The 1,075,010-nt window shown below is 35.1% G+C and overlaps 1 long non-coding RNA gene, 1 other non-coding gene and 2 pseudogenes across 2 annotated transcripts; 2 read left to right on the top strand and 2 right to left on the bottom strand.

Annotated features, from left to right (window-relative positions):
- Positions 1-85,587: 85,587 nt before the first annotated feature.
- LOC118522415 (uncharacterized) lies at positions 85,588-915,470 on the bottom strand. The gene is made up of 8 exons (XR_013446163.1): positions 915,213-915,470; positions 913,014-913,122; positions 669,980-670,109; positions 537,634-537,729; positions 426,915-427,098; positions 280,370-280,403; positions 86,206-86,371; positions 85,588-85,751 (listed from the first exon to the last, which is right to left on the bottom strand). It is a non-coding gene; the product is annotated as an uncharacterized LOC118522415 (long non-coding RNA).
- On the bottom strand, positions 270,419-279,699 carry LOC118531781 (10 kDa heat shock protein, mitochondrial pseudogene; annotated as a pseudogene).
- Positions 372,478-372,576, top strand: LOC118531788 (U6 spliceosomal RNA). The gene has a single exon (XR_004915396.1). It is a non-coding gene; the product is annotated as a U6 spliceosomal RNA (small nuclear RNA).
- A 126,958-nt stretch (positions 915,471-1,042,428) lies between the features above and the next one.
- On the top strand, positions 1,042,429-1,043,104 carry LOC118531785 (RNA-binding protein 4 pseudogene; annotated as a pseudogene).
- The last annotated feature ends 31,906 nt before the right edge of the window (positions 1,043,105-1,075,010 follow it).

A 1,075,010-nucleotide genomic window follows, 5' to 3' on the forward strand; every position in this document is an offset into this window, starting at 1 on the left:
CTCTTGAATGTTTTAATTTCTAAATTCTATACCTATAGCTAAAACAAAGGATTTCCAAGTAGAATTTTGACCATACACAAATTTTGTCTATCTCCTGTGGGATTTGATGAGAGATTCTTGCACTATAAGATCTTATTTTCATTCTTGTTTTTTTTTTGTTGTTGCTGTTTTTTTTTTTTTTTTAATATTTATTTATTTATTTGAGAGAGAGAGAGAGACAGAGAGAGAGCAGGGGGAAGGGCAGAGGGAGAGAATCTTCAAGCCAACTCCCTGCTGAGCACAGAGCCCAACTCAAGGGTTGATCTTGCGACCCATGAGATCATGACCTGAGCTGAAACCAAGAATTGAACGCTCAACTGACTGACCTACCTAGGCGCCCCTCATTCTTGTTTTTGATGCTCAATTTCCAAGAGGGAGTAGGAGACTAAAGTTAACTATCCAAGAAACTTAACAGAAGGCTGTTTAAATACTCTCTTTGAAATCACCTCTATGACTAGATCTCTCAGTTTCTTCCTTCATACCATTTCCTGACAATGATGTCTCCCCTGAACACTGAAGTGTTGGCATAAAATTCATGAGTAATTGCCTTCCCCTTCCTATTAGGTAACTCTCAAATGTCTGCCATAAGGTATATTTAGCATTCCCCTTTTCCTATGTCTTATCAGTAGAGAATATTTGAACTATAGAAACACAGGCAGCCCATGGGGTCAACTTTTAAACGTGGCCTCAAGGGAAGGTGCAAGATACCATATGCCCATTATCTAGAATTTGTTTACCCTATATTTAGTTAATTATTAAGGATATAATTTGGCAAATTCTCATGTATTTTGGTTTCTTTCAAGAAATATTGGGCATTGTTGATGCCATGCTCATGTCCCCTCAAAACTCACCATCCTTGTGTATTCTAGTAGCATCATGCTAAAAATACCTGCAAGTCTTCACCCCAGGACTTTCTTTGGCTAATGGGTGATGAATAGGGGAAGTCAGAAATTATGAAGAAGTTAATGGCCCTGAAGCAGCTTCCAGCCAATGAGAATGTGAGTTAAAAGATTAAACTGCCCAACTTTCCCACTGTTTCAAAATAAATACATGCATTTCAAAACCAAACAAAGACTTCTGAGTGAAGACATTTTAAAACTAAGCAAGGAATCCCATTTATGGTAGACTAAATAATGAACCCCAAGATGTTCACATCCTAATCCACAGAAGGTGTGAATATTACCGTATATGACAAAAAGGATTTTACAGATGTGATAAGGTCACTGATATTGAGATAAGGAGATTATCCTGGATCATTTGAGTAGGCCCAGTGTCACCACAAGAGTCTTGAAAAGAGGACCCAGGAAGAGTCTGATTTGGAGGAAAAGGTGATGTGATGATAAAAACAGTCAGGAGCAGTGCACTTTGAAGGAGGAGAAAAGGACCACGAGTCAAGGGATACAAGGTGTGCTAGTCAGGGTTCTCCAGAGAAGAAGAAACAATAGAAATTTACTATATATAGACATTTATAAAAAGACATTTACTATAAAGGATTGGTTTATGCAATTAGAGTCTGAGAAGTTCCATGACCTGCTGTCTATAAGCTAGTGACACAGAAAGCTGGTGATATAGTTCCAGTCCAGCCCAAAGGCCTGAGAACCAGGGAAATGAATTGGTGTTAAGTCCTAGTCTGAGTCCTCAGGTCTGAGAACCAGGAGCACTAATATCTGAGGGCAAGAGAAGATGGATGTCCCAGCTTCAACATAGAGAGCAAATTGGCTCTTCCTCTGCTTTGTTCTATTTGTGCCCTCAATGGATTACATGATGCCCACCCACACTGGTGAGGGCAGTTTTCTTTACTCAGTCTACTGACTCAAATGCTAATCTTTTTAGGAAACACCCTCACAGACAGACTCAGAAATACTGTTTTATGAGCTATCCAGGAATTGCATAGGCCGGTCAGGTTGACACATAAGATTAACCATCACAGGAGGCCACTAGAAGCTGAAAAGGTAAAGAAAAGAGATTCTCCCCTCCCATCCTCCATAAGAACTTGTACTACTGACACCTTGAAACTGTGCAGTAACACTAATTTTGGACTTCTAACTTTAAGAATTCTAAGAGGATAAATTTGTGTTTTTTGAAGCTATGAAATGTATGATAATTTATCGCAGCAGAAAGAGGAAACTAATACATCCTCCAACCGCAGAGTCCAGATAGGTTCTTGAGGATGAAGTTCATAGGAGGGAGGAAGAGGTAAGTCTTTGACTATGTTGATTAGGTGTCAACATCTGGGTATACTGATTAAATAAGGACTAGATTGTGTGGCAGGGGACTGCTATGCTCTTAAGGATCCGGCTGCCTCTGCCACACACAAGGTCCCTGCCTCAGAGTTGCACTGCTCAGAGGAGGTTAATTGGCTACAATAAGACTTCTAATCTCCCTTAGTTGGGGAGACATAACTCTGAGGTATGTTCTACATTTTCTCCCAGAGTTGTTGAAAACAATAATCTGCTCAATAATGCAATATTTATTGGCTTCTTTCTCTTTCCTTTACTTTCTCACTCTTAAACTAGTGTCTGGGATCACTTCACAAATATAACATTTATATTCAAATCCTTGTCTTTAGGTCTACTTTTGGGAAATACAATCTAAGACACCATAATATATCATAATTTAAAAATATTAATGTTCTCTAGATATTTTGTCAGTCATAGTTGTTAGTTTCTAGTAAGATAAACCAACTCTGGCTGACTGAGTTAGAAAAGGAATTTATTGGGGCTCCTGGGTGGCTCAGTTGGTTAAGCTTCCAACTCTTGATTTCAGCTCAGGTCATGATCTCATGGTTCTGAAATTGAGCCCGTGTCAGGTTCTGCACTGAGCGTGGAGCCTGCTTGAGATTCTCTTTCCCTCTACCTCTGTGGCCTCCAACCCTTCTCCTTTAAAAAAAAAAAAAAAAGGAATTTGTTAAATAGATACATAGTAGCTGACAGAATCTTCGGAAGAACTAGAGAAGAAAGATTTCAATTAAACACTCATGAATAATTCCGCCAAACTAATCTATCAAATGGATCTAGTGATAGAACTACTGAAATTACCGCTAGACACCAGTTTAAGTGCTGTCACTTCTGCTCCTTCTCCTGCCCTAGAAATTTAGTTGAACTCTAGTTACTAATGTTGCTGATCTGACTGCAATTTCTGTACAAGGACATCATCTTACCCAAAACTTCTTCAAGCCAACCAAGAGGAAAAACATTCTGCTTCCTGCTTCTTGTGTCTGTAACTCCTGAGTCAAGTATGAAGTGAGTGCATCTGACTTGACAGGACATAGATAACATGTCTACTTTCTGGCTGCAAGGGAGACTGTGAAAGTGAGTGTCTGGAATTCTCAACTCTTTCATCATAAGAGGCAATTTCTACTTCCCACCAAAATTCATAAGGTGAGGAATTCCTCAACTATGAAGAGGGTCCCGATACTGTTTGACCAGAAGGTGTATCAATTGTTAACTACAGTGGGCATTACTATTTTGAAAATGCATATGGCAATTTCTGTCACTCTCAAAGTTGTATAATTCTCTGAAACCAAACTCAAAGTTACCAGAAACAACAGAAATCTTAATCACTTGTTTGACCTGATTAGGGTTGCTCTATCTCCATAAAAATAAATAGCTCCAACTTAATATGGCAGAGTTGGTGGTCCTAACATGTTCCCTACTAATGTCTCCTAAATTTATAAAGTTAATCCAAGAAAAACTTTCAGAGGGAATTGGGCTAGGTTCACTTAATCCTTACCCTTGAACATACATAAACTTTAATTATCTGACCATTAAGTTGACTGCCATAGTTTGATTAATATATGAATTCCTAGTTTGTTAAAAAGCAGAGATATTTAGAGCCCACAACAGATTACATTGCATGTACACTCAGAAAGACCATGCTTTTAGAAACCACAGAGAATTCTGATGGATTTTTGCCAGGGGCACAGTCCCAAAAGACCGTACTTAAGGAAGCTTGGGAATAGTCAGCAGCTCCTAACCTAAGTCTAGACTAAACTGATGCCATGTAAAATTATGATTTACATTTCATAGGAATCTTCAAGGAGGACACAGTTATTTTATTGGTTAATAATTTCTTCTGAGAGCTCTATGGTACCCAATTACAATTCCTTTATTTTCCTTCCAAGTGCGAGAGGTGTTTTGTTTGTTTAGAACAAGAGAAATCCAACATTATTATAGAGATTTGCAAATCAATAAGAAATCCTTTGAATTCAATTATTTTTCAGTTCTTTAATTAATCTTAATTTGTCAGTTTTTTTCTACCTTACTAAGTAAGTCAGAGAAATTGCCTCAAAATCAGATATAATTGTGCACTTAAATGCATCCTGAAAATTCTTCTGGGATTTTTCTCTCTTTTCCATTGACTTCTAGATAATTCCATCTCTAAGTAAGGTTCTCTTATTACTCTGATATCTTTCTGTATATATTTAATTTAAATACATTTTCTGAGCAACCTATTTTAAGAGGCTTTACATGCAACCTGCCTCCTGTAATTTCTTCTCCCTGCTTTGTCCACTTTACAAATACATTCTAATCTATAAGATTCTTTTCCAAAAAGTTAGAACATTCCTGAGTGAGCATGGGTATAAAGCTTTCAAAATAAGCATATTTTTTTCTTCAGATGACTTATAGATGGGCCAAGTATTGTCAACTGGGCAGGCATGAGACATTTTCTGGGCCAACCTGGTTTCTCTTTGCTTTCTTCCGGTATATTTAAAGATTTTTCTAGTCTGATTTACTATTCAAATGGCATAATATTAGAATTGTCTCCCTGAAAATTCTCCCTAGGACTGAGTAGTAGATCCAGCAGGCTTATCTGTGAGGCCTAGGTATGCCTCCAATAGCTGGTCATATTCAAAAATTGTCTTTTTAGTTTTTACTTTATGATGGTAGTTCTTGGTGAAGAGCCGTTCATAATCCTTTCATTCCACTGAGTGCTTTGTGACTTGATCAGTTAGGTTAGAGAAACAAACTGAGAGTTCTAGAGGGATGGGGGGTGGGGGAATGGGTTAGCCTGGTGATGGGTATTAAAGAGGGCACGTACTGCATGGAGCACTGGGTGTTATACGCAAACAATGAATCATGGAACGCTACATCAAAAACTAATGATGTAATGTATGGGGATTAACATAACATAATAAAAAAAAAAAAATAGAGCAGAGCTCCTGCTATTCTCCAGAGATTACCATATAACTATAATGTTTTGCCTCCCAATCCTACATTTTTTTCCCCAATAACTTTTGAGGACTATCACAAGTCCTTATATCCTGATACCTTTCACCTCAATTTCCTTTCACCTCTCCTCCTTACTGGTGACTAGCTCTTCCTCTCTCCAAGAGAACACTGACATATTATCACATTCTAGAGGGAAAAAAATATTGCTCTTATCCCATTTCTTAATCTGAGACTTAAGTAAAAGCCATAAAAACTAGCCTGAATAGAAATCTTAATGATACTTTGTTAAGGGGATGGCATCACTATGACTGTTCATTTTATGTGCTAACTTGACTGCCACGGGATACTCAGATATCTGTTTGAACTTGTATCTGGACATAATCTGTGAGGGTGTTTCCACAGGAGATTACCATTTGAAGTGGTGGACTGAGAAAAGCAGATAGCCTTCCCCAATGTGAATAGTCATCATCCAACCAGTTGAGGGCCCAGATAAAACCAAAAGGCAGAGAAAGGTTGAATTATCTCTCTCTGCCTGAGTGCTTCGACTGAGACATTGGTCTTCTCCTGCCCTTGGACTGAGACTTATACCATTGGTGTTTCTAATTCTCAGGCATATGGACTCAGACTAGAATTTACATCACCAGTCTTCCTGGGTCTCCAGTTTATAGATGGCAGATTGTGAGACTTCTCAGCTTCCAAAATTGCATGAACCAATTCCTTATAATAAATCTCCCTCTCCCCCCTCTCTTTATCTAGATCCAGATTGAGATATTGAAATATCAATATATATATCAATATCAACATCTATCCATCTATCTATCTTCTATTTGCTCTATTTCTCTGGGGAATACTGACTAATAGAGTCACTCCTAGAGTAAGACTGACTAAAAACCTATAAGTGCATAGTATTATTACCTACAAGTACCACAGATTGGGGTTCCCTAGAGGCCTCCAAGCCATATTCACCTTAACAACGCATTAAAAGGAATCACCTTTGCTTGAAGGTCATCATTTCAGTTGTAGCTACAGTTGGAATCATTAGGCAAATCACACACTGTGGGGTGCCATTATCTTTCCAAGAAAAAAAAAAAAAAGAAATTAGATGCCTTTGAAACTTTTAGTCATTCTGATGATGGTTTTATTTTACCATGAATGCTGTCATTCAGAGCAGTAAAATTAACAAAAAACTAATCTTAAAAATCTTGGAACTAATCTACTTAACCCAGATTCTTTTATTCAAAGAAGTGTGGTCTGAGAAACATAAAGTACTCATTAATTCCTGTTCATTGTCTCTTTTTCCTACATTAAGTAACCCTCAAATTATAATGAGTTATCTTTGTGTCCACTCTCTTCTTTTATCTTACTAGTAGAGAAATATTAGAAGTGTTTAGCACAAGTGTTTAGTTAGCATTGGCTTTTGGAATTGGTCTTTCAATAGATATCCAAAGGTAAGTGCTGGCTTTTCCATTTGACTTCTGGCCAGATTGCACTCCAAAATCTAGATGAACAACTTCTTGCTATTCTGCAAATATATGTCATAGTTCCCTGTCTATATGCATTTAGTTACACCATTTCTTTTACCTGTCATTCCATTACTTTCTCTACCTGGGTTGCCCATACTCGAAACCATCTCAAACCTTTCCTACTCCAAGATACTTCTCTTGTCTCTCTCAACCAAATGGAATTCTCCTCTTTTTAGTCATTATAATATTTCATGGGCTTACCACATTCTTCCTTGAATTATGTATGTTTTATGCCTGTTATAGCCTCATTGCTGATTCGTAGGCTATCTGAGACCTAACTCCTTGGGCTTATCTGAGCAGCATATATCAATTGAACTGCACATTCAAAAGGTTTTGGTGAACTGATTTGAACTGTATGGATTCTGAATCAGATAATTTAAAATAATAACTGCATGTCTCAAAAAAGAAGACCCCACTTTCTGTAGGATTCTATGGGGTAGTGGGAAAAAACAAGTACTTTGGAGTGAAGCATGTAAGATTTTAGTTTTGGCTCTAGAACCAACTACCTGTGTGATAAAAGAGCAATCATTAAACTTCACTAAATTTCAGTTACCTAATGTACAAAGTGGAGGTGGTAATAATTGTTTTTTAGGTCTCTTGTCCTCCAAGTGAGGAGCTAGTAGGGGAGAGTATATGTCAATCATCTGTTATTTGGTCTACACAGCTCAGAGATTATAACTATTATATACAGAAACTACAGAAATTATTATATACTAGTATAAATGAAATCCAATGATTATTTGTATAAATTCAGTTCAACTTTTATCTGTATGATTTAGAAAAGTGGAAATACTGAAAATGAAATCAATTACTTGATCTTTCAACATGCATTATACTATTTTTGTTTGAAAATTATACAATGATAGGGGCGCCTGGGTGGCTCAGATGGTTAAGCATCTGCCTTCGGCTCAGGTCATGATCCCAGGGTCCTGGGATCGAGCCCCACATCGGGCTCCCTGCTCAGCGGGGAGTCTGCTTCTCCCTCTCCCTCTGCCTCTCCCCCTGCTCATGCTCTCTCTCTCTCTCTGTATCTCTCTGTCTCAAATGAAAAATAAAAAATCTTTAAAAAAAAATAAAAATAAAAAAATAAAAAAATAAAAGAAAATTATACAATGATAAACACATCATTAAACACATTAAAAAACAATACAAAGGGTAACTAGAACCAATCATTAATTATTAGGTAACCAGAATATATTTGAAATACAGGCAGTTATCTTATTCTTTAAGACAAATGCACAGTCATTAAAGCTATGCATTTATCTTTATTTTGTATGGTAAAGTTGATTAATGAAAGCCAAAAAGCTGAAAAGAAAAATTCTGCATAGGATTCCTAGGAGTATTTTTTCTTTACTTGGCTATTTTATGCTTTTGGAAGGGAAAGGAGTGTGAATATTACACTTCCTTCAAATAGGCAAATGACTGTCCTTAAACATAGAGCAAGTGAAGTTGAAGTAGCCTAATACTTTTGAAGGAAAGCCAAAATTTTAAATCATTCCTGGCACTTAGGATTCTGCTGTTCTCAGATGGATCTATGTGGGGTGATTTGGTAAACCAGCTAAATAGTGGAGGGTACCTCTGTGAATACAAGAAATATCTTGTTTGGTTTTTAGTAATGTATTTCTCAGAGCCCAAAAATGTGTCTTGCACATGGTAGGAGTATGAGAAATATTTGGTGAGTGAATTGCTGAACAATTGCTTTTTTAAATTAAATTAAATTATTTATTTATTTATTTATTTATTTATTTATTTATTTATTTTAGAGAGAGAAAGACAGAGAATCTTAAGCAGGCTGATGTGAGGCTTTATATCAGACCCTGAAATCATGACCTGAGCAGAAATTAAGAGTCAGATGCTTTACCAACTGAGCCACCCAGGTGCCCCATGAACAAATATTTTAAATATAAACTGTATTCATGAAACAAAAGTTACTATAATTAAACTACCACATAGCTATATATATTTAGTCTAGACATTTTGCTAGGGAATAGTAAAAATTAAAAAACAAAATAAATATACAACTGTTTATAGATGATACAATTAAATAATAAATAGGAAAATGTCCTTCTATATATTTGTTTTGCCCTGTGCAGCTATTTTTTGTTTACAATTTGGTGGTATTGACATAGAATGACTCATCAGAAGAAGCTATTAATTATACAGCAGACCATTCTTAAGAAACAGCATATCCTGGAAAATAGTTTGGTTTAGAGCTATGTGAAAGAGGATTTTAATCTGTATTATCTTTTGTGAGTGATCATGGTAACAATTATATTATACACTTACACAATTATTTTATTTCTCAGTGTCTTCATAATTAGTTTTTAACAATTTATGCTCAAATATTTAAACATTCTTTTTCTAAAAAGATTATTTTTTTTCCTTTCTTAAGGAATTAACAAAACAAAACAATTCTCTCAGATAGCCATTAGGATTGGAAAAAAACAAACAAACATATTCTTGCTGCTCTGGTTTTTCAGGATGGATTTTTCTGTCAGCAACAAAAAATTACCAGTGTTGTTTTTATTGTTACAATTCAATAATTTGTGACTTTTGTAAATTTGTGTAAAGGTATTTAGTGAACAGCTATAATCTACTGTCTCTGATAGGTTCAAATTTTTCATCTTTGATCCCTTTCACCTTGATATCCATTGAGCACCACAGGGTTATTTGATATTTGTTATGCAGGTAGTTGTATCCATAAATTATTTATATATACATATTAAAAATATCATGGTCACATTAATCTATCGAGTTATTATGAGTCAAATTGGACTAGTCCTTTGTTTGCAAATGAATACTTAAATTATAATAATTCTTTCTGAGCCTTGGTATATTTCCCAAGGTAGCCTATAACAGTAAAATGTCTATAAGGTGCCTGATACCCAAATTTCCAAATGATAAAAGGTGCATTTATTCAAAGGCAATTGGTGATAGTTAATTCTGCTATGCCCTTATCTTTGATTTCTACCTCATTATTCATGTAAATTACTACCTTCTTAATTTGCTGTTTATTCTCATCTACATTTAAAGTGGACACAGGAGAAATGAGGGCAGTAACATCTGGCTTTAATGAAATAGAAATGGTTATATAACTAAATGTCATGATCAATCAGACTGCATTTTGTTCTATTACACATGCTATTGGAAGCTGTCACACCAGATTTACCAAACAGAAGCAATAACAGTAGAAAACAAATTAGTCCACTCTACAAAGAATTAGAAACAGAAATCCAACTATACTATCATATTCACTTCAGGTACATACTGGATGGTTGAGAATTCAAAATATAAATCTATAATTGTATGAAAGACCTCAATATTTTTTCTTTTTCGTCTTTAAAAATATAGAAATAACACATGTATATGGCAAAAACATAGATCAGACAGTAATAAAGGCTCAAAATGAAAAGTCTCTTCCTCTATCTTAGTCTCTTTTACTAGAAAATACCCCCATCAGTTTCCAGTGTTACTTGGGTTACTTTTAAAACTGGTGTGGTATACATGTATCTTTAAGTATTGATGTATCAATTTTTGATATACCTATTGTTTTTCCATTGTAAAGGATGATAAATTTACCCTTACTATCTCTGCCTCTCTAGCTTGTTCTCTAAGGATCTCATCCTTCTTTGCATGCAATATTTCTCCCTAAATTGTGTTTGGAATGAACAAGTCTATTATCTTACTTTTTAGTGCAATCTAGAAGGTAAGTCTGTAGAAAATTTCCACCAAGGTCTATTGGGTACACTTGATAGAAGAATAATAAAGTCATAAACATATGCCATGTATGAGCTGCTTTCTTCATTTACATATTTTTTCTCTTGGAGATATAGAAGTCGTTAATAAAACACTGAGCAATCTACATGATTAAATGGGTAAACCTTGGATAACAATTTCTTCATATTATAAATGAGGATTATAGATTGAGTGATCTCTAAAATGTCTTATAACTTTTATATTCAGTGTGTGAAAATAAATCCAGATTATAGATTTTGGGTTGTTAGCACTATTTCTAGGAGTAAATACCCTAATCAGTTGATTCTGTAAGTCTGACTGAATTGGAATGGATGTTTCTTCAGTGAAATTAGATCATTCTGGAAATTATAGATCAATGACAGTTGCCAGGTTATCTAAACAACTTCCATTTTTTCCCCCTTTGCTTTGCTTATGAAGTTAAATTCTGTTTACAATTTAGCTTCTCATAAAGGTTTCTCATTGGAAATTGATGCACACTCATACCTGGCAGACCATATTCTTTTCCTTAAATAAAAATAAAGTCAACAAATGTTTTTTTTAGGATCAACATTATCCAAGCACTCTAAAATTAAAAAAAAAAATGCAAAATTGGGGAAAACTAACTTATGCTAAAGAATTATAATACAAAATGACAACAATAATTGAAATATCCAGAGTTCTCTGGGAATGAAGAAAATGGACCTTGATCCAAACAACTGGAACAGAATAAGCAAAGACACATAAAAAGAAATAACATTTTGCATATGCTTTATTGCATGCTATTTGGTGTGACTGAACAGAAGTTTTGACATTAAGGATTTAACACTGGCTAAGGGTATGAGATAGAATTCTGGTGCTTACAAAAAAGTGTAAACTAGGTATAAGTGATCTTCTTATAACTTTTAATTTATAAAAAAATTTGGGAGGCTACATTGAGTTCTCAAAATACACATAAAATATTGTTTTAAATAAGATTTTTATAGTGCTATCATAATGCACGTTTTATATAATTAAAAAAATAAAATAGTAGATGTCAAAAAATGTAACATTTATAAAATGCTGCTGTTGAATAAATTAAAGGACATCCTAGAGAAGATTTTTTTGTCATGAGTGATAAAGTAACTGGTAGAGGACTAGACTCCTCATGATAATCAACTATAATTCTGGGAAAATATACCAAATTATTTTTAGACTTTATGTAATAGGTAGTGAAGAATATGATCCACAATAGAAGGGAATTAAAAGATGTGAGTCCACTCTTACTCTGACTTTCAACCAACTCTTTCTGCATTGTGGCACAGTGAAAGTAAGACTAACTCATAGAAGTCTCATTGAGAAAATGGAGCTCAAGGCTACTGAGGTGACAGAAATTTGCAGGGCAGGAGAAAAGGGGCTTACACAGAAAAGGAAAATCCTAATGGACTTCCCTTGAAATAATATATGAGAGAATAGACTTGAATGGAAAAAATGTTCAAGTTCTAAAAAACAAAAGTGAAGAGACTTTATTGAAGAGCTGAACACTGAGTATAGACTTCAGAAGTTATGACTTTGGACTAGAACTACTCTAACACTAGAATAAAAAGGTGTACAAGGATATCCATAATATATCAAGGATATTCATAATTACTCCAACCAGGAAACATTCAAATTTCCATCAACTGGAGACTGACTAGGCAAATTGTTGTATATCCACATAGTCAAATAACTTGCAAATTAACAGAAAAAGGACTAAGCTATTAATATGCACAAAAATTGATAAGTCTCAGAAACATTAAGCTATTCAGATTATCACAAGAAGCTAGAAACTGTGTATTTATATTTGAAATTCTGTTACAGTCAAAGCAATTTATGTAGAAACAAATCAGAACAGTGGTTGCTTCTTGACAAGTGGAATAAGTAGAGGTGTGGAGTTTGAGAAGAAACATCAGGGATCTTTCTCAAATGATAGAAATATTCTAGTTTGATAGAAGTCTGAGTTACCCTGGTGAAAGAATTTTTCAAAGTGAGTTGAATTATACACTTAAATTTTGTTGATTTCACTGTATGTAAAATACAACTCAATAAAAATTACCCTGAGATATATGTTTAATAACCAGTGCAATTTGGGACATACCACTAAAATATTTTGAAAAGGACTGACCAGTTAATAGGAATTTGGAGGCTTTTAAGCATGGAATTTGAATTTTCACACTTCTTAATAATATATTGGTATTTTGATAGATTAATAAAGAAACTGTGTAGAGGATGAAGTAGAAATGAACAATACTTAACATAGGAATATCAGTTAAAATTAAGAAAATTACCTTTTATTTAAAAAAAATAAACAAAATGGGTGATTTTTCTGGCAAGAATTACAAACCTACACATACTAGCTAACCAGATGTCTAAGGCAACCTCTGACATGTAATGAGAATTCAATAACTTGGTATTCGATATATTCTTGTGAAAAGTCAAATATCCATGACCTAAGGCAGTATTTAGCATTATTATGTAATTCAGAGATTCATACTTCTACATATTACAGCCCTCACCTTTTTCCTAAGGTTTTAGACACATGAATCATCTTTAATACACAACCTCATAACTTGCCTTGGGACTTTGTCATTAATATATTTAACAATATTTATAGTATTATAAATACATAAAGATAAATATGAAAGGTTTCCCTAATTTTACAAATGATACTTGTTTTTGAATGTACTTCATAAAATTATTGAAACATTTACTTGGCTTTAAATGAAAATTTTCAATGACATATTATCATATTTTTGATTTGGAGATTGTGTTTATATGAACTCAAATGCCGTCTCCTCAGTTTGGCTTTTGCTAACAGCTTCAATTAGGGATGTTCTTCATGCCTCATCCCACCTGACCACCTAACATGTACTTTCATGCATTAATTATTCTGTTTCATTTTGTTCACGTTAATTATCCTTATCTGAAATAGTTTTTGCTTACAAGTTATTTTCTGTCTCCACTCACTATTGTATAAATTTTATAAAGGCAAGGTTTTTCTTGTTTATGTATTATGCCCAGTGCCTACGCTATTGGCAGGTTCATATTAAGCACTCTGTAAATATTTGAACAAGTGAATAAAATAATGAATGAATAAACTTTCTAAGGCTATCTAAAATAGCAGACATGTACTGCATTAATTCAATTATTTTTCTTTATACTTCTCTTTCTTAAATGAGAAAGAGATAAAGTTATGTTATCTGTTCATTTTTCTTCTTATTTTTCCTGGCAAATGTTGAAAAGTCAAGGGTGGAAAGAATTTAGAATTGTGGGATTATAAAAATAATTGTCTAACATGATGTTTAAATGATCATAGCCAAACTCTGATTTGTTTCATAGGGGGAATAGCTCTAGTCTCAAGAAGTGGATTAGAAAAATCTCAAACTTCAGTTCTTGCAATTTCACATATAAGTAGATAAGTAGGTTTTAGAAAAGGTCACTGAAATATAATTATAGCCATTTATTAAAGAAAAAAAAAATGATCTGTAGCCAAAGCCCCAAAGCTTTATTATCTTCATGAGTAGAGTAAAAACCGCTAAATCTGGTCTTAATCAGCTTTAGGTCAATGATTATTAGACTCCATCAGCCAGTGATTCTGCCTTCTCTCATCCTGGGCTAAGAAAAAAAATAATAAATCAGAAAAATTATCACTGGACCCTTTAAAGGGAAGTGGTTCAAATCCTGACAGATCTGAAGGAAGGAACATAAATATGACACCTTTTCAGAACTAACAGGAAGAATGATGTGTGTGAAGAAGTCCTGGGTCATTTTCTGTAATCCCTGAATGTTTCCTCATTAATGGTTTATATATCCTCTCTTCATCTACTATCCCCTCTCTATCTAAAGTATCAGTTTAATTGACTATTTTAAACCTGATCAAATTAGGAAATTTAAGATATTTCCTCCTGCTAGATTACAAAACTTTAATTCTGGAACGTTTTCTAATTCCAAAAGGAAATTCACTCACTTTATATTTAATAATAATATTCCCAGGATTCAGATAATGCCTGGATAGTGCAGAGACAAAAGATCCCTTTCAAGATCCTGTTAACATTGACTTCAGCTTCAGCCATGACCTTGCGTGGCCCTCCTCTGCATAACACTTATGTACAATAGAAATCAGATAATAACATGAACGGGTTTACAAAAGCTAGTTAGTAAAAATTATCAGCTTACTGATTCTATTTCTTTTTTTTTTTAAGATTTTACTTATTTATTTGAGAGAGAGAGCAAAGAGAGAGAGCATTAGTGGGGGACGGAGGGGCAAAAGGAGAAGCAGGCTCCCCGCTGAGCAGGGAGCCAGACCTGGGCCTCGATCCCAGGACCCAGGTATCATGACCTGAACCAAAGGCAGACACTTAACCAACTGAGCCACCCAGGTGCCCCTTAACTAATTAATTTCTATTCCTTATTTTTTCACTGGTGTTACCAACCTAGTCTTGATGATCGATCATACTTTAACTGCTTTTGGATTAAATCATTCAAACTTAAACCAATGTGATTTTGAAATTTTTCAATGTCATACATTTATTCACTTTTCATTCACTCATTCACTCATACATTCATTTATTCATTAAAACAACCTTGTTTGGATTCATCAACCTTTTATTGCTTGTCAGTATATAATGTTAGATCCCAATTCCTTATAGGAATGGCAGGAAAACATTCTGAGGAAAGAATATTAACAGCCAAGGTTTAACTAAATAATAGGTAGCAAATACAAAGTTTTAAAAATAAAAGGAAATAATATCAAATATTCCTTTAAGAAATAAAAAGAAAACTTAAATTTTTTTAAAAGATTTTATTTATTTATTTGACAGAGAGAGACACAGTGAAAAGAGGGAACACAAGCAGGGGGAGTGGGAGAGGCAGAAGCAGGCTTCCCGCAGAGCAGGGAACCCAATGCGGGTTCGATCCCAGGACCCTGGGATCATGACTTGAGGTGAAGGCAGACACTTACCGACTAAGCCACCCAGACGCCCAGAAAACTTAATTTTAAAGAGATTATTTTAGGGGCACCTGGGTGGCTCAGATGGTCCAGCCTCTGCCTTCTGCTCAGGTCATTATCTCAGGGATCCAGCCCCGCATCAGGCTCCCTGCTCGGCGGGGAGCCTGCTTCTCCCTCTCCCTCTACTGTTCCCCAGCTTGTGCTCTCTCGTCAAATAAATAAATAAAATCTTTTTTTTTTTAAAGAGATTATTTTAAAATATAATCCCAAAATATTCAGTGTCTTTCTGGTGTTTTGGTGGTCTGAGCTAACTACTTTTTATATTTTCATTTTGTGTTTAATTATGTCACTAGAATCTCTAGATGGGATAATTAACTGATTACATATATTTGGAGGGATAAATCTTGCAAATGTTGTACCATTTTAAAATTTCCTTTGGATAATGTTATACATACTATAATATGAAACATTTTACATTTCATAATTATACTTTCACAGTTTTTAATTCATGGTATATATAAATTAATAATAACAGCATGATATACCCTTAGGTGGAATAGGTTTTCTAAGCATATTTTGAACAGGATCATGAAGGTAGGTAGGGTTACCAGGGAAGATATTTATAATTTTTTTACAATAAATAAATTTCATATTAGTAAATATCCATGATACAGAGCATATTAGTTGGGGTTTAGCCAGGGACATAGAACCAGTAGGAGATGAGTACTAAGAAGTTTATTGCAAGAAATTGGCTTACACCAAATTGCTTCACACCTGCCACCTCCTTCCCTACACAACCTAGAGGGTAATTCCTAATTGTATTAAGGAGAGCACTTGTTATGATGAGCACTGAGTATAAGTTAAGTAAGTAACTAGAATTTAATAAAAATTTGAAAAAAAAAAAAAGCTAATTGTGGTGATTCAAGTGCTGTTGCTACTAATTGTGTTAGGCTTCCGTCTGATACAATCCTGACCAATGAGAGCTGGCTGTGAAGCTTCTTTAAAATATGCACAAAAATGTTTTTATAGTTATAAGTCATGCTTGGGATGCTGCAACTATTTTGCAAACGAGAGAAGAAATATGAGAATATAAAAAAAATATGGGAAGAACTTTGGCCCTTGATAGTATTATTGAACCACCAAAATAACCAACTCTGAAAGCTACCCCATTCTATCATTCATCATTCATTCATTCATTTATTTGATAACACCTTTTCCTTGTTAATTCTGTTTGGATTGGAAATTTCCATTAAATGAAGTTTATAGCTTCTTAACTGATATAAAGGCCAAAAGAAGTTGCTTAGTAAAGCATGGAATTAAAGAAATGGGATTTAAATGATTCAAAAGTTTATTGACGTCAGGGAAAGGTGGTCTAAAACAACATCTCTTCCTCCTTTATGACTTTAGAAACCCAAGTATTTGAACCTAGGAGTCATAGCAATCCTTCCCTTAGTGGTTCTCAGGCTTTAGCATGGATCAGAATACCAAAGTGTTCACTGAGGCATGAGATTCCAGGTTCCTCATCTTGAATGCACCTCCCATTTTCCTCTAAGGCTTTCTTTTAGAGCTACTCTCACTTGCCTTCTTGAGGGGGAAGCAGAGCTTTACTTTCCTCTGTGTTTTCTTCTTGAATTTTGTCAATTAATTCTCTTTCAATAAATATGTAGCTTGTTGGTAAGGGGTACAAGTCATCCTACCTTAGGCTTGATTGAGGGTGGGGGAGAAGAGAAGTTGCTTCTTGTGGTGCCTTCCAATCCCATCTGGGCAGAGCACTCCAAGCCTGAATCTGATCTTGTGTGAACTCTGTCCTCTAGAAGCACAAATTTCAAAATTTTTTATGTTCTCCCTGGTGGTTGGGACTGTCTTGGGCTGCCCTGTCCAGACAGGATGCTGTAAACCATGTCTTTCTCTCCTTAAAGGAACTCTCCAACCCTTTTACCCCATGCATGGGACACACTAAGTGCCCCAAGGATCTCTGACACTCAAGCTGATGGGGTCATCCCAAAGTCTGTGGATGGTCCTTGGTCCAGGAGGGCAGCATGGTAAATGGGTCATATCTAATTACCAAGGTAGAATTTTTTTCATAGGATTGCATGAGATTGGGCTACCAGAATGGTACTGACATGCTGATCTTGGATGACTCTCGTTCACAGCAGACATGGGAAGAATTTTAGACTCTGGTCTACCAGTGTCTCCTACTGATGACCCTTGGGCTAGAGCCATATAAAGTCTGGGCTTAAGTGCTTGGTTAGGTTGTCACTAATCTTACAATGGTGCTGCCTCTGGCCCATAGCACCCAAAGGCAGAGGGGGTGGCAGCAGGTGTCCTTCATCTTGTGCACCTCTAGGCATTGGCACTAACAGTAGTAACTCTGCCAACTCAGATGGTCCTCCAGGGTTAACCCTGCCAATATGCTCTGAGATTTTTTAAGAATGTTGCTCTGCAACATCAGTAGGCACTTATGATTGATATTTCCTCATGCTTTAATTGAAAAATCTCGTTATGAAAACTAGAACTGGACATTGTTTGCATAAATGAAACTTCTGCCACAGAATTCTTGACTCTTCATTCCACTGATGGTACTATGTAGTAGACAGATTTGCAGTTAACATTGAAAGAAATCTCATTTTAGGAATATAAGGACTATGACTTAAAGAGTTCAAGAGAAATAATAACTGAAAGATACATTGTTCTGTTTTTAGCCTATAATACTCCAAATAGTAAATTGAACATGACCAGAAGGTGAGTTATGATTCAAGTTCTCTTGCACACTCTGGTAAAACTTCTATTTGTGGACATCATCAACAAAGCATAATAACAGTCATTAAGAGAGTCAGTGCAAGCAGATAGTCATTGGCTGTTTGAAGGATGATGCATCATCATGAGCAATGAAGTTAAAAGCATTAAAAAAAGATAAATAAAAGTTACTAAGGAATTGCAGAAAAAAGATCTGAAATTGTTTTTATACAAATGGGTTCCAAAAAACCATGGTAGTGTGAATAATAATAGCCTTGCCATTCATGGTAAAGGATATGAAATAAGCCACTAATAATCCATTTGACAATGAAAAGCACAGAGAGATGGTTCTTGAATCAGACTTGGGAGAGATGGTACCTGGACACTATAAGATTCTTCCCATACACTCATTGAACATAAAATATGTAAGTACCTATTTATCTATTGCTCTAAATTATTGATAAATCAATATATTTCACATGGGCTCATATATTTTGTGATACATTTTTAATCATATTGTTTATAGAAAGAGAAGCATTACAGAACATATTTGCCTAGGGTCCTACAAACCCTAAGGCAGATATGCTGGGCACCTTTGGAAACATTAAATTTAGAGCATCTCTTCATTTATCATACAATGTCTTCAACTTTGAGCCCTTTGACAATATGGATGCAACAGAAACAATCCTATTCCACACTTATTGATATATGTATTAACAGAGACACCTTCATACACACATAGTATCAAATACTCACTCTCTGAAAGCTTACAGTATAAATTAAGGAATAAAAAAGACTTGAATATTTAAGAACAAATATATATTTGTATATCTTACTTATACTTCAACCAACATATATTAACACCTAATATATATTATGTATTTACAACATGCCATGGATTATTTTATCCTCTTCCAAATATCAAAATATCTATTCCCTGCAACAGCCAAATGATACAGTTATGCTTATTATCCAAATTTTATAAATAAGAAAACTGAGGAAAAGGGAGAATAAGTAACTGTCAGAGTTTACATATTTGTAAATGCAAAATGAGATTTTAATCCAGAAAGCCAAGTTCTCAGTCACATTCTTTTTTTTTTTTTTTAAAGATTTTATTTATTTATTTGACAGAGAGAGACACAGCGATAGAGGGAACACAAGCAGGGGGAGCGGGAGAGGGAGAAGCAGGCTTCCTGGAGCAGGGAGCCCGATGTAGGGCTGGATCCTAGGACCCTGGGATCAGGACCTGAGCTGAAGGCAGACGCTTAACAACTGAGCCACCCAGGCGCCCCTCTCAGTCACATTCTTATATTAACTCTCATATGAACTTTTAATCTCTTTTGATGTTATATCCATGCACAATTTATCTTAGAATGTATTTTTAAGGAATGTATTATTTGAAACAAAGTGTTTCAAAAAATTCTTGTTGTTATTGATACTTAGCCAGGAGAGGCGAGACTGTGATTGGCCTTTTAAAGACGGGTGTAAGAAATCCAGTAAAGATTTTACTCATTCAAAAAATTCAACAATGCAAAATTTCCGTAAGTTTTGGGTAGATGTTCAAATATGTGAAAATGGAATTATGAGAAAGACATTTAAAAACTTTGGACACACAATAATTGATAAAAAGATAACTGGAGTTGTGCATACCCTTTTGTGAGTCAGCATAACCATTACTTTTCTCCCTGAACTGCAAGCGAGCAGAGTCACACTGACCACCCACAAGTTTGATCAATCTAAGAACCACCTCTAAGTTTTTCCTGGAGTCCATCACTTTTCATTATATACCCCAATCTTAATTTCTTTTCTACAAAGATGGTCATTTCTATTTGGTAGAACATTAAAAATCAGTAAAACGGAAATCACTATGGCCCACTGGATTTAAAGTGGGTTTTAGCTATACTCTAAAATGATAAAAACTATGTTGTTTATTAAAACTATATTTTCCAATTAAGTTCTTTTAAGAAGTTCAGACTGCATGCAGCACTATTGTGCAGGATTATTTAAGAAAAAGCTATAACTCTTTAGAAGCAGTGCATGCTCAATTCCAGACATAAGTATCTATGACAAATTCACATTTTCATTTTATCATGTAGTAAGTAATAACATAAAATCCTCCACAAATAGCCAGAATTAAAGTTATATAATCCTCCAGGTACTCTTAATTTGGAGAAGCATATATTTTGATCATTTTTAGGGAATAAATATATGATTTTTGTGTATTACTTATTAAAATATTTAGAACTAACTAGATATTATATCTAGATCACATTTTTGATGAATGTAATACATATTTAGTTGGTTCTGCCCCACATTTACCTTTTTTTCAGACTGTAATATAAAAGAATCTATTATTCTAAAGATGAATTTGAATTTAGAAATTCTATAATTCAGCCAGATTGAACAATTAATTTTTCTTTTTCAATCTCCATCCATTCTGCAATACACTCTCAATTTTACAATTAACCTCTCAATAACATGAACCAGTATGATCACAGTTTTCCTCTACCCTTCTTTTAAAGCACTTAATTATTATTATTATTATCTAACAATAATCTTTTGGCCCTCTCCTACCTTTCTTAACTGTTTCTCCTCTTGTCTTTTCTTTTTCTATAGAACTCTATGTTGGCATTCTTCAAGACTCAACCCTGGGCCCTGAGTCATCTCATTCTTTTGCACAGCTTTAACTGCCATCTATAGATAGATAGTCTTTCTCTGTGAAGACCTTCCCATGGGCCTCTTCATTGAATTATTCACTTAACTCACAATCTGTCCCCTATCCTGCTGCGAGGTCTTCTTCCACTGTTTACTATCTTAATAAATAGTATCACTATTTAGTCCTCTGCAAGAACAGAATGTAGATATCATTCTTGACACTATTTAAAGTCCACTCCATTAATCCAATCCATCAAAATCCTTTTGTGGTTACTGCTTAGACATCTTCACTCTACTTCTACTGCATATTTGAACATACCAGTTGTAATCATTTCTCTCTTGCATTCCATTACCTTCAGTTGATCTATCTACATATACGCTGTTTCTATATTGCAAATACATTCTCTGCATTTCTGCTGCAACAACATTGTCAAAATATAAACCTGAATCTCCTTCTTTGCTTAAAACCTTCCAATCATTTCTTTCTGTCCTTTTGATAAGAACAGACTCCTTTTGGGGCGCCTGGGTGCTTCAGTCAGTTGAGTGTCTGACTTCAGCTAAGGTCATGATTCCGGGGTCCAGGGTTCAAGCCCTGCATTGGGCTCCCCACTCACTGGGGAGTCTGCTTCTCCTTCTGCCTTTCCCCCTGCTCATGCTCTTTCTCACTCTCTCTCTCAAATAAATAAATAAAATCTTAAAAAAAAAAAAAAAAAGGACAGGTTTCTTTAACATGTCCTAAGGGGCCTCACCTGTTCTGTTCCCTACCTACCATTTTGGCCTCTCCCTTTCTATAGTTCCTCTAATTCATTTCTTATTTCATGACCTTATTTCATTCTTCATGGTCATGCTGTTTACATCAACCATAAATAAACTGAAAATACTTTTTTCTTCTCCTTTTATCAAAATGCTTTGGCTGCAAGTAATGGACAACTCTAAATCTATTGCTTATTCAATGGCAGTTTTTTATATCCTGTAACCAGTCAAGGGACACTCAGGAAGAGTTAATGTCATTCAAGTCCTAGACTTTTCTAGTCTTTCTCCTCTATCATTCTCATCTAATATGCTTCCTCATGTGAAAGATTATCATCTTTCAGGATTTATGGTAGATACACCAACTATGGGAATCATATTCTTTGCATAATATCTAAAGATAGAAGTAGGTTTTATCTTTCTTGGTCTCATTTCAAGATTCAGAAGTCCCTGAAATGTCCTAGATAATTTACCCATATATATAACTGGCTAAAAATTATGTTATATGCCTGTGAGTGAAACATGAATATGGCAATATGGGATATTCCAGGGCTTTCCTTGATATTTCCAATTAAATAAACCTCTATCTATTATAAGTTTTCTGAAGTCTTTTCCTATATATTGTACTTATCGTGGTTTCCATCCTAATTCCCCAGTAAATCAAACAAAACTGATTAAAATTATATAAGAACTATCATTTAAAATCTCTAGAATTGTACTAAAGTTATACATCAAATAAGGTAACAATTATTCAAGAAAATCTACTAAAATTCAGTAAGAACAGCAAGAGTCTGTGACATATGAGCCATGATTCACAACACTTTCTCCCCCTAACTTAACTTGATGGAAGCTATACTCAGGGCATTTGTGGCCAAAAACAGGGTCTCCCTCCCTTAAGCTTTCAACCTTAAGCTTTTTACTTTGTCTTACTGGACAAGGCTGGCTGCCAGCATTTCTCAATCCTTCTAACTTCAATTTAAAGAGGCTAATTTCCTGGTATTTATGACCAAGAGTCCAGGGCCTCCCTTACTCAACCAAGTTCTTACCCATAAGCTGGAGACTTTACTCTATCTACGTATAGGATATAGAGGCTATACCCTATTTATGGAGTCTCTACCTTATGTCCTGTCTATATGCATGACAAGTCAAGGCCCTGCCTAGAGGCATGGCAAAATTTGACCTCAATTGCCTTCACCCCATTTGGCTTGTAGGGTGGAGATTCCAAGCTGGGATATGCAAGCAGTAAAGATTAGAGACTACCATCCACTCCCCCAATGCCCAGAGTAGTTGCTCAGAGATTTTGGCCAAAGATTTTGGCTCAGGGAGAGAGACAGTCCACAAGAAAAGGGACATCAAAGCTCTCCCCAAAGCTGACTTCATGGGAAGTTTATGCTTAAGGATGCTTTCAAAAAAAAAAAAAAAGGTCTTGTTAATTAAGAATAAGGAGTGGGTACCTGGGTGGCTCAGTCGGTTAAGTGTCTGCCTTTGGCTGAGGTCATGATCCCAGGGTCCTGGGTTGAAGTCCCACATCGGGCTCCCTGTTCTGTAGGGAGCCTTCTTCTCCCTCTGCCTCTGCCTCTGCTTCTCTCTCTCTCTCTGTCTCTCATGAATAAATAAATAAAATCTTAAAAATAAAAGAATAAGATGTAATGTATGGTGATTAACATAACAATAAAAAAAAGAATAAGGAGCTTAACTAAGTGGGCCATTGTTCTCACCTCCAGCTCAAAAGAAGCAGCTCAGAGATTTTTCTTAGGGGGAAAAGGCAAGCCATAAGAACATGGAACTCTGAAACTCCCCAAGAAAGAAATGTGCTCTTGAAAATAATGAGAGATTTTGGTTGCAAGCAATTAAGAATACGATGGCAATGTCATGAGATAAGGAAGCTAAACTGTAAGCAGGGCATTTACCAAAGGCAATCTGGGAAACTGACAACTAAGTAGGACCTTTCTGAAGTCAGAAACAAACCTCAGAGGCTACCCTCAAAAACACCTTCTGCAAAGGGGCACAGATTTAACTGAATCAGACTAGGGAGTGATTTATGTTCCAAAGCATTGTCAAAGTCATAAAACGATCAACTAGTAATTAGTGGAGCCGGGTGTAAAGCACATGGGACAGGTAGTTTAACAGAGAGATTAGAGAAAGAGGCAGCAAGAAACAGCCCTGCTAAAACCACTGTCATCCCAGGGTAAATGTGCATATTCTCAAGGCTGCACATTTTGAGGTTCAACACCAAATAATTAACTCAGCTAAGTTAGTTGCAGAAATTGACAACCTGATTCTAAAATTCCTATGGAAATTCAAGAGACCCAGAATAGTCAAAATGATCTTGAAAAGGAAAAGCAAAGTTTGAAGACTTATGCTTTCTGATTTCAAAACTACAGTAATCAAAACAGTGTGGTGCTGGCACAAGGTAAGTCATACGAATCAGTTAAATAGAATTGAGAGTCTAGAAATAAACTATCATAGTTACATAATACATATTCTTCTCAAGTGCACAAGGATAGATCGTATGTTAGACCACAAAACAATTCTTAACAAATTTAAGATTGAAATCATATCAAGTGCTTCTTCTAACCACAGTGGTATAAAGCTAGAAATCAATAACAATAGGAAAATTGGAAAATTCACAAATATGTGAAAATTAAACAACACACTCCTGAGTAACATATGTATCAAAGATGAAATCAAAAGAAAAATCAGAAAGTATCTTGAGACAAATGAAAATGAAAACACAGCATACCAAAACTTATGAGATTAGCAAAAGTGGTTCAAAGAGGGAAGTTTATAGCAACATGCCTACATTAAGAAACAAGAAAGATCTCACACAATTTTATTTTACACCTCAGAATTAGAAAAAGAAGAAAACACTAAGCATCAAAAATAAATAAATAAATAAAATAAATTACCTAAAAGGTGAAAGATCTATATGCTAAAAAATATAAGACTATTGAAATACATTAAAGAACACACACATAAATGGAAAGTATTCCGTGTTCACGGATTAGATAATTCATATTGTTAAAATATCCATACTTCCTAAAGATCTACAAATTTTTCAAAAATGAAAAAAAAAAAAAAAACTAAATTTCATATGGAACCACACAATACTCCAAATAGCCAACATAATCTTGAGCAAGAACAAAGCTAGAGGCATCATACTGCCTGATTTCAAAATGTATTACAAGGCTATACTAATCAAAACAGTATGGGCATAAAAATAGAATCATAACATAGAATAGAGATCCTAGAATAAACACACATGTATACAGTCAACTAATCTTTGACAAAGGTGCCAAGAATTCACAATGGAGAAAACATAGTCTCTTCAGTAAATGATGTTGTGAAAATTGGATATCCATATACAAAGAATGAGAATTGGGTCCTTTTCTTATACCACACACAAAAATCAACTCAAAATGGATTAAAGCCTTAAACATAAGATCTAAAATTGTAAAATTCCTAGAAGAAAATATAGATAATAAGCTCTTTGACATTGGTCTTGGTTATAATTTTTTGGATATGATGCCAAAGTACAAGCAACACAAACAAAAATAAACAAATGGAAATACATCAATCTGAAAAGCTTCTGCTTAGCTAAGAAAACAACAAAATGAAAAGGCAGCCTACAGAGTGAGAGAAAATATTTGCAAACCATCCATCTGATAAGGGGTTATAATCCACAATATATACAACTTGATAGCAGACACACAAATAACCAGTTAAAAAATGGGCAAAGGAATTGACTAATTTTTCCAAAGAAGACATGTAAATGGCTAAAATGTACATGAAAAAGTGCTCAACATCACTAATAATCAAGGAAATACAAATCAAAACCACAATGGATAGTAAGTGTCCATCAACAGACAAGTGGATAAGGAAGATGTGGTATATATACACAATGGAATACTACACAGCTTTAAAAAAGGATGAGATATTGCCATTTGTGACAACATGGATGGACCTAGAGGGTACAATGCTAAATGAAAGAAGCCAGACTCAGAAAGACAAATACCATATGATTTCACTCATATGTGGAATCTAAAAAACAAATGAATAAACAGATAAGAAGCAGAATCAGATCTATAAATACAGAGAATAAACTGATAGTTGCCAGAGGGAAGGGAGTGGGGGGCTGGGAAAAATGGGTGAAGGAGAGTGGAAGATACAAGCTTCCAGTTATGGAATAAATAAGTCATGGGAATAAAAGGCATATCATAGGAAATATAGTCAATGATATTGTAATATATCTTTGTGGTGATAGATGGTAGCTGGACTTGTGGTCTGCACATTATGCTATGTGGTAGCAGAGCGTAACATACAGAGAAGTTGAATCACTATTTTGTACACCTGGAACTAATGTAACATTTTATGTCAACTACACTTAAATAAAAACTTCAAAAAAAAACCCCATGAGATATCACCTCAGTCACATTAACAAGAATAGCTAGTATGAAAAAGATAGGAGATAACAAGTGCTGTCAAGGATGTGAAGAAAAAGGAACCCTTGTACACTTTTGATGGAAATGTAAATTAGTACAGCCATTATGGAAAATAGTATGGCAGTTCCTCAGAAAAATAAAAATAGAACTGCTATATGATCCATCAATCCTATTTCTGAGTATCCTTGTGTGTGTGTATAAATATATTCACATATATGTGTATATAAATATACATACACAAGTATATATGTGAGTATATATGTGAAATTAATATCTTATATACATATGTATATGTGCATGTATGTATATACATGTGTATATATATATATATGTATATACAAATGAAATTATAATCTTAAAGTGATACCTGTCCTCCTATGTTCATTGACCATGATTCACAATAGCTAAGATATGGAACTAAACCAAAGGTCGATGAATGAATAAAGATATTTAGAGATTCAATATAGATATAGATATGGATAAACATACATGTATATTACCTATATATAAAATTATATTAATATAATAATAAATATATGTACATTTATATATGGAATATTATTCAGCCTTTTGGAAAAAAGGAAATCCTACCTTTTGGAATATGTGGATGAACTTGGAGGACAGTATGCAGGTAAAATAAGCCAGCACCGAAAGACAAATATTTCATGCTATAACATATATGTCAAATCTAAAAATGTCAAACTTATAAAATCAAAGTAGAATAGTGGTTGCCACAGGGAAGGTGGGGTGGGGGGAAATGTTGGTTAAAAGGTAAAAACTTTCAGCTATAAGATGAACAAACTTTAGATATATAATATATAACATGGTAATTATATTAATAATACTCTACTATATACTTGAAATTTGCTGAGAATAAATCTTATGGGTCTTCACTGCATACACACACACACACATACACACACACAAACACAATTGGTAACTATGTGAGAAAATGGTATAGCACTGGAATGCAAAATCAGAACTTTTAGAAGTCTGCTCTGGTGAGGGACATCCCTGCCAGAAAGGTGCTCAGGTGCCAAAGCAGGGCATAACCCTCGCTGGGACAGTGTGGTCTCAGGAAGACTGGGGGTGCCTGAGTGTGGCAGAGTTCCCAGGAATCAAGTGGGGAAGCCGGCTGCAATCAGGGAGCCCGGGAGCGGGCTCTCAGGTAGACGTTGCCATAAACCACAAACCAAGGATTGTCCCAGCAACTGCTGTCCAAGCAGGGGCCCAGCAAGTGGCAGAAGTGCTGGGAGAACCCCTACTTCCTCCCCAGAGGAGCAGTGCAGGTGCAAACCAGGAGTTTGCAGGATTTGGAGATTCAAAACTGGGTCATGTGCCTGAGATAGAAACACTCGGTCACAGGCTGGGTGAGCATGAAGTGTGGTTGGAGACCAGGGAGACAGGAGTGACTGACGGCTTTTCTCTGAGGGCTCACTGAGGAGTGGGGCTCTGAGCTCTTGGCTCTGGGGCTGGAGACTGGGAGGCGGCCATTTTCATTCTTATCCTCTAAAGCAGCACAGAAAGCCTTCAGGGAACAAAAGCCACATAGAGCAATCCAGAGCTGCTTACTTAGCCTGGCCCCCTGGCAAGGGCGGGGCAAATCTCCTGGGGCAAAGACACCTGAGAATCAGCACAACAGGCCCCTCTCCAAGAAGATTGCCTCACACCAGTCGGAATGACTAAAATTAACAAGTCAGGAAACAACACATATTAGCGAGGATGCGGAGAAAGGGGAACCGTCCTACACTGTTGGTGGGAATGCAAGCTGGTTGCAGCCACTCTGGAAAACAGTATGGAGGTTCCTCAAAAAGTTGAAAATAGAGCTACCCTATGACCCAGCAATTGTACTACTGGGTATTTACCCCAAAGATACAAATGTAGTGATCCAAAGGGGCACCTGCACCCCAAAGTTTATAGTAGCAAAGTTCACAATAGCCAAACTATGGAAAGAGCCCAGATGTCCATCCATAGATGAATGAATAAAGAAGATGTGGTGTATATTTACAATGCAATACTACTCAGCCATTAAAAAAAATGAAATCTTGCCATTTGCAATGACGTGGAGGAACTAGAGGGTATTATGCTAAGCAAAATAAGTAAGTCAATCAGAGAAAGACAATTATCATATGATCTCACTCATGTAGAATTTAAGAAACAAGACAGAGGATCATAGGGAAGAGAGGAAAAAATAAAACAAGTTGAAATCAGAGAGGGAGACAAACCATAAGAGATTCTTAATCTTAGGAAACAAACTGAGGGTTGCTGGAGTGGAAGGGCAGTGGGGGGATGGGGTAACTGGGTGATGGACCTTAAGGCAGGCACATGATGCAATGAGTACTGGGTATTTTTTTTTTTTTTTTAAGATTTTATTTACTTGACAGAGAGAGAGATATCGAGAGCAGGAACACAAGCAGGGGGAGTGGGGGAGGGAGAAGCAGGCTTCCCGCGGAGGAGGGAGCCCGATGCGGGGCTCGATCCCAGGACTCTGGGATCATGACCGGAGCCGAAGGCAGACACTTAACGACTGAGCCACCCAGGTGCTCCATTACTGGGTATTATATAAGACTGATGAATCACTAACCTCTACCCCTGAAATGAATAACACATTTTATGTTAATTAATTGAATTTAAATTAAAAAAATAAAAGGAAATGTCACCCAGAGGCCAACAGGGTGGACACTGGAGCCAGATTGCCTGTCTTCACAGTGGCAAACTCTAACAGTAGGGAGGTTACTTAATCTTTTTAAGTCTCAAATTTGTCCTTCATAAAATGGAACAATTAATACAAAGATCTCAGGATCTCTTTGAGGATTAAGGTATTAATTTAATAAAGCACACAGAACCATGCCTGGCACGTAGTAAGTACTCTGTATATGTAGCTATTATTATGAAGCAGTTAGAACTGAATACAATGCTTTGTGATTACTGTAAGGGAGCTGTAAGATAGATATTGTTGCCCCAGTTTTGTACACAAGGAAAACTCACACTCTATGAAGTTTGTCTTTGATATGGAATAATAAAGAAATACGTGACTCAAAAAAAAAAAAAAAAAAGAAGAAGAAGAAGAAGAAGAAGAACCAAAATCCCATCTGCCCTTTCTCAGTACTTCCTCTGTGGCTCCTAAAGTAGCTATAGTCAATGGAAAACAAGATTCTGATGACCAAATATCTCTTGTGAGTGTGAGGCCTAAGCTCAAGTTCTTAGTGAGACTTTCCACCCTCTACTAAGCCCAAATTAAAGTCTTACCATGAGTCACCCTCCACAGAGAAGCAAGGATCAGGCTGCAGCTGGGTGTGAGTGGAGGCAAAGAGAAGACCAGATGTCTGGCATTGCCCTTTTGAATTCAGGAACCACACTGAACATTTTAGCACATAGTGATCCCACCCACTAATACATGTACAGTCCCTCCTCTTAGACCAGAGCAAGCAGGGTGGTATAAGATGGGAGTGGAGGCCTCCTCCCTTCTAAAATGAAAATGTGACCTTGTTTTGTAGTGCGAGGCTTGGGGACATCTGGGCCACATAAACAGATACATATTTATTTGTATGCTTTATTTGCTTTTATTGGTTTCTTTTATTCATGTTCACACCCTTTAATTTGGGAACCAGTAAGTACTGTGGTTAACAGTATGTGCTTTAAGAGAGTCCTGAATTCAAATCCTAATGCTCCCACTTATTTGCTCTGTGAGGCTGCTCATGATCTAAACTTCTAAAAGCCACATTTTTTCCTCATCAGTAAAACAGTGCTAATTCTTACTATAATTCTAATGTTGTGATGATTAACTATTATGATATAAAGTGCTTATCACAAAATTTGGCACAAGAGTTCTCAGTACGTTTAACAAATATTCAGAGAGAAATAAAATGAACTCATTGCCACTGTGAACTCACTTCCTTCTAGTAAGACCGACATATAAATTGTTCTAGTGCGAGATGGAGGGCACCACGTGTTACAGAAGACCTTTTCATACGTTTTAAAACAGGACAAAGGAGAGTAATTCTTAAAAGGGAGGAAATGGAGAAGTTGCAAATGTATTTATTTGGGTGAAGTAGCAGGTGCCTGGGGCAAAAGTGGGTAATAGGCTGGAAACTTAGTTTAAAACAAAATTGAACATTATACAAGGAATTTGTATGTTGTTGTTATGGTAAATAGCAATTTGAAGGAACAATGCTCCTGAGATCACATTTTTTATAATATTTAATCCAATAGATATCAGTTCAGTCCCTGCATTAAACTGTTAGTAAAAACATGACTTTAGGAACCTGAGAATATAGTTTCATCTGTCAGTGTACTATATAAAAATATAAAATATATATATAAAATAGCACATGCTCTGCCTATAAACAATACTGTTCTAAGGGACAGGTGACATTATAACCCACAGAATATAAAATGTAATACAGAAGAGACATTTTATGATGATTTGCTTTAATAATAGGAAGATATGCATGATTCTTCCTGCATCTTCCTGCATCTTAAAGGGAAATTTCATTCAAGGTAGATGAGCAAAATTGAGAAGAGAATTAGCTTTTGTCTGTAACAATTCATGTGATGGTATTTCATATTATCTCTATTTTCATTATTGTTGCTATATTCTATGTTTGCAAATTCCAAAGAAAGGCCAGTGAGGGAAGAATGGATGGGAGGTGGTGAAATCTGATCTCATCTGATTTATATTCCAACTCTGGAAGTCAGGTAGGTTCAGTCAGATTGCATATAAACATCTGAACTTGTGACCCTGGTTTAAAGGAATCAAATATTCTATGTTGTAAACATAAGACAGATGCTTATTTTATAACTAAACCAGATGCTTACTGAATAATATTCCCACACTTGCTAATACATTTGATAATTAAGCACTAAATTCTTTCTTCAATTTAAAGATACATAACATGTCCAGTAATAATGAATTAATTTTAACAAAGCCAATGTAAATAATATAGATTTTTAAATGAAATGTATTTCTTTTTGTCTAAAAGATCCCTTTGTACTTAAATAAAATGTATGTTGCCAGTTTTCTCCACTTATATTTTATGTTCATCTAAGAAAAGAGGTAATAAAGAAAACAATAAACAGGACATTTGAATGTGTCCAGCTCACAGTTGTTAACAGGCTAGACAGAAGCAAGTCAACCCTCTAAATGTTCCACGGTATTAATGGAATGTATTTTTTTTTTTAACCGATTCCAGCTGTAATTTTCAGGGCTTAGGTTGAGAAATCCTATGGCATTTTGTATGGCATATATTCATTTAGAGTATCCCCCTTTTCTGCTGCCTTAAGTACAAGATATTTCTTAGACAAATATCAGACTACCTCTTTTTCTGACCCAATCTCATTTAGTGTGGAACACAGGTATTCCTGTGGGCATGTATTCATCTGGAAAAGTAGCCGGAATAAAGCAGAAGGAGAAGCATGATGAAAATTATATTCAATGATTTTCCTACTGTGCTTTTAGATATTAAAAGTGACCATTGTGTTAATCTATAGTTATAAGGAAAGTTGCATATACATAATTTCCCTAGCATAATGACACTTAATATGTTCCCTGGGGTCCACTTCTCATCGCTTATATATACTTATGTATTTTAGGTAGGGATATCTTGTCCACTTTATTTTATGTATATACAAATAAAAATGATATTTGTGCCACAAATGGGACCTATTCTGTTTAGTTTATTCTTGTAAGGAGAGAGAAATTCTATTTTTAAAACTAAGGAAAGCAGTTTATAGAACTGCTAAGAACAAGTAATCTAAATATTACCTTTCATTTAATTTGCTAAGTGGGCTTCTCTTAAGTAAATCCCATATCTATTATTCTTATTCATTTCCATTGCATTCAGTTTTCTAGTTGTATTAAATTTTTAAGGAAGCAATTATGAAAATACTCCATGATTATTACAAGTGATGATCAGCAGTATTAAAGGAAAAACCATTTTTTCATGCATGCATTTCTTCAAAATTGAGTTTTTGTTTCTGTTGTAGTTTGTACCATAGGTAATAGATTCAGAGAAAAAAAAAAAAATTCCCCTTGCCTTCAAGAAACACACTGTCACTTAGGTTAGAGACAAGCAATTAAACAAATTATTAAGATCCAAACTCAGTGGTGCCTGGGTGGCTCAGTCGGTTAAGCATCTGACTCTTGATTTTGGTTCAGGTCATGATCTCAGGATCCAAGCTGAAGGTGGAGCCTGCTTGGGACCCTTTCTCTCCCTTTCTCTCTACCGTTCCCCAAAACGCTTGTTTGCCCTTGCTCTCAAAAAAAAAAAAAAAAAAAAAAAAAAACCTCATTAAATGTAGCTGAACCTTGAGGCAAAGGGTAAGATTAGGGAAACCATCCAGAGGTTCTCACTGCATGGAGGTTTTAAGAAGCAGTTATCCAGGGAATTGCATTAGATCCTTAATGTTAAAGTTGTGACACCACCTTTGTAGTCTCGACCTTAGGTGCCTGAAGAATCACTTGGGGGGCTTAAAACAAAACAAAACAAAACCAAAAGCAAAACCAGAAATAATTTGTGCATGACCCCTAACCCCAAGAGAATCCAGTTGTTCTGGCTAGGGTGGATCCAGGTGTTACAAATTCTTTCAAACGTCTCCAGATGAGTATAATTTGCACTGAGGATTGAGAAGCACTGTCTATCAAATCAAAATAGAAGAAAATTTTTATCTCATTTTTACACTTTTTGACTTATTTTTGAGTTGGTAATATAAAGTATTTTTAGATTCAGATGCTTGTTTATGTTGATTGTAAGAAATTAATTTGTCAACAAAATTATCTAGCTGTTTTTTTTTCTTCAGTTTCTTGTCAAGCTGGATTTGTGTAGAGACAACTAGATCTTATGTCAGCCTCTTGGAAATAATGCTTAGTTATGAGCCAATAAGATAATTCTACTGTTTGGGAAAATGGTATTAGTGCAATTGTTTTTGTTCCTTCAATTTTAATGGTGATTTTTCAAAAGTTTCTTAACTTTTTTTTCAAGCTAACTCAAAATGGAATTTTATTTTAAATGCTTTGAGATTGAAATGATTTGCAGAAAATATGTGCCTTTGTTAAGCCAATATCCAGTGAATGCTACATGCATACAATTTCTACAACCATACATATAGTGACATGCTTAGTAGAAATAATACATTTATATATTTTTATTTTTCTGGGCTTAGAGGGTAAAAACATAAATATCAACTATACCAGTGATTTTCCATCTTGCACATTTTACTTCTCCATAATATTCTATCAAAAAATAAAGATTTCAAATTATTGCAAACACAGTAAATAGCATCATAGATATAACTTTGGTAATTAGTATGTGTTTAAAAATTTTTGGGGGGAATTTAGAAATACCATATATTGATTTCATTTAAATATTCATGAAGCCGCATTTATATTATGATTTATAGTAAAGACAGTTTAACATCACCTGTAACATAGGAGTAAAAGGGGACTTTGATTTGAAACAACTGACCTTTTTGTACCATCAACTCTTAAATTCTTCAGTAAAATAAGGTGGGAAAGAACATTTACAATTAATGTATATTTCTGGGGCACTTGGGTGGCTCAATCAGTTAAGTGGCTGACTCTTGATTTCGGCTTTCAGGGTCCTGTGATTAGGAGCTGTATGGAGGAGCCCTGTAGTGAGCCCTGCATCAGGCTCCATGCTTAGTGGGGAGTCTGCTTGAGGATTCTCTCGCTCCCCCTCCCGCTGCCCCTTCCCCAGCTCATGCTCTCTCTCTCTCTAAAATAAATAAATAAATCTTTAAAAAAAAAAATCAGTGTACATTTCAAATAACCCACATACATGATGATAGTTTTATTTATACATAAATATATATATATATAATTTATACACACTATATACGATATGTATGTTATAACGGAATGGTAGTTTTGGCTTTTGAGTTGTAGAATGTTGAGGTGAAATATTTGAGGGAGATCATTGTATCATCTGGATATAGAAAGGTTTGGAACATGAAAAAGAGTTGGTGATAAGCATATATGAAAAGAGACTCTTGTATTTTCAAACGGGCTATTGGTAACAATAATAATGACACTGCAGGCTGAGAACCTAAAATGCACAGAGAAGGCACAAAACAATTAGTCACACTTGTTGAATACATTGTTTTTACTGCATTTTAAGTCTTTCAAGCTTTGAAAAATGAATTATTATTAGAATTATTATATTTCTACTTATATAACCAATTGTTGTCAAGTCCTTCCAATTTCCTTTGTCTCAGATTCATGCTTTAATTTTTGTTTTATAACATTCTTACCATCTATCTTTACAATGCTGGGTAACCGTAATGAACATAGATGGTATATTGCAACTCCAGCCTTTCTTTCTGTTCCAAAGAGTTCCTCATCCAGGTGTGAAAATTATCTTCCTCAAATACTTGTTCTCCTCATGACCTCTTATGTCAGAATTATCCCCAACCTCCTACTGGAGGATAGTTGTCAAATTATCTAAATCTCATAAACCCCAATTACTCTTGCTGTCTCTGAATAATTATTAACCACTATCTCTTTTACTCTCAAAAGTAGCATAATCAGGGCAAGTAGTTATATGGATTATTTGGTCACTGAGTCAATCCGGTCTTTCTGTCTCGCTTATCTTCACCTACCCACCCCACCCCTTGGCTAAATCTCTCTGTAGTTCTTAAAAAGGAATCCAAATATTTGAGACCAAAGAGAAAGAGGCTTAGAAACAAATTACAGTTTCAGCATTCACAACACTAGCTTATCTTTGGGACACAACTACACCTTTCTTCCTGGGTTTTTCACATTTTATTTCACTTAGATTTGTTCTTTCTAAGAAGGTCCTTCAATGTCATATGGAAAAAGACTTCTGACTGGTCCATCATCTTAGTCATTCCCTAGGTATGTATAAATTACACTCAAGCTGAAACATTGCCCCTACCACCTTCCAAACACCACCCAGCCATTCCTCTATAAACCCAAAACTCATCTAGCTCCAGTGCCAGCACTCCAGCCCATGCATGTCATTGCTCCCTCTGTATTATTTTAGCTCTTCATTTCTTTTTAACTTCCATATGCCATCTCTTCCCAAGCCAAATTAATTTGCTTACTCTATACTCTTTGTTTTTCTAATCAGAGTACATATCCATTAAATCAACTGGTGTCTACTGAGTGTTCAAAATATCAAAAGGACAGGGCTAGATGACATTTCTCAACTCCTTTCCAATTGAACCTCAGTTTTTAAGGACATGAACATCTAATGGTTTGTTACGCTTGACAATGGCTCCCGCCCCAGCTCTTGCATCCCAAATTATGTATCAATTTCACATAACATAACTCACCATAAACACTGACTAGTGAATATTTTTTCAATGTTCTCAATTTTTTCAGATATGATTGTAAGTTATATGAGAAGTATAATATATACAAGTTTATTTGCATTATCTCATAGTGCCAAATACAGTGTTCATCTCAAATACACTTAATAATCATTATTGACAATAGTTCAAATTACATATATTTCAGGTCAGCTAATAGACATATGTACTCCTTTTCTTGAATTTCAATTTAGTCAGCATATTATACCAAAAAGTGCACAAAATATTCGTTAGTGCTATGGCTGGGGCAGGGCATCAGTATTGATGAGCTTGGAACATCTTATAGTGCCAGAAAGCAAGGAAATATTAAAACAAACAAAATAGACACATGCCAATATGTGTCACACCACACACACCATGATGAGTGTATGATAAAGGGACACAGTAGCCAAATAAAAGAGCTCCCAATGGCCAAAGCTAGAACAAGCTGAGAAACCAAATAAAGTGTTATTGGATTAGGAGCTAAAATATAAAATAATATCCATGAGTCCAAACTGATAGACAGACATACCTCATTTTCTTGTGCTTTGCTTTAATGAGCTTCAAAGATACTGCATTTTTACAAATTGAGGCTTATGGAAACCCCGTGTCAAGCCAAGTCTGTCGGTACCATTTTTCTAACAGCTTCTGCTCACTTCCTATCTCTGTGTCACGTGTTGTTATTTCTCACAAAATTTCAAACTTTTCATTATTGTTATATCTTTTATAGTAATCTGTAAACAGGGGGGATTTTATTTTACCATTTTAACAGCTTTGGGATGCCACAAACTGCACCTAAGACAGGGAATTTAATCAAAAACTGTTGTATGTGTTCTGACCGCTCCACCAAACCATCATTTGCCCATCTCTCTCCCTCTCCTCAACACAGTATTGAAATTAGGTCAGTTAATAAGCCTAAAAAGGCCTCTGTATTCAAGTGAAAGGAGGAGTGATCTTTGATGTTACTATTGCAGTTATTTTGGGGGCATCATGACCCACACCCATATACAACGGCAAACTTAATAGATAAATATTGTGTGTGTTCTCAGTACTCCAACCCAACCAACCCATCACTTCCCCATTTCTCTCTGATGTGTTAGGGGCACAACAGTTTTGAAAAATGAAGCCAATTAATAAGCCTACAATGGCTTCTGTATTCAAGTGAAAGGAAGAGTGCCATGTCTCTTCAAATCACAACCTAGCAATGATTATGCTTAGTGAGGAAGGCAGGTCTAAAACTGAGATAGCCCAAAAGCTGGCCTCATGTGCCAAATAGCTAGCCAACATGTGAGTGCAAAGGAAAAGTTCCTGAAGAAAATTAAAGGTGCTACTCAGTGAACACACCAAAGACAAGAAAGCAAAACAGCCTTGTGGCGACATGGAGAGAGTTTTAGCGGTTTGCATGGAAGATCAAACCAGCCACAACATTCCCTTCAGCCAAAGCCTAATCCAGAGCAAGGCCCTCACTCTCTTCATTTCTATAAAGGCTGAGAAAGGTGAAGAAGCTGCAGAAGAAAAGTATGAAGCTAGCAGAGGTTGGTTTATGAGGCTTAAGGAGAAAAGATGTCTCCATAACACAAGAATGCACAGTGAGGCAGCAAATGCTGATGCAGAAGCTGCAGCAAATTATCCAGGAGATCTAGCTAGAAACCTGTTTCATTTACACAGGTTTCTACTGGAAGAAGATACCATCTAAGACTTTCATAGAGGGGCTTCAAAGCTTCAAAGGAGGGCTGACTTTCTTGTTAGGGGTGAATGCAGCTGGTGACAAGAAGTTGAAGCCAGGGCTCATCTACCATGCTGAAAATCCTAGCGCCCTTAAGAACTGTGCTAAATCTAATCTGCCTGTGCTTCATAAATGGCACCACAAAGACTGGATGATGGAATATCTGTTTACAACATGGTTTACAGAATTGGTTAAGCCCACTGTTGAGACCTACTGCTCAGAAAAAACAAAACAAAACAAAAAACAAAACAAAAAACTGTCTTTCAAAATATGACTGCTCATTGACAATCGACCTAGTCACCCAAGAGCTCAGATGGAGATGTGTGTTAATGAGATTAATGTTGTTTCCTGCCTGCTAACACAGCATCCATTCTGTAGCCCATGGATCAAAAGGTAATTTAGACTTTCAATCTTAATATTGAGGAAATACATCTTGTAAGGCTATAGCTGCCAGAGATGGTGATTCCTCTGATGGATCAGGGAAGGGAAATCGAAAACCTTCTGCAAAGGAGTCACCATTCTAGATGCCATTGAGAACATTTGTGATTCATGGGAAGAGGTCAAAGTATCAACATTCACAGGATTTTGGAAGAAGTTGATTCCCACCCTCAGGGATGACTTTGAGGGGTTCAAGACCTCAGTGGAGGAAGGGACTGCAGATGTGGTGGAAATAGCAAGACAACTACATACAAAGTGGAGCCTAGTGATGTGACTGATTTTGCTGCCACCTCATGATAAAACTTGAAAGGATGAGGAGTTGTTTCTTATGGATAAGCAAAGAAAGTGGTTTCTTGAGATGCAATGTACTCCTGGTGCAGATGCTGTGAAGATTCTTGAAATGACCTCAAAGGTTTAGATTATTGCATAAATTTAGTGGTAAAACAGTGGCAGGGCTTGAGAGGATTGACTCTAAGTTTGAACAAAGTTCTTCTGTGGGTAAAACGTTGTCAGATAGCATTGCATGCTACAGAGAAATCATTCATGACGGGAAGAGTTCATCAATGTGGCAAACTTCATTGTTATTTTAAAAAATTGTCACAGCCACCCCACCGTTAGCAACCACCACCCTGATCAGTCAGCAGCCATCCACATCCAGGCAAGACCCTCAGAGCAAAAGATTAGCACTTGCTGAAAGCTCAGATGATGGTCAGCATTTCTGAACAATAAAGTATTTTTTAATTAAAGTATGTACATTGTTTTTTAGACGTAATTCTATTGCACACTTAATAGGCCATAGTATGGTGTAAACATAACTTATAGGCACTGAGAAACCAAAAAACAAGATTTATTTGGCTCATTTTATTGCTCTATTTGCTTTATTGGGGTGGTCTGTTACCAAATCCACAATGTCTGTGAGGTCAGCCTGTACCCAAGAACTACAGATATTAACCACAGTGCAGATGGTGGAGCTAATGGACTCACTGAATTCACTGCAATACAGACTTCGCTCAGGAGTCTATGCATCACTTCACCACTGGATACTTTGTTCTAATAAAGAGGATAAATGGTCTTTTGGTGCCTCCTGCATCAGTTTCAGTTCAGATGATGTGTTCAATAGCCCTTGGGATATGTATATGCCTTTTACCCCTGTGTACATTTACTCAGGTAAATTTCAAGAGCCCTTTGAGAAATGAATTGAGAAAATACGTATTTTATATTCCTTCTATAGAATTTTTGAGTTCTTTCTCAAGTGCTTCATATGTCCACTTCAATCAATAGTCTCTGGATCTGAGAATTGGTTTAGTTCCACGGGCGCCTGGGTGGCTCAGTCATTAAGCGTCTGCCTTCGGCTCAGGTCATGACCCCAGGGTCCTGGGATCGAGCCCCGCATTGGGCTCCCCGCTCCGCGGGAAGCCTGCTTCTCCCTCTCCCACTCCCCCTGCTTGTGTTCCCTCTCTCGCTGTCTCTCTCTCTGTCAAATAAACAAATAAAATCCTTAAAAAAAAAAAAAAATGAAAAAAAAAAAAGAATTGGTTCAGTTCTGGAAAGTTAGTAAGGGATAGTAATTTTTCATTACCATAGCTGATATCACTCTTCTGTTGTCTACATCTTAATCATTTTTTCTTACCTAAGTCAAGCAATAACAGCATTGGCTATTATATCTACCTTTATGAATATCATGATCTGTTAGCTATTGCCAGAGATCATGGAAGATCAAGGTTCCTTAATTCCCATTCTTGTCTCACTGTTCATTATGGTAATTATAAAGCCTTGCCTCTGATGATTAAGTGTTGCCACATGACTTCTGTTTTTTCAAAATCATAGTATTCCTATTGACACTAGGTATTCAAAATCAATAACAGTGTGTCCTACCATTAATTTTGGCCCACAGTGGACTCCTACTCCTGAGTTTCTCAATGATGTCAGTGTCCCCCTTCTCAGAATTTTAGGGAAGGGAGTGTCTTCTGTATTCTCTTAGGAAACATAAATAACTGCCAGTTATCCAGCCTTACGTAATTAGTCATTCTAACATGCCCATGTATCTGAACTTTCTGTATTCCTCTTCAATATTTGGCAAAGCGTTTCAACATTGCTACCTCATTAATTCTATGTCATCTACAAAGTTTAAGAAGTTATTCCTGGAGTGTATTAGGGCTAAATACAGACATTTTTGCCAGGATATCAAATCCAGATTCATGGGAAAGGGCCATCCTGTCAATAAACATTCCCTTATCTGACATCAACTTTTGTCCTTGACCTGATCCAACATTCTAACATTTTACGTCCTTGTGTGTTCTCCCAGTTCCTATTTTCATATATATTAGCTGGGTTCTGCAACTTTTTGGTAAATTATCACATTTTCTCCCAAATAGGAAAAGCACTTCATTTCTCAGCTCATGCTGAGATCTGACTCTCATTATTATTGGAGAAGTGATGAGGGGAGTCAGGGCAGTTCTTAAAGAGGACAAACATTTTCCTATTGTGGATCTACTTTACATGAGTCTTTTGCATAATCTTCAGGAAATAAGAAGCTGGTCTCCACTAGCAAGAGACAGGGAGAACCTAGGGAATCCAGTTTTTTAAGCAAATCCATTCGAATGACACCCTCCCAGCTTTCAGGGTCTCTCTATCCCTGCATGGTCCCTGACCTTAACATAAGAGCTTGCGGAAGCTGTGAATTAATTTTCCTTTGAAAATCCACATTTAGGATCATTCTTATTCCTGAGTTTCAGCACAGTCTGCCTTCTGTATATGAGATGATAATTTCTAAATGTTTCCATGGACACATTCTAGCTTTCCCAGAGTATCTGAGCTGAAGTTAGCTGACTTGAGTGTCTTCCTCTTTCTTAATGGTTTCTATAGCATTTAAAAAAGCCAACCAGCTCTACGATCCCTATAATTGCATTCCTTCAGTAGCTTTCAAGAGCTTGTATTATTACAACCCACCATAGGTGACAATCTAGATATTATTGTGATACTGCAAGAAATCAGAATTATCACTCTCCCACTTTCCATTTAAATGATGATCTTCATAGCAATCTGAGTAACACGCAATGAAATTCCAGAATTCTACTCTAAGGATATAATCTCTAGGTACATTCTGGATGCCAACTGACTTACATTAGGTTACTCCAAAAGCAGAACCTGAAGTCAGAATCCAAGGTAGTTTATTTGGAAGGCAAACTCAGGAAGCACTGTAAGGGAATGGGAAATGGAACACAGGAAGGGAGAAAATCAGAAAAGATGTGTTAGTGGCTGGGTCATATTTATAGATAACTGAAGCTTAATTTCAATAGAGTTCTTCTGGGAGATTTTGTGGAACATGCCTCAGAACTTGCCAACACTTGTCCCCTCTTGATTAAACATTTCTCCAGAGTGAGCCAAGCACATCTTATAGCAAACAGCACCCTTATGCAGAGAGGTGCAGGAAGATTTCCATGACTATAAGAATTGTCTGTAGACTATCTCCATATAGGCCCAGATGGTATAGGTGGGGCACTGGCAGAGTCTACTTCAGTAATTTAGCACTTTTTCTACTTGTTAATTCCAATTTCCTTAATTATAAGTTATTAAAAATATTAGTGACTGCCTCATTAGGATACTGAACAAGAGGTTGAGATATTTCATGGGAGTGCTTTACAAGATTTCTGGGACATAGAATGCATTTAATAAATGCTAACTACCATTACCTTTTGTGTCTCACCTCTGTGCCTTTCCTACAGTGACCAAACTTCATGAATGTGCCCCTATAATTCCACTGTATACCTTTCTCAACCCAGCCTTGAATTTTTGTCCAAGCCTCATCCATTTTTTTAAGGTCTAGCCAAAAGTTCTTCTCTCCACAAAAATTTCTATTTCCTCAATAGATTGTTTTTTTTTTTTCTCTCCACTCTTTAATATTATTACTTTAGACTCTACTTTTCTGCTTATTTTGATTATTTTTAGTCTCTCTCTCTTTTTGTCATCTATCTATCTTCCTATCATCTATCATTATCTATCATCTCTTCTAGATTTTGAAGTTTTTGTAGGCTAAATTTTCTCATTGTTACTACAAAGCTTAATATTCTGACTTTAGTGGAAATTCTATCATTATTAGCTCACCTAATTATCTCTAGCACAACTAAAACCTGGGTTTCTGACTAAATATTGTGCATTTCAGAAGACAGATCATCACCTCTTTGACAGTATTTCAGTTTTAGGTATAGGAAGTAAATATAGTTGATGAAGTTCTATGGATGCCATGTCGTAGCTTATGAATGAAATTTTATCATAATTAAACATAATTAAACATAACAGTGATACATAATGGTAATATTTATGTAGAATCATCTAAGAATAGTTCAAAAGCAGATTGTAAATAAATGAAAGCAAAATCCTGCATAAGATTATTATTGCAATTACTGCTCTTTAATAGTGTTGAAGGACTTAACAAGGAAATACTCTGGACATGGAAATATTTTTTTGACAAAGCAAAGAAGCCATGGAAACATTGGAAAGGTAAATCAAATATAAGGCAGAAAAATGAGGGTCAAGTTAATTGTGTCTCAAATTTCTGTGTATCTTTTAACTATTCCACCTCTAAATCATATTGGAAAAAGTAGAATCTGATCTAACTGCTTTGAAGGATCATAAATTCAATCATAAGCCTTTACATTTTGGGGGATCTCTCTTATTTTTAACCTAAGTTTCAAAAAAATTAAAATATTTATATCTATAAAAGACAAAATGATGACATTTTCAGGAAAACATAAATATTTTAATGTCTTTTATACAAATGTGAGATGTTTGGAATTGTCAAAGATGAATACATTGTCACTATATGTAGGTGATTGTACCTAAAAAATAACTATATCTACCATGGAATATTTTAATTCTTAAATTAAAAAAAATGTCCAATGCAGAAGAGTATACTTAGCTACCATATATTGAAAATTTATTTTTGCCAATCAAATAACACATTTAATTATTGAAATAATTCTATTAAATAGGTATCAGGACCCTTATATTGAAGGTAAGGAATGAAATTCAGAGAAGTTAAATAACATTTTTTAAGTGGTAGGGGCTGGATTGGAACCAAACTTGTCAGAAGTCAAGCAATATGCCTTTAATCTTTAAGTTGCACAAAATCCTAAAAACATCACTATTGACTTTGTGAGTTTAAGCAACTTATTCAATACCATTGTTTTGTGCTTGTTTGTTTGTTTCATTGGTCAATTGTTTTTTGTTCCTTCTCCTATAAAGACAATATAACATAATTATTCAAGCCCAAACTCTGGAAACACACTGCTTGTATCTGCTTCTCAGATATCATGGTTATTATCCGAATGACCTTGTATGAAATATTTAACCTCTAAATTTCTTGGTTTCCTCATTTATAAGATGAAGATAATGATAATACACTACCTTATGGAATTGTGGGAAGATTAAAGATTTAATACTTTAAAAAAACCTTAAAACAGTTTTGGAACATAGTAGGAACACTGGAAGCATGTTATATTGGTTTATAAAATAGAAATCATATGCCTATTTTTACTTAATTCACAGTATTGTGGAGAGAAACGAATGAGTGAGTGGTTGCAAATGTCTGCATATAATATAAAGTATTTTATTAATTTACAATATGAGCATTTGTTGAAAAAGTGCTCAACATCACTCGGCATCAGGGAAATCCAAATCAAAACCTCAATGAGATACCACTCCACAACAGTCAGAAAGGCTAAAATTAACAAGTCAGGAAATGACAGATGTTGGCGAGGATGTGGAGAAAAGGAAACCCTCCTACACTGTTTGTGGGAATGCAAGCTGGTACAGCCACTCTGGAACACCGTATGGCAGTTCCTCAAAAAGTTGAAAATAGAGCTACCTTACAACCCAGCAATTGCACTACTGGGTATTTACCCCAAAGATACAAATGTAGTGATCCGAAGGGGCACCTGCACCCCAATGTTTATAGCAGCAATGTCCACAATAGCCAAACTATGGAAAGAGCCAAGATGTCCATCAACAGATGAATGGATAAAGAAAATGTGGTATATATATACAATGGAATATTATGCAGCCATCAAAAGGCATGAAATCTTGCCATTTGCAATGACGTGGATAGAACTAGAGGGTATTATACTAAGCGAAATAAGTCAATCAGAGAAAGACAAGTATCATATGATCTCACTGATTGAGGAATTCTTAATCTCAGGAAACAAAACTGAGGGTTGCTGGAGGGATGGGGTGGCTGGGTGATAGACATTGGGGAGGGTATGTGCTATGGTGAGCGTTGTGAATTGTGTAAGACTGATGAATCACAGACCTGTACCTCTGAAACAAATAATACATTAGATGTTAAAAAAAAAAAAAAAAAAAAAAAGGATAGTAGGAAGGGAAAAATGAAGGGGGGGAAATTGGAGGGGGAGAAAACCATGAGAGACTATGGACTCTGAGAAACAAACTGAGGGTTTTAGAGGGGAGGGGTTTAGGGGGATGGGTTAGCCTGGTGATGGGTATTAAGGAGGGCACGTATTGAATGGAGCACTGGGTGTTATACACAAACAATGAATCACGGAACACTACATCAAAAACTAATGATGTACTGTATGGTGACTAACATAACATAATAAAATAAAATTTAAAAAAAGGTTCAAAAATAAAGATATGAGCATGTGTGTTCCTTATATTTATATGCCAATGGCAAATGATGTAATTTGGTTAGATACGCATTTAAGTACAGATAGCATATAAGTACTAACTGGCAATGTTCAATATGGGTCTTTAAAAAAATACTTAATAAGTTTTAAAATTGACTGACTTGAAATAAGTCAAGTTGGGTAATACAAAAATTATTTTCTGACTTTGGAAAATAAATTTTTTAAATAAATAATGTTATTAAAACTTCCTGATGCAAAACCAGAAACGAAGATACGAAAATGTAAAGACTTCCACATAAGTTTCCCACCAAATACTTTTATTTATTCCTTCTTAAAAATTTTTTTAGGATTTTTGTACTGCTTAAATGCATTTTAAGATTTTATTTGTACATGTGTGTATACACAAACTTCTCTACTCACACATGATTTCACCATCGGATGGATTGTGGGAATGAGCCACATGGCACACAGTTGAAAATAATGGCCTTTAACAAAAACCATGGGGCATTTAATGGCTTGCAGCATAGGCACTGACTCCAGCTGTATGTGGTGCTTCACACTGACCAGCATGTGAGCAAATAAACTATGTTTAGATTTCCCCAAAGTGAATTATTTGAATTCATGACCATCGATCTGAAAGGTAAGACCACTTCCAGTTTAGACATACACTTAATCTGTGTTTGTTTTTAAATTTATGAGTGTATAGGTATAGTCTAATCAACCCCAAATCCAAAACGTGAGACATGGACTCTCTGAGACAGAGAGGTTGAGAGAAAAATGTGATCATGGGTGTTTGGGTGTGGGGTGCAGGGCAGCACTGTAGGGGAGAATTAAACTGGAGACTGCCTAATTCAGAATTTCCTATACCTGGATCTTTGGTGTCTGTGACCACCAACAGAGTTTCCTCCAACGAAGCAGTCTGGATTAAATGTGTCTGCTGTACATTTTAGCTGACCTGAGAGTTCTGGTAAAGAGATTTATCTGCTAAATGCCATAGAGACTGCCAGATTCAACATACATCAATTTAAGTGTATAGCATCATATGCTGCCAGCAGTAGGTTATTTGATTTCTTTTCCTTTTAGTCTTTTCTTTTGATGATGTTCCAAGAATATTGATTACCTGCATTGAAAATCTGTACTCTCCATGGAGAATTTTATTGCTTCCCTCCCACTAGTGATTATATATGTTTAATGGAGGTCTTTATATAAGTATGTACAGTATTGCTGTAGGATTGAATAAAATCAATTTTCTCAATGAATCAATCACCTATTGTTGTGAAATGAATTGTTGGCATTCTGACTTAAAATAACAATAATAATAAGCCTAACACCTTTCCTTGAAGAGTTCTGAGCAGAGCGAGGAAATTAACATTTTGGAGCTCATATTATATGCAAAACAATTTGTTAGTGACTCTACATATTTATTTTTTAAATTTATTTTCTCTACAGTCTTGTAAAATGAGAAAAATGAAATTATGAGTGTTTACGCTTCCTTGTTTAAAGGTCTGTCTGATGTAAAAATCCATGTACTTTTTGTTTTAAGTTCTTTTTTTTGTAATAAACATTTTATTTTAAAAGACTTTAAGATTATAGGAACTTTGTAAAGAGAGTAGAGAGAATTCCCTTATAACCCACACCCAATTTCTTTTATTAATATATTAAATTATTAGTATGGTATATTTGCCACAACAAATGTATCAATATTGTTAAATTATTCCTAAAAAAGTTCATACTTTATCCATATTTCTTAGTTTTTACCTAATGTCCCTTTTCTGTATCCAAATCCCACCTACAATTCCACAATACATTTAGTCATCGTATCTTTTTACACTACTCTAGATTGTTAGTTTCTAAGATCTTCCCTGTTTTTGATGACTTCAGCAGTTTTAAAGAGTACTGATCAAGTATTTTCTAGAATGCTCATCAATTGGAGTTTGTCTGATGTTTCTCTCTTGACTAACCTGGGGTTTTGAGTTTTGGAGAGGAATTCCACAGAGGAAAGTGACATAGTTATCACATCATATTGACAGTACACGCATCAGCACCACTTACATTGCTAATATTGACCTTGATCACCTGACAGGCAGTGTTTTTCAAGTTTTTCCACTGTAAAGTTATTCTTTCCCCTCTCTTTCCAAACTGTACTCATTGGAAGGAAGTTCCTATGTAGAGCCCAGATTTAAAGGATGGGAAGTTATTCTTGATCTCCTGAGGAGTGTGATGGTTAATTTTATGTGTCAACTTGGAGAGGCTACAGTGCGCAGATATTTGGTCAAATATTACTCTGGATGTTTTTGTGAGTCTCTTTTTGAATGAGATTAACATTTAATTGGTGGACTTTGAGTAAAGCAGATTACCCTCCCATAATGTGGGTGGGCTCATACAATCAGATGTGGACTTCATGAAAAAAAAACTGACATCCTCAAACAAAAAGGAATTCTGCAAGCAGACTCTCTTTGGACTCAAAATGAAACTCTTCTGAGTCTTCAGTCTGTCAGCCTCCCAGGCAAACTATAATTACCAAGCCTTCACAATCACGAGATCATGAGTCAATTCCTTAAAATCTCTCTCTCTCTCTCTGTATATATATCTATCTCTCTATATATATCTATATATAGATATATATAGATGTTTATCCACATTTTATTGGCTTTGTTTCTCTGGAGAACACTAAATAATTCTGGGGAATACTATCTATAAAATTTATTTGCAATATTTCTTTATAGGAAATTTACATTTATTTGTGTCTTGGCATATTGGTTTATTGTATTTGTTATTCAACTATTTACAGGCATACATTAGAGATATTATAGGTTTGGTTCAATGCCACTGCAGTAAAGTGCATATCTCAATAAATGGAATCAAATAATATTTTGGTTTCTCAGTGCCTATAAGTTATGTTTACACCATACTATGGTCTATTAAGTGTGCAATAGAATTACGTCTAAAAAACAATGTACATACTTTAATTAAAAAATACTTTATTGCTCAGAAATGCTGACCATCATCTGAGCTTTCAGCAAGTGCTAATCTTTTGCTGGTGAGGGTCTTGCCTGGATGTGGATGGCTGCTGACTGATCAGGGTGGTGGTTGCTAACGGTGGGGTGGCTGTGACAATTTCTTAAAATAACAATGAAGTTTGCCACATTGATGAACTCTTCCCGTCATGAATGATTTCTCTGTAGCATGCAATGCTGACAACGTTTTACCCACAGAAGAACTTTGTTCAAACTTAGAGTCAATCCTCTCAAGCCCTGCCACTGTTTTACCACTAAATTTATGCAATAATCTAAACCTTTGAGGTCATTTCAAGAATCTTCACAGCATCTGCACCAGGAGTACATTGCATCTCAAGAAACCACTTTCTTTGCTTATCCATAAGAAACAACTCCTCATCCTTTCAAGTTTTATCATGAGGTGGCAGCAAAATCAGTCACATCACTAGGCTCCACTTTGTATGTAGTTGTCTTGCTATTTCCACCACATCTGCAGTCCCTTCCTCCACTGAGGTCTTGAACCCCTCAAAGTCATCCCTGAGGGTGGGAATCAACTTCTTCCAAAATCCTGTGAATGTTGATACTTTGACCTCTTCCCATGAATCACAAATGTTCTCAATGGCATCTAGAATGGTGACTCCTTTGCAGAAGGTTTTCGATTTCCCTTCCCTGATCCATCAGAGGAATCACCATCTCTGGCAGCTATAGCCTTACAAGATGTATTTCCTCAATATTAAGATTGAAAGTCTAAATTACCTTTTGATCCATGGGCTACAGAATGGATGCTGTGTTAGCAGGCAGGAAACAACATTAATCTCATTAATACACATCTCCATCTGAGCTCTTGGGTGACTAGGTCGATTGTCAATGAGCAGTCATATTTTGAAAGGCAGTTTTTTGTTTTGTTTTTTGTTTTGTTTTGTTTTTTCTGAGCAGTAGGTCTCAACAGTGGGCTTAACCAATTCTGTAAACCATGTTGTAAACAGATATTCCATCATCCAGTCTTTGTGGTGCCATTTATGAAGCACAGGCAGATTAGATTTAGCACAGTTCTTAAGGGCGCTAGGATTTTCAGCATGGTAGATGAGCCCTGGCTTCAACTTCTTGTCACCAGCTGCATTCACCCCTAACAAGAAAGTCAGCCCTCCTTCGAAGCTTTGAAGCCCCTCTATGAAAGTCTTAGATGATATCTTCTTCCAGTAGAAACCTGTTTCATCTACATTGAAAATCTGTGATTTAGTATAGCCACCCTCATTGATGATCTGAGCTAGATCTCCTGGATAATTTGCTGTAGCTGCTACATCAGCACTTGCTGCCTCACTGTGCATTCTTGTGTTATGGAGACATCTCTTCTCCTTAAGCCTCGTAAACCAACCTCTGCTAGTTTCATACTTTTCTTCTGCAGCTTCTTCACCTTTCTCAGCCTTTATAGAAATGAAGAGAGTGAGGGCCTTGCTCTGGATTAGGCTTTGGCTGAAGGGAATGTTGTGGCTGGTTTGATCTTCCATGCAAACCGCTAAAACTCTCTCCATGCCGTCACAAGGCTGTTTTGCTTTCTTGTCTTTGGTGTGTTCACTGAGTAGCACTTTTAATTTTCTTCAGGAACTTTTCCTTTGCACTCACATGTTGGCTAGCTATTTGGCACATGAGGCCAGCTTTTGGGCTATCTCAGTTTTTGACCTGCCTTCCTCACTAAGCATAATCATTGCTAGGTTGTGATTTGAAGAGACATAGCACTCTTCCTTTCACTTGAATACAGAAGCCATTGTAGGCTTATTAATTGGCTCCATTTTTCAAAACTGTTGTGCCCCTAACACATCAGAGAGAAATGGGGAAGTGATGGGTTGGTTGGGTTGGAGTACTGAGAATACACACAATATTTATCTATTAAGTTTGCCGTTGTATATGGGTGTGGGTCATGATGCCCCCAAAATAACTGCAATAGTAACATCAAAGATCACTGATCACCATAAAAATATAATGGTGATAAAGTTTGAAATACTGTGATGAGTACCAAAAGTGACACAGAAACATGAACCGAATAAATGTTATTGAAAAAAATGGCACCAACAGACTTGCCTGATGCAGTGCTGCCACGAGCCTTCTCTTGGCAAAAACATAATATCTACAAAGTGCAATAAGGCAAAGCTCAATAAAAGAAGGTATGCCGCTGATAATTTAGATGGACATATTCAACTGTAGATACAACTTTGAAATTTTTACATGACATATGAAAAATGCCCATGAGAGGAAAAACAAAATGTTAGCATTCTGCAACCTGGCAGAGAATTCTCATCAGAATCCAACTATGCCAGCACCCTGACCTCAGGCTTCCAGCTTCCAAAAGTGGTAGAGATAAATTGCTGTTATTTAGCAGCCACCTAGTCTATACTACGGTACCTAGTTACAGCAGCCCTAAATGATTAAGACATCAACCTATCCAGAACTGTCTGCAGGCCTGAACCATGAACCACATGGCCTATCTCTCATTCCACATTTCTGAGAGTCTGAATCAGCTTTATTCCACATCACCTATACCCTTGTTACACAAAGTATAATTCATGGGCCTGAAGGATTTGTATCCTCTGGCAATTTGTTAGAAATGAAGGATCTCAGTGTCCATTCTTGACCGACTAAATCAGAGTCCACATTTGAGCAAGATCCCAGTTGATATTTGTACACTACTGTTTGAGAACACTGACCTAGTTTTTCAAGTGAATAATGAGCAACATGCCAATAGTCAGGTGAGAATGCTTTCATTAGGTGCATGAACCTGGGACATGCTACCATAGAACCTACGCTTTCCAATTTCTAGTCTAACACATTTCTAATCAGTTGCTGCTAAAAGATTTAGGCCCTATGGCAGTTAACTAAATGTTGACTAATTTTAAGGTTTTATTTCCCAGAAGTATATTCAGATGAAAAGTCTCCTTAAGAGTGTGTTAAATTGTTTTAGAGCTCCCCTGTATTTCATTAAGAATGGGGAATGTTTTTTTCAGAAGTCTTCATCACACCAATTACCGTAGAATTGAGACTTCTAGATGGTTAGGATTAGTTGTGCCTTTTGCCAACATATTTTTTTAGTTTCTGATTAATCTTATTTAATAAGATCTATGTTCAAGTAGGGGTGCTTGGATGGCTCAGTGGTTAAGTGCCCAACTCTTGATTTTGGCTCAGGTCATGACCTCAGTTTCGTGAGATGGAGCCCTGCATTGGGCTCTACGCTCAGCATGGAGTCTGCTTGAGATTCTCTCTCCCTCTCCCTCCGCCTCTCCCCCCATTTGTGCTCTCTCTCTCAAATAAATAAATCTTAAAAAAATGATCTGTGTTCAAATATCTCTTCAGATAGTTTTCCTTGATTGTTCTATATAAAATAGAATGCATCTTTTGTCTTCTTGGCTTTATTTTTTTTTAATTTTCTTTATAGAGATAATACTTTTGGACATTATATTACATTTTTTCATTTATTTTATGTCTCTGTGACTAGATTGTAAGCCACATGAGGGCAAGAAGTTGGTTTAATTCACCACTATACTCCAGTGCCTAACTTAATGGGTGGCACATTATTTGTACTTAATACTTATGTGTAGGAATAAGAATCAATGCCATTCAGTAGCCTTCACTACTTAGAAGTGAGGAACCAGGAGGTTATTGGCCTCTCCATGTATAAATAGTCCCCAGCCTGAATGCCAGTTAGATCAAAATAATCAATCCAAGAAATTTGTGAGGCTTAATCTAAGCCTAAGGGGATCTTCTGAAGCATTCTCAAGTGGGTGCAGTTGTTAGAATGGTTAATGTATGTTATGGTACTATTCTGCAGAGTATCATTTGCTGTGTTTTCCCTCATCTGGACTCACTGAATTTCTTCACTCATTTCTTGATAACCTTCATTCTCTTATATCCTTAGGGAGAAATATGCCAATAAGAAACTGAAAATTGACAGTGAAAACATTTGATTATTAATTGTTACATTTACTACTCTAAATGAAAGAGAGAAAAAAAAAACTTAATGCACACCAATGAAGTATTTACATCCTATCCCAGACTCAAAAATTTGAAAAAAGAATTAAAAGTCTAATGAAGGCAGAGAGAAAAGAGTTAAAAGATAGATCAAGAAGCAAGAGCAACCAAGATCAATAAGTGGTAACATGTTAGCTGATATGGATTGTTGTTCACTTGGACAGTCATAAGGAGAACAACTGGGTGCTGATATAGATTCCATTGGACTCTCAGGCAATGATATAAAGAATGATGCCATATGTTTCTTTCTGTCAGTTTTCCTAAAGCATAGCTGCATATTCATGAATTTGTTTTCTATTATTCCATCATTTTAAGTTCTGGGCCTGTTTATGCCTGCTTTTCTCAAATTTATCAACATTTGAGCTAATGTGCAAATGATCTATTGTCTCTTTGTACAGATTCTTGTTTGTATGCTTTCAGAACTAATTAATCAGCACCTGCATAACTATCTTCATATTTGTTCCAGCTCATGAAGTTAAAAGATTCCCAGAGGATCAGATTAATCATAACCAACATCTGTTTACAAGCTACCTTGTTGTGAACTCAAATGCAGATGTATAAAATTAACTGATCAGAACTTGATCTAACATACATTATTGTTCAATCTGCCAAGAGAAATGGCTTTGACATGTTGAACAATATTGTCAATGAATGGGGTTAATTTTAATGTGAGTCTTAAGGCAGTCATTTATAGAGACCAGATTTACTCATTTTTAAAGCACTTGTTAAAATGTAATTTATCAACATATAAAAAGTTAGCTCATATGGTCAGAATTGGTCATGAACACTGTAAGAATAGAGAATGGTCTTCCTTGTGCCATTGCTCACACTCACATCATCAGTACTCTCTCTTATATTGTCTCACTGTGCAAAAACATTAATAAAAGCTTCATGTGTTCCTGACGTGTAAATATTGCTTTATCTAGGATAATAAGCTCTTTCTTCCTGTCAGTTTTAATAGTTAATTCATCTAGTTGTCCATTTACTTCCCTTGAACACATAACTGGAAACAGACCTTTTACCTTTTGTTTATGGAAAGAATTTCAAGGTCTTGGGTTTCTATACAAACCAGTATAATTAATGAGCTGGGATGGAAGGTAGAAAAGCCATCAAGAGAAAATCTTGCCTGATTCAAAGTTCTGCCTAAGATTGGCTCTATTATTTTAATGTAAAAATTGCAATCACAATCTCTTTGTTCTCTAATACGGTTTGAGTGGATAAAACATGTCTCCTCTTTAGACGAGAGACAAACCACATTTCGACCTCAGGAGTATGTAGGATGGTTTGCTAAAATAAAACTTAACAACACTATGGAAATTAACTTATTGGTACTTCTGGGTGGTGAAGTCTCAGTAATTTTCTATATTCAATTTCTTTTTTAACCTTAAGGTCATAGTAATTACTATATCAATTTCAAATCATTTTGACACCTCTTTCAAGCTCCATTTATTAAACAAAAATGCATATATCTATTTGATGGGTTATTTCCATATTGGCTCTGATAGCCAGAATAAATACCATTGAATCAAAGACTTCATCATCTAATATGTTTTTAACTCACCAGAGTGTCCCTAAAGAATTTGAACCATTTCACTTCTATTGGTAGTATTGGTAGTTTTTTTCTTCTATAGATTTATCCAAAATATTCTAACATAAATTCAGATGATCACTGAAGAATTCTTTCTGTATGTTTAGAAATTGCCTCCAGGCACTGGATTAAGTACAGTCTTTGGCATCATGCATTTGATAAGCAAGACATGTGATGAGAAGCAATAGTCTATAAAGATCTAGAGCTACAAATATATATTCTACATAGTTATAAAAATATGTTCTACACAGTTATAAAAACTACATGTCACCTATATTAACTTGTAAGCATCACTGAAAAGAAGGCATGAGGAATCCAAAAAAAAAAAAAAAAAAAATGGAACCATTCAGAATTCTGTAACCACCAAAGGTAGCATAAGTCCCTATAATGAGTGGCATATTCACTGCTACACAATGCCAAAAAGATGCTTAAGATAAGATCCAGTAAACGTCAGTGCTTACTTGAGTGAGGCTACTGTAGCTTTTATCACAACCACTCAAAAATATATTTATTGAAATATCTTCATTTAACCTGATGCCTTAAAGTTCAAATAAAATATCCATTGAAGTGGGTTTAAATCTTAAGTTCTGACCAAATAAAATATTTTATAATATATAGTTTGTTTGAAAATTTTGGTTAAAAATCATTTGAAACTACTGTGGGTCAATCATTTATTACTAGCTGCTGCTCAGTAATTTACTCAAAATCTATTACTGTTGTCTTTGTCTTTAACTTATCATAAAATGTAGACTGTTTTTTTTTTTAAGATTTTATTTGTTTATTTGACACAGAGAGAGACAGCGAGAGAGGGAACACAAGCAGGTGGAGCAGGAGAGGGAGAAGAGACTCCCCGCTGAGCAAGGAGCCGTATGTGGGGCTCTATCCCAGGACCCTGGGATCATGACCTGAGCTGAAGGCAAACACTTAACTTACTGAGCCACCCAGGTGCCCCAAATGTAGACATTTTGTGTTTGCAATACTTGGAAAAGACTTAGACCTTTTTCTTTAAATGTACTACTAAAATACCCTCTAGTACGTGAAGTATTCTTGCAAACCATAATGCAAACAAAGAACGGAACTGTACTTTCTATATTATGCACCCTACCAAAAAAAGTACATAATGACATGAAATAAGAAACACTATGTGTTTAATTAAAACCATTAGCAAAAAATATATAAATAGATAAAAATAAAAAGAGGCATTGAATCTAGTGCATTGTATATAACTTGAATATCCTAACACATTTCAACAAAAATTTAACAAATTATTTCTTTTAAAATTTCGGATATATCTTTAAAGAGAAATATCTACATACACATAAAAAACTTTACAAATAATACAATCGCTAGATTTTAAAGTATAAACCAGTAGATTAATGTTGCCAGACCCATAGAAAATTACATGTTTAACATTTGTTTGACAAATTTTACCGAAGATACAAAAACATTTTGTCTTTAGTTATCCAGGAGATATAAACCCACTTCTGATATTCGGTCTTAAGTAAAATGAATGAGAAAGTCCAATGTGCTATGTTGACCGCCAAGAAATATAATTCAAACATGTAAAATGAAGGAATGCTGTAGTAAGTATCGAAATAAGTCCACTCAAAACTCCCCCCAAAAGAACAATTTGCTGTAAACAAATATAGGTTTCTGCTGTAAGCAATCAGGCGCTGCCAGGAAATACGAAGGAAAAAGCAAGTAATTTTCCTCTTGAGGAAATATTTGACTTCATCATAAAGAGTGTTCAACTTTTGGTGTGAATTTTCTTCTCCAAATGCATTCTATTTTTCCTCTTGGCCCGCGTTACAGATGTCGTTAATAACTCTGGTGATTTCACACTGAACTGTTGAAAGTAGAGAAAATGGTATGAAAAACAGTAATGTGTCTTTTCCTTAAGTAATTTATGAATTACTGATATGCCCTAAAATGTTAATTAAGAGGGACAGTATTTTTTTGATTCCTTGCTCTTACATAAATCATTAATCCCCTCTCAAACATTTCTGAAAATCAGCCATAGGGTATTTCATGTCTCTAACTCATCTTCAGTGTAAGCGTCTCCATTCTTCAAGGGTCTTCATCAATTCTCTCAAAGTCATTCATTCCATCTTTAAAAAATTACCATGGTTAGGAAATCTGTTTTTCTGAAATATTCCACCTTCTGTTGTAACATAACCTAAGGAACATCATAAAGTCTGATCAGAAATCTCTAATGGGACAATCTATAAAAAGTGAGGGTGCCTGGATGGCTCAGGCAGTTAAGCATTTTCCTTCAGCTCAGGTCATGATCCTAGGGTCCTGGGATTGAGCCTCTGGTGCTCCCCCTGCTTGTGTTCTCTCTCTCTGTCAAATAAATAATTAAAATCTTTAAAAAAATAATAAAACAAATAAATAAATAAAAAGTATTTGAAAACTGTCAACATTCTCCCCCTAGCTATGCCCATTGCAAGTGAAAATTAGCCAGTTTATTCAGCAGATTTTTAAAAGTAGACTTTATTTTTTAGAGCAATTTTAGGTTCAAAGCAATAATGAACAGAATATACAGAGATTTCTCATATCCTCTCTACCTAATCCCACACAGTCTCTCCTATTATCAATGCATCCCACTAGAGTGGCACTTTTGTTACAATTGATGAACTTATGCTGACACATCATTATCATCTGAAGTTCATAGTTTACATGAGGGTTTACTTTTTTTTAAGTTTTAATTTATTCTTTTAAGAGAGAGAGACAGAGAGAGCACAAGCGGGGGAGAGGCAGAGGGAGAGGGAGAAGCAGACTCCCCACTGAGCTGGGAGCCCAATGCGGGGCTGGATCCCAGGACCTGGAGATCATGACCTGACCCGAAGGCAGATGCTTAACCATCTGAGAGCCATGCAGGTGCCCTACATGAAGGTTTACTTTGGTGTTGTTCATTCCATGGGTTGGGACAATTTTATAATGACATGTATCCACCATTATAGAATTATACAAATCAATGTCACTGCTCCCCAAATTTTCTGTGCTCCACCTATTTATCTCTCTCTGCTCCCCATTCCTGCTAATCACTGATCTTTCTATTGTCTCTATAGTTTTGCCTTTTCTAAAATGTCATATACTTGGAAACATATTGTATATAGTCTTTTCAGATTTTCTTCTTTCCTTTAGTAATATGCATTTGTTTCCTCCATGTCTTTTCATGACTTTGATAGTTCATTTCCTTTCAGTGTTGAATAATATTTCATTGTCTGGATGTACTGCCATTTAGTTATCCATTCACTAATTGAAAGGCATCTTGGTTGCTTCCCAGTTTTGGCCATTATGAACAAAGCAGCTATAAACATCCATGCGCAGATTTTTGCATGGACATGTTTTCAATGCCTTTGGGTAAATACCAAAAAGCACAATTGCTGGATTGTATGAGAAGGGCATGTTTAGTTTTGTAAGAAACTGTCAAACTTCCAAAGTGACTATACCATTTTGCATTTCCACCACCAATGAATGAGAGTTCTTACTGCTCCACATCCTCATCAGGATTTGTTGTCAGTGTTCTCGATTTTGGCAATTCTAATAGATGTATAGTGATATCTCATTCTTGTATTTCTCTAATGACATATCCTGTGGAGCATCTTTTCATATGCTAATTTTCTATCTGTATATCTCTTTAGGTGAGGTGTCTATTTGGTCTTTGGCCCTTTTAAAAAACCTGGTTGTTTTCTTATTGTTGGATTTTAAGTGTTGTCTTCAGCTGTTTTTCATGTAAAGTTTTACAGATCCTTTGTAAATTTGTATACTCTCTCATACTTAATCCAGTGTGTTAGTGTGATGGTCAAAAATTATTCTTTTGTTAGTTGAGAATTAAAAATTATTAAAATATTTTCTATTGACAGAGTCTGACAAGGGGACAGTTTGAAGTATATTTATATTTTTATTTGTGTAAAAAAAGGATTTATTGGAAAGCAATACCAAAAAACCTGTCTTTGGGAAGCCCCCATAAAGTATGACAATAACTTTTTTTTCTTGAAAGGGCATTATACTATTGGTGTTTTATCTTTTACCATGTAGTCAAGTGAAAACCTATCTTTTAAAAATGGATTTATATTACTCTAGTCCTGTTTCACTCTATTGGAACTTAATGATAAAAATGTATAATATCCCTTTAAATACCTCTAGATTTGCAGTATGCCTTGTAATTTTTTAATGTGAATCTGTAGTAGTAGTTATTATTGATGATCTCACCTTTTTTTTATCACTCCATATATAATAAGTATGATTTTTTGTCTACATTCCAGTTGTTGAAGAACATAGACTGATTATTGTTTTTTGAATGTAGGCTTTCCTGAATAATAGCTGTTTATAATATTTCCACATGTTGACTATTTTCATGGAAGGTCATATAAACAGAAACTGGAGGTAGTAGGAAGAAATGATATCTGTACTAAGTGTATAAAATTTATGAAATACTTTAGTAGAAGTGTATAAAATTTATTAAATATTTAATAGAAGTAAAGCAAGGACAGTTTTACCCATGCCATTTCTTAAATACATACTAACCACTTGCATGAGATCTTTTTTTTCCCAGAATATAAAAATAATTACAGAAGGAAATCTAAATAAGTAATCTGGGAAGTTTAATAAAAAAGGATCACTTTGTTTACAGAATGGGAGAAGATATTTGCAAATGACATTTCTGATAAAGGGTTAGTATCCAAAATATATAATGAACCTATAAAACTCACCACCTAAAAAATGAAAAATCCAATACAGCCAATCTGGAAAATAGTATGGAGTTCCCTCAAGATGTTAAAAATGGAGCTACCTTATGACCCAGCAATTGCACTACTACACCCCAATGTTCATAGCATTGCTATCGATAATAGCCAAACTGTGGAAGGAGCCGAGATGCCTTTCAACAGATGAATGGATAAAGAAGATGTGGTACATATATACAATGGAGTATTACTCAGCCATCAGAAAGGATGAATACCCACCATTTACATTGACATGGATGGAACTGGAGGGGATTATGCTAAGTGAAATAAGTCAAGCAAAGAAAGACAATTACCATATGGTTTCACTCATATGAGGTACATAAGGAATAGCACAAAGGACCACAAGGGAAGGGAGGGAAAACTGAATGGGAAGAAATCAGAGAGGGAGAAAAACCATGAAAGACTCTGGACTCTAGGAAACAAACTGAGGGTTACAGAGGAGAGGGGGGTGAGGGGATGGGGTAACTGGGTGATGGGTATTAAGGAGGGTACATGTTGTGATGAGCCCTGGGTGTTATACACAACTAATGAATTGTTGAACACTACATCAAAAACTAATGATGTACTATATGCTGGCTAACTGAACATAATAAAAATAAATAAATAAAAATGAGCAGAAGACATAATAGACATTTTTCCAAAGAAGACACACAGATGGCCAATAGACATATGAAAAGATGGTCAGCATCACTCATCATCAAGGAAATACAAATCAAAATTACCATGAGATACCACCTCACACCTGTCAGTATAGCTAAAATCAACTACACAAAAAGCAACAGGTGTTGGTGAGGATGTAGAGAAAGGGGAACCCTCTTGCATTGTTTGTGGGAATGCAAACTGGTGTAGCCACTCTGGAAAACAGTATGAACTTCCTCAAAAAGTCAAAAATAGAACTACCCTACAATCAAGCAATTACACTACTAGGTATTTACAGAAAGAATATAAAAATACTAATTCAGAGGGATACATGCCCCTGATGTTTATAGCAGCATTATCTACAATAGCCAAACTATGTACACAGCTCAAGTGTCCATTGACTGATGAATGGATGAAGAATATGTGGAATATATATACAATGGAATATTATTCTGCCATGAAAAGAATGAAATCTTGCCATTTGCAATGATATGGATGGAGCTAGAGAGTATTATGCTAAGCAAAATAAGTCAGTCAGAGAAAGACAAATACCATAATTTCACTCATATGTGGAATTTAATAAAACAAACAAGCAAAGGGAAAAAGAGAGAGAGAGGCAAACCGAGAACCAGACTCTTTTTTTTTTTTTTTAATATTTTATTTATTTGACAGAGAGAGACACAGCAAGAGGGAACACAAGCAGGGGGAGTGGGAGAGGGAGAAGCAGGCTTCCCGCTGAGCAGGGAGCCCAATGTGGGGGCTCGATCCCAGGACCCTGGGATCATGACCTGAGCTGAAGGCAGATGCTTAACGACTGAGCCACCCAGGCGCCCCGAGAAACAGACTCTTAACTATAGAGGGCAAACTGATGGTTATGAGAGGGAAGGTAGGTGGAGGGATGGGTTAAATAAGTGATGGGATTAAGGATGGCACATGTTGTGATGAACATCGGGTATTGTATGGAAGTGTTGAATCACTTTACACCTGAAACTATTATTATGCTGTATGTTAAATAACTGGAATTTAAATAAAAACTTTTAAAAAATTAAATAGTATTTAGAGCTCTCTCCCCCAAAAAGGTCATGTTTGTGGTGCTCAGAATCATTTTTGTCTAGGAGTATCCTGGTGGCTCAGTCGGTTAAGCATTGGACTTTTGATTTTGGCTCAGGTCATGATCTCAGGGTTGTGAGATTGAGCCCTGCATCAGGCTCTGTGCTCAGCAGGGAGTCTGCCTGAGATTCTCTCCACCTCCCAGGGCCTCTCCCCCAACTCTCTGTCTCTCTCTCAAATAAAGAAATATTTAAAAAAAATCATTTTTGTCTAAAGTTGCCCAATCTTAACTGAAGTATGTATAATCTATGAGCATTTGGGGGCGCCTGGGTGGCTCAGTCGTTAAGCGTCTGCCTTTGGCTCAGGTCATGATCCCAGGGTCCTGGGCTCGTGCCCCTCATTGGGGTCCCTGCTCAGTGGAGAGCCTGCTTCTCCCTCTCCCTCTGCCTGCTGCTCTGCCTACTTGTGCTCTCTCTCTATCTCTCTGTCAAATACAAAAATAAACTCTTAAAAAAAAATTGGGCTTTTATTTGCATTTCTAGTCAAGATATAGCAACCAAAAAGGAATTAAAAAATAAACTTAAAAACATATTTTCACGTGGATTTTTATATAAATATTCTTACACAAATAGTAGATATGTGTACTACTAACCAGTTTCAAAATGACAATAATGATAATTTCTGTGTAGTAAAATAGTGATTTTTTTCATTTTCTTTGTATCATATATTTTTCTTTTTCTACAATGAAATTGGATTGCTTATAAAGAGTGTCTTTATTTCCCAAAATATTTCAAGTAAATTATTTTTTTAAAGATTCTATTTATTTATTTGTCAGAGAGAGAGAGAGAGTGCGAGCGCACAAGCAGGGGGAGTGGCAGGCAGAGGGAGAAGCAAGCTCTCGGCTGTGCAGGGAGCCAGATGTGGGATTTGATTCCAGGACCCTGGGATCATGACCTGATCCATAGGCAGATGTTTAACTGACAGAGCCACCCTGGTGTTCTCAAATAAAAATTTTGATCTAAATTTTCCAGCTGTCCTGTTTTTCTTCTTTACTAATGTCATTGATGAAAAATTTTGGCAAATCATTAATGGCAACTTAGCAGTTTATTCACAAGGATTTACCTGTAGATTAAAATAAAATGAAAAAGATAATTAGTATGTTGATCATCCAATACATTAAAATAATACATTAAGTTCAATTATTCAAAAGTAATACTTTCATTTTTCATATTGGTAGTTTAGACTTGGGTCTTATTTTCTTTTCCCCAAGAAGGAAAATCTATGTTTCATTTTCCCCAAAATGGATAGAAAGATAAATTTTTAGACTAACTTACTTTCAATCTGATATAAAAAGGATGGCTAACAAGTATTTCTATTAATCATTTCAAAATATTTTATAAGATTGTATTTCTCTATTTTATACTTAATTATATTTTAATGGTCCATAGCTACATGTGGGATGTATGAAAACCAATCATTAGCTAACAGTACTTGCATAACAGACAGAAAAGAAATCAAACGGGTTACTTCCCTAGCTTGGCCAACAGTGAGAATTTATAAACACTTAAGTAGTATATTCCATTGAGTATGATAAGATTGATCACATAAGTAGAAAGTAATCACACCAAATTTCTTTTAGACATATTGCCATGGTCAAGCTATATTACTCTCCACAACAGACAAAGAAAAGAACAGGTCATAGGAGTTACAAATTGCCATTTTTCTTAGTTAACTCCCTGAATGTATAAATCAAGTTAAAATTATAATTTCTATAAATAAAAATCAAACACTAAAATATATGCACAAAACAAATGAATTCTAATAAAATCTATGCCATTAAAAAATACATCCTCTAAGGCAATGTTGTACTGTTCCTGACATGAAAAAAATCTGTATTTTGAATCATGAACCAACTTCATGCTATTAGAAATAAAAGTGTCCTCCAAACCAATGGAAACTGGCATTCTTGTCTGAACAGCCTGGAAAAAAAATTCTCATTTTATAATCATTTCAGTATATGCATGATGACATTTAGAAACATCTGGTTTTAATGATGTCCAGAGGACATTCCAGAATGGTGGGGTCTAGATGTGCAGATATGTAAAAAAGCACTTATTAATTTTAATAAATGGAATGCATAAAATGGATAAATCATGCTAAAGAAAGATAGGAATCATTATTTTTTGAGGTTCTTTGAAAAGAGAATCATAGAATTAATTTAAATACATGGATTATATACTGTCTGATGAGCAATTGTTTGACTTGCTGATCTGAAATCAAAGTCACAGTTGATTTTTATCCAAGATTCTTGACAAGCTAAAATAAATGGCATCAATTCAAACTATTCTGGCTCAGAATAATTGAGAATCAGTATCCAGAACAATAGCCTGTTAATACAGTATCACATGCGAGAAAAATTAAACTTGGCCTTGCCCCTAATGACCTTAGGATTTTTACTTAAGTCTTAATTTAGTGATCTCAACATCCCAACCTCTTAGTAATTTAGTAAAACAAAATTAATAGTATAATAATTGCCATATAAAAATCAGTGAAATTAATTTATAATTATTTTACACGAGATTATAAACCATAAGGAATTACATGCAAATTTGGTTATGAATGTGTATGTGTGTAGGTAAGCTAGGTTTTACAAAATTCTTTCAGAATGCAGAACTAGTGGAAAGATTTTACCCTAAAGCATATGGAATTCAATCATAGCTTTTCACCTTCCAAAGGAGAAAAGGAAATCTAAAGTTTGATTTTATGGATATTAGATGAAGACAGGCTACTTAAATTTGCTTCACTTTTTAAGATTTTTATCTGAGGGCCACCATAGAGTCTTACCTACGGAGGGTTATTTCATTTTATTACTTTGCTGTGGGATAATATTTTCTTCTCTCTCATATAAAGTACCAACTTATTTGGGGTATATGTAGAAAAAATGAAGACTTCTTTCCTGGGGGTGCGGGAAATATTTAAGTATGTCCATCTGTTGCCTGTATTGGAATAGTATATATCAAAGTGTCACTTGAAAAGAGTAGAAAAGTCTATTTTCAATCTGATGTTTTGCATTTGGGGGGAGGTGGATAAGCTGGTAGGGAGAGGTAGTTTTGAATAACCAACTGCCTGAGATATTATATAAGGAAGTTCATTGAATAGAAGTTATAACAAAAAAATTTTGGAGGGAAATTCCCAAAGATTAGCTATTTAATTGACATATACATATGACTCATTATGTGTCAAGCACTATTCTCTGTGCTTTGAAAATATTAACTTCCTTGGTTTTCATAACAATTCTGGGGTAGGAATCACTATTATTTCTACTTTATAATGAAGAAACTGAAGTAATAGGTAACGACGCAGGTTAGTGAGCTAAAAAGTTGCAGAGCTGCTCTATTGTTCTTTATTTGTTGTTGACCAAGACTGAAGTTAAAATATATTCTATTTTTTAGAGAGACACTGAGAAAGTCCAGGGAATTTCTGAAATGAGCTACCACCAAATTCTTCAATGCAGTGACTAACTCTATGGTTTATTTTAGAAATTTATGAAAAGTGTTATTACAGTAGAAGCAGAAAATAAAAATGGTTGCTTGCATTATCATAGCATCTCAATATGGGAGATACAGTACAGAAAGGAGAGAGATGGTCTTCACAATCACTTCAAATAACTCACAACCAAAAATGGAAATTTTAAGACACTTCTGAGCTTGAGATAACTCAAATACATTCTTCAATACCTGACTTTGCTATAGTTTTCTCAACCATGAAAATATAATAACCTCTCAAAATAGGTTCTTAGAAGCATCCCTGGATTTTTTTTTATCTGTCTTAGAATTCCAAAATGATGTCTAGCCTCCTAAATACTTTAGAAAATACAATTCAATGGAGATTTCTACAATTCTACTCTGTGGCAAGTAGAATCTCTGGATAAAAATAAAGTTTGAAATAGCCCCCTCTTAACACACACATACATTCACATACAAACACATCCTATATATAGTGTACGTTTGTATATGCACATGTAAATATGATGAAAAAGTAGAAAATAGGATCTTTTTATTAATAGAATTTATAATTTGTTTGGGAGCCAAAAATAAACCTATTGAATAATTATTACACAAAAAAAGCCAATTGTGTGATAACCATAATTTTGAAGGTATTTATTTATCTTTTGCCCCCAACTCTTTCTTCAAGTAAATTCTTACTTAGAAACTAAACTTGTCAAACATATAAAACATAGCTCTTGGGGCTACTGGGTGGCACAGTTGGTTAAGTGACCAACTCTTGGTTTCTGCTCAGGTCATGATCTCAGGGTCATGAGATCAAGCCCGGCTTAGTCTGCTTGAAATTCTTTTTCCCTCTCCTGCTTGTGTTCTCTCTCTCTCTCTTGCTCTAAAATAAATAAATAAATCTTAAAAAAAACAAAAAACACAACATAGCTCCTGTGGTTAAAGCACATGTGGAGAAGCAAGGTTCTCTCGTGTGGGCAATGCCATCCCTCAGAAAGCTCCTGAGAAGTTGAACAGGACCACAGATGTAGTAGAGAATGAAAACCACTGATAAGAGATTCAGCTCGGGAACTGTAAAGTAACAGAAAAATCATCTAGTATAAGATATACCAGGCAAAATCCACAGTGGTGAGTTTCAATAAGAACAACAAAGTAAATGCAAAATTTAATTTAGTTAGTTATTCATATATATTTATCTTCATACTAAATGGTTAAAATACTCAACACAAAGTCTTCAATCTGGTAATTATTTTACAATTTCCAAGCCCAAGGCAAAAATGTCAAATATGTCTTTTTTTTTTAAATTAACATTTTACAAATTTATTCATTCTGTTGTGTTCATGATGACAATTTAGTAAATATACTTAAGGAATAATCAGTCTAAACAAATAAAAATATTGTTTTGATATGTTTTTTTTCTCAAAAATAATTGTGTGCATTTCTCATGAAGAAAGAGTTAAAAAAAAAAAACTATGGGAAACAAAACTCTACTGGTATTTTCCATCTTTAAGGTAAAAGCACTGTATGCACAAATATTTAATAATATGACATGGTTTAAATTGAAAACTGGTGAAAATAATTCAAATTATTATCATGAACTAAAATCATTTAATGTAATTAGAATGGGAAAACTTAATCTTTACAATTTGGCATATTCCTTCTAATAACAAAACAACTTTGTTTATGACAAAGATGTTACTCATTTATTTCCAGAGTACATCTTAGAGAAACTACATTGGAAAATATGCTAGAAAGAAATGAAATAAAAAATGTTACATCTTTATAAAAGTTATATTTTTAATTTTCAAAAAGAAAAATAGTAACTAGTGTGTACTGAACTTAGATTACATTTATTTTCATACTAACATTTCTTAAAGTAGAAGCAGCTATTATTAACTGAGAATTTGTAAAGATCTGTTCATTCTGGTTAAGTCTTTGCTAAGCTTGGTTCATAGATTTCATTGGCTTAATTCAATTTTTAAGTCAACATTTTGAAAAACTGAGCCCTAGAGAGATTAAGAAACTTATTCTAATTTACAAAATCAAAAAATGGCAAAAGTAACTACAAATTCAGGTCTCTCTGGCTTTAAATCAAATCACAATTCTGTATTCTGAACTCTTAAAAAGTAATCCAGAAAACATCTTGAAACTACTAATTTCTACTGAATATGATTAATAAATAAATAATAAATAACTTATTCATAGCGTTCATCTATTACCTGCCAATTGAAGAATGACCCTTAAAAGTGATTAAAAACAAAACTGTCACAGCTCTTTACATCCATTAGAATGTTTCTTCCAGATAGGTATGTAGAAAGTGAAATGACATAGAAACAACCACTAATCCAAGATTGAAATTCATGAATTGATTAAAGATTTATGGTGATTGTCACCTGTACATGGTACATACCTGATTAGCTTATATTTGTTTAATAATTATTTTATGTTACATAGAATTTACCTTTTCTTTTCGTCCCATTTATCTTTGAATTCTCATTACAACTCCATGAATAGCTCATTATTATTCTCATTTTAAAGCTATTCCAGCAAGGTCAATTAATTTGACCAATAGCACACAAAGACCAAACAGCAGAAGTACGAAGCAAACAGCCTTTCAATTCCATACCCTCTCATCACAGCTGACTTGCCTGTTTTACCTTTCTAGATCAATTATAATGTGCAGAGCTTAACAATAAATTCACATGTACATTATTTTCACCATTTTTATTTAGAAAATGTTTACCCACAAAAATTAATTATACATTTAATTATAATACAGTTTTGAATAAAATATTTGTATAACTTAATGTCAAATTGCCTATCTAACTTCGTAAGAAATTTCAGCATTTCAGTAGGTAATAAAGATCATAATCAAACTTTATGATTTTGTCTAAACAAATATTTGACTTAAATATTTTTCATACAGCAGTAATTCAATTTAATTCTGTGTATACACTGAGTAATATTAAGAAATTTCTACAGTATCAATTATAGATAATGTTACTAATTCAATGCCTATATGGAAAATGTTCATTAACTCTTGTATGTATTTAGGAAAAAATTCATATTGATATTTACTTGAGAAAACATTGTTATGACTCACAACCACAAAAATTTAAAAGGTCTGTCCATAATGAAACTACCACTTACTGCATGGTCTACCTGTCACTAGCCTACAGTTTATACTGACCACAGTAGAAAATCTTGATATTTGAGTCTTATATTTGTTATATAGCAAGACTCCTCCATAATTCAGTAACTTAAGGAAGAATAGAATTTGATTCTCTTTTATATTTAGTCCTTTCAGTATACAATGGTGCAATAACTCTACTCTAATGGATCATTTAGGGACATCAGCTCCTTTGTTTTGCTCCAACATATGTTAGAGGCATCGTTTTTTTTTTTAATTGTCAAATTCGTATCACTGTCTGACAGGTTCTGTATTCCAAAGGGCAGGGAAGGAAAAGAGCATGACTGAGCATGTGTCTAATGTTTAAACCTAGACCCAAAAAACAGTAGATAACACATCTGCTCACATTTTGCGGGTAAGAACTTAGCCATATGGTTATACCTAGGTGCAAGGGAGGGTACATGGCTGCTAGCTATACTCTATTGCCATGGAACAAGGGGAAATGATTTGGCCTGTGCAACTACTGGTCTGCCTTGACCCCTGTCTTTGGCCACTTAAGCTTCCATGTTCACTGTCCTTCCACATGTAGACACAGACACTCCCTCTACAGGGGAGACAACTCAATAATACATGCAGATACTACCTCTGACTGAAATTTGGGATTTGGAGGTAAAGGACTATATTCCTCATCAGTTACAAATGAGGTTCCTTAGTGACTTACAAACTAAAGTCCATGTTATCTAATTCTTCCCTCCCCCAACACATATTTGCACACCTAATAAAGGCAAGTTTGGCAGCAATAAAATATTCTATTCAGAAACGGAAATAATTAGAAAGACCAAATAGCCACCAGTTTATAAGAATGCTAGAATTCTGCAGGGCTAGAATTCCAAAGATACATCCCCTGCGGTGACTTTGGAGAATTTCTTTGATTCTAGGAAGAGCTACCTTCATTGTTTCAAGATGGAAGAAAATATATATGCCAGTGTGTCTCCAGCCTTGAGATTGAGGACAAGGAAAAGATTAGATAAACAGGAGATGCAGAAAGTCCAACCATAAATAAGTAAGGTGACCATATTTGTCATCAAATAGGGGCACAGTTGATAGTGAAAGGTGTTACTAAAAATGATTAACTGCCCTTAATTGATCTACTAGGAGCACAACCGGGATTTTTCTAGGCAAATTTCAATGCATGGTCATTCTGCTTGAAACTAAGAAAAGAAATGTAATTATGGAAGAAGGCCTGTAGTTATGGAAGAAGTTGTGGGATCATGGTTAGATACGTCCTTCCTTGGAAGGAGGACTATGGATGTAGGAAATAAATACTCTAATACCTAGGCCTCTCTCTCAGTTAGTCCTCCTCTTTGTACTGCCTTCCATTTCAACTCTAGTATTGAAGTGTGTATATATCAGCCCTCCAGAACATGGTTTGAGAAGGGTGGAGAATGAACTGTGGCGTCAGAAGGAGGTTTGGGGGGAGAGACCATGGAGAATTATCCAACACACATCTGTTGAAAACAAAAAAGCTGACAATACTTTGACAGCATTCTTGCATTCATATGCTATGTATCCATTCAAAAAATACAGCATCTATGAGTGCATCCACATTTTGGGGGGCAGAAAATAAATTCTCTAGTTCACAGCAGTTTCCCAGTTTCCACATGGGCCTCCTCACTTATTGAGTTACTTCTCTATAGGGGACTGTATCAGCTTTCATAGACATTTAATTATTGTGACACTGTTATTAAAGCAAAGAATAAGTCAGCAAAGGAGAGTGGCCCACAAAGAAGCGTAAAGATAAAATGGCTTTTAAAACAAAATCCGGCAGCATTTATTCAGCATGTTCTAAAAAAGAGAGTCACCCTAGGAGCAAACTCATATACTTGGCAAGTATATACCTAATAGAGAGATAGGTGCATTGGATAAACTTAGCCTAAAACCAGTAAATATTTTAAATATATAAATATCTTTGCACTGTATGAAGTCACCAAGCAACTTAGTTTCTAAAAGGAAGGTCTGCACTTGTCAAATTCATAAAATTGCCTGGTCTAGCACTGTCCAATAGAAATATAATGTGTAATTTTAAATTTTCTAGGTGCCACTTTGAAAAAAAAAAAGAAAAGGAAACAGGTAAAATTAATTGTAATTATATATTTTATCCCAATATGTAAAAATAATTTTACCATGTAATCAATTAATGATTATATTTGCAGTTTGGTTTTGACTAAATCTTGAAATCCACTGAGTATCTATCACTTACAGCACATCTCAGTTTGGACTAGGCACATTTCAAGTGCTCAGTAGGATTGTGTGGCTAGTGGTTTCTATATTGGATGGGGCAGGTCTAGTCTATTTAAAACCTGTGTTTCTCATTATAAATTTTAACCTGTGTACCTGTCAAAGCCTTTCACATTTAGTTGCTGTTAGTCTCTTTGAGTTTAATGTAACATGGATCACGGATAATATGAAAATTCTTGATCTGTAAAGCTAACAACTAGATCTTCTTACCTACTAACTCCCTCTATGGATCCACCTGAACTACCAAATCATACCCAATATGCTACTACACTCTCATCAGCAATCAATGTATCTTATAACCTAGAATATAGGGATTATCATTGTACATAATCTCTAAATATTTTCTGAAATTATATTTGATCATTATTTTGCTTATTTGAATTATTATTTTATTTTATTTTTTTTAAAGATTTTATTTATTTATTTGAGACAGAGAGAGAGAGCACATGAGATGGGGGAGGGTCAGAGGGAGAAGCAGGCTCCCTGCCGAGCAGGGAGCCAGATGCGGGACTCGATCCAGGGACTCCAGGATCATGACCTGAGCCGAAGGCAGTCGCTTAACCAACTGAGCCACCCAGGCGCCCTTGAATTATTAATCAAATGGAAAACTGCCATTTTCTCTAAATCTTATGAAAAATACTCTAGAATCTTCTTAAAACAGTCTTTCCTTGCCATGATCTATCCTTAAAATGGTTATGGAGTTGTTCCAGCTGTCTCTTTGACCATCACAATTTGTTCTAAAAGTTCAAGACCAATATTTAACTCTCTCCTGCCACTGGGTCCAAAGCATTGCCCATGGTATGGTTTCACGGCTTTCCTGACTTAACATTACCATGAAAGGGAAAAGGGTGCCTCTTCACCAGCCTTCTGCTCCCTGTCTCCAAGTACTTTGCTTTATGTCACTGATCCTCAACACAATTCAGTCTGTTTAAATGAAAACACACACCATTATCTACATTCTTCTGGTGAAGAGCCTGCATTTTACATGCTGAAATGTCATTCATCTTGCCTTATTTACTGCTCGTATAAGTGAACTCGTTTCCAAGATGCTGTTAAAACAAAAACAAAAACAAAAACAAAAAGTTTTATTAGGAAAAGGAGCCCCCTAGCAATTCTTGCTTCACAGTCCATTGCTTCCCACAATCAGTAAACTATGGAGTTCACTAAAAGTAATTTAGACTAATGGTTTGGAAAAGCAATCCAAATAAGGTTCCATTATAGAATAAAGCAAACTGCGTTTATTTCACGGTCAGTCACTGGGAGAAATCTTGCAGAGATCTTGGAAGGAAACCTGTGGATGCCTTTCACAGGCCTTCCTCAGACAGGCAGTGTGTTTGTTGTCTAGGGTGAGGGAACTAGGTTTTTAGAAAATGCCTTTGCTGCACCAAGAGGACTTCCACTTAATAGGATCACCAGATCTGGGGACCCAAAGGGTTTCATAGATTCCACTTTGGGGACTGATGTGGGAAACAAAAGCAAAAAGAAATTACATTTCTTTACTCCTTACAGCCCACTGACAAGTCCTTGAAGCAGGCAGAGTGACAATCCTCTAGGGACTCAGGTGCCTTGATGTTAATACTTTGCTAAAGGCAAAAGGCAATCTTAGCCCGACCCCCAGGATCCTGTAAGTCTACTTTAACATATAAAATTTCTTTTGGAAACTTCCTTGATCTCTAAACCCCCAAGATACATGTTGGCAATCATCCTCCAAGCATATGACCACCAATATACATCTGAGGGTCTCATGACTAAGTTTTTACTGAACAGTAACAAATGACCTTTCCTTAACAGTAGCTAGCTCCCTCAGCATCCTGGAAATCTTGTTTCCAAAATACCTGGGAAGCCTATGCTATCCCTAACCCCCTCCCAACTTGAAAGTATATAAAGGGTGACTCCTCAGGACCCCAGTGCAGCTCTTTTTGCCCACTAGTCCTGTCCCTGTGCTTTAATAAAACCACCTGTTTGCACAAAAGACACCTCAAGAATTCTTTCTTGGCCGTCAACTTCGAACCCTAACATCTTTCCTACATCAGGGACATGGTAAATTATTAATGATAATGCAAGTCAACAGATATGTAAGTATGTAAAAATCTAGGCCAAATCCAGTGTAATATAATATTATTATAAACATGAACCCAGACCACCTGAAATTGTAAAAGTTAATGGAGAGTTAAAGACAAATATCAAGAGCTGAATGCAAAAGTAATACTAAATTGTTCTAGAAGCTGTGGAATTCCAGAAAAAATAAAGACTAAAGAGTAGATCATATAAAGTAAGATTATTTACTAAATTCTAAGGATATATTTATATGTAGTAAATCCATTTTTTTTTTTTTTTTTTTTATCTATTTGCTTTTCACTAATGTGAAATGGATAGCTTCTATCTTCATGATTTAAATGTGATCAGGGTGCCTGGGTGGCTAAATCAGTTGAGCATCTGACTCTTGATTTTGGCTCAGGTCATGAACTCAGGGTCCTGAGATTCAGCCCTGTGTCAGGCTCTGCGCTGGGCACGGAGCTTGGTTAAGATTCTCTCTCTCTCTCTCTCTCTCTCTCCCTCTGCCCCTCCCCCATATGCATGCACATGTTCTCTCTCTTACTCTCTCTCTCTCCCCCAAATAAATTAAATAAATAAACAAACAAACAAATAAATAAATATGATCAGCTATTTATGCAAACAAGGATAAGTACTTTGATATCATCTATGCCATCTAATGATAAAAGAAAAGTTCCTGAAAGTGGTCCTATTCATGTAACACAAAATAAAATTGAATCAAATCAAGTATCAGGAATAACATCCTCTTATCAGAGGAAATTCAATCATTTGTTTGATGAAAATGTAGACAATATTACACTATCATGCTGACATGATTTTTCTCTATCATAAGAATAAAACCTGAATATCAAGTCCATCAGCTTTGGCCTGATAATTAATAGCTTCTACCTGTTGACTGTATCTCCTTCTTTTTGTCTTTTTAGGAGCTCTGATGGGATAGCAGTAGGTTTCTCACTTAATCAGAAATACTGTTTACAGCTCTGGTTGGTTGTTATGTGCTCCTTAGTCTCCTCTCTTTCTTTTGTTCTCTTTCTCTTTCTTTTTTTCCTTTTACTTTTCAAAGTGAAAAAAATGTTTACTCAAGCTACGTGCTGGGGAAGGGAGCACTAATTAAAATTTATCTCCCACATCTGAAGGGTATTTCTGCTCTCAAATATAGCTATCTAGGACTACGGCCCCAGTCACTTCTATTGCTCTCTCTCCAAAGAAAAGAGAAAATTCTTCCTTTTCTACTGTCCCGCTTTTCCAAAGGAGAGTCCACATAAAAGGAACTGGAGTCTCTAGAGACAAAGTTTCATCAGTTTATCATGTACCTGTCTTTTCTAGGTTTGCATAAGAACTCTCATTGATGGGTATCAGGGTGTGAACCAGGGTCAAGGTAGGAGACATTTCCATTTTATACTGAATATGAAATCATTTTCTTTTTAAACTCCTGGGCTTTGGCCTCAGGTCTGCTTCACAGTGCTAAACTTTTCTTTTTCTTTTACATTTTTACAGTGTTTTATATGATTCCTTTTTTTTTTTTCCCAGTATGATATCCAAATTGTGGACACAGTTCTAATTCTTTCTCATGACGGCTCTTATGTGGCTGGACATCTTTTAAATATTCTGCTAGGTTTAGATGTGACATTTACCTGCTGGGTCCATACAGAGTTATTCAAAAAGGACATGAGATCTGACTCAGCCAACACATTTTATGACTTAAATTTGTGGAAACAGAATGTAGACACAAATGTCCATTTTGATAACACACCTTAGTAAAATATTTATCAAAACAAGTCTGTGTATCTTTATCATAATTTAAAATGTTCAGCTATTTTGTGTGTGAAAAAGTACGATTCTGGTTTAATAAAGATATTATAGTCAATAATACACTTTTCATGCCTATTCTCAACAATGATTAAACTTACCAGTTGGTTAGATCTATAGGGGTGAGTGCAGGTAAGTCACAGTAAGGCAACGTGCTTGCTTCACCAGCACGTATACACAGGGAGGCAATAAGTCACTTGGTAGAGAACAGTAGGATCCTTACTGCAATTGCTAGGTAAAAGTCTGATTCATTTGAGGATTGGACAGAAAAATATGCTATCAGAGATTTTACATTAACCATTATGTCAGGTTGAAGGACTGTGGCCTAAAAATTATTGATTTCTGTAAACACACACACATAACTATAATATCTTACTACTTCTGCCGCCAATATGATTAGAATTGGTGATATGAGAACATACCCAGTGACACGGTTCCCTTAGATATAATTATCTCTTGCCTACACTAACAAAGGCATTGTACTAATCAGAAAGCAAGCTGGCTCCTCTGATAACCAGCAGAAAGCAGAACAGTGTTCTTTCACTAGATTTACTTCTGAGCAGCTATTTTTGGCTCTGTATCTGGGCCAGTCACCTAATGTCCTGACATACTCACATTTGCCTTTCTTGTTCTTTGAAATCTGATTAGTTTACCACATTTCCATTCCCAGAACAGTTGCTTATTACAGACAACTATTATGACGTGGCACACAATTTTTCTTGTAACCCTAAATTATCATCCTGTTGAATGATTTCTAAATCTTCTGAGTACAAACTACTCAATGCTACTGACAGATGCTACAGATCTTAATCAGTAGTATAACCAAATTATCTGGGAAACTTCATTAAAAAAAAAAAAAACATAGGTCTGGACCCAACTCAAGGACATATAGTAAAAACTAAAATTTCATCTCTTTTACACGTCCAAAGTCCGTTCTTAATGTCATTTTTGTATATCCTTCCTAGATTATTTTATGAATATCCTAGGATATATTTGCTTTCTTTTCCCCAAAACCGGGGTCACGTTTTGTTCATCAGGATTGTTCTGTTCAGTGCTTTGTTTTTCCCTTTATAATATCTTCTATGGATATTACCACACGAGATCAGATTCATTATTTTTGTAACTGCACATTATTTAGGTTCAAGATATTTAACCTATCGTCTTTTGGTAGAAAATTAAATTGTTCTAATTGGCTATTATAAACACTGCTACAACAAATACCTTTGCCTATCATTACACATTGTGTTAATATTTTCCTAGTGTAAACTCCTAGAAGTGGAATTTCTGGGTCTAAGAGCTTACACAAGTTTATGTTGAGCAGATCCTGCCAAATTTCCTGCCAAAGTCGAAACAACTCTTTCCATTCTGTCAACAATGTATGACACTGTCTGTTGCTCTCTGCCCTGGCCCAAAACAGGCATCATCACACACTTTAAACTTTACTAAACTGATATGGAAGGTAAAGTCTCTAACTGGACTCTTATTTGTAATTCTTCACTTTTGAGTGAGATCGAGAATTTCTGTTTATAGGCATTTTTATGTACTTTGTTATGAAATGTCTGCTCTTATCTTCTGATGATTGATTCTGGAGTCGTAGTCTTTCTCCTTACTGATTTGTAAGGTAATATTGCAGAATCACATTAGTGATTTGTCGTGTTTTGTAGATTTCACTTTTTTCAAAAATTGGATCTATCATTTATTTTTCCATGAATATTTTTCTTTTAATTAAAGTAGCAATTCTGGGACACCTGGGTGGCTCAGTCGGTTAAGCGTCTGTCTTCGGCTCAGGTCATGATCCCAGGGTCCTGGGATCGAGTCCCACATCGGGCTCCTTGCTCAGCAAGGAGCCTGTGCTTCTCTCTCTGCCTGCCTCTGTCTCTCTCTCTCTCTCTGATAAATAAATAAAATCTTAAAAAAAAAAAAAAATTAAAGTAACAATTCTTCAAACCTCTTGTATGGCATCTGTGTTCTGTACCATGCATGAAAAGATCTTATCTTTTTTTTTTGTAATTCATCATCGTTTCTTCTGGTCTTCTATTTTTTTCCCAAATGTTTGCATATTTCATCTAACTAGGTTTTTTTTCTTTTCAGTTTAATAGATGAGGTAGATTTTCTAAACATTTTACTATGAAAATTATCAAACATACAGAAAAGTCTTAAGAATTTTGCAGTGAACATTCACATACTCATCACCAAGCTTCATGATTGCATTTTAACTATTTTAGGTTTATCACACATCATTTTTAATACATATATTTAACTTTACCTTATAAAAATGTAATTTAGACATTATTGTTTCTAGTTTTGTCACCTTATTTTAAGTTACATTTGATATTTTATTATTGTTGTTTGTTTTCTACATTTTGCTGGAAGCTCTGTTTCTTTTGTTAATATCTGGTTTTGGAAGATACACATATTATAGTCTCTATTCTTCACAGCTATCAATTGTATACTTAAAACTTATATTTCCCAGTTTATCCACTTTAGCTAATAAACAACACTTCACTAGGAAAAGAGAAAATTTGAACACCTATATTTTAATCTACCTTTACTTATCATCTTTATTCTGAATTTACCTTTTTCAAAATATTTTTAACATTTTAAAATTATTTTAGTAATTACCTCCGTCGTTGAATCTTTAGTTTAATTAGCTGCATTCTGTGTTTCCCACCTTAAAAAAATTTACTTTTCCATTCCTGAGTTCTTTATTTTTATTCATTTTTCATTGGCTAAATAATTCTTCATTGTTTTAATAGTTTTTCTAATAACTAATTTGTCCAGCTATAATCTATAAGTTCTTACATGTTTGAGGACATAAAACACTTATATTTCTTTTCCCCCAAAACTTAAAGACATAGTTGCACATTCTTCTATCAGTGAACAAAGCTCTGTGAATTCTGAAGTTAGCCTTATTTCCCTCTACCTTAGATGTTTTTACATCTTGAGTGAAGATTTTCTTATTGGTTTTGCCTTACATTCATAATATTTACCAACATACAATGTGTGGGCATTATTTGTTAGTGATGTTTCCCAGTACAAAGTATACATTCTGATTTATACATTCCATTCTTTATTTAAGAAAGCAATTATTTCTATAGCTTGGTTTTTTTTTAAATCTCTGTTCTCTTATTTAGAATGCCAATTATATAGATTAGATTTCCTTTAACTTTTATATCTATCATAATTGTGCTTTTATTTCTTTTTTTGTGTGTGTGCTTTTATTTCTTAAGTTCTTTTCAACAGCACTTAGTGTGACTTTTCTTATCTATGCCCCAACTCATTTTCAACAGAATATTTTTTCCCTTTAAAGTGGCATTATTTTTTGAAATGATTTGATTTTACCATAAATTTTCCCCAAGTTCTGTTCACACATTTTTTAATCCCTTTTGGAGAGAGTATTATCTCTTCTTTCATTAATCATGTCTCACTTTTTGAGCTCTTTAAAATAATTCATATACTGCTTACTTTGAGATCATGGAGAGGTATTTTTTTTCCTGAAATTTTCCAAGGGCAATTCTTCTAATTAAAATACTTCATTTGCTTTGTGGTGTTGTTGTTGTTATGCTTATCTATCTCTCTTATTTTTTCTTAATTTTAATGCTTCAAGAACACTATTTTTTTTTTTTTTTGTAACTACTCTTCTCTAAATTAAGATAATTTTAACAGAGCCAACTGATGCTGAAGAATACAGTGGGGGTAAATTGGGAAGGTGGTGGATTTTGGCAGCAGTTTGCATTTTTTTCATCCCTGTGTTCACCTGCCACACTTTGTCTTCCTTGAAAGTTCAGCTCACATTTAGATAGGAAATTATTCAAAGGCAAAGGTCACTCACATTTATCTTTTTGTATTCCCAAGTTTTAAAACAGTCTCATTAATTATACTTTAAATAAATTGGTCACATTGATAGCCTAGCTCCCAAACCTCATTACTGATTTTCAAACCCACTAAGCCTTTGATCCTCAGCCAGCAATTTCACCTTTTGGCACATTCCTGGCTTTCCTTCAAAACTGGCTCCCCCTAAATCTATCTGGGTTCATTCTTATCCTTATATCTTTGTGACAATGTCAAATAGAAACTCAGGACAATTATAAATGTTAATAAGTGAACATGAATACAACAGATTAAGGTGTAGTATAGTCAATATATTGCATTAAAAAGAATAAAATACCTAGGCTTAAATTTAACCACGGAGGTGAAAGACCTGTGCACTGAACATTATAAGATACTGATGAAAGAAATTGAAGGCGACACAAATAAATGGAAAGATATTCCATGCCCTGTGTTTGGAAAAATTAATATTATGAAAATGACCATAGTAGCCAAAGCAATCTACCTGCAATACCTGTCAAAATTCCAATGATATACTTCACAGATCTAGAACAAATAATTCTAATATTTGTATGGAACCACAAAAGATCCAAAATAGCCAAAGCTGGAGGTATCATGCTCCCTGATTTCAAACTATACTGCAAACTATAGCAAACAATACAGAATGGTATTGCCACAAAAAGAATAGTCCCATAGATCAAAAGAACAGAACTGAAGGCCCAGAAATAAATCCACACATATATAGATAAAATTAATCCATGACAAAGTAGCCAAAAGCATACAATGAGGGAAGATGTTTTTTTCAATAAATGGTGTTAGAGAAATTGGACAGCCACATTCCAAAGAATAAAACTAGACCACTATCTTACATACACAAAAATAAACTCAAAATACTTTAATGTAAGACCTAAAACCATAAAATCCTGAAAGAAAGCATAAGCAGTAAGCTCCTTGACATTGGTTTTAGAGATATGTGTGTGGATTTGACTCCAAAGGCAAGAGGAACAAAAGTAAAAATAAGCAAACAGAACTACATCAAACTAAAAAGCTTCTGCACAGCTAAGGAAACCATCATCAAAATGAAAAGACAACCTACTGAATGAGGGGGAAGGTATTTGCAGACCACATACCCGATAAAGGCTTAATATCCAAAATATATAATGAGGGGCGCCTGGGTGGCTCAGTCGTTAAGCGTCTGCCTTCGGCTCAGGTCGTGATCCCAGGGTCCTGGGATCGAGCCCCACATCGGGCTCCCTGCTCCATGGGAAGCCTGCTTCTCCTTCTCCCACACCCCTTGCTTGTGTTCCCTCTCTCAATGTGTCTCCCTCTGTCAAAAAACAAATAAAATCTTAAAAAAAACCAAAAAAACAAAATATATAATGAAGTCGTGCAACTCAACAACAAAAAGGCAAAAAACTCAATTGAAAATGGGCAGAGTATCTGAACAGGTATTTTTCCAAAGAACACCTACAGATGGTCAAGAGGCAAATGAAAAGATGCTCAACATCACTAATTATTAGGAAAATGCAAATCAAAACCACAATGAGATATCACCTAACACCTGTTAGAAAGGTTATCATCAGAAAGACAAGAAATAACAAGTGTTTCAGGCAATGTGGAAAAGGGAACTTTCTACACTGTTGGTAAGATTGTAAATTGGTACAGCTCTATGGAAAATAGTATGGAGATTCCTCAAAATATTAGGACTAGAACTACCCAGCTATTTCACTTTTGGTTATCTGTCCAAAATATACAAAACAGTATTCAAAAAGACATATGCATCCTTATGTTTACTGCAGCATTATTTACAATAGCTAAGATATGGAAACAATCTAAATGTCCATCAGCAGATAAATGGATGAAGAAAATGTGGTATATTTATACAATGGAATACTACTTAGTTGTAAAAAAAATAAAATCTTACTATTTGCAACAACATCAATGGACCTTGAGGGTATTATCCTAAGCACAGTAAGTCAGGCGGATAAAAACAAACACCACTGATTTCAGTCATATATGGAAATCTAAAACAAAACCAACTCATGGATACAGAGAACGGACTAGTGGTTAGCAGAGGTAAAGCAGTTTGTGGGGTGGGCACAATGGGTGAAGGGAGCCAACTGTATGGTGATTGATGGTAACTAGAACTGTGATAATCATCACTTATGTAATGTATATGGATGGCAAATTATAAAGCTGTGCACCTGAAACTTATATAATAATAATAACAAAAGTATTTTGGGGGTTGCCTACTTAATCTCTAATTGGAATTTTTCACCAAACTTTGGCAGAAAGTAAAAGCTCATAAATTCATGGCCTTTGATGTTATATAATATTTGCACATGGAAATGATCATCTGAAGACTACACCACCCAAGTAGCAGCTATAAAAAATAATGCTTTCAAAAGAAGTTTGAAATTAAAATCAAAATGTGATGCAAAATTAAAAAGTAATACCTAACCCAGTAACAAATTAAAATATATCTAGATTTTTATGTTTTTGAAAATTCAAATTAAAGATATGAGAAAGTTACATGTGATGAACTTGAAGTGTTTACTACAGTGTTTCTAGTGTTTCTTGATATAGAAACACATCAAGTCCAAAAGGACTGTGCGTGAAGTTAGGGTTTACTTGAGCTACTAATTCTGGCTCATCCTCAAAGTTCTTATAGCTTTTAATACTCCAAACCCTGTGTTTTCTTTCATCATTCTCAACAAATCTATGTTTGACAGTGATCTGAATAAAAATGATATATGGAATTCAATTTTATCCATTATTGTGGGTTTTCTATCTGGCAACTTTTTCCTTCAAATTCCTTTTCTTATACTAAAAGTGATCTTTTCTAAGGGCCATCTCTCTCTTCCACATCCCTCTATCATATGCCAGAGTCTACAAGTATAATATAAACCAAAACTAATTTTAACAGTATTGTGATCTGACAACAAAGAGTATACTGTCTTGACCCTCACAGGCAATATATTGATAAGATATTAATATTACTTTCAAAGTCATTTTGAAGCATGTTAACAAATATTCATGAGCTATTAGGTATGTGTCATGTCTTCTACATAACATTATTTCACCATCCAAATTCAGTCCATTTCAAAATTCAAAATAATTTCCCTCCTTCTTAGAACTTCTGTAAGCCATCAGATTAAAACAAATGGTCCACTTTTATGTGTGTACTGTACCCTCTTCTTACTTCTTTATAGTGGATGTGATTCTGTATCTTCAAAATTAACACTTCTAATATAATTTAAATTTAAGGAGCAGGACAAGATGCTAAATATATAGTGTGAACACAGTGGTATGATTGTGCTTTCTATGATAAATTAGCAACCATTTACTGTTTTATATGTTCAACTTTTGTATGGAAATTCTTTTGAATAAAAGAAAACTCATAATGATTTCTTAAAAATACTAATTTTGAGGGGCGCCTGGGTGGCTCAGTCGTTAAGCGTCTGCCTTCGGCTCAGGTCATGATCCCAGGGTCCTGGGATCGAGCCCCGCATCGGGCTCCCTGCTCCGTGGGAAGCCTGCTTCTCCCTCTCCCACTCCCCCTGCTTGTGTTCCTGCTGTCGCTATCTCTCTCTCTGTCAAATAAATAAATTAAAAAAAAAAAAATACTAATTTTGACCCAACTACTGTTTTTGATTGTCAAATAGTCAGATATCTATATAAGGGCCTAAATAATGTTTCAAAACACTTTAAGTATTTATTTAAATAAATAATCTTACACAAAGAAGACAACAAAGATTATTTTTTTCTTAAATAAATTGTTAGTTGCATCATTTCTCATGCCCAGTCTAAAAAAGAAAGTTATTCATAAACCTGAATTGGTAACCAACAGTTTTCTTTTCACAGGCTTTTAGGAATATTTGTTAAATAGGTGATTATGCAGATGGTTATTTAGAAGTTATCCAACAACACATTTTACATTCTTTCATTTTTGTTGCTGCTGTTCTTAGAGTTTTGATAGCATATTTCATTTTTGAGAGAATCAGCATGTAATGGAAATGATCATTAGAATATGTCTGTTTCTATTAGAAATCATCAATCCTTTCAGATGCACACATACTCCAGATATAGAGAAGAAGAGAGGGAGAAAGAGAGGGAGAGACAGAGAGAGAGCAAGAAAAATGTATGAATATATTTGTATTCTATAAAAATGCAGGTGTTATTTGTTGCCAAATCTTACATCACTAGTTGTGGTTATAAGGTACCCAGAATCATGTTATGATTCCTGCATTCTCAGACAGTTAGATATGCTTTAAATAACTTTGAAATTTTCAGACTAGTAAAAGCAAGGACAACTATTGTTTCATGTTTATGTTCTATATTCCAGAACAAAATATTTTCAAATAAATATTCTTTACAACTTTTTAGTACTTTGTAAAGTCAGCAGGGTTTATTTACAACCATGAAATGATTCACAAGTTGTAGTTTTTCCTCACCTTTTTCTACCTAATCAACAAGTTTTAAATCAATCATGCTTTATAAAATGTTGCAATTTTTAGAGGATAACGTATGTACAACAACAAAGCTAATTTCTCTGAAAAGATATTAACCTCATCTAAAGGCGTCTCTAACAAGTTCAAGGTACATGAAAATAAATGAGTATTTTGTTTCATTGTATCTGGATTTTATTTTATCAGAATTTAGTAAAAAAGAGTTGTCTGTTGAATATGAAATACATGGCTATTGATTACTGGATAGACACAAAATTATTCTGATTTCATATACAGCTGGAAATTTTAAAATTTAATAATTTTTCCAAAAATTCATAGGAGTGAAAATTTCATAATATTTCCTCAAGATAATTTGTTTTAATTTCAGTTGATATTTCTCTAGGAATAAATTAGTTACATGTATTCTTTAGTGATTTATCAATGTATCAAAAAATTGATCTCTGTAAATACCATGGAGAAGAAGAAAATAAATTATAAAATATATTTCCATTGATTTTGTAATCAGGTCATTCTTTTGGAAAATTTCCCACATATATATAGTACATTAAAGTAATTTAAGAAATTTTAATTTTAGTGGCTAAATTGCCATTTGTGATATAGCAGAAATATTACTGAATTTGGTGTCATAACTATCCAAATTGATTCCAGTCCTATCACATAATCACTTACTGGTTGTGTTCCTTGGCCTTAGGTAGTCCTTCAGTTTGAAGTAATAATTTTTAGTAAGCTACTAGCATATTCATGACACTGTTTTGCATTGAGTCAACTCTCAGTAAGATGCAAATGAATTAGAGGTGTTACATTTAGATAGTTGGGGAATTGTGTATCTGCACACTTGTACAGATAACAGAGAAAAACACTTCAAAATATTTCTTGGAAGAATTCTTGACCATTTGTGGTGAAACTTTGTTCCTATGTTTTACTTTCCTCAGATTGGTGGATGAGCATAGAGAGAGCTTTCAAAGAAATTATCTATTAATTATCCTCTATTAATTATCATGTATTATACATCTATTGCCTTTTAACAATATTCTCATAGTTGGCTTTGTAGTGATTTCTTTCCTAAAAAAATATTTTTAACATTATTTTTATGTCATTGCATGGATCATTTTTGGCAAGATTTAATGAGCTACCATTGTGAATGTCTGAGTTATTATTAAATATCTTACAACAGAACAGGATAAAGGGAATGAATATGTTAACTACATTTTTTTTTATTTCCTGAGGAACATTCTCCCCTTTTATTCCTCTCTTTTCAATCTCTTAAATTTTATTCAGTTTTCATTCACTGATCTGTGATTTTTTTTTAAAGATTTATTTTTTATTTTAGAGAGAAAGAGAGAGAGAGCAGGGGGAGGGGCAGAGGGAGAGACTCTCAAGAGAATTCCCCACTGAGGGCAGAGCCTGAAGCGGGTCTTGATCTCACGATCCTGAGAATATGACCTGAGAGGAAATCAAGAGTCCATGCTCAACTGACTGAGCCATCCAGGTACCCTCATGATTTTTAAGAAATAGAAATATGATACAATGTTTTGAGATCTGAACTTATAATTTATTTATATCAACATTAAAAAATGGTTTTATTTTTAATGACATGTATAAGAGAACTAAAGAGTACTATTTTATTCTTTGGAGTCTACACCATGCCCTTTAATTGCTTTATTTAATCAACTGAATTATCCAATAACAGGTTTAGTACAACATAGCAGATAAAGTAAAAATACATATGAGATCTTCACAAGTTTTTCCTTGTTTTGCAGGTACGATTGAGAAGGCACAATGCATTTAAATGAGGTATTTTGTGTTATATTTTTGCCCTGGTTTTCCAGAATTTTATTGTTATTCCATTGCAAGATTCCTTTTTACAACCTGATCATCCAGGCCAACACTAATTGGTACATATTATTTGATATCCTATAGATCCTATGTAAAATTATTGTCTTAGGAATTAAATTTGACTTTGAAATAAGTTACTATTGTGACTTTAGTATAAAGTTAACTTTTTTCAGTGTTAATTATTTTCTTTCTTTCAAGTCAGTTTATATTCATTAATGAAGACTTAGAAACGGTGCAAAAAAGTGTGGGTAGACAGAAATAAACAGGAACTTTAAGTTATTCTGCTTGTTTCCCCCTGATAGGGATTATTTCAGTATTTGAGTGCAATTGACTTCTTCCAGCTTTCATAGTCCTGGTCTGCTTGAGGTATTGCTTATGGTTGTCACATCTCCTACTGTGGCTTTAAAAGTGATTTAAAAAGCCTGTTGTTTAAAATTCTCAGGCAGATGTTACTTTTACCACCACAGTCAAGCATGGCTCCTGTGTGTTTGACTTTCAAAATCCCTGCTAAGTTCCTTGCTGAGATCAGAAATGGTTTGTTTATTAAATCTATATCTTTACATAGTGTGGGGGGTCTAGAAAGAAATGCCAGCTCTGTGACACAATCCCAAGGGAACATATACCTACTTAATCTTTCATCCAACACCATTTTTCAGTTGCAAAGATGTATGTCTAGAGTTATGAAATGAACAAATAGTGTTTTGGCTTTCATCAGCATCAAGTTGGTTTATACACTATGAGGAACTTTCAGAGTAGACTTTACAGTTGTTTCGCCTCTGAGGCTACAATATCACAAAAGCCTATTTTTGTGGAATACGTTTGGTGTAGTGTAACTATTGGCTATTGAGTTTCATCACAAATAATTTTCATGTCTCTGAGGAGCATAACTGAAAGATGGGAAATGGTCAATAATGAACTTATGATTTTATTCATTAAATATGCACCATAATTTCAGTATAAATTAATAGTATAGAAAATTAGTATTATTAAGATACTAATTTCCACATTTAAAACTTCATTAATGTCATTCAATTACCTGGCCCTGAGTATAGAGAAAATAAAAACCAAATTCCATGATATGATTTCTGTTGCAATGTGCATTGTAATCAATGGAATCAATATCGAGAAAAAGTCAACTATATCAAGAAATCTACATTCATTGGTAATTGGTAATAGAGGTGCTATGCCTTAATTCATATTTTCTTTAAGAAAGTAGATAGGATATTTTCACCATAAGAAATACTGGAAAAGAGAGATATGTCAAAATTTTGAAAATAAATTATAGATTTTAAATCATTGAAAATTTCACCCCTCGCAAATAACCACACTTTATTTGTTGGTACCCATAATTTTTGGCTTTTAAAAGAAACAAGTTGATGCAAAAATTGATGTAGGTCTCATTTCAATTTATTAGTTGTCAAAATTAGTTATAAAATTTATATTTAGTGTAATGAATACATGATATTATCATTAGTTTAACTTCAAAAGGACACCTTAGTTGTAATTAAAATACAGACTAGACTTTTGCAGAAATGTTTATATTACTGATATTTAATTCCCTCATTTATTAAATGATGATAACATCCATATTGAGAGTGCTTATTCATGATGTATGTGTTGCCTGATGCATAGTGCCTGAAAAATTTTTTTTAAAAGTAATCCAGTATTGTTCACAGAGCATTTTTTAGCTCTACCTTCTGTTTGTAAATCACAAAGCAAAATCAGTAATTTATCTCTGACACTATTGATTACTTTAACTTCTCAAAATGAAAGTCACCATAAAACTTTCTTCTTTATTTAATCAAATGTTATTCCTCCTCTAAAAACAAGATGATAATTTTCTCTTCATAAATTTCTGTTTAACCTCCTATGTATAGGCTTGGTCTTTAATCCCATGTGACTGGAATCTTTGTGAAAAGAAGGGAGAGACACACACAAAGCCCATGGCTATGTGAGGATAGATGCAGAAACTAGTTATTCTGCCACAAGCCAAGGAATGCATGGGGACACCAAAAGCTTACGAGGAAAGGCAAGATAATCTCTGAGAGACTTCAGAAGCAGTACATCCCTGCCAACTCCTGAATTTTAGACTTTTAGCCTACAGAACTGTGAAAGAATAAATTTCTGTTGTTTTAAAGCCACTCAATTAGTAGTACTTTGTTATGACAGTCCTAGGAAATTAATATAATGGTTAATTTAGAAATGAAGATGTTTAATATCAGTCTTCTAATATTTCAATTAAAAAAAACTAGAAAAAAGATACCACTCAAATAATAAGAAACAAAATAAAGATACTAGGATATATCAATGGAATAGGGAAAAAGTTAAAGTCAAAAATTGGTTATTTAAGAATATTTTTAAAAATGAGAAATCACTGGCAGGAATGATAATAAATAAGAGAAAAACACAAATGACCACTATAAGAAAAAAAACAAACAAACAAACATAATGAGACATTACCTCACACCTATCAGAATGGCTAGCACCAAAAAAAAAAAAAAAAAAAAAATAGCAAGTGTTGGTGAAAATGCAGAGAAGAGAGTCCTTGTGTACTATTGGTGGGAAGGGTGCAGTCACTATGGAAAACAATATGGAGGTTCCTCCAAAAGTTAAAAATAGAATCACCATACAACCCAGTAATTGCACTTCTGGGTATTTATCCAAAGACAATGAAAATATTAATTGGAAAAGATATATGCATGCCTATATTCATTTTAGCATTATTTATAATAGCCAAAATATGGAAGTAATCTAAGTGTTCATTGATAGATGAATGGATAAAGAAGATAAATATATACAAAAATAATGGAATATTAACCATAAAAAAGAATAAACCCTTGCCCTTTGCAACAGTGTGAATGCCATAGAGGGAATTATGTAGGTGAAATTAGTCATACAGAGAAAGACAAATACTGTATGATTTCACTTGTATGTAGAATCTAAAAAAAAAAAAACAATGAACAAACAAAATAACACAGAAGCAGACTCATAGATACAGAGAACAATCTGGTAGTTGCAAGAGGGAAGGGGGACAGGTAAAATAGGGAAATGGATTAAAAGGTACAAACTTTCAGTTATAAAAATAAATAAGACATGGGGATGCAATGTATGACATAGGGAATATAGTTTATAATACTGTAAAAAATTTGTATGGTGACAGAGGGTAACTAGATTATGGTGATCACTTCATAATGTATATAAATGTTGAATCTTTATGTTGTACACTTAAAACTAATATAATATTGTATGTTAACTACACTTCTGTAAAAAAGAAAAACACTGAAAGTTACTGCCACAGATATTACAGACATTAAAAGATAAGGGATTTCATAAATAATTTATGCCAATAAATTTGAAATATTAGATAAAATATGGAAATTCTTTGATAAACCCAACTTAGAAACAAGGTGAAATAGAAACCATAAATAACCACATATCTATGTTATATATGCTAAAAAAAACTTTGTCCACAGAGTAACTTTAGACCCATATGATCTACTTGTGGATTTTATCAAGCATATATATAAAAAATGGCTCAGACTTACACAGAATACTTTGGAAAGTAGAAAAGAGGGAAACTCTTTGTAGCATGGTCATATGAGGTGAGCAAAACTCTAACATCAAAATCTGATAAAGATATTAAAGAAAAAAGAAAATTACAGAGCTATAACCCTGATGAATGCATACACAAAAATCTTTGACAAAACACAGAAATCTCTAACAATTAAAGAAAGATGTATAATTAGACATCATCTAAAGGCAATGTTAAAAAAAAATGAAGCAACCCATAAACTAGAAGAAAATAACTGAGGAAAAAATTTATATGCTGATTAAATGCACACATACACACACACACACACACGATTAATAATTTAAAGAGGAACATCCCCATAATGACATGGGAAAGACTGAATCAGTCATTTAACTAGGAATATTTTAAAATATTTTAATGACCAATTAGCATCTGAAAATGGCTATCATTAGTCATCATGGAAATGGAAAAAAATGCATATTTTTTTAATTGTAAGTATGTACTGCTACACATCCCATCTACTAAAATGGAAAAACTAAAATGACTCACAAGACCAAATGGTGGTGAGAATGCTGTAGCAACTTGCTGACAGGAGTGTAACCTGAGACAGGCACTTTGAAGTGAAGAAGAAATGAAAACATCCTCAAATAAATAGCAATTGAAGAAATTTGTCACCAGCAGATTTCCCAGGCAAGAAATATTAAAAGATATCCATCTGAAAGAAGAAAAATGATAATGGGTCAGAAACAGATCTACATAAATTAAAGGAAGAACTTTAGAGAAAAACAAGAAGATAAAATCTTTTATTTTTCTTATTCCTTTTTTTAAGATTTTATTTATTTATTTGACAGAGAGAGACACAGCGAGAGAGGGAACACAAGCAAGGGGAGTGGGAGAGGGAGAAGCAGCCTTCCTGCCGAGCAGGGAACCCAATGCAGGGCTCGATCTCAGGACCCTGGGATCATGACCTGAGCCAAAGGCAGACGCTTAATGACTGAGCCACCCAGGCACCTCTATATTTCTTATTCTTAATTGATATGACAGATAACACTGTTCAAAATGATAATAGCAACAATGTATTTGGTGATTATAGCTCATGGATAAGTAAAATGAATGACAGCAAATTCATAAAGGATGAATGGGAGGAACTGGGAATATTATAACAAGGAACTTATACTACACATGATGTGGTATAGTGTTATTTGAACTAGATATAAAGATAAACTGTAAACTCAATGGAATCACTGAAAATGTAAAAAAAATTAAAAGTGAAATACATAAAAAATGGAACAATTTTAATGACTTTTGCTTTATAATATTTATATCTGAATAAAATAACTACGAGTCTATACTAATAGAGATGAAGAAATAAGTGAAAAAATGAATGCCAGGAAATGGAATGCTCTTTCCTGCAAGTGTGCTCAATAGATCATGAGGATATGATGAAGTTATAAAATCATCAATGGATTTTAAATATGGTTGATGAAAATTTGATTAGGAACAGGAAATTTACATGATCTTAAGATATCTCTCTGATTTAGTTAAATTATTAAATTTGGTTAAATAGTAAATTTAGTTAAATTATTAACTAAAATAAAAAAAATAACGTTATAGCTGTGAGACACCACGATAGCAGAATAATAAAAGTTAAAATCTGCTTTATTGGGATAAACTGACATCATATGCTTCCCAATAATGATGGACCAGGAATAACATACTATCAATTCCGCAATATTTCTGCCAAAAATGTATAACCTGAGTACATTTATGAGATAGCTTCAGACCAACTCAAGTTGAGGGATATTCATTGACAAAAATTCAAATAAAGGCTGAAGAACACTGGACAACTAAATGCAATGTGTGAATGTGAAATCATGAAAGTGGGAAAAAACGAAGCTATAAAAGCTACTTAAAAATAACTATTATTTGCACAGCTAATGAATTTGAATTTGAATTTTGGACTAGATAATATTGTGAAATCTTAGATTTTCAGATTTTGATAATGTAGAGTTAAAATGTATAAGAGAGTGTCTTGGGTCTAAGAAAATACACACAGAAGATTTTAGGAGTAAATAGGCAGAATGTCTTCAACTTACTCTTAAAATATTCAGTAAAAAATAAATAATGATAGAGGGACAGACATAGGCACTGCAAATAGATATATACATAGGTAGGAAGAAAGAATGATAAATGGGAGAAAAGGTAAACAATTGTTGAATCAAGATGAGGTGTATATGGGAGTTCTTTGTATTCTTACTATGATTTTTCTGTAAGTTTGAAGATATGGCAAAATTAAAATCTATGAAAAATTACACTAAGTTGTTTTAAATTTCCAAAAAACTGGAAATACCAAAAATATGCTATAATTTTTGGTGTGTATAACTTAACTGTGCAGAAGAAAATGTAAAATATATCACACTCATGAAGAACTTTAAAGTTTTTCCTAGAAGCAAGATAAATCTATTTCCAAATTTACCACTTGTTTAACAGATTTCTCTGAAAGCATTACTGTAGGAAAAAAAGGGGGGGTTTTGAGGGGAAACACAAAGAAAGAAAGAAGGCTAGGGATAGTATCTGTATTATTACATTTAATCCTCATAAGAATCCTTAGATTATATTTTGTTACCCAATTTTTGGATTAAAAAATGAATTCATAAAGATTGAGTATATTATCCAAAGCCACAGTTTATAAATTAGTTTTTAGTGAGCAAATGAATCCAAGTGCTTCTGACTAAATAATTCATGTTCGGGCGCCTGGGTGGCTCAGATGGTTAAGCGTCTGCCTTCTGCTCAGGTCATGATCCCAGGGTCCTGGGATCGAGTCCCACATCGGGCTCCCTGCTCAGCAGGAAGCCTGCTTCTCCCACTTGCCCTGCTTGTGTTCCTTCTCTCGCTTTGTCTCTCTCTGTCAAATAAATAAAATCTTTAAAAAAAAAAATAATTCATGTTCTATCCAGAATACTTCAAAAAGGCATTTTTTAACTGATAGATGTATATATTTTAATATATTTTACAAACATTTATTATTTGAATGTACAATTCACACTCATGGTTTTTTTTTTTCTTTTTTAAAAATATAAGTCAAAAAGTATAAGAGTATCTAAAATGAAGAGTACATCTGGTCCATATTTCTTTCTTTCTTTCTTTCTTTTTTTTTTCTGGTCCATACTTCTTACTAATTTATATTCCCAGAGATATTCTAACCATATATAAACATGTATGTACATATAATTTTTACTTATTTACATAGAAGGTAAATCATGGTTCTTGATCTCCTCCTTTTTTTCCAACTTAACAATGTATTTTAACATATATTTCAGTAGTACATTCTATAACTATTAATCAATATATATTACATTCCATATTTTAAAATACTAGGTCTCCAGTTGATGTCCATTCAGTTGTTCCCACACTTTTGAAATCAAACAACTACAATGAGAATCTTCATATATATATATATATATATATATATATATATATATATATATTTAATCTTATTTATTTATCCGAGAGAGAGAGAGAGAGAAAGATCATGAGCATGGGGGAGGGGTAGAGGGAGAAGCAGACTTCCCGCTGACCAGGAAGCACCATACGAAACTTGGTCCCAGGACCCTGGGATCATGACCTGAGCCAAAGGCAGATGCTTAACCAACTGAGCCACCCAGGCGCCTTCATATATATTTTTTATATGTGTACACATATAAATACTTCTATAAAATATATTCTACAATTAAAATTTCTTGCTCAAAAAAATATGCCTTTGTAGTTTAATATTGTCAAAATGCCTGCTAAAGACAATGTACTATTTAGTATGTCCAAAAAATATGTTTAAGAATGCCTGTTTCCCCACTCATAAAAATACAATATTACCAAGCTTATTTTCACAAATTGATATGGAAAATTTTTTTCATTGTATTTTTTAAAAGATTTTATATATTTATTTATTTATTTAGAGTGAGTGGGGTGAGGGGCAGATGGAGAGCAAGAGAGAGAATCTCAAGCAGATTCTGTGCTGAGCATGGAGCCAGACTCAGGGTTCAATCTAACAACCCCAAGATCACAACTTGAGCCAAAATCAAGAGTCAGACACGCAACTAACTAAGCCATCCAGGCGCCCCTCATTATATTTTTGCTATTCTTTTTAAGTTCATAAGGCTGACTTTTTGTTCATGAATTTAAAAGCCAGTATTTCTGTTTCCTTTTGGGGGAATCTTTATTCATGCCTTTTGCCCATTTTATATTCTTTGTTAATACATATTTTCTTATTTTCAAATTCTTTATATTTTAAGTATATTTTACTGATATTAGTTTTCCTCAATCTCATACCATAAATATTTTTAACTTGGTCTTTAGGTTTTTCAATGTGTACGTAGTATCTTCCATGGAGAATTTTAAAATATTTATACAATTACATTTATCAATCTTTTTGTTATTAATTTTTAGGTATCATCACTAACAAGGTCATCTTTGCTGTCATTACATGAAATGTAAGTTTTCAGTATTTCCTTTTATTTTTTCTTTACTTACACTAAAATTTTTATTTTTCTAGAATTTCTTTTGTATAAGGAATGAATCAGCTAGCCAAGTGTATTTATTTCCTATGATTATACAGTTGTTCCTTATACTATTTCTGTGCTATTTTGAAGTACCTCTTTTATTTTATGTTTACCCATACATTTGGGTCTATTTCCAGTCTTTGTTCTGTCACTCTATTTCTGTGCCAGGAACAAACAATTTCAATTACTTTTGCTTTATAATATTCATATTGGATAGAATATATTACCACTCTTCACCTTTTATTCTCCTCATCTATTTTTTAGAATTGTTCTGGTTATTCTTATACATTTTTCAAAATAATGTTAGAAGCTTCTCTTCTTCCAAAAGAAATTGTATAAATAATTCTAATATTTCATTAATTTTTTGAGGGGGGAGGGGCAGAGGGAGAGAGATTGTTTTAATTGTTTTATTGTTATGTTAATCACCATACATTACATCATTAGTTTTTGATGTAGTGTTCCATGATTCATTGTGTATAACACCCAGTGCTCCATGCAGAGCGTGCCCTCTTTAATACCCATCACCAGGCTAACCCATCCACCTACCCCCTCCCCTCTAGAACCCTCAGTTTGTTTTTCAGAGTCCATCGTCTCTCATGGTTCGTCTCTCCCTCTGATTCCCCCCCTTCATTTTTCCCCTCCTGCTATCTTCTTCTCCTTCTCCTTCTCCTTCTCCTCCTTTTCCTTCTCCTTCTCCTCCTTTTCCTTCTCCTTCTCCTCCTTTTCCTTCTCCTTCTCCTTCTCCTCCTTTTCCTTCTCCTTCTCCTTCTCCTTCTCCTTCTTCTTCTTCTTCTTCTTCTTCTTCTTCTTCTTCTTCTTCTTCTTCTTCTTCTTCTTCTTCTTTTTAACATATATTGTATTATTTGTTTCAGAGGTACAGGTCTGTGATTCAACAGTCTTGCACAATTCACAGCACTCGAGAGAATCTTAAGCAGACTCCATGCCCAATGCAGAGCCCAACACAGGGCTCAGTCTCACAACCATGAGATCATGACCTAAGCCAAAATCAAGAGTCAGTTGCTTAATCAACTGAACCACCCAGGCACCCCTATTTCATTAACTTTTAAAGTAATTTAGAAAAAAGTGTCATCTGTAAAATTCTAAGTCCTCCATTCCAAGAATAGCATTTATTTTTCAATTTATTCATATCTCTTATACCCATCAGTAACATAATAATCTTATGAAGTTTACATCTGGGCATTTTGCCTTTATTTCTGTTGTATTAATGAGCAGCAGGCTTAGCAATTGCCCCTTATGCTGCTGTCCTGGGGTGTAGGTAGCATTTGGGTAAGTCCTAAATCTCTCTATAGCCATATAAGACACATTAAGAGTAAGAAAGTGTAGAGAGGTGCCTGGGTGACTCAGTTGTTAAGCGTCTGCCTTTGGCTCGGGTCATGATCCCAGGGTCCTGGGATTGAGCCCCGTGTTGGGCTCCCTGCTCTACTGGAAGCCTGCTTCTCCCTCTCCCACTCCCCCTGCTGTGTTCCCTCTCTCACTGTCTCTCTCTGTCAAAAAAAAAAAAAAAAAAAAAGAATAAGAAAGTGCAAATTCAACACTAAATTCTACTCCTGAAACTAATATTACACTATATGTTGACTAACTGGGATTTAAACAAAAACTTGAAATAAAAAAAAAAGTATAGGTTCAAATTATGAGGTGAATGTGATAAGCACAACACTACGGAAATGCTCAGAAAATGTAGGTTTGAACTAAAGACAAGGTATACAAAAGATTCACTCTCAGAGATTGTTTTGTTTTGTTTTTAATGCAACTGACTCCATGTCTAAGAACGAATTAGCAATATGTAAGAGACTCAGACAAAAGTTATGGGCTTGATATCAGGAATTTGGTTCTAGAATCTCCACATATTAGATAGCAATGGGAATGATTTAAAGGGGGTAGCACTTAAAAAGAAGATTTATCAGATAGGCTGATTTCATTAATTACTGTGAAAAAAGCTATAATAAGAAGTCCCATGTCTTGACATTACACAGAAACCGAGCTCATCACTGTATACTAGATGTTGGCTATGGGTCTTGTTGTCCAACAGGGGACAGAAACCTGAGAAATTTCATAGTTGTGGTTGTTATCCACCCACCCACCTACCAGAACACAAAAAAAATCACTGATCTAAAAACAAACCAACAAAATTATCATTTTAAATTCCCCCCACCCTGCAAATACTATCCTAAACACCCCGCCCCCACCCAAATGAGAGAAATTGGAGCTAAAAGTAAGTGAAGATTATTACCATAATTCTTTTAGGGAATATGTTATATTGGCTCGGAAACTGAAACAGGCTAGCACCCATTGATCATGGAATCACATGCTGGGGAACTAGAGAAAGCAGAGGTAAAGAAAATATGCACATAGAACTATAGCTTAGTCTGTGTGCCTTTTTCATTGTGGCTTCCTTAGTAGGCATTCTCTTCTAGGGACTACAGACACTTCCTTTGAAAACATATTCAACTCTGCTCCAGGAGTCTCCATTGTGATGACTCTCATTACAGACCCAAAAGACAAGCCTGAATGTGTTTTGCTTTCATTACAACTGACTCCCATTTAATAGGTCAGAATTCTGACATCCAGACTAAAAGACCAATTTGAGAAATTAGCATTTCTATGTATTTAAATTCCAAAATACAAGCCTATTTGAAAATGTGGTTTGTTTTTTTTTAATTTACAAATATAACATGTTTCATCACATGGAAGTATGATAATGTATGATATCTTTATTTTCAGTTTGATATCTTTATTTTCAGTCTTCCATGGATTTTAGGCATTTTCCATAAATAAGCTTCACGAATGTAGCCATCTGTGTAATGCCAGTAGTCATAAGGCAAAACAGTATCAACAAAGAGCATGGGTCATTCATTTAATAAATATTTATAATTGGTACTCTTCTAGACTCTAGAAATCTAGCATTATACAACCAAATCTTTATAACGTGGAGGTTACATTTGAGTTGGAATAGATACCTAATAATAATTTTTAAAAGATTAAATATATTATTTTCTTTTTTTTAACATCTAATGTATTATTTGTTTCAGAGGTACAGGTCTGTGATTCATCAGTCTTACACAATTCACAGCGCTCACCATAGCACATACCCTCCCCAATGTCTATCACCCAGCCACCCCATCCCTCCCACCCCCCACCACTCCAGCAACCCTCAGTTTGTTTCCTGAGATTAAGAATTCCTCATATCAGTGAGGTCATATGATACATGTCTTTCTCTGATTGACTTATTTCACCCAGCATAATACCCTCTAGTTCCATCCACATAGTTGCAAATGGCAAGATTTTGGGGTTTTTTGACGGCTGCATAATATTCCATTGTTTATATATACCACATCTTCTTTATCCATTCATCTGTTGATGGACATCTTGGCTCTTTCCATAGTTTGGCTATTGTGGACATTGCTGCTATACATTGGGGTGCACATACCCCTTTGGATCACTACATTTGTATATTTGGGGTAAATACCCACTAGTGCAATTGCTGGGTTGTAGGGTAGCTCTATTTTCAACTTTTTGAGGAACCTCCATACTGTTTTCTAGAGTGGCTACACCAGCTTGCATTCCCACCAACAGTGTAGGAGGGTTCCCCTTTCTCTGCATCCTAGCCAACATCTATCTTTCCTGACTTGTTAATTTTAGCCATTCTGACTGGTGTGAGGTGGTATCTCACTGAGGTTTTGATTTGGATTTCCCTGATGCCAAGTGATGTTGAGCACTTTTTCATGTGTCTGTTGGCCATTTGCATGTCTTCTTTGGAAAAATGTCTGTTCATGTCTTCTGCCCATTTCTTGATTGGATTATTTGTTCTTTGGGTGTTGAGTTTGATAAGTTCTCTATAGATTTTGGATACTAGCCCTTTATCTGATATGTCATTTGCAAATATCTTCTCCCACTCTGTCGGTTGTCTTTTGGTTTTGTTGACTGTTTCTATTGCTGTGCAAAAGCTTTTTATCTTGATGAAGTCCCAATAGTTCATTTTTGCCCTTGCTTCCCTTGCCTTTGGCGATGTTTCTAGGAAGAAGTTGCTGAGGCTGAGTTCGAAGAGGTTGCTGCCTGTGTTCTTCTCTAGGATTTTGATGGACTCCTGTCTCACATTTAGGTCTTTCAACCATTTTGAGTCTATTTTTGTGTGTGGTGTAAGGAAATGGTCCAGTTTCATTCTTCTGCATGTGGCTGTCCAGTTTTTCCAACACCATTTGTTGAAGAGACTGTCTTTTTTCCATTGGACATTCTTTCCTGCTTTGTCAAAGATTAGTTGACCATAGAGTTGAGGGTCCATTTCTGGGCTCTCTATTCTGTTCCATTGATCTATGTGTCTGTTTTTGTGTCTGTCTTGATGATTACAGCTTTGTATTAGAGCTTGAAGTCCGGAATTGTGATGCCGCCAGCTTTGCTTTTCTTTTTCAACATTCCTCTGGCTATTTGGGGTCTTTTCTGGTTCCATACACATTTTAGGATTATTTGTTCCATTTCTTTGAAAAAAGTTGATAGTATTTTGATGGGGATTGCATTAAATGTGTAGATTGCTCTAGGTAGCATTGATATCTTCACAATATTTGTTCTTCCAATCCATGAGCATGGAATGTTTTTCCATTTCTTTGTGTCTTCCTCAATTTCTTTCATGAGTATTTTATAGTTTTCTGTGTATAAATTCTTTGCCTCTTTGGTTAGATTTATTCCTAGGTATCTTATCATTTTGGGTGCAATTGTAAATGGGATCTACTCCTTAATTTCTCTTTCTTCTATCTTGTTGTTGGTGTATAGAAATGCCACTGATTTCTGTGCATTGATTTTATATCCTGCCACTTTACTGAATTCCTGTATGAGTTCTAGCAGTTTTGGGGTGGAGGGGAAATTGGAGGTGGAGATGAACCATGAGAGACTATGGACTCTGAGAAACAAACTGAGGGTTCTACAGGGGAGGGGGGTTGGGGGATGGATTAGCCTGGTGATGGGTATTAAAGAGGGCACGCTCTGCATGGAGCACTGGGTGTTATACACAATGAATCATGGAACACTACATAAAAAACTAATGATGTAATGTATGGTGATTAACATAACATAATAAAATAAAATTAGAAAAAAAAAGATTAAATATATTATATGTATGCTACTATGGAGTTAAGAGTAACCAAAAAAGGACTCAGTGGGAAGTTGACATTTTAACAAAATTGTAAGGAGAGGAGAGAGTCAGCCTGCATCTAATGGACCTGTCGTGTCTGTCCAATAGTGAGTCTCCAACATCTGTTCCAGCATTTCAGCATGCCTTTGCTCTGATTGATTGAAGGCCATGAATTAATAGCTGTTAAATACTTGGGATATCATTCCTAAGTAGACATCTATAGTTTTCTTGGCAAATTTCTCACCATCTTTTTTTTTTTTTTTCCTCTGAGACCAGCTATCTTTTTTTTCTGAATCCTAATGCATGTTTCTGAGTCCAAAAATGATGGACCAGGATAAAGGTTCAGCCGAAGCCTGACCAATCACAGACCTTTTCAGAGATTTTAACCATAGATCTAAGGAAAGGTTCTCAGTGTCCTTCTGTCAGCACAATGGTGATACGCAGAACACAACTGTAGCCAAGTTTATATGTATATACATTATATATCATCCTCTTTTTGTGTGCCCTGGTTGAAGCTGAATTTATGGAACTTGTACAAAATAATTTTAAGTAACACAAGCAATTATGTACCAGACACTGTGGTAGGATATATAAAGTAAACACTGTTAAGATGTCTCGAAATTATTCCAGATAAACCTGATTTAATCACAAATCTAAAGCAGAGAGCATTCACTATCACATAAACAACCTCGTTTAATCCTCACAAAACTCAAATGTAACTTACTTTCATTCAGTGACTTCCAAAATCCATACAGACAATTAAGTTGCAGAATCATGATTCAACCTGAGACTCCAAAGCTAAACTATCAAAGTTATAATATTAATGATTCTTAGGTTGCCAAAATTTGGAAGAAAAATTATTGTTTATTCATTTTTTAAATTCTATAAATATTTATGGAGAAGTCAAAGATGAGAAACAGTATTAATAAAGACAGAATGCTGTATTAGTTTAGAAAAAGGGGAAGTTGGCATTTGGGCTACTCTATAAATATTGTAGGAAGAAAGGAAATGGGGATTATATTCTACTTGTTATTGTGTTCTTACTGTACTCTGCATGACTCTTCCCCTTTCCTTCCAACAAGACTTCTATTTTTTAAATCTTAATGCAAATGTAACAGGGAATTTGTTCCCAAAGTTAACTTCTCTCCCCATATAAAATTCGATTGGCATTTACAGTTATACAAAACTTTGGAATGTGACAGGTATTAAAAGGATTGGCAACTTCATCATGTAATGGTATTCTTCTAGTTCAGTAATATGGACAGTTTTCTTAAATTTATAGAAAACAAAGACATTAGTGTCCATGTGTTTAAAAATTGATTACTCAAAGCAATTTAGCTGACAAGTGGCAGAACCAGAACCATAGTCTAAATATTCTAATCCTGAGTGTTATATTCTCTCTACCTAAATACATACAAATGTATTATATTTAAGAGTCTCATGAATTTTTGTTTTTGTTTTCTTTTTTAAAAATCTGCTGTCTCTTAACTGTTTAATTCTTTAGGAATTAATTTTGAGCAATAGGAATAGAAACAATTAGTTCTCTGTTGTTTCAAAAAACAGAAACTAAGACCAACCCAAATGTAGAATTTACTGAAAAGACAATGGGACGTTCACAGGGAGGTTCACAAGAAAGAAGTCTGTGACTGTGGTGATGTAGACCTAGGATTTAATGTGTTATTAGGATGTCAGTTGGTGACTCTGTGTCTGCTCCTTTTCACTTGCCCTCAGAAGAAACACTCTTTCCTACTTGAGTCTCCAATCTGTGGATTTGATTTTTCTATTGATTCATAGTCTTGTGTTTGTCCTTAACTTAGATTTATGAAGGTACTGCTGCAGAACTCAACTCTAAATGAAAATTTAGCTCCACAGCCTACAGTATGTGTCTCTGAGTTCAATTAAAAAACAAACAAAAAGAGGGGCATATGGGTGGCTCAGTCGTTAAGCGTCTGCCTTCGGCTCAGGTCATGATCCCAGGGTTCTGGGATTGAGCCTTACATTGGGGTCCCTACTCGGTGGGAGGCCAGCTTCTCCCTCTCCTACTCCCCCTGCTTGTGTTCCCTCTCTCTCTCTGTGTCTCTCTCTGTCAAATAAATAAATAAAATAAAATAAAACCCCCCAAAACAAAAATAATAGTAATAATAAAAAAGATCAGTCTGCTCTGTAGCTAATTTTTTGACTCTGTTTAGCACAAATACATACTCTGGTCTAACCAAATATGGCCAGAAGGATGGATCCAATAATACAAATATGGGTGTCCCAGCATATTTATTATAAAGAATTTGCTCAGAGACAGTTATATGAAGGATTGTGAAATTTTGCTAGAGTTGAGAAAAAATTTACTTTAGATTTTTATTTTCCCTAAGAGGATACATTATCCACATACCTACTTGATCTCTTCTCTTCACTTTTGCCTCAGTAGACACAAGCAATATTTCAAGGCTTCCAGATGAAGGGGTTCAGAAAACGTTCAGTAAATGTGTTCTTCTGGATAAGGTCAAACTATTTTGCACCTAAGGAATTTCTAATAAAATCAATAGCTAGAATAAAATTTTATAGAAGCAAAACATGTGAACCATGACTGACAAAGCCGTGTGAGGTGTGACTGACAAAAACATTATTCAGGATTTCTTGGGAACAAATCAGCAAGTCTGGGCAAAACTACTATGGTTACGGTAGATTTAAAAGTACGGATCATTCAGAAATGACTAGCAGCTTCTGAATATCATGGATTTTGAGACTGGCTTTCTTTGTATTTTCCTATCATTTCATTTAGAAATAAAAACAGACTTACAGAACATTGCAAAATAGAATTCCTGTATACACTTCACATCCAGGTTCCCCAAATGTGAACAGCTTACCGAATAAAATGTATATAGTCTATGAAACTTTCTGAACCATTTGAAAATAAGTGATGGGCATGACTCTTTCTGCCCCTAAATAATTTCCTAAAAACAAGGACACTCTTACATAATCATATATTATCAAAATCAAGAAGTCACCACTGATACAATAAAATTACCTGATCCCTAGATCTTATGCAAATTTTGATAATTTCTCCGTTAATGTCATTTACCTGGTCAAGGATCCAATCCAATCACATGTTACCTTTAGCTGTGATGCTCTTTAATCTCTTTAATCCGGAATAGGTCTTTACTCTTTCTTTCATGACCTTGACACTTACAAGGCTTATAGAACCTGTCTCAGTTTAGCTTTGTCTGATATTTCCTCATGGTTCTATTCAGATTGTGTATTTTGGTGGAATATCACAAAAGTGATTGTGTATTCTTCTGAGTATATCATATCAGGAACCACATGATGGTGATTTGCCCCATTATAAATGATATGAAATTGATCAGTTGGTGATGGTGGCATCTAGCAAGATTTATCTACTATAAAGTTACTGTATTTCTTTTGTAATCAATAAGTATATTGTGGGGAGATACTTTGAAACAATATCTGGTTTCTTCTTAAGCTTTCATCTCCTAATATCAAACATCCATTAATGTGAATCAGTTGTTGCTCTGATGATCACCAAGAGTGATGTTGCTAATTTTATTAATTAGCAGTTTATTAGTTCAGCCAGAACATGCTTTAAATGTTCTAAACTAGTCCTAAAACCAAGCAGAATGAATATTCCCAATTTAAAGTAATCAATTCAGAATTTTGTTTCTAAGCAAACTGCATTTCTACTTTCTCAGGGATATATACTGCTGAAATAATTACAAGCAAGTTTTCAGGGGAGGGATTAAAATGAGCAGAGGTAATGAAATTTGTATCTGCGGTGCTTTTGCATCCCTCCCGAGTCTATTCAGTAATCTGAAAGATTAACACATTTGCATTTTCTTTAAACTTCATGGTATATATATATTTTTTATTTTGGTTTTGGTTTAATAGTGGGATTTTTTCCTTCATTCGTCTGTTTTCCTCCTACAGTTCTCTTTGTCCAAGAAACAATTCAGGTGTTAGATATCATCCATTTATTCAACCATGCCACACCAAGAAATGCTATAATCACTGATTCTGGATATAGCACAGTTTTTTTTTTTTTTTTTTTTTTCAGTTTGCCTAATCACTTTTCCCTGTAAAACATTGTGTCTTTTACCTCTGTGAGCCCCATCCTTGCCTTTGGTCTGAGATGTCTTCACATGGGCTCCTTTCTCTCATCTATATTTATATATAAGCAAATGCTTTAAACGAACTCCCTGAGTTATTCTTTCACGTTAACCTGAAGTTCTCATTCTCTACAGCATAACTCATCTGTGTTAAACAAATTTCCCCTAATTCAGTAGTAGTAAATTCCTTTTAAACTTATTATGTCTTTGAGTCTTTATATTTCTTTTATCAATAATATGTCAGAATCTGCAAAATTAGATGCAAATAATCTTTTAAAACCAAGATATGGAAACATTTATTTAAAATATTGACTAATCTGAAAATAAAAGTGATGATTTTAAGGAGATGTGCACTATTTTATACTATGTTTCTTTCCATCCCCTAAGCCTATCTCTATAATGCCTGTTTAGAAAGGTCGTCTACAAGATACTAAAAAACATTTGGTAACCTGCTCTGGTCAGCATATTCCTGATTGGTCTAGGCTTGGTATAGGGTAGCAGGGGTTAGGGTGAGGAGTCTCTCAGTCTTGCTGGAGCTCTGAAGGAAGCTTGTTGGTGTTCTTTGTATTAGCCCATAGAAAACTGATACAAAATAAAATATATCAAGTTGAGTATAAGGTAGACTTATTAGTGTTCTTATTTGGCACAACATCTTGTTATCCTTTATTTATGTACTCCATATATTCTTGAAATCCAACTGGTTCATTAAAATCTGAAATGATTAAGATGAGTAACAGAGATACTCTAGTAAAGGAGACTCCTGAAATTTGACTACTTGTGAACCAAATGTGGAGATTTCACTGACTTACATTTTCAGGTATAATGAGAAAAAATGAGTCTTGGAAAAAAAGATGGAAATACACCAGTACCTATCTTATCATGACAAAGCTAAGCAGATTTCTACTTCTCGGGTTTTACTGTTTCCTTGCAAATAAATAGACCCTCACTATTTTAGAAAATCATGTAATGATAATACTTAAAGACTAAAAAATTCTTGATTTTGATATCAAAACATAAAAAATTTCATCTAAGGTGGTCAAATCCTAGAATCATAGGTGCTCAGCACTGAAAGGGACTTTGAAGGCCAGTTTCTTCTACTCCTCTGGCACAGATGTGGTTCAGTGCTACACAACTATATGCACTATTTTCTCAGGGCTTTGTGTGTCCTTTCCTTAGCTCATTCTTCCACATCCAAACCAGAATAATGTTTTCAAGCTTCTAAACAGGTTTTTTGATATAGCGATATTGCTCTGCACTAATATAAAGGAACATTTTGTATTTATTTTCAGTTCATCAGAAGGTCATTAGGGTCTCCTTCGTCCTGGTGAGAGAAACCAAAAGTTTTCCTAGTCTTTGTCGAATAAGCTAGTATTACCACATTCTTGCACTGCTTTTTGTTTGGTCTTTGTAAGTTTGCACATATAAATCCTTAAAAACCAAAGAGAAGAATCAATCCCTAGTGCTTCAGTACTCCAATTATCGTGCATGGATGCATTGTCTTTAAAAGAGCTCCACATTCGGGATGCATAATTTGAATTAGCATTGCATGGAAATATGGTTCAGATAGTCAAAGAAGAATAAAACCAAAATCCAGACTATAAAATTTTATCCTGACACTGTATATTCTAATAACTATAGACCCTGAAATGAGCTTAGATATGAAACCCCACACAATGAGGCTGATATCAAATTGGTGTAGTACGTGTTACAAGATGTGACAACTAATAATAACTTTCTGGTCGTAGTGTCTAAAGAAAATCTTTAGCAAGCACCATCGACTTCCAGACTTTTTAAACATTTCTCAAACTGCTACGTTTGACAAAGCATTACTCTGCTGACCGTGTACAGTAAATAACCAAAAGCATGGAATGTATCATTGGAGAATCTACTGTTGATGAAATCATCGTGATTTTTATAGCTGAGCTCACTTTTACAAGCAGAAGTGCTGCAAGGGTCAAAGCCCTGTTTCATGTCATATGGCAATTGAACAAAGCTGAACACCCACCATGAGACACGGAGGGGGTCAGCTGGCATGGTGGCGGCTCCGCAATATCGTTTTGCCCACCCACACAGTGGGTTTTAAACCAGTAAATAAAGAACACAACAGTAGTTTTACAAATTACCAACTATAAACAATTAACTCATTAGATAAAAGAACTGAGAATTAAAAAAAGAGAAACAAATTGCACATGAATCTTAAATATACTGGAGAAATAAACCCTTTCCAAATGCAATGAACGGGGCAGAAAAAATAATCTCTTAAAATACTCTATGAGACAATATAGTCTGCTACTTTGAAGTGTCAGCCAAGAAACTATAGATCAGAACTAGATTTAACTACTAGTTTTAGCCATAATATTAACATGTAATACACTGTAGGATACATTCAGTACATTTCTTGGCATTCTAAAAGGCAAGCACTCCATGAAGTAGAACAGGCTATATATTAAGTGGTCTGACATAGAACACCTATGTCATACCCCAATTTCAGAATCTCACACAAAAATCTGACAATCTGATAAATGAAAGCTAGTGGGGTAGCTAGAATGATTTAAATAGTTAGGACCATTCTCGTTGACAGTTTTACTTGTTTAAAACAAAATCTTAATTCCAGTTGCAAAAGAGCTTTACTATGTTTTCTAAATTGATTAGCAGATGCGTTAGGAATTCTTTTTATTCTTTAAATAATAATATAACTAAATTTTAAAAAAATTATTTTAACCGAAATAATAAATGTGGATTGAAAGAAAACTTGCTTTGGATTACATCAGGGATGGGCCAAATAGTCCCATAGAGAGGCTATATACTTGTTATGAATAAAGTTTCTAGATAACTTCACAGGTAAGATATAATAAAATATATATATATATATATATTGTTTGTCTTTTCACCTGAAGAATTCTGGTGCTCTACAGCTTTAAGTTTCATTTAATCTATCATTCTTTTTTAGCAGCCTCTGTTTATTTTTCATTTGTGGGGTATCTCATACACATCTCTGCATGATATTTCTGTTGGCTTACTTTGTAAACTATCTGCAAATGTTTTGAAATAACCTAGAAACTGATTCCTATTGAATGCATGTGATTACCAAGATAAAAGATAATAAGAGAAAATATTATTTTAAAATGGGCCAGATTCTGCTAGAAGAATAAATTATTATTGATTCTTTCATCCCTCTGCTTTGAGGTTTTAGAGATAGCCATAGGGTCCAATGAAATTTAAAAGTTTTCAAAGATTCACTTGATGGTGATTTTTTTTTTTTTTTCCTACAGCCTTCGTCAGTCTAGCCCCACTTCCTTCAGGGCCTCAAATAATCATTTTAGATTTTATTAAAGACAATAACAATAACCATGCAAAAATTCAAGCTCTCAGGATTAAAAAAAAAAAGAGGAGGAAGCCAATTTGTCTTCCATTAGTGCATTCTGATTACAATGAGCATGTTAACATGATTTCTTGTGATCAAATTCCCTTCTAACCACACAAAATGCCACCCTTTCCTTCCTGGTATGGCCTAGATTCTGGATTCCCACAGTTAGCATACAACTTTTAATTTGTCTTTGGCTATATAAGGAGAGAAAAGGGAAAAAGGGAAATGGAATTCTAGTTGACATGACTTCAGGAAGCAAAGAATAGATTGAAATGGCTGCTTTGTGAGAAAAGGCACTGGCTGATGAGACATCTAAGTAAGAGGACAAGAAGGTGGCATCTAGAAATTTTTCCTGAGGAAAGGTTCACAGGGAGCTAGAGATTCTGTGGTTTGCTACGGAAGAGTTTATAGAGACTATTCTTGAATATACAAAATTTGGACAGTATTTTAAGTATGAAAGAGGGAAAAACACAAGACTACAACAAGCTGAGATGAAAGGTGGACTTGATATAGAGGAAAAAGTCCTGGTGGTCAGCCCAAGGATGCACTGAACCCCACAGAACTGAGAGCAAACCTAAAGGCCAGACATCTAAGGAAGGTCCAGTATTTGTATAGTGCAACTAAATCCTTTGTTGTCATTTCAATAGTCTTCACTGTATCTGCACCAGGAGTAGATTCCATCTCAAGAAACCCCTTTCTTTGCTCATCTGTCAGAAGCAAACTCCTCATCTGTTCAAGTTTCATCATGAGATTTCAGCAAGTCAGTCACATTTTCAGACTTCATTTCTAATTCTAGTTCTCTTGCTATTTCCACCACATCTGCGGTTACTTCCTTCACTGAGGTCTTGAACCCCTCAAAGTCATTCATGAGGGTTGGAATCAACTTCTTCCAAACTCCTGTGAATGTTGATATTTTGACCTCTTCCCAACTCACAAATGCTCTTAGTGGTATCTGGAATGACAACTCCTTTCCAGAAGATTTTCAATTTACTTTTCCCAGGTCCACCAGAGAATCACTCTATGGCAGCTATAGCCTTACAAAATGTATCTCTTCAATATTAAGATTGAGAGTCTAAATTACCCTTTGATCCATGGGCTGCAGAATGGAAGCTGTGTTCACAGGCATGAAAACATTAATCTCATTATACATCTTCATTAGAGCTCTTGGGTGAATAAGTGCAGTATCAATGAGCAGTCATATTTTGAAATGATTTTTTTTTTTTTTTTTTCTGAGCAGTAGGTCTCGACAGTGGGCTTAACCAATTCTGTAAACCATGTTGTAAAGAAATGTGCAGTCATACAGGTATTGTTGTTCCATTTATAAAGCACATGCAGAGTAGATTTAGCCCAACTCTTAAGGGCGCTAGGATTTTCAGCATGGCAGATGAGCCCTGGCTTCAACTTCTTGTCACCAGCTGCATTCTCCCCTACCAAGAGAGTCAGCCCTCCTCTGAAGCTTTGAAGCCAGGCATTGGCTTCTCCTCTCGAGCCAGGACAGTCCTAGATGGTATCTTCTTGCAATAGAAGGTTACATCTACATTGAAAATCTATTGTTTAGTGTAGCCACCTTCATTAATGATCTTCACTAAATCCCCTAGGTAACTGCTGCAGCTTCTACATCAGCATTTTTTTTCCCCCATCTGCAATCACAGAACTATTGCACTTTTTAAAAAACTGCTATGTGGATAACGCAAACATTTTTAAATGACTTGGGAAACAACCGGCACATCTTTACTAAGGAAGTCCCGCTTTCACTACTTTCTCTGCCCCCACCCTCATTGCTCAGCTGTACAATATTCATTTATCTACCTTGTTTCATATATCTGTCTCACAATCATCTGCCAAAGATTTGTTGCAAAAAAAAAGAAAAACAAAAAAAAAACCTCAACAATTAAACACACAATGGAAAGATGATTAGACATTTATAGGATTTGAAATGTTTAAATATAACACATAATAAAGGGTGATAAGAAGGGTACTTTTATGTTACAGAGACAGCTTCTTTGCTTCTTTCCTTTCCTCTGCTATCTTCATACTTTGTTTCTGTAGCTTCCTCACTTCTCTTGGCCTTCGTAGAAATGAAGAGAGTTTTCTGGATTAGGCTTTGGCTTAAGGAAATGTTGTGGCTGGTTTGATCTTCTATCCAAACCACTAAAACTTTCTCCATATCAGCATAAAGCTGTTTTGCTTTTTTGTTATTCTCGTGTTCACTGGAATAGCACTTTTAATTTCCTTCAGGAACTTCTCCTTTGCATTCACAACTTGACTGTTTGGTGCAAGAGGCCTAGCTTTCAGCCTATCTTGGCTTTCAACATGTTTTCCTCAGTAAGCTTAATCGTTTCTAGCTTTTGATTTAAAGTGAGAGGGGTGAAAATCTTCCTTTTGCTTGAATACTTTAGAGGCCATTGTAGGGTTATTAATTGGCCTAATTTCAAGATTGTTGTGCCTCAGGGAAGAGGGAGGCCCAAAGAGAGGGAGAAAAATGGGGGAACAACCAGCTGGTGGAGCAGTCAGAACACATAAAACATTAGGCTCACAGTCTGATGTATGTGTCATTCATGGCACCCCCAAAATATTACAATAATAACAACTGAAATCACTGATCACTGATCATAATAAATATAATAATAATTAAAAAGTTAGAAATATTGTGAGAATTACCATGCTGTGGTAAAGTGAGCAAGTGTTGTTGGAAAAATGGAGCCAATAGACTGGCTCCATGCAGGGTTGCCACGAACCTTCAATTTATAAAAACATGGTATCTGTAAGTGCAATAAAGTGAAGGTCAATATAACAAGGCATGCCTATACATCAGTGGGATGAGGTATCATCATCTGGAAATATTACATGTAAAGATAAATACTAAGGCATATTAAATTTCTAAATTCAATATCAATAAAATCCTGTGGAGTGAAGAGAGGATCCCTATATGAATATCACCAGCCACAGAATTGCTTAGGTAGATTGAGCATATTGGGCATATTTTGTACATATTTTTCATTTAAGGGACTCAATCAAAGATGCCATAAATTGATTGGATTTAAGAGTATTGTTTTAAAGTTCCCCTTTCCTACTACCCCAATGGAAGCAAAGAGCACATTTTTTAATGTATAACATTTGGAACTGGGCATTTTTTCGTCGTTTTGTGATATGTATCCTTAAGTGGTTTAAAACAATCATTAGTTCTGATTTATGCCTTGTATATATAAAGAGTAAACTATTCTTTCACTGTAGTAGTTTCCAAGATACCATTTTATAAATGACAAAGTATCTAGTTAACAAAAGAAACTGAAGTCATTAATAAGGAAAACTGCTTTTCTGGAAACCCAAACATCTGACCAGCTAAGCTCTGAATAGAAATAAGCAATTTAAAATTTTATGATAAGACAAATATGTTACTAGGGCACCACTGGAAGGACATATGTTGAACTTAATTTTTCCCCTGGGAGAGGGAATCTCCTTGAAGAGGGAATCCATCAATCTGAGACACAGACTGGGGAAGAGGGAAGACAGAAAAAATGTTCTTCCTCATTTAGGGGTGGATGTTGGGAGCGGATCCTATAGCTATTACAGAAAGAGGTTGTCCCTAAATAAAAATTCTGATATTCTGCAATCTATGTTTTCTAAATTCCTTCAGGAGGGTTTTCTTTTCAGGGTATACTTACAGGATTTTTTTGCCAGGGAAGTATACAGGATAATTTTTGCCTTGAAGCATATGGGATAGTTTCACATAGGTGTTTCTAGGTAATTGTGAATGAGCTAATCAAAATCTTAGAAGTACAAAAAAAAAAATCTATAAAAGTAAGGGAAGTTATCTCCTCCTTCATTTACTTCCCACCAGCCCCCAACTATTTATATTGAACTCAAGAGGTGAAAATATTATTGAATAGACTTAAGGATTAATTGCAGAAAAAAATGAACCTGGTATATATAGTCCATAAAGCAACTCATCACAGAGCATATAATTATAAGAACACTGATTATAAAAATATTTTGATTATCTGAAAAACTATAATTGCAACTATATATTGCTCATCTGGTCAACTGACTGAAACAATATGATAAACACCCCATTTACTTGATAATGAGCTTCTGTAAATAGTTTATATTTTCCCACAATTATAAATAAAAAGTATTAACTAAATAAGGAGATATTTAAGAAATATTTTTTTAAAATCTCACATAAGTGATTATAATTCTGTTCTTGTTATCTCTTCATCTTAGCTGTTTAAATTCAGATTTAGAAAATGCTTATACCTCAAACAACATTTTTTTTTTCATATTCTGTTTTAGATGTAGTTAGTTTTCCCCTCTGGCATGACATGGTAGCTACAGAAGCATGTCAGCTACTAAAGGAAATGGCTTCAGGGAATAAAAGTTGTAGATTTTCAAATAAGATAAGAATAGTTAACTATTCAATTTGACAGTTTATTCCTGGACGTCTAACCCTATCGGGCTTTTAGTCACATTTTTTTTTTTTAAGGAAATAAGATTTAATAAACAAATGAGACAATCCAAATGTTTTATATTTTTTAGGAACAACCTCAAAGAAGTAATGAAGTGAAGTTACTTGGAATAATTATTTTTCAAACTAATAATTTTATAAAACTATCACACCATATCTTTCTATTGTTTTGTACCAATGCATCTCTCAAAATTGCCAAAAAATAAGGCCTCTAAAGATGGTAGTGGCAATGATATTTCCATTACTGGTGATAACTAACATGATTTTTCAAGCAATGGAAGTTAAAACATCATTGAAATAATATCAGCATCTTGCTATAGTCTTACCAAGGGACAAAACTCTCAGGAGTCTAAAATACACACACAGTCAAAAATATCATTAAAATTTGGATAATTCAAAGAACATATCAGTGAGCACTTTACATTTTATTTTTCATTATTCAGTATAGAGTCTCATTAAAATGCTCTGGAATGTATATAACAGAGCATCCTGCATTTAGATGACAAGGACAAAACATTCAGCTTTATACCTCCCATTCACTCAGCCATCTGATGAAGATGTGAGCTTCCCTGGGAAGGGAGTGTCCTTAGGATTGGCAGCTGAGACAGATCCTGAGGTTGCTAACAGGTAGAGGCTGTCTGCTGACTATCCTCTTTGTTATCCTCTTTGCCATTCCCTAAAGAGTCCTCCCTAGAACTGAGATTCAGGCAGTAGGTTTGCACTTCTAAAACAAGGGTGGTAGGTAACAATAGAGAGTGTAGGAAGTGGTCAGATTTTGGATACAGTCTGAAGGTAGGGCTGGGAAATTTTCCTAATGGATTAAATGTGTGCAATGAGAAAAGTAGTTGTCAGGCAGATTCCTAGATTATTATTATTATTATTTTTTTTTTTTTTACCAGAGTTAATGCATGAAAAGTGAACTATTTTTCCAAAATAAGAGAGGGGTCAATTGGAAGGTAGAGAAATGAAAGTTTTGTTTGGAGTGAGTTTAGTTTGAGCTATGCATTAAACGCCTCATGTGGATGTCAAGTAGAGACTTAGATGTATGAGGCTAGTGAGGAGATTGGAGGAAGAAATATAAATTTAGACATCCTCACTGTCATAGGATTGGACAGGGATGAGGGTTAAGACAAGACAAGAAAACCAAGGATGAAGCCAACACTTAGGGTTAATCTGACATTTAGATGATGGAATGATGAGAAGGATCCAGAAAGGAGACTAAAAAAACTTTCCAGGGAAATGACAGAGAACAAAAGAGGGAGCCAAATGAAGATGTTTCAGGTTTGGAAGATACAGACAAAGATGTTTCTAAATCATTCAATCTGAATTTTTTCCTGTTATGATGAAAAAACCCCTCTCCTTTGATTAAAAAGGAATACAGTTGATTTTTGAATAGTGCAGTGCTGTTGAAATACAACATGAGATCTCTATAAAAACAAATGACTAAGCAACAGCCATTGGCTCTCACAAAGTTGTATTTAACTATAAAGATCCTTCTGCAAGTGAACTATAAATTAACTTTGACATAGAGGAGAAAGAGTTTAATATGTTTAACTGTAATGATTGCCCAGAAAAACATTCCAAATCCAGTCAAAATGTATTCTCCTAAATACACAAAACTGTGTTCTCTGCATAAGTTTCTGCTTGGTCAGTAGCTAATTTTACAGGCTGTCTTGCTTATGAAGGAATTGTTTTGTATTTGCGTAACAGAAAACTATTGATAACTTAGGTTTTTCTTTTGTGATTTTCTGTTGTGTTAACTGTCTATGTAAAACTGAATCTCAAAACAAAACTTGTAGATATATTTAGAGGATTTTTAAAATAATGAATTATTTTAAACTTTCCTTACATAAAAGTGAAAATTAACATGAAGCCCATTTGAGACACATTAAAAGAAATTAAGCTTTGTAGTAAACATATTAAATAATTGCCCATTCAGCCCTTGGGCAAACGCTGTAATGCCGTTTTATCACATTACAAAATTAGTATTGTCAATTAGTATTGTCTTAGATATATTGAAAATTCAATAGTAGGCTACATTTGGGGCAATAATTTTAAACATGAAACTAATGTGTGATAAAAAGTAATGAAAAATTATTTTGGGCACTTAAAAAAAAAACCTCACCTGTGTTGTGTCTACTGTTCATTGGTTTGTTTTCCTTTAATGACTATCTTCAAGGATATAATTGAAGTTAATATTTTATTCTTTCAGTGCTGATATATGGATTTAATACTCTCAAAATTTACTTTTTAAAATCCCCATATAAAATTAAATTTTCTAATTCTTACTCTTTCAGTAACATAATATTTATTGAAAAGGAGTCTTTGTTATGAGGAACAGCATTATATGTTAATTACTATATGACCACATGGGCCCTGGAAAAAATTTTCAAATTAAAATATTTATTTAAGTAAACCAAAATTATATTTGGGTACATTCAATCAGACTAAAATTTGTTTCTTGGGGAAATACTTGTGTAAGTTTCAATTTGTTAAAGGTTGTTTCAATCACAGTATTGTTTACTTTTAAGACATTGAGGATAGTATGAAATTTTTGTAATTTACAAAGACATATTGCAAGTTAAAAAACAGTTTACCCATGAAATAATTTCGGTATGATTGGAATTTATTTAAATTGTGTAAACGATGAAACCCTGCCATAACTCAGTAAGTAAAGTCCAAAAATTCAACTGTACAAAATGTCGGGTCATGGTACTGCATGGTTAACAAAAAACAATCATATTTTCAGTTGCCCTTCCAGTTACTATGTGGTAAAAGAAATAGGGAAAATCTTGTCATTTATTTGTTTTTATATATTAGGCCAAGTAGGAAAAGGACTGATATTACAATGTATACACCGTACAATGAACTGAGAAGACTGAAATGGTCACCAGACCACCATCTAACACTTCCTTCTACTGCCCCCATCACTACTAAGAAGAAATAGGCTTTCACTCCTCCTGCCCCTTTTTGAGAATTTGGGCTGGCCAGAGAGTTGGATTTATTCACCATTACCACACAATCTGTATTTTGATATGTGGGTGTTTTACTGTAGTTTGAAATACCATCTCCTCAACAGTCTTTATTTGTTGGTACATTCATCATCTTGCTTATTGCCAAGGTTTATGTAGTTGATCGGACTGGCTAGTTGATTATATTATTCTCTTCCTCATTGCCTTTCAGAGTGTTTGTTTAATTAATGAGAATCGTCTTTCCAACAAAAGAATAGCCTTCCCAACAAGAATGTAAATGGAGTAGTTGTACTTCTCTAAGGAAAATTCTAAACACATTGTGTATGTTTTTTAATCATTCGTAGAAACTGTAAAACTCCATTTTATTAAAACTGTGTTTTGTTAAAAAGCAAATGTTGCTATCTATCTATATCTATCTATCTATCTATCTATCTATCTATCTATCATCTATCTATCTAATCTATCATCTATCTCTATAAATTAGAACTCCATCTCAATCCACAATTTATTTCTACATTTACATTTTCTTCAACATATACTGGGCTTATGGTAGCTCATGAAGATACACATATGAATAATCACAGCCTTTTTGCCCAAGCTGCTCCTAGTCTTGTAGAGTGAAAAACAAAGAAAAACTCTAAGAAATGTGATAAAAGTTATAAAGGAATACTCACAGGCCTCAGTTGGTACCACCAAAAAGCAACTAGATTTGAAGGTAGAACAAGCCTAAATATAATGTTTGAAAAAGTTTTCAAAATTAAAACCTGAGATATAATAAAATAGATTTAAGAATTTGGTGTTCTTTTTTAAAGTGACCACTCATGCTAGAACAATTCTTTTCAAAGACTAGTAAAAGGGAATTCTTACTACCTTACTGAAATTATATTAAGGAAGAGAGGGGAAGATATCAGGAACAAAAATATTTCAATTACTTTTCTTTGATATATAGGGCTCTAGAATACTTACACTAGGGATTCATAAGACATACAAACTGCAATGTCATAATGAAAAGATGATTACATTTTATATATTTCTCCCATAGGGAAGAAAAAATATTATTTAAAATGAGGTTAGGCAGCAAATACAACTGTTTAATTTCATCATGGGTTTGGATGCTAGGCAAGGCTTTATTGCCATATTAGCAAGCATTATCTTTGGTGTGTTTTTCTACCAAGTCCTTTTTAACATTTCTTTGGGGAGATAAAAATAGAGATTATCAGAGCTCTTTTAATGCCTTTATCCAAACCAATTCCAAGAAGAAAATGCCAGAGACTTTACAATAAACAGTATTGCAGTGCTCTGATACAGTACACAGTACAAAAGAGAGAACATCACCCTCAAAGTGGCTCCATCTTTTGTTGTTACAATTCTACCAGGTTCTAGAAATTAATACAACAGAGGTGAGTAAGAGTCCAAAGTCCTGAGACTAGAGATAATTCCACTCTATTCAGGATTTCCCCATGTCTCAAAGTTCAAATTTGGGATATATTTATTTGAGGAAAAAATCTTGAGAAAAGCCTTCAACATGCACTCCATTTAAATCGTTTTGAATTCAGTGCTCCTGGATTATCTACATTTATTCCTGTTTAAGAGCTACATTCTTTTTCTAAAAATATTTATTTTATTCTATCTTAATTTGTTCCACTTAAATTATTATTATGACACATAATGTCTCCTAATATTTCAGTAAAGGCTGCTGATAAGGCTTTTAAATCATTAAATGAACAATTCTCAGTTTTCTTGGAAACTTGCCTCCTTATAATACATAACACTTCGTAATTTCTTCTTACAACACTCTTACTAATTTACTAAATTATGTACAATTAACCATCCTCTCTAGGTTCTTCTACCTTCTTGACTGCTCTTTCCCATTGTCTGTTGATTTCCCTCATCTTCTAACCTTATAAATGTTTGCATTCCCTGAAGTTTCATGTTTTGCCCACTACTTGTCTCTATGCTTTCTTCCTTAGCCATTTTGTCTGCTCCTTATATTTTCAATATATTTCAAATATGTCAAGCTATCAAATCTATAACTTAATGAAGCCTTCTCCCCTAAAATCTTCAAGTGTTGTATACCTCAATTGGAGGTTCAAATATTATATCTTATAACATGGTTTGAAAAAACTTTTCTCATTTTTCCAATTTGATTTGCAACTTATTTTGTTTATGTCTTATTTCCACTCTGTATTAGTCGAAACATGTTCTTGAGAGATAGTATTCAGAGTATAGCATGGAAGGAGAAAGATCTTGTTCTAAAGAGAATGTACTTTGTGCACACTTGATTCAAACCCAGCCAAACCTCATTTCTTCTAATCAGTACTCAATAACTGAATTGTCAAAATAATTTTTGGTAGTTATTATCTTTAAAAAGTAATTTTTCCATCGTGTTCTTTATTGTATATTTGAGATATATTACTGATATAAACTCTATATATGTTTATTCTCAGGCTATTATATTATAAAGGAAAGTCTTTAAAATGATACAATAGTTTCATTTTTCCTAATGGATTCTTTTTTTTTTTAAGATTTTATTTATTTATTTGACAGAAAGAGACACAGCGAGAGAGGGAACACAAGCAGGGAGCGTAGGAGAGGAGAAGCAGGCTTCTTGTGGAGCAGGGAGCCTGATGCGGGGCTCAATCCCAGGACCCTGGGATCATGACCCGAGCCAAAGGCAGATGCTTAATGACTGAGCCACCCAGATGCCCCTTTCCTAATGGATTCTTGATGAACTATCATAAGGATAAATGAGGTTAATTCACATATTTAATTTACAACTTGATATTGATGTAAGTTTTCCTAAACATGAGTCTCTTTCACACATAATTGGTAAAGAACAAATTATATATAAAGACACTTTTAGAACTACTTGATTTTATAGTGTATTGTAGGTATTTTTTATAAGCAGATGAACTATCATTGCTCAGTGGAGGACATCCTCTGAATATAGATGCTTACTTACTAAAAATTACTGATGCATTAACCCAGAGCTATGTTATTGAAACATAAATGCTTTTGAAATAGCTGAAGACTTTCTCTAATAGAGAAAGTTGGGAACATTTTGAGCTTCATTGTTTTGGGCCAGTTTTTTTTTTTTTTATGATTATTATTTTGGCTGGCCCAGAATGAGTTTTCAGATTCTTTTAAATATGTTAATTATTTGATTACTGATTCTTCTGTCAAAAAAAATTGTTTGTGTGCTTCTGACTATAAGTCCTTTGGATCAACACTAGAAAATGTATTCTCATGTAGTTGGATCTAGGAAAAAGCATAATCTAATTTCAAATTTTATTTCTTTATGAAAACCAGTTTGTTCCAAAGGCAATTCATCTGGAGATAATAATATGCTATTTTCCTTCTATTAACCTACATCTTTTCCCCTTGAGAATGGATATTCAGAAATGAGCTAATAGTTCTATTTCAGTAAGTAGTGGTAGAATGGGATTGGCATATGATATGTTTATATCATGAGAGTAAAATAATAAATACCACTTAATTCCATATCTACTAAAAGAAGATATATATTTCATTATTAATAATTATTATCAATTTAGAACAAAAGAAATAAGTTGAAAAGGAGATGTTTACAATAGCTCAAAATCTTAAAATAGATACAACCTACATAGACTAAAATACAATAAAGGTTTCATAAAATCTCACTGAGCAAGAAACCAGAAAAGAATGCCCTTCTGTTCTTTAGTTTGTCTATTCTTTTAAAAAATCATTGATGTTTACTATAATATCTTAAAGAGACATTCAGTAATATCCAAAAAAAGATGGAAAGGAAGATACTAAAGGACACTTGTGTCAGTGATCGTCTAGTCAAGAGACATAAATCACAGAAGTTCTTTTATTTTTATTGAAGTATAATTGACCTAAAATATCCTATGAGTTTCAGGTGTACATCATAGTGAGTCAACATGTTTATACCTTACAAAGTGATCCCCACAATAATTCTAGTTACCATCTGTCACCATACCAAATTATTACCATTCCAGTTCTTTTAACAGAGAGAACTTTATATAAAGAATGGTTAAATAGCTATTGAAAAATTTAGACATATTAAAAGAGAAACTAAGGTATTATGTTGGAAACAACTGTAGGAAGCAGATGTCACCCCTAGAGCTAGGACAATGAGGGGAAGAGATTGGGATTACTGAAACCTTTGAAGTTTGAAGAGGGGTCTTCCTAAGCTGAACTCCAATGTCCCAGGGGTGCTATTTGTCTGGTGTTGTATCTCAGAGCTTAGAAAAGGGGCTCTAAGGACTGGAAATCAGACTTCTGAGGAGGGATGCTGGCCACTTCATGCTAGTATAACTAAAAGGTCATAAGTTCAAGTATTGAAAAAATTCCCAACAGTTGCGACTGCAATGAACCTGCCATTGCCGACTCGAAGAACCAAGGCTGTGTGCCGTTTACAGGAATGGAAAGTCTAAAGAAGCAAAGAGAAGGAAATTATTCCTTTCTCTTCCAGCCTCCCAATTTTCCTTCTGTTGGCAGAGCCTAACAGGAAATAAACTGACAAAGCAGAACTGAAGTTTGCAGAGTTCTAGTCCCCATATCACAAATCACTGTATAGAAGGATGGATCACAAGTGAAGAAAACTAGCTTAACAACTTGCACAACTGAACACTAATGATGGCAAAGTTTTGGAAGTGAATTATAAAATTGTGAAATCAAATTGAAATAGCAAGTTTTGCTGACCTGCTCTAAATCTTAAAAAGGACAGAATATGCTGAAATTTGGAGAATATCCAAAGAAGTTGCTGAGTGCTATTCTTAACTAAGTTCTCGTGAAAGATACAATGAATCTGAACCTCAACAAAGGAAAAGAAAATATATTAGCAAAACTAAAAAAGAATAATATTCATACTTGTCTATCCTCCAATACACACATACAAAGTGTGAAGGTCATGTCTACGATAAAAGATGGCCAAATGAGTTAAAGAAAAGGACAACTTTGCAATCTCACCATCAGAAGGACACAAGAATCAGATTTCTCAACAGCTATGTACAATGTATGTTTATAGTCCCTCGGAGAGTATCCTGTGCTTACTTATGTTTACAAAAGAGAAAAATTCTGTTAGATACAACATAAACCAACTATTTATTTCCCCCCCAATTCCTTGAAATCTTATCTAGATTCATCCAAAATATATTTGGTTTTCATAATAAAATTACAACCTAGAAAGGCAGTCATATTTGTTTATAAACTATGAGCTTGTCTTCTACACTTCTCCTTTATTTTTTTAAGAGGTGAACTATCACAGAATTTTTGACCAAAAATTATGGTCTTTAGTTTCAGGTGAAAGAAAACTGGAAGAGAGAAAAGATGAGAGTTCCTGCAGAGAATTTTTTTTTTTCAGAGCTCATCTTTATGCTGAAAAGTTCATAGCTTATTTTAATTTATTCTTTTTTTAGAGAGAGAGAGTATGAGAGAGCAAGGCTAAGTGGAGGGAGGGGCAATGGGAGAGAGAGAATCTCAAGCAGGATCCAGGCCCAGCATGGAACCTGACATGGGGCTGGATCTCACAACCCTAAGATCATGACCTGAGTCAAAACCAAGAGTTGGACACTTAACTGACTAAGCCACTCAGGCACCCTGAAAGGTTCATAGCTTATACTACATTCATCTCTAATGGGAAGTTACCAGTGTAAAAATAAGTAACCATTGCTAGTTTGATCAATTATAACTACAAACACACACACACACACACACAGACGTATATACACACTTAGGAAATATAAATATAAAGGATATACATCCAATTCAATTTATCTCTTATTGGTGTGCAAAATTATAAGTAAATATAGGATACTATCAAATATATATATATATATATATATATATATATATATCCATATATATATAAATTTTGTTGCACGGTAGTATAAATCTAGAAGAGCCATATAAATAGTTATTTGATTATAAGCCTTTAAAAAATGGCTAACATTTATTGAGTGCCTTCTAAGTATCCAGAGCTACTCTAGGTGTTGTAGATACACAGGTGAAGAAACAAATACTAATTCATGCCCTCACGTAGCTTACATTCTAGTGAGGAGAAATAGTCAACAAATACATATAGTATGTTACATGGTAATAAATTATATGATGAGAAATAAAGCAGGGAAGAATTCAGACATTGTTACTAAAGGGGAGAGTTATTATAATGTAGGGTAATAAAGGAAGAAGGACTCACTGAGAAAGTACCTTAGAATATACACAGAAGGGAGAAGGAGATAGTGAACATCAACATTATCTAGGAACACCATTCTGAAAGGGGAGAGAGTTAAGTGCAAAAATCCTAAAACAGGTACAAGCATGGAGTGTTTGAGTAACTGAAAGACTGATGTAACAAGTTAGTAAGAGAAACAAAATAAGAGGTCATATAAATAAGGAGAGTCAGATGATATGGAGACTTGTAGAGACTGGTCTGGCAACCGTAATCCAAGGAAGTCATAGCAACAGCAGTCTTAACACTAGCTGTACATCAGTTTAAAGCCAAACTTCTTCACATTTCACATTTCTTCCACATAACTAACTCCCTTAATTGATTTTTAAAATAAGCATTGAGGTCTTCATATAGCAATTATGGGAGGGAGGACAAATCAAAGCTATTTCTGAGTTTAGCCTGAAATGAAGAGGAATAATAGCTCAGGTTAAATGGCTTTTTAGGTTAAATGGAGTGGAAATCATTGTGACATATGTAAGTTGAGCCAATTGTGTCAAGCAATAAATCATAGAAATACCAGTTAACAATTATCTTCACACTAAATTAATCTACATACTTTCTTCTCTTGATCCTTTCCCCTCCCCCAATTTCCCTTCTAGAAAAGTTCTTTATTTTGTAAAAGTAACAAGCAAGTTTTACCCAACTCAATTTCAGTCAAGGAAAGAATCATCAGTAATACCTGAAAGCTTGAATGTGTAACTTATATAGGAAAACAACCAACATTTGCCCACTTATATTTTTTGAAAAAAGATGTATATAAATTAATTACTGAATAAATAAATAGGGGAGGAAACACAAATCTTCATTACAAGACAAATTTTTTAGAGATAACTTTAAAGCTTTCTTAAAGAACATAGAAGATTTGAATAAATAGAAATACATAATATACTGAGGAATAGGACAATATTATCAATTATTTCAATATTAATATAAAGGCAACAAAATTTTGACTTGGACATTTTGAAAAACTGTATCTTAAAATTTAAAGGAAAGGCTAACAATAGATGGATATCTAAAATTTAGATAAATACCAGAGAAGCTGGAATTGACTTATTATTTATGAAGATATAAATGCTATTATAATAAATCATAAAACACTACAATAGAAGCATAAATATATCAATGGAACAGGTCCAGATTTATATGGAAACGACATAAGAATGTTAATGCTATTAACATAGAAAGGCAAATTAATAATGAAAGGGGAGGATGGGCCAATTGGATGATGGGTATTAAGGATATTAGCACTGGGTGTTATATGTAAGTTAAGAATCACTAAATTCTACTCCTGAAATCAATATTACACTATATGTTAACTAACTGTAATTTAAAGAAATTTAAAGAAAAAATTGAAAAAACAGAATAGTAAATAGAGTTAGGTAAACTAGCTCACACTATAAAAAATGAAATATTTCCTAATACAACATACAAACTAGGAATCATGGCAGGTAAAAGCTTAAATATGAAAAGTAAAGTTTTACAGTATATCTTTTTGAATCAGAGATTGGAAAATATTTCTTTTTAAAAAAATTTCTAGAAGTACACACTAAACAAAGAAAGAAAGAAAAGATGGAATTGATTAATTTGTTTTAATGGACACAAACATTTTATTTTTTAAAAGATTTTATTTACTTGAGAGAGAAAAAGAGCGTGGGGGTGCAGAGGGAGAGGGAGAAGCAAACTCCCACTGAGCAAGGACCCCAACACAGCCAGATCCCAGGACCCTGAGATCATGGCCTGAGCCAAAGGCAGACATTTAACTGACTGAGCCATTCAGGTGCCCCATAGACACAGACATTTTAAAGAATTAAAACCAATTTTATAAAATCTCTGAGAAAAAGAGGAAGAGAATACTTCCTGATTTTTTGATGACAATAGTACTTGATACAAAACCATATAAACAGTACAAAAAACAAGAATAGATTGACATCTCAAGAAAAAAAAAAGAGAGAGAGAGAGAAGAATAGACTGACATCTCTAATAAGCATAGATACAAAAGTCCTCAACAAAGTATTAGCAAATCAAACTCAGCGTTACATAAACAATTATAGATCATGACCAAGTGAGGTTTATTCCAAGTTTAAAAAGCTGGTTCAATATTTGAAAATTAACCAATGTAATTAACAGACTAATATAGAAAAATAATATAATCATACTAATGGATATGGAAAAATATTTGCATAATCCAATATTCATTAATGTCAAAAACTCTTACCAAGTTAAGAATGAAAGTAACTAGAGCATCTACAGAAAACTTATACCTAACTTCATAATGGTGAAAGACAGAATGTGTTCCTTTTAAGATCTGGAATATGTCAAAGATATTTGCTCATACCACTCTTATCTAACCTAGCATCAGAAGTTCTAACCACTACAATAAGAAAAAAATAGAAGGAATACAGATTGGAAAGAAAGATATGAAACAGTCCATAATTGTAGATGATTGTCTATATAGAAAATCCCAATAAATCTACCAAAAAAACTCCTGGAACTAATAAGTTAGTTCAGCAATTTTGCAGGATGCAAGGACACAGATGAATCAATCACATTCCTGCATAGAAACAATTAACATGTGGGAACCAAAATTCAAAGCATAATACTATTTATAATCATGCCAAAGAACCTAAAATACTTAGTTATATACCTAACAAAACATGTATAGAATCTGTACGATGAGTTTTTTTAAAAGGTGATGAAAGAAATCAAAGAAGACCAAAATAAATGGCGAAAAATGTTGGAAGACTCAACTTAGTACAGATGTCACTTCTCCCTCAAATGATTTAAAGCCTTATGCAATTCATATAAAAATCTAGTAAGGCTTTTTTTGTTGACGTAGACAAACTTATTCTAAAATTAATGTGGAAAGACATAGACTCTAGAATAGATTTAAAATCTTGAAGAATAGGGGCGCCTGGGTGGCTCAGTTGGTTAAGCGACTGCCTTCGGCTCGGGTCATGATCCTGGAGTCCTGGGATCGAGTCCTGCATCAGGCTCCCTGATCAGCAGGGAGTCTGCTTCTCCCTCTGACCCTCCCCTCTCATGCTCTCTATCTCATTCTCTCTCTCAAATAAATAAATAAAATCTTTGAAAAAAAATAAAATATAAAATAAAATAAAATCTTGAAGAATAAACTAGGGGGTAGGGAAGACTACTTTACTTGAGATGAGGTCTGCTATCTAGGCACTGTAAACAAGATAAGTGTGGTAGAAAGATATTATGGTAGAGGGATAGACACATAGATCATTGCAACAAAATAGGGAATCCTGAAATAGAGGCACATAAATATGTTCAATTGATTTGTGATAAAGATGTAAAAGCAATCCAATGGAGAAAGGATAGCCTTTTCAACAAACAGTGCTAGAACAACCGGACATCTCTAGCTCTCTCCCACCCTGTGCAAAAAAAACCCCAAAAACCAAAAAAACAGAATCTCGATTCAGATCATGACCTTTATATAAAATATAATTCAAACTACAATAGGTGTGGGCAAGGATGGGGAGAAAGGGAAACCCTCTCACACTGTTGGTGGGAATGCAAACTGAGGCAGCCACTCTGGAAAAGAGTATGGAGTCTCCTCAAAAAGTTAAAATAGAACTACCCTATGATCCAGCAATTTGCGCTACTAGGTACTGACCCAAAGGATACAAAAATACTGATTCAAAGGGATACATGCACCCTGATGTTTATAGCAGCATTATCAATAACAGCCAGCTTATGGAAAGAGCCCAAATGTCCATTGATTGTTGAATGGATAAAGAAGAGGTGGTATATGTATGGAAGAGGTGATACATGTATCATGATATACATATATCATGGAATATTATGCAGCCATAAAAAAAGATTGAAATCTTGCCATTTGCAACAATGTGGATGGAGCTAGAGTGTATTATAGTAAGCAAAATAAGTCAGTCAGAGAAAGACAAATACCATATGGTTTTACTCATATGTGGAATTTCAGAAACAACACAGATAAACATAGAGGGGAAAAGAGAGAGGGGCAAATGATAAAACAGGCTCTTAGCTGTAGAGAACAAACTGAAGGTGGCTGGAAGGGAGGTAGTGGAGGGAAATGGGTTAAATGGATGATGAGTATTAAGGAGAGCACTTGTGGTGAGCATTGGGTGTTATTTGTAAGTGATGAATCACTAAATTCTACTCCTGAAACTAATATTACACCATATGTTAACTAACTGAAATTTAAATAAAAACTTGCGGGAAAACAAAACAAAACAAAAAAATGAATCCAGATTTACTTATTTATTTGTTTGTTTGTTTGTTTATTGACTTGTTTGTTTAAGAGAGAGAAAGCACAAACAGGGTGGGGGGAGGGCAGAGGGGCAGAGGGAGAGGGAGAAGCAGACTCCCCGCTGAGCAAGGAACCCGATGTAGGACTCAATTCCAGAAACCTGAGATCATGACCTGAGCTGAAGTCAGATGCTTAACCCACTGAGTTGCCCAGAGGCCCTGAATCCAGATTTAAATGAAAATATAAATATATAAAATTTTCAGGAAAAAAAATATAAGAAACAACCTTTGAGATCTAAGGCTAGGCAGAGAGTGTGATTCATAATAAGAAAAAATAATAAATTAAAATTGTTTGCTCTGTCATGGACCCTATTTAGAGCATGAAAGCACAAATTTCCAACTTGAAGAAAATATTTGTAAACTTCATATCAGACAAAAAATAGTATCTAGAATGTAAAAATGACTCTCAAAATTCAATAGCTAAAACACACACACACAACCCAACAAAAAACAATGCAATTAGAAAATGTGCAATTAGAAAATGCAATTAGAAAATGTGCAAAAGATAAAAATAGACGTTTCTTCCAAGAGGATATACAGATGGTAAATAAATACATAAAAAAGTGTTCAACATCATTAGCCCTTAAGGAAATGCAAATACTAAGCCACAATAACATATCAGTACACAACTATCAGAATAACTAAAATTAAAACAAAACAAAACAGTGACAACACCATATTCTGGCAAAGGTGGAAAAAAATATATCAATTTAACAATACTGGTGAATACTGGGAATATACAATGACATAGCCACTCTGGGTAACAGACTGTTGTTTTTTTTATAAAACTAAACATATAAATATCATACAATCCAACAATTGCACTCTTGGACTTTTATCCTAAAGAAATGAAAATTTATGTTCACACAAAAACTTGGGCACTAATGTTCATAGAAGATTTGTCTATAACAGCTGAAACTGGAAATAACCCAGATATCCTTTAATGGGTGAATGGTTATACAAACTGTGGTATATCTATATGATGGAACACTACTCTGCAATAAATAGGAACCAACTATGACACATGCAACTGCTTAAATGAGTCTCCTGACAATTATGTCGAGTGACAAAAAGAACCCTATAAGTTTACATTCTGTTGGATTCTATTTATAAAACACTCCTGACAAAAGTATAAAAATAGAAGTAGATTAACTAGTGCCAGGAGTTAAGAATGGAAGGATGGGTGTAGCTATAAAAGGACAACAGAAGAGAGCTTTTTGATGATGTAACCATTATGTATCTTGACTATTTCAGTATCAATAACCTGGTTGTGATTTTGTAGTGGAATTTTGCAAGATGTCATCATTACAGGAAACCAATTATCCTGTATCATTTCTTACTACTACATGTGAATTTGTAATTATCTCAAAATAGTTAAGTTAAAAAATACACATATTTCTTTAATGTGGATATTATAGATGATATTAAGACTCGGTTGACAGGTTGGAAGAAGATGCTTACACCCCCTAAATTTGAGAAGCACTAATATAGAGACTTCAAAAGAAATTATTGCAATAAATAGAAATGAGCAAGCTATAAAATATAGGTAAACTATGAACATATAATTCATATAAAATAATATTCAAATGGATAATAAGGATATAGAAAGATGTAAAAATTCACTGGGAATCAAATACAAGAAGATATTACCACCCACTCACCAGGTCGGCAAAAATTAAAAATTCAAACTCTGTCTACTGTTTAGAGAGAGGTGGGAAAATGTAATTCATGTTGCATTTGCATTTGATGTGAGAAATACTAGTACAGACTTATAGACAACAATCTTATAGTACTTAGTAAAATTCAACATGTATACCTATACATATGCATCACACACATGCATATTCACCACAAAATCTAAGACCTAGCAACCTAGCAATCCTTCTTTGTACATAACCCAGTATAATTCACACAGTATTCCATTAGGGGATATGTACAAAGAAGTTCGTCTCAGTGTAGTGTAGTGTGTAGTAGAGAGAAGTTTAAAACAATTTAGTTATCTAGATATAGACAGAGTAAGGTGGACAAATCTTATTATAGAAACAGAATATTGCAATCAACTTTAATAAAAATTTTGGGAATCTATCTATCAAACAAATCCATGCTACCAATTTACAAGTACATATGCAATTATAATGATATGTATCTAACACATTAAAGGGTTTGACAATCTATGGTGGGGTAGAAATGGGGTTAAAAGGAATAAATAATAAAATAAATGAAAGTGATGTCATTGAAAAATTGAATATTTCATTGATAATGCAGTAGATCATTGTATAGGTCTTTCCCTCCTGTTCTAGAAATGGTGACCAGAGTCCAAAATCAAAAGCAAAGTGATCTTAATTACCTGGTATTTTACAGACTTACCAATAGCCAAGGCCTGGCCCTTCTCAGAGGGCTTATTACATGTTCAGAGATAGCTGCACCAGCTGGACTACCTCTAACCACGACCACAGCAATCACTTATCCCTCAATTCACAGCTTCTAAAATATCCAAAATGACTAGAGTGGTGGGGGAAGTCCTCTACCAAAGAGAGATTGTAGTAATTCTTTCCTGATTTGCCCCATGTGATGAACTATTTCCACCCCATAAGCCAAGTGAATAATGAAAATCTCTAGAGTCACTTATAGAGCTTGAGAGAGCTGAGATATCTACACCATAAATTCTGTAGTATTATTTTACTTTGAGGAATATATTCCAGAGACAGAAAGAATGAAATCCAGGACCAGAGATATCTTTGTGCCCAGTCTGAATCTGCCAGGTTTCTTGGAGAAATAACTCTATGCATTTATGAACAACATACTGTATAAATAAATATAAGGTCTGTGTTGGTGAGGATGTGGAGAAAAGAAAACCCTAGTACACTGTTGGTGGGGATGTAAATTGGTGCAACCACTGTAGAAAACAGTATGGAGGTTTCTCTAAGAGTTAAAAATAGAAATACCATATAATCCAGTAATTTCACTATTTGGTATCTACCCAAAGAAAGTGAAAACAATCATTTGAACAGACATATGCACCCATACATTTATTGCAGCATTATTTACAATGGACAAGGTATAAAAGCCACCTAAGTGACCACTGATAGATGAATGGATAAAGCAGATGTGGTATACATATATACAGTGGGATATTACTCAGCCATAAAAAAAGAATGAGATCTTGCCATTTGGCACAACATGGATGGACCTAGAGAGTATTATGCTAAGTGAAATAAATCAAGCATAGAAAGACAAGTACCATATGATTTCACTTACATGTAGAATCTAAAAAATAGAACAAATGGACAAATAAAAAAGACTCTTAAATATAGAGAACAAACTGGTAGTTGCCAGGGCAAGGTAGATTGGGGAATGGGCAAAATAAAGGGGATTAAGAGGTACAAACTTCCAGTTACAGAATAAGTAAGTCATGGAGATGAAAAGTAGAGCATAGGGAATACAGTCAATAATATTGTAATAATGTTGAATAATGACAGATGGTAACTACACTTATCTTAGTAAGCACTGAGTAGTGTGTTGAATTGTCAAATCAATATGTTGTGAAGCTAAGACTAATATAACATTGTATGCCAATTCTACTCCAATAAAAAAAAGTCTGAGTCACACATTCAGTTATATGAAGTCCAGAAATCTGTAATGCAAGGTCATGTGGATCATGACACTGGTCTGATACTTCTTTTGTTGAAAGAGCCTTATTTGTAATAATTTCATCCAAAAAGGAATATATTTAATGTCAATTTGTCTGGCCATTAAGTTCCTAAAAATGTGCACTCACAATTTAAAACAGACTATAGGCCAAGAAGATTACACTAAAAGACATTTATCATCAATGTTTCAAAAATGATACTCTTTAGAAATTTATAGAAAAAAATTTCAAAATATAAGAATTATGTAAATTAGGGCGCCTGGGTGGCTCAGTCGTTAAGCGTCTGCCTTCGGCTCAGGTCATGATCCCAGGGTCCTGGGATAGAGTCCCACATCGGGCTCCCTGCTCTGCGGGAGGCCTGCTTCTCTCTCTCCCACTCCCCCTGCTTGTGTTCCTGCTCTCGCTATGTCTCTCTCTGTCAAATAAATAAATAAAATCTTTAAAAAAAAAAAAAGAATTATGTAAATTAGAAATCTGCAATCCATCTTTCGTACCCCATTGTCTCTTACCCCTCCTATTTGATCTATCGCCATACCTTAAATATTTTATGGACCGTTTACTGCTTTGAACACATCCACTTTTGGCCATATCAACTGCCATCATCCTAGGCTAAGCTAGCATTATCTCTAAACATCAGTATTCCAATTGCCTCTAGACTTCCATAATTCATGTTGGTTCTTTCCAGTTAGTTTACTACACTGAAGCCAGAGTGCCATTCAAAAATACAGTTTTAATCATACTGTCACCCTAGTGCTACACTCTATCCTCACTTAAAATATTTCATGGGTAGGGGCTCCTGGGTGGCTCAGTTGGTTAAGCAACTGCCTTCAGCTCAGGTCATGATCCTGGAGTTCCAGGATCGAGTCCCACATTGGGCTCCCTGCTCAGTGGAGAGTCTGCTTCTCCCTCTGACTCTCTCCCCTCTCATGCTCTCTCTCACTCTCTCTCTCAAATAAATAAATAAAATCTTTAAAAAAATATTTCATGGGTATTATATAGTATACATGTTAGAATCAAGAAAATAAGGAAAAAACTTCATGTAGCCTTCAAGTCTCTGCATAAGAAGGAGTCAGGATATGTCTATTGGTCAAACAAAATTAAATTCATTAGGTATACCACAATTTGGGGAAATGTCACCTTGACAGAGTCTTCATAGTATCAAAGAAGGCCAGGGGAGAATATTTATGAAGTTTTGAAATCTGGACTCAAGTGGTATAAAGAGAATCTTTCAAGACAGGGAGCTTATTAGGATTGGGCACATTTTGTATCATAATAATAGCTGAAGCTTTAGGGACCCAGCTTAGAAGTTGAGTTTTAAGTAAAGTCTTGTTTGATAAATGAGTTGGTTGTCTAGGACAGCAATGCATTCTTCTGTTCAATGAACTATTTCCCAGATTAGTTTGTTCAGATAGATTGGTCTGTAGGAATTTACCAAAGGAACCAGAGAAGTATTTATTGGTTTACAGCCTATTTTCCAGAACAAGAATTTTTTGAAGGCAATAGGAAAGTCTTGTTGATTCAGGTGGCCTCAGTTCTCAGTCCTTGATAGTTAAACTATGTGGAGGGGGAAGGTACCAGTTCTCATTCTTCAGCTAGAGTTTATACTAATTTTCCTCTTTCTCCACCGGCCACAGTTCTTACATATAATCAGGGACTTGTTTATACCATGGTCCCTCTTTCAGTAGTGTTTTTGCATATGCATTCCTTCTATGTAGAATGCTCCTTCTTTCCCCTTTTCACATCTTAAACTCCTATGTCTTCTTCATAGCTCAGTAATTACTTCTTGAAGTCTTTCCTGACACTTCTGACTTGGTTAAACCAGTCTATTTTGTGCTTTCCTAGTTTCACGAATTTCTCATTTGTAGCACCGGTATAACTTTATTTTGTTTGTTTGTTTCTTTGATTAAAGGATAACTCTTCCACTAGACTAAGATTTAAGAGGTAGGTTTCGTTTTGGCTTGGCTCCCTCATAGACCCTCGGTATCTATTACACTATCGACCACATATTAGTTACTCAAATATTTTGGATGAATGCAAAATATCACCCTACCTAACACTTCTGAATTTACCTTCTACAAAAATTAATATCCAGACCTAAACCCTTGGGCCATGTAATTATCTCCAGGAATCTTGAACTTATCACTGGAAAGAAGATTCTATGGAGTAAAGAAGTAGTTTTTGCAATAAGCAGGGTGGGGACTAAGAATCTAAAATTTAAATGTTTAAAGAGTATGACCTCTTTTAAAATCCAAAATTGCTGAATTGGGACTTATCAGTATGAAAGATGTTAACCAAACTGATTTATGATTAGTAAGATTATTCAAAACACTTTATTATATAAGGAAAAAATATTCAAAACAGGAAAATTTTTCTCACTTTTCTTTTCACAGTATTTTCTCAAAAGGATATTGTGTAACCAAATGTAAATATGGAAATCCAAGTTTAGCATCTGTGAACAATAAGAAAATGCTTTATTCATTATAATCAGAGATGCTGAAAAATTAAATATGAGACCAATAATTTAAAAGCATGTATTTTTTTCCCTCAAATTCAGTTTATTTTATGTCATGGGAGAAACCATCTATTGAGTATACAGGCACACACATACACATACACAAACACACTCTCAAGATATATGAGGGAAAAGAATAAAATATTAAATAATTTAAAGAATAAACCAAATAAACCATTTGTCAGTTTCAGCAGAAGGCCATTGGCTAAACTTTAGTGAACTGAAATTACATAACATTTATTAAGCATCTACCAAGGCCTAGCACTAAACAGCACTGCAGATATAAAAAGAGAGCATGAAGGAGATAAAGTCTCTTTCCCAACTGGTTCTAAACTAGAGAAGATAAATAAATAAACAGCTAAATGGAATATATGTATATATGGCCAAGTGGTAAAGTAAGCATAATACATATAGAGATGACCATGACTGACATACCTATAAAGTAGATTTATGAAAGATTTAGATATTAAGAGAAAATTAGAGAAGATTAAATACAAAAGAGAGCCTTAGAAGATATTACAACACATTTGTTTATGCTCATCTTAAACATTTTCTTTCTAGGTCAACTCATTTGCATGTAGTCTCTTAAGAAAAAAATTCACTCTCAAGTCTTATCATACAGTTTATAGGGATGTGCTGCTTGTAAGGACTTAATTCATATAATTAAAGAAGCAGAGTACACAAAACACAAATAAGGATGTACCAAGAGTGCATTGACATGATAAAGGGGTGAGTATGAATTTCACAACTATGGAAGCTAGGCCCATCAAAAAAACAAGTACCAAAATTGGGAAACATTTTTTCATGGAACCCTGTCATTTCTTCACATTTTATGAGAAGAAGCACTTTTTTTTAGATTATCTTTTCAAGGATATTTGTAAAAGGAACAGCCAATAATAATGTTCCTTCCAGATCAGAGAGCAGGCAGGCTTACTGCTCGTTATAAAAATTAGAGTTCCCTTAACTCAAGGTTCCTCTCCCTTACTACAACCCACTGCACATGCAGACATCCTTCTGGGTTCTTCTGCACTAACCCATGGGATATGAGGGCAAGGAAACTGATGCAAATTTGTAGATGATTATGTTGCTTCTTGTGCTCTGAACCAGAAATCTTGTGTCTTCTAATAGCATTCATGAAACTTGTTAGCTTGCAAGTACAGTATCATCTCAGATCCTTCACAGTCCTTGACAGTTGCTTTAGACAGTTTACACTGCTATAACAAAAATGATGTAAACTGGATGGTTTAAACAACATTTCTTTCTTATAGTCTGGATCCTGGGAAGTCCAAGATCAAAGTGCCAGCAGATCCCTTATCTAGTGAGGACCTGCTTCTTGGTTCACAGACAGCCATCTTCTCTCTGTGTCCTCAAATGGTGAAAGGAGTGAGAGAGCTCTATGGGGTCTCTTTTATAAGGGCACTAATGCCACTCATGAGGGTTTGACCCTTATAACTTAATCACTTCCCAAAGCCCCCTATCACACTGGGGATTAGGATTTCAACTTAAAATTCTGGAGGGACACAGTTAGTCCATAAAAACTGTTATGGCAATGAGAATGGGATGCTGACAGAGACATTGCTTTCTGGAAGAGGAAGGGTAAGTTTGTTACAGACCAATTAACAAGATTTAAAGGATGACCATCAGAATAAATAGCAAGTACGTTGACCATACTATAAGGCCAGTTGGGATATAAGCAGTCCTCTACTTTATTGCCTATTAATGAGGAAGAATTAGGACAGTTGTTATCAGCTGAGTACTGAAAAGTAGTTTCAGAGATAATTTCCTGAACAGTACCTTGTTGCTTATTACCCTTCAAGCAGGGGAATTCCTTGCCAATCTGATGGTCACTCTGCTATAACAATTAATACTAAGATTCATCCTAGATAGCCAGAAGTTTCCTCCCCCTTTCAGACAATAAAGAGGTTAAGTTCCTATGGTAGGTGAATGAGAATGGAGGAAAATTCATGAGTACTATGGACAGAAACCAGACCAATTGTGAGTACTTTGAATCTCTTGGACGACAAGGGAGTGAAGTCTATAATGTTTGTTAAGGAAGATGGCAACAGCTGGACAGCCTTAGATCTTACCTTCTCCTGGTGTCTAATACGCCAACTTGAGATAGATTTAAAGCATGACAATAAAAGATCTCAATGTTTTATTACAGTGAGTTTTAACTCATGTAAGGGAGCTCTTGCTCTCTCTGGGGAATTTCTCTGATCACAACAAAATTGTCCTACCCATTAAGATGAAACCTGGTATAAATTTAAGAGATATTTTCATGGCAATGGGGTAGTTAATACCCTGGATGAAGATGGATTCCTTTAAAAAATGTTGCTATGTGGGTCAGTGAAGGCTGAGTCAGCCAGTCAGTGGGTTCAAAGCCTATGGCTCCAGAGAGAAATGAATGTGACTTCAGATACTGTCAAGTAATCCCCAAAGCTAAAATAAATGGTAATAATGGTCAGTAATAATTACCTTATAACTTGGCATAGGGCATTGGAAGGACCAAAAACATTGAAAGTTTGAGCTGTCAGCAACAACCTTGGAAATAATTCATCTGGCTTATTATTCATTTAACTTATACTGAGACTCATTCACTCCCTCAATAGCCCCAATCTCTACTTATCCTCCACCATGACCTAGTTACTTTAAAAAAAAAAAAAAAAAAAAAAAGACTAGGTGTCACAGCGAGGTCTCCTTCTCTTCAAAGTATACTAAAGTTGATGCATACCCATGGAGTATGCTGAGGACTTTTGGGGAAATGAATAATTTGCATTTTTATGGCTCTGTCCAACATGATCCTATGGGGGAATAGATGCATGATTTTTGCTGATGGGGTTTGGGCAAGACTACTAGTGGGGAAGGGAAGTCAACATGATCATGTAGGTGGGGCCTGATAAGATACTATTGGGCTAATTCAGTGTACTGTTATTTCTTCTACATCAGAATGTACAGTAGGAAATAATGTGCTATATGATTGTACTTCTACATCACATAAATACGAGACAGGATTCTCCTGAGAGAGAAAGTCCAGCAATAGAGAGGTACTAATGGGACATACTCTCCTGCTGTTCACCACCAGTTGGTAGATGAAGATTTAATGTGACTGCTTCTACCCTCTGATGCCTAAAGTTTTCACTATTTAATTTATGTTCTCTCAGCCATCTTCTGAATTGTCTTGGCAAGTCAGAGCCTCAATGATCCTAATCATAAATGTTATCAAATTTCTGCCAGCAGGAATGACAGATAAACACTTACATAATTCAGATGGCTGTTCACCAACTAGTGTTTCTAGGGACTATGTGGACAAATTCATAATGCTTAATTCTGCTGGCAGTCAAGGAAAATCAGTTATTTCTTTGGAAAACTGCCTGACCAAGAAAAATAAAGCTTAGCATCTTTTTGGAGTTCTGGGATATTAGAGATAACATAAGTCTCATTAATGCATTCTTCTTGATCTTTTATATTGGCTGGTCCATAAAGAAACACCCTTTTAGTGGGGCCCAAACTAATATGCTGTTTGGAACTTAAATATCTAGCTGTGGCCTGCCCTCTATCTTTGTGGTGCCCTAACATAAATGATTTTTTGGGATTACAAGTCACTGACTGATAGTCTTGCTGATTGAAATCTCCAAAAAGAAGTTTACTCCCAAAGGTTCTTCCTAGAGTTTTGGACTCGTTGACTTCTTGACATCATTGTCAAGTATACTCCTTTTGAAAGAAGCTATTAGATTGTTACTAGGATCTTGTTAAAACTAAATGCCTGACCAAAGTTGTTTTGTGGCTCTCTTGCCTGATAATTGCCATGATAGAGTAAATCAACTTGTACTCAATAACTAACAAGGTGGAAAGAAACCAAAAGCCTTACTTGTCCATTGAAAATGATATATTAAAAAAATACAACCTGCCCAGTACCAGTGGCATCTTGGTATTATATGAAAAATGGCAGTAATCCTTTCCTCAGCCATCTGGAGTAAAGCTTTACGCTCATTAGGGCCGTCAATTCATTGAGTTTCCCTTAAATGCCTGGGCTAGCTTCAGTGATGATTCAGCTAAGCTAAAATGCACTATTATCACAGTGAGGCTGTTTAGCCTTAAAATCAGCTATGTATAGCTAAAAGCAGACAAGGCTACTCTGTTTAGTGGGCAGAAGGCAAGGCCATTCTCATAGCTGTAGCCAATCTCTTGATGAACGTTGTAATATTTCACTGACCCTTGGGTTGCTGCCAATGGCCTGGAAGTTTCATCTGCCACTTTGAAAATTGCAGACTGGCAGATTAAAGACACCCCTTTTGGGGACGATGAACTCCAGAAAAAAAATTGGGCCACTTATGAAACCATCTAGGTCACTTAGGCAGATGCTCAGAGTAAGGACCTACTTTGTGGTAAGTAAAACTAGAAGTAAGCTGCTGTTTAAGGCTATATCACTCAAATTGTCACCATTACTACCTGAACCCATCATTTAGTGGACATGAAACATATTCAGTATTATATCTGGCTACAATGTGAAGTATTCCATGTTTTTCTTTTGTCTCTGACCCAGGATTTTTGTGTCTTCTACCAGCATCCATGGCCCTTAAGCAGATAACTTGTTCACTTCACAGTAGTATAAAATCTCAGACCCTTCACAACCTTTGATACCTATAGATAAGCATTTTAAAATCCATTATTTGGCATATTTAATAGTTTTCATATATTATGTTTGGATTATGGAATGCATCTGTATGCATGTGCATGTGCATGTCTTAGTGTTTCAGTTAATAAAATATATTTACAAAATTTCATTCTAAGTGTGCATAAAAGTGGGAACTTTTGGACTATTCAGAAGAGCAGTTTCCAAGACCTGCTTTGTAGGCACAATGCTAACTGAAGTGCTAGCTTAAATATTTCCCCAAGCAAAACTCTTGCATAAATAGATACTAAGCCTTTAAGATTACTATTACTTAAGAACAAAAATATTTCACTTACTCAGTATTCGTATCAGCAACAAGTAGTAATAAGTTAAAAGTTGTATTTTCAAATAGGTAGCACCTTGTTATTGCTTTTTTTTTTTTTTTTACATTTCAATCTGTTACTCATTTGCAGGAATTATCAATTTAGTAGTTTTATTATCAACTAAATTAATTTTTCAAAAACATTGAAGTCTCTATGAAATATTATAAGTGAATTAGTGAAAGCAAAATATTGAATTCCAAGAATGGGTGGTAGGATTTGAAAATCTATGATTTAAATTATTATTAATAAGCAAGAGTTTTTTCCCAAAATTGTATTTCTTTTTCCATGAGAAAATAGATTTATTAGATCTACTGCCATGCAAGCTAATGCATTACATTCCACCAGAACAAATGACGACTGTGGGCTGGTTTTCATTGCCACAGAAAGCAGATGAGAATTTCAAAGTTAGTTCTTTTGGATTGTTTCCTACGTATACAGCACCAATGGAAAAAATCACCCCCATTCTTAAGATTGGAAGGTAAACATTCCTTTAACATTTGGGAAACTTCTTTATCAGTAAATAGAGTCATGGGTAAGGAAATAAATGTTTTACAGACACGAGTACTGGTTTCTCCCTGGAAGAGGAAATGAATTGTCCTGCACAATCGTCTGTTCTGAGATCCAATGTCAGACAAAGGATTTGATGGAAAAATTTTACCCAACAGGGTTTTATGAGGAGAGAATATCTTTGACTTTTTCTTTAAATGTTTAGAAATCATTTTATATTTTGGCTTCTTTTCTCTCCTAGGAGTTGGTTACATGGAAAATTATTTTCACACATATAGCAATTCCAGCATTGCTAATTGAAAAGTGTCTTGCCACTGTTGCCTTGTTATTGAGTTCTAGTAACCATCCTGTGAGGTTGGGCAACATAATGAAATTCCTTTTTGAGAAAAAGGCAATAATGGTATAATAAAACTCTATTTCGCTTTTGCATGAGAGAGTAGCAAAGCTGATTTCAATGCAGAGTTTTCTGAAGGCTTTACTTCACTCTTGTCTGTCTACATACAATACACGAAGTAAATGTCAAAACTATCTCTTTCTTTTCATCTATTTGTTAGACAATTTTTAAAAACAAATTGGAGAGTTTAGAAGTCTTACTTTACTGACACAGACATCATGTTTTCAGAAAAACTTGAAAAATTCCTAGTTATTATACCAAGTTCATATAATTAAACCAAATTCATGACTTGCTCCACCTACAATTAACCAAATGGGCATGACACCTTAAGTTATCAGTTGAAGATGCGTAGTTTTAGTTATGACTTATAGACTGTTTCTGAGAGAAGTCATAGAAAGGATTGAAAACATATGACTGTCAAAAAGTTTGACTACTTGTGGGGTGCGTGGGTGGCTCAGTTGGTTAAAGCAGCTGACTTGATTTCTGCTCAGGTCATGATCTCAGGGTTGTGAGATCGAGCCCCGCATCAGGCTCCACTCTGGGTGTAGAGCCTGTAAGATTCTGTCTCTCCCTCCCCCTCTGTCCTTCCTCCTCCACTCGTGCTCTCTCTCTAATAATAATAATAAATTAATTAATTTTAAAAATCATTTGACTACTTGAATTCAGTCTCTATAATCTCTTCAAACTTGAACACAAGATGCATGAAGGTTTGGCTTTCTCTGTTTGTGTAACTGACTATCCAAATCTCCCAGAATAGTATATGGGGTGTAGTAAGTATACAAGTATACAAGCACCCATACTTTGGAGTTTCTAAAGCATTAGTTAAATTGTTATTGCTTTTTCCCATTATAATTAATTCCCACCCAAGGTAAAATAAATGTTGACAAAGTGGAATGTGTTTATCATTTTGAGAAGTCAATATTCTGCTGGAAAAATTGCTATTAAAATATACTGATTCCTTTTTTTTTCAGATGTATTGAAATTACTATGAGGAATATTACTGTGACGTTTACACAATAAGACCTTTAACCTTTATTTTCTAAAGAATATAAGCTTAATAAAGTTCTACAAATGGAGCTCCTCTTTCAGAAATATAGTAAGGTATGAGTTTCACAAAAAAATAAGTAGAATTGTGATTATGCTTCAAGTAAAGAGAACTACTACAATCTGCATAATCAATTAAGACATTCTGATCCTAAAGTAATTGGTTCTACTTCTGAATGTCCAAGTAGCAATAATTGTAACTTTCTCATACTGGTTGTTCTTTTCTAATTCACTTTGGGATCAAAGGGGCTAAAAAAAGAAACAACAACAATACTCCTTTCCCCTGAGTTCTGTATCAATTGAGGATTGACTCTAGATGTGTCTTATCTGTGGGAAAGTAGATTTCCTCACAATTAGGATAACTACATTATTTAGTATCCAAACCAGGACACATCTGAAAGAAAAAGAAAAAAAAAGAGCAGTTAATAATCACAGTAAGCATCAATTGAGACCATCCTGACAAAACAGCACATATGTTTACAGTATTTATAATGAACCACAGACTTCAACAAATTCACCCATCTTCTACCAGACTGTGCTGAATGATCCCAGGCATCTCCTGTGGAAGCAAATCCTTTTTGCTTCATGCTGGAAAGAAGAAAATAGCATATATTCTTAGCAGGCAGATTTTCTCCGGAAAAAGAAAGTTGAGCCAAGCATTGTCAGTTTATTCTCCCCAGATTTGCTGTGCCAAGCCAGCAATGTTGGAGGGGACTACCTGGGAGGGACAGCAAGAAGTCAGGGGTTTCACACCAGTGGCTATCTCTCCACATGGAAGAAAAAATCAGAAGTGAGTCAGAAGTGTTCCCCTCCTTTCCCCCAAAACGTCAGTCCTTCTACATTCGGGATAAGTGCAGTCAGTGCTTCACATAACGTGTATTTTAACAGAACAGCAAATAATTCTTAGCTCTTATTTCCAAAGACTACTCTTGAAAGAAACAATATAAAGTTTATTCTAAGAAGACTTTTAAAAAATCGAAGACCAGTTAGAGACTGTTTTCATAGTCTCTGGCCATGGAGAGGAAAGGAGAACGATCGGTGGAAACAAGAGGGTTAGATGTTGATATGTGAGCTTAAGAAAAGTTTTCCCTTTCTGCCTTACAGAGCATGATCTCGGGATGAAGGTAGAAGGATGAAGCAGGAGAAGAAACCCAAGATAGGTTTATGCATGAGGGCAGATAAGACAGTGACTTACTTCTTGAATGAGGGCTTGGTGAATTCCTGGGCCCAGTAGTTAAATAGAGTAAAAGAACTTCATGTGACATCAATGAAATAGGCCTACTATAGGATGCGAAATGGTGCTTATTTATTTATTTATTTACTTATTTATTTATTTTAAGTTGCAAGGGTAAGTCACAGAGACTCAATGGACCTTTTGCTTGGGAAAATGAAGTGGGGCTAACAGTGGGGAGACCAGATCTGGATGCAGATTAAGGTTCAAAAGTCTTCCATTCCTCCCAAAGTTGCCAACATAATACAGAAATCCCTAGAATTTATAGCAATCACAAAGAGAAGGATATAAATCCTAAACTAAGATAACGATTCTGGCTGTTTTAAAACAAAAGTAGAGCAGGGAGAGATTGAGTCATAGAAAAACAGAATTATGTTCATATTTATGTGTGTATTTATTATGCTGATTTTTTACATTTATGGATGCTTGACATCTTTTGAACATTCTTCCCACAATTGGATAATTTGGGTAATTCTCTCCAAGAAGTAAAATTCGCTTGTCATTTCTCTTTTGCCCGCGCAAAAGGCTTTCATTTAGAAGTGAGCCCTACTGGGAAGTGGCAGCAATGTGAATAGGTATTTTTGATAGGGGGAAGGCAGAAACATACAGCTTTTGAATGGCAATACTATAAGTAATTCTTTTTTTTTTTCAAAGATTTTTTATTTATTTATTTGAGAGAGAGAATGAGAGAGAGAGAGAGCACATGAGAGGGGGGAGGGTCAGAGGGAGAAGCAGACTCCCCGCTGAGCAGGGAGCCAGATGCGGGACTCGATCCCGGGACTCCAGGATCATGACCTGAGCCGAAGGCAGTCGCCTAGCCAACTGAGCCACCCAGGGGCCCACTATAAGTAATTCTATGTTCAGTGTCAGTTGTACTAGTTTGCTAAGGCTTCCATAATACAGTACCCCTAACTAAATGGCTTAAACAACAGAAATTTGTTGTATCACTATTCCAGAAGCTGATAGTCTGAGATCAAGGTGTTGGAAGGGTTGGTTCCTTCTGAGAACCATGATGGAGAGAGACTTTGTTCTATGCCCCTCTCCTAGCTTCTGGTGTTTGCCGGCAATCTTTGGCATTCTGAGGCTTATAGGTATACCATCCCAATTTCTGCCTTCATTGTTTCCATGTGCTTTTTTGTGTCTAAATTTCACCTTTTTATAAGAACACTAGACCTACTGGATTAAGGGCTGACCCTAATCCAGTATGGCTATTACATCTGCACATTACTTTCTGAGGTACTAGGGGTTAGGATTCCAAAATATGAGTTTTGGGACACAATTCAACCCACAACATTAATATACTGATACGTGTTGTGCTGTCTGCGCCACGGGGGTAGCAAAAGTGGTGTTGCTGCTCTTATAACCCCTACAGTGACCTTGAGCTATTATTAATGGCATTATAGCCTCTAGGCCTGATTATCAGTGTTCCTACAGACTCCCAGGCTACTTAAATTCTGTTTATCCGCCTGAATTAGAATCCATCTTATATATTTATAAATATACAAGTAAATATAACTAAAGATGCACAGTGCATACACATAGATGCACACATACCGATTAAACTTTAACATTTTTTAATGAAAATATCCAAGGTTATTTTATTTTTTTAAATTTTTTTTAAGATTTTATTTACTCATTTGAGAGAGAGAGTGCAGGTGAGAGAGCACAAGCTGGGGGAGCAGCAGAGGGAGAGGGAGAAGCAGACTCCCTGCTGAGCAGGGAGCCAGCCAGTGCAGGGTTCCATCCCCGGACCCTGGGATCATGACCTAAGCCAAAGGTGGTTTCTTAACCCACTGAGCCACCCAGGCACCCCTCCAAGGTTAGTTTAATTTTGTATTCTTCTCAATGTATTACCTAGAAGAGCAGCATGCACTTTGTAGGGCTACTCTAAATATTTCTTAATGAATAACTAAATATTTAAAATTTTTGTGTTGGAATTGGTTAATACATGAATAATCCTAAACATCCATCTATCACCTAAGATCTGTGATTAAAGGACCAAGCCATTTGTTTAGACACACCTTCCTTCCAGATGTTTTTCATATCTGCAACCAGACTATGAACTTTCCTTCAGAAGGAAGTCAAAGGATATATAGATAATGTTATTATGGTGCCTATCTTCCTGCTTCCTTTCATCAATTTTTACAGTGTAGTAAACATTTCCAGGTATCTTTTCTGGTTCAGTTTCCCCTGACATTTTAATTTTATTCCTTTTTTGTTTGTTTGTTTGTTTGTTTTTGCTTTATATGAGTAATGCTCTCTTGGTTAAAACCTGGATTGATTTTGCTGATTTCTACCCTAGTCTGGTTTTAAACCTTGTCAACTCAGTTTATTAATTGGATAATTAAAGGTTGTCTCACTTATATAGAAGGAATGGTGTAAAGTATTAGTCCAAGAAATATTTTTCAGTTACATTAAATGATATAAGATGATTAAATAAATAACACATGTGAACTAAAATTGTGTGTAGCTTATATAAAGCATGAATAAACCATATGTTAATGGAGAGTTTGGATTTCCTTTGGAAATATATTAATTTAAAAAGGAGTTCTAACCTAAACACACATTCAATCTATATATCCACCTCACCAGGATATCAATTAACATTATTAAAAGTAATTAAACTGGTATCTGCGACATTATGGAAACAGCATCCTATCTAGGAAAAAGGTATTAGGACTCTTCAAAATCTCATTACTTCATTACATGTATAAAAGTCTCTTCTACTAAAGTAATTTTAGATGTGAAATTTTACATTGAGAAAATAAAGCAGAGAACCATGGTGGCCACACACAAAAAAAAAATTCCCCCCTTTTTGAACATTTGTGTTTAATATTAAATAAGCAAGGAAGGGGGGCGCCTGGGTGGCTCAGTCGTTGGGCGTCTGCCTTCGGCTCAGGTCATGATCCCAGGGTCCTGGGATCGGGCCCTGAATCGGGCTCCCTGCTCAGCGGGGAGCCTGCTTCTCCCTCTCCTACTCCCCCTGCTTGTGTTCCCTCTCTCGCTGTGTCTCTCCCTGTCAAATAAATAAATAAAATCTTAAAAAATAAATAAATAAATAAATAAATAAATAAATAAGCAAGGAAGGAAGACAATTAGAGTGAAAGACAATAAATAAACATAAGGATAAATCATTTCTGAGCTGGATACAGACAGGAGGTTCAAATGTATTATCTCCTTACTTAGATTGCACATAAGTGGCAGATACTGGTAATCTGAAATATAGCATACTTTTACAGTTTTGGTGGTTATATTAATTATCTAGGCTCTGCAAATGAACTGAAAATTTGAAGTATCTTTTACATTTGAAATATCAGTCTCCTGGGGGTGACTGGGTGGCTCAGTCGGTTAAAGCATCCGACTCTTGGTTTCAGCTCAGGTCATGATTTCAGGGTCCTGAGATAGAGCCCAGTGTTGGGCTCTGCACTCAGTGCGGAGTCTGCTTCAGATTCTTTCTCCTTCCTCCTCTGGCCCTCCCCGCTTGTGCTCTTTTCTCTCTCTCTCTCTCAAATAAATAAAATCTTAAAAAAGAAAAGAAAGAAAAGAAATATCAGGCTCCTGAAAATTCCACCAGGGGGCAAAAGTTTTGAAACAGGAAAACCCATTGTCCAGGTTGGGAGTGGGTGAAGTTTAGGAGGCTGGAAGAAATATGATATCCTTCATCTGATGCATGACTAGTACCAAGTCAGGATCTATATTTTGTTCTAAAACATAAAGCTAACTTAAAGATTCTGTTCGAGAACATGCTTTAGACTTAGATTTTTAAAAAGAAAAACTACTACTATAGTAAAAAAAAAAACACAAAAAAACCCAAAAAGAAATGTAATACCTTAGAGTAGAATAGAGCTTCTTAAAATTTAGCATGTATCAGAATCCCTGGAGGGCTTGTTAAAAAACAGATTGTTGAGCAACGCTCCCAGAGTTTCTAATTAGTCCTGGGGCGGGGCTGAGGATTTTCATCCCGACAAGTCTCCAGATTACCGTGATGATGATGCCGGCCTGGGGATCCATTCTGAAAGCCACTGAGATAAAATAATTACTATGCTTCTGTCCTCAGCACCACTTCACATATTCATGTTCCCCATTTGGTTCCTGATGGCATTTGAATTGTCTTCTTACTTGGGTAAAGGAAATAGGATAGAGAAAAATTACTTGGGGTTGAGAGTAGTCATTCTAGGAGAGTAGTCATTCATGTCATAGATACCAGTCATTCTAGAGTAGTCATTGCGAAAAAGAGCAATACATTCTGGGAAATTATTGCAGTCGGTCTGAAGAGAGAGAAGTCACTTTGCACCAGATAGGGGAGGGTTCTTTCCTTTATGGATCAGAAATCAAGACTTGGTCTGAACTAAGGTATGACACAGCAGAGAAGACAGGGCAGAAGATGCTGCGAAATTGCCTGGGTCCTCTACCCACCCACTCAGGGTGGCAACCTGAAGTTGTCCTTGCTGGTCAGAGACAATACCAGACAGGATGAAGGGAAAAGAACCTAGAGTACTTTAGGTACTTCAAAGTCGGTCAGACAAGTCAATCTGTGGTTAAGACTCCAGCTACCTTCAGAGAAAAGAATCTCTATGTAAACTTATCTGTGTCTAGATCCCATATTTTATTTGTCTTCACTTTCTTTTTCTTCATTTTCTCCTTCTTAATGAACTTTGGAATGTTTGTCCACATTAAGCCAAAATGTCTGAGCCTTTAGAGGCTAATTGTGGTACCAGTCATAAAATACATATGTCAAGAACAAAAGGGTGTTGGTAAAGCTGTGGTATTTCACTCCAGTAAAACTCTGGAAACTGATCTATCATGAGCCCCTTTGATAGCTTTTTCCACACATGACAATTCAGAATGAAGATAAACTAAAAAAAAAAAAAAAAATCATAGTTTTCAAAGGCAGGTTCCTAGTATATGTAAGATACCGATGTTACTGTATAGACCCTTGCAAAAGATTGCAAATAATCAAATGTGCCTCTTCTCCATAAAGAATACTACCAAGATTAAAGAATTATTCATGATATAAGGCCTCACATATCAGATACAAGAAAAGACACATGTTTGCATTGTCATATGCATATAAAAGAGGGAGGGAGTCCTTAAGAATTTCTAAAATAATATAGAGGCATTTTTAAGACTTTAGATAATTTGAGGAAGAAAATTCTTCAGAAATAATTTAAGTCATCATTTGAAGAGTCTACAAAATGAGACTTTTGGTAAAAAGGCAAAAAAAGAAAATCATGAAAGATAGCTTTGTTAAATGTCAGTGATATGTGTCTGTTATTCTTCTGCCTTGCAGGCTAGTAAACTGCAAGCCAGTTGCTTTAGAGACAGGGTTGCTATTAGCTCTCTGTAGAAATTAATGCACTGCAGGGACTTTCTACCCCAAGGAAAAAAATGCTCTTAAGAATCTGGAGTCATCCAAGCCACCCAGAGTGAGTGTTTTCTGGCACCTAAGGTGTTATGATTGCTATGGTTCTGTCACATGATGCTATTTTCTCAAGTAAATGTAGTTTTTAAAATGCCATAAAGAACTTTGCCCAAATGCTTCAGCTACAAGCCAAGGCATCCCCCTCCCCCCCAGCTTTAGGAAGACAGCATCTGCCATTAAAAAAATAAAAAAGTAAAATTTTTCTACAACCTCAAAATTCATTAAAAAAAAAAAAAAAGAAGCCAATTACTACCATACAGTAATGTTAAGGGATGTAACAAAAATCACAATTAACCAAACAGGTACTAATGTTTTCTGTAGAGTCAATTTTGCCATTCGGTTGATATTGGTGGGCAGGGGGCAAAAAAGGAGAATCTCCCTCTATCTTCTACCCACTGCTTTCTGGGCTGATATGACAGGGGGGTAGAGAGCTGGTAAAATGAAGAAAGGAAGAGGATTTGGAATGAATTTTTAACGCACTGATTGTTGAGATTGCAGCTCTCTGAAGAATAATGCTTTCTAATTACCTGCCTGACATCGGTTGCAGGCAAGAGGTGCAGATGTTGGGGATATAAAGCGGTAACACTTTAAAAATGTATATAGATGATAGAAAGATAGATGACAGATAGATAGATAGATGATGGATAGATGATAGATTAGATAGATAGATGATAGATATAGATAGATAATAGATGAAAAATAGAGATATAGCTGATATTTGATATATCATATATATATATCAACACCTTATAAATATATAGATATAGGTTATTTTTTTCTAAATGGATATATACAATTTGTTCTTAGAATGCTAAAGGCAGGAGGATTTGACAAATAATGCAGGTCAAAATAGAACAAATGTTTGTTTAAAAACGTCTATCTTTTGATAGGCACTAAAAGATCATAGCGGTGTTCTTAACAATATCTTATTTATATAACATGATTCTCTAAGAGTTCCACAATAGACTATGCAATATCGAAGCACGTGCTCACCATGTTCAAGGCAGAGAAATAGAGGCATAGGTTTGTATGTAATTTTATGTGATTCGGGGTGCTGATTGACTAGAAATAACTTCTATTAGAACAATGTATGACTTATATCAATGTTTTAAATTATCTTGATAAAATATTGTTCTCTGTTAGAATATAATGTTCTAACAAATTTCTAAGCACTCGTGGATTAACTTTACAACTCTGACAATTGTATATAAGGTCATTTAGCCTGGCACATTTTACATCCTGACAGAGAGAAGTCCTGTGTCCCTTGACTGTAAGCATTTGTACTAAACACTTCAGGAGAAGATATATGTTATCTACTTTAGTTGACTAACCTAAGGTGAAACCACTGGAATCAGCCAGCATGGTGTATATGCTTTCGTGAAATGCTTTTGATAACTTCCTCAGCTTTCAAGCTGCTCCTCCATACAGAAATGATGGTTTGTTATAACTCAGGCTGGAGAAGCAATTCCTGTGGCTTCTCAGAAAGCTGATCTTTCTAACTTTAAATTTGGAATAGATGAACATCTCTGACTGCTGTGCAGTACTGGGAGGGAGGCTGCTCAAGATATGAAGACTGCAGCTGTGCTTATTTTGGAAGACACACAGTGCAGAGTCAATTGTTGTGCTTAGATTAAAATGCATGGCTGAGATTTCCAAGTGCACAGTGGATGATGGACCAGAATTGGCTATCTTAAGAGCAGACAGGCATCTGTAAGATGGAATAATTGAAGAGGACGTCCATTAAAACTAAAATCTGTAGCTATGCTTGAATAAGCAACCATATTGTCCTAGGATGTGGGTCCTAGTTGTAATCTTCATCAACTGATTTGCTGGCAAAATAGTTTCTCATTTTTTTTTTTTTCTAAGAGCTTTCCCATTTATTTGCGAAAAACAAAATGAAAAAAGGTAAGTGGAAAAAAGATAATGATCTTTTGGTCACATAGAAATAAAACTTCTTTTATCTCAGCAAGAATAATCTGGTTTCATACAAATTATGATTTTTAAAATGATGCTTATATTTTCAAATCTGGAGAGATTAAATGAGCAATTGTTTGTTTCTGTGCTATATCAGTAAAATCCTAAATGCTGATGATCATTATCACTTTGTGTTAAATTTAGATGAACAATCATATCTTTCTAATCATACTTGTGTAATTTTTATATTACTTTGAAAGGAAATGTTTAATAAAATAAAGACTTTTTGGGAAGAATAGCTTTTGGGCTACTCCATTCGCTATCAGTAATCTGTAATATTTATAATTAGGTACATACTCTGGACTTATTATTCTTTTAAATGGAGTCCCTGCCTAAATATGAACAAATGGAGACAATTTATGTATTGTTCCTCAATATATCCTTTCTCTAATGCTTCAGTAAACCATAAATGTTATGAAACATGTTATTTGAGAATAAGTGGTTTAATATGAAGTTTCTGCCAATTAAAGCAAAAATGAAAACCAAAGAACAAAACAAACTAACAGAGTTCAGAAATAAAGAAAACTTGAGAAACACAAAGCATAAAAGCAGCATGGCTTCCAATTATATTTTTAGCAAGATAGGAAATATAAACTAGTAATTGTAGATTTATGATCTTTATAAGAGTATATAATATTTTCATATTACTTATTTTTGATGATCCAAACTGTTTTAGCCTAATGATTAATGATACATTGCCTAAGATGAAACTGCTTAGGGGGCTAGTTTCCAGGAAAGTGTCCACTAACAGTGGATTGGTTTTGTTTTGTTTTGTTTGGTTTGGTTTGGTTTGGTTTCTTTTTGTTTAGTTTTTTTTTGTTGTTGTTCCTGTAGGAGAAAACTTCAATCCACCAAAGGAGTAGGTATATTCAGAAAGAGGGAGAGAGAGAGATCTATGTATTTAATATTACTATATAGATCCTTGCAAAAAAATTGCAAATATGCCTATTCACCATAAAGAATACTGCCAGGACTACAGAATAACTTGTGATCTAGGGCCTCACAAATTAGATGCAAGAAAGGGAAAGTATTCCCTTCTTGCATTTGAAGGGAGAGATTATCTATGTATCTTTTCTTTTACTTCAGGAAAGTAAAAGTCAAGAAGATTACTTGTGTTTGAAAATTGCTTTAAGATAAATAAAAGAAAGATTTTATATTCTTCCATATTCCAATAGAGGCTAAAAATTTTACTGAAAACTGCTCTCTTGATTTAAAACAAAACAACAAGAAACTTTTGAAGGAAAATAGAAATTGTCTGCTTCTGGTTATTTTGCACTTAAATCATTAAAATGTTGCTTTCTTAGTCTCCATTAGTTATGCAAAATCATTTTCAACAATTTTAATAATATTTTAGCTGCATTTCTCTTAAATGCAGGCCCCTTTTCCAAGGACAAATAAATTTGAACAAAAGATTTGATTTTTGTTAGAAATTTCTCCAGATGTGAATTTTGAAATAAGGCTCATGTTATTATCCTGGTTTGGAATAAAACATGGATTAAAACCAGAGAGAGAGAGAGAGAGGGAGAGGGAGAGAAAAGCTTAGTAAATGAATAGATAATTAAACACTGTTTCCCATTTCATTCACAGATTCTGATGTTTGCCAGAATATAATATTGGCTTGAGAGAGGAGGGGTTGGCTGACTTGAAGGCAAACAATTCAATATTTAGGGAAAAAATAGAAACTGACTTTAGTTGAAAAACAAGTTACTTGTAGACTTGACTTAATTCGTATTGTCACCATTTTGTATTTGTGTATCTTCTAGCTTTGCATGTGTAATAATACTTAGCTGAACTGCATTATTTTGGCTGTATGTCTGTCCCTTGAATAATCTTCAGTCACAGGTCATCAATAAAACTAAATACATCAGTCAAATAGCTCAAATTAAAGTGAATAAAATAATTCATGTTAAAAACACTTTTCATCATTTTATCATTTCATCATGACTTCATATCATCGGAGAGACACAATTTATAAACCAACATTTTGTGTCATCATATTTGAAAATATAGCTAATTTTACAAGACATTTGTTGATGAAATATAAGTATTTAGGTATAAGTAATCAATATTTTATCTATTTATCTTTATCTCTCATGTATTTGGGTGAATAAAATTAAATATTATCTGGATATCGTTGCATCTTTGACATACTTCTGCTCTGGCAATACAGAATTTCATATTACTGTATCACATTGGTATCATTTTCACCCACCAGCCTGGTAAACGATTTAAAGATTTCTAACATTCTTTGAGAAGACAAAGGAGACTAGGTACTCACATATTCACAGTGAGTATAAAATTTGGTAACATTTGGTAACAGTCTTCTGGGGAATAATTTGCCAGTATACATTAAATTTTAATTGTGCACAGGAAGCTGTTTTACAGAAATTACATCACAGTACAGATGTTCACGGAAGCACTGTGCTAGCAATGGACACCACTTACTTTTCCATCAATAAGGGAATAGTTAAAATATGATAGATCCATAAAAGTGAATACAGAGCCGTCATGAAAAAGAAAGAGAATACACACACACACACACACACACACACACACACACACACACACACACGGCTATGAAAAGATATTAAGAGAAAAATGAAATGAAGAATAATATGTATAAGATCATTCTATTTTCCTATAAATAATAATAGCTAAATATATTTATGAATATCAGTAAGAAAGATGCCTGGAAGAATAGCACCAAACTCAGGTGGATGGTTGCACAGGGTTAGACTCCTCGCCTTTTGCATGTATGCCTATATAACTCAGGAGTAAAATTAAGTTTAAAGCATTTTTGGCTCTTTTCTGTTAACATCCGCTCCTGAAATCAGCATGTATTCCACTTGGTCAGCATCTTTCTCTTTTCCTGAAAACTACTTTCTATCCAAAATAAATATTTTTACAGTGCCACAAAACAAATTATTCAGCTTTACAATTACACAGCCTTTGCCATATAGTAAATTCCACTAAGCCATGGCAAAACTCCATCTCCAATTCAGAAAACATTTATGTTTGACCAGTGGGAATGATGATAAATTGTTTACGTTACTTTTTGTCTTCTGGGGAAATGTTTTCATTAAGTCTCAATGCTATCTAATGATTAAGACAGGAAAGTTTGAGAAAAGCTACTACTGTTATTCAATCACTAAATACAGAATACATTAAGATAGAAGGAAACAAAACAAGCAAAAAATAGGGCAATGCTATCTGCTCCTGGGCTTACATGCTACCCAACCTCCCACTGCATAAGGTTCGAATGAAGAATCTTTCTCATTGACAAGTGAATTTTTCTCTCTTAGAGGACAATATGTTAAACTCTATTGTTGAATATGTTCTTAGCTTGATGAGTATTTGGGTCTGTGTATGGGTGTGTGTGTGTGTGTGTGCGCTTGTGTGTTTTAATTCACAAGGAATGGAAAGGATTAAATAGGTCTCTGAGAAATATGTGCTTTTTGCTATTTCTAACGTTGCCCCATCTCAAGGTAATTAAAATAATTTTATTTCTCCAAATAATTCTATGAGTTTCATAACTTGTGTGGCTTCATCATTCTAAGTATATTACCAATATTATGAAACAGATATGCAATTCCATATTCTGCTTCTTGAGTTAACATGTTAATCATTTTCCATGTTACTATATATACATATACATGAATAATACTAAACCAAGAAAATCTCTTATACATTTAATCACAACCAACATGTGATATACTTCAATTTTTGATATTTTCCATGATGTTGTGATAAATTCATTTATTTTTTCTTTATTTATTTTTGTGTGTGTATGAATATATTTATATATCTGAATATTCCCTATTTTGATTTATTGTTTTTGATTGCTTTTGGAGATATTCCTAAAAATAAAATTACTCTATTGAACAATATGATTTGAGATGCATGGCTAAAATGCCTTCAGTTTAACATTTATATATTTAGCAAAATAGTAATAATATTCTCAACCAGGTCTTATTAAATTCCAGAATAATTTAGAATATTTGTAAAAACAATAAAACAAATGGTAAAGTTGAGTAACCAGTCTTAATTGATTTCAATTTGTTTATATCTTTAAGTAAGACATATGTATTTTTCTTTTTTGTCATAACAGCTTTAAGGTCTTTTTTACTTGGCTAATGAAAAATTCAGCTTAGTTTTATTTTGAGGACATCTTCCCTTCTTAGCTCTGTAGTTTTATACAGTGCAGTAATTTGGTATAAATATTGTTGGTCTTTAGTTCACTATGGTCTCCATCGCAATGTCTACTGTCTAAGCCAATGTGACCCTTTCAGATTTGCTAAATTCAGTTCCTTGTACTTCTACCTGAGCTTCTGAGGCTACCACATTTGGGGTTATGCCCCTATAATATATGTACACTTCTCCCAGCTGAGCCCAACCATCTTCTGGAATACTGAATTTTGTTACATTAGTATATCCAATATCCACAAGACCACCTTCAAATTAAATGATTCACTGGAAGGACTCACAGGAGTCAGGAAACTATTATACTTACACTTAGAATTTAATATAGTAAAAGGATGCAGATTGAGATCAGCAAAGGTAAAGGTACATATGGAGGTCCCTAAAGGGACAGGCACAATCATCCTTGAGTCCTTTCCTGGAAGAATCTTAAAGACGGTGCTTAACTTCCCAGCAATGATGTGTGACAACGTGTATGAAGTAATGCCAACCAGAGAAGCTCACTTGAGTTTTGGTGTTGCCAGGTTTTTACTGGGGATGGTCACTTAGCCATGGTGAACACCTGCATGGCTGGCCTTAGTCACTCAATCTCCAGCCCCTACAGAGAACGAACTGATACCATGTAGCCCAAGGCCTCAAGAAAAACAAACAGACAAAACACTCTTAGGGAGGATGGTACAAAAATTTAGAGATTACCTCCTGGAACACTTCAAGGGCCAAGCCTTTTTTTGGCTTGTATAGGGTGTTGATAACCTGGCATCCTGAGTTGATCCTTTACTGTAGTTACTCACTGTACCTGTCCTACTTGGGTTCTTCAATATAGATGTGTCCTATGCTTTCCTTGGTTGTGACCTGCTCCCAACTCCTTAAAAGGCCCTGGAATTTAAAAAGCCAGAGCTTCTCTTTGAAAAATGTAATCCTCTTTATTCTCCATAATGCAAGGAATCTCAGACTTTCAAAAACAAATTATCATATTGACTCCCTATCCTCTTTTAGGGGATCAAGGGAAAAATGCCTCTTCTTCTTCCCAGTTACACTTAGAAAAGTAACAATCTTTCATCAGGTTATTCTGCCACGAATATAATATACTCCTAGACTAGAGTCATCATGGTTGTTTTATGATGCTAAATTACGAGGTTAACTTGTTACACAGCAATAGTGATCAGAAGAGTTAGATTTACACATATAATTTTATGACTGTGCTGGGATATTCCGTTTGGATAGTCAAATTCTGCAATATAAACTAATATTTAAGTTGTTTAGACAATTTTAGAAATAATAAACAACATTGAAACCATATGTACTTAATGCAGATACAATTATGAATTTTCTACCTGATAAATTCTTTTAGGCTTCTTTTTTGTTGTTTTTTACATTTAAATACTGATAAAGTGATTATTAATTTTTAACACAAAGTATATGCAAATATATGGGCACATATGTTCAAGTGTTCTACTTCATGTTCCTCGACCAGAGCTACCTTTGAAAAGCCACAGTTTTTTTTTTTTTTTTAATGTATTCAAGAGGTGATTTATGTACATACTGGCATCTACCCCTATCTATATTGTCTATACAAATTTTGGTAAACTATACACTATGCTGTAACTTGTTTTTTTTCTAAAATAAGCACCTTGGAAATTATACAGCTATTTTACTGAGTCTTGGTGTGTATTTTTATTTTATTTATGGCACTTGAGCCTTACATTTTTTTTCTTTAATGGTTCTGTAGTCAACTGTGTTTCCTTTAATGGAACCTAGAGTTTTTGGTCATATTCTCACAGACATTTCTAACTCTAATATAAAAATATTCTAAATAGAAGAAGAATCAATATTCTTATATTTCAAATTCTCCTTCTTATTTATTCACTAATATTTTAGAATCATTGGTAAGTGAGATACCTCCCAAAGGACTACCAAGTTATCACAACCACACTTATTTAAAAATATAGAACTTCTACCAATTTAAACTAAATTTTTATTATATTTTAAATTACCACATATGCTTATATCTATTTATGAACTTTATAGATAATTTACACTGATATATCTATGTATGTGCCATTACAACTGTTTTGAGTTTTGCATTTTGTCATGTATTTTAATATCTGGTAGAGCTACCCATGACTTTATTTTGATTATCAGAAATTTCTAGACTAGACTGGCTTGTTTATTTTTTTCAATTAAAATACAGCAAAGGGAATATAGCCTACCAAACTTTTAAGTGAATATAATACCAAAAAAGCACAGGTCTGTATGTAAAAGTCTTTTTACAGTTCCAGTCTTAAAATAAACTTCAGGTCTCCAAAGATACACTAACAAAAGTAGTCATGAAAACTCTATAGTCACAGAGGAATGTACACTTCACAAAACTTACTTCAGATGTGTCCGTGACGGTTATGTTAGGAAAAAAAATCTCCCAGAGTATAGACACAAGGGCCATGGAAAACACTGAAAAAGCAAGTTCTTTCCAGAGGGCAGAATTTCAGCTTGGGAGATAGAGATAGTGTCTCCCTCCACAGCAAAAACTAAATTATAATCATATAATATGTTATTACATCATAAGAATACAACAATGTCTTCCACTGGGGCAAAGGTTAGCAAAATTGGTATTAGTGTCATTGTAAGATTGGGAATTTCATAAGCTCAGAATGTCTCATTTGTGATGCAGATTCACTGCAAGAACAGCATCAGCCTGGGACACTCCACAATCATGGGACTTGGTATGTCAATAGAAACTGATGTAAACGTGAAACTCATATTACCTGGTGTGGCATGAGTGACATGGTTCTTTGTCTCTGACCCAGGAGTCTTGTAATTTTTTTCATCATCAATGACACTATAGCAGAATAACTTGTTAAGTTACAAGCAAGGTAAAATCTAAAACCCTAAAGAGTTTTTGATAAGAACTTATTTTCAATATTTTGGTCACTGGAATACTGGAAGCCATATTGGATCTGATACAAAGAACCATACATCAAGTGATGAACCTTAACTTTATGCTAAATGCAGTTACTGATGAGAATTTGCAGTTAAAGTTGTTACTCATGACAAGAAGATGAATATGTTCTATTTGTGTAGTGTTATAGGTTGAAATGTGCCCCTCTCTCAATTCATATATTGAGGTCTTAACCCCTTGTATCTCATAATGTCACATTATTTGACAATAGGATTGTTTCAGATGTAATTAAATTGACAGGAGATTACTAAGGTGGACCCTAAGCTTACAATGGCTGGTGTCTTTATAAAAAGAGGAAATTTGGACACAGAGATACTGACACAGGGAGAATGCCATATGAAGATGAAGGCAAGTAAAGGGATGACACTTTGACAATCCAAGAAATGCCAAAGATTGCCAGCAAATTGTCAGAAGCTAGGAAAGAGTCATAGGACAGATTTTTCTTCACACCCCTTAGAAGCAAGTTATCACACCAACACTTGGTCTCCAACTTCTAGCCTCCAGATTGAGGTAATTTTTTGTTAAGTCACACAGTTTGTGGTACTTCATTATAGCAGCTCTAGCAAACTAATCAATGGAGGAAAAGGGTAAAATGGATGTACGGAAATCAGAAGAGTGGAGATTGTTAACTGAATGCCAAACATGTGCCCTTTGATTTCTAGCATAAGATTTAAACTATACTTCCCTGTCTACCTTATATTCTGGCAGGGCCACGCATCTGAATTCTGGTATTCCAAAGTAAATATAAAGGATATAAAAACAACAGTCCCAAGCCTGGGTCATAAAAGCCTTTGACTCATTAGCCTTCATGACCTTTCATCTTTCAATGGTAATCTCTGGAGCCATGTTTTGAAGATTAAAGGACCAAAACAATTTAAAAAGTGGGTCACTAAGTCAACTCATTTTTGAATTTTATGAGACTGAGAAATGCGTTGGGTCACTGAGCTTTGGGATTTTATCTACTAAAGTAGCTAACATTATCTTGACATTGTTAATGTTGACAATGTACATTGACAATGTACAATGATGACTTCCTTACCAGTAACTGAACACTTTAGACAGATTAATAATTTGAGAACATTTTAGAATGTACAGTGTGCTGGCATGCTGTGTGAGTGCAAGGATACTGCCACTACTCTACTTTCTTAGGTAGGATTCACTATCCAATTTAATAAAACATTTTTTTGGGGGTACTAAATGGACTGAACATGAATGAGTATAACAGAGAACCATACTGTCTGGTAGTTAGATTACCCAGATTTCCATGGATGAAGACTTACTGTGAGCTATGAAAATACTAACCCTAAGCACTGCATAAGCCAACATTTTCTAACATTGAACTTAAATTGGTTTCCTGTAGTATTCTTTTAAAGAAATGTGTGCTTTTTTGAGATATTAATTTTCTGAGCACCAACTATTAGCAGGTACTTTAGAGTTAAAAGAGAAACATGAAGACCCACTTCTAGAATGGAGGCATAAGGAGATCTGCAGACTAGCTCCTCAGCAAAATAACAATTGCTGATGAAAAATTTTTAAAAAGAAAAATTTTAAAGTCTGTGGATATTGCCCTAAAGGCATATGACAAATGAAGAAATGTTTATTCAAGAAAATCTACTTTTTTTTAAGAACAGCAATAATCACTGGCACTTGAGCCATTATCTGCTCCCTTTCCCCCACTCCACAGATTAGTGTGCCAGTGTCTCTAATTTTGGTAGGTATGGTGAAGATAATGGGGCTCCCTCTCCCTTCAGCAACCACAAGTGCAACAGTCTCTCCCTGGGAGAGAGAGGCAAGCAACCAGCATTTATCATTCCCCCAAGATCCATGCTGCAGAGCCTAAATTCCAACTGGTACAGCTGAAGCGGCAGGGCTTCCTTCCTCTATCTTGCTTTCCTTCTTCCACCCAGCTCTTGCTCACAGAGTGGTGGTTCTACCCGAGGAGAGGAAGACTGAGAAAACTGAGACCTCATTTATCCACTAGAACAGAAGTTCTGTGCAGGGAAAGGCAAGCTGAGAAAACCAGAGGCAGCTGGTCTGGATGGTGCCTTGCGCATTAAACCAGAGTATACTCTCTGAAAGAACTGGACCACTCTCCCTGCTCCCAGCTCAGGATCAGTGGCTCAGGGATTTTGTCCAAAGTGTAAAGACAGGACTTAAGAACAGAGTGCCAAAGCTCTCCCCAAGGGAAATAACTGTACTTAGAACAGTGTGGGGGAAACTAAAGCCTAAGGTAATCTGGAAAACAATGGAGATTTTGGTAGTAAGCAATTTTGAGGATGCTGATCATGCCACGAGAACCACAAACTAAACCATCAGAGAGAAGCAGAAAAAGAACAGATAAGAAAGCCACCTTGGGAGCAGAACAAACCTTGAAGATTGACCTCAGAAACCATTTCTGCAGGGTCTCAGACTTAGCTGGATTATGAGCGAGGAGTAATCTACACTTTACAGCAGAGTCAAAATCAACAGAGCCATCAGCACCCCGGTGGATCCTAACTGCTGGGTGTGATACCAACAGAAGCAGCTAGCCCAACAGAGAGAAGAATGAGAAAGAAAGAAAGAAAGAAAAGAAAAGTGCCCTGCTAAAACCACTGGTATGCCAAGGTGTCTGTGCACAAGCTCAAGGTTGGCTACACATGCTGAGGAGTGATAGCAGATGCCTCATGCTACAGAGGAAATAGGGTTTATCAGAACAGTCCAGCCAAGTCTCTAAACAAATATGCAAGCAGGCAAACAAACCCTACAGAAGGAAGATCAGTATCTAGAGTTGCTGCAATATCTTATCAAAAATCCAGTTTCTAGGGGCACCTGGGTGGCTCAGTCATTTAGCGTCTGCCTTCTACTCAGGTCATGATTCCAGGGTCCTGGGATCGAGCCCCGCATTGCGCTCCCTGCTCCGCGGGAAGCCTGCTTCTCCCTCTCCCACTCCCCCTGTTTGTGTTCCCTCTCTCGTGGTGTCTCTCTATCAAATAAATAAATAAAATCTTAAAAAAGAAATCCAGTTTCTAAGAAAAATTTGTAAAACTTAAAAAGAAACAGAAAGACGTGGCCCATACATAGAAAAAAACAGGCAGCAGAAACTTAAGCACATAAAAATGTTCAGTATTATTAAGCATCAGAAAATGCAAATCAAAACCATAATGTAATACTACTTCACACCCACTAAGATGGTTATAATCAGAAAGTTAAGCGTTGACGAGGATGTGGAGAATTTGGAAAACTCATGCATTGCTGTTGGAAATGTAAACGGATGTAGTCACTTTGGAAACAGCATGGCAGTTCCTCAAAAACTTTAAACTAGGAATTATCATATGACCCAGATATTTCATTCTTACATATATAATAAAGAAAACTGAAAACATACATCCACACAAAAACTTGTAAACAGATGATCATAGCCAAATTACAATAACCCGAACGTGGAAATGACCCAAATGCTTATAAACTGATAAATTGAAAAATAAAATGCTGTAAATCCATACAGTGGGAAGCTTTTTTTTTCCACAATAGAAAAGAATGAAATATTGATATATGTTATGACATGAATGAACCTTGAAAAATTATGTGAGGTGGAAGAATCCAATCATAAACCACCACAGTTTTGTTTATTAAAAAATGGCCAGAATAAGCAAATCTAGGAAACAGAAAGTAGATTAGTAATTGCCTAGGACTGACAGCATTGGGGAAGGAATAAGAGAAACTGTTAATTGCTACAAGGCTTGTTTTAGGGTGATGACAACATTCTAAAATTAATTGCAGTGATAGTTGCACAACTCTGAGAATATACTAAAGACTATTGAATTTCATACTTTAAATGTGTGAATTGTGTAGCATGTAAATATGTTAGTCATAATCTCAATAAATATGGTATATTTTTTAAAGGGTAATCATAGCCCTCAGGAGGTTTTCACCTATTAAGAAAATAAATATATTTATAGGACCAATCCAAATTTGGTAAAAGCCATGAAACACTTATGAACTACCACTATTTTGCTAATTTGGTTGTGGAGGTATTTCACTGGGGAGAACCCCATTAGAATTAATATTAAAGGTGGATGTTGGGCTTCAGAGTGACAGACTGCATATCAAATGTACACTGTCAGAAAATAATGAAAAATAGAAAAGGTATAAGATCTTCTGAAATGGAGTAGAATGCATGGTAGAGGACTGGCTTTGAAAAATAACTTCTGTTGAGAGAAGCAAATTAAGTCATGTCTGTTTTTATTCAATACTCTAGCTTAAGAAAAGTTTTTCAAAGGTTTGAGTAAGGTAGTCAAAAATGATTATATCAGGTCATTGTATTTTCTTGGTAATAGAAGTTTTTTAGTTTTCAAAGATGGCTGTTAAGGAACTTTGATCTGTAGAGGTATACACTTTCTCAAGGTTAACTTGGTTATAAGTCTTATATTTGTTTATTCTCAACAAATATTACTTTGAAACATGACAAAGTTGTTCATCCTTCATGGTCAAGGAGAAGAAATTTTATGGGTAGTTTAAATGACAGATAAAAAAGACTGACAGATAATATGCTACTAACATATTTATTTGCATTTTCCATTTGTCTTGGGAAATCTTAATTATCTAGATTAAGTTAAATAAACTAAGTGATGTTAGAGAAAGTTCAGAGACTTTGATCACTTCTTAGACTTTTACTTTTACTAATATCAGTTAAATGCTTTCGGGAAACTAAAAATTCTGCACATTCAAATCAAGAAGCTCGGATTTTTTTTTTTTTCAAAACCGAGGAAATGTCTCCCTAATGCAATATTTTCCTGCCATATCAGCAAGAAAATTCAACCCTAGCAAAATGTGTAATACGAATCTCTCTGATTCAGTGTCACACGTTCTCCATTACGTTAGTCTTATAATTTCAATATTTAGCTTTAACATGTAAACATTACATTTTAATAGTGACATTGTTATTATTTATTATAATTACATGATTTTATTATTTATTTAAACATTTGTATGGCTACGTAGGTGTTTTAAATAAAAATAGCCACAGAACTAAAAGTTATCTTCAAGATGTGATCCACCACACTCGCCCTTGACATTTTATAGATTAAATTGAGTCAAAGAAATGTTCTGAGGGATGTATGGGTTTACTGCAATTTAAACCCAAAGCTGGGATGTGATTCAGACATCTTCATTCCAAGTTCAGTGACTTTCCTTATATACCATCCAGTAGATTAGCTAACGATAGTTTGGATAATCATATGAGAAACCTAATAAAAATATGTGACATGGTAATAAATGATTTCTATTTCTGGCTTGTCAAGGATTTGGACTGTATAGAATATAGCGAGCCCCAAAGCCATTTATTATATTCTGCTCCATGACATCCAGTCACAGGGGCCTGCGCGAGCTCAGATTCTCGTGGATGGCAAGGGGTCAGTGAAGTCAGCTCAGCCGAGCTCTAAGTCCTCATGTTTGGCTGCAGTACTGCTGGCATTTGCCTGCCTTGGGGTGATCACAAAGTCTTAACTGAGTGCTCTCCTATAGCATGAGAGAGAGGATTGGATTTTAACAATCAAGATGCTGTTACCTTCTGCCTTTTCCAGATTTCCTGTGTGACAAACGTCAGAATTAAACTGTTGCAACATTCAGCACATTTTTATCCAGATAAATATTGAAAACATATTTAATGCAATATTGAAGGGATTATAGTATTCAGAAAAGGGAAAGTCTGACTAATGCAGCAGCTGCACCGCATTCCGGTGCACTCAAGCCATTGCCAGCATTTATTAGCCAGTCAAGTCTTTGACAATAAACAATCTGCGGTCCGGCTCATGCTCTCTAGTGCGTAGTTTGTTGGAAGTTTGTTTTCATGATAGTATTAACAGATCTTGTTTCTGCAAGGTTGCCTATTGTTAACTGCTTCACTAACATCAGAAAGCTTTTAACTGAGCTTTAAATGTACTTTTAATTGCATTCTAACGGATGATAGTTTTATGGTAATGATCCACTTTGTAAAACGTAAATAAATTAATCTGTATCAAAAAATCTGAATTTCGACAGAAAATAGGGTATCTGTTAAATGCAGAAACTGAGCTGGTTGTTTCTTAACACTTCATTTCAAAAACCTTGTATCTAAAAGTGAAATGAAACAGTAGGTGCATATCATCTGATTCAGACTTCCACACAGAATGTCACTGCCTACATCTCTTTACAGCTTCTATTACCTCCTGTGGTTAGAAATCAGGCCTGCTTTTCAGCAGGTTTGCATGGAAAGGCCACAGCGGTGGCAGAAACAGTTTTTCCTGATTGGATGGTTTTTGCTTTGAGTGATGCATTCCCAAGACGGACTAGTTCAATGTTTTGAATAGGACTTTTGGATAGGATGGATCATTAATGTAGCCAAAAGAACATCTTTGATAAAGTTGGAAGGTATCTAAATGATATGCCGAAGAATACTTAAAACAAGAAGAACACAGGTTATGCAGGATGGGAAAGAATTCCAGTAACACACTACATATCCTTGGTCTAGTCTCATTTTGATTAATAACAAACATTTATGGAGTATACAGCAAAGGCTGGAGAAAGAGTTTTTGCAGAATAGAGTTAAATGACTCAATCAATTATTAAAAATACATAGGGACACCTGGGTGGCTCAGTCGTTGAGCATCTGCCTTCGGCTGGGGTCCTGGTCCCGGCATCCTGGGATGGAGCCCTGGAGTCCAGGTCGCTGCTCAGCGGGGAGTCTGCTTCTCCCTCTCCCTCTGCTGCTCTCCCTGCTCATGCTTTCTCTCACTCAAATAAATAAATAAAATCTTAAACAGAAATACATTTATATTCAGCTTAAGCTTTCTGGTTGCTTCTTACCAGAAGAGACTGGTGGCTTATAAACGAGGAACATTTATTTCTCATTCTGGGTGCTGGAACATCCAAGATCAAGGTACCAATATGGTGGTGTTCTGATGAGGGCCCATTTCCTTGATCATAGATGGCACTTTCTCACTGTGTCCTCACATGGTGGAGGGCTGAGGGATCTCTGTGAGGAGGCTTCTTTTATAAGAACACTAGCCTCATTCACGAGGGCTCCACCCTTTTGACCTAAGAACCTCCCAAAGGTCCCTCCTCTTACTATCATCATCTTTGGGGCTTAAGATGTCAACATATGAATTTGGGGAGACAAATGTTCAGACCATAGCAATATTATATATGCATATTCCATATTTCGATCAAAGCAACCAGCTCCACAAATGAAAATATCAAAATGAAGTAAAAGGTTTAATGAACATTCTGGATATATGTTTCATTGTATCATCCCAGGAAATAACTTTTTTTTTTACTTTTATGTGTATTATAAAAAGTATATTTGCCTAATACAATGATAAAATAAACATATTTTTCTTAAATTTTTCTGAAAAAGAGCTTTGATATGTAGATGGAAATATAATAGTGCTTGTTTGTTTAAAAGCCTTACCGGTTTGTGTATAACTCTACAGGTATTTATTCAGTTGGGCCATAAAACTGCTAATACTTTATATTGTTTAACAATAAAGTATTTGTAGGAAAACTGTTTTTTTGACCATCTAATAGTTATATTCTAAGAAGACTTCCTCATGTATAAAGAAGTTTGATCCCCCTCTGTAAAGACTTTACCACTCTTTAGTGCCTTATTATTTCTTATTATAGCACCTATACAATTGGTAATACTGGTTTTTTTGTTTAGATTTTCTTCATTCATCTAAACTATAAGCTCTTCAAGGAGAGAACAGACATGGGAAATTACATAATGTCATACTACTAAAAAAGCTTTATAGAAAATAAAATTATAACACATTCCACTGAATCAGTAGGAGATGATCATAAACCATAAGCTTGAGATGGGAGATTCTGTTGGTTTCATTTGCTTCCACATCAGTAGATTAAGTACATGTTGTATATTTAGGTAAGTACCTGTAAAGAAATGGTATTTATGCAAAACAATCACTTACAACTCTCAGATAGGGGCAAACAAAGTATTATGCCTCCTCATTCTTCCAATCTTACAAAAAAATATATTTTTTTCCTGAGGCCTTGTATTATCAAAATAATAGGAACCTTAGAATCTCAATCTACATACAGACTGGACAGTTGTCTTTCTAGAAAAGAAGAAGACTGCTATAAGTTTGAAAGATTCATTTTACAGATTAATATAAATGATTGACTGATAGCAGATAAGCAATAATAGCTAGTTTGACCTTAAGTTTTAGAGTTACTTTGACCTGTGCTTTAAATTTATAAAATTTATAAACTGTTCTATGATACGGTTGAATCAGAATAATTCTGTTAATTGAACACATTCATTTTCATAGAGACTGAAAAAATGTTTTACCCTAATTCTTCATTACCTACATCTCAAAAGTTACCTGCCTGAAAGTTTCATAATCTTTTCACAAATGTGATGTAGAGGACCTTAATAAAGTAATTTAAATTTTAGAGGTTATAATTTATATTATTCAAACTTAATTTGGTGATCCAACTGATAATATTTATATATTGTAAACCCTTGGAGACCAAACACAGTATAAAATATACTAGATTAAGTGTTTGAAGGCTACATTTCTATGTTATGTAAATGTGGATGCTTATATATATGGAATTTCATTTTTATAATGTTCGTACTTATGGAGGCACAAATCATATTGATTATGTCTTTGCTGTTGAAATATTTCACAATACTCTCTAGATAAAATATTGAAGGGAGAAAAGTAAGAGAAATTTTCAATTTTAATAGCAAAGTACATAAACCTCTGTATGCATGTAAATATATAGTATTAATTGCTAACAAAATCCTATATATAAATAACATATTACTGTCTTCATCTTTTACGTTAACTTTTATCTTTACATTAGTAGTTTTACCATTTAAGTCCTAGAGATATTTTTGTTTAATTTCCTGAGTTTGGGTTTCTACTTTTACCTCAAAATATTTATTACATCTTAATCCAAAGGGGAAGATGTTTACCTTTATTTGATTCTTTTATAACTCAAAAAATCTTAACCTTTTTTTTTTACAATTGTTTTTGGAAAATGTATCCTCTTATAGATCAAATCCATGAATAAAATACTTTAGACAGTCAAGTTGTTATATTTAGAAAATTATGCAATTTTTGACTGGAGTTGAGATGGAAATCTGTGTGTTATTTAAGTGATCAAATAGTATTATAATTATGATTTGTGGAAACAAAACATTCCCTAAACTCATAGCACATTTACCTGAGATTCATTACATTTTCTTGTGTTTATGTTCATGAAGAGTCCCAGAAAGTTCTCCAAACAAAACAAAACAAAAAAGGAAACTGTATCACCATAGGATGTCAGCCATTTCAAGAGTTCATTGTTGCCCCTCTGTAAGGACAAAGTCTTGGGCTAAAGAATACCACTCCTTTCTCTAGTATAACCATTCATTAACCCATGTTTCCATAGAACTCCTTTTAATTTATATCAATGTAAATTAGATAGCCTTGCTAATTTTTTCCACTATTTTGGTAAGCTTGAAATCATAAGAGTAAAAATCAAAGTATTTTTTAAAAGGAAAAATAAATGAACCACAGGTGCATGTTTCAGTATGAGTAACTCCTAAAAATTTAATGTTAATGCTGTATATTAACATTTTTAAAACACGCAAAATATTTGTATATATTTGTTTTATAGTATACACATTTAATATAGAAGAAACATGTGCAAAGCAAACCAACTACTTTCATTCTCAAGTTGTGGTGAATATGTGGCTAAAAAGAGGGAGGAGATTTGAAATTTTGCTTTAGAACAATATTTAATGTCCCCATGATTCTCCTCTACTCCCTAAAATTAAGAGACTGACCCTTTCATATGCCAGCAGAAGATTGAAGTTTTACTTCATAGAGAGAATAGAAAAGTATCTCTGGACTTGAGGACAACGGGCAAGTGGAAAATTGAAGTACTACACAGAAAGGTAGGTTTCAGTGAAAGTTTATCTTTTAAATATTGAGATACCATCCTGCCCCCAACGTTTTTCTTGTTCCCAAAATGGAGGCATATCATATCCCATAATCAGGAGATTGCTGGCATGGTGGTGGTGGGGAGAAGGGGCGCTTCTGAATAAAGCAATCAAGACAGATAACTAAGAGAATCTAATAAAGTACTCATCAATAAGGGAGACCCACAGTTCAGACAAAGTTTCAGATCAGACAAAGTTTCAGATCAGACTTAAATTACGATTTTTAAAGGTAAACAGATAACCATAACCAAGAAATATCTGGGGAGGCCTCCAATATGTAATAAATAGATCAAAACAAATAAAGAAGTAAAAAAGGAACTTGTGGGAAATACACTAGACAGGAAGCAAACCTTACCACCATTAATATTCTTAGAGAGATAAAGGAAAGCAATATATGCATGCAAGAAGACCAGGTTGTAAAAAAAAAAAGAAAAGAGAGAGAGATATTCAGGGAACAAAAATGAATTTTTGGAAATATAAAATATATAGTAGAAACAGAAACTCAATATATTGATTGGAAAATTAAATTAAGGAAGCCTTACATAAAATAGACCAAAAATAGACCAAAAAGACACATTTATGGGTAACATGAGAGAAAAGATCAGAAAATCAGAGGGTCAGGTCTGGAGTCTCAACATCTCAATAAAAAGAGTCCTTGCAAGAGATAACAAGCAAAAAAAAAAAAAAAAAAAAAAGAAAGAGAGAGAGAGAGAAAGAACATATATCCATTCAAGAAATTATTTTCAGAATGAAAGGATTTGTTGTTTGAGTAAATAAACCCACCAAGTGCCCAGAACAATGATTGAAAATGGATGGATCTAACTCTGCATATAATCCTACAATTTCTGAACATCATTATCAATGAGAAAACATGATTTTCAGAGAGAAAACTAAATGTTTTTGTACAAGGAATTGCAAATCACGTGTGAAGCTACAGGGCAATGGAGGTATGCCTTAAAATATTGAGGGAATTTATTTTTTTTTTTCTGATCTAGTTTTCTGTTCCTAAAAGAACTATCAATTAAATATGATTGAAGATGTTTTGATATGCAAAGTATTAAAAAACTATTTACCTCCATGCACACATTCTCAAAAAGTTGTTAGTGGATAGGCTTAAAAGAAAATTACTTAATAATTAACTATTTAAAGCAACAGGGGTTAAATACATTAAAAAAAAAAGGAAAAGAAATTTAAAAGGTGATGAAGAAGGAAGATCTAGAGAGCAAACAATCCAGATCAGAGCAAGTCAGAAATCACAGGGAGATATATTTCCAAAAAGATGACTTTTGTAGGACATCTCATGTATTTGAATATATTTAGAGAAATATTTTACTTCTAGAGGTAAACTAGGGATTGATGGTTAGTACATAAAACTGGGGATTAATCCATAGAAAATTTAGCAAATAGAGATAATTTGCAGCTCTAAGGAAAACATTAAGTTTTTCAATAAAAGAAAAAATAACAGTAATATTCTATGTGACTTCGATGTGAATCATGTCTACAGCATCATAACAATATAAATGCAGGCTACTGACCTAACTGTAAGTACATACAGGAATGGAAAGAAGGAAGTGTGTTTTTTGGATGTGGTGGGAAAGAGAGCTAAATCCCCAAAACACAGAGATAAATAACAAATGTAACAGCTAACATAATTAAATATAATTGCCTCTGGGAAGCAATGAAGAATGAGATTTTTTTTTTTTTTTTTTTTTTTTTTTTTTGTGGAGGGGTTAGATTACCCTTTTTCATAAGGAAAGGTTTAACTCTTTAAACAACATTTAAGTTTTTGGGGCACCTGGGTGGCTCAGTTGGTTAAGCGTCTGCCTTTGGCTCAGGTCATGATCCCAGGGTCCTGGGATCCAGCCCCGCATCAGGCTCCCTGCTCAGCGGGGAGTCTGCTTCTCCCTCTCCCTCTGCCTGCCTGCCTGTCTGCCTACTTATGATTTCTCTCTCTCTCTCTGTCAAATAAGTAAATAAAATCTTAAAAAAAAAAAAGTTGGAAAAAACCTTTAAAAAAATAAACAACATTTAAGTTTTTGAGAAAATTAAACATAATTTTGACCAAAACATAATCATTAAAAAAGAGATTATATGAAATAGAGGAATAAAATGCAATTCTGTCTGAGAAAGGAAACACTATTCTTGAATAGATAAGAGATATGGAGAACATACTGACAACAAAAATAATTGGGAAGCACTGAATTGTATTTAATTCTATATGGCCTATACAAGTACATGGCTTCAGTCTTGTTTGTTCCTTGATCCCACTGAGACTTCTTTGCAAATTACTTGCAATTCTCTCTCAATGCTCACCAGATGGAATGTTTATCATATATCCCATTCTTTTCTTTGATCTGATAGATACAGTTTACATTTAAATCTAATCCAATTTTATGAGGAAAATGTCTAATGTTATAAAATCACAAAATGTTAAAAGAACATTTACAGTACAATAAAATGCATGATTATAAACACTGTTACAAGTCACATCACACATAAAACCACTTTAACTTTTAACCAGATTATCATCTGGAAGGCAATGTACACATTCTGAGATCCAGAGCCATTGCTCCAGTGTTTTAAATTAAAATGGAATTGTGCCAGAAAAAAATTGAAAACACAAAAAAACCAAGAGCTTGAGCACAAAGAATAAACAGAATAAACCTAAAAAGCATCAAGACAAATTTAAGAGAGTTGTAATATGAAATCAAGTATCAATGAATTATTTTAAAATCACAGTACTAAATGATCAACACAATTCATTTTGAAGCTTTCCTGCAGAAAGGATCAGATAAGAACTGTATTACAGTGGCCCAGAGAATGACATCACAAATAAGTATATCCATTTTGCAGACTCTTGGCCAAACAATAACATATTTGGCAGCATAAACAAGTAAGAGAAGAGTATGCTTTTTAATCTTCTCCAAAATGCTCTTGTTAAACCCAAACTCATGACTTCAGATTATGTATAGCCCAGTGTTAAAAGGAACACGGATCTAGTTGGACTCAGACTAAATTTGTGTTAAATTGGTGGAAGTAAATGTTATGAGTGCTAATAGTCAACATGACTGATTGTAAAGAAAATTATTTTCCAAAATGCACTATGAATTGTGTTTCTCAAAAAAAATTTATTAATAAGGTGAGAATAGTTCGTTAAACGTGCTGAGTTTATTAATACAAAAATAATCATTAAGCCCAAACTTCCAAACAACTCACTTTATAAAGTAGAATAATGATTCAGGTTTATACTTTCAAAGTTGTGTGTGTGTGTTTTAAGGTGTGGGGGGTGGCATTTTGTTCTTGGAAGTTTTCATAATTTTTCCTCATTCAAATACTATTCTGCTATAAAATGGAGTTCATTTTAAGTTCAGATATAAAAAAAATACAGTGGTATACTACATGCAACTATCACCAAACAAAGAAATTTATTTTGGTTTAGGAGAGATTATCAAATACTTAAAGCTTCTAGAAGTCCAGACACTCCAGTCCATAATCAGCCACAAAAGTCTGTTCCAGTCAACATGTCTACCCAAGAAACCTAGAACAGAAAGACAAGCCTGGACCTGAGTAAACGGATTTCTCATTTCTGAGATCATAAATGTTTTTATATCCTAATACAACCTTTTACAAAATATTCCTCTTTTTGGTCTGTGGTTAAAATTCTCCTGATTTTCTCCTCTCAAAGATCTGGAAGGATATGAAGTGTCTCTAAAGTGATATTCAAAGAACATAAGCTCTAAATTTCACAGTGTCAGAGTAGTAAAATATGTCCACTGTTGAATAAAACTTGGGGAATATGAAAACAAGTGGCTTAAATTCTCCTGACTTCATGCATTGTTACTGTTTTTTGAGATTGCTTTTACCTGAGACAACTTTATGCCCTGTTTTCATCTGCATACCTGTGTGTGTGTGTGCTGTTTAATTCAGATTAATTAAAATTATAATACTGAGTTCAATCACAAAACTCAGTCACCGCTTCCCTATTTTCAGCTTCGCAACTATTTCAACAACCCTTTAGATTCAAAGATTGATCAATTCAAATAGTTGATTAACCTAAAAGCTAAGCAGATTTATTTGATTAATGTAATTCTGTGTGAATAATCAGACTGCTGGCTCCTGATTAGTAAGGTGTATTTTAAAATGCAAAAGCAAAGCATGATGGAAAAAAAACAAAAATCAAAACATAAATCTAGCAATGTTTTTCACGTGTTTTTGAAGGTATAAACTTCGGAGCCAGATAGATCCGTGTTCATTACCAGTTTAGGAAATATGTTGACTCTGCAACCCCCTTATCTGTGAAATGGGATTGATGGTACGTACAGAAGTTTTTCCAAAGTGTTGCCTTCCATAAACCCATCTGTATCAGAACCATCTGAGACTTAGATAAAACTCATATCCTTGGGCCCTACCGGTGAACATAGGAACTGCGTTATTAGCCAGCATCCCAGGTGATTTTTAGCTCCCTAAATTTGAAGTCATGAACTTTGGGATTAGTGTGTAGATTAACATTAACAACCAAAACATATAAGGCTCTGCAAACTGAGCTAATTCTGAATCTGATTTTAATGGGGAAACCATGAATTCTATACATAATATTGCCAAGATTTGTGTTGTGAGGGAGGGGAAGGATTCTAGTGAGGACTGCCCCAGGGTCCCAGGGAGCAGTAGCCCTGTGTGGTGGGACTAGAAAGGGCCTAGGCTTTTATGTGCTGGCACATTATTGCATGAGCTCTAGTGCTGTCATAAAGCCCAGCCCTGAATGCGTGTGGGATGAACTGCCATGAACATAATCATGTGGGCTGTGTGGTTAGGATGAGTGGACATGCAGTAGGGAAGACAAAGGAGGGCCTGGATAGCTGCCTTCCCCCTTGACGTCATTCTTCCTCCTCAGATACTTTAGTACCAATACACATCTAGTAAATGCAGTAGGAAATTTACATTGATTATTTCACAAAAAAGGAAAACAAACGGCAAAACTAAAAAGGGAATCTGATCACTCTAACAACAAAACAATGTATAAATCCTGCTTCTCTTTTCACTGCCTTTGCAACACAGGACAAAGCAATTGATGATAAAGCTGATTCCATTCATATATATGCATAACTAATTGACTGCATTACAATTATATATGCTATCAAGACATATTTAAAGAAATAACCAATAAAATTTAAAGAAATAACACAATAAACAAGGCATTCCATACTAATGTTTCAGGTTTTTCAGCAAGTTTTAGAATTAGAGTCAAAAAGTAGTCTTTTGCCTTGTTCTAAATTAAGAAAAATTCTAGGTAGAAATGCATTTTTCTTAAGTAATCAAAGATGAGAACAATGTGGTCCCAAATTTAAAATCATTGTCTAAGGGACTCTGTAGATTTCATACATAATTTATTTTTTTATTGTTCTTTAGATGCAAAATATGAATGTGTTGTGAAAATCAATTAAAACTCACTATGCAGGAGAGATGCAGGAGAAATGTTCATAGGTGTAAGAATGATTAAAGGAAATATTTATTGGGAGGGAGTGATGTGAAAAGGCTTATCTTTTATTATTCTCTAGATAATACACACCTAGGAATTTATAAATGAAAATTAGATTACATGTGGGAGGTTAGAAAGCACAGACAACTCTCTATTTCTGGCTCACTGTAGATTATAGTAGATAGAACAAGTTCATGGAAAACCTGAGCTACATTTGAAAAAAAAAAAAAAGCCTCATGTATGTTTTGAAGCAGATATAGTAAAAAGCCTATACAGAAGAAACAGAGATATATGGTCCCTTTAAGCAAATCAGTTACATTTAATGGTTTTAAAAAAAAACAACTGGCAGGTAATCTTTACCTCTGGAATGCAGTTCTGCAAGGGAAGAGTGAGTATGGCATTTCTCTTATTGGACTACTAGAATTAAATTTGGAAGGAAAATGGAGAGATGAGTTAAATAAACCCCTTTTGTTAAATAAATAGAATTATTTAAAAATTATTTAAAAATAAGATTAACCATGAAATAATATTAAAAATCAAATCTAGAAAAATTTCAAGGAACTCCCATAATTGTAAAATATGCTTCACCAGAGAGAAGAAAAAGTTAAAGGAAAAAAGAGAAAATAATTTATAGCATATAAGTCATTTTTTCAGCATTACAAAGCTAGAAAAAAATTCTGACAGCAAAGCTCACATACTAAGAGTTCACATATTCTTAGAATATGACTATTTTAAATCTTAAACTCTCTATGGAATATTTGTTTCTAGGACTTTATAGCTACTTGGTTTATGTATGGCAGGAACTGAAGGCTGATATTTATATTAGTTCAATCTGTGAAATACTTTTGATAGGACTATTTATGACTGGTGAGGATTTAGTTCTGCCTACACTCAGGTTTCATGTCAGGTCTGGAAACTTTTTCTTCATGTCACAAAATGTTTTCATTTTGAATACAACAGCCTTACAAAATCATCAGAGGGGGAATGTTCACACACACACACACACACAAACACACATAGTACACACACACACATACACAGACCCATAAAACAAAACAAACAAAACCCCAGGAACCCATGATGCTGTTTCCTTGTACTTTCTCCAAAACTATTGGTGGTGGTCTTTGGTACCTGCGGTCCTGAGGACTATGAGACTGTGCTCCAGAAACACTACACGTAATTTGTGAATTTGTGAATTTGTGAATACACAATCTTGTGAAGTACACTGCAGGAAAATTGGTGAAAGGTTTTCTTTTTTTTTTTTTTTTTAAGATTTATTTTATTTATTTGGGCGGGGGAAGAGTGCATGTGACTGCGCGCACACAGGGGAGAGGGGCAGAGGGACAGAGAGAGAGAAACACAAGCAGACTCTGTGTTGAGTACGGAGCCCAAAGAGGCGCCCAATCTCGCAACTCTGAGATCAGACCTGAGCCAAAACCAAGAGTCAGATGCTCAACAGACTGTGCCACCCAGGCACCCCTAAATGTTGTTTTGTTTTGAGTCATCCTCTTAATCACACACATAAACACAGAAAATCCTTAACTTGTCCTACTTGATGATGAACATAACTCTTAAACTTTATAACACTTAGAATTGACAACCAGAGAGCGCTGTCATAAGACAGGATCAAATTGCTACAGATGTCAACAAGCCATAAAAGATTCTTAGGCAGAAATGAGACTTTAGAAAACTTCCTCTCCCATGTTTCATTTTAGAGTTCAATAAACTGAGGCAAAGAGAACTGAAATATTTATATTCATCTGTCATGCTAGTAGCAAAGCCAGTTCCTAATGCAGGCTACTGTCAGTTTGCTTTCTTTTCACTTTCGACAAAAGGAAGAAAATAATTATGAGAATTTAGCTGTATATAGGTAAGTGAAATAAAAATTCTGATTTCTCAATTCACTGAACTTTGAAAATATTTTTGGCAGATTTGAGTCCCAGGGCAGTCTCATGAATGGAATCAATTTGAATGACTTGATTTTATTTAACCAAGACTGGGAGACATGTGACACACATAGTAAGAACCTAAAATTCAACATTTGCCAAACATTTTCTGAGGCAGCTGGTGTGGGAAATATTGGAAATTGGTAAATGAAAAAGGCATAGCTCCAGTCTAGAGAATAGTACAGTCTCTTGTGGTAGCATATTTCAATTACTAAAGGAGGAACATCCCTAAGAAATATGGTCAATTAATATTTGATAATTACTTTATTTTTAAAAATATTTTACTTATTTATTTGAGAGAGAGAAAGAGACAGCGTGCACACAGAGGGAGAGCGAGAAGCAGATCTCCCACTGAGCAGAGAGCCCGATGCAGGGCTCGATCCCAGGACCCTGAGATCATGACCTGAGCAGAAGGCAGACGCTTAACCAACTGAGCCACCCAGGTACCCCGATAATTACTTTATTTTTATTAGCTAGAGTCTTCAATTTAGTACTTTGTGTATTTTGTACAGTGAAATCAACTTTTATTATTATAAAATTTGGGTGAGTTCATTACTAAGTGCAACAGACTAAAAGTGCTAATACTTAGCCATCAGAAAGGATGAATACCCAACTTTTACATCAACATGGATGGGACTGGAGGAGATTATACTAAGTGAAATAAATCAAGCAGAGAAAGTCAATTATATGGTTTCACTTATTTGTGGAACATAAGGAATAGGATGGAGGACATTAGGAGAAGGAAGGGAAAAATGAAGGGGGGAAATCGGAGGAGGGAGACGAACCATGAGAGACTATGGACTCTGAGAAACAAACTGAGGGTTTTAGAGGGGAGGGGGGTGCAGGGATGGGTTGACCCGATGATGGGTATTAAGGAGGGCACGTACTGCGTGGAGCACTGGGTGTTATACACAAACAATGAATCATGGAACACTACATCAAAAACTAATGATGTATTGTATGATGACTAACATAACATAATAAAATTAAATTAAATTTTAAAAAAAGTGCTAGTGTCTGGACCAACCTCTTTGAAGGTTGTAACAGCTAAATCATTTTGGATCCTCTTACCAGTGTTAGAGTATTATTTTCAAAAAGATAAAATCATGACTCTCAAGCAACTATAAAAAAAAGAACACCCGTTAAAGAGTTTGACTTTAACTCATTAATTAACCAGTGAACTAGTAATATGTTAAAACCAATTCAAAGAACATGTGAGAAACAAATATAAGCAATTGAAAGTATTGTCAGGACAAGATTGCTGGGTTAAATACAAAACCGGTTAATGTCAACAGGGTAATAAATCATAACCTTTCAGGTTATCTTTTCCATAGGACAGAAACGATTTGCTTACCCATCAGAAAAAGAATATGCAGCTTGACCTCTGTCCCTAAAAAGTTGTAAAGTAGTCTAATCCGTGGAAAATTAATAAAAAAAAAAAAAATGCAAGCCCAGCACTGCCCTGAAAGAGCAGTATTCTCTTTTACTTATTTGGAAGCTTTGGAAATCTTTTCTCATACCAGCATGCTTTATATGTTAAGGCACTAAGCTTCTGTTCAAGAACTCTTTTCTACCTTACATATCACTCAAAAGCAGAATCTATTTGACTTGAGCTGGTCTTAAGTAAGCCCATTTGACAGCTGCCAGACTTCGGCGATAGAGAAATTAAAACCAGAAAATTTCTGAGGGGAGGACTCTGCTTTATTTGGAGAACAAAATTTTCTAAACTTCCTACTGTCTAGAATAGGTTCAGTTTAAAGTTTGTTTAGGTGTCTGTTTGAGGTCCAGAAAAATGGAAGTTACTTCCATATTTCAGTGGGTATATGGAAACTGCAAATGTCGCAGTTGGAGTTTAGATACACCGGAAAGGAGGAAGGTAGGGGATCCCTTGATGAAGACGGGATTTCAGTGGATGGAATTTAATATGTCTGTTAAGCCCCTGAAAATCAACACTTTTGGAAATTTCTTTGTTTTACGGCTTTGCCTCAGAAGATCTAATAATTTATTTGTTTTTGTAAGACACGATACAGAGGATTATAGTTGCTGTTATTACATCAATTTCCATTCTCCCTTATCCACTGCTGCTTAAATGACAATGAGAGCAAAGAAGTTATGGGGTACCTGGGTGGCAAAGTCGATTAATGAAATTAAAGAAAATCAAATCTCACAATATTTTTAAATCACTTTAGCATATATGTTTTCATTATTTCCTGATTTTTTTGCATTTTTAAATTTAAGATTTTGTTCAGAAACTCAATATTTCAACGTAATAATTGTTTAAAAAATTCTCTCTGTACATACCATAATATATACTTCATCCAAAACAGTGTTATTCAAAGCCTAATTCCCAACAGAAACAATGCAACACATGGGGGTTATGTTTCTTGAAAAACTAAATGGTTTATTCTACTATGAAATAATGAGAAATGTTAAAGTAAAACTTTGAGGTAAATAAATATTATTCATGAAACCGACTCTCGGTTTCAGCTCCCGTCACGATCTCAGGGTCATGGGGTCGATGGAGCCCTGTGTTGGACTCTTAGCCCAAACGCAGTCTGCTTAAGATTCTCCCTCTCGCTCTGCTCCCCCTACCCCCGTGCTCTCTCTCTCAAAATAAATAAACAAATCTTTTAAATTTTTTTTAAAAAATGAGAGAAAAGAAGTTCTGCCAACCCAGCTGGGAGAAATGGAAAAAAAATGACTTCCAAGTTTGGACAATAGATGAGAAGGAAATCCTAAATTTATGAGGTAAAAGAACTTCAGGCCGCATGACAGAAATTAAAACTCATCATTAAGATAGTAGTACAATTATATAATATAATAACAAACTATAAAGCATGTTTTATATCATGTGATTGGAAAAGAATATATAATTTCTTAAAATCACAAGCTACCCAGTAAGAACCTTAGCTATGTACAAGTTTCTCCTTGATTGTGTTCTTTTATCCACATCAATGTTGAAGTGCCGTCCTAATGAGAAATACTCACTGACACTGAAATGAGGATTACTTCTTCACGGGAAATTGTATTGCAGTATTTCTTTGCACAGACTTTGACTTCTTATATTTTTTAAAAAGTTAACTAGATTTACAGTTCTAATATGGCTGAATTTTAGCAAAGAACAATAATGCCTAGTTGTTGAGCCTAAGCTAAAGATAACATTAACCTCATTAGTTACGGAATAACTTTCATGAATAATATTTATTTACCTCAAAGTTTTACTTTAACATTTCTCATTATTTCATAGTAGAATAAGCCATTTAGTTTTTCGAGAAACATAACCCCCATGTGTTGCATTGTTTCTGTTGGGAATTAAGCTTTGAATAACACTGTTTTGGATGAAGTATATATTATGGTACAGAGAGAATTTTTTAAACAATTATTATGTTGAAATATTGAGTTTCTGAACAAAATCTTAAATTTAAAAATGCAAAAAAATCAGGAAATAATGAAAACATATGCTAAAGTGATTTAAAAATATTGTGAGATTTGATTTTCTTTAATTTCATTTTTGCAAATAATTTAGACTTTTTTAGATTATGGCCAATATTTCTCATTCACCCAAAATATCATTTCATCCCATAGTAGGTTTTCAACTTTACCATAAATCCATTTTTTGGAAAATTTAATTACAGTCTATATGAATAAAATAATTTCAAGTTGCTTACTATAATCAGGATTATTCTTATCTTCTTATCTAAACTAGTATATTTGTTCAATAATGCCAGTACTGTGTTTTGCTCACCACTGTCTGTCCAGGACATAGAAAGAGAGCCTGGTCCATAGTAGGTCCTTTTTGTTGACTGAATGATTTAATGAATGTTTTAATTCGGCAATATTCAATCTGTGTCATTTTAGAATTATTTTAAAACATACAGAATGCATTTTTGTAATATTGTAAGGGTTGTTTTTTTTTTTTTTTTTTTAATATTTTATTTATTTATTTGAGACAGAGAGAATGAGAGAGACAGAGCACATGAGAGGGGGGAGGGTCAGAGGGAGAAGCAGGCTCCCTGCCGAGCAGGGAGCCCGATGCGGGACTCGATCCAGGGACTCCAGGATCATGACCTGAGCTGAAGGCAGTCGCTTAACCAACTGAGCCACCCAGGCGCCCTGTAAGGGTTGTTTTGAAGAATATTTTAAAAACTGGTTAATGATGCTGCCTGGAAAGTTATTCATATTTTGTACAAATTGCGACAAATATAATTAAGGTCAACTATCACCCTAAGAAAATGTCTACTATGTACAATACATCTCATCAATTTCCATACAATTCTTGATCTATAGTAAAAAAAAAAAGTCAATATAACATTACAAATCGCTCACTTCTGATACATAGTCCCTTAAACTTGATATTTTTACATAATTTTGCTCATAAATCTATCTTACCATCTGTCTGGGCAAATCCAACAGCTTCTCTTATTTTGGCAACTCTGAATGAACGCATTTCTACAGGAAGCCTTGACATATTTATTTTATGCTCTTTCATGAGGGTTACAAAATATGTGCTGCATGATCTAGAAAAAAATAAGATCTGCTAGCAACTAAAACCTTAACTGTAAAAAGCTATATATTTTTTTCCTTTGAAATCCCTTGAAAATCTCTTATTTGATTTTCTTAGTACTCTTTTTGATAATATGGAAAGCAAGATAATTCAGCTGTGGAAACAAGCAAAATTTCTTCTAATATAGAACAGCTGAGTGCTTCACTGTCCTTACAAAGAATCCACTCCTGGAACCACAGGTATTTTTTTTTTTTTTTTAAATCAAGTTTATTATGAGCACAGTGCGGTTGAGTAAAGTTCTCCTTTCTTATTGTAGAAAACTTAGAAGAATGAAAAGGCAGAGAGAGCCTAAATTGTTTTAGTTTGTGTTACATTGGCCTTGAAAAGAAATAGAAGAGGATAATTTAGCCAAAAACAACAAACATCCAGTTACCACGAATTTCAAACTTTCAGGGTTAGAGTGAAAGAGACCCATTAATTCAGGGATGTCAAGGCTGCTGGTGAAATTGAATACAAAAAAATACTGTCCTGTGAGTTGCTATAGCTAAGCTTCCTTTCTTTAGTAGATAGTGTTTGGGGGAATACCTACGCCAGCTATTAAAGCCCTTCGTAAAACAATGAACAAGAGTGGAGGGAATAGAATCATGTAGTCTATAGCACGCATCCACTCATTCAGAATCCCACCTCTGGCTGCTAAGAGAAAAATACAAGTAACAGTTTCCTGAGAATTGTTAAGCCAATACACTATTAAATATACCACCTAACATTGTTCTTTTCCTCTCCTTTTTCACTCTTGCAGCTACCACATGTGATGGAAGGAATCCAAGTTAAACACTCTCACCAGAGCATGCTCCAAGACAGATGACTGGGCCTCGGGCTTGGCCAATACAATGCACTTCTATTCTCTATTTATTTTTGTAGTTCAAAGACCTGGCAGTAACCAAGTTGATGCCTGCCATAAGGACCAGTGCACTCCTGATTACTGCCCAGTGACTTTTATAACCGCATGCCAGCCACTCAGATTGACCACGTATAAAGAGTAGGGGGATTTTTTGGAAGGAAAAGAAACCCCAGCTTCCACTTAAGCTTTGAAATTTCAGATGATGTACTGCCAACTTAACAGACCTTGCTTTAATCAGAGCAGCCACATGAAAAGGCTGTTTCTATTTACCCTAGGTCATTTAGGAAACCAGTGATAAGTAGGCCGTGCAAAATTTCAACTTCTCTTAAAGTTGGCGTGTTCTCCTCAACTAGAGTTGAGTCTTGATTCCATTTTCTGAGTAGAAATATTTACAACCCTGTCATACATGAGTTTTAGCCTTCCTTCTGTCTACCAACAAATGGGCTTTTTAAAGAATGCTTAGGGTTAATGTGGAAGTTTTCTAACAGTGGGCCCATGTAGATTTAAATAATGACTAAACTGCTCTACTGGTCTGGTTCAAATTTCATCAGAGACTGACTTTAGCTAGAAAAAAATAACATTCTATTTTAGTTTTAAATTGTGTATTTATGGAATAAAAAAGTAATCTTGCAGAACCTAAAGTAACAACTGTAATATTCAGGAATTCAATCTTAGAAAGGAAAAAGATTTAGGATCCCAATTTATTCTTTGGTATACAATGAATCCTTTGGTTGTTTACAATATTTTCATTATCCTTATCATGAAGAGATTTTGTATAGTCCCTTGATATTGTGATATCCTGGATATTTTATGTTATCAAAATATAAACAGAAGAAGTTCCCTTTCTCCATTATTTAGATTCAATACTGCACCCCTTAACACTGTAAGCTCCCCCCATACGTTATAGTTGTAACAATCTTTTAACAGTAGAATTTCATTTTCGTGCTTCTCATCTTCCCATCTTTTGTGCTACTGTGTCATAGTAAATTTTTAACCCCATCTAACAATGTTAATGTTTTGTTTTAAACAGTTTTCTAAGGAAGTTAGGAGAAAAAAATACTTTTATATTTACCTCTACTACCCTCTCTTTTTTTTTTTTTTTTTTTTACCATTTCTAGTATCTTCATTCTTAATTTTAGAACCAAGTTTTCATCTATCATTTCCCATCAACCCAAAGAGCCTTCTTAGGATTTCTTATTGTACATATCTGCTTGCAATGAATTTTCTTGATTTTTATTTATCTGAAAATGTCTTTATTTCATCCTTGTTTCTGAAGACACTTTAACTGGAAATATAATTTTGAATAGACTGCTTTTTCAGCACTTTAAAGAAGTCTTTCTTGTTCTAGCCTACATATTTTCTGGTGAGAAATCAGCCTTATCTGTATCATTGTTTCCCTGGATGGAATGTCTTTTTTATTGAACTAACTTCTTGATTTTCTTTTTAATTTGATTTTCAGCTAGCCTTGGGTTTTTTGGATCTGTCAGTGGATAGTAGATATTAATTATCAAATTGGGGAAAAATCTGGCCATTATAGCTTCAAATATTTTCCAACAATATTCTCAGTCTTCTCCTTCTCAGACCAATATACATATATCTATATATGTAGTTAGCTTGCTGGATATTGCCCCTCTATTCTCTGAGACTGTGATAATTTTTCTTTCTTTTTTATTGAAGTACAGTTGACACATAATGTTACATTAGTTTCAGGTGTACAACATAGTGATTCAACAAAACTATACACTATGCTATGCTCACCACAAGTATAGCTACATTTGTCGCCCTACCTGCTGTTACCACTGACTATATTTCCTATTCTGTAACTTTGATCCCCATGACTTATTCATCCCCTAACTGGAAGCCTATACCTCCAATTCCCTTTCACCCATTTTGCCCAGCCCCCATCCCCTTCCCTCTGGCAACCACAGGTTTGTTCTCTGTATTGAAGAGTCTGTTTTTTGTTTGTGTGTTTGTTCATTTGGTTTGATTTTTAGATTCTACATATAAGTGAAATCATGTGGTATCTGTCTTTCTCTGACTTATTTCACTTACCATAATACCCTTTAGGTCCATTCATGTTGCCATAAATGACAAGATCTCATTTTTATATGGCTGAGTAATATACATATAATATATATATAATATTACATGTGAGGATTATATATATAGGTGTGTGTGTATAGATAGATAAATAGATAGATAGATCGATCTCCCCATACCTTCTTTATCCATTCATCAATAGACAATGGATGGATACTTGGGTGGCTTCCATGTTTTGGTTATTGTAAATAATGCTGCAATAAATATAGGGGAGCATATATCTTTTCAAATTAATGTTTTCATTTTCTTTGGGTAAATACCCACCTAGTGGAATTACCAGATTGTATGGTACTTCTATTTTTAATTTTTTGAGGAACCTCCATACTGTTTTCCACAGTTGCTGCACCAATTTGCATTCCCACCAACAGTGCAAGAGCATTCCTTTTTTCCACATCCTCATCAACACCTGGTATTTCTTGTCTTTTTGATTCTAACCATTCTGACAAGTGTAAGGTGATATCTCATTGTGGTTTTAATTTGCATTTTCCTGATGATTAGTGATGTTGAACATCTTTTCATGTGTCTGTTGGCCATCTGTATGTCTTCTTTGGGAAAATGTATATTCAGGCCCTCTGCCCATTTTTAATTAGATTATTTCTTGTTTTGGTATTGAGTTGTATAAGTTCTTTATATATTTCGGATATTAACCCCTTTTCAGATATACCACTTGCAAATATCTTCTTCCATTTGGTACGTTGCCTTTTCATTTTGTTGATGGTTTTCTTCACTGTGCAAAAGCTTTTTATTTTGGTGTAGTCCCAATAGTTTATTTTTGCTTTTGTTTCCTTTGTCTGAGGAGACATATCTAGAAAAGTATTTCTACGGCTGATATCAAAGAAATTACTGTCTATGTTTTCTTGTAGCAGTTTTATGGTTTTTGATCTCACTTTTTCTTCAATCTTCTTCTTTCTTGATATTGGCTAATTTCTATTTTTATTCAGTTTTATGGACTCCTTTTTTTTTTTTTCTGTCACCCTCAAGCCCATCAAATAATTTTTCATTTTGGATATTGTAGTTTTCTGTTTTAGAATTTCCTAGTGGTGCTTCTGCTTTTCCACCCCCACAGTTTCTATTCTCTACCAAGATCCCTGTATATGTAGAAATGCCGTATTTTCCTTTAACCCCATGAAAAAATTTATAATAGCTTTCAAAACTCTTGGTCTGCTAAATCCAAAATCCAAGCCATCTTGGGATTAGTTTCTATTCATTGCTTTTTTTCCTTGACTATAGGTCATATTCTACTTTTCAAAAATGCCTAGTAAATTTTGATTTAATATTAAACATTGCATAGGTCATGTTATAAATGTTCCTTATTCTGTTATATTCCTCTGAAGAATATCACTTTGAATTTTAGTGTGTAGTGCAATTACTGACTAATCACCTTGAAATTTTAAAGGCTCAGTTTACACTTTGTTAGGGTTCCTCTGTGGAAAGCTCTGTTTTCCAAACCAGCTTAATTTGGTGGGACTCAGCCTCCACACTCTGAGTTTCCTAAACATATTGTTGAGGCTTTGTAAGTATACATCTAGAGTGGGTTTTACTCTAGGGCATAGTACTTACTTCAAAGCTATGGCCTTTCTGGAGTCTCGGCTGGATGCTTATGGTATTAAGTGGTTTCTTTTCTGTATTTGGGCCACAACTCAAAGAACTCCCAATGTGGCTTTACCTTTAGTTTCTTGAGTTTGCTCCTAAACCCACAGCCTCTCTAGTAAGCCTTGCACGGTCTGTCCTAATACATGTACCACCCAGCCCTCAGCTCAGAACTTGCACTGGGCCCTCAACCAGTCTTCTGTCTTCCGATACAAATGGTTCTGTGTTGTTCAACCTCCCTGTACTTCAATCAAGAAATTGTATCCAAGCAGAGAAATTAGAGCTAAAATCTTCACAGAAAAACACTTTACTACATGAGGTACAGAATGAAATCATATTCCTTTTATTACCAAATGAGGTGCCTTCTCACATATTGTTCACATAATATGGACGCCTTTCTTTCCTACCTGGCGGTTTTCTCTCCTGAGAAAACTCCTGAGAATGCTGGAATTTACTAAGCCCAAGGGATCAAACCTTCCCACTTTCACCTGTAGGAAATAAGAAAGGAATGCTTTCTTCAGCTGTCAAAAATCTCTTATTGCTCTTTCAGTTGGGTCTGTGTGGTGTTCTTGGCCATACTAAAATCAGATGGTATGTTTGTTCGCTGAGGTTCATTTAAGCAGAATGATCTTAGGGGAAAGTAGTTTGGAGGGAAAATGAGGAACTCACATCCTCTCTTTGGAGATGGATCAAACTACTACTGCTTCTAGCCCTGCTGCTGATCCCACCAGTGCAACAGGGCAGAAAAATATTCAGCAGTGCAGTTCATCCTAGACTGCCTCAGACCAGAAGTAGTTCATCCTCATCATCAAGTTGAATTTGCCCTTTATCGACACAGCTTAGACTAGAGCTAAGGCCTGAGGAATTCTTTTTCACCTCTATCTTCACTTATTCTCCCTTTTATTGATATAACATGCCTAATTCCCAGAGTTCTCCCAAATAAGTCATTAAATAAAATAGTCTCATTTTAGTTCACTCCTTAATTTTAGATGCTCAGTTTTCTTCCCAGAGACAACTATAGTCCAGATATTTGGATAATCATCTGCTCTTATCCAACATCCTGACTCTGTGCTGCTCACTTTCTTTGATGAAACTGATGCATGCAAGCTACGCTTGAATTCAACATGATGCTAGTCACCAGTACTGACTCTCTCCAGCACCAGTGTAAATAAGTATCTGAAACCCATGACCACACATTTGAGATGTTACTCTGTCTAACTGCCCTCACTATACAGTCTCCCTCCTGAGCACTTCTTATTCCGTAGTAGATATTTTGATTCCTCTCCCAGGTTTCTCCTTTAGACTGAAGCATTCAATTCCCTAAGTGCTGGAAATATTGCCTCATGATGGTTCACAGCTGAGTCTGTATTAAGAAAAACAGCAGTATTATAGTTAACTGACATGGTGTCTACATTTTTGCTGTCTGATACCTGAATGTCAGGTTATTCAGAGAAACGACCAATGTAGAAAAGAAGAAATTATCAGTTGATGCTCTGGTAAAGCATGCAAATAAACAAACAACAAACCCTGAGATTTTTATAAGTAGCTGTAGTCTAGACACCCTGCTTTCAAGATCAAGGTAAAGATAAGGGTCAGGTAAGCAGCAGGAATCCCTTCTCCTATCTTGATTATGCCTTGCATAACTCTAAGAGGCAAAAACTGCATTGCAGTCTCTCTGAATGGTGTCCCTCAGAATCATGAAGTGAACAAGCTCCACAAATATATGTGTAGCCTTCCAAAGAAGAGCTATTTTTTTCTTCAAAACTACATTATTTGTTCCTTAAACATGATTTCTTTAATGGAAAACTATTTATAACATTAGATGGTATCAATAAATAAGCACGAGAATGTAACTTCAGACCATAATGCCACCATAACTCACAGTTGTAGGTTGGAGTGCTGTAGTAAGAACTTTCTAGCAAGTCTACGATAGACGGATTGTTGAACTTGAAATGGATTTTCCCTTAGAAATTGTACTGTAATAATGACCAGATTTCTTATTTGCCAAGGTCTATTAAATCTATAATTTATCCTAAGTAGAAAAATAATATTTAATAAACTAGTTTTTATTTCATTATGGGGCTTGGTTCATGGTTAGTATATAAGAAATATATGTTGGATAACTAAATACATTAGTAAATACATAAATATGTGACACTGCTTCTATGGAAACACTTAAAATTCTGATTCAGGTCATAGCTACCATTAGACACTAGAGTCCTTTACACATCTTTTCTTCTCCAGCCCAGTTCCAGCAGCTGGATCAGTATTCTAACACATTCCAAGCATCAGTTCAAGGGAAGATAAGGTATAAAGATTTCTAAATACTGTGTTCCTATAGGGACCTGCAGGTACTCACATGCAACAAGCAATATGATGAATGATGGTGTCTTGGGAGAGAGAAGTAGGTTGGGTGAAGCAGTGGAAGAGAAGCAGGAAGTGGTTCTAGACCATGACAGCCAGTGTGGAGCTTACTCTGGGGTGTCTGTGGGAGGGCAATTCCTCCAGCAGCAGCAGTTCCAGTTCACAGTCACTGAGATGCCAAAACATGGGGAGAATGGTCATTTTATTGACCACGGTTATGCCTACTCTTTAAGTGACTTAAAATTGCCATCTTAAGAAGGGATGACATTTTCAAACTGGATCCAGATGAATATTCAAATGAAACAAGTCTTTGGGGACAAATACAACTGCAGGTGGAAACCGGATCTGGCAAGCAGAACACAGTATTTAAAACAAATGGCAGCAGAACATGGCATCAGAGAAATACCAACAAGGGATTTCCACAGCACTGACTGGAAGGCCAGGACTAGGTGATATTATAACTACATGGGCAAGCAGAGAGGGAGACATGAAACAGGCAGGGATCCTACATAAGGAGCCGCTGAGTGGCAGGAGTCAGCCACAGGGGCAGACAAACTCTGCTCCTTGAGCTATAAAAATGACTAAAACCAGGCAGAGAAATAAAGAGTGCCTGCCACTTACTGGGGAAAATACAAGGACTAGGTTTTAGGAATATGGCAGAAGTCCCTGAAGCAGAACGGGGACATGAAATGAGAGTCAGACAGGTTTTGTTCTAGAGATTCTGATAGAGTTTCTTTATTTACTTAATAATACATAAGGTCAAGGTGGGCCCCCTAAACTAGGAAGACAAGTTGTTTTAGATTTGTGGGGGACCAGCAATACCAGCAATCCAGGCCTAACTCTGTCAGCTAGTCCGATCGGCAGGTCTTTACGTTTTCATTTTCATTTTCTTCCTATTTCATCCCACCTTCTTGTTTTATATCAATATATCCTTGTGCTTCAAACCACTCCTAAATTTAATTCATCTATTTGCTGAATTTTTTATGCTCCATTGCAGTGTAAAACAAATGTTTTGATTTCCTTATTTCTGCATCTTCTATAGTTATCTCTTCCTCTACCCCCTTAAATGTTGTCAGTTTCTCTGTTTCTCTCTTTGATTTTTTAGACTTCAGACTGCATTTCTTTTTACATTTGCTGTGCACCTGATGTAGCACTTTGTACCACTAGGCAGAATGTTTTCTGAATACAGTTTCATATTTGTAGTCTCTAAAGAGTCTTTAGTTTAATTCCAAGTGACACCCTGAATAAACCATACAAATTATCAAAGTCCATTTGGAACTGGCAGTAAAAAGCACTTATGAAAAAATCCAAAGTGACTATTTGCACAATTCTTTAATAAAGTCTGGTGATCACACACATGGCATTGAATCTATCAGAGTAGAATTACTAATAAGGAGACCTAAATGATTTTCCAATTTAGTATTTTCACAATTAAACTTTTCATGATTAATAATCTGGAAGTAGAAGAAATCCAAGCTCAGAGATAGACATGAACTATCCTGGACCTTTTCAAAACTTAAGCAATGGCATCTCAGGATTTATATTTGCTTTGAAAAGGAGCTATAAAGAAAACTAAATGACCAACAATCTCAGTTTATCCCTGAGATTCTAGGTGCTTCAACATTCCTCTCTTAGAGTTTTCAGGCATTAAATTAAGGATCAAAGGAATTTTTAAATATATGTATGATATTATAAAGATTTGTTGATAGCTAATAAAGTAAACAAAGGTCAGTTTAAAAAAGCAAATAGGTGGACTTAATATTAAAAGTGTTCCACATCACTTATGTTTAACAATTTCCTAGCAAATTAACATAATTTGGGGCGCCTGGGTGGCTCAGTCATTAAGCGTCTGCCTTCGGCTCAGGTCATGATCCCAGGGTCCTGGGATCAAGCCCCGCATCGGGCTCCCTGCTCGGCGGGAAGCCTGCTTCTCTCTCTCCCACTCCCTCTGCTTGTGTTCCCTCTTTCGCTGTGTCTCTCTCTGTCAAATAAACAAAATCTTAAAAAAAAAAAAAATTAACATAATTTACTACATTTTAGTCAGTTCCAATAAAACAAAACAGAAGCTCTGTACTTTGTTTTTTTTAAGTTATTATTTTTTCAGCAAAAACATATTTTAATTGAAGCTTTGTAGTTTGAATAAGGCAGAAATCAATGGATTCAGTGTAATCTCAGAATAATCTAGGAGGCAAAGTTACATAGGTGGAAGTTTCATTCTAATTTTTTTAACTTCCTCTATTATGTATCTTAGGATGGAATTACAATGCCACCTACAAAGTATTATAAACAAATTCTAAACCAGAATCTGATCAAGCCTCTACATATAACTACCAATTTATAGAGAGCATAACAAACAGAATACAAGCTAAACAATACCAAAGTGATGCAATGAACAAATTTCATACTCCAGAAAATTATACGGTGCAAATCACCTGAACTCTTCTGCAAATAAACTTCTAGGACACACACACACACACACACACACACACACACACAGAAGTTTAGAAAAAGAGGGGCTTGAAGTTATAAGAGAAATCTTATTTAATCCAATTTTAATATATGGATCTTATTTGTATCTCAATTCTAACAAATATTCTATAAAGGAAATTTTGAGACCATCAGAGAATTTGAACACTAGCTGGATATTTCATAATATTAAGAAGTATTCTTAATAATTTGTTATGATAATAGATATATGATTATGTTTCAAAATGAGTGCTTATTATTAACAGACCATACTGAAATATTAAAGGTGAAACAATATGATTCTTGACATTTTTTTCAAAATAAACCAGAAATAGAAGGAATTGGCAAGAGTTATAGAGAAAGCAAGATTTGCCATGAGTTGATAAGAACAAATGGTACATGTTTATTATTATTATTTTCTCTACATATTTATATATTTAAAATTTTCCATAATAAACCTTAAAAATAATCTCAGACATTACCTTTACTAAAAATGTATTGCTCCATATAGAAATAAAGTTGACCTTAACAGCACAGTTTGAACTGCATGGATCCCCTTTTATGCAGTTTTTTTCAATAAATATATTGGAAATATTTTTCTCTAAAAATTTGTGATAATTTGAAAAAACTCACAAACTGCATAGCCTAGAAATATCAAAAAATTAAGGAAAAGATATGTCATGAATGTATAAAATCTATATCGATACTAATCTCTTTTATCATTTACTACCATAGAATATACACAAACCTATTATAAAAAGTTAAAATTTATCAAAACTTACAAGAGCACCTGACTGGCTCAATCAGAAGAGCATGAAATTCTTGATCTCAGGGTCATGGTTTCAAGCCCCCCGTTGGGTGTAGAGATTACTTTAAGATAAAAATCTTAAAAAGAAAAACAAACTTATGCACACAAACACTTACAGACCATATATGGCCCTTGACAGTCAGAATTCTAAACACATATAAAGACATAGTGTTAAATAATAACAGCATAAAATTAACTGTCATACATACTATACCATTGGAATAATTTTGTAGCCACCTCCTGTTGCTATTGCTGAAATCAAGAGTTGGGAGAATCTGCTTTAATTAAAACACCATGGGACACAAATCCTCTCTGCATCAGCAGTTTGTCTCTTCAGTAAATTGTGTACTAAGAAAATCATTGAGGAGAAAGGATATCTGCCAGAACAGGTTTTTAATGCAGACAAAATTGCCCTATTCTGGAAAAAAATGCCACAAAAACATTCATTAGTAAGGAAGAGAAGCAAACAAGGATTTAGGACAGGAAGGGGTAGGCTAAGTCTACTGTTTCATGCAAAGGCAGTCGGGTTTATGATCAGGACTGCCCTTATCTATAAACCCGCTAAGCACCAAAAAGCTAAACAACTGCCAGTCTTTTAGTAATACAACAAGAAGGCCTGGAAAACAAGGACCCTTTTCCTGGCTTGGTTCCAATGATGCTTTGTCCCTGAAGTCAGAAGGTACCTGACCAGTGAAAAACTGCCCTTTAGAAACGGTCAACAAAACCAAAAGACAACTGACAGAATGGGAGAAGATATTTGCAAATGACATATCAGATAAAGGGCTAGTATCCAAAATCTATAAAGAACTTCTCAAACTCAACACCCAAAGAACAAATAATCCAATCAAGAAATGGGCAGATGACATAAACAGACATTTTTCCAAAGAAGACATCCAAATGGCCAACAGACACATGAAAAAGTGCTCAACATCGCTTGGCATCAGGGAAATCGAAATCAAAACCTCAATGAGATCCCACCTCACACCAGTCAGAATGGCTAAAATTAGTAAGTCAGGAAACAACAGATGTTAGCAAGGATGCAGAGAAAGGGAAACCCTCCTACACCGTTGGTGGGAATGCAAGCTGGTGCAGCCAATCTGGAAAACAGTATGGAGGTTCCTCAAAAAGTTGAAAATAGAGCTACCCTACAACCCAGCAATTGCACTACTGAGTATTTACACCAAAGATACAAATGTAGTGATCCGAAGGGGCACCTGCACCCCAATGTATATAGCAACAATGTCCACAATAGTCAAACTATGGAAAGAGCCTAGATTTCCATCAACAGATGAATGGATAAAGAAGATGTGGTATATATATATATATATATATATATATATATATATATATATATATATAAATTATATGTACATATATATGTATATATGTACACATATAATATTATATGTGTGTATATATATATATACACATATATATGATATTAATATAGAGTATATATACCATATATTAATGGTATACCATTAATATATGGTATATATACCATATGTGGCATATATATAATGTATATAATATATATAATATTAATATACATATTAATATATATATTACATTATATATATATTATATATAATGTATATAATATATAATGTATATAATATATATATATAATGAAATATTATGCAGCCATCAAAAAATGAAATCTTGCCATTTGCAATGACATGGATGGAACTAGAGGGTATTATGCTAAGCAAAATAAGTCAATCAGAGAAAGACAATTATCATATGATCTCAATGATATGTGGAATTTGTGAAACAAGGCAGAGGATCATAGGGGAAGGGAGGGAAAAATGAAACAAGATGAAACCAGAGAGGGAGACAAACCATAAGAGACTCTTAATCTCAAGAAACAAACTGAGGGTTGCTGGAGTGGAGGAGGGTGGGAGGGATGGGACAGCTGGGTGACGGACGTTGGGGAGGGTATGTACTATGGTGAGCGCTGTGAATTGTGTAAGACTGATGAATCGCAGACCTGTACCTCTGAAACAAATAATACGTTATATGTTAATAAAAAAAAAAAAAAGGAAAAACTGTCTTTTAAAGTTCTTTTGATATTGGACAATGCTCCTGGCCACCAAGAACCCCACAAATTCAGAAACAAAGGCATTGAAGTGGTCTCCTAGTTCCCAAGCACAATGTCTCTAATTTAGCCTCTAGATCAGGGGGTCATAAGAACCTATAAGGCTCATTACACATGGTACTCTATGGAAAGAATTGTCAACACTATGGAAAAGAACCCTGATAAGAGAGAACACCATGAAAGTCTGGAATGATTACACCACCGAAGATGCCATCATTGTTAATTGAAAAAGCTGTGAAAGCCATCAAGCCCGAGAAACAAATTCCTCCTGGAGAAAACTGTGTCCAGATGTTGTGCATGACTTCACAGGATTTATGACAGCCAATCAAAAAAAAAAAAAAATAAAATCATGAAAGAGAGTGTGGATAGGGCAAAAAAAAAAAAAAAAAAGGTAAAGGGTGAAGGGTTTCAATATACAGATCTTGGAGAAAATCAAGAGCTAATAGACACCACACCAGAGGACTGAACAGAAGATGACTTGACGGAGATGAGTGCTTCTGAACCAGTGCCAGACCCTAAGGAAGAAGACATAGAAGCAGCGCCGGAAAACAAATTGACATTAGACAATCTAGGAGGAGGGTTCAGATATTTTAAGACTTCTTTTGAATTCTTTGATGACAAGGACCCCTCTATAATATGGGCACTGATACTAAAGCAAATGGCAGAAAAATTGGTTCTGGATAGGCACAGTTTTGGAGAAATGAAAAAGCAGAAAACTCAGAAATGATGATGTATTTCCATAGTTACACCAAGTGTGCCTGCTTCTCTTGCTTCCCCTTCCTCCTCCACATCTTCTGCCTCTGCCACCCCTGAGACAGAAAGACCAACCCCTGTTCCTCCTCCTCAGCCTACTCAACATGAAGATGATGGGGATGAAGATCTTTATGAGGACCCACTTCCATTTAATGAATAGTAAATAATCATCATGCCTATAGCTATTAAACTTACCTGTTGTGTATGTGTGTGTCTTCATGTGAAAATCTGATAATTGTACAGCAAGAACTGTGTCATCATCATCATTGTCTACGTATTGATCGTGTAGAACACCATGTGCAAGACTCGTGTGGAAGGGGATAGATAGCCTATCCTTACATAGGCATAAGGTGACATTTATTATAAAATTAATGTGTTTTCTTACTGTTTTATAACTGCTTTCTAATAATTACATTACCATACAGTATGCCTGTCTCTTTCATAATTGGAGAAAATGAATATCAGCTTATCATCACAGGTAAGTGTTTTTTTTAAAATAATGTAACAACATTTCTTTCCAATAGTGTATTATAAATATAATACTGTATGCCCTAAACATTTTATAATGATTCATTCATTAGTGTATAGGCTAGGCTACCATAAAGCAAATATATCACTGCTTTTTCACTATCAGTGCATGAATAATTATACCTTTAAGGAAAGATCAATTTCTTTATCACATTACCTTTACATTTTTTATATATAGCATTAGTAATACCTAGGACATCTACAGGGTTTTGTATCATATAAGAAAATGTTAGGGGCGCCTGTCTGGCTCGGTTGGTAGACATGAGACTATTGATCTTGGGGTCATGAGTTCAAGGCCCACATTGGGCACAGAGCTTCCTGAAAAAAAGGTAAAAGAAAAATTTAAAAAAATAAAATAGGCAGCTGGTTCTTTAAAAAGGAGAGAGACTCATAGCAGCAATGTCCACAATAGCCAAACTGTGGAAAGAGCCAAGATGCCCTTCAACAGATGAATGGATGAAGAAGATGTGGTCCATGTATACAATGGAATATTACTCAGCCATTAGAAAGGATGAATACCCAACTTTTGCATCAACATGGATGGGACTGGAGGAGATTATACTAAGTGAAATAAGTCAAGTAGAGAAAGTCAATTATCATATGGTTTCACTTATTTATGGAACATAAGGAATAGCATGGAGGATATTAGGAGAAGGAAGGGAAAAATGAAGGGAGGGGAATCAGAGGGGGAGACGAACCATGAGAAACTATGGACTCCGAGAAACAAACTGAGGGTTTTAGAGGGGAGGGGGGTGGGGGGATGGGTTGACCCGGTGATGGGTATTAAGGATGGCACGTATTGCATGGAGCACTGGGTGTTATATGCAAACAATGAATCATGGAACACTGTATCAAAAACTAATGATTTACTACATGGTGACTAACATAACATGATAATAAAAAAAAAATAGAGACCAAAATGAGTCATCATGACAACAGCAGAATGAAAGCCCAGAAAATAATTAAAAAAACATTTTTTGCTGAGTTGTTCTAACAACAACAAAAAAACTTTGATGTAGGTACTAATAGATGATTCAACTTGTAAACAGATGACATAATCTTACAGTGTCAATAATACAGTATAATACTGTAAATGTATTTTTCTTCCTTATAATCTTCTTAATAATATTTTCTTTTCTCTGGCTTCCTTTAAGAATACAATATATAATACGTAACAGATAAAATGTGTGTTAATTAACTGTGTATGTTATCAGTAAGACTTCCAGTCAACAGTAGGTTATTAGTAGTTAAGTTTTGGGGAGTTGGAAGTTATGCAGGGATTTCTGACTGCATGGGGGTCTCAGTGCCCCTAACACTTGAATTGTTCAAGGGTCAACTATATAATTAAACTTTTTCTAAATTGATACATTTATATATGTATATAAATATATGTATTGCTACCTTGCTAAATTCACCTATTTAACCTAATAATTTTTACATACATTCTTTTTGGATTTTCTCTAAATACAACATGTCATCATCTCTCTTTTCTCAACTGTTCTCTAACGTGGTGATGTGAGTGATTAAGATGATTGTCAAGTCTTCCTTAGATGGTAATAACCAGGTAAAGTTTAATATAATAGGGTTCCTATTGCTAAAATCAAGGGAATTATTTCAATAGCCATACGTACCCCTCAAATTTGTCCTATTTAGAACAACTTAATGCAACAAGATAAGTTATGCTTATATGTGAATGTACTGAGGACCTTTCCCTTTAATATAATTGTTCCTTAAAAATATTTTATAGGAAAAAAGAATAAGTTATATTTACCCCTGGGAGAGACCTTGTCAGTCATATCTGTATAATTCCTGGTTTGAGCTGTAAGTAAATAATTAACTACAAAATTTTACATATATATTATGAAGTAAATTAAAGTGATATAAAATAAAGCTTTTAAAATTAATGAGACAACCAGCCATATAGAATGTGCCTTAATAAGATACATAGACATCAGAGACCAATAAAGTACAATTTTTTATGAGAAATACTGAACCACAGAAATAGATTTATACCATGCAAGACTCATGAAAGTTCCTCTGAGATTTAGTTTGGTAGTCAATAAACATTTGCCTCTCTCAAAAACTTTTTTCTTTGTACATCTTGGGATAAAATAAAAGGAAATAGTCTTGCACAGTGAGAAAGACAATACAGGGAACTAGTGATGGAGGACAGAGGCTCTGGAGGCATACTACCTGGGTGTTCTTATTAGCGACTGAGGACGAGCTGCTTAACACTCCAGTACCTCAATTACTCAAGTGTAAAATTAAGATCATTAACTCACCAGATTGAATAAATGAGTTATTACCACAAAAGCCCTTAGAGCAGCGCCCATAAAGAAATGCACAATATCATTGGCATTATTATTTTTATTGCTATAGTCATTACTATTAAATATAAGTTATTAGAGACAAGGACATAAAGCTAACACAATAGGGGTCTTTAGCTTTTGTTCTTCATTAACATTTCAAAGGAAGAATGTTAAACATATAGAGATCATTTCTATTTACATATTGATTTAATAAATAATCATTAAATGCTTACTACATGCTAAGCTTTGTACTTTGAGTGTGCAAATATGAGTACAATTTGTTATCCATCCACAAGGTACTTTTAGACATATAAATTGTTAAAGACACCTAAGCATTACAGGAGATATGTAAGATGTTCACAGAGGTTACTGTAGATTACCAGAGGGAAGAGTGGAGGAATCTGACCTGAGCAGGGTGCCAGAGAAGTTCTCAGAAGGAAGATAGTATTCTAAAGATTTTATTTATTTATTTGTTTGTTTGTTTTAGAAAGAGGGAGCAAACGTGTGCTTGCAAGCAGAGGGAGGGGACAAGCGGGAGGGAGAGGGACAAGCAGACTCCAAACTGAGCCCCGAGTCCAGAGTCAGGAGCCCTGAGCCCTGAGCTGACCTGGGGCTCCATCTCACAACCCTGAGGTCACGAACGTATGCCGAAATCAGGAGTGGGATCCTTAATCTGCTGGCCACCCAGACACCCCAGAAGGAAGATAGTATTCTAACTCTCTGGAAAGATTTAGTAGGATTTATTCACCAGATAGCCAGGACCTGGAAGAACATGAACTTTCCCCCAGGCAGTGGGAAAAGCTGGCAAGAGACACAAAGATCTGAGACAGACTGCCAGGCATGCTGCATTCTTTACCTATTTAGCAAGTGGTTTTTGAATGCCAGACCCTGTAGATGCTATCCTGAACAAAACATGCAACATCTCTGTTTTGACAAAACTTACCCAAACCAATCAATAAATGGACTAATAAACATAATATCTCGGGTAGTGAATAATTAAAGAAAAGCAGAGTAAGGGGAATGAGGGGGGTTGGGGAAGTGGTACTTACTGTTTTATAAGGCTAGTCCATTGAGATGATGATATTTGAGTAAAGATCTGAAGGAAGTAAGAGAACAAACAGGATACAATAGCTTTCAAGTTGAAGAAATAGTAAGGACAAGACTGTGAGGCAGGAGTGTGGTTGACGTGTTTAAGAAACAGCAAGGAGGCTAGTGTGGCTAATAGGGAATGAGTGAGCCAGAGAGAGTCAGGACCTGAAAAAGAGAGGAGGAAAGGACGTGGAAAGAACATGAATGGCCTTTTAGGGCATGGGAAGAACTCTGGATTTTATACTGACTGGAGGGTTTTGAATAAAGTTGTGCTTTATCGGATTTAAGTTTTAAAGAACTCTGACCAATGTGTGATTAGATTGTACAAGGCAGGGGTGGAAGCAGAGAAACCAAACGTTTTCCTAATAATCCACATGACAGATACCAGTGCAAAAACCAAAAGAGTAGCACTTCTCTAATGAGAACCAGTCCAATTCAGAATACATTTTGAAGATTTTGTTAACAAGATTGGCTAACAGACATGGAAAATGAGAGGAAGGCAGTGCTCCAATCTGACTCCAAGTTTTAGAGACTGAAACAGTGTTTCCATTTGCTGGGATGATAAGATTAGTGTTGAAAAACCGAGTTTCCTCTAGACATGTTAAATTTGAAATGTCTCTTACACCTTCCACAGAGACCAGTATATTCTTGTACCTGCAAGCTCTTTGGTATAACTGGAGCACAGACTCAGTGGAGACATGTTGATAGCAAATAAGCCTGGGAAGTGAGTAGACCGTATCACACAGGGTCTTGAAAATCAGCATAGTGCAGACTTTATGAATAGTTAAATGGACATGTTAGTTAAAGTATATAGTATGATTAAAACTATAGTTAAATAAACTTAATCCAGCAGCAATATCAAAAATTGGACGTGAAGAAGACCGACACTAGAACTAGAATTAGTATGATTGGCAAAATGATCCTTCTCCAAGTTTTTGATTATTATTTTAATAGCCTACTATCCAATTATGATATTTAACATCTCCCCAGTTGCCAAAGGAAAATTTAGAATCATATTCACATTTTCCTTTCTCCAATCATATACATAATCACCAAGTACTATGTATCTCAGGTTTTTACTGTTTTTATTTAGCTTTCTCTTCATTCTGTTACTTCTCCCTAAGTTCAGGAAATCATTATGTTTTGCCACTACAGATATCTCCCTTCAACCTAGTCATGAAATCATTGCCACCTCCTCCTAGAGTCACAGTGCCCACCGTGGTTGACAGAGACTTTCTTGACAATGTATCTTGACCTAATACCTCAGTGGTAGGCTGAGCTTTGTTCCTGGCAGCGTGTAAATATTAACTCAGCATGTGATTATAGAATGAATAGATGATATACAATTTTGAACTGTGTCATAATTACATTTTTTTTTTTTTTAAAGATTTTATTTATTTATTTGAGAGAGAAAGCACAAGAGGGGGAGAGCGGGAGAGGGAGAAGCAGACTCCCCACTGAGCAGGGAGCCCAACGCGGGACTCGATCTCGGGACTCCAGGATCATGACCTGAGCCGAAGGCAGTCGTTTAACCAACTGAGCCACCCAGGCGCCCCTATAATTACATTTTTGTTTTAAATTTTTCTTCTAGGAATATTTACACTTTAGCATTCCCCTTCCCTCCTGGTGTATACCATCTGCTATTAGTAACTATACATACTAGTTGAAAAGTAAATGTCATAAAAATAATCATTTCTTTCCCTTATACTACTGCGTACCTCTGAATTAGGTAATAGAATTGTTAAATATGTGGTGGGAGTAGGAAAATATGACAAGCATCATTTGAGGCTTAAAGTTTTGTATTCATAAGTGTGTGATTTCTGAGACACAGTAATTGAAATTCCATACTCTGAAACAATCACTGAATTTCCATGCATAAATTTAACTCATGTCATCTATAAATAAAAGCAGTAGCTACAATCTTAAGTAGCATATGAATGAAATATAGTGCAGGGTGAATATACTTTTCCCTAGTTTCAAACTAAAATTACATTATTTCTGAGTTAATCAGTTAGCTGTCATGATAGATGTAGGTTAGGAGTTGTAATTCTCCTTTCAGTAGGGTTTCAAGATTATAAATTAAATTTGTTATTTCTTCTGAGTAAATGACACTACTAAACTTATTAGACTTTTGCTTTGTCCAATTTTTTTAAATAAGAAAAATGAAATAATGTCTGAGAGTATTTGAAAATATCCATTTTCAGTTTTGAGAAATTATAGGGCATCTCTGTTCTAGTGTCCATAAGAGATGCCATGTGTGTATCAAAAAACAAAGGGAAATTAAAAAAAAATCTTTCAACATTTGTAATAGGAAGACTACATTTTTTTTTCATTTTTCTGCTTCTAAGAATAACATAATTGAAAAAAAATGCCTTATTATTTAATTATATCCTATTATTGGGATGAATTTAATAAGACACACCAAAAATTATAATAACATTACATATTTTCCTCATAATTTTTTCTGCATAAAAATAACATTTAGGGCACCTGGGTGGCTCAGTTGGTTAAGCGACTGCCTTCGGCTCAGGTCATGATCCTGGAGTCCCAGGATCGAGTCCCGCATCGGGCTCCCTCCTCAGCAGAGAGTCTGCTTCTCCCTCTGACCCTCCCCCCTCTCATGTGCTCTCTCTCTCTCTCTCTCTCTCATTCTCTCTCTCAAATAAATAAATAAAATCTTTAAAAAAAAAATAACATTTAGGTACAGTTTGTTATTAACTATAGTCATGACAGGGGTTGATGATTTGTGGTAATAAACACATGAAAGACAACTTTAATTTTAAAAGAAGCTTGTTTTAAAAAATCTCAAGATTCTTTCTTTGTAATTATATGTAAATATGAAACATATTTGGTGATTCAAAATTTGAAAAAGATAGTTTTACTGGGAAAAAATTAAAATAAAGTATTCTGTCCCTCTATTTATCCTAATTAGGGAAAATTAAACATTTTATACCTGTCAAACACTGTTATGAATATGTATAGTGAATATGTATAAGTTTTATTAACAATTTTATGTAGATATATATCTTCTTTTTGGATATAGTATTAGTTATAGATTTAAAAAATCTACATGAATAAAAATGGAAAGTGAGTGATCATAGCAAAAAATCTACATCATAAAATATTCAAAACACATTTGAAGTATGATTACTTTTGGAGAAAGTATGTCATATAATCGGAATATATTAATAAACATTAAAAAGGTGATAATGCTCTTTTTTATTTTATTTTTTAATTTAATTTTATTATGTTATGTTAGTCACCATACAATACATCATTAGTTTTTTTTAATGAAATTGGTATATTATCTTTTTTTAAAATTTTTTATTGTTATGTTAATCACCATACATTACATCATTAGATTTTGATGTAGTGTTCCATGATCATTGTTTGTGTATAACACCCAGTGCTCCATGTAGTACGTGCCCTCCTTAATACCCATCACTGGGTTAACCCATTCCCCCCACCCCCTCTCCCCTCTAAAACCCTCAGTTTGTTTCTTGGAGTCCATAGTCTCTCATGGTTCATCTCCCCCTCCGATTTCCCCCTCTTTATTTTTCCCTTCTTTTTCTTAATGTCCTCCATGCTATTATGTTCCACAAATAAGTGAAACCATATGATAATTGACTTTCTCTCCTTGATTTATTTCACTTAGCATAATCTCCCCAGTCCCATCCATGTTGATGTAAAAGTTGGGTATTCATCCTTTCTGATGGCTGAGTAATATTCCATTGTGTGTATGGACCACATCTTCTTTATCCATTCGTCTGTTGAAGGGCATCTTGGCTCTTTCCACAGTTTGGCTATTGCGGACATTGCTGCTATGAACATTGGGGTGCATATGGCCCTTCTTTTTGCTACATCTGTGCTTTGGGGTAAAAAGCCAGTAGGCAATTGCTGGGTAATAGGGTAGTTCTATTTTTAATTTTTTTGAGGCACCTCCACACTGTTTTCCAAAGTGGCTGTACCAACTTGCATTCCCACCAACAGTGTAAGAGGGTTCCCCTTTCTCCACAACCTCTCCAACATTTGTTGTTTCTTGCCTTGTCCATTTTTGCCATTCTAACTGGTGTAAGGTGGTATCTCAGTGTGGTTTTGATTTGAATTTCCCTGATGGCTAGTGATGATGAACATTTTTTCATGTGTCTGTTAGCCATTTGTATGTCTTCTTTGGGGAAGTGTCTGTTCATGTCTTCTGCCCAGTTTTTGACTTGATTATTTGTTTTTTGGGTGTTGAGTTTGAGAAGTTCTTTATAGATCTTGGAAATCAGTGCTTTGTCCGTAGTGTCATTTGCAAATATCTTCTCCCATTCTGTGGGTTGCCTCTTTGTTTTGTTGACTGTCTCCTTTGCTGTGCAGAAGCTTTTGATCTTGATGAAGTCCCAAAAGTTCATTTTTGCTTTTGTTTCACTAGCTTTTGGAGATGTATCTTGAAAGAGTTGCTGTGGCCAATGTCAAAGAGGTTACTGCCTATGTTCTCCTCTAGGATTTTGATGGATTCCTTTCTCACATTGAGGTCTTCCATCAATTTTGAGTTTATCTTTGTGAATGGTGTTAGAGAATGGTCGAGTTTCATTCTTCTGTATGTAGCTGTCCAATTTTACAAACACCATTTATTGAAGAGACTGTCTTTTTTCCATTGCATATTTTTTCCTGCTTTGTCAAAGATTATCTGACCGTAGAGTTAAGGGTCCATATCTGAGCTCTGTATTCTGTTCCATTGGTCTATATGTCTGTTTTTGTGCCAGTACCATGCTGTCTTGGTGATCACTGCTTTGTAATATAGCTTGAAATCAGGCAACGTGATGCACCCAACTTTGTTTTTCTTTTTCAACATTTCCTTGGTGATTCAGGGTCTTTTCTGATTCCATACAAATTTTAGGATTGTTTGTTCCAGCACTTTGAAAAATGTCATTGGAATTTTGACCGGGATGGCATTGAAGGTATAGATTGCTCTGGGTAGCATAGACATTTTAACAATGTTTATTCTTCTGATCCATGAGCATGGAATCATTTTCCATCTTTTTGTGTCTTCTTCAATTTCTTTCATGAGTGTTCTGTAGTTCCTAGAGTACAGATCCTTTACCTCTTTGGTTAGGTTTATTCCAGGGTATCTTATGGTTTTTTGTGCTATTGTAAATGGAATCGTTTCTCTAATTTCTCTTTCTACAGTTGCATTGTTAGTGTATAAGAAAGCAACTGATTTCTGGGCATTGATTTTGTATCCTGCCACATTACTGAATTGCTGTATGAGTTCCAGTAATCTGGGGGTGGAGTCTTTTGGATTTTCCACATAAAGTATCATGTCATCTGCAAAGAGAGAGAGTTTGACTTCTTCTTTGCCAATTTGAATACATTTTATTTCTTTTGTTGTCTGATTGCTGTTGCTAGGACTTCTCGTACTATCTTGAACAACAGTGGCAAGAGTGGGCATCCTTGACGTGTTCCTGATCTTAAGGGAAAAACTCTCATCTTTTCCCCATTGAGGACGATATTTGCTCTGGGTTTTTCATAGATGGATTCTATGAACTTGAGGAATGTTCCCTCTATCCCTATACTCTGAAGAGTTTTAATCAGGAAAGGATGTTGTATTTTGTCAAATGCTTTTTCTACATCTATTGAGAGGACCATATGGTTCTTTTCTTTCCTATTAATGTGTTCTATCACATTGATTGATTTGTGAATGTTGAACCATGCTTGCATCCTGGGGATAAATCCCACTTGGTCGTGGTGGATGATCCTTTTAAAGTATTGTTGGATCCTGTTAGCTAGGATTTTGTTGAATTCTGGAATCCATATTCATCAGGGAATATCAGTCTGAAATTCTCCTTTTTGATGGGGTCTTTGCCTGGTTTGAGGATTAAGGTAATGTTGGCCTCATAGAATGAGCCTGGAAGTTTTTCTTCTGTTTCTATTTTTTGAAACAGCTTCAGTAGAATAGGTATTATTTCTTCTTTGAATGTTTGGTAGAATTCCCCAGGGAATCCATCAGGCCCTGGACTCTTGTTTTTTGGGAGGTTTTTGATCACTGCTTCAATCTTGTTACTGGTTATTGGCCTATTCAGGCTGTCAATTTCTTCCTGTTTCAGTCTTGACAGTTTATAGGTTTCTAGGAAGGCATCCATTTCTTCCAGGTTGCTTAATTTATTGGCATATAGTTGTTGATAATAATTTCTAATAATTGTTTCTATTTCCTTGGTGTTATTCGTGATCTCTCCCCTTTCATTCATAATTTTATTAATTTGGGTCCTTTCTCTTTTCTTTTGGATAAGTCTGGCCAGTGGTTTATTGATCTTATTAATTCTTTCAAAGAACAAGCTTCTAGTTTCATTGATCTGATTTACTGTCTTTCTGATTTCTAATTCATTGATCTCTGCTCTAATCTTAATTAATTCTCTTCTAATGCATGGCTTAGGCATCATTTGTTGCTTTTTCTCTAGTTCTTTAAGGTAAAGTTAATTGGTGAATTCAGGATTTTTCTATTTTTTTGAGTGAGTCTTGGATGGCTATGTATTTCCCCCTTAGGACCGCCTTTGCAGTATCCAATAGGTTTTGGACTGATGTGTTTTTGTTCTCATTGGTTTCCATGAAATGTTTAAGTTCTTTGATTTCCTGGTTGACCCAAACATTCTTGAGCAGAGTGGTCTTTAGCTTCCAAGTGTTTGAATTTCTTCCAAATTTTTTCTTGTGATTGAATTCCAGTTTTAAAGCATTATGGTCTGAGAATATGCAGGGAATAATCTCAATCTTTTGGTATCAGTTGAGACCTGATTTGTGACCCAGTATGTGACCTATTCTGGAGAAAGTTCTGTGTGCACTCGAGAAGAATGAGTATTCTGTTGTTTTAGGGTGGAATGTTCTTTATATATCTATAAGGTCCATCTGGTCCATTGTGCCATTCAAAGCTCTTGTTTCTTTGTTGATTTTCTGCTTAGATGATCTGCCTATTGCTGAGAGTGGAGCATTGAGGTATCCTAAAATTAACGTATTATTATCAATATGACTCTTTATTTTGGTTAACTGTTGGCTTATGTAGATGGCTGCTCCATGTTGGGGGCACAGATATTTACAATTGTTAGATCTTCTTGTTGGATAGACCCTTTAAGAATGATATAGTGTCCTTCTGTGTCTCTAACTACAGTCTTTAGCTTAAAATGTAATTTGTCTGATATAAGAATTGCTACCCCTGCTTTCTTTTGAGGTCCATTGTCACGGAAGATGGATCTCCATCCCTTCACTTTCAGTCTGGATGTCTCTTTAGGTTCAAAATGAGTCTCTTGTAGACAGCATATGGATAGGTCCTGTCTTTTTACCCAATCTGCAGCCCAGTGCCATTTTATGGGAGCATTTAGGCCATTCACTTTGAGAGTGATTACTGAAAGATATGAATTTATTGTCATCATGTTGCCTGTGAAGTCCTTGATTCTATAGATTGTCTCTGTAAATTTCTGTTCTATATCACTCTTGGGGTCTTTCTCCTTTTATAGAACCCCCCTTAATATTTCTTGCAGGGCCGGCTTAGTGGTCACATATTCTTTCAATTTCTGCCGGTCTTGGAAGCTCTGCATCTCTCCGTCCATTCTAAATGACAGCCTTGCCTGATAAAGTATTCTTGGCTGCATGTTCTTCTCGTTTAGTACCCTGAATATGTCTTGCCAGCCCTTTCTGGCTTGCCAGGTCTCTGTGGATAGCTCTGATGCTATTCTGATGTTCCTCCCTCTATATATAAGGAATCTCTTCCCCCTAACTGCCCTTAACATGGTTTCCTTGGTTCTAAGATTTCCGAGTTTTACTATTACATGCCAGACGTTGGCCTGTTTTCCTTGATCTTGGGAAAACATATCTGCCTCTAGGACACAAATGTTTGTTTCATTCCCCAGATTAGGGAAGTTCTCAGCTACGATTTGCTCAAATATATCTTCTAGTCCTCTTTCTCTCTCCAACCCCTCAGGGATCCCAATAATTCTGACATTGGAAAATTCCATGGTGTCACTTATTTCTCTGATTCTCTTTTCATGATTTTGAGTTGTTTCTCCCAGGTCTCCTCTTTATCCTTCTTTTCTGTCAGTTGGTCTTCTAGGTCACTAATTCATTCTTCTGCCTTGCTTACCCTAGCTGTTAGATTATCTAGATTAGATTGGATCTCACTGATAGCATTTTTAAGTTCTGCTAGTTCAGATTTCATTTCTGCCCTTAGAGACTCTATGTTGCCATTAATAGATTTCTCCATTCTACCTATTGTCTTCACAACTGCTACCCTGAATTCCATTTCTGACATCTTGGTTATATCTGTATCCATTTGTAAATCTGTGGCAGAAGTCAATCTCTGAGTCTTTCCAATTTTAGGGATTCCTTCTCCTAGTCATTCTGTTGAGGGGTGGTTGAGGGAATGTACAGAGTCCAAATTATTGACCACAACCCAAGCAAAATGCACTGTTTTCTAGGGACCTTAGGGTTGTTGGCCTCTTGTTCTCCCAGCCTATCTTCTGGGGGGAGGGGCCTTCCATGCTGTTACTCAGGCAACCTTGTTTGGGCAGAGTTGCCCTGCCCTCTGTGGGGGGGGATGGGCTCAGTGAAAACTGTTTTTTGGGGGCTTTTGTTCTCTGGTGGCTTTCTGCATCTCTTCCAAGAGTCAGAGCAGAAGAGATCGTTTCCAACCCTCTGCCTCAGAACAGAGAGATCGCAATCTGTTCTTCAGTGAGCTCTCCAGGCCACACTATCTCTGTTTCTGTCTGTGCTGCTATAAACTGCAGTGTCCTGGGTTGTGCGACCCTCAGCAGGGTTCCTAGTCCCTGCCTCCAGGTCAGGGCACGGGGGCACATCTCTGCCCTTTGTACTTCTAAAACCGCCAGCTGCCCCCAGTTCACATGCACAGCCCCGCTGCTCCAGGTTTCAGTCCGGGGGGCTGCCCTAAAGTCCTTTCTCTGTCGCTATCGTTCTGCAAGTCTGTGCCCCTTCCCCAGCGCGGGAGGCTATTGCTCACTGGTGGTGCAGGATCCCCACAGCTCCCTCCCCCTTCTGTTTATCTTCAGATATCTGCCAGCGGAATCTCAGCTCCCCGCTTCATACCTCAAAACCAACTCCTGCAATATTCTGTTTGTAGAGATCCAGATATATCTTCTTACATCTCAGACTGATTATGTGGGTGTTCAGAGTGGTCTGGTAGATATCCAGCTCAATTCCGGGGACCGATTGGAATAGAGTCTGCTACTCCTCTGCCATCTTTTCTTCCCCCTGATAATGCTCTTTAAAAAGCTTAGGTTTTTAGTGGTTTTCTAAGTATATATTTTATTGTCTTTTGTTGAAGAATTTGCCAGTAGTTATAGTTTATTTTTGACAATTTTTGCTTTGTGTATAGATTTGTATCCAACATGATTCCTAATAATATTAATGATATTAATAAAACCATACTTAAATATTACATTTCTCTAAATGAAATTTTGATGAAAAGGCTAGTAACTTCTCTAGTAGATCTATGTTTGAAAATTAAGCTCAAAATGGGTGTCTTAATTTTTTCCAGGCTACCTGTGAATCAATGTTGGTTTATTGGGAAATAGATTAAAATATATGCTGCAATTTTGAGAATACCATATTGCTTATATTTTAAGAATGTAAACCATAACAGAAAAAAAAGAAAGAAAAAATAAGAAAGAAAAATGAACTTTAATTCTTCTTTCTCACCATGTAAAACATTTTAGAGAAATATATATTTTATTTATTAATATTCCTCATACATATTAAATAGTATTACATTGAGTAATGCAGTGTTATGAGCAAATAAGCAGTCATTTTACTCAACTCTGAAGACAAATATTCTTCTGGGGGTAGACTGCTAACTGTTGGTTAGTACCCATTCTCTCAATTTTCCCCTTTGTAATAAAACTCCCTAATTAATCCAATGAGTGACTACTTTTTAACTGACTTGTAGGCAGGTATGGCCATGTGTATACATTTAGGCTGACTATATGTCAGGAAATACTGTTATGAGCAGCTTTGATGCCATCATTTTGCAGACAAAGACTTTCTCTCCAGGTGCTTGGGGAAGGGCAACATTGGAATTCTAGTAGTAAAGATAGCAGAACTGTTCTGCCAATTTAGACTGTTATATAGGAGGGAATTATTTTTCTCCATATTGGAACACAGTATTTTAGAGTCGTTTTGTAACAGCACTTCAACTTATACTCAACCTAATAGAGTAATCAAGTGCAATTCCTAATGGAAAAAAAAATCTTTATAAATATTTAGTGTACAATACAAATACCTTGAAAGTTACTGAATTCTATGCATATTTGTATAATGCTAAAGCTTTTTCTACATTGCAAATATCAGTTGCCTTTTAATAAATTTAGCCTTCCAAGAATGAAAAGCAAGCAGAGATGGAAATAACAGAGAAGATAAAGAAACAACTTAGAAAGAAAAGAAAGCTGGATGGTATAAAATTTTGAAATTTCAGTAAATAAAGTAAGGCAATCTTAAATATTGTGATGTGAAGATAAACAATGAAAATAAAAATTATTCTAATAAAAAAATTGCATATGCTCCTAAACTCTTCAATCACCTTTTTTTTAAACATAAGCAGAAAAATATCTCCATATAATTCATGGGGAAAAAAGACTGTATTTCATTAGACAATTAAATTAATAGTTATTGAAGATATGTATACTGAGTGTATATGAAGGCAGGCAAAAATCAACTGGCTTTCAAATATAAATTGGTATACACTTATATTGGAAAATATTTTATTAAAATTCAGCTTCATATCAAAATAACATTTTCTTTCTTTGTACTGCATGTTTGAAATACTGATATGTTTGACTAAAAGAATAAACTTCTGTGAGATCTTTGTAGCTTGTCAAATTTTAAGTGAGCTTGAAATTTCCAATTTCATCTGTAAGTAAGGAATTCAAATGAGAAGCCAGTAATAGGTCTTTTAAGTAATAGGATTCCCATTATCCAGCATTGAACTATCACCTTAAAATATGACATAAATATGGGGTCTTTAGACTATCATATCATCTTCTCTGTGCACATATTTAGTGCTAGAGCCAAATTAAAAAAAAAAAAATCCTACTCCTTTTGTTTGAGGCTCAAGTTTCCAACAGATAATTTTTCATGAATAATGGCAAATTTTACAGTTCTGATTTTCTTTTTATTTTTCTTGCGGAAAATTCATAAAATAAAACCACATTGCTTTAAAGCAGAACACATGGTTAGTTTTTAGCAGAGAAGTGAAAAATCTCTAGTTTGTCTACCACTGTAATTATTGGCAGCCATTAAATTCTATACACAACATAAGGCATAAATTAGCTGATCACCAACATGTGTGCAGCCACAAGGTAACAAATATTAAACTTGGGAGAAAAGGAGAAAATGAACTAGGTTAATAGATGATGACAAAGAGATAAGACATTTAGTTATATGTTGATTAGGTTTTGCCACATGTCATTTGTTTTAGTCCTCAATGCGAGTTGTTATTCAACATTTTTATAAAAAGAGGCATTTTATGATCTCAGTTTTCATTTTTAGTGTCTTATTGCGTAAACTGCATTTTGGGCAAGAAAAAAAAAGACAACTAAATGCAAATAGGGCCACATTTTTCTATGAGCATAAAACTAATGTTAAGTCACCCTGTCAACATAGATTCAGAGCCAAAAGGGGGAAAAAATAAAGTGCCACAAGTGATTTGTTCCACTGTCCAATTTTACTGAGGACTCTCATTCTACAATTAGAAGCTGATGACAGCTCACCATATTTAACTTGAATGTGTAGGTTCTTTTTAACAAATTTGTGTGAAAAAAAAAAAAAAACACCGATGAAGATTTTCACATGTTACAAACAACAATGTCTGAGTTCTAAAGTTTCAGAGTTATTAAAGAATAACTTAGATGAAAATATAAAACAAGTAATATGCTATCCTCCATACACAACTATAACGTTAACAGCCCACTTTCAACACAGCATACACCACTGACTTTCTTTCAATCAGTGATGATGGATTTATATTCATTAATTCACAACTACACTTATGGGGAAGCTGCTGACTGACTGGGAACTGTATCAGGGGACACAGGAAAGCTGACTGGAACTCAGGAAACCGAAGTCTATCACCTACTCATTGGCACAGCAAAGCCATCAACCAGACCAGAAAGAAAAATGGGAAAGAAAAGAAGGGAAAAGAAACATTACTGACAAACACCCCAAAAGTTGAATTTTAACTCATAAACACTGACATTTGTTTCATATTTGCAGTTTGCAAATGATTTTTACAACCATTTCCTTATTCAGATCTTAATGCTATTCTTAGGAAGTAGGACTTATAATCGCATCCATGTGATAGATATGAAGAGGAGATAAGTAGTTAAAAGTTGGATTCAGAAGACAGAATCACCTGGTGGTTAAGACCTTGTCTCTTGCCTCAATTCGAGTCCCAGCTCTACCTCATAAGAAGCTTTATGAGCTTATGTAAAGTCAATTATGGTCTCAGCCTCAATACCTTTATCTATAAAATTGGGATAACACTAGCAACTACCTTATGAGGATGTCCAGAAAATTACATAGGATAATCACCTAATGTGCTCAGTATTTTCCCAGGTCTCAATAATGTAACTTAACTATTGCCATTATTTTTGTTATTACTATAATTGCACAAATATCCATGATCATCTTAGTACACCTTGCTTGAAATTGTAATAAGAGCATTTATTTTAAATGAATTTTTATACAAAATAATAGCATAACGTTTCAGGTACAAGAGATTCAATTGTGAATATTCTTATCCTTATAAGTCAAGGCCTGACCTGGTCTTACCACTTTTTAATGTGATGTTAGGTACAACACTTGTTAACTTCTCTGAGTCTCTATTGTAATAAAATCTGCTCTGCCATACTTACTGAGTTATAAAAATCAAATGCAAAAGGACATTGAAAACTGGAAAGTACTGCACATGTGTAAAGTATTATTAGTACTTAGGAAATAATTGTTGGTGAAGTCGAATCTTACCATAGAACTCCAATAGCTTCTCACCAACTGGTATTACCTTACCAATCTTCAACTGAATTGTGCCTTAACACCAATTTCAAAAGAAGGCAAAAGAAAATGCCTTTTTAGTCTTGGTAATCTGTGTTGGCAAACATTTTCCTTTCAAAATAATTTTAACAAAATTAGAGACACTAGAAGGTAACCATCAAGCAAGATACTGCAGTATCTGGTTCATTCATTTCATGTTCAATATGATCATAGAAGTTAAATTGACGAGACAAAATGGGACCTTTTAGCGAGCACGTGTGTTTCATTGTATGTTGAGTTGTAAAATCCTGATCTCCGATTTTTAAAGTAATTTCTCTTTTGACTCTTTTCTTTTTTTTTTTTTTTTTAAGATTTTATTTATTTATTTGACACAGAAAGAAATCGCGAGAGAAGGAACACAAGCAGGGGGAGTGGGAGAGGGAGTAGCAGGCTTCCCGCGGAGCAGGGAGCCCGATGCGGGGCTCGATCCCAGGACCCTGGGATCATGACCTCAGCCGAAGGCAGATGCTTAACGACTGTTCCACCCAGGTGCCCCTCTTTTGACTCTTTTCAACAAGAGTAGTTTTGAACATGTATTAAGATGTAAAACAATACAGCTTTGGAGGCGTTGTGGTTAATTCCAGTCTACTTGTGATTTGTTAACAAATATGTCAGCTCCATTTTGATTTGGATCTTTTCAATTGATATGAGCTAAAAAGAAATGGCTTTGATTTTTAGACCCTGCATAAGAAATCAGAGCTTCAGTGAGGGAAAAAAAAAAAAAATTGACGTTGCCAATAGACTGTGTTTCTTTGGAAGAGACACTCAAGAATATAGAGTTTACAAAGAGAAACAACCCAACACAGCATCACTTGACAAATATTTACTTAACAACTCCTCTGTCCATTTCTAGGCATCATGAATACAGCAGGGAACAAAACAACAAAAATCTGTGTCCTTATCCAGTTTACGCTCCCAATGTATTATGCAAAATAACAGAAAAGACAGAAAAGCATGTTTTTATGGTTGTATGTAAATTTAGCTGAGTACTTTAAATTCACCCCTACATATATGTGTTTGTGAAAGGTGAATGAAAACCTTGGGGTTTATTCAAAGATCACAGAAGGAAATGCTTTTGTCCATGTCTTAGAGCAGATAAAACTAATATGCTTTCAGTAAATTTGAAAGTCAAGAGTATGTCACATGGATGACCCTGAGTTCTCCTGTCTTCTGTGTTATAACCATTACTTTCATATCAGAATTGAGTAGCTGGAGCCTCCACACCACACTCTGCACTGTGTTCAGTGTTTGAACCCTCTGTGCAAAGGCCACTGATGCCTTCATATTAGGGGTTACCCTTAAGTCAGTCTCTGAAACTGCTGAATTCTTGATCCTGACATGATTTCCTTTCCTCTGACCTCCACTTACTGTCCATTTGATCTATTCTGGATAACAGCCAGATTCTTTCATTCATGCATAAAGGGCCCCACTCAACATCTTCCATGTCCCGGATCCCTTAGCTTTCTCCCCAGCATCACTGACTGAAGAGACAAAATTCCTGAAACTTTTTATACAAAACATTTTAATTTTATCCAAAATTTTCCTCTTTAGGCCAAACCAGAGGCCTTACTTTCTTCCAGTATATGAAAATAAATAAATTATTAGAGCAAATCAGGGGGCTCATTTTAAGGAAGACTGAAGATTGTTGCTTTTCCTCCCCCTCCACATCCATTTCCACATGCACACACAGGCATGTGTGTGTATAGTTCTTAGTAGAAAATAAATCCCTTACCATTATGTTCGAATATCATCTACACTTGCATGACGATTACTAGGTCACAGGAGGAGAATGTAGAATACGTTCTGTCTTTACTGCTTATTATTTAGGTGGTACTGGACAAATTAGTTAACCAATATTAACCTTAGTTTAATCAACTAAAAAATCAGGAATACACTCTGTCGGAGGATCATTAGGAGAATTATGTGAGAGAATAAGCATGAAATTTAGATATTGTAAATTACTCCTAATCACTCTTTCCTTGCAGGAGGGTAAATTTGTCTTTCGTGATCTGGAATTTTCACTTCCCTTTAGTCTGTCTTTGGTCCTGCTCTGCCAGGCATCGGATGCTTCACTCTAACTTTAGCTGCCTTAGGTCCTTCTAGCCCTCCTGTCTGGAATAATTTTTGTTTTTATTTTTGCTTTTAATTTAGTAGACATTTTTCGCACAGTTTTAGGTGTACATAAAATTGAACAGACTTCAGAAAGTTCACATATACTCCCTTTTCTTCTCCCTCTCACAGCTCCCCTATTATTAACATCTTGCATTAGTGCTCTATATTTGTTACAACTGATGAACCAGTATTGATACACTGTTATTAACTGAAGCTTATAAATTACATCACTCTTTCTGTTGTACAATTCTATGGGTTTTGACAAATGTATAAGGACACATACCTATCATTATAATATCTTACAGAGTAGTTTCACTGCCCTGAAACCCCTGTGTTCTGCTTCCCCCGTCATCCCTTCCCCATCAACATACCCGGGCAATCACTGTCTCTATAATTTTGCCTTTTCCAAAATGTCATAAACTTGGAATAATACAGTAAGTACCCTTTAAGACATTTTTTTTTACTAAGAAATATGCATTTAAGTTTTCTCCATGTTTTTTGTGGCTTGATAGCTCATTTCTTTTTACCACTGAATAATGTTCCACTGATTGGATGTAGCAGTTTGTTTATCCATTCACCTATGGAAGGATATCTTCATTGTTTCTATTTGGAAACTGGATAAAATTGCTATAAACATTAATATGCAGGTTTTTGTGTTTTCAGCTCATTTGGGTAAATACCTTAGGTCACGAATGTAGGATGGTACCATATGGTGAGACTACACTTAGTTTTGCAAGTGACTGCCAAAATGTCTCTCAAAATGGCTGGAGCATTTTTCATTTCCACCAGGAATAAGAGTTTGACAGGACTTTAGTCATTTCAAAATCACATTGTTGTTTTAATTTGCAATTCTCTAATGACATACTAGGTTGAACATTTCATGTAATTATTTGATATCTGTATATTTTGTTTCATGAGGTGTCTGTTCTGATCTTTCTCCCGTTTTTAAATTGGGTTGTTTCTTTTTTGATTGTTTAATTTTAAGTGTTATTTGTATACTTTGGATAAAAGCCCTTTATCATATATGTTTTGCAAATATTGTATCCCAGGCTTGGGTTTCTCTTTTTATTGTCTTAATAGAGTCACTGACCAAAAGTTCTAAATTTTAATCATATACAAAATATCAAGGTTTTATTTCACAGACTGTGTTTTGGTATTATATCCATAACTCTTTGCCAATTCCAAAGTCACATTTGATTTTTGTCCTATATTTTGTAGTTTTGTGGTTTCTTTCTTTGTCTATATTTTTCACCAATTCCGTAATATCTTGATCACTGTAACTTTATCTTGAGGTCTGTAAAGTCAATCCTTAAGTTTCATTTTTATTCTGTAGGATTATATTGGTTATCCAGGTTCTTTTGTCTTCCCATAGAAACTTGAGAATTAGTTTGTCCATTTTCACTAATTAACTTGGTCAGGCCTTGTTTGGGGTTCAGTTGAATCTATATTTCAAGTGGGAAGAACTGACATCTAAAAAAATACTGCTTTCTCATGTATGAACATAGAATATCTATTTAGATTCTTTGATTTCCTTCATTATAGTTTTATAGTTATCCTCATATAAATACATCTTTGTTAGATTTATATCTGAGTGTTTCATTATTTTTTGGTGTTAATGTCAATTAGTTTGTGGTTTTTATTTTAAATTTTAATTATTAATTGCTGGTACATAAGAGAACAATGGACTTTTGTATATTAACTTTGTATCTTGCAAACTTGCTATAATAATTTATAGAGTGTTTTGGTCAATTATTTGGGATTTAAAAAAAATTAACAGACATACCATTTGTGAATAAGGAGAATTTTATTTTTTTCCATTCCAATATGCATGCCTTTTAGTTACTTACAGTATCTTACTGCATTACTAGGACCACCAGTATGATGTTGACTAGGTGAGGTGAGACAGGTTTTCTTTGCTTCTTTCCTGATCTTAGAAGAAAAGCATTTGGTTATTGGTTATGATGCTACCTGTAGGTTTTTTGGAGATGTTATTTATCAAGTTAAGGAATTTCCCATTATTAGTTTGCTGACGGTTTTATCATGAGTGGATGTTGGATTTTGTCAGTTGCTTTTCCTGAATCTATATGATCATATGATGTATTTTTTAGCCTACTGATGGGGGAATTACATTAATAGATTTTCAAATGTTGAACTAGCCTTGCATACCTGGGATAAATCTCACTCGAGGGAGATTATAATTCTATGTATACATTGGTGGAATCAATTTGCTAATATTTATGTATCTTGTCCATGAGAGATATTCATCTGTAGTTTTTCTTTTTTGTAATGTCTTTGTATTATTTTGGTACTTACTGTAATGTTGGCTTCATAGAATGAGCTAGGAGGTGTTCCCTCTGTTTCTATTTTCTGGAACTGATTATATAGAATTGGTATAATTTCTCCATTAAATGTTTGGCAGAATTCACCAGTGAAATCATTAGACCCTGGTGCTTTCTGCTCTGGATGGTTACGATATTGATTAAATTTCCTGAATAGAGATTGGCGTCTTCAGATTATCTATTTCTCTTTGTTTGAGTTTTGGTCAATTGTGTTTCAAAGAATTGGTCCATTTCATCTAAGTTATTAAATCTGTGAACAGAGACTTGTTGATAATATTCCATTATTGTCTTATTAATGTTCATTCATGGGATCAATAGTGATGGTCTCTCTTTTATTTCTGATATCAGGTTTTTGTTTTTGTTTTTAAAGTCTATTCTCTCTCTCTCTCCATCATCTCTCTTCTTTGTTAACCTGGCTAGCAATTTATCAATTCTATTGATCTTCTCAAGAACTAGCTCTTGGTTTGTTTAATTTTCTGTTTTCCTCTTTTCATTTTCATTAATTTCTGCTCAAATTTCTCAAGTTTCCTAAAATGAAAACTTAGATTATTGATTTTAGATTTCTGGCTTTACTAATATATGTATTCAGTGATATAAATTTCCTCTTAATCCCTGCATTTATTGTATCCCCCACATTTTTATAGGTTGTATTTTATTTTCATTCAGTTCAAAATATTTTAATTTAATTTCTTTTGATATTTCCTCTTTGACCTATGTATTATTTAGAAGCGTGGTGTTTCATCTCCAAATATTTGAGGATTTTCCAGCAATCCTTCTGTCTGTGACTTCCACTTTAATGTCACTGTGGTCCTTGTGAACACACTTTGTATGACTTCTGTTCTTTTAAAATCGTTGGTCCAGAATATGGTCTATCTTGGTGAATGTTCCATATGAAAAAAAAAAATGTATCTTTTACTGTTGTTCCATGTAATATTCTATAAATGTAAGGTAGAGCAATTGATTGATGATGCTGTTCAGTTAAAATATGTCCTTACTGATTCCTGTCTATTATTGATAGAACTCTGTTGAAGTCTCAGAAATAGTGAATTTCTTTATTTCTCATTGCAGTTCTATTACTTTTGTCTCACATAATTTATTTCAATGCTCTGTTATTAGGTACATACACATTACTTCTTGGAGTAGCCCATTTATCATTATGTAATGGCCCTCTTTATTCCCTTATAAATTTCTTTGTTCTGAAGTCAGCTTTGTCTGAAATTAATGTAGGTACTTCAGCTTTCTTTTGATTTGTATTACTGTGCTATATCTTTCTCCATCCCTTTAGTTTTCATTATTCTGTCTCTTTATATATATATATTTTTTTAAGATTTTATTTATTTGACAGAGAGAGAGACAGCGAGAGCAGGAACACAAGCAGAGGGAGTGGGAGAGGAAGAAGCAGGCTTCCCGCGGAGCAGGGAGCCCGATGTGGGACTGGATCCCAGGACCCCGGGACCATGACCTGAGCCGAAGGCAGACGCTTAACGACTGAGCCACCCAGGCGCCCCTGTCTCTTTATATTTAAGGTGGGTTTTTTTGTGGACATTATATAGCTGTGTCGTTTTTTAATCCACATTGTCAGTCTCTGTATTTTATTTGTATATTTAGATATATAAATATCAATATATATCGATAATCACTTTAAATATATTTGAAGTTTTAAAGGGATTACTGCTATATTTGGATTAATATCTAATATATATATATAATATATACGTTGCCTATTCTGTCTTCATTTTTTTAAAGATTTATTTATTTTAGAGAGAGAAAGAGAGAGCATGAGTGGGAGGGGCAGATGGAGGGGGAGAGAGAATCTCAAGGAGACTCTGTGTTGAGTGCAGAGCCCGAGGCGGGGCTCAACCCCATGACTCTGAGATCATGACCTGCACTAAAACCAAGAGTCCAATGCTCAATTGACTGTACCACCCAGGCACCCTGCCTTTCTTCTTTTTTTAAAAAAAGTCTTTCAGTATTTTTCTACCTTCTCTACTTAAACATTTTAAACGATTTAATTTCTCTCCTCTCTTTGCATGCCAATTATACTTTAAAAAAATTTTTAAGTGATTCCCCTAGGGTTTGCAGTATACATTTACAACTAATTCCAAATAACACTATAACTTCACAGATAGTGTGTCTTATAGCAAAGAATTCCCATCTTCTTCCTCCATGCCTTATATTAGTGCTGGCATTCATCTTATCTATTTTACCAAACACACTGCTGTTATTATTATTTTGGAAAGATCTATTAATCAATTAAAAATAAGAAAAATAAAAGGCTTTATTTCACCTTCATTTATTCCTTCTCAAATACTCTTCTTTATGTAGATCCATGTCTCTGACCTATATCATATTCATTCTTTCTGAAAAATTTATTTTAACATTTCTTACAAGGCAAGTCTACTTACATCATGGTCCTTTAAATTTTTGTTTCCCTGAGAAAGTATTTATTTCTCTTTGAATTCTGAAACATAATTTTCCTGGATATAGTATTCTATGTTGATTTTTTTCTTTTAAGATTTAAATATTTCATTCCATTTTGTCCATGCTTGAATAGTCTGTGAAGAGAAGTCTGATGTAATTCTTCTCCCTCCTCTTTAGATAAGTGTCCCCACCATCTCCCCAACCCCACAGCCCAGTTTGTTTCAAAATTTTCTGTCTCTTTTTTTGAAGTTAGGATATGATATGCCTACATGGAGATTTTTGGACTTTATTCTACTTGATGCTCTCTGAGCTTCTTACACTCTGGTTTTGTGTCTGTCATTAATATTGGAAAATGTTCAGTCATTATCATTTCAAATATTTCTTCTGCTCCTTTTTCTTTTTCTTCTCCTTCTGGTATTCCCTTACGTGTATGTGTATGTGTATGTGTATGACACATCTTTCATAATTGTTTTTAATTTTTGTGATTTTTTTCTTTTGTTTTCATTTTATTCTCTTCACATTTTGATTTGAGAGGTTTCAATGGACCTATCTTCAAGCTCACTTATTCTTTTCTCAGTTTGCCTAATCTACTAAATAGTGAGTCCATCAAAGAAAGGCATTCTTCATTTTTGTTAGTGTTTTTAACTTCCAGCATTTTGTTTTGATTCTCAGAATTTCATTCCCTCTTCATGCATTACCCATCTGTTCTTAATTGTTGTCCATTTTTTACATTAGAACCCTTAGCATATTAATCATAGTTATTTTATTTTATTTTTTTAAGATTTTATTTGTTCATGTGAGAGAGAGAGAATGGGAGAGAGAGAGAGAGGGAGAGAACACAAGCGGGGGAAGGAGCAGAGGGAGAGGGAGAAGCAGACTCCCTGCTGAGTAGGGACATCCCCCCCCCAATGTGGGCTTGATCCCGGGACTCAAGGATCATGACCTGAGCTGAAGGCAGACACTTAACTAACTGAACCACCTAGATGCCCCAATCATAGTTATTTTAAATACCCAGTTTGATAATTCCAAATTCTCTGCCATATCTGAGTCTGTCTATAGTGCTTACTTTTGTCTTTTCAGATTATGTTCTCCCCCTCCCCTGCCCTTAGCATGTCCGACAATTGTTTGTTGGAAGCTGGGCATAATGTTTCAGGTAATAGAATCTGACATACATAAGCCTTTAGTGTGAGATTTTTATGTTTATCAGTATATTAGTCTGCTATGGCAGTCATACAAAATACACAGACTAAGAGGCTTAAACAACATTTTAAGGCTTTCACACAGTTCTGGAGGCCAGAAGTCCTAAATCAAGCTGTTCAAAATGTTTGGTTTCTCCTGAGGCCTCTCTCTGTGGCTTGCAGAAGGCTGCCCTCTCCCTGTTCCTTGCATGGTCTCTCTTCTATGTGTGCCTATCCCTGGTGCCTCTTCTTCTTCTGATAAACACCAGTCACATTGAATTAGGGGTCCACCCTTATCATCTCATTACCTTAATTTCCTCTTTAAAGTCCCTATCTCCAAATATAGTCACATTGAGTGTTAGAGCTGCAATGTATAAATTTTGGGGGGAACACAATTCAGTACATATCATCTTGCTAAAAGTTAAACTCTGTTAAATATTTCCTTTATCTGTAGGTGCCAGAGAATTCAATTTCATCTAGTAGCCTTGTTATTGTTTTTGTTGTTGTTTTTTCTCCCCCTTTGTCTTTGGGTTTTCCTAAGAATTCTTTCTCAAAAGAAGTCTGTTTTGCAACACCCTTAGTTGTACACACTGTTATTATCCTGGAGTCCTTTGACATGGTAGCAAGATACCAGATAGAGGAAGTGTTCTATAAACTTATAATTAAGTTTTTGGGTTTTTTTAAATTTTTTGTTTGTTCATTATTTTGGTGGACCAGGGTCCCTGGGCTGTGATATTCTGAAGAATGCCTTGACTTCCTCTATTCTTTTTCTCCTCCCTTTATGTGAGACTGGAAGGCCAAAGGGACTAGAGTTGGCTAATTGCTCTTTCCCATGTCATATAAAGCTTTGATAAAGTAATTTCTGTCATGGGCTGGGCTTTTTTTTTTTTTTTTTTTTTTTTTTTCACAAAACAGAGGTAGAACAGAACACTCTGTCTATGTTTCATAGTGGTTACTTTTCATCTCACTCTGCCAAGAGCATGAGTAAATTTATCTTAGATCTTCACATAGGGTCCCCAATTAAAAATCACTCTCATCCCTGGAGATTTTTTAACTCTCAAGTTAATCCACATTGATCCTCCAGTAATTCATCAATTATGGTTTAGGTGTGCCTACTGGTACTGACTCCAGAGGCAAGCTTCTGCTTCTGGGCTCTGCCCCCTATAGCTCTGATTCTTTGCATCTATCTCTGATTTTTAAAGTTTCCCCTGAACAATATACAGACGTTTATATAGGCTACAAGTTCCACACACACATCAGAATGTTTGAGGATAGGAAGAGAATGTCACTCTCAATGACTATAATTTTTTTGGTTGTGCATTATTTAATGATTCTTTTAGTCCAAGTTTCTTTATTTATAACTAACATTTTTTTTTATTCATACAGAATATTTGAACATTCTAACATTCTTTAATCTTGCACCCAACACTGATCCAAATAGTGCGGTTAGGATATAAGAACTTTAAAAATGTACTATAACTAACAGGTTTAAGAAAATAGAAGAAGAAATGAAGAATATAGATGAAAAGATGAAATCATTCCACAGAGAATGTGAAGGCATGAAAAATAAATAGACATTCTAGGACTAAAACATGCAAGATATGAAATTATTAACTGAAGGAATGAGTTTAACAGTAGATTTATTTTAACAAAGGACAGAGCTAATAATTTGAAAGAAAGTCATTACAGCGTATCTACATTGAAGGAAAAAACAGTGGGAAAACAAAGGGGCCAGGAGACAAGTGGGCTCAAAGGATTTGAAATGCCACATTGGAGATGCCTTATACATTATTCATTAATAACAGCCTCACAGCCAAAACTGTGTTTGTCAGCCACATAATATCCAATATTTCAAATATGTATAATCTATGTATTTGTCTATAGATGTAGCTAAAGCTGCCTTTGGTGGAATAAATTTTGTAGAGATATGATGACACTGACTATAGATATATTTGAAAATATCCTATAAAACCTACTCTCATCCACTGTATGTATATTATTAATGGCAATCATTCAAACCATGTACTTGATGAGATTTACACCAACCTCTTATTAAGCCAAATTGACTCTGCTCTTAAGTTTTACTTTAACTTGCTTCTACTTGAGCCAATAAATTTTACAATGGTATAGTATTGTAAAAATGAACTTTTTGTTTAACAACGTGTTCTTACACTTATTATTTTATTTAATTCATGAATATTTTGACTTACAATTAGTAGTACACACAGTAACATGGAGCATCTGGAGAAGTTTGCACAGAAAATTCCAGGTTAAATCTTATGTACTTGAGTAGCCTTCTTAGCTGTATAAATGGTAGCAAAGAACTACTTGACAAGACATTTCCTTTAGTAGAGCATAGTAGAACATTCCAAGTAAAAGATTTGATCAAAAGTTTCTGCTACTAAGATCAATTATTTTATCAGACATTACCACCTACAACCATATGCAACAATTTAGTCTTTGCCAAAAGGATGTTTATAGTAACTGTGGTGTAAGTTACTATACTACTCTGAAACAATGGGGCTGTTTAAAACCATAAATCAGGGAAAGAAATCAAACAAAGTGTTTTGGAGATATGTAGACATAGCTATGCACATAGCCAAAGAATGAGGTCAATATGTGGTTACATTGCTTTCATGATAAAATATTTAATGTCACTCTATGCAATCTACTTCAAAGAAATATATACTCATGTTTTATGCTAGTTATTAAAACAAACAGTAAATGAGGTTCTAGTTGTTTCTTCTTTCCTAATCTAAAAACAAAGTTTGAATTTCTTCATTTTCATAGCTTGAAAGAAACTTATCTTTGGAAAATTACAACTAGAAATATTTGAAACAAAACCCTGTGGATCAGCGTGGATATGAAACAAAATAAAACGGGAAAAAAAAAAGTACCACTATAATTATACTGTGTAATGTCTTTATTTGATGAGCATATTGTTAATGTGTCTAGAAACAAAAAAGTAAATACAACTGAATCCTTAATGTCATTTAAAAAAAAAAAAACAATTATTTAGAAAGTGCAAAGTGATGTAACATTTAAGTCCAAGTTAAATGGTCTGATCCAGAGAACACTCTCTTCAAAAAGAAATTATTTCTTATAACATAGAAAATACTTTGGTTTCCTTAGGTTATTTTCCATTAAAAAAATCAGAAATTTAAAAAATCAGAAATAAAAAAAAATAGTTCATTTTGCCCTGCAGCTGAGGTTGAAGAGGTTGCTGCCTGTGCTCTCCTTTAGCATTTTGATGGACTCCTGTGTCACATTTAGGCCTTTCAACCATTTTGAGTCTATTTTTTTGTGTGGTGTAAGGAAATGGTCCAGTTTCATTTGCCATTTGCAACGACGTGGATGGAACTGGAAGGTATTATGCTGAGCGAAATAAGTCAATCAGAGAAAGACATGTATCATATGATCTCACTGATATGAGGAATTCTTAATCTCAGGAAATAAACTGAGAGCTGCTGGAGTGGTGGGGGGTGGGAGGGATGGGGTGGCTGGGTGATAGACGTTGGGGAGAGTATGTGCTATGGTGAGTGCTGTGAATTGTGTAAGACTGTTGAATCACAGACCTGTACCTCTGAAACAAATAATACACCATGGAACACTATATCAAAAACTAATGATGTAATGTATGGTGATTAACATAATAAAATAAAAAAAATTAAAATTAAAAAAAATAGACTGCATATCTCCTTGTTAGACTCCAGAGTCACAGACATAAGAAGATAATGTTTATAACTCTTTTCTAATCATCTTATTTCTGAAGAATGATAAATGCATATTTTTTCTCAGCTGAATTATAACTTATCATTGAAAAGTTAGCTTCAAAAATGTTCTTATTAAAGACATATAAATGTTTTGTCTGAATTTGTCTGAAGACAAATTCTTGCATATTCTTGGTAATAACTAACTTCCAATAAGTGATATTTTTCTAGAAACTCCAGTCATAATCAATCCCATCATCTTCAATAGTGAACTATTTAATGATTGAAATAGAAATGCTAATATACTTGATTCCTTGACTGCACTGGTGAGAAAGATAAAGTTTTTGTCCTCATGCTGTGAGAAATTTTGTCACTTATATTACTGGTAAAGAAATCAAGGTGTAACTATATTCTAATTACAGGAAATAATCTTTAGAAAATGACAAGGATTGGGGCGCCTGGGTGGCTCAGTTGTTAATCGTCTCCCTTCGGCTCAGATCATGGTCCCAGGGTCCTGGGATCGAGCCCTGCATCGGGCTCCCTGCATGGCAGAAAGCCTGCTTCTCCCTCTCCCATTCTCCCTGCTTGTGTTCCCTCTCTCGCTGTGTCTCTCTCTGTCAAACAAATAAATAAAATCTTAAAAAAAAAAAAAGAAGAAAATGGCAAGGATTAACACATTAATATGAGATTCTACTACATGTAGTTTATGGTTACATCATTGATTTAAGAATTAGGGCTGATTCTATTAAAAACAACTCTACTTTTTCTGTATGTTTGCCATTGTTATTCAAATTTTAGGAATTTGGATAGTGTTAAAATTAAACATTTAGCCCTCATAAGAACACTTGCTTGAAAGATTCAGCAAGAGTCTAGAGGAAGTAAACTGAGTGGGTGGTATAGCTGAAGAACATTGTGCCAATTATCTCTTCTCTGAAACAACCCCTTGGCTCAGAAATATTAATTCTGAGATTAATCTAGTTAGTTATGTGGATTTTTGGATATGTGTGTTTATGCATTTGCACATGTTACTGTTTATGTTTTTATTTAGTAAATGTTACATGCTCATTGTAGAACATAAGGAAAATATAGAAAAAATAAACACACAAAAATCATTTTATTTCATCTGGTAATGTTTCTTTCCAATTTAATTTAATTTTTATTTTTTTTTCTTAAAAATTATTATTACAAGGTACAGGTAGTTCGATTCCCAGGCCCTCCTTTTTAAAGTTTATTTTGGAATTGATTTAGGTTTACAGAACAGTTCCAAAGGTAGCACAGAGAATCTGTTTTGTAGACCCTTCATCCACCTTCCTCTATTGCTAGGATCTTATCTAACCAAGGAACATTTGTTAAAAGTAACAGATTAACATGATGCAGTACTGTTAACTGAACTACAGACCTCACTCCAATTTCACTAATTTTTCCACCAGTGTCTTCTTGCTGTGCCAGGATCCAGCACAAGATACTACATTGAATTTAACCAGGGTTTTTCTTTTTTTAAGACCTCACACTGGGGCATCTGGGTGGCTCAGTTGTTGGGCGTCTGCCTTCGGCTCAGATCATGATCCCAGGGTCCTGGGATCGAACCCTGCATCGGGCTCCCTGCTTGGCAGGAAGCCTGCTTCTCCCTCTCCCACTCCCCCTGCTTGTGTTCCCTCTCTCACTGTGTCTCTCTCTGTCAAATAAATAAATAAAATCTTAAAAAAAAAAAAAGACCTCACACTATATTGTGTTGGCTTTTATAGATGGCTTTTTATTTTTATTTCTATTTTTTTAAAGATTTTATTTATTTGAGAGAGAAAGAGCACAAGCAGGGGGAGGGGCAGAGGTAGAAGCAGGCTCCCCACTGAGCAAGGAGCACAACAACATGAGGCTCCATCCCAGGACCCTGAGATCATGACCCAAGCGTAAGGGATACGCCCATCAACTGAGCCACCTAGGCACTCCTACCTATTTTTAGTTTTATAAAGATTTATTTATTTATTTATTTATTTACTTATTTATTTATTTATTTTAGAGAGAGAGAGAGAATGAGAGGAGGAGCAGAGGGAGAGAGAGAGAATCTTGAAGTAAACTCCCCACTGAGCGCAGAGCTAGAGGAAGGGCTGGATCACAGGACCCTGAGATTATGACCTGAGCCGAAATCAAGGACGTTTAGCCAACTGAGCCACTGAGGCACCCCTGTAGATGGCTTTTAATTTTTTATTTATTTTATTTTTTTAAGATTTTATTTATCTATTTGAGAGAGAGAGCACAAGCAGGGGGAGTGTCAGGCAGAGGGAGAGGGAGAAGCAGGCTCCCCGCTGATCAGGGAGTGCAACTCAGGGCTCATCCCAGGACCCCAGGATCATGACCTGAGCCAAAGGCACACACCTAACCAACTGAGCCACCCAGGCGCCCCTAGATGGCTTTTTAAAATGAAGACAGCAATGTCTGCCCAGAGGAAGGGGTGCTGATTATAATTAAGAAAGTCTCCTAGGAAAACAACTGTTGTCATAAACAACTTAAAAAAAAAAATATGTGTGAAAAAGCTGGCCTCTGTTACATGGAAGAATTGGATTTAACATTCAAGAAGGAATATACTTCAGTCAATCCAAACAGGACGCAGAAAACTTGATGAGCCTCAAGGGAAAGCTTAGAGAGCACCAGAAATGTTGATATACTATTGGATTGTTGCAAATTAGGCTGTAGATGAAAGAGCAATCTAGTGCCTACCTTGGGATGAGCAGAATGAGGAGGGAAGAGGATGAAGAAAGGAATTTGCATTTTCCATTAAGGAGTTTAGTTTGTCTATACTCACAAGAATTTCACCCACAGACACTTGGAAATGAAGCTAGGAAGTATATTATACTATAACAATGACATTAATTCAGTTTATCTCTAGATGAAATTCTCTTTCAAACCCCATATCAAGGATTCTAAATCTTTTTCCCCAAGTTTATGTTTCATATTCAACTCTGTATTTTCTTTTTTTTTTAAGATTTATTTATTTATTTGAGAGAGAGAGAGTGCAAGCAGGGGGAGGGGGCAGAGGGAGAGAGAGGGAGAGAAGCAGACTCCCCACTGAGACTGGAGCCCAATATAGGGGTCCATCCCAGAATCCCGAGATCATGACCTGAGCCGAAATCAAGAGTCAGAGGCTCAACTGACTGAGCCAGCCAGGTGCCCTAACCTCTGTAATTTCATCAGAATATATTCTTTTGTAATTTATTAAGATTAAGGCAATTGAAAAGGCAAAACCCAGGAAAGAAAATGATTATTTCTCCTAATCAAAGGGGAAAACATAAAATATAACTGCCTGACAGAATTCATGTTCTGTTTAAAGTTCAGGATCCTAATTTTAGAGTAAAATCAGTCAGCATGATTATGTTTAACTGTTTGTTTGGTTGGGTTTTTTTTTACCCTCTTTTTGTAGTGTTTATCACATTGAAAAAACTATGCATATCATGAATGTACAGCTCAATGAATTATCACAAAACAAACACCTTTATAACCAAAACCAGGTCAAAAAACAGACCATTGACCTCATTGTCTGAGCTACATTTATGCTACCTCCTAATCAATAACCTAATTTCTCCCCAAAGTGAATTGCTATCCTAACTATCCTAGTAGGATAATTTGCTTGTTTGGGGAATTAATATAATTGAAGTCATTCAAAATGTGCACTTTAGCGTCTGGATTCTTTCTTTCAATATTATGAATAATATTAATCTATGCTGTTCATATAGCGCAATGAATTCATTTTCATTGCTGTATAGTATCAACATTTTACAAATAGTCCTTTATTTATTTTCCCATTTTTCTAGTATGAATATCTGGATGATTAGATTTTCAGCTATTAAAGTAATACTAGGGGCACCTGGGTGGCTCAATCAGTTAAGCGTCTGCCTTCAGCTCAGGTCATGATCTCAGGGTCTTGGGATCGAGCCCCACTTCAGGCTCCTTGCTCATTGGGGAATTTGCTTCTCCCTCTCCCTCTGCCCCTTCTCCCCTGCTTATGCTCTCACTCTCTCTCAAATAAATAAAAACCTTTATAAAAGTAAAAAAATAATATAAAATAATACTGATGTGAATGTTTTGCATGTGCTTTGGTTTTACATATGTATGCATTTCTGTTAGTATACACTTAGCTGTTGGGATTTCTCATTTTGCGCTGTGACTATGTTCAGCACAACACGTAATGCCAAACACTTTTCTGGAGGGAATATACCAATTTGTTGTCCCACAAGCAGTGTATAAAAATGCCTCTTGTTCCACATTCACACCATCACTGGTATATTTAGTCTTTATAATTTTCTATTCCAGTGGGGCTATAGACATGTTATTGTGTTTTTAATATGCCTTTTTCATGATGAGTAATGATGATGAGCAAATTTTCATCTGTTTAGTTGTCAATTGGATGAGCTTTTGGTGAAATGTTGTACAATAAGTTCTTCAAATATCTTCTACATTCAGGTTCCCTTTTTCTGTTTCTCAACAATGCCTTTTGATGTAGTAAATGTTATCAATCTTTTCCTGTAAGTTAGTTTTTTTCTGTGTCCTCTTTAAAAAATTTTTCTTGATTCTGAGGTCATGAATATATTCTTACACTGTTATTTAGAATCTTTATAATTTTGCTTTCTATATTTAAATGCACAATCCACTTGGAGTTTGTTTGTATGTCTATGTGTGGTGTGAGTTTTTTTCTTTATGTATTCCCAATTGACTCAGCATTATTTCTCAAAAGCACCTTCTTTTCCCTATTGCTCTGCAGTGACATTTGTCATAAATCAATTCTGTGTATACATAGTTTGTTGAAATATTTGAGTATTCTTTGAAAATACTATACTGGCCTAATTTAACATAGATTTATAATATTTTGTGTCGTCTATCACAGCAAATCCTTTCCCTTCACAATTCTTTTTTAGCAGTGTCTGGGCTAATTAGACCTTTGTATGTCCATAGGAATTTAGATACATTTGTCAATTTCCATAAGAGACCTGTTGATATTTTTATTGTAATTACATTGATCTACAAATCAGTTGGGGAAGAACTGTCACCATTATAATAATGAATCATTAAATTCTTTTGTATGAATGGCATATCCCTTGGTTATTTAGATTATTTTTTAAAAACTATTCCTTAATAGCATTTTATAGTATTTTTATTTAGAAGTCTTATTCCTCTATCAGATTTATTAGAGCTAATGAGAGGAATTCTATTATCAAGGACATTGTAGATGGCCTGATTGACATAAGAATGTGTTTCATGATAGTGTCATTATCTGGAAGTCCTTTATTAAGAAAAAAGAAATAAAAATGAGACTTGATAGTCCAGGACAAGTCACATTGATGTATGGAATTAATGAAATATTAAGCCAAGGATTTTTCATAAATTGTTTAGGAACAAATTTACAGAACATAATGTAGAATCAAGTCTTATGTATTGATTATTGAGAATGGAAAAAGAAAGATTTCTAAAGCCACCTATCAAATAGTAAAATAGAGGAAGAATAATAAACCACAATTTTTGGAACAGAGACTAATTTACATGGATTAGTCACCAGTGCAAATGTTTGTACTTATAGACCCAAGCCCTCTGCTATCACTGTGTCTTTCCTCACTTTGAAGTGAAATGAATTGCATGTTTAGAACAGTAGACAGCATCTGAAGTTACCCTCCTTTGTACTCAGTCTTGTTGAATATTGGGGGAATCGACTTTTAAATAACTTTACCTCCTTTCATTCAGATGGTTTCTCATTTAACTGGCAATATCTATTTGTGCTTTGTGTAAAAAGGGACTTCCCTTCTGGCTAAAAATTATTCAGAAAACATTGTTTGTTTATACCTAGAGCCTAAGCTGTCAAAATAAATTTATTAGTTCTATAGAAAGACTATGAAAAATCTGAATAAAGAAAAAAATATAAACCCTGCCACTAAAATAGTTATAGTTTAGTAGGAGATATGACAACACTGAATAATCTCAGAATTACAAAATAAAACACTCATTAATCAGCCAGTATTGAGTATCTCATGGACCTAATCCTCAGAAATTTTATACAAGGTCTGAGACTAAAAACTAAAAGCCACTAGTTTTTTAAAAAAGTTCTTATAGAAAGTGGATTTTCTTTTTGGATTGTTTGTTTATAAAATCATATTCCACAATAATATTGGTAGTTTTCTGTAGCCAATTAACTATTACAGATGCATAGTCAAGAAGTTTTAGACAAGGCTGCCAACTTCTCTAGATACTGGTATCTGTCAGTTTCTGTGCTAGCTACTCTGAAGCCTCGCTGCTACAATCTCTAATATTATGGTAAATTCTAAGGCCTTGTATGTGATTAAGACAATGAACATAAATTCGAAGAAAATTCTACATAAATAGTAGATCACTGTGATGTTGAAATTCATGGGGAATGGAATAAATTGATCTTGCAATTTTTTTAAACAAATGATTAATGGATGTCTACTTTATAACAGGAATTTTATTAAATTGTCAGAGATGAATATACTATGGTTCCTAAACTGCAATAAACAGTGGAGAAAGGATCCATATGTTTAGCGATTATAAACATGTGAAAAATGTGAGCTTAATACATTGAGGAAGAAATAGAATACTTTTAATGAAGTGGAGTACTAACATATGACTGGATCAGTTAAGTTTGGTTTAGCAGTAGTAAGGTAAGACTGACTGAAGGAAGATATTGACTGGTATGCTGAGAAGCCTTGGGTTTAGTTCTTTGTTACCCGTAGCCACCATAAATTCTAAATTAAGGTAGTGCCATAAGTGAGGTTATATTATAAAATATAAGATTTCTTCACTTCTTTTTTTCTAAGTAGTCTTCCTACATTCTTTTGTTTATGGGGGTATAACTGATATACAGAAAACCTGGATATATTTAACGTACTCAATTTGATGAGTTTGGAGATACGTATATATCCACGAAAGCATAACTACAAACAAGGTAATAAGCATACCTATCACTTCCAAAAGTTTTCTCTTGCCCCCTTTTATTTACTCATTGTTGTTTTTGTTTTGTGTGTGGTAAGAACACTTAACATGAGCTCTACCTTCTTAAAATTTTTTTAAGTGCACAACACTAAATTGTCAGCTACAGGCACTGTTTTACCATAGATTCCTAGAACTCGTTCATCTTGCGTAACTGAAACTTTATACCCATTGAACCTAAACCCACTGAACAACTCCCAATTTCCCTCTCCCAATTGGAAACCACCATTTTTTTCTATGTTTCTATGAATTTAACTATTTCAGATACCTCAGATGAGTGGAATTGTGAGGGATTCATCCTTCTGTGACTGGCTTTTTTCAGTTACTATAATGTCTTCTAGGTTCATCCAAGTTGTTGCAAATGACAGGAATTCCTTCTTTTTAAAGAGTGAATAATGTTCCATTTTATGTATATATCACATTTTTATCTATTCATCAGACAATGGACATTTAGGTTTTCTCCATACCTTGGCAATTGTGAACAATGCTGCAATGAACATGGAGTGCAGATACCTCTTCAAGACCTGATTTAAATTCTTTTGGATATTTACCCATAAGTGGGAATGCTGGATCATAAAATAGTTTTATTTTAGATTTTTTTTTTAGAATTCTCCATTCTGTTGTCCGTAGCAGCTGCACTATTTTACATTCTCACCAACAGTATACAAGTGTTTCAATTTTTCTACATCCTCACCAACATTTGTTGTCTTTTTTTTAATAACCATCCTAACTGGTGTGAGGCGATATCTCATTATGTTTTTTTTTTTTAAGATTTTATTTTTTATTTGACAGACAGAGAGCACACACAAGCAGGGGGGAACTGCAGAGGGAGAGGGAGAAGCAGCTCTCTGCTGAGCCGGGAGCCTAATGCGGGGTTCGATCCCAGGACCCTGGGATCATGACCTGAGCCGAAGGCAGACACTTAACCAACTGAGCCACCCAGGCATCCCTCATTTCAGTTTGATTAAAGATGTATCTTATATGGTTTTTATTTTGAATTTGACAATTAGTGATGTTGAGCATCTTTTCATATACCTGTTGGCCATTTGTTTATCTTTGGAGAAATGTTTATTCGAGCCCTTAGCCCATTCGATGATTTTTGTTTGTTTGTTCGCTTTTTGCTATTGAATTGTAGAAGTTCTTTATGTATTTTGTACATTAGCCCCTTAACAGAGTTATGGTTTGCAAATATTTTCTCCCATTCCAGAGGTTGCCTTTATATTCTGTTGGTTATTTTCCTTGCTTTGCAGAAGCTTCTTAGTTTGATGTAGTCACATTTGTCTATTTTTGCTTTTGTTGGCTGTGCTTTTGGTGTCATAGTCAAGAAATCATTGCCAAGGCCAATGTCAAGAAGTTTTTCCTCAGTGTTATCCTTTAGGCATTCTACAGTTTCATATCTTATGTTTAAGTTATTAATACCTTTTAAACTGATTTTGTTGTACGGTGTAAGATAATGGGTCTAGTTTCATCCCTTTCCATGTGGCTATCCAGTTTTTCCAGCACCATTTGTTAAAGAGACTTTTTTTTTTTAAGATTTTATTTATTTATTTGACAGAGAGAGAGAACACAAGCAGGGGGAGTGGGAAAGGGAGAAGCAGGCTCCCCGCTGAGCAAGGAGCCCGATGTGGGGCTCGATCCCAGGACCCTGGGATCATGACCTGAGCTGAAGGCAGACGCTTAACGACTGAGCCACCCAGGCACCCCTGTTAAAGAGACTATCTTTCGTCATTGTATATTCTTGGAATTTTTGTTGAAGATCAGTTGACACTTTATGTGTGGGTTTATTTTTGGACTTTGTATTCCATTCCATGAGTCTAAATGACTCATTATACTAGCATCATACAATTTCAATTAGTATAGTTTTGTAATATTTTTTGAAAACAGAAAATTTCCATGACAATTTTATTGTAGCCTAACAAATTTATCCATGGGTCCCTCAAAGCAATTTCTCATTTATGTCTTTATTTTTGCCGTATTATTGAGAGGAGTAATTTTTACTGGCAAAACTCTGGAGTCATTCAGATCTAAATATAATTTTATAGTTCCTTACTAACTATGTGAAGTTGGAGAAGTAATTAGCATCCCTGTGGTCAGTTTTGTCAAGTAAAAATTATAAAAACTAGTAAATCCTACTCATAGTTTGTACTTGGATATTCATTCTAATGGACACAGTGACCAGTGAGTTTAGAAAGCTCAAATTGTAATAACTGAACTAAATCAACTATGGTACATATACCAAATAATTTCTCCTATTTTAAGAGTGATATTTGATTTTTAAAATAGTCTTCTTTTTATAAATATAGAATTTGATGACTGATAATATGTATATTCAGATGGTATGGTGGATATTGTTAGTATCATACCATATGCATTTCCTATATTTCAAGCAAAATATGATTTTAAACTTGGCACACGGTCTCCCAGAATAAAGACTTCATTTGCCACCTCTCTTGAAGGTAGTTGCTGGCATAGAATAATTTCTGGGCAATGAAATTGGAACAGAAGTCAGAAAGCATCTGTTCAAATTTCAGTCATGGCTTTCAAAGGTAAGAACCTGCCATGCTTTCTCTTATCTCTGGAGTTTCATATATCATACATTGCCCCCAGGAGATAAAGTGACATATGCCCATGGATTGCCTTATGGTTCTGACACAATCATTAGTAATATCTACAGTGTTTCTGTTTCTTAAAAATTAAATAACTTCTGTATTTTTATTTAATTCATGTATTTCTCTCTTGTCTTTTCTTTTTTTTTTTTTTTTTTTTTTAAAGATTTTATTTATTTATTTGAGACAGACAGAATGAGAGAGAGAGAGCACATGAGAGGGGGGAGGGTCAGAGGGAGAAGCAGGCTCCCCGCTGAGCAGGGAGCCCGATACGGGACTCGATCCCAGGACTCCAGGATCATGACCTGAGCCGAAGGCAGTCGCTTAACCAACTGAGCCACCCAGGCGCCCTCTCTCTTGTCTTTTCACTTAGAATCTAGTAGAAAACAGTAATCAAAAGCACGAACCGTTCGAGTTCAAATCCAACCTTCACCACTTACTAGCCTGTGGTCATGGGCAACTCAGTTAATTTCTCTGTTTCAGTTTTATTTCTATAAAATAAGAACAATACTAGCCTCCTTAATTCACAGGGTTGGTGTAAGGATTAAATAAAATGTTTTATATAAAGAATGGTACCTGTCACGTAGCAATCCCTTGCTATCCTCCTCATCAATCATCATCATCATATCCCTTGATCACTTTGAAAAATATCTTGTTATATAAATGTTAAATAAATATCTACTGGTTGGATTATTTAGCATTTTCGGTCAATAACATTGGCCAAAACTGACTAAAAAATGTGTGCCATTTTTAAGGGTATAATTTTGTATCTCACCTCTGCATTGCACTACAGTTTGGATTTAATAGTCAAGTAAAAGCCATATAAATTATCCTCCACCAGACTCCAAGTAATTTGATAGCATGTAAATCCCTGTACTAATTCTTGTTATGCTTAATCTTTCTTGAATATTTCTGTTTTCTGCAATGAAATTGATGGACTAACATGTATACCTCAGCTGCAGTCTAAAAATTAAGATATATAGTTATTAGTTATTAGAAATCCCAAATGTTCCTCTGTTCTCTCTCTTGTAGGATGCAAAGTCTGGAATGGTAAATACAGTTCTATCACATACATCATCTTTTCTTTTTTTAATGTTGTTTTTTTTTAAGATTTTATTTATTTGACAGAGAGAGAGAGACACAGCAAGAGAGGGAACACAAGCAGGGGGAGCGGCAGGCAGAGGGAAAATCAGGCAGAGGGAGAAGCAGACTCCCCGTGGAGCAGGGAGTCCGAAGCGGGACTCGATTCCAGGACTCTGGGATCGTGACCTGAGCTGAAGCCAGACACTTAACGACTGAGCCACCCAGGCACCCCATCACATAAGTCATCTTAACATTTAAATTAGGTATTTTCATTTATTCTACTATTCTTTAAAATTCTCTGCCAGAAAAATATTTTGACAGATGGAATAATAAAAATAATGGGTATAGATGAGAAGTGCATTTCATTTCACTTACAGATATTTATTACCTGACTAGTAAATGTCTCCATCTTGCTAATTTATACCTCCCTGATTTACGAAGTTTGATATAATATCTTAAAATTTGTAGTAATTGATAAAAAATATTTTGAAATTCTGTACTAACAATAGGACTGTTCTTTTAGAACATTTTTAAAAAGATTATTATTTTGTATTAGAGAGAATGAGTGCAGTTTTTATTGAAGCTATTTGTCTTTAACAAAACAATTTTCAATGCAAATTCCATTATTATGTATATATTGCTTTCAAGAAATTTCATTCATCCTGAATAAAATATAACAAGCTTACAATTTCAAAAATGTAATCGAGACTCTTTGGAAATATAAAATTTATTTCTACAATGAGAGACATAAGTTGTGTAGTTTTATTTATTTTATTTTTTTATTTTTAAGATTTTTATTTATTTATCTGACAGAGAGAGACACAGCAAGAGAGGGAACACAAGCAGGGGGAGTGGGAGAGGGAGAAGCAGGCTTCCCGCCGAGCAGGGAGCCTGACGTGGGGCTCGATCCCAGGACCCTGGGACCATGACCTGAGCCGAAGGCAGACACTAAATGACTGAGCCACCCAGGCGCCCCCGTTGTGTAGTTTTATATTAACTAATGCAACCTCAGCAAAAAGTTTTATTAAAATTCATGTAAAAAGGAATTATAATCTATAAATTTTAGGAATAATATCTAACCAGACACACACACACAAACAAACACACACACACACCAGACACACATAAGGAAAAAGTATCCTGAGAAGGCTCATGAATAACTCTCTTACTCCTGGAGTATATCATACAGGATTGAAATAATTGTGAGCTATGAGCTGTGTTTACTCAAACTCTACATGTTCGCAAGGCAGTATAGATTAGAACTATAATGCCTGGGATTAATATTCCAAGTTCAGCACTGTTATGAACTAAATGTTTGCATCCCCCCATCCCTGCCAAGTTCATATGTTACATCCTTAACCCCCATGTGATGGTATTAGAGGTTTCATCTTTGGGGAGGGGTTTAGGTCATGAGGGTGGAGCCCTCATGAATGAGATTAGTGTTCTCAAAGAGAAGATCTCAGAGAGCTTCCTTGCCCCTTTCTACCATATGAGGGCACAGGAAGACAGCTGTCTATGAACCAGGAAGCAGGCCCTCACCAAATCTTTTGGTGCCTTGATCTTGAATTTCCCAATCTCCAAAGCTGAGAATTAAATCTCTAGTGTTTATAAACCACTCAGTCTATGGTATGTGATTTAATCTCTCTGTGCCTCATTTTTTTCCATCTTTAAGTAGGGATAATAATAATAGCAACTTATGTAGTTGTTATGAAAATAAATTATATATTAATGTTCATAAATGGTAGCCATTCTATTTGTTTTTCATTGTCTGTCTATACTGTCCAAGAGGCCTTTCTAGATTACCTCAGCTCACACTAATTTCCCTTTTATTGGCAGTAATATGTATTTATATTAAACATATATCACTCGGTATTTTAACTCAATTCCCCATATGATTGATATAGCATTGGTAATGAAGCCAGAGACCTAATAAGGTATAAACTTCATACCACATACATATGCATTTCTTATCTTTGGCTCAATATATAAAAGATCTCAGTATTTCACTGCTTTTCTTGGATAATACCAAAGTAACTAAAACTCTATGAAGGCTAAATTTACACTGGAAAAATCTCTGAGTCCTTGTCAGAAAATTATACTATGAGGTAAAATGGTGATGAGTAATACTGTCTATACTTGCGTCTTTAGTGTAGTGACATTTATGGGAAAGCCAATCCTTTCACTCTTCTACTCTTTAAATAATAAATGTAGAGTGGTATAAGTGAATCATGTAGTATAAGAAATCAAGTATCATTGGTTCATTATTAATCAATGAACCAGTTCTTTGAATTTTGTACTTATACTTGAACTGAATGCAAAATATAAAAAGGAATTGTATGTACAACAATGAAGATTGTGGTTTCTATAACTACTAATAAAAACTACATAAAAGTATAGATAACATATTATGATCTCATCAAAAAGAAAATGACCTTCTAATATATACACTTACTATTTTTATGTGTTGTCCAATACCTTATATGACAGAAATTTTCTCTCATTAGAACATTACTTTTTGTTTGGTATTGTAACATAAAAAAAAATGACTATTATTTCAAAGGACATCAGAAGCAGACAGTAACCTTGTTCTTAAATTAGATATACATTATTTAGTGATGTTATAGAATAAATGTGCACTTTAACTGAATATAAGAAGAAATAAGAAACTTTTATTAAGCTGTAGGATAATTGTTTCATTCTCTAGCGTTGTTTTCCAATCCATAAACTGTTTAACTACAATCAACTATAGTTTAATATCGCATTGAGTTCTTATTTGTGTGTAAGAGCTAATACTAACCTTTTATGATTTATTTTCCCTTCCTGTGGCAATACTGCAAAGAAAAAGGTGATCTAGCTCTAAATACAATAACTATTTTTATAGTTAATATCCATACATTGCTCAGGTCATTAATTAAAAAATTCCCAATATATTGGCCTTAATAAAATTTCAAAGGTGTATTATGAAGCCCCAACCATTAACTTCTAATCTTTTGCAAAGGTCAGTATAGTGGACTATTTTTTAGAGCACACAGAAGTGACATTGGAGTGCCAGATATGGAACTTTGGAAAATACACTTGCATTTGCAGTTATGACTCTGAAGTGAAACTTTTGTATTTTAACCATGTGAAAATAAGTTTTATAGTAAGCAACATACATAAAATGGTATATTGGAGATGTTTCTCAGAGAAACATCTCCAACTATCTGGCAACTATTGATGACAACAAGAGTTTAAAATACCATATGATATTTTATGATCAAATGAAGAGAGGTGTAAATATCATTAATGTTATAGAGGGCCATCTCATTGTGATTTGTTAAGTCATTTACACAAAAATTCTGGAGAAAATGTATTGTTAGGACAATCAGATTCTGCTTTATGGGAAAAAAAATGCCCATAACTTACATGACCTAATTTGAAATGTTATATATGGCATGCTAAATTCTTATAACATAGGAATCACCAATTCTTCTCACCATTAAAAAAGGAAAACAAAAATACATTTAGCATATCTTGCCATTTCTATAATTAAGTATAGTACGAAATTTGTTAACAAACCACTTCACCGTTATTTTCTTTCTGATTTTTTGAAAATCCTAATATAGTAACATTACTGTAATGAACATTGTTTTCAATGAAACAATGAAAAATAAATTGCATTTTAAGTGGTCCTGACATAAATGACTTCTTCCACCATAAATTGCTATTGATAAGGGTATTCATTTTCATCGCAAATCCTTTCAAGCATATGCTTAGGAAAGAAGCAAAAACAACTTTGTGTAAATTGTGTTTTGTAAGAAAGGATGGGGAACAGGGTATGAATGTATGTAATTTAATGGAAATGCTATCACTAATGGTATAGATTGCCAAATGGAGTTCACTAGTCTCCAGAAGTTGTGTTTACTGCCTTTTTCCAAAGTGACTTAATGGATTTTTAAAACCATGTCTTCAGTTACATTGCTCTTGTTAAATGGAAAGTTTAATTTTAAGCTTCTCCTGATTCTATTTAGTGGAAAATCTCTTTGCATAATTACACAGCTTTTCTTTATTGGAAATATCTTTTGTAAAACTTTGTTATGTCAGTTTCTCTGTATTTAGAGTTGATGGAAGAATTTTAAAAAATGAAAACTCATGTTTTGACCTTAAGGCTTCCACCTTATTAAGGCACATTACTAGAATTACCTCTGTTAAACAGCTCCAGAATTCTCAGACTGCGTAAGATTTAATTAAGGAAAGAGACTGCATTGTGACATAAAGGATTTTTAAAAACACGTCTCAAAATAATGCTTCCATATATTTTTATTTATCCAGTAAGTATTTATTGAGTGCCTGATATCTATTAAGCAAAGGACCAGGATTGGAATTATATAGATAATGATACAAGATTCCTAAACTGTTCTCATTATAGACCATTTTGTGTTACATGATTTGAGAAATTTTGCATTCAGAAGTTACGACTTTGTTTTCTGAGCTGTAGTAATTTTATTATAAATTACCTATTCCTTACAAAACAATGAAAAATCAAAAGTAATCTATGTCAATAAATATAACATAAATGTGCATGATTCAAAACAGTGTGCATACTATCTCTTCTCTCATAACATTCAATTAAAATGATAAACATGAATAAAAATGATAACTATATAAATTAAACACACAACCGGGAAGAATGTGAATGTGAAACATCAGCTGACGGCATTTTTTTTTAATAACATAGAAAAAATAACAGAGACATTTAGAAAGAGAATGGAGGTGTGGCAATTAAAGGAAAGTTTTGCGGAAAACATGATTACAAAGAGGGAGAAGAGATCATAACCTAGAAGTAAAAAATCTGCCCAGAAAATCTCTAATTTTTTTTTTTCCCTTGAATGGACCTTGACTCAGAAATGTTAAATGTGCTGGATGGTAGATGTGGACTAATGGGTCTCAAGGAACAGGGATTAATTCAAGGTTTGTAAATGGAACAGTTGACACTGCTCATTACCCACTCAAACTTAACCATCAGTCTTAACCAGAAACAAGTATCAACTCCCCAAAACCACTCCCCTCAAAAAAATCACAGATTTTCCAGGAGAACGAGGGCTTCTAATGTGGACCCAATGTGCTAGACCAAAGTATCTATGCTTTCTGCTTTGAGTTAAATATGCAAATATCAGCTTCCTTTTCATTTACTCTCAAATGAAGACTTACCAGTCAAGATACTTAACCCACAGAAATAGTTCACAGTCAGCTTTTATGTTGCATTATTTTAAAAATAAAGGCCAAAGAGTGGCTACCGAACTTTTGTAAAAGCTTAAAGATTATGTTGAAAAGCTGCCGAAATATTACTTCAGAGGAAACAGAAGTAATTAAGAAAACAGAAAAAAAAAATAATGCTAGTTGATATCTTCGGAAAAAGTTGGGAAAATATTGCATTTATTACCACCCACACCAAAATAAAAAAATTAAGAGTTAAAAGTAACTCCCTCGGGGCGCCTGGGTGGCTCAGTTGGTTAAGCGACTGCCTTCGGCTCAGGTCATGATCCTGGAGTCCCTGGATCGAGTCCCGCATCGGGCTCCCTGCTCGGCAGGGAGTCTGCTTCTCCCTCTGACCCTCCCCCCTCTCATGTGCTCTCTCTCATTCTCTCTCTCTCAAATAAATAAATAAAATCTTTAAAAAAAAAAAAAAAAGTAACTCCCTCAAGGACTATTACAGGGAATGAGGACAGATGAAAGGGACAGAGACAGTATTCATCTAAGTCTTGTCTGTACTATTTAATTTTATTCATATGCATGTATTAATTTGATTTATGATTAATTAAATTAATTAATTAGATTTAAAAGTGATGAGTTAAGTATTATCCCTTTAATCTACTAGAGCACAAGTTTCAAAAGAAGGGATCATGTAAAATCTGTTCATCACTTCATTCCTAGTTTTTAAAGTATCTTGTTTTTAATAAGTGCTGAAGAAATATTATTGGATAAATTAACTACATACAAGACACTTCATTAAATACTCAAGAAGATACAAAAAACCAACCAGCCATAGTTCCTGCCAGAAATTTTCTCAGTTTATGACATAATAATTTCTCTTTCAAAACTTTGAGATAAGAACCTAAATTTTTATCTTTTTATAGTAAGACATTTTATGCTTTTTCTAGAAAACAATTCATTTCTACTAGGTGTTCAAATTTATCAGTGAGAAATAAGTATACATTAGTTTTCTTTGTTTCCATTATTGTTATTTTCTATCTTTCTTCCTTCTGTTTCTCTCTTTCTCTCTCTCTTAATTTCAGGAGGTAATTATGTAATTTTAGTTAAGAGAATTTTGCTGATTCTATCTATGACCAATTATGTCTTTCATTCTGCATCTTAACTTCAATTCTTTATTTTATTTTTAAATAAAAAATGCATATATATTTAAGATGTATAGCATGATGATTTGATATACATATATATTGTGAAATGATTACTGTAGTCATACTAATTAACATATCTTCTTCTGACATAGGTGCCATTTCTTTGTGTGTAATGCAGAACTAGAAATCTACTCTCTTAACAAATTTCAGTATTCAATAAAGTATTATTAACTACAGTCATCATACTGTACATTAGATCTCCACATTTATTCATCCTACATAATTTCACTACGTAAAGGTCTCTTTTGGGGAAGAGGAATTCTTTATATCAATGTCGACAGATATCAATGTTTTTATTACTTCTAGTGTGTAGTGTCCTATCTAAGAGAGCTGAACAATCCCCAAAACGATGACAATATTTTGTTTTCTTCTAGAAAATTTATTGTATTACCATCTCATTTAGCAATACAGTCTATTTGGTATTTAATATTTTGTTTATGGTGCTAATCATCTTCAAGGTTTATTTTTTTTCCTCACAGGAACTTGTATCTTTTATTGAAAATACTATATTTTATCCAATTTCCTTAAAATGATGATTTTGTTATGAATCATATGACTATAGGTCTGTTTCTGAAAGTTATATTGTCATTGACTATTGGTCAAATGGTCAAAACTTGTGCATTATCATATAGATTTGATTATTGTAGATCTATTTTTTATTTAAATTCAATTAGCCAAGGTATGGTACATCATTAGTTTTTGATATAATGTTCAATGATTCATTAGTTGAGTATTGTAGATTTAAAATAAATTTAAAATCTAGTAGTTTAAGTCTTTTAGCTTTGTTCTTTTTCAAGGTTGCCCTAGGAAATCATAGCGTTTTCTATTTCCACATAAATTTTAGAATAAGCTTGTCAAAATCACAATAAATATGCTGTGATTTTGATTGTGATTACTTTGAATCCACAGATTTACTTAGAGTAAATATACTTTTCTTAGGAATTTGATGTTTGTATATATAAACATACCCACATATATGTGGTTATAATATACTTTTTCTTCATTTCCTACATTTATACAAATATAATTGAATTTTTTAGTTTAATCTGAATTATAGCAACTCATTAAATTTACTTATCAACTCTTGTATTTTTATCAGTATATCCCACTAAATTCTTCCAAGAATACAATCATGTTGTCTATGAAAAATAGGAGACATAGTTCATCCTTTACAACTATATTCATTATGTTGTTTTCTGCCCATTATTATCCTGATTTGAACCTCCAGCAAAAAAAAAATTGATAATGGTATATATCCTTGTTTGTTCTCAGTCTCAGGTTAAAGTTTTTTCAATGTTTTATTATGAAAATTTCCAAATACACAGAGAATTGAAAGAATTGTATATAAAAACCTATATCATACCACATAAACCATACAGTTAATATTTTAATATATTTGCTTATAATTTATACAACTTTGCATCTCTCTATTCATCCAATTCATCTTATTTGTATTGCATTTCAAAGTAAGTTGCGTATCAGTAAACTTTAACCCTCAACATATCAGTATACGTGTCATTAAAGCAGAATTAAATGTTTTATAGGTTGTTTTGAAGTAAAATTTACTTGTACATGGAAATGCACAAGTGTAAGTTTACCACTAGGAGAGTGTTGAGAAGTGCATACATCTGTGTAACACAAATTCCCATCAAAATATAAATCAATACCAACATTTCAGAAAATTTCCTCACACCCCTTTCCTGTCAGTTAGTGCCCTCACTTTCACTCCTCCACAGGCAAATACACTTGATTTTCTTTATCAGAGATTGTAAGTTTATATAAATAAGAAAAACAGTATGTACCCTCTGTCTTCTTTCACTCACCATATGATTTGGGATTACTATATGATGTTGCGTGTTTGAGTACTTCAAAGCTTTTTATTAATGAGTAGTATTCCATTGTATAAACATACCAAACTTTACCCATTTTGCTGTTGGTGAACACCTGATGTAGTTCTATGTTTGGTTATTATGAAGAAAGCTTTTATGAATATTGTTGTACAAGTCATTTTATGGACATATGTTTTATTTCTTTTTGGTAAATAAGTAGGATTGAAATTACTGGACTAATAGGTACATGTATGTTAATGTATACAGAACGTTTTATAGAATAAATGTATGATTTTACACTCCCATGAAAAATGTTTGACAGTTCCAATTGCTCCCCATCCTTGACAATATATAATATTGTTGATCTTCTAAATTTAGTTATTCTGGGGAATATGTAGTGGCATTTTACTATGTTTTTAAAGTGCATTTCTCTGATGATTAATGAGATTAAACACATATAGTTATTATCCTATGTAAAGTAACATCCTTTGTAAAGGACCCATTTAAGTCTTTACTCATTTTTAATTAGGCTGTTTGTATTTTTACTGTTAGAGTTCTTTATATACCCTGGATAGTGGTCCTTTGTCAGATATATGTTTTGTGAATGTTTCCCTGGTATCTTGCCTATTCATTTATTTTTTAAAGTGCTCTTTTTTTTTATGACCAGAAGTTTTTGTGCCCCCCCGCCCCCACCATTGGTGTGGTATCTGATGTAGGAAACAAAGGCAGAAGAAAAATTATTAAATTTCCTTACTACCTATAGCCCATTGACAAGTCCTTGAAATAGGCAGAGTGACATTCCTTTAAGGACTCAACTGCCTGGATGTTGACACTTTGCTAAGGGAGAAAGGCAATCCTAGCCGGAACCTCCTCTCCCCCTCCCCACTTCAGGATCCTGTAAGTCTACTTTAACATATAAAAATTCTTTTGGAAACTTCCTTCATCTCTAAACCCCCCAAGATACATGTTGGCAATCATCCCCCAAGCATATGACCTACCGATATACATCTGAAGAGTCTCATGACTAAGGTTTTATTAGACAGTAATAAATGACCTTTTCCCAACAATAGCTATTCCCCTCAAAGTCCTGGAAACCTTGATTCCAAAATTCCATAGAGACTTATGCTATCCCTAACCCCCCCCCAACTTGAAAGTTTATAATGGGCCACCCCTCCCGACCCCAGTGCAGCTCTTTCTGCCCACGGGTCCTGTCCCTGTGCTTTAATAAAATCACCGTTTTGCACCAAAGACGTCTCAAGGATTCTTTCTTGGTCATTGGCTTCAAACCCTAATGTCTTTCCTACATCAATATCTATCTTTTAAGTATGATGTCTACTTTACCATGTTTGTGGTAATTGCTTAATATTTCCTGTCTTAGAAAAATTTGTCTACTACCAAATCAATCAGATATTCACTTACACTTTCTTCTAGAATATGTATAGTTTTAGCTATTATGTTTAGGTCTGTTGTCCAAATCAAATTATTTTTTGGTAATGATGTGAAAAGTGATTGAGGTACTTCATTGTTTCTATAGAGCATTCAGGGACATTTTGTAAATGTCCTTTATAAATTAGAAACTTTCATTTCATTAGTTTATTGAGAAGTTTTAACATTAGTGGGCATTAAATAGGGGTTTTATAAAATGTTTTATCTGTATCTATTGAAATAATTATATAATTTTTCTCTTACAATCAATTAATAGAAAAATTCAACAGGTCAATTTCTGAATGGTAAACTCACCTAACATTTCTAAAATGGAACCCACTTGGCCATGATGTATTAACTTTCCTTCTATTGCTAGATTATCTCTATTAACATTTTGTTAAGGAATTTTATGCATATTTTCATGAAAACTATTGGTCTGTAATTTTCTTTTTTTGAATGTTTTTGTCACATTTGAATATCATGGTTTCGTTGGCTTTACAAAATGAGTTGGAAAATATTCCCTCTTCTATTTTCTGGAAGTGTTTGTGTAAGATTCCTGTCATTTTTTTTTTTTTTCATTAAAAATTTGGTAGAATTCACCAGTAAAACAATATGAGACCATTTGTGCTTTATTTCTCATATTTTCCCAATTATTATTTCTCAATAAACTTTTTTTTTTAAGATTTTATTTATTTATTTGGCAGAGAGAGAGAGAGCAAACGCAAGCAGGGGAAGCAGAGGGAGAGGGAGAAGCAGACCCTCCAATGAGCAGGGAGCCCCATGCAGGGCTCGATGGGGGACTCGATCCCAGGACACTGGGATCATGACCTGAGTGGAAAGCAGATGTTTAACTGACTGAGCTACCCAGGCACCCCTTTCCCAACAAACTTTTTTAAAAACCTAACAATGTTTTAGCATATGCTTCCCAGAGAACTCAACAGAGCCAGTGATTTAATTTTCAAATGACATAACAATATTCAGATTTTCTATTTATGCTTGTTTTTTAAAGATACAAACTTATAAGATTCATCATTTTAATCTATTTTAATATTTCCTGGCTTAATAATGTTAATATTCATAACAATTCCTTCATAAGATCTGTAGTAAAATGTATTTTTTTCTTGATCTGTTAATCTTTCCAGATGTCTATCAATTTTGTCTTTGTGAATAATCAATTTTTATTTTGCTTATTTCTTCATCATTTTTATTTATCAATGTTTTTGAAGTATACACTTCTTAATTGCTTTTCATGTAATTTCATTGGGTTTAATGCTCTCCTTTTTTTCTTGATTCTATATAATGGATTATCAGCTAATATACAAGTGAGGCTATATCTTTCTCTGTAAGCAGTTTTAGCTTCATACCATAATATGTGCATATGCTTTACTTTTGTTATCACTTGCTTTAAAATATTTTCATACTTATTCTTTTATTCTTTTTTTTTCTATCATTTACTTGGAAGTTTATAAACGTCCAAATATTTGGGCATTTCATAGTTACACTTTTGTTTTACTTTTTATTTTTTAAATTTCTAGCTCAGTTCTACTGTAGTCAGAAAAAAGATTTGAATGATTTCAATCCTAAGAAATTTGTTTAGATTTTCCTTAAGTCAAGGCATATAATCAATTTTGATACGGGTTTCATGTGTAATTGAGAAGGTATGAATTCTGTCAGAGTTGGGTGTAGAGTTATGTCAATTATGTCTGATGTGTTATCTTTGTTTTTTAAACTTTAATACTTGCATAAATTTTTTTTTTTAGATTTTATTTATTTATTTGTCAGAGAGAGAGAGAGAGAGTGAGCACACAAGCAGGGGGAGCAGCAGAGGGAGAAGCAGGCTCCCTGCTGAGCAGGGAGCCCAATGCATGACTCGATCCCAGCACCCTGGGATCACGACCTGAGCCGAAGGCAGACGCTTAGCAACTGAGCCAAGCAGGCATCCCTGCACAAAAAAATCTTTAACCTTTCTTACATTTCAAACTTTCATTGACCTAATATTTAGTGAAGGATTCCTGAATGCAGTATTCAGTTGTGGTTTTTGTAATTTGCTATCACTTGGTTTAAAATTGACAATTTTTGTCTTTGAATGATTTTTGGTTCTGTTTATATTTAGTGTAATTACTGATAATTATTGGTTTATATCTGATATCTTTCTATTTTTGCCAACACAATGATGCATTTAAAATATTTAAACAATATTTTACCCAGGTTCTTTTTACTCAGGTGAGTGGATGAAAAGCATGGAGGACATCAGCAGAAGGAAGGGAAAAATGAGGGGGCGGGGGGATTCAGAGGGAGAGATGAACCATGAGAGACTATGGACTCTGAGAAACAAACAGGGTTTTAGAGGGGAGGGGGGGAGGGGGGATTGGTTAGCCCAGTGATGGGTATTAAGGAGGGCACGTACTGCATGGAGCACTGGGTGTTATATGAAAACAATGGATCGTGGATCACCACATCAAAAACTAATGATGTATTGTATGGTGACTAACATAACATAATAAAATTTAAAAAAAAAATTTCCATTTTACTATGTAGCCAACAACAGTTGTCCTGTTGGTCTCTTTCTGATTGCTATTTTTTTAAATAAAAGACTTTTGGAGGTTTTTGTTTTGTTTTGTTTTTTGTTTTTGTTTTTTTACAAATAATACGTAGACTGGCCATAGAAGTTAGGTGGGAATACAGGAATCTTCAAATCATGTATGGAGTCCTAATCATCTCTTATAGGGTCTTAATCATCTCTTGTATGCAGTTATCCCAATGAGCTTTTCTCCATAACCCCCATGCTTTTGAGTGAGCAGGAAATTAGCTTAACTCACAATTAAAGTCAGTAGCCATTGTGTGTGTGTGTGTGTGTGTGTGTGTGTGTGTGTCTCTCTGTCTGTGAAATAATTTAAAAAATTATGTATTCCCCTTCAGCTACCTGTGATTAGCAGGTAGTTACCATCTACTCTACCTACACTCCACCCCTGTGCCCATTGGTATTCTGTTGCCTCCATAGTTGTTCAGTCTCCTCCCCTACTATATTATATGGTGGCATAAAACCTAGGGGCACTTCTGTTGCTGATACTTATTCCTAGGTTATGGTTCCAAGTAAAATATTTGAGACAACACTGGGGTCACGAAACCTACTTTTGGGAAACTCTTTGTGCTGCCAAAGATCTATTGAGATACATGTGTTCTCTGAATTGTCCTTTCACTGGGTCTACTTTTCATATATTCGGCAGCTCTTCTTTGTAGCTTGTGGCTTGAACTGTAAAAATGTTATTTCTTCTTTTTGACTGGTTTCAGAAAAAAAATGAGGTAAAGGTATTTTTGCTCACCTTCTTTCTTCCACATAAAAATCAAGAACAATTTTAAGCCATGCAATGACATTTTCTCCATGCCTATTTAAAGAGGTAGGTTAACTTCTGTTTTTGGAAGGAAAAAGAGAAAGAGACAGAGAAAAGACAGAGATGCTGCTTTGTCTGGTTATATTCCTTTTTTTTTTTTTTTTAAAGATCTTATCTATTTATTTGGAGAGAGAGAGCAGGAGGAGGGGTAAAGGGAGAGGGAGAGAGAGAATCTCAAGCAGACTCTACAATGCAGAACTTGATCCCAGGACCCTGATACTATGACCTGAGCAGAAATCAAGAGTCAGATGCTGAACCAACTGAGCCACCCAGGCACCCCTGGTTATATTCTTATGCATCAAAAGGGCCTAGAAATGTTTCATTGTGAATTTTAATAACTTAATTATCACTGAAATATTGAAATATATGAGAAAGTTAAACATGAATCAATTTGGTTAATTACTAAAAACATGCAGATTTAAAATAAGTCAATAGATAAGAAAAGGTAGCATACAACTAAAAGTTTTTTACATATTCTGATCCTTTAAAGCATTCCATTCAGTGATGCTTGATGGGTTAAATTCCATAAACAAAGAAAGCCCACCATGTTCTTTCAGAGACTGGCAGACATAGACTCAGACCAAACTGGCATTAAATTAAAACCCACATGAAAGTTCTCCAAACCACTAACCATGTCAAAATTAAATAAATGGATTTTCACAACCTGAACTAACACAGATGGCACATCTGGCACCTTGAGAAGCGCCATCAGTATCACACATGAGCCATTCCAAATGTTAGGCAACAAGATATATTCATTAAGAGTAACCTGGGGAACACCAGCCAGAAGCATATGGGAATTGTCTTTACCATACAAAATTCAGGTTGAGGTATATGCGAGGAATCTAAGACATCCATACAATGGACTGTCTCGGAAATAATTTTTTTCTGGCCACTGTGTTCTTGATTTATTCCAAGGCTCTACTGAAAACTTGGAGGCTCTACAAGGCTCTACGTATAGAAATGTGCTGGGAAACTGCAGAAGAGTTTCACAAGTTTGTCGTAAGGTAATTACCCATTTCTTGATGCTTTTTATTAGATTTTTTAAAACTCTCTGCCTTGTTTTAAAGGACTTCACATGATTTAAAGTGGCTTTCAGATATATGTAATATTTGATATTACAAATCAAAAGTAGGATACAACTAAGAAACAACAAAAATAAAATGAAAAGTGCCAGAGTTTCAAAAGCTAAGATATTGCATGACATAATATCCCATACTTGCATATTATTATGTATTAAGAAGTCTGTAAGTTTAACAGGAATAAGTAGAGGACCAGTTTTTGACTAGCCATACCAATAGATGGCAGGACCTAAAACAAAATCAATATATTTGAGGATGGTACATGATTTAAAGACACCATTTGCCATATAATTCCTTGTCTCTTGCCTTGCCACCAATAACTCCCTAATTTTTAAAATAATAACTGTTATCTCATACAACTCCAAAACCTTTCTCACCATAGAAACTTTATGTTTATTTGTTTGACTCAAATAATGGAACACAATATTCATTAGAATGGAAGTCATGATGCTCTTTGCTCATCTTTACATGCCACATCTACCATTTCTACCTTTGTTAATATATTGTGATGTTTACTTATTTGTTTGTATACTATTATATAATATCTCTGCAGTTTAAGTGTGCAACAGCCATTTCTTCTGTAATATGATACATATATTCCTGAACATTTGGTACTATTGTACGATTGTCAATTAAAATAATACAGCATGTTGCACAGTGTTATGGACAAACCACTTAAAATATACACAACTTTGTAACCTGTTCCAACTAAAAAAACACTACACATAAATATATAATACAACAAATTGTATTTTTAAAAAGGTAAAGGGAGTTTCAGGTAAGGAGATATAAGGAAAGATAGAATCTGTTAATGTAATGAGAAAGCAAACAAAGTATCAAAAGATAAAGGATAAAGGAGCAACATCACTTTCAAAATAGAGGTATGTTCAAACCGAGTCTAAATCTGGCTGGTGCTTTAAGTTGCATAAATAAGCATACTTTGCATTCAGCGGCCATTACTGAAGGCACAGACCACGGGCAAGTAAGAAAAATGGTCCTGTTTGTTGACATACAGGCATGGTCACAGTACCCATATTTTTCCATGATGATAGACTTTATTTTAAGATAGAACACTAGGTGAAGTATTTTCTATAAATAGGGAGACTGATAAAACTCTACATTCATGGGACTACGGCAAAGGGTTTAAGAGAAAAAGTCACTGGATGCTGGTCCAAAATTAGTTACTAGATGCCACTTTAGTGGCAGAAATCAAAGTTGTGGGACCACATAAAATGACAGAATACATCTGGTAGTAAAATATGCCCCAAGGAACATACTAAAAAGAAGCTAAAGAATCCAGATAAGACTAGTAAGGAGAGGGAAGAAGAAACGGACTTTTTATCAGAATCTCATGTCTTAGATATAACAAGTATGATCCAATTATGTTAATTCTAATAAAATGGATACTTCTTTTTTTCTAAATTGTAGGCTATATTATCCTCAACAAATCTTTCAAGTATCTTCCTAAACTCCCTGGGTTTGCTACTACTTCAGTCTTCATTTTTATTATTATTATTACGTTCTGTTAGCCACTGTATAGTACATCATTAGTTTTTTATGTAGTGTTCAATGATTCATTAGTTACATATAACACCCAGTGCACATCACAACACGTGCCCTCCTTAATACCCATCACCCTGTTCCCCCATCCCCCAACCCCCTTCCCTTCTGAGACCCTCAGTTCGTTTCCCGGGGTCCATAGTCTCTCATGGTTCATCTCCCTCTCTGATTCCTCTCCCTTCAGACTTCCCTCCCTTCCCTATGGTCTTCTGTTCTATTGCTTATGTTCCACATATGAGTGAAACCATATGATAGTTGTCTTTCTCTGCTTGACTTACTTCACTTAGCATAATCCCCTCCAGTTCCATCCATGTTGATGCAAACGGAATATTATTCAACCATCAGAAAGGATGAATACCTACTTTAGTCTTCTTGACATGCTTCCTTTCTCCATTTCCCCAGTAACAGTTTGTCACATACGCTTGATCACAGAGGAGGGAATGTGATTCAGGCCTGGCCAATTAGTATCCCTGTCCATTGGATTTCACATAGCAGGGAATGTAACATAATCTTGGCCAACTAGTATTATTTCCAAGATTGTTCTCACTTAACTCAGTGAAGTAAATGCCATTGCTTCTTAAGTCACAGAGCTAGGATGTGAATATAAGGCTACCCCATTTGTGATAAAACCTGTGCAAGAACCTGAGTACAGAAGGAGAGAATTCATCTAGGCAAAGACAAACAGAACTGAGTAACAAATAGATGAGTAACAGACAGAAAGATACACACACACACACACACACACACGCACACACGCACACACACACGGATTCTGGCAACACAAGTTCCCTCTTCCTAAAGTCCCAGAGTTGCCCCAGATCCTACAATTCTTCTCTACCCTATAAACTCTCAGTAGTCTTCCAGTAAATTTTCTTTTTATTCTTAAACTAGTTTAATTTGAATCCAAAAATGTTCGGAATGATCCCAAGTTAAATGAACCCATTTAGTTTTATGCCTGGGTTTTGGATGGTTCAGATGGATGTTGCCTGACAATGTTAGTTATGATTCTGGAGCCTCTATTAGGCACAACAAAGCGAAAGAACACAACAGAGGATCTAATCAGAGGGGAAAAGTTAAGCTATAAGTCTGGACCTCCTAATTGATTTTATGCCTTTCTTTCTACACATGTCTGCCCCTCTTTCTAGACATGCAAATGACATGCTAATTATTAATCTCAAAGACATGCTAATTATTAATCTTGAAGGATGGAAAGCAGGGTAGGCATTTTTTAAAGTTTCCCAAGTAACTTTTATTTCTCATCTGATACTCAGCTCCATCACCTCCCTTGAGAAGAGTTGCATTGTAAAATGTTTCTTTATAAAGATTACTTCCACCTTTTGGTACTTATACTTTCATAATTTACTGTATAATCTATTAAGAGCTATACTGTTTTAAGACTCAACAAATTTCCCCAAAGAACCTAAAAGAAAAAAAAAATAAGTGAAATAGCAAAATAATATAATTGAAAATCAATATTTATGGCTTTGTCTAGATTTTTTTTTTTTTGGTCACAGGCAGAATAAAATAAGAAATAAAGATCTGAAGTGTAGTAGAAAATATTATTGCAAATTGTTCAAGAAGTAGTATGACTTAACAGAACTAAAATGTCACACTGCTGTGCTATGTAAATGTGGAACTGCAATAAAAATTATGTGTGTTTTAATGAAATGTTAGAGTATTTTTTTAAAAGTGCTGCACCCAGAAGGACTCAAAAGCTTAGCTGTAACACCAGCTAAACATGAGCTGCTTGGTTTATGTCCATCAATCAAATCACAGACTCTCAGCTCATTCCAGAGCATTCCTTTTGTTCCATATGGGTTTCCAAACTGCCAGCAAAGGGCAGTTTTTTGCTCTTGTGCTACAAACAATGGGTTTGAATATCTAGTATCACTGACTGCTGGTTACCATGCAGAAAACTGTTTTCTACATGACTTTGCTGTTGGCAAAAGACTATCGTTATATTTCACTGAGTCTCAGATACATATGGTATTATATTTTATCCAAAATTGGGCTGCATCTTAAAATTGCTATTGGCTAGGCAGATTCATGAGTAGTTGATACTGCCTGAGGGTTAAAGAAATTCATCTGTCAAAAAATAACCTCACAGAATAGCGTAGTGATTTGGATATTTTCCTGAAGGCATTACCAGAGGAGTGTAACCCCTGCAGGCTTAGGTAAAACTATTGAAAGAACATTGAGAAAGGACCATGGACCCAAGTTTTTGTTTGAAAACCTTCCGTAGACACCTGCCAGGAGATCCAGAAGGTGTGGGAATCAAATAATTATCAAATTGCAAAACAGTTGTCAGAGAGCTGGAAGAAAACAACAGACAATAGTGTAGCACTCTCTGTAGAACTGCTGGCCGAGAGGAAAATAATATGTGAAAAAAACAGAGACATCAATGATTCAGAGTAAAACATCACTCCAAATAGCCACTTCTGAATGTGAAGAAGTGCCTTATGTATATTCATCAAAATATTCTGTTTATAATTTCCTTTGTATGCATGTGTAATAATGATAGTTGGTCATATAACACTGTATGCTAATTAATTGGAATTAAAATAAAAACTTAAAAAGCCAAAAAAAAAGAAAGAAACAGAGTGAAGGAAAAAAGAGAGAGAGAGAGAGGCAAACCAAGAAACAGAATCTTAACTACAGAGAACAAACTCATGGTCACCAGAGCGGAAGTGGGGTCAGGGGATGGATGAAAACAGGTGATGGGGATTAAGGAGTGCATTTGAGATGAGCACCGGGTGTTGTATGCAAGTGTTGGATCATCATATCATACACTTGAAACTAATATAACACTATATGTTAATTAACTGGAATTTAAATAAAAACTTGAAAAGGAAAAAAAAATCAGTTTAATCTTATAAGCACAGATATGATCATAGAAACTTTTTTTAAAGATTTTATTTATTTATTTGAGAGACAGACAGAGATAGCGAGAAGAGAGAATGAGTGGGGAGGAGAAGGAGAAGCAGAACATGGGGTTGGATCCCAGGACCATGGGATCATGACCTGAGCCAAAGGCAGACACCCAACCGACTGAGCCACCCAGGTGCCCTGATCATAGAAACTTTTAAAAATAGGTGTTTATGGGGTGCCTGGATGGCTCAGTCGGTTAAGTGGCTGCCTTTGGCTCAGGTCATGATCCTGGGATCCTGGAATCGAGCCCAACGTCCGGCTCCCTGCTCAGTGGAGAGCCTGCTTCTCCCTCTCCCTCTGCCTGCCACTCTGCCTACTTGTGCTCTCTCTCTATCTCTGTCAAATAAATAAATGAAATCTTTAAAAAAAAAATAAAATAAAGTGGTAACCCTAGTTTAAAAAAAAAATAGGTGTTTATATAGCACTGACCTTCTAGGTAAGTGTGGGCCATTTTCAGGAACTTTAAGAAAGCATCTATTTTTCCTTTGCTTTCTTGATTTCTTTTTTTTTTAAGATTTTATTTATTTATTTGACAGAGAGAGACACAGCGAGAGAAGGAACACAAGCAGGGGGAGTGGGAGAGGGAGTAGCAGGCTTCCCGCAGAGCAGGGAGCCCAATGCAGGGCTCGATCCCAAGACCCTGGGATCATGACCTGAGCCGAAGGCAGACGCTTAACGACTGAGCCACCCAAGTGCCCCGCTTTCTTGATTTCTTAAATAAAAATAAATCTTAATTCTAAAAATAAAACTTTAAAAAAATAGTTGATAAAAATAAATGTGTTAAGTAAATCTAAATTAACTTTTAGGAAATGTTTATTATAAGAGCCTGCAAACTAGCATGTAAATTCATGTTTTGTACATTTATAAAAATAAATTTTATCAAAAGTTTACAACATGAAGTAAAAAATGGAAAATATTTATGAAAAAAATAGCTGTATATAAAGGTGTATGTACAAGTTGTAAGTCCTAAATACTAGGTAATTATTAGACAGTCCCCAGGGTCATACTTCCAAGCAAAATAATTTCAGTATAAGGAAAAGACATTTTAATGCATTTATTTTAAAATTTTAATTTAATTGTAAATGTTCCCAAGTATATAAAAATAGTAATTTATCTACATTTAATATGAATTTTAAAATGAAATCTGGAAACTCTGACAAAATTTTTAAAAAGCTTATTTCACGGGGCGCCTGGGTGGCTCAGTCGTTAAGCGTCTGCCTTCGGCTCAGGTCATGGTCCCAGGGTCCTGGGATCAAGCCCCGCATCGGGCTCTCTACTCTGTGGGAAGCCTGTTTCTCCCTCTCCCACTCCCCCTGCTTGTGTTCCCTCTCTCGCTATGTCTCTATCTGTCAAATAAATAAATAAAATCTTTAAAAAAAAAAAAAAAAAAAAAAAAAGCTTATTTCACAATGCAAAATACCACTACCCAAGGAGAAAAATGTTAGGAAAAATCTAGGATTCATGTTCTTAGGAACAAATAATAATTTCAGAACTTTTCCTTTTTCTTCTGGAAGGAATTTTCCCCTGGATGTAGAATGCCATTTCCAGATTTATATTTACATTCAAGAATATAAAGGGGGGTTTATATTAAATAATCTACTATGATATTGACTAGCACTTATCCTGACTAATGTTTAAAATATAAAGTGATTACAATAAACCAGAAGAGGCTTGCAGGAGGTTATTTTTACATTCAAAGAAAGAGAAATTTATCTCCACTATTGAATTTGAATTTTCAGATATTCTGAACCACTGCCTAAGAAAATGGGAATGTTCTTTAAAGAATAGTTAGTATGCCCATTATTTATGTAAGTTTCTCTGAATGTAAAGGATAAGAGATTTCAGGAACAAGACTTTCAGAAGGGAGTGATGTAGGTGTGAAAACAGGATACTTCCCATCACCTAACGCATAAGTCTAGCCCTATTCCCACAGTACAATAGTCTTTATTGGTTTTACCTCAATGGGCTAAACTTCCATAACAGCTTTTGAAAATCTGTGGTAAGATGTAACATTGTACAATGAGATTTATTTTGAAATTTAAATGGTCATATTAGCATTTTATTTATTCCCTTGTTTCCTTAAAAAATTCTATCAAAACAAAGTAGTTCTCAACTAAAAAGAAGACCCCACTCTCCATCCATTTATTTTTCATCTTAAATAGTTAAGAATGGTGCTACCTAATGTTGTTAAATTCTTTTAAGCATTAAAGAAAGGAAGGAAAAGGATAACATAAAAGTATGAAGTTGACAATTAGAAGATATTGAATCCTCACATTGAATCCTCTCTTCTGAGGAAAAAGGTAAAAGAGTGGTATAAAGAGTGGGAACCCTCCTGAGAATCTGTGTGTTGTGCTTAGCTTAAGAGATTTGCTGGACCATGACAGGATATAGTATTTCTGAGATAATTAATATCAGAACATGTTTTCTGAAGGTAAATAGATCAAAGGTCAATATGACAATTAATGGGAAGATACCAGATGGAAACTTTTCTATTTAAAAATTGAGACTATCGGGCGCCTGGGTGGCTCAGTCGTTAAGCGTCTGCCTTCGGCTCAGGTCATGATCCCGGGGTCCCGGGATCGAGTCCCACATCGGGCTCCCTGCTCGGCGGGAAGCCTGCTTCTCCCTCTCCCACTCCCCCTGCTTGTGTTCCTGCTCTCGCTATCTCTCTCTCTGTCAAATAAATAAAATCTTTAAAAAAAAAAAAAAAAAAAAATTGAGACTATCAAACTGCACTCAATAAACATTCCTTAAAAAAATATATAAATTTATATAAAAATAAAAGGAAGAAATGTCATGAAAGAATTTTATTAACCCTTCTCTCTAAACAAAATACCAAGGAAGTTCTTTCAAACAATTATGACAATTATTTTGCTACTAAACAGTTTTGTAACACAGACAATTTTAATTTTAACTCCTTTTATCATGCCAGCAGAACTCTAATACACAACTTTGAAGCATATAGCACTACAACAAATAAAGGGTTTTTTAAAAGATTTTATTTATTTATTTATTTATTTAGAGTACACATGAGCAGGGGAGGGGCAGAGGGAGAGGGAGAGAGAGGGAATTTCTAGCAAACTCCCCACTGAGTGTGGAGCCCAACCCGGGGCTCAGTCTCATTACAATGAGATCATGACCTGAGCAGAAATCAAGAATTGGATGCTCAACCAACTAAGCCACACAGGTGCCCCAACAAATAAAGTTTATATTTACTTATTAATAAAAATTAAGCTATGCTAAATAAAACCTTAATTCATAACCCCAAATGCTATTTAACCTGATGCTACAATCAAGAATCATGTATCCTGGGAACACAAAAGAGTTTCATTTTAGAAAATTCTTAACATATCATCAAATTAATACACCAAACAAGAAAAAATATAAATACAAGACAACAGGTGATAAATTAAAATCAAATTTCAAACCATGCTCAATAAAAATCCTTTTTATATTAAAAGATATTTTAATGCTCTATTCTGCTATGTCTATCTATTCAAAGCCTCACATGAGCAGACAATGAACAATAAACAATGAAGCTCCCATTAAAAAACAAGCAAAGGCTGGGGCGCCTGGGTGGCTCAGTTGGTTAAGCGACTGCCTTCAGCTCAGGTCATGATCCTCGAGTCCCTGGATCGAGTCCCACATCGGGCTCCCTGCTCGGCAGGGAGTCTGCTTCTCCCTCTGACCCTAACCCCTCTCTTATGCTCTCTCTCATTCTCTCTCTCTCAAATAAATAAATAAAATCTTCAAAAAAAAAAATATTAAAAAAAAACAAGCAAAGGCAGAAACAGCTTGCAAAATTAGAAATGCAAAGGGACAAATAAACAGAATAATGTTTCTCTCTCTCTCTTTTTGCTATTAAATGGAACATGGGAAAAATGAAATCATCAAAAATACTACAAAAGAACACATAAAATTATACCTAGGAATAAGTTTAACCAAGGAGGTGAAAGACCTGTACTCTGAAAACTACAAGACATTAATGAAAGAAATAAAGGATGACACAAAAATATTTCACACTCATGGATTAGAAGAATAATATTGTTAAAATGACCATACTACCCAATTTACAGATTCAACACAATCCAATCAAAATAACAATAGTACTTTACTCAGAACTAGAACAAAAAATCCTAAAATTTGTATGGAACCACAAAAGATCCCAAATAGCCAAAGCAAGCTTGGAAAAGAATAACAAAGCTGGAGGTACTACAATCCCAGATTTCAAGATATACTACAAAGCTATAGTAGGCAAAACAATACAGTATTGGCACAAAAATACACATAACCAAAAGAATAAAATAGAAAACCCAGAAATAAACCCATGCTTATATGTCAGTAAATCTACGACAAAGGAGGCAAGAATATACAATGTAAAGATAGTCTCTTCAATAAATGGTGTAGGGAAAACTGGACAGCTATAAGCAAAAGAGTTAAACTGGAGCACTTTTTTATACCATACACAAAAATAAACTCAAAATGGATTAAAGACACAAATGTGAGACCTGCGGCCATAAAACTGCTAGAAGAGAACACAGGTAGTAATGTCTTAGACGCTGGCCTTAGAAACATGTATATGGATATGTCTCCTCAGGCAAGAGAAACAAAAGCAAAAATAAACTATTGGGACTACACTAAAATAAAAAGCTTTTGTACGACAAAGGAAACCATGAGCAACACAAAAAGCAACCAACTTATGGGAGAAGATATTTGTAAATGATATACCTGATAAAAGGTTAATATCCAAAGTATATAAAGAACATATACAACTAAATACCAAGAAAAATTAACCCAATTAAACATGGGTAAAGGACTTGAATAGACATTTTTCCAAAGAAGACATCCAGATGGCAGACACCTGAACAAATGCTCCACGTCACTAGCCATCAGGGAAACACAAATCAAACCAACAATAAAATGTCACTTCACACCAGTCATAATGGCTATCAAAAAGACATGAAATAACAAGCTTTGGTTAGGGTGTGGAGAAAAGGGGTGCCTGGGTGGCTCAGTTGGTTAAGCATCTGCCTTCGGCTCAGGTCATGATCCTGGAGTCCCAGGATCAAGTCCCACATCTGGCTCCCTGCTCAGCGGGGAGTCTGCTTCTCCCTCTAGCCCTCCCCCCTCTCATGTACTCTCTCTCTCATTCTCATTCTCGCTCTCTCAAATAAATAAGTAAATAAATAAATCTTTAAAAAAAAAAGGATGTGGAGAAAAGGAAACCCTTGTGCACTTTTGGTGGGAATGTACATTGGTACAACCACTGTGGTAAAGAGTATGGAGATTCCTCAAAAAGTTAGAAATAGAAATTCCATATGATCCAGTAATTCCATTATTGGGTATTTACTAAAGTAAAAAAAAAATAATAATAATAATAAATTTGAAAAAATATATGCACCTTTATGTTTTTTGCAACATTATTTACAATAACCGATATGGAAGCAACATAAGTGTCTATCAGCAGATAAATAAAGATGTGAGATATATATATATATATATATATATATATATATATATATATATATATATAAAATGGAATATTACTTGTCCATAAAAAAGAATGAGATTTTATCACTTGCAACAACATGGATGGACCTAGAGGGTATTATGCTAAGTGAAATTGGTAGGACAAAGAAAGACAAACACCATATGATTTCACTTGGAATCTCAAAAACAAAACAAATGAACAAACAACAAAACAGAAATAGACTCATAAATACAGAGAACAATCCGGTAGTTGCCAGAGGGGAGGGTTTGGGGGTAAAAGTGAAATAAGGGAAGGAATTAAAAGGTACAAATTTCCAGTTATAAAATAAATAAGACATGGAGATACAATGTACATCATTCAGGACTAAAATTTTACCTCCAGGTGGAAGTTGATCTCTAAATAACTTATGTGGATACCAGACCAGAGATAGAAGATGAAAGCAGGGGTTACAAATATTGAAAGGAAGAGTGTTGGAAATACCCAGACTATGGAGGAGCTCAAGGCAAGTTTTCCTCAAATACTGAAAGCAGGTAAACTTCTAGGTGATTCTAGTTTCACTTTATTGAGAGGATTTCATAGTCTCTCCATCCACATTTGCTTAAACTTTAATTTAAATTACCATGTTTTCCTAAACAGTATTTTTAAGGAGTTTTTCTCCAATATGCTTTGCAGTATATCTTGCCCCAGGTACTTATTACATGTTAATAGAAACTTTTTCCATGTGCTCAGTGCTTTGCCTCTCCAAAAACTGAGACTTATATTCTGCTCATTGAAACTTGTTAATCTGTTATTTTGGTTTATCAGTAAAATGCCAGTTGAAGCTCAGCATTTTGCCATATGTTAGTTGCGTCAGATCTCTGCTCCTATTATAATGGGGGGGCTTTATACCCAACTTGTTACAAGGAGAAGAAATTTCTTAGAAAGCCAATTACAAAAGAATCCATTACTAAGTAGAAACAGACACATTAAATGTCACTCTATGGTGACCAATAAATATTTTTTGCATGACATTTGAGTTGCAGAAATAGGTTTTTCTACATCAAATCAAGACTGGCTGAGCCTATACTTACCGGGGTTGGCTGGAAGTCAATTCTGAGTCATTGTAGAGAGCTCCTTTCTCTCTCTTTCAAAAAAAGAAAAAGAACGTTAAGAATCTTGGGGTAAGTCATCAGGACTTTAGCCCACTGCAGTTACCTTGGAATTGCTCACTTTCCAAAATACATTGTTTATTTGAAGCACATTTTGTGTCCTTGGCATCTATTTCCTCTCTGCCAGAATCTCCACAGCTCTTAATTTTTTTTTCTCTGTAGTTTAGTTTCCTATTTTGAAGCAATACACCATTTTGGGAGCAATCAGTTTCTCAGGGACCTTGTGGCAGGACATAGGTGTCCATCCATCTGAAACCTACTATCCCCTGGGTCTCAAAAAATAGAATCATCTAGGACTTCCCTTTTTCTTCAAACACTTATCTTCCCCTTGTTGGACAACCTATCTGCTACTGTGAAGCCAGGTTTTAAAAAAACAAAACACAGAGGCCTATTAATCCTCTCCTAGACAAATAAAGCTCAAGCATTTTCAGCTACTTCCTTAGTGTTCGTTTTTCCAATAGACTGCAAGTTCTTCAAGGGCAGGGCCATAAGTACCTTAATTAGCTACATACAATGGGTTATATAAAATTATCTGATGAATGAATATATATGTGATGAATGACTAATAAGTGAATTAATAAATTAATAAGTATATAACCTCTACTTAGCTTATTTGGTTGTTTGCATTTATTTGATAAATTTTATTGCCAATGACTGGATGTTGTGACCCAGAGTGGAAGATGAGGTGGCTGTAAAGTAGATTAAATTAGTTGGTCAGGTCTCATTTAATCCTTTCTTATATTTTTATTTATTTTATTTATTTTGTTTGTTTTTAAAAAATTTTTTTATTGATTTTATTTATCTGCCAGAGAGAGAGCACAAGCAAGGGGAGCGGCAGGCAGAGGGAGAAGCAGACTTCCAACTGAGCGAGGAGCCCGATGCGGGACTCGATCCCAGGACACTGGGATCATGACCTGAGCCAAAGGCGGGCGCTTAATGGACTGAGCCACTCAGGCGTCCCTAATCCTTTTTTATATTTTTAAACAAGATTTTTTAAATAAAACTTATGCATCAGCATTTTAATCACATTACAGCTTTATTTTATTATTTTTTAGTTTTAAATTTACTATGAATTTATTCTTAAGTGTTCAAGTTTAGTAACTTAGACCCGTGTTTTGAGACTAATTTGTAGCTGATTGTGAAACAATCTAAAACCTTATGTATTGAAAACCTAAATAATTTGCTGGTTCTTAACTGCTGAAAATTTTACTAATTCTGTATTTTTGTTCCTAAAAAGATTCCTGTCTTTTTTCTTAGGAGAAGAAAAATATAAAAATTAGGATGTCAACTTTCTACATTTCCATATCAGCCTTAGATGATAAGTAAATATGAATGAGACTCCCAGTATGAATATGACTGTAAAAGCTGACACATTCTCTCCTTTCATAGAAATCTCTAAATAGAAGAAGGTAAAAACTTGAACTCCATTTTCAGCAAAACTAGAAAATGTGTCTATACTATTTGTAAGGGCTGGTAAAAGCAAGTAAGTTTATATAAACCCCAACTGGTAAGAAATGTTAAGTGGAGGAAAGCAGAGATGAATAGGGGACAGTATTAAAATTCAATATATTTCTGAAGCTGTGCATCACACCCTGAGGAAGCAAAATGGATGAAAACTGAGGCAAATGGGTAATGTCAAGAAACTCCTTGACTTAGTTTTGGAGAAACGGAAGAATCAGAGGTATCAAAAAGAAAAAATCATTCACACAACAGTATTTGCAAGGAAGTATCTTTGTGGCATCTAAGAAGAAATATTTTAAATTAAGGAAAACAATTAACTTGTAATACTACCCTGATCGCTCCCTACAAGAGAAATATTTTTAGATCGCTGGTTTTAAGACACTAAAATATGCTTTAACTAGAAATCAAAAACAAAGCAGTGCAGTGCCTAGAAATACATGCAATAAGACAAAGATAAGGAATTAGGAGAAAAATTTATTATCAAATGAAGAACACTAACTAGAACAATAATACCATTAAATAGATGAAAACAGAGAAAAATAAATGTATTAAAATAATTATGTGGAATCTTATAGGAAGAAAATCCTTAAGACAAAAATAGAAAAACTTAGGGAAGGGACACCTGGCTGGCTCAGTGGTTAAGTGTCTGCCTTCGGCTCAGGTCATGATCCCAGAGTCCTGGGATCGAGCCCCGCATTGGGCTCCCTGCTCTGCAGGGAGCCTACTTCTCCCTCTCCCTCTGCCTGCCGCTCTGCTTACCTGTGCTCTCTCTCTGTCAAATAAATAAATAAAATCTTAAAAAAAAAAAGAAAAACTCAGGGAACTAATAATGAGATATGAGAAGGTGATGAAACATATCAAGTAGAACTCTAAGATTTTTTTTAAATCACAGATTATAAATACAAAAATAGGATAAATATAAAGGTGAAGAGACACTTCAGAAAAAAAAATAAAGGATACAGAAATCACAATTAAGAAAAATAAGGACAACTGAAATAAATTTTTGTAAAAAGCAGTTCACCAATTAATTAGAGAAAAAAGTAGATATTCAAAGCAGGCAAGATGTTCCAGCATATGCATATTTGTAATCCTCAAAAAGAAAACAAAATAATTTTGCAGAACAAATATTTAATTATTTAAATATGAAAAACATTCTAAAAATAAAAGAATGAGTTTATATATAAAATTTGATCCATTATTGTCAACATGAAATTTATATGCCATAAAATTTAATCCATTATTGTCAACATTAAGAAAAATATTGATAAAGTACTAGATTTCAGAACTAAACAAATTACTCTCTCTAGACAGGCTAAAAATAACGTAAATAAGAAAATAAAATGATGATGGCCTTCAATTTGCCTAGCAAAATCCAATGTCTGAAAACAATGAATAAACATCTTAAAGATATTCAAAGAAAGCAAATGTGAAACATTTTAATTCAGAAAAATGCCTTTTAGGTATCAAAACTGAAGACAAATTTGAACATATAGAATATCAGGGAATGTTATTTCCATGAACTTTACTTGAAGAAAAAGAGAAAAAACTTCAGCCAATAAAGAATAACTGAGAAATCATAGTAAAACCCTGGTAGTGAGCTTTGAATATAATTAGTAATAGACCATCAACTGGGGAGATGAGTCACAGAAAACAATGTAAGTAACTTATAACAATGTAGTGTGACACAAATAACAAAAATCATACATAGAAAAGGAATAAAAGCTTGGACAAATAATATTACAAAGTATAGTATAGTTCAATATAGTATATTACATTACAAAGGTAAAATTTGAAATATATTACTTTTGTCTAAATTCTGGTGGGGATAAAAAAGGACAGGAATGAAGGACTGTGATTAATTATGTAATTACACCCATAGAGACCATTTGGTAACAAAAATTGAAACAGAGAAATAAAACATAAACTATTTTGTTACAAATGTAAAAATCAGTATTATCAAAAAATATGAAAGGTCAGAACTCATCTAATAAAAGAAAAAAAGTATTTATAACAATCTGGAAAATATTCATACAAAAAGAAAAGAAAAGGATGAATCAAAGGATGAATCTTTGGGACATTTTTAACTTGCTCTATTCCGACCATCTTCTCCCCCAAACTCCAAGGAAGAATTCCAAAGGCTGCAATCATGTTGAAAATTAGCAGCCTAACAGTCACTAAATGAGTTAAAATAGAATTAGAGTTGTTACAAAGCCGCATTCTCAGAGGACTGCCATAATTTGTCCTGCCAGGAAATTCTGTAGAAAGCCCTATTCTCAAAGCTTGTCTTTATTAGATTTGATCCAAATCTGTTCAGAGAGATCAGTTTTTTCCCTAGGGGTATTAGTCAAAAAGTCTACAGTAAGGGATTTAAAAACTCCAATATATTCCTGGAAATCTAGAAGGCCACACAAGTGCATAGGTCTTCGCTGGTGACCAGGGAAATTGTGAAGCTCTGTGAAAACAGGAAGTGAAGGGTAAGGCAGAGTTGTGTATTACCTGGCTGGGTGGTGAAGATCTGTCTCATCATATACACAGAACCATTTGGCAAAAGCTGGGAGACTGGTGCAGGGGATTCAAGGAAAACACTGTTGAGTCACTAACATCCTAAACAAGCTGGCTGGGAATATTATTAGTAACACATGATAAAGAATCCCCACTTTACAGGATTAGTTCAGGAAAGTTACCAAATAAATGAACAGCAACAATAACAATATCAACTATAAACAGATATAAATCCTGGGAAGGTGAAAAATCTGATTTTCAGAGTTGCCACATTACATTATTTACAATGTCCGCTTTTTACCAAAAAATTACACAATATTGAAATAAACAGTATGACAGACATAGGAAACAAAGAAACAGTTAATAGATACTGTCCCTGAAACTAGAGACAAATACCTGTCAACCAAATATCAACCAATAATCCTATATTCAGCAAAACTATTCTTCAAAATGAAATATAAATTAAGACATTCTCAGATCAACAGAAACGGAAAATTCATCTCTGCCTGACCTTATTTACAAGAAATACTAAAGGGAGTTTTCATTTTCATTTTTGAAATGAAAAGACACTAGAAAATAGCATGAGCCCAAATGAAAAAATAAAGAATATTAGTAAAGATAACTACAAAGGGTAAATATGAAAGGCAGTATTAATGTGTATTTTGTTTATAAAGGTATTTTCTCCCATCTTATTTAAAAGATAACTTCATAAAGCAATAACTATATATATATGCACATATATATCTATGATGATGGACACAGTGTCTGAAGCAATGTATATGCAATGTAAAAAGATGTAATTTGTGTGACAACAACAGAACAAAGAAGCAGGAGGGAGTGGAGTTACACAGGGACAATGTTTTCATACTCTACTGAAATCAGATTGTGATTACTCTAAGCTACATTGTTATAAGTTAAGATGTTAATTATAATTTCCAAGTCAATCACTAAGAAAATAAATCTTGAAATATAGGAGAAGAAATAAAAAAGTGAATTAAAGTGGTAAATTATCTATTTATTATCTAATAGTTATTTAACACAAAAGGTGACAGTAATAGAAGAATAGAGGAACAAAAAAGATACAACAAATACAGAAAACAAATAGCAAAATCACAGACATAAATACTAAATTATCAATAATTACATTAAGTATAAAAGGGAATAAGCATTCCATTCAAAAGGTAGAAACTGATATAAAAGTTAGAAAATAATATGATCCAAATATAGGCTGTCTAAAAGAGATGCAACTTTAAATTCAAAAACACAAATAGGGTGAAATAAATTTTAGAAAATGATATACCTTCTTGACATACAGATGGCTAAAAGACACATGAAAAGATGCTCAATATCACTAATCATTAGGGAAATACAAATCAAAATTTTAATGATATATCACCTCACACCAATCAGAATGACTAAAATTAACAATACAGGAAACAACAAATGTTGGCAAGGATGCAGAGAAAGGGAAACCCTCTTGACCTGTTGGTGGGAATGCAAACTGGTGCAGTCACTCTGGAAAACAGTATGGAGATTACTCAAAAAGTTAAAAATACAACTACCCTACGATCCAGCAATAGCACTACTGGGTATTTACCCAAAGAATACAAAAACACTAATTCAAAGGGATACATGCCCTCTGATGTTTATAGCAGCATTACCAACAATAACCAAGATTTGGAAGCAGCCCAAATGTCCATCAACTGATGAATGCATAAAGAAGAGGTGGTATATTTGTGTGTGTGTGTGTGTATATATATATATATACACACACACACAAACATCTATATATTTATATATATACATATACATATTTATAATATACATATATATATAATGAAATATTACTCAGCCATAAAAAAGAATGAAATCTTACCATTTGCAAGATGGAGGACATGGATGGAGCTAGAGTGTAATATGCTAAGCAAAATAAGTCAGTCAGAGAAAAACAAATACCATATGATTTCACTCATATGTGGAATTTAAGAAATAAAATAGATGAACATAGTGGGGAAAAAAAGAGTGGTAAAACATAAAACAGACTCTTAACTGTAGAGAACAAACTGAGGGTTGCTAGAGGGGAGGTGGGCAGGGGATGGTTTAAAGGGGTAATGGGTATTAAGGAGGGCATTGGTTGTGGTGAGCACTGGGTGTTAAATGTAAGTGATGAATCACTGAATTCTACTCCTGAAACTAACATTACACTGTATGTTAATGAAATGGAATTTAAATAAAAACTTGAATAAAAAAAATTTAAAAAAAGAAATACCTTATTAACATGATTAAATATATCTATTTCTATCCAAACATTGTCATCATGCCTAATGGGGACCAGTAGATACATTTTCAACAAAGTCAGGTATAAGAACATGATACACTCCCATTTACTTAATATTATATTTGAAAGCTAGTCACTGAGACTAAACAAGTTAAAAAAATAAATACCATAAGAAAAATAAATAAATACCATAACATTGGAAAGGAAAAGATATCTATCACTGTTTTCAAATAATATGACTGTATATGTAGAAAATCCAAACATAATAAACAATAACATAACAAAACAGCAAAACAAAAACAATGAAAAAAACATTGGTATAAATTTAATGTGAATAGATTCCATATGCACAACTAATGCAAATTAGAAGATATAATGAAATAGAAGATCCTATTTGTAAATGATATGCAATGTATAATATCTAAAGCATGAATTTAACAAGAAAAAAAATTTGTAATGAAAACTTAAAAACTCCTTGGAATTCACAAAAGACTTAGAAAATGGCAACTATAATCCTGGTTAGAATATTCAATATTGGGGTGCCTGGGTGGATCAGATGGTTAAGCATCTGTCTTTTGCTCAGGTCATGATCTCCAGGTCCTGGGATCCAGCCCCACATCTGGCTCCCTGCTCAGTGGGGAGTCTGTTTCTCCTTCTTCCTCTGCCTCTCCCACTGCTCATCTCTCTCTATCTCAAATAAATAAATAAAATCTTAAAAAAAAGAATATTCAATATCATACTAACAGAAATATTCCCTTCCCAATTTATGTTATAAATTTAATATGATCCCAATAAACATATTAATATATGTTTTTCCTTGAACTAGACAAAGTAATTCTAAAGTTAAATAGAAAACTAAAAATTTAGAAAACAGATTTAAAGGAGTAAGAGAAAATAATAAAGACTAGATATACCACTTACTAGAACATATTATAAAATCTCCATTATTAAAACAATGCTAAATTAGAATATGATTAAGCCAACAAACCAACAGAACAGAGGACAAAATTCAGAAGTAATCTCTATGCAAACAGGACTTTATGATAAAAGCAATCTTTAAAAATAAGAAAAATATTGCCCCTTCAATAACATTGAATAAAAATTGTTAAGACAACTGAAAAACAATCTGTGAGAAAGTAGTTAGATAGATCCATACTTCATACAAGGATGAATTCCAAGGGGACCAGAGATTTTTATGTTTAAAGAAAAAGGCAGGGGGGTGGGGGAAGAAATCATAGATAAATAAGAATAAACCAAGGAGAATATTTTATAACTTTGGAATAGAGAAGCTAATTCTAACTAAAATCCAGCAATCAGAAAAGACAATTTTGATAAAATTAACTATATTAAGAAATAGTTCTTGCATCACAAAATAACAGACGACAGTGAGAAACTTTTAAAAAGACAAAAACAAATGACAAAGTGAGACAAAAATGCATGCCACTCGTGACAAAAGGCTTATTTCCCTGATATACACAGACATGCTACAAATTCATAAAAAATAAAATTTTAAAACCATCAATAACAATAATCCATGGAATGTGAACACAGCACTCAGAATGATCATTTTAAGCATAAATCATGTTACCTTTCTGGTCAATCATCTCCAGTAGCATAAAAACCAAAGTCCTTAAAATGACCTATAGGGCTTTGTATAATTAGAACTGTTCCCTCTGTGCCCTCATCTAATACTTTTGCTTCACTCATTTTTTTTCCTAGACACACCATTCTTTGCAGCTCCTTTAGCACCAAGTGTACTCTACATCAGGTGTTTTGTATTTGCTGTTTCTCTTTTCTGAATATCCACGTGACTTACCACCTCACTTCCTTCTTTCTTCTATGCTTCCAGATTACATTTTATAATTGCAAACCAACTTCATCCTATTAGCTGCACATCTCCCCTTATTTTTCCCTATTGCAGTAATCCCTGTCTCAAATACTTGCATTTTTAAAATCTTTTTCTTATTTTCCTACACCCACTAGAATGGTAATTTTAAATAAGGAAAAGTTTTATTACTTTGTTCATTTCCAATTTCTCTAGCACCTAGAATAATGGCTGCTACATAATAGGTGTTCAAAATTATTCGTTTGAATATAGAAAAGAATGAACAGATAATTCATACAAAAAGACATACATACAAGTCAGGAAAAGATATTTAATTTCATTCATATTAATTAATGAAAATGCAAATTAAAACTCCATTGTAATACAACTTTTAATCTACCTGACTGACATAAAAAGATCAACAATGTTTTAAAGACTATGGTTTTGGTAGGCATTTACATTGGTATATTCCCTATGAAGGGCAATTTGGAAATATTTATCTACATGACACTGAATAGGCTCAGTGTCTAAAATAATAAAGATTATTAATCCTTTATGCTACATAATTATCTCAGGAAACGGCAGGTCACTCTAGATGTCACACAAGGGATGAAATGCATGCTCACTTAGTACTCAGAGGAACAACAGTAATATTGATGAGCAACCCTAGTCACTATCATACTATCGATGTTACATACATATATACTCTTTGAGCAATTTCATATAAAAATTCATCATACAAATATATCAGCAGGTATGTAAGAAGATAAAATGTTTAAAAAGTTATACATTGCAGCAATGTTGTTGCTTTTAAGATTTATTTTATTTGAGAGAGAGAGCACATATGTGAGTGGGGGGTGGGGCAGGAGAAGAGAAGTAGACTCCCCGCTGATCATGGAGCCCCACTTGGGGCTCAGTCCCACAACCCTGAGATCATGACCTAAGCCGAAATCAATCGTAGGACACTTAACTGACTGAGTCATCCAGGCACCCATGTTGTTTTTTAACATACATCAATGGTGATTAAATACATTATGACATATCCATATAGTGGAATAACACATATCTGGAAAACAAAACAAAACAAAAATTGAAGCTCTTTATCCTTAGTTGGGAAATTTCTTCAACATCTTTTGTAGAACAAAACAACCAAAATGCAGAACATGTATATGATATGCTACAATTTTTGTAAAAATGGGGGAAAACAGTATATATCTATGTTGGCTTCCATATGTAAATAAAATTATCTAGAAGATAAATAAGAAATTACTAAAAGTTTATTGCAATGAAGGGGAACAGAGACAGAAAGAGGACTCTTCACTAAATACCTACTGATATCTTTTTTATGTGAGTCACATGAATACATTATCTGCCAATAAATTAAAAAAAAAAAAAACACCTAAGTTCTAGAAGCTTAGCCATAGTCTCACCATCCTGGTTCTCAGTGAGGTAAAATCATTTGTACCCTTCTATCTTTTCATTAGTTTATAAGCTTACTGATTATAGGGGTCATGTCCTATTATCCATCTCAATATTAATGCAATACAATGCCTGGCATAAAATAAGTTTCATATATAAAGTGTTTATTTAAATTTATTGAATTGAATGGAACTGGTTTTCTTCATAAATAGACTTTTCCTAATGCTCTCTGTCCTCATTTTCTCCTACTGCTCTCTCAAAGTAACTCAAAATTTCTCCAAACATGTTACCTCTGAAACTACCATTCCTCCTTTGAACTCAAATATGTGATATGAATAGATCTATAGGTTGCATTATTTTATTCCCTTGATTTACATATATAGATATAAGCCCTCTGTCCTCCCTCTTCTAGTCGTCTAAAATATTATGTATTATAGACTTACGGTTATATTAACGCTTTAGAAAATGTTTAAGAGTGAGCATTTTATTTCTCTTACAACATTTAAATATATAAACATTACAAAACACCACAAAAAATGACCCTAGGAATTCTAATGCAATTGTTCTCTACTTATGGAAATTAGGCTCATATCAAGCTGTTCCTGTATCAGGACTATGCATATACTCTCTTCTTTGTTTGGTCATATTATAAATTCTCAATACATCAAACAAAACCATATTAAACATAAATATATAAAGCATATCATAAAACCAATTTTAAATGAGTTTTATTTATAAAACTTTAGGGATTTATAGAACCACTTATTTCTTTTAATGATTTGGAAGAACTAAGATTTCACTATACTCAAGATAAAAATAAGGGGCAAACCAATCAGATAAGGACAAAATTAGAGGTCTTCTTGAGTTTGTTTCCCAGATTCATGCTGTATAATTCAAACAGATTTAAGAGTCATTTGAACTCAAGTCAAGATGAAAAGTAAAATTTATCAAGTACTGGCCTTCTTACTCTAAGTGCAAAGACCTATCAATGTCTGTCTCTTGGCTACCCTCTTTGTAATAAATGTAGGCTTGATGTATAATGAAAACCAGCTGAGGAGTTTAAGGTACAGATGCCTTCTTTTCTTCTTATTCCAACTAAGATTCGTCTTACTCTTCATAATCTCTCACAGCTGCCAAAAATCCATTTTATCTTTGCATGAGGTGAGGTTTCCATTAACAACTATTAGAGTAGCAGAGGTCAGACGTCCAGTGTCAGATGTGCTACTAAAGAGAAGTACTGCGCAAAAAAAGTGTCTACCAAGAGGGGATAAAAATCATTTCAGAATCTTTGGAACTTTTAAAAGTGCTTTGTTCTTTCTTATTTCCCTTGCCTTTATTGTTGACAAGGTAAGTTTGGAAGAAAAAAGGGAGAATTTATGTGAGAACTCATCAATTATGGTGATTGAACAGAGATTAATTGAGTTAGAGCTTGCTTCACAAAATGTTGCCAATCAGATTGCTGATATCTTCAGGTTACAAGCTGTAATGATGCTCTCTCTGGATGTAAATAGTGTTGTAATTTCAACACCTGGTTATGTTGGAAGATGCTCTGGTTCAATTCATAACACAGACATCAAAGAAGGCAATAACAACCCTCATTTCTATTGAATAAAAAGCTAAACTCTGTGTGGAAAAATGTAACTCTTAGTATATATACCTATATTAAACTACTGTCCATAAGAGTACAAATGCATGTGTACAGATTCTTATTTCATCCACTCATTTATTCTTCCATTCATCTGGTATATTCCATTCCATATATTCATTAATGTTTATTGAATGGTTACTATGTATCAGACTTAACCAAATTAGAATTTCTGGAGAGAGGTCCAAGATTAAATTCTAGAATTAAATTCCAGTTGGTTGTGATTCATGGGCACATTTTATTTTAGTTTTATAAAAGATTTATTTATTTAAGACAGAGGCAGAGAAGGATGGGGGGTGGAGGGGCAGAGGGAAAGAGAGTCTTAAGCAGACTCAGCTGAGCCTGGAGCCCAAGGAGGGACTCAGTCACATGACCATGAGATCAGGGCCTGAGCCAAAACCAAGAGTTGGATGCTTAACTGACTGCGCCACCCAAGAGTCCCCACGGACAGATTTTAAAAGCAATAATCTTGAAAGCATGGTTTAAGCTTTTAACCAGAGCAAGTTAAACATAATGCATTTTATTTTAGGACTGAAGAAATGGAACTAGGAATCTGTAGGCTCTAAAATTGGCAGTGAGGCCCCAAAAATACCCACTATAGGTTCTGCCTGGATGTCTTCTCAAAGATACTTCACATCTGTATCAATTACAATATATTCATAAGTGAACTCTTCATTTTATTTTGCTGAAACTTACTTTTTCATCTATATTTACTATCATGGTAAAGTAGCAAATAATCAATTGTGAATCACTGATTATTGGGGGACTGATTTTTATAGATGAAGAAGAAGAAACATTCCACAGGAATCTCATTAATTACCCTAATAATCACTCTAGAACCTAAAGAATCTAAGCTAGAATTTTGTAGGTTTACTATAGTCTACTTCCAATGCCACTTACTTTTTTACCTTCTGTAAATTCACAAAAATTTCAGATATGTTAAAAGAATCCCTTCTTTACTACATATAAGTCAAGATAAATATATGGGCTCAGTCTGCCATCTTGAAACAGAAGTTTGTATAATCATGTTCTGTTTTCCAACCATTCAAATACAACCAAAAGTATAATCTAATATAACTTAAGTTAAAAATTCAACATGTGCAGTCTTCCTTATTTTATGGTTTTATGGAAAATCTGTGTTGTAGAAAAGTTTCTTTATGACAAATCATTTTTTTTTAATTGCCATTTTGGTATAAAGTTCACCATCTTAGCATGGGGGAATATCGTAGGAAACTGAAAGTGAAATATTTTGTATAGGATAAATATACTGGCTATCTTTATTCTTGCATACATGGAATAAGGATGACTATTAAAATCATTAAAATGCTGTGTAATATTTCATGATAATATTCCATGTTTTAACCATCTTTCTGATCAACATTCAATCGTTGTTTGCCTTTCTCCAGGCCAAATGGGTATTTCTTCCAAAATGAACTCCGTGTTTTCCTGAATGTGAATGCAACTTTGCAATAAGCCATAATGATTGGTACCCTTACTACAATATGAGCAAAGAAAGTGTCCATCAAGAGGGGATAAAATCAGTTCTTACTGATCTTACTAAACAGTAGGTGTCCCACTATATGGTGGGGTATAGATTGAAAGTATGTAAGTGTTGGAGGTAGACAACCCTGGATCATCTTTTGGCTACTGGTATCAAAATCAACATCTTACTTAATTTTTCTGAACTCATTCAGTATATAAATGAAAAATCATTAGTACTTCAAAGGTGGTTATTTTTGTTGCAATGATTATTAGTTTTCTTATTTCCTACAAAATAATATACCCTCAATTGACAATTATCTAAATTAATATATTTGTGTTCTATAAAATTAATTTAATGTTTATATTTAATATTATATATATGACAGATTGAGTTATAAAGCAAATTTACTTTAAGCAATTATTACTATACATGAAATATTGTTTCCTGATTTGCCTTGATTAATTAATAATATGGAAATACATATGGGTGATATTTATTACATATTTAAAATACAAATGAAATGACACAATTTCTTAGGGTTTGGAAAATTATATTTCCTTAGTCATATTACTTTTGATTGCTTTGTGATACTTCATCTTAAACTCATATTTTAGTGAGGTGAGATTATGCAGGATAGCTCAAAGTGAATATTATATGAAAAGCTTGGATTAAGATCATGTTTCCTCAAATATTTATTTGAAACTTCTGTGAAATCTTAATGTATCACACATTTATCAGGTGACTAAGTTTAGTTCTCAACACTTCATACTCTGCCATTTCATCTATATTATTAACTTTTGTTTGTTTTATTTAACATTCAAATAATTGGACTGAATTTAGAGAAAAGGGAAGGTTATCAAAATATTCGAACAGTTCAATCTGTGATTCAAACAGTCAAAGAAAAAAATTTTAAACCCCAAATTAAATGTATTAATTTCATTACTTTGAATAATTTAATAGCATCATTAACAATTAAGATAATTATTGCTGTAAGTAACATAAAATCACATTTCATCCAGAGTGAACAATAAGGACAATTTACCATCTCACATACCAAGAATTCTCAGCATTGGGTGACCCAGAGCGGCTAAGTCAGCAACTTGATATCATCATTAAAAATGCAGTTTTTTTTAATCTATTCACTCTGCCATTCCAAATGTGTGGCTTTGGCCTCAGGCTGGTGTACCTCATCTCAGGGTGACTGTCACCATTCCAGCAGTAACACGAAAGAGGCAAAACCCTCTACCTTATGTAAAAGGACTCCTTCTTCCTGATTAAGAGCATACACTCTTTCTCAGAAACTCCCCAAGAGACATTTTCTCCTATTACCTTGACCTCTAAAGAAATCACTGACATAGAACCTGGAACTGCACAATTGGCTTAGACTGATAGGAATTCAAGTCTAAGTCATGTGGGAGAGGTTGACACCTAAATAAAATGGAAGTGAGCCAAACATGGGTGACGTGGTGAATGGCTCCTGGATAGGCCATAACCAATCCTTACAACCAAGGAAGTTAAATTTCTCCCACACTGCCCTAAATAATAATATAATCTAATTTTTATATAATTTTTAATCATATAATCTAAATTTTAATCTGACACCTCTGATGCTTGACTATTACCTAAAATATTCTAAGAAGTGATCATCGAGGATCTATTGACATCTCCTACATGAAACAGCTTGGATGGCCTGCTTTTCTCTAAATCTAGAAAATGAAGGACTGGGATATTCAATTCCAACAACAGGGCAAAGTTATGTCCCAAATGAAGGGTTCAGGGCAAACAAAAACAGGTAACCACCTTCATCCCTTTATTTGCTCACGTATTCTTTCGTTAATACGTAAGAAGCTTCCCATTTACTATGTGCAGATAATGGATGAAGTGCTAGAGGTAAAAAATAAAACAAAAAAAATCTGAATAAGACAATACTCTGAAAACCACAACAGCCGAGTAAAAATCAAACAAATTATTATACACTGTGATGAGTGTTATGGAAGACGTATGAAAAATGTGCTATAGAGACATATAGGAAAAGCATATAACTTAGAGTAAGCTTCAGAAGTCAAATAGAGCTTTGAAAAGTTGCTGTCTGTGAAGAACAAGGGAGTCTTAAAGCATTAGTTGGCTAAGTGAAATGGCTAGAGAGACAGTGTTCTGGGTAAATTTGCTGTCTGTGAAGAACAAGGGAGTCTTAAAGCATTAGTTGGCTAAGTGAAATGGCTAGAGAGACAGTGTTCTGGGCAAATTAACCCTGGATGTAAAAGTGTACGTGCACATGTGTGTGTGTGTGTGTATGTGTGTGTGTGTGTGGAAGGAGAGAGAGACTGATTTGAAGATTGAAGAGCACAGGACCCTAGATAGCAAAAAGTAGTAAGAAACATGAAGTGGGGAAGTTGGGCCCAAATCACAAAGGGCCTTTTCTACCAGATCAAAGAGTTTGAAATAGAGCCTTGAAGGCATCAGAAAGTCATTAAAGGATTTTGAGTAGGATAATGACACAGTTATATTTGCAATTTAAGGTTCATGCTGTCTCAAATGTAGAAGTTAAATGTGGCTAGGAATAGATTAAAGACAGAGAGAATGATTAAGAGGCTGTTTTGAGTAGCATGGATGAGAAATTAGAATGTCTGAAGCTAGGTAGTGGCAGACAGTGAGGTTAAAAAGGAAGGGAAAATTTTGAGAGATATTTAAAGGTAATATTGCCGGGAGTTGGTGACTGAAGATTTTGTGTCGAAGTAATTCAAAATGAGGAATCAAGGGGGCTTGCTAAATTTCTGACTTGAGAAAATTCCTCAGGGGTGCTGTCATTCATGAGATTAGGATATTCAAGAGGAAGAGGTTTGGTAAATCAAAGATCTGCCATGCACTCAGCACCACAATGTACCAAGCAGATTTACTTGCTTGACGGAACGCTTCCTCTCTATTTTCAATTTGGAATAAAATCATTTCTTTACATATCATCCGATATATACCATGTTAGTGAAAGCATTGCTGAAATCCTCCCACCACATCTTCAGTGTGACTCTTGTCTCTATCCCTGATATGACATACCACACAGCTTATGGCACATGCTTATCTGGACAACCAGTCTATGAGCTGCTTCTAGACATAATGCTCTCATATTCATGTTTGAAACTCCCCAATGCCTAGCCCCCTCAAATACTTGCATATAATAAGCACTCAATAAATGGCTTTTGAATTAAGCCAAAAAATAATATTCTTCATTGAATTCCTTTAAAATGAAAACAATAGATATTTTTTGGTCCTCGTGTTGAGTTGAAGGTAAGGTCATTTCTTGCCAGCAGGCTATGACTGACTTTAATTAAACATTTTATACCATTCATCTGCTGCTGGGTAACATGCCTTTTAAAACACAGGAAACATTAATCTGCAGATGAATAGTATAAAATCTTTTTACAATATTTTCCTCAGTTACAACGAGATTATATACTAACCACAATATTTCTGCTCCGTTCTAGAATCATAGAAGAATGCATACTATCAATAGACACCTACAGTGAGGGTAATAATGTGCATATGGTGTGTTATAACATCCTTATGCTAGTTTCAAAAACTAAGAGAATAAAAAAATAAAAAGTGGAGAATGTTATGACTTAAACAATACAAGCATGTGCATTAAGTCAGGTCTTTAAAGGACAGATTTCACATGTGGGAAACATAAGTGAGCGCATTATGTGTTTCACTGTGTGGTAACCCCTTATCCTCCTTCATTTGGTTGACCTGTATCATTGCACTGTGGGTGTCCAATATTGTTCTCTAGGTGGGAGTGACAGGAAGAAGGTACGGCAGGCAATGTGTTAACCAGACAGCAACCTGTATCAGAGCAGAGGAAACAAGGATGGTGCAGCTCTTACCATGACCTGGAGTGTAAGTATGCATTGCTCAGGTTGATAAAATTGCATAGCAATGTGCAAGAAATAACAGGTTAAAGGTATTAAAAAATTAAAGGCAGAAGTGCTAAACAAGAAAACAAGCTTGAAATGGTTTTAGAGCTGGAGAATGACCAATTGTCTTCAGTTGATTTTCAATCTTTCCTTTGGCAGACAGGAGAGTGGTATGGATATCTTAGGGGTCAAATGTACTCTCTACTCTCACCTTTCTGTTGATGCTCATCTGGGAACAACTTTCCTGTTCTCTATTTTAGTAGGTAAGTTGTTATGTTTGTTTTGTATGATCTAGCTCTGACTTAAGGTTTTGGCTATAATTTCAAGCTTGATGATGCAGAGGTTTCCACATTTAAAGTACTGATGATCACAACTCTCAAGATAACTGAGCCCTCTCTTTTTCTTAAAAGATTCTTCTCTTGTCTTCCAAAATTTGTGAAATTCCTCTTTGTAATCTCCTGGACTCTTTTCTCATTCTACAATATTTGGCCAAGGGATCTTATCCTTGTTCACTCTATACTTTGCTTTGATATTTAGATTTGTATGCGAACTAAATACTTGATCTCTCTACTTACAAATTTCATAGGAACCTCAACCTTAAGTTTTGTTTAACTCAATCTTTTATCTCTCCCCTCCACATCCAGTCGCAATCATAATTTTTCATCTCCCTCATCTAAATCATTTCCAAATTTTTAATACTTAACCTTTAAAACACACCTTGAATTCTTCCATTTCTTCCCATTTGCATTGGGATCAGTCAAATCCAAATCACCATCATTTCTCACCTGGACTATGTAAAAGAGCTTCCGACTGATCTCCAAGCTTCCCCTTTCATGCAAACTTTACCAACCCACCCATTTTTCTCATGGCAACAAAAATGAAACTTTAAAAATGATATATAACATGTTGTCACCCTTCTGTCTAAAATCTTTTAGTTTCTTTACATCTCTACATTTGCAATAATATTAGTTCATTCACCCAGGACCATTCTGCTTGCTCAGTGAATATATATTATATAGGGCTTGTATCAATTCATAGGGTATTCCAAACTTTTTCAGCTTACAAATTTTGAATATGATTTTTGCACATGCCATTTTTCTTCCTTCCTGGAATGTTCTCCCTCCAAACTTTCTTTGCTTACTTCTCTTCATTCTTCACATTGCCATTAAGACACTATTTCCTCATGGACAGATTCTAGACAGTGATCATGTAAAATTAATGCCACTGTCCACCATTATTTCCTCTCAGAAAACTTTTACTTCACATAAATTGTTGTAATATGACTATTTGTGTATATATGTATGTATGTATGTGTGTATGTATTGCCAGTCTCTTTTGCTAAGCTTAGGACTCAAAAATGAAGGGGATGTCTTCTTCTATCTCAGAACTTTCAACAGTGCTTTGAACATTGTAGGAGACCAATAATCACTTGTGGAATAATGAGCTAATATTATGACCTTTTATACGTACAAGCATTCTCAATTTCCTTAATCACTTCATGAAACACTGTAAGATTATAAATCGTAGAACATTGTTTAGAAATTGTTGCAAATCATTTTTTGTTTAATTATTTGTATTTTTCTTTATAGGTTGCTGATTGGTAGAAATAAGGTTTTTTTTTTTCTCTTGTTTAATGTTTAATCTCCATGTGTATTCAGGACAGCATTGCAAATTATACTGTAGGTGTGACCCAGAAAAACATTTTTAGAAGTGTGACATCTATCAGGTTTGTGTTAATTATATAATAATCACTTTAACACTGGATTACTGAGCAGATACAAAAGACTCAAACAGTTTTTACTCCAGGATCTCCTTTGTCAACAGTACAAACATCAACAACAAAGGAAAGGTATGCATTGAAAAGGCTCCAGAGATCTCAGGTGCAGTGGTCTTCCCACAAATGGGCCAGGTCAAAAAAGATGTTTATTGTCATCTGGCCTTGAACCATCAGCAAAAGACCCTGGTACCAGGAAACCCACATTTTGTTTGTGCTGGAGATCTCTATGGTGAGCTGCTTATGTAGACATGTTTGGTTATTCTGTCTATGCCACCAGCCCTAACTGTTGAACTCCCCCTATCCCTAGGCTCCATAAAAACCAGATACCAATCATAAATTTTACTATTACTACTAAACAATGTTGACAGACTAGAAATCATTTGTTCCATAGTTTCATGGTTTGGCCAAGAGTCAAGCATGCAATCAACCCAGGCCAGCTGATACACATACTTTGCAAGTGAGACTAGAACTTAGAACATGCATAATATTTTATAAAATTCTTTTATACATTGGCACATTTAAATTTCACACTGATAAGGGGAAGGTACTATACTTTCTATTATAATATAGAAGGATGTCAAACTCAGAAAAATTATGACTTACTCTGAATCAAATAGCAAACAGGAGCACTGGAAATCAAACATGTACCTTCAGATGTTAAGTCCAAGTTTGTTTTTTTTTTTGTTTTCTGTTTTGCTAAAACTGGTATCCACATTATCTACTTTCTTCAGATTTCTCTGAAATGCCTTTAAAATATCTGATAAAATAGCACAGTTGACTATTACCTACATTTACCTTCCCTATTCATTTTCCTTTTTTCTATCCCCAGTACCTTGTGAAAATTTACCCTGTAAATTCTCAAAATTTTATATATTCCCTATTTCTTTCCTCTTTAAATAAAATGTAAATAATTAATTTCAGGCCATCCATCAATTCATGATCTTTACAACTCCTTAAGACTTACTATATTACTTTTTTGTTGTTGTTGTTATTCCCATGAAGAGCAATTTTGGGGAGTGGAAGGAGTATGAAGTTGCCTTATTAAATAATTTCCATCTCAGAGAATTCATTACATATATACCATGTTGTGGGAACAAAGATTATCCAGATTTAGAAAGCTTTGCAAAAAATACTTGCAGTAAGTGAATGTGTATATGTGTTTTCAATTATTTTATTGATTTCTATTACTGTAGTCTTCTGCTACCAAGCAGGCACTTCTTTGCAAATCTTTACACTTAAACAGCTTCTAGTATGGAGATCTTCATAAGTTCTCTCTCTCATTAATTAGCTTCAAGGAATCAATACTGAATCTTTGGATCTAATTTAATTTAATTTAGCCATTATTTATTTTCCCTCCTTAGGGCTTAGCGAAATGGTAGAACAGAAAGCTATTTTGTTTGGCTATTTGTTTTGAATAAAACATTAAATATCACCAACTTAAAGAAACAGTATAGGATTTAGAATTAGAAACCATGGGTTTCAGTCCTTCCTTTTATTTATTCATCCATTTATTCATTCATTCCCTTATATAAAATGTGCAAAAAGAATGATCCACTTGATGGAATTATTTGAAGGAAGAAATTAGGTTGTGCAAGCAGAATTTTTTTTTTAATTAAATTACACTGCTAACTTTTAGTTGCATTTTTTAGTTACAAATGTTTTTCTTCTTGAACAAAATATAATATCTCCATTTTAAGATGGTAAACATGATAAAATACTCCATTTATCTCCTTCTTTCTGATAACCAATTGAAAAGGTAGTAAAGAAATACAAAAGCCTAATTATATAGAGAATAAGAGAAATGATATCGATAAACGTGAGACTTGCATATATTTCTAGAAAGTATATATCAGATGGAGGGATGGTTAATGGGTGAAATACAGCAGCAGGGGAAAAAAAAGTAGAAAAAGACTATTTTCTCCTTGTCCATAAGACAAAGGAGAAAATAGTCAAATGTGATGTTATCTGCCAAGAGTCTGATAACTCAAAGATGGTGGGGCTGTAATTTGCACATTGAAGGAGAAGTAGAACTGAAAAGGTCTGTAAATGAAAAAGTCTAGCCTAATCATCTTTCTCACCATAATTTCTAATGTCTTCCTACTTATCCAGGAAATATCTTGGCATGTTCTTTTATAAAGAGATTGAATAAATTATCTTGGGATAACAAAGGCAGATTTTGAGGGTGTTAGTACTTCAGAAAAAAAGACTTCTCATTTAGAAATTCCAAAGGCTATTCAACCAGTCCTATCTTCATACATTATTTCCTGGTAGTTTTCTTCTCTTGTTCTTAAAAATGAATAGGAACTGGAGGGTATTATGCTGAGTGAAATAAGTCAATCAGAGAAAGACATGTATCATATGATCTCACTGATATGAGGAATTCTTAATCTCAGGAAACAAACTGAGGGTTGCTGGAGTGGTGGGGCATGGGAAAGATGGGGTGGCTGGGTAATAGACATTGGGGAGGGTATGTGCTATTGTGAGTGCTGTGAATTGTGAGACTGTTGAATCACAGACCTGTACCTCTGAAACAAATAATACATTATATGTTAAAAAAAAGAAGAAGAAGAAGAAGAAGAAGAAGAAGAAGAAGAAGAAGGAGAAGAAGAAGGAGAAGAAGATAGCAGGAAGGGGAAAATGAAGGGGGCGAAATTGGAGGGGGAGACAAACCATGAGAGACTATAGACTCTGAGAAACAAACTGAGGGTTCTAGAGGGGAGGGGGGTGGGGGGATGGGTTAGCCTGGTGATGGGTATTAAAGAGGGCACATACTGAATGGAGCACTGGGTGTTATACGCAAACAATGAATCATGGAACACGACATCAAAAACTAATGATGTAATGTATGGTGATTAACATAACATAATAAAATAATAAAAAAAAATGAATAGGACCCCAGAGATTACCAGGTACTTGGGGAAAAAAAAAGCTGATTACCCATGAGAAAAACAATAGGAAAAAATTTGACACCAGAAGAAATATATAATTCTGGAAAGAGAAGGGAAAAAATGCTCAAGAAGTTACAAAATAGGATTCTTCTTTAAAATTATTGAAGTATAATTACCATACAGTGCTATGTCAGTTTCAGATGTACAATGTAGTGATTCAACAGTTCTGTGCATTACTCAATGATAAGCGTTTCTCAATCCCCTTTATCTATTTCACCCATCTCCTCACCTACTTCCCCTCCGGCAACTACCAGCTTGTTCTCTGTATTTAAGAGTCTGTTTTTCTATTTGTTTCTCTTTTTTCTTTAGTTGTTCTTTTCTTTTCTTTTTCTTTCTTTCTTTCTTTTTTTTTTAGTCCAGATACCATTATTTTAAAAGAGAGACATAGAAATTATTTACATGATGAAAGATTTCACAACTTCACTGGAATGGGCAGCTTCACTTGATGCCATTTCAACAATGATTTATTTCAGTCTACATACTTTCTGTGAATGTCACCATCTCTAAATAAGAAATAATTCTTGTCATCTAGAACTACTTTGGTGCCTCCGTATTCTGGGAGAAGAACTTTATCTCCAACTTTCACACTAACTGGTTGACTCTGTCCACCCTTTCTTCAGAGCTTTTCCTTGAGAGTTTTCTAGAAGCATAATGCCTCCTGTGGTTACAGTTTCTGATGTGCCCTTTCTTTATTTCTTTTTCTTTCTTTCTTTCTTTCTTTTTTAAAAGATTTGTTTATTTATTTATCTATTTATTTATTTATTCATTTGCGAGAGAGAGCAGAGTGAGTGAGAACACAAGTCAGGACCCTTGGATCATGATCTGAGCCAAAGGAGATGCTTAACTGACTGAGCCACCCAGGCACCCCTCAGCTGTGCCCTTTCAACTAAAACTCAGGCAAAGAGAGGAAGAAACTTTTCTAAATGCCTGTCCTGCATGACTCCAGCTTGCTGAAGTTGGTTCTCTGCTCTCAAGCTGCCACAGCCTGTGGCAAGAAGACCTACAGTCTGATACTCAGGAGCATTTCCTTTTTATTCTTTCTTAGAATTTCCATTTGTTTGCTTTTATGACTCATCTGTTTTTGCATGTCACCCACTTTTTCCATAAGAGTTCTTAGCATTCTTAATATTTTAAATTTCTGATCTGATCATCCTAACATCATTGCTGTATATGAGTCTGGTTCTGATGGTTACGTTGTCTCTTCAGACTGTTTTTGTTTTGTTTTGTTTTGTTTTGTTTGTTTGCTTTTTTTTTTTTTAACCATGCCTTGTATCTTTTTGTTGAAAGCCAGACATGATGTATTGGGAATAAGGAACTAAGGAAAACATGCCTATAGTATGAGGTTTTGTGTTTATCTGGCTATAGGAGTTAGGCTATGTTTACTGTTTGCTGTAGCTATAAGGTCAGAGGCTAAAATTTCCTCTTGTATTCGTTTTTGTCTCCCTGTTGTCTTTTGCTTTTCCTACAGACTGCTAAAATAGGGCCTGAAGGTTATAGTAATTTATCTGTAATTTCCCGTTATTATATAGGAGGCTTATTGATGTGAAGAACAAGTATGGGGGAAGCACTCTATATTCTAATGATTAGGTTTTAGTGAGCTTGAGTTGAAAATTTTCCTTCCTTCACATCAAAGGCTAGGGCAGGCTGGAATTCTCCTTTCTCCATGTTGGTTAGGCACTGGTTAAACCTTAGTTGGTTAGGCTCCAGTAAAATAGTCTCTCTTGAGTACAGGACTTATAAAAATGAGGACAGAGAAGCAAGATGGCAGAGGAGTAGGAGATCTAAATTTCGTCTGGTCCCAGGAATTCAGCTAGATAGGTATCAAAACATTGTGAACACCTACGAACTCAACAGGAGATCAAAGAAAAGAATAGCAGCAACTCTCTGAACAGAAAAGTGACCACTTTCTGGAAGGTAGGACGTGCGGAGAAGTGAATCCGAGGCGATATTTGGTAAGATAGATGGCGGGGGGAGGGAGACTCCATCAGCTGCTACTGGAAAGTGATAGAGCCACAGAGCACGAAATCGGAACTTTTAAAAGTCTGCTCCACTGAGGGACATCGCTCCAGTGGCTAAGCCGGGGGGGTGGGGGTGGAGGGGGTGGAACCCTCGCTGGGACAGTGGGGTCTCAGGACCCTCGGGGTCACAGAAAGACCAGGGGTGCCTGAGTGTGGCAGAGCTCCCAGGTATCGGAGCAGGGAAACCGGCTGCAGAGATGGAGCTGAGGAGTGGGCTCTCAGCCAAGGAGTGGGTTCTCATTTTAGACCCAAAGACACCTCCAGATTGAAAGTGAGGGGGTGGAAAACCATTCACCATGCTAACGGACATCAAAAGAAAGCTGGGGTGGCAATCCCTATATCAGACAAATTAGATTTTAAACCAGACTATAATAAGAGATGAGGAAGGACATTATATCATACTTAAAGGGTCTATCCAACAAGAAGATCTAACAATTGTAAATATCTATGCCCCTAACATGGGAGCAGCCAATTATATAAGCCAATTAATAACAAAATCAAAGAAACACATCTACAGCAATACAATAATAGTAGGGGACTTTAACACCCCCTCACTGAAATAGACAGATCATCTAAGCAAAAGATCAACAGGGAAATAAAGGCTTTAAGACACATTGGACCAAATGGACTTCACAGATATATTCAGGACATTCCATCCCAAAGCTACAGAATACACATTCTTCTCTAGTGCCCATGGAACATTCTCTAGAATAGATCACATCCTGGGTCACAAATCAGGTCTCAACCTGTATCAAAAGATTGGGATCATTCCCTGCATATTTTCGGACCACTATGCTTTGAAACTAGAACTCAATCACAAGAGGAAAGTTGGATAGAACTCAAATACATGGAAACTAAAGAGCATCCTACTAAAGAATGAATGGGTCAACCAGGAAATTAAAGAAGATATTAAAAAAATTCATGGAAACAAATGAAAATGAAAACACAACTGTTCAAAATCTTTGGGATGTAGCAAAGGAGGTCCTAAGAGGAAAGTATATAGCAATACAAGCCTTTCTCAAGAAACATGAAAGGTCCCAAATACACAACCTAACCCTACACCTAAGGACCTGGAGAAAGAACAGCAAATAAAGCCTAAACCCAGCAGGAGAAGAGAAATAATAAAGATCAGAGCAGAAATTAATGCAATAGAAACCAAAAGAACAGTAGAACAGATCAACGAAACTAGGAGCTGGCTCTTTGAAAGAATTAATAAGATTGACAAACCCCTGGCCAGACTTATCAAAAAGAAAAGAGAAACAACCCAAATAAATAAAATCATGAATGAAAGAGGAGAGATCACAACCAACACCAAAGAAATGCAAACCATTATAAGAACATATTATGAGCAAATCTATGCCAGCAAATTAGATAACCTGGAAGTAATGGATGCATTCCTAGAGATGTATCAACTACCAAAACTGAACCAGGAAGAAATAGAAAACCTGAACAGACCCATAACCACTAAGGGAATTGAAGCAGTCATCAAAATTCTCCCACCAAACAAGAGCCCAGGACCAGACGGCTTCCCAGGGGAATTCTACCAAACATTTAAAGAAGAATTAATACCTATTCTTCTGAAATTGTTCCAAAAAATAAAATGGAAGGAAAACTACCAAACTCATTTCATAAGGCCAGCATTACCTTGATCCCAAAATCAGACAAAGACCCCATCAAAAAGGAAAATTACAGACCAATATCCCTGATGTACATGGATGCAAAAATTCTCACCAAAATACTAGCCAATAGGATCCAACAGTACATTAAAAGGATTATTCACCACGACCAAGTGGGGTTTATTCCTGAGCTGCAAGGTGGGTTCAACCTCCACAAATCAATCAATGTGATACAATATATCTAATAAAAGAAAGAACAAGAACCATATGATCCTCTCAATAGATGCAGAAAAAGCATTTGAAAAAGTACAGTATCCTTTCTTGATTAAAACTCTTCAGAGTGTAGGGATAGAGGGTACGTACCTCAATCTCATAAAAGCCATCTATGAAAAACCCACAGTGAATATCATTCTCAATGGGGAAAAACTGAGAGCTTTTCCCCTCAGGTCAGGAACACGGCAGGGATGTCCACTATCATCACTGCTATTCAACGTAGTATTAGAAGTCCTAGCCACAGCAATCAGACAACAAAAAGAAATAAAAGGTATCCGAATCAGCAAAGAAGTCAAACTCTCATTCTTTGCAGATGATATGATACTTTATGCAAAAAACCCAGAAGACTCCACCCCAAAACTGCTAGAACTCATATAGGAATTCAGTAAAGTGGCAGGGTATAAAATCAATGCACAGAAAGCAGTTGCATTTCTATACACCAACAACAAGATAGAAGAAAGAGAAATTAAGGAGTTGATCCCATTTACAATTGCACCCAAAACCATAAGATACCTAGGAATAAATCTAACCAAAGAGGCAAAGAATCTGTACTCAGAAAACTATAAAATACTCATGAAAGAAATTGAGAAAGACACAAAGAAATGGAAAAACGTTCCATGCTCATGGATTGGAAGAACAAATATTGTGAAGATGTCAATCCTACCTAGAGCAATCTACACATTTAATGCAATCCCCATCGAAATACCATCCACTTTTTCAAAGAAATGGAACAAATAATCCTAAAATTTGTATGGAACCAGAAAAGACCCTGAATAGCCAGAGGAATGTTGAAAAAAGAAAAGCAAAGCTGGCGGCATCACAATTCCGGACTTCCAGCTCTACTACAAAGCTGTCATCATCAAAACAGTATGGTACTGGCACAAAAACAGATGCATAGATCAATGGAACAGAATAGAGAGCCCAGAAATGGCCCCTCAACTCTATGGTCAACTAATCTTCGACAAAGCAGGAAAGAATGTCCAATGGAAAAAAAACACAGTCTCTTCAACAAATGCTGTTGGGAAAATTGGACAGCTCCATGCAGAAGAATGAAACTGGACCATTTCCTTACACCACACACAAAAATAGACTCAAAATGGTTGAAAGACCTAAATGTGAGACAGGAGTCCATCAAAATCCTAAAGGAGAACACAGGCAGCAACCTCTTCGACCTCAGCCGCAGCAACTTCTTCCTAGAAACATCGCCAAAGGCAAGGGAAGCAAGGGCAAAAATGAACTATTGGGACTTCATCAAGATAAAAAGCTTTTGCACAGCAAAGGAAACAGTCAACAAAACCAAAAGACAACCGACAGAATGGGAGAAGATATTTGCAGATGACATATCAGATAAAGGGCTAGTATCCAAAATCTATAAAGAACTTATCAAACTCAACACCCAAAGAACAAATAAACCAATCAAGAAATGGGCAGAAGACATGAACAGACATTTTTCCAAAGAAGACATCCAAATGGCCAACAGACACATGAAAAAGTGCTCAACATTGCTCGGCATCAGGGAAATCCAAATCAAAACCTCAGTGAGATACCACATCACACCAGTCAGAATGGCTAAAATTAACAAGTCAGGAAATGACAGATGTTGGCGGGGATGCAGAGAAAGGGGAACCCTCCTACACTGTTGGTGGGAATGCCAGCTGGGGCAGCCACTCTGGAAAACAGTATGGAGTTTCCTCAAAAAGTTGAAAATAGAGTTACCATATGACCCAGCAATTGCACTACTGGGTATTTACCCCAAAGATACAAATGTAGTGATCCGAAGGGGTATGTGCACCCCAACATTTATAGCAGCAATGTCCACAATAGCCAAACTATGGAAAGAGCCAAGATGTCCATCAACAGATGAATGGATAAAGAAGATGTGGTATATATATATAATGGAATATTACACAGCCATCAGGAAAAAAATATCTTGCCATTTGCAAAGACGTGGATGGAACTAGAGGAGATTATGCTAAGCGAAATAAGTCAATCAGAGAAAGACATGTATCATATGATCTCACTGATATGAGGAATTCTTAGACTCAGGAAACAAACTGAGGGTTGCTGGAGTGGTGGGGGGTGGGAGGGATGAGGTGGCTGGGTGATAGACATTGGGGAGTATATGTGCTATGGTGAGCACTGTGAATTTTGTAAGACTCATGAATCACAGATCTGTACTTCTGAAACAAATAATACATTATATTTTTAAAAAAAGAAAAAAAAAGAAGATAGTAGGAAGGTAAAAATGAAGGGGGGCGAATCGGAGGGGGAGACGAACCATGAGAGATTATGGACTCTGAGAAACAAACTGAGGGTTCTAGAGGGGAGGGGGAGTGGGGGGGATATGTTAGCCTGGTAATGGGTATTAAAGAAGGCACGTATTGAGTGGAGCACTGGGTGTTATATGCAAACAATGAATCATGGAACACTACATCAAATACTAATGATGTAATGTATGGTAATTAACATAACATAATAAAATAAAATTTAAAAAAAATGAGGACAGAGAGCTCTAGCCTTATTTTGAAATAGTTTCTTTTCTCCACTCCCTACTTTAAGAGCAAAGGGATTTTTTCTCAGATCTTCACATGGAGAAACAGGTAGGCCTCCTAGAAGAAACCCTCAGGAAAGTGTGGAGGTCCCCCAAATTAGGCTCCTCTGAATCTATTCCACAGTAAGCCTCCAGGAATTTGTCAATTACAATGTAATGTGTTGCTGCTGATATTGGCTTTGGCTTTGGTCTTCTGCTCCTGGGTTTTTGCCCCAATAAGCTGTGATTCTCTGTATCTGACTGTCTCTCTAGTTTCTAGGACAGATCTTTACCCTATGAGCTCAATTCTCTGATCTAAGAAGAGTTTTTGATTTTCAGTTTGTTCACATTTTTTCCCATCCAGGTGTGAGGATGGGAACATTGACTTTTAAGTTCTGTCCATGTTGTAGTAAAATCTAAAGCTTCAGGGATTGCATTTTAATTTCAAAATCTCTGCCCACAGCAATTACTCACTAAACTTTACTGTTGCAGACCCTTTGACAAAGTCAAAATAAGGATCTGGAAAATTGGAAAATAAAGCAATGTAAGATCAAGAAAGAAAGAAGCAAAAGATAAATACTTCCTGGCTGATTGAATATTAAACCCTCTGTATATAGTAGTAAATTCATAGAGAGGTCTTAATTTACCTACTTTACTCAAACAATGGTCATTTTTTCCTAGCTTCCATTAGTTTCTTCCTGCAATATGAGTTCTTTTGTTGCCTTTATTTATAGTCATGTTGCCTGCTGTTCTCTTTATGGGCCAATTTACATCTTTTGGGAGTAGACAGGGAAATTTTCAGAATGATTTAGGAACGAGCTGGATACAGTAACTTGCCATGTTTTTTCTCTGCCTATGAAGAGAACATCTGCTAGATATGCTGAGATGGAGCGTGCTTTTGTCTTTAGATTGAATCAGAAATCTTCCTGTATTTCCATTCTAAAAAGAAAATGGTGCAATGGTGCATCTAAATAAAATAAAATAAAAACAACCTGTAGGTAACAATTCACTAAGACACCATGGCAGACTTATGCTGTATTTTAGGGTCTTTAATGGAATGCATAATTACTGTACAAAGAGTATGGAGCAAAGCGAGCTGAGCCCATGCCTGCTATGGCCTTCTTTAGGTTGTTCAATCTCCTGCTAAGAAAACACAGGAAATATTAATAATCTGACTGGAACTGTCAAGACCACATGGTGGTCTTATGCCAAACAGGCTTAGTGATACTTTAAGAAAAATAATCCTAAACAAGCTGGAGAGAAATCTGACCATAAAATTGTTACCATTTTAAGGTCATTCTTTGAAAAATAGTACACCCATTGGCAGCTAAGATAATAATTCCCACTCTTTTGATTATAGTATATTACTGATAAATGACTATCACTAACTTTCTGTTCTGCCAAATGGTATATAAGAGATGGACACATTTAATTATACACATAAATATAACACATATAGAATTCTTACTTAACAAATTTAAAAATAGATCCTGATTGAATTTAGCTTTTGGTAACCACTGTTACTTCTATAGACTCCTTCCCCCAGCCCCCATCATGTATCAGTATCACAAATAGCGAAATACTCCCTGACATTAAAGATATTCTGTTGATGACAATAATCATCATTTATTTTATTTATTTGAGAGAGAGAGAGAGAGAATGCAAGCATGTGGGGAGGAGCAAAAGGTGTGGGAGGGAGAATCCCAAGCAGACTCTGCATTGAGTGTGAGCATGATGTGGAGCTCAATCTCACAACCCTGAGATCATGACCTGAGCAGAATCCAAGAATCATATGCCCCAATAATCATCATTTATACTTTTCTCAAAAGATTTTACTCATTTGAGAGAGAAAGAGAGAGAGAGAGCACAAGCAGGAGGAGCAGCAGAAGGAGAGGGAGAAGCAGGCTCCCTACTGAGCAGGAAGCCTGATGCCGGGCTTGATCCCAGGACCCTTGGGGTTATGACCTGAGCTGAAGGCAGATGCCTAACCCACTGAGCCACCCAGGCGCCCCCATCATTTATGCTTTTAATTCTCTGGTTATTTTCTGGTAGCCTACAGGCTTCCAGTTATGGAATGGATAAATCACAGGAATAATAGGCACAGCATTAGGAATATAGTCAATAATACAGTAATAGTAATGCAATGGAACAAATGATAGCTAAAACTTGTGGTGAACATAGTGTAATGTATAAATTTTTCAAACCACTAAGTTGTATACCTGAAACACAATGTGACATTGTGTGTCAATTATACTCAAAAATAATAAAGTGGGAATCATAAAAAAATATAGAAATTACTTCTTGTCTAATACATAAGTATTCATCCAAAAATATTTTCTCCTCTGAAAGATACTTATATTTCATTCAAGTCTTAATACAATAAAATTATATACAAATCAATTATATGCACTAAATCAATCTTTACTCTCATCTGTCCTACCTGTCCTTACTCCAAGCTACCATCACTCTCTTCTGATTTACTGAAATAGACTTCTAACTGATCTGTCCAAAACCACTCTTGGCCCTCTTTGATCACTTATCCACTTAGCATACTGATTGACCTTTTCAAAAAATATATTTGAACTTAGTGCCATCTGCTTAGAACACACGTTGTCATTCCATCACTCTTCTGATAAAGACCTACAGGGCTCTGCATGCCCTCGCCATTGCCCATTTCTTCAGCTGTCTGTGCTCAATATCACCCAGCTTCTTCACTCTCCCTACACATTAGGCTTACACCACCATAGGGTCTTTTCCACGTTGTTCCCATTGTTTGGAGCCCTCTTTGTCCTTAGTTAACTCCTACATATCCTTTGAGGGAGCATTTCCTGCTCTACTTCCTCCCCTTCAGCATCAGGTAAGATCTCCTTTGAGACACTGTCAACTCATACCTCTTCTTCCACTCAACTTACCACTATTGCCCATCACACCATAACGAGAACATGCAACAAACAGATAAATCTGAGTCTCGCCGGACATTTAATTGAGGAAGGCATGCATATGCTGGAGGTAATGTATTCCTGGTACATTTTTATATGAGTGGACATGCACAGGCAGACATTAAGAGAGAAAGAGAGAGACATTGAGAGAAAGAGAAATGCAGAACTAACACCTTTCTAATTGATGACACATTTCCAAGAACACAAAATACATATTCATGTTTGCATTGAAATGCAGATGGTGTCTACCATTGTATTAATATGAGATACAACACAACAATTATTCATATTGTTTCATATTTGTTTTAAAATTTAATACAGTTGATCCTCATTATTTTCAGAATCTGTATTTGCAAATTCATCTACTTGCTAAAACTTATTTGTAACCCCCAAATCAATACTCACTGCACTTTCATGTCATTTCTGAACATGTGCAGAGCTGCAAAAGAAAAAAAAAAAAATGAGTCACCTAACATGCCCATTCCCACCTGAAGTCAAACAATCCTGCTTGTTTCAGGTCCCATTCAGAAATGACCAGAGGAAGGCAACAGTAGGAGGCAGTGCAGTATAGTGCAAGAAGCTCTTGCTCCTGGACCAGCTGGAGGGCTTTGAATCTCAACTCTGGGACTTGTGAGTTTGGTGGCCTCGGACAAGTAACACTACTGAATCCACTTTTCTCTTTTGTCAAAGAAAGAAAATAGTATCTACCAGAATCACTTGATGATTTGTTATGATTTAATCATTTAAATATTTGCTAATTCAATATTCTTGGCAACACTCTAGAATAAAACTAACATGAATGATAATTGCCTGTATATTAAAAATGAAATGTAAATTAAAATTCATAGACCCTTTGAAACAAGAATTCCATAGATCAAAAACTAAAAATTGATGGTCTTAAAGTCCTTAATTTAAAATGAGAAATTTATACCCACAGAAATTAAAACAATGTTCTAAAGTCATACAGCTGTTCCCTGAGATAAATATATCTAGAATTCAGATGTGCCGGTTCTTTCAGAGTACTACATTTTTCACAAAATTATACAGATTCTATTTTTCTGTATCTCTGTCTCTCTTCAAGAAAGTGACATCTGAAGTAAAAATCGAAGAGAGAAAGGACATTAAATGCAAGAGCTAATATTGGAGGAAAAGCTGTCTGTAGTAGTGGTTTCTTATTCTGTAAAAGTCCTGTTTGTTTTCATACAAGATGGATATATAGCATCTACCCTGAAAGGTTATTATTGTGAGGTTCAAATAAAAGGATGATTTTATAATTTAATCCACATTTCTAAATAACAATGGAGAAAGTTTGAGATTAATTAATCTGCTGAATATGACTCTATTTAAAAAAACATAACAACCTGGGAACAATGTTGGATTTGAACAGAATTTAAAATCTTGCAACTCAACTTGCAAGATTATCAGATCTGGCAAGATTTTCTCATAAAGAAAATGGGTATTATGGGCCAAAATATTAGATTTTAATGTATAGTTATTTTCTTTGTTTTTAACAAGCTGCCTTCAACTAGAAAGTGAATGTTCACTCACTTTTTTCTAATTTGTAGACAGTATTAAGAAAACAACCTTCTAGTAAAATGTTAAAATCATATTTGTCCAATTTCCCTCTATTGTGGGGCTTGACATAAGAAATATTACAGCATAGACTGTTACTTACCTGTCTCCAAACCTATCATCTTTAGCTAAGTACATGGCTACCTGCAATAAAGATCATGTTTCCCAGCCTCCCTTGCAGCTAGTTGTAGCCTCATATTAAAATTCTGGCCACTGGGTTTGAACAGAAGTGTTATGTGGCATCTTCTCAAAGATCTCCAAAAAAAAAAAAGAAAACAAGCAAACAAGCAAGCAAGGGAAAGGAGAGGAGAGGAGAGGAGAGGGGAGGAGAGGAAAGGAAAAACTGGTGAAAGCTGATGCAGGTTCTTCATCCCTTATCTTCTCCTTTGTCCAACCTCCTTGAAAGTGGAATATGGAGACATGATCAGCTCCATGGCCATTTACACAGTGTGATTACATAAGACCTGATGCTCACAAGGGCCCCACACTTGATCAATTGCTCTGTGGTAGCCCTCATAAAATCTTTAATTGTATCTTTGAGCTTATTTTCTGTAAGTGAAGTCCTGTGGGACAATAAAGGATGTGTTTGAACAGAGGAGGTACATACAATATATGTTTCAGATGTTCATTGTTTCCTCATTTATAGCATTCTCAATGACCCTTGAGGTGAGAATTTCAGGAGACAATGTGGAGAAGTTCAGTGAGAGGCAAATTGAGTACAAGGTAAACATGTTACATGTTTGAGTGAACTAGTAGAGAATGCTGTCAGTTCTGAAAGACCATATTTGTATTGAAGAACTCCCTTCAAGTTTAGAAAGAAAACAGTAGCATTCTAAAAAGCATGAAGAACCAGAGAACCCTTTCCTATCCTTTCTTACTTGTCTCACTTCCTTGTGTTCCCCAAACACTTAGGCTGAAAACAATGATTTGGAAGAAAAGGGGAAAGTAAGGCAACCTTTACTTCTTTCTCCTCTCAGTCTTTCCTCAGTTATCAGTAAAGTAAAGAAGGGTACAGGGTTTTGGTAGATTATGTACATATACAAAATGAAACAAAACATCTGAGTTAGTTTTGTGTAATATTTCCACCACTCTGGATGTATGAGGTGTAAAATATGAATTGTGTCTTTTGGTGACTACATATATGAGTTAAATGCTTTTATATTTGCATCTAAAACTAGCACTGCATAATATAAAGGTGACTGGTAACATTCACGCTAATAATTTAAATTTTTTACTTGTCTTTATTTAGAAGAACATTAATAGCAAATAAAAACACACCCTAACAAGCTAGAGAGACACTGCAGAAGAAAGAAGGTGGAAGGAAGGGGCTTTATATTTTATATATTAGTACTTCCACGGCATCATTTTCCTGTTTTCTGAAAAAGGAGCCCCATATTTTCATTTTGCACTGTGCCCCAGAAATTATATAGCTGGCTCCAAATGGGGGTGATGGTAGAAATCGTTCTCAGTCCATGAGATTGGGGGCCAAACACTGGCAGTGGCAGAAGGAAAGCTGGAAGCAGGCTGGGTTCCATATGACTGCCAAGAATTATAAACCAGCCATGAGCTGTTCACATCCAGATTTCCCAGAATGAGAAATAAACTTCTATCATGTTTAACCAACCATTTAGGGGAGGTTCTGTTATTCTGTAACTCATACCAGCACTGAATTGAAGAAAAGGAGTTATAAAAGGAGCAGATATTTTGAACTACAGACACTATCCTATGGTTCAGACAAAAAAGATCTTCTTTAGAAGAAAAATGGCCACAGAGATGAGTGACCAGGTTCACAATGGGATTTAAGTGACTGATTAACTACCCTGAGTCTGTGCATGTTCTGTTGTATGTTCATTTATTTTTACAAAATATAAATGGCCCTAGACAAAATAATTTACTTGGATGTAGATCCTTGAATTCGAGTAAATTACTATCGTCTTCTTTACATCAGAGACATAGATTTTCTGTCCATATTATTTGGATATATTGATAACACAGGGAAAATCACTATGAAAATAAAATGACATCTAAGGCATTGTCCTGGTGCTAAAAAGAAAATCTTCTAATGAGAAACAGGCAGGAAAATATCTGGTGATACTTGCAAAGCAGAATGAAATACTTGTTAGTTTGGGGATACAAGAACATGATACAGGAGTAACTGCTTACAAATAAGGGAATCAGAAAAATCATGTGGGTCAGTAGCATTAGAGCTGCCAATTATAGGATTAATGAGATACTATAGGAGGAGAAAAGGAACAGAATTTCCAGATTAAGTAAAATGAGCGATAGAATGATGTGCAGATATGATCTTCATCAACCAGAGAATGCTTGGTCATGTTTACATAAGTGTACTTGTTCTGACTTAGATATTTAATTTTTTCCTATGACTTCAAGATGGATTACTAGCTCAGAATATGAAGTAGGGGTATGTGGAAACTGGTACATTTAGAAAAGATCAAATGCCTGGGTGGGAATGGAATTTAAAATAATTAACTGAGTATTTGGGATATTATTTTCTTCACAAGGAAATGTTCTCTCATTAAAATACAGCAGACAGAACCACAGAATGAAGTGGAAAGCTGCTGCAGTAGCATATTCCCTTGACCATTTAAAGAAAGAAATGCCATGATCCAATAAAACACTTAGGAATATATCTCTCAAATACTACTGAAAATAGATTAAGGAAAAATGGGAATGCATTAGACCAATTAGGCTTGTATATTCAATAACCTAGATAAAAGATAGGGGCGCCTGGGTGGCTCAGTTGGTTAAGCGACTGCCTTCGGCTCAGGTCATGATCCTGGAGTCCTTGGATCGAGTCCCGCATCGGGCTCCCTGCTCGGCAGGGAGTCTGCTTCTCCCTCTGACCCTTCTCCCTCTCATGCTCTCTGTCTCTCATTCTCTCTCTCGCAAATAAATAAATAAAATCTTTAAAAAAAAAAAAAAAAGATAATAGGGTTGGCTTAGAAGAGTGCAATGGAAATAAAATTGAGGAAATGTAAAGTAACAATAAATTTTAAAAGGAATTTAAGTTTAGGGAAATAAATACATTCATGTATTGATTGCTGTATCCTTTTTCCTGAAAACATATTGTAAATACAACCAGATACTGAGTGATCAAAATTGTTGTGTAAAGAAATAAAATAATAGATAATAAATTAAACAATAAATAAATAAATAGCAGTTCAGCTCTTTAATATCAATTTCTTTTTCCCGAGAATAATTCTTCATAAGTGTTATGTTCCCAGCTAAAAGTGGATTGTCCTGAATGAAATATAGGTATAAGTCCATGTTTGTAAGTCAGGACTTTACTTTTCTATTAAGCTAAAGATAATAATGTTTGTGCTCCATGAATCAATCAAAATACAAATCAAACCACTCCTAATAAAATTAATAGCTAGACTCAATATTAGCTTTTGCAATAATGTGGGGGGGAGGCCAGACAGTGACCTTTGAGTTCCTACTATGTGCCAGGCCTGTGTTTGTGCTTTATATTCATTATCTCTTTTATCCTAACAAAAGCATGGCGAGGGTAAATATGACAGTCATCTTATAGACCAGAAAACAATCTAGCTCAGTGAAATGGGGTTAGTTGCCTAAGGTCACATAACTAGGACATACATTGAAATCTAAGTCTGTCTGTTACAGTAGAAGGAGGAGCTGTGGGAGCACACTGCCGTCCAGGCAGAGTGAGAGGCATTAATCATCTGTGGAAGAGCTTGTGAAGTCTTAAATGGATCAAGTTTGTGAAGAATAAAAAGGTCTTGCTATTTCATCTAAAACTTTAATCAAGTTTCAATATGCACTACCGACCCTAGCAACCAGTGAGTTCCACATGAAGCCAATGGAAAAAGAGATCATGAAGACAGATGGAGCCTTTGGATCCATGCACGATTATTGCCTTATGTTCTTTTATATGATCCCTGTAAAAATAGGTCAGCTTAGCTGTCTTACTCAGATGAAAATGTAATAAATGTTTACACAATTCATCACTTAAAGAACCTAAATTTAATTTCCTACTTGGACTCCCGTCTTTAATAAAAATATGGAAGAAACAGCCTGTGTTATTTACCTCTTGAGAATGACAAGTTATAAAGTGGGATCTTTGAGATAGTAAGCATAGATGTTTCCATAGCTCTTTGTTCAAATCACTGCAGCTGTCACAGTCATCAGTATGGATTGATTTGACTATATGATCGATCTTGCCTATTTATCAGCCAGTTTCATTAGAAAAGGTCATCAAATATCACTCAGTCTGTCATTATAGTGGCTAGGTATAAAACATTCTTATTATCACATTTCATTAAAATGACATTTAAATGACCTTTAAAGGGATAGCAAGTTTTGAAAATTAGTGACTATAATTTCAAATTTTTTTTTAAACAGAAAAGAAAGTTAGAATCAGAGGTTTCATAGTGAATCTTAACTTACTTAAAGCATCATATATTGACAAGTTATGATGAATTTTGAGGGTTTCATACCTTTCAGAGGCCTTTACCTATCTCCTGCTAACTGAAACTTCAATGTTGAAGTTTTATTCTTTTTCTTCACTGTAATTTAACCTTTATCTCTAAAAACAATCCTTGGATATTAAGATATCTATACTCAAATATAACTTACTATGTTAAAAGTCTCCCATTTGAAAGAGTTGAGGACAGAGTGCACTGGTAAGGAATGATTCCATAAAAAGGTAGAAAGAGCATTTAGAACATATGTAGAATACAATAAAAGTAAAGAAGTAACAGATAAAGGATCTCTGAAATAATGTTAATAACAGAATTTGTCTATTCCGTAATTTTTACTAGAGATTCTTTGCCGTCTTTTAATGAAAGAATATAAATCCTTGTAGTTACTCATAGATTTATTTCATTTCATTTTGCTTTGTTTTATTTTAACAAAGATGATGTCTTAAAAGTATAGAATTGACAACTACATGTACAAAATGTGATTATAAGTGAGTATTCCTGAAGAAATATGTTTTCCTTGCGCTTAAACACTTTTTAGGTATAAATAAACATATTAACCAGTTAATTTCACGTGTATGTTTTATGCATTAGCAGAGATTCACTTAAAAAGGGAGAAAAGTAAATGATAGTTACATAATGGACATGAAAGAGAAAAAAATAAAAAACTGTTCTTGGAGTTAGATCCTAAATCATTGCAGCTGAAGAGGGAACAGACAAAATGCCAGTCTCCTAGTCTTTCCCAGAAAGGGCTCTGACTGCAGACTTTACAAGATATTGACTGTAACTTGCTTTTCTTTGTGTGTCACTTGCTCTATTTGGGGGGCTTTCTGACTCTCTTTAAAGGGAATGGTTTCCTCAAATGTTCTGTGACACATTTTTGTCCACAAATCCCATTCATCTTTCCGTCATGTTTATTATCGGCCCCTCTGATACCGACTGAGAAAGAAAAGATTTTTTGCGACAGTGGTTCCAAAGTGTCCCACTGCATCTGGTCTAAGTAGCTACCTAGGACACTGCTTTGCTTCTCTAGCATCCAAATTAAAATTTGAAGTTTCAGTTTTAGCCTAGGAGTCTGTTTAGCCAGTTTTCCAGAGATAGGGGCAGAAGAATGGAGAGAGCCCTAGTTGGTCCAAGGGTCACTCCCAAACTGTCACTGAAGAGTGCCCCAGGGTCCCCTTCTTGTGTTTGCTCCGGGTGAAATTTGAGCTCCTAAGAACCACTCCTACCTGTTCCAACCTGTAATTTGTAATTTGTAATTGACTGTGGTCTTATCTGGGTTTTACTGACCTGCAGACCATATCCTCTCTCTGCCTCTCCCTGTCTCTCTGTTTCTTTTTCCTTCTCAGGAATTATCATACTATCTATGGATAGAGAGTTCCTTCATTTATTCTAGAAAAGTCTTTTCTAAAACGGTCTTTTATATCATTTATTATGCTTCTAAGTAGAAAGGAAAATTGGTATTGGTGCACTTATGTGCAGATCATTAACTCTAGGGTCATTTTAAAATAATAATTAAGTTTGTGAAGGCCACTCAAAGTCTTTTGTAGTACCAGGGGCTCATAGTTCTATTCTCATCCACATTTGGTCTTGTTTAATCTTAATCCCTTTTCCAAATCTTTTCAAATACATTTTAGAGCTAACAAATAGTTAAGGGGAATAAACAAGTCTGAAACATCTTCAACTGTTACTTCTCATATCTTCATATGACATTTTTTCACAACATTTTACCTGGTGAGGGAAAATATTATTTTTAATATATTTAATTATGATATAACCTTGAATATAGATTCTTATCTATAGGATCTTTTTGTAAATTGTAAATAAGATTAATTTTTAACAGCTTAAAACCAGGTAGATATTATATGCTTCCTTAGTTCTAATCTCAAAAGAATGTCTCAGTGGTGCAGTTGGGGCTCTCATAGACTGCCTAAGCCTTAGCAGCTGCTGCCACTCCTGACACCCCTTGTTTTAGATTTGCCCTTAGCTGTTTGTACATTATGTCCATTTCATTCTCGGAATTATCACAGTGTTTTGCAGACAGGAGGCTCCCCGTAAATGTATTAGAAAGGTTAGATGTTATACCAACAACAGAAAGGAAAAGGAAAAGGAAAATACAAAATTTAAAGGCAAACCTCTCATGGAGACATTTTTTTTTAAACACTTCTTTTTTTTTTTTTTTTTTAAGATTTTATTTATTTGACAGACAGAGACACAGCGAGAAAGGGAACACAAGCAGGGGGAGCAGGAGCGGGAGAAGCAGGCTCTCTGCAGAGCAGGGAGCCCAATGCAGGGCTCGATCCCAGGACCCTGGAATCATGACCTGAGCTGAAGGCAGACGCTTAACAACTGAGCCACACAGGTGTCCCTCAGGGAGACATAATTTACCACAGTGATGTTCCTACATTTTCAAATGCCTCATAAAACAAGGAAACCTGCAATTTTCTCATGAACAATTTTGCGTACGGCAACAAATAATCTTAATTATTTTATTTATCAATTGACATGATTGCAGATGCATGAACGCTTATGTCAAAGCTTACTTTCATTAGAGAGAAATAAGTAGAAACAAAGCTGTAACAACATTTATTGTCAAAAGCACTTATTATATACTTGTCTCTCTGTAAGGCACTGGGGAACTGGTTGCTGTGATTCTTGTGCTCAATAAGCCTACAATCTAGTGAATTCAGAGTAAATTTAAAAAATTTGGTGGTTTATTAAGCATCTTTGTAATTCGTATGATAACTTTTTAATTACACAATTTAATAATATGTTTCCCTATTTACTCCAGAATACTAGCATTCCTTTTAAAACAACAATAGTGTCCTTATCCAGACAATGACCATTAGTCATGATAGTGACCCTGAGTATTGGCCAACTAGAGACATTCTTACCTGGCACATTAAACTGAATGAATTAAAGGAAGGACAAGGGAGGTCAAATCAGGCATTACTTTACTTAACTCTTTCTAGCTTAGTCCACACTATATGTGGAGGCTTTCTGTGTTCCTCAGAATGTGTAGATTGTGCAGTTAAAGGATGAAATTGCCACATGTGTATAGTTCCAATGTAAACCTAAGTTTCTCACCAATGGCCTTTGGTTATATCTCAAGTATTTACCAGGTCTGAGTATAAATGAAGGGAAGAGATTTATAAACTAACTTTTTGCCTGATTTTCCTAGTTTCATTATGATTCCCACTGAAACTTAAAGTCTCATTTTATGAATTTGAAAACATTGACTGTCAGTAAAACCAACTGTCAGGTTATAAGAGTGATAGAGAGAAAATTGCATATAAGTTATATAATTTTAAGAAAATGTCATAAAGATATAGTTTTGCTTGGCTTCTAGACCAGTATATATCATACTTTTCCCCTAAAATTAGAAATGGGGGGGGGGGAGAATGCTGTTCTATGCACAAAGCAACTCAATTTTAGCCAGGCAGGGTAGAACTGAATCTAAGTCCTAAGGTTTCATCTATCATGTAGAATTTTGTTTCCTTTCAAAATTTAACTATACAAATGCTGAATTTTTTTTTTTTTTTACATAAGAAGTAATAAATTAAAGTTTCTGAGTGGAGAGCAGGATGGAGGGGAAAAGAGGAAATTTGGGAAAAAAGAGAATTTTTTCTCTTCTCTGCATCCCTCTTGCTTTATCATATTTTATCATACTCTCTAGGCATTAATAGTACACTATCCTCTTTTGTGCTCTTTCATTGGGTTTTTGGTTTTTCTCCCTTTTGCTGCCTATTGTCCCTATACCAGAATATAAGCAAAGTAAAATTCAAATCACTTAAATTCATAGTTTGTTAGCAGTTGTATTAAATGATTTAACACAATATTTGGAAACATTTGGGTAAAATAACGTTAGCCCAGTGTAACATAGAGATTAGTGTTGAGATTAGGAACAGAGGACTGGAGTCAGACTAGAATCTGAGTCCTGACTCTATGACTTCCTGAATTATGTGAACTTGGGGAAATTTGCCTCTCTTCCTCAAAACTCTGTTTCTTCTTTTGGACAGTGAGAGAAACATTTCCTAATTTGTATCATCAGTGTGAGGATCTCAGTAGGTATCATACATAAAGAAAAGAAAGTTCTTAGTGTGTGACCAAATAAAGATCCAGTGGTGCCTGGAAATTTTTATAATTTCGATGATCTATTATTTTATACCATGTCCTACAATGAGTTGAAGGTATTCACATAAATGCACAGATACATGCACACACATTTTGAAGATATTCAAAGGTTTCTCCATGAACACAGTACACTCAATTTAAGCTAGAGTCTTCTGTTATAAATACCAAGAGCCCTGTTTTACACTGAGAAGTTGAGCATACCTTCCAATACAAAGGTTTCACAGATGGAAAAATTAAATATTTCAGAATTTGACCCTCTGCAGTGAACCCAGAGATACTAATTCCCTCTCTCTGATCAGTCATTATTCTGTTTCTTCTGATCCTGTTTCCAGTCTGAGAATTCCAACTAACTTTCTTTTTGTGCTCATTTCAGTCTAACTTTATGTCTACATAATTTTTCCTTTCCTTTTTGATTTGATCTGAGACCCAAGACCCGAACTTAGATTTCTTCCTGGGTATGACCACAGTTCCTTGGTCTACACAAAAATGCTAATTGGGATTTGTTGTCCTACTTTTAACCACATCTGTTAACACCCTGCCTGGTAAATCACCTCAGAATCTGGTCAAAAAAAAAAAAAAAAAAAAGAATCTGGTCAACAGATGGGAGCCTGCTTCTGTCTCATATGAGAACTAATTAGGGCATTTTTCTCTTCTATTCTTCCTAGGGCCTCCTTTCTGTTTTCAGATCAACTGTAACTTCCTTTTTTCATCTTTGTTAATATAGAACCTATGATATTCACAGATACAAGGAGAAGCATAGAAACAGTATTTTAAAGAAGGGCACTACTCTTCCAGATTTGGGCCCAGTTAGTCCAATTTGCTGCAGCCCATGACTTAACATTTAACTTATACATCAGCATATGCACACATTCCACATGCGTGTATGTGTTTAAATCACCACAGATTAAAATGGAACTCTTTAAAATGGAACTCTGTCAAATGACACACTGTGACAATTTACTCCACTATAACTTTCTGGTCCTAATATGGATTTTAAAAGTAAGAATGTCTATCTTCATCAGAATTAATGATGAATAAAACAATTTGAATATGTTCAGGACTATACAATAACCAGTCTAGCATATTGGTAAACTGTTACTATTGAGGAAGTGGAATAGTCTGCTATTTGTTTTATGTCTCTACCATTGAAATTAACTAGCATTCAGACTATCAACAATATATACACTGACATATTTAGCTATAGTTCAGTTTGAACAAAGTACTTTAAAATGGAGATCAATGTTATATAATAAAATCTTAGGCAGGAATTAGGCTAAAGATAATAATTTACAGATGAAGAATCAGAGTCCATAGGTGGATAGCTAATTTTGTCATGACCAATCACATAAGTGTTAAATCATTGTCTCAAACTCAGTCTTCTCAATCCTACTCTGGAAGTCTTTATCTCTCATTGTGCTCACTCCTGTGGAACTGATGAACAATGTCTCTTGTTTTCTGTGATTTTATGATGGAAGCTTAGAAACATTTTTTAATGGGAGACATAAAGTCTAAATTTAAGGGTGGTTTTTTTTGTGTTTTGTTAGAGTTGGTCTATGACAAGAATGGTCCTATTTTGTTTTTAATTGTATAGTGTTAGATACTGTAAACTGTGTATAAATAAATGCCTACAAAATAATTTGAGCTTTAATTTTAAAGAAACTGCAAATGTAACTCAGTGATCTTCTACTAAAAAAAATTTTTTTTTTTTTTTTAGTTTTTGAAAAATATTGCTCACCAGATAGACATACTATGAAATAGTTATTTAGTAACTGTTTCAAAAAAGAATAAAATTAACTAATTTGAAAATATTCAAGATGATTTTGCCTGGAATTGAATGGATTACCTAGCCTTGTCCAGGTCCTTAACTGAACTTTCAAGAAGTCCATGCAATGAGTGGTGTCACCCAGAGTATCCAACTGTCTAATGATAACTAGAAAAGTAAACCAGCTGTGGCACAGGGCCTCACACATCTGTCACTTTGAAATATTCTAGCTGGAATTCATTTCTGGCAGGTTCCTCTTTTTTGCTGTCCCTTAGGTCCTGTTGGCAGCTCACCCCACTAATTGGCATTTACCATGGAGCTGAAATTTCTCTCCTAAGTTTACTTCCCTTAACTCTGGGTTTTGTTTAGGTCAGATTCACCAGTCTGTACACAATGACAGCCTTCCCTTCTTCATGTAGTCATGTAACCAGATGGAATCCATTTTCCAGACATTCTCATTGACCTGGAATTTAAAGAACAGACATTCCCCCAACCCCAACCACACACACACACACACACACACATGTACGCACGCACGCACGCACATGCACACACACACACACACACTGCCCCCTGAGCCCTCACCACCTTCTCTATGCTCTCATAGTCAGCCACTTTGGCTGATGTTTCTGGGATCAGCCCCAGTAAACAGAACCTATTCAAGGCCTCAGAATCTGGTCAAAAAAAAAAAAAAAAAAAAGAATCTGGTCAACAGATGGGAGCCTGCTTCTGTCTCATATGAGAACTAATTAGGGCATTTTTCTCTTCTATTCTTCCTAGGGCCTCCTTTCTGTTTTCAGATCAACTGTAACTTCCTTTTTTCATCTTTGTTAATATAGAACCTATGATATTCACAGATACAAGGAGAAGCATAGAAACAGTATTTTAAAGAAGGGCACTACTCTCTGCCCCAAATCCCACTCTATTTTAAGAGAGGAAAAAACATACCCAGGGAAACACAAGCATAATTGAAAACTTAAAATGTGCCAGGTACTATTTCTGTGCTGCACATTCATTTTACTTAACATTAACTTCATATTGGTTAAGTGTAAGAGACATTTTATTCATTATCTTATTATATCAGTTAACTGAGCTTGAGACAGTTTAAAAGAATTCTATTTACCAAATGTCATTTATATACAAATATGATTGTCACATACAATTTTGACTTCTGTTGCTTTATCATATGTATCTGTCAATATTTTAGAAAAACGTATTATCCATTATTACACAGTGCTCTTCCTCTATAAAAGTAATCATAGTTAAGTTGGTCCAGATATGCATTTAATAAAAGGGTTACTTATCATCTATATGTTTCAAGTTATACCTAAGTATCCCACTGCGAAAGTACTTGCTTCTTCGAATTTACTCTGAGCTATTATTTCTGGGGATAGTGAAATAATATGTCTATTTTCAACTAAGTGTTTATTATCCAAAGAGCCTAAAATTGTAAAGAAAATAATGTGTAATATTGTACAACAATTCAAATACTTGGAACTGTTCCAAATCCAGGTGAACTGCTGTCATTTTTTCCATAATTCAAAACAGATGATTACATTGGGGCATATGAAATATAGTGCATAGTTTAGTGCAAAAGAGGCAAAAGGGCTAAACAAATCATTAAAATTTAATATATGAGACCTTAACAGTATTTTACATATCATTTAGTATTTAAATGTGAAAAACTGTTCTAATATATTATAAAAAATTGAAGGTCACAGAACATAAATAAATGACTAAATAATAAATTCATCTACCTTAAATCTGTTAACCTGGCATTCAGGGAAACACTGACCAGTGAGGAAATTCTTTAAGAAGGAACAATTAAAGCTATTTAAGTACTACAAATGGGAAGAGAGTTTCCTAGTAGTTATGCTAAGTATACTTTATGTTAAGTCAGCATTGAAAACTAACCCTCTGGATAATATAAATTATATCCATAAGTAAGTATAAAATCTTTGGGATGCAGCAAAGGCGGTCCTAAGAGGAAAGTATATAGCAATACAAGCCTTTCTCAAGAAACATGAAAGGTCCCAAATACATAACCTAACCCTACACCTAAGGACCTGGAGAAAGAACAGCAAATAAAGCCTAAACCCAGCAGGAGAAGAGAAATAATAAAGATCAGAGCAGAAATTAATGCAATAGAAACCAAAAGAACAGTAGAACAGATCAACGAAACTAGGAGCTGACTCTTTGAAAGAATTAATAAGATTGATAAACCCCTGGCCAGACTTATCAAAAAGAAAAGAGAAACAACCCAAATAAATAAAATCATGAATGAAAGAGGAAAGATCACAAGCAACCTCAAAGAAATACAATTATAAGAACATATTATGAGCAACTATATGCCAGCAAATTAGATAATCTGGAAGAAATGGATGCATTCCTAGAGATGTATAAACTACCAAAACTGAACCAGGAAGAAATAGAAAACCTGAACAGATCCATAACCACCAAGGAAATTGAAGCAGTCATCAAAAATCTACCAACAAAAAAAAGCCCAGGGCCAGACGGCTTCCCAGGGGAATTCTACCAAACATTTCAAGAAGAGTTAATACCTATTCTTCTGAAACTCTTCCAAAAAATAGAAATGGAAGGAAAACTTCCAAACTCATTTTATGAGGCCACCATTACCTTGATCCCAAAACCAGACAAAGACCCCATCCAAAAGGAAAATTACAGAACAATATCTTTGATGAACATGGATGCAAAAATTCTCACCAAAATACAAGCCAAAAGGATCCCACAGTACATTAAAAGGATTGTTCACCACGACCAAGTGGGATTTATCCCTGGGCTGCAAGGTTGGTTCAACCTCCGCAAATCAATCAATGTGATGCAATATATTAATAAAAGAAAGAACAAGAACCATATGATCCTCTCAATAGATGCAGAAAAAGCATTTGACAAAGTACAGCATCCTTTCTTGATTAAAACTCTTCAGAGTATAGGGATAAAGGGTACATACCTCAATCTCATAAAAGCCATCTATGAAAAACCCACAGTGAATATCATTCTTAATGGGGAAAAACTGAGAGCTTTCCCCCTAAGGTCAGGAACACGGCAGGGATGTCCAGTCTTACCACTGCTATTCCACATAGTATTAGAAGTCCTAGCCACAGCAATCAGAAACAAAAAGAAATCAAAGGCATCCAAATCAGCAAAGAAGAAGTCAAACTCTCACTCTTTGCAGACGATATGATACTTTATGTGGAAAACCCAAAAGACTCCACCCCAAAAACTGCTAGAACTCATACAGGAATTCAGTAAAGTGGCAAGATATAAAATCAATGCACAAAAATCAGTGGCATTCCTATACACTAACAACAAGACAGAAGAAAGAGAAATTAAGGAGTCGATCCCATTTACAATTGCACCCAAAACCATAAGATACCTAGGAATAAATCTAACCAAAGAGGCAAAGAATTTATACTCAGAAAACTATAAAATACTCATGAAAGAAATTGAGGAAGACACAAAGAAATGGAAAAAAGTTCCATGCTCATGGATTAGAAGAATAAATATTGTGAAGATGTCAATGCTACCTAGAGCAATCTACACATTTAATGCAATCCTTATCAAAATACCATCCACTTTTTTCAAAGAAATGGAACAAATAATCTTAAAATTTGTATGGAACCAGAAAAGACCCTGAATAGCCAGAGGAATGTTGAAAAGGAAAAGCAAAGCTGGTGGCATCACAATTCTGGACTTCAAGCTCTATTACAAAGCTGTCATCATCAAGACAGTATGGTACTGGCACAAAAACTAATGCATAGATCAATGGAACAGAATAGAGAGCCCAGAAATGGCCCCTCAACTCTATGGTCAACTAATCTTCGACAAAGCAGGAAAGAATGTCCAATGGAAAAAAGACAGTCTCTTCAACAAATGGTGTTGGGAAAATTGGACAGCCACATGCAGAAGAATGAAACTGGACCATTTCCTTACACCACACAAAAAATAGACTCAAAATGGTTGAAAGACCTAAATGTGAGACAGGAGTCCATCAAAATCCTAAAGGAGAACACAGGCAGCAACCTCTTCGACCTCAGCCGCAGCAACTTCTTCCTAGAAACATCGCCAAAGGCAAGGGAAGCAAGGGCAAAAATGAACTATTGGGACCTCATCAAGATAAAAAGCTTTTGCACAGCAAAAGAAACAGTCAACAAAACCAAAAGACAACCAACAGAATGGGAGAAGATATTTGCAGATGACATATCAGATAAAGGGCTAGTATCTAAAATCTATGAAGAACTTATCAAACTCAACACCCAAAGAGCAAATAATCTAATCAAGAAATGGGCAGAAGACATGAACAGACATTTTTCCAAAGAAGATATCCAAATGGCCAACAGACACATGAAAAAGTGCTCAACATCACTCGGTATCAAGGAAATTTTTTATTTTTTATTATTTTTTAAAGATTTATTTATTTATTTGAGAGACAGCATGCAAGTGGGGAAAGGGGCAGAAGAAGAGGAGAGAAGGACAGACTTAAGCAGACTCCATGCTGAGTGCAGAGCCTGATGAAGGGCTTGATCTCATGACCCTGGGAACATGACCTGAGCCAAAACCAAGAGTCAGACAATTAACTAGTTGCACTACCCAGGTACCCTTCATGCACCCACTTAAAGTTATAGTTATCCAAATGTTTTTAAAATATTGGTCTAAGTCAGAATATGAGGCCAAGGGCTTTGGATGGAATATCTCCTAAAAAGAAAATATATTCTAATATATACTGAAAGAAAATGTATTCATCCTTCACCAAAACCTTATGGCCCATTTCCCCACCCCCAACTTGTTAATTTATATCATTTAAGATTTTGATGTTGAAAATAGAAAATATATAGAGATCATGATCAGGAAGTTAGAAAATTATATTGACCTGTGGAAAAAACAAATCTCTTCTGTCAATAAGGGAAAGAAAAATGATTAGCAACTTTAGCAAATACATAAAGCTATATAAGAAATTCATAGTTCAAAAATGAATTATACTATTTTGGTACTATTTATTTAGCAATTGATGAAATTTAAGAAGGGAGATCTATGTAAACTTAACACTTGGAAAATGTTCCTCTGAGCAGCAGAATATATGTCTTTTCCTGTGGGTTCTTTCACACTACTAGGGTCAGCAATAAATTTTACTATGTAGTCATATTGTAAAAGTTAGTTTTCATTTTTTAGAATCAATCTATGGACAAAATTTTAGATATTAGATATTTATTGATTAGATTTTATTTATTGGAAAGATTTAGATATTTTTTGAACTGAGGGTAAATATTATAAGACTACAATGTAAAAGTAATGACATCACACACAGAATTCAGTACTTTAAATTCCTAATTACAATTGTGGAGATCCATAAGATATTTTCCGAAGTGAATGTATCCCAAAACTGAGGATTAGGTATAATGCTAAAATTTATTACTATAATTAATTTTTAAAAAAATTAATGATATGAATGACAAAACTCAGGTTGATAAGAGAATTGAGGCAGAGGTAGTGATTGGTAGTATATATTAGTTCATTTCTTCATCCTCCACGGAACACAAATAGAGAATATTTACAGTTGATTTACTAAAAAATTGTTTAGAATTAAATCCACAGAAGAAAAAGAATTTAAAAAAATAAGTTATTCTGAAGCTCAAAAAAACAAATAAACCAGTTAAAAACAAAATCCAATCAAAACCAAAAAAATAAATAATCCAGTAAAAAAATGGGCAGAAGACATGAATAGGGGCGCCTGGGTGGCTCAGTTGGTTAAGCGACTGCCTTCGGCTCAGGTCATGATCCTGGAGTCCCAGGATCGAGTCCCGCATCGGGCTCCCTGCTCGGCAGGGAGTCTGCTTCTCCCTCTGACCCTCCCCCCTCTCATGCTCTCTGTCTCTCATTCTCTCTCTCTCAAATAAATAAATAAAATCTTTAAAAAAAAAGAAGACATGAATAGGTGTTTTTCCAAAGAAGACATAAAGATGGCCGACAGAGACATGAAAAGATGCTCAACATCACTCATCATCAGGGAAATACAAATCAAAACTACAAGGAGATATCACCTCACATCTGTCGGAATAGCTAAAATTAACAACACAAGAAACAACAGGTATTGACAAGGATGCAAAGAAAGGGAGTCCTCTTACACTGCTGGTGGAATGCAAACTGATGCAGCCACTGTGGAAAACAGTAGGGAGGTTCCTCAAGAAGTTAAAAATAGAATTACCCTATGATCCAGCACTTGCACAACTAGGTATTTACCCAAAGGATACAAAAATACTGATTTGATTTTATATATATAATGGAATATTACTCAACCATCAAAAAGAATGAAATCTTGCCATTTGCAATGACATGGATGGAGCTAGAGAGTATTATGCTAAGCAAAATAAGCCAGAGAAAGACAAACACCACATGATTTCACTCATATGTGGAATGTAAGAAAGAAAACAAATGAACATAGAGGGGAAAGAAAGAGAGAGAGAACCATAAAATAGACTCTTAACTATGGAGAACAAATTGAGGGTTGCTGGAGAGGAGGCGGGCAGGGGGATAGGCTAATGGGTGATGGGTATTAAGGAGGGTACTTGTGATGAGCACTGGGTTTTATATGTAAGTATGAATCACTAAATTCGACACCTAAAACTAATATTACACCTTGTGTTAACTAACTGGGATTTAAATAAAAACATGAAACCAAGAAAAAGTTACTCTGAAGGAGAATGATAGGGATTGTAGGGTAGAAAACAGGAATTGTTCAATATTTTTCATGCTGAATTGCTGAATGTTTGATATACACTAAATATTTTCATTAAAAAGACACAAAAATAATATACCATCACTATAAATTAGAATTTTACATTCAAATAAAAGTTAATTTCAATTATCCTCGTAACTATAGCAATTGCTCTTCTAGTCAACAACTTGAGGCAATCTTCATGAATTTCAGTATAACAGTCAGTTGGTTATAAAGCTCCATCACATTTGTAGCATACACTCTAGTTATACAATGAGGTTAAGTATTTTTTTAAAAAATTAATAAAAGTTGCTAGAAACAATGTAATATATTATGGTGGGCAATTCAGATTTGGGGGACTTTATTAATCAATCACAAAAATTTAAAAGAATGCTCTGTTCATGAGCACCTGAGTGGTTCAGTTGGTTAAGCATCTGACCCTTGATTTGGTTCAGGTCATGTCAGGGTCCTAGAATCGAGCCCCACATCTGCTTTTATTTTTTTAAATACTCCAAATTAGCATACTTGCCAGGCCCCATCTGAATCTTGGCATCTTCCTCCCAAACTAGAAGGCAGAATCTATATTGTTAACTATTTTATCAATTCCTAAGCACCTTTGCAGTAACATCACTCTTGTTTTGTTACCCACTTCACTGGTCATCCATATTCAAGTATATTTTCCGAGACTATTGTTGACTGTTGACTCTCCCCAAAACATCGAAAAAAACAAAAACAAAAATGCTATTGCTAAGGCAAAACTAAGTTTATTAGACTTGCTAAAGTAAGGTAGAATACTACCTTTACAGATCTTTAAAATGTTTCAAAATGGGGAATTGGGGCAGAATATTTATTGGGATTAGGGTTGTAGGGCCTTGTCTGGAAGGTTTTTAAGGTAAGTTTTGTGAGGCAAGGAACTGATTGGGATTAAGTGGAGTTTATAACACAATAGCTTCAAATTAGGCGTCCCTGTGAGGCAAGGGATTTGAGTTGTTTTTTTTTTTAAATAAACCTACCTTAAATTTAATCATCATTGGAAAAGTAAAATGAAATGTAGTCTGAGGGAAAGTATAATCAAAGTCACATCTAACAAAAATACCATAATGTAGAATATGAAATCATAGAAGATAATAATATAAACCAAAGTGTTACCAGAGCCAGGTATTGGTTTTACCATATAAGACAAGGTTTATAATTTTAGACGTCTGGCTATTAAATGTGAACCTCAAGTAAATCATTTTTGTATTCACTTAATGTGTTATAACTATGTTTTCTATCTCTGTTTGTGAATAAATGGTCTAAAATAATACAGGCTGGGTTTTCTGTGTTTGGAGTTACTTTAAAAACAGTAGATCTGGAACTTTGATACTTGTGTCAAAATAGGCAGTGGAACTCAGGATTTAATTCTGAGGCAAGGCTTAGGAGAGAGGTAACTCGATTGAGATTTAAGGTAACAGATTTAAGGGAGAGGAGAGTAAAATCTGGCTACCGGTTCCATCTTCTTCCATAAAATTTCAAAAATATATATTTTGCAAAATACATATTGCAATAAAAAGAAATTTGGGAAGGCATAACAACTCTGAGAATTTGGTTTTGTTGGTTTTTGCTTTATTTTGTGGCAGCACCTACACTGGATATGTAATGTACTCTTCAGCCTCACTTTAAAACACTTTTAAAAATACCGTTGTGTTTGGACATAAAATGCATCCTCATGTGTTACTGAAAATGCCTAAATCCTAAAAGAAAGAAAAATACCACTTACTCTTTCCAGATTTAGGAACCTGTCTAAATCTAAACAATTTAAGAGTCTCTTGGATAAGTTGTTACTTTTTATTTTTATCTTATAAATTATGTATTATTATAGCTTATGATAATTTGGCATAAGATTGATAATGGATATGAGATCTAGGCTTCCTTAAACCCACTTATTTTGCCACAGTAACCTGCAACATGGAAAATGTAGTATAGATTGCCAATTTCAATTATAAGAAAATTATTTGAAATGTGCTGACCCATAATTGTGAGGGATATTAATTTTTGAAATTGCAAAGAAGGAGACTATTTCAAAATCAGCATATATTATGGGAATTGGATTAATATATCAAAGTGAGGCTTAGAGGGGAATTTATAGGATTGAATGCATATATTAGAAAAGAGGAAAGATCCATTTATTTGTTTATTTTTATTTGAGAGAGAGACCCTGGGGGAGGGCAGAAGGAGAGGGAGAAAGAGAATCTCTAGCAGACTCCACACTGAGACCAGAGTCCAACACCTCACAACCCTGAGATCATGACCTGAGCCAAAAATCAAGAGTTGGTGCTGAACCGACTGAGCCACCCAGGTACCCCAAGAGGAAACACTTAAATCAATAATCTAAGATTCTGTCTTAGGATACTAGAAAAATGTGAGCAAATTAAATCCAAAGGAAGCAAAGAAATAAAAATAAAGAAAAATAAAGAAATAATAAAAATTAGAGCAGAAATCAATGAAATTGAAAACAGGAAATTACTGGATTCAGGCTAAGAAAAAAGAGAGAAGACTCAAATCACCAATATCAGAAGTGAAAGGCGGGACATCACTATATATCGCAGGGACATTAAAAAAACAAAAGAATATGGTTAACAGCTCTGTGCCCACAATGTGATAACCTAAATGAAATCGACCAATTCTTTGAAAGACAACCTGCCAAAACTTACACAAGAATAAATAGACTATCTGAATAGGACTATTAAGGAAATTAAATCGATAATTAGTAAAGTAACTTTTTAAAGCAGAAAGCCCTAGTCCTAGAAGGGTTCACTGGTGAATTCTACCAAACATTTAGGAAAGAAATTTTACCAATTCTCTACAAGCTCTTACAGAAGTAGAAAGGATACTTTCTGACTCATTCTGCATCCAGCATTACTCTAATATCAAGTTCTCACATTGGTGATCAGAGAAAAATTCCCTCAGGTTTGAGAGGCAGGGGGAGAAGAATAACCATTTTGAAATACATCAGAACATTTTATTCATCAGAGCAGTTTCTTTTCTTAACAAAGCTACCCCTGAAGATAAAGTATTTTACAACGCAAAATCTACACACAAAAATTTATTACAGCTTTATTCATAATTGCCAAGATTTGGAAGCAACCAAAATGTCTTTCCATAGGTGAATGGATGAATAAATGAAATATTATTCAGTGCTAAAAACAAATGAACTATTATGCTATTTAAAGACATGCAGGGACCTTAAATGCCTAATGCTAAGTGAAAGAAGCCATACAACATACGATTACAACTATATGACATTCTAGAAAAGGGAAAACTATGAAGATAGTAAAAAAATCAATGACCGTCAGAGGTGGGGGGCAGAAAGGAAAGATGGAGCACAGAAAACCTTTTGGGCACTGAAACTAATCTGTAGGCTACCATAATGATGCATACATGTACCATTATATATTTGTCAAAACCCGTAGAATGTGCAAGACTCAGAATAAACCTTATTGTAATATAGACTTTGTGTGACAATGATACATCAATATAGGCTCATTGTTTGTAATAAATACGGCATTCTGGTGTGTTACGTTGACTGTACAGGAGACTGTTTGTGTAGAGAATTCTCTATTTTCTACACTTACTTTTGTTGTAAACCTACACTGTTCTAAACAGGAACTCTATTGTTAATGAAATTATATTAATAAAAATACACATTTATATTATACATATTTATCTTATAGTCCTACAGTTAAAACCCAACAAATTATTTGTTTAACTCAATATTCCCAAGTGTATTTTACTGCTAGACTCATTTTTTTTTTTAAAGATTTATTTATTTATTTATTTGAGAGAGAGAGAATGAGAGACAGAGAGCATGAGAGGGAGGAGGGTCAGAGGGAGAAGCAGACTCCCTGCAGAGCAGGGAGCCCGATGCGGGACTCGATCCCGGGACTCCAGGATCATGACCTGAGCCGAAGGCAGTCGCCCAACCAACTGAGCCACCCAGGCGCCCTGCTAGACTCATTTTTATATAACTCTCCTTAATATTCATTGGGACTAGGTTTCCATATGTTTATTGTGAAATATTGGGTTTGAATATAATAGTAGTAAATATATGGAAATCTTCTACTGTATATTTTGCTCCCTATATATCGTAAATGTCACATTTTTGTGTGATTAGACAGTGGATATAAAACACTTTTTAAACATATACAAAAGTAAGAAATTGACATACATAAAGTAACAGCAATAAATCAAAAGTATAATGCACTCCTATTTCCTGACTCAGAGTGGCAAGTCAATTTTCCTGTAAAAAGAAGCATCTATAGTTCTCCCATGGAGCTAAACATTTGATTGTGCTTTTCTCTAATCCAGCGCAACACACAAACACACACACACACACACACACAGACTACAATTACCATATTGAATATGAGGGGTGGGGCAGCTGATCTTGATCTCAGATCTTTGGCAGAACCCTATTGTGCTTCTCTGGTGGACCTGCCTGATTTTATAGAAACTTGCTTCCTCTCTGTAACTGTGGGCTGACATATGCCTACTTTTTTTACTTGACCTTCTGCCACTCACTTTCAACTTGGTTTGAATCCTTGGTGCTTAAATTGCTCTGTTTGGTCTTTGTTTTGTATTTCTTCCCACTCTATTTGGAAAGCTTGCAGATGACCTTGACTGTGCACTTGGATTTTATGCCCTGTTTGCTACTTTCCTGTTGCCACGAAATCATTAGACTGGAAGCACGTCATCTCTCTCTGGAGTTACAATATCTGGGCTTTCTAACTTCCTGGGTTTGGGTCTATGCCTGCCAGACATTCACTGTCTTCAAGGTCCTTCCAGCTGGACTCCTGATCTTGGCTTTCACTGGTTGCCCCAGCTGGCTCTGTGACAGTTTCCAATACTTAGCAGACTGAGAGAAGGCCTCCCTTTCCTGTCACAGTGTTTGGTAAGTCAAATATAAAACTTCCTGCGAACTCACAGAGCCTATCTTCGGTGCAATACAGTCCTATTTTCAAATGGCACTTTCTAGAAAAAGTGAGGTCTTCCCTCAACATCTGTTTAAAAGACAAATTTGTCCTCCTCATCACACTTGCTATTCCCTTTCCTTGCTTTATTTTTTTTCTCCATAACATATATAACCTTCTATCATACTATATACTGTATACTTATTTATTTTCATATTGTCTGTCCCCTACACTGGGGCATAAACTCCATGAATGCAGGGCTTTTTCTTACGAATTTATCATAAATATATGTTATGTAAATGGGTAAAAAAATGAATATGAGTGAACACTGATGGGGCAATTTGGGGGTAAGAATGCTTTAATCAACAATTTCCATCATGGAAAGGCACAAAATTTTTACCCATCAACACTCGCCCATTGTGATACTCCTTTTATACTTAGAATGGAATTTGCACTCTGGGCATTCATGTCTGCTGTAATCTTATTGAGAATTTTCTAACAGGAAAATCAAAGTCTAGTTAAGCTTACTGACATAATCTTAAAACAAAACTGAATGTTTTGTTTTTTTTTAATGTGCAGATCTCAATGAAATTATATAAGAAGAAAATTACATTACTCAGTGATTCCAAACCCTAAATCCCTTGAAAAGGGCAATTTTTCATCATTCTTTTATTTTTATGCCCTTTGTAACTATATGTTTTATTCTCAGTGAAAATTTCAAGTTTGGAATCTCCCAGTTGAGAAGAGTGGTCATTTCTGCTCCCATTATATGACATCTGGGTTGTTTCCACTTTTTGGCTATTACAAATAAAGCTACTATGAACATTCATGTCCAGGCATTTGTGTAAACATAAGTATTCAGTTCCTTGGGATAAATGTTTCTCTGCAATGTTACCAACATTTGGTTTGTCACTACTTTTTATTTTAGTCTTTGTAGTAGGTGTGTAAAGATATATCTCATTGTGGCTTTAATTAGTTTTGCCAAATGGATAATGAAGTTGAACATCATTTCCTGTGTTATTTGCCATCTCTCTATGCTCCATAGTGAAATGAAAATTTTGTGAGGTTTGAAAATACTTTATCCCAGTCAGTAACTTGTCTTATCATACTCTTAACAGGGTTTCTTGCAAAGCAAAAATTATTAATTCTGACAAAGCCCAATTTATCAAAATTCCCTTTTATGCATTATGTTTTTTGTATAATGTATAAGAATTCTTCACCTAGCTTCATATCTTGAAATTTTTCTCATATTTTCTCTAAAACATTTATGGTTTTGTGTTTTATTTTTAAGTCTATGGTCCATTTTGCATTAATTTTTATGTAATATGTGAGATTTAGTTCAAGGTCATTTTTTGTTTTTGTTTTTGGTCTGTAGATATCTAATTGAAACAGTACCATTTGCTAAAAAGGCTCCTTTCCTTCCACTGAATTGCTTTTGCATCTCTATCAAATATCAGTTGAAAATATATGTGTGGGCCTATTTCTGGGTTATATGTTCTCTACCCTTAATCTCTGTGTCTGTCCTTCTACCAGTAAGAAATAAACTTGATTAATCTAGTTATATAGTCCAGATTTAGTGTCAGATAGAGTGATTCCTCCTACCTTATTCTTCTTTTTCAAGATTGTTTTTCATTGTTTCATTGTTTTCATATCCTAGGACTTACACATTGGAAGAAGCTTGTCTTTGTCTACAAGAATATTTGCTCAGATGTTAATAGAAATTATATTCACCCTTTATATCAATTTGAGCAGAATTGATATCTTTAGTATATTTAGTCTTCCAATACATGAACACAGTATATCTATTTATTTAGATCTTGATTTCCATCATTAGTAATTTATATTTATCAACATACAGATCTTGTACATATTTTGTTAACTTTATTTCTATGTCTTTTTCTTAGTAGCAACCTTAAGTGATGTTGTGTTTTTAATATTGACTTCCACATGTTCATTGTTAGCATATGCAATTTTGATTCTTTTGCATTGATCTTGTATTTGTCAACTTGTTGAATTCACTTATTATTTTTTGTAGATTTGTTGTAGATCCCTGGGATTTTCTATGTACACATCATGTCATCTGCAAATAGGGAAAATTTTGTTTCTTTCTTTTTAATCCTTAGGAGTTTTTGTTTCTTTTTCTTGCTTTAGTGCATTGTTAGAACTTCTAGTATCATATTAAGTAGAATGGTGAGAATAGTCTTCATTGCCTTATTGCTGACCTTTGGGAAATTAATTTTTTCACCATTAATCTGATGTTAACTGTAAGGTTTTTATAGATGGATTATGTCAAATTGAGGTAGTTCTGTTCTTCAACTTGCTGAGAGTTTAGTTTCTCATGAAATGAAAATGTTAAATTTTTTTAAATGTCTTTTCTGTATCAATTGATATGATTATATTATATTTTTCTTCTTCATCTTGATATGGTGAATTGCATTATTTATATCATCTTGGTTGAGACTTAGTAGTTTGTGTCATTTTAGGAAGTTGTCAAATTTGTAAGCATGTACTTATTGATACTGTTCCCTTACAATTCTTTTAATGGTTGTGAAATCTGTTTCATTCCTCATATTGGTGATTTGTGTCATCTCTCTTTTTATCTTAACAGTCTGGATAGAGGTATACAATTTTTATTGACTTTTTCAAGGTTCTACCAAATGTTTTAAAAGATTTTATTTATTTATTTGACAGAGAGACAGCAAGAGAGGGAATACAAGCAGGGGAAGTGGGAGAGGGAGAAGCAGGCTTCCAGCTGAGCAGGGAACCCAATGCAGGGCTAAATCCAAGGACCCTGGGATCATGACCTGAGCTGAAGGCAGATGCTTAATGGCTAAGCCACCCAGGCGCCCCTCTACCAATTTTTATTTACTATTTTTCTGTTTTCAATTTCATTGATTTCTGCTTTTATTTATATTATTATTATCCTTCCTTCTGCTTACTTTGGGTTCATTTTGTTCTTGTTTTTCTAATTTTGTGTCATAGGAATTTAAATTATCAATTAGAAACTTTTTTTCTTTTCTAATATAAACACTCAGTGCCATAAATTTTCCTCTTAGTACTGCTTTAGTTGCATTCACAAATTTTGATAAAAAATATTTTTATTTCATTTCATATATATATATATCATAATGGGACTTATTCTTTGATTTAGAGTTATTTAGAAGCATGTTGTTTAAATCCTAGGTGTTTAGAATTTTTGTGTTATTTATTTATACTGTTTTCTTATATTTTCTTGTTTTCTTTCTATTATTGATTTCGAGTTTGGTTCCATTTTAGTCAGAGAACACAGTTTGTATGTCATTTTTTATAAATGTGTTGAGATATATATATATATATATATATATAATGAACTGTGATATGGTCTACCATGGTGAATCTGCAAAGAATATGTATTCTGCTTTGGGGGGGGTGAAGAGTTATATAAATGTTAATTCAATTATTTCAGTTGATGGTTTTATTCAGTCATTCTATATCTTTGCTAATTTTATTTCTAGTAATATAATTAAATATGGGGTACTGAGGTCCCCAGTATTATTGTTGATTTGTCTATTTTCCCTTTCACTTATATGACATTTTTTTATTATTATTCATGTGTTTTGAAGCTCTGTTATGTACATACACATTTAGGGTCACTGTGGTATTTTGCTGAACTGAGCCTATTATCATTATTTAATATTCCTCCTTGCCCTTGCTATGTAGTCTACTTTAAATGATATTAATAAAACCATTCCTGTTTATTTTTTGATTGATGTTAAATGATATACATTTTTCTATCTTTTTGCATTAGCTGTGTCTTTGTGTTAATTGAGTTTCTTGTAATCAGCATATAGTTGGATTTTTATAAAAAATCCATTTTGTACATTTCTGTTTTATAGGTGTTGTATTTAAATAATTTACATTCAAAATTCTCATTGATATGTTAGAGCTTATATCTGGCATTTTTATTATTTATTGTCTGTTTCCTCTGTTTCTCATCCCACTGTTTCTCTTTTCTTGTCTTCATATGGGTTACCTCATTATCCTTTTTTTTTTTTTTAGAATTCTATATTGCTTTATTTTTTGACTTTTTTTTAAATTTTATTTTATTTTATTATGTTATGTTAGTCACCATACAGTACATCATTAGTTTTTGATGTAGCATTCCATAATTCATTGTTTTCCTATAGCACCCAGTGCTCCATGCAATATGTGTCCTCCTTAATACCCATCACCAGGCTAACCCATCCCCCCACCCCCCTCCCCTATAAAACCCTCAGTTTGTTTCTCAGAGTCTATAGTCTCTCATGGTTTGTCTCCCCCTCTGATTTCCCCCTCTTTAAATGATTACTTGATAACTTGAGAAAACAGGGAAAAAATATTGAGTTGGTTTTTATTGTGATTAAGGATTGGCTTTGGGATGAAGGTTCCTATCTTTTTTTTTTTTTTTTTTTTTTGGCTTTTATAAAGTCAAGGAAATTTATTTCCTGAGGTCATGACACAGGAAGTAGACTCATCCACAGCTGTGCAGCTCTCATAGTGGAGGCCAGAGCCTTACTGACATGCTGGATGAGCCAGGACGCTTATAGGGAAATGTCCAATTACCTCTGTTAGTGTTCACAACAGTGGAGAGCTGTCCCAGAGCAAAGGTGTCAGGGAGCAGATCCTGAGCGCACGCGGGGTGCTGGCACGCCCGGCTTCACTGCGAGACCTCGGGGAGGGGGAGGCGTCAACAATTTATGGAGGGTCCAGCTGCTGGGTCAGATTGAAACAAACCATGTGTGGTGGGGTTTGGGGCAGCAGGCTGGAGAGGTTTCTGCTTTTTGATCATTATCGTTTGGGGCCCCATGAGAGGGCCTTGGGGGCCACCTGAGCCCCAAAGCTGGGAAATTCTTCAGAGCTGCTCATATCAGGGGCCTTCTCGCTGCTGTTCGCGGTCCAGGGAGCGTCCCGGACCACAAAGCCCTTGGATGGCGCTTTGGACTCCTCGTGGGCTGGCGGCTTCATTTACAGCTGCAGGGCCTCACTGTCGACCACGTCAGCCAGGTATTCCTCCTCTAGGTTGAGGATGTGGTCGATAGCTTCTTCCACATTCTCTGGGAGCCCCGTCACGGTGACGCAGTTGGGGTCTGGGGCTCCACTCTGCGGGAAGCGAATGTCCACCTTGAATTCATCCATTATTTTGCGGATGGCTTTGCCACGGGCGCCAATGATGCCGGCGTGAACACGGTGGTCCAGTGGGACATCCTCAGAAACCATCTGTTCAAGTTCACCCACAGTTTTCAATATGGCGTCCCGGGCAGCTTCTGTATTCTTTTCATACCCTGTGATGGTAATTTGGTCCTGGGGCTGGCTCCCATCGTCCTTATCTGGAAACTGAATGTTCACATCATGTTCCAAGCGGATTTGTGTAATCACTGCCCCCTTCCTCCCAATAATTTTGGGATGTTATTTGGGGTCCACAGTGACGCTCAGCTTAAAGCTCCCTAAAGCCTGGTCCTCCTGCTCAGCCTGCAGCTCCTTCACGCGCTCCAGCAAGCCAGCCTTGGCCCGGTCCAAAGTCACGGCGAGGCCAGTGATGGCGATGATGTCGGACTGCAGTTCCGGCGCCGGCACGTGGATGTTCACCTCAAACTCATCCATCATCTTCCGGATCCCGCTCCCCTTCTGCCCAATGATGTACTGGTGAAGGTCAAAGTTTGAAATTCCCAAAGAAAAATGTAGCACCTGTGCTTTCATTAGCCTCCCCAGATGTGGAGCAGAAGGAGAGAGAGGATTGGGGCTTAAACATTGTTAGCTAACAAACACCAAAAATAGATTCAGATTCTTTATTACATTCACCCTTAATCTTTGATGACTGAAATGTACCATGGTTTATTTGAAGTTATTTCATAGAGCCATTTTGGCACATATTTGTATCTCAAGGCTGGTCAGGAATGTGAAAGAGGAAGGAAATATGGAAGGTGAATTTTCTGTAGAATGTCTTGCTCAAGAGCCCAGGTTTATGTATTTTGTGAAGTAAAATGTTTGCCTTGGTCACTATCAGTAATGTCTGGAACTCTGAAGGGGGCATGTAGTGTCTTGGTGGAGCCTTGTACTGTGACTCTAGTATGTGCAGACATGCATGACCTAGACTTATATTTTGGGTATATATGAGAGAAGTTTCCCAGAGTTCTTTATCCCAAAGGAAGCAATCTTGGATAAGAAATTATTGTTGATGTCATTGACTAGACCAGATTATAAGACCAGTGAAAATCTCCTAAAAGCCTTTAAGAATGTGCCAGTGGGGCTAATTGTTTGCCAGGGCATCCAATGTTAAGAGGATTTCCTAGATTTAGACCAATTGTCCTGACTATTGGGTCTTATCCTTGATTAGGGACATCCTGGTTAAGGGATGAAAACTAGGAGCTCTCCAGCAAGCTCCATCATATGTTATGGATATCATCTATAGTTTACTAATTCCTTTTGCTGTTCACCCACTTGATCCCAAAGAGTTCTTAAGGTATCCAAGAGGTCTGGGACAGGGATGACCTATTCTAGTAGAGTAGCATCTGATAAGCTACTGAAGACAGTGGAGGCCACCCATAGGTAGGGTATACCAGAGGGCTCATATTTAAGTCTATTCTGTAGATACTGTTTTTATTTTAGCAAGTAGGCATTGATGGCTATGCAAAGCTTGCCGAGTGCATCATTCATTACACAAGACAGAATGAACTATTTGGTACACAGTGTCATAGGTTTAGGTTGTGTCAGAGCCTATGTTTCCAGGTGAACCCAGTAGGCAGACAGCATTTGTCTCATAAACGCTATGATACATGGGGCTAAAGAGAGCAGTGTCTTGGGGTTAAGTGTCTGCCTTCGGCTCAGGTCATGATTCCAGGGTCCTGGGATCAAACCCTGCATCGGGCTCTCTGCTCATGGGGAGCCTATTTCTCCCTCTCCCTCTGCCCATCACTCTGCCTACTTGTGCTCTCTCCCTCTCTCTCTGTCAAATAAATAAATAAGATCTTTAGAGAGAGAGAGAGCAGTATCTTGCACCAGAATTCCTTGAGCAACTCATGCCCCTCATGGGTACCAAAACTCTAGGGAGCCATGAGAGGAAGTTGCAAAAGCCTGTATAGTAAAGGATTCTCCAGTGGACACTAATGGGATTGTCAGTTTTATTACAATTTGGGCAGATTCTAGAGATTTTTGTTGTAGGAAATCCCATTCAATGTGGTCTGATTTGTAAAGGCCTAAATGAGCTTAAGTAAATTTTTGGATGAAAGATATGTTGCTACCAGGATCCAAAAAGACATAAAAGATATAGGGTTTGTCTTAACCTTGTGGATGTTGAGAGGGTAAATAGCCATTTTTTTCTTTCTTTTTTTTTTTAAGATTTTATTTATTGATTTGACAGAGACAGAGACAGCGAGAGCAGGAACACAAGCAGGGGGAGTGGGAGAGGGAGAAGCAGGCTTCCCGCTGAGCAGGGAGCCTGATGTGGGACTCGTTCCCAGGACTCTGGGATCATGGCCTGAGCCAAAGGCAGCCGCTTAACGACTAAGCCACCCAGGTGCCCTAAATAGCCATTTCCTGACAGTGTCAGAGATAGAGCAGCCCTTGGCATACCAAAAAAATTCAGGTAGAAACTAAGCTGGCGAGGCTTACATATACATTGTATGTGTGGGGTAATGGCCCATCCCTTTTTGTGAGCTCCTTGCTAGGATTTGGTTATACCGAATGAGTGTATCAAATAAATCTCCTTGGAGGAGGATACCATCAATGAAATATCATACCTGTATTTTGGATAAAATTGGATGTGGTTAAGATACTGACTGCAAAGGCAGTTTGTAAAGGCAGGGTTCCTGCCTGCCTTAGAAAGAAAGCAGTTGTAAAGGCTGTGAAGGCTGTTGAGAGACCTTATGAGTCAGAATCTTTATTACAGGGTCCATTTACTCTTCCCACTTTAAATATAGCTGTCTCAATTTCCTCTGCACATAATGAGTGACAGAATGGGTGTTGTAATTTTTGCTATAATCACCAGAAACAATTTAAGAGACTCATAAGAGGTATAGTCTATTATATTACCTATATTTTCACCCATTCTCTTTCTCTTCATTATTTTCTGAAGTTCTGATCTTTCTTCTGTTATTTTTTTTTTTTTTAAAGATTTTATTTATTTATTTGACAGAGAGAGAGATAGCGAGAGCAGGAACGCAAGCAGGGGGAGTGGGAGAGGGAGAAGCAGGCTCCCCGCCGAGCAGGGAGCCCGATGTGGGACTCGATCCCAGGACCCTGGGATCATGACCCGAGCCGAAGGCAGACGCTTAACGACTGAGCCACCCCGGCGCCCTGATCTTTCTTCTGTTATACTCTTATTTTTTTGGAGAGCTTCAGTTAGCTGTTCTTTAATAGTAGGTCTGTAAGTGGTGAATTTCTTAAATTGAGATATCCTTATTTTACATTAGTCATAAAGAACTTTTCATTCAATATAGAATTCACAGTGGAAAATTATTTTTCTTTCAGGGCTTGAAAAATATTTTTCCACTGATCCTTCTGCCCTCCGTGATTTTTAATGAGAAATTCATTTTCATTTGCTGTGTTCTTTTTGTAGTAATGCATTGTTTCTCTTTAACTGCTTTTGAGATTTTGTCTTTAGTTTTCAGAAACTTAGTTATGATGTGTTTTGGTATGAAGTTGTTTGTATTTATTCTAACTGAAGTTCACCTCTGGAATATATGTTTCCATCTTTCACCAGATTTGGGAAATTTTCAGCCACTGTTACTTTGAATATCTTTCAACCCTACATTCTTGCTCTCTACCTTCTGGAACTCCAAAGATACAAATATTAGATCTTTCTTTATTTTCCCACCAGTCCCTAAGAGTCTGTTTTTTGTGTCTTTTCAGGCTATTTTTTCTATTTTCAAATTGAATACATTTTATTTATCAGTCCTCACCTTTACAGAGTCCACTGTACTATTGATCTCTTCCAATTAGTTTTTAATTTAGTTATTGTGTTTTTTGGTTCAATATTTCCACTTGTTTTTTTTAATAAATTCTATTTCTCTACTAATAATATATTCATAATTACTTATTGAATCTATTTTAAGATTTCAGCTTTAAAATCTTTGTCAGATAGTTCCAATATTTGATTCATCAAAGTATTGGTGTCACTTGATTGTCTTTTGTCATTTAATTTGTGATTTTCTTGGTTCTTGTATGATAAGATATTTTTAATTGTATCACATACAGCTTAAAGATTATGTTAGGAGATGTTTGGTCCTATTTAAAGTTTTCATTTTAGCTGGTAGTTGCCCTGTTTAGATTGAGCATGTCCCTCCTGGAATCCTCTCTGGCTTTGTTGATGTAACCTCTAGGAACTGATCAGATCCAACACTACCAGCAGGTGTGAAGTGGGACAAGAGTCAGCCACTTGAGTTTTATTGTTGCCACTGATGTAGATAAATCAGGCCACACTGTTGGTTGGCATGTGGTGAGAGATGGGTTTTCCTAACTGGGATCTGTTGGTGGCAAAGGCACATTGAATCTGTGGCCAGCAGATCTGAGGCAGATAATCCAGCCATTGGCTTTTGAAAGTCAAGTTGTTATCCTTCAAGGACCAATTACTCTCAAAAGATTTCAATCATCTAAGAAAATTAGCTACTATCACATCTATAATTTCATAATTTTTTGTCAAAATTTTGATATGATATTTTATGTGAGATACTTGTGCTTATACATGTCTTCCTGACAAAAATAATAGCCAATAGATACGTTTGAAATGAATAACTCCAGATTGTAATATTGACTGCAGAACTATTCTCTCCTTGTGCCTTTTGTTCTACCCCGGCCATTATTATTATGTAGTAAATTGAAGTATCTCTACAATAATTGAGCTGTAAAAATTCTGAACCATTTTAAGCCAGAGTTTCTGTTCTAAAGACTTATATCAAACTGTCTACAATCTAATTTCCTCATTTATGAAAAAAGGTGGTATTAATAAAATCTTTCTTTTCAAAGGTTCAAGTTAACATTTTAGAAACCTTAAGACTAACATAAAAACTTCTATATAAATAATAAATCTATGGTCTTGCCTTCCTTTATGTTTATTTTATATTCTAAGAATAGAATAAATTGCATTTTATACACAAAAACATATGTACCATATTTCTCTTTAGTGCAGTTCTGAGTTTTGGTACTTTTCATGACATGAATATAATAAATTTGAAGAAATATGTTTTTATAAAAATAATTCCCCAATGGGCACATGTCTCATCTTTCTTCTTTAAAGGAAGGATCCTATCATATTTATTTTGCATTTCTTTTGTTACTTAACAAAAAAAATCATGGATATATTTATCAAAATATAGCTATTAATTTAATTAGATCCAGTTCATTTTGTATCTCCAATGAGTCCTAAATAATGAAAGAAATTCCACAAACTTTCTCAGTTTTCTCTCAACATTTTTCATCATACTTCATTATCTATGGATAAAATAGACATGTAATGTATGTTCAATGCTATTTTATAACCCATTCATAGTATAAGAGATTTCTAAATCTCAAGATTCTCATTTCAATCACTTCCAAATACAATGAGAAAAAACCCATGGGCCTATCAATAGTTAAGACCTCAGGCCTATGTCCTAGAACACAGAAAAGCTGTGTAAACTCTTCTTTTCTATATTGCTGAAAATTTCAATCTGATAACCCGTTTTTGTAATCATGTTACCATCTATTATCACCTACAGAATTCTTCAAACAGAAGTGTCTGCAGAAGGGAACTCAACCTCATTTGCCACTCCTTTTCTTGCTATGCACTAAGTCAAGCACACGTGTTCTTTTTTCATTGTAATCATTATGGGCTAATTGAAAGGAATGAGATGAAGCATGTAACAAAAATTAGAGTTTTAAAGAAGTTAAATAGTAGTGTTGACTTCCTAAATTTTCTTCTTGTGGGGCAACAAGAATGATTCTCTGAAATTGATTCAGGGGCTTACTTTGGGTGACCTACACAATGTGCTAGCTAGAACAGGAGTCTCTCTCCCTTCTCTTAATGGAAGGATTTGCATTTGAAATTATCTTTACTTAGATTTTTGGTGTCCTTTCTCAGCTGGTGGAGTTGTGCTGGACCCTTCTTCTTTATGGGGCACCTAAGTCCCCAAGTAATGGCAAATTGATTTTTTATACCATGCCTGTCTAGAATCTGCCTGGCATCTCACTAATCATTCACAAATAAGGTTATTTTAAGTATTAAGTTTTTTAAGTATTAAGTATTTTAAGTTTAAGTATTAGAAGTGTGATCAAGGTTGTTTTTGGTGGTGGGTTCTCTTCCCTAGAACTTAAGCCTGCTGACTTTTTATGAAATCACCTGTGTGTTTTTCTGTAATGATGAGCATTTGGGGTTTCCATGCCTTCTCTTAATAATTCTTTATCATGTTTCCCCAACAAATATCATAGTTTTACCTATATTGTATAACATTGTGTCATTTTCTGTAATTCCTGCTATATAATAAGTATCAGCCATATAATGTCTACATCTAGTTTTCTCACATCTTTAAGCACTTTTAGCAAACAAAACAAAACTCTGTATGCCTGATATTAAACTATTAAGAAAACATTGTATTTTTTTTCATTTTTATATATCAAACACTTAGGCTATATTCTCATTAATTTAGATTTCTACCTTTTAACTGACTTTTCTCTGATGTAGCATAAATGAATGAAGGGTAGCATATTTAACATTTTAAAAGTTAATGTTATGATATTCTATTAATTTTTTTCTTAAACATATTGCCCTTAAACTGAACACCAAGCAGGAATAGTAATATCTTTAAGAAATACTCATTCCATATAAATTTTATACACATTAATTTGATTCTAATAGTAACATCTACATGTTCATTAAAACTTAGGAGGTATAGGGACTCCCAGGGAAGATGGCAGAGTTGGAGAACCCTAAGCTCACCTCATCCCAGGGATACACTGAGATAATACCCCTATCAGTGTAAATAACCTAGAAAATGACCCAAAGACTGGCAGAACAGACTCTCCACAGCTAAATGTAGAGCAGAGAGAAGAGACCACATCAAAGAGAGTAGGAATGGTAGAAATGCAGTCAGGAGCCAAACTGGCCCATGGAACTGTCGACTTTAACACCTCACTCACATCAATGGAAAGATCATCCAAACAGAAAATCAATAAACAGTGGCTTTGAATGATACATTGGACCAGACAGATCTATCAAACAATTTCAGAACATTCTACCCTAAAACAGCAGAATATACATTCTTTTCAAGTGCAAATGGAACATTTTCAAGAATAGACCACATGTTAGTTCAGAAAACAACTCTCAACAAACAGAACACATGAGCAATTATTTCTCCAAAGAAGACAGACAGATGGCCAAAAAACATATGAAAAGATGTTCACCATTACTAATCATCAGGTAAATGCAAATCAAAACTACAGAGATGTCACCTCATACCTGTCAGAGAACTAAAAAAAAAACTCAAGAAATAAGTGTTGGCGAGGATGTAGAGAAAAAGGAACCATGGTGCACTGTTGGTTGGAATGCAAGCTAGCATGGTCAGTGTGAAAAACAGTATGGAGGTTCTTCAAAAAATTAAAAATAGAACTATAATATGATTCAGTCATTCCACTATCAGGTATTTACCCAAAGAATACAAAAACACTAATTCAAAGAGATACATGCTCCCCTATGTTCGTTGAAACATTATTTACAATGGCCAAGATATTGGAAACAACCCAAGTATCCCTCCATAGTTGAATGGATAAAGAAGATGTGGGGGATATATATCCACCACATATTTGTGTGTGTGTGTATAATATTACTCAGCCATAAAGAAGAATGAGATTTTGCCATTTGCTATGACATGGATGTATCTACAGGGTAAATGCTAAGTGAAATAAAAGTCAGTCATAGAAAGACAAATATCATGGGAATTTAATTGTATTATGGAATTGTAGTATGGAAACAAAACAAACAAAGGAAAAAAAGAGACCAAAAATACTCTTAAATATAGAGAACAAATTGCTGGTTACCAGCAGGGAGGTAGGGGATGGGCAAAATGGGTGAAGGACATTAGAAGTACATTATCATGGTGAACACTGAGTATAGAATTGTTGAAGCACTATATTGTATACCTGAAACAAATATAACACTGTATGTTCATCATATGGGAATTAAAATTTAAAAAAATAAACAAACTTAGGATGTATAGAAAACCTATCATCTATAATCTCCACAACCAGTGATAGCCACTTTAAAATTTTAGTGTTTATCTTCTCAGTATTTTTATACAGGTATAAACCTTTTGTGTGTGTCTATATATATATTGTGTATATATACATATATATACACACAAATATATATATTTGCATTTATATATATATAAATATATATACACATATATAATACAAAATATATATACAAATATATATATCACATATATATAATGCTTTTAGCTGCTTAAACTTTTTTCCATTTATTTTTCTATATTGCTTCGAAAGTTACACACTCTATTTCCATTATTTAATTACCTTTGAAACTTTATTATAAATATTTAAATTACCAAAGAAATATTTTACTCTTCTGAGCAATACAAGGATTACTAACTGGACTCTGCTTGACTTGCATGGCAATAACACCACTATCATCATCATCTTCATCATGGTCATCATGTCTATTATTCTATGCTGCATACATAAGTTTATAATTTTTGTTCAATATTCCTTTAGCATTTCACATAATCTCCCAAGACCCTTTCATTTGTCCTGAAGTATATTCTCTAAAAATTCCTTTAGTACACATTTCTAGGGAATAAACTTTCAGTTTGTGCTTATTTTTGATAATTTTTCGCCCTCCTTCCTGTCCTTGAAAGACACATTTTTTAGTTCAAAATTTTATATTTGAAATTACTATCAGTACTTTGAAGAAATTATTTCACAATTTTGCAGTTGAGACTTTTTTCTTATATTATTATTGTAATTGCTACTGCTGCTGTTTTAGTATTATTATTATTATTTGTAGGGAGGTAGGGGCTAGATAATCTGTCAATTTTCCGTTTTCCTTTAGAACATTCTTTTTATATTTGATATTCTGCACTTTCACTATGATGTGTCTAGATACAGATTGGCTTTAACTGCCCTGCTTTGGCTTCTGTGGATTGCAGATTTTCAATTTGTTTGAAAATTTTCCCATTGTAATCCCTTCAAATATTGTAAAATAATATATTCCAAATACACATGAAATTAGTATTTAAATCAATTCCCCCAGATGATGTAGCATAACGGTTATAAGAACAGTTGTAAAATGCAAATAGAAAAGATATCTGACACAATTCCACAGACAAATGAAGATCTATGAATTCTTATCTCTCTATGTTTGGATCTATAATCCTCTTTATGCCAATATTTTTCTAATGTAATTCCAAATATTTATATAATCATTTATCACTATCTGTTCTTAAACATATCTGTATATCTTGATATGTGTCAGGCCAAATTTTTGTAAAGATTTATTCATTTATTTGAGAGAGAGAGAGAGAGAGCATGAGTGGGGGGGGAGGGGCAGAGGGAGATGGAGAGGGAGAGAAGCAGATTCCCTGCTGAGTGCGGAGCCCAACATGAGGCTCTATCTCATGACCCTGAGATCATGACCTTAGCTGAAACCAAGAATTTGCTGCCCAACACAATGAGCCCCCCAGGCATGTATAATACCATGATTACTTAAAGCATCTTAAAATAAAATATTAATAATACATATTTTCTAAGATTAAAAACAAAACAAGATAAACTTAAATATGAAAGTGAATGAAATAAAAAAGTGAATGGAACAGAAATTAATCCTGTCTGTATTGCTAATGATAGAATTGGAAAGACAAGAAAAGTTCTGAGTTTTTAAATAATAAGACAAAAATGAGAGAACAGTTAATTTCAGGCATGCTCTGTTTCTATTACCTACTAGATATATTAATTACTTTTTTATTGATTTTTTAAATTATATATGTTGAGGGAAATAAAAAATAAGTAAATGCTTTTTCAAAGGTATATCATTGTAAAATATGGGAATGGGAAATGTATTCTTCTATATTGATATTCTTTATGAGTAGAAATATTTGACTAGGAATGAATAAGGCAAACATCAACCATACATACTAAGCAAGATTTAAGTCATTTTCAAAGAAAGCAATAATTACATATAGTCTCCAAACACTAACAAGGTATGGCAATCTTACAATTTTCTCTCCAAGTTGGATTTTCATTTGTTATCTAATTCATTAAACAGATATATGTTTGAGTATATTTTATTGCTACCATACACAATACTATATCTCACTTTCTAAGTTGGATTGAACATATGTACTCTATAGATTGATTACAGAAAAAAATTAGAATATATTTTGTTTGAAATATCCAGTCACACAGTATATGCACAACTGAAAAAGGGATCAGTAGACCATAAAAAAGAGGGGTAAAATATGTAAAGAGTTAATAAAAATATTTAAAATTTTGCAGGTTAAATATAAGACTCACACATTTTGGCTTTTATCATTGCCTTTTTTCATAAACTAAAAATTAGTTGTCATAAAGTTTGATGTTTTTGAATATCTAGTTTTTTTGGAAGCATATCAATTATTTTAATTTATTCATTTGATTTGTTTATTTGCTTTAAATTCAGAAAAAGAAAATCATTACATTGCTTAAACCACCATGAACTAAAGAAGCAAAGTATACTCTCAGAACATAAAATGGCTGTTTGTTTTCTTACTCTTTCCAACATTATATTATAACTTTAATTTCCCCCTGAAACCAGGAACACATACTGTTCCATGGAACTGTAAGGTTTGAATCATTATTTCTTCCCCTTCTGTTATGTTTTGAGGTTGGGATCCATCATAAATATTAGTATTATCATCTGGATCTGATTAAATGTAATGGATATGCATTTTTGGAAAATAACCCACTTTTTTGCCTATTAGTAAATAATATTGATTCTTCTTTACACAAATCACTAAAATTCTGTAACACCCAGTAAAACAATGGTCTTTAAAAGCTTGCCCAGCCCTGTATATAAAGTTTTATTTTCATAGATTAATTCAGTCTGATTATTTTCATTGTTTTTTACCATAATAACTATGAGATTACCTACTGACATAAAATATTTTAAACATCCATAATTAAAACCTAGGGGGAAAAAGACAATAAAACTTCAAAACTAGTTTAAAGCTTTGCAGTAATATTTTACTGCCAAAGAAAGCAGATAAGACTTTCACACTGTGCTGAAAACTGCAGGTAATTAATTCCCATGGCAGAGAAGTGAAGGGAAAGCACATTCCATATTCTCAGGGCAAAGTGTAAAAGGAATTTGCAGCAGATCCTGTTAGGTTTCAGCATTAATCTGTAAGGGACATTTGGAGTAGACTAGCGTTGGGGGGGAAATCTGTGAAAGTACAAATTATATAATAGGAATGCTTCTGGCAGCAAATCATCCACAACAAGAGCAAAGGCTCTAAGTAATACAACAAAAGGATTTATTAAATGTCTGAGTTCTTTACTAATTTCACTTTAGTCAAAGAATTGGCTTTACTTTCCCTGCCCAGCTTTCCTAACTCAGCCACATTTACCTTCAGATTCAAGAGTGTCCCTGGCTTCCCCTCCTCTATTTTCTGACATTTAAAGACTAGAGCTTTCTTCCCTTCAGGATTTGTTAATTCTGATTTGCCTCCTCCCTTTTAGTCATTGATTTCAAGGAGTAATCTGTAGTTCATCACTAATTCAGGGAAATATGTGTGATCTCATGAATCCTGGAAGTTGTAAAATGAAGTTGGGGGTGGAGTGAGTAGGAGAAGACAGAGGCCTGCATACCATTAATGAGGACAACTTGTAATTACCCTGGATTTTGCCAAGACTTGACTGTTTCAAACTGTCTACAATGTGTTTGATATAACAAGAGGGACTATAGTAACCAATCCACTAGGGGAGCCAGAGCAGATCATAACATTATATACACAGCATTTATAGAATGCAGACTTTCTTCAAATCCTCCACAAGTAGCATTCAGGTGGGCAACGTTTGAATTGGCATTCAAACATGATTATGACCATGTGTAGAACAATGAAAAAATATTTTTACCAGTGAGTACCTACATTTTATTTTATTTTATTTTTTAAAAATTCTTTTTAAAGATTTTATTTATTTTTTTGACAGACAGAGACAGCGAGAGCAGGAATGCAAGCAGGGGGGAGTGGGAGAGGGAGAAGCAGGCTTCCTGCCGGGAACCCGAAGTGGGGCTCGATCCCAGGACCCTGGGATCATGACCTGAGCCGAAGGCAGACGCTTAACGACTGAGCCACCCAGGCGCCCCGAGTACCTACATTTTAAGTCATAGCCCTCAAACACACATTTACCAAAGTGTTTTCTCACATATTTAAAGAGTTAATGAAAGCAGAGGTTGGTTGAAAAATTTACAATATCTTATCCTTCTGGAGGGCAGAATTCACAAAATGGAAGACATCTATGCAAAACTCTCTAAGAATGATAATCTAGGAAAAGACCTAGACGCTATCCCGTAGTTACTCCATTTTTTTTTTCCCTGCACTTCATAAAATTGTAAGTATTCCAGAATTTAAAGCCTATGCCAAATAGGCACAAAGGTCCCACAGCTGCAGGTTTCTTATATACATATCAGATGCCATTGACATTACTGAAAGATTTTGTTCATGTGTTCCAATAGGTTCTTCTGCCATGCCAAATCATTTAGATAGGAGGAAAGAGAAAGAAATGCATGTTATTTTTCTAGGTAGTATTTTTTTTAAAGTAGGCTCCATGCCCAAGAGGGGGCTTGAACTCACAACCTTGAGATCAAGACCTGAGAACAAGAGTCAGACACTAGTGACTGAGCCACCCAAGAATCCCTCTAGGTAGTAAATTCAAAGGGTTCTAGAGATACACAACCCCGGTTATAATGATGAGAGAGGGTTTCTGGAGAGAGAAGTAAGTAATGTTCCGAGTGTTCAAAATAGACTTTAATCAGAGCAGGTTTGCTTTTACCTGCTTTACATTCTGGAAAACTTCTCCCACTTTAACAACTTCTTCACTACAAAGGCTGTTCTGGTATAAGTTAAAAGATCCATACCCCAAATGTACATATGTGAAAAGAATAATAAATTATATGTGTCCTAGTTGTTTTTAACTGATATAATCTTAGAGCTCATATAAGGAATTTGCTGTCATGGTCTTTGTATGCATGCTCAACATAGACTGCGAGGTAAAAAGAAAATTATAATTCATAAAGGCTTTTGTACTCCATTGTATTAATTTTAATTCATCCTTATCACTACAATACAAAACTCATATAAACATAGCGGTAATTTTTTGATGATCAGAAAGACATTCATTAGTTTTCAGAGTTTCAGTTTCAGAATTTTTTTTTGTTTTTCCCATTCAATCTGTATTGACCCCCAAAGTATGTGCGACACACTACACATTATGATAATAAAATATAAGTGACTTTTGCAAAATTTAAATTCTAGAGGGGAGGGGGGTGGGAGGATGGGTTAGCCTGGTGATGGGTATTAAAGAGGGCACGTACTGCATGGAGCACTGGGTGTTATGCACAAACAATGAATCATGGAACACTACATCAAAAACTAATGATGTTATGTATGGTGATTAACATAACAATTAAAATTAAAAATAAATAAATAAATAAATGCTCTGAAGTCTGGATGAATGTTTTTCCCTGAAAAGTTGTTATTAAACCAATGGACTCATTAAAATCTATTTAATATCAGACAATGACTGTGGTTGTTATTGTCAGGTAACTATCTCAGGTGGATTTCTTTAATCTTGAAGCAATTTAATCACATAAATAATAATCCTATGTTAGAACAATGTTTCTTTCCCAATTTTCACAGACTGAGGTGAGAGAGACAGAGAGACAGAGAGAGGGTAATTCAGCTTGATAACTGCCTTCCAAAAGTATAAATTCAAATCTTTTGTCTCAAGCCTTATTACTTCTCCAATTATTCCCAAGTTGCCTTTGAAGTCAGATTTTGACTGTATTAATATATATAAAGGCATGACAACCATTGGATGATTGCTTAATTCCCTCTTTCCTATACACAGAAAGAGAGTAATACACAGTTGGTTAGTTTCTTTGTTTTGTTTTGTTTTGTTTTACTGTGTTCCCTGTGTCCCCTTAGGTTTTGGCTTGAAGTGCAAGTGGTACATGCTGATTCTTCTTCTATCAGGCTGAAGTAGCAACAGGATACATTTCACATTTTGGCTGATGTGATAGCTAGTCACACATCATTCCACAACTCTTGATTGTATGGCACACAAAATATTGCATTCGATGTCTTTGAAAGCCTCGCAAAACTTAGTACAGTTTTCAGAACATTGTAGGCCATATGTCTATCTGTCTACCACATATATGTGCATGAACAGGCACACAAATGAGCAATGCTGACTTCTGAAAGATCTCAGTTTTAGAAAGAGACACATGTTACTGATTTAATTTGTGCTTAGAAAAGGAGATATTTGAGTTATCCTCTCTCACTTGACTCAATTCCTGGCTGATGTATAATAAAACTGCACTTGAAAAATGTGGTCTCTAACACACGTCTTCTTTCTAAAAGATAAAGAAATATCAAAATGTGCAACATTTTCTCCAAAGTAAAATTATTATCAGTGATAAAATCTTAAAAGCAAAGAAACACCACTAGTTTGACTCTCATAAAGTTTTTTGAAAACCTAGAGAGAAAATAACATCTCTTTAAATTTCTTTTTTTAATTTTATTTTATTATGTTAATCACCATACATTACATCATTAGTTTTTGATGTAGTGTTCCATGATTCATTGTTTGCGTATAACACCCAGTGCTCCATGCAGAACGTGCCCTCTTTAATACCCATCACCAAGCTAACCCATCCCCCACCCCCTCCCCTCTAGAACCCTCAGTTTGTTTCTCAGAGTCCATAGTCTCTCATGGTTCTTCTCCCCCTCCAATTTCTCCCCCTTCATTTTTCCCTTCCTACTATCTTCTCTCTTTTTTTTTTTCTTTTAACATCTAATGTATTATTTGTTTCAGAAGTACAGGTCCGTGATTCATCAGTCTTACACAATTCACAGTGCTCACCATAGCACATACCCTCCCCAATGTCTATCGCCCAGCCACCCCATCCCTCCCACCCCCCACCTCAAAGTCTCTTTAAATTTCTAATAGTTCTTACTGCAAAAGCTGACTTGCTTTCTCTTCATTACCCTCCCCCAATCTCCTTATTTAATTCAGATTCCTTTATTTTATTGGCATAGCTATTAAAGCATGACCCAAAAAAAAAAAGTTTCTTGTTTTCCAAAAGTATTTGAGAGTGTTAGGTTCACTTTTGGTTTCATATTAATTTAGGATAATCACATAAGTTGTTGACAAATAAACATTCAAGAAATTTTTATGAAGGATAATCTTGGCAAACCACAATAACCTTTAAACTTTGCTTTAAATTAAAATTCTAGCAGTTTATTATGTTACTTTGTGCCAGGATAAGGCTATAAACTGCTCTCATATTCAAAAGAATGTTTCCATTTAAAATTTACATTTACAAGTCTAATAAGATGTTGGAGCTCATTCTCTTCACAGAGAATCTACTGAGTTGCACAACTTAACTTTATTAGAAAACCAGTTTACATTGTTTCTTGAATCAATTTAAGTTAGTTAATATTTTTTTCATGATGGAATTTTGTAGGTAAATTAGAGATAATGATAGAATCTTAAGAGGAAGTTAATAAATAGTTTAAAATAGGTAAGTTATGTATTATAAAGCATGTTCAATGATTTACTTTTACATCACTTTTGAACTTCATATTAATTTCTGATCAGTTTAAGTAGATTATTTCAAATATTCTGTTATGTGCAGTTTAATTTGAGAATATAATTTATAGAAGGTATTTAGAGAAATATATGAAGTACATTAAAGACATATGGCATGCGCTTTCATCCTCAAGAGCTGCCTCATCAACTCTAAAATATATTATGAGAATAAGTTTATTATTTATTATGCATAGAGGGTACTAAATATAGGTGAGTTCTTTGAGAATATGAATTGCAATTCTTAAAATTCTTGGCGAGTTTCAAAATTCTAAGTTATGAGATAATATTGGTATTTTTTTATGTAAATGCTTGGAAATCATGCTGGGTACTGAGTTTCTTCGTAGGTAGTATCTAACCTGACAAATTTATACTCTGCATTTTTGTGCTTAAATGATTTAAATTCTAGGTACTATTGATAAGTAACTCTCTCAGAAGATATATTTAGTCCCAAACATAAGCATATGTCAGAAATAAAAAGAGAAAAAAATTGATAATTAAATTGACTTCAGAGAAAAAACTTAAACTGGTTTCTGTGAGAACCATAAAGATCTGGATTTTATTTATGACAAGTCATATAAGTGGTTCTTTAAAAAAAGTCTGACCTGAAGGGGAGAGTTTGAACTACTCCAGGGGACCAGAAGTATCTACAATAAAATCTTTAGAGTACTTATCATTCATTGGATAACCTAGGGAGGGGCAAGTGTTTACAAACCCCTTATAGTCTTCTACTGTATTTTCCTTTAAAAAACAGAAGGTGCTTTCCAATTGTGCAGATATGTTTTTATGAACACAAAGAGTACATACACCCACAAAGGCACACAGAGAGGTATACAAAGTGCGTATGTTTTCCCAAGACTGGGAAGTAGCAGAGATATGCTATTGAAATTAAATGAAACAAAGAATGTTTGTTATACCATGGATGATTTAAAATGAAAGGGAGGAGATAAAATATGTTTAAAACTGGCACATACTGGGGTGCCTGGGTGGCTCAGTCGTTAAGCGTCTGCCTTCGGCTCAGGTCATGATCCCAGGGTCCTGGGATCGAGCCCCACATCAGACTCCCTGCTCCATGGAGAGCCTGCTTCTCTCTCTCCCACTCCCCCTGCTTGTGTTCCCTCTCTCCCTGTGTCTCTCTCTGTCAAAATACAATAAAATCTTAAAAAAAACTGGCACATACTGTAACTGCATATGGCCACAATGTTAACTAGACCTATTATGTTGATCACTTGGCAATATAAACAAATAAGGAATCTCTATGTTGTACACCTGAAATTAATAAAGTATGTCAATTACACCTCAATAAATACATATACACAGACATACAGAAGAGAAGAAAAACTGGTACATATACGGGCTATGGAGAGATATAGCACAATCTCTGCTGCTTGCTACCTGTATATATGTACAAATATAATAAAAACTACTACCAATTATTAGTGCATGATGAATAGATACAGGAAAACAATATTTACTCTGTTTTAGCAGATGAACAAACTGTTACTTAAAGACAGTATCTAACTTGCTCATGACCACACAGGTATGTATAAGTGGCAAACTAATGATTTGAATCCAAATCTAATTTCAAGATAGTATCTCCACTGCATTATGGGATAGTTGTGTGAATTACATGTGCTAACATTTGTAAAATACCAAATATAGTGCCTGACAGATAGCAGATATTGAATACTAGCTATAGTTATTAAGTTTTATTAACAATTAATTCTTACTCTTTAGAAGGTTCTGAGCAGTGTAACATGAAATGATTTTGCTTATATAATGTCTACTTCAACTCCAACTTATAGGCTGATTATAATCCTATAGGAAGAGACTTATGAATATAATATATAAAGAGAAAGAGTATAATTATCTGTACCTCTGTTGCATATATTCCAATACCCTGTTTTTGATAGTGACAAGAGTTGCAGTAGAGTTTAGTACTCAATTTCCTACTGCCAACCTCAACAGACTGGAATTTACTTATTGTAATAATCCCAAATCCCATTATTTATTAATTATATTTTCATGAGTTATTAATGCATTTAAATTCTCCCAGAATCTTAGCCAGAGCCTACTAAACATTTCTGGGTGGTCAGGTATGGGTGGAAGGAGGGGAGATCTTAGGAGATCAAATTCTTCCTAGCCATATTGTAAACATCATCCTAACTTTTCTTACACTGTCATAAATATTGTGCAAAACACTGAAGATACAGTAGTATGCAAAGGATCTACTGTCTTCCCAGCATATCATGGAGAGCCTTTACTGAAACTGAGACAATATAAACTTCAAGTACAAGAGTGTGTGGCAAGTGCACTGATAAGAAAAGAATAGAGTACCATGAGATCAAACAGAAGGAAACCTTGCCCATTCTAAGAGAGTCAGAGAAATTTCCCCAGAGAAAATGAGGTTAAAGCTGATAACTGTTACAAATTATAAACTGTGATCTCTGGTTTCAATTTTTCTCAATCATAATAAAAAGTCTTTCTATTCACCAAATCGTACTTGATATAAATTTTATAGACATTGATTATATTCTTATATTTGGACTTTTGGGCCAAAACCAAATGCAACAAATAGTGTTAAGCAATTAAATAAGTTATGAAAAGAGCGGATGTGGCATCTCCCCAAAACTGCATTTTAAATGGATATATATTCAACTGTTCTTTTTATTTTATTTTATTTTATTTTATTATGTTAGTCACCATTCATTACATCATTAGTTTTTGATGTAGTGTTCCATGATTCATTGTTTGCATATAACACCCAGTTCTCCATTCAATACATGCCCTCCTTAATCCCCATCACCGGGCCAACCCATCCCCCCACTCTCCTCCCCTCTAAAACCCTCACTTTGTTTTTCAGAGTCCATAGTCTCTCATGGTTGGTCTCCCCCTCTGGTTTCCTACCTTTCATTTTTCCCTTCCTACTTTCTTCTTCTTTTTTTTTTTTTTTTAACATATAATGTATTATTTGTTTCAGAGGTACAGGTCTGTGATTCATCAGTCTTACACAATTCACAGCGCTCACCATAGCACATACCCTCCCCAATGTCTATCCCCCAGCCACCTCATCCCTCCCACCCCCCACCACTCCAGCAACCCTCAGTTTGTTTCCTGAGTCTAAGAATTCCTCATATCAGTGAGATCATATGATACTTGTCTTTCTCTGATTGACTTATTTCGCTTAGCATAATACCCTCTAGTTCCATCCACGTCGTTATTCAGCTGTTCTTATGCCTAATGCAGGAGGATGGAACTAGACAATGTGACTTGCCTGCCTTGTGAATGAGTGTGTGCATAATTTCACAATCAGCCCAAAGAAGCTTTATATCTGATGACATAATCTATGGCTTCCTGCTTAATATTTCATAGAATGAGACTACACTACAAATATTGAAGTTTGTGATACTCTGAATCTAAGGAGATACAGTAAAACTTCAGAAATCAAATATAAATAACAATAATTACAAAACAGAGAAATATGAATTATATAACATAAAAGATGGATGTACCTAATCATTATGTTGTACACCTGAATCTAATATTAATGTTATATGTCAATTGTACCTCAATAAGTTTTTTAAAAATTTTAAAAATCATCTTCTTGTAAAGAAAGAAATAGGCAGTTCTGTATTCCTGCATAACGGTTTCTGTTTATCTTAGTTATAAATACAGAGATATGGCTGTGATAAGCAATCTACTTATACCATGTGCAACATAGGATACATATCTGGTCACTAACAAAGAATCAAATTGAGCAGCATTTTGGTAAAGGAAAAGTTATATCAATTCTTACATGGAAGAAACAAAAGCAAGAAAACTTTGTCTTTACAATATAAATAATTGAACCTAAGAGGCAAATTTCTCCCAAAGAAAGAAAATAAAATCTAAACTTCAGATAAGTTATACAATGAAAGAAGTATAAATTGAAAATGATAGATATCAGTGATTCTCAAAATTCTGTAAAAAGAATATAGTTACATATAAAGCAAATATTAGCTAATAATTATAGACTGCTTACCATGTGTGAGGCTCTTTTTAAAGGGACTTCCATGTATTTAATATCAAAACAATACTTAGTCATTTTATTATTATTTATCTTCATTTTTACAGATGAAAAAATCAAGGCAAATTGAGCATGGCAATTTTAATATATTTCCACATGCTCTTTGGTACTCCTTCCTTCAAGAGGTAGAGTCCAGTTCCCCCATCTGGAGGGTGGGCCAAACTTAGTGCTTTCCTCAATATAAAGAAAATGTGATTAAAGTGCAGTGTTGATTTATGAGATTCCTTCATGAAAAACATGTCTCTTCCCCTTTAATCTCTCTGTCAGATCACTTGCTCTGAAGGAAGACAATAATTGTGCTGTGTAAACTCTCAAGCAGTCCTGAGAAGAGGCCATTGGTGAGTAACTGAGGCGTCTAGCCAACAGAGACCCAAGAATTGAGGCCTCCTGCCAACATCCATGAGTGGAACATTCATGGACGTGAATCCTCTGGCCCCAGCTAAGCCTTCAGATAAGCACAAACTTAATTGATACCTTGACTGCAATCTTATAAGAAACCCTGAACCAGACCCACCAAAAATGTGAGATAAAAAGTGTTTATTGATTTAAGCCATTAATTTTGGGGGGTAATTTGCTACACAGCAATAGATACATATGTTAATTGACTTGTCTAAGTGGGGCACTTAAGAATTGAACCCAGGAATTATGACTTCAGAGCTCAGGCTCAGAATATACATATATATATTATGGTGATAATATGGCAATCATTTATGATACTCTGCCGTGTACTAAAAACTCTTCTCACACTTACAATAGTACCAATCAGGGGTGCCTGGGTGGCTCAGATGGTTAAGTGTCTGCCTTCAGCTCAGGTCATGATCCCAGAGTCCTGGGATCGAGTCCTGCATCGGGCTCCCTGCTCCGCGGGAAGCCTGCTTCTCCCTCTCCCACTCCCCCTGCTATGTTCCCTCTCTCGCTGTGTCTCTCTCTGTCAAATAAATAAATAAAATCTTAAAAAAAAAAAAAAACAATAGTACCAATCAGTAGATAACTTTTTTTTTTTTTTTTACTCAGGCTTAGATAGGTTACGTTCCTTGTTCAAAGCCACCATGCTACCCAGGTGGAGAAAGTGAAGAATGCTAAGGATTAATTTAGGGCTATACAATTGATTAAAATAAGGGAAAATAGAGATTTGGTACTGACACTTTAATAACTATTTTATATTTATTCTGTCTACCTATAGGAATACTGAATATTATAGTGATACTTGAAATCCCTTTTAACACAATTCTTATAAATATCCTAGATTGAAGATGGTACTACTGTTACAACTACTAAAAATATCTAAATAAACAGATTAGAATAAGAAATTAATGATTACATATATACTAGATTAAAGGGAAATGTGAAATGTCTTCTTATTTGTTGTGGTCTTGTCAGAGATCAGCAAACTTTTTCTATAAAGTGTCAGATTGTAAATATTTTAGGTTTTAAGGGCAATAAGATTTCTGCTATAACTATACAACTCAGATTAGTATTACAAAAGCAGACATAAATAATACATAAATAAATGGTATAGTTTTGTTCTAATAAAACTTTATTTATAAAAAAACAGGTGGTAGACTGCATTTGGTCTATGAGTCATAGTTGCCTGACCCCTTGTCAAATGTAAAGCATTTGATATAAAATAAATAAAAGACATCTCTGCTTTGTTTTAGTTTATAAATTACTTTAGAAAATATTGCCATTCCCAATCTGATGCAATGCTGTTCAGAAATGGTGTGTATTCAGTACCAAAATTAATAAATAGAATTCAGTTATACTCCCTGATCATAAATAAGAAGATAAGGCCAGAACTGAGATTTTTAAAAGTGGATGAGAACAAAGCAGGATAGGTCTGAAGATGAAGATCCCAGAGAAGATTATCATGAAGCAGCAAGTATGGTCAAAGTGCTAGAGATACAGAAGGAAGATTTATCAGCTGTTGTCTTAGTCCATTTGGGTTACACAATGGAATACCATAGGCAGGGTGATTTATACACAATGGATTTATTGCTCACAATTCTGGGGGCAGGGAAGTCCAAAATCAAGGTGCTAACAGATTTAGTGTTTGGTGAGGACTTTCTTCCTGGCTCATAGACAGCCTTCTTCTCTCTGAAGAAGAGGCAAAGAAGTTCTCTTGGTCCTCTTCTTTTTATTTATTTATTTATTTGTTTGTTTATTTATTTATTTATTTATTTAAGAGAGAGAGAGCACAGTCGTGGGGAGAGGCAGAGGGAGATGCAGGCTCCCTGCTGAGCAGGGAGTCCAATGTAGGGCTTGATCCCAGGACCACAAGATAATGACATGAGCTGAAGGCAGATGCTTAACTGACTGAGCCACCCAGGTATTCCTCTTGATGTTCTTCTATAAGGGCACTAATTCCATTCATGAGGGCTCCACCCTCATGACCTAATTAACTCCCAAAGATCCCACTTCCTAATATCATCTCACTGGGAATTAAGTTTTAACATATGAGTTTTGGGGAGACTCAAATATTCATCCTATAATATTCCATCCCTACCCCCTCCAAATCCGTGCCCTGTTCTCATGTAAAATATATTAATTTCATCCCAACGGTCCCCAAAATCTTAACTTTTTCCAGCATCAACTTTAAAAGTCTAAACTCCAAAGTCTCATCTAAACATCATCTAAATCATATATAGATGATATGAGTTATGATTCATCCTGAGGCAAAATTCCTCCCCAGCTGTGAACCTGTGAAACCAAGACTTATGTGCTTCTAAAATGCAATTGTGGGGCAGGGATGGGATAGATATTTCCGTTCCCAAAAGGAAGATATAGGAAAGAAGAAAGGAGTGACAGGTATCAGGCAAATCCCAAATCTAACTGGGCAAATTCCATTAGACCTTAAGACTCAGTAATAATCCTGTTTGGCTCAATGCTCTGTATTTACTGGACCCATTGGGGTATCAATATATCCCCATAGCTTGATGGGGTGCTACCCACACTGTGACTCTCTGCCAGGGCGTCACGCAGTTTTTGGGTCTGCTGACTGTAACCTGTCTCAGTTCTCTTAGGGGGTCCCCACCCCACTCTTGAGACACTAGGCAAGAATTTCCTGACCCACCTGTACCAGAGAGTTGGCCCCATCCTTTGAAATAGTTCTGTCTCCTGGGCTTATGGTGGGTGTGGCAGCCCTGATGACCTCTGAATCATGTTCAGGGGTCTTTCTTCCCTTGTCTTGAAGAATAATTCCTGTCTTCTGTTGAGATGGCTGTTTAAGTCCATAGTTTATACCCACATTAATCTCTTTATCATAGGTCATTTGGCCACACCCTTAGTATTCTCTTCCAAACATGCTTTCTAATTTTTTGCAATATGCATAGGCTGAGAATTTTTCAAAGCTGTAAATTCTGGTTCCTTTTTGCTTAACAATTCTATCTTCAAATCATTTCTCTCTTCTTTCTTTTATAATAAACAGGTAGGAGGAATCAGGACTTTCCTTCAACACTTCACTGAGAATTCTCCTCAGCTAAATATCCAATTGCATTGCTTACAAGGTCTACCTTCCCTAAAAACTAGAACATGAACACAAATCAGCCATATTCTTTACTACTTTATAACAAGGATTATCTTTTCTCCAGTTTCCAATAACTTGTTTTCCTTTCCATCTGAGATCTCATCAGAATGACTCTTACCATCAGTATTTCTACCAACATTCTGTTCATAATTATCTATTTATCCTTTGAGAAGTTTGAGGCTTTCTCTCTAGCTTTCTTTCTGATCTTTCACCAGAATCATCCTTAATGTCTACATTTCTAGCATGCACCTAAAACTCTTCAAGCCTCTGCCTGTTACCCAGTTACAAAGCCACATCAACATTTTTAGGTATGTTACAACAGAACCCCACTTCTAGGTACCAATTTTTGTCTTAGTCTGTTGCGGCTGCTATGACAAAATATATAAACAATATCTGGGTGACTTATAAAGAAAAGATATTTCTAATAGTGCTGGAGGCTGTGAAGTCCAAGATCAAGGTGCTGAAAGATTAAATGTCTAATGAGAACCAGTTTCCTGGTTCATAGATGGCTGTTTTCTCTCTATTTTTCTCACATGGAAGGTGCAGGGGAGTTCTCTGGAGTCTCTTCATATGGGCACTAATCCCATTCATGAGGGCTCCACCCTCATGACCTAATTACCTCCCAAATGTTCTATTTCCAAATATGATCACACTGTGGATTAGGGTTCACCATATGAATTTTAAGGAGACACAAACGTTCAGTCTATAGTAGTGTTTATACTACACTTACAAAGTGGACTATTAGGTGGCCATTAAAAAGAATATACTTGAGGGGCACCTGGGTGGCTCAGTTGGTTAAGCAACTGCCTTCGGCTCAGGTCATGATCCTGGAGTCCTGGGATCGAGTCCCGCATCGGACTCCCTGCTCAGCGGGGAGTCTGCTTCTCCCTCTGATCCTCCCCCTCTCATGCTCTCTGTCTCCCATTCTCTCTCTCAGATAAATTAAAAAAAAAAAAAAAAAAAAGAATATACTTGATTCTCATTATTCACAGGAGTTACATTCTATTAAATTGATTCTGAATTAGCAAATACATAATCATTGATTCTAGGGAAATAACAGGTTTAGGTTTCTTTTAGCCATAATATTTTTGTCAATTGATCAGTAGGTAAGCTTGTTTTATATATGTTTCTGTTTAACAGCATCCTATTTAATACGTATTTCTTATAAATCATTATTTGCATGGTATTGGAATGATTTAAAGTCAGAGGTTTTAGAGACCTTGTGTGTTACGTAGATTTATTTGCCAACATTTTTGTAAAACAAATCAATCCTAAATCCCAATACAGCATTGAAAATGTGCTGTTATATGTAACTCTGTACCTGCATGACACTTAGTAGGTATTTTTTTAAATTCTTCTGTAGGCTCTTGATCTGAGAATCTACCTGCAAGGTTAACATTTTTTAAGCCATATAACCTGTTAAAATATGCAAGTCAGCCAGCACTAGTCAAGAAGGGTTTAATAATTTCATGACCCTAGGTAAAGTGACTGTAAATTTCTTTGGCGGGGCGCCTGGGTGGCTCAGTCGGTTGAGTGTCTGCCTTTGGCTCAGGTCATGATCCCAAGGTCCTGGGATCGAGCCCCACATTGGGCTCCCTGCTCAGCAGGGAGTCTGCTTCTCCCTCTCCCTCTGCCTCTCCCTCCTGCTCGTGCTCTCTCTCACTCGCTCTCAAATAAATAAATAAAATCTTAAAAAAAATAAATAATAAATTTCTTTGGCTTTCAGCCTCACAACAATGCTGTCCAAAACACCTTTATTATCAGCCATCATCTCATGAATCCACAATTTAGCTTCTTTTTCATAACTTCCATAGCTTCACCCCACACTATAGATGTTACTTAGTACTTCTGGAGTAGTCTCACATACAGATATACAAATCTGCTTTTCTTTTTTCTGGATATACCCTATTATTGATTCATTAACATTGAACTTATGGCCAACAGCAGTATAAATAAAGCCGGAATGAAGTTTATCTATCATGTATCTTCTCTGTAAGATACTTCTTGTGCTTTGGAACTCTAGGCAGTACTTCACACTATGCTTGGGGGCCATTTTAAACAGTGAAATCACCAACAAAATACAAATGCAAAAGAAAAAAAAGTGTGCAAGGGCACCTGGGTGGCTCAGTCAGTTAAGCTTGATTTCAGCTCAGGTCATGATCTCAAGATCCTGAGATGGAAACCTGCATTGGACTCTGAGCTCAGAGGGGAGTCTGCTCCAGGATCCTCTCTTCTTCTCCCTCTGCCCTTCTCCCTGCTCACGTGCTCTCTCTCTCAAATAAATAAGTAAATCTAAAAAAAAAAAAAAAGTGTGCTAAATAGACCATGAGAAGAACATTTGTCTAAGTAGAAGAGCTGAAATAACAAGGCAGAGTGTCACTTTGTTTGACCTCCTCTGGGAACGTGCACATTGGATGATGCAAATTTTTCACTGCTCTGTGCATGTTTATGGAATGACCTAGAAATACTGATTTGGGAGTTACAAATAAATGTTACTGAGTAGGCAAATCTGTAAATATAGAATCCATGAATAATGAGGATCAACTCTACATACGTAGAATGATAAATAATATAGTATAATGCATATTTGCTTTGATTCACTTATGAAATATTTTATAAGCATCACCAAGTTTACAAGGATTTATAAGAATCAGTGTGTTAGAAAGTATACATTCATGTATATTCAGTGGAATGAAAAATAGTTGCAGTAAAGAAATTAATTATTGTACACACCTAGTCAATGTTAATAACTTAGTGTGCTTACAAGTTTTAATATATAACATACTTTGCATGATTGATGAGTACAGAAAAGAGCAATAAAGGAGTCATCTGATTCACAATGGAAATTTTGTCTTTTTCTCTTCATCTCTAGTAAGCACCTCTACTCTGACCAATACTCTCCTCATTCCTCCTATATTCTATACCTTTCATACCATTAAATAAAAATGAATAGAGAATAAGAGAATAATATCAATTAAATAAACTTTGTTAATATGCATTACCTGTTTTCCTACAATTTTAATAGTAAGGTAATTAATCCATTAAAACTAAAGGAAGTGGAATAGACCGAAAATTTTAAAAAAGAGAAAATATTATTTCATGTTATTATTACATTTTTTTGTTTGTTTTATTTTCTCAGTATGATACCTTGACAAGTAGCATGCACTGACAAGGTAAACTTACACACAAGTGTTACTTTATCTCTTTTTTTCAATAAAAAGATAGGCCATCACTTAAAATTTGCATATGAACTTTTTCAACGACAGTCTGTATGCTGAAATCATACCAACGTGTGAGGTAACGAGCCCCTTAATGGTAGGGACTGTACTGTACTCGGGTTTGTATTGCCTACTTTCTGCCACAGTTGCCTGTTTAATGGTCAGCTCTCAATAAATGGTCACTTCATTAAATAAATATTAATTGTTGAAAAAGGAAGCATTCCAATTTTTAAAGTTTATTCAGAAATATGTTCCTGACATATTAAAAAAGTCACTGGGTCTGTAGCGGATTAGTGAAATGAAATGTTAACTATAGGTAACAAATGCAAATTAAGAGAACATGCATTCACAATGAAGTGAGGGCTGTCGTGAAAAACAATTTTGCCTTCTGTCCACAAAGTTGGGGCCATCTGTTTGATAATAATTATTTAGAAAATAATGTGATTTCTTTTAGGCTTTGTTGATAAAACTTAAAGATAATGCAAGGCTTTTGGATTTTGAGCAAGAGGATGGTGAGTTCATAGTTCCTTCTTACAACACTGGTGATCTCGCTATGTTAATTTTACATGAAAAATGTGGCCAAATAAAACAATTAGAATAACATAAGAAAAATGGTGTGTTAGTGAAGTGTTAGTATAGACATGCTGTAGAGTTTAGATTAAAAGTAATAGCAATAATTTCACCCATGAGTAGAATAGAGCCAGTGAAGATTATTAAACCTTATCATAATATGTTCCATATGCTTAATACCTATAGACTATGAAATATATTATATATAATATATATATTATATATCTGATTTCATTTTTATTAGGTTTTTACTTCATAGGTCATCAACACACACACACACACACACACACACACACACACACATTCTATACTTCATATACGTGGAATGGATTAATTTTGTCATCATTAGGCTTTATTGAAAGGCACTATAGAACAGAATAATTTCTCAGGTCTAGAGTTTTAAAAGACATGTAAAATTTTAGTCATCAAACTGAAGAATGAAGATAATTATACTGAATCTTTAGTTGCATTACATTATAAATAATAAATCATATTTATTCTTAGTGCAATTCAAAGAGTATATCACTTTTATGTTTATACATTTTCCTAGTGGTTCTAATTTTCATATTCACTTTAAAAAAAGGAAAAAAGAAAGAATAAATTATGTGTACACATAGTGGGATATTACACAGAAATAACAAGGAATGAATTATGCAAGTGAACACAAGGATGAATATCACAGCAATTATGTTTTATGAAAACCTCAGGCATGAAAGCCTACTCACTATACATACTTGGTAATTTTTAAAAAAGAGAAAAAACAACTTGACGGTGATAAAGTCAGAATAGTTAACTCTACTGGGGTGTGTTGGGAGGAGTCAGGGCTTAGGTAAACAGTAACTGGAATAGGATGTGATGGATATTTCTCGAGTATTAGAAATGTTTTATTTCTGATCACACTGTACCTTTAAGACTAATGCAGCTTATTGTGTTATCCTCAATAAAAAAATCTTTTAAAAGTACTTGCCACATACTAAATATTAACAATACTGGATTAATTCATTTTAAATTCAATGGAGAGGGAATACATTGAAACAGTTTCCTAAAAAGATTTTTAAAAAGTGGCTTCTAGCTATTCAAAGCTAAATTTTAAAAATATTAACAATGTTCTAAATTTACTATATCACTTCTATAAATATTTGTGTATATATCATTTAGATAAATAACATTTTGCTCCAAATGTTTCATGTTGTTTGGTTTGATATGCACAAGCTCTTCATATATGTTGAAAGAAAATATTTGATATTGTATCAGATTTTAGTGTATTAAATAGACCAACTTGCATCAACTTAAAGAAAAAAGAATATTGATACATAATGTACTGTGTGTGATATATACAGGAAATCTCTATATAGTTGTCCTGGCTAGACACTGTACAACTTTAAGTGATCCACTCTCATCACAATCTATGTGAATGGGGTCCTCTATAGTGACTCTTGCAACATTCTAGTCATACATACTATATACTTACAATGTTTGCCATAAAAATCTACATAATCAACAAAGTTATCCAAGCATGTTCTGATATTAAGCTCTACTGCCTTCTTCACATTTGATATGACTTCTCTTTTAAAAAATTTTTATCTTATATCTGAAAAAAATCTCAGGAGTTTTATAGAATCAGTTCTTACAAAGAGTTTTCCTGTTATTAAAATCAAAACAAAGAACTATAACCTTTGTACTGGTTTCCTATGCATATTTTAATAAGATTGCAGAACTAATATAAATATGAACCCAATTCTACTAAATCTTAAGTGCTTCCTTAGCATGATAAATACAAAGATAATTATGGTAGTGTTATGTTTATCTAGAACTAGATAATTATAGAGAACTGATGCTGTATATCAGTATATACATTCAATTTTTAGATGAATGTAATAGATACATGGACTCTCATTCAAGAATATTTATTTGAGAATTATTTAAGCAATTAAGAAATGTTAAGGAACATTTATAATATGCATTGAAATGTACCATGTTATTCTAGAACATCAAAAATGCCAGTTACCTACAAGTTAGTGAATAAATTATCATAGTTCAAAGGACAATAATAAATGCAGCATGATGAGGGAAGCTTTATTATGGAGATAGATAGTGATATATCTGAAGTTTGAACAAAGGAGATTACATAAACCGTCAGAAGGAAAATAAATGTGACAAATGACATCAACGGCATGCTTGAAAAACAGTGTGTCAAGAAGAATTGAAAAATAAGTATGGCCAAGAAATAAGTATAGAACCAAAGGTCATTGATTCTCAGCTAAAAAAATCTTACCAGCCTGTAGGCACCACAGAACTATTGATTATGAAGGTCAAGGAAAACAAAATCAAAGCTAGGGTTAAATCTAAAAAAATACATGTGGAAATTTCTAGCATAAGAACAAATTGTTGGTGAGAATCAAGCAATTAACTAATGACTGAAATCTTGTTTTATATATCATACTTGTTTTTTATATCATACTTTAAATATCATTCCAGTAGTCTTTTCATTCAAGAGCAAAAATATATATATACTCTCTAAAAATAGGAGTAAGAAAATTTCCCTAGGGTGACTTTCATTCCAAAAATGTTCTTTCCTGTTCTTATAAAACTTCAAACCATTATATAAACCTTTTATTTTATTTTTTAACTAAAAATTATAGCCACATATTTCCCTATTGGGGATTTTGTTTACTATGTTTACTGAAAAGAAAACTCTACAGAAAATGAACATATTTTCAAGGTGATTTTTCAAGCCTTGTTTGCAATTATATGCAGTTTGATATTGTACATTACGTTTGTGTGAGCTCTATATAAGGTGTGTTTCATCTAAATATATTTTTGTGCTCAAATTTATTATTAATAATAAAAATAGTAAATGGATACAGTTTCACTGCTGAGTCATATATTGGTTTGAAATTTTGGTGAAGTGAAAGCATGGAAGGTATGGAAAGGGTGGATGCATGCAGGACACAGAAGAGGAAGAAAGAATAACAAAAATGTAGATATGTGAATTGGAAATTTATATAAATACAGGGAATCATATTCAGCAATAAACTCAGCAACATGGGCCTAAGGGGGAAAAAGAGAGAATATTAAAAGTAAACATTCATAAAATAGAATTAAAAGCACAAAACAACATGGAAAAAGTCAGCCTTTTCTAAATCACTTAAAGTACATGTGCAAAGTATATATTTTTGGAATGACATAAAATAGACTTTAAGTGTATGTAACTCAAAATATGACACTATTTTAGATTGAAATGATAGACATTAAAACATTTCAAAATATCTTGGTAAGTACTAAAGGGAGAATAAAGATACTGACAGTGTTGTAAGTTTAAAATCAATGGACCCAAGCCAACATTTTTAAGAACTGCCTTTCCTTTGAAATCTGTTCTTTTTCCAGTCCATACTTTGCCACCAACAGTATTAATCCAATGTGGGTTTAATTAGAAACAAAAAAAAATCAATCATTCTTAGATACTACTCTATACTTTGATATTTCCTGACAAGGGCATTAAAGTGAGCCTTCAGGAGAGGGAAACAAAAGACTATAAAGTTTGCATGTAGAATATAAGAAAAACATTAACTAAATTCTATTCATCTTCTACTTATTTTAATATGTTAGGGTGGAAAAGGAGGGCCGGATATGAGGTGCTTTACAAGAGATCTGCAAATCCAAGTTAAAGTGTCCATATTTACCAGTACGTAGTCTGAAGAAACTGATTTGGATCTACTTGAGTGCCTGTGAAAGGGAGGTGTGCGGAGTAAGTGCAAGTCTGCCCACTGAATCTATGACCCCACATTCGGTGTGGTGACCTGGCACTAAGATCCCTGATGGTCACAGGTCAAATGCCTGCTGATCCTCAGCTCTCAGTTCATATTGGAGAGACAGTGAAAAGATAACTTGAAAATCTGCTTGCATAACGAGGTCTCATCCATTAGTTCGCTTCTCTCTGGACTTTCCTTAAAGTTCTTAAACCTTAATAGCTATAATTTGGCAAATATAACAACTTCTCTGATTTCTCTGGGTAGACTCAGAGAGTTTGATTATTTTTAATTTTTAGATTCTTTTCATTAATTATTGTTTCCTATAGGGATGGACTTTCTTTTCGTCTTTTGGGTCCTTTTCTCTGTAGTTGATGGCTTTCTGAATATGTCTGTCAATACTCGGTTGTTTATTCATATTTTAGAATAAAGTCTTAATTAGTTGGCTTGAGTTTCTTCTATGGCTGGGTGATAAGCTTCTTCCATGAGTGGCAACTTGGAACTCTTAAATGTGTGTGTTGGAGCATGGGGGTTCAGGGCAGGGTGGGGGAGGGCTGGCCTACTTCTAGGCTTCCCAAACTGCAAAAATTGATGGAAGTCACCTGTCCACCTGTGGTGTCCCCAGATATTAAAAAAATAATAACTTTATATCAGAGAACACAGAAAACAAGTGTGAACTGGTACTATCCTGAACAAAGCAGGATGTGTTCACCTTCTTTGTAGAGAGCAGATGCTGCACAAAAGCTTTCTGACTTTTCAATATAAATACAAGAGACTTGGTTATTCCAAAAGTTAAAATAGCTCCACTGTCAGCGGGCATACAGATTCTTTCCGCATTTCTACTCAAGTATCCTAATATCAGATTCCATTCTCAAGATCAATTCCTGGCCAAAGACAGCTACTGGAGCTCCAAATTTCACAACTGCATTATAGGCTAACAGACAGGCAGACGGGGCAAAATACTTTATTTGAAGGATTCCTTTCTCATTCTCTCTCTCCCCCCACATACACACACACACATAAATGTTGAATTATATGTGTGGGCATGTGTTTTATTTTTATATTTTTGTTTTTCCCAAAATATTCCTTACCAGACACACACACTTATCCATGTGCATGTGAGCAAAATTTTTTGTAAGAAACATATGGAAAACAGATTTGCTGATATTATATATATACTTTGTTTCCCCCTAAATTGTACTAATTTATACTTCTGGCAAGAATACATGATTATTATCAAATTCTTCAATGTTTACCAATACGATCAGTAAAAAAAAAAAAAACAAACAGTATTCCATTTTTATTTAAATTTGTATTTTGCTAATTACTAATGAAATTGTGTTTCCTTCCATGTGTTATTTGTCCATTTCCATTAGTTTTCTGTGCTATTTACACTTTTTGCCCATTTTCCCATTAAATTGGTTATCTTTTCCTAATGACCACTATAAGCTCATATTATATAGGAACAAATTCTTTGTAATATATATTTTGTTTTTATATCAGCTTGAAATTTGTCCTAATATTTTCTATTCTACATTTTGTCATATAAAAATTTACATATTATGTAATCAATGTCAGTTTATCAAAAACTTTTGAATTTTTCCTCTTCTTTTGAAAGAGTTCTCTCATTACAAAATTATAAAATTAAACTATTCTGTATTTTCTACTTGTATCTTTTGCACTTAGCTCTTTAATCTGTCCAGATTCCATTTTTGCATGGTATATAACATAAATTAATCTTATCGCTATCTTGTTGAAAATGCAGATTAATTATCCTAAAATAATTTATTTATTAAATTGTTCATCTTCCCTCAGTAATTTGAAATGCCTATATGTTATTTTAGAATGTATTTCATATTTATTCATATAAATATATGTTTCCTATATTCTAGAATGTGCATTTTATTCTGATTCATATTTTTAACCAGCTCTAGGCTGGACTTCTGACTGCAATGGGGAGCTTCAACACACAAAATAGCAAGCTGATGATTTTAAATTATTCATTCAAGGCACAGTGAGAGCATTATAAATCTTCTATGACATTTGTAAAATTGTCATGCTGGATCGATGAAGTTGAAAACAAAATAGTGAATTTGATTCAATGGCTTACAGTATTAAGAAGTAAGTTAACATCACAGTCTCAGCAGATTTCTGAAATTCAGTTTGGCAAATTGTTTGGAAAAGAGTGGGAATCTGCACATTGAAATAGGAAGCTACCGTGGATTTGGATGAATCTGAATATGTGGAAATCCTTATCGCTGCTGAGGTTCCCTTGCTGTAGAAGCAATTTCTTACCCCATCTGATGAGTCTAATCCTGCTTTGTATAAAGATCACAGAATGCCAGCTTTGATCATTATCTTTTAGGGAGATGAAAATTTTAATTCATCATCTACTCCTACCAACCCTCATTTCCTTCCAACCTATAATGAGTTTGCAGCAGATTCCAGAAACAAGTACAAAATCTGACCAACCATGTAGTGAATTAAATAGCAAAAGGATGAGAGGTTGTTTTGTTTTGTTTTGTTTTGTTTTGTTTAAATTATTGACAGAGATTGGCAGAATATGTTTTAGAATGAAGTACAAATCTGTTAAACCACATTGGGAAAAACAAAGTATGAGACTGGAACAAATTTATCACTATGGATGCATCTATCAGACTGTAATTTTTTAATTTCATGTGCTAGGTTGAATAGTTGGAAATGGCTCTATTTGCTACACAGGTTTTCGAGAACAGGAAGAAAATTGTCACCTACGTTAAATAAAAATCAGATTCCGAAGTTTTCTTGGTAAAACATAGAGAATACAATTCAAAGAGTTAGTGAGATTACAATGTTAGCGTTCTTATATCAGTTCAAATATCTTATTTGAAATACATTTTGAAATGATATTTTACGCAGTTTATATAACTCAGACATATGCTTTCATTTTGGGTATCTATAAATAAAGACAATGGGTTCTTTTAGTTTCAGAGAGAGAGAGAGAGATAGTATATATAAAGAATACAAATACTAATTAATTTACTATAAGTAATTGGTTCACAAGATTCAAGGTGATTCACAAGATGATTATGGAGACTACATTTTAAGATTTATAATTAGCAAGATGGAGATACAAGAGAGTGGATGGTGTAGTTCCAGTCCAATGGCAGGAAAAAACTATGTCAAAGCCCAAAGGCAGTCAAACAGGAGGAATTCCTTCTTACTCACAGAAGGGTTTGCTGCTTCAGTACTATGGGAATATTTCATCCATAGTGCCACTGGTATTCCTCTGATATGTTCAGGATGATGATGAGAAGAAGGGTAAATCCTTGCCAACATCACGAAGCGCGCGCATACACACACGTATATGCACACTACCCATATGGATCAATGTCTACCATGTGCGTGTGCTCAACATTCTTTATGTGGCAAATACCATGCAGATTACTTGGAAACTTCCAAGGATAAGCTCGTAATACCTATGCTTGCTTCCTGATCTTTTGAAAATTGTGTGTTCTTTGTGGGGTAGGTAAACATATCTATGAAACCTAGGAGACCATGAAATCGTTTTTCTCATATTCAAAATCAGCTGCTATGAATATAGTATTTAGGAGTGGGTTTTGTAGGTAAACTTTGGTTTAAATACTGAATCTGAATTTTCTAGCTGTGTTATCATGAACCACTAACAGAAAGTTTTTAAGCTTTGATGCCTGTGTCTGGAAATGTCTCAAGATAATTATACCAACCTCACAAGATCCTTGGGAGGACTTAAGGAAGTAATGTCTAGAAAGAGATTAACACAATGCCTGACTCATAGTAAGTGATCAATAAACTATTAGTAGTATTATCATTATAAATTATAAATAAAGAAAACAAATTTTAACTCCAAAATAGCTTTACTTTAACACCTAAGGAGAATAATATTTTTGAGCAGAGACTGGGTTTTTTTAATGCTGCATTAGTAAACATATTTTCAAACTGACTCATATTCTTTTTTCCGTCTCCTCTTTTTCCTTCTCTTTCTCATTTCACTGTTACTCAAAGTTGAGATTTTTCTTTAGCTTTATCATGATTCATTTAGTTTTGCCAACAAATTAATTCTTTTAGTATTTTAGCCAACTAGCTCTGAGTTTACTCAGAGTTTCTTAGCTTAGAGTTTACTCAGTGTTTCTTCATATAAAAACATGTTACTCAGCTGTAAGTATGGTTTGCTTGTTTTGGCTGATCTAATTGAGTGCATGACTTATGATGTTTACCTCTCCATGAAATTTTACCTTTTATAATATCATGTGTTGATTGGATACATAGCAAGGATTTATGATGAATAGATTTCAATTAATAGTTTGATTATTTCTAAGGCTCTAATTCAAGACTCTCATGTTTTTTAGATTTACTCAACTATTGCAACCTAAAGATGAACTTATTTACTTTATATAGAAGTACATAAAATGCATGCATACCATAGTTCTCCCATATAGATGATAAAACAAAACAAAAAAAATTACCCAGCACATTGTAAGCAGAATTGGATTTATAATTTATATATCCTTAGTTTCCTGTCTAATGTTGATCTGGGGGATAGTAGAAGCTTAGTCCTACTCATGTTTAATAGATCAATGGAACAGACTAGAAAATCCAGAAATAAACCAAGAACTATATCATAAAGTAATCTTTGACAAAGCAGGAAAGAAAATCCAATGGGAAAAGGACAGTCTCTTCAACAAATGGTGTTGGGAAAACTGGACAGCAACATGCAGAAAATGAAACTGGACTACTTTCTTACACCATACTCAATAATAAATTCAAAATGGATTAAAGATCTAAATATGAGACATGAAACCATAAAAATCCTAGAAAAGAACACAGTGGGTAACATCTTTGAAATTGGCCATAGCAAGTTTTTTTCTGGATATGTCTCTCGAAGCAAGGGAAACAAAAGCAAAAATAAATTATTGGCACTACATCAAAATAAAAAGCTTCTGCAAGCAAAGGAATCAATAAAAAATAAGATAACCTTCACAAGGGGAGAAGATGTTGCAAATGACATATCCGATAAAGGCTTAGAATTCAAAATATGTGAAGAACTTATAAAGCTCAACACCCAAAAAATAAATAATCTAAATAAAAATGGGCAGAAGATATGAATAGACATTTCTCCAAAGATATATAGATGGCTAACAGAAACATGAGAAGATGCTCAACATCACTGATGGTCAGGGAAATGCAAATCAGAACTACAATGAGCTATCACCTTGCGCCTGTCAGAATGGCTAAAATCAACAACACAAGAAACAAAAGGTGTTGGTGAGGATGTGGAAAAAAAAGGAACCCTCTTGCACTGTTAGTGGGAATGCAAACTGGTGCAGCCACTCTGGAAAACAGTATGGAAGTTCCTCAAAAAGCTAAAAGAGGAACCCTGCCCCTCCACCCTGTTTGTGCTTATTCTCTCACTCACTCTCTCTCTCAAATAAATAAATAAAATCTTAAAAAATAAAACAAAACTGCCAAGGTATCAAAAATCTGAAGACAGGATAATTAAATGTTATATGGTAACATGGATAGGATCAGAAAAGATGCCTGGATAGGACTACGGAACGGAAAAGGAATATTAAGTAAAAGCTAAGGAGATATGAAAAAAGTATGGACTTTGATTAACAATGATGAACTAATATTGATTCATTGATTGTGGCAAATGTATCATACAAATGTAAAATGTTAGTAAGAGGGAAGACTGGGTGTGGGGTGTATGGGAACTCTGTAATATTTTCCAATATTTCTAAAATAAAAACTTTAAGATATCTGTTTAACAGGCAGCTTACACATACACCTCCACACTTAGTGATGTAATCAAGAAGGTTTTTTTTTTCCTCACTCCAAAGCAAAATACTTGTTTTTTTGTTTTTGTTTTTGTTTTTTTTTGAGCAGGATTTCGATAGTACATATTTAGAGGTTGTTTTGGAAGTATTGAAATATGTATTTAGAAGTGATTATATATTTTCTAGGAAGAATATATTTATATATTTATATATTTATTTTCAAGTTAAATAAAAATAAAATATAACTTCAAGTTCTAAAGAAATTTGCAATCTACTGAGTGCTTTCATATTGTCTCTCATTTTTTTAAAGGGAGTAGAAAAAATATTGCTAGTCACAATTTTATAATGAGGAAACTAAAGTGCAGGTACGTTAAATGTGGTTTGTAAAAAAAAAAAAAAAAAAAAAAAGACCATCTTCTTTCTGTTTAATCCAGATGCCTTTAATCTCTCTTTCTTTCTCTCCTTTCCTGCCTCTTAGATAGGCTTACATCTTCTTACAGTACAACTTCCTACAACTTCTAGTACTATATTAAACAGAACTGACTATATGGACATCCTTGTTTTATTCCTATTCATAAGTGACTGAAAGTCTTTTCTTTTTCACCAATAAATATGGTTTTAAATGTGTTTTTTTCATAGATGTCCTTTATCAGATTGAGAAAGTTCCTTCGTATTTATAATTTATTGAGGGTTTTTACACAGTTTTGGGTTTTGTCAAGTGATTTTTCTGCAACTGTTGAGATTCCTCTGTGGTTTCATTTTTCCTTTCTTTCTGTTATTATGGCATTTACATAATACATAACCCTTGTAAAATGTTTCTTAAACCCTTGAAAATATTTTGTTAATGATTTACGTTTATGTTCATGAATGATATTAGCCTTTAGTTTCCTTGCAATGTCTTTATCTTGCTTTGATATATAGATAATCATGACCTCATATAATAAGTTTGAAAGTGCTCTGTCTTCTGAAAGAATTTCTGAAGTGTTGGTATTATTTTCTCTTTAAATATTTGAGAGAATTCATTACTAAAGCCATTTGGGTTTTCCTCATGGATACAGTATTAATTACAAATTCAATTTCTTTACTCATTAATGGTCTATTCAAATTTTCATGTTCTTCTTGAGTCAGGTTTGTAGTTTGAGTCTTTCTAGGAATTTTTACATTTTATTAAATTGGCTAATTTGTTGGTATAATGTCATCCATGTAAACCTTTTCTTTTCTGTAGGGTCAGTAGTGACCCCTCTCTCATTCCTGATTTTTGTAATTCATATCATATATCCTTTTTTCTTGGTCTGACTAAAGATTTATCAGTTTTGTTCATTTTTTCAAAAAGCTCACTTTGGTTTCATTGATTTTCTTTTTTTGTTATTTACTATTGCATTAATTACTGCTCTAATCTTTACAAATATTTTTCTGCTTCTTTTGGGTTCAGTTTACTCTTCTTTTTGTAATTTCTTAATATCATGTTTAGATTATATATCTGAAATACTTCTCTTATAATATAGGCATTTAAAGATATATTTTTTCCTGTAAACATTGCTTTAGCTGTATACCAGGCTTCCTTAAAATGTGGTGTTTACATTTTCACTTAAAATATTGTTGAATTTCTCTGCAGATGTCTTCTTTGACTCATGAGTTGCTTAGTGGTAACCTATTTAATTTTCAAATATTTGGGGATTTCCCAGGTTTCTTGCTGTTGCTGATTTCTAATTTGATTTACAGTAAGAAAACATATTTTGTTTGCATAATTTGCTTGTTTTCAAACTTACTGAGACTCATTTTAAAGTTTATGGTCTAAACTTCAGTTTATGGTCTAAACTGAAGAATGTTCCATGTGTGCTATCTTTCAGTTGTTAGTTGTAGATTAGGTTCTCACAGTACAGATTTTTCCTTTTAATAAATAGATTGAATATCTTTGGGTGTGAGTGGTATAAATCTATCTTATAATAGAATTCCCCTTACTAAATAGAAGAATGTAAAACACTGTACTATATGTGAGTCACTATATGTAACATGAATTAGATATTTTTTCTTAGCCCAACTCATGAAGAAATATTCTCATATCTTTGGGAGTATTAACCCTGTTCTTACCACTGTGTCATGAAAATAGTAGGTATATAAAATGCCCTGTTTTAGTTTAATTGTAAAAATTTAATTGTAAAAAATCCTGGAAGATTGGTTCTAGTTGTAGATACATTTCTATAGAGTCAATGATTTTATTTCTCTTGTAACACAAATGATTAAAATACTGAGGAACCATTTGAGTGTTACCTCTTTATTGATGTGTGAAAGCAAGGTTCTAGCATAAATTAACACTAAAGGCTCTAGCATAAATTAACAATAAAATTTTTCATTTTGTTTAGATGCCATAGGTTTCTTATGGGAACAGCAGCATTTGTAGAATTTTTTAGCTTTTATTACATTTGGTTATTTTCTTGTAAAGTCTTTGCTATAAGTACTTTAATTTGTTGACAGCAATTGACTACAGTAATCCCCGTGGTGTTTTCTACTCCTTGGAAATTAAAACTTAGCTTCAGGTATAATTCTGTTGCTGCATATTTGTACATGCTGACATTTTATGTACTTGAAATGAGGAATGAAAAAATAACATGCTTTTCTCTGGCATTTTTCCTTAAATATTTTGACTAATAGAATATTTAAGAAAAATACCCAGACTCAAATCCAACTTTTTATACTTTTACAAAAAAAAAAATAAGTATACCACTTACTTTTAACAGCTTTATTGAGATGTAATTCACATACCATATAATTCATTCCCTAGTACAATTCAATGGTTTTTATTATTTTCACAGAATTTTATGCAAACATCACCACGATTTTAGAACATTTCATAACTCCAAAAATAAACTCTATGCATATTAACAATCATTACTCATTTCCCTCATAAGATCCCATCCCTAGTAAACCACTATTTTACTTTCTGTCTCTTATTCTAGATATTTCATATAAATGTAATCAGATACTATGTAGTCATATGTAACCAGTTTATTTGACTTAACACAATGTTTTCAAGCTTCATTCATGTCGTAGGGTATATAAGTAGTGCATTCACTTAAATTAGTGAATCATATTTCATTGTATGTATATACCACATTTTATCTATCTACTGTTCAGTTGATTGAGATTTGGGTGGTCACCACTTCTAGGCTATTTTTAGGAATAATGCTGCTGTGAACATTGGGGTACAAGTTTTTGCGTGAACATAACTTTCATTTTCTTGGGTATACACCTAGGTATGGAACTGCTGCATCACAAGATAACTCTATGGTTAACATTCTGAGAAACTGCCAAACTGCTCTAGAGTGGCTGCACCTTTCCACCTTCACATCTGCGAAGTATGACAGCTCCAGTTTCTCTAATTCTCACAAACACTTGTTGTTATCTGTCTTTTTGTAATAGCCAACCTAGTGAGTGTAAAATAGTGTCTCATAGTGGGTATGATTTGCATTTCTCAAGTGAGTAAAGGATTTGTGATTCCTTTCACATCCTTGTTAGACATTTGTACATATTCTTTGAAGAAATTCCTTTCCTTTGTACTTTTGAAAATTGGATTATTTTTCTTATTATTGTATTGTAAAAGGTCTTTAAATATTATAAATATAAACATTTTTAAAATATTCTCTTCCAGTCTGAGGATTGTTTTTTCACTTTCTTGCTAGTGTCCTTTAAAGCATAAAAGTTTTAAATTTTGTTGCATTCTGTTTCTCTATTTTTATTTTCTTGCTTATGCTTTAGGTGTTATACCTAACAAAACTCTGCCTAACCCAAGGTCACAAAGATTTACTCATTTTTTTCTCTTAACTGCTTTATAACTTTAGCTCTCACATTTTGGTCTATGATCAATTTGGAGTTAATTTTTGTGAGTACCCAGCTGTCCTAGAATCATTCATGAAAAGATCTATTATTCTTTCCCCATTGAATTGTCTTGGCGTACTTGTTGAAAGCCAATTGTATATCCCTTACTTTGTTTTACAATATCAAGTGGTAACTTTTCAACTAGACCTTATTATTTTAATCTTAATTGAATGCACTGTTAAAAACAAAAAACAAAGGAAAAAAAAAGAGACAAAACAAACAAACAAAAAACTCTTAATGATAGAGAACCAACTGCTGGTTACCAGAGGGGAAGTGGTGGGAAGATGGACGAAATGGGTAAAGGGGATTAAGAGTACACACATCATAATGAACACTGACAGTACTGTATAGAATTGTTGAATCTCTATATTGTACACATGAAATGAATATAACACTGTATGCTAATTATACTGGAATTAAAATTTAAAAATAAATAAATATACTGTTAATATATATCAAGTGGCTCTAATGAATATTTAATTCTTGATTTATTCACCTTATTATTTTATTTCTCAATTTACTATCAGTTGTATGTTAAATTTCAAGTGATGAAATATGTATTTATTGGCTTTCTTGATAAATCAGTCATCAAAGTACTCTGAATTGATAAACTTTGATAATAAAAATGAAAACTGCTACTATAAGTATAAGGTGCACCTCAATCAAATACCTGCGTAAAATCCATCTTACCAAAATAAATACTAGTTGAAAATATTAATATTTTTAGAAAATCAGTTATATTATGAATTAATGCCTAGAGGTGATAAAGTTCAGTATATTGTAGGAACTTAAATGAAGATATAGTTCCTTGAGTAAGGGGTTTTCAGGGAAGAAGAGGAATGCAAGAGAAGATTAGCCATGTCTGGATCATCTGGACCTGGGTAAGACATGTTTAGGTGTTTTGAATTTATTTCAAGAGAATTGGGAAAATATTATAATGTTTTACATAGGACATGTGAACAGATTTGTTTATTTGAAAGAACACTCTACCTAAGATTAAGCATGGATTGAAGAAAAACACAACCTGAGATGAGAATGCCAATTTGAAGCCTATTTTGTATTCAAAGAATACCAAATATTAGCATAGACTGATGACATAATAACAGCTTGGTTCATAGGGAAGGGAGTAAAAACAGAAACAAGTAAATGGATTTGAAAGAGATTTTATCAGTAATTTTAAGGCCTTTTTAGGTGGATTGTGCATGGACAGACTGGAGAAGTAAGAAAATCCATGTACATCTCTAAACATTCTGAGTGGAACTCCCTGTGTTTGGTTGTGCCACTGGTGTTATCTGATCCTGAAAGAAAGAACCAGAATATTAAGAGAAGAAAAATGATGAGATTATACACATTGAACTTGACTTTCCCATACGTTATAAAATAAAAGTATCCTATAGGCAAATAGATAAAATATCAGGAACTCAACAGTGAACTCCAGGCAGAGAATATTGTGGACTTTCAGCATATAGCTGGTAACTGGGGACCTAGAAGTCATTCATCTCATTCAGAGAGGTGTCATAAAACAAAAAGACAAAAGATTTTTGAATAAAACCATGAAGGAATTCAACCTTGGAGATGAAAATTTCAAACTCAAGCTTTATTCTGGGGCCAAGTGGTGTAAATTAATAAAATAGTCTATGTAAAAAATAATAATAATGGCATAAACTGATGATAAGTGGCCACTGACATTGTGATTCAGAGTCAAGTTTCAAAGAAAGTGGTGGAGACAGTGGTGGGCTCTGGAACAAATGCCTTCAAGGGAGTGATGTTAATTCCAATAAATTTTTCCTATTATAAAATTTACCTAGGCTTTTGGCTCAGGTTGTGATCTCAGGGTCATGAGATCCAACCCAGTGTCAGGCTCCATGCTCAGCACAGAGTCTGCCTGAGACTCTCTCTCCCTCTCCCTCTGCTCCTTCCCCCTGTGCACTCTCTCTCTCTCTCTAATAAATAAATAAAAATAAATAAAATTTACCAAGGAAAACTCAAACTCTGGATATTAATGTGATTCTTAAATATTGACAACTATTTATATTTTTAAAAAAGCAAAAACATTGTGAGTACCAAACAAAACATAATGGCGTGTAGACCAGATTCTACATATGACCATCCCATCCTGTTTAAAGAATGAAATGAAAAAAAAAAAAAAAAGAGAAAGAGAGAGAGAGAGAGAACCAACAGAGGAGACTGAGAATGTATGAACAGAGGTGTAAAAATGCAGTGATCTTAAAGAGTTAATAGATATCCTTATCCACAATCAAGTGGTGATAAGCTGTGGGATACTAGATCCTTGTGCTTGGAAAGGACTTCAAATATTAAACAGCTTGTTTTGATATTATTCATAACTGTGCCTTAAAGTCTTCCATTTCCTACTGTTCATGCTCATCACGTAGGTCTTACTGTGTTCCCATGTGTATGAGTTGCATTTCTAGTTGTTCTACTGGTAAATGGAATAAATAGTTCATCTTTTCCAGAAATATCTGTCATTGTGGTTTAACATTTCTTGTACTTCCAAATATTGTTTCAGGAATGTATTCATCCTAATTCTTTTGACTTCAAGATATTTTCTTCTATTTTTCTTTCCTTAAATAGCACAGCAACATATTCTTATTGGATAGTTTTCTTGATAAGATTTTGCAAATGCTCCAACTGGAAAAGAATGTGGTTGCCAGGATCTGTGTAGTTGGAATGACAGAAGTACATTTTTTTTTTTTTTTTTAGGGGTTTATTGGGTAGAAGTCAAACCCTGCATTGACTTGGCTCTAATAAGTTTTCTCTTATGCACCCTATAAGGTATTATACTTTCTTGGCAAATATGAAGTGCTAACTCCTCTCTCCTGGGATGGAGGCATATCTTGCCCAAGCAGAAGGATGAACATGATAGTCTAAGAGGTATTTTTCCAATCATGACTACTGTGATCTAAGTCCAACAGATAGCTAAAAATAATTTCATTGAAATTATTTAAGCATTTCATTGAAAAATAATTACACTTAAATTATCTTAAAATATATCCTATGAAATATATTTTTGCCTTAACATACACTGAAGCATTCTGAGCAATTTCTTCCAGCTTTACTTTGCTTTATCCTAAAGTTTTCAGAAAGAAACTTGGGAAACCCAATATCCTATATATTTTCAAGAGAATGTCAAATCTGAATTCACATTGTGAAGGATGATATTTTCTCAGGAACTGTATCAATGTATTAAACCCCCAATATTCATGTTTTCTCATAATTTATATAATCCCCAAATTTACTAATATCACCCTAATCTGTAACTTTCTTTATAAAATTCAATAAAATATGATGAAAAGACAAGGCTGTGAATGTTTCATTATTTTTAATTTCTACCATTATTTGAGTCATTAAAATAAATCTGAGTATTCAAAACAAGTAAAGTACATAATTTTGTACAAATTTTTACTATATATGAACCTTATTTATGTATCAACATAACTGGGTAATCAGCTATGTTCACCTATTCCTTCACCCTTAGGCATATGAAATTTATATTTGTACTATAAAAAAATCAATATGTATTAGCTTTATGGATTCTCTGGTCTCATATAAAGGAAAAAAGCTAGAGATGTTGAAACCCCGAATGGCAACATTTAAAAAACAAATAGAGTGGTGGGGGGTGGGAGAGATGGGGTGGCTGGGTGATAGACATCGGGGAGGGTATGTGTTATGGTGAGTGCTGTGAATTGTGTAAGACTGTTGAATCACAGATCTGTATCTCTGAAACAAATAATACATTATATGTTAAAAAAAAAAAAAAAGAAGAAGATGGCAGGAAGGGAAAAATAAAGGGGGGGGGAAATCGGAGGGGGAGACGAACCATGAGAGACTATGGACTCTGAGAAACAAACTGAGGGTTCTAGAGGGGAGGGGGGTAGGGGGATGGATTAGCCTGGTGATGGGTATTAAAGAGGGCACGTTCTGCATGGAGCACTGGGTGTTATACGCAAACAATGAATCATGGAACACTACATCAAAAACTAATGATGTAATGTATGGTGATTAACATAACATAATAAAAAATGATTAAAAAAAAAACAAATACAAAGTACAGGTTCGAAATAGTAGAAAAGTTTACACAGTAATTACTGTATTCATCCTCTCCCTTCCTAACAGTCTGTTATGTGGTTATCATGAAGTGCATTTCTCTTCAGCCTCTCTACCAAATGATTCTTCCTTGACTGCTTTTTATTTCTTACTGTCTTTTTGTTTCTTTCTCATTCCATTTTCCTTATTAACCACTTTACTGGGTTATAGTAGACACACAAAATGCTGTGCATATTTAATTTATATAACTTAATGAATTTGAAGGTAAGTATACACCTGAGAAACCATCACCACGACCTATGCCATAAACATACCAATCCCCTCTAAAAGTTTTCTCCTGCCCTCTTTATCATTACTATTACTATTCTTATTATTTATTTGTGTGTGTATGTGTGTATGATAAGAACACTTAAGATTTTACCTCATTAGCAAATCAGGGAGTTATTAGTTAAAGAATATAAAGGTGAAGTTATACAAGATGAGTAAGTCCTAGATACCTTCTGCACAGCATAGTACCCATAGTCTACAATACTGTATTATGTACTCATTATATTTTTTAATCTTTAATTCACCCTCATCTTGAGGAAATAAAGTATGTGTCAGATAAAATGTAGAAAGGAAATAGAAGCAGCAAAGGAGCATTAACTTAGTTTGAGTACTTACGATAAGCAGTTTACGAGCATCTTTTTCAGTATTCACACTAAGCCCCAATACTTCAGTGTATCCCACATTCTTCTACTTTATCACTCTCCATATTTAATCTATTACTTGGCCTAAATACCTCTCATATATTTTATAAATATCTCAGTTATGAAATCACTTCTATCCCTCCTGTCAAGTATAGGCCACTATTACTCTTCAATAAAAATTTATAATTAATTTCTCTGTATAGACTTATTTTATTTGCACTATTGTTCAACACAGTACTAGAAGTCCTAGCTTTGGCAATCAGACAACAAAAAGAAATAAAAGGCATTCAAATTGGCGAAGAAGAAGTCAAACTCTCTCTCTTTGCAAATGACATGATACTTTATGTGGAAAACTCAAAAGATTCCATCCCAAAATTGCTAGAACTCATACAGCGATTCAGGATTGTGGCAGGATACAAAATCAATGTACAGAAATTAGTTGCACTTCTATACACTAACAATGTGTCTGAAGAAAGAGAAATTAAGGAATAGATCCCATTTACAATTGCACCAAAAACCGTAAGATGGCTAGGAATAAACCTCACCAAAGAGGTAAAGGATCTGTGTACTATAAACTACAGAACGCTTATGAAAGAAATTGAATAAGACACAAAGAGATGGATAAACATTGTTAAAATGTCTATGCTGGCCAGAGCAATCTACACACTCAATGCAATCCTTCTCAAAATACTATTGATATTTGCTATGTTTTATTAAAACAATATCAAAGATGCATACTTGTTATGACATTTCAACAGCTTAAAATCCTGCAGTGACTCTTACACAAGACCTATATATTTCCAAATATGTGTCAAATTCCCAAATGATTTGCTCCTGCCCACCCTTCCAAATTTACTCAGTGTCATTTTTTAACATGGTATCTAGAATTATTCAGTTCCTCAAGTATTCAAAACTCCATTTGCCTGTAGGGCATTTTCACATGCCTCTCATCTGCATGGAATGCTTACCAGAATTCCATTGCCACCACCACATGCAAGTTGTCCTTCAGGTCTTTCTCTTTCCATGGCATGGTTTTCACCTAGATTCCATTTGGTTCTCCAGCCTATACTTTGCAAGAACTTAATACTTCTTTTTGACAATTAATTAAATTTGTACTTAATTACATTTTTACATGTGTTTTTCCACTCTGGATTGTAAAACCCAAGTATCTCTAAATGCTTACAGTGTTTAACATATTTTAGAGTTGACAAATATTTGGTAAGGAATAAATAACACAAGAAATAGCCATATATGAATAATTTGAATTATATTTTAGGATATGAAATTCCTAAATGATCTCTCTAAATATGACTCACATAGGTAAGTAGGATGTTTGATCTATATTTAGTGCTCAACTGATATCATTACATTAAAGATGACTTAAGACATGAATTATGAGTCAATTTAAAAATGTTTTCGGTATAAGTAGTATATATCTAATAAAGGAAATCTAACTTTATTTTTTTAAACTATGGACAAATCCAAGTGGAACAAATGGTTTTTTTAATATCTTAAAGGAAATGCCAATACTGTGACTAGAGTAGTTTTCATTATCAAACCATTGTTTCCACTTATCTTTTGATTCTCAGGTAAAAATGTATATTTTGGAATATTTGGAGGATATTTTAAAAATGGAACAAACCATCAAGGTGCTAATGAATAGCTTGAATTTTTAAATTACAATATGGAGGCCTTGGCTTAATTCACTAACAAAACACCACAATTAAATTTAAAAATATTTTCACGCATCCATTGACTACTTATTCCCCCATTTTTTTTTCTATAATCCATGAAATCCTTTCTGTCCATTTTTCCTGCTTTTCTTTAACTTCCCAGGATCATGGGACTTCACCAGAATGTCAGGTCTGCTCACCTTAGTGTAGTTAGAGAAGTAGTACTGTGTTGTGATTAAGAGTGTGGCCTCTAGAGCCAGCCTGCCTGGGTTTCAATACTGATTCTATCACTTATTAACTACAGAAATATTTCCTAAGCATCAAAAATATGGAACAGTTAATTTGATGGCCTTTAGCTCAGAGTGTGAATGCTTATATAAGGTTAATGCTGTGCCAAAAAGCTCTAAATAAATATAAACAATCTGCAACCTCAACATTAACAAAAAATTCTAAGGGAAAATATCCTATGATCCTAGGTTACCTCAACAATTTGAAGACATGCTGCTTACAACATCACTATTACAATCAAAGACTCATTTCCTTCAAGCATTTCACTAAACATAGACCACTGTACACACACACACACACACACACACACACACACACACACTACAATACAATAAGAGAGAATTTGCGCTATGCCAATAGACTGATTGAAGTATTTGGGGCAACTTTTACCAAATGCTTGTATTTTATAATTTTTCCTTAATATGGAAAAATGTTTTTTTTTAACTTAGAAACCTTAGATTTTCAACTGGCAAGGAGTAAGTTTATAATTTCAATTTTTATAGGTACTTTTTCTTGTAACCTTATAGATGACTAAAATAAATTAATAAGTTACACTGGATTGTAATAGCAATAATTGCTTTACTGAATCAATACCATGAATGCACTTCTATTCATTTTTAATTCATTCTTATAACGCAGTGTTGATATCAAATTATTTCATCTTAAATAATCATATTTCATAGATAACTAAATAAAAGGAAATTAATGATTTTTTTTCTTCTTAAGCAACAATAGTTAAGTAAAATATTTGGAACTACACAGTTAATGTAATATTTAGAAGATGCAAATTATATGTAGCAAAAAATAATTTCATTAAATATTTTCCTATAGAATTTGAGCTAGTATTACATAGTCAAAAATGACCTATTGTTGTTTGGGGGCTTAGATATGTTTTTCTTGAAATAAATCCTCATTTAGAAAATTTAGAATGTATTTCTATGTATTTCTTGGCTATCTATGTGCTCTCCCACTTGTACATATAGCACAAAATATTGTTAATGGCATGATGACAGGCCAGTACAAGAGGAATACCTTGGCTAATATATCACAGGTCATCCTAGGCTCAGTTCAGAGAGGCATTCAATATAGGTGCATGTTGGGGCACCTGGGTGGCTCAGTCAGTTAAGCAGCCGACTCTTGGTTTTGACTCAGGGCATGATCTCAGGGTCCTGGAATCAAGCCCGCAGTTGGGCTCCATGCTCAGTGTGGAGCCTGCTTGTCCCTCTCTCTCTGCTCCTCCATGCCCCCATAAATAAATTAAAAAATCTTTAAAAAAAATACAGGTGCATGTTAACCCTGGCTTAATATAAATCAGAAATGATTAAACTAAAGAGGGTAAGGTCCAGGTCAGAGATAGGAGTACTTTGGTTGTCTGTTAAAGAACATAAGTCTCATAACATGAAAGCTAAAGAAGCATAAACAAAGAAGCTTTTATCCTAAGAGCTGCATTGCCATCCAGTGGCTCTTCCCTTTCTCCAACAGTGTAGTTGTAAAGGGCTTTAGAGTTAATATCACAAAAACATTTGAGTTCTAGTGGACTAGAAGTAAAGAAAATCTTTCCAAAATTTAGCAGTACAATTGGCTCCCTTAAAAAACAATGAGATTCTTTAAAAAATGAGGAGTTCAGAGGTCAAACATTACTACAGCTGGGGACATTACAGAAGGCTTTATTGTAATCAAGACTATTTCCCTATATGTTTCACTTGCTTATCCTGATGCTCTCCTTCTATTTTTTTTTTTTTTAAGATTTTATTTATTCATTTGAGACAGAGATACAGAGAGAGAGCGAGAGCATGAGCAGGGGAGAGGCAGAGGGAGAGGGAGAAGCAGGCTCCCCGCCGAGCCAGGAGCCAGACGTGGGGCTCGATCCCAGGACCCTGGGATCATGACCTGAGCCGAAGGCAGACGCTTAACCATCTGAGCCACCCAGGCGCCCCCCTTATGCTCTCCTTCTAATTGCTCCAGACAATAAAGGGAATTAGTGTCATCACTCATCCACATGACAGACCTTCAAATATTTTAAGGCAATTCTTTGGTATCCCACTGTTTTCAGCTGAATTAGGGAAATATACATATTCCCGTACTAAAGGTACCTCTTGATTTCTTGGATAAGAGGCACAATATAGAATTTGGCAACTCCAAGTGTCTGGCAGATAAATGGAAGTTTTCATCATCTTTATCACCAGTGTTCCAACACTGTGGTATTCACTCTTTCCTCAGACAGATACAGGGCTCAGGCTGAGTCTGTTAGAATGACATTGAGGTTTCCCAAGTCACATACGTTCCAGACCAATACATCCTGTATGATAAATAATCAGCTGCTGACTTGAGTCACTTTAAACTAATTTTCTAAAGCCTTCCCTCTGGTATGGCTAAGAATCATGTGTCCAACTCCTTTTGCCTTCTCAAAGTCTGGAACACTCCATGGAAAATCTGGATATTTCACAATGGAAGTCTGGTAAAGTTATTCTCCACTCAAACCAAACAGTGGCAGCTCCACAAGAAGAGTTTATGACTCTTTCTGGAAAAGTGTTATTTGGGGGATAACTCTTTTTAAGTCTGTTGCACTATTGTGGCAAAATCAACCACAAACACTAAAACACAACATACACCTCTCCTCTTATGCCTAATTTTACCCTGAGTTGATCCCTTGGAAAGGAAAGCCTTCTCAAGTTGATTATTTTTGTTAATTCACCTGCTAACCAGAAGTTTTCTAGTTTTTTTTAAATAGGGATATAACTTCCTTTCATAGGACCCAGCAATATTCTCCAAAGGCTCCTGTGAGACACCTAGAATATTATTCAAAATATGTCCCTATTCCAACATCCATGGATTACCAGCATATATTTTTCACTGATACTAAAGTTGGAGGTTATAAAAATACCTTTTTGCAAATCATAGTACACTGCATTCCCCTTCAATCTTCTGTGCTCCAGCTAAAGATTATGAAATATGATATCATTAAGATGCCAGATTTCTACCTTCATGCAGGCATTAAAAATTAAATCTCACATATTTATAGCTATGATATTCATGTATGTTATATTTCCTTGGTTACAAGTGAGAAATAAATTAAATTTCAACTAAACCAAATTTGTGAAGTCAATACTTCTGTATCAGATTCTACACCAAGATGGAAATGAAACAAAAAGAGACCACACTGGGGCGCCTGGGTGGCTCAGTGGTCAAGTGTCTGCCTTCAGCTCAGGTCGTGATAAAAGGGTCCTGAGATCAAGCCCCGCATCAGGCTCCCTGCTCCACGGGAAGTCTGCTTCTCCCTCTCCCACTTCCCTGCTTGTGTTCCCTCTCTTGCTGTGTCTCTCTCTGTTAAATAAATAAATAAATAAATAAATAAATAAATAAACAAACAAATAAATAAATCTTTAAGAAAAAAAAGAGAGACCACGCTAATTTCTGTTTGAGGAAAGTACTACCATTGTTGTTTTGTGCATAATTGCATATCTTCCTCTGGCATTGATTAAATACACATGTTGGCACTTGGAAATTGTGAACAAACAGCTTTTAAAATTTTAAATGAATACATTTTGTGATATGAAAACAATTTATCATACAAACGCAAAAATTTTCAAACCCATCAATATTATTTAGAATATTAAGTAGTCTCATGATCTTTATATGCTCATATTAATGGCTGTTTTCAGTATTAATGTTTGTGAACCCTCATGGAATATTGATATTTCTTCAAACTGTGTTGAATAATTTAAAATATGTAAAGCATTTTTAAAAGTGGCTTGAAATATAGTAAGCATTATATGAATATAGCCTATTATAAATACTGAATTATTATAGGAATATAAATTTAAAATAATCTTAATGTGATACTGATTTCCATTCAGTTGTGAAATATTTATCATGAGGAATCAACGTATTATATCTTCAATGTCACAAAAATAGACAGGTTTTGAATTCATATGTGTTTCAGTCATTCTTTATAAGTCAGTATACTGTATCATATAACATATGGGTTTAATTATTTTGATATATTTAGGAATAGAAATTCATCCTTGGGCAGAAATAAGAAAGAATCTACCTTATAAAACATATCTCTGAACATAAACTGATCTGATGAAAATATATTCATTTTGAAAGCAAAATTTATGTTTTCATATTAGTCTAAAGAAAGAGTCTCAGTGTAATAGTTCTATATAATAAAGAAAGAAAAAGAAAGGAAAGATATTCCCAGAATTGACTGGAAATGTTGACAGGATTTTACACAGGTTGTTATGCAAGCCAATAAAGTGTGACCAAAAAATCATAGCTAGATTCAAGAGGAGGTGTTTGTAGTGTTTTCTGCTATTCATGGTATAGATTTCCCAAGCTCAGCTTGCTGAGTTAGAAGGATACATATGGTATTCCATGTTATGTGTATGTGTATTAATCAAAATCAACATGTTGCTTAAATAACACAGGTGATGAACAACTTCTGATTATTTATTGTATTTTGGGGTATTATGTACATATATAAATTACTGTGCCTTAATTCCTGTGGTTTTTTAAGATAGATTCCTAAGGATTTAAAACTAGAGATATCAGAGAAAAATTACCTTAAATTTAGATCAATTTTAAGAGAACCACTACTGTGTTATTTCATATTTTTTAATTTGAAAAAGTATTACAACTAAAGTTTGCTTGTGTGATATGTAAGGTATTAATACTCCAAGGAATAAAAACTGAACTAAATAACTGTTTTTAATGTCTTTCATGGATACTTGAAGAAGTAAAAAAAAAAAGTCAATACAATGAGATTCACAGAAATGGAAAGGGATTTAGGTGTTTATAACTAATATATGGTCTTCAAAATACATCTATTATATTCTGCCACTTAGACAAACCTAGAAGGAAATCAAAGTATTTGCAACAACAAAAATGACCCAATTTAAAAGTGGGCAAAGAACTTGAATAGACATTTCTCCAAAGATGATACACAAATGACCAACAAGCATATGGAAAGATGCTTACTATCACTAATAATAAGAGAAGCGCAGGTCAAAACCACAATGAGATATCACCCTACTATTAAAAATAACAATAATAATAAATTAAAATAAATTTTAAAAAGTAAAATAGCAAGTGTTGATAAGGATGTGGGGAAATCAGAACTGTTGTCCACTAGGGCACCTGGGTGGCTCAGTTGGTTAAGCGACTGCCTTCGGCTCAGGTCATGATCCCAGGGTCCTGGGATCGAGTCCCACATCGGGCTCCCGGCTCAGCGGGGAGCCTGCTTCTCCCTCTGACCCTCTCCTCTCTCATGCTGTTTCTCTCTCGCTCACTCTCTAATAAATAAATAAATAAAATCTTTAAAAAAAAAAAAAAAAAAAGAACTGTTGTCCACTATTGGTCTTAATGTAGTCCTTGTGAAAAACAATGTGGAGGTTCCTCAAAAAAAAATAATTAGTATACAATATAGCAATTCCTCTTCTGGGTGTATGTATATATACATGTATATATATAAAAGAACTGAAAGCAGGATCCTGAAGAGATATTTGTGCACTCATGTTCATAACAGCTCTACTATGGTAGTCAAGATATGAAAACAACCTCAATGTCCACTGATAGATGAATGGATAAATAAAACGTGGTATATACATGTCACGGAAACCTTAAAAAGGAAGGAAATCCTGTCCACATGCTACAGCATGGATGAACCTCAAGGACATTATGCTAAGTTAAATAAGCCAGTCACAAAAGAACAAATATCACATGATTGTACTTACATGAACTGTCTACAGTAGTTAAATTCACAGAAATAGAAAGTATAATGGTGGTTACCAGGGGCTGGGAGGAGAAGGAAATGGGGAGTTGTTCAATAGGTAGAGCTTTAGTTTTTGCAAGATGAAGTTCTAGAGATTGCTTGCAATACAATGAAAATATACCTAATACTAATGAAATGTTGAAGATGTTAACATGGCAAATTTTATGATTATGCATTTTTTGCCACACTTAAAAAAGATTAAGCAACTCTTAGAATAATTTATAAAAATGTTTGATTAGAAACAGTCACTAGAAAGTGTAACTTCGCTTCTCTCCTTTACGCCTTCAAATAATGATGCTTTTCTTGTTTGTGTTTTCTGTTAGGAGAGAGATCTACAGCACAATCAGCTGGGCAACTCCAGCTCTCTTACTAATACTGTTTGCATGGTATGTATTTTTTCTATCCTTGTACTTTCAACCCATTTGTGTTTTTTGAATATAAGTTGTATCTCTTATAGACAACATATAGGAAGCTTTTGCCTTTGTATTCAGTCTGACAATCTCTGACCTTTGTTTGGAATGTTTACACCATTCACCTTTACCCAAAATTTTCACTGACTATTAGCTGGATTTACATTTACTACTTTGTAGTTTGCTTTCTATATGTCTCTTGTCTTGGTCTTCTCTTCCTCACTTACTGCTCTCCTTTATGTTAAATTATTTTCTTTTGTACCTCTGATTATTGTTATTGTATGTTTTGAGTTACTTTCTTGTAAGATTGCTCTAGGGATTATAATATTTATCTTAACTTTTCACAGTCTACTTCAGATTAATACTAATTTAACTGTGATAAATATAAAAGTTTACTCCAATATAGCTCTCTTCCCTCCTCCCTCTTTTGTGCTCTTATCACTTACATTATATCCATGCATGTTATAAACTCAAGTATAGGGTGTTATAATAATTATTTTTTTAATCTTAGATCTTTAAAGGAGTAAGAGCAAAATTGAGAAAATTATTTATAGTACTTTTATATCTACCCATATATTTACCACTCTTAATGTTCTCCATTGCTTTTTTTAAAAGATTCGTGTTGTCATTTGTTGATATTTCCTAACAACCCAAAGGATTCCTTTAGTATTTCTTATAAGTCAGGTCTGCTAGCAACAAATAATCTTTGTATTTGTTTATCTTGTAATATCTTTATTTCACTTTAACTTTTGAAGAATAGTTTTGCTGGATATTGAATTCTTGATTGAGAGTTCATTTTCTTCAGTGGTTTAAAAATTTCATCTCACTGCCTTTGTCCCCCTTGTTCCAGTAAATCTTTCATTCTCTAGTAATCTATCTGCCAATTTCATATCTCAGCTAATTTATGGGTAGGAGAGTACAAAGTTAAATCTTTTCACAAATCTTCTCTTAACATTCATATATATCATGTAGCAGTGTTAGCTACAGACATCATAATATATATCACATCCTTAATACTTATTTATGTTGTAACTGTAAGTTTGCACCTTTTGACCACCTTCTTCTAATTCCCCCTCTCTTAATATATATCACATACATATTAATATATATCACATCCTTAATACTTATTTATGTTGTAACTGTAAGTTTGTACCTTTTGACCACCTTCTCCTAATTCCCCCTCTCTCCAGCTCCCTTCTCTAGTAACCACATATATCTGATGTCTTTTCCATGAGTTTGGCTATTATTTATTTGTTTTTAGATTCCACATTTAAGTGAGATCATACCTTATTTGTCTTTCTCTGTCTAACTTATTTCACTTAGCATATACCCTCAAGGTCCACCCATGTTGCTGCAAATGTCAGAATTTCCTTGTTTTTATGGTTGAATAACATCCCATTGTGCATATATATATATATATATATATATATATATATATATATATACCACAACTTCTTTATCCATTTATCTGTTGGTAGTTAGGTTGTTTCTGTCTTGGCTATTGTAAATAATGCTGCTATGAAAATGGGGATTTGCAGCTACTTTGATGCTAATCCTTACCACTCATCTATCTCTGGCAAAAACTCCATACTGACTTATCTGGGAGGGGATTGGAATTGGAGTTTGGAGCAGTCCTGGTCAAAAATGGCAAGATTTCTTCTGTTCTTATGTATAATTTAGCATTTTTTAACAAAATGCTTCTCAAGTTATGAGACATATTTTGTCAATTTTCAAAGCTCTGAAATAATTTTGTTAGGTTTTTGTTTGTTTGTTTTTAGTTTTAGAATTTCTTTAGGAAATAAGAGATTTTTACTTCTTCACTCAGTCATATCCAGTAATGGGTGAAGGGGTGAGGAAGATGTAGGCCTCCAGTTATGGAATGAATAAATCATAGGAATGAAAGGCTTAGCATAATGATACAGTCAATGATACTGTAATAGTTATGTAACAAGACAGATGGTAGCTACACTGGTGGTGAACGTAGCACAATGTATAAACTTGTCAAATCACTAAGTTGTACACCTGAACCTAAAGTAACATTGTGTGTCAACTATACTCAAATAAAAAGAAATATAAGTATTTTTGTTAGTACATCTCTGTTTTTTCACAAGTAATGGATATTAATATGAAGACCAATATACATCTTACAAAGTGCATTTCTGAGGATGCTTGCATATATATTTTTTAAAGATTTTATTTATTTATTTATTTATTTATTTGGGAGAGAGGGAGGGGGAGAGCGAGAGAGAGAGAGAGCATGAGCAGGGGTGGGTAGGGGCTGAGGGAAAGGGAGAAGCCGACTCTCCTCCAAACAGAGAGCCCAGCAATTGATCCCAGGACCCTGAGATCATGACCTGAGATGAAGGTAGACGCTTAACTGACTGAGCCACCCAGGTACCCCAAACTTGGTTTTCCACAGTGTAGATTTTTGGTATTCAGGTGGGGATGAGTTTTCCCCAATGGCAATTTTGGCAGTATCTGGAGATATTTTGGGTTGTTGGGACTGGGGACAGAGGAACTATTGGTATCTAGTGAATCACAGACAGAGATGCTGCTTAACACCCTACAATGCACAGGACAGCCCCCACAACAAGAATTATCCAGTCTAAAATGTCCGCAGTGCCACTTTTTTAGAAACCCCAATCTAGATTATCCTTCTTCAGTTGATATGTGTCATTCTTCCAAAACCTATTCACATGCTTTCCACAAAGCCACTCCTAGCACTTTAAGAACCAGAGAGGATTACTCTCACTTTCTGCCCCTTTGAGAACTATAGTTTTTTAATCACATTTTTGTCCCAGGAACAAGCACATGATCTATATAAGAGTAGGCCCTCAATAAATATTTGTTAAATAAATAAATGAAGGATGGAAGGGTTGAAGGAGGGAAGAAAAGGAGTACATTCAATGGGAACTAAAACATTCAAAAAGATGTAGGCTTCTCATGAGAAAACAAAGAGGAATAAGATTTTGAAAGTTTATTTTTTTAAAATACTTCAGCTAAATACAAACCATTGTTTTTGCCTACAAGTTTTCTATTCATTTTATTTTATTTTTTTTTTTAAAGATTTTATTTATTTATTTGACAGAGAGGGATAGTGAGAGCAGGAACACAAGCAGGGGGAGTGGGAGAGGGAGAAGCAGGCTTCCCACTGAGCAGGGAGCCCGACGTGGGGCTCGATCCCAGGACCCTGGAATCATGACCTGAGCCGAAGGCAGACGCCCAACGACTGAGCCACCCAGGCGCCCCTCTATTCATTTTAAATAATACTTATAAAACTATAACCCGCACTGAAAAATTTTGCACAAAGGTAGTTTGAAAGTAAAAATTAAGTTATTAAAATTGATTGATATTTTATGGATATCTGTAACACATAGCTCACCCATAGCTACTTTAAAACTGCATCTTTTGTACATAATCAAAGATGATATGCTGTACAGGATATCATGCATTCCTCCTTCAGAGGCAATTCTCAAAGATGATACGCTGTGCAGGATAGATGCATTCCACCTTCCTCCCAGCTCTTTAAAGTATGCCTTTATTAATCATCCTTCAAATTATACAATTTGAATGAGCTTCCTCTATTTCTAGCTGGGATGTTGGCTGTTACCATATAGAAGTAATTTCTAAGAATATGTTGGATATTATAGATGATGTTACAAAAATAAAAATATTAGTATTTCCTATTTGGCAGACACATGTCTAAACACTATAAACTTCATAAAGGCAAAGGAACTGGAGACATCTTTAAATTCAGTCCCTCTTCTCTATTTCTAATGTCATTGTCCCATTTTAGACTTTCATCATTTATTATGTGCATTGTGATAATTGCCCTGTAGCCCTATTCGCCCTGCTTCCAGTGTTGCTCTCTTTCAATCTATAGTCTAGAAAAAAAATAATCAAATATGCAAATCTAAACAGATTAAATCCCTGCTTAAAACTCAGCAACAATTTATCACTATCAACATCAAATTCTAGCTATATTTTTTTAACTGCTTAGGGTGTTAAAGTACCACCTTTCTAATTACTATAGGAAGTAGGTAACTATTGACTCTGGACAGCTAATAATTATCATATCTTTTCAATGTTTTGAAAAATTAGTAGTTGTTACTAAGAAATTACTAATTCCTAATTGATATAAAATATAAACTATGAGATTTAAAGGATGGAAGAAATATTTGAGAACCACCTGATGGCTACAAGATCAGAAATAAGATTAAGAGGACAACCAAAATCACAAGATGCTCATGTAAATTTTAAACACATATTTTCTGTATAATACCTTTATTTTTAGTATTATGTAAAAGCAAGCATTCAGGCATATAGTCAATTTACATGACAGCTGTTTGTTCACCATTGAAGTATGTAATTGTAAATTCATTCTGTGGTCATCACTCAACATACACACTGTATATGGAATGCATTATGTTGCATAAGCATCTCATCCAAGTTTTTATATGTATTAATTTCAATGGTAACATTACTATATTTTATATTAAATTTATAACTTAATATACAGTCAGAACAATATATTTTAAAATAGCTTAGGGAAATGTAATAAATAATCTTAAAGATTCAAAAAAAATACAAATAAGAAGCAATAAGAGAATAAAAATCACTTTAGTCACAGAGAAAAGTGCTTTCTTTATCTTCCCATCTCCCACTGTCTCTTTCTTTCTCTCTCCACACACACACACACAAACACACTTAGAATAACCTACTTTTTTTAACATTACATTGTGAGCATTTTCCTTTAGCCATAAATCTCCTTTAATTACAATATTGTTATATGAAAATTGCTATAATCTGTATACCTAAACTCTTTTTAAAAATATTTATTTCTACTTTTTTCTTTTTGAACAATGCTATAGTAATGGTCTCTGTGTGTGTGTGTGTGTGTGTACAGCCAAAATAAATACTTAGAAATTATATTTTTGAGCTAAAGTACATGTAGCACTTTAAGAATGTCAATTTGCACTGGCCAGAATGTCCTCAAAAGAGTGGAATTATGTTTTCAATAACTCAAAACTATGTAGTTCTTCATGTAATGTCTTTCAAACACAGAACTAAATAAGTAAAAGGGAAGAAGACAGGCTGACTTATTACCTTATATTTTATTTAACTCTAATTGTATATAATATAAGAAGTAATTTCACAGGGTTCATTTTACAAAAAGTTCACTTATTCTTTCTACCCTCACTCTCTGCTCCCTCCAACCAACACACACACAAATCCCTCCATGGCTTCCAAATGACTTAAAATATTAATGAAAATCAGTTTCATATAATTTTCATAGATACATATTTAACCATTTAAAGCTGCACAATTATAATACAAAATTACAATTCCTCCAAATTTAATCTGTTTTAATCTATTCACTGGTGTTAAAAAAACTTTCATCTTGTAGGACTTAAAAATGAGTGTGGACATTTATTGTCTTTCTTATCAAGAACTGTACTTTGTACCTATTATTATTCCTTTTGTCTCATAAAAAAAAAAAGAACTAGATATAATTAGGTGAGCAAACTGAGGCTTTTGTCAGAGATTTTTGAAGCAATTCCTGAACTTTGTGTCAAGATTAGTCCTGCCATTTTTCATATATATTTCAAATAAGGGTGCATTTCTGTGCATCATCACTAAAATTAATGTTACTAATATAGATACATGAGCAGAAAAATCTAGCCTGATAAGTAGGATCATGGCTCAACACTGAATTGAGCTGAACTAAATACTGTATCAGTCCAGAGTGACTTGATTTAGGGAGTTAGGGAGACCTCTATTTGTAAGATCATTTTAAATGAAAATGGCCAATGGCAGAATTGTCTAAGAGAGATAGGCTTATAGATGTTATGTGTATGGGTGTGTGGGTATATGTATAAACAGCTTTCCCTTCAGTTCTATTATTGCCCATTGACTGTACAATGATCGATTTCGCTAGTGTTTACCCTTCTCAAAGTCACTAGAGAAACTTCAGGAAGTTACTGAATTATGGGTTGGTACTCACATCATATAAGGTGTTGAATTGTGCTGCTTTGGATATTAAAATTTTTAAATCTCCTACATTTTTTTAAGTGAGAACAATTAATGTATATTTTACCCTGTATTTATGACTAAAGTTGAACCACACAACTCTTCCTATAGCATTTACTAGTTTTCTGTTTCCCAAAATATATTTTTATTTATTTTTATTTTATTTTTTTAATTTTTTATTGTTATGTTAATCCCCATACATTACATTATTAGTCTTAGATGTAGTGTTCCATGATTCATTGTTTGTGCATAACACCCAGTGCTCCATGCAGAACGTGCCCTCTTTAATACCCATCACCAGGCTAACCCATCCTCCCCCCTCCCCTTTAGAACCCTCAGTTTGTTTTTCAGAGTCCATTGACTCTCATGATTCATCTCTCCCTCCGATTTCCCCCCCTTCATTCTTCCCCTCCTGCTATCTTCTTCTTTTTTTTTCTTAACATAGATTGCATTATTTGTTTCATAGGTACAGATCTGAGATTCAACAGTCTTGCACAATTCACAGCGCTTACCAGAGCACATACCCTCCCCAGTATCTATCACCCAGTCACCCCATCCCTCCCACCCCACCCCCCACTCCAGCAACCCTCAGTTTGTTTCCTGAGATTAAGAATTCCTCATATCAGTGAGGTCATATGATACATGTCTTTCTCTGACTGACTTAATGCACACAAAAAAAATTCAGCATGGCCATGTATGGGTGTGAAGTAGAAAAGGATAAGTAATAGATAGCAGAAGACAGAACATGTAGGACCACATAAACCTTGTCTTAAACTGCATCCTAGTTTAGAAATAACTTACTAGCTGCAAGACAGAAAATGGGGTTATAAGTGCAAAGACGTGAGAAGAGGAAATTATAGTTACTCAGGTGAGGGATGATGATGGACTATTTAATGATGAGGATATTGAGGAATGAACTGGATCAGAAATGTGTGTTGTAGGTAGAATAGTAAGAACATAATTGATTGAATGTAGGCAGGATATAGGGAGAAATAAAATAATGGTTTCTAGGTTTTGGATTTGACTCCTTGAGTCAGTAATGGTGATATTCACAATGTAAAGTGCATTGGTGAGAAAAGGGAGCTGATATATTCAATTTTTAACATGTTGATTATGTGGTAACAGAGCCAAACACCAAGTAAATATGTCTAATGAATATATAGATACAGAGTGCACAAGAAAGGCACTAACCATATACAGTGATTGCAAATGTAGTAAAGTATAAGTTGATGGTGAGGGTGACAAGTGATGGGATCAACAGAAGAGGAGGGAGATCTTTCAGTGCATGATTCAGGACTGTCTGGAGCTGCCCAAAGATGAGGTATAATTACATATTTGCCTCACTAAATAGTTTATAATTTGAAGGGTTCATTCAGCTTTATCATCTTCATGTCCCTCTTCACCCTTCACCACTTTATCAGTTCCTTGGTGAGGACACTCTATGGCTATACACTCTCTGTGTATAGCTAAGCATTTCCTCTATATAAAGTAGGAAGCTGTAACCTGCTCCTTCTCTGTTTTGGGTCCAAGTTCAAAGCATGGAGAATGCTTACTGAACTTACATTCTTGAAGTCTCAATTCTCTGGCTTCAGTGCCAGGATTGTATTTCCAAGTACTTTCTGCCTCCATTTATGTAGATTTCTAGCAACATTTTATACTTTGGTGACTTACAACAACAAGGTATTATTTTCTTAAAGGTTTTAAATGTTCACTTAAAAAATTATTCCAAACATTGATTCAGTATCTTATTACAATAGAATTCATTTTTTAAGTTTTTATTTAAATTCCAGTTAGTTAATATACACTATTAGTTTCAGGTGTACAATTTAGTGACTCAACATTTCCAGACATCACCCAGTGCTCATCACAAGTACACTCCTTAATTCCCATCACTTATTTAACCCATACACCCACTCCCCTCCCTCTGGTAACCATCAGCTTAATTTTTTGATATTAATATTACATGAAAATTTCTTACCATTTAAATTCATAGAATATTAAATTATGTGACAAATTTCGCTTAAAATCAATCCTGTATTTTAGTTTTGTTGACTATTTCCTTTGCTGTGCAGAAGCTTTTTATCTTGATGAGGTCCCAATAGTTCATTTTTGCTTTTGTTTCCCTTGCCTTTAGAGACGTGTCTTGCAAGAAGTTGCTGAAGGAAAATTGAATGGGAAGAAATCAGAGAGGGAGACAAACCATGAGAGACTCTTGACTCTGGGGAACAAACTGAGGGTTACAGAAGGGGAGGTGGGTGGGGGGTTGGGGTAACTTAGTGATGGGCATTAAGGAGGGCACATGATGTGATGAGCACTGGGTATTATACGCAACTGATGAATTGTTGAACACTACATCAAAAACAAATGATGTACTCTATGTTGGCTAATTTAATTTAAATAAAAAAATTGATTCTGCAAGTAACTCAATAATTCTATAATCTTAGAAAAAATAAAGTTTAGAAATTTTAAAAATATTGTCCAGATGGGCTACTTTTTTTGTTGTGCTTCTTTCCTTGTTTTTAGCATAAAAAAACAAATCTAACCATATTCTGGCCTAAGAAAGCTAACAATTAATTTTACAATCATTTTATTATTATATTTTTGTGAATTAGAAGTCATAGTCAATAGAAAGTAAGATTTTCTTTGCTAGGTGTGTCTCCTTTCTTTATGAACTTTAAAACTCTACAATTATATTCACCAAATTTTAAAATAACATGAAAATTAAAAGATAAGTTAGAGTGAGTGGTATATGTAAATCAGAAAAGCACCTTCTTCATTTAATACTTACTTTATAATGAATTAAGTCAAACTGGTTTATGTAGAGGTCCATTTCAGAAGTATCAAACAGATAGTGTTGCCTTTTAATCAATATCAAATCCTTTTATTATAATCCTCTTTTTTTTGCTTCACATAACATTCTTAAATTTTAACCTACATAGTAGTGTAATATATACCTTCATATATTATACTCTTGACTTACTAATTTATAATTTGAAATGTACAATTGGTTATTATCTTAGCACTATCTAGGATGTACTTAATATTTATTCAATTAATGATATAATCTTAACACATGGAAAAATTAGATGCTCATTAAAACAAGAACTAGTATTCACAAACTGTTTACAATGTGCCAGTTGTTTTAAAAGTCCCCACAACAAACTTAAGATAGACAGACAGATACATCATCGATAGATCTTTCTTCATTTTACAAATAAGGAACATAAATTACCACAAAACTGTTAGTGAAGATTACCCTCTGATCTCTGCTTGCTAAAAGTTTTATTGAAATCTAAAAAAACAGGGCGCCTGGGTGGCTCAGTCGTTAAGCGTCTGCCTTCGGCTCAGGTCATGATCCCAGGGTCCTGGGATCAAGTCCCACATCGGGCTCCCTCCTTGAGGGGAAGCCTCCTTCTCCCTCTCCCACTCCTGCTGCTTGTGTTCCTGCTCTCGCTATCTCTGTCTCTGTCAAATAAATAAATAAAATCTTTTAAAAAAAAATCTAAAAAAACATTCTCTCAAAGGCTAGCACTTTATTGAATATTGTAAACTTATGATACAAATTACAAATTTTCCATTTGAGACTCCTGTATTTTGAGAAGTTATAGCTATAGTCACCTGAATTATAGATTATTTAAATATATTAATCAGCTTATCAAGTAAGTAATCACTTTGACAAAATGTAGAAGAATATATATTAGCAATTTATCCATATTAAGGATAGGTTCCATTCAGGCCCTAAACTTTGAGTAAAAATGGATGTTCATATATGAATTATTAAAGATTTTAAACCAAATAACAAACTATCAAAGTTAGTTCAATAATTTATCATGAAAAATATGCCTTCACAAGAACCTAAAAGACCAGGATGAATTTAAAGTTCCTATACTCCTCAGATGTCTGTGTTTGAATGTGTTGGCCAGAGAGGAGCAAGACCCCAGCCCCATGTCTTCAGCCCACAGTCTTCTCCCATTGTTTTTTTTTTTTTTATGATGTTATGTTAATCCATACATTACATCATTAGTATTTGATGTAGTGTTTCATGATTCTCTTGAATCACAGACCTGTACCTCTGAAACTAATAATACATTATATGTTAAAAAAAAGAAGAAGATAGTAGGAAGGGAAAAATGAAGGGGGGAAATCAGAGGGGGAGACGAACCATGAGAGACTATGGATTCTCCCATTGTCTTCTTTTTTTTTTTTTGGATATCAAAATCCGGATTTATTTTAAAAGAAATAGGTAAGAAGAATGAGTCAAAATAATGAAACCAATTTTATCAGAGATCAAGAAAAAAATCCTATATTTATGATTAAAAATATTAAACATACTTCAACAGCACATATACTGATACTGGAATGATAGAATGTTAGCACAGCTCCTGTGCAAGAATGACACATAAAGTTGTGAGGTGTTCCATGTTTTTTTCTTTTTAAAATTTTTTTCTTCTTTTTTTTTTATTATGTTATATTAATCACCATACATTACATCATTAGTTTTTTTTTTTTTTAAGATTTTATTTATTTGACAGACAGACACAGCGAGAGAGGGGACACAAGTAGGGTGAGTGGGAGAGGGAGAAGCAGGCTTCCTGTGGAGCAGGGAGCCCGATGTGGGGCTCGATCCCAGGACCCTGGGACCATGACCTGAGCCGAAGGCAGACACTTAACGACTGAGCCACCCAGGCGCCCCTACATCCTTAGTTTTTGATGTAGTGTTCCATGATTCATTGTTTGCGTATAACACCCAGTGCTCCATTCAATACGTGCCCTCTTTAATACCCATCACCAGGCTAACCCATCCCCCACCCTCCTCCCCTCTAGAACCCTCAGTTTGTTTCTCAGAGTCCATAGTCTCTCATGGTTCATCTCCCTCTCCAATTTCCACCCCTTCATTCTCCCATTGTCTTCTAATCACTGACCTTTTCTTATTCCTGGAGGAAGCTCATGCTCACAAGTGTGAACACTTCAGCTCTTACTTTCAGGCTCCATCCAAACAGCCTCTCTAAAAAGCCTCCCCTTGGGGGCCTGGGTGGCTCAGTCAGTTAAGCATCTGCCTTTGGCTCAGGTCATGATCTCAGGGTCCTGGGATTGAGCCCCGCATCATGCTCCCTGCTCAGTGTGGAGCCTGCTTCTCCCTCTCCCTCTGCCTGCCTCTCTGCCTACTTTGCTCTCTCTCTCTCTCTGTCGAATAAATAAATAAAATCTTAAAAAAAAAAAAGAATTTATAAAAAAAATAAATAAAAAGCCTCCCCTTGGCTATTCCTTAGACCTAATAGCATGTGCACAACAGAATCCTCCCCTAAGCAGAAGAGACTCAAAGTAGAGACCTATGTAGAAACTGGAAATATGGCTCTGGATCATTTGGGCAAGGCCTTCTAAGGTCCTGAAAACCTAGAACATGGCCCAGAAAAGGAATCTGTGGGCTCTGGTTAGTCATGACTCTTTGGCTCTAAAGCCTCCTCCCAGTGATGGGTATTATGGAGGGCATTTGTTGTGATGAGCACTGGGTGTGATTTATAAGTGATGAATCACTAAATTCTACTTCTGAAACTAATATTACACCATATGTTAACTAACTGGAATTTAAATAAAAACTTGAAGAAAAAAAAATAAAGACTCTTCCCAGGTCATGGCCCCTGTTGCCCTGCTATATAGATGGTAATGTTTATACTACCTATTAAATATAATCATTTTCTTATTCTTTTTGCTGGCATAGCCCTAAATCCCAGCTAACATAAATAAGTGATTAGATAAATGGATCATCATCATCATCATCTTTCTAGTAACTAATTTGCCCTCAGGAACACAAACTCATGTATTGTAGAGAACTAAACTATCCTCCATTTTAGCCATCACTATATAGGAGGAGTTGTTTTGTTTTGTTTGTTTGTTTGTTTGTTGCTACAAGTGTAATGATGGACACATAATCTGTTGCCATAGGATTATTTGTGCCAAAGCTAAGTAAAGAGAATAGGTCTCCTTGTAGTAGAGAAACTTTGAAGTATGAGATAGGAGGGAACTATCTGGGAAGCTACTATTTTCAACCATCTGGGCAAAAATCTAAGAAAATGATGACAGTATGCAGAAGAAAGCAGAGAAGGGAGCTAGTAAGTCCCAAATAATATCCTTGGTCCTGTTAGGACCAAGCCAAGCTTCAACACAGTGCTTTTCTCTAGGGCGTAGGGACCTTATAATTCATTCTCTTTGAGGTTTCAAGACCTAAATTACATGGATATTATCAAAAAGATTGTGAAAACTGCAGGAATAGCCATCAGCTTTTTGGAGAAAGTGTTCCTCTTCACTTTATCTGAGAATATCACTTATTTTACACTAATTTGAGAGCAGCTTGCTTCTTAATCCTGTGACAGATTTTTAATCTCTAACCTGCGAGTGCAGGGGATCCCTGTGAGTGCTAGAGACCATATGGTGCTTCTCTGCAGTCATATGGAAAACCAGCTGGACTGCCTAAAGATTTATGATCAATTATCTATGCTCAAAGGCCATAAACCCATTGAACAATGGCTCTTTCTGAGTTTCTGTGAGAGGGAAATAACCAGCTATTGTAGAGTTGCTTTGTCAATAGAAGAAGTTATTAACTCAAATTATAAAACTTTATACTTCAAATGGGCTCTTTAGTTGATAATGAAATTAATAAGTGTTTTGACAGAAGTTTTAGTCTTCTAATAATAAACCTATCCACAGACACAAACGTGCACAGAAAATATACTCACACTCACATACACAAACACTATCAAACTTGCCAGTATGATTTCAATAAACAGTGCCCTGGGACTTTTATATGAAAATCATGACTTTTTAATTGTTTTCCTCCTATATTTTCATGGATCATGTTATTCTAAGAGGGGCAAGCTTTGAAAATATTTCATGAATCTAATTCCCATTTGTGAGTCTTGTATTAACCCATCATCTATCACCCTTTCTAATTTGGGGGCTAACTGCTTTTGGGAAAGTACTGCATTCTTCTCAGGTTCTCCTTAATGTAAAAATTATTCCATTTATTGGGAATTTTTTTGCATGTTCACTGTGTCTATTGGCATGTGCACATGTTTTATATCCACCTTGTTCAGGAGGAATTTGAGAAAGAATCTCTATAAACTACTTTTACTAGTTTGAGTAGATTCTTATTTATTAGTACTTAATATCCAATATTGGTATGTTAGAAGAGAGATGTCCCTTTATTAGAAAAATGGAATATAGTTATTTCCAACTCAGTTGCCCAGAAGAAAAGAACATAGAATGATGGAAAGACTTAAAAAAAAAAAAAAACTGAGACTGATTAGAAATGGGGCCATTAATTTCTCTAATCCAATTTCTTTAAGGTAAAAAAATCTGAAATTAAGAAAAATTATATTACATTGTATCAAAAGTCACATTTGAATTATTTACCTCCAAAAGCTTTGTATATTAGAATGAATTCTGCTATAAGCTATATTCATGTATCTGATATTTTTATCATGAATTTATGACGGTCATTTAATACAGTAATGTGAATATATTACATAAGCCCCAGGTGATTGTTTTTATATTGTAAATAAGATTTTGCTTTTTAACTTTTTATAATGAATCTGTACAAGAATCTTTAATTATGATTAATTGTAAAAGTACAAATGAATTACAAAATGGATGAGCTTTTTTTAACAAAATCTCAATCAAAAATTATTTATGCTCTGCCGACTTTATCAAAACAGGAATCATATTAATGCTCTCACTTTATTTATCTTTATTTGGTTTTTATATACATGTCTCCATACCACTATAAAGAAAATCAAAAGCTATATTATGAGTAATTTAAAAATCTATTTACTGTCAAAACAAAAATCAATAAACTTGAATCTTGACAATTTCATTTTTTAATTAATAGAAGTTTTTGGTACACATTTGGTACACATCCCAAGGTACACATTCTGAGATTATAAAATTATATTCAATATGTATTATATTCACACACTTCTTATTAGATTGTCATTAATATCCAAAAAATCAAAGACAGCCAAAGCAAATATTATTTTCATTAAATTAGTTTATAAAATTATTAAATTCAGTAGAAGAGTAGCTACTTGTTTTCTAAGATGCAAAAATAGTGAGATAATAGAATTTTCTAAAATATGCACACTGATGTTAAACATTATTACTAATATTAATGTTATCAAGTTCATAAAAGCATTCAGAAATTCAATGAGTTTTTTTAATAAAATTACTTAACATTCTTTTTTTAATTACTTAACATTCTTAAAGATTAGTTTTCCAGTGTTTTTCAGCTTTACATAAGGAAAACATTTGTTTCTAAAAATTTACATTGGGCATGGATTTGACTCAGAAAAAAATTGACACAAAATTGCAGAGGTTTCCCCCCAGTGCTATATGATTTATTTGTTCTCTTATTTTTTGTGGATTGTTACATTGGGGCACATTGTTAAGTCAGAAAGAGAAGAAAAATGTAAATAAAATTTTCAGAAAATTACTGATAGAATTATTAATCTGTAAGGACACATATGCCCTTTATCAAGTCTCTGAGCTTCCCTAACTACATCTGTTACTACAAAAAGAACCGCTTGGCTGTAGAAAGTCTACACCATGTGGAATCATAATGGTAGAATTCTTCTCTCAGAAGACATATGGTCAGTGTGACAAAATAAATTTAGTGAGTAAATAATAAACTTGTTCTCTAGACAAAATTTATCATAATATACCAACGTGTACACGATAATACCATACGCAAGGGGGAATCGTGAACATAGATTAAGGTCTGTAAAATACTTTGGAAATTTTCTCTTTTTGGAATTAATCATTATTTAGACCTTATTTAATTAGAACATGTAATTTCTGTTAGCTTTTAAATGTTAGAGTACTAAAACTATTTTATGTATGCTTGTAAGCCTTAACTTAGAAAAGCTTTAGTGTTCATTCTCACTGCTCTTCAGTCTTTTGCCTTTATTGCCACTGCTAAATCAACGAAACATTTTAAAAAATTAATTCAGACTTTGGGACATAGCAATGTTATAAAAACAATGCCTAAAATTATGATTAAGGATGTCCATTTTTAAAACTCCAAAATATAATTAGGAAAGATGAAGATGATATCTGAAGCTCATATCTGTTTGCACTGCCTCAGTAAAATCAGACATAATGAGCTCCCTGTAGTCATTAAAAAATATGAAAGGTGATTTAATTGTTTTGGGGGCTCCCAACCTGATGCTTAGCCCAGAACTGCAGCTCACACAAAGCATATTTATCATGTACCATAACAAGTGAACCTATAAAATCTATAGAGCAAAGTGTTATAAATCACCAGGCAGTAAATAGTCACTGGACCTCTGGACTTTTAGAATTCCCACTTCTTCAATGAAGCAATATGGACTCTGTAATAATGGTAGAAGAAAATTTTAATGATCTAGAATAGAGATGACAAACTGGTGGATTAAGGGGGTAAATATTTACTGGACTTGTGGGGCTTAAAAAATTCTCATTTCTTTAATGAAGCAAATGGATTTTTTATATGGTTAAAAAATACATAAGGATGATCTATCAAAGAGGTTGCACACCAATGACCTGAGGGATTTAACTTAAGAATGTGTTTCGTTTTCATTGAATGAATAAGCAATGTTGATTCCAAATTTAACTCAGTTATCAACATTTAAAAATCTCTGATTTTCCTATAAAAATCCATTTTCTAATTTACATTAAAACTGAGAGAATCAGGTAGCATGGTCCTTCATTAACACAGTGACAATCCATTAAATCTGTGTAGCAGCTATATTTTAGGGTGACTGTTTTACCTTTAATCAGGATTTGAACCTCTCCTCTGAGTCATGAAGGTTAGATTTGACATGCAACTGCCTGAAAGCCTTCCCTGACAATCCACCCACTTGGCTTAATACCTATCCTGTTTCTCTGCACTATATTCATGGCAATTTCACTATTGGAAATTTCTTCTTTGTTTACTTCTAATGATTAGTCAAACTTTTCTGGAATGTAAATAACCCAAGTTTAGGGATGTTGGCTAATTCCTTAGCTCTTGCCCAGGACCTAGAATACAGACTGGTGTACAAAGGAGTCTATATAATATTTATTAAATAAATGCCAGGTGGCTATCAGTTGTTATTTATTTGCACAATGCTTCTGTTGTTTTGCTCAGGTTAAATAAAAAATATCAAATTCTTCTTGTAGCTAAAACTCCATCACAAGCAGGAATACAAGATTAACAAAAAAGACCATATCTTATTTATATTTTACTTGTTTCATATTTTCTTACCTTCTTTTTGGGAATATTTTCAGTATTATATTTGTTTAAAGTGAAAAATTATACCGCTGCTTTTAATGTGATCTTTCCATTTCTTGTTGATTTGTAAAAATCTGTTTATCATATATTAGTCTTTAGAAAAAATACTGTGTATTCAATGGATTTTCACAATCTTTAAACAGCACTATTTAAATTCATTATAGCTTTATCATGCTGGTTCATATTCACATTATTCTAACCTACAACTTTCTTTTTTCATAGTATCATCTCTTTATCTTGTTACTTTCTCCAAATGAACTCAAAAATGACTGCCAGAATTGCAATACATCTATTCATTTATTGGAGACAACTTGTTCTGTTCATTTTATCATCTCTACTGCTTCATATTATTATATTAGTTTCATCAAATAAATTATACATTGGTTGATAAATGTTACTAATTTTGTTTTATATATTCATTGCCAAATATTTTTAATAGATTTATGCTAATTCCTTTGTATTTCTCTCATTCATGTGACTATTAAATAATAGCATCTCTTGCTTTTCAAAAAATTATGCTATTCCAGAATTCAAGTATAATGTTAACTGTTGATCTAAAGTAGTATCCATCCTCATTTTAGGAAAATATCTTTCCCTTCTTAATCTTTTTTTGTGACTGTTGTAAGAAAGTGCTTAAATAAATTTTTCCAAGGTTAGACCTCTGTACTTATTTATATAAAATAATTAAAAATAATAGACATGGAGACAAAGAGGTGTATGCATGGCATATTTTATATAGGATGATTAAACATAAGAAATCATGTTATTATATTAAAACATCTAGTTTCAGTATATTATTGACTTTTTCTCCAAAACCAAGGTACATGAGCATAATTGAAATGAATCTACACAACAAATTATTTGATATATTGAAAAAAATCTGCAAATGATCTCAAAAGTGTGTTTCTTTCTTGTGTTTTCTATTTTTAATTATGAATAATGTACCAAATAAAAAATGGATAAAAATCCAATTTTAATTTTTAGTTCTGGCCAAGGTGGAATTTCACTCAGGATCTCATTATTACAACTAAAATATCTGGTTTATAACACAATCATAAGAAGTTTAACACAAACCCTGGATTGAAACAAGCATAAGATGATTCTGAAAGGTGAAAAGAAGTAAACTGCCTAGAGACTTCAGGACTTGAGGAACAACACAGCAGTGAGTTCCTTGGGTTTCCTTATTGCTTCCCATATAGCCTGAAAAGGTGCTCCAGAAACCTCCAACCTGGAACCGCCAACACGCACAGATAAAAGCTTTAAGGAAAGCCTGTTTGCCTGGGCAAAGGTCTGGGAAAAGGGTGGTCTGGCAATACTCCACCTCAGCCAAATATGAGTGGGAACCCTTCACACCACCCTGTACCACACCCATGATTTTAATGGTCAGGGAGCAGGGAAAACTGATCTTTCATCCCCCTCCTAGTGGAAGCAGGTCCTGCTCTAGTTATTCCACCAGGCTAATGTCATAAGTGTCTAATGGCAAGGTAAGTCTTGACTTACACCTTGCAGCAAAGACCATGACAGTATAGTTTGAGGTGGGTCTAGATATCATTATGATTCATTGCCCCACCCTTACTCCAAGTGTCAGTGGGGCCTAGGGAGGAGTGGAACCTCTACCCTACCCTGCATTAATGAGACTACATGAGGCATTGTGAATTGAAACTAGGCAATACGCTACTTTCTCCTTACCCTGTTGACAACAGGACCCAACTGGGAACCTAGGAACCTGAATTTTGACATATACCCATCAGTAATGAGACTGAATAAGGTAGGTGCTAGGAAGCAGGGTGAACTGGCACTCTGATACCCTTCACTGCCTCCAGTGTCAGTTGGCCCCAGTAGGACTCTATAAATAAATCAATGTAGAATTAAAAAAAATGTTCAAGTACTCCCAGGAAAACAAGAAAAAATACACAAAGGGACAAGACACTAAGAAAACAAACAAAAAACAAATAATGAAAGGAAATATTAGAGCCATAAAATATCAATAATTACCTTAAATGTAAATGGTGTAAATACACCAGTTGAAAGAGATTGGCAGAATGGACTTTTAAAAATAGAGCTAACTGCATACTGTTTACCAGAAACCCATTGCAAAGTCAATGACAAAGGTAAAATGTAAGTAAAAATACAGGGAAAGAAATATCATGCAAACATTTTTTTTAAAAAAAGCAGGAATGACTATGTTATATTAGATAAAATAAACTTCAGAACAAAGATAATTCTTAGAGATGAAGAGGAATATTACTTAATAATATTAATATTAATCTACCTAAAAGACATAATGAATCTAAATGTTTATGCCCCAAACAATAGAGATTTATTTTTTATTATTATGTTCTGTTAGCCAGAGCTTTAGAATATATAAAGCAAAAATTGGTACAGGAGAAAGGAGAAATAAATAAATGTGTGATAATAGTTGGTGATTTTAATACCCATTCAGCGATTGATAAAACTATTAGACAGAGAATCAGCAAAGATATAGGAAAACTCAGTAATACAGTCAACTAATGCAAACTAATTAATATAGATAAATATCCAACAACAGCAGATTGCACTTGTTTTTTTTTTTAGCACCCATGGAATATTCACCATGATAGGCCATATCCCAGGCCAAAAAACAAACCTCAACAAGTTTAAAATAAGTGAAATCACACAGAGTGTGTTATCTAATATGCCAAAATTAAACTAAAATCAATAAGAGAAAGATGACAGGAAAACCTCTGTATATGTGACAATTAAGCAATATACTCCCAGAAAATCCATGGGACAAAGATGAAATCTAAAAAAAAAGTTAAAAATACATAAAAGCATAGAACTAAGTAAAAATGAAAATAAAATATCAAAGTGTGCAGAATATAGCTAAAATAGTCCTAAGAAGGGAATATATATCACTAAGTGTTTACATTAGAAAAGAGGAAAGATCTCAAATTGAAAATCTAAGTCTTGGGGTGCATGGGTGGCTCAGTCAGTTAAGCAACTGACTCTTGATTTCAGCTCAGGTCATGATCTCAGGGTTGTGAGATCAAGCCCCATTTGGGCTCTGCATTGGGCATGGAGCCTGCTTAAGATTCTCTCTCTCCCTCTCCCTCTGCCCCTCTTCATCCCCCCCCTTCCTAAAAAAAAGAGAAAGAAAGGAAGGAAGGAAGGAAGGAAGGAAGGAAGGAAGGAAGGAAGGAAGGAAGAAAGAAAGAAAAGAAAGAAAGAAAGAAAGAAAGAAAGAAAGAAAGAAGAAAGAAAGAAAGAAAGAAAGAAAAAGAAAAAAGAAAGAAAGAAAGAAAAGAAAAGAAAATCTAAGTTTTTCCCTCAAGAACCAAGGAAAAAAAGAAAAATAAACCCAAAGCAAGCAGAAAGAAAGAAATAATAAAGATGAGAACAGAAATCAATGAACTTGAAAACAGAAAAACAATAGGAAAAACAATCATTGAAACAGAGCTGATTCTTTAAAAAAAAAAAAAATGATAAGCCTCTAGTAAGATTAATAATGATTAAAAGATAGAAGACTACTAAATTCAACCAAGATGAAATGAACAATCTGAATAGTCCTATAAAGTTAAAGAAATTAAACACATTGTTAACAAGAACCCAAAAATAAATCTCCATGCTCTTATGCTTTTTTTTGAAGAATATCACCAAATATTTAAAGAAAATTAACACCACTTTTACAAAATATATTACATAAAATAAAGGAAGAAATACTTTCCAATTCATTTTATAAGGCCAGTCTTACCTATACCAAACCAAAGAACTGGAAAAAAAAATTATTATAGACCCAAATCTTCCATCATCTTACATGCAAAAATCCTCTAGATAGTATCTGCAAATTTAATACAGTTATATATAAAAAGAATTTTAAGTCCCATGTCCCAATGATACCTTTTCTAGGTATGCAAGTTTGGTCCAACATTCAAAGATAAATCAATGAATCCACTATATTACTAATCTGCAAATAAAAATTTTATGATCATATTAACTGACACAGTAAAAGCATTTTTAAAAATCCAATATCTGATTGATAAAATTTTTCAGTAAACTAGAAATATCATTAGAAAATGATAAAGAAAACCTATAACAAACAAAAAAGTTACAGCTAATATCTTTTTTAATGGTGAAGGACTTTTTCCCTAAGATCAGGAACAAGGCAAAAATTTCTGCTCTCACAGAACTATTCAACATAGTTCAACATTTCTTGCCATTGCATATGGCAAGGAAAGGAAATAAAAAGGAGATAAATTGGAAAGGAAGAAATAAAACTTTATTTTTGCAGATGGCATGATTATCTACATAGAAAATCTCAAGGAAGCTACAATAAACAAACTCCTAGAATAAATGAGTTTGGCGAGATAGCAGGATAAAAGATCACAACAAACAATTATATGTCTGTATACTAACAGCAAACATGTGAAAACTAAAATTAAAAACACAACATCATTCAAAGTACAGGCCTTTCACCTCTTTGGTTAAATTTATTTCTAAGCATTTTATTTTAATTTTTTTTTTTTTTGGTGCAATTGTAAAATGGTGTGTGTGTGTGTGTGTTTTAATTTCTCTTTCTGAAACTTTGTTGTTAGTGCACAGAAATACTACTAATTTGTGGGTAGTAATTTTTTAACCTGCCACCTTTCTAAATTGTTTTTTACTTCTAGTGGCTTTTTGGTGGAATCTTTAAGACTTCCTTTGTATAGTATCATGTTGTCTGCAAATAGTGACAATTTAACTTCTTCTTTACCAATATGAACACCTCAATTTTTTTGGCTGATTGCTGTGGCTAGGACTTCTAGTACTATGTTGAATACAAATGGTGAGAGTGGACACCCTTATCTTGTTCCTGACCTTAAAAAGAAAGCTCTCACTTTTTCCTCATTGAGGATGATGTTAGCTGTGGGTTTTTCATGTATGGCCTTTATTATATTGAGGTATGTTCCCTCTAACCCCATTTGTTGAGACTTTTTATCATGAATGGATGTTGTACATTGTCAAGTGCTTTTTCTTCACCTATTGCTGATGTGTATGATGTTAATTGATTTGTAAATATTGAACCATCCTTGTATTCTAGGTATAAATCCCACCTGATTGTAGTGAGTGATATTTTTAATGTATTGTTGTATGTGGTTTGCTAATATTTTGTTGAGGATTTTTACATCTATGTTCATCAGGAATATGGGCCTATAGTTTTCTTTATTTGTTGTGCCTTTGTCTGGTTTCTGTATCAGTGAATTTGGTCTCATAGAATGTATTTGGAAGCTTTCCTTCCTTTTCTAATTTTTGGAATAGTTTGAGGGGAATAGGTATTAGCTCATCTTTAAATATCTGGTAGAATTCACTTGTGAATCTATCTGGTCCTGGATTTTTATATTTTGGTAGTTTTTTTTTTTTTATTACTGATTCAATTTTGTTATTTGTAATTGGTCTGTTCGGATTTTCTATTTCTTCTTAGTTCAGTTTTGGAAGACTGTATATTTCTAGGAATTCATCTTTTTCTTCTAGGTTGTCCAGTTTTTTGGCATATAATTTTTGATACTATTTTCTTATAATCCTTTGTACTTCTCTGATGTCGGTTGTTATTTCTCCTCTCTCATTCTTGATTTTACTTGAGTACTTTCTCTTTTTTCTTGATGAGTCTGGCTAAGAGTTTTCAATTTTGTTTATCTTTTCAAAGAACATGCTCTTGGTTTCATTTTTTTTTTTTCTATTCTTTTGTAGTCATTACATCATTTATTTCTGCCCTGATCTTTATTTCCTTTCTTCCACTCACCTTGACTTTGTTCATTCATTTTTAATTCCTTTAGCCATAAGCTTAGATTGTTTATATGAGGTTTTTTTCTTATTTCTTGAGGTAGGCCAGTATTGCTATATACTTCCCTCTTAGAACTGCTTTTGGTGTATCCCAGAGATTTTGGACCATTGTGTTTTCATTTTCATTTGTCTTCATGCATTTTTTTTTTAATTTCTTCTTTGATTGCTTCATGGAGCCATTTATATTTTAGCCTCCAAGTGGTTGTGTTTTTTTCCAATGGTTTCCTTGTGATTTATTTCTAGTTCCATACCATTGTGATCAGAAAAGATGCATGGTATGATTTCAATCTTCTTAAATTTATTGAGGTTTGTTTTATGGCCTAATATATGATCTATTCTGGACAATGTCCTATGTGCACTTCAAAGAATGTATATTCTGTTGTTTTTGGATAGAATGTTCTGTATATATGTTATGTCCATCTGGTCTAATGTGTCATTCAAAGATATTGTTTCCTTATCAATTTTCTGTCTGGATGATCTATCCATTGATGTAAGGTGAGTATTAAAGTCCCCTACTATTATTATATTACCATCAATTTCTCTTGTTACATCCATTAATATTTCCTTTACTTATTTTGGTGCTCCAAATTTAGGTGCATAGATATTTACAAGTGTTATTTCCTTTTGTTCTATTGATACCATTATCATTATGTAATGTCCTTTTTTGATTCAACGCAATCCTTATCAAAATTCCAATAGCATTTTTCACAAAACTAGAACAAATAGTATTAAAATTTGTATGGAACCATGGAAGACCTCAAACAGCCAAAGCAATCCTGAGAAAGAAGAACAAAGCTGGAGGTAATGCAATTTCTGATTTCAAGATATACTACAAAACCATAGTTATCAAAACAGCATTCCATGTTCATGAATTTTAAGAACAAATATTGTTAAAATATTGTTAAAATATTGTCTATACTACCCAAAGCAATCTACACATTCAGTGTAATCCTTATCAAAATACCAACAGCATTTTTTCACAGAGCTAGAACAAACAATCCTAAAATTTGTTCGGAAGCACAGAAGACCTTGAAATAGCCAAAGAAATCTTGTAAAAGAAAAGCAAAGCTGGAGACATCACAATTCCGGACTTGAAGTTATATTACAAAGCTACAGTAATCAAAACAATATGGCCCTGGCACAAAAATAGACATACAGATCCATAGAACAGAATAGAAAACCCAGAGGGGAAGCCACACTTATATGGTCAATTAATCTTTGACAAAGCAGGAAAGAATATCCAATGAGAAAAAAAAAAGAACAAATGGTGTTGAGAAAACTGGACAGCAACATGCAAAAGAATGAAACTGGACCACTTTCCTACACCAAACACAAAAATAAATTCAAAATGGATGAAAGACCTAAATGTGAGACTTGAAACCATAAAAATTCTAGGGGGTACATAGGCAGTAACCTCTCTGACATCAGCTATAGCAATTTCCTTCTAGCTATGTCTCCTGAGGCAAGGGAAACAGCAAAAATAAACTGCTGGACTACATCAAAACCAAAAGCTTCTGTACAACAAAGGCAACAATCAGCAAAACTAAAAGGCAAGCTACAGGATGGGAGAAGATATAGCAAATGACATATGTGATAAAGGGTGAGTATACAAAATTATAAAGAACTTATAAAACTCAACACACACAAAAAAAATGGATAATCCGATTTAAAAATGGGCAGAAGACATGAATAGACATTTTTCCAAAGCATACATATGGATGACCGACAGACATATGAAAAGAAGCTCAACATCATTCATCCTCAATCACTCATCCTCAGGGAAATACAAATCAAAACTACACTAAGATAACACCTTACAGTTATCACAATAGCTAAAATCAACACCACAATAAATAAAAGGTGTTTGCAAGGATGTGGGGGAAAAGGAACCCTCTTGTACTGTTGATGGGAATGCAAACTGGTACAGCAACTGTGGAAAATAGTATGGAGGTCCCTCAAACAATCAAAAATAGAACTACTCTTCAATCCAGCAATTGTACTACTTGGTATTTTCCCAAAGAATATAAAAATATAAATTCAAAAGGATACATGCATCCCGATGTTTATAGCAGTATTACCTACAATAACCAAATTATGGAAACAGCCCAAGTGTCCATTGACTGATGAATGGATAAAGAAGAGGTGACATATACAATGGAATATTACTCATTATAATAAAGAATGAAATCTTTCCATTTGCAAACAACATGGATGAAGCAAGAGTATTATGCTAAGTGAAATAAATCAGGAGAAAGACAAATACTGTATGATTTCACTCACATGTGGAATTTCAGGAACAAAATAAATGAGCAGAAGGAAGAAAAAAAAGAAAGAGAGCAAGGCAAATCAAGAAATAGACTATTAACTGTAGAGAATAAACTGATGGTTCCCAGGAGGGATGGGTGAAATAGGTGATGGGGATTAAGGAATGTACTTGTGATGAGGATCTGTTGTTGCATGGAAGTGTTGAATCACTATATTGTACACCTGAAACTAATATTACACTGTATGTTAACTAATTTGAATTTAAATAAAAACTTAAAAAATAAAATAAACAATATAGGACTGGCACAAAAACAGACATATAGATCAATAGAACAGAATAGAGAATAGAGACTCAAGAAATAAACCCACATTTACATGGTCAATTAATCTATGACAAAGGAGGCAAGAATATACAATGGGGAAAAGGCAGTCTTTTCAACAATGGTGCTGACAAATCAGACAGCTATGTGTAAAATAATAAAACTGGACTGTTTTTCTAACATCATACACAAAAATAAACTCAAAATGGATTAAAAACCTAAATGTGAGATCTGAAACCATAAAAACCCTAGAAGAGAAAACAGGTAGTAATTTCTCTGACATTGGCAATAGCAGTATTTTTCTAGATCTGTCTCCTAATGCAAGAGAAACAAAAGCAAAAATAAACTATTGGGGCTACATCAAAATAGAAAACATTTGCACAGCAAGAAAAACTATCAACAAAACAAAAAGACAACCTATTGAACAGGAGAAGACATCGCAAATGATATATCTGATAAGGGCTTAATATCCAAAGTATATAAAGAACTCATACAATGCAGTACCAAAACAAACAATACAATTAAAAAATGTGCAGAGGACCTGAATAGACATTTTTTCCAAAGACATAGAGATGGCCAACAGATACATGAAAAGATGTTCAATCAACATCACTTGCCAGGGAAATGCAATTCAAAACCACAGAGAAGGGTGCCTAGGTGGTCCAGTTGGTTGAGCATCCGACTCCTGGTTTCAGCTGGGGTCATGGTCTTGGGGTTGTGGGATCGAGCCCTGCATCAGATTCTGTGCTCAGCGGGGAGTCTGCTTGGGATTCTCTCCCTCTGCCCCTCCCCTGCTTGCTCTCTCTCTCTCTCTCTCTCTCAAATAAATAATTAATCTTAAAAAAAAAAGAACACAGTGAGATACCACCTCACACCTGTTATGGCTAAAATCAAGAAGACAAGAAACAAATGTTGGTTGGCATGGAGGTAAAGAAAAAGGAACCCTTACGCACTGTTGGCAGAAATGTAAATTGGTATAGCCACTGTGGAAAACAGTATGGAGATTATTCAAAAAAATTAAAATAGAAATCCCCTATGATCCAATAATTACCCTTTTAGATATTTATCCAGGGAAAACACTAACTCGAAATGATATATGCGTCCCTATGTTTAATGCAGCATAATTTACAATAGTCAAGACATGGAAGTAACCTGTGTCCACCAATAGACAAATGAATGAAGAAAAGTGGTATGTATGTAAGTGTATGTGTGTGTGCACACATGGGATACTACATACTCATTAAAAATGATGATATGGTGCCATTTGAGAAAATATGGAGGGACCTAGAAGGTATTATGCTAAGTGCAATATATCAGACTTTGAAACACAAATACCATATGATTCCGTTCATAAATGGAATCTAAAACACGAATAAACAAAAAGAAGAATCAAACTATAAATACAGAGAACTGATGGTTGCCAGAGGGTAGAGGGGTGAGGAGTTGGGCAAAAGGGGTGAAGAGGAGAGGAAGATACAGACCTCGAGTATGGAATGAGAAAGTCATAGGAATAAAAAGCAGAGCATAAGGAATACAGTCAGTGATATGGTCATGACAGTGGTATAACGGCACAGATGGCAGCTATGCTTGGTGGACGTAGCTTAATGTATAAACTTGTCAAATCACTAACTTGTATATCTGAAACCAATGTAACATTGCATGTCAACTATACTCAAATAAAACAAAAATTCTAAACTATAATGAATAGTCATAAAATAAATTTTAAAAGACCCAGTAAATTGAAAATCATGTCATGTTCACATATTGGAAGACTCAACATAGTGAAAATGCCAATTTTCCTCAAATTAATACACAGAATTAATGCAGTTTCTACTAAAAAAGCAAGGAAAGATTTTGGTAAACACATATAAGCTTATTCTAAAATTTATATAGAAAGTACAGGTCCTAGAACAACTAAAACTGTCTTGGAAAATAAGAAAGAGGGAGGAAGTACTCTGTCTAATATTAAGTCCTACTATATAGCTATAGTAATCAATGGTCTTAGTGTAACAATAGACACATAGATCAGTGGAGCAGAATAGAGAACCCCAAAATAGACCATACTAATATCCCTAATTAATTTTTTACAAAGGTGCAAAAACAATTTAATGAAGGAAAGTATTTTTAACAAATGGTGTTAGAGCTAGAACTACTGGAAATCCATAGGTAAAACAATAACAACAACAACAAAAAGACAAGAACATCAACCTAAGTTTCACACCCTATAAAAATATTAACTCAATTTGGATCATAGACAATATAAAATGTAAAACTATAAAAACATGTAGAAAAAAGACATTGGAGAAAACTGAGATCTATGGCTAGGCAATGTTCTTAGATGTCATACCAAAAGCATGTCCCATAAATATAAATACTGATAAATTGCACCTCAACAAATTTAAAATTGTTTACTCTACAAAAACTCATTGAAGAAGATGAAAAGATAAGCTATAGTCTGGGAGAAACTATAAACCCCATAGCCAACAGAGAACTTGTATCTGGAATATATAAATAACTCTTCAAGCTCAATTTAAAAAAAAAAATCCAGTTTGGAAATGGATAAAAATCATGAGCAGATATTTCACTGAAAAGTATATACAGATGGCATATAAGGACATGAAAAGGTGTTCAGTATATTTAGCCATTAGAGAAAACAAATTAAAACCACAAGGAGATATCACTATACAGCTATCAGAATGGCTAAAATAAAAAATAGTGAAAACTCAAATGCTAGTGAGGATGCATAAAATGGATGGATATCTCATACATTGCTGGTGAGAATGTAACACAATACATCTGCTGGCAGTTTCTTACAAAACTAAAGTTGCACTTACATATGGACCAACAACTGCACTCTGGGGCATTATCCCAGAAAAATGAGAATTTATATTCACAAAAAAATCTGTACACAAATGTTCATAGAAACTGTTTTCATAATAACCCCAAATTTGAAACAATTCAAATGGCTTCCAATTGGCTAATGGTTGGACAAACAGAGGCATATCCACAGTTGTAGTACTCAGCAAAAGAATACTACTTAATAATAGAAAGGAACAAGCTACTGATAGATGGAGCATGTGGGATGGATCTCAGTAGAATTGTACCAAGGGAAAAGCCAACCCCAAAGGTCACAAGCTGTTTTATTCCATGTATGTAAAATTCTTGAAATGACAAAATTATACAAAAGGAGAATAGTTTAGTGGTTGCCAGGTTTTGTAGGGGACATAGAGGAAGGTTGCTGTGGCTATAAAGGAGGACACAAGGGATCCTTGTGGTGGAAGTATGTTGTATCTTGACTGTGGTGGTGGTCACACAAATTTACAGATGTGATAATATTGCATAGAACTAAATACATATGCATACATGTGTCCTCCCCCCCACACGCACACACACACAAAAATCACTGTAGTAAAATTGGAGGAATCTACATAATGTCCAGGGATTGTATCAATTCAATTTTATGGTTGGGATATTATAGTAGAGTTATTTAAAATGTTACTGTTGGGATTAATTGGGTGAAGGGTACACAGGATATCTCTATATTATTTCTCTCAGTTGTATGTGAATCTGCAATAATTTCAAAATAAAAATGTTAAAAATACATCCAATCCCTGGAAGAATCCTTGTCTCAGTGTAAGAATTCAAATGTCTTTGCTAAATTACTAAATGAATTGATACTTTTTATCTTCTCTTTTTCTTTCTTTTCTCTTTTTTCTTTTTTTTTCTTTTTCTTTTAGAAAGAGAGAATGTGCGAGCGAGAGAGAAAGAAGGAGAGGGGAGGGGCAAAGGGAGAGAGAGAGAATCATAAGCAGACTCTACACTGAGTGGGGAGCCCTATTCAGGGCTTGATCTCACAACTCTGAGATCATAACCTGAGCAGAAATCAAGAGTCGGACACTTATCCAACTGAGCCAATGAGGCACCCCTCTTCTATTTCTTCATTAAAATAAGTCTAAATCTAAAAAGAATTCTGTATATGTTATTTTGATGGATGACAAGAGCAATTTTGTATGGCCCAGTTTTTTGGTAAAACTTTATTTCCCTGGCCTCTATGGTTTCATCTACCATAGTTGCACATGGTCCTGATAAGGTCTCCTTATTTTTCCCCAACATTCCCTGCTTCATTATCATCTGTCTAGGAGACTAATCTCTGAAAGAATGTTTACAGTTAGAATCTTTAAATCATCTCTCCACAAGATTAAAGCAGAAATAATCTAATTAAGACCTGCATCCCTATTTACCTCAGCCAAAATAAGAAGTCAAGACTCACAAACTATCCCTCATACCTAATTCTTTCACAATCCGACTTTCCTCTCTGACCTCAGGAACGCTTTTACTGTGCCCTTGAGAACTCACTACTGATAATCAGAAAAATCCCCTATATAATAATCCCCACTATGAGTGTTCTCTCCACCTTCTTACACAAAGCAGGCTGATTAATGAACATGATCCCACTGTACAGAGATTAGGATCCATAAATTGCAACTCTCTCAAGTGTCTATGTGTGGAAGCTTGTGTGTATGGGGTGGGTGCTCTTCCCCAAACTCTATTACCATAAACCTGGAGGTAAGAGTATATATTCTCCAGGCTCCTCATTGCCACTTGCATACATTTTGTTCTCCATGCCCCTTAAAGTCTCCAACTTTCTGGAATTATAGGTCACTTCTGTATACTATTTGAAGATTTTATCATCTAAATGCACCACCTTTTCTTAAATAATTTGTTATGATTTCAGTCGACATACCAGATCCTTGGAGTATCCTAGTCTTCTATTACTTTGACTTCTTTTCCTGTATTTCATCTCACCTATTCAAATTTATGATGAAATATGAAAAACATATTTCTAGGTAGTGCACCCCCACCATTATCTCTATTTAAACACTCCACTCTGTACCACAGCCATATACCTGTTCAATATTCTCCCTCTGATATCCCCATTCTCATAACTTTTCAAATATAATGGGACCTGCAATTTATTAAAAATTTTCATTTTTCATCCTCAAACTTCAGCTCACTCTTTTCTTATGCGGCTTTTAGAAGTTCTTCCCCAGGACACCTGGGTGGCTTAGTTAAACAACAGACTCTTGATTTTGGCTCAGGTCATGATCTCAGGGTCATGAGATGGAGTCCATATGGGGCTCTGTGCTCAGAGTGGAGTCTGTTTGTCCCTCTCCCTCCCCTCACTCACACTCTTTCTCTAAAATAAATGAATAAATAAAATCTTTAAAGAATAAAAATTTTAAAAAAAAAGAAGTTCTTCCCTATGTACATCTTCAATCACAGTGTGCTGGAACCAGTTCCTATTGCTTCCCAAGAAACATTTGTGTGCTCTTCCCACCTCATATACAATAATGCCAAACTGATAGCTTAAATATTTATACCACATAGTCAGTAAACATTTTCTAGTACACTACTGTCTTCTAATCCCTTATGCTCACACTCATTCACATTTTCCTGACAATAATGTGTCTATGAATGTACATCTGGCTTTATCTTCTCTGCACTTTGATCTCTGTCTCTGTGTCTCTTGTCATTTATACTATGCCTCTTCTTTTCTTTATAATCCCTCTCTCCACATTTCATAATTATTTGTTCAGTTATGTAAAGTCTACTTCCCCCTATGAAAACAACCTCCATAAAAGGAGAGATTTTTTTTTCAGTTTTGTCCCTTCTGCTATATGGAAAATAATTTAGAATAGTTCTTGGCACATTAATATTAATAATAAATATCAACAAATTTTATTGAATTAATTTTGAATAAATGATATGAATAATTTTGAAACAAATTTATTTCTTTTATTATTTAACATATGTGCTATTCCATAATTTTAATGCAATATTTGTAATATATAATCATAAATCATCATAATAAAATCAACTCCCATAAAAAATCTACATTTTAAGAACTAAAATAGTACCAACCCAGTTTTTTCTCATCTATCCCATTCCCCTTGTTCCTCTCAGTGGTAACAATTAAATTAAATAGGGATTTATTATTTCCATGAATTTTTAAAGTAGTTTCATCATAAAAATATAGTTTGGTTTTTAAAATGATATCATACCTTGTGTAGTTTTCAAGAACTAACTTTTTTCATTCTCATATGTGTTTTTTAAATTTAAGATATTTTATATAGTTGTGTGATATTTTTTTTAGTTTTGGTTTATTTTCAACAAGTGAATCCATGTTTTACTTAGTCACTTTAACGTACATTGTTATTTCACATATTTGAAAATATTGTGAAGACTACTATTAAGAAAATTCTCATAAATTCTCATAAATATTGGCTGGTACACAGTTCCAAGATTTACTCTGGAGTAAACTAAACCAATTGTATTTCTATTTACTATCAAGAATGATTTTATTTATTTTTATTTTTTTAAGATTTTATTTATTTATTTGAGAGAGAGAGAGAGACAGAGATAGAGAGAGCATGAGCAGGGACGAGAGGGAGAAGCAGGCTCACCGCTGAGCAGGGAGCCTGACCTGGGGCTCCATCCCAGGACCTGGGATCATGACCTGAGCCCAAGGCAGATGCTTAACTGACTGAGCCACCCAGGTACCCCTATCAAGAATGATTTTAAAAATAAAAATAATAACATTTAAAATAACTTAAGGGGCACCTGGGTGGCTCAGTTAGTTAAGTGTCTGCCTTCTGCTCAGATCATGATCCTAGGGTCCTCGGATGGAGCCCTGCATTGGTCTCCCTGCTCAGTGGGGAGTGTGCTTCTCCCTTTCCACTCCCTCCTCCCCACTCGTGCTCTCTTTCCCATACACTCTCTCTCTGTCATAAACAAATAAATCTTAAAATAAATAAATAAAATAAAATATAAAATGCTTAAGAATTATAAGATGTGAAAAAAAATCTACGCTGCTAAACTATAAAACTGCTGAGAGAAACTAGAAGATTTAACTATGTTGCAAAATATACAATATTCATCTAGTAAGCAATTAGTACCATTAAAATGTTAATTCTCTTTAAGTTTATCTAAAGATGCAATACAATCTCAACCATGATAAACTTTTAACTCAAAAAACTTAGTATTGTATGGTGACTAACATAATATAATAAAATTAAATTAAATTTAAAAAAAACAGTATTTTATAATTCAAAATTTAATACAGGTATTATTTATATTGTTGGAGTATTTGGAGTATTGTGCAAATTCAAGTCACAGTTACTTGTAACAATGTGGAGAATCAAAAGCTTAATCTTACAGTAAGTATTAATGACTCCAAGGAGCTGGGAAGGACCCAGGTGTTCCTTTTTTTTATTATGTTATGTTAATCACCATACATTACATCATTAGTTTTTGATGTAGTGTTCCATGATTCATTGTTTGCGTATAACACCCAGAGCTCTATTCAGTACATGCCCTCTTTAATACGCATCACCAGGATAACCCATGCCCCCACCCCCCTCCCCTCTAGAACCCCCAGTTTGTTTCTCAGAGTCCATAGTCTCTCATGGTTCCTCTCCCCCTCCGATTTCCCCCCCTTCATTTTTCCCTTTTAATCTCAGGAAACAAACTGAGGGTTGCTGGAGTGGTGGGGGGTGGGAGGGATGGGGTGGCTGGGTGATAGACATTGGGGGGGGTATGTGCTATGGTGAGTGCTGTGAATTGTGTAAGACTGCTGAATCACAGACCTGTACCTCTGAAACAAAACATACATTATATGTTAAAAAAAAAAAAAAAAGAAGAAGAAGATACCAGGTGCTCCATTTTTTAAGAAACTTTCAGGTGTTTGTGTTGCATGCCAAAGTTGGGAAGAGAGAATCGTATCTTTGTACTCAATTTTAACTTAAAAGACTTTGATTTCCTGGTGTATTAATTCTGAATAAAATGTGGTCATTGAAGTCTAAGCAATACTGCAAAAGCCACAACTTTAAATTTTTGCATTTTTGCACTTAACAGAATACATCAGTACTTAAAATTAAAAGGGTAAACTTAATTATTTTTGCATGTAAATTTTATAAATAATCATAATTATCTGTTAAAATGATACTGGAAAAGGAAATATTGTTCAATACTTCATAAGATAGCAAAAATTTCATATGCTTTATAAAAGTTATAGAAATATGAATTATAATTAAATTCTATTATTATAAAAACTGAAAATTATCTGTTAGAATTGCAAAAACACAATATATTGAGGGTTATTTGAGTGTTTTATTTTAAAATTGCCATTGCCAAGCATCAAAGAAAAAAGCATAAAACCTTGCTAATGCACCTGATACTACACTACTACACTACAGGATAAATTTTTTCTTCAAACCATCTGGAAAGCAGCTAAAACTCTGAAGCATGAGCACAGATAGCCCTTTTAATTTTTATCCTTGCCAGTGTAGGTCTTTAAAACATTTTATAACTTCTAAATCAGACATGTTAATGTTACCATCAGAATACAAAATGGTAGCATGATCAAAGCTCAAGAGCCCGATATTCAACAAAATTTCTCATGTTCCATATTGCATATTATCTTGGGTTGTAATTTATGTTGAGAATAAAATAAAACAACATGAAACAAAATCAAACTCAGTATATCTTAATAGGATATTTACCTGGAGTATTCCCAGTCCCTATATGTATAAAATGGTGTGTGTGCCAAAAACAAAGAGTCAGACACTTAAGCAACTGAGCCATCCAGGTGCCCCTGAAGTCACCTTTTGAGCCCACATAGCACTTACCAGATACGGAGCTTTAGTCATTGCTTAATATTTTTGCTTTATTTTCCCCATTCTGAGACATAAGTAATTAATATCTAACCAGAAAAATGCATGAAAATAGTGAGGTACATAATAAGCTTTCAGACAAAGAATTCATTTCATTTCTATTACTTAACATATTAATAGTATTACTATTCTACTATTATAGTATACTATAATATAGTCTACTAATATAGTATTACTAATATACTTATATAGTCTACTAATATAGTATTACTAATATATAGTCTACTAATATAGTATTACTAATATACTTATATAGTCTACTAATACAATATTACTAATATACTTATATAGTCTACTAATATAGTATTACTAATACACTTATATAGTCTACTAATATAGTATTACTAATATACTTACATAGTCTACTAATATAGTATTACTAATTCTACCACCAGTGGTGCTGCTACTTGCACTGGACACCTGTTTGAATATCAAAAATCATGGGTTTAATTTATCTATACCAAAACATGTGGGGTTAAATGGCTCAGGGGTTTTGTAATATTTTTCTTCATAGTATTGACTAAAATCTGCCCCCCATTAAGTTTTATCTATTTTTTTAATTTTTTTCTCTTTATGGAAACAGCTTCCCACTTGTAATAACCCTATTTCAGATACCTGAAAAAAAGCGTCATATCTCAAGTCTGTTTATCCCGTTTTCTCAATCATTTCTCATGTAAAGTTGTTTCTATTATCATTATTGTCTTGTCCTCCTTTCTATATGGTTTGGCTTATCAGTGTTCTTTGCAAATGTGGTGTTCTGAATCGAAAGAAGTATTACACAGTCAGAACTTATACAATTAGTGTTATACAGTCAGGAAATATGTTTCTTTTTTACATTTTAATTGGGAAACTTATTGTTAACTTTATTTAGAATTTTGATGTCCTGTTTCCATTAAACTTCCTAGTATTTTGATGACTTTTCCTGGCCCCTTTAATGAAATTAATCATCTAACTGTCATGTTTTCACCTCTTAATTATTTCATTTTAAAAGTACACATCTGTCTCACTATCTATAATATTTTGTATTATCTCTTTGTTTGGCTGTCTCTCTTATGGGACTTGGGGGGTCTTTGTGTATAGGGAAAACCAGATTCATCTTGATATCTCCAGTGTTTTTTATTTTTTTATTTTTTTTTTAAAGATTTTATTTATTTATTTGACAGAGAGAGACACAGCGAGAGAGGGAATACAAGCAGGGGGGGTGGGAGAGGGAGAAGCAGGCTTCCCACCGAGCAGGGAGCCTGATGCGGGGCTCGATCCCAGGACCTGGAATCATGAGCTGAGCCGAAGGCAGACACTTAACGACTGAGCCACCCAGGCGCCCCTCTCCAGTGTTTTTTAAATAAACATATCAGCAAATGACTGGATTGGGGATTCTAATTTAAAAGTCCAAGATCTGGTGTTCACTTTTAAATTAATATTCTTTGTAGTAAAATTTCCAGCCATAAAATTCTTTCCAGTAATTTATTTAAAATGATGAACCAAAAAAAATAAAAATAAAATGATGAACCAAGAGATAAAAAGCATCTACAACTTACCTCTGAAATATATACATTCACTATGTAAAATATGAGCATTTTGTTCCTTTAATGTAAAACACAAAGTCATTTTAAAGGGTCATTTAGATAATGCTATAGTATTATGAGTACTGGCACAAATAATATTAAAAACATATTCTAAAACACAGAAAACATTATATCTATATAATACTACATTAAAAAAATAAGATTTTATCTAGAACCCTTTTCCCTCAGCTCAAATTATTACGTTTAATAAATTAGCTTTTTTAACAAATGTATTTGTCTTAATTTCCAGGCCCAAATCACAAATTACTAATGCAGAAAACTCCCCCTCTAGAAATGTCTCTAAAGAAATAATGATTTTCTTAATAACCCAGGAAACTGAGGTTTTAAAAAATGGATCATAGCATTTACAGATGGTAAAAAATTTAGATTTTCAAGAGCCATCTGTTGATGAAAACTTTAACTGCTATTTGTTGGCACTTGTTTCAGGATAAGTCATTTCAATTTTGTATCTATTTTTAGCAAAGTCATTTCATGAAATTCAACTCATTTAAGATACTGCTATCAAGTGTTAATAGAACAAACATGAGAATGTTATCTTCAGTCATCTTAGAGCTGAAAAGTGTTCTAATGACAGAGTTTCATCTTAAATTTTTAATTTTTAATATGGATATTATAATTAAAAAAATTTCCATGCCAAGCCTGTAACTAATACTAAAGTAACTAAATAATTAATTTGATAAACTCAGAACAATTTAATTGATTTTTTTAAAAATCAGTATTTACCTTTATCTTAAAACAAACAACAAAACAAAACTAAGTGTTCTTTAACCAAAGTTTAAAAATTCTTTTACATCCAACATTAGCTTCTCCAAGGTTTAAGTGTATTGAGTCTACCAGATAATTTAGTTTTTAAGACAACAAATCCTTTTGTGACTATTAATGACTGCTAGCTCAAAAAAGTGATGTTCCACATTGAAAAAACCAAATTACAATGTTTTCCTTCATTTTTATCCTCCTAGATTTACTATCTTTTTTGATATAATTAACTATCAAATGACACTGACATACAAAAAGTCATTGGAAGGCATGTACTAAATTCTTGTCCCAAGTGCTGCATTTTAGCACTGAAAATTTGTTGGACCCTTGAAATATCTTTTATAACCTCTTAGAGCAATACTGGCTTAGAGATGAGTCTCTTTCAATATATGCTATTCTTTATCCCTCCAAATTATTTTCAAAGTCATTATTTCTTAAACAAAAGGAATACGGAAAAAAAATAGGATGAATTATACCTTCTGAACCTTGAGACATGTAGCACTCAGAATGAAATCTATATAAATTTTTTTGAGATATGACTTTAAATATCAGTCATGTAAACACAAGTTTTTATTGGGATTCTATATGAGGTAGCAATTCATTCAATTTTTCTATCCAAAGAAGTATTTTTTTAAGTAAATATTAAGTACTTGTTAAATAATTAATTTATTATTCAAGAGATTAGAAGTAATGAAATCTTTTTCTCAGTTATATATCTTATGTCTTCATAGCAGTGAATTATTTTCTACTTTAAATAAACACTTTTATTACCATTTTTATAAGAGAAGAGATCTCCTTTGCCCCTATGTATTTTCTACTCATTTTGTACCTTCTCCATGAAACCTTATCTGATCATGAACACTTCAACCACACACAACTTTTTCTCCTCAATCCTAACTCATTTCACAACAAAATCTTCATGTCTTTTGAATCATAGATTCCCCTGAACTTATTTCAGAACTGTTGTGCAAAAATTTTATGTGCTTTGTCACCCTATTTTTCTTCTACTATGAAACTGGAAGCTCCTCAAGGCCATAGGCCATGTGGTAAATTTCATCATACTTTGTCACAGCACCAGCACTGAACAATGTACAGAACAAGTAATTAAAAAATACATTCTGAATTAACTTACAGTTTTGCTGCGTGTTTATTGCAACTAATTTTACGTCAGAAGAACAAGTGCATGGGGCAAACAGCATTTAGTCTCTAATAGGCGTTGGCATAAGCGATCGTAACTCTGGCAAACATCATGCTGCCAGTCTAAAAGAAAACAGCTGGCCAAGAACCAACAAACTGAAATTCTCAGTATTTTTTTTCAAGGGTAAACCTAGGGTAAATTAAAGCTCTGAAGTCTACTAAAACAAGAATAACTAAAACATATAATTTATACTTTTTTTTTCTCCCTGTCAACTAAATAGGCATGGTTTCATAAGCATAGTTTAATCCAAAAAGCAGATGTAGTTTTTCCTTATGATACTAAATAGAGCCAACTGGCTTGCGTAGCACTTATTCCCCCTGTGGTTATGGGAAGTGGCAGGTTGAAAGAACCAAGAATTATAATTTCAGGACATGGCAGTAGATGCAAAGAACTGAGTTCCAATCCTTCAGAGGAAATAGAAAAAAAAAAATGGAGAAGGAATAAAAGACATTTAAGGGAAGAGTACTGACATTAAAAAAAAAAAAATGATGTCAACCAGAGATTGCATTATGAAATAAGCAGTGACAATACCAAAAAGCAAGTATTATAAGTCCCTACATAGCTCTTTAACATGTATGTAAAAGGCTCTTATATGTTAAATAGATCAATATCTATTCAACAAATTTGTTTACATTTGCTATCATTTGATTACTCTCCCTGATAATACATAAATCCCTTCCTCGAAGAACCCAAGAGATCACATTATTTTCTGGTATGATGGCGTGGGAGGCTTTAGTTTTTTTAATCTATTGACTCTTTGGATAGGTCTATGGATTCCAGCTCCCATATGGGTCAGATGGCTAACTCATTTCTGCATTCATACCATATAGCTTAGTGCTGCTACTCCTTAGCTACTTTTTGGCATTTTTATATACAGGAATATAATATTCAGATGAGTTGAGTATATACTTTTGTAGTCAGAAAAACCTCATTCTGAGTCCAACTGTGAAACATTCAAGCTGTATGATGTAGTGAACGTGCATAAATTTTAAGGCTTTTTTGTTTTTGAATTTTTTAAATATTTGAATTAAACTTATGTAAAGCACTTCACTGTATACCTGGCATTTATTAAACATTCAATAAATGGAATTGTTATTAGTAATAACAAACAAACCTAAGGGCATTACAGAATTTGATCTTATAGTGAAGACATGTGACATTCCAGTTCTCTTCTGGGTCACAAAAGAAAGGTTTTAAAAGTCCTGGCGCATTGAGTATTCCAAGCTTGCTTTTGCTTTCAAAGTCCTAAGTCCCTAAATAGAACCACACTGTGGCAATCCAGCAGAGTCCTTAATAGGACTATTCACCTTGATTGGTGAAGGAGCTAAACAACTCCTCACAAAGTTGGAATTATCAGCGAAAGTCTTACAGACTTTCAATTCACATCAACAGCTAGCTTTAATACAGAATGAGGCAGTTCAGTTTCAGTTTAGGTATTCAGGATACCAGTAAAGAAAATTAAAATTTGAGCATATATTAAAGACCTTGTGACTGCAGGCAATAAACTGAGAATAAGGTGAAATGATTCATAACTACTTCTCTCCTATGTATTGTGTTATATATCAGGAATTCAACAGTGTTTAACAAGAAACACAGGGCATTTTTGTTGAGATTTGGTTCATTATGTAGCTAAATCTAGTGTGGAATGCATAATTACATTTAAGTGTGAGTGCCAGGAATCACATGTTTTTTGTGCCTTGTAAGCTATACAAATGTGCCAGAAGAGGAAAGTCAAAACTGGGACTCTTATGTGTGTACTACAGGCTTTCAAAAGGCTCAGTAATAACAATGATAACAACAACAATAATTATAAGAGCAACTAAAATGTTGAGTGTTTATCATATATACACTAGGTACTGTTTTGTATTCTTTACCTATATTAACTCATCTATCATCACCAGAACTCTATAAGTCTTATTATTTTCCTTATTACTTAGGGTCCTCCAGAGAAACAGAACCAATAGAATATTTATAGAATATATATACATATAAGAGGAGATTTGTTACAACAATGGAGTCATGTGGTTATGGAGAATGAGAAGTCCTGTGATCTGCCTTCCACAAACTGGAGAACCAGGAAAGCCTGTTGTCTAATTCAGCTCAGGTTCAAAGGCCTGAGAATGGGAAAGAAGAGGGTAGATGTTTTAAGTCCTGGTCTGAGTCTGAAAGCCCAAGAACTAGGAGCACTAAAGTTCAAGGGCAGTAGACAACAGATGGATGAAAGGTGTCCATCAACAGATGAATGGATAAATGAATGGATAAAGATGTGGTATATACGTATACAATGGAATATTACTCAGCAATCAAAAAAATGAAATCTTGCCATTAGCAATGTCTTGGATGGAGCTAGAATGTATTATGTTAAGTGACATAAGTCAGTCAGAGAAAGATACATACCATATGATTTCACTCACATGTGGAATTTAAGAAACAAAATAGGTGAACATAGGGGCAGGGAAATTTAAAAAGAGAGGGAAGCAAACCATAAGAGATTCTTAACTATAGTGAACAAACTGAGGTTTGGTGGAGGGTGGCTGGGGGATAGGCTAAGTGAATGATGGGTATTAAGGAGGGCATTTGTTGTGTTGAGCACTCTGTGTTATATGTAAGTGATGAATCACTAAATTCTACTCTTGAAACCAATATTACACTATATGTTAACTAACTAGAATTTAAATAAAAATTTGAAAAAAAAAGAAGTCGAGAGATTTCTATTGTCACAGGTACTGCTATTAGTTTGGAAGTTAGAGAAAATAGAGATAAATTTGTTTTACCCATAACTGTTCTACCTGCCCCTAGCATTTCACCTGCAAACTCTTTGAGGGTGCTTGCAATTCAGGTTATCAACTCTAGTGTAGAGAAGCAAATAAGAGAACCTAAGAATCTACATATAAAGGGGCCTGAGAATAATTGCTGATAATTGAGAGACAAAAAGTTTTTAGGAACAAGAAAGTCTCTTAAGTAATTTAAATAAGGGAAATGAACACAGTATCTCAAAACCTTAAGGAATTCTGCCCACTATTCATACATAAATGTATAGGTGACTCTTGAACAACATGGATTTGAACTGCATGGGTCCACTTACACACAGATTTTTTTCAATATATATATATCGATACATTGTTTGGAGATTTGCAGCAATTTGAAAAAGCTTGCACATGAACCACATAGCCTAGAAATATCAAAAAAATTAAGAAAAAGTTAGGTATGTCATGAATGCATAAAATATATGTAGATTCTAGTCTATTTTATCATTTGCTACTGTAAAATATACACAAATCTATTATAAAAGTTAAAATTTATCAAAACTTACACACGGAAACACAGACTGTATATGGTGACATTTGCAGTTGAGAGAAATGTAAACAAATGCAAAGATTCAGTATTAAATCATAACTGCATAAAATTAATTGTAGTACACACTTTACTGGAATAATTTCATAGCCGCCTCCAGTTGCTATTGCAGGGAGCTCAAATGTTGCAAGTGTCAGCTTAAAACACCATGTGACACTAATCAGCTCCACGTGAGCAATTCGTCTCTCCAGTAAATTACGTATCACACTAAAAAGTGATTATCTTGTGATTCTTGCTTCTTTTCCATCATGTTTAGTACAATTCCACGAATGTTGAATAACACCATGAGACCCATATGAGGTGCCACTAGGGTTGTTGGAAGTGCTCCCAAGAAGCAGAGAAAAGTCGTAACATTACAAGAAAATGAATTGCTTGGTATGTACCATAGATTAAGGTCTGCAGCTGTGGTTGCTTGTCATTTTTAGATAAAGGAATCCAGTGTAGGGATAATTGTAGAATTAAAAAAAAAAAAAAAAAGGAAATTCATGAAGCCATCCCCATAGCTACTCTAGAAGGTGAGAAAACCTTGTATTTTTGCAAAATACCCTTTTATCTTGAAAATATAGTTTTTATGTGGGTGCAGGATTGCTGTAAGAAAGGGATACCTACAGATTTTAATATGATTTGAGGAAAAACTGGAATGATTGGACAACTTAAAGCAAAAGGAAGGCGAAGGACCTAAAACTGGAGAATTTAATGCCAGCAAAGGATGGTTTGATAATTTTAGAAAGAGGTTTAGCTTATAAAGTGTCAAGATAACAGAAAAAGCAGTTTCTTCTCACCAAGAAGCAGCATGCAAGTTCCCAAATGTCAGTACAAATATCAGTGAGGAGAAAGGATATCTGCCTGAACAGGTCTTTAAGATTTTCTTTATTTATTTGACCGAGAGAGAGAGTGAAAGAGGGAACACAAGCAGGGGGAAGCTGGGGAGGGAGAAGCAGGCACCCCGCTGAGCAGGGATTCCCCACGCGGGGCTCCATCCCAGGACACTGGGATCATGACCTGAGCTGAAGGCAGATGTTTAATGACGGAGCCACCCAGGTGCCCCATGAACAGGTTTTTAATGCAGATGAAATTGTCCTTTTCTGGAGGAAAATGTCACACAGGACAATTGTTAGGAAGAGAAGAAAGCACCAGGGATTAAGGCAGGAAGGGATAGGCTAACTCTACTGTTTTGTGCAAATGCAGTCTAGTTTATGATCAGGACTGCCTTTATCTATAGGCCCCTAAACCCCAAACTTTGAAGGGAAAAGATAAACAGGTGCCGTTCTTCTGGTCATACAACAAGAAGGCCTGGGCATTGACATTTTCTCTGGATTGGTTCTATTGATGCATTGTAGCTGAAGTCAGGCAATACCTTTCTAGTACGGGACTGCATTTTAAAGTTGTTTTGATATTGGAAATGCTTCTGGCCACCCCATGAGTTCAACACTGAAGGTGTCAAAGTCGTCTACTTCTGCTGAAACACAACATTTCTAATTTATCCTCTACATAAGGGGTAACAGTGACCTTTAAGTTTCATGGCATATGATACTCTATGAAAAGGATTGCCAATGTTATGGAAGAGAACCCTAATAGAGAGAACATCATGAAAGCCTGACATTGAAGATGCCATTGTTGTTAAAAAAAAAAACAAAACAAAAACAAACAAAAAACCCACTGTGAAAGCCATCAAGCCCCAAGCAATAAATACTTGCTGGAGAAAACTGTCCAGATGGTGTGCATTACTTCATAGGACTTATGACAGAGCCAATCAAGGCATGAAAGAGAGTGTGGATATGGCAAAAAAAAAAAAAAAAGTTGGAGGGTGAAGGGCTTCAATATATGAATCAGGAGAAATTCAAGAGTTAATGGACACCACACCAGAGGAATTAACAGAAGACAATTTGATGGAGATGAGTGCTTCTGAACCAGTGCCAGACAATGAGGAAAAAGATGTAGAAGAAGCAGCGCCAGAAAACAAATTGTGATTAAACCATCTGGCAGAAGGGTTCTGATTATACAAGACTGCTTTTGACCTCCCTTATGACATGGTACCTTCTATGATTTGGCACTGATACTAAAGCAAATGGTGGAAGAAGGATTGGTTCTGTATAGGCACAGTTTTGGAACAATGACAAAGCAGAAAACTCAGGAAAAAATTGATGTATTTCCATAGTTACACAGAGTGTGCCTACCTCTCCTGCCTCACCTTCAACCACCTCTATATCTCCCGCCTCTGCTGCTCCTCAGACAGCAAGACCAACCCTTCCTCTTCCTCCTTCTCAGCCCATTCAATGTGAAGATGATGAGAATGAAGACCTTTATGATGACCCACTTTCACATAATGAATAGTAAATAATCATCATGACATACAGTTTAAAACTTATCTCTTGTGGGGGCGCCTGGGTGGCTCAGTCGTTAAGTGTCTGCCTTCGGCTCAGGTCACAATCCCAGCATCCTGGGATCAAGCCCCGCATCGGGCTCCCTGCTCCGCGGGAAGCCTGCTTCTCCCTCTCCCACTCCCCCGCTTGTGTTCCCTCTCTCGCTGTGTCTCTCTCTGTCAAATAAATAAATAAAATCTTTAAAAAAAAAAAAAAACTTATCTCTTGTGCACGTGTGTGCTTTCATGTGAAAATTTAATAACTGTACAACAAGAATTGTGTCAGCAGCAGCAGCAGCAGCAGCTAAGTATTCATCACGTAGAGCTTCATGTGCAAGTTTTGTGTGGAAGGAGATAGTCTATCCTTACATAGGCATAAGGTCGGTGATATTTAATATAAAATTAATAATGTATTAATTTTCTTACTGTCTTATAACTTTGCTTTCAAAGAATTACATTACCATACAGTATGCCCCTCTCCCTCATAAATGGAAAAAAACTGTGTATCAGCCTATCATCACAGGTGAGTGTTTTTTTAAAATATGGAACAATCTTTCTAATAATGTATTAATAATATTATTGTAATACCCTATGTCACACAAATTTTATAACCACTTATTCATTAGTGTATAGTCTAGGTTTCCATGAAGCAATCCTATCAATTACACTAGGCTACTATAAATCATCAATCATATTGATGTTTCTTCATTATCAATACATGAATTGTAATACCTGTAAATAAATATGAATTTATTTTTCAAAATAAATTTATAGTATCAATAAATAGAGCATGGTACTGTAAATGTATTTTATCTTGCTTATGATTTTCTTGATAACATTTTCTTTTCTCTAGCTTACTTTATTGTAAGAATACAGTACAAAATATAACATGCAAAATATGTGTTAATTGACTGTTTGTTATTGGTAAGGATTCCAGTCAACCGTAGACTATTAGTAGGTAAGTTTCAGGGGAGTCAAAAGTCATATGTGGATTTTCCACTGCATGATTTGGTGTCCCTAACCCCCACATTGTTGAAGGGTCAACTGTGTTATAGGAGACAGAAATCAAGAAAAATGAGATGTTTTATTTGGAGAGGAAAGACTTGGGACATTATATGCACTTGAAATTAAAACTCCATTGGAAAAAGAAACTCAGTTCCATATGGAAGTTAAGTAAAAAAAAAAAAAAAAGGAAAACAAAAAATTGGTTGAGCCAAACCAATTATATTGAAATATATGGGTCCCCAAAAGAAAGAGATTGAGTTAATCTTTTTTGAATCTCAAAATATAGAATGAATTTAACTGATATTGGAGTAATATAAACTATGTAGTGATGAACATCTTTGCATAAAAGTGTACATCTTTGTGTACATCTGTGTATGATTTCCTGGGATAGATTCCTAAAAGAATTTCTGGTATAGAAATGAGTGTAGAGTATAGAGAACAGAGTATAGAGAAATGAATAGCATTATGATCATAAGTCCACTTGTTGTTAAAGAAATAAGCTTCTAGGTTCTCCTCACCACTGTACCTTCTGGTATCTGCCACTGGATCACCTTTGCTGGTTTCCTTCCTAGAGCAGCCATATCTATTAACATAGCCACCCCACCTGCTACTAAAAGAGTTAAAACCTAGCTGGAACTGAAAAACTAAAAATCAGCTGAGCCTGAAAATTTAAAAAGTAACCTCATTATTAACTACACTGGGAGATCAGACACTTATAATGCCAGCTGCAGAGTTGATAGGCGACACTGTTTCTCCCAAGGTCATGTAGCAGCTATAAAATGGAAGAACAATTGCCTCTAAGTAATTAACTGCTTTATTACCAGTGATGCTCCAAGACTCACTTTATTCTACCCATCTGTCACTGGGGATACCCAGTTGTTAAACTACCCTCCCGTCATGGCAGCAGCCATCTCTCTTTTATCCCCCTTCTACAGATCCTGTCACAGAAACAACTAATGTACACTCCCTTTAGTCTCCTCCCCAGAATCTCTCAGAGGGAATCCGAATAGTACAAAAGATGTTTTCCTTCTTCCTCCATGGTTCCCCTGGAATTCCCTCCTTCACTGCACAGAGTCAGTAAATTTGAGTTTGTCAGAGTACAAGCTTGTGCCTGGTGGGTCTTTGGCATTAGTAGCTCTCTCAGATTATGAGTTGTCATCAAGCACATGAATGCTTCTCACTAACTCAGACAACCACTACTAAGTCATGTAGTTCCTTGCCACAATAGGCTCCTCTATTCCATCACTGCTTCGTCCAGTTTTCATTCTCTAGTACTAACCACTTGTTTCTACTTGTCTCAGACTCCCATGACTGCAGTAGACTATTGAAGGCTGCTTGGCAAAGCCATTGCCTCTACTCACTGATATCATGAGGCTCTTCGGTCTTTTCTTCTGTAAGCCACTTTGAATTTCCTACTTGACATCTCATCCTGAACATCTCAAAAGCACCTAAAACTTAATATGTCAAAATGTAAAGTCTTGAGTTTCCAACTGGAACTTGATGTTTATTCAGTCTTTCCCATTTTATATATTCTATATACTTGGTCAAGCTAAACACTCAATGCTCTCCTACAGCTCACTCTCACTTCACTAGTTCCAAGCCATCAACAAGTTTTGCCAACTCTAGTAGTAAAAAATAGATCTTAAAGCATCTTCTGCCTCCCAACTTCCTTCCATTGTCCAAGCCACCATTTTTTCTCACTTGGTCTTCTATGATAGGTTCTAAATTGTATTTCCAATTTATTTTAGTTATTTTATATACAGATTTTTAATTTAAAAATATACCATTCTTTTTAAATGAAATAAACTGTAAATCTTTTTTCTTTATGTTTCAATTATCATCTCTGTGATAAGTACTTTAACAGATGCTACAGATACATGATGAGGTGGTACACCTTCCCTATCCACAGGATCATGGAGAAATCAAGGATTAGAAAATGAGAAGACAAGGGGAATAACTGAGAAAAATGTGGAAATATATGTGAAAATATAGTAAGAATATTTATAAGGATACTTACAATGAAGCTAATTAAGCTCAAGCTAAAGGACTTCTCATTTACATAAGCCCATTCCAAAGCCCTGAGAGAGGATTCTAGAAATCTGTTTGCATCGTCATATGTTTTTGTAAAATGTGCAGAAGTATGATATTTTAACCACAAACGTAAAGACCACTGTTTTTTCCCAGTCAGACTTCCTTCAGACACACATCCTTTCATCTAAGGTAGCACTGCAGTGGCCATAGACATTTTGGGGAAATCTGGTAATAGGAAGTTGGGTTGGAAATACCTTCAGTTTTGGTTAAATGAGATACACTTTTGTTGTTCACAGTTATTTCAATGTATAGTTATATTCTTGCAAGCCATTACACAACAATAATGACTGCAAAGAATGTACTTCCTCTTCACTGTGCCAGTTCACCCATCATCTTGATATAAAAATCAGGACTATAGATTGTACCATAGATATTCTGAATTTTAGCAACTTAAATTTAAGATAAATTTAATAAAAGTTTTCCCAAATTTGGATCATAAAAATTTCCATGACATTACCAACAACAAATTTTAAAATAGAAAAATTTTCAAAATGCCAATGATAATAATTTTAAAAGAAATTATTTTTCTATTCTTAGAGAAATTTGTTTAAGATTATTGTCATATGAAGAGGCAATCAAAGAGGCTGAAACTTGATTGTTTAAAAAGTATCATAGACTTCCAACAGTTAATTATTTTATTATTTTTACAAATACTATATTTATAGTATTAGCCTTTAAATTTTTGTTTTCATTCCAAATAACTGTGATTATATCTAATGAGACAAGTAACGGAAAAGGGGGCAAGGAATCCAAACCATCACTTCTGGAAGCACTAGACAACTGTCACAGGAAAGAGAGAAAAGAAAGAATCACTTTGCAAGTGACAGAGGAAGATATTGAGGAAGTACTTACTTAATAATCTGAGAGAAATAGATAGCTATTCCTATTCACTAAAAATAGGGGGAGAACTCGCTACATCAAAAACTAATGCACAATGGTGACTAACATAACATAATAAAATAAAATTTTAAAAAAATAGAGGGAGAACAAAAAGAAAAAAATAATGATGTGGCACCATATTGGAATGATAAATGCCTAGAGACTCAGATATATTACCAATCAGGAATGAGAAACCAGATCTTTCCATATTTGCATGATTTTTCTTACGGTTCTTATAAACTGAGGTGTAAGAGCCTATTAGTTGTGGGTTAGAAAGCAAAGAAGGGAAAGTTTGACAGTAGCTAATAGATTGTGAAAATGTGAAAATATTTGAGTCTCAGGGTGGTTAATTGTAGACATTGGGGATATAAGAATGAGTCAATAAAAGGAGAGAAAGTGGTGAAAAATGAAACTGAATAATGAATAAATGAGACAGAATTTTCAGAGTTGGCTAAATTAAAGTTATTGACATGATTGAAGGTGTTCATAAGAATTAAACAATGGCCAAAGGATGTTTAATTCAAGTTTTGGTGGTGGATAATGAAAGGATATACCAAGCAGACAAAAATAGGATGAACAAATGCTATTATATTAAAGAAATTTGTCCCTTCCATTGGTCTTACCTCATTTCCCACTTGGAAAAATTAGATAAACAAAATCATTTAAAAATTTAATTTTTTAGGGGCGCCTGGGTGGCTCAGTCGTTAAGCGTCTGCCTTCGGCTCAGGTCATGATCCCAGGGTCCTGAGATCGAGCCCCGCATCGGGCTCCCTGCTCCATGGGAAGCCTGCTTCTCCCTCTCCCACTCCCCCTGCTTGTGTTCCCTCTCTCGCTGTGTCTCTCTCTGTCAAATAAATAAATAAAATCTTTAAAAAAAAAAAAAAAAAATTTAATTTTTTAATGAACAAAGACTTTAGGCAAATATTTTATTTACTTTTTAGCATGATGAAATTTAAATAGGATGTGATATTATTCTAAGGAATCATAATTTGATTTTTTGTTCCCATTAGCTCTGATCTTTTAATTATTGAATTATTGAAATATTATTTGAGTTTCTATTATATTCACCAAATGTGAAAATTGCCTCTCTGAGGTCTCTGATATTTAAAATTTATCAGGTTTGCCTACTACATGCACAGATTAGACATGTTCAAAGTCAGCCTCCCTAGATCTAGATGTGAGAGTTAGTCCCTAAATATATGTAATAGATATAATCACGTCTGAATAAACAGGAATGCCAAAGGAAATGAGGTAGAAGATGCTATAAGAATTGAAAATTCAAAATTATTGTTTTGTGTGTATTGTTACAATGATTTCCATTAGCATTTATCTTATACTGAGTTTTGTTGTTTCAAAATTTTTATGTTCCTGTAAACAAACTTTTTAATTAGTGAAAATGGTTTTGTCTAGAAAAATTATTCTCAACCTTAAACTCTGATCATAAAAAAAGTTAATATATCTTAAAACTCCTAGATTCTGATCAAGCGGGGAAAAAGATTCTACTGGTGAAAGAATTTAGGGCTGAATAGGTTGGCTGAATGCAAATTAAGAGGAGAAACAGTTTATTCAGCACCTTTGGTTTTAGCTTGAAAGTAATGTTAATGACAAACATAAATCTCTGTGAATTTTCACGTCACATTTTCTGTCAGTTGTCTTAATAAGAGCATCTCCCATAATGTTAACTTTGCCTTTGAAGTATGTCAAATATTAGTTAATTTCCAATATGTTGCTATGGTGAAGAAGCCTTTGCTGTCTGCTCTTTGAAGGTAGTTAAGCTGAAAGTGTTGTGTAGCTTTCTGATTATTCTTGATTTTATTTGCAAGTCTGCAGCTGGGAAGAAAATCTTCCTAAAGAAGTATGATATACAACTTGGTCAGGAATCAAAACACTTTGAAGTGGCTCCTGAGCCAGTGAAAGAAACCATCTGTTTGTGAAATATCTGTGAATGATGTCTGACAGTAAATATCAGGGAAGTGAGTGTTATATGGCAACAGATAGCCACACACAGTTACAGTACACACTAATATTTCCTTCTATATACACATTCATATGGACATCTAATTTTACTGACGAATAGCAGTCATTGCTTGGCAGATCTAACCCATCACCAAATGCTTTTTGGCATCTGGGTTGGGATGTCTGTTATTTAACCTCTTTATAATGATCTAATGGGAGTGGACAAGACGGAATGTGGAGAAATTAAGCCTGCTAGACTAGATTATTGAAGGAATTGTCCAGGTCAATAGCCTCTCAAGAGGTCCATTCCTTTTGATCAATAGATTCCTTTACATAATTCAACCCTTACACTTGGTGATGATCAGGAGTGCTTCTTCATTTCTGGTTTCCTTTAATTAGGTTAGAATTCCTTAGCAATACATTTGGGGAAAAAATCATTATGGTACTTTCAGAGATAAACTCCATTAATATGTTTGTAAAATATCTTCTAGTTTTTAATCTATGTAAATATACATATATATGATATAATACATTTATATAATATGCTTTTCTATAAGTATATTACATTTAAATAAAAAGGCATAAATATGTATGGAACAACTACTTGTAACTTTTTAATATGACAACATTACATGGAATATATCATTGTATTATTTAAAATATAATTTAATGCCTGTAAACCATATATCCAATATTTTACTTAACTATTTTTTCTTTTCCAGTTATTAAATATTATAAGTAATATTTTATCAGATAAACTTTTGCATAATAGTCAAGATTATGAAAAATATTTTGACCACTTTTTCAATTATATCCTTAAAGTAGGATACTAGAAATGAGTAAATTGGTATTTGATATGATTTTTTAAAATTTTAATAAAATTAAATTTCTAATAGTAATATATGAAATATTTTATATCATTATTCCAAGCCTAATTGTATTTTAAATTTCTGCCAAATTATAAAGAAAATATTTATTGATATAATTCTCATTACTATGAATATTTGTGAGGTTGGATAATCTTGGCTCCTTTCATATCTTTTCATGGATATTGTCAAGTCATCATTTATAAGTATGTGTGTCATATTATGCAATATGCAATAGGACACACACATGTATAACTCACACAGCATAGTATTTATTTTCTGGGGGCTATTTTGTTCTGTTTTATTGGTGTACCTTTTAATATTTGTGATGATAATACATCATTTGCCAACTGTATTTACATATTTTAATATTTAGTAATATAAGTATCTCCTCAATATTCTCTTACAAGATTATCTTGGCCAGTTTTGCTCATTATTTCTTTTTTGGATTTCTTTAAAGTTAAATTTCATTTTTTAATCAGAAACTTTCACTCAATCCATTAAAGGACATTTAGGCTATTTCCAGCTTGGGGATATTATGAATAAAGGTGCTATATACATTTATGTATAAGTTTTGTATGAATATAAGTTTTCATTTCTTAGGAATGAATGCCTCAGATTTCAAATATTGGGTCATATGAAGGATGCATGTTTAGGTTCCTTAAAGAAACTGTCAAATAGTTTTCCAGAATGATTGCAATATTTTGTATTTTCACCAGCAATTTTCTCTGCATCCTCACCAGAATTTGGAGTTGTCACTATTTTTAAACTCAGCCATTCTGTTAGGTTTATACAGTAAAGCAGTGATACCTTATGGTGGTTTTAATTTCTCTAATAGCTAATGATGTTGAACAATTAAACAGGTGCTTATTTCCTATCTGTATATCCTCTGCCATGAAAGTTTTCTTCACGTTTTGTCTATTTTCTAATTGGAATATTTGGTCGTTTGAATGCATTTGAGTTTTGAGAGCTGTTTTATATATTCTAGATAATAGTCCTTTGTCAGATATATGATTTGCAAATATTTTCTTCCAGAGCTCCCAGAAAGAGCTCATTTTTTCATCATCTTAGTATCCTTCATAGATCAAAAGATTTTAATTTTGATAAAGCCCAACTTACCATTTATAAACCATGTTTTTAGTGTAAAGTCAAAGGATTGTCCCTAGCCCAAGATTCCAAAGACTTTTCTATGTTTTTCTCCTTAAAAAAAATATAGTTTTTTGTGATGGTACTCATTAACCATAGTAGGTAGGCTTCTACTTTATAACCTTTTATAGTGTTCTCTCTTCTGCCTGGAATGCTTAACCTTTTTGATAGTCACAAGCCTCAGAGGTCCTACAAGTATTTGTTCAACTATCACCTTCTTGGTGAGGTCTTTCCTGTCCACCCATTTATTTTTTTTTTTCATTGTAGTATTTTTTAATTTTATTATTATGTTATGTTAATCACCATACATTACATCATTAGTTTTTGATTTAATGTTCCATGATTCATTGTTTGCGTATAAGACCCAGTGCTCCATGCAGTACGTGCCCTCTTTAATACCCATCACCAGGCTAACCCATCCCCCCACCCCCCTCCCCTCTAGAACCCTCTGAAGGGGGGGAAATCGGAGGGGGAGACGAACTATGAGAGACTATGGACTCAGAAACATACTGTCCACCCATTTAAAATTTAAAATATACTCATATGGCCTCTGACCTTCCTTATTAACCTTTCCTTTTATATTTTTCTTACAGTACTTATAATTTATGAAATATTGTTATTAATTTATTTTGGATACTTTTACACTCTTCTGTGATAATATAAACTCTTATTTACTATTAAATTCCTAGGGCTTAGTACAATGTCTGTTACTTAGTACAATATCAGATATAATAACTAATCTGTTGAATGAATAAATTGATGAAAGGATTTTCACTAGTCCTAATGATAAAAGTTAAGTTGATAGCAGTTTTTTAAAAATTTTCTACATATAAATCTCATAGTCATCTCATAGATGCAGGCCTCTCATCGAAGACTTGAGCATGGCTCTTTTTTTTTTTTTAGCTCATAAACATTTATTTCTTGATTTCTTTTTTTTAAATTTTTTTATTGTTATGTTAATCCCCATACATTACATCATTAGTTTTAGATATAGTGTTCCATGATTCATTGTTTGTGCATAACACCCAGTGCTCCATGCAGAACGTGCCCTCCTCAATACCCATCACCAGGCTAACCCATCCTCCCACCCCCCTCCCCTCTAGAACCCTCAGTTTGTTTTTCAGAGTCCATCGTCTCTCATGGTTCTTCTCCCCCTCCGATTTCCCCCCCTTCATTCTTCCCCTCCTGCTACATTCTTCTTCTTCTTTTTTTCTTTCTTAACATATATTGCATTATTTGTTTCAGAGGTACAGATCTGAGATTCAACAGTCTTGCACAATTCACAGCGCTTACCAGAACACATACCCTCCCCAGTGTCCATCACCCAGTCACCCCATCCCTCCCACCCCACCCCCCACTCCAGCAACCCTCAGTTTGTTTCCTGAGATTAAGAATTCCTCATATCAGTGAGGTCATATGATACATGTCTTTCTCTGTTTGACTTATTTCGCTCAGCATAATACCCTCCAGTTCCATCCACGTCGTTGCAAATGGCAAGATCTCATTCCTTTTGATGGCGAGCATGGCTCTTAAATGCCCTTCCTTCCTTCTTTATTGGAAAGTGCATTATCTCATAAAGATGAGTGCTGGCCTTTTGGTGTGCAATATTGGTTGAATGAATTTAGGAATTCTTAATGGATGATTAAATTACCCTCTTTTTATGAACTGCTGTTATTGTCAGTTCTGCGCGTGGAGAGCAGAGAGAACTATGAAATGACACATTGTCATAAAGGACAGCATATTATATGGTATGGTACATCAAACACTCTTGATGCTTGAATTTAAATGTTCTCTGCTATTTAATTATCTCCAGTTGCTTTGATTATTTTGCAAATATCAGTGAGCTTGCTGGGAAAATATATAATATCTTAAAATGCTAAGATATATATAATTGTTTGCCTTTTTCTTCCAAGGAAATAAACATTTGACAGAGTCCAAAATATAGCAAGTATCATTATGTTTAAATCATGATTTGTCATTGTGTGTGTGTGTGTGTGTGTGTGTGTGTACGCATGAGAGAGAGAAAGAGAAAACCACTGATATATAATCAGCAATGTTCATGCAGTACATGGGAATCTAAGACTTTAATTCAACCAAAGTTATCAAAAAGAACATAATGATTATTTTGCATGTCTATCCTCCATTATTCTGGGATATAGTGTTGTTTTATTTATTTTTTTTATAGCACTGTTTTAAAAGAGGTAAGAGAGTCTCTTTTGCCTTTCATTATGTCAAAAACTAAGTCACATATACAATAAACTAATAGGTTTAATTTTATGCCACACTTTAAACCAAAAATTTTTCCTAAACATTTTTAATTTTGTTTAAATCCTGTAACAACATATGAGGTAGATACTTTACTATTCCTATCAGCAGCACCAAGGTCACCAAGTGTTAAACTCAGGGACATGGGTTAAATCCATGCAGTCTGATCCCAGAGCCCATGCTCTTGTCTACTGTACTGTACTGCCTTTTTATATTCTAAAAAGATATTATCAAATATAAATAGCAAAGATTCTATTTTTGTTTTTATTGATAAAAAATAAGAATAAAATAATTTATTTAAGCTAACTTCATAGCAATAAGCTAAAAAGTCTTTTGTTCTAGTTCAACTGTGGACATTCCAGTCTGGTTCTGTGTGTGTTTGTACATGTGCCCACGTGCCCACACATGCACACGAATGCTTGTGATAAGCCCGAGTTCTACAATGAAGTAAAGGGTGATAAAGACCAGGAAAAAGAGCATAAATAATTTAACCTAATAAGATAAGGGTTCTTTGTAGATTTTCCAAGATGTTTTATATTTATATAAATATAAGAAAAAGATTTCTATAGGTAATCTTCAATCCCTGTTTTATCTTATTAATTATTGTCGTCTACCAGATATTTTATCACGTAAGTAAAGAATTCCGTCTCTATGACAAAAGCAAGGATTCAGTAATATTCATAGGGAAAACTAAATTTTGTTCTAGCATGTGCCTACCATTTTAAGTGTTCTTGAGGTTTCTAAGACAACCAGCTAGCTCTGACAAAACATAATGCTTATATATTTTCATAGCGATCATCTTACATAAGTCTATAAGAAAATCTAGTCGTGGAAATGCATCTATCTCTGTGTGCATTATTGTGCCTTATGTATATCCTATCAAATCCAATCAATATCTTTCATAATCTATCATATATAAAACCGTGTTGTTTCTTTGAAGTTCTTGTTTTGAAACCTCTGATATCAATTGCAAAATTGGCCAGTAAGTCTACCTACCTGATTTTTCTCTACTTATGAGAAAATGGTTTTACTAAAAATTGACAAAATAAGCCAGTGGAAGTTATCCATGCTTTATATGTTTCTGTATCATGTACATTCTGCTTACCTTAGTCTTATATCATTCCAAGAAAGTGTGATTTTGAATATTTGTATGTCACATTTCTTTACTGTTGAGACAAATGCTCAAAGGAAGTATGACATAAATGTAACAAAACTTATGTAACAAAATACATTTATATCAATCCCTTTTCATTAAATTTAACTATTATAAACTGTATAAATTGTTCATCAGTTATATAATCTTAAATTCCAAGTATTGTTACTCAATACTTCTTCTCCAGGTTCTAAAATCTCTGTGGAACACTTCAACTTTATAGGTAATTCAATATAGGTAAAACCCATGACACTAAGAACTTGATACATGTTGCGTATACCATATTGTCTATCTCAGTACTTCACTGTCTCTAACCTTGTTTTACAGAGGGATCTAGGCAGCTTACAAAACACACACACATAAAATAATGACACACTAGAAGGAAACAAAAATTTCAGACCAAATACCAAAATACTGATCCTGAAATAAAGTCAGATTTATTTTTAAAGTTGTGGATGAAGGGCCTCACATGTTATAGTTCTGTTTTATATTCAATTCTGAGTTTCTTGGCAACCAATACAAAATACCATTTATTATATGGAGCCCCACATAGGAGGGCATGACCTGAACAGCGGCCACCTTACAGCAACTGGAAGAATGAATTGAACATCGCTACATTTTAGAGATCTTCAACAGAAAACATACAGTAACAACACCAACTCACAGCACAGTAAGAAGATTATTCAGGAAATAATCAAAAGATGAAGTTAGTTATTGTCATAAAAGTCATTCTCACTGGGGCATTTTTAAATCTGTAGAGGTGAGGGAGACATTTACTGGTGTTTCATAGAAAGAGACAAGGAACAGCAGACATGCTCAAATGCACACAAGTCTTGCACTATAAGGAGTTACCCAGAAAGCTATCTGAGTTACAAATGCATTGCTGGACATTCACCTAGATGGGAAATGTATTTATTGATACATTTAGCTTAGATGTTAAATCTGTTTTACATAAAAATGCAAAGTATTTTTCACAATTTACTCTGCACATATGGTAACTACTATTAAATCAATAGAAAATTTTGTCTGGTTTGAAAATGTATTGAGAATTATTTTCTGAATCCCCAACCTCAAATTTGTATCAGTCTGTTTCTGTATCTGTCCCATTTGCCCTACTTTCTGGCTCAGTGAGAAGATACAAGTGTGTGTCTTCTTCATTATACCTACCAGTGTGATCATGCCTATACATTTCATATGGAAAGTATTAATTTATTATGCATCACTCCCTTTTTTATTTATCCTTTATATTAGCATTACAGCTTTATATAGGGTTTGTTTGTTTTTTGAAGTTTTATGTGAGAGTAAAGTTACACTATCTACTAATTTCAGTAAGGTGTTTGTTACAAAACATTTGATGTGAAAAGGAGGCTTTTTTCTGGTAAGTTTGAGAATCACTGAGTTAAGGTGACTTAGTGATGTTATTCATTTTTATGACACTTAGCTAAATATAAGTGCAGAATATATAATAAAAATGTAGGAAAGTGCACATTATTAAAGTGATTTCCCCAAGGGGTGCCTGGGTAGCTCAGTTAGTTGGGTGTCTGACCCTTGGTTTCGGTTCAGGTCATGATCTCAGGCTCATGGAATCAAGTTCCACATTGGGCTTCACGCTCAAGGGAGATTCTGCTTGAGATTCTCTCTCTCTCTCTGCCCCTTCCCCACCCCTCTAAAAATAAATAAATAAATCTTCAAAAAAAATTTTAAAAATAAAGTGATTTCCCCAAAGTATCACATCTTTCAGTTTTTTAATAAGATTTAGATAATTAATAATTCAAACATTTTCTAATAAGTCTAGAAAGCTATGATGTTGTCTCTTGCTATTGAGGAAAGATTTATGTTTCAATAGTACTGGATTCAGTTCTATGAACGATAATAATCAAAACTACTGAAAAATGACAAATTTGAAAATATGCAAATATGGTTAGCAGAATTAGAATGTGAAGCTTAATGGAGATATTAACCATTGAAGAAGATTCAGTAAAATAAATCATATAATTTGATTCAAATTATTTCTTATCTATATTTCCTTTTCCAGAATTAGTATTTTTTTTTCCATAAGATTATCTGGTACACTAGATATAAAATGACAAATAAAGAATAATGGATAACTGTTAAGTATATTTAGAAGGGGCAAATTTCATTTCTGAAATTTTCAACTCTCTTTATCCAGACACAAATTTAAATCTGGAGAATTTATAATTTCCTAGGAAGTGATCCTAGGAGTGTCTCATCTAAAAGAAAACCATTTTAAAAATTAGATTATAAGAACTGTCACAAATGCAAAACTGCATATCTTCAATGTTCACTCATAATAGCACAAATTTAATTGTTGCTAAAAATAAATGTGCCATGCTTCCTTTTTCAAAATTTTCTCTCAACTGCGGGCAAGTATGGAGTTGCCCACATTCAATTTTAAAGTTCATTGGAATGTTTTGTTAAAAAATGAAAAGAAAGTATAAATCTTTGACATGGACATGCACAGATGTTTTCAATAAGTGTATTGACATTATAAATGATAATTAAATTTTCTTTGGGGGAAAAGTTTCCTGTGCTGCTCTTATTATTGTTATTCCATAACGGTTAAACTTAGGTCCTAGGGTAAGAGCAGGTACCCAGTAGGGCGTTCCAGCAATTGAGCCTTGCAGAAATAACTGGGTTTATTGTTTAATTTAATTATTTTGATTTTGATTTAAAATGTGAAGGCAAAAAATTAAAAATAAAAAAATAATAAATAAATAAAATGTGAAGGCAAATACATATCGTATTCAATCATGTAACAAATGCTACTTTTCATTTTTCAAGAAATAAATGACTCCATTCTTGGATTAAATAATCAAATAACACTTTATGTACAGTAAAAAAAAAAAAAGTTTATATAAACTTAAATTTGGAAATCCCATTCAATCTCCATTCCCTAACTTCTATTCCTCATTTCCATAAGTAAATAAATAAACACATTGTTTACTTTGTTTTATAGCTTCCCAGAACATTCCCTACACATACATACCCCTCACACATGCAAGGGACTGTACTATGTGTGATATGTGAATAATATTTTGTAATGTAAATTTAAATTATGCTCTGAAAATTCCCACATAATATGTATTGATTATATTCAATTAATTGTAAAATTGACTAATAAACTAAAATAATAGTTTAGGGTTTCCAAAATCATTATCATTAGTTTTCCCAAAATTTCTTAAAATGTTAAATACGTATATTCTAGTATATTCTATGGGATACAGCCATTCAAAACTCAGGTATTTACCCAAGAGAAAAGGAAATGTGTGTCTATACAGAAATTTGTACATAAAAACTTAGAGCAAATTTATTTGTAATAATTCACAAGGGGAAACAAGCCAAATATCCATAAACAGGTGAATAAATATGCAAATATGGTTTACCATAAATTAAAAACTACTTAGTAATAAAAGAGAATGGACCATTGATACATACAAGAACAAGAATAAATCTCAAAATAATTATGCTGAGTGAAAAAAGTCAGGTAAAAAATTATATATATAGGGTGGGTGTGGGTCAAGGAAAGAACTGGGAGAACTTCATGATACATATTTTCATGTTTGTAGGAGTGGTTTTATGGTTATACACATAATGTCAAAGCTTATCAAACTATACACTTCAAATGTTAATCTTATCAAAATATACACTTCGAAGTTTATTATATGTCAATTATACCTCAATAAACTATAAAACTATTTGAAGTGTCATCAAAGAGATACCACCACACAATGAAGAAAAATTCTTTAAATTACATATATTGACAATACCAAGTGTTAGTGAAGATCAGAGCAGATAGAACACTTATACATTGCTGGTTGAAATCTTGCATGGTACAAACACTTTGGAAAAGTTTGGTGTTTTTTTAGAAATATAAACATACACTTATTATAGGATCAAGCAATTTCACCCCTAAGTCTTTACACAAGAGAAATGAAACATCTTCTGATAGTTTATCTCATGTGTCAACTTAATTGGGCCAGATATTTGGTCAAACATCATTCCATGTGTGTCTCTGGGGGTGTTTTTTGAATGAGATTACCTTTTGAATCAGTAGACTAAGCAGATTGCCTTCTCTAATGCGGGTAGCATTCATTCAATCAGTTGAAGGTCTAAATAGAATAAAAAGCCTAAGATGGAAATTATATGGCTTGACTGCTGAGCTGGGACATTGATTATGGTGATTAACATAACATAATAAAAAAAATTATTAAAAAAAAGAAGCAAGGAGCTGGATGATTATGTATATAAAACCTTCAAACAAACATTTTTGAAAAATTAATGACTATAACAAGATTAGCTGGTTGTTCCTAATGTCACTGCAAAGTGAGAAAAAGATTAGTTCATGGATTCAAATGTCCAGCCCAAGTGCTGCATAAATGATCTGAAAGCTCTGTATGTGCCCTGAAAGAGACTTCCATCACCTGTAGCCACAGAGCTGAGATCGCTGAAAGTCAAACTCAATCCCATTCTGTGATTATCTGAACTCCCAATCTCATAGGGTATTTAGTGTTAATGTGAGGGCACTGCCTGGGAAGAAATGAGATCCTTAAAGTTGGAACAGGGACATGTGGTGAGATCCTGATGAAGCTAGGGATACTGAGCCCCTAAATTCTGATGAGTCAATTTGGCAGTGGATGAGGCCTCCCTGCCTCACCACCCCTATCTGATGTTATTAACTCTGGATTGTCTAAGAAAACTGTAATGGCCTCCCATGAGGCAGTGCTATTCAAAGTAATGTTGAGTTTCCTTAGGAAACACCCCCACTATCACTTTAGACTTATAACTAGACTCAAGTCCCAACAGACCCCTAAAGATGAGGCATAAAATGTGACCCATCAGAGGTATACTACACTCCAAAAGACTTGGGCACGTACTGCATGGAGCACTGGGTGTTATACACAAACAATGAAGCATGAGACACTACATCAAAAACTAATGATGTAATGTATGGTGATTAACATAACATAATAATAAAAAAAAATTTAAAAAAAGACTTGGAAATGGAAACAGACAGAAATCTGGGGAATGTGTCTGAAAATGAGTATCAACACTATGGGATAATGGTGGAAGAAAATAAAGTAAATAAGGCTGAATTTATTGATATGGGTTTAATAAGTAGAGACTTTGCATTTAATGCTGCAGCTTGGGGAGGAAGTGGAGACTGTAACAATCTAATTTGGTTGCCTGGTTAAGTGCCTGCCACTTTCCTTGCCACCCCAGGATCCAACTACTCCCATTGCATAGAGGTTTCCCAATTCAGTAACTGCAATTCTCACTGTAGGTCAGACTAATGCTTAAACATGAGCCACCAAATTACTGTGATAGATAGATATATATATATCTTATTGGTTCTGTTTCTCTGGAGAACCCTGAACAATACACAAGATATATATTCCAATATTCAAAGCAACACTATTTAAATTAGCTAAAAACTGGAAGCAATCAACCAGTGAATGAATAAACAAATTGCAGTAAGATACTACTCAGCAATTAAAAGGAATGGACTGTGAAAACATGCAACAGTCTTGATGAATCTCAAACGCATTATGTTCAGAGAAATAAGTCAGACACAAAAGATTACATACTGTATGATTTCATTTATATGGCATTCTGGAAAAGGCAAGACTATAATTAGAAATCAGATAAGTGATTGCCATGGGGGTTTAGGGGATGGCCTGACTCTAGGGGGACACAATAGAACTATCACGGAGTGATAAATATGTCCTACGTATTGATTCTGGTAGTAGTTACATAGCTGCATATCCCTGTCAAAACTCTTTGAATCATACATTTAAAATGGTAAATTTTATTGTATGTAGATGGTACTGTAATAAAAGTGAGTTTAAAAACAAACAAAAATGAACTTTAAAGAGTTGTTCCCAAATTTCACATAGAAAAGAACAAGAAAAAGTTCCAGTGTGAACTAGCCAGTTAAAATAAAAAAGATTTTTTTAAAATTAAATTGTTATGGACTTTTAAAATGTTGTCCATAAATTTCATAAGGTAATTTACCAAAAAAAATTCTCCATTTATGTACAGCTGCATTTTCATCATTTTTAAGGATAGTTTTAAAAGTGAAAAAAGATAACTTTTTGAGTAAATGACCAAAAATGAATTAGAAAATCTGAGTAAAAGTAGTTGCAGGAAGTGAAATTGATCAATGTGGTGCTCACTCAGTGTTGGTAATGTCATCTTATGTGCCCCAACTTCCTAACAAAAGTCAAGTTCTGCAGGATGGGCAGAGTCAGTCTAAGGGGGAAAAAAATAAGATTATTTGGTATGTACTTTGGCAGGATGTGAGTAGCCTTCTAGAATAACACTATCTATAAAACTAGTTGGCAGTATTTATAAGGAAAAATGTCTGCCATTTTAAATTATGTTATACATTTCTTTTAAGAATGCCTATAACAGAATATAATACCACTTGCCTTTCAGAAATTGCCCGACAGATGCTTTTTATTTATATTTTGCTCAAGTACAGTATTTCATTCATTCTTAATTAAATGTTTATATGGCTCAAATTTAGGTTAACTTGAAATTATGTGTTTTATTTGAATCCTGAGAGTAGGCAATGCCCCATCCCATCATAGCATAATGTAAAAGGCAAATTACTTCAAAATATTTTCTAGTGAAACAAACCTTTGTGTTCTGCACAGAGCCTTTTATTAGCACTTACTGAGAACACTGCTCAGCAATTAAAATTCTTTATTTTTGTGAGCATATCATAAAGAACTATAGTGATTATTTTAAACCTGTCTTCAACAAAAGGTTACTTTAAAATGTCATTTTTGACACTTAAAAAATAAAAGTTCTAGAACTTTAGACAACATGTGTACACCACAAGGTAGAGTCAAACTGAATTTTCAAATTCAGTTTTTAACTCAGAAGGACTAATTTAGGGAAATTTATGAATACTCATTTTTTTAAAGTTTCATGGCAATGTCATTATATGGTGTTCTTATAAATAATTTTTCCTGAGAATTTCAGATGATTTGGAGGGGAAATAAATAAAAACAAATAATGAAACTAGTCATGAGGGTCCTCATAATAAATCTAGTGAAGAAATTTAGTTTCTTAAAGTGGACTATCAAAGTCTGTCCAGACAGTATACGATACTTTCATTCTAGTAACTTCTCTTGGAAGATATTTCTGTAGACCTTGCTGAGTAACCAGTATATACTATAGTGTTTCAAGGAGAGGAAAAAAGAAAATATATAGTGAGTATTATAATCATCTTCCTGTTAGAAGTGGAAATGTGTTTTCTTTTCTGTTTCAAGTATAAGCAAATCACAGTGAGATGCAATACAAGAATGACAAAGATCAGTGCCATTAAATACATGTGTGTGTAACTGCTCAATCCCACAGCTCAGAGAAGTAATAGGTTTAGCACATCTCCTCCTAATAAGAAAAGACAATTTTTAAATTAACATTTACATGACATTATTATATATTTCTTTTTATGTGAATAGATCTGTCATTACAGTCTTTACTCAGCTTCAGATAAAATATTACTGTAGTTATCTAAAGTAATATTTACAAAATCTTTACATCCTGACCCTGATGTCTTACTGGACAGAGATATTATAACTGATTGGAAACAAAGAAAACAATCTACACTCTCTCTCTTCCTGTCTCCTTTTTTATCTCCCTCTCTTATATATGTGTGTGTCAGTGTATGTGTGCGCTATAGAAACATACAAGCTAGTAACTTGAATGCAAAGAGAGATTTTTCACAAAGGAAGGAAGGGCCCCATTCTAAAGGTATTTATTAAAGGGCAAAACTCCCAAAGTTCTGTGGGGGCAAGGAGTAAGCTACACATGCCGCTGAAGTAGTAAAGCAAAATATAACACAGATCAGAAGGAGTTGATACTAGGCTTAACCTGGGTGATAGCCTATTGTAAACATCACTTGTAGAACTAGGAAAACAGACAAAAACAATGAAAGTAGAATGCATTACTCCCTTGGTAGTCAGAAGATACCAAAATGGATTCATATTGGATTTGGCTATTATTCTCATACAATGAATCTTCAGTCTTTGTTGACAATTTAGAGTCTATCATTCAAAACAAACTAAAACAAACAAAGAACCAAAATGCTATGCTTTTTGTTGTTGTTGTTGTTGTTGTTATCGGTATTAAATAGAAGCACATAAAACTTCTTCCCAATAAAATTGCTTCTTACATTGATACCATGGTTGAAAAATATCAGAGCAAAAAGGACCAGGTAAACTTGTGATAATGTTTCTACTGATTATAAAATTGGTAGCAGTTTAGAGAGAGAGATTGACTGGAGAAACTAGACCTCAAGAAAGTTGAACTTTTGTTATAGCTCTAGATACTTTGCCAAAAATAATTTAACCACTTTTTTTTCCTCCAAGATAATGGCAAAAAAATTTTTTTTTTCTGAGTCATTCTTTTTATTTCTTTTACTATTGATCATTCTGTCATATTATGGGCATATTTTCTCAGCTATTTATAAATACCAGAAATTATTCAACTAATTATTTTTCCTAAACTAATTTTTCTTTAAAATATATGTAATTAATTATTGCCATTTCTTGTTTCCTCTGGGCTTCTGAAAAAGAAAAGGGAAATTTGAGTAATCCAAATATCCTCTAACTAGAGACTGGGAAAGTCTTTCTTCAAGATGGCATGCATTGTCTTTATGGTCTTCTTTTAACATCAGCATTTTCTGATCTTTTTTTCTTAATGAGAAACTTTAATCCCCCTCCCATACATCCCAACTTAAAAACATAGATAATAATTTATAATTATTATAAATTATCTATTTAAAACTATCTCATACTTTCTAGTATCTTATCATTGAAAGAAAAATAAAACATATAAAAAAAAAACATAGCCAAAAAAAAAAAAAAAAAAAGTAGAACAATAGAACAGATCCTGGGATTACCAGAAGGTAACATTTAGGAAAATAATGTTTTCCAGACAGAACAATAGCCTACTGCCATTTGGAAAAGAAGAAAGAAAGGAAAAGCACTTGTAATATATGGCAGTATGTATAAAAACATGAATAGTTGTATCATGTTGGATCATTGTTCTGGTTAGTTATTGTTATACAACGAATGGCTCCAAAATTTTGAGACTTAAAACAATGAACATTCTTTTATTTTCTCTCATGGTTTCTGTAGGATGGGCTTGGCTGCAATCTCTGGCTCGGGGTCTCTCACATGGTAGTTATCAGATGGCATCTGGAGCTGGGACAGTAGAGGGGGATGTGGAGGAACAGGGTCTTCCCAGGCCCCTCATTTTCTTTCAGAGCTCTCAGGATTTCTTTGCAGTCTCTCTCTGTGGGAACTGGTTTGGACTTTTTCACATCGCAACCCTCAGGACCATCACACTCCTCACATGGCAACTCAGGGCTCTAGTGCAAGTATGTTGATGAACAATGTGGTAGATGCATGTTCTTTTACGACTTGAATTCAGAATGCATCTCACATCATTCCCTCTGTACTATAGTGGTGGAAATAGTCACAAAAACCCAACAAGTTCTGCCAACCTTATATAGTAAGAAGAGCATGCGGGATGGCAGATACCACACTATAAGAAGAGCATGTGGGATGGCAAGTTATATTTGGAAAATCCAACTTTATTAAAAATTTGTTCATTTTTTTGTTTTATTAAAAACTGATGTCAATTTATAAAATATTTTATTTTGATCTAAAAGTTATCCAAGAAGAAATGAAAAAAAATCCAAGTAGAAAAAATAATATGTCAAAGAACCACAAATATGTCATGATGAAATTTATGTTTTCAAAAGTCAAGAATACCAACAGACTTCCTGGGCATTAGCATGCCTTGACTAGCAGTTTCATACTTTCATTTGATGCTCCCCCTTCAAAAATTATGATAACTACCAACTGTTGCAGAAACTGTACATTATAGCTATAGGACAAATTGTTACACACATCCTCATTCAGTCTTCACTGCTTCCTTCTGAAATAAGTAATGCCCCAAGGTTTATAAAATAAGAAAAAGAGGGGGGGTGTCAGGTAATTATGAGTCCCTAAAGACACAAAGTTGGAAAATGGCAGAAATTGGATTAAAATTTAGATAGCGCTGACTTTAAAGAGTAACACCTATTCCAGGGTTAGCAAAATGTGATATGGAGAAATGCTTTTAGGTGGTACATAGACACATACTCTAATTACATGGACTCAGAACCTGAAAATGACTTGCTTTTTACTTCTTTTTATATTCTTATTAGTCAAGGAAGAAGCTATAGTATGAAAATACCCTGCATTAGATACCTCTCTAATACTTAATAATTCCCCTTTCTGAGAAAGAAATAGAAGACTTCATGCTAGAGCTTTGGTTAAGCAACAATATCTATAAAACCTTTTATATTTCTTTCATTTCTATTATATTTATTTTTAGCTATATTAGTGGGTATTGGTATTAGTCTTCTTTTTGCCAAGAAAGCATGCATTACAATTTTCAGGTCTCAAACAAGTCAATTTAAGGAAACTAGTAAGTAAGTGGTAGTGAAGGTGGTAGGTGCATGTGTGACAGGAGTAGAGATGAAGCAATCCCCTGACTGCAGATCAGACTAACCTGCTGCTTTACACAGAGAGCAAGGGGGAAAGTAACTATCAGAAAAGAGCCTTAAATTAATTTCCAAACATTCACATTTTCTGTCAAATATCATTTTATAGTTTAACTTAACCCTCTATCCTAGATTGTGTACACTTACCTTAAGCGTTTCCCATTGTCTTCCTTTTTTAACAATGGCAAATGCAGCATCTACCCTGCAGCCAAGAGATGGATGGAATCTTCTTGGACTGCTATACTCATCATGAATAGTGGTCTCTGGAAGGAATGCCAGGAAATACAGAAGTCAAGGACCATGCATATACTTCTCTCATTTGGCAAGCTCCCTGAAGTCAGAGACCATCACCAATTTAGCAGTCATGGAATTAGGGGAAAAAAGGGGAGGAAAAAGGGAGAGAAAAAATGTGATTGTTCCTATGATGACTATTTTATTAAATAACATTGATAATAATAGTAATCATGCATTTAAAAAAATAAATAATTGCTATCGTTCGCTTGCCAAGGAAACAGTTGGCTTGGTTAAAGTGTTGGTTATCCCTTCCTGTGATAATTAATTTCACTTGTACTTTCAGAAAATAATTGCTTGATATATTAACTTTAGGAATCAACAAGGATTACAGTAGTATATGTCTCAAAGCACCATATTTATTTTAAGAATAATTGGCATAAAAAATTGACATATGTTAGTTTTCATTGTAAAGTGTTTAACTGAAATAATCTCTAAATTCCAAAAATGTGAACATCAATTTTGGATATTCACAACCATTAAATGCCCCAAGCTTTCATAATTACCAATACTGTATGGGTGATCTGCTCTTTTCAGAGCACCTCATATTCAGAATATGGGAAGTTGGAAATTACCTGCTTGAGATCAAGGTCAGATTGACAATTTATTGGAATCTTTTGTTGTGTTACAAAGTTAAGCACTGGATCTTAAATTTGCTGTAAATTCTTCCAATTTCACTTTAAAACAACAAAAATGGCAAAATAAGCGTTACAAAAATATAAACCACCTACTTATCTATAAATTTTATGGCTAGTTCTAAGTAAAAGTTCTTCACTATTTGAGTTCACATTGAGCATATTTATACTCTACCCAACTCACGCCCATAGCAGAAAACATATGAGATGTCAACCATCTAATGTGAAAGGAATTTAATTACTCTAAAAATACATAGGTACAAGATATGCTGTACATATTTCACATGGAGCATTTACAGAACACTGTTCATCCCAAAATGTTTATAGGTTATCATTGTAAGACAGTCCTTAATACATAGAACATAGGTGGTCAATAAATTATTTTCCTAAGCTTTGTGAATGACTTAAAGAAAATCCACCGTGAAAGACCAGATGGCTCAGCAGATTGGCAATTTATGAGCTAACTTTAATCTCTCACTGGACAAAATGACTAAAGGTCATTGTCATCTGCCATCTGCCATGTGGCATGTGAATAATGAAGTGGTGGGCTTAGTCTTGTTACCATAGACAGGTGCCTACCATAGAAGATGTGAGCCTCATTCCAATTGGAAATAATTTATTTACATCTCCAAAGAAAAACCTTTGATAAATGGTGAAAGCTGTGTCTCCTGACCAAAGTTGAAAAAATCTCCAAGTTAAATTTATTAGAAAGTGAGGGACCAACAAAAGTGATTCTAAATTTTATATTTCAAGAGAGGATATCTATGTCCCCACATATTTTCAAGACGCTGAATCCATATATCTTCAGAATAAGAAGTTATAACTCACCTTTCAAACTTCTAATTTGGTATAACATTTTGCAAAGTAATTATGTATAGGCACTAGATTTATCTTTAGGAAACATGAGGTATTAATATGTGTGGCATAATATACATTACTTTAAATTTTAAAATTTTATTTCAAATATACATGTATGTAAGTAATTGAGATTTTTAACTATGTATAATTAAGAAGAGCAAAAAATGCATGCTTGAGAAAGAGTGAGAAAGAAGAGAAAAAGAGAAGGAAAAATTTTTGTAAACATATAATCGTTACCCAAACTTGAAAAACCCAAGTATTTAAATGTATTTGCCAACATATGAGTTTTTCATGCTATAGTTAAAGATAATAACCCTAAATATCAACTATTGGAAAGAATCTGGCTAATATTTGAAAAAAAAATGTTGAGTAGAAAATTTGTGGTTAGTATTTCTCTGTTATTCATTTTTCCTTGAACCCAGAGTGATTAAAGTTTACATGCACTGAGGCATCTTTGCTCCATGGATATCCTGCCAAAAGTGGGTTCTGGTGATTCTGGGGAAGATCTTAGGGGATGCAGAATCATTGTACTTAAATAACTTTGAACCACAGAGCTATGAAATTATTTACTTTTAATCCTTCTGATTATATAATGGGAAAACTCATTAGTGGCCCTCTAAGCATGTGCTAATCTCCTCTTTTAACAGAACAGCAGGCTGCAAAAGTTACAATGTTGACAAGAAAATTAACCTAGTTAAAATTTAATGATATTGTGTATTTCTATTTTTATTTCCACAGTTACTTTGTTTTTTGTCTGTTTTGTTTTTTTAATTTTTTTTTAATTTTATTGTGTTATGTTAGTCACCATACATCATTGGTTTTTGATGTGGTGATCCATGATCCATTGTTTTCGTATAACACCCAGTGCTCCATGCAGTACGTGCCCTCCTTAATACCCATCACCAGGCTAACCAATCCCCCTTCCCCCCTTCCCTCTAAAACCCAGTTTGTTTCTCAGAGTCCATAGTCTCTCATGGTTCATCTCTCCCTCCAATTCCCCCCCCCCATTTTTCCCTTCCTTCTCCTAATGTCCTCCATGCTATTCCTTATCTTCCACAAATAAGTGAAACCATATGATAATTGACTTTCTCTGCTTGACTTATTTCACTTAGCATAATCTCCTCCAGTCCCATCCATGTTGATGTAAAAGTTGGGTATTCATCCTCTCTGATGGCTGAGTAATATTCCATTGTATATATGGACCACATCTTCTTTATCCATTCGTCTGTTGAAGGGCATCTCTGCTCTTTCCACAGTTTGGCTATTGCGGACATTGCTGCTATGAACATTGGGGTGCATATGGCCCTTCTTTTCACTACATCTGTGTCTTTGGAGTAAATACCCAGGAGTGCAATTGCTGGGTCATAGGGTAGCTCTATTTTTAAATTTTTGAGGAACCTCCACACTGTTTTGCAAAGTGGCTGTACCATTTGCATTCCCACCAACAGTGTAAGAGGGTTCCCCTTTCTCCACAACCTCTCCAACATTTGTTGTTTCTTGCCTTGTCCATTTTTGCCATTCTAACTGGTGTAAGGTGGTATCTCAATGTGGTTTTGATTTGGATTTCCCTGATGGCTAGTGATGATGAACATTTTTTCATGTGTCTGTTGGCCATTTGTATGTCTTCTTCAGAGAAGTGTCTTTTCCTATCTTCTGCCCACTTTTTGACTTGATTATTTGTTTTTTGGGTGTTGAGTTTGAGAAGTTCTTTATAGATCTTGGATACAAGCCCTTTATCTGTAGTGTCATTTGCAAATATCTTCTCCCATTCTGTGGGTTGCCTCTTTGTTTTGTTGACTGTTTCCTTTGCTGTGCAGAAGCTTTTGATCTTGATGAAGTCCCAAAAGTTCATTTTTGCTTTTGTTTCACTAGCTTTTGGAGATGTATCTTGAAAGAAGTTGCTGTGGGCGATGTCAAAGAGGTTACTGCCTATGTTCTCCTCTAGGACTTTGATGGATTCCTGTCTCATACTGAGGTCTTTCATCCACTTTGAGTTTATCTTTATGAATGGTGTTAGAGAATGGTCGAGTTTCATTCTTCTGCATGTGGCTGTCCAATTTTCCCAGCACCATTTATTGAAGAGACTGTCTTTTTTCCATTGCATGTTTTTTCCTGCTTTGTCAAAGATTATTTGACCATAGAGTTGAGGGTCCATATCTGGGCTCTCTATTCTGTTCCATTGGTCTATACGTCTGCTTTTGTGCCAGTACCATGCTGTCTTGGTGATCACAGCTTTGTAATATAGCTTGAAATCGGGCAACGTGATGCCCCCAGCTTTGTTTTTCTTTTTCAACATTTCCTTGGCGATTCGGGGTCTTTTCTGATTCCATACAAATTTTAGGATTGTTTGTTCCAGCACTTTGAAAAATGTCATTGGACTTTTGATCGGGATGGCATTGAAGGTATATATTGCTCTGGGTAGCATAGACATTTTGACAATGTTTATTCTTCCAATCCATGAGCATGGAATATTTTTCCATCTTTTTGTGTCTTCTTCAATTTCTTTCATGAGTGTTTTGTAGTTCCTAAAGGATAGATCCTTTACCTCTTTGGTTAGGTTTATTCCAAGGTATCTTATGGTTTTTGGTGCTATTGTAAATGGAATCGTTTCTCTAATTTCTCTTTCTACCGTTGCGTTGTTAGTGTATAAGAAAGCAACTGATTTCTGGGCATTGATTTTGTATCCTGCCACATTACTGAATTGCTGGATGAGTTCTAGTAATTTGGGGGTGGAGTCTTTTGGGTTTTCCACATAAAGTATCATGTCATCTGCGAAAAGAGAGAGTTTGACTTCTTCTTTGCCAATTTGAATACCTTTTATTTCTTTTTGTTGTCTGATTGCTGTTGCTAGGACTTCTAATACTATGTTGAACAATAGTGGCGAGAGTGGGCATCCTTGACGTGTTCCTGATCTTAAGGGAAAGGCTCTCAGCTTTTCCCCATTGAGGATGATATTCACTGTGGGTTTTTCATAGATGGATTTTATGAACTTGAGGAATGTTCCCTCTATCCCTATACTCTGAAGAGTTTTAATCAGGAAAGGATGTTGTATTTTGTCAAATGCTTTTTCTGCACCAATTGAGAGGACCATATGGTTCTTCTCCCTCCTCTTATTAATGCGTTCTATCACATTGATTGATTTGCGAATATTGAACCACCCTTGCATCCCGGGGATAAATCCCACTTGGTCGTGGTGGATGATCCTTTTAATGTATTGTTGGATCCTATTAGCTAGGATTTTGTTGAGGATTTTGGAATCCATATCCATCAGGGATATTGGTCTGAAATTCTTTTTGATGGGGTCTTTGCCTGGTTTGGGGATTAAGGTAATGCTGGCCTCACAGAATGAGCCTGGAAGCTTTCCTTCTGTTTCTATTTTTTGAAACAGCGTCAGGAGAATAGGTATTATTTCTTCTTTGAATGTTTGGTAGAATTCCCCAGGGAATCCATCAGGCCCTAGACTCTTGTTTTTTGGGAGGTTTTTGATCACTGCTTCAATCTTGTTACTGGTTATTGGCCTATTCAGGTTGTCAATTTCTTCCTGTTTCAGTCTTGGCAGCTTATAGGTTTCCAGGAAGGCCTCCATTTCATCCAGGTTGCTCAGTTTATTGGCATATAGTTGTTGATAATAATTTCTAATAATTGTTTCTATTTCCTTGGTGTTATTCGTGATCTCTCCCCTTTCATTCATAATTTTATTAATTTGGGTCCTTTCTCTTTTCTTTTGCATAAGTCTGGCCAGTGGTTTATCGATCTTATTAATTCTTTCAAAGAACCAACTTCTAGTTTCGTTGATCTGATCAACTGTGTTTCTGGTTTCTAATCCATTGATTTCTGCTCTAATTTTAATTATTTCTCTTCGAATGCGTGGCTTAGGCATCGTTTGTTGCTTTTTCTCTAGTTCTTTAAGGTGTAGAGTTAGTTGGTGAATTCAGGATTTTTCTATTTTTTTGAGTGAGGCTTGGATGGCTATGTATCTCCCCCTTAGGACCACCTTTGCAGTATCCCATAGGTTTTGGACCGATGTGTTTTCGTTCTCATTGATTTCCATGAATTGTTTAAGTTCTTCTTTGATTTCCTGGTTGACCCAAACATTCTTGAGCAGAGTGGTCTTTAACTTCCAAGTGTTTGAATTTCTGCCAAATTTTTTCTTGTGATTGAGTTCGTTTTAAAGCATTATGGTCTGAGAATATGCAGGGAATAATCTCAATCTTTTGGTATCGGTTGAGACCTGATTTGTGACCCAATATGTGGTCTATTCTGGAGAAAGTTCCATGCACACTCGAGAAGAATGAGTATTCTGTTGTTTTAGGGTGGAATGTTCTGTAAATATCTATGAGGTCCATCTGGTCCAATGTATCATTCAAAGCTCTTGTTTCCTTGTTGATTTTCTGCTTAGATGATCTGTCCATTGCTGAGAGTGGAGTATTGAGGTCTCCTACAATTAATGTATTGTTATCAATATGACTCTTTATTTTGGTTAACAGTTGGCTTATGTAGATGGCTGCTCCCATGTTGGGGGCATAGATATTTACAATTGTTAGATCTTCTTGTTGGATAGACCCTTTAAGAATGATATAGTGTCCTTCTGTGTCTCTAATTACAGATTTTAGTTTAAAATCTAATTTGTCTGATATAAGAATTGCTACCCCAGCTTTCTTTTGAGGTCTGCTGGCATGGAAGATGGATCTCCATCCCTTCACTTTCAGTCTGGATGTCTTTAGGTTCAAAATGAGTCTCTTGTAGACAGCATATGGATGGGTCTGTCTTTTTATCCAATCTGCAACCCTGTGCCATTTTATGGGAGTGTTTAGGCCATTCACATTGAGAGTGATTATTGAAAGATATGAATTGTCATCATGTTGCCTGTGAAGATGTTGTTTTTATAGATTGTCCCTGTAAATTGCTGTTGTATATCACTCTTGGGGTCTTTCTCCTTTTATAGAACCCCCCTTAATATTTCTTGCAGGGCCGACTTAGTGGTCACATATTCTTTCAGTTTCTGTCGGTCGTGGAAGCTCTGCATCTCTCCATCCATTCTAAATGACAGCCTTGCTGGATAAAGTATTCTTGGCTGCATGTTCTTCTCATTTAGTACCCTGAATATGTCTTGCCAGGCCTTTCTGGCTTGCCAGGTCTCTGTGGATAGGTCTGACATTATTCTGATGTTCCTCCCTTTGTACGTAAGGAATCTCTTCCCCCTAACTGCCCTTAAGATGGTTTCCTTGGTTCTAAGATTTGCAAGTTTTTTACATGCCGGGGTGTTGGCCTGTTTTCTTTGATCTTGGGAGGGGTCCTCTCTGCCTCTAGGACGCGAATGTTTGTTTCATTCCCCAGATTAGGGAAGTTCTCAGCTACGATTTGCTCAAATACATCTTCTAGCCCTCTCTCTCTCTCCACTCCCTCCAGGATTCCAATTATTTTGACATTGGAACGCTTCATGGTGTCACTTATTTCTCTGATTCTATTTTCATGGATTCTGAGTTGTTTTTCCCTGGCCTCCTCTTTTCCCTTTTTATCTATTATATTTTCTTCCAGGTCGCTTATTTGCTCTTCTGCCTCAGTTACCTTAACTGTTAGATTATCTAGATTGGATTGGATCTCATTGATAGCATTTTTAAGTTCTGCCAATTCATCTTTCATTTCTGCCCTTAGAGACTCTATGTTGCCATTAATTGATTTCTCCATTCTCGCCATTGTCTTCACAATTGCTAGCCTGAATTCCATCTCCGATATCTTGGTTATATCTGCATCCATTTGTAAATCTGCAGCATAAGTCATAATCTCTGAGTCTTTTCTGTTTTGGGGGCTCCTCCTCCGAGTCATTCTGTTGATGGGTGTTTGAGGGAATGTATAGAATCCAAATTATTGACCAGAACCCAAGCAAGATGCACCTGTTTTCTTGGGACCTTAGGGTTGCTTGCCTCTTGTTTCCCCAGCCTGTCTTCTGCAGGAGGTGCCTGCCGCACTATTACTCAGGCGACCCTGTTTGGGCGGAGTTGCCCTGCCCCCCTGTGCCGTGGGATGGGCTCAGCCGGAATCAGTTTTTGGGGCTTTTGTTCTCTGGCGGCTTTCCCTGGCAGCTTTCCATGTCTCTTCCACTAGTCAGAGCAGAAGAGACCGTTTCCAACCCTCTGCCTCAGAGCAGAGAGATCTCAGTATGTTCTTCAGCAAGCTCTCCAGGCCACATCAACTCCATTTCTGTCCGTGTTGCTATAAACTGCAGCGTCCTGGGTTGTGCGCCCCTCCGCGGGCCTCCCAGTCCTGCCTCCAGGTCGGGGCACATCTCTGCCCTTTGTGCTTCTAAAACCGCCAGCCCTCCCAGTTTGCGCACGCGCAGGCGATCCAACGCTCTGGGTTTCTGCCCCGGGGGCTGCCCTAAAATCCTTTCCCCGCCGCTACTGGTCTGCAAGTCTGTGCCCCGTCCGCAGCGTGTGAGGCTGTCGCTCACCAGCGGTGTAGGAGCCCCACGGCCAGGCACCCTCCTGCTGCCGTTTATCCTCCGATATCTGCCCGCAGAATCAGGGCTCCCTGCTTCGTACCTCAAAACCAATCTCCTGCAATATTCTGCTTGTAGAGATCCAGATCTTCTTACATCTCAGGCTGGTTTCGTGGGTGCTCAGAGTGGTCTGGTAGATATCCAGCTCAATTCCGGGGAGCAGTTGAAATAGGGTCCCCTACTCCTCCACCATCTCTCCCCCCTCCGACAGTGTTTTTTGAATTTTTATTTAAATTCCAGTTAGTTAACATACAGTGTAATCTTAGTTTCAGGTACACAATGTACAGTGTGATTCAACACTTCTATACAATACCCAGTGCTCATGACAACAAGTGCACTCCTTAATCCCCATCATCTACTTAACCCATGCCCTCCCCACCTCCCTTCTGGTAACCATCAGTGTGTTCTCTATAGTTAAGAGTCTGTTTCTTGGTTTGCCTCTTTTTTCTTTCCTTTTGCTTTGTTTTGTTTCTTAAATTCCACATATGAGTGAAATCATATGGTATTTGTCTTTCTATGACTGACTTATTTCGCTTAGCATAATTCTCTCTAGCTCCATCCATGTCATTGCAAATGGCGAAATTTCATTCTTTTATATGGCTGAGTAATATTCCATTATATATATATATATATATATATATATATATATATGTATATACGTATATGTATATGTAATAAATGCAATAAATACTATGCTTAAAAGTACAAAGTGTTTTCTTATTTACTTTATTCATATATATACATACTATATTAAATTTCAAAATGTAGGTACAGATACCTATTTTGAAGACTATAAACTAGAGTAGTGCGATAGCAAGAGAGTGGGAAAATGGGAGAAATTGACTTAACTAGGGTGGTCTTTAACGAAATGATGATTTGGATAATACAGGCATACCTTGTTTTACTGTGCTTTCCTTTACTGCACTCTGCAGATATTGTGTTTTTTAGTAAGTTGAAGGTTTGTGACAACCTTGCATCAAGCATCTCTATCAGCACCACTTTCCAACAGCATGTGCTCACTTCATGTCTCTGTGTCACATTTTAGTAATTCTAGCAATATTTCAAACTTTAAAAATTTTATTATTATTATTCTGTATTTCATCATTATGGCATATATTATATATTTCAATAATATTACATATTATTATATTCATTATTATTATATCTGTGATCAGTGATTATGACTCACTAAAAGCTCAGATGATGGTTATCATTTTTTAGCAATAAGGTATTTTTAAATGAAGGTATGTACATTTTTTTTAGACATAATGCTATTGTACATTTAATAGACTACAATATAGTGTAAATATAACTTTTATATGAACTGGGAAACAAACAAACAAAAAAATCCAATTGACTTGCTTTTTTGCAGTGGTCTGGAACTGAACCCGCAATATCTTTTTCAGACCCTGAAGAATTTCATGGAAAATAGGTTTCATATATATTCAGATGGGTGCTACCAAATTTTTATTGAAGGCAAATAAAGTCACTTGGCATTTTGCCAGATAAAAAGCAAATAAAATGAGGATTCTGTATACCAAATATATGCAATCTAATAGGGTTATCAAGACACATAAGTAGAAAAAGATCAGCATCTTAAAATAATGCCCAACTAGTTATTTATACATATATTCACTTACCCTCAAAAATGCACAACTTAATATAAAAAAAAAGTTAAAAGAAAAGTGGAACAAAAGGCTAAGGTAGTACAGAGCTGGAAGGCACAATAAGAAACTCTTCATGTACAGATTATTTCTAAGTGGCATAAACATAACATCAACAAGGCAAGGATAATGAGAATACGCAGGAGGTAATTACCTAAAGGTGCAGAAAAATAAGTTATAATTTCTGTCCAGAAAGTTTTATGTAAACATTTTGGATAGAAAAAGAAAAAATCAAATGGTAGAATGTGTGAATTAAGCAAAGCAAAGTAGATCTCATATGTTAGTGCTTAGAATGGGTACTGCATAAGTCCACTACATATATATTAATTTTAGATACATATAAAAATGAACACACACTGAGATGATCTGATGATTCAAATTGTTTAGAGACATTTTGTCCATATATAAAGTCTATAAAACATGCATCAAAATACCTAATATCTAATTTTAGAAAATATAAATTAATGTTGTCCCTTATATAAACATATTAAAAGAGAAAGCTAGAGAAATCCTCCTTAGCAAATCAGTGCGCAAATGTAGTTCAGGTGATTAAAAGCCTCCAAGAGTCAATAGTTGCATATCTAAGGTTGTCTTGAATTACTTTTATGTGATTATTTTAAGAAAATAAAAGTTGGAGAATGATATGCAATGGGAAAATGCATTGTTCTTGCCCAAGCCTCAAAATATGGCATTGGAAGATCATAATCAGTTCTTGTTCTAAGATTGTGTGAAGGACTACTGAAAAGGAGGAAAACAGTACCCTTAGGATCGTTTAACAAATATATCCAGGCATTCTGTGACTTTACGAGTTTTCAGGGAAAAGAAATTGTGTTTTTAAGAATAGTAAGACATCATGGTTTAAACCATTAAGTATATATAGAGAACTATTTTTACCTAATGGGTAGTAAAAGGATAAAACTAGACCTATGTTTGAAATATTACAGTTTAATTGAATAGGGACACAAATTAGGACATTTTAATTCTCTGTGGTTTATCTAAATGGGAATATTAATTCTATGGTTCAGATAGTGTTAAAAAAAAAAAAAAGGCAGGAAATTAGAATTATTGAATGTTCCCAGGGTGATATAGCCCATTTCTTTTTTTTTTTTTTTAAGATTTTATTTATTTATTTGAGAGAGAGAGAATGAGAGAGAGCGAGTACATGAGAGGGGGGAGGGTCAGAGGGAGAAGCAGACTCCCTGCCGAGCAGGGAGCCCGATGCAGGACTCGATCCAGGGACTCCAGGATCATGACCTGAGCCGAAGGCAGTCGCTTAACCAACTGAGCCACCCAGGCACCCCATATATAGCCCATTTCTTAAAGAAAGTAAACTATAGTAGCTTTTATTCCTTAAAAACTATATTATTTTCAAGAATTATTTTAACAAATACTAGGATTACCTTAGTTAAAAAATAAGCAGGTAAGGAAGGGCAGGTTTTTTTTAAGGATTTATTATTTTAGAGAGAATGCAGTTGGGAGGGGCAGAGGGAGAGAGAGTCTTAAGCAGACTCCACACCTCATGCAGAGTCCAACACGGGGCTCCATCTCAGGACCCTGAGATCAGGACCTGAGCCTAAACCAAGACTCGGGAGCTTAACAGACTGTGCCACCCAGGCACCCCATTTGGGGTGTGCCTGGGTGGCACAGTCTGTTAAGGCTTTTTTGAGGGGATGGATGAAAAAAAAGCCTGTTAAGGCTTTTTCTCTTTTAAGGGCTTTTTTGAGGGGATGGATGAATAAAAACAACAATCATTACCACTACCATGAAACACTTTTATAAAGCATTCAGACACAAGTCTGTTAAGGCTTTTTTGAGGGGATGGATGAAAAAAAAGCCTGTTAAGGCTTTTTCTCTTTTAAGGGCTTTTTTGAGGGGATGGATGAATAAAAACAACAATCATTACCACTACCATGAAACACTTTTATAAAGCATTCAGACACAACCACCTGCATTTGCAGGTGCTTTACATTTGAAAAAAAAAAATTAAAAATATTTGCATATGCATGCATTTATTCAATAAATATCAAGTACCTACTATATGCCTGGCAGAGTTGTAGGGACTGAAGATTAAATGATAAGAAGACAGCACCCTCTGCAGCTATTATGGGGAGACAGATAAGAAATAAGCACATAAATAATTTCAGTGACATACCTTCTCTGCATACAAGAAAACACATTAAAAAGTAACGATTGGGATAGGGAGAGAAGTACTTCCCTGACTTATAAACTGGTTGCAGAAAGCATTATTGAGGATGTAAATGAATGGAGTTATCAAAGAGAAATTCTGAGAAAAGAAAGTTCTGGGTTAAAAGAAGCACAAGTGCCAAGGTGGGAGTTAGAGATGAGCCTGGAATGTTCAAGAAACACAAAGTATTCCCACATGGCTGAAGCACAGTAAAAAGGCGAAGAATCCTGAGATTGAAAAGGTAGGCAGGTGCCAGATAATCCAGCTGTGTTCCTCACTATGGAATTTAGATTTCATTCTATAGGCTATAAGAAGTTGAGAAGAGACCCCTAATCACCACCTATCTATGTACTTTACACTTCATAGGGAGAGAATACATAAGCACCCAAAGGTTAAGGGGATCAGTCTCTCTGGCAGCTAAATACAGCCCTGAAATAAGTTTGTGCCAATGGGATTATAAACAGATGCATCAACTGGTAGTTTAAGTAACCTTCCTTAAAAAAAAAAAAAAAAAAAATAGATGTCTCTTGTCTCCTGCTCCTTTTCTTCTCAGTTTCTTTTTCTCTCCTGCTGGCTGGAATGTGAATGTGATGACTAGAGCTGAAGAAGCCATCTTTGAGCATGCAGTGATCTGAGATTTGGAAGTCATCTACTTTAAAATAAGACAGAACAAAGGAGGGTCCGGAGGGCCTTGTGAGAGCAGAGTCATGATTTAGCTTGGACCCCCTTACTTTTCTACTATTACCGGAGATAAAAACAAAATTCTCTCTTATTTAGGCTACGGATATCATGAGCATTTTTTACTCACACGCAAACCTAATCTTAAATGATTTCTCTTTCAAGTGTATGCTTTCTGTATCTACCAGCATAGTAAAATGCCATAGTTTGAATGAAGCCTTAAGTCAAGAATGGCATAATGTATCTCCAAGTATCTCCTTCTTAGAAAGTTAGATGCTATTCCACTTATTTGAGACTTGGAAAAAATGATCGAAAACTGTTTACCTCTCAAAGCCAACACACATTTAGAGAAACAAATGGACTGACGTTGAAAAGATAAGAGAGAGAAAGAGTTTCTTTAGATTCTGTGACACTCTGTTGTTAGTTCTTGTTGTTGTTGCTAACTGACTGATGCTTCCATGTGGATGAAAATTGTGCTGTTCAACCACAAACAGTGGGAGCAAAGTATGTGTGATTGTTTCTTGGGAGAATAGCCAGTCTACCACCGTCTCAACATTATTAAGCTGGAGGAGTGATAAGAACCTAACAGGAAGGTACAATCCGTGTGGCCTGAACCACTGTTTGCCCAGATCTTAAGGTTTTTATTCTTGAGGAACTAATGGAAGGAAAAATACAATTACTCATGTCAGAGGAATTATAATCAGACTTTTTCAGTGAGGACATTTCTGAGGAACTTTGAAAGTGCTCTACGAAAGAGTAAGATCTAAATCCTGCAGTGAGAGCAGCTAGAATAGGTTACAATGTTGTCAGCGAAGTCAGGTCTCTCCTACTCATTGCTTCTCTTCCTTTCCTTGATCTAAATCTGGAGGATCCAAAGGCAATCTAGTTGGGGGTTCGGAGAGGAGAGGAACTAGAGCCACAGAAGGCAAGACAGAGAAGATGCCTTCCACGTCCCATGCTGCTGCTTGTCGCATGAAGCAAAGCCAGGGTGAGAGAGAAAAGAGGCTTTTTAAAAATGCTGTTTTGAGTTTTTACTGGCCATTTTGATAGCCACACTTAAGACTTCTTAGGATTAAAACTGACATTCTCTCATCTAAATGTGACCAAAAAATATGAAACCTAATCTAAAATTGATTCAAGATATAGGATGGATCTAATTTGAAGAAGAATTTAAAGAACCAGGTATCTTGGGGCATGCTGTGTGTGTGTTGGGGGGGGGGGGTCTATGTATCCATATGTTTGGAAAGGGGAAAAAACTGTTTATTTGTTTTTTTTTTCACCTGCATCCTATGGACTTCTGCTCTTTCAACGCATAAGTAACCTAATTTTAAAAAGCACATGTTGACTGGTTGGACTGTAGGGTTGCATCAGTAAAAGCTGTGAGACAATTTCAAGCAGTTTGTGAAAGTGACCAGAGTAGTTTGAACTTCAGAGAAGGCAGGCCAAGAGGGAGGGAAGTAAATATTTTGGAGGGGGCACCCAAAAGATTTCTAGGTACAGAGACTTTATAGCAGTCTGTCTCACCATCTCTGGCACAAACAATTTCTCTTAGGGAGACACTCTAACCACCCACCCCCTTTTTCATATTTTCTCAGTCATATTAACATAGAGAGGAATTGCATCTTTACCATTCTGTTATATATTAATTCCTGTGGATCCTAGTACCTTGGTCACATCCCTTTTCCAAAGTGATTCTTGGATGTGCATTTCTTACCATACGTTCAAACAGTAATAGGTAAGTTTTCTTTTAGATGATTTTGAGAAACATTTTCCTAATATTTAAGAAAATCAGTTCATAGATACAACATGAACAATAGAATAAAAAAATTATATATGTATCATATATATACATTGCCTACATTCACTATCATATGCAGAAACTTACAAATGGATAAAATGTAAAAACAGATAATCTTCATCATTTGCTACAGCACATGTTACATGGAACAAAGTTATTTTTGAAGAAAATTGTTGCCCAGAATTTATAAAGCAGTTTTGTTTTCACAATGTTATTCTTAAAAACAGTATCTGAATATAAAACTATAATCCGAAATCTATTAAAAAAAAAAAAACAAAAACCTGAGCCATCAAAAAGCTGGGAAGTAAGGTACAGGAAAACTTCCAGCTCAAATCTAAAATAACAAAACACCCAAATTATTTTTTTAACTAATAGTCAACATCTTTGAATAATCTTTTTCATAGAATATGCAAAGCTGTGCAACATTTTATTTTTCATCTCAAGGACATGCGAGCCAACTGTTATGTATGATGTATCTTACAGGGATTTTGAGACTAGCATGACTTATGTTCATAATATTTGGATGTTTTGTATTTTTCTTGGACTTATCTACACATTTGTGTCAGTGCCAGTAAGAGAAAGGGGAAAAAAAAAAAAAAAAAGAATTTGATCCTCATTCTTAAACGTTTAAAGCGATAACTGTTCTTGTTCTCTGCTTTCTCGTTGCAGGGCAGGACGTCTATTTTTCTCAAAGAGTGAACTAGGTGTATCTACAACTTTAACAACGTCACTACACTCTGAAGGGGATGTACGGACAATGGCAGGAAGCTAACAAACCATTCTTTTGTCTAGACACTCTCTTCCTCCCAAACTCTAGAATAAACAAATTCAAGACGTGCAGCTGCACTGGTGTTACGTACAGACAAGATGGTAAACACAATCTGACTTTCTTCCTGTCAGAGTAGGCACAGATACTGGAAAACCCATTTCCTATGCCGTATATACCACATTTCATCTGCCAGAGGAAAGGCCTAAAGAACAATGTGCTTATGCCTCTGTGTGTTATGTGGACAACTGCCACATGTTTCTACAGGATTGTATTCTCTCTCACTCATCATAGATACAGTCACCGAAGTTACATTGTTTTAATTCACCAATATTAAACCAAGAGCCTGCTTAGAATCAAGACTGCTTTATGTTTTTTTAACATCACTCCATTTGGGATGAAAGAATAAGCAAATTGAATTGGACAGAATAAAATTCCACCTGTCTTTGTAGGATATATGTAGTGTCTCTCTTTATATAGATAGACAGGTAGATATTGATATAGATAGATAAATATAGATAATACATATATTACAAATCTAGGAATACGGAAAACTGAAATAGTTTATTCTAATTTTTCATTCCATTGTTAATTTAAACATATTTACTTATACCTTTCAGCATTATTGCCCACAATCTTAGTAAATAAAACTTGTTGGTATAAGACTAACTAGCGATAAAAACACATGGTCATCTCACATGATAAGTGGTTCCACTTTTAAACAGAAATTTTATGAATGGAGAAATTTAATTTGAAGTGCACCTATCCACACCATAGATGTTTCTAATATGTAATCTCTAGTATTTTTATGTTTTATTACATATTTTATTAATATATTTATTTTAATAATCAGATATATCCATTTGATTATTGAGGTGATGATTTTTGTTCCCCATGTCACATGCTCTTCGGGCCACCTGGTACTTCAACTACAGGGGCGTGGCCAATTCTGAATGTGTGAACAGCACCTCATCACTAGCATGCTCTGTGGCTCCCTGCTTTTCTGCATTGGGGGTTTCTCTGAAGATAAAGCTCATTCATCCTTCCAGTGGCTACAACCTGGAAAGGCAGTGTGGCAGATGAATTTAACACCTCTGAGGACGATTTTCAATTTTTGAGGGATATTGTATTTAAATGTATTTAAATGTTCCGGTCTCTATTCTTAGGACGGACAATGCAGAAAAACATTTTGTTTATTTCTCCGTAAGTTCCTACAGAGTCAAGCACTTATGTGTTACCCATAAAGTGACCTTGACAACAAACCTTTCATTTGGCTTTTCTTCCTTCCTGTCTCACCCCCCCCCCCAACAATTCCTTCACCTACTTCTCTGATCACCTTTCAAGACAATACACATTTACTCAAGTCATCTTCTTAGGCTCTCCATTTGTGAATCCCAAACGAGGACAGTTACCAGTGAGAGAATATGCTACACGGAACAGGGTAAAATGTACATCTCATAATAATCCACTTAATTTGGTATCAGTAAATTGTGATACATATCATCAATACATATTAGCACTTTGAGACTCTTGAATTGCACTTGAGAATCTAATAAAATATATAGACCCTCTACAGAGAAAAATGTAAGGAGCCCATTTATCAGGAAGTCCCACACGTAGTCTGAATTCCATAAACATCAGATTGAGAACTTCTGCACTAAATCATCTTTATAATTTTTAAAATAAAACTTTAGTTTTTTATTCCTGTCTGCTTTATTTTGCACTATATAGGCAAATCCCTGAGCAAAATGTCAAGAACCACGTGTTTGGCAAACGCTAGTATAAGGATAACACCATGTTGTCCTTTGTGGAGCAGGCCACAGAGATAGTCTCTCTTTCCCTACCTTCCATATTCCCCATCTATTGGCAAAGTGAGTACTTCATAACTGTTTCAAAGATAATTTGATACAATACCTTCCAGGGATTGCAATGCCCATCAGTGAATAGAAAAGAGAGTTAATGAAAGGTGTTGTGCATCCCAATGCATCAACAACTCTGAGTCAAAACTTTTTCTTTTCTTTTTTTTTTTTTTCAAATTCCTTTGGAAGGTTGAGGAAAATAAAATAAGATACTTCTGAACAAGGAGACTTCTGAAGTGTCAAGGTATTGTTCTACAAAGAAATTTCATTTTACTTGTTACTAAAAAAGAACATCTTTCTCCTCAATCCTGAAAATTGCTTAAAGCCAAGAGTCATAAACCTTACTTCTGCAACCATATTTTAGTGAAAGAACAACATTTTTCTAAAAATTTCACTTGGTCCTGGTAAAAACAAACACTATTTTCTCACAGTCAAGATGTGGAAATTCTAAAATATGATGGCTCTGTAATAGCCACAAACCATTTGATGTGTCATCACAACTGAAATTGCAGAAATTAAGACACATGACAATGTTTGTCTTCCAAACATTTAGATTACACTGTTCCTAATATATTCTCATCAAATTCCATAAAATTCATATTGAGAATCTCTGCTTTCAATTATTTTTATAATTTTTTTTAAAAATAAAATATTAGTTGTGTATTCTTGTTTGCTTCATTTTATGCTGTGCAGGCAAATCCTACATAGCATAAAATAAAACTTATGCAGGAAACACTTGGTGTGAGAGGCAGGAAATGTTTGGTGTGAGAGGTCTGGGATTGTACAGGCTGCAGTTGGCTGTTATTCCAGACTAAACTACCCAAGACTGGTAAAACGTGTTACTGGGAAGAGTAGGGATCCTCCAGAGATTTCGATCCATGTAAGTAGGATGAAAGATGTCCCAAAAGGTAGGGAAAATTAAAATGGTAGAAAATTATTTTGGAGTGAGGCAGAGTTGAAGGTAAAGAAGGAAGGCGAAGAACCTAGAGCTATGGGGACTTTCATAAAGTACATTAAAAAGAAATTATCTGAGTCTAAGATGGCAGAGAAGAAGGAGCCTTAGTTTCATCTGGTCCCAGGAATTCAGCTAGATGGCTATCAAATCATTCTGAACACCTGCAAACTCAACTGGAGATCTAAGAAAAGAATAGCTGCAACTCTACAAATAGAAAATTGACCACTTTCTGCAAGGTAGGAGGTGCAGAGAAATGAATCCAAGGTGATATATGGGAAGATAGACTGTGGTGGGGTGGGCGGGGGGAGCCTCCATCAGCTGCACTGGGAAGTGATACAGTAGTGGAGCACAAAACTGGAACTTTTAAAAGTCTGCTCCACTGAGGGACATCCCTGCCTAAAAGATGCTCAGGCAGCAAAGCAGAGTGGAATCCTAGGTGAGACAGTGTGGTTTCAGGATGCCCGGGTCACAGAATACTGGGGGTGCCTGAGTGCAGCAGAGTTCCCAGGCATCTGAGCAAGGAAGTCGATTGCAAACAGAGAGCCCAGGAGTGGGCCCTCAGCTTGGGGTTGCCATAAACTGTGAACCATGCCACGATCCAGTGACCACTCTCTGGGGCCCAGCAAGTGGCAGAACCGCAAGAACCACCCCCCCAGGAAAGAGCAGCGCGGGTGTGTGCCCCAGAAGTTTGGAGACTCAAAACGGGTCACGTGCCTAAGATAGAAATGGTCAGTCACAGGCTGGGTGAGCACGCAGTGTGGATGGAGACCAGGGAGACAGGAGTGATTGACTGCTTTTCCCTGAGGGCACACTGAGGAGTGGGGCCCCAAGCTTTCAGCTCTAGGGCTGGGAATTGGGAAGCTGCCATTTTCATTCTCATCCTCTAAAACTGCGTGGAAAGCCTTCAGGGAACAAAAGCCACATAGAGCAAACTGGAGCAGATTACTTAGCTTGGCCCCCTGGCAAGGGTGGAATAATTCTGCCTTGGGCAAAGACACCTGAGAATTGATGAAATAGGCCCCTCCCCCAGAAGATCAGCAAGAACATCTGGCTAAGACCAAGTTTACTAATCGCAGAGAACTGCAAAACTCCAGTGCTAGGGTAAAATAGTATATAGAATTCATGTTTTTTTCCCCACAATTCTTTAGTCTTTCAATTTTAATTTTTTTCTCTTTCCTTTTTCAACCAATTTCTTATCAACTCTTTTTTAAAAATCATTTTTAATTTTCTTTTTTACACTTACATTCTACCCTTTCATTGTATTTAATTATATATATATATATGTTTTTCATGTATTTTACACATATATAGATACATATATATTTTTTTTTCTTTCTTTACAATTTTGGGATGCAGTTTCTTCTAACAAACAGACCAAAATACACCCAGAATCTAGTGTATGGCTCTGTTCTCTTCACCTGTCTGATCATATTCTCTCTTTTTTCTTTCACTTTTTTTGTTAAAGTCTTTTTTTTTAATTTGCATCTTTACAATTACATTCCATCCTTTCAATGTAATTACTTTATTTTTGTATATATATGTTTTTCTTTCTTTACAATTTTGGGATGTAGTCTCTTCTAACAAACAGACCAAAATACACTTAGGATATAATGTATTGCTCTGTCCTGTTCCCCTGTCTGTTTATACTCCTTCTTTATTTTTTCTTTTTGTCTTTTAGTTTTCATTTTTACACTTACATTCTATCATTTCAATGTATTTAATTTTATTTTTGTACATATGTAAGTTTTTCTTTACAATTTTGGGATCTAGTTTTCTAACAAACAGACCAAACTACACACAGGATCCAGTGTATTGCTATATTCTGTTCACAGCAAATAACATTCTCGATGGGGAAATTTTTCCCGTAAGGTCAGGAACATGGCAGGGATGTCCACTATCACCACAGACAACAAAAAGAAAAAAAAAAATGGTATCCAATTGGACAAAGAAGACATCAAACTCTCACTCTTCACAGATAACATGAAACTTTATGTGGAAAACCCAAAAGACTCCACCCCAAAATTGCTAGAACTCATACAGGAATTCAGCAAAGTGGCAGGATATAAAATCAATGCACAGAAATCATTTGCATTTCTATACACTAACAATGAGACAGAAGAAAGAGAAATTAAGGAATTGAGGGGTGCCTGGGTGGCTCAGTCGCTAAGTGTCTGCCTTCAGCTCAGGTCATGGTCCCAGGGTCCTGGGATTGAGCCCCACATCAGGCTCCCTGCTCTGCGGGAAGCCGGCTTCTCCTTCTCCCACTCCCCCCGCTTGTGTTCCCTCTCTCACTGCGTCTCTCTGTCAAATAAATAAAGTCTTTAAAAAAAAAATAAAAAAAATAAAAATAAAAAAAAATAAAATAAAATAAAAAAAGAAATTAAGGAATTGATCCCATTTACAATTGCACCCCAAACCATAAGATACCCAGGAATAAACCCAACCAAAGAAGCAAAGGATCTGTACTCAGAAAACTATAGAACACACATGAAAGATATCAAGGAAGACACAAAGAAATGGAAAAATATTCCATCCTCATGGATTAGAAGAATAAATATTGTTAAAATTTCTAATGGTGATTAACATAACACAATAAAATTTAAAAAATGTAAAATAAAAAAAATTCTAATGATTCTAAATAGCCCTATGATTTTTATTGTTGTTTTCATTTCTAATATTGCAGTGTAAACAACATTGATTCATATCTATTTTTCTGATTTGGTCATATGTATTATATTTTTTCTTGTATTAATAAATTTTTGGCTGAAACTAAAAAAAAAAAAAAAAAGTCTATGCTACCCAAAGCAATCTACACATTCAATGCAATCCCTATCAAAATACCAACAGCATTTTTCACAGAGCTAGAACAAACATTCTTAAAATTTGTATGGAACTGTAAAACACCCTGAATAGCCAAAGGAATATTGAAAAAGAAAACCAAAGCTGGTAGCATCACAATCCCAGACTTTAAGCTCTATTACAAAGCTATAATCATCAAGACAGTATGGTACTGGCACAAAAACAGACACACAGATCAATGGAACAGAATAGAGAGCCCAGAAATGGACCCTCAACTCTATAGTCAACTAATCTTTGACAAAGAAGGAAAGACTATCCCATGGAATAAACACAGTCTCTTCAACAAATGGTGTTGGGAAAATTGGACAGCCACATGCAGAAGAATGAAACTGGACCATTTCCTTAAACCATACACAAAAATAGGCTCAAAATGGGTGAAAGACCTAAATGTGAGACAGGAATCCTCAAAATCCTAGAGAAGAACACAGGCATCAACCTCTGTGACCTCGGCCACAGCAACTTCTTGCTAGACACATCTCCAAAGGCAAGGGAAGCAAAAGCAAAAATGAACTATTGAGACTTCATTAAGATAAAAAGTTTTTGGGGGCGCCTGGGTGGCTCAGATGGTTAAGCGTCTGCCTTCGGCTCAGGTCATGATCCTAGGGTCCTAGGATCGAGTCCCGCATCGGGCTCCCTGCTAGGCGGGGAGCCTGCTTCTCCCTCTGCCTCTGCCTCTCTCTCTCTCTCTGACTCTCATGAATAAATAAATCAAAAAAAAAAAAAAAGATAAAAAGTTTTTGCACAGCAAAGAAACAGTCAACAAAACCAAAAGACAACCGACAGATGGGAGAAGATATTTACACATGTCTTATCAGATAAAGGACTAGTACCCAAAATCTAAAAAGAACTTATCAAACTCAACACCCAAAGAACAAACAATCCGTCAAGAAATGGGCAGAAGACACGAACGGACATTTCTCCAGAGAAGACATACAAAAGGCCAACAGACACATGAAAAAATGCTCAACATCGCTTAGCATCAGGGAAATACAAATCAAAACCACAATGAGATACCACCTCACACCAGTCAGAATGGCTAAATTAACAAGTCAGGAAACGACTGATGTTGGCGAGGATGTGGAGATAGGGGAACCCTCCTACACTGTTGGTGGGAATGCAAGCTGGTGCAGCCACTCTGGAAAACAGTATGGAGGTTCCTCAAAAAGTTGAAAATAGAGCTACCCTTCAACCCAGCAATCCCCTACTAGGGATTTACGCCAAAGATACAAATGTAGTGATCTGAAGGGGAACCTGCACCCCAATGTTTATAGCAGCAATGTTCACAATAACCAAACTATTGGAAAGAGCCCAGATGTCCATCGACAGATAAAAAAAGATGTGGTATATATATATAATGGAATACTACCCAGTCATCAAAAAAATGAAATTTTACCATTTGCAATGACGTGGATAGAACTAGAGGGTATTATGCTAAGCGAAGTAAGTCAATCAGAGAGAGACAATAATCATATGATCTCACTGATATGTGGAATTTAAGAAACAAAACAGGGGAAGAGAGGAAAAAATAAAACAAGATGAAATCATAGAGGGAGACAAACCATAAGAGAATCTTAATCATAGGAAACAAACTTAGTGTTGCTGGAGGGGAAAGAGGTGGGGCAATGGGGTAACTGGGTGATGGACATTAAGGAGGGCATGTGATGTAATGAGCCCTATATAAGACTGATGAATCATTGACCTCTACCTCTGAAACTAATAATACATTATATGCGAATTAATTGAATTTAAATTTAAAAATATATATTAAAAATACCACTGAATTGTACACTTTGAAGTGGCTAATTTTATATTATGTGAATTTTACTTGAATAAAAATGTCAGATTGTCAGATTGGATTAAAAAAACAAAAAAGAAAAAGAAATCATTTTCCCAAATAATTATTTCCTTCAATTACATGAAACCCTTAATTAATGTCTGATGCAGCTATAGAGCCAAATGTAAATTATTTTGATGAATAAAGAAATTAAATATTTGAAGGAAGCATAGTCTAAAATCAATCAAGGGATTAGGTATCAGACAGAAGAACAGCCTGTGCCACATTTTTCTTTCGCCAATTCCTCTGGGGAAAGATCACCATCCTATGTAGGGACATGCCCAGGGGTTTTAGACATGATAATTATTGATATACTGCTTATAAGCAACACATTAGTTTGCACCTAGAAGTCTTTTAATTGCTGTAAAATATATTAACTTCACTTTTCATTCTTAACTTGAAGGAAACCTGGGAGAGGAAAAAAGTGAATAAAATTGATACTGCAGCAAGCTTAATTAAAATGTGCTACCCTTGAAATCCATCAGATTTGAAATCAAAGGTTGGAGTAAAGTGCACCTGCCAGGCTTTAAATGTGGGGTAGCACAGGGGGGTACAGACTTGTATTTCTCAATTTTGCTTAAGCTTTCTCTAACCCCTTGATTCTTAAATTTGAGATTTCGTGGATCATTGAAGGAATTTCCGTCTTCAGATTGCTAACTTTTAATTTTGTCAGAGCAGGACATTAAGATCATTCAATCATTAAAAAATTGAATTAAGTAAATACTTAATAGATACCATCATTTCATTAAAAAGATTTTTAACCATTGCCACATCGATGTGTGTGTATATACATGTATATGTGTGTATATGTACACTCAAAGTTAGTCTTTAGAATCTACCTTTAATAATCACCACATTATCGTTTTCCACATTTGTCATATAGTGGATAAAAAGCACCATCATAGATCAACATCAGTCCTCGAACTGAAATTTAGAAATCATTGCATGAGCTGAAATTCCTTCTCAAATTATGAATGTAAATCATCTCCTTTGGCATTTCAACTTCTAGCCATCAGGGATTACAAAAACTTGAACTCAGGAGAGGCCCTCTTCACGGAAGGAGAGTAAAGAGCATGAACTCATGTTGCATTGAGTAGTTTGAAAATTTAAGTCAAATTGCTCCAATATTTTAAAGTCAGCAGGTGAAAAACAACTTAGATACATTTAGAATAAGGAAAACTTTATATCATATTGTAAGTCTTTATTACACAGGAATGAATAACAATGAGGTGGGGAAAGTATAGGTAGATAGAGACTCAGAACTGTTGCCACTTTGAATATCAGCCAAAACTATTTTCCTTACAGATGTTTCTGTAAGAATTTTCTCTAAGCACTCTGTAATTTTAAGAAAAACTTTAATACATGTTCTTATTATACTCATCTCTGAAGAGCTCATTTCTCCATACATATTAGCAGATCTCTCTGAATCTTTTCTTTGGTTTCATGTCACGTGATTTCTGAAAAATAAAATCACCTAATAACAAGCTCCATTTCATACATCTATAACTAAACTCTCTTCTGTGAATAACAAATGGACCCTTCTTGTAGCAAATCTTGAACATAAGGGATATTGTTATGATAGGTTTCCTGCGGTTGTTTTATCCTCTGTACTCCATACATACCGTTTTTAAAGGATTCAAATTACTTTAAATAATAGAGGTATTGGCTGTTCATAAAGAAATCAAACACACTTAGCTGCTATTTTCAAGTTTATTTTATTATTTTACAGCTCATATTTCTTTTTATCCAGAGTAACTCATGCCAAAAATTTCAAAAGCACTTTTGGCAGGTATGTAAATACTTTGGGGAGCAAATATCCAATTAATAAATTTTGGCAGATAGTCTTTGGATCAGCTTGAGAAAAGAAGAATATTTTAATATCCTTGACCAGTTCATTACTACTGACATAGGTCTGCCCACACATGGCAAACCCTCCAGGTTTTATTTCAGGGGAATGTGACTTGGAAAATCAGTCCGCTACCAAAGCCTAAATGTTCAGATAACATGAAAGTGGTTTCCTGTCTTTCGACCATTCTACTTCTTTCTCAAAATAAATTAAATGAACTTTTTGTTCATTTACTTTTCTCTGAGCACTGTTTTTATTTTTAGTTACATATGATAGTAGAGGATGAAAATTTATTTCAGTTGCTGAGGTCTCACACCAGAGGGGCAGCCAAGGACAGGAACCTGACCATTTGTTCTGAGAGTAGTTTCTCTTCACAACCCTGCTCTTTGGTTTCATAAATCTGTTCAAAGCACAGACTGTTAGCTGACCATGAGATACGCAGGAGAAAAGCAATGGCTAATATTTATAAGGTGAAACAAGGTGACCCAATCCAATTGTTTCCTCTCATGGAGGAAATGATGAGACCTGAAACAATTTCTGAAATGGAAAAACCAAGACTTAACCTTTTCAATGAAAGGATTTAAGGCCAAAGTTTAAGTCACAAAGCAAGCTTTCATTATTGAAAATTACTTCTAAAACCCAGTCTCTATTTTAAAAGTCATACAGAACTTCTTTCATAGATGTCCACTTTATGGAAGCATCCATTATAGTTTCAGTTTGCTATTTTTTTTTTTTTTTTTTTTTTTTTTGCCTTTCTGCTGCATGAATAACTTCTGGATGCTATATACAGATGTCGTTTTCCAATATTATTAGAAATAATTACTTTGAGTGTTCCTGGCTACCTTTAAGAGGAAGAGAGCATTGGACCCTGTGAGAGACAGTAGTGAGACTCTGCAGAAGCCCCATGTGCTTGTGTCCAGCAGACCATCAAATCTGAGCAGCCTTCCGGTCATCTGACTACTTCACTAAGACTACAGAAGCCCCTCTTCATTAAACCTTGATCCTTTAAACCATAATGACTGTACGTGGGGATGGTGCAGAGGCAAAACTCTTCTCTCTAGAATCCACTGTGGTAATGAAAGTTTGGCTTGTTTCTTCCTAATTAACAACCACATCTAAAACATCACTCGTATATTTTAGGTTCTAATGCTTCGTGCATTGTAAGAGGATTCCTGAGACCGTGGAAATACATATATATACAACACACGCAAACATGCACATACACACATACACACCTATATCACACACATTGTGTTTATAAAGTACATTTTTGTTTGTATTTGTTTATATACATAGCCACACAGTCAAATAATTTCATATGTTCTTGCTTCTGAGGTTGTAATCACTACTGAGTAAGGATCTTATTTAATTATTTCTCAATTAAACAAATACTGAGGTCCTACTTTGTATATCAGTCTCTTTTTTAAGCAGCTTTATTGAAGTCTCATTCACACTCCTTAAAATTCACCTCTTTTCAGTGTAAAATTAAATCATTTCTAATGAACTTACAAAGTTGTGCAAAAATCAGCACAGGCCAGTTTTTGAATGTTTTCATCCCTCCAAACATCTCTTCTGCCCATCTCTAGTGCACCTCTAGCCCTAGGCAACTTCTATTCAACGTGTTGTCTCTTTTTTGAACATTTTATACAAATGGAATTGTACATATGGGATCTTTTACACCTGACTTCTTTAACTTAGCATAGTATTTCCAGGTTGATCCATGTGGTAATATGTATCAGTAATGCACTCCTTTCTATCGCTAAATCATATTCCACTTTATGGATATAGCACATTTTGTTTATATCTTTACTAGTTGATTGACATTTGGGTTGGTTCCAATCTGGGGCTCTTATGAATGATGATGCTATGAACATTAATATACATGTATTTATGTGGACATATGTTTTTATTTCACTTATGTATGTACCTAGGAATGAAATTGCTGGGTCATATGGTAAATTTAACTTTTTTAAGAAACTATCAAACAATTTTCCAAAATAATTGTACCATTTTACATCCCCACTAGAAATGTATGAGAATTCAAATTTTACCACATCCCACCAATATTTGCTTTTTACGTCATCATGATTATAGCTATCCTACTTAGTGTGAAGTGGTACTTTGTGATTCTGAAATGCATTTCCCTAATGATTAATTTTGAAATGCAATTCCCTAATGTCAAACATCTGTCCATGTGTTTATTGGCCATTCATTTATCTTCTTTAGTTAAATGTCTATTCAAATCTCAGCCACTGTTTTACATCAAGGGATATAATACAGAACAAAATAAATGCCCCATCCTCACAAAGCTCACATTCTGCTAGTAGAGAAACAGGCAATAAAAGCATATTACTATGTCAAATGGTGTGGTGTTATGTGATATGCAGAAAGGGAAAACAATGTAATGTGCATAGGGCATACCAGATTGGGTGTGTGATAATTTAAATAAGATTTACATGGAAATTCTCAATGATAAGTAAATTGCAGAAGGGTCCTGAAGAAAGTGAGGAATTGACCCATATGTATTTATGGCGGATAGATGTATTTGGCTTCGCATTTGCATTAAAACAGGTAGTATCATGAGCAATTATTCAACTTAGAGGAGCAAAAACACTTTCAATCCTCCTGGCAAGTATATTGTTATTTAAAGGATAGCTTGAGGGGTACCTGGCTGGCTCAGTTGGTAGAACATGTGACTCTTGATCTCAGGGATCATGAGTTCAAGCCCACATTAGGCATAGAGATTACTTTAAAAAAAAAAAAAAAGGATAGCTTGAACTGTTAATAGAAATATTACTGTTATTATGAGTTTGGATTTTTAGTGCTTTTTATAATCACTTCAAAAACTGCACATAGCAAATTATTATAGTATTTATGTAATCTATATTATATTGTTAACAAAGTGACTGATTTTCCAAGTTACAGCCACTGTGTGTGCATTGCTTTTTAATTCTGTGTCACGGAAATATGATAGAATCCATTTCTTCTACTATCAGAAAGTGATCTCTTCTTACTAAAACAGCTATAAACACCTCACATATCATTCACCACAGTGTCATAATAAGAGGGATCTTGGATAACACAGGGAGGATGCAGACACAGAGGTCCTATTTAGATAATATTAGAGGACCACACAGATGTTTTGTTGTTTATTAAAAACATATCAGGTTTATTAAAAATATATCAATTTTCAGGACATACTAAGGAACACACACTGTTCTATGATAAAAGCTCGGAACTAGAATTATACTTAGAAAAAGTGCATAAACCAACAAATTCATGTAAGGTTAATAAGAATACACTAGACACTCCAGCACTACAGAAACAACATGGGTCCTACATAGGAGACTAAACTCTGGACCAGAAATAGATCCACCCCCCTCAGCCCCACCCAGCAAGTGTTACCTGCAGTACTGGCAGTCTGGCATTTAATTCCTGACTTCCAATCATCTCTCTTCTACTTGCTAACTGAGATTTTTAGGAGTTTTTTTGTGGTGTTTTTGTTTTACTGTATTATTATTCTTTTTGAGAGGGGGCATGCGCATAAAGAAGAAAGTACATTCCACGACATGATGACTGTGTGATCACCTGACCTCTGGACAGATGCTGGCTTCTGCCTCTAGTGTCAGGAGGCAACTTCCAGCACATGCCAACTCTCTGGTTCTCATTCTCTTTTCCCTTAGGGCTCTCCAGATGGTATCAGTGACTGGGAATGCTGCATGCAACTCTGCCGCTCATTTTGGCCATTACCGTCTACAACAAAAGGATCTGGTTAAAATTAGCCATGCACACCCAGCCACTGCCCATACAACAGTAATTTTGGAGTTACCATCACCAAAAGCCTTACCCAGACTGAACATCATATTTCAAGGATAAGAAGGATGAGAATGGCAGAGTGAGAGGGAAGATGTGCAGTAAAGTGCTTAACTTTTAATTAGTAAGGCTAGGAAGGTCTTGAAGTAGACTAAGGCAGCAGTAATGTATATCACAGACCAAAAAAAAAAAGAAAAAATTGGACAAAAATTCTGAAACCCATAGATGTTATACTGAGCGTATACCACTGAAAAATATGGGCATGGTCCCTGGCCTAATAAAGCTTATAACCCAGTATATAAGACAGGCAATAAGGAATCCAAGAAAAAAAAACATATTAATGCTAGCTCTGTTATTTCATCTGAAGGTAACAACTGGGTAATATAAAAAGTAAGAGCCAAAGCTATGTAGATTAGACTATGGAGTCAGGGAAATCCTGAGTCATGGACTGTGTAACGATGGGGCTTAACAGGTGAAGAGCCAGGGTGATTATTCAATGCAGAAGGTACAAAGGTCCTCAGGAATAAAAACATTTGAATTGAATTGTGCCAAAAGTGAAAAAAAACCCATCAGGCTGATGCAGAGAAAGCTTGGATAGAGAGTAACTACAAATGAGCACTAAGGACTAAATAACAGCTGGATCATGCACAAATGACTAGCTAATGGGAAGGATTTGGGATTTTATTTTAAATGCAATCAGAAATAGTTGAATACTTGTAAGCTAGGGCTAGCCTGACCTTTGCTTTTAACCAAGATCATTCTAGTTGCTGGGTGAGGAGTTCATTAGACAGAGGCAAGGAGAGTCATGACAAGGCCATTTGGAGGCTAGCACAATAGCTCAGAGGAGAGAGGACAATGATGTGGACTAGAGGGAAAGCAGTGAAAATGGAGACCAATGGAAAGGTTTGATATATGTGTTGGAAGGGAGCTCAACAATACTTGGAGATAACTGTGAGGTAGAAGATAAGCAATGGAAAGTGAAATTGCCAGGTTCTTCGTTCACAACATTGATGTCAATTACTGAAATGGGGGAAGTCTAGAAGAATCCTAGGCTTGAAGAGGAAGGTCAAGAGTGCCATTTGGGGCATCTGAATTTTGAAATATCTATTAGTCATCAAAATTGATCATGTCAAGTTACCATTTAGCTATAAGAATGGAGGTCAGAAGAAAAATCAGAGAGAAATAATAATTGGAAAGTTTTCAAAAGTAGATTGTATTTTTAAGACACAGGAACTGATATGCTTGTTTTGAATAAGGGTGTGCAATGAGTAAAGACCTAAAAATATCCAAAGATTTTAAAGGATGGAAAATGGAAGAGAAAAATGAAAAAAAAAAAAAAAAACTATTAAAGATACAGACAAAAAAACAAGAAAAATGGTGTCCTATGAGGCAATAAAAGGGAGAGTTTTCCCAAAGAGAAGGACAGAGAGAACTTTTCAAATACTTGTGAAAGTTTACAGAGAATTAAAAATTCTACATTGGATTTAGCAATGTTGGACTTTACCAGTGTTTTAACAAGAGCACTTACAGTAGACTGAAGGGATCAAAGGCTAAATGAAGTGGGAAGTAAGGAAACAGATGCAGGTAACTTAAGCAGAGAATTTTATGAGTTAAATGTGGTGGTAACTGGAAAGATATGATTAGAAAGGATTTCTGAAAAATGAGAGGTAGTGAGTCATTTTAAAATGCTGATGGAAATGATCCAATAGAGAATATGCAGATGAAAATCTAGAAAAAAAAAAAAAAAAAAACATTTTGGTAGAGGAAATTGGTCTGGCATTTAATTGGGCCAGGCTAAATCTGGAAATGTTTCACTCAGAAATCTCCAGGTTGGGTCAAGAAAGGGAGAAAGATAGTGAGACTGACGAAGTATGAACAGTATCAGCCCATGATTTTATTAATGTCACATAATGGAAGTGCTTCAAAGTTCATTATTTAACTTAGTCCTATCTGATTACTAGAAAATTTAAAAATCTTTAACACATGAAAAGGTGATTGTGGGTTTTTTTGTGCAGAGACACCAGGTATGAATAATAATTGGGAAATACTGCCTGGCTTTGTAGAAGTCTTAAAGGGAAAGAATATCTGAGGGAGAAGGATGGACATGGCAAAGGAAAAGACTACAGGTCAAATCAAGGACTTTAGAGAAGACCACAAAAGGACTGGGCACTAAATCTGCCCAGAGCAGGATCCCTGCCTCAAGAGTGAGCATTCAGTCGGCCCCCATTCACCATGCAACCTGGCAGTCTTTCTCTCTTTATCCTGGGTTTCTACAAGGTCTGTAATTCTCTGCTCCCATATACTAAAAAAAAAAAGTATATAAAACTAAAATGTGAATTCAACATTTGCCCCCATTATTACAAAGGCTTCACCAAACTTTGAGATGTAACAAGTATAGGTTATGGTGTTTTTAGAGATTTTGTGGTTATAGACACTTAAGAAAATTAAAGAGAATTCTGTGTTTTCAGAAATGGTTAAATTTGGAGCAATATCTTTTGAGAAACAAATTTGTTATAACAATATGTCCAAGGATATAAAGATGGACCTCTTTTTAAAATAATAATTAAACTATAATCAGTAATGGATGGTCTTGAATCACCTGCTGACTCAAATGATGGACTGAGGTCTTGAGAATGGAAACTTCACAGAACACTGTTTCCCACAAGGTTTCCAGTAGGCTTTGGTTTGTGCCTGACTTGGAATTCCCGTACAAAGCCTTTTCTGTTGTGGCTCCACTCTGTCTTTTTTGGATGCAGCCAATACCAGGAAATGGACTGAGATGAAGAAATACAGTGTATTTTTTTTGTTTTGGTTTTGGTTTTGGTTTGTTTCCCCACTGAAAAACTAGCATCAAAAAAAGGGAGACTGCCCTGTCTCAGAAGAGAATTTACAAAGGTGAAGTGAGTTTGTGTGCTCAAAATAGTTCTACGATACTGAGTTTTTAAATTAAAAAAGAAATAAAATACCGTTTGCCCAATAGCAGACTCATGAACCCATCAGAATTTGTGGTTGCCAAAACTCTGGAGCCTTGCACTAGATTCAGCTATGGGGAATTTTAGGCCTTCAGATTGCTATTTGCATATTAATGTGTAGATATAGGTAATATGGAAGTATTAATGGAGTTTCCCATGGGACCTAACTTAGGGTAATGAGACAGACTAGGGTAGGGGTACAGTTCTTCTCAGCATCGAGGAATTTAGAAACATCTTCTATTCACTACAATGTGTCATTCTGCTTATTCAAAATGAGGAGAAAATTGAGTTTACTTTCTGTGGTCTGAAGCCCTCCCACTTTGTTCTGGGACCCCAACAGGAGGAAACTTATAGCCTAAAAGTGTCTGTGGCACTCTTTGGACACCCAAGGAGAGTAAATCTGCTTAGAAAGTGATATTAAAATTTCAGTTACAGAGCCATTTTGCAAATACGTTCTGAGTTTATGTCCCCAGGCAACTTTAAAGAGGTCACAATGTTGCTTTAGGTGTTGGGTTTTGGATAAGAGGTAAAATTTGAGGTCCCTTTTGCTTTTGTTTTTTCAAGAAAAATAAGGTCAGCTCCTGGTTTTCTAACCACAATCAGTTTCATATTAAATTCCTTCCTGAACTTTCACCTTCTTATAGAGAAGAGTTCTGAAATGGTTTGAATCCTATTCTATATTGGAAAAAGTTGCACATTTTGAATATTAATTCCTCTACAGTTTCAACATTGTTATTAATCTAGGTCTTTGCAATCTACACATTTTCCAATCGATATGCCATACTGATATTTTATGTTATTGACATATTTTATTATTAATATTGTATCATATTGATTTCAGCTTATTTTTTCTGCACTTTTAAATTTCCTAGTTTTATTGGGTAAAATTGTGGTATTTTAGCTAAACTAATATTTGTGTACACACACACACACACACACACACATACATACGTGCCTTCACACATAAGACTGAAATCTTGTTAAGAAATCTTTCCTTACAAAATTATGTCTTGACTTACCAAGATAAACTGCTTAATATAAGCTCAGGTTGGAACGCACTTTAAGAAAACATAAGCAGAAATATGAATAGTTATATAAACAAATCTTCTAATCATTTCACTTTCATTATTTGCATATGAAGATCCTATTCTCATTTAGCAAAGCTTTTTTCAAGCAAAACAAATCTAAACTTTTTTTTTAAGATTTGTTTATTTTAGTGGGGAGGGGCAGAGGGAGAAAGAGAGAAAGAATCTTGAGCAGACTCCCTGCTGAGTGACATAGCCTGAGGCAGGGCTCCATCTCAAGACTCTGAAATCATGACCTGAGATCATGACCTGAGCCAAAATCAAGAGTTGGATGCTTAACCGACTGAGCCACCCAGGCGCCCCAATAAATCTAAAATTTTAAAGGTATGATATGTATATCAAAACAAAGTAGGGTTTTTCTTATAGAACATGAGAGGGAAGAAGGAGATTGCTGTGTGATCAAGAGACTATATGAGATTAAGGGCCAGTAAATCTGTGTGCGTGTTCCCGCTTCACCCCTACATAGGAAGTCACTTATGTCTTCTGAGCAAAAACATAATTCTTAAGCAGAAAATGGAGAATTTTGGACAAGATCATATCACAGATCTATTCCAAGCCTGAACATTACCTTACTCTTAGCAATAAGAAATATTGATTTCTTTGTTGTCTTGTTTAGTTTTTTTCTTCCTCTTGCATCATAAATGTGTTTATTTAATTTTGCTTTCATGCATTCCTGACAAACTTATATTGTTTGTGAACATATATTTTAATTTACATCAGTGGCAGTATAACAGTTATCTCTCCTTTATTTTTCCACTCAGTACTCTGTCAGATTCAGCCACGTATGTATCTGATGTTCTGCTCCGAACTACTGTATACATAGTATTTCATAATCTGAATTTGGTACATTATATGTACTCATTTTCCCAATTAGGAACACTCAAAGTTCCCCCAAACCCTTCACCCTCACAACCATTTCTGCAACCCTGAGCACTTTATAAACATGTGTGAAAATGTCTCATAGATAAATACCTAAGAGTGGAATATCTGGGTTAGACATAGAGTATATCAATAATTTGGCATATTAATCCTATGATTTTCTCCAAAATTACTGAAGCCAGAATATACTGTCATTGGCTGTATATGAGTTTCTATTATCCCACATCTCCACCAACACTGGTATTAGCCAACTTTCTAATTTTGGACAATCAAACAGTATAAAGTGAAAGCCTTTATTTAAATTTCCATTCCTCTCATTACCAAGAGGTTTGAACACCATTTCATATTGAGCACCATTTTATCGTATTACCTTTCATAATTATGGCTGACCTACTTGGAGTTCACCATACATATGGTGATATATTAATAAAAAAATCTCTCCAAAAATTTTAATTTGAAATAGTTTACCATGATTAGTTTAAATACATGAGTAAACTATTTCAAAAATACTACTTCAGAGGATATTCTTTTTCTTGTCCTTTATAGTAGTTTTATGGTGAAAAATATTTCTGCTACAAACCCATCTTTCTCTAGGGATGCCAGGTACTTGCTCTCGTAAGAGTCATGCAGTAGAGGAGAAAGCCCTAATCTATGCTGGGAACAGTGAGTTTAAACAGCCCAGAGGTGAAGAAACATGGGCAGAGAGCCTTTGTATCCTTTAGATGCAAGGATCTTTGCTGCCATTATCCACCAGACAACTCTATTGCTCAGGGACCTACTTCAAACCCTCAGGAGAAACAACAGCACATTCTAATAGAGAAGAAAATACTTACATATGGCTTATCATATTGCCTGTTCTCACCAACTCTCCCCAGTAGAGTCTGATTTTCTGTTATGATCATGGTAACACTGGCCTGGTAGCATGTGGACACTGGCCTGGAAGCCTGAGACTAATCACTGATTTCTATGCATAAGAGACAGGTGAAAATTGCCCCAGGACAACGCAGGAGAGTTCTGCAGGAACAGAACATAGAAAGCTTTCTTTCTACTCCCTCTGCTTATTATCTTCGTGCTGCCCTCAATTCCTCTGGCCAAAGTTTGTAGCCATCCATCATCTCTGAAAACATCATGAACGACACCTGACATTTACATTGTATTCTGAATTCTACAGACCACACTATTTCTTATCTATTAACTCATTTTATATTTACATCAATCTGTGTAGTAGTTACACAGATAGTATCACTCCTTGCTTTACAAATGATAGTATTATTCCTAGCTTTACAAACCTAGCTTTCAAGCACAGAAGCTTGAAAATGTACACAAGGTCATACATATATATACATAAAAATTAGGCCTTTTGACTCTGCTGTTGTTTTAGCTATTATTGTTAATGATCTTACTGATTATTTTTCTAGATATTGTTTTACAATTGAAATGTTATAGTAGTACATATAAGAATGTACTCAACATGTTAACTTATAAATTATTTTGAATATACTTATTCTAATAGATATGAGGGGAAAAAGATATCCCTGAAGAATTGCCAGATATGCACAAGTGGGTGAGAGAGTAGAGGATGAATAAGAGAGTGGTAGAGACTGATGTTTCACACAACATTCATCATATTCACATAATCGTTTACTAACCCACCTTTCATACCCAGCAATTACAGCCTGACCATAAATTTGAAATCAAAGGAGATCTTTTGTAGTGGGTAAGAATGTATTCCCATACATATATGTATGTATTCCAATATATAACTACATATTTTTTCTAATGTGATAAAATTGTGATAGCTATTCTACTATGAAAACCATAGCTCCAAGATTCTCCTAAGGTAGTACATAGTCCTTTCAGGCTGTGTGTATGTATTTCCATATATTCCTTGTTTCACTGTATGTCAGTGCATGCTGTGTTGTTAGAATTATGTCTTTAAAATTTTTGTTTCATATTTTTAATGTGCAAATTCAGCAGCAGAACTATTTTTTAATTATAAAGGAAGAACAATCTGTGTATATTCTGTGTAAGTTTTCATAAATTTCTATATATTATTCTCTCTCCCAATCCCTTTCCTTCCTTCCTCCTTTTCCTTTCTTTTTTTGCTTTCCTTCTCTACCTGGCTACATATCTATGGATCTACCTACCTATCTACTGCTTATATACTTCATATGTAAATAAATGATTTTTAGCATCTATGATTAAAAGCTTCTGCTTGTATTTAGTCCAAACCAAATGTGTTTGAGTGTGAGAAAAAAATATCACTGTTCTTTTTGGCATTGTTTTGATTATAAAAATTAATTCTTAAGACAAAGCTAGCTTTCCATGCTTAATTCTTAAAACAAATTTATTACAGTACCAGAATTTAAGAAGGGAAGGCATGTCTGCTTAAGACAATTCATAACTTGTCATAACTTTGACAAAGATAATCCTTTCAGGCTGAAAATTCCTCTTCTTGGTCTCAATCAAGAGTATTACTAAAAGTGAAGACATTTGGAGCTCAGCTGTCTTTATGTTACCAGTGCACAAACATGGAAAACACAATATTTAGGAAGTTTTCATTGTTCTCAGCTTTCTCAACTATGTTTTAATACATATTTGAACACTGGTTGGCGGAAATGCTGTGGTAAGTCTTTAGTAATACTCTGTGTGGCTTTTCAGATACTAACAATATTGCACTGACTTGAGAAAAATTTGCTAATAGAGCTGGTTGTCTAACAAGTTCTGCAGATTTGACTCTGAAACACAATTATACCCTGATGTGCTTATAAATATCCGATGTTGGGAGTGTCTTCTGAAACATATTTAAGCATATTTTCCTAAACTTTTATCTATATAATGATTACAACAATAAAAATATGGCCCCACACATTTTAATTAGACCTTCTAAAGAGAGTTTACTGATTTTCTTCCATATATTTGCTCAGCTAATGTAGAACATTATAAATTAAAATTAAAACTCTATTTCATGGGTTCTGTCTTGATTTGATTCTCAATTTCAGCTAGCATGATACTCACTTGGATTGGTTTAAATATACATGTGATCACTTTAGAACTAATTCTACCAGAGTAAATTGGTCAAGAGTTTGACTGTCGTTAGCTGTTGCTTGAGTGATCACCTAATTGACATCAAAAATCCTGCATGGAAGGAGTCCACTTGGAAAGTTAAAGGAAGCCATGAGACCCTGCTGATGATTATCACTTTTCTGCCTATCCTCAGTTTCTCTTCAGTGCAATTTAAACCTAGACAAGTCAGGTATATAAAAATACCTTCCAACACTAATGTGTTATGAATCTGTGAATGTGTTCACGGTTTTCGTATCTTACATATCTAGTAGTTTCCCAGAAGTAATATTCATGAGAAAGAGGCTCTAAAAAGTAGCACTGTCAAAACATTTAATGTAAACTAGTATTTTTTTTCCAGCCAGTTAGGAAAACTTAACTCTTTAAACTAAGATGTCCTGAATTGGGAGAAATACTAACTCAAGTAAATGACAATAGTTTAGACTATCACAGAAAAATGTTGAAATGATTTTGCATTTTATTTTACAGAGATGGATATAATTATTTATGTTTCATTAGAATGACGTTGTTGGAAATTGAAATCTTCTATGAATATAGGAATAATTCATTTAATTAAAAATTAACTTGAATGGTTGAGTAAATTATTACTCATCTGAAATGTGTCTTTATTTTTCAGTGTTTTTTGATATCTTTAAAATAGGATTTTTTTCTTTCAGAGACTTTGATTTAAAAAAGTAAAATATTTTGGGAGCATCACAATATTAAAACATATATAGAAGTTCTACTGTTAGTTAAATCTGTGTTAAACTCAGATTTAAAATTATCGGGAGTTTTATTTCAGGAGTAAAACTATCCTAAGGACTCTAAAAAGACCAAGTATACACCATTTGGATTATGGCTTCTATAAAGTCTAATTATTTTTCCTATTTAGAAGGAATATATATCAAATTTATGTAGTCTTCCATCATCCTCAGTGATAGCATATTACTCTATCAGGTAATTCACAGTTTATCACTGTCATGACAATTCAAAGATCTTTGAATGTGTTCACAGTTTATCACTGTCATGACAATTCAAAGATCTTTATGAAACCATGTATAGTGAAGAAATATCAAGCAGTCTTGAATTTTAAATCCTAATTTTTTATTTTTATATGTGTAAGTTCATATATTTGTGGGAATGAATGTGTTTCACTACTGTGTCAAGAAATATACTCCTGACTATTTTAAGGTCATAAGAAATTTATTTGTAAGTATAGACTATGATTTGGAGTCATAATGTAGCAAATATATTTTTATAATTATTTCTAAGACTTCTGATATGTTCTTTTTTAGTTAATATCTGTAGAAAGAAAATAGAGTTTAAGGATTTGGCAAATACAATGAAACATGTTTGTGTATTTGGTATTTTCCATCATTATCCTCATTTTGAAATCTTTGACAAATCCTGTTCAAAGCATTAGTGTGTGTGTGTGTGTGTGTGTGTGTGTGTGTGTGTGTGTGTGTGTAGATGTGTAAATATATCTAGAGCTAATAAAAAAAGTCATGGGTATGACAAAAATCATTCAAAAAAATGTGCACTCTTGGAATTTAAGACTGAAACAAAAGAACAGCTTCTTTTAATAGTGATGGGAAACTTGAGAATATTTGGTAACAGCAACCTTTGGAAAAGCTCATAGGAACACCTTACTCAATCAGATTTGGATCCAAAGGTCTCTGTAGTTCAGGTTTGGGTTGGAAGAGATTCCCCACAGATGAAGAAACTTAAAAGTAATCCTTCACTGATTTTCACTCACTAGGCAACCACTTCCTAAATCTGAATGCAATACCCTTTGCTATACCTCATTCTTTCCATGTCACTTTTGTGCATGTTATGTATCAATCCTGTTACAATAATACTACCTTTACACATTTTAAGGAGCCAAAGAATAAGCAAGCATTGATAGTTTTCTCAATATATGAGTGCCAAGAATCACCACTCCTGAGCAGGTAAGACATGGAAAATCAGAATAAAACTTTAATGATACATTTAATTTGATTCTACACATATTAAACATCCAAAGTCTGGCCATAGTGACAGGAATACAAAGTGGAAATCAGAGTTCTTTTTTCCTAAAATCTTACAATACAGAGTGTGTACAACTACATAATTTTCTAATGTGATAAAATTGTGGTATATATTCTATCATGAAAGCCATAGATCCAAGATTTTTCTAAGATAGAATATACACCATATTTTCTGTATTAGCTACCCCATCATTAGTTTTTGTACCTTCTATACCTCATATCCTATTTTTATTTTAAAAGAGTATGATTACAAATCTCTGCTGGAAACATAAAAATGTGCTATGGGCAATTTGAGAAAGAACATACTAGATCCTGCTGGGGGGCAATTGAGACCTATGAAAGCTCCTTGGAGGAAGTGAAGTTCACTGTTCAAAAGTCAGCCTAATGAAATAGAGATTGTTTTTCAGGTTTATGTTAGAGAATTTAAACCTCCAGCTACATTCTCGTGGTGATAATTGATGATAATTTTTTTAATAGAAGCAGCAAGTCAGCTGATGCCCCTCAAGTTTTGTTGAACTCATAAAGTGTTTTAAGATATTTAGATTCTTCTAATATAAAAAAAAACAATATTTCACTTAAAAAGCTGCATTTCTAGCTTCCTTAAAATGAAAGCATGTGGCAAAAGCAAACCCTCGTTTCTACTTAGCGACAGTTGGCTGAAGCACATCCATTCTCATATGCCCACCTGGTCCACACCACTAATTTCACGAGGGCAAAATAGTCATAGGAGATTTTACCCCTGCTTGAGAAATACAGGAAGAAGCATTTACCTCCTTCATTCAATAATATATATGTTTTAATTCTATATTATATCTTATAATTCTGTACTATGCATCTTATAATTCTATATTGTATATTAAAATTATATAATTGATATAACAAATGTATTATAGTTATAATTAATTTAGTTAATTTAACATTATCTTATGAAAAGAGTAAAATGCTTCCCAGAATAAATAAAAGAAGTTGAAAACAGTCTTAACCAAATTGGTAAAGGATAGAGCTACTCACTTATTTGCAATTTCTAAATCTTTAAATTATGATTCTCATAATAACTTGACCCTAAATAGTTTAAAGGAGGTAGATAGAGTCTCTTTATAAACCCTAGAGAATCTGGTGAAAGAGTATGAAGGTAGATGGGAAATAAATGTATACATAATATCTATTATAATAAAATAAGTTCGTATATTCATTAGAGAGTTTAATGATTGACCTAAATTTATATTCCCATGGTGGAAGCAAGAAGCAAACCCAATTTTCAGCTAGTATATCATTTGCTAAATGAAAGTTTCAAAATAATCCAAATGAGGCAGAAGATTTCCAAAACACTCAGAATTCGTTTTATCTTAATCCTCATGATGTGGAGGCCATTATGTCTAATCTATGTATCACCTATTTTTTTTTTTTTTTTTTTTGCTTCTTTTAACGATGGATACTTAGTTTTTCTTCTAAATTCCATTCCCTCAACCATCAAAAGGGTTTTTGTTGTTGCTTTTTGTGTTTCAGTGCATCTTCCTGACAAAACTACCTTCTAGGAATTATACAGTGGACTTTTGTCCCTTCTTTTTTTCTGTGCTAGCTAGCCAAGGTTTAATTCCCATAACTAAGTGAACAGTTCATGCCAGCACCCAAGAACCTGCCTAAACATTTTGTCTGTATTACAGTATACTTTCCCCAAGAACATGATTCTATTTTTTAAAAAGTACCTTTTTCAGTGTATGATAGTGTTCTTATAATTTCCAAAAATGTATCTAATTTCCGAGGTAAAGGGTGTAAATTATAAACTGATATGTGAATTACCAAGATGTTACTCATTAGTTCAAGAGAACTCAAAGCCCTAAGCACATATTTCTGATGTTTTTTTATTAAAGGAAAAGTGAATTAATGTAGATATAGACTCATACAATAATTATTTGCTTTAAAGTTATTTTTCTCTTTTTTTGTCTTTAGTAAGTTCATATTAAAGTTTAAATGCTTCGGCAAATGAAATATCCTGAAGAGGATCTGGAGTTGCATTTCCTCAAATATGGTTCTTGCAAAATATTTCTGAAAAATGTTAATCTGTGTTCAGCAAATATAGTTTTTATACAAAAAGGAAACAGCTCTGCCAACTACTACTTATCCTAAGTACAAACTGATAAATCAGAGGTGGCCATTTTCTCAATTCTTTAATGCAAATGAAAAGAAATGAAACTTTTATTGCAGGTAGACTTGTTAATTTGATTCTTTCCTGTCCCTCCTAAAGTCTATCTGAACACATTGCTGAGTGAACTTAATTTTCATATTTCCAATATAAATCATACCTATTTTTAGCCTAAAGATTGAGGGGATTCAATAAGGAGAGAATATTTGATGAAAATAAAACACCAGACTGCCTCCACAATACTTTCTGTTACAGTCCGAATCTAGAAAAGTACCCCATAATTGAGTTTTCTTATATAGTGGAATTATCTCCTCGCTTTCTGAAGTTACAGCATTCTATCCCACGTGTTTTAAGCCACAAAAGAGTACTTTTGGTATTGAAACATGATGTACAATGTATATGGTTTCTTAAAAAGGTGGCATATTAAATATATTTTCAGAAAGAAAGAAAGGATAAAATCTGGGTTTTCTTATTAGGATTCAGGAGAAACATATCTAATGTATATGTTCTACCTTTATTACATTTTGCAGTTTTTATTCTGTCCGTTGTTCCGTGATCCCAGCTAGGTATCTAAACATCAGGAAGGCAGACTGTTTGCACAGCTGCTCTTACACTTACACCTATGCACTGGAGACCACACAGGGGGAACACAATTGCTCAACCATTAAAGCAATACCAGGAGATGTTTTACTCAAATATATTGAATCGCCCTGCTTACTGATAATTTCTGTGTACATATACTCATCAGTATGGGAACATATCAGTAAGATTTATTTTGAAGAATTGTATTTTGGAATAACATGAAAGGGAGGAACAGTACATAGCAACATTATAAAATAGCTAACGTTTTATGTTCTAGAAAGAAAAAGGTGATTGATCGTGTCCATTGTGCCCAAGAACATGCCCATGACATCTCAAACACACACTTAAGATAAGAAAGAAAGAAGTGCAAGGAGAAGCCACAGTGTCATCGTAGAAGATTTTATTCTTCTGCTTGCCAAAGTAATTTCTCAGTACATTCAAGGGAATCACACCATTTCCTTTTTTATTATTCGGTTCAGATTATCACATCCATTATACACACACACACACACACACCCCCCTCAAAACTGAAATGTGTCATCTGTCAGTACAGCAAAGTGAAATAGAAGGAAAAACAAAACTCAAAAAACAAACAAAAATATTGAGTCTAATATACATTGAGCATCACTAAAGTCAATATCCACCCATATGATCAATTGCATCTTCTACTCATACTAGCCTTAGAACAAACATGCTCTAACTTCACGAAAAGGATGAAAGCCTCTCAGGCATTTAAATGTATAAAATGGTAGGCTCTACCATTTCTTTAAAGCTTTTAACTTAAGAATATGAAGATGGGGATTTCAGATTTCAAATGTTGTGTGACTTCTTGAAGGCTCTCTTTAAAAATGGCTTTTAAGAAACAAGAAATCAATTGACTCGTAGCTATGAAATACAAAACACAAACATTAACACTTTGATTTCTGTTTCTCTATTTCACTGAGCATTCAGGCTGGTTTACAGGCTTATTTAATTCCACACGGAAGTGAGGCCAAACCACTGAAGAGAAAACTATCAGCTCAGTTTTTAATGCCAGATTGCTTCCCATAATCCCCAAGGAGGCTTTGTACCAAAAATGTGCAGCCAGACTCAGTTGCTTTTTTTATTAAGTGGCACATCGAACTCCTAGATCCTAGTCAATTACAACAATTTAAAGTTTCTTTGAAAATCAGCTTCCCAGTATGGATCTCTCTGTTCCCACCTAAAGTTGTTTCTGCCTATACAGTTTTAAGAAGCCTGATAAACATGCTTATTTTTAATAAAAGTAACTGATATTTGTTACATTTTTACCCTTCTTTTAAGTCTTTTAAATGTACTACTGCATTTAATGTGAAAAACTGCACTATGAAATATATAAAATTAAAGATAATTTAAAGTTGAGAAAGCTGATTCAAAGACAGCTCAGGTTTTTTCTGAAAGTCATATTGCCAGTAAAGTGGGAGAGTATGATTTTGAATTCAAACAGACTGGCCTATGAGCCTATCCCCACAAATACAATGCTAATCTGCCTCTCTGATTAGTGTCCACTCTTTTAAAACCCTAACAAAAGATAATGCTAACTGTGGTCTACAAAGAAAGACTGTTTGATCTATCTATATTTATCCTGAACATCAAAAGGATTCTGAATGTGTGCAGAGTTCTATAAAAAAATGAAATGTTCTGGCTTATGTCTGAAAATAAATATAAAAGATTTGGATAACCAAAGGCTAGGAGCAATATGCTAAGTCTCTATCTGAATCTAGAGGACTTGTGCAAAAACACTATTTATAAGCAAAACAAAAAGAAAAAAGGAAAAATAATAGGTAAAATACAAACATTTTCTTAAAGCAGATTTATATAACACTACTGACATTTTTCAGTCAAAACCATGTAATGGTAATATTTAGAATGATACATATAGTGAGTGTGATGTTTTATAGTTTTTTAACTTCATTCACAAATACACTGTCAGTTGAGCCTCACGGTTCCATACGGTGGGAAGATGAAGATAAGCTTTCCTACAGAGGTAAGAAAATAAATATGAAGATTGTCTATAGCTACTTGGTAACATATTTTCAATCTTTCATCGTGAGTTATTTTTACCTAAAAATACTTTTTAAAAATATAATCCTATGTACTTTAAGAAAACATAAACGAGGAATAATAAGTAGCAAGGCTGCAGCCACAAACTTGATCCATTTCAATTTGAATCCTCACAAATTTATTTTGGATTCTTCCACGTCAGGAATACACAATATTTTCCCAAAGTCAACTTTCATCAATATTTAATTGTAACTTGATCTCTAGCACCTCCTTTAACTTTTTCATCTTTGTCTAATGTAGTTAGATTCATTCCAATAAAAATCAACTTTATACAAAGACTTCTATCCTTAGACTTGAAAACATCAGAATATTCATTGGTCTGAAAGAAAATACCTGCAAGTTTGAAGTTTTCACATTTCACTTGGACGTTTAACATCATACAGGCATAGCTTTATTCCAGAGACATGACAATACTTTTTATTTTAAATATTTTTTGTGCCATTTTTTCAATTCTTAAGGAGCCTTTTTTTCCAAGCCCATCTTTTTTTTTTTCCTTTCTGGCTAATTTCAAAGGAGGGTTGTATTTTTACTAAGCCAAAGCAGATTGTAATTGCAAAAGTGTTTCTTTATTTTAGATATATTAAGATTTTCTTGTGGGTGTCATGCAAGTGAAAGTGTGCAGAATTAACACCTTTTCTTATAGTTGAGATTTTTTTGAGATAAAATCTACCTACAGTGAAAAACAGAAATATTAAATGTGCATTTAAATGAATTTTAAGAAATATATATACCAAAATAACCAAACTACTGTTTGAGATACAGAATAATTCCATCACACCAGAAAATTTGTTTTCCCCATTGTTAACCTCCATCACCATTGGCAAACACAATTCTGATTTCTATCACCATGTATTTCTAACATCATACAGTATTTTTGAACTTAATATAATTGATTTTTTTCAAATTAGTATTGTGTATGGTATAAAGTAGGAGAAGAGTATTTTTTCCCACTCATTTTTCCAGTTTTGTAGGAATCGTATGTTAAAAAAGACTTTCTTTTTATAGTTTGGATATTAACTTGGATGTATCATTTGCAAATATCTTCTCCCATTTAGTAGGTTGGCTTTTTGTTTTGCTGTGCAAAAGCTTTTAATTTTGATGTAGTCCCACTCACTTATTTTTGCTTCTGTTTCCCTTGATTTAGGAGACAGATCTAGAAAAATGCTGCTCCAGCCAATGTCTGAGAAATCACTGCCTGTGTTCTCTTCTAGGACTTCTCTGATTTCAGATCTCAGGTTTAGGTCTTTAATCCATTTTGAGCTTATTTTTGTGTACAGTGTTAAAAAGTGGTCTGGTTTCATTCTTTCACATGTAGCTCTCCAATTTTCCCAGTACCATTTGTTGAAGAGACTGTCTTTTCCCCCATTGTATATTCCTGCCTCCTTCATCATAGTTTAATTGAGCATATCATCGTGCATTTGTTTCTGGGTTCTCTATTCTGTTCCATTGATCTATGTGTCTATTTTTGTGCCAGTACCATACTGTTTTGATTTCTATAGCTTTGTAGTGTACCTTAAAATATGGAATCATGACACTTCCAGCTTCTGTTCTTCTTTGTTAAGATTGTTTGGCTATTTGGGGTCTTTTGTGGTTCCATACAAATTTTAGTATTATTTATTTTAGTTTTGTGAAAATTGCTGTTGGTATTTTGATAGGGATTGTATTAAACCTTTAGATTGCTTTGGGTAATATGGATATTTTAAATTAAAATAGAAATACCATATGACCCAATAATCCCACTATTGGGTATTTACCCAAAGAAAATGAAAAGCTACATGTACCTCTACGTTCATTGCAGCATTATTGACAATAGCTAAGATTTAAAAGCAACCATCAATGGATGAATGGATAAGGAAGATTGGCATATATATACAATGGAATATTGCAGTCATAAAAAAAGATGAGCCTTTGCCATTTGTGACAACATGGATGGACCTGGAGGGTATTATGCTAAGTGAAATAAGTCAGACTAAGAAAAACAAATACCATATGATTTCACTCAAACATGGAATCTAAGAAAACAAATAAACAAAAAAATAAAAACAAAAATATCCCCCCAAACAAATGAATAAACAAAAAAGCAGAATCAGACCTATAAATACAGAGAACTGATGGTTGCCAGAGGGGAGGAGGTATGGGAATGGGCAAAATGTGTAAAGGAGAGTGGGAGATACAGGCTTCCGGGACAGAATGAATAAGTCACAGGAATAAAAGGAATATAGTCAGTGATATTGTAATAGCAATGTATTGTGACAGATGGCAGATGCACTGTGGTAAACATACCATAAGGCATAAACTTGTCAAATCACTATGTTGTACACCTGAGACTGATGTAACATTGTATGTCAACTATATTCAAATTGAAAAAAATAAGACAGTCTTTCTCCATAGAATTGACTTTGTGCCTAGGCTAAAAATTGACCATATAAGGACACATTTATGAACCCTCTATTTGTTTTATTGATCTATTTGTCTACTCTTATGCTGAAAGCACACTCTTCTCATTGCTATAACTTTGTAGTAACTCTTGAAATCATGTAGTGCTATTCTTTCAACATTGTTCTTATATTTTATGATTATTTGATTATTGTAGATACTGTGAATTGACACGTTATTTTAGAATAAGCTTGAAATTTTCTACTGAAAAGCCAATGCCCCACGTGAGGAACTTAAACTGTCCCAGACAACACATACTGAGCCTATAGGTCTTCTGTTACTTGCATCTGAATGAATGTTGATAAATTCACTTTGTTAATGTAACTAATTGTTTTAGTGGAAAAGTTACTCACAATGAACAGGCCACATTACACCTTTGCACCCATAAATCTGGCAGTTAGTCACAGCAGAGGGCTCAGTGTAAATGCACCAAGGTGAATACTACTCGCAAAAAACTTTCTGCGGCAAGATAACCATTCTTTTGTCCTGACTCTCTGCTTTGCCTATGCTGTTTAACTTTTACTTTAAGAAGTAAAACACATCTTTCTTCTTGGATACTTCAGTAGGAAATTATTTGTAACTACTTTTTATCTTTTCTGAATACTTATAGAAAGAGCAAGGCATTTTCTTCTTTCTCCCTCACACCTACACAAGTACCTTTTCTTGACTTTCATCTGAACTGGCAAAATAACAAGAATTTTATAAATATTCTCAAAATACAGGGTCTCATTAATTTTTTTTTTTTTTGGTATTTCATTCTGGCCACAAGCTGTCATTATTGCACCTGTTAGAATATCTTGCACACATATTAGTATATTTGACATTTTGAAGAGAGCTGCTGTCAATAAAAATTATAGATATTTATTTTAAGTAGAATGGCTGGAAATCATCCAACAGGTCCTGGAGGAAGCTAGATTAGAATGAAGGCAAAAGTGTTCAAAAAATACTACTTTTCCATATGGTGCCAGGAGCCTAATAAATACCTTAGTACATACATTTTTAGCTTTATTACTTAATGAATTAAAGTTAATCTATACAAAATATTTATTATGGCATTTGTTAATTTCAAAACAATACACTTAAATATTTTTAATTAATTTCTCTCTGTCATAGATAATATTTATGATATGAGATTGGCCTAATTCATTGAATACTGTCAACCGTATATTATTACTTTTAGTTTTCTGTTTTATTTTGTTTGAAATGTAATACATGCTCCTATTTTAAAAATAAATTATGAAAAGGATGCAAGCTCTCTCAACCAAAAGCTAATCTTCTCATTTCCATAATTGCTTGAATGGTAATCACATACACACATACACACATAAACACATATACATAAACACACATTCTTTACCCACAAATTAGATCACAATGTTACACTATTATTACACTTATGTTTTTCATTTAATATTTATTTAACCATATTTTAAACCCTTTTCCACATAAATGTAAATAAATCTATTTCACTTTTTAAAATTATGGTAAAACACACAAATAAAATATACCATCTTAACCATTTTAATGTACAATTTATTATTAAGTATATTCACATTGTTGGGCAACCAATCTCCAGAATTTTTTCATCTGGCTAAACTGAAACTCTAAATCCATTAAACAACAACTCCTCATTCCCCGCTCTCCTCATCCCCTTCCTTGCAACCATCAATCTACTTTCTGTTTCTATGACTTTGACTACATTAGATATCTCATGTAAGTGGACTTATACAGTATTTTTCCTTTTGTGACTGGCTTATTTCACTTAGCATAATGTTCTTGAAGTTCATCCATGTAATATCACGTGTCAGAATTCCCTTCATTTTTAAGGCTGAATAATATCCCATTGTACGATTATACTACGTTTGTTTATTCATTTATCCTTCAGTGGTCACTAGGGTTGCTCTGACATTTTGGCTATTGTGAATAATGCTGCTATGAACATGGGTGTGCAAATATCTCTTTGAGACCCTGCTTTCAGTTCATCCAGATATATACCCAGGAGTGGAATTATTGGATCATATGGTAATTGTATTTTTAATTTTTTAAGGACCTGCCATAGTGCTCTTCATAGTAAATCCATTATATTACAGCCCATCAACACTAAAGAAGGGTTCCAATTTTCCCACATCCTCACCAACCCCTGTTATTTTCTGTTTTTTAGATAGTAGCCATCCTGATGGGTGTAAGCTCCTACTTCAAATTATAAATGTTTCAATAGTATTTCTTACATGATTATTTTATGGCTCATTTAGTAGTTTTACTTTTGATGAACATTAAGATTACTGCCATGTTTAATTAAAACTGAAATAAGACCCCTGTATATATACCTTGTATATTTATACAATTTTATCTTAATTGAAAAAAATTTCTGTAAGTAGAATATCATTTTTTTTAAGATTTTATTTATTTATTTGACAGAGAGAGAGACACAGCGAGAGAGGGAACACAAGCAGGGGGAGTGGGAGAGGGAGAAGCAGGCTTCCCGTGGAACAGGGAACCTGATGCGGGGCTCAATCCCAGGTCCCTGGGATCACGACCTGAGCCGAAGGCAGACACTTAATGACTGAGCCACCCAGGTGCCCCAATACTTTGCTATTCTTTAATGAGATTGTTTTATCTGAGTTTAATACAGTAATTTAGCTAGAGATTAACATTCTATGAGGTGCATGCCAGTCTAGTTATTCATTTTTAGTAATCCATATTTCTCAGTTTACTAGGAGTATGACCATCCTAATTTTCAAGTTGAAGTTTAAAATAACTATACACAAAAATATTTGCCATAGTTAAACATATATAGAACTGTTTGCATAGAAATGTCACTGGCTCCCTGCTCAGCAGGGAGTCTGCCTCTCCCTCTCCCCCTCCCCCCCCACTTGTTTTCTCTCTCTTTCTCAAATAAATAAATAAAATCTTTTTTTAAAAAAGAAATGTCACTAATAAATAATTAGTAGTTTCTTTAATTTCTAAATTGCTCTTTTTAGAAAATCAGTTAAAATGTTGATGTTTCCAAAAACCTTTGTACCTTCAGTGAAATATTATTTAAGAATAAGTCTTTCTAAGTTAATTATTTTATTGTATGGAAATTCGTAAATCACCCTAGGAAAATGAGGATTAGAGTTTAGGAATTTTCTCTCACCTTGTACACTTCCAAATTGACTTTACATCATAAATCCAGCTAAGAGTTTATTCAAAAAGTGAAATGATTTTAGAAAAAAAATGTTCTGTCAGCATAGGACACATTTGCAGAGAAAGCCTTGAAATAGACCGGGTCAACTAAAAGAACTAAAATGAAAGAAAGCAATGTTACTTGGGGAGTGGAGATATAAGGGTGGCCACCATCCATCTAGCACCACTTCTGAGAAGTAGCTATCATAACAATACAATATGTGCCAAATTGGAAAAGTATATCTGGGGTTAACAGACAGTTTCACTCTTGGAAATCTTCATATATTATGTTGAATTTAAGCAGAGTCGTTTTTGTAGATTTTTCTAAGAATTCTTATAAGACAGGTGTATAGTCAGAGACATGGCAGGTGTTTGGAGAAATGAGGATTAACTTTCTAACGGCCTATGTTATCAGTGTGTTACAGGCATCATGTTAAGTGTGAAGCATAGGTCATAGGATTTTTTTTTTTTAAAGATTTTATTTATTTATTCATGAGAGACAGACAGAGAGAGATGCAGAGGGAGAAGCAGGCTCCCAAGGAGCAGAGAGCCCGATGCGGGACTCGATCCCAGGACCCTGGGATCATGACCTGAGCCGAAGGCAGACGCTTAACCATCTGAGCCACCCAGGCGCCCAGGTCATAGGATTTTAAGGGTCATCTTCCTGATCTGTACTCAGCTTCTAGAAAAATAATGTCCAGGATGAAGATTTGGGGACAAGAAGCAAATTCATATCTTAGAAACATCTTTCATTTTGATGATGAAATTAACCTACTCAGAAATAATTTTATGCCTTTCACCAAACCAAACAGACTTAGCCATAAACAACATTAAGTTTTATCAACGTGTGTTCTGTCACAGTACCTGGCTTGTTCCTAAGTAGCAAAATAAGCCAGATCCTTAAAATGGGAGTCTCTAGAAAGCCCAAAAACTTCAACTGAGTTCATTGCTAGTGAAGATTTTCAATTTTGGAGGCAACACATATGGAAGAAACTCTCAAAATGCTTCCACATCTAGTTCCAAGCCCCAACTTTAAATCCCTCAGGCAGCTGTTTGGAAAATTAGAGAACACAACAATTTCAAACTCAAGTTAAAGAATACTATTCAATCAAAACTTATATCAACTGGCTTAATAATTAGGGAGTTTCAAGCTCCATTATTTTGTATTTGATAACAGGTTTGAACAGAACTATTCCAATGCAAAGACAAGTGACGAGAAGAAAAACTAATACAAATCAAGACAAAAATTCTTCAGCAAGAAATTAGAAGGAAACAGGATAAAGGATATATTTTAGAACACTTTTCTCGTGAAAAATAATATGTTTTCCAGAGAATAAATTAAAATTTGTTTGACAAATTGTTTTTAAGTGTCAAATAGGCAATCAGACACCAAAAATAAGATTAAATGAAGCTGTCAAAGCAATGTAAATGAATTAAAAGGAAAAATTCAATTATATAGTCAAACTCTAATAAGAACATCTAATCAGTGATAGAAATCAGGCTTACAAAAAAACAAATTGCTAGAGAAACAGAGAAAGAATAAAAATGAAAAGTCAGATTACAGTAAGTGTACAGTTTTGTGTGTCAACTTGGTTAGGCTGTAATACTCTGTTCTTTGATTAAACACAAATCTAGCTGTTGCTATGAAATTAGTCTGTAAATGTGGTTAACATCTGCAATTACCTGACTTTAAGTAAAGGAGATTATCCTCCCCTGTGATATGATGGGTCTCCTTCAATCAGTTGCAGGTCTTAGGGGCAAACTGAAGTTTCCCTACAAGGGGCAGAAAATCTGTCTCAGGGCTGTAACATCATTCCTACCAGAGAGTTTTCAACATGCCAGTCTGCCCTACAGGTTTGTGACTTGCCAGGGCCCACAATCCCGAAAGCCAATTCCTTGAAATAAATCTCTCTCCTTGATCCCTAAGTAGATAGATATATAGATACATACATAGATACATAGATGATTGATAGAAAGGCAGACAGATATCTTACAGGTTTTATTATTTTTTTTTTGAGAACCCTGACTGATACCATAGGTATAAAAGATAGGCAATAAGCAAAGACCCAGAATATTGATTGGCATATCTCAAAAAATATATTCAGAGATTCAATACATACACTTTTTTTCTAAAATGAAGGAATATATATATTTTCCGACTAATGTATCTTACACTGGGTCAGGAAAAATTAATGAAAGGAAATCAATTAAGAAACATATCCTCATGCAGTTATGTATCAATAGGTTTAAAGAAAGAGTGTTATAAGTATGCTGGAAGATTAACCGGATCATCTACAGAGAACAAAAAATAAGGATGACCTCAGCCCTTTTAACAATATTGAGATGTCAGAGAAAGTGAGTCAATGTACATGGAGTTTAGATTAAAGGAAATGATGTAAAACAAGAATTCAGAGACCAAGGTTTTTATTCCACTGACAAGAATAGAAATATATTGTCATGTAAGAAAGAAATGAAGTATATTATTCATATACTTTCCCTAAACTATGAAATCAGAGAAAAATCAGAAAGGACTTTAATGCCTGAGCCAATCTTTGTCTTTCTATGTGTAAAACATCTAAAAACAATTTGTTTCTGCTAGAAATTAGCTCTGGGAAGCCCTAGATTATAGATGAGTCCCAGAAAATACATAGATAAGATTGATAGATTTTATCATTTAAGATAAATGTTAACTTAAAATGTTAAAAGATCCAAGAAAGTTTATAATAATGAATTGGTAAAAAAAAAAAAAAAAATAGTAATCGTGTGGAAAAAGTGGAAAATATTTTAATTAGAAAATAGGCAAATACTTTATAGAAAAGAAATACAAATGAACTCCACAAAAAATAACCTCTTTAAAAGAAAGAAAATCCAAGGAAATGGCTATATGTATTTCTTTTGCTTATAAAATTAAAAACTATGTAATGTTTGCCAACTTCAGGGTTAGCCAGGCTATGAGATAATAGGAGATGTCTTCAAATTTTTAACAGGAGTATAAGCACAACCTCTTTGAAATCTCCTTTTGCAATATATGTTATCTAGGTTTAAAATGTGAACACTTTTTGCTCAACATTTCCTATATTAGAAATGTACATTATGAAAACACATTACAAATTAAAAAAAAAAAAAAGAAAGAAAGAAACGTACACCATTGGGGCGCCCGGATGGCTCAGTAGGTTAAGCGTCTGCCTTCGGCTCAGGTCATGTTCCCAGGGTCCTGGGATCACCCCAAATTGGGCTCTCTGCTCAGTGGGGTGCTTGCTTCTCCCCCTCCTTTTCCCTCTACACCTCCCCCCTGCTTGTGCTCTCTCTCTCTCTCTCTGTCAAATAAATAAATCTTAAAAAAAAATGTATGCCATCATAGGTAATTGCATAAATTTGCAAGGATGGCTGTGCATAGCTGTTCTTTACAATGCTAATTAAAATAGTGAAAAGTTGTAAATATCAGTTAGTAATGGGTTAAATAAATCATAATACAGCCATGAACTAGAACATAATGTAGGCATTATAATTATGATGGATATCTATTTATGGACATAAGCACAAATATAAAGTTTAAAGAAACAGATTTGCAAAGCAGCATCTCTGGAAAAATAATATTGCCTAAAAATATGAATAAAATACAGAGATATCTACAATATGGTTACCCAAACTTCTTCTGTATAATTTTTATATTGCTTGCATTTTCTATAATGCACATGATCAAAAACATTGCATTTAAAGAAACTCTGTAACCATGTTGGAGATGGGACTTAATGATTTAGACAAGAAAATTACATAGAAATTTTATTTCATAATATAAAATATGTGTTTTTTAAATCTAATCTTGTGAGATTATATTAAATATTAAATATTAAGAAGGAGCTGCAAAGAACTATAACCTACTATCACGTTTCAGATGTTTAATCTTACTGTGATTACAATAATGTTAATAAAGAATTCTTAATTTTGATGGAAAATTCTGCCAAAATGCTTTCCTCAAAGCCTGAAATGATGAAGGGCAATGATGTAGAACCAATAGAAAACATTTGAACAGTGACAAAACAATGACTCGCATTTCAAAAATTAATGAGATAATATTTTAGAAAACAAAAAAATACATATATAACCTGAGAGACCATTGTTTTGGCTTTGTAATTAATTTTACAGAAAGCCCATCACTGCCTATCATTTCCTCCAACTTTTTGGAAAAAAAAAAAAAAAAAGACGCAAATTACCTGAAGACCTCTTTGGGACATTAAGATCTAGTATATCTGCTGAGGTTAGTATTCTTATCTCTTATAGTCTATCAATTTATACCCACCAAAGCACAATATTAAAAGAGAGTCAAACTGGAGTATAATTAAAAAGCCAAAATCTATTTCAATTTTATCACACGCCCACTGGGAGAATAAAAATGATGATTCCAAGTCACAAAAGCCAGAAAGTTTCCAGGATTATTCAAGAGTGAGAAACCAAACAGACAAGAATTTTCTAGTTACTGAAAAAGTCAATTTCCTGTGAGGTAGGATGATTCATCTGACCTCATCACACCGTAGGTGAAATATTATTCAAAATTATTCTTTTGTTACACTCTAACATCTCTATAAAATGTACTGAGTAACAGAAAGAATTCATAGAGTTACCTGGCCTAGAGCTTTAAAAATCACATTTTTTTTCACTCATATTTTCAGTAATTTCTTAGTTGACTGAATACCTCTCAGAGGACAACCTTTTATAATGTCTTGTAAGTTGGTGAGGAAGAAGCGTCTGGCTGTTAACCACATAAACCACCAACACTAAGTTGTCAGGATCAAGAAAATGTGGCCCACCCATAATATCTTCATAATGACTCATAGCATTCAAGCCGAACCAGACCCTGAGATTCCATCTGGACAAGCCATATGAACGTAAGTGTGTATATTCACAGATCTGGTCCAACAACTTAAGCTAGAGAATTCAAAGTCAAATGTGATATACATTTTCCTCCTAATTTATAGCCTCCTTATATAAGAGGGCAAAAAGAGAGGTGGAAGCAAGTGGTTGGGTTGAATTGGTTTAGTGAGTGTGAAGGTGGCCTCTCGCAGGGCAGGGGGTCGGCCAGTAGTCTGGAATCTATGCTTTAACTGTAAAGCAGCCTTTTCACTGTGCCTCAGGGGTCATTTTATAGGTGTTCTATAAACATTTTATAGCTATTCCCTGGCTGTTCCTTTTTTATAACTGCCCATCTTATCCCTCCTGGAGATGCTGACCCAGCAGGGGGTGAGCTAATGGCCAGTTATGGAGATCAGAATGGATTGCTTTCTTCACCCACTCACATTTCACCTATTATTTAATGACCACCCAACTATTCCCAGCACAACAAAGAAAAATCAGCGGGAGTAGCTCTGAAAGGACAAACTAAAAGGGGTTTAGACCCGAAGGTCTCCTCATTGCTACTATGTGAATGAATGTCCCATTCCACCGTGCTTCCTTCAATACAGGCAAGATTGTATTTAATCTAGAAAAAAATGCAAGGGAATCTGATATAGGAAGAACCATGGGAAAGGACACAAGATTTGGTAGGGCTCCCTCCCTTGTCATTCTGAGAGATAAGTAAAATCCTTCTCATAGTGCTCACATAATCATTAAGAAAAGAATCAGTGCCCAAAGTACAATTCTGAGATTATGTGTCTAATCAATCTGTACTACAGAGGGTAAAATAATAATTTAAATCCATGACTTTTCTTAAAACATCAGAGGATTTTTAGTTTCTTTCAAACCTAGCCCTAATGTATTTTAAATTTCATTAAAAATGCAGAAAATACTATGGATAAAATGCAAAACAAAAAGCACTGCTTTGGTTATTGTGATGATTAGTCTTATGTGTCAACTTGAGTAGACTATAGAACCCAGTTATTTAATCAGGCATTTATCTAGGTGTTGCTGTGAAGGTATTTTGTAGCGATAATTAACATCTATAGTCAAGTGACTTTATAAGGAGATCACCCTTGATAATGTGGTTGGGCTTCAATCATTCAGATGAAGGCGTGAAGAGCAAAACCTAGGTTTTCTAGAGAAGAAATTCTACCTCAAAACTTCAGCATAAAATTCCCCTGAGTTTCCAGACAGTTAGGCTGCCCTATAGGTTTCAGATTTGCCAGCCCCCACAACTGCATGAGTCAATTCCTGAAAATAAATCTCTCCCTCCCTCTCTAATCCCATTGGTTTTTTCTCTTAAGAAGTCTGATTGAGGGGCGCCTGGGTGGCTCAGTCGTTAAGCATCTGCCTTCAGCTCAGGTCATGGTTCCAGGGTCCTGGGATCGAGCCCCACATCGGGCTCCCTGCTCCGCAGGAAGCCTGCTTCTCCTTCTCCTACTCCCCCTGCTTGTGTTACCTCTCTCACTGTGTGTCTATCTGTCAAATAAATAAAATCTTTAAAAAAAAAGAAAAAGAAGTCTGATTGATGCAGCTATTAAATTTTAAATTTATCAAAAGATACACATAAATTTGTCTTAAGATATACTAAGTATGCATAGAAAAAATTCTAAAAAATACACACACATATATATTAGAGCTAATATATATATATATATATGAGCTAATATATGAGTTCAGCAAAGATGAAGGGTACAAGATCAATATACAAAAACAAATGTACACTAGCAAGAATCAATTTGAAAGTGAAATTAAGAAAACAGTTTCACTTACAATAAATTGAAAATAGTAACATCCTTAGGAATAAATTTAATGCAAATACAAAATTTATACACTGAAAAACACAAAATGTTGTTGGAAGAAAGTAAAGAAGACCAAATTAATTGAATAATATCTCATGTTCATGAACTTCCAGTTCCAGTTAATATTGCTTAGGTGCTATACTTCCCAAATTTATCTAGATTCAAAGCAATCCCTATCAAACTCCTAGCTGTTTTCTTTGTAGAATTTGCTAGCACATCCTGAAATTTCAAGGAGTCCAGAATAACAATCTTGAAAAAAAAGACAAAGAGGATTCATGCTTCCCAATTTCAAAACTTATGACAAAGCTATAATAATTAAGACATTGTTTTGTTCTTACAAAAACAAAAGTAAATATATGAGGTGACAGATGTGTTAACTTGACAGGCAAATTCTTTCACAATATATATGTAAATCAAATCATCATGTTGTACACTTTAAATATCTTATAATTTTATTTATCAGTTATACTTCAATAAAGCTGAAAAAAAGAAAGAAGGATACTAAAATAAAAAAAAAAAAGGCACTGTGGCACTGATATAAGGATAGAGACATAGTCAGTGGAATAGAATTCAGAGTCCAGAAATAAACCCTTGTGTTTACAGTCAATTAATTTTTAATAATGGTACCAAGACAATTCAAGGAGGAAAGAACAGTCTTTTTAACAAATGGTGCTAGGACAACAGGATATCCACAGGCAAAAGAATGAACTTGGACCTAATCTCATACCACATAAAAAAAATTGAAAATGGATCAAAGGTGTAAATTTAAGAGCTATAACTCTAAAACTCTGGAAGAATACATTTGTGTAAATGTTCATGTCCCTGGGCTAGGGAATGGCTTCTTAGATATGTCACCAAAGCACATGCACATGAGAAAATTCAATAAATTGGAATTCATCAAAATTTAAAAAAAAAAAATGCTTCAAAAGACAATATCAAGAAAGTGAAAGACAACCCATTGGATGAGTAAAAATATTTGCAAAGCACATATCTGACGGAATAGTATCTATCATATAAAAATAACCTATAACTCAATAATAAAAAGACAATGCAATTAACAAATGGACAAAGGAACTGAATAGATATTTCTCCAAAGAAGATGTACAATTAGCCAATAAGCACATGAAAAACTGTTCAATAGTATTAGTTATCAGGGAAATGCACATCAAATTCACAATGGGATACCATTACACACAATTCATAAGTTAAAAAGACACATAACTGTCCATAAAAAAAAACAAACAAACAGATAATTGTAAGTGTTGGCAAGAGTGTGGAGAAATTTGAAACTTCTGATGGGAATATAAAATGATGCATCTGCTTTGGAAAATAGTTTGACAGTTCCTCAAAAAGTTAAACATAGAGTTACCATAAGACTCAATAATTCCACTCTTAGGTATATATCCAAGAGAAATGAAAACATTTGTCTGCACAAAATTTATACATGAATGTTCATAGCAGCATTATTTGTAACAGCCATAAAGGGCAAAAAAACCCCCAAGGGTCTAGCCTTCAGGAATGAACAATTAAAATGCAATATATCCATATAATAAAATATATTCAGTAACAGAAAGGGATAAAATGTGATACATGCTACAAGGATGAATCCTAAAAACATTATGCTAAGTTAAATATTGCAGACACAAAAGACTACATATTGTATGATTCCCTTTACATGGAACACCCAGACTAGACCAATCCATACCAACAGAAAGTAGATCAGTGGTTACCAGGGGCTAAGGTGGGGAGGAGAGAAGAGGAATGACTGCTAGCTGGGTAAGTAGTTTCTATTTGTGTGAAAATTAGGATAAAGAGCATGTCATGATGTTGAGTAATTTCATGACCTCTAATTTGAGATTTATTGGTTATCTCTGTAAATTATTTTAGATGTAGAACAAAGATAAATTCAGTCATGCTTGCTATTTTCCGTTTTTCAGAGTAATCACTTTCAGGTATGGTCATGATACGGCTCTTATTTGCACAGTTCGGCTTTGATGTGATACTGTATTCCATAATTTTTCTCCTCTTTTGCCTACTTCCAACTCCACTTCAAAATTCCTCATCAGGCAGCCTAGTAACAGCTCTTTCTAATACAAGCTGTGGAGAGCAATAAGACCTGTGGGATGCACTTTGTTCCTTGCTCCAGCCAACCCCTTTTCCTGAAGTGTTCCTTCACCTTCTTTGGAAATAAGAAAGTAAGGAAAGAAGAGATAATAGAAAGTGATGGAATTAGGTTGAAGGGCTTTACTTTGAAAGAAATGACAGTCGTGGTTCCTCACAAGCACACTGCTGGCAACTTTTCCAACACAGTAAAGGCTATTTTCTATTTCTACAAACTCTCTGCCTATGGAACAAACAGCCCTCTGCCCACAAGTTGCTACATATTTTCATGGTTAGAGTCTCTCAGTATGGACAGATACAGAGTTTGAGTCACATTAAACAATTGCATTTTCACTTTTCATTTTTCTATTACGTTGCTACCAAACAATTTAGACAGATATAGATATGTAAAGATATATATAGAGAGAGAGAGAGGGAGATAGATAGGAACGATAAGGGATACTGCAAGGGATTGCTGTCTCTTAAAGACTTAGAATACTAGCAAACATGTGAGTATCTCTAGTTTGTTTAGTACTTTATACTCTTAAAAGTACATTTATAAGCATCAGAACGCACCCTCTTGCCACCCTCTCTTGTTCTACCCTCTGTTCTCTGCCCAACATGGGTCATCTATCTATGGCCATGTGTTTGTTCTGGGGCTAGGCACAGGACTATGATCTCCAAATCTAATGCTATTTTCATCAGACATGGGAATGGCAGAAATGAGCCTTGCTTTGTTTCCTCCTCATGAATTCCCAACTTCAATTGATTTTACTTGTTGCAAAGCATGTATTATAATAATTGTTTTCATCTTGTATCCTAAAATGGGGCATTTCATAGATTAGAAATCTCTGCATTACTTTCAGTATTGTGTTTTTCTTCCTTTTGTCCTAGTTGTCAGTCTCCAAGGTATTCCTCTGTTTTAAAAAGCAGGTTTTATTATTATTCTGGTCTGGTGAGGCCAGATCAGGAAAGGAGCACCATTGAAAAGCAGTTTGTTATTCACAGTTCCCAAGAAGACGGGGGCACCCCATGCCATGCAAGGCCATTTAAGTTTGCTAAATAGAAAGTAAGGCCAAATGAGACTTTAAGAAGAATTAAAAGAAAAAGAAAAATGATAATTGGAATATATTAATAACCCTGTCCTCTCTCTTCCCTTCTTCCCTGGAGAAGCACCAGGACTGTCAGGAGACAAAGGGAGCCAGGGGAAAATGTGCTGTGGTTTTAGAAGGAAGGAAGGAGTGAGGCAAAGTAAGCAGGTTTAAGACTCGAGGCTGGAATGGTCTCAGCAGGCTCTGCAGCATAGGAGCTGTCCTTAGTTGCTTGGTACCTGACCCTGTATGATTACAGCAGGGGCATATTGGCCCAGACCGTAAGAGGCCTAAAGAAGTGTGCGTGTGTGTGCGTGTGTGTGTGTTGGGGGTGGGGGGCTCCAAATTGTTTAGTTTGTGTATAAAGGATGTACTCACCATCCAGTCCTTTATTATCTCTAGGAATCAGCTAACCCTGGGAGGAGTAGTCTCTCCAGGGTCCAGAAGGCCCAGGTCCCAAAACATAAGAATACAAATACATAAATCACACCCCCCTCCTTTGCTCTCTGTATTTTAATATCTACCCTCAAATGCTTTCACTTTAATGTTTAAATGTCTGACATACTAAAATGTTACCATCCCCTGGAGAGAGCACATCTATAGGCAGACCTCATCAAATAGGTGCATTAAAACATGTTATGTAGGAGGTTCATCCAGAAGCTCCTCACCACCTGAGAGTTAGACTGCCCTACTCTGTGTTTCCAAAAATCACAACTAAGGGGATAGTGAAGATTGTGTAGAGCATACTACAAATATCGCCTTGTTGCTCTGTTTATTTTGTAACTCTTCTTTGTGATGTTTGGAACTTCTTTGTAAATGAGAATCTAAACCAAATGCAAACCAGCATCCTCAAATAAATACACAGGTAATAATACTAGCCTTATCATTAGTTCACCACCAAGCAAATGTTTTAGATTATCTTGATGATTTTAGTCAAACACAAACCTTAGGAGAACTAAAAAAATCTCCCCATGTTTCTGACCGTTTTCTTCTTTAAAAATGTTTGTTAACATGCCCTTTTTTGGTAGAGAACATTTTAAAAAAACAACTTTTCCTCTAAACTCTTTATAAGAGCTTATAGCTACAGAAATCCTACTGAAATTTTTCTGCCCACTATGTCCATGTTCATTTTATTTAAACTTAGAGAATCAGCCCAGGAAAGTGTGACCAACCTTAGCAGAGCCTAACTAAAAGAACAAAGCAGATTTGGTTAGAGGATGCAAGGCCAGATGAGACTTTAAGAAGATTTAAAGGTCAAATAAAAATTATTATTTAAGTACATTACCAACCTTATCCCCTCTCCCAAATAAAAAGAAAATCATATTAAAATATATAGATATGGTATGTATATACATATATACGTACTACAGTAAAAATATGTATTCTTGTCTAGCCACTGTTTTAATTCTTAAATACAAGACATTTCCTTTTAATTGTCCACTCATAAAGTTTTAATTAGCCAAATTTCTAAAACATGACAATCATACTGTTGAAAATCAGCCACAGTTTTGATTTACAGGTCTGCAAAGAATTACTTGGTAGCAATCAGAATGAATTACACAGCCTATGTCCAAAGCTCTCTCATATGGTATAAACACAAGCAAATGGTACGGTAATTCTCCTTGATTGCACTAGTTGGGGGAGTTTAGCAGAAGCAGCCAAAAGCTAGCTAAAGGTATGCTATCTGCTGGGCTACACGTCATAAAATAGCTAAGCACGTGTACCATTGATTATATATAAAATTAGAATTTACTTCTAAACTGTATCACTAAGAAACAAGTGCTATTAGGAATGCAGAACCATCTGGTATACAGACACCGAATTTTAAGATTTGTTTGAGCTAAGGGGGAATTCAGTACATTTAGTACAGCTTTCTAATTTTCCCACAGCATAGTGCTATTCTTTGTATGATTTTGCTGTTTATAAAGATTGTGGATATTCAGGGACAACAGATAAAAAAATGAATAAATGAAAGCTGATTTTTCCCATTTTAAAAATAAAATTCTTGCTCCATCTTAAATGTCTGTCAACATTTTTTGTAGAGAAATTGTATGATTTTTACATCAAATCAAACTTCTAAAGAGAACCCCAAGGGGAGCCTGGGTGGTACAGTTGGTTTAGCATCCGGCTCTTGGTTTGGCTCAGGTCGTGATCTCGGGGTCATGAGATCAAGCCCTTTGTCAGCTCCGCGCTCAACTGGGAGCCTGCTTGGGAGTCTCTCTTTCCCTCTCCCTCTGCCCCTTCTGCTTGTGCGCTCATCTCTCTCTTTCTCAAATAGATAAATAAATCTTTAAAAAATAAAATAAAGAGAACCCCAATGTGTTATCAGCCCATAGCTACTATGTAAAAAATTAATATCTCTATTAATATCAGCATTAATATCTCTAACTTAAAGCATAAACACTAATAACATGGTGCTTAGATTCAAAGTTGGATTTTAACTTTCAAAACATATCCCTTATTCATTAGCTGGAGTTCTGAAAGTTCAGGTTATTGATTTCAGGATGTCCTTTTTTTTTTTCTTAAAGATTTTATTTATTTATTTGAGAGAGAGCGCATGAGCAGAGGGGCGGGACAGAGGGAGAGGGAGAATCAGGCTCCCCGCTGAGCAAGGAACCCAATACGGGGCTCCATCCCAGGACCCTGGGGTCAGGACCTGAGCAGAAGGCAGACGTTTAATTGACTGAGCCACCCAGGCGCCCCTGATTTCAGGATGTCTTTAACAGTATAAAAAAGGAGCTATAATTTCTCAGTAGGGGGATTTTCATATTAGGTTTAAAAAAGTAAAATATATCATAAAGCATAACAGATACATGACTTTAAAAGACTTCAGGTAAAGTTTCCATCTCCCATTGGAACTAAGGCTGCTTCTTGGATCTTATGGTTCAAGGGGTAGTGAGAGTGCTATGGGGTAGAAAAAAACTCCAGCAAAGATTATGGGAAGAGTGATGGCGGATTCTACCCTCCCATAAAGGATTGAAACAACAACAACAAAATATAAGACAAAAGTAGTAACCTAAAATAAAGTAGCATTTTTAATGCTGAAAATAAGCTACTTATCTATATTTAATCCTTACGTTGGGGAGAAAAGATCATATACCAAATCCCTAATATTTAATATGCATATACTATGTACCAGGCTTTATGCTATGAACATTATAAACATTTCACTTATTTCTAGAATAACCCTAAACCATAGGAACTATTAAAGGCCTCTTTTTACACATGAAGAAATGGAATCTTAGAAGTCCAAGTCCAATCAACTAAGTGAATGAGCCAGAATGTGAAGGCCTCCAAAATTATTATCTAGGGGCAACATTTAAAAACATACCCAAATGTTGTTGATAATTTATACTTCATTAAGAATAAACATCAGAGCATTTCTGGAAGACCTTTTTATATTATTAATCTTTATTAAAAAATACCAGTAGAAATTAATTTCCTCTAATGATGTATAAAATAACCAGGTTGAGACAAATCCATTGTCACAGCTTAAACTATGAGGAGGCATCTTCAGTAGCTTTTTAAAATAGGTGGTTCATTTATGTTTAGCAACCCCTAAGTCAATTCACTTCAGAAGAACTGTAGGAATGAGTAGGAGATTGTTTTTCCAGTGGTAGAGGTTACAGAGGAGGGAGGAAACAATAGAAGTTGGAAAGGTTTAGCATGATGTTGGTTAATGCCTTATATGGAAAATTTCTCTCTGTATAGGGATAATTTTGACCAGAGTCGGTTAGAAAATAACTGAATCTTGAGAAAATTGCAGGGTTTATCTTACACTCTTGGAAGGTACATCTGTCAGGACACTCAATCAAGCCATCATATTATTGCTATGTCTTTAGGAAAGCCAAGGAAATAAGTATACAGGGATTATGTCAATTTAAGCATAAGTTCCTATCCAAAGCTCAATACTGAATGAAAACGGTATAAAACTTCCTCCTAGGCAGATGGTGTTTCTACTCTAATGGCTAACTTGACAGTGGAAGGGCAGAAATGAAGACAAGGTGGAAGGAAGGTAAACTTTAGAATTTCCTGGTTTGCAGTAATGACTAAGTATGAGATCTTAGACAGGATATTATTTAATCTGTCTGAACTTTTGCGTCCTTATCTATAAAAGAAGTATACACAGTTTTAAGAATTGTTATATATAATGCTTCAGTGGGTGGGAGCTCCGAAACTGGGAGCTCCAATTATTATTAAGGCAACTGAACACTTAAATTTATGGTTCTTTTTAATGGTTACTTTGGGTCTCCTTTTTAGTAGTGCTTCTTCAATATTATTTCTCAAAACATTAGATTTATAAGCTAAAATAAGGATCCTTTAAAATAAAGGTTATATAATAATGTAAATGATGAATTTCCTAAAACAGGAGTATAGCATGATGATCTATAATTATTCCCCAAATTACTTTAATCATGGTATCTTTTTATTTTTCCTATAAGGTATTGATTGAACCCTAAGAAAACACAATTGTAATGAGCATATATTACTTTCCCCAGGTGTCTTTCTTCAATAACCAGCAGAATAATCATAAATTGAATAGGTGTCTCAGTACACACTGGCAGAAAGTAGGGAATTACACAGGCACAGGCTTCAATTGATCTAGAAGACCCCTAGTCATCTTTGAGAATAAAATTGGGCTAAGCTTTCAAACTTCTGAACTTTATAATAAAGCAAACGCTTAGAAATTTCTCTCTTCCTTTCCATTAATTCATATAGCCACTTCTAACAGATATTCAAATAAAGGAAGTGATAAAAACCAATTTCTTGGTCAGAAGCCTGAAGAGACTTCGGAGTTAAATAAAGGATAAAATCCCAAGGATAAAAGGGTAGAAAAGCTCCTTATCTCCATCCTGTTTATTCACCATATAAGAACATCCTTTGATATAAGCACAAGTCTATCACAGGGCAGGGGGAGGGAAGAGGGGAGAAAAAAAAAAAAAGGCTGGATGTTTTCTTTCAGCCATGTGTAATTACTATATGAATTAAAATAAAGAAGAAAATAAAACTTTTAGTGGAATATTGGGGGAAGAACATATAACCTATGTTATATATTCATTCTTTTGATAAAATCTGAGTGCCTAGTATTATTCTAAGTATTATCTGAGTATTATTCTAGAGCAGTTTTGAAAACTGAAGCAGTTTTTGCCTGTGCCCTCATATCTGCTTATTTTGCTTAGAAATCAGAGGCATAAGGTGCAATGACTAGAAAGATGATCATTGGGAGAAGAAAGTGGAAAGGTAAGGGTCCTGAAATGTCAATATTTATTTTGTCCTTCATTCATCATTGAGCCTCCCACAGTGTCAAATGTTGCTGAGAGAGTAAGGAGATGAATGAAATGTGAATTTCTGAGAACAGTACTTAGTGGGGTGATGGCCCAGAGGCCGCTTTGCAGTGGCTTGAAAAGCAAGGGTTAGATGAAGAAGTGGACACACTAATTATGAACATCTCATTTGAGAAGTCTGGCTCTGAAGGCAGAAGAAACTAGGGCAGTAACTGGTGTTTATTTTACTTTAACTGGATAAGTGCAAGCATTTAGCGGAGAAATTTGAGACTTAAAAAAGTGAGTGCAGGGAATTGTAGTTGCAAGAGAGAAACCAAATACACTGGGAAGTAAAGGAACACTCTCAGTGCAGATTTCTGAGAAATTAGGAGAAAGAAAAGAAATATGCCTTATAGAGGCAAAGAAACTGCTTTTCAAAGGACAGGAAGAAATGATCTGTGTCTTGACTTCATTTCAATTCTTTTCTAGTTTTCATATCCACAAAAACATCAAGGGAACTTGTTAAATGCAGATTTCAATTCAGTAGATCTACATTGCTAACACATTCCAGGTGATGCCTATTCTGCCAGTAAGCAGAGCACCTTTGGAATAGCAAGGCTGCATTTCTGTTTGGTACTGAGAAATGAGGAGTTCTCAGCATCTGGCTATAATTTTCCATTAATTAGAAATGGTCATCAAACAACTGGAGAGAGGAGAGCAAGGGTGGTTAGAGTGTTGACATGATTTTTCAGAGACTGAGTGAGTTGATTGAACTTAAGACACATGGCAAAAATTATGAGCAGTATATTGAGTGAGTGGTCACCAATTTATAACAGAACTTGTCTTTGCTGATGTGCCTCTCCCCATGTGCCCTGTTGCAAGTCCAGAGAAAATGTATGGCTGGGATCATAAGGATTAGGTTTGTGTGGGGAGATAGGATATAAAAATAACAGACAAGCAAGAGTGTGTATTATTACTGAAATTCTACGTAAACTAAGCTGGGTAAAGCGGGAAGTGAAGAATATATTGTACTAATGCATTGAGAGCAGGAAAAGGATCATTGCGTACAGGCATTACTAAAGTCAGAGAACCTATTTTTTTGTTTTTGGTTTTATTTTTTACTTTTGACATGTACTGATACATTGCTATTTAAGATAAGCTGAATAGAGTCTGATTCTATCAGCAGACGTTAATTAAGAAGCATAAAGCTGGGAAATTCCCATTTCTGTTATGTTCACTAGTAAAGAGCTTGTACCTGAAGACCCAGATTCTAATGTTATTCTGCTCCTGTCAGAATGAAAGAGGTAGCGCCCCAAAAGGAGGTCTGTGAGGTTAGCATTCTGATAAAGACGTAAGACACTGGCTAAATGACTACAGCAGGACACTGGAAAAAAAGATGAAACTGGTAATAACAATGATCTTTGTCAGAATCAAGTGAGAGTATTTACTAACATTAATCAGCTAAACAGGATTCAGAGTTCATAGTAAAGAATAAAGTTCATTACCTGGAGAGCTGGTTTACTTAAACTTTATTTAGCAGATACAGCTGGGATTATAGATCAGGCTACAGGGCAACACACCAAACCCCACAGATCTGCTAAAGACCACCAAGGAAGTCTTTGGCCTTCTCTTCTGAGAAGCACTGACCCATGCAGATCATGTGTGAGTCAGGCCAGATTGGCTAGCAAAACAAAACTGGACATCAGAAGAAAAAGAATACTGTTCCAAAAAACCCTCAGTCTCTTTAGGAATGTTCTACTGCTAATACCTGAAAGACAAGGCTCCCTTTGTGGAAGGCTAGCCACCTGGGATTTACCAATATCTTTTCTCTTCTTTGATGAACCTTCCTCCAAAATAGACACACTCTAACCATTACAGAATAGTAGCCATGATTTAACATAAAAAATACTTTATTAACTGATAAAAATTTTAAGATGTCACATGACAATTAGGTAGCCAAAAGGTAGACTGTATTATCAAATTCATTTAGCTTACAAGATAATCTTTTCTCTTGAAGTTTTACCTCATTGCTTTGATAAACATAAGTAATCAGTACACAGACAAAAGATGGGAAGGGAGCCATCCCTGATCTGTGTCAAAGAGTGCTAAGATTCTGTCCTAAGGATCTGTGTCCACCACTTCAATTTAAATAAAAGCTGTTTTCAAAGCCACATGAAGGCTTCTTAGGCCCCAGCAAAAGTAGACAAATCTTTCATTTAGAAATACCTTCAACTCTTTTGTTTTCCAAAACTCCACACAAATTTCTCGATTTGTGCCTCTGCTGTTTTTATTTTCTTTATTCTGTATCAATACTTATGAGCCTAAAACTTATCTGAATGATGGCATTGCACTGGGTTAAGAGCACTGATTATCAAGCCAGGCAACCTGGGTTCAAACCTCAGCTCTGCCCCTTCCTGGAAGGATTAACCTTGAGCAATTGGCTTAATCACTCTGGGTCTCAGTTCCTCTTCCATAAAAAGGAAAGGCAAAAACAGTCCCTCTTTTGTGAAGTTCGGGTTTTCAAAGTCTTGGCAAACTGTGAGTGCTATGTAAGTTTTGTCAAAGCAAAAATTGTATTGGACAAAGTTAAACAGGAAAGGAATATTTTCTTCAAGACTATTGCAATAGGAGAGAGACCGGAACTCAATCTGAACTCAACTCTGCTGAAATAAAAGGTGGGAGGGTTTTTAAGTACTGAAGTGAGCTAGTGAAATAGTACAGGAGGACTTCAGAGGGGGAAACTGGTCAATAGGTTGACCATGTTGAGTTATGAAGTTCTTCCTGAGATTGCAAATAGATTTTTGTTTTTTGTTTTATTTTTCCTCTGTGATTAGACCATCTTTGTTTGCTAATTGTCCCCTATCAAAGTCAGGCTCCAATCTTCACACAGAGATTGAGATAGGGGTTCCATCAGAGACTGAGATATAGGGTTTCTGTCTTCTGGTGATTATTTTTGACTGGGATGGCTCCCTGGCCCTTGAGGAAGATAATATGGGTTGTAAAACTGGCAAAAGGCTTTAAAAAAAAAAATTATACCTCAAGGGAATAGAGAAAAAAATATATCATTGCAAGTTTTTGAAAGTACTGGAAGTCAGGGCCTGGTTAGGAAGAAGCCTGTCTAAAGCGCAGTTCAAGCTAAGAGAAACTTTAAGACCTTCTTGGTCAATGTTTATTCTTGCTTTGATTATTATCATTATTGTCAGTTTGAAAGTTTGAACCTCCTCCACCTGGTTACTGAATACATAAAAGAAGGTTTTTGAAATACATCTGAGGTGCTATCAAATGATATTAAGATAACTTTTTTTTCCAGGAAACCCAGAAATATCTGAATTTAGCCTCAAACCCTTATTTTTACTCAAATATCCCAATATATGACATAATCATGAAAGTCAATGGCAAATGGAAACCAAAATACCACACGTCTATAGGATAAACAAAAATCCTAATGACAAGAATTCAAATAAATTGACTAGGTCTTATGGAGCAACCCATTTCCCAAACAATTAAACCTAAGTGGAATCTAATCAAGGCAGACTATGCAGTCTGAGGACTATGCTGTCTTCTTCAGCTAAACCTCATTTACCTTTGGGGAAAAATTAGTTTATATTTTGTCATATATTGGCCACTACCAAAAAAAAAAAAATACAAGTTATGGAGAAAGTTTGACCTTTTTACAACCCCTGTCATGAGTGAATAAGATAAGAAGAGAAGACAAATTTCTGTGTTCTGGCTTTTTAATACTCAGTATTCCCTAGAATCCAAAAATATTACAGAATTTCATCTTTAAGGGGGAAATTATCAGATATAACGGGAATTGGTAGAGGGCAGAAAAAAGGTAACACATCTTCTTTTAAAGGCATGACCCCTTGATTAGCATTATTTCTCTGCTTTACCCATTGTGCTCTAGGGCCCAATGGTAGTTGATAGGCCAATATTTAAAGAAATGAAGACCTAGATATCTCCTATTATTTATCAAAGAGGGCTAGACTTGCTTTTAAGCTCTCAACATCTCGCCTAAGGCTCTTTAATATTTTTCCTCATTAGTGTGTCATCTTCCACCACTCTCAATGACTAAGGACTTCTATTTCTTCTTAGCAACTCAATCCATGCATTTATGCTTCCACTATATTTTCAAGCTCTTTTCTTTTTAAAGATTTTATTTATTTATTTGAGAGAGAGAGTACACGCGAGTCGGGGGAGAGGGAGAGGGAGAGGGAGAAGCAGATTCCCCACTGAGCAGGGAGCTTGGCGTTGGGCTTGATCTCAGGACCCCAAGATCATGAACTGAGTCGAAGGCAGACGCTTAACCGACCTAGCTGTCCAGATGCCCCTCAAGCTCTTTTCTTAAACTAACCATAATTCATGGCCCTAAGTTTGAAAGAAGACACAGATGATGGTATAAAAGTAAAAATGGCAAATGGAAATCCAAGTGTGCTTCATTAAAAGATGACTTGTTCCCATCATCAGTGAAGTACACTAGACCATCCCATTTTCCTAAACTAGTTAGACATAAAAAGCTTTAGTCTCAACATCCAATCCATTATTGGGTTAAATATATATGAGACAATCAGATGGACAGAAAATGGAACTTGTGAACAGAGTATAAAATTGGCAAAAATCTGGAAAACTAATATCTAAATTAAAAACTTAGGAAGTTTCCAAGGCTATACATTTGTAATTTTCTAGAACCAGATGCAAGTGGAAAAATTGGGAAGAAAAGTGCCATGGCATTTATTTTGGTGACTACATTGTAACATAAAGGGATTGTAAAGAGTATATATAATTTAATCAAATTGTTTAGAAAATATGTAACAGAGTACGGTTTGTGTGCATCAATAAGTGAGAAATGGCTCTGCATAATTCTGCCATCCAATCAAATGTTTTTATAATGTTTATTATAACATCACAATAATATTAAGTTTAGCTCTTCAGCAGAGTATGAATATTTGGAGTTTGCACTTACTCTAGAGGATAAAAAGGTTAAGAGAACATAGTAACTAGGACATCCTTAAACTGACATAACATACCAAATGAGAAAGTTACAATAAAATATAGAGAAGTAGGAAAAAGTGAAACCAGAGCTATAGGGGAGGAGGTTACACTTGGGGTGCTGGAAAAGAATCACTTTCACTGAGATAAAGCATTAAGGATAGAAGCAAATACACATGAGTTGGGACACAAAAGGTAGGATTTTGAGCCACACCAGATAATGGCATATGTTTTCTATGTATAGTAGGATGGGGATGATTTGCAGGAATGAAAGGGTAAATATTAGAGAAAAGAGCTTAGGAAAACTTATAAAGATTAAAATAGACGTGAGAAATGGGAGAAGGATTTGAGAGAGGAAACAAAGTATTTTATGCATTTTTGAAAATCCAAGTGAAAGTGGAACTGTAAGTTTATCATGGGACAAATCCATAGGCCATGGGATTATTTCCATCCTAGTTATCAGATTTGGGGGTGGTGTTTCACCAATAAGGGTGGAAGGAGAACTAGTCACGGTGGGGCCAGTGAGGATGAAGGAACTGGAAGGTATTAGCAGCAGAAAATGAAAGAATATGTGCGAGGTCTGGATAATGAGAAAGTGAACAATAATGGAGAGAAAGGAGAGATAGATGCAGTCATCACAGAACATTGGAGAATAGAACTAGAGCAAGAGAAGTGGATTCCCCGTGTTCAGAGGGTGAGAGAGTGCTGCTTGAAGTTTTAACAGTAAGTCTCATATTATGGGATTTTGCATCTTTTCTTGAATTTATGACTCTCTTCTAATTGACATTCTCAACTCCCTTCTACGTTGTCTCCTTAGCTTACTTCCCACATTTCCTTCATTTCCCTTGCCAATATTCATATTGTGAAGTTAGAAGATGAATTCAACTCTTTTATTTGTCAAGAAGTACTTCCTTCTCAGAATATAAACTGATATTTGGATGCTAATGGACACTTTTTATACAGAACGATTAAATATCACAAAAGCAGCAGTATCTCAGAAGCTTAGTATTATCAGCAGTTATGATAGCCATGTTTTTACATTTGGCTTAGTAGATACTACACCATTGCTGAAAATAATTAACATATGACAGAAAATTAAAGTCTTTTAAAACAAATTGACAATCTGGCAAAGAATACTAAGAGGCAAAACAACAACAACATGTGATTGAGAGATGGAAAGAGTGTCAAAGATGGATTGTTCTTTGGGAGATTTGCTGAACCCTGGTGAGTCTTCCTTGCAGGGAGCAGAAAGACAAAACGTTCAGGGCTTGCCCAAAGTTGGGGATGCAAAAGGAAACTCCCCACTTAAACACCTCAGTGTGTAAGATAAGCTAGAAATATATCTGACCCCCACCAAAAAAAACTGCAAAGAAATTGCTTGTCTTAGACCCTGCCACAGAGTTAAAAAGAAGAGAGAGAGGGAAAAACAAACAAAAAAACCCTCAAAAACCAAAACCTCTCTCCGTTGAGAATCTGACCCCATATAATGGCACTCATGGGGGGTTATAGCTGAATTTTACATAACCCTAGACATTTCAAGCTGATTATTTAGTTTAAAATGGTCTCAGGTTGTTGTACCCCTAGGAGCACAGTAAAAGACTGTCAAGAAAGCCAGCCACTCTTAGCTCCAAAGAATCCCCACAGACCCAGTTCTAAGAACATAATGTGGCATAACACATGAGAAAATGAGTGCCCCAAAAGAAATAACACAGCTGAAGTTTTAAAACATGAATAAAAAATTAATTACTCATTTTGTTCTTCTCATTTACATACTAAGATCATCGTCATAGTTGATCCTAACAATAACTTCTTTGGATCCTTAGATCTGGGTTACACATGTTAGCAGTTGCAAAACATTTCTGGCCACACACCACATTCAGGGCACTAACTGTACTTGGTCCTGAGCATACGTGATACAGCTTTATAAGTATTTTGTTGAGGAGACTGTCCCCACAGAGCTATCATATTGTTGGGAAGAAAAATGTACACATTAAAATCAAAGTGAATTCAGCATTTTAAATAATAAATATGGATGATTTAAACTTGAAAAAATATCTTCTTTTTTATTTTATTTAAATTCAAGTTAGTTAACATATAGTGTATTATTAATTTCGGGGTAGAATTTAGTGATCCATCAGTTGTATATAACACCCAGTGCTCATTACATCAAATGCCTTCCTTAATTTCCATCATCCAATTACCCCATCCCCTCACCCAGTTCCCCTCCAGCAACCTTCAGTTTGTTCTCTATAGTTAAGAGTCTCTTATGGATTATATCCCTCTGTTTTTATCCTATTTTATTTTTCCTTCCCTTCCCCTATATTCATCTGTTTTGTTTCTTAAATTCCACATATGAGTTAAATCATATGGTATTTGTCTTTCTCTGACTTATTTCGCTTAGCATAATATTGTCTAGTTCCATCCACATCATTGCAAAGGGCTAGATTTCATTCTTTTTGACGGCTGAGTAATATTCCAGTGTATACATAATACCACATCTTCTTTATCCATTCATCTGTTGATGAAGATCTGGGCTCTTTCCATAGTTTGGCTATTACGGACATTGCTGCTATAAACACTGGGGTGCAGGTGCCCCTTCAAATCACTATGTTTGTATCCTTTGGATAATTACCTCGTAGTGCAATTGCTGGGTCATAGGGTAGTTCTATTTTAAACATTTGAGGAACCTCCATACTGTTTTCCAGAGTGGCTGCGCCAGTTTGCATTCCCACAAACAGTGTAAGAGGGTTCCCCTTTCTCCACAACCCCGCCAACATCTGTTGTTTCCTGAGTTGTTTAAAAAATATCTTCTTTCCTATGACTACCGACATAAAGCTAACTAACTGCTCTCCTAGAATCACTGGATAGGTAGACAGACTCTGGATAGAAAATTGACCAGGTCCATTGTGCTTACATCTCTTTCCATAAATAAAGAGGGTAGAATTCTAGTTCTTCAGAATATTTTAAAAGGCCATACTATCCATCACAGTCTCCACCTTGCATTTTTGTATATCTTCTTTAATATGACACCACTGAACCAAGCAGATTAGCACTTCATGCCCAACCCTGGTATTTCCTGGTTTTCTCTCTCTCTGCCCCAGATCTGGTGCCAACCAGGTATTAACTACTGGCAGACTACAAGCCATCATTGGCATTGCACTTTGGCCTGACAAATGACAAGCTCCTTATCCAGCATTCTTGGAAGCAATGAAAACATCTTAAGTAATCCTTTAAAATTACAGCTTAGGTTTACATCAGCTAGATTTACCAGCAGATACTTCTCATGTCATTGGACTAATTGAACTACACTGCAATATGATTCTCCTCAGCAAGAAATTCCAGTATTCATTACCCAACTATGTTCCCAAATTAGAGTACCGGTATGCAGGACAATACGTAATAGGTCAGAATGTCCTTGATTCTCCCAGTGATGTAGCTTCCAGCAGAATAAGAAGAGAGCAGCTCTTTAAACCTCAGAAGAAAAACAGCTTTGCTCTTGGTCATGCATATGGCATGTGTATTGTTTCATTAGGGATACGTTTAATAAGCTCATTTTCATTTGCTAAATGAGGTTGAAAAGATTGCCTTTATCTTGTGAATCTTGGTCCCTGTGACTATAAAAGAGGAGGTAACTCAAACACCAGGGATAGGATAGCTCTGTAGTAGATAGGATTACTCTTTCAAAATTCTAGGATCAGGTGTATCTTTGCTTCTAAAGATGGCATGCTTCTGTGATAATTCAAGGACCAGGACTAGGATTTAAACTGTCAGTGTTCACAGCTAGCCATGGTGCCCCTATTTAGTGAGTAAAGGCTGAAAACCAAACCCTACTTTCTGTTAGTAAACAATAGTTTGTATCATTTCCTTGGTGAAGTCACTTCCTGATTTTGATTCTTAAGCCAGTTGTCCCCAATCTGGAATTTAGCCATTTCTGACTACAGAGGGTAAGTATTGACTTGTGGTTGTGACTAATAATGAATGGCTAGGTCAGTGTCTATTTATTTAATAATGCCTGTAGTCACCTCAACATGGGTCTCATGCAGAAGATGAGTGTTAGTTAATCCTTGGGGAGAGATTTTCTGTGCCTGAATATCATCAAGTAACCTTTATTTTTAAGAATTGTGTCATTACAGTAATAACATAATTTACTGTTTGAAAGTTACTCTAACTCAGGAAGAGAGAAACTCTGCTTTTTCTCCCATCCTGGACATCAATAGTTTTCAGAATGTTGCACACAGTCCTAAAGCAATTAAAAATGCCTTGGGGCGGGGGGGCGCCTGGGTGGCTCAGTCGGTTAAGCCACCGCCTTCGGCTCAGGTCATGATCCCAGGGTCCTGGGATGGAGCCCCACATCAGGCTCCCTGCTCGGCGGAGAGCCTACTTCTCCCTTTCCCTCTGCCTGCTACTCTGCCTACTTGTGCTCTCTTTCTATCTCTCTGTTAAATAAATTAATAAAATCCTTAAAAAATAAATAAAAATAAATAAAAATGCCTTAGGGGCTGCTGTGAAAATAAAACAGCCCTCAAAGAAGGTGAAGTCCCCCCTCTCCATCCCACACACTTCCACCACAAGATCTTTTTTCCTATCTGCTTCATCTGTGCAAGGTTTATTTGAATAAAAGATTTCACTGATCACAAAAAAAGAACAAAAAAAAGTGAAAACCACTGTTCTATTTAATCAACTAAAATGATATATTTTAATAAATTATTTCAATAATTACAATTGTACAGAGCTCATTTTATGCCTAAATAATAAGTTTGTAAATGTTTGTCTGAAACCGTAACAACAAAACAAAATGTCATTGTTGTTGTCCCTAAGTTACCAAAGATGACCGACTCTGCCTGGTCAGAACATGCTGTATGCACATGTGTGAATGCCTCATACTATAGGACTACGATAATGAGAGTCTGCACATAAAGTAATGCACAATAGCAAATCATGCACTAACATATCTAAATGCATCAGCAGAGCCATTAGATTTTGATGGAGCTTACTGGTTGCCGTCTTCTGGTGAAGTATGATGGAGATCAGTGATGACAAACAGATTTTGTAATTTTTACTTCTCGGTTCTATCAAAGGGAGGGATGAATTTTTAGGTAGTCTCTGAGCAAGTTTAGCATATGAGCACAATCTCTTGCAATTGAGAATGAGGCATACTGTGTAAGAACTCCTCTGAATCTTTCCCAAGCTGTTGTCCAGATTTTGTGGGGTCTTGGAAGACATAGGCTCCAAAATCAATTTGATGTTCTTGATTGCTAATGTTTGCTTTATGGCCTTAACACTAAACATGTGTATACACATGTGGCCACTTAACAGCCTAATGTCTCTGCATTTGTGCAGACTGTCAAACTGCACTTACTTCACCTAAGGGGATCTTTCCTGTGAGATGGGTCTTTCATCTTCACAAATTTGAGATGATGGAATTTGAATAAGTTGTATGACTGGATTTAAGGGCCCCGTTTTCAAAGTGTTCCATTTTGAAGATCTTGGAGGACAGGATGAATACAATCCTCCGCCTGCACTGACACATGTTAATGAAGAAAATCTGTCAAAGGCTACGTGACTTATATCACATCTGATTATTTACATTGATTATTTACTCATATAAAACTTTATCAACAATGAGACATGTTATGTGCAATACCCCAGAGTAAATATTTTAAGTGAAAATAGAGTTACTCTGTAAAACTGTTTCACATTTTAAAAGAAGAGTGCATTTTTAGAATGTTTAATTTAAAACAAATTGTACTTGCACATTTCTCACATCTTCATCTTCTCCCATTTCTCTTTAGGCTAATAATATTGAGCATTCTTTTTTTTTTTTAAGATTTTATTTATTTATTTGACAGAGAGAGACACAGCGAGAGAGGGAACACAAGCTGAGGGAGTGGGAGAGGGAGAAGCAGGCTTCCCGCCGAGCAGGAAGCCCGACACAGGGCTCAATCCCAGGACCCCGGGGTCATGACCTGAGCCGAAGGCAGATGCTCAACGACCGAGCCACCCAGGCACCCCTGAGCATTCTTTTTGTTAGAGTTAACTATATAAATATTGGGTTGTATATTATCAATTAGGTTTCTTTTTCTTAAGTATTTTAGAACTAAAAGTAAATTGATTAGATTAGAAATAAAAGTAAATTGCCTTATTTCACTCCTTTGTTAGCTTTGATGTTCAGATTAACTTGGCTTTCCTGGTAACATAGAAATATATGATACTCATGAAGAGTTTTTATCTCATTCAGTGCCAAGTGTTTCCTTAAGAGATCAAAGTATATATTCCTACTATAGGATATTGTTTTGTCTTGGTGTAAGAAAAATGAAAGATGTAGAATTATTGGTTTCAATTTTATTTTACTTGTTTTTTTAAAGATTATTTATTTATTTATTTGAGTGAGAGAGAGAGCAAGCACAGGCAGGGGGAGCTGCAGAGGGAGAAGGAGAAGCAGGCTCCCTGCTGAGCAGGAAGCCTGAAGCAGGGCTCAATCCCGGGCCCCTGGGATCATGACCTGAGCCAAAGGCAGATGCTTAACCAACTGAGACACCTAGGGCCCCAGGTTTCAATTTGTTTTGTAAGTTTCCCAGAAAAGTACAAAAATTAGCATGCATTTTAAGTGTTTGAAAGACTCCTGTATCTCCTTTCCTAACCCCCATTTTCATTGACTTTTCTCTACTTTATTACTAAAAAAAATATATATATATGTTTGATTTTGTCTCTTTTATCTTCGGTTTCTCTCAAATGCAAGTGTTTCTAAATGACCTCATATTATCCATTTTACTTCTTTAACTGTTTATACAAAATCTGATGTTCAGTCTTTTTTCAAACGTAAGAGAATTGTATTTACTTCAGCAATACTCAATGATTTTATCTATTAATTGGGTACAGGTATCCTCAGAGTTAAGTTCTGAATAAATTTGATAGCCAGTGAATCTAATTTTACTCATATCACTGAAGTCAAATCAAGTATATGACAGCATGACATTTATCTGAAGAGAGCAGAACAGGAAGACTCAATATGGTGTAGTACATTTATTGTGTCCATATGGACATGACCTAAGACTTTATTGAAAAATCAGACTAATCAGAGAACTTGTCAAATTATCTTTTTCAGATCTTGCATCATTATCTAGATTCAGCCAAGCAAGAAAACATGTCGTACAAACCTCTAAATTGTATTTCTTAAACTTACACTCATTCATTTGTTCATTTACCAAATATTACCTGAGCATCATAAGCACCAGACACTGAACAAGACCCTGGGGATACGTGGGCTATATTTCCTACTCTCTTGGAGTTTACAATCCTAGCCCCACCATGTGTGCACTAATCTTTGTATTATTTTGTATTACTTAACTTTTCTGTCTTACTTTCTTTATCCACAACGTGAATCGTAATGGTATCTACAACATCATTTAGGTAGTTGAGAAAATTAAATGACAATAAACATAAAGGGTTTTAGATCAATGCTGGGCTGAGAATGTTAGCTCTTAGTAGTAGTACTAATAGTATTAATAGAGAGTATTATCTAAGAGACATAAATATAAGAAATATTTATTAATCATAAATGCTGGAAGTGTTATAAAGAAGTACAATAGCTAAGGAAGTATACAATAAGATGCTCTCACAAATATAATTATTCAACTCCAGATAATTTCCCTAAAACATGTCAAAGTACAGGTGAGGCTATTGCATATCCATGACAAAATGTTAAATAACACTAAAATTTATAAATGAAAATATCATATCTGTAGATATGGCTTCATTCATTCATATTGTTTTTTCTAGAGATTCGCCTTTAATTTTTCTCAATTTAACTATTTCTAGATAAAGAAGGAAGTCATTGTAAGCCTCAGTACGTTGGGGAAAAATGATCAGGTTTCAAAATACAAAATAGATAAAAGAATATATAAGGAAATACTAAGATGGGTTTTTCATAGCCATGGTCTCAAAAGCAACAACAAATAAGCCATAAAAATTCCAGTTCAGTCCAAAAAAATTTTTTTTCTGTGTGGACAGGAACAGTATAAGAACTCTCCAACCCTGTCTATCCAAGGACCACAAGGGTAGATACAGAAAAAAAGAACAAAAACTAGTCGGTGACTTTAGATTACCACATCCTGGGTTCCTTTAAAGCTCAGACCTCCCAGAGTGGGGGAAAAACCTGGGTGAAAAAGCAAGTGTGGCACAAATAAAGTCTTCTTTCCAGACAGCAGCCTGTCTCTGCTACCTCTTTGGACACTTTTAATAACTCCACTTCTCTTAGATGTAATTATACCAAAGAAACCAGTGGTCTTATTATATGGAGGAGTTTTACATTTTACTAAAATATATTTGAAAATATGTTTATATTGATAATTCAAAAGGCATTAAATCTCACAAAGCCTGTCACCACAGTTTATATACTAATGCTTAATGAACATGTGCTATAAGGGCATAAAGAAATTATACCTGAATTACTGTATTAATAATGAAATTATTACCTGTTTTTAAAATAACTTTCTATGCCCAAGATGGAGCTACTCCTGCTGGGGTGCCTCATCAGCAACCAAAACTTAGATAAACTTTTATGTCCCTGCAAATGCACTGCCAGACCAGAAATGCAGTATATCCAGTCAACCAATCCCCAAACTCCAAGCCAACTCTGAGCCTGCTCACCCCATACAAGTATGATGATGTGGGCCAGCCAATCAGATATTTTCTATATTTCTCTTCTTTGTTCTTTATTCCCTATCCTATAAGGGCTTCCTGCATTCAGCATCATTTGGCAGATCTCTAAAAGGAGATTGCCCACTTCATGAAACATTGAAGTTTTTTTGTATCATCTAAATTGTCTTCTTTGATCATTTTTAAAAAAGGATTTATTTATTTGTATATTTATTTATTTATTGAGAGAGAGAGAGAGAGAGTGAGAGAGCACATGTGTGGGGGGAGGGCCAGAGGGAGAAAATCTCAAACAGACTCCCTGCTGAGCATGGAGCCCAACAAATGGCTCGATCTCATGACCCATGAGTTCATGACCTGAGCTAAAACCAAGAGTCGATGCTTAACCGACTGAACCACCTATGCATTCATTCTTTGACCATTTTTTAACAGTTTTTGGTAGTGAAGAATGAGATCTGAAGCTGATGGCTAAGGGCCTGCAGGAAAGGCACTAGCTGATCCCTTTGAGCTCAGTATTCCTCTTGTCATTACTGGGAGCTATAAGTCAGTTTCAGATTGAATCCCACTTCCTTGTGTGCAGCTCTCTGACAAAACATTCCACTTAAAATATATTTATTTTATTTTAAAATTTATATTTTTATTTTATTTTAAAATATATAAAACATATATAGGAGTCCTAGGCAGGTTCCGTGATAGTTACATTCAGAGTCCACAATAGGTGGCAGCCATTAGGGGACTTACAAAGCATCAAGAAAAGTCCAGAGCATAAACCCCTGGAAAACTTGGAAAAAAAATAATAAGACAATATATTTGGACTGTTTTGACCATCAAAGTCAAAATCTAAGTAGGCAAAAGTCAGACTATTAAAAGCCATACGAGTGTCCACCTTTATACAGAAATCTTCTTCTGAAGGAAATAATAGATCTATTGCTAAGGGGCATCTGGGAAACCAAAGCCTTTGGTGGGTAGGGTTTGAAAACTTAAAAGCTGTTAGAGTACTGGTCACCTAATTCAAAGACACCCATACTAGAATAAGTTGGTCACAAAATGGATTAGATTGACACCAGGTCACCTGCCAACCTCAAGAAAATCTCTATGTAACAAGGTACACCATAAAACACAAAATCCTGAACCCAGCAGCATATCCCTCGAAAGTATTAATTTGGCTCCAAGAAACCTAAGACTTAGCTAAAGAAATGGGATACTCAATTTTCACAGAACTGAAAACACCACCTCAGGCACATCTACTTATTTTATGTCTAAGAATATATGGTTCTTAGACATAAAATGGAAAAATCTTACTAAGATAACCTAGAATTACAGTGGACATTATGGGGAATATTCCAGGTAGACAAGATTGTTCATTTAAGTAGTACACCTGAAAGTAAGGATTCCCAAATCAAAAAAACAGAATGTAAAACCTATTTTAATTGGCATGCAGAAACCATCAGAGGTTTCAAAATTCCCAAATAGCTTTATCAAAACATTAATTGCAAAAGGTTAAAGAAAAATTAAAGATCTAAGAGGTACATAAAACAAAAGACTACAGACTAATGTGACTCCTGCTACTCCCCTCTATCCTCCTTTACTTGAGTACTCAGTCTACTAATCTCTTATCTGAATTTAAATGAATTAAAGTTAAAATTAGTGGAAAATCAGACTGTTGAATCGCAGACCTGTACCTCTGAAACAAGTAATACATTATATGTTAAAAAAAAAAAAGAAGATAGCAGGAAGGGAAAAATGAAGGGGGGGAAATCTGAGGGGGAGACGAACCATGAGAGACTATGGACTCTGAGAAACAAACTGAGGGTTCTAGAGGGGAGGGAGGGGGATGGGTTAGCCTGGTGATGGGTATTCAAGAGGGCACGTACTGCGTGGAGCACTGGGTGTTATACGCAAACAATGAATCGTGGAACACTACATCAGAAACTAATGATGTAATGTATGGTGATTAACATAACATAATAAAATAAAATAAAATAAAATAAAATAAAATAAAATAAAATAAAATAAAATAAAATAAAATAAAATAAAATTAGTGGAAAATCTTGCCAAATTCAGTAGATACCAGGGTTCCACTCTCTACTTTAACCTCACTCACTCTGGAGCCTGAAGATGGAATCCTAGGAAAACTGGCAGAAGCCAGGGAAGGATGAGAATTCTCACCAGAGTCAGTTCTTCTGGATCTCTGTAGTGCCCAGGCAAGAGAGGAAGGTAAAATTTCACGTTGTCCCTTATTGGCTACAGATCCTTTTATCTCCCTGGGACAGTTATTGCCTTCTTGTTTGTCTCATTTGTTTCCTGAGAATTTGGCTTGGCTTTCTGCCTACCTGGGACAAGCAGCTTATTGGTTCTTACATATCCAGGCAGCTCAACAGGCAGGTTGGGGCTTCAAACACATGGGTGGACAGAAATGTGGGTAACACTTACTCTATTTGCATCTGGTGTCCTACAGACTGTTGTCAGCTTTCAGGGTAACTGAAAAACTGAAGTTCGTTCTTTCTTTCTTTCTTTTTCTTTCTTTCTTTCACTCTCTTTTCTTTCTTTCTTTCTCTTTCTTTCTTTCTTTCTTTCTCTCTCTCTCTCTCTCTCTCTCTTTCTTTCTTTCTTTCTTTCTTTCTTTCTTTTTCTTTCTTTCTTTCTTTCTTCCTTTCTTTCTTTCTTTCTGTTTGGGAGTGGCTCTAGATCCTGGGGAGTAGTATGTTTTCCACTCTCTTTGAGGCTGTCTCTTCTGACCATGGGTTGTTCAATACTGCCTGGAATATTTACCCTTTGTCCTTGTTGAAATCTGACAAGATATTTGAAAGTTTTTTGTTTTTATTTAAGTAGCTCCATGGTCAGAAGTTGGTCAAATTGGAAGCTTATATTCAAAACCTGACAGTATTTTTTTAAAGCCTTCTCCCCTAAGCTAAATGAAGCTGTGTAGCTAGAAAAAAAGAAACTTAACCTTACTGATTCTGTCACCTGAATATTTATATCACTGAAAATGTTGTGTTAAAAGGTTCTTATCAAGGTGTTTATCATTTTCTCCTTGTAGTTTTGTCAATTTTTTGCCTTACATATATATTGAAGATGTATTACTATGTGAATAAAATTCAAGAGTTAGTGTATTATTTAATTGTGGCCACATTCATCTTAATATGTCTATTTAGATTAATAAAGATTAAAGTCCATCTATAGATTCCTTTTCATAAGGAAGAAAAGATATTAGAAGCTTTAATTCACTTACCCTCTTGTACAATTAAGAGATTAATTGCCAAACAAGACTTTATATTTAACTTGATTTTTTTAACTGCTTTACAAAATTTCAGGTTATTTTGATTTTTACCTCTATAAAATGTATATATAAATATACATATTTAATATTTGTTAGATTGATCTACAAGTGTTTTTGTTTGTTTTTCATTTAGAAATTCCTTTAGTGAGAGTTCGTTAATGTGAAGTACCTCAGCACTTTTTGTCTGGGAATATGTTTAATTCACCTTCTTCTTTAAAATATATATGCAGTTATAGGTTGACACTTTGTTCCTCAAAGGTATTATTTCATTGCCTTACATCTTCTTTTGTTTCTTCTAGGAAGGAAACAATCAGTAGATAATCTGCCCAATCTCTCTAGCTATCTTAATTTTTTTTTCTCTTTAGACTTTTTATAATATACTTTTAATTATTGTGTGTGATTAATGGTTAACTTTATTTAACACAGTTTGGGATATGTTGTACTTCCTGAATATATGAATTGGATTCATTAAACAATTCAAGAAATTTCTTAGTCATTATTTCTCCTTAGAGCACCACACCGCAATTCCCTTTTCTCTTCTGAAATTTAGATTAGGATACACCAGAACTTTTGATATTCCCTGTCTCTAAAACTCTGTTTTTTCATTCCTCTTTCTCCGTGCTGTATTCTTAGTAACTCAGTCAACTGATTCTTTTAATTCTTGAACTCTGCTTTATATCTGTCTAAACTGCCATTTAACTGATGCATTCTTATTTTCTTATCAATTGCCATTTTATTTCACTTCTAGAATTTTAACTGGGTCTTTTTCAAGTTTGCCTGATTAATTTTCAATACTTTTTATCCTCTCTTTATTTTTATTTTTTTATAATTCTTGAAGTGGCTGATGATGTGTGCCACATAGATCTAGTTGAAGAGAACTCACTGCAGAAAGCAGTCTTGCTGCTGCCCCTTTGGATTCTCTAGAATATTGGTACTAACAAATTTCCTTATTTGACTGGGCACAGTGACTCCAGTCATGCACTAGAGACAGTGCATTGTTGTTCTATGAAGGACACTTCCATCAGACTGGCAGAGAGTTCCTCACACATTTATTTGATGTAGTCAAAGGTTCTTTCATATCCAATTCTTCCTTCCCTCTTTCATAGTTATTAGACACACCTACTCTTGATCATTCTCTTTTACCCATCATCAGCATTTCCACCCATAAATCTCTTATATGTCTAAATCTGGTTTGGCATTTGAGTTGCAAAGTACACCAAAAATTACAGTATTTGAAGTCTTTGTGAATTGAATTCTGCAATATGTAGTTATTCTCACTTAATCTGGCTTGTTTCTTCCTGTGTTCAGTAAATCTTTCTTAAAGTGTAAGGTTTTTTTTAATTTTTTTATGATTTCTTTCTTTTTTTAAATTTGAGTATAGTTGACACACAATGTTACATTAGTTTCAGGTGTACAACATAGTGATTCAACAACTCTATACATTATACTATGCTCATCACAAGTGTAGCCACCATCTGTTACCAAGTAATGCTATTACAACACCATTGACTATACTCCCTATGCTATACCTTTTATCCCTGTGACTTATTCATTCCATAACTGGACATCTGTATCTCCCACTCCCCTTCACCCATGTTGCCCATACCCTCACCCCCCTCTGCTCTGACTACATTAGTTTATTTTCTGTATTTATAGGTCTAATGCATCATTTTTTTTATTTACTCATTCATTCCGTTTTTTAGATTCCACATATGAGTGAAATCATATGGTATCCGTCTCTCTGTCTGACTTATTTCACTCAGCATAATACCCTCTAGGTTCATCTATGTTGTTGCAAATGGCAAGATCTCATCCTTGTTTATGACTACTACTCCTTTCCATGTGTGTGTGTGTGTGTGTGTGTGTGTGTATTTGGATATTGTAGACGACAATATCCAAAATACATAAAGAACTTATACAACTCAACACCAAAAAATCAATCAATAAATAACCTGATTAAAAATTGACAGAGGATCTGAATAAACATTTTTCCAAAGAAGACATATAGATGGCCAGTAGACACATGAAAAGATGCTCAGCATCACTAATCATCAGTGAAATGCAAATCAAAACCACAATGAGATATCACCTTATACCTGTCAGAATGGCTAGAATCAAAAAGACAAGAAGTAACAAGTATTCACAAAGATGTGGAGAAAAGGAAACCCTGTGCACTGTAGAAATGTAAATTGGTAAAGCCATTGTGGAAAACAGTATGGAGTTTCCTCAAAAAATTATAAATGGAAATACCATATGATCCAGTACTTCCACTACTGGTTATCCAAAGAAAACAAAAACACTAATTCAAAAAGATGCACCCCAATGTTTATTGGAACATGATTTACCATAGCCAAGATATGGAAGGAGCCCAAGTTTCCATCAGTATATGAATGAATAAAGAAGATACGTTTAGTAATTTTTTTTTTTTTTTAAAGATTTTATTTATTTATTTGAGAGAAAGCATGAGAGGGGGGAGGGTCAGAGGGAGAAGCAGACTCCCTGTCGAGCAGGGGGCCCGATGCGGGACTCGATCCCGGGACTCCAGGATCATGACCTGAGCTGAAGGCAGTCGCTTAACCAACTGAGCCACCCAGGCGCCCTACGTTTAGTAATTTTTAACTACAATTTTGGGTTCCATTCTTGCGGTAAACAACTGTTCATTAAAAATCCATTTGAGACAGACATTGTTCAGGAATATCCCAGGGTTGTGAGATGGAGTCCCATATCAGGCTCCACACCCAGTTTAAGATTAAGATTCTCTCTTTCCCTCTCCCTCTGCTCCCACCCACCCATCACACACTCTCTCTAAAAAAAAAAAGAAAGAAAGAAAGAAAGAATGAAAGAAAAAAAAAGAATACCTCAGTAAATACAACAAAAATATATGTCTGTGTAGAACTGTCATTATATTGGGTGGGGACAGGGACAGTGGAAAGACAGATAATAAAATATAAGAAAACTCTATTGTATATTAAAAGGTAATGCATTCTGTGGAAACAACAAAGAAGGGTAAGAATAATCAGGATTCCTGTCATGCAATGTACATTCATGGGGAACCTGGTGCTAAACCATTTGTAGACGACCTGTTTCTGGGTCTGGGTTTCGTACATAGCAGAGGAGTTCCCACACTGTGATCTACTGAAAGTCAGCCCTTGACACAAGGGTTTGTAAAAAATAAAAAATAAATTAAAATAAATGAATAAATAAATAATAAAATTTAAAAAGAAGAAAAAATAACAACAATAACAACAAAAAACCCCACAATAATCAGGATTGCAAAGTTTAGAAGATATGGTTGCAATTTTGTAAATTGTGGTTAAAAGCACATAGAATTTACCATCTTAACTATTTTTAAATGTATAGTTCAGTATGTGAAGTATATTCATATCATTATGCAACAGATCTCTAGAACATTTTTATTTTACAAAATTAAAACTACATACCCATTGAATGACTCCCCATTTTCTCCTCCCTCCAGTCTCAGGCAACCATCATTCTATTTTGTTAATATGAGTTTGACTATTGTTAACATCTCATATAAGTGGAATCATACACTGTTTGTCTTTTGTGGCTGGCTTATTTCATATACCAATAATGAAGCAGCAGAAGGAGACATCAAGGGATCGATATCATTTATAATTGTACCAAAAAAACATAAGATACCTAGGAATAAACCTAACCAAAGAGATAAAAGATCCATACTCCAAAAACTATAAAACACTTATGGAAGAAACTGAAGATGACACAAAGAAATGGAAAAACATCCCATGCTCATGGATTGGTAGAACAAATATTGTTAAAATGTCTATACTACCGAAAGCAATCTACACATTTAATGCAATCCCTATCAAAATACCACCTGCATTTTTCACAGAACTAGAACAAACAATCTTAAACTTTGTATGGAACCACCAAAGACCCTGAATAATCAGAGCAATCTTGAGAAAGAAAAACAAAACTGGATGCATCACAATTCTGGACTTCAAGTTTTACTACATAACTGTAGTGATCATGACAGTATGGTACTGGCATAAAAACAGACACAAAAATCAGTGGAACAGAATAGAAAACCCAGAAATGGACCCACAACTCTATGGTCAATTAATCTTTGACAAAGCAGGAAAGAATATCCAGTGGAAAAAAAGATAGTCTCTTCAACAAATGGTGTTGGGAAAACTGGACAGCAACATGCAGAAGAATGAAACTGGACCACTTTCTTACACCATGCACAAACATAAATTCAAAATGGATGAAAGACCTTGATGTGAGACAGGAAACTATCAAAAATCTAGAGGAGAATACAGGTAGTAACCTCTTTGACCTTAGCTGCAGCAACTTCTTGCTAGACAGGTCTCCAAAGACAAGGGAAACAAAAGCAAAAACGAACTATTGGGACTTCATCAAGATAAAAAGCTTCTGCACAGTGAAGGAAAAAAACTAAAAGGCAACCTTTGGAATGGGAGAAGATATTTGCAAATGACATATCACCAAAGGGTTAATATCCAAAATCTATAAAGAACTTATCAAAATCAACACCAAAAAACAAATAACCCAGTTAAAAAATGGGCAGAAGACATAAAGACATTTTTCCAAAGAAGACATACAGATGGCTAACAGACACATGAAAAGATGCTCAATATCACTCATCATCAGGGAAATACAAATCAAAACTACAATGACATATCACCTCACATCTGACAAAATGACTAAAATTAACAACACAGGCAACAACAGGAGTTGACAAGGATGCAGAGAAAGGGAGACCCCCTTCACTGTTGGTGGGAATGCAAACTGGTGCAGCTACTGTGGAAAACAGTAGGGAGGTTCCTCAAAAAGTTAAAAAATAGAACTACCCTATGATCCAGCAATTGCACAACTAAGTATTTACCCAAAGGATACAAAAACACATATTCAGAGGGATACATACACCCCAAGATTTATAGCAGTATTCTCAACAATAGCCAAGATGTGGATGTAGCCCAAGTGTCCATTAACTAATGAATGGATAAAGAAGACACACATACCATGGAATATTACTCAGCCATCAAAAAGAATGAAATCTTGCCATTTGCAATGACGTGAATAGAATTAGAGGGTATTATGCTAAGCGAAATAAATCAGTCATATGACTGATTCCACATATGATTTCACTCATATGTGGAATTTAAGATACAAAACAAATGAACAGGGGGGCAAAAAGAGAGAGAGAGAGGCAAACCAGGAAACAGACTTTTAACAATAGAGAACAAACTGAGGGTATCCTGGGTTGGGGGATGGGTTAGATGGATGATGGGTGTTAGGGAAGGCACTTGTGATGAGCACTGGGTGTTATCTGTAAGTGATGAATCACTAAATTCTACTTCTAAAACTAATATTACACTGTATGTTAACTAACTGGAATTTAAATAAAAATGTGAAACAAAAACAAAATAGCATAATGTTCTAAAGGTTCATTACTATTATAGCATGTGACAGGATTTCTTTATTTTTTAAGGCTGAATAATATTTCATTGTGTATATATATTACATTTTGTTTATCCATTCATCTGTCAATGGGCATTTGGGTTGCTTCTATCTCGTGGCTATCGTGAAAAATGCTGCAGTGAACATGGTGTGCAAAATCCCTTTGAGATCCTGCTTTCTATTCTTTGGGACTATATTAAACTTAAAAATTTTTGTGTTTCAAGGAAATAGTCAACAGAGTTAAAGGCAATCTATGTAATAGGAAAACAATATTTGCAAATATCTAATAAGGCGCTGAAATACAAAACATGTAATGAACTCCTACAACTCAACAATGATTAAAAAAACCAATCACCCAGTTAAAAGCAATGGGCAAAGGCCTTGAATAGACATTTCTCTAAAGAAGATATACAAATGGTCAATAAGCATATGAAAAAATGTCCAACAGCTGTGATTATCAGGGAAATGCAAATCAAAACCACAATGAGATACCACCTCACACCCATTATCAGGGCCACTATAAAAAACAAAGAATAGAAAATAATGTGTTAGTGAGGATGGGGAGAAACTGGAACACTTGTGCACTGTTGCTGGGATTATAAAATGTTGTAACCTACGTGGAAAACAGTATGGTTGTTCCTCAACAAATTAAGAATTGAATTACTATGTGATTTAGCAATCCCACTTCTGGTTTACAATTTTAAGTAGAGTGGGTAAGATAGATTTCATTAAACAGGTGACATCTAAGCGACAATTTGAGGCTGCTGAAGGAATCAGCTATAAAGTTGCCAGGACAAAGAGTATTTCACTGGAGGACCAGCTAATGCTAGATGCTGAGATGCACCTAGAGTCTATGATAACCTTCCAGAAGACCAGAGCAGCTGGGGGGCAAGAGTAATAGGAGGTGAGTTCAGAGGACCTAGCAGTGCTAGGCTGAGGTTTAGACAGATAACCTATGTTCCTTTGAGGCCTGTTTATAGTACAATCGTTAAGACAGTCTCTGTGTTGTCTCTGAGAATTGTATCAGACAATCTTCCCTGAATATTTGCTTGAGGGTTTTCTGGAATCTAGGTACAGGTATTCAATTTTTCATGACGACCCAATTCTTTATATTCCTTAATGTAATTATTCATGCTTCCTTTTTGTTTAAGTAATGCTGACCCAGAGTTGACTGCAGATGTTACAATAAAAATAATCTCTATAAACTCCTGAATTTCTGAAAATCAAAATATCTGACTCCAAGGGTTTGAGATAAGAGGATAGGAACCTCCAGTAAAAAGTCTGACTTTCTTCTCTTCACTCCTCTTTCTCTGAGATTGAAATGAAGGTTGCCAACTAATTTTATCTCTCAAGCTTTATTTTCTAGGAACCCCAGCTTAGATACAACATATTTTTAAGTTCATTTTGTTACATATTGCATTAATTTATAACATAAAACCAACTTAAATTGCTAACGCATGCAATACTACAAAAGATTCTGCCAATAATGATTACACTAATGAATACTGATTCCTGCCAGACCGTCTCATTCTCATTCAAGGGCAAGAATTTCTGCCCCACTCTATAACTGACCCAGTGAGGAAATATATCAAGAAACTTGTCCTTTTGAGTGGCTGGGACTTGGACCTTGTTGTGTTTCTGAAGGTCAGACTAGAACTAGAATCAGTAACAGGTCCACAGCTTTAAAAAGCTTTCCTCTGGGTTCCACCTCCTTGCATAGTTTTATGATTGCTCCTCCATCTGGCTCCCCAGGAATCTATTCCAGGCCCCTGGCCTGACCTCCATCCACCCACTAGGGCTGGATCCCCGTTCTGAATCACAGCCAGTCTCTCTGTGAACCTGAGCCCTTTCCCAGATGTTGTGCATTCCCTTGCATTCAAGACTTGGATCCTTCCCCTGTATAATCTAGCTGGGATCTTTCTCCAAGAAGACTACTAACAATTGTGCTGTCAACCACCTTATTAATTATTTCACACTTGCCCAGACTTCCACTCTGATGCCCTCTAGCCCGCTCAGATACCCTTGGAGATACACACCAACTCAAATCACACTTGAGAACTTGTGGCTAACCCCACAGTAAGAGAATTTCTTAAATTCTAAGTTTCTCTTATTCCTAGTTTTATTCCTTTCTCACAACTTTTTAGAGACCCAGCATCCCATTGCCCTAAAATAACATGGGTTTTCACTTACATACATTCCCAAACAATATCTAAGAGTTAAAGATGTAAAGCCCCTCATCCAATATACATCATTTTCACTCTGTTTAAATATTTCTAAATCTCAAATGAGAATGATGTTACCACTAACAGAGTACTTCAGCATATGAGTCTTAGTGATCCAGTAAAATCCAAAAAAACAAGGAATGGGTCTAACAGACCCCAAGTTGTTTCATGGTATATTTTACAAATTGTCATATTCAAATAAGGTTAAACTTGATGTCTATCTCTTTAACCTATCTTAATTCATTGCAAATGTGTATGAATTTCAAAAAGAATGTATGAAATAAATTAACTAAGTACACTGCAAAGCATAGTTATGAAGATATCAGTTATGCTGTGAGAATACTCTACATAGCAGGGGAGGGGTGTAGACCAGCCAAATTGAGTAAATTCATTTCAATATCTGACAGCATTTTCAACATAACCTTGTGTTTATCATGTCTCTTTGTCCTAATGAGCAGCTTAAGAACTTACGATTACTAATAAACATGATTATCAAAGTGATTTTGCAGCTATCAAAACTAGTTCACCACCCTAATCAGAGTATAGTTAGAACCGCATTAGAATTGGCTGTGGTAACTACAGAAAACATTGTTACTATTCTTTCATTTAAGTGAATGCATAGGAATCAGCTGGATTGTATTTGGGGCCATGCCTATCTGAGAATATATGACCAAAACACTGGAAAATATTCAATAAACTTCTTAGAATTCTTTCTTGATGAATAGAAATAACAATAGCTAACCCTTGGCAAACATCACATGTCAGGCAAAATCCTTGCAATTAGCACTGAATCCTTACAAAAAAGAAAACTATCACAGAAAGATATTAATAAATCAAAACCTCCCCAAAGTATGGATAGAGTAAAAACCTGGCTCAGATTTCTGAAGACAAGATACTGTAGTAGTTAAGCTTATGGGCTTGGGGATCAGATTATGTAATTTCAAATCTTGGCATTAGCATTACAGTCATGTGATCTTGAGTAAGTTTTCAAGTTCATTAACGTAAATTAGAGAAATTAATGCCTATACCACAATAATGTTAGAAAATTATATATATATATATATGCAATAAGTATTCGATAAGATGATTATGAAAACTTTTATTAATTTTTCAGCCAGGCTCTTTGCTCTTAACTATTCCACTTACTCTGACTCAATGCTAAAATAGTTATATGCAGTCCCTTTTTAATAGTTACGCAGTAAATGTCAGTGAAAAGATACACAAGTTAGTATATGGTACACATGAAGAGGCTGGCATACATTAAATTACTGATCATATAAAGTGTGATTACATGTCAGATACAGTGTGGATACATCCTATACCTCCTATTACAATGCCAGTCCAACCTCAATGTGTAAATGTCAACATATTTATTTACATCTGTTCTGTGTTCTAGCACAAGTCGGTTTCTCATTGTTCATTTTCTTTATCCTCCTTGCAGCCATGCTGTGCTACCTCCCATATTATTTTGCATAATAGATAAGTTAATACAGTGTTCATCAAATGTATGTTTATGTACACTTAGCTGCTGCTATTCGGAGGGGGAGACAAACCATGAGAGCCTGTGGACTCTGAGAAACAAACTGAGGGTTCTTGAGGGGATGGGGGTGGGGGATGGGCTAGCCTGGTGATGGGTATTAAAGAGGGTACGTATTGGGCACCTGGGTGGCTCAGTCGTTAAGCGTCTGCCTTCGGCTCAGGTCATGATCCCAGGGTCCTGGGATCGAGTCCCACATCGGGCTCCCTGCTCGGCAGGAAGCCTGCTTCTCCCTCTCCCACTCCCCCTGCTTGTGTTCCTGCTCTCGCTGTCTCTCTCTCTGTCAAATAAATAAATAAAATCTTTAAAAAAAATAAAAAATAAAAAAAATAAAGAGGGTACGTATTGAACGGAGCACTGGGTGTTATATGCAAACAATGAATCGTAGAACACTACATCAAAAAAATTAATTAATTAATTAAAAAAAAAGAACTCTCCAGATTTATGCAAAAAGAAAGAAAACTCTGTTCTTCAAAATGCTTAATGACTGTGAAAATTTTACCTACACAAGTTGTTCAGTCTGTGTTATGCTGCCACAGAGGGATTTTACAAATTTACCAGGTTTTGGGGGGCGAGAATATAATTTCTAGGCTGCATATTACTTGGCAAATTCCCCAAACTGTTGAGATGACGTCTATGGACATTCTATAATGAATGACTTACAGTTTTCTAGATTTCATTCCCATTGTATGGGCTACACTTACACCTGCTCAAATAGTAGAGAGAGAGGCGGGAAGAGCAGAGGGAGAGGGACAAGCAGACTCCACCCTGAGCGCTGAGCCTGATACCGGCTGTATCTCAGGACCCTGAGATCATGACCTGAGGCAAAATCAAGTGTCAGATCCTTAACCAACTGAGCCACCCAGGCACCCTAGACAAGACTTTTCCATACAGTATTCCAGAAATAGAATACACACACAAGCATGAAGGAAATCAAAATTATTCATTGCTTAATTTTGCAAAGTGTTATTTAGTAGTAGTGCCAATAAAGAAAATGTCATCTCTAATCTACACCTAGAGCTTGATGTGTGGATACTTTGAAGGTAAGATATTTATTTTAAAACTCCATGTGTAATCAAGGTTTATAAGAAACATAAAGGAGGAGAAGCACTTCTGTATTTTCTACTGTCAATATTTACATGAGTAAAATAAAATTAATTATATGGGTACTAAAGTCCCTAGTATCATTTATAAAATCTTGAGAGTATTTTATCTAAGGTAAACTTTTTTCCAGTCAGAATCAGGTACTCTTTTAAAGAATTTTTATTAACAAAAGCTAAAGTTCCAATTAATCTGTAATTTGAGTGCACTGCATAAAAACCAGTCCAAAATGTAACTTCTAAAATACATGTTTCAAAAATAAAGACAATACATGTTTCAAATGTGTCTTTTCCAAAATGCACATTCCTGTTCTCTAATTTTTCAGTTGTATCAGATACAAGCTCCTTTTGACTAATAAATCATTTTACATTTTCCCTTTTGCTATCCTGAAATGAAATTAAGAGATAAAATAAGCCTTTACAAATCCTATGGTATGACTATAGGATATGTAATGAAATAATCAAATGCTTTCACCAATTTATAATGAATGTGTTTTTTATTTAAGTGATAAAGCCCAGAACTTATTCTGCATTTGAAATAAAGAAAAATAAAATACAAAATTAAGTGGGTATTAAATATAAAATTTTCTTAAAATAAGTATTGATAATCTAATCTTACTTGTACATGATGAGAAAGGGGAAAATAAAAAAAGATGTCAAGTCAAATTTCCATGTTATTGACTGCAAAACTGAAAAAAATTAAGATTGAGGTACCCATCTCATGTGGTCAATAAAAGTATTAACAAGCTAATAAAAATAAATATATATGAAATATTTATCAAATTTTTACCCAATCAGTAAGAATATCTCACTTTTTAGTTTATTTACTATTAATGGTATGGCATCAAAGTTATGCACTTACTTACCAACTAGACGTGATGTCCTTTGTGAATTCAAATGTCTAATAGCATTAATCAAATACCTTTATTCTAATTAATCTTTCATCTATATACTGACTTTCTCCTAACACAGTAGACTTTATGAAATTTCCTATAATTTTTGTATCCAGACGTACAGACACTTTACATTTGAGATATGTTTTGGCCACAGAATATTTATAAGCCGTGTGGTCTGTGAGAAAATCTGTTGTTTTGCAGGACTGTTCCATGCATTGTATCTCTGGCATTTGCCCACTAAAGGAACCTTTCCTCAATCATCATTACCAAAAATCTCACTGGCATTTTCTACATTTCCCTCTCTCATAGGTGTGTTACCTACTGAGAATCACTGTTCCATGAGACACCGGAAACTGAAGAAGCTGTTAAATATGGGGCAATATCTGACTTGGGATGACTTGTTGGAGTAACAGGAGACTTTTTGAAATTATTTTTGTTAATTTATATACTACTTATATATAAGTTATATATATGTATATATGTATGTGTGTGTGTATGTGTGTGTGTTATTTTCATATATATACCAAAAAAGGTACATATCACAGAAACAGGGTTCGCCAGAGTGACAGAAATTTTCTCCAAAAACTGTCACTCCGTTCTAGTACTAAACTCTTCCTTCTCTTTGTCCAGGGTCTGATTTCACACCAGCCTTCCTTTACTTGATTTCCTTTCCTTGATACTTTTTAGTCTTTCTCTTAATCAGGGATCAATGTCTTCTCTCCCAAAAGCCAGACTCTTTGCCTGGCTATCTCCGAGTATTCATTCAGATGTCATCATACATTCCATCTCTAATAGAGACCTGTTCTGGACCGGTCTGTCTTTGGCAGCCATCTCGCCTCATCCATCCAACAGTCATTCCCTACCTTATCACTCTATTTTATTTCTGTTGCAGCATCTACATCATTTTGTTCCTCTCTCACTAAAATGTAAGGAAGGCAATGATCATTCCTGCATTGTTCAAAACTGTGCCCTCGGTGCCAGGCCTATGTGCCTGGAACATAGTAAGCCCAGAGATAAGGACCTAAGTAAATGAGCGCATATCTTACTCCTCCCAAGAATACATAATCCCAAAAATCTTTACAGCTGATCTCCATTTGTCTTCAATATCTAAAACTACTGCTTGGTTTTCATATAGATGTGAAAAAGAGCTACATATGTGGGGATGGGGGTCTTGTCACAACCTCCAAATTTATTTTAAAAACTAATGTTGACATTCATTCCGAACTCAGTTTTTTGGCCCTGCAAATGTTTGCCTTATATCTCCCTAAAATATGCAACTTTTAATTATTTGGATTTTTTTCCCTAGAAAACTTATATGGTTGAAACCATTAAAAATATGCCGGGGTTAACTTATTCACGTTTTTGCTTAATATTGTTTTTTTTTTTTATTTAATTTTAGTATTAAATAATTTCCCCAAAATAAAATAAAAATATGGCTATTCCTGGTAGTCAACTGATTTTGTCACATTAGTTTTCCTTTCCAGATGCCATGGTTTTATGTAGTGTAAATGATCCTCTCCTTACCAGATGGTATGAGAAAGAAACTGCTTCAGGGAGGTATGTGCTGTATAAGCCTGTGCATTGAGTAGCTATAAAAAACACAAAGCTTTGTAACCTACCCAGTAAAGTGTCTGAACTCAGCAGTGTGGACTGGGGCATGCAAACACTGAACTCTCCATCTGACCAGATGTGAATATTCCTAATGGATGGTAAGTTCAGTCAACCAATAAAATGTTTTCAACTTAAAGCTTAAAGTGGTGATTATAATACTAATGTTCTTTGCCTAGAAAGTATCACTGAAGCAGAGAGAGATACAATAAAGAACAGCAAATTATCTTGCAATCCAAATATTTACCAGACTACTTAGTCTACTTTTAGAATTCCACAACTTACAATATGCAAGATATAGAATAATTACACAAGGATGGAAATAACTGTAGATTATATTTTATTATCATTCTAAACCTAATCTGAATCATTAGTTTAATTGCAATGATTCTAAATGTGATTGTAGAAGAGGCATTTATCACATAACTATTTATCAAGATAACTCCCAAATACTTACCTCCTCCTGATTTGAGTTATTTTCACGCGAATTTTCAACTATTAACATCAACTTGGCCTGTATACAACTAAATTCAATCTCCTCTTTCTCTCTAAATAGATTCTCTTGCTGATCCCTCTGTTCATTTTATCATTATCACAGACATAAACTCAAAAAGGAGAGTCATTCTTTGACTTCTGTGCCCCCAGCCTTATATCTTACTTGTCATCAGTGGCTTCATTATTCTTTTCCTTTGCTTATCTCACTATTTCATGCATTTACTTTCCTTTCCACTCCCATTCACAGGAGAGGACTTCACCAGTGGATATTTGAACTACAGAACAAACTTCAGACTTCCAGTTTTTTTAATGTAGATGAAGTATATTGTTAGCCGAATCTGAAAGCCATGTTATCTTCATAGCATTATTCTCTTTAAGGACAATAATACCTCCCTTTCTCCCCCCTCTGGAATGAGTTAAAACTCTGGATCTGCTACAGTCCAGCTCTACACATTCAATCTTATTTCCCCCAAAAGATCTGTGGACTTATATCCAAATAGGAGATCTCACATCTTTATTTTTTTTTAAAGATTTATTGATTTATTTGAGAGAGAGAGCGGGTGAGCAGGGGGAGGTGCAGACGGAGAAAGACAAGCAGACTCTTCACTGAGTGCAGAGCCCCACCCTGGCTTGATCCCATAACCCATGAGATCATGACCTGAGATCATTTCAATCATAAGTTGGTAGCTTAACCAACTGAGCCACCCAGGCACCCCTCACATCTTATTTTTAAACTCCTAGAGATCAGGAAATATGGCTCTTAGCATCTTTCCCAGCACTACAGCACCTAAAGATAAATATTTATAAATAAATTACAGTCCTTTTTTTAAGATTTGATTTTTAAGTAATCTCTACACCCAGTGCAGGGCTTGAACTCACAGCCCTGAGATCAGAATTCCAGTGCTCTACTGAGTGAGCCAGCCAAGCACCCAAAAATTACAGTCCTTTTTGAAAATTTGTATTTCTGTTTATCAAATACTAGCTGGGGTAGTGAATATATTGAGTTAAAAGTATAAAGTAACTTTAGCCATCATTTAGTTGGTGCTGTGTATTCAAAATACACAGATTCAAAAGTATTAATTTCCTAGTATGTGTCAGGCACTATTCTAATCACTAGAAATATAAAGGTAAAGAAGACATGCCAAGGTATAGCTTCCTGTTGCTATCTACTCTGAGTCCTCGTGTCATAGACTAAGCCTTGAAAGAGATTGCTGATTTCATATATATATCACATATATACATATATATAATTTTTTCTTGATTCCAAAAAGAAATTCATCAAAGGAAAGTTTTTTTTTAGTTCATTTCATCTTTTTTACTGACCATGTACATTTCATTTACCAAGATCAGCATTTTATCATAAAAAATCTTCAGTTGTCTCTTTACTTAATTCCTTATGTTGAAATCACAAGTGCATATTTTAAATTTGTCATTCTTCACGATTCTTTATAAAATTGTCATAAAAATTAAAATATTGTGCATTATTTACATGACTTGAAATATACAACAGAAAGATGTAAATTAATTCAGAGACATAAATGCAAACTGCTCTAGATTGGCACAAAAAATAAGAATTTGGATCTATGTCAACATTAAATTTCATTTGGATTTCTAAATTCATTATGGAGAAAGATACAATATTTTTTCAACTAACTTATTTGGGAGATATTCTTCCCTATCCCATTCCCATTTGGAATTAGAATAAAACCAAATACTCAGAGTACTCAACACAGCCATTACGGAATCCTCCCACATTTTTAAACTCAAACTGCTTCCAGTCTGATCCCATCTACTCTTGGCCATCCATTTCAGGTTCTGTGATTCCTATCCAGATCTTTTTCCCTGGCCACTTACTATGTGGTCTGAGCTAAAATTTAAAAAAAAATTCAATTTATTAAATAGATTTTATTTTTCCTTCTCTCTGATTCTTGATACCAAAGAAAATAATTCTACCTCTATCTCCCAAATTAAACAGTCAGGGTCTCACCCTATCTTTGCTCCCCAAGAGGGCAAGGGACTCACACAATTGATGACGATCCTGTTGGTTTGAAACCATAAGAGCTTCCCAGGTAAAATCTGAGTCAAACCATAGGGAAGATTATCTATCTAAATAATTATAATGTTATGACTCTAGCTCAATATTAGGTAATATTTTCAGTCTTTTAAAGTATTTCTAAATGTTAACAAATTTTATTTAGAGTTAAATTATAGCCCTCAATAAAGATTCATTAATCCTTTTATGTAGGCTGGGGAAACTAAAACACAAAGAAATTGTCTAAATTATAAGCAAGCTTATAATCTAATTTGGAAAGTAGAACATATATTTTTTAAAAAAGTAAAACCACCAAAAGGACTATTCATCATGTCGATGATGATTTTAAAAACAAATGATAGAGATATTCCTAGAACAAGCATTGTAGAGGGTTCAGCTGGGCAGGAAAGAAAGGCCTCATTTAGATTTTGAAGTGAGCATTGAAGGAACAATTATCTGTAGATTTTTTAAGAGAGAGAGAGAGAATTTTAAGTAGTGGAACTGATCTGTATAATAGCTAAATCTTTGAGATGCTAATCAAAACAGACTTGAACATCACTTATTTATGAGTTGAGTTCTCCCTGTCTACTAATTTGAATATATATTTTGAAAATATGAGTTGCCCATCTCAATTTTACCCAGGTGGGTCTCATTTCATCAGATCGGTGTCTATTCTGACATATATTGTCAGATATATGTACAACAACATATATTGTTATCTGCTTTACTGAAGCAGAAACTTAACAAAAATTTCAAATTGTTTCTGTTATTTTAAACTCTGAGAATCCATTAAATTTAGAGGAAGTAAATGGAGTTTGTTGTTTAAATTTAAAAAACCAAAACTGGCTGTTTGGTATCTCATTTTCTGATGCTACCTCTCTCTTTCATTGTCATTATACAATGACTTATTCCTTTCCACTTCCCCTCAGGGCTTTTAGTAAGCTTAACGAACATAAAAAGGTTGACAGAAGTAAAAAAAAAAATGTTGATAGATGTCACGCGTTTACACATTATAATGTGGGATCCATGTACTCATTGAAGAAAAACAATTCATAAAAACTAGTCAATTCTCAGGCTGACTTTCAATATGAACAGTCAATTTTAATGCTATGCTTGAAAAATCTGTCATAATCAAACAGTGAGAATCAGGAACAAGATTGAAAATAGTTATTAGATTACACAGTAACATATGGTTAGGGCTTAAAATAACTATTATTAGTTCATTCCAAGTCTATGTTTAAAAAAATTTTAATCACTTAAGTTCTCACATTAACTTCCTCAGATCTTTTATTAACTCCAAGTTTCTGAACAGTGTTGGATAGGAGGTTAAGAAAAATAAATGCTGACAAAATTAAAGCATCATCCATATATGATGTAACTTGCAAGATAAAAAGAATATGTTTTTCAGGGGGGGTAATTTCTATAATTAGAGCTCATGGTTGTATAACTCTGTGAATATACTAAAACCCACCAAACTATATACTTTAAAAAGAATGAATTTGATAATACATAAATTGTATTTCAATAAAGCTGTTATACAGAAGAAGAAAGAAGGAAAAGGAGAAGAAAAAGAAAAAGAAGAATGACCACCACTAGCATATCCAGCTTCTGGTTAATTTTAAATGATGGGCCTAACATAAAGATACCACAAAATGTCTAGGGTCCAATTACAAGGTCTCACCACTATGGTGTCTTCCCCCCCTCTTAGTCACATTTAATCCCTAATGAAGAAGGATTTCATTAGGTTGGTTAGTTACTATCTGATATGAGTAGGTCTTGCTAGATACAAAGGGTATGGCCTACAAGTAAGAATTAAAAAATGAAGAAGACCAAAAGCAAAGCCAAAAGCAAGTCTACAAAAAAAAAAGCAATCTGCTGATACTCTTTCTCAGGTATCAGCAAACTATGGCCTAAATCCAGACTGCCATCTGTTTGTGCAAATAAAGTTTTACTGGAACACAGCCATAGTCATCTCTCTATGTATTACTTGACTACTTTTGTACTACAATTCCATAGGTGAGTAATTAGGGCAGAAACTTCATGGAGCTTAAATATCTTCTATTTATCACTTTACAGGAAAAGTTTGCCAATTCTTGGTATAATATTTGAAACGGTTTATACTGAATAAAATATATTTTTTACTCGAATTGTCATATCTTCATAACCCATACTCAGTTCCTGATACCTCGATTTTTTCCTGAATATCTTAGTAGAGTATAGGAAGGATTTGGGACTTTTCCCTTGATCAGTTAGTGGGAACAAGAAAAGTTAGCAGAGTAAATAGCGACAGAATTCCAATTATCCTGAAGTTCATAATTTATAATTCAATTTTTCTTCATTTTGATTCAAATAATGTCTAAGCAATGCTTAAAAATTTGACCTATACTCAGCCACTCTCTCTCAAGGTCATGTCCCTGCAGTGTCCTCACCAGTAACTGCCACACTTCCATAACTTCAACTATAAGTGTTCTCCTCTGTGACTGGAGCCCCCTGTCCCCACACTCCCTCTCCCAAGACTCTACCCCAGCAGTCCCCCCAACCTCCCCAGTCCCATCCTCTGACCCAGTCAGATTTCACGATACCTTACATTTTCACACCCCCTTTACCCTCCTGCAGGCTCTGCCCTTGAAGTAACTGTTAGGGTTTAGTCTGAAGTTTCCACAAACCCAGCTGGAAATATGTCAGAACAAAAGCACAGAACAAAACAAAACAAAACTGCAAGCAAATTAAAAAATACATGGGGAGTGGGCATTGTGTATTAAGTGCCTTTCTATTTCATATGGAGGCTGTGTGAAAATGATGCCACTTTGATTGACCAGGTGAACAATAGAGTAACCAGGTTACTGATTGTTTTTTCTTCCTAGAAGTTTCTAGTTCTTGTTTAGTTAACATGGAAGCTAAATTTAGAGATAATGTCACTATCTTAGATCGAGAGAGGAAAGAGAAAACGAAGTGCTCGTTCAAGCTCTCACTGCCAGGAAACGGCCGAGCAGGTGCAAGGGCTGGATCACACTAGGTCTTCTCTCATGTACAGTTTTTATTAAATTCTTTATTTAGTGTTTTGTAATCACAATTTAGAAGTTACTTGTTCTTACCTCTTTTAAATGAAAACAAAATTATCACTCTATAGGCAATTTTAATTTATAAAGCAACTTCAAAACTTAGTTTATTACCATAACATATTCTCAAAATGACCCTCCACATGCTGTATCTACCAACTTTTAGGTTTTATTTTAAACATGCTATATTTATATGTCACTTGACATTTAAATAGAAATACACAAAAGTTTTCAAACACTGAAACATTCCCTTTGCATCTAGAGAAAGTTTATGCTCTTACAGTCAATTTGTATATAAACTTTCTTTTTTTTTCTTCTAAGGGAGAAGCTTATTATAAAAAATTAAAACTCTTTTACACAGAAAATATTGGGTAAATGTATTTTTAACTAAACTACTCACATATTTTACTTAGTGTTTTAATGTATGCTTTGTAATCAGTATTTTAGTATTTCTTCTTTTGTACTAGCAATTTTCAGATACATTTTTAAATTCACAGACGTTCTATTAACCTTTTGTGAAAAGGTTAATTGAGAGAAGAATATCTATTCACAATAATATTCACTTGAGTCCAGAAGTTTGAAGGAAGAAAATGACATAATGAATAATGTTCTTTGAAGCAAAATACTACATAAAGTCTATGATGTATTTGAACACAATTGGATTAATTGGGTCTTAACAGTGATTTCCCTGAGTTCAAATATAGCTCAAAAATTAAGGAGTCTGTTGCTTGAATAATCTAGTATTTAAAAAATCTTTTTTGTTGTTGTTGTCAGTTTTCAGAAATGGAAGGGAGGAGAGGTAGAAGAAACCTAATTTATAGTGATCAGACATGAGCTCTGCTTGGGACTATATAGGTGCCCAGATATCTTGTAATTTAAAATCCTGGTTTGCACACATTTTGAAGACCAATTAGTTGAGTATATAGAGTTCACATAAAGTGTTTATTAGAATTTGATTATTTGTTATACAATGCTTTAACATGGCTACAACAAAGAGTATGCATATATGACTACTGCAATTGTTTTAGGTATGTTTATTTTTCTTTTATAATTTACACTGAAAAAATATACACATACACATATATACAAATAAATATATATAAATATATATATATAAAGGGACATATATAAACACATGTATATATACACATATACATATATATGAGAAAGTTTTTTAAATGGTCTGAGTAAATGTAAATTTGATGATACAATGCAAATTTTAAAACATAGAAAGAGAACCAAGGCAAAGAAAGGAACCCCAGCATATCACTTGGTATATATATTGCAGTTTGAAGAGATTTAATTTTTTAAATCACTCAAAACACATGATCAACCAAAGAGCTGCTAGAGATTTTCCAATTTATTATTTTCTAATTATTTCCAAATATTCCAAATGTTTTCAACTATTTTTATCACACTGATTTTTAGAAATTACAGTGATAACAATTAGTGTTTACTGAGAACATGCAATGTGTTAGACTTAAGTAAATCACATATATTTTCTGATTTTACTCTCAAAACAAATCTTAGACACAGGTAATTTTAGCATTCCATTTTAAAGATGGGCAAACTGTACTACATAGAAAAGATATATAATTTTCATGGTGGGACAGAATTACAAAATCTTTTCTAGATATTATTTTTCTTAGAAATGTGAAGCAGAGAGGGAAGGTATAGGGCTAGATATTTCCAAAGAGAATGTATAAATGTAGGACACACATGGAAACCCATGGTAGTTCAGGTATTTTATTTGACATGATTTGGGGAATAGATAAATTCATAAACACACAATACCAGAATTATATATTAAGGGTTTCTTAGAAGTTAAGAGATAATTTTTTCATCTCTTCCACATCATCCTTTCCACACATACTTAGTTTTCCAGTAAAGTAAATAAGGCAACTAGAGTTTGGGAGAATTGTCTAAGATCACACAAATGATCAGCTGCACATCTGCGTGGGAAGGCACTTTTCCTGCCTGCCCTGGCAGTTCTATATATTACTTCGGTTTAGGCCTTGAAATCAATCAAGTCTGAACGTCTTCAAGGCAAGCACCAATCAGCAGATTCCCCATCAACCTAAAAAGCACCTGGGAGATCCACATTGTCACAGAATCCTGTAAGTCATTTGGAAATGTGTTTTAATGAGGTGCTTGTCCTGTGGGAAGAAGGCTTGATTCTAATTAAAGATGAAGCCAAGATATTTTTTGCAGTTTCATTTAATGATGATTTGGGGAGGTCTTTTCAATTATAAAACCTACATGACTCTGCATTTAGACAAACTTTAGGCAGAATTTGCAGTATTACCAATATGTACTTAAATGGATATTCAGGAAATTTTTATCTTCCTTTGTGAGGAGAGTGTTCTCAAACAGAAAGTTTTAGTGTTGATAGACACATGTGGATTCTAAATTTATCAAATTCCTGGAATTTGGAGTTTTAAAGATCCAAACCACTGAGTTGTTATAATGGCTGATAAATGATAGCTGAAGAAGTCATTTTAGAATCTCTTCCATTGAAGGAGAAGCTTGAGCTGTGCAAATGTACAAAAATATTTATTTGAATCTCTTACTCTGCTTCTATATTTACCCTAGAAATGGCTTTTCAAAAGTTATATTATTCCAGAGTGAAAGATGATTTTAAGATAATGAGTTCAAAAGTTTCAAGCTCATTTCTAACTTTAGAAGCTGTTATACTTGTACCACTAGTAAAATATTTCTCTCTGGAAAAATCAGCCCTGCTTTCATACTGTCCTTAACTTTAGTAATTATTGAAATGTATCATATTCTAGAAAATGTGGGTCTTTAGGTATATCTCCCTTACATCATGACACACATTTTCAATTTTATTATTGAAAAAAAATAAAGAATTAAGAAAAGGCTCAAGAGAGTATCTAATTATCATACAGGTAATTTTACTAGATTAATATCAGTCCCATGCCAATTCTGTAATTCTTAACTCCATAAAGTATCTGGGCCAATTTTAACACTTATCTAATTAGCACTACCAAACTAGACAACATAAAGGGGAAGACATGTATTTATAAAGATTTTATGCCCAAAAAACAAAAAATCCAGTCAAGAAATGGGCAGAAGACATGAGCAGACATTTTTCCAAAGACACAGAAATGGTTAACAGACATATGAAAAAATTTTCGGTATCACTCATCATCAGGGAAATCCAAATCAAAACCACAATGAGATACCACCTCACCTCAGTCAGAATGGCTAAAATTAACAACTCAGGAAACAACAGATGTTGGTGAGGCTGTGGAGAAAAGGGAACCCTCTTATACTGTTGGTGGGAATTCTGGAAAATAGTATGGAGGTGCCTCAAAAAGTTAAAAATAGAACTATCTTACAACCCAGCAACTGCACTACTAGATATTTATTGAAAGGATACAAACAGAATGATTCCAAGAGGCACATGCACCCTATGTTTATAGCAGCAATGGAAAGAACCCAGATATCCATGAACAGATGAATTGATAAAGAATATGTGATACACACACACACACACACACACACACACACACACACACACACACACTGGAATATTACACAGCCATCAAAAAGAATTAAATCTTTCCATTTGCAATGACATGGATGGAACTAGAAGGTATTATGCTAAGTGAAATAAGTCAGTCAGAAAAAGACAAATACCATATGATTTCACTAATATGTGGAATTTAAGAAACAAAACAGATGAATATAGGGGAAGGGAAGGAAAAATAAAATAAGATAAAAACAGAGAGAGGGGCAAACTAAAAGAGACTCTTAACTATAGAGAGCAAACGGAGGGTTGCTGGAGGGGAGTTGGGTGGGGGGGAAGTGGTAATTGGGTGAAGGGCATTAAGGAGGGCACTTGATGTAATGAGTACTGGGTGTTATATGCAACTGATGAGTCACTAATAATACACTATACGTTAACTAACTTGAATTTAAATTTAAAAAAAGAATTTATGAAAAAATAGAGTCTCTCAATAATTCATTACAAAATTGTACCACATATGCTGCTGACTGAATATCTACCAAGTACCAAGTAGCAGACACTGTGGCAGCCACTGGAGATAGAGAAGGATCTATGATTCAGTTCCTCTACTCAAGGAGTTTAAAACCTAGTGAAGAAGACAGGCTTATACAGAAATAACTATAATTTTTATTAAAGTATTTATCATAATCCTAGAAGGTCACAAGAAGATATCTATAAATTTAAATAAGGGAGATTAGGGAAAGCCTCTTGGAAGCAATATGTTACCCAAAAACTGAGTAGGATTTTCCAGGAAGAACAAAAGAGAAAAAACAGGTAGAAAAACATGCAGGTGAGAAAAAGGCAGACACAACAGGGCAGGTAATTTCTTATGGCTTTTTAATTCAATGTGTTTATGGGAGCACAGTATAACAGCAAACTAAATTTTAAAGTGGTGGGGGACAAATCATACTAATAAACGTGCACTTTACTCTCTGAGTAGTAGGAACACAAAGATGACAGGACAAATTTAGAATGCCTCTGTAGAAAGATAAGCACTGAAATGAAAAGATCACTTCTGGTGTTTTGGGGAAATCTGGGGAAAGAGAACCTACTGTAAAGGCCACAGAGATGAAAAGAATGAGTTCTGAGTTTGACTTGTTAAGTTTGGCTTCACAGGTTTGAGGAGTTCAACACAGCATTGTACATGCACGAAAGAATTTTATTTTTTCAATAACTGCTACCAAATTTTTCTTAAACACCCTACTTTGCTGAGTAGAAAGGATAATTATGCTTGCCAATCAATGACATCTAAGTCTATTCCAATAACTCTCCCATCAGTTCTAGCTTAAAATTTCAAAACTTCATTTAAGACCATTCAAAATGTCCTCTCAAAGAGCCCATGTCAGATTGCCGGCAAATACAATGAATGAGCTATTACCTGCAGAAAGACCTGGGGATGGGGAATGTTTCTTTTTTACCTACCCTGAAGGTAGACTTTCTCAGTTATAGTAGAGTACAATGCTATTCTTTGATGTGACCTATCAAAAAGCAATTGCATGCATATTGATGATTTTAGATAATAGGGTTTTCAGATGCAGAATAAAAATATATGCATTTAAAATTATAAATAAAATAATAAGTTAAAAAAATAAAAGGTATGAAGGGATATGAGAAAATTTTAAGGAGACCAGGCTGGTTTCTATAAATGAAGCAAAACTAACTAGAAACTTAAAAATGATGTCACTGTATATATTAATGTTTAATAAGAAATGGAGAATGACTATAACTGCTGGTAAATATAAATTTATTATAGGAAGTATATCTTACACAAATATGGAAGGCACTAGGGAAGTGAAAGTCTGCAAGTTGATGTGTAATGACAAAGAATTACCTGACGGACAAGCACAAGTGGAAAAGCCGGAGTTCCCAGGCAAACCCAAACACTAAGCATATCCAGGCACTAGGTTGGAGACACAATATGGGAGACCACAGAACAACTACGGTGAGCTCCTGCGTCTTGTGAGTCCATAGTCAAGCATCTGGTGGCTGGCTTCGCATCAGTGTTAGCAGGGCCAGTGTTTGGGAAAACAAACTGGACAATAAAGAGAAAACAAACTGGGACCCACTGACCACCTCTATGTCTGTCTGAGACTTATCTGACCATGTAACCTTCAGAGAATGATGGCCACTTCTTAACTTCCACCTTTCCAATGCCCTTCATGCATGTTTTTGTCTTTTGGACAGCTCTAATTCATACCACACAATCTGGCTATGCGAGCTCTGAAGCATTTTTTATAATCATCTTTTAACCATATGTAAATCTCCAAAATAGATGTCATCAAAATTATGCTTCCACCTACTTTTATGCAATTCTCCGTCTTATAAACACTAATATACTAACACCTAGGTAAAAGAGATTACATAGAGTCTCACTTTATCCACCTTGAGGAAGACCATTCTTCTAGCTGAATCACCCTCCTTCTTTGATAGTCTACAACTCAAATACTGAGATATAAGGGTAGCTGCTCTTAACACATTTTATGTAGATAGTGAAAGAATAAGAGATGAAAAAAAGAGAAAAAAACTAGGTAATACACACCCACACACATGTATTCACATCAAAAAATAAAAATAACTACCGAAGTTGTTTTTCTCCCCCATTACAACTGGTCATATGGTCATATGGTACTATTTAAACATTGTTCTCTTTGTCATCAGCAAGCACCTCATGGCCTAATGGTTCATTGCTTGGTACATTTATCCAAACCTTCATTCTTTTTTTTTTTTTAAGATTTATTTATTTGAGAGAGGGGGGAGGGGTAGAGGGACAGAGAGTCTTATGCAGACTCCATGCTGAGTGTGAAGCCCAATGAAGGGCTCAGTCTCACAACCCTGAGATCACAACCTGAGCCAAAACCAAGAGTTGGACTCTTAACCCACGGCACCACCCAGGCACTCCCAAACCTTCATTCTTGAAGAGCCTGTGCCAGCAACAGTCTCATCTCTGTCTAGTTGTTTTTATTTTTCTATTGAAATTTATCACATAATAAATATCACACGATAAAAATATGGATGCCCTCAGAGGTCTCCCAAAAAGTCCCTTGTGTTCCAGATTCACCCCTCCTTGTCACCAAAAATGAAGTTGGGTATATTAATAACCCACTTTGCCTTTGATAATCAGGATCATCTCTTCTAAAAAGTAACTTCCTTTTTTGTTTATTGGTTCAGTGGCATGATAAACCCAAAGTGGTTGGGTGGCAGTTTCAGCTTCTAATTTAGTGGAACTATTGCTTTGTCCCCTTGGGAATGTAGTCCTCCCTTGAAAACTAACACAAACTATCATAGCCCAAAGGTATAAACCCAGGAAGCCAACTTTTTGTTAGAGAATCTTAGGAATAATTGTGATAGAATCATTCCCTTTGCCATACCAGGATCCCTGAACCCATGAATCCTGGTTTTAATTTTTTATTTATTTATTTATTTATTTATTTATTTATTTATTTATTTAGAATCCTGGTTTTAAAAAAACCAATGTCATATTTGGTTTCTCATTCAGAAAATAGACCACATTTTTAAGGACATTATCTCAAACAACATATGGCTTTTCACCTGAAATCATACTTTGTGTCTTCAAAAGGCAATTAAACTATTCTATCAGGCTAACTGTTTCAGGTGATGAGGAACATAAGCCAGTGAATTACAGGAGTATGAGCTCATTTCTAATATTCATTTACTTTAAAATAAGTCCCTGGTCAGAAGCAATGCTCTGTGGATTACCATAGTTATAAACAAGACATTTTTAAAGTTCATGATTGGTAATTTTGGCAGAGGTATTGTGAGAAGGAAATCTATATCCATTATCCATAGTAACTGTCTACTTCAGTGAGAATAAGGCACTGTCTCTTTTATCATAGAGGTGTTCCAGTGTAATCAACCTGCTACACATAGCGGGATCAATGTTGGTCTCTCTTGATGGCACATGGGCACTCAGCTATGTTTAGTTCTTGTTGTTGTTGTCGTTGTTGTTGTTGTTGTTGTTTGGCCTTGTTGAGTAAAAATCCATGTTCCTGAGCCAGTATAATAAGCTCAAGTAACAAGCTTACTTAATAAGACAGTTAAGCAAGAACAAGGATGGCTGAGGCAAGAGTCAGAATGACATCCACTGGACAGGTCATCTTAACTACCTGATTAGTTAGATTCTCTTCAGCTGTTTGTTCTCTGGAGAGTATTTTGTTTCATGAAATAAATGTACTTTTAAACTCTGCCCATTTAAAAAAGACTATCCACAGTTATCTTCCTTAGACTACCTGATCACAAATTTTCCAATTGTGTTCTTTCTGTGTCTCTAGACATCCAGCCAAATCATTACCTACTGCCAATAAATCACTGAAATCTGTATTTCTATCTCTCATTCCAGATGAAATAAACAATAGATCCATTACTCAAAGCTCTGCCATTTTGACAATTTTCTTTCACTGCTTCTTTCAGGGCCACCCCTGAAGCAATAGTGTTGAATTTACCCAATGTAGGGTGGAACCAGCATAACCATGCAGAACCATCATTAAACTACGCCTGATTTTTTTTTTCTTTCTCAGCCAACTAGTCATAGGGAACTTTCCATGAAGCTATATAAATTGAAGGAGGAGACAGTGAAGCAGGAGGAGAGATAGTAAGGAGCATGGTAGAAAACACACTTGTTCATATAATTTACTTATGGTTTTTGGTTCTGCTCAAGCCTAATCTCATTTATGCCACCCCATAGGCATACCCAACTGTATGGTTCATAGGTATATCACATACATTTCACAATAAGTCTCTCGAGTCTCAAGGGAACTTGGTGACTCCTGTTTAAATGTTCAGTTTCAGTTTCTACTAAATCTCAGTAGAAAGAGATAAGTTTGTGGTTTTGTTTTTTTGTTTTCATTTTCCTCAAAGAATAATATCCACAGAGGATGACATTGGCTTTTCTATAAAACCTAAAGGTCTATGTTATTATTGACATATAGTGCCAGCCAAAGGCTCTACACAGGATCTCTATTGGTCACTGATACCTCAAGCATAATTGTACCTGCTAAGAAATATATGAAATATATGAGCAGAGTCTCACTGATTGGATTTTGGAGTCCAATATATATATATATTATATGTATAATATATAAGGGCTGAAAACTTCCTAATTTGGGAGAAAGACATAAATTTACAGATTCAAGATGCTTGATGACCACTAAAAAATAAACTTTTAAAAAAGAAGGAAAAAGAGAAAACATACCATGTCACATTATAGATATCCAGAAAAACAAAAATCATTACTTCTTAACATACAGAGGAACAATCATTCAAATGACTAAAGAGTTCTCATCTTTCAGAATTCTGAACTGCCTGAGAGGCTGAAGGAAGTCACACTGGGGAGAGCACCAAAGTCCCAATGTAAATTTCATTCAAATCCTTGGGTGATTTCTAAAATGTTTGTAAATAAGACAAGAATCCAAGGAACTTCACAGAAACAATATTTGGAGGGTTAACTAATCTGAATAGAGAATTTAATAATCACAAGGTGCTGGGGAGAAATAATTTAGAGTCCTGCTGAGTTAGATTGGCTTAATAAGCACATCACATTTTCCACTGAAACCCTAGAAGTTATATGTCACAGGAACAAGAACTATACTGCTAAGAGACATGATATAGGATTAAGGACACATTTAGCCAAAAATGTTGAAAGCCAAACCTCCACAAGATCATGGTGATCCAGTTATATCATTCTGTGCTGGAGCAAAACTACTATTTGGAAAAAAAAATAACAAATTCCAGAGTCTCTATAATGCATCAACTACAAGTCTGGTATATAAAACAAAACTTAATATGCATGTCAAAGAGCAAAATAGTGTGACTCATAATCAAAAATAAAAATAAACAATATAAGTAGACCCATAGACCAATCAGCAGCTCAGGAGTTTAAAATGACTGTGTAAATATATAACTAAAAATTACAACAGATAGGTAATCTTAGGTTAAGTATAAATTACCTTCCCTAACAGGGTAAAAAAACAAAAAAACAAAAAAACAAAACCTAACGAGAGTTTAGCTCTTAAAGAAAATTTTAGGATAACTTCACATACATCCTGTACAATCTCTAAGGAAAATAACAGAAGATCTTTCATTAGAATTCTAATTTTTCTACACCGTACGCTTTTCACAAAGATTTAATTTGTGTCATTTATGTTACAATATCAGATAGATTCCAAACCATCTACAGCCCTAAAGACGGTTTGCTCTAATTTCCACAAACATGTGAAACATGTTTAAGGGCATGCATTAAAACCATGAAATCCATTATTTTCCTATTTCCATCTTATGCCATAAAAGAATATTCCATACATCTTAATAATGGAAAGTATATTAATAATAACACTCTAATACCAAGACCACTGTGCTATTTGCTCACTTTGACTCACTAACTTTGAGTAACCACAAGGTGGATTCTCTCAGTGCTATAGCCTTATTTTAAACCCAGTATATTAATACCATGGCATTCCGATAATTCTTTCAGAAGTATCATTTATAACAAAAAGATTGACAAGACAGATTCAAACAAAAAACTAAATGGATTAAATGGATTAAAAAGGTATATGGTTATTGGAAGAATAAAACTAAATATCCCTATTTACTAGCAATTGTCACAGTAAAAATACTGGGGAAAAACAAGTTTTAATTAACAATAGCAAGCAGTCTTCTATTTAGATATAAAGTTTATGAAAACTCTGTTATGACAAATTAAGAAAGTTACAAATTCTAATGGAAAATTTAAAATAAAATATTAATAAACGGATAGACATACCATGTTCTTAACTAGAAATACTAAGTGCTATAGAATTATCTGTTCTCACCAAGTTAATTTATAAATTTAACATATTTCAAATTAAAGTATGAATGGAAATTTTAATTTACATAAAATAATTCTGAAATTTATAAAGGGGTGTAAGCAAGCAAGAATATTCAATTTTATTCTGAAGATGAGTAAAATTATTAGAGAAAAAGATGAAGTAAGATTTATCTCATATTATGATCGACTTTAAATATTTAAAACCAAGTTACACCATGTCAATAGAGAAATAAATATCAAAGGAGAAAGGTTGTGAGTTTATAAACAGATCCAATTTTTTGATAAATGATTACCAAGTAATGAGTAAATTTTGAGAAAAAAAGAAGAAATTCTGAAGAGTCAAAATTAATAAATCCCATTAAAAAATCTTGATAGAGGGGTGCCTGGGTGCCTCAGTCAGTTAAGTGGCTGCCTTCAGCTCAGGTCATGATCACAGGTCCTGGGATCAAGCCCTGCATCAAGCTCCCTGCTCAAGGTGGTGGTGGTGGTGGGGGGGAACTGCTTCTCCCTCTGCCCCTCCCCCTGCTCATGCTCTCTCTCTCTCTCAAATAAATGAAAATCCTTAAAAAAAATCTTGATAGTGATGTGAGGGGGAAAATACACATAGTAAACTATAAAAGATTTGTGAAGGGGAAATGTTAATTTTTTTAAAATTTTTTATTGTTATGTTAATCACCATACATTACATCATTAGTTTTTGATGTAGTGTTCCATGATTCATTTTTGTGTATAACACCCAGTGCTCCATGCAGTATGTGCCCTCTTTAATACCCATCACCAGGCTAACCCATCCCCCACCCTCCTCCCCTCTAGAATCCTCAGTTTGTTTTTCAGAGTCCATCAGTCTCTCATGGTTCGTCTCCCCCTCCGATTTCCCCCCCTTCATTCTTCCCCTCCTGCTATCTTCTTCTTCTTCTTCTTTTTTTTTTTAACATATATTGTATTATTTGTTTCAGAGGTACAGATCTGTGAAATTTTATATTTTTTAAGAGGGGATAATTTTTAAAAAGTTAAAAACTCAAATAACAGAACATAGAAAAGAAGTTATAATATTTCTTACCTTGAAGAAGAAAGAAAATATATCTTGTTTTATGAATCCAAGTAAAATAGTAACAATAATTGATTGAAGAACATCCGATGTATATTTTTGAACTTCCTTAAAATAAAAAAGAATATGTTAGTCAGCTAGACCATAGCCTTGGGAGGATATATATTTATACGTATATATGTTAGGTATATATACTAACATATGTTATATTATATAGTATATTAATAAGCCACTCAGGAAGAAGAACGTAATAATAAATGTCTTTTTGCATGATTTTCAAAGATAAATAAAATATTAACTATTAAAATAAAAAAAGCTTTTTGAAGTATTCTTGTTTTAAATAATTATTAACAATTTTTAAATGTTTAAAAACTTTCCAAGGGAAAAACAGCTATGGCAACGTCTTATATGAGATATACTGCTGGGATAATAATGAAAAGATGGCTTGACAGAGCTAGCCAATGCTAAGTCTAAGTTAAATGCTATGTGTGAGTGAATTTTTATCTAATGATTAGGTGAGTTGTGAGAGATCCATATTGGAATGCAACTGGAAAAGCATTTCTAAACCAGGAACATGATAATGTGATAATGAGATCGGTATAAGACCAGTGAGTACAACATGTCTCAATATTTCCACTGTTTTTTTAAAGCATAATCATTGTGAAATTGTGAAGTAGTTAAGTGTTGAGTAGAAATTCAATCTTCCACTCTTAACGTGGCAGAGGAGTAGGAGGACCCTGAGCTTGTCTCCTCCCTCAAACACAGCTAAATAGTTATCAAATTATTCTGAACTCTCATGAAGTCAATTGGAGGTCTGAGAGAACAAAAACTGCAAGTCTACAAGTAGAAAAGTGACCATCTTTTGGAAGGTAGGAGTTGCGGAAGTTCACTTGGGAGAGACATAGCTGTGGATGTGGCAGAGGAGAGGGAGCCTGCTTACAGAGGCTACTGTAAGGTATTAGAAGTGATGAAACACAAAATCTGAACTTTTAAGTTCATTACCATGGGGGACATGCCTGGATTAAAGGTACTCAGGTGACAAAGAGGGGCAGAATCCCAGGGTGGTCTGAGGATCCGCTCGGTTGCAGGAAGAATGGACAGCGCCGAGGTGCTGCACTGTTCCCAGGCATCGGAGCAGCCAGGAAGCTGGCAGTGAGCAGTGGGTCCTGGGGCTGGCTTTCTGCTATAAACTGCAAACTGCCCCAAACAAGTAACCACTTTCCTGGGACTGGCCGGCAAGTGTGGTGAAACCCTCCCCCCAGGGGAACAGTGTGAGTCCTTGCCCAGGTGTCCCTGAAATTTGGAGTTTTGAAACTCATTACACACCTAAGATAAAAAGGCTCATACATGGGCAGGGCGAACACAGGGTTCAGACAGAAACTGGGGAAACAAAGAGGGTGATTGATGGCTTCTCTGTGAGAGCTCAATGAGGAGTAGAGAGCCCAAAATTTCAGCTCCAAGGCTAGAGAGCAGGGCGCCCCCATATTCATCTCACCCATCAGAGCTTAAGGCTTTCAGGGAGCAAAGCAGTGCCACCTAGTGGAGGCTGGAGCCACATACGCCAAGCCCCACCCACCCTGGGCCCTGGAGATACCTCTCCACTGAAACAAGTCCACTTGAGAATCAGCACAGGAGGCCCTTCCCCCAAACAACTAGCTCACACCAAGTTTATTGATTGTTGAGTGCTGCAAATCTTCAGTTCTAGGGGAAATAGAATTGAGCTTCATTTTTACTTTTATTCCTTATTTCTTGTATTTTTATTATTTTTTCATTTATTTTCTTATATTTTCCAACTCCTTTTTTATTATCATTAATTTTTAAAAATTTATATATATACTTTTCATGTATATATATATTTTATTTTTTTGTCTACTGTCATTTTATTTATTTATTTTTTTATTTTGGGATCTAGTTTCTTTTAACAAGCAGACCAAAACACACCCCAGGATCTAGGTGTTTTTTGTTTTTTGTTTTGTTTTGTTTTATTTTGTTCTGTTGTGTTTTTGTCTTTCTTGGTGTTTTTGTTCCTTAATTTTTTGCTTGTTTTTTGTTTGTGTTTTTTTGTTGTTGTTGTTGTTGTTTTGCTTGTTTTTTTGGTTTTCTATTTGCTTGTTTTGTTGTTCTTTTTTCTCTTCTTTTCTTTTCTGGACAAAATGATTAGACAGGAGAATTTACCCCAAAAGAAAGAACACGAGGTAGAACTCATGGCCAGGGATTTAATCAATGCAGACATAAAAAGATGTCTGAACTAGAATTTAAAACAACAATGTAAGGATACTAACTGGGCTTGAAAAAAAAACATAGAAGACACTAGAAAATCCCTTACTATGGAGAGAAAAGAACTAAAATCTAGTCAGGGCAAAATTTAAAATCCTATAACTGAGATGAAAACACAATTGGAGGCCATAAAAACGAGGATAGATAAAGCAGAGGAGCAAATCAGTGATATTAAAGTAAAATTATGGAAATAAATGAAGCTGAAAAGAAGAGGGAAAGAAAGATAATGGGCCACTTAGAGAACTCAGCAACTTAGTAAAACATAATAACATTCGTATCCTAGGAGTCCCAAAAGATGAAGAGTGAGAGAAAAGGGCAGAAGGTTTATTCAAACAAATTACAGCTGAAAACTTCCCTAATCTGGGGAAGGACACAGACATCAAAATCCAAGAAGCACAGAGAACTCCCATTAAATTCAACAAAAGCCAGCCATTGCCAAAGCATATCATAGTCAAAATACACAGACAAGTAAAGAATTCTGAAAGCAGCCAGGGAAAAAAAGGTCCTTAACCTCCAAGGGAAGACAGATCAGATTCACAGAGGATCTGTCCACAGAGACTTGGCAGGCCAGAAAGGAGTGGAAGGAAATATTCAACGTGCTGAATGGGAAAAATATGCAGGCAAGAATTCTTTATCCAGCAAGGCTGTCATTCAAAATAGGAGAGATAAAGAGTTTCCCAGACAACAAAAACTAAAGGAGTTCATGACCACTAAGCCAGCCCTGCAAGAAATTTTAAGGGGGACTCTTGGAGTGGAGAAAAAGAGACCAAAAGCAACAAAGACTAAAAAGAACCCGAGAACATCACCAGAAACACCAACTCTACAGGTAACATAATGGCACTAAATTCATATCTCTCAAAAATCACTCTGAATGTAAATGGACTAAATGTGCCAATCAAAAGACATAGGGTATCAGAATGGATTAAAAAAAATAAGAAGATCCATCTACACGCTGCCTACAAGAGACTCATTTTAGACCTAAAGACACCCACGATCAAAAATGAGACAATGGAGAACCATCTATCATGCTAATGGATGTCAAAAGAAAGCCAGAGTAGCCATACTTATACCAGACAAACTAGATTTTAAAACAAAGACTGTAACAAGAGATGAAGAAGGGCATTAAATTGTAATTAAGGGGTCTACCCATCGAGAAGATATAACAGTTGTAAATATTTATGCCACCAACTCGGGAGCACATAAATATATAAATCAATTAATAACAAACACAAAGAAATTCATTGATGACAATACAATAGTATTAGGAGACTTTAACACCCCACTTACAGCAATGGACAGATGATCTAAATAGAAAATCAACAAGGAAACAATGGCTTTGAATGACACAGTGGACTGGATGGACTTAACAGATATATTCAGAACTTTTCATCCTAAAGCAGCAGAATACACATTCTTCTCAGGTGCACATGAAACATTCTCCAGAATAGATCACATACTGGATCATAAATCAGCCCTTAACAAGTACAAAAAAATCAAGATCATACCATGCATATTTTCAGACCACAACGTTAGTCAACTACAAGAAAAAAAATTGGAAAAACCTCAAATACATGGAGGTTAAAGAACATCCTAGTAAAGAATGAATGTTTCAACCAGGAAATTGAAGAAGAATTAAAAATATACATGGACGCAAATGAAAATAGAAGCAAGACAGCCCAAAACCTTTGGGATGCAGCAAAAGCAGTCCTAGGAGGGAAGTATATAACACTACAGGCCTACCTCAAGAAGCAAGTAAGTCTCAAATACACAACCTAATCTTACACCTAAAGGAGCTAGAAAAGAACAGCAAATAAAGCCTAAAGCCAGCAGAGGAGGGGCCCCTGGGTGGTTCGGTCAGTTAAGTGTCTGCCTTTGGCTCAGCTCATGATCCTGGAGTCCCAGGATCAAGCCCCAAATTGGGCTCCCTACTCAGTGCGGAGTCTGCTTCTCCCTCTACCCTCACCCCCACTCATGCTCTCTCTCTCAGTGTCTCTCTCTCTCAAATAAATAAATAAAATCTTTAAAAAAAGCCAGCAGAGGAAGGAAAATAATAAGGATTAGAGCAGAAATAAATGATATAGAAACAAACAAACTAATAAAAAACAGTAGAACAGATCAATGAAACTAGGAGCTGGTTCTTCGAAAGAATAAAACTGATAAACCCCTAGCCAGATTTATCAAAAAGAAAAGATAAAGGACCCAAATTAATAAAATCATGAATGCTAGAGGAGAGATCACAACCAACACCACAGAAATACAAATAATTATAAGAGGATACTATGAAAAATTATATGCCAACAAACCAGGCAACCTAGAAGAAATGGACAAATTCCTAGAAACTTTCAAACTACCAAAACTGAAATAGAAAGAAATAGAAAATTTGAACAGGCCCATAACCAGCAAAGATATGGAATCCATAATAAAAAATCTCCCAAAAAACAAAAGTCCTGGGCTGGTTGGCTTCCTAGGGGAATTCTACCAGACATTTAAAGAAGAGTTAATACCTATTCTCCTCAAACTGCTCCAAAAAATAGAAATGGAATGAAAACTTTCAAACTCATTCTACAAAGCCAGCATTACCTTGATTCCAAAACCAGACAAAGACCCCACTCTAAAAGAAGAATTACAAGCCAATGTCTCTGATGAACATGGATGGAAAAATTCTCAATAAAATATTAGCAAATCTAATTTAACAGTACATTAAAAGAATTATTCATCACCATCAGTGGGATTTATTTCTGGGCTTCCGGGGTAGTTAAACATTCACAAATCAATCAGCGTGATACACCATATTAATAAAAGAAAGGATAAGAACCATATGATCCTGTCGATAGATACGGAAAAAGCATTTGACAAAATAAAGCATCCTTTCCTGATAAAAACCCTCAACAAAGTAGGGATAGATGGAACATACCTCAACATCATAAAGGCCATATACAAAAGACCCACAGCTAATTATCATCCTCAATGGGGAAAAACTGAGAGCCTTTCCCCTACAGTCAGGAACAAGACAAGGATATCCACTCTCACCATTACCATTTAACATAGTACTGGAAGTTTTAGCCTCTACAATCAGACAACAAAAAGAAATAAAAGGCAAGGAAGAAATCAAACATTCACTATTTGCAGATGGGGTGATACTCTATGTAGAAAACCCAAACGACTTGACCAAGAATGAAATCTTGCCATTTGCAATGATGTGGATGGAACTAGAGTGTATTATGCTAAGCAAAATAAGTCAGTCGGAGAAAAACAAATATCATATGATCGCACTCATATGCAGAATTTAAGAAAGAAAACAGATGAACATATGGGAAAGGGGAAAAGAAAAAAGGAGAGAGAGAAATAAGGTTGATGGAGGGAGGTGGGTGGCGGATAGGCTAGATGGGTGATGGGTATTAAGAAGGATACATATTATGATGAGCACTGGGTGTTGTATGTAAGTGAGGAATCAGTGAATTCTACTCCAGAAACCAGTATTGTTCTGTGTGTTAACTACCTAAAATTTAAATTAAAAAACAACAGCGAAAACAAAAAAACAAAACAAAAAACCCAAATTCAATCTTTCAAAAAAATAAAAATTAAAAAAAAATGTTGAGTATTACACAATATATATTTAAGTGTAAAAATCTACATATACTGTATAAATAGTCCTTTGTTAAGGTACCTGTTAAGGACTTTTGACTCTACATCTTTCTAATGTACATGAATTAATGAGAATTTTAACTTTGGAATTTCCTCTCTTGCATGCTTAATTTCTCAATGCTAATGTTATACTACCAGATCTGAATTACTACACATCATGGATACTTCTATCTGCTCAAGATGTTTCTAGACTGTAACATTTAAACTTTAAAAAAATATTTGAGGAAGAAGTGGCAAAAAAGCAGAAAAAGTGAGAATCTGCTCTGTTGACTAGCCAGAGATATCTTTATTAATAGTTGGATGAGAATGTGAAAAGGAATAAACACCCACAGTAATGACAGAAGGTGGAGAAATGACAGAAAATTAATAATTATAAATGCAAAATGTGTGAAAAACCTCAGATTGTGGGGGAAAATGTCCAAATGATCCAGCTTAAAAACCAATATCTGAGATAAAAATATGGAACTTTATATTAATAGACTTTCACTGACAAAACAAAGCAAAAGCACATTTTGGGATAATTTATATGCATGTAAAGATAGCCGCCAGAATGAAGTATAGTGCTGATGATTGGTACCCAGGGAAACTTTTGGAATATCAATGTGCCTACCTCATGAAGGATTTGGCATAAACAACATGTGGAGGTGCTCTCGTGTATATACAAACTTTGCTTGTTTTCTGCTCAACTGTTTAAACCAGGAAAGTGATAGAGAGACTGTATCATGTTTGTCACAAGAAAACTTCACGTTTTGAGACTGTGGGGATTAATCGGAAACTTTACATTTTTAAAAACCAAGGCTCATGAGAGTTTACCTTCACCCTAATCAGGCCCTTGAAGGAATCCCAGAACAGATATACATAAAAATGACACCATTTATATAGTTTGATAATGCCACTGGGGGCTCCCTGACTCTCACTCATCCAACTCCTTGTCTCATTGGACACTATTCCTTTTTCTCTCCAGTCCTATATATTCAATACATACATGTAACTTCCATCTCTCTCCCAATCATCATTCAAGTAATGGGAGAAAGTTGGATAGGCATCTCAAAGCAAGGAACATGTGCATTAGGATTCAATATCCCAAAGTTGCTGATGTGGTGGGAAAATATTTTTAAAAACTGTTCATAACTTTTAAAATTTAAAACACTTTTTTTTACTTCTCCCCCAGCCTGTTTCTTGAATTTAATATGGATAGAATATGTATTGAATTTTTAATTAAAAAAAGGAAAAAAAAGTGTGTTTGTGGGTTGTGTGTATGATGCATTCCAGTGAATTAAAATGAATTTTCAAATGTTGAAAAACTTTTGTCAGTAAGTTCTAATATGGAACTTTAGAATCTAATTTGTTCAAGTGGAATAGATAACAGCTGAATTTTATGACCAAACCCGCCCTAGTCACCAAAAGAGAAGTACTTTGATTTTAAAATATATTATTTTAGTTTTTACCACCATATAAATATTTATTAAAGAGCCACTGGGTTCACAAAATATAAACAGAATGACAGGCTGACATCCTTTTCCACTATAGACCTAAATCATCTAGGGAAAACAGAATGCATCAATTTAATGTCTATTTATTCTGTCTAAACAAAATAGTGAAGTAGGTAATGAATGCTTGCTCTGTCCCTTCCTCACTCTTTGGATGTCATGTCTCCCATCAGATATGACCAGCTCCTTGTTGTCTAGGACTTGTTCTTTCCCTCAGATGTTAAGCCTTCCCTGTTTGCTTCTATAGCACTGAACCACATACTTTTGGACTTTGTACTGTTCTCTTCCTCTCTGATTATATTCAAATAATCAAATATTAACTAAATATTCTACTCTTCATTGCGATTACAGAGAAATATTTGTAAACTCAAAATAAAATCACAATCATTGCTCCCCAAAATTTAAGTACAGTAGAAGAGAAAATATATGTATGCAAATAACTATAACAGATTAGAAAATAAGATCAAAGACATTACTAGAAGCTAAAGGACAAGGAGGTACAGATAACCAGGGATGAGGAAAGATATGCTAAAAGCAGAAAAAGCAAAATAAATAATATGTAGGCAGAAAGATTCTAGATATACATGGAGAATAACAAATATGTTGATCTAGATCAGTGGTTGAGGAGAAGAGTCAAAGTATGTTTGATAGAGTGTTCTGGTTTTAAATCATAATAGGTCTTGAATATTATGGTGAGGAAAGTAGGCTTCTCTTATAGGCAAAGATAGGCTAATGTTTATTAGCAAGGAATACACATCATTAAATTCATGATTTAGTAAGATTATTCTGGAAACAATGGTAATCAACTTGAGCAAATAAACACAAGATATTTGCTACTAAAATATTTTATAACAATTTGGTAATAATGAAAATGAAGGTCTCAAATAAATTACTAGTGGTAGAAAAGGAATGTATGAGATGAATGTGAGAAAATTGCAAAAGGGAAATCCAAAGATAGAAACACAGAAGAGTTTTGTTTTTTTTTTTTTTTTTTAAGATTTTATTTATTTGAGAGAGAGAGTGAGAGAGAGAGAGAGCACAAGAGGGGGGAGCGGGAGAGGGAGAAGCAGACTCCCTGCTGAGCAGGGAGCCCGATGCGGGACTCGATCCCGGGACTCCAGGATCATGACCTGAGCCGAAGGCAGTCGCTTAACCAACTGAGCCACCCAGGCGCCCAGAAACACAGAAGAGTTTAATGAGCTTCACAGTGTCCCACTAACTCATTGTGTGACTTATGGTAAAACTTACAAGGGAAGAATTATATGTTTCCTTACACTGATTCCACATTGTCTAGAAGAGCACCTGAAACATAGCAGGTAATCAGTAAAAAAAAAAAAAAAAAAATGGAAATGAATTAATCTAAACTATCTTGATGTCAATGAAGCTTTTATACTAAATAATATCTAGGTCTCCTTCAGACCCAGAATTGTATTAATTATAACCTGATTTTCTAGTTCACAATCACATGATTCAAATAAATATATTAGTGTCAAAAAAGTGATACTGAGTGTAAGTATAAGCTACTTCTAAGCACCATGGCACAAAGATAGATAGACTGTTACATATTTTTATTGTTCTTTAACCTGCAGAAATGTCACATTTTATTTAGTGAGGAAAGTAAAGCATTTTTATTTAAAGTAGTTTATAAAATAAAAATCTTAAGGATAAATACTGTTAGTAAGTATTAGAAAAAATATAAGTCCCTTAGGCAGTGAGGGGTATCTGACTGATGTACACACAACTAAGTGTGTGCACTCCCATCCTTTCTAGGACACTTTTCCCTAACAGAGTTCATGAATCAAGTCTCTTCCCAAAATAAAACCTCAAGACTAATCATACTTATGAAACTGTTTTCTTCCGCTTTAATTATCATTTTATTAAAGCTTTTACTTAAAACCTTGAGTGGTATAAGAAATTTAAGAGATATAAAATTTCAAAGTAGTTATAAAAGTATTTCAAAACTTAATCTCTTAGATTAGTTTTGAGGGTGGGGGGGAGGAGAAGGCAACATAGTAAAACCTGGCTTCCTTGTCCCCCCCATAAAGATCAATGACTGGACAGACATCCATGAGCAAAAACAGCTCCAAGGGACCTCTACAAACTAGGAACTTAGCAACACTAGAACAAACAAAAACAAAACAAAACTGAGAATAACTGTACAGGAAGAGAAGGAAGACAATTTCATTTTGCCTCCATCATTCCATCCCCTAAACTGACATTGTTCAGCACCAACAAGGAACTTCCCAGCTAGAAAGAGTTCCTCTCACCAGGAAAGGAAGAGCAGGGTGAAGAGCTAGCTTCTCTACCCTCAAGGGGCACTGCACAAAGGCCCTGCTTTGGTTTCACCCTACAGAGACCACAAAGCTAGACACTGAGCTAGCTTAGCACAAGGAAGAAAAGCAGAGGCTATTATTAGAAGACATGCAGTGGGATTGATCATAGTTTACAGAGACCTGCTCTGAAGACAAACTCAGAGATTTTGCTACTCATGAAGCCCACAGCACTGCCACCTTGGGCCCCCTGTAAATCTTGCCAGCTTTTCCCTCACAAGTATTTGTCATCACTGACACTAGTTGCCTGAGTCCTTCCCCACTCCCACCAGAACCAACGAGCCACACTTGCAGCCAGGTCAGGCTTCTGCAGCTGTGTAAGTGCAAGATACCAGCCTGAGCCACCCTGGCTGACCCTGACCACTGTGCCCATGCTTGAGCTGGTCCCTCCAGTCATGCAACTGCATACCATTGGCCTGACACGTGTCATCAGCCTCCACTACAGCACACAGGCACGGGGGTAGAGAGTGCAGTTATGGGTGAATACATTAACAGTGAGGGCCGCTCACTACCTGCAGGCCAGATCAGACCCTGCCTTCTGTCACTGGCCACACCACTGCTCCAAACTATAGATAGCCTCTATACCTGTGTACCTGCATGCCCCCAGTCCAACCCATTACAGTGTGCATTCCAGAGAGAGAGTGTGTAGCCATAGGAGATGGCCAAATGATGACAGATACGTAGGTAGGCAGATAGATAGATAGATGATGACAGATAGATAGGTAGGTAGATAGATAGATGATAGATAGATAGATAGATAGATAGATAGATAGATGATAGATAGATGATAGATGATAGATAGATAGATAGATGATAGATAGATGATAGATGATAGATAGATAGATAGATAGATAGATAGATAGATAGATGTATATAAATATTATTTAGCCAAGAAAGAAGAAAATCCTTCCATTTGCAACAACTTGGATGAACCTTGAGGTCATGTGCTAAGTGAAATAAGTCAAACAGAAAAACATAAATACTGTAGGATATCTCTTATATGTAGAACTAAAAAAAAACAAACTTAGAGAAACAGAGAGTAGAATGGTGGCTACCAGGAGCTGGGGAATGGGAGAAATGGGGAGATACTGGTCAAAGGGTACAAATTTCCAGTTATAAGATTAACAAGTTCTGGGGATCTAGTGTACAGCATGGTGGTTATGGCTAATTAAATTACTATGTATTTGAAAGTTGCTAAGAGAGTATATCTTAATTATTATCACCACATAAAAGAAATGGTAATTATGTGACAGGATGGAAGTGTTAGCTAATACGATGGTGGTAATCATTTTGCAATATATAAATGTATCAAATCAATACATCATACATCTTAAACTTGTGACAATGTTGTATGTCAACTATATATCTCAATGAAGTTGAAAAAAAAATATATCCAGCTAGAGATGTTAAGATATTTTAGCTTATTTTTTTCTGTTTTTAAAATATTTTTAGTATGATATTAAGAGTACAATATACTTTTATTTAAAAAATTAATCTCTTTTGCTTGATCTTTAATTCTTTGGCAAGTCACCATAAAAAAATCAGAGCATATTTTACAATCTGGTAGTCTTACCACCGAAACCTGATAGAAATCATTGCTACTCAAGGGTACCCTTATGGAGTTTGGATTATTTCAGTTCAACAGAATACAAAGACTAGCTCGTAAAACCTCAATAGATGCACATCTTCTGAAACTTCATGTCTCCACTTAGTTAGAGCTGTGATGTGAGTGTCTGTTCCTCTCTACTCCATCCATCTCACCAAATACTCATTCACCGTGTGCCAGGCATGGTGGGTGCCAAGGATACAGTGTTAAATAAAGCAGAATCCCTGACTTCAAAGGATTTAGAATTCAGGTCAAGGTAGTTTCCCCCAAAGACTTTTCTAAGTAACTTTGAACCCTAGCGAACATTTCTCACAGCTAGTTTTATTAAAACAAAAGTGCAATCTTTGAGACTAGTCCATACTAAATAGAATAGCATTGTGATTCCACAATGCTAAAACGTAGTCCAAGAAGTTCTGCTGCCTTCTGGAACTACAGATACTAAAGCAACATTTTGAAAGGATAAATTTGAGCAAATAAAAAGAAAGCAAACAGTGGAATGATCTCAAATTCCTTTAGCATAATTCCAGAACTGGCATGACATTCAGTCCTTTAATTAGAATTAACTATGAAATTACATAATACAGGAGGTAACTAGAATACCAGTAGATTGGAAGCTTCTAGCTTGGATCTAAGTTGTTTTAGATTGACAGAAAATTCAAAATTTGTCTGTTATAAAATTATTGAAGAGTCTCAGTAACTATCATTAACTAAAAGGCATATAACACGTTATATATGTGTATATACATATTTGTGCGTATACACACACATATTTGTATCCTGATAAAATGTAGACTTTTAAGAGAATATCATAAGCAACATAAGAAACGATATATATTAAGTCTAATGCACATTTCCCACCAGTAAAGCATGAGGAATTTTGTTCTACAGACAATCTGCTTTGCAATGTTTCTGGACTTTATCAAAAGAACCCTTAGAAAATCCTACAATAGTAACATTATGCAGTGAAGCAATTGAATGAATTTTTATTTGTTGTTTCCAAGATACAAATGGACAAGTGTCTTGCTGGAGAACATACCAAGCATAACTCTAGGTAACTACCTTCAGAGTGCATGAAGAGCTATACCTTAGAAATGATTCCAAGTTGTATGACAACAACCAAAAAAAAAAAAAAAAAAAAAATCCAGAAGTACAAACAGACAAAGCTTATAATAGATTTTGAAATCCAAGATTGAATTTGTATTGACTGTAACCACTATCCAGTCATTTTAAACACACATACTCACGACCTCATCTACAAGTGGCAACCTGCACATTTTTCACTATTACATCATTCTGCAGTTATGTTTTATGTCTGGGTTCACTAAAAAATGATGCCTGAATTTACCTTTGAAGTTAGAAAATGTTCTCAACCCGATAGATTATTTGTTGAAATCCAGCAAAGGCCTGGAATATTTATATTTTTCCAGTATTATCAGACATTTAACCACCCCAACCCCCTCTTATTTTGTGGTCTCAAGTGCAATTTCTGGTATTTCACCTTGCACATCACTAGCTACTAACAATCTGGTTTCCTTTTTTTTCTTAAAATTTCTCTTACACTTCAGCACTTGGTTTGTTTGCTATCCACAGGCTGATCACCACATGTTAACTGATACAGTGACTCCCCTTCTCAGAAGAAGAATTAAATTCAGGAAGTTAGGGCTGACAAGGGGATGGAGCAAAGCATTTGTGATGGCTTATTCTCCTCTGGCTAAGAAAATCTGTAGGCATGATTTAAATTGCGTGTGGAAAAGAATTGTTCTGTGTAATAAGTTTACATGGCATAAGAGAGGAAATAGAACTTCAAAGAAATTAAGTAAAGGCTTCAGAAATTTGCAAATACTTGGATTTTAATTTAACATTTCTAACATACTCTCACATACTACAGTCAAAAACAGTTGAACTGACTTGTTTTACACACATTCCAAATCATTAAAAAAATTGAAAACTACCAATTTCATATTAAGACTCTGAAAATAAAGCTACATTGATGAAATGCTTAACTAAGTTTGGACCATGTTTGACGAAAGCTTTCCAAACATTTGTGAAACTTTTTACAATCCTCCTTACATGTGGGATTGGTAGTAAAACCTGATACCAGGGCAGCTTTTCAAGAGATTTCAAAAATAATAAGACCTGTTAGGGTTCCATTTGAATCATTAACTGTACATAGTCCCTTCCCATATTTACCAATGGTTTCCTTGCACACTTGTGGCTACTCCATCACCTCCTACTGCTAAATGCATTCCCACCCCAGTATACCCATCTGCCTATTGTAAAATACTTTGAGTTCCCTGGAAATAAATTTAAAAGAATCAAAGTAGATTAAGAATATTTTTTTGCCTATTGCTAGTATCCAATTTTTCATTTACACATGATCATTTTTTCCAGGTATTGGAATACTGGGTTCAGAGCCAGAAAACCTGCAGACTATTAATAATAAGTAAATTAATTATAAATAATACATGACTATAAAATTTTTGTGACATGGGAAAAAGTCAAAATAGAGTCTGAGGTTTTCAATATTACATTTTGCAAACAAAGAGATCAATAGGGACTCAGGGATGACACACAGCTCTCATTTTGAGTAGCAACTTCAGTCAATGGTTGTGGCTGTCTGCGGTGTTGGTCTGAGAACAAATGTATTGGGCCCAGGAGCAGAGCCTCAAGACTCACTACAGATGAATGTCATAGCCATGGGCTTGTGAGAGTTGTGTCAATGCCAACATGTAGTTGCCATCTCTGCTCGAGATAACGTGTAAGGTTGCTTCCAGCTCTAACAGTCTATGATTCACTTATTCCTCTCCCCTAAATTATTTCTATCACCCGAGGAAATAGTTTTATTCTTATTTTTACAGCTGGGGAAATACTGTCAAAGTATATTTTGAAAGTTATAAAGTGCCCCTTGTTCCCCTTCTTAAGTGGACTTTTAGTGATAATGTTTATACTCAAATAGAAGAGTGAGCTGATTATAAAAAAGTAAAATAAAATAACAGAGGAATAAAAGGCTTTGCCAGTACATGAGCTCAGATAATACTTCCAATTTCCACAATAAAAAAAAAAATCAGTTTCTTCCACAACATTTTGGAAACATGGCCCTGCTAACCAAAACGACTTTCTTCTTGCTATAGCACGTAGTTTTGCCTAAATAGGAAATTGGGATAAACTCCTAAAAATAACTCATTGCAAAAACTGCTGTATCTTTTACAAAAGTTTTTATTTTGACTAATTTGTGGATATTTATTAAAGGAAGTTCATTTTGGCAGAATCCTAATAATATGGAATCCTCAGAACCCACTTGGAAAAGATTGATATAAGAAGCAAAAGTTTATTCCATGAAAATAATATTAATCTTCACATGAATTCTGATACTAATAGTGATAGTTGTACTAGTAAGAGCTCATATTTGCCATTTACTTTGTGCTACTGTGCTAAAGGGTTTATATGTATGAATTAATTTAATCTTCACAATGGTCTTAATATGTTTTAGTATTATCATAATTTGAGATGAAGAGTAAATAATTTGTCTCCGATCGTTAAGCTTGTTGAGTTCATGGTTGAAATACAGAAATCTTACCCTATGATATCTTTAACTAGAAAGACACAGGAAAGTGACAGCAAAAAGAAAGTCACTGTACTTATATCTGACATGATATTTATTAAATTGTCATTGGAATAAAAAGACAAAATTGTAGAACTTGTGGATCTTGGTTTCTTCCTTCATTCAAGAAATATTTTTGAGTGCTTACATCTGCTAAACACTAAAACAGGTACTACAAATTCAATCATGGGAAAAGATACAAGATTCCTCATTACATAGAGTCTAGTCTACTTCTAGATGTAGATATTAAACTGAGATGCAGATAAGGAACAGTATATTACCTATAATATGGTAAAGTACATTGAAGCAAACTAATATATAGTAAATTATACACAGACTTACTTAAACCACACAAAAATTACAGTTTAGTGATCTTATATTAATAAAGACAAGAACGGGCAAAACTCTCAAGAGCTTCACCTGCACAGCAAGCTAACATTCTCTACTTGTGAGGCATGTCAGGATACTAAAAAGAAGCAACCAGGATTCCATTTAACACAGCATAAATGAAAGGCAGCCCTGAGACATAGACAGCAGATGAACAATCTGGGCTGTCTGCTTACCTCAGTCAACGCCTCAACTAAGCAATGTTCCTCTTGTAAGGCTAAGACTGTCACAGAGTTGCTGAGTTCTTAACCTTTCATGCCATTAAATTCTGTTATAAACAATAACAGTAAAAAAAACTTCATTGTAGTACTTGATTTATTTGGCTTTCCAAAACCATCTTTAGGTATTTCCTATATATAATAATTCAATCATGAATCACAATTACTTAGGATAAGAACATGGAGTTTCTGCTTCTGCAGCTTAAATAACATTAAGTGGAAAGCATTAAAAAGGCATTCCTATACTGAAGGTTTTGCAAACTTAGCTGTAATATTGGTATTTTTAACTTTACAAATAACTACTTTATCAATGCCACTCAGATTGAAGTAGAAATGTCCGTGCAATTTCTGAAACAATGTAAATCCTCACAGTTTTCATTAATGAACACAGTCATCACCCTTATTCAAGGTTTACCTGTCTAACCACCCGTATTCGAGGTTTCAGTTATCCAAGGTCAGCTGGTGTTGGAAGCAGATAATCCTTCTGAGATATCATCAGGAGGTCAAAGTAGCCTAAGGCCATGGCACAATGCCTATGTCATTAACCTCACTTGATCTCATCACATTTTATCATCTCTCATCATCACAAGAAGGGTGAGGACAGTACAGTAAGATAGGTTGAGAGAGATACCATATTCACATAACTTTTATTAAAGTATGTAGTTGTAATTGTTTTGTTGTTCTTGTTGTCAATCTCTTACTGTGCCTAATTTATAAATTAAACTTTATATGTGTATATGTATAGCAAAAAATATGGTATATACAGACATACCTTGGAGATAGTTTGGGTTTGGTTCCAGACCACCACAATAAAGCAAATATCACAATAGTGTGAGTCAAATGAATTTGTTGGTATCTCAGGGCATGTAAAAGTTATGTTTACACTGCACTGCAATCCATTAAGTGTGCAATAGCATTTCTAAAAAACAATGTACATACTTTAATTAAAAATTTTAAAATAGTTTAAAAATGCTATTGATTATCGGAGCTTCCAGCCAGTCCTAACCACTAATAAGAGATTGTCACAACAAATATAACAATAATAAAAAAGTTGGGAATATTGTGAAAATTACCAAAATGTGACACAGAGACATGAACTGAGCCAATGCTGTTGGAAAAATGGTGCCAATAGGCTTGCTCGACTCAGGGTTGCCATAAACCTTAAATTTGTAAAAAAATGCAATGTCTGCAAAGTTCAATAAAGTGAAGTGCACTAAAATGAGGTATGCCCACATAGGGTTCAGTACTATCTGCCGTTTCAGTTTCAGGCATCCACGGGGGTCTTGGAATGTATCCCCCACAGATAAGGGGGGACTACTGTACATTTGTAGTGTGGGCCCTGAAAATGTGGTAATACAAATATGCTCCAGTGTCTTTCTCTTTGAAATAAAATTTGAGTTGGAAAAATATGTAACGATTATTAGAAACAGATGATATTTTTTGATACATAGAGATCGGACCATCACTTAGTTCTCTCTTTTAGCTCTTTCGTAATCACTCATGCCATGTCATTCACTGGCACCGTGTTAAACTCTGCCATTGTCAATGACCCACAACTAACCTTTCCCAAAGAAGCTTAGAAACCTCTATTTTTTTTTTTCCTTTGGGAAAATAAGAGGTCAGCTGAGAGTTTGCTTTGGTAGAAAGGGTTAAAATTCCACCAGCTAAATCTCCTGAGGGATCACATAATTCAAAACAAAGTTAAATGTTCAGTTTACTGAAGTGTGCAGAAAAAGAGAAAAAGCATTTGTCTAGAAAGAACCCCATCCCCATGATTATAATCCACTTTCTTCTTGTTCACTCGTGCACCAAATGCCTTTCTGTAGCCTTGAACTTGCCAAGACTAAGGAGCAGCCTTCCTAAGAACCCAGACTCTACAACTATAACTTGAAAGCTGGCTGAGACAGAGTGTAAATCTCCACTTCAGCCCACCAAGATGACACCATACCTTCTGCCAAGTCTTAGAAACCCAAGCAGACCTAGGAGATGCGTAGAAATATAAATTGAAGCTCCTTCATGCATAAGCTCTTTCCTTTACGGTTCTTATTCCCACAGATGGATGAAATTTTTACTATTGGGAAAGAACGTTCTTTCTTAGAAACATACTCACGTAACAAAGTTCAAGTCTCATTTCTCCTTCATTTACTTTTCAGGGTCTCTATTTAATATTCACTGCCCTCTCTAAATGTGAAACTAGCAAATTTGTTCATTTGGGTGGGTTTAGTTCCAAGAACACCAGGGGGCTCTTTGGCCTTGTGTTTACCTTTAAGGTCAAAGCTATGGAAAGCCTGTCACACAGCTTCTTCCTGAACATGTTGCATCATTTATTTCAAGGGTTCCATATTCCCTGGGAAGTTGTTCTTTCCAAAGTCAATTTTAAGGTTAAGCAAATATTAGTGCATCTAGCAGTATGTCCCATGTGCTTCCTTCTTTGATTTCTTTTACATGCAAAACCCTAAGACAATGTCATGAGTTCTTTAGAGAAAAGTGACTCTGCACTTTGAACAAGCCAATTTTCCTTTTGGATGTATTTGTGCACATGCCAAGGTGAATGGATCTTAAGGATGCTTTCAGAAAACTGTAACTGATGAGAGCATAATCCTAGATTTGTCGTATTCCTAAAAAAATATTAACATAAATACAGAAGACCTACATCCCTCATTTTCTATTACATACATAATACACACACACATACCCCACAGTGATTGTAATTGTTCATGGAAACAGATTATAGAAAACTTTCTGTCCATCTTTAATTCCATCAGAACCTCTATGATACTTCATTCTTTAACCTTGGGTTTGTCTGACGTTTAACCTGTATTCTGAGCAACCATTCTAATTCTTTTCAGTTGACAATGATAGGTAGATTAACTTAATTACAAAAATGAGTTTTCTTTACTACAGCTAGCTAATGCTTTATTTTAAAGTATTGCTATAAGATTCTTGCATCTTGAAATTAAGGTATCTGAGAAAAATGAATAATAGTCTGACAGCTTTGCCCATTTAAAATTATCTGAAATGACAATATCCTGAATAGTATTTAGTGACTCTAACCCATGAAGAATGCTGCTTACCACAGTGCATACTCCACTTCTTAATGTCAACAGCTTTTACACTAGTAGATGATCTATATCTATCATGTTATATAGATATATAGATATATAGACAGATACACATATATGCACATACAATATATAGATGCACATATGTGTATATAATTATATCAACATGCATGTATATATGTATTATTAAAGCACATATCTCTTACAATTTTAAACTTTAAAAATGTTTGTACCAAAAAAAAAAAAAAAAATGTTTGTACCAGGAGCTCCACTCTACTCGCTAGATGGGATGCTGCCCAATTCATGAATCATTTAATGAAGCCAATTAGATCTTCCAAAAAAATATGCTTCTACCTTTAGATGAATTGATGCTAAATATTATCTTAAATATAAAAATATTCTTCATTACATATTTTACCCGCACAAGACTGTGTTTTAAAGTCATTTTTTTAAATATTTAAAATTAGATCGCCTAGGTTCAGGTGCTCATATTTAATTTATCAACTTTCCCTCGGCATTCCTAAGCCTCATTTACTAGTGCTGCATTTTGAAATGTTGTCACTATTATCTTTTTTAATAAAAAATTTGCCTGCCTTACATGTTTGCCAAAGGCCCCAAATTTGATACTACTTGGGAAAGAAATTAGTAAACTACAATGCTCAAAATGAACGTAAGTAATTTAATTAGTCATACACAGTATCTAGCAAACATATTTAACTTTAAAATTATGCCTACTTCTATTTTTTTCAATATTCCTTGAATCACTTTTCCACAATAGCAATTTGTAAAACATTGAAATATTTGTAAAGCAGCACTTTTATTCATATTTTTATGGCCAAAATGTTAGCTTAAGCATATTTCACACAAAGAAACAAAATTCAGTTCTTAATACCTTAAGTAAATTGTACGTGTTTTAGAGACCTTGAAGGGAAATGAAACAAAATTGATAGAGCTTATCAATCCATTGACTCAAGTAAATCATTTTTACTGAACCCTGTGGAAGAGATTGCTTCAGGGTCCTCATGAGCTTTTCCACTGAACAGGGAGTTATGTTTCTTGGATAAAGCCTCTCTTCTGACTATTTGTCCCAATTTCCCTGAAAGTCTCAGTTTCCCCAAAACTCACTTTCCCCAAAAGTTTGCCCCAAAAGGGCAGAAGACAGGCACGGGCAGTCTGGAAGGTGGAATTGCTTACATAATTTATTTATTAGTATAGGAGTTTGGGGTATAAAATCAAGCTAGACTTTTGTTATACTACATGAGCTAATGTGAATAAAACTCCTCTGCTACTGGTAGCAATAAACTAGAAGTTAGCTTTCTTTGTATTTCTCTCCAGTATTCCTCAGGCCAGTCCATGTTTTCACCATTTCCTCTTTCAGCAAGTACTACTATATCATGCCTGAGCATAAAAATGAGAATCAAACTGATTAATTTGTTTACCTTTCCTCAAGTTTTCTCCCAAGTCAATGACTCAATTTAGTTCCACAACATGCAATCAATCATGTCTCTCTTTGGTTTTATTTCTTTCTGTTGCATAACAACATATTAAATGTTAAGATTCTTACATGAGTGTGGTATTGAGATTTTACGAGACCTTAAGTGAGGAAATTCAAATTTATGATTCCTTCAGTAAGCACAAACTGGTTCTATTTTGGACAATTCATATGTACCAGAATGGTTTCTGTATAAAGAGGCTTCAGAAACTCACTTTTTTATACTTTGGAAAAATACCAGGGGGAAAAAAAAACCCTGTGCTTAAATGATAGAGACAATTTTTGTTTGTTTTAATCATCATCATCATCAACAAAATATTATTAACTCTCTAAAATATTTGGAATGTGATCCATTTCAGATTCAAAGTCAAGGCCTATTACGATGAAAAAAGCTATTTATTGGTATTAGGTCATTTCATCTGGGGTGGTGATTAGTATGCTAACCCAGATCTGTCATTGCCTGAACAAATCTCAAAAACAGAGCATGAGAGCCTTTCTTATGAAGAACCGTTAACTTGTATTCTGGTCATGGATTTATAGCCTCACAAAATGTCTGCCCCTTAACAATTTTTGATGAGAAATACACAGAATAAATGATTTCTCAGATTCCTTCCTTCCTCCTCAAATCAGTTGATTATTTTGAGGGTTTGTATCCTGTATGAGAGTCTCTTTCAACACTTCGTATTTTCAGTGCTGCTTGTTGCACATGATGCTAACTTGCTACACCATATCCACATTTTCCAGACTGGCAGCAGTGAATGGCTAGTGTTCTGATTAGGCTCACCTCAGTGTCTCTGTCACTATGAACAGCCACCTTATCACTCAGAGTAAGCATGTGAAGAGACCGCCATGAATTTTCCAAGGCTTGTGAGCGTATGCCTCCCCCTTTCTTTTCTTGTGCTCATGTTTAGCGTTCTGCCTTATCTGTTTAGCATTCTGCCCTATCAAAACACATTTTCATGAAAAGATCTGGTTATCTCATCACACTGTGATTTATAAGCCTTGGTGTGTTGTCATTCCCAGGTGCATTTGAATTTTAACCCCAGACTAGGAGTTTTAAATCAAAGGAATGACTCTGTAATTAACTTTAATAATTTATGGTCCCTGTGAGCAGGTGAGAGATGAATATAAGAAGTTCAGGGGTTTCCTTTTACCCTGAAACCATGTATTAATAAATGCTTACTTCAACTCTGTGATAATTACCATTTAGGCATCAAATCATTCACATATTTTCTATCTCTGTCATGAATATATCGAAATCTTTGCCTAGGATTTCATAAGAGATGATCATGGGGATAAAGACTTTCATATACTGGTCAAGTCAGAGTGAAGGGAAGAGTTAGCTCCCAAATTTGAATATGTGCTTAATGCCTTAGAGTTTTAAAGTTCACATAATTTACCTCAAAAAAAAAAAAAAAAACCCTAGATGTCTATGTCTTACTTGCCAATTTCCCCAATAACAAGAAATAGAAAGACATAATGCTAAAGGTGAATATCTTGATATCCACTCCCAGGGAAGTCCCCTACTGGATCTGTTTTCTGCTTGAATGACTAAGTAGAACAACACGGAAGGGGATCTCTTTAAATTGGATGTTAGGAGAGTTACAGAGTCTAGGTAATAATTTGTTGGTCTCCCAATGTGTCGGTCTCTGAGATACCTGAATAAAGAGATCATGGGGGCTTCACCACAAAGTGAAGCCTGTCATGGCCCTGTCTATAAATCTTCTGAGACTGATGGTGCTTCTATGGATTGGACATCCTAGAGCTATAAGAAATAACAGTGTTGTCTGTGGCAAAGAAAGAAAGGAAAGGAAAGGAAAGGAAAGGGAAGGAAAGGGAAGGGAAGGGAAGGGAAGGGAAGGGAAGGGAAGGGAAGGGAAGGGAAGGGAAGGGAAGGGAAGGGAAGGGAAGGGAAGGGAAGGAAAGGAAAGGAAAGGAAAGGAAAGAAAGAGGGCCTCACATCTTAGAAAGAGCCCTGGAGATCTGATAGAAGCCCATTCTTGCCATTCCAAAGGTAGAAGTGGGATCTAATTTCTTTTTTTTTTTTTCAAAGATTTTTTTTATTTATTTATTTGAGAGAGAGAGAATGAGAGAGAGAGCAAATGAGAGGGGAGAGGGTCAGAGGGAGAAGCAGACTCCCTGCCGAGCAGGGAGCCCGACGTGGGACTCGATCCAGGGACTCCAGGATCATGACCCGAGCCGAAGGCAGCTGCTCAACCAACTGAGCCACCCAGGCGCCCAGAAGTGGGATCTAATTTCTATAGAAGAAACGGAATTGTCTAATTGGGAAAAGCCTAGCATTCTCAATATAGGGATGTTGTCCAGTTCAGGGACTTTTGAATCAATACCACCTTATTCCCAAATAAGCTTTGTTAAAATCTGTCATCACCATTTACTGGCTCTGTCTGTGACCACGACTTAGTAATGTTATAGTCTAGAGACAGCTTTCTCTACTACAAAACGGTGATAATGGTGATTTTACCCACCTTATAGGATGGTTGTGAAAATTAAATGAGGTAATATTTGGAAACTTTCTGACACAGCTTAAATGTTCAACATTATTATTGTTGTTGTTATCATTTTATAATCCTTATCTCCAAAGCTAACTAAATTGGCAAAGCATCATTTATCAACTCTTTTAAAAGAGCAAAGATGGAGAAAAAGTAAAACATTTTTCCTGTTATCACAATAGTAAACATAACGCTATGTCATTAGTTCAAGTTTAAGCTAAGACTGCTCCAAATTTCTACAATGTTGAAACCATACTTGACTTTGGCATCAGGCAATGTCATTTAATATGTTCATATGGTCCTGCATGCCGTTAAGCATGCACTGTGTATTATTTTATGATGTTTGAGTTGGACTCACACTTTCTGGGTGCATGTATTTGTATTTTTTTTTCAGATTCTGTGAAAAGCTGGAGGAACCTGTTTCCAATTTCATGACCGTTTATCACTAATCCAAAATGACTGCAGCATTACCTACAGACCTACAGACAGGAAGCTCTAAGAATTGGATCCATCATATATTTGCCCAGAAGCTCTGCTAAACCGGTTTTATGCTTACGTAGATGAAGGTGACAGTCTGGTGGGAAAGTGGACAAAGTATTATACTGAGCTACAGAATGGGGAAAAAAATGTTAATTTATTTAATGTAATGGAAGATAAAGGAACATGATGTTGGTGCTTTCATTAATTGCTTGATTGCTCGAACACTTACTGTCTCTTTAAGTTTCTAATATTCTCTTTAGAATCATCCTCAGCTGTAATTTTCATTCATGAACAGATTTATTACAAAGAAAGCCAAACCATGGTTTTCACTTGGAATAGTTCTCTTCATCAGACATAAACTGTACTTTCCCTGGAAAATCTTCAAACAAGTTTGAAAATATTGCAGCTGTGAAGTAATTAAGGTATTTGGAGTTTCTCAAGCAATTTCTGTGAATATAATCATAAATGTCATCATGCTAAAGCTCAAAAGCCGCTTGTGGTGTCCTGAAAGTTTCCTCCTTAAAAACGAATGTGGATGATCTCGGATGGAAACCTTCTTATTTCAATATTTTCATTCACTTGGCCATTCACAAAGATATCTGACATACAGCTGTGTAAATGATCTTATATTGAAAGCAATTCATTTAAAAATTTTAGCTTAATTGCTCCATGTTTAAATGTATTCTCCATTAATGTTATTTTATAAGCAATTTTATCTTTAAATTCTCAAGGTCTATGATAAGATACCTTTAATAGTTTAGCTTCCTAAATGTAAGAAACGTTTTTGTATGAAGATATTCATAGTAGGTTTATGTGAATTGGCTAATAACAAGAATCAAATAAAAGTTTGGTAAATAGTTGAAAAAGGCTATAGTGTATACATTCATTGGCATACCATGTACCTGATAAAATGTTTATACAAATTAATTAGACAGGAAAATGCTTATCCTATAAGGACAATTGAAAACACAATCTATAAAGTACACTCCATATTATGATAAATCTTTGCATTAAAAAATTTAGAAGTGAGGCATTCAAATGCTCTTTTTGTGGTTGAACTAAAAGACTGGCAAAATGATTCGTCTACTTAAAATGCTTCAATGATCTTCTATTTCTTCTAAAACAAACTCTCTATCACTATTCTTGCCTCATCCTCTAAACTAATCACATTGACATTCTTTCCAAGATTCCTTCTTGCTTTGAGAATTCTAGTCCAAAAAAAAAAAACAGAATTCTAATCCAATGTTCCCTCTACATGGAATGCTTTTTCCACTCTAGCTGACCCTGACTTCCTTAAGCAGTTAACTTGTAATAACTCTCAAATATTAGTTAATCTTTTATTCCTCTGGAAGCCTTTTCTAATTCAACACAGGAGATAAGGTTTCCCTGGAATAAGTAGTCTCATGTCCCCTTGAAATTCGCTTTCATATCCCTTTTGACAATTTTAACTAATATTTGGGTATTTGTTTAATGTCTCTCTCCCACAGAATGCGTATCCTATTAGATCAGAGACCAATTGCTACCACTTAGCAGAGTATCTGACACAAAACTGGTACTCAATATTTTGTTTGTTTGAATACAAGTTGTGCTTCTGGTAATGACGGAGAAGCCTCCTAACAGAAAAACCCGCCTATAGAAAACAACGATAAACACTGAACAAAATATAAATTTATGCATGTGCACACACACACACACACACACACACACACACACACACACCCCTGGAGGCAAATGAGAAGCGAGCAATAACTGGTGAGTAGTGAACACGTGTGTTGGCAAAAGAGAACAGCACTCATCAAGTTTCCCATGTTTATAGCTTTTCTCTTGAAGGAAGTTTCAGTCACCACAGTGAAGGCCCGATTTTGCTAAAGGCCTGATCTCTCCTACTAGCTTGAAGAATCAGAGGAAAGATATCTGGGCTCCCACAGAAGCTGCAAGGTAAAGGGGAAGATCCCAGGAGAGAGCAACAGAGGCTGAGCCCACATTTGTGGCTGGTCCCTGAACCCAGCATGCCTGGGACAGACTCACAACAGCCCAGCTAAGGTGGAAGAAGGGAACATATACTTTAGCTCCTGCCCACTGTGGGAGAGCACAATTTGGAATTTATATTTAGCCAAGTCTAGCTGCCTGCTAAAACAAAAAATCAACACTGTTTTGGCCTGGGATTTATATTTACTCCAAAAAATGTCTCTGAAGAAGCAGCATTTATGTTGGTACATGGGGATTTGTGGGAGTTAGGAGGAGAGTAAAATAAGAATGTTTCTTTCAGATAGAAGAAAAGCATGTGTGAATGTCCAATAATGGGAAAGCTGGGCATATTTTGAGACACGGTAAACACCAATATAGCTGATGCATGATAGGGAGAGGAAGGGAGACAGTGACATGTGATAAGGTTCTAGTGTTAAGCAGGGCTCTTGTTTGTCATGTTACTTATATTTACTTTATTCTAAGCACTTCCAAAGTCGTCAAAGGGTTTTAAGCAGTATAATGGCATGATTAGATTTTCTTTTTAAAAAATCATTCTGGCTATAATTTGGATAAAACACTGCTAGAGGATAGAGGCAAATAAAGAAGAACCAGATTCTATAATTGGATGTGAGGTGGGAGTTAATAAGGTAGAGTAGAATATAAAGATTGACACCCAGCTTTCTGGCCTGAAGAGTAGTAGCGCTAGTTATCAAGACACAGAAAACTGGAAGTAAAGAAAACTTAGGGAAGAGATTAACAATTGAACACTCAATATGTTGATGTCACTTGACTATATTGATCTGGAAGTAATAGGGGATTATGGCTTAGCAATATGAATTGAGAAGCTATTGATACAGCTTTGGTATTTGAAGCCATGGAAATGGAAGAGAGTATAATTGGAAAGGGGAAAGTGAGGCATGATGTGGAGTCAAGAACAATCTCTGAGTAACTTCAAATGGAAACAAAGAATTAGGAACTTCCAGGGAGGAAAGAAGACAGCTAACAGAGTGCCACAAAATCTAGGGGAAGATGGGGTTTCACAAAGGAGGGAGTAATGGCAGAGTATGTGCCTAAGACTACCTTCCCACAGATGGCAATTATAAATTATTAACAATATTTTTTTGAAAATTTGAAGGCACTGGAGAGCAGCCAAATATAGGCATTCATTGGAAGAGTCTATCTATTAAAGGCAGACACTGAACCAGTTGAAGGTGGGTGAGGGGCCGAAGGCTATCTACATATTGTGATCACTGTTAGATATTCTAAATTTCCAGTAACGTGTATATTTGTGTGTATTTACATACTTTTAAAAGATGGGCTTATCTCACCATGTTTAAAAGCTGATTGAGTCAATACCTAGAGCATTAAGAGTTGAAGATGTAGGAGAAATGGTAAATAATGGACAATGGATGTTCCCAGAGTAGTAAGGATGCTAGCCAATTAGATTTTATCATGCAATGATTATATAATACTTACTACTCGTCTGCATTCCTATTTACATTAAATTTCCAAACTTTAGATGACAGTAGGTCAGCCTAGTATCCAAAAGGAGCCCATAACATCAGATTAAAAACAATAATACTAGCAAGAACACAGGACAGCTTGATGCAGTGTACAATGCAAATGACAAAATTTCAGAGATTTTTCACAATTCTTTCACAATGAACATTTATGGAAGATCATCACAATGCGAAAAAGCACAGACTAACATCCCTACCCCTTAGGAGTATCATTTAGGCAAATTACTTAACCTCTCTAAGTCTCAATTTATCTCTAAAATTATAATAATACAGGTGCCTGGGTGGCTCAGTCGGTTAAGCGTCTGCCTTCAGCTCAGGTCATGATCCCAGGGTCCTGGAATAGAGCCCTGCGTTGGGCTCCCCGCTCACTGGGGAGTCTGCTTCTCCCTCTTCTCCTCCCCCCACTCATGTTTGCTCACTCTCTCTCTCCCCCTCTCTGAAATAAATAAATAAAATCTTTAAAAAATAAAATAAAATTGTAATAATACTAGTGTTTACACGCCTCCCAAGCTTTTTCAATCTGAAATAATCTATATCAGTTCCTGACCACAGCGTTTAATAAATATTTCAATGATGACGAAGGTGATTGATAATGATAGCTCTGAGATAAAACTCAGTAAATAGAAGGAATATATTTCAAAATGCACATATGCACACACTCATGCACACATACACACATGTTCAGACACAGAAGACTGGGAGTAGCAGTGAAGTGATAAGTAGCACTAAAATAATCTGTTAAGAAGCAACAATTTCCCTCTTGGGTTTGATAAACATAGATAACAATGTCTAGTAAATAAAAGTGTTTTATGATTTAAATGACATTTAATTTGAACTTCATGTTCATAATAATTAGAAGTTCTAACTCTAGAGAATTTTTGTGGCTTTAATTCTCAGCTCTATCATTTACTTGTTGTAAAACTTGGGATATGTATGTAATTCTTTGTGCTTTGGTTTTCTCATCTGTGAAATGGGGATAATAATAGTACCTATGTTGTGAGAATTAAACAAATTAATAGTAAAGTGGCACAGACTAGCTAGATGTGCACCAAACCTACTCTTAACTTCCTAGGCTCTAAAGATTTTATCTCCCAGCTTCCTTTTCCTTTAGGGTAACACCACTGTGTTTCTGCCAGAGGAGTGTGATTCAAAGTGATGTATGCCCCTTCCAGGTCTTGCCATAAAATGCTTGGCATGGTCTTTGTTCTCTTGCTTCGCTGGTTGGCCATTTCAAGCAGAGTTGGAAAGAGCCGGCATCTTTGATCACAATGCGGAAGGCTGCCTCCTGAAACCCAATTAAACTGTGACATGAATGATAAATACACCTTTATTGTCTTAAGCCACTGAGACTGGGCAGTTGCTTTTTACAGCGTTAGCAATAATTTCCCTAAGGAATACCACAGCGCTTAGAGCGGTAGCTAGCTAGCACATAGTAAGTGTTCAATAACTGCTAGCATTTAAAACACTGCTGGACTTCCAAGAAGCCAAATGTCAGAAAATACATTGACTAGGAAATGATGCTCTAAATACCCCTGATAAGATTTCCTAATTCTGAAAACAAATTTGACCTTGAAACCAAGCACGGAAAATATGTTCTGTGTTACCTGTCATATCAGTAGCAAGCTGTATTTATTAAAACAAGGTTCCAACGACATTTAGAAAGGTAAGCCTACAAGTTAGTATTGTTAAATAATGTTGTTGCCTCTAGCCATTTGATTCTATGCTGTGTGCCATATCACTTATTGTGTGGATTATCCGAAAGTCAGTAGCACTCCAGGCTCCCCATCTCTTCTAGACATTCTTACCAATTCACTCACTTATTTTCTTTCTCCAGGTAGAAGGAATATGGTTTACATATATTTTTAGAAGCACTGAAAATGTATTGCATGCATGTATAAGGGAGATACATATAAAAATATATCAAAACAATGAAAATGTGCTTGTTTGTGTCATATTCAAAGAATACATATCATGGTAGAGCACCAGATATTTAAAAATAAAAAATACTCACTTGATATCATCCAGCATCTTCCAAAGCACCATATAAATTTTAAATAAACAGCTTGAACAGAAGCTCTCAACTAGAACAGGGCTACACAAATATATTTTTTTTCCATATGGGAAGAAATTATGTACATTACAGTCATTTTATCGTTCATTGCAGAGGGTTATGTGAAGCAGACTGCACTGAATTCTTTTTTCCTTTAGAAACTAAACCTGAAGTTTTGTTTTTGTTTTTGTTTTTGTTTTGTCTGCAGAAACTGCATATAGATTTATCACATTCACTGAACCCTGTTATAGGTATTTTTTAGCCAGACCCAATAACTGTGGACCTCTCTTAACTGCTCTCTAACTACTTGGTGTGTGTTAACGTGAGACTCACGGAAACCTTAAATGAAATCGCGCCCCCCCACCACCGCTGCCCATAACCTTGATATTCAGATGTCCATGTTTCTACATGCTTTCCCAAAGCAAGGGTGCATGAGAAAGCTTCTAGTCCTCATGCGTTTTTATTCTTTTGCATGGAAGTATCCAAACCAGTAACAGAATATTATAATGATGTTCAGGTAATCACTAACTTCCTCATTAAAAGGAACCCTCCTAGTGTTATAAGTATTTCCATTCTGTTTTAGGTCTTTTTTCCCAGCTGAACATATTGGAACTATTCTAAGCACTCAGGAAAAATAATCCTGGGTAATTCTACTTCAAAATCTCTGAGCAATGTAATTTTTAATGACATCCCACTACCTCAATATGTTTTTTCCAATTCTGAAACAAAGGTTAACAACAATCGAAAAACCAAACCTCAGGACCAGAACTGAATTTCCTTTAGTTTTTTATCAAATATATATCTGTGGCCTGCATAAAATTCCAAGTATCATTCATTTAACTTACTCCATTATTGAGCATGAATGTACCTCACACTTGGGCACTGTGTGAGGTACAAAAAATGCAAACATGGAAGACAGAACCCTGACTTTCATGGAGCTCACAACTGAATTAGGAAAAAACAGATAAGGAAATCAGTGATTTTTAACTGTAGTGATTAATAATAAGTGATAAATAATATTGTTTGATGAGAATTATAATAAACATATACATACATGCATATATTTTCCCACCTGATAAGAGGGAACAAGAGGTCAGATAACAGTAATTCCTGAGAACTTGTGATTAAACGCGGAGAATAGAAAGGCATTACAAGCTAGAGATAGAACAGTATTGTGAATGGGCCACAACAGGAACAAGACAAATACTCAGAATCTTGAAGTCAGGACAGTTGGGTTAGAGTAAACAATAACACAGTAGAGTAGAGTTGGATTAGAGTAAACATATACAATGGGAGATGGGAAGGGGACTTTTACATGACACATGAGCATTCAAATTTAAATAAGAAGAGATTTTCCTGAATGGTGCATATCCATCCTGCGTTTATATGAAACAGAACAAAAATACACCATATTTCTCCAGATAGAGTCTACTCTAGAAAGACAAGAACACAACAGAAACAGCAATTCTATTTGATGGAATGAACCAAGAAGGAAATTTTGAGCCAGGAATAAGAGGAAGAGCATCCATTCCTGAGAACAGTGAAAGAGGAAACCCAGTATCTTTGAGAAGTTTTTGTATTCCTTTATTTCTCTGATTATGAGAGCATAAAAAGATCATTTGTGTACACGCCTTGAATTCATCATAAATGGGTTACAGCCATGGCTTTTTTCATGTGTAACTTTTATTCTTTAGATTGCCATTGATGGGCTCTACCTGCTTGACACTGCAAAAGACCTGAAGCTTTCCTGGTCCCTGCCCAAATCCTCCTTTGAAATCCAAGGCGCTCAAAGAAATATGGCCACTGGAACCTCCTCCTACATATTCCATTTATTAACTTTAGTCTTGGTAAAACAAAACACCCTGCGGTAAAAGTGCTTTTCTCAAATTAATTTTACTACTCTTTCCAGAGCCTTATATTAATTTGGGTTTACTTTATAGTAAGAAAGAATGAAATAAAAACTTATCATGATCATAGTTAAATGTGGTCTCTGGGAAAGACAGTGAATCAAAAATCATGATGCTCAGTTGCCGTGACAGTCCATGAACTAGGACGGTAAGCAGTACAGCTGCAGAAACTACAAAGTATGATGAGAAAAGGAGTGATTTGCTCAGTAATCTTTCAGAAGATAAATCTGGAACACAAGAGGTAATACTCCATAAATATTATTTCTTTTATCCCATTAATCCCATTATATAGGGCGTCAGTCCTTTGAGAATTTTAAAGAGTTTTACCAAAGATGACTTGTGAAGTAGGTACTGTCATATCAGTTTTAAGGGGCAGAGCAGGCTTCTCAAATACGTATAGAATTATAATGCCGGAAAGGATGTGACATGTATCATGTATCAAGTTCAACTTTCTCTTCTACACATGAGAAAACCGGTTATGAGAGTTGAAATGGCTTGCTCCAAGTCACAGAGCAAACAAGCGGAGACAGTCTTAGAACTCGGGCGTACAGCCTCCTAGTTCCATCGCTTTACTATCCCTGTAGCTGCATGGTGTCGCTAAGTATTCAGGAGAATATACAAATTAAACACACACACACACACACACACACACACTTATCTATACCCTAGCCAATCTGAACTACTTCTCATACATGAAAGCACCTACCTAAGACATAGAAACCATCCTTTTAGGCATATGTTTGCTACCAGATAGGCAGTCCCAAAGTACAATATTTTGCACAGTTACAGAAATATATATACCTTCAGAAGGCTTCACCTCCTAGAATAGAAGAGCATTAACTCTAAAATTGTTGAACAACTGGTGTTTCTTTTGGTGGTTCAAAAGCATTCTAAAATTTAGATTCTAGCATCAGACATGGGATTGGAAAAATATATTAGATTCCATGGAACTAAGTCATTTCATGTATGAAAAAACTTGAGGCCTTGAATCATACACTTATTAGCTAAATTGTGCTTGACAAATAATCCTTGTAAAGTAGTCATGTAATGTAATCTCTTGGACCTTAATTCAATGTAAATGCTTCCATGGAGTGACAAGTTGTTTCCCATTCCCCCACTGCCATAGAGAAAACATAAGAATAAAAATGAATATAACTAATCAAGTAGAGTTTAGTCAAATCTAAGTCAATTTTTAACTGAAGAAAATTAAATAATTTCAGACATTTGACCCTTAAAGCGTATTATACCATGACTTCTCTGCACGTATCATTACATTTTCTAGACTCAGCAAATTTTTTTCTGACAATCAGCATTTCTAGAGTTTCCATGATACATGACATTTTAAGAATGTCAAAAACATACAACACACGCACATATACACAAATTTAAGTGACTGAAATTAAACACACACACACTGCAATTTCAAGAATGGAATTTGATTCTCTCCTAATTTGATTGGTTAATTAATCTCCCTGAATAATAAGAAGAAGACCAACAAGTAACCCGAGAGTAGGACAGGTGGACTTATATTAACTTTCCTAAAATGTATTCAAACAAGATCTATTTATAGTATCGATGACTTAAAATGTTCCTCAAAAAAAATCATATGAGTAAATATGCTTCATATTATATCAACTGTTTTGGAAATCCACAATGAATTTGAATATTTGAGAATTCCTGCATTGATAATAATGATGAGTAAAAATCCTGTTGATTTTTTTAAAATTAAAGTTTCCTTGAACTTATTTTATCACAGAATGTTCTTTTTATCTTCCTTAAACCTAGAATGAAACACCAATTGTGCTATAGAAATTGTGATTGATAGAGTACATGGGCAATGCTACTCAATGAAAATGGAATACACTTGAGATTATGCAACTGTCAAAAACTATATGACAACTTAATTTTGTAAAGAGTATTTCTCAAGCTTCTTTAACTTTTTCCTAAATCTTATAATAAGACATACAGATAATTGTCAACTATAATTAACCGAATGTCTGACAGGTGGAATTCCTAACACATATGCAATATAAAACAAAATCCCTCAATCTGAATATTTAGGAAAAGTTTAAAGGATTAAATGAAGGTGTGCATTTATTGATATTTGAATTCAATTTGAATATTGGACTATTACTTGGGTAATCATAAATCTCTGTTAAACAGAAGTTACTAAATAACATTTGGAGTGACACATGACAAAATATTATACTTCAGGGAAAACTGCAAACATAGATTTTATTTAAATTTTAATTAGCTATACAGATTCAGACCCAAGGAAAAGAATATACCAAATTCTATAAGAATTATAAAGAGATTATAAAGAGTTAAATTTTCAAACATATCATGTACCCATCTAGATCATTAAATGCCTAAGTATAATATATATAACTATCTGCAGTAAATTATGAGTATCTCAATTCTTCTATGGTGAAACCAGTAGAATGAATAGAGGAAAGCAATCTTAAAAATGGTAATTCTATAGCTTCTTTAAAAACAAATATTTTTTTGGAGCACCTGGGTGGCTCAGTCGGGTAAGCGTCTGCCTTCGGCTCAGGTCATGATCCTGGAGTTTCAGGATTGAACCCCATATCCAGGCTCCCTGCTCAGTGGGGAGTCTGCTTGTCCCTCTCTCTCTGCTCCTCCCCCTGCTTGTGCACACGCTCTCTTTCTCTCTCTCCAATAAATAAATAAAATCTTTAAAAAAAACACGCACAAAAAAACACATTTTTTTTTAATTATGTATTCACCTAAAGTAGACAATCCCTTAAGTAAGATTGCTTATTCAGGCCCTACTATATTTTTGGACATTAGAGAAGGAAAGACAAGGATGAAAAGGATTTGACATAATACTCTAATTGGCAAGCCAGAAAATGTGAATAAACACACTGTAAAATAAAATATAACTGAATCATTTAAAACAATGGTATGGGTGCACAGAGGTAGAAGTCACCAGCCTAGATGAGGGAGGCAAAGAAGGTGCATAGCCACTGATATTTGAAATGGGTGTTGAAAGGTGAAATTCCAAGTATATAGGAACTTTCAAGTAGAGAGCTATTAGAAACAATTCAATGTATAGAGATTATCATGCCAGGAAAGAGAGAAATATAAGATGTGTAGGAAATTCAGGTAACAGAAAGTGTCTGTGTGTGCCTGCAGTAGGTGGACTACCAGGGAATGAGGGGGCAAATACAGGGTGGAGTCAGATAAGAAAGATCCTTACATGCTATATTAAGGAGCTCTCTATTGAGAAGCTAAGGACACATCATTTATAACCAGTCAACTGCCCTTTCCTTTACATTCCTTGAATGTTTCAGAGATCTGTAAAGTTCAGGTTAGGTTGATGCTACTTTCCCAAGTATCTCCTCCATTCTTTCTTCTTTCCCTCCTGGCATTATCCAAAATCTATTATAGATGGTATGGGATAGGTATCACATCCTTTCTGTGCTATTCAGTCATGAGAAATGTCTTATATCAAGGTAAAAATGTACTGGACTTCTGCCTTCTCTAAAACATCAGAAAATCAGATTTTTTTTTTTAAAGAAGCATAGCTGTCATTGAAGTTTAGTACTTCAATGCTAGTAGTTAAAAGCTTGTTTTAAAAAAAGGACAATTCTTTCAAGAGAAGTAAAATGTTCTAAAACTATTTTATTTAGATTTTAGAATTTAATACTTGAGTTTTGGGAATGGAAATAAGAATCCTGGAAAAGCTACAAAAGTCTTTAATTCATCCTGAAAGTTTCTTACTTAGCTGCTAGAATGTTGGATTTTTACATTTTAACTAACCCCAGATCCTGATCAATTCATTCCTGCTACTTTAAATTTTTCCAGACCTTTTGGGGCAAAATCCAGCTAGAGTCTTGTAAAATGTCTTTACATGTATTGCATTACTCTTTCACAGCTTTATATTAAGTTCTTTTTCCTTTATGTCTGGGAAGGAAGATTGAATTCTGAGAAACATGGGGGCAACTATATGAATCTGGCATGATATTAATAAGAGCATTGAGCCAGCCCCAATTCCATAAGTGGCAATATCTCTTTGGCTCCGTGGCACAGGGCCTACGTCTTTGGCCTCAGAATCCTTTCCAATATGTCAATAACTCAGACATTCATATGTATACTTATTTTAATAGCTAATTAGAGGCAAAAAAATTTAACAGCTTTTTTATGAGAGATCTTATAAAGTACCCTAATTGTGGCATGCAATTATTGATAGTGACATGTAGATTTTGTTTCATATAGTATCTGGTCTTATATACACCATGAAGCTCAAATGTTATGTTTATCTTTACAAATATAGTGTGCAATTACATAATGGGCTTTGCTTATTTTGAATTGACTAGAATTTTATAATGAATATTATAAAGAGGAACCAAAAAATTCAAAGCAAATAAAACTCAAAGGTTTGTATTTTTGCATTTAGTCATTCACCATGGTAGATAACTTGTGACTCATGAGATGTCTTAGAACACAAAATACTATAAGCCACCCTTGTGAAGTGTATAATTCTTTGATTATTTCTCAGATTACTATTCCTTTTCTATTACTTTGATGATAACTTAGGGTAATCTTTTTTGAAAAACTTCAAATATTAAAATACAATTACTCAATTCTGATAACTAATTATCATGCTATTATGTTGTAGAAATTGTTGCCCCATTAGAGATGAAGTGAGACCTCAACATTTATACATATATATACATATATATATATATATATATATATATATCATATATATCACATACAGATAAACATATATATCATATATACACATATATCATATTTATATATACATATATATGAGAGCCACTATGTATAGATATCGCACAGAGATTAACAATACTTGTAAATTCTTGAGTTTGTTTTTCTGAGACTCTACTTTTTTGTTTTACAAAATTTTTCACTTCCTATCACTGAGGGTTGATAATATCCAGTGTAATATCCATGGAAATAGAAATGGGAGTGGCCTAAGGAATGGATGTGGCTGCTGCCTTCCCTTAATTCTCAGATTACCACAGTAGTTAAGTCTTTCTGTAAATATGAAGGAGCTTGGTTTAAAGCCCATAGAGCTATATTGGAGTGTTGTCTTTACCACTGAGGAATTGTGTAACTCTGAGGAAATCACTTAGCCTCATTGATCTTTATCTATGATTGTGGGAAATAAAGCATTTATGTAAAAGCATATTTTAAATAGAGCCTCCTAATTACATGTTATATTGGTTTGATTACTGAAGGTTGGTACTATTTTCTGAGATGATAATTTCAGAGATAGCAACTATCTTATCTTACAAATCCTTCTTAGTGAATCACCAAAAGCCAGAAATTCACTAAAAGCTCATGCTCTATCAGTCATAAAAATTTTCAGGCTATGAATTGTGTTTGAGTATACAGCTAAAGTCAAGTAAAATAGATGGTGTTCCATTTTCTGCTATTTGGGAGGCAATGTAATTGTGATTCAAGTGTTCTGGGTGGCCTTGTCTTACTCTATAGACTGTTCTGTTAAAATGTCTGGGAAGTCCAGTTGACAGACATTTATTGAGTATTTAATATAAACAGAACACTGACCTGAAGACTGAAATTTGTACAAGCTGTATGATCATTCACTTGAGGAATTTACAACATTTTAGTAGAAGAATCCATACAAAGCTAGAAAAAAGTAGCCTTCCATGCATTCATTCATTGAATTATTTGTTCAGCAAATGCTTCTTGAGGATATTTCATATATTGGGCACTTGGAAAATAAAAATGAGAAAGATATTTCCTTTCCTTGCGAACATGCAGTGTCATAGGTAAACCAGCAGGTAATGGAACAAATGCAAGCTGGCAAGAAGAGGCATTTTTAAGGGAATAATCATTTAGGTAAAAATTGTACCTACAAGGTCTCTTTCAATTCCAAGGTATTTTAACATGCCTATTTTAATAACAGTTTTACGCTTCTTCAAATTTATTTATCTAAATTTCAAATGAAGTTTATGGTAAGCTGCTATACTCCTTCATACCGTGCCCATACACAGAAAAAGTAACAACAACAAAAAAGACATTACTTCTAATTACTCTGTGTTTCTTATTCCATCAAGTTGTTAATTTCTCTTTCTAATTTTAAAATATATTTTATTATTACAAAAATAATACATACACATTATAAGTACATTGAATAATTAAAACACATACCAAAAAAATATCTGTCATCCATGTATCTAGTACCTAGAAATAACCACTTAGATATTTTGATATATATCCTTTCAGAGACTTCTGGAAAGAAGGCAGAATAGGAGAATCCTAAACTCACCTCATCCCACAGACACACCTAGATAGGAGTCAAACCAGAAAATGACCCAAACACCAACAGAACAAACTTTCCAAAGTTTATCCTAGAGAGGAGGCCACACCGAAAAGGGTAGAAGGGGAGTAGATGCAGTAGGGAACCAAACTCCTGGAGAAACTAAGCACAGATGGAAAGGACACCACAAGTACAGAGAAGAGACAGGAGCAGAACTTACACTAGGCAACTCAGGCAGGGACCTGGACTAGGAAGATGAGTCCCCAGAATATGGGGCTTTGAATACCAGTGGGGCTTAACTCTGGGTAGTTTAAAAATTAGCAGGCTTAGTTCTGGGATTATTGGAGGGCAATAGGAACCTGAGTCCCTGCCCTCACAGAGACAGCATAACTAACAACCCCACAGAGATACAGTATAGAAGAAGCAGTTTGAAAAGCACCTGGGGTATATGTAAAGGTGATTTATTTATTAACTGCAGAACTCGTGCAGGAGGGGCAGGGATCTTTAGGAGACTTCTCCAAGAACAAAAGAGCTTATGGGTGACATTTCTCTCCCCCTCATCCTGCCAGCCTACATAGCCTGACACTTGCTGGAACCAGCAAAAACACTCTTCACCTTCACACACCCTGACTATGTGTTCTCCTACAGATCTGTCCCATTGAAACTGTATCACTCAGAAGGAGTCCCTCTAAAGGAGCTCTTGCCGTGCCTTATCTTCCATGCAGCCCCAGCGGGGACCAGCACCACTCCAAAGTGATTTCTTCCTGGGGAAAGAGGAAGATAGCCATACACAGCAGTCTGACTATAGCCCCAACAGCTGAATCTTATAACTGACAAAGCACAGAGAATGCCTCTGCAGCCCTAGGGGATGGACTGGGGCCAGGCATCTGATCTGAATGCTGGCCCCACTCACCAACAAAAAGCACTCAGGGGACAGCACAGCCCTGCAGTTCACAGTTGCTGCACCCCAACAGATGGACTGGGGGCAAGCATCTCATCTGACTGCTGGCCTGCCCACCAATGAGAACCTCTCAGGGAAGAAGGCAGGGAGAGCACCATACAGGTGGGTACTATAGCCAGACTGAAATGGACTGAAGGACTCTGGTCTGACTGCTGACTGCCCAACTACAAGCCCATGGAGGACCCAGACAGGTCCCAACCCTGCTAGTATACCCACAACAGATGAAGTGGGCCATTGTAACTGACTGGACTAAAGCCAAATGCAGTTCAACCACAATAATAGGGCACACACGATCCCACAGGTGACACTCCTGAAGCACCTAGTTCTGGTGAACAGGGGGCATTGTGCTGCAGGGCACCAGAGGACCTGTTCTTCATAAGGCCATACTTTCAAAATCAGGAGATATAGCTGTCTTTCCCAATACATAGAAACAAACACAGAAAGTTAGACAAAATGAGGAGACAAAGGAATATGTCCCAAATGAAAGAATAGGACAAAACTACAGCATAAGACCTAAATGAACTGGAGATAAGCAAAATTCCAGATAAAGAATTCAAAGTAATGGTCATAAAGGTATTTACTGGGATTGAAAGAGTGGAGAACCTCAGTGAGACCTTCAATGAAGAGAAAGAAAAAAAAAAAAAAATATATATATATAAAGATAAATAAGAGATGAAGAATTAAATAACTGAAATTTAAAATACACTAGAAGAACTCAATAGGAGATTAGAAGAGGCAGAAGAATGAACCAGCAAGCTGGAAGACAGTGTAACAGAAAGCAATCAAGCTGAAGAACAAAAAAAAAGAGAGAGAATAATAAAAATGAGAATAGGTTAAGGGAATTCAGCAACTTCATCAAGCATAATAACATACACATTATAGGGATCCCAGAAGAAAAAAAAGAGAAATAAGGGGATAAGGGGGAAGAAAATTTATTTGAAGAAATAATAGCTTAAAACTTCCCTAATCTAGAAGGAAACCAAATCCAGATCCAGGAGGCATAGAAAGACCCTAACAAAATCAACCCAAGGAAGTTCACCCAATGATACATAATAACTAAAATGGGAAAATGTAGAGATAAAGTGAGAATTTTAAAAGCAGCAAGAGGAAAGAAAATAGTTACATACAAGGGAAACACCACAAGACTATCAGCTGATTTTTCAGCAGAAATTTTGTAGGCTAGTAGGGAAAGAGAGGCATGATGTATTCAAAGTGCTGAAAGGAAAAAAACCTGCAAGCAAGAATATTCTATCCACTGAGACCATCATTCAGAATAGAAGGAAAGATAAAGAGTTTCTCAGACAAACAAAAGTTAAAGGAGTTTGTCACCTCTAAACTAGCATCGCAAGAAACATTAAAGTAAATTCTTTGAATGGAAAGTAAAGGCCATAATCAGGAGTAAGAAAATTATGAAAGGAAAAAAAATTCACAGGTAAATACAAACATAATAAAAGCAGTAGACTAGCCAATTGTAAAACTGGTACAGAGGTTAAAGCACAAAAGCAATAAAATCAATTATATCTATAAAAATCAGTCTAGGGATTCACAAAATAAAAGGATGTAAAATATGATATTGTATACATAAAATGTGGTGGGAGTAGTAAAAATTTAGTGCTTTTAGAATGTGTTCAAACTTATGTGACTTAATATAAACTTAATATAGACTGCTATATGCATAAAATGTTATATATGAGCCTACTGATAACCACAAATGAAAAACCTGTATTAGACACACAAAAACTAAAGAGAAAGGAATCAAGCACATGACTAAAGATAGCCATTAAACCACAAGGTAAGAGAGCAAGAGAAAAAATGGAGAATAACTAAAAACAATTGTAAAACAAGTAACAAAATGGCAGTAAGTACATGCCTATAAATAATTACCTTGAATGTAAATTGACTAAATTTTCCAATAAAAGACATAGGGTGACTGAATAGATTAAGAAAAGCAAGATCCATCCATATGCTGCCTACCCAAGACCCATTTCAGACCTAAAGACACATGCAGACTGAAAGTAAAGGAATGAAAAAATATTTATTGTATAAATGGAAGTGAAAAGAAAACTGGGATAGCAATATTTATATTAGAAAAAATAGACTTTAAAACAAGGAATATAACAAGAAACAATGAAGGACATTACATAATGATAAAGAGAAGAATCCAACAAGAAAACGTAACAATTAGAAGTACTTGTGAACCCCACATGGGAGCACCGAAATACATAAAGCAGCTAATAACAAACAAAAGAAGCTGACAGTAACACAATAATAGTAGAGGACTTTAACACCTACTTACATCAATGGATAAGTCATCCAGGCAGAAAATCAACAAGGAAACAGTGGTTTTGAATGACACATTGGGCAACTAACAGACATTCAAAACATTCCACCCAAAAACAGCAGAATACACATTCTTTTCAAGTGTACATGGAAAATTCTCCAGAAGTGATCACATGTTAGGCCACAGAACAAGTCTCAACAAATTCAAAAAGACTGAAGACATATCATGCATCTTTTCTAACCATAACACCAGGAAACTAGAAATCAACCACAAGAAAAAATCTGGAAAGAGCACAAATACATGGATATTAAATAACATGCTACTAAACAGTGAATGAGTCAACCAGGAAATCAAAGAGATAATAAAAAAAAATACATGAAGACAAATGAAAATGAAAACATAATGGTCCAAAATTTTTGGGATGCAGCAAAAACTGTACTAAGAGGAAAGATTATAGCAATACAGGCCTACTTCAAGAAGACTTTGAAAAAGAAGAAAAAAGAAGCCCCAAACCAGCAGATGGAAGGAAATAGTAAAAATTAGAGCAAAAATAAATGAAATAGAGACTAAAAAACAACAGAACAAATTAATGAAACCAAGAACTGGTTCTTTGAAAAGATAAACAAAATTGATCAACCTTTAACCAGACTCATCAAAAAAAGAAGAGAGAGGGCTTAAATAAATAAAATCAGAAATTAAGGAAGAAAAATAACAACTGACACCACAGAAACACAAAGATTATGAGAGAATATCATGAAGAATTACATACCAACAAACTGGATAACCTAGTAGTATAACTGCCCAGATGCTTTTTATCAACCTCAGTCTTTAAGGCATATAAGACAGGATTTCAATCCCTATCTGCCCAAAATACAATGGGGTAAAGTTTTTCAAGTAAAACACATAAAGCACATTAAAAAGTACCAACTATTTTTTTGTGAGGAAATTTTTTTTATTATGTTCAGTTAGCCAGCATTTAGTACATCATAAGTTTTTGTTATAATGGTCAATGATTCATTAGTTGCATGTAACACCCAGTGCTCACGTGTTGGGATGAGCACTATAAGGAAAATTTTAAAGATATGTTTCTGGGAAATATATATATAATAAACATGTAAAAACAAGATAAGTGATAATCCTTTCAAAACATTTTGGAATTCACTATCAACCAAGAAATCATGCCCCCCCCCCAAAAAAAAAACCACGGAATGCATACATATTTACATTAAAAAAAATACCCTATGCAGGTCTTGTGTATTTTTTATCCCTGTGTTCCATCTTTAGACCGCATCCTGACAAGTTCTTGTTGAAACATTTCCAAGGCACTTTCTCTCTTATCACTTTTATTTTTGCAATTTTTTCAGATCTTCAGATCCCTAAAATTTACCATCAGGCATCCAGAAAGGACACACCACAGTGCACTGACCTCAGCATCATTCTTCAGATATCATCCTGATGTATTTCCAATCTATTTTGCTAGGAAAGGGGAAGTAGTCACAACATATAAAATTCTCAATTCTAAACCAGTTAGTTAGTAACTTTGTTTCAAAAAGTTTCTCAAAAAGTCCACAACTGGTAATATATTCCCTAAATGATTCCTCCTAAACATGGGTTCTAAATTGCAATAAAATCTTATACAATAAAATGTCAGAAAAATACACTTAAAAAGGCAAGAAACAGTGCACTGCTTTGGAGATGTTAATGCACTTATGTTCCTTTATCTCTGATTATGACATTATCCAGAAGTATCAAGGATTATACAGATGGCCAACTTTTTAGATGCTATGCCCTAGTGCAAAGGAAATGTGTTTTCCATACAAAACCACTACATACACTGAGCCGTGTTTCCAGATACCCTTTACCAGCACTCCACTTTGGCTTTGCATTAAAACAAAATTTACTTAGAGGCCCCTCAAATAATAGCTCTCCAGTGTCCAATTATTGCTTCACAATTCAAGGAAACATCTACTTATGGAAAGGCATTGAGCCAATCACAAGTTCAAGTAATAGTCTTTGAAAATTCAGTCCTATTTTTTGCTAGTTTTCCTATAAAAACATTCAACAGGACACCAAATAAAGGTTAAAAAGTCACATTGTTGTATGCAAAATAACATAAGCCAGGATAGTATGTTATACACATAAAACTCAATGTCAATACTTCTGTGTGCACATACATAAATACATACACATATATGTGTATATAATTATATGTAACTATAACTAATTAATTATGAGTTCTTGGGAAATGTGTAAAACTAAACCCATGGACTTGGCTTCTAGTCTCTGACAAGAACTAGCTTGAGTTGCTGCCTCCCTCCTCAAAAATCTATCACAGAGAAATGTCAATAATTCAAAAGCATGAAGAAGCATGAATTTGAGGAACTAATAAGAAAAATTGTGAGAATCCATATTAAAATGTCTAATTTTGAACTTGAGAGGGACAAATGCTTTGCCCCAAAATAGGGTCAAAGAAGAAAAGCTAAATATGTAATCATGGATATTTAATAAGCTATTTATTAAATGGTAGAATAAGCAGGCAATAAAGTGGTAATTATACAGAATAAATAGCATGATAACTATACTTGACCTAGTTAATCAAATAAATTAAAAGTATGTTTCTTTCCAATGCATATAGATATATAATTTAATACACGCTGACTCATAATGCAATTCTCAAAAAAATTAATTATACTTAAATCACAGAGAATATGCTAACATCCCTGAAATGCACATAGGAAACAATAAAAAAAAATTAGAGAATCCCATATATCTGTAAATTAAGCAAAGCTGTTCTTAAAAGTGGAAGCTTAAATTACTGGTCTATTACTTTAACTGCATCTCCCAAATTTTCATATGTTGAATTTTTATTTTCATTCTTCTAAATTTTCACGTTGAAATTTTATTTTCATTATTTAAATTCCCTTGATCTTCCTATTTGATCTATGTATTTAGAAGTGTGTTTTTTAATCTCCAAATATCCAGCAATTTTTCAGATATATTTCTGTTACTGATTTCTAATCAAATTCAGTTTTCTGCTATAAACATATTTTGTATCTTTTTTTTTTTTTTTTAAGATTTGTTTTATGGACCAGAATACAGCCTATCTTGGTGAAAGTTCAACATGCATTTGAGAATAGGGTGCTTTCTGTTTTGTTGTGTGTGTAGTATTCTATAAATCTTAATTAGGCCAATTGACTGATAGTGTTATTCAAGTCTTCTACATGCTTACTAATTTTCTGTGTATTTTTTCTATCAGCTAATGGCACTGGAGTGTCAAATCTTCTATAACTGTACATATTTCAACTTTTTTTCAGTTCTATCTTTCCTTTTGATATATTTTGAAGTTCTGGTGTTAGGTGCAAATCACAATTGTCATGTCTTGGAAAAATTGACTCCTTTATTATTATACAGTGACTCTATCTATCCCTATTTTTATTCCATGTTCTGAATTATATTTTATCTGATACTAATATAGGTATTCTAGTTTTGTTTTGGCTGGAGTTTGCATATATAGTTTTTGCTATCCTCTTAACTTTTATCTTATCTATCCCTTCATATTTGAAGATAGTTTTATATGTACATCATACAGTTTGAGCTCTCATTTTAACACAATCTGACAATCTCTGCCTTTTAATTGTATGTGTAGGCCATTAACATTTAATATCATTTTGATATATTTGGCTAATACTGATCATCACTATAGCTGTTTCCTATTTGTTCCACCCATTCTTTTTTTGCTTATTTTAATTTTTTTTTCTTTTGGCTTAATTGAGCAATATTTATTATTTTATTTTATCACCTCTATGGACTTATCATTCTTTTAGGAAATTTTAGTGGTTGTCTTAGGCCTTACAATATAAATATTTAATTAATTAAAGTCAACCTTCAAATAATATTTACACTGCTTTACATGTAGTGCAAGGGCCCAAAGAAATTTAAAATTTTTCTTATAAAGTATGTCCCTAGCAATAAACTCCCTCAGTGTCTGTCTGAAAATGTCTTTCCCCACACCCCTCTATTTCTAAAAGGTATTTTCGCTGGGCATAGAATTCTGGGTTGATGATATACATATATTTTTTTTTCTTTCATAACTTTATAAATGTCACTTCATTGCCTACTAGCTTTCATTTTTTCTTGAAAAAAAAAGAAAGTCATGGATTTTAAGACATGGATCAATGAACTAATGGCTGGGTATTTAGTTGATGATGTATGAAAACTGGCTCACTATATAGAGAAACTAAAACTGGATTTCTTTTTTTTTATAGAATATGTTTTTTTTATTTTATTTAATTATGTCATGTTAATCACCATACATTACATCATTAGTTTTTGATGTAATGTTCCATGATTCATTGTTCGCGTATAACACCCAGTGCTCCATTCAGTACGTGCCCTCTTTAATACCCATCACCAGGCTAACCCATTCCCCCACCCCCCTCCCCTCTAGAACCCTCAGTTTGTTTCTCAGAGTCCATAGTCTCTCATGGTTCGTCTCCCCCTCCAGTTTCCCCCCCTTCATTTTTCCCTTCCTGCTATTTTCTTCTTTTTTTCTTTTTAACATATAATATATTATTCGTTTCAGAGGTACAGGTCTGTCATTCAACAGTCTTACACAATTCACAGCACTCACCATAGCACATACCCTCCTCAATGTCTATCACCCAGCCACCGCATTCATTCCACCCCCACCACTCCAGCAACCCTCAGTTTGTTTCCTGAGATTAAGAATTCCTCATATCAGTGAGATCACATAATACATGTCTTTCTCTGATTGACTTCCATTGCATGCAAAAAAGGTACACTCCCCCAAAATCAAAGATATCATGGTAGGAAATAAATGAGATGAAAAGGTCATGAATTAAAACAGCATCTGATGAAGGCTGTGTGTCAACAAAAAGACATGATGGACAAAGTTAATAAACCTGTTGTTTATTATTCACAGAAGATACTTGCAATATCTAAAACCAACAAAGGTCTAATATCTAAAATATACAAAGAACTTTTGCTAATCCACAAAAATACAGCAAATCAAAATAAGGAAAAAATGGGCAAAGGATGTGAACAAGCATTTCACAAAAGAGAAGACTCAAAAGAAGGCCACTAAGATGAAGACATAATAATTTATAATTGTTACAGTGGAAAAATATTAGAACACTAGATAATTCAAGTGTCTAAGGAAATGGAGATATGAAAAAAATCTCATGAATTACTTGTAGGAGTTTAAATTGGCCCAGCCATTCTGAAGAGTAATGTGACAATTTTAACTTAAATTCAATGTAGGGTTATGCTATGATCTAGATAAAGCCATATCCTGAATGTATGTTCCAGAGCAATTCTTGCACAAGTATGAGAAAATATACATAAGTGTTCATCCCAGTGTTGTTTTTAATACAAGTAACTTGAATGAAATCCAGGTGTTCATAATTGGGAGGAATGGGCAATAAAATGTGCTGCATGAACACTCTGTAATACTGTGCAACAGTTAGAAAAAAAACTAGATCTAAACACAGAAACATAAGTAGATCTTTAAAACATGGTGCTGGGTGGAAAAGAAATAGATTGTGTTTATAACATAATAGCATTTATGTAAATTAAATGTATATGCCCATAAACAGAAGCATATGCAAATAAATTACTCAAATTATCAGAACTGAAATCAAATTATCTCCTACTTGTGGTAGGAGGGGAGTGTAAGTAGAGAAAGCATTAAAAGAGAAGGAAAAGAAGGAAAGGAGGAAGAAAGAATGGGCTGAAGGAAGGGGGAAATAAAGGAGGGGACTTGCACAAATTTCTAATAACAGTGTCCTAAGAACCTAGGACTATGATTAATCAAAGAGTCTATCACAAGTCCAAAATAAATTAATAGATGGGCTAATAGGTATTTGTCTAAATAGGTCTGTAGATAAATGGGAGGTAGATTAATACATGTAATTGGTAGGTAAGTAGGTAGGTAGATGGGGGAGGGATGGATGGGTAGAAGGGTAGATAGATGATATAGATAGATGATAGATCAATAGATGATATAGAGACAGACATAAATACAGGTAGACAAAAAGGAGACAAAACATTTTTTTAATTAAATGTTCAAGTTAGAGGTAGAATAGTAAACCTTGATGAATTATAATTCTTCTTAATGATATTTCTAAAATGTTAAATTTATTTTAAATATATATCCATTTAGAGAAATATGGGTTAATTCCTCTTCCAAAGGCCTAAGGATATGTTTTTTCTAATAAGAAGGTGAATCTTCAACAGATGAATGGATAAAGAAGATGTGGTCCATATATACGATGGAATACTACTCAGCCATCAGAAAGGATGAATACCCAACTTTTACATCAGCATGGATGGGACTGGAGGAGATTATGCTAAGTGCAACAAGTCAAGCAGAGAAAGTCAATTATCAAATGGTTTCACTTATTTGTGGAACATAAAGAATAGCATGGAGGACATTAGGAGAAGGAAGGGAAAAATGAAGGGGGGGAAATCAGAGGGGGAGACGAACCATGAGAGACTATGGACTCTGAGAAACAAAGTGAGAGTTCTAGAGGGGAGGGGGGTGGGGGGATGTGTTAGCCTGGTGATGGGTATTAAAGAGGGCACGTATTGAATGGAGCACTGGGTGTTATACACAATGAATCATGGAACATTACATCAAAAACTAATGATGTACTGTATGGTGACTAACATAACACAATAAAATTAAATTTAAAAAAAAAGGTGAATTTTTTTCCTTTATAACATTCTTATATCCCACCCTATATCCGTAAACTAGCTCCTGAGTAGCTGGCTACAGGTTTTACCTACAAATTGTTAGCATAAAGTCCCCCTAGGACAAAAAACAGTATTTTCAAAGAATAGCCTGATGATGTACCTTTTGTAAACATAAAAAATGGCTGCTTTCTTATACTGCCTTTATTATTCTTTTCTTTAAAATTCTAGTACAGTTAACATGCAATGTTATATTAATTTCAGGTATACAATATAGTGATTCTAACAATTCCATACATCACCAGTGCTCATCACAAGTGCACTCCTTAATCCCCATCACCTCTTTCACCCATCCTCCACCCACCTCCTCTGTGGTAACAATCGGTTTGTTCTCTATAGTTAAGAGTCTGTTTCATAGTTTGTCTCTTTTTTTTTCCTTTGTTCATGTGTTTTGTTTCTTAAATTCCACATATGAGGAAATCATATGGTATTTGACTTTCTCTGACTCATTTCATTTAGCTGCATCCATGTTGTTGCAAAAGGCAAGATTTCAATCTTTTTTATGGCTGAATAATATTCCAGTGTGTGTGTGTTACACAATATCTTCTTTAGTCATTTATCTATCAATGGACACTAGTGCTGATTCCAAAATTTGGCTATTATAAATAATGCTGCCAAAAACAAGGAGTACATGTATCCCTTTGAATTAGTGTTTTTGTATTTTGGGGGGGTAAATACCCAGTAGTATGATTACTGGACCATAGGGAAGTTCTATTTTTAACTTTTGAGGAACCTCCATACTGTTTTCCACAGTGGCTGCACCGCTTTGCATTCCCACTAACAGTGCAAAAGGGTTCCTTTTTCTCTATACCCTTGCTAACACTTCTTGTTTCTTGTGTTTTTGATTTTAGCCCTTCTGAAAGGTGTGAGGTGATACCTCATTGTGATTTTGATTTGCATTTTCCCGATGATGAGTGATGCTGAGCATCTTTTCATGTGTTTGTTAGTCATCTGGATGTTTTCTTTGTAGAAATGTCTATTAGTCTTCTGCCCGTTTTTACATTGGATTATTTGTTTTTTGGGTGTTGAGTTATAGGTTCTTCATATATTTTGGATACTGACCCTTTATCAGATAAGTCATTTATAAACATCTTCTCCCATTCTGTAGGTTGCCTTTTAGTTTTGTTGACTGTTTCCTTTGCTGTGCAGAAGGTTTTTATTTTGATGAAGTCCCGATAGTTTATTTTTGCTTCTATCTCCTTTGCCTCAGGAGACATATCTAGAAAAAAGTTGCTATGGCCAATGTCAGAGAAGTTATTGCCTATGCTCTCTTCTGAGATTTTTATGGTTCAAGGCCTCACATTTAGGTCTTTAATCCGTTTTCAGTTTATTTTTGTGTATGGTGTACGAAAGTGGTCCAGTTTCATTCTTTTGCATGTGGCTGACCAGTTTTCCCAACACCATTTGCTGAAGAGTCTGTCTTTTTCCCATTGGATATTCTCACCTGCTTTGTTGAAGATTAATTGACCATATTATTCTTTCCCTTTGCTATGTTGTGCAAATATGCAATTATCAAATATAAACATTATGATTATCTTATAAAGTTTTATCACATATGAATATAATATCACCCACAGGGATGATATAGAAAATTCAAATTCACCAATAAAATTCCTTTCTTCTTAATACTAGAGTCCCAAGTTTAACAAAAAATGTTAGATTATCCTGTTGAGATTGTTTTTAACAATGACTGTTTCAATTAATACTACTTGTACTTTCTTTCAATGTGTTTTGTTCCTATTTCTTCCTGTGCTGAACAAAACAGAATGATCCAATTTGAGCTGCATGCCTGTTTAACTAAATGAGATTATTCAGTGGTCTAGTTAATCTTGAGTCATCAGAAGGCCTCGAATAGAATGAAGTAATATATTCTATCCCCACTAGCTCAGCCCCTTTTATTTTTTTTTTTTCCAAAGAAGAAAGCTTTATGTTGTGGGAGAAGCAGAAGGTCTTAGATCATAACCATGAAAGACTAGGATAACAGGGGAGACCAGCCCGTCTGTATGTATGAATGTGAAATCCTATCTGTGCAGGTCACTGCCAGCATTGAAGGAGACAAGGGCACTGAATTTGTGCAGGAACTTCACTTTTTACTTCATCCAACTGGGGAAAAAAAGGAGTAGCGATTATAACCAATGCTACACATGAATCTTTGGTATTTTACTAATCTTTCCACTATGCAGAGGCACTTTCTTTGAGCAGCCAACAGGCTTTCAATGGTCATGTCATCTCCCTTCAAATCTCTTTTAAAACTGTTAAAAGCCATAGCCAGCATTCTGCCTCCTATCATCCTCCCACCCCTCTTCCCTTACCTTTATTCTTGGTGAAAGTTAATTTAAGGCTCTCCTTAGTCAAGGGGCAGTGCTTTCAGGGAAAACACATTGGGCTGTATATACATTTGATCAAAAACATTTGAAATGTGTACAAAAGCAACCAAGTCCAAAAAAAGAAAAGGACAGCTGCATAAAGATATCATAGCTATAAAAGAGTTGGTTGTAAAAGCTCTGGCTAACCAAATGGCTAAGTTAAACAAAGCACAATTACGGGTATCCTGTCCTCTTTCCCATTTCTTTCTATCTATGCCTATAAAACTCACTAATTAGCATTGCATCGTTGTCCTAAATTCTAATTTCACTTCATTTTCCTGACAATCCTGCTTTCATGTCTGCCAACATAAAAAAAAACCCTCAATTTTCTAGAGTTCTTCCACTTTTCATGTTATTTTACCCACTCTTCTTCCAACAATGTGCATTTTTACTATGACTAAATATTTAAAAAAAAACACATTACATACCATAACGCACTATTCTTTCTCAAAACATTCATTGATTTTTTTTTTAAATGGAAAATATCCAAAGATATTCAGGGACTGCTCTAAATAACTTAATGGCAGACTTCATAAATTAAAATTTAGATATAAATCTAAGCAGCATTATTCCATTCTATAGGATTGAAAGAAGCAAATATAACAAAAACAATAAACAATAATCGCTTAACTAATTTGTCCACAAAATGCCTTAAGGTTGTGTTAGGTTGCCTACTGGTGCATTCTTATCACTGACACACTCAATAGAGTAGCACTGGGCTATGTAGCATGGCAATCCCAAGGCAACAATGAAGCATAAAAATCTGGGCAGAATATCAATGATTAAATACACTAAAATATAAGATGGCAAATGCCAATGTACAAGGCAAGATATAATGAAAACATCCATCAACAAGGAAAAACCGTGGACTGCTCATGATAGGAAACCAAAGCACAAAAGCTACCACATAGGAATAACCTTGAGATCTAGTCAGGTAGGTCTCTAAATCTCAGTTGCTGTTGGCCTCTTCCTCCTAGTGAAAAATGATCCTGAATGGCTGTTGCCTTAAGCCTCTTTGAGAATAAGGGTAGATGGATTTGGAAAGGTCTCTAGAGGGATTTCTCTAAAAAGAGGCATTAATCTGCTAGTGTGATCTCCAATATTGTAATTGGAGAAACCTAAATGCATAGAAGTTTTATGACACTCAGATAAAGGAAAACTTTGTATAAAGTCTGGGAATAAAACAATTATATACCCAAGATTATCTATCTATCTATCTACCTACCTACCTACTTACCTATTCATCTATCATATCTCTCTAAAATGATCACTAATTCAGATGTTTTTGTGAGAAAATCAGCAAATTCATGGGAAAAATAGCTCAAGAACACAAAATTACATGACTTTTATTTTGGGATGTTATTCAAATCATTAGCTCATGTCATTTAATACTTGAAAGAGACACACTGATGTGAATATACTGAACACTGTTTCTATTTGCCTGGTTTTATTCGTGAAGATTTGATAATGTCTCCAGTAAATCATCATGTGATGATTATATGTGTAATTTTTATGTAGTTTATATTTTTAATGTATATTAATAAACATTGTAAAAATCTATTAATATAAATGTTTGCATTGTTCACATGTAATAACAAATATTAACACCTTGTGAACTAACACTTGGTAACCATTGATTTTTCCTTCTTTATTCAATATTCATATGTACTTTTGCTTTTAGGGAATACAATATAAATTAACTCTATTTTTATTTCATTATTAAATATTTGGCTAGCTGGACAATTGGCTAATTACTATGAATGTAAAAATTTTTGTTTCTAACAATATTAGATTAGACTATTAATCTAGTTGTTTTCTGTAACAGAAGAAATGTGTTAATATTTTAATGACTTTTTAATAGTCTACAATTAAAAAATCAAAGGACTTGGATTATGTAATTTTTGAAAGAATTCGGTTTTTAGATTAATCATTTATAACTTATTTTTATTAAAATATATAAAATCACAATTACCTCGTCTCCTATTTGAGTAAACACAGTCCAGTTAGTCCTTTGGACTTGGGGGTCTTACAGTGCCATGGGTTATCATTTGTTGTATCTTACATTCTTGCTTAAGAGTATGAGGCTTGGGGCGCCTGTGTGGCTCAGTTGGTTGGCAACCGACTCTTGATTTCAGTTCAGGTTGTGATGTCAGGGTCCTGGGATCAGGCCCTACACTGGGCTCTGCACTCAGTGGGGGGGAGTCTGCTTAAGAATTCTCTCCCTTGGGTGCCTGGGTGGCTCAGATGGTTAAGCATCTGCCTTCGGCTCAGGTCATGATCCCAGGGTCCTGGGATCGAGTTCCACATCGGGCTCCCTGCTCCTTGGGAGCCTGCTTCTCCCTCTGCTTCTCTCTCTCTCTGTCTCTCATGAATAAATAAAATAAAATCTTTAAAAAAAATTTTAAAAAAAGAAAAAGAATTATCTCCCTTTCCCTCTGCTCCTCCTTCTGCTTGTGCTTTCTCTCTCTAAAATAAATAAATCTTTAAAAAAAAAAAAAAAGAGGATGAGGCTTAATGCATATTGACCACTAAATCTCTGCCTCACAGGTATATTTTTCAAAAATTGCATCTCTCTCATAAAGAGAATGTTTGCATCTGTTTATGTACACACACATAATAATGTATGCATGAACACCTTTACCCATGTTTAGAGACACAGATAATTCATGTCCTACTTAGTTGGTTTCTAGATAAGAATTTATACTTGTACATCTTCTATTTGTATATTACATTTCATAATATCCTATACACCATCTACAACTATCATCAGATTTTTCCTAATTATGTATTAGTGGTCTAATTCTTAGCCATCACTATGTAGATGTTTTAGGCACCAAACAGTTGGTTTAATTCCAGAACCATAAAACGATCCTTGTGAATTAATGCAGTAATATACCTCGGCATTCTTTCATTATATATTCTGAATACTGAACGGTCAAAATTGCTACATGTTACACGTACAGTTAATGGTCATTTCTCTGATGAGTACAGGCCTGATTGATCACTATACTTGAAAGTTATGTTTTTTTTCATTTGTTTTGGTTTTTACTCCTTTGTAACCTATTTTCAAAATATCTGTGGTTTAAACTGTTGAGGTGAGTTATCCAAATCTAGTTAACTGTTCTCAATCAAAAAACTTCTTAAAGCATGTGAACACATATACATACATTCCTATAAATTCCCACCACCTTATTCATAAGAGTTATTTTAATTACTTCTTTTATACCTCTTAAAGAAGGAAAATAATCCTCTTGAATTAAGTATATAGGTGATGATTAAAGTCTAATTGCTTATTAAACAGTACTGGATAAAAATCAGAAATATATTAAAAAACCTCTGAATGTCAGGTAAATATCCGGAAAGCCTGTCACTCCTATCAGTGTGTGCCTTTGAGGATATACTCCTAAGTATCCCTCTCAACGCTTTCCACAGAAAACCACTATCATTTAAAAGCACTGAGATAAAACTTGATGACCATCCAAGACATAGCAATTAAGATTTCTGAGATGTGACCCTTTCTCAACTTTACAAATTTATTTCATTCCACATAGCTCCAAACTTGATTCTATTAAAACAAGTGTCTTAACAATCATAGCATCCCACCTCATTTTGAATGTTCGGGCAAGAATGGCATATTTCTTACAAACCCTTTAAAAGTAAAGCTGACCATTTACTATACTGCTCTATTGATTAATCAATCATCTATCTCCCCAACTACACAACAAGCCTTGAAAGTATGGATGATATTTTGTTCACCTTTCCATCCCAGGCAAGCATTAATCATAGGAGCACAGGAGGCACATATTAGAGAACTATTGAATGAGTGAAAAAGTTAATAGCTAAATGACATCTAATTCTCTTAAATTTAAGTAGGGGCTCTAGAATTATTTTATAATTTCCAATTAATGAAATTGTGAGAATTTAAACTGAGTTTGACTAAGAGCATATTAACAAATTATAGCATAACTGTTATAAAACAATAAAGTATATGTAAATGAAGGTATCCTTTGCTTCTAAAAAGAAAAGCTATATATTACAAAAGAAATCAAAAGAAATCAAAACAAAACAAAACAAAAAAGAGATGTTAATGTAAATGTTAATAATGCCTACTCCAATTCTACGTTTCTAAGGTAACTACTGTTAATAGTTCAGTTTGTAGGATTCCATACGGATATAATACCTTCTTTATTTGGTTATTTTAAAATAAGATATATACACATATTATTTCATTATATTTTCCAGAGAATGGATTTGTGCAGAGAATGGCTACACTCTAAGCAAGTATCACAGTTCCTTCAACCGTTACTCCTTGTTGAATAATTAGGCAGGCTGTTTTCAGTTATTTTGTTTTTTATATTTTGTTATGACTATTACCAAAAAATGCTGCAATGGCACACTTGCATTTTGCTTTTGTTTCTAGTGAATAGGTTTCTAGAAATGAGTCTGATGTACCAAAGAATATGTGCACATTAACGTTTCGGTAGTTACTGACAGATTGTGGCAATTCACGTTTCCACTAAAACTGTATGACTTTGATTTCCAGACCTTGATAATTCCTGAAGCCTTTAATATTATTTTCTGAAGAAGGTATTTTTTTATTTAATAAGATTTTAAATTTTAGAACAGTTTTAGATTTGGGAATTATTGCAAAGATAATACAGAGATTTATCCAGTTGCCCCTCATATTAACATCTTATATTAGTGTGTTATATTTGTTATAATTAATGAACCAATACTGACACATTATCAATAGCTAAAATCCATACTTTATTTATATTTCCTTGCCCTGAGCCCATAATGATATAAAAAATGATTGACTAAATAAGGGACAATAAATGAATCTCCTATACAGAATTTCCTAATAATTTATATAGGTATTCTGCCCTCAAGTAGGAGGAACATAACTCCTTATTGCTTCAGAAAGTGATTTTCCCAAAAAGGACTATGAAAAGGGAGGGAAATGAAAAGACTAACTTACTTTGGTAAACTTAACAAACACTACCTCAAGCTAGGTGATGACAGTTAACATAGACAGTGATAAATCATACTGATAGTATATACTCTTGATACATGTGTTGAGAATGACACTGTACCTCTGTACTCTCCCCCAAAACCCGTAACTCCAGTCTAATCATGAGAAAAACGTCAGACAAATCCCCACGGAACAACATCCTACAGAAGACCTGACTAGGAGTCCTCAACCTGTCAAATATTTTTAATGTTTCCTAATCTAATTGTTGAAAAAAATGTTTTACTAGCTCTATTTCTTAGAGCACATAATATCTGAAAATTGAATAACTGATTTTCACAGTACCTTGTAGGAGTTGAAAATTTGTGGAATGGATGAATGAATAAATCTCTTGTTTAGTGCTTCTTAAGGAGTCTGCATCTAATGTCAATTTGTTATGTTTCTATTCTTGTGTCACACATGAACATTTCTAGGCCCTTTAACAAACAACCATTAGGGAAAAGGGTCCTGCTCTTCATCCTAAAGCTTGTAAATTTGAGTCTCTTTTAAAGGTGATTATCTTTTTAATATTTGGAATGTTTTTTGTAAACTTCACACTTCTTATATCTATTTGGATATTTACAGGCTGTTCTAAGTACCAGAATGCAAAATACTTGTTTAAAATCATGCACACACATTAAAAATCCCATAAACAAAATTTTCCAGTTTTAAACATACCAAGACACAAATAATATCACATATGGGATAACAAATGGAGAGAGCTTTTGCCAATGCCTGGGGCCTTTGGCAATATTAATGCTTGGTACAATCTATTGAAGATTCTAAAGCATGTGGCAAACTGTTCCCATGCACGTGTTACATGCAGGGACACAGCTGTACTGTAATGATGGGTCACTTGGAATATATGTAACTCTCCTCACTCCTCTTCTGATTTACTAAGCAATTTGCATTCTTGCCTCCTATCCCCACTCAAATATCTTCTGATGAAAAGGATATTATAAAGATGAGTGAAATCTTTTCTGCAAAGTACTTGAAGCTTCTGAGCACAATTACTGGACAAATACAGCTCATTATTATGACCAAAGTCACCAAAAATTCACTATCCAGATCCCATTGTAACAATCATAAATTATATTTGGTTTAATTGTTATATCATACTTCCCACCAGCATAAACATGAACTAGTCATTTTTTTAATATTATAAAGCCAAACTTAAGTTTTGTGCTAACCTTTATATATTCATGATAACAGTAACAGGCTTTTTCATAAAACACATCCTGAATAACTCTCTCTGTTGCTTTGGCAGTTTCTAAGAGTTCTAAGTGGCTAACATTCACTAGAACTTAACCGAAAACCTATTCATTAGTTATGTATTTGTGAAAAATAACAAAAACACCAAACAAAAGCAAACTTGAAATATGCTGCCAAGAGGAATTTGAAGAAAGAAAAGCTATTTCTAACATTTTCAAGAGTTAAGAGTGATCTCTTTCAGTTTGATAAAAACATCATTAATGGTTTTATAGTTTCAGTAACTATAGCCTACATAGCTGCTTCTTCCTTTTCCTTCTTTAGTTTGAAGGAAGGTCAAAGAAAATCTAGAAGCAGAGTCCTATCTTTGCTTTTTTTATTTTTTTTTAAGTATGTCTTTTAGTTTAGTTTCCTGGAAATTTCTGTGTCAGAGAATAAATATACTGTCCAGGTAGATGCTGAAGAAAAAGAAGATATGAAAAGTTGTACTAAGTTTTTGTCTCCCTGAAAGGCCAGGATCGAAGAGTATGAGAAAGAGCTGGGCAAGAGGAAGAACATAATTCCATTTGGTCAGATGACCACTGAGAACTTGAATAAAGTCTACTCAGGAATCAAACCGGACAAAAAGTATCTCTATTGGCCTCACAAGCCAATTGAGAATTTATAAACTTGATTTTGGGGAAAAGCTCTGACCCACATATTATAAACTCTGGACTTTAAAAATAGTGATATAAAAATAAAAAATAAATTTAAAAAATGATATAGTAGGAGCACCTGGGTGGCTCAGTCGGGTAAGCGTCTGCCTTCGGCTCAGGTCATTATCTTGGAGTCCCAGGATCGAGCCCCACGTCTGGCTCCCTGCTCCGTGGGGAGTCTGCTTCTCCCTCACCCTCTGCCCCTCCCCCTGCTCTTCTCGCTCTCTCTCTCTCACTCACTCTCAAATAAATAAAAATTTTAAAAAATGATATAGTAAACATATATTATATATATGATATATATATCATACACACACACACACAGTGAAGAGATTACTGCAGTAAGTTTAATGAACACATCTGACTTAGTGTTGGATTTTTTTCTTTCTTTTGAATATCATGAGAGATATCCAGAGGGCCTGGGCAGGGACTGGTCCAGGTAGGCAGAGTACAGGGTTTCCCAGGAAGATAAATAGGGTGCAATTGGAGTCTGCAGGGTGAACTATATGACTTCAGGTGTAGGTGGGGGAATAAGTGCATTCCCAATGGAGAGGCAGGGAGAGGATGGTCTGGGATGCACTAAGCATCAGGAGTGGAACACAGAATGGCGGAATAAGACCTGAGGCACTGCAACTGCCACAGATCATCCCAGTGGAAGCCCAATCTCACAGGATGTGTGGAGTCTGAATAAATACCAAAGGTTTTCATAGATCGCAATTAAGTTTAAAATAATACCTCAGATACTTTAGCCAATAAAAGACGAGATGCTGCACAATACAATCTATGTTAATAAGGTTAATCACAGTGATGTACGTGTGAAGACTAGCAGCATCATTGATAAAGGAAAATGGTTTCTCTAGAATCTTTACAGTGACTGGATTTTTTTCACTTCTTCTAGAGTGTTTGCGATTCACAGGCTGGCTATAAACATGGAATAGCTCTCCTTTTTTTTTTTTTTTTTTTAAGATTTTACTTATTTATTTGACAGAGAGAGCACAAGCAGGGGGAGCAGCAGGCAGAGGGAGAGGGAGAAGCAGGCTCCCCACTGAGCAGGGAGCCCAATGTGGGGCTCGATCCCAGGACCCTGAGATCATGACCTGAGCTGAAGGCGGACACTTAACCGACTGAGCCACCCAGCCGCCCCAGCTCTCCATTTTCAATATATATATTTTTTTAACAATTAAAAACAAATTTTGTCAATGTTATTTCCATCCATGTAAGAATCACTTGAAGGCAGATGAAAAGATTCAGAGGAGACATGTGTAAGTTCTATGATCAGGTAAGTGTGTTCATGATTGATTTACTCAGTCCGAACACCTCTAACCACCCTGTTAGTTGTTACCATCATTCATTTATATAATTCTCAGGCATGTGCCATATAATTTCATTCCATAGTAATCTACTGTTTAAGTGTTTAAAGATGGAAAATGTAAGAAATATTCATAATTGATTACTAATTAATGAGGAGAATAAAAAAATATCTTGTAAACTCATCTCAAGATACTCTTCATTTCAAATCATGTTCATTTGACCAAAAATTTTATATAACACATAATGGATCCATTTACGTGATGGAAATGATAAACCTATATTTTCATAATCTATGTATATTTTTATTTTGAATAAACTGTAAGAAGTTTTGGGTTTTTAATTTTTTCTCCCCCTGACTCAAAGTGCATTGTCATTTAATATAGACTCTTTTTAAAAAATCTTCTAGAGTGAAATTTTATATAACACATAAAGATGCTTCTAGTATTTCAAAAGTACAAATGTAAGTCCAAACTAGAATAATGAGGCAAGAAAAAGAAATAGAAGGCATTCAAACTGGAAAGGAAGAAGTAAAATTATCTGCTTATAGGTGATACCATTTTATTTATATGTAATTCTAAAGACTCTACCGAAAAAACTTACCACAAATAAACAAATTCAGTAAAGTTGCAGGATACAAACTTATGTATGAAAATCACTTGTGTTTCTATACACAATGAATTATTCAAAAAGGAAAGAAAATAATACTATCTATAATAGCATCAAAAAGAATAGAATACTCAAGAATGAACATAAGCAAAGGGTAAAAGACTTGTATGCTGAAAACTACTTTGATGAAAAAAATTAAAGACACAAATAAATGGAAAGACATCTTGCGTTCATGGATTGGAAGGCTTAATATTGTTAAAATGGCCATACTCCCCTAAGCAATCCACAGATTTGATTCTATTCCTATCAAAATTCCAACAGCATTTTCACCACAGAAGACTTAGATAGCCATAGCAATCTTGAAAAAAAAAAAAAAAAGATGGAGGCATCACACTTCCTCCATCCTGCCCTAGGATATAGGGTACTTCCAGGGGCTGCTTGTCCAGGTGCCCATAGGCCACCTGGGGCTTAGAATGCTGGAAACATAGAAAGGGCCTTAGTAACTGCTCTTAAGAAAGGCCTTCTAAAACGTTTAAATAGCTCTAAGAGCTTTGAGACCTAATTGCTTGTGACCTACTCATTCATGAGAGTTTTAAGAAATCTACAGTTGAAACAACTAGTAGAGTTTCACTATTTGCAAAAGAGATCTGAAACATGATTGGAGGGGAACCCTGCACTGTGAACAGGGTATGTTTAAACTTCCCACATGGTTAGGTGCTATACTCTTCAGCTGTTAGGGTATGAGGATGTTAGGAGCCAAGCCTGGTGCTGTATAAAGGTATTTCCTGATGTGTATTCTGGGAAGTAGAGCCAAGGGGTCACAGGCAGTGCCCTTGTGCTTCCCTGTATTTTGTGCCAAAACTAATAAATTATTTTTAAAGAAAAAAAATAAAGCAAAAAGAACTCCTGCAACCTAATAGCAAAAAAAGAAAACAAAAAAACAGATTTAAAATGGGCAAAGGATTTGAATATACATTTCTCCAAAGAAGACATACAAATGGCCAACAGGTATATGAAAAAGTACTAAACATTGCTAATCATCAGGGAAGTATAAATCAAAACCATAATGAGATCTCACCACCTCATATCTGTCAGAAGAATTTTTTTAAAGATAACTTTAGGGGACATTGTGGAGAATTTGGAACCCTTTCATACTAATGGTGGGAATGTAAAATGGGGCACCCTTCTCCATTTTATTTATTCTTTTTGGAACTCCTGCTATTCTAATTTTGGACTTGTTGGGGAAAGTCATCAAAAAGATGTGACCACTGACTGACCCGTGAGCTGGATCCAGGCACCCAGAGGCTCTGTACCCCCTCACCTAGTCCTGGGATGTGGTTTTCACTTGCCTTCCCCACTCCCAGGGACCACTCCATGGACACAGCCTTGAGATAATGGTGTGGTGTTAACACCTGCATCATATACCAGATTGAACCCAGTTAAGGGCTCTTTCTAAGATTTTAAGATTTAACTTTTAAGATTTGGAGGGTGGGTGCGGAGATCCATTTGTCTTGCTGCCCCCCAAGACAAGCCTCATATGTAGGTTTCTTTGCTCACTGAAACAGCCACCTACCAACCTGGAGTGGCCTGCCACTTTCTTCGGTCTCTCCTTGCCCTCTAAGTAAAGAGGCCAATTTCAGATTATATCAGGGAACCTCCTGGAGGGGTGTGAACCAACAGACCTCTTGAATTAATCATATCCATGTTTTATATTTTCTCTCATATTTACTGTATCTTTTTGCCCTACTTTTCATAAAGTTGTTGACTTGATCTAACAATTTCTCATTTTTTAAATTGTTTGTGGCTTTTCTTTATTGCAACATTCATGCATTTAATTTCCATGAAACTTGCCTTATTCTCTGATCTTTTATTATTACATTCTATATTTCCCAAGGAAGAATATCCCAGATTAATGAGACTAATTAGGGAAGATTTGGGTTTCGTTTTGTTTTTAATATTCTACTTATTTATTTGAGAGAGAAAGATAGCACTAGTGGGGGAAGGGCCAGATGGAGAGGGAGAAGTAGACCATCTGCTGAGAACAGAGTCCATCGTGGGGCTTAATCCCAGGACCTTGAAACCATGACCTGAGCCTAAGGCAAATGCTTTACCACTGAGCCACCAGGCATGCCAGGAAGATTTTATTTGTAAGAATTTTTGTCTGTTGTTTTGCTGTTATCTTAATAGTCTCTTCTCTCCCTAAAATATTTACTTCCTCCATATTTTTCTATTATTTATCTCTCTCATTCTCTCTTATGTTCCTGTTTTCTTAAAATGAATGGCTATCCTAGTTTGTTCATACTTAATAATAAAGCAATAAAAATAAATGTGTACGTAGGTATGATTTGTTTGCTGGTGGACATCACTACTCCTGTGAGTGTGTAAAAACCTTCCCCCGGGGCACCTGGGTGGCTCAGTAGGTTAAGCGTCTGCCTTTGGCTCAGGTCATGACCTTGGGGTCCTGGGATCGAGCCCCACATCGGGCTCTTTGCTCCACAGGGAGCCTGCTTCTCCCTCTCCCTCTGCCTGCCACTCCCCCCTGCTTGTGCTCTCTAATAAATAAATAAAATCTTTAAAAAAAAAAATAAAAATAAAAACCTTCCCTCAAATTTGCCAGACCCTCAAATAAGAGAACACTGAACTTTTACTTTGGCCATTAAACAGTCACTTAGATTTCACCAAAATATTCATTAAATTTAAATGAAGAAGCATCTCTGGATTTATTTGAGATTAGCTTCACTTTTATTTGGAGGGGTATTGTTTTAAATCTTTAAGTGAGGTATAGTTGACATATAATATTAAATTTGTCTTAGGTGTACAACATAGTGACTCAAGAATTATATACAAAATGCTCACCACATAAGTATATTACAATATTATTCAATATATCCCCTATACTGTACTTTTCATGCCCATGACTTATTTATTTTATAACTGGAAGTCTGTACCTCTTAATCCCCTTCACTCATTTCACCCTTCCCACCTTCCTCCCCTTGGTAACCACCAATTTGTTCTTTATATTTACAACTCAACATCAAAAAAAACAAACAAAAAAGACAAATAATCCAATTAAAAAATGGGCAAAAGACCTGAAAGACAATTTTCCAAAGAAGACTGCAGATGGCCAAGAGACACATGAAAAGAAGTTCAACATCATTAACTAGGGAAATGCAAATCAAAACCACAATGAGATATTGCCTCACATCTATCAGAATGGCTAAAATAAGAACACAGGAAATAACAAGCGTTGGTAAGGAAATGAAGAGAAAGTTCTTACAATACTGGTGAGAATGTATATTGAAATTATGTAGGTATGTATAATATGAAAAACAGTATGGAGTTTCCTCAAAAAACTAAAACTAGAAGTACCACATAATCCAGTAATTCCAATTCTGGGTATTTACCTGAAGAAAACAACAACACTAATTCAGAAAGCTATATGCACCTCTATCATTTATAGCAGCATTATTTACAATAGCCAACATAGGGAAGCAGCCTAAGTGTCCATCAATAGATGAATGGATAAAAAAGATGTGGTATATACACACAATGGAATGTTATCCATAAAAGCAATGAAATCTTGCCATTCACAACAACATGGATGGATCTAGAGGGTATTATGCTAGGTGAAATAAACCAGATAGATAAAGACAAATATGATGATATCACTTATATATGGAATCTAAAAAATAAACAAACAACAAGAGAAACAGACTCTAGTTTCTCTGTTTTATTTTATCTTTTTCTGTCTGAGGGGCAGAGTGAAAGCAGAGATTTGCGTCAACTATTCTTCATACATATTTTCCGAATACTTTAATGCCTTTCTCTTAAGTTTCATGTATTATTTGCACTCTTCATCCTGACAGTTCTGACACTTGAAAGGCTCCTGGGTTCCTTTGGACATGTTACCTCCCTCCAAGACCAATGCATCATGACTGAGCCATCCTCTCAGCAATGGATTCCCCTGTCCTGCTCTACCAGTTAACATTCATGTACTCAGGTTCTTTTCACAAGATACTATCTAAAATCTGTCCAGTATTATGATTGTTATAGGTTTTGCAACTCCAGATATTTTCATAGCCGCCAAATAAAAAACTTTCCCAAAGCCTAAGATTTTCAACCCCCTTTCACATGGTTAGAATGTGTCTGAGAGGTGACTCCATAAAGTGAGGTATCATTGTATTTGCATATGCCATAATTGCAGCTCTCTGAATCCAGATGGAAGAGTCCTGGATGTACAACGGGAAATGATCTCTATTAGTATACTGCCTGGGTTCAGACTGCTTGGCGTAAGAGACCATTACTTCCCACTGAGCACCCTAAAATAAAAAAAAATAGTGCATATGTATTATGAAAGTGTGTTACTCTGATTCATTTCCCAATGGATCACTTAGTTAAGCCATGCAGATTTTCTCAATGTATCACATTCTATATTGCTATTCTCACATTCTATATTGACATCTCCAGTTATTATGGCCCATTAAAGAAAATTTAGCCCATTGTGCTCAAGTATCTTTTCCCTTGCCTAAGATTTAAAAATCCCAGTGTCAACTGCTCTTAGAGCCTATTTTTAGTCATTAGCTATTTATTTTATTCTAACTCATGAATTAGAGCTAGTTTCTTTCATTCTTATAGTAAACTCTTGTGCTTTGGAAGAAAGCTTCACCTTCACAATCATCAAGAATTTTTTTTCTCTCTCTCTCATGTAACATTAGATTCAAATACTCTGGGCTATCAGAATATTTTTCCATCACACTTTGTTGAGCAAGGATAAATATAGGGTTATATAATTCTTGGCTGCTATGGGTGCAGCTTTGAAGATAGCTTCAATCTCTCATTTTTATTGTCTCCTTTCTTCAAGACAGTATGTGTGTATATGTTTTATCCAACATGTCTAACACCTCCTCACTAGAAATGCCTGCATCGGGGAAGTTGGAACAGCCAAGAAACCATTTCAGATTCTTAACTCTAATTAACACTAAAACCTTAATGACTAAAGAGACTTTAAAGTCCTCCCTTTGGTTTCTGTAGGGATATATGTGAGGAGTTTTTATCATTCTATACATTCTCCTTGAACTTCATTGATTACTTCCACAAACATAGATTGGGTTTCTACATGTAAGCATTTTTTTTTTTAATTTCTAGAGATCCATTGGAAAAATCGGACAAATCCCTGTCCTCTCAGGCTTAGAGTCTTGCCATACAAACAGAAAAGTGAAAACAATATAAAAAAATAAAAATATCTAGTTGTGTTATGTGTTATAAAAAAACAGACGTGAGGGGCACCTGGGTAGCTCAGTCGGTTAAGCATCTGACTTCAGCTTGGGTCATGATCTCAGGAGTCCTGGGATCAAGCCCCATGTCCTGCTACCAGCTCAGCAGGGAGTCTGTTTCTCCCTCTCCCTCTGCCCCTCCCCTCACTCATGCAAGCTCTCTCTCTTTCTCAAATGAATAAATAAAATCTTTTTTAAAAAAGGGCAAAAGTGCAGGGGAGGTTAGAGAGTGATAGGAGAAGTTATCACAATTGTTGGTCAGTAAAGGGAACATTTAAGCAAAATTCTGGATGAAATGGAATGTGAACAGTGTTAAGATACGACGATAAAGCATAATGAGCAAAGAGCAGGAAGAACAACATCCTGAAATGAGAACAAATTTGTAAGCTGAGTAGAAAGGTAATTGTAGCTACAATGCAGTGACTGAGTTGAAAAGTCACGAGATAATTGTAGTGAGAGGGGCATGAAGATCTCATTGGTCAGTCTGCATCTTACTCTGAGTGAGTTGCTAATTACAAGTGCGCAAACCAAGGGAGTGTCGTATTTAGCATATGTTTTTAAAAATCTATTTTTATTGCTTTGAGAAAAATTGCCCGTGGAGGGCAAGACTGGAGGCAGAAAAGTCATGTTTTCTTAGAAATCCAAAAGAGAAGTGATAATGACTTGGACTAATGCCATCAGACATAGAAGAATCAAAGATAATGAATGTGGGCATTTTTGAAGGTTAACATATTTTGAAGATAGTTATAGAACTTGCATTTTATATGGTTACAATAAAATGAGAGGAAAAAAGGATGGTTTCTAGGATTTTCTCCAGAGCAACAGGTGGTTCCAACTACTGCTAAAATATAAAACGGGAATAATAGGTTTATCAATGGGTCATACAGAGCTCTGTTTAGGATGTATTGAATATTTATTAGACATCTAAATGGAGATGTAGAATAGGGAATATATAAGTATGTAGTTCAGTGGAGTGGTCAGGATTATAAGATAAATTTGAGAATCATCACCATATAGATACGATGTAAAGCTTTACCCACATTAAGATCACATGTGTAAAGAGAGAATAAAAGACCAGGGTCAAAACCCAGAGACACTAACATTTAGAGATGAAGAAGAGAAAATACCAGCGAAGATGATAAGGAAGGTACAACCAAGGAACTTACCTATCAAGAGTCTACTTCAAGATAAAACTCATTTTTTTAAAAGGCTCTATGGCTTATTTCTCAGATAAATTCTGATAATAAGGGCCATAAGTCTATATTTCCCAGAGTTCTAGTAAAATTACATGGATCCTAAGATTCCTCTTGGTGTCAGTGAGTAATTTAAAAGTTCATACACATTTGCAAAAACTACCCCAAGGGTAATCACCAGCTGGGATCCAAGCTTTTTAAAAAAAATTCTTAGCTGAAGTACAATATACACACATTAAATATGTGAAGTGCATTGATTTTAAGTGTACATCTCAATAATTGTTTATATATATGCTGATGTCTTTTTTTTTTTTTCTGACACCACTTCTAACCCCAAATTGTGTGATTATCTGACACCAACTGGGTGTCCAACAATTCAACTCAATTCTGACATAAACTCCCAGAATTTGCACAGACCCCACAGGTTAAAGGATCAGTCCTGCAAGGCCACCCCCACTTCAGGTACCAGTCAAAAGTGGTAAGGAAGAATGGAAAGACATCTGTACTTCTGACCAACTAGTTATAAATCAGGAGTTCCCACAAACCCTTTCTCAAGTTCCAAATTCACTAGACTGACTCATCGAATCAGAAAAACACTTCACTTACATGTACTCATTAATTATAAAGGATTCAACGCAGGAATAGCCAAATGGAAAAGATGTATAGGGCAAGACACGTGAGGGGAGGGAGCGGTACAGAAATTTTATGTCCTCTCGAAGCATATCACCCTTGAAATGTTCACCAACTCAGAAACTCCTTGAACCCTAAACTTTAGTGCTTTTCTGGAGGTTTCATTATATGGCCATGACTGATTAAATCATTCTCAATAGTTTGTTAACCTCAATTCCAGTCCCTCTCCCCTCCCTGGAGGTCAGAGGGTGAGGCTGAAAGTGCTAATCCACTAATTAAGCCTCGGTCTCTTTGGTGAACAAACCCAGCCTGAAGCCACCAGTCATCTCATTAGCATACAAAAGGCACTTATCACTGAGAAGCTCCCAGACATTTTAGGACTTCTGTGCTGGGAACAGGGTGAAAAGACTAAATATTTTATTTGTTTTTTATTATACCAACACACACAAGCATACCCTTGAAGTGAAACTCAGAGGGAGACACACAATACTTTGGGAACTTGTTTCCCTAGTGTTAATAATTATTTCAGCCTGCTTCTCTCCCAGTTCCAATATCAACAGTCCCAGTGGACCTACTAAGGATTCCCCTGACAAAGCCAGACTGAGATTCTAGTGACATCTCAAAAACAAAATTGTGAGAGCTTTGATTTATGGAATGCCTATAATACATACTAAACCTCAAAAAGATCTTTAGTTGTCTACATTTGGTAGACCAAGGAGAATGCTAGGAGAAATTTCTAAATTTGATTTTACTTGCTGTTAAGAAACAGAAAATTTCTGTATATTCTACAGAAATATCAGAGAAGTGCAAAAGAACACTCGTCAGCCAAAGATTTCAACCTTATTTCTTTAAGACAAATTGTTAACATAAGGAGACAATATAATGGGTTTTTTTCCCCCGAAGTTCTCTAGACTATTTTCTAAATACACCAAGATTTCAAAATACATCAAATTCCCCAAATACCCTCTACCTTGGTATCTAGAAGAAAGTGGGGCTCAAAAGAATGCCCTGAGGCATTCTTTCTCTCCAACAGGTCAAACCTAGAAAGAAAAAAGATTATTTTCTAGTCAGCCTTATCTGGTAATACTTCTCCCATAGACCCCACTGTGACTCTTAACATTAGGAAATAGGAAAGCATTTGAGGATCTTAGTATTTGGAGCAGCATTTCCACCAATCTTGATCCCTTTTGTTCCATCTCACCATAATACTTATTCTTCATTTTCTCCTCTGATTCATTCCCCACTCCTTTTAGCTTTTTCTTTTTTTTCTTTTTTTTTTTTTTTTTTAGGGTGGGGGGAATAGCTGCCCTGTGACTTGAAATGACAAGAAGGTGTGAACTCAAAGAATACTTAGTTTCATTGCCCTCTGACTTCAAGTTGAGTTCAGCCAATGAAAGTTTTGGCAGAAGATAAGAGAACAGGAGGTCACAGACGTCATGAGGGTTCCCTTCAGTGGCTTGAGGTTTCATGGGCTCTGGTAGCCCTGTTTTCTTGTATTACTACTTTAGTCTTAGTTGTAGTAATGGCTTTCCACTGTTGCTATTTCCTTGATATCTCAACATCCCTTAGTGGTTCCCTTAGCCCTTCCCAAACCTCTTTAAGTGAGGCTAAATACTCCTTTTGTTTCCTATCAGGATCTTGACTAATAAAGTCCTCTAGCCTACATTTAATTTTTTTCAAATTTCTTATATATCAATATAAGTAGAAATGTTAATGGATCCTGACACCAAGATAAAATTTCATTGATTAAAAGTTCTTTAATATGTTCCCTTATATCATTGGCTCTTATTGTTCTCTATAGCATTATATCCAAAGGTTCATGGATTGTGTAATTCAATCTACTTCTCATTCTCAAAATCCACATCCCACTCAAACTTTTCTCCTTCCCTGTAGCTTCTCTTTTAATTTATCTTACCTTAGTGTGCTGCATCCTGCCCTTTATGTCCCTAATTAGTGAGGAAAGTCTCCCTGGGCTTGCTGGATTTCATCCTATGGGAAGCATAAACATAGACAAAACTGATTTCAATTAGTGAAATAATTCTGGACAAAACCTCTTAGATCTACCACACTCTTTCAACATCTATTATCTTTCTGATCCTGACAATTATCTTTGAAAACTTATTTTCTAAAAAAAAAAAAAAAAAAAAAGAGGAAAAAAGAAAAATTCTTTTCTGTGTTTAATTTATTGTTTGAATTTTTTCCTTCCCTCTCACAGGTTCCATATGCTTGAATAAGATTTGAGTCCTTGGTATTGGTAGGGTGATAGGGTTCAGGGCAGGCTGCCCCAAAATATGCCACTTTGGCATATTGGTTATTTTGAATTAAAATTACTTAAGAAACAGTCAGTGCAAGAAGGACCTCTGAGCCATTCCTTTGTCCCTCTGAAAGCAGGAAATAAATTCACCATGTAAAGGGTACCCTTCCTGCACCTGTTGGGGAGAGGCATCCTTATCACCAGAAATAGGAAATTTAGGACCAAGAAGACTGTACTGTATTATTCTTCATTAATTTGCTTCCCAAATTCCAAACTTATTTTTCTAATTCTTCACAAATTGTCTAAAAGATATAAAAGCTACCTGCTTTGGTCACTTCTCTGAGTCTCAGATTTCTATGAACTCCTTTATATACAAAATTAAAATTTAGTTTTTCTCCTATTAATCCGTCTTATGTCGATCTAATTATGAGGCCAGCCAAAGAACCTAGAAAAAAAGAAAGGACAAGTTTTCCTTCCCTACAGTATGTTAACATCCAGCACAGGTTGACTACTTGTCCAATTAAATCATCACAACTTGTGATGGTGCATTTGACTTTCATGTTGGCAAAGATCATCCTATCAATTTGAATATTCCTCATAGACTTCCCAAAAATTGAAGCAATCCAACTTTATGTTAAAATTCCAGATTATTCAGTGCAGAAAAACCTTTCTTCATAGACAACAGTCCCTGGATAAATTGAGCTGGATATTTACTGTGGGTCTCATCGTATAAATTCAAATAGTACAGCGTAGTCCAAACTCTCTGATTAAAATATGCATTTTTAACTTTAGCTCACTTTCCCTTATCCAACCACTTCAAGGGCAATAGTCTGTTTAGCACATCCATCTCCATGGTATTTTTCTCCTTATGAGAGGTTATTCCTATACCATAACTGTTTATCTTGGACAAATTCCTAGTCTTAGAAATCATTCCAGTGACAGTTTGGTGATATAATGTAGGGTATCTAGCTTGTTTCTACAATGAATGTTGATTTAGGCATGCCAGACGATTATACTAATGTCAAAATCCTGAAAGGTAACATTCAAATACATTATGTGATATAAATTCTGAAAAGATACACAGGTAAAGTTCCTACCCAGGATGGGGGGAAAAAAGGCAATCTTAACGTAAGTGCATCACAACCACACACTGAGCCAGAAGAGGGTCCAAGCCTCAAGTTGATATACAGAAATATGTTCTCTCTTTGGTCAGTATCCTTCTTATGCAGAGTTCAAGTCCAGACAGACTTGAAACAGGCTTCATTCTAGGAAGGCAGTAGTGGAAAATTACAGTGGGTTAAAGAACACAATATTTAGGTCTTCACAAGGGAGAGCAAAGGACAAATACTTCTATTATATTAAAGTCCTTGTTCAGGGGGACCTGGGTTGGCTCAGTCAGTTAAACGTCTGCCTTTGGCTCAGGTCATGATCTCCGGATCCTGGGACTGAGCCCCGCATCAGGTTCCCTGCTCAGCAGGGAATCTGCTTCCCCCTCTCCCTCTGCCCCTCCCTCCTGCTCATGCTCTTTCTCTTTCAAATAAATAAAATCTTTTTTTTTTTTTTAAAGTCCATGTTCATTCAAAAAACCAGAAAGACCAAAGGAGATTGAGAACAGAAAATCCAGTCCTGCCACATACTGATAGGGCAGGAATAATCTGGTAGAGTACTTATAAAATATCTAGCTATTAGGCCACTGATATTAATTATTATTCTAAAACTGAATATTTAGTATGTTGTTTGTTTATAGATCAAATAACTAATTTTATTTAAATTTAACAAATGAAAACTCACCTTATCTTTCAAATGAACTATCAGTGAGTTAATTTTTAATATTGTACCATACTTAAATTTTAACACAAGTTTTGGGATTAAGGAAATCTACATGAATTTATAGTCACAGTATGTACGGATATATCATCATGGATAGCACAGTCCACATATGGGGCGAATCAGTGTTCCCAGGGGAATGTCTCAACCAATAGGATATTAGAGCCACTGGATAAATGCTCATGTCTTCTGCAATTTAGTGAGTTCCTGGGAGATATTCTGGACAGTTTTCAGGAAATCCCAGTAGAATTGAGGTCTCTTGCCACCAGAACAGAATTGATAATAAACTCTTATATTATCTTTTCCTCCTTCCTTTTCTCAATCTCCTGGCCCTCTCACTTCTGCTTTCTGGGATAACCTTCCAGATATATTACTTGCATCCAAATTATTTTTTAGGCTCTGCTTTGAGTAATGAAGTAGATACAGAAAACAGTTGCTTATAATAGAATTCTAGAAATACATTATTCAATGGGCAGAAAGCAACAAAGAACCCAAACTAATAAGTGGGATGGTAATAGCTCCTGTCATGTTGAAATACTACAATTATTAAGACTAATTTTACCTTGTGGTAGATTGGGATGAAATTTAGTTTAAAGTAAAAGCACTGATTCACACAATAATTTTAGTATTTGAAAGTATGGACACACATTTATTATAAAGTTTTTATGAAGTTGGCTGGCTTTGCTAACTGCCAGAAGCACTGAAGAAGGAGAATGACCACCAGCCAAAGTTAGACAGCTACCAACTCAGAAAATGGATGCTAAATCCAGATGCTAAATATCTGGCAGAGGATTTAATCTTAAGGGTGACAAAAGTACAAAAGGAACTGAATGTACAATCTTAAATAGTCTTCTATGATAAAATCAGGCCCCTGAGAAGAAAGAGGTAGAATCCTGAGACCCAAAAAATGCATATGTATGTGTGGACACAGTAGAGCTCTGAGCCCCTATATTTACTTTTACTATTCCACCACAGGCGATCCCTCCTCCCTCGCTGGAGGATGACAGCTTGATCTTGCCCAGAGACCATTCAGTGACTTCATCTAAGCCAAACGCTTTACAAGGTGACTTTCTCCTTAAGATTCGGGCCTCATTGCCTCCAAAGTAATTAAGGGTAATGTTCTCAGCACAGACAAAAGGGGAAATGCAGTCTCTATTCTGGGAGTATATAGTTTTCTCACTGATAGAATTATAGGAACTCAATAATATGTTCCTGTACAACTGAAAAAAACATGACTAGAAATGAGTTTGTGGATGTTACACTAAAGAAGATGAAATATTATGTGGACAGAAAAGGATGTCCCCTGGGCACCTGGCTGGCTAATTGGTAGAACATGTGTCTCTTGATCTCAGGGTTATGAGTTCAAGCTCCACACTGTGTGTAGAAACTACTTAAAAATAAAATCTTTAAAAAAAAAAAAAAAAGAGTTTTCCCAATGATTCAATCCTCATACGCTGCTGGGATAATCCTAGAAACTTGGACATGATAATGGTTTACAGAAAATCAGATGAAATAATTTGCTTTGGCAGAGGATTGAGCTCAAGTAAACAGGAATGTTAAATCTATTATATAAGATATAAACAGTTTGATGACTATGCTTCTTGGGAGTAAGTAGCATCCAAAGATGCTCACTTTGCTATAGCTGTAACGAATTCATTACATTGAAAGGCATTGGGGGCTGCCTGGGTGACTCAGTTGGTTAATGTCCAACTCTTGGTTTTGGCTCAGGTCATGATCTCCCAGTGGGGAGATCAAGCCCCATGTCGGGCTCCCCACTCAGTGGGGAGTCTGGGAGTCTGCTTCCCCTCTGCCCCCCTTCCCCCCCCCCCCGCTTGCACACACTCTCTCAAAATAAATAAATCTTTTTAAAAAATGAGAAAGAAAGGCATTGGGATCTTTGGTCTAAATGGTTGCTGTCATTTCTAGACTAGAATTGACACTAGGGAATATTTTCATTGAACTGGACTCATGGTGTTAATGGGGATGATAAGATTCAGGAATAGTAGACATCACATCATAGTAACTGTCAGAAGAAGGGTAGGCTAATTAAAATATTAGGAAGCAAAGATGAAGTTACAACCAGAGTGCCTAGAGCTACAGGAATCTGTGGCAATGGAAAATAAATTAGATTGATGATGAGAGCGAGTTAGGCAGCTAACAAAAAAGATGTTGTCCTTGCATAAAAGACAACAGACAGAGATCAAGATCTGAGGAGTTAAAGTTGAGATGAGCTGCAATGATGTAAAAGTGAAATCTCCCATCCAGTCTCTAGATCTGGAACCATTCTGAGACCCTAAACCCTTCAAAGGAAAATGATGCCAGTTCCCTTTGAGAAAAAAGACTAAAGTGCCACAATCCTTTCCCAAATGGAAGTAAAGCTATTTGACTCAGATAAAGGAGAATATAAAATTGATAATAGAGTCCAAATTGATACCGTTACTAGAGTTACACCTACATGGTACGCTAATTACAATGGAGGCTTTGGAGGCCAGTCTTGATTCAAGTCTATTTCACAGTAGTCCAGTTAGTCCATGGACTTGTCCTAGAATCATTTCTGTAGTCCACAAAGTACATAATTATGCTGTACATACTTACCAATGGGAAGGCATTAGATTGTTCCCTGACCTATGGATTAAGAGACATTATGGCGAGAAGGGTCAAGTGGAAGCCCCTGAAACTGCCCCAGCATTAATGCAAGACAGTACATAGGAAGCAATAGCACATGCTGTAATGGATTACAGCATTTAGCAACACCCTCAGAAACTGAATCAATTCACAAATAGTGGTTCCCATCATTAGCAGAAAGATTCTGGGCTGCCATTGAACACTTACATAAAATTAAAAATCCCTAGAAAACTGACATAAGAAGAAAAATAAATCTGAATAATCTAACATCCACTGATTATGAAATTATATACTACTTCACAAAGCATTCAACAGGTCCACATAGCTTCACAGTGAATTATAACAGCCAAGAAAGGAAAAACACCAGTCTTACACAACTTTTGCAGACTTATTTTTATGTGAAAATTATCAAGATTTATTCATATTTTATTTTTGTGATGCTACTATAAATGGTATTGATTTTAAATTTTAAACTGTTGTTCACATATAAAAAATTTGATATTTTTGCATTTTGGATTATATCTAATGATTTTGCAGCATTCATTTACTAATTCTAATAGATTATCTGTAGCTATCTATAGATTTTATAAATATACAATCTTGTATTTTGTTAATACGTTTTATTCTTCAAATTCTTATACCTTTAATTTATTTTTCTTATCTTATTGTACCAACTAGAAACCACAGTTAGATGTCAAACAGATGTGGTAAAACTTGACATGCAATCTCACTAGTATATCAAGAGAAATATTTAAAATATTTTACTGTAAGAAATTTCTATGGGATTTTATTGATATTCTTCAACAGATTAATAAAGTTCTGTTCCATGTCCAGTTTAAGCTATTTTTTTAAATACGTTGAATTTGTCCAGTGCTTCTCTGCATCTGTTGAAATAGTTATATAATATTCTGTTAATTTGGTAATTGATATCGATTTCATATGTTAAGCTTATTCTGTAATTCACTTGTTACATATTAACATTTTCGCATATTGCTGGATTTATTTATGATTTATTTAGAACTTTTAGATTTAACTTTATGAGAGAGATTCATCTGCAAGCTAATTTCTATGTACTATCCTTGTCGAATTTTTGTACCAAGGTTATGTTGGCCGCCTAAAATAAATTGAGATCTATTTCTTCTGCTTCTAGTCTTTTTAATAGCAGTATAATTGCTAGTATTGTCCCCTTTATTTCTGATACCGTTGTAACTTCTTGTACTTATGATTAGCACAATTTATTTCATAACCCCCTATGGTTCTGTTTCAACTGTGTTTTATTTGGAGTTTGAGGGTTTTTTTTTTAATCTCCTGGCATACATAGTAATTATTTGTTTGTTGACATTGTATACAAAAAATTATACAGATAATCTAAAGCTCAGTGTAATGGAATTTTCCTCTAAAAATGATTCACTTTGTATCTGGATGTTGGTTAGACTAAGGATATACCACCCTCATCCAAGGAAAAACTGAGCTAATTCAGATGTGGGCTTCAGATTTTGTCAATTCTTTTCTATTTCCATTTCGCTCCTACTCCTAGGGTGTAGCCTCGGGGGTGGGGGGTGGGGGGAGTATCAACACACGTCTTTCTCTTCCATGGTACCCAAATTTCAATTTTTGTTCCTTGAAGTTCAATGAGCCAACAAGAAGTTCTACTTGGATTATCAATCATTCAGCTGCAGCTTTCTGCTAAGCTTCTCAATCTCACATATCAGCAAATGTTTGAAGGTAGGGCTCACTTTTTATTCAAGATCATAGCACTTCAAATCCTCACTATCCTGGTAGCTTTCCAATAACTTTAAACAGGCACATAGATAGACGAATGATACATAATAAAACTTCAAACAGATCATATGCATGTGTGCATGTGTGTGTACACACACATACACATACTCAATTTTCTGACTTTTAAACCCGAACTCATTTTAATACGTCAATTTAAAGTTATACATTTTTCTTTGTGTATTAACTACATTAGCTGTACCTCACACGTTTTGACCTTTTATATTTTCATCATCATTGGGTTCAAACAAATTAGCTTTTTAAATATTTCTCACTGAGAATACCGACCTGTATAACAAATCTACCAGCTATTATATCATAACCCTAAGTTTCCAGGGCTTTTCATTCTATCTAATTTTCTCTGAGTGACCTTTGGGTCTACTTTAATAAGCATAGCTTATGAATGTGATTTATAGGCTTTAAAATAGTTCAATTTATTACCCATATACCATCATCCATCACCACATCTTCTACCTTACCTTCAAACTTAGTATGTATCAAACATTATAATTATGTACAATAAGGGAATTCAGATATGGCTAATGTTTTTCACCAAATTCTCAAAAACAGTTCTTTTCAAATCTTTAGCTAATAATATAACCTACCACATTCAATATTTTATTTGTAATAATAAGGGTTAAACTTTTAATGGTAGAATATAGACCAAGACTTTGATATTTGTAAACACAGAAGATAGATATTATTTTCCATTATATGTAGATAAGACAAAAATAACATTTATTGTCTTAATGTAATTTTAAAAACACATGAGGAGAAAGTGGTTGCAGAGATTTAGATATTTCTTCATTAATTTGATATTTACATATAAAGATTTCCAAAGCTATAAAAATGTTTTTTTGATTTTCAAATGGAATTTACACTTAATTTATTTTAAAAGTATAGTATAATTCTTCTGATAATTTACATCTAGCTTTTTCTGAGATTAGCCCACCAATATCAAAGTATTTGTTTGTATTTATGTTGTAGATTTAAAATTTTCAGAGAGATAAGTACACACTCTCATTTTGTCATCTTGTGACCAGTACATAAAATTTGCTCTATGACCATCTAGGCATAAAAGACAAGTATATTGTCCTACAGTGGAGATTCTGTCATGCTTACATAAAATCAACTAGTCCGTTAAGTTTACTTTCCATGACTTTGGCCTCACTGATACAATTTTCTAACCTATGTAATTTCATAATTTTAAAACTATCACTGTATTATAAAATCATACAGATGTGTTTGGTATAGCTGAACATATTTTGTGTATTAGTTATGTATATTAATCATAATAGGCTAAATGATACTGTGATAACCAAAAAAAAAAAAACCAGGTCAAACTCTAATCACTTACAAAAATGTAAAAAGTTTCTTCTTTGCTCACATCACTGGGTAGACATTGCTCTCTTTTTTTATCCTAACTCAGGGACCCTAACACCCAGACCAGCTTCTTCTGAAACAGCCAGTCCTCATGTCGTAGGGGAAGAGAGTCATGACAAACTACATGTTGACTCTAAAAGCTTCTACTAAGAAGATACACATCACCTCCAATTACCATTTTTGGCCAAAGCATCAATGGCTGAGTCTTACCTCAGTGTGGTGGGGAAAAGGTTCCTCCTGCCAGGAGTATCAGAGCATGTACAGTAAACTGTAATACAACCTACAACAGGTAACTGTCTTTGAGATATTTTAATAAGTATCACTTAAAAATATAATATTTGCTTATAATAGGGACAAAAAAATTACCTAATTATTTTTCTGTAAACTCAATGTATTGTTAGGAATTATATTGTTATTTTATTAGCCTTAGAAAGAGTGCATATTATATAAACTGTTGTGTTCTAAGTAGTTTTATTTCAGAATTTTTCCATGATAAGTAAAAGATATCAAAGGTTCTTTTATCATGCAAAATGACCTCAAAATTAGTGTTTGCAAGATGTAGTGTGCCTAAACTTTCATATCATTTCGACAATGATTTAATAGATATATTTGAACACTGAGGTTGCTTGGGATTGTAATGGACATAAAGGGATAGTAGGATAAGAATTGTGGCTGCTCTAATCTCTGCAGAAGCTAAGAATGACTCAATCTTTTTGCTGCATATTATTACTAGACTTCATTTGAATGATAAATATAAATGAGTGAAAAAATATGTTTTCATTATAACCCCTAGGCTTTTTCCTCTCCCCATTAAAATTCAATTAGATGATTAGTAATGTACCCAAAAACTCATGATGACATTTTCTTTCCTATTGCACTTAACATTCTTAAATAGAAATCCCTGCTGAGTTAAAAAAAAAAAAAAAAAAATGTGTTTCTTATAACTGAAACAGATATTTCTTCAGTATCCAAAAATGATAAGCCAAACCCAATATGGGGGCAGGGGGGTGGGAAGTTATAGCATAAATGTAACTAACAAATGAGTAAAGCACTCACCAAACACAGGTTCTATTAGATTTCTGTGTCAAAACTCTTCAAAACGTGTGTCCACCCGAATTGAGTCTTAATTTCCAGTCCAAAAGAAGTAGTGCACAAAGACTCTACCCAGGCATCTGTGACCCAGATAAATCAAAGATGGTGTTAGGCCAACACTGGGCTTACTTTCAATGATTCCATGAGTCAAGATTTTATTATTTCCAATCTTCTTTTGATTATCTTTTTCCAAAGAAATCTCAAAGGCATCTGACTATGTTTATGAGATGGGTACGGACTGGCTCTCGCTAATCAATGTAGTATTGCAACAGTATTTTATGAGCACAGTATCCACCAGAGAAGAGAGTAATATTAAGAGAACTTTTCACGAGAGCAAGAATTTTGCCTCAGAAACTATACTCATAATTAATAAATCTCAACAGGTGGGATATACTTGTGTTTAAATAACATTTTGTTTTACTATAAGGAATCAAGGTCTTATAAGGTTGACATATTTTTAAGAACATAAGGTGCAGTATATAGATTAGGAAAATGTAATCACCACAATACTCATGTTGAAATAAACTCTAATAATTTTTATTCACTCATTATTTCTCATTAGTTATTTGCTCTTTTGGAACATTATTTCATTGTTTTCCACATAATTCTTCCCTAGATGGCCTCAGAGCGAGGAAATCTAGAGGTAATAAAGAACATAGTGAAATTCAAACCCCATCCCAAAGTAGTTAGCCAAAAATGTCATGGAGGGGGTCCCAGAATTATTTTAAGAAGCTGTATTTTAGAACTCCTTTGGGATCCCTTTAAGCAACTTGACACTGAATTAGCTTTTATTTATTCATTCTTCAAGATCTTGTGGGTCTCATTTTAATACAATACTTACCGTGGTTAGAACAGGTAGCAGAACTAGAATTTTGAGTCTGTTTCAGGTCCCAGTGATCTCTGAATATGTGAAGAGTTTATCTGATCAAGATTTTCCAGCTGTAAGCCTAAGTTTCATAATGCTAGCTAACATTTCTTGAGCACTCACGATGTCTCAGTTTCTGTTATAAATGCTTAATCCTCAAAACAATCTAGGAGATTACTACTATTACTATATATGTTTTTATAGGTAAGAAAACTGAAGGTATAAAAAGATTGCTAGCTAGTAAGTATATAGCCAGTAAGTAGATAGCTAGTAAGTATATAGCCAGAACTCACAATTAGGTAAATTTTTCAGAACTGTTAACCACTACCATCTCTAATTATAGAAGATCCCGTACAAATAAAACTATTATATCTAAAATTTTCTGGGACAGTCAAATAAAAATAATATGAAAAGATAAGTTTTACCATTTATTTGTATTTCTGACAAAGCATGACTCATTTCTTTTAGCCATCTCTTTATATTGCTTAATCCTGGAAGGAAAAGTATGTATTACACTGTACCAACACATTTTGAAATACAGTAAGTAGAATCATTTAACCATATTGTATTGGGAAGAGACTAGAGCACTTATGTGCCAAGAATTTCCTTTCGTACAGCTTGGTTCATACTAGTTTTTGCAAACTGTCTTACCCATTGAAAACATATCTGTGAATGGTATATAGTCAATAGAAAATATTTTTGCAGATGTTCAGTGGTATTCATAAGTTCCTGCAAACACCCGCAAACACCCACAGATTTTCCCTTGGGTCTTGGCTAATTTTCACTTCATAGATCTGTGAAATATTTTAAAATAAAAGAAACATGTCAGGAAATCTTTGTTTGTCTGGTTCCTTCCTTCTTGGCTCCTGGTATTTTATCTCTTACTCTGTTTTGCCATATTTTTCTGTGCAAGAAGTAGGTGTATATTCAATCAGTTTATTTAACATTTCCTTATGAAAAAATTTCCAACACACAAGAAAGTGAAAATAATTTTAGAGGGAACATCCTTAAATTCATCCCCTATGTTCTGTCATTAACATTTTACTACACTTGTTTTATCACATGCCTTTTCATCTGTCTATCCATTCATCAATCAATCTTATTTTTGAAGCAAATTAAATTGCAGATATCTATAACTAGTCACTAAATGTTTTAGTATGCATATTATTAAATGTAATTTAATATTGTGTATAGTGTTTTTCACTTTATGTAAAATTTATATAATAAATGCAGAAATCTGAGTTGTAGATTTGCTGAGTTTTGACAGTACACACATTTGTATATTCCAAACTCCTATTAAGAGATTGTTAGCATCACCACACATGCAAAATTTTACAAAAATAATTTTAACCTATATTCTTTTTTATCTACCTTCTATGGCCTATAGCTAATAACTCCTGAATAATCTATGGTCCTCTTTTGAATATTATGCCTAACCAAATTGAGAATTATCTTAAGAATCCTATTGTTTCTCACACAGAAAGCTATCCAAAGGAATAGGAAGCCTAAGTTTATTTCTTGGAGGCAGTTTCTGGGAAAGGAGAGTCCAAATGTGGCCCAGTGGTCTCACTGATCAGAAGAAGGAGAGATCAGAGGTGTGAAGGAAAAGGATTTTTGTGACAGGAGAGGGAGTCAAAGAGACAGCAAGAGTTCCAAAAATCTGCAGAGGAATCCAATCAAGCCTTTGGCAGATTACTAATTTGCATATACATAAGAGGAAACTACCCAAGGGTGGGAAAAGAACCACTGGAAAATAAGCTGAATAACTCTAGGAGTTCAATAGGGTAGATAATAATGTATTTTGCCATCAATCAGAATAGAAAGATCTTGGGGCCACCCGGCTGGCTCAGTCAATGGAGCATGCAACTCTTGATCTTGGGGTTATGAGTTCAAGCCCCATGTTGAGTGTGGAGATTACTTAAAAAATAAAATCTTAAAAAAAAAAAGAATAGAAATATCTTCCAATACATGGGGCATGAAGAAGGGTTCTCTGAAGGGTACCATCTTAACAGCATGGGTACATTAGCCTCTGACTAAGGGTGTTTTAGGTTCATCTTAATGAAGCTAAGAGACAAGTTATAATAGGGTCAAATTGATTTCAAGTAACTTAACTGCCTTCCAGAAAAAAAAAAAAATCTAAAATCGTTTCAAGAAATAAATAAAATCCAATATCCAACATCCCACATTTACAATGTTTAGCATGCAATTAAAAATTATCATTCATGCAAGAAACATAACTCAGAGGAAAAAACTCAACCAATCAAAACAAAACCAAAAATGACAAAGAAGATAGGAGATAATGACCTTACAATAGCTATTATAAATATGTTCCACATGATCAAGAAGATTGAATAAACTATGAACATGATGATAAAAGAAAGATACTTAAAAAGCCCAAATGAAACTATAGAGATAAAAAATAACTCATGTGAAAAACACACTGAATGTAATTAATAGCAGATTAGACATTGCAGAAGGAAAGAGCAGTGAACTTAAAGACATAGTCATAGCAACTATTCAAAATAATGCTCAGAGAGGATAAAAAGATTGAATAGAACATAAACCGTATATCAGAGACCTGTGGGCCAGTATCGAGTGTAATGTAATTAATACCTATAACTGAACTTCTAGAACAAGAGAACAGAAAAATATTTAAAGAAATGAAGACCAACACTTTTCTAATTTGAAGAAAAATTTAAACCTGCAGTTTCAAAAGGCACAACAAAATCCAAACAGCACACACTTAATGAAAACAACTCTAAGGCATGTCATAATCAAATCACTGAGAACCAATGATACAGACGCCTGTGAAGCCACCACAGAATAGACACATTAGAGAACAAAGATAAAAATTAGTCTTCTTGCCGATGGACTCTGAAAAACAAACTGAGGGTTCTAGAGGGGAGGGGTGTGGGGGGATGGGTTAGCCTGGTGATGGGTATTAAAGAGGGTACGTTCTGCATGGAGCACTGGGTGTTATGCACAAACAATGAATCATGGAACACTACATCAAAAACTTATGATGTAATGTATGGTGATTAACATAATAAAAAAAAATAAAAAATAAATTAGTCTTCTTGCCAGAAAAAAAAAAAAAAAAATAGTCACATCTTTAAATAATTGAAAGGATACATATCTCTCTATTCCTAATGCTGGTTCAATATCAGTATTCAAGAAAACTTTTACTGAATGAAAGAATAAAAGAATGAATAAATGAAAAAAGTAGTTAAAAGGAAAACACTATCAAATTAGAAATCTATATTCAGCAAAGAGCAAAAATTAAGATTAAATACTTCTAGAAAAAGTTGAGAAAACTCTGTACAGTAGACTGTATTAGAGATGTTAAAGAAGTTATTTAGATATATAATATCAGATGGAATATAATACCACATGTAAACTTGGATTCATACAAAGGAAAGAAGACTGCTAGAAATGGCAAATATATGGGTACCTGTAAAAGACTTAACACTTGTTTAAATCTCTGTAAAGATAATGTATAGTGTTGGGTAAAATTAAGAAGCAATTGTGTGTTTTTTAACATATGAAGTGTAAAACATCTGGCAACAATAATACAAAGGACAGGAAAGGATAAATGGAAGGGTATGGCTGTTTCTTACAACATACGTGAGGTAGTATACCGTTTGAAAGTAAACTGTGGTAAGCCACAAGGAATACTGTAAACTTAACCAGTAAGATACGGTAACATAAAATAAAATGAAATAAGTAAATTGAAACAGGGAGTTATCAGCATAAAGATAGTATTTAAAGTCAGGGAAATGGGTGAAAACACATATAAGAATCCAGGGACTGAACTATGGGACACTCTTAACATTAAGAATTTGGGAAGTCAGGATAAGCAGCTAATGGAGAAAGCAGGGGAAAAAGCAGAGACAGACGAAGACAAGATTTCTCATTCAACTCCTGAACTTGAGCATTTGGTTGATGGGGGTAAAACAATTTCATAGACTCTGTCCTATGAATGGAAGGTCTGTGTTCTTCTGGAGGCGATTTTTTTCTGAAGTTCTTAGAAGGAGATATGTTTATTAAATATAGGTATTTCTAATATTTTATATATATGTTCCGTATGCTCAAGTTAAAATTATTAAAACTTATAATTGTGTTTAAAGATAAGTTTGTCCATATTGCTATCATCCTATCAGCTTCTATTATATGTACATGAATTTCAGCATCATCTCTCATGTAAAACAGAAGCATAATTTCTGTAGTTATCATATAAGAAATAACCATTTTAGGGCGCCTGGGTGGCTCAGTTGGTTAAGCGACTGCCTTCAGCTCAGGTCATGATCCTGGAGTCCCGGGATCGAGTCCCACATCGGGCTCCCTGCTTAGCGGGGAGTCTGCTTCTCCCTCTGACCCTCTCATGCTCTCTCTGTCTCATTCTCTCTCTCAAATAAATAAATAAATAAATGTTTAAAAAAAAAAAAAAAAAAAAGAAATAACCATTTTAAAGATATATCACTTCAATATCAGTTTGGATAATGTTTCAACAGATATCATCAAAGGAACTCAGTTCTTTATAAACTATTGATTATAAATTCATATATATTGTAAAGAAAACACTCAAGACTTCATTGTACTCAAGCAGATCTTTATATATATAAAGGCTGTTTTTCCATCCTCATTGTAAATTATATATAAGTTTGATGAAAGGAAGTTCCAAAATGTGTTGAATAATATGCAGCTTGTCTTTGACTAAAGGATATGTTCATTCCAATTATCTCTAAAACTATTATGAAATTTGAAATATTCAGATATTAACAATAAATTCACACAATATGCCTTGTTTGTATCTTTAAGTTTAACAGATGTGACAGCACCTAACAAATTATGATTTTGAACATATATAAGTTCACTGATGTCAGAAATAAGATTTAAAAAGTTACATAAATGAAAGATTCAATATTGGTTGAATATCTATCTCACATATTAACTATAGTAAATTCCAAGAAGCATTTTTCTTTTTGGCAGGGGGCAGTCAGAGAGAGAGGGAGGGAGAGAATCTTTAGCAGGTCCATGCCCAGCATGCAGCCCAATACGGGGCTCCATCTCACAACCCTGAGATCATGACCTGAGCTGAAATCGAGAGTCAGATGCTTAACTGACTGAGCCACCCAGGAGCCCACCCAAGAAGCATTTTTAAAGAAATTAAAGAAGTTCTATAATTGATATGAAAATAGAAATAGCCAAGTATAACCAAAACAATTTTTTAAAGAAAATTATTATAAAATTATAAAATTATACTACCTGATTTTAATGTTTTCTAGGAGGCTATGTAAAAAAGAAAAAATGTACTACTGGCAAAAAGACAGACAAGACCTATGGAACAGAATGCAGAGTCCAAAACTCTGAACACACTGATATGATTAATTTTTAACAAAACATCAAAGTAATTCAAAATGGGGAAAGGAAAGTCCCTTACCTCACACTTTGCAAAAAAATTACCTTGTGATGGATCAGACCTAAATGTAAAAGCTAAAACTGTAAAACTAGAAGGAAACATAGAATATCTTTAAATCTGGACTAGGCAACTATTTCTTAAGGAAAGCAGCAGTCATAAAAGAGAAAAATCATAAATTAGACTTCATCAGTGTTAAAACATCTGTTCTGCTAAAAGTTCCATTTAAGAAAATTAAGAGTAGATAAATTGATAAAAGAGTAGATATTAAAAGTTCTCATCACACATAAAAAAGGTAATTACATGAGATGATGGATGTGTTGTTAACTGACCTTATTGTGGTAATCATTTTGCAACATATATCAAATCATTGCATTGTACACCTTAAGCTTACACAATGCTGTATGTCAATTATGTGTCCATAAACTTGGATAAAATGGCAGTAGAGAGGGAAAAAAGATACTGATAAAATTCACAGACGTTATACCAGGAGAAAGAAACCAGATACAAAAGAGCACATTCTCTGTAAATCCATTTATATGAAGTGCTAGAATGAGTAAAGATATTCTGGGGAGGGGAGGGGAGAAATAATTAGAAAGCAGGGGGGAAAGGAACAGACTGGGAAAGGAGATGAGGAAAACTTCCAGAGAATGGAAAAGTTCTAGGTCTCCATAGATTTATGTGTCACATGGCATTGGACATACATATCACCTTAAAAACTATAAAAATAAGGGGTGTCTGGTTGGCTCAGTCGGTTAAGCATCTGACTTTGGCGCAGGTCATGATCTCATGGATCTGGGATAAAGCCCTGCCATGCCCTGCCTCAAGCCCCACCTGAAGCCCCACCTAGAGCCCCTCCTTTGTCTCCACGCTCAGCCTGGAGTTTGCTTGTCTCTCACCCTCTACCCCTACCCCTGCTTGTGCTCTCTCTCAAATAAGTAAAAAAATCTTTAAAAAATAAAACTATAAAAATAATATTCAAGTGAGAGGAGAAGGCTATAAATGAAACAAGAATGGTATAATATCCATAGTTGTTGAAGTTGGGTAGATACAGAGGGGTTCCTTAAACTATTCTGATTTTTATGTTTAAAATTTCTATAGGCCAAAGCAGTTCCTTATTCTATTGTTTGCTTTGTATATATGTATATCTTTCAAAGAAAGGCTGAAGATTTCCTTGAAGTTACAAATCAAATCTTTACAAAATTTGAGGAAGCAGCTGAGTTTTTATGCATCCAAACTCCATTTAGATCATTTTATTCTGTACATAACTTTTTCACTCTAATTGAATAACTAATATCATAATTCAAATTTGTAAAGCATAAATGATGTTTGTTAAGAACTTTTGACACATTCACAAAACCATGAAAGAGCTCAAGTTTTTTGGGTAAGACTCGAATTTTTAATCTTACCTAGTGACCTTAGATAAAGCCACTTCATGAGTGTGAGTATCAGTTTCCCTATTTGTAAAATTGAGGTGGGATGATCATTAATGATCTCATTTAATCTTCCCAATGACTTTGCATAGAAAATAAGTGAAATAAGTATTCAATGTGTTGGGTAAATTTTAGTTTTTTTCAAAATTACCAGTGTTTCCATAGTTAACTTATTTTCATTTTAACAATATAAATTATGTTCAAACATATTACAGTATTCTACTTTGAGATGAGAGGTTTTTGATATTACAGAGACAAAAAGTACTATATTTTTTATAAGTTACATATTCTGTTTCTCTGAGTGGTAGAAAGAAATTTTCTAAAGTTTACTTTCCCAGTACCGAGATGAAAAATACATATCCATGTATAATTTATATGGATTTTGCCTTTTAAAAACAAGATCCTTGAATTTTAAATTATAAATATTTATTGTCATACTTTCTTGTATTATAATATGCAATTTATGGAAGAGATTGACCTAAAAATTTAAATTCACTTTTCCAATTTAATAAGGTAATTAAGAAAGATACTTTGAGGAGATATATAAATGATAAAAGTGTTATTTTGGATATGTTAAAAAGAAATCCTTCTCTTTTAAACAAAATCTTACACTGTTAAATAAGAAATATACTGTCTATAAAAAATGTCTATTTGAATATTAATAATAAAGTTAAATATTTGTTATTTTAATTTGTAATAATTTCAAAAATCCCTGAAATGGCACTAAATGTTTCCTTAAGGTGTGACAAATTTTGCAAAATATAAGTCAGATCATGTTGATAGTTTGGAAGGATTTTAATTGGTCCCTGTAAGTGATTAATACATGTTCAGTGTTTAATCTTATCTAAAATCAACTATTTTCAAGTTTCTCTAACCATGAATATTTCTCATGATAAGCAAATGTTGTGCTGTCTATAATATTCACTGAAATAATTTTATATACATTTTTTCTTTTTCCTAATAGTAAACTCATAAATCATGATCACCTTATTATTTAGCATTTCACTGTTTAATTTTCCAACTTTTTTTTTTTTTTCGTTATTACTGACCATTATATTTGTAAGGATTTTTTTTTAGAAGAAATGCACACTTTATGATTTTGACAGTTGTAGCAAAATCAGTAAATAGTAGAAAGCTTCTAAAATGGCCCTCAATGATCTCGGCCTACTGGTGATTAATGCCTTATGTAATCTCTATCTTTGAAGTGTGGGCTGGACCTAGTGATTCTCTTTGAAGGCATATAATAAGGCAAGAGTGATGGGATGCCACTTTTGAGATCGGGTTACAAAACAACCAGGACATCTATCTTGCTTGCTCACTTTCTATCAGTATAGCCATGTCTTAGAATCCAATCCACGGGGAACATTGTTATACTGTAAATGGTCCTATGGAGAAGTTCACACAGATGTCTCAGGCCAATAAACCAGTAAGGACCTGAGGACTGTCCATAGCCACATGAATGACTACAGCACCTGCAGACACCTTGATTGCGGCTTCATGAAAGACTCGGAGACAGAGGCAGCCAGCTAAGTCATGCTATTTCTTAACCCATAGATATTTTGAAATAATCAAGTTTGATGTTTTACTCAGCTCAGTTTTAGAGTAATTTTTTTTTTCTAGGTCAGTAAATTTTTGAGAAAGAGCTTTTCTTTTTTTTGTTGTTATGCTAATCACCATACATTACATCATTAGTTTTTGATGTAGTGTTCCATGATTCATTGTTTGCATATAACAACCAGTGCTCCATTCAGTATGTGCCCTCTTTAATACCCTTCACCAGGCTAACCCATCCACCCACCCCACCCCCCTCTAGAACCCTCAGTTTGTTTCTTAGAGTCCATCGTCTCTCATGGTTCATCTCCCCCTCAGATTTCCTCCCCTTCATTCTTCCCTTCCTTTTTTTTTTTTTTAACATATAATATATTTGTTTCAGAGGTACAGGTCTGTGATTCATCAGTCTTACACAATTCACAGCGCTCACCATAGCACATACCCTCCCCAGTGTCTATCACCCAGCCACCCCATCCCTCCCACCCCCCACAACTCCAGCAACCCTCAGTTTGTTTCCTGAGATTAAGAATTCCTCATATCAGTGAGGTCATATGATACATATCTTTCTCTGATTGACTTATTTCGCTCAGCATAATACCCTCCAGTTCTATCCACATCATTGCAAATGGCAAGCTTTCATTCATTTTGATGACTGCATAATATTCCATTGTATAGAGTAATTTGTTGTGAGGCAATAGATAACTAACACAAAGGATTAGAAAGTTATACTGATATGCAATGGTGGCAAATCAACTAGGCTCAAACATTACTGGTGATTAACCTCTAACTCTAGCCCCTGGTATCTCCCACCCAAAACCAAGTGTGGAAAAAAAAAAATTAAAGTAAGTTTGAATAAATTTACAAATTGCCTCAGTTACTAATCTTTGGAAAACATAAGAAAAAAATTTAAACCATTAACATATTTAAGTATCACATCTACCTTATTCAAAAAAAGCGTAATTCTTTCTCATTTATTTGCTTTTAGAATGCTGAATTTGAATGATAAAAATGGGGCATGAAAAACTTTCTTATATCCCTAAATAGATCCTCAACTTTAGCTATGATACACTTTTTCTACAATGTCACATATTAGGATTAAAGTCTTTTTATCAAGATTTATTGGATACTAGAAGTGAATTACGATGTTCTGTTCAATCTCACTTGTCTGTGTTTCCTTCAGTCATGGATACTGGTTATCACTGATGGCAAGCATAATGCTCTGTGCTTCATGTATTTCTGGAATGCTTGCCTTTAAACCAGAATCACCCCACTACAAGTAGTCGTAGCATGACGAACTAGGAAAGTTCCTTCAGTGTTTGCTTTGCTCACATTTTCTCTCTCCCTGGAAGTGTTGCCACATGCAATAATTTCAAGCAAGTGACCTGAACCCAAGAGATATACTATTTTCCAGGGGGATTATAATTTTGTAATGGTCAAAACTACTTAAAAATCAAAATAAAAACTGACAAATTACAACAAAAAATTGAAAGCTGAAGTGGTTTTAACTTCAAAATACTTAAAGTTTTTTGTTGTAAAAAAAAAAACACAACAAACAGGTTTGGGTATAAATGCACTTTTTCTACCAAGCGAATTCCAAATTCTTCTCTGTGTGGTACTGCCATCTAGTGGGCAGTTCGGTGGTGCTAGCTAATAATCCTAAATTTGGTTTGGTTATTGGTGAGCAGAACCAGTTCCTCCCACCCACATTTACTGAGCACCTGCTATAGACAAGGCACTTTCTGATTAACTGTGGGAGATTTTTTTTTTTAATGATTAAAATTAAAAACTTAGACCTTGGGTTCAAATATTCATTTATTGCTTTATCTAGAATTTTAGGACCACAACCTGATATACTTACATTTTATCTCAGTGACTTGACAGTATTTTAAAGGTACTGTCATATTAAAAATGCCTCTGTTGCTTTCTAGACCATATACCCTCCTCCTATCACCCAGTCTGTCATGAATTTGAAAGAAATTATGAAAGAAAACAAAGAGCTATTTTGAGTCAAACCCGAGTTTTGGAGAATCAATGTATAATGTAAATGTTATTAATATTACAATTTCTACTAGTATCTTTCATCAATGACTAGAAAATTTCCCCAAGTTGGTTTTTCTCTAAGCAACAAAATCATATGTGACATTTATTGTGTATGTTCAAGATTCATTTTATTTACAGAGTTTAACTGTTTTAAAGAAGATTCAAACAAAACCACCTTGTATGAAAATGTATGTAAACCTTGGAAACATAGTGAAAACTAAAAGGTGAAATAGATGCATAAGTGAGTTCGGTATAGACAGTGATAATGTTGAGGAACCATTAAAAAACCAATGTTTAAGCTAAGTTAAGCTATTTTAGGGAAAGCACTGTCACTAGTGATTTTTGTGATAGCTTGCTATATTTTTTAAAAATCACAAGTTTCTGAGACATAGACACATTTAAAATGAACATAATTATAAAAACAGTATGGCATATATTTGTTTATTTTAATTATATTGGTGGCAGAGTTTTTAGACTGGCAGTTGCAAAAATAAAAACCTCTTAAAGACCAAAAAATAAGAATACTTAGTGGACTCAGAGTGAATAATTAAAAATCACTGCATTTATTCATGAGATTATAATGACATATTTCTGAAGAGATCACTAGAAAAACTTAATTTCTAATATGTCTCCATATCACAGTTAACTAAAAACAGTAGCTGCAATTTGCATAGTGCTTTGCGGCTCATAAAATGATTTTACAAACCTCATTTTATTTACACATCTGCGAGCAGATATTTGTTTCTAATTTGACAAAGGAGATATTTAGATTTCACAAAGCTGGCAAGCCACTACTGCTCCTCTGGTTAATCATAGGCTATTATCTGGAAAACTGTTGTGAGCTTTTCACTAGATTTTCACTAGAAGATGTGGTTAATCCTCTTTTTAGTGTAGTCAATGGGCTTACCCAAGAGTCGGAGGGAAAAATCTAAATCTAATTGTAAGTACATTCTTCTTTATATTTGATTTAAAAAAACATGTTTTACTATCCTAAACTGTATATATTGTACAGAAGAAAAAGCTAGCTTTGGGGATAATTTACTTCTTATTGCAAATTCCTCTTTCATCTCTCCTTATCTACTTTATTGTGTGTGCTAGATGTGTATAGATATAGATACATTTCACCTGAATTTCCTGAAATAGTTCTGTGATCTCAAACTTACTAAGTCTTTCCTTTGAAAGGCTTTATTTAGATGTTCATTCAAATGAATGCACAGTTAAACCTGGCTCATCAATTAGCATCAATTTTCTAACCTGCTTACATTTGTTTTGTTTGTTTTGGTTTTGGCTTATTGGGCTTTTGCTTCTTGGTTTTTAGTTCTGTGCATGTTCCAGCGTGAATTTTAGGTGGCACATGATACTATTTTTCTAATACACTACCAGTTAGTGTTTTCTCAATACTACTACTATCACTAGAAGCGCTACAAGTTTTATGAAAACATCATAAAGTATTTTAAAGTTCTTTCAGATACACATACAGTAATAATAATGCAGCCTTTGTCATTTAAAACATCATGGCACTGTTTAATCAAGTTAAATAAGTTTGGTGCCAGGAGACATTCTCACAGTCTGTGTGGCCTCTTGTAAGTCATTTTCTCCTCTCCTATTCATAGGTTCCTCATTTACAAATACAAGATGATAATAAAACATAGGACTTATAGGAGAGAAAAATTATGTCTTAATGCAGGTCGTAAAACATAAAATGGTATACAAAACTTCCCTAACAAAATAGTTTATATAAGACATATACCTCTCAGATAATTTTATTATGCATGCATAAGTTTTGAAAATATTTACCACACTTGCATTGTGCTTTGGGGAAAAATGCGGAGTTTCAAGCTATGCCTGAGTACCCTTTCTTTTGATTCTTTTGAATTATTTTAAGGTATAATGTTTTCTTCTTAATAATCAATCATTCCTTTCTTCTTACTTAAAAATGATAGTCCACTTTGAAAGCAAAGATTTATACAACAGACTCATTTAAAACTTATGTAAAGAAATAAAATCTTTATGTCCACACATTTTGAACTCCTACCTTCATGCATTTATAGTGTGTTACATTTCCCAGCTTTCTCATATTTAATGTTTTATGGCCTGTTCTCCAGATTCAGGTAGTAAAAGGTTAGAAGGTACATTTAAATAGACAGAAGGGGTACAGAAACATATTTTAATTAAAAATAGCTTGGAATAGAAATCTTTGCCCAGTTTCAAAATAGTTTGCACTGAAAGCTAATGAGCAAATGAGAAATCCGATCTGTTCTCCAATGAAGCCCAGTGTGATATGCATGTGCTGTTGCATATTGGCCTAAAAATGGCTGCTTGGAATTCAGCCAAATTCCACCAAGTTTGTCTAATCACTGATGAGCAGTTTTTCGTTTGCACAGATGAAACTCAACTGAAGCAAAATGTAACTCAAGCCAATATGTTTGGAAGAATAAAGACTGAACATTGGAAGAACAATTTCTGAAAAATCTTTTTTTTAAAGATTTTATTTATTTATTTGACAGAGAGAGAGAGAGCATGAGCAGGGGGTGGGTGCAGAGGGAGAGAGAGAAGCAGACTCCCCACTGAGCAGGAAGCTGGAAGGCGAAGGCAGGGGATCCATCCCAGGAATTTTTGAAAAGTCTTTAGCAGAAGCTGTAAACTGAATTAGCCCATCCTCTTCCTTTAATAAATCAACTTCTTCTGTATTCAGATATCTTGCGGCAAGTTTCACAAGTGACTGTGCAAACAAATTATATCTCAGAGTGGGCATAGGGCCAGATAGTTTGCATGCCCTGGCTCACTTTGACCTGTATTAGGTGCTTAAAGATCAAAATATTAGGTACTTAAATGTCCCAGCCAGATGCCCATATGCCATTCCTTTACTTAAAAATAAAGAAGGCTACAGCTTTCCAATAACCAGTTAGGGCTGGCTAGTAAATGAAGAAAAGGCATTTAAGTATGAAACTGTATCACACTTTGGGTAGAGAGTCCAAACTCCCTGCAAGACTATCTCCTGTCCTTAAAGATGGATTGGTGACTCACTCATGAGAGATTAGATAACCAGTAAGTTTAAGGTTTAAGTAGGATATTTAACAGGCTGATCTCTTGAATGGTGGAGATCTAAAAACTTAGGATTTGGGAGCAGCCATTTTCTGCCATGTGAATCAAGTAATAGAGGAAACACATCTGCAGGGAGAAAATTAAGCAGCAATGAGAGAGAGGACATAGATGAGAATCAGGGGGTGTACATTTTACACTCCACATGGTGTTTTGTTCCTGTTCCTAGTTCTACTTCCTGTCAGTAATGCCCAGTTGCACTTCTGTACTTGAATTTCATTTAAAAACTTCACAAACAAAAACTCAACATCCTTAAGGTAGATTTCTTTGTTGGTCCGTTTAAGCTGGCTTGAGCTGACCTCTGATTTTTGCAACTAGAAAACATTCACACACACCAAACCATGAGACAGAAATGTGAAAAGCTGGGGAATGGAACAGCCTATTCTAGAACTTAAAGTTCCCTTGTAAATCATCCATAACATAAGGAATTAAAAAAAAAAACACAATATTTTCTCAGGAAATTGATTAGTTTAAGAGATCCATCTTCCAACTATTGTATTTTTTAACCTATTTTGTGGAAGCTCTACTTTCCTCTCATTCTTATTCCACCAAAACCCCAACTAACACTTCTACTTCATAAGGAGTACATTTTAAATTATTAAATAGCCAATATAATATTAATTATTAAGATAACATATTAATTAGATTTGGGTTAAACAGAGCAAATCATTCACTTACATTACCACTAATACTGGCAAAATTTTTGGTACGTATATGGCTTGGATATGATAGATGGCTAGATGTGATACAGGCTTTTTCAAACACAGGAACATGATTTGACAAAACCACATAATGCAATCTTTTGTGAAAGGGCATTAAAGTAATGGGATTTACTTGAACTTAATGCCCAAGGAGACTGAATACCCAGTATTCTAAGGTTTGATATTTACATTTTGTTTTAATCTGAATGAACATCAATTATACATGTGTCTTATGCAGTGTCAAACTTAATTGAAGAATGTGCATAATTTATTAATATAACCTTTAGATTTTTCAAATGACTAATCTTTTCAATAATATAATTCACTCTTTAAGAAATATAAAGCCTTCTTTTATTTAAAAAACATTACTACATCTATATCATCTGGCAAGGGAAATTGAGTCCTTTTCTTTAGGTAGCCCTTTGTACTTTTTTTTTTTTTCAAATAATCAAGAATTCTAGAAACATTCTGAGAAACAATTACATTGCTTAAGTTTACATTCCACTATGTGAGCATTCTTTATCATTACCTTTAATTATTTCAATTTTGTTTTCTACAATTGTCCCTTTTCAGAGTTCAAAAATAAATGATTAATAATACATTTTAGAGTTTTTACAATGAGATTTTCCACAATGTGATCCTACATACAGAAACACATACATGAATATTCTTCTTTGTTTAAATAAATTCGATGTAATACGAATGTTTTCATATTCATGAAAATATGTTTCTGGAGAATTATTAATTCCAGAACAATGTGTTCTGTATTCAATATTAAATGCATATTTCACCTAAAAGAGCAAATCTTTCATTCATGAAATGTCACTTGAAAATTGGTCTTACCCAGTGCTTTCTAAGAATTTTCTGTGATGATGGGACTTCTCTATCTGCACTGTCCAATATAGTAGCCCCTGGCCACATCTAGCTATTAAGCATTTGAAAAACATTTTACATGACTGATAAGCTGAATTTTTAATTTCATATAATTTTAAATAATTTAAATGCAAAGTTAAATAGCTACAATCTAATGAGAACTGGGGACATGGAATAAATACAGTAAGTGTAATCAAGAATATTAGTTAATTTGAGGGTAGAAAAAAGTTTGGAAAGAACTTTGAAAGAAAGGCAAGGCCCATGGTCTATAAAGTGTGTGTGTGTGTGTGTGTGTGTGTGTGTGTGTGTGTGTGAAAGATGATCATATCTGGAATGTTTAGAGGAAGGAAAAATATGAAGGAATTCACTGAAAAAAATAAAAATATTTTAGGTATTTCTGATGTGGCAAAAATCTAAAATTGCCAGGAAGGAACAGAATCTACAGTAAAATAAATGATTTCATTTGGAATCATCTGAACTTTTCTTCCTTAATGCATGAACAGTTAGAATAAAATGAGTAAGACATGAATATTTGAAGGTAGAGAAAAGATACTGGAAGAGAGCTAATGTTGGGTTCTTCTAGCTTCTTATCTTCTAAGAGTGAGGAAGCTGAGAGGCCTTAAAGATTTAAGACTTGCATTTAATAAGCCTGTTAGTGCCTATATTCTAGGAATTGTATATGAATATGGATAATAAAGAAAACTTTCTTACTGCACTTGAGGGACTTGTGATCCAATGATGAGACAGACACCATGCAGCAAAATACATTGAGAATTACTAGAGGAAAGGCATATAGAGTATGAGATGGGCAGGAAGGAAGATGAAATTTACTTTCTTTGGGGGAAATAAAATTAGGTTGATGGTTAGGATTAAGAAAGTTTAACAGAAGACATAACATAAAGCTCCATGAAAGAAATCAAGAAAAGCAATTCTTACAGTATTAAATACATATGCGAGGGTATGGTATAAAGGTTCAGGAGACTTAGTTTGGTATTTGTAAAATTAAAACTGAAATAGCAATCACCATTAACTGTATACTTGCAATATTTTGATATGTACTGTTATTATCCCCATTTTACAGAGTCCTAAATTCCTCCAAACCTGATTCAGTAGATCAAGGCCTAGTTGGCAGTAGTTTTTTTGCTTTTTTAAAGCTCCCTATGTAATTGTGATATACAGACACAACTGGTATTTTTTTTAATCAAAGGAAAAATTATAACTGGCTATTTCAGTCAAAAAATTAGGGAGCTGCTTATGAATTTAGGAAAGTTAGTGGCCCTCAGAAACCTCTAAATCATGCTATCACTTATTCATTCAATTATTCTTCTACTAACATACTATGTGCTTGTTGGGCTACAAAGCTAGGCAAGACATTAGGAGAAAATCAAAAGAAATAAAATGCTCTCCTTGGTTTCCATGCATGTATAATCCATTTTAAAAGAAAAGGTTACAAAAGTTCTAATTTGCCAGTAGGCGCCCAAATGGGTAAAATATATAACCCAGAATTTAAATTTCAGAAAATGAGAGGTCAACAATGGGTCTGAATATTCACAGTAGAGAAAGTTAGACTCGAGGAAGACATTAAAAAAAAAAAAAAATCAATGGACTTTAGGCAAGCTGATAAATATGGGCAGGCCATTTCATTCACTGCAAGGAATGATACTAACACCCATGAAGAAACTGGTTTGGTAAAATAACAGATTATTTAGAATAAGAAATATATACCAAAAAATGGGCGATAACTTTAGGTTGATAGATTGAGACCAGATTGTGAGGTGTCTTGACTGTGGGGCTGAAGAATTATAACTTACCTTCTAGACAATCACACACAAAAACACAGAACAGAATCACAGAGCCATAGCTACAACATAATTTCTCAGAGTGTTGGTTTAGAATTAGCAACATATTAGAAATAAATATTATTGGAAGTATATACTAACTTTGGTGCATGGCCCATATCGAATCTACAATCAATCTATACTCCAAACCTTTACCTTCCTAGGTGAAGAACTTGTGATTCTGAGGGCTTTTTCTGAAAACCAATCTTTGCTAGCCTTCACAATGCCAAGGAGCCAATACCCAAGAGCAACTCTCAGCCAATTACAGAAAGAAATTGGTAGATGAATACCTCAGCTTCTACAATCCTCAGGAAGAACAATTTTGAGTTGCACTCAGTACAGTTTCAACAGAAGGACCCAGATGGATGGATGTTTGAGTGCTCACAGTATTGGATTTCATCCCTAAACTACTTCATTTCCCCCACCCCTCTACAAATGCCTTCTGGGACAAACTACCAAAAAAAAAAAAAAAAAAAAAGCTGTCTTTCACTCAAACTCTTATCTCACGGCCAGCTTCTGGGACCACCAAGCCTACCACAATTATTACTAGAAGCAGATCCTAAGAATGAGATTTATGGAATTGGGTCGCTTATCACTCATATGACCACAAGGATCCAATTGCTGCTGCTAAGTGAAGTAGAAAACACAGAGCCATTTTTTTTAAAACCATTTCTATTAAGTCATAAAAGGATTTCATGCCATGGATTTTGTATAAAATCCTATGTATTAGGTTAGGCTAGATTTTGCTATGGTAACAATCTCAAATCACAGTGGCTTAAAAGAGCAAAAGTTTGTTTTCTACTCACGCTGCAGGTCTACAACTGGGTATCTTCATTTTAGAAATAGAGTCACAGAGCATTCAGCATCACAAATGTTGGTCACCATGACAGAGGGAAAGAAAGAATGGAAAAATACTCAGTGACTCTTAAAGCTTTCTCTCAAACAACAAATGTTACTTGTATGCACATTTCATTGACCAAATTAATTCATCTGTCCACAACTAACTTTGGGGAGGTATGAAAATGCAATCTTACCACGTGCCTGTGGAAGAGCCAAAGCTGTTCTTTGGATGATGCCAGTGACCATCATGCCTCACTCCTGACTTCATGATATTTTCCTTCTGCTTCATCCCTCTTTGCCTCTATTTAATCACTCGCCTATTTTTCCATCTTTAAAAGTTTTTTTAAAAATCTTTAATGTATTATTTTCTGTCACTTTCCAATTGGGATTTAATCCTTTCCAGAATGGGGCTTGGTGAAAAATATATACATACATACATACATACATACATAAAGAGATCAAACATATCACTTAGATATTCATCTAGTTTTCCCATGCGTTAAAAATGAACAAAGATAATTTACTTCTTTTTCTTCCATATACATTTCATTTCAAACACCTTTCCAAGTCCAGTCTTGAGCAGTGAATATAAGAGGTTCTTTTCAAGCAGCAATGCCTGTGGTGTGGTTACACCATTGCACTAGGACTTGTTCACATAATTTGACAATCTTTGTCATACATATTGAGATCTACTAACCAGGAACTTTTTATTTATTGGCTTTGCTCAATATGGGGGAAAAAGTTTGGCAATAGGTTTCTAAAAGTGATAACACAATGGTTTGCATTTGTGTTAATAATACCTTGCTCTAAGTGAAGGAAAAAGAACGGGCAGCCTCTTCATATTTTTGCCTCATTGTGTTTATATGTACACTTGGAATCCATTTTAGTTACCTTCACTAAAGGAATTCAAATGCAAATTTTAAAGTGCAGCTGGTTTAAAAGCTGGCTTTCCTCCATGGCTAGGTACATAAAGAACTTGGGGTGATAAAAATTAAGAGTACTTACTATGATGTGTATGAGTTGATTATCCCATTTTAACCTTAAGACATATGAGGTGGGCACTGGTAAATGTTTGAATCACAACTCAAACCAATGTTATGGCTCTTGACTCTTCCAAAATTCATACCACTTTCCCTCACCTGTTTAGGTAGTTTTCAGCACGTATGTTAATTTGTTGGCTGTATGCCACTGAGGTAATACCATAATATATTTTTGTACTTTGGGGCAAAACATTTTTAAGAATAAATAACAGTAGGAAAGGAAGCAACAGCTTGGTAGAGGAAAGTACGATATAAATTGCCATCGTTATCCAGGGTTTAAGATTTACATGATAAAATAGAAAACTTTGTTTTGCAGATGTTTTGTAATTTCATTACTGCTATATGCTAACAGGATGATTGCAAAGACTGCAGTTATCATTCAAAGGATAAACACACACATAGGATAGGGCTGAATGTATATGGTGACAATTACAAAAAAAAAAAAAAAGTGGGTGTTGAGTTGGGGTGGAGCTGAGGAGTCAGAAATAAGCACTCAAGGAACCAATGCATCATGCTGACAGTAACGGCAACACTTTGAAGTTTAAAAAGAACACATTTTGCCAGAACATACAAATGCACGTAAGGTCTGATGTTTACCGACCAGTTGATTAAACAATAAGCACATGAAGACAAGTGATGGAGAAAGGCGAGCTCCCAAACGCTAACAAGGCTCCCAGACATGAAAGGTAAAGCACTGCAGACAACCACATTGAAATTATATTGTAGTTCTTAGCTACGGTTTTGTTCTCTTGGGCACTCTCTGAAAGTTGCATGGGGATTTTTAGGTCACCCGTTATTTGATATAATTCCGTTCAGCTGGCTCACAGTGACAAACAAATGAAAACGGTTGTTGGGATTTCACGGGCCAACTCAAGGTCCTAAAGGAGGCAGCTGTGTAACAGGAATTTCTATTCCCAAGAGAATGGAATTCCTGCTCCACTTTGGTGTCCAAGTAGTGCTCATACGAAAGCACATTATGGTTAAATGTGTAGGCTCTCTTATTTTTGGTTGAGCATCTCACGAATTCTTTCATGTCTTCAGAATAATCCCATATCCTGTTTCAGCGCTGCCTGAAATAAGTCTTCAAAAGAACAAATTATTTGTAAAATCATGTTTTAGGTTAATCTTAGGACTTTTACAACACCCTACCTTTCCCTTGTGAACTAGGCAGATGTGAGAAACTCCAATGCCAGTAATTATTTAAATAACAACACATACAATACTCGTTATTGTCTTCTTGGCTGATATGCGTAACATTCCTTCAGAAGCTGAGTATACTTCTGCTTGTCTTTTAGATTCACACATACTTAATTTCTAGCAAAGTTGTTTTTTAACACATATGGCAATTTGTCCACTGTAGTTAGGGTCTTTCCAAGCCCCCCAGAAAAATTTTCATAATGGCATTTTAAAATTAAAATTTCTGGGGCGCCTGGGTGGCTCAGTCATTAAGCGTCTGCCTTCGGCTCAGGCCATGATCCCAGAGTTCTGGGATCGAGCCCCACATCAGGCTCCCTGCTCTGCGGGAAGCCTGCTTCTCCCTCTCCCACTCCCCCTGCTTGTGTTCCCTCTCTCGCTGTCTCTCTGTCAAATAAATAAATAAAATCTTTAAAAAAATAAATAAATAAATAAATAAAATTAAAATTTCTATCATACAATTCTGCAATGTTTTTAGAAAGACAGGGTATCAGCTGAGTTGATGGATACCCTCGTTAAGTCTGAGTGAGGCAATTATATGAATTCTAACGAAGTCAGTCAGATGTCAGATAAAAATGTCTCATTCAAATACCGGTTTTCCATCTGGTCAGTCAAGCCTGTATGTGGGTATGTGTGTGTATTCTTAACCTACGAAAAGTTAATAGAGAACCCTGAACGCATGCACTGAGGGCATTAACTCTGTTCTGATTTGGCTTGGCCTGGCTAACTGTCTCCCACTGTGCATTTCTTCAGTAAATTCCCAGGTGCTTACACACTGTACCTTCAGACTTTTAAACACTGAGTGGTAACAAAGGCTCTGCTATCCACTATGAAAAGAGACAAGATGTTCAGTTTGCTCTTTTCTGCCAAAAAACCAATTCATGAACTAACCGAAAACCTTCTCTTATCTCGAAATTGCACACTGGTTTACATAGTTATGGAAGATGTAAAGCTCTTAAAACTGCTTGATGCAAAGTTAGCATTCAGTGTCTCTTAATGTTATTAAGGTAGCTGTACCTAGATGTAAATCCTTTGGAAATTAAAATGGTGAATTTTTCCACAGGACACAACTGTCTCTTTTGAGCCAAGGCTGCATATTATCTACACTATAAGGTGTCTCTTCATTAGGGCCTGGTATAGTTCCAACAAATCCTTATGGATGGTAATGGTGATAATTCATAGTAATATTGTGTTTCTCTCATTTCAATCTTCATCTGAAGGTGGTGAGAAGACATTCCTTTGTTGCCCTCCAGATTGTTCCAGGGTTGCAAGGTGAAACTTGTGGGTATTTTCCCAGGCCTATCCCAAAGGGCATGGCAATGTCTAGCAAAAGGACACTATATTACTATATGATTCCATCTAGGAAATGTTCAAAAACAGGCAAAGGAAAGCCATATTTTTAGTGATGTATACATAGATGCTAAAACTATTTTAAAAACAACATGATTTTTGCAAGAGTCAATATAAGGGTTGGGAGCCTAGAGACTTTGGGGATCCTTTTAACATATATTTTTAACTTCAGTGGTAGTTGGATAAGTATTTTCTCTATAATTATTTTTTTAAGTGTACATACACGTTTCATGCAATCTTCAATTTCTATGTTATAGCTCACTGTAAAAAAGAAAAATAATAATATGGAGATGAAAAATATATTACTTAAACATCATTTCTTTCCCAAACCCTATTTGCCAAAAAGATTAGACAGTTCTTCTAATGTGCACCCATGATCTTTGTCCATACATACCTAGACCACAAAACCCTCATCTCGTAAGTTATTCTATGTCTCCTTCACTAGACTCTGAGCTTCTCCTGGGAAACAATTACATTTTGGCACCTTTGTAACTCTGCAGCCTAGGCTAGAGAATAGCATCTTGTAGTCCTTAAATGCCTCTTGTTAAGTGTATTAATCAATCAAGCAAGGATTCAGTTTAAAGGAAACACAGTGATCAAGGTTTAGTAGAAAGATTTTAGAGTCAATACCTCCCACAGCCCTTACTCCAACTGACAACAAATACCTTGCAGCTTTTGGCAAGTTATTTATCTCCTGTGAGCATTACTTTTCTCACAAGTAGAGTACCTATATTTATCTCATGGAATCTAGCCATTTCAAATGATAACATATAAAAACAAGGTGACTATATAATTTATTGTCCACAGCAGGACACTTTTAAGAGTAAAATTAGACATTTTTTAAAAAGTTAAAATTATGTGCTTTTGAAATATTGATTCACATTTACTACATTGTTGGTGTTATAAAACAGTCCTATCTTAAAACTAATTCCAAATTAAAGGTGCATGTATCTATGCACACTAAAGGAAGATTTTTAAAAACTCTTTATTTTAATACAAAATAAGAAAAATAGTTATCCCTTTAATATATTTATGTATTTTAAGAAGTTTCTTAGCCACCTGTCATTAATACTGTCACTAGTATTTGAAGAATATCTTACTTCTAGGCAAGAATATACAATGGAGAAAAGATAGTTCCTTCAATAAGTGGTGCTGGGAAAACTGGACAACTACACACAAAAGAATGAAACTGGACCACTTTCTTACACATACACAAAAATAAACTCAAAATGGATTAAAGACCTAAATGTGAGGCTTGAAACCATAAAATTCTCAGGAAACATAGGCAGTGATTTATTTGACAGGGGCCTTAGCACATTTTTCTAGGTATGTCTCCTCAGGTAAGGGACACAAAAGCAAAAATAAACTATTAGGACTACACCAAAACAAAAAGCTTTTGCACACTGAAAGAAACCACCAAAAAAAAAACCCCAGAAAACAAAAAGGCAATCTACTGAATGGGAGAAGACATTTGCAAATTATATATCCAATAAGGGATTAATATAAAAAATATAAAGAACTTACATAGCACCAAAAAAAGATCAAATGTTCTGATTAAAAATGGGCAGAATCCCTGAATAGACATTTTTCCAAAGACACACAGATAACCAAGAGACACATGAAAAGATGCTCAACATCACTAATCATCAGGAAAGTGCAAATCAAAACCACAATGAGATATCACCTTACACCTGTCAGAATGGCTAGAATAAAAAAGAAATAATAAGTGTTGGCAAGGAGGTGGAGAAAAAGGAATTCTCATGCACTGTTGGTGGGAGTGTAAACTGGTACAGCCACTGTGGACAACAATATGGAGTTCCCTCAAAAAATTAAAAATAGGGGCGCCTGGGTGGCTCAGTCATTAAGCGTCTGCCTTCGGCTCAGGTTGTGATCCCAGGGTCCTAGGATCAAGTCCCACGTCGGGCTCCTTGCTCAGCAGGGAGCCTGCTTCTCCCTCTGCCTGCTGCTCCCCCCTGCTTGCGCTCTCTCTCTCTCTCTCTGACAAAATCTTTTTAAAAAATTAAAAATAGATCTACCATATGATCCAGTAATTCCACCACTGGGTATTTACCCAAGGAAAATGAAAACGCTAATTCAAAAAGATATATGTACCCTTAGGTTTACTGCAGCATTATTTACAATAGCCAAAATACGAAAGCAACCCAAGTGTCTGCTGATAATGGATAAAAAAGATGTGGTACACACATGTGTACACACACACACACACACACACACGCTGGACTATTACCCACAGAAAAGGATGAGCTCTTGCCATTTGCAAAAACATGGATGGACCTAGAGGATATTATGCTAAGTGAAACAAGTCAGGCAGAGAAAGACAAATACTATGTGATTTCACTTATATGTGGAATCTAAAAAATAAAACCACCAAACAAATGAACAAAAGGCAGCAACATACCCGTAAATACAGAGAACTAATGGTTGCCAGAGAGGAAAGGGTTGGGCAATATGGGTGAAAGGGAGGGGAAGATCTAGGCTCGCAGTTATGGAAAGAGCAAGTCCCAGGGAGAAAAGGTACAGCATCGGGAATATGGCCGAGGATAGTGTAGTGGCGCTGTGTGCTAACAGATGGCGGCTCTACTTACGGGAAGCATTGCATAATGTATCGACCTGCTCAATCACTATGTCCTACACCTAAACCTAATGTAACATTATGTGTTAACTATACTTCAGTTAAAAAATGTATTACTTCCTTTTAGAAATCATTTTTATCAGGGGCGCCTGGGTGGCTCAGTCGGTTAAGCGGCTGCCTTCGGCTCAGATCATGATCCCGGGGTCCTGGGATTGAGCCCTGCATCAGGCTCCCTGCTCAGCGGGGAGCCTGCTTCTCCCTCTCCCTCTGCCTGCCTCTCTGCTTACTTGTTCTCTCTCTATCTCTCTGTCAAATAAATAAAATCTTTAAAAAAAATTATTTTTATCAAATGATGTAAATACATTTTAATATAACTAACATCTACTGCACATTTAATGTTTTACTTTTATGAGGAATAGTTTGCATACAGGAAAATGTGCCAAAATCAATTGTACATCTCAATATTGACATATGTATATGCCATATGTACCCTCCTCCTCAAGATATAGAATATTCCCATCACCCACTTTTGCCTGTTCCTAGTCAATTGACCTTTTAAACCAAAGGCAAATACTCTGCTGAATTATTTATATCACCATAGATTAGTGCTACCTGTTCTTGAGCTTCATAACAAGGGAATCATACTCTTTTATGTCTGTATGTATTTTTTATGTTTGGCTCCCTCCATTCAGGATTATGTGTGTGACATTCATTCATATTGTTAGTTACATCATACCTCATCTTTTTTTAATTGCAGAAAGGAATTTCTTTGTATGATGGATCACATTTTTCTTTTTACCCATTCTCTTGTTGACTGACATTTAAGTTGTTTGCAGTTTCAGCCTTTAAGAATAAAGCTGCTGTAAATATTATTTTGCAAGTCTGTTAGGAAACATTATTTCTCTTAGATATATAGAGTGGAATTACTGTGTTTAACGTTATTAGAAACTGCAAACAAATTTATGCAATGTGATGGAATCATTCCTACTTCACAAACAATATACGAGTGTGCCTGTTGTTCCACAGTTTTTTAAACAACTATGCTTACCAAAATCCTGTTTTGCCTAATGTTAATATAATATATATACATTTTGACAACTAGAGCCTTTTTCTGACTGGTAGAATATTACAACTTGTTTTAAACTATTTTTTTTAAATGTTTTATTTATTTATTCATGAGAGTCAGAGAGAGAGAGAGGCAGAGGGAGAAGCAAGCTCCCCACCTAGCAGGGAGCCCGATGCGGAACTCGATCCCAGGACCCCGGGATCATGACCTGAGCCGAAGGCAGACGCTTAACCATCTGAGCCACCCAGGTGCCCCACAACTTGTTTTAAAAAATTATGAATTATGCATTCACTGAAACCAATTCCATGTTTTCCAATTTAGTAAAAACATGATTTTTTTTTTAAAGATTTTATTTATTTGAGAGAGAGAATGAGATAGAGAGAGCATGAGAGTGGGGAGGGTCAGAGGGAGAAGCAGACTCCCTGCTGAGCAGGGAGCCCGATGCGGGACTCGATCCTGGGACTCCAGGATCATGACCTGAGCTGAAGGCAGTCGCTTAACCAACTGAGCCACCCAGGCGCCCCAGAACATGATTTTCTTACACGTGCCATGCTCTGCCGTCTACGTACTTGCACTATCACTGCAAACACACGTAATTTATCCTTATGTGAAATCCTTAATTGAATTTATAATAGCACATGTAATAATGTCATATATCAGTCAATAGAATGGTCCTCTAAAAGTAGAGGTTTGATTCTATGATTTGGAATGGGAAAATTTTAATTATTGTTTCAATAATTGATCTTATTTTCTACTGGAAGCATCTAAAGATGCAGATTTAAAACTTTCCAAGTTCTTCTGCTAAGGAGTTCACAACTGTTGCATCATTTTCTGTATATCCACACATAAAAAACAACTCTGAATAAGGGTGCCTGGGTGGTTCAGTTGATTAAGCGACCAACTCTTGATTTCGGCTCAGGTCATAACCTCGGGGTTGTGAGATTGAGCCCTACCTTGGGCTCTGTGCTGGGCATGGAGCCTGCTTGGGATTCTCTCTCTCCCTCTACCCCTCCCATTGCCCCCCCCCCCACCTCTTGCATGCACACACTTTCTAAAAACAAAACAAAAAACAAACAACACCAAAAAAAAACCTCTGTATACAAAATGAATAAATTTTTTTTAAAGTTGTCATTTGATCTACACCAAAAGTCATGCAGACAAAATGCTATTGAAATACACCCTCTGGGGGCACCTGGGTGGCTCAGTCAGTTAAGGCCTGCCTTTGGCTTAGGTCATGATCCCAGAGTCCTGGGATCGAGCCCCACGTCAGACTCCTTGCTCAGCGGGGAGCCTGCTTCTCCCTCTCCCTCTGCTCCCCTGCCCCTGCTCTCTGGCTCCCTCTCTCTCTACCTCAAATAAATAAAATCTTTAAAATAAATAAACACACAAACCCTCTGCAGTAGGCCATACTGAATTGTTGCTGTGATCTTCTCTAAATAATTACAACATTTAAAGTACTGGCTTGTGCCTCTTAGGAAGCAACCTGGTTTTTGCATTGTCACTGCAGCCCCTATACTGGTTGATTAATGTCGACAAATATTTTGTCAAGTTACAGAAACCATCATCAACTTCCTTGAGAAACTGAATTTCATTAAGTTTTTCATTATACAGGCATTTAGATCTTAAGCATCTTATTGTGGAAAGGATTTATTACAACAGTAAAAATGTAACTAAGTAATACATACACACATATATTGCGTAGGGGGACAGGGAGGACTGGTCAACTTACATATATTTATTTAACTGCATGTTAAAATAAGAACTCCGTTTATTGCCTGTGCATCTCACATACTACCAATGGAAGCTATGACAGAAGCTCAAAGAACAAGATGGTAGTTAGCAAACCTATTTTAATACAAATTAATACTTCGTTAAGACTGAAAAATCTAGGGGCGCCTGGGTGGCTCAGTCGTTAAGCGTCTGCCTTCGGCTCAGGTCATGATCCCAGAGTCCTGGGATCGAGCCCCGCGTCAGGCTCCCTGGTCACAGGAAGCCTGCTTCTACCTCTCCCACTCCCCCTGCTTGTGTTCCTGCTCTCGCTATCTCTGTCGAATAAATAAATAAAATCTTTAAAAAAAAAAAAAAGACTGAAAAATCTAGGACAAATGACAAATTAAGTATCAGGATAATTAGCAAAAATAAGGATTACCAGAGCAGACCCAGTTGTAAAGTTACCATATTTATACACACACAGACACATACACATATATTTATATACATATATACATACATATACACAATTATAGGCTTGTCTTATACAGTATATAACCATATGACTATAGCAAAAATGCTCAAAGTATTCTTTGTAAGTTCGACAGAACTGCTCGACACCCATTTATCACACATATTTCTTGTATGCTTTAACCTACAGTTTCCCACACTTCCCATCACTAGGATTACAGCACACTGGCACCTTCATGATTTCTTAGGCAATAGCACATCCTCATGCTCTCAGGGAATGCCCTTATGCTATCTCCTTTAGAAGTTAAATACTGAGTGTCTTGGCAGCCCAGGCCCTTTACCATGGATCCTTGATTACTAGAATGTGCTGGCTTTTACTCCCCAGGCATCTGGATGGGACCGCTTACCCCCTTGCTCATGCTCTTCAGTGATCCCAGCCTCAAGACTACGGGCCGTTTTAATGAACACAAAGGCCTCACCATAGCAGCCCTGTGCTGGTGAGGGATTAAGCACCATGATGGTATCCAGGTTGTCATTTTCTCACCTTGGGTCACACTTGACTAAAAGGCTACCAGGACAGCTAATGGTCTGGTTTCCAGGCTTCCTACGAGAGCACAAATCCCAAGCTACCTCAACCTGTCTTATCCCCTCTTTTCTTCAACCCATTGATGAGGGGCTTCTCTGGGACTGCCTACCTCCCTCCAACCCACCAACAGACGCACATATTTTTATAGATATTAGACAAATTTCCTAGGCTCAATCGTTGTGAAGGGGAAGGGAAATTAGTTCTAGGGGCCCTTTTCTCCTCAGTTGCTTTTATCTACCCAACATCACATCTTGTTGATTATAATTTTTTTTTTGTAGCAAATGTTCCCTCTCCATACTTTATGGGCCTCCTGCAGCAGCAAGGAACTCCAGGTTGTCTGTATTGGGGTATGTGGAAGTACTATGTAAGAGGAAGTCCTGCTTGGCTGTCAATAGTGGACACATTTTTGGTGATGCTAAAAATAAGCAGTACAGTGGTTTTTTGTGTTTTGGTTTTTTTTTTTTTTTTTTTTTTTTTTTTTTTGTGGTCTAAGGAGGAAGGACTCTACATGGCAGCATTGGATGTGATAACTGGATTTCTGTCATTTTCCCAGCAGGAGTGCCTGGCAGGCGGCTGGGGTCCTCAGTTGTTTCCTTCCTAATAAAATAAAAAACAGGTCACCAAAAACAAAGCAAAACAAAACAAAACACCTCTGACCACCACTGAGAATCAGAGATAGCTGTCTCTAACCATGTACAGCTGAGAGCACTTCATTTTATCAGCAAACATTCTGTTTCCTTTGAAAGAGAAGTTTAGTTACTTTGTATCTATAAAGGGCTGTGGAGGGAGGATGGGCGCAGTGGGGGGAGACTGGTCAACTTTCAAGTTTAACTATGTTAAAATAAGAACTCTGTTTACTGTCAATGCATCTCAAAATTACCAGCTGAAACTGTAACAGAAGTTCAAAGAACAATGTGGGGATTACAAACTCATCCAAACTTATTTTAATAAAATTAGTACTTTAAGATTGAAAAATCTAGGGAAAATGACAAGCTAAATAGAATACCAGGATAAGTGGCAAAAATAGGGATTACCAGGGCAAACACACACAGCTGTAAAGTTACCCTATGCATAGCATCTGCCTGGTAGTACTTTTTTCTTTATAGACACAAAAAACAGTCCTCATTAATGAAAGCCTATTTTGACTATCTCCCCTAATGCTCCCAAGAAAAATGTATATTAAATAACTTATCTTAAAATACACAATTTGAGTTGACCTAACTACTAAATAGAAATAAGCCCAAATGCCCAGTTTAATGTCTGACCACTAAAACAGATTGCTTCAATGGACAGTCTGAGAAACAGATTAAAAACTAATGATAAATAGGTTGTTGCGTGTTTTAAAATGACCCAGCTATAGAACATGAACTGCCCAGAAAGGTGAGGTCCATGAAGACTAGATAGAGGTGGAATGATATCTGGCAATTTTCAACATTAGCCTGGATTGTATTACCCTTTTTTGTTGAACAGAGCCACGAAGCAAAGTTTGCCATTTGTCAGAAGTTACACCAGTTAAGAATATCATTTCGAACGTTCTAATGTTGTGAAGAATCTGTTACATTAAAAAAAAAAAAAGTTTTTCAACTGCTCCTTCCAACTAGCCAAGGAGATCTGTGATGCCTCAGAGCTGCCCCATCATGGTTGGGATGTGCAGACAGCTCGCTGCAAGTCTTTGGCAGCAACCTGCAAATCTGTGCTAAAGGGGGATTGTTTCAAAGTAGCTTTCGCTTTATTTTTGTTGTTTCTCCAAATATCCAGTTTGCAGCAGCATCTGCTGTCTCAGCTCAGACGGTCCAAACAGATGTGCCATTACCTCATGTGATGAGCACACCCCGTGAACACAGTGCCTGCTCCTCCTTGGCAGGTAGTCCGAGGCGCTTTGTTTAAACCCAGTTGTAAAAATGGCTTGAATCCACCAGGGAATGGGAACTAATGAGAGGCGATTTTCTCTGCAAACTTGGGGAGGAGGATAATGCAGTCCTTCTGAGTCCACGGTTTTATTAGTATTTCCATTTCAGCAAGAGGTGCTTTCGACACAGCTTTCAAATTATCACTGAATTTATCAAGCCCATTTTACTTGATGTTGATGCGTTCGGTGAAGCAGATCAGATGACTTCAGGGGTTCTAAATACATAGTGAGTGTGAAGTGCGAGCAGTCAAACTGCGGTATCTTCAGGCTTTGTGTCCTTTGTGCATAAAGTTAGTAAGCAAGAGGCACAAGCAGCCGCTCTATAGGAGGGGTGCAGTATTGTCTATGGAATGCCGTTCTCCCCCCACCCCTGTAAATGAGTACAATGATCATTTTTCACATACACTGTTTTTTTGTTGTTTTGAAAGATTTTATTTATTTGACAGAGAGAGAGAGCGCGCGCACATAAGCAGGGGAAGCGGCAGGCAGAGGGAGAGGGAGAAGCAGGCTCCCCGCAGAGCAGGGAGCCCGATGCGGGGCTCGATCCCAGGACTCTGGGATCACGACCTGAGCCGAAGGCAGACGCTTAACCCACCGAGCCACACGGGCGACCCTGCACTAACTGTTGCGGAAATAATTTATTACCACCACCGTTCTCTCCGCTCTCTCCTGTAAGCTCATCCTACAAAGTTCCTCAGTATACTGAGAAGATAAACCTATTTGCTCATCCTTTTGGCAGCAGAGTAGTTGGACTCGGGCAATGTGGGAAAATGGTTTACTCTCTGTAGGCAATGTACTATGTGGTTTTATATACATTTTCTCATTTAAATTTTATACAACGTAACAGTTGTATATTACTGAGTTTTACTAATGTGGAAACTGACACTAAGTATCTTCTACAACTTCATACCTAGAAATTGGCAGAGAAATATTAAAATTCAGTTTTATCTACCTCCAAATTACATTTCCTTTCTACCATGCCATCAGCCAGGCAAGGAAGTTTTGCCATATTACTTACAAACTCTGGGCCTCAATTTTTTTTCTCCATAACCTGGTTATAGACAAAATGAAAAATACAAACATGCACACAGACACATGCACACACAAATGCAAAAACACAGGCTCACATTCACACATGAACATACTGCTTAGCATAGAATCTGAAGCATAAGTGATCAATATATGGTAGCTAATTACAAATACTATAAACATGAAATTGAAAAGTGTTAATAATTACTAACCACTTGACACTTATCCATCCTAATGGTTGTCTGAACTTAAAACAAGTGGCCTAAAAAGAGAATCATTTATCCCCAAATAATGATACTTTAAAGATGGTCTCTTTGGCCACTTGGCTATTGAGTACAGACGATTTTTGGACTAGGGATGCTTCCCTCTAGGGGGCCCACTGAATACCTAACTGCAGTGGCCTTCCAATTGGCACAGCACCAACAATGGCCTTAGGCCCAGAGGCTCCTTTTGGACAATTGAACAGAGGTTGTCTACAGTCAATGGGTTGGTAGAAAACTTATTTTCTTTTTTGTTTCTTTAGCATAGTGGTGTTGATCATGGGCTTTAAAGCAATTTAGTTGTTGTATAATCTTGAATAAGTCATTCAACCATACTAACCTGAAACTTCTTTTTTACATTGATAGGAAAAAAACTACGTCTCCATATAAAATGTCTAACATAATAGTACCTAAAACATAACCAGTATTCAGTAAATGTTGGCTATTATTTTTGTTTACTAATACTATTATCACTACTACTACTAATGATAAAACAGTTCTTTTATTTCAGTGATATTAGTTCCTTTTACAGCTGTAAACTTTTTTAAATGGGTCAAATACTAATAGGAATTAAAATTACCTAAGAAAGAGAGAAATGGGGCGCCTGGGTGGCTCAGTCGTTAAGCGTCTGCCTTCAGCTCAGATCACGATCCCAGGGTCCTGGGATCGAGCCCCGCATCGGGCTCCCTGCTCAGCCAGGAGCCTGCTTCTCCCTCTCCCACTCCCCCTGCTTGTGTTCCCTCTCTAGCTGTCTCTCTCTCTCTGTGTCAAATAAATAAATAAAATCTTTAAAAAAAAAAAAAAAGAGAGAGAAATGAAGTTTTGGTTTTTTTTTTTACGAAAGCAGGTATAACTGCGACGTAATTGTAATATTTTACAATCATATAGCCTATGGCAAAAGGCCTAAACATGGCTGGAAGCAACAGACAAAATTACACAGTAACACACATATTCAATAATGAGAATTTTAAAAATTAAAGTTATTGTGAGGATTTTTCCCTTCAGGTGGCCAATGAGAGAGTGCTAGAAAGGAAGGAACGAAGGAAGGAAGGAAGGACCTACAATTAACTTTTTTTTGTTGTTTATTTAATGTTTGCTTGACAAGGTGTTTTGAATGATTTGCAGCTGTGTCTTCAAGAACTTCAGACACCTCTGGAAGGTATCTAATAATAATTTAGTTTAAGACTGTTTTTTTATGAAATATGACATAAGTGAAGCCCAAGGAACCAACTGATTTTCCAAAGATGTTTGTTGAAGGGATGTGAAAGGCAAAGAGACATTTAGCCGGGTGAAGAGATTTGGGGGTAATTTTTAAAATGACTTTCAAAATGTGGGTTTTTGTGTTTTCATTATCAGAGAAAAGAATAACACACATACCCAGTTTAAATATAAGTTGTTATATGCACACCGCTGAGATATTTGGAGTTAAATTGAGAAAAGCAGTTTTTCCGATTAAGATAATATACTTATTTCACTACCATTAATTCCATTCCGTGCAGAGAATAGTATGAAGCCAATGTTTTGGGTTTTGTTTTGTAATGTTTCTGTGGCAAGTTTCCTTCCATATAGAGTAAAATAGAAACACTGTCAAAATTCATCAGTGGTCAACAGGCAATTTCATACTTCAAAAATAATTTTTAGCTAAAAAAAAAAAAAACCACCAAAAAACACCTAGATTACATCTTCCACCATTGAATACACCCATTTATCCTTCCTTTTTTTTTTTTCTTTGAGCCTCAGTGTTGTGCTGAATTATGGACATGGAATATAACCACAATTTTTTTAAAAATTGTGTTAAATGAAGGAACTATTACAAAGCACTTTTTTCCTCATTGTAAAAGGCAAAGAAAAACAGTCAACAAATGGTATGGTTTTTATAAAGAATGCTAACATAAAGACACAGTTCCACCAATCTTTATTTTATGATGAATTTTGTTTGATTTTTCCATTTAAATTATAATTAGAGGTAGAGTTATAAAGGTGAAGACTTTGTCACCTTAGAAAATAGGGCATTTTGTCACTCAGATTTCAGTATGCAAGATTAATAGCCTCTACTTTGGTTCCTTATAAGCTTTTTCTCCAATGCAATAACAAAGGCATTTATTTAATATACATATTCATACTTGTAAATACAACACTCCTCTTCCTTTAAAGATTACACAGAATTTCAAAACTTGGTTTGGTCATGGATCTTACTTATTATAAGTAAAAGGAAAAAGGAAAAATTTGCACTTAATTCAAAGCAAATATATAAACATTTAACATTAAATTATCTGTGTCACTTTTTCCAAGAAATTTAAAGGGAAAGTGTGGAGTAAATAAGCATAGTGGATAAACATGGTAGAAATGAAAAAAAAAAAAAAAAGAATGAGAGATTATTACAGAAATTCAAGTCAGGGTCAAAATTAAGAAAAGGCAAAGGCCTGGTTGAACTTGTAGCGGCAATAGGCCCAGGACAAGTTTCTAAATAGTCTGTATTATGAGGAGTAAAACTTGAAAGAGATTTGTCTTTTCTGGTATTTGATGGTGGCAGAAAGCTTTCCTTCTCCTTGCAGTTTGCTGGTATAGTCACAAAAATAATTTGTTACCAATTATCACAAGAACTATTTTCTTTCTAAAGAGAGCACAAGACTCCCCACTGCATTTTTACTGGCATACTTTGATTCTTTTTTCAACTGAGCCTTCCTAGGGCTATGAATGTGGCCAGTTCTTGTCCTTCCAGTTCCTCCTCTTCCCACTTCTTTGTCTTTCATAAGTGAGTACTCTCTTCCAACAAGCAAGGATCCCTTCCTGGCATCACAGCGTTTTTTCTAACAGCCTATAATAAGCCATCAAGATTTTCCCTTTGGGGGCGCGTGGGTGGCTCTGTCTGACTCTTGATTTCGGCTCAGGTATGATCTCAGGGTCCTGGGATTGAGCCCCACATTGGACTCCCTGCTCACGGGGAGTCTGCTTGAAGCTTCTCTCCCTCTGCTCTTCCCCACATTCACATATGTGTGCATGCGCTCTCTAAGAAATCTTTAAAAAAAAAAAAAAAGACTTTGTAGCACACATTTTTTTGGACAGGTTGGTCTAAACAACAAAAAACAAATGAATTGTAAGATTGTAATATTTAAATTGTGGGCCAGGTAGGAAAGAGAAATCCTCAGTGAGAAAAGAGGGAGGAGCATTCCCCTAGAGACAATGCAACAAATATTGATCACCTACTTTGTTTGGTAAAGTGCCTTCTTGTAGCTTACAATATAGGTATAAAGAACAGTCATTAAGCAATTAATTTAAAGGAAGTATGATAAACTATGCCACAAAAATACATTGCAGGATGGGTACATATAGTGGGGCATTACCTACTTTAGGAATTAAGGAAGTGACATTTAAATTGACCCCTGGAAAAGGATAGGACAAAGTGAAGAGGAAAGGGAATCAAGTTCCTGTTTGCCAAAATTCAAAGCTAAGACAGGCACCTATATTCTCAGTCAAATGCAGAAGAAAAATTTAATGTTACTCTTTTGACTTTGGGGATGTTAACAAACTTTAAAAAATTAAAACTTCAAATTCAATTTTACTGTAAGTAATGAATGAAACACAATTCTCACTCCATCTTTGGGCCATTGCCCCTTCCTGACTGCCTGCCCTCATTCCCCCATTTTCGTGCTTCAGATTATCTGTCTCAGCATTCCTAAACCTTGCCACTCCTTTCTCAACTCCCATTCCTCTCTTACTATAGTGGGCTATAGTTGCTTAAGTAAAACAAAAGTTTTTATAAAAATCACCAAGAATTTGCATTACAAATTACACCCAAAGTTACCACAGCATTTTTTATGTCCATACAAATTGTTGTAAACAACAGAAAGAAAAGGCTACTTTTCTGAAAGAATTATATAGTTATAAGCATTTTGTTGGTATGTTTCCCTTAGAGGTAGCCAGATTGAAAGGATAGAAGGTATAAAAGGTTGAGAACTCACAGCTAAATTAGAAGGATGTTAAGTGACTTTTTTCTATGTCAAATTGTAATATGTAAGTCAACAATCAGATCTAATACTAAATTACAATTTCATGATTTTTTAAATTCTAAAATAGCCCAGTTTGCCTTTTTTACATTCCTTCATTGCATTCTGCTTACTGCATTCCCTACTCTATCATGCCAGCATGGTTTACTGCCTACATTTTTTTCTCCCAGATTCATAAATAGTACTGCTGAGCAAATTAGACTTTCCTACTTGTAGTATAAGCCAAGAATTAAAATCAATAAGAACAACTTTGGGCCAAAAGTATGATTCCCCAATGAAAGCACATACTCAAATGATATTTTCCAAAAATTCTCAGCTTGGAAAACCAAGAAAAATGCAAAGTAATTTATGGGAAGAAGAATCTTTAGTATTTGACATTGAACATTTTAATTAGAAACACATATGGGCCATATGTTAAAACTATATTTCAATGTCTATCCAAAGAAACCACAGTTATCTACCAGGATATAATTTGAAAAAAGGGATAAATTGTCTTTTCATCTTTTAAAAATTCTTTAGAATCTCTGGAGAGGATATATACAATTCAAGTAGATTTGGGTTAATGTAGTTGGAGTCTTACATCTATATATTATCTCAAGCTTTCATGTTGCAAGTAAGGCACTTCTATTCACATCTCCAAGGGGTTGCTAAAGAATGTATACAACAAATTTTTCACATGCAAAGCTCTATAGATACATGTAATGATATTTCTCCCTATCGAAGTATCTTAGAAAATTAAGAATCTATGTTAAAATGTTTGTATCAATATAATCACACAGTAATCAAAGTGCAAAGGATTCAACTTTTTCATAAGCATCATAGTAAAATTTACTGAATTCAGTAATGTTTTTGAGTCTGAATTCTGTCAAACCAACCTTGCATCTATTCGATGACATGCTGGTTACAAGGTGGGTTCTGGCAGTGACTTCAAGGTGAAAGGCTTTGAGATTCTAGTTTATCATCTTTGAGATTATGATGTTATATACAGTTGTTTGCCAAGATTCCTTTCTTCTAACAATATCAACCAATTTATGAACATAAAAGCTTTTTGTCATAACTAAGGGCTCACCATTTGCATCAAAATTATCTAGCATAATTGATAAAAACACCAATTCTTGAACCCCACCCAGTCCTACTAAATTGGAGTCTTGAGAAATAGATTTAAAAAAAAAAAATCTACATCTTATATAAACACTCCAGGGAATTCTTCCCTATAGTTCAATAACTACTAATATATAGTGGATTATTCTGATCATTGTAGAGCATCCCATTGTATTACGTTTATTTTTCAAATCTACTTAATAACAAGGAAAAAAACCCTTTTGTTTACAGAGAGATTTATAATTACAACTTGAGTGTTTGTTTTTTTTTTCTCCATGCCCAGAACTCTTTTCCACTTCATACTGGAAGAGAAATTACAAAGAAGAAATAGGCCATAGATCTTCTTGAAGTCCATCAGAAATATCTGCATTAGCAAATTAGGAACAAATATTATTAGAATAACAAACTCAGGTGAGAAAAATTCTGATCTTTGCATCTAATGTTGAAGTAGTTACTGTCAGAGAAAATAAGCTTTTGTAGTTAGTATAAAACATCTGATCCATCAAATATCCCATTCTGGCACAAACCAGCACAGCGTAAAAATAGTAAGTGGACAGGAAAGAAGAGAGTGGATCACACCCAAGCACAGAACAGAGACTCTTCCATTCATCTTATTTGGTTAAAAGTTTTACCAACATCATAGTGAAATGACAGATCTTCAAATGTATTTTCTATTAACAATAGTTTGCCTTGTATGCATTTTATGACTGGTATATGGATAGAGTTTTAACATCCTAATCTTCGAAATCAGATAATAGTTCCCCCTAGTGTTCCTGTTTTTGCTCTGGACAAACAAGCCTACTTACATGACAAAAAATCTTTAGGACTCATAACTATCATGAAATATTGGAGAACACATAACTCAGGTATCTGGTCATAGTCTTTGATTTCAAACTGCCATAATAAAATAAAAAAATAATAAACACTGAACCCACAAGTAGAGGTTTAGCTCTGCAACAAACATGATAGAATACATTGGTGCATTAACATACTGGGGAGACGGGAGGAGAGCAGTTTGCAAAACCAGACCACATAGGAGCCAAATCTCCATCAGGGGGCTGGTGAGAGAAGCCAGACAGATTTGGTTTAGATGATAGAAGGGTGAGGCCAGGATGTCAAAATGAGCTATGGATGGGACACCAGCTTAACCCTCGCACATAAGCACACACACAGAACACATGTCCAATACACAGGTATGTGCTAAAATGGAGCCTGTGCACTCTGAGAATCAACGTGTTGAGAGGGCTGTGGTAAGACTTGAGCCTAATGATGTCTGATCATCTTTTCTATGCTCCTCCCACTTTGAAAGACCTGGGTTTTAGAGGGAACGCTATTTCCTTTCTTTATGGAGAGAGAGGTGCAAGAATATTGAGAACCCAGTGCAGAGATTAATATACTAAAATAGCTCAAGCCCCCAAAGTGTATACTTTATGAGAAGAAAAAGAACTTCTGAGTAGAGAGTAGTGAGACTTTGTGTCAGAGGACACTTAGGTAACGATGAGGCGCATGAATGCAGGGGCTATATAGCCACTTGCCTCCCTGCATGCCTCTTCCCCAGGACAAGCTCCACAACTGAGCTACCAGAGTGAACCCCCGGCCCTAAAGAGGCCCTCCTCCTGGCACTGACTGCAGAAAGCCTAGCTGCAGCTGCCATATAGTTATAGCTACCTCAATCACGGCACCCCCGCCTGTGCGGCGCCCCCTGGCGGCGCCCACGCACCCACAGCTGCTCAGTTTTGGAAACCTTTGACAGTGAATCCTTCTGCCAGCCTCTTTGCCACAAGGCTATCAAGGAGAGGCCTTCTCCCCTTTCCCTGTCCCCCCACTACTGCACCCTGGCGTCTGGCCAGGCACCGGCATGCTTTGCGAGGGGCTGGTGCCACCAGTATCCGGAAATGCAGGAAGAGCTTTGTGCACTTCTGGCTCCCCAAAGCCTCCACACCCTGCATACAGGTGGGTGTCCCTTCCAATGTCCTGATTGTGAGAAGTGCTGCAGATGAAAGGAATACCTGATCAACCACCTGCAGCTCCACACCAGGAAGTGCCAAGTGCAGCCTCAGCTTCATACTCCAGACAAGTTTCGTCAAGAATCAGCAGAAGCACACTAGGAAGGCAAAAAAGCACACCACCTGCTCCCGTCCCAACCCTCCTGGACCCCAGGCCAAGTCTGACTGAGGAGAGAGCAGTGTGGGGCTCTCTATGTAGAAGGCACTTGGTAGAGCCTTCTGATCCTCAAGGACTTCAAGTGAGGGGCTACCTACCTAGCCCCTGAGACTCAGGCCTATCATCAGAAACTGCCATGAACATAACAGGTCACCCAGAGAACCACGCAGCATCCCTTGCACACATCTCCACACCTCACATCAGGATCAGATGTGCTGGGTCATGTGGTAATGACCAAGGTGTGGTTACTCATGACTCAAGACCTGTACCAGTTGGGCTGAGACCTGAAGATCACCAAGTCAACCCTACTTTGTTTTATACTAATTGCTCATTAAAATGACTGATGTGAAGATAGGGAAAACAAAAAACAAAAAACCCTGTTAGTACTGATCGGCAACCTATGATAATGACAGTGGTTTTGATGGACACAGAGAAATACTTTCAAAATCCCATTTCATGGAAGAATTTGTTGCCCTGGCTGCAGGGACTGCAATCAGCAGACATTCTTCAGTTGTCAGCTCTTTTAGGGATTGTCTCAGCTACAGAGAGCTGCCTTTTTCAAGGTCACATCATTGCCAGAGCTACATCCAATGACTGCTGGAGGCAAGAGTAAAAATACCCAGCCATTTGAACTGCTGAGGCATTAAAATGATGTCAAGATCAAACAAACCTCTGCTTATTGAGGACTTATTTGGTGGTAACATGCAGTAATCAATGATAGCTGCTTTGATGGACACTCTAAAGGGCCACCTGTGTCTTCAGAGCTCCAAGTGGGTAGGGCGGAGCTGTCAGACCTTGGTTATTGCTCATCTTCTTCCTCAGCCCAACCCTTCTTTTACCTACCTTCCCAGAGTGTTAATTCCTAGGACCGTTCCCTAGAAAATATCTGCACATTTAACTTCATCTCAGAGTCTGATTCCTACAGACCCAACCTGTGACATTTGATAATAAGAGTGGTCCAAGAAAGCAGGCAATCAGATGGGTCTCAGAGCTCGATCATTTTGATGCCATCACCAACTGGCACCAAAGACCCATCACCTGTGATAGGTAAGCACAGGATAGTCCCTGGCACAAGGCATTGGTTCAAGCTGTTAAAGATTCACTTGTGAATCGGAACAATATGTCAGTCAAAAGGAGTGCACAATTTGTCAGTTGTTCGAAACATATGGAGAAAATAGTAAAATTAGGGGGCGCCTGGGTGGCTCAGTTGTTAAGCATCTGCCTTCGGCTCAGGTCATGGTCCCAGGGTCCTGGGATCGAGCCCCACATTGGGCTCCCTGCTCAGCGGGAAGCCTGCTTCTCCCTCTCCCCCTCCCCCTGCTTGTGTTCCCTCTCTTGCTGTGTCTCTCTCTGTCAAATAAATAAATAAATAAAATCTTAAAAAAAAAAAAAAAGAAAATAGTAAAATTAAGAAAAATAAAATTAATTTGGGCTAAACTCAAAGTATGCTTTACAAGAAGATAACAAAAAGCTTGGGACCAATTAACAGACACCTGAAAGCCAGTGGCAGCATCTGAAACCACCCAAACCCCACCCTCAGCCAGTAGAATATATCAAAAACAGTATTGCCGTGGAGGAGGAGGAAAGGGATGGAAATTTGTGTCACCATTAAGGATTTAAAAAATTCCAGAGTGTAGGTCCCTACGCATCTCTAGTTCACCAGTCTATTTCCTACATAAACTAGAAAGATACTGTAGAATTAAAATAGACCATGACAAACTTAACCAAGTAATAGCTCCAATTGCAGCCACCTTGCCAGATATAGTATATTTTCTAGAGTAGATTATACAGTCTTCTGGACATGGCATATAACCACTGATTTGGTGAATGTATTCTTTGCTATAACACTATCAGTAAATGAGTCTCAACTAAAGCTTCATGATCACATGAAACAGACAAAAGGATACATTTACAGTTTTGCCCCAGGGCTGCATTAACTCCGCAGTGCTGTGTCATAATACAGTCCAAAGAGATCTGAACTACCTGGACAGAGCAGCACAATGACCCACTACTAGGGGCTTTGTTGAGGCACATGTATTATAGAGATGAGGATTCAGGGTCTGCCACATCAGAGTATTTTTAAGGATCCAGGGGTCATGGGCATGCCAGGAAAAATATTTCATCTTGCACTTCTCATTTTAAAATCATCTTTTATCTTCTCATAATACTGAGAATAAAATCCAAATTCCTTCCTCTGACTTAAAAAACGAAACAAAACAAAAAAGCTATAATGGTCTAGAGCCTGCCTTTCCTCTGAATTTCTCTTAAAAACTCCTCCTTGCTTCAGGACACTTGTATTAGTTTTCTACTACAGTGTAACAAGTTATCACAAATTAGCTACTTAAAATAATACCTGTTTATTACCTTACAGCTTCAGTAGGTCAGAGGTCTCAGCATGGCATAACTAAGCTCACTGGTCAGGTCTCCACAAAGCTGAAAGCAAGGTGTCAGCTGGGGCTGTGTTCTCATCTGGAGCTTGAGCCCTCCATCAAATTCATTTAATTTGTAGGCAGAGTTTAGACTCTGTGGTCATGGGCCTGGATTCCCCATCTCTTGCTGGCTGGTACACAGCAGTGCTCTCAGCAGCTCGAAGCCACTCTCAGCTCCTATCCATGCAAATCCTGCATAGGCAGTGCATAAATAACATGGCTGCTTGCTTGCTTTTGCTTGCTTGCTTTCAGGTTGATAGGAAAACCTGTGCTTCTTAAAATAATTCTAGATTCTTTTTAAGGGCCCATTTAATTAGGTCAGGCCCATCTAAGGTACTCCCCCTTTCTTAGAGTCAGCTGATTAGGGAGTTCACAGCAGCACCTACTTTAGTGTTTGATTGAATAATTGAGAGAAGGTGTGTGTACACCATGGGGTGAGAATCTTGGGGGACATCTTAGAATTCTGCCTATCACAGTGATCAAGACCAAGGCTTGCCTAAGACTGTTCATCTTAAAACTGAAAACATCTCATATTCCAGGAACCCGCTCACTCCTGAGCAAAACTTATCCTACTAAATTCCTATTGTGTTGACCTTCTTTGGTTCCTCAAAAACATCTAGCCCATTTTTCCTTAAGGATTTAACATTAGTGGTTGTACCTGTAATGTATTTTCTTCTTGTCATTCACATTTCATATTAAATGTCATCTGCAGAGCTTATATTCTCTGGAGAGTAGGCAGCAAATAAAGAAGAGTCGTAATCAATTAGTAATATGTCATATGTTAGAGGATGAGAAATTTTTTTGGAAAAAGATGGAACAAGCTAATGGGGATAGTAGTGTTGCAATTCTAAATGGAGTGTCAGGGTGTATCCTTTTGAAAAGGTGACATCTGAGCAAATATTTGAAGGGAGTAAGGGCATTCATTAACCAGGTGGATTTGTGGGTGGTTGTATTCCACACAGAAGGAACAGCTGGTGGATGCCTCACATAATCAACAATATGCGAAGAAGAAAATGCAACACAAGTGGAGTGAGGAAAAGCATACTAGGAGATGAGTTCAGAGATGTAATGGACAACCACATCGTGAAAGTCCTCATAGAGTATTGTTAAGATTTTGGCTACTGAGATGAGAAGACACTGGGAAACTTCGATCAGAAGAGGAACATGACCTGACTCAAATTTTACAAGATTCCCTCTGGCTTCTATGTTGAGAATAGACTGGGGATGGAGGAAAGGAGGAATTAGGGGTCTGAGCATTTATGGTGATTGACTGTAGTCTGTTAACAGTGTAAGCAATGAAAAGTGACGAATGCAAATATAGTCACAAATCAACTCATGCAATTATGAAGGATTCCTTTTGTGTGTCAACTAGATTGGCCACAGATTACACATTATTTCTGGGTGTGTCTGCGAGGATGTTTCTGAAAGAGATTAGCATTTGAATTAGTAGATTGCCTTCCCAGTGTGGATGGGCATCATCCAATCTGTTGAGGGCTTGAACAGAACAAAAGATGGAAGAAGGAGTATTTCGCCCCTTCTTGCCTGACTGCTTCAGCTGAGACCTTGATCGCCTGCACTCAACATCCTGCTTGTCAGGCCTTCATACCTGTGCTGGAATCTATTATCATTGGCTCCCCTGGTTCTCAGGTCTCAAAATAAATTAACCGGCTTTCCTGTGTCTCCAGCCTGCAGACAGCAGATGGTGGGACTTCTCTGTTTCATAATTGCATGAGTCGATTTGTCATAATAAATTTCTCTATACATATAGACAGATAGGGATATAGGTCCTACTGGTTCTGTTCCCCTAGAGAACCCTGACTAATAGACTCAGCCAAAGTGTTATGTAAAGGTCAAAGCCTTGCTAGGGAAAACGTGGGATCTTGCAACGTGAGATGGGGAAGTTTGGATGTATGCACCTGGGGATTTTGGCTCTGCAGACCCTTCAAACCCCCCTAGGTTTACAGAGGTGGCCCACCCTTCTCTTGTTAAGAGCTAGCATTTCTACCACGCTGAATGATGTCACAGGTCACCCTCCCACACCTCCATCCCCTGCCATGTAACAGATGAACCCCTCAGGAGCTTCTCCTAATACCTTCTCCGGCTTCCTCCAGTGCTACATCCCTTCCTAACCTGTCTGGAGAGGGGCTGGGCCTCCTAAGTGATGAAACAGACTGTATAACCAAAGAGTTGTAAGAATTTGTTAGTTTGTACAAGCAGGAGCCAAGAAAACACTCCTAGGTTTGGAATTTGAGGATGGCTACTTAAGGGGGTTAGAATGTGAGACTGGACAAAAATGAATTCACTTGGGTTCACTGTTCCGGGGACACAGAGTTTAACACCCTGGAAAGGACCCCAGGGGTTGGAGCAAACTCCCTACTAGGGTGCTTTTCAGAGTCTTGGAAAAAACAAGGCCTGTGCTCAGTGAAGTGGAAATGCCTGAGTTACGTAACAGATGGCAGAGAAAGGAATAAAGGGGCTGAGGTCAGTGGATATGCTAGAATGGATATACGTAAAAGGCAAGGAAACCCACCTGACCCATCCGTAGGAGGGATGCGAGGACGTGCCATTCACCAAGGGCCTTAGGCATGCTCTGGTAAGGGGTGCGATGCACCTCATTCCAGTGACAAAGCTCAGGATCCTAAAGAAGTTCACTGGCAGCTCGCCTCTGCAGACTGGGGCTGAAGACAGTCTCAACTGCCACAAAGCTGGGCTCATTAACTTCCATGGGAATGATGCTCCCCACCAACAGAAGCCAGGTGGCACTATTTAATCACCAGAAGCCAGGAGGCTGCACTTATAATAATTGCAAGGCAAGGTCAGTGGAGACACCAAAGGGGTGTTATCCTCAGGGAGTTGTGGAGACGGTTAATAGAGCATAGCATCCCCAGGGACAAAACAGATGAGCTGTCAAGAAGGGTGCTGCTTAGCCTCTATAACCAAAAAAGGCAAAAATGCAGGAGCAGAGGGATGAGGGCAATTGCCCCCCCCCCCCCCCCCCGTAAAAATAACGAGCTCTTGTTCATTTCCCTGAGGCAGCTTTCAAATCTGGAACCCATTGACTAACTAAGTGGCCTCCTCCCTGGAAGAAAAAGCCTCGCAGCAATTACAGATTGTAATGATTCTCCCAGTCCTTCCCTCAAGGGGAGCTATGACCCAGGTCACTGTACAGTGAAGTAGGAGGAATATGGAAACAGCAGGAGAACTGGGGTCTGAGTAGACATTAAGGTATCATCATGGCATAAAGTAGGAGCTTATTGGAACCCTATAATAAATGGAGTCTTGGCTAAAGTCCAGGTCACAGTGGACACATAGGACTGACCAAATGTTCCTTTCTCCAACACCCAAGTGTAAAATTTGAATTCTTCTACTTTGTGATTAGAATAATTCCCCACATCCTTAGCCTAGAGGGAAGAATACTCATAGTAGGTAAGGCCAAGTGGAAACCTATGAAACTGCCCTCCCCCAACCAAGATAGTAAATAAAAAAGAATATTGCATCTCAGGGATAGAGAAGGGGGTGGGATGGCAGAAATTAACACCACTATTAATGACGTGAAGAATTAAGAGGTGATGGTCCCAATCATAACTGCATTTAATTTGCCAGCCTGGTCCATAGAGAAACTGTATATATCCTTAAGAATGATTTCTGGCTACCACAGGCTTAGCCAAGGAACATCTCTGATTGCTGTTGTTGTGCCAAATACCGCATATTTACAGTCTTCCTCAGAGCTGTGTTAATGCTCTGCCCTCCATCACTAAATAGTACAAAGAGATCTGAACCACCTGAATATCACCAGGGTATCCCACTGATCAGTTACATTGATGACACCATAACCAACTGGGCCGAACAAGCAAGATATGGCTAGTACATTGGAGACCTCGGTAAGACGTATGTGCTTCGTGAATTGAATGTTAAGACCTATGAAGATTCAGAGGTATGCCACTTTAGTGAAATTTAAGAGTGCAATAGTCAGGGCCTGCCCGGAAATCTCCTCCAAAATAAGAGGCAAATTATTGCATCTTACGTCTCCTAGCACAAAGAAGGAAGCAAAGTGCCTAGTAGGCTTCTTCGGATCATGAAATCACATACCTAGGAATACTGCCACAGCCCATATACTAGGTAAAATGGAAAGCTGCCAAATTTGAGCTTGTCCCAGAGTAGTACAAAGCTCTGGAGATGGTCCAGGATACAGTGCAAACAGCCCTGCCTCTTAGGCCAAGCAATTGAGCAGACCCTATCTTGTGGAGGTCCCAGCGGTGGGAAAAGATGCAGTATGGCACCTATAGCAAACAAGAGGATCACAATGCAGGCCCCTGGGAATCTGCAGCAAGGCCATAGGACAGAACTATATACCTTGTGAGAAACAGCTCCAGGCATGCTATTGTTCCTTAGTAGAGATGGATACCTGACACAGGGAAAGCCTGCCCTGACAAATCATGTGGTCCGATGGGCCCAGCAATTCATCATAAAATGGAAATGGTATATCTGAAATTAAGCCCAAGCTCTCAGATTTTGTTATAGGTTAAAAGCCTTAGTTTTTATTTTCTTCCACGTGCAACAAACATTACAAGTGTTTTTTTATTGATAATGATCAGGTCATTATCTTTTAGAAGCTGATGTTAAACACAGTTGTATTAATTAATCTAAGGAACATTTAAAATTATCTCTAATATGTGGGACTTTTTGTAGTATGCATTGTCAAGATAAACTAGACAAATGTTGCTAAGGTATTTGTCAATACTTACAAAATACACAATAGTTATATACAGTTCTCAACATGTTTTATACTGACAGATTTGTACATTTGGTGCTTTGCACAATCTCACAATAGCTCTGTTAAGAGCTAAGTACTTGTTTAAGAGAAATCATTCTCCAAAATTCCAAGATATCCAAAAGTAAAGAAATACTTACATTTTAGTATAGATTACATAATGAAATATTATATAGCCATTTGAAAACATGTTTTTAAAGAAAATTAATGGGGGGGTGCCTGGATGCTCAGTCAGTTGGGCATCTGACTCTTGATGTCCTCTCAGGTCATGATCTCAGGGTCATGGGATCCAGCCCACATCAGGCTCCACACTCAGTGTGGAATCTGTTTGTCCTCTCCCTCTGATCCTCCCCACGCCCTGCTTGCGTGCGTCTCTCTCAAGTAAATAAATAAATAAATAAATAAATAAATAAATTTTTTTTTAAAAAAGAAAATTAAATGGTAATGGTATGAATAATTCTCATGGGACAATATCAAATTAAAATAATCTAAACGTGCAACTTACATAATTATATTTATGTGTTTAAATATCTTTCTTTTCCATATATTCTATAATGAATATTTTATAATATGAAAAACAAATATATATTATGTTAATATGATGAATTATTTTCTCTGAAGTTACTGTGGAATTATTGAAGTTATATCATCTCTTATATTCATATATCATAAAGTTTTATCTACTATCTAGAACCTGATGACAGTAAATGGCATCATAACTTTCTCCACATAGTTTTACCAAGTACCCATTTTGCTCAAAATGTCTTCATTATAATAATGCATAATATATAATAATAACTCTACATATATTTACTCAAACAGAAGCCCTGTGCTGAGAACACACAAAACATTGTGATCGTACTAAGGACAGCACCAAGAATCTATTGCTAAAAGACACGTACTTCCTGCCCAAAAACAAAATAACAAAATGCTATAAATGAAGTCAATCTCTAGAGAATAGGGGCGCCTGGGTGGCTCAGTCGTTAAGCATCTATCTGCCTTTAGCTCAGGTCATGATCCCAGGGTCCTGGGATGGAGCCCGCATCTGGCTCCCTGCTCAGTGGGGAGTTTGCTTCTCCCTCTCCCATTCCCCCTGTTTGTGTTTCCTCTCACTGTCTCTCTCTATCTGTCAAATAAATAAATAAATAATCTTAAAAAAAATCTCTAGAGAATAAAATGTATAAGGATATATATATATATAAGACATATATATATATCTTGCAACTCTGCTTAGCATGTTCAATCGTCTAGGTTTTTGTACTAATAATTATAATGCCTATTTTAATATTCTTGTCTATTAATTCTAATATCTGTGTCAGCTGTGCTTTCGTTTCAAATGTTCAATTTTTCTCCTTGGTGTGTTTCATATTTTCCTGCCTTTTTTTCATGCCTGGTAATTTTCACTGGATGTCAGACATTGTAAATTTAACCTTGTTTGGTGCTAGATATATATTTTTTTATTTCCCTATACATATTCTTGAGTTTTGTTCTGGGACACAGTTACGCTACTTGGAAACCGTTTGATTCTTCCTGACATTTCTTTTAAGATTTTTTTTAGGTAGGATGAGAGTAGCATTTCTTCTAAAGCTGATCATTTCCATTTACTGAGGTTTGATTTTATCCCTTCTAAAAAAGATATGTTGAAGTTCCAATACCCAGTACCTCAGAATGTGACATCATTGGGAAATACGGTCTTTGCAGATTTAAACAAGTGAAAATGAGGTCACTATTGTAAGTCCTAATATGACTGATACCATTATAAAAAGGGGAAGTTTGGATTCAGACACCACAGGAATAAGATGGCCATGCTAAAGTACTGGCAGGGATTGGAGTTATGCTGCCCTGAGTCAAGGAGCACCCGGGGCCAACAGAAGTTAGGGAAGTGATATGGCACAGAGTCTCCCTCACAACCCTCAGAAGGAACCAACTCTGCCAACTCCTTGATTTCAGACTTCTAACTTCCAGATCTGTAAGACAATACATTTCTCTTATTTAAACCATGCAGTCTGTGGAATTTTGTTGCTACAGCCCTAGGAAATTACTGTATGACAGAACACTTTCTGAGCACTCTACTCCATGTGAACAATGAAGTTTTCCTGTTTGACTGTGATAATAGGCACTATTCTCTTTTTTTTTTTTTTTAACTATAGAAAACGAATTGAGGATTGCTGGTAGGGAGGTGGGTGGGGGATGAGCTAAACGGGTGACGGGAATTAAGGAGGGCATTTGTTGTGATGAGCACTGGGTGTTTTATGTAAGTGATGAATCACTAAACTTTACTCCTGAAACCAATATTACACTCTATGTTAACTAATTTGAATTTAAATAAAGACTTGAAACAGACAAAAAAATAGGCACTGTTTTTAGTTCCCCATGAGGGCTGGCTATTGTTATTTCAAATCCTTTGAGGTGGTTCTATAGCCTTGAGTGGTTTCCTCTCTTGCATACACAGATTTGTACTCTGCTGAATCCTTGAGTGTATCCTCTTTAGTCCTCCAGAGTTTTCTCTGTCCAGTTTTGCTCTCTTCTGTACTCTGCCCTGCTAGTTGTAATGAGCTTGTTCTCCCCCCTAACTCTCAGCTCTCTCTCCTGAACCAATGGAATCCACTGTGCCCCACCTGCTTTCCCTGTGTATTGCAACCTAGAAACTCTCTCAAGACTGTAAACTTAACATGAGCAATTATAGGGCTTACCACATTATCTCTCAGGGATTACTGACCTTCATTACCTCATGTCCAATGTCTTGAAAACCATTGTTTCATATATTTTGTCTAGTTTTTTTCATTGTTTCAGAGTTATGGGTAAAACCACTCTCTGTTACTCTATCTTGAGCACAGTGCAAGTCTATGCTCATATACGCATTATTTGTTTTTATTGCTGGCATATTTGTATACATTTCTCCTCAATATCCAGAATGAAACTTTAAGACTATACTTTAGGACATACGACTGCTGTACTTTGAGAGACTCTTTGAATAAAATCCAAAATCTATAGTATATAAGCTCTCTTCCTTGGTCTGCTTCATGCCTATTTATTTGACCTCATCCCCACTTCAGCTGCGATGCATCACCTATTGACCTTCCCTGATTTCCTCACAGGCGTTAAGTTTATCCTCAGAGTGTTTACACTTGCTGTTCTCTGGGCCTGGAAGGCATTTCCCAGAGATGTTCTCAGAGTTGCCTGTCTTTCATCATTCAGGTCTCAGCCCAAATATCTCTTCCTCAGAAAGTATTTCCTAAGCCTATCTAACCTAGCATACCTATCTATTGGCTCTGGTACCCTGTTTTATTTTATTTATACCACTTTTCCTTATCTGAAGCAAGTTAGCTAGCTTCCCATATTCTCTCAGAAAATAAATTTCAGGAGAAATGTGAATTCTACTTTCTTGTTCAAAGCTACATCTTCAGGGTACAGATCAGTGTCTATGGAATAGTAAGTAGTGCTCATTAAATGCTTTTGAGCACTGGATAAATTGCTTTCAGAAAAGAATGTAGACAGCTAAATATATATAAGTAGCATTTTATATTGCACACCCTCACACAAAAATAATATATTACTATAAAATCATATGTTTGTTATCTGTTCATGTTACAGTAGAAAGGAAATATGGTAACATTATTCCATAGGGATTAAAAATAGTGTTTTCTTTTGCACTACCTAAAAATATGTCTCTGGCATTGAAGAGTAGAATAATCAGAAACTTCATATTTATATTAGAGTAAGTATTATTCCTCATCATCTCTCATTTCCATAACTATAACATCTATTATTTCTCTGTGGACAGACATCTTCAAATGCAACACCTGAGAAGGAAACGTAGCTATATTCTTTTATTGATTTAAAAACGGTAATGATTGGAAAACTCTAAGCCAAATATTTAGTAAATGAAATTCTTAGTATTACATGAAAGAGCTGAAGCTACAGCATATCAGTTCTAGAAAAATATTATTCTTATCTTGTGGGAAATAAGGGAAATGTGAAACAAGACAATAGAAAGAGATGTATATGTAAATGTGTGCTTTTAGTTGGAGATTTGAGTTGAAAAGTCTCTCCTAATATAGAATAATGGCTTTTATATTGGGAGTGGGGAGCACTATTATATCCTTTTATGCAAATCAGTTTCTATAATGCAAACAGGCATCAACTGAATAAGCCTTCTTTCAACTCTTATTAAAAAGCAACATTAATGGGGTCATAAAAAAGTAACTTCAGACACTATAGGCTGAAAAAAGAATTCCATTACAACCAGCCAGGGTCATCTTTGTCCTTCAGTTTTGCTAAGCAACAACCCTGACTTTCATGTATGGTGCATAATTTTCTATACGTTGAATATTGCATGTTTCACATGTAGTAAAAATTATATGTACGTTCACTGACAATTTCATTGTATGTATTCACATTTGATTATTTTCTCAAAGGAACCCTTCACTTTGCCAGAGGAGGAAAATGGTGTAGATGAAAATATTTCTTGACATAGATAGATAATGATGTTCACACTTAACAAACGTTGCAACTGGAGTTTCAGAGAGGGGGAACCCACATATAAACTTATTAAATGCACGAACAACCTAGTTTTTTGAGGGAGGGGTTCACTGCTGTGGGCAAGTATTTCTTTTTTTTTTTTTTTTTAAGATTTTATTTATTTTTTTGACAGAGAGAGACACAGCAAGAGAGGGAACACAAGCAGGGGCAGAGGGAGAGGGACAAGCAGGCTTCCTGCTGTGCAGGGAGCCTGATGCGGAGCTTGATCCAGGAATCTGGGATCATGACCTGAGCTGAAGGCAGACGCTTAATGACTGAGCCACCAGGCGCCCCATGGGCAAGTATTTCTAAATATTGAACTTCAGGCTTATACCTACTTATATAAGCAAGGCTGGGAAACCACTGTCTTCCCTAGTTAACTGATTAGGACAAATAAGAATATTTTCTCTGTGGGTAAGCCCACTCCCAAGAAGGAAGAAGAGGAACGGGCTATCCTACATAAGGATCTGAGATGGTGAACAGCTCAAGTGGTGAGGACAAAACCTTCTCCACCTAGGGACAAAGGCATATTCCATCTCTGACTCCTACATATCCTATGATATTTTCTTCATTGTCATGGTCAAAAATGGTTTACCAACACTGTATCTTTATTCTAAGCTATTGGAATGAGAAATGGTAGACAAACAAGTTCCTTTTAACGGTATAATCCAGAATTTACATACATCATTTTGTTAACATTTCTTTTCATTACAGCTTAAGTGCATGGCCACAAATAGCTCCATAAAGGAGGCTTAGTGGTTGTGATAATGTGAAACAGGTATTTGGTCTTTATCCATTGTTCCGGGCACAGAGCTCCTAAAACCCTTGGAATTTCCTTAGTGTTGAGAGCAAGAAAGGTGTCTTTTGTTATGTTAATGAGGTGAATTTTGGACCCTCTCTAAGGATGGGGCTGGTTGCCAGGAGAACCAACAATGTGATTAGAAGGTTGGAACTTTCAATCCCACCCCCTTGACCTCTGGGGAGGGGAGAGGGGCTAGAGGTTGAATGGGTTTCCAGTGGCCAATTATTTAATCAATCATGCCTGTGTAATGAAGTCTCCATAAAAACCCAAAAGGATGGGGTTTGGAGAGCTTTAGGGGTTGGTGAACACGTGATGATTTGAGAAAAGTGTCACACCCTGAGAGTATATGGATGCCCCACACCATTTTCCCATACTTTTCCCTGTGTATTTTTTATCTGGCTGTTCATGAGCTATATCTTTTTATAATAAATTGGTATTCTAGTGGGTAAAATGTTTCTCTGAGTTCTGTGAACTATTTTAGCAAATTAATGGAACCCAAAGAGGGGTTATTGGAACCTCCAGTCTATAGCCAGTTAGTCAGAAGCACAGGTCACAATCTGGACTTATGATTAACATCTGAAGTTGGTAGAGGAAGGGGCAGATTCCTTTTTAGGTAATTAGTGTCAGATTTGAGTCAAATTGTAGGACACCCTGCTGGTGTCTATGCTTGTTTGGTGTAAGAAAACCCTTCCCTCACCAGCAGATGGAAATTAGGAGCAGAACCTTTTAGTGGGCTTTTTATTTTTTTATGAAAATTTAAAAAATAGAATGTGCTTCTATGTGAATTTACAACTTATAATTTAGACTACCCACTATTGCATCTTATATATATTTGTTTGGGGCATGCGGATATATACAATGTGGATCTACTAGTCTACAAAATGCCAACTTCAAGTTCAAATAGCAAGGGATACCACATTCACTTCCTCGGAATTAGTCATCCTTCCTCAGAATTCCCATAATGAGTTTTTGTATAACTCTATCATTTCTCTTACCAAATTGAATTTTAATTACATTTAAATACTTTTTTTTTTTCTATTTAGGTGGTTGTGATCACCCAAAGTCAGAAATTATCTTTTTCTCCTCAGTTCAGTGCCTGGCATATAATAAACACTAAATGAATGTTTAGTGATGGTAAAACTTAAAAAGAACAAAACCAGAATGTCAATTTATTACTTGCTACTTAAAATAATAATTAAAAGAGAAGCAGTCAAGTGTCCTGACAAGACTTTGTTGCAGTTACACACAGCTCCCAAATTTTAGGGGTTAACACAATAAAAATTTGTCATTCACACATAATCCACCATAGGTCTAGACTCTCCATAGTAGCTCTCTGCTATGAGTAACTATGATCCAAGATGTTTTGCCTCTATCATAGTGGCTTTGCCATTTCAATATGAAATTAACACTTTTGTTACAGTAGAGGAAGGAAGAGAGGAACCTAAGAACTCTACGGGGGGTTATACTGCCTTATCCAAGAAGTGCTTTATACCACGTTTGTTCATATTTCAACGGCCTAAAATTGTCACACTGCCCACCTAACTATAAAGGGACTGGAAAGTATAGTCTTCACTTATATCCAAAAAGGAAAAGGAAACTAAATATTGATGATGACTAGTAGTGTCTACCGTAAGAGTAAATCATAATAACTTAAACACACTGAAGCAAATTTTGAAATTAGGATTTTACAGTCTTCATAAAGGAAGCTTTACTCTGCATTACCAAAGAAATGAAGTGCATTTAATTAAAAACAGAGTGTTTATGCACTCCAGGTAATTTTCAGAGATTATAATTTCATCTGTTTTGTTGATAAAAACTACAATTATGGAGAATAGAAGTCCATACATTTTTCTAGAAATACAAATTTTATACTTTTATGAGAATAAACCATCCAAGAAAAACATATATGGACAACACTGTTTGAAATCTTTATAGATTCATTTTATTGTGTTTTATATCAACATTATTCTATGGACCTACATTGAGTCGTATCAGAAGAAAGCATCATATAAACTCTCTCACTAGAATACCTACTTTAGGGATGTTAAAAAGACCTGTTCTCTCACATGAGAGTTTCCTCTTTATCATAATACATGAGAGAAATTGACTCCAGATCTTAGAAACAGAAAAACAAAACAAAAACAGATCTTCCAAACAACCAATTTGTTTATTCTTTTGAGTGATGTTAAAATGATTGTACGTTGTTCTTTGTCTTGATCTCATCCTTGTGCCATGATGTTACATTCTCACTTCTGTCAGCTATATGGGCCATGTGGTTGAATTTTTGTTCATTGATATATTTTTGGCTGTATTATTTTCCAGACCATATTGTCTTTCCATGTGACTCTAATAATTTTTTTATCTTTTAGAATTTTACATTTTTATAATTCTCTGAAATGGTGGAAGATGGTAAATAGATAATCAAATTACTCCTATATTCATTTTTAGGAATAAATATGACTACTAAAAAATTTGACCCTTATAACCTCTAGTAAGCCATTTTTCTCCTTATAGGCTTATTAGGAAAAACTCTCGTGTTTCTCCTCTACTACTCATTCAGAACACTTCTGTGACCAGGTATGTTTGTTTTTCTTGTTTGTTTGATTTGTCTTTTTTCCTCCACTGACCAATTCTAATACCAGCTTGGTGTCCTAAAATTCAATTCAGATCTACACTATGTATAGATGACACTATCTACCTGGAGTTAGCATCAGATTCTGCAAGTGAAGGGCTTAGTCCCATAAGACTGCCCCCACTTCATACTCCAGTCACAAATCCCAGGTTGTCACCTGTACTTCTGACCAACTGGCTATAAATTATGGTTCCCATGAGCCCCTCCTTGTGTTTGATAACTTGCTAGAAAGGCTCAGAGAATTCAGGAAAACACTTACATTTACTGACTTATTATATAATAAAGGATATGATAAAGGACACAGATGAACAGCCAGATAAAGAGCTACAAAGGGCAAGTTCTGGAAGGGTCCCAAGCATCGGAGCTTATGTCCCCCTGGAGCTGGGATGCACCACCCTCCCAGCATGTGAATTTATTCACCAACCCAGACTCTCCAAACACCATACATTTAGGATTTTAAGGAGGCTTTATCATGTCATGTCAACATGATTGACTCATGATTGACTCATTTTCCCGGCCCTCTGGGCTGGGGGGAGGGGGTGTGGAAGCGGGGTAAGTGGGGAGGGCTGAAAGTTCCAGGCTTCTAGTCTTGGTCTTTCTAGTGATCAGCCCATATCCAGGAGCCTGCCAAGAGTCACCTCATTACAACAAAAGATGGTCCTATCACCCAGGAAATTGAAAGGGATTTAGGAGCTCTGTGTCAGACACTCCTATCCCTCAGGAAATTACAATGGTTTTGGAGCTCTGTGTCAGGAACTAGGGTCAAATACCAAATATTAGCAGGAATTGGGGATATATATTTCCTATTTCAAAATGCTACAAATCAAAATCAAAATGCTGTTTGGTGATTGTAAAATGTGACTAGGAAAGATTGGTATATGATTTAAAATGCTAAATGGCAACAGGTTAAAACAACCTATTACCTTGGTCCTTCAGTTATGGACATAGACCATTGGGAATGGATTTAGTTCTTGGGCTTGATCAGGCTAGCTTCTTCCTGGACAGGTTTAAGAAGGGATGGGGCATACCAATATTTATATCTGCAATCATTTTCCAAGGTTCTCTTTCTGAATAAACCTCCTCTTTTAGATTTTTTATTTGCTGTATTCCTTCTTTAGATATGTTAAAATTCTTCACTCAGATTACAATCTAGTCATTCTGGTATGGAAATTACTTCAAGTGGTTTAGAGGTTTATGTTTATCTCCACGCTTTTCAAAATGAGTTGACTCTTATGTTTTAACCCAGTGATGATTATCTTTTTGCTTATGTGAGCATTCCATTGATAGGTTTCCCTAAGAAAGTGGTCTAGACTCAAATATCTCTGGAAAATATTGTCAAATTCCTTCCTTATATGACCTTAAACTTTCTTTTTCATATTTCTTATAGAAAGCACAATTGAAAAAATAATCATAAAAGTTTCTTTAAAAATTGTAGTTTAATTTCCAGCTGAGCACTGGAAGGGGAATTTGATAAAAGGTCTTGTTCATTTCCTAAGAAAACCAAACATCATACATGTGTTAGCATATAATTTCAAAGACCTGCTCTCATCATAATACTAAGTATACCCAAAAGGCTTCTCAAAGAACATTATCTTGGAGCTCCTGGGTGGCTCAGTCAGTTAAGTGTCCAACTCTTGATTTCAGGTCAGGTTTTGATCTCAGGGCTGTGGGATCGAGCCCTGCCTCAGGCTCAGAGCTTAGTGCAGAGTCTGCTCATCCTCCCTCTGCTCCCCGCCCCCATTGTACCCCCCGCCTCTCTCAAATAAAAAAAAAAAACTTTAAAAAATTATTATCAAAGAACACTATCTTTTCTCTAACAAAATCTTTTTTTTGGCAATCATTTATTTATTATCTCTATGCAAATAGCTTCAAAATCTTAGTCTCAACTCTTGACCTTTTCGGTTGCTTACAAACATCTCTTACATGATGTCAGGTCTCATTTCCTCTAGTTCCTGTGAATTGTCATAGCTTTATTCTTTACCTTTCTTGTAGGGCACATCACTTTCAACTTTGTGTTTGTGTCATTTCATCCAATAGAATGAAACTTCCAGTATCTGCAGGCAACTTTAGGGATGGGAATTTCCTGTTCAAGTTTACTAAGCAATTCCTGACTGGAAAAAAAAAAAAAAAAAAGGCAGGGGTTGGGGGATGGATGATATTTTCCACTTTTTTTTTAACCAAAAAAAATGTATAACTCATATATCATGCAAAACTTTCAACCAGTTTCCAGAAATGGAACTAAAACACTATGAGGGAGCTCTGCATTAGAATGGTAAATACTTAAAACATTTCTTCTGGAACATCAATTAAGACAGCTTCATATAGAGTAATGACCTCTCTCAGTACTAGCTACATCTGAGATGCACATTCCCATTTTTGACATTGGACAGGCTTCTCAAAATGTCTACACATAACTCTAATAGACTATCAGGTGAATTTACAAGGTAATTCTAGAATTTTTTCTTACACATAATTTTCTTAAAAACATAGGGGCACCTGGGTGGTTCAGTCGATTAGGCATAGGACTCTTTTTTTTTTTTTTTTAAAGATTTTATTTATTTATCTGAGAGAGAGAATGGGAGACAGAGAGCATGAGAGGGGGAGGGTCAGAGGGAGAAGCAGACTCCCCGCTGAGCAGGGAGCCCGATGCGGGACTCGATCCCGGGACTCCAGAATCATGACCTGAGCCAAAGGCAGTTGCTTAACCAACTGAGCCACCCAGGCGCCCTAGGCATAGGACTCTTGATGTCAGCTCAGGTCACGATTTCAGGATAATGAGACTGAGCCCCGCATCTAGCTCCACACTCAGCGGGGAGTCTGCTTGAGATTCTCTCCCTCTCCCTCTGCCCCTGCCCCTGCTCACTCACTCACTCTCTAAAGTAAATAAATAAATATTTTTAAAAATGTGTATCATTTGGAAATGAATATATATTTTTCTCTATAAACATCACCCAAGACATTGTATTGAGAGGTATACAGATTCTGTAAAGTTTTGGTATTAAAAATAAAGAGGTATGTCAGGAAAAGTTTAAACAGGGAGACTTTCTATTAAGATTCTTTCACTCAGAGTTAATAGAAACTAACTTGAGTTAATGTAATTAGGAAAATTATTAAAAGGATATTTAGTAACCTCACAGAATCCAAAGATAAGCCCATCTACTAAGCTTCAGAAAGGGTGAGAATAAGAGTCATTTTAGAGATCTTGGCTGTAGAATTTCCCATATATTCTTTTCGTAGCCACAAATCAGAACCCAGATATTGCTCTGCAAATCAAAACACCAAAACATGGGCGAAAGCCTCTAATTGGCTCTGCTTGATTCAGGTGTTCTGCTGCTAGGCAAATCAACTTGGGCTGGCAAAAGTCACCAGCACAAAGCTGACTGCTTATGGACCACCCATATGGGTCAGGTAGGTAGTTCTTATATTCAGGAGGTTTAGCCTAACACTGCCAAAGCTTTTCCCTACTGCTTGTATCTGATTCATTTATAAATGAATGAGGGTGGGGGATGGAACTTATTTTCCACTACTGAAACTAGCCTAAGTACATTTATGCAGTAGACATATGCTGAATTCATATTATTTCCTTGGCTACCACATTTTTTTCCTAAAGACCTGTAATATATCACACAATCATTTCTCAAAGCACAAAACTTGGAACCATTTATTATGATGTTTTCATTTCAGAAAATTCTTAAGTTCAATTTAAATTAATCCAATGCATTTTGATGACAATGTTATTTAAAAAAAGTGTTGAGTTTATTTTTCAAGTGAAAAATAAGTTGAAGTCGCTGGAGTAAGCTTCTTATGGAATTATTAAAATAATGCTATCTGAGTGACAGGCAGTGAAATTTAGCTGAACTGTTATGAAAAGAGTTTGTTCTTTGTCTTGTTTTGTTGTGTTTTGTTTATTAAAAGATTATAATTATTCCCATTCAGTTCTCTTTGTCTGCTTCTTTAAGGAATTTCCTAAGTTGTATGAAATATGGATGAGATCTATAACATCTGACTTAAAATATACAAATATCTTGGGACGTTCTAAAGTAGCTTTCTTTGGCTTTCATCGTTTTGAAAATCTGAATTTGTTCAAAGATATACTTATTTTTTTCTAAAAACTGATGTGCTAAAGCATAGTTAGAATTAAATATAAAGTATTACCTGGTTGGAAAACCTTTATTATAATATTTGCTAAAGAATCTACAAATTTATATATCTAGTTTCATGAATATCAACTACAATATTATTAGCAAAGGTAAATTTGAAACTTTATTCTTGCCTTCCCTGTCTGTCTTCCTCAAACCACAACACTCTATATTTTCAAAGTGAAATGGTTTGATTTGAATTGCAAATCTTATCACATATATAGTTTTATTCTTTTCTATCTGGATGAGTGACAGTGGTATATAAGAGTTAACAAACCTTATCCAGTTTTAAATACATTTCTGGTATTGAAAGCTAACAGAGCTGAAAGTTGAATGGGAGAAAGCTCAGCTCCTGTATTCATTCTTTTATTTGTGTTCTGAAAGGGCCTTATGGAGGAAACCTGATAGAAATGTCATGGCATTACTAAATAGATCGAAGTCCAAGGTGGGAAAATAAAAGGTTGGCTTTGCTGCTTCTTTTGTCATTTTATAAGGAATGGATAGTGCTTTCAAAATGAGGGCCTGAGGCTATGCATGTCCTTTAATTTCTCAGACCCTGAGAAGAAGCGAATCCATCCCTCAATGGTCTACTGAAAGAAACCTTTAAAGAAACTCCATGTCCCAAGAACACACATCTCTTGTAAAGATGACAACAAAATGGGGGGAAAATCTAAATGAAGGAGGCATATATCCTTGCACACAGGGATAGCCAACACCCACTTGAGAGCTGATCTGGGAGGATTATCAGCATGACTGCATAGGAATTTATTTTCTGTGATTTGTTGTGCTTCATTTCCCTGGAACATGGGGTTCATCTTTAAATTGTGTGTGAAGTAGAGTGATAATTTGGGCGTCACGGGAGCTTACAGCTAGCTACATTGTTAACATATGATAGTCAAACAAGTAAAAATACTATACTCTGAGAAATTCCAAGAAAACTTAGCAATTTGTTTCTCATTTGAAACCACAAAGTATTGTGGAAAAGTAGGGTCTTTGGAGTGATGCATTCTCGAGTTTATATACTCACTTTATTTCTTTCCGCCTTTAGGTAGATTAGTTAACTTTTGGGCCCCTGTTTCTGCCCTTCTTAAATGAGGATGGTAATGTAAACTATATGAAGCTTTCTGAAGAATTAATTGAAATAACATAGGTAAAATCATCAGTACAAATTAAACTTACAGTAGGGATTAATTTCCTTCCCCCCACTGAAATTTATTTGGCTCTAACGTGGATGGTTGTGTTTACTTCTTTTTAACCAATGACAACAATTATAGAAGAATTTCAAGAATGATATAGAATTTCTGCCATTTAGAAATTTAAAAATGATTAATCATTTCTTTTTACAGAGTATAATTGTTAGTGATTAAGTAAAAATAAAGATCTAGAGGTCAACCTTAGGCAGAATAAATGCATGCTGCACCTCTTCTTTAATCAGTGAAGCTTTAAGGGGCAGAATATGCTTAATACATATTTGTCCTACAGTATAATAATATCTGAAAATACAGCAAATTTTTGCCTACTAGTGTAGTACTGTCTTTTATAAGGAAATGATAAACTATTTTAGATTGAGAAAGCAGAACAGCTATAGCTTTAACCTGAAGTTAAGTCAGAAAATAAGGTAAATTATATACCTGTTAGCTCTATAGTTTAAAATGAGATAATACCTATAAACAAGTAACTATATGTCCCTGTTTTCCTGGGACAGTCCTGAGTTACCTTTGAAATGCCAACTGTATTATTAATAGGGCTTGCTCCACTTTTAAAGGAGCATTGTTAATATAATTATTAGAATAAAACACATTTTTTAATAAACTTATTTTGGGAAAATCTTTCTAATTATGACTCAAAACCCAGATGCCATAAGAGAAAATATTGGTAAACTCAATTATATTGAAAAAGAAAAGCTATCATATGGAAAAATACCATGAACAAAGTCAAAAGAAAACTGAAAAACAGAAAAAAATATTTGTAACATATATCACAGATAAAGGACTAATATATAATGGACTCTTAAAAACTGGAATATAAAAAGGCCAAATCCTCAATTTATGAGGACAAAGTAATGTTCAATAAAACTAGTCAGACTCATCAAGAAAAAAGAGGACTCCAATAAATAACATCAGACATGAAAAAGGAGTAGTTACAATTGACACCACAGAAATACAAGGGATCAAAAGAGAGGACTACTACTATGCCAACAAATTGGAAAACAGAAGAAATGGATAAATTGCTAGAAAAATAAGACCTTCTAAGACTGAATCACAAAGAAATAGAAAATCTGAAGAGACTGATCATAAGTAATGAAATTGAATTGGTAATTTAAAAACTTCCCAAAAAACAATCCAGAACCAGACAGCTTAATAGGTGAATTTTACAAAACATTTAAAGAACAGTTGGTACCTATCCTTCTCAAATCATTTCAAAATATTGAGGAAGAAGGGACACTTCCAAACTCATCTTACAAGGCCAACATTACCCTAATACCAAAACCAGACAAAGACACCAAACAAAACAAAAAACAACAAAACAACAACAAAAAAAGGCCAACATCCCTGATGAACATAGATGCAAAAATCCTCAATAAAATATTATCAAATCAAATTCAGAAATACAGTAAGAGAATCATACATCATAATCACATGGGATTTATTCCAGGGATGCAAGGATGATGGTTCAACATCCATAAATCAATCAATGTACATTAACAGTACAAAGGATAAAAATAATACAATTATTTCAATAGATTAAGAAAGGGCATTTAACAAAATTGAACATGCATGTATGATAAAAATTCTCAACAAAGTGGATATAGAAGGAACATATCTCAACATAATAAAGGCCATATGTGACAAACCCACAGCTTGCATTATACTCAAAGGTAAAAAACTGAAAGCTTTTCCTCTAAGATTAGAACAAAACAAAGATGTGCATCCTTGCCACTTTTATTCAACATAGTATTGGAATTCCTAGCCACAGCAATTAGAAAAGAAAAAGAAATAAAAGGCATCCAAATCAGAAAAAAAGAAATAAAACTATCACTACTTACAGATGACATGATAATATATATAAAATCATAAAATCTCCACTGAAAACTATTTAATAAATAAGAGCACCTGGGTGGCTCAGTCATTAAGTGTCTGCCTTCAGCTCAGGTCATGATCCCAGGGTCCTGGGATCCAGCCCTGCATCGGGCCCCCTGCTCCACAGGAAGCCTGCTTCTCCCTCTCCCCCTGCTTGTGTTCCCTCTCTTGCTGTGTCTCTCTCTTTCAAATAGGTAAATAAAATCTTAAAAAAAAAAAACAACTAATAAATAAACTCAGTAAAGTTGCAGGATACAAAATTAACATACAGAAATTCGTTGCATTTCTATACACTAATAAAGAACTATCAGAAAGAGAAATCAAGGAAACAATCCCATTTACAGTAGCATCAAAAGAATAAAATAGGACTATAACAAAAGAGATGAAAGACCCATACACTAAAAACTATAAGACATTAATGAAAGAAATTGAAGACAACACAAAAACTGTAAAGCTATACCATGCTCATGGAATGGAAGAATTGATATCATTAAAATGTTCATACTCCCCAAAGTAATCTACAGATTAAATCCACCTTCCATCAAAATATCAATGGCATTTTCCACAGAACTACAACACAGAATCATAAAATTTGTATGGAACCACACACACACACACACAAACAAACAAAACAAAACAAAACAAAACAAAACAAGAAACCTAAATAGCTAAAGCAATCTTGAGAAAGAGCAAAGTTGGAACTATTGTCTCCCTGACTTCAAACTATACTATAAAGCCATAATAACCAAAACAGTATGTTATAAGCCTGAAAACAGACACATAGAGAATAGAGAGCCCAGAAATAAACCCAAATGTATATGGTCAATTACTCTATGACAAAGGAGATAAGAATATACAATAGGGAAAAGACAGTCTCTTCAATAAATGGTGCTGGAAAAACTGGACAGCTACATGTAAAAGAATGAAACTAGGCCACTATCTTATACCATATATAAAAATAAATTCAAAATGTATTAAAGAGTTGAATGTAAGACTAAAGCCATAAAACTCCCAGAAGAAAACACAGGCAGTAAATTCTTTGACATCAGGCTTAACAATATTTTTTTTTCAACCAGTCTCCTCAGGCAAGAGCAACAAAAGCTAAAATAAATAAAAGGGATTATATCAAACTAAATAACTTCTGCACATGAAGGAAATCATCAATGAAACAAAAAGATAACCTACTGAATGGAAGAAGATATTTGTAAATCATGCATCTGATAAGTGTTTAAAATCTAAAATATATAAAAAACTTACACAAATTAATATAAAAAACAATTAAAAAATTTGCAGAGGACTTAAATAGACACTTTTCCAAAGAAGACCTATGGATGGCCAACAGACACATGAAAAGATGTTCAACATCACTAATCACCAGGGAAATGCAAATCAAAAACACAACCTCACACCTGTAAGAATGGTTATTATCAAAAACAAGAAATAACAAGTGTTGGTGAGAATGTGGAGAAGGGGACCCTCAAACATTGTTGATGGGAATGTAAATTGGTGCAGCCACTTGGGAAAACAGTATGGAGGATCCTCAAAAAATTAAAAATAGAATGACCAATTCCACTACGGATATTTATCCAAAGAAAATGAAACACCAATTCAAAGAGATATATGCACCCCTATGTTTACTGCAGAATTGTTTACAATAGCCAAGATATGAAAGCATCACCTACGTATCCATGGATAGATGAATGGATAAAGAAGATGTGATATTACTCAGTCATAAAAAAGAAAGAAATCTTGCCATTTGTGACAGCATGAAGAGATATGGATGGACTTAGAGGGCATTATGCTAAGTGAAATAAGTCAGAGAAGGACAAATACTGTTTTATTTCACTTATATGTGGAATCTAAAACCAAACCAAACCAAAATAGAAACAGACTCCTAGATACAGGAAACAAACTGTTGGTCAGAGAGCAGGCAAAATAGGTGAAGAGAACTAAAAAGTACAAACTTCCAGTTATAAAATACACAGTTCATGAAGACACAATGTGCAACATAGGGAATATAGTAATTACACTGTAATAGTTTTGAATGGTGACGGGGTAACTAGACTTAACATGGGGATCCTTTTGGAATGTACAAAAATATCAAATCACTATGATGTACACCTGAAATGAATATGATATTTTATGTCAATTATACTTCAATAAAAAAGGGCAAATTAATGATCAGGTTATGGAAAAAAATGATATGCAAAACATTTTTAAACATGTTAAAATATGCTCATTTTCACACTTATTAAGAGAAATGCAAGTTAAAACTACCACAGGATACCATTTTTCACCTATGAAGTGCATAAAAATTCAAAAGCCTGTTGCCACACTCTGCTGGCAAAACTGTGGGGAGAGAGACCTTCTCATACATTGCTAGTGAGAGGGCCAAGTGGCACAATCCCACTTCCAGAGTTTAACTGAAGATATGACAACAGATATAAAATATCACCTAACAAACTTATTCACTGAGTTATTATTCATGTAACAAAATATTGAAAACAACCTAACGTAATGTATTTCTATGGAAGCATAAACAAACATGTGTGGAATCTCTATAAACCACTATGGAATGGTTTTTGAGACATACTAGGTGAAAAATATAAAGTGCAAATAATGCTTCATACTTCACTGTTTTGTAAGAAAGAAAAAGAGATCAGAAGGCAATGTATGCACTTGCTATTTTTGTGGAAAGAAGACAATGAAAACTAAATTAGGATAATAAAAAAATCATTACTCAGAGAGAGTGGGAAGTCATATTGATGGGATAGTGCTGGGAGTGAGAATTCACTGAGTTTAACTTTTTATATGGTTTGACTTTTGAACCATATTAGTATTTCACATATTCAAAAATAAAATTATAAAGGATAAAATAGTCACTCCAGTGGCATCTAAACAAAAACAAATAAACCAACCTTCACTTCAAATTAATAACATACATAAGAAATAGAATAAACTCAAGTAACTCTTGGACACGGTCCTCTGACAGAACACACTTAGTGGTAGATAGTCTAAGGATAAAAATAAGCACAAAGGAATTACACATGACCCTGAATAACATGAGGGGTTGGGACACTGGTCCTCTGCACAGTCAAAAATCATGTAACTACTGCCTCCCCCAAACACTTAACTACTAATGGCCTACTGTTAACTGGAAGCCTTACCAATAACATCAACAGTCAATTAACATATACTTTGTAGGTTACATGTATTATATACTATACTCTGACAATAAAGTAAGCTAGAGGAAAGAAAATATTATTAGGAAAATCATTAGGAAGAGAAAATACATTTACAGTACTATAACTATATTGAAAAAAAATCCTGTGTATGAGTGGATCCACACACTTCAAACTGTGTTGTTCAAGGGTCAACTGTATTTAGTTGGTTTATTGTTGTGGTATGGATGTAGTTAAATCTAAAACGTCCTTGTGTGTGATGCAGAATAGAGCACATATGTAAACATATTGATATTCTCAGGAACCAGAAGACTCAGTGTGGAAGAAAGAAGATACAGACAACCAAGGTGAAAATGAGGAAGAAAATGTGTGTGTGTCCTAGCTCTTTAGAAAGAGCTGGAAGATCCTGGAAGAGCCTTGAAGCAATGACACAACATTAACAGTATGGACCTCTTGAACGGAGATCTTGATTTTTAAGTACCATTTCCCACTAAAGGGAACTAGGATTCTTTGAATAAAGAGTTTTAAGTAAGACTGTAAGTAAGTCTTAATAATTAATAAGCTATCAGCTTGAGTTTGTACTTAGGTACACAGTTTCAGATGTGTGACCTTGAGTTCATTCCGATCTGCCACAATTTCCTCCATCATCACAATGAGAATCATTGTAAGAGCTAATACTTAAATAGCCTTTACTATCTGCCAGACACCAGGATCATTTTTGTTGTATGGGTTTCTTGTGAGGAAGTTGGTAACATGAAATGCAGAAACTATACATGAAAAATGATATACTTTATTTATAAATTTAAGTATATTATGGACATAATTTAAGGAAAAACATATAAAAATCATGACAGATAATATATTTATTTCCTTACTCTTCAAAGAGATTTTGCAAATTAAGAAAATACTATTAATGCCACAGAAGGAAAATAGCAAAGGAGATGAAAGGAACTTTACATAAAATAAATAAAAATGACTGAAATAAGTAGGGGGAAAGTTTAAACTTACTAAAAAATCAAAGGAATACAATTAAAAATGAGTTATAATGTGTCATTTCCACCTTAACAAATACTAAAACAAAATAATAAAAATTAAAAGCTAGGCAATGTTAGTGAGGGTTCATGCTAACAGGACGTTAAATATTAGGCAGAATTCTAAATTGGTAAAAATTCCCAAGCAATTCATATAGGGACCTCAAAAATGTGTATAACTTTGATTCAGTAATTCCATTTCTTAGAATTTATCCTAAGTAAATTATCTTGGTTTGTAGAAAGACACAGTTACAGTGATGTTTTCCCCAGGATTGTTTATATTACCAAAAACTTGTTAGCAACCCAATGTTCCACCATGAAGGCAAAGTCATTACTAAACATCCATGTAGTGAAACACCATGCAACCATTACCAACTACACTAAAGGAAATTACATTCATTGTACATTTTTGTATTTTAAAATATTATATTAATTTTTTAAAATATAATCCAACTTTTAAAATATGTGCTTTATAATAATACAAAAACACTCGAAATATGTATATCACAAAGTCAAAAGTACTTATCTCTAGATCTTAGTTTTAGGATGACTTTTATTTTCTATTTAGGTATGTGCATTTTTAAGCTTTTTATGGTATTCTTTTGTTATTGTAATGGACGTATATAACTTATGACAGGAAGAAAAGAAGATACAAAAATAGATTCAAATTACTATATATGATCTTGGAAACAAGATCAAGTCTTCAGAAAAACAAACCTGAGAGTCTAACATTTCCTCTTCTTAATCCTTATAAAATTAACTTAATCAACTTTAAATTGTATTAGCACATTCTTTCAGAGAGTTGCCTTAATGACAGAAAAGTAGCTGAGTAATCTGAAACCGATTTTCAGGTATTCTAAGGAGAACTCTAATTGAATGTTTTGAGTCACACAAAACTGTTCTTGAAGATTAAAGAAAGAAGTTTGTTGTTGCTGTTTTCTAAATCCTACAATCATAACAGGCCACTAGGCTTGTATCATTAGAATCGAACTTTAATACAAAAATTTTATGAATAAGCAAATGATGAGTTTTAAAATGAGAGACAAATGAGCATAGAAAGTCAGACCACATTACTAGTTTTCTGAAAAATTACTCTAGTGACTGAATTTAGCTCAGTATAATGAAAGTTTATAACTCAGAATAAGAACTTGTTTATTTATTTTTACCTAAATGAATTTGCATTGCTTAATTATGGAACCTATCAAAAGGATTGAAGAATTGGAAAAATAAATATAAACAAACGTATGATAAATAGCAGTGTAACAGGCTTGGCTAGGGGAGATTGTAGAGAGAGCCAAAAGGCTTATGGGAGATCTGGTCTTACTTAGCCTCTTCAGTAATTATATGAATCTAATAATAAATAGAGTATATCTGAAAGTTTCTAAGAATATACAAGTATTTTAGGGGCGCCTGGGTGGCTCAGTCGTTAAGCGTCTGCCTTCGGCTCAGGTCATGATCCCAGGGTCCTGGGATCGAGCCCCGCATCGGGCTCCCTGCTCGGCCGGAAGCCTGCTTCTCCCTCTCCCACTCCCCCTGCTTGTGTTCCCTCTCTCGCTGTGTCTCTCTCTGTCAAATAAATAAATAAAATCTTTAAAAAAAAAAAAAGAATATACAAGTATTTTAAAATATATTTATACATAAAAACATATAATATTTATGTATATTTATATGCATGTCTATATAAGGGTGTGTGTGTGTGTGTGTGTGTGCTGAGATATTAAGGAGAGATTTAAAAGTTTCAACGAAACAAAGTAGTTTTAAAGTAGAAGACTGAAGTTTGAATAAAAGTGCCACATTGCTGGTGGGGAAGCTTTAAAATTTAATCATCCTAAAAAATGATATTATAATTTGCTGTTTGCTTTTTTAAAGATTTTATTTATGAGAGAGTGAGCGAAAGCATGAGAGTGGGGTGAGGGGCAGAGGGATGAGCAGACTCCCCACTGAGCAGGGAGCCCAATGTAGGACTAAATCCCAGGACTCCAGGATCATGACCTGAGCGGAAGGCAGATGCTTAACTGACTGAGCCACCCAGGTGCCTCCACTGAGAAAATACCAAAGTTCATGGTCATTAATTCCAAATCCCTAATATGATTCCTCCATTGAAAAATAGATTAAGGAATTCCAAGCAGGATTTATTATATGTACTAGAATATTAATTCTGAGGGCAGGGTTTTGGTTTTGCTCACTGTTGTACACCAGTTAAATTTGACATTCTATTTCACATATTATTTTACGGCATTAATTTTCTTCCAGATTGTTGTGGTACTCTCTGTTCCTATTACCCTACACCTTATATTTCTTTGTTATTTTTGTTACAAAGCAAAACAGAGTCAAATATAAAAGAAGTAATTTAAATTTCAATGTTTTAATACCTTTTAATCTTAAAATACTCCTAAACTTACGTTTAATTACAAGGCCACCTAATATTTTCATGGAGGATTTAATAATTTTTTAAAGATTTATTTTTTTGGGGGGGTGCGGCAGAGGGAGAAGGAGAGAGAGAACCCAAGCAGACTCCCCCATGAGCATGCAGCCTGACTCGAGGCTGATCCCATGACCCTGAGATCATGACCTGAGCCGAAACCAAGGTCGGATGCTCAACTAACTGAGCTACCCAGGCACCCCTTATGGAGGATTTAATAATTTTAATAATGCCTACAGGTTTCAAAATACCTGAATGATCAAAATAATGAGTAGCAGCATTTTGGGCAAGTTCAACATATGACTACTGATGTACCAAACTATACCCAAATAGTGATATTTTTTGACTAAAGAAATTACAGCTAGGGTGGACTTTTACATTATGTTAGGAAAAACAAAAATGCTACAACCTAGAAAACATCTCTCAGTCTGTGAGAAAATGATGAACTTCATCATCAAGAGTTATGATGTCACAAGAATGTGAATCATAGCATCCATATGTGGAAATACTTCTAGTTCTGGGCACTCCACTCACTCCTGGTACCATCCCTAATCCTTCCAACAGTGCTGAGGACTGGGTACAATTAATCCCATTTTTTAAAGATGTTATTTGTTTAAGTAATCTGCACCCAACATGAGGCTCGAACTCACAACCCCAAGATCAAGAGTCACATGTTCCACTGACTGAGCCAGCCAGGTGCCCCCAATTAATCCTATTTTGAATATGAGTAACCAAGTAAAGATTGTGTAATTCACTCAAGTATGAAGTGATAAGAGGAATCAAATTTGGACATGTTTAATTCCAAATCCCATATCTTTCTCACTCTTTATCTCTCTAGTGAAATAAAGAACATTAGATGAACACTATCTATAGTGGTACTTACGAGTTTCTGCAAAATGTACAATAATAAAAATAGTAACTAAAAATAAATTAAGGGAAGCTTATAATTTCAGTCACATGAAGTTCTGCTGTATGCACTTTGATTCAGTTTAGGATAGTGTTCAGTAATATTCTAGAAAGATAAACTAGACATCCAGTATCTTGTAGAGAGATTACATATTTTGATTTAGGAACTTCCTGACTAGAGAAAAATGATTAATCATTTTCAGCTTATTCACATAATCTTTACTTACTTTTAGTAATTAAATGAAAATTTCTTATAAAAAAACAAGTCTTTGTCTAAATAACTCTTTAAGTTTCTCCACATAGGCTTATAGTCTCTAATCTCAACTCCATAATAGTTTATGCAGCCACTGATCAATAATTAGAACTAATAGGGAGTAAAATTATCTTTTTTTTTTTTTAGAGAGAGGGAGAGCCTGTGGCTAGCAGGGGTGGGAGGGTGAGGGGAGGGGCAGAGGGGGAGGGAGAGAGAGAATCTTAAAGGCTCTACACTAGTGTGGAGCCAGACTTGGGGCTCAATCTCACAACCCTGAGATAATGACCTGAGCTGAAATCAAGAGTCCAACACTTAACCAACTAAGTGACTCAACCACCCTGGTAGTATCTTTTTTTTTTTTTCTTGTTATGTTAATCACCATACATTACATCATTAGTGTTAGATGTAGTGTTCCATGATTCATTGTTTGTGCATAACACCCAGTGCTCCATGCAGAAGTGCCCTCCTTAATACCCATCACACCCTGGTAGTATCTTTAAAACATCTCTATACTATTTATTTTATATAAAGGACTTCTTCCACAATAAATAAAAATATTGTTTTATGACATTCATAATTAGTTTCTCTAAATATCGAAGACTAGTTTTTCAAAGCTGTCAAAATGAAGATGTTAATTGTATCCTGAAACATAGTTAAAATTTATGAAATATTTTGTAATATTGTTCTTTCAAAATTCATTAAGCTTCTAGTATCTTATACTTTCCCATAATCTGGACCTGAATTTATTATAATAAAAATATAATTTATTATTAATTAGATCAGAAAAACAAACCAAGTCATCTGGTCTGAGTTTTTCTCTTTAATCTAAATTCTTGTGTCCATTTCAGTAAAATGTTTCTAAATAAAAACTCCAAAGTCTGTCACACTATCATGTGTATACACATACACACATACACACACACACAGAGGAAGCATAATAATTCTTTAAAGAACTAGCTGTTCGTGGAAAGTTTTATTTTAGGTTTTTGATGCATTGTCACCATTTGGCTCTAATTACAAACTCATAATTTAGATTTTGAATTAACCTTAAATATTGAACACACACTATGATTAGTTGGTTTACAATTTCTCAGGCTTAGGAAATTTTGAGTAAAGTCCCGTTCACAACATAAAGGAACAACATCCAAGTGTTGCTTCAGATACACCATAGAAAGAATAGCCTTGTGGTTCTCTATAAACACAGGTGTAGTGCACTGAGGAAGAAGATGCTCCAGAATGTTCTATCAACTTTTGATTAGCCTACAGTAATCAGATGTTGCCTAGATAAAATCTCCAACTTCCTTTACACACGTCCTTGGTGAATAACAGAGCAGTTATAACTAGACAGGCATGACATGTCACATCTTAAATATATAGTTTTTCCTCCATTAATTGTTGAGTAACTCCATTACCTCTAGAGTAAATATAAACATTTTCATCATTCCTAATGCAACGAAAATTGGCAACCCCAAGAACTGATTGAACTTTATAATGCACTTTACCTTGATTTTATTCTTAATATTAATAAATTCCATAAAGAAAAACATCAGGATCCTGGTAAGCTGTTCCTGATTATTATATGGTCATATTTTATATTTCTGATTCTTCTATTTTGTTCCTATATTTGAAAATTCATAATAACACAGGTCTACATTTCTCTGCTTTCTAACATCCTAAATGATAAGATTGGCTTGCTTTGTGCATAACATGTCTCACTTTAAAATGATGATGTGCTCAACCAACTGCTCCAATGAAATGATCTTATAATAAGGCAGACCACGTGCAATATTTTAAAAACAATGTTTGTTTCTTCTAACATAAAATATAATGACATTTTGATCCATTCCAACATTTCCCTTTCCATTTTACTTGTTTTAGTAATCCTGTCCAGCGAGTGAGAATAAGAATAGCCTCTTAGAAATATAGATCCACCATATGGGACAGGAAATAACCCTGGAAGAGATTTTCCCAAGAGACACCAAAAAGCTTCCAATAGTTTAGAGTAAGGTAGATCTAGTAGAAAGTATTTATAGCACAGAATCTATTGCTTCCTAGCTTATGACACATTGGGAAAATTAGTTAATCTCTTGGTGCCTCAGGTTCTTTATCAACAAAATAGGAATGCCAGTTCTATCAGTTTTGTATTGCTGTGGAGCAAATTACCACAAACTTAACAGCTTAAAACAATACCCATTTTAGTACATTATCTGGGACATATTAGGTGATGAATAAATCTAGACATTATTCCCATTATTATCAAAAGTTTACATGGATTTAGGTACTGAAAAAAGAAATAAAAATAGAATTAATCAGTCACAGTGATTAAGCATGATTCATGTAATCAAAGATGTGGTGTGGTATTTATTTTCTAAAACAGGGGTTTGGAAACTTTTTCTCTAAAGCACCAGATAGTATAGTAAATATTTTAAGCTTTGTAGGCCATCTGGTCTTTATTGCAACTCCTTAACTCTGCTACAGTGGAAGCATGAAAGCAGCCTCAGTAAATACGTAAATGAATACGGGTGGCTGTGTTCCAACAAAACTTTATTTACAAAAACAGGCAGCAGACGAGGTTTGGCTCTAGGACTGTAATTGGCCCATCCCTCTTCTAAAATAGGAGCTAAGAGGGAACATCTCCACTAGTTCCTAATTTTATCTGTACTAATTGATTTATCTTTTTTCTTTATTTTTGGAAAGACTATCCAGTTGATACATCTTCACCATATAGCAACAGTGCAGGCTTTGTAATTCATGTTTCTATCATAATTAGTCTGGGGAGGAGGGGAGAATGGTTTTTGATAAAAAAAAAAAAAAAAAAAAAAAGAAGAAGAACATGGAAAGCTTAGAGATGGTTTTGCTCCTTTTTCTGGCCAGAAGTAAGTTACTAAATTTCACTGAGATATTTTTTTTTCCCACCTAGAAGCTGTAGATAAAAAGTTGCCTTTTATATTTCTTCCTGAGGTGTTGTGACAATGATTCATTGTGACTATTTGACATCTATTGCAGGACAAAATTACACACAAAAAAACAGACCCAAAGCCATGCTTTCATTCAAAGTTAGAATCCTCTGTGGTTCCCAGGTTACTTCTCCTTGAATACTCTTGTTGGTTATGAACCCTAACTGGATGATATTCAAAATCAAAATTAATAATCTAGAATAGGATCATTTCACTTATATTATTATCAGTTTATATTAATTTATTGACATATGGTATTTCTTGGTTTTATATCTTTGACGAAGGCTATTTGTTTTTTTTTTTTTTCCTATTCCTTTCTTAGTATTTAGCAAAATCCTAGGCAGAGTGGAGATAATGAAAACTGAAGAGATCATTAAACTTAATTTTGTCAGATGTTTGCAACAGTTAAGTAAGTCTGCATCTAGAACAAAGAAAAACTGGGGATAAATTCCATCATGTTTAAAAATTACTAAATATAGTATATTGGTTTGTTCTGAAGGAATATATAACTTCTGGTTGACAGGGTATTAAAATTAGTACTCTCTTATGATTCCTTATGTGTTTAGTTAATTCTAGAAAAAAAGGAACTTCTTTCAGAAATTCTTTTTTTTTCAATACATATGTTGACTGATACAAACTTGTTAACATGTATTCGCAAACATTTTAATGACAGACACAGCTGACTTCTCTTTATGTCTTTTATTTATTCTAAAGCTGTTACTCTTACAATAGTTGGCATAACTAAAATACTTTTCTGTTAACCATATATAAAACAGTAGTGCCCTAAGCATCACAGGTTCTCAAAATGGGAAAGTCCTTTGGTACAAGCACTGAAAAGTCTAGAAAATGATAGCGATGAATGAAAAATAAGCCTAGGAAGTGAGACTTGGAAGGCAAAGATCAAAGGTCTATTTTCATTTATTTTTCTAACAAACACAAAGCAAGGATACACTGACAATGCCATTATATGGGATCAGGGATAGAGAAAACAAAGGGAAGATCCAGAACTGTTAACGAAACAGCCACATGCATTATTTTTAGGCATGATTCCTTTACTTTTTGCTTGTTTTTTTTTTTTTTTTTTTTTTACCGCTGACACTCAAATAAAATGCATCACATTCAATCCCTCTAACCCTTTAGCTACATATCCAAATACTTTAGACATACTTTGAAAAATGATACGAAGTGTCCTATGCAACCCACCACTTGAAAGGACTGTTATTTCAAATGTTTTCTTTTGTTCTAAGCTAAAAATAACAAAATAATGGGCTGAGCACAGTTTCAAATTGAACTGAACCATCGGGAGACTGTTTCAAGTTAAACACGAACCGCTCCAAATGCAGCCAGCATGAAGAGATAAGAGTTCATGCACCTCTGTGAGAGCGTTCACACACAACAAACCCCTTCTTGTTTACATGCCTATTAAGAGTTCCCAGCAGCTGAAATTATTTCACTCAATTTGATTCCATCCTCATTCTCCATGGCTCATTTACCAATTCCTATCCAGGGCTATTCATGTTCCTTGGGAGAAAGTGAAGGTGAATATTGTATTTAGAAAGGCTAAAGCCAGACAAAAAAAGGATTTCAACAATCACTGCTACAATTCAGATCCCACAGTTCCCCTTAAAACTATCTTCTCTATCTGGAGCTAAGCATCTGAGTTCCTTATTTCAGGCTCCCAATGGCCAATGTCAAAATAGGTTGAGGATAAAGTTTCCAACAGGGCACAGAGGCCAGATTCCCAGGTCTGAGATTCTATTATCGGAAGGGAGGCCTCTGAGGAATCGTCAGTACTTTCAGTAATACTACACAACAAGAATATTTAGCATATTTAATATTGCTTTCAACTTTTAAAACCTAGTTCCTGCTTGCAGAATTTATTGGCTTTAATTGATGAAGAAACTGCTTTATGACTAAAGCTTAAGTCTCCTTATCTAATAAGTAAGTGTAGTTCATCAATAGCTGCTTTCGGCAAAATAACATATGGTGTTAAAAGTCAAGATAGTGTGTAAACTTTGGGGTGAGTAGGGAAAACCAGGGAGACTTCTGAGCACTTGGGAATATATTTTTTCTTGAACAAAGTGCTGACATCACAAGTATACTCTAAGAAAATTGCATTCTGGACACCTGGATTTGTGCATTTTCTGCATATTTTACCTGGATATACAGTTTACTTAAAAAAAAAGGCTCCTTTTGACTTATGTCAGAACAGATTATATGATGTGCTGAAGAATAAAATGCATGTTGTATGTCCTATAACTTGCAGTCCACAGCTAAGTTGCTATGGTGATAGCAGGCACGTTTGTCTGTCTCTTCAAGAAAGTCCTTCCAATGTTTTACTGTGACCTTAAGTGGGATGTAGGCTTTGGATTAAGACAGATTGTTTGACTGAAGAATTATTCTTTTATTCTTGTTTTTAAAAATGAGATATAGGATGTTATAAATGAATCAAGATGGTTTATATATGCTATATATGTTATATATATTGTATATTTTAAAGATTTTATATTATATATAACATGTTTATGCATAACATATGAACACATGTATACAACGTTACATATATAGTGTCACACACACCCACATATATATAAATATATAAATATAAATATAAATATATATATATGGAAATAAGTTCCTGTAACTCTGGTAAAATCTTTCCAGGTAGAAATGTAGTTACATATTCTTGTCTGCTATACTTATTGACATCACTACTGAGAAGAAACTATGAACTGAAAATGACAAAAGTTCACTATTCTGATCTTCCACATAAGTTGGCCTGGAGTTGAGCAAACCAGATAAAACATTGCCAATATTATTCTCCTTGCCATCACCAGTATCAGAAAGTTTGGTCTTACGTAGAAAAGAGAGATGAACAGAAAATCAACCTTATTAATGTATGAATTAAGTCTTGTTAAGTATAACATTCAAATTTTCTCCATGTACTCATATATTTGATCTGTTGAACACTGTCAAAGGATCAAGGTATGTAAAAATTTTCAGCACTTGTTTAATATTAGTTTCCTTTTGATTTCTAACAATTTTACATATGTATTTTTGAGGCAGCATAGCACATGTTATAAATGTTTATAAAGGACATATCTACATTAGGGATTATAAATTTTATCAAAATAAAATTACCCATCTGTCTCAATTAAAGCTAATTGCCTTCAATTTTGCTTAACTCTCACTCATTCAAGATTAGTTAGAAATTGAGGTATTAAATAGAGCAGAAGCAGACATTAAGACTGAAGTCATTACTGAATTGGGACAGTAATGAGAGACAGTTGATGTACACAAGCCCCTTGAAAAGGACTTCCCTATAAATTTCAAGGAAATATGCCAAAATATACAACTTTTTCCCCAGCAAAATATAGAAATATAATTATTTTCAAAGAATGTTTAACACCTAGATAACAAAAAGTAGTCATATCATGAATCCTTTGTATCCCTATGTTCTATTTAATTTCTCTAACATTTAAAATTTCTTTTAAAGATGGCATAAAATTGTTCAGATCTTATAACTCATTCTTTTCTGAAATATAATAGAAGAAAATTTGTAAAACATGCCTTGCAAAATGAAATGATTGCTTGAATTTAAAATTTTAAAAACGCTTTCTTTATTCCTTAATTTATATCATCCAATGTGGAACACCCAAAATCACTGTGACAAAAATAATAATGCAAATGTACTTGCTAATTGAATACACTTTTGTATTTAACATGAGAATGAATATAATGAAACCATCATGAAAGGAAATGCGAATGAAAAGTAAAATTATAGCTCTAAAATTTCATATATTTAACTTGGAAAAAAAAGCAATTCATATACTCTAACCTTTAACAAAGAGTGCTATTGTACTAAATAAATATTCTACAATAGAATTTTTCTTCCAAAATTCTCATTTCTATCGAAGGTTAATTTGGTATTTTCATGATGGTATGGCTATGCATCCAATAAAGTCTCCAAAATGCACTGAGAAAACTTGTAGGCTACCCAAAAATTAAAAAAAGGAAAAAGAAAAAGTCCCAGCGTGACCATCTTATGAATGGAAAAGCATCTCTATGTCTTGCTTCTGTTAGGTAAAATAATGCATGCAGCAATGGGAGTCAGAGGTAACAAATATTTAGTACCAGTGAATTCTTGAAACTCAACAAATGATGTCTTTTAAATCAATCGGAAAAGATGGTATGAATTTAATCATAATTTAAAGAAAGCATTGAAGAAATTTAAGTATAAAAATACCCAACATTTATTGAGTGTTCACAAATTGTTAGGTACCTTGTTGGTCATTTTGCACAGATCAAAATCTCTCCTCATAATGAACTATGAGTTTGACACTATTATTTTTCCCCATATTCCATGTAAGAAAGCTGAGAATTATAAAGGTTAGGAATTTTACCCATGTTTCCAGAGCTAGTAATTTTTAGTGTCTGGATTTGAACCCAGGCAGTCTAACCTTACAACTTTTGCTTTCAATTCTATTTCAAGATGTATGTAGACTTATGACAAGATCAAATATTCTGCAAAGTATGACTCTATGAACACACTTAGCAATAGAAAGGCTCTAGAACAATTTTGTCTGATTTTATGATTTTGGTCCAATAAATACTTAATCATTAAGGAATCTGGAGATACCAAATTCAGCACCTGTCTTGTGTAAACTTCGTAAATTAATGCAACAAAATATTTGTCAGTTTTATTTTTTAAATAATGTACTGAAAAAGTAAATAAATAATTGAAAGCACACAATTTCTAGCTTTTAATTCTGTAGAAGGAAAATAAAGACAAACAAGCAAAGGGAAAAAATAAGAGAGAGAGAGACAGACAAGTCAACAGACTCTTAACTATAGAGAACAAACTGATGGTTACCAGAGGGAAGGGGAGGGGAGGATGGATGAAACAGGTGATGGGGATTGAGGAGTACACTTGTCAAGATGAGCACCGGGTGTTGCATGGAAGTGTTGAATCACTATATTGTACACTTGAAACTGATATAACACTGTATGTTAACTAACTGGAATTAAAATCAAATTAAAAAACAAAATTGAAAAAATAAATAAAAACTTCTTTTTTAAAATGGAAAAAAAGACATAATAATGAAGATATGTTAAAAACCCAAGTTATCCTCCAATTCCATGAGAGCTGAATTAAGAAGAACAATACATGGAAGAAATTGCTTCTTAGAAAAAAAGCCAATTGAAAAGAACTATTTATAAATGTTGCCAACTACCACCTAATATTTCAGTCAGTGAAAAATCAATGAATTGCAGAGAAAAACAATGAACAAAACTCTGCATAATCTTTCAAGCTATTTATTATTATTAAAAATAATATAATTGAATATAAAATAATGGAATGTAATGAATAATAAAAAATTTCATAAATCTTTCAACGGTTTCTTCTGATGTCTCATACATGCACCTTAAATGGAAACAAAACCAGAAAAAGAAAAATTGAAAGTAAAAATGACAAAAATGATTTGAGACTTCAACCTATTAAGCAGCATTATATTCCTGTTTACCTTAGATGGTAAAATTCATGTATTTTTCTGCACTTATTTTTCTGTTCTGAAAAACCTTTCTCAAATAAACCTGACTTACATGGCAGTCTATTCCCGTAAGCTGAACACTTTAGAATTCTCTTTCAAACTGTAATGAACCAACCAAATGGTGGCAGAACAATGCTAATGATGTAGGTGCAGGTGAGTTGAATTTGATAAAGAATTAAGCATTCACACAATGATTTTTGTTCCTGTTAAACACTCCCTGACAGTATTCAAATTAAAACACTGTGAAAGGGCAAAGCATGCTTTATGTCAAATCTAAGTATAGAAGCCAGACTCCAGCTCATCAGTAACACTTTCCAGATTATCTAATTGGTATTTTGTTTCAGGGAGGAAAAATTGTGCTGTGTACATTTTTCCCTTAGTATTAGCAGTACAATGGCTGAGGTATCAAATAGGGATTTTTTGGTCACATACTGGACACAGATGTGCCTGATTTAGTTTAATTAAAAAAATAATGACTTACAAATGTAAACATCTTAGGAAAGAAGACTCCTTAACGAGGCCTCATTAACAGATAATCCTAAAAACTTGGTTAATGTTTTACACATTTTACCCTGGCTTTTCATGATATATATAGCACAGTTAAGAACTTTTTCAAATAATCAGCATGTTTCTTACCTATTTGCAAATTCATAAACTGATGAAAGTAAAATAAATATGGCTTGCTGCCTCTTTCAGAATTTCTAAATATAGAAGATGGTTTGAATTTATTCCCTAGTAAAATAAAGAATAACCATATGTACTGACAGTTTTTCAGGTTGATTAGGTACTTACTTTAATAAATTACATGAAAATTAATTTGGCACAACGGATATTTTGATGAAATAACGAGCTCCTGAGAATTAGAGGCTAAAAAATATTAATTTTTAGCAAAAAAATGCAACAAAAGATAAATGATATAGAGATTTTTATATTTATCCAAATTAGCATGCCATGTTTAAACCCAACCAAACCCTGTAAAATTAATGAGAATCACAGAAAGTATTGAAATGTTTCAGAAAATAAATCACTTTTCCTTTAGGAAATGTTTGCTTATCTTATTACACTACAAAAAGCATATATATGAAAGAATAAAAACACTCTGATGGTAGTTCTCCCTCTGTAAAACTCAAATGCTGTTGACTAGATTATACCCTTAGGCTGTTGATTAAGAATTGGTAATTATCAAAAAAAAAAAAAAAAGAATTGGTAATTATCTAGTAAACTCAAACTGATAAATTAGAATCTCTGTTTTATATACATTTTTACATTAAATGTTGTAAGTTGCAGAGGCTGTGACTAAAAGCAAAACTGTTCATTTACATTTGCCTTTTGTGCACATGATTAAGTCTTAGCCCGTTACTCAAAGAGGACATAAAGTGGAAATATACAAGTGGGGTACACTTGGTAAAAAGTGAGCTCTTTCAATGCACTGTTCCTTAAAGAGTGGTACCAATCTAGTTTGCTCATTTAGGCATATATATATATATGTCAGTAGCAACATCAAAATTATATTACAGACTACATTTGTCTTTGTATCCCCCAAACAGAACAGAATGCTAGGGACCTATTTCTCAAGGAACATATATTTTCAACTCACCCATATTAAAGATGCTGATTTAACTCAACATTTATAAAGATCATAAAATGGATTATTTTGAATACTCAGCCTCCATAATGTGAATTATGTGTGATTTTCTAGACTATTACCAAACACAACTAACTGCAGATTGTATGCAAGAGTTCATAATGTAGATACAATATCAACTTCTAATTTGTTTTTAAGAAAAAAAAACTGGTGTGGCTGAGGGAAATGTTTCTCTTCTGACCTAGACTTCCTTCTTTCATTGTCTTCATTTGTTCTCTCTTGTCTATGCTATTCCATTTTCTACTCTATTCGCAGACTGTATTAGTTTGTTGGGGCTGCCAAAACAAAGTACTACAGACTGGACGGCTTATACAAAAGAAGCTAATTGTCTCACAGTTCTAGAGGTTAGAAGCCCCAAATCAAGATGTTACCAGGGTTGGTTCCTTCTGAGAGCTGTGAGGAAAGGATCTGCTCCAGGCCGCTCAGTGGCTTGTAGACACTGTCTTCTTTCTGTGTCTCTTCACATACTCTTCACTCTATGAGTATCTCTCTGACAGAATTCCTCCTTTTATTTTTTTTTAAAGATTTTATTTATTTATTTGACAGGGAGAGAGATAGTGAGAGCAGGAACACAAGCAGGGGGAGTGGAAGAGGGAGAAGCAGGCTTCCCACTGAGCAGGGAGTCCGATGAGGGGCTCGACCCCTGGGTGAGCCAAAGGCAGATGCTTAACAACCGAGCCACCCAGGTGCACCAGAATTCTTCCTTTTAAGGGGATACCAATCATACTGGATTAGGGCTCACCCTACTGACATTTTCACTTGATTACCTCTTTAAGGAGCAATTTTTTTTCTTTTTTTTCTTTTCTTTCTTTCTTTTTTTTTGTTTTGTTTTTTTGTTTGTTTTGTTTTGTTTTTTTAAGGAGCCTTTTTTTTCAAATAAGGTCATATCCTGAGGTACTAGGGATTAGGACTTCAACATATACACTTTGAGGATATACAATTCAATCCATGGCATTTAGCAGGTCATCTAATACTTGAAAGAAAACTTTTGTATGAGAAGGTATTTAATGCTAATGCAAAAAAATAAAAATCTCTGCTCACAATTATTTTGCTTATTACACGTACAAAGTTTTCTGGTAACATTATTTTTTTTTATTTTTTTTTAATAGAGTTCCATCCCTGCTCTTCTCCCATGTTGAGCTCTCTCTGAAACCCAGACCACAGCTGCTTTCCAGAAATGGGAAAGTTTAGCAGATCTTCCCACCTCTAGGTATACTCTGTTATTTCTTTCTGAGCTGCACTCTGGGGAAGTAGATGGTGTTTCAGAGGTTGAAGTGTTCATATTGAGTATGACCTGCATCAGACTCCATTACTGAAAAGAAGTCACGGAATCTGTATACCCCATCGCATTATTAAAAATTCCTCCTTGCTTATATTGCTTGGTGATATATTGTTTTCATGCCAATATTACAGCAACATAAAACAAAAGCACTGCATCATCAAATCAACATCAACCAGCTAAGAATTAGTAGAATCTAACATACCATGTAGATCATGTACCATTAGTTTGAAAATAGCCATTAATTTTATAAATGCATTTGTCAATGACTTAAAATTTTTCAAACAATTTCTAAATTCCTATCAATCTGATTAACATTAATGATAAAAATTGTGTTTTCTTTGAAATAAAGTGTGGTGGTTTTGTCCTTCCTCTCCACTTCCTGCTTCCTATTTATATAGTCAAATATTATAATCTGTATTGTTTTTGTATAATGAGTATATTCAAAAACATTTTTTTTATTTTGTTGTGAATATTTTTGGTTTTCCACCAGCTTATAATCCATCTTTTTCCTCAGATGACAATCTCCTGCTCTCTTTGAAGAACAACCTCTCCTACTCTCATTGCATATTGTTCTAGATATTGTTCTCACCCATTTATGTAGCTCTAAGTTTTGGTCAAAGTATGCCACAGTACTTAAGTCAAGAATGAGCACATGGCCCAAGACAGTTCAATAATAGCTAATTCAAGAACTTTTTTCCTGGAATTTTTAGGGAAAAAACTTCTTCTGCTAAGGTTACTGCCTTATAGGATGATAAGCCTTCAGGTGATGGTAGCCAACCACATGGAGAAAGCCTGTCTGAGAATCAAACCAATATAACAGAAGCAGACTGGGGACCTAACTATAGGGTGACAGAATTTTCAAAATATTCTTAGTGTACCTAGATTCAACCATGTCTGAAGTTCGTCTTATCACCGGAATTTTCACTTAAATGAACCAATAAATTTACCTAACTTTTTTTTTTACCCTTAATGGATTCAGTATTTAATGTAGTTCTTTGTGGTCACATTATACTCTTTTTTAAAAAAAATTATTTATTTTTTAATTTATTTTCCAGAGACTTGGAATACGTGTATTTGGACAATCTTTTCAAGAATGCTACTGGATGTTGTTGTTGTTGTTGTTATTGTTGTTGTTTTCTGGCATTTCTTACCTGAGCTTGTTCTCTTTTATTTGTAGATTTTCATGAGTTTTTTTTTTAACTTTTGATTTATTTACTTGAGAGAGAGAAAGAAAATGAGCAGAGGGGAAGAGCAGAGGGAGAGGTAGAGGGAGAAGCAGACTCCCTGCTGAGCAGGGAGCCTGATGCGGGACTCGATCCCAGGACCCCGAGATCATGACCTGAGCCAAAGGTAGATGCTTAACTGACTGAGCCACCCAGGAACCCTTATGAGAAGTTTTGATGGAAATCTTAGATAAGAATTTATTTCTAGGCTATGGCAATTCAGTAATTAAACATGTACAATGTATAAAACTTACCTTTGGGGTGCCTGGGTGGCTCAGTCATTAAGCGTCTGCCTTCGGCTCAGATCATGATCCCCAGGTCCTGGGATCGAGCACCGCATCAGGCTCCCTGCTCAGCGGGGAGTCTGCTTCTCCCTCTCCCCCTGCTTGTGTTCCCTCTCTCACTGTGTCTCTCTCTGTCAAATAAATAAATAAATAAATAAATAAATCTTTAAAACTTACATTTGAATGAGTGAAACATAGTAAGTAAATAAGTAGAGCAACTGACTACTGGTAGTAAGAATTCACATGAAGACAATAATGTATGGCAGTCCTCTAGAAAGTGACTGAGGGGCTGCTTTATATTTGAAAGTGATAAGAACACTCTCTGGAGAGGTGCCAGACCCCAAGAGCTAGTGCAAAGGTGCTAGGCAAGAAGGGTAAAGGGGAAGAAAGAGATCAACATATTTGAAGTTTAGAATGTACATTCATGAGATAAAGTGTTCAAACTTTGAAGCTAGGCTTTTATTCTTTAAGCCATATGAGAAGTCATCTGAATGTTTTTTGGGGGGCAAGGTGACCCAATCTACACTTCACAAAGACCCTTCTCTGTGGAGAATACTAGAAGGGTAGCAAGAGGAGAAATAGGGAGACCAGATGGCAAGTTACGGAATCCACACTTTTTCCTTCTTTCCTTCTGCCCTCCTGTCCTTTTGGTTTTCTTTTGTCCTGTCCATCTTTTTTAGAGACCAAAGTAAAAGAAAAGCCTCAAAAAAATCCTATCAAACAGTAACAAAAACTTTGGAGGACAGGGACCTCACTTTTTTATTTCTTTATGGTTGTGGCCTGGCATGGTACCTGGCATATAATTGATGTGGACTGGATAATTTTTAAACTATGAAGTCAAGTTGAATGAGTCATCAAGCATGAGTTAAGTCAAATATACAATTTTCTACAATTTTAGAGTTCATCATGCTTTCTCCATATACTTTTTATTAGAAATACAATGAGGAAAAATATGTAAATGCTTTCTACCCTGACTTACCCTGGGTCATAATAACAATTGAAAAAAGCTTTTCTTTAGCCTCACCCCTAATCACTCTGCAGATAGTCCAGCTCACATAATAACCCTTCAAAGCCTAAGGTTGAGAGATCTGATGACTATGCTTCAGCATCATCTTATAGCATTGCTGAAGTCTGGGGATTTCCCCTTTCCAATGACAGTAACACCAATTGTGCTCCTAACATCTTTTGAGAAAGAGCTGTTATGTCAAACTCCTAGCCCAGGAGCAAGACTTGAATTCATGGATAGACTGGGTCACTACTACACCATACCAAGAACCACTTTTTCCTGCTTACCCTTGTGTAGTTTTCTGAAACCTAGTTTTTATGCTTCAACCATCTTTCCTATTATATTTGCTAAATTCTTTTGCAATAGACTGGTTTTCCCCCAATCCCCCAGTCATGGTTGATTTATAATATTCAAAATCCCTATGTCAAGCTCCATTCTACTTTATGTAAGCTACATCTCAGTTTCTTTCTACTACTTGTTTCATCCTGAAAATAATTTACATCCAACTACTATGACTGCTTTACTCTTATTTTCCCTACTCTTTGGACAGCATTTTCTTCTCATCCAGTGCTATAAAGCCTTTGATTGGATATAAAAATGTTGAGTTTTTCATCAACAAATGAAAACATGGCCAATTAATTTGAGTAGTAAAAGAAAAAGAAATCAGCCTTAGGTATGCTATGAAGAATACACTAACAATTTTGTTGATGTTTGTCCATTATAACATCCTTGAAACATTTTAAAATTTTAGAAATCCTTGAAACATTTTCAAAAATATTTTTCTCAATTGTAACCTTAACTAACAGAAATTTGATTACTCTATTTTTAGTCAAGAAATATTTCCATGGAGACAGATTTAAAAAGTATCACAGTTATCATTACTTTTCTTGTCTTAATTGGAAAATAAATGTGAGGTTGTGGTCATATATTTTACAACCTCTTCTCCCCTTCTGTTCTGAAATGTTCTTGGATACAGTTAAAAGAAAATGGCAACATATGGTCCATTAGTTTAAATGAGGTGGGGGAAGAACAGGATGGATTATTAATGATAATAATTTATACTTCCCTTTGTATCTATATGCTGCTGTCTTGATGAAAATTTGGCAGGCCTCACAGTCAAATGAAGTTTAAGGTTAAAGGTTGAAATATGACAAAAGGATTTTGGGGGCAAAAGGGAAAGCAAAAAAAAAGAATATCTACATTGGATTTGTATGGATGTCTTAGCTGTACTTCTGTAATACAATTCATCTGCTGGCAAGTAACATTTCTTATATGACTGTACAAATACTGAACTAAAATTATTTTTTGGAATTTCTTTACTTTACCTTATTGTAATTCAATGATTGCCCCAAGTTTTAGTAATTTAAGATGAAAATCTGGTATTTTCTTGTGAGTATTTGTAAGCAAACAGTCTTTCAGCTATCGAGGGGACACTTATGGGTGATTGGCTGTCTAGGTGTCTGTATCTCTTGAACAACAGTTCTTAAAAAGAATGATCTCACTGATATGAGGAATTCTTAATCTCAGGAAACAAACAGAGGGTTGCTGGAGTGGTGGGGGGTGGAAGGGATGGGGTGGCTGGGTGATAGACATTGGGGAGGGTATGTGCTATGGTGAGCACTGTGAATTGTGTAAGACTGTTGAATCACAGATCTGTACCTCTGAAACAAATAATACATTATATGTTAAAAAAAAAGAAGAAGAAGAAGATAGCATGAGGGGAAGAATGAAGGGGGGGAAATCAGAGGGGGAGTCAAACCACAAGAGACTATGGACTCAGAAACAAAGTGAGAGTTCTAGAGGGGAGGGGGGTGGAGGAACAGGTTAGCCTGGTGATGGGTATTAAAGAGGGCACGTACTGAATGGAGCACTGGGTTATATATGCAAACAATAAATCATGGAACACTACATCAAAAACAAATGATATAATGTATGGTGATTAACATAACATAATAAAAAAAAAAAGAGTGACTAACTGGATGTTCACAGGCTGCTTTGCAGAATAGAAATTCCAATGTCCTTATATCCTCACATACATAAAATATATGAAATAATCTGTTCCTTTTGTGAATTCTCAGCCTTATCATTTTCCTCAAAATTTTATTCCCTTTTAAAAATTCTGAAAATCTATAGTTAAGTCATCATATTTATTTTTAATGTTGTTTCCTGACATGCTATACCCCAACATCAATCCTTTAAAAACATAGTTGTATAAAATACCACCTGTAAAGAAGTAGGGGCCTTCAAATGTGTGTTATTTTAGCAGAAGAATCCTTTTTCCCTAATGATGAAATAAAATATTACAAATAACCTCTATGTAGGTTGAGGTGAGAGCAGAAAACTAATCACCATGTGTTACCTCCCCCTTCCAATTCTCTCCTTGCCCCCTGCAATAGCCCTGACATACTTCCTAACAGTCTTAGAACCCTGGGAACTCATTCTGGAATCCACTGTTTCATGAAGTATGAGAATGCAGCCATCCTTTAGAGAATCAATAACTATTCTCAACAATTAATTGAAAAAAAATCACTAGATCTTATAGGGAGATTTTATGTTGTTGTTTTCTGTTAAAAAAAAAAAAACTGCACTGTAAATGAAAATATGTGTAAGTGTTTTGTCACTGGAAATAAAAAAAAAAAATGTGGCCAATAACATGGACTGTGTTCAGCAAACCTGAACAACAGTTTGTCTGTTTACAAAGCTATGAAAAATTCCTATTTGTGTACAGTAAAGTAAAATGTATGTATTACATATTGCCAGAAAATAGTGTGTATTCTTCAGAAGAGCTGGTGGTACAACTGAGCATTTTCCCTGTTAAACTTCCTCTTTTCCCAGCCTTGTATTTAGGAAAAGCCAGAAATATTACAGTGGATTTCAGAATGCCTAATCACTGGATGAATGACTTATCCAGAGTCAATTAATGATTTAAATAGTAGCACAGTGTACTACTCTTAAAACATATAAAGCAGCTTAAATTGTAAAAAAATAGACTTATTAAAGACTTACTAACAAGTTTATAAAAATAAAGTAAAATAAATGGTTCATAGCTCCTTCTGTCATTTTACAAGTTCTTTATCCCATGTAATAATTACTTCCTTCATCAAAGTGAAAATCTACCATAGCTGGATGCTAACTTGTAGAATGATGACAATATACAGAGAAAAGCATTTGGTAACAAAAGTAGATATAAAATGTAGAATATTATAAACTGTTGATAATTACATAGATCTGGAAAATACGCAATTACAGTGCACTACAGCTATGCATTAACTCTAATGTAATAACTTATAAAATCTTCAGTGAGACTATGTAACATTACAAATTTAAAATGAAGTGAGAATTGAGACAAGCATATAGTAACTCAGTTTCCTTCACAATATTCACCTGATTTTCATTGGTATTATGAACAGAAATACTGGTTATAATTACATTCTCTGTATAATTACCATCATTTTTCCTAATATTGAGATTTTTAAGGTGCATTGCAATAAGAAAAACAAAAATACCATTAAACCATGGTTTTGCACAGAGCATATAATATTTGCAGGTGAAAAGGAAAAGATTTTTTAATGCTCATTTTTGCTATCTTTTCTCAAAGAAAATGGGACACTGATTATACTACAACTTGACTATGGTTAAAAGTTCATTAAAATCTACTGAGATAGTACATGATATGGAACAAACATTACACTTAGAATCAGAAGGTTTAGGCTTAAGTTCTAATACGGCTTACTTACTGGTGGGATTTTAGCAATGAAGTCCCTGTAAAATGAGAAAGGCAATGTCTACCCAATCTATCTCAGAGGATTGTGAAGATCAGAATAAAAAGTAGCTTTGGACATCAATATAATGGCTCTATAGACTGTTAGAGAATTTACAAAATCAAGATATTATTCACCGATTATTCAAAGTGAAGATTTGAAATAGAGTAACTGAAAGAAACATATAATAAGTTATCCTCATTGTAGACCACTTATTTAATATTATACATAACACCTATAGAGCACTTAACTATGTACCACACACTATTCTAAGAACTTACTGTTAATCACTTTATTAACATGATAGGAGTATACTTTTATCTCCATTTCACAAGAGGGAACTAAGGCAGAGACTGGATAAGTGACTTGCTAAAGGTTAGTCTCTAGTAAGTAAGGGAACTAGTTTTCAAACGCATGCAGGTTGACTACAGAGTCTATGCTCAAAGCATCTCATATCTTCTCTGCATCACTAAAGAGGTAACTTTTAAGAGGAGACCTAAGAATAAGAAGGGAATGGTGAAGGGAATTAGGGACAAAAGAGAAACCAGACACAAATATTCTGAGATGAGAAGACATCTCTATACTATTCATGAACATATAAACTTTGAAAAGTCCCTTAAATTTTCCCGATTGTTTAAAAAAAAAAAAAAAGGAAGCAGGTTTTAGCTCCAATTTGTAAAGAGCATGGGAGTCATCACTCCTGTTTGTGCAACAACAATAAAAAAGCTAGACAAACTAAAAATTAGTGATTTTTCTTGGACTTGTCAAGAAATGAGGTTCTAGGGCAAACTGTCACCCTGGAACCTGGAGAGACAGGCTTATCCAGAGAGACACAGCCAAGATAGACTCATCTCAAATAGAAACCACTAGAACCATGAACCAGTAGAACACTTAACTGACAATTTTGATGAATTTCTGGAGGCCAAGTGTGGACTAGCTTGAGAGTGAAAAACTCCTAGGAACCATAGGCTTAGGAAAGATCCCACAATTTCATTGGTTTTACCTCCAGGAACCCCAACAGGGTGAATATTTGAGAAAGACTCTGTGGCTCTGGTAATGACAAAATAAGAATGATGATAGTGAAATTCTCAAAATTTTCTTCATCATAAATGCCTACTCTCCAAAGAAAAAGACTTGGCTGGAGCCTTCTCCCAAGTGAAAAAAAAAGGCATTCTCCCACTCTTACCCCTCTAGTATTTTTGTCTCACCTAAGGGAGAAAGAAAAAGAAAAAATAGTTAACAGAGGCTGAGGCTTCAAAGAAATGAATTTGAAATGCTGAAGTGAGGGAAGGGTGTGTGGGGGTCAGTGAAAGATGCTACACCACTAAAGAAACACTTGTCAAAGGCAGAGTCCTGAGATACAGGCATACTAAAACACTGAAATGTAATTAGAAGATTATAGAATGTTCTTGTTCCCCCAAACCTTTCCATCACACTCTCGGGGATCCTGGATTAGAGTGGATTAGAGATGAGGGAACTTCAATCACATGATGAAGAATGCTTAGGGAAGCCCAAGGTTAAAAGAGGAGATAAAAACAAAGATACTTGAGACATCCAACACCTCTAGCACATGTAACTACAGCAAATATTAAACAGTCTAATTCCAGTCAGAGTAACATAAATCCCCACATGAAAGGTCTATTTACCTCAGTTCCTATCATCCTGTTAAATATGTCTGGCTTTCAACAAAAAATTGTAAGAAATGACAAAAAAAAAAAAAAAAAAAAGTTAAAATACAGTCTTAAGAGACAAAGCAATCACCAGAAATAGATTCAGGGAATTATGCAGATGTTGGAATTATCAAAGAATTTAGAATTACCATGATTAATATGTTAAGAGTCCTAACCAAAAAAGAAGACAACATGAAAGAACCTAAGGTAATATAAGCAGAGAGATGGAAATTCAAATAATTTATAATTGCTAGAAATCAAAAACACTGTAACAGAAATGAAGAATTCTTTTGATAGGCTCAGCAGCAGACTTGATATGTCTGAAGAGTCAGTAGCTTGAAGACAGGTCAGTAGAAATTAAAATACAAAGAGAAGAAAAGAATGGGGAGAAAAAAACAGAACAGAATATCCAAATTAGATAATTTCAAAAGATGGAACATACACAGAGTTGAATACTCGAAAAATAATGGAACAAAAAAAAAAATATTGAAAGTACTATAATGAAGAGTCTAATTCAATTTTGTATGTTTGATTTCTGCCATCTTTTAAGCTTCACTCCTCTGTCTGTCCCTTCTTTCCTACATCTGGACAAGCCTAGGTGCTCCTTCTTTTGGAGCTGGTAGGAAGTTCAAACCATGCACAGGAACTCTTACCCTGGACCTATCTCCTAACCACCATAAAAACTTCAAGGCAAACTCTGCCTACTCTCTCAAGGGCATTTTAGCATATCCTTGGGAGATTCCCTGCTCTTTCCAGGAAGCCTCATTATGGGCCTAATAAGTTTTTCATATCCTCTTGGGTGTCTGTGTATGTGTGTGTATATATATGTGATAATCAGGATCACAGTCCATGACCAAGATCACAATCCATGTCCAATTTGGCTCCAATGCTATCATTGAAAATTGGTCACAGCAAGTAATAATGACTGAGAATTCTCCAAAGTTAATGACAAACACCAAATAAAAAGTCCAGGAAGCCTAAAGAATACCTAGTGGTATATATACCTAAAAAGCCACACCTAAGCATATCATATTCAGATTTAAGAAAGACAAAAAGAAAATCCTGAAAAAAGCCAATGGGAGAAAAAAAAAATACCTATGGAGGAAGAAGGATAGGAATTAGAGTGGTATTCTCATAACCATAGAAGCAGGAAGAGAGTAAAACAAAATATTTAAAGTGTTGAAAGAAAATAAGCCATCAACCTAAAATTCTATATCCAGCAGAATTATTCTTCAAAGCAGAAGAAGAAAAAAAAAAAAAAAAAACATTTTCCCTACAAAGAAAAACTGAAGGAATTCATAACCAGCAGAATTGTCTTGCAAGAAATGCTTTAAAAGATTCTTCAGGGAGAATGAAAATGATATAGAAACTTAGAACTACATAAAGAAATTAAGAACAGTAGAGAAGAGTAAATGATGGTAATATAAAATCTTTCATTTTTTATTCTTAACTGATCAAAAGCATAATTGTTTGAAATAAAAATGGTAACAATGTATTAGATGGATAAATAAAATGAAGAACAGAAATGTCACAAAGGATAGGAGACAAGAAATAGGAAAACTCATTTTCATAAGGAATCTGCAATACGTAAAAGTGGTAAAGGATTGTCTGAAAGTTGACCTAGATTACTTTAAAATGTACATATTAAAGTCTAGGGTCACCATTAAGAATTCTGTAAAAAGAGATATAATTTATATGCTATGAGAAATCATAAAATGAAATGGAATTATATAAAATGCTCAATTAAAAAAGCAGGAAAATAGTGAAGAGGGGTAAAATGAAGGGAAAAAAGGCAATGAAGAGAAAACAGTTACAAACATGGTAGATATTAATCCAAATATATCAATAATCATTTTAAATGTGATTGGTCTGGCATAAGCAACAAAATAAAAAATAAACATCTGGGCTTCTATTGAACTAAAAAGCTTCTACACAGCAACAGAAACATCAACAAAATGAAAAGACAACCTACAAAATGGGGGAAAAAATTGCAAACCATATGCCTGACAAGGGTTAATATCCAAAATATACAAAGAACTTATACAACCCAATAGCCAAAAAAAAAAAAAAGAAGAAGTAATCCAACTAAAAACTAGGCAAAGAATCTGAACAGACATTTTTTTCCAAAGAAGATATACAAATGGCCAAAAAGTACATGGAAAGATACTCAGTATCACTAACATTAGGGAAATGCAAATTAAGACTACAATGAGATATCACCTCACACCTGTTAGAATGGCCATCATCAAAAAGACAAGTGCTAACAAAAGCTGGCATAGATGTGGAGAAAAGGGAACTCTTGTGCACTGTTGGTAGGACTGTAAACTGGTCCAGCCACTTATTGAGAACAGTTATGGGTGACCTCCAGAAAATTAAATATATGATCCATCAATTCCACTTCTGGAAATAAATCCAAAGGAAACAAAAACACTAACTCAAAAAGATACCAGCACCTCTACTGTCTTACAATAGCCAAGACATTGAAACAACCTAAGTGCCCATAGATGGATGAATGGATAAAGAAGATGTGGTATATAATGGAATATCATTTAGCCACACACACACACACACAAAAAAATACCCTACCATTTGCAACAACATGAATGGACCTTAAAGGCATTATGCTAAGTGAAATAAGTCAGACAGAGGACAAATACTGTATGATCTCACTTATATGTGAAATCTGAAACAAAATAAAACCAAAACACACCAAACTCATAGAAAAAAAGATCAGATTTGTGGTAACTGGAGGTGGAAGGCTGGGGGAGAAGGAATTGGAGGAAGGTGGTCAAAAGATATAAACTTTCAGTTATAAAATAAATAAGTACTAAGGATATAATGTACTAGATTATGACTATAGTTAATACTGTTGTGTAATACACAGGAAAGTTATTAAGAGAGAATATCCTAAGAGTTCTCATCACAAGGAGAAATTTTTTTCTTTTCTTTTTGTTGTATCTATATGAGATAATAGATGTTAATTAAACTTGTAATAATTCCATCATATATGTAAACCTCTCATGCTATACATCTTAAACTTACATTATGATGTATGTCAATTATATCTCAATAAAACTGGAAAAAGTGAATGATTTATATATACCAATTAAAAGACACAGATTGTCAGAGTGGATTAAAAGGCAATACTCAACTACATGTGGGTTATTTTTATATTTCTTTTTTTAATTGAGATATTATTGACATATAACATTATATTAGTTTCAGATGTAAAACATAATGATTCAATATTGGTATACACTGAAAAATGATCACCATTATGTCTAATTACTAAGACTTAACTGTATGTTGCTTACAAGAAACTGACTTTAAATAGGTTAAAAGTAAACAGATGGAGAAAAATATAGCATGATAACACTAGTCAAAAGAAAGTTGGAGTAACCATTTTAATTTCAGACAAAGTTGACTTCAACACAAGGAAGATAAAGACAGGGATGACATAATGACAAAGAGGACAAAGACTTATCAAGAAGACATAACAGTCTTACACATGCATGCATCTAATAACTGAATATTAAAGTACATGACTCAAAAACTTATAGCACTAAAATTAGCAATAGACAAATCCACTATTACAGTTGAAGGCTTCAACATCCTTCTGTTAGTAGTTGATAGATAAAGCAGGCAGGAAATCAGTAAGGATGTGGATGATCTGAACATCACTATCAATCAGCTTGGTCTAATTGCCCAAGTCCAGCCATTAATGGAAGAATATAAATTCTTCACTCTCTCTCTCTTAGAGGGGGAGAGAGAGAAAAGGGGGGTAAAGAGGGCCAGAGGAAGAGGGAGAATCTTAAGCAGGCTCCACGCCCAACATGGAGCAGGTAACAGGGCTTGATCTCACAAAGCTGAGATCATGAACTGAGCCAAAATCAAGAGTCAGATGCTTAACCAACTGAGCCACTCAGCACCCACCCAGAATATAAATTTTTCTCAAGCTCACATGGAACTGTCACCAAGAAAGACCACATTCTGGGCCATAAAACACACCTTAACATATTTTTTTAAAAAATAGAAATTTTGCCAATTATGTTCTCATACCACAAAGGGAAATACATAACAATCTCACAAAGTATTTTTTCCAATTTTTGGATCATCCTAATTTTACAAATGTCATTTTTTTAAACCAAAATCTGTTTCTCAGTGTATTCCCTTTATTCTTGGTTCCTTCAGCCTTTTAGAGCTGTAAACAGTAAGTCTAATCTTCACTTTAAACGGCAGGCCTCCAGCTATTTCAAGGCATGCCTTCTTCACAAGCAGTTTTATCAACAAGAAATATGCCCAGTTCCTTTGATCATTAGATATAATCTAGTCTCTAAACTCCTCAGCCTCTTGGTTGCTCTGCATACATTTTCAAATGTGTTCACACTCCCTTAAAATATTATAAATGTTTAGCACACCTGATGGAGATTTCCTGTTAAGATGGCAATTGAAGCTATGAGTCTACAACCCTCCTTATGAATAACAGAAATAACTCAAAAGAATAGGCCTATATTGTCCAAAGAGATTATTTTTGATAAATTTAAACTGAATAAACCTAGATAGTGTCTCAGAAGTTGCATGATGATTTAATGTTAAAGCCAAAGGAAAGCATGTTCAGTATGTTATTCACCCAATTGTGCATCAAAAATATTTTTAATTATCACATGTATTTGGTTTTGTTTTGTTTTTTATTTTTGTTGTTGTTGTTATTTTAAGTAGGCTCCATGTCCAGTGTGGAAGTCAGTGTGGATCTTGAATTCATGACCCTGAGATCAAGACCTGAGCTGAGATCCAGAGTGGGACGTTTAACAGACTGAGCCACCCAGGAGCCCCTCAAATGTAGTTTTCATAAAATTTCAAGATTCCATTTAAATATGAGGCACACAGTAGGTCATCAAAACTTAATGCATAAAAAGGGAACAACTTGTTTATGGTATATCAATGTAGATTCATCAATAGTAACAAATGTTTCTTCTGGTAAGAGATATTCATAATGGGGGAGGCTATGCATGTGTGAGCAGGAGGTAAGATGGGAAATTTCTGTATCTTTTGCTCAATTTTGCTGTGAACCTAAAACTGCTCTAAAATCTTAAAAAGAAGTAGAAAAAAACCCTGAGCCACTCTAAGAACTCAGGTTTCGTTGGCATATACATTGCTTGAACATTTTGATAAAATTAGCAGACAATAGCAAAATTCTGGGGAAAAAAGAAACTATTTTTCTTGATGAATATTATTCCTTCCCATGCTGGGTCAATCCAGTCAATATGGCCTCATTAGCTATGCATATAGATACAGGTACACTTGATTTTTCTGTTCAAAGTAAGAAATGTAAAGCACAGAAAAGAAAAGTAATGTGTCTAGCTGTACTTTGTAAACACAGATTTGATGACAAAGAATATTTTGGCTGCTTGTCCAAATAATTTTGAAACTCCAAGCACGTAAGATTTTTTCTGGTAATTTAATCATAATATCTTCAGAGAAATTTCCAGTTACTTTGTAGTTACTGAAAATTTCATGCAGATAAAATTCTTAAGATAACTTTAAAAAATTAACTTGTGGATGGAAATGGAATGTGTTTTGCAGGACTGCAGATGAAAAAACAAAACCCAAGAACTTAACGGGTGTTATATTTTATTTTAAGATACTCATTTTCCCTTTCAAAGTCATATTTATCTGGATCATAAAATAGAATTATAGAATTTAAAGAAAGCCAAATTTAAATTAACAAAATAATCTGAATTTTTAGGCCCTCTAGTAATCGTCATTAATATCTGTGTGCAAAACTAAACATTTCTCTGAAATATATCTAGGTGCCAGAAAGACCAAAACAGAAGTTTTAGCTGTATAATTGAGCATTGTGTGTTCTAGGAAATTTAACCGCAAATATCTGTGTGTGCATTTAAGTTTCATTGAGTATGAAAGTATTTTTACTATTGTTTTGTATCCTAACCAAAGGTTTTTCAGTCCTTTAGCCTGAAAAAAAGTTTAAAAGAAATATTTACATGCAAGTGCTATACTAAAAAAGAAGACTTAAGCCAGAATACTCACTGGCATAATTACTTTGAGCCCGTTCGTCCCTCACCACACTACATCCATACTCTTCTCTTTAAGGTTTGAGGATGGATTCACACATGGGAAACCTCCCCTCATTGTTGTCCCTTCCATTCATGTGACAAACAGAAAGCTCAATTCCAAGGCATGGCGAGATCTTCTCTGAACCAGAATGCTACATCGGATTCCTGAAAAACTCACTGCTTCTATTTGTTGTGAGGTAGCGATATGTTTTTTCACATCACACAAAAGTTTCCCCATTCTTTGCCTACAATGGACAGTGCAGACTCCACATTTTGCAGATTTCATATGATAGGTCTAACACCTTTGATAGAATATCCTGGGGCTCTAGGAACAAACATCATTGTAACATCACTAGGTTAGGCAGCTGATATTTAATGAGTTAATATTAGATATTTAGAAACAACTGAATCCCTCATATCTGGCACACTTGAAATCAGTCAATGGTAAGATCATTGTAAATGGAAGTAAAATCTGGAAATCATAAAAATAATGATGTAGTCATAACTTAAACATTTAACTTTAGCTTACAACATAGTAACTTTAACTTAACTTGCTTATTCTTTACTGTAGGAATAAGGCCATTTCCTAAAGAATAGGTCTACAGTTTGCGGGTTTCATAATTTTTCTTGAATCAATTATATGAAAAATGTACTGTCTACTATTGTCAGTTTGAGTTTCTTTAAAGAGAAACTAGAATTTATAAAAAGAAATGCAAAGCAATTTGAATGCAAAAGCCTCCTAGAATTTCATAATCCCCCCCTCAACAATCTTATACATTTTCAGGTACACATTTAAGTTTGCAACTAACCCATATTTAATCTTTCAAACCATGGCATTTAATTTTCATAGAAGTAATTATTTTTCTGTTTGATTTCATTTTTCAATGACTTATACAATATTCAATTACATTTCATTAATATAACAGATGGAACTGATACAAAGAGTTTTGAAAAGACACTACTGATGCATACTCAGCATACAATTAAAGTAATAGGAGCAGAAATGCAGAGGTTTCAATGTGCTATGGGCTCTAGTCAATATGTTTATAGAGAAAATGGAGCTTCAGTTAATCTAGCAGTTGGTTAAGGGTAAGCCATTTAAGCCAACTTCTATTGCACTTATCAAAGTCATCAGTTTATGTAAAGATGTGAAAAGGGCTTAAATTGTTTACATTATGGTCAGGTCTCCTAGGGTAGAATCTGATCCATTTTTCAACCTCTGGATTGAAGTAAATATTTTTTGAGTTCTGAATTGAAGGGAAGGTAGTGAAGGGTAGCAGAAATAAAACTAGAATAGAAAATAGAAAAAAAAAATAAATCCCATATCCATCCTTTGCCAACTTTGGGAACAACAAAATAAAAATAATGATTTAGTTCACAATTTGATATTAAAATACATCAATATAATATGTGCTAAAGCTTTTTAATCTTCCAAGTATTGTCCATACACAGTTTAAAAATATTATTATCCTGCTATCTTATCAGTTAAGTTTCCTAGCCAAATATAGTAAATGGCTGACTTAAAAATATTTATTATGTCAAATAGTTAAACTGAAATATGGTATTCTCTATGTATGAAAATTATTCCATAGTAGGGCAAACTTTTAAAACCAGTTCTAAAAACATATTTAGTACAAACATTGTGAAAAGTATTTTAATGGATACTGTTATTACAATCAAATAAAAGAAATAAGCAAAACCCAGTAATCCATACACCTGTCCAAGGGTCTGACTTTTGGTTATTTGGAATTTACACTTGGATTAACCATTCTGGATTAACCATTCTGTATTTCATTTGCATTATTTCTTTGCCAACACTGGATTTATGCTCATTCACCAGGAGGAACATTCACTTCCATTGCATTATATGTGTTGGTAAACTCTAAGGCACAGAGATCAAGTTAACAGTGCTTCCACTGTAAGTCTTTTATCTGTACATCAGATTTCAAAAATCCAAGGACCCATGTTGAAATTGGCTAATAACCAAACACTCACTGTCAAATTAACTGTTTCCATCTGAGGTTATAAATGGAGAGTTCATAACTGTAAACCATGGCATATGAAAAATAACTCATTGACATCTGTTCTTAACATCTGGCTTTTTAATCGATGCACCAAAGCAAACGGGATGTAATTCTATTTTGCTTCTCCAAAATTAGCCTTTGTGATCATTTACATCTGAGTTATATGGCCACATAGGTCTATAAAATAAAAAAAGAGATTTAATGTTTATTAATAAAGTCCAAGCACTCAGGTCCATGCATGGTTTACCCCTATCCTTTAGTCGGCAATTATATGCTTGTGTGACTACTACCAGCAACATAATAAAACAGCGTTAATACAAGTCCTGTTCCCCAGGAAAAACAAAACAAATGCAACACGCTTTCTATTTCTTCTACCGAGTTCCTCGGGAGAAACACTGCCTCAAAAGAAAGAAAGAAAGAAAGAGAAGAAAGAAAGAAAGAAGAAAGAAAGAAAGAGAGAGAGAGAAAAGAGAGAGGGAGGGAAGAAGGAAGAAAGAGGGAGGGAGGGAGGAAGAAAGATGGAGGGAGGAAGAAAGAAAAAATACACATACACATATTTATTTAGTTCCTCAGAGTTCTGTATAGAAAGACAGCTTTAAACTAATTATGTATTAGTTTCCAACAAACACTAAGAAATGACTTTTCCATAAGGTTTTTCAAACTCACTTAATATAAAATAGACACAAAATACAAATAAATGTATATTGGTTGGCTTTACCACAATATTTACTACAAATACAACAACAAATTTTACACAGACATATGAAAATAAAAGTTAAAGAAAGTGCTGAACATGATTATATTGGTGAGTTATGTGCATGATCCAGGCAAACATTCAAGAGTATGGAGATAGACAATGCTTAAAGAACCCAAAACAACAGTTGGTTTATATGGCTCACTAATAATGTGACTAATTCATCAAGAAAAATTTATGTAAAATTTTGTAGAGTAGTTTAATGAATCAAATTGTCCCAAGTTTGTAAAATGATACATGTATCCTTGAGAAACAGACTACACAGCATTCAAACCATAACTTTTAGGTTTATAAGTATGAGTGAATGGTCAAAGTGGCTGATAGCTTGGGGCATTTACTAGTCCTTTTTTTTTTTTTAAGATTTTATTTATTTATTCAACAGAGAGAGACAGCGAGAGAGGGAACACAAGCAGGGGGAGCAGGAGAGGGAGAAGCAGGCTTCCCGCTGAGCAGGGAGCCCGATGTCAGGCTTGATCCCTGAGATCATGACCTGAGCCGAAGGCAGAAGCTTAATGACTGAGCCACCCAGGTGCCCCTACTAGTCCTATTTAGACTAGTCTTATTTTACCAGTCTATTTTGCAATCCCATTTTAGAGAGACTAATATAAGTTAAATGAAGTTATTCATTTAAGAACTTGCAGTACACACAACTTGCCAGACCCCATGCAAATACTTAAGAATATAATAAGCGAATTTGCAGGGCACTCTATCTGAGACTTAAGCAAACTAATAACTGTTTACAGTGTGATAACTGATAGTAATAGGAAGTCCTCTGTCCTAAATGAAGAGGACCTAACTCAAACTAGGAGGTCAGAGGAGACTTCCCAAAGGATCTGATTTCTAAGCTGAAAATGGAAAAATGCATAAAAATTAGGCAAAGAATGGAGTGGTGTGCATCCTGGCAGGAAGGAACAGTGTGGAGGAAGGCACAGGGATCAGAAAGAGAACAGCTAGGAAGAAAGAAAGGAAAAGAAGTGTAGTATGGCAGAAGAATATCTTGTAGAAGAAGCAGCAGGATATAAAATAAAGCTAGAAAATTAAGCAGGATGTAGAAGATATGTAAAACCTTGTACACCATGTTAAGAATGTTAAACTTTATCCAAAGAGCAAATGAAAGATTTTAGCAGGAAATTGACAAGATAAGATGAGTGATTTGGAATGATTGCTATGGCTAATATATGGCAAGGGAATTGGAGAAGGAAAAAAAACTGGAAATGATTATGATCTTTGAGAATCACAATACTGTAGTAACACTTTTATTATGCATATATGTGCTACCAGTCACTCACCTGGAATGAAACTAAATTTGGCAAACTGAGTGTTACATTGATTTGTTTTGTGTACATCACTGATTTTTTAAGAGGAAAATAATGAGTTAGTATACAGAAAAGTCCTGTGTAAAGTTTATTTGTTTGTTTATTCATTTATTTATTTATTTTACTTAAATTGGCTCCATACCCAGTGTGGAGCCCAATTCGGGGCTCAAACTGAAGACCCCAAGACCAAGACCCAAGCTGAGATCAAAAGTCAGACACTTAACCAACTGAGCCACCCAGGTGACCCCTGTGTAAAGATCATTTAACATCTCATTTTGCCTTCTGAGAAATTTATCTCAGTACTTTTGTACCAATTAGCTGTTGTCGATTAACAAACCACTCCAAAACTCAATGATATAAGGCAACGATAACTTACTTGTTGCTCACATTCTCCTACTGGGATTACAAGGCTAACACAGGCATGTCTGCTCATTCAACAGCAGGTATGTAAGATTGCAGCAAGCCCAATAAAAAAAAGCATGTTTCAAGACTGCTTGTTTCATATACATTAACATACCATTGGCCAAACAGCGTGGCCGAATCAGAGTCAAGGAATAGCAAAGAATGTTAACCCAGGGTGAAAAGACTCTATGAAGTTACTAGGTAAAAGGCATAGTTATAGGAACCATAAAGAATGAGGCGAAGAATTGGGGCTAATGATGCAATTCGCTAAAATTTAACACCAGGAAAAGTTGCTTGCCTTGTTCATGTTATGAACGTATTCACTATAATAACTCTTTCATTCTCCTTGTTTTGGCAACTACAAGAAGCTGAAGTATATTTTTGCAGCCATCATTAGTAATTGTGTAAAATTTGATCATATTATAATCACTGGTGCCTAGCATAATATCTGGCATATAGATGATACTCAGCATATTTTTAATGTTGTTAAAATAATTTTTTGTACTTAATCAAGCTAAATGTAAGCTAAAAATATATAAAAGTCCATACCACTGCAGAAGTTTAAAGAAATAATTTAAATAGATGCAAAAGAATAATATTAATTTTACTATCAAACTTTAAAAAATAATAAGAAAAATTATTAATCATTGTGAGGATGAAATGAGAAAGTTTCTAAAACATTTAGCAGGAAGCCTGGTATGTGATCAACAATAGAGGACTGTTACTCAACTTTTTGATCGGGGTCCTTCATATACCCTTCTCTTCATATAGTACAATGTTAGAGTTAGAAAGAAACTCAGAGTTAACAGAATCCTACCCAATGCAAAACAAATTATTTTTACTCCTTGCTGATAGAGCAACAGGGAAGAAATATACAATGGAGTATAGAGAAATTAACTTTTTAATTTATAATTATCTTATTGATTACTCTTCACATCTATATATGCTATTACTTTGGTTATAAAAAGAGAAAAAGCACAGTATCATGAATATACACTTTTTATTTGAAAACAATACAGTAACAATTAAAGACAATTTTATTATGCATTTATTTTATTATTTATTATTAGAAGAAGAAAATAAGGAAAGAAAAGAGTATTGAAAACTATGAATAAAGAAAGAAATGTCTATAGAGTGACTGTGAAGATAATTATTTTGTACCTTTGCTGGCATTTAATTGAATACATGATAGATGTATTATTTTCTTTTTCAATATCTGTTCAGATGTGACTATAATGGAAATAAAATCAGATTATGTTACAATTTTGGGAAAAAAAAGACTTTGATTTAATAACTATTTTTGGGGCACCTGGGTGGCTCAGTCATTAAGCTTCTGCCTGGGATGGAGCCCGCATTTGCCTCCCTGCTCCATGGGAAGCCTGCTTCTCCCTCTCCCACTCCCCCTGCTTGTGTTCCCTCTCTCGCTGTGTCTCTCTCTGTCAAATAAATAAATAAAATCTTAAAAAAAAAACTATTTTTGAGTTAAATTTTCTAGTATTAGTAACTGATATCCAAACCCGTGAACAGAATTTGATAGGCATTTTCCCCAAAATAGACTTTTGCCAGAAATTTTGATGAAGGCTTAATTTGGATTGAAGACTAAGAATTAGAAGTCTCTTCATAGAGCACATTTTTGGTGCAGTAGATTAGCACTATAATAAAAAGCTTAAATTTTACATTAATTTTTTATTAAAATATAACAATATAAATAATTTATAATCCACAAGCAGTGAAAGACCAAAAAAATAAAGAAATAAAATAAAAAAGATATACTAAGGAGTAATGTCAAGGAAACAGAATCTTAAGCTCACTGGATGCTTCCCCAACCACATTCTCATGCATAAGCACTCCTCTATTTATGCATGATGTGTTCTTGAGATAGTGTATTGACAGAGTGGAAGAAAGCCAACCAACCGACTTAAATGAAGTAAGTGATTTTGTTACCAGAATAATAAATTTGGGGCACAATTTTTAATAATATATTTATACTACCTCCTAAATTTTGTTACTTTCTTTTACATTTTTTTAGTTCAGTGCTCATCTGAATAAGGCTAACTATTCACCAAATAGTTATGCTAAAACAGGAAATTGCTTTTTCTGAAAGTCAAAACCATTCCCTAAGTTTCAGCCTACTTCATATCCATTTTATCTTTATTCAATGTTTTATTCTACTTCATACTTAATACTAAAACTCTTAACAGTTAATTCTAATGGTTATCAGAACTTTAACCTCTATGACTCCCTAATTTTTATGTAAAATGATAACATAATTACCTAACTAGTTAGGTAAATATGTAGGTTCTCTAGACAAAGAGAATGAAACCATGACTGCCAAATAATCAGCTGGAAGGCATCACACCAGGCAATATTTTAAAACATTCCTTCATTAGCTGATATAAAAAAGGGTTAGCCTGGTATAGGGAAAAAAAAAATTTAGGTGTAGGATTTAATAATGCATAGGTACTATGGTAACAATCCATATATGACTTTATTTTTGAGAGAGCGCATTATTTCACACTCACACTGATGTTCCCAGACTGTGGGGACTCAGTCTCTGCCTTGGACCATGCACAGCTGATCACGTAAGTAGCGAGGAGTTTTGGCTTTAGAAGGCCTCAGGCTGCCTTGGATCTAGGTATTTGGAAGTGGATGGGCTTTTATGCCAAAATGTCTCAGCCTTCTGTCTATTTTTAGCAGAATGTGTGAACATTCTGGTCCCTCCTTCTTCAGGCATCGAACTTTTAACAAGGTGTTTCCTTGGGTGTCATCCCACAAGCACTTCCACATACCGCTTGGGGGAATGGAAGTAAAATCAACATTATGGAAAGCAATTTGGCAATTTTTATTAGCAACCTTAAGCATTTTCTTGCATTTTGACCTAAGTACATTCACTTGTAAGACTTTATCGGGGGTGGGGGAGATATATTTTATATTATGTAAGATATTAGCGGGTTCAGTTCCAGACTATCACAATAAAGTGAATATCACAAAAAAAGTGAGTCAAATGAATTTTTTGGTTTCCCAGTGCATATAAAAGTTATGTTTACACTACACTGTGGTCTACTAAGTGTACAATAGCATATGTCTAAAAAAAACTGTATGAGTCTTTTTGTTCGCTTGTTGCAAGTTTTAATTTAAGTTCTAACTAGTTAACATATAGTGTAATATTAATTTCAGGAGTAGAATTTAGTGATTCATCACTTACATATAACACCCAGTGCTCATCACAAGTGCCTTCCTTTTTAATTTTTTATTGTTATGTTAATCACCATACATTACATCATTAGTTTTTGATGTAGTGTTCCATGATTCATTGTTTGCATATAACACCCAGTGCTCCATGCAGAATGTGCCCTCTTTAATACCCATCACCAGGCTAACCCATCCTCCCAACCCCCTCCCCTCTAGAACCCTCAGTTTGTTTTTCAGAGTCCACAAGCACCTTCCTTCATATCCATCACCGCTTTAGCCCATATAATAAAGCTCAGTTTGTTCTCCTATAGTTAAGAGTCTCTCATGTGTTGCCTTCCTCTCTCTTTTTTTTTTACTTACTTCCCCCATGTTCATCTGTTTTGTTTCTTAAATTCCACATATGAGTGAAATGATATGGTATTTGTCTTTCTCTGACAGACTTATTTTGCTTAGCATAATACACTCTAGCTCCAACCACATCATTGCAAATGGCAAGATTTTATTCTTTTTGATAGCTGAGTAATATTCCTCTACACACACACACACACACACACACACACACACACACACACACATCCCACCCTGTTCTTTATCTAGTCATCAGTCGATGGACATTTGGGCTCTTTCCATAATTTGCTATTGTGAATAATGCCACTATAAATATCAGAGCACATGTGCCCCCTTTGAATCAGTATTTTTGTATCCTCTGGGTAAATACCTAGTAGTGCAATTGCTGGGTGGTAGGGTAATTCTATTTTTAACTTTATGAGGAACCTCCATACTGTTTTCCAGAGTGTTGTTGCATCAGCTTGCATTCCCACCAACAATGTAAGAGGGTTCCCCTTCCTCTGCATCTTCACCAACATCTGTTAGTTCCTATGTTGTTAATTTTAGCCATTCTGACAGGTGTGAGGTGGTATCTCATTGTGGTTTTGATTTGTATTTCCCTGATGATGAGTGACGTTGAGCATCATTTCATGTGTCCGTTGGCCATTTGTATGTCTTCTTTGGAAAAATATCTATTCATGTCTTCTGCCCATTTCTTAACTGGATTATTTATTTTTTGGGTGTTGAGTTTAATAAATTCTTTATAGATTTTGGATACTAACCCTTTATCAGCTATGTCATTTGCAAATATCTTCTCCCATTCCACAGGTTGCCTTTTAGTTTTGTTGACTGTTTCCTTCGATAGGCAGAAGCTTTGTATCTTGATAAAGTAGCAATAGTTCATTTTTGCTTTTGTTTCCTTTTCCTCTGAAGACATGTCTGGTAGGAAGTTGCTATGACCTATATCAAAGAAAACTATAGACCACTTGTGAAAGAAATCAAAGATGACACGAAGAAATGAAAAAATATTCCATGCTCATGGATTAGAAGAACAAATATTGTTAATATGTCTCTACTACCCAAAGCAATCTACACATTTAATGCAATCTCTATCAAAATACCACTACCATTTTTCACAGAGCTAGAACAAACAATTCTAAAATTGTTTGGAACCATAAAAGACCCCAAATAACCAAAACAATCTTGAGAAAGAAAAACAAAGCTGGAGGCATCACTATTCCAGACTTCAAGCTATATTACAAAGCTGTAGTCATCAAGACAGTATGGTACTGGCACAAAAATAGACACATAGATCAATGGAACAGAACAGAAAACCCAGAAATGTTCCCACAACTGTATGGTCAACTAATCTTTGACAAAGCAGAAAAAAAAATATCCAATGGAAAAAGTCTCTTCAACACAGTGTTGGGAAAACTGGACAGCAACATGCAGAAGAATGAAATTGGACCACTTTCCTACATGATACACAAAAATAAATTCAAAATGGATGGAAGACCTAAAGTGAGACAGTCTTCAGCAAGTCATAATCTTTTTGCTGGTGGAGGATCTTGCCTTGATGTTGATCACTGCTGACTGATCAGGGTGGAGGTTGCTGAAATTTGGGTGTCTGTGGCAATTTCTTAAAATAAGATGACAATGAAATTTACTGCATATATTGACTCTTCCATTAAAGAACAGTTTCTCTGTAGCTTGTGATGTTGTTTGACATTTTACCCACAGAACTTCTTTCCAAATTGGAGTCAATCCTCTCAAACCCTGTTGCTGTTTTATCAACTAAGTTTATGTAATCATCTAAATACTTCGTTGTCATTTCAACAATCTTCACAGCATCTTCACTAGGTGTAGATTCATCTCAAGAAACCACTTTCTTTGCTCATCTCTAAGAAAAACTACTCATCCATTTAAGATTTACCATGAGATTGCGGCAATTCAGTCATATCTTAAAACTCCACTTATGATTCCAGTTCTCTTGCTGTTTCTACCACATCTGCAGTTACTTCCTCCACTGAGGTCTTAAGCTCCTCAAAGTCATCTGTAACGGTTGGAATCAACTCATTCCAAACTCTTGTGACTGTTGATACTTACCTCTTCCCATGAATCAAAAATGTTCTTAATGGCTTCTAGAATGATGAATCCTTTCCAGAAGGTTTTCAATTTAATTTGCCCAGATCCATCTGAGGAATCACTATCTAGGGCAGTATATTTTGAAACGTATTTCTTCAATAATAAGAATTGAAAGTCAAAATTACTCCTTGAACGATGGGCTGCAGAATATATATTGTGTTAGCAGGAATGAAAACAATAATCTCATTGTCCACTAAATTATCTTCAAGATGCAACAAAGTGAAGTGTAATAAAATGAAGTACGCCCATATATGCAAAGATTTCCTCACAACAATGCTTGTCAAAACCATATTCATACTAAGAAAAAGGCAAGAAGTTAATCTAAATCTCAGAACAAGATGGTGGAGAAGTAGGAGACCTAAATTTGGTCTGGTCCCAGGAATTCAGCTAGATAGGTATCAAACCATTTGGAACACCTACAAACTCAACAGGATATTGAAGAAAAGAATAGCAGCAACTCTCTGAACAGAAAAGCGACCACTTTCTGGAAGGTAGGACGTGTGGAGAAGTTAATCCGAGGCAATACTTGGGAAGATAGACTGCCGCGGGAGGGAGTGGGCTACTGGCAAGTGATAGAGCAGTGGAGCACAAAATCAGAATCTTTAGAAGTCGGTTCCACTGAGGGATGTCGTTCCAGTGGCTAAGTGGGGGGTGGAACACTCACTGGGACAGTGTGGTCTCAGGACCCTCGGGGTCACAGAAAGACCAGGGGTGCCTGAGTGTGGCAGAGCTCCCAGGTATCAGAGCAGGGAAGCCAGCTGCAAAGATGGAGCTGAGGAGTGGGCTCTCAGCTTGGGGTTGCCATAAACTGTGATCCCCACACTGGCAGGCCTCTGCTCTTCCAGCAGGGACCTAACAAGCGGCAGATCCTGGGAGACTGCCCTTACTCCCCAGGAGGAGTGGCAGGGGAGTGCACCACAGGAATCTGCTGAATTGGAGACTCCAAACAGGGTCGTATACCAGAGCTAGAAATGCTTGGTCACAGGCCGGTTGAGCACGGAGTGCGGCTGGGGACCAGGGAGACAGGAGTGATTGGTTGCTTTTCTACGAGGGCTCACTGAGGAGTGGGGCCCCAAGTTCTCAGCTCCTCTGGGACCAGAGATTGAGAGGCCACCATTTTCACTCTCATCCTCCAAAGCTGTACGAAAGCTTTCAGGGAACAAAAGCTACCGAGAGCAAACCCAGGCAGATTACCTAGCCTGGCCCCTGGCAAGGGTGGTGCAATCCCACTTCAGGTAAAGACACTTGAGAATCACTACAACAGGCCCCTTCCCAAGAAGATCAGCAAAAACAGCCAGCCAAAGCCAAGTTTACCAATCAATGAGAACAGCAGAACTCCAACACTAGGAGAATACAGCACATAGAATTCATGGCTTTTTTCCCCATGATTCCTTAGTCTTTCAAAGTTAATTTTTTACATTTTCTTTATTTTTTCTTTTTCTATTTCTTTTTTAATTTTTCTTTTCCCCTTTTTCAACCAACATCTTATCAATCCCTTTTTTAAAAAATCTTTTTTACTTTCCATTTTTAGAGTCATATACTATCCCTTCCTTATAGTTAACCTTATTTTTTGTATATATATAAGTTGTTCTCTCTTAAAATTTTGGGATACAGTTTCTTCTAATAGACCAAAATATTCCCTAAATCTCTAGTGTATGGCTTTGTTCTAGTCTCCTGCCTGATCACATTCCCTCCCCCTTTTTTCTTCTTTTTTTGTCTTTTTTTGTTGTTCTTTTTTAATTTTTCTTCTTTCTTTTTTCAACCAAATTTTTATCAATTCTTTTTATAGAAACTTTTATAATTTTCATCTTTACAGTCATATTCCATCCCTTCATCGTATTTATCCTTATTTTTGTACATATATAAGTTTTTCTTTCTTTAAAATTTTGGGAGGCAGGTTCTTCTAACAGACCAAAATACGCTCAAAATCTAGTGTGTGGCACTGATCTATTCACCAGCCTGATCATATTTGATCATATTATTTTTTATTCTTTCTTTCCCTTTCTTTTCCCCCTGGTTTCGGGTCTCTTCTGATTTGTTTAGTGTATATTTTTCTGGGGTCGTTGTTACACTTTTAGCATTTTTTTAGCATTTTGTTCTCTCATTCATCTATTCTCCTCTGTACAAAATGACAAGATGGAAAAACTCACCTCAAAAAAAAGAACAAGAGGCAGTACTAACTGCCAGGGACCTAATCAGTACGGACATTAGTAAGATGTAGGACCTAGAGTTCAGAATGATGATAATAAAGATACTAGCTGGGCTTGAAAAAAGCATGGAAGATACTAGAGAATCCCTTTCTGGAGAAATAAAAGAACTAACATTAACCAATCGAAATCAAAAAGGCTATTAATGAGGTGCAATCTAAAATGGAGGCTCTAACTGCTAGGATAAATGAGGCAGACGAGAGAATTAGTGATATAGAAGACCAAATGAGGGAGAATAAAGAAGCTGAGAAAAAGAAAGATAAACTACTGGATCACAAAGGTAGAATTTGAGAGATAAGTGATACCATAAGATGAAACAATATTAGAATAATGGGGATCCCAGAAGAAGAAGAAAGAGAGAGGGGGGCAGAAGTATATTGGAGCAAATTATAGCAGGGAACTTCCCTAATGTGGGGAAGGAAACAGGCATCAAAATCCAGGAGGCACAGAGAACGCCCCTCAAAATCAATAAAAATAGGTCAACACCCTAACATCTAAAAATAAAACTTACAAGTCTCAGAGACAAAGAGAAAATCCTGAAAGCAGCCTGGGACAAGAGGTCGGTAACCTACAATGGTAGAAATATTAGATTGGCAGCAGACCTATCCACAGAGACATGGCAGGCCAGAAAGGACTGGCATGATATATTCAGAGCACTAAATGAGAAAAATTTGCAGCCAATATATATGGCAAAAACATATATATGGTAGTCCTTATATCAGCCAAATGAGATTTTAAACCAAAGACTATAATAAGAGACAAGGAAGGACACTATATCATACTTAAAGGGTCTATCCAACAAGAAGAACTAACAATTGTAAATATCTATGCCCCTAACTTGGGAGCAGCCAATTATATAAGCCAATTAATAACAAAAGCAAAGAAACACATCGACAACAATACAATAATAGTAGGGGACTTTAACACCCCCCTCACTGAAATGGACAGATCATCTAAGCAAAAGATCAACAAGGAAATAAAGGCTTTAAATGACACACTGGACCAAATGGACTTCACAGATATATTCAGAACATTCCATCCCAAAGCAACAGAATACACATTCTTCTCTAGTGCCCATAGAACATTCTCCAGAATAATTCACATCCTAGGTCACAAATCAGGTCTCAACCGGTACCAAAAGATTGGGATCATTCCCTGCATATTTTCAGACCACAATGCTTTGAAACTAGAACTCAATCACAAGAGGAAAGTCGGAAAGAACTCAAATACATGGAAGCTAAAGAGCATCCTACTAAAGAATGAATGGGTCAACCAAGAAATTAAAGAAGAATTTTAAAAATTCATGGAAACCAATGAAAATGAAAACACAACTGTTCAAAATCTTTGGGATACAGCAAAGGCAGTCCTAAGAGGAAAGTATATAGCAATACAAGCCTTTCTCAAGAAACCAGAAAGGTCTCAAGTACACAACCTAACCCTACACTTAAAGGAGCCAGAGAACGAACAGCAAATAAAGCCTAAACCCAACAGGAGAAGAGAAATAATAATGATCAGAGCAGAAATCAAGGAAATGGAAACCAAAAGAAGAGTAGAACCAATCAACGAAACTAGGAGCTGGTTCTTTGAAAGAATTAACAAGATTGATAAACCCCTGGCCAGACTTATCAAAAAGAAAAGAGAATTGACCCAAATAAATAAAATCATGAATGAAAGAGGAGAGATCACAACCAACACCAAAGAAATACAAACAATTAAAAGAACATATTATGAGCAACTCTATACCAGCAAATTAGATAATCTGGAAGAAATGGATGCATTCCTAGAGATGTATAAACTACCAAACTTCTTCCTGAATCAGGAAGAAATAAAAAAAAAAAAAAACCTGAACAGACCCATAACCACTAAGGAAATTGAAGCAGTAATCAAAAATCTCCCAACAAACAACAGCCCAGGACCAGATGGCTTCCCAGGGGAATTCTATGAAACATTTAAAGAAGAATTAATACTTATTGTTCTGAAACTGTTCCAAAAAATAGAAATGGAAGGAAAACTACCAAACTCATTTTATGAGGCCAGCATTACCTTGATCCCAAAACCAGACAAAAAGGAGAATTACAGACCAATATCCCTGATGAACTAGATGCAAAAATTCTCACCAAAATACTAGCCAATAAGATCTAACAGTACATTAAAAGGATTATTCACCACGACCAAGTGGGATTTATTCCTGGGCTTCAAGGTTGGTTCAACCTCCACAAATCAATCAATGTGATACAATACCTTAATAAAAGAAAGAAAGAACAAGAGTCATATGATCCTCCCAATAGATGCAGAAAAAGCATTGGACAAAGTACAGCATCCTTTCTTGATTAAAACTCTTCAGAGTGTAGGGATAGAGGGTACATACCTCAATATCATAAAAGCCATGTATGAAAAACCCACAGCAAACATCATTCTCAATGGGGAAAAAATGAGAGCTTTTCCCCTAAGGTCAGGAACATGGAAGGGATGTCCATTATCACCACTGCTATTCAACATAGTACTAGAAGTCCTAGCCTCAGCAATCAGACAACAAAAAGAAATCAAAGGCATCCAAATCAGCAAAGAAGAAGTCAAACTCTCACTCTTTGCAGATGATATGATACTTTATTTGGAAAACCCAAAAGACTCCCGCCAAAACTGCTAGAACTCATATAGGAATTCAGTAAAGTGGCAGGATATAAAATCGATGCACAAATATCAGTTGCATTTCTATACACAAATAACAAGACCAAAGAAAGAGAAATTAAGGAGTTGAGCCCATTTACAATTTTACCCAAAACCGTAACATACCTAGGAATAAATCTAACCAAAGAGGCAAAGAATCTGTACTGAGAAAACTATAGAATACTCATGAAAGAAATTGAGGAAGACACAAAGAAATGGAAAAACGTTCCATGCTCATGGATTGGAAGAACAAATACTGTGAAAACGTCAATGCTACCTAGAGCAATCTACACATTTAAAGCAATCCCTATCAAAATAGCATCAGCTTTTTTCAAAGAAATGGAACAAATAATCCTAAAATTTGTACAGAACCAGAAAAGACCCCGAAGAGCCAGAGGAATGTTGAAAAAGAAAAGCAAAGCTGGTGGTATCACAATTCCAGACTTCAAGTGCTATTACAAAGCTGTAATCATCAAGACAGTATGGTACTGGCACAAAAACAGACACATAGATCAATGGAACAGAATAGAGAGCCCAGAAATGGACCCTCAACTCTATGGTCAACTAATTTTTGACAAAGCAAGAAAGAATGTCTGATGGAAAAAAAACAGTCTCTTCAGTAAATGGTGCTGGGAAAATTGGACAGCCACATGCAGAAGAATGAAACTAGACCATTTCCTTACACCACATACAAAAATAGACTCAAAATGGATGAAAGACCTAAATGTGACACAGGAATCCATCAAAGTCCTAGAGGATAACACAGGCAGCAACCTCTTTGACCTCTGCCACAGCAACTTCTTCCTAGAAACATCACCAAAGGCAAGGGAAGCAAGGGCAAAAATGAACTATTGGGACTTCATCAAGATAAAAAGCTTTTGCACAGCAAAGGAAACAGTCAACAAAACCAAAAGACAACTGACAGAATGGGAGGAGATATTTGCAAATGACATATCAGATAAAGGGCTAATATCCAAAATCTATAAAGAACTTATCAAACTCAACACCCAAAGAACAAAATCCAGTCAAGAAATGGGCAGAAGACATGAACAGACATTTTTCCAAAGAAGACATGCAAATGGCCAACAGACTCAAGAAAAAGTGCTCAACATCGCTCAGCATCAGGGAAATCTAAATCAAAATCTCAATGAGATACCACCTCACACCAGTCAGAATGGCTAAAATTAACAAGTCAGGAAATGACAGATGTTGGCAAGGATGCAGAGAAAGGGGAACTCTCCTACACTGTTGGTAAGAATGCAAGCTGGTGCAGCCACTCTGGAAAACAGTATGGAGGTTCCTCAAAAAGTTGAAAATAGAGTTACCATACGACCCAGCAATTGCACTACTGGGTATTTACCCCAAAGATACAAATGTAGTGATCCAAAGTGGTACGTGCACCCCAGTGTTTATAGCAGCAATGTCCACAATAGCCAAACTATGGAAAAAGCCAAGATGTCCATCAATAGAGGATTGGATAAAGATGTGGTGTACATATATATACAATGGAATATTATGCAGCCATCAAAAAAATGAAATCTTGCCATTTGCAATGACGTGGATGGAACCAGAGGAAGCGAAATTAGTCAATCAGAGAAAGACAAGTATCATATGATCTCACTGATATGAGGAATTCTTAATCTCAGGAAACAAACTGAAGGTTGCTGGAGTGTTGGGGTTGGGTATGTGGGGTGGCTGGGTGATGGACATTGGGGAGGGTGTGTGCTATTGTGAGCACTGTGAATTGTGTAAGACTGATGAATTACAGACCTGTACCTCTGAAACAAATAATACATTATATGTTTAAAAAAAAAAGAAGAAGAAGATAGTAAGAAGGGAAAAATGAAGGGGGGGAAATCAGAGGGGGAGACGAACCATGAGAGACTATGGACTCTGAGAAACAAACTGAGGGTTCTAGAGGGGAGGGGGGTGGGGGGGTGGGTCAGCCTGGTGATGGGTATTAAGGAGGGCACGTACTGCATGGAGCACTGGGTGTTATATGCCAACAATGAATCATGGAACACTACATCAAAAACTAATGATATAATGTATGGTGACTAACATAATAAAATAAAATTAATAAAAAAAAGTTAATCTAAATCTCTCAAAATAAAGAAAGGGTTCGAATTAATCAAACATATGCATGTACTGGCATATTTGTATGCAATAAAAATGAAAAATTATAAAACTCAGAAAAAATATATAAATATAAAATAAGGAATAATCTCAACTACTTCAACAATACAAAGGAAACCTTGCTGGAAGTAAATTACTTTAAAATATTATAAAAGATACATCCAGGCCATGGCAGTATATTTGATGGTTTACTTATTTCTTTGTGATTGCCTATTTTACAAAGATATATAAACAGGGACAAATGTGCCCAGAGACCAGCCATATGTTGTAACCCTTTCTCCTAATTCCTGCCTTCAGAAGTAGGGGACAAAAGGGTTACCTTGTTATTCACTGGTCTATCTTGCCCACAGAGGATGTATCTGAAGGTGGATAGTTGAGCTCCATTGGCTTATCTGCCCCTAAGGCTCACTGATTAGGTGACATGCAGATGTTCATTAATATTAGCACATCTGCTGTATCTTGCTCAGAGTGAAAAATTAGTGACATTCAGGCCTGAATTACTCGCTTTTTTTTTTTTAAGATTTTATTTATTTATTTGACAGAGTGAGAGACAGCGAGAGCAGGAACACAAGCAGGGGAATGGGAGAGGGAGAAGCAGGCTTCCCGCGGAGCAGGGAGCCCAATACAGGGCTCAATCCCAGCACCCTGGGATCATGAGCTGAGCCGAAGGCAGACGAAGGCAGACGCTTAACCACTGAGCCACCCAGGCGCCCCAGAACTGAATTACTCTTGCAGTCAGCACTGACAGACCAGGGAAAAGTTGCTGTTTATCCCAGTACCACACTTGGCTAAATCATCTTGATTTCTGCTCTCTTTCCAAGGAAACAGAGTTGCAGAAGTGATTTCAAGAAGTCCCTCAGGTAATCGTGTGTTAACATTATAGATAGATAATAGACCCTAAAAAAATTAAATAAACGCCAACTCAACCACAACTTCATATGTCAGATTTTCAGAAAGTTTCAAGAACCCTTTCTGAAATGTATAGGGCTGCTCTACCTTCCACACCTTGGACTCTGTGCTTTCTTTTTTCTTGGTTGATTCCAGTAGTAGAATGTCTCTGCATACAGCCCCCATCCATTTGGCCTCTCCCCAAGACTGAGGGCTCCTGTTGGCTCCAGCTCTGACTCCATCCTCCAAAGGGACATTTACACTTGTATGCTTGCTTCTTAACCTCAGGGTTAAAACTTACACATATATGAGTTATTCATTTTTAAAGAAGCTGAATGCCTTTTTTTTTATTGTTATGTTAATCCCCATACATTACATCATTAGTTTTAGATATAGTGTTCCATGATTCATTGTTTGTGCATAACACCCAGTGCTCCATGCAGAACGTGCCCTCCTCAATACCCATCACCAGGCTAACCCATCCTCCCACCCCCCTCCCCTCTAGAACCCTCAGTTTGTTTTTCAGAGTCCATCGTCTCTCATGGTTCTTCTCCCCCTCCGATTTCCCCCCCTTCATTCTTCCCCTCCTGCTACATTCTTCTTCTTTTTTTCTTTCTTAACATATATTGCATTATTTGTTTCAGAGGTACAGATCTGAGATTCAACAGTCTTGCACAATTCACAGCGCTTACCAGAACACATACCCTCCCCAGTGTCCATCACCCAGTCACCCCATCCCTCCCACCCCACCCCCCACTCCAGCAACCCTCAGTTTGTTTCCTGAGATTAAGAATTCCTCATATCAGTGAGGTCATATGATACATGTCTTACAGAAGCTGAATGCCTTTTAATGAATATTTTAAACTTTATTACACAACCTAACAAACTGATTAATTTTCCTCCATGCAAAATGTCATTAAGAGATTCAATTAAAAGTGCACTTTCAAACAGATAAAGGTATAAGCAGCCCTGTACAGACATTTGTTGTATCTTGATTTCCCTTTGTTCTGTCGCTATCATATGCAGAATTCCAGCCATCTTGCACATGTATGCTCTTCTTCACAGTAAGAATTGGATGACAGGGTGTGGATGAGTCAGTGTAAATCCATTACAATTATTGGAAAAACAACTAAAGACACATGGCTAACTGATGCTGGGTCAATAAAATCTTCTCCATATGTGTAGGGTATCCCACTTTTACTTGATTTTTTTCTTTAGTAAAAACGCAAGTCATATTCATTTTAGAACTCACATTTATTAAATTACGAGGGAAACTTTAGTGGTAATACATTTAAACACAAATATCCAATGTTTAGTTAAAGATTGCAAAGGCGAAGTTTCATAATTACATTAAATGTGGAAAAGGTAATATTATTCAGAAAGTTGTGTGAGTGCCTTTTTATAGGTAAAGTAAATTAAAAATGACATTTTTTACTTTAACAGAGAAGGAGGTTTTATTCCGTATGAAAATTCACCATAAAATACATTAAAATAGTCATTATAAAATTCATGTTCTGGTAAATCCATGTAACTAAAAATACCATTAAAAGGTATCATCATGGAAATGAATGACTGATGATTTTTTTTGATTGCATAAAACTTTAGTAGTTTGAAGCATGTTTGATCTCATATACCAGTAAACTTAACAAGACCTTGAAACTTCAAAGATTAACTTTACATGGGAAAAAAAACATGAAATAAAAGGAAAAATGAAATATATAAAGTATTTCAAGGCTGCAAAGAGTCATGGATTTTTGTTCTTGGGAAGGACAAACTACATAATATAACAGATGTTGTATTTCAAAATAAGATAATATTGATTCTGTTTCAGCATATGTCTAAAGTCACAAGTACTGATGAATATCTCTAATCCCCTAACTACCAGGAATATAAATAAAAGGAGCCAGGAGTAATTAACTTAAGTCCCTGCATAATTTTCTTTTAAATCATATAATTGTGGTTCATATGCTTATTTGCATATTTATAATCAAGTTGAGGGTTAAAACCCCTGAGACCAACTTCTGTATTTTAGAAACACACTTCAAATATCCAAGCTCTTATATACAATATAAATTATGTACTATTAATCAATATTTTTATTCCATTATCTAGTATTATGTATAGCATATGCATATGACTTGTGGAATTGGAACTTTAATAATGCTGTTTTATGATGGGTATACTTATAAAAAAAAACAGTGACAAATTTCATTATATCAATGAAAGAATTATTCTGAAGAAAACAGATTAAATAGAAAAATAAAGAGGCATGGTAGAAAATATTTATATTTTATCTAAATAGTCAACAAAAATTATTTCTATATAGTACCTGTCACTAATAAGTTTCATGTTATTTACGAGTCTGCTTACTTTTTTCTTTCACCCTCCTTTATTCCTTCACACAAACACATATTCAGTGCAAGCTCCATGAGAGTATGTAAATACTTTGCATTCCACTGTGTTTGTTTTAAACTATAGCCTATGAATCTAAAAATAGGGACAGGAAGTAACAGATATCAATGATTACCTTGAAAGTTGCAAACACAGTTAAGATTTTTAAAAGTATAGGGGCACCTGGGTGGCTCAGTCATTGGGCGTCTGCCTTCGGCTCAGGTCATGATCCCAGGGTCCTGGGATCGAGCCCCGCATCGGGCTCCCTGCTCAGCGGGAAGCCTGCTTCTCCCTCTCCCACTCCCCCTGCTTGTGTTCCTGCTCTCGCTATCTCTCTCTCTGTCAAATAAATAAATAAAATTAAAAAAAAAAAAAAGATTTTTAAAAGTATATATATAAAATATGCATAAATGTTGACATTTAGAAAGTACTTCTAGTCTTCATTTTTATAGTAATAGGCACTTCATAGACTTAATTTTATAGATGAATCACTTGTTATTTAGATATAATGTGATATCACTTGTAATCAAGAATATTGTAGTTGATTAAAAAAGAAGATATCAATATAAAGGATAAATAAATATTATCTAAATATTTGACAAATAACATCAATATTGTTTCATAATTTGAAGAATTTAAGGAATTGAATCTTTCACTCAATGAATACATATTTCTGCTGTTAACTAAACATACAGATGATGACAATCAAACTACCTTTACTGATAACTGTTAAGAAATCTCATAGTATCTTTGAGACGATGGACTCTGAAAAACAAACTGAGGGTTCTAGAGGGGAGGGGGTTGGGAGGATGGGTTAGCCTGGTGATGGGTATTGAGGAGGGCACGTTCTGCATGGAGCACTGGGTGTTATGCACAAACAATGAATCATGGAACACTATATCTAAAACTAATGATGTAATGTATGGGGATTAACATAACAATAAAAAAAATTAAAAAAAAAAAAAGAAATCTCATAGTAGACTACTTTAGAATTATAGCATTAAATATAATCAAGTTATAAATATATAGAGAGTATGGAGCATGTTACAACAAAGACAAATTTCATGTCACTGAAATATTTTACAGTGGACCCATTTAAATAAATATGTGCTTAACTGTAGAATCTTTGAAAATATACATTGTACATAAAATGAAATTACTATAGGGTCAATTGCACATATTAGTATTGCCACCATACTCTATCCACAGAGATTATATTATTTAAAATGTGATTTAAGGTCATTCTTTAAAATGCCCTTGAAATTTAGAAACTTTCACATTTTAATGTTGTTGGTGAAATTTCAAAAGAAATTCCCATCAATAAAAATTAACAAATTGAAGGAAATTTGGAAAGCCAGGAAATGTATAGAACATTTGCAGATCTTCCAGAGAAAATAAAACTATCAAGACTTAGAAATACCATCATTAACAATGAAGAAAACCTGGTTTTGTCTGGAGCAAAATGAAAGTGTCCTAAATGCTAAGAAAATAAAACTGATTTTTTCTGAATTTCTCACTTCCTATACCTTGCTAACTTTGTAAATTAAAACAACAACATATCAGTACAGCAAAGAAAAATTATTCATAATCCAATCACCCTAGTAAAGCTTTGACCTCTCAAATATTCTAAATTTCCATTGTTTAAACTCCATCCCATGCCTACTCTCTTTTCATTTCTCATATAAATACTATCTCCAAAGCACAGTATCTGTTTTTATAAAAGAAAAATGAGGGATTTTTACTTCTTTATGGATTATTTTTAAAAATTGAGAACTATAATTTACATATATATATAAATATGCTTGTCACTCAATCCTACTATTCTGTTTAAAATTCTTCTATGATTTTATTCTGGGATGACACACATTTCTTGTCTACTTCTATCTTTTTTGTCCATTTTAGTAAATTAAACAATTTATGATGGCTATCTTCCATATTTCTTTGGTTGTTTTCCCTGACGTTGTGCCCTTAAACTGGACTAACCTACCATATATTTGCATAACTAGTGCCCTCTGTGGCAATTGCTCTAAAGTTTTCCTTTTCCCTCCGATTCTTGAAATTATTGTCCTGTATCTACTTGTCTTCAGACAATTTAACTTTGAATTTATTCCTCTTTCTGTCTTTGGGTGAAGGACTCCTCTGGCATTTTATGTGGCTTAAAATGTCTCACGTGTGTATGATTTGGTTAGACCTGGGAAGTACTACTAATTTATACTCCACATTGCCTCATATTTCAGTTGAGTTGGTTCTAATGCCTGGTGGTGAGGACAGCTAGGGCCTGACCAGGCATTAGATTCTTCTTTATGTCATCTCAGGGCTGCTTTGCCTGTTCACTCAATATGGTCTTTCCATCATGGTGGCTTAAGGGTAGCCAGATGTCTTAAATGTCATCTAGAGTTCCAAGAGCTAGTGTCTCAAAAGGTCTACAAGAAAGCTTCAGAGGCGCCTGGGTGGTTCAGTCAGTTAAACATCCAACTCTGGATTTCAGCTCAGATCATGATCTCAGGGTCCTGAGATCGAGCCCCACTTTGGGATCCCCACTCGAGTGGGGAGTCTGCTTCTCTCTGTCTCTCCCTCTTTGCCCCCCCAACTCACACTCACTCTCTTGCTCTCTCTTTCTCTCTAAAATAAATAAATAAATCTTTAAAAAAAACTTTAAAAATATAAAAAAGAAAAAAGCTGCAAATGTTCCAATGACCTTGCTTATGAATTTCCAGAAAGTCATTTCTGTTTTAGACCATTGATTATATGTCACTAGTGTCATACCAGGGTCAAGGGGAGGAAAATTAGACACTACTGTGGTGTTCTTTACCACAATTATAGACTCTGGCTTAATTTATTGAGCATTTCATCCAGAATATTCCCAACTGACCAGTGCGTCTAGATGTAGTATTTAATACTAGGTGTAGCATTAAAAATACATTATTTTATTTATTATATGATCTTCAATGTTAGGAACTGTTTCATTTTTCTTTACTGTCATAGTGTCTAGGAAAGAGTGAGCATTTCATAAATATTTATTGAATGAATGATATTAAAAGTAGCTGCTTCAGATACAAAATTGATTTTGAAATTATTCAAAATAAGCAACACCATTAGGTTTGTGTTGCACATAAAATGAATTTGAAGCTCCTTAACCCTCAAGCTCCTTGCTAATCTGGACTCTCATGATGTTTCCGGAATCAATTTCCATGATCCCTTGACTTCTTTCCCTCCTCCATCACTTAGTGATACCAATCTAACCACAATCAACCATACAGTGATTTTCCCACCTCGGTTCCTTTGTTTATCATATGACTGGGGTTCCCTCTTTCTCTTTTCCTTGGTGTAATTTTATGCATCATTTAACCCTAAGCTCAAATATCACCTTTCTGTGAAGACTTTACCTAACTATTCAGTTAATCACTCCTACTTTCTGTTTCTACATCTCTTGTTGATTGTTATACCTCTGCATTTTAGTTGTTTACTTAGTAACTTCCATGGAGTCATACTTCACTGCAGGATTAATTCCAAGAAGTATTCACAGGAGGCCCAAAGGATGAACTGACTTGGCTGTGAAATATGGCAGAAAAGCCAAGGTAATTGAGTTCTGTACCTAGCTCAGACTAGGTCTAGCTAAATTCCAAGCTACAATTCCTTTCTAATAAGGCATGTGGCTTGAGATGGGATGCTCCTAAGGTAGAGTAGGTGCAAGTGGAACTAAAACCTGACAGAAGGCTATATGACCACTGGCACATCAAAGATTGTTTCCAATTCAGGGAGCCCCAATCTCTCAAGCTGAGAACAAATCATCAGAGATCCACTTGGAAGATTAATTCAGGGGATCGTTATCTTATATCTCCCACTTCCTGTCTTTCCACTGTACTTTGGTCTCACTTGGTAGGAAATCCACAACCCTATTAACAGGTATGGTATTATTTACTAATCTTCACCTCAATCTTCTAGAAAACACTCCTATTCACTAATAATCTATACTAGGTCCAGTTCTATATGCAGGGAATTTCTCAGTGAATGACTTAAACAGACTGCCTAGCCAATAGCTTATACTTCGATATAGGAGAGAGAAAACAAGTAAATACAGCATAAGAAAGTGTTAAGTGCTTTGAACAAAGCAAAACATAGAAAGTGATGGAATAGGAAGTATTTCAGAAAGGGTAACCTAGAGATGAAGATGAAGACATTCATGAAGAGATGAAGAGATGCCATTTGAAATGCAATACCGGAAGGGTAGGCCTGCTGAGAAAATAGCATTCTAGGGAGAGGTAACAGTGAATAAGACAAGACAAGAGATAGTAATAAGCTTGATATGTTCCATGAATACCAGTGTGATTGGATATTAGAAAGTGAAATGTACAGTAGTAGATGGAGTCAGTCCTTTCAGAGTATGATAAGGATTTTGATTTTAGAAAATGCAATGGATGTCACTATAGGGTTAAACAAACAAAAAAAAATGACATGATCTAAATTATATTTTTAAAAGATCTCTTTGGCAACTATGTGAAAAATGGATCATAGGGAATTGATTATAGATAAAGTAGAAAAATAAATGTAGTAATTAAAGTCATGAATATAAGCAAAGTCCCTAGCAACAGAACCTCCCACCCACTTCTAATAAATATATAAATTTTTGAGAAAATAATCAGCTAGGGGTTTTGCTTAAGGCCCAACTAAGAATCCATTCAATTTTGAGTTGTCAAATTTGAGTGACAACTGTTCTGTATCATTAAGATTTCCTATTACAGTGCAGTCCAGGGTGGTAACAATGTCATAGGGTTATACTTATGATGACCTCCATCTACTGCATGCCACACTGTGTAACCATACATTACTAGACATTCAAAGATCCTTTAATAATTAAGGAATATTCTCTTCTACAGAAGAATTCTCTTCTACAGTGTTTTATGACACAGAACTCTAGAGCCCTACATAAGTGCCTGTCTCTCACTTCAGTAAACACAAAGTCCATCTAATTTTTTTTGAGAAAACTATTTGCTCTTTCCATAGACATGGTACTTCCTTAGGCAGAGGTAGTATAGATCTCCTTCCAAAATATAAAGTATCAGTCCAAGAACATGTCCCTGATTAATGAACCAAACTTCCTGAACTAATTGCATATCATTTATCTGCATCTCCAACCATAAATCCAAATGACTATACTGTGGTTATGCCTTGGTCTTTTAAGTTTGAGTTTTCTGTTTCTTACCACTAAAACCTGGGTTACTAAGCTATAATTATCATTGGGAGTTCTTGGCAGTTAGGAATAGAAATTAACTCTGTTTATATCTCAAGCAAAAAAATTGAATTTATTGGAAAAATATCAGGGTCTCACAGAAATAATAGAAACCTGGAATATGAGCTTTGGAAAACTGACAAGACTAAGAACTTTTAAGAAGATGAGGCAGTAAACACATAGCAAAAGTTACACAGATGGAAGAGGCCAGTCCAGTATTCTCCATCTATCTCCATGCCCAAGCCTGGGTATGAGGTCTAGATGGCTGAGCCTACACTATCTGATCACCCTGGATTCATGGGAATGGAGAGAGAATCTGGCCCCTTTTGCTTCTGTGGGAAGCATGTATTACCTCTCACCAAGGCAATACTCTAAATATAGTTTTACTGAAGTGAGAACAGAATACTAATGGAAAGAAAGAAGTGGAAAGGTGTACAGCCAAAATATAACAAATTCATCTATTATTTTATATGTTCGTTTATTTCAACAGACATTTACCGAACCATGTACTGGGCAGTGTTCTAATCATAAGGAATAGTTCTGAAAAATACTGAGATATTAGAACAAGGATAGGTAAGAAGAGTAGGTAGGAGGGTAAATATTGTTGGGACTTGTAAGCCCATTAGCCCTGGTAAGGAGTTTGCATTTTATTCTCAGTGAAATTTTGAGTTCTTAATGAGAGGAATAATATCAATTAACCTTTTTAAAAGACTGCTCTGACTGCCAAGGAGAGGGGAGAATACAAGTGGATCAAGAGAGGAAGCTGTAAAACTTTTAAGGTTCTTGGCTGCAAGCATCAGAAACAGACTTTGACTAACTTGCACAAGAAAGGAAATATTTAGAAGAATATCAAGTGATCTACAGAATCATCCAGAAGACTGGAGGATCAGATATGGAAGCCAAACAGAAATCAAGAAAGGGTGGACAACAGAAAACACAGCCCAAAGAAGATAAAGATAAAATATGGTGAGTTCTCCTCCCAAATGCCACTGTCACTGGTTACTCAACAATGTATGTGCTAAACTCTCAAAATCTCTGCTAGATGCCTTCATGTTGTCATAAACATTTTCCTAATCCTTCCTGCCTCTGCACATTCTTCTCTTCAAATCAAAAGTCAGAGCTTTGTCATACGCCTATACTCAAACTTCCAAAGGATGGACAGAAAGACCTGGCTCTTTTGGTTTCTATAGTGAAAACCAGGGAAGTGATTTCAACCAATTCCCACATAGTAGAGAACTCCCTAAAACTAAGCAGGGATGTTAAGAGGCAGCATTTCCCTAGATAAATGTCCACAGAAGGAAATTAGTATTGGTGTTTCAGTGAGACATGGAGGTGCCTTAGACCTGGACTTGGAAGAGAATATAATGGGATGTTTGAGTGCAGGCTATGGAAAGAGATAGTCAAACCACTTCACTGCCACTTACTCCTTGCATGATATTGAGCAAGTTACTTGACCCTTCACTTGTCTAGATTCTTTATCATTTCAAAATTAAGGAGTATAGGAGGACTATAAGAATTAATTCATGAATGTGCTTAGTAGTAAGCACAATATAAATCTTTGCTATCATTTTTTTAGAGTAGTAGCAGTGAATATGGAGAGACATAAGGAATGGAATAATAAATATTGGAAAGAGAGTCTGTAGGAGTTGCTTATTGTTTGATATGAGAGGAAGGAAAATGGATCATGGATGACTTATAAATTATGGTTTGAGCAGGTATATGGGTTGTAGTACTATATACTGAGATGAGACAAATCTCTATTCCATCAGTTTCCTGAGTTTGATACAACCACCCCAGCATGCTCTTGAACTATTTTATATAAAAACCTTGGTTCTATCCAGTTCTAGAAACACCCAAACACATTATCCCAACCTTGAGGGCAGTTTCACACCTGCCCCCAAACACAGATAGGACACAAAATAAAATTTTTTTATTTTATATTTGTTCATCTAATATCTATATGCATCTAGTATCAATATCTATAAGAATGACTAGAAAGTTTGGCATTTCAAGGACTTTCCAGAGAGTTCTGTGTGTAAATGACTATCATCCAGGTCTTCCCAAAATATATGGATTAACTAATATTTGACAGATATAATCTAATACAATCTATCCCAAGCTTTGAATTTTTCTCACTTTTGCCATGTAATGTCAAATAGTCACAGGTTCCATAAATTAGAATATGGACATCTTTGGGAGACCATTCTATTTGCCATGTCTTCTAAAGAGGAACTATAAGTTAAGAACACTATAAGTAAAACATAATTAGAAAAAAAAAAAAAAAAACACCCTAATAAGGTTTCAGAATGTTCTTTTAATCTCTATAGTAATAATAAAGTGCCATATGCATGGTAATATACTTCTTTGTAGTTTACCCAATTCCATCTTCAATATCACATCTCTTCTTTGTTCAAATGTTTATTAGGGAGGAATAAAGTTCTCAAAACTAAAAAGAAACTTTAAAAGTTCATCGAACAAGAACATAATGTGAGAGAAGACAAGAATCAAAATTCATCAGAAGAAATTTTCTTAGATAATACCCTAGACTAATATGTCACATAGATAAAAGAAAGAACACTTTTCTTAAAAATTATGCCACCCAGTAAAAGTTAAAAAAAAATCAATATGTGATCAACAAAAATAGCTGATTGACAGAGAATTATTTTTTAATCAAATATGTAATCTAAACAAATACAAAATATTGCAAATTACTTAAAATTTAGGCTAGAAAAAAATATGATCAAAATTTCGGGAAAGCTTCTCTTTCTCTTTCCTTTGGCTTTTAAAAGAAGACATTTTCTTTTTCCCCAATGCATATCTGCCAAACGAAAACAGGAAAAGCAATGGAAATAGCCCAAACTTTCCCAAGCTTCATGATAGTGAGGAGGGCTGATAAAAGTTACTGTAAAAACAAGACCAACCCAGAAAACGAAGACTAAACAGGACTCCCTTTTGTTTCTCCAAGTTACATTTTCTTTTCTGATTTAATATCTAATGAAAATTGCATGGAACAAAATTTTGGCATCTATTTATCGCATGAGGACATTTTGTGAAAAACCATATATTAAATGCTTAATTCTTCCACTGAAATAGTGACGGAAATATTGAACCATCATTAATCATATCAAAGCAGTATATTATTCCAAAACAGAAAAGAATGTTCTTATAAAGGCAATATCAGAGTAGAAGCCAAACTAATTATAATACGCTTTGAAGTATAAAACCTGCAGCAGAGGACCTCCATGACCTTGTTGGAAACAATTTCAAATACTAAGCTACACTTCGAATAAGTGAAAACTTTGTTTTGTGGATATGTGTGTGTGTGTGTGTGTGTGTGTGTGTGTGTGTGTAAGGGCATAAGAGAACAGAAAGTTCTAAACACAGTCATCTCAATTCATACTCTGTTGCTAAGGAAGGAGATCTTTAAGTGACCCCATTATAAAATTCCCTACTACTTTTACTCCAGTAAGTGAGCACCAAAATAATATCTATTCACAAACTTGAATTCAAGAATGAATACGGCAACGTATGAATAGGATCCATATAGCTGCTGTACCTAGTTTATCATCTTAAACAATAGGTAGTCAAAAATATTTGTTGAAGAATAATGTAAGAAAAATTACCCATCAAAAGTGACCCAAGGTGTTTCACAATTTGCCACCTTTGAATTGCAATATAACTATGTGCATCATCACATTTGTATGTTTCACATAAATGTACTTGCTGACATCTTAGCTTGGTATGCCCTTCCCCTAATGTTGTATGACTAAATCCCTCTTGTCTTGCAGATAAATAAGCCAATGTCCCAGAAGGAGAGAAAGGCAAATTCAGAGTATTTGGGGAGACTTTAACGTGAGGATCATTTGCAAAGATGGAGACTTTAATGAGGAGATTATTGAAGGCAAAGGGAAAACAAAAATCGGAGCTAGCAACAATATGAAAGTCACAACCCCTAGGTTTGGTAGGGCAAGGGGAAAGTAGCAGCTATTGGACCCAGAAAGATCTTAGTTTAGCTACAGCTGTGAGAGAGGATTCCCATCAAAGCAATGGCCATGGGTCGAGGAGCTCAGCTCTACCCAACCTATGAGCCAAACCCTCAATTTCCTATTTTTTTTTAAGATTATTTATTTATCTCAGAGATAGAGAGAGAGAGAGCATGAGCAAGTGGGGGGAGGAGCAGAAGGAGAGGGAGAAGCAGACTCCCCACTGAGCAGGGAGGCTAGATCCCAGGACCCAGAGATCATGACCTGAGCCAAAGGCAGACGCTTAATCGACTGAGCCACCCAGGTGTCTTTCCTCTTAATATCACCTCTTTAAAGACACTTTTTTGAGACACTAATCTAAAGTAGTAAACTAACACACTCATGCTTTATCATGTGACACCAGCAGACTTTCTGATGTGCTCTATATATTACCAGAAGCATCTGACTTTTTGTTTTTACTAAAATGTTTAGACTGCCCTGAAGAAGCATCTAAATATTATAATCATTACTAAAGACAGTACATTTTTCACACAATGGATAAGACTAAAAAACCTAGGGGCACCTGGTTGGCTTCGTGCCAACTCATGCTCTCTCTCTCTCTCTCTCTCTCTTTAAATATCCTAGACATTTAGGGCCTCTATTGCAATGAGGGTCGGGGTGGGCATCTGCCCTGAAATAAATGGCTGTTCTGTTTGTTTAGTAAGGATGTCATGAAGTTATTGCCATAGGCTACTCTAAATGGCCATGGCATTCTCTATCACTGATGGAATTATTGCTGTCTCCTCAACCCACAGAAATGAGTGAGATTTTGAGGAACTCCTTTCCCCAACAAGATTCTAATTTTCTGCCCAGAGAACTACCATCCAGGCCTGCACAAATCTGACACCACATCAATGACTGCAGAGTCATTGAAAACCAGGGAGGGTTCTGGATGAATGTTCTTGCAGGTGGAGACTCTGGGTTTCAACACTGTTTCCAGGCCTCCTCTTAAGCAATGGCAACAACGCAATCTCTAAAAATGGAGTTAATTAGACAAGGCTGTTCTGGAAACTAGCAGCTGTCTATATAAGCATCGAAGGGAACATGGGCGTTCTCTCCCTACAGCAGGTAAAAAAGACAATGGACTTCAGTTTGTTTTTGTTTTGTTTTGTTTTTAGATTTTATTTATTTATTTGAGAGAGAGAGCATGAGAGAGCAGAGAGCACAAGCAGGGGAGATGGGCGCTGCAGGGAAGAGGGGCAGAGGGAGAAGCAGATACCCTGCTGAGCAAGGAGCCTGATGTAGGGCTTGATCCCAGGACCCCAAGATCATGACCTGAGCCAAAGGCAGACATTTAACTGACTGAGACACCCAGGGGCCCCTGGACTTCAGTTTTTAATGTAACCCCAAGATCCTGAGGAAATTTGTCATGGGAGGTAAGGAAAAAAAAAAAAATACCTGGACTTCCTTCTCAAGAGAATAGATGAGACTTTAGAATTGGAGAAATTTGCGGTTCAGAGTATGAGGCGTATGACTCCTTTTTTTTTTTTTATATTTGACTGATAACAGCTTTGAAGTCTTAACGCTCCCTCTTCCCTTCATGCTCTACATCTGGCAAGCTGATAAGTCTGGATTCTCCTTCCTTTAGCACCTGATTCAAGTCTCCACCCATGATGGAAACTGTTACTCTAGCCCCATCCCTGAACAACACCGCAATTAAAACCCAAGCCAGACCCCTCTTCTCATGCTCTCCCCCAGAAACCTCAATTATGTAGGAAATTAATCTTTTCATACCTTGTTGGTATGTATGCCTGTGGCATCATTAACATGAACCAAATTTTGGGTGGGGGTCTCCCCTGCTTTTGCAGTGTGACCATAACATAAAGGAAATCTGCCCTCCTTTTCCATTTCCAACTAGTGAAGATGTCAGACTGGTTACCCACAATCCTCAATTTTCTTTTTCCTAATGGTTGTAACCATTTTTTTTCCAGTTCCTAATCCACCTTACCTTCCATTCCTTGCCAGTTTATCAGACACCTTAAACTTTTTTTTTAACGATTTTATTTTTTTTATTTGACAGAGAGAGACACAGCAATTATTTTGTCAAATAATAGGATAACTTATTGTGATGATTTATACTAGATAATTCTATTCACTGAAAAACTTTCCAGTGTAACTACAATTTATTTTAAGTTTCTCGAAGATTCTTCTACTTTTAAGGAAAATAGTAATTTAAAGAAATGATAGGCATCACAGCAACAAATTTTTCTTTTTCTTTTTTTCTTTCAGGGATTTTATTAAAAATTGGGTATAAGTCTACAATATTGGGTAAAGAAAATTAATTGGGCCAATCGATGTATTGGGGTGTGTATAAAAGAGAAAGAATGGTGGTATGATGCAATTCATTTCTCTTAAGTGAAAAGAGGGTTTTTATTTTCAAAGGCTGCCTTTGTCAAACAGCAAATACAGGAAGCTACATACAAACCTCCTGGTTTCTCACTTCATCACTCTCTCCATAATAAGGCTTCCTTTCAGATTTCTTTTAGGTACCAACGTTTCCAGTTCCTTTGGCTCTAACCCATGGCCCTTATCTGACCCAAAAAGCCCTTAAGCACTTACAATTCAAAGAAAGCATACATTTCTGTGGAGAGCCAGACCAGCCTAGAGCTAGTAACAGGTTGTTAAGATTTAACAAGGAAAAACAAGGGACCCTTTGGAAGGTTGAAATGGCATGGCTGGGAGGGGAGAGAGAGGAGATAGAATCCAAAGTCTAAAGAGATTGAAAATATCCATGTTAAAAATCATTTTAACAATCAGATTTAAAAATAGACCCTATTAAAATGTTTGCTAAAGCATAACACAGAAGCAAAAATAAAAAATCCAAAATCATTAATTTCATGTTGTGAAATGAAACTGATAGAAGATAATTTTACACCACCTGGTTAATGCAGAGTCCCCCGTATTTAAGCATCTATGTGAAAGTCTGTGTACATATTCCTGAAAAATAATTGGTTGTTCATGTCACAGGAGTAGAACATTTAAATAATGTGTAAAATATTTATGATGAAGATTGCCAATGTCATCTCATTTGACTCTTTTTAAAAATGGAGGTGAATCTAGCTTCTTGGAGGAACATGAAGAATAAAACTCAAGGAAGTTATATCAAAACATTTGTATTCCATGCTAAACTACCTGTGTTGTTTTATTTCAATTTAACTTTTTCTTATAGATGTTCTTGATCTTAGCCTGTAAATACACTTCTTACACTATTTAATTCAATAAATTATAAAATTAATATGCTTTATTAACAGTAACTTCCTCTGAAGTTTGAAGACTACCTTGGAATTGGACTGGCCATTCAGGTGGCCATTCAGGTGGTTTGATCTGTTGAGAATAATGATGCATCTCTCAGCAGTCTAAGCTATGTAGAGCAATTTTCTTATCAAGGTTTAATTTACTAGAGTAATATTCACCCATTTTAGAGTACAGTTCTGCTAGTTTTGACAAATGCATATAATATTGTAACCAGTACCACAATCAAGATATAGAACAGTTCTGTCACTCCCCAAACTTTGCTATATGTGTAGCAATTTAATAGCAGCTACTTTTTAAAATCCTGATCCATGACAAAAATTCAATATCTTACTTTGTTTACTTTGGCTCTTGATTTATAGAGGGCATTCAAATGTAGGATTACTAGATGTAAAACCAAATATAATTACTGAGCAACTCAACTTTTTGTCCTTCAAAACAGGGGACATGTATTATGCATCTCTCCCTCTCTCTCTCCCTCTTTCCTCCCTTTTAAACTGTCCTCCCCCTAAAAACATATCCTTCTTTACTTCTTCCCAGTATTAATCAGGATGTTCTATTTTTATTTTTGTTTTTCTTTGCTTTATACAGACAGCTAACCTTCTGATTTGTATTAACAGGAAAGAAAATATCGCCAAAACGACATTACCTCACAAGCAAGAATGTAGCACTACATTAGTTTTTCAAGATTGGATAAAGCATGTTTAGGTTAAATGTGGACATCAGCAGTTTTAAAACCCAAATCTGATGCATCTGGCACTCTTTATTGTCTTAGAGGTTTCATCAGCTGGATGCTTAAAATCTGTCTCCTGGCAGCAAAAGTCTCCAGTGAGGTTTTTATGTGATTTGCTAAGAAATGCCTGGTTTCAGAAGTCATTCCTTTCAATCCCCAGGGAAGCATGGCTGCTAGAGTAACTCTGCCCTTGAGCTACCTGCTAGATGACTTCAGAAAATCTTATACAGAAGCAATATTTAAATTAAAAAAGACAGTTTGAAAACCTGTTTTTAATTTGTGCATAAGAGCTCAAACTCCCTCAGTTTTGTTAGCTGATAACTGTTTCTGTTTTGTTTTGTTTTGTTTTGTTTTGTTTTAGTTATTTTTAAAAGTAAGGGTGGAGAAAGAAAGAAACCCCTTTGGGAAGTAATAAAACATTCCCTTTACCATAATAGTCTTGGGGTGGCTGCAAAGCCTGTCTTCACATACCCATGCTCCCTCAGTGAAGGTTGCTATTCATGAGTTGATGAAGGGTTAATGCAGGGATGCTTACAGTGGATCAAACACAAAACAGAAGCCACCCAAGGCTCGGCATTGTTGCTCAGGATACATGAATTTTGAAGACTACCTTGGAATTGGACTGGCCATTCAGGTGGTTTGATCTGTATCCATGCTCTACACTCATCCATTTAGACACAGTGAGTGTACAAAAACTAGAATCACTTACATTGATTCCTCTTAATACATTTTTGTTAGAAGTGCCAACTCATTTTGCAGTAACTCAGGCACAGATCTTCCCACTCTTACACTAATACTATTGGCTTGTTTACTTTTACTTTCTCAACCCTCCCCAGATATTCTTGGACAGAATCTCAGTCATTTTAGCCTCTAGTAAGAGTTTATAAAATATCAAGCATTCTTTACCCTTCCTAGAGTCAAAGTAATACTCATGGAATACTCTTTTCAGAAACTTTATACCAGTGGTTCTCAAAATTTAGTGTGTGTCAGAAATATCTGGTGAGCTTGTTAAAACAGAGATTGCTAGGCCCCATCCTGAGTTTTTTCTGATTCATTTTTTTTTTCTTTTTTAAAAAAAGGGCAACCTAAGACTTTGTATTTCCACAAATTCTCAGGTGAGGCTGCTGCTGAGCCAGGAACCATATTTTAAGAACCATAGGTTTATTTGATGCTTTCTGATCATTGATTATTCCAAGTAGTGGAATAAGGAACACCATTGTTTCTTTGTAATTTTTTTCCCTTTCTCTGTACGCTGGCCATTCACTACTCCTTACAATTATCTCCTTATAGATTTCTACTTGTTACCTCTACAGTTCAGGTATACTGGATATTTGTTGACACTCAGGTTTTATCTCTTTTATTTTATTTTATTTTATTATGTTATATCACCATACATTACATCATTAGTTTTTGATGTAGTGAGCCACGATCCATTGTTCTCATATAACACCCAGTGCCCCATGCAGTACGTGCCCTCTTTAATACCCATCACCGGGCTAACCAATCCCCCTTCCCCTCTAAAACCCTGTTTGTTTCTCAGAGTCCATAGTCTCTCATGGTTCATCTCTCCCTCTGATTCCCCCCCTTCATTTTTCCCTTCCTTCTCCTAATGTCCTCCATGCTATTCCTTATGTTCCACAGATAAGTGAAACCATATGATAAATGACTTTCTCTGCTTGACTTATTTCACTTAGCATAATCTCCTCCAGTGCCATCCATGTTGATGTAAAAGTTGGGTATTCATCCTTTCTGATGGCTGAGTAATATTCCATTGTATATATGGATCACATCTTCTTTATCCATTCATCCGTTGAAGGGCATCTCGGCTCTTTCCCCAGTTTGGCTATTGTGGACATTGCTGCTATGAACATTGGGGTGCATATGGCCCTTCTTTTCACGACATCTGTGTCTTTTGGGTAAATACCCAGTAGTGCAATTGCTGGATCATAGGGTAGCTCTATTTTTAAATTTTTGAGGAACCTCCACACTGTTTTCCAAAGTGGCTGTACCAACTTGCATTCCCACCAACAATGTAAGAGGGTTCCCCTTTCTCCACAACCTCTCCAACATTTGTTGTTCCCTGGTTTTATCTCTTCTAATCTCTTTCCTAGATTGCAGACCCTTAAAGCCCACAGATACTCTACAGACTCACTTGTAGGTTTGTAAAGAGTTGGTCAATGAGACATGATCCTGGAAAATTTTAAAGGCAGACATGAAAACACCATTATTTTATGGTGGTCATTGTGGAAATACATGCCGGTCCTAGAAGATGACAGATGTGGTGTTTTGCCCTCAGTTTGGAGAGTTTTCTCATATATACTTGGGTGTTGGGAATAGCCCACTCTATTTGTGGTGGCTTCCTTGTGATGCTAGTACTTCCAAAGGCATTGAAGGCAGCAGCCTTCCTACCTTTTGTTCTCCCAGGATCCCTAAGGTAGATATGCTGCTACTAATTTCATTTTAAATTTATTCCTAGTAGAATACCTAGGTGACTGCTACTTTACTGAGCTAAATGAGAGTGACACTGTAGCAGGTACTATACCTAGGGAAAAGATGCAAGGGTAAGAGAGACAGTTCCTGATTTGACTTCTTTATGCCTTCCCCAAATAGCAGGGATTATAGAGTAATGAGACTTCACTAGTTTTTCTCTCCACAAAGAAAGGTCAGACTTATCTCTGTAATAGAATTCCTCTGTAAATAAAATAGACCCTTGAAAAACTGTTTAGATTACTCCAGAATTGAAGGTTGATATTACCTGGGTATTTTGGAGACTAAAAGCTCCATTTACTATTCTTGTGTATATGAAAAGTACCTTTTCAAGTTATTGAGAAAAAAAAAACCCACAAGTGCTTGTGGTATAACAATACTCTCAGTAGAAAAATTTAAAAACAAAAACAAAAAAGCAAGACCCTTCTTCAGTTAAACTGGCTGGGGAAATCCTTAATATTCTTTCTCATCTTAGGGTTTCCTCACATGTCAGCATACCAAAAGTCTCTGAAAATTTTTTCAGTACCTATGCTAGAGCATTGGCCCAACTTAGATCACCAGAGAATCCTTCTTTCATATAATGCCAAGATTCCTCAGAAATATTGTTCAACAAAGCCCCCTGTGGAAAATGTTAGCCTTAAAAAAGAAAGTGTTGCTAGTATTAGGGAGAATGGAGCAATAAAGGAAGGTCCCTAATCTAACCAAAAGGAAGTCTGAAAACATATTGACTGAGATTCTTAATAACTAAGATGTGATAATTATGTGAAAACTATCAAAGTTCAGTTCTATTTGTTAATACATCCTAATATGTAATAGGGAGAAGTTTTATTAAAAATCTTTAAAATTTTAGCATCTATCTCTTCATGTTGCTCTCAGGATAGACTATTAGAATATCTACAAAAACCTCTGTGCCAACTGTATAATCAGAAGTGTGACAATGAAACTGGATTCTATCCCAAAGTGAAATGGAGGGGAGGGGCTTCAAAGGAAAATAATCAGCATTTTCCATGAAAAGAGAAGCAGGAGTTCAATACCTGAGACAAAATAAGGAAAAAAGAGATATAGCCAAAAAGTAGATTAAAAAGGAAATCCAAGGCTTTTATATGAAGGGGGGGATCTGCATATCCCAACAAATCCTCATGATGCCATCTGGATTCTCCACGGTTTCACCTTCACCCCTTCTTCTCATCAATATTTTCCCTGCTGGAATTTTACCCCAACTATAATAGTTACCAGTAGTGATTTGGAGCAAAGAGAATATATGATTTTAGGATTTCTATATACAACTCAGAATGATCTTTTAACTTTTTATCCTAAATTAAGATATAGTTTCAACAAAATCTCTCTTAAAAGTCAAAACTCATAATAGAAGTCCTTAAAAATTAAGTAAATCTCCTGTTTTAATTAACCTCATTTCTCATATTCCATCATTGTTTCATTTTTTGTCTAGATCCCAGACAATGCAAATAAATTGTCACTCAATCTTGCAGACACTTTGCCAACAGTTAAAGTACAAAACACAACAACCAAGGGGCGCCTGGGTGGCTCAGTGGGTTAAGCATCTACCTTTGGCTCAGGTCATGATCCCGGGGTCCTGGGATCGAGTTCCTCATTGGGCTCCCTGCTCAGCAGGAAGCCTGCTTTGCCCTCTCCCTCTGCCACTCCCCCTGCTTGTGCTCTCTCACTCTCTCTCTCAAATAAATAAATAAATAAAATCTTAAACACACACACACACACACACACACACAACAACCACCAAAAGAAATCCAAAAACACTTCATGAAAGATCTGATTGACATTCCATGATGAACTGTATATTAAAAGAGAGCCTTTTTAATGCAGTGAATTTAGGGGTCCAAAACAAAGAGAACTGGGTGGTCTCCAAGTGATTGGATACTAGACGCAATAGTTTTATTACCATTCCTTAAAAATAAGAAGCTTCCTTTTGAGATTTGTTCCTCATTGGGGCTAATTAAATTTGGAGGCTATAATCAAAAGGCAGGAAAACATGTTTCTTTTAACAAATGGTTGGTCAGTTCATCTCTACTGAGACTCATTTAAGTACAAAATTAATATCTTAAGTTAGAAAAGACAAAGTAGGTGTTAGAGGTAATGAAAGATTTAGGAAGCAATGTCAAGATCAAGTGCATGCTTGTTCATCTCCTTCTTAGTTAATGTCAGTGAGTACTCATTAGATACCTACTAGTATAGCTCTGTGCATTGCTCAAGCCCATAAAGCCAGTGTTTAGAAACACCTTATGCTTCTTTGTTTACACTTTTTGCATATTTTCCCCCAATGCTGACCACTAAGGACCTAAGTTCCACAGCCTCTGCCCCATCACCAAAAACTCTTCCACCAAAGAACTCTTTCCGGGTCAAGTGCCCCAGAATCATCCTATCCCTAGCTCTAAATATTCTGCCCCTCGTTATTCTTTCTGTCCTTCAGCCATTCATTTAATAAACATAGGCTCAGAACATAAAATGTGTCGGATGCTAATTAAATAATTATTAATAATAAGAATAGCAATAGTGGGATGCCTGGGTGGCACAGTCATTTAAGCATCTGACTCTTGGTTTTGGCTCAGGTGGTGATCTCAGGGTGGTGATCTCAGGGTGGTGTTATTGAACTCTGAGTGGGGCTCCGCTCTCATTGGGGCGTCTGCTTGGGATTGTCTCTCCTCCCTGTCCCTCCCACTTATGCGTGCTCTCTCTCTCTCTCAAATAAATAAATAAATCTTTTAAAAAATAGCAATAGTAAAGAGACTATCCCTGCCTTCATTAAGACAGAGAAGTTAAAAAGGCACTATAAAAAGTGTGATAAGTACTTAGTAAAGAAGTATCATATGTTGGCAGGAAAGTGAGTGCTGTCAAGGGAATGTTTCCTGAGATGTTTCCTGGCCTAGTTCTTGAAACAGGTATTATTTAAGGGAATCAAAGGAAGAAAGAATAGGGTAAAAAACAACCAGTCATGCGGAGAGTACTGCAGGAGCCCAGTGTAAGCGGAAGCAAAGATCAGGGGACTTCTGCTGTTGCTCCCACCAGTCCACTGCCACCACTGCCTCATCCCCATGGAGGAAATGACTAGACACGGAATGTGGAGGCCCGCCATCACACTCTCCATGTCCAGCATGGCTTGCCAGTTGCCACTGCAGAAGAAAAATGGCCTCAGGCTCACTCCTATATTCAAAGTGTCATGTAGGATGTCTCCGGGTAATGTAAATTTATCCCTTCAAATCTGAAATCCAGGAAATAAAGGAAGGATTTGGAATCAATGCCACATTCCTAGTGGGCTACACTGCCCAGTGTGGAATCTGTCAGCCACATGCAGCTACTGAACATTGGACTGTGACGACTTTGAGGCAAGAAATGTCCTAAGTGGAAATTACGTGCCAGATTTCAAAGACTTAGTATATAATAAAGAATATACGATATTTGGTAAATTGATTTCATACTGATTACATATTAAGTATTAAATATATAACCAACACATAATATATAATCAGTCAATACATATTACATGGTAGTATTTGCCTATATTGGGTTAAATAAAATATCATTAACATTAATTTCACCTTTTTTTAAACTTTTTTTTAATGTAGCTACTAGAAAACTTTTAACTGTGTATGTGGCTTACATTATATTTCCATTGGAGAGCACTGCCGTAGATCAATTCCAGCACAGTAGGAATGAAGGGTTAAGACAGAAGTAAAGAGGGACAGAGCATTATGGGTGACTGATGTGGCAAAAAAAATCAATGGCCAAAGGCTTAACATTTTAGATGCTGACTAATGAAAACAGGGATTAGAGAAATTAGTAGTTTTAATCTTAACATGTTAGAGGAGGGTGGACTCTGGGCCTTGTGGCAGAGAACTTAATGCACTTGGTTTACCGAGGAGGGACCCAGAACTTGAAGTTTTGTTAAGATTTACAAGCAGATCAGAACTCAGGGGTTGATCATCAGCAGTGATTCAGGCCTAACCCAGAGGTAAGGATTTTTTTTTTTTTTTCTCTTCAAAATAAGGTTTCCTATGCTACAAATGAAAACAAAAATATTGCCTTCCTTTCAGATAACCTTTGAACAATTTCCTTCAAAAAAGCACATATTAATTTCTGTACAAGATAAAATCCTCAGTCTGAGTCTAAACCCTATAGAAAGACAAGATTTTAAATTGACAAAACAGATGTCATTAGAAGATAAATGTAGTCCAATCAGAATACTAAAGATGAAATTCAGCCTGCCTCAGTAATTTGCATGGTGAATTTTTCTTCTGAGAAAAAAATCCATAGTCAGAGCAAGCATATTTTAAAAAAATGAAATGTATCATGAATTTGTTTATTCTTAATCATAATCAGGAATCCAGAAATATGTCAGTTGTTCATGTAGATATATTTCATATTCATATGAAATAATAATATTTCATAATAATATTCATAATAATATTTCAATAATAGTATAATCAAATAATGTCTTTTTGACAGCTGATTCACCCTGCTACAACATTCTACTGAGAAAAAGCAAAGTTGGTAAGGATCAAAGTAATTTCCATCAAGATTAACTATACAAGCAAAGATGGATAAAAAAACAAAATCTTGGAGTGCCTGAGTGGCTCAGTCGGTAAGCATCTGACTCTTGGTTTCGGCTCGGGTCATGATCTCAGGGTCGTGAAATCCAGCCTGGCATTGGGCTCCCTGCTCAGCACTGAGTCCGCCTGAGATTCTCTCTCTCTCCTTCTCCCTCTGCCCCTCCCCATGCCCTTGCAGGCTCACGCTCGCGTGTGCTCTAAATAAATAAATAAATAAATAAATAAATAAAATCTTTTTAAAAGATCTTGGGGGGGTTAAGATGAGATACATATTCCTTCTGGATTCTGAACAACAGCAATCAGTATGGCAACAAGGAATATGCCTCTAGATTAGTGGGTTAGTAGATTGGAGTGTTGACAAGATTTGAGGAGTGTGGAAGGTTATTTTGAGATTAACAGCCTAAGCAAAAACAAATTGGATTTTTTTAAAAGATTTTATTTATTTATTTATCTGTTTATTTATTTGAGAGAGAGAGAGTGTGAGAGAGTGGCAGAGGGAGAGGGAGAGGAAGAAGGAGGCTCCCTGCTCAGCGGGATGTGGGGCTAGACCCCAGGACCCTGAGCCAAAGGCAGACACTTAACAGACTGAGCCATCCAGGTGCCCCAAGAAATTGGATTTTGAAAAATTCTCTGTCTGTAATTTAGTCACTCTCATTCAGTTGAATCCCCATACACTTTCCCAAATGACAGAAAAACACAGAATAGAATTAAAAAGAAGGAATCATTTAGAATCTTGGGATTATACAAAGATATTGTAATATTAGTTATTTTTGATCCCATAGTTATTTCTGATTATTTTAACAGTTGGATTAATTAGTTTAATTGATTTTCATTATGTTTTCATCAGAAAATAGAACCCTAGTAATTTTTGTCTTGTTGTATTTATTGGAATTGTTTTTTGTCAATAAAGATCATCAATTTGTAAATATTAAATAGATACATAAATATAAAGCATATCCTACATCTGAAAAATGTGCTATGTGACACATTTTATTCTATCTGTACTTTAAGCAGTTTCCTTGTTGATTTTGTTGACAACTTGATCTGTCATATGAATACTAATTAATATTAGTATTATTCAATATATTTAATAATAAATTATATGAGTATACTTAATATTTAATATATATTAAATTTATATAATTTCCTAATGGTTGTTTAACAATACTCCTTCTACTGTTATTTTTTTATCCAAAAGATGTAATAATAAAGCCACCTTAAATTTTAATATGCCATAATCAAATGGTTTTCTTTCATTTTAGAATTTTCTCAACTTAAATTTTGTTTTAAAATTAATATGAAATCCACCTTTTTATTTGAGTTCAATTTATATGTTTTTTCTTTTTAGTATTTGAAGTAATTTGAATTTTTGCTGCCTCTCATAATTAGTAGATAGATTCTATTTAATACTTCTAGATCCTTTCTATTAAAAAGATTCAAATCACTTTCTTCATTGTCAAATTTACTAAACTTGGTGAGTACATCTTTAGCCTATCCCCTCTACTTCATCATACTTGATCTAGGTTTTGTAATATTTTATGCTCTCAAGATTTTTTCACTAATATTTGTAAAATGATCTTTCCAATGTTATCAATACCAAATATAAAAAATGTATATTTTCCACTATAATTAGTACAAAATAAATATTTAGCCTTTGTTTTCCCCACTTTCGGTCTCTCCTTTATGGTTTTTGTTTCTTTAACCTTTTAAACATCTTTTTTTATTTGTTTGTATTTTGTATTATTTAACTTTCATTCATCAATGTCATCCTCTTTCCTGCTAGGGGATAATAATTTTTATTAATCAGTGAGGGCAAACTTTTTCTAATATGACTTGCTACTTTGTACCTTAACTCTTGTTTGGAATTATGTTTTTTTAAGCAGTGACTCTAGAAGTGTTACCTGAACAGTATATTTTTTTAAATGTTATAGATCTAAAAATTGTTTTTTCATATTTTTTCATATGTGTCTATCTTCAGGGAAAGGCATATAATGAGTTTCTTTTTCTACCTTAAAATTATGTTGAGAGATATTGCTCCACTCCCTTTAGTGATTTATTATTAAGGATATCATTTTACAACTTTTATGAGTAATATACTTTTTTACCTTGAATTCTGGTATAATTAATTTCTTGTAGTGAAAGTAATTTTCTAGGACCTCTGTTAACATCATCTTCACTCACTTTATTTGCTTGTAAATATTGACTCCTCTAAATCTTCCATCTCATGTTTTATTTTTCGAGTTTGGTAAGGGTCCTTCTAAAGACACTGTTATAATTTTTTATACATTTGTCCTGTATTTTGGGAAATTATTACTATTCGTAGGTTGGAAATCTGTGGCTTGCCTTCAAGGTCTGCTTTCTCCTTGTTTCTTTGATTTATATAAACTGAATTCTTGGAGTGCTTCTCCACATCTATTCTCCCTAACTGATTTGGTTTTCTGTAGTGTCAAATCTGCTTTTGAGCACTCTAGTGGAGCTTTAATTCTGTGCATTCATTTTTCATGTCATTGTTTTCCCTTGTTAGCCACGCATGTTTTCATCTCAATTCAGACTATTCCTATTATTGTACATAGTGTCTTTTTATGGAGAAACAAACTTGCTCTAAAAACTAGTTGGTTCATAAAGTAATAAACTAATCTATGAGGCTTTCTCTCTTTGCTCATATACTTTATTTTCCTAGTCCAGATTATACTGTTTTTCTGCTTACTAATTTTTCACCATGATTTAACCTTCTTTTGCTGTCACTTTGATGTTTTGAGCCTCCCGCAAACTTTTCATATTCAGTGTGAGGATGAGGACAGGGGAAGTGAAGATAATATTTTAATCTTAATTTTCCACTGTGTGCCTAAGTATTGGCAAATGGCTCCTCCCCAGACCTGAAGCAAAGTGTTGTATAGTATTGAGCACCCCAGGCTCCAGTTCATAGCTGGTAGTCAACAAAGGTCAAACCCCCTTCCTTGTACATCCCGTTCTCATTAAAAATCCCTGAGCATTTAATCATGGAACACTACATCTAAAACTAATGATGTAATGTATGGTGATTAACATAACAATAAAAATTTTTTAAAAAGAAAGAAAGAAAAAAACTCAATACTATAATTGACACTAAAAAAAAAAAAAAAAAATCCCTGAGCATTTGATAAGAGACCCCAAACCTGGCAGGATCAAAGTTCATAAAACCAAAGAAAAGTAGTTAGAGGAAATTTACATGGTTGAAAGTTGACTAGGATGCAGCATCATTAAGCTAAATAGACCAACAAGCATTTTTTCATTGGTTTGAGAAGCGTCTGTGTGAAATTGACCCAGAGAGCATTACAAAACCTTATAGATTATTTTTTTAAAAAAAGGTAACATAGTTGGTTAGTTATGGTACCTGAGACAGCAAAATAATATGGTACCAAGCTTCTGAGATAAGTAGATAAAAAGACGTATATATTTCTTTCAGAATCTGAACGATGCCCTCTTTGCCTTTTCTGTTCAAGTTATACTAAGATCCTTTTCTCACAGACTTTTTTAGTTTAACAAAGTTGGATGTCATACATGTAAAACCATATAAATTAGAAACTATTTTAAATGAGAAGTGGAAATCAGGTATCTATTTCTCAGAAACAGAATTTTTAAAAAAATAAGACATGCAAGGCGAAAAAAGAGAGAATCTAGAAAGGTTACAAAAGATCTAAATCCCGTACTTTAATTTCAACCCGATAAATAGGGATATCACATGTTAACAGTCCGGGCTGATAAGCAAAACACTTTGAAAGGGAAAAGAACTCTACATTTTTCATGTGTTCTTTTGCTCAATTATTTTTGGACATTCATGTTGATGTGTTATCTTTATCTTTAGGCTGGCCTAATCTTAAAACCCTCAGTACTCTGTTTAATATTTCCTATTCATGGTTCACATGAAAAGCAGTCATGGGGAAAAAGAACATGCTTTCCATCATCTAGCTGTTGTCTGTGCTGATGTATAAAAACTGAAAACATCTTGAATTTCATAAGCTAAGATAATCATGTAGGGCTGATGATAAAGCATTGTTTTGACTACTAAGTCACCAAATTAATAAATGTTTGTTAATCAATATCAAAAATAATTTTACTCCAAACATATACATTTTAACTGTATAATAAATAGATCTTAGACTATATCTTATCTGTTTTAAAGTAAAATGTTTGCAGATGGCATGATTCAACTTGAAAGTATTTGAAGTATAAATGACTAAAGACATAAAGATTAAAAGATGGTCACTTAATGGTATGTTATAATTGAGTTTCCATTGGCTGTGCATAGAGCCGTTAATTCACTCCAGACTAAGTAGTACTTAGATAAAGTGAAAACAACTTTCATTTCAGTGTGGGCAACATAAATTCTCTTTGCCTTCTTGCCTCTAACTGAAGCTATTTTGGGTCACCTGCCACTTTTGGAAATGCTAGTTTTACTCTATCACACAAAATTATCAAACACAGTACCTTATATGTGCAATTTCTACGTAGATAACTTTTCTTAAAATTTAAGCTTGCCAGGGGCGCCTGGGTGGCTCAGTCGGTTAAGTGTCTGCCTTCAGCTCAGGTCATGATCCCAGGGTCCTGGGATCCAGCCCCGCATCGGGCTCCCTGCTCCACGGGAAGCCTGCTTCTCCCTCTGCCTGCCACTTCCCCTGCTTGTGCACTCACGCACTCTCTCTCTCTCTGACAAATAAATAAATAAAATCTTAAAAAAAAAAAAAAAAAATTAAGCTTGCCAGTCCAGGGAGAATAAGTGTTGACAAAGAAGTTCTCCACACTATCATGTCATTTGCCCACCGACCATAGGTAATTTTCTTCCATTCAACCAGTACCCACTGTTGTACTATTGAGGCTCAAAGTAAATCATTGTTGGTACAGTGACATATCCAGTTAACCAGACATGCACGCAGGTCAACACTGCAGCCATAAAAACAATAAAACTTTAACTCTTTAAAGTACTTCTTAAGTTAAAACTGTAAAATAATACAGAGATTTTTAAAATATAGTAAGGAATAATTCACCTATCTAAAAATAAAAGTCATTGCCAGTGAATTTCGGAAACTAATGTAGTCCATGGGATGTTGATGAATGAGTATTTTAGAGATAGGAGGGTGGTGGGAACTCAAATTAAGATATCTATTCTCTGACTCACCAGCACAGCTCAGACTGTATGCTTCCAACATATAAATCTATATTAACCTAGTTTCCTTGGTGAGATCATGGTGGACTGTCTCAAGTCTGTAATCTATTATGATAATTCATACAGACATTATAATAACACTCTATTGTCATCTGACATCATCCCCTGGGTGGCTAAAGGACACAAATAAATCCCACTTAAAAATTAAATAAAAGAAAGAAAGAGAGAGAGAATTTATTTTTGAGATTTTAAAAAATGTTTTAGTGTACAATTCATTTTTTAAAATTTCTTAAACACTTTTCACTTCTTGATCTATAATGATGCCTTTAATTTGCCTTTCCTGCCACATATTCCAAATTCAGAGTAAACAATTACTGAAAAACATAGCGAGGTTCAGATTAAAAGTCCACAAACAATGGCAAAATTTACTATCTTAATGAAATTTGGAAATAAGCACCAACCCAGATGCCAAGGAGCTTAAGGTTAAATCTAATGAAGACCTGAGGAAAATCAGACAGCAGCTCATAGGAAATGCAAAACTACCTTGCCTCTCTTCTATTATCCTTGTTTAATCTTCCTCAGATTTAGGTCCCTAGGGTAATTTCAAGTATGTATTCTGAAGTTAATTGCTCTTTATTTTTTTAGATTTAAGGATTGGAGGGTAGTAAGAAAAACAGAACATTAAAAATGTGTAGAAAGTATTCAAATTATCCACATTCATAGGTTATTTTCATGCACACTTAATGGTTTTAGTAAAACCACACTGAAACGACTAGGGTAATCTATTGAATTCAATTTTACTTCCAGAGCCATTATCCACTACAGAGATAACATCAGAGTTATAGTGTATGCTTCATTTTATGGAATGTTCTAAATTAATGCTTAATTTTATCGAGGTTAATAATGCAAAGCTAGTGAAAGTCTTGGAGAGTGTAATGTACACTGTATATACTAACATTTCAATTCAATGAATAAATGATTTAATTGCACAATGATACACAATAATGTCATAGAGCAAGTTTAGTAGCTTGAAAGAATTTGCTGACCTAAAATCATGAACATCAATTTCTACATTTCTGAATATTCCCCCCAAAAAATAATTCAAATTAAGATTATCACTAAATTATTTGAAAAAAATTAATTTAGAAATAGTGTGTGAGGCAAGTTAGATAAGATCACTTATTGTAGTGTATTAGTAGAATGTAAACAAGTCTAGATCAGAGTCAAGTACTGAGTTCTAACGCTTTGGGTAAATCGTTTAAGTGCCCTAAAGACTCATCTTCCTCTTAGAAATAAAGATTTGGAATACATGATTTTTAAGGTCCTTTCTAGTATTAAAACTGTGTAGATATTAAAGGAAAATTCCCATGCCCCACCTATCAGATTGCAAAACTCCTGCCAAGTGTGGAGGAAATTTCAGCTCTCACATGTTACTTATAAAAATATAAATTTGTAAGAGCACGTTGGAGAGGAATTTCTTAATACCTAGTACAAATATTATGTGTATATTATATATTTAAATGTATAATATTTTATGTGTACATAATTATTATATATATGCATAAATGTATTATATAATTTAGACAGTGTTAGACTAAATAAACCAATTTATTTATTAAAACCAGTTCTTCTGGAAGAGTAGAATTTACTGTATTAACAATGAGAATAAACTTCTCATAATTTAAAAGCATTTTCCCAGGAGCGCCTGGGTGGCTCAGTCAGTTAAGCATCTGCCTTCAGCTCAGGTCATGATCCCAGGGTCCTGGGATGGAGCCTCCTGTTGGGCTCCCTGCTCAGCGGGAAGCCTGCTTCTCCCTCTCCCATTCCCCCTGCTTGTGTTCCCTCTCTTGCTGTGTGTCTCTCTCTGTCAAATAAATAAATAAAATCTTTAAAAAAAAAAAAAAGCATTTTCATAGTTATCTACCACTCTGTGACATGTAAACATAAACACTAGAACATGTAGAGTTCCTAGCAAACTCGGCTCTCTATAAAGAAAGACAGCAACTTTGGGGGGTCGGGAGGACAGACCTTAAAACTATCTAACCAGTTAAGTATCATTCATTATTTTCTTTATTTTTAGTCTTATCTTTTATCTTTAAAGATAGGTGTTTCTCAATCTTTTCTTCAAAGTATGAATATCTTAGCTAATTTTCCACCAGCACACACCAATTCAGCTCAACCTGCCATTGAACACCTGGATTCTGATCTCACAGGCCAGCCCACATGACAGTGTCTGTTTTGATTGGCCAATGCCTGAACGCTGCTGGCTGTTAAGTATTTAAATATTTTGAATATCATCCATTCTTAATCAATATTGGTCTAATTAACTTTTTATTATCTTGGGGTGGAAAATTAACTTATGGGTAAGTAAAGTTAAAAATAAAGAAAATAATAAACCATGCCAGTAAATAAAAATTTCTACAAGGCTGTGAAAACACCCACACATTTAAAGGAATTCACTTGGGGTGCCAAATAAGTAAAGCATAGACATCACATATGGGAATGACTCTCCCCTTGCCAAAGACCAGTGGATTGAAGGGACACCCTCCCCTCCTCCTCTGCAAACCACAAAGCATTCCCCTCTTCTTAGAAAAAGAAAGGAGGGGCTCATGAGACGTGAAGCCCTTTAGGGAGGAGGAGAAGGGAAAAGTGGGCTGTAGATGAAGTGGAAAAATACAGTTTGGAACAAATAACTATCTTTGTTGCTGCTATTAACTCTTTCTCTCAGAAATATAAACTTTTTACTCAAAAATTCAAATTTACATATAAGTTGCAAAAAATAAAAAAAATGACAAAATGAAATTATATAACTTTACTTTAATTCACCTATGATTAATACTTTCCCCCATTCACTTTTTCATTCTCTATCTACCTATCTATACATGCCTATATATTATGCTATGTGTGTTTGCATGCATGTGTACATACATGAACAATTTTTTTCTGTGCCATTTAAGAGTGATTTCCATATATCATTGTCTTTTGCTCCTAAGTATTTCAATGTGTATTTCCTAAAATAAGGATATTCTCTAATAGCCACAGTGAGAAACTGTATTTATTTTTTTCAATTTAAATTATATTTAACACTCATATAATTCTTTGTCTGTATTAGGCATCACTTGAAACTTGGTTTCATCAACTATTGACTGTATAATCTTGTACAAATGACAACTCTCTGTGCCTCAGTTTGCTCATATGTAAAATCAGGATAATAATAGTATAGGTACTATTTTGGCTTTGAGTGGTGCCTAAAGAGGAGTATTATATAAATGTTGCTAAATACAATTTAAATTTTAAGAATAAATACAGTTTTTATTGCGCTTGCAATTAATAGTTATTTGGAGTTGTCCATGATCTCCTTCACCTGATTATCAAATTACAAAGCTACTCTCTACTCTCAAACTCCGTCTCAGAAAGCATTACTGGAGAAAATATCCAAAATCCAGTGTTCCAGGGCTCTTCCCACTCACTATGCTTCTGCTTGTAAATTGTAAGTTTATTTATACTCTCTTCTGGCATTCACCTCCATGTTTTTATAATGGCATGCAATGAATCACATTTCCCTTTTTAAGTAACTTTGGCACAAAACTATTTAAATTTGCTAAATATGGGGACGCCTGGGTGGCTCAGTCGGTTAAGCATCTGCCTTCAGCTCAGGTCATGATCCCAGGGTCCTGGGATGGAGCCCAGCATCAGGCTCCTGCTCAGCAGGGAGCCTGCTTCTCCCTACCTCCCTCTGCCACTTCCCCTGCTTGTGTCCTCTCTCTCTCTCTCTCTCAAATAAATAAAATCTTTAAAAAAATTTTAAAAGTTTGCTAAATATGTATGTCATTACAGAGATTGAAATAGTAAAGGCAGCAAGATATGAGGATTAAAGAAGTCATCCTACAACTTTGTTTTGACCTTTAATTTCTATCAAAATATCATTTATCTCATTCAATATTTTAATCAATGTTTCTGTTATTATTATTAGTTTATATGATCTAAAAACCCTATTAATTAGCAAATGTCTTGAGGAGAAGGAGGGTGCCTTATTTATTGTTAAACCTAATAGGAGCACCTTTGAACAACATCCTGTCATACAAAGATAAGAAAGGGATAGACAGCCTGATGAATGAACCCAGGCTACGAGTGACTTCAAATAAAGGGACAGGCTTGAATTTTTGTAGAATTCGGTAATGCAGGGGAAAAATTGGGAAGTAAGAGATGGAATGAAAAACTCTCATGTTACCTGGCAAAGATTACTGGTGATGCCACTGAGATTGGGAAGACAAGTCAGATATGACCTTGCTTGAAGAGCTTGTGGCTCTTCCAAATGGAAAGTCCAAGAAAGAGTTCTATGTACATGGAGAAGCCAATGATAGCGATATAAATTTAGGAGTCCTCAGCATGGAAGAATAATACAATTCCAGGAAAAATAGAAATGTATCAAACAAGCCAAAAAAAAATGTCAGATATATATGAACACAAGCTAATAAAGAAGTAGAATAGTTAGAGAAAGGAAACAAAAAAGAGAGGCAGATTGAAAAGGAAAGTAAGTACAAATGTAAATACAAAGGCCATTTGGAAGCAAAGTGAGCCAGGGAGACAAGCTAGGGAGCTGTTAGGGCAGAGGCCTCAGTGTTAGGGCCACGGAGGAATAGGTCTGCCCAGAGACTAATGCTCCATTGAAAAAGAAATGCCACACACGAAATGTGTTTGTGTTTTTATAGTTTAGAATGTCTGCAAAACATTTCTCATTACATTAATTTCCAGTGGAAAAAGTAATATACCTTTCAAAACACCAGATTTGTAAGTGCCCAGGAAAGTCTAATTTTTGCCATCCCCATCATGTCCTGTAATAAAAGATGAAAAAGAGGCCTTTATAAGATGTTTAGAAATAGAATAAGCAGTGAGGAGAAAATTTCCTTTTCCTTTTAAACAAATTTGAAAATGGGCATGCTTCCAACTAATAAAAGAATGTTTACTTCCAACAGGCCTATCAAGAAGACCATGGTTGCAGCCCTCGACAAGCTGACCAAGCAATCCCTTGTCTCAGGAATACTTCATGTCAGTACGCATCACTAATAAGACACAGGTAAACGTGCATGCAGATAAGCATACAACACTCAAAGATAAGACCAAGTATGGGTGTGCACTCCATATCCATTATTATCCCAAGAAGAGCCATTTCTACTTACAAGAAGTAAACTTACCAAAAGCAATCTCATTCATATCTGTGATTCATCCACAAATAAGAATTAGAGATGCCATTAAAATTTTTTTTCAAAAAAGGGGACAGGGCTTACTTTTAATTCACACCAAATACATCATAAGTCATCACTGGATCAGTTAGCATTAGCCATGAATTTCAGAAATTAAAAGAGATGACTGAGTAAGCAAAAATGATTGAGAAAGCATGCTTTCTTTATTGCAGGATAACACATTTTCTTAATTAAAAAGCTGATACTCACATGCATTGACCATATTGTAGGAGTGTATGGTGGAGTGTAAAGGACATGGGGTTAGAAAACAAGCCATCCAGTGTCACAGCCTGGTTTTACTCTACTCTGTGTGTAACCCTGAACTAAGCCCTCTGTGTACAGTGTTTTAATGGTAAGATGAGAAAAACTGTCTCATTAATTTTTCTTCTTTAAAAAATATAACCTTTTCAAGGAAATCTTACATGGAGCCTTAATTACTAAAACAGAGGCTCTGATCTCTTCAGGTTGAGAGGAGGAGCCCCAACTACCAGACTTCCCCTCCCTCTCCTCTGCCCAGCCCACCTAGCTGACCTCAAAACCTCCTCCACAGAATGCAAGAGTTCCTCAAAAAGCAATTCTTTCATTTGCTCATTTATTCATGAAATCCTTATGAGCAAATAATTTGTTAATCACAGGGAAAAAGTGAACAAGTAGTGGTAAGAACACTCACCTTGACCTTAGAAATCACTGGGTTAAATGACTTCTGAGTTGGGTTTTTTTTTTTTTTTCCAGATTTTATTTATTTATTTGAGAGAGAGAGCCCACACATGAGAGGTGGGGGGGCAGCAGGGGGTCAGTGGGAGAGGGGGAAGCGGGAGAGGGGGAAGCAGATTCCCAGCTGAGCAGGGAGCCTGATGCTGGACTCGATCCTAGGACCCTGGGATCATGACCTGAACCGACTGAGCCACCAAGGTGGTGCCCCTGGTTTCTGAGTTCTAATTGGCTGTTGACTTCTTGTTGTTACTCAGGCACCAAAGCAGTCAGAAGCCCCGTGTAAGTGTGTGATAGGCCCCCTCTGTGCTTTCTTCTTCAAGGGGGGAAAACTGCTCTGCAGACAAGTAAGCACTGCTTCTATAAATTTTAATTATAAAGCTTATCTCATTACGGCTAATTTCAAGGTATTGTCCAGATAGTTGTAATTGTGTTAAAATTCTGTTGATTAAATTTGTACTTAGAACCAGTGTGCAATTAGCAGTTTCAAGATGAAAGTTTTTCCTTAATTTCTCTTTTTTTTTTATTTTATTTTTTTTTTTAAAGATTTTGTTTATTTATTTATTTGACAGAGAGAGAGAAACAGCATGAGAGGGGATAGGGTCAGAGGGAGAAGCAGGCTCCCCGCTGAGCCGGGAGCCCGATGTGGGACTCGATCCCAGGACTCCGGGATCATGACCTGAGCCGAAGGCAGTCGCTTAACCAACTGAGCCACCCAGGCGCCCTCCTTAATTGCTCTTTAATACACTTCCAAATTTTGAGAACCTGGTCCCCTCCTTCCATCCCCAGGTAATGAGACTGCTGTTATTGCTCTTGACTTGAGCCTGCCTTTCTGAAATCTCCAAGTTTCCTAAACCTACGTCTGTCACACAAAATATATGTATTCTGGTTCTTGTTCCCTCTCAACCCTATTATCTCTTGGACCACAGTCAAACTAGGCTGACAAACTAATCAGGGCTAATGAATTCATATATTCATATATAACTGTTTCAGGGAGATACGAGAGCATTTTAAAATGAGCTTCAAGAGTCAAATCCAACTCAAAGAGGTGGAATAAAAAGTGAAAATTCCAGAAATCTTGGAAATCCAGTTGCACAGGTATCTTGAGCCATCAACAACTTTGGAAACTCTCTGAAATTTCATCACATATGCAATCACCATTTCTCCTTAAGTCCCTCACCCGCTTGGAGCTTGATGATGTTTATAATATGAAGATCTTTTTCATTGGTATTTTTTTGTAAGGGAATCTGCCCAGTCCCACAGTAGGCTTTCCTGTTTTTTTGATATTCTAAAATACATAGAACCTGAATCTTCATCCTTAAATGGACTTTTGCATATCTAGAATTCTCTCTTATCTTCTCTATGACAACTTACTATTAACTAGGTTTGCCTAATTGCTATTCATATTAAACTAAGAGAGGGATCAATTAAGAAGAGAAGGACATATTACTATTGTCTCTAACCAGTAATAAATCATTTATAGTGAAATCAGACAGGAATTTTAAGTGATCTTCACTATTACATATTCTATAAATTTACAGGATAAAACAAGATCAGCCATACTTGGTCTAATTATTGCTAACCTGTAGACTTTACCAAAAAAGATTCAGAACTACTAGATATTAATCACATGCTTTTAAATTCCTTGATGCCTATATTGTACTAGGATTTCCAGTCTCATCAGTGTGCAGCTCTTTGCCATATGCTCACATGTGACCATCTCATTCTCCTACTTAAAACTCATTAACACAAGCTATGAGAACCTTCATGATTTAGACCTTGCCTATTTCTCCAACTATATCATTTCTACACCCTTCTTATGCTTCCTCTGGCTATTGGCTCTTTTGTATCAGATATACTTCCCCTTCTGCTCTGCTTTGTCTCCTCACCTTCTCTCATCACTCATTTCTGTTGTCTAGCTAAGGATGATTCAACTTTGTAGGTCTCAACAGATAGCACTTCCTCAAGGGCTTCTTCCATGCCTTCTCAAGTGGTTTAGATTCCTCTTCTAGTATATTCAACTTCCTCTATCAGCAGTTTCCACAGGCTATTCCAAATGCCTATTTACCTGTCTGTCACCTCTCCTATCGTATAAATAGGAAGACCACATTTTAATAGGCCACTTTGTATCTCAGCACTGAGTGTCATAACTAGCATGCATTAAGGAATTAAAAACAAATGTTGCATAAATGAATGAATGAGATGACTTACACTCTACTTACCTTTTCCTGAATTTTAGCCATTTCATACATATATGTGTGTATATACATATATATATACACATACACACATATACATAAATATATATACACACATACGTATTTATATACAGTATATATCCATACATGTATACACATGCATATGAAGTCAGTGCATGCATATACATGCCAATGAGTAATCTGTACCTATATACGTATACATGCACACACAGACACACACACACGCACACACATATATATGCGAACATACATACACAAGAAATGTCACCTTCTTACCCTAGGTTTTATAAAAGTTTCAGTTTATTTTGCAGATAGCTCCAGCCTTTGTGTTTCATAGCTTATATTATAACCAAAGCAAAATGAAACTATAAAAGAGTCTTGGTTATATTTTTATAGGGGAAAATTTTTAATTAAAAAACACAACTGGCCTCAAAGAATGGAAATATAATTTTGTTAAAGTTTGTCCCCCATGATGTATTTTAAATTAAAACTCAGTTTGTGTGCACTCATTTAAAAATGTTTAGACCATCCTAAGCTAGAAAAGAGATGGCACAGAAACAACTGAAGGGCAGAGAAGAAAATGAACCAAGGACTGCCCAAGGTGCCTTAGTTTGGAGCTCTTCATGAAGAAACTGAATGAAAAGGCTTTGCCTGCAAAGCAGGCAGAGTGAAGGTTTCCATCATGTTACATCGCTTCCGTGTGGAGGTCACTAGATCACAAGAGAGCCAGCTTTGGAAATTACTTATCAGTGCCAAAAGAACACTGTTCCAAAATTAATAATAAATTGCTTTAATATTTCTCCTTTCTATAAATTTACATTCATGCCATAGGTTTGGACCTATTTTTGAAATACTCCTGCAAAGGAAAGTTACCAACCCCACAAACTGTTTGTGAGAGTATTAGAAGTGCCAATTGAAACAGGAATGCAATAACTTTGTGAAATCGCATTATCTGTCAAGTTCTAAAGCTTATTCAGGTGCTTATTTAAACCCTTGGAGCCCATAGGGAAATGAACATGGGATGAATTTTCATTTAGGTTGCCACAACATTTCAGTAGTGAAACTCCATCGTGGTCTACCAGACATCAAAAATAAAGTTTCAGCAGTAAAACAAGTGTCAACAAACCTCATGCTTCTGTGCAGAAATAGCAGGTACTAATAAGGTAACATCAGTACATGATAAATAATCCCTGGGACGGTCTCAAATGGGGTCTACAGTACCAAACACGTGCAGCAGAAATAGAGTAAAGGCACCTCCGAGGCCATCCAGAAATGACAAAACACAGTTTATAGCACAGGTTGTCTGAAATATGCCCCTCAGCTCCAGGTGCCAACAGCCACACTTTGGAGGAAATCACCAAGACCTTTCATTATTTGATGGAACAAGCAGACAACAGGAATGTCTCAGTGTCAGAGCTTTTAGTGAAAGAAATTAATATTCATCAACACATCTTAACTCAGTCGACAGTTTAAAAGTTGGAATGAAGCATGTCATTCAGGCTAGGAGGTCCTTGGTCCAAGTTAAACAAACTAAAGGAGAATGTCTGGTTTTAAGAACACTTGTTCTATACCCTAATGGGACTATGCTTTCAACATTAGAAATACCCAGGTGCTAAATTAATCTTGTTATTTTATTTGAATGACTTAGTCAATGGGTAAATTTATTCAGATTAGAAAAATGTGGTATCAATATCAAGTGGCAAAAATGTATAAATGATCATGCTATTTAGATACTTGTTTGTCCCTCTAGACGTTGGGTTACTTAATTGTATATCCTGTGTCTGGTGAGATAGGTGCCTCACATACAACATGCATTCACTTCATGTTTGGTGAATAAATAGAGGTTGGACAAACACATTTATAAATCTTATCGGAATGGCTAATAATACAAGAGACTGTCAAAGGGGCACCTGGGTGGCTCAGTCAGTTAAGCGTCTGTCTTCAGCTCGGTCATGATCTCAGGGTCCTGGGGATCCAGCCCCATCGGGCTTCCTGCTCAGGGGGGTGTCTGCTTCTTCCTCTCTTCCCCCCCCACCCCTCCCCACTGCTCGTTCTCTCTCTTTCTCTCAAATAAATAAATAAAATCTTTAAAAAACAAAACACAAGAGACTGTGAAAAAGAAAGTTTTCATCAATTAACAAAATATTTAAGAAAATAAGATTATCAATTTGTTAATTAATTACCCTTTATCAAAGGGTAAAGACTCTTTTTAATTAAAATTAGCATATGGTGATGTCAACACATCAGCAAAAACTGCAGAATAAAGAATTGAAAATTATGCAATTTTTAAAAACGGGCAAAAGTGGTCAGAATCAACTTTTCATATCTTGAAATTAACCAAAGTCTTGAAATTCACAGTGCCTGAGAGAAGAGAATGGACCTCATTCACAAAGAATTATAATTATCTGTTCTGACCCAGTGACTCCCCAGAAGACCAGCAAAAGGTTTGTCTTTATTTCACTTACTGGAACTGACTACCTTCTTTCTTTTTTTTTTTTTTTAAGACTTTATTTATTTATTTGAGAGAGAGACAGCAAGAGCAGGGGAAGGAGCAGAGGGAGAGGGAGAAGCAAACTCCCCGCTGAGCAAAGAGCCCGATGCAGCCTCGATCCCAGGACCCCAGGATCCTGACCTGAGCCAAAGGCAGCTGCTTAACCAACTGAGCCACCCAGGCACCCCATGACTACCTTATTTTTTAAAGCCTATCACTACTTCCCGGGGAATTTGTCAAAAATGTTTATAGCTGAAGTGATAAATAACAGTGAGGCAAATAATAGCCTAAACATAGAGCCTGGAGGAAAGACTGGGAATGAGATGTCCATATGGGCTTTGAAAAGCTTCAACATTTTCTTAGGAATCTAGAAATTCATGCACATGCTCATGGCTTTGCACATCTCAGGGAAGACCGAGAAGGCCCTACGTTGTCATGTCCTGATAACCTTAAAGCTCTAAAAAAAAAAAAAAAAAAAAGGTAGAAGTGCAGCCTAAGGCACAATTTTCACCTGCCGGGATGAGCACTGACCTTGTACCCAACACACACAGAGACCCTCGTGAATTAGTGGAGGACTGTTTTGGTTCTAGATGTTTAAAGAAATCTCAAAAATAAAATTAACCTAAGAAGAGTGAGACATGTACACTAAAACTACAAAACATTGTTGAAAGAAATCAAGAGTAATATAAACAAATGGAAAGAGCTTCCATATTTATAAATTGGAAGAGTTTAATATTGTTAAGATGGCAATACTCCCCAAATACCACACTTTGCAGATTCAAGGTCATCCATATCAAAATTCCAACTGCTTTTTATTCATAAGTGGATGAGCTGATCCTAAATTCATGTAAAAAAGGACACAGAACAGCCAAAGCAATCTTTAAAAAGAAATCACCGCGAATGATAGTTAGCCTTATACTGAATGTTTAAAATATCTTATCTGAGTCAGCAGGGAATAACAACAACGTGCAAACAGCTAAAAAGATCACAGAATTTTCTTCTATATATAGATTTTGCTTTCCCTTTTATTTTTTTTAAAGATTTATTTATTTATTTGAGAGAGAGGGAGAGAACCCCCATGCGCATGCACAGGAGAGTGGAGGGAGGGGCAGAGGGAGTGCAGAGCCCCACCCAGGGGTTCAATCTCAGGAACCTGAGATCATGACCTGAGCTGAAACCAAGAGTCAGATGCTTAACTGACTGAGCCACCCAGAAACCCCTTTGCTTTCCCTTTTAAATGAAAAAGTGCTATGAAATTATAAACTTCAGTTCTATTGTATAAAGTTAATCTGTTCAAAAATCTCATTTATGGACGCCCAGGTGACTCAGTCAGTTAAGTGTCTGCCTTCAGCTCGGGTCATGATCTTGGGGTCCTGGGATTGAGCCTTAAATCTGGCTCCCTGATCAGCTGAGAGCCTACTTCTCCCTCTGCCCCTCCCCCGGCTGTGCTCTCATTCTCTCTCTCTCTCTCTCCCCCAAATAAATAAGTAAAATCTTAAAAAAAAACTCACAATTGTTAAAAAAAAAAATCTCATTTATACCCATTTTTCCTTCTGAAAATAGTACAGGTGTTATTGCATATGGTACATATTCCTCCCCTGCATTATGTTGAATGGTACTGATGTTTTCTTTTCTTTTTTTTTTAGATTTTATTCATTTATTAATTTTAGATAGAGCATACAAGTGAGTGAGTGGGGGAGGGCAGAAAGGGAGGGAGAGAGACAAGCAGACTCTCCACTGAGCATAGAGCCCCATGTGGGGCTCCATCTCAGGACCCTTGATATCATGACCTGGCCAAAATCAAGAGTCTGACGCTCAATGGACGGAGTCATTTCTTTATAAAAATATAATCATAGATTCTCAAAATGAAAGTAGAGGGAACAGATAATTCCATTCAACAGACTGGCCAAAATTAGAAATGAGAACTTCATACATCTGTTTTCAAAACATGGTTAGATTATTTTTTTTTAATTTTCTTTCTTTATTTTTTTTGCCCTTTTCTTCCCTGTGTGAACAAAGCAAAATGAAAATATTGTACAGATGCTTACTCTTGCCTATAAAATGACTTCAATATTTATTTTTTTTTAATTTTTTTTAAGATTTTTTTATTTATTTGCGAGAGAGAGAATGAGAGACAGAGAGCATGAGAGGGGGGAGGGTCAGAGGGAGAAGCAGACTCCCTGCCGAGCAGGGAGCCCGATGCGGGACTCGATCCCGGGACTCCAGGATCATGACCCGAGCCGAAGGCAGTCGCTTAACCAACTGAGCCACCCAGGCGCCCTGACTTCAATATTTAAATATTGGTGTTTCACAACCAAGTTAAAAGAAAATTATAGTTATTATGAAGTTAAAGTCTATTTATTATAATAGGACACAGAGTAATTAATTCTTATACCACTATGACGATGTCATATCATTTTTAAAGTGCAAAGACACTTATAATTCAGGTATTGATTCAGTGCGCCTGTACATGTTTATTTTTCCCTAGGTTAGGGCCTTAAAGATCAATTGCAAATGGACTTCAGTTTTCTATATCCCCACTTATCCAGGTGGTTGTTTATGAAACTGAGATTGCATCTCTCTTGGAAGCACTCTTTTACCATTTTTGAGGAGTACATTTGGCAATATCTTTTGTATATTATATTCATCTAAAGTAGCACACTCTCTGGGAGCTGGTAACATTTCACAGGGCAGAGATGGTATTTTTCATGCCTACCAAGCTAAATATAACAAGAAATTATGGAATCAGGCAGAGGTGTGAGGTTGACAGAAATTTCCATTTTTCGTCACATCATCTAAAAGCTTTCAAAATTATCAACTTATATATACTTCTATCTGGGTTCTACTTGTTTCCATACTCCCATCAACAGACATCCTGGCAGGTAAGATGAAACAGAAGTATGGAAAATTAGGCAATGAGAGTTGGAAAAATCTTATGAGAAATAGATCATGTTTCACAACTCTTTTTTCTGCTCTCCTTACCACCTCCCTGCACCCACCCTCCAGGCTCACTAGACTTTAATTTTACACAAGCAGAATCTTCTTCTGGAAGAAAAGTCTGGTGTTTTGTTTTGTTTTGTGATAATATGAAGAGTTTGTTGCAACCATGGAAAATAAGTAAAGGATAATTATTGTAATAAAAATATCCAGAATTACTTTCAATAGTAGGTTAAAAGAGGAGAGGAAATAAAAGATGTGTCATAACCTAAGAGAAAGCAAAATTAAGAACATATTATATTTGCAATACTCAGAAGTTATTCTGACTTCTACTAAACAAAAAACTAGTTAAAAGGAAGAATACTTTCTAGCAGATTCTTAGTGTCTGGATAGAAATCCTGAAAAAGAACAAAGTTATTTTCTTAAAGCTTTGATTCCAACAGTAGTAATAATAGCTACAATAATTGAGGAAAATTCAAATAGACATTGCGTTGATTTTTGAAATGAATCTTTCAGTCTTCACTGAATCCCTTTAAAACATCTTTTGTTTTAAAACATCTGGTGAATGCAGGCAAGTGTCCTGAGATTTCTAATGAATTACGCCTATTGGGAAATGGGAAAGTCGTGTTCGATGTGCTATTTTTCCTCTCAAAATGTGACTATAAGTTACGGTCATAGTGTAAGGATTTAATTATTAATTAACTTGCCAAAGCTTGCGAGCTTGCCTGTTCACAATTATTCAGTGTCTGACTTGCTCTGCCCTGAATCACAGGCTGTAAAGGCTGGATACACATTTCCTAGGCAGCCTTGCTGGAAGAGAAATCAGATTTAGGTTCAGCTGGTGAAAGGAATGTGAATAAGATTCTGAAAGTTCAGGAATGGAAGCCATTTCCTCTTTCTACTTGCAGCGCAGCAGCCATCCTCACAGCATTCAGCGCACCTGGGGGTGTGCGGTAGCCTCTGTTCTAGAAATCATCCCCCCACTGACTTGCTTCAGACAGTTACGGGTAACAACAGCTGTTACTTCCAGTGACAGACTAGGACAGCAACATTACCTTCTGGATTACCTGAAGCTGAGCAAACCTAGGAGCTACCTGTTGTGTTCACATACATTTGATTCAACAGCCCTCCCATCAACTTTGGCAGTATCTAACTCCCTGTATTAATCAATTACCTGTATTAAACTTCTTCCTTCTTGAAAGTGTTTTCTGTCATCGTGACCAAACTTTGAGTAATAATAGTTACATGCAAATGAATGTCCATCTTGAGAGATTCTTGCCTTTATTCTGATGAGATGGCATTGCTCAAAATATTTTTAGGGTGATGACCTAAGTAAGTGTCTCAGTCTTTGGATAACATTGATTGCAGTGTCAAAATTCCATCATTTGAGGATGGATTTGATTTTGGGAAACAGCTAGAAGCTGCTTGAATTTAAGTGTTAAGGTAAGGTAGGTTCTTCTTATGGATTGAATTATGTCCCCCCAAAATTCATATGTTAAAATCCTAACCCCCAGTATCTCAAAATGTAACTGTATTTAGAGATAAGGACTTTAAAGAGGCAATTAACTTAAAATGAGTTTATTTAGGTGGATCTAATCCAATAGGACTAGTGTCCCTGTAAGAAGAGATTTGGAAACAGACATATACAGAGGGAAGACGATGTTAAGGGAGGAGGAAACAGTCATCTACAAGACAGAAGACAGAAACCTTAGGACATACCTACCTGCCAATACCCTGGTCTCAGGGTCGTAGCCACCAGAGCTGTGAGAAAATGAATTTCTGTTGTTAAGCCACCCAGCATGTGGTTTGGTTATGGCAGCTCTAGTGAACGAATCTAATACTATGTTGGATGTGAAATATATGTGAGTATAAGACATTAAACTTCATTCTAAAAAGAGTCTCTTAAGATGTCTCTAAGGATAATTCTAAGAGAAGGCTATAGGTATGTATTAAGGAAAGACCATAATATATACATAAACCTCCCAAGGTGGATTCTTTTGTCAGGAAGAACATTCATTTAAATGCCATTACACAAAATTTATTTTAAAGTTCTATTTATAGCACTGTAAGTTTGTATGAAGAAAATACACATGTAAATAAGATTACATATAGATAGATAGATAGATGATAGATAGATAGATAGATAAACATACAATATAAATGATCATCTCACCATTCATGGAATACATGGACAAAGATTAAACCAACATTTTTAATTAGCTAATCACATTAGGAAACTGGGAAAAAGACTGGACAGAACCCTGCGAACTGCTCCACAATTGCAAAAATGTGAACCAAAGGGTCATAGCTGTCTTTGTTTTTCATTTCATGATACAAAAAATGTGGCTTGCTGTCCCTCCAGTATATCATTTGTTACTACGCTAAAGACAGACTATTGAAAATAGTGTTCTGACCATGCATGTTCTTATAAAGAAAAAGCAGAGAACTTGATCTTTGTAAGGTATGGGATTTTGTCAGCATTGCAATTTGTGAGATATGAATATATTTTTAAGACAAGATAGATAATCCATCAAATCCATCAAGTATAAAAGAGTGAAAAATAACTAACTTTGGCACAATTCAAAATCAATCTAATCATTGTTGCTAGATTTCTTATATATAAATTACAGTTGGTCTTCCCTTTGTGGCTGCAATTTAAATATTATTTTCAGAACAAGTACTATATTTGCATGATTTAAAAAAAGAAGTATAAAAAGGTATGCAAAGCTTTTCTACCATCACTGTGCCACCTCACTCTTGTCCCCACCTTGGGAAGTCACTCTCCTGAGTTTCTAATTCTCCTTCCATAATTTCTCATTACATAGATAGATAGATAGATAGATAGATAGATAGATAGATAGATGATAGATAGATAGATAGATAGATAGATAGATAGATAGATAGATAGATGATAGAGAATTCTTAATATACTTAAGGGAACATGTTAAGGCAATTTAAGATAGTTACTTCTCAGTACATAATAATCTCCTTTTTATAGATATATCTTATATATGCCATACTGTATCTAATCAATGAACTATTGCTGGAAATTTGTACTTTTTCTAGTCTTTTTCTGTTATCAGTAATGCTTCAAAAAGTAACCTTTAGAGATAGTGAACTCCTATAACACCATATCAGGGACCAAAAATTAAATTGTATAAAATACAGTGTTGTGTTTTTGCAAGTTAATAAAAACCAGGATTTTTCATTCAGTCTTTCAGCTAGCATATATAAACAAAAGCAAAAAAGGAAAAGTGTTTCCATGTAATTGTTTTGTATATGTGGAAAACAGAACAATTATCACAAAAAGCATGCAATTATACAGTAGTCCTCTTATCCATGGTTTTACTTTCCACAGTTTTAGTTACCCATGTTCAACCATGGGTCCAGAAGCAGATGTTCCTCCTTCTGACACATTGTCAGGTCAATAGTAGCCCAATGCTACATCACAATGCCTACGCATTCACCCCACTTCACCTCATCACGTAGGCATTTTATAATCTCATATCATTGCAAGAAGAAAGGTGAATACAGTACAATAAGATTTGGGGGGGTTGGGGAGGGAAAGAGGGACCACACTCACACAACTCTTATTACAGTATATTGTTATAATCATTCTATTTTAATATGAGCTATTGTCGTTAATCTCTTACCATGCTTAATGTATAAATTAAACTTTATCATAGGTATTTATGTATAGGAAAAAACATTATAGTCATAGGGTTTGGTATTATCTGCAGATCCAGGCACCCACTGGGGTCTTGGAACGTAACCCCCCCATGGATAAGAAGGGACTATTGAATTTCCCTGTCATAGCCCCAAGTGACTATTGGACTTTTAATTCCTAATCTCACCCTATTTCCCACACAGAGAAGATTATTTAGTCCACTCCCACTTGAAAATAGAGCCAATGGTCAAGAGCATTATGTTTCATTCCAAATAACATCCCAGATATTATAGAGGGAGGTTACTTCATTGTCAAATTGCCATTTGTTGGGCTGTACAACTTTATTCTTCATCCACGAAAGTTCATATTCCCCTAGTTTTGCCAACTGAGTTGCAAATACATTTTAACACACTCTTAGTATTGTACCAAAGAGAAGAACAGAGAATTTGGTGAATTTATCTGTATCTATGTTTTAATGTAACAGGTCTTCCTAGTGGTATATAATGATTAGCCTTTATTTTAGATCATTGTTGGCCCATACTTCAACTCTCCCCCTTCCTTTTGTGAAGCACTACTTGATGAGGTAACTATGTGACCTTATACCTCACCAGACACAGGAATTTCTAATGAAGACAGCTATGTCTCTGCTCCAGTGTAGTTAATCTAAAAGTCCCTCAAGTCTTAGGTGTTAGTGATGGCAAAACCCCACATTAGGTCATCCAGACCATCCCTTGGCAAGACTCATTTCAACAGTATTTGATGTTTGCTTTTCTACTTGGTCCAGTCCTATTGACTTCAACATTTTAAAATTTAAAAGGCACACCGGGGAATCCCAAAATTTTCTTCTCAAAGCAAATCAGCAGATTATAAAAATTGAAAAATGTAGGAAACTTATTTTCCTAAATCTCAAGAGACAAAATGTTCTGTTTCAAGGAAAGTAAAGTATTTATATTTCTCCTAGAGACTTCAATCAAATATGTTTAATTGATGAATACTTTTGGTACTAATCATAATATCTGTTACTTGTTACGCATATGTATTAATTGGCATCAATATTCTGGAAATTACTGTGTTGACAAACCTATCTGAAATGGCCCTTTTGATGTCACATTGGGTAAATGGTCAACACAGCTAGAATGGAACAATGAGACCAAACTTCTGTTTTGTTTTGTTTTAAGATTTTATTTATTTATTTGTCAGAGAAAGAGCACACAAGCATGGGGAGCTGCAGGCAGAGGAAGAAGCAGGCTCCCAGCCGAGAAAGGAGCCCCATGCGGGACTGGATCCCAGGACCCTGGGATTATGACCTGAGCCAGAGGCAGACACTTAACTGACTGAGCCACCCAGGTGCCTCGACAACAAAGCTCTTGCTTTCAAGGTAGCGCATTGAACTACTGGAATAGTGGGCACACAATACCAGTGACAGTCCCAGAGATCACAGACCCACCATCAAGTCGATACAGCAAAATAATCAGACAGGATAGAAGTTGACTTGGAATCCCTAAGAAAGCTGGAAATCCTGACCACCCAGTTTTTATTACTGCTGATATTATACAAAAGGCACATGTAAATTAAGTCAGAACTCAGAAACTCTGCATTTATATCTACAGACTTATAGCAATAAAAGCTGCTTTATTTCTGACTAACTTAATGATCCTACTTAATGATTTAGGACTAGATATGTGAAACCTACATAATATCCACTTTATGATTTCTGTTTCTGATAATGGCCGAGCAGTGTGCTGCAGACTAATCCTCTGCCAAGAGTAACTAGAAAAACTGGAAAGTATTTTAAATCTGTTTGGAAATACTGGACCACTACTAATGCAGTAGCAATTTGAGGGGCCATGATTATAAGGGAGAAAAAAGGAAAGCTCAGAGAAGTGAGGCTGATGTTTTGGTCCATTCTAAACAGTTTTCATATGCCCTTTGGTAAAAATATATACGCATTTCTCTCATTTATACCTAGAATTAAAATGATGTGTCACAGAGTATTTAGATCTTCATTTTGGTAAACAGTGCCAAAGTTTTCAAAAATGGTTGTATAAATTTATACTCCTACCAGCAATATAAGAGAGTTCTGTTTGCTCTATATTCAGCTAACATTGGCATTTAGACACTTGTATTTATCAAAAGAAAACATTAAGAGAGTAAAAACAAACAACAACAAAAATGGAAGAAGATAGTTGCAATGCATATATCTGATGACAAACCTGCCCAAGAATATATAAGGAATTCCTACTCAATAAGAAAAAGGCAGATAACAATAAAAAATGGTACAAAAGACTTGAATAGGCACTTCACAAAACAGAATATCCAAATTGATATTTTTCATACTAAAAAGTTCTCAATTTCATTACCATCAGAGAAATGCAAATGAAATCCACAGTAAGATACCTCCACACATACCAGAATCCTTACTATTAGATAAATGCAGAAACTACCAAGTTGTTTTTTTTTTAATGTAGTGTTCCATGATTCATTGTTTGCATATAATACCCAGTGCTCCATTCAATACGTGCCCTCTTTAATACCCATCACCAAGCTAACCCATCCCCCCACCCCCCTCCCTTCTAGAACCCTCAGTTTGTTCCTCAGGGTCCACAGTCTCTCATGATTTGTCTCCACCTCCGATTCCCCCCCTTCATTTTTCCCTTCCTACTATCTTTTTTTTTTTTTTTAACATATAATGTATTATTTGTTTCAGACGTACAGGTCTGTGATTCATCAGTCTTACACAATTCACAGCGCTCACCATAGCACATACCCTCCCCAATGTCTATCACCCAGCCACCCCATCCCTCCCACCCCCCACCACTCCAGCGAAAATACCAAGTTTTTATCAAAATAGCAAGTATATCTTCAAAATGGGGATGTATAAACCCTAATGCATTATTTCTGTAGCCAAATACAGGACATTTCTTCAGCATTAGAGAAGAAAACTGATAACAGTACATCACAACATACTTTTTTTAAATCCATGAATCCACTAAATGACAGAGAAATGGTAAGAATGAATTTAATAAAGAATCATCAAAGCATGGTAATGCCATTCAATAAAAGTATGTTGGGGAACAGAACACAGTTTCAACGTATCATCTTATAGATAACTTAATGAATTGCTTTTACAATTGAAAGAGCTGGAAAGCACTATTTTAACCAAGTAATCAAACTCAGGGTCACCAAAAAATGGAATGAAGGAATGTTGACGTAATACAAGAAGAAGTACATAGTATTTACCTAATTATTACAAAATTTTTGACAAAACTCCTTAATCTGAATCTAACCATTAGGATACAATTCCTCAAGTCCAAAATATAAGACTTTTTATAAGACATCTAAGTTTTTTAAATGACAAAGTCACAAAAGACATACAAAGGTAGATCACTGTTCCTAACTAAAGGAAAGTAGGTACATGAAAAACAAATGCAATGTATCAACACTGGTTATATTCTAAATGGAACAGTTTTGGAAAAATCACGGAAGTTGTGGAATGGACTATATTTTAAACTATATTATTGAATCAACACTAAGAATAATTAATATTCTTGGTTATATCAATGCTATAGTTATGAAGGAGAATGTCATTGTTCTTAAGATATGCAAGCTAAAATAGACTGAAATGTCACGATATCTGCAAATTACTTTCAAATGGTTCAGCAAGAAGAACAAAAGCATAGGCGGATAGATAGGCAGACAGACCGACAGACAAATATCAGGAGAGAAAGAAAATGCAGCAAAATGTTAAAAATAGGTCAACCTAGGTGAAAGATATATTTTGTTGTACTATTTTCGAATTTTCTCTAGGTTTGAATGTTTTCAAAATAAAGTTGGAGAAGTAAAGAGGGAAAAGACATTTTAGATAACAACAGCAACAAAACCTTTTGAGAGGTTTCAGTAATAGAAGAGGCACACTAAAGCAAATCTTAAAGAAATTCTTCAATTAGAAGGAAAGTGAATCACAATTGGAAGCATAGAGATGAAGAAAGGAATACAAAACAATAAAAAGAGTAAATATTTGGTAATTACAAATGAATACTGGTCATGTAAAACCATGATACTAATAAGTTGTGGAATTTGAATTATTAGAATTAAAATACAAGAAAAGAATAAAACAAAAGGCAGGAGGTAAAAATGGACTTCAAATGTTCTGAGGTCCTCACATTGCCCAAAACCTTAATTTATGTAAGTCACAATGTTTCTTGTACACTCATTGGCAACAACAAAAAGAATAGCTAGAGAGTGTATAATGCTCAGCCAAATGAAGAGGAAAGAATGGAATAACAACAACAACAGCAACAATAAATACTTAATCCAAAAAGAGAGGGGAAAGGAGAGAAGAAATGACATAGGCCAGATGGGGCAAAGAGAAAACAAATAAGTACATGGTAGGTTTAAACCCACATATTTTAAATGTAAACAGTCTAAGGACTCCAAATATAAAAGCCAAGATTGTCAGTCTGGATAACATCAGTTTTAGGAAGCCCTCTATAGAAAATCAAAGCCTAATTTACAGACCTTTCCTGTAGTAATCAGAACACCGATGAGAGAAAGGAAATAGGATGGTCAGAAGAAAAAGTGATCATATAGTGTTTAATATTTCTTATAACAGATTTTCCAATGGCATTTTTACAATTTTATAACTTTCTAGAATAATGAATATGTCTGCTTACATGTCATCGGTTGTAATAAAAAACAGGACAATTTATTTTAATCTCTTTTTTGTGAATTTGGAAATGGCACACATGCCTCTGTAGAAAGTCTGAGGTCTTCAGATAGAAATCTAGGGAGATTTTTTTTTAAATATGAAATAAACAACAGGTTTCATTTGATATGCTCAACAGTTTTAATGCCTTTAAACTGATAACATACTGGTTACATTTAAATAGTATGGGGATGCCTGGGTGACTCAGTCGGTTAAGCATCTGTCTTTGGCTCAGATTATGATCCCAGGGTCCTGGGATAGAGCCCCACATCAGGCTCCTTGCTCAGCGGAGAGCCTGCTTCTCTCTCTGCCTGCTGCTCCCCATGCTTGTGCTCTCTCTCTCTCTCTCTTTCTCTCTGACAAATAAATAAATAAAATCTTTAAATAAATAAATAAATAAATAAAAATAAATAGTACAAAAATGGTGATGCTTAATAAAAAAATCCCTTAAAAATACACTTTGTTTTTTAAAAAATAAATATCACAGCTAATTATAAAAAAACTTTGAAATGGAGATTTTTATGACTATTAGTTAAGTCACAGATGATCATCCATACTTTATATTTGTCACAGAAAAAATCAGATATTCTTAGTAATAACAAACTTTCCCCTATTAAAAATGTGATAATACCCCAGATGGACTGTTTTAAATTCCAGTGCTACTATGTAGAGAAAATATTAGTAATTTTCATTTAAACATAGAAGCATAGGAAATTCTACCTTGTTAATCCAAGAAGACCAAGAGCCTAAAACAAAGTAATAAGTCTTCTTTTTAGTTAATAGTATCTTGAATCAAATTTTCCATTTTCCTATTTCCCTTGATTTCTTTGTTGCAATTTAGTATGCTTTGTGAGCACCACTCATTTGGAAAATTGCTCTTAAAATAGAATAGAAAATAATATAATCCAGAATGAAACTGCTATTGACCACAATTTCACATTTTCTGTTATAGATGTATATATAAAATAAAGTTTTAAAACTATTTTTAGAAACTGTGAACTTTGAGATAAATCATGAAGAATTATTTTATCTCAAAGCTTCCAGAGTTATTCTAAAATTCATGTTATAAAGTACATCTTTTATTTCAAACCATTTTCTTATAAATTTTATTTTTAAGTAAACTCTATGCCCAAAGTGGGGCTTGAACTCACCACTCCTAGATCAAGAGTCACATGCTCTACCAACTGAGCCAGCCAGGCACCCCCACTACATTTTAAAACTTTACATTTAAATCACTATAAATTTGGGGCGCCTGGGTGGCTCAGTTGTTCAGCGTCTGCCTTCGTCTCAGGTCATGATCCCAGAGTCCTGGAATCAAGTCCCGCATCGGGCTCCCTGCTTTGCGGGAAGCCTGCTTCTCCCTCTCCCACTCCCCTTGCTTGTGTTCCTGCTCTTGCTATCTCTCTATCTGTCAAATAAATAAAATCTTTAAAAAATAATAATAATAAATAAATAAATCACTATAAATTAGAAGGCATCAGGAATTAAAATATAATCTTTGCTCTTGTTTTCATATCAGGCAAGCTATTACCCACTCAGTTACATATGGGCCTACAATGAGGACTAATTTTTTTCCTTACGATAATGATAAAAATTAGTTTTAAGTAACACTGGACAATTTTCAAAATGTTTCTCACTATTTTATTTGGCCCTCACAACAACTTTGTGACTAGGAAGGAATAAAAGGACAATTCCCACCATTTTATAGATAAAGAAATAAAGCTCTAAGAAATTTAAGTAAGCCTAAATTAGATGGTTATTGATGGATTAACTTGAAGTAAGACAAATTATTTATTTATTATCCAACATATATTAAGTACTTTCAGTGTTCAGGCTCTCTTTATTCATTGTTTGGAAACACTTCATATAGCCCCATGTTTTATTGTTGTTATTATTGGGTGTAAGGGTGATGGTAATGGTAGAGTGTGGTATGTGCGTGCACACATGCCCACAGAGGAAGAGAAAGGAGGGAAATAGGAGTCAGAAAAAGATGATAAAGCTAAAGATTACCTAAAGAAAGAATTTCACAAGACAAGAAATCCAATTATCATAGCCAAGAAGAGAAAGGTCTTCTTGAAGAAATAAAAGTAGCTAACTAGATCAAAAACTAATGATGTCATGTATGGTGATTAACATAACAATAAATTTTTTTTTAAAAAGTAGCTAACTAGAAATCCAAAAAATTAGAAAGAAAGCCATTTATGTTTTTGCTAATAGGGTCCATTTTGCTAAACTATAAACAACAATATTTGAGGAAACTGAAAGAATTTTGCTACCAATAAAAATTTTTTATAGATAATCAATTACTATTAATGGGAAATGCATAACCAAGGATTTTAACATTTTAAGTGGAATACTACTTGGGATTTTTGAGGTAGATATAAGCATATGAAAAGCAGTTATTAAAAAAAAATACTGAAACCAAGTTTGGAATACATTTCTACATTAAAATACCATTTTTCATACAACCTATTTATTCCCTAACATAATGATAACATGAAGACAAATAGGTATAGGTAGATAAATCTTAATTATATAGATCATCTTTTCAATTCCAATTCACTTACAGTCTTCAGTCTCCTTAATATAATGTTTCAATTCCATGATAAGTTCAAAAAACAATTCAGGAAATTTTGACTATTCCTAAATTTCTCTGTGAAATTAGCCCTCAGTTACCTTGCATGTTGGCTAATGAAGTTAGGCCAAGAAAAGATGACTGAGACTACTTATGCTAAAGTGTTTGGTCTCTGTTGTATAGACTGTTATTATGAAAATGCATTGTTACCAGGAACTGAGTTCAAGTTTGGAAGAGCCAGTTAATGGATTATATCATGCAACAGTGGTTCAGAGAATCATTTTGCTACAGTGGTAACACATAAAAGGACATGCTTGATTTGCAGAAAAAGTCAAACGCATGGATAAAAATAATGATGAGGATAATGCTAAAAATAGCACCTACATAATTTCTTTCAGTGACTTAAGGCCTTATCAGGTCATCCTAGCAACTCTGATAATCTCTTACCAAAAGGTTCCGGTAGCAAGATACCCTCTCAAAGCTTACTAAATGTTCCCTACTTGGTTTCTCCATCTCATGGCCCTAGATGTAACTAAGCTTCTCATCAGTAGTAACTTCTTTTTCTATTGTTACTAGACTCATATAACCTGTATAATATTTTTCTAGATCACACAGAATTATACAATTATCAATACCTTTAGGCGAACTGTACCTAAGCATTGTGTTTATATTATTTATCTTTCTAGATTTATATCTAAATTTAGGCTATAAGCAGATGTCATGCTAATAAATGATTTCTAATCAGGATAAGTTTCTCTTTTAAACATGTGGTCTTTGTCCAAAAGCAAGAGTGTGGAAAGGGACACATATAGTAAGGAAGAAGGAAAAACATCATATAGGGATTATCCAGATGAAAGAAAATAAGAAATAATGGAAATTTCACCTATTAGAGTGCCAGATCCAGGGTTTTACCACTTAGTATCCTGAGCATCTGTTCTTTGTGTGTGAATATGTGTTAAATGAATATCAAATAGTATGTCAGATCAAGAAACAATGGTGACTATTATTGAAGGGCTTATGAGAAAGGGAAAAAATTATATATTTATATATATTCATATTATATATATATTAATTTACTTTACAGTATCATCAAATAAGTTTAACTATGTCAATGATGAACACCTAACTTCAAAAATATCAGAATTATGTATATCATTACACATACCAGATTAAAATGCACATATTTCATTTGACTTACTACCAAAATGCATCCTTTATTGATATGTAAGTAGCATGATGTACAATTTATAACATTCTGTTATAGTTACGAACACTGCCCATAATTCATTTGTCCATAATGTCCGTAATTCATCACTCTTGAGTTTTGTTTTTCCTTTTATTTGGTTTTTGAGAATTTTTTCATTATGTCTCAGTTTTAATCCACTTAAATTTAAGTAATTATTTTGTTTTGTTTCCTTCTCAAGGATACCCTATAGAATATGAAATTAGTATACTAATTACTTAAATTTAAAAATATAATTGTTCCTGTTATTCTTTGAAATATCATATTATCAATCCCTACTTTACAAAGGAGAAGCATATCCATCACAAAATACAAGAAAAAGTAGAGTTATAACTAATCAATGTAGAGAGAATGAACAAAATAGATATTCATCATTTGGTAACCATCGTAGTAGTAACTGATAAGCCTAAGGATTATCAATGGATGCTAAAGCCAGTGGCAGAAAGTTTGATGAGGTACAATATATTAGAAAATATTGGAATATCACCCCCCAAATTATTGGCCAATACAAAAGGGAAAATGATGACATTATACTGGAGAAAAAGGTTTGATAGTAACTAGTGTAGGTAATAGAAGTTAATATCACAAGTCATAGGGCAAGCTGATATCATGTGCTTCTATCATTTCTGTGATATTTCTGCCAAAAATGTATGGCCTGAAGAAACATCTGGTCATGAGGAAACATCAGTGGGACACAGGTTGAGGTCACCTGGTAGAATGAAATGATTGCATTCATCAAGACTTTGAAGGATATGAGAGGCAAAGAAAGACTGAGGAGTAATTCAAAGAAAATTGATGAGACATGACAGCTAATCATACCATGCCTTTCTAAATAAGATCCTGGAAAAGTAATGAAAAAGAGACATTAATGAGACAGTTGTGAAACTGAATGACAATGTTACATCAATGCTGATTTCTGGATTGAGAGAACTGTATAATGACAATGTAGGAAAATTTTGCTTTCGGGGAAGAGAGTGAGAGAGAAGAAATGAAGTATAGTGTTAGAGACTCTAGAATATGGGATAACTTTGGGAGAGGAATCTAGGAGTTCTTTGGACTGTCTGGCAAATTTAATGTAAATTTTAAACTATTTCAAAACATAACGAAGCAAATTAAAAATAATACATGAAAATAATGAAAAATTCAGCCGTATGTTTTGTCCTGTGAGACTTAGAATTACACCATTATTGATCAGGATATTTGGCAATAGGATAATGTCTTTGAATTTTGTTTGTTTTCTTATTTTCCCCACACACATGAATTTTTGCTATATATGTAATGCTCTTCAAAATTTGGCTCCAGAACACAGTGATTAGTTGGAAGGCCCTCTGGAACTTAAGGAAGAGTCAGGTCAACTCTCTCCCAAGATGGAACTCAGTAGAATGAGGCTGACTGAAGCTAGTAGCTGAGTTCATTTGTTTATCAAACATTGGCTGACTGATGCCTGACCTCTTGAAACTAGCTGAGTCTCCCTGGCTGACTGGTTGGCTGAACTCCTGGTCCTTCTTCCCTCAACCCTCCCCACCAACTCCTGTTTCTGTCTTTGCTCTTTTTGCTGGTTGGCTGCCCTCCCTGAGCCTACCAAGATGTTGCCAAAAGATTGAGAGTACTGGTAATGATAATAAAATTGACTCAATACAGGCAGAGGCCTCAGATAAAAACAAGAAAAACTCAGAGTGAAAAAGCATTACTACACACAAATGTGTAGCAGTAAATCTTTTTGATTATTTGAACTAGTTGAACATGTTCCACTTACTATGAAGTAGGAGAGCAGTGGCATAATTTCATTATAAATCTTTTTGGCCAGTGGCATTATTACTGTCAACCTAGTAGTAAATTAACAAAATGTAGTAAGAGTAAAATAGAGAGGTAAGAAAAGATTTAAATGTAATAAGTAGTTTCTAGGTCAAGGCACTATGCTAGGCTTTTGAAATATTCTTAGTCTTAAATCTCCTTTATATAGTGAGAGAACTGAGGGCCATAGGAGAAGAGCCCAAATTGCACCTGGGCTGTGTCAGACTAAAAGGCCTGCATCTAGCTACACAACTTGGCAAATTTTACTCTCTTGAAAGAATCAACTTATGAAACATTTCATATTGGACAAAAATGTTGCTACCCACCAGTGAATCCTAGGCACCTTTACCTTCCAAGCTGAACAATCAATTAGTTATACTTCTTACTTCATTCATGAGATTATCTATCTATCTATCTAGATAGATGATAGATAGGTAGATAGATAGATAGATAGATAGAAGTTAGATTATATATATGTGTGTGTGTGTGTGTGTATATATATATATATATATATATATATATATATATATATAAAATACAAGCAGGAGGAGAAGCAGAGGGAGATGGAGAGAGAATCTTAAGCAGGTTGCACGCTCTGCATGGAGTCCAACACAGGGCTCCATCCCAGGATCCTGAGATCATGACCTAAGCCAAAATCAAGAGTCGATTGCTTACCCCACTGAGCCACCCAGGCACCCCAGAGATTATCAGTATTTTTTATACAATCTTTTAGTTATTCAGTGTCATATGACTACCCTTATTAATAAATAGTACATATGTATGCGTGTTTGTGATGGGGAGAGAATCAGAGTGTTCCATAGAATCACTAACATACTACCTTTCCTAAATAGATATTTCACATTTCCTTTTTCTTAAAACCTTATGTAGTTGTTAATCTGCTAAAAGTACAAGTTGTGATAATACACAGCAAATTATTTGATTATTCTTTCCTAATGGCATATTTGCATTTTAATAAGTCTATTGGAAAACTCGGATTGAAATCATTCTAAGCATTTGGGTTAAAATGAAAAGCAAGCCAGTTCTTTTCAGAGGGTAGTCACTTTAAATCAAAGTATGTCAGCCATACCAGCTACTTTCAGTGGAGAACAATTCAGATACTTGCTTGGCACCTGGTTCACTGAAGTGCCTCTAATGATAAAAAAAAAAAAAAGAGAGAAGTCTTTTGAGATGGACTGTGAAAGTCAGGAAATTTCTTTGAAGTCACATGTTTATGTGTTAAGACTGTAGTAAGTTTTACATTATATCTATAACATGGCAGTGGCTAAAATTAAAATTATTTACTCTTTTATAAAATTAACATTTTAGAAGACTTCTACTGTACCACACACTGTGCCACTAGCCAAGTTCATGCTGTACTTTGAGGAGTTTTATACGAGAAGAGAGTTAAAATAATTAGGAAATATTTGAAGAGCTAATGTGATGCAGCACCTACTCAATCACATTACCTTTGGCTTCTGCACAAGGTTTTCCTTTTTAGTGATTCATGCTCAGAAGGCCATAAAATTTGAATGCACACGTATGACTTCCAATTGTGAATTTGAGTTGATCAATCCAATTTTCCCATCCAACTCAACATGTACCAAAGATTTGACTTCGCTAGACATAGAGAAAGCTAAATAATCCAGTTTAGACTAAAGTGTGAAACAGAAAAATAATCAATACTATCAGTATCGAGAATATTCTAAAAATCAATGCCCACAGAATGAAGAATGGCTTAATTCTTCACAATTTTGTAGAATCTTGTCTCTTTGGTATCATTAATAAATAGTGGGGGCGCTTGGGTGGCTTAGGCAGTTAAGCGTCTGACTCTTGGTTTTGGCTCAGGTCATGATCCGGGTTCGCGCTCAGCACAGTCTGCTTGGGATTCTTTCCCTCTTCCTCTCCTTCCCTCTCTGCCCCTCCCCAGACCCCTAAATAAATAAATAAATACATAAATAAAATCTTTAAAAAATAGTGAATGGGGTGTCTGGGTGGCTCAGTCATTAGGCGTCTGCCTTCGGCTCAGGTCATGGTCCCAGGGTCCTGGGATCAAGCCCCACATCGGGCTCCCTGCTCAGTGGGGAGTCTGCTTCTCCCTCTCCCACTCCCCCTGTTTGTGTTCCCTCTCTCGCTGTGTCTCTCTCTGTCAAATAAATAAAATCTTTAAAAAAAAGGGGGGGGGGATAAAGGCATTGCTTAATTAAAAAAAAAATCATTCAGTAGGTCTGAGTGGAAGTCTAAACCAAGAAAATAGGTCAACCAAATAACAAGTTCAGAATATTAAAGCAGCAGCTTTCAGTACTGCTTTTATATATGACTGTACTATATACATATAGCCATTTTCAACAACCAGTTGTAAAACTGTTAACATAAGGAACTGAGCCAGGAGAAATAAAGCAATACTTTTATGTAGTCCAAGAAGTTGAAAGATGCAACATTCCATAAGAGCCATTTCCAGTGATGTCTTAATTATTGCAAAACAAAGAAATGTCATTCTTAAGTTAACACAGTGTTCCTAAAGTTATCAGTCAACACTATATTATGTAAATTTCCTTACTCATCCTCAAAAAGGATACTGAATATTTTGGATAGCTAATACTTAAAATTGAGCAGTATAAGGCTAGCTAAAGGGAATAATTTATGAGAAGGGTGGGAAACACTCTTTCTATCCCGTTCAAGAAGGATATACTACAGAACTCTTTAAATCAATCAAGACTATGAAAAGATAATGGGGGGAAAGTATCTGCTTCACAGTGCATTATAAAAATGCTGTATGAGACCTATATTGGGTCATTACTCTAAAATGTCCCCAATAATTTATAGAGACATAGTGATGAGTGCAGTGTTTATAGAAAAGGTTAGCTCCGGATGGGGATGGAGAAGAAATGCTTGTTTGAACTGGGGATTCTGGAAGTTCCTGGCTATACCCAAATCAGTTTGCAAATGGTCTCAGTAAAGATGAAAGAATGAACACAGTGGCAAGGGCAAGATCTTCACAGAAGTAAGAAGGGTTTTATTCCAGCCCCAGAAAAAGAAAGGAAATGTTAGTGTTTGTCAGTAAATTAAACAGATTTTTCAAAATGTTAACCATATGAGGTTTGATACATGCCTTATATTTGATTTCTTAGTACAACTCAATTTGGTCCAACATTTATTTTTTAAAGATTTATTTATTTATTGGGGGGGAGGGGCAGAGGGAGAGGGAGAGAGAATCTTAAGCAGGCTCCACAACCAGTGTGGAGTCTGATGCAGGGCTTAAGCTCACAACCCCGAGATCATGACGTGAGCCAAAATCAAGAGTTGGACGCTCAACTGACTGAGCCACCCAAGCACCCCAATGTTGTCCAATGTTTTAGCTATTCTTAGGAATGTTACAAAAGGGAAATACATATTGGACACCTTTTATGTCATTTCCTGGCTTCACACCTGATTTGCTAGTATTGTTTTAAAAGGTACCACTCTTGAAAAGAATCAAAAGCCTAAGAAACTCTGAGTCTTATGTTTTTAAATTAGTGAAACATTCATTAAGTCAAATGAATTTTCTTCTTATATTGTTTACTTTAGCAAAGTATCCAGTAGTAGGAGAAACTTGGATGTCCATGATCACAAAATATGGAATGACACCAGGAAAAGAAAGCAAAGTACAATGGTGTTAGTACTCTTTCAGGTACAGAGTTCAATTTAAACTAGTCTTTAGAAAAATAGAATAGACAGGATACATAATTTTTTAAAAATATATTTCATTATTTAAGTGGAAATTCTGTGATACTGGATCCAGGAGTTTGTAAGATGTCATTCACAGTTCAGTGTCTCCACCTATCAAGCAGGTTTTCATCAGGCAATGGGCAAGTAGTTTATTGAAACTCAAGATATATAAGATACGTATACATTTATAGCTTTGCAACATTTGTGATAAAAGCCAGTTTTATAAGTAAGACTTTCTCAATGGCTTAAAAAAACAAAAAGGCCCCTGGATTTGTAGCCCATACCTGAAACACATTGTAGAAAATGAGCACCTTATAAGAATGAGGAGTTTATTTGTTACCAGTAGAAAAATAAAAGAACAAAACTCATTCACTCTAGAGTCTAGAGTTCAATATCAACTTACACCCTGAGAATATTATGCTGGCCCACAAAAGAAATTTTTTCTGAACTTCCTAAAAAAGGGGTCAGGTGGAATAGAGTGTATCTGAATGTAAAGAGGATTACAAGTGTTGTGGGATGATAGGTGGTATTCCAAAAATGTATATCAAGTGGCCAAGAATGTGTTTTAATATTTTTCATAGCCCTAGGCCTTATAATAAATTTTTGTAGGGTGAGAGGGTTTTTTTTAAATACATATGAAACTTTTCTCTTTAAAACCAGTCACTGTAATTTAATACTTAGTGCCTGTAGACCATAAGTAGTAGGATTTAAAAATTTAATTGATTATTTTTCATGACTTTTGGGGAATATATTTTCAATTATTAACAGTGTAAAATAGTGCCTACTCTTCCCCTCATTAACACATCCCATCAAAAATGCAAAATGGAGACTCCTGTTAAAGTCTAACGTGGTAAATCGAATTTTTTCTTGCCAATTCTTTCCACAATCAGTCAGAATACCAGGATTTTAAGAACCTATTTGAGATGTAAATACCAAAATTAAATATATTGAGGTACAAAGAGCTAACATTTATATCTTCATATGTTTATATGATAGAGATTATGAATATGATGGCAGTGTCCTCACCAAGTGTTGTTTCTAAAGCTCTATAATAGTACCTATAATTTCATCTTGCTCCCTTTTTAATTAAAATGGCATTTCTTCTTCCTCCTTTTTATATTTCCCTTGGTCATCTTTATATTTTTTCTTCCTAGTAAAACTTCTTTTGGTTTGGCTTTGTAGAATTCAGAAAATCTAAAGTCAGATTAAAAGTATTAAATCAAAACAAAAACAAAAAACATGCTATTTCAAGGGTACAGAATCTTTTTTTTAAGATTTTATTTATTTACTTGACAGAGAGACACAGCGGGAGAGGGAACACAAGCAGGGGGAATGGGAGAGGGGGAAGCAGGCTTCCCACGGAGCAGGGAGCCAGATGCGGGGCTCCATCCCAGGAGAAGCTTAACGACTAAGCCACCCAGAAGCCCCAAGGGTACAGAATCTATTGTATCCCATGGTAGCATTTGTCCATTAGAATTCATTATCTCTGAAGCAATAAAATGCTTTTCTGCATTTTTCTGAAGACCCATGCCTAGAGATATGTATGTTAATCAGAGAGCTCTTTTCTCTTTTTTTCTTTAAAATTAGTAGTCTAATTGATTACTTTTTGTAAATGAGCTCAAAACTGCCTGACTTATGACTCCAATTGCAACCAGTTTTAAATAAACAATTTCTTGACTCCACAGGTTTATAGTTGAATCAATGAAGGAAACTGCAGGTAAGATTCGTGTGTGGTGGTGTGTCTCTCCTTAAAGTTTTTGGATTTCACATTAAGCAAACTGAGAACCACAAACCAGGACAGTTGATGGAATCACCGAGGATTCTCCTCTGGAGTCAACAGAGGGAACAAACATGCTATACCTCCTGTCACCTTGATTTTGACTCACTGAAACCCATTTTGGATTTCTGACTTCCAGATCTATAAAATAATACATTCGTGTGGTTTTAAGCCACTAAATTTATAGTAATTTGTTACAGCAGCAGTAGGAAACTAATACAATCCCAGTCACGATAAGCACAACAAAAAGTTATTCCTTCTCTTTATCCTATAAGCAGAGAGAGCGTATGGGTGTGGAGTGTAAATAAGGCTGTATGATAAACAACTACAAAAGATATGGTTTATTGCTTATAAGATATAAAACAGTTTTGTATGTAACCATCCAACAGCAATTTTATCCTCATGTTTATTAAACTGACTACACGCACAAAGACATATATACAGACCTTTCTACCTTTCTAAAAAAACATTCTGAACCAGTGTAACATCTTACAAGTAATTGTTTTGAATTTTATTCAACTTAATTAATAAGTTGAATAAAATACTTGACGAGTATTCATTTTCTATTGGTATTAGGGTTATGATTCTTTTTTTTTTTTACTTTTTTGAAAGTAGACTTTAACAGAAGAAAAGTCATCAAAGGAATCTCAGAAAAAAGAACTACAGAAATAATAGCAGAGGGAGAACGGTGTCCTGGAAGCCAGAGGATAAGAACTACAAGAAATGTTAATTGTGCAAATACAAGCCGGTTGAGGATTTAGATGATTGATTGGGATATAACTAGTAGGAAGAGGGAAGTATTAGTCAGTAAGGTTTAAAAGAATTAAATGAATTAAGAAATCAGTGGGACATAAGGAAAAGGAGACAGAAGACCCAGTGATTCTTATAAAAATTTGGGTAAGGATGGAGAGAAAAAATACAAGGTGTATCTAGTGAAGAAAGCAGCATTGTGAGAAATAATCTCTTCAGGGTGGTAAGAAAGGCACTAGCAAAGAAGAAAAAGACAAGAGTTCAAAATTACAGGGAATAGGAGAGGGAGGGGAGTTGCTGGAGAAAAGTCCTGAGAACATGCGTAAAGCACAGCTGAAGAAACTTCCTTGTGAAAGAGAAAGAAACTGTCTTCCATTTCACCAGAAAAGAAAGAAGAGAGGTAAACTGGAGGTTTTAGAGTGATTTTACACCCAATAAAACTTGTTTCCTTATTGGCTTCTGAAACAAATTTTGACCTAGGACTGTGGTAATAAAAGAACTCATGCTGGGAATGGGTGGGGATTTTAACAGAAGGTATAGCAAATACAAGGAAGATGAATAAAATCACCACTAAGCATCACTGGGGAAGAAAACGGGTTGAAAATCCGTATTAAAATCAGACCAATCTGGTTATCTCTATTCTCACATCTGCTCTTCACAAGCTCATAAACATACAATGTTCTTCAGCATCTACTTATTTCAAATGTTTATTAAAGGTCTGATGTTCGCTTTTTTAGGTTTAGCATTTTTTTTAGACTTTATTTTTTAGAGCAGTTTTGGCTCACAGTATATTGAGCAGAAGGAGAGATTTCTCATATATTCCCTGACCTCACACATGCATAGCCTCCCTCATAATAACATGTATGTGCTGTGGTGGATATATGGCATTATGAATTTGTCCAAATCCATAGAATATACATCAAAAGTGAAACTTAAGGGAAACCATAGACTTTGGGAGATAATGATGTGTCAGTGTGTAGGTTCTTTAATTGTAACAGAGGTTTTAACTTTCTAAAGGCAAATTATTTCTACGATACTCTCTCATTGACAGAGCTCGAGAATCTGTCCCCACTTCCCCATCCCAGACCTACTGAACAAGAAGCCTCAAGTCGGAAAGCCTGAGAAGCACCAGATGCATCTTTGATAGGACAATTATGAGAAACACATTCTGCTCCAACAGGGTTTTGTGAAAGAGTCCCAAACTTCCTTGCAACATATCTTGAAAGGTCTAAGAAGGCCAGAATTATAAAACTGAAAATATATGCTGCAGTTATAAATTCTCGGTTACCACAGAGGTGTAAAAGGAACATTTGGTCAGTTATAACGATGTCACTCCTACAGGCAGTCTCTAGGGTTCTTTAGCAAAGAGTAGACAGAACTGCAGTCCTGTAGAGACCTCACTCTCAATTTCCTTTTTCTTTACCTTGGGCCGTGGCACAAACTCCCAGTCACCCCTGTGATCAGGTATAGGCTGCAGTCTCAACTGTGTTATGCTAAGTGAGAGAAGTCAGACGAAAACAGGTTCTGTATAATATCACTTATATGTGGAATTGAAAAAGCCCAACTTGTAAAAACAGAGTAAAATGGTAGTTACTAGGGGCTCTGGAGAGGGAGGATAAGACAGATGTTAAGGGTCTGAACTTACAAGGAATAGTAAATAAGTCCTAGAGATCGAATGCACAGTATAGTGAACATACACAATAATATTGTATTATAATCATCAAGCTTGCCAGGAGACTAGAACTTAATTATTCCAACCACTAAAAGAAACAACAATTTTATGACGAGAAGTGCTAACTGTCGCTACAATGGCAATCACATTACAGTATATCAATGTATCAATCAACATGTTGCACACCTTAAAGTTACATAGTTTTATATGCCAAATCTATTTCAATAATTTTTTTTAAAAAGAAAATATTGGGAAACATAATTACAAACAATGTGTATGGATTTAAATATAACAAAGGTTTTTAAAATACTTTTATTACATTTTTTTCTTTTTAATTTCTGAGATACCTCTTTTTGGTATATTCAGATTTTGAAAGACCTACAATAAGGACGAACACATATACTTTCTCATGTGGTAATGTGAAACTCTACTTCCATCTAGTCTATGATGTTTTACGGTATTTTTTCAGCTGTCATGTGATTCATCCATGGAAATCATTAGCATCTGAAACCACTTACTGTGTGCAGTATTTTTCAGTATGACTTCAGAATACTGAGTTACTTTTTAAGATAAATAAACCCACCTATGGCATCCATCTACACAAAACCTATCACCTACTTCAGAATTTTTAAAAAATACTACTTTAGCATGAACAATAGAAAATATGGAGGAAAAGTACACAGAAAGTACAAATATGAAAAATAAGCAGAGTGAAAAAAATAAGCAGGGTAGCTTTAAAGACTTTGTTTCATTTGATGTTCAAATTCTGAATTCTTACAAAAATGGCTGTAGTTTTAAAATATTGATTAATGTAAAAATATAAATAAAACTCCTATTTATAATCCAGACTGCACTACTAGAAATTATATTAATTCATTTTAAATTACAACTACAGAAAATTAAATACTGTCCACATGTTTAGATAATTATCAATAAGAAACACCATTTCTTTTTTTTGTTATGTTAGTCACCATACATTACATCATTAGTTTTTGATGTAGTGTTCCATGATTCATTGTTTGTGTATAACACCCAGTGCTCCATGCAGTACATGCCCTCCTTAATACCCATCACCGGGGATAAGGAAATCCAGGGTTCCGTAGTCTAAATTTCTAACCCATTTCTGTACCCATAGTTCCCTCCCTATGCGATAAAGAAGGCACATACACATTTTAGAGGATACATCAATCCAGTTCACAAATGTAACCAACTGGGTCTTTGGTCCCATGCTTCTTGGCTCTCTTCTCCTCTGCTGAACAGGTGTTACCATACTGACTTGGAGATAAGGCTCCATGTTCTTCATATGTAATAATAAGACAATAATAGCTAAGCATTATAAATATTGCCTATGAGCCAGACTCTACTTTAGGCACTTTTCATGAATTAATCTAAATTTCCCAACAACTTTAAGATACCCATTTTTCAGATGATAAAACTAAGGCAGAGAGGAGTTCGGTAACTTGCCTGAAGTCACCTAGCTCCTGTGATAGAGCTTGGATCTAGACAGTTAAATTCCAGAGATCACATTCTTAACCATCATACCCCACTGTTTCTTTCAAGGGGTTAAGAAAGCTTATGAGAGGAGGAGACACAAAGCAATTCAAAGGAAGAAGTGCTGAGAATTCATTTCATAGGGCAAAGGGTACTTGGAACTCATAGCTCCTTTCTCTGAAAAAACCCGACCAGGGCCCAATGATAGCATATCAGACCTTCTACTCTTTGGAAATCTAGCCTCTGCTAGATAACTCATGAGCATCAGACAAAAATAACAATGTTACTAATAATGCAGTGTCACCTCACTATGCCCATGGTCTCTATACAACTTGACAAGGCCAGTACTTGAGTAGCTATGGAAATCAAAGTCTACATGTTACTGCCCTATCACATATTCCACCAATTAGAAATTTAGACCTTTTTTTTTTACAGAAAAATGTTCACAAGATTATCTACAATCAGTGTATAAATAGGCACTTGCAAAGCTAGCTATGTGAAAGTCTTAAAAACTTGTATGCTCAATATTTAATAAAAATCAGTTTGATTTTTCCTTTACAGAAAAATCAGGCCTTGACTTAATTTACATATTTTGCTAATCTAGTAAACATTTTTGTTTGACTTTTGTTCATTTGTAATTCTCATTTATGAATTTACACTTGCTCTTCACTCATTTTTACATTATCATATTCATACTTTTATTAAATAATAAGATCCCTAAATACTAATGTCATGAGCTCCATATTTATCAAGTACCTTTTTAATTTAAATTATGATAATTAGCCATACTATATGTGAACATTTTTATGTACTCAAATTTGTGAATGTTTTTTCTTCAGGTATTGGCACTTAGAAAATCTCTGAGTACATAAATATTCAGTTATATTTTGTTCCAGTACATTTTATGTTCAGTTTTTCCATATAAATATTTAACTCATCTGGAATTCAGTTTGGTATAAGGTGTGAGGTTGTTTCCAATTGGCTTCAACACCGTTTATTCAATTATCCATTCTTTCCTCACTAGTTTGTAATGTCATCTCTATCATATACTAAAATTCCATATATAGTTGTTCTGCTTCTGCATTTGTCTTCTGTTTCACAGATCTTTCTGTTCGGTCTGGCATAACCCCACTGCATATTATTTTTATAGTTTAATAGTACATTTTACAATCCAGTGGGGGCATTACTCTTCTTTAAAAATAAAAGTTCTGGCTATTCATTAACTTTTTTCCAGATAAACTTTAGAATCATTTGACAAGTTCCAAAAAAGTCCCACTGGGAGCTTGATTAGAAATGTGTTAAGTTTATAGTTAACTTGGAGAGAGTTGACTTCTTCCTCTCCAGAAACATCTCTCCCACCAGTTATTCAAAAATTTTTCTATTCCCTTCAGTAAAATCTGGCCATTTTCTTCAAATAGGCATGCGTATTTCTCACTAAATGTATTCATATATATGTATTGTTATTATTCTTAAGGAACTATTTTCCTAATACATTTCCTCTTTATGTTGTATATTTTCTAACAGATGTGTTAAAATGGAAAGAATACAGATTCTCAGTAGTGCCTGTGTCTATTCTTGTCTCCGTTTTTTAACAGCCGCACGAACTTCAGCAAATTCTTAGTACTTCTGGCCTTTCATTTGCCAATGGGGAAAAAACATAGGCTGCCCTATTCCAGGTATATTATGTAAATCATAAGGCTCAAGTAAAATAATGCAATTGATAACACACTATTATACAATACAATACTAAGCTATATAAATGTCATGATACACTGTGTATAAAGAAACACTAACTGTACCTCCAAAAAATAAAATTAAAAACCAATATTTAAAACAAATAATTGAAGCAAACTATTAGTATTGGGAATACCCAGAAGAATGTTTATACATTCCACTTTCCTTTATAAATATGTTCAATATTTTAAAAATGAATAGTCTAAGAACTATAGAATAATGAAAAATAATCTGATTAATATTTTACACTAATATATTTTGTATCCATATTAGGCTAAAATCATATCACAAAAACATAAAGCCTATGAATTCTGCAACTCTTCTAAAAATGGAACCAAAAATGGTATCAACAATACAAATTCTTTTGTTTCTATTTAATTTGAAAATTCAGTTTGTTTTTTCTTGTTTAACTTATATTACATAGAGAATATACAAACATAAAAGACAAATGTGTCTCATCATTAAAAATGGCATTTTGTCACATGTACAGTCCAATAAAAGTTAATTGTGTAATAATTTTATACTGATATAATGAACTGCACTTTGATATTCCCATGACAGTTACTGCAATCACGTAAGCGGTGTAAGCATTTAACTGCAAATACACACATTACATATACATAAATAAAAATACCTTATAAAAATTCTAAACCATATGGTTAATTTATAGAACAAACTGAGTAGTAGTGTCTTTTTAGATAAAATACTGCAAAATATGCAGAGGCTCTGAATTAAAACTTATTGAAAAGGCTAAGAGCCCATCTACAAAGAAAGGAATTGGCCCAATAATCAGGAAAAAAACAATAATCTGGGAAAAAATAGCCCTGCATTTTATTCTTGTGAGCTATATTGATGTGTAAAAATTTTAGTTTTTCTGTCTCCTTGAAACTAAAGTATCTAACGTCTCTCTCGGTACACATTGGAAAATATATATATGTATGTATGAATAATAAACTCCTACTTTTCTTATCATCCAGGTTTATCCAATAACAAAAAAACCACCAAGAATATACCAAGGCCATAAAAGTAGTGTGCATTTTAATTGGCAACTTCATCTTGACTATATAATATGTAGACTGTTGCCATACTTCTCAGTCATCAGACTCTTAATAATGATCATCATTAATTTTTCAAGGACACCATGATAAGTTCTTTCCTCTTTGCTATGCAATACAAACACAGCAAGAAACGGTTGATTTGAGGAACTTGAATGACACATCATAAACATGAACTATGAGTGAAAAAAAGTAGGCTTGCAAAACACAGGCATCTTCAAAAAAAAAAAATCTCCTACCCAGTGATCCCAGTGGATACTATATCCAGCCATACTGACGCTCTGAAGACTTTTCCATATTAAAATTTCAAATCTACCAATTAGATAGAAAGTGAGATTTTCCCGCTATCTTCTTCTTTTTTTTTTCTCAACATATATTGCATTATTTGTTTCAGAGGTACAGATCTGTGATTCAACAGTCTTGCAAAATTCACACCACTCACCATAGCACATACCCTCCCAATGTCAATCACCCAGCCACCCCATCCCTCCCACCCACCCCCACTCCAGCAACCCTCAGTTTGTTTCCTGAGATTAAGAATTCCTCATATCAGTGAGGTCATATGATACATGTATTTCTCTGATTGACTTATTTCGCTCAGCATAACACCCTCCAGTTCCATCCACGTCATTGCAAATGGCAAGATCTCATTCCTTTTGATGGCTGCATAATAGTCCATTGTGTATATATACCACATCTTCTTTATCCATTCATCTGTCGATGGACATCTTGGCTCTTTCCACAGTTTGGCTATTGTGGACATTGCTGCTATAAATATCGGGGTGCACGTACCCCTTTGGATCCCTACATTTGTATCTTTGGGGTAAATACCCAGTAGTGCAATTGATGGGCCATATGGTATCTCTATTTTCAATTTTTTGAGGAACCTCCATACTGCTTTCCAGGTGGCTGCACCAGCTTGCATTCCCACCAACAGTGTAGGAGGGTTCCCCTTTTTCCCCATCCCCGCCAACATCTGTCGTTTCCTGACTTGTTAATTTTAGCCGTTCTGACTGGTGTGAGGTGGTATCTCATTGAGGTTTTGATTTGGATTTCCCTGATGCCGAGCGATGTTGAGCAATTTTTCATGTGTCTGTTGGCCATTTGCATGTCTTCTTTGGAAAAATGTCTGTTCATGTCTTCTGCCCATTTCTTGATTGGATCATTTGTTCTTTGGGTGTGGAGTTTGATAAGTTCTCTATAGATTTTGGATACTAGCCCTTTATCTGATATGTCATTTGCAAATATCTTCTCCCATTCTGTCGATTGTCTTTTGGTTTTGTTGACTGTTTCTTTTGCTGTGCAAAAGCTTTTTATCTTGATGAAGTCCTAATAGTTCATTTTTGCCCTTGCTTCCCCTGCCTTTGGCGATGTTTCTAGGAAGAAGTTGCTGTGGCTGAGGTCGAAGAGGTTGCTGCCTGTGTTCTCCTTTAGGATTTTGATGGACTCCTATCTCACATTTAGGTCTTTCAACCATTTTGAGTCTATTTTTGTGTGTGGTGTAAGGAAATGGTCCAGTTTCATTCTTCTGCATGTGGCTGTCCAATTTTCCCAACACCATTTGTTGAAGAGACTGTCTTTTGTCCATTGGACATTCTTTCCTGAGGGGAAGAATGAAGGGGGGCAAATTGGAGGGGGAGACGAACCATGAGAGACGATGGACTCTGAAAAACAAACTGAGGGTTCTAGAGGGGAGGGGGGTGGGAGGATGGGTTAGCCTGGTGATGGGTATTAAAGAGGGCACGTTCTGCATGGAGCACTGGGTGTTATGCACAAACAATGAATCATGGAACACTACATCAAAAACTAATGATGTAATGTATGGTGATTAACATAACAATAAAAAAAGAAAAAAAAGAAGGTGAGATTTTCCCATTTTTTACTTAATTCAATCGATGAGGAAAATTAATTTACATGAGGGAGGAAATTATTTTCTTTAAATACCTAATATAATTTGTTGTTATTATTTTGTTGTAAATTTTTGGAGTGATCAAACTTACAATTTTCTTTGATTTGCATAAACAGAAATATTTCAAATATCCAGACTTTTCCTTTCATCTGGCTATAGAAAAGTCTACTACTTAGTCATCACTGTTCAATGTTCTCTAAAGGTATAAAGAATTACTGAGTCTAACAATTTTACATAATTGAATCTATCTTATAATATATTCCATATTTCAGATAAAGGTGAATTGTCCTCATGTCTTAACTCAAAATGTTTCTGAACTATGTAAAATTTTACTATGATGTCTTCAAAGGAATCATTAAGCCTGGTCTGATAATCAGAATACGTATTATATTCCTTGTGGGCACTTTGATATAATTGTTCTCTGGACTCATTAGGACTGAAAGAATGATTATACTTATTGAATTTTTATTCTAAAATATTTGTCAAAATTTTCAGTGTCTCATGAATCTTTTCTTGTAAGTTTTCAGTCACTGAGAAATTTTAAGTGAAAAAAAATTTTTAATTAAAATAAAAGGCTTTGCAAGCAAGATGCAATAATACATCTAATTTAAAAAGGATTAATCATTACCAATTTAGCATCAAAAGAATTGTCAAACCAAAGGAGTTCCATATGGGCCATGTCATGGAAGGCTAAAAAAGATGTGCCACTTACCTCCCCCCTCTACCCAACTACAGAGGAAAAGAAATAGCAAATAAATTAGAGTCTCAAAAGAACATGTGGATTTCTTTTAGAATCATGCCTCTACAAGTGGGATACACACTATCAGAGTCCCTGAAAAGCATGGGGATTCATCTATAATCCATGTTTTCACTACAGAACACTGAGGAAGCCACTTTCAACATGTCCATTCTGCTATCCACATGTGCTTACTCTTTAGAATTTATTGGGTTGATTTGATCTATTCCAGCAGTGGCTCTGGCCATGAGGAAGCTCTATTTCTCCTTCCTTCTGTCCCACTTTCCTCTCTAGTTTGCTCATAAAATGTGTCCTAGGGAAGATTAAAACACAATTGTTTTTATACACAAGTGGGCAAGCACTGAGGGGAAAAGACAGAGGGTGGGAGAATTATGGAACCTGAAAATTCAACAAGTAAATTGACTCTAGAGTCATATAGGTCTAGGTTGCAAACACCCCTGAAACTACTTAGTAACTGTGTAATACTGGGTATGAGACTAAGTCTATCTGAATCTTAATTGTCTGATCTACAAAATGGGTTTGTATACCTACCTATTAACATAGTTAGAAGGATTCAAACTATAATAAAATCTATGATATATAGTAAATTTTTAATTAATAATGGTTTACCAATAATGGTTTACCATGAAGTATTTTGGAGAAGGGGTTGCAAAACAGGAGGATAAAGATTTATCTCCTTATAAAACAGACCAAAACTGAATATTTAAAAACACCTTAGGGGCATCTGGGTGGCTCAGTCTTTCAGTGTCTGCCTTTGGCTCAGGTCATGATCCTGGGGTCCTGGGATCGAGCCCAGCATCGGGCTCCCTGCTTCTCCCTCTCCCACTCCCCCTGCTTATGCTCCCTCTCTCGCTCTCTCTCTGTCAAATAAACAAAATCTTAAAAAAAAAAACAGCTTAATTACAGTGTTGACATAATAATATAATAATATATAATGAGGCTATACCCAATGATATTTTTCACTTAAAAGTATATATAAAATATTTGAAGTCTTAATTATTATATTAAGTACAAGGTAAAAAATAGCTAGTCTTGTATTTGTATAGTATTTTCATGTCCGGGAGATTAAGAATAATTATAATAAAGATAAATCAGAAGAATTATAGAAGCATATTATTTAAAATAAATAGAAATAATAGAAAACTCAATGCAAAGCAACTTAACCAAGTAGGAGGATTTAATGTAGCATATTATTGAAATGTCCTGAGGTCGGTTTCATGTGAGATGAGATTCTAGGTCCACATCTCTGACATTTCTCACCTCTGTCTTCATATATGAGCTTTGTTTTTAGATTGGCTTCTCTCAGGGTCACAATATGATGTCATCAATAACTGCTGTCATAGTTCCTCACTTATATCAAGAAAAAGGAGAGAAGGGATATCATCTCATAACAATCTAAAAAAGTCCTGAGTGTTGCACTGATTGGACTACCACTCTGCTAATTCCTGTGGCCAAGGGAGTATCACATGCTACTTGGATGAAGTCTATGTTACTTGAACTAACCCCTTAGGGTTAGATAGTCAAGAGTCCCCACTAGAGTTTGGGATGGGATCTATTGCTACTAAATTACATGGCTGCTACAAAGTATAGTAAAAAGGATGTTGGAGAGGCATCCACCACAGAGTATCCTCTATGTGTATATGCCACAGCTGAAAATATTTATGAAAACCAAAATTTCATGACATAATGAAGAAACTGTTTATCATATGGTATAGTTCAAGTTTTATTGAGTGTGCCAGATCCATAGCTGGCCATTATAGTTAAAATTAGGCACACATAAGTCTTTTACTGTGATGGCACAGTTGATTTAATATAAACAGGTAATATGAAAAGCATTATTTATGTCATCAAAGAGCAAATTTCTTAGTAGCTATTTTCCCAAGGTTGTGTCCAGACAGAAAATAGGGTCTGTCCAGAAAAACATGTTTATGTAGTTACTGACCCATCCCAATAAAAGTAGAAAAGATAATTTTATGGACTCAGCAATGTCAAAATCTCAGTTTTTTTTTAAAAAGAGAGTATAAGGAGACTCATGATTGATTAATAAGTCGAAGAGAATAAAGAAAACAGCCAATGGTGCTCCCTAGGCTAGCATATTTTGTCACTGTTGTATAAATTTGTATTTTTAAAAAGATTTTATTTATTTATTTGTCAGAAAGAGAGAGTGAGAGCACAAGCAAGGGGAGCAGCAGAGGGAGAGGGAGAAGCAGACTCCCCACTGAGCAAGGAGCCCAATGCAGGACTTGATCCCAGAACCCTGGGATCATGACCTGAGCCGAAGGCAGATGCTTAACCAACTGAGTCACCCAGGTGTCCCTAAATTTGTATTTTTAAAATGAATTGTCAGGATGAGAGGAAGACTAGAGGTTGAATAGGTAAAGTACAGATAATTTTTCAGTTGTTGAAACTATCATGTATGATACTGTAATGATAGATACGTAACACCAGCAGGACAGAATGAAACTTCATGTATACAACCTTTATAAAAATCATTTAGGAGGTCAGGGGATCCCAGGATAGAATGTAGAATGTGACAAAATAACCTTTATTATGAATGTATTAATTAACCTTCCTGAAGGGAGTGAGGGAGAAAGTTGCTGGCCTAAGCAATTTTGGAAACATGTGGAGCCTGTAAGACTAAAGGCAAAAGGACTGCGCATAGCACTATAAAGTCGTTTCCCATGGGGGTATAGGCTATAAATTCAGAAACCACTAGAATGTATACTCGAACTGAATAATTAAATAAGTGGATGGTCAATGGTGGGAGACAGGTTTCTTACTGTTGGAGTGGGAGGTTACAGAGAATCAAGAGGAGGAGGCTAGAGTGATCTATGCAGTAATGCATTAGAGATGGGGACATCAGTATACATTGATATTTACCTCAATACAAATACAAAGTTATATATAGGACTATTTATGGATATGTGCTTGTATATGAATTAGTATGCACACATATATTTACTTGCTCGGTCAGCTAAGAAGCCTAGAAGCAATAATATCTCAGTTGCAACAAGTACCTCTAAGTGCCTAGTCCTTGGTTTCTAATACTACCTTCTAATAAAAAGAACCAAAGATCATTGGAGAAATGGCTGATTCTAGGAACGAGGAAGAAAATATACAAGATGAATCTGGAGCATTGTACAGTGCCAGAAAATTAGGAAGTACTCAAAACCACAATAATGGGGTATGTCAAAGGGACACAAGAGCCAGCTGAAAGAGTTCTTAATGGTCAAAGCTGGAACAATCTGAGCAGCAAAATAAAGTTGTATCAGATTATGATCAAGTATAAATTAAATATCCACAATTATATACTGATATAAATAAATGACTGAATAAATAAATATATGGAGGAGAATAGGCAAATATCCCATACAGAATTCCAAATAGTTTATGTAGATATTTTACTCTTGGGGAGGCAGAACACAACTGCAATGTGGCCTGTACAGAGAGTGTAGTAGGAGAAAGAGAATATCACAGTGCAGAAATCTTACAAACCTTCACTAGGTTATCAAGATTAACACTGTGATAAATCATGTTGATAGTATATGGATCCTTGATATGGTGTCCTCACACCATACTTTTTCTCTGTGGTCTTCCTCCCCAAAACTTATAACCCCAGTCTAATTGTAAGAGAACACTAACATAAAAATACAAATAGAGTGTGCCCACAAAATACCTTACCAGTACTGTCCTTCCCCCCTATGTACACACACACAAAAACCTGTCAAGGTCATAGAAAAGGTCTGGAAAACTGTCAAAGCCAAGAGTAGCTGAGGGCAAGGCAACATGATGATGAATATAACATGGGATCTTTGATAGGATCCTGGAAAAGAAAAAATATGTGAGATAAAAATGAAAGAAATCTGAATAAAGTATGGATTTTAATTAATAACAATGTATCAGTATTGGTACATTAATTGTGACAAATGTACGATACTAATAAAAAATGTTAATAACAAGGGAGAATGGATGTGGGATATATGTACTATTTTAACATTTTTCTGAAAATCTAAATCTGTTCTAAAATTAAAAGTTCATTAATTTTTAAATAGTCCTAGTAAAGTAGGAAAAGAATGGAACTTCATTAAGTTTATGAAAGTTACCAATTAAAAAGCCTCCATAAAACGAAATGGTGAAATGTCACTGTATTTAAAATTAGGAATGAGAGAAAAAATGTCCCATTCCTGCTCCAAGATTGTTGTAGAGGGTCTAGTTAGTACATTAGAATGAGACCAAGAAATAAGATATATATAAATCACAAAGAAAGAATAAAATCATTCTTACTTTCTTTAAAAAAAAAAAAAAGACTGTTATCAGGAGCCATATTCAATATTGCAATACTTAATGGCTTAGATCATGAACATTTTGATTTACAACATAAGCTGGCACATAATCAGTTGGATTACCTATGTTTCAATTGCTGGCAAAAAGAGAAAGCTTTCATATTTAATTGTTCAAAATGAATCAAAGTAGTCAGTACTTTCACTCTCCTTAAATGACTAAACCCTATAGTAATGAAAACTATTAAAGTAAATTCTGGGGGGAAAAAAATCCTCAACTATATTGTGATTTTAATTACTTTTTACTATTAGATAACTTGTTTTCAATGGACAGTCAACTTTAAATCTGCTTGAATATTTAAGACAGAATAACATTGTAGTAGTTATTGTATATTTAAATTAACACACAAAAATACAGTAACACTTGGTTCACTAATATTGTTGGAATATATTTAACAAAGGAAAATTTTCCAGAAAGAGAATTTTATTGCTTTGTACACTGACTCTTTTTATTCTAATCATTTTTTATTTTTTTCTAAAAGGTAAAATTATCCACATTTTATTATTTGTTATGATTTAGTCTTTTCCTGTCTATTCAGGATCTTCATTCAGAACATCAGAGGTTATATATATTGTTTCATACACCTAGCTGCAGATGTGTATTTTTTCCACCAACTGTTCTAAATGACAACTGATGGCTATGCCTTTATATTAGTTGTTTCTGCATGTTTTCTTCACATCTGGTTGTTATTTCACTCAAAAACATTCAACAAGTATCTGTTATGTGCCCACAACTCACCAGGAATATTCTAGCACCACGGATGTAACAGTGAACAAACCAGACAAAATTCCTGTCCTCATGAAGTTTAGATCCAATTATTTCATAGCATTGTCAGGGTTTCTATTTCTTCTGATTTCTCTCCTCACCAACTGCAATATTTGCTATCCATTGTAAATTCATAAGATTTCTTTTAAACGTGATAAGAAGATCAGATCATTTACCTCCTTAAACTATAACCTTAATCTAATGCACAAGAAATTCTATCGATGGTCTCTGGATAGGAAGTAATTATGTATGTTTCTTTGAAGCTACATGTTTTGTCCACTAATTTCTGGCGGTGCCCCTGTGTTTAAATAAAAAAGGTAATTAGAACTCTGTAAGTAGGCTGGTATTAAACCTCAGACTACCACCAGATAGGAAAATATGAAGCAACTCAATTTCCCGGTCAAGTAAAATATTTTCTGAAATTTATACTTGCAAGCCTTCCCACATTCTCTTTAGTCCTCTGTGGGGTTCTCCCTACAGCTTTACCCAGACATTTTCTACTAGTCCTTTAAGATCCAGCACAGATATTACTTCCTCTGGAATGCCTTCTCTAGTTTCACCAGGCAAATGCACTGCTCCCTCTTCTGGCCTCCTGTGGACATTGGTATGTACATTTATTGTAATACACATCACAATGTTTGAGTTATTTACCTGGATGTGTGGTTACACTTGTGACTATGAGCTCCAAAAGAATGGGATGATGTGATATCCCTGCTTCCACTCTCTGGACATTTACAGGTTAAGACATGGAATGGGTTTCAAAAACCTTTGTTAGAGTCGAGTAGTGTAGTGATGAGGAATATGAGCTCTTAAGACCAGGTTCTTGGCCTGGCTCCACCACTCTGTGCAAGGTAGCTGTGGGCTACCTCCAGTAGGGCCTTAATACTCCCCTACCTCAGGCTTAGGGTCTAAAGCTTAGAGAAGAATAGCTCCTGTCTCTTAGAGTTATTTTATAATTAAAGAAGTAATTGATCTAAAACACCTAACAGAATGTTTTGGAGAGCTTCACTAATGGTAACAGTATTATTCTTAATTTTAACGAAACTTACCATATTCGGTATGTAGTTGGTAAGACAATATTTACTGAGCCACCACTGTAGACAGAGAAATAAATTCCACTGGGAAAAAAATTAAAAGACCCAATTCCTGTCTGAGATGAGTTCATAAACCTATAGTTAAATACATGCAATTGATGTAAATGCTGTGTGCATATCTCTTGGTAGTTGCGCAGATGTATTAATTTATACAAGAGCGTAAAGAATCTTCAAAATCTTATAAACAATCTATAAGATGTGCAAATATCTTTTGGAATGTGTTTAAATTAGAGGGATGTGTTTTGACAGGGAGAATTGGGAAAAAGCACTCTCTTCCAAATTTTTCCACTTACTAGGTGAAATTTCTATTTATTCTAAAGTGAAGGTGTTAAAATAAATAGAAAAATTCCTCACCTTAAGAATCATATATATTAAAAGGATTATTCACCACAACCAAGTGGGATTTATCCCTGGGCTGCAAGGTTGGTTCAACATCCACAAATCCATCAATGTGATACACTACTTTAATAAAAGAAAGAACAAGAACCATATGATCCTCTCAATAGATGCAGAAAAAGCATTTGACAAGCATCCTTTCTTGATTAAAACTCTTTAGAGTACAGGGATAGAGGGTACATACCTCAATATCATAAAAGCCATCTATGAAAAACCCACAGTGAATATCATTCTCAATGGGGAAAAACTGAGAGCTTTCCCCCTAAGGTTAGGAATGCAGCAGGGATGTCCACTATCACCACTGCTATTCAACATAGTACTAGAAGTCCTAGCCACAGCAATCAGACAACAAAAAGATATAAAAGCCATCCAAATAGGCAAAGAAGAAGTCAAACTCACTCTTTGCAGATGATATGATACTTTATGTGGAAAACCCAAAAGACTCCACCCCAAAACTGCTAGAACTCATACAGGAATTCAGTAAAGTGGCAGGATATAAAATCAATGCACAAAAATCACTGGCATTCCTATACACCAACAACAAGACAGAAGAAAGAGAAATTAAGGAGTCAATCCCATTTACAATTGCACCCAAAACCATGAGATACCTAGGAATAAATTTAACCAAAGAGGCAAAGAATCTGTACTCAGAAAACTATAAAATACTCATGAAAGAAATTGAGGAAGACACAAAGAAATGGAAAAACATTCCATGCTCATGGATTAGAAGAACAAATATTGTGAAGATGTCAATGCTACCTAGAGCTATCTACACATTCAATGCAATCCCTATCAAAATACCATCCACTTTTTTCAAAGAAATGGAACAAATAATCTTAAAATTTGTATGGAACCAGAAAAGATCCCGAATAGCCAGAAGAATGTTGAAAAAGAAAAGAAAAGCTGGTGGCATCACAATTCCGGACTTCAAGCGCTATTACAAAGCTGTAATCATCAAGACAGTATGGTACTGGCACAAAAACAGACACATAGATCAATGGAACAGAATAGAGAGCCCAGAAATAGACCTTCAACTCTATGGTCAACTAATCTTCAACAAAGCGAGAAAGAATGTCCGATGGAAAAAAGACAGTCTCTTCAACAAATGGTGTTGGGAAAATTGGACAGCCACATGCAGAAGAATGAAACTGGACCATTTCCTTACACCACACACAAAAATAGACTCCAAATGGTTGAAAGACCTCAATGTGAGACAGGAGTCCATCAAAATCCTAAAGGAGAACACAGGCAGCAACCTCTTCGACCTCAGCCACAGCAACTTCTTCCTAGAAACATCCAAAGGCAGGGGAAGCAAGGGCGAAGATGAACTATTGGGACTTCATCAAGATAAAAAGCTTTTGCACAGCAAAAGAAACAGTCAACAAAACCAAAAGACAACCGACAGAATGGGAGAAGATATTTGCAAATGACATATCAGATAAAGGACTAGTATCCAAAATCTATAAAGAACTTATTAAACTCAACACCCAAAGAACAAATAATCCAATCAAGAAATGGGCAGAAGACATGAACAGACATTTTTCCAAAGAAGACATCCAAATGGCCAACAGACACATGAAAAAGTGCTCAACATCACTCAGCATCGGGGAAATCCAAATCAAAACCTCAATGAGATACCACCTCACACCAGTCAGAATGGCTAAAATTAACAAGGCAGGAAACGACAGGTGTTGGCGAGGATGCAGAAAAAGGGGAACTCTTCTACACTGTTGGTGGGAATGCAAGCTGGTGCAGCCACTCCGGTAAACAGTATGGAGGCTCCTCAAAAAGTTGAAAATAGAGCTACCATACGACCCAGCAATTGCACTACTGGGTATTTACCCCAAAGATACAAATGTAGGGATCCAAAGGGGTATGTGCACCCCGATGTTTATAGCAGCAATGTCCATAATAGCCAAACTATGGAAAAAGCCAAGATGTCCATCGACAGATGAATGGATAAAGAATGGATATATATATATATACAATGGAATATTATGCAGCCATCAAAAGGAATGAAATCTTGCCATTTGCAATGACATGGATGGAACTGGAGGGTATTATGCTGAGCAAAATAAGTCAATCAGAGAAAGACATGTATCACATGACCTCACTGATATGAGGAATTCTTAATCTCAGGAAACAAACTGAGGGTTGCTGGAGTGGTGGGAGGGATGGGGTGGCTGGGTAATAGACATTGGGGAGGGTATGTGCTATGGTGAGCGCTGTGAATTGTGTAAAACTGTTGAATCGCAGACCTGTACCTCTGAAACAAATAATACATTATATGTTAAAAAAAAAAAAAGAAGAAGAAGAAGAAGATAGCAGGAAGGGAAAAATGAAGGGTGGAAATCAGAGGGGGAGACGAACCATGAGAGACTATGGACTTTAAGAAACAAACTGAGGGTTGGGGGGGGTGGGGGGATGGGTTATCCTGGCGATGGGTATTAAAGAGGGCATGTACTGCATGGAGCATTGGGTGTTATACACAAACAATGAATCATGGAACACTACATCAAAAACTAATGATGTAATGTATGGTGATTAACATAACATAATAAAAAAAAGAATCATATATATTTGCTAGAATAAAGGGAATGGCTGAGGACATTTAGCCCCTAGATAAAATAAAAGCACAGGGGACTAATATAAACATGATTCTATTTGAATTATCAGAATACTGATATACCTCTGAACTTTATTTTGCTTATGAAGGACCTAATGAAAATCAAACGCTTTAATATTAGGCAAATCATGTCAGTTAGTAGAACAAATTTTAAAAACGAAAGACCTTCGGTTATGGAGTTAATGTTTAAATGTTTGGTACTGAAACTTTAATATTCTTGTGCCAAACCTTCATTATAAATATTGTGAAACTGTGCTGCAGTGCTGAGAGTTCTTCCTTTTAAAATAATAAAATATGAAAGCTTTTAATTTATTGTTGAAATCAGTGTGCCAGCTAAATTTATCATAAACTCTTGAAAAAAATGAAATAATGGTTTGCAGTTGCACTTTCCCAGATGATGAAGCAGGTTTATGGCAAGAACCAGAAGTTGATCTCCCATCAGTCCTGATCAGGCTAAATCAGCCAGGGATGAGCAAAGGCTGCCTGGAGCTCAGCTTTTAAAACAATGTGACAATGTAATAATTCCTTCCATCACAATGTTTCCTATCAAGAAAAAAGAAAAAAGCTGATTCCCAAATAATAATTGATCCCAGCATTTTGAGGCACAAGCCAGCCAAAACTTGTCTGATCTATTTAATGCAAAATCACTACATATCAAGAATTCAAGTCCAGTTGTCTAGGGCTTTAAAATAATGTGCAAAACATACTGCAGCCTCTGGGTTATGGTCTCATCCTCTGATTGGCTGGCCAAAGATTTGGAAATCCTTGGTCATGTTTATCTATTTCTGGTATTCCATTAGGAGTCCAGTAATCTGGACCTCTCTACAACTTGCCAACCAATCAGGGCTCAAGGAAAGTCATGAATCTGATGAAATGTGTGTGGAGAAAATCCCAGTCCCACAATGCCCTCCCTAAAAAGCTGAGGAGAGTACATACTTTTCAACACTTTCCATTTTCCCTCAACAGAGTTTGGGCAAAAGCAACTGTCCCACAGACAGACAGTGACGGCAGTTTTACTGCTCACTTACAGGAAGGCTTTAAGGATAATAAAGACAAAAAATATATATTACCATTAGCATGAGCAGCAAAGAAAAAAATGAAAAAGCAACCATGTTGTTTTTCCCCGATTTTAAAAGTTTCTGCCATTTATAATTTAAAATGTTGATGTTATTCAGGGTGCTTGGGTGGCTCAAATGGTTAAGCATCGGACTCTTGATTTGGCTCAGGTCATGATCTCAGGGTAGTGAGACTGAGCCCTGCCTCAGACTCCGTGTTGGGCATGGAACCTGCTTAAGAGTCTCTCTCCCTCTGCCCCTCCCCCTCACTCACACACCCTTTCTCTCCCTCCCTTTCTCTCTTAAAAAAAAAAAGTGGTTTTAAAATTTTGATGTCACTCAATTACACTAGAAGAAATTTTATTTATTTTTATTTTTTATTTTTTTTATCTTTCAAGTTTTTATTTTAGTTCTAGTTAGTTAACATATTGTGTAATACTAGTTTCAGGAATAGAATTTAGTGATTCATCACTTACATATAACATGTAGTGCTCATCACAACAAGTGCCCTCCTTAATCCCCATCACCCACTTAGCCCATCCCCCACCCACCTCCCCTGTTTGTTCTCTATTGTTAAAAGACTCTTTCATAGTTTGCCTCTCTCTCTTTTTTCTGTCCCCTATGTTCATCTGTTTTGTTTCTTAAATTTCACATATGAGTGAAATCATACAGTATTTGTCTTTCTCTGACTGACTTATTTTGCTTAGCATAATACACTCTGGCTCCATCCACGTCATTGCAAATGCAAGATTTCATTCTTTTTGATGGCTAATATTCCATTTATATACATACCACCTCTTTTTTATCCATTCATCAGTTGATGGACATCTGGGTTCTTTCCATAATTTGGCTAATTGTGGACATTGCTGCTATAAACATTGGGGTGCATGTGCCCCTTCGAATCAGTATTTTTGTATCCTTTGGATAAATACCTAGTACTGCAATTGCGGGTGGTAGGGTAGTTCTATTTTTTTTAACTTTTTGAGGAACCTCCACAATGCTTTCCAGTTGGCTGCACCAGTTTGCATTCCCACCAACAGTGTAAGAGGGTTCTCCTTTGCACTACAAGAAATTTTAAAAGCTAAACACAGGTAAAAGTACAGAGTGTAAGTCAAGGAGAAAATTATCTAAGAGTCCCTTATAGCTTCATCATTTTCCCCCCACACAACAGAACTATTACAGCATATAAACCCCCCTTGAATCCATTTTTTTTTCTTTTTTCATTAACTTGCCAGCAGCTGAAAAATTACCTTCACTTCCTATACTATACCGGGATTATATACCTATATATACTACTATGTATACAGTAATCATCACAAATTGTCTTAAGCTGACAGAATAAATTCTAAACACTAATATAGAGTGTGGCTTTAAATACCAATTTTTCACTTAGAATGTACATCACATGCTGTTTATGGATCAAGAATATATCTTTCCTATGTTGCAATCTGTATTTTAAATAGAACATTTTTTTTAAGTTTTGCCTATTGCTAGAATATTCCTGATAAAAGAAACTAGATGATATTATTCATGGGACTTAGAATATTGTGGTAAACTCATCAAGAGAACATGTTTTTGAAAACACACATAGTAAAACACAGGGACACATATATAAAGTAGGGCATTTGAATTACATTAAAAGATAAATATGGAAACTCACTAGTCTAGAAGTTATAATTTTTAAGGAAAGCATGAATGTCTGGAAAACTCAAGAACTCAAGAAGGTGCAGACAAGAGCTTTGATTGTTTGGACATTTGCTGTAAACTTTCCAAAATGTTCTTAGATAGCCTAACCACCAAATTTTCTTTGTATATCATTGTAAATCATATCCTCTACCATTGCTCAGAAAAATACAGAAGATCTCTAACCACACATTTAAAGTTAGAATTCTAACTTTAAAAATAATACAGTATGTGTACATTCATATTGATCCATCTACTATAGGAATAAATTCAAATTGACAAATATTAATGGAGTTTCTCGCCTGTATGTGCAAGGAAGAGTGCAAGCCCTCAGCTTCTGTGGTATCTGCCTGGCTTTAGCCACAGTCTAATGGTCAAATGGAATGATCCCAGGCATTCAGTCTGGCACTACAGTCAAAGCTGTATATCAAGGCTTATCAGTGAAGCGATTACATCACAAGGAGAGAATTTAAAAATATATGCTGAATTTAGTACATTACACTTTTCCTAAAGCAGCAGTCAAGAAATAGTTTTAACTCAATGCTTATTATTAAGTCAACCAAACTTGAACATAAATACTTACTAGATTCATATTTTGTACCATTCCAATTTGGGTTCATACTGCAATAATGATATTTGTTGTTAATTTATTTCCTTCAAGGAATGTGAAAATGTCCAACTGAATTGATGAAGTGAACATCAATTTGAGCTTAGAGTCTGGGGATATTATGTGCCCCAGTTATGCTGGGACTAAGACAATGAAGAAGAAACATAGGCACCTCTTAGAAGATCAGCTTCAGAGTACTTTAATTTTAGATAAATATTGTTCAGCTAAATGACTCACTTCTAGAGTACAGTTGAGAGCCATTTCAAATGCCTTCTTCTTACTAGATACCTTACCTCTGTTAAAAGAATGCGTATGTGGGGTGCCTAGGTTGAGCATCTGACTGTTGGTTTCGGCCCCGGTCATGATCTCATGGGTCACAGAACTGAGCCCCAAGTCTGGCTCCAAGCTCAACGGGGAGTCAGTTTGAAGATTCCATCTGCCCCTCCCCCAACTCTCTCTCTCTCTGAAATAGATAAATCTTAAAAAAAAAAAGTGCATATGTATGAAAAGTCATCATCAGATGTTCATAGCTTTCACTAGAAACTTGAAACAATTTTCTAGGTAATAAGGTAACAAATTGCTTAAATCGAACAGGTGAGGTCCATGGAATCTTTCAAGCTTAGGGATCAGGGTTTGCTGCTTATAGCTTCCATTTTGCCTCTTGCTTTTATTCTTATTTTAATTTGATTTATCATTATTAGTAATATAACATCCAGTTTACAGTATTTCACAATATTCAAAGTGACCTTCAAAACAATGCTCTGGAAGAAGAACAAGAAAATAAATTTAGAAATGTTCAAGTGCATTCATTTTATAAATGTATAAATTATTGTGATAGCAACGCATATAGCTGAACTCTGTCTTTGCATCATTGCAGTTAAATAAATACTAAAACTGGGGACAGCATGAGAGAAATATATTTAACTCCATGTTGCTTGTGTGTTACTTGTCTTATTTTATTCTTCCTGGTGATTCTAGTGAAGGTATACAAGGAAACTAGTCTTAATCAGAAATATTAAAATCATAAATTAAACATTATGTTAGGAATTTGTAAATTTAAACCAGGACATTTTTTCTTGTATAATGTAGAGTTGACTCTTGAACAACATGGTTTGAACTGTGTAGGTCCACTTACATGTGGGCTTCCCCCCAAACCAATAAATAAAGTACAGCACTATAAATGTATTTTTTCTTCCTTATGATTTTCTTAATAACATTTTCTTTTATCTAGCTTACTTTACTGTAAGAATACAGTGTATAATATATAAACATACAACATATGTGTTAATCTACTGTTTATGTAATGCATAGGCTTACAGTCAAAAGTAGGTTACTAGTAGTTAAGTTTTGGGGGGACTCAAAGTTATACATGTATTTTTGACATGCAGGTGGTCAGCTCCCCTAACTCCCCCCATTGTTCATGGGTCAACTATATTCAGTTAATTCTGTATATCATTATTCCGTGTTTTAAAAAAAATCTTACAATTGGGGGACAACAGAAAATGTTAAGATGACCAAACAAAAAGTAAAATACATCCTTATTTCTACTGTTTTCAAGAATTCTATTTTGTGATTACCAAAGAACACTTGAAGCTACATATACAGGTTTATTTTTTGAGTAGATAAATTTCAGAGCAAAACATTTATTATAAGTTAAAGTTATGCAGGAAATTATTAAGTTATTCCTACCAGTGTCTCAGCACATAATTCATCCAGCAACCCTAAAAAATATAATTTCTGAAGTTGATGTATGCCATGAATGAAAAAAAAAGTAGACAATAAGATAGCTTTATATTTTACCTTGTATTTTGCAATAGCATATAAAATATATTCATTAAATTTATTTGTGACACTTCACTCATTGAAAAAGCATATACTAACACATCTCCAAAGGCAAGGGAAACAAGGGCAAAAATGAAATATTGGGACTTCATCAAGATAAAAAGCTTTTGCACAGCAAAGGAAACAGTCAAAAAAAAAACAAAAGACAACCGACAGAATGGGAGAAGATATTTGCAAATGACATATCACATAAAGGGCTAATATCCAAAATCTATAAAGAACTTACCAAACTCAACACCCAAAGAACAAATAATCCAATCAAGAAATGGGCAGAAGACATGAACAGACATTTTCCCAAAGAAGACATCCAAATGGCCAACAGACACATGAAAAAGTGCTCAACATCGCTTGGCATCAGGGAAATCCAAATCAAAACCTCAATGAGACACCACTTCACACCAGTCAGAATGGCTAAAATTAACAAGTCAGGAAATGACAGATGTTGGCGGGGATGTGGAGAAAGGGGAACCCTCCTACACTGTTGGTGGGAATGCAAGCTGGTGCAGCCACTCTGGAAAACAGTATGGAGGTTCCTCAAAAAGTTGAAAATAGAGCTACCATATGATCCAGCAATTGCCCTACTGGGTATTTACCCCAAAGATACAAATGTAGGGATCCGAAGGGACACATGCACCCCAATGTTTATAGCAGCAATGTCCACAATAGCCAAACTATGGAAAGAGCCATGATGTCTACCAACAGATGAATGGATAAAGAAGAAGTGGTATATATATATATATATACACACACACACACATACACAATAGAATATTATGCAGCCATCAAAAGGAATTAAATCTTGCCAATTGCAATGATATGGATGGAACTAGAGGGTATAATGGTAAGTGAAATAAGTCAATCAGAGAAAGACAAGTATCATATGATCTCACTGATATGAGGATTTTGAGAAACAAGACAGAGGATCATAGGGGAAGGGAGAGAAAAATGAAACAAGATGAAACCAGAGAGGGAGACAAACCATAATAGATTCTTAATCTCAGGAAACAAACAGGGTTGCTGGAGTGGAGGGCAGTGGGAGGGAGGGATGGGGTGGCTGGGTGACGGACACTGGTGAGGGTATGTACTATGGTGAGCACTGTGAACTGTGTAAGACTGATGAATCACAGACCTGTACACCTGAAACAAATAGTACATTATATGTTAATGAAAAAAAGAAAAAAACATATACTAAGTATCATTAATGTGTCATATAGTGTCTTAAATACTCAAATAATAACAATAAAAACATCACAATATTTATCAAGTCTTATTATCTGCCACGTATATACAAAGACATGTATGTAGATTATGTCATACAATTTCCATTACAACCCTTCAAGTTAAACCCTTAGTGTTCTCTAAGAATCTGTGGCAATTTGCTGGAGATAACAACTTACAAGTGGTAGAATCAAATTAAAGCTCAGTTTTACTTTAAAGCATTATTTCTTAGCTTATTCATCACTACTTTAGAAAAAATAAAAGAATGTATATCCTTACAATGCACTTATGAAGAAGAATTTAAAAAGAAACATAATAAAATGTGATAAGTTCTGCTAGAGAGGTTTATGCAAATTGCCACTTGAGTACCTAAGAAGTTGCAAAGTTAGGAAAGATTTCACAGAGAAGCCAATTCTTAAAACAAGTTTTAAAAGATAAATCATGCGCACCAAAGAAACACTAAAGAGAAGCGGAAAGTATACTCCATGATGTGAAAATATAATAAGTCATGAAAGACACTTATGGTAAACAGTCCATGTTACAAAATGGTAGTATAAGTTCAAGCAGATGTGTCACAATACCCAACTAATCATGGATTACAAAAGATTTTACCACGGAATTTGTACCAGTATCATTTAATGTATCCAGAGCTCACCTTCTGAAAACCAAACCCCGAAGTATAACATAACTATATTGTCCCCTTATACACATTTTCTAATTTTATCTCAGAATAACTCTTTGAAGTATATATTATTATTATCCTATTTTATAGATGGGAAAAATAAGGATTTGAAAGTGTGTCACTTTTGCAAGACCACAGAGCTTCTAGTTTGACTGTCAGCAAGCCTATGCTCTTCACCACTACGCTATGCAGCAAAAAAAAAAAAAGTTTGTTTACATGAATGCAAAGTCTGTGTTCCTTAGTCCTCCAACTAAGTCTCACAGAAAATCAGAGGAAGCTTCTCTCCCATCTTAGTAGTCTTATGGTTCAAAGTTCAGCAAACTATAGTCCAAGGGTCAAATCCAGCTGGTCACCAATTTTTTTAAAGAAAGGAGTTTTCTGGAACACAACTACTCTCATTCTTTCACATATCTATGGCTGCCTGCACACTACAACAGCAATTAAGTAGTTGGATAGACACCTTCTGGCCTGCAAAGCCTAAAACACTATCTGGCTCTTTACAGAAAATATTAGCTGGCCTCTAAAACTACTTGACTGACAAATATAGGGAAGTGGTGATATAAAAGTGTTTTGACAGGTGGAGGGTCTTTACCATATATCAGTTCATAGATAGGAAGCATGCCAAGAAGAATGGGACTTGCAGAACAGACATGCATAAAGCAAGGGAATTAGGAAGGAGGGAAATTAAGGCTAAGGCAAACAGTTCATCCACAAAACACTCACAAGAGCACCTTAATCAGGCCAAGGTGCCTGTTGACCTTTAACTTACTGAATGAAATGGACACCCTGATGTGATTTTTTGACCAGCTCTGTGTATACATACCAATGAAATCCTTCTGTAAGGGTCTACAGTTGTTACTCTGCAAAGTTATTCATACTTTTCATGTAAACTTGAATTGTACAGGGTATCAGGAAAGGAAAGGTCCCCATTTCACTAGAAAGCTAATTATTTTTCAATTTTAAATAATAAGTGGTCTTGTCTGAAAATTTTTCAGGTAGGTTTTAGAATTAAGTCACCCTCCATTGTTAATTCAATTACATGATTTTGGTCATTAGCTCTGATCACTGATTTGCATAGCAGTTAGCCCCTAGAAATAACTTGAAAAGTTAAAGTCCAAAAAAATATTGATTTGCCCTTATAAGGTATATGTATCCAGTGGAATTTAAACATTCCCAGCTTTAAAGAGGACTTAAGCTTAGATAATGAGTGTGTGTATGCACATACACATCCTCCCCACACACATACACACCATCACACATACCAAGAAGCTCCTCTGAAATTTTTAGCATCCTACATTATTGGCACATATCCAATGAATTTTAAAAAGCAGCAAAAATTCCTAGTTGATGATACAGTTTCCCAAATCACTTCCAAGCTGTTCCCTCAGCCACTAGTTCTTAAGACATGAAAGAAGAGAGGGCACTTCTAATTTGAAGAATGGTCTATAAAGTTCATATGGGAGGGAGAGAGAATTTGCCAAAGTGATTGAGTCCATGTGTGAAGGACTAAGCAAACCCTTCAGGCATTCTGTCACACGTTATTTTCACTTTTTTTTTTCAATTTACACAACTATGTGGGTGGCCACATGTCTATTTGTTTTCCTTGTTTTTCAACAAGTGAAACTAGAGGTTGAGAAGGGGAGGTTAGAGGGGCATGTTTTTTAACTCATAGAAGTCATGGTTTTATTATTTTCAGATTGAGCCGATGTGCACTTGAACAAAATTCTCTCATTAGCTGAGCCCAGAAACATATGGTAATTGTGCCTATGAGGTTACTTTTGTGCAGCTTATATATTTCTTAATTTTTTTTCTTTCTTTTTTATCTTTCATTTCACTTATACAATGTTGCACTTAACACAGCTTGCATTCTAAGACAAACGGAATGAAAATACCAACGTTTACATGAAAATTTCATAGAGAGAAAAAACAGAATCCTTCTCATGTTGATGCTAAAACTATTGCTTCTAAAAAGCATTCACATAACTTTCTTATTTTACATTATTTAAGAAAAAGTAAATATTAAGTTGGCTTTCATGAATGGTCTAGCATTTTAAGTGTGATTAAAAATGAACAATTTGTGGAAGAAAATTTTGAGAATTTCGAGAATTCTGTGATGTATACCTTGTTGAGGTCCTGAGATGTACTTAGTAGAAAAAACTGTCCTAAGAATTCAGCAATTGGAATAAAATGTATGAAAAGATTTTAACAAACTGGTATTTGGTGTCAGTGTGTTTCTCATTTTAAGGATCTTATTTCGATATAATTTTTACATGACTTTAATAATTCATTCTGGCAAGAAACTCAAACCAAGAATATCCACTATTTTATTCAGCTCAATTTCACTTTTACATCTATGTGAAAAAGAATAAAGTAGAGTAGGGGAAACTATCTGAAAATAAAAGCCTAACATTCCACAATGTAATATGGTGGCATACTATCGATCTCAAGGTAACTTTTCCTTTTATACATATATGACTTTATTGAACCCTAGTGAGTTTATCATAACTTTTCTGTTCGTGGAACAGTATCATGATCAGTCCTGCCAAGAGCCCTCTTTTATTTTGTTTTATGTTACTTTTCTCCTTCATTTCTCATCACAACTTTCACCTCCCCTTCCCACATATACCCTTTTTTCCTTTTATTTATTTTATTATGTTATGTTAATCACCATACATTACATCATTAGTTTTTGATGTAGTGTTCCTTGATTCATTGTTTGCGTATAACACCCAGTGCTCCATACAGTACATGCCCTCTTTAATACCCATCGCCAGGCTAACCCATCCCCCCACCCCCTCCCCTCTAAAATCCTCATTTTGTTTCTCAGAGTCCATAGTCTCTCATGGTTCGTCTCTCCTTCCGATTTCCCCCCCCTTCATTTTTCCCTTCCTACTGTCTTCTTTTTTTTAACATACAATGTACTATGTGTTTCAGAGGTACAGGTCTGTGATTCAACAGTCTTACACAATTCACAGCACTCACCATAGCACATACCCACATATACCTTTTAATGTGTTTCATCAACTTTCTTGCATATTCAGGTACCCTCACAAAAAAGATCAGGCGCCTGGGTGGCTCAGTTGGTTAGGCGACTGCCTTCGGCTCAGGTCATGATCCTGGAGTCCCGGGATCGAGTCCCGCATCGGGCTCCCTGCTCGGCAGGGAGTCTGCTTCTCCCTCTCCCACTCCCCCCTCTTGTGCTCTCTCTCTCTCTCTCATTCTCTCTCTCAAATAAAAAAAAAAAAAAAAAAAAAAGATAGGTGTCCTGTGTATGTGTGCTATGTATTTTAATATATAGGGATAGTACTTTGCTATAATTATACTGGTTTTCAAATTCTTACTCAAAAATCAATTTTGAGCATCAACCCAAGTTTCTGTAGATATTTATACTTCAACTGTTTCTAATGGTTCATAACACTTTGCATATATGCCCACTATATTTAATCTATGTGCTCCCATAATGATAAACACATGGGTTATTACTAACTCCTCACTACCACAAAGAAGCTGCATTGACATCCTTCATGCTTTTGACTTTATGGACCTGTGCAAATAATTCTCTGGAAGATATGCTTAAAATTTCCATATTAATGCATAATTTCATTGTTATCAATTGCTCTACAGAATGACTATATTGTTTTACTCCTATAAGTAGATTACTTCCACACATTTATACATTCACTTGGTATTATTTGACATGTTCATAGTTGCCATTGTGATGGATTTAAACTGAAAGACCTAAACGTAAGACAGGAAACCACCAAAATTCTAGAGAACACAGTCAACAACCTCTTTGACATCAGTGCAGCCACTTACTAGACACGTCTCTGAAGGCAAGAGAAAAAAAAGCAAAATGAACTATTGGGACTTCATCAAGATAAAAACTTCTGCACAGTGAAGGAAACAATCAACAAAAATAAAAGGCAGCCTACAGAATGGGAGAAGATATTTGCAAATGATATATCCAGTAAAGGGTTAGTATCCAAAATATATAAAGAACTTATGAAACTTGACTCCCAAAAAAACACAAATAATCCAGTTAAGAAATGGGCAGAAGACATGAATACACATTTTTCCAAAGAAGACATACAGATGGCTAACAGACACATGGAAAAATGCTCAACATCACTCATCATCAGGGAAATGCCAATCAAAACCACGATGAGATACCACCTCACACTCGTCAAAATGGCTAAAATTAACAATACAAGAAACAACAGATGTTGGTGAGGATACAGAGAAAGGGGAGCCTTCTTACACTGTTGTGGGAATGCAAACTGTGGAAAACAGTTCCTAAAAAAGTCAAAAAGAGAACCACCCTATGATCCAGCAATTGCACTGCTAGGTATTTACCCAAAGAATACAAAAATACTGATTAAAAGGGGCACATGTGCTCTGATGTTTATAGCAACATTATTAACAATAGCCAAGTTATGGAAAGAGCCCAAGTGTCCATCAACTGATGAATGGATAAAGAAGTGTTATATATGTACAATGGAATATTATTCAGCCATAAAAAAGAAGAAAATCTTCCCATTTGCAATGACGTAGAAGGAGCTACAGAGTATTATGCTAAGCGAAATAACTCAGTCAGAGAAAGACAAATACCATATAATTTCACTCATTTGTGGAATTTAAGAAACAAAACAGATGAACATAGAGGAAGGAAGAAAAAAAGGAGAGAGGAAGGTAAACCATAAGAGACTCTTAACTATAAGAGAACAAACTGAGGGTTGCTGGAGGGGAGGTGGGCAAGAGAATGGGTGATGGTGATTAAGGTGGGCACCTGTTGTGATGAGCACTGGGTGTTATATATGTAAGTGATGAATCATTAAATTCTACTCCTAAAACCAATATTACCCTATAGGTTAGCCAACTAGAGTTTAAATAAAAACTTGAAACCAAAAATATAATTAATTAATTAATTAACTGGCAAACAAAACCTTCTTCCCTCCTCTGGCTCCTAGTAAGATTGAAAATCATCCATTTTTCTGTGATGGTTAGCCAATTTATATATTCTTTTTTGTGAATTATCTATTCACATACTTTGTCTACTTTTTATTTGAGGTTTCTTACCTTTTCTTGTTATTGTTGATTTGCAGAATTTCCCTTGTGCCTTCTATTAAACCTATCTTCATTTTAAGTACTCTCTAAATCCATCATTCATGTCCTTCAGCATACATTTAACATGGTCACATTCATAAGTTTTAATTTATACTTGGAACATTTTGTCTTAAGCAGTCTTTCCCCACATCATACGTACAGACATTCTTCTGTCTGTATGTGTACCTGTGTATGTATTGCACACACATACATATATATTTCACTGTATTACTTTTCATATTTAAGCCTTAGTTATTTGGATTCTATTATATATACTCTGATGTATAGATTTTATTTTATTTTATTTTTTTACTTTGTATTCTTTACCTAGTAGGCCGTTTTCCCAAGATAATCACACAGCTCATCTTTGCCCAACTTTGCTCAATGATTTGTGAAGCTATCTTTGCCACAGATCAATTTCTCCTATACATATAACTGCATATCAATTCTGTAATATTTTCCTTTAGTCTGTTTAAATGTTACTATTTTTATACACACTTTTATTTTTCATTTGAAGTATAACAAATATTCAATAGGTACATAAACATGAGAGTACAGTGAAATGAGTAAACCTAATTAAGAAATAAAATAGTACTAGCACTTTTCCCAATCAATATACCATTCCTCCTGCTAAAAAGGACTCTCCTGATCCTTAACACTATGATTATTTAAAAATGTTTTAGTTAATTATCAAACATGTGGTAAGTATTGGGAACTATTTATTTATAGCTTAATTCTACTGGGGTAGAGAACACACTCTGTATGATTTCATTCTTTTGAAATTTGTTGACCCCTGAAATTTTGCACCCTAGCCTAAGGTTAATTTTTACAAATGTTTTATGTACACTTTAATATACTACAAAGCTAAAATAATCAAAAGAGTATGGTACTGGCACAAAAATAGATATGGATCAATGAACAGAATAGAGAGCCCGGAAATAAACCCACATTTAGATTGTCAATTAATCCAGAACAAATGAGGCAAAAATATACAATGGGGAAAAGACAGACTCTTCGATAAACGGTGCTGAAAAAGGCACACATCTGCATGAAAAAGAATGAAACTGGACCACTTTCTTTTTCTTTTTTTATAGATTATTTATTTATTTATTTATTTATTTATTTATTTGAGAGAAAGAGAGAGGGAGAGAGAACCAGAGAGGGGCAGAGGGAGAGGGAGAAGCAGACTCCTCATTGAGCAGGGAGCCTGATACATGGCTTGGTCCCAGGACCCCAGGATCATGACCTGAGCCAAAGGCAGACATTTAACCAACTGAGCGACCCAGGCACCCTGAAACTGGACCACTTTTTATACCACATACAAAAATAAGCATGAAATAGATTTAAGACCTAAATGTAAGACCTGAAACCATAAAACTCCTAAAAGAAAACATAGGCAGTAAATTCTCAGACATCAGTATTAGCAATATCTTTTGGGGGGAATCTGTCTTCTCAGGCAAAGGTAACAAAAACAAAAATAAGCAATTGAAACCACATCAGATAGAAAGCTTTTGCACAACAAAGGCAATCATCAACAAAACCAAAAGGCAACCTACTAAATGGGAGTAGATATTTGCAAATGATATATCTAATAAGGGGTTAATATCCAAAATGTAAAAAGAACTCTGATAACTCAAGAACAAAAAAATAATAATAATAATACAGTTTAAATATGGGCAGAGAACATGGTAGACTTTTTTCCCAAAAAAGACATACAGATGGGGGTGCCTGGGTGGCTCAGTCAGTTAAGCATCTGCCTTTGGCTCAAGTCATGATCCCAGGGTCCTGGGATAGAGCCCCATGCTGGCCTCCCTGCTCAACGGGGAACCTGATTCTCCCTCTCTTCCACACTCATGTTCGCTCTTGCTATCTCTGTTGCTATTTCTGTCTCTCTCTCAAATAAATAAACAAACAAATAAATAAATAAAATCTTTAAAAAAAAGACATACAGATGGCTAACAGACACATGAAAAGATGCTCAACATCACTAGTCATCAGGGAAATGCAAATCAAAACCACAATGAGATATCACCCCACACCAGGTAGAACAGCTAGTATCAAAAAAACAAGCAATAACAAGTGTCAGCAAAAATGTGGAGAAAAGGCTACCCTTGTGCACTGCTGGTAGGAATTGGTGCGGCCATAATGGAAAACCCTATGGAACTTCCTCAAAAAATTAAAAAATAAAACCCCATAAAATCCAGCAATTCCACTGCTGGGTATTTACCCCAAGAAAACAAGAAACACTAATTTGAAAAGATATATGCACCCCTATGTTTATTGCAGCATTACTTACAATAGCCAAGATATGGAAGCAACCAGTGTCCAGTGATAGATGACTGGATAAAGAAGATGTGGTATAGATGGTATACGTATATAACGGAACATTACTTATTCATAAAAAAGAATAAACTTGCCATTTGAACAATGTGGATAGACCTAGAGGGCACTGTACCAACTGAAATAAGTCAGACAAAAAAAGATAATTACCATATGATTTCACTGATATGTGGAATCTAAAAAACAAAACAAATGAACCAACAAAACAGAAACAGACTCATAGATTCAGCAAATCAACAGGTGGTTGCTAGAGGGAAGTGGGGATAGGGAGATAGGTGAAATAAGGGAAAGAGAATAAGAGGTACGAGATTCCAGTTATAAAATAAGTAAGTCATGGAGATGTAAATTACAGCATAGGTAGTAATATTGTAATAAATTTGTATGGTGACAGATGGTAATTACATTTATCATGGTGAGCATTTCATAAAGTATGTAAGTGTTAAATCACTATGTTGTACACTTGAAAATAGAACTATATTGAGTTAAAAATACATTAAAATTTTAAAATAAATATAAATGAATAAAAAGATATCTTCTGCTGTTTGTCTCTCTACTTGCTCAATATTCTATATGCTTAATGATTTTTTTCTTTATCAATTTCCAGAGGTGTGTTAAAATTTCCCACTAAATGTGTGGCTATGTCTTTTTTAAATTCAAATCCACTTTTTTTTAAAGATTTATTTATTTTATTATTTTTTAAAGATTTCTTTATTATTTTAGAGCGAGAGAGAGTAGGGGAGGGGCAGGGAGCTAGAATCCCAAGCAGGCTCCATGCTGAGCACAGACCCGATGCAGGGCTCAATCTCACCACCCTGAGATCACGACCTAAGCTGAAACTAAGAGTTGGATGCTTAACTGATTGCGCTACCCCGATGCCCCTTAAATCCACTTATTTTTGCACATTTTAAGAACACGTTATTACATGCATATGTATTTTGAATTTATACATCTTTCTGATAAGTTAGTCTTTAATCATTATGCAGTACTCACTATTAAATATTGATTTTGGTCTTCAATCTTACCATTTGCTTTCTGTTTGTAATTCCTATCTTGTGTTTGCTTTTCTCTCATTTCATAGTTTATTTTGAATTGAATGTTTATTTTGGATTGAATTATTCTATTATTAACCTCTTATTTCTTTTATAGTTACTCTAGAGATCATAATATGTACCCAGGCATGCACTTATAGATGAATATCCATGACTATTTAAATTAGTACCTTATTTCCTTCAGGAAAATGCAAGGATTTTCGAAGGCTTTAACTCTATTACTGTCCTCCTCCTCCTGATGTACCTTTGCCGTAATGTACTTTAACTATAAAAATGTTTTAAACTCATAAGCCATTACTGTTTTTAGAAACGTCAAAATTCATTTAGATCTATCCATTTATTTGCCTTTACTATTGGTTATCATTACTTCTTAATATTTGAGATTGCATCTAGGATTATCTGCCTTCTATTTGAAGGATAATGTTCTATTATCTTCTTTACTGCAGGTCTAATAATGATGAATCCTCACATGTTCTGTTTGTTTAAAAATATCTTTAGAGAAAACTGGAAGAGCATGAGTCCTACTTTAAAAATCCAGATCAAATGCAAAATAAGTTTTCTTGACCTCATGAGAGAGATAATCACACAAAAGCCAAAAAGCATGAATTCTACAGAGATCAGGTCCCTTGAGAAAAGACAGAAAGCACAGATTGCTCTTCTGTGGCAAAGCATAAGAGGGAGAGCTGGAGCTGCCCTACAAATGGATAAGGAAAAATAAGCTGAAATTTTCATTTATCTCTCGAGTCTAGGTGTAGTTATTGTTTCATTTTTATTGCGATATAATCAGATTTCATAATAAAAACATAATGTCAACACATCATAATGTAAATGTCAACACATCATAATTGTTTTCCTTTTGCATACATATACTTTCAATTTGCAGAAAACACATACACATAAATGAAGTGTACTTCTAGTCATTTATTTTTTCAGTCATTGTCATCACAGATTCATTAACAGAAATATTATAATCAAAAATTGCTAAAATGAACAGATTGATTGATCTTGTTTTAAGTATAAATAATCCTGAAGAAGGATGAAGTTTTATTACTGATATCTCAAACTTCAGTCTCATTCAATTCTTCCCACCACAACCAGCGTTTTATCATTATAAAGTAGTTCAAGTTAATTACATGCTCAAAACCCTTCAGTATCATCCCACTGCACACTAAATAAAATCCAGATCTCTACAAGGTCCTATATCATCTTTCCCTGCCACTCTTCCCTCATCTATCACATGTCCCCATTGGAGAGGCCAAGATCCTTCTGTTTCAGTGATTTTCTATTTGCTGTTCTCTCTAGACAAGTCCATAAGACTTGCCATGGGAAGGTCTTTAGATCTTCCAAGGCTGGCCTCTACTTACCACTCAGGTTTCAGCTAAGTCATCACCATCTCAAAGGAGCCTGCTCTGACAACTCATTCTAAAATAGCTATCTGCACCTCCCACTATTCATTTTATCACTTATATTTAATTGCATTTGTAGCACTTTTTACTATTTCAAATATGTGATCCTTTATTTGTTTAGTTACGTATCTTCCACCTCTAGAATGTAGCATCTAAAAGAACAAGTGTCATTTCTGTCTTATTCCATAACATATATACTTCATCCATCACAGAAAATTGGTTTGATATATAATAAATGCTCAGCTAACCCTTTACATTTGTGAATATCCACAATTTTATTTTCTGCTCTATATTGAGCATATTCTGTCTATATTAGACAGAACGTAATCAAAGAATTATTACAACCATTTCTTGAAACTCCATATGTTTCCAGTTATTTTTGTCCTGTCACTTTTCCCGATTCCCATCTGGAAATATTCTCATAGTGTACTTCCCCAGCATAATAAAAACGCCTGTGATTCTTCAATGCCTACATGATAAACTTGGAATCCCATCTCTACATTTATGTTCTTCTTAGCACTGATTGTATACTTTACATTATGAAGGAATTACTGTTATTTTTAGGTATTATAATAGAAATATGTTATGGTTTTTTTAAAAAGATGAAGGATGGTTATCTCTTAGAGAAACATACTGAATTATTTATACATAAAGTTATGTGATGGCTCATATTTGCTTCAAAATAATCTGGGGGTTATAGGTGGGGGAACAAGATTGGCCCTATGGTGATAATAAATCTCTTCACCCTACTTTTGTAAATGTTTGTAACTTTTAATAATGAAAAAAAAAAGTCTTCAAAGCCTAACTCCACTTAACCTAACCAGCCTGATTTTTGAATACTAACCTGTGCTTTACTCCAGCATGTTAGCCTTTTCTGTGTTTTCTGAAGATACACACTCATTTCTCTTTCAACCGTGATATGTTAGTTCAGGACCTATTTGCAGCATGAATTCTTCCCTATTTCAGCCTACCTGATGTGCAACTGTACCCTCCTATTGGAGGCACTTGTACATCCATTTTAATAGTTATCTAGCTAGTGTTTTAACACTTAATTAATTCTATTTCTTGAACAAGTCTTTTTCTTGGTATACCTAGATGCAATTTAATACAAAATAAATTTAATTCCAAACATCCCACAAATCATCTGCTTATTAATTGACGCAAATAAACTTTTATGAACACAAATAACTTCAGATGAAAATGTGTGTTATATAAACAATATTCAAATTATATATTAATTCTAAAATATTTTATGTAGAGAGGGTACATTTTTATGGGCTATGGGTTTTTGATAGCTTTACTGAGATATTGACACATAAAAATTACATATATTTAAGGTGTACTATTGTATAAATTCTGTATATTTAAGGTATACAATTTGATGTTTTAATATGCATATACATTGTGAAATGATCACCACAATCAGGTAATTAATGTATCTATCATCTCCACATAGTTACCATTTGATTATGTGTGTGTATGTTAAGAAGATTTAAGATAAAAAAAAGATTTAAGATATATCCTCTTAGCAAATGTCAAGTATACAGTACAATATTATTAACTATCAACACATGTTGTACACTAGATCTCCAAAAATTATTAATCCCACATAACTAAACTTTTGTTTTTTCCCACCAACCCGCCCACCCAAGCCTCTGTTAGCCACCATTCTACTCCCTACTTTTATGAATTCAACTTTTTTAGATTCCATATTTAAGTGAGATCATGCAGTATTGTCTTTCTGTGTCTGGCTTATTTCACTTAGTATAATGCCTTCCCAGTTCATCCATGTTGTCACAAATGGCAGGATTTCCTTCTTTTGTAATGCTGAATAATATTCCATTGCATGTATATAGCACCTTTTGCTTTTCATCCATCAAAGGACATTTTAGGTTGTTTCCACATCTGGATTTTATGAATAATACTGCAGTTAACATAAAGTACACATATTCCTTTGCAATTCTGTTTTCAGTTCCTTTGGTTATATCCAGAAGCAGGATTCCTGGATCATATGATAGTTCTATGCTAAATTTTCTGAGAAAACTCCATATCACTTTCCATAACAGCAGTACTAATTTACTTTGCAACCAACAATGTATAGGGGTTCCCCTTTTTTCACATCCTCACCAACACTTGTTATTTTTTATTTTCTTTTGATAATAGCCATTCTAACAGCTTTGAAGTGATAATCTCACTTTGTTTTCATTTGCATTTCCTCAATGATTAGAACAGTTGTGTAGATTTTCATGTACCAGTTGGCCACTTGGGTTTCTTCCTTGAAAGTATCTACTTAGGTCCTTAATTCATTTTTCAACTGGGTTATTTGTATTTTGGTTATTGAGTTGTATGAGTTACTTCCATAATTCCGATATTAACTCCTTATGAGATATACAGTTTGAAATACCTTTTTCCCATTCCATAGGGAAACTTTTCATTTTATTGATCAATTTTTTTGCTGTGCAAAAGCTTTTTAGTTTGATGTAATCTAGTTGTCTATTTTTGCTTTTGTTGCCTGTCCTCTTGGTGTCTTAACCAAAAAATCATTAGCAAGTCAATGTCAAGAAGGTTTTCCTTTATGTTTTCTTTAGGAGTTTATAATTTAAGGTTTTACATATGAGTCTTTAATCTGTTTTGAGTTGGTTTTTGTATATGGTGTAAGGGATCCCATTTCATTCCTTTTGTACTTGGATAGCCATCTTTTCCAATACCACTTATTAAAGAGACTATCTTTTATGTGTTGTTATGTGTTACAGACTAGTTGACTATAAATGTGTGGGTTTATTTCTGGGTTCTCTATTCTATTGGTCAATATGTCTGCTTTTATGTTGTTACATGTTTTGATTACAATAGCTTTGTAACACAGGCATACCTTGGAGATACTGAGGATTTGGTTCCAGACTGCCACAATAAAGCAAGTCAAATAATCATTTTGGTTTCCCAATGCACATAAAAGTTATGTTTACACAATACTATAGTCTATTAAGTGTGCAGTAGCATTATGTCTAAAACACAATGTACAGACCTTAGTTAAAAAAACTTTATTGGCTAAAAAATTACTAACCATCATCTGAGCTTTCAGTGAGTCACAGTCTCTTTGCAGGTGGAGGGTCTTGACTCAATGTTGATGGCTGCTGACTGATCAGGGTGGATGTTGCTAAGGCTGGGGAGACCGTGGCAATCTCACTAAATAAGACAATAATGAAGTTTGCTGCATCAATTGACTTCCTTTCATGAACATGCACTGCCATTGATAGTATTTTACCCACAAACTTTTTGTTTTCAGTATTGGAGTCAACCCTCTCGAACCTTGCTACTGCTTTATCAACTAAGGTTATATAACATTCTAAATTATTTTCTGTCATTTCAACAGTCTTCATAGCATCTTTATCAGGAGGAGATGCCATCTCAAGAAACCTTTTTTTTTTTTTTTAAGAGAGACAGAGCAGGTGAGCAGAACACAGAGGGAGAGGGAGAGAGAGAATCTTAAGCAGGCTCCACATCCAGCATGGAGCCTAAGGCAGGGCTCAATCTCATGACCCTGAGATCATCACCTGAGCTGAAATCATGAGTTGGATGCTTAACCGATTGAGCCACCCAAGTGCCCCTCAAGAAACCACTCTCTTTGTTCATCCATAAGAGCAAGTTCTTATCTGTTACTGTTATCATGAGATTGCAGCAATTCAGTCACATCTTCAGGCTCCACTTCTAATTCCAGTTCTCTTTCTATTTCTACCACATCTGCATTTCCATTAAGTCTTGAAACCCTCAAAGTCATCTATGAAGGCTGGAATCAACTTCTTCCAAACTCTTGTTAATGTTGATATTTTGACCTCTTCCCATGATTCCCACAAATGTGCTTAATAGCATCTAGAATGGTGAATCCTTTCCAGAAGTTTTCCAATTTACTGCCCAGCTCCGTCAGAAGAATCGCTATCTGTGGGCAGCTATAGCCTTACAAAATGTCTTTCTTAAGTAATAAGATTTGAAAGTGAAAATTACTCTTTGATTCATGGGCTGCAGAATGGATGTTGTGTTAGCAGGTATGAAGACAATGAACACATTGTCCATCTCCATCAGAGTTCTTGGGTGGCCAGGTGCACTGTCAGTGAGCAATAATATTTTGAAAGGAATCTTTTTTTCTGACCAGTAGGTCTCAACAGTGGGCTCAAAATATTCAGTAAACCATATTCTAAAAAGATGCACTATCATCTAGGCTTTGTTGCCCCATTATAAAGCACAGGCAGAATAGATTTAGCATAATTCTTAAGGACCCTAGGATTTCTGGACTAGTAAATGAGCATTGGCTGTAACTTAAAGCCACCAGCTGCCCTAGCCCCTAACAAGAATCAGCCTATCCTTTCAAGCTTTGAAGCCAGTTATTAACTTCTCTCAAGCTATAAATGTCCAAGAAGATATCTTCTTCCAGTATAAAGCTATTTCATCTACATTGAAAATCTGTTGTCTAATGTAGTCACCTTCATTAATTATCTTAGCTAGATCTTCTGGATACCTTGTTTCAGCTTCTACATTGGTACTTGCTGCTTCACCTTGCACTTTTATGTTATGAACACAGCTTCTTTTCTTAAACCTAATAAACCAACCTCTGCTAGCTTCAAACTTTTCTTCTGCAGCTCCCTCACTTCTCTCAACCTTCATAGAATTGAAGAGAGTTAGGGCCTTGCTCTGGATTAAGCTTTGACCAAATGCAATGTTGTGGCTGGTTTTACCTTCTAATCAGACCACTAAAATTTTCTCTGTGTCAGCAAGAAGGGTGTTTTGCTTTCTTAGCAATGGTGTTTTCACTGAAGTAGCACTTTTAATTTCTTTCAAGAACTTTTTGTTTGCATTCACAACTTGGCTATTTGGTGCAAAAGGCTTAGTTTTCAGCCTGTCTTGGCTTTTGACCTGCCTTCCTCACTAAGCTTTAATCTAAACTTTAATGTTTTCTAGCTTTTGATTTAAAGTGAAATATGTGCAACTTGAAGACTTTGTTTCACTTGAGCCCATTATAGGGCTATTAACTGATTTAATTTCAAATTTGTTGTGTCTTAGGGAACAAGGAGGTCTGAAGAGAGGGAGAAAGACAGGGAAACAGTTAGTTGGTGGGGCAGTCAGACACACACATTTATCAGTTAAGTTCATTGTCCCGTATAGGCATGGTTCATGGAGCCCCCAAACAATTAAAATGGTAACATCAAAGATCACTGGTCACAGATCACCACAATAAATAATAATGGAAAAGTTTGAAATACTATGAGAATTCCCAAAATATGACACAGAGACATGAACTGAGCAAATATTTGTTTATATATTTAGGTGCTCTAACATTTGGTCCACATATTTTTTAATTGTTATTTCTTCCTACTGAATTAACCATTTATCTTTACATAATGACTTTTGACACTTGGGACAGTTTTGACTTAAAGTCTACTTCATCTTACATAAGTATAGCTGACTCTGCTCTTTCTTGGTTATTTGAATGGAATACCTCTTTTTATCCCCTCACTTTCAGTCTCTGTGTATCGTTAAATCTAAAGTGAGTTTCTTGTGGACAGTATTTCATTGGATCTTGTTTTTATTACCCACTCAACTATTCAGTGCCTTTTGATTGGGAAGTTTAATCTATTTGAAGTGATTGTTGATAAATGAGGATTGACTATTGCCATTTTGTTATTTTTGTCTGCTTTGCAATTCTTTTATTCCTCTCTTGCTCTCTTATTTTATTATCTGATGATTTTTTTTTTTTAACAGTTTGCTTTGATTCCTTTTTCTTTATCCTTTTGTGTCTACTATGGTTCTTTCCTTTATGATTATTTGAGACTTGTATAAGTCTTCTTGTAAAATTATAACTATCTATTTTAATTTGATAACAATTTAAATTTAATTGCATACAAAAACTGTACTTTTACCACACCCCCCTCCACTTTCTTGAGTGTGTTCTTGAAGTCAGAGTTTACTTCTTTATATATTATGCATGTTATCAAATTTTTGCAATTTTAGTTATTCTTAAACTTTTGTCTTTTAACTTTTATATCAGAGATACAGCTATTTGCATACAATACAATATTAAATTATTCTGTATTTGACTATATATTTACCTTTACCAGTGAGATTTATACTTTCATATGCTTTCACATGGACGTTTAATGTGTCTTCTTTTCCATTTAAAGAAGTTCTTTAACCTTTTCTTGTAAGTAGGGCAAGTCTAATGGTGACAAAATTCCTCAGTTTTTATTCTGGGAAACACTTTATCTCCCTTCAATTTTGAAGGATAGCTTTGCAGAATAGAGTATTCCTTAGTTGACAATGTTTTTTCTTTCAGTACTTTGAATATATTATTCCACTCTCTCCTGCCCTGCAAGGTTTATATTGAGAAATCTACTGACAGTCTTATGGAGAGGCTTTGCTTGTATGTAACAAGTTGCTTTTCTCTTGCTGCTTTCAAAATTCTCTATCTGTGACTTTTGATAGTTTAATTATAGTATGTGTTGGTATTGATCTCTTTATATTCAACATATTTGGGATTCCTAAGTCTGGATATCTATTTCTTTCCCCAGATTAGGGAAGTTTTTTTTATTATTTTTTAAAATAAGCTTTGGTTCCCTTTCTCTCTTTCTTTTCTTTCTAGGGTGCCCATAATGTGTATATTGGCTCCTTTGATTGTGTCTTATTAATTGTGTAGGCATTCGTCACTCTTTTTCATTCTTTTTTCTTTTTCTCCTTTGACTAGATAATTTCAAATGACCTACATTTGAGTTTACAGATTCTTCTGCTTGACCAAGTCTGCTGTTCAAGCTCTCTATTGCACTATTTAGTTCAGGTTTGTATTCTTCAGCTCCAGAATTTGTTTGATTTTTTTTTAAGTTTTCTATTTCTTTATTGAACTTTTCATTTTGTTCTTATATTATTTCCTGATTTTATTAAATTATTTATTATTTATTAAATTTATTAAATTATTCGTGTTCCCTTGTAGCTTGCTAAGCTTCTGTAGAATCATTTTGAAATCTTTGTCAGGCAACTCATGGATCGCCATTTCTTTGGTGTCAGTTATTGGAAGTTTATTGTATTTTTTTGGTGGTATCACACCTCCTGATTTATTGTGTTTCTTTTATTCTTACATTGGTACCTGCACATTTGAAGAAGTAATCACCTCTTCTAGACTTTATGTACTAGCTAGCTTCAGTAATGAAAGACCTTCACCTGAGGGGAGGGACTACAGAGGCACCAACTAGGGGACTATACACGATTCTGTGGTACCATGTCTGGTGGCATACAGGTTCCGAAATGTGGGGTGTATGGTAGCTCCAAGTCTTGAGGTCACAGTGACTTGGTGGCTCAGGCTGCTATGGTCTGCAATGTCAGCAACTCTGTGGTCCTTGGTGGCAAAAGCAATGTGACATACAAGGTGGCTGTGGGGGTCCTCAGCAACCCCTCTAAATCCACTGGTGAGCACACCTAGGTAGACAACAGGGGTTCAAAACCAGTGGCATAAATGTGTGTGGCTACTAAGGACAGCTGTGAGCATGTGTGCAGTGATGGGGACCAACAGCATGTATTTGGGCCAGGGCTAGTGGCAGGGGCTGAGGCAAACTGTGAGTACACATATGCTGGCCACGCTGTTTCCTGGGTCCAAGGCACCTGCAGTGGCATTAGGTGAACTGACTCCAGAAAGGTGGCATCTTAGCCAGCTGTAGTCTGCAAAGGCAAAAAAATGTAGGACTTTCACTGGTGGCTGCAGTGGCTGTTCACTGGCATTGGCAAAGGCTCACTAGCAAAAGCTACTGGAATTCTCTCTAGAACAGGTTGCTGTGGTCCACGATAGTGAACACAGCAGGGTCCTCAGTGGTGAAAGCTACCAGATGTCCATGGCAGCCACAAGGGCTGTGAGGTCTTCAGTGGCAAAGTCTACTAGGATTCTCTGCAGAGCAGGTCACTGGGCACCATGTTACACCTAACATATAGCTGACACTGATAGTCACCACCCTTCTTTATTTCTAGCAGTTTCCAGACATCTCAGCTATGACAATTTCCCCAGCAAACCAGGTGGGATAAATCAAAGCAGCTTCTTCAGGCAGTACCCCCACAAGACTAGGATTGGTGGTCATTCATTCTGCTCTCCTTTTCCCCTGTCAGGGAAACTTGTGGTGTTAAACTGTATCAGCATAGGGGATGGGATAATGCAGGCAAAATGAAATTGTGCTGCCTACACTTTCTGTATAGTTATTCTTAGGGTTTTGTTTTGTTTTGTTTCCTTCACTGTGTTGCTGCAGCTCCTTAACTGTACTCCTGAGTTTTCCCAGAGCCATTTTCATCAATAGCTAATTGTTTTCTGTGAGATGAGAGCTGCAAATTCTGCTCTGCCATCTTGCTGATGCCATGATCTTCTCTCTAAGATACGTGTTTTTTTTTAAAAGTAATTTCAATGAAATGTAGCAGGTTTTAGTGGCTATTTCCCATTCAGCTCGTACCTTGCTAACACGAGATTATTTTCACTAACTGCAATCACACTGAAATCTGTCTTGTTTGATTGACAAAATAAAGTTCAAATACATGTGGCATTCCTATTATATTCACATAAAAAGAACAAACTAAAAATCTATATTAAAAAATTATGGAGTTGGCTTCTGCATATTTCAGGAAGAGAGCCATATTTTCTACCAAATTCTCTTGACATAAACTCAAATAAAACTTAATAACTTGTAATGAAGAAAACAAATTTTGTGTTCTGTGCCTTTGCCAACATAGAACAAATCTAGATTACAAAATAAACTAAAAAATCACTAATCTTCCTAGTATTCCTAAATATCTCTATATTTTGTGTTCTTCGGATGTTTTAACTTTTTAAATCATGTGTTTTATATCATATAATAAAATAACTAGGCATTTATTTGCTTAAACTATTTTAGACTTAAAGATAATTTTGTAATAATTCTATGTATATTGTTTACTGCCACAATATTTGCTCCTACATATTGTAGAGCCTTGACACAAAAATTTTAAAAAATAAGAAAAATAAAATGAAAACATAAAAAATAAGAAAAATCTTTAGTACTTTGGAATCATTAAGTGTAAAATCTAGAAAAGAGGTGGGAAAATTAAGTTATTGAAGGTAAATTAATAGTGCTGTTTCCTAATACTTACTATTAATATGCCATTTCTCAAATGATTATATTACACAGGAATGCTTCTCTCTGTTTCAGCAAGTTAAAGTGCTCTAGGAATCATTTAATGTACTGTCTGCATCTCTGAATACTTTCAGATGCTTTCAATTTCTTTAATGAAAACAGACTGAATCTAGTATTACTCTAAATTGACAAGGGAGAAGCAAGGAAAAAAGCGAAAAAGGAAGACAACATGAAAAGAACTGGAATGAGACAAACATTGACAGGTTGAGGAAAGGAATAACATAGTTGAGTCTATGTAGATGTAGATGTACTTTATTGTTTTTAAAGTACCTACTGAATTTCATGAATATTATTTTGATTTCTTCCTCTTTAGTTTTGTTTATCATAAGATAGTGTGTTGCTGTATAGTAAGTACCTTTTGATGAAAACTTTCTATTTGTATTTCTTTTAGAAATTTGAGCTACTTTGTTTCACATATGCTAGTTAATATGGTTGGATACAGACTGATGAAATCATAGCAATTTATTGACTCTGATTCCATGCACCATGCCTCTTTGCATGCCTGAAGATATGCTACACAACAAACTAAATAACACATGCATGACAGTCTCAAGGACAGATGCTCAGTGAGAAAAATGGTTCAACATCCAAGCCCTTCACTATGCCCTAAAACACTGCCATATAAAACAAAGTGTCAGGGGGATGGTGAAAGAAATAGATCAGCAGGACTCCATCAGCTATGACATGTGGCATCAGGAGATGACTGTTTATCACTGTTGTGCTGAACTCCTGATACTGTTTTCTGCTTTGGCTTAAAAATTTGATCTGTATATCTCAGATCTTTCCAACTAGCAAGGGGTTTTCAAACACTGCCAGATACTTTTGTTGTGAGAAAGTGCTGTGTTTTCAAATGAAATTGTCCTTAAGGGAAAACTGACCTGTGGAAACCTTTTGTAAATTATGTCATGGAAAGAAAATGAACTGTCAGGGAAAGATGTTTTTCTTGACTATCCCTTGCCCTACTGTGATAATGATAGATATTTTCATGGTGGCTTTACCTCCAGCGTAGGTTAGATTTACAATTATCTTTGGAGAAAAATTTGAATTATGATTATTTTGGGGCAAGGGGGAACTGTTTATATGTTTGATTTATATTTTATTTTATTAGGGTTTATAATTCCTTATCACTAAAATATGAATGATTCTTTAATACATGCATGTTTATATAAATAAGTTGGATCTCTTGAAGTTGGTCTATATTTAATACATGATGTGCTTCTTACTACAATAGCTAATTATTGTATTAAATAAAACATGATGAATATGAAACAATTCTTTTTTTTAAATTTTATTATGTTATGTGAATCACCATACATTACATCATTAGTTTTTGATGTAGTGTTCCATGATTCATTGTTTGGGTATAACACCCAGTGCTCCATGCAGTACGTGCCCTCTTTAATACCCATCACCAGGCTAACCCATCCCTCCACCCCCCTCCCCTCTAGAACCCTCAGTTTGTTTCTCAGAGTCCATAGTCTCTCATGGTTCATCTCCCCTCTAATTCCCCCCCCCCTTCATTTTTCCCTTCCTACTATCTTCTTTTTTTTTTTTTTTTTAACATATTATGTATTATTTGTTTCAGAGGTACAGGTCTGTGGTTCTTATACATATCAGTTCTACTAATAAAAAACTGCATAATTTACAATGAATTCTTGTTTTTATAGTCAAAAATTTGGTGAAACTAAATCAGATTCAAATTCAATATTCTCCTAAGTTAGATATTTCATGTAGTTTCTAGTTATCATTTTTTCCCATATATCTTATATACCTTAGTGAACTCTATGGAATCAAAATAGTTTGGAAGACCAAATAAATAAGTTTAGTGAAAGAAGATGGGGTCTCATAAATTAAGAAAAAAAGATATCAGAAAATGGAAGGAAATTTAGAAGTGCAAATAAAACAAAAATACACAAACAACTCCAGATCTGAGATGCTGCATAATATCCATGTAGCCTCTAGATATCTCATAAAGTTTACTGTTAATAACATAATATACACTATCCTTAAAGCATTACATTGAAACATTTTTAAATCTCTTGTGTTTCTAATTAACGTTTTATTTTACACCACTATGCAAGATGATACTTGACTCATGAAATCAATTGAGTATTTGCAGTATTTATCACATAGTAATTATATAAATACTAGAATTCATGAAGATCAATAACTTGTAGTGTACAACTTCATATAAATAAATAGGCAAGCACACACTTTTTAGCCTAATACACACATACAGTTTTTTCAAAGATAATAGCAGTAAAAGAAATTGAAGAAATTATTAAAGAAATATGTGTATTTAAATAATATGCTAAATAAATATTACTCAATAATTTACATTTACTGATAAACATTTATACTTCAAGTATAATTTATAAATTATATCCAAAGTACAATAATGTGAGCTCAGAGCCCCCCGTGATAAAAACTCATAGACTAATAGCAAAACATACAAAAATCACAGTTCAAATCAAAATAGTTTTGACAAAATTATATCAACATCTATAATCTCTTTTTAAGACCATAATGTTATTTTAGAAGTTAGGAAATAAAGCAAAAGATAAATGTATTATATCTTTTTATACATATGTACATTTTTATACATGTATACATATGTATACATATGAAAAGAGTTGCAAGAAAAAAAGTATTAGATATAACATTTAACCAAGGCTTAATTCATATATGCTTTCTTAATGCCATCTCAGACATTCAAAACATCAGTAGCATTTTTCACAGAACTAGAACAAATAATAATAAAATGTGTATGGAACTACAAAAGACTTCAAGTAGCCAAAGCAGTCTTGAGAAAGAAAAGCAAAACTGAAGGTATCGCATCCCAGATTTTAAGCTATACTACAAAGCTATGGTAATCAAAATAGTATGGTATTGGTACAAAAAGTGACACATAAATCAATGGAACAGAACAGAAAGCCCAGAAAGAAACTCATGCTTATATGGTCAATCAATCTACAACAAAGAAGGAAAGGATATACAATGGGGGAAAAGACAGTCTCTTCAATAAATGGCACTGAGAAAACTGGACAGCTACATGCAAAGATCAAACTGGACCACTTTCTTACACCAAATGCAAAAATAAATTCAAATTGGATTAAAGACCTAAATGTAAGACCTGAAGCCATAAAATTCCCATAAAACAGCATACACAGTAATTTCTTTGACCTTGGAACTAGCAATATTTTTCTAGCTATGTCTTCTGAGGCAAGGGAATCACAACCAAACATAAACTATTGGACTATACCAAAATAAAAAGCTTCTTCACAGCAAAGGAAACAATCAACAAAACAAAAAGATAACCTACTGAATGGAAGAATATATTTCCAAATGACATATCCAATAAAGGGTTAATATCCAAAATTTATATAAAAGACTTATACAACTCAACACCCAAAAAACAAAAAATCCAATTAAAAAATGGGCGGAAGACATGAACAGACATTTCTCCAAAGAAGACATACAGATGGCCAACACATGAAAAGGTGCTCAACATCACTAATCATCAAAGAAATGCAAATCAAAACTACAATGAGATATCATCTTACACCTGTCACAATGACTAGATCCAAAAGATAAGAAATAACAAGTGTTGGTGAGGATGTGGAGAAAAAGGAACCCTTGTGCACTGTTGTTAAGAATTTAAATTGGTACAGCCACTGGGCAAAACAGTATGAAAGTTCCTCAAAGTTCTTTATATGATCCAGTAATTCCACTACTGGGTATTTACCCATATAAGCACTCTTTGTTTATTGCAGCATTCTTTACCATAGCAAGATATGGAAGCAACCTAAGTGTCCATCAATAGATGAATGGATAAAGGTGTGGCATATATACACAATGGATTATTACTCAGCCATTAAAAAGGTGAGATTTTGGTATTTGTAACAAAAATAAGTCAAACAGAGAAAGACAAATACCATATGATTTCACTTACATGTGGAATCAAGAAAAAAAAAAGCAGAAACAGACTCATAAATATAGAGAACAAATTGATGGTTGGCAGAGGGGAGGGGTTGGATGATGGGCAAAATAAATGAAAGGGGAGATACAGGCTTCCAGTTATGGAATGAATAAGTCACAGGGATAAAAGTAGAGCATAGGAATATAGTCAATGGTATTGTAAGAGATTCATTGTATGATGACACATGGTAGCTACACTGTACGGTGACAAATGATACCTACACCTATAGAGACGCTGAATCACTGAAATTATGTCATACACCTAAAATTACTGTAACACTGTGTATCAACTATAATTCAAATAAAAAAGAACTCACCCTATTTGGAAGACCTTAGGACAAGGAATAATTTGATCAAGTTGTATTGTTTTTAAAAAAAATTTATATTTAAATAAATCTTGTGTTCCAAAATGAATTAATTAATTAAAAAAATGAAGACTGCTTGTTCTCAGGTTGACGCAAGAAATAGAATTTCTTGTAAAGTTGAGAGTAAACCCACAAAGAGATGATTATATATCTAAGGCATACACCAATAAATCTATTTTAGCTTTTTATTGTTTTCAATAAACCATATTTTGAAAACTGACATAGATATGTAAATATTGGGCATTTAGAGTCTCCTGTACATTCCTTTAATTTAATAAACAATATTAAAGAATAGGAAAAAAATAAAATCCCAGATGCTAAAATTGTGCTATATTCAACTAGATAGAAATATACCAGAAATAGAAATCCAATAGTTATTGTTAGATTTAACAAAAAATAATCTGCATTGTGACAAGCTTTATTTAAGATCATTTCACATAATTTTTCTTTGTTGAATTAATTAAAGGAACACATCATTTTATTGTTAATTATATGCTAAATCTGGTGTTCAGAGACTCAACATTTAGCACACTAGGATCCTCAAAAGCTACAATTACACTGTATAACACACACCAAAGAAAACAAAATTCAATGAAAATCTGGATTACAACATTTCTGTTCCTTGAGATTTTTTTAAGATTTCCACAAACTCTTAAACTCAATCAAAATAATTAGTAAAACTCAGTGTGAAAAAAAACTTTAAATATTTTTTAATGATTATTCCTTGTATATTTAGCACAGAGGTATAATTATGAAAGTAATGGATTTAGTGTTAGAAAGACTGGAATCAAATGCTACCTGCAATTACAGAGAATTTATTACAGAGAAACTTATTTAATTAGACTAAAGCTAAATTTACCTATATGTAAAATGAGTATAATGATATCTGCCATACTTCCTTTAGAACTTTTCTAAAGATCAAATAATCTGCTTCTATGGAAGCACTATGTGGACTGCCAAATAATAAATATAAATTTGTTATTTATATTTATCACAGTCACTAATAGTGTAATAAAATATTTATGTTAATATAAACTCTGGCACTTATACACTTCAAATGCTAGTTTATTTCTGTAACTTTTCAGTGCCTGGAAGCACAGATCATAGGAATTATTTTCTTAATTACTGTAATATATTAGTAACCCCCCCTCAGAATTATACAGTACACCACTTTTAAGTAAATACTCTAATTCAGCACAGTAAATGAGTACTTATAATACTTTAATCACTTATATATCTTCTTTTCCCATGTTATCACTCAGAATTCTCAGCTAACCAATGTATTTTTTTTAAGAAATAATATGTAGCTTTTACAGTTCTGCTGGGCCAATTTACTGAAAATCATAGAGTAGAGGGTGAAGAAAAGTTTCAAAAAGCAAGACCCAGGGCACCTGGGTATCTCAGTTGGTTAAGCATCCAACTCTTGGTTTGGCTCAGGTCATGGGTCTCGGGGTCATGAGATCAGGCCCCTGTTGGGCTTCTCTGAGCATGGAGCCTACTTGAGATTCTTTCCCCCTCCCTTTTTCTCCCTCCCTCTCTTGCTCCTCCCCCTGCTCGTTCTCTCTCTCTCTCAAATAAATAAATAAAATCTTAAAAAAAAAAGCAAGACCCAACTATATGCTATGTCTCTTTTGATACAAAGGCACAAAAAAGTTAAAAATAAAAGGCAAGAAAAAGATAAACTTACAAAAAGTAAAGCTAAGAAGTCTGGAGTGGCAATATAAACTCAGGTAAAAACAGACTTTATTACGAGAAGTACTGCAAGAATTATAAAAGGATATTTCATAACAATAAAATATCAAAGTGTACATAACTAAACATGCAAACACACAAAACAATTTAATATAACTTATTATTTATATATATAAATAAAAAATATATAATAAACTATATATATATGTATGTATGTATGTAGAGAAGTGCAAATATTGTGGCTGGTCATAATAACATTTATGATAGTGTTCATCACCAGAAGGAAAGAAAGGATGGCATGTGGAGGATGGAAATATAAAAGGCTTTCATTTTATTTTGTAATAATTAATTTATTGATCAAAGATATGATGCTAACAGAACTCCTTTTTCATCTTGGCTAAATCTCAAAAGCAATATTGGATTAAAAGAAATAGGCAAGTTTTAAAAGAATACATGGAATATGATAGCATTCATGTGAAGTTATAAAACTTACAAAATAATATATGTATTCTTTATGAAATATACATATGTGCAAAAAGTATGAAACGTTTGTCAAATGATAAATACCAAATCCAAAAGAGATTCCCTCTGGACAGGATAAATTTTAGAATAGGAAAAGGTACAAAGGTAATTTCAGTCATAAAAGCAATTTTTTATTCCTTAAAAATAATCCTAAAACACGCAAATACTATATACCATTCAGATGTCAGCAGCCTAGAAAAAGATGCATAAGCACTCAATATATCATTCTCTATAATTTTCAGGTTGCTTGTGGTAGGTGTGTATGTTTATATTACATTAGAAAGAAGAGTAAAAACTAGTTTCACATTTCAGCTCTGTCAAGTCTTCACCAGGAATAGTGTAAGCCACATGAACTTATTTTCTAGCTTCTGGGACACTTTGCATTTCTGTTTTGCTAGCCTCATAATCAAACAAAACATCATTAAGATTGAGAATAAATTATAAAAACTACTCAAGGTCCATCCATGCTCCAAATAAAAGTTTTCATCATATAAAAATGCAAAACATCTGTTTGTGGTTCCACTTCTTCTAAGCATCAAAACCATTAATATATCTAAGGCAGTTATTAACTTTAAAGTAATCACCTCCTACAGCAAAGTCCAAGCATGACTTCTCCAGCAAGTAAGTTAAACAATTCTATCCAGTTGTGTCCAAAGGAAAATAGTTTGTTGGTCAGTTCATACTGCTAATTATTATCCTCATGATAATGAAATAATCACATTACAGGAAAGAAGAAATCCCAGAATCACCAGAATCGTGAATAACTGAATTAGATGAAAATCAAATGTGCTGACAAATCAAGGAAGACTTTGTAATATTATTAAATCAGTCTTTTTCAATACAGTATATATTTTATTCTCATTTTGATATTTTACCATCTAGAGCTAAATGTTAATGTTCCAATTTGTGAACAGTCACTAAGATAGGTGTATTACTTATGCATTTACTCAACTCCATCATCATTCTCTCTCCCATTTTACGTTAAATAAGAGAGTCAAATCACATATACCTATATTACAAATTACCTATTTCATGCTCTGTATCTTTGTGGATGGTGGGTTCATGGATGAATACATAGGTCAAAAATCACTAGGCTAGACAAGTTGAATTCATAAATCTAAAAGAAAGCTCTCCTTGACTACCAACTGCCAACCGAAGTTTCTCTCCCAGAAGTAACTATGGTTATCAATTTCCTTTGTATACTTCTGGACCATTTTGGACATACATGTGTATTGTTTCCTTCCTCTCCCTCTCTCTCCTTCTCTATCTCTCAGCCTCTCCCTTCATCTCTCAGTCTCTCTCTCCCAGTCCCTCAGTCTCTCTCTCTCTCCCTCTCTCCCTCTCACCTTTTCCCCCTCTTTTCCTCCTTCTCTCTAATTACATAAGTGGCATCATGTCCAGGTACCAGCCTATAGTTTACAATTTTTCACTATGTCTTGAGGATATTTAACTGTCAATAGTGTTCTGTGTTTTGTTTACCCACTCCTTTACTGACTATCTTGTTTATTCTTATGTTACATCATGACAAATAATACTTCAATACTTCTGTTGTACATGGTTCCTGGGGGATATACAAAGTGTTTCTCTAGAGTAAACATAAAAAAAGCATTTCTTGTTCTTGAGGTATATGAATATTAAATTTGAGTAGATACTGCCAAATTACCCTCTAAAATGACTATAATAAGTTATACCAACAGTGTATGGAATTGCATGTTTTCTTATGCTCTCAGAAACATTTGTTTATTTGTTTGTTTATCAAACTAAAAGATTAAAAAGATAAACATGAATTTACTTCCAGTAAAGCTGAGAACTTTTGAAATTTATTATTGATATTTTCTATTTCTTATGTAAATAACCTGATCATAATTTTTGCTCATATTCCATTACCTTGTTTTGTTTTGTTTTTTAATATTGCTCGGAGGAAATCTGTATATATTCTGAATAGTAACCTTTGCCAGTTATTAGGGTATTGCCATACCATATTTCCAATAATATCATAATATTGCCAGTTTTAATAATATATAATTCCTCCAATTCTGTTATTTGTAATTTACCTTGTCCTAAAATTCAAAAATGATTATGTAACTACATTTATCAATGTTTTCTTTCTTTAAGAAAAAAAAACTTCTTACCCACTTAAGAACTTCCTTACCATAAGGTCAAAAACATTTCTGCTTTATTTTCTTCAAAAACATTTACAATATCACTTACTCATTGCCTTATTTATTTAAACACTCTTATCTTTAATGCATCCGGTGCTTATTTTTTACATGTATGAATGACTTGGGTAGGTGTTGGGAGACAATTCTCCGTAGGTGTCTCATATCTGCATGTCATGTGAGCAAAGCAATAACTTCCCTTTGTCCCAGACTATCATCAAGAATGCTAGTACAGTGAACAGTCTTAGCATATGAAGATAATGCTTCTGTACAGAGCAAAGGACAAGCATGCTTACTGTCCATTATGAAAGAATAAGTTCCTTAAGGAAAGGATCCCTCTCTGTAATGCAGCCCACTTTATGGCACATGGCCTTTGGCCCTCTTTGTGAAAACCTGTGAGAAACGAACACTGGGGAACTGACACAAAAAACACAACACTCTGGCCACTACTATTGAATTGAGTAATAGATTTACTTCATCTCTGACCCCAAAGTGTCCAAAGTCACTGAGGATACTGGATGTGACACCTCTAAACCCCCATCTATGATCGTCTAGAGAACATGAAGAACAGAATATGTTAGAACAGAACAGACTTAATAGTTCTACCTTCAAATAAAATGCATACCTAAATAATTTAATTTATATTGACTTCGAATTCATTTCTAGAACAGAAGTAAAATGGAAAATAGAATAGGTAAATTTCCTTCTCAAAATATTATCTGCTACTCTGGTCACATCTTTTTCCTAATTTCTGCTCTAATAGGACATTGGTAAAAGGCTTTGGAAAATTGGAATGACTACTTCTTTCAATTACATCCCATTGTGCCTTGATTATATATATGCTGCCTAATGTATTTTTATTTAAAGGGTATTAAATCTTTATCTTTGTCTCTACCATGCTCCAATATTTGTTTTGATTCTGCCTTTGAAGATTTAAATGTGCTGAGATGACCAGTAATTGGACAACATATGCAACCAAGCATTCAAAATTCCAATCCAAGAAGGAGTATTCTTAAGAAACTTCTGAGTAAAAACAGCATACAGTAATGGAAAAAAGAGTAATAACCTTAATTCTAGTGTGTGCTACCACAATTGTAGGAGTTCATATGACATACGTAACTAATCTTGTTTTTAAAGAGGGAGAGCCAAAAGCCATTTTAAATCATCAAATATTGATGGCCAGCCATGAGCTATGAATCCAAGCAGAAAACATGGCAAAAACTGACCTAATTTTCTTCAAAGAAGAAATAAGATTTCTAGAGGTTTCTTTTTAATCCTTTAATCACTGTCTTCCTGCACATCCCACTTCTTGGGAGTTGAGGAAGTTGAAACTTATTTTAACTGGGCAATGGAGTTAGGAGGGAAATTTTATAGGAAGCTAATTAAAATTATAAATTTACAGTAGAGAGCTGGGTATAATGGATTCTACACATCATAGCCAAACACAACAAGGAAAGCTGAAGATTTTTTTCTTTAATTTAAGAGGAGGAGATGAAGAAAGTTGAGACAAAGAGACCTCATGGAGGCAAAAACAAGCATATGGAAAAAGTTACTTAAAACATAAATGCTAAACTATACCAGAATGTTCAACAAGAAACTTATTTTTGCAGTCAAAGACCAGAGAAACGAGAATATAAATGAAACAAAAGAATGAAGATGAGAAAAACAAAATCAAGTCAAATGAGCTTCTTGAATGCTTAACTCTTACATTTATGTAAAAGGAGAATTCTTTGACTTAGTAAAAATAAATCTTCAATAATTTTGAAAACATCCTATGCATCATAAAATCCAGTGTACAGACTGACATATTTTGAAGTGTGACTGCAAACATAGTGTCTTAAAGATTTGCATGGCTTACTAGATGAATTAAAAATAAATACAGTTTGATCTCTAAATCTTCTTAAGTGCTGCTAAGTATTTTAGTGAGCAAATTTTTTTTTTAAATCCTTGAAGTATTTGAGTGAGCTATGCTTTTGATGACAGCATTCTGCTACAAACACCTAGATAAAAATTTCCTTAAAAAAAAAAAGTTAATATAATGCACACTAAAAGCTTTCATTTTGACCTGAGTACAATGTAGCAGTATTTTTCACATAGATTGTTTATGGTTTCCAATTTGGGTTGCACATCCTGATTTATTTTTTTTAAACTTACCTCAATAAAATGTACTCTTTATGGATCATTTTATATAGTTCTATGGCCTTTGACAAATGCATGGAGTTGAGTAACCACCAACACAGTCACAATGCAGAATATTTCCATTTCTCCAAAATTCCTTCATGACATCCTTTTGTCATCAACCTGGGAGTATTTTTGAAACTCTATGCCAACCCAGTTGTGTAGCTGGCTCTATTTCTAAATATTTCAGTTGTGTAAGAAAATAAATCCCCCCCCCTTTTTTTTTTAGTTTGGGTCATGTTTTTTTGCTACTTGGATCTAGAAAATCCTTAACTGATGTGAAACACAGAGAAGAATAATAAAATTAAGATTATTTAGCCTATAAAAGAGAGGTTTTAGAAAATGAAATTTATCTTTGAGTACTGAAAGAACAAACATTTAATAGCCTCAGGTAGCAGAACTAAGATCAAAATTTAAATAGGTATTCAAGAAAAAGTAGAATATAAGTTCAGGATTTCGTGAAAATAATTAAAACATTCTTTGGAATTTGGACTAAAGTATATACCTACTAAGATTAATGACCTATGATTTATAATTCTATGAAGAGATGATAAAAGAAGTTATGAATGGAGAATTTAAAAGACTGAGTAAATAAGTTATCATACAAAGAGCAAGTATCAAGGTGATTGAACACTATGGAAAAATAAGAACAATATCAGAAAAAAAAGAAGTTAAAGAATCAACAAGGGAAGAATATGAGCACAGCATGGTTGAAATAGTCCTGATTTTTGTAGTTGCAAGACCTAGACTTCAATTTCATTTTTCCTATAATCTGTTACTATGTGTTTATATGACAACGAGCAAATCATTTAAATCCTCAGGTATCCCAACCAGAAAATGAATAATAATAATAAAATTCTTATTTACCTCACATAGCTTATTTCAAGACCAAACAAGATAATCCATTTGATAAGAGTATTTTTGAATTATGATGTTGTTATAATAAGTGGAATTTAAAGAACGGCTTAGATACACAATATTGGAAATAGAAATATGTACCAAAAGCTTGGAATAACTGTCAAGATAGAAAACAAAGTTTTGGTAGTTGTGTGTAGGAATAAGAGCATTTAAAAAAAAACTAAGGTTAGTTTTAAATATATGTACACTGGTCTTTTTGTGCAACCCAGATTTGAGTGAAATTATATCACAGTGTTCAGTTCATCTTTCCACTATTCTCCCCAAATCCCCATTAGTCCCAGGAGTAGTAAGATGGTATCAAAAATCTCAGGAGATTCATTTACATCCATCTTCCCAGAGAGCTGGGGTAGATTTTCACGTAATAGCAGAAAACTCTCCAGTTGGATGAGAATGTCCCTAGTAGTGAGAAGACTGTTCATGGATGACTGACAAGTCCCAGAGCTGTGCTCCAATGGCAGCTGTCTTATTCTTCTTGGAGGTAAGGGAAACTTAGACATTTGGAAGAAGAACCTCCCTTCTCAACTAGGGAGCTTAATTGTCCAAAAGTATGTTAATAAAAGTCTATTAGCAAACCAGAGAGGAGGTTGGGTATTCTATAGCTGGGATCATTTCCTATTCAGTGGCAAAATGAATAGGGTGTTTTGTTTGGATTGGAGTTACATGAAACATGAATATCAGGAAAACTCATTAAAACTCTAGGTCTGAGAATATATATAATACTGTAGCTGAGCAACTCTACAGTTTTACATATCCAAGAAAAGGTAAATTGAGACAGGACATGTGATTCAAAATATATGTGTATCCTGAATATTTGTACAAAGAACCACTAACAAACACACACACAAATCCAGGATGTCCTGGAATATATTTAGAAGAATGAGGATGTTATAAAAGGCAACTATCTAAAAGGCCTAAAAAAGCAATTTTATAACTCATGCATCTCTCTAACATTGTGACATTAGAGTAACATACATACAGGTTTGATGAAGAAAATATAGAAGTGGGGCTCCTGGGTGGCTCAGTCGGTTGAGCATCTGCCTTCGGATCAGGTCATGATCCTGGAGTCCCAGGATCTAGCCCCACGTCAGGCTCCCTGCTTGGTGGGTAGTTTGCTTCTCCCTCTGCCTGCTGCTCCGCGCCCCCCCCACCCCACTCATGCTCTGTCTCTCTCTCTCAGATAAATAAGTAAAGTCTTTAAAAAAAAAAGAAAATATAGAAGAGATCTATCACTAAGTGGCACAGAAAGCTCAAACGATGAGACACTTGCTAAACAAATTAAAAACATAAGCCGAACACTTAAATACAGTCACCTCATACCTTTCTACTCAACCTTCCCGGAACTCTTCCTATATAACACACATGTGCCAATGCATGCAGCTAGAGGTAAAGGTCATCGATTTTGAGTAAAATAATAATGTGGTGGTGACATATTGCAGAACACATTCAAAAACAAGTTTTGTTTTGTTTTGTTTAGCTGCAGAGGTTGTGTTGCATACTTGTTTGCAATCATAATACATTCTGGTGACTTTACTGATTTGCTCAGATTTTACTTAAAAGTATACTATTAGGTCCTGGGATTGAGCCCCGCATCAGGCTCCCTGCTCGGCGGGAAGTCTGCTTCTCCCTCTCCCACTCCCCCTGCTTGTGTTCCCTCTCTCGCTATGTCTCTCTCTGTCAAATAAATAAATAAAATCTTAAAAAAAAAAAGTATACTATCAGTCACTGTTCATTGAAACTCTGCTCAGTAGGCCAAGTCAGCCTTGAGACCAAAGAAAAACAGCCATATCTGACTTCTGTGGATCTATAGAAGGAATGGGAAGAAGAGGGCCTTGTTTCCCGGTCTCCCCAGCACCAAACAAAAATCATTAAAACAGTTTCACAAATGGCTAGAACTCAAACTGTCTCAATGTCAGCAACCTATATGTATTCCAGAGATTACTCTGGTGTATGTGACAAATGTGCTTATGATCAAGTTCTTCCCATTGCTACTTTACTGGCCATCTTTGCTAATGTTCCACCAGGAAGTGCAAAGGAAAAGTTCCAGTCACTGCTGGCTTCATCTGGGAGTGCTGAAGGACTCAGAGTCAAAGCCACAAATTTCTGCAGGAATGGCTGGTGTGAAATCAGGGTTAGTGTACCCTATGTTTCATTCAGTGTAGGGGAATGCATCTTTTAAGTGTTACTCCCAACTCTCTCACTGGTATCTAAGCATAGACCCCAGCCAAGGAGAAAGTCTAGTCATTGCCATTCTGCCACTCAGCATATAAGGCTCTGTCCAGAAACAGATTGTCATCATCTTCTTCATCGTTACTGTTATTGATTATTGTTGTTTTGCTGACAGATTCCTCCAAACTACCTTTCTTCCTCTTTTTCAGTTTGCCAGATATGGCCAAAGCATGAAGTCTTTTCCAAGAGGTTCCTCAATGCAGTGAAATGACCTTCTGTTAGGGCCTGTCCCACCAGGTCACTGAATACACCCAGATGTGCCTGTGCCTCAGGATGGGCCAAAGGACTGGACAAAGGCTGAGATCCCTATTATGCATATTTATGTTTTGGAGCAGATGATTGGACACAACTCCTACAAAGGTTAATATTTTCATGTTCATCCCATACTAAAAACACCTTCTTGGCAAACCACTGCTTGTATTGGTGAGAAACATTATATTTTATATTTCCCAACTGGAATGTTCAAATTAGCATATTAAAACCTTTGCTCAGCTAGATGATTTTAAATTTTTTTCCAAAACCAATTAACTTATACCTTCCTTAATGAATCTTTCTCCGACAACTTTTTGAACAAATTATTTCCACATGCAGTTTTGCTAATTTTGAATATATACATTCGGCCATCATTATATATACCACAATGTATGCTTTATTTTTTAGATTTTCATTTTGAAATCATTTCAGATTTATAAAAGGTTTCAAAAATAATATAAATAATTCCCATTTACCCTTCACTAAACTTCTCCAAAATGTAAGAAATTATACAATAGGAAAGTATCAGAATCAGAAAAGTTACAGTAACATTATACTATTAAATAATCTAGAGAAACTACTTGTCCCATGAATATCTTTTTATGATCTGGGATCCAAATGAGGTCTTATATTACATTTAAATGCCATGTCTCCTTAGTTTTGTATAATCTATTACAGTGCTTCTTTCTTTGTTTAGGTTTCAAGACGCTGACACTTTTGAAGAGAATGGCCAGTTATTTTATACAACAGCCTAATTGTCAAGTTTGACTGTTTCCCCAAAAATTGATTAAACTCAGATTTTGCATTATTTTGGTAAGAATTCCATATAAGTGATACTATGCTCCTTTTAGTACATCATATCAGAAGACAGGTCATGGCAATATGTCTGTTACTGGTGATGACTTGGATCACTCTATTAAGAATGGTATCTACGAGGTTACTCCACTGTAAAATTATTACTTTTCCCATATAAGTATCTCTTAGGTAGATATTTTGAAACTACACAATAATCCTGTGTACCATGCTTCTCCTGACTCATTCTAGCAGCCACTGATGAAACAATATTACTATGGTATAGTGATTTTAATTTCCATCCTCCCTTCTCCATTTATTATTTGGATTTTTACTCCAAGAGAAAGCACCCCTATTTTATTTATTAATTTATGTATGTCACTGTGAATTCACAGATTTTTTAAAAAGATTTTATTTACTTTCAACACAAAATACATTTAAACCTAGGTATCCATTATACAGAAGTTATTTTCTTACAAACAGGAAACTACTGAAATTAAAAATTACAGTGAGATAGAAAAAAAAATATTTTATTTACTTATTTGAGAGACAGAGAGAGAGAGAGAGAGAGAGGGAGAGGAAGAGAGAGAGAGAGAGAATCTGAAGTAGACTTCTGCATTGAGCACAGAGCCCACAGCAGGCCTTGATCCCACAACCACAAGATCATGATCTGCGCCGAAACCAAGAGTGAGCCACGTAAGTCCTAGAATTCACAGATTTTTATTTGGTTTTATGAATTACATTCATTGATGTAATTATTTCTTGTGTTGTTCTAATTATCCCAGATTTGGCCATTAGGAGCTCCTTCAAGCTGGTACCTGTGTCCTTTCAATATGAAGCCTTATCTTGAACTTTCCCCAACCAAGACCTGGATCAAACACTTCTCCAAGTTGGTCCCATTCCTTTCATTGGAGAATGGTATTTAGAAACCAAAATGTGGAAGCTAGCTTGTGTCATTGCTACTGGGGTTTTATTGCTTCTCAGTAAGCAAAGCTAGGGAACATTATGTATATACCTATACCTACAGTCCCCAATTTATAATGGTTTGACATGATTTTTCTCAACTTTATGATGGTGTGAAAATGATACGCATTCAGTAGCAATCATATTTCCAGTTTTGAATTTTGATCTTTTCCCAGGCTAGTGACATGTGGTATGATTCTCTCTCTCTCATGATTCTGGGCAACGGCAGCTAGCCACAGCTCCCAGGCAACCATGTGATCACAAGGGTAAACAACCAGATACACTTACAACCATTATACATCCATATAACCAGGTCTGTTTTTCATTTTCAATATTATTGAAAATAATCAGTCACTATACAATAGATCACATAAATATTCATCACCTTATATAAAATAGGATTTGTGTTAGATGATTTTGCACAACTGTAGATTAACATAAGCATGCTGAGCACACTTAAGATAGGCTAGACTAAGCTACAATGTTTGGTAGGCTAGGTGTATTCAATGCATTTTGACTTAGGATACTTCCAATTTATGATGGATTTATAAGGAAGTAACCCCATCATAAGTTGAGGATGATCTATATACATATCTCTGTATTTCTAAACACACATATCTGATTCCAATCCAAACCCACAAAGTTGATTCTAGTATTTTCCCTTTCCATTTGTAAGTTGTTTCTCTGATAGCAAGAAACCTAGTTTTCATTATCCACAATATGTTTACACATAAAGTAGCTTCAGAATTGCTAATCCAAGACCTTATGAAGAAAAATTTACCAACTATAGTACCATATTTTTATACATTCATTTTTGTCTTTGGCTTTAAAATATCAAGTCAAATTGCTATTTTCTAAAGTTAATTAGGTTAAGTTTTTTCTTCCCTAATCCCTTAGTGTAATTATCTATAATATAGTTATGCTTATTACCTATTATTTTAATTCTAGTTTGGATTCTCCCCATGTCCTGGTTGATTTTAGTTATTTATTTATATTTTACATATGTGAAATATAACCAATGTACTAAAAGTCAAACTAAGCAAAAACGTATGCTTGGAATATCTCTCCTTCATCATTCTTTCTATATCATTCTCTCCTTCCCATTCTGTCCACCTATTTCAGCCATCTCTAACCAATCTCATCAATTTTTGGTTTAAACTTCCTGTATTTATTTTTGTTCAAATAAGCAGATATCTTTTTTCCCAAAAACTAGTATTTTTATTTAATAATGAGACCTACTGTTTTCCTATTCTCTAGCTCCTTAATTTCAGCTTTTATTTCTATTGCTTTCTTTTTTGTGCTTTCTTTTGACTTACATTATTATTATTCTAGTTTTTGACTAATTAATTCCTTTTTAATACTTCATTTTACTGTTAAAGTATTCCACGATTGGAATTTTTTTAAAGATTTTATTTATTTATTTGACAGAGAGAGACACAGTGAGAGAGGGAACACAAGCAGGGGGAGTGGTAGAGGGAGATGCAGGCTTCCCACCAAGCAGGGAGCCTGACGCAGGGCTCGATCCCAGGGTCCTGGGATCATGACCTGAGCCGAAGGCAGACGCTTAACGACTGAACCACCCAGGCGCCCCATGACTGGAGTTTTTTAATGCACCCATGTATTCTGTACTTTTTAAAAAAATACTATAATTTGCATCTTTCCTTTAACCTAAAGGTTTAATAAGTATTTTTTACATTTCTAGGTTAAAGAACTTTGTTGGCTTATGATTTTATTAAAAATTTCTAGTTTTGTTTTATTGTGATTAAGGAGCATTGCTTATAATAATTCTATTTTTTGGGCTTTACTGAAGTTTCTGTGTATATGTGAGTGTAACCAAATACATGTACATTAGGCAATGTTACACAGACATACAAAGACAAATACAGAGGTATTCTCTTATAAGGGTATAAAGTTTGATATATATCTATAGAATTTACCTTACTGATTATGTTCTACCTTCTTACTTATTTTGTGTGCATTTAATCTAAAAAAGAGGAAAGCAGACCCTGATAACCAGAAACTCGACCTCAGTGTTGTAGCTGGCCTAGTGCTCTCATCTAGGCCTGTTGTTCCACTGTTGGACAAAACAACCTGACTCCTGACAAGGTCACTTTGTGACTGTGATGAAAACAAAAATAAGACTATTTCATAATTCTGTTTAAGCACAGACTTAAAAAGAAAGTCAGTATATAAACCATAAAATGGTAAATATTTCCCTTTCCAGCTAATATGAGTGGCTTCTGACTTTTACCAGTTACTACTGTAGCCTCAGTCCTACTACCCTCCTTCTAGATAAGATTTATTATTACAATAAAATACAATACACTACAAGTAGAATTACCTGCACTTCCCGATAGTATTCTTCTATAAACTCTTCTCATATCTCCTAAATAAGCCCCAATTTTAAAATAAGTCTTTTCTAACACCCCCTTACTGGCACACTCTATGTTGCCCCATGGTGTGCAGCTTTCTTCAATGCAATGAGCATTAAACTCAACATACTAAGTTACAGGTGTTACTGGTGGTCTTTGACAAGAGGGCTTCACATGTGTTATACTAAGAGTAGTCTGTTAAAGTCTCATATTGTCTATTTCTATCTATGTAGTTTGTTTCATAGAAGTGATTGCTATGTTATTGGATGCATAAATATTTATAAGTGTTATAACATCATAGTGATTTGTGATTTTTAGTACAAGTGCCCTTATCACCTTAAATGATTTTTGGCTTGTGCTTTATATTGGCTGATAAGAGGATTGCTATTGTGCTATATCATTGTTCCATTTCCCTGGTATACTTTTGTTCACGCCTTTATTTTAAGCCTTCCATTTTATTAGAGGTGAATCTTTATATACAGCATATAGTTGAGTCTTCCTTCATGAGCCAAATTGAAATATTTTTTTTCTTTTAGTGAGTTAAGTATATATAACTGATATATTTGACTTAACTTTGTCATAATGTTTTATAAATTATATGTATTATGCTTGCTGTATTTCTTTCTCTACAAAATAAATATATTTATTTATACACACACAGAGTAACAGTATATACACACAGAATTTAGGAAGGTTTGACTTTTTGTTCTGGTGGACATATTTGTACACATATATTTTTGATGTCCTTAATCCACTGTTTCCTTATTTTATCTTTTACTGTCTAGTTTGTCAGCTTTTAATGGGATCTTTAATTCCCGTCTATTGATCATACAGCAGTAAATGAGCTTATTCTACTTTTATTTTACCTTTCCCTAATTCCCCATTGTTTTTTTTAAAGATTTTATTTATTTGAGAGAGAGAATGAGATAGAGAGAGAGCATGAGAGGGGGAGGGTCAGAGGAAGAAGCAGGCTCCCCGCTGAGCAGGGAGCCCGAGGCGGGACTCGATCCGGGACTCCAGGATCATGACCTGAGCCGAAGGCAGTCGCTTTAACTGACTGAGCCACCCAGGCGCCCCCCTAATTCCCCATTTTTAAACTGCACTTTTCTACTTTGTTACAAATAATATTTGCCATTATTTCTTCATCTCTTTCTTTTAAACTTTGATGTGTATGTACATATGTGTCTGTGTGTATCTGTATTTCTCACCATCAGTTCCTTTACTGTAGTATTCTAAGTCATCTCTTAGAGGATGAAACCCATCTGCTAGCATATTTTAAAAGAAAAGTTCATGTATATGTAGAACTTTCTATGTTTTGTATGTTAAAAACTTTTTCTAGAGCCTTGATGCTTGAAAGATAGTTAGGTTTGATATAAAATCCTTGGTTAACATTTTTTTGATTTTTTTTTTTTAAACTCCTTCCCTATTGCTGCCTTGTATGATGCTTTTGAAAATCATGATGCCCGTCTAATTGTTTTGCTCTTCTTAGTATTTGATTTTTACTTTATCTTTGAAATCTAATAGTTTTATAAGGATACATGTTGGAGTTGAACATTCCAACTTGATTTTCCCATGTACTTTATAGGAACTTCTCTTTTGTAGATTCAGGGCTTATTTTTATTTCTGGAGGGTTTTTTTGTTTGTTTGTTTTTTGTTCTTTTTAGATTATACCTTTAAATATGAGTTCTGCTACATTGTTCTGTTCTCTTTTTCTTCAGAGACACCAATTTTATAAATGTTATCCTTCCTCTCTATATCTTCCATTTTCACCACTTTTTCTCTTTATTTAAACTATTTCTTTTATCACAATTACATTTTCTTGTTTCTTAACTTCCTTCAAAGTTCCTTGTGAAATTTTTATTTGAGTCTATTCTCTGATATACACTTTGTAGCTTAGTCTTCATACCCAGGAGAACTTCCCTAATTTAACTGTTCTCTTCACTTCTTCCACTGTTTATTTGGTCTATAGTTTTTGAATTTCTAATTCAAAATATTTCTCTATATCCCTAAATGTTTGTTCCAATATATTTAATTCAGTTTGGAATGTTGTCTTATAGGTTTCTTCTGTTTCATAATTTTAGGGTGGGAATAAAATTTTAATCAATTGGACGTGTAGGATCGCATTTTATGATTTTTTGGTAGGAATTCTGTATGGATCTAGTTATTAGTTTCTTATGACAATGGGGAAAGATGCCTAGTTCGATAATATCCTTTTCTATCAGTCCAAACATTTAAGTGTATTTTTTTTGTTGTTCTGATAAAGAGTAAAGTTGTGTGTATTTCAATTACTTGGTTCCCTTTTATTTGGCAGGACCTAAGTTTCTCCCTTTGCTGATTTTTCTCTTTGACACCCAGTTTCTAAAGAATGCTTCTTCCCTCCTATTTGTCTTTTATCTTCATTGAAACCTATGCATCTTAGCCTACTGCTTCATATCATGAATATTTTAAAGTCCCTTTTCTGTAGCTTTTCTTTTTTTTTTTATTAAAGATTTTTTTTTCTTAAGATTTTATTTATTTATTTGACAGAGAGAGACAGTGAGAGAGGGAACACAAGCAGGGGGAGTGGGAGAGGGAGAAGCAGGCTTCCTGCGGAGCAGAGAGCCCTATGTGGGACTCGATCCCAGGACCCTGGGATCATGACCTGAGCCGAAGGCAGACGCTTAACGACTGAGCCACCCAGGTGCCCCTGTAGCTTTTCTTTCACTTACCAAGACATTTTAAAAATATTTTCATACTGGGGCGCTTGGGTGGTGCAGTTGGTTAAGAGTCCAACTCTTGGTTTCAGCTCAGGTCATGATCTCAGGGTCATGAGATCCAGCCCCATATGGGGCTCCACACTTAGCGCAGTCTGCTTGGGACTCTCTCTTTCTCTCTCCCTCTACCCCTCTTGCTCCTGCTCTCTCTCTCTCTCTCTCTCAAATAAATAAATAAATCCTAAAAAATTTTTTTTCATACTGAGGGTGGGCTAATTCTTTATGGTGATGGTTTCAGGTCAACTACAAGCCTGTGTCTAGCCCCATGCTCCCCATCCCTCACAATTAATCTCATTCAATCTCATTGCTTGATTCCCTACTACCACTTCTGCATGAGATCATTCACTGGGAACTGGCTTTCTTTATTTACAGTTATATTAAAATTTGGACATTCTGTCTTTAAGCTATGCTGAAAGGGCTGTTTTGTGTAATTTTACTTTTTTCTTAATGCTATTCTATATTATTTTTGCAGGAAATATTGAGAGATGCATAAGTTGGCTGCCTCTATTTTCCCAAATATTTACATCTCTATTATAATCCTTGCCAGTCTTTAATGATTTGCATGCATAGAGGTATCTTTGAGAAAGTATAAAACATATTTACCAACAGGAAGTTACACCAGTAACTTATACTTAACTGACAACAAATTAGAACAAAATACATTCCAATGGGTTTTCTTAATGTTTTGCTTTTAGCTTAATAAATGTGTTTATTATTATTATTACTATTACTATTTGTTGTTGTTGTTAATTTGGCTAATTTCTTCAGCACATAGGTTGGTTCCTGCCAGTAGTAAAGATGGTGGGCTGCCTATTCAGTAATACTTTTTCTTCTTCCATCTCGGCTAAGTACTGAGTTTTGTTCTGGTCTTCACCTTTCCCCCATTTGAACTGTGGAAGTAATGACTGCCTTAAGCTAAACAGGATTATCCCACTCCTCTTGACTGCCTACTGAGACTTGAAAATAATTTTTTTTTAAGATTTTATTTATTTATTTAACAGAGAGAAAGAGAGGGAGAGATGAAGGCAAAAGGAGAGGGAGAAGCAGGTCCCAAGCCAAGCAGGGAGCCCAATGCGGGACTCGATCCCAGGACTCTGGGATCATGAGCTGAGCCAAAGGCAGACACTTAACCGACTGAGCCAGGTACCCGAGACTTGAAAAGAATTCTGCTAGAGAGATCCAATGAAAGTTTCAGATAGATAGATGATAGATAGATAGATAGATAGATAGATAGATAGATAGATAGATAGATAGATGATAGAAGGAAAATACAATCCTTTTTGCCTCTACATTTTAGAGTATGAAAATGAAATATTTAGACCTACTGTGATCATGTTGTAACTATAAAGTTAACTAACAGTCTTAATATTGAGTGAAAAGAACCTGGATTGTTGATTAGGTCATAAAAATATTAACTTGGAATTTTAACCAACCTTGAGTCTGCCTTACCTCCAGACTTTTTATTATGCCAACTAATAAATCCCTTATTGTTTAGGATAAGTTGAGCTAGTGTTTAACATTATTTGAAACTGATATTGTTAATACATTTAATTCACATTATAGTTGGGTTTTATTTTTTCAGGCTTCTTCTTTTACCAGTGTAATAGTAGAAGGAAAGACCAGATCATCTACTGAAGCTTCTTTGGATAGACATTACAAAAAATAACACACACTACAGCCTAGAGAAATGTTGATTTTAAAAGGAATAGAAAACAAATAGAAAACATAAAATTTTGCCAAAATGCCAGTAAGAAATTTTAATAGTTTGTAAAATGTTTATTTTATTCTTAAAGAAATAAAGCCCCCCCCCCAAAGACTGACTACATTCTTATTATTTTGGCAAACTCTTTTCTTTCCCACAGTGATAAAATTCCAAATTCATAACATATTAATTGATAATTTTTCTGTACACTACATTGTTAGTTATATTATCAGTAGCATCTCTTTCACATCTTTGGTATATTCCCTATTTCAAGCTTCACTTAAACTACCTGGATTAATTTCATTGATCTCTATAAAAATGAATATTCTGCAAATTTTTACAACCCAGTATGTTCAAAAAGTAATTAAAAACATAAGCAGGAAGTAAAATAATACCACTCTTCATTTAAAAGTTCATCAAATAGAAACTAAAATATAATATCTGGGTTTTCATTACACTTTAGTTAGTTATGGTAACTTCATTTTATTGCAAATGTTTGCAATTAAAGTCCACTAATAATGGCATTCCTTTACTTACTGAGATTAAAGATGTACTACATTCAAAATACTGAAATTCTTTTCTTTTCCTTTTTCTGAAAATTTTATCAACAAGGGGTGCTAGTGAGCTAGGTGGGAAAATGGAAGGCAAGTAAAAATAGTCTTTCAAGAGAAAAAAGAGCTCATCTGCGTCCAATGCATCAGAAAAGTTAAAGGAAGAGGATTAAGAACTGACTATGGGGTGCGGGGGGAGGTTGAGGAAGATGGCGGTGGGGTAGGGCGACCCTATAAACACAACTAAATCACTATCAAATCATCCTAAATACCCCAGAAATCGATCTGAAGACTGGCAAAACAAACTCCAAAACTAACAGTAGAGAAGAGACCACATCAAGGAAGGTAGAAACTGCAGAGATGCAGCTTAGGAGAGAAACAAATTATGGCTGCTGCAGTGTGGAGGAAGCCATGGTCACAGAGAAGGGTGAGGGATAAACTAGTACACAGTGGAGCACATGGGGCAAACGAATCTCCATAGCATTAAGTGTGGAAAGCAAGAGGGCCTGAATTTTGTGAATTCTAGCAACCAAGAGGCTTAAAGCCTGAAGTTTTAAAGGTCAGCAGGCTTGGCTCTGAGAGAGCTCCAAGGACATTGGGGCTGCTTTTGGGGAGAAAGCAGGGCAAACAGCACTCTAAAGGGCACGGGGATGTTAGTTGTTCATCTTGGACTATGTCCCGGAGAAGCAGCATTCATGGAGAAACCCCTCCAGGAACAAAGGAACTGGCAGGCACCATTTCCCTCCCCCACCCCTCAGCATAAGCACAGGGACACCTGTGGGAACAAACACAACACTCACTATCTAACTTGCTTACACCAATCCTCACCCCATGCCACTCTAAAAGAACTGCCTTTTCCAGTCACAATTCCCTCAGTACCAGTGGTGGGACTCCTCCTCCAGAAGACCAGCTGAAATCCCTGCCAACACCATATCTCTTGACCTGGGAGTTTGCAAGGCCCTGGTTCCAGTGGCAGCAGCAACAGTCTCATTTCACAAGCAGACCACAGCATAACTAGTTAAAACTCACTACATTCAAGGCAAGAGCAAAACATAGCCCACAACAGGCAAAGGGAGCCTCTAGATGACTGGTCTGAAGGATAAAAGGGTCAGGATACAACAGCAGAGTGCATGCAATACAAATTGGAAATACTCCTGGAAGTGCCAGGCCCTGGGAAAGAGGGGATACTACACTGCAGGGCACTACAGGAACTCTTTTTCATAAAGCCATTACCCTTAAGAACAAGAGACATAGCTGACTTTCCTAATTCAGAGAAACAGGCACAGAGACTTAGATAAAATGAGAAGACAGAGAATTTTACCAAAATGAAAGAACAGGATAAGGCCATGGCTGGAGATCTAAGTAAAACAGATATAAGTAAAATACCTGATGGAGAATTCAAATCAATGATCATAAGGATACTCACTGGACTTCAGAAAAGAGTGGAGGACATCAGTGAGAACATTAACACAGAGATAAGGAACTACATAGCAGAGATAAGGGGCTCCATAAAATGAGAAACATACTTGATGGAATGAACAGCAAGCTATAAGAAGTGGAGGAATGAGTTAATAGCCTAGAAGACAGAATAATGTAAGGTAATCAAGGTGAACAAAAGAGAAAAAAAGAATTATGCAAAACAAGAATAGACTTAGGGAATTCAGTGACTCCATTAAACATAATAACACTTGTATTATAGGAGTCAGAGAAGAAGAGAGAGGAAAGGGGACAGAATTTATTTGAAGAAAGAATAGCTGAAAACTTACTTAATCTGGGTAAGGAAATAGTTATCCACATCCAAGAGGCAGAGAACCCCCAACAAAATCAATAAAAGTAGATCCACAACAGAACATATTGTGATTAAAATGGAAAAAAAATATAATGAATGATAAAGAAAAAATATTAAAAGCAGTAAGACAAAAGAAGACAGTTATGTACAAAGGAAACCCCACAAGGCTATCAGCAGATTTTTCAGCAGAAACTTTCCACACCAGAAAGGAATGCCATGGTATATTCAAAGTGCTGAGTGGAAAAACCTGCAGCCAAAAATACTCTATCCAGCAAGACTATCATTCAGAGTTTTGAGACAAATAAAACTAAAGGAGTTCCTGACCACCAAACCAGTCCTGCAAGAAATACTAAAAGGGACTCTTTGAGGGGAAAAGAGAGACCAAAAGTGACAGTATAGAGTTAAGAAACCACAAATAAAGAACTATACACCAATATCTCTGATAAACATAGATGCAAAATCCTCAACAAAATACTAGCAAACTAAATCCAGCAATACATTAGGAAAAAAAATCATTCAACAAAATAAAGTGGGATTTAACCCTGGGTTGCAAAGGTGGCACAATATTCAAAATCAATCAACGTGACAAATCACATCAATAAAAGAAAGGCTAAGAAGCATATGATCCTTTAAATAGACACAGAAAAAGCATTTGACAAGGTACAACATCCATTCATGATAAAAACCCTCAACAAAGTAGGTTTAGAGGGAACATACCTCAACATACTAAAGGGCATCCATGAAAAACCCACAGCTAAGATCATCCTCAATGGGGAAACACTGATAGCCTTTCCCATAAGATCAAGAAAAAGACAGGCGTTTCCACTCCCACCACTTTTATTCAACATAGTACTGGGAGTCCTACCCAAAGCACTAAGACAACAAAAAGAAATAAAAGGCATCTAAATTGGTAAGGGAGAAGTAAAACAGTCACTATTTTCAGATGACATAATACTATATATAGAAAACCTGAAAGACTCCACAAAAACTGCTAGAACTGATAAACAAATTCTGTAAACTCTCAGGATACAAAATCAACATACAGAAATCTGTTTCATTCTTATATACAAATAATGAAACAGCACAAAGTGAAATTAAGAAAACAATCCCATTTACAATTGCACCAAAAGTGAAAAACTGATTACTAAGAATCTAGTTAATGCTATCTGCTATGACTATTATTCTTTTTTTCATCTTTATAGACATTTCACTGAAGCATAATATATATTCAGAAGAGTGCACATATCACTAGTATATAGTCTGATGCGTTTTTACAAAGTGAAGACACCAATGTAACCACAATCCAGTTGAAGAAATCAATAATTATAAGTATTCTGAAAGTCCTTCCAATAACTCCTTTCTTGTCACCAAGTCCTTCATTCCTTAAAGTTACCACTATCCTGACTTCTATGCTGAATAGGTTAATTTATTCTGTTTGTACTTTATGTGTATAGGAGATTATGGCAGCTGAGCATTGTGAATTGCATAAGACTGTTGAATCACAGACCTGTACCTCTGAAACAAATAATACATTATATGTTGAAAAAAAAAAAAAGAAGATAGTAGGAAGGGAAAAATGAAGGTGGGGAAATTGGAGGGGGAGACGAACCATGAGAGACTATGGACTCTGACTCTGAGAAACAAACTGAGGGTTCTAGAGGGGAGGGGGTGGGGGGATGGGTTAGCCTGGTGATGGGTATTAAAGACAGCATGTATTGAATGGAGCACTGGGTGTTATACGCAAACAATGAATCATGGAACACTACATCAAAAACTAATGATGTAATGTATGGTGATTAACATAACATAAAAAAAAAAAAAAGTAATAAGAGACTTAGACATGAACCTAACCAAAGAGGTAAAGATCTGTACTCTGAAAACTATAAAACACTGATGTAAGAAATTGAAGACAACACAAAGAAATAGAAAGACATTCCATGATCATGGACTGGAAGAATAAATATTGTTAAAATGTCTATACTACTCAAAGCAATCTACACATTCAATGAAATCCCTATCAATATACCACCAGCATTTGTCACAGAGCTAGAACAAACAATCCTAAAATTTACATGAAACCAGAAAAGACCCAAAAGAGTCAAAGCAATCTTGAAAAAGAAAAGAAAAGCTGGAGGCATCACAATTCCAGACTTCAAGCTATATTACAACACTATAGTCATCAAGACAGTATGGTAGTAGCACAAAAACAGACACATAGATCAATGGAACAGAATAGAGAGCCCAGAAATGGACCCACAACTATATGCTCAATTAATCTTCGACAAAGCAGGAAAGAATATCCCATGGAAAAAAGACTACCTCTTCAAGAAATAGTATTGGGAAAACTGGACAGCAACATGCAAAAGAAAGAAACTGTAGCACTTTCTTACACCACACACAAAAGTAAATTCAAAATGGATTAAATGTAAGACCTGAAACCATAAAAATCCTAGAAGAGAGCAAAGGCTGTAACTTCTCTGACATTGGCTGTAGCAACTTTTTTCTAGATATGTCTCCTGAGGTAAGGGAAACTAAAGCAAAAATAAACTATTGGGACTACATCAAAATAAATAGCTTCTGCACAGCAAAGGAAACAACCAACAAAATTAAAGGCAATAATGGAATAGTTGAAGATATTTGCAAATGACATATCTGATTAGTATCTAAAATATATAAAGACCTTAACACCCAAAAAACAAATAATCCAGTTTAAAAATGGGCAGAAGACATGAACAAACAGTTCTCCAAAGAAGACATCCATTTGGTCAACAGACACATGAAAAGATGCTCTTCACACTTATCATTAGGGAAATGCAAATCAAAACTACAATGAGATCTCACCCCTACACCTGTCAGAATGGCTAAAATCAACAACACAAGAAACAACAGGTGTTGGTGAGGATGCCAAAAAAGGGGAATCCTCTTGCACTGTTGGTGGGAATGCAAACAGGTGCAGCCACTCTGGAAACAGTATGGAGGTTCCTCAAAAAGTTAAAAATAGAACTACCCTATGATCCAGTAATTGCAGTAGTGGGTATTTACCCAAAGAATAAAAAATACTAACCCAAAGGGATACATGCAACCCAACGTTCATAGCAGCATTATTTACAAGAGCCATGATATGGAAGCAGCCCAAGTGTCCATAGACTGATGAATGGATAAAGAAGAGGTGTATACACACACACACACACACACACACACACACACACACACACACACACACACACAGGAATATTACTCAGCCATCAAAAAGAATGAAATCTTGCCATTTACAAGGACATGGATGTAGCTAGAGAGTATAATGCTAACCTAAATAAGTCAGTCAGAGAAACACAAATATCATATGATTTCACCCATATGTGGAATTTAAGAAACAAAGCAACTGAATAAAGAAAAAAGAGACAAACCAAAATAGCCTCTTAACTATAGGGAACAAATTAATGGTTATCAGAAAAAAAGGTGGGTGGGCAGATGGGTGAAATAGGTGAATGGGATTAAGTATAGACTTGTCATGATGAGCACTGAGTAATGTGTAGAACTGAGTCATGGTACTATACACCTGAAACTGATATATAGCACCGTATATTAACTATACAGAAACTAAAATTTTAAAAATAAAATTAAATAAAATGGAAGAGGAAAATGAGACAATACCTAAGGAAAAATGGTGAAACTGGATCAAAGAATGTTTTGGTTATTTTATAATCTTTTAATTGGAAGCCATTATAGTTTGGGGGGATATTGAGGAGTCTTGTTTGTTTTTTGTTTTTTGTTTTATAGGCTGATGGCAATAATCCAATAATGAGAGGGAAGTGATGAAGCAGAAGAAGGCAGAATTAGTAGAAGGTGGTTTTTGAGTAAACAACAGGGAAATGATGTAATGCAAAAGTATAAATATTGGCTTGGATATGGACAATACATCCAGAGTAACAGGCAAAGGGGCAGAGTACATAGTTATAGATGATAGGACACTAATGTGGTGGGAAATTATAAGAGCTCTTTGATTCTGTCTTTCATTTCTGTGAAATTGAAAATAAATCAGGTAGTATCAAAAGTTTTGTCAAAGAGGAGAAGTTATGGAAAAGGCATTCAAGAAAGAAAAGGTCTAGGGTAATACAGTATGATTGCTGGGGACCAGTAGGGACACATTTGATTTTAGCATTCACAACAGATGAATACAAGATACTTGAAATATGACAAGATACAGGTGCAGCAAATGAGGCTAACAATGCTTCCATATAACTTACAGTAGGAATATGGGTATCAATATACTATTCCTTTCTTGTTCTGAAGGAATAAGAATACCATATGAAAAAATACATTTTCTTAAACTTCTTACATAAAGTGCTGATTCACAGAAGAACAGATATATTCTCCAATGTGGACATGTCATTGTATTTCCAAGCTCCTATTACCAACTTACCTATAAATATATCCAAGTCTCTTTTACCTTCCCTTTGTCACCCAAACTCTGTATTAGTTTTTTCAGATTAATGTCTCATTTAAATCCTTTGTTCTAATCCCATATTCAGTTACTAATTTCAGGCCAAGAACTTATGTATAAAAGAAAAAACTTATTTAAAATATTTCCACAATTCAGGGGCGCCTGGGTGGCTCAGTCAGTTAAGCGTCTGCCTTTGGCTCAGGTCATGATCTCAGGGTCCTGGGATCAAGCCCCATGTCCGGGTTCCCTGCTCAGCGGTGAGTCTGTTTCTCCCTCTCCCTCTGCCCCTCTCCCTGACTCATGCTCTCTCTCTCAAATAAATAAATAAATAAAATCTTTAAAAATAAAATATTTCCATAATTAAATCCAGTTTCTTGAGCTTACATTCTACCAGACTGTCAGAAATTAATATCATTCAGTTAGGAAACGCTCTTCCAATTCCCCAGGTTTGTATCTAAGTTCCTGAGAAATGACTTAGTGTCAAGATGTCATTTATCAACTAACCACACTGACATGAAGTATACCACCATGCCCTGCATTTCTTGGCCAAGAGTCCTTGAAGTTGATGTTTAGTCACCCGTCTTTGCTAACCACACAGTCCTTGAAGACTGGAACCTTGAGTCACCTCTTGTCCTACTTGTCAAAGGCCCGGAGCAGCAAAGGTTGGGGAAGATGAAGGGTGGGAAGATAGAGAGAAAGGGAGAGGGTGCAGAATTAAATGCTCTGCAGCTTGCTTTCCTTCTCATTCCCCATCTCCCTCCCCAATCGTAAAGAATCCATCTAAATTCAACAATGAAAAGAATTTCTCTGCCTCAACATACATTTTTCCCTGTTATGTATGAATCCATTCTGTATTCCTCAGTTTCCCTCAGGGGCTTAAATTTTGATACTCAAAACCCAGAAGAGATTTTTTTATCTTTTTTTTTATGTGACTAATTCCAAAATAGCTCTTTTCTCTGGCCCAGGTCCAGAACTGCCAAGCTGCTATCCACACCACCATTATTGTGACCCAGTTTTAAGTAGCAGAGTGCCCAGGTGTTACTGAAAACAGGGGGAGAGAAGAACATTCAAGTCTCAAAACTATATTCCCACCTTATTAATGTGATAATGATGGCTCTACATTGCTGAGCTACGAGGTGAGAGGCAGAAAGCTGGAGTACAAATAGAAATAATAACACTGGGGATGACTTCCCTGTGAAGACATTATGCAAGGAAGCAACACAAATGCAGGGCATATTTCCACATGCTCATTTTATTGCTTTGAAAGTGTTTCAATTGTATTGACAGAACACCAATAAAAAGAAGTGTTCTCAAAAAAGCAGAAATCTCTCTCTCTCTCTCTCTCTCTCTATATATATATATATATATATATATGTGTGTGTGTGTGTGTGTGTATGTGTGTGTGTGTGTGTATATGTATGTGTGTATATATATATACATATATGTGTGTGTGTATATATATTAATATGGCCACTTAATGAGCGTTTGCTTCACAATAAAATCAAGTCAGAAAAAACTATAGTGCTTTCAGAATTTCAATCCCTGCTTTTAGTTCCAGCACATCTGCAGGAAAAATAAGTTTTGTGATTTCTTAGAGGCTTGTGGTTAACCTCACAGCATGGAATAAATTATCTACAATTCCATCCTTCATTAAAACACCCTTTTCATGAAACATGTCAATGAAGTCAGAACCTGGCTGGCCATGGATCAACCAGAGTACTGACCATCCACTTATTTTTTTCCATTATATCCCTTAATTATAGCAAAATACAGTCATTCATTCTCAAGAGTTTTAAACTGTTTATGTTGTGCCCTAAGTTAAGAATACCTATAATGTTTTAATTTGAACAGCGTGAATATATACACGTATCAAAGTAAAATGCCATAATTGAGATTGAATGGCTGAATGATTTAATTTAATCATTCCTCATCAAACTGCATAAGCATATTCCTCTGAAGCATATTTAATAATATTTAGAAAAGTCTTTAACTCCTAACCCTACCCACAAAATCTGTAATATCTAAAGAGTGCTTAAGATTGAGAGAAAACAAAGGAGAATGTCATTCCAAAAGTTGTTTTGGCAACATTCATCCACATTTTCATTTTTGAGTACATGAAAATGACTCCTCTGCCATTCCCAATTCCTCCCTCTCACCTTTTGTTCTTCATCAGCCTGGTAAAAAGGAGGGAGTTTATACAAAAAAGCATTCCACTCCATTTTTTAGAGTCCATCTCTCTACTACTGTGCCATAATCAACCATAAAGATCCCAAAATTAAAAACATAGCACCCCCTCAATTGAATACTTGGAGAGATTTGTCAAAGGCCAGTGCTTAGACTCTAGCTGAAGACTATAGTTAGGAGTCGTTACGTTCCAATAGCTGTTTGAGACAAACAGATATATATTCAGTAGGTAATAAAAGCAACAACAAAATTTACATCTGAATTGAAATAGAAACCCGAAATTGAACTGAATGTTTTTATAAGTACGAATTCGGGGTCAGTGACTTTATTACCCTTCAAAACCTTTAAAATGGTTCATAAGACCGCAGCACCTGGGTGGCTCAGTCGTTAAGCGTCTGCCTTCGGCTCAGGTCATGATCCCAGGGTCCTGGGATCGAGCCCCGCATCGGCTCCCTGCTCGGCGGGAAGCCTGCTTCTCCTTCTCCCACTTCCCCTGTTTGTGTTCCCTCTCTCGTTGTATCTCTCTCTGTCAAATAAATAAATAAAATCTTTAAAAATAAATAAAATGGTTCATAGACCAATGTTAAGGACAAAGTAATAAGAGTTACAAAAGGTATTTATATAGCCTTTGAATGTTTGAAATATTCCAATGTCACTTCAAGAAGAGATCATATAATCTAGTTACCCTTCCTCAAAAATAGGACAAACTTTTTCAGGTACTTTAATTAAAGTGAATAACTATTAATAGCGATTAATAAATAACCCCATCCATTTTACATAAATGATATTAAAAGGAAATACATTTTTCAAGTTTGAATGATTCATTACTTTGAATAACTGTGTTGATACATGTGCCAGATATAATTATTAGGGTGCCAAACCATAAATAGAATTCAGGTGTTTTATTTTTAACTTAATATATACTACTCATCTCTTTTACTCTCTATATTATTCTGGAGTTTATTAATACGGAGTTTTATAATATTTATGATGAAATTTCTAGTCATTAAATGCAAATTTTTCTTAACTTGTTATGGTTTCTACAGCTGTACTTGGAGGTGTAGCTTGATGAAGAAAAATATTAGTTCGTTGTAATGAGAACTAAGAACTCTACTTAATAAGATTTACTACCACACTGTAGGAAGGACTTCTAACACAAGCAAACATAATCAAATTGTATCACAAACTATTTTCATATAGATTTTAAAACTTTCTGGAACTGATTCTAACTAAAAGGGTCCTGGAATTTTATTATTTTTTTATTTTTATTTTTTTGGCACTGAGAAGAATCTTGGCTAAAGGGTACCATAATTTCACTCCCTTCTCCTGTTCCATAAGCATTCTTGTCACTGATATATGAAAGAATCCTTGGATACACTCCTGTTGTTCACATTCTCTTCAGAGTGGGGATTAGGAGTCATCTGCATTGATAATAGATTTATGCATTACATGCAACTTTCTTTACTAAACATTCTCTTTTTTTTCTCTTTAAATGATGGAAAACTTACAATAGTGTTTTTGATTAATTGTCCTTATGCTCAAGGAAATTATTTTTCATAACTGCAGTTTTTATTCAAATAATGCCTCCATTATGATTTTGGAACTGAAATTGATAAATGAGTTTATCTTTACTACAAATGAATTATAACTAGGTTCAGGGAGAATAAAAAAGATAAATTTTAGGCATAATGGCTAAAATGGTAGGGTTTCCTTAACACCATTTTTTAAATTCCCTACATTCACCAAGGGTTTAATACAAAAGCAGTGAAGATGCAGATTAAGAATTTCTTTTTTCCTGTATAATTATGGAGTTGCCAATCAGATAAAAGTTTCAGAGTACTGCACATTTTAGATTAATGGTGGCATATTGATGGAACTAGGGCTCTAGGCCTTCAAGAGTGTAGCGGTCCTCAGTAATTCTGAATCAAAGATGAACCTACCCTTGCTCAAGTGTCTTACCTAAGTCCTTTTTCATTCCTGACAGCCTTCGAAGACTTGTACCTTCAAGAATTTAGTCTGATACACTGAGATATCCTTGTATTTGATCCTAGACCAGGTCTTACCATCTTACCCAGGTTCTATTATCATCATAACCCTAGACTATTCTTGGTGAGAGCACATAATGAGTTAGCCCTTGTACTAACAGAATGACTTCTTGAAGGGGCGCCTGGGTGGCTCAGTCATTAAGCGTCTGCCTTCGGCTCAGGTCATGATCCCAGGGTCCTGGGATCGAGCCCCATATCGGGCTCCCTGCTCAGTGGGAAGCCTGCTTCTCCCTCTCCCACTCCCCCTGCTTTTGTTCCCTCTCTCGCTGTGTTTCTCTCTGTCAAATAAATAAATAAAATCTTAAAAAAATAAAAGAATCTATCTAACTGCAAAAGCTATAGATACTTAACCACTATTTAATTCCACCTTCCCATACTATCCTGTTTTCTCCTACTCCATATATGTGTTCCATTCATTCACTGAACCTTTTTCAGCACTTGCTCAGGGCCAGTTACTGTGTGAAAGGGATACAAAATTGAATAAGTCACAGTTAGCTTCCATTCTGTAAGAATTCACAATCTAGAAGGAAAAAAAGCAATATATACCAGGATATAAAAGTATGATGTTACAGGTAGAAAGAAATATATGGGTGCATGAGGAAGCAACAGGAAACCTCAAGATACAAGGGTAATAAATGTTTCCCACAGGATGAGATTTAAGTAGTCTTTGTAATACTTCTCCAGATCTCTTTTAAGTCTTACTGTGACCTCTGCATATAAAAGTTTAACCTTGACCATTTAGAATATCCAGATTAGCAAATCTATCCTGCACTAGGCTTTAGTAAGTATGCTTCTTCAACCAGGGAATGGCCATTATTTCCAGTTCTAGAGATAATAAAAAAAAAAATCTCAGTAAAAGATGAAAAAAAGAGATTTTTTTTGTTTGTCCCAACTTTTGTTCTTTGAACGAATAACACACGCAATCTCTTTGATGTCTTCCTCATTCCTAATCTACTTGTGATAGCAACCAAGACTGTGATATGACAGGCCATCCCAGATTTTCATAGATGTCTTGAATGTAGCAAATAGTGGACTATACCATTCTTTCTTCCCTTAAGAGTGAATTGGTGGGGTGAACTGTAAAATATGCTCAAACTAAATGACATTCATTTTGAATGGCAGCCAACAATTACAGGCATATACACACCATACACACACACACACACACACACACACACAAACTGAGGTCAGGAACCAAATCTATTTACCAACTCAAAAGTGGAATCAACTTCCTTTTCTTGGCTTTATTCTAGTGGCCGATGCTTGATCCACCATCACTGAGCAGCGGCATGGACCATGCCTACATTAGATACTCAGAATATTCCTGTTGCACAAGTTCTATTTTTATTGAAAGCAATAATTCTGCTCTTGCTTAAGAAAATAAGATGGTTGCTTTTGCCTTTATAAAAATTTTAAAGAGAAAAAGTCAACCAGACCTGTATACAGAGAACAGAAGAAATGGTAAGGTTTAGAACCTAAGCTATTATCTGCATAGTAAGAATTAAAAGAAAAGCAGTATGAATTTATATAGTGACAAATACGGATCTCTAAATGAATATTAAGTAAATATTAAGGAAAGAATAAAAATTCACCAAAAAGAAGTGGATAAAATTTCATTCCACACAGAAGAAACAATATATAAAAGGCATGAAGGTAAAAAAAAAAAAAAAGCCTTGTTCAGGAAACTTGGGTGTTTTGTTGTGACTAAAGACTATATGGTGAAAACATAAAAGATAGGATTACAAGAGAAGTAAAAAGAACATATTGTAAAGTATCTTCTTTGAAAAAATCTGTACTTTACTTTCTAGAATTTTAATTCCCAAACACTATTCTATAGATAGAACTTTTAATCTACAAATGCCCAACGTGAATTTCCAAGAGGTAAATATATAAGGCAGTTTCCCAAATGTACTATGTTTAACCCACCTGATACTAGGCAATATCTTAAAATTGGTACATTTTCTGTGGCAGTGTTGCTTTTTAACTTTCTCCAAATAAATAAATAAATAAATAAGCTATTGGTTTGTTTTTTTAAATAGATTATGTGTCATAAAATATGTGGAGCTGTGTAAAAAAGAAAGACTACAATATTAGGCTATGCAATTCTTCCCCTATTAAACACTTACTGAACTGGTGTTCTTTGACACAGTTTAGAACAAAGTACTATAGGCATTCGTCAGTGTCAAGTTTTGTTTATTTGGTAGGAAGGAGGGTTCAACTTTTACCTCCAAGGGCTAACTTGAACACTGACAGAGGGAAATTTAAAAACTGATGAGATTGGGCAGTAGAGCCCCTAAGAATTTCTCCAGAGTCAAAGTACCCTCTTTAGGAAGACTCAATTAAACATCATCAGCTGATGAAATATTATCTCACAAATGCAACAGTATTATAGAAATAGTGCAAATAAAAACCGATCTCCTGGTTTTCATGTTTACATCTAGTTGGAAGGCAGTAATTTCTCCCAGGTCTCACTTTTCTTCCCCACAGGGATTTTGAAAATAATGTATGTATTTATGCTGAGGAAGAATTAAGGAAAAGAAAAACTGTTTGAATTGTTATTTGAATTATATTATTTTTAAATTGAAAATTATTAAACTCAAGACAAAATTTATGTATAACTTTATAAATTAATAGGTTATATCCCAGGTTATGCAGAAAGACAATAACCCTGAAACCAGGAACACCCTAAAAATTTTCACATCACAGACTCTAAGTGAATCTATAACCCTTGCTGCACTGACATTAATAATATTAAACACAGGTGATGTGAAGAGGAAGGCCCTATGATTAGATGGCATCCTTAGAGAATTTACTGTCTTATGAAAACAATCAATCTGGAATTGATTCTGCATGGTTCAGCCAGTATTTATCATGGGGATGAGGGTTATTAAATATTAAAATATGGTTGTAGCCTGAGGGAAGTAAGTTTAATTCATTATAGTGTTTATCGTTGAGACAACAAAGTGTGTTATGTTTTTCTTATAAAGATCCTTTCAGTTTGAAACTAATCTTTTTTCTCTACGTCGATCTACATTTTACTACATCAGAGAGTCACACTCTCTTCCACAATTTGAAAATTTTGAATTGGGCACACAGACAAACCATAAGGATAGATAATCACAAAGCCAATGGTATGACACATTTTGCTACCGATCATTTTAAAGCCATGTCCGACATCTCGCAAAATCCATTTCAAACAATCTATGAGGATATATTCAACAAATTCACTGTGTATTTCACAAAGGAATATTGAAATGTATGGTGATATGTTTCTGGAAGACTTTGAAGTCAGTTTAGGACTGACTCCTCTTAGCATCTTTCCTTCTGCTCACGCCTTCAAACCACAGATGTGGATGAACAGAGCAGACTACGGGAAAGGTCAATAGAGTCAAAACAGGATCTCTCAAGGTGAGCTTGCATCTAAGATGTTTGTCAGATTGTTCACTGATAGGCCCAGTACAATATCATTGTGCTAGCATGTGTCCTGTTGTGATTGCTTTTCTTGACATATAAACAAATATCATGGTCCCTAAGAACAGTTTTATATGTTGAATCATCTTCATTTTCATAGCGCCACTGTGCATCATACTTTATTAATCATAAAAGACAGTCACTAAAAGTAGTTAAGATCCAGTTCTTGACCATGACCAACATAACATGCAGCTAAACATGGACCTGCTAAATAAGCAAATTAATTATCAAAATAAAGTGGCATATGAATATATGTAAACTAGGATGAGTATAGAGCAATGTAATGGAATAGTCATGTGTATTTGCTGAATATGAAGCAGACATAATTTGATATCAGAGAAAATATGAAGATTGTCATTTGCAATTGCAAAGAAGAAAAACACAAAATTGACAAGTGGAAAATGATGATAACATTGATAATAATACGATACTTTGAAAGTTACAACCAATGGAAGTAGGAATAATTCCCCTTTGAATATGATAAGGTAAAGCTAGTATCTCTACTGTGAAAAAAGTGGCACTATCTTCTATACAAAGAGGCATGGAATTAGAAGAAAACTTGGAAACTTTCTTCACATTCAGCTGCTATAAATTCCCTAAAAGAATGCCTACGTATGAATGGAGAAGACAGGAGAAGTCATGTGATGGCTAGTGGGTTATCTTTCAATAGATTTGAAATATATGGCAAGGATATTTAAATTATCATTTGAGAGTAAAATATTTTTTAAAAAGTATATATACAAGTGAATTATTGAAACTTTTTTCTGGCGTTATCTTAGACTCAATTTTTATCAGTAACATACACAAAAATCTATTGTAATATTTTTATGTGACATTCTAGAATAAAAACTGTATATTATCCAGCTTATATATGCTACCTACTGATGAAATATGTAACCAAAGGACTTTAAGCCCTTTCAAAAAATATATACCATCCACAAAAGACAAAAGCCATCACTGGAGCTATCCTAAAAAATATGCAGTAGAATCCGAAAAGCAATGTAAAGGAGCAGACTGCGTGATTAAGCTTATAGCACCCTAAAGCATCTACTTTGAAGGTGAAAATACATTTAAACAGATAAGTTCTGGCATGGTAGTTAAAAAAAAATACTCACTTTATTTCATATTTCTACCTTTTATTTCTAAACCAGAAAAAAAAAAAAAGATAACTTTTACTCTCTGACTCAAATCCTTTGAAATGAGATAGGATAATAACTAAGTTTAATTTTTAAATTATATCCTTTTTGGCAATTCTGTGAGTTGATTCCTGGCATAGTCTGCCATCAGCTCTTTTGCTTTATATTTCTTTTTCTCCTGCATTTTCTCAGCTTTACATGGTCAAGATCTGGTTTTCCTGCAAGTAGCCTGAGAGATTTAAGTTTCGTCATGGTTCACAAAACCAGAAAGCTAACATCAAATTCTTCTTACCCTAAACAGATTGCATACAGGTTAGGAACTTTAAACATAATAATCAGCAATATGTTTTTAATTCTGGAGGGGCTGCAATGAAGTCTGCAGTCAATGACACAGTCTTGTCTAGTCTGTCACTGTGGGTAATGGTGCAGAAAAAAACAATATATGATGCATGACAGATGAAGAGTGAGGACTGAGAATCAAAACAGACAGAGCGCTTTGTTCGCGGAGCAACTGAGCTACAGTAATCAATTTACCTATGACCAAGTGAGTGTTAGGATGGCGAAAATTCCAGGGACCGATTGCATTCCCATCTTGGGAAAAGTAGGATCCTGCTGACAAATATAGCACAAAAACAGGAGAATGCCTATCACTCCCAGACAGGAGGATCTAGACTTCTTCATCAGCAGGCGCCTGGGTCCTCCTAAATAAAAGGGGCTTTCTTTAGGCAAGAAAACATTTACTCTAAGAAAACATTTACTTCATCCAGTGTCAGGTTGCAATTATGCTCAACATTTCCAGACATGGGGATTGAGTTTAAATACACCCTCTCAAAGTGGAACCTTAGCTAAAACATAGGTCCTGTTTGGCATATACTCTCCCTAATAAAGCCCAATATGCTATCCTCCACCCTCACACTCCCATGCTGTGGGAAAGTTTTTAAAAAAAGTGTCAATTTTTCTCATTCATATCAACTTCCGAAACCATTTTTAGAAGCTTACTAGGCTGAGGGAAAGGTATGCAAATATTACTCCAATTTGAGAACTTAAATCCCCAAACTGCAGCAAAATTATCAGAGATCTTTTAGTGAATAAACACTTATGTAAAGGGCTGGCTTCCACAGTCCAAAACTACTCTAAGAAATAGACATTTTTTTTTAAGGAGAAGGGGAGTAATTATGAGGTTGTAGAAAAATCCATACTCTTTTAGCAAATATCCTTAAATCATCAAAGTCTGCCATTTGTTGAATTATTTGACGACACTAGAAAAGACCTGTGGACCATGAAAGTGATTTTTAAGTTCAATAGTCCTCACACTGGTCTATAAATGACCTGAGAAGAGTATCACCCCAATGTTGCCAACAAAATTAGGATAGATGAAAGTAAAAATAGTTCTGCATTAGATAAGATACTAGTTATCACAATGCAGACTAATGGAGTAAGACCAGTTGGTGATCGTGAAATAGCTTCATCCCCACTTTCAGAAGGAAACAAGGTGAATAAGATATCAATTACATGGTGTCTGCTTTCTCTTTCATTCTCTCATCCCATAACCACTTCAAGAACTTACCATCTTACATGGGAAAGACTTAGAGACATAAGCAGGCACATTCAGTAAATACGTTAGGTTTTATAATAAAGATATGCATAGCAATTAGGAAAGTCTACCAGAAGATGTCATTTGACCTAAATCATAAAGCCTAGCAGAGAACAAAGGATGGTAGACCAGTTGGGCTAGGGAGAATGTGATTCACAAAATTAATGTCCATGAGGATCAGTTTGACCGCATGGCAAGTAATCACTTAAAATTCTGGCATAATGTTAAGTCAGTATTCTGAACACTCATAACATAAGAGACTTAGAAGTAATATTCAATTTTCAATAGCTAGTGAGGGCTAGAAAGAGAAGAGGTATATAACTTCCCCTTCTCCACCTTAAGTTATCATAAACAAAAGTAAATATCAAGTCATTGAATACTATTTTTCAAACTGGTAAACTATGACTTCTATATACTCCTTTAGTGATCCCTTTAATCTCAAAAAGCTCAGCTTTCAAACTCTAATAGTTTATAAGCTTTTCAATCACACTCATTTGATTGGTTAATAATTAACAGAAGACTCATGACACAAAACTGTTGCTTTGTCGGTTTTTAATATCGTACCTACACACCTATGTGAAATGATTAATTACTGTGTTTATTAACATTATTTTTAGAGGTAGAACTGATAGAAAAATATAGCAATAAATTTAATTGGGTATGATTAAAGTAAAATTGTCTTAAATTTGAATCACCTGAGGGGCGCCTGGGTGGCTCAGTCAGTTAAGCGACCAACTCTTGGTTTCACCTCAGATCGTGATCTCAGAGTCATGAGATGGAACCCCACGCTGGGCTCTGTGCTTAGCATGGAATCTGCTTGGGACTCACTCTCCCTCATCCTCTGTCCTTTCCCCCACCTCCCTCTCTCTAAAATAAGTAAATAAATCTTTACGTGCCAAAAAAAAAATATGAATCACATGAACAGCTGGAGAAAAATATCTTACAGAAAATGCTCTCATTGATTCTGAAAAATACATATACAAAATAGTGCAATTCTCTATTGAATCTGTCTCTCATTATGTTTCATCCTACTTCTCTTCAGCATCTCTTCCATTATTCCTTTCTCCTCATATCTTAGCAATTTATCCTACATGTGTGTCTATTTATTCAAAAGGCTATTAAAATACAAATTATATTTCTCAGTGATCTTTTGTAAATTAACAAATAACTAGATGAATTATAGGGTAAATACAGCTTCACACTAGAAGGTGTGAATCTTTGTGAGAAACTTCAGAAAAAATGTTTTTCACACTAAAAGAATATAGGGAATGTCTCACATGCAAATAGACTAAGAAAAAAACACAAAAGTAGTCATACCTGTAAAAAAAAAAAATTGTACAATACTAGAGGACCTTAATCTTTAGGGATTTATACTTTTGGTGAGGAAAACATTACATATTTTGCAGTTTTAAGGAGTAAATTTTACATTAAAAATTCATTTAAAATGTCACAGAACTTACTCATTTCAGTGAAGTCATTCTTTGAAGATTCATTAATCTTTCCAGTTACATGGGTCCATTTTGTAAGGCTTTTTCTAAATTCAAATACTATTTCTCAGTCACTAAATAGAACTTTAGTGAAAAAAGTCAAGCCCTTCTAAAAGGTGAGAAATTTGTCCCTATATAAAACAAATGGAAAATTCACAAATAATATATAACTATATGAGTCATAAATATGTCATAATATGAATGTATTAATTTTAAAAATCTTAAGATTGCTTGCAGAACATTTTAAGATACAACAAGCTGGATTAAAACAGTAATATTTTATGTTTATACATTCCTTCTCTATTATTTTCATCTTATTTCCCAAACAACACTTTAAATGCCTCAGGAGTTAGAACTACTGTTCTCAGGGACCACCATGATGTCCATCACGCAGAGCACTAGGAAAATATCAGGAACACACAAGGTGCTCATAAGTGTTGTTTATTTAGGGTGTAGCTTTTATATCATTGTTAGCTGCCTTACACTTGATACTGTATAAAACATTTAAAATAAATACATCTTCACTTAAAACTTATTTTGTATGCATTTTGACATACTATGAATCATATCATTTAGAAATAGTTTAAGCAAAAAAGATTGAATTTGAGCCATTTAGTTGGTTGGGGACCATAACATCTATTTTTAGTTTGACTCAAACTTCAGTTATTCAGATTGTTGTTTTGGTTTTGGGCAAATACAGCCCAAAAGGTTCATTCTGAATAAAGACTGTTTATGGACATTAAGATCTTCACTCTGAAGCCCGCAGGAATATTTTCTAATGTTTTATATTTTGGAGGAGTTAGAAATTTATTTTTACTAGGATTACAAATCAGGTAAAGAGAAAGTTATCAAAGCTGTTTAGAGCTATGCTTGTAAAGAGTTAACTTACTTTACAATACTAATTAGTTTATAATGACTGAAATGATATTTGCAGTTGATGGTATAGATTTGCTTTTCTTAGGTGAAAAGAAACAATAGACCCTCTCTTTTTTTTTTTTTATTGTGTAAATGGGCACTTACTTTTTTTATTTAAATTCAGTTAGCCAACATATAGTACATCATTAGTTTTTGATGTAATGTTCAATGATTCATTAGTTGCGTATAACACCCAGTGCTCATCACATCATGTGCCCTCTTCTTTTTTAAGCAATACACTCTTACAAGGATTATAAAACTAAACTTCAAGTTCCCCCAAAGTCCATATCCAAGCCGACAAATGTATAAAGACAAATTCCAAGATCTTTCTATTTCAACTTTTGCCCTGGCACTCAAAAAATAACTGAAATCTTTTCATTTAAAATTGCAATGACCTTCCTAATGACAAATTTAAGTCCAACATAATAATAGTAGATTGGCATGTTTACAAATTAGTATTTTTGGCTGAGTATAAACTAAACCATATGGATACAGATATTCCAAACACCCAATTTGTTCCACATTTTTTGAGTTTACAAGTCAAGAGACCTAGCTATAGGCTCAACCTCTAATATTTAACTGCCTTGTGACTGTTCGAAAGTCTTTTAATCTATCTATGCCCAATTTCATCATCTTGGTAAGCAAAGGGTCTTGAGGAATAATATCTGTACATGAGATGACTGCCTATTCAAATAATTTTTACCTGTGAGTGACTGCTGCAAGGGAGACAGGATGGTTTTCACATCTGAGGATCTGAGAAGGATGACACTGAGAGGTTACAGAGCTTGCTGTGGTAATTCCCACAGGCCAGTCAGAGGTAGAGGAGGCAGAGCATGGGAAGTGTGGCATGGAGACACAGGTCGGCAGGACCAGTGCGGCAGGGAGAGCAGTGAGAACATCTGGGGGAACAGGCCTGTGGGAGTTAGGAAAAACACAACCTGAACTGTGTTCCCCTTGCTTCTGCCAAGGGTCTGGTGAGTCTCAGCCATCATCTATAATCAGGACCATCGAGGGGAGGAATTACAGAATAAAGATAAAGAAATGGAGTATGATGATAGAAACGAGTCCTGAAGGAAGGGGAGCAAAGGAGGGTGAAAAAGGAAAGAAATCATGTCTGTAGGTCTATCTCCTTCGTCATTTGCAAAACTACAGGATGAAACAAAAGAAAGAAGAGTGAAAGTAAGAACATCTAAGAGACTTTTGGAAGGGAAAGAAGACCATGGAGAGCATCCTTAGGAAGCTGCATTTCAAAGGGATGAAAGCAGCTGTTTAGCAAGGGCTACGTGATGGAAGCCATTAATATCATGTGAATTCAAAGAAAATACAAGATTAACAGCAGGTGATAATAACATTTTGCCAAGTACTGATAATTTGTTATAATTGGAATATGAGAATATGAGATGAGAACTTAGAGATGAAAAAGAAATTAGCTTAATCATAAGATCAGGATTAATCGTCTAAATCATATTGTGATTATTTTGATGAGTTTATTAATCAGATCTCAGATAAGGAGTTTATTTTCTTTAGGAATAATAAGTGAAGATAAAGAAATTACAACTTGATTAAAGAAACTGTCTATGAAAACTGCACGAAAGTGCAGGCAAGATTGGGACTTTTATTAGAAGGAAGACACATCATGGCAAGGGACTGATGGATTGAATTCACTGAAAATTATTGTCCAGCACAATGCCTGTTTCATGGTAGAAACATAATAAATGTTTGTTGACTCACCTTATCGACATATAAAACTTAATATTTTATTGCACATAATTTGATATGGCTCCCATTCTGCCTCATTTCTGGAGTCAAAAGCAGACATGGTCCAGTTCTCTACAGAGAGCCAGAGGTCTAGAATAGATGTGCAGTGGCAGTACTCAGGTACTGGAAAGCAGAGATTGAGCTGCACATCCTGAAAGGTGGAGAAAAAATACAATATTTATAGGGCAGTTGCCATACAGAGGTCACGATCTAAGACTGCCCTGAATGGAAGAAGATGGGTGCTGCTGTCTGGATACTGTACCACCAAGTTACAGATCCCAGGCTATGTAGTCAAGAATAAGAAAAGGTCATGATATGAGGTAGGCAAGGCCCCAGTCCCATTAAGGCACATTTCTAGGCAAAGATTTCCGTAGAAGAGAATATTTGGTTAGCAAGGACAAGGCAAAATGGCAATAATGATAACTGTGCCAGTGTCAGAGGGGGACAAGCTAGAGAGTTTATGTTCAGTCTAGCAGAGTTGAGCTAAAACTACTTCAACTCTTCCTTTTAAAGCCAGAATTTCCCCTGATAGCAGAAGTAGAACTGAGCTTGCATATTTCAATCAATTAGCACTGGCTGAGAAAAGTGGAAGTCTAAAATTCTAAGAAACAGGTCCTGACAAACTGGTTATTAATGTTTTGTGCCTTTAAAAATGACTCCTTGGAAGTATAGGGGATAGAACTCATCTTTGTGAAAAAATACAGTATTGTCAATGCAAAGTACTTTATGATTTTATTGGGCTTTCGAGATGAAAGCAGACAGAGTTGGCCAGTGAAAGTCAGGCTTAAAACTAACTTGCTAACACAGTAAGACTGCAAACTAAAGAAATATGAGGATTTTTATAAAAAAAGGATATTGCTGATGTCACTAGGGCAGACATTTCAATGATTTTGTACACAATATAATGCAATGAGTCTGCAATATGGGAAGTATCCACATATTTGTAACTCAAATCAAGCAAAGGAAGGACTCTTCCAGGAACTTAGTGGACACAATTTCTTTTATAGAAGCTGTAAAAGATGGATGACTGTGGAAGGATTAGATGGGGAAAGGACTGGGGAGGAAAGTTAGAGGACCCTGATCAGTGACAACAGAGCCTTGAGATGAAAGTACCTGGTCAATAGGGTTCACCTCCAGGTGGCAAATGGCCAAGAATAGTACACTAAATACATTAAGTTACAAAGGGGCACTATTGCAGGTGACTCTAAATGATTGTGACTTTTCTACTTTGAAGGGTTTAGGAGGTCAGCACCATGATAACTTTAAGCTACCACAATAAACATAGGGAACTATTCTGTACCTTGGTGATTTTTCCATCTGGTAACTCCACACACAGGGGCCTCTTCTCTTAGACAGTTGAAGTTCAAATCTAACATGATAACAACCAAGCTCCAGCAGAAGCTGGAAATAATGGTGGAGCAAACAGGAAGGGCAGTGCAATGGGACCAGGGAGAAGTCCAAAAGCAGACACAATGACACTGGTATGTTCAAAATCTTAAGTTGAGGGGCACCTGGCTGGCTCAGTCAGAGAAGCATATGACTCCTGATTTCAGGGTTGTGGGTTCAAGCCCCAAGTTGGGTGTGGAGATTACCTAAATAAATAAACTTTAAAAAAAAATCTTGGTTGAATGTTGGATTCATGGTTTTCAAGTTTTTGTGCTTCATAACTTGTTGCATGCACCCTTTTGCATATTTCAAAAACTAAGCAATAAATTTGAAAGTGAAAGAAAATTAAAAGGAGTAGAAAGTAAACATGTGGACTTTAGAGCTAATGAAAGACAAAAAACAAAGGAAATAATTTTTCCCGAGACATCACCAGTTTCTGCCTATTGTCTCAGTGTAATCATTAACAAAGTATTAGTGCCCTCTTCATTTCAAAATTGTCCCATTTTGAACACTTGTCACCCAAGATTTCTGCCCACCAGGAACTGTGGCTTTGATAGATTTCACTGTCATGATTAGATTATGTTATATGGCACATTTGGCTTTATGAATGAGAGACTATCTGGGATGGACCTAACTTAAGTGGGTCCTTAAAAGGGACAGGACTCTTCAGGAAGAAAGAGATTTGAAGCGTGACAGGAATATGAGACAAGGGAGACTGTCCATTCCTTGTAAAACAGATGGGAGTCACATGATAAGGAATACAGTCAGACTCTAGGGAGTTGACAGTGATCCCTGGCTGACAGATAAAAGGAAATTGGGAACTCAGTCCTACAACCACAAGGAACTGAATTCTACCACAACCATTTTATCTTGGAAGAGTTCCAGATGAGATTACAGCACTAGCCAACATCTTGATTTCAGCTTTGTAAGACCTGGAGTACACTGTGCCCAGGCTTCTGACCTACAAAAGTATGAGCTAATAAAGCATCTAGGTCTGTGGTAATTTGTTATCCAGCAATTAAACACTAATACAGTTAACCCTAGGAATACTTGAATATTCAAATTTTAGTTTTTAGCTATATGGTATAAGAAAAGGTACCCCCAAAAAAAGTTTAAAAAATTTTAAGGCTAAACAAAAAGCACAGATTTCAAAATTATGATCAATCAAGTGCTAAGGCTATATTAATGAATCTGGCAAAATAGAAGGATATACAAGGAGCAGGTGTCTTTCTGAAAACTGAAAACTCTTAGACCAAATCTGGCGATAAACAGTCACATGCTTTACTTGCAAAATTCGACATTTCAGGTTTGTGATTTGTGGCTCATGTATTTAGCAAAAAATATTTCCATGTGATCACAGGAAAAATTCCAAGTTGGCCATTCATTCAACCTGTGATAACTTGAAAAAATAATAATAAAGTGAAGTTACAGTAAAATGGTATAAGTACAGTATATGTTATAAAATATGGTTATATTTATATTCATGTTTATACTCCAAACTACATGGATGTAACTAAGCAAAAAAAAAAAAGGGATTTATCGCTTATAAAACAAAACTGATAATATAGGCCTACTATTCAAATACTTCTGTAGGTTTGCTGTTATAGTTGAATGAAGATAGTTATTCAAAAGAAGAAATAAAATACTACTGATAAGTACTTCAAAAGAATATAAACAAAGTGTTAGAGGAACAAAGACAAAGGAAATAACAACTGAATTTACCTTCAGAACTTCAGGGATGTTATAAAGAACAGGTGAATTTTGAGCTGCATCTTTAAGGATTATGTACCAACTATTAAGTGCTATAAAACAACCAAGATAGAATCCAAATTCTTTGGTTGTATGACATACGATGTCATCACAATTGTTTCTCAATCTATTTTTGTAGTCTCTCTCTAGAGACTCTTGTCTCTGACTCCTCTTGAACCTGAGTGGGGGACTTTGTGATTGGCTCAGCCAATAGAGTACGGCACAGGTGCCACAACGTGAAATCCAAGGCTAGTTGAGAAAAAAATGAAACACATCTTCACCTTGTTTGCTTGAGACCTTCCTTAGCTCTTGGGACCTAGCTACCACACTGTGAGGAATCCCAAGCAGCCTGTGGAGAGGCTTATTTGTAGAAGACCCAAGCACCTCTCAATCAACAGCCAGCACCAACTAGCCAGACAGTGAGGGAGTCACCTTGAAAGGAGGGTTTCTAGTCACTACATGATTGCTCTGAGCAAACATTATTCATTTCTATCAAGCACTGCACAAAATACAGATTAATAAGTAAAATAAATTGTTGTTGTTTTAAGCCACTGAGTTTTAGGGTTGTTTTATAGCAATAAATAATTGGAACATTATCCTTAAAGATGAAGTTGAAAATTCATGTGTTCTTTATAACATTCCTAAAGTTCTAAGGTAAATTAGGTTGTTGCTTTCTTTCTCTTTGCTCCTCTTCCATTTGGCTTATATCTCTTCTGCAATATCTAAAACATAGTCTTCTATTTCACCTTTTAAATAACTGTCTTCCTCTTAGGAACATGAGATCCTCAAAGGTAGTAACTGTTTCATGTATCTATCTGGTGCATGAATCAATGAAAGGAACATAAAAAATAGATATGTAGTAAGTGCTTATTGTTTACTGAAATACAAGCTGCCATTAATTAAGGAATTAGAGAAAAGATGGCAATTTGATTTGTGTTGAAATGATCATTGCTTTTGTTTGCCCAGTTGTGTTGAAATGGTCATTGCTTTTGTTTGCTCAGAGGTTTTCCTCACTGGTCCTTCCTTCTGTTTGTAGCAGATCCCATTCCTTCAGACACAAAAAACAAGGCTTTTTATAATTATATACTTATAATTTTATACTTATATATGTATAAGTATATATACTTATATACTCATAATTGGTATATAATTATATACCAATTATAAACTGATCTCCCCAACCTGTGAATCAAGTTCAGTTGAGTTTATCAGACTCTTTCTTCTAGCTACTTGAAATGAGTGGAGACACTACCACTGAGGGTTATTAGAAACTACTGTTAAGTCAGTTCTCTAGTTCAGGGGAGAGCAAAATTGTCCTTTTTTTGCAGGCAACAAGGTCTCTGTCACTACAATTCTATCTTTGTAGAGTGAACGCAGCCATGGACAATACATAAATAAATGGGTGGGACTATGTTTCAATAATACTTTATTTATGGACACTGAAATTTAAATTTTACATAGTTTTTATGTGCCACAAAATAGTATTCTTTTTATTTTTTTCAACCATTCAAAAATATAAAACAAAATGAAACAAACCTTTCTTGGCTTGCAGCTGCACAAAACAAGCAATGGTGCGTGGTGTTGGGTATTTGCCATGCAGGCTATAGTTTTCAGACTGTAGACGGGGAGAGAAGCTCCACTTGAGTCTTGCTGCTGAGTCCCCCAAGCTGCCTGACTCTGCTCCAAGAGTTTCAATTTCCAGTAATCCCTCTGAGTATGTAGCACCTGAGTCACCTTTCACCTAATCCTTTTATTTACTTATTTGTTTATTGCCAATTTATTTGTTTGAGTTGACCAGTTTTTGTATGTGTGTCCAAAAGGCACCAATGTGCATTTAATTTAACAATTGCAAGATTTTAGAATTAATTTTTATGACTCAGTGGCAGGAAAAGACTATCATTGTGTAGTAAGAAAATAACTCTCCTAGATTAAAAGGAAACCATGGCTCAAGATATATGATGTGAAAATAGCTTCACTATTTTACTATTTCACTTGACTGTAAGAATACTAAAAGTAGCAACTGTGTCTAATGATTTGTATCCCCAAGTTCTCAAAAAAAGATGAATGGATAAAATTTGGAAATAGAAAGTTTAGTAAAAAATGAAATAAAACGTCTCCTGAGTGAGGCTTTTAAATCAGATTCTCAGAGCAAGCCTTCAGGTATGAATACACTGACTAGTTCCTATGCTACTTCATGCAACTCAAAGTTGAAAAATAATTCTAGACAATAAATTTAAATATAATTTGACCTAATAGTACCTCTATTACCACACTAAGTAACTACATGAAAAGTTTTTAGTCAGCTTGGTTTTTGTGGTGCATTTATGAAAGCACATGAACAATTCAGCTGGCATGTGACTATTCTATCCCGTGGTTCCACTATTTCTATAAACCAGGAATAAGCTATCCAACTGCACATAGACAACTAGTCACTAAGCAAATGACATGAGAATAAATTGTGTTAATACATTGTCTCCCAAAACAATTGTGCATATCCATTCACACGTACATAAATTTTCTGGATAGAAGATTGTGACTTCACAGTACCACCCAAAATAATAATATAAATGCTTTTGAATATCTATGGTAACTATGAACTGGTTATAATCATTAAAATTAATGTTAATACTTTCTATTAGAAAGTATTTTTTTCCTTTAGAAAACCTCTCCCCTGGTAACAGCTTATTACCTAAATGACAAGTATCAGGGAGTTGTTTAGCTCTGAGGAATGTCTGTCCTGTTTGCTATTTGCTGTGAGTCACATGTGGGTGATGTGGTATTTAATTTCAACCTTTTTTATTTCCTGTCACTGATTTTAAGTCAAAACCAAACAACAGAAGTCTATTAGAAACATAAGGGATACTTGAATACACCCATTTCTTTTAGGTCAATCCTCTGCCCCTACTAGAGTCTAGAATTTTTATTCCATTTGTGGTATTTTTATGCTCATGACTCATCTCTTCTTATACTTTTACATAAATAGATTTTGTCTCCCGGAGGCTATGAATTATGCCCCCTGCTTCAATATTCCCAGGAGCCCCTGAGTTGGTTTATCCTTTTCTTCACAGCTATGGGATGACTGGATCTAACACAATATTCTAAAACTTTAATTTTAATTTCAAAATGGATGTATACCTGGGCACAAACACAAAGAACTGCCTTTAAGAAAAAATGAGATTGTGAGGCCCCCTTTAAGCTTCTCTGGAATATCATTTAAATGGCTGTCATTTCTATTTTTTCAGCATGTTCATCAAATTAGGAAAATATTCAAGTGAGAAAATTAAATCCTTATTTATCTTCATACTTTCAAAACTGCCACAGGCAGCATTAAATGACTACATTTCTCTTGAAAATATGCACATGGATATTTTCGACTGAAATTTTCTGTAGTTGTTTAAAAAATTCAAAATTGGACCATGTATATTTATTTAGACAAATGTTTATTTTATTCACACTAAATCATGTTAAAGGGATTGAAATAAAAACAGGCATAGCTGTGCTTAGCAATGCCCATATTATGAGCACTCACATGTGAAAATCATAAACATACAAACAATAATTTTCAAAATTTCTCTTACTTCTTCTGTCATTCTGAAGTCACTCTGCTTCCATCTTGCTATATCTCGGGACTCTCAGAACACAGTAATGTCACTTTCTTGGCCTGTCCTGCAAATTCTGTAAGCAATCATTAAATTATTTTCCCCTCTTTCTTCATCAAAGAAATGCAATGTGCACACAGAAGCTTAGTGGGTTTCCCATTCTGTCATTATTCACAACTTAGTGCGTGCTACCTTAGATATATATATATTTATAACATGGACAAAGCTATATATATTAGTTAAATTTATTTTTGCTGTGTATTAATGAAAGCACCTGCACATTTAGTCCAGCATATGACTACCCAGTGGTTCTATTAGGTATAGACCTGGGATATCTTATATAGTTGCATATATTCTGTTTATGACTATTTCATATTTAGATATCTCTATTATTTACATAAAGTCTATATAATGTGAGAAATAAGTGGGTGGGCTCTAGAGCCAACCTTCCAAGGTTGAAATCCTAATACCACAAATTCTTAAATGTGTGAAATTGAGAAAGTTTTTAATTGCTTTATGCCTCAGTGTACTCCTTAGTGAAATGGGATAATAACAGCACCTACCTTACTGTATGAGGATTACTGCATTTCATATGTGGGAAACTCCTAGAACAGGATCTGACACATGGTTTGCACATTATGAAAGTTTAGCTTTATTGTCCTCTTTTACTCCTTAAGTTTTACCTTAGGTTTTCCAGTTCTCCCAATTACCTTAAGAAAACCTCATTATTCTATATTTCAGATAGATATATAAATAGACAGATCTAGAGCTAGATCTAAAAAAATGGTCCATGCTTCCCTGGGAACAATTGAAGAAAGCCTCAGAGACTGGGTATCTAATGTGCCTTTTTAGAAACTTTGCCTTACTATCCATCTGCCTCTTTATCGTCCCATATTTCTTGAATTCAAAATAGCAATATTTCTTATTAATTCATTGATTTTTGTTTCCGTGTATTAAAACAGTCTGTTTCTCTACTGTTTATATAGAACACTTTATTCACATTTTGGGTTTAGTTAGAGTAGCCCAGATAGGTTTTGATCCTTGATAAAAAAATAAAATAAAATAAAATGGGCGTCTGGGTGGCTCAGATGGTTAAGTGTCTGCCTTTGGTTCAGGTCATGATCTCCAGGTCCTGGGATCAAGCCCCACATTGGGCTCCCAGCTCAGCAGGGAGTTTGCTTCTCCTTCTGCCTCTCCCCCTGCTTGTGCTCTCTCTGTCACTCTCTCTCTCTCTCAAATGAATAAATAAAATCTTTTTAAAAAAAAAGTTTCAGCTTTCCACATGAAGGGCAACCCAGGTAAGAATCTAACACCAATAGCACTGGAACTGACCCGCACACCTCAGTAATTTTTATCAGTTTTTCTTTCTCTTTACTGCTGACTCTTGGTTCAGCTGGGTTCAGTATGTCCCATACTGAACAAATCATCAGCAATCGCACTTTCCCTGCACAGCTGCCCCTATTCCAGGTTTCACTCTACACTCAGATGGTACAGCCTGAGTGAGGATCATCTTTAAGTCCTTCCTTCTCCTCATTTCTCATACCCTAAAATCACTAAGCTCCATTGAATCTGCAGCTAAATACCTATCAATTCCTTCCATTTGGCTTCATCACCACTGCCAAGATCCTAGACCAGGGCTCCCACGTGAACCTCCTGAAGTTTCCCTAACTGACCTCTTTATATCCAGGTCTTTTCCCTTCAACTCCTTCCTCATGATATCGGCAGTGTGAGTTTTCTAAAGTGCTTCTTGTTTCTCCACAGATTATAAACTTTCAAAAGCTTTCTATTACTCTTGGAATGATAGTCAGAACCTTTAATAAGAATGACTGCCTCAGCAGGGCCCTTTGCCTCTCTAGTCGTAATGCACTCATGGTCCTGCCAACTAATTTTTTTCTACTTCTCCCCAAATGCAGTAAACTCTCTATCCTCTGCTGTTGTTGGCAGCACTGTAGTTCACCCACTTTGCCAATGAATCCCATTTTAACCTAGCTGTCTCTTAGTCATCTTTCCTTTTTTAATCTAAATGGCTTGTGTTCTAAACAGAACCCCTTGCCCATGTTGGGTAACTTTGAAGCATTTTGTATTTCCTCTTTCAGATCACTTGTTATTCCTTATAGTACTTTTTGTTTAAAAAAACTGCTCCCTGACTTCACCACCCACCACCCTTCCCACATGTTGTAAGCTTTGTGAGGCTAAGACGTATTTTAGAAGTAAACACATAATTTAGTTCAGTCCCTTGTATATAGAATAAGGTCTGGCACAAGAATGAAGACCAATAAACACCTGTACACTTAGTGTACTTGTCAGCCTCTCAAGGTTCCACAGACGGACAGTATACAATGGCAAAAAGTCAGACAGGAAAATGTGAAGGAGATTCATCAAGTAAATTTGAAATCTCAATATATTCCTGGAAGAAAGCAAGCAAATAAAGGGTGTCCTCTAATGACATAAAGAGAAGGAAAACTGTGTCCCAGGGTATGCTGTGAGGGGCTGTATCTAGATGAGACCTCACAGTCAGCTAATAGGATAGAGGTATGTCGAGGGTAGAGCTGGCTGAACATATAAGGAACTGTTGGTTCAGTCCCATTTTATTCTTTAAGCAGCAAGCAAAGCAGTATTTATCCCCAGGCAAAAAAAGCAAATAACTTTTCTATAAACTAATTTTTTAAATATGAGGGAAGCTCTGGCTTTTAGAATTAGCATGCTACTCCAGATTTATCTGTAGGGCCCACAACCTGAAAGTTGGCGTCCCACCCTCTCATTCAAAATAGGACCTAACAGTGGACTGAATTCACCCAGAAAGGTAGGATTCCTGATCCATCATTCCTCCTCCTCAGGTGTCCTATCAGGAAAACAGAGCAGAAGAATTCCAGAACCACCTAGAAAAATCAGTCTGGTTCTTCAACTTTCACCATAAATGGACAACTAGGATCTTCAAACATAGGGATGGTTTGAAACAGGAAGTCAAAAATAAACAGATGATTGGTCTCAAGAGAATCAGAATAATTCAGGAAAAAAAGAAAACATTTAAAAATTCCTTAATAGATTTCTTATAGAGATATAAGGAAAAAATTCCATTTGTAAGGCAAGATCAGTAAGTTATGAAAAAGGAACAAAAAGAAAACAAAGAAATTTCAGGAAATTAAAATATGTAACTGCTAAACAATTCGGTAGAAAGTCTATGATGTAAAATGCAGAAAATGTCTCAAAATATATTTTAAAAAATGAGAAGTATGAGAGAAAATATACAATATAGAAGATCAATCTAAAAGGTTCAATAGCTGACTAAAAATAAATCCATGAAAAGGAATTAGAGAAAAAGATGTTATAAAAGTTCATATAAAAACATGAAACAATTTCAAAAAATATATTTATCAGGGAACCTGGGTGGCTCAGTCAGCTAAGCTTCTGACTCTTGATCTCAGCTCAGGTCTTAGTCTCAGGGTTGTGAGTTCAAGCTCCATGCTGGGCTTAAAAAAATTGTTAAAAAATTTTGTTAAAAAAAATTAAGGGGTGCCTGAGTGGTATAGTCGGTTGAGTGACCCACTCTTGGTTCCAGCTCAGGTCATGATCTCAGGATCAAGGGACTCTCTTCCTCTTCCTCTCCCCGCTGTGTTCATGTATGTGCTCTCGCTCTCTCTAAAATAAATAAATCTTTTTTAAAAACTAAAAATATATATATTTATCAAATTTATAAAAAAAAGAAACAAGAATCCAAAAAAATACAACTTTAAAAGAGAAAGGCAATGTGAAAAAATCTTAGGTGTTATAAAAATAAAAATATAATTAAAGGAGGTAGGATATAGAAAGGGTAGAAAATATAAAGGAAAAATTTTCTTCACCTTACACAGAAGAGGAGTGAGGTTCAGATAAGAGTCAATGGAATGAGATGTAGTAGTATATTATTTAAAGTTGCAATGATAAATAAAAAATCATAATCATTAGATTCTCAAATTAGCATGAATTACAAAGACAAGAAGCAGACATTTATTTAATTCAGTTCTCAAATTATGTTCTGCATTTCACAACCTAGAAGCAATGTCCCTTGTCTATATCATATCATCCTTCTGGTTGGAGTCCTGCCCCTTCTCTCTCCTTAGCACCACCAACTCAGAGCCAAAACAAGAGGCAATGGGTAGAATTTTATGTCATAAGGTGAGATCATTAACATTATATAACCTCACCTCTCTCTTCAACTTGGACTACCTTATTATCTGCCTTGCCATATCTACAGCTAACCTTATTCTTTCTGTCGCAAATCAACTTAGTTTCTCTTTCTCCAGCCAGGTTTTAAAGATCCACATCTTTGACAAAACAGTTCCACACATGTCCATTTTTATACTAAGACAGTCTTTCCCTAAGAGAAATTCTCCCATTATTCCTTTGCTCCTTTATTCTCCTCTTTATCTGCAGATAATATATATGTAGTCATAGGTTTATTTGCCAGAGAGAGAGAGCACAAGCAGGGGGAGCAGCAGGTAGAGGGAAAAGCAGGCTCCTCCCCGACACGACACACAGGGCTTGATCCCAGGAGCCTGGGATCATGACCTCAGTCGGAGGCAGATGCTTAACCGACTGAGCCACCCAGGCGCCCCTTGTAGTCATATGTTAAACACGGGTATGTTATATTTTATGAAGTGGCAGAAAAAAAATCCTGAAGATTTAAAAATTGCTCACCAAGGAAACCAGTCAAAGATTATCCTTAAGATGTCTTTCATCTTTAAATGGCTGTTGTTTATGAAATAAAAACTATCTTAGGTTAAGAAGGTTGTCATTAAAAAAATTATTATCTTGTCGATTTTTAATTTTTAATGTCCTTACAAGTATATCCAAATAACATGTGATGAAGGAATACACAGAACCCAAAGAAACTGAGAAACAGATTCAAGTGCCATCTGGGAAGTCAAGGAGATGCTTAACACATGTCCTCTGGTGGAAGAACAGCGTAGATTACATACAAAGCGTGAAGAATTAAACAAAGTAAAAGTTTTGAAATTACTTCAAGTACCTTTTTGGTAACCTTCTCTTCAAGCACTACAAGTCTGAGTTCCTCCTAAATTATCCACTCCTTTCCAAGTATGATTAAATTTCTCTACAAAGACTAAAAAATCTTGGGACTCAAACTTCACAGTTGTTTCCATCACAATAAAATGCAATATTTCCTTATATCACAAGTTAATCTCAATAAATGTTAATGGGTGACTAGGTGACAATAAACTTTTTTAAAAAGACCTTGATGACCAGTCTATTAAGCATTAATTATTTTAACAAATAGGGATATTAGAGAGCATGGAAGAAATTGTATAATTGTAAAAGACTGTTGTGTGGGGGCGCCTGGGTGGCTTAATCGGTTAAGCATCTGCCTCCGGCTCCAGTCACGATATCGGGGTCCTGGGATCGAGCCCTGCGTCAGGCTCTCTGCTCAGTAGGAGTCTGCTTCTCCCTCTGTGCTCTCTCTCTCCCTGTCTCTCCCTCTCTCTCGCTCTCTCTCAAATAAATAAAAATTAAAATTAAAATAAAAAAGGCTGTTGTGTGAATAATGTGTATGATTAAAGCCAATGTGTTCTATCCCTAAACATCTTTTTGCCACATCCATTTTCAGAATTGCTTTTGCTAAAAGTATACCACAAACTTATTCAGACTGTATCTATGTTACAAAGCTTGACAATTTTTAGGGTATGGGTTATACATTGAAGGTGGGAAGGTACTGATGAGATTCAGCAGCTTTAAAGCAAATGGTTTCATTTCAGAGGAAACTAGAGGGGAGAGATCAATCACTACAGAATTAAAGGGTTCAGTCTTACATAAGCTCTATAAGTCATAGTACGTGTCTTAATTCCTTTTTTATGTACAACAGTTTGAATTTGCAAAGCACTTCCACTAAAATTGTTTTAGTGAAAAAATGCAACTTAGTGGTTTCTGGGTTTTTTGCCTTCTTGTATGACAGCCATGAGTTTGTTTTACCTGAACCTGACCTAAGCCAATAGGTATCAATCACCTTTTGTGAATTAAATTATAATAAAATACACTAGGAAGATAGGCTACTGAAATTAATCATATATAAAATAAAATCTTATTATAATGCTCATATTGACTCCTAATGCACTGTTTCCGAAACTTCCATACTTCACTTATCTTTATCATTTTTGTCATAGTATCACGCAATCTGTACCATCAATAACAGTGGATCTCTTTCTAATGGTCTACTTTCTTTTTTTAAGATTTATTTACTTTAGAGAGAGAGAGAGAGAGAGCCCTTGCAAGCAGGGGGAGGGGCAGAGGGAGAGGAAAAGAAGCAGACTCCCAGCTGAGGGTGGAGCCCCTGACCCTGACAGCATGCTCTGAGCTAAAATCAGGAGTCAGACACTTACCCAACTGAGCCACCCAGGTGCCCCTAATGGTCTACTTTTTAAAGATATCCTTCTATCTCTCCTGAAATCAAGATTTGAATGTATTTTTCTAATTCACATAAAAATAATTAACAAATGAATTAAAAAGATTGTTCATGTGCCTACCCCTAATATTACTTTCATATTCTATCAATACTATATTTCCCGCCCCTTGGGAAATGCTGTAATAATGATATCTTTTGTATGCTATACATTATTTAATATTGTATTTTCCCTTAAACAACTAGGTGTATATTATCAGTTCATATTAAAGAGAAGTCATGAATGAATACAAAAATATAGGTGAAGGGTGTGTTTAACAACATATTTTGTCTTTAGATATAGTTACATAGAAATAAATATCTGTCAAAGTTATATGTGATATCCAAGATGTTCATGAAAATAAGAAAAATGAACTAACAGCTCTTTCTTTCTTTCTTTCTGGAATAGGCTTTTGTTGAATATTTGATTCTATACAACTTTTAGACTTATAAAGAATCTGTCCTTTCCAGGTCAGATTTTAAGTAGGTCTATTTTTTCAATAAAGATACAATTTCAAAATTCAGTTTATTCTTAAAGAAAAATGGTATTATTCTTTTAAGTTCCATTAGTTTATTAGACTGATACCTCCTAACTTGATAAATCAAATGATAAAAGACCACAATAAAAACATTCATGACATAAGGAATTTTCTAGGCTCTATTTATTGGCTAACATATTTTGCTAAAAAAAATTGAATAAATTCCACAAGTTCATTCTGTTACAAACCTATTAAGATACCAGGAAGAAAAACTATGTGCATGGCTTACAGAAGGTCCTAATGTTTGCAAGTGCCAGATTATTTAGTAGTTTCAGCAAAAGGTACTTATGAATATTTCAAAAGACAACCACATTAAAAAAAAAAAAAAAAAGGCTGAACTCATCCAATATATTTCAGGTGTTTTTTCCCTCTAGGGTAACAGTTGTTAGAAAACAAACTTAAAAGAGTAGTGCCAATCGTAGCATACAAACATAATGCAATGAGGTTAATGTATTATATATTATAAAATGTCATATGTTATATTATTTCACAGTTGAACTTTCTTTCCCCCAAAGGAATCATTCCATGAAAGTTTTCCAAAAAATTGATTATATAATCTGCTTTTAAGATTATTTAAATTAAAATGTATGTTTAGTCTCATTATGCCATGATTAGAGAAATATTCCTAACATATTTCAAGAAGAAATGGAAATACAGAAAAAATAATAAAGGTAAAATAAAGGATATATGAAATAAAAATAAATAAAGGAGAAATGAAAAACAAAAGATGTCCAAAAGTAATTTTAGAAATAATAAAATGTTATCCTGGAAAAGTGCCCAATTTCAAGTATTACATACAGTTTAAAATTAAAAACCATCTTATCTAGAAATACAACTAATAGCATTAAATATCACTCCTGTTCTCAGCAGTAATACATTATTAAAGCTTGTAGGCCACTGGATCTTACATTTTTTTAAATTAAAAAAAAAAAAAAAGAGGATATCGCTACGTCAGGTATCCAGCCTGGTGCGTAAGGAGCTTAGAAGCTACCATTCCAAGCTGACAAGTAAAAAGTTGAACAAACTGAAAAAAACTCTTCTAAGAACCATCAGAAAGTGAGATCACAAGGCAAAATGATGCCCCCCAAAACGGAGAGATAAACAGGTAGATTCTGAGAATTAGAACTTACAGAAGCAGAAACCTACTAGCAGAAACCTCCTTGGGAAACAGTCCAGGTAGGAAAACCAAAACTGTAATTGACAAATTACTAGAGGCTCAGTGCCTACAAGTCTGCAAATTAAAACTCCAAGGACATGCAGTCATTGGGGAGCTCCCACATTTTGTTAAGTTTTACCTCCAAGAGTTCTACCAGAGCCTCACAGTGAAGAATAGAGAAAAATCCCCTCATTCTTCTGGCAGACAGGAAAAAATTAACCATTTTAAAATACACTAGAGCTTTCTGTTTTATTCTAACTACTTTACCAAAACTAACCTGATAGGGTTTTATCAGAATCTAATCCGCATGGGTAAAGGGAAATACCCAACTCCAGCCTACTCTAACCATCCTGTCCAAATAAGAAGACAAAAAAGAGAAAACAAAACAAATCAACTGAGAGACACTGGTAAATTTCACAGTCCAGGACACTGCCTCACCAAAAGACTCAGACCTAATCATAAAACTACAGATGCTTCGGGGCACCTGGATGGCTCAGTCGGGTAAGCGTCTGCCTTCGGCTCAGGTCATGATCCCAGCGTCCTAGGATCCAGCCTCGCATCAGGCTCCGTGCTCAGCAGGGAGCCTGCTTCTCCCTCTCCCTCCCCGCCTGCCTGCCTTCCTGTCTGCCTACTTGTGATCTCTCTCTCTCTGTCAAATAAATAAATTCTTAAAAAAAAAAAAAAAAAAAAAATACAGATGCTTCCCCTTCGCCTACCCCTTCCATAATAATAGATGTCTTCTTTGGAGAAATGTCTGTTCATATCTTCTGCCCATTTTTTAACTGGACTATTTGTTTTTTGGGTGTTGAGTTGTATACCTTTTTTATATATTTTGGATACGAACTCTTTATTGGATATGTCATTTACAAATATCTTCTCCCATTCCATAGGTTCCTTTTAGTTTTGTTGATTGTTTCCTTTGCTGTGCAGAAGACTTTTATTTTGATATAGTACCAATAGCTTATTTTGCTTTTGTTTCCCCTGCCCCAGGAAACCTATCTGGAAAAAAGTTGCTGTGGCTTATGTCAAAGAGGTTACTGCCTGTGTTCTCTTCTATGACTTTTATGGTTTCAGGTCTCATGTGTAGGTCTTTAATCCATTTTGAATTTACTTTTGTGTATGATGTAAGAGAGTAGTCCAGTTTCTTTTTTTTGCATGTTGCTGTCTAGTTTTCCCAATACCATTTGCTAAAGTGACTGTCCTTTTCCCACTGGATATTCTTTCCTGCTTTGATAAAGATTAATTGCCATATAATTATGGGTTTATTCCTGGGTTTTCTATTATGTTCTATTGATCTTTGTATCTATTTTGTGCCATTACCATACTGTTTTGATTACTACAGCTTCGTAATGTAACTTGAAGTCCAGAATTGTGATGCCTCCAGCTTTGTTTTTCTTTATCAATATCATTTTGGCTATTCAGAGCCTATTTTGGTTCCATACAAATTTTAGAATTGTTTGTTCTGATTCTGTGAAAAATGCTGTTGACATTTTGGTAGGGATTGCATTAAATGTATAGATTGCTTTGGGTGGTACAGCCATTTTAACAATATTTGCTCTTCCAATCCATGAGCATGGAATGTCTCTCCATTTCTTTGTGCCATATTCAATTTCTTTTATAGTTTTCAGAGTACGGGTCTTTCACCTCTTTAGTTAGATTTATTCCTACACATCTTATTATTTTTGGTGCAATTATAAGTGGGATTATTTTCTTACTTTCTCTTTCTTCTGCCTCAATATTGGTGTAGAGAAATGCAAAAGATTTCTGCACATCAATTTTATATCCTGAGACTTTACTGAATTTGTTTATTAGTTCTAGCAGTTTTTTGGTGGGGCCTTTGGGTTTTCTACATATAGTATTATATCATCTGCAAATAGTTAAAGTTTGACTTCTTCCTTATCAATTTGGATGTCTTTCGTTTCTTTTTGTTTTCTGTTTGCTGTGGCTAGGATTTCTAGGACTATATTGAATAAAAGTGGTGAGAGTAGACATCTTGTCTTGTTCCTGATCTTAGGGGAAAAGCTTATAGTTTTTCTCCACTGAGGATGATATTAGCTGTGGGTTTTCATATATGGCCTTTCTTATGTTGAGATATGTTCCCTCTAAACCTACTTGGTTGAGGGTTTTTATCCTGAATGTATGTTATACTTTGTCAAATGCTTTTTCTGCATCTATTGAAATGATCATATAGTTCTCACTATATGACTGTGGTGAATGACTTTTTTAATGTATTATTAAATTCAGTATCCTAGTATTTCATTGAGGATTCTGCATCTATGCTCATTAGGGATATTGGCTTGTAGTTCTCTTTTTTAGTGCTATCTTTATCTGGTCTTCATATCATGGTAATGCTGGCCTCATAAAATGAATTTTGAAGTTTTTCTTCCTTTTCTACTTTTTTGGAATAGTTTGAGAAGAATAGGTATTAACTCTTCTTTAAATGTTTGGTAGAATTCTCCTGTGAAGTCACGTGGTCCTGGACTTTTGGCTTTTTTGGTGGTAATTGGTCTGTTCAAATTTTCTGTTTCTTCCTATTTCATTTTGGCAGTTTATATGTTTCTAGTAACTTATCTATTTCTTCTGGGATGTCCAATTTGTTGGCATATAGTTTTTCATAATATTCTCTTATGATTGTATTTCTGTGGTGTTGGTTATTTCTCCACATTTGTGATGTTCTTTGTGTCTTTTCTCTCTTTTTTCTTTTTAAGTCTGGATAGAGGTTTATCAATTCATTGATTTTAGAATTGTTGAATTCTAAATTCAGGTGTATATTGTACACCTGAAACTAGTATAACACTGCATGTAAAGTATACTGGAATTTAAAAATTAATAAAACAGAAATCACACACATATGCATAAATACATATTACCATTTACATGAGCCTCCAAAAAATGAAACATTGAAGTTTAAATCTAAAAAAATATGTATAAGATCTACATGAGGAAAAATGTAAATCTCTGATGAAAGATATCAAATAACTCTATAAATAGAGAAATATTCCACATTCATGGACAGAAAACTCAATATTTATAGCCAAGATGTCAATTCTTCCCAATTTGACGTATAGATTCAATGCAATCAAAATCAAAATTTTAGCAAGCTCTTTTGTGAATATCAACAAACTAATTATTAAGTTTATAGAGACAAGCAATAGACCCAGAATAGCCAACTCAATATTTAAAAAGGACAAAGTTGGATGAATGACATTACCCAACTTTAAGACTTACTATCCAGCTACAGTAATCAAGAAAGTATAGTATTGGCAAAAGAACAGACAGATCAATGGGACAGAATACAGAGCCCATAAATAGACCTACATTAATACAGCCAACTGATCTTTGACAAAAGAACAAAGGCAATAAAATGGGGCAAGAGAGTCTTTCCAACAAATGGTGCTGGAACAAATGGAGATCCACGTGGAAAAAAAAAAATGATTCTTTACACAGACCTTACACCCATCACAAAAATGAACTCAAATGGAGTAAATGTAAAATACAAAATCATGGAACTCCTGAGAGATAACATAGGAGAAAAGCTAAATAACCTTGGGGATAGCAATGACTTTTTAGATACAATACAAAAGTTATGATCAATGAAATAAATAATTGATAAGCTGGAATTCATTAAAATTAATAACTTATGCTCTATAAAATACATTGTCAAGAGAATGAGAGGACAAGACACAGACTGGGAGAAAATATTTGCAAAAGAAATACCTGATAAAGGAGTGTTATCTAAAATATACAAAGAACTCTTAAAATTCAACAATAAGAAAATCAACAACCCAACTGAAAAATTGGCCAAGGACTTGAGCAGACAATTCACTAAAGAAGATATACAGATGGAAAATCAAAATTTAAATGAAAAGGTGTTTAAGCATATGAAAAGATGTTTAACATCATTTGTCATTAGAAATGACAAATTAAATCAACAGTGAGATACCCCTACATACTTATCAGAATAGCCAAAATCCAAAACACTGACAACACCAAATGCTGAACAGTATGTGGAACAACAGGAACTCTCATTCATTGATGGTAGGAATGCAAAATGGTACATCCACTTTGGAAGACAGTTGGGCAAACCTAAACATACTCTTACCATATGATCCAGCAATCATGCTCCTTGGTATTTACCCAAATAAATTGAAAACATGTCCATGTTAAAACAGATGCACATGGATGTTTATAGCAGCCTTATTCTTAATTGCCAAAACTTGGAAGCAATCAAGATTTCCTTCAGTAGGCAAATGAATAATTAAACTACAGTACAATTAAAAAATGGGCAGAAAACATGAATAAACATTTTTCCAAAGACATACAGATGGCCAACAGACACATGAAAAGATGTTCATCATCACCCCCCAATCAGGGAAATACAAATCAAAACTACAATGAGATATCACCTCACACCTGTCAGAATGGCTACAATCAACAACACAAGAAACAACAGGTGTTGGTGAAGATGTGGAGGAAGGGGAACCCTCTTGCACTGTTAATGGGAATGCAAATTGGTATAGCCACTCTTGAAAACAGTATGGAGGTTCCTCAAAAAGTTAAAATAGAACTACCCTACAATCCAGGAATTGCACTACGAGGTATTTACCCAAAGAATACGAAAATACTAATTCAAAGGGATACATGCACCCCTATGTTTATAGTAGCATTATTTACAATAGCCAAATTATGGAAATGGCCCAGTGTCCATTGACTAATGAATGGATAAAGAAGTTGTGGTATATATACACAATGGAATATTATTCAGCCATAAAAAAGAATGAAATCTTGCCATTTGCAGGGACATGGATAGAGCTAGAGAGTATGCCAAGTGAAATAAGTCAGTCAGAGAAAGACAAATACCATATAATTTCACTCATATATGGAATTTAAGAAACAAAACAAATGAGCAAATGGGGGAAAAAAGAGGGAGAAACAAACCAAGAAACAGACTCAACTATAGAGAACAAACTGATGATTACCAGAGGGAAGGGGTTGGTGGGGAATGAGTGAAATAGGTGATGGGGATTAAGGAATGCACTTGTTATGATGAGCACCAGATGATGTATGGAAGTGTTGAATCAGTATATTGTACACCTGAAACTAATACTACATTGTATGTTAACTAACTGGGATTTAAAGACTTAAAAAAAATATAGTATATCCAGATAATGGAATAATACTCAGTACAAAAAGGAAATGAGCTATCAAGCCATGAAAAGAAATAGAGGAAACTTAAATGCATACACTATGTTGCATACGTGAAAGGAGCCAATTTGAGAAAGTTGTATACTGTATAATTCCAGCCATGTGACATTCTAGAAACGTCACAACTATGGAAACAACAAAAAGTTCAATGGTTGCAGGACATAGTAGGGATGGAGAGATAAATAGGCAGATCACAGAAGATTTTTAGGGCAGTGAAACTATTCTACATGATGTTATCAGGGTGCTTATATGTCATTATACAATGTCAAAAATCCACAGAATATACAAAACCAAGAGTGAACCCTCATGGAAACTATGGACATTGGATGATAATGATGTGTCCTTCTAGGTTCATCAATCGTAACAAATGTACCTCTGTGGTGTGGAACTCTACATTTTCTACTCAATTCTGCTGTATCTCAATTGAATCTCAAATTGCAAAAAAAAAAAAAAATTTTTTTAATTTAAAGGTTATTTTCAGTGCTATGAAAATTAAACAGGGCTTGCTAAAGTACATATAATTCCCTAATAGGAAGCTAGGCAGTGGGAAAAAATGAACCATTTATTAAGAAAAAAATAATTATTGATAAAATTCAGCATTTTCCAAGGTACTCATCAAAAGAAATTTTCCTTTAGGAAATAATTTTGAAAAACTCTATCACATTCTTTCTTAGGAAACAACAGTGTATGTTTGCTAATAAGTCCTGAAATAAAGAAACCTATTTAACTTTGTTTAATTCAGTGTTTATGTATTCAGCAAACCCGTATATAACATTTCCTTCACAGGAGGTACTCTTCTAGGCATTTTTTCAAATATTAACTCTTGATTAAACTTCTCATAAGAATTAACTCAATTAAAATTCCCACAAGAACTATTTGAGGGGGGCACTATTACTATTGTTCCCATTTTACAAATAAGAAAACTGAGTCACAAAGAAATTAAGTAAATTATCCAAGTCTGCAGCTAATAATCTGTGGCTAAGATTCATCAAACATGTAAGCATTGTGTCAGTTTCTAATATAAAACTATGCAAATAAAATGTAATTAGTACTCTGATACACTGGAAATTAATGGTAGATCACATTTTAGTTTTCAAAAACATTTCCTTTGGATTTTCTCTTTTGGAAGTACAGTCAGCCTAGAGATAGGTAGCACAGAGATACTATGTAAATACTAACTGGGTTTTTCAAGATTTCAGAGATAACTGATGAAGTTAAAATTTCAGTTTTGGTTTACTGAACTCTGAAGTCTGTTCTCTTTGCAATATGCTCTGCTAAAAAAAAGTGAGATTTTTTCCACTCTACAAATGAAGATGGCCAAGGAAGAGGTGAAGGGATGATGTGCTTTAAGACTAGAAGGGGTCTGAAGGCCAACTGTAAAATTGTAAGGTGGCTTACTTCCAGGCTAAGGTACTTGGACTTGACTGAATAAAAGAAAATGGTGATTTAGTGAGGGTTTTTTGCTGATCAAGAAACAATGAAAGGAGTTCTCTGTAAAGGTGAATCCACACAATATGAACAATGCTTAGAACACAGAAGGAATGGAATCTGGGAGAACCACAAAATTATTAAATTAGCAGTGTGGTCTAAAATAAAAGGTTGTCTGATTAAAATAACTCATTTTATTCCCCTCAATTATACACAAGAAGGTTTATATATGTAACATTAGAGTTAAACACATTTACATAAAAAATGGAGTAATTTTCTCTCTATTTACTGTTTTTATACATCTCTTATCCTATTTCCTCCACAGAGTGAAGTTCCTTCTTAGCTTCTCTTCAGGGAGAGAATAGTAATTGCTCTTTTAGACGGGAGAGATTATTGCTACCCTATTGCACAAAATGGGGAAGCATGTGCATATATCTACAAGGAATCCTTTGCTCACTTCTATATGTCCTTTATCTGCATTTTACAGTAAGTCCTTCTTTCTCTTTAAAGGCATCTATCTGGGCTCTTTTTAGCTTGAAGCCAACAAATACAAAAGAACCTATCTTAAGGCAATTATATAGTACTGTTTTCACATAATTAGGTCAAGCTGACAAATACTCAAAACTGAAACAGAACTCCAAACCATGCTGCTCACAAGGACATGCACACAGCCTTAAAGGACTTTTCAAGGTTGTGACAAGAACATGAAGCAAGAATCCTTCCAAAAAAAAATAAGGCAAATCTGAGGAATGGAAAGTTGATTTTAACCATGAAATATATATGCATATACTTCTAATGTGATTTTTAATATTGGATAACCAACCCAAAACAGCTACATATGTTCCCATCTTTGGGTATGTGTTCATTCAGACTCAGAGAAAATGATCTCATGGGCCCACATACTTACCCATAGACTTGCAGAACCCATAGGACTGCTTTCAGGCAGGCTATCGTGCAAACAGGGTCAAGGCATTACAAGGATCCCCATCTTGGCTTGGGGGTAGGGTGCACATTTTGAGCCCATTCCTGCTGGCTCTGTCGGCATATTAAGCTGCAGTCTGCATGAAGTTTCTATTCTCGTTTCCATTCTGTTGCTTTCAGTGTTTTTGGAATCAGTTGAAGTTGAAACATCTTGGAAGTAACGTTTGGTTTTCTGAACCCCCTGGTTTCAATTATTTTTAAATCTGACGCACAAACACTGCTTTTAAAGATATGTGACTAAAGTGCCAAATAAGGATCTTTTGATTTTTTGAAATACATGTGGTTGAAATTTGAGACCCGGTTGCTGCCAAGCTGCAGTTCAGGGAATAGAATTCTGGCACAAGAAAATGAGCTGTTGTTCAGAGGATAATGTTAGCAGGAACTGTCCTACAGAAGGAAAACGGAAATTTTCATGATTTAGCTTATGCTTGTGGGACAATTCCATAATCCTTCGTTAAACATGTAAAAGTTGAACTGCTGACTCTCCTGTTGTTCATTCAGGTTCTCAGCTGTAAGTTTCTCCTATTTATAAGCTGACATAGATTGATTCCTTATAATAATAATTTCACTGGGTGTTATACACAAACAATGAATCATGGAACACTACATCAAATAAATAAATAAATAAATAAATAAATAAATAAATAAATAAAATACATTTACAGGATACCAAGACATATTCATAGTAATTCAAACAGTCCCATATTTTTAAGTGTAACCTATAGGTAATAGGTATTGATTCTCTAAGAGAAAAGTACAGTAATTTAATAGACCCTTCTGGTGCAACTGGAACTGTGGTAAGATCATTATGGCTAAAATGTTATTCGGAGGGAAAGTATCAAAGTATAATTTACCTGTTTGTGGCAGGTATTATAAGCAAGGGCCTCTAATAACTTCTACTACAGCATTCACAGTAGAAGTCACTACAGTTCATCATCTAGTATTTTAGCTAATTCTACACATAAAAAGAAAAATCAATGGTGCTATCATTTTTGACTAGGTAATGGTAGATGCCACATCTGGCAAAATATACCAGAAACTCTTATATCAACTGGAAAGATATAAAAATTGAAACTAGATTATGCTGCCAAAAAGGACCATGAAGAAATAGCAAAATCATATAAGAAAACTAACATGCAATAAAATTAAATAGGGGCAAATTTTAAGAACCATAACAGGAATGGAAAAAGTACTATTTAAATATTTCCAGAGTATATTACCAAATTCTTAGACTTGGTTACCTCAGACAAGTAGGACTAGAAGAGCAAAGCTCTACTTTTATTATTTTTCATAATTTTGTACTGTCTGAATTACTCGTATGTTAAGTTACTTTACAGTAACAAAAGAATATATGAAGAAAGATAACAGGTCTCTTTGTTAACCTATGTTAACTATACAGCTATAGAACATCAAATCTACAGGTTAAATGCAAAAACATAAGTCATCTAAGCATAAGCATATAAAGCATAAGCACTATAGAGCTGAATATCCAGATAAATTAATTTTTACTATTTATTCAGATGCTTTAATAGTATAAGGCACAACCCTAAAATTGTTATCTACAAGTACGGAAGAAGAACAAAATAGACACATATCATATGACTTAAATTCATGTGTATTAATGTAGTAATCATATGGGAAATCACTGGAAGAAAATAGCTAAGGGTGGTGAGAGCATTTTATGAATACTGTATGCTTATGAGAGAGTCTAGAACAGAATTTGTTATTTTTTTCTAAATGTTCTTCAAAGTGTTCCAGAAAAAAATTAATATTTCAGAGATGTTTATTTGGAAACTAGATGAAGTTTGGTAAACTTAAGAGAATGATAGATTCCAATTAGATGTTTGAAAAGAGACATGAAAGTGGACACTGATAAATGGTACAAAGAAACTCATATGAGGACTGAAAAAATAACACCCTGATTAAAGTCTGGGGCATTCACGCTATAAGAAAGCCCACTCTCCTCCCGATGCCTTATTTGGCATTTTTATGAATACCTATAGATGTATGAATCATGTTGAAAGTGATTATATACCTCTTTTTTTGACCTATTTTTAATTTTCTCCCTAAATATACAACTGGGACAAGGAAAATATGGGTTTAAGAAGGTGAAAGTGAAAGCAGACCATAAATGCCTTACTTGACCTTCTGAAGTTTAAGGATTTGATGCAGTAGTATAATGTGTGGTATCAATCTTGTTAAATCGCTATTCTGTAAGAGGAGCTGTTGTTATTCCGTTATAGGAAACAGAATGTCTTTGTTTTGTAAGTTGGCTAGTTTTTTCTGGTAATGCGTGCACATTGTGTTGTTTACCACCAGATTGTGCCACATCTTAAGCAGATCCACATGCAGGTGACTTCCTCCCACTGAGGACCATAGTCTATAAGTAAAGATTTCTAAGCCCTCCCACATAATGGTGTTCATGGTTCAGGCTTCTATTACTTCATTTTCATGAACTATGTTTAAGTTCACAGTTTTTTCTCCTATTTACTACACAGATATATGCAAATCCTAGAATTTAAGCAGATTGGCTCTGCTTCATGGAGGTATTACAAATTTATGTGCTATATCTCCACTGGACACCTACAACAGTATTTGTACTCCTTTTGGGCTGAAATAAAGGGATTAATAAATAATTCTGGATTTTACAGGCAAAAAATACATATATTTATTTTTTTCTAGCTGTAGAGCATAAAACATATGAAAATTATCTCTTCTATTCCCCAAATACAGAAATGATAGATAATGGCTTCTTTTTGTTTAAAATATGGAGACAGGGACGCCTGGGTGGCTCAGTTGGTTAAGCGGCTGCCTTCGGCCCAGGTCATGATCCCAGGGTCATGGGATCAAGTCCCACATTGCGCTCCTTGCTCAGCAGGGAGCCTGCTTCTCCCTCTCTCTCCCTCTGCTTGTCAAATAAATAAAATCTTTAAAAAATAAATAAATAAATAAATAAATAAATAAATAAAATATGGAGACAAATTTATAAATTGAACAGGTATATATCCATGAAGCAGAAAAAGATAACTTAGAAGGAAAAGCAATTGAAAATCTAGTCAGGAAGCCCATGAACATAGAGCCAAATACAGGCTAAGAGGTCATGGGCTAAACCTGCATAAACCTGGAAGCCAAATCTGTGCCTTCTTCCTATGAAAGGGGTTAGGAATAAACTACCAGACTACAGCCCAGCACAGATGCAAAGTTAGGGGCGTGTGGTATGGATATGTGCCACTACACAGGCCAAGAATTTTAAGCCAAACAGCTACCATGATCAAGCCCTGCACTTTATAAGCCCAGGGCAGAAACAAACATAAAGCAATTATATAGACCATCAAAAACCCACATAGGATAAGTTTACAAACAAGATTCACAAATAATAAAAGTACATGAACTGTTGATGCAACAAACATTTATTGAGTATCTCCTATATGCCAGGCACTCTGCCAGTGCTAGGAAAACAAGAGTGAAAAACAAATAGTTACAAATCATGCCCTCATAGAGCATACATTATACACAGCTGGAGTAAAAGCAAACACAAATACAAATATGTAAGAGGGTTTCTTGCCTCCAAGAGGAGAGAATTTGAACCCAGAAAATCAAGCTAATAAAGTAATTTGAAAAGATGTTAAGGGAACTAGTAGGTTTAAATATCTTGAAGAGATAAAAAGAAAAAAGATTTTAAGAAAGAATAGTATGTGATGATGAAACAACAGGCAGGAAAAAAAACAAATTAGAAATTCTAGAATTAAAAAATAGAGTCAATAGGGAAATTTTAAAACCTATAGGCTAAATCTTAGCTTAAAGAAAATTAAAAATCAAATTAATGAGTTGTAAGACAAGACTAATGGAATCTTTCAGAAACTAACGGGGTGGGGGAGAAGGAGGGTAATCAAGAGACATGAAGAACAGTTTGAGGAGCATATATACCTAATGCCAGAAAGAAAAAAGAAAAAAAAAACAGAAAAGACCACAAAGATGTAATATCTGAAGATCTAAGAGCTGAGATTTTCCCAGAACTAATGATATCAATCTTCAGGTTAAAAAAAAAAATCCACCACATGTATAATCCAAATCTCTATACATCATAATGAAATTTGCTACTCTTTCAACAAAGAAAATTTTTTAAATTTTCCAAAAAAAGACTAAATTTTCCATAAGGAATCTTCACCACTCAGATTTATGGCCGACTTCTTATTCACAGAAATATGTGACAGAAGTCAGATAATTAATATATTTAGATGGCTCTGGGAAAATTACCTTGTATTTCATTATATACCCAGCCAGACTATCACTCTGTTAGAGTGAATTAAAGACATTTTTAGAAATCAAGAACACAGAAATTTTAGTCAGTCTCTCACTGAAAAACAAATTATAAAGGGGATATTTCAGCAAGAAGAAACTGACTATGTAGTAAGCCATAAAAATAAAGCTTCCACAAATTCCAAAAAATTGATATTCCAAGACCCTCTTCTCTCATCACAGTCGTATGAAGTTAAAAGAAATCAACAGAGCTAAAACAAAAAAGGACAAAAATACCACATACTTGAACACCACAAAAATCACATCCAAGTAATGCAGTAATCCATGAGGTAAGAAAAAAAATCACATTACATTGGCCAGGACCTCCAAAATGATTACAGTTTGAGCAGTAGCACTGACAGCAGACATCACCTTTTAAAATGCTTCTAAAGTTAAAAATTAAGTACAATGGTTTGCATTGAATTTTAGTAGATACTTGCAAGCAGGTTCAGTGAAGTTCTCTGCTATTCTTAAGACACACATACACAAATACACATAAGGATGTGTATGTGGGTAAAATATTGAATATTATTGCATGCCTTTTCTGCATCTATTGTGATGATCAACAATTCTACTAATAGAGTAAGAAAGTATCAGTGATGAGGTGGTAAAGTATTGATGTCAAATCTTCCTTGCATAAACACTATTAATTTTGATGCAAATTTAAAATAACTTCACAAATACAACAAAATTATATTATAAGACATTCCAATGTGATGTCCAACATCAGTATTTGTAAAATGCCATTTACTCTCTCTTTTTACTAGATTTTTGATTTATTGAAAAAAATAAAACTCATGGTAAATATTCAAACAGTATAGTTAATACAGTGAAAAGTACTTCTCTAGTCCCCACTTTCCTGCCCAGGAGAACACTCTTAAGTTACTCTGCATCATTCCAGAATTGTCCATATAACCCATATATTTTTCATTTTAACATAAATTCACATAAATTTTAATACTATTCTGGGAATTGATGTTTCTAGTTGGAAATATATTTGAGATTTTTTTAATGTAAACACATGGACTTACTCTTTATTATTTTTAATGGTTGTATATTATTCCATGGTATAGGTTTAGCAGAAGTAAATAAAAGACATTAAGGTAGTTTCCAGTTTTTGCTATCATAAACAGGGCTGCAGAAAATATCTTTGTAGAAATGTCCTTACATACATGTGCAAGATATACATGATAAATTCCTAGAAGTGAAATTGCTAGGTCAAAGTAATATACATTTATAGTTTTATAGATATGACAAGCTGCCATTAAAAGAAGTTAAAATAATTTTGACTTCACCACCTTTGAATGAGAACTATGACTTCTCCATTCAATATATTTATGTACTGTACATAAGCAGGTACTGTAGTCTTTAAGAGAATAAGTGTGAATCAAGTTATTATCTTAATTTTTATGTCTTTAATTATGAGCAAGATTATGCAGTTTAATGTGAAGACAGTCCATTTGCATTTCTTTTGGGTAAGTTGGTTATCCAATATTAAAAATCACAACCAAAACTATATGCATATATATTTCATGGTCACAATTGATTTTCCATTCCTCAAATGTGCCCTTTTTTGAGGGGGCAAAGGGATTCTTGTATCATGTTCTTGTCACAACCTTGAAAAGTCTATTGAGGCTGTGCTGTATCTTTCTGAGCAGCATGATGTGGAGTCTGTTTGAGGTTTGAGTATTTCTCAAGTTGACCTACTCATGTGAAAACAGCACCATATAACTGCCTTAAGAGTTATTCTTTTGGGGACACTTGGGTGGCTCAGTCAGTTGAGCGTCTGACTCTTGATTTCGGCTCAGGTTGATCTCAGGGTCCTGGCATCGAGTTCCGAGTCAGGCTCCACAATTGGTGGGGAGTCTGCTTGAGATTCTCTCTCTCCCTCTCCTTCTGCCCCTCTCTCTCAAATAAATAAATAAATCTTTAAAAAAGAAGTGCTATTCTTTTGTGTTTGTTGGCTTTAAAATATAAGTTGAAAAGAACCCAGGTGCCTTTAAGAAAAAAGGAGGCCTTATTATAAGATGTAGATACAGTACATATAGCAATTGGCAAAGGATTCCTTGTAGATTTATAGCACATACTTGCCCATCCCCATTTAGTGCAATAGTGTGGCAATAGTCCTTTCTTCCTGAAAAGAAGCCAGGAAGGAACTTCACTGCCTGTTCATGTCTTTTATGTAACTTTCCAACAGGTGATAGGCCTTTTTCTTATTGATTTCTTATGCACATAACTAATCAGTAAGAATATATATTACAAAAGATATATATTAAAATTAAAAGAAGAAGAAAGAAGAGAAGAGGAAGGAGAAAGAAAAGGAGGAAAAGAAGGTGAGGAAGGAGTCACCTCACATAGGAACTGATTTCTTTCCACTGACTCTCCTAAATATTGGATCCCTGATTCTTGCTGGTCTCTTTATACTACTCTTGGTCTAACTGCCTTTAGAATGGACATAAAATTTTATCTCTACCATCTTAACAGAGAGGAATCCTTTATTACTTCCAAATTACAAATCAACCAGTTGATTATCGGGGCCTGATTCTTTCAAAGTAGTGAATTGCTTAAACAGTTTGAACAGCTGAGTACTTACTGACATAAAATAAAACTCAGAATTACTTTATTGTTATTAACTTGTTGAGTTTCGTCAGTATTCAAGCCTTCCCACAGTTAAATTTTCCACAGAGACTATAGTCTCATTCTCCTAGACATAATACAGCTGATTGGTGATACTTGTATTTCAAAGGAGTGCAAGGTACTGAAGTTTACCAGCCTTAGAACCTTCTTGGTCCTACATTTGAGAGTAAGGGTCAGTTCTTGGGCCTTCATTTTCTAAATCACACAACTAAATGGCATCATGTTTGTTTTTTTTTAATTTCTCAAAGTTTTGGAACTTAAAATACACTGAATATATGGTCATATCCCTTTATTAGTTACAGATGCAATTACATAGTTTGAAGGCTTAAAATTGGTATTTACTACTTGTGCTTTATTTAGTATGATAAACACAAAATGGATAAAAAAAGACTACACTAAAGAATGAGCATAGCTGAAATGTCATAACCAAGTAGACTATGCTGCAAAATTTGCAGTCACTGAAGCATAAATTAAAAAATGTCTATTGATGGGGCGCCTGGGTGGCTCAGTCGTTAAGCGTCTGCCTTCAGCTCAGGTCATGATCCCAGGGTCCTGGGATCCAGCCCGGCACCAGGCTCTCTGCTTAGCAGGAGGCCTGTTTCTACCTCTCCCACTCCTTCTGCTTGTGTTCCCTCTCCCGCTGTCTCTCTCTCCCTCTGTTAAATAAATAAATAAAATCTTTAAAAAATTTTTTAAAAAATAAAAAATATCTATTGATAAATACCATAGAAGAAAGCAAAGACTATTCCATTTGGGCACAGATCCTCAGAGAGACTGAGAATGTGACCTATATGGTTAAAGCAAACAGTAGTACAAAAGGGAATTTCCTTACAAGTTATATTTCTGGTCTGCTAAAATAGGACAGTTATTTTTTTAATGTACAGAAACATTTTCTGAGACCTATAAATAAGGTACTTAACTTTAAAGAAAAAGTCAAGGAAATTTAATTACATAATCAAGATATTTATTTAAATAAAGGTAGATCAAAAGGGGAGAAATCATTTCAAAGACATAGCTTCCAAATATTTATGTAAAAACAGTTCTCTGATCATTAAGCTATCTTATAAGCTTATAAAAATAAAAGAGATAACAAAACTATATCAAGGTGAAGCTGCTTGAAGAAATATAATTTCTCAAAGGTTTTGATTTAAATCTGTAGCTTGGACTATTTCCTCAAAAAAGTAACAGAGGTTAAGACACATGAGACACATTTTCAGACCTACACTCAAGTTAACCACATTTACCACTGAGAAAGTCAACACCTAAGATACACAGTACCTGGGAAATAAAATGGCATAGTCTGTGTTTGCTTTTAATACAGGGTGCTAAGAACAACACTCACATACACAACAGAATTTAGTCCCACTGTGGATGTACATGCTCAGAAATGGCATTTGAGCCTTTTCCTGCTCTTTTACTTACCCCAAAAATGGTTTACCTGGGATCATGGGGGATTTGGCCCCACAAGCTGTAGTTTGTAAATCTCTGCTCTTATGTTCTAAACATAGTTGCTGTTACTGTTGAGTTTTAATAAAATACATGTATAATACAAATTAGCATGTGTTTACTATACCTTTAATGAGAATAATATTCTACAGGCAGGTTAATTTAGAAAACTGAGTTACCCAGTCAGCCCTGACACACAAACTCAGCTGTCCTTGCTGCCCTCATTCATATCAAGAGTAAATTCAAAATGATGTGAAATAATTTGAGCTTAGTTTGGACACAGTTCACAACTCCAATGCCTATTGCTGCATCTATAAATTCAAAATAAACAATGATAGCACAGTGATTGTAAAGATGGAAGAAACAGTACTTGAGTTACCTTAATATTGTAATTCTATGCACAAATCAGCCCCCTGAATCTTGAAGAATTTACTCTTTTGAAGTCATTCATTTCTTTCCTATTTTTTAAAAAAAAGTACTTTTATGAAGTTAAAAAATCTTAATCCATGCTTTTATTGTTTTTTTAATTTTTTACTGGCATGATTATATATACAAAACTCAATTGCTGTCTGCATTTATTTTTGTTATTATTACTGTTAGTATCTATTTCATTTCATGATTACTACTAAAAATAATTTTGTTATCTAAGGAGTATTACACAATGATCCACTTTGAGGGTTGTTTACATTAGATACAGCACTGTTCCATGTTTTACTAAGCAAGTATATGCATTTTAAGCATCTGTTTACTTGGTAAAAGGTTTAAATGTTTTAAGTATGAAAATAATTCATTCAAGATTAAATTAATCTGAGAAATCAACAAAGTGCTAATAATATATTAGATAAAGTTCAGAGAATACAAAGATTGAAATTTGAGAGGACTAATCAGATAAAATAACAGATGTAAAAAATAAGCAAGCTGCTATCATGATAAACAGCATAATTTCAGAAATGTGTGTTATAATTGTGAGGACATGATAAACTTGAAAACTGGCCTCATCATTAATTAGATCTAATATAAAAGTGACTTTCCTCAAAAGATGCTATAAATTTATAGATCCTATAAATCTAGCCTTTTCCAAATATCATCAGAAAGTCAGAGGGGAAACTTTTGTCAAAACCTTTATTATCAATTATATGTCAGTCTTTCAAGAGATGAATCACTGGACTCATTAAGTATTATATCTAAGAACAGGGTTACTAATTTGTTTGAAATTAAACATAACTGAACAATTTAAATGCCTTTAATGTCACATTCTTTAGCATTTATTTTTTTTTTTTTTAAAGATTTTATTTATTTATTTGAGAGAGAGAATGAGAGACAGAGAGCATGAGAGGGAGGAGGGTCAGAGGGAGAAGCAGACTCCCTGCCGAGCAGGGAGCCCGATGCGGGACTCGATCCCGGGACTCCAGGATCATGACCTGAGCCGAAGGCAGTCGCTTAACCAACTGAGCCACCCAGGCGCCCAGCTGAGCCACCCAGGCGCCCTCACATTCTTTAGCATTTAAACCTGTTAACACGGCTTCAGAGATGTTAATAACATATAGTTTAATTAATTTAACAAAACTTCATGGAAAATTTATTAAACATGAGCAAAATATATCAACACAAGCTTTTGCAAGTCCATTTTTCAACCAAAAGTAAAGAAAGAGTGGGAGACAAAAGATAGAGTGAGATTAGATTACATCACTGGATCTCAACTGCAAAGTATGTGGTATCATATGCAAAACTTAATTAAATTCCATTGTTTTCTTGTCAGAGCAAAATGTCTCATTTTTATTTTTTTAAAGAAAACCTTGGTTTTGCAAGTGTGCTGTCCTTAATAAATATCTATATTGTTTGTGATCTCAGTGTTTGCTCTTTAACAAGATTTATAAACTTCTTGCACCATTACAAAGCAGTTGCCTTACACATGCCATTGAACACAAATCCAAAGAATTGCCATAGCAAAATGTTTGTGTATCCCCAGGACTGTTAGAATAATTCCAGAGTTCTCTCAACATTAAGAAAAAAATAAATGTGCAATCTATGTATTTCCCCCAAAATCTTTTAAAATTACGGGTTTGAATGGTTTTGAAAAATCTCTATAATCAGGAATTCCTAGTGCAGTGAAAGAACACTGAACTAATCATGAAACCTGGGCTGAAATTCCAACAATCACCTAACTTCATTTAACCAGAGTTTCTTAAAATTAACAAATGATATCTGCATTCCTAGATTGCCATGACTGAGAACATCACTCTAAAGACAGAGACAGGTTGGGCAAGAAAAAATTACTTTTCTGAAGATAAAATCTCAATATAAATAAAAACATTAGGTTAGCAAATCTCTAAACATAATTGAAGAGAACAAAACAATCTTCCATTTATAGTTGCTAAAGTAGTGCTTAAATGTTCACCAGAGTGGCCAACCTTCTTTCCCCCAAATCATTTACAAATGAAATAAAAACTTCTACAATGACTTAGATGAGTCTCTTTAGAAAGATATTCCCTATATGAGCCATATTCTAAATATGGAAGATAAAAAAGTTCTGGAGATGGAAAGTTCTGGTGATGATTGCACAATAATGTGAATATATTTAATGCCACTGAACTGTACATTAAAAAATGTTTAATATGGTAATGTTTATGTCATGTATATTTTACCACAATTTTTAAAAAGCAACAAAAAATGTAAATGCCTGCGGAGGGGCCCAAGGAGATAATATAAATGAAAAGGCGGTTTAAGTACAATACAGTAAGGATTGGTGGATGTCATACTGGTGAACCCATGCCCTGTTACTTCAACAAATGTTCACTAAGAGATTAAAGGCTGATTTGTGTGATAATGTATTGAACATCTATAGCCAGATACTCTTCCAGATATTCTGATTACTTCAACCCACAAACCAGTTCTTTATGGAAATTCATAGGACTTCAGTTCTTCATGAAACAGTTACTTCTTCATGAGTCTTCATGGAATTCATATTCTAGCAAATGTGTGTAGTGGGCAATTTCTGCAGTTCTCATCAACTGTGTCCATGTGGAAGGTCTTCTCAATATTGCCAGACCTTCATATTTTTCAAGAGAAGCCAGAAATCTGGTATTTTAGGTAAAATCTTCCAATTTTGAATGTTGGAAACTAATTCAATTGTTAAAAAACATTGTGTGGGTCAAACATCCATAGGACAAAACCAGATTTAGGGACATCACTTGCAACTTCTAAGAGGAATGCTATCTAGTGTTCACTAATTTCATTTAGATCTAACATGGTATGATTAGTTTAGAGTGCTGTTTAACCCTTGAAGATTTTTTTTTTAGGTCGGCTCTTTCACTGTTTAATTTATTAGTAATATTTTGCTTATTCTGTATTAAAGTAAAATGGTACCCAAAGGAAGGGAGAATAAGACTGAAAAATCACAAAAAAACTATTCCCAGCATATAATGTATCACATCTATATTTCTGGGCGAACACAGCATACTGCTTTCTGACAGCACAATGACCAAGACCACCCTAGGCATGCATTATACAACCCTAAGCGGTGTTTGTTCAGAAGAGAAAAAGAATAAAATTTATGAGCCTCACTTTAGCTCATATCAATATATTTCAAGTACCAGAATACTTTTTCATTTTGCAGGTGGTGCAAAATGATTTCAAAATATCATTCTTAAGAATCCTAAGCCCTTAAGGCCCATCAATTAACCCTGCATTATCAAACATTTTAAAACCAATCATTTACCTCCTCTGTGCATGCTAAAGCAAATGCTAACAAGCTCTTTCACCTTAATAAATTAAGAGTTGTTTCAAAAGTTAAGATAGGTGTATGTTCAAACTGCATTATATATGTTGACAGGGTGATCTGGGTTATAAGAAATTCTTTATTGTACATTTTAAAGAATTACCTTTCTGTGGGGAATCCATTAATTTCTTTCTGTCATCCTCCTCCCCCTCTCTAAGCCACCCACTAATCTAAGCATTCTTGAACACGAACCTTATAAGTGTTTCTTCATGCATGTGCAGTATATTGGTTAACTAAATGAAATGCAGCTGGGAAATATGAAGTAGACATTGAAATGGCTCATTAGGCCGCACAGAATAGACAGAAGAAAGTGGCAGGAAAATCTACCATGAAGATGCCTAGGGTCATACATACCATTTCCAGTGGATGACTAGAGGCAACATTAAATAAAGCTCTGGGGAAGAAGATGGAACTTTAAGGTCCCAATGTTAGACAATGATAGAAATTAAACTTATTAAAAATATGTATTTGTTGATAAATTTAACACCATAAACCACTGAATCTGAGACTGTAATTAACAGAAACAAATCTGGGGTATGAATAATCAAAACAAACAAAATGCTAGTGCTATTTCAGAGAAGTCACTGATTAACAGGGAGCTTGAGGCCCCAAATTATTTGTTATTTTACTTTGCTTCCTAGTCTTAAACTTGGGAAAGTTGATACATCATGCAGAGCATTAAATGTGGAGCCGGAAACCCTTTGTTTTAATCTGAGCTTAGCCTTTTTCTACCTAGATGAATGAGTCTGTTCCCTAATCTAAAAATGGGAATAATATAGGCTGCATAAAGCTAATTCTGCAAGGATTCAATTATATTAATTGATGAAAAAGTAGCATTATTTGAAACCAGACCAATTTTGTTACTTAATCACTTATTAGCTGCCTGGCATATAGGGAAATATTTATTGTCTCTATACCTCAATTTATTCTTCTGAGAAAGGAGTACGATAACATATAAACCACAGGACTGCAATTATGAAGTTAGATACTATACGTAATGTGTTAGCACAATGACTGCTTATTACATACTACAAAAGTTAATTATCACTAGTAAATGAAAGTACCTGGAAAACAGTTCATGTTCCAAAAGTCTTAGTCAAATCTGACTATGATAAATACAAGGATAAATTATCTTAAGGGCAGTCATACATACTTTTTTCCTTTCTAATTATGGCCTACATATATTTGGAGTTTCTAATGATGGCCAGGACGAACAGCAGCAGCCTCCAATGCTAGGCACGCACACACACACACACACACACACACACACACACACACACTCACATATATACGCACGATCTTAACTAAGGAGGTATTTTAATAAGGGCCCTATAGCTAAATATCCTACCTAAGAAAGAGAGGAAAGGTATTATGATACAGATTTTAGAGAGCATTAGCTAAGATAAGCTAAGAGAAAAAGTGTTGTAGAGTTGCCAGTAAACATTGGAAAGCTAGCCTAAGAATTCAGAGAATAAAAATACTAAGTTGAGAAACATAGCACAGACTCTAGCCAAATGGCCTAGTTTGTCTCTAGTCTGTAACACTTCTGGCAGCCTCCCTTTTTCAGGTGTAAACTTCACTTGGTGAACACTGCCATCCAATCAGCTCCCTAATGCCATGTCATTTCTCCAATCAAAACATTTCCAAGATGCTCACATTTTCTAACCATTTTAAGTACAAATGTTGTCTAGGTTAAAATCTCTCTAAAAGGAGAAGTCAAGTCACTCTTCCAGGTTTAGTTTTCATTCCACCCTACAGAGCACTAAACTCCAAGCATATGGGGCCACGCACCCACGCACTGCGCCTATGCACTTCCTAAGGGTTTGCATTTCCTTCTCCTCCACATTCAGTTCTTTCTCCCCCAAATGACTGCTTTTCCATCTTTACTTGCTTGAATCCCCAACTAACTGAAAGAATCTTGAGAACAAGTAATATTTACATACCTTTATATATAACTTGCTTCAGCTAACAAAATGCTTCCATCTGCTCGCTCATTCCCAAAAATCCAGTGTCAGTTGAGTGCCAATTATGCAGTCGTCATTCCGAGAGAGGCTGTAGGTAAAGTGCTAAAAAGTATTTGCTGAATTGAATTAACCCTTCAGCTCTAAAGATAATATGCTTTGGGGGAGTCTGGGTAGCTCAGTCGGTTAAGCGACCCCTCTTGATTTCGGCTGGGGTCATGATCTCAGGGTTGTGAGATGAGCCCCACACAGGCTCCAAGCTGGGCGCTGGACACGGAGCCTGTTTAAGTTTCTCTCTCACCTCCTCCCCCTGCCCATCCCCCCACCTCTAAAAAAAAAAAAGATAATATGCTTTAGCTGTTACGCACTTAAAACAGCAGTATGAGGATTCTGGTTTTATTTGGGTGTGTGTACTTGTTTTAAACGCACAGATGTATAATACTTATAATTTTCAAAAAGACCTATGATGCAATAACTGCCCTATAGCAACAACTGCTGTCGAATTTGAAAATAAAGAATATTTTTAAATTCATCTATGAGGTGACAATAAAATGTCCATATTGTTACACTGGACTTCATTTTACAAAACAAGAGAAAATTATTCATTATTCAAAATACACCAAAATTAAAAAAAAAAAAAGAATATAATATCAAGCTGGCAGAAACAGTGCTGTGTATAGAGAATGCAGTCAAGATAAATTGGGAAAACTTCACTTTGCAACAAGTAAAAAAATATTTTTTGACTTCATGTAATTTTTTCATACATTTCATAATAAATCAAGTATATGAAATCATCTTGATTATTGCCATCACGTTTAATCAACGTTCCTTTGCAATGTAATGTTTTCCATTTCTCCATTTAAAGTTTTCCAGGTCTAACCTGGAACTCCTCTACTATTAATAAAACATGAGGTGACTTAAAATACCTTGACTTTTCCCTGAATTTGCCTCAGTGGCAACCATTTATTATTTGTTTGATATGGGGTTCATAAATGTTTACATATAGCTGAAAGCAAGAAAATTTATGTTAAAAAAATATAACAAATACACTACAGAGCATCAACAAATCTGGAAAAATAGGAAGCTAGTATATTTTTGTACTTAGTTTAACAATTGAAACCACTGCTTTAAACTTCTAGATATTTGACCTGAAAAAGTGTCTAGAAGTTTGAACAAAAGATACATTAAGCATATTATTGGAAATGTAACAGATATACTTAAAAATAAGTTTATGCAATGTTTCCTAATCAATCGAACAGTCTTTAAGCATACACCAAGAAAAAACTTGTCCACAAATAAGTGGACACTCTTTTTGAATTCTTAAGAGAGAGATTATTCTCCTAATCGCATTTAGTTCAGCTCTAGGGAACACTGTCACCATAAGTAGCAACAAATAAGCAAATAGTTACATATTCTATACTCCTTTGAAAGATGATGTATTTTTACATTACATGCAAATGTCCAACATTCTGGCCTATATCTTTCTTCCCTCCTGACTATAACAATTTCAAAGAATATCTGGTAAAACAAAGGCCTATAGATTTCTAAAATATTCAAATGTTTAGCACTGACAGTTTGAGAACATCATATGATTTTTCATTTTCCATTATTAAATTATTTTCATTTTAAAAATATTATATTTTTTTACATTTATTATTTTAAAAATCTATTTTCCATTATTAGGCACTAAGCAAATGGAAAACTCCAAAAATTTCTCTATTCATTTAATAAAAACTACATATTGTTACCTAGGAAACAATAAAGAGTTACTAAAGATACATTTACCTTAAAAATGAAGTCAATGGATGCTTAAATAAAGCTCTAATGTGTAAAACTGACTTCATTTCCCTGACTCATCAATAACATAAAGTATAAGTAGTATCTACATGACATCAAATCAACAAGCCATTAAGCAAATTAAGTAATTTGGTTTCACTTCTGATTCTCTTGTCCACAAGGAATCAAATGTATTTATCTTTTTTTTTTCATGGATGCTTTGAATCTTATCATGAAGTTAGAATCTATATGGCTGTACTAGCTACTGTAGAACACTAAGTCCATTCACATTTAAGACATTTTTCAAAATATCCATAAAATTTTTAGGTCACTAAGTCTTAAAAATTACAATCTCCCAAAAGCAGGAGATAAGGCAAGAGAAAACATGTAGAAAACATTTCTTACCTCCTAGTCCCAAGAGATCCAGTAATATATGAAATGTCCCCTTACAGCAGTGGTCTCAATCATATGCCAAGCTAGTAATGGGCTTCTGTAATGGGATTTGAAAAAAAAAATCTAGAGATGTCCAGGGCCAAGGCGCAGCCCACCAGAGTGTATTTCCTAGACATTAGTTCCTCAGGATACTTTGTAGAAAAGGAGTTCTATTGAAGATCTCTGGAAGAGTGCCTACAATATACACCAGCCTCTTGAAGTTATACAATGCATGTAAGAGCCAAAATCCTGCTATAAAAATAGCAACATTTAAAATCCTTACCTGGGTGGGAGGAGCAAGATGGCAGAGGAGTAGGAGACCTAAATTTCGTCTGGTCCCAGGAATTCATCTGGATAGGGATCAAACCATTCTGAACATCCACGAACTCAACAGGAGATCGAAGAAAAGAATAGCAGCAACTCTCTGAACATAAAAGCAACCACTTTCTGGAAGGTAGGATGTGCGGAGAAGTGAATCCGAGGCGATATTCGGGAAGACAGACGGCGGGGGAGGGGGCCTCTGTCGGCCACTTCTGGCAAGTGATAGAGCCGCGGAGCACAAAATCGGAACTTTTAGAAGTCTGCTCCGCTGAGGGACGTCGCTCCAGTGGCTAAGCAGGGAGTGGAACCCTCGCAGTACAGTGTGGTCTCAGGACCCTCAGGGTCACAGAAAGACCTGGGGGTGCCTGAGTGCGGCAGAGCTCCCAGGTATCGGAGCAGGGAAGCCGGCTGCAGAGACGGAGCCCAGGCGCGGGCTCTCAGCTCGGGGTTGCCATAAACCGTGATCCGCGGCACAGTCGGGCCACTGCTCCTCCAGCAGGGACCCAACAAGTGGCAGATCCGGGGAGACTCCCCTTCCTCCCCCGGGGAGGAGCGGCGTGGGAGCGCACCGCAGGGATCTGCTGGGTTTGGAGACTCCACACGGGGTCGGGTGCCAGAGATAGAAATGCTCGGTCACAGGCCGGGTGAGCACGGAGTGCGGCCGGAGACCGGGGAGACGGGAGTGACTGACTGCTTTTCTCTTTTCTCGCTTAGGAGCGGGGCCCCGAGTTCTCGGCTCCTCCGGGGCGGAGATTGGGAGGCCGCCATTTTCACTCTCGGCCTCCAAAGCTGTACGGAAAGCTTGCAGGGAACAAAAGCTCCCGAGAGCAAACCCGAGCAGATTACTTAGCCCAGACCGGGCAAGGGTGGGGCAATTCCACCTCCGGCAAAGAAATTTGGGAACCATGGCAACAGGCCCCTCCCCCAGATGATCAGCAAGAACAGCCAGCCAAGACCAAGTTTACCAATCAATGAGAACGGCAGAACTTCAGCGCTAGGGGAATACAGCACCTAGAATTCATGGCTTTTTTTACCATGATTCTTTAGTCTTTCAAAGTTAATATTTTTTTTAACTTTCTTTTTCTTTTTTTTTAATTTTTCTTTTTCCCTTTTTCATTAAACATCTTATCAATAGATTTTTTAAAAAAAAATCTATTTTGCATTATTAGAGTCATATTCTATCCCTTCAGAGTAGTTAACCTTATTTTTGGTATATATGTATAAGTTGTTCTCTCTTTAAAATTTTGGGATACAGTTTCTCCTAGAGACCAAAATATACCCTAAATCTCTAGGGTATGGCTTTGTTCTAGTCTCCTGCCTAATTACATTCTCTGCCCCCCCTTTTTTTTTAATCCTCTTTCTTTTATCAATCAACTTCTTATCAATTCCTTTTATAAAACCTTTTATAACTTTCATCTATGCAGTCATATCCCATCTCTTCATCATATTTACCCTTATTTTTGTACATATATAAGCTTTTTTTTTCTTTAAAATTTTGGGAGGCACTTTCTTCTAACAGACCAAAATATGCACAAAATCTAGTGTGTGGCACGGACCTATGCACCAGCCTGAACATATTTGATCATACTCTGTTTTTTTATTTGTTTGTTTGTTTGTTTTTGTCTTTTTCTTTTTCTTTTTTCTTTCTTTCCCTTTTGTTTCCCCCGGTTTCAGGTCTCTTCTGATTTGTTTAGTGTTTATTTTTCTGTGGTAGTTGTTACCCTGTTAGCATTTTGTTCTCTCATTCATCTATTCTCCTCTGGACAAAATGACAAGATGGAAAAAATCACCTCAAAAGAGAGAACAAGAGGCAGTACCGACTGCCAGGGACCTAATCAATATGAACATTAGTAAGATGTCAGAACTAGAGTTCAGAATGACGATTTTAAAGATACTAGCTGGGCTTGAGAAAAGCATGGAAGATATTAGAGGAACACTTTCTGGAGAAATAAAAGAACTAAAATCTAACCAAGTCGAAATCAAAAAGGCTATTAATGAGGTGCAATCAAAAATGGAGGCTGTAACTGCTAGGATAAATGAGGCAGAAGAAAGAATCAGTGAGATAGAAGAACAAATGATGGAAATAAAGAAGCTGAGAAAAAGAGAGATAAACAACTACTGGATCACGAGGGCAGACTTCGAGAGATAAGCGATACCATAAGATGAAACAATATTAGAATAATTGGGATCCCAGAAGAAGAAGAAAGAGAGAGAGGGGCAGAAGGTATATTGGAACAAATTATAGAAGAGAACTTCCCTAATGTGGGGAAGGAAACAGGCATCAAAATCCAGGAGGCACAGAGAACCCCCTCAAAATCAATAAAAATAGGTCAACACCCTGACATCTAATAGTAAAACTTACAAGTCTCAGAGACAAAGAGAAAATCCTAAAAGCAGCTCGGGACAAGAGGTCTGTAACCTACAATGGTAGAAACATTAGATTGGCAGCAGACCTATCCACAGAGACCTAGCAGGCCTGAAAGGACTGGCATGATATATTCAGAACACTAAATGAGAAAAATATGCAGCCAAGAATACAATATCCAGCTAGTCTGTCATTGAAAATAGAAGGAGAGATAAAAAGCTTCCAGGACAAAAAAAACTAAAGGAATTTGCAAACACAAAACCAGCCCTACAGAAATATTGAAAGGGGTCCTCTAAGCAAAGAGAGAGCCTAAAAGTAACATAGACCAGAAAGGAACACAGACAATATACAGTAACAGTCACCTTACAGGCAATACAATGGCACTAAATTCATATCTTTCAATAGTTACCCTGAATGTAAATGGGCTAAATGCCCCAAACAAAAGACACAGGGTATTAGATTCGATAAAAAAAAAACAAGAGCCATAGATATGCTGTCTGCAAGAGATTCATTTTAGACCCAAAGGCACCTCCAGATTGAAAGTGAGGGGATGGAAAACCATTTACCATGCTAATGGACACCAAAAGAGAGCTGGGGTGGCAATCCTTATATCAGACAAATTAGATTTTAAACCAAAGACTATAATAAGGGATGAGGAAGGACACTATATCCTACTTAAAGGGTCTATCCAACAAGAAGATCTAACAATTGTAAATATCTATGCCCCTAACATGGGAGCAGCCAATTATATAAGCCAATTAATAACAAAAGCAAAGAAACACATCGACAACAATACAATAATAGTGGGGGACTTTAACACCTCCCTCACTGTAATGGATAGATCATCTAAGCAAAAGATCAACAAGGAAATAAAGACTTTAAATGACACACTGGACCAAATGGACTTCACAGATATATTCAGAACATTCCACCCAAAGCAACAGAACACACACCCCTGGCCAGACTTACCAAAAAGAAAAGAGAAAGGACCCAAATAACTAAAATCATGAATGAAAGAGGAGAGATCACAAACAACACCAAAGAAATACAAACACTTATAAGAATATATTATGAGCAACTATATGCCAGCAAATTAGATAACCTGGAAGAAATGGACGCATTCCTAGAGATGTATCAACTACCAAAAGTGAACCAGGAAGAAATAGAAAACCTGAACAGACCTATAACCACTAAGGAAATGGAAGCAGTCATCAAAAATCTCCCAACAAACAAAAGCCCAGGGCCAGATGGCTCCCCAGGGGAATTCTACCAAACATTTAAAGAAGAATTAATACCTATTCTTCTGAAACTGTTCCAAAAAATAGAAATGGAAGGAAAACTTCCAAACTCGTTTTATGAGGCCACCATTACCTTGATCCCCACACCAGACAAAGACCCCATCAAAAAGGAGAATTACAGGGGGTTGGGAGGATGGGTTAGCCTGGTGATGGGTATTGAGGAGGGCACGTTCTGCATGGAGCACTGGGTGTTATGCACAAACAATGAATCATGGAACACTATATCTAAAACTAATGATGTAATGTATGGGGATTAACATAACAATAAAAAAATTAAAAAAAAAAAAAAAGAATTACAGACCAATATCCTTGATGAACATGGATGCAAAAATTCTCACCAAAATACTAGCCAATAGGATCCCACAGTACATTAAAAGGATTAATCACCACGACCAAGTGGGATTTATCCCTGGGCTGCAAGGTTGGTTCAACAACCCCAAATCAATCAACGTGATACACTACATTAATAAAAGAAAGAACAAGAACCATAGGATCCTCTCAATAGATGCAGAAAAAGCATTTGAGAAAGTACAGCAACCTTTCTTGAACAAAACTCTTCAGAGTATAGAGATAGACGGTTCATACCTCAATATCATAAAAGCCATCTATGAAAAACCTACAGTGAATATCATTCTCAATGGGGAAAAACTGAGAGCCTTCCCTCTAAGGTCAGGAACACGGCAGGGATGTCCACTATCACCACTGCTATTCAACATAGTATTAGAAGTCCTAGCCACAGCAATCAGACAATGAAAAGAAATCAAAGGCATCCAAATCAGCAAAGAAGAAGTCAAACTCTCACTCTTTGCAGATGATATGATACTTTATGTGGAAAACCCAAAAGACTCCACCCCAAAACTGCTAGAACTCATACAGGAATTCAGTAAAGTGGCAGGATATAAAATCAATGCACAGAAATCAGTGGCATTCCTATACACCAACAGTAAGACAGAAGAAGAGAAATTAAAAAGTCGATCCCATTTACAATTGCACCCAAAACCATAAGATATCTAGGAATAAATCTAACCAAAGAGGCAAAGAATCTGTACTCAGAAAACTATAAAATACTCATGAAAGAAATTGAGGAAGACACAAAGAAATGGAAAAACGTTACAGGCTCATGGATTGGAAGAACAAATATTGCGAAGATGTCAGTGCTACCTAGAGCAATCTACACATTCAATGCAATCCCTATCAAAATACCATCCACTTTTTTCAAAGAAATGGAATAAATAATCCTAAAATTTGTATGGAACCAGAAAAGACCCCGAATAGCCAGAGGAATGTTGAAAAAGAAAAGCAAAGCTGGTGGCATCACAATTCCAAACTTCAAGCTCTATTACAAAGCTGTAATCATCAAGACAGTATGGTACTTGCATAAAAACAGACACATAGATCAATGGAACAGAATAGAGAGCCCAGAAATGGACCCTCAACTGTATGGTCAAGTAATCTTCGACAGAGCAGGAAAGAATGTCCAATGGAAAAAAGACAGTCTCTTCAACAAATGGTGTTGGGAAAATTGGACAGCCACATGCAGAAGAATGAAACTGGACCATTTCCTTACACCACAAACAAAAATAGACCCAAAATGGTTGAAAGACCTAAATGTGAGACAGGAGTCCATCAAAACCCTAAAGTAGAACACAGGCAGCAACCTCTTCGACCTCAGCCACAGCAACTTCTTCCTAGAAACATCACCAAAGGCAAGGTAAGCAAGGGCAAAAATGAACTATTGGGACTTCATCAAGATAAAAAGGTTTTGCACAGCAAAGGAAACAGTCAACAAAACCAAAAGACAACCGACAGAATGGGAGAAGATATTTGCAAATGACATATCAGATAAAGGGCTGGTATCCAAAATCTATAAAGAACTTATCAAACTCAACACCCAAAGAACAAATGATCCAATCAAGAAGTGGGCAGAAGACATGAACAGACATTCTTCCAAAGAAGACATCCAAATGGCCAACAGACACAGGAAAAAGTGCTCAACATCGCCTGGCATCAGAGAAATCTAAATCAAAATCTCAGTGAGATACCACCTCACACCAGTCAGAATGGCTAAAATTAACAAGTCAGGAAACAACAGATGTTGGCAGGGATGTGGAGAAAGGGGAACCCTCCTACACTGTTGGTGAGAATGCAAGCTGGTGCAGCCACTCTGGAAAACAGTATGGAGGTTCCTCAAAAAGTTGAAAATAGAGCTACCATACAACCCAGCAATTGCACTACTGGGTATTTACCCCAAAGATACGGGACATGTGCACCCCGATGTTTATAGCAGCAATGTCCACAATAGCCAAACTATGGAAAGAGCCAAGATGGACATCCACAGATGAATGGATAAAGAAGATGTGCTAAATGGAATATTATGCAGCCATCAAAAGGAATGAAATCTTGCCATTTGCAATGACGTGGATGGAACTGGAGGGTATTATGCTGAGTGAAATAAGTCAATCAGAGAAAGACATGTATCATATGACCTCACTGATATGAGGAATCCTTAATTTCAGGAAACAAACTGAGGGTTGCTGGAGTGGTGGGGGGTGGGAGGAATCAGGTGGCTGGGTGATAGACATTGGGGAGGGTATGTGCTATGGTGAGTGTTGTGAATTGTGTAAGGCTGTTGAATCACAGATCTGTACCTCTGAAACAAATAATACATTATATGTTAAAAAAAAAAAGAAGAAGAAGAAGATAGCAGGAAGGGAAAAATCAAGGGGGGGGAATCGGAGGGGGAGACGAACCATGAGAGACTACGGACTCTGAGAAACAAACTGAGGGTTCTGGAGGGGAGGGGGGCAGGGGATAGGTTAGCCTGGTGATGGGTATTAAAGAGGGCAAGTACTGAATGGAGCACTGGGTGTTTTATGCAAACAATGAATCATGGAACACTACATCAAAAACTAATGATGTGATGTATGGTGATTAACATAACAAAAAAAAGGGAAAAAGAAATAAAATAAAATCCTTACCTGGCTAACAACATTTTAAAAACTGATTTGACTGTGAGGATTGCTATGTACTGAATGCTTGTGTCCCCACACAATTCATAGGTTCGATTCCTATTCCTCAATGTGATGGTATTAGGAAGTAGGGCCTTTGGAAGGTAATTCGGTTCAGATGAGATCATGAGGGTGGGGTCCCCCTGTGATGGGATGAGTACCACTATGAGAAGAAGAAAAGACACCAAGGCTTCTACTCTCCACCATGTGAGGTGTGCAAGAAGGCAATAGTCTGCAAGCTACTCAGAGGGCCCTCACCAGAATGAACCCAACCATATTGGTACCCTGATCTCAGACTTCCCAGGCTGCAGATCTTTGAAAAATAAGTGTCTGTTGTTTAAGCCACCCAGTCTATGGTATTTTATTGGAGCAGCCCATGTGGTCTAAGACAGGGCTTTCATTTCTTTTTGTATAGTACATCTATTATGTAGTTACAGAGAGAACACTTGGGCAACACTGATATAGGCTACCAGAAGGTTTTATATAGGAGAGGGGAATGAATATTTTCACTTTGGAAATTCATCACTTCAGCTATATTTGTAGAGAACAGATGGAAGGGAGGAAATCCTAGAAGCAATGGAGGTAGACATACTAATAGAACAGTTGAAACAGTGATGGCTCCAGGCTTACTGGGTTGAGCACTTCAGTAGGTGACAGTTGTCACTGACTGAGATGGAAAGGACTGGAGGACGAAAGAGTTGTAGGGGAGATCAAGCCACAGCACCAAATAATTAGTCTATACTCCATGTGTACATATTTCTTAAGCAACAGTACCAAATCCATCTCATCATTTTACTTATCTTGGGGTATTTTTTTTAAAATATGAAGTCCCGAGACTTACACACATAGATTTTATTTCAGTAGGTATGAAGTGGAGCCAAAGAATTTATATCCCTACACAACTTCTCAAGTACTTCCGATGATCAAACTGGGTTGAGGGTCACAGCTAGATCTTTTGCCTAGTCAGATCTCTTGCACTTGGCAAGTGTTTAATTAACATTAATTATAAGGAGGATCTTGTAACCCAGGGCAGAATAGGACTAGAATCTTGAGTTTGGGGAACTGGGAAGTAGTAAAACTATAGAGAGAAGAGGAAAATGAATATAGGCAGTTAGGATTCCCGAAGCCTAATACCTGCTCAAACAGTAATTGGGCTAATCTTCATTTACTTCATCTGTAAAATGACCTATAGTGACCATTCTGTCTCCGAAATTCTGTGTTTTCAAAGATATCACATGGTGAGTGCCTGCAATGGGTAATTAGAAGGGCAATGATGTCTTATTTTATCAACGCAGACAGGACATAAAAGGCTTAGTTTCATCAAGATAAAAAGCTTTTGCACAGCAAAAGAAACAGTAAACAAAACCAAAAGACAACCGACAGAATGGGAGAAGATATTTGCAAATGACATATCAGATAAAGGGCTAGTATCCAAAATCTATAAAGAACTTCTTAAACTCAACACCCAAAGAACAGATGATCCAATCAAGAAATGGGCAGAAGACATGAACAGACCTTTTTTCCAAAGAAGACATCCAAATGGCCAAAAGACACATGAAAAGTACTCAACATCGCTCGGCATCAGGGAAATCCAAATCAAAACTTCAATGAGATACCACCTCACACCAGTCAGAATGGCTAAAATTAACAAGTCAGGAAATGACAGATGTTGGCGGGGATGCGGAAAAAGGGGAACCTCTTACACTGTTGGTGAGAATGCAAGCTGGTGCAGCCACTCCGGAAAACAGTATGGAGGTTCTTCAAAAAGTTGAAAATAGAGCTACCATATGATCCAGCAATTGCACTACTGGGTATTTACCCCAAAGATACAAATGTAGGGATCCAAAGGGGTATGTGCACCCCGATGTTTATAGCAGCAATGTCCATAATAGCCAAACTGTGGAAAGAGCCAAGATGTCCATCAACAGATGAATGGATAAAGAAGATGTGGTATATACATATACAATGGCATATTATGCAGCCATCAAAAGGAATGAAATCTTGCCATTTGCAACGACGTGGATGGAACTGGAGAGTGTTATGCTGAGCGAAATAAGTCAATCAGAGAAAGACATGTATCATATGACCTCACTGATATGAGGAATTCTTAATCTCAGGAAACAAACTGAGGGTTGCTGGAGTGGTGGGGGGTGGGAGGGATGGGGTGGCTGGGTGATAGACATTGGGGAGGGTATGTGCTATGGTGAGCGCTGTGAATTGTGCAAGACTGTTGAATCACAGACCTGTACCTCTGAAACAAATAATACATTATATGTTTAAAAAAAAGAAAAAAGAAGAAGAAGATAGCAGGAGGGGAAGAATGAAGGGGGGGAATCAGAGGGGGAGATGAACCATGAGAGACTATGGACTCTGAGAAACAAACTGAGGGTTCTAGAGGGGAGGGGGGTGGTAGGATGGGTTAGCCTGGTGATGGGTATTAAAGAGGGCGCGTTCTGCATGAAGCACTGGGTGTTATACGCAAATAATGAATAATGGAACACTACATCAAAAACTAATGATGTAATGTATGGTGATTAACATAATAATAAAAAAAAAAGGCTTAGTCTTCAGTATAGGAAGAATAATGTTGAAGGGCCAAAACTACTGAGATGCATTCTATAGAACATTGATGTATGGAGTTCAAGAGATTGCCCATGCAAGAGTGTTTTACTTGTTCTTGTTACCATTCTATTCCAGATGATCCACCATTTCCGAAAAAACAATTTTTACAGCAAAAGTTCGTACCTTCTATGAGAGAAGTAATTTTTTTAACCAGTTTGCTGATCTACACTGAAAACCACTTACCCTACTTGGAAACCACCTGAGTAAATTTAAGAGCCCAGCTCCTGTGACTTTCAAGTTTCTATGAAGGTTATAAAAGGGAAGCAGAGAAAGAGATGATGATTTCAGTTTTAGAGCACACTTTCTACAAGAAAGACAAGGAAGGGCATACTGAAGTTGAATCAGGCCATGACGGTGTGTTCACGTTGTCACTATAGACCTGCCTCAAGCAGCAATTAACTTTCAAGTTTTATTTCTTCATTCAATACTTTGTGAACTTACTATATCAACAATACTAGATTAATGTCTCTTACATCTTCCTTCTTCAATTATACCAATACCCTACCCTTTAAAAATCTATAAACTTTCCAAACAGAACAATAAAAGCCACTGAGTCACAAGAATATGGTATATTATTCACCACGCATTTTTAATTCTGTTTTCAAAGCACTGATTATTTCTTCCTTCTTAATTTGCTTTGGATAAGCCTTGCTTAAGCTTTTTCTCCCTCCAGCAGAATGGAAATATTTACAGCAATGTATCCAGTCACTACAAAACAATTTAGTTTTCTCATGAAATCCATTATAATGGGATTTTTACCTGCTCTTGATTATTCCATAGCCCCTCCCCCACTTTCCAAAACTTTTTTTTTCGCCAACAGTCTGATGAATCCAACATGAGGTGCTTGCTACACAGCTGTGTAATGATTTATGCATAACCATATATCTCATTTCGCTCTTTCCAGTGAAATTTTTTTCTCTTACCTATAATATCAGAGCAGACCCTATCCCAGATCCTCTTTCTGCTCTTTCTACCAGTACATTCCTAATATTCACAAAGCTAAAATTTGTCATACTTCCAAATTGGCTTACCCACTCCTAATTATTTAAAAATACTCTGTTCTTTGAAACATGACATTTTACTGAATTGTGAACCTTACCAAACAGATGCTAACTAAGAAAACATCTGATATTAAAATACAAATTTTTCAATACTGGATTATGATCTTCTGGAAAACAAATTTATAAGGATCATCTGTTTGTAAAATGTGATTTTAGGATTGGAACATTGCAAGCATTTAGCATATTTTTTGGTATATGCACTATAAAAATTAACATCAAGAGGGTTCTCAGGACTTCAGGATGTAGTGAATGTCAGAAAATCAATGGGGACTATACAGTGTCTGAAAAGCTACACTAAAAATACCCAAATTGCTCATGAGAATAAAAGTGACACTGTGGAAAAAATCATTGTGAATTAACACTCATTATTACAAACCACTACTGATCACTGGCACATTCACCATAGCTCTTCAATTCCTACAATCTTACAAATCGCTCAAACTGTTACAGCTTCACCAGTTTCTATTACCTTTCCCATGTAGTGTTGCAGCTTACAGGTGTCAACTCCTTCTGAGTCCTTTATTAAATACACCTTTACACACCTTACAAAGGATTATCCCAAGAAATTTGATAGCACTCAGTTAACTTTAACATTATAACTAAAAGAAATGGAATGCATTTGGGCATTTCAAAACTACAAAATAAATGGAAAAGAGTGTTTTTCAAGTCCCCGGGGTGAGGATGAGGGGCTGTCTGGCGGAGAGGAGTACAACTAAAACCAGTTTGTAATAAGAAGCAAGTAGTAATCCTAATAAAAATGCTCTTGGATCAAGAAGCCATGATAAACTTTACAAGACAAGCCAAAGGGTCACTATTCATACCTATTTTCTGTTATTGCTTTCTTTAAATAAAATCACATTATTACTGTTGATGAAAAGCCAATTCAGTGAAACAATCACTGAAAATCCAGAGGGAATGCTACTTATAATTTTGTGAAAGAAAGGAAGTTGGTGCAAGTATATTAAAAGTTACACACAGTTCTACCAGCTTTTGAAACAGAAGTAATTGTCCAAAGAAAAAAGACAAAAGGAAGGAAAGAAACATCTAGCTATCAAATCTTTCTGTGACATACACATACAGACACATTTTAAGATTTATTCAAAACACCAGGTTCATATTTGATCTTCTGCAGCGGTAAACATCTCTAAACCTGAGCTTTCTTTGCTATAAAATAGCCAAGATGCCAAAAATAATACCTTCATCTTATTTATAAGTTGCATACATCTGATCAATCTTTTCATATAGCAAACTAAAAAGTCTCTAGAATGTGAAAAAAAATAAGAGAAAATTTATTATCTTTTTTCCTTTGTTGGGAAAAAAGATGTATCCACTCCTGCAATGTATATACAATTTTCATATAGAAAAAGTAACAAAATTATAAAAATAAACCAGCCAAATACAGGATTATTGCTCTTTTGGTCTATTTTTAATACCAAAAAAAAAAAAAAAAAGTAGTTTTATATTCTAGCTGGCACTGACTACACACGCAGTCCCTAAACCAAACATGTAATGTGTCATTTGAATATGCATTTGTTGACAAGTTATGTCCTTTTAAAATTATAGGCATACCTCATTTTATTGCACTTTGTTTTATTGCACTTCACAGATACTGTGCTTTTTACAAATTGAAGGTTTGTGGCAAAACTGTATGGAGCAAATCTATTGGTGCCATTTTCCCAATAGCAATTGCTTACTTCATGTCTCTGTGTCACATTTTGGTTATTCTCATAATACTTCAAACTTTTCATTATTATTGTGTCATGGTGATCTGTGATCAGTGCTTATGACTCACTGAAAGCTCAGATGTGGTTAGCAATTTTTAGCAATAAAACACTTTTTTTTTAAATTGAGGTATGTATATTGTCTTTTTAAGACAATGCCTTGCACACGTAATAGACTGCATTATAGTATAAACATGACGTTTATATGCACGAGGAAACCAAAAAATTCATTTGACTCACTTTATTGCAGAATACGCTTTATTACAGTAATCTGGAACCAAACCTGCACTATCTCTGAGGTAAACAGTATATGACACTTAGTAAGTGGGAAAATGAGAAGTTTTGCCTATAAATAATATAAGCTTTATATTAAAACATTTTATAGTATATGATCTAAAATAATTTTTCCTTGTCATATGCAATTACACATTATTATTAACATTCCAAAGCAGAGTTTGTCAGACATTTGCCATTGTGAAAGTGTTTCCCAGCCTGTCTCCTCAAGCACTGCCTTCGATAGTCACTATTTTTCATGAAGTATTTCAAAACCTTTGAAAGAATGTGACTACTGAGCTCATAAACCATCTTAACTATCTCCAACAAATGGAAAGTAAAAAGAGTTATCTTCAATTTGCTGCATCTATAAAAAACTATCACTAGTCAAATTAATCTCCAGCCAACTAATGGCCACTTTCATATACTGTTCACATTCAGATGTTTCTTAGAACCTAGATTTCTAGGAGTTGGCCTTAAGATATTGATATTTTATCAAAAGTCATATGCAGGAAATAGTAACCAGACTGACTGTTTTTTAAAATTATTTTAAGAAGCAAATACATAGATTATATAAATAGTGAGTAGAAAAGTTTAGATTCTCGGGAAGTTTTGTGTTTGTTTTTTTTTTTAATGTAATATGCTAAGGTTAGAAGAGTTATTGAGATCAAGAAAACCCAACCTGTTACATCAGCCTTTACAGTGATAGCACAAGGCAATACCACCCTGACCAGGGACATTGTTAATGGAAATATTTCATTACCAGCCCCACTTTTCCAATCTGTAAACTATTACACTAAAGCACACCTCTCCACAAATCTCAACATATTTCTGTTACTTTCATCTACAACAATGTCAAGGAGTTAGTAAAAACTCAATAAATATTTGCTGAATAAAAAAAAGAATAAATACAATGAACAAAATTCTGACATTCATACTGCTCTGCAGGAATCGCTTGAGAACAGCTAATATTTTCATTGCAAAGACCTAGATTTAAGGCAAGAATTTTATGGCCTTAGAAACCACTCTCCATGACATCAACATTTCTCTGAACACTGCCTCTTCTATCATCATGCTTCTAGTAAAGAACCACTGTCTCAGGCATGGTGCAGCCTGCCACTTCCACCTTGAGGTGGGGAGACAATGTCATGGGAATTTTTCCTGGCTTCTGATCTTGTCAGCATTCTAGCAGAGAGGCCAGCCCTGTCTGTAGGCTAGCTCCTATCTCATTTAATAATACCTATAATTTATTGAGCAACTGTCCCAAACCAAGGACTGTTAGAGTATGTTATACAAAGATATAGTCATTATTACCTCTTACAACAGAAAAAAAAAAAAAAAAAAAAAAAAAGGCCTCAAAGTGATTGAGCAACATTGTGCAAGGCTACAGAATTACTAGTAAACAGTGTAACAAGGTTTCAAACTCAAGTCTATTTTACTTCAAAGCTGGGTTTATCCTACTTATGTCATGCTGCATTTTATTTATTTCCTAATTAAATGTACAAATGCAAAGAAGAATGTTTTGACTTCCAAAATATAGTACATATGGAGATGTATCTGTACAGTTACTGAGTGTCAAAAGACAAATGGAAAACAATTTTGAATTATATTAATAATCAAATATTATAACTATCTACACATATATATAAATACTGTGATGCTCAATTTTGTGCCAATCTGGCTAGAGTCCCCACCTATTCAATTAACACTAATCTAGGCATTGTTATGAAGGTATTTGGTAGATATGATTAAAATCCATAATCAGTTATTATAAATGAAGAGAATAATTATCCTAGATAATCTGGCTGGGCCTGATTCAACCAGTTGCAAAGCCTTTAGAGCAGAGCTGAGAACTCCTTGAAGAGGAAGCTATTCCACCTATGGACTGCAGCTTCATCTGAACCAGAGAGTTCCAGTCTACCCTTCCTGATGGCTTTTAGGATTTCAGACTTGCCTCCTAGCACTCATGTATTAAACCAATTCTCTTAATATATATCTCCTACTGGTTCTGTTTCTCTGGGTGAACCCTAACTGATACATACATCTTCCCAAATATCTATTTGTAGCCATGATTCTTAACCTTGCTTTTGTAGCAATTTAGTTAAAATTACCAATAGCACTATGGCAAAGGCGAGGCAGGAGGTCACCAAACCTAATTCTTCTTCCTCCTAGACACACAGATAAACAATATTACCCAGCAACCTCTGCAGTTAGATGAGGCCATATGGCTGAGTTCTGGCCAACAGAATTTGAGTAGAAGTGATAACTACTATTTCCAGGTTTTGCCCACACAACCTAACATCTGCAATCTCCCGTGCTCTTTCCCCTTCTGTGGCAATTTTAGAAATCAGGTGTTGAAGATTAGGGAGCCGACATACAGGGGAAACTGGGTTACTGAATCAATGCTTTGACAAAATCTGCCTGCCACTCTGATATGCCTGTTTAACACTTTTCATTAGCAAGAATTAAACTTCCATTCTGTTCAGCTACTGAAATTACTGTATTTATATTTTACATAAATTCTACTACTTTAACCAGCCCAAACACTTTCCATTTTTCCAGAATATAAATATTCCAGTTTATTACCATCGAAGGATTGAAATATCTATCACAGCTGTATACTTCTCTTGGCTGAACCGCACAGAGGAAAATTCATTGATCTAGCTCATTAAATACTGAAAATGCCAGTAATTCCCAAAGAATCAAAACACTCTGAAATGTAACAGAGACGAGGAATATTCAAATCATCTGGATCATAGAATTATTCTTAAGGCATTTTTGCATTAAAGTGAAGCTTATGTCATATAAAGCTAAGAAAAGTACTGCAACACACACTTCAGGTAAGTGATTTACAATGTTAAGTGTGTCTGCTTGCTGTCCTTATGAAGTCCAACCTAGAAACCAAGATCTGTTGTGCCTTCTAAAGGGATTAGTAATTTGCTACTGGTAAAGAAAATAATACATTATGTGAAATTTGAATGCAGAAAAATGCACTTCACAGAGAATTTAAAGCTGTTCATATCTCTGCCCTACCCTGTATGTGTTTTCTCACAATACTGATGCTATTTCTGCTGTGGCCCTGCCACCTTGTGTTCTCTTCCTTAGCACACAAGTAATTGCAGGGTTTTTTTTCCTTTTTTTTTTTTTCCTAAGTACAATGAGACATGTTATAAGAGCTCATGTGTCAAGGATTTCAGATATTTTGCTTTAATAAAAAGAAAACTCAAAATCACCTCTTGCCTTTGGCTGCAACTCTGTATGCACAAAGAACTGGAAATTTAATGCAAGTGTCAAGACCCACATAATCCTGTTATTGAGGGGGAAAAATTTGAGATGAAATGATCCAGATTTGCTGTGCATATTGGTCACATTTTTCAGATAATTCCTCAACCCTCTACTTTTACTGGCTCCCATTGTTTTACTGTGTAGTCTTTTATAAAGTGCCTAGAAACTCAGGAGATAAGTTAACTCAGCACTCTTAAGATCTCTGACTCCAGACAATGTACTTTGGTGGAAAGCCAGGTTTTAAGTCCTTAGGGGAGACTTTAGGGATAAAATGATACAAGAGGAGACAGAAAAAAAAGTGGGTTATAATCAGTCATACAAAAAAAAAAAAAGAGAGAGAGAGAGAGAGAAAGAGATCAGGAGGAATATTGGCTCTGATGAAAAAAAAAGATGGATTCAATCAAGTGTATTCCTAACTATGGTGAGGGAAAATAAACTCAATTAGAGATAATACAATTGGTTCTACAGATGACAAGTGTCGATGTGAAGAAAACATTCCTAAAATATATCATTGTTTAATAAATAGCACATTGAAAAATTGATGAAAAGAAGAGATTCTATTGGGCAGCAATTTGTAACTACCTGCTAGAGATAAATTCCAAAAATACAAATGTAGCAATAAAAAAGATCAATTGATTTTTTGAGAGGCTTTTAAACTTTATTTAGCAAATTCTAATAGTATTCAGGACCATGAAGTTTCATCATATAGCTTATTTAGATTATAATATAATGCCCCCCCAAATTACAAACATCAGTAAAAATGGTTACATATTTGTATGTACCTATATTGAGAGGGTATTTACACAAAGAATCCATATGTGTGTGGATATGCATATGTACACGCAGATGAATATGAAGCAGCATAACATGCTAAGGTATTAAAAGTAGCAACTCTGGAGTAAAGTGGCTGGGTTTGAATGTCTGTTCTTTAGTAGTTATGTGACCTCAGGAAAATTATTTACCCTGTCCATTCTTCAGTGTGTCTATTGGTTTAAATATATAATTGATGTTGGAAGATTCAGTGTTCACTGATCTAAAACATATCCACATACATCTCTGTAACATAACTATAAACCTGATAGCAAACACAAATACCTTAACTGTCACGTACAATTTAATCTCAGTAAAATAAACCTATTATTATCTCTGAAGAACTTTAGCTCTCTACAGAAGAATCTGCAAACTAGCCAAATGCCAAACTTAGATTAAAAACATATTTTTGTACCTTGCTGGTAAACCACAGTAAATACGTTTCTCACAATCTATCAGTATTTAACTAACATATGATAACTGTCCTATTAAGCCTAAATTAAATCCTTATTGGAAAGATAGTTTAAAGTGCAACTGCAGCTTCTTTTTATGTAAATTATAACTATTTGAAAAACCAAAACCAATCTCAAATGCAAACTATCTGAAGCAATTATATAGTTTGATTTAGGAGAATGGAAACTTGGAAACCAAAAGAAAGCAAAACTTGGAGGGAGGGGGTTGACACGCATCAATAATTTCTTTTTTCCTTTAAAAATTTTTTCTTTTATTTTACACTTTTGCCATGAATTCAACTGGATTCATTCAGATATCCAAATAGAATTTGGGATCTAAAATTGTTTATATGATTTCCTCCTGCCTAGCAACCCAAATGCTTTTGACTGCCTCCCAGAAAATGTGCCATTTTTCCTTCTGTTTATTTCCCCAGTATATCAGCATTCATCTGTTTGAGTCTGCTTTAATGGAAATCTTTCAGTATGCCATGCAATGTTCTGCTAGGGGAAGGAAGGTTTCTGATTGACAATCATGTGTAGCAGACCAAGGCTGAGGGTTTGCAGGGAGAACCAAACATTAGGACAGTCTGGGAGCTCTGAGAATGTTTATAGTATTTTCTGTGTTAGGAAATGTCTGCAGGAAGGAAAGTCCCCAATAAAGTTTGTTTGGAATTAGTTGTAACCTCCTGGTTTGAGGATATTGCACGATTTGAGGATGACATCAGGTAGGAATAAAAGACAGAAATAAGACCAAGAATGTATTTTACTTTCTTTTCAGGCAGCCAAGAATAACTTGCTTTGCATGATCATGGAACCACTTCAGTAAAATGTTTAAATCTCAGGATTTTATGCATAATAAACCCACAGGAGCATTTAAGCCCTGAACAACCTCCTTTTCTTAATCAAACCACATAAATCACTATTCTACAAAGCATAGATTAGGTGTACCTGAAAATATGTTCAAGTAAGTATTAACAGGTCTGACATATTATATATTATTTATTCTTTTAAATGGATTTGATAAGAAATAACTTAGGTATTAGAAACCCTCATGTAATATCAGAACCCTGTATTATTAACATCATCCTTTACAAACAAATAAAACTGAAGGGCTTACACAGTATATATTCTTTGATACTATTGTTGGAAATGGCTTTAAAACAATAAAGTAACAAAAAGTTAATAAGTATTAACAGATTATTCTAAAACTAATTAATTCATTGTTCATAAGGCCACCCACTAGATAGTGAATGGAATCACCAATTGTTTGATCAGTGCAATGTGACACAGATGATTAAAATGGTCCTACAACAGTAAAATTTGTACTTCTATATACTTATTACTCAATTCTATTCAAGAAATGTTATCAGGCCAACATGTACCATGAGAATTAGACAGAATTCTAAGTTGAAGCCAATTCTTACTTTCCAAACAATTAAACTAAAGTAAGCTGAAGTATGATTTGAAATATATCACAGATTTCTTTCCATCAAATAGCCCAAGGACACTATGCACAGAACATAAGAACATCAAAGTACCTAAAATTTCCCAGGATTCATGCCTCCTGCATGACAAGGCAGTATTTGGAAGAAAGTTACACCTTATTCATCCAGTCAAACACTGAGAAATGGAATAAATGAGATGAGGAACAGGAGAGGTCAGGTCATAAAGTTCTCAAACACAGTAATTTAGCCCTTAAGGAATCACACTAGAATTCCATGGCCATCCAAGAGACTGCAGAAGGACTGTGATTGCCTTGGAGGAGAAAATAATGAAAGAACAAAGGAAACTATGGGAAGGACAAAGGTGGCCCAAAGAAAGCTTCCTCCCTCCTAAGCTAGGATAGGCCCATCCTATTCCAGAACAACATATTTTTAGGTTATTTTCCACTTCTAACATTACTCTTTAAATTATTATTTCCAAAATTGCCTCAACCTTGCCCTGTCTCCATTATGAAGTTGAAGGAAAGAATAGATGTTAAAGCATTTTCAGCCTCTTAGAATGAAGACTCTCAATAAAGAGCATTATTTTTGGTATTGCTATTATAATTCTACTAATTCTCTTAAGATTATCTTGAAGCTACTCATCTAATTGTGAATCACAGTGAAAAATGCGGCATCGCTTAGATAGCTTCTTCCTGCTTAAGTCAATCTTTTTAACTTTTAAAATCAATAAAAGTTTTTGAGAAGGTCACTTCTTTAAGCCAACCATAATATCATGGCTGGAAAGTCATAGACCAAGTCTGATTTATTTTATTTTATTTTTAATACTAGAAAGCCAATTTATTAATAAAAATACAACTGTTAAGATACTCCAGTTAGCCTACCTAGTGCACGCTCCCTTCTCCCTGTAGTTCTGAGACTAAGCCTGATTTCTGAAGCTCCATGCTTAGCCCCTGAAGGTGACACCCATAAATAATTCTCCTACACAAAGACTTCCAACCCTACTCTATGTTTGGGAGCCATCATACTTCCCTTAGCAAATATTTGTGTTTGTATCCCCATTGTTCCCATAACCCTTGACAATAAAAACACAAAAACGCAAGAAAGACAGCAGTCCAAATGACCACACATGTGCCAAACTGAACTCCAGGGTAGTCAACCCTCCACTCAAACAGTCCCGATTGCTCATTATGCCAACTCTTAGAATTTCCACATAGTTAGAAGCTACCTCTCACTTCCCTCACACCAACCCAACTGTTACAAACTTCACAGGGTAATACTCAAAAGACTGATTTCGGTCCTTAGATTACTCCATTGTCTAAAGTGCTCCCCAACCCACACACATAAAAAAACAAGAACAAAACACAAACTTACAGTAAGAAACAGGAAAAAGATTCAGACTGTATTCATCCACTTCACTCTAATTTTGTTCCTGAAAATAGATGGGAGCCTAGAGCAGAACATTCACGTCATTTATTACTCAAGCACATTCACAATTTCCCCTTTATTCTTTCTGCAGTTTACATGTTTGTTTTCTTAAAATTGGGATTAGAAAACATTTACAACTAAAGGCAGAGTTCTTTAAAATTTGGATGCCCCATCCATAAATTTTTTACTACCTGCCTAAGAGCAAGCACACTCACTCCCAACAAGGGCAGAGACCAACCCCATCTCTTGAGTGCAGTGGGTTTTCTTTTTTTAAGATTTATTTATTTATTTTAGATGGGGGGGGCAGAGGGAGAGAGAAACTCAAGCAGAGTCCACACTGAGCACAGAGCCCAATCTGGGGCTCAATCTCACGACCCTGAGATCACAACCTGAGCCAAAACCAACAGTCAGAGGCTCAACCAACTGTGCCACTCAGGCAACCCAAGTTTTTCTGTGATTTTCTTAATTATTTGTTATCAAGTTGAGATGTTTGTTGTTATTGTTTTTAGATTAAAAGTCTTTATTATGCCTGTAGATAAATATCCTTGTTCTTTATCCATTAAATATGATTTAGACATATGTAAAAACAAGTGGAGAGAGTCTAAGCTAAAGAGACATTAAAGCTTTCTTAGTTTTTACTTTTAAAAAAAAGATAAGAAATGGTTGGAATCTGAGGATTAAAAAAAAGAAGGGAAAATATGAGGGTAGAATGGAAAGGAAGACAGAATTAGAGATAGTTTAGAACAAAATGTTAAGAGACTTGACACAAAAGTAGTAAAATAGTTTAAAAAAAAGGAATTTTTTCCCATTCTCATCCATCTCATGCACTGTGTCTAGAACACTCTTATTAAATAATTCTACTCTCAATATAAAATGTGGATTCTGCCATTTAGACATAGTTCATACTCTATCTTCTTAAATCAATTTCAATTGGAGAAAGTATAATGAGGAAAACATTTATTTATTTAAAGTGTGTATTTTATTGTCTCTCTTTTGTGCTAAGCCCTGAAACTTGCACTTGTTTATATTATAGGGCTTATTATATCAAATTCAACTTATTTATTCATATGGCTGACCCCAACTGATTTTGAGCTCTAAATGACAGGTATCATGTCACATTAATCTTTATACCTTCTAACCAAAAGGTCAGTGTTATATTATAAGTGAGTTCAAGACATGCTACCCTTATCTAGGCAGAACTTTGATTTCAGGAGGGATGGGGAGGGAAGGGGAGGGAAAGGGAGGGGAGAGAGGAAGAAAGAAACTAGTTTACAAGATTACATCTAAGAATGTCATACTATATTATTTGATTTTAAAAGAACTTTCTTCTATTATTTAAATGATATATAAGAAGAAAAGATTCAATGTGATTGAAAGGCATTTGGCTTTTCCATTGACAATCATAGTGAAGATTTTCTAGCTTCTCCAGGTTCTATGTCAGTAATGCTCAGTTAGAGAACCTGTAATCCAAAGAAAGAGTCCTATCAGACCAAGAGATTTCTACCTAAACACCACCTACATTATATTCACCTAAAAAAATAAATAAAAACCAGGGAAATAGAAACCAGTCACTCCACTATTCTCCATTTCACTCACAGAGCTACTCTGGCAAATTACACATTTCAAAAAAGCAGAGGAATGGAACTAATGTCTTCTAATAATCTCTTCCAGTTCCTTGACTCCATCACTCTAACAGGCTAAACAAATCAATATTGATTTCTTCAATTATATCAGTAATGCTTATGTATCCTTAAAATGTTAAAATAAGGAATGAAATAGGTTGATGGCCTTGTTTTAGTTTTGTTTTTTTTTTATATGTCTGAATTCCCTTTCTTTGTTCAAATGCTTCTTTTCTCCCCTAGTGAAATGGAACCTTGTCTCATAATGTTAAACTTACGTTAAAGCTTAACAATGTCAAGAGTTTGTATCTGAGGGAATGTTGAAGATTATTCAATCGATGTTTAGTCCATATGGGTAAAATGATTTCAGCCTTAATCCTCATTGTGTAATTAGCACCTATCCGAATGCCTGGAATTGGTCAGCTGCTCAATAAATATGGAAGAAAGAAAGGAAAGAAAGGAAGAGGGAGGGAGGGAGGGAGGAAGGAAGGGACAGAGGAAGGAATGGAGGGTAGGATATAAATAATTTGGGCTAATAAAGAATTCAGCAACTCATTTATTTCAAGTTGTTTGGAGCATAAAATATAATATGAATAGAATAAAATAAATTGAATAGAATAAAAGTACTTGACAAAGTACTTTGCTCTTTGTTTAATAGTAAACTATTCATATTTGCACAAATAAGATTGTGCTCTACTTTTTTCTTCACATCTTGGTCATTAGCCATTGAATGGACATTAACTGTGCTAAAAAATAAAACCTGTGTAATTAAGTGCTGTCTGTGGCTGATCTTTCATGTGGTGATTCCAGTCCGCCATCTTCTCTTCTAAGCTTTTTTAATACTATAATAAAAGTCACAATATACTAGTCAAGTATGGTTTCTATTTGTTAGAATAATTTAAATTTATATTTCTGATTATGACTTCTTCATGTGGTCAAACCAAGGAAGTAATGTGCATGTAGCAGCAGCACCTAGAAATTGAAAGTTTTAATAAAGAATTTGCATACTAACTTCAGTTTCTTGTGATTCTGCTCTGCATTATATTTTTGTGTGTTGTACTGAAAGATCAATTCTGGTGTCTAAAATGTGGGTTCTTTCCTTTTTTACCGGATTTTAAATTTGCTGACTTGAATAATGTGAATAAGTATGAAAAAACAGTTTACATGATAAAATACCAATCGTCTAACCATTGACAACTCTGGAACCCCAGAGATAAATTCAGATTATATCTTCAGGAAATCAACCTGATAGGTTTTAGATTTCCTCCTACTTATTACTCTCAATACGACCGTATCCAAATTCTATCAGATTCTTTGATTTCCCATTCTCTACTTTTTCCACAATAGACAACTCTCCTTTTGTGAGACTGACCAGCAATAGCAAATCACCAAGTCACTTTCCCACAGTCACTTGGAGCTCCTTGCTTTTCACTAACAAACTAATTAACATGAGACAGTATGTTACGTGCATTGTATTTAATGATGATACTTTGGCCTATCCAGTCTTCTTTCATGTTAACACTAAACGCTAGTCCATAATTGCAATTTATCCTTTTAGAGAAAGCTTCATTCAAAGCAGTTTGAGACAATGAGAAAAACTCATTCTCCCAATCCTAAAGGCACTAGTGAAATGTGAGATCAATATTTCTCTTCCTTCAATATATATATATCAGTCAATGCAGAAGACCAAACATATACTGAATATTTTTATTCAACTCATCATACTCATCAACTGAGGCCCTTATTATCATCTAAATAACCAGAACCTTGAGTTTCCTGGTGTTTTGTGTTTTGTTTTTTTTTTTGGTGCTATCAAGAGTTGAATTCATGCCAAATTTCTCTGTTATTCATAACTTCAATACAGGCAAAGCAGCAACATTTGTTCTGCTTTATCATGGACGGTAGTCCAACCAAAAAATAATTGGATATATCTGTTTCCTGTTTCACAGAGCTGGCATTTTGCTTTCAGCACTCTTCACTGCATTAACGCCTCTCTCAATTAGGCAGTGAGAAAAGAGGGAAAATATGCACATACTGTGCTCTGGCATTTCAACAGCAGTGACTCCAGTCAATTCCAGCAGAGCATCTTGCCTCCTGATTTAATCCCTCTTGTCAGTTGCTCATCATAAACTGTATAAGAATGTTGCATATATTTTACAATTCACAATTCTGCAATGAGAAAGAGAGTGTGTCTACTAATGTGTAATGTAAGAGCAAAGCTTGAGCCACAGGAAAATGATTTACATGCCTTTAATTTTTATTTGAAATCAGATGATATATGTTCACTCTAATTGCCAAGATATAATAATTGTTTGATAGAGACAGAAGAGAGAAGATCAGTTATCTCTAAGTTTACTTAATAACTAAGTTGATCATAAAATGAAAACATGAGTAACAGATTTGCAAACCCCACACTTAGGATTTCCCACAGTATCTGAGAAAAATTAGATCTTGCCTAAACAAATATAATTCAGCATTATGGAGCTGAGTATGAAAAATGGCATAATTATTTCTCTGTATGAAGTAATTTCTCCATCAGAGTAGCAGTGAGACTAAAGAGTTGAGATAATTATCCCTTAATATGTTATCTATTTTGAGTCTGCTACTCATCTGTTACAAAAATTAAAAATGAACAGAAACCTAAGATTCCTGGCACAAACCCATGTTGAGAGCATATGCTTCCTGCCATCTCGTCTCCATCCTCACTTACTTTCTGCATCTCCCCTATGCCCCTTACATCTCGCTTCTATCACAAGCTTTATTGTTCTTTCACTTCCCATTAAAAAGCTCTTCACAGCAAAAGAAACAGTCAACAAAACCAAAAGACAACCGACAGAATGGGAGAAGATATTTGCAAATGACATACCAGATAAAGGGCTAGTATCCAAAATCTATAAAGAAATTATCAAAATCAACACCCAAAGAACAAATGATCCAATCAAGAAATGGGCAGAAGACATGAACAGACATTTTTCCAAAGAAGACACCCAAATGGCCAACAGACACATGAAGAAGTGCTCAACGTCGCTCAGCATCAGGGAAATCTGAATCAAAACCTCAATGAGATACCACGTCACACCAGTCAGAATGGCTAAAATTAACAAGTCAGGAAATGACAGATGTTGGCGGGGATGCAGAGAAAGGGGAACCCTCCTACACTGCTGGTGGGAATGCAAGCTGGGGCAGCCACTCTGGAAAACACTATGGAGGTTCCTCAAAAAGTTGAAAACAGAGCTACCATACAACCCAGCAATTGCACTACTGGGTATTTACCCCAAAGATACAAATGTAGTGATCTGAAGGGGTATGTGCACCCCGATGTTTACAGCAGCAGTGTCCACAATAGCCAAACTATGGAAAGAGCCATGATGTCCATCGACAGATGAATGGATAAAGAAGATGTGGTATATATATATATATATATATATATATATATATATACACATATATACACACACACAATGGAATATTATGCAGCCATCAAAAGGAATGAAATCTTGCCATTTGCAACAACGTGGATGGAACTGGAGGGTATTATGCTGAGCGAAATAAGGCAATCAGAGAAAGACATGTATCATATGACCTCACTGATATGAGGAATTCTTAATCTCAGGAAACAAACTGAGGGTTGCTGGAGTGGTGGCGGGGAGGGATGTGGTGGCTTGGTGATAGACACTGGGGAGGGTATGTGCTATGGTGAGTGCTGTGAATTGTGTAAGACTGTTGAATCACAGATCTGTACCTCTGAAACAAATAATACATTATATGTTAAAAAAAAGATAGCAGGAAGGGAAAAATGAAAGGGGGGAAATTGGAGGGGGAGACAAACCATGAGAGACTATGGACTCTGAGAAATAAACTGAGGGTTCTAGAAGGGGGGGGATGGGTTAGCCTGGTGATGGGTATTAAGGAGGGCACATACTGAATGGAGCACTGGGTGTTATACGCAAACAATGAATCATGGAACAATACATCAAAAACTAATGATGTAATGTATGGTGATTAACATAACATAATAAAATAAAATTAAAAAAAACCTTTTTCTTTCCCCTCTCACAAAAACTTTTGTTTTATTGCCAACCCTCCTCATTTCATTTTTCTCTGCCTTTCTACAAAAAAAGAAAGAAAAAGAAAAAAAAAACAGTTATTCATAGCGCTCTGCGTTAGGAGACAAAGACTAAATTCTAGCTGTTGTTGTCTTTCTTAATACATTTATAGCAACTCCAGGCATTTTCACATGCCCTAGTGAAAGTAAAGTATTTTGAATATAAAAAACAGAGATATGGCACAGTCTTTGTCATCCGGGAGCCAATAATTCAATGAAGACATAAAACACACAATCACTATAAATAAAGACAATAATTGCGAAAAGAGACTTAGAATAAGAAATTGCAAGATGAGGGGCGCCTGGGTGGCTCAGTCGTTAAGTGTCTGCCTTCGGCTCAGGTCATGATCCCGGGGTCCTGGGATCGAGCCCAGCATCGGGCTCCCTGCTCAGTGGAGAGCCTGTTTCTCCCTCTCCCACTCCCCCTGCTTGTGTTCCCTCTCTCTCTCTGTGTCTCTCTCTGTCAAATAGAAAAAAAAAGAAAGAAAGAAAGAAGAAAGAAAGAAAGAAAGAAAGAAAGAAAGAAAGAAAGAAAGAAAGAAAGAAAGAAAGAAAGAAAGAAAAAGAAATTGCAAGATAGATGGAGCAAAAAATAAAGCCTATACTGCGGCTGGGCTGATAGGTGAAAGAAATAAGAGGAAAATATGCCCTATATCCCTTAATTGTCCACCAAGAAAGAGGTGTCAGGCAGGACTGGAGCCCTACCATACCCAGAAAATGGGAAACTTCGTAAGTGTTCTCCTTGTTTGAAGTTTGGTTAAGCACCGTAGTGGGTACTGGCTTTTCATCAGCTGCACAGGTGTTTGCGCCTACCATGCAGCAGGCAATGTCCTAGAAACAGAGAGCTAACACAGCCCTTGCTCTCTAGCTGCCTTCAGCCTGTTAGGGAAGAGGAACACCTAAAGAGGCAATTATAATATAAATACTCAGTTAGAGAGATGCAGAGATTGTGTGGGAGAATATAGGAAAGTCCTCTAAGCCTCTGTGAAGGTTAGGAACACTTCTCTGAAGAGGAAAGGGAAGAAGAATAACAACTGTGGCCAAACCAAAGATCTTCCAAAAAAATCCAGTGCATTGGAACAGTTATAAACTGATGTCAAAAGTACCAACCCCTCATGCATGCCTGCCCTCTCCTCTCCCTCTTTTCCTGTCTCCCACCCTCCATATCCACTCCCTCTCTCTCTGTCATCCATCTATTTTCTGATTACAAAGCACCAAAATAAATGCAGAGATACTAGCTTTGGCCTTAACTCTGTCCTCTGGTGGGATACAAGTGTGTTTTGGCAGGTATGATGGATCCGTGGGGGCACCTCCTGGGAGATAATTTATGTGATAGCTTTGGAATGAGTAAAGGAAACCTTGGGAAAAGACAGAATTGTGTGCATCATGGATATTGGTTACCTCTCCAAGTCTCATGGACTCCTATCTCAGACCAAAAGAGGAAAAGGCTATATAAGCCAAAACTCAAGAAACATTTTCCACAAAACCTTTGACACTCAGAAGCACATAAGAAGTACCATTTTGGTGCCTGGCTAACAACTAGAAGGTACTTCAACTCCTCTTGAACAAAGAAACAAATAAATAGTTTCCAAATTCTTCAAAGAAAGAAGCATTTTTAAAGGTTTATTTAAATTATCATATTCTGACAGAATTTTGCAAAAGAAAGGCCTTTCCACTTGTCAGACTCTCTTCCTTGACATTTCTACAGCAGGGTTTCTCAAGCTCAGCATTATTAAACCAGATAATCCTTTGTTGTGGGAGCTATGCTGTGTGTTGTAGGATGCTACTAAACATCCTACAAAGGCTGCCCCTGTTAGATGTGAGAAGCATCTCCCCTCTAGTTGTGACAATCATAAATGCCTCCAGACATTGCCAGATGCCTTTGGGAGGGGAGCACAAACTCACCCTGGCTGAGAATTACTGTTCAGAGGTAATGTGTGGTCATCTGGTACTTTGATATCTGCTGTCCCGTGTCACTGCCTAATTTTTCCACCTGTCTGTCTCCCTAATAAGCTCCTACTCATGATGATCACATAGTAGGCACTCAAGAAATACTCACTGACAGGAACAAAACTTCACAGCAAGGCATGGTTTTACTTTTTCTAAATTCTTTAAAGTTGAGGCAACAGTATGCTTTCCCATGTGGACCTCCCTCTGTGAACACACAGAACAGGCCAACAAACCAAAAGCAAAATTTGGCTCCAAGAGAGAAATGTGTAGAACAGAGTTATTTATTAAGAACAATCCAATCTGAGGAACATCTTTAAAGATAATTTATCTTCCCTTCAGTTGCATCCATTCTGCTCCAGGGAAGCTTTATAACTGTGTATAAATGTTTGTAAACTCTTGCTTTTTCCATGGTTACAAACTATGAGATCCTATTTGTTTACACTGAGAGGGGCAAGATTGAGGCTATTACTGACCAGAGACACACTAAGATAATGGCACTCCACTGATATTATTTTGGGCAAATATTTGTCAAAAGTATAAATTGAATCTGCTTAAATGAGTCAAAACTTGTATTTCCTTCCCACAACTCTAAATTCTGAAAAATGTCTTAAAGAAGGAGAAAAACCACAAGCAGAGTAACTATGACGATATGAAGCTGGGCAGAATAGGAAGTGAATCATGGGCAAAAAGGAGTACAAACATAAGAGAATGAGATAGTCGGAATGGTATGCAGCATCTAAGAAGAAAAGTCAAGCTTTGAAACTTTCTACTCTACAAATCAGGGTCTGATAAATGGCACAACAAGGGAGGCTGGTATCGTGTCCCTTGACTGAGACTATTGCCCAAATGTTTTACATTTGAAACTCTTGAGGCATTTATGAGAAGTTGAATGAACTTTCGTGGTCAGTGTCTTGAGGCCAGAATGCTTTCAACCTCATCATTTCCTAACTTGAAGACAGGAAACTGGAAAAGCTTCATGAAGTGTAAGGGAGACAGATTTCATGTTTAAATGTAACAGTATGTTTCTCAAAATATTTAAACAAGCTAAGGAATAAATCTCTTAACTAGAAAGTTAATAAACCAAATGCATGTGTTTTATCCATCTCAGAATCTAGTGTAGTATTTTCCTTAAATACTTTATGGCTTTAAAAGGGGAGAGAAAAAAAAAATAGGAATTTTCTCCTTTATTTCTTTCACTCACATATGGTGGAAGTTTCCAGAGAGAGAGAGGAAAGAAAGGGGACCTCACATTTACTGAGAATTTACTACATGACACCTACTAGATCCTTCAAAAGAAGCATTTCATTTAATCAGAATAATCCTGTGAGGTAAGTACTCATAATCACATTATACAGATGAAAAAACTGATGCCCAACTCATATAGCTAGCAAGGACCAGAATTTGAACCCAAAAAGTCTGTATTATTTCCTTAGTCTACCCTCTCAATTTACCTCCTAAAATGCAAGAGGTATTCTGATTTTTTTCCTTTTGTATCTTTTTTTCTCAAAAAAGTCCAAAGTACAAAACCAACACTGTGTTAGAATTCTTCAAAGATGCTAGAATTTTTTTTTTTAAACAGTCTAAGAAAAACAACTTTGTCAATATATTTACAGTCCTTCTCATAGTCTACTCAATTAAATTCTGGTTAAGGTAACAAAATACATAATTTTAGGTTAGAATTATCACTGAACAATCAAATAGAAAATAGAACACCTAACTAATCTCAGATATAACTAAATGTAATCACTTCTAGCTAAAGTATGCACAACATTTACTACGGTTTTAGAGGGTTTATTTTTAGTTTAATAACCATAGTTTAGGGAACGTTTCTGATGTACAAATCAAGATATATTCTTTTCCCTTTTTGCCTAATTATTTTTGATTTTGAGGCTATCATGATGATACTGGAAAAGGAAAAAGATTGTACAAACTCTTCTGTGTTGAAATTTAAAGTGGTTGTACACAATTTTCCTATTAGATACCCCATGACTATCCATATTGATGGCTGATAGGTCTACATAGCTGACGTAAAGTATATCTGACATGTAGGGAGGAAAAAAAAAAAAAGGCAAGTGATCCTATTCCAATAGGAAAAGGAGTCAGCCAATATCATTACTCCACAAACATTGGCCCCTACCCAGAATCTCCTTCCATATTCCAAGGTCTAAAAGAAAATCTCAAAATGCTCTTTCCTATTCATTGAGTGCCACCGCAGGAGGCTCCACTGGTTGGTGCTCTGCAGTGCTGAAACTCTCATTTGCTCTGGGATAAAAAGGGAAGAGGTGAAACATTTGCTACTGAAAAATTTTACTGAAAGTAAAATCATATGTTTCCCCCCATTGCTCATATTAATGTATGGTGCATTAACATTTAGTCCCATAATTCTTCATTATTCAGGCATTTAATCATATGGAAAATGTGGTAATTTAATTAAAACAAGCAACATAGGTTAGATATCCCTTGGGATACAAACCTAGGAAAATGATCTAATCCATTGGGTTTCCATTGTGAAAATGTATTAATATTAGACCACAAGACCACAGCAGAAAAAAATGCTGCTCATTTGCAAAGCAGTAATCTGATGCAGAAACAACTTGAGTTTAGGAAGCCAAAACGTACACCGTTCTTTCTGAAATGAGTGGAGGGTTTGTAAGAGACTCTGCTGCCTCTGCTCTCATGGTGGTTAGGAAGGAAAATGCCACAGGAGATACATTTTCAGTGATAAGAACTCTGCTATGTTTAGAATATAAATGCTGATAGTTCATATAATGAGTCTATCAAATAAACTTCCAAGACCTGCAACCATCTTTTCAGAGCATGACATTTCATCTTTTAGAATATGTTATCCTTACGAGAAAAAAGATTTACCCGTGTTATATGAACACAAAATCACCTCATTTACACCTGAGTATCTAAATGCCCTGACTGTTGTTGCTACTATAAAGGTTTCTCTTTTCTAATTCTAAAGTCAAGTTGATTTCTATACACTAGACAAATGCCATAATCCACTTTGTCTCAGAACCTAAAATAATAATAACAAACTATTATTATTATTATTATTATTTATTATTATACCTTAGCTTCACAAGGTTCTATAATAAAATATTTTTTTAAAAACATTAACCCCTCTATCAGTCTTGCCACAGGAAATGAAATTCCCACATCATTCACTCCTTGCTGCTTTGCTTCCTTGCTCCCAAGCCCTGTAAGTACATGATAAAATTTAAGACAATTATCTGCTTTTAACACTAATGTGTTTAACCATCATCCAGACTGCAGTATCTTAGGTTGAACTATTTTACCAAACTGTACAGCCCTTGAAAGCTAGCAGTCGTGATGATAGCTTTTATTGAGGAAAGTGGACAAGAGAATTTGCCTGGCACATGGGGCACAGATTTGGATAAGAGTATCATATAAGCCCTAAGGTACATTTCCTAGGCCATAGTCTATCCATCATAGATAGTTCTGGAATATAAATTTAGTAGGTCACCCAAGATTCCTCATGATTTTTGGAGCTCACTTGATATTGAATAATTTCTACCCTAACCAGTCAAACCAATATAATGGGAGACAACAGTCACAATGTTCAAATAGCACCTCAGAATTTCATTTACTTTTCTGCCTTTCCTTACCCAATCTAACCTTACCCTATCAAAATAATGCCTCTGGTACTAGGAAAGGGTCTATTTTGTCCCAGATGGACCCAATTCCAGCCTTATCTGAACTTGTTCCCCCCCAGGCATACTCAAGTGATCAGAAGAAATTTTAGAAGGGTGGGCCAAAAAGATAGATGGAAACTAGAAGAAATGTCATCCCAGAGTCCAAAGAAAGAAAAAAATTCAAGAACGATGGGTTGAGCAAGAATATCAAAGTTCAAGAGGGACAAAAACCAAACTAGAGTCATGACCTTGATGTGTTTGAGAAGCAACAAGTAGTTCAGAATGGTAAAAGACAAGGATGCAAAAGAGAATAGTAGGAATCTTCTCTCTAAGAGGTTGGATTATGTACTCTTGCAAGCCAAATAAGTATGATGGGAATCTATCTACATTTTTGAAAGCACATTCTGACTTCTTTGTGAAGAAATGACTATAAAGAGTACTCCTGCCCCTTGAAAACCAGAAAACATTTTAGGAGGCTATTACATGGGTCTAGTTGAAAGGTGGTACCAGTTTGGTGCCAGGGGGATAGAAGAGAAGATAGCAAGAAATCATCAAATTAAGGAAAATGCTTTTAAAGTGAAGCTGGAAAGACAGATATAGAGAGTAAGGGGAGGAAAGAAATTAAAAATGACTATGAAATTTTTGGTCTTAACAAATGGATAAATAATAGTGCCCTTTAATTGTAGGGAACAATTTGGGTAATAGCAGATTTAAGGAAGTTGATAAAGAGTTCTTTGTTGGATGGTTATGTTTGAGATGTCAATTAGACACTGAAAGTGAGGTATCAAGTAGGAAACTGGAGTTTAGAGGAGAGGTTAGGGCTAATAATATAAATATGGGTGTCATCAGGATATACATGATATTTAAACAATGGGAATTAGTGAAAACATCTGTAGAGTGATAGTAGGTAGAAAAGGTGAGGACTAAGCAAGCTCTCAGGCACTCCAACCTAAACTAAGTTGTATAAAATCCATTCTCTGTATGTCTCTAGATTACATTTGGACAAAAGAGAAATTTGCATGCAGAATGAAGCAGTAGCCATCACTCTCTGAAGGTAATCAAAGTTAGATACAGTGAGAGACAGAGACAGAATTTGTCAACTTGTACCTCTCTCTCCTCTCCCTCTGCATGTAGCTCTTCTTCCTTACTACCAGCTCTGCTGATACAACCCCTGCCCCATCACCAGGTCCATAGGCAACAGGCTTCCATAGACTTCTCCTTTAGCTCTGCTTTATGGCCCCACTCTGGCAGCTGGACATGCCTGGCTTTCCAGAAGTCTCTGACTTATTCACACATACCAGTGTTTCAGAAGAGTGATTAGTGACTTTTCTGTGATCCTCCAATTCCCCTTTTTGTGGCCTTATTTCCCAGCTTTTCCCCCATAATTTCTATAGTTAATCCCTTATTCCATAATATTCATTTGGTTTCCCTGAGTACAAGTATAAAATTGGTACAAGTATAAAACATTTCAAGGAGGGGTGCCTGTGTGGCTCAGTCGTTAAGTGTCTGCCTTCGGCTCAGGTCATGATCCCAGGGCCCTGGGATTGAGCCCCACGTTGGGCTCCCTGCTCAGAGGGAAGCCTGCTTCTCCCTCTACTACTCCCCCTGCTTATGTTCCCTCTCTCGCTGTGTCTCTCTCTGTCAAATAAATAAATAAAATATTTTTAAAAAAAAGTTCAAGGAGTTTTGTTCTAAAGGGAAGGAGAGAAATATGAAACATCTGGATGTAGACATAGAGTCAAGAACAAGTTTCTTTAATTTTTAAGATCAGAAATATTATGGCATGTTGGTATGCCAATGGGATTGATTCAAAAGAAGAAATTGATGATGCAGGACAGAAAGGAGATACTTCAGAAGTGAAATCCTTGAGTAAGCAAATGGGGACCCAACAAAGGGTTGGTCTTAAATAGATTCTGAGGCAGTTCATCTAACATAATGGAAGGCTGAAAATAGGAGCACAAATGCAGAGGAATTGATAAATAAGGAGACAATAAATTACAAGGAGGTTTGTGTCCTGATTGCTTTATTAGCTCAAAGTGAAAAATAAGAAATGGATGTTGAAGGTTTGAGAAGAAGGAGAAACTGCAAAATAGATGTTGAAGCATAGGAGAAAAAAATGACTAGGGAAACGTAGTGGAACAGTTGGACAGAGCTCAGGGAAAGCTTGAAATCTGTGAAAAACAGGACCAGTCCACTGAGTTTTCTGTTGGTTGGTTGGTTGGTTGGTTGGTTGGTTGTTTTGTTGTTGTTGTTTTTTTCAACATGTCCATCTGTTAGTTACAGATGTGGAGCAGAAGACTTGGAAAGGAGTTTGGTAAATTTAGACAATAAAGAAATGTAGATGCATCCAAGGGGATGATTTTAGTAATATGCTCTAAGTACGGTAAAGGGAAAAATTAGCACATGAAGGAGAGCATTATGGAGAAAATAACATTAAATTTCTCAATTAGGCATAAGAATTTATCCAGTGAGGAAACTAGAGAGAGTAAGCTAGAAAGTTAGTAGAGTTAATAAAAAGTGGGATGCTTGACATCTATCTATGTATTAGATAGTCTTTGGTAATAACAAAGTCTATGGTTTACCATTAAAAAGGGGAGGGGATTAAAAGAAAGATCATTGGAAGACATGTCTGTCAAGTCAAGGAACTGAGATGCATTGGTATGGGATAAACCATCCTTAAGGAAGTTGATCCTGCCAAATAGTGTCATAATGGAAGGAAAGACAGCAGATCTGGGACTAAGGTGAGGCAAGCAAGGCACTCGGGATATAAAACTTAACGAGGCATGTACTCCCAAGTGCTGATCTTGCACTTGTGTTACCTCATTAATGTTAACCTGAATATTAAGAAGCACGAAAAATAGAAAATAAGTACCATCCATTGAAATAATAGAATCACATAATTTTTTATAATTAAAATTTATATTCTTTAATGGGCATAATTTTCTTAGATCAGTAAGAGGTCTGCTCATAATAATCAATGTGATATTAATATGAGAAATACTCAATAAATCAGAGTACTCCAGCATAACATAACTGCATTGTTGACACATGGACCTGAAACAGTCTCACTCCCTTTATGTCTCATTAACTTCGGGAAGGTTGAGTGGTTAGCAGCTAGGGTTAGGAAGTAAAGCCATTGTCTCTTTTATAACATACAGACTTCTGATTTTGCTGTTTCCTATTCCCTGACAATAAATTTAGGAATTGACTTTAGATAACTACAGAACTAAAACTAACTTCATGAATTCTTTCTGATCAATGGTCATTTTTTCTTGAACCTAATGAATCTCTAATTACTTTCCTAACCTTACAGGCCCACAAATACCCATTTACTCTCTCACTTAGATTTGTCACAGTATTTCTAACACATATATTAATCTGGTAAGAAAGGAAAAAATGGGATATTCCACTGACAATGAGGGAAATATAAGTATCAATCATGAGAAAAAATATTAGGATGGGATTTGGTTTCTTAAACGTATTCAAAATTCTTCTGAGAACTCTAGTCAGACTAATGAAAATTGTTCTATTTTCCCAATTAAAAAGAAACTATTTTTATCTGTAAATAGATCTACCTCATGCAGGCTTTTGTTTCTACCTAAATCCACACTGAGGCTCCTGGTGTCCCATCAGATACAGTGTTAACCTGCACTGCTTTGAGAAAAATAATGACATCCTATAGCCCAATCTTCCATTTCAGAGCAATCATCATAAAAACCTCCTCATGCCCTCAATGCAACTTAAAACTGTGTAAACCACAGTGTATGTAATGAATGGAGATAATGGCTTTGGTAGCCAAAAAGACACTGCCCCTGACTTTTAGAAAAAAACATAATAGAATCCACTATGCTGAGCCAAAACGTAATCATAAGTGATATTTGCCATCCCAGGGATGTAATTAGATTCCTTTAGAGAATGAACAAAGGCAAAAATTACCTGAAATAATTACTTTACAAGTCAAAGAAATGAAAAATACCCAAAATTCCTATTTATGTTAGACCTTTATGAGATGACGCTCATGTTCCATTTCATTGAAATAAGAGGAAATTAGTTCAGGTCCTCCTAGAAGTAGATCCTAGATGGGATTAAAGATGTAAAGATTTTATTAAGGAAAATACCTGTGTGGGGAAATGGGGAGGGAGCCAGGGAGACCAGGAGAGACAGCAAGACCTGATACAAGCCTGACTCCAAGTGAAGGAGAGTCAAAAGAAATGTTGGGTGAAAGCATCCTAGACTTCCATACAGTTCGAGGAAGCTTCAACCAGACGGACAAGATGGCCAAGCCCAGTCACCCATCAGAGGAGTCCTGTGTTTGGTAAGAACAGGCTTGCCTTAGTGTCCCTGCTGTGCTGCTACAACTAGAAACAGCCCATGGGAAGCATGGGCTCTGTGAAAATGCCTTGGTCTCATGGCAGGGGAGCAGGGGCCCTCTCCATTACGTGCCCTGCAGACGGAGGTCTGTGACACACGTTCTCATGGCTGCCAGAAGTAGGCACATGACCAATATTCTACTCAGTAGCTGACTTATACCTATATTTCAAGCTCACTGGCATTTTATGTATTTCTTAATTGCACTGTTATTGTTAATGAGAATGATCACTGAAATAGCAACAGAACTTGCACATTAGGCACACACATATAATAATGATTTTAATCAAGAATTCAAAGCGGCATCTCGGTCTTATTCCTGCCCAAATACATAACTTCAGTTCTAAGATGCTTTACTGTATTTTTTCTTCATTCCCACTTTTGTTTAAAAAGTTTTTCAACCTTCTTTCAGATTATAATTTTATATATTAATGTTGTAGTAGAGCCTTTGGTTCTATTTTACTCAAATGAGTCATTTAAATTTCTACCTAAACAATTTTAGGGCTTATCTGTGTGCCCACTTGTTATTAGAAACATTTAGTAAAGCATCCTTCACCATCCTAAAATTAAATGTAACAATTTTTTTGCCATTTTGAAATTAAAGTCATAGACATATCACTTACTTACTTACACATATAATTTCAAACTGCAATATAGGAGGGAATAGAATAAAAGCATTCCTAATAAATAATTTTAAAATATCAACATAAAAATATTTGGGGATGACTATATTAAATAATACCATGAAATAATTATGTACTTGCACTTACTTAAAAATCTTAAAAGTAAAACAAAAAGAAGAAAAGCCATTCTGTACAAGAAATTTGGGGAAATTTTAAAGAGTGCTGATATGGATAAACAGTAAAATAAAACTAATGCAAAAATAAATTGTATTATCTTACTTATTTGTACATGATAAAAAAAAAGAGGGAAATAACTTTAACTGAAATAGAAGTAACATAACAAGAAAAATGACTGAAGTAAAGGAAATAACAAGTTATTGCAAATGAAATGGGTCTCATTTATGAGTTTTTTATCCAGTTACCTTCCTATATGATGACATGTGTGGTAGGTTAGAATTCTAAATTCTATAATGACTCACACCCTTGTGTAATCTCTTTCCTATGAATGTGAATGAAACCTGTAACTTACTTCTAACCAATAGCATATAATAAAGGTGACAGAGTATCATTTCATGAGATGTGACATGACAAAAGGCATTTTGCATATGTAACTGAGGTCCCCAGTCAGTTGGATTTGAGTTAATAGAAAAGGAAATTATCCTGGGTGGGCCTGATCTACTCAGGTGAGGCCTTTAACAATAACATAGAAGTCAGAGAGATTCTATTGCTGGCCTTGAAGAGGTAAGGCTCTATGAGTTCTGTGAGCTGCAAGGAAATAAGTTGTGCTAAAAAACACATGAGCTTGGACGGTTCTCAATCTTTATGTGATAGTCTAACCCTGGCCAACACTGATTATAGTCTTGTTAGACACTGAGCAGCATACCCAGCAAAGTTGTACCTGGAATCCTGACCCACAGAAACTGTGGGACAATAAATGCACGCTGATTTAAGCCTTTAAAATTATTATGCAGCAATAAGGCCAACACAACATATGATAGAGTAGTGATTAAGAATCACAGAAAACTAATCCTTATCTTACCTTAACACATATTCAGCATCTACCACTTCAAAAGACCCTGGAAGAACACACCTTCAACAAGTGATGGAGACATGAAGAATGGATTGGAAAAAGAACTAATAATGAAAGAATATACAGCAAATCTCTGAGGACAGCATCAGAATAAGATTAAAAAACACCAGGTAAGCCATTATTAAACAAATGATTCCCATATCTAATTTCATAACATAAATTTCTTATTGTGCTATAAAAATTAAACATTGTAAGCTTAAAATAATATGAAATACTTAAAAAAAATCCTGCATTAATCTAATGCAATAAGATCCCAGAATCTCTACTTACTTCATAATGTTTTATTTGAATCCCATCTTTTAAAAGACTCAAATATCCTCTTATACATTTCAAGTCATTATTTGGTAGCTGAAATGAACAAAACAGAAAAAGATCCTTCATGCCGTGGAGCTTATATTCTAGGAAGGACAGATAGAAAGTAAATATAAACAGTAAATAATATATAGTGTGTTATAGGGCAATAAATGTACAGAAAAAAAATAACTATAAAGGAGGACGGAGGAGAGATTGCTGTCATAAAATAAGGTGGCATGGATAGGACTTATTAACCAAAGACTCAATGGAGATAAGGCAGTAAGTTGAAGTTTTTCATGGAGAAATATTTTTTTTCTTTGAAGATTTTTTAGATTTATTTATTTGAGGGAGAAAGAGAGAGCCAGAGAGAGAGCGATCGTGAGCAGGGGCAAGGGTAGAGGGAGAAGTTGACTCCCCGCTGAGCAAAGAGCCCGATGCGAGACTGGATCCCAGGAGGATCACGACCTGAGCTGAAGGCAACCGGTTAACCAACTGAGCCACCCAGGTGCCCCTCATGGAGAAAGACTTTTATCCAGGGAAAGGCAATAGCTAGAGCAAAGGCACCAGGGTAAGAGCTTATCAGACCCACTGGAGAAACAGCAAGAAAGCTATTGTGACTGCTCTGGGGTGAGCAAGAGGAGGGAATGAGATAGAAGCTGAGAGAATTAACACTGAGGAGCCGGATCACACAGGTCACATAGGGATTTTGGATTTTTCCCCTGGGTGAAACTGGAAACCATTGCAGAGTTTTGAACGAAGAAAGATCCAATTTACATGACTTACCACAGGAGCCAGATAATTTTGTCTCCTATTTTGAGAAGAAAGGGACAGGCAGCAAGGGTGGAAGCAGGGAGACCCGTTAGGAGTCTATTGTAATCACCCCAAAAGAACAGAGTAATGGTCATGGAGGTGTTGAGCAGGGGTCAGATTCTGAATAGAGAGACAGTAAGATTTCTTGAAGGATCAGATGTGGGGTTTGAAAGAAAAAGATGTATCAAGAATGGCTCCAAAGCTTTTGGCTTAGAAGGATGATGTTACCACCAACTGAGCTGGAAAAGACCAAGGTGGAGATTTTTAAATCTGACCCATTAAACCTTTTTAAAGAGCATTCAAGTAAAAGCAGTATTTTCAAGTCAGTCTTTAAATCTATTCTAAGTAAGTTAAATAAATGGCTGCAAATATGGAAATGGAAAATTCTTGGTAAGCAAATGTGTTTGCTTAAAATAAGCTTATTTATAAATCACAAATTTCCCTTTATTTAATGAAATTAATCTCATATCCTTGAGGATTTGCAAATGCGTTCAAAAGCTATCATATTATTTGCACAATTTCACTAATAATATCATTTATGATGTTTATTTTTTTAAAGATTTATTTGTTTATTTTAGAAAGAGAGAGGGAAAGAGAGAAAGTAGCAGGGGCAGAGGGAGAGGGAGAGAGACCCTCAAGCAGACTCTGCACTGAGCACAGAGCCTAACACGGGTCTCAGTCTTACTGCCCAGAGATCACAACCTGAGCTGAAACCAAGAGTCAGATGCTCAACCACTGTACTATCCAGGTGCCCCCCCCAATTATGCTGTTTATTCTTTTATTGATTGAATAAAAAATATAAAACAATGTATTTTTAAATGTTAAACTATTTACTTTGAGAGAGTCATCAACTGTGTGTAGAATGAGACTGTTCTACAATAGATGAAATAATCAAGTGGTCAATCAGATATTTTTTAATAGAATTAAAAAAAAACATTCATTAAATTGTTGACTCTTTCACTCAGACCCCTTAGATTAAGAGTTGTCGAAGTATGAGGCAATGAATTCCTACAACATCTGGTGCTAGTTTTTAAAATGGATTGAAAACTTGTATAGTGAGTAATCATAGCTTGTGCTACACCTCTGGTGTAAACAATGACACTGGATAAAAGGATTATTTTTCTGTGAAATAACTTATAAATATTTTATAAATTAACAACCCTATATAGCCATCATGAGTCATTTTGAAAGTAACATTTACACTATGATTATTTCGTGCTTGCTTCGGCAACACATATACACTACGACCATTCCTTATGAACCTTTTATATGCCAGAAGTAAAACTGCATTATCAAGATGAAAATTCACTTGACTGCAGTTCATTACATTAATTTCAACATTTTTCACCATCTTGACAATATTACTCAAACTTCACTCATAAATAAAACAGACAAGGTTATTGCATTTGGATTTTGGTCAATTTGTAGAAAGGTTATTTTTCCCCTTATATTGTATCAATTACAGCACTTTGCAATTCTTTGAGCTATTTCATTAAGAAATAGTGTTCATCCTTCTGATCAGAAGAATATTCCAAGAAGTATCTTTAACCCTCTGATAAATGAAATATCTTCTATATCTTCCCATTTTATCAACATTTTTGCTTTTAAAACTTTCACTTAATCTTGACTGTTTTGTTGCTTTATTAGGAAAACAGTGTATTGGCAGGGTAAGCATTCAATACCTGTTCAGTTGTGGGAAATGTCATTAAAATCCAATATCAATTTTCTAATGAAATATTAAAAATACTTTTTCTCTATATTTGACATTTTAAAATAATGGACAAATGAAGAGAGGTGGTCCAAGATGGTGATGAAGTTAAATCCTGAACTCCCCTCCTCCCGCAGACACACCAAATCTATGGCTACATATCTAGCAACTCCTTCTGAAAAAGACCTAAGAACCACCTGTATAGCTCCTTCACAGTAAATGAGAAAGGGGCCACATCCAGGCAGGTAGGAGAAGCTGAGACAATCCCCCCACAATCAGGGGGGAACAAAGAAATCGGAGCTTCTCCCTGAGGAGCAAAGGACTTGTTCTCCACATTAAGCAACCCAACACTTAAGACTTGCACCTGAGCTATGAGCCCCCAGAACCTCTGGCTTTGAAAACCAAAGGACTCACGTCCACAAAACCTGAAGGGCTGTTGTACACCTGAAACTAATATAATATTATCTGTCAATTATACCTCAATAAAAAATAAGAAAATAAATAGATAATAAAAATAATGAATACTTTGTTATAAACAAATGCATATGCAGATGTGTTGTGTTAATGAATTCACAACCATAAACTGTGATGTGATTTCCAATATGGGGAATAATTTTTGGAAAATTCTTAACACAGACAAAATACTACGCATAATACATATTCCGTACCCATTTTTTAAAATATATTTTTATATTTTCAATTTACAAGAGTCCTTTGCCTATTAGAAATATTGACCATCAGGGACTCCTGGGTAGCTCTGTCAGTTAAACGTCTGCCTTTGGCTCAGCTCATGATCCCGGGGTCCGGGGATCAAGTCCCACATCAGGCTCCTTGCTCAGCGGGGAGCTTGCTTCTCCCTCTCCCTCTGCCACTCCCCATGCTTGTGCTCGCTCTCTCTCTGACAAATAAATAAATAAATAAAATCTTTTAAAAATATATAAATAAATTTAAAAAAAGAAATATTGACCATCAGACTGACACAGATAATGTTCTTCCCAGACAACAGTTTGCCTTTTGACTGTGATATAGCCTTGTCATTCAAACTTTTCACTCTTCCTTCTCAAATCAAATATATTTATCTTCTCTGAGTTTCCTATCTGTTGAATCACAGACCTGTACCTCTGAAACAAATAATACATTATATGTTAAAAAAAAAGAAAAAAAAGAAGATAGCAGGAGGGGAAAAATGAAGGGGGGGAAATCGGAGGGGGAGACGAACCATGACAGACTATGGACTCTGAGAAACAAACTGAGGGTTCTAGAGGGGAGGAGAAGTGGGGGGTGGGTCAGCCTGGTGATGGGTATTAAGGAGGGCACGTACTGCATGGAGCACTGGGTGTTATACGCAAACAATGAATCATGGAACACTACATCAAAAACTAATGATGTAATGTATGGTGATTAACATAACATAATAATAAAAAAAACAGTATTATTTAAGTCACAGCAATTATATTCATTTTCTTCTATATTTTTCTAAAATGTTCTTAATAAACATATAAATCAGGTTTCAAAAAAAAGATTTCCTTTATATTGGTATAATAATTACACATTTCTTATTATTAGATTTTTACCTTTGATCCTCTAAAATCTCAGCTTTGTTAAAGTCTTTGCCAGGTGGATAATCAACTAGGTCAGTATCTTTAATTAAATAACTTGTTCTTTTTCCACTAAATTGTAGTATTATCTTCACATTATTTTAAATCTCTTTATGCCCTTGATTTTATATCTCGGTTCCTATCGCGTTAACTAATCTGCTTTTCTATTCCTGTGCTGATGCCATGCTTTTTAATTACAATGGTTTGGTAGTAAGTTTCAGTATCAGCGACGACAAGTTTCCACTTAAAAGTCTTTTTCTCATACCTTTCTTAAATATTCTATAACATTTACTCTTTCATACATATTTGCAAATAATTTTATCTAATTTTTGAAAACGCTGCTCTTCTGCCTGGAATTACATTAAATATATAAATCAAAAGAACTGCTAGGTTATATTGTTTTCCCACCCAGCACCAGTGTCTCTCAATTTCTCTAGTTTATATTTTATGTCCTTTAATAAGATTGCATTTTTGCTTTCTTTTTAAAATTATGGAATATAATGCACCAAGACAAAAGTAAACAATATATAAACATATAATGTAATGAATAAAGAAACAGTGAACACCTTTGTGTATACTACATAGATCAAGAAATAGCATATTACCATCACCCAAAAGTCCCTCAACCAATGTGTCTCTGCCCAGATATACTGCAGTGAGCACACCTTCTAACTTCCATCAACATGCCCTGCCTCCACCCCCAGCACACACACATACACATACCTGTTTTTTATTGACCTGAGAGAAGGCTGGAGGGAGTAGAAACAAGAGATACAGCTTTCTTTAATCTCCTCCTACACTTTTTTTTTTTAATGAACATATAGAGAAGGAAGCTTAAATGAAATATTGCTAAAACACTATAGATTTAGCTTTGATATAATATTAATTTTATTAAATAAAATATTCCTAATGCACTTTATATTTGCCTTTTGGCTTTGAGATAATATTCATTTTGGTTATTTTTTAACAATAATTCTTTTTTTAAGATTTTATTTATTTATTTGAGGGAGAATGAGAGTGAGAGAGATCACAGAAGGAGAAGGAGAAGCAGACTCTCCTGCTGAGCAGAGAGCCCGACGTGGGGCTCAATCCCAGGACCCTGAGATCATGACCTGAGCCGAAGGCAGACGCTTAACCAACTGAGCCACCCAGACGCCCCATATTTAACAATAATTCTTAACTGCAGTCCCACATGATGTAAAAAAGTATGTTTGCATGTTTAAGTATATAGGACTTGATATTAAAAATTGAAAATATAATCCAAATAATTAGGCTAAACAGGTAAAAAATATCGGAAGATACAGTTGATTGAAATATAGTTTTCTCTGGAATAATTCAAGTAATTATCTCAATTATCCACTTCAGGTAACATATTTAGATTCCAGCTAAACAGTTACTTGGAATACCTTAACAGTTCTTGAAACAAATAACATAAAAAATGTTTTTTTAATTGCCTGTATGCCAACACAGAGCAACTGCACATATTTTAAATAATTTAAAGTCTAATGAGCCCATTAGTTAAATGTATATAATAATCATCACTATGATGCACATATGTGCTTTAATCTTCTTAAATTAAAAAGAACCTCCAATCTCAAATGAAGGCACAAAATTTAAAAATATACATAACACTGACCCCAAATACTTACATATAATTTATAATGTAATTTAGCTAATTTTAGCTATACATTGTATAGTTTTATTTCTCAGTCTTCCTGCAACAGAAATTTGACTTTGAGTCCCTAAAGAGACTTAAAGGCAATTTATATATGAAACAGTATTATATTTTTGTCTCCATCTGAAAAATCAGTTTCTCCTCCTGTGTGTGTGTGTGTGTGTGTGTGTGTGTGTGTGTGTGTGTGTGAAAAAGAGAGACAGAGACAGAGAGGGACGGTGGGAGAGAAAGTCAAAATTAATACATAATGATAATTAGGGAAATTGGGGTAATGGAAGAACCAGAATTTGGGACCTCAGTGATCTCAAATGACAAGTGAAAGAAAAGTTGAATAGAAAGAAACACATAACGGCAAGTAACCTTTAGGAAATCTTCAATATGAAAATGTCCTGATAACATAATCTCAGAACTGTAAAATCCCATTTAAATTTAGGTAGACTTTCTAATGAAAAGGACTAAAAATAACGGACATAAAAATGTGGACCAAAAACTATCATCAGTTTTACGCAGTTCTTTTACTGATCAAATTGATTTTGCTCTTTTCACCTGCTCCTTTTAAATCTTCATGCCTTTTTCCCATAGACACAAAGGGCACAAAAGAAGCCAAGCCCAGGGGAAGAGAGGAAAAAATAAAACAAGACGAAATCAGAGAGGGAGACAAACCATAAGAGACTCTTAATCATAGCAAACAAACTGAGGGTTGCTGGAGGGAGGCGGGGTGAGGGGATGGGGTAATTGGGTGCTGGGCATTAAGGAGGGCCCATGATGTAATGAGCACTGGGTGATACCTAAGACTGCTGAATCACTGAACTCTAATTCTGAAACTAATAATATATTATATGTTAATTAACTGAATTTAAATTAAAAAAAAACTTTATTTAAAAAAAATAAACATAATTGCTAACCTAAAAAAAAAAAGAAAAGAAGCCAAGCCCAGGCTGTTCTCAGTGAGTGTGCTGGAGGAGGCTGGATCTGAGAGGAACAGCTGGTGCAGTCCTCCCAGATGTCCCTGCCTTGAAGTAGAGTGAAACATTTGCGTTTCGAGTTGTATCTCCAGTACCTGCCCAGTACCTGACATATGATAGGTGCCCTGTAAATATTACTAATAAATGAATCATTGACACTGAACTTAATGTATCCAATTACATTTTAATTGTAACAGTGTCTGAAAATCAGCATCACCTTGTGAATGTGAGGTGTGAACACATTTGGCCAATAAAATTGTTCAGTGGTCAAGGACAAGGACAAGACCGAAACTGACATTGGCTCTGCCACCCACAACTTACATAACATTCAGTTTACATAAACTCTCCATGCTTCAGTTTTGTCATCGGTAATAAAGGTAGTATTTAGTATCTGTATCATGACCATTTTGTTTCAGTTAAAGAGAGTATTAGGCAAGTTTTAGAGCTTAATGCTAACAATTATAATGAATGGCAGCATGTATTTGGATGCTGGTCAAAGGACAAATTTGTCCCCGTAACAGTCCTGAGTCCAAGATAAAGATACGATTTAGGGTGTGATCAGGTAAATGAGTTACCTTAACCTAACAACACTATGCGTATCAGTGCCTTATTAGGATTATCAAGCAACCATCCCAGTATACCTAGCCCAGTTTTACAATGAATGGAGCAGGCATTTTAATAAGCAAAGAACAAGTAATTTTAGTTTCATCAAAAGACTGTGATAATTCCTTTCCACATTCCTTATCACTGAAGAACTATGTAAACTCACTGAAATCGGAAATGATTTTAAAGCACATTAGTTCCATATATTATGTATCAGGATAAAAAATAGCAAAATTCTAAATTGAAACAGCAAAATTAACCCAATGATGCAGACATACATAAATAGATATGTATTTCTATGTATGAAAGGTTTAATTGGCTATAAAGCAATTATGACACTACCTGGAGTTAAGTCAGATTTCACAGGTTAAGGCCACAATCCTCTCTAACAAGACATCCCTCACTTTAGATACCAGCCAAGCTCTGGGGCTCCCAGGCTACCTACACATCTGAGCATTTGGCTACAAATTCAGGAGTTCCCACTACCTCATCAGGCTCAATAACTGGCTGAGATGATTCACAGAACTTAGGAAAACACTATACTTATAATTATAATTTTATTATAATTGGTATAAATAAGGACCATCAAAATGAAAAGATACATAGGATGAGATCCAGGAGGGTCCTAAATGCAAAATTTCTGTGTCCTCAGGACATATCATACTCCTAGCAAATTGATATGTATCACCAAACAGAAAGTTCACCCAAGCTTCAGATGCCCAAAGTTTTATTGGAATTTCATTACGTAGGCATAATTGATTGAGTCACTCAACTCAATCTCCAGCTCCCCTCTGACCCTCAAGGTCAGGTGTCCAGTCTTATATCACATGGTTCAAAACCCTAACCGTCTAATCAGCTGCCGTGCTGGAATTATCTAGGGCCCACCATGAGTCACCTTCTTAGCATAAACTCAGGTGTGATCCCAGGTGTCCACCATTAATAACAAAGACAATCCTAGAATTTGGGAAATTCCAGGACCTAAGGTCAGCCAAATACTTTATTTTACAACATTAGCATTAAATAAAATTGTTCAACATATCTTTGAAAGGCACAGAAATAAAGTAAGTTACCGACGTGTTATGTAGTAGAATTTCCTAGCCATTAACAAATTCATATATATAGTTTTTATAAATAATGTCAAATGTCGGGGCACCTGGGTGGCTCAATTGGTTAAGCAACTGCCTTCAGCTCTGGTCATGATCCTGGAGTCCTGGGATCGAGCCCTGCATCAGGCTCCCTGCTCGGCGGGGAGTCTGCTTCTCCCTTTGACCTTCACCCCTCTCATGCTATCTCTCTCTTTCTCTCTCTCAAATAAATAAATAAAATCTTAAAAAAAAAAGTCGTATGTCCACGCAACAACTCTCACTGGAATTTAATCTCTATCAATTGTAAATCTATCCATTAATGTGAGAGTAATGACTCTACAGTTTTTAAGGTTTCTTTTCCTCATGTAAATCCAAAAGGAAGGCAGGTGCCTAGTTTGACTAAAATTAAAGTTTGATTTTAAAAGTTGTACACCATGATACCTTAAAGACAAAAATTGCAATTGCAAAGCACCACTGGGTCCTTAATGCTTAGTCTAAGTGACACCATTTGGTATAACTCCAGCAAGAAAACGAATCAGCCATCATGAAGGGCTAATAACTAGAGAACTTACTGTTGTGTGATGTTGACCTGTTTTCCAGCCATGCCAGCTTACTAACTCTCTTGCTTGAATCTGAGTAAGATCCTTGTTTATCAGATACAAACTTTGGTAAAGTTCATATGACAATGTTCCCAGGATTCTTTCCAAGAAATCAAATCTGCCTGGTCTTAATAAAACTGCTTTCAGCCTGACTGCTGAGAAGGACCTAGGAAACAAAAGATGGAAGCTATTATAGCCACAGTGGAAGCAGGAGGTCACTACTACAGTCTTTCAGCTGTCATGAAAATAGCAGTGAACCCAAATAATCCCAAATAAAGCAAATTTAAGTGTGTGAACAAAAACAAAGAAAAAGAAAACAATGTAGTTTTTGAAAACCAGTTTGTCAATGAACAAGATCAAAGCATCAGGATTTTCTTATAGACTAGCCCACTCTGTTGTAAAAAATAAACATGCAAATGAATTTTTCTACCACATTAAGTCTTCAAAGAGAAAATCCCAACCTTATTTAGGATATGAGTAGCATTACTCCCATTCCACATATTAAAAAAATTAAGAAATAATAAATTCCTAAAGCACAACCGTGAGTGGAAACATTTATGTTCATCTAACAAATCAGGCCACACCATTTCTAAAGGAGGTAACAGCACAAATGTGTGCTATTTCCCAGTTGTGGATAAAAATAGGCCACTGTATGATGCTCATTGATCTGAAAGAACTGAGAGAGAATGAACGTGTTTGTGGACCCTAAAGGAGAGAAAGCATCCACTCATATCCTTTTTATTCTTAACTTTCCTTTAACAAGATCTTTCATTCCTCATGTGTGGAAATTATTCAATTCTACTTATCATTTAAAATGTTCTATCTCTGTTTCTAATGTGTATTAGTTTCCTATTACTTCTGTAACAAAGTGCCATAAACTTTGTGGCCTAAAACAACTCAGATTTAAGTGTCTTACTTACACTTCTGGAGGTCAGAGGCCTGAAATCGGCCTCACTGAGCTAAAATCAAGTTGTCTGCAGAGCTGCATTCTTTCTAAGGCTCTGGGGAGAATCTGTTTTCTCTGGGCTTTTCACCTTTCTAGAGGCTGCCTGCATTCCTTAACTCCTGGCCCTGTTGGTCCGTATTCAAAGCCAGGAATGGCCATTAAATCTTTCCCATGTCACATCTTCCTGATCCTGACCCTGACTCCTCCACCTCTCTCTTCCACATTTAAGGGCCCTTGTAATTATACTGGGCAACACCTGGATAATACAGGAGACACTCCCTAAATTCAACTGATTAACAAATTTAATTCCATCTGCAACTTTAATTATCCTTTGCTATGTAATGTAACATATCCAAAGTTTCCAGGGATGAGGATAAAATCATCTTGTGGGGGGCGCCTGGGTGGCTCAGTTGGTTAAAATCATCTTGTGGGGGAGGAGGTTGTCAAAAGTTTTATTTACATTATAATAGTATGGTCTAGTTGGGTATGAAAACACAACACTAGGAGTACCTAAGCCTTCAATCTGGTTCTGGCCTGACAACAAATAAATTTTATGATCTTGATCAAACAAATCATACAGCCTCTCTGGACCTCAACTTCTCCATCTAGTAACTTTTTAAATAGTCATTATTTCTGAAACAATTAAATTGAATTCATTTATTTGCACTATTAAATAATGAATTCTAAATGAATCATAGAAAACATAAGATAGGTACTTAACAAAGGACTCAGTTTCATATACATGTCACCTTAAAACTATCTTCCTATTAATTTTTATCAGTAATGAAAACAGTCTGATTATCAAGTCATTATCTCTAGTAATTATAATCTTGAGAAACCTACCTAGAAGTGTTTGTTCAGTACGTGATATTTCTAAAATTCATTTTATTGAGCACAGGAAACACCTTCCAATTTGTTTATATGTTAGTCTTATTGTTAACTTATATGTTTAAATTATTAGTCTATCATTTAATTATTCAGAAGCTTGATTTCTCAGGGTGCCTGGGTGGCTCAGTCAGTGAAGTGTCCGACTCTCGATTTTGGCTCAGGTCATGATCTCATCAAGGTCGTGAGATTGAGCCCTGCGGCTGGCTCTGTGCTGGGCGTGGAGCCTGCTTAGGATTCTCTGTCACGGCATTAAAACTGTACCTGTATTGAATCAAACCATGCAGAAAGGGGAATAAAATAACTCAAATATTACAAATAATGCTACAGCTAAGATGTTGAGGTATATATATTCATTTCACTATTATTCACATTAACACAGTTCACTTGAAGTATATACTTGTGTTAATTACATATGTATAAATTTTTATATATATTTATTTATGTATATAAATTTAAGATTTCAAGTGAAAGGGTGAATAATCTGGGCCTCAAACACTGAAAGTATTGTAACAGAGTCAAATTGGGTCTCTTCTCTACTGTAATTAAAATTGAAATCTTTTTCTATTTTATGTCAATATTTTTTGAGAAACAAAAAACTAATGCTGGAGAATTTCCTCTAATAAGAAAGCAAGCATATTCAACATGTAAGGAGACACTGGTGTCTTGGTTAGTCTTACCAACATAACAGCCAGAAAGCAAGTGTAAATTGAGTTTCTCTAAAAGACAATATCTAAATAGTCTGTTTTGCACAGAATATAACCTACCTAGTATTAGAAAACAGGAAAAAGTATAGAATATTTCATATATCTCTGCAGGAACACAACAATAACAACAACAAAACAAGAAAAACAACCCAATTTAGATCTCTATCTTTGTACTAGTTGTGCCTTTATGTTAGACCATTATTTCCTATTTCACATTTGTTTACTCTATAAAATTCTGATAAGAAGGTTTCAATTCAGTTAAACTAGTACTTTTTTAAAAAAATAGAACATGATATATCCCCACTTGGGAGGGCAAGTCCAGAAAAGACATGTCCCTTATCATGTAATGAATGATTCATGACTTTATAAATTTCTCTCAGATCAGGACACTGAAAAATTTTTAAGAATGAAGTCTCTTCTCCAGAATTAAATTATGTAAACCACGCATAACCATGAGAAAGTACTGGTCAAAGACTCCTATTTATACTGTTAAGAAAAAAAAATCATAGAATATTGTGATGCCAGAGGGAGGAAAATATAACTAAAAGGAGTGTGAGAAAAAGTGAAACTTATTGAAGTAAAGATTCAGAATCGTGAGATTATTTTAAAAGTAATTTATAAAGTTAGATTATATCAGATGCAAAAATACATTTATGGAACCATTCTAGGAAGTTTCCCCTACAGGAATTGCTTTAGCAAATAAGAGTGATAATTGTTTTTTCCTCTAAACAGATCATTCATTTTCATACATTTTCATTTACATTTGCTGCTTAACTCTTTTAAAAAAATACAAAGAATGGTAGCCAATGACTTAATTTGAAATCTGAGAAAATCCCACGTATCTACTTTACACCCATCCAAACAAGCATTTGTTACATAAGCCTGGACAATCAGGCTTGTTGACCCATTGGCTAAAGCAATGATGACCAGCCTCCACAAGGCCTGGTTTCCTCAAGACAGTTTCTTTTTCTGCCAGAATAAAAATCTGCAGAGCAAAAGCATATGGTAATTGTCCCACAAACATTAGCTCCCTTCGGTTTCCATTTTTTTCTTTTATGGAAAAATAATAATCTAATTCCTATTTGTGGATTGCAGAGGCACAGCCAAGGTCGTAGCTAATGAGATCTAGCTGATGCCTGGATAAGAGCTGTAGAGATAACAGTGTAATGTGGCCTGTTACTCGAGTCCACTTCTAGCTGTGTTTTGGTTAATGAAGCCTATCGGCCAAGAATTCAAGCACTTCGAAACGACTGCTTTAGCAGTTGTACAGATGTACCTTATGAAATGCCACTAGAAATCTGCAATGACTACTTTGTTCTAATTTTAATTTCCTGATCACCAAGAACAACATAAATGAATAAAGACCCCTTCTCAAACCACTTGTATTGAGTCCTCTGTTTTCTTGGCTCTCAATCTTATCAATCTTCATAACATTGCAGTTTTCTTTAATTTTTGCAGCCTTATACTTTTCTAAATAGTTGTGGAGCCTTTTATACAAACAAGAACTTTTTAATTCTACTTCAAAACACCAAAGATTCGAAGTAAACTACATACATTTTTTTTCACACAGACTATTAAATGAAGGAAAAAAAGATAAAATTTGAGTATACAAGGCCTAATGTTGAAAAGATGTAAATTAGGTTAGAGAGCAGAAATGTCAGGAATTTTCCAAACTGTTTTGTAATGGAATTGTTATTTAAGAACTCACTCACCTGGGGTGCCTGGGTGGCTCAGTTGTTTAAGTTTCTGACTCCATTTCAGCCAAGGTCATGATCTTAGGGTGGTGAGATCGAGCCCTGCGTCAGTAGGCTCTACGCTGGGGCATGGAGCCTGCTTAAGATTCTCTCTCTCCCTCTCTTTGTCCCTTCCACCCCATCTCTCTCTCATCTTCTCTTAAAAAAGAAAAAAAAAAAAAGAACTCACTCACATTCACCATATTTTATGAAAAAATGGGAGAGGGGGGACATGAACATTTAGGTTTGGCTGATATTCCACAGAATAGAGTTTTACCCTGAAAATGCAAGTAGAAGTAGAAATAGGATTTGATGATTTAATCAAGAATTTTAAGATGAGATAGGTAAGGAAGTATCTCAGATTATAGCTCTGAATCACATTTTTCAGGCTTCAATATGTTGTATGAATACCTTGTGATGCAAAATACTAATTTAAAAGGCGCCTGTGTTTCTAAAAGGAAAATTTCCCAGCCCGCCCCCCAATGTAATCTACTGAAAAAGTTAAATTCCAACTGGATATTTTTCTCTTTTCTTTCCAACTGCCACTTACAGGTATTAGACTAAACAGATAGAAGTGACTTAAAATAATTAAAATGGACTTGCTTTAGGGAATAAAATAATAATAACTCAGGTATATTCAGATCTGGCACTCCCATGCATACTTTATTAGGAAAATAATTGTGTTATAGAAATGTATGGTTTATTCCTACATAATCAGGAACACTATAACATTCTGTAAATGTCAATTTCTCCTCTATTATTGTGAGAAATTGAGAAATTGGTTAAAAGAGAATCTTAAAAAGCATTTGGAGGGGCGCCTGGGTGGCTCAGTCATTAAGCATCTGCCTTCGGCTCAGGTCATGATCCCAGGGTCCAGGGATCGAGCCCCGCATCAGGCTCTCTGCTCAGCGGAAAGCCTGCTTCTCCCTCTCCCACTCCCCCTGCTTGTGTTCCCTCTCTCACTGTGTCTCTCTCTGTCAAATAAATAACTAAAATCTTAAAAAAAAAAAAAAAAAGCATTTTGAGTAAGAAATATTAATTCAGTTGTGAAACTGTAAAGACTTAACAGGCTAAAACTATTTTGAGGAACTCATGAAGGATTTCATATTAAATCAAGATACACATAGTCTTAGTTTTATGCTATTTTTCCTAGGAAGAACATCAGAATTTCCTATATGATATTAAAAAAAAATTTACTACACTTCAGATTTAAATATTTGGGTCTCTACTGCAAAATCAACTTATAAATTGAAGTTAATCAAATAATTGGGAAGTAAGACATTTTTTAAAATCTTAATTTTTTTTATTCACAAGAAATGATTATTCCAGAGCAAACTGAACATAAAAGATATTTTGAGAGATGTTTTACTCATCAACAAATACCTAAAATCAAAGCATGACACAAAGCAGGCACTCAAGATTTTTTACTGTTAATAAAGCAGATGAATGTTTATATGTATATATGTTCATTAACCTAATTTTCATAAAACTTGACATATGATTATTCCTGCAAAAAAAAATTCAAATCAGCACCCAAAAATGTATTACATCCCTTATTCACTATGTTGATAGAACTTGGGGTTGAAAACACTCCTGTAAAATACATTTGTGATTTGCTACAACATACTGTTAAAAGCTCAAATTGTGCTTTTTGGTGCCAATGGGGGGAAATGCCACTAGCAGTTTTAAACTGAGTTTTATCTTAAACATCTGAATTAAATTATATTTTTCTTGGTTTCAGATGAATAAACACATTTCCCCCATGGCATTATGCCAGTAGAATAATGCACCTGGAATATGTTAATTTTCTTAATGACCTCACATTCTGTCATAATAAGCTAATCATATCCAGACAACAAGATTAGCATGATTTGTACATTCAGAAAAAATACCAGCTTAATTATTATTGAAATTCATCTCATTTATAAATTTAAGGTCCAAATTTTGTATGACAGTGTTTCCTCCTAAACTTCATTTTTTGATACTATTTAATCATCAGGTTGGTTTGACATAAACTCTTAAAACGATGTTTAGAATTGTATGCCTTTATTTAAAATGCTGGGGAATTTAAAAGGGTCTATGTGTTCAAGTCAGGCTAATGGCACCACATATGTTTTCTGTTATGATATGGTTACAATTTTACATGTAGAATATATGGAATATATGTATTTTTTCAATTCTTTTTATCCACATCCTCTAAAGCTTATACCCCCCGATGCAATCTTATGCTCAGCACTACCCAAAGAATTGAACCAAAACAATCCATTCTCTTATTTTTGTCCCATCAGGACCACCAGATTTCACTGGCAGCAGAACTCCTAAATAAGTTAGAATTTGTTACACCTATATAAAGCAGTAAACAAAGTATTTACTCCCTGATTTTTCACCTAATGTGCTTTACATTACCGCAAATAAGAAATTAATAAATATATTTCCTGTGGCCACAATTATTTGACCTCTATATGCAAAAAAAAAAAGAAATATAATTAAAGTAGTTCAGGACTATAATTCACTAGATTTAACCATTTTGAAACCTAAGCTGTAAATACATGCAGATTTAATTTTATTTCAAATCATTATAAACCAGTTTATAATTGCTTCAGGGTTTGATTCAGTCAGGCAAGTTAAAGCCTTATTACACAGGGAAAAAATTGATGACAAAAGTGACAATCCACAGATATGTCATCCCGGAAAATTTTGTAATTCTTAGAAAAGTTCATTTCACTGTCAGCTTGTTAAAGAGAGCCAGTGATTTGTCACAAAAGAACTAAAGTATTACAAATATTTCTACAAGTCTGGAGTTCTTGTGTAGCTGCTAATTTCTCTCCAAATGAAGTTAGTGTCAAAGAGTAGAATAACAACAGGAACTCTAGCAGAAGTTTGCCATTAGAAGGAACCAAAAGGAACTAGCATCAAGGGATATGGCAGGATAGGGGGTCATTTTGGTTGATATATCCCTTGTTACACTGGGGCCTATAATAAGCTCAAAAATTTGTTCACTGTCCTGCTGGCTTAATGTCATTCTTTGCTTTTGTCACATAAAAATATTAGCCTTTGGAAAATAGTGGCCTGGACAGAAGAAATTAGGAGAGGAATTAACATTTTTCCACACGTGCCAAAGGGATATAACGTATCTGGTCACAACTGAGAGTGCTTTTAGCCCCAGGTCCCCTATAAAACTTTGTTGATTTCTTGAAGTGGGTCTGATTTTGGTATCTTACTTTCCCCTTACACAGATGATATTACATTAGACCTCCTCAATACCATCTTACCTAATGGGTTAATAAGGTGTTGCAAGTAGTTAATAACTTCTGAGAAAGATCTTAGTGCTATTAAAAAAAAAAAAAAAAGCCACAAAAATCAAGTAGATTCTTCTAAAGACACATTATGTCCTGATATTCTATATATAAAATACTAGGTAACATGGCTTAGCATAAGAAGCATGGGCTTTGGAACCCTGCAAACCTTATATTCACATGTCCAACTCTACTACTTTCTAATTTCTAATTTCAGTCAAGCTATTTAACCATAGTGAATTTAATTTTCTCATTGGTAAAATGAGAATTGGATGGAAGAAGATATGGGAAGCAAAGTATCTCCCTTGGACCCCAGCATGCCTTTTTTCTCTGTGTTGCTGATATTCTAGATTTTAAATGCCACCTGGGGACAGAAGCTAGCACAGAGTCTGAATCATAGGATGTACTCAACTGATTTTATTTCTCTTTCCTGAGAGGTCATTAAAATTAATGACTTAATTACATCATTATATCATTACATACTAAGAGTATCAAAATACTAAATCACTCAAGCTTTGGCTGTCTTGTCACATAAAGCTATAAAGAGTTTGAAATATATTCATATATGTGAAATCAGTGACTTTGTAAATTATATTAGATTTTCATATGTCCTAGTTTGCCCAAGGCAATTAAATGTTCAGATACTGTAAGAAAAATAAATTGAACGCTGACTTCACCATTGCACTGGACAGTTGCACAGTAATAAATAGAGCCATCCTCAAGGGCAAAGACCAGATGATAATTATTGTAGGCTTTGCATTCCATACAGCCTTTGCTGCAACTACTGGACACAGTACAAAATCAGCTATAGACAACAGATAAACAAATGGTGTGGCTGCATTACAATAAAACTTTATTTACAAAAATTTGTGGTGAACCGTATTTGACTCGCAGCTCATGGTTTTCCAACCCCTGTTTAATACTGATGATCTCTCAATACTCAACCAATGACCACTTACATGATTTCTTATATTCCTGATATTTCCTGTTAGCAAGATAGTCACAACTATATGTAAAGATTTAGGGAACATATTAAAAGAACAATTACATATTGAAGATTAGGTATAAATGCTAATCATATTCTTCATCTTCAAAATGTTTATTAGAAAAATGTAGAAGAGTGGACAAAGAAAGGAAAATGGCTAAATTTATAATGAATAACATGATTCCAAACTAGCATAAAAACTGAATATAATACATCTTCCAACCCCAAAGTCCATAGTTTAAGGCTCCAGTCAATCAAAAGAATATTCCACATAATAATTTGTCATTAACTGGTATGCCAGTTATAAGTTATGCCAATAACCAGGCAAGAACAACAGAAAATTGTCACTAGGTAACTACAGTAGCTGGAGACCACATGAAAAACCAAACCAAAATATTTTTAATTTGTCCACCCACTTGCAATAGGATTAAGCCAAAGCATTATAAATCACTGATTCTACAAATGCAAAAGAATTTTTAGATGTTTGAACAAATGGAGAGAACAACAAAGATACCGCAAAACATTTGGTAATCCTCCTCCACAAAGCATGTTTCCAACCACAGAACTTGAAAACAAAGTTAAAAGAGTAAAAGATTTTTATGTGAAATTGGTCAAATAGTTTTCTTTCACTAAAGGTCTTTCTAAAGATCAGCATTAAAACAATCAACTCATTTTTTCTAATTGGTCAATAAGCTCTCTCTTACTAGATTGGGAATTCACTGTCATGAACAATGTACTGTTCACCATCTCTATTAGTACAAGCTATGAGTAATATAGGTATACTGGCCAAAAATTTAAAAATAGTAGGTACTAAGCAAATTATTGTTCAATTACACTCAACCTACTAGCCCTGACGGAGTTATAGAAGTCACAAAGTTGCTCCTTATGTTATTATCTCAAAACCCACTCATCTAAATAGCAAGATATTCCCTGAAAGTGTAAAACTCTGTCTCCTCTTTCTCAGTGATGTGATGCAAAGACCAGAGTTCTTACTAGAAGGCTAGAAAATTTAGAGCTGCACCGTTTGGCGGCTCAAAGCAGGCTCCTGTCCCTCTTAATTAAACAAATCCCTCAGCACTGTGCGAGCAAGCAGGCTGCTTTCCAGGATAAAAGAGATGTCACACAGATGTTTCCAACAAAATTTCCAAAAGCTTTACCTTTTTGGGAAAGAATGATTCCATTCAAAGTAAGAATTTTACCAATCCTCTAAGAATGAACACAAGCAGAAGGATTGGAATTTGCCTCCTTTTAAAGGAAAACACATACACAACGTACAACCAGACACTTATTCAGAATGTCCAGATGTCTTCACTGTGCAGGGGAATGATTTTTAAAATAAGAAAAGGCACTAAGAGAATGATGAGAAGGTGTTGCAAATCTGAGAAGTGAGAATACACAGACCTCTCTTGGATTGCCAACTTGATTAGCTCTTCTCCTATATGGAAAGATGCTTTAGCCATTGACATGCCAAAAGAAAAACCCAAAATTTGCCTGATTTCAGGTCAAAGGTGAAAGAAAGAAATGCCAAGAAGACAAATGCTTACAGAAGAGACCTGTGAAACAAGGCAGTAAAGATAGGTTTTATAGATCTGTAGTACAGAAGATGAAATCCAGCATGGAATAGATCATGTCTGCTTGTGAATTTTAATGCAGATGATGGAACAAGAGGGCATACATAAAAATTAGGGAGAATCTGATTTGAAACAGATGTCATGCAGCCCTTCATTGCAAAGAGTCATAAATGAATGTATGGAGTATCAGGCAGAAAAAAAACTATCCAGGTGAAGAACACTGAATGTTTTTTAAAAAAGAAAAATATTGCATATCCTCCCAGGTTAGAAGAGATTATAAAATATTATGAGCCTTCACTGGATGACTAAAACCAATTTATTCAAATATGAGTGTTGACTTTATTTTTTATCACTGCAGAACAACACAGAACAAAGGCATTCACTAGTAATAAATGATGATAATAGAGCCCAGAATTAACATGTGGATGAAATTCTGCATATCTGATTTGGAGTTTGTCACTCTGCTGTCTTGGCATCATAGCTTCATATAGTGAATTGGGAGATTTCCAAATTACAAAATATTAGACTATTTTGAAGACTAGAGTTCTATAACATGTTGTATTTTTTATTTTTTAAAAAAGGTGGGGTACCTGGGTGGCTCGGTCAGTTCAGTGTCTGCCTTCAGCTCAGGTCATGATCCCAGGGTCCTGCTCAGCAGGGCGTCTGCCTCTCCCTACCTCCCTCTGCCCCTCTACCCTGCCCATGCTCTCTCTCTCTCTCTCTCTCTCAAATAAATAAAATCTTTTAAAAAAATAAAAATAAGAAAAAAAGGTAAGGAAAGAAAATAGTTTTTCCATTGTTCCTCTATTATAATCTAACGTTCTCCTGAGGAATTTTTGTTTTATTTAATGGACACTTGAAATTGAATAACTAAACATTTCTTTTTTGGTTACTAGAAATTTTAGAGCCACATTTAGCACTCACTCAAAGCAACTGAGTAACTTCTGACATAAGTATTTCTGTGCTGTGCCAACTCCCTCTCCATCTTAAGTCATTTCCTTACAGTGCTTTTACTTTCATCTTTTGCAAATATTTTTATCAGATTCTAATTTGTTCTATTTTCCATAGTTTTTAAGTCACTTTAAATGATTTGAAATAAAAGGAAGTACAATTAAATATTTAGTCTTTCATATAGAATCGCACCATAAAACATCACAGCCCTGATCACTCCTTTAGTTTATCTCAATTCAATTAATATTGACCTTATACAAGACATCCAGAAAACATAATTTACAAGGTAGCCAACACTGTCCTCTTCTGTCAAATAGGACTATACAGAGAGTTTCAAATGAGACTGTCATCAACAAAGCAAACATCAAATCCATAGAATGAACACAGAAACTGAGAATTCTCTGAAACATCCCATTTTATAAAATACCCACACATACACCCATGTTTCATAGAGATTCAGAAAGTGTCCTTTGCCCTTGCAGCTCCCAGCCCAATGTCTCAGCAATAAATCCTGATTTCAACATCATGGTGCCAAGCCCCCAGTCCTTGTCAGAATCCACATTTCATGACATTAATCTGATCACTGAAATTGGCATAGGTACATGGTATACCATTTATCATGAAATGAACAGAAAGGAGAAACCTCTTGTCTATATTCCCATAGTGGTACCATTTTTTTTTCTTCTTTCATTTTTATTCTTCTCATCTCAGAAGCTCTTTTCTACAACTCAAAATCATAAAACTTAGTCCACATGGCCATGGTGGTACCCAGTGAATTCTCCCCTTATACACTACCTGCTTTTTGATTGCAAGTGTTTGGGAATGGAAGGAAATAACTAAGGTACACAGATTTCACAAATTCTGAAACTGTCATATACAATATCCTGCCCAAATCCATAGTTTGTATATCTCCTTTTTTGATAACCCAGGCATTAACATTTCCTTTTTTTAAAAGATTTTATTTATTTATTTGAGAGAGAAAATGAGAGAGAGAGCACGAGAGGGGGGAGGGTCAGAGGGAGAAGCAGACTCCCCGCTGAGCAGGGAGCCCGATGCAGGACTCGATCCTGGGAGTCCAGGATCATGACCTGAACCGAAGGCAGTCGCGTAACTGACTGAGCCACCCAGGCGCCCCTAGGCATTAACATTTCTTATCCTTGAACTCATCCTAGCAAAATAAAAACTACAAATCTGGTTTAATGGAAGGAACATATTTGCCTGCTATTTATCTTTGTACTGAAAAAAGGGTTCAACAAATTTCAGTTTTTTAAATGCTTATCAAATTTCTCATCTGTTTCTCACTGGAGAGAATGTCCTTATCTCTGATACAAACGTATATTTTATAAATTTTAAATAGAAATATAGCCATAGAACAGAGAAACAATAAAAAGGAGGAGGGGAAAATGACTTAGCAAGAGGATCACCATGATATCAGGGGAGCTTTTTCAAAATACATACACCTTTCTTTTCTATCCTACCCCCCAAATTGTGAGCTACACATTTTTCACATCGACTAAGCTAAGAACGGAAGAGAAGTGTTCCTAGTTTTATCTTCTCTTGTCAGAGTTCTCTGAAAGCCTAATTATTGTTTTAACCTCTGTGTACAAGTTCTGTGGGTGCACTTTATCCTTGATAACTTGCAAAGCTCTAATCTGGCTGTCATTTCAATCTACCAGAGGGGCAATCAGTTCCTGGGAATGTGGTGTGAGAGTAGACAAATACTATCATAAGGATCAAATTAAATTGACTTGGATTTGTCCACTGTTAGGACTTGGTCCATACAGAGAAGAGAACATTCTCAGCATAACCCATGTGATCATAAATTATTTCACATTACCAGACTGCTCAGGATTCTATGGTAGTAAAAAAATGCACAGAAATTATTTGCTAGAGAACAATAGGAAAAAAAGCTTTTTGCTGAAATAAACTGTAAACCATTCACTCATTGGAAACTGGTCAATTTTTAGACTAAAGTTTCCAATTCATAACATTCTTAATCTAACGAATATGAATTCAACACCAAAAACAGTAACTCTATACATTATGTATCACTTCGCAGCTCACAATGAAAAAGCAGATGATCACATTTGATAACAAAAATCCATTTTATTATCTCAAATTACAGACAGGAAAAATGAAGTTCAGAGACATTAAATTACTTGCCCTGAACCTGCCAGGTCTCTGGTTCTTGGTATAGTCTCTTATGCTCTATCTCCTAGAGGTTAATATTAATTTCATTCAATTAACACAATTTCAACAAGGTGACTCTGACAATATTCAGTTGTTTTTCTACAGGCTAGGTTTTCTTCATCTGAACATTATCTTCTTCCTGATATCTTTTTAACAATAAATTACTAGAAGAACTTCAATGTCACAGGCTGGACAGCAAAACTTACAGGAGGGATGTGAGAGTCACAAGGCAGGTTCTGAGGCTGGTGTGTGTTGGTCTCCTGAGAGCATCAGAAAGAAATGCTGGGACTCTTATTAACAAAGAAGTATTGACAGATGTTCTTATGGTTTGCATCTAAATGAGCACAAACAATGCCTGCGCTGCCAAAATGAAATTATTCTATCCTTTTAGCATGATGTACAATTAAATATTTTCTAAATATTGTTAAGGAGCTAAAAATAATACTGATTGACCAATACTGTGATAGTGCAGTGAACAGAGACTCAGTTATAAGGTGGATCAGATATAAGTTAATGGAGCTTGCCAGAACCATGAAAGAGTGTATTCTCTTCACAAGTGTCAACAATTTATTTTTATGAGCAGTTATTCACTAGAGGGTCAGGGGCCATTACAGTCAATATAAGCTCTAGGAAGGGGCTTCTTTTCTGGCACATGCTATATTCCTCCTCAGCAATATAATGGTGATTTAAACAAACCTATAAAAGCCAATTTCAAAAAAAAACCACTCTAAATTAACATAATCTCTTATAGAAGACAGGAATGTTTGTGTTTACCTATTAGTACTTTAGGATAAGCTAAGTTTTCTCTATGATATTTCAATTGCCTATGTACCTTGAGCTGCACAGCTAATATCACCTTACTGTTGATAAAAATAGAGATCAGTCACGAACAAGCTAAAATATTTGTTCAAAATTATGTTAGTCATTAATAGGATCAAAATTAGAGAAAGAATTTCACTAGCCCATGCCATTACAAAATCTAACAAAGCTGTTCCTTAAGTGCATACATTTTAAAGAAGAAAAGGTATGAAGGAGGAAAGAGAGAGAGAGAGGGGAAGAGGAGGAGGGGGAAGGAAGAAAGGAAGGCAGGCATATGAAACTATAATTTGATGAGCTACATTTCTCCTAAATATTTACTACTAGATATTATTCAAAGAATACAATGGAGCTTTTAGCGAAATAACTATAGCTCTTCAGCCACAATAATGTATGTCTCCAGACTATTTGTTTATTAATAATTCAGCTTTTATCACCAAATATGCTTAATCATCTCAAGTGTGAAACTCATGTAATGTCATTTCCATTCATCTTAGAATATCGTCTTGGCAGTCAGTGGAGAGAATTATAGGATTAAGACCCCTGGCTATATATAAAACAAGGCAGAAACATAAAAATCTCTTCTTCAATTGCTAGACTGATGTAATGATTTTAATGACTTGCATACTGTTGTTCTTCACTCTTAGGAATGGATTATATTTCTGGAAACTGACTTGATTGACTAGGTTTCATCCAGTCTCTCTGGATTTTGCTGCTGAATATGATCACTTCTATCATATGAACAGCAGGATCCAAGCATCTGCTTCTTTAGTGCAGCTTCCATGGTATTATTGTTGAATGTGTGAGCCAGTAGGATCTTGCTGAATGAAGTGCACAATTCAAATCATAAAATTTTTCATACACCAGAGAACACTGTGGAGGCAACCCAAAGGTGAAATATAATTTCTATCCCGATAAGCTATTTGCTACAGACCCCTGAGACACAAAAGAAAGAAAGCTTTAAGAGGAATGTTTCTCAAAGTGAAGTCTGTGACCAACTGCCTCAGAATTATCAACAGTGATGAATAAGAGATGAAGATTCCTGGGCACCTCTTCCGATTTAGACTCCCATAATTTCTAGACGTAAATCCCAAGCATCTGCACAAGCTCACCTGGTGATCCTAAAATTTGAAAAGCCACTGTTCTTGAACCTAAAACTGCCTTAAAAAATAAAGTCTTAATTAAAAAAAAAAAGCCACTATCTTACTATTTTTCTCACTGTTTTAAAACCTCGAGTCTATACAACTCTCAGTCTCCAATGATGTTCCCTTGAAGAAGACTTACAAAGCATGTTTTTGAACTGGACCAGTTTCTTACTATAGGCTGTCACGTAACCCAAGTGGGTAGAGCGTAACAACGCTGGAAAAATGTCACGGTAGGTTGCCAAGCGTAAGACTTGAATGAAATAGTTTAATTCTTACTGCATCAAGATAGAAATCATGGAATAGAATTTTTCAAAAATATGTTATAGAATATGAACGTAGTTTAAGATTTCTTATTGACATGTCTTTCCCAAACTAGATGATAGTGTTGATGACACAGTATTAAGGTATACCCATATAGTGCATGGGTAGAAACATACGGCAGCAAAACGACTGCTTTCTTTGCCATATCCACACTCGCCGCATATCCTGGAACTTATTAAAATTCTGTTGAAGTGGTCAGACTGTTCTTAGTGTGCTTGTTTTTTCTTGGGGAAATCCAGTGCCCTTTCAATGAGGAAACATTTAGTTACCAAGCTATTCCTGATTTAAAAATAATTTGCAAACTCTGCCTTGTAAACACTTACAGATCTACCACAGAAGTCCCTGGAGCTACCTTGGAAGTAGCCCAAGTTTATCTCAAACATATCTTGCTCATGTAAAATAAATACTGAAGCCATTATTCTAAAGAAACTATTTTTCTAAACCAGTTGCTTTTCAAACTGAAAGTCAAAGGCGTCACCGTGGAAGTTGGAAATGCAAAGTCATGTGCTGGGTGAAATTGCCAGCACAGAAGAGGGACTGGGGGTACAGCTACATTGCCCCTCTTCCCACGGACACAGGCTCTGCCGTTCAGCGTCTCCTATCCTGTAGAAAAGAAGAAAAATGACTGCAAATAAAGAGCTGGGCTCTAATCTAGGCTTATTCTCATAAACTTTCCACCTCCCTTCAATATTTCCTCTAGAGCTCAGGTTACAAAACTATGGCCCGTGGGCTAATACATCCTTCAACCAGCTTTTGTAAACAAATTTTTATTGGAATGCAGCCACACACACTTATTTACACCTATAACTGCTTTCCCACTACAAAGTAAAAGGTGAGTAGTTGTGAAGACACCCTTGGGACCACGAAGCTAAAAATATTTACTATCTGGTCCTTTACAAATAAAGTTTGCTTACCACTGATCTAGAGCATAGTCAAAGTTGCCTCAGTAGTGACTGTCATCAGTAGAGGTAGGTAGAAGTAGAGGTGGTAGATGCCCAGCATGATACAGGAGAGATTTTACCTGAATGCTGTTGCAGGAAAAATAAATAGCTTGATCATCAAAACAATTCTATTCTTCTTAACAAAATAATTTCTTTCAAAAGTGAGGATTTCACTGAATCACTATATGGAAATGGAGGTCAAAAATTACCAAGACAGGGGTATCTGGGTGGCTCAGTTGGTTAAGAATCCAACTCTTGGTCTCAGCTCAGGTCTTGATCTCAGGTTTGTGAGTAAATTCAAGCCCCTCATTGGATTCCACCCCAGGCATAGAGCCTATTTTAAAAACAAAATGACCAAGACAAAATAATGACTGTGGAAATACTATATCCCCAAACTTTTCTCCATATACTACACCTGTTATTTTTGCTGTATGCTTGATCCTGATAAACATGTAACAGCCCTCCTAATTTCCCCAGATAAATACCGATACTTAAATATTTCTTCTTGCTCCCCTACATTCTCTCATTCATTCACTCACGCAACAATTATTTAACAAGTCAATTATTTAGTAAGTACCTAATACGTGTCAATTCCTGTGCTAGGCACTTGGTATACAATGGTGAACAAATGGACATGGGTCAGCTTTCACAGAAAGGCTTGTAAGGTATAAATTTTGAACCAGATGGTCTTATACTTAAAGAGAAAAGAAATCAAACTCATAAATGAATTTTTCTCAGATTAAGCATATTATTATGTTATGATAAGTAATCAAGCAATGCAACTTACTGCAAAATATCAGTCTATAATATAATAATACAGATTACTGTCATTAAATTTTCCACATCATGACTTTTTTTTACACTAGTCAAAACCATTTTGTTATTTAGTATTTTTGTTAAAAACTTTGGTAATCTCACTCCAGAAACCAATATTGCACTGTATTTAATAAGTAAAATTTTAATAAAATTAGAAAAATTAAAAAAAAAAAACACAACTTTGGTAATCCTACTCACAGAGCTTAGTAAAAGGAGATTCAGAAAAGTAAACCTGTAGATACATAGAGTATAATGAGTTTTAGGAGAGGGGAAGTACAGAACACTAGGGAAGCAATGTAGTAGAAAATTGGGGGAGAGGAGGTGCCTGACAGAGGGAATAGGAAATTTTTAAAAAGAGAAAATGAAGAGGAAATGAGGAGAGGAGAGGATACCAAATCGTACATGTCCATGTTCACTGTGTTAAGAATTCTGGTTGTCTGTTTGGTTGGTTGGTTTTTTTAATTGAGTTAATGGGAAGCAATCAGAAGTCTTAAAAAAGGAGATGATCACATTTTTCTTCATAAAGACTACTCTGGCTGGACCAAAGAAAAGGATGGAAGAATGAGGACTGTGGGAAGCTGGGAATCACTTGGAAATCACATATTCAAGAACGAGATGATGGAGGCTGATCTACAGTGATATTAGTGGAGATGAAATTAAGTAGAGAGATTCAAAAGGCATTAAAATAAACAGGAAATAATTATCTATCAGATTTGGGGGCTGAAGAAAAGAAGAGAAGCAATCAAGAATGAGTTTTAGTTGGGTTTTGTTTTTTGGGTTTTGGTTTTGTTCCTTTTTGCTTTTGTTGTTTTTGTTTTTGTTTTTGTTTTTGTCTTGGACAACTGCCTAAGTTGTTGTGACATTTGCTATGATTGGGACTGCAAAGGGATGGCAGGATAGGAGAAAACATGGTAAGTTCGACCCGGGACATGGAATGTTTGGTACCTGGGAAACATCCAGATGACTTATGGCATAGGCAGTAGGGTAGGCACACCTGAGGCTCAGGAGATTGGAAATGAGGATGAGTCATCAGTCTATCAATAATAATTGAGACAACTGGAATGATTGAGATTAGCCAGGCTGAAAGTTTGGAGAAGTTTGGAGTGAATAAAAAAGAACCCAGAGCAGAATCCACTGAGTAGAACATGAAAATTCTGCAAAAAAAAAAAAAAAAAAAAAAAGGTTAGGAAGGTGTGGTTAAGTAGGTAGGAAAACATATATTGAGTTTTGAATCAGAGTGAAAAGAGAGAGTTTCATGAAGAAAAAAATGGTCGATCATATCATATAAGCCTGAGAAAAAAATTAAGATAAAACCTAAAATATGTTCCTTAGATTTACTGTCACTGTCAATTATGGTGACAGCAGTTAGGAGAGGGGCAGAAGCCATGCTGCAGATGGTTGAGAAATCAACAAAGAAATGAAATGGAACAACAAATTTAGATAATGTTTTTCATATGTTTAACTATGAAGAAGAAAAGAGAGATAGAGAGTAGCTAGAGAGAAACATTAGGAGGAAGTTATGACCAGGAAAGCACATAAGCCAGGCTTCTAGAGAGCTCCCAATATTTTGTGCTTAACTGGTGGTCACATAGTATCTTTGTATTTCAAATAATTAAGCTGAACTTTATGTTTTCTGCATTTTTTGTTTGTTTATAATATTTGCCAATTTAAAATATATACAAAGATATTTTTAAAACCACAAAAGAAACATAAAAGAGTAAACCTAAAAAAAAGTCTGTAAAATGTGTGTGAATAAATTTATAAATCCCCATTGAAAGTAATTTATTTTTAAGATCCTCTCTATTTGGAAGGCATATCATGTTTTTGATAGGGATATCAAGAACGGTTGAGATGCAAATTCTCCCAAATTGATTTACAGATTAAAAGCAATTCCAGTCAAATTCCAAAAAGAATTTTTACTGGGATAAAACAAACGAATTCTAAAATCCATGTCAGCAAAAAGACTTAGAAACAACAAAAATATGACTGAAAAATAATAAGCTAACTTGTCATATATCAAGACTTATTATAAGGTATCATAAATATAACAGATATAAAGTATCAAGATAAAGAATATGAGTGAATAGAGATAGAATAGAAATAAATCCACCCACACATATTTAAATGACTTCTTTTTTTAATTTTATTTTATTTTATTAAGTTATGTTAGTCACCATACATCATTAGTTTTTAATGTAGTGATCCACGATTCCTTGTTTTCGTATAACACCCAGTGCTCCATGCAGTATGTGCCTTCCTTTCTAACTAAGCGCACATTGCAGGTTGGTGGGGAAAGGCCTGGCTCTTCAGTAAAAATTCTGAGAGAGTTATTATTCATTCAAAAAAAAAAAAAAACCAAGAAGAAAAAATAGGGTCCTTACTTCATACTACACACAAATCTGAAATTCCAGACATATTAAGTACTTCCTTTTTATAAAATAAAAATCTCTAAACCTTTAAGTTGACAGCAAGCTTGGGGTAGGAACAGATCCGTTAAGAAGATACAAAATATACAATCATAAAGAAAATGATAAATTCAGCTATTTAATTAAGGTTAAAAATTTCTGTTCCTGAAAATACATCATGAAGAGAATAAACAGACAAGATGTAACTTGGAAGAAAACATATGTAGCATCTGTAAATGAGGATTAGCACTTAGTATAGGTAAAAGTTCTCATCAATCAAAAAGAAAAAGACAACCTAAAGTAAAAATTGCAATAGGCATAAAAAAGCATTTTGTAAGAGGAAGCAAATGCATCATAAACATGTGAAAATGTGTCCGTCCTCATTTGTAATCAGGAAATATAATTTAAAACCACAAGGAGGTAAAATGTCATGTAAAAATTTAAAAGTGAGTCAATATCTATTTGTGCCAGAATGTGGGACAAGAGGACTTGTCCACTTATTCACTGCTGGTGCTTATGTAAATTGGTACAAATATTTTGGAAAATATTTGGCATGTAAAGTTGAACATACGCATATGCTACAGCCCTGTAATTTTACTCCTAAGAGAAAAATCTTACATCTACATACTGGGAGACTTGTATAAGAACATGCATAGCAGCATTGTTCTTAACAACAAACCACAAATGTTTATCAAAACAAATGTTCAACAAAATGTGTTAAGTTATTGTTGCTACATTGTTATGTGTGCTATGTGGAGTGGAGAAATAAATTGTGGTGCATTCACATACTGAGATTTCCTACAGCAATGAAAATGAGTGATACAGTACTGCATAGCAACAAAAGTGAATCTCGAACAATGTTGCCCAAAAGATGTAAGGCAAGGAAAACATACATCATGCATTATGATTCCATTTTCATAAAGCTTAATACCAGTAAGCTAAACATACTGTTACGTTATATACATGTAGTTGGACACAAAATACAAACAAGGAAAAGAATGTGATCTGGGAAGTGTACACAGGCATGTTTTATTTCTTAACCTGGATGATGAATACGTGGCTGTTTCTTTTATTTTTACAATTTTACAGTACATACGAATTTATCTACTCCTTCATATAATGTATTTTCTAAATGTTTCTAAGGAAAATATCATATGCCTTAAAAGATATGGAATCTTTGATGAGAAAAAAATTTTTTAACCAATAGACTTTATTTGCCCCTTTGAACATTTCGAGACTGACTTTTTTTGTTTTTTAAATCCCTTAACATAAGACAGGGAAGTAGTAAATAGCTAAGAAAAAACTAAACTAGTCCGACAAAAATGGCCACTAGGGAAAAAATTATTAAAAAAAAAAAGACTCTTGGGGGTGCCTGGGTGGCCCAGATAGTTAAACATCTGCCTTTGGCTCAGGTCCTGACCTCCAGGTCCTTGGATCGAGCCCCATATCAGGCTCCCAGCTCAGCAGGGAGTCTGCTTCTCCCTCTCCCTCTGCCTCTACCCCTGCTTGTGCTCTGTCTCTCTCTCAAGTGAATAAATAAAATCTTTTTAAAAAAGACTCTAAATGGACTAAAGCAGAAGGATACAAGGGATTAAAAAATATTAAACAAAGTATTAACAAAAATTGGCACAATGCTTTCTGCATGTCACTTTATGTCACCTCTAAAAATATAATGAATTAAAGATTCAAAAACCATATGAAAAAATAAAATCTCTATTTTTGTAGAAAAAGCAGAAGAAAATTACTAGCTTCACTTTGTAAGTATTCATGGGGAAAAAGTTTACTGTTTGTTTTCATAAGTCATGTTTCATCAGTGTGAAAATTATAGGCAAGAAGAAAAGAATATTTCAACATGAATATACTTAAAAATTTCCTCATCTTTTAAACTAATGTCATGTAACAAACACATGCAAAGAGATTTGCCATAGTAAAAGAATATTTCTTTACATGGCCGTGTACAACTGTCAACCTGCAAAAAAGCCAAAATCCTAGAGGGTGTAAGATTAGATTTAGGTGGTATTATGTATTTTCTTCACAGGAGGTAGCTGGTTACTTGAAGGAACTAGAAATGAGTTTCCCCACTTTGAACCTAGTCCAAGTGGTGAATGAGTCATAACCAAATATTTTCACAACCTACTAGACATTCAGTGATCTTTGAGACACGAGCTGATGGTCTTCCATCATTCTTTGGTGGGCAGGTGTCACCACCACTAATTAGGCTTTTGCTTAAAATCTGCCCCGGGGGAGGGGAGGGCAGAAATCAAGGAGGTCTTTTGACTGAACAGCCCATTCATGGCCTGTGGTGGTCCCAGCCAGGCTGGCACAGAGGCTCCTGGCCAAGGCTGGCTGGTAAATGTAGTATGTCCGGTGTAATAAAGAGGGGGTATTACCTGGTAGATCTGTCAGTCTGGCTCCTTTACCAACATTCACTTGGCACTGACAAATTTTAAAAATGTAGGTGCATTGCTGAATAAGCCTTTATCTGAATCAGCCATTTTGAAAATCTCAGTCCCATAAACTTTATATCTGACATCTCATACAATTCACTTGGTACATTCTAGTAAAAATCTATCAGCCACAGATCAGAAGAATCTTAGGATAGTATGTAAGCAGGTAAATGCGCTTCATAAATAGCAGGGTTACACTATAGATGTAGTCTTAAAAAAAAAAAACAGGCCAGAAAACAACATTCTCAAAATAATGATACTTTCCCATTATATAGAATTATACAATTTATCAAATGATTTGACATATCACAAGAGGGAAAAATTTTAATTTTAGAGGTAAACATTTTGCCCAAGCTCAGATAGGTAATAGAGGACTGAATCAGGACATATTCTGAGCAGAAGTTAAAGTCCAGTGCTGGATGCACTGCACCACGGATGCCTAGAACTAGTAACAAGAATAGTGATAGCAGCTGCCATGTTTAGCGACACCTACTAAGTGTGAGGCATTGTGTTATGCACTCTGTACTTCTGTGTCTAAATTTAAAATACTGAATTATATTTATCTATTTTTTTAAGATCTTACTTATTTGACAGAGAGAGAGACAGCGAGAGAGGGAACACAAGCAGGGGGAGTGGGAGAGGGAGAAGCAGGCTTCCCACCAAGCAGGGAGCCCGATGCGGGGCTCGATCCCAGGACCCTGGGACCATGACCTGAGCCGAAGGCAGACGCTTAACGACTGAGCCACCCAGGCGCCCCTGAATTATATTTAAATGTATAGCAAGACCTGCCTATATCCTTTTATTATAATAAAGATTTCTTATCAGTTTTATAAGCTTAAATGTCCATGTTTTGCTCTCTTTAACTGGACCATAATTGTACTGATTACATATATGTAAAATACATATAATTATATGATTGGTATTATATTCCTAGATGATATATGTTATATATTATAATGTAATTTATTTATTATGTTGTTTATTTTATATTTATACAATTTATATTATAAATAATTATATATAAAAGCATATATGTGAAATTGGCCACAAGAACAGGGATTGATCATTTTACCAAACTGTAAAAGAAATTTTTGAAAGATCAATATTTAAAACTAAAATTTTTCTTGGTCATTATTTTTATTTTATTCTTTGCCCTTAGTATCAGAAAAGGCAATTGCTTGGTATAAAAGTGAAAAGTAGGCAAAGTCCCCTCTAAATTAAAAGTGTTATCTACATACCTGCTGATAACATTATTTATGAAAACCATCACAATTACCCTAGAGGGTTCTATTTAACAGATATTTATTGAAAGTCTACTGTGTTATAAAAGCAGGAGATATGCAAAAGTGAGATCAGATAGTACGTATCTTTAAGGACTTTATACTCTAGTAAGAAGAGTAAGAAACACAAGTTGAAGATAATGAGAATTGAGCAGAATCAAATATTTAACGTCCTTAAGTTCTTCTAATAGAAAAGACAGTATATTTTAAATTAACATAAAATACATCAAAATTAACATTTCAGCAATAGTAATCCTTTAAATCATCTAACTGTCCTCAGAGTGGGTTGAAATAGCATTAGTTAGTCACAAAATTGACCCTTGGGAATAAAGAAGGATGAGAGACAGGTAGTGCCTCTTCATTCTCATTGATTTATTTCAGCACAATTAATTGTATTTGTCCGTATAACCAGCAGAAAACTTTTCATTCTGGTATTTTTCATTCAATACACAAGCCTTCAAATGTGCACTAAAAGGCAGAGGTAATAAACTAAAAGCTCTGCTCCAAGTACAATATCTAAGAAGGAGAATCTCAAAATCATTAGCCCACTTAAATATTCTTCCTTATTTCCCATCCCAATCTCCCTCCCTCCTCCTGACAACACACCCACACACAACTTGAACCAGTTATTCTGATATATAAAATCCTGATTGTACATCTAATACTTTTAAGTCCACTTTTATTTTAACCTGAACCAGAACTTTGTTACTGATAAATAGTATATAATTCGTGGCAATTTAGTATGAATCCTTTAACATGGCCCCATATGCTAGAGAAGCAGAGAAAATAACATGATACAGACTTCTGAATCTTTTAGCTCAGAAATCTTATCATGCAATAATTAAAGGCATACTAAAAAATCCAAATAAAGAGACCATTTGCTGTATAGATCTTTAAACTGGATATTGGTGTTACAGATGCCAAAACACAGTTAGGAAGATTAGCTCTCAGCTCCATTCCTGCTGAGGAAGTTCCCTGAAGGATGAAAGAGTCCTGGAACAAAGTGAGATGCTTTAGCTGATCAAGCCCTATTTGGTCACTTTCATCTTTGCGATGCATGGAAAAGGAGCCCCTTTCCTGCCAGCTCTTGGCACTGTGACCAGGGAGAGACATAAAGGGAGGCAAGGCAAGACCAGTACAAAAGGGGAAGTGGTTAAAGGCAGCAGCCCATTCCAGAGAAACAAAGGTGCTGGCAGGAGATGTTAACAAGGAAGATGCTTGTGCCTGCATGGTAAATAGAATGGCAATGGCCTAATAATAAACCTGAAAGACACAAGTGAGGATGGCTGCATGCAAAGTGGGGGGAAACCTCCCAATTACTGCTTTAGACAGCCCTATTAATCCTTAGGAGCACTCCCGACAAAAAGTCTATTCAATTTTCCCTCAATGTGTTCTGTCTAATGGGAGCGGTATTATGTCTGACACGGAGGGTAATTACCTCATGAGAATTTCACATACAGAGAAGTAAAGTCTTTAATTTTCTGCAGGTGTCTTGGACACATTCTGCATAATTCTTTGCCCCAAAATGAGGTGCACATTCCTCTTCTGCAGAGCTGCTTTCAGATTGGGATGGTTTGCATTTGAGGACTAATAGTCATTTATCTCAACCATCATGGAAAGCAGCACATAGTATATTCTCCCTTCATCACATCACAAGTGTCATTAACATCTTCGACAAAGCTTAAAAATATAGGTATCTTTATATGCAGTATTTATGTGTATATATACATACATATGAATCTTACGAAAATACTCCTCTGGGTCACAACCATTAGCAGCAGATAAGTAGTTAGGAACCTCGCTCTACACATTAGTTATGAGAGTTCCAACAAGACTATAACCCTGCAGGGAGGCACTTAACTGTTTACTCCTGCCAGTTCATGAAACTGGGAAACAACTGAAATTATACAGGAAAGAGGGTAAATGGAAAGGGCAGTATTTAAGGCCACTTTGTTTCCTGAAATAATTACATATGTAGCATGTCTTGTTGATTTATTCTAAAGACTCTTCACTCAAACATAAAGGGATTACATTTTGCTGAATTACACAGAGCAGTTTTATTATTTTAGCATCACCTGACAGCAGAGATATGACGCAGGGAAGGTTTAATATAACAGCTTAGTAAAATATACACCAGGGAGAAAAAGACTTTAAAAAAAATTGTTTTTCAATGATGGAGCAGTCGAGTGTACAGAAATAGGTTGTAATTGGCAAACTTCACTCAAAAGAAAAATGATTAAACATTTCTTGGAGTTGGTGACTTTACTAATGAGACATTCTTACAGTATAAGAATAAAGTTAATTTTATTTATTTTCTACTAGTGCGTAAACTACATGAACAAAACCATGCCAATTTAGCGTGATATATGTTCTTTATAATCCAGTGTTTTCTTAAAAATCCACATAATTAACTAGGAAAAAATGGCACTTAAGTCATCATAGTATGGTTCGTGGAAACCGACATAACTGGATCCTTTTATTTCTAAATTGCTCCCACCTCTACAGTGATTTTATATTTCAGAATCTATGACTGCAGGGGGCATTCATATTGTTGCCCCAAAATACTCCTACCCCCAGCACTATCTGTTGTGGAAGGCCTCACAAATAGCCCAAACTGTTCACATTTCTTTTTTATCCAGGCGTCAAACACTGTGGAACATTCTGATTATGTTCAGGTCCCACAAAACCTGACCCAGTCTAATGAGAACTTTTTTATGAATGTTCACTTTAGGCAAAAATTAACATCTCCTGGAGAGCAAGTTATCTTTAATTTTCATTGTGAAAGGATGTAAAACTTTAATAAATTATCCCTAGGCAGAGTTGTCTTCTTTTCAAAAGCCCAAGGCATCCTCTCAGAGAGAAGACCAAGAATGTACTCATGTTCTTCTCCCTCTTCTCTCAACCTGAAAACCCCAGGACAAGCAGCCATCGGAGCTCTGGTAAATACGAGGACATGCTGTCCTTGACTTCCATTATTTCCCCGTCTACCCAGGCAGGACAAGACATCCATCAAGGCATCAAGTCTTAAGTTTTCGGTATCTCTTAAAACGTCCCCAAAATTTTCCCAAGGCTAAACAGACTCTGAAAACAGACCTGGAAAATTCCGTAACTAAATGTATATACAATACATATTTTATAACTCAATAAGAAGTATAGACTTGCTAATGCCAGATTACCCTACATGTTCAGGGTTAATCCCTAAGGTTGCTCTAATTTCTTAATGCAAATGTCACAGGCAAAGGTGAAGATGCTTCCAGTTACCTACTCACTTCTGTGCTTAGAGGATACCACCAATGCACTATGTTTCTCTTTTATATGAAGGCTGAAGGTAAACTTTGGTTATCAGCTTATTTATATAACATGATTCTTTATGAAATCTTTATGCACAAGTTCTAAATTTCTCTCTGTGAACTTGTTATCATGGCTATCAAATATTGCACTGTCATATAATTTTCCCGTGTATTTTTAAAAAGACACTGACTTCTAAATTAGATCAAGTTAGTAAACACTAAGACTGGCTGAACTTAAATCTCAATAATAATTCCACATAAAATATTCAAAGTAGGATAACTTTCACTAATACCCATAATGTTCACTATTTCTTCATAAGAGGTTTTTAAAATACCCAAACCCTTGGCAATTCAGAACAGACGCAGGAAAGAACATTACTTCTTACTCAAGAATTAGCTCCAAACTAATACAGATGATGGAACAAGAAGGCATACATGGGAAATAAAATATGAAACAGATGGCAGGAAGCCCTATGTGAGGAATTATACATGCATAGATGATCTGACCAAAGAAATTCTGGTACAAACCCTGGGTCCATTCAAAAGATAGTCAAGAAGAAAGATGAAGTGAAATAGTCTAACCAATAAGTGGTCATCATTAGGCAACAAATATATTTAAAGTTTACTTCTTGTGATGTAATTCACATTAAGGTATTCTGGTCTCTAGGAAGAAATTAAAACAGAACGTGCATTATTCATCCTCATTTGCATGCAATAATTCCCATAAAAGTGAACTGAGTGGGACATGTGTTCAAAGGCTGTGTGGACTCCTATATGTCACAAGAAAAAGCTTTATAACAGAGAAATATTATTCATGGGTTTATGACAATTGCATGAAAGGATGAATGAAGGTTCAGAATGTGTGTGCTGCGTATAAAGAAGAATGTATTTATTAGCACCCAGATTATTTTTCTATCTCTGAGCTGATTTATTTTAGGTGTCTCTGAGGTCTAATGCGTCCTGAAAGTTCTAGTCAATCTCCTTTATTTTTACTTCAGTCTTCCTTGTGGCAGCTGTACATGCTTTGCATTTCATAAGCACTTAAAACAATAACATGGAGGAGGACTCCAAAATGAAATTATGAAATTTCAACAGCTTACAAAAATCATATTTAAGGGGTAATGGAGGTGGATTTATGCAACACATTTTTGACACTTCCATTTCTCATTCTAGTCAATGTAGCACAATGATGACTTTCACAAAGTATATGGGGACTGTCAGCTTTAGTCACACTTAAAAAATATTAAGACAAAATAACTCCTTCCCAGCCTTTTTAAAATTTTTGATTTTGTGCTAAAAACTATATGAAGATGAAAGTACTGGAGAATCATTATTTTATTGAGCACTTATTACATGCTAGCCACTCTTCTATTGGCTTCACATATAGTAGTAGCTCCTTTATTTTTTTTATAGTAGGTCCTTTAATATAGAATTATGTACTGCTACTTATCCCTATTTTATAGATAAGGAGGTTGAGTGAGCTTTCCATAGTCAGAGTCAAGTAGCAGAACTGAAATCCAAACCTAGCTCCAAAATTCATTCACAAAACTGTTATACTATATTATTTTTCAATACCTAACAGAACCATAAATATTCTTCTTTAATTCCTAACAAATGTAAGAAAGCATTGCTGATTATCAGTAAGGGATCTATGTCTGTAGTTCCCTATTGAAATAGTCTTTGCCTTGGATTAGTTTATTCATCTGTTATTCTCTGTCATCTAAAACTAAAGAATATCTCTTTTGAAAACATTCCTCTTACTAGACCTAAATGAGTAAAATATCCTGATTACCCACTAAACTATTCTCTGTAAATTTATACCCACAATTGAGTGACTGAATGAATGAATGAATGAATGTGTGTTCATGTGTTTATGTGGGGTGCTGTTTATCCCTCCAACTGGAATCAATAGGAATTGCTTTGAGACTTACATACTCTAATACTTAATTCTTTTACACAGCTATACCACAAATTGATAACATTTTATTTTGTTCATTTGTTTGTTTATTATTTTTAAGTAATCTCTACAACCAAAACAGGGCTCAGACTTATGACCCCAAGATCAAGAATCGCATGCTCTACCGACTGAGCCAGCCAGGAACTGCTGTAAGATTTTATACTAATCTTGCAAAGTCATCTTATTGTCAGATATTATAGTTAATTAACTCTCTGACATCCAATTCATAGTTTTCTTTTATATACATTTTTAAATTTTAAAACCTGTATATATTACTCAGTTAAAATATTAAATTGAAAGGTAGAAATTTTAGAACAAAAACTTCCAGGTATTACAAAGGCCGGTATTTTCCGCACTTCTTCACAATTTTTCCCATATCTCTATACTTATCTGTATACAGTCTGCTCTTGTAAATGTTAATCACACCTAAAAAATACCTTCAGAGCAACACCTTGACTGGTGTTTGACCAAACAACTGGATATTGTAGCCTGGTCAAGTTGACACATAAAACTAACCATCACATCTCCTCATGTGTATATTTCCAATTTGGGGAACTTTGAACATCACAAGACCAATATTAGTGAAACTGGTTTTGTTATTCTCAATTTTAAGTAAATCTTAAGGTTTCAATGATTCTGTAAACCTGAGCATATCAAACCTTGAGTAATTATACAAAAATTCTTTCCACATAATGAACACAATTCTACTGAGGAACAACACTACTAATGCAAAGGAAAGACATTTAGAGCTTGAACTGGAATTTGCAGACCACACAAAATACTGCAGTGTCCTATATCATATGCCATTTCAGCAACTGGAAAGAGAGTCTTGGCCTGACATCATAACGTTGTTATGGCTTCCTTCCAACAGACGATGGGACAGGGAAAATTGGGAGTCACTACTGTACCCAGAAGCAACATATTAATGTCAAGTATAAATCTGATAGTACTGCATACATTACATTAGTCATCACATTCACACCTAATTTCATTACAAAATTAAGACTGGAAACTCCTAGAATTCTGGCATGTAGTTTCAGGGCACTGTCAAAACCTCATGTCACCTGAGGCACTCCAGGCAAAATTCCAGACTGCCTAAAGCACTACCTGATTTGCCTATGCAGTTGCATATTTTTGCTGCGAAGATAAAGAGTGCAGCAGTGATATTTTCTTGCATTTGCATGTTACCAGATAAGTTGCTTCAAAGGGCTTGTTTGTTCCATCTTTCACACAATAAAATTCTGAAATCATCAGTTATGTATTTGCTTTCTGAGGGAGAAGTTGACCTTGGCTTGTATTTAATTTAAGTGTTCTGCCCACAGCGATTAAGGCTGATTTGTAGTATATACTTTGCTAAAAATCCTTTCTCTAGCATATTCATTCAGAATATTACCACGAAAATATTTAAAACAATTGTAATATAATATTGATTGTTGTCTCTCTGTTGTTTAGTGGATTAAATGCAAAATATTTATGATCAACCCTTTCTTTTTAAAAAAAAGATTTTATTTATTTATTTGACAGAGAGAGACACAGCGAGAGAGGGAAGACAAGCAGGGGGGATTGGGAGAAGGAGAAGCAGGCTCCCCACTGAGCAGGATCCCAGGACCCTGGGATCATGACCTGAGCCAAAGGCAGATGCTTAACGGCTGAGCCACCCAGGCCCCCTATGATCAACTCTTTCAATAGTTATAAATGAAAAAAATCTCAGATTTAATAACTATCCTTTAAATATTCTCTGTGTTTGGCCTTTTCTCATGTATGCATAATACATTCAGTCAGCCATGCCATCATTCAACAGAAATTAATGAGCATTACTTTGTTATAGACATGGGCACACAGGACACTCATGGAAAAACAGGACACAGCCCCTCAAGAAGCCTACAACCTTCTAAGGGAGAAAGAGAAGTAACAAATTAAAACACAGCACAGGCTAGTGTTGAGTACCAGGGGAGTTTGGGAAACTGCAAATCTCTTAGTATGACCAGGCTCAGACTTAACATGAAGTGAATAAAGCTATCTATGAAGCAGTATAAGGATTAAGAGACACTATTGAAAGCCTAATTCTGAAGCATGATTCTGTAATGATAGAAATCTATATAATACATATAGACTAATAAATATAGACTGTTCTTGTTTAATCTTACCATATCATGTCATTCTGATTATAACCATTCTGATTGTAATAAATGATGTAACTGGGGCTCAGAGGCATTTATCCAGCCAATTTTATTGAGTACTGTGGTAGACAGAATAATTGCTCCCCAAAGATATCCACATCCTAATCCCTAGAACTTGTGAATATATCACCTTACACGGCAAAAGGGAATTTGCAGATGTGATTAAGTTAAAGATCTTGACATGGGGAGATTATCCTGGATTATCCTGATAAACCCAATAAAAGGGAGGCAGGAAAGTCAGACTAGAGGAGAGGTGACAGTAAAAGAGTTGGGAGGAAGGGGCCCTGAGGTGAGGAATGTGGGTCGCCTCTAGAAGCTAGAAGAGCAAGGAAACAGATTCTCCCCTGGAACCTCTAGAAGGAATACAGCACTCTGGAACCTTGACCTCCTAACTGTAAGATAATGTGCATTATTTTAAACCACTAATGTGCCCGGCATTATTATAGCGCTTTGCATGAATGAAATCATTGCAGACTCACTTACCATGAATCAGGTACTGCTAAGGAATTTGTGTTATATTTAATCATCACAACAATCCCTATAATGTAGGCATTAACTTTATTGATATTTTACATGCGTGAAAGCCAGGGCATGAAGAGTTAAAGTAATTTGCCTAAGGTCCGACAGCTAGTCACTAACAAGCCTTGAGCCTGAACCCAAGCAATCTAGGCTACCTCTTGATTTGAAGTGAGTCTTTTTTCCCATGTCCACACACTTAGTAAATCTTTAAAACAGTGTCTTACACTGTATTTCCTTAAGAAGGCAGAACCTGAGGGGAAAGTTTGTGTGCAGGTAATTTACTTTAGGTATAGATCCTAAGAGACAGGAATAGAAAATATCATAGTGGTGAGGGAGAGAAGAAGCTAAAAGCAAGTTCAAGGATGCCTTATAAAGCTGGTCTAAATGATAACAACAGGGGTTTCATCCCACTGGTACCTCTGAGGAGTGTAAAGAATGCATCTCAGAATTGACTATTCTAGTGACAGCAGAACCAAATATTTATCCACATTCCCCACTGATCAAAGGTTCCCCACTTAGTTTTAACTTCTCACATTTTGAGGGCTGCACACCCATCAGAGTGGTTGAGTGGGTTTCCATATCTCCCACGTGGAGGCATCTGAGAAGATGCATTGTGACAGATATTCAATGCAATTGAGGTGAGGTTCTGTCAGGTTACTCCCGCCTCAGCTACTTGCTATAGCAACAAATGGGGGGGGGGGCATGGAATATAGGCTGAAAGAAGGTAACTTTGGGCAGAACAGGAATCTGACACAGTTAGTCTTTTGATTCCTAATCCTAGATTCTTCCTGTTGTGTCATCATGCATCTCCCCAAGTAGTCACTTGTTTTTGCATTGATATGATGTGATATTTTGAAAGATTAGGTTTCTGTGAGAACAGCTGACCAATAAAATGTAGTCTTACAATATATTCCATGAAAGGTGGGTTATGCTGTTTTATATGGATGACTTCTGCCTCACTCAATGGATGTTAAATTCCTACAGGCAGATGTAATAATAGATACCACTCTTGTTTTTTCTGCAATGTCCAGTTTAACAATATACTCAAAATAGGAATTCAAAAAATATATACTAATTAATGTTTATTTGAATTTCAACTTCTCAGATAGTTTTATTAATAATTATGGCTGGAATTTAAGTGGCCCCACTAAGGATTTTTATAAAATACTTTCTTCATGTTCTCATGATCCTTTCAAACCTGTTGCCATTCTTTCTTCTTCTAATTTTAATAGCTTAATGTTTTCACCCAAACATAGCACATAGTTTGATTTCCATTAACTGGACAGCAGAATCACCAAGGACCAAGCCTGCAAACCCTGCAAACCCCCAAACCCCAAGCCTGCAAAGAAAAATGTTTCTTTCCAGATGGACCACAATCAAAATTTAACAAAATAAAGCTTCAAAAAAATTCCCAAGTATAATTCTATTTTTATAACTTTGTCATTTTTGTAAAGAACATTTCTTCTCAATTAGACAAAATGTATACTGCAGCAGACCATTTCAACAATGGCAGCATTAGAATATAAGATAATATGGAGCATCTGGGTAGCTCAGTCAGTTAAGCGTCTTCCATTAGCTCAGGTCATGATCCCAGGGTCCTGGGATCAAGCCCCGCATCGGGCTCCCTGCTCAGCAGGGAGTCTGCTTCTTCTCTCCCTCTGCCTGCTGCTCTGTCTACTTGTGCTCTCTCTCTGTCTCTGCCAAATAAATAAATAAAATCTTAAAAAAAGAATATAAGATAATATGACTGTGACTATCAGTTATTAATTTGAGTCCAATTAAATAGCTGTAATGGAAACTAATCAGTTGTGATATATTACTATGTAACATGTCTGGCCAGTAAGTGAAAGACAGCCAGGTGTTTTGTATGTTAGCATCATGGGAACATTTCTTAGGATACGAAACCCTCTTTTTTTAAAGTACTCTATATTTACTGTACTTCCAAGACAAAAATATTCCCATGAAGAAATACACAGACTAACATAATTAGAGAAATACAGAAAGTAAGCTTAGTTATAAATAATCAGATTTGCTTGAGATTTTTCAATCCCTTCTTGGTTATTACACCTATCAGAATAGTGTTTGGTTTAGGATAAAATAAAACAAAAAAGTCCCACTGAGAATCACTGTCATTTGGGACCACAAAAAGTTAAATGAAATTTTATACCAAAGACTTTTATCATTGGGAATACACTAATCTGCATAATTGGCTAGTTACTTTGAAAATTTATTCTTGAGTATAATTTAATTTAATGGATAGTTACATATAATTTTCTATACATATGCATCATTCATGAGTTATTTCTGTATATTCATCATTTTAAAATCATTTAAAGTTATTCAAATAAAAGAAACTTATCTTTAATTTTATCTACATGTAATAGAAATGTTTTCTAGAATACAACCATATAAAAGTCTTAAAAATTACGGTTTCATTAAAATTTTTTAAGTAATTAACACTTGTTAAGGATAAGCCACACACTTAGGATTTTGGAGACTCTAGGATTTTGTGAGGCTCATTAATCATGATCAAGTACACCTTGAAAAAAAATCCCATGCCAATGAAAAGAACTATTCAACTGTGGTAATAAATCATCAATTCACAAGGAAATGTGTGGCGTCAGTTTTTATAGGTTCATCGGAAAGACCTGCACACCATAAGCACATATACTTGGTATTTGGTGTTATTGCTTTTAAAATATGGGGAAAGGAAAAAATCCTATCTTCCAAGTAAAAAGATTAATCCAAGATTCCAAAGTTTGAGAATCATTGACTCGTAGTTTCTTAAGAACGGGCACATATCTTTAAGGAAGGGTCTTTGGAGGCCTGATGCAATTGTTCAAATGACAGAGAACACAAATCTTAAACCAATTTTTCAAAGGTAAAAACACAGTCTTTGAAGAGCAATATTTTTTTTAAACTAACCAAATATTTCCTCATGTTTCATTAGGGAAAAAGAGGCTATCACAATGCAGTTGCAAGTTGCAATTTTACATGAAGTTTTTCATTCATAATGATACTATGTTTCTCCATTCACCTGTTAGGGTCCCACATCTTTCCTATTCCTGCAGTGAGATTTCAGAGAATTGCCTCCAATTTCTGAATACATCAATGAGCATGTACTAGAGAGTAAGGCTCAGCAGAGCTTCTGCAATGCTGGGAACACCAGGGAAAATGTGTGAAACATAACATATACCAACTTACCCTGTCTCAGCCCACCTCTGGCTGGTTGAAAATTGTTTCTACCATATGTATCAAATAATTCAATTATCCAACAACCCTAAAAAGTATGCAAGTAATATCAGGAATGATATTAGATGCTGAAGAACCTAAGGTCTGCTGCACTGGGAAAAGTAGAACAATGGAGAAGATTGAAACCCAAAGAAATGTAAAACAGAAACTTTCACATAACATAAAGACTTAGTCATCCAACATCCCATCCAATAATTAAAATAAATAAAGTATCCATATGTCATGGTATAGCATCTGGAATTCTTAGAGGAATAGTTTCTGACAGTGTTCTGAGAAATTAACTCTGTTCACTCCTATTAAATAATCTCAAACCGGATGTATGATAATCAGCCAGGTTTAGGTGGAAAGAAGATTTTTATTCTCATTAACCTGTTAATGGATAAGAATGTCAGCAATGCCATGCAGTACCATTTGATGTAAGGGAATAGAGGGATATATTCCTCCAATTTCAATAATTTCTTAATACATATTATTTGTTGTTCCTTCTTCCTATAACTTTTCATTTCAAACAAATATACTTTCATCACATACTTTTCTTCTTGAATCTATTTGAGTTTTCATTGTTTTACAAACTTTCTATTATAATTATGTATGTCCTCAGCTGAGTGGTATGCTAAAATCCCAGATGGAAAAAAAGTAGGAAAAAAAGGAAGAAACTAGGAACAGTGCCAAGTTTAGGAGGTAAACTCTGCTTCAATGCAGACTTATAATTTCAATTAATAAAGAGATATAAATCAAATGAAACATAGGAAAAATACTTAATTTTTTGTCAATTTTATACAAAATGCTTACATTCAGATAATGTAAAACACTCCAATGATGTCATCAGTTTCAAACTGGTTATGAAGATTATGAAATCAGAGGATTTAAGATCAGACACTGCACCAAAAAAAAGTTGTTATATTCTGAGAAAGCTTATACAATGAAACTTGATAGAGGTTTTCCTCTTTTTGATAGCAACCTTAAACATTGTCAAAAGATTACCAGTGATGATTTGTAGAGATGAAAGTTTTTCTAAACTGTCAATAATATATATGTAATCAACCATGCTAGAGGAAAGATTGAATTACCCTTCTATTTTCCTCTATGAAAAGTACTACAAAATTGTTTTATTTGAAAAAGTGATCAAAGTGTATGCAAGCATAAAATGTAAGAAAACACTATTATAGAGGTATGACAGACAATGAATAAAAATATAATATTATACTTCTGAATTTGGAGGATGATTGTACTATTTGTAAGATTTCTTAAGTTAATAACTTTTCATGATTTTTCAATTGTAAATAAATAATCACTTTATACCTAATTCTTTATTTGGAATTTGGAATTCTTTTTCTTAGAGAGAATTCTCTAACTTGTATGCACTTTAGGCTGCACAGATGCTGGAGCCATTCCTATTTTGAAATTGAACATCAATCAGCAACTTGGAAGGAACAGAGACACCAGGAAGAAACAGCCAGCAAAGGAGACAAGAGTAAGCAGACAGCCAATAACTGATGCTTAGAATTCTAGAAAGCTGCAGGGGACTCGGGAACTAGGATGTCTTCCTGGTTCCCAGAGTGGTCTTTAACTTGAGAAGAAAATGCAGAATTAGGGGAGCCTGGGTGGCTCAGTCGGTTAAGCGTTAGCCTTCGGCTCAGGTCATGATCCCAGGGTCCTGGGAGTGAGCCTCACATCATGCTCCCTGCTCAGCGGGAAGCCTGCTTCTCCCTCTCCCACTCCCCCTGCTTGTGTTTCCTTTCTCGCTGTATCTCTATCTGTCAAATAAGTAAATAAAATCTTTAAAAAAAAAAAAAGAAAATGTAGAATTCTGTTGTGTAAAGGTGCCAAGGTCACCCAAGGCAAAAGATAATCCCATTTTTAGGGTAGTAAGATTACTTCCAAACCCCACCAGATGGCTTGAGAGGAGACTCTTAGGAGTGTAGAAGCCCTCTTCTTATCAGCAGGATTAGGAATAGCAGTTTCATTTTAACTTGAAGTGTCCTAAGAGTACATCCTTGACCATTTGTTTGATGTAAGGTTACAGGATTTCCTCTGATTATAAGTCACTGATTGGTATACTACATCTTTTCAAGAAACTATACCCATGCCACTGAGTTTATAATTTTTAGTTTCATTTTCTGTTAAGTAAAATTAAAACTGGGAGAATCTCACAAAATAACTTGCTTGTGGACTCCTATATTTCTGACATTTCCAACCATTTATATTAGTGTTTTCCACATAGAATGGTCAATTTTTAACCATTTTGACCTATAAAAAATGGTCATTTCATAACATTCATTTATAACCTACAAAAATAGCAATATTTATATACTTTGCAACTAATTTGGTTTTTAACACTTTAATTTTTGACTCTAAAACACAATTTAGTTTCCATAGGAAAAAAAATTATCTTCTTCTGAATGTATCTTATGTAGATTTAAATAATGTTTAACTAAACAATAACTATAATCTCTATAACAGGTTTAGTGAAATCTATAATATGCTGCTCAGACTCCCCTTTGGGACTAAAGGCCTTATTCTTCCAGTGTCTGGGAGTGTGTACAAACAGCCCCCAGCTGCCAGCCCTCATTGGGAACTGCCTCTGCTAAAGAGAAAGCCACTTTTGGGGTAGCCCACAGCCAATGACCTGTCAACACAGGGGGAATGAGGTCTGGCTGCGCCTGCCGGCCCCCAACTAGAGAAATCTCTCAAGAGCCATTCCAGGTTCACCTTTCTGTGGAGGTGGACCACAAGTTTTTCGAGACTGCGAAGTAGCCCAACTTCTCCCTCTGCTTGAAGCCTGCTCCCTTCCCTCACCTTCTACAGGTGTTAATTCCATAGCACGCCCTAACAAACTTCTGGTAGGCCAATCTCCATCTCAGAATTTGCTTCCCAAGCACCTTAACTGTGAATAAAACAACTGACTCTTTATTATAATAACTTAAAATTTATAGGAACAAAGGTACATAATAACATCACAGAGGAGCTAGCTCGCAGGAAGCTTGCACATGCTCTGGGCCCTGATCAGTATGTTTTACAGAGAACAAGGAGGAATTGGCAGGTCGGTTAAAAGATCCCTGAAGACATCTACTGTCCTCTACTGAGCTTGGTCAGGACTGCCTCTAGCACTGTAGGAGAGGGAGTCTGGATGGCAAATGTTTCCTAGTTATAATTCATCCTATGAACACAAAGGCCAAACAATGGAATCAATTAATTTGACTCCTTCAATGAGTGAGTTAGATCATCCACACAGTAATCTAATTTACCATTGATGTATGTTCATTATGTGGGCAGGAAACTCCCAAGTGGCGCAAGGACAGCCTATCTCATTTTGATATGACTCTCACCACAAACTGTCTGAGCAAAGAATGTTTCAAATGTTTCTTTGAGCTTTTTATTTTCCATAGTACTCTTGTTTATAAGTAAACAATTGAAAAGTATAAAGCATTTATTATAGTGGAAAACCACCACAATTCAAAAAAGTGAGCAAGTTCAAGATGTTTATATTCAAGAAGAAATGCATATAATTTTTATGACTAGTCCATTTAATTATGTATGTACTAATTCCTATTAGTAAGAAGAAACCAGGGATAAGGCACAATTTTGGTATTTCCACATATTTCTAGGCCTATCGCCTGTTCCACACTCTTTGAAGAGATAGCATAACAATCCCAACAGGATATTTTGGCTGTCTACTTGAGCAAGGGTGAAAAAAAACTAAATCTGAAGGCTGGAATGTCATCCTATGACAGACATTATGGAATGGACAAATCAGTTCAGTATATATTTTACTAAAGGATCAAAGTAGGAAGTTACTGCCAACCAAATTCTCAAACTAGTCTTTTCTGTTTTTGCCAGCATGTATATACATCTCTAGAGTCTATCTCCTCAGGTGTAAGCACATTATAATCTAAAAATATATCTGAATTTCTCTTCTTCTGTAAGTTAAAAATAAACCCCAGAAGCCAAATAAATATCCCCATAGTGTTACATCATATCTTTGACTTTTGTGCAGACCGCAGGCATGACCATCATTCTCTATGTCTATTGAATTAAAGTAGGGGAGTGCCTGGGTGGCTCAGTCAGTTATGCATCCAACTCTTGGTTTCAGCTCCGGTCACGATCTCAGGGTGGTGAGATCCAGCCCCATGTCAGGCTCCGTACTGAGAGTGGAGCCTGCTTGGGATTCTCTCCCTCTCCCTCTGTCCCTCCTCCTGCCCACTCACTCACACACGGACTCGCTCTCTCAAAAAAAAAAAAAAAAAAAAATATTAAAGTAGGAGTCCTAAAGAAATGAGATAATCACAACATATATTTATTTAGATGAACAAGACAGCCTGAATAAGCAAAATAATGAGACACATAAGGACTAGTATGCATTTTGGAAAGAAATTCCCAGAGGGTTCAGCTAATTACTACTTTAAAACAACTGCCTATATTCAGATGCCAACTGAAAGATTAAACCCATGGCTATGGCCATATTATTTGCCTCTTTAACACCACAGACAATGTGTCTGTCGTGACTGTGCTCGCAGCAGGGTATCAAGCATCCTGTCAAGCATTCTGCAAAGGATGATTTTGAGGGAATACAGTAGCTTTCAGGGGACAAAACTGCAGAGTAAAATATCAGAATGTTTTTTCTTTAGGTTATTTTGTACTTATGAATGAAAAGCCCAATGTCTTATGCCCTCCTTCTACACACACACACACATACATACACACACACACACACACACACACACACACACACACACACACACTTCATACTGATGAAATTATAACCAAACCATGATGATTGTGGTTTCTAAAAGTCAGATGTTGTCTTGACTCATGACTAATTCAGATGACTAAAATAAATTCAGATGAACACTCTACACTATAAAATGAAAAAGAAAAGCTTTTATATATATTCCTCCACCACGCACAAGCCAAGTGTATGTGTGGAATATGCATAGATCAGGAGACAAACTTTTCCACAGAGTAGCCTTTAATTTTCATTTTATTTCAAAATAAGAGTGAGACTTTCTCATGCAGAAAAGGGGAGAAGGACATTTGAAGCAGATGGAACAGGGAATGTAATACATAGAAATGCAAAAGAGCAATGGACATACAGGGAACAGCACATCAGCTCTCCCAAAGGCCATAGCTCTGATCACCAATCACATGCATTTTCCTTCATCATCTGTTGTCTACAACATAGGCAACCCTGTGCTCAGCATGTCCCCTAGAAACACCCAGGCCAACGTTTCACCAAAACCAACCTATCATGCATAGCAGCTCAAACCTGATGCTGAACTCCCAAGACACAATCTCAGACGGAAGTTTTAAAGATGAATTAAGAAAAATATATCGGGGTGCTTGGGTGGCTCAGTCGGTTAAGTGTCTGCCTTCGGCTCAGGTCATGATCTCAGGATCCTGGGATCAAGCCCCACATTGTGCTCTCCACTCAGGAGAGTCTGCTTCTCCCTCTGCCACTCCCTCCCACTCGTGCTCTCTCTCTCTCTCAAATAAATAAAATCTTCTTTAAAAAGAAAGAAAAATATATCAAACATTCTAAATTAATAACTACAGGTCATAACAAAATGGAAGAGCATTTCCATATTTTGTGTTTCCCAATTGCAGTTCCCCAACGTAACCCTGCTTTGTACATATCTTGATGCCTTTCTGTAACCTGTTTCCTCTGGAAAAGTGTTCCTCTCCATGCTTCTACCCAGACAGGTGTAATTTTCTTTGTGTCCCTAGCTCAAAATGTTACCTGCTCTGTAAAACCTTTCTCCGGGGCACCTGGGTGGCTCAGTCGTTAACTGTCTGCCTTTGGCTCAGGTCATGATCCCAGGGTCCTGGGATCGAGCCCCACATCGGGCTCCCTGCTCCGCGGGAAGCCTGCTTCTCCCTCTCCCATTCCCCCTGCTTGTGTTCCCTCTCTTGCTGTGTCTCTCTGTCAAATAAATAAAATCTTAAAAAAAAAAAAAAAAAAAACACCTTTCTCCAATCCTGTTCTGTAATGTTTGAACAACCTAGACATCACTTTATATGTTTATTGTAATTTGTAATACTGGTTTTCAAATTTCCCCTCATCCTGCCCCTCATTCCCTCCTCTGCCCCAAATTATGACATTCTAAAGGACAGAGAGTATGATTTATTCTTTTTCTATCTCTTGTACTTAGTATAGTACTTTACAAACAGAAGGTTCCCAGTAGATGTATGACAGATAAATAATTTCTAGACTTGTGTTTGTTGTTCTTGGTTTCTTTTATTTAGATTTAGAAAGACAGGTATCTCACTTGGTAAGGATGATAATACTGGCTGACATATAACACCTCACCTCCTACTCCAACAAGGGTTGATTTATGAATGACTGGACTTAATTCTCTAGTGAAGAGCTGGCAGAAGTCTCTGGAATCCCACAAGGAGTGACCTTGGAATCACATTTTTGCACTGTGGACATGGAGTCAAAGTTCGCTCTCACTTGTAACTCTTACCATCCCTCTGGATGACAGCACAGAGTTGTAGCCTTAATTTCACCATATATTACTTCAGAAAATACATCTATAGTCTAAATGGTTCGTATAACCTTCTCAAAATTGCATACAAACACAAACACATACACTTAGGAAAAAAAAACAACTCTTTGCTCTTCAAGTTATTTAAAGACCCTACTTCAATAGTAAGTCAGTCCCAGAACACAAGTTGGCTCCATAAATAAGTATCAGAGTGAAGAAGAATCTTTTCCTTCTCAATTAGGAAATCTTTCCCTATAACATGAAGAGAAATAAGTCCAGGGACTGGTTTTTTATATTATATATTTTCCCAGTAGTTTTATATATTCCTTCTTTTAGCTTTATAAAACACTTACATATATAATTTCATCTTCACTCATCCATTCCATAATTTAACAAATAACTAACAGCAAGAAATGGTGATTAAAAAGAATTCTAATCAAACTACCTGACCTACTGGCCTTTGTTTATGTTTTAATTAGTACCACATTCACACTAATTTTTAAACTATCTACTTAGAATGAACCTCATTATCCAACTCAAATCCATTCCTGAGTTTTGTGTGGTGGGTATTAAGATATCAAATAAAAGGCTTGTCAGAAACATTCTCAGAATCTCTGGTTCCTGAGTTTGGAAGATGAGGAACACCATACACAAGAAAGGATGATAGTGCAGGGAAACCCAATGGCAGCAAAAGAAGCAGAAAAGAATAGTGGTTAAGAGAGCACAGACTCCAGAGCCAGCCTGCTGAGGTCCAAATTCTATAATTACAGGCAAGTTACTTAATGCTGTTTCCTTTTCTATAAAATGGTGATGGTAACAATACTACTTACTTCATAGGGTTATTGTGAGGATTTAATGAGCCTATACTTAAAATGCTGGTACTGAACACAAGGTAAGCTCTGAGTACTTGCTATTATAAATATTATTATCAATAATATATCCCACCGAAAACAAAACAAAAAAATGTGAGTAGATATCAAGTCTCTGAACTAAAAATTATTTTAACTGAAATGTACAGATTGGCCATTCTGGTCAACTAATCAAAAGCCAGGCCATGTTTTATCTTCAAGGCAAGGTGCCATGAATTTTAAAATTAGAAGAAAAACAATTGTGGATATATGTATCTCTCATATAAATGTATCTTTCTTAGTTTCATGATTCTTAAATGGCAGCTAGTCCACCTAAGAACTACATATTATATATCTGCTATTACACCATAAGCTATGGATAAAGAACAATGCAGTATAATATATAGTCACTTTCCTCACCAAATTTTGGTGAGGAAAAAAAGCTCATAGAAAGAAATTTGTCATTAAGTGATAGACACTAATTCAAAATTCAATGGGAATTCTGAAAAAGGAATGATCAATCTGGAGGGAAAGACTCTAAGGATGATAGAACAGCTTTTGAGTTCAGCTTTGAAAGGTGCAGAAAGTTTAAGAATTAAGTAAGAAAGGAAGAGGAGCAGGCCTCCTAGGCAGAGCGGATAACTTGGGCAGTAAGTTAGCACACACAGATATGTTCTTATTGGCTAGGAATGAGTGACAAAGTTAAAAATGACATTGAGGGAACTGGTCGTATGAGTATACACCCAGACCCTACGATTGAGGTTAGATTTTATGTTCCTCCATGTTTCCCTTCCAAATGGAAATGTGTTTTCATTTTATATGAAAGGGAAAGAAATGCTTTGATAGGTGACACTCTTAAAGAGATGTCAAGGCTTCAGAGAACAACCTTGAATATCATCTAGTTCTCTTGATATCTTGTACCCTGGTTTCTTTGCTTCCTTCATGTTAAATTACTATGGACATTTGCATGAAAAGGGGATCTTTGTTTCTCAGGGTTCATCTGCTCCCGTAGCCATTTACTCCTCACTTCATTGTCACTCATCTTCTCAGCAAAGAGAGGGTGACAACTCAAAGTAGAGAACAGTGGCAAGGGCACACATACTCCCAAGGACCAGAGACTCTGTTGTCATGTAAATAGGCTCATAAATAAAAGGGAAGAGAAGCACAGAGAATAGATTTTAGAAGCAACTAAATAAAATGGTTTCCATGGGGGCAAGAGTGGCTCTTTAATATTTATCAGTGTCACTGAGTCCTTTTTACAACAGTAATTCATCATCATAAAGCCTATTTCCACATAGTTTCTTGGGTATTGCATCACAGTAAGGGTACTCCCCTTAAAAAAAGCCACTACTGATGGCTTTCCTGGTTTCAAAATGCTAGATTCCTGCTAATGGAGAAGATGAACAAAACAAAAGACGATAGATGCAAACAGACACATAACATTTTTCACAAGGAGAACTTAAGTTGAGCTGTGGACAATAATAAGGACCCTTAGTCTTTAAAATGGAAACATACAATCACACAAACCCTATATGTCATGGATTTATAGAAAACCATACCCATATGGACAAAATGGTAAAGACTGAAATGTGATCCATTTCACTGAAATTCTCTTTGTACAACATGAATTTCATTATACTGAAATGTGCAAGGAAACATGCACAACAGACTGTGAGAAAACGTTTGCTTATCTCTTTTCAAAGTGTTTAATGTGTTATGGATAAGAGAAAGGAGTCTTAAAAAGTTGCTGTCAGCAGCTACTCATTGACTGACAGATCCTTTAGCAAAAGCTAAAGGAGTGAGTAACCCTGGAAGCAGTTCATGCATGCATGCAGCATCAGTTTTAAGTGAGCCCTGGGTACATTTCACCCACTGAACTCCTTCTAATGGTAAACAATTTCACCATTGTATAATAAAAGAACCACTAAGGGAACCTAAAAACTATTGAGAGGACAAAGGAAGCTGAGAAGACAAGGGTAAGCACTTTAAAGTTATATAAGGCACCCTTTCCTTCAGAAACAAGCTCGACTTCTCTCTGAGTCAAAGAAGCTAGACAAGATGGAAAATAAAGATCATTACTTACCTTTAGAGTCAGTGAAAGAGCAACAAGAGGAAATTAAAAACCAAAAGAAGTTTTTGTTTGCCGTTGTTTTGGTTCCTCCCCGCCCCCCACTCTTGCCCACTGTTGTATGGCCCTGCATAGTATATGATAGCATTCAATAGGGAGATGTAGCTTGGAACGAGTGTGCCCCAACCAGCTGCCTCCCAGAGTCACCTTGAAGTCAAAGAACTACAAAATCAGAAATCCCTTAAGAGACTCTCTCACTACCGTAAATTTACACTGAGAGAGCCCCATAATTAAAGAATGATAATTAAGAAAAAAATAGGGCAATGCCAGATTCATTTGGAACCTAAAATAATTTGTTTCCATATCATCTTGCTTTATCTAGGGTCTTCTATCATTAGTTTAGACCTCATAATCAAAAGATAACACATTTTTGTGCTTCAAATCCAAAAGAACTAAAACTGGATTTATTACCTTCATCCGTCAAATTTGTTTCTCTCCCATGTTCTCTAGCTCAAGAAACCATTACCTTGACCATTACCAATCACCCAGACCAAAACCCCTGGTTCCTTCTCACCCAATCAGTTACCAATTCTTATTCATTCTACTGCTTTAGAATCTCTTTCAGAATTACCCCCCCCCATACACACACACACTGTTTCTGCCCTAATTAAGGTACTGATAGCTCAACTATACCATTGAAACAACCCACTAACCTACTTTTATCCCCCAGATTTATTCCTAGCTAATAAATCCTGCACATGCTACCAAGGTACTTGTTTGGAAATTCTCATGGTCACTTCCCACGATCTACAGTATAAAACGCAGTATTTGATCCTTATCTGACAGTCCATGCTCGTATCCTACCCCCACACAGCTCCTCTGTACCAGCCATGCTAAACTACTAGTTGTCCCTTGAACTTGGCTTGTTCTCTCTTGTCTCCATGTACTTGCACAATTGGTCTCCCATCCTTCCCTTGGCCTACCCTACATGCCCATCAAGTTTCATATGAAACATATTCTCCCTTATGACGTCCTTCCTGATGCAGAGTCAGGACTCTCTCTTTCATCATCTCATTGTACCTTTATGTCCTGTACTTCACATTGCTAAAAACTGAGACTTGGTCTACAAATAAACGGACATTTGTTGTAAGGACAGGAATATAAATAAGAAAGAGAGGCCCCAAGAGAACGCCAGAATACCCACCCAGTCAGGCTTCAGGGAGACAGCATTTGCTGTCCAGGAAACAGAACAGCACTGAGAACCCAGGGCAGCTCCTTGATTTGTCATCTCATCATCCTCAGAAACAAGAATATGTTAAGCCCTTTTTTCATATCCTGTCTTTATTATACCACAGTATATCCCAGCTTCTGTTCCCATTATCAACTGCCTCACCTCTTCTATATATTGAGTTCAAACTATTTGGAAGAGAAGATCTTATCAGTGCCATTAGGCACCATGATCTCTGCGGAGGTCTTCTTTCCTACCACCCTGCCCCACAGGACACTGTCCAGATTGTAGATATGCTGTGTTAGGGGCAGGTCAAGTCAGCTGAAGCCAGAGTGGCAAATCATTGGTCAGCAGCATGTGATCCATGGTGAAGGAATCTCATAAAGGGGCTGTGGAGTGGCAGCATTCTGAGACTTGCCATATCCAATATAACCTTGCATATAATTTACAAGGAACTTATCACACTTACTATTACACTTGCTTGCTTAATTGCATGACTATCTTCCTAAAAGACTGTGAGCTCTTTGTGAGAACTTTTATTCTCTATGCTCCAGATCTACTCTAAGAATACAGCAGGTACACAGTAAATAGTTTACCGAATAAATGAATGATTTAAGGGTACACACACATATGTTAAAGAATTTTGATATAGAAAAGTTTATTTTATTAATAAAATTATTTTAAATATCTGCTTTTATATCCCATTAGCTGAAGCATGTTATCCAAACCTGCATTGTAAATCTCCTGGAGAACTACCAAGTGGAAACTCCCTTAAATCATAGGCAGAGAAACCCTGTAACAAAAACAGCAGTTCCAGTCTGCCTGGAAGATCATGAAATCATAAACTTTCAGGGCTGGAAGGGATCTGAGAGCCATGTCCTCAACCTCTATCCATGAGCACACATACAACAGGTACTATTTACATGAGTAACATACTTCTCCATAGGTAAAGGGGACCACAAGCTCTCAGTTCACTGTATGCACAATGCAAGTCCACGTCTTTCTTTCCCATAGATCCATTTCGCAGTTGAGACACTTGATAACACCTTGAGATCAGGAAACCTAAGCCTTTAAAAGACAAATTGTTTGTTCAAGGTCACAGAGCTCCCTAATGGCAAAGCCAGATTCCAGGCCTCCTCACCCAGCCAGCATTCTTTTCCAGTTCTCTGTTTAGCTTTCCTCAGTGCCAAGGCCCAAACTAATGTTTTAGCCTAATATTTTAATGCAAATGTCCAACTTAACCATTTGCCAGCAGAGATGTAAAAGCAAACATAAGTGCACACAGAGAATTCAGCAAACTGCATTTAAGAGAAAACACCCATTTGCATATAATGCAGGGGCAAGGGCAAGAGCAGAGACACAGGAAAAAGTACAACTCTAAGAAATTCTTCCTGTAATTCAGTGAATTGGTCATTCAGTAAATTGACTTCTGGCAAATTGACCTACAACCACTACCTAAATGCACAGCTGTCAAACACACATATAGTTATGAGGTTACTAATTCAGAAGTCTCACGTAAGCCATTATCTGTTCATATAAAATAGTGCATGATATAAAGCACAATAATTGTTCTTTCCCAACCTAGTTAACATTCAGTTGTTTTATAATTTAAAAAATACCAGATATCCAATTAATTTAAGCCCATTGTTTTCCAAGCTTTTAAGTTACAAATTAGCAAGTTTCTGCTATACATACACTTAGCATATCTGTGGTAATTGAGAACAGCATTTGGAGGCTTACTAATAGCAAGCACATGAAGGGGAATATGAAATTCTGGTTACATTCATGGATTAAAACAAGAATCTGTGGTGTGTGAAATATTTGGTATTTAAACTAAGAGCCGATGAAGATCAACATCAAAAGAAAATTTAAATTACTTACTATGAATTATACATTTGCAGAATCCAGAGTAAAAAACAAGGAAATGCAACTGAGAAATAAAAATGGCCAAAATATTGGCCTACACTCCATTTAAAATGCATACAGCATTTTTCACTAATCTTAGAGTTATTACTTAAATCTCCAAGCTAAAAGCTACATTTATACTACTTTTCACTATATGAGTACACATATGTATTAAGTATAAATATACATGAATGCAAAAAAAATAATTGAGAAAAAAAGAAACCCCAGACTCTCTCCCATTCACTCTTACTTGCCAAGTTTAGGAAATCCAGTCCCATCCGCATCTCCCTTTTTTCTCCAGGAAAGCACAGGGAATAGAGAACTAAGATGGGGATTCAGTAATAACCAAGGTGGGCATTTTCATGATTTCTGCTTCATTCTTCACATCAGGTTATCTATCACTCTCAAAACTCTTTACCTTTGGATTGTTGTTATTGTTCTTTCCCTTCTAAAATGGTCATTTTTTTTATTATGTTCAATTAGCCAGCATACAGTACATCATTAGTTTTTAACGTAGTGTTCAAGGATTCTAAAATGTTCATTTCTAAGAATCAGCTTCTGCTTTTCTGCTCATTAATCCACCGACTTCTTTCTCTCGAGAGAGGGAATCCAGAGAAATTCCTTCAAAGCAAGAAATAACCAGGATATTAGGCCTCATCCACACACTCCTCTCCAGGATGCAGGATTTTCTTGAATTTGTCCTGGGACTGGATACTATTTCTGGACCCAGCATCCGACTTCTCTGAGGCAGCCACTTCCTCACTACCCCACAAGAGGATCCACAAACCATGCCTACTTTGTACTATAGTTGCCAGATAAAATACAGGTTTCCATTAAATCCGAAATTCAAATAAATGATGAGTACTTTTTTTTACTACAGCTATGTTCCATGCAAAATTTGGGACATATTTATATTTTTAAAATATACATTATTTACCTGTAATTCCAATTTAACTGTATCACTTATTTGGTAAATCTAACAATCCTAACTTGTAGCCCTCCCTCTTTTTGAAAGCTTCTATTTCATTTTCCTCTAGGTTTTTCTCTCTCTTGAGTAACTGTTCAGCCCTATGTTCATTACTGTTTTCTATTTCTTTGGGAGATTTCTTGTGACAGATACAAATGTATGTGCATGAGTACATATGAGCAAACATATGTAATCAAATCAGTTTGATGTCAATAACCACAATAACATTGGGACAAAGGAGAAGCCACTATCAGGTGCCCCTCAAAATTTTTCTAATAATTTTCCATGTCATCCAACAGAAAATTCTTCCAAAATGGTCCTGCATTCTCTAATTTATGTCACCATCGCTCTTGAGAAGACAGTACCAGAGAGAAGACCTTCTTTGGTAAGGCTTACTGTGCAATCTGATTTGGTAGCCAGATCCAAGCATATATTGTCAACTGGTAAATAGAAATTGCCCAGATTTTGACTTGGCATAGCAAAGTCCTAAACTAAATACTCCAATGTTTTGACCTATCTGAAACAGTACACATTTTGTCAACACTCTAGATGTAAGAAAGAAAAGAAGCCAATAATTCCTGTTTCCCTCAATTTTTATTTTTCCCTTGAACTTTCTCCAGTTGCATTAGAGCTACAAGAAAGGAGAAGAGCTAGAAAGAAAATGCTATGCCATATACATACACACAACCATTTCAACTTTAAAGAGAAAAAATATATTGGAAAACATACCCTGAAATGCCAGTTAAACCAAAATAATCAGTAAATCGTGGATTTTCTTAGTGAATGTATGGATAAAAAGGATTTCCTAAAAGACAAATTCTCTTAAAAGCCAGAAGCCAAAATGGCCTAGAAATAAAGCCTGCTTTCTTCTGCCTTTTTTCTAAAGACTAATGCTCCAAGATGATGGCTCCAATGATGGCAGCTGCCCCCACTGCTGGCTTTCCTACAGCCAGAATTGTAGAGGAATTATTCAGGACTGGAAGGAAAGGTGGCTTTCTTTCCTATTTTTTCCTAAAGAAAACTAAAATAACTAAGTACCTAATGTGTAAAGAGGACATACTTGCCATATTTGATGTCCCTTTAAGACTCTAGCTATGCATTTATAAGATTAAAACTCATTCTTCTTATGGGAGTAGTGACTTAAGAAAACACTATTCATATATGTAGAGAATATAAATATCAGGCATGTGACAAATTCAAACATGTGAGAAATAATCAACACTTCTATAAAGCAACTTAATTTACATTTCAAGCTGTCATCCCCATAAGCCAGTGGGAAGCTTATGGTCAGGCATTAAAGTAGTTCTATGTCCAATGCCAATTTTTAGAGATGCTATACCAAAGAGCTGGTGCAGCATCAAGGTGTTGGGAAGCTATGGTTACCTATAGCGCCTATTAAACAAATTAGTAGGTCTGGTACGCCCAGATTAACACTGAGATGGATGTCTTGTGACTCTCCCAGCCTAGTCTCTTCATGTCCAGCAGCCTCTGATAATTTCTGCCATGCTTGGAAAGCTTTTGCAAAGTTGCCTGTTGTCTTGCCAAACTGGATACCCCACGAAGTCTCTACTCCCTAAGATCCAGCCCATATGCAGTCAAAAATCAAGGCAGCTCTGTTATGTTCTTGGGGCCATACACCCCTCCCATTTTCCTTCTCTAAGTAAATGTTAAAGACACATCAGAGGGAAACCATTTTCATCTCATGTTTCTTTAAGAGAATTATTTTATAACCAATAATTGCCATCTATTAAGTCCTTAAAGACATGTGGACTATTTCTATTATCTTGCCACAGGCCTCCCTGATGTCAGGCATTACATAATCACTGTCCATAGGAAGGAGTAGGTAATGGGATGAAGGGGAAAAATGCAGAAGACAAAAACTCACAGACGAATCTCTCAAAATATCACAGAACCAGATATCTAAACTCAAGCTCAACTAAAAGTTCCTAGTTTTTTTTTTTTTTTTAAAGATTTTATTTATTTATTTGAGAGAGAGAGAATGAGAGACAGAGAGCATGAGAGGGAGGAGGGTCAGAGGGAGAAGCAGACTCCCTGCTGAGCAGGGAGCCCGATGCGGGACTCGATCCCAGGACTCCAGGATCATGACCTGAGCCGAAGGCAGTCGCTTAACCAACTGAGCCACCCAGGCGCCCTAAAAGTTCCTAGTTTTAAAAGAGAAAAAAATAAACCATTAATGGTCTAAAGCCAAGACTTTAGTTTTTATGTTTTTTAAAAATGTTTGACCTCAAAAAGGTCCACTGCAAAGAATATTTTCAAAGAGTCAGTGTTGACCAAAAGATAAGTTTCAAGAATACACAAGAATAGGATGTCTACATACTTTTTCATAAGGTGATGATATTGATATATAAAAGATAAGTATATCAAAATATTGTCTTACATAATTAGCCAAAATTAAATGCAGAACTTCCTGTTGTCATAGGTATTGATGAGCAGAAATGACATTCTCTTTGGTCTTAAGGATAGAAATGATGGTCAACATGAAAGCAACATCTCATTCTTTACATTCTGATAGATTTACAAACCAATAAACATCACACCAATGTTCTTTTAGGTGTACATGAACTGATGAATTTTTATTCCAAGAGACATATCTCTTTTGAATAGAAATATATAAGTTACCATCAACAGATGAATGGATAAAGAAGATGTGGTATATATCTACAATGGAATATTATGCAGCCATCAAAAGGAATGAAATCTTGCCATTTGCAATGACGTGGAGGAACTGGAGGGTATTATGCTGAGCGAAATAAGTCAATCAGAGAAAGACATGTATCATATGATCTCACTGATATGAGGAATTTTTAATCTCAGGAAACAAACTGAGGGTTGCCGGAGTGGTGGGGGGTGGGAGGGATGGGGTGGCTGGGTGATAGACACTGGGGAGGGTATGTGCTATGGTGAGCACTGTGAACTGTATAAGACTGTTGAATTACAGACCTGTACCTCTGAAACAAATAATACATTATATGTTAAAAAAAAAAAAAAGAAGAAGATAGCAGGAAGGGAAAAATGAAGGGAGGAAATCGGAGGGGGAGATGAACCATGAGAGACAATGGACTCTGAGAAACAAACTGAGGGTTCTAGAGGGGAGCGGGGTGGGGGGATGGGTTAGCCTGGTGATGGGTATTATAGAGGGCACGTACTGAATGGAGCCCTGGGTGTTATACGCAAACAATGAATCATGGAACACTACATCAAAAACTAATGATGTAATGTATGGAGATTAAAATAACATAATAAAATAAAATTAAAAAGTGAAAAAAATAAATAAATGCCACTAGTTCACCTCAAAAAAAAAAAAAAAAAAGAATATATAAGTTATCCAAACAAATCAAGTTGGGCAGGATGAAGCTGTAGATTTTTGAAGTGTGTGGTGTTTTACACTTACCTAAAAATAGAGAAACAGACCTCACTTCATAAATAGCTTCATTTTGGCTACCCATGATAGAACAGCTTTCTAAAGAGTAGTTCCAGGGGATGCATTTGCAGAAGAAAAAATGTGAGTGAGTAGTCTTGCTCTGGGTGTGCAGGTGAACAGGAGCGACACAGAAGGCTTCTGAGTAGCTCTGAAGGACTGTCTAGTATAATACACTGATCCAATGGACCAGATCCTATGACCATCTAGCAAATGAAGCGTTTCAAAGGGCAAACTCCCTTGACATGCTTTGCTGAAAATAGCAATAGCTTCTTTTTGCCTAAGCCTCAGACATGCCAAAATATAAAAGAATTAGATTAAGTTCTATCTAAGGAGTATGAAAAAGAAAACTGAAAAAGAAAAAGCCTAAAAGAATAAAGAATGAATAAAAATTTTCATAAGCTTCAGTTAGGATAAAGAGAGACCCTAAAAGGAGGGAAGAGCTGTTTCACATGCTCTGTTTAAATCCCAAATAGGCCAGAAGGTTAAAGCTCTTTGCTAAGGAACAATGCAACCCTGGCAGCAGAATGCTCAAAATGACCTAATGGGCCTCTTGAATTACTCCATGATTCAAAAGTCATGTGCATCTGGTGTGTGTCCACCAAGGCTGGAGCACACGTGATGGGACAACTCATCACGGCATTGCCTGGTACCACATGTGAGTATGGCAGAGCATGTTTGAAGATAAAGAGTCTATTTTTAAAATGTGAGATTTACTATGACTCCTAAGCCTACTTTGAAAGTCTGCTTCTTTATTTGTACCAGCATGTTTATTTTAATTTTTGTTATATTTTAGAAACATGACATTATTCCAAGGAAATAAAGAGGAAGAAAGAAAATATTGAGTCAGAAGAGTTTCTGATCATTTGCTAAGCTTCTGGAGAAAGGAACAGAGACACAATGATTAGTGTAAGCACACATTACCTGATGGGAATAAATGTGTTTTGTTTTTTCCAAACTCTGTCAAGATGCCTTTTGTATTCAACTAGGCCTTAGAGAAATGTGACATTGCCTTAGTGGCCTGTAGGTTAAGTCATACTCTCCTTGGTCACAGGAAAGTAGAATCAAGTAGGTGTTGTGTTCTGCCTTTCTGTGGAAATCCCCTACGTACCTATATTGGCATTCCATTATTACTACACCCAGTTTTATCTCCCTCCAAACTTTTCTTCACATTGCAACCTGAATGCTTTTTCAAAATTTCAAGCCTAGTAAATACCAAAAACATGATCATGAAATAAATAATCGATAAGCAGGACTTTATTAAAATTAAAAACTTCTGCTCTGCAAAAGATATTATCAAAAGCATGAGAAGACAAGACACAGACTAGGAGAAAATATTTTGCAAAAGACACATTTTATAAAGGACTATTATCCAAAATATATAAAAACATTCTTAAAGCGTAACAATAAAAAAAAAACAAACAACCTGACTCAAAAATGGGTGAAAGACCTGAACACATACTCACCAAAAAAAGAAAAAAACATATAACAAGCATAACAAGCATATGAAATGATGCACCATACAATATGTCCTCAGGGAAATACAAATTAAAACAACAATGAGATACCACTACACACCCCCTATTAGAATGTCCAAAATCCAAAACACTAACAACACAAAATGCTGGGGAAGATAAGGAACAGTAAGAACTCTCATTCACTGCTGGTGCGAATGCAAGAGAGTATAAACACTTTGGAAAGGAATTTGGTGACTACTCACAATATTAAACATATTCTTACCATACAATCCAGCCCTTTGGAAGGTACCCAAAGGAGCTGATAACATATGTCTACACAAAAACCTGCGCATGGGGCGCCTGGATGGCTCAGTCGTTAAGCGTCTGCCTTTGGCTCAGGTCATGATCCCAGGGTCCTGGGATCAAGCCCCGCATTGGGCTCCCTGCTCCACAAGAAGCCTGCTTCTCCCTCTCCCACTCCCCCTGCTTGTATTCCCTCTCTCACTGTGTCTCGCTATCAAATAAATTAATAAAATATTTTAAAAAAAACCTGCGCATGAATGTTCATAGCAGCTTTATTCATAATTGCCAAAACTTAGAAGCAATCAAGATGTCTTTCAGGAGGTAAATGAATAAACTGTGGTATATCCAGACAATGGAATGTTAATCAGTGATAAAATGAAATGAGGTATCAAGCCATGAAATGATACGGAGAAATTTGAAATGCATATCACTAAGTGAAGGAAGTCAATCTGAGAAGGCCACATACTATATGATTCAAACTATATGATATTCTGGAAAAAGGGAACTATGGAGACAGTAAAAATATCAGTGGTTGCCACTGATTGGGAATTGGGGAGGAAGGGATAAATAGGCAGAGCACATAGGATTTATGGAATAGCGAACATACTCTGTATAATACCATAATGATGGATACCTGTCATTATACATTTGTCCAAACCCATAGGATATACAAAAGCAATAGAAAATCTTTAATGTAAACTATGAACTTAGAGTGATTATGATATGTCAATGCAGGTTCATCAATTGTAACTGATGTCTCACTCTGGTGGGGGATGTTGACAATGGGGGTGGCTATGCATGTGCAGGGGCAGGGAGTATATGGGAAATCTCTGTACCTTCTGCTTAATATTGCTGTAAACCTAAAACTTCTCTAATAATGGAGTTTTAACAACAATGACAAAATGCAAACCTAAACAGATTACCCATTGCTAATGTAAAGAAAATGTCTTTTCCATGACTCTTAGCATGAAAACCTCTATATGTAACATGAGTCTGGCCCAAGGCCTACCTCCTCAGTCTCATGCTGCCCTTCTCTGCTCATTGTGCTTCAAACTCACCTTCTTTATGTCCTTCAGACTTTATCATAATTTTAAATATGTACTTATCTGAGAATGTATCATTTTCATATATATGTGTTTGCCACTAGTCTTGAGATCCATAACAATAAAGATCCTATATTCTTAATCATTAAAGCCACTTAAAGACAGAACAAAGGTGGCTCAGCCAGTTGGGTGTCAGACTCTTGGTTTCAGTTCAGGTCATGATCTCTAAGTCATGAGATCGTGCCCTGTGATAGGCTCTCCTCTCAGCACGGAGTCTGCTTCAGATTCTCTCTCCCTTTCCCTCTCCTTCCCCCTCTGCCCCTACCCCTCTTCGGGAGCATGCATGTGTGTGTGCTTGCTCTCTCTTTAAAAAAATAAATTAAAAAGGCAGAACAAAAACTGGATCCTGGGTTTCCTGCCTTCAACATCACTCCATCCTCTCTCCTTCTTATGTGTCTCTAAATCAATTCTGAAACCTTATGTGACTCTCAAGATACACCATCCAGATGAATTTCCCTAGGTTCCCAGCCCTGCTCTAGTTACTCTGATCTGCTCACTCTTTTACAAAGCAAGCTCTTCCCCACCTCCTCATCATTACTCATAATCTTCCCATAATTTGAAACATTTTGGATTGTTCAAAGCTAAATTGATACTTCATTTCTCTCTCAAATCTTCAATTGTACCCTTCTGTGACTTTTTACAGCACATTTGCTTAGTCTGACACAGTATTACACCATAGTTTTGCATATTTATTATTCTAACTTCTAGTATCTATTGGAAACTACTTAAAGACGGAGTCCATGAAGTATCACGATTCTGTACACCCCACAGCTTCCAGCACAGTGCTGAGTAGTACATGATTGGCTGATTTCATGAAAAGCCTTTCCAAAGGTAACCCGGCTCTTATCACATCTTATTCCAAGGAGCAAATCTTCATAAATCTTGGGCAAATCTTCTGCCTTCCTGAAAAATAGGTAGTTCTCAGGTTGCATTGTCTGTGTGAATCTTCCCCTGAGTTCAAAGAAGATTCATCATGCTGGGCTTTTAGGGGTTCCTTTTGAGAAAAACATTCTACATTTTGAATTCTATAGTATATATTGCCTAGAGCTCAAATAATAGAAAAAGAAAGAGAGAAGAAACAACACTATTAAGGAATCTAACAAAATTTTACATATGCCAGCTGTGAAAACAGTACATGCTGCCTTCTAAAGGATGTATATCTGAGTACACTCCTTGGAATGATGCTGGATAATTATAACATAATTTCGTGACTGGTCCAATATATCATTCTCCTAATGATAATGTAGTTTCCAAATGATTGTCTCCATAAAAATTATTTTTATTGAAAAGTATTTTAAATTTAATTTTACCAACAATAACAATAAATGGATTGATAGTTCCAAATTTCTGGGTCTGGTTGCCATTATTTGGCTCTTGGGTACCACTATATTAAAAAAGACTCATGTTACTGTCATCTATTTGAATAGTACATATAGAATACATATATAGAGTAGAATAACCAAGAATTAATCCACAAAGGGCTGATTATCCAAGAAATTTCCTGGATAAGAAAAACACTACCAAGAAAAGCAATAACTAGTAGCAGTTATCATTTACTGAATACCCCAATCATCAGATGTTTTAAAGTACGCCTTTTTAATCCTCACAGATACGCAAAGAAGTAAAGATATTATTCTCCCCATTTTACTGCTACGAAAACAGATCCAAAGAGTTCAAACAACTTAACAGGAAAAAAGAGGTCAGAATTTGGATACTCAAAAACCAGTCCTCTTTCTACCATAGAAATCAAGCAATTGATAGATCCTAAGAATTTAGACAGCTATTCAAGGCCAAATGGGCACACTAAGGATTTTACTTTCAATCCCCAAATGTTCAACATAATGTGGAACATGCCATAGACGTGTTGCAAGTACATGAAAAGTTGAAGTTACTTCATTATAAAAATTGTTTTCTCTTTTAGTCACAATAATAACCAACATATTTTTATACCAACTGACAGAATCTATGCAGAAGTGACACAGACTGCATTTAGCACTACAATCTAGTTTTCTTTCTTTTTTTTTTAACTTGTTATTAACCTGTTCTGGCTGATCTTCCCTAAGAGAGGATTATACATTTCCCCACTATTGACCTTAGGAGTACCCATGTGACTTCCTATGGCAATGAACTATGAACAGCATTGTCACTGGTTACTTTTGGCTGGAAGCTTTGACAATTAGCATATGCTCTGCCATCCTCATTTCCCCCCATAGCCATGAGACTACAAATGTTCCAGACTAAAGCTGCTCTATCAACCTGGGTCCAAAAGTAAAGCCACAGCCAACCCTCAATGGACATGCAGCATGAGTGATATATAAACCCTTGTGGACATAAGCCACCGACATATTGCTTGTTTGTTGTCACAGCAAAACATCTTAACAGATACATCTTTAATTACTCTTTCGAACCAATCCCCATTGCATTTGCTTTCTGTTGCAATAATGTTGTACAATAATCAACCCCAAAACTCAGCACCCTTCAATAACAAGCTCTCATTTCTCACTCAAGGGTCTGAAGTTTGGCTGTAGATCTCTGTTCTTGGCTGGGATATTCTCAACCCACAAGATTATGGTCTGGGCTCAAAGATCATTCTACATGTCTCATTCTAGGACCAATACCTGCCTAAGGCACTTTCTTCTCATGGTAGATGGAAGAAATGTAAGAAGCCATTTAAACAATACAAGAACATCTAATACCTCTCTTTTTACCATACTGCTAACAAAGCACTAAGTCTGTGATTGAGTCCAAAGTCAATGACTGCTCCTCAGGGAGGTACTGCAAGGTAGCATGGTACAGAGAAGGAGTGAAAATTGATGGCAATTATCCAATGTAACACAGCCCACCCACTTGGCCACAAACGTTCACTTTCTCACACAGAAAAAACTTATCTCTCTAAGACGTGCCAGAAAGTCTCAATAACAGCATTAGGCATAAAGTCCCGGATCTTGTGATCTACATTGGATCCACATGTAGTTGCTCTTCACCTAAAGACCTGTGAAACTATAAAGACAATATATCTACTCCCTTACTCCATACACCCAACATAAATGGTAGGAATGGGAAAAGATAACTGTAATAAGCATTACCATCTCAAAAGGGGAAGAATGGAAGGCACATACCAGCCACTGGTCTATAGCTATTCTAAGTCACTCTGGACAGTCCCCCCTACCCTGGCACAGAAAATGTGTCTTAATTAGGCCCAAGTCCTGCTTATTAGGAGAAACTTCCAAGTCCATTATTTTCCTTGGCTATGGGATCCATTCTTAAGATGTCCTTCCTCTTCCTTGGCCATATGTGAAGAAGCCAGTGGGGAATATCCCATCATCAGTTGATAAGCACCTTTCTCAGCCTGCTTCCTGGTTGTAGAATTTGGAGGATCAAAAGGTCCTTTTAATTGTTGAAGGGTTACTGTCTCTTTGAATCTATGCTGATGATACTTTGTAGCTCTCTCAAAAACTTTTTTGGTTTCTCTATGGATCTCTGTGTATTGGATTATACTCCATTCCGTCTGGCAAAAGCCACACTACAATTCTTTTTGAGACATCCCTCTTTCTCTGGACTCCACAAAGGCATTACCAGTGAGTTAGTACAGAGGTAAGTGGTGTATTCAAAGGGAAGGAAACAGCTGAGTGACTCTGAAGAAGAATACAAGGTTGTTAGATATATCAAATAACCTGATCTCTTCCAAATCTAAGTTTTCACCTCTAAATGGGAGAATAGTATATAATCTTTTAATGCAATTATAACTTTAATGTGATTATGACTATATATTTCAGTATATTTGGACTTGTTCCTTCCATCCTGTTTTCTTTGTTGTAGTCATTTTTTAGTAAACAATGCCTCTGGATGCTTCCCATGTACATTTCTTATTCTTGCTGGATTGATTAAATCTCATTTTATTCTCCTCCCTTTGGTGATTTGGGAGATAAACCTATTAATGTTAGTATACCAAGGTTCCTCCTTATATTTGTAACATGAATGCTTAAACATTCTATCAATTATTAGTACTGAAACAGTACCTGGGGTCGCCTGGGTGGCCCAGTCAAGTTAAGTGACTGACTCTTGGTTTTGACTCAGGTCAGATCTCAGGTCCTGAGATTGAGCCCCCTATGTCGGGCTCCATGCTCAGTGAGGAGTCAGCTTGAGATTATCCCTTCTTCTCCCTCTGCCCCTTCCACTAGTGCTCTCTTTCTCTCCCTATAAAATAAATAAATAAATCTTTCTAAGTAAATGCATAATAAATAAATAAAACAGTACCTTAAAAATAATATGTCCTAAATAAATCTTTAAGTAGTCATAACCACAATTTTAACACTATTTAAATAGTCTATTATCATTGTTTCTTTCGCCCTACATATTTCCTTTGTATTTGTGTTTTTCTTTCACTTTGCTTTAACAACCTTTTCTTTGTTACTTAGTACTTCTTTTAGAACATTTCTATGATTAGTAAACATCCTAAGCCTTTGCGAATCTGGAAAAAAATTAACTCTTTACCCCCACAAATTGTAAGCTAGCTTAAGAATGCTTAGAATCATGGATCTAAAATTATTTCTCTTTTAAACTCTGAAGATATTTCTTCATTTCCTTCTAGTCTCCAATGTTTCCATTGAGAAATCAAACATTAATCTGATTTCCATTTATCATAAGAAATATATTTTTTACTTTCTGAATCTTTAGAATTTTATTTTTTTCCTTGGTTTTGAGATTTCACTACATTAAACCTATCTGCATGTGGGTCTTTTTTCATTCACTTAGCTCTGCACTCACAGGCCATCTGAAAATTCATATTTATCTTCATTTCTGGAATTTTTTTCTATCATTTCTTCGTTATTTCTCACTTTCAGAAACTTCTATAACATTGATATTTAAATTTACACTTATCTTGGGTTTTTTCATACTTTGCATCTATTTGCTCCTCTATACTATATGCTAGAATTATTCTGCTTAATCTTACAGCTCATTAATTCTTGCTTGAGTCATGTAGACTTGCTATTAAATCTATGTATTCAATTCTTTATCAATTATACTGTTTTTAATCTACAAGATTTCTTGTTTCATGGATGAGATATAGTTTCTCATCCCACTGGTAGCATTATTTACACTTATTTCCAAGCCCTTTTCAGTATACCTCATTGGCTTTCTTTTTTCGGGTATTACACTATTTAGTTCACTTCCACTAATGCATGATGATTCTTAGATGTATGCTTATGATTTTATTTGATTATCCTTGTTCACCTGTTTATAAATATTATTTCTAAAAAACAGTCTCTGCAACAAATGGTGTTGGGAAAATTGGACAGCCACATGCAGAAGAATGAAACTGGACCATTTGCTAACACCACACACAAAAATAGACTCAAAATGGATGAAAGACCTAAATGTGAGACAGGAATCCATCAAAATCCTAGAGGAGAACACAGGCAGCAACCTCTTCACCCTCAGCCACAGCAACTTCTTCCTAGAAACATTGCCAAAGGCAAGGGAGAACTTATCAAACTCAACACCTAAAGAACAAATAATCCAATCAAGAAATGGGCAGAAGATATGAACAGACATTTTTCCAAAGAAGACATCCAAATGGCCAAAAGACACATGAAAAAGTACTCAACATCGCTCAGCCTCAGGGAAATCCAAATCAAAACCTCAATGAGATACCACCTCACACCAGTCAGAATGGCTAAAATTAACAAGGCAGGAAATGACAGATGTTGGCAAGGATGCAGAGAAAGGGGAACCCTCCTACACTGTTGGTGGGAATGCAAGCTGGTGCAGCCACTCTGGAAAACAGTATGGAGGCTCCTCAAAAGGTTGAAAATAGAGCTACCCTACAACCCAGCAATTGCACTACTGGGTATTTACCCCAAAGATACAAATGTAGTGATCCAAAGGGGTATGTGCACCCCGATGTTTATAGCAGCAATGTCCACAATAGCCAAACTATGGAAAGAGCCAAGATGTCCATCAACAGATGAATGGATAAAGAAGATGTGGTATATATATACAATGGAATATTATGCAGCCATCAAAAAAACCGAAATCTTGCCATTTGCAATGGCATGGATGGAACTAGAGGGTATTATGCTAAACGAAATAAGTCAATCAGAGAAAGACATGTATCATATGATCTCACTGATATGAGGAATTCTTAATCTCAGGAAACAAACTGAGGGTTGCTGGAGTGGTGGGGGGTGGGAGGGTTGGGGTGGCTGGGTGACAGGCATGGGGGAGGGTATGTGCTAGGATAAGCGCTGTGAATTGTGTAAGACTGATGAATCACAGACCTGTACCTCTGAAACAAATAATACATTATACGTTAAAAAAAAAAAGAAGATAGTAGGAAGGGGGAAATCTGAAGGGAAGACGAACCATGAGAGACTATGGACTCTGAGAAACAAACTGAGGGTTCTAGAGGGGAGGGTGGTGGGGGGATGGGTTAGCCTGGTGATGGGTATTAAAGAGGGCACATTCTGCATGGAGCACTGGGTGTTACACGCAAACAATGAATCATGGAACACTACATCAAAAAATAAATAAGAAAAAAAATTTTAAAAATAAATATTATTTCTATTTACTATGATCTGTATCTTGCCACCACAGTAAAGGAGTAGGACAATCTACCCAACAGGGAAGTACCAGCAAGCCATTTTACAGGAGTGAAGGCTTTCTTTTCTTTTCCTTTTTTTTTTTTTTTTTTTTGTAGATTTTATTTATTTTGAGAGTGAGAGAGAGAGCATGTGGGAGGGAGTAGCAGAGGGAGAGGGAGAGAATCTCAAGCAGACTCCTTGCTGAGCGAGGAGCCCAATGCGGGCTTCCATCTCACGACCTTGAGATCATGACCTGAGTCAAAATCAAGAGTCAAACACGTAACCAAATGAGTCACCCAGGCACCCCCAGGAGTGAAGGCTTTCTATCCTATCCAGATATCATAAGCCACCAAGGACAAAACCTCATCTGTGACCTAAATCTTCACACTCACTATTCTAGGAAAAAATATCAGTGGCTTGGCACTCTGGAATTAGTTGTGGAATAGTTCATCTGCTTGTCCCAGGATGACATCCCAATTAACTGCTTTGACTTTTCCTCAGGGATTCCTCTGTCCCTTAGATCAGAAGTTCTTAAATGTAGAAGCCCCTTAGGAATCCCCCCATATATTTTGCATGATCCTATTGTGTAGTTTGGGGGCTGTAGTTTCCTCAGTCAACTAATTTCACGTTTTATTATATTCATTCTCTTTGTTTTATTGTGTTATTATGGATTTATTATTTTAAAATATCTAAATATTTTCTTTGTTTAATCTAGGAACTTGAGGTGGAATAGAATATAAAATCATGTGTTCATTTCTCCATCTTGATCCAATCTCCTCTACAGTCTCATTTAGTTTATGCTATTAGCATACTAATTTTATTGTCTTTGATAGATCATACTAAGATAAACTTTAGATCCACCTAAGTCAAAACAACACAAATTATGTATCAGTAGAGTTTAAATGGATGATGTTTTACTGCTGATAAATGAGGCTTTATCTATACAGCACCCAAACAAACCTGTCAACTCAAGGGAAAGACAGAATCAGTTGAACTCATTTTAAGAGATAATGCTTTGATTTTAAATAGTTGCAACGGTGCCATGTAGACACAGACTGCGTTGTACTTGACCTATGAAGTAACTGAAGCAGTTAGAGATTATGTGATGTTCTTCAGATAACACAGCCAAGTAGCCACTTGATCAAGAGTAGCCCCCAATAAGTACTTGCCCTCTGAAAATTCTTCTGGATTTCTTTTTCAGCTCATTCAATCAATTTATGACTTTGTGCAGAGAGCCAAGAAAATGTATCATGCACCACCCTGTGAACTAAAGAACATTGAGTTCACATACCCTCCAGCTCTTGCTTTAACAAGCAGCAGTAACACCATAGCAGAAATTATCTCCAATCGTATTAATTCTCCTTAATATGTAACATGTGGCCAGGCAACGTGACCCTTCCAAAGCTGTGTTTTCTAGAACACTGTGCTTATTAAACCCTTCTCTAAGAACATATTATGAATAATCAATGACAATCTGCTTCTCATCTCCCCTAAAAATCCTCAAAATGTAGAATACCACCTTTGCCAGAAATGTCTCTCCATTTTAAAACTATTATACAAAGAAGAGTTTTTATTTGTGATCATATCTTCAATTTTGATGTTAGAAAGTAAGAAACTATTTGAAAAATAATGCCTCTGGACATCTGTGGTCTCAACATCTGCACTGGAGGCAGAATCTCAGCATGGATAGAAAGGGAATATCCTCAGAGTCAATTAGATACATCAGGATTTTTGATGAAAAGAAGCAATTCCTTCAATAACAAAGGCTGTTATTCTTCTTTCAAACAACAGCATGAAAGCAATTCTTTCACAAATAATCCAGCCATATTGCTGAAATACCCACAGAATCTATTATTACCCAGTATCCAAAGAAGAGAGTTCCTTCACCACTAAACAGTAAAACGATATATGGATTCCATCTACAAAGTTTTCTAAATTAGAAATGATTTCTTCAGAGGAAATATAGGAAAGACTTTGGAATGCAAGGGAATACATTTCAGAGAAATGAGACAGATCTATACCACATGGGAAGAGCCTTGTGGCACTAATAGCATCAAGCTTGTTTGTTAGAGAGGGAACATGGTGCTACCCAAAAGGATAGCAAAGCCAGGGGAAAATGTCAGAACATTGCTTCATGGGCACTGTTTTTTTAAATGCTCATATAATGAAACTTTAATCAAGACTTATAGCCTAATTTTCTCATTTGTATGCTTGTGTGGCAATAAAAAACATGTGCTATATATATATATATATATATATATATATATATATATATATATATGCAGTATGAGTTTGCACAGACACATGCTCCTACTTGAAATTATTTTCCTTTTATGAATGAACAGCACCACACTCTGATTGGAAATCTATTTATTTTTAGTGTTAAACCCACTGCGGAGGGACTGTATCCAATTGAGTGGTGAACTATACCCTCTATATTGATATATAATCTAGGAACAAGAGGGGAAAATGAGAACCAGATTCTCCCAGCACCTAAGTTACTACCTCATATAAATTAAGCAGTCTTGTAAGTTCAGTCCTACAGAGATATTTTCCATTATCTACCAGACCTACTTGAAAAATACCAAGCATTAGAAGTATTTATATCATTATAAGTGTTAAAGTTACATCTATAGCTATCTAACTTACCCACTGACTAGGACAGTACCAAAAGAATCTATGTCACCAAATCATGTTCAACATTCAGGTGTCCAGAAATTCTAACTTCAAAATTTGATTTTTTTAAACATCTCTTAATGATCCCTTATGCAAAATGAAGTAGTGGTATATTATTGTTCTTCCTTAAATTCAGCTTTCTCTAGTCCATCATTTTTCTGTTCATTCAAATTGCTTCTTCACATGAAAGCTTCCTTTTAAGTTCGTATTTCTTCCTATGAATAGACACTTGAAACCTGATAGCATGGCTTCTGGATCTACAAGAGCATATAGTTTATATTACTTGTACTTTACAGAGTCTAAAAATATTCTCAACTAAAGTCAAATAACCACAATAATATCTAGAAAACAATCTTATTGTGTCAGTCTCCACTGACAAAAATATATACATATATTAGATTTATATTTTGAAACAAATTCTATGTCAGCTTCCATTCCATTTTCCTCAATGCTTAATGTAGTAAATAGGTCATTTTAGCATTGAGTTATATTTGATAAAGACTCTTGCTATGACCACTCCTAGACAAGGGAAATTTCGTGCTTAGGAGTTTCAGGGGAAATACCCTAAATGGTACCTTAATGCCCTAAATTCACCCAAAGACATTTCATTGAAATGAAAACCAAAAATGGACAAATAAACATATCAAGGTCAATTAGCACCTACAGCTCATTTCTCAAAAGAATTCTATATGATAAGGAGACAAAATCACTACCATTTTGTCAGTTAGGGAAAAGGGAATGAGATTTAAAAATTGGTCTAAATGAAAAAAAGAGGTACACTGAGAGACCAAAGATCAAGAAGAATAACAGAAATGGAAGGAATAGGAAGAGGGAGTTCATGAAAAAACCTGGCCTACAGGTGAGCTTTTCTGCAAATTGGCTAAGTCCACCATGGGTCTCTGGTTACCTCTTGGCAGACACAGCAAGCAGCTGCAGTCCTCTCCTCAATTCTTAAAACATCCTAGATTGACAACAGATTTTAATACACAGCTGAGGACACTATTTTCACTGTATATCTTTTATTATTAATCACTAAATTGTATGAGCAAAGGCAAGGGAGAAGACCTACCTTTGTTCTGATGAGAACTGATTATCTGAAACTACTAGCTCCTAGCTAGGGTACTTCCAAAGTCATTCTTTATACATTCTTCAGCAGTGAAGAGAGCAACTAGATTTAGCTCCATGGCTGCTGCAGATTCTGGTGTTCAAATATTCTTATCTAATAGGTACGCTTAGATTCTTGACTACCACATTTTTTACTGCTTATTACATACTACAGAACTTCATTTTAAAAATGTAAAACACAGACATGGCTTCCCCAAGCCAAATCTAAGCAGCATACTGGTGGCAGTCAGATCAGTCCTCAGGGCATACAGTGCTGACAAACCTGGCAATTGTAATGAAGGGCCTTTTAGATGTGTGTGCTTTCCAGGCTAACTGAAAAATAATACAAGGTATGTGAAAATGTCTTCATTGTGCATGAATGTATCTCAAAGCACAGGGACCTGTGAGGCAAAATGGATAAACTGCAGCAAAACTCGGCTCTGGAGCATTACTAGAGCTCTGTAATTCCAAAATCTAGGGAGGAAATTCCATGTATCAGACAGCAAAACTGAGGTTCAGAAAACTGGCAGTGGGTCACAATCATTCTCACAGGCAATCCAGCTTTAAGCTCTATAGAGTCTGAGCAGAACAGAGGAAGCAGAGGACACTTAAACTGTTGAAAATTTGTTTGTCTCTCACATGAAAAAGCAAGGTTGGAAAAGCACCAAATTTTCATTCTCCAGTGAGAATAAGCAGTTTTGTCCACACTTCGTCTCTTACGTTTGCACACCAATGAAGACTTTGAAAACTTACCCTCTAGCTCTGATCAGAAAAGTAAGAAAAATGTAACTCAATCTCATAAGAGGTCCTAGATTCAAAGTTAGAAATACTCCAGGGACAGCCAGCTCATGAATGCTCACAGAATACTTCAAGTACCAAGTAAAAGAGCAGACCACCCAAAACACCTTCACTATTTTTATCCATGAAGTCAGGAAGTTATTTCTTATTGAGTCTTGGAATTTGGAATATTTCTTTAGCACTCTCCTTCCTTCTCTCCATACCATCCTATGAAGAAAGTATGAACCCCATCTCACATCTCAGCAAAAATGGAAATTCTGACAAGATGATTGTTACATGATAGCTCCCTCTATATTGATAGGGTAAAGATGCATATTTTCTAAAGAGTGCCCCCAAAAGAAAAGTCACCTACGATACTGCCACACAAGGTTTTCCTTGAAAGGTTCTTTCTCTTCTCTGTTTACCACATTCAATTATATATCAATTCTTGTATCTTCTCTCTAGCAATGACTCTTCGGTTTTTCCTTTCCGTTTGCTCTATTATAAACACAGACGACTCTCCTCATTTCAACAAACAAGTGGAATAGCTTCCTAAACATTCTTTGCATCATTAGTACTTCCTCCTTTTCAGTCTACTCCTTCCTATCCTAGATTTGCCATTCTACAGGTTAGCTTCATTCCCCTGTTCACAAACCTTCAGATGTTCCTCCACTGCTTTTCAAATAAAGCTCAGACTCTTTCTGCTCAGCACTAAAAGTCATCATGACCTTGATCACTACTTTTCCAGGCTTCCTCACATTCCTTGTACCCTACATTCCAGTCACCCTGGCATGCACACATATTATGAACATGCATCATTTTTCCTGTAATTTTTCCAAAGTGATGGGGCAAAATGAAGGGGTGAATTGCTCACTAACTCATAGACTTCCACTTAGAAATGTTTTAGTGGCCAACACAAGCCATATCTTCAAAGAGGCAATGAAAGACAAATATGACATAAGCCTAATAAAAGGAGAACTGGAGTACTGCTGAGCATACATGATGACCACCACACTCTAAAATCATGAGTTATTTGTTAAATGCAAATAGTTTATGAGAAATACTTAGAGATGAATCTAACAAAATAAGTGTGAGATTTTTATGCTGAATGCTATTAAAAAATCCCAAGAGAAATTTTAAAAGGCCTAAATAAATGGAGAGACATATGGTGTTCATTCATTGGAAAACTCAATGTTGTTAAGAGATCAATTTTCTCCAAATTGACCAACAGATTTATCATATTCCCAAACAAAATTGCAACAGATTTTTTTGTAAAAATTTACAGGCTGATTTTAAACTTATACAACAGCAAAGGACATAGCATAGGTAAAAAAAAAAATTTTGAAAAAAAAAACCAAAGTTGGAGAATCCACACTACCTGACTTTAATATTTATATAAGGCTATAGAAATCAAGGTAGTGTGATACTGTCATAAAGATTAGACATACAGATCAACAAAATTGAATGGAGAACCTAAATATAGGTCTACATAGATATGGTCACTTTATTTTTGACAAATGGTGCCAAGATAATTCAATGCAGATAGGATACTCTTTCTAAAAATTGTGCCATAACAACTGGACATTTATATGCCACAAAGGAAAAAAAGAATCTTCATGTTTACCTTGCACCTTATATAAGAATTGACTCCAAATGAATTATAGACCTAAATTATATTTTTAAAATCTGAACCATAAAAGAAAAAAAATTGACAAATTAAACCTCACCAAATTATAAACTTATGCTCTTCAAAAGACAATTTAAAAATTAAAACATAACCAACATTCAGGAAGAAAATATTTGCAATACCCACATCTCATAAAAGACCTGAATCTAAAATATATTCTAAAACTTTTGGAGTGATGTCACCAAGATGGTGATGTAGGTTGTTCCTGACTTCACTCTGCCTCACAAGAACAACTAACAACTATTCAAGAACAAGATCCTACTGAGAGAATCCTAGAATACAGGGATGATGCTAAAGTACCCCCCTGCACCACATAGATCAAGACAGGCTGCATTAGAATGAGAAGCAGCAACATATTGACCACACCGCTCCTCCCCTTAGGCCAGTGCAGCACCATGCGGAAAGGTCTCCCCTGAGCCTCTGGTTCCTCCAGTGTAATAAAAGAACCCAGTGGGTACAACAAGCCCACCCCCCACGACTGTGTGCTCAGGAGAACTGGAGACACTTTGCCAGAGTCCCTGATATGATCTTGCACTACAGGGATTGCAAAGGAATCTGTCATGCTCAATTGCTAGAAATCTATGATGGAGAAGGCAGGGAGGCACCTGAGATAACCAGTACATGGATCTTATCAGATGGAATTGATACCTTCAGTACCCAAGTTAATAATCTCAAACAGAAATTTTGCTTATCTGTAGAACCAAGTCAAGGGCACACTCCGTCCAGAGAATTTGCAGGGTATAGGTCTGCCAGATTCAGATCTTCAAATAAGGAGTTTTGTAGGCCCAAGAGCCTGGTTTGCTCAAGAAGCTGAAATATAGACTAATTCCACTGCAGAGAGTGTCTTCTAGCCCCATATGACCAGAAGGGCTGGGAACAATTTCTGGAAGCTGTGCTGGCCCAGCTGTGCTTGAAACATGAGGGAGGCAAGCAGAGTTGATTGCCATCCCCCATCCCTGAGAAAAGCCACTATGAGACATGGAGTATTACTAAGCTACCTACAGGCAAGGGGATAAATTCAGCCAAGGCTGAGGGTGGCTCCCAGCTCCTCCTAACTGGAGAGCCTGTTTGGGAAATTAAGAATAACCTGAAAGAGCCTCTCCCCCACCCACCCAGGCAAGGGAGTTGAGACACATCCCCACTCACTGTAGAGAGTGTCTTCTGACCCCATCTGACCTGAAAAGCAGGAGATAATTTCTGCAAAGCAAAGCCAATGGCCCTGTTTCATCAGGGAACTTGAGGTGCAGGTTGGTTTGAGTTAAGACAACAAGGAACTTTATTGACTTTAGAGCTGCTTCTCCCACTGCATCCAGGCGGGACTTTAATTCATAGTCTTGCTCACTGTAAAATACAACCTTCAGCCTGTCAAACCAGGGAACCTAACCAAAGCACATGGGAAGATACATAGCCCATTCAACAGTCTTATGTTCACTGGCACTTAAACGGAGAGCACAGCTCATGGCTTCCCCAATCTGCAGAGCATAACTGGTGGTCTCACCTGATCAGTGAATTCAGTGCACACTCTGGACTGATTCAGGTGCCCAAACAATGAGCTGTATAGGGCCTGGGTCCTATCCTGCTGCCCTGCCACAGCAGGGAAGCTAATTCATACCCCCATCTACTAGTGAGTATAGTACCCAGTCCCTAACATCTAGTAAGCCTTACCAAAGAATCCAAGTGACTGTGAAGCCCAATCTGCAGTCTCACATGGGTAGGGAACCAAGCCAGCAATCCTATCCAACTGTTCTCAACTATAGACACAACCCTCATCCCTAGCCTCAGAGCTTGAACTGTTGCCTTACCCCCAAAACAGACCATAATAGTAGGCCCCACAAGCCCAAGGACATTACTAACAGCCACACCCAGAAACCCAAACTGAGCTGACTGGTGAAAAACTGTCTCTGCCAAAGCAAATCTGTAAAGTCTGAAAGAGGATCCTAATTATTCAAATGCACAGTTACCAATGTAAGGATCAAAGATCATGAAAAATCAGGTTAATATGACACCACCAAAGGAAACTGATAAAACTCAAATATGACCTTTAAAAAAAATGGAGCTCTATGAACTGTCAGACAAAGAACTCAGAATAATCAATCCTCTTAAGAAAATGTAGTGAACTATAAGAAAACACAGACAACCAAACAAAATTAGTAAAACAATGCATGAACAAAATGAGAATTTCAACAAGGAAAGAGCAACCATCAAGAAAGAAAGAAAGAAAGAAAATCCTAGAGGTGAAAAATACAATAACTATTGAAAAATACAATAACTGAAGAATTCAACAGAGAGTTTCAAAAATAGAATCCATCATGCTGAAGAAAGAATCAGTGACCTGAAGGATAGGACATTGGAAAGTACCCAGTCAGAGGAACAAAGAGAAAAAAGAATGAAAAAGGGTAAAGAAAGGCTATGGAATGTATAAGACACAAAAAATAGCAATAATGCCTGAAAACTTCCCAGACCTGAAGAGAAATGGATACCCAGATTCACGAAACCCAAAAGATGCCAAATAGGTTAAACATGAATAAGGGTACACCAAGATATATAATTACATTGTCAAAAGTCAGGCAAAGAAAGAATTTTAAGGCCTGAAAGAGGAAAGACAGAAGTGACATATAAGAGAACCTCCACAACTAAAGTATATTTCTCAACAGAAAGTTTTCAGACCAGGAGAAAAAGGGATAACATATTCAAAATACTGAATGAAAATAACTGTCCACCAAGAATTCTGTACCTGGCAAAACTGTCCTTTGAAATTAGGGATAAAGACTTTCCCAAACAAACAAAAGCTGACAGAGTTCATTACCACTATACCTGCCTTACAAGAAATGTTAAAGGGAGTCTTTAAGTGGAAGTAAAATAATGCTAATTAATATCACAAAAACAGAAAAAGGTAGTGTATATCTCACTGGTAATGGTAAATATATAGTCATATTTAGATTCTGCAATATGGTAATAGTGGTGCATAATTCACTTGAAAAAATAGTAAAATAATGATAACTACAATAATCTGTTATTAGTCACACAATATTAAAAACATGTAAATTGTAACTGCAGTAACCTAAAATAAAAATGTAAAGCTTACTAATTCTAATGAAGCTAACTTGCTTCAGTATAAAATAGGGAGCACTGGGTGTTATACGCAAACAATGAATCATGGAACACTACATCAAAAACTAATGATGTAATGTATGGTGATTAACATAACATAAAAAATAAATTAAAATAAATAAAATAAAATAAAATAGGGTTTCTAAGCTTAATATATTTTATGTAAGCCTCATGGTAACTATAAGGGATAATCTTATAATAATTACACAAAAGAACATGATAAATAAGTTACAGTATACTGATACCAAAAGACATCAAAACACAAAAAAGGGTGCCTGGGTGGCTCAGTCGTTAAGCGTCTGCCTTCAGCTCAGGTCATGGTCCCAGGGTCCTGGGATCGAGCCCCGCATCAGGCTCCCTGCTCCGCAGGAAGCCTGCTTCTCCCTCTCCCACTCCCCCTGCTTGCGTTCCCTCTCTCGCTGTGTCTCTCTCTGTGAAATAAATAAATAAAATCTTTAAAAAAAAAAAAAAAACACAAAAAAGACAGCAGGATAAGAAGGAAAAATGGATCTACAAAAACACCAGAAACTTATTAACAAAATAGCAATAGTAAGTACTTCCCCAACAATAATTACTTTAAATCCAAACTTCCTAAGGAGTAGGGCCGTACTTGACTCACTTTGCCCTTATTTCCACCCTCAACTCACCTCCCTTCCCTCCACCCTCACCCCTTATGCATCATTTTTCCTTCATTGTGCACACAATAAATATTTGTTGAAATAAATAAATAAACAAACAAATAAATAAATGAAACAGATTAAATTCTTCAACTAAAGACACAGAATGGCTGAGTGGATTAAAAAATCAGATCAAACAATAGGCTGCATACAAGAGACTCACTTTAGCCTTAAAGACAGACAGACTGAGAGTGAAGGAAAGGAAAAAGATATTTCAAGCAAGCAAATGGTAACCCCCAAAAAAGCAGTGGTAGCTGTACTTGTATCAGACAAAATAAACTTTAAACTAAAAATGATAAAAAGATACAGAGAAGCTCATTATATAACAATAAAGGGGCCAATCCATCAAGAAGATATAACAATTGCAAATATTTTTGTACCCAACCTGGAACACCTAAACATATAAAGCAAAAACTAACAGAACTAAAAGGAAACATAAACAGTAATACAATAATAGTTGGAGAATTTAATACCTCACTCTCAATAATGGATATATTATCCAGACAGGGAATCAATAAGAATGCAAAATATCTGAACAGCCCTATACACTAAATGGACCTAACAGACATATACAAAACATTCTATACAACAAAAGAAGAATATACATTCGTCTTAAGCACAAATGGAACAAATGGAAATGTTTCTAGAATCAACAATAAGTTAGGTAACAAAACAAGTCTGAGCAAATTCAAGAAGACTAAAATCAAACCAAGTATATTCCCTGACCACAATGGCATGAATCTGAAATCAAAAACAAAAAGGAAAACTAGAAAATTCATGAACATATTAAAATTAAACAACACTCTCCTGAACAACCCAGTGGATAAAGGAAGAAATTAAAAAGAAAATTAAAAAGTTGCTTGAGACAAACAAAAATAAAACACAACATACCAGAATTTGTGGGATGCAGCAAAAGCAGTTGTAAGCAGGAAGTTCACAGCATTAAGTGCTTACATTAAGAAGCAAGAAAGATCCCAAATAAACAACCTAACTCTATGCCTTAAGTAATGAGAAAAAGAAGAGCAAAATGAGCGCAAAATTAGCAAAAGAAAGTAAATTATAAAGATTAGAGCAGAAATAAATAAAAGAGGGAACAAAAAACAATAGAAAAGATTAACCAAACTAAGAGTTGGTTCTTTTAAAAGATAAACAAAATTGACAAACCCTTAGCTACACTAAGTAAGGTAAAAAGAGAAAGGACATTGGGGAGGGTATGTGCTATGGTAGTGTTGTGAATTGTGCAAGACTGCTGAATCACAGATCTGTACCTCTGAAACAAATAATACATTTTATGTTAAAAAAAAAAGAAGAAGATAGCAGGAGGGGAAGAATGAAGGGGGGGAAATCAGAGGGGAAGATGAACCATGAGAGACGATGGACTCTGAAAAACAAACTGAGGGTTCTAGAGGGGAGGGGGGTGGGAGGATGGGTTAGCCTGGTGATGGGTATTAAAGAGGGCACATTCTGCACGGAGCACTGGGTGTTATACGCAAACAATGAATCATGGAACACTACATCAAAAACTAATGATGTAATGTACGGTGATTAACATAACATAATAATAAAAAAAATAATTAAAAAAAAAGAGAAAGGACCCAAATTGACAAAATTACAAATGAAAAAGGAGAAATCACAACTGATACCACAGAAATTCAAAGGATTATAACGTTTTATGCCAACAAACTAAACAACCTAAAAAAAATGAAAAAATTCTCAGAGACATACAACTTGACAAGAGGGAATCAGGAAGAAATAGAAAATCTAAATAGAGGAGAGTCTGGGTGGCTCAGTCGGTTGGGCATCTGCCTTTAGCTCTGGCCATGATCCTGGGGTCCTGGGATCAAGCCTCGCATAGGGCTCCCTGCTTAGCCAGGAGTCTGCTTCTCCCTCCCCCTCTGCCCCTCCCCTCCTCTCCACTGGTGCTCTCTCTCTCTCTTTCTGTCAAATAAATAAAATCTTAAAGAAATAAAACAAAATTTAAATAGACAAATTACTAGTAAGGAGATTGAGTCAGTAATCAAAAATCTCTCAACAAAGAACAGCCCTGCACTAGATGTCTTCACCAGTAAATTTTACCAAATATTTAATGGAGAATTAACACCAATCCTTCTCAAACTCTTCCAAAATATCAAAGCAGATACTCCCAAACTCATCTTATGAGACTAGTATTAATCCTGATACCAAACTGGAAAAGGACACTACTAGCAAAGAAAACTACAGGCCAATATCCCTGATGAATAGATATAAAAATTCTCGAAAAAATATGAGCAAACCGAATTCAATAGCACATTAAAAGGATCACTCACCATAATCACATGGGATATATCCATGAAATGCAATGAAGGTTCAACACATGCAAATTAATCAATGTGATACATAACATTAATAGCATAAAAAAAAGAGTCAGATGATCATCTAAATAGACACAGAAAAAGCATTTGACAAAATTCAACATCCATTCATAATAAAAACTAACAAATTAGGCAAAGAAGGAACATATTCACTTAGAGTTCCACTAGAAGTTCTAGGTAGAGCAATAAGGTAAGAAAAAGAAATAAAAAGTATCAGAATTGGAAGGGAAGAATTAAAACTGTCTCTATTTGCAGATGACATGAATTTAAAAATAGAAAACCCTAAATCTCAATCAAAAAACTGTTAGATCTCATTAATTAATTCAATAAAGTTGCAAGATACAAAATTAACATACAAACTCAGTAGAATTTCTATACATTAACAATGAATTTTCTAAAAAAGAAGTTTAAAAATTGATAACATTTGCAATAGCATCAAAAACAATAATATACTTAGGAATAAATTTAACTAGGGAGTAAAAGATCTCTACTCTGCAAACTATAAAATACTGATGAAAGAAATCAAAGAAAATAGAAGATAAATGGAAGGGTATCCCTTGTTCATGGATTGGAAGAATTAATATTGTTAAAATATTAATACTACCGAAGGCATTTGTAGATTCAATGCAATTCCTATCAAGATTCCAATGTCATTTTTTAACATAAGTAAATAAACACTCCTCAAATTTATACAGAACCACAGACTCTGAATAACCAAAAAATCCTGAGAAAGAAAAACAGAGCAGGAAGTATCACACTTCCTGATTTCAAGCTATACTATAAATCTGTAGTCATCAAAACAGCATGGTACTGGCATAAAAACAGAAAAATAGACCAATGGAACAGAATCAAGAGCCTAGAAATAAACTGAAAGATGCACAGTCAACTAATATTTGACAAAGAACTCAAAAATACTCAATGGAAAAAAGACAGACACTTCCATAAATTGTGCTGGGATAATTGCACATTCACATGTAAAAGAATGAAACTGGACCCAAATCTTATACCACTCACAAAAATTAACACAAAATCAATTAAAGACTTAAATGTAAAACCTGAAACTATGAAACTCCTAGAAGAATACATAGGAATAAAGACATGGATCTTGACAAATGGTATTTTGGATAAGACACCTAAAGCACAAGCAACAAAATCAAAAATAAACAAGTGGGATTATATCAAACTAAAAAACTGCACAGTGAAGATAACCATTTACAAAGTGAAAAGACAGCTTATAGAATGGGAAAAAATATTTACAAAACATATATCTGATAAGGGGTTAATATCCAAAATACATAAAGAACTCATAAACTCAATAGCAAAAAAACAAAATAACCCAATTTAAAAATGGGCAAAGAACCTGAACAGACATTTCTCCAAAGAAGATATACAAAAGACTAAAGGTACATCAAAATATGCCCAACATCACTAGTCATCAGGGAAATACAAATTAAAATCACAATGAGATATCACCACACTCCTGTTAGAATGGCCATCATCAAAAAGACAAGAGAGATCAAATGCTGGTGTAGATGTGGAGAAAGGGGGAACCCTTCCGCAGTGTTGGGGGAATAGTGACTTGGTACAGCCACTAGAGAAAACAGTATGGAGGATCTTCAAAAACTTAAAAGTAGAACTACTATATTATCCAGCAATTCCACTTCTGGGAATATATCCAAAAGAAGTGAAAATACTAACACAAAAAGATATCTGCACCCTTGTGCTCATAGCAGCATTATTTAAAATAACCAAGACATGGAAACAACCTAAGTGTACATAAATGGATGACTGAATAAAGAAGTCGAGATACATATATACTTGCCATTATACACATCCACACATATACAATGGAACATTACTCAGTCATAAAATGAGGAAATCCTACCATTTGTGATAACATGGATGGACCTTGAAGGAACTATGCTAAGTGAAATAAGTCAGGCAGAAAGGTAAATGCCATATGATCTCATTTATATGTGGAACCTTAAAAAATGAAAAAAAAATTTATAGAAAAAAGGATCAGACTTGTGGTTGCCAGAGACAGAGGGTGGGGTAGGGGGAACTGGAAGAAGGTGGTCAAAAGATACAAACTTCCACTTACAAGATAAATAAGTACTATTAATATAATGTGACAACAAGATGACTACAGCTAACACTGCTATAGGATACATAGGAAATTTGTAAAGAGTAAATCCTAAGAGTTCTCATCACAATATTTTTTTTTTCTTTTCTTCTTTTTTCTTCTTTTCTTTTTATTGTATCTATATGAGAAGATAGATGTTTGCTGAGCCTTTTGTGGTAGTTATTTCACAATACGTAAATGAAATCATGACACTGTACCCCTTGAACTTATACAGTGATGTATGTCAATTATTTCTCAATAAAAATGAAAAGAAAAACTTTTACAACTTATTAAGACAACAACAACAACAACAACAACAACGTAGATGGGCAAAAACTTTCAAAAAGGATTCACCAAAAAAGATATACAAAAGGAAAAGAAATACATAAAATGTTGCTCAATATAATCAGTCCTTAGGGAAATGCCAATTCAAACCGCAGTAAGACACCACTACCTTTCCAATAGAATAGCTTAAAGAAAAAAAAAAAAAAACCTGACAAAACTAAGTGCTAGTGTAGCTGTGGAGCAACTGGAACTCATACATTACATTGTTGGTAGGAATACAAAATGGTACAGCCACTCTGGAAAACAATTTGGCAGTTTCTTATTAATTAAAGTATATACTTACAACCTAAGAATCCTACTATTAGGTATTTACCCCCAAAAAAGAAAACATATAAATGAAAATGTATATATGTTCACATAGATACCCATATGTGACTATTCATAATCACCAAAAATTGGTCACAATCCAAATGTCCTTAACTGGTTAATGGATAAACAAATCAAGATCCATCCATATAATGGAATACTACTCAGCAATAAATAGGAACAAACTATGAATACATGCAATAATATAGTCAAATCTCAAATATATTATGCTAAGTTAAATTAACCAGACACCAAAAACTATATACTATATGGGTCTATTTATATAATATTCTGGAAAAGGCAAGTTCTAGGGATAGACATCAGATCAGAGGTTGCTTGGGATTGAGAGTGTGAGATAGAGGTTTTCCACAAATGGTCACAAGGGAGATCTTTAGGATGGTGGAAATGGTCTATATCTTGACTGAACTGGTGATGGCATGACCGTGTACATTTGTCAAAACTCAAACTGTACATTTAAAAGGTATTAAGTTTTATAACATGTAATTATACCTCAATAAACATGACTTAGAAAGCATATAAAGATTTTTTTAAGATTTTATTTATTTATTAGAAAGAAAGAGAAAGAGAGAGAGGGCACACTAATGGGGGGAAGGGGCAGAGGGCGAGGGAGAAGCAGGCTCCCTGTTGAGCAAGGAGCCCCACGCGGTACTTGATCCCAGGACCCTGGCTGGGATCATGACCTGAACCAAAGGCATTCGCTTAACCAACTGAACCACCCAAGCGTCCCGTGTATAAAGATTTTTAAAACACAAAGAGCAAGGCAAAACTGATTGTTTCGCTCATTGAGCCACTGCTATTATGAATCTTTTCCTCTACAATTTCTAGAGTTTGGGCTGTACAGTAAAATACCTAACCATTTTGCCTACCTGTTGGCAAAAATGATATAATAAATTACTTTATGATGATAAGCATCCATATCTTAGCGTCTTCCTTAACAATAGATGGACTAGAGGCACCTAAGTGGTGCAGTCAGTTAAGTGTCCAACTCTCGGTTTCAGCTCAGGTCGTGATCTCATTGTCATGAGATTGAACCTGGCATCAGGCTCCTCACTCAGTATAGACTCTGCTTGAGATTCTCTCTCTCCCTCTTCCCCTTCCCCTCATGTCCTCTCTCTCTCTCTCTAAAATAAATAAATCTTTAAAAAAAATAAATGGACTAATTTCACAGAAACATCAATCTTTTTCTTTAAAATTCTCCATGTCCTCTTAAAATCCTGACAGAGCTGCAAGAGAGAAAAGGATGTCTGTGCAAAACCTCTCTTCCTCCTAATTTCCCAGCAATAGGGTACATCCAATCCAAAGTTACATTAAATTTGTCTCATCTGCTTTTTTCTTATTTATAATTACTCTTTGACTCAAAAGTGTGTTATACTAACTTTTCTGTAGAGTGGGACATAACCAATATTTCTGTAGAATGAAAGCAGGCAATAGAAACCCTAAACTCACTTTTGATTTTGGATTATCTTATTTTGTTACTAAGAATATAAGAATGGCACTCAAACAGACTCACCAAAAATGCTCTCCAACTAAATAAAACCTACAGTCAATGGTTTTACCAATAAAGATGTATTTGTAAAATAAATAAGCAATTTACTCCCACTCCATCTCATCCTCATAACCTCCATTATATGCTTATGCCTAGATTTTTATATGACATTCATTAAAGGAAAATTACACCTTCATTCCTATAAAAATGTGTTTTATTGATTCATAAAGAATAACAACTCCCATTTTTGAATGTTTACTATGTGTTAGCCAAGCATCGTTCCAAGTACTTTAATTTACTCTTCGTAAAAATCTATGAGACAGATATTATTATTACCCTCATTTTGCAGAAATTTAGGAAATGGAAGCACATAAAATTTAGATCATTTGCCCAAGATAGCATAGCTGTTGAGTGAAGGAGCCAGAATTTGAACCTAGATAGTAATGGCACCTGAACCATCATCCATAACTGGGATTCAATAGTGCTTCTTAATGAGAAAGCTGTTAGTAAAACAAAAATATTTGCTTAAAAGCAAATATTTAATGAACACATACCATGTATTGAACACCTTTCTAGGAACTCGGGGAAAGACTTTTAACTCATCAATTCTGAAATAAAATTTTTAAGCAGTTGGAAACAAGTGTGTTTTCCCTTATAGATCTGCCAACAACCAGTTTGCATTTCCCTCAGTAAGTCGTTGGATTTACCAGAATTTTAATTTTTTCAACCCATGAATGAAGCAGTAACTCTTTAGGGTCATATTTGTTTTCTCCTATAACATTAAACTTAAAGCCCGTACAGATTGCAAAATTCTCAGAATTCACAGACAATTTCTTAGTTTTCTGTATCTGTCATGAATTTCCCACTCTACATAAATCATGGAGGTATAAAGGAAACTATAAACTCAACTAATTTTAGATTATTTTATGCTATTGATTATTTTATCTTTGTCATTGACTGTCACTTGAAAGAGGAGAGTATTGCAGTATAATTTTCCAACTTTTAAATCAGATTTTTAATTATGAATTGAATTCTTCAATCAGTTTAAACTACAAAAACACTATTTTAAAAAGAAAGAATAGAGGGAGGGAGACAGGAAGAGATAGGAAGAAAAAAAAATGAAAGGAAAAAAGAAACTCAGAGCTCCCTAGACCTTTTTATTTGTTTTGATTTTCACAGGGAGTGGGTGAAAAGGAGGTGGATTTGGACAGAATGATGCGATACTTCCCCCTAAAGTTTTACACAAGATTAAGTAAATTATCATTTCTTCTCAAATGGGAATGGCTCCTTCCCAGGAAGTGCCAATATCTGTTTAAAGAAAACATCTGTTAGGCAAGTGGAAATATTGGGAGATATGCTGTTTACTCAGACTGTTAGGACATAATGAAGAAATCATAATAAACTGGAAAATTAAGATTAGGATCTGGGCATAATTAGCAGTTCTTAAAGTGCCAAGTGCTGTATTTTTGAACACATAATGAGCTTGGAAGTTCCTAGTTATTGTCAGCAAGTCCAGCTGTTGGTAGTTCAATAATCTGTTCAGAAACATTTACCAGGTAGCGAGAAACAGGTTTACTTTAGGGTTATTGCTTACAAGTGAGCACACACTGAAATTTCATCAGCATGTATAATTTCCAGGCATAATCCACCATAAATCAACTCACTGTGAGAATATGAGGATTTTTATATTACTGACTCATAGTAGGAGGTGACTACTTTAAATATATGTAAACCTGTGTGTTTCATAAGTGCAAAGACAGTAATGATAACAAAAGCATTGTTATTTACATCTTTATCATTTTCTAAAGTTACATATGTATGATCTTCCCTGTTTCCAACAAACTGAGGCAGATTAGCCATTCAATCTCTCCATTTTAGAATGAGGAAACATCTCTAAGTAATTAAAGTTATTTGAGTCAGCTGTAGGGCTTAAGGTCATCGTAAAATTAAAATTTTAACACTGGAAGGAAGTAGAGGCGTTATCCAACATAGTCCCAACCAGATTCCCACAAAATACACACACACACACACACACACACACACACACACACACACTTACTTAAGGCTACAGCTCTTTATTGTATTTTCTAGAAAACCTCAAGTTCTGCTATGCCAGCACGCTAATTTCTTCCTTTCAATCAACCTGAAAAGAGATAAATTGAATCTGTAAAAAATTATTTTCAAATGGTGTGGTTTTCAAGTTCCAAATTGGAAAAAAAGATACATTTTCTTAAAATATTAATAATTTAAAATTTTATAATGATAAAAGATGTTTGTTTATAAAGAGAAATGAGTAAATTCCAAGACAACAGACTATAAGGCTTATTAAGGCTAAAATTCTAGGTTTTCAATAATTCCAAAAAACTGCTCTTCTCAATCTTTCCAAAAGAAGACTAAAGTACAGACAAGTCCAAACATCAATAAGAAAATATCCAATTTCTCCCCTATGATGGCCCAATGTCAGTACAGAAGAATGGCCTAACTGGTCCAGCTTTAGGCATTGCTTCTTGCATGGATAATGATGTCACTGTGTAATCCAGGGTCACCTGATTACTCGTCTATCTAAAATGATAGCAACTTCTATCCAGAGTCACTGCTGCTGCCGCTGCCATTTTAGCATTTTGTCAGAAATGTCTGCACTGCAAGGAGGAGCCCCTGCTGAGTTCCCTATGGGCCGTGTTCAGAAGATGAAGCTGTTCATTGGAAACCTGCCCAAGGAGGCCACAGACCAGATCTGCTAACTCTTTGAGCAGTATGGGAAGGTGCTGGAATGTGACATCATTAAGAACTATCATGTTGGGGGGTGCCTGGGTGGCTCAGTCGGTTAAGCCCCTGACTTTTGGTTTCTACTCAGGTCATGATCTCAAGGTCCTGGGATGGAGCCCCGCCTCTGCTGCACACTGGAATCTGCTTGGAATTCTCTCTCCCTCTCCTTCTGCCCTCCCCCATTCCTGCTGTCTCTCTCTCTCTCTTGCTCTCTCTCTCAAATAAATTAAAGAAATCTTAAAAAAATAAAAAAGAACTATGGCTTTGGGCACATAGAGGACAAGACGGCAGCTGAGGATCCATACGCAACCTGCACCCTACAAGCCACGCAGGGTGAATATCAATGTGAAAGCCAACAAGAATGAGAGTAAAACCTCCACAGAGTTAAATGTGGGCAACATTAGTCCCATCTGTATCAACAAATAGCTTTGGGTCAAGTTTGAGGCGTATGGTCCAGTCATCAAATGTGACATTGTAAAAGATTATGCCTTCCTACACATGGAGCAGGCAGAGGATGCAGTGAAGGCCATCAGAGGCCTTGACAACACAGAGTTTCAAGGGGGGATGTGTGTGGGCTGAAATTCGGAGCTGGGGTTGTGCATGAGAATACACGCTTCATGGTATCCCGTCTTTGGGACATTTTTGGCTCTGTACGTTCAGTACGAAACTGTGGACCTTAATTTACCTTGCTAAATTCAGACTACCTCTTCCTTTCCTCCCTTCTGCCCATCTTCCTGTTTTTCTTGTTCTTCACTACTTCTGTAGTTTCCCATTTATGGTCTGTTCTCCCAGCAGGCCTCATTGTGTGCAGAAACTGTGGTGGGGATTGTGCTGCTTCCCGGCTTCCTGCTTCCAATGGGTGTTGAACTTGGGAATGACCTTGGTGAGAGTGTCGCTGCTCTTGAGTCTTTTTGGCCCAAAGGCTTGTGGCAGGTAGATACATAGAGTTGGATCACTTTTTTTTTTTCCGGTGAAATAAATGGTTTTTCAACTTAAAAAAAGAAAATGATAGCAAACATCTGCAAAAGAATTTTAACTAGTCGATAGGCGTATTAACCACTTAAAAGGTGTCCTAGGCTGTTAAAAATGTCAGGGACACAAAAGAAGTATAAGATGTGGTAAGTATTCTCTGGAAGCTTCCACCTACTTGGAAGAAAACTGGCATATGTAAATCAAAAAGTAGACAATAATTAAATCCTAAACAGGTTGGAAATAATCACAAATGCAATCTGAGTTCAGATAAAGACATATCTGTGTGACAATCCTCATCGTACCATAATTATGAATCTGTTTATTGAGCACCACATGTAAATTTTACATCAGTTTCTTCCTAACATTTTCAGAGTATATCAGGGTTTAGAGACCAACATTTTATAAGCAGAAGACTTCAAGCACAGCTACTCTTAACTAACTTACACTTATTGTCATCTGGTGTTACAGTTGGTTCAAAATTATTTAAGAGAATTTTAAAGCTTTATTGATTTCTCCTCAGCCTTAGATCATTTGTGGTATATTCTACATGAGATAAAGATTTTTGGTTACTGATGTTCATACAAAACCTGTTATTTAACACCACTGCCAGAGTGAGAGCAGGTCACAAATTCTGAAAAATGAGAGACAATTTGAAAAAGCAGATATTTCTTAATAACTTTTGTATAATTTAGATATTTGGCTTATACCACAGAAAACAGGATATACTCCCAAAAGTCTGTCAATATACTGTAGTTGTCATAAATCACAAATGACATTGAAAGAAAATTGATCTTTTATAATGCTAAATAGAGATTTTTATTTTTGGTGAAGGTGGGAAACTGCTTACAACTTCTTTAAAATATTTCCAGATCACAATCACCTTAGCCTTAATTTAGGGGATGGAACTTTGGAGATTTAAGCAAATCTTCATTAAAATTCTGAAACACATTCATAAATATTTCTTGAGAAATATCTTCACCATGCTCACAGGTCCTGATGCAGTGGATTTATCCACCTCATGGACAAATAAATATATGCTGAGCCTTGTCTTGGGTCCTTAATTTTCACAAAGAAATGTCAACCGCATTGTGTGTTTCTTGGATTCTGAAGTATTTGTAGACAAGCATTCATCTATGACTGTAAAGGTAGACTTGACTCATAAATATATAAAAAAGTTAAAATGAAGATGAAAAACAAAATGTATAACATATAATGCAAAAGATTAGCATATTGACTATATTAAGAACTTTTAAATACTGCATTAAGAATTTTTTATCTCCTTAGGCAAGGTCAACAAAAGCAAAATAAACAGACTAAAACTACACCAAACTAAAAGCTTTTACACAGCAAAGGAAACTATCAACAAAACAAAAAGGCAATCTACTGAATGAGAGAATATATTTACAAATGATATATCCAATAAGGAGTTAATATCCAACATATATAAAGAACTTCTACAGCTCAACACCAAGGAAAGAAACAACACAATTTAAAAATGGGCAAGAGGGTCTGAATAGAGATTTTTCCAAAGAAGACATACAGATGGCCAACAGTCACATGAAAAGATGTTCAACATCACTAATCATCAGGGCAATGCAAAATAAAACCACAAAGAGATATCACATCATACCTGTCAGAATGACTAATATCAAAAAATAAAAACAAATAAGAAATAACAAGCGTTGGCAAGGATTTGGAGAAAAGGGAACTCTTGTGCACTTTGGTGCAAATGTAAATTGGTGCAGCCTCTACAGAAAACAGTATGAAGGTTCCTTAAAAAATTAAAAATAGAACTACCATATGACTGAGCAACTTTACTGGTTATTTATCTGAAGAAAACAAAGACATTAATTTGAAAAGATACAGGCACCCCTATGTTCAATGAAGCATTATTTATAATACCCAAGATACAGAAGCAACCTAAATGTCCATTGACAGATGAATGAATAAAGATGTGGTATATATATACAATGAAACATTATTCAACCATAAAAAAGAATGAAATCTTGCTATTTGCAGTGACATGGATGGAGCCAGACAGTATAGTGCTAAGTGAAACAAGCCAGTCAGAGAAAAATGCATACCATATAATTTCACCCATATGTGGAATTTAAGAAAAAAAAAAAAGGAAAGAGAGAGAGACACACACAAACCAAGAAACAGACCCTTAACTATGGAGAACAAACTGATGGTTATCAGAGATGAGGTGCGTGGGGGATGGATGAAATAGGTAATGGGGATTAAGGAGTGCACTTGTGATGACCACTGGGTGAAGTATAGAATTATTAAATCACTATATTGTAAACCTGAAACTAATATAACACTGCATATTAACTGAATTAGAATTAAAATTTAAAACTTTAAAACTTAATAAAAAAAGATGTTATACACACACACACACACACACACACACACACACACACACACACACAGAGTGGAATATTATTCAGCCATATAAAAGAATGAAATCTTTGCCATTCATGACAACATGGATGGACCTAGAGGGCACTGTGCTAAGTGAAATAAATCAGACAAATACCACATGATTTCACCACAAGAGGAATCTCAAAAAACAAAACAAATGAACAAAACAAAACAGAAACAAATTCATAAATACAGAGAATTAGTGGTTACCAGAAGTGAGGGGAGGAATGGGCCAAATAGGTGAAGGGGATTAAGAGATACAAACTTCCACTTATAAAATATATAAGTCACAGGGATGTAACTACAGCACAGGGAATATAGCCAATATATTGTAATAACTTTGTATGATGACAAATGGTAACTAGACATCATGGTGATGATTTTATAATGCATATAAATGTCAAATCACTATGTCGTACACCTGAAACTAATATAATATTGTATGTCAACTATGCTTCAACAACAACAAAAAGAATTCTTTAAAATGTGTGCTACAAAATCAATAAGAGTTTACAAGTGACACATTTCTAAAGGGCAATTTGGAAATATAATAATTGTAATAACTGCTAACATATATTGAACGCTACAAATGGTATTTAGTACTCTTAATTAATCAAGTGCAATCCTCACAGCAAACTTATAAGGAAAGTAATACTATAATCCCTAATTTTCAGATCAAAAAACTGAAGCACAAAAATGTTAAGTAACTTATTTAAAGTCACAGAGACATGAAGTTGGAGAGCCTATATTCAAATTCATGTAATTGGATATCAGGGCCTTAAAATTAGTTGTGACCTGTGACCCAGTAAAAATTTCTACTGTTTTCAAAAATTTTTTCCAGTAAATTATTAAGGTTTGACATAAAGATTTATACACAAGTATGCTGATGGCCATTTATAATAGAAAACCCTGGAGACAAAATATATGTTTAGTACCAGGACACTGATTGAGTAAATTATGGTTATCTGTGTAAAGGTTATGCAGGCTAAAAAAATCATTTCTCAAAGAATTTTCAAAGGAATGGAAAATGGTCAGATATATTACACTGTGAAGAAAACAATATGTGAAATATGAGCCCAAATTTGTATATAAAAGGTAGGTTTGTATTAATATAGAGCAAAATTGCTGAAATGATACATATCAAAATGTTAATAGTTACTTCTGGCTGGAAAAATTATAGGAGATTTTTATTTTTTATTTTATATAGTTTTCTGTGTTTTCACATTTTCTATTAACAAACATTCATTACATTTACTTTATAAGTTGAAAAAACTACATAATTGTGGCATAACCATAACAACTCTGTAAGTCCTAACTATATTCATTTACTTTCTCACTGGTTTCTACTTTTTTTTTTTTTTTATTTTATTATGTTAGTCACCATACATTACATCATTAGTGATGTAGTGTTCCATGATTCATTGTTTGCATATAACACCCAGTGCTCCATGCAGTACGTGCCCTCCTTAATACCCATCACCAGGCTAATCCATCCCCCTACCCCCTCCCCTCTAAAACCCTCACTTTGTTTCTCAGAGTCCGTAGTCTCTCATGGTTCGTCTATCCCTCCAAATTTCCCCCCTTCATTTTTCACATCCTACTATCTTCTTTTTTTCTTAAACATATAGTGTATCATTTGTTTCAGAGGTACTGGTCTGTGATTCATCAGTACATACCTTCCTCAATGTCCATCACCCAGCCACCCCATCCCTCCCACCCCCCACCACTCAGGCAACCCTGAGTTTGTTTCCTGAGATTAAGAGTCTCTTATGCTTTGTCTCCCTCTCTGGTTTCATTTGTTTCATTTTTTCTCCCTTTCCCCTATACTCCTCTGTCTTGTTTCTCAAATTCCTCATATCAGTGAGATCATATGATACTTGTCTTTCTCTGATTGACTTATTTCGCTCAGCATTATAACCTCTAGTTCCATCCACGTCATTGCATATGGCAAGATTTCAGGTTTTTTGATGGCTGCATAATATTCCATTGTGTATATATACCACATCTTCTTCATCCATTCAACTGTTGATGGACATCTTGGCTCTTTCCATAGTTTGGCTATTGTGGACATTGCTGCTATAAACATTGGGGTGCATGTACCCCTTCGGATCCCTACATTTGTATCTTTGGGGTAAATACCCAGTAGTGCAATTGCTGGGTCATGGAGTAGCTCTATTTTCAACTTTTTGAGGAACCTCCATCCAGAGTGGATGCACCAGCTTGCATCCCTACCAACACTGTAGGAAGGTTCCCCTTTATCACATCCTCGCCAACATCTGTCATTTCCTGACTTATTAATTTTAGCCATTCTGACTGGGGTGAGGTGGTATCTCATTGAGGTTTTGATTTGGATTTCCCTGAGGCCAAATGATGTTGAACGCTTTTTCATGTTTTTTGGCCATTTGGAAGTCTTCTTTGCAGAAATGTCTCTTCATGTCTTCTGCCCATTTCTTGATTGGATTATTTGTTCTTTGGGTGTTGAGTTTGATTAAGTTCTTTTTAGATTTTGGATACTAGCCCTTTATCTGATATGTCATTTGCAAATATCATCTCCCATTCTGTCGGTTGTCTTTTGGTTTTGCTGGCTGTTTCCTTTGCTGTGCAAAAGATTTTTATCTTGATAAAATCCCAGTAGTTCATTTTTGCCCTTGCTTCCCTTGCCTTTGGTGATGTATCTAGGAAGAAGTTGCTGTGGCTGAGGTCGAAGAGGTTGCTGCCTGTGTTCTCCTTTAGGATTTTGATGGACTCCTGTCTCACATTGAGGTCTTTCAACCATTTTGAGTCTATTTTTGTGTGTGGTGTAAGGAAATGGTCCAGTTTCATTCTTCTGCATGTGGCTGTCCAATTTTCCCAACACCATTTGTTGAAGAGACTGTCTTTTTTCCATTGGACATTCTTTCCTGCTTTGTCGAAGATGAGTTGACCATAGAGTTGAGGGTCCATTTCTGGGCTCTCTATTCTGTTCCATTGATCTATGTGTCTGTTTTTGTGCAAGTACCATACTGTTTTGATGATTACAGCTTTGTAATAGCGCTTGAAGTCTGGAATTGTGATGCCACCAGCTTTGCTTTTCTTTTTCAACATTCCTCTGGCTATTTGGGGTCTTTTCAGGTTCCATAAATATTTTAGGATTATTTGTTCCATTTCTTTGAAAAAAGTGGATGGTATTTTGATAGGGATTGCACTGAAGGTGTAGATTGCTCTAGGTAGCATTGACATCTTCACAATATTTGTTCTTCCAGTCCATGAGCATGGAACGTTTTTCCATTTCTTTGTGTCTTCCTCAATTTCTTTCATGAGTATTTTATAGTTTTCTGAGTACAGATTCTTTGCCTCTTTGGTTAGATTTATTCCTAGGTATCTTATGGTTTTGGGTGCAATTGTAAATGAGATCGACTCCTTAATTTCTCTTTCTTCTGTCTTGTTGTTGGTGTATGGGAATGCCACTGATTTCTGTGCATTGATTTTATATCCTGCCACTTTACTGAATTCCTGTATGAGTTCTAGCAGTTTTGGGGTGGAGTCTTTTGGGTTTTCCACATAAAGTATCATATCATCTGCAAAGAGTGAGAGTTTGACTTCTTCTTTGCCGATTTGGATGCCTTTTATTTCTTTTTGTTGTCTGATTGCTGTGGCTAGGACTTCTAGTACTATGTTGAATAGCAATGGTGATAGTGGACATCCCTGCCATGTTCCTGAATTTAGGGAAAAGTTTTCAGTTTTTCCCCATTGAGAATGATATTTGCTGTGGGTTTTTCATAGATGGCTTTTATGCTATTGAGGTATGTACCCTCTATCCCTACACTCTGAAGAGTTTTAATCAAGAAAAGATGCTGTGCTTTGTCAAATGCTTTTTCTGCATCTATTGAGAGGATCATATGGTTCTTGTTCTTTCTTTTATTAATGTATTGTATCACATTGATTGATTTGCAGATGTTGAACCAACCTTGCAGCCCAGGAATAAACCCCACTTGGTCGTGGTGAATAATCCTTTTAATGTACTGTTGGATCCTATTGGCTAGTATTTTGGTGAGAATTTTTGCATCCATGTTCATCAGGGATATTGATCTGTAATTCTCCTTTTTGATGGGGTCTTTGTCTGGTTTTGGGACCAAGGTAATCCTGGCCTCACAGAACGAGTTTGGAAGTTTTCCTCCATTTCTATTTTTTGGAACAGTTACAGAAGAATAGGTATTAATTCTTCTTTAAATGTTTGGTAGAATTCCCCTGGGAAGCCATCTGGCCTTGGGCTCTTGTTTGTTGGGAGATTTTTGATTGGTGTTCAATTTCCTTACTGGTTATGGGTCTGTTCAGGCTTTCTATTTCTTCCTGGTTCAGTTTTGGTAGTTTATACATCTCTAGGAATGCATCTATTTCTTTCAGATTGTCTAATTTGCTGGCATATAGTTGCTCATAATATGTTCTTATAATTGTTTGTATTTCTTTGGTGTTGGTTGTGATCTCTCCTCTTTCATTCATGATTTTATTTGGGTCATTTCTCCTTTCTTTTTTAAGTCTGGCCAGAGGTCTATCAATCTTATTAATTCTTACAAAGAACTAGCTCCTAGTTTCGTTGATCTGTTCTATTGTTCTTTGGGTTTCTATTTCATTGATTTCTGCTCTGATCTTTATTATTTCTCTTCTCCTGCTGGGTTTAGGCTTTATTTGCTGTTCTTTCTCCAGCTCCTTTAGGTGTAGGGTTAGGTTGTGTATATGAGACCTTTCTTGTTTCTTGAGGAAGGTCTGTATCGCTATATACCTTCCTCCTAGGACCACCTTTGCTGCATCCCAAAGATTTTGAACAGTTGTGTTTTCATTTTCATTGGTTTCCATGAATTTTTTTAATTCTTCTCTAATTTCCTGGTTGACCCATTCATTCTTTAGTAGGATGCTCTCTAGTCTCCATGTATTTGAGTTCTTTCCAACTTTTCTCTTGTGATTGAGTTCTCATTTCAAAGCTCTGTGGTCCAAAAATATTCAGGGGATGATCCCAATCTTTTGGTACTGGTTGAGACTTGATTTGTGACCCAGGATGTGATCTTTCTGGAGAATGTTCCATGGGCACTAGAGAAGAATGTGTATTCTGTTCCTTTGAGATGGAATGCTCTGAATGTATCTGTGAAGTCCATCTGGTCCAGTGTGTCATTTAAAGTCTTTATTTCCTTGTTGATCTTTTGCTTAGATGATCTGTCCATTTCAGTGAGGGGGGTGTTAAAGTCCCCTACTATTGTTATATTTCTGTCAATGTGTTTCTTTGCTTTTGTTATTAATTGCCTTATATAATTGGCTGCTCCCAAGTTAGGGGCATAGATATTTACAATTGTTAGATCTTCTTGTTAGATAGACCCTTTAAGTAGGATATAGTGTCCTTCCTCATCTCTTATTACAGTCTTTGGTTTAAAATCTAATTTGTCTGATATAAGGATTGCCACCCCAGATTTCTTTTGATGTCCATTAGCATGGTAAATGGTTTTCCACCCCCTCGCTTTAAATCTGGAGGTGTCTTTGGGTCTAAAATGAGTCTCTTGCAGGCAGCGTATCGATGGGTCTTGTTTTTTTATCCAATCTGATACCCTGTGTCTTTTGATTGGGGCATTTAGCCCATTTACATTCAGGGTAACCATTGAAAGATATGAATTTAGTGCCATTGTATTGCCTGTAAGGTGACTGTTACTGTATATTGTCTCTATTTCTTTCTGGTCTATGTTACTTTTAGGCTCTCTTTGCTTAGAGGACCCCTTTCAATATTTCTTGTAGGGCTGGTTTCGTGTTTGCAAAGTCCTTTAGTTTTTGTTTGTCCTGGAAGCTTTTTATCTCTCCATCTATTTTCAATGACAGCCTAGCTGGATATAGTATTCTTGGCTGCATATTTTTCTTGTTTAGTGCTCTGAATATATCATGCCAGTCATTTCTGGACTGCCAGGTCTCTGTGGATAGGTCTGCTGCCAATCTAATATTTGTACCATTGTAGGTTACAGACCTCTTGTACCAAGCTGCTTTTAGAATTTTCTCTTTGTCTCTGAGACTTGTAAGTTTTACTATTAGATGTCGGGGTGTTGACCTATTTTTATTGATTTTGAGGGGGGCTCTCTGTGCCTCCTGGATTTTGATGCCTGTTTCCTTCCTCAAATTAGGGAAGTTCTCCACTATAATTTGCTCCAATATACCTTCTGCCCCTCTCTCTCTTTCTTCTTCTTCTGGGATCCCAATTATTCTAATATTGTTTCATCTTATGGTATCACTTATCTCTCGAATTCTGCCCTCATGATCCAGTAATTATTTATCTCTCTTTTTCTCAACTTCTTTATTCTCCATCATTTGGACTTCTATATCACTAATTCTCTCTTTTGCCTCATTTATCCTAGCAGTTAGAGCCTCCATTTTTGATTGCACCTCATTAATAGCCTTTTTGATTTCGACTTGGTTAGATTTTAGTTCTTTTATATTCTCCAGAAAGGGTTTCTCTAGTATCTTCATGCTTTCTTCAAGCCCAGATAGTATCTTTATAATCATCATTCTGAACTCTAGTTCCGACATCTTACTAATGTCCATATGGATTAGGTCCCTGGCAGTTGGTACTGCCTCTTGTTCTTTTTTTTGAGGTGATTTTTTCCGTCTTGTCATTCTGTCCAGAGGAGAATAGATGAATGAGAGAACAAATTGCTAAAAGGGTAACAACAACCCCAGAAAAATATACACTAAACAAATCAGAGGAGACTTTCCAGAAAGTGGTCGCTTTTTTGTTCATAGAGTTGCTGCTCTTCTTTTCTTCGATCTCCTGTGAGTTTGTAGGTGTTCAGAATGGTTTGATACCTATCTAGGTGAATTCCTGGGACCAGACGAGATTTAGGGCTCCTACTCCTCCGCCATCTTGCTCCTCCTCCTGGTTTCTACTTTTTATTGAATTTTTTCTTGAGTATAATTTTTTCAACTCCTTATTTATAGTTTACCATATACTGTTTGTACTTTCATTGTAAAATGTCTGAAATCCTAATAGAATCCAGGATAAACATTCAAAATGTAAATAGTTTAGTAGCCTCTTCTGAAACTCCCTTCACATCCATTACCAGATCTAAAACACATGACTAAAATAACACACAATCCTGAAAATGGTTCTTTTTAACCAAAAGCAAAACCACTATACTGTTCTTTCATGTTTAATCCTCCATCAGCTGAACATTTTACATAAATTTTCACAAAAACATCATTTGACTAAGAACATCTGCCAGAGCCTGGAACACATTTTTGCAGTCCTTGACTTGAAGTTTAGCATAAATACTATATATATGCTCTCCCAGAGACTTTGACGTATCTTAATATCCTTATACACAAATTTTGTTTGTGCTATTCATTTATATAGAAATCTAATCCTTCTAAAAGCACTTTCATATGCATTATTTCAATTAATCCTCACAACAAGGCTATAAAACAAGTACCACTGGACCAATTTAACAGATTAAAATGGCATGATAGGCACTTATCACTGCTTCCTGAGGCTATTATTTTTCTAGCAATAGCATGATATTTTCCTCAGCAGCACAAGCAGATCTGGAAATACTGACTCCACAATATATATCATCAATCAGTGATTTCAGAGAAGCATTTTGAGGACCACTAGAATTTTTGGTTCTGTCCAACTCAATATTATTTATTACAACCATGACCTAAGATTAAAAAAAATCCCTCGGAGCACACATAACATCCTCTACTCATATGTATATGTCTGTCATGCCAGACAGGACTGGACTGAAACATGTGTGTTTAGTGTATACTAAGCATACAAAAGACAAACAGAAAGAGGCTTTTTCTGTGGAGAATAATTAAGTTGAAGATGTGTTCTTCCTTTAAGATGAAATGCAGACTTCTCGTTAAAAGTAAAATCTTTCCTTTCAAAATACAGAAATGAATGTTCCTTTTTTAAAAACTCCAGATGGCTAAGTGTATGCTTTTTAAATTTTTCTGCTTGAGAGTATTCTTTTGCCTAACAATTCCCCTGAGACTCCTCTCTCGCTCGGTTCTCATGAGTCTCTTTCTAGACCTCAAACACTGTTTCCTTTAACGAGGATGGCCATTTCCTTTTCCTTCAAAGTTCCACTTCCATTGGTTCCTCAATGACTTTCCCTTCTCTCTAATGGCTCCCTTGACTGCTTGCATTCTAGAACATCAGCTGATTCAGCCTCTGTCTTCTCTGCATTTGCACCACCCACATATCTTTGAAGACACTAGTGATACAGCTTCTAACAATATGTCTTGATCACGATGATATTTTCCCGAGTCAGATTTTAGCTTCTCCCTTAATTTTTCTGTTCTTAGGTACAATCAGGAATTACAAACACAAATGTGAATCTTCCCAATACCCTAGCCTTTGCCTACCACAAGATAGTAGGCACCACTGCATTTTAATAGAGATAATTCATGGATAATGACCACAGAACCAGAGAGCTATTTCAACAGCAAGAAAATCAATATGATGAAAAATAAAGTGTTTCTGGAGAGGGAAAGACCTAGGCCTATGTGATATCAAACTCGTTACAAATCCTAAAACCTGCAACAAATGAGACTTCTCTATATACTTTCAGCCCCTTTTCCTCCCCAAATAATTTTATTATAGGATTTTTTACTGAAGACATCAAATGAAAGATTCTTGAACAAATATATAAGCACTAAGGTGTTGGCATTATGGATGTATTTAATGCATCATATTTGAGTTCAGAGTTTCTAAGACAGGTAAAAATGTCTAAGTCGGCCTGAATAAGTGTCTATCTTAGGAAAGTAGTCAGAAATGTTGATGCTCTCAACCATTACTTAGAATTTGTGCAAAGCATTAACCATGATATTGAAAGATCCATAGTTGAGCCTTCTTTGCTCTCACATGTGCTTAGCTTTGACTTTGCCAAAAAAGTGGGCATTTTGCCTCCAAAAACAACAAGTGGTTGTATTCTGCATATTCTCATCTCCTCTTGATGACACCCCTGATTGCATCTAACCTGCCAGCAGAACTGGACTGAAAAATAAGAGCTTTCATTTGGCCACAAGAACAAAGAACAATTGTTTCTGTTAAGCAGTGAAGTTTCTAATGCAGCCAGAGGTTAGAGAAAAGAATCCTCATAAGGGAAGGAGAAAAAAAATCCCCATTATGTCAGCACTGTCAGTGACCAAAGCCATACTCCAATGTATGACCTATGGCCCTCAAAGCAGAGGAATATTTCTTCCTCTATAAAGTGAGTGTTATTTGATTAAATGAATGTTTCTCTAATAAATAGCATACTAAAGGTCTTTTGAAAAGCTCTGAACAATCCTCTCATCTGGAGCCAAATAAAAGATATACTGGCAAAAACAAAACTTTCATCCAAATTAATAATGTCTTTATATATCCCTGTCCAGATCTGCATTGGCTCAAGACTAGGAGGCATTTCTCCAGTAATCGTTCTCTAAAAATTGAGTTTTCGAGCAAAGCCAGCATCCTCTGTATTGAGGTTAACAGGTCCTATTTCTAAGGGTGTCTTTGTCTTCCTGACCATTACCACTGTGTGATATTAATTAGTCAATCACAAAAAAGTAGATAATTTTATATGTTGGTACAAAGGCACTTTGGATCCCATTTAAAATTCAAAAATAAAATATAACCTAACTTCACTACAGGACATAAACTGTCTCTCCCCACTCTTTTTTTGTCTTTACTCTTCTTTCATTTTTGAAATCTGATTTGTAGGAATGAATAGAATATCTGCACATTTTGAAAATGGCATTAGTAAAAAGAAAACTAGTGATACTTCAGGAACTTGAATGAGTTTATCATCTTGGACCATGACTTTTTGGGCACCATTCCAGACATAAAATCACTGTTCATTTGGGCACTAATCTGTATACTTCTTGGTGGTTGTTGGAGAATTAAGCAGGCAAATCACTCTCTCACCTCCCAATGTGAGATTTGTCCATTTTTCAAGATCTCTGGAGAGGTAGTAGATGAACACATGTATTCCTTCTCATAATATATACCACAACAACTTGAAAGATGAACACAAAATAAATGGCACAATTCTTTAGTCTTCAAAATGAGCTAATTTCTCTCTGAGAGCAAGATTTAATGAAATGTGGAATCTAGTATCACCTCTGTAACTCCATAAATGCACTTCCTTGACAATTAGGACTCTGACTCAGACCAGGTTTCCCATATCTAGGATGGGCTTAAAGTGGGATACCCCGGGTCTACAGTCACTGGCATGGATACAATTATTTACTGAGGAAAACACACAAAGACGAGCTCAAAAACCAAGGACAGAGTTTGAAGTGTCAATTAAAAACTGGGGCCAGGTATTTGGTAAAAATTAAAATAATAAGCTATTGTGTATTCATTTCTTACTCTACTTACCTGTTTCAATCTTACAACAACCTCATATTTATTCTTGGAGGTATATTAGCTGAGGTATAAGATAAACAGCTATAACAAAGAGCCAAAGTACAATGGCTCAAACAAAGCAAAAGTTGGTCTCTCTCTCGTGTAAAATTCCAAAGGTTCTGCTCCATGGGGCTGTTCAGGACTCTGTTTCTGGGGCAGCTCTAACTATCTCAACTTGTGGTTTCCATCCTGTGTCCAAAGTGACTGCTAAAGGTGTCACCATGATCCAGCAAGTGGGAAACAAGAAATAGAAAGTTCAGGGAGAATAGGAAGCCTCTGAGAAGTGTGCAGGAAGTTGCACACATCACTTCCTTGCAAACAAGCAAGATGTGGAAAGATTCACTGAGGTGTCTTTGCATACAGTCCTTAGTAATAGGGCTACCCTGGAGTGCTATGTATGGAAAATATGTGGTTTAGATCATTGCTATTCATCTGTGTGATCTCGGGTAAAACACCGACCCTCTCTGGACCTCCATTTCTTTATATGTAAAATTTAAAAGTTTAATAATATTTCCAAGTACCCCTGCAGCTCTGAAATTTTATGACTATGTCTTAAAACATGTACATGTAAATATAAAATTGATAATGTGTTACAGATTCAGAATTTAGATGAACCAGAGTTTTGTCCCATCTCTCACACACTGAGCTTTGGAAAAGCTGTCCCTTTTCTCTAAATATTACCATTTGATAGCCACCTTATCCAAAGTGAGTTTTATGTATCATTAACCCCATAAAATGCTCTGGAAAAAAAAGGGGTTCTAAGGCATTTTAATTGGAATACAGTTGACTCCTGAATAATGTAGGGATTAGGGGCACCAACTCCTGTGCAGTTTAAAATCTGCATGGAACTTTTGGCTCCCCAAAAACTTAACTATTAAATAGCCTACTGTTAACTGGAAGCCTTACCAGTAACATAAACAGTCGACTAACACACATTTTGTACATTATATTAATTATTTACTGTACTCTCACAGTAAGCTAGAAAAAGGAAAATGTTATTAAGAAAATCATAAGGAAGAGAAAATACAGTTATAGTACTGTACTGTATAAGTGAACCCATGCAGTTTTAAACCCCTGCTTTTGAAGGGTTAACTGTACTTTGGGTTGTAAGTGGGGAAAGAAAAAGAACTAGATTAGGGAAAGTAGAGAATGTTTATAAGGAATATGAAATGTCACATGGAACCTAAGATCAGGAATGTGACTGGACTGAGAAGCAGCTAGATCTAAGGACTCAAATGCTCTTAGGACATATTCTCTTTCCCTCCTTCCTGCTTAATTCTTCTCTTCCTTAGTAAAAACCAGTCTCCTTTCACTTCTACATGGTGGGAAGGAAGGCTACCAAGCGTTATAACATACCTGCTGTCCAGGAACACAAGCAAGATTGGCTCCATTCTCTTTTAGTTCCAAACTCAGAAATCCTGGACCAAATACTGGCCCTACTGAGTCAAGTCTTCCCTTAGACAAAGCAACAAAAGGCAGAGTCACACTGTTAACATGGCCACTTCTTTATACATAAGAAGTAATTCCTGGAGAGAGTTCTGGGCCCATAATCTCATAGAGGTACACTACACAAATTTAAATAATGCTGCCTTACTATAGAACCTTCTTAGAGAGTCACAAAGCATATTAGCAAAATTAAAGCTATAAAAATCCTGAACTGTTTAAATTCATTTTCCTCAATAAATTTTATGAAATTGAAAAAAACGTTTATATACATATATGTACATAATACATTGGAAAATTATTCCCTGGAAATTAAAATGTCACTTATTCCAATTGATTCACTTCATAATAGTTACTCTGTAGCTCATCAACATTATCAAATAGCTTGTATGTCTCCATATTAACACTCTGGGTACCCTGGAAACCCAATAAGAGATGAGCTAACCTTTTGAATATTCTGAAATCTCGAAGAAATAAAGACAACACAAAGCACTTAGGTTTTTTAGATATAGTTATATTGTGATAAATAACTAGCTCACAGAAGCAATAAGGTTAGAGAAAGGTATGGTCTCTCCTCTGAATTTTGCTGAGAAAGGACATCCTCTTTACATTGGCGATAGCATTAACTATCAAACCAAATCACAATAAAGCACTGCCTCCTCCCAAAATAACATGCAGTTTAGCACAGTGTGAGAAATGATACATGTTGATATTAACAAATGCTGTAGTAGCCTTGAAAAAGAAAGAAGTAATCACTTCTGGTTTGGGCATGAAGGAAAGACCTTAAAAGATCAGTAGGACTTTATTAGGCAAACTCTGAAGGCACCCCTCTAGTACAATTCTGAGATTAGGAAAAAGCATGTACAAAGGTACTGAAGTGAAAAGCTCAGGACACATTCTGGCAATAGTAAATTATGTATATAGGTCAGTCATAAACTATAGTATATGCCTGAAAGTAGTAGGAAGTAAGGAGTAAAAGGGATTAGGTTGAATTTTGGAGGATTTTGAATGCTAACTTAAGGAATTTGGACTTCATTCAATAAGCAGCAAGCTGACTTTGATAGTTTAAGTTCTATTTAGTTTTTGTTTTTCAAGAAACTGCTTTGTTCAAGATATTGTTTTAAGAAAATTAATACACCAAGGATATGCTAGAAAAGACAGAATGCACACACAAGAGACACAGTCTTTTCCCTGACATGGCAGATTGTATTTTTCAAAGATGATTACAACAATATCTCACATCCTCCATAGTCTTCTTACATGTGACATCGACATTACTCCCATCAATTGGTGGAGTCTGTATCCTCTCCCCCTTGAAGCAGAGTGGACTTTTGTGACTTCCTTGACCACTAGAGTACAGCAGAATTGATGGTATGTGACTTTTAAAACTAGATCATAAAATGCCAAGCACTTAAGCCTTGTTTTCTTGGGATAGTAACTCTTGAAACCCATTTACCTAGCTGTGAAGTTCAAATAGAGGAATTCGAGAGATCAGATGGAGAGGCCACAGTGTAGATGTTCCAGCTGACAGTACATCTAAGATCACAGCCAACAAACAGCGTCAACTCCCAGACGTAGGAGAGTAGATGCCTCCAAATCTCCCCAAACCCCAGCCACATAATCATCCCCAGAATTCAAGCCTTTCTAGCTGAGGCCCAAACATTGTGAAGTAGAAACAAACCAAATCTTCTATACAATAGCCTTGGACTAGGCAGTCCCCTAGGGCTAGGTGAAATTTTCAGTGAGGGACAACAGAGCTGTGAACCATCAGCTTGGAAATCTGGGTAGAGAACAGCAGAATCCATTACACTCTACCACTGCACTCCTCAGATTGATTCCCTCTCATTGTAAATTCACCGCATTTGGAAGGAGTTTCCACTATATTCTTTTTTTAAAAAAAAAGATTTTATTCATTCATTTGTCAGAGAGAGAGAGCACATAAAAGCAGGGGGAGGAGTAGGCAGAGGAAGAAGCAGGCTGCCACCGAACAAGAAGCTTAATGTGGGCTTCTGGGACCCTGGGATTATGACCTGAGCCTAAGGCAGATGCTTAACTGACTGAGCCACCAGGGGTCCCTCCACCATGTTCTGATTGGTTTTGTTTTTTGAGTAAACTTACCAGAGAAGTGTTTTAGTGGAATCAACTGCAGCCCCCACCATTACATCTCTTAAAGCTATAACTACTAATCAGCAACCCCCTTTCCATCTCCCTTTCAAGATTCCCTTCATCCATGACTAGTAGTTCTAATTTATGCTAATTCTTGTTACAGACAATCCCCTGCTTTCCAAAAAGTGAACACACAGAACAGTCTGTCCTCTTGCCTCTAAAATTTAGAATGAAATCACATTTTTCCTCCACAATCCCCTGGCCATTTTCATTGAGACACTGAGAGCATGAAGTAGGCAGACTGCATGGTAGAAGGACTCAGACCCTCGTCTCTGTGGGTCTAGATTCCTAGTTACCATGCTCTCCTCAAGCTATGGCTGAGGGGCATGGGAGCACCAAGAGATGTCCAAATGGATCACCTAAATACTAAACATATTATTCCCTTCCCATGTTGTCCAGTAGCAACCTTACCTCTTCCTGATGAACGGGGTCGTTTACCACTGCCTATGTGATGACTCCTGGCTTACTGCCTCCTTGCCAGAGGAGCCTAAAGTGAACAAGGGGTTTATGAAGCACCGTACTTCTTTCTTAGGGGAAGACAAAATGCAGCTGATCTGTCCTCTACTTTGGAGGGAACATCACAACATGCCCAGTCAGTTAGATTCCAAAAAACTTCACTAATGTTACGGGTGCTTGAATCTTTATAGGGTTCCTCCCCTTCCTCTGCCTACCAAGCCTTCCAATGTATTTGCCTTTTCTTGCTCATTTGGTTCAACTGCTATGATACCATCAGTATAGGAGACCAGTAAGACATAGTAAGATGTTCTGTGGAATGTCCAGACACTCCAAATCCTTTGGACTATAACAAAAGGCAGGAGAGTTAAGATAGCCCTGGGGAAAGATTAGAAAAGTATGCTGCTGTCCCTGAACGGAAACTATCTCTGATCTTCCTTCTTAATAAGTATGACCTTGGGAAAGTTTTGTGCTTCAGTTTGTCTTCTATAAAAGAAGGATTAAATATAGTACCAATTTCCTAAGTTGTTAAAAGAATTTTAAAAAGTTAATAGAAAATGCCTAGCTACCTTCTGAAAAGGGGTAAGGTGCTCAAAAATACTAACTTTGAAAATTAGCTAGTATTAGTCATTGTCAATGTTCATTATCTTCTACTCCTAAATATCCCTGCTTTTTTATTTGCAGACAAATTCAAGAGGTTGATATCAGTCTGAAGAGAAGTTTTCACTCTCTTTGAAGTAACCAATCCCTCTGGTCAGAGCCTCTTAACAGTCCAAAAAGCCCAAGAGCATATCCTATGGTCACTTATAACCCATTCTTTCTATCTACCATTCCACCTTAACTCTTGGACTTTTAGAAAAATCACTTTTAAAAAGCACTAATCATAACATATTTCACATTCAGAGTCTATTGAGAGTTCTATTGCTCATTAGGCAGTTATACAATCTATACAATCGGTCTCAATCCTGATATGACTAGGATTAATTTTATGATAATCCTCCAACAACATTTACTAAATACATTCGGTAAGTCCAGTTTCTACTTGATATATTACGCATGCCATAGAAATTAAGTGACCAGCTTCAAATACAAGAGCAGAGCATTCAGTCTTCTGGAGTCATCTGTTCCACATCTTACAGAAAAACATAGAAAAAGTTCATAAAAATTTGTCCAGTTCAGAAAACAATACTGTGTAAAAGGAAAGGAGTATTATGTGTGCTTGGTTAGATCCCAAATCCACCAGTTAAGTATGAGATCTTGGGAAAGTTAATCACTATTACCTTCAGTTTCCTCAAATGTAAAGTGAGAAGGACATTAATAGGGTTGTTATGATTGAATGAAGTAACTCCTGCAAAATTACAAACAATAGCTAATCTATAGTAACTATAATCATAAATGTTAGCTATCATTATTACAGTATATACTATGAAAAGTTACAGTTTATTTTCATTTCTATAGTTTTAATCTTGATTTGGGGTTTTTAAATGACTGCTTCATTAAAGATCTGTTCTCCTTATTAGTTTATAGAATTTAACATAGCCAACTAATGTATAAGGAGGAAAAAAACTTATTTTCAAAAGCCTACTTTATAAATGGAGACACGATTATGATATAACATTCATTTAATGACTTACTTTTTTAAAAAAGCAAATCAATTCCATTTATACAGGAAACCCAACCAACTCATTAGTTTACTCACTGTGTTTTCCACATAAAATGTACCTCAACTGAATATACATTGGCAGAGGTGAAAAAAGTCTACCTCATTCTTATAGATTTTGCTATTTCATCCCTTTTACATTTTTCAAATGCTAGGTCTATAGCTCTTCTGAAATATTTACCCATCTTTCTTGGGACTAAGTTTGGCCCACTGTATCTTTATATCATGAGGGCTCCGATGGGAAGTAAGCAACACTAATTCATGTTAATATTAATGACAAACAGACCATCCTTTGCTTTCCAAAGAGTGAACACATGGAACAAACATTCTCTCCTCCTGCCTCTAAAACTCAGAATGAAATCTCATTTCTCCTCCATATTCCCCTGGCCATTCTATTGAGCTGCTATTAGGTGAATTGAACACATTTGTGGAAACTCTACAACTGAGAAGCAATGTTTTTAATCTTCCTTTGTTGAGTTCTTAATCTCACAAGGCTTATCTAGAGCTGATATGTACCCAGGAAAAAAACACTGTATTTTCTCTTCATGAAAAAAAAGAGAAAGAAAGAAAAGAAAGAAAGAAAGAAGAAAGAAAGAAAGAAAGAAAGAAAGAAAGAAAGAAAGAAAGAAAGAAAGAAAGAAAGAAAGAAAGAAAGAAAGGAAGGAAGGAAGAAAGAAAGAAAGAGAAAGAGAGAGAGAGAAAGAGAGAGAAAGAGAGAGAGAGAAAGAGAGAAAGAGAGAAGAAGAAGGGAGGAAAGAAAGAAAAAAAGAAAGAAAAGAAAAGCAACCTCTTTAATCTCTTGACTAGTTCCAATGAAACCTAGCCAAGAAAATACTTCAGTCAGTAAAAATTAGTATGTGAAAGTAGTATACAGGAAAAAAATAACCTTGTTTCCAATTATACTTCTCAAGGCCTGATCAACAATTAGTGGAAAAGTCAGGATTGCTTTTTGGAATTTCTAACTAAAAGGTAAGTTGATTTTTCTTTTCTTAATTGATCTAGAAAATTTTTTGGAATAAAAATCATTGCCAAGTGAGGAAGTTTTATTAAAATACTTGATTTTTTTAACCATGGAAATACTGTCAAAATAAAGCTTTACTGGATCAATGAAAAATAATAAAACCAAAGTAAAACATGGATGTAACATACGCATGATAATGTTGCACACTTAAAGCATATTAAGGGAGAATTCATTATTCCATAAGTATCTTTTTAAGTTTATCTTAGTGATTTCCTAGTATCAGACTTATACATTGTGCATGAATGCTGTGATTAATTCATAAATGCAGGTCCATTAAAACAAAAAAGTACATAAATATATATGAAGTTTGCATCATCCTAGGACCAATTCATATTTTACCAATATTTGAGTGCCTATCTAGTGACAGATACTTTATGAGACTGACGTGCTACCTACTGTGCTAACGAGGCACCTAGTGATAGATACTTTAATAAGTATCTCTCACATAAACTATCTTACTTAATCTAGAGAATTAATACAGAACTAATACAGATATATTTAAGAGCATGGTTTCTAGAACCAAACTGCCTCAGCTCATAATCTCAGGCCTATTACTGACTAGTTGTGTAACCCTGAACACAAAAGCTACTTAATGTCAGTGTGCCTCAATGTTCTCATCCAAAAAAATGGCAATAATAGTTTTAACCACTTCATAAAATGGTGTGATTAAATGCAAATGTATACACGTAAATTCTCAGAGCAGTGTTCAGAAAATATTAACTATTATTACTCAGGAAGTGAATATTATTTTGGCCTATTACACATGAAAATCACAGCTCAATCATTGACTTGTCAAAATTTTCTCAGGTACCTATGAAGGAATAAGCAATTTTACATTATACCATTCAGAGGAATGAGTATCATATGGTTGCAAATTGACCTAAATTGGTAATCCACACTTACTGTATTATTTTGGGTAGATATTGGTAGCTTTAATAGATTTCCTCATTTCCAGCCATGATGTTGAATATAATAATGCCATAAACAAATAGTTTCAGACCAAACCCTGCCACATACACACAAAGTTTTAATCACAGGAAGCCACAAAAATACTAATGCAAATACTTTTATAGGCTCAATGAAGTACCAGCTCTTTATAGTTTCAGGTATTCAACAGTATCCTCATAAAGAGAAAACACAAGGCAGAAAAGGCAATATCCTACAGGCAGGATTCAGCTAGCCCAGTAGGAGTTGGGCAAAAAACAAAAACCTTCAGATGAGTGTACTTATACCAAATGGGTTTGGGATCCTAAACCGAGGGCCCATTCTCAAGGAATGGAGGTTGTCAATACACTATATTCTGAAATCCTGTCTATGAAGGAGTATCAGCCCAATATACATAGCCCATCACAGATAAACATCTTGAACGTAACTAATTTTACCAATGAGAAAACATTTCTACATCCAGTGCACTAATCACCACACCATCTGGTGTTGATCTGAGATGAAGAGAGCTTAAAGCTTGGCTTAAACACCTCCAAAGTGTGGGAATTTGATTGGAGCCTCTCAAGTGCTTGCCAATACTCCCCCCAAAACATATATATTCCTTATCTGGTTCTTTTAAATTTTAACCACATCCCACCCCCCCCCACACACACACATACATACAACACTGCTTATGCTTGTGTTTTAAATTACAGACAGTAAAACATATTATTCTTTGATTCTCTAGAAGTTTCTTCTTCTAAACTAACATCTTGAGAGTTTACCAGCCTGTTTCCATTTCAGTAGTTCCACTACTACACAGATCTTCAAATTCCTGACTTCTATTTACGCAGGATCCATGTGTCTGTTTCAGTCAACATTCAAACACGATTCTATCAGATATTAGTATTAGATATTATCAAAATGCATGGTCTGTTCTTCCTCTGTCTCCTAATGCCAGTATATTTATTATTTAACCTCATTGAGATCTACAGTCTCTGACCCCATTTTCTACCTTCTCTAAGGCAGTAGGAAGTGAGGGAGCATGTAGAAGCTAGAAAAGCAATAACCCAAACTGAACATACTCAAAATTAAAACTGTTTGAAAAACACTATCCATATTTTGTCCCCAGACCCCTCTACCCTACTATGGATCTCTCATTTAAACTGCCCCAGCAAACATAAATGATGTCAGTTCAATGGGCATTCTTCCCCTTATACTCTCTTATAACTCCTTCCTCTTTTTGAGTTCTCTGGCTCTACTCTTTTATAGATATCTACTGTCTTCGATCACCATTCTTCTCAGTTTACTTCAGTTCTAATTTCTCTGTTTACCCTAAGCATTCATATTGCCCATGATCTGTCTTCATTCCAAGTCTTGGTCTGCATTCTTTTGATAAACTCATCAATTACTATCTATACCCTGAAAATTCCTATATCTCTATCTCCAGGCTGACTTCCTCCCTTAGTTCTAAACCTACACCACCTATCAACTAATTGACTCTCCACTCAGATATCTTACTGACAACTCATACTTATGAACAAGGCTGAACCCAACATCTGTCTCCCCCCATACTCCTCCACCACTACAAACCCAACATCTTCCCTTCTATTCCCTATTTCTGAAATTGAAATTACCATTCTCCAATCATCCAAATCAGAATCATAACTTTCATTCTAAGTACAATATATTTACCTCATTCCTCATTTACAACTGATAAATAATTCCTCTCAAGTTTACCTGCTAAATGTGTTTTAGTTCTGCCTTCTTCTATTCTTATCGAAGCTTTAAGATTTCCTCATTTCTTATCTGGATTACTGCAATGCCTTCTAAGTAGTTTCCCTGTTTCTTCAGTTGCCTTCCCCCTCCAGTCCTTCCTACATATAACACCATAGTGACCTAAAATGTAAATTAAATGAAGTCAAAACTCAGCTTATAGTGATTTAATGGATACTATAGCTTTCCTGATAAATTCCAAATTCCTTAGAATGTGTATGAAATATTTCATGAACAAACCACATGACCTTTCAATCACATCTTTCACCTAAGACACTGATTTCCTTGAATAAAGTAAAACATGTCCTATTCTCTACACCCTAGTTACGTGCTGTTATACATAAATCATTTCCATTCTTCCTACTCCCACCCTGCTTAATTCCATTACAATTTCACCATTTAGCTCAGATTTCACTTCCTCCAAGAGGTTTTCCCTCATTTTCCTAATGGATTCAGAGATCCTCTTTTTTTTTTTTTAAAGATTTTATTTATTTATTTGAGAGAGAGAGAGAGAGAATGAGAGACAGAGAGCATGAGAGGGAGGAGGGTCAGAGGGAGAAGCAGACTCCCTGCCAAGCAGGGAGCCCGATGTGGAACTCGATCCCGGGACTCCAGGATCATGACCTGAGCCGAAGGCAGTCGCTTAACCGACTGAGCCACCCAGGCGCCCGGATTCAGAGATCCTCTTAAAAATACAGTCCATGTTTCAGATCTTACTGAATTGTTGGTTTATTTGCTATCTTTCCTATTACACTCCTTAAGGAATGGCACTGATTTCCCACAGGGCTAAACATAGTGCTTGAAATCAGAATGCAATACACAGTTGCCTGCTGAGTGATTGCCATACATCCAAAGAGATAAAGAGGACTTCTGGGCTTCCTACTGTTCAGCATCCTGACAATGGGCCCACAAAGAGGTCTGATCAGTTTCTTTATTTAATACATGTCCTTTAAGGATTTGGCTCCATAAGAGTGACATTTACTATAATTTTGCCTCTACTGATTATTTAATACATCTATATTTTGTAACTAATTGATTTAAAGTATTATTGAATGGATTGACTCACTGAGTTAACCCACAAGTATAAACCAGTAACTTCATGAAAATATCCTTATTGGGTTCCTATCTCAAAGGTCCCTAAATTACATGACTTGGCTAACTCTGTCAATTTCTAATGAGGTCTTTAATGTCAAAGTTTATAAGTGATTGCTCAGCTAAAAAGGAATAATAGTTATCATTACTTGAGTGTTTACTCAGTTTTATGCAAGGTGTATTACATAACATAGTTCTCAACCAGGGGGCAACTCTGCCCTCCCAGAGACATTTGTCAATGTCTAGAGACACCTTTGGTTGTCACAACTGTGGGAGAGGTGCAACTAGAATCTAATGGGCATACACCAAGAATGTTGCTGAACATCCTATAATGAATATAGAACAGCCCCCACAACAATCCCCACAATGAAGAATTATTCAGCCCCAAATATTAATAGTGCTGAGGTTGAGAAATCCTATTTAGCCCATAGCAACCTTGTATGGTAAGATGATATTAATCCCATGTTACAAATGAGAAAAATAAGATCTTGAGAATTAAGTATTCAAGATTACTTAGTTAATAAGTGGTGTGACCGGAATTTGAACCCATGTCTGTGGAACCCTAAACACAGACTTTCTTTAGTACCATATGGTACCTCCACCAAAATATCATTAACTATGATTTTTAAAATATGCTAACTATCTCACATGTGATTTATGATGTATTGTACAATCATATCTTCCATAATAAAATATAGAAAATGTAAAAGTAGTTGCAGGTCAATTCTTTAGAGATGACTGTGAGAAATATGTGGACCCACATCTTTTTTTAAAAATTACGATTGGAAATGATATTGTAGTTCTGTGTTTCTAATTAGTTTTGTTTATTTCTCAATCACCTAACTCAGCAATAAAGTTGTTAATCTGTATAGCCTAAGGTTATTTAAATTGATATACATTTACATGCATTACCACTAATTCTCAAAACAACCTTTCAACGTAGGTATTATTTTCTACATATTACAAATAAGAAAATAATATGTGGTTCCAGTAAGCTCAACTACTCTTTGGAAAGGCTTGCAGAGCAAGATGCTAAAAACAGCTTCTATAGTTTTTAAGTTATTGACAGTAATTGACAAAGAACTTTCCCAAAAACTCAAATAATCCAGATCTATTTCTTAATAAGAACCTATTCATTCTTTGATAGTCAGGCCAGCTTTCTCTACACAGTTGTTTTTTGTTTTTGTTTTTTTTTAGTTTCAGAGGTAGAGTTAATGATTCATAAGTTGCATATAACACCCAGTGCTCATTACATCAAGTGCCCTCCTTAATGCCCATCACCCAGTTACCCCATCCCCCCACCCACCAACCCTCCAGCAACCCTCAGTTTGTTTCCTATAGTTAAGAGTCTTTTATGGTTTGTCTCCCTCTCTGATTTCATCTTATTTTATTTTTCCCTCTCTTACCTTATGATGTTTTGTTTCTTAAATTCCACATGAGTGAAATCATGATAATTGTCTTTCTCTGATTGACTTATTTTGTTTAGCATAATACCCTCTAGTTCCATCCACATCACTGCAAATAGTAAGATTTCATTTTTTTTTTGATGGCTGAGTAATATTCTTTTTAGCATGACCAGTTATAAGCTTCATTTTTATAGTTTCCCTCCACTAGATGTGAGAAATTGTTCAATGGCAAATCATTGATTAGTTCATGGTTTTAACATGTATAATGTTCCCTATGAATCAGCAGAATTTGTATAACTAAGGCTAATAGTACTCTTGTAATCAGTACTAGCTTTGAATCCCAATATTCAGTATTTACTAAATATACTTTCCTGTTCATACCTTGTCATTTTTCCATTAAAGGAAATGATAAAACTAACCTCATGTTTAATAAACACAATACATATGGAACTTCCTGGGATACATGTATTCACTACAAGCTGAGAAAAAATAGAAATTACATAACACTAATTTCTATGGTTAGATGTTTTCTCTTAGAAAAGCAGTTCTCATAATTCAACTCTATTTAGTCAGTCACATAATTAAAACAATAAGTTGAGTCACATGCATGTTTATGCACACCATGGTGTGCATTATCTCCACGTTTCCTGGAACAGCACATGTTTAATTCATCATAAAGATAACATACACATATATAAACACACACATAAACAAACATATATATTATTATACATATAGCATGTATATGTGTGCTTTTTATGATAAATTAAAGAAAAGAAATAAAAGCACTACTCAACCAGTAATTTTTTAAGTATTTGCTTTCAAGCTAGAAAGGAGAATTTTACCTTACATCACCCAGTTCTGAAAATCCAAGGATGAAACTCAAAACAACAATAGAAAAGCTAATAGAAAAGAACATACAAGAATATCTTAAAATGTTGCTCTTTTTAACCCTAAGAATTCTTTAAAGACGTATAAAGTTTGAGGGCAGGACTCTCCTTGATCCATTTATATCTCTCCTGTGCCATCTAGCGTTTTTAGGCAATTACTATGAATCCAGAGTCTAGAATAACCTGTTAACACTTTAGCTGACCACTCAGCTTGTCTGCATAGTCAACCGCAGGCAAACGAAAAGTAACTTAAATTTGGGCTGCAAAAGAGTGGTTTTATTGGGTTATGAAAAAATTGCAAATGAATAGGACTTTAATAGCAAAGGAGAAAGCTTTAAAGTTAAGTTCAGGAACTGTGGCTAACAGATGTGAAGAAAATAATGCACAATGGAGCTATTGAGTCTCATTAGACTCATACACAGTATAATAGAAGTAGAATTTTGATCTGAGGCCGCACATCTATATGAGAGAAAGTAGTAAGAAAAGGATAGAATGAAACAGAATTATCCTTCCTTATTCATAGGCAAACATTTTTGCCTCTCTTGTGGTCTGGCTACTGTACCAGATTTGGTCATAATACCCACTATTAGAAGTGGCTGCCATGGGTACTTCATCCTCTCAGAGTAAAATCCTACTTTACAACTTTTAATCTAAATGTGCCATTAAAAACATAAGTTCTCTGCATGGAGCCAGGTAGAGATCTTTTCCTTCAAGTTCTTGGATTTTCTTTCTTTCTCGGTAGGATACTATACCATCAGACATAAATTGCTTAATATATCAATATATAGAAATATTTCTCAACTTATGCCTAAAATTCCTGATTTGAGAAACAAATCAAATAACTGAACCTTATATATATAAAAGGGCTGAATAAAATAAAACCTAATGAATTCACTCCATCTTGAATAAATTTAGTATTGTACACAAAAATAAACCCTGTAATGTTCAGGTCTAATTAAAACATACTTAACCAAAATTAATTGATTGTTCCCCCCAAAAGATGAATGTATGCTGCTGTTTCTCATCTGAATTCCACTTCAGGTGCTTTTTGAATTTTACAGGAATCTTTATTGTAGAAAAACATGGGGAAAATGTACATATCTACTTTTGTTCCCTGGCCTTCTGAGAAAGTAGAGTCAAGGGTCATGACTAATCATTAGTAGGAGGAAAGGGGAAGTTAGTTATTACAAGTCAGCAATGCAGTTTGTAGAATAAAATTGGTCTTGACAGTGATTTTTAAACTCTTTCCAACCTTGAAGGTCAATAATTACATTGATGAATTATCGGTGTGATAACAGGTATTATTTGTAGAGCTTAAATGTGCCAAGTCTTATACTCACCTTTTTCTTTACATTTTGTCAACCAATCCTCACAAGCCCTAAGTTAGGAAATTGAAGCTTAACTAAATAAGTTCATGCAACTTGCCCAAGGTCATAATAGCTCATAAATGGCACAGCAAAATTCATTCCTGAACTCTCTGACACTAGGGTTCATACTCTGAACCACTCCCTCCCCAGTGATGGAGACTTCGAAGAAAGTCTGTCAGAGATCCAATACCCTAGACTTGCATTTCTTAGGCTGGTGACTTTCCAATCTTACAGAAAATATCTCCATAAAAGAAAAATGCTAAAATCGTTTTCATAATTTAAAACTATTCTTCTGAGATGCAATGGAATGCCTTACTTTGGATCATCCCAGTGTGCTTTCTAGTCTGCCACTGTCTTGAGATCACTTTCTGTAAACAACTTTGTGATAACAAGCAAAAAAGTCATCACAATGATAGCATCTTAACTCAAACTCAAACTTTTCAGCAGCATGAACTCTCCCTGCCATCCAGTGAGGTCTAAGACTCACACAAGGGCAGTCTAAGCAAACTCATTAAATAAGGCTACCGAGGAGGTAATTCCAAGGCAAGTATATCATGCTAGGATAAATTCTAAGCAAATTTCACGTTGGTAGATTGTTCTAAGTTTAAAATATTAAACAAAGCTTTTCAAGTATCACTTGTCTTCACCACTCTGTTAGTTCAGTAGCTCTCAAGACCAATGTTTAAAATTGCTCTCCTACCTTTCATCCTAAATCCAAAACTGAGCAACTCACTAAAATAAAATACATTTTTCATCTCTAGAGTAACAGAGCCTTTCCCTAGTCAGGTCCCCAATCTGTCCACTTTGGATTCTGATAAAGATTATTCTTCAAACAGATATGAGGGTTCAGTAAAATTCTACCCCTAGAAATCCTGTTTTATTTCTTGGTTTTTCCCCTCCTGTGATTTTTCCTGCTCCTTTTCTTCCCTACATTTCTAAGCACACGAGCCATAGCTAGAGGACCAGTCTTCCTTGAACAGTTGGTCACTAATGCCTTTCACTATATTCCTCTCTCAGAGATGCTGCTATGGACTGCACTGTGTCCCCCTAAAATTCGTATGTTGGAGCTCTAACCCCTAATGTGATAGTATTTGGAGTTGAGACCTTTGGGAGATAATTTGATTTAGATGAGGTAATGAGGGTGGGGTCCTCATGATAGGATTAGTGCCCTTATAAGAAGAGACATCAGAAAACTTGCTGCCTCTCTTTTTCTGCCATGTGAGGACGCAGCAAGAAGGAAGGTCTGCAAGGCCATCTGCAAACCAGAAACAGAATCCTCACCAGAATTCAACCACACTGGCACTCTGATCTTGGACTTCCAGCCCCCAGAAGTGTGAGAAACTAAGTTTCTGTTGTATAAGCCACCTAATCTGTGGTATTTTATTATGACAGCCCATGCTGACTAATACAGATGCATAATGGGAGTCATATTATCCACCAATGTACATTTTTAAATAATTAAGATCTGGTTTTATATATTATTTGATAAGCCATTGCCCCTATTTGAGGTCAATGTTAGCCCACAGTAATTTTGGTAAGGAGAAAAGTTTTGCTGCAAACAGGAATGACTGGAGAGACCAGAGCAAAGAGGTCATATAAATATCACCCAGCAATGCAAACAGAATAGGTATAGGTAAAAGTCAAAATCTAAACCCAAATATGCAAGAAAGGATGATCAAGTAAGTGAAGTGATTATTGATTATTAGTACTGAAAGTGAAGTTTACAGACTTTTGTTTCTTTTAATAGTCAACTGACCTATCATCCAGCATTCTGAGTAAAGGCTTACTGTTAACATCATAAACCTAGGCAAGCCATCAAGAAAGAGTCAATTACAACCCCCTAAGGACCTGAATTTTTCATCTGAAGATTAATGGAATTACTGACTTGAGTTTCACAGACTTCTGTGAGATCCATACATAATTCAAAGAGCTATTTATGTTTTGAAATTTTAAAAAACCTATATATGTTTTTTAATAAAAACTATATATGTTTAGTAAAAACTATATATAGGTATATGCGCTTTTCTATTGCACACAACATATGTGTGTGTTTGTGTGTGTGTGTGTGTATTATTATTCCTAGAAGAGAATATGAACTTTTCTCAAAAAAAAAAAGCTGTACACCTGAAACTAATAAAACACTGTATGTTAACTATACTGGAATTAAAATTAAAAACTTAATTTTAAAAAAGGGGGGGTTCTTTATACCAAAACATTTTAAAACAAAGAGAACTAGAAAGTGGTATTACTATAGATACTTGATTTAAGGGGGAAATTGCCAAAGCACCCCCCTTGATGATAGGTAGAACAAGACTCCAATCCCAAATGAGAGGAACCAAAAAGGGCAAAATAAGGACATGGGGCTCCTGAAACCTCTGAATTGAAAGTCTAAACAATATTCTCAGAAGCAGAGACCAAGAGAAAGACCAGTCCCTATAACCAGGCCAATGTGATTTAAAGGAAAGATGAATTACAGCTAAGGAGTAGCACAGAACCCAGGGTTTACACCGGGAACCAAGTTCTAGCCTGAGGAGATTCTTAGGAGCTCAACATCCACAAAGTTGCTGCAGACTTTATGTCTGTAATGATATAAAAACTCAATTCCCCTCCAGATTCTTAGAAGCAACTATTATCCTTGATAAACTGCCTGCATAGGGCAATACGAATGAGTGAGCCTGCAGGTAGGGGCTGTAAGGACTTGTGGTGGAGGGATGAGGCAGACTTAAGAAATGAGGTAGAGCTAACACAACAGAAGTGAAACCTTCAAGGCCTTGAACCTCAGGTTCTTGTGCTTTTGTTCTCCTAGCATTTTCTAAGGAAATAACATACTATGTGGTGTATTTCAAGCTCATCCATTTCCCTAGACCTTTACCATTAAGATCTAGCTGTAAGTTCCAGGTCTTGAAAGATAAACCTGTCAGTACAGTTGATCAATGAGGTAGTAATGCTAAAAGTAGTTTAATTAGTAGTATGTCAGACAGTCTTTTCCACCTATTGGTAGAAAAGAACAGAATTTTAATTATAACTAAACCAGCATTCAATTCCAAACAAAAGGAATATCTTTAATTCCAAAGGGACAAAAGAAGGAAAAAATATCCAGTATGCAGCTTTTATGATTGAATTCTCACAATTTTCTGCTATTAACAATTTCACTTTATAGATGGTCTTCATTACCCTAGATATAAAGGGTAGCCGCAAAGAACACAAAGCTTTATTTTGAGTGTACCCAAAGTCCATTAGTTTAAAAGTGTCAATGTTTTACGGTTTTAAGAAACTGTATAAATTGTACTTGTTTGTGTAAGTTCATTTTCAAATGTGTGAACACAAATGTCTATTGTCTATGAGGAAAGTTCATGCTGAGCTACAAGTGAATCGTACAATTGAGCTCTAAGCCAAGCTGCAGACTCTGCCAAGCTAGCCATTTTGGTAAGTGGTCCTGAATTTGATACAGGGGCAAATAATTTTTTATTGTTTTCCCAGGGGGAGAAAGCTCTTTTCACAGAGTGCAGACCATTAATGATTTTTTTTTATTTTTGCTGACTTTGCTTTTTCTCCTTTTTCGCACAAAAGAATCTGAGCCTGTAATTTTTAACTTCCTTTTGTTAAAACTGTGCAAAAGACCTACTAACCTGTGACCTTAAAGCCCTGCCTTATTTTTTGTTCCAGATACCATTAAGATCTTTCTCCACTGCTGCTCAGCAATTTCTCCTTTCTAAAGCAGCATGGTAATTCATTGTTTGTATTCCCAGAGAACTCCACAGGGAGACCAGCTCCCGCAATTTCAGTTTATTCCTTGGAATTAGTGTGGTTAACTTCTTCTGTCTCCTTAGTCATTTAGTGTTTTTCAAAACTATGTTAGATACAATATAGCCTCAGAGAAGTTACTCAAAGAATAAATCTTTTGAGTACATTCCCCATTAAAAATTAATAGCTAGCACTAGGGATACTTATGATAGAACCATTCTGTATCTTGAGTGTGACTGTGATCACCGAAATCTACACATGTAATAAAATTGAATAAAATTAAATACACATACATACACACACATACAAATGAATCCATTTAAGACAGGAATCTAAATAAGGCTGATGGATTAGATCAATGTCAATTTCCTGGTTATATTATATTATAGTTAAACAAGATGTTACCAGTGGGGGGAAACTGGGTGACGGATATATGGATCTCTCTATGCTATTTCTCATAACTGCATGTGAATCTCAAAATAAAAAGTTATAAAAAGTGATTAACAAATTGTACATCTGGGGTATTTTTAATTTCATCACTTTAAAGTTATTTCCAAAATATTTAAAAGACAATTGAAAAATGTACAATACAGCCAATAACAGTCACCTTTGCTCTGTCCCTCCCTGATGCATGATTATGAATCACCACTACCAGTAAGAGGGGAACAAAGCTCCTCAGCAGAGCCAGTACATGTCATTTTAATTTTCTGATTTAAAAAAGGTAACCTGGCTTTGATTATGTGCCTGA

Source organism: Halichoerus grypus, chromosome 3 (genome assembly GCF_964656455.1).
Source record: "Halichoerus grypus chromosome 3, mHalGry1.hap1.1, whole genome shotgun sequence".
NCBI lineage: Eukaryota > Metazoa > Chordata > Mammalia > Carnivora > Phocidae > Halichoerus > Halichoerus grypus.